The 1,094,654-nt window shown below is 36.0% G+C and overlaps 1 long non-coding RNA gene and 1 pseudogene across 2 annotated transcripts; both read right to left on the bottom strand.

Moving 5' to 3' along the window:
• Positions 1–80,722: 80,722 nt before the first annotated feature.
• Positions 80,723–83,084, bottom strand: LOC101045204 (52 kDa repressor of the inhibitor of the protein kinase-like; annotated as a pseudogene).
• Positions 83,085–168,011: 84,927 nt separating this feature from the next.
• LOC141580104 (uncharacterized) lies at positions 168,012–723,789 on the bottom strand. 2 transcript variants are annotated; one of them, XR_012512140.1, is made up of 7 exons: positions 723,633–723,789; positions 524,195–524,309; positions 239,818–239,909; positions 182,689–182,753; positions 180,957–181,098; positions 177,877–177,924; positions 168,012–168,285 (listed from the first exon to the last, which is right to left on the bottom strand). It is a non-coding gene; the product is annotated as an uncharacterized LOC141580104 (long non-coding RNA). The 2 variants fall into 2 exon arrangements; XR_012512139.1 differs by lacking the exon at positions 723,633–723,789 and adding an exon at positions 662,580–662,622.
• Positions 723,790–1,094,654: the final 370,865 nt, after the last annotated feature.

Raw genomic sequence — 1,094,654 nt, 5'->3', positions numbered from 1 at the left:
TGCACCTGGGAGGTGGAGGTTGCAGTGAGCTGAGATTGCACCACTGCACTCCAGCCTGGGTGACAGCAAAGACTCCATCTTCAAAAAAATTTTTTGAGTAAAAATAAATAAAAATAAAAACGGTCAAAGAAATACATTTTCATATATTACAATTAAAAAAGTAAACATGCAAATTTATGCTTTCTAATAATTTAAATGAATTGTAGTTTACCAATTGGTTGGTCTTGATTTTATACTGTAGTTTGACAGTTTTATTAAAGAAAAAAACACTGTATATAAACAGTGTTGTGCAAAACACTATTTTACATAGTTGCAACAACTGTTGAAAGGGAAAAAGTTTAAGTAACTAGCTTATTGAACATTTTCAAATCACTCAGTATTTTATATTTATATTTACCAACAGACCCTTAAAACAAACCACATCAGACAACAAACTGATCTTTCACACTCATGTTTATTTAGTTTGAATTAATAGATTTGATTAACATGTCATGAAGACACAAACATACTGCAACTATAAATTATCGTTAAACGCTTTAGGACTGTAATAATTTCAGATAACTTTTTTTTGGGGGGGAGAAAAAATTCCAAAACAGAAACATACTAGATCTAACAACAGTATTTAATTAAAGTGAAATTAGGCTAATGAGATAAATTGGCTCTGTCTCCACTATTCTCTCACCATATTGTGGGTTTAAACACTGAGAACTTCCTAAATTAAAACAGAAACTGAATATTTTTCTGTGACTTTTTAGACTTGAGTGCCCAGATTTGAGTATATGTGGGGGTCCTGGAACCAATCTCTAGCATATACTGAGGGACACCTGTGATACCAACCCCTAATGAGATGCATTCCAAATGTGTTCATTGTTTCTGATTTGTTGGCTTTGTGAAGAGCTTGTTTTGCAGGTGTAAAGAGTAAATATTACAAATGTAACTCATACATTGCCATTCAAATGATTTCATGTGCTTACTTCTGAACTCCAGTATCAAGAAAACTTTGAAACAGAATCAAGTGAAAAAAGACTTCATTTCCTGCATTTACCGTTTACTTATTTTCACAAGAATTTGTGATTCTGTAAAAAGCCTGAGGCAGTATTTCTAAAACCAAAATAAGGAGAAATATGAAAATAAATATTTGGATAATTCCGATTCTAAAGCAGAAAAACTGTATACTGATTCATTCACTGAGTGGGTATTAATTCACTCATATTAGAAAACACTCTGGATTATTCATTTCACTTTGTTCTATGTTGGGAAATCCCTTAGTCAAGCCTTTAGAATCCCCACATGTGAATATCTTACTAATCCATTTGGAACACGTCTATAGCATCAGCTGACTGTATTCTCTGGATCCAAATTCATCGGTAGATTTGTAGATTTATAAAAAGTGATCCCTGTCCTCAAACTGTGAATGACTCACCCACATAGATCTAACATACACTTGGATGCTATATGATGTGGCATTTCATTTAGTGCTCAACGCTGTGGTTTAGACCCGATATAAAAGGAGTACGGTAAATAACTAGCCTTAAGATTGCTGATGGCAGTGGGAAACCTGGATACTTTTATTCAAGTTTATGAGTATTTAAGTTCAATCACACCTGTTGCTATCAAACGAAGCATTAATTAATCACGAAGGTAATTCTATATGGCACATAATGCAGTAGGATGTGGAAAATTTCAGTTAAAATCCAGGCACGGCAGATCACCGACTCATTAACTTGTGGACTGCCTTGATCGTGACCATTTGGATTAAAAGCATTTATCAACTGCCCACTTGCTGTGCACGTGCACGTGCTAGGAATCCTCACTGTGTCCTAAAGGGGTCATTGTGTTCGTCAGTGTCTGCTGATTCCAATCAACAATTACCTGGTTCTGTTTTCAAAGCCAAGAGGCCCCATTTTGTGGATGCCGTGGAACGCACCTAACAACTGACCCCTTGCCAGACCCCACCACCGTCGATGCTCAGAAGGGGAACTAGAAGTGAGTCACAAGATCTTTCCAACTCTGAGGGATTCCAGTCCTTGATCTACTGGTCCACTGCAGTGAGTACTTTGTAAAAGAAAGCTCCTAACTTGGTACTGCCTATGTTCTACGGTTTATCTCAGGACAGGCCCTGTTTACACCTATTTTCTCAGCATGATACTAACAGTGACCACTTTTACTGTCAAAGTTTAGAAAATGAATTGACTCTTTACCTGCACCCCAGGTCAGACAATGTGGTTGAAATGCTCTTCATGGGTTGCCTTGCAGGAGAAATTTTATCGTTTAATTATCACAACATCCTTCCAGAACAAATATCCCAAAGAGGAAAACTTTTCTATGTCTAGTAAAATTAAACTTTTCCCCCCTTTTGTATCTGTGGTGACCCAAAACAGCTCTCGTCTTACATTTTATCAAATTTCCAACCAATTGTGGAAATTTACAGAAGTTAGGGACATATGCATCTGAGGGTTTGTGAGGCTGAACTGGGTAGATTTTTTTAAGGTTTGTAAATTTTAGATATACCTTCATGAAAATGGATGTAGCACAGCTATGCCTGCTTTAAGTAGAAAGGGACCTTAGTAGAAGGACAGTGAATAGATGGCAAAACTGATGGAAATAAAAGAGAACTTTGCTTTAAACTCTTATTTATAGATTATTCCTGTTGATTCTTCCAGCAGGAGATAATAATGGGTCTATTCAGGTTACCGTTGGTGAAATCAATGATCATCAACTATCTTTCCTTTCTTGCATTGCTTCACACAAGATTCGGAGCCTAAGAAAGAGAAATCAAACATTTCTCCTTGATTTGGGTTCCCACCTGGTGCCTGTATAAAGACACGGGGTCTTATCTTACTGTTGCATTAAGCCCTGGAGCGAAGGATGAGAAGTAATTCCCCCAAGTAACTGACAACTTAAAAAGAAGTAGAATTAACTCCTGGGTGTCAAGTCTTTCTCAAAGTTACTAAAACTATTATCATCCATCTTTAGAAGTGAAAAACTGCTGGATATATAATATCCTTTTTTATCTTCCATTTTTTCAGGAAAAATCTTTTGATATTTTGATTCCTAAAGTATCTTAAAGCTTGCTGTGGTAGTACATGTGCATAAAAGCAGTGATTAGTAAGAACCAGAAATATTTATCACATTATAGAAGAATATAATCTAGAGGAATAATGACGATAACAAAATAATGTACATGTGACATAGGTATTATATTAGATTGCCAGGGCTGCTGGAGCAAAGTAGCACAGATGGTGGTTTAAATGACAGAAAATTATTACCTTGCGATTCTAGAGGCTAGAATTCCAAAGTCAAGGTGTGAGCAGGGATGGTACCTTCTGAGGGCCATCTATTTTAGGCTGCTCTACTTGACTTGTACGCCCTTCCACTGTCTCCCTCATCTTCCCCGTACACATTTCTATCTCTGCCTAAATTTCCTCCTATTTGAAGAACACCAGTCATAACGGAATTCAGTCCTACCCAAATGACCTCATTTCGATGTACCCCTATAAAGACCCTGTCTCTAAATAAGATCACATTCTGAGGTACTGGGGTTAGGACTACAACCTACCTTCTTTGAGGGACCCAGTACAACCCATAACAAGTTCTTAAATTATGGCCACATGAAAGTGATTCATAAAAATGAAATGATTACCACCAGTATATGTGAGATTAGGAGGTGAATTGCAGCTGGGCAAGGTGGCTCACGCCTGTAATCCCATCAGTTTGGAGGCAGGCAGATCACAAGGTTAGGAGTTCCAGACCAGCCTGACCCAGGTGGTGAAACCTCGTCTCTACTAAAAGCACAAAAAAATTAGGCGGGCATGGTGGCACGTGCCTGTAGTCCCAGCTATTTGGGAGGCTGAGGCAGAAGAATCACCTGAACCCAGGAGGTGGAGGTTGGAGTGAGCCAAGATCACACCACTGCACTCTAGCCTGGGTGACAGAGTGAGACTCTGTCTCAAAAAAAAAAAAAAAAAAATGGTGAATTGCAAATCTATCTTTCTTACATTACATGACTAATATGGAGAAAGAAATTGTATAAATATAACCAAGGCATCGTCCTTTATTCTCAATGGAGACACTTAAATTGTATTCTCGTAGTCTTCTTGCACCTTCACTGACACTTTTCTTAAAAAGATGTTATATGAAAATAAGAATAAAGAAATTGCTCACATAGTAAATTTATTGAAAATCTAATAAGAAAACGTAGGAATAATAAATTGGGAAAGAATAATATAAAGGCAAAACAAAAAAAAGTTGCTGTAGTAAAGCTAGTATAGTCTTTCTGTTCTCTGGTTTTTAGAACCTAGAAACTAGCTATGTGGCAGGAGGAAATCTATGAACAAAAACGTTATAGACTTTTCTAAGCTAAAATGAGAAGTTAGTTGAGAAAATTTGCCTTGAGCACTACTTCTATTTTAAGCATCATTGAGTAATAAGCAGCATGGGTTTACACAGAACTAATCATGCCAAACAAATCTGATTCCTTTTTTTTTTTTTTTAATTGAATTACAAGATTAGTGGATTCAATGTGAGAGATGTAATACATTAGGATTTTAGTGAAAACATTTGATACGGCATCTCATGAACTCTAAAACAAATTCAAATAGTCAGGAATGTTAACACCAAAGTAAGGAATGGAAATTAAATGAAGAACTGCAAAGAAAAAGAAGTAATAATCAACCGTGATATGGCAGCTTGGGAACACATTATTATATGGTACTACAGTGATCACAGGATTTACTCAGTACCTATTAACATTCACACTGCTTTCTTGGGCTTGATAAAAAGAACGGAATAAAGGACTTAGAATGCATCCCATGACTACAGACAATATATACAATCAATCCAGTTTAGAGAAAGAAGAAAACAGATTTTGCCTCGAAGAGTTTTGCTGCTTTTGAAAGTAGTTCCTTACATTACTAACCATTTATTCACTTCATGCTCTAAAATTCGGTCACAGATACCTTTATTCGTCTCTTCTTGTGTCTTAGGACAAGCCAGGATTTTCAGTCATCCAGAGTTTCCTGGTCTAATACTAAGGATCCATGAAAAAGATGACAGAGGCACTCTTGGTTTCTTGACTTTTTAGTGTTCAGGATACTTGGATTCCACCAGTGTGTATGGATAATTTATGTTACACAGCACCCTCAAGATGAAAGTTAGATATAATACTTAATTAAATAAACAGCAGGAAGTAGAAGTATTCCAACGAAATTCACAGTTGATACAAGGTGCTGCTAAAAGCCGTGAGGCCAGCAAAATTACACCAATGCCCTGGCACCAGTAAGAAATGCATATATGAAATGCAGTGCGCAAGAGTAACTTGGATAGGACAGAAACACGCAGCAGCAATGCTAAGGGTGCAATGAGCTGACAGAAATAGCAACTTGCATATGAGTTTACAGTGTCAGGTATCACCCAAGAGACATAACACTGTTTGATCTATTAGAACAAGATGAACAAGATTCATCTGTTTCTGAATATAAAATTAAAGTTTCTTCTAGAAGGCAGTATTTATTCTCTTTAGAAACATTTCTTTCTGGAATAACAAAAAGGTAGAGAGGAAAATCAGAGCATAGCAACAGGAATGATGATGAAGTGACAGGATCAGCTTATAACAAAAAATCAAAATATGTACGGTATTGTTAAATAAAGGAGAAAGAAGCTATAAAGTCAGTCTGCAGATATATACCATCTGTTAAGGATAACGGCAAAAGATAGTATTTTCTAAAGGGCAGGAAAACATACAATTGGAAAAACTGGAAATAAACAAATGTATACCTACATTAGCAACAATTAATATCTTGGTGGGAGGGAGAATAGTATATATCAGGGGAAAAGGCTTTCCTGTATCACCCTTTGATTAAAGAATTGGCTCAAGAATGTTCCATAAAATTAGAAATGCAATGACTTTCTGAACAAGTGCTTGGAAGAATACATGAGAATATTCCCGACAAATTTGTAGATTCAATAATCTATTTGAATGAAGGTTAAATTCTAGTACGTGCTTTTGATAAATCCACTACGAAGGTTACTGTTGAATCTGCACGTTTGTTACTGGTTTGCATGGTCCCGTGTCTCTCCGCCAAAGCAGTGGGTATTCGGCTTGACAATTCTTCTTGAGCGGGGCTCTCTCTTGCATTGCAGGGTATATAGCGTCTGCAGCCCCTAGGTACTACATGATAGTAGGTGCCCGTAACTATAACAGCCAAGCCCTACCGGCCCACCCCCACGAGTTTTAAATGTCCCTTATTTGGCTCTCTCCCCAGAAAAATGCTCAAAAAACTGTTGAGCGCACTATAGCAAACCCATGCTCAGGTTAATTGTCATATCTGCTTGGGAAACTCTAAGATGCTTATGGTTATTCAAGAGTACAATGTCACAAGGGCATTTCCTCGGTCAGGTTATACCAAATTGTGCTAAGTAGTTTGGAAAAGCATAGTGTATTTTGTTCTTTCTTTACATATCCGCATGGTGCAACTGCAGTCCTGTTTTAGTTTTCCTTCTGATGGTACAGTGTCAAGCCCGAACATTGATGATAATTACTTCATCAAGGGGAAAGCAATCAACTTGGTAATCATCTGCTCTGAAGTTAACACTCAGCACTTTCGTTCACAGTGATTGGCCACAGAATGTCACATGGCTATGTTTGAGTTGAAGTGAGTGGGGTTATATAATTTTTTTTCGGGAGTGAGCATTTAATATGTGAAAACTATCTGTCATTAGCCTTTAATGCTTCTTTTGAATTTAAAGGAAAATAATATTGGAATTCATCATAAAGGTTCCCACAGTGGAGATGACATCTTTAAAGGAGATGATGGTGACTACACTGATATTCATAGTGAGAAATTTAGGAAAACTCTGTGTGGCCTTTGCATCTAGCCACACAGAGTTTGCTGAAGACAAGCATATCAACATTGCAAAACTGGAACTTCTTACTTGTCTATTACTTTTACTGAGGAAATTGTTTTATTGTGTTTATAAAACATGTAATTTTTAATTACTTTAATATAATTTGTTGAACATGCTCTGGACATAACAAAGATAAAGAAGACAGCCCCTCCTCTGAAGAATTCACAGTTAAGTAGTCAAGAAAGACACAGAGGCCATTGACTATAATTCAATGTGGGAAATTTTGTATTATAAATATCTAATAAGTATTTGAGTACAGTTATAAGAGCAGTTAATCTTGCTTAAATGTGAATATGTAGACATCTTTATAGATGAGTTGATATATGACCTGAATATATAAATTTGATGGACAATTTCAGGTGGATAATGGGGCCGGGCAGGCAGAAAGAAGAAAGAGAGAAAGGGAGAAAATCTGGGATTTTCAGATTCTTTTGGAAAACTTTCTTAAACTACGTACCTTAATTCCCAACTCCAAAGACAACAGAAAAGTTGGAGCTACAGTCATTCTGATCAAACTTCCAAGATGATTATAATTCATCTTTAACCTGTGTGAACACCGCCAACCCTCCATGTTTCAAACTGGAGTTCTGGGCCGGGCTCTTTAACCTTCAAATTTTTGGGGTTTTATTTTGAAATAGAAATTCCTGAGTTTCAGATTTAGCCCTAGGGTGAAATTCAAATCTGTATCTCACGTAATTCTACTACAGGTGATTCATGGGCCTCACTGACTGTGAGTGATTAAGGGAAGTGTGGCAGGGGAGAAGACTAGTGAAAGCTGAAGCCAAAGTTTACAAGTCTTTTGATGGCAAGGTACAGAGCAGGGATTACAGCCTATTTCTTAAGGACTGTGTGCTTAGTTAGACTCTTTTGAGTCGGTATACATTAACAATAGCCCTCAGATAGTTTTTAAGATCAATACAGTTTAAGAATCACTTATTTGGGCCAATATTTCCCAAAACTGCTTAATCAAAAAATCACTTACGACAACTGTGAAAATAGAAATCTAGGATAGAATAAGTAATCTGGCCCCTAAAAAGTGAACCACCACAGCAATTCCATAGACGTATATAAGTGGTAGACTCACGCCTGTTGGCATTCCAGAATCAACAGGAGTGAATGGGGGCTGGACAAAGTGTGGAACAGTCAAAGCAAAAGTGTAGCTGGCCAAGGCTCATCAGTGGAGAGCAGGAACCAGTGGAACAGGAAGGATCACCCCAGGGCCTGAAGACTGAAGACAGCCAGTGTCAACACAGGCAGGCAGGTCACACCAAGGAAAAATGGAAGGAACCTTCTTGCCATGCACCACATACTTCAGAACATAAGAGGCAATTTCTCTTCTGCGGGGAGTAGGCATGCTGTGATAAAAATACGTCTAGCACTTACAGAAATTTCAAGTCTAGGATGCCTTGTTTGGGATCGAGGGACAAAGGCCTTTTTGTAACCCTTGGCCCCTTTCTCTGCCTTTAGGAGGCTGCCAGGTTTTGCTTTGTTTTTGCCTTTTCAGTCACTGCCTTCAGGTCCCTGTGTGAGTTATTTTTTCTCTGGTGCCCATTCCTGGCCTTCTAGTCTTACTTCATGCATTCCGCCACTTATCCTGACATGTTGTAAAAACCTAAATCCTAGCACCTACTTCCAGACCCTAATTCAAACTGGATATCCTGCAATACTCACAAGCCTCTCATATTTGATGTGTCCAAAACACAATTTAAAAATCATCTTTGAACACACTCTTTGTTCTACTGTGTTGATCCTTATCTCACCCTATGTTTACTCTTCTTCCGGTAGACAACCTGCCCTTCCCAAATACAGAAATCTGGGGAGCATTTTAGAGCATCTCTTGTCATATCCCCTTGTTGATTTCTCTCACGACATCTTACCAGTTCTGTTCTCCTTGCCTGAAGCTTTGTTCTTCTCTCATTTGTTCTTCATTAATGCGTTCAGAGATTTTTCTAAAATCAGTATGTCATCCTGTTTAAACCTTTCAATGGCTATAATTTTCAAAAGTTAAATCAAATTCTTTAGGATATTATTTAAAGATCTTTTTTTTTTTTTTTGAGACGGAGTTTCACTCTTGTTACCCAGGCTGGAGTGCAATGGCGCGATCTCAGCTCACTGCAACCTCGGCTCACTGCAACCTCCACCTCCCGGGTTCAGGCAATTCTCCTGCCTCAGCCTCCTGAGTAGCTGGGATTACAGGCACCGGCCAGCATGCCCAGCTAATTTTTAGTATTTTTAGCAGAGACGGGGTTTCACCTTGTTGACCAGGATGGTCTCGATCTCTTGACCTCGTGATCCACCTTCCTCGGCCTCCCAAAGTGCTGGGATTACAGGCTTGAGCCACCGCACCTGGCCCTTTAAAGATCTTATAATTGAACCTATACTATCTTTCTAGAGGCATCCACTTTATTTTACACACACACACACACACACACACACACACACACACACACACACACACGGTCCTTCACACCAGTCTTACAGAACAAGTTGTGACTTCTGGAATGCATTCTATATTCCCTAATGCTTCTATGCCTTTGTTCTTCATCTTCCTTCTATCTGTAATTCTTCATACTTTATACTCTAAATCCTACTCATCTTTTAAGACATTTTCACTATATCTTAGATTTCCTCTCAGACCTTATCTCCAGGATGGATGAACTAATCTTCTTTAGAAACTATGCATTAGCTAATTTTATTGAAATCGAAAACACATTATTATAATCATTATATTATAAAGAAGCTAAGTATTGTGTCAATCATATAATCTAGCATTCTCATTAATGCAGAGAAAAAATATTCTTGAATGAACAAATGAAAGATTGAGTGATTTAATGAATAGATTATTTACTTAATATCACAGCAAATGGGCTTGGCTTGGACACACTTTCTAGTCTGTATGTTAGTCTGTTTCACACTGCTGATAAAGACATACCTGAGACTGGGAAGAAAAAGAGGTTTAATGGGCTTATACTTTCACATGACTGAGGAGGCCACACAATCATGGCAGAAGGCAAGAAGGAACAAGTCATCTCCTACATGGATGGCAGCAGGCAAAGGGAGAGGTTGCGTAAGACAACTCCTGTTTTTAAAACCATCAGGTCTCATGAGACCCCATTCACTGTCTCAAGAACTGTGCAGAGAAGTCCGTATAATTCATTTGTCTCCCACTGCTTCCATTTCACAACACTCAAGAATTATGGGAGCTACAAAATGAGATTTGGGTGGGGACACAGAGCCAAACCATATCAGTCTGACAAATGACACCCATGATGATCCCATACACACTCAGTATAGGTTGTATACTAGCACAGCGTATGAGACGTATGTTTTAAACCCTAAATTCTTTGCTACAGCAAGCCCAAATGAAAGGGAGAGAGCACATTAGAATCAGGGAAGATGGTATATGAGTTAATATGCCGTCAGGGTAGACTAGCATATGAGGGTTACTCAGTCATCCACATCTCATTGTGTCTGTTAATGGGACTTGGGATCTCTAAGTTTAAGTTCAACTCTTCATATTTGGTCCAATGTCTGAAGGAAGTCATCCCAAGTCAATTTTTGTGGAAAGGTGTTTAATTCATAGCTTAGTGCATCCTACATTTCTTAGGACTGATAACTGTGCCAGGTTGCTGAGGACAGAGTCACTCGTTCATTCAACAAAGATTTATTAACATGTCAGGCATGTTCTAGCACTTGGGATACATAAGTTAAGACAAGAGACAAAAATGCATGCTCATGGGTCTTACATTCTCATGGTAAGACATGGAAAATAGGAATAGATTAATTAAAATATATAGTATATTAGAAAGTGTTGGGTCATATGAGAAAAGATAGAACAGAGAAGGGTGTGTGTGTGAGAGAGGCAGATACAATTTTAATTAATGTGGACAGAGGAAGCCTCATGAAGAAGGTGACATCTCAGAAAATACTTGAAGCAAGAAAGTGACTTAATCGGGTAGATATCAGGGAAAGAACCAGCCAGTGGAAAGAGGCTAAGATGGGGGATATCTGCCCTGTAAGAAGAGTAAGGAGGCCCGTATGACTGAAGTAGAATGAGGATTGGGGGAAGCAGCCAAAAATGAGCACTTGGAAAGATGTAGATGCCAACAACTGAAATGTCGGGCAGGGATCAGGAACTCAGTTTCAGACATGTTGAGTTTGAAATACCTACCAGACATCCAGTGGACATGAAATTCGTTTTTGGCCAAAATACTTGAAATTTATAGGTAGATACAACAACCATTTTTTGTGGTGGAAAGTGATTATGATTTCCTATGAAATAAAGTGGGAGTATCAATACTAAGGAGGAGGAGTTAGCATCATGGAATATAACCCTGAGTTTTTTTTTATTTTTTAAATACTTTAAGTTCTGGGGTACGTGTGCAGATGGTGTAGGTTCGTTGCATAGGTATACACATGCCATGGTGATGGTTTGCTGCATCCATTGCCGTATCATCTACATTAGGTATTTCTCCTATGGCTATCCTTCCCTGCTCTACCCACCCTCTGCTATTCCTCCCCTATCCCCCTACCTTCCAGGCCCCAGTGTGTGTGATGTTCCCCTCCCCGTGTACCTGTGTTCTCATTGTTCAACACCCACTTATAAGTGAGAACATGCAGTGTTTGGTTTTCTGTTCTTGGGTCAATTTGCTGAGAATGATTTAAACCTGAGTTCTTAGCATGTAGAATGCTATTAACTTTGATTTCTTAACACTTTATATTGTTGCATTGGACTGGGTTAACAAAAACAATACACTATTTTAACTGGTTTAAACAAAGGCAGTTTGTTGGTATACAGAATTTTGAGTTAAGAGGAAATGATGATCGAGGCATGATCTGATCAAGACTCCTAGTTCTGCAGTTCTTCCAACTCTGTCCTCCTTTGTGTCAGCTTCATCCTTGGGCTGTGTATTAGTCAGGATTCTCTAGAGGGACAGGCTAATAGGATAGACACATATATGAAAGGGAGTTGATTAAGGAGTATTGACTCACACGATTAAAGGTGAAGTCCCAAAATAGGCCGTTTGCAAGCTGAGGAGCAGGGAAACCAGTCTGAGTTTCAAAACCTCAAAAGTTGGAAAGCCAATAGTGCAGCCTGCAGGCTGAGGCAGGAGAATCGCTTGAACTGGGGAGCAGAGCATGCAGTGAGCCAAGATCGCAAAACTGCACTCCAGCCTGGGCAACAGAGCGAGACTCTGTCTCAAAAATATAAATTTTAAGTGATGTTCAAATGAGGTCAGCTGCTGAACCCAGAGAGCTGCTTATTGGACCTGGTAAAGAAAGAACATGTTTTGTTGCTACAGGGGAAGAATTAGTAAAAGTCACATATAGTAAGTTTATTAAAAACAAGCTTATTCATTAGTAGGTTAATACAATATACAATAATAGATCATCTCTAGATACCAATTTCATCTTTCTATCTTTTCTTCCATTAAGAGTTTTGTTCTTTGCACCAAGAACCAATAATACCATTTGACCCAGCAATCCCATTACTGGGCATATTCCTAAAGGAATATAAATCATCATGCAATAAAGATACATGCACACATGTTCACTGTGGCACTATTCACAATAGCAAAGACATGTAGTCAACCCAAATACCCGTTAATGATAGACTGGATAAAGAAAATGTGATACTTATACACCATGGAATACTATGCAGCCATAAAAAACCATAAGATCATGTCGTTTGCAGGGACATGGATGGAGCTGGAAGCAAATTAATGCTTCAGCAAACTGATGCAGAAACAGAAAAGCACATACCACATGCTCTCACTTATAAGTGAGAGCTGAACAATAACACATGGACACAGGAAGGGGAACAACACACATTTGGGCCTGTTGTGGGTTGGGGGACAGGAGCAGAGAGAGTAGGATAAATAGCTAATGCATGCAGGACTTAATACCTAGGTGATCAATTGACAGCTGCGGCAAACCACCATGGCACATTTCTCTATGTAACAAACCTGAATGTCCTGCACATGTGTCCCAGAACTTAAAACAAAATAAATTTTAAGAAAGCAACATTTCAAAAGAAAACAAAATGACAACAAGGCCAGGCCTGGTGGCTCATGCCTATAATCTCAGCATTTTGGGAGGCTGAGGCAGGCAGATCACCTGAGGTCAGGAGTTCAAGACCAGTTTGGCCAACATGGTGAAACCCTGTCTTTATAAAAAATAATAATAATAAAATAAAATAAAATTAAATTAAAAAAGAAAACAAAATGGCAACATAAAAGTTTTTTCTTTGCAATGCCTCTTCTGGATTCCTCTCCTCATTTTCTGTTCCATAAATGTGCTTTAAAATGTCTTCTGTTTCAGGCGACTGGGGCACTAGACACGTGTATTGGTTTTGAGTTGCAACACTTTTAGGATGAATAGTTATATTTTTACATTTCAAATGGCATTTGGACTCTTTTGACCACAAGTAAAACATGAATAGAAGGTAATCAACTCATGGTTTAGCTTTAACTCAGTTTACAAGTTTAGCCAATGAGTTTATTACCTACAAGTAGTGTTTTACTAGTGGCCAATAGAATCTGAGCTCAGTTTGGAACTGAAAATCACAAATGCTATTTATATTATCGATTCACAAGAGAAAGGTAATTTCTTGTTCTTCTTTTAGAAAACTGGTATTTAAAAATGGATTATTTAGTAGCAGTTCGGAAGGAAGTATGGCTCTGATGGCATTCAAATATCTCTGTTATTTTGCTCTTCTCACTGTCATATATCAAGGACTATTAGGCAGCTTGATAACCCTATGGGAATGTAATTAAATTGTCAAATATTTATTCAGAATACACTCTGTGTCAGATCCAAGCCCGAGTTTATAGTCTCTGTATTTGATTGGTACATTCTTTTCCACAGCTCTATATCCTTGATTCCCATGGGGAAAAGGAAACACTGCAATATAGGACAAGGACAGGAGTCTAACAGAGTAGATCAGCATAAGCTGAAATGTATATGCATCAAGTTCAGGGTAAATCCTGGGACACTACCTCTCAGTAGGCTGGTAACATTGGAAGTCTCCAAATCAGGTGTTCTTCCAGATCAATAATTAACTGGTTCTTAAATGGCTTCAGGGTAAAGCATCTATTTACTTCCTTTTTTTTTTTCATTCCAAGTTTTAATCAAAGCTTGTATGTAAGATTACTTTATTCCTGCATCTTCTCAATTGTTTCTTCTTTGTATTTTGCTGTTTTCCTTTCCTTGGCAACTTGGTGAGATTTGGCTTTCTGTTCAAGAATCTTTTTGCAGGACACAGGGAGGGGAACATCACACATGAGGGCATGTCGTGGGAGAGGGAATAGGGGAGGGATAGCATTAGGAGAAATACCTAATGTAGATGACAGGGTGATGGGTGCAGCAAACCACCATGGCACGTGTATGCCTATGTAACAAACCTGCACGTTCTGCACATGTATCCCAGAACTTAAAGTATCCTAATCACAATATATATATATATATTATTATTATTATTATTATTTTTGCGATCTTTGTCCAGTTTTAGCCTAGTGATAATCACCTTGCGGGGGTGAACACCTGCGTGGACAGTTGTGCCATTAGCCTTTTCCCACTGCACCTGTTCAGTGTAGGTGACATATTTCTCCCTGAATGAACACCTGGACTACTTTGTTGATTTGCTGATCTTTATAGTGTCCTCATACAACCTGAACTTCATCAACCTTTCATATATGCATGGCTTGCACATTGTACTTCTGTCTCAGCTCTTTGGAAAGAGGGAAAGACATACTCTTCCTGCAAGAAGGTGCATTAAAATGCCTTTTGTGGTTTTGCTTCAGTTGGAAGTCACAAAGTGATTGAACTTCATTTTGGCCACTCATGCTTCAGTGATGGCCGCAAAAGGCGCATCTATTCATTCATTTATTCATTTATTTATTTTTTTTAATGGATTCTCACTCTGTTGCCCAGGTTGGAGTGCAGCAGCATAATCTCAGCTCACTGCAACCTCCACCTCCCAGGATCAAGCGATCCTCCTGCCTCAGCCTCCCGAATAGCTGGGATTACAATAGGGCACCACCACACCCAGCTAATTTTTGTATTTTTGGTACAGATGGGATTTCACTGTATTGGTCAGGCTGGTCTTGAACTCTTGATCTTGTGATCCACCCGCCTCGGCCTCCCAAAGTGCTGGAATCACAGACGTGAGCCACCCCAGGCCTGGCTGCATCTATTCATTTCTAACGAACACTTATGTATCTTCACCTCTGTGCCATTCATTGTAATAGGTGCTCAAAGTACAGAGCTGAATAAGATGAAGTCCTTGCTCTTACAGTTTATAATGTAAGAGGGGAAGCACTGCTTCCAACTTATCATATTAAAAAACTGTAAATAGAGTTTTTACTGTAAAAAATACTATACAAGGAGTGAATACCTCTTCTTTGACAGTTAGTGGGGAAGATAATACATGAACTAATGACTCAGTTATGAATAGAAACTCACTGGTAGTAAAAAAAAAAAAAAAAAAAAAAAAAAAGCATGACCAAAAACATGGACATGTGACACAAAAGAAAATGAACTCATTTGCTAAGTTCTAGAATCCAGGAAAGCCAGTGAGGTTGATCATGCGATGTTGGTTCACTTAGACGTAAAATTTTAAAAGGCAGAAAATATGACCAATACATTCTAAGTAATATCATGGAAATTCACATATTGGTGGTGTCTATGGGAATAGTGTCAGCAAAGTCCACAATTTTAATGACCAATAGAATTTGCCAGATGGGCTACTAATATTAATGTTACTCAGAATCATGGGAGTCTGTAATATGGTTTATAAATATCATAGGGAGTAAAATTAGCAAGATGAAAAGCATGGATATACTTTTACAAAGAAATAAATCAACTTCAGTTGTAAGTGGCGATTGCAAGACAGTTCTCTAAGTGCTCTCAAACTGATCCAGCGCTTCCCGCTTTCTAGCTTGCAGTTCTCAAGAATAATCATAGAATGTGCTGGGAATGCAACACCTTGCAGTAGCAAGGGACTGGCCAGAACAGCCTGGGCTCTGTTTCAGTTCCCCAGCAGAACAGGATGACTTCTTCAACCCTTCAACCCAGCATATCCCATCACACTGAGGTATAAAACCCAAGGTGGGCTGCTTTCTGGGGTTCCTCAGCTGCAGTTCAAGCAGGATATGTACAGATGAGACTCCATCCATTTTAGACAGCTTTCCTGAACATTGGGGAACTGAAATACAAGGAATTCTAGGTTTCCGTTCTTTTCATTGCCTATCTGTAAGAAATAAACTCTCTTCATATAAGCTGTTGTGTGTGTTGCAAGGGTATTCTGTAAGCTGTTGTGTGTGTTGCGAGGGTATTCTGTATCACTGGACTCAAACAAGCTGGTAAGCAGGGAGCAACAAACCTACTTTACCACCAAGCCCACGGATCTTAAAACTGATCTGTCCAGATGAAGAAAATCATAGGTGCCTGTGATATTTCTTTGTATAAAGCTTCACGGGAGTCCCAATCATAGGATTTGAAAAAATGGACAATATAAGGTGAATTTCCTAGTAATGTTTGTAATTACCAGATGCAAAGAAGTGGGATTACAAGGTAAATTTGTTGCTTGTAATTTGTCAGTTACGATTTTGTGTTCAGCTACTAAAAACCTCTTGCAAGAGAATAAATTAAAATTTTAATTGCACAGAAATATATAAAACATGTGCTCCAGGAGTGTTTTTCAATCAGGAATTTGAATTGAGAATGAAAGGGACTTACTGAAATTAGTTAGCTGCTGCTTAAAAAAAAACACAACTGAAGAATATGAGTAGATTGAACATAAGAGTTAATACAGTTAAGCCTACAGTGACTTTTTTCTTGAACTTGTTTGCAACATTCACCTTAGGCAGGCCAGCATGAGTACCCAGTAGGGATCCTTCAAATATGCAGAGGTATCTTCCGTGGCAGAAATGAACGTGTAACATAGTTCTGAAAAGTCTTCTAAAACTCATTCTCTAATTGTATCTCCCTCTTCTATCTGTGTTCTACATTGGTGTCTTATAACTGATTGAAGTAATAAGTTGTTTAAATCTGAGTGGTTACGAGATATATTCTAATAAAATAAATATCAAGCAAATTGAAGAACCATGTTCCAGTACTAGCTTGATAAACACACAAGAGGACAGCGAAACAATGGAATTCCAAATTTCTTGTGTGTTTATAGATGTGAAGAAGAAAAAGTATAAACAAGTTCGCAGTTTAGAGCAAATATTTTTGTTTGCATGTGGCCCGGAAAGGGTACTAAGAGGTCTGTGATGGTTAATAATGAGTGTCAACTTGATTGCATCGAAAGGTGCAAAATATTGTACCTGGGTGTGACTGTGAGGGTGCTGCCAAAGGAGATGAACATTCGAGTCAGTGGACAGGGAGAGGCAGACCCACTCTCTATCTGTGTGGGTGCCTCCTAATCCACTGCCAGTGCAGCTAGGATCAAAGCAGGCAGAAGAACATGGAAGGACTTGACTTGCTGAGTCTTCTGGACTTCACCTTTCTCCTGTGCTGGATGCTTCCTGCCGTCCAACAAAGATGAAGACTCCAAGTTCTTCAGCTTTTGGACTTCAGACTTACACCAGTGGTTTTCCAGGGGGGGTCTCTGACCTTTGCCACAGACTGAGGGCAGCACTCTCAGGTTCCCTACTCTTGAGGTTTCAGGACTTGGGACTGGCTTCTCTGTTCCTCAGCTTGCTAAACGTCTTTTGTGGGATTTCGCCTTGTGATTGTGTGAGTCAATACTCCTTAGTGAACTCCCCTTTATTTTAAAAAATTAATTAATTAATTTGGAGACAGAGTCTCACTCTGTTGCCCAGTCTGGAGTGCAGTGATAATCTCGGCTCACTGCAACCTCTGCCTCCAGAGTTCAAGCAATTCTGCCTCAGCCTCCTGAGTAGCTGGGACTACAGGCGCATGCCTCCATGCCTGGCTAATTTTTTTTGTATTTTAGTAGAGACGAGGTTTCACTGTGTTGCCCAGGCTGGTCTCGAACTCCTGAGCTCAGGCAATCCGCCTGCCTTAGCTTCCCATAGTGCTAGGATTACAGACATGAGCCACCACCGCACCTGGCTGTTAACTCCCCTTTATATATACATTTATCCTATTAGTTCTGTCCCTTTAGAGAATACTGACCAATACAGGGTCTGTTCCTGTCCCCTATTTTTGCCATCTAGGTGCAGAAGATAAAAGCACTGAAAATCAGTTGCAAACTTATCCTGGGCTGTGTTGACTGGGTGTTTCAGACCTGACTTGTATTTGTTTGCCTTTTCCAAGTATCTTATGGGCTCTTATGCAGAGGATGTAATATAGCCTCCTTATGCCGCTTCGAGAGAACTCAATCATTTTGGCTCTAGCATAAGATATATCCCAATTTTGTCCATGTGCTGGAGGAAGTAAAAGCAGGAGTTGTATGAGGTTCATCACTTTGCTTGGAATGGATAGCAAGATGACTTAAGAAAACTGACCCCTAGTGAGAGGTAGCAGAAGAAGAATATAAAGCTATACACGCTGCTATAGAATCTGGTCCTCCTCCCTGAGCTTGGTAATGTCCTGGGTCAAATCCTTAGTGTGAGAGGCAGGGAGGCTGAATGTGGTGACGCTCTGACCCTGAGAAATGGCCTTGGGGAGGCAATTCTTATTAAAGTTTATTATTATGGAAAGTTATTAATATACATGGCACTGTGTCAAACTGATTTTGGCCCTGAAAAGATAAAAAACAGAAAAATACTTTCAAATCCATGTACGTTGTCCACAGTTTCCCTCAAGAACATTTCTAGTTTTTGCTTTCATCTCTGCTTTCTTTCTGTCTTTGGAGGGAGAAATTCTATCTAGTCCTAACTTTTGCCATCTAACCTATGAGTAATTCTGGATTAAACAATTGACAACGTGATTTATTGACGTGAACGATTTTCTATGTTCTTAATTATTGTACAGTATAAATTTCATTTATTTATTTACTTATTTATTTAGTTAGTTTTTAGACAGGGTGTCACCCTGTCACCCAGGCTGGCATGAAGTGGCACAATCATGGCTCACTGTAGCCTCAACCTTCAGGCTCAGGTTATCTTCCCACTTCAGCCTCCCAAGAAGCTGGGACCATAGGTTTGCACTACCATGCCCAGCTAATTTCTTATTTTTCTATAGAGATGGTGTCTGGCTACATTGCCTAGGCAGGTTTTGAACACCTTGGCCAGAGCAATCCTCCTGCCATGGCCTTCCAAAGCATTGGAATTACCGGCCTGAGTCACCGTGCCTGGCCAGTATAATTTTTAAAGGTTATATCAAAGTTTATTGTACAGATGTCCTACAATTTATATAACCAGTTTTCTAATGTTTGATATTTAGTTTTTTCTGGGTTGTTTTTATTGTCTTGTACCATTATAAACCATATATTTATGTTTGTATTTTCATCTTAGAGTTTTTTGGTTAAATTTTTAGAAGGGAATATTCTAGGTCACAGAATAAGCTGCTGTGCCATTATTTTAACTTTTGCTGAAGTTCAATCAACCAGGAGGCAAATCATGTCAAGGTCATTTTAGAGAAAAATAACAAAGCCGTATCTCTGAATAAAAGGTAACCATGCAAAAACAAATCAATACAATCTTTTTAGTTAAGGTAAGTGACTATGGAAGTTCAGGGTGGTTTATTGAATATTAGGGTAATTGACTTATTTCTAGCTACAGGGAGATGTAAATATTCTCTGGGCTTCGGGGGAACAGTGGAAAAGGCCTGGGAACATTGTCTTCTTTCTACTCATGGAGGAAAAATAATTTTTTTCAGAGTGAATATAATATCTCATATCCAGACAATCATAGAATCCCAAAGTACATGCAGACCTAGGCATAACTATTGGCATGAGAAGGGGGTAAACATAGTGCTGTGGTTATAGCGGGAGGAAGTGGGGGCACCAATTACATGTTGGGATTTGATGGCAGCAATACAGAGAGAAGGAAATAGCAGAAGGCAACAAGAACAATAGTCTAGTAAGGTATACAGAGAGACCTGGAAAGTACAGGATCAAAATGAGTATAAAAAGAAAAGAGCAACCTACATGTCCAGCATTGGTAAATTGTTAGAACGAATACAAATTCAGTAAAGCTACAGGTTCCAAAATCAACACACACAAATGAGGAGCAACTTACAGTGGGGACTATACTCTCAGGTGTTAAAAAGACAGCTTGTTTGTGTGGGAGATAATGAGATTCAATATGCAAAATTAAGGAGAAATGAGACAGGGAAAAAAAATTTAATTCGTATTATATTTGTAAACTCCTGGGTCCAAGGATATCTGAAACCTGAAGATGTAAGACCAGACTTCCTTGTTATCCTAAGCCAAAGGTTCCAGCAGTTCTGCCTCAGCCTCCTGAGTAGCTGGAATTACAGATATATGCCACCACAGCTGGCTAATTTTTGTATTTTTAGTAGAGACGGAGTTTTACCATGTTGGCCAAGCTGTTCTAGAACTCCTGACTTCATGATCTGCCCACCTTGGACTCCCAAAGTGCTGGGATTACAGGTGTGAGCCACCACTGCTTGCTGTGTACACTGTGTTTGTCAATTATGTCATTACTTAATCACATTGTTCAACTCTTCTATAATCTTACTGATGTATTGGCTCGTCCTACCAGTTGCTGAGAGGGGTGTCGTAAAATCTCTCAAGGTGTTTGTGAAAGTGACTGTGTTTTCTTGTAGTTCTGTAAAATGCTGCATTACATCTTTTGAGGCTATGTTATTAGATGTATACAAATTAGGAATCATATTTTCCTAGTGCCTTGAAATATTTCTTCAATCTTTAATAATGTGCCTTCGCTCTGAGTCTACATTGTCTGATATTAGCGTAGCTTCAAGTTTCTTTTAGTGTTGCTCAGTAATTTTTGTCCTCTTTTTAAAAATGTTTTTGAATATTAAGAATGAAAATGTATCTTAAAATCAGCATTGATTTTAAGAGATTTTAATCTAAATTTTTTAAATTGTAATTTTAGTTCATTTAAAGTGTTTATGTAATAGTGTTCAAATCTAGCATCTTCCAATTTTCTGTTTATGTCATCTGTTCTATGTACTTTTCATTATTATATCTGATACTCATTTGCTTATTAGTGACGCATTCTTTTACTATTTTTACTATTATAACATTCCTTAACATATTAATATCCATGTAGAGATTATGACACTCTCTAGTGAAAGTCTAATGTAAATTAGGACTTTTACTATTTCCAAAAATGCAGTGACTTCCAAACTGCACACATGCATGTGAGTGTGTGCACACAAAGACACACACATACACGCACACACACACAAGCCTAAATATTGGATTTCTTTCAGTTAGGTTTTTCTACAGCTTTATCTTTACTGCTGCTCTTCTACATATTCTTTCTTCATATCTGTGCTTCATCTGCCTAAGAACTTTCTTTAGTATTTCATTAGGAAAATGTATGGACTGTGATGGTGTCTGGTCAGAAGTAATACAGCCCTCTTCTGGAGATGCAGATGAGGGATCACTGATAGCTATGTCTAAGCTGTTCCAGCTGAAGAGTGGGTAACAGTACACTGGCAAACCGTCTTTCGGATCTCTTCTGACTCTTGACTTTCTACACATTGCTATCTTTGAATGTTAGCCTCAGTCTTTAATATTCCCTGTCAGACTCCCAGATCTTTATTTTGGATTCCTGGATTGAAAATTACAAGGATTTATGTCTGGCAATTTACTTGACTTCTCTATGGCTGAAACAGCCTCACGGTGACAAGATTAATCCGGTTAGACTCAAGAGACTGGAAGTTTTAGTGAATGATACTTATGAGCTGATTTATAGTGAAGAAAAATTATCCTCTAAATAATGTGAATTCCCCAACACCATGCAAATTATACCTTCTGTCGTACGCTCCATTAATGCATATAATTAATTTTCTATGAAAATACTGAATTATGTTGCTGATTTTATAAAATCTAGACTAACATTTTTAAAGATTGAATTTCAACTATGTTCATGTATACACATTCTAAGTACAAAACGTTAGTGACAATTGTTCAATGGGTTTTGTCCACACTATTCAGCTATAACATTCCTTTGAGTGAAAAAGCACTTCATGTTCTCAGCATAAAGTTCTTTGTTACTGAGAGTGTGCTTTTCCCCTGTCTGAATAGCCTGAATTGAGTTTTATTTTGAGTTTTGTATCTGCTTCAAAGATTGTTAGCACACAGGCAATGCTTTATGAAAATACAGAGGTTGTAAATGCCATTTTTCTATTCTTGAAACATATGTCTGCAAATGACAGATGATTATTGACTTGTTGGTATAAAAATGCACAAAAACTACCAAGACCTGACTGCCATATAAACTCACATATTTCTTATAGGTAGCAGGAAAATAACATACGTTATATACTGTACAACTCGTAACAATGGAACTGATAGTGTTCTTGTTCCCACGTGTCCTTCCATTTTGATTCTTGGAAACTGTCTAGTCTCAGAATTGTGCCCCTTTCCAACTCCAGCTCTTCACCACATACCTTGACCTGAAAACAGGTTAAGATGCTACTTTACAAAGCCTTATACTAAAAGAAAAAAAACAACAAAAAAATCGTGAGCTTTTAACAAGTTGATCTATTGAAGAAAAACCAAATGCAACTCATAGCAAAATGTATCTTTATCTTTCTCAGTCCATCAGAGATGAAAAACAGCTCCCCTCTCCACCTTTTACCTAATCAAAAGCTTAAATCTGTTCACAGGCTTTACAGCCCAGCATTGTACTATTGTATATTGATTGCGCCAGAGGGCACCTCCTTGTGGAGAACAATTGATTTTTCTTTGTTAGCAAAGCGATTTTAATAGTCTTTCTAAAGCCTGTCATGTTTCAAGGGCCCAGAAGCAAGACGCACCTGTTACTAGAACTTAGTGATCAATCGTTCAGTCCACAGAAAATGTGCCTCTCTGCTGTGTGAAAACCCTTCCACAGCAATTATTTGGAAGGTGACTTTAATTTGTTTTGATATGCTGCTTGGGAGTCTCAGGTGTGTTGCTTAAGCATTTTTACCTCTGAGCCTGAAATTAGGTGTTTTGTTAAATTGCCATTAAGATTGCATAGTCACAAGAACAGATTTCTGCCGTTTAATGTTACTACAGCAGCTTCATGCCAAACTTCCTTGCCAAAGAAACTAGCCCAAAGTAAAGGTCATTGCTTTGAAGAGTGAATGATGATGATAACTCTATTTGTATTGCCCTTGATATTTGAAAATGGCTGTTCTGGCTAATTGTGAGGCACGACTAAAAAGTCAAAGGTAGGATCTGTAGCTTAATTCTGTACAATTGCTATCTGTTCCCCTTGACCAGTAGTGACCACTTTTTCCTTAAGGTTATATAAAGTGCCTCGTATTTTTTTCCTCTTCATGAATCAAGCTCAAATAGTTTCTCTGTGTATTGAGGCTTCTCTGTGATCTAGAAACAAGTTAGTCTTTAAATACTTCTTGAAAGCCTCTAAAAAGCTTGTCAACACTATAAATAACAATAGGTTATCTAAGTGTCCTAGATAACAATATTATTGGCTATCACTGGTTAAGATGTTGCATATATTATTTTAATTAACTTTCAGTCAAATCCTTTAGGGTAGGAATTACATGCCATGCTTTATAAATGAGACAATCTGAGGGAAATATGAACGCAAGTGACAAAATCAGAATTTGGACTCAAGTCCATTCTCTTAACCAATGCTGTACTATTTCTCATCACTATGGTGAAAATATGACCTAGAAGTGTAGAGGCTTTGCTTGGATCTTAAAGTGCATTAAAATCCCTGTCATCTCTAGAGTGTAGAAGACAAAAACCTTCTCTTTGACCTAGGAGACTTGCTTTTTGTTTGTTTTTTTTGGTGAGACAGGATCTCACTCTGTTGCCCAGGCTGGAGTGCAGTGGCACTATCTCAACTTGTCACCTCCCGGCTCAAATGATCCTGTCACCTCAGCCTCCCAAGTAGCTGAGACTACAGGCGTGCTCTGTCAAGCCTGGATAACTTTTTTTTTCTTTTTGTAGAGATGGGGTTTTGCCATGTTGGCCAGGCTGGTTTCACTGCTGAGCTCAAGTAATCTGCCCTTCTTGGCTTCCCAAAAGGTTGGGATTACAGACATGAGCCACTGTGTCCATCTTACAGCAAACATTTTTTGATATCTGTTGAATACCAGACAACATGATAGACATTGTGGTAAAGTAACAAACTGAGAAATACACAATTCCTGATTTCAAGAAATTAGTTATGAAGTAGAAAGAAGGAATGGTTACTAAGAGGCTCAGCAGGGGAAAACTTCTCAGCCTAGAGGTAGGAAATGTTTGATGGAAGATATTGCTTCTGTATAAGGTGTAGAAATACAAAGAGGGCTATTATGGGCTGAATTGCGTCTCCCTACAAATTCATGGGGAAGTCATATGTGTGTCATATGTTGAAGTGGTAACTCTTTCTGCCTCAGAGAGTGATTTTATTTGGAGAAAAGGCCTTTGCAGTTATAGCCAAATTAAGATGAAGTCATTAAGGTGGGTTCTAATCTAATCTGATTAGTGTCCTCATAAGAAAGGAAAATTTGGACATAGAGACACAGGGAGAAGACCATGTGAAGCTTGGATTTATGTTGCCACAAGCCAAAGAATGCCAAATGTCACCAGCAAACCACCAGGAACTAAGGCAAAGGTATGAACAGATTCTCCTTCACAATCCTCCGAAAAAACCGACTCTTTCAAATAGACTTCTGGAAATTTGCTAACCTTGATTTCAGACTTCTCCATAACTGGGAAGCAATACATTTTTGTTTCTGAAGCCACTTGGTTCGTGGTCCTCTCTTACAGCAGCTCCAGCAAACCAATGCCAGGGTTTTGATAAGAATAATGGTAGAGAGAGAGATACTGAGGTTTGTTTTGTTTTGTTTTGATGTGAAGGAAAGAAAAAGCAAAACTTGAGATAAGGCGATGTTTGTAGTCTGAGGAGGCAGTAAGGAGCCTCTGAATGTTTCTGAGTAAGGAGCAGAATGGCATTTTCAAAACTGTACTTGAGTGAAGTTTCTCTCACATCACCGGTAGGAAGATCAGCAAAGGCAGACTTAGCTCACCTCGAGACTATCCTAGAGCTGAAAGTGAAAAAGAAGGGAAGAAAGCTTGATTTGAGGAATTTATTTTAAAACTAAACTTTCTTTAAAGATGGAATCGACTCTGACCTTTATGTTTGTAAACCAGTGGAGGGGAGGCAGGAAATGTGCATGAGAAAACAGGTTCCAATCGTTTCACCTGAGGGATCAGAACGAAGAATAATGATGCAGTATGTTAGATCGACAGAAGAAAAAACACTTTGAAAACGCTTCTGTCTTGTTCCACACGTTCAGGTCTCATGAAGTTAGAAAGAGCCCTCAGATGGTGAATCAGCAGATGCAGATCTTAGAATCAATTCTCCAAAGAAGTCTAAAACCAGTTAAACAAATGACTCTGAACTTCCTGACTTCAGTTTTCCTTTTTCTTTTTTAAGTTCAGGTGTACATGTGCAGGTTTGTTGCATAGGTAAACTTGTATCATGGCGGTCAGTGGTACAGATTATTTCATCACTCAGGTATTATTCGGCCTTGTACCCATTAGTTATTTTTCCTGATCCTCCCTCTCTTCCCACTCTCCACACTACAATAGGCCCTAGTGTATATTCTTCTATTTTTAAGTAAAAGAAAATGGTGGATGTATTAGTGGTTACATTCCTTCCAGTTCTAATAGACAGTATTAAGGAATGTGGTAAGCTTACTTTCACTTTAGATGTGTGTTGTTTCCTCTTGCTTCGCTCTCAGTGTTTCTATGCTGTATTAATGCAATTAAAGTTTTGAATAAAATTGAACTCATAAGAGTTTCCTCACTAAAACTGAATTTCCTAATCATTTGAAGTGCTCACAGAATTTATGTGTCCATAGTCACAGATGCTCTAAGTATACATAAATGTGTTAAAATTAGAGCTTAATAAGGGAAAGACAGCAAATGAAGTACAAGTCACAGAATTTTTTTTAAGTAAAAAGTTTAGAAGCCAAGTAAGTTTTCTTTTTTTCTTTTTCTTTTTTTTTTTTTTTTTTTTTTTTTTTTTTTTTTTTTTTTTTGAGACGGAGTTTCGCTCTTGTTACCCAGGCTGGAGTGCAATGGCACAATCTAGGCTCACCGCAACCTCCGCCTCCAGGGTTCGGGCAATTCTCCTGCCTCAGCCTCCTGAGTAGCTGGGACTACAGGCACGCACCACCATGCCCAGCTAATTTTTTGTATTTCCAGTAGAGACGGGGTTTCACCATGTTGACCAGTATGGTCTCGATCTCTTGACCTCCTGATCCACCCTCCTAGCCAAGTAACTTTTCAAGCAAACAAACAAACAAAAAAAAATAGGTAGCTAAAAAGAAAAAAGCACAGGTGTAGGAAACGATGAGGGTCAATATAAGGAAGCAGCAAGCAGGTGATGAACAGGTGTAGCAAGAGGTGCAAAAATGAGTCGTCTATTATGGAAAAGTCACATCAAGGGTCTGAGTCTGTTTCTGTCTCCATTATCCAAGTGTAACAGACACACTAAGTGAAATACATCAGTGCAGATTATTAACACCTTACCAATGTAAGAGAGGTTAACAGCAATAAAAGAGAAAGTAGTGATGCAGCCTTAAATGCTGTTTTCATAAGTGATGCTTTAATAAGACTGAACAAATCATTTGCCATAGCAGTTAAAAGGAGTCAGGGATTAGCAAACCAGGGCCGGTGGGCTACATCTGGCTGACTTCTGTTTTTGGAAATGAGCTTTGATTGGAACACAGCCATGCCCATGTGTATACGTATGTCTATGGCTGCTTTTGTACTACAGTGGCAAAAATGGTTAAGTAGTTGCAAAAGAAACCATACAGCTCCAAAAGCCAAAAATATTTACTATTTGGCTTTTTACAGGAAAAGTTTTTTTTTACAGGAAAAGATTTCTGACCACTGCTCTAGAGGGTTTCTAACATACATTTTGGAAAATTCTCAGCTCTTGGAATTTAATTGTTGGGTTAAAATACTTTTTCTTTTACCTCCTGACTCTGTGACCTTGGACTTGACATTTTCTATTCTTTAACTTTTAGTTTTCCTCATGTATAAAACAGATATAATAAAAGTCTTTTGCGAATAGTGTCTCTGCTAGGACCAATGAAAATAGTCTAAGCACTCTAAGCACCACTGTGCTCACTTACACATCGATCTACGCTCCTGAATTGTTTCCGTGTTTTTGTCTCCCTCCTGCAGTTTCCGTCAACCATGTTGACGCTTCCGAGATACTTTTGTGACCACCAGGCATTGCAAGGATCCTCAAAGTTCCAAAGTTCCCCAGCTATTTGTACCAGTTTAGAATGGAATGCCTCATACCATCATCTTGTTTTAGAATTTGTGAGAGGCACACCAAAACACACCAAGTTGTGCTCTAAACTTTTATTTCTATTTATTTATTTTTCATTTGCATAAATTTATAGGATACAAGTGTAATTTTGTTACATGCATAAATTGCATACTGGTGAAGGCAGGGCTTTTATGGTAGCCATCACCCAAAGAACGTATATTATACCTCTCTCTAGCAGCATTGCTCTTTGGGTGTTAACTCAGAGTCATCTATATCCATTAAGACCTAGGTAGAATTTCATAGTGTAGGGCCAGAGACAGTCTGACAGCAGGCTATATTAAGAATCACTCTATACTTCTGAAAATAAAATGTAGTATGGAATCAAGTTGGTCATCGATAGCTCTCTCTTCTGTTGGAATGAGTTTTCATTTGACACATTTTCAGTTCTCCATGCAGAGTCTTCCTAGTTGCTCTTCATCATTTTTGCAAACAGTACCAAAAATATCAGAGTTTCAAAAAATGATACAGCATAGGCTAAAGCTGGTGACACTTTTACCACTTCCTACTATTTTAACTCTTACAGTATTCAAAATCGGAATTCCTGAATATATTTAGAAATAGTTTATATCCTTAAGATAATGTCAATTACTAATATTTACTGGACATTTGCTATATGCCAGGTACTGTTAATCACCCTGATATATTATCATATTTCATTATCAAAAAACTCTGAGGTATTGTCATTATTTCTACTTTAAAAATAGGAAAATTACAGAAATTGCGTGAGGTCACAGTTAGTGGTGGGAGCAAGGCCTTCAACCAGCTTTTTTCATTCCAAAGTCCATGCTCTTGAGCACAGCCTGTATTGTTTCTTAGTATCAGTAATTATTATGGGTTGAACTGTGTCTCACTAAAAATGACATGTTGAAGTCCTAATCCTTTGTACCTTAGAATGTAGTCTTATTTGGAATAGGTTCCTTGCAGATGTAATTAGTTAAGATGAGGTAATACCGGAGTAGGGTGGGTCTTTTTTTGTTCTGCTCCCTCTGTCACCCAGGCTGGAGTGCAGTGGTGTGATCCTGGGGCTCACTGTAACCTCCACCTCCTGGGTTCAAGTGATTCTCCTGCCTAAGCCTCCTGAGTAGCTGGGATTACAGGCATACACCACCACCACGCCTGGCTAATGTTTGTATTTTTAGTAGAGATGGGGTTTCACCAGGTTGGTCAGGCTGGTCTCAAACTCCTGACTTCAAGCAATCCACCAGTTTCAGCCTCCCAAAGTGCTGGGATTACAGGTGTGAGCCACGACTCCTGGTCCAGGGTGGATCTTTAATCAAATATGACTAGTGTCTTTATAAGAAGACAGCCATGTGAAGACAGAGAGACATAAAGGGAGGACACCATTTGACAAATGAGGCAGAGACTGGATTTCTGTGGCTATAGCCCAAGGGATACCAAAGATTGCTTCCAAACTACCAAAAGGAAAAAAAGAGGCAAAGAAGGACTTCTTTTCAGAAGGAAAATGGTCCTGCCAACACCTCGATTTTCGACTTCTTGTCTCTAGAATTGTAAAAAATATATTTCTGTTGTTTTAATCCATCTAGTTTCTGACATTTTTCTGCATCAGCCCTAGAAAAATAGTACAGGCATATAAATAGAGAAATTCTAAGAAAAAAGATGAAATGCCATAAACAGAGAATCTGAAATGCAGTATATCCTAAGGGAAATGAGAGACTCCAAACATAAAACCACCTTCTGAGTGTGATGGTTGTAAGGTTTATTGCTGAGGTAAAATGAGGAAACTGAGGCAAGTATAAGAAAATGACAAGCTAATTTATTCAGCTCCCAGGAGAGGTTCTGTGGTCCAGGAAGGGGCCAAAGATGTCACCCCCAGCGGTTCAGGGGATGGGGTTTTATGGGGAGGGAAAGCAATTGATTGGCTATTGTGGAAACAAAGCAAAGGCAATCGCATTGGCTGTTGAGAAACAGGAAATGCATGGAGTGAGCTGCCATTGGTAGGCAGGCAGGACCTTGGGTAAGTGGGCCTTGATTGGCTATTGGGGAAACAAAGTGAAGGCAATTTCATTGGCCATTGAGAAACAGGAAATGTATGGAGCTAGCTGCCATTGGTAGGCGGGCGGGACCTTGGGTAAGTGGGCCTGCTGGGGCGTATGGGGCAGACTGCTACTAGGCAGGGTTTGGTGGGGCCTCTTTAAAATTTTTTGCAGGGTTTTTCAACAGTGGGCTGGAGGTTGGGTGCATAGTTTAGTGCTGAGTGTGGGCTTGGGTATGGTATGCAGAGGCAGGTGCGGGGAAGCCATGTGGCGAGGCCAGATAACGAGCTTGGGTGATGACTTAGTTATCAGGTGCGCTGAGGGATGGATGTGTCCGTTTAACCCCTGGCGAGGCAACTGGCCTTACAATGGTTAATACTGAGTGTCAATTTGATTGGATGGAAGGATACAAAGTATTGATCCTGGATGTGTCTGTGTGGGTGTTGCCAATGGAGGTTAATATTTGAGTCAGTGGGCTGTGAGAGGCAGACCCACCCTTAATCTGGGTGGGTACAATCTAATCAGCTGCCAGCAAGGCTAGAGTATAAGCAGGCAAAAAAAAAAAAAAAAAAAAAAAAAAAAAAAAAAAAAACGTGAAAAGAGAGACTGGCCAAGCCTCCCAGCCTACATCTTTTTTCCATGCTGAATGTTTCCTGCCTTTGAACATTGGACTCCAGGTTCTTCAGTGTTGGAACTCAGACTGGCTCTCCTTGCTCCTCAGCCTGCAGATGGCCTATTGTGGGACCTTGTGATTGTGTGAGTTAATACTTAATAAACTCTCATATACATATATTAGTTCTGTTTCTCCAGAGAACCCTAATATACTGAGTAAGAAAAAAGAGAAAGAGGAGACCACACAAAAAAAAAGAAAGAAAAAAGTGAACAAAGTAATATAGTTGTAAAATGAGTTCACTAGATTTCTGGTGACATCTGATTTTAATGGAATATTCATAAAAAATGAAAGCAGGGATGTAAAACCAAAGTAAATGAATCCGTAGAACTCATTATTAACAAGGTTAATATTTAGGGGTTTGGTGATGGTGACTGGGGAGAAAGAATTACAGAAAACTAAAGACCAAAATAAATAAAGGTTGGATTTAATGCAAACCTCAAATTTAAAGTAATATTCCCATGTGCCATCATAGAAATGGCATCCAAAAGAATGAAAACTACAGCAATAATTTAGATTTATAACCATAAATTGTCTGATGGAAAAATAGCTAAAATTGTTCTCTATTGAAATAGTCTATGATTGTTACCTATCTCATCTCAGCTTGTCTCCCTTTTTCTAAATATTAGAATAGAGCGTTAGGGTGTCTCAATTCTGCAGTGGGCTCAAACCATTTACTATTGGTTTTTATATGGTTCTGAATAATAGACACATCTAGTGTGCAGATGCTTTCGAAGATTCATAGAAATGTTAATGTATTTAGAAAACACTATATATATATATATATTTTTTTTTACCCCAGTTAATCTGAAAACAGTCTATGTAGCTATGATATCTTCTTGCCTTTGTGGCTGCTTGGCTTTCTTTTCCTCAGACCTTATCTACTTGGCAAATCCTATTCTTCCTTTGAGGTACAGCTTAAGAATCACTTCCTCTGTGGAGGCTTCCTAAACTACTTGTGCTTAGCCCTCATTGCTAATTTTCATTTTTGTGCTAACGGTGTCCTTCTTTTATATTATGTATAATATTATCTGGCATATTTGTGTGCTTGCCTGTAGAATGTGAGCCCCCAAAGTCAAGGCCAGGCCTCTTAAATGTTTTCATGCCTAACACCTAGCACAGTGTTTGGCTAAGTTGGTACAGTAGTCACTTACTGATTAATGAGTTCCATGGAAACTTAGATCCCAGACAGCCAAAATGAAAATAAATCAGTGGGACTACATCAAACTTAAAAGCTTCTGCATAGCAAAGGGAACAGTTAACAGAGCGAAAACTTAACCTATACAATGAGAGAAAAATTTTGCTAGCTACGTATTTGATAAAAAGCTCATTTCCAAAATATAAGAAACTTCTACAATTTCATAGAAAAGAAACCGGAAACTAACTTACAAGTGGGCTAAGGACTTGAATAGACATTTTTTTAATGACATAAGAATGACCATACAGGTATGTTAAAAGATGCTCAATATCAATTAATCATTAAGGAAATACAAATAAAAACCACAAGATATCACCTCAGACCTGTTAGTATGGCTACTATCCAAAAGTCACAAGTTAGTAAGTGTTGACAAGATGTGAAGCAATTGGTGCTCTTCTACGTTGTTGAGGCAAACGCAAAATGTTGCAGCTTCAGTGGAAAATAGCATGGAGGTTCCTCAAAAAGTTAAAAATTGAACTATCATATGATTCAGCAGTCTCATGTCTAATTACATATCCAAAAGAATTGAAATCAGGCTCTCAAAGAGATATGAGCACTTTCATCATGTTCATTACAGCACTACTCACAATAGCCAAGATGTGGAAAGAACCAAAATGTACATTGACAGATGAGTGAATAGAAACAAACGATGCTATATGCATACAAGAGAATATGGACTTTTGCTTTAAAAAGAAGGAAATTTGCTATGTAGAACAACATGGATGAACCCTAGGAATGTTACATTAAGTGAAATAAGCTAGTCACAAAAGGACAAAAACTGCATGACTCCACTTTTGTAAGTTCTGTAAGAGTCCAACTTGCAGAATCAAAGAGTGGAGTAGTGGTTGCAATGCCTGGGTAAAAGAGAAAATGGGGAGTTGTTATTACACAGGTGTAAAATTGTGTTACTCAAGATGAGTAAGTGCTGGAGATCTGCTGTATGATGATATCGTTCCTATAGATAAGAAAATTGTATTGTACACCTAAATGTCTGTTAAGATAGTAGATTTAATGTTGTGTTCTTACCACAATGCATTTAAAAAAGAAATTTTAAAAATGCATGAATATACGTAATTTGAGAAAAATATTAGGGAAAATGCAAAATAATTTATTAGCTTTATTCAAATCTAGAGATGATCTAGGATAAGCTTAGCCTACTTAAGCAGAGATAACATCGGTGTGGAAATGCTAAATGCCTATTGTGCTTCTATCTTGCGGTTAAAGGAGAATCCTGTTAAAAATGAAGCCACTATCATGGTTAAGAGGATTTGAAATCTAAGATCAGAGTGACTGCTTTCAGTGAATACAAGTTGCTGAGGCTAGAAGACAGACATTCTAAAGTTCAGAAAAAGTCCCTTCTCAAATCACTAAGTTATGTTGACTTTTCCTTCACAAAGTTGACCAAGAATCCCTTCACTCCTTCTCTTATTGCAGTCAAACATTTTCATGCACTTTAATAAAATAATAGCCAAATTGTTATCTCATTTCTCTGCCTCAATTCTGTTCTTTTCTCAGTTCACGTTGCACACTGCCTGGCTTGAGCCATCCCTTGGTTCAGAGATCTTAAATTGTTCCCCATTTTCCTACAGATTAAAGTTTATTTGCCTTAACCTAGCCCTTCATTGCTCCTCCAAATTTACTCATCTCACAAAATCTTTCTAGTATCATTTCCAATCATTTCCAACGAGGTTGTTATTTTATTTTGTTTCATTTTTTAAAGTAGATGTAATTCATTAAATGGATTACTAACTGGATTATTCTACTTTTGAATGAATGTTTTGACAGTGCTTGTCACTACCTCCCAGTGAAGGACCCAAGTTTCCTGCAAACTTCTTCTCTCCTGTCCTCTTGAAATTTTTGAGTGACTTGGAAATTCTTCCATCTTTGTTGTTCCACCAAAGTCTTTAAACTTTGCCCAAGGAGCTGTGCTCCTGGTGAAAAGGCCCTGCAGAGCGGTATCAGTCACAGTTTGAATTACATTCTCTGCTCTAGGATGTCATAGCTTACCCCAAGTCTTGGGTGAATCAGAAATACATTTATCTCATTATCAATCTCATATCACTTAGTTCGTAACACTCATATGGCACTTATTATCTGTTTGCTAGTTTAATAATCCAACTTGGTTGGATTATCTGCTATTAACACAGCATCATAATTGCTTTCTTTATCATAGGAAGAAGGTTGGAACTACATTTCTCAGAATTGCCTTTTCTGTAAGGCTCCAGGTTAATCAACATGAAACACTTTACTGAAATTTAGAATGTGAAGAGCAGTGGCTGTTATTCTTCTCAGGAAGAAGCAGCCAGACACACGGACAGGTGTGACTCACCCTGCAGCTTGGATACTTGTCTTAGTTTCCTCCGATTGCCAGAACAAAATGTCAAAACTGGGTGGCTTAAACAATAGGCATTTATTTCACATAGTTCTGGGAGCTAGGATGTCCAAGATCAAGGTATCTCCATGATCAAGCTCTGGAGAGGGCACTCTTCCTGTCTTATAGATGGTTACCTTCTTACTGTGCCCTCACTTGCAGCAGAGGCAGAAAGCTCTGTTGTCTTACAAGGACACTAATCCCATCATGTGGGGCCACATTCTCATGACCTCATTTAAACCTAATTATCTTTCAAAGACCACACCTTAAAACCATCACCTTGAAGAGGGGGTTAGTGTAAAGTTTATTCTCTGAAGGTTTGTTGCCGAGTTAAAAAATGAGGAAACTGAGGCCAGCACAAGAAAATTAGATGCCAATTCCAATTTATTTAGTGCCTGGGCAAGCTTCTGTGGCCCTGGGAAAAGGGGCCAGGGATGTCGTGTTGATTCCTCTCAGGAGTGGGGTTTTATAGGGAGTGAAGGCCTTTGACTGGATTTGGAGAAACAGGATGTGGACAGTGGGAGCTGCTATTGGTACGTAGGTGGGACTTCCGGTGAGCGGGCTAAGTGCTGAGTGCAGAGGGGATTTCCAAGGCGGATCTAGATGATTGACATAATGTAAATTTTTAAGCGGGGAAGGAGATGGGCGTGTCCGAACTGCCAGAGAGGCAACCAGTGTTACAGTTAGGGCTTCAGCATGTGAATATTGAGGTGACACACTAAGTCCAAAGCAGTGGAGACAATGAGTGAGAACATTCCAGAGTCTTGAGAATTACATCACCTTTTGGGAGAGTTTTCGAGAACCATCCCTTTGGTGCTTTAGTTTGAGATTGAAAGTAGCAGTTTTCCTGACCTTAGCTCCACAGCCCTCCCAGTGATTATTTAAATCTTTAGTTTCTTATATTGAAACCCTTCAAACATAAAATACATTGAATAACTTTTGTTTTCATTAACTGAACTCTGATGGCTATATGAATCTTTCATGATTTAGAATTAGGAAGTCCTATTGGAGTAACTAGTTCTGTTTAATCTACGGCTTGTTCTCTTCCAGCCTCTAGGCAACCTAAAGCTCTCCTCGTACCTCCTCTTTCTCACTAAGCAGATTGTTACCACACTTGCTGCTGGGTAAAGCAATCAAAGTCAATTTAACCCTTGAGAACATGTGACACTTGGGCTGGAATCTCTCAACATAGTGGTTAACATGTGTTGGCCTTGAAAGTAAAGAAATGAGACTCCACTACTTTATGTCTTGCCAGTATGCCATGAATGCAAGGCACTGACTGCTCTTTAAGGGAACCGTTTCCCAGGGCTCTGTTTGCAGAGAGCATCCTTGGGGATTAGGTAATGTCTTCATGACAAGCAGCAGGCTTCCTTACTGCTTACTATGAAAACTGTTGCTCTCCTAGGCTCAGTATTCCTTCCCTGTAACACAATCCACTGTGCATGCAGGCAGCTATCTGGGCATTCTGCATCACCTCCATGGACTTGGGAGGGGGTAGCAAGAGAAATCGACACAAACATGTTGATGCTCATGCTGCTTGCTGTGCCATGCATGATTAATGAAGTTCTTTGTCTCGAAACCAGGAGTCTCCTGTCTCCTGCCAGTATCTGTGAAGCAGAAACAGGCAAACTTATTAGTTTTAAGCAGGATAAAATCAAATTCCAAACGCAACAACTGGGTTACACAGTTTGCATCTCGGGTACTAAAGAGGGGCACCCAGTTCCATGCTTTCTTCTTCTGTTGGGTGATGAGCTTCATGAAGACAGAAATTTCTATTTTATTTCATTGACTTTTGTAGCCCAATAGCTTTATATATTTTATAACTGTTTCAGCACTCATTAAATATTTACTGAATAAATTAATGAAAGGTATGAATACATCTTGCTTTCAACACTTCTAAACATTCATTAGAACACCACAAAATCTCTGTGGAAATATAGATTAACATCCTTTATCTCTGAAATTCTGATTTGGTAACTTTGATTTTTTTAAATGTGAGAATTAAAGTTACTTTGTGAAGTAACTTGTAGGTTACAGGTTCTCAATATTAATCATCTACTTCTCTACCCCTTATTTCCAAGTAGTTCATTTTTTAAAACAAACTATAAGCAAATCTCTGCTCTCTGGATTTTTTTTTCATATCAAGAATTTCAGCTTAACAATCTCACAAATAGCTGCAGTTTCCTTACACGATTCTGACTGTCCTGATAAAATCTCTGTGTAATAAAATCAGGCATTTAGAAGAAGAGTCCATGGAACTGTTACTTCTCTTGCTTTCTTAAAGTAAAAGCACCATTGCTGTCAATTACTATTGGCTGAGAACTTTATATGTTGAATGGTATGGATGCTACCTCTCCTTTATGTTTTCTGCATCATCCTGTTGGAATACAACTATCTTTAACTTTGTAATGAATGATTCTTACAGTAACTGTGTAGGTTGTGAGTTTTGGGATTGATTCTTTTTACCCAGACAGCCCAAGTACCCCCTGTAATTATTCCCAGAAATTCAGCAATTAAATATCACTAGAAGCTTCCGGTGCCCTCTGAAGCCTAAATACCACCCAGTCTCTGATGCCGTAGCTGAGAGTTATGGTTTCATGGCTCTACCTTGGAGAGGCTGGCGGTGAGCCAGTAAAACCAGTAGGTAAGAATCAAGTGAAATGGGCCAACATGGTGGAGTTTGCCAATCTCTGAAGTAAGAGCTTGGCTGTTTGGTTTTGGAATGGCAGAATACATTTTGGTTTTCATTTTCTAATTTGTGGTTCAAAATACCTCAAGATTTAGTCAAGGATTAATCCTGTGGTTTAACTTCCTTTTTCCTGGGGGTATGAAATGTTTGAGTCAAGTCACCAACCCATATCCTAGCAAATGAAACTTATTTGCATTTCTCATGTGTGTAAGCCTAGTAAATGTTGATTGCTTCCAGCTCACTGACACAGCAGCAGTGTGCTTTCCATTTTGTTACCAAATAATAAAACCTCAAACAGAGGCACTGTCTCTGGGCTTAACAGGAAGCATGACTCACACCTCTAACCACGAGAAGGGGAAACAGCAGTGATGCACTTAACTTGTTTAAAATGCTTGTTAGCATCAACTTCGTAACATACATTAGAAACAGTGGTCTTCCCAGCACGGTCTCTCCTGCTGAGCATGTTTAGGGGCTGAAGGGCAGTTTCAAGAGTGTATGAAATAACATACCGTGTTCTAATGGGCCCAGCAGAAGAACCCCACCAAAAGGATTTTATAATTATAGATTTATTTTTCTGCATCTCTGCTTATGTATTGGAATTTTTTTTCTAGTTGAAATGCAAGAAAACCCCATAACGCAACCACCACCATCACCGCCATGACCACAAAAAATGCACTGCACATTGGCTTAAAAAACAAAGCTAGTATTTGGTTAGCAGACTTTAGGCAATATTTGAAGGTCAGGTTTGTGCTCTGTTCTCTAATATTCTCAGGTATTTTTCTTTTCTTTCTCTCTTTCTTTTTTTTTTTAACTGTTGCCATTTGCTTGTTTCGTCATAGTAGGAAAATGGCTCCAGTGGTGTCAGGCTGCCTATCTCTCACCGTAAGATCTGGAATAATAGAGCTTTTCATCTTTATTTAACCACTGAATAAAAGTATTAGGCTTTACTGATTAGACAAAATTAGGTCATTCATATCTCTGCCTCTGAACCAACTACTAATCGCTGTGGACAACACAGGGCTTAGGCCGTCCCCCTGACCATCCTGAATCTGCGAAAGCAAAGGCTGTTTACTGGAAGAGGCCACTTAGCCCTCTGTCATCATCCCGAGAGATGAGAGGGCGTGCCCTGCCAAAGTCAGCTAAATCCAGGACAGGACAGCATGGCAGTTACATGGTGCTTCCAGGGAGGAAATCCACAATGTCACTGTAGCGTACAACCCAGTGTTGGCCTAAGTTGTGGAGATGTATGTTGGTGACTCCAACGTTAGCAATTATCTTTGTGATTTTGCCAAATCTCTTAATCTGATTCCTCAGTTGTATATCCGTTTTCTTTTTACAGCGGATATTTCCTACAAAACTACTTGGGCTTTAGCTGTGTGTATGTGTGTGTGTCTGTTTTAAATTTGAATTTAGTTTATGCAACCTCATTCCAACACCAAAAATAATTCAGTCACTTCAGTGCCATATGGAATAAATAAATGTTTCAAAACAAATCAAACTTAATTCCCTGCAAAAGTCCTCAGCATTGGTTACTCTGATTAAATATGTAAGGCCAGCAAAAGCCCAGGCTATTGGCAGGTTTATAAAGGAGAAATGAAAGGAATTCAAAAGCAAAGAGACTACAGTCACTTGATGAATTGATGAAGTGATGGCAGAATTGTTATTTTTATAATTTCTCAGAATAAAAAAAAATAAGGGTTTGTTGCTGAAAACTGGCTGGTGATCAGAGTCCGCCATCTGCCAGGGCACATGACCTGTGTGTTTTGAGGGAGTGGATCATCCAGACTCTAACTCACATTAGAAAATACCCAAAATTGGAGGGAAATCTTACCACTCAGTTCTATTCAATTTAAGCAACAAATATTGATTAAGCACTCTGGGAGAAGGGAGAGATTGAGTCTGTCATCAAAGAGCTTACTATATTTTAAAGAAATGAGATCATTATCTAACAATCAGAAAAGTTAAAAACACAAGTCATGAGTCTCATTTTAGAAGAAGGAGTTGATGGAGGTTGTCAGTAGTGAAATCTATCTTATATAAGGATATTAATCTATGGTAAATAAGATGTCTGTGATTTTATGTTCTCAAAAGAAATAGAAGAGCAAGCTGTGAGTTAAACTTTATAATTTTAAGTTTGCTGATAAAGAAGAAGAGAAAGAGTTATTTGTATTTTTCAAAGTGTCTGTTCCCAAGTGGCACAGCCAACATAAAAAGTGAAGTTTTATAAGAAACTAAAATACGTCTTTTTTTTCCCACACCATGTGGCTTCCTTAGGAATGTTGTCTGGGTTAAGAGTTTGAACATCTTGGTGAAACATCAAAGTCAGGTAGAAGTGAAGGAAAACTAAAGTCATCGCCGCCAGGGAGATGTCATTGGATGTCAATCTCTGGCCAGATTTTAATAACCCAAGAAAAAGAAATCTATGTTTATAAATTGTATACACAGAATTTTGTTTTTCCCGTACCATCCTACAGGGAAAGAAATTAATCAATTTCTATGTCAAGATAGAAAGGGAGATTATCCAATATTTCTCCTGTAAACAATTGTTAGCTCACAGTTTCTATCCTTCAGTACATCATAATCAAATACTACCAACACATTTATAATCAATTAAAATACAATGGGCAAGGTACTGTAAAACCAATATGTATAATTTCTATGAGAACAGAGAAGAAATGGGAAAATGGGAAGAGAGTGAGATTGTGGGATCAGGGAGGTCCACAGATGGTTATGTTGAGGACTGAAGAATTTACTAAGCTGAAAAGAGACGGTTGAAGAGAATTCGGGCAGGAAACACTCCACAAAGAAACAGAAAGAGCATGTCACCTTGGCTGAATTTAAACACACATGTGGGTTGAGGTACGATTTAGTTTGGCCATTTATTTTCTGCATTTCAATTATGAAACATATCTAAACATTTTTGAAAATGCGTACCCAAAATATGTGTATTTCTGTAGTTATCATTGCTGTTCCATGTTGTAAATATAGGCAAAACTCAATCTATGTCTTATTAAAAAATGAACAACAGCAATAATAATAATAACAATAACAAGAATTGGTACCATTTATTGGTTAAGGAACTTTCTTCCAAACTATTTTAAAGGCTTTCTGTGAATTCACTTATCTATCCTTTGAAACAACCATATGGAATAGACATTACTATTAATCCTTTGTTATTAATGAGAAAATGCAGGTGTAAATCTACATACTAAATTTTTCTGCCCACATTCCATAGATCATCTTGCACGCAAGTACTATCTGCAGTAGATGTTGTAAAGACCAGGCACGGTTATTATAGAGACAAGGTATGGTTGTGACATTCAGAGCTCTGGTTGAATATCTTGACAAATATTAGAGGTGCTTGAAAGTGCATGTGTTTGTGTGTGTATATGTGTGTGTTTAAGCGGGGCAAGAGTCAATATTAAAATGTCAATGAATGTTCCTTCCTGCCTTTGGTTTTTCATAAAATGGTTTTATTTTCAGTCCTATAATTAAACACGTAACGTCTCTAGATCTTTGTTATCTCCTTGCTAACCTTCACCTTTATCTATTGCACAGTAAGGATGGTATTAAGGAGAAGAGATTTATTGGGTGCCAGAAACTGCAAGGGATAAAATCATCATTTCTTTTTCATCCATTGCTAGGTTCATGTGAAAAAAGCATGTGAATTTATTTAATGTAAGTTTTTTTTTTTTTTTTTTTTTTTTTTTTTTTTTTTTTTGAGACAGAGTTTTGCTCTTGTTACCCAGGCTGGAGTGCAATGGCGTGATCTCGGTTCACCCCAACCTCCGCCTCCTGGGTTTAGGCAATTCTCCTGCCTCAGCCTCCTGAGTAGCTGGGATTACAGGCACGCGCCACCATGCCCAGCTAATTTTTTTGTATTTTTAGTAGAGACGGGGTTTCACCATGTTGACCAGGATGGTCTCGATCTCTTGACCTCGTGATCCACCTGCCTCGGCCTCCCAAAGTGCTGGGATTACAGGCTTGAGCCACCGCGCCCGGCCTTAATGTAAGTTTTACATGACATGGGAACCTTCATAAATGAAGACCCAAGGAAACAGGGAAACCTGATTTCTTTTTTTTTGTTTGTTTGTAGAAAATCATTTATTTAGGGAGAGAAATAGGAGAAGGAGAGGGAAACAGCTAACTCTCACACTGAGTGAGAGAATCCAGAAAGATGGAATCTGGGAGAGGAAAGCTGCTTCCACACTGAGTGGAAGGGAACAGAGAAAGAGATGGAGTTTAAAAGGGGAAGACAGGCTTCCGTGAGAGAGTGTGGAAGGGGACTCCAGAGGGGAATCCAGGAGAGAGAAAAACAGCTTCCACGAAGGGAATGTTTGTGGAAGGGGACCCAAACATGGAGTCCCGAAACCTGAATATTTTTATGCTTTGGGTTGATGAAGTATGAATAGTTGCTTAGAAGTATAAACGAACAAAGCATGATCTAATGGTAATAAAGTAGGCGAACTTAGGCAAGATCTTTGGCTTCAGATTCTTCTTCATGTCCCTGTGTCCTCAGAGATAAAGACATTACCTTCCTCTGGGAATAAGGAAGGCATCTCTGGAATGAAGATCTTATGACCCACTTCAGATGAAGGTTAGATATTTATTTATTTATTTTTCTGTTTGTTTGTTTGTTTGAGATGGAGTTTCACTCTTTCTGCCCAGGCTGGAAATAACACAATCTTTGCTCACTACAACCTTTGCCTCCCCAGTTCAAGTGATTCTCCTGCCTCACCCTCCCAAGTAGCTGGGATTACAAGTATGCACCACCACATCCAGCTGATTTTGTATTTTAGTAGGCATAGGGTTTCACCATGTTGGCCAGCTGGTCTCGAATCCTTACTTCAGGTGATCAGCCCACTTAAGCTTCCCAAAGTGCTGGAATTACAGGCATGAGCCACTGTACCTGGCCAGATAATTCTTTTATGGCTTGCATCAGGGGACAAGTGTAGGAGAATATGAAAGTGGCCTTTCTGCTTCTGCTGTTTTCTCAAATTTTGAGGTATGGTGTTTGGGGTATCAAGTCTGGAACCCCATCAATGATAACAGTTTCCTCATTATCTAAAATCAATGTTCTGTTCTTGCATTTAAGATAATTGATAGGGTATTTCTTAAAACCAGTGACTTAAAGAAGCTTCTAAAGTTGCAATTAATTGGGCAACTGTGTTAATTTTTTATTTATTTTTAAACATAGCATTTTTTTTTTCAAATCATACATTTATGACATTTTCAATGTAGAAAATTTGGGGAAAAAGAAAAATATGATGAAAAGATGATGACTGTATATTCCCTCATCCAAAGCAAATATTTTTGACATGATGTACTTCCGTTATTAGTTACAGTATTGTCATCAGCACTTCTAGACAGGTTTAGTCCTTCAATTAAGACCTCCTTCTGTCTCCCTATCTGTTCTATATCTGCACACATTTTCTTTATATGTGGCAATTTATTTAATCTTTGCCAGCTTTAAATATGTTAATGTAGTCAGATTTCACTTAAGACTACTTATTGATATCTAAATAAGTGAATATTTCCAGCCCTTTGTAAGAAACTTTCTTGTAATTTCCTTTGAAAGCCAACATATTTTTGGGAGCCCTTTGCTAAGAATCTCCTTCTTTATTATCTTCTAAAGTAGACCTACATTGTGTGTTGAAATCTTTGAAGGTTATAAAAATAGTTATTATTTCACTCATTCCACTGTAAAACATAGAGCATTAGTGCATTTCTATTCTTCACCACAATAATAACTTTCCAGATAGTGGTAGACTAATACAGTATGAAGTTATTTCTCAGGCTGTGACTGAGAAAAGGAAACCAGTTATATAGACATTTAAGTGGAATAAAATGCACTAATGCTCTCATAAAAATAAGTAGGGCTCTAGTACTGAGATTAGTATTGGAGACAGCCAGACCACCAAAAGGGTGTGCATAGGTCAAATGTAAAATGTAGTGTCTGATAAGTCTGTAAATGTCAACACTATAGGAAATCTACTACTGGTGCCCCTGGGGAGTGGCTATGTGGGAGGGGAGTGAGATCAGAGGATGCAGATGGGCAAAGCAGAGATAAGAAACTTACCTGGGGAAAGAGTATGTTCTCAATGTCGCATAAAGAACTTAAGATTTTAAATATAGGCACCAGCAGACAACTTGGATTTAAATCCAAATTAATTAACTTAATTAATTTGTAATTAATTAAGTTATCTGTAGTTTATCTGGAATAACAAATATTTTTAAGATTTATTGCCAAAAAAAAAAAATTATTGCCTAGTTGCATAGCCAGTAGGTAGCTCAGTCATATTCAAACCTCGGCATTCTAACATCAGAGACCATGTAGCTGACAACACCATGATAATAGCTTTTGAAATAGTGATAGATTAATATAGTATAAATTTATAAAGTTGGGAACATAAATTCTGGAGAGAAAGTGCTATTTTTAAAGCATGAATTCACTTTAAGAATGGAGTCCTGGCTGGGCGTGGTGGCTCTTGCCTGTAATCCCAGCACTTTGGGAGGCCAAGGCAGGCAGATCAACTGAGGTCAGGAGTGTGAGACCAGCCTGGCCAACGTGGTGAAATCCTGTGTCTACTAAAATACAAAAATTAGCCAAGCATGGTGGCATGTGCCTGTAATCCCAGCTACTTGGGAGGCTGAGGCAGGAGAACTGCTTGAACCTGGGAGGCAGAGGTTGCAGTGAACCAAGTTCATGCCATTGCACTCCGGCCTGGACAACAGGGCCAGACTCTGTCTCCAAAAAAAAAAAAAAAAAAAAAAAATGGAGTACTTAGGGTGACCAAGTGGTCCTGAAGGAAGTTTGCAAAATCAAAAGTGTTTTATTAACACTACCAGATAGTTACCTGCTTTAGTACTAGACATGTATCTGCTTATTTCTTCTGTGTTAAAATTTGCATTCATGTTACAAAAGCAATAGTGGATAAAATTCTTGATGCCGTAACACAAATAAAGGCAATGACACTAAACTTACTAGCAGTCATTATTTTTTACCACGATTCTTTCACAGAGAGGGCGAAAAGACATAAAAATTTTTAATTAAATCTCAATCTTTGAGTTCATGCCTATTTAATAGTGTTTGTGAAGAAACACGAAGTTCTCATAAAGAACAACTACTAAATATCAAGATAAGCTGGTTATTTCAAGGAAATGCACTAGTATGATTGTTTCAGTTGCAAGCTAAACTTGCCACATTATTGTTACTTCTTTTTTTAGGAAACTGATTTTACTTGAAAAAATGGCTAACACAAAAACTGTTAACTATTCATACTTGGGTAGTAGGCAAATTTTCTTGAAAGCAGAGGAAGTGAGTCTGTAACTTCAGGGAAAATAATGGGCAGGTGTTTGTTGTCAATAATAAATGTTAAGTGTTCAAGAGATAATTAAATTTTGTAAAACTTACATCCACCACTTTTTGGTACTTAAATACTGTCCGATAAGATTGGAAGTGATATTGGTAAATGTAATTTCTAAAATGTATAATGACTTGTTGTCAGTATTCGATAGATCTGCTTAATTCAATAAATTACTGTGATTCATATGTTCAGTAAATAATGTTACAAAGGCTTGAGTGAATAATAGTTATATTTGTAAAGCACGATAAACAAATGAATATTAATGTAGCACATTCCCAAAGGTTTATTGATATGATTTCAGATACAACATTGTAACAAATTTTTAAGAAACGACTGCATGTTGAATTTTGCTGTGCTATCAGGGAAGAATATTGACAATTATCTGAAAAAGTTATTGAGATACTCCTCCATTTGTAATTATATAACAGAATGAGGCAAGGTTTTCTTTATTCATGTCAACCAATACTACATATTATATCAGATTAAATTCAGAAGCAGATATGAGAATATAATTGTATTAAGCCAGACATTAAAGAGATTCACAAACATTTAAAACAATAGCACTGTACTCATTAAGTACTTCTGTTTTAGAAAATTTAGTTATATTTTATAAAAAATATGTTATTAGCAAAATATGGGGCTACTGTTTCGTTTAATGATAAAATTTAAGTCAACACATGTAATTTTAGAATTTCCAGGTATTTGCAAGTATGACTCAAAGAAGCCAAAGCTTTTATAGGTCCTTAACGACTTCTAAGAGTATAAAAGTGTTCTAAAGCAATATATTAAAGAAGCATTTACTTCGATTTAAAGCTTCACTGAGAGACTAAGTTGATGTATATCTTTTAGGGGAGTTGTCGAACACCATTTAGTCTCAGTTTCCTACTCTAAAGATGGCCGTAAGGTTAATAACTACTTTTAAGAATAAAATGAGTAAAACTACCATTCCAGAAATAACAATAGAGATTCAGTGAAGGGCTCTGATAAAGCAGGAGACAAAATTTGGAGCAATTCCTGATTGACTACATGAAGATAGAGGAAGAGCGTAGGCTGTGATGTGAATGGCGGCTTTCTGAATGTGATGACTTTTAAAATGACCTTCTGTTTTATCATGATGAGAAATATATGAGGAATATATTTGAGCACTGTTGGGGGTGGGGTGGGGGATTGTTTCTGGTTTGGAGATGTTGATCTTGTACTTACAGAAGATAGCCATTTAGTGATCTTGATTTAGATGTTGAAAAGATGATTATCCAGAGAAGTAGACTGAGCAGGGGACATGAATTTGGAATGTATTAGAGGTTTCAGTTATAAATTAAGGGAACAGGTAAAATTCCCAGGAAAAGCATGTATATAGATAAAAGAAGAAAGTGGAGAATGAGTTGACGATTCTCAGAACAGGTGGGACAAGATAAGTTTAAAAAGAATATTAAGAATGAGTGATCAGAGAGGTAGAAAGAAAAGAGAGGATGTGAGGAAACTTTCAAGGAATCAGTTTTAAACGCTGCACAAAGTTAAATAAAGACTGTAGGTGGTTCGTTAGTTTAAGACAGTGGTTTTTTTATGATAGTCTAATCTGATAGCTCTCAAACGTTAGCCAGCATCAAGATGAGGGAACAGGGCTAGTTAAGAGAGATGATTGACCCTCAGCCCTACATTTTCATTAGGCCTATGAAAGGGCCCCAAAATTAGCATTTGTAACAAATTCCCCGGCGGTTCTGATGCCATCATTCCATTGACCGCATTTGGAGAACCACTGGTTTAGTCATTCAGAAGATCTCTGCCAGTATTCACAGAGAAATTCAATAGGGTTGTGGAACTGGAGTGCAGGGAAGTTATCAAGAAGTAAGAAAGTTGGCCTGGCAGTTAACTCTTTAAGAAATTCATCTATGAATATAGGGCAGTAGTTGCAGAAGGTGAAGAATAGGGGAAGGAGTATTTGAAACTTAAATGAATAAACAGATGGATAAATTAAATGGTTGAGACTTAAAATTATCTATATCTGATGTTGAAGTAGGCAGAAAAGTGTTTGATGATACAAGAACTTGTGGAACAGGTTTCGGAGGTCGTATGCGGGGATTAACATTGAACAACAAACAATGCTGGTACAGTAAGGCCTAAAATACATTACAGGTTTTCTAGCGAATGTTAGATACTCACTTTCATAGTTAACATTTCTATAACTCTATAAGATAGAGGGTAGGAAGAAGAGACTTTCTCTAGGATTCATGGGAAGGAGGAAAGAATGGCTTATTTATAGATAAGTTGATTGATTTCAGGTTTAACTGAAAAGAAATTGTTAAAATTCAGAGAAGAGGGATGCCTTGGAATGAATCCATAGAGAAAGGTTTGACTATGGTTTAAGGAGCTATGGTAAGTAGCCTTTAGGATGGTCCCCAGTGATCTTCATCTCATGATATTTATTGCCTTGTTTAGTTTCCTTCTTTTGAGTGGGGGAAGAACATGACTTCTTTCTATTGAACTTCACAGACATACTGGGGTACTACTTCTAGGATTAGATTATAAAACACAGTCATTTCCATCTTGGGCTCTCTCTCTTGCTGTCTTTCAGATTGCGTGCCCAACTAGTGGTAGATGTCAGACGTTTACTACCAGCCTGTGCTGTGGCCAGCTCTTGGCCTCACTGACATAAACCTTTACTAGTATGTAATGCTGTTTTTCTCCATAACGTTAAAAAGAGAAATAAACAAAGAAAAAAGGAAAGAAAGAAGGAAAGCAAGAAAGAGAGAGAGAAAGAAAAAGAAAGAGAAACAAAGAAGGAAAGGAAAGGAAGGAGGGAAGGAAGGAAGGAAGGAATGAAGGAAGGACCGACCAATTATTAGATTGTAAGATTTCTTTTTGAATACACAAATATAAGTTTTTAAGAACATATTCTTTTGTAGTCCCTGTTCTAATGAGTACATCTGCAGTTTTGCTATTTACATTTAAGATGATGAGAAATTTTATGAAATATACCTGTGTATCTCTTTTTGTATACTATTGATAAATACAATTCTATATGCAGTTATGGTGAAGATATGTTGGGCATGTTTTTCATCCCATAGGGTCAGAACTTTGAGCCAACTAACCTGATGGATTATAACTGTATATATGCCTCCTTCTATTCTGCACAGCCTGATAAGCCACTCTTCTGATTTGAAGAGGACTGCTATTTACCACATAAGCAGAGTTTTCCTCTAACTTTTAATTAAGGTTTAGACAGAACAGAGTTTAATGTATCTTCTATCCACTTGTCCATCTTTCTATCTATTCATTTGCTCAACATATATGTAGTTACTGGATGTTAACGGAATCTAAGTGCACTTGTCAATAAATGGACAGGTTCTCCTTGAAAAATCATTAATCTTAAAAATCATAAATCATCCCAAGCAGTAATCTCTCTACCACCACAATCTTAAAAGAGAGAAGAAAAAAGAGACTTTTAACAAACGGTAAATCATATAACTTAACATTATGAATTCAATAGTGTTTAAACTCCATGGTGATTGGCAAATTTCCATAAAAAATAAACATCGGTGAGATCTATTTTCTTCCTTTGACCCTTCCTCCTTTCTTTTCTCCTCTTTCCTTTCTTTTGAAAAATGTATGCATCCTTGAGAAATAGACATGCAATAATGGGTTTGCACTGTGTGTGTCTGTGTGTGTGTGTGTGTGTGTGTGTGTGTGTACACTTGCTTTTAAAAAGACCTGCCAAATACAAGGAGTTACTAATCATCACATTATAAACATGTTCCTGAATCAAATATTCATAAAGAATGTAAAGACAGATACTTTTCTAGCAAGTGAAAAAATGTGCTATTCAGATGTTGGTGGCATTGAAAATAACACTCATCTGAATTGTCTGAACACGGAAATAAACATAAGTACATTTTCACTCCACTGACTCTTTCAAAACAATGAAAGGAACTAATTTGTTAACTGAATTTTTGTTTCTTTCATTTGTTCTTAAAGCATTAAAACATATTGGAAAATCAAGTATTTTGGTAACTAATGGTGAATTTGAATGTAGGAAAAATGGACATTTTCCATGTTCGACATCACTAAAAATCTGCACAGAGGGTTACCTGTGAAAAGCAGTTTCTCAGTACATAGATTTACAGGGAGCCTCTACAGGAATCAATAATACTGTTAATTTTTTAGATGGCATGGTAGATTTAGGGTAAATGATATTTAAAAATATGTTAAAATTGTCCCTAGTCTCTGCTCTTATAAAAAAATGATCATATAAGTTCTTTCTTACCATCAAAGCAGATGGCTCTAATGATTTTTCAAGCCATAGTTAATTCATCTGCAAACAACAGAGGATCGGTTGGCAAATGTGTACTGAGAGTGAGACATTACTGTTCATAAATGCTCCTAAAGTTTGTTTTGTCCTATCATTACTGGAAAATGGTGTTTACCCAGGTTAAATTATTTGTGTGAACCATCCCTGAGACAGTGCTGCAGTTATAATAAATTGCCTGTAAAGTAAGTGAACATCACTTGGTTAATGTGGTTGTGGTGGTTCAGTTGACCTCATGGAATAAGTGATTGCATCTTTGTTTTCTAAATTAAAATTTTATAAAAGAAACATCATATCTTTTTCCATTTTGGAAATATATTTACTCAGATTTGTTTAATGTATCCTCCAAGACATAGAAAATAGTACATGTATTTTTATAAATAAATTTTCAATTAGATATGTTATAATTAGTAAGTTATTTAATAGTACAGATATCAAATATGAAATTATTGAAAACTTCTAGCACATGTCATTCAGGATAAAGCCAAGTAAGATAATTCGTTAAGGCTTTTGAAACATGCTAAAACATTTACATAAATTTATTGGGCATTTTCTTTCAACTTGTTCATAAGCTCTAGTTTTAACTAGGGAATAAATTATAAACAGAATACATATGCTTACTTTTCTGGTAATATAAGCAATCTTCTGAACCTGAAATTGGGATTTTTTGGAAAACGTATTTTCACAAAAGCTTTCAGTTGCTTTTATTAATATTTTTATGGCCTGAAGTTAGAAGGTGATTGGAGATTTTAATCTTGTCCATATTATATATTACAGACAGATCTGGAGGATAAATATTCTTTCCCAGAACATGCATTTATCACTTATTGATGTGAGTAATGCTTCCAATTAGGCCACACAAGCCTTGTTTTCTTTCTTAACTGATCTTACTTGAGCTAAAATATGTTTCATGATTTGTGATTGATGGTTTGCCAGATAAACCATTTAAAAGGTAGCAAAGATAGACAAACGTGTTGGGATGCCTCTGACTATAATAAATAACATGAGATACGTGTTAAGAAAACTGTGAAATTAGATATTGAAGAGCATTGATGCTTGGGGTAGTACAGTTTGAATCAAACTGGAATTATAAGTAAAAGAAAGTTGTATTCTAAATTGCTTAAACCAAAGAAAGTTACAGGTGGTATTGGTGATGGGCTCTCATCTCTTTTCCATGTTGGAATAGTCTAACAAACGTTCAGCTATCTTTCTCCATCCCAAAAGATTTCCTACATTTGCACTTTAATAAACACTTTGAATTGAAATGTCTGTAGTTCAGATTCCTAGCAAATCTGAAATGTAACAGCTAATCATAATATTCTCAACTTTAATTTTCTCTATGTATTTAAAAATATATTTATAATACGTAAAATAAAATGTACCATCTTAGCATGTATGCCACGGTTAAATAAGTTAAAAGTCTTTGACTGCACAGATAATCCTGTGATACTTGAGCTTCCATATCTACTTTCAGAAATATGTTTAGTTTTCATCCCTAATCCTCTTCTCTTCAAAAGAGACTATATTTTCTCATGAGTTAAGTTCATAAAACCCTTTTTGTAACATTTTAGACTCTATAAACAAACATTTGTGACTTTGTTTTCAGAGAAGTTATAGAAAACAAGTGCTCTACCATGAATTTTGAAGAGTAGTGTTGGTTATTTTTTATTTTTTTTATTTTTTGAGACGGAGTTTTGCTCTTGTTACCCAGGCTGGAGTGCAATGGTACGATCTCGGCTCACCGCAACCTCCGCCTCCTGGGCTCAGGCAATTCTCCCGCCTCAGCCTCCTAAGTAGCTGGGATTACAGGCACGCGCCACCACGCCCAGCTAGTTTTTTGTATTTTTAGTAGAGACGGGGTTTCACCATGTTGACCAGGATGGTCTCGATCTCTCGACCTCGTGATCCACCCGCCTTGGCCTCCCAAAGTGCTGGGATTACAGGCTTGAGCCAAGGTTATTTAATAGTAATTTGAAAGTATGGTTGTTTGAATAAAGAAATCAGTTGTTTTTTCATTGTTTTGTTGGTATCTATATTTTCTGCATGAATATGACTCTCTGGGAAAAAAGTCTTGTACTTTAAGTATCTTAGCAAGAGACTGTTCGTTCCTAGCTTTTTTCCAATTTTTATAATTAGTTTATTTAAAAATATTTATCAAACCTTCTGTGTGTGCCAGGCATTGTGTTAGGTGCTAAGAACAAAATGCTGAACAAGAAAAGGTCCTGAAAATTGTAGCTCAAACTCCTTTGGTCTACAAACCTTTTATACTGCCACTTAACTTGCAAAGGTTTGTGAGTTTTTGCAATTTATCAAACCCCTTTACTTAGCATAGCAAGTGAGGCGTGACCTGCCATACCCGACTGTTGCATGTGACCAACACTGATTGTTTTAATATCAAGACTGTGAGAATATGATGTATGAAAAGTCTATTCTTTAAAATGTGTTATCATACTTTATGTAAAGAAAAAACATCACCCTACAAAGAGAGCAAACTCTCTCTGTAGGGAAATGTTTAAAAGAGTGAGAGGAACTTGATATCAATTTAATATCATGTTGTGATACTGAACCAATATTTTTAAATCTTGACTTTAACACCCACCGTGAAAATTGTAGTTAGTACCTGGGTGATAACAGCTAGGAATCCTTGGCTCTTGGAATTAAGGTTTCCCTCTGAGAATGAAATTAGAACAACCGTCTTGAAACAAGTGCGATCAGCCATCTATAGAAATAACTGAACTAAAGTAATAATCCATGGCTGAAGAGTCTAGAAACACCTGATAATACATTTCCATGACTAGGGTGTGGGGTGACTGCTATAGCATGGCTAAAGCTATCATATACTCAATTTCGTTTGACCCTATCTATAGCAAAAGTATGTTATTACAAGAGAACCTAGAAAAACAAAGAGTGACAGAAAAATCTCCAGTTGTGAGGCAAGGCTAGTTTTGAATGTCCTCAATTTGGCCTGAATAGTCCATCCTGTTTCTTTTTTTCTTGCTTACCAAGGAGTTCCCTGACTATTTGCTTACCTTTATATCCTGGTTAAGACAGGTTATGATCACAACTAGATCACATCTTTAATAAGTGTTCTCTAATATATTTTAAAGACTGGATTAAGAGGAAATTGTGGATGGGGAAGGGGATTTGTGGCTTTTGGTCAAACTGGAGAGAGTAAGCTCTGCCTAGATGGGCATCAAACAGGGCATATCAGTGGGCCAAACTCAGTGTATAATCTCTGATGGATACTTTTAAACTGAAACAAGAATTTATTGAGAATCACATTAGTTAAAGAAGACTTTAGGATTTCCCTCCTGCCTCTGTGTAAATAGAGAAAAAAGTTTTGAGATGATTAAAATATTTATGTATATATGTGTGTATGCATATATATGTATATGTGAATGTGTGTGTGTGTGTGTGTGTGTGTGTGTGTGTGTGTGTTTGCTCCTATTTATATGTTCCCTGGGTAACTACTTTTTAAAAAAAACCAAGAATATAGTTTACTCTCCATTCTAAAGATGATACTAATTTTTTATTTTATATCTGGATTTTTATTAAATAGGTTCCTCAAGATAGTTTCTTCAACAGGGAATTTTTGAGCTTGTAAACTTTTCAGGAGATCTTGTATTTTGAAGGTAATAAAACATTTTAGGTTAATTTGTGATTCTCTGAACACTGAACAGAAGCTTTTGGGTTTCTCACTTCTGAGAGAGCTCATTGATAAAGAGGAGGTTTGCATAATCTTAAAGCCAGACACCTTCACCAAAAGCAAGCCTTGGGCAGACCCTCTAAGGAGTAAAATACACTTTAGTAGTTGTTGGGAGTGTAGATCTTGTGATTTTCTCACATTCTCCTCCCATCAATTCCCCTTGCAAAGTAGCAATGAAGTGGGGGTAGGAAAGCGGAGACCCTGAGCCCATCCACCTACAAGCCTGAGTGACAATTGCTACAAGCCTGAGTGACCTCATCAAGATAATCTCCTTCTTCCTACCACAGTGATTGTTTCACAGAGTCTACCTCTGAGCCTTGCATCTCAGGATGTACTTCTACCAATGGAATATATTTAGGAATTGGCGATCTTGGACAAAGAAACTTGGCTGGATGTTGCTGAGTGAATGGAGAGAGTTCCTCACTCCTCTAAGACAGCTGGATATAGCCAGCTATTTCTAGCTTTCTGAATGTGATGTGGGTATGGGTTTTGAAACTGTGAAGCCATTTAGGCAGTCTTAGAATGAAGGTGATACTATGAAAATCAATGGATTAATGGGAGAAAAAAATCTTAAATGACACCTTTCAGCTGCAGGGTCAACCCAATATCTGAAGCCCTATCTACCTCTGCCTCATTCACATATATAAGACAATCTCTTTTTGCTTAAATCAGTTTCATTCTCTGTTTCTTAAAAAAAAGAGTTAATGAAATGAAAACTAGTCTCCAGATATTAATGTACTCTTTTTCTCCCATTTTATATTCAGATGAGTGTATACTGCTTTGCAATCATTGAAGCTGTGCCCAAATGCCCTGTCCTGTTGTTTAGCTTTGGTGAAGAATGGTAGTACTTGCTCTCTGTCTTTATCTTGATGTTAGAAAGCGGTGAAGGTGATCAGGTATTTAAAGTTGAAAAAGTGAACATCATGACATCCTTCCATTTGTGATAAGATGGTTATAAAATATGCTCAAAAGAATACAAGTAACCTCAGTATGCCAATACTTTACGCTGAAGACTGGTTGAAAATCATTCATAGAGATAGATATTTGTAAGCAGATTCCTCACAACACAACGACTTTTATCTCACCTTGAGTATAAACCATTAATTCCTATTTCTTTGTGATTCTTTGAACTATATCATTCTCATTATGGGGAATGTCATGAAAAAAAGGCAGCAAGCCTCTGCATGAAGAGCTGTGAAATCCATTCGTGAGTAACAGCAATCAACTCGTTCATCTAACACAGTGCCCCCAAGAATGATGCTAAAGTACAAAATGCAGGGAAAACAAGAAAATCTAAAACAGGCCTGGAGGGGATGTGCCTTCTGACTTAGTCTGGTGGAAGAGAGGTCGGAGTGGTGTGTCTGGTACTAGGACACCAGCAATGGTTTTAGTTGGGATAATTTAGCCCAGGTCTTTATGTCTGGTGCCAGAAAAGCAGCTGGCATCATGAAGGAAATCTATTCTAATGAAGTAGGGTAGGAGGTATGGTGCCATTTAGCACAGAAAGGTCTTGGTTTGCAGTTTCGCTATGGAATGAGCGCTATGTGGCACCAGCATGCTATCTGGCACCCAAATGCTGGCTTCCTATTTAAAATAACTCTTTGTGTCCCTGTAAACGGGGAATTTCAGTGAGAAAAGCCAGAACAACTAAAGTAAAGTAAAAGCTTAAGAAAGGCAATCAGAGCGTACAGCTGACGTGTCATTGACTAAGGTATGAAAAGCCTTGTATAAGATGAGCAGAACATGAACATATTTGACAAATAACATTCTACTGCTGGGAAAACCATAATAGTATCTCCTATGACTATATACTGTCAGGCAGAGCTCCCTGGGAACCTTAGTCTCTGGCCAACTTGTAGGTGATTGTTCTATTTTTCCCATGTTGCCTTCTCCTTCATACCACTATCTCAAGGCACAGTTTCGTGTATAGAAGAAAACTCGGCAATATTTCATACACTGTATTTACATGTGTGAAAAATGGAGTTTTAACAGCTCACTGTAGATTCTTTACAAGTCTAAGATATACACTTAAACAATGAGGAAAAACAAAGGCCAGGGAAATAAGTAATAGAGTTTAGAATTATAAGCTAACCACTTCACAAATATAGCCTGTCTTTAGATTGAAAAGAAGTGTAAATTATCCTACCAAGGATTCAAGTTTATTTGCATATAACTCTTTGACTTCTTTTCATTCATTCTCATTTTAACTAATCTCCTCTCTCTGTATGAATTATTATTTTTAGTCGTTTTATATCCTTTTTGCTCTGTTGTTTTCAATAGGCTCGTATTTAGAAGTTGATTTCAGGCCGAGCGTGGAGGCTCATGCCTGTAATCCCAGCAGGGAGGCTGAGGTGGGTGGATCACGAGGTCAGGAGTTTGAGACTAGCCTGGCCAACATAGTGAAACCCCATCTCTACTAAAAATACAAAAAATTAGCCAGGTTTGGTGGCAGGCAGCTGTAATCCCAGCTACTCTGGAGGCTGAGGCTGGAGAAATGCTTAAACCCTAGTGGTGAGGTTGCAGTGAGCTGAGATCGTGCCATTGCACTCTAGCCCAGATGACAATATGAGACTCCATCTCAAAAGAAAATAAAAAGGAAGTTGATTTCAATAATGAAAAGGTTCTGTAAGGTAGCCTCCAGGGACTTGGAGCTAGTTTATAATAGCTGAGAAGATACCAATTTAAATTTGGTGATTTATTTCTTTAAAAGTGGTAAGTAATTTCTAATAACTAAAAAAGGACATGAAAGAAAATATCCTTGTTTCTAAAATATGCTGAAGAAAATCATTTATCAGTGATACTGTCTGGCCTTGAAAGATCTAGACTGCAGAAGAAAAAATACAGAAATTAATACAATTGAATTTACGGACAGAATTGCTAATACAAAGTGGGGGTCAAAAAAAGTAATATTTTTCATTTTATAACTTTCATATAAATACATGATTTAGACCTTTAATAGAATTTCACAGTACACCTTCAAGTTAGGTAATATGGTTATTATTACCTCAGTATTACTGGAGGGATAATTATTTGAACAAACCTAAATAGTTCTGTCTAGAATAAAGTCGACATATTTATGTGCTTCTGTTAATGCGTCATGAATTACGCAACCTTTATGTTATCTGATTTGATACTTTTAAAAACAACCTCTGAAACAGAGTGGCTTAATCCAATAGAAGATATTTCTTGTTTGCATTACGTATCCAAAATGGGATGGGGGAAGACTCTGTACATATTCAGGAACCTAGGCTGATGGAGGTCCTCATCTTCATATGAGCTGCAACAATCACAATAGAGACAGAGAAGAGAGAGAATTGTCCACTGCCTCTTCAGTTGTCTATCTAGTATTGACACATGTCACTGGCCAAATCACGTGGCCACACCTAACTTTAAAGGAGGCAGGGCATTACAACCTTACTGTGTATTCAGAGGAAAAAAAGTAGCGATATATTTAGAAAAGTCCTAATGATCGCCACAATCCACTACAGTCTTTATTATCCTCAGATTACTGATAAAGGGGTTAGGTAACTCAACAAAGACTATTTACACATTCCCTGGCTTTTCTCTGCTATTCTTGTCACTACATGGTCTCTTATCTCATACTGATAGATCAGAAGCATAACTTGACACATGTAGGGTTTGGAAACACTACAACTAATTGCCACATAGCGTTGTTCGCTCGTTTAAGTGGCTTATCATTAAAGACTTAAAATGAATAATAACAGCACGTGGGCACTTTTATTATATTATCTCTTTCAGCCTTTATTGTGTAATTACTTTTTACATGCTGGGATTTGACACTTAGTGATTTTAACTTGTAATTTTTATATCTCTGTTACCCTTACTTGCAAAGAATAGTACAAGCGAATGAAAAACTGTCATCAATAAACTTAAATAGTTAACACATATAAGGAATTTGGAAAAAAAGCAATCAAAGAGTTAAAAAGCTAAAGAAATTAGTTTTCGCTTACTGTCTGTGGGCAGTTGATTCCAGGCATTCCAGCAGATACCAAAATCCTTGGATGCTTAAGTTCTTTATAGAAAGTGTAGTATTTGCATATAACCTATGCACATCCTCCTGTATTCTTTAACTCATTTCTAGATTAATTGTAATACCTAATACTATGTAAGCAATTGTTAAATCTACTGTTTAGAGAACAATGTCAAAGAAATAAATGTCTATATATGTTCAGTACACATGCAAACATTCATTTATTTTTCAAACAGTTTTGATCTGGAGTTGATTGAATTTGAAGATGCAGAACCTGCAGAAAGGCATGGCCCACTGCGTATTGCTAGAGAAATACCAAGACAGACACTTCAAGTATGTTGTTATTCTGCATTTAAAGCAAAACTCATGACTTATCCCAACAGAATTTGGGCTGCTGAAGGACGCTAACCCTCAGAAAGAAAATCTTCCTCCAAGGCACAACTCATATTTGGTCCAGAAGAATAAAGGTCAAGGGAGATTTACTAGAGAACAGAATTTTGAGTAAGTCAGTTAATTGACTGAGCAACTTTCTCACTGTCAGGGCAGAGAGTCAATGCTCTTCCCAGCCCTGGATACTGCTGTGCTTTGAGTTTTGCTATAGTCTGAGTGTTTGTGCCAATGTGATAGTTTTGCAAGGCAGGAATTTTGTGAGGTGATTACGTTATGATGGTAGAGCTTTCATAAATAGAATTAGTGTTCTTATAAAAGAGGACCTTCGCCCCTTCCACCACATGAAAACACCACAAAAACATACTATCCATGAATTAGGACATGGGCCCTCACTGGACACCAAATCTTCTGACACCTTGATCTTAGACTCAGGACTGTGAGAAATACCTTTCTGTTGTTTATAAGCCACCCCATTCAGGGAATTTTTTTAGAGCCACCCAAGCAGACAAAGACGGATTCATGATTATCGTTGCCCTTTGCTCCCTTTTTCAGATGGGTATTTTCAAAGTTATCCTGTTTACCCTCTACTATGGTATATTGATTGTATTGAGGGAGTTTCATTATTTTTCATGATTTATTGGATTTTAGGATATAACAACTGAGCAAAATATTGAATTGTCTCTTGATGGGATGGAGACTTTTTTGGTTGTGTACGGGACAGTTGCATCCTGTAAGGTGAAGCGATTTTGCATGTTTATTTCGGGAGACTAGTGTGAGTGGGCGTTAGCAACCAAGGAGCAGAACATAATAAAAACATATTTTTGTTTTGGTCTGCTGCCCAGAATCTCTGTGGGAAAACCCCTTCCCTATTCTTAGTCCATGTGGTTTTGATAGACTGGCAAACGCCACCCCTATCTTTCAGTTTCAAGCATGGGTAAAAGACCTAGGCTTGGCCAGGGAAAGTGTACCATTCTCCAGAAATAGTAATTGGTTCAAGGAGGGATGTCAATACCCAAAACGAGTGACTACAGCTCTCTCTGGGTAATTGGAGGGAACTCTCGGAAAAACGTGCTCATCTCTATGAAATTGCCACCAATAAGGACAATGTAAAACTTGAACTATTGGTAGCCTTTTCCATTTTTATTCTAAAAGTTAAAATTTCTGATTTTGTAATAATGCACATAAAATATGATTTCTATCCTTTAAGATTGTTATGAGATTAAATGAAATGATTATATAGACATCAATCCATGGCTTTGTCTAGTTTAGAACAGGTAGACATAAATGTTAGGCAAAGCTGTAGTATAAAAAAGAGAAAGAACGTAGGGAATGAAATATACAATGGATTATATCTCTATAAAATACTGCCTATATTGTAGTATTCACTGCTTTATTATTTTCAGTTATGACTATATTTCAATGACTCAGTATTGAACTAATCACTACAAAAATATTCTCTTGAGCACATATAAAAGGCATGACAAATACAATAAATTTTGTACATCAGTAGAGATGCATTCTATACGCTCATGATGACTCTAGGGCTTGCAAGTTTTAACAGTTGTTCAGCATAGCTTTAGTGTTGAGTGTGTTTTATTCCAACCAGATGCTCTCAAATCACTTTGCCATCAGTAGAATACATGTTGTTGTAAAATCGGCATTGCATAACAAGAACACCCTATCCCCTTGTGTAGTGTTGGTATTTTTATGCATTTCAAAATTTCACCAGTGAGATTCATTAGGAAGTGTTAACATACTCTGTGCAGAGGCCCATTTTGGAAGAATAATTCATCTCTGTGCCCCTTTAAATTTATTCTCAGCAGTCTCTTGCCCTAATTTCCAGTCACTAAAAAAGACAGGTAGCAGATTAGGTGCTGGTAATAATTATCAAATGCAAGGCACCTGCAGTGAACTCAAACTACAGTCTCAGCTACATGGGCCACATTTTTGATAAAAAACTGCTTTCTTCATTATTCTCCAAGAAGTAGACAGAGTAAGTCTCCACTCAGCTCCCAGAGTGACAATTTTACTTTAAGAATAGTAATTTAAACTGTGATCCTAAGCTACAGGGACTTTCAGGATAGAAAAACAGAATTAGATATTTTCATTGAAATTTTTTTCAGGAATTGATGATTGCTATTGCAAACTAGAAAATTCATTAAGTAGACATTCACTAGAATTCTTTTTGTAATTTGCACATAGTGACTGGAATCTGAAAAGTGAACATGCTGCTTTTGAGAGTTTTTCTTTTTTTTTGTTCTATGCACTCTATAAATTCCATGTAAACATTCAAATCCATAACGTTTTGCATCTATTTATAGACCATCCTCCATAAAATTCAGTCCCATTAGGATTAAAAACTCAGGCTTTTTGTTTTGTAAAGTTAGAAATAAAAGGGGAAGCCTAGGTACAGTGGCTTACACTTGTAATCCCAGTGCTTTGGGAGGCCAAGGTGGGTGAATCACCTGAGGTCAGGAGTTCGAGACCACCCTGAAAAACATGATGAAACCCTGTCTCTACTACAAATACAAAAATTAGCTAGACTTGGTGATGGAGGTCTGTAATTCCAACTACTTGGGACGCTGAGGCAGAAGAATCACTTGAACCTGGGAGAGGGAGATTGCAGTGAACTGAGATTGCGCCATTGCACTATAGCCTGTGAAACAAGAAGGACAATTCATCTCAAAAATAAATAATAAATAGAAATAAAGGGGGGAAAAGAATAAATAGATATCTTAAATACCAGACTCCAGACTTTCAAATGCCACAAACAGAAACCCTTCTTTTTTTTTTTTTTTTTCCAGAAACCCTTCTTATCTCCCAGTGTGAAAAATGCAAGTTTCTATGAAAACATTTTTAGGGCCGGGCCTGGTGGCTCACACTTGTAATCCCAGCACTTTGGGAGGCCAAGGTGAGTGTATCACCAGTTCAGGAGATCGAGACCATCCTGCCCAACATGGTGAAATCCTGTCTCTACTAAAAAATACAAAAATAAGCTGGGCATGGTGGTGCATGCCTGTAATCCCAGCTACTCGGGAGGCTGAGGCAGGAGAATTGCTTGAACCAGGGAGGAGGTGGTTGCAGTGAGCTGAGATCGTGCCACTGCATTCCAGCCTGGCAACAGAGCTAGACTCTTGTCTCAAAAAACAAAAAGAAAAACAAACCCCACATTTTTAAATGACATGAATGTTTTTATGAGGGCTGATTTTGTGTCTGTGCAAAACTGGATCATATAGCCACAAAGAGGGCATGATGGGAGCAGAGAGGGAGGCGAAAGTCGAAGACAGAGAAGAGATTTTTAATGGATGGTTCTTTTGCGGACAATTTTTTTTTTTTCCCCGTTTTCTCTTTGAGTTAGTCATTTAAGAGTCCAAAGAATGACGTTAGAATTTTCTTAGGAATAGTCTAATTTGGATCATCAAAGCCACTGGATTCATGAAGTCTTGGAGATTAGCTAAGGGAGGCGTTTCCCAAACACCTTTGAATTGAATAAACTTTCTGTTCAATATATAGGTACACAGAGTCTCTAGAATTTTAATTTTTAAAATAATTTTTGAGTGACACATAATAAATACATTTTAAGTAAGTAAATATATACATATAGTTTGGGTTAATGAATTGTTTTAAAAAATAAAATATCCGTTTTTTTTTTTGTTTGTTTTTGTTTTTTTTGAGACAGAGTTTTGCTCTTGTTACCCAGGCTGGAGTGCAATGGTACGATCTCGGCTCACCGCAACCTCCGCCTCCTGGGCTCAAGCAATTCTACTGCCTCAGCCTCCTAAGTAGCTGGGATTACAGGCACGCGCCACCACGCCCAGCTAGTTTTTTTGTATTTTTAGTAGAGACGGGGTTTCACCATGTTGACCAGGATGGTCTCGATCTCTCGACCTCGTGATCCACCCGCCTCGGCCTCCCAAAGTGCTGGGATTACAGGCTTGAGCCACCGCGCCCGGCCAAAATAAAATATTTATAAAAATACAGACTCTACTCCACAGAGTCTGTAGAATTTTAATTTTAAAATAATTTTTGAGCAACACATAATAAATATATTTTAAGTAAGTAAATATGTACATACAGTTTCGGTTAATGAATTGTTTAAAAATATAAAATATTTAAGTGCAACCTTAAAAACAGAAATAATACATAAAAATATAAATTTCCACCTTTTCCATTAAAAATCAGTTTTTTTAAAAAATTTAGTTTTATTTTAAAGGCCAGAATTTGTTGAAAAACAAAAAATCTAATAGCATGGCATATTTGGTTTTGTAACTAAATAGCTATTGAAATGTACATTTAAAAATGCATGTTATAATATGAAAAAGCTACTAAATTATGACCAGATGTGTAGAATTCTCACTCCATACTTAAAACAATACATTGACCGGTTTACTCTTATGATTATCATGTTTTGTTTCTGACTGCATACATAAGAAGAGATTCAAATTGCTATTTGAAATGTCTGCAAATAATACATTGTACCCTGGGTATTTTTTTTCCTCATGATTCAAAGCCATGTTTAATAATCATTACATTAGTTTATGCTTTTCAAATGGATTTTTGAAGTACAAAATACACAGAAGAATTTTGACCTGATGAAGAGAAAATGAACAAAATTTGCAGCATTATATTATGTCCCTAGTTTCCTTATTGCATTTCAACATCAGTGTTCCCCATGCTTCCTGCCTTTAACAAATGGTCAATTATGGATATAAATTCAACAATATTTGACTGAGAATTTAAAAAAAAGCAATGTGCTGTTTAAAACTAATGTACTGGCTAGGAATTATCTGTTGAGTCAGAAACAGTGACTGAGTCATGAGCCAGCTCATCTGACTTCTCAGAACTTAGCATGCTTATTTAAGGACACATGAAGGGCCATAAACTAGTCTCTTCTGCAGCAAACATCTTCTACATAATTATTTGATTTTTAATTTAAATAATGGAGGTTGCAATAGGTGAATTAATATTATCTTTAGTTATATAAACTGCTAGACTTGAGGATCAACAGTTGGGAAAAACTATTGTGATCTAAGCGCTTTGGTTTCCCCCAAAGAAACTTGAGGCCCAGAGAGTCGAAGCCTTCACTAAGTGTTTAAGGGTAGTGTGATGTTTAACACAAAATAGCGATTTATCAATATTTATTTTATGTTATTATTGGTATTTATAGTTTTAAAATCATTATTTTTATTTTGGTATGAAATTTTTGTTTCATGGTATATGTTTTATTGTTATTACTTTGAAATGAACAATAAAATTTTGGTTTCTCTTCTTAGAATATTTATGCCATTATTGGCCGGGCGCAGTGGCTCATGCCTGTAATCCCAGCACTTTGGGAGGCCAAGGCGGGCGGATCACAAGGTCAAGAGATGGAGACCATCCTGGCCAACATGGTGAAACCCCATCTCTACTAAAAATACAAAAAAATTAGCTGGGCGTGGTGGCACTCGCCTGTGGTCCCAGCTACTCGGGAGGCTGAGGTGGAAGAATTGCTTGAACCCAGGAGGTGAAGGTTGCAGTGAGCCCAGACTGCGCCACTGCACTCCAGTCCGGTGACAGAGCAAGACTCCATCACACACACACACACACACACAAAAAAAAAAAAAAAAAAAAAAAATAGAATATGCCATTATTATAGATGTTAAAGGTCAAGCAAAGTGGGATTACTGGCATTTTCTATTTATAAAGATCTGATAGTGTTTATTTTCTTCTTTGGTATTGTGCTAGGTGTTGTGCATAGCTTTTTAATCCTAATTATTTGGCTGATGTGGAACAGCCTATGTTTTTTAAAAAATCTCAGAATTTCTGACATTGATGTTTCAAAAAATACCTTGGTATTTTGGACTCAAAAGCTGATCTTAAAGTATAAAACAAAAGTGAAAGAAGAAATGAGATTATTGGTAATTTCTAACTACTGAATTCTTTGCACAAAGAAGAATCCAGATTTATACAAGGTTTACATTTTCCATTCTTAATTTTATTTGTCTGATACACACAATAGTGTATCAAAGTCAAATAGGAAAAGAAAAATCAAAATTATTTTGTACAGAGGGAATTAAATGCCTAGAATGGGTTGTGCTTTTAATGAAAGAGCTAAGAAACCAGACGGAGGTTGTTTTAAGTAACCCAGAGTTTAGTATCAGCAGGAAGTTACTACCATTCTGTAGTGTGAAGGACCTCCTGGTATGGAGGTGATGTGAAATCTAGAAACTTGCCAGGAGGCTTGGCCTGTGCCAGAGTTAAGGAGGAGACTTAGCAACTACTGAAGATGCTATCCAAGAAAATGAGAGAAGGAGAGAGATACCTTGGCTTCTATCTTCCTTCTGCCCTCCGATCTCCCTCTAGTGCCCAACTTGACCCACGCTCAGACAGAAGCACCATTGATTTCCTCTCCCTGTTTCTCCTCTTCTGCATTGGGAAATATTCTTTTGATACAATACAGACATCAGGAAGGTTCTTGTAAGACCCTGATTTATTGATTTCTTTTATTAGTGGACTATGGAGACAATGTTAGCTACTTCTCGCTCTGCTATCACCACGCACTTCACACAAAGTATTGTCACACATTTCATGTGACATACATGACTCACTTGAGGATGTACCTTCCTCAATAAGTTTTTATCTTCCTGAGTAAAGAAGCCGCCCTTTCATTTTTCAAAGCCAGAAAATCATCTTGTATGTACCATACACCATGTATGAACAGAGCTGTAGAGAGTTAACCCATCAGCTCCTATAATTAAATGATGCCTGAATCACAAAAGCTAGAAATAGAAGAGTAACGTCCATAGTAATAACGCCTATGCCTCATAGCTACATACCTTCAGAGTCTGCTCCCCTCGGAGGGCTTTTGCTAATGTCACTACTGCCCTCTCTAGTAAGAAGCCTACTGTATTCCTTAAAAACTCAACCTCAACACCCAAACATTGGCCCTAATGGGAAAAAAATCTCTATTTGGGCCATGATCAGGTAGCAAAGCATGGTTACTACTTGACATACACACATATACAAATAAAAATGTCTCCCTCCATTGCTAATTTTAATATGTTTGGTTTATTTTATTATCTGAGCCAAGAGTTAGTTAACTGCTTGCAAATTGACATGGTGTAACAAAGGACAAATATTATCCCACATCTGCCTTACGTTTGTTAGAGTCATGGCCTTTGCTAGGCATCATTAGATGATAAACCAAAGTACATGGAGTTTTCTTCCCTCCCTCAGTCTCAGAAAATATTTGTAAAGCGTTAGGAACAAAAGGGGGATTCTAAGGTGTACCTTGGTGTATCCTGTCTTCACTGGCTTGCCCGGCTTTGACAGGTATATAGAAGGCTGACGTCGAGGCCATTATTGAAGCATGTGTTTTGTTGACTCTGGCTCCTGATTTAGAGGAAGAGCTATAATCACTATAAATCACATTTCTAACAAATGTGTCCTAAGTAAGCTCTGTAAAGGAACATTGGACCACATAGCTTTTCTTCCACACGTTTGTTTATTCTGCAAATGTTTATTCGGTGCCTGCCCTTGCCCTATATAATGCACTGAGAATACAAAGATGAAAAAAATCTCGTTTGGTCCTCAAAAAGCACAGGTTGTTTAGTAACACATAAAACAATCATTTCAGTAGACAACGATTGTACTCACAGAAAGTAACACATAAAAACAATCATTTCAGTAGACAATATACAGGTATTCTGATATAGGTATACATAAAATGCACAATGAAGGGGTTAATGAAGAACTCATACAGGAGGTTGTCTTTGGGCTGATAGGGTGAGAAACATAATCTAGGCAAAGAGAAGATTTGCAAAGGCATGCAAGCACAGGAGAGCATGAGGTTATCAAGGAGCTGAAGTTACTGCTTTTATTGGATCAGGGTTGGGAGGAAGTAATGGATGTAAAACTGAAGGATAAACTGAGGCTGAGGCAGTGTTGCTTGTGTGCCAGCCTAAGGTGATTGAAATTTTATATTTTAAGTCATGAAAAGCCATTGAACATCTTTGAGCATGGTAAAAATACTTCAAAGATCTACCTTTTAACAGTGGGGGAGAATGGATTGAAGTGAAGATTAAGTTTAAAAACCGGAAACCTAGTTAGAAATACGTTTTACTAATCAGGCCGGGCACGTCTGTAATCCCAGCACTTTGGGAGGCCAGGGTGGGTGGAGCACAAGGTTTGAAGATCAAGACCAACATGGTGAAACTCCGTCTCTACTAAAAATAGAAAAATTAGTTGGGTGTGGTGGCGTTCGCCTGTACTCCCAGTTACTCGGGAGGTTGAGGGAGGAGAATCGCTTGAACCCAGGAGGCCGAGATTGCAGTGAGCCGAGACTGCGCCATTGCACTCCAGCCTGGCAGCAGAGTGAGATTCTGTCTCAAAAAAAAAAAAAATTACGTTTTATTAATTGATGAGGAGACTTTTATTTAAAGCTCACTGAATAGATAATACACTAAGAGATATCCAGTATGAGGTCAGTCAGTGGACCTACATAAGGGAAAATATGGTCACAGACCCTACCCTTGTGGAATCACAGTTCAGGGATTAAGTAAGATACTGCAAGGGCACTTGCAGTGGAGACGGAAAGAGGTGAACATCACAGAAGTGTGAAGGTGGATGAAACTGAATTTGAGACAATTGCACGTGGGAAGATGGACGATACATCTAAGGTATTTTATGGGTTGAATTGTGTTCCCCATAAAAAAAATTTAATAAATTTAAGTCCTAACTCTTCATACCGCAGAATGTATTTTTACTGGGAAAACGGTAGTTGCAAATGAAATTAAGATGAAGCCATACTGGAGTATGGTGGGTCTCTATTCTCTTATGACTGGTGTCCTTATAAAAAAAAAAAAAAAAGAAGAAAGCTGTAATCCCAGCTACACAGGAGGCTGAGGCAGGAGAATTGCCTGAGCCAGGGAGGCGGAGGTTGCGGTGAGCCGAGATTGCACCATTGCACTCCAGCCTGGGTAATAAGAGCGAAACTCCGTCTAAAAAAAAAAAAAAAAAAAGGAAAGAAAATTGGCGTATTAGGGTTCTCCAGTGGGACAGAACTAATAGGATAGATGTATATATGAATGGTGGTTTATCAGGAGACTTGACTCACAGAGTCACAAGGTGAAGTCCCACCATAGGCTGCCTGGAAGCTGAGGAGCCAGGAAGCCAGTCGGAGTCCCCAAACCTCAAAAGTAGGAAAGCCAATAGTACAGTCTTCAGGCTGTTGCAGAAAGCCTGAGCGCCCTGGCACATCGCTGGTATAGATCCAAGAGTCGAAAAGCTGAAGAATTTGGAGTCCGATGTTTGAGGGCAGTAAGCATTCAGCACAGGTAAAAGATGGAGGCCAGCAGGCTTAGCCAGGCTAGTCTTTCCACGTTCTTCTGCCTGTTTTTATCCTAGCTAGGCTGGCAGATGATTAGATGGTACCCACCCAGATTGAGAGAGTCTGCCTCTCCCAGTCCACTGACTCAAATGTTAATCTCCTTTGGCAGCACCCTTACAGACACACCCAAGAACAATACTTTGCATCCTTCAATCCAATCAAGTTGACACTCAGTATTAACCATCACAATTGGATACGTGCATGCAGGGAGTACACCATGTGAACATGAAGACAGAGATTGGGGTGACATGTCTACAAGTCAAGGAATGCCAAAGATTGGCAGCAAACCACTAGAAGCCAGGGGAGAGAGATGGAACAGATTCTGCTTCACAACTCTCAGCGGGAACCAATCCTGCCAACACTTTGATGGTGAACTTCTAGCCTCCAGAAACGTGAGACAAATTTCTGGGCGGTTTAAAAATTCTAGTTGGCGGTGCTTTGTTATGGCACCCATAGGGGACTAATACACAGGATCGTCAGGTTCCCAGCTTGGGCAATTTTATTTCAGAGTAAGAAACATGATAGGACCTTGATCCTCCCTTAACGTGTCATTAAAAAGGAGGTATTTTTTTCTTGCTTCCCTCATAAGTCCTGAGATTTTTGCTTTCATCAGTGAATTGTTGCAATTGTTATTAATTAATTGAATCTGAAGTTGCAAAAGGACTGATTGACAGTTTCTGGTGGAAACATTGATTCTTGTTTCAAAATTACGGGTTTACTACAGGCAAGCACTGAATCACTTGCAGGATTGTGGTAAAAATTCAGACAAGAATTAAGAAAATCTCTTCTGATTGTTCAAATTGTTCAATCTGTTCTGATTGAACTGATTGCGGGCCACGCAGTTCTGGAACTAATAAAAATAAAGTGTATTCCTCGCTCATATAGTTATATGAACAACCTACCTGTATAAACTGTCAAGCAGTTTGATGGTTTATTGCTTTATAATACTTTAAACTCCACTTTTATAAAAACCGTAGCCTGTTAGCACTTTCTCTTGATCTTTGCAGAATACTATGAAAATAATAATAAACCTCTGGGAAGAATAAACAATCTGCCGGTGACAATTGCCCAAGTGCCTTCTGGCAAGTCTAGTCCTTTCTGCTCTCTTTAAAGTTTTAAAGTGCAAATTGCTTTGCAGCAGCAATATATTCTGGTCAAAGTGAGGGGAAAAGTACGAGTCTCACTTAAAACTTCAGATTGATGATTGAATCATCTGAACTTCATCAGTGGTTTTGTGAAATTGGTTCTTTTCTAGGGAAGCAGTTTTTGCCTATGAGTCAGATTTTACTATTGTCTTCTATTATTCTTCACTAAAAAAACCAGAAATGGGGCGAAAATATGGTGACTCACAATTTACGGTCATGTTTTAGAGAATACGTTTGCTCAGCATATAATGTGGCTTGATAACGTTACATGTGGCCAAAGCAAGCCGTGTGCTGTCCTTCATCTTGTATATAAACATGAGGCACTTTTTACTAACATGACGATCGATAGAAATGGGCCCGTTGTGAGAATGTTCTCATGGAGAACTGCTTTCAAAGGACTTAAGAATTACAGCATGCCGTTAGCTACTCTTCACACTCCAGTTCTACCGTCTTTATTTTTCCTCTTCATTCCTATAATTAGCTACTGTTTCTATCTTGCAGCAATGATGTCTGCCTTTTAATGTGGGTATTATTCCATCTTTTAAAATTTGTTCTATTATAATCTAATGCACATGAAGTATGGAGTCGGAGATTTAGAAATATTGTCCTATGGTACTATGATCCCTGATAAAAGAACAAAAATTAATATTGGGTTTCGTTTACTTATTATTGATATTTGAGAATCTGCCCAATTATTTTGCCTGACCATAGTAACACAGTCACCTCTTATGTATTTGTTTTTCCACCATAATATGGCTTCTAATTGTTCCTAATTGCTACCTGAGGCCTTCCTTAGTCTTTCTTTCCCTAGTCCTCTCTTCTGTATTTGCCATGTGGATCATTCTATTGCTCCTTCACTTGGCTTTTATGGCATTCTCCTAGGTCTTATATCTTTCTTACCATTTGTTCTTTGTCTCTACCTTCTTTATGTCCATCTATTTCTCATGCTTCTGGGTTATCTCATCTACTCACATAGTTTCATCTTCTAAACTTAAACGCATGGTCCAAACCCCTTCCGAGATATATATTCTACATTCTACTGGACATCAGCAGATGATTGTCCCATAGAAAATTTATACGTACTGTGTTGTAAAGCAAACTTACCTTCCCCTACCAAATTTCTCACCTCATCCTATATTTTCTATCTCAGTTGATAGAATCATAGCCAGGAAATTTGAGTGGATATTTAAAATAAATTTACCTGCCTTCTTTATACCAACCATATATACTTAATCACAGAATATTGATAATTTAAAATCCGAATCCATCCTTTCTCATCCATCCCTACAGTCATCACGTTAGTTCACATTCTCATTATTCCTTATCTATCTGCTGCTTCTTTATTAGTTTATTAGTAGATCTTATTTTCCCTTTCTTGTCCTAGTCAAATTCATCTTTAGCCCAGCTGCTAGAACGATTCTTCAGAAATGCAGATTTAAACACACGGAACCTTGTACTTAAAGTCTTTCAACGTCTTCTTGTAATTTAGGAGATAGATCCTAAACTGCTTAACTCAGAGCAAAAGCTCTCTCCTCTGATCCTGGTCTGTATCTCTGGCGGCACCCCCAGCTAGCTGCTCCCTTACACTTTATGCCTCAGCGATGCCAAATTGCTTGCATTTTTGTCAGACACCATTAGCTCTCTGCTCCGCATCTTTGCTTTTGCTCCTTGGAAGACCTTCCGTTCCCCTCCTTGTCCTAGCTACCTTTTAAGAACTCACTCAGGTGTCACTTTTTCCCAGACACCTTTCATTGCAAACCATCCTCTTCTCCATGGAGTATAGCAAGTATTCAGTAAATATTTGTTGAAGGAATTACTCCACTTCATTTTGTTGATCTAAGAAGTGAATAATCTAAAAACATATCCACATAATATTAGAACTACTAATTTTCAGGTCAATGTAAAATGTGTATCTTCCACATTGATTTGATCCACGTGGAGCTATTCCTTTTGGAAAAATTGTTCTCTTAACCTTTGTGTAATCAGTTTCTCTTTATAGCATCATAGGTTAGCATCGTGCTATTATTTGAGTAAGCAGAAAATATTTATATAAAATTTCTACTAAATATGAAAATTATATGTATTTGTTTAGACTTGGGGAATCAAATACTAAACTCTGGCTAGAAGCTATAATCTAAATGTTTATTCCTTAGTTTTGATAGACAAGTTAATAGCATTTCCAGGAGGCTCAGCATTAAGATGAAACTATAATGTGTCATGGAGGTAGTGATAGAGATACCCATAGCTCTTTCCACTAATTCCTAATTATATTGATAATGGTATATTTTCTTACCATGGAAGACGATACTCGTGGGGCATTTGAGTTATAATTAACCTTGTTTAGCTTTTTTATTGGATTGTATCCTTGAAGTTTTTAGATCTAAGGAGACCTACCTGAAAAGTTTATAGATTGCAATTCTCCTAAGTACAAAAGCAAAGGCCTTCATAGATACTATGCCCACTTTAGCCAGGATAGTGATGCTGAAGTAATTCTCTGAGATTTATTCCTGCCATTTCAATTAGATCAATGAGATAACAGGGCCAAATCATTACTTCTCAAAGGATTTTTAAAAACAATTATGTCTTTCCAGTATTTTTAATGGAATATTAGATACACAAAAGAATGCATGCAATGTATGCATGTAAGTCATGGAGTTTATTACTAAAGTGATCATCACTGATAGAGTGATTCTCACTAGTAAGAAAATCTTCTTAATGGAAACTAAATCCTGGGTCCTCATGAACATAAAAGTGGCCTATTAGTCTGTTTTCATGCTACTGATAAAGGGATTCTTTTACAAAAGGAAGAGGTTTAATAGACTTACAGTTCTACCTTTCTGGGGAAGCCTCACAATCATGGCAGAAGGCAAGGAGGAGCAAGTCACATCTTACATGGAGAGCAGCAGGCAAAGAGACAGCTTGTATAGGAAAACTCTGCCTTATAAAGCCGTAAGATCTCATGAGACTTATTCACTATCATGAGAACAGCACAGGAAAGACCTGCTCCCGTGATTCAATTTCCTCCTACCAGGTCCCTCCCACAACATGTAGGAATTCAAAGTGAAATTTGGGTGGGGACACAGCCAAAACATATAATTCCACTTCTGGCCTCTTCCAAATCTCATGTCCTCAAATTTCAAAACCAATCATGCCTTCCAAACAGTCCTCCAAAGACTTAACTCATTTCAGCATTAAGTCAAAAGTCCACAGTCTAAAGTCTCATCTGAGACAAGGTAAGTCCCTTCTGCCTATGAGCCTTTAAAGTCAAAAGCAAGTGAGTTAAGTTAGTTATCTTGTAGATACAATGGGAGTATACAGCTATTGAGTAAATACAGCCATTCCAAATGGAAGAGATTAGCCAAAACAAAAAAGCTATAGGCTCCAGGCAAGTCCAAAATCCAGCACGGCAGTCAAATCTTAAAGCTCCAAAAGAATCTCCTTTGACTCCATGTCTCACATCCAGGTCACACGGAGGCAAGAGGTGAGTTCCCATGGCCTTGGGCAACTTCTGTCCCTGTGGTTTTGCAGGGTATAGCACCCCTCCTGGCTGTTTTCATGGGCTGGCATTGTCTGCTTTCCTCTGCAGCTTTTCCAGGGGCACAGTGCAAGCTGTCAGTGAATCTACCATATTGGGGTCTCGAAGATGGTGGCCATCTTCTCCCAGCTCCAATAGGTGGTGTACTCCAGTAGGGTCTCTGTGTGGGGGCTCCCATCCCGCATTTGTCCTCCACATTGCCCTAGCAGAGGTTCTCCATGAAAGTCCTGCACCTGCAGCAAACTTCTGCCTGGTCATCCAGGCATTTCCATACATCCTCTGAAATCTAGGCAGAGGTTCCCAAAGCCCAATTCTTAACTTCTGTGACTGGCAGGGTCAAGACTGTGGAAGTTGCCAAGGCTTGAGGCTTGCGCTCTCTGAAGTCATGGCCAGGGCTCTACATTGGCCCCTTTCAGCCATAGCTGAAGCAGCTGCGACATAGGGCACCAAGTCCCTAGGCTGCACATAGCATGGGAACCCTGGGCTGAGCTCAAGAAACCACTTTTTCTTCCCACGCCCCCAAACCTGTGATAAGAGGGACTGCTATGAAGATCTCTTACATGCCCTGGGGACATGTTTCCCATTGTCTTGGAGATTAACATTGGGCTCCTCGTTACTTATGCAAATTTCTGCAGCTGGCTTGAATTTCTCCTCAGAAAATGGGATTCTTTTTTTTCCCCATTGATAGGTTGCAAACTTTTCAAACTTTTATGTTCTACTTTCCTTATAAAACTGAATGTCTTTAACAGCACCCAAGTCACCTCTTAAATGCTTTGCTGCTTAGAAATTTCTTCCACCAGTTACCCTAAATCATCTCTCTCAAGTTCAAAGTTTCACAAATCTCTATGGCAGGGGCAAAATGCTGCCAGTCTCTTTGCTAAAATATAATAGGAGTCACCTTTGCTCCAGTTCCCAACAACTTCCTCATCTCCATCTGAGACCACCTCAGCCTGGATTTTATTGTCCATATCATTATCAGAATTTTAGTCAAAGCTACTCAACAAGTCTCTAAGGAGTTCCAAACGTTCCCATATTTTCCTGTCTTCTTCTGAGCCCTCCAAACTGTTACAACTCCTGCCTGTAACCCAGTTCCAATGTCACTTCCACATTTTCAGATATCTCATCAGCAGTGCCCCACTGTCCTGGTACCAATATACTGTATTAGTCCGTTTTCATGCTGCTGATAAAGGCATACCCAAGACTGGCAATTTACACAAGAAAGAAGATTAATGGACTTACAGTTTCACATGGCTACAGAAGCCTCAGAATCATTGTGAGGGGGCAAGGAAGAGTAAGTTATGTCTTACATAGATAGCAGCAGGCAAAGAGAGAACTTTGTACAGGGAAACTCTACCTTACAAAGCCATCAGATCTCATGAGACTTACTCACTATTACAAGAATAGCATGGGAAAGACCTGCCCCCATAATTCAATTACCTCCCACCTGTCCTTCCCACAACATGTGGGAATTCAAGATGAGATTTGGGTGGGGACACAGCCAAACCATATCAGATGGCAACCATAGACACTGCGGACTACTATCAGGGGGAGGAGAGAAGAGGTCAGTGGTTGAAAAACTAACCCTTGGGTACTATGCTGAGAACTTGGGTGACAGGATTATTTGTACCCCAAACTTCAGCCATGAACAATATATCCAGGTTACAAACCTGCACATCTACCCCTGGCATCTAAAATAAAAGTTTAACATAATAATAATAAATTAAAATAATTGTGACAATAAAAATGTCACCACCAACATAAAAATCCCCAAGGGGTACTTGCAACAGCTGGCTTTATGCATCAAGTTGGCCAAGCTATAGTACCTGGATATCTAATCAAAAACTTATTTAGGGGGTGCCATGAAGGCATTTTATAAATTTGATTAACATCTATAATCAGTCCACTTTAAATTAAGACGATTGTCCGTGACAATGTGGGTAGGACTCATCCAATTAGTTGAAGGCCATAAGAGTAGAACTGAAGTTTCCAGAAGAAGAAATTCTGTTTCAAGACTGCAGCATCAACACCTGCCTGAATTTTCAGCCTCCTGGCCTGCCCTACAGATTTTAGACCTGCAGTCCCCACAGTCATGTGAACAAGTTCCTTAAAGTAAATCTCAATGTCTTTCTCTAAAAAAATAAACATAAAGGTAAAATAAAAATAAAAGCTCATAAAAAAGAAAACCCTCTTAATACTAGTCCTAATTCCACAGTGAGCCACTTCAATTAATAGCAGAACTGTGAAAAAGGCTTAATGAAAGAAACTTGGAGAGTAGCCATTTTTTTTCACTGACCTTTTGTATTATTCTTATCTAGTATAAGTAATACTAAACTGGCAGAGAGAAACACTTGTGCAAATCATTCAATTAATTTCTTACTTTTTCTTTGTCCTACTGTACAAAGAGTTTTTTTAAAAAATTATTCTTTAACTTCCTGGATACGTGATGTGCAGAACACATCAAGTATACACTTGCCATGGTGGTTTGTGACACCCATCAAGCCATCACCTACATCAAGTATTTCTCTTAATGCTATCCCTTCCCTAGCTCTCCACTGCCCAGCAGTCCCGAGTGTGTGATGTTCCCCTTCCCGTGTCCATGTGTTCTCATTGTTCAGCTTCCACTTATGAGTGACAACATGTGGTGTTTGGCTTTCTGTTCCTGTGTTACTTTGCTGAGAATGATGGTTTCCACCTTCATCCATGTACCTGGAGAGGACAAGAACTCATTCTTTTTTCATGGATACATAGTATTCCATGGTGTTTACGTGCCACATTTTCTTTATCTAGTCTATCATCAATGGACATTTGGGTTGGTTCCACATCTTTGCTAGTGTAAACAGTGCTGCAATAAACATACATGTACATGTGTCTTTATAGAAGAATGATTTATAATCTTTTAGATATATACCCAGTAACGGTATTGCTAGATCAAATGGTATTACTGGTTCTAGATCCTTGAGGAATCACCACACTGTCTCCCACAGTGGTTGAACTAATTTACACTCCCACCAACAGTGTAATCTCGTTCCTATTTCTCCACATCCTCTCCGGCATCTGTTGTCTTCTTATTTTTTAATGATTGCCATTCTAAGTGGCGTGAGATGGTATCTCAATGTGGTTTTGATTTTCATTTCTGTAATAACAAGTGATGATAAGCTTTTTTTTTTCATATGTTTGTTGGCTGCATAAATATCTTCTTTTGAGAAGTGTCTGTTAATATCTTTCACCCACTTTTTGATAGAGTTTTCTTTTTTCTTGTAAATTTGTCAAAGTTCCTTGTAGAATCTGGATATTAGCCCTCTGTCCGATGAATAGATTGCAAAAATGATCTCCCATTCTGTAGGTTGCCTGCTCCCTCTGATGATAGTTTTTTTTTTGCTGTGCAGAGGCTCTTAAGTTTAATTAGATCCTATTTGTCATTTTTGGCTTTTGTTGCCATTGCTTTTGGTGTTTTAGTCATGAAGTCTGAGCCTATATATAAGTCCTGAATGGTACTGCCGAGGTTTTCTTCTAGGATTTTTAATGGTTTTAGGTCCTACATTTAAGGTTTTAATCCATCTTGAGTTAATTTTTGTATAAGGTATAAAGAGAGGATTCAGTTTCAGTTTTCTGCAATTGGCTAGCCAGTTTTCCCAACACCATTTATTTAAGTAGGGAATCCTTTCCCCATTGCTTGTTTTTGTCAGGTTTGTCAAAGATCAGATAGTTGTAGATATGTGGCATTATTTTTAAGGTGTCTGTTCTGTTCTATTGGTCTATATCTCTGTTTTGGTGCCAGTACCATGCTGTTTTGGTTACTGTAGCCTTGTAGCATAGTTTGAAGTCAGGTAGCATGATGCCTACAGCTTTGCTCTTTTTGCTTAGATTTGTCTTGGCTATACAGGCTCTTTTTTGGTTCTGCATGAAATTTAAAGTAGTCTTTTCTAATTCTGTGAAGAAAGTCAATGGTAGCTTGATATGAATAGCACTGAATCTATAAATTACTTTGGGCAGTATGGCCATTTTCTCAATATTGATTCTTCCCATCCATGAACACGGAATGTTTTTCCAATTGTTTGTGTCCTCTCTTATTTCCTTGAGCAGAGATGTCTAGTTTTCCTTGAAGAGGTTCTTCAGATCCCTTTTAAGTTGTATTCCCTTTGTAGCAGTTGTGAATGGGAATTCACTGATGATCTGATTATCTATTACTGGTGTATAGGAATGCTTGTGATTTTTGCACATTGATTTTGTATCCTGAAACTTTGCTGCACTTTTCTGTTTAAGGAGATTTTGGGCTGAGATGATGGGGTTTTCTAAATATACAGTCATGTCACCTGAAAACATAGACAATTTGACTTTCTCTCCTCCTAATTGAATACCCTTTATTTCTTTCTCTTGCCTGATTGCCCTGGCCAGAACTTTCAATACCATGTTCAATAGGAGTGGTGAGAGAGGGCATTCTTGTCTTGTGCCGGTTTTCAAAGAGAATACTTCCAACTTTTGTTCATTCAATATGCTATTGACGTTGGGTTTGTCATAAATAGCTTTTATTATTTTGAGATACATTCCATCAATAGCTAGTTTGTTGAGAGTTTTTAGCAGGAAGGGGTGTTGAATTTTATCAAAGGCCTTCTCTGCATCTATTGAGGTAATTGCGGTTTTTGTCATTGTTGCTCTTTATGTGATGGATTATGTTTACCGATTTGTGAATGTTGAACCAACCTTGCATCCCAGAGATGAAGTTGACTTGATTGTGGTGGATAAGCTTTTTAATGTGCTGCTGGAATTGGTTAGCAAGTATTTTATTGAAGATTTTCACATTGATGTTCATCAGGGATATTGGCCTGAAATTTTCTTTTTTGTGTGTTTCTCTGCCAGGTTTTGGTATCAGGATGATGCTGGCCTCATAAAATAACTTAGGGAGGAGTCCCTCTTTTTCTATTGTTTGGAATAGTTTCAGAAGGAATGGTACCAGCTCCTCTTTGTACCTCTCGTAGAATTCAACTATGAATCTGTCTGGTCCTGGAATTCTTTTTGGTTTGTAGGCTATTAATTACTGCCTCAATTTCTGAACTTGTTATTGGTCTATTCAGGGATTTGACTTCTTCCTGGTTTAGCTTTGGGAGGGTGTACATGTCCAGGAATTCATTTCTTCTGGATTTTCTATTTTATTTGCATAGAGGTGTTCATAGTATACTCTGACATTCTGACGGTATAGCCTGTATTTCTGTGGGATCAATGGTGATATTCCCTTTATCATTTTTTATTGTGTATTTGATTCTTCTCTCTTTTCTTCTTTATTAGTGTGGCTAGTGACCTATCTATTTTGTTGATCTTTTCAAAAAACCAGCTCCTGGATTCGTTGATTTTTTGAAGGGTCTTTTATGTCTCTATCTACTTCAGTTCTGCTCTGATCTTAGTTATTTCTGGTCTTCTGTTAGCTTTTGAATTTGTTTGCTTTTGCTTCTCTAGTTCTTTTAACTGTGATGTTAGGATGTTATTTAAGATCTTTTCTGCTTTTTCTTGTGGGCATGTAGTGCTATAAATTTTCTTGTAAACTCTGCTTTAGTTGTGTCCCTGAGATTCTGGTACCTTGTGTTTTTGTTCTCCTTGGTTTCAAAGAACTTATTTTTGCCTTATTTTCATTATTTACCCAGTGGTCATTCAGGAGTGGGTTATTCAGTTTCCATGTAGTTGTGCAGTTCTGAGTGAGTTTCTTAATCCTGAGTTCTAATTTGATTGCATTATGGTCTGAGATACTGTTTGTTATGGTTTCCATTCTTTTACATTTCCAGAGAAGTGTTTTACTTCCAATAATGTGGTCAATTTTGGAATATGTGCAATGTGGTGCTGAGAAGAATGTATATTCTGTTGATTGGGGGCAGAGAGTTCTGTAGATGTCTATTAGGTTCACTTGGTCCAGAGCTGAGTTCAAGTCCTGAATTTCCTTGTTAATTTTCTGTCTCATTGATCAAATACTGACAGTGGGATGTTAAAGTTTCCCACTACTATTGTGTGGGAGTCTAAGTCTCTTTGCTTTATGAATCTGGGTGCTCCTGTCTTGGGGCCATATATATTTAGGATAGTTAGCTCCCTTTACCATTATGTAATGCCCTTCTTTGTCTCTTTTGATCTTTATTGGTTTAAATTCTGTTTTATCAGAGATTGCAACCTCTGCTTTTTAAAATTTGCTTGATAAGTATTTCTCCATCCCTTTATTTTGAGCCCATGTGTGTCTCTGCATGTGAGATGTGTCTCCTGAATACACCATACTGATGGATTGTGACTGTTTTTCTAATTTGCCAGTATGTGTCTTTTAATTGGCGCATTTAGCCCATTGACATTTAAGGTTAATATTTGTGATGTGTGAATTGATCCTGTCATTGTGATGCTAGCTGGTTATTCTAACCATTAGCTGATGGAGTTTTTTCATAGTGTTGATAGTCCTTACAATTTGGTATGTTTTTGCAGTGGCTGGTACTGATTTTTCCTTTCCATATTTAGTGCTTCCTTCAAGAGCTCTTACTAGGCATGCCTCGTGGTGACAAAATCTCTTGAGCATTTGCTTGTCTGTAAAGGGTTTTATTTCTCTTTCCTTTATGAAGCTTAGTTTGGCTGGATTTGAAATTCTGGATTGAAAATTATTTTCTTTAAGAATGTTGAGTATTGGCCCCCACTGTCTTCTGACTTATAGGATTTCTGCAGAGAGATCTGTTGCTAGTCTGATGGGCTTCCCTTTGTGAGTATCCCTACCTTTCTCTCTGGCTGCCCTTAACATTTTCTTCCTTCATTTCAACCTTGGTGAATCTGACAATTATGTGTCTTAGTGTTGCTCTTCTTGAGGAGTATCTCTGTGGTGTTCTCTGTATTTCCCGAATTTGAATTTTGGCCTATCTTGTTAGGTTGGGGAAGTTCTCAAGGATAATATCCTAAAGAGTATTTTCCAACTTGGTTCCATTCTCCCTGTCACTTTCAGGTACACCAATCAAACATAGGTTTGGTCTTTTAACATAGTTCCATATTTCTTGGAGGCTTTGTTTGTTCATTTGAATCCTTTTTTATCTAAACTTGTCTCTACACTTTATTTCATTAAGTTGATCTTTGATTGCCGATATCTTTTCTTCCACTTGATTGATTCAGCTATTGATACTTGTGTATGCTTCACGAAGTTCTTGTGCTTTGTTTTTTAGCTCCATCAAGGTCATTTATGTTCTTTTCTGAACTGTTTATTCTAGTTAGCCATTCATCTAACCTTTTATCAAGGTTCTTAGCTTCCTTGCATTGGGTTAGAACATGCTTCTGTAGCTTGGAGAATTTTGTTATTACCCTCCTTCTGAAGCCTACTTCTGTCAATTCATCAAACTCATTCTCCATCCAGTTTTGTTCCCTTGCTTGCAAGGAGTTGTGAGCCTTTGGAGGAGAAGAGGTGTTCTTGTCTTTTGAAATTTCAGCCTTTTTGTACTGATTTTTCTCATCTTTGTGGATTTATCTACTTTTGGTCTTTAATGTTGGTTACCTTTGGATGGGATTTTTGTGTGGTCTTTCTGTTTGTTGATGTTGATGCTTTTCCTTTCTGTTTGTTAGTTTTCCTTCTAACAGACAGGCTCCCCTGCTACAGGTCTGCTGGATTTTGCTGGAGGTCTACTCAAGACTCTATTTGTCTGGGTATCACCGGTGGAGGCTGCAGAACAGCAAAGTTTGCTGTCTGCATGCTCTTTCTTCTGGAAGCTTTCATCCAGAGGGGTACCCACCAGATGCTCTCCTGTAGGAGGTGTCTGTTGACTCCTGTCCACCAGAGCTCTCCTGTATGAAAGGTCTGTTGACCTCTGCCCATCAGAGCTCTCCTGCATGAAGTGTTTCTCAACTCCTTCTGGGAGGTGTCTCCCAGTCAGGAAGAATGGGGGTCAGAGACCCATTGGAGGAAATAACCTGTCCCGTAGCAGAGCTCAAGAATTCTGCTGGGAGACCCACTGCTCTCTTCAGAGCCGGCAGGCAGGAATGTTGAAGTCTGCTGAAGCTGCATCCACAGCCATCCCTTCCCCCAGGCACTCTGTCCCAGGGAGATGGGAGTTTTATCTATAAGCCCCTGACTAGGCTGCTGCCTTTCTTTCAGAGATGCCCTGCTCAGAGAGGAGGAATCTAGAGAGACAGTCTGGCTACAGTGGCTTTGCCATGCTGTGGTGTGCTCTGCCCAATTCAAACTTCCCAGTGGCCCTCTTTACATTGTGAGGGGAAAACCGCCCACTCAAGTCTCAGAAATGGGGGACACCACTCCCCCCACCAAGCTTGAGCATCCCAGGTTGACTTCAGACTGCTGTGCTGGCAGCAAGAATTTCAAGCCAGTGGATCTGACTGAGCTGCTGGACTCTGTGAGAGTGGGATCCGCTGAGCTAGACCACTTGGCTCCCAGGCTTCAGTTCTCTTTCCAGGGGAGTAAATGGTTCTCACTCTTCCATCTCACTGGTGTTCCAGTGCCACAGGGGCATGAGAAAAAACAAATAAACAAACAAACAAACAAACAAAAACCACAAAACTCCTCTAGCTAGCGTGGTGTCTGCCCTAATAGCCACCCAGTTTTTTTGCTTCAAACCGAGGGCCCTGGTGGTGTAGGCACTGGAGGGAATCTCCTGGTCTGTAGGTTGTGAAGACTATGGGAAAAGCATAGTATCCGGGCTGGAATGCACCATCCCTCATGGCAGAGTCCCTCAAGGTTCCTCGGCTAGGGTGAGGTGACGCACCACCTGGCTTTGGCTTGTCCTCTGTAGGTTGGACCCACTGTCTAACCAGTCCCAATAAGATGAGCCGGGTACCTAAGTTGGAACTGCAAAAATCACCTGCCTTCTGCGTTGATCTCGCTGGGAGCTGCAGACTGGAGCTGTTCCTGTTTGGCCATCTTGCCAGCCACAACTGTATAAAGGATTTTATGTAGAACGAAGGTGTCCTCAGTGTTTCCCACTAGTTACCCATCTGTCAACTGTGATCTTATTCTTTTGGGAGTAAAGTGTCTTTTGGGTTGGGGCAAATATTGGTTTTTGGCAGGGAAGGTGGTATTTTTATTATCAATGCAATAACAGAAAAGGACAGTTAGAAAAGTTATCACTGTCTCATGGCTGTTCCTGTAGCTGATACTGATTTAAAACCTAAAATAGGTGCAGCAGTGACCTGCTTCAGAATGATGCCTAAAGTGGCAGATGGTGGGATTCTATTTAACCAGATTGTTCATGCCCAATCTCATGCCCTTGTGCATTTCAGCTGCTATTTTTCATTTGTTATAAAAATGCCATTATCTTGACCAGTAATGCAGTTTCTCAGATAGTTTGAAATCCTTAAAGCCTTATTTTGTAGAGAGCCTGTGCTGGAACACCACCGACTGGGCCTCGTGTGCATTATATTAGGCTAATGTAGGGTGGAAATAGCAAATTGACTTTGATAACGGATTTTCAAGTGTGCTCTTTGTGGATGAAATGCTGTTTCACTTATTATGATTTTTTCAGGCAGTAATTTATTTGTAAATGTCTTGACTGTACTTTAATGCCACTCTGTCTCTGGGGGTGAGTCTGTGTTACAACCAGTTACAGAGATAACAAGATTAGGAATACATCCTCACTTGGTATCTGTCTAGAGCTTGAAACTTCTTTTTGTTGTGACAGACAGACAGACAGAAACAAATGATTCAAAAAGATTTAGCAGCAGAAGGGTAGGGAAGGTACAAATTAGCATACAGTTGCCCGCAGGCATTATATATGTAGGTTTTTTTTCTTTTTAAATAAGAAAGTCAGAACATTAAGAAACCATTTTATTTATTTAAACAAAATTCATGTTTTTTTAGATTGAAATAAACTATACAAATGAATTTTCTTCACAAAAAATAACAGCAATATTTTCCATGTTTTTCTAGATAAATGACAACACTTATTTTTGTAGGTTTTCCACGTTTTGCTTATAAATCAAGATGAGTCAGTAGCTAAGAGTCAAGATGGAAAAGACAGAAAAAACCAGACAAATCAGTTGTCAGTATCCATGGCCTCTGATTCTGTCTTAACCATAAAACAGAAGTGTTCAACACATTCCTGCAAAAAAGTATAGGAAGATGTAGGCTACGCAAATGAATACGAACAGCAACAACTAGATGTGGAAAAACATCAGCCTCCTCCATTCAAACGTGAACTGTCATTTGTTCCTTTTAGTTCATTTGAGAACGACAAAATTTACACTGAAACCCTTCTTTGGCGAGCCCACAAGCTTTTCTCTGGTAATTTCTTATCACAATCCGGTATGGATTTTTAAAATAACTAAAACCCCTGTTAGTCAAAGGCCAATTGTGGGCTTCACTATAACATTTCATGAAATGTATTCCTTCTTCCCACACCTCTTCAAAATATATTTCTTCAAAGAATTCATAATAATAATAAATGCTATGTCTAAAATGACTTAACTAAAGCAATTCCAGAGTGCCAACAGCAGGGATCACGCAGAAGGAACCATGGCACTTTCAATGTTCTCTTCCGGAAGAACAGATAGGTCTTCAAAATAGCAGAGTTCAAAGAGGGGCCATTTAAACAGGTAGATTATCATTGACTAATGGATTCAATGCAGTCCTGTAGTCAAAGATATTTAGTGATTAAGTGGCCTACATACACCTTACAGCTTTTCTTCCAATATCAAATATAAGAAAACCTATTTTTAAAAGTCTCTTAGTTGTATTCCATGGTTTCTGAATTATCTATGGGAAGGTCTGACTTACTTGCATAGAGTTTAATATATGTGTCCACCATTAAATCCAGGTCATGTTTTATATCAAAATTTATGTTAAGCAAAGCCAAGTTACTCAACCTTTGGTCTGTCAAAGTGTTTCTCAAATATACTTTAAGATGCTTTTGTCAATTTTCATACTGCTCATTCTCAACCTTCATTATTGGAAGAATACACAGGACCTTTAGCAATGTATACATCAGGAAAAAACTTGCTGTCAGGCAGGTGGAGGGCTTCATCGATGGTGGTTGGAAACTCTGTATCTTTCCCCCGTGTTTCCATTTGATGCTCCAACAATGAAGTTCAGCTGATAGCGTGTCAGGATTGGGTAAGTCACTTCTGAACATTTCAGCATGGTGTTCCCCTGACATATTGAATTTGAGTTGTCCCATGACTGAGGGTACCAGAGATAAGCATTTAAGAGCTCTGAGGTGCTGTTCTGAGAATGTATCTTTAAGTTCCTGAATATTGTGCTCCACTGTTGGTATACCTAGGGTTTCTTTATACTCTCAGAGGTTAGCTGAGATTCCTGCCAAGTTACCCTGGCAAGCTCTGGGGAATTTCCCAGGGTGTTTCATTTGAACATCAAGTTTGGTTGCATATTGGTGGCTTCCTCAAACCAAAATTCTGATAAACTTCGGTATTTTCCATCACTTCGTTAAGTGAATGCAGTACTGCTGTCAAGCTACCGGCTGCAAAGAAGACATGAGAGGTTTGCCCTTGGACATTTTCTCCAAAGGCTCTTGTAAAAGATAAGACATTTTTAAGAACAACAACAGTAACAATGAAATCAAAACCTGTTACCCCACTGCAGAGTACAAATGCTCGGCCAGCTGTACAGTTATTCCATCTAATATATGTGTCACTATTTATACCATCTAAACATAAAACCAATGCTTGCAGGAGTTCTACTAAAATTTCAAAAGCATCATGCCTGCTTGTCCACTGAGAATGGGAGATTTCCTTCAGTTCTTCATCCATTTCTTTACTGTTCTGAAAAAGAACAGAAATTACATTGTCAAGTTCTAAAAGCAGTTGTGGTGATCGACGGAAAAAAGAACAAACTTCCTCAGTTGTTCCTAATGCAACAGATTCTCCCATAACAGGTACTAATTTTGCCAACCACATACTTAAGGCACAGGAAGAGCATCGTGTGCAGATAGCTCGGGCGTGTTTCTCTAAAAGTCTAGAAGCAACAACTTTCATTTTGGAAGAAAATCCTCTAGACACAATGTAAGCCTGGCCACGACGATACTCCATATTTAATCCCCACTTCTCTGTTACCATAGTGTGAAATTTCAAAGCCAAACTTTCCGCATCAGCTTCACAAGGCAGGAAGCCCACAAATTCCTCTCTTAGGTTTCGGGATTCATCAACAAACCTCAACAACGGTAAGTGCTCTTCCACTGCTATGTCCACTGCATCGACTGTGACATGGAAAAGAAGGGTCTCTCACTTCCCTGAGTTTCTTCTCAAATACAGCACTCATAGATCTTTAGCATCTGCCTCTGCTGCGTTTTTGAACAAAACAACGTGTTAGCTGCTATTGTTTCAGAGCCTTTCTCAGGACCTCTTCACCAGATTTTATCCAGCACTCCAGCAGTGCTTGAAAGTTATCTGGAGTAAATAGACCTTCTGGGATTTCATCAGCCTCATGTCCATCCAGAGATATGTTTTGCTTCCCGTAAGAATCAAGATTTCAAATAGAGATTTTAGGTGTTCTTTGTTTTTCTTCTCTTCAAGGGTTAGAGGTAAAATGTCCTCAACTTGCCCTTCACCCTCTTCTTCACTAGGGTTCTGAGCATTGCTGTTGTTGGTTTATGTTTTTGTTCCTGTTCAGAAGTTCCATCACTTTTTTTTCCTGTTTCAATGTCCTGATTTCGTCTTCACTCAGTTCTTTTATTCATTTTCTGTGTCTACTATGTGGCTTGTTCAAATGACTGGTAAGATCAAATATTGTTGGTATTGCATTATCTCAAAAACCTCTCCTAGATGGCCTCTCCCAATGACTTCACAAATATAGGCTTCAATTAATTTTGAGAAATAAAATAACCCAATCATTATTCATTTTCTGATGGCTCTGCAAAATGCATAGTTCTACAGACCACAGAGGTCTCAAAATGTTGTCTGGCACATAATCGATAATGTTTATTTAGCTGATCAGGCGTTTCATCTTTTAAGTCCGCTCTCCTACAATTCTCCACCCACTTCCGGAATCGCTGGGTCCCGCGGGAACCGGAAGAAGGCCGGGACGGACCTCGTGCTCTTCCGCTTGCAGTTGCGGGCAGCGCAAAACTTCCGCATAGTCGCCCGCTGGCTGGCCCAGCCCTCCCACCTCCTCAGGGCAGTCCGCCCACCTTTTGGGGCTGAGGAGGGCAGTCAGGGAGGGCTGGCCCGAGTAGGGGCTGGGTGGAGGGCGGAAAGCCTAGAGGGCCACGTGGGGTGCGGCCGTCCTGTCCCATGCCGGGCTGGAGACGTGGCTCCACAGCGCTGTGAGCTGCGGAAGATTTAGCAGCACCGCTTCCGCCCACCTGAGATGCTGCCGCTTCCTTCCCACAATGCACCCTGATGCCCAGGGGTGCCCTCTCTTCCCTCAGCCTTCCTTTCCCAAGAAACCATTTTAATATATTTTCTGCTAATACTATGGTGAACTTGGTGATGGTGGGTGATGCTGGGTGGGGAAGCTAGAAACTTTTCTTTCCAAAAGGTAAAAAATATAATTCAGATGTGTGAGGTAGTGTCATTATAGGGGTTCTCATTCACTCATATTGAGTGAAAGTTCGTATGTCAATTGTTAGAGGGGTATATGTCCTAGCTCTGGTTCCATAAGCTTTCTCTGTACAAGATCAGATGATATATATTTCAGACTTTGTTGACCATATGATCTCTTGTGACGACTCATCTCTGCTAATGTAGTGCAAAAACAGCCATATACGATGCACAAGTTCAAGACCATGACTGTGTTCCAATAAAACTTTATTTATAGAAACATGGAGTTGGCCACATTTGATCCATAGGCCATAGTTTGCCATCTCTTGTTCTAGGTTAAGTGAAGAAGGGTGTTTGAAATGCTTATGCATTGCACTTGCTACTCTTTTTTAGATAGCTGTGAAGATACCTTACCCCATATAATCTAAGATTTTCTGTCCTTGGCCCCTTCTCCACAGCTTTGTTAAAATTACAAATTTGATACACTTATCACTATCATCCTCCACTTGTGTGCATTACAAGTGATTTGAGTTTTTCTTGAAGGACATCAGAAAAGTCTTTTAGTGCTTTGGAGAGAAAGTTAATTATTACTGTCTTAGACAAAGGTTTGGGATGAAGGTTGATTGTATTTTCAAATAATAGCTTTCAAGGGCTAAAGGTTTTGTTTTTCAAGCAGGTGGACCTATTTTGCTCTTTCTTTTTCTTTTCTTTTCTTTCTTTCTTTCTTTCTTTTTTTTTTAATTCTTTTTCCTTTCCCCTCTCGCTTTGCCGCTTCAGTGTATCATACTGTGTTACTGGTTGCGGAGGTGCTGCGTCACCTTCTGTATTGTTGCTTGATCTTTGATTTCCTGTGAAGCACAATGAATCTTACATTAGACTCTTCTGAGTCAGGTGGTGCACCATCTGTTCCCAGGACTAGAAAACATGAGTAGCAGAGAGCAGCAGAAACCAACAGCTACCCCAGTTTTTAGCAGAATATTTGTATTTACATAGCCAGAGAGAGGCAGACAATTCTGATTTTAGGAAAGGTAGAAGTTTATGTCTCTCACATTCATCAAATACATTTGACATAAAACCTTTATAAAAATCATATTACACATTAGTACACTCAGGATGGGATAGGTTTGAACCTTTTTGCCTTTGTTGTTCTGAGTGATGTTAGATTTAAGTGGTTGGGAATGTTGTGTAATTGTACATAAGAGCTGCATTGCATGAGGCTACCCAGAATACACAAGAGCAGCTGGCAAACCTAGGTATTGAAGCTGATAATAGGTAGCCTATAACAAATTGAAAGAATAAAGGCCAACCAGAGTCTGGCTGCCAACCTGTGATAGCATTTAAAAGCTTGAACTAACCTTCTGTTAAGAACATGAGAAGCCCATTACTACACAGCTTTAAATCCCCGAGCTAAATAATTAACTATAGATAAAACTCCTTTAACTATACATTGCCCTGGTAGTACTTTATTCAAATTAAAAGCAAATCACTTTCGTAATACACTCATCAGTTTAAAGGCATGGTATATACTTACATTAGTAAAACATGCATCTGTCATGAATTAAAGCATTAAAGGACCACCTCATTAGGGTCACACAAGTCCTCAACATGCTATAGTGACTTCCCTAAATATATTACATTGATTAGAGAAACAAAAGATACTTTTAGAAACCATTTTAAATAATTCATTGATCATCCTGCACTGCCTTAGTTCTTAACAGATATTTTTAAGAACTGGCATTCAATAGGAATCCAAAACGCTGCCAAGAAATGGTAAAAAAAAACACTGAGGAACCTATAAAAATAAAGGACACAGAAAGCTACTTAGGTTAACTCTATAAACTGCGGGCTGTCCCCCTCTGAAGTCTGTGGAATCGCTAGGGAATGAAAAGTTCTGTTCTATTCAGTCACTGAAGGATGCCTCATTTCAGTATTGACCCTGGCACATCTGGCTCCATACTTGAAGACAAAACTTAACAATTTCAATTCATAATTGAAAGAGTGTTAGGCAATGGTGATTTAATCAATTTCAGGAGATTATGAGAGGAGAGACACTGTTGAGAACATAAATAGGTCTCTAGTCATCAGAGACAGTTTTGTAGATTTTCTTGGCTTCAGAAAGAGATATTTTGAGGCAAAAATTGGACTACTTGGGGCAGCGAGAGGTAGAGAAAATGTGATGTCATGTTAGGGGTAAAAGGGGATGGAATGAGTTAATGGAACACTGCCACTTTAAAAAAATATTATTTCAGTATGATTGATCATCGCCTTACCATACTTTTCTACTTTGCCTGTTCATAACTAGAATTAATGCAGATGCAGTCCAAGCTCAGCAAAAAGCATTTCCGATAATGGGAACAGCTCTACTTCTGGAACCCCAAATATAATCTTGACACGTTTATAATCACCTTTAAGAAATATAGAACAACAACCCAGTGTTGCTATAAACAGCATGCTATTTATTTTCGGAAGTGAAGGTTTAGTGTGGAGCATGTTAAAATCCGTTCTGCCTGTGTCGAAGGTATTTGTAGACTTCCAAAATTCATGTTGAAATTTTATGTGATTTAAAGAAAACTCTAAGCACTTTCATTTCCATCTTTTCACTAATATGTGATCCTATCGAGGGACTTCTGAACTGAAGGCCTTTGACTTCTCTCTGTGCAGTCTTTATGTCAAAAATCTATGTGGGCTCTTGGACCGGAGGGTTTTTCACAACATTAAAACAAAAATAGGTTTTCCAACCTTTGATCAACACTCTGGTCTACACAGCTGTGTTTTTCATGGATCCAAGATCCACACTGCCAATTGGGGCAGCCCGTCAGGCAGTTCCAACCCATTCCAGGAGAACACGTTGCAGATTTTACTTCCTGATTCCACTCATGATTCCATTTGCTTGACATTAGTGGAATTCAGTGACTCCGAAATGTACACAAAACTCACAAATTCTGTGCATAAAGATTGAAAAATGAAGAACTGAAGCAATTTTCAAGCAAGTCAAACAGCAAAATAACTGTGACCTCAAGATTCATGTCTCAGTACATCCTAAGATGAGTTTTGACATCTTGTGGGTCTCTACTGGTTTTTTGAATTTCTTTGCATCTGTTTTAGTGTTGAGATGAAGAATTCGCTATCTGGTCCTAGTAAGTCCCACGATCCGTATATTTGCCTTCCTAGTACCTGACGAGTACACACTGCTGCCTAGTCTGTCTTCTTAGTGATGAATTTGCTTTGAGTACAATTGTGTTACATCGTTGAATCATGGTTGATTTGGTAATGTATAGCCAGAATTTTTTATCCTTTGCAAAAATTCCTCTATGCATGCTTCCCCAAACTTACTACAAGTAGATTTATTTAATTTGGACAATTTCACGGTTGGACTGATTGGACTAGCTCTGTATAGCAGTTAGAACAAATCTTTGTGCCCCTCAGTGAGTAGCTCCAGCCTGCCTGTTGGTGCCTCTATCTCTTCTTACTAGTAACCTCATCTTTTCTTCATTTCTTTTGGTCCAGTTTGAATTCTGTGGTCCATACTTTGAGTAACTCTCCTTCAGTGACATAAACTCTCTTGCCCTTTCATTGTATTCAGGCAAATAATCAACTGACTTCTTTGTGCCAGTTCCTAGGTAGCACAGCATAGCTAAAAAAACAACCACAAGATAATAGACTGATATGGTATGGTTATACCTCTTCGCATCTTCCATGATTTTCATTCACTACCATATTCCATCAGTTCAACATGGTGATTATCTCTTGCACCCATTTATACTCATGTGTGCAATCACTATTCTAGTTAAAACTACCGTTATTTCTTTCTATTTTCCTGCAATTATCAGCACAGGATATTCCAAGATCTACTCTTAACTCACTCTGATTCTTCTTCTCTAATAATCTTTTTGAAATGCATATATGTTTAAGTCTCTCCTCTACTGTTAATCCTTGAAAGCTACCCAATCCTCTTAGGATTAAAACCAAAATTTTTGGCCTGGCCTCTGTGATTCTGCACAATCTACCACTCCTCAGCCTCTCTGTACTACGCTGGCTGACGTAATCTTTGCATGATCTTTGGTGATCAGAGACCCCTTTGCTACCTTGAATGTTATTGCTCCTTTTCTTTTCCAGGGTAAATGCTATAAAACCTTCAGATCTTAACTTGGATAGCAGTCTACAACAATTGCTTCTTCCTGTCACCCCCACTCTATCCTGTGGCCCTCACCCAATGACTTAATGACTAGGATTACAAAAAGCAAGTCTCCTGGCCTCCATGTGGGACAATTCAGTGGTATAATCCATGTCCTCCAGAGCTCCCCATGGAGTCAAGTTCAAGTCAGTTTCCAGCTGAGAGCAGCTTTGCTTTCTTCCCTACTTCTGATTTCCTTTTTTGCTTTGCTTTCTTCCCTACTTCTGATTTCCTGAGAACACTTCCTCAATACTTACTCAAACAAGACTCCTGATCTCAGGCTCTTTCTAGAGAACTCAAGGTAAGGTGCACTCTACGTTTTTCCTTATTACACTATACAGGTCTTTTTATGTATATTTGTGTCTTTGATTATTGTGTTTGCCTCTTAATTATAAGCTCATGAGGGAAGGAATCATGTATGTTTTGCCCTCCTTATATACATACTACCTCACAGAGTGTCATGAACGTGGTGTTCAATATACAATGTTCATTGAATCTAAGTATCACTATCCTGCCTCAGTGAGGGACCGGGTTGAACTGCAGGTTTCTCACCAATTTCTGGTCATGATGAATACTTGTAGGCACAGGGATGCCCACTGTAGGAAGAAAGTAAAATGAGAGGTCATGTGTTTATTCTTTGATCATTTTGACCTCTGAATCCTGTCTACCATGAGCTTAACATGGACTTACTGAATCATGATTTTATCTTATTTTGGCTGACTAGTTCTTGCCTAGCTATATCAATATATATGTCCAAGCCCTCGATTTTAGCTAAACTCAGGACCTCTGTTCATTCTTCTTGTTAATCCATGATCCAGAGCAGTTAATTGATCAAACTGTGACATGTTCTCCATGTATGGAAGTATACAGAAATTTTTATATTTCCACAGTTTAGAAAATGGAGAGACTAGGTGAACAGAAATACGTTTATTTCTACAGAAAGGTTAGCTTGCCTACATCATTTCTGTAATTTTTTGAATCATAAATTTTCCATTTTTGTTAGTGCTACTCTTTCAAATTTAAAAATGTACATGTGAGCATATCTTTTGTTAAGCATTTAATTAAAATACTACATAATTTTGATCCAAGATTATTCTCTATTTCTGATTACAATATTTTCTCAGATTTTACATTTAGCATTAAAAAATTGGAGTCCTACTTAAATTACGTTTCTCAAATACAATTGTATTTAAATTTTATATGTGTTTTTCTATATGTAAAGGGGAGAATGCTAAAGTTAGACCTCAGTTAATATAAGCAATTTCTTTTCAGTAAAGACTGAAAGTAATAAATAAAGAACTGTGAGGGGGTGTTGTGTATTTTTTTTCCTCTTAGTAAATTAGAGTTTCTGTACCACCATTTATAGTTTCCCTAGTAAATTTCCCTTAAACAGTGTAATTGCTCACTAGAGTGAATTATTGGACATTGATTGAGGGAACACTTATCAGAATTCACAACCTGGCATGTAGTGAGAAGAACTTTTATGAGAAAATGTTTGTAAAAATTATATGAGAAATATCTTCTCTTAAATATGTCTCTAAGGTTGGTTATGAGTTTTATTATTGCCATTGAAAAAAGAACCAAAGTTTCCATAGAACCACAGAATTCAGCAATAAAATGAAGCAAGTTTTGGATTCTGAATCACATGCATTAAACTCAACCAATGTTTTTCCTCACTTAAGTCACTTTTAGAGGCAAATATTGCATGGTTTTGGAAGGAAAATTTCATGGTTTGTCAATGAAAAGAGAAGAGAACCATCTCTGACTGATGCGTTTTCAGAGATTCCTAATGGCAGTTATCCTTACGTTATGAATACCACTGCATGGTAATTCATCTTTACTTCTGCCCTTGTTCACATTATAGTCAATTTCCAGGCAGTGGTGGAGCTGCTGATTAATTTCAGAAAAAAAGATTTTAAAAATTCTTGGATTCTAATTATTAAAAGGTAGTTAGGACTGGCATAAATTTCTACCTCCCTGGCATTGTCTGGCAATACTTTTGCAAAATTAAATATGTATCATTAGAAAGAATAAGTAGAAGTTTGAAAGAATAATATTTTTATAAAGTGCATTTAAAATATAATTTTCAATAATTTAAATATATTAAAACTTAAATTTTAAAATATATTTAAAATGTAATTTTGAATAACTTTTATAATTTTATGAGTATATTTATACTCAAAATATAATAACTACCAACATAGATGCTCCATGTGCTTCAGCTTGAACTTCAAACAATTCAAAAAATGTGATGTAGTGCTTATTAAGTAAACTAAGATAGTAAAAGTATCCCCAGTAATTGGTTGATGGCTTTAACAGGTATTTGTCTCATACAAAATGAGAAATAATCAAGACAATCGATTTCAATTTTGGCAGGAAAATATGGTAAATAAATATTTAATTCTAATGTTTACATCTAAAAATGACCTATGGAGAGTTTTAAACAAGTTTTCATTAACAGAAAATAAAGAAGGAAAGGGGAGTTCTATTGTGGAAAAGGAACAAAACGTGTTTAATACAGATCTTGCTGCTTGCATTTTTACATTTTGAACTTTATTATGAAAGCCTTTTCTGTAATGATGTGTTGACTCGTGTTGGTAAATAGATACACTTTTCTGTTCACTAGGAGTGAATAAAACTATGGGCTTGTCTTATCTATGTTTCGTAATTTGATGTGGAGTTTTTTCCACTTTGGTAAAATTTCATTTGCATTGCTTTTAGTGTGTGTTACAAAATATTTAGATTTCATTTTTTTTCTAAACGATTTCATGTAACATTCAAAACTTTTGAACCATTAAACCTGAAGTTTCAAGTCACACTCCTGAGACAGAATTGTAAAAATAATTCGGGCATAGTAAAATTAGAAAAGTTTAGGAAATTGTTGAAAAATTGAAAATAGTTTTCTGAATAAGAAGTAAAAGTAGTTTTAGATTGTTATTGTTTTTACAAATAATGTTTACTAATTAATGTTCTCCTTTTTCCTTTAAGCATTCAAAGCACAACATATTGCCCCCAAAGGTATTACTTAACAATCATGCTGAATCCTCAATTCTGTATTCCAAAACATGTCTTTCAATATCTGAAAATACAAAGATTATTTTTACTTCAGATAGCTATGATAGAAAGATAAGTAACATCGTGGGCAATCTATTTGTAGATTCTAAATTTCAAAGTCAGCTTTTAAGTCCTAAAGGAAAAGGAAATCATGAAGAAGAAACATGTGATCTCAAATACATGAATACATCTGGAAGGATTTTTAGAACTGTTACCTAACATGCATGTCTATGTGCTGATATGAATTCTCCAGGTCACCATATTCATAAAACATCACTGATAGCTAATCCTATCTTCTAGCACTCCTAGCAATATTGAAAATATAAAGCCCATCATGATCTGGAAAGACACATCTCAAGCACCATAATGCAGGATATTGAAATTCCAAAAGATCAAAATCCCAGAAAGATTGTTCTTAGAAAAATAATGTTAAATTTTTTTTTAAGAATGTTTATTTACATTTTTAAAACAAGATTTATTAGAGAAATATAGAAAAACATGACAGAACACTTCATAGACCACTTTACAGGATAAAATAGGCAAAAATAATAACGTATTTCTGTGCACAGGCACTCAGGTATATTAACAACAGTCACAAGGGTATTTGTATTCATAAAGAAATAGGTCAAAAAGGGAAATATATAAGTGTATATTGCTATGGTTGATAATTGTGAACAACCCAGCTTTATAACTGTGGTCATCTGAAATACCATAACTAACAACCTAACTCTTTTGAGATTGATCAGAAATGGCAATCGGGCAACACTACGTATGTAATTACCTAATGAGCCTCTTCATCTCGATACAGTTTATCTTTGGAAATGCAGATGTACAAAAAGGACATTCTTCATTGATTGAGAACAGTTTAATGTACATACAAATGATTACAAAGTCAGCGTCATAATAATGCACTTTTATGGCGTCAAATTTGCAAAAGATGCATAAAATCATTTAGAACTCTTTAAAAGTCTCTGTACAATGTTGATCTCCTGTATTGAAAATGATGCAAATGTAAAATTCATAGCATAGGGAATTGTTAAAAAAATACTGGCAATTTAAGAGAATGGGAAAAAAGCTTATAAAAGAAACAAAAACAAAAACAAATCTACAAAGAAAATTCTACACATGAAAATGTGAATTACAGGGACAGATTATGGGCAATTGCAGAGTTAGTCCATAAGAGCTGGCTTTTACAGTCATGAACTGTATATTGAAGTTTTGTATCACAGTGAAGAGCTGCTTTATTTTTTCTTTTAGGACACTGCTTTACTTGGAGGATGCATTCAGATTTCTTTTCTGTGTGGCACTGTGCGTTTTGAAATTCTGTGATTCTATATACACTGACATAAGCATTCTATATTAAATTTTCCCACCTTCTGTGCCATACTTCTATGGTGTTTGGGGTATATGGAAATGAATTCCAAATGCACTAGTATACTGACCACAGAATTGGTGGAAATGATAATGGTGATCAAACAGCAACACTGCTGTCTGTCTTCTGATGCTACCATACATATAATTATTTTCAAACTAGTGAATAACTTCACCGGCTTCTTCAGGCAAATGAAGCTTTAATTCTTCATTAAAAGGTACCTGTGTGTCATCAGCTGGAAGGAATGCCAATCTAGGCAAATGATGTATTTTCCAACTAAAGTTTTTGTTGTTGCTGTATCACATCACCAATCTACTCATCTAAATTTTTCACCAAATGACTTGTGTTGAAAGGAAAAAACAAATTTTATTGGTAATACCTTGAAATTAATTTTTAAAAGCCTTGATTGCACTTAATTGAAAATCTGTCATTATGGTTTCGGGATTCAGCTGAAAAACATTATGTTCTGCGAAGTCCACCAAATCTTCAAATAAGTGTTTGTAAAGTGCTTCCCTTTTTTTGGGCATTAATACGTATTCCAAAGTCTGTTACAAGTTAAAGCCTCTGTATTGTGCCCTCCAATAAAAAAGTACAACTTTGGTATGAGGAGCCCCCCTTCCTTCTCCTAACAATATTTAAACTTTCTTGTAAAAACATTTTAACCTGTAATAGACTGTGGAACATTCCTAACTTTGTTGGTGTGTCTTCCCATTTTGATCTTTGGATACGCATTATTATTATACTTTAAGTTCTGAGATACATGTGCAGAACGTGCGGGTTTGTTACATAGGTATTCACGTGCCACGGTTGTTTGCAGCACCCATCAAACTGTCATCTACACTAGGTATTTCTCCTAATGCCATCCCTCCCCTAGCCCCCCAACCTCCGACAGGCCCTGGTTTGTGACAGTTCCCCCGCTGTGTCCATGTGTTCTCATTGTTCAACTCCCACTTATGGGTGAGAACGTGTGGTGTTTGGTTTTCTGTTCCTGTGTTAGTTTGCTGAGAATGATGGTTTCTAGCTTCATCCATGTCTCTGCGAAGGACATGAACTAACCCTTTTTTAGGTCTGTATAGTATTCCATGGTGTATATATGCCACATTTTCTTTATCCAGTCTATCATAGATGGGAATTTGGGTTGGTAAACGTTTATCAAATTTGTTCTGCCTCAACAGCCTTAATTTCAGTTTACAGAAACACTGTCTTGTTTCTTCTCGATATTTCTTGGACTCCTGCCTTTCTCCGTGGTGTATCATTTTATCGTAATTGAAACACAGTGATTGGTTTTTGGTGTTTGCAGGTACAACCTTTGGGGCAGAAAATTCCAACAAATAAAATCCCAAAACCCTGTGACACTGTCAAATATATGGTGTAAATGGTGAACAGTTTATTCTTGATTTATACACTCTTTGGTGAGGACTTTTTGTGATATTGCAAGAGATGATTGAAAATAACAAAAAATAATCAGTTAGCAATTAAACTTACTCTTGGTTATAAATACATTTTTACACTGATCTGTTAAACCAGTTTTTAGGGCTTTCAGTATTCAATTGATAAAGAGATACTTACTGGTCACTGTGTATTACATAGATACAAAGGAATAAAGAAAACATGGGATGCCTGATAACTGGTAACTTGAAATTCCTGCCAGGAGACAAAATTTGCATGTGTAAGACAGTAACAGAACAATAATTTGCCAAAGGGGAAAGTATATATTCTGATTTAGTTAGAAAAGGCTTTAAGCAAGAGTGAAATTCAAGTCAATACTTCTGAGTAAATTTTATTTCTGTAGGCAGATGGGAAAGAGGAAAACCTTCCATGTTTGGGAGAGCAAAAACATGAGTGAAAAAGAACTGTGTGTAAGGGCGGTTTAAGCAGTAGGACAAACAGGCGGTCACCCTGGGGATCTGTGCGTCAGTGGAGTTAAAACAGCACTCAGGAGGAAAAACACCATTGAAATACAAAGAGATAGAGAAAACTTTTTTCTAGGCTTTCTTTTGGAGAGAGTGAATACTCTATGTTCCTAGAAGAGTACTTTAATAAGAATTGGAGTTGCTATGAATGATCCTTAAACTTAATTCTTCACAGGATAGATTTGGTCGGTGTCAGGGCTTCTTTGTGGGGTAGTATTGAGAGTTTGCGACAGAGCTAAGTTGCTCGAGACAATAGAAAACAGTCTTTTCCACCCTTCTCTTAAACTGCACCTGGTTTCTGCTCTGGATAAAAGTCACAATCTACTATTTTATGAGGTTGTTAAATTTCTATTATGATTGGGACAACCACAGTTTGTCACTGTGTATGCTTTGATCTTGTTGCTATTCGGGATGAATGTGGAAGGCCACTATGATAAAGACCAAGACTATTAAGGGAGAATAAATGTATGACACAGAAGAACTTAAAAGCTGGGCAAAATGAGTTGTTGGGATTTGTCATATTAAGCAGTGATGATAGGCACTCAGAAGGACAGCAAATTAGTAGTTTAAAAAAGAACTTGAGCAGAGGGGATCCCAAGACAGAGAATACCTATAAGGAGTTTGGTTTTAAATTATGTCATTTATTTAGGTGTAAGGTGATAGATATTTTGACAACAGTAATGACTATTAGAATGAAATGAGATAAATACAAAACGTTGTTCAACTGATTAAGTAGTAGAGCCTAGAAACAGTGCCTAAAAATAAAGTGAAGAATGGAAGATGATTTTTTTTCCAAGTTTGGTTAAGGATATTCACGGAAATAGTTGGAAAAAGAGACAATTTGGTGAGAAGTTAATGCTACATTTTGAATATATGGAATTTCAGGTTGAAAAAGGAATATTCGTGCTGTTTTTTTCCTAATGTCTGCTAATTTGTTATAATACATAATTTAGCAATTGCACAATTGTGAAAAGTAGTTGTAGATAAATTCTAGGATAAATTGAACGTGAAGTAATAGCGTTGCATAATTGTCTTTAAGTTTAGCTTAGTGTAATTCTTTATAAATTTCTATTTTGAAAAATACGCTTTAAATGATTATAAAAAGAGTTAAAATCATGACAACTATTCAACATTTGATGACTGTTCTGTTTATGTCCCTGTGTTTTAGGCTTGTAAGGAAACCACAGTAAATAAAAATAAGATGTAAATAAAGACAATTAAATTATATTTAATCTATTTTTCTTTTAGTCTATTATCTTGTCTTTGACTTTGAAACTTGTGTTTTTGCACATGATTTTTTTTTTTTTTTTGACACAGAGTCTAGCTCTGTCACCAGGGGCCAGGTTGGAGTGCAGTGGTGCGATCTCGGCTCACTGCAACCTCAGTCTCCCGGGTTCAAGCAATTCTCCTGCTTCAGCCTCCCAAGTAGCTGGGACCACAGGCCGTGCCACTATGCCCTGCTAATTTTTGTATTTTTTAGTAGAGATGGGGTTTCACCATGGTCTCTATTTCTTGACCTCGTGATCCGGCCACCTCAGCCTCCCAAAGTGCTGGGATTACAGGTGTGAGCCACCGTGCCCAGCCTTGCACATGATTTTAAAAAAACAGTCAAATACATAATTTTCATGTCTTTTGGTTTTAATTTTTCTGCCTGGCAAAAGTTTATGCTCATTTTAATGTTAAATAAATATTTTCCTAAAATTCAAAAAAATTTTACAAACTTTTTTTTTTATCATTTAGATAATTTTATCTAGAATTTATGTTTGTTTATGTTGTGAAGAAGTGACCTATATATTTTATTTTGGGGTGGATGGCAATTACATAAAACTATACAACAAATTAAAGATCTTTTTAGTACTCATTAAAATGTCAAATATATATTAACTTCCCCCAAAAATCAATTTCTTTAAAGTCTATTTCTAGAATCTCTAGTATGTTCACTAATTTAGCTATTATTCTTGGATTAATTCCATATAGCTTTGAATAAAGATTTATAATAAATATTACCATATTGTAAGTTAATTATGCCTCATTTTTTTCAAAAAGTTTAAAGCATTTTTAAATTTATACTTGCTTATAACAAATGTAAAATCAGTTTTTAGAAAATTCTTTCCCTGTAATTTCTCTAAGAATTTTGATTAAAACTGCATTAAATTTATGTAGTAGAAAAAAACACATTACAGTTATTCTAAGTTTCCCATTTAAATCTATTTTATAGTGTATTTTAACAAGTTTTTATATTTATTATACCTACTTTCTTACATTTATTCTTATGGATTTTATAATTTTGATCATGAGAAATAGAACAACAGATTTTGCATAAAATACAGGACCACCTACTAACAGCCACGGAGTAATAGGATTAAGACTAAGACTCTCTATCAGGGCGACTTTACTATTTGGTCATCTGCACTAAGAGAACATTATTATTCCAGAAAATTTTTGCTTTGGAAAATAACATTGAAAATAATTTTGTTGTTGCTGGGCATGGTGGCTTACCTGTAATCCCAGCACTTGGAGACTAAGGCATGTGGATCATGAGGACAGATCAAGACCAGCCTGACCAGCATGGTGAAACCCAGTCTCTACTAAAAATATAAAAATTAGCCATACGTGGTGGCACATGCCTATAATTCCAGCTACTCAGGAGGCTGAAGCAGGAGAATTGCTTGAAACTGAAAGGCAGAGGTTGCAGTGAGGCAACATTGCTCCGCTGCTGCACTCCAGCCTGGGTGACAGAGCAAGACTCTCTCTCAAAAAAGAATAAAGAAAGAAAGAAAATAATTATGTTATTTAAGAGATTTCCAGAAATTTCATTTGTTCAAATTCTATGCAACTTGGTCTCATTAAGATAAACACCCTTCTTTGCAGAAAAATTAGTTTACTTAGTTGAGTTTTACTCTTTATGATTTGCTTTGAAACTGTCATTTTGCTTTTTCCATCAATCCTAAACTATTATATGATGAACTTTGTCAGATCCCAATAGAGAACTCTCCTTGAATGGGAAGACCTATCTGAAATTGAATCCCCTCAGCCTTGTAAATATCCATCCATTGACTTTGTCTTTCTAAAATTCTGCTAAGAGTCTATGGACGTTGTGTTCTCCTTTAATGCAGTAAACAATTAACTTGGCTTTACTTGATGAAAATTATTTTAATAGACTCGTTGGCCAGTTGGCAGTCAACAGTTCTTGTGCTTTTCTTCCTTATTTCCATTTTTAACTGTCTAATAAGATTATTTTTAAAAGCTGCTGAGTTATTCACCTACAGTGCTAATCGCTTCCTTTAAGTCTAAAATTTTTCAGAAGAATTTTCTGGTTTTTCTTTTCCAAAACTAATCATATCATTAGAAAATAAAAATACTATGTCTTCTTTCTCAAATTTATGCCTATTAAAAAAAAATCCTGCCCTTATTTTATTAAAAGCAAGTTGAATGAATATGAAGTAATAGCGTATAAAGTGGTGATAATCATCTTCATGTTATTTCTGATTTTCTTTGGATTGTCTTTATCATTTCATAGTATAATAAATATTTAATATTAATTTTTATATTTTTTGTATCTTAGTTCTTTTCTTAGTCTCATTTTTCTGAGAGGTTTCATTAGAAATGGTTAATAACACATTTTAGCAAATGTATTTTAGTATCTATTAATATAATCTTATGATTTTTAAAACCCTTTTCTTTTTTTAAAATAATATTAAACATTTCCCAATGTTGAATAATGCTTGCTTTACTAGAATTATAATTCAGTGAGTGGTTTGATTTAATTTTTAACGACTTTAATAACTTTATTAGAAATAAATAACTTTATTGAAAAGGTATCTTTATGATAAGAATTTTAAAACTTTTATATTTATGATAATAAGAAAAATAAAAGAATTACATCTGTATTTGGAGATGTTGGCATGAAGTTCACCACAGCAGTAAAGGCAGAACCATTTGAATTTTTTCATATCATCTTTTTTCTTAATGGAAAACAGTATTCAAATGATATAATTTGCCGAGCACAGTGGCTTATCCAGATAATCCCAGCGCTTTTAGAGGCCCAGGTGGGCAGATCGCTTGAAGTCAGGAGTTTGAGACCAGCGTGGCCAACATGGTGAAACTCCATTCATACAGCAAATACACAAATTAGCTTTGTGTGGTGATGGGCGCCTGTAGTCCCAGCTACTGAAGGGGCTAAGGCAGGAGAATCACTTGAACGGGGTAGGCGGAGGTTGCAGTGAGTGGAGATGGCGTCACTTCACTCCAACCTGGGCAACACAAAGTCAGAGTCTCTCAAAAAAAAAAAAAAAAAAAAAAAAAAAGGAAAAGAGGTAATCTGATATTTGCTTGCTTAAGGTTAAATTGAGTCTCAAGTTTGCTGTACAGTAATTATGAATTCATTTAGCAGCTCTCACTGCATTCTTGTCTCAGGCCAAGACATTGTTTAACTTTATGTACTGGAAAAGTTAGAACATATGATAGTAGAATCACTTCAATAATTACCACCTTAATGTGAAGTCTTGGAGACACTCCAAAACACATAAATCTATAATATAAAAACTAGATAAATACATCTGAAATGTCTTCTAAACTGAAACTTCTAAAGCGAATTGTTAGAAAATAGTTATTTAATATTTAGAAAAAGAAATTGATCAGCACTAGGGAACAGGAAAGAATTATTAAACATTATAATTAACCTTATTTAAAAATTTTAGTTGCATTATCAGGTCTGTAGGGAGAGTGTTTTTTGTATGAATATTGTATATACACAGTAACGTGCTAATCTGTAGTTTTTAACATGTCTCTTTATTTTGCTTTTATGTAAGAGTTATATCTTTGCTAATAGTAGGACTTGAAATCAAGTTTTTTTCCTCGCAGTAAATTATAAATGTAGATATTTTGCTATTTAGAGTTGAAGATGAGATGAGAAATCGGTTTCTATTCTAAATCCCCTATATTTGCTTTAGTTGATTCTTTCTGTCTGAAAGCCTGTAACATCAGCTTTATCTTTAGAGTTCAGTTATTTCATAAGTTGTGTCTAGATATATCTTTTTTATTTATTATAATCTGGATTTGATAATTTTTTATTACTTCAGCTATGCTGAGGTCTTACTAATATTCTTCTTACACGAAAGAAAATATTTAAAGTGTATAGAAATATAGACAAAATTAGTAAAATTTTGTTTATTTCTTTTTTTTTTTAATTTTTTAAATTGCATTTTAGGTTTTGGTAAAATTTTCAACATATAATTTTGCTCTATTTTCTTTCTCCTGCTTTGGTTTGTTTAGAAGTAAAACATTAGAGATTCAGTAGTGACACTAAGTTATCTCCGTCCCATTTTGAGAGAGGTAATTGTTGTACTCAATTTGTTGTTTGTTATTCCTATGTGGATTTAATCTGTCTGTATATTATGTATCTTATGTATACATAATGAAAATGTAGTATTTTATGGTAAAGCAATTGTGTGCATAGTATTATTGTATATTTATGCTCCATATACTTGCTTTTTTCATATAATATTAGGTTTTTGAGATTTATCCATGTTGATTCATATGTCTGTATTTCATGCATTTTAATTCAGTATTGAGCTACATGAATAAATAGCAATTTAAAAATAGGCTGTTTAAATATTTTCTGTGATTCTGAAATACCTATTCCTGTACATGTCTCTTTATAGATATGTGCATGGGTTTTTCTTAAGTGAGTGTTTCTGTATTGCTTTTCTTTATTCTTCCCCAGGTTTTTAATTGGGTTGTTTAACTTTTTCTTCTTGTTTTGTAAATGTTCTTTAGATTTCTAGATACTAGTCCATCATATTTACGTGGAATATTTTTTCTTCTGGTTAATGTGTTTATGGTGTTTACATAAATGATTTGTGATTTTTCCTTGCCTGCCTGTAGGTATAATTAATCTCAGCATAGCAAAGATATGTTTTAGAATCTTTCAGGCTGTGGGGTCCTAGAGAGTTTTCTTTAGGTTGGTCAGGTAGGAAAATAAGAATATTCTACTAGGTAATAGGGAAAAACTCCTCTCAGTTCAGCCCTATTTTGTACCAAGCAGAAGAGAAATGGTTCTTCTTGACTAATGGTTCACAAACAATTCAGTTTATGAGTACACCTTCTTCAAGGTTTTGCTTATTAGCTAAATAGGCTACTTCCAGAAAAAAGCAAAGTGCAAAACCACTTTACCATTCCACAACAGAGATTCCATCAGTGTTTGCCACCAAAACTCTCAGTAGCCTTACCCCAAGTCTGTTGGTCTATTGATTGTCTCCCAGGCATTACCAAAATAAAATGCCTAACTGTGCTTTTCCTGGAGTATTTACCAGTAAGATTATTTATTTGTTAAACGTCTTTAACAAGGAGCTGAGGATGATGGGGCCGGGATATGAGCTCAGGTGGCTGTTTTCCCAGAATCCTCTACTCCATATCCTGATTTTAACTTTTTAAGAAATAAGTATGTATTAAAGAAGCCTGGACATACATTATCTCATTATGTTCAGGCTCATTATCTGTTTTCCTCTGACTTCTGAGCTTTCCCAATTTGCAATAATGAGAAGGAAATTAATCCCAAACTAGCCATCTTTATTTTGTCTTATTATTGTACCCCATTAAAAGGTTTGAATTTTAATGAAGTTGCCATTTTTGACACAATAGTGTTTCTGATTCACCTGTGGATTCCAGTTACCTATGGTGACACTCTATCCTGTTGCCCTGGAAGTTCAAAATGATAAACTATAGGAAGATGTTTCTTAAAATAAGGGGAGAAGAGTAGGAGAGATTGGATTCTAATTCCATGTTTCTGTAGTTCTCTTGTGCATATGAATCTCTAAAACCATCCCTTTTAAAAAATACATATTTTAAGATACCATTTTTGTAGGGTTAAGAAATTCACAATTTTTAATGACCATTCCAAGAGTTTGAGAATCACTGTTTCAAAAAATGACATTGAGATTTGTTTGAAGACTTCAAAAGGATTTTATAAAAGAAAAAGAACTGTCTGAGCAATGGACAAATTAGGTCACATAGATGCAACATTTCTCCATGCAGTTTGTATGCAGGCACCCCTGAGTTTGAGAATCATTGTACATATGTATAGGGTATATTCTAAGCTACTCAAATAAGTGTAAAAAACATACTTCTATTTCTTCTATAAAATCTTTATGTAAAGTCAGTTCCATCTTGCATATGGTCTATATTGTTCATTAATTCACTTTTTCTTTGTTTGCCTTGGAATTACCTTTGAGTTCCTCTGTGATGGTGACAGAGTAAGAGATGATTTAGTGCTAAAGACACATTTCTCCTTATTCCTATCATTTCCCAGCCATATTAGAAACAATTATTTCTGCAAAATCTTACTCTCTTAGTAAGTCTCAAGGAGGAAAGGGAGAGTGTAAGGCCATATACGTTTGGCAAGAATTATATATTCTCTTCTGCTCTTATACATTCACAATGCATAGTAGCATGTTAAAAGACCCTGAGAAATCCTGTTGTAGAATGTCTGATCCTTGGTCACCATGCTTTCATTCTAACTGATGAATTTATCTTAAAAATACATTTTTAGGAAACATTTGTGTTTAATGGGTGTTATGGTCTGAATGTGTCCCCGAAAATGTATATGTTGAAAACTTAATCTCCTATGCAACGGTGTTGGCAGGTAGGACCTTTTGGGTGGTGTTTAGGTCACAAGGCTCTGCTCTCACGATGCATTAACGCCATTTAAAAAGGGCCTTTTTCCTCTTCACCTACTGCCATGTGAGAACACAGTGCACCACCATTCCAGGGAATGTAGCATTCAAAGTGCCGTCATGGAAGCAGAGAGTAGCCCTCGTCAAGCACTAAACCTGCTGGTATCTTGATCTTGAACTGCTCAGCCTCTAGAGCTGTGAGAACTAAATTTCTGTTCTTTACAAATTACCCAGTTTCTTGTATTTACATATAGCAGCACAACTCAGCATTTAGCTCAAAGTAATCAAACAAAACTTTCATTAATAACCATTTGTTAAATAAATGAATATATTACCTTTGTGTGGTGGATGTACACTACCTTGAAAAGAATGTAAAATTCACAAGCGGTAAGAGGAAAGAAAGTGGCAGTACTTAACTCTGTGACATAGTATCAGCTAGTGCTTGCTTGAACAATTGTGTGGATGGGAGTTCTGCTATTGGCTAATGTCATTTTTGTGAAAGAAAATGATTTTCCTATTACAGTACAGTGAAAAAAGTTATATAAAAATAGCTTTTATGATTGCTTACCACTGGGAATTATCTTTCGGAAACCATTCTTAACATGGTGTCAAAGTCGAAATCTTGCAAATGTCAAAGAGCAGAAGGATCCCAAGACATAGAATTGATATGTGAGCTTGACAAACTCTGGTCAAGTTCTTAAATGGATTAATAAACAGGCACTTTATGAATCTAAGAAAAGAATGCAGTGATTATAGAATAAATTTACTAGAAACTAATGCCAGATCAGACTCAGTTCCTTTTTAGGCAGTGTTTATTCCACTAGAAAATCTGGGGAATGCTCTACTTCAGATATATTGTAGCTTGGTTTTGGAAAGGCATTTCACGGTTTCTCATCTTTATATTTAAAGACGAGATGAAAGTAGAGTTACGGGAAGAGCGGGCCTTGTTAGCAGTTTGCAGAGGTGTATGAATCTGGAATAGCAGTGGCTTACCAAGTATCTAAAATTGGTTTTGATACAAAATTATTTTTAAAATAACGTCAGTGTTATTTACTATTTCTATCATTAATCCTTAAGCTCCTTCATTTCTCCCTCTTACTTCTTGTCTTTCTTCACCTCCATTACTTCATTCTGCTCTTTTTAATTCTTCTTGTCACATTTCCATATAAAACAGAAATCCTGTTTGGAATTACTTCTTTTTAGATTTTCTCAATTAACTCACATTTGTTAAGTCTAAAATGGAAAGAGTAAGATTCATTCTTTGATACGTTGGAAATTAGAGGCTTTCAAATGCATTATAAGACAAGTTCTGTAATTTTGAAAAAAGAGTTTACAGTTCACTTAACTGCTGTTAAATTAGCTAAAAAAGTGAAACATTTTTTGGAGTGTTATTCGTGATAGCTAAATTAACCATTTAATTATTTGAGCTACAGTAAATATATAAAAATGTATCAGCATATCAATTTTCACAAATATGTTTGCACACAGAATTATATTTCCGTGCCCTCTATGAGCAGAGTTAATTACACATATGTGAGTTCTAGTTGAAGAAAGCCCAATTTACCAGAACGTCAGAGATCACTGGTTTGGGAATTCTATTCCTATACTACTAATGCATCTGAACATCCCTTTTTAATCTTTCATGTTTTTTGCATGTACACTTTTTAGAAGTAATTTTATGCCTTATTCACTTAATAAAGATATTTTGTATTATTTTAAATAGATATTTTAAATAGATAGCTGTATTTAAAGACAGATAGTTAAGAGTCACTCTAACTAAATCAAAGTATACATCCAATTTAGAATTGCCTCATCATGTCACTTCTCAGGGAGCATTTGACTTCCTGAAGTGAACTTGGAAGATGCCCTTGCAATTCTATCGGTTTATTTGCTCCCATCACACTCTCCCTAAACTCTTCTTTGGTCCCCAGTAGCTCTTGCATATTTTGAGACAGCATAGCACACTGGTTAGGATTCACAATGGACTCCAACACACTTGAAGTCATGCTTCATTTATGTAATTTTACTGTGATAGTGGATTTTAGGAGTCAACTTCAGGGGGCCATGGGGCATCTGGACATTTGGTTGAACCTTATTCTTAGTATGTCCTTGAGGATGTTTCTGGATGAGAATAACACCATAACCTATAAGTTACAGTGAGTAAAGGAAATTATCCTCCCTGGTGTAGGTGGGCCTCATTCAATCTGTGGCCTGAGTAGAACAAGGAAGGCTGAGTGAGAAAGAATGCTCTCTGTCTGCCTGTGTGAGAGCTGGGATATCTGTCTTCACTTGCCTTCAGACTAGGACTCTGACTGGATCTTACACCACGAGCACTGCTGCATTTTAGACCTTTACACTCCTACTGGAATTATATTGGCTCTCTTAGGACTAAAATTCTTAGCCTCCATAATTGCATAAGCCAATTCCTTATAATAAATCAATTAGTCTGTCTAGCTACCTGTCAATCAATCATTTATCATTCATCCAAGTATGCTAATGGCTTTGTTTTTCTAGAGAACACTGACTAATACAATAACTATTTTATTTGTGGCATGTAGTTTTTTCTTTAGTCTTCAATTTTTTGGAATTGTAAATATGTGGTATACCACTCAAAATCTGCCTAGCACTCTGCCCACATTCCAGAACTGAAGTGCTTATCCCAAAGCTACTGGGCATGGTGGCTGCTGCTGACTCACAACTGAGTCCCCTTCCGGAGACTGCCTCTGCCCTCACCCGAGGCCTTAACCCTCCCCTGGTGCCACCCACATCTACTAACTACCATGGAGGCTGCATAAGCACCCCACCACTTTGCCACAATTTGCACAACTCTGCAGCTCTCCCAGCTCCAATGCTCCATTTGGCTAGAAAGGGCTGAGACTTGTGATCACACTGTATTCCACCTTTTTTCCTATTTTGTTAACCCACATAATACATGTCAATCCTGAGAGCTCTTCCCAATAAACCTCCTGCATTCTAATATCTATCTAGAAGTTTACTTCCCAGGGAACCTGATCTGTGGCAGTACTTCCCTCATAGGGATAGCTGTGAGGTTTAAATGAAGGAAAATCTTAATAAATCTTATCTAAATGTAGCGTCATTATTAATAAGGATGTATTGAGCTGTACTTTCAGCCCAAATGCTTTTATAGTTACCATCAGATCCTCAATCTTAGTATCAGATTGGTGAGGTTTGAAATCTGATATTATCACTTACTGTCCATGTCACAACTTGCTTTCCTCTCTCCTGTGTCTCAGTTTCTTCATTTGGAAATAAATAAAGGTAATTCCACATTAAAAGTTTATTTTGTGGGTTAAATGAGATAACTACATGTAAAGGGCTTAGAACAGTGCCTGGATCACAGGAAATTCAGTGAATGCTAACTATTATTATAACTCCTATAATCATTCTTCTCTACTTCACCCCAATAATGTAACAAGATGTCTCTGCTATAGCACTCACTTCAGGACACCTAGAGTTTGAGACATTAACCCCAGAAACTACCCTAGATAGGTTATTTCTGATTCAAAACGAAAGGCCGCAAAGACAGAACTAACTAAGCAAGAAAAAAAAAAAAGTAGAATTTGAGGAAAATAAGGTAGTTACAAGACTGTCCTTATTCCACAAACTTTTATGCGTTTTGGCTTTTGATTATTTTTGTGCTATTCACTTGCTAATTTTAAGCAGGTAATTTAACCTTGTTCTTTTTTCTAGATAATTTCGACTTCAATAAAATTAACTGTATGGTGGCTCAGGAAAGGTCAGCTTGAGTAGATTTTTTTTTTTTTTTTTTGAGATGGAGTCTCACTCTCTCATCCAGTCTGGAGCACAGTGATGCGATCTCGGCTCACCGAAACCTCCACCTCCCTGTTTCAAGCCATTCCCCTGCCTCAGCCTCCTTATTTTTTTGTATCTTTAGTAGAGACGGGTTTCATCGTGTTGGACAGACTGGTCTCGAACTCCTGATCTCAGGCTATCCACCCACCTCAGCCTCCCAAAGTGCTGGGCTTACAGGCATGAACCACTGCACCTGGCCAGCTTGAGTAGATTCTAAGTCCTGGGACAGAATAGTGTACTAGGAGGAGATAGGGGAAGAGAACTGAGGACTGGAAGACTTGGATTCTAAAGTTGACTCTCTCAGGCATGTGTCTTTCATTAAAAACTTTAAAAAACTTTTGTTTTACTTATTTTTTAAAGAAACTTTTTATTTTGGAATAATTTTTGGTTTACGCAAAAGTGACAAAGTACAGAGTGCCCAAGTTCCCTTCACTCTGTTTTATTTCAGTGTTCACAACCACAGGTCATTTGTCAAAAGTAAAAAATGAAAATTGCCACAATACTATTCACTAGAGACCCTATTCATACTTCACAAGTTATTCTACTCTTGTTCTTTTTTGTTCCAAGAGCCAATTAAGATTACAACACTGGCCAGGTGCGGTGGCTCACGTCTGCAATTCCAGCACTTTGGGAGGCTGAGGTGGGCAGATCACCTGAGGTGGGGAGTTCCAGATCAGCCTGACCAATATGGAGAAACCCCATCTCTATTAAAAATACAAAATTTGCCGGGCATGGTGGCACATGCCTGTAATCCCAGCTACTCAGAATGCCGAGGCAGGAAAATTGCTTGATCCCAGGAGGTGGAGGCTGCAGTAAGCCAAGGTTACATCATTGCATTGCAGCCTGGGCAACAAGAGCGAAACTCCATCTAAAATAATAATAATAATAATAATGTAATAAAAATAATAATAATATATTGTGCTTAGTCAATTGTCTTGTCTTCTTGCTCTTCAGATTTGTGATAGCTTTTCAATCTCTCCTGGTTTTTCATGAGCTTTAAAGTTTTGAAGAAGGTTTTTTACTTTCTAGAATGTCCTTCCATTAGAGTTTGCTTGGTGTTTTCTCATGATGAGGCTGATGGGTTGTTGGGAAGAAAATCACAGAGAAGAGATGTCTTCCTCATTGCATCATATCAGGTGGCACATGACATCAATATGACATCCTAGTGATGTGAAATTTGTCACCTGATAAAGGTGACGTAGTTGTTCCCTATTTCTGCTATAACAAATTACCACAAGTTTAATGGTTTCAAATGACACGCATTTGTTTTCAGATAGTTGTGTAGGTTAGAAGTACAACATAGGTATCAAATGGCTACAATCAAGGTGTCAGCGTAGCTGTGTTCCTTTTTGTGGGCTCTGCTTCTTTGCCTTTCCTAGTTTCTAGAGGCTGTCTGCATTTCATTAGCTCATTTACCTCCATCTTCAAAATCAGATTCAAAGCCTCTTGAAATGTCTTCTGATTGATCTCTTCATCTACCTCCCTCTTCCCCTTTAAGAACCTTTGTGATTATACTGGGCCCACCTGGCTAATCCAAGATAAGCTCCCTATTTTAAGGTTATCTGATTAGCAACCTTAATTCTTCCTCGCCAAGTAACATAATATCATCACAGGTCTAGGGATTAGGATGTGAATGTCTTTGGGGAGAATTAGTCTGCCAACCACTGGTAGTGTCTGCAAAGTTTTTCTACAGTAAATTAACTATTTTTCTCATACGTGTTTTTGATTCTCAGTTTTTTTTTCTCATATGTTTTCTCATATATGTTTTTCTCATTTATGTTTTTCTCATATATGTTTTTGATTCTCAGTTTCTTTATCTGTGGAAAAGAGATGATAATCCTGTTTGCCTCATCCAAATGGTTTGGAGGTTTAAATGACTGTAGTGGAAGTATGTGGCACGTGGTCCCCTGAATGGTAGCTGAAGCTGAATCTAATGACGATCACTCTCTTTGTACACCTTCTTCCTCCAAGGCAGGAATGTGATTACTCTTGATTGTGAGATACGAGTTCTTAATTTTGCCTCACTTTTATTTGAGTACAAAATGTGTGAGATCCTCACTGGTACCAGAGAGGAGAGCATACTTTTCAAACTGTATCTAAAATAAAGTAAGCTTTTAGTTAAGAATTCTGATGTAATCAAGGGGCTATTTGCTTGTTTGTAAATAATTTTTATTTGTATGCATATTCATTTATCCTGCACAGGGAAATGGACAAGGTAATATTGAGTAAAGACTACTTGTGAATTATGCACTTTGGGTAAATATAAATATAGAATTCACAAGGAGACAGGAATGTCCTTATCGAATGATAAAATACTTTTATTTTTATCTACAATTTTACAATGTACTAAGTTATTTCCCTGAAAATATTCTAAGAGTTCACTATATGCTACAGAGTGGAAGACAGAGGAAAATACAGTGCATTCATTAGTACCAAACTTGGAAGCAAAACGGTTGGCTTGTGCTTGCTTGGCAAAACTAATGGAGCTCATTTACAATACTCATACTGTACTTCAGTGTGTGGCAATCCAATATAATGATGACTTGGTATTGGGGCCAAGTTCCTGTTCTTTCTATTGAATAACATAAATGCTAAGTATTAAAAATAAACAAGAAAATTTAAAATATTAAAACACTAAATATGTATGTAAAGTATCAGACTTAAAGAAAGGAATGACTTTTCTTCTTCTTTTTTTTTTTTTTTTTTTTTTGAGCGGGAGTTTCACTCTTGTTGCCCAGGCTAGAGTGCAATGGTGCGATCTCGGCTCACTGCAACCTCTGCCTCCCGGGTTCAAGTGAATCTTCTGCGTCAGCCTCCTGAGTAGTTGGGATTACAGGCATGCACCAGTGTGCCCGGCTATATTTTTATTTTTAGTAGAGACAGGGGTTTCTCCTGTTGCTCAGGCTGGTCTTGAACTCCTGACCTCAGGTCATCTGCCTGCCTCGGCCTTCCAAAGTGTTGGGATTATAGGCGTGAGCCATTGCGTCTGGCCTAAAACTCAATTTTCTTTTCAGCTAAAGGAAGTAGAGAAGAAAAATGGATTTTTCTTTGTTTTAATAAACAGCAGCTCACGAGATTTACAACTTTGTAAAAAGGCTACATCCATCCTGCTATATATCTTTGTAACTTTAGGAGTCCTGCGCCTTTTGGGGGAACACGCCTAGGTAGGACCTACTTGATGGTGATTGTTGTTTAATAAATACTTGCTGATTAACCGAATAACCACGGATGCCAAGGCATTTCTTGATTTACAGGGTGCTAGCCAGCCATTTGGGGTTGCAAACACAACCCTTACCCTCCATATTAAAAGTCTCAGGGTGTTGTTGGAGGCAAAAGCCCAGGTCAAGTGGATCTAGAGAAGGGAGTTGTATTCCTGATTTGTCACTTTCAGTTACATGAACTTAAACAAACCACCTTAGTTCTCTGGGTCTGGTTTAATAATTCTTAATGCAGTTGGACAAGATTAGTGATTTTCAAACCTTTATAACAATGTTTTTTTCAGGCTGGTCCTTTTTAGAAAATGGAAATTTTTCTGAAAAGCCCTGTATTGAACACATTTGGTCCCCCAGAAGTAGAGCAGAATGCTGGCCTTTCTTTTCAGACAGACTTTGGAGCTCTTCCTGAAAACCAGGACATCCATAAAACAGTTTTAACACCACTGAAATCAAAAGCTTCTAAGAGTACTGTCATCTCTAGAGTTGATCACCAGTCACCTAGGCCAGCAATTCTTAGCCATGGCGTTGTGACTCTTTGCTGAATCAGTTGTTTTACTACTCATGTTTATTGGCAAAAGAAAATCAGTTGCTGGATCAACTTAATAATCTCAGTGGATTAATGCAATGGATCAGTTCTCTATTGCTGATTATTGAGCCACTCCAAGTTCAGTGACTTGCAAGAGAAATTTGTTATTCTTCACCATTCAGTGGGTCTGCTGGGCAGTTAATCCTGGTCTTCAGTGGCATAGCTGATTTCTGCAGCAAGCTGTCTGTCAAGATCAAAATTAGAGTCACATGTAGAAAGGACAATCCAGAGTTACCATTAAGAGCAGCACAGCTTCCAACTGGTAATCAATACTCTGTTGTAATGTAGGTGTTTGACTTAAAGGTTTCTTCATATATAATGAACTATAACTCGATTTAATGTGTAAAGTAGACTGTAACCCTCTCTCGTAACAAGTAGCTGAGCCTCAGTCAATCACAACAGCCAAACTTCAGTCAACCACTCACAAGAAGCCAGCTGTAACAGGTTTCGCCATGTTGGCCAGGCTGGTCTCCAACTCCTGACCTTAGGTGATCCACCCACCTCGGCCTCCAAAAATGCTGGGGCTACAGGCGTGAACAACCACACCTGGCCTGGAATTGGTTTTTTATCAATTAATTCCTTTAGTTTGTACAGAGTTTTTCATTTAACAGTTGGCTTCTGGAGTGGGATTCAAAGTAGAGCTTCCAGGGACCCTCAGGAGCATTGACTGACCAAGTGAGACACCTTCCAGGGTCATTGTGTCTATTGGTTACTTGCAGCAACTAGGGATCATGGGTAAGTTCTTTCTCAGATTCTGAAGTTCCAAGGATTTGTGTTTTAGGCTATCTGAGTTTGTTTAGACAAATTTTTGATCTAAATTGAGTTCAGAAGTTGGCACAAAAACTGGAATGGGTCCAGGACTGGATCAGATACAATAACTAACTATATTGGACCCAGTTACAGGCCTCAGATGTCTGACCAACCAGGCAGAAACAGGCAGTAAATGGCAATCACTGCAGAGGTTAGGAACTCTGCTTTTGCAAATTTGCAGGAATTTTGTGTTGTATTCTTTTTGTTTTTGTTTTTTGTTTTTTTTTTTACTTACAAGCCTAGATAGAGAAAAATCACTGACAAAGTTGATCAAGCGGATCTCAGAATCAACACCAAGGTTCAGCATAAAAATGGGATTAATGATTTCTGAAGAACTGAGTACTCCACCTTCCAGCTAATCCTGCCTTTACGTGTATAGTTATTAGGCCCCAGAAGCAAAGAATACTTACAAAAATGGCATAATCTTATGGAATAAAATAATTTAAAATTACAGCAGAACATTCAGAATGAACAGCCCTGTATTTTAAGAAGTGCATTTTAAAATGTGGGCTCCCAAATTAAGGCTTACCCAGGGACCACTACTAATGTGCAGAAACTTCCTCAAATATTTCGGTATTTTTATTTGTCCTTTAAAAACTGTTTCAAAAGACAAAAAACTTAAATGACTAATTGTTATAAAAAAAATAGAATCTACTAATGTTTGGCTTAGCTACTATCCCATCCCAAAGTTGAAAAGTTAACTACAAAAGTATTTATAAAAGTGACTCTCAGGTAAAGTAGGCTTTCTTCTTTTTCAGAGGTATCCATGCTGAGTTCAGGCAAAGAAGACACTTTTTTTTTTTTGGTCCTATTTGTTAATGGCCTCCATCTTGAACTATGTAATTTTAGTTAAGAAATGAAAGCTAAGTCAAAAAGCTCTCCTACTGAACTAAATCAGTCACCAAAATACAGTCATGGTCTGCTTAACAATGGGGATACATGTATAGTGATGTGTTGTTAGACAATTTTGTCATAGTGTGAACATCGTAGAGGGCGATTACAAAGACCTAGATCGTATAGTCCACTACACACGTAGGCTATGTAGAGTAGCCTACTGCTTCTTGGCCACAAACCTGTATAGCATGTATAGCATGCTATTGTTCTGATGTAATACAATGCTGAGTATATGTGTCTCTCTATGTAGAAAAGGTACAGTTAAAATATGGTATTACAATGCTATGGTACCACCATTACACATGCAATCCATCCTTGACCAAAATGTCCTTATGTGACATCGTACACTGTCCTTATGTACATTGTCCTTCTGTATAATTGTACAGCTTTCTGGCCTTTCACTGTCTATTTTGAAATCGTTTTATTAAAAAAAATACATGGATAAAGAAAATCTCTATCTGTAAGAGTTTATATCTCTGTACATTAGGAGGAGAGGAATGACTGAGTAACTGGAAACTCTTACTATGGAAAAGCATTGGTTTAAATTTACATAAAAAGCCTTATCTTTGCTTTTCCTGGCATCTTGTTTTAACCAGGTCTTTTCCTATGCCCTCCTTCCTTGGCTTTTGCAAATGCTGGCATTTAGGCTTCTGGCAAACACTAGTATTTAGGTAGAAAGTGGTGTTTGGAAAAGATGAATGGGCCCCCAGAAAAATGGGTGATGGCTTGTGACAATATCTGTCTGGGTATGACTAAGTCTTTTCATTGATGAAAGTTAATCTTTCCTCATTGCTGGAACTTCTTGGAACAAGAATTAATGACAATTGAGTTTCTTTGGAAAATCTGTCTTTAGGCAGGTACAAGGAATTTAAAAAGCCTTGCTTTGCTTACCTATTCTTTGCTATAATATGACAAAATAACATAGTTTAGGGTGGTATTTTCTGACCTTCTTCAATGACTAGATTAGTTTAGTAAGTAGTCCATGCATAATTCTTAAGAATGAGTATATTATCCGAATGTAAATGTTTATAAATGAAAGTTTATAAACAAACTTGTCATAGTTTCAAATATATTTTGAACTTGCATAAAAGTTTATAAACGAACTTGTCATAGTTTCAAATATATTTTCAGCAATTTAAAATTTTCAAATCATGTTAAATTAAGTAGTACTCATTAAATACCTGAGTCATTTCTAAGTAAGTTAAAATACTGAAACATTAATTATTAAGAATAACTTTAAGTTTATATATTTTAACATCTTGTTTTTATATGGTATGGAGAAGCTAAATATATTTGGATTTATTAATCAACATAAAACACTGGTTAAACATATATGTCTCAAAATTATAAAATGGCTTTCATCTACAAATATTGTTATAAAACAGTTAAAAATTGCTTATTTTCTAGGTTCTTCACTGGAAATTAAGGTTACTAAGAGTTAAATTGTAATGCATGTAATTAAAACTACTAAAAATAAGAGTAACAATTATTTATACAAAGCATATAATAAAAAAGAACAATATGTTTTTGGTGAGAAAGGTTATAAAGGAGTTATAAAATGTATTTTCTTTTAAAGTAATTTTGTTTCATTAAGCATTATTTAAACATTGCTTCAAAATAAACAAATAAAAAAAGATACATATCAAACTAAATGGACATAGAAAGTTTTAAAAAGAGTTAAAATCATATGTGGCTAAACCAAGGATAAATAAATTCGTTATAAGAGTTTTTAAAATTGAGCCTTAATATCAAAAGACAATGAATGTAAAAATAAAAGTTGGCTTTCTGTTTTAACCAAGATTTTTGTGTTGTATTAATAAGAGATAATGAAGATTTTTAGTCACCTTTTGAGTAAAATGCAAAAACGCAGAGAAAGAAAGAGAACAAAAGTGAGAGAGAAACAAATATTCTGTGCCTTATTCTGACTTTATTAAGTCTTTTTATTATTTGGAAAACCAAGTCTCCTCTTTATCAAAGAGTAAAGGTTTTTATCTTTTAAGATGTTTTAATTATCACTTTGGTTACCTATTATTTTATAGTGACATGTGATCCTATTTTGGTTAGGTATTTTAAAGCCTTCATATATTTGATAGACTTCTAAAAATCAAATTTTAAAATCAGAACTGCCTTTTTGATCTCAAACTTACTTTGAGATGTTCCAGAGGGCCCCTGAAGCATCCAAAAGGGATATATGAAAACCACTTACATGATATGTTAACTCATGTGGAAAGTATTACTAAATAAGAAATTATACTTAACCTTTTTTGTTTGAGTTATAGTTGTATAGATATGTTATTAATATGTGGCCCAAAATTGTATAAGCTCAGGATATGTTATCAGTCATATTATTACATGAAGTTATTGCGGGCAATAGAAATAACCAAATTTCCTTGCCAATTGCCTCTTTAACCATAACCGTTTTAAGTCTTGTTGTCTGTAGTTAATTGTTAATTCTGATTTTTTTTTTCTGAAAACTTTTTATAAGCAATTATAATCTTAAAGTGTTTTGTCTTCATGGAGGTTCATGGAAAGATTGGAAAGGACTCTGACAAGCACAGGTTGCTGATAGCCTTAAGCTCATACCGCTGGACTCAGTAAGAATTCCCAGAACTCTAATGAAGAGACTGACTGGCTCATAAAACTGCTAACTCAAGCAGTACAAGAACTAATTGAATACCAAGGAAATACTTTGGCAGATTTTCATGCTAAGTCAGCCAGTGCTAAAATTGCTAAGACATGCAATTTGAATGAACTCCATGATCAAGTCAAATTACCTGTGTTAACCCATTTAATAAACAGTGCTATGAACCTGAATTAGAGAAACAATGTTGATAAAATTAAGTGAGTATAAATCCAGTGTTAATAATGGAGTCATGGAGAGCCTAGACAGCCACCTGGTCCCTTCTGAGTACTTAAAGCATCCATTATTAAAAGCTATGTAGCTCGTGACTCATCATCAGAGAGACTAAATGATCCAAATTATATTTTTAAAAATATGGTGTGGTGACTCTGTTCTAAAATTGGCAACTTTACTTATGATTAATGTTTGGATAGTCAAACCCTTAATTTTGTGAGGACATTCACAAGTTCAGGTGCATTTCTGCTGCCTAATGGGCCATTTGAACATTTATAGGGGAATTTTTTGAATTTTGATTTTCAATACATGTTTTCTGGTTAGACAGAAGCTTTTCCATGCAAGAAGGCTGATGGTATAGCAATAGATAAAAAGGTTATTAGAAAACATGTTTACCTCATGGGACATTGTTGGAGAAATTTCCATCAATAGAGGTACTTATTTTATTGAATAAGTTGGAAAACAAATAAGATACTACAGATACAGTAGCATTAGGTAACACTAACTGAATCACTGGATTGTCTTGGTCAAAGGTACTTTAACTGATGACAATAAGACCCACTTTCAGGAGAAAATGTGAGTTGACCCCTTATGACATAGTCACCAAAAGGCTCATGTTTCTAATAATAGAACCACATGTATTTCCTGCTCTCCTAAACTCTAATATCACGAAATGCTACAAGATTTTAATATATTGTACTAATGTGTACTTTCTCAGTGTAAAGAACACCTTTCATGATCCACCAACAGAGGAAAATCAAACCCTCTAAGATCTGGAACTCAGAGATTGGGTCATCTAAAAACATATTCAGAGAAACACTGTTCTTGCCACTCATACTTCACAAAATATAAGGGCTTCAAACCTTCAGTGCACATCTCACAAATCAAAAGGGCCTTCCAGACTATTGGAACTTTACTCTCACTGGAGACCTTAAGATAAAGCTCATCAGGGAAGTTTCCAAAAGCAGAGACAGTGTAGGCATGAGGAGCTGTCCCAAGTTATGGATCAAGACTTCTCTGCTATCACGAAACTCTTGTTTCTTTTCATTTTTAATTTTTACTCACGCCTACCTCTTTTGCTTGGCAGGTATCTTAGTCCATTTAGTGTTGCAATAGAGACATGCCTTATACTTGTAATTTGTAAATAAAGGTTTATTTGGCTCATGGTTCTATAGGCTGTGCAGGAAGCATGGCACCAGCATTTGCTCCTGGTGAGGGCCTCAGGCTGCTTCCATTCATGGCAGAAGGTGAAGGGGAATTATCACGTGGAGAGACTGCATGGTGAGACAGTAAGCAAAAGAGAGAAAGAGAGGAAGTGTCAGGCCCTTTCTAACAACCAGCTCTCACAGGAACTAACAGAGTGAGAACTCACTCTCCCCATACCCTCCAAAGAGGACCTTAATGTATTCATGAGTGATACATCCCCATGATCTAAATACCTACTATTAGACCTCATCTCCAACACTGAGGGTCAAATTTTGAGATGGGATTTGAAGGGAGCAAACATCTAAACTGTAGCATTCTGCTCCTTGCCCCCTAAAATCTCATACCTTTCTCACATTGCAAAATGTCAGAAATGTCCCCCAAAATCTTAACTTGTTGCATAATCAAGTCTAACTCCAAAGTCTTATCTGTGATCCCAATCAAGTTTCCTCCTGCTATGAGCCTGGAAAATAAACAACAAATCATTTACTACTAAGATATAATGGTTACACAGGCATTGGATAAACATTTCTGTCTCAAAACAGAGAAAGTAGCCAAAAGAAAGGTGTAGCAAGCCCCACACAAGTCCAAACGTTAGCAGGGCAGACATTACATTGTAAAGATCAAAAATAATCTTCATCAACTTTGTGTCCTGCATCTTTGACACACTGGTGTGAGGTATAGGTTTTTAAGGCTCTGGCTTCAGGTTGATGATGGTAAGATCCACTTTCAGTAGAAAATATAAGTTGATTCTTTACTGGGCATAGCCTATGTGGCTGTTCCAATGGTTTGGAACCTGCTGCTGACAGCTTTCCTGGGCTAGGATGTTATGCTTGCAGTGGTTCTGTAATTCTGGGATCTGAAGGGTGACAGTCCTGCTCCTCTTACCCTACTAGGCACTGCCCTAGCAAGAACTCCCTTTGGTTGCTTTGACTGGCATCAGGGTTCTTCCAGAGTATCCAGACTTTTCGATATACCCCTTAAGCCACCAAGCCTACATGGCTCTTGCATTCTGACACCTGAAGACTTTGCACCACATGGCTGCTGCCAAGGCTACTGCTTGCACTCTCCGGAGTGCCAGCCAGAGCTATAGCCAGAGCAGTCGCTGGGGCTGTCCAAGGGTGGCTGGAGCCAGAGTTGTTGCTATGCAGGAGCAGCATCTGAGCTGACACAGGGCAGTAGTGTCCCAGGCCAGTCCCAGGAATATTTTCTGTACTCCTAGGCCTTTGGGTCTGTGATGGAAGGGGTGGCCTTCAGAATTCAAATTTCCGAAATGACTTTTGGGGCCTTTTCCCCTCTGGATTTGATGATTAGCACCTGGCTCCCTTTTAGCCACAGTAACCTCTCTAGAAAGTGATTGCTCAACAGCTCCCTTGGATTCTTGCCTTGAAGATGCTCTTTTCTTCTTTACCACATGGCCAGGTTGCAAATTTTCCAAATTCTTATGCTCTGCTTTGCTTGAAATTATAAATGATAAATTTCACCTTTAACACATTCCTGTGCTACCATATCTAATCGGAAGCTATTAAAAGCAGCCACAGCACTTCTGGAACACTTTTAGAAATTTCATCTGCCAGATACCCTAGGTCATCACTCTTAAGTTCCAGCCTTCCTCAAAGGTGTAGGACATGGACACAGTGCAGTCGAGTTCTTTGTGATGGCACAAGAAGGGTGACCTTTGCTCCACTTCCCATTTCCTCATTTCTTTCTGAGATCTCAGCATTCTCTTCACTATTTTATATTTCTGTCAGCACTTCAGTCGCGACCCCTTACCCGATCCCTAAGAATTTCCAAACTTTCTCTTTCCTTCTGAGCCCTCCAAGCTCTTCCGACCTCTGCCTGTTACCTAGTTCTAAAGCTGCTTCCACACTTTCAGGTATCTTTATTTAAACACCCCACTACGGGTATCAGCTTTCTTAGTCCATTTTGTGTTGCTATAAAAAAAAATACCCAAGACTGAGTAATGTATGTATAAAAAGGGGTTGTTTGACTTACAGTTCTGCAGGCTGGAAAGAAGGCATGACACCAGCATCTGTTTCTGGTGAAGGCCTCAAGACCAGCATGTGCAGGGATCTCATGGCAACAGAGGATGCAGGGGAGAGGCAGAGGGGAGGGACCACGCTTTTTTTTTTTCTTTAGTTTTCTTTTTGTTTTTAACAACTAGAAAAAATAGGGCAAGAACTCAATCATACTTCTCTCTTTCACCCCCCTCCAAGAGGACATTAATCTATTCATGACCCAAACATCTCCCATTAGGCGCACCTCCAACATCAGGGATTAAATTTCAATAGGAGATTTAAAGGAGGCAAACATCAAAACCATGGCAGCAGAATAATGCTGTAATTAAAATTTCACAATCAGTAATTTCTGTGAGTAACTTGACAGAGTGTTGAATCTGTCCTGTCAAACCCAAGTCTTTACATGACCTAAGGAATCCTGTAATTTACCCTGTGGGTTAATTTAGTAACATCCCTAATGTAACTGTTGTTCAAATTGTAATAGTAGTAAGATTTTGCAAGCAACTTGTTGGCATTCCCCGTTTTAATGGGATGTAGAGCCAGGACCAGTAAGTATATCACACAACAGACATGCTCAAATGGAGTTTTTTTGCAAATTGGCCATATGCCATGGTACCTCAATGTTATTTTAACCTGTAATAATTCTGTCTCGGACTCTTGGCCAGAAACTGTTAATTTCATCATTCCAGGTAATGTATATATGAGCAATAGGTCTTTGTGTCCACACAAAGGTTATATTTTTATTTATGGAAGATTTCACCATCCATCTAATCTATGGGCAACCTTATGTCTTGTTGGATTAAATGTGAAGGGGGGCAATGTGGGCTTCAGATTTACCTTTGCTGCTCCAAATCAGTAGAAACAGAACACTGGTCCACTCCTCTTACCTTACGTCATACATTAAAGGGAATATTGCTGGGAGCTCTTCATCCTTGTGGAGGGGCATCATTTGTTAGGTCCCGTTTTCCGTGATGTGGAGTAAATATATAATAAATGAGGTAGTGATTAGACATGTATCCTTCATAATAGGCTCTATAGCAGATGCTTCTGCAAACACTATGATTGCAGAGCAGACTTCTTTAAATTATCTTGTTAAAGTTGTACTGAATAATAAAATTGCTCTAAATTACCTGCAATTGCTCGCACTTCTCGTTACACATGAAGGAATACATCAGATATTAGAGACTTGGTTGCAAGGTACTAACAAACAGCCTGCTTGGTTAAAATGGGTAGAACTGTTTATCTGGCACATTGTTTCATTTCTTTAATTTTAGCTGGTTTGGTTTATGGGGACCCTGGCTAAGCAGCATATGACTATCCTTCTGATAGTCCTAGTAATGCTCTCCCTGGTGCACTGTAGTCTCTGAAAAGTTTTAAATGTTTGAACGCAGCCATCTGTAGAATGTTAAATAGACTTTCTTTGATTGGAAGACAAAAAGTTAAAGAAATGTGCATTCATGAGGACACCATAGCTATGAATGACATAGTGAGACTGGCAAGCCAACATGATGGTGACTGAGAGTAGTGCTAGTGCCCTTGTTTTGGTCACACTGTCACCTAGATGAGATCCTGATCAAAAGGGAGAACTTTTCAAACAAAACTGTTGGAGGTTATTGTTTTGGACTGAGCTCCTGCACTAAGTCCCAACAGACTAGACACAATAAAAATGAAGTCACTCATGTTAAGTGCCACATAATGAAACTAAAACTTTAAGAAAATAAATCTCAAAACAGATCCAATTTGGTTTTCCTCCTTCAAACAGGAGATTCTAGGATGATAAGGAAGCCGCCTCTGCTCTCTTATGTAAAAAAAAAAATCTGAAGAGACCTGATGTTCCCCAGTGGTCTTTTCCTGCTGTTCTGTTTCCTTGTTCCCACCAACAAAACCCACTGTTCGGCCTTTCTCCAGAGAGATTTGAGACCAAATAAGTCCATTTACAATGGTGGCAGAGTGACATCAATTCGTAAGGTTTTCTTTAATCTTTTTCAACTAAGAGATTGACAAAAGGGGAAATTGTTAAATTGCGTTAGGCCAAAAGGCTTTTCCATACACAATGAACTGTAATCCAACTTGATGTGTAAACAGATTTCAACCTACTCTTGGTCACAAGTAGCTGAGCCTCAGCCAATCACAACAGCTGAACTTCAGTCAACTACTGAACTATAGGCAGCCAACTATATAAACAGGGCTCAACTAAGGCAAACACCCAGATGTAGCCAATCCAGCTGTTTCTGTACCTCGCTTCCACTTTGTGTATGTTCCTTTCCTTTATCCATCTATAAATGTCATCCAATCCTGTGGCAATCCCGGAGTCACTTTGAGCCTATTCTGGGTCTATGGGCTGCTTCAATTTTTTTTTTTTTTTAATTTTTTTTTTTTTTTTTGAGGCAGAGTTTCACTCTTGTTACCCAGGCTGGAGTGCAATGGTGCGATCTCGGCTCACCGCAACCTCCGCCTCCTGGGTTCAGGCAATTCTCCTGCCTCAGCCTCCTGAGTAGCTGGGATTACAGGCACGCGCCACCATGCCCAGCTAATTTTTTGTATTTTTAGTAGAGACGGGGTTTCACCATGTTGACCAGGTTGGTCTCGATTTCTCGACCTTGTGATCCACCCGCCTCGGCCTCCCAAAGTGCTGGGATTACAGGCTTGAGCCACTGCTCCTGGCCGTTTTTTTTAACCCAAGATAATATTCAACAAATTTGTAGATCTGTTTGGTGAAAACCTTACATGGACACACACACACACAGACACACACACACACACAATAAATAATATGTATATCTACATATATGTACTAAAGTAAATATATGATGCTGTATATGTATATTATATATATATACACATATTTCTAATATTTTCATCTGAATGATTAAGATATTCATTGAATATTACCTTGTGGAATAAAAGTTGACTCTACTTTGCGTGCAGAAAAAGTGGAGCCATCATGTTCATCTTGTTTCTGAACAAAGTAGATTAAAAGCTATACTTTTAACTAGCAATTTTTTTTCCAGCAAAGAAGATAATAAATAGTGTATTTGTAAGGCTCTTTTCTCCGTAATATGTCCTCTCATTCCTCATGAAATCAGACTTTTGAGCTTTCACTTTCATTACTTCAGTCTTAAAAAGCATGTATCTGACTTTCTTAGCTCTTTTGGAGTTCTGAAACAGGAAAAATAACATCAAAGCATATTGTTGCTATGTCATTACATGTTAGAACTGGGCGTAGCAAAATTACAGTATTTTCTGACTCATCAAATGATAAATTCTAATTTCAGAATGTCAGGAAAATCTACTTAGAAAAGGATATTTTTTCCTAATTGTTGAAGGAAAATTCAGAAGCTAAAGTTAAATATTCTAGTGATGGGCAAAAATTGCACAGGCTTGGTTTCATAGCCTTAATTAGTGATCTTGTAATTGGGTATTATGTCAGTTGTCATGTAGCTGGCAGCACTCGCTGAGAACACATCTAAATCCCTATTTTTCCACTCCCTCTCAAACATTGTCATTCATTTGGATAACTATTCATGCATAATATAATAGCCCTGGGGTGCAATTAATTTTAGCAGTTGCACAACTTAGTAAAAAAAAGGCATCACGGGTATTATGTGTGCCTTGAAGGTCAGATGATGCCACAATTTGCACCTTTGTTGTGAGACATGAAAATTAGCAATTACCATAAATATATTGATTAACATATGGGTAGTTTAGTCCGATATTCTAATAAAGCTAATCATATTTTACCAGCTATACGCATCCTTTGCACCCTCTATAATTCAACATATGATAATTCTTTAAAAAGTGTTAATTGAGATAGAATTTGGACTAATAATGATTATTGTATGAAGTATGCACTACAGCAAATAAGATGGATTCCTGCTTTAGAAAGCTTTAAACAATAACAATATAATTGAATTTATTTGATACCACCTATGTTATATTACTGATATACTCGTATAGTTTCTCGGTTTTGTTCTTCCCACATTTCTCCCGTTCTTTTCATAACTAAGGCACTGCCTGCATTTAGAGCCTCATCATCCTTTTCCATTGTTGCCATAATTTCATATCTATTTATGAGATTTCTTTCAGATTGTTGTTCAAATGCCACCAGAGGGATCTTTCTGAGTTATTCATTTGACTCCTGCCCCTCTGTTACGACTTTAGAATACAGACCTAAAATTAAACTTTTGGTTAGAGTAATTCCAAGAATTACGTTGCTGACGTTGGTTGGTGGTTTAATTCATTTCTCTTCTCTTACCCTTGCAAGGTAAGGACGCTTCTGTGGTGAATAGACAGCACACATTTTTCTAAAAGAACGGTTATTTAAGATGTTAATAAGTAACATCTATTGATCACTTACTGTCTCTCAATTATTGTTTAAAAATTTTACGTGTATTATCCCATTTAATCCTCTACAAGGTTTCTCAGCAAGTTACTATAATTGCTATTTCTATTTTATAGATTAGGAATCTGTGGCACAGACAGTTTATTTAGTCAATGGCCACAAAATTATTAAGTAGTGGAGCTGGGATTTGTACTTACACAAGCTGAATCAATGCCTATAGTTTTTTCAATAAATATGAAGAAAGAAAGAGGGCAAGTAATGGAAAAATCCAGCAGTCACCTTCTAGTGTTTTGTTCTCTGGAAATGTTTGCAAAGGTAGAGGTTGTAGGCTAATTCTCGCTTTGGTATTTGACTAATGGAGGTTTTTTTTTTTTTTACCAGAAGGTTTTAATTTTTTGATGTTAGTTAAAACTGAAGGGCATTATCTGCTATAAACCAACAGAAATAAGTATAGGTCACCTTGCAGTCAATGTAAATGACAAATATCATTTAAGGGCTAAAGTCAGTCACTGTTGTATATTGTGTAACAGAGTTGTTACATGCCCCATTTAACTTCTCTTAAGTAAACAGATATTGTGGGTCTTCTTTTCTTTTTCAAGGTTATCTGTAAGCATATTGTGCACTGAAAAATAAAAACTGAAGCTGAAGTGGACGGATTTGGAAAGAATGCACTGTCAAGAAGTATTCAGTAGTTATGGATTTCTTTATGAGTTGGCATCAGTTTTCCAGTTGTTAAACTCTAATTGAAAGTGATGTGATGTTTGTTCCCTAGGCCATCATTCTGGATTGTTTATTGTTTTTACTTCATCTGTCCAATGGTGACACCAAATAAAACATCTGGCTATTTAGAAGAGAACAAATTGTAAGAGATTACAATTGCACAACTTTTGTTGATGAAGTACAACTGCCAGGGTTGGACTGTTTTGGGGGGAAGAGGGCAAATTTCTTTGTTTTAGTTTATATGTTTTTGTTGCTGTTCTGGAAAGGAAGAAGAAAAAAACTGGGAGAAAACAGGGAGAAGAGGACAGGAGAATTTGGGATGGATTTGTTGGTAATGAGTAAAACATGGAGAAGTAGTGACATTGTTGGGTGTTGATCTTACTGAATAATTGTCTGAGGGCCATAAAATTCTCAGGTCACACAGCTAAGAAAGAACAGAGCAGGCCGGGCGCCGTGGCTCACGCCTATAATCCCAGCACTTTGGGAGGCTGAGGTGGGTGGATCACCTGAGGTCAGGAGTTCGAGACCAGCCTGACCAACATGAAGACACCTCGTCTCTAGTAAAAAATACAAAATTAGCTGGGTGTGGTGGTGGATGCCTGTAATCCCAGCTACTTAGGAGGCTGAGACAGGAGAATTGCTTGAACCCAGGAGGTGGAGGTTGCAGTGAGCCAAGATCATACCATTGCACTCCATCCTTGGCAATAAGAGCAAAACTTCATCTTAAAAAAAAAATAAAAATAAAAAGAACAGAGCAAGAATTTAAGCTCAAGCAATGGCAGCCAATATTGTGGTCTTTATTATAACACCCCAACTCCTAATTTGCAGGATATTGAACATTTGGGAATTTCCAGGATGTGGAATATTTCCTAATTTCCAGGAAAAACATTTGATGAGGCATTTAACATGTAGGATTTCATTATATCTTTACATCTGCCTTTTAGCTTTATTACCATTACATAAATGAGAAACCTAAGATTTAAAAGAATTGTGAAGACTTTAAAATATTAAATTATTTGCCCAATTTTTTTATAACTGTTTATCATTGAATCTAAACATTGATTTCAAGGGTTTATCAAAGCATCTCCTTGTACCAGCAAGAATATTCTAAAGACTTTTATTATAGATCATCTATTCTTTGGAAGTCCTGCCTCCAGAGACCTTTTATGAAAGTCAACCAAATACAGTATTCTAGTTAGTTCAACTCTGAAAACTATCTTATTATTAATTTTTATTACTGTTGCCTATTGCCTGTATCTAGATTACTATGAAATTTAGAAGCAAAACAATACCTCACAAGCAAATACTTTTTGATTTGTAATTTATGGCTGATAACATTAAGAGAAAATTCAACAGAATAATATATTTATTTATTCATTGAACCATGTTCTAAAGAGTAAAGAAATTTTATTTTATTTTAACCCAAGATTCTATCCATAAAAATAGGTAGGACGATATATAGGATGGCAATTACCTGAACAAAATAAACTATCAGTAAAACCCAGGTGTATTTCACATACACATATGAAACATTTGATGCCTTTGAAGCAATATGGACACTGGAAGACACTTTAACATCCATGCAATATATACTTTTTGAACTAGCTTCACAAATACTCAAGCAATAAATGTGCCCCAATAAAGAACACTAAAGGTGAAATATTAACAGAGGAGATCATAATTATGGAATCAAATTTGTGTATCATTTTTAAGTAAACACTGAGAGCATTATAAACCCATTAAGCATTTGGATAATACCTTTGACAGTGGTTCCTATGATAGTGGCTTTACAGGGATGCTAGGCTAGACAAACAACTGGGCAATTGAAAAATTATAATGTTGGCTATGAATCAAGTTGAGTTTCGACATCTGTTAATTTTGGAAAAGTTTAAACTCTCTTACTCTCTAGATGTGTGCATAACATTTCCTGTTTGTATATTATACTTTTGTAAATTATTTCAATAATCAATGTGAGTCAACTCCCTTCTATTACACATTAAGTAAAATGATTGTGATATATTTAACTATTGGGTTGTGGAATCAAAATTCTGTGTTAAATTCTGCTCTATAAGGTAATAAATGTGTAACCTTTGGCAATTTACTTTACCTCGGTACCTCAGTTGATAGCTTAATCTGCAAATGGGATGAAAATAGTTGTTATCTGAAAGGGTTGTTGTGAGGATTAAATTAGTATCTGTAAAACATATTTTACTTGCTTAGTAAATGTGGGCTTTAATGATATAGATGATGATTATATTGCATGAATAATGATGTGTTCTACTTTTCTGAACATTGCAGAGAAAAGAAAAGAAAATTTGGGCTATTGAAACATTAGATATTATTTAAAATATTCATTTTCAGCTTCTTAAAAATAATAGGAATAACTAAAAATTATTTGAAATTAGCATAATACTAAGAAAAACTTTGACAAATACCTGATTATTATTGCAAACCTCAACAGCCAGATCAGAAAACTGAAATTCAAATTAAAAGCAAAAACAAAATAGTGTGCCTTGATAGTGGAGCCTGGTGCTAAAGTTTCCTTTACTTTTTATATCATGAGAATCATGAAGTGGCAAACTGCTCTGGCTAAAGGAGTGTTATGTGTGCTAAACCTGGGAAAATGATAGAATCATACCTTTAACTACCTGCCTTGTGGATCCAGAGAAATGGCTAGCACTACGTAGGCACTGGAAAATTAAATGGTGAAGAATGTTCCAAGGGGAAGGGGGCTCCAAATACAACTATTTAGATTCTGACCAAGTGGACAGAGTTTAGAACATAGGTGTAGTGAGCATTTTCAAAATGGTCTGGAAAACACATTAGAAACAAAGGAAAGATGTAATGAACATTTGAAACTAGATCTAAGGTTAGTTGAATTAATGTCTGTAACTGCTGTTACATTATTTGGGAACAAGTGAAAATGGTACAGTGGATTATCTTTGGTGTGTTAATATTTTTAAAACAGGCCAAGCCAGGTGCAGTGGTACATTCTATAATCCCAGCTCTTCTGGAGGCTGAGGCGGAAGGATCTTTTTGAGGCCAGAAATTCAAGTCCAGCTCAGGCAAAGTAGTGGGTCCCCACCATCTCCTAAAAAAACAAAAAACAGGCTAAATCAAGAGGAGACATATGAAACAGAAGGAGAATCCATGTAATTTTAAACCTAAGTCTTTACATTATCAAAGTAGCATTCTAATTTTCTGTTGACTATGATATTATTGTGAAAATTAGATGCAACTTGGTATACATTTGTCTCAGATCTAATCATTTTTACTTACTTTTTGAAGCTCACAACCAAGGCATCTACTTCATTCCAGCCAATTAATTTCTCACATTGTCATTAACTGTAGTCACCATGTTGTACAATGGATCTATTGAACTCAGCCAATTAACTTCATTTCCCTTTTGTCTGATGGCTTCTTCCCTCTAAGATCCCCCACCTCTCAGTTTCTCCTCTCCAGCATGAGGGATAGTAATGGGCTCAGCCTCTAGAATCAGACAGCCTTGGTTTGAATTCGGATTCCTCTACTCATTACTGTAGCATCCTTGGACGATTATGTGACTTTCTGTGATTCAGTTTCTTCAACTTTAAATGAAGCTAATAGTAGATCTTGCATTATAGGATTGTTGAGCGAGTTATATGGGTAAATACATGTGAAGTATGTAAAAGCATGCCTGGCACAGAATAAGTGCTCAATAGACAGTCACTTCAATTTTTCTGTCAGACACATCTGCCTGAGACCCATCAGTTTTCATTCCGATCCAGAAATTTGCACCAAGACCTGCAATTCATTGAACTGGGGTGGGGGTTGGGGGCACTTAGTTAGCTGTTTTTGTAGAGCTAGATGTTTTCAGTTGTTTGGAGAGTACATAAATTGCCCAGCAGTTCATGTCACACAGAAAATACTCAATAACTTGACATTATTAGAAATTGTTAACATAACTCTAAAGAAAGTTCAGAAATTCTGGTAAAAATTTTTCTTTTTCTGTAAGATACTTTGTCTACATCTTTTTTGATATATATTATTTCTTTGAGCATAGTATGGTTTGATGGCTTTCAGATTTTTTAAGCTTCTGAGAGAAGAGTCACATGTTTTAGATATATCTTACTTTCCTTTTGAGGTGCCTGGAAGAGGGTTGAGCAAGTAATTGGAATTTAATAAACATTGACCATCTGCGCAAACATACACCAAAATGCATTCACACATCACTGAGTTTTCTTCCTAGATAACATTTTAGAAGTTTGAATTTGAATAGGAACATAATCTGTTTGCACCTTTAAAGTTTATTTACTATTACCTGTTTCTTTTTACTAATTATTAGATTTTTAGAATAAAAAATATCTGGACTTAAAAATTAATGGTGATTATTAACATTTTGTTAAGCAACATAAAAACTGATAAAAATAACTCAAGATAACTTCCGTAGCTTTATATAGACATGGTCTAGTTACTTTTTCTTCCATATCAATGTGTAGCACAATTAAAAACAAATTATTTGGAGAAACTGGTAAAATTCTAATAATGTCTGGAGTTTAATGTTAATATTAATGTCTCAATGTTGTTTTTTAGTTTTGACAAATGAACTATGAAAATGTACTATGGTAATATTAGGAGTAGCTGAAGTTCAGGTGAGTGGTGTCTAGGGAGTCTTTTCTATTATCTTTTCAATTTCTCTATAAATTTAAAATTATTTCCAAACAAAAAGTTTATTTTTAGAAAATGAGTAAGGAAATTCAATTATTTACAAGTCTGTTATTTATAAAAGCTAAATGTTAAAAATATTAAAAAGTGATCATTTAATTTCCAGGGGCATATTCACTGAATAGAATATTATGCAGTCATTAAAAAGCATCATTGTGAAAAATAAGCAAAATGTAAAATCTTTTTGACAGTAAGTAGAAAAAAGATTTAGATAGCAATGTAATATGATTGCAACCATATAAAACATGATAATGAAAGTAAGTATGTCAAAGTAGTCATTCTGGGGCAGTGGGATTCTAACTCATTTTTTCTTTTTGTCATAGTTTTCTAAATTCTATAGCTTTTACTCTGAACAACTCTCAAAGGTGAAATAGAAGCTCCAATGACTAATTTTAATACTAAAGATATGAAATAAGCCATGTTGAAGGAAAAAAAAAAAGATAGTTTACCGTGACTTCCCAAACTTTGGTTTTAATCACCTATTTTAGCAGGTATCTTAAGGAAAACCTTCTTCAGCCAATGGCTTATTCTTTCATCTTGGATACTATACCTGCATCACTCTTGTCAATCTTGAATACTTCCATCTTTCAAATGTTGCCTCATGCAAAATTGATTAATTTTACCTGCGCTCAGCTGGATGCTCTGAAAACTCTGTCAAAACCTGTTACCTGGACACTCTTACATAAGAAGAGGTGGGGCAGAAAAGCCACCTGTACAAATTCAAAGTACCACTGTGGTTTAAAATTCCAAAGAACAAACTGCTACTGAAAAACAAAGGCAACCAAATGGGAGGCACGCTGTGATTCTGGAAGTGACCTTGAGACAATACCAATGACTTTCTTCTTCCCATGAGAATATGTTTTCTGTCATTATTGATATTAGCCCTTTTGGATCTATCCAGAGGCTAAGTTCTGTCGCTACAATCTCAGGACACTTGCAAACTCCTCCTTGTATCCAAAGACTATCTCAAGTTGAGTTTTTAACTTAGGGTATATAATTTCATATTTAAAATTTCCTATGCCAATTTTTATTAGTTGATGAATTTCATTTATAATAGTAAGGAATAAGTGGAAGCTATTTTAATACATATAAAATGTAAACATTATAATGGTTAGGTCATAATATTCTGGAGTATACGGATAAATACTGTATTATTTATCTGATATTTAAAATGCACTAGAGTACTTGAAACATAAATGCAACTTCAAAATAAAAGCAGTAAGTTTGGGAGTTATGTCTTGTTGGCAATTTTTTTCATATCCTTAAGGCTCCTGTTTGGAAATATATTTGTAGGGAAAAAGGGGACATACCTATGACGTCTTTGTAAGTGTGACAGGATTCTTGACAGAAAGAGACCTTGGAATATTCCCATTCCTCAAGGCTGAAAAAAAATATATACATATATATATACACACACACATGTGTATTTATGTGTGTACACACACACACACACACACACACACACACAGAATTCACCATAAAATAATAGGCAAGATATGTCCTTGAAAATCATGACAATAAATTACTTCTTCCTTGGAGGTGTTCTTCCATCCTTAAACAGTGAAAGAATATTGTATTGGATCTTTTGTCAGTGCCTGGCTAGAACTTAGAAAGTGGGCAAGACTTAGAAATGGGCCTATTTTCAGAAACCCCTCTCTCCATGTTCAATGGGGAAAATCTTTGATTGGAACTCACCACTTAAAAAGGGTATGTGTGAAGGGATCCTTGGAAGATTTTCAACATTTGATGACATAGCTCCTTGGATGATTTTCAAGACCTGGAGGGGTCCATAATGAAGAATCATGCTGCTTCCATTAGTGTTTTTTTCCTCTACGTGTTTGCAGACAAAGCTGAGAATCTGTCCAATTTCTTGTTTGGCTAAGGTAGTCTTTATTTTAATAGAAAGGCTAGTCGACTTGGCACATTTGCAAATGACAAGAGCAAATGAAAGCTAGTAATATTTAGATAATTCTCGTGGCCAATGGGAGATGACTTCGTGTATGTGACAGCTGCACTTTTTCTTCCACGGTGCTTTATCAAAAGGAGTAATATATTCTAAGAGCAATGAAAAGATTTTGTCTCGTTTTACAGCTGTTAATCACCACAAAATTTTATAGTAATTTTGTGAAAGAAATTTAGTTGGGATATGGGCCTTTAAAAAGAGAATTGTACCTCTACATAGTTCATGCAACTTAACTAATATACCACTCTTCTTTTCAATGCTTTTGAAATATTTAATCACTAATTAGGTTGATGGGTGAAGTATTAGTTTTGGAAATTCTACCAGCAATAATTGATTTATTCTTAATTTAAAAAACTGGAGAGTGTTGATAGATATTAATAATCAGATTTCATTTTTCTTGAGACAATAAATATAGTATTACAACATGTACCAAAAATATTTAGTTATAACTGTTTTGAGAGTTACTATGCTATCATTTAGTAAAATCTGTTTAATTTGTGTAACTAAACTTTGTTGCTATAATTATGAAAAGAGATTTTATTCCTTATTAACAACAACGAGAACAAAAAATAATCCTGCAGAACTAAAAGAAAAAAGATGACAAATTTAAAAAGTCACATTTAGGGCTCTATGACTTGTGGGGATTGACATAAAAGTATAATGCTTCATGATATTATTCTGTGACCCAGAATGTATCTAAAACTCTTTAGTAAAATACATGCTTTATTTTATTAAAAATAAAAGTGTTTATTATGTTAATAATTATTAGGAAATATATGTTCATTGATGAACTCTTAATTTAATGAATGTGTTTATTCATATCCAGTGAAATGTAATACACTAGTAATTAATTTGTAACAGAAACAGGTATAGATAAGAAGAGTGCAAATTTTTAGCTGGTAATATTCAGGCCAAACTTGCAAAAACTGTTTGTAGTTGATATTACCTATTAAGCTTCCATTATCACCCAAGACCAAAACATTTAGCTTCAGCATCACGAACAAAATAAAAACCAATTGGCCGGGCGCGGTGGCTCAAGCCTGTAATCTCAGCGCTTTGGGAGGCCGAGGCGGGTGGATCACGAGGTCAAAAGATCGAGACCATCCTGGTCAACATGGTGAAACCCCGTCTCTACTAAAAATACAAAAAATTAGCAGGACATGGTGGTGCATGCCTGTAATCCCAGCTACTCAGGAGGCTGAGGCAGGAGAATTGCCTGAACCCAGGAGGCGGAGGTTGCGGTGAGCCGAGATTGCGCCATTGCACTCCAGCCTGGGTAACAAGAGCGAAACTCCATCTCAAAAATAAATAAATAAATAAATAAATAAAAATAAAAACCAATTACACATGAATTATTTATTATCAAAATGAAAGATTGCTTTGGTAGTTGTTATGAATTCATATATTCAAGGCAGACAAAAAACCAAAAACATAAAGTTTCAAAATTTGTATTATCTCAGGCAATGCTTTTCTTATACTCCAGTCAAAGCCAGAAACTCTGCAAATAGCTTATTTAATGCTACAGTTGGTGAACATCCTTGGACCAAAGGGTGGGTTCTGCGCAATCAGCTCAGTTCTGGCTGTCAGTACAAGTCTCCTCAGTCGGGCAGTTCTAGTGAAACTATTCTCAATTTATAATGGATTTCTATAGATTCCAAAAAGTGGGAAAAAAAATACTTTGAAATAATTGTTAAGTGAGAAAGGGCCTCTCACGTTCTATTTAACAGAAATTATACGCCTGCTTCCACAAAATGGATTTTCGATTTAGGTAAGCCATTCAGTTGAAAAATGAAATGGGCCGTAATAGCATTTTTACTCCTTAAAATTTCACTTCAGTGGCTCCCATTCTAGTTTACCTAGTGGAATGTGAATCCTTACACTCAAAAGCCAAAAAAGCATGGGGGCAGGGAGGGATCTGTTTTATGGCTTTAGAGGTTATTGTTTTAAGTGATCTGGCTCTGAGGTAGAGTTGCAATGGAATATTCCTTTAGCCAGTGACACAGACGGGTATTTCTGGAAGAGATTCTGCCCCCTTGTAGTGGAACGTGATGTACATTTTGATTCCTTGGCATGCCTACACTAACACCCATCTGTTATGATGGCATTGTTCCTAAAAATAGGTGGTTTGCCAGGTTCCAGAAGACCTAGGTGTCTGGCATATGTATACATCTCTAAAGGTGTTTTCCAGAACTAAAAACAACACCACCACAACCAAAAAACCAAAAAGCAAACCATGGGAGCTTACTTAGGGTGCTTTCTCTTAGAGAATAATTTCATTGGTAGGTTATTACAAGCAGTTATATCACCAATGCATACAATTAGGAATAAACACCGTTTCTTATGTTTAACATTGGAAAGTCTGCATGTGGAAAGAAATTCATTGGGACTTTGAGTAATAACTCGTCTTATATATAAACAACATTTCATTTTAGCTACTCTCATTCCTGAATACCAGCATTTTTTCATTCACGTCATTTTCATCCGTTCTAGAAAGTATTCCATGAGCTGGTTTGTTAGAGACTGGAACCTCCAGAAGGACTGCTGTGACCAGTTTTGAGGTGGAAATTCATACCCCAAAAACTTGACAAGATAGGGTTGATTGCCTGAGGTTAAAAAGCCCAGAAATGGCTTAAGTTAAAGTCCAACGTTGGAAATCCTATAGAGCTCTGGGGCCCACAGGGGGTGATTGGTTAATTTGGTTACTGAAGAGAAGACATCCCGTTGCTTAGCTACAGGATTCTGGGTGGCAGCTCTCTTCCCTCTCACATTTCCTGGCGTTTTGTTTTTGTAAATGTAGTTTCTTGCAAATGAGAGTGTCTGCATGCAGATGTCCACATTGCAATTGTTTTGATTTGTGAAATGAAACAGTATTAGAGGAAGAAAGATACTAGGAAATGTAAAATTCGGAAAGCAACTTCCCCCATGTACTTGACTGCTAAAATACATGAAATCAAGTAATGTAAAACATTGTAGAAACTTAAAATTGTGATGTGCACTTTGCAAGATGCAGTATTTTGACTGCAACACTGAAATCAGAATATCATTTATCTCCTTAAGAATAATAGCACAAACACCTGTTGCCTACACCATTTAAAGACTCTGATATTTAGTCTACTTGTTGAAAGATTTTTTTCAAAAAATCAATGTCAAAGATTTTATAGACATACTTAGGTACATTATTTATTTCATCTTTGAGCACATTTACATTAAATTATGACATTTTACTTTGTATGCTAGTTTCTGTTTTAAATTCCTTGGCACTAAGGTGTAAGGTATAAAGTATAATAATTTCTATAATTATCATGCCACAACCTGTAAAAGTCATCATCATCATCTCATTATAATCAGTTATCTGTTTATTTTGTGGTGTTAAAACATTGTTGAATTATTTAGATTTAAATAGCAAGGTGTTTTTAATATAGTTCCGTGGAAAACATACATGGCTATATTGAGAAAATCATTGATAACGAAGTTGTGAAGTCAATTCAAAAGTTTATAAAGGTTATATTTTTATAAAGTTAGTGAGGAAATGTCAAAAGAGTCATCAGGCTCCTCTATCAGATTTTCCTTATTTGGGGACAGACTAAAAACATAATAACTTTGAAATTTTTTTTACTATTGTTTATTAGGTATAGCCCTGGATAAAGAGCATTAAAACAATGGTGAAAGAAACTTGTTAGGCTAAGAAAGCCAATAACGTTTTGCATGATAGATTTAAACTATATGTTACCATACAACTTAAACTTTATAATTTCTTTGGTTGTAAAAAAGAGATTTTTTTTTAATTTTGGAAAAAAAATATCCTTCAAGTAGTAACTAGTCATTCTATGGACAAATAAACCTAAAAATGTGAAACTGAAGCTAAGAAAGGATAAAATAAATTGGGAACCTAGAAAAAAATCTGAAATTGTCATCGTGGCATTAACAGTGACATTGTCAGAATCCTTACCACAGGCAACATGCTAGGAAGCCAAATGTAAAACAAAACAACGACAAATACACACACACACACACACACACACACACACACACACACCCACACACAAAATCAAGATATCACAGGAAACCAGGACAATGCTTCAAAAGGCTTTATGGATGATATGTAACTTAAATTGAGTTTTGCCAGAACGCTATGATTTTTGAGTAGAGAAATGAAGACAGATATTCCAATAAGAAAAATAAGAAAATTTCATTGAGAAAATAATGATAAAGAACTATTAAAGAATGTTCTATTATTAACATTTTCTTTTGAATCACTGAAATAGGCATCAATTTCTTTAAAAGGTAAAGTTATTGAACATGGTAAAGATTAGTTGCTCATCCAAAGACAAAATTAACTGCTTTCTTTGGACACATTGGGTCAAGCAGATACATACAGAGAGATACACATAGTTGTGATTTATGTTCCATTAAGATCGTATATCATTTTTTAAGAGAATTTGTAGAAAAGACAAACACTAGAAGAATATATGCTAAAATCTATATTTTATGTTTTGTGGAGCCTTTTTATATTTTCCTTTTGGTCATCTATATTTTTTTAAAGACCCAGCAATAAACATGTATATATTGTGCAACAGTGTATCTTTTTTTATTTTTTGCCTTTAACATGGTTACATTTATCTAGGTTCTTTGAAAACAGTGAAACCAGAATTTGTATTTTGCTATAAAGTAGTTACTTTTCTACTTGCTACCTATGATTAAGAAGTTTAGAAGAGTACTTAACTGATGAAAGTTAGATCATATTTTCAAATGTGATAAATATTCTTAATATACTTTTTTTTTTTCCATTTAACTGGCCTGGGTAAATTTGCATAACGAATGAAAGTTATATAGCCCACAACACAGCTGCCTATACCCTAGGTATTTCTACGAATATCTTTGAGGCTGTTTATGTTGAATACTATTTATGAATAATGAATGCTTTTTCTCTTTCTTCCTTTCTGTAGCCCACCCTTATACTGCAAGGCACTGTTAAAATAGCCTGCATACGCAATAAATGGCTTCTGTACAACAGCTTATTAGAAAAAAAAAAAAAACAACCTGGTAAGTAGATGACAGATGTTTTTCCTAGTTTCTTCCTCCAAACAAGAATATTAGATATAGGACTTTTTCCAGGGTATTCTCTGTGGAAAACCAATTTTTGTGTTTTATTTTGTGAGCATACCATTGAAAAATGTTATAGAAGCAAAAACTGACAATAATTGCTATGATATAAAGTTTAAAACCATTTTCATCAGTAGACTAAAAAATAATTCTGCTTTTTATGTTTAAAAAATTTTTTTAAACAAGTAAATTTAAGTCACATGGTTTATGAATGCTATTTCTATAGAAATTTAGTACAAAGAAAGATTATTGCTTTCAGTTTATACTCACAAAGACTTTAAGTATCAACCATTATGTGTTATTTTTAAAAAGACTGCTAGAAAGGTCAAGGTTATGATATTAGATATATAAACGAGAATCTCTTAAGATACTTCCTATAATAAATACTTAAGGACTAGTATTTAAATATATTTAGTCAAAGACAATTTGTAAACTAGAATTAATAAAAACCTAAACATAATAAATCTATGTAGAAAGAAGCATTAAGATTTAAAGGCTGAGGATATAAAGGGTGATGATGGACAAATATTATCAGTCACTTTATATTTATTTATTAATTTAATTTTAGTTTAGTTTTATTTCATTTGTTTTCTTTTCTTTCTTTCTTTTTTTTTTTTTTCTTAACTGTAGGAGATACATGTTGTAATCCCTGGACATTTTTTCATTATTTAAAAATGTAAAATATGCTTTTCATCAACACTTTGAACCTTTTTAAAGTAAAAGTGTATGTCATTATTAAAACCTACTTTCCTACATTATTCTAAAGACTATGACATTTTGAGGTGGCCGTATTTATTTGGGCAGGCGCAGGTAGTTTTGGCAGAGAAGAGCATTCTGGTCCCAGCTTGTTTACACCCTGCTCTTTCACAGCAGCACAAACCAAATTAAGAGGTTTTAATCAACACGGAAAAGTTCTTTCCAAATTCAAACAGCTGGTCTGAATAATTTATTCACTTTTTATTTAAACAACCTGCTCTCATTGTTTTCTCATGTGTTATTTCTATTCTGAAAACTACAATACCCCATTTCCAGGTTGAGAAACATGAGTCTGAATTCTCTAGTAGAGGGAAGTGTGACAGGAAATGAATGTGTTTGAAGGTAACAAATGAGAAGCAATTAAATGTTATTAAACTAATGGGTAAAATCAAATGTCTATGGAGAGTCCTGGTACAATTCAAGTCACACACACACAGTACAAGGACTATCTGGAGGTTTTGCTAATCTTTTGGCTCAAGGGTGTATATTTTTGTTTCTTTTTTCAGTAGGTTAGGTGACAAGCAGAAAGTAGAAGACTCAGTGATATGAAGATATGCCCTTTATTCTGAACTAGTTTGGGAGAAAAAAATGACAGCTATTTCCATGACAAGGTTCTTAGCAAGAACCTCGGATAATGTGTTGACTACAGCTCCCCAAACATCTGTTGGTTTTTAAGATCATGGTGCTTTGAGTGGAGTAAGAGTCTAGTGTTATGATAGACTATCTACTCAAGTGAATCATTCTGCCTCCCAAACTATTACTTCAACTGGATAGTTCATTCTTCACTGTCCATCTGAAAACACAGTGTTGTAGAGTGGGCACGCAAAGAATAGCAATGAGGCTGCTTTTCAGTTAAGGTGGGGCTTGTTCTATAGGACCAAAATGGGGCAGAGTGCAATATGATCTTTTCTTTTAAAGTTGATAAAATGGCTTAGAGTCACTTGCCCTTCCAAGACATCACCAAATTGCAGAAAGAAATGCTTAGACTTTGATGACGATGATTTGAAAGGCTGTCACTCATGTGGATGAAGATATTCTGATTTCACTTTCCCCCTTGTTTCTACTGAGCCAAGTTTTATAATCTCATAGCTAGACTGTATCAGGGTACACAGTCTAAGCAAGAGGTACTGATAGTGGTGGTGGGAGAGAGCACAGGGATTGAATCACACCATTTTGATGTGAATCCAGGATCTAGCACTTACTAGCTATGGGATCTTTAGCAAGTTAAGCCTCAGTTACCCCTACAAAACAGTAGAATCATAACAGAGCCTAACAAATAGAATCAATGAAGTGACAATTATGAAGTGCTCAACCATGTACCTGGCATAGCATAAGCACATAATAAATCTTATTTTACCAAGCTATTTTCTAGAGAAATGCAACTTCAACTCTCATAAGGACTTCCCGAGAGAACTTTATAAATATTTTTCCTTCAGTTTAAGATTTGCACTCAAGGCTGATCTAAACACACACACACACACACACACACACACACACACATACACGCACACACACAGTCTCTCTGTGCCTGCCTCTAGCTCTCTCATTCTCTTTCCAATATACATACATGCACACATATACATCTATGAGTGAACACAGTGTGTATTCTACATACATACACAATTTTTGACTATCAAATAAACATCTATGACTTTACAAAATTTGGATTTATAAGATTCTTAAAAGGAACCATGGGGCAACATTGGAATAAGGAGAGAAAAGAAAGACCAGTGTGAATTCAATGTATAAAGTCACAATATTGGAGTGCAGTTATGAAACTTGTGTATGAAACTTGCTACTCTGTCTTCTCCCTGAAAGCTTTATTTTTTCTGAGAGAACTTAGTATCACCTAGGAATTATTATATTTTTCCACAGTCTCCCCTGTTAACTAACTCCCTTTTTGTACACATAGAGGTACAACAGTTTAATAAAACAAAGAGTGACTTGACATTGCCAGCACAGGGATGTTTGTGTTCACCTGTGACATTTACAAGTGAAGACATACAGAACCTTCTTTTGTTTCCTGGATAATCACTCAGGTGTTAAAGAAGAAGTTGATTCAGTTTTAAATGGCATGATTTTCTCAAGCCCTGGGAAAATAATTGATGGATTTTCTTCTTCTTTTTTCATAGCTCAAGTATACAAACTGCAAAGTCATGTCTAACTGTTTAATTTTACAAGACTGAAAATATTGAATTTAAAGCTTAGGCTTCAGTTTAGGTTTATTCCTGGTGTTCAACACTGTCTAAACTTTCACAGGCAAATCGGAAATGAAACACAATTGAAAGTAAACCATGTTTTCTTCTGCCTGCAAAGGGGCCTTAATATTTCATTTTAGGTTGTCAAATGGAATCTAATAAGAATGTGATTTTATACAGATACCTTGTGTCAATTATTCCCTGTATTCCTTCTAAAGCGATCTGTGCATTCAACTTGAAGCTTCATTAAGGATCAAGCCAAGCAGTCTTTAAAAAGTACAGGGTTTTGGTGATAGACAGATGGTGGCTTTCATGATGTCAGGAAGTGTCAGATATTATCGTTGGCTGTGGGATGGTGGCTACTATCCAAACAGATTGGGAAACAGACAGAAAGAGCAAGAACACCATTTGTTTTATTTAGATACATTGTGAACAGAAGGAAGCAAGACAGAGCATACTTTTACACATCTTTATTCCACTCCTTGTGAAAACAGTTTAGGATTTGTTATGTTATATTAGCCCTTTCATTATGCAAAAACATGTGAAAGCCAGAGACACTGGTAGAGGAATTTGTCTCATTGTGATTTACTATGAAGTTTGTTTATTTTTATTCTTACAGAACATGATTTTTTAAAAAATTCCCTTTCATTGGCAACATTGAGTGCTAGAAACAGAGAGAACTGAGATGATGCCCTTTAGAAGTGCTATACCGTTAAGAGAGTATGAAGTGGTATTGACTTCATAATCCAGAATGAGGACTTCTCAGAGAACCTTATCAAAGATTCAGTTCCAAAACTGAACTTGCTTGCTTGTGATGAAGCTTGTTATTTCTGTAACAATTTAATTCACATTGGCAGCCAGAGGGCAGTATCAGCTCCAGACAAACACGCTGGTCCAGTTACAGGATCCAAGCTGAGTATTTACTCGGCAGTAGACCTAGGCATCAGGGAACTGCAGTATGTTGGTGTGGGCCTTTTTGATCTTCATGTAAAGAAAGTGAAAATTGGATAGAATATTCAATAGGTAAAAAATACCTTCAAACTTTGCTTTCTGAGAGTTACTTATATTTACCTATTACCATAATCTTCTACTTCACCCCATAAGAGTTAACCAAATTTTGGACATTTTGATGAATCAAAGATCTAGTGCCACAGTCTGCTGTACAGAGTGAGTGAATATATTGGAAATTTGTTTCCTAAGGCAGGCCCTATATATTTGAATATGAGGGACCATGCTAAATAAGGATGAACATGTTACTCAAAAAAAAAAAAAAAAAAAAAAAAAAACAACAAAAAACCCAAAAACCAAAACCAAACCAGTAGTATGGTGTTATATAAAATCCAAATATTTAGGACCTGGAAGGACTTTGGAAGAGCATTCTAGATTAGTGGTTTTCACGTAGTGCTTCAGAAAGTTCCTGAGTTTCATGCAGGCCCTGTATGGGCTGCGCTGGAGCGTGAGTAAAAGGTCAGGACTCCACTCTACTATCTCCACTTCATCTCAACAGCTGTGTCAGTGATGTGACTTTTCAGCCCAGGACAAACAAGGGTTGGAATCTTGGCTTAAGAGATGAGCATTCCTGTAGTAGAAAAGTGTAAAGCATTTGGCTGGGGCCGAGTTGGCATGACTGTATTTTTAATTGCTCCCTAAGTTCAAACAGGAGTCAAATTCCAGGTTTCCCATCACTATGATATAAGGTGGAAGAACCTCCTTCTCACCTTCTTTCATACCCCATTGATATTTGAGGCCTGAGCATGATAAAAAAAATACCCAGAGACTTTAAAGAGAAAAGAGAGCCTGAAAAAAAGTAATCTTAGCCACCTTCCTAGGACTCCCTACAATTGCACGAGGCTGTACTTCAGGAAATGCTATCCAAAGCAGTACAGACACTTCTTTTGTAAATGAGCAACTCCACGGCAGTGTAAGAAATACTGTGAATTATTTACTGGGTGAGTCTTGAAATTACAGTATACATACTGAATAATAACTAATAGTTTAGTCATGTGTTCATTAAAAGGCAAAACAAAACTCTCATATAATTTCCTCTGTTTCTTGAGACAAGCCCATGTATAAAGGGGAGACCATCCCGAGACACCTGGTGGAAAGCTGGACTCTGGATTGTGGGAAGGACTGCAGTAGACTGAATAGAAGGGTAACATAGACCCTGCATGCTAAGGGCATCTCTGAGTCAAGAGTCAGTCAGTGAATCTCACAGAATTTCTACCAAGTTTTGGTTTATGCAGTAAATTTTATTGTATTAAATGAAATTATTCCTTGCTCTATCTTGGAAAGAATCTGAAGCATTCGACAGGTTAAAATTATATTTCTCCAGAGCATGAATTTAATATCAGCCCTGGTTAGAAGTTATCAACTGTTGCAAGAACTCTTGTAAAGAGAAATGTAATATAACAATATTTGCTGAAGCCATTAATTTATAGCATGGAATTAAAATATGCAGGAGCCATCTTAAATCTCACTCGGACTTTGAGAGGTAGTACACATTGAATCTATATTTTGGTGGGCTATCAGAAGAGAAAACCTTCGATATGTAATTTATTGCTCAAATGTTATTTTGTTTTTAGATTTCAAACAGCTAAATGGAGAATTATGTGTAAATTAAAATGGCATTGCATTAACAGTCAGCCTCTTATTTAAAAACGATGCTGGGGCTTTGTTTTAGTGTACTTTTCTGTGAAGTCTTATTTTTATTTTTACAGAATATAATTTATTTTAAAATTTCCCCTCACTGAAAAATATTGAAAGCTTCAAACAGAGAACTAATTTTAAGCTCTGCAAAATATTATTTTTTCCCCTAATTTTAGGAACAGGGTAAAACACTCCTTACTTTACAAAAATTACTTGCCTAAAGCTGCTAGGTATTAGCCTCACAGCTTCTAGAGCTGCAAGCTCTGACCAAGTGTGCATTTTACAAAAATCACATAGATAATTCTACATGTCACCATCCAGCCCTCAACACGTTTATACACACTCACTTGTTTAAGACAACATTTTGAAACACGTGGTCTGGTGTCATCACTTACCTCTTGTGGTTGGGGTTTTCTAAATCCCACACACCTATCTAATAATGGCACGGGACTGTTCTTTTGTATGGGGTGTGTGTGTGTGTGTGTGTGTGTGTGTGTGTGTAGTATATATATAATATGTATTATATATATAAATAAAATACATATATTTGTACTTATTTTATTTTTATAACACTAATTTCATCTTGAAGTACTTATAACTTCAACCATAAAATTTAGGCCTTTTTAGAGACAGAGGAAGAATTACAGATGCTGGCACTCACTTTTGGACCTCCCCAGTTTCTGAGAGAAAGAGCTGAACCGCAGCATACTGAATAGGAAGAAAACCCTGAAATTCATTCTTAATGTAATATGCAGAGATGACATATTAACTCTTACAGCAAAAAGAAAATGGATCTATATTCTTATCATTCAGAACAGTCGAAACTGACATTTTAACACATTTTCTTATGGTCTATTTCTGTTTTTGGCAGAAGTGTGTGTTTGTCTTTTAAAAAAATTAGTTATATCATAATATTATACACAACTTAAAATACTATTTTATATTGGACTTTTAACAGCTTTCTTGCGTGATGAGGTTTGTACCAATCTTTATGCTTTTCATTGTTATTTCTTCAATACTTAATTTTCCCCAAGTTTACATTTGTTATAGTCGGAAGAAAGTGTTTAAAATATGAAAATAAAAAAGTCAATGTGGCACCCATTTTCTAGGTAGAGCTGAGCTAGAAAAGTAGGGAAGCGCGAGGCTATTTGGGATAGTGACTCTTGGTTTAACTTGGGGAGAATGAACATCTTCAAATTGTAACCGCCGCCTCCCTGCCGATAAAGGGTTCAAGTGATGTCAGTAGGATCGTTCTCTCTTGGTTATGTTTTGTCTTGACTTTCTTCTCAGACTCGATGGAGGAATGTATATATGCTTCAGGCTCACAGAATTGCAACCCGAGTTCAGAAGAATCGATTTCCCCGGTAACTCAGAATTCTGTAATTGAAATGTGTTGACACTGATTGACTCGATTTGAGTCCTGTGCCCTCTCTTGAGCCAATTGTTGTAGACATGAAGGGAATGAGCTGACTGGTTTTGCCTATTTCATGTATTCACCTCCTAGACTCTGGGGGTAAAGTTTAAAAACCACGACTGAGAGTGGAATGAAGAGTTTACCCATAACAAACTTCATATACTAACACGCTAAGAAGAGGAAATGGATGCTGGGAATAAAAACTAACAAATTCCACTAGAACTTTTATGACAGCACACCACACTCTCCTTCATGTCTTCCTGTCTCATCTACCTGCCCTCATGTACTTCCTATCTCTTCCCATGACTTCCGTGGTTTTAAATACGTAACTAGGTTTGCAGTGCGTTTCTTCTTCTTTTTGTGCTGCTTGTTTGACTGTATCCCTTAGGCAGCTTGATCCACGTAGAATGCCTCAATCAGAATATGTATGTATCAAATATTTATCTCTATCACAGCATTCTCTCCCCAGGAGGAGGCCTGTCTACCTATCTAACAGACATCTCTATTTGGATGTCTGTCCTACAGCCTCACAAGTTCCACAGTGAAAATCTCATCTGCCTTTATGAATCTGTGTTTTTCCTATTCACCTTCTCTTAGGAAGTGGCACCTTCTTCCCCCGTTCTTCTGTGCCCATTACACTCTAAGTCCTACTGCCTTGCTAATCTTTGATACTATCAATGTCTTTCTGTCTTCCTGGTCACTATTATTATATTTTGCCTGTGCTACAGTACTGGTTTTCCAGCAGATTTAGCTGAGGCTGGTCCAACTCTCAGTCCTGCCAAAATTAACTTTCTAAAATCAGATCAGGTCAGTTCCCCTGAATACCACACAAATGATTTACCATTGCTCTTGGAAGAAGACCTGTTCATATTGTTTACAAGAGACTTTTATGCTCTAGCCTCTCCTTATGTCTCTCGCCTCGTCTCTCTTCACACAGGACCTGAATTAATGGGCCACACAGGACAACTTGCAGTGGCTTGAATGTGTTGCTTTTTTCTTTAATTACCTCCAAGCATTTGCATATATTATCACTTCTGCCTTGGAGACAGGCATATTAGACTGACTATTTTCTATTCTGAGGTCATTTCCTATGGATAAGCTCTTCCGGTCACCTCTCACACCTACTCTAAAGGCAAGGGGGTGTATGCTCACCAGCAACCTCACCTGAACCATTGTGGGAGAGTTTTGACATATTTTTGTAATTTCTTCCTTACTCAGCTATCTTCCCCAGTGTACTAAAATTCCTTGAAGGTAGTGACTGTGCCTTCGTCAAAGTTGTATTTTCAGCATTTAGCTGGGGCCTTGTGCTTGTTTCCCAAAGTAATGTTTATTGAGTGTATGAAGGCAGTTGTTACCCCATGTTATAAATAACAATCCCAGTCACAGAGAAGTTGTGGGTTTTAAAGTTCAGACAATCAGTGTTTTAGCGTGATTGTGGCTACAGACAAGTGTTTTAGCTTTATAGTCAGCCTGTTACATTTCTCTCTGCAAATTTTTGGGGCTAAGTCAATCAGAGTAGTCCTGCCAGAGAGGATTGTATCAAAATGAGGTAGCTTTTTTTTTTTTTAAGTATGTATGTAACATCAGTTCTATAATGACAGATTGATTAGGTTTCATCTCTGAAGGGAGTTGGTAGCCTAACATGAGGGCAGGAATCATTACCTTCAGTTGGTCATTAATCCTTATGAAATATCCTTTCCTATAGCAGTAATTGCTCTTATAAATTGAAAGTGGAAATATATTTATGCAAGGCTGAAGATTTCTGTTTTCTGCTATTTCAGATATATGTGCAAGGTATTTCTAGAGACTTAATGTTCTGTACTTAGGCTTATCAGATTGCTTAATACAGGTTTCCACACTCAAGTCTGTGTAGTGGATAAGATTTCCTCCTTCATCACTTCTAACCCTATGATCAAAGCAACAATCAAAACCCACTTCATGTAAATGTTCTTCTGAAGAACATATGTACATTTTGCAACAGCCACCCTGCCTTATTACAGTATAACTTGGTTGAAATTTCTGGTTATCTGTGTATATATTGTGAGGTTTTCTTATAAGAGGATTATTTATTCTTATGGAGGCAAATCTATGTAAGGAGAGGAAAAAATATACTTTAAATTAAGTATCTACTTAACAGTTTGAGGGGTATTTCATTTATTGATTTTAACCCCATCATTTTTATTTGATATAAAGGTGAGTGGTGATTAATCTATATGAGCAAATGTAATGAAATTAGTAGATATATATTTAAGAGACTATCCATAATTGCTGGCTTAAATAATTAGGGTTTCTACAGATGTGTTATCGGAGTTTCTTTCATGTGTAATGGCAAATAACTGAAGGCTACGTATTTTACCTATTATTTGTGACCAATAAGACTCTCCTATCTAACCCTACTTGTGGTCAATAACACCTAATGGTGACACAGCTGGCCACCTAATGAGCTGTGCAAGAGAAAACTTGATGGGTGGACAAATGATTAGATACTTAATTTGGTCACATTTGCAGTAAGTTCTAAGCAACTGAACAAACATTCTTAGATTATAGAACTTGAGTAATGTGAGTTTCTGAGGACAGGGACACCACTTTCTTTGTAAGTCTTTTTTGTAGGTGGCCTCAGTGTTACAGGAAAGCACATTCCCTGCAGGTGTCTTTCTTTTCCTTTATACTCAAGGGAAAGAGGGAATCGAGTTGCCTAGTCTATCACAAAGACTAATATTAATATCACATAGGATAGGAAAGTAAAGCCAGTTAATCCATCTCTGTCTCACATTTGGTGTACTTCTTTTCTTTTTTGATTGAGACGGAGTTTCGCTCTTGTTACCCAGGCTGGAGTGCAATGGCGCGATCTCGGCTCACCGCCACCTCCGCCTCCTGGGCTCAGGCAATTCTCCTGCCTCAGCCTCCCGAGTAGCTGGGATTACAGGCACGCGCCCCCATGCCCAGCTGATTTTTTGTATTTTTAGTAGAGACGGGGTTTCACCATGTTGACCAGGATGGTCTCGATCTCTCAACCTCGTGATCCACCCGCCTCTGCCTCCCAAAGTGCTGGGATTACATGCTTGAGCCACCACGCCCGGCCCATTTGGTATACTTGTATGCTTGGTAGAAATATAGAGATTTATAGAAGTCCTGCTTTGAGAGCTATTAACATAAGTTAGAATTAAAATCGCACACATGTGCTGTTGCCCCGTCATTAAGCCAACTCACTTGACTTATGAATAAGTTGAACTATTGCTCCTTTCCATCATGTGACTCAGTCAGCCATGATTAATTTTTTACCAAAAAAATTACCTATGTACAAATCATTTTCCTTTATGCTTTGCTTTCAATTGATTTCCAATTGGTTTAGTGAATGTGCTGAGTGTTTTTCAGATCATAATGTAAGGGCGATTACTTTGGATTTTTATAATTTCAAAAGAACTTCTGAAACAGTCACATGCATTTTTAGAAAAGATGGGTGATGATGACAAGAAGAGCCTTTGAAACAGTATTAGGTATGAAGTCAGACAACTTGGTTCTGAATTGTGACTCTCCCAGAATTTAGCTACTTGTTTTCATACAAATTACTTAATCATTTTAGGATTTAGTTCTCAGAAATAATAGAAACGGCCTCTGAGGGGAATCATGAGTATGAAATCTATGTGAAAATCCTTGTTACAGTGTCTTGCTCCTGGTAGGTGGCAATAAAAGCATATTTTTGAGTTAATTATTAAATTAATAACTAAAGAAAATAGGCATATTTCAAAAGACCAATGCAAAAACAAAGAAATATACTGATGATTAAATTGCAGTTGAAGTCATTGTAAATGAACCTTAAATAATGGAGTTACAGAGAGTTCAATTTTAAATTAAGATCAAACTACCCTGAATTCCAGAGGTTTCATTAAACCTTTCCATTGATGTTGGCCTTAATCAGTAAGTTTTTGTACCATACTGAGGGACAGGATTTAAATTTTCAGTATCCTTGGTGAGTTGGAGAAATAAAATGTGAGAAATGACAAACTGAATTTTTTAATAATAAATGTATTTGTACAGTAAGAACTATAGAGAGATCTAAGTATTGATGACGGTAAGATAAAATAAGACTCCTTGGTTATGGTGTTCTTTCTGTAAGTTGCTAATATTATTATAATTGCTTTTTATGTAGGGTATTACAGAGGGATATTAAGCAACAAAATCATTTATGAGAATTTGTCATTATAAATTATCAGTTCACACATTCTTTTCTGCACTTATTGATTTTCTAAATACTGAGAACCCACTATGTGTTACACACTGCTCTTAGTTCTGGGAATATGAAAGCAAAGGCAAAAACTGGTTTGCTGACCTACCAAAACCATAATCCAGGGAGAAAGAGAGTTATTAAAAATATTTTACAAATATAGTAAGTTTTATGAAAGGAAAACAGTACTAATAGTACAAGTAAGAGACCAAAGACTTGGGATAAAGTTCCCTGTAGTCTGACACCCAGAGACCTCAAAAGACAGCAGGAATCAGCAAGTGTAAATCGTGTGTGTGTGTGTGTGTGTGTGTAGGCCTGGAGATGCTGGAGATTAGAGCGTATGTCTATGGTTTGGAGTGGAGAGCTGGAGGTCAGGTTAAAAAGTAATCAGAAGCAGGCTGGCCGTGGTGGTTCACACCTGTAATCCTAGCACTTTGGGAAGCTGAGGCAGGCAGATCATCTGAGATCGGGAATTCGACACTAGCCTGACCAACATAGAGAAACCCTATCTCTACTAAAAATACAAAAAATTAGCCCAGCCTGGTGGCACATGCCTATAATCCCAGCTATTCAGGAGGCTGAGGTAGGAGAATCGCTTGAATCTGGTAGGCAGAGGTTGCAGTGAGCCGAGATTGCACCATTGCACTCCAGGCTAGGTAACAAGAGCGAAACTCCACCTTAAAAAAAAACAGTAATCGGAAGCAGATATTGGAGAGACCTTTAATCCTTCAAAAGCATTAAAGCTATGTGCAAGTAGCTGCCACTCATGCATTTTAAGCAGGAGCATAATGTCATTTTTTGTTGTTGTTGTTGTTGTTGTTGCTGTTAAATTCAGTCTTGATCCTGTACGGTTTGTTAAAGAAACATGTTGTTGTTGTTGCTGTTAAATTCAGTCTTGATCCTGTACGGTTTGTTAAAGAAACATCTGTAAAGACCACACAAATAACAAATGGAATGTGGAACCTGGAGAAGGTAAAAAAGAGCATTGCATATTATTTAATAAGTTAAAAATATTTTTAAAGAAAATATGCCATGTGGGGAAAAGGCGATCATGCTCTTGGGTGGTGTTCTCAAACTATCTGTGGTGGAGGACTTGTTTTCTTTTTCTTCTCTCTGTTGTTTCCAATCTGTCATAGACGGACACTTTGATGAAATACAATGAATTACTTAGAAAATAAAGTTTAAAAGAACAGATATACAAACTACGAACCTTATTTTTTTATCATTAGATTCAACAAACACAAAATTACATTTTCATAAATGCAATCAGAAGGCAACAACAGAGGAAAACAGAGAAGAATCACAAGAACTGTATGTGCTGCTTGTTGAAGGTATGTGTGGAGGTGATAAAAATTTCTGTGCTTACCTTATTGCAGACCAATAAAAAACAGGACATGGGCCGGGTGTGGTGGCTCAAGCCTGTAATCCCAGCACTTTGGGAGACCGAGGCAGGTGGATCACGAGGTCAAGAGATCGAGACCATCCTGGTCAACATGGTGAAACCCCGTCTCTACTAAAAATACAAAAAAAAAAAAAAAAATTAGCTGGGCATGGTGGCACGTTCCTGTAATCCGAGCTACTCAGGAGGCTGAGGCAGGAGAATTGCCTGAACCCAGGAGGCGGAGGTTGCGGTGAGCCGAGATCGTGCCATTGCACTCCAGCCTGGGTGACAAGAGCGAAACTCCGTCTCAAAAAAAAAAAAAAAGAAAAAGAAAAAAAACAGGACATGGACCACACTTTTAGAGACGTTTGTTTTAGGAATTAGTTTACATACCACTAATGATATTAACTTTGTCTCCAAATTTGTTATGGATACAAAAGCAAGAAAATTAGTATCAACAACTGGGATTTGGGTACTATGTAGACAGATGTGAAACTAAGAAAAAAAAAGGAAAAAGAAAATTCTAGGATTTTTGCCTATATAACTACCTTATTATCAAGGAATGTTAAATTTATTGGTTTTCTTTGAATAAAAATGGCTTTGATGCCATTTTTTTGTCATACAACCCTCCCAGGCTAAGGGGTATTTATTACATTGACAAATCTGTGTTGGCAGCAAAAACCAATGGGTTTGACTTATCTGGTTTTCTAGAACATTACATTGTAGTAGCCATTTTGTATAGTCTAATATGTCTCAGTTTACAGCAACAATATGCATCCTGAGAAACTTAACATGGAAAAAAAGTGATTTAAATATTCAAGTAATATTGGCTTTTAATATTTTGAATAATAGGAAGCAGGAGAGAGATTTTCAAATGAGCAAATAAATAGATATATGGATATCAATGGAAGTTAAAAATTAATGAAATTGATATATAAATAGTAATAGAAATGAAAACATTAAATAAACACTAGCAGTAAAATGCATTAATTCATAACTATTCTATTTTTCCTCAGTCATTCATTACTTTACATGTTAACTCATTTTTATTGAGGATCTATATTAGCCTACAACTGTGTTGGGAGCTATGATTATTAAAAATATAAACATCTATGTGAAAAGTGCTCATAATATGAGGAAGAGTGGACAAAAACATGCAAAGGATTGCAATCTGAAGGAATAACCATTGAAGAAGCAAAGTCTGTAATGGAAGTTTAGTTTCAGGAAAGGTTCGTGAACCTTCCATACACTCTTTCTAAAGACTAGGTAGATATTATCATGGGAGGTCTGAGGCTCTGCAATATAAAACGATCAACACATGTATTTTAGGGTTCTCACACAATTTCTCAAGTTCATATCATTTTCACCAGCCAGTATTCTTAGACTGGGCCCATACTACCTTTCACTTTACGTTTCTTCTTACTGGGATTATTCCCTGTCATTAGAATTCGGTAATAACCAACTAGTTATAATCAACTAGTAATAAATAAAATGATAATATTCATTAAAATAACTGTGATTTATTGATTGTCTATTATGGGCCAGTCACTTGACAATTTTTATTTAATCCATTCAAAAACAGATATTATATCCATGTTAGACAGGAGGAAAGTCAGGCAATTGGCCTAAGATTATACTGCAGTTCTGTGGCAAGCTGAGAAGTCAAACTCAGACAATTCTGCTGCCGCGTTCTCCAGTGTAAGTCTGTCACTGTGATTCCTCTATAGACTTCCTCCTGCCTGAGGCCCAAATCCTTTGTATTGGTGCTCACCTACATTCCAACCCTTTGCCACAATAGAACAATATAAATTTATGACTCTGTCTTTTTTCTTGGTGTTTTCTGGTTTCTCCCCAAAGACCGAGTCTAGTACATTACGTTGCAGAACAGATGAAGTAGGTTCTCTAGATCTGAGAGATTATTTTTGAAAGTTGCAACCCATTCAAAGCTATTTTTGAAAGAAGGTAAAACTTGAATCTTGAATATAACCATTTTACTTATTTTTGTAATCATTAATAGGACATAAATAAAACTGATGTTTTCTCCTTTTTCTTCCACGAAATGTTGAAAACATTAGTTAAGCCCTAATTTGACTAATACATTTGTATGAACACTTGTATTCTCAGTGTTGTGTTTGGCAAGCATTGGGCATTTTAAATTAATGAATTTCCCAACCACTTAGGGAGAAGATTTAAAACAAAGTTTACTCTCAAGATGTAACTCGAGACTGAGTTATACCACTGTTTTATTATTCCTAATGGCACTGAGTCAATCCACAGCTATTTCATCCTGCAATTTTCTACTGTTACGAAAATGCATAATGTTAATCATTGTAATACTTCATAAACTGACCATAAACCAATGTTTATAGTCAGTTAATCATTGTATTACTTTGCTCTAGGTAATTTAGTACATTACCATAATGTAGCAATCTACTTAATACAAGTTTTAAAGTGAACACAATAAAGTTGTATAGCATTAATATATTATGCATTCTAACCTGAAATTTTAAAATATGACTGAAGATTGGACAGAGTTCAGATGTTCTATGACTTTGGTTTCCTCTAGCTCTGCTGAGAAACAAGTAAAGATTTAATGAAGGTCATCAGTAAACTATTATTCTACTTTTAACTGTTTATGCATTGCTTTCTCAACCTGCTTTATGCCACAATATAGGAATCTACAACTACTTATTTGAAAATACCAATAACCCCAATTAAGGAAAGCCTACTCCAAGTTTTAAAATATCAGTAAGTTTGGAAGTAGGTGGGAAGGTGGGAATACTGTCAATAAAGTGAGATAGTGCTTCTCTCTGTTTTTTTTTTTTTTGAAATAGAGTCTTGCTTTGTCAGCCTTACTGGAGTGCAGTGGTGCAATCTTCGCTCACTTCAAGGTTTGCCTCCCCAGGTCAAGCGATTCTCCTGCCTCAGCCTCCTGAGTAGCTGGGTCTACAGGCATGCACCACCATGCCCAGCTAATTTTTTATTTTTAGTAGAGATGGGGTTTCACCATGTTGGCGAGGATGATCTCAATCTCTTGACCTCATGATCCTCCCACCTCTGCCTCCCAAAGTGCTAGGACTATAGGCATGTGCCACCACACCCAGCTAATTTTTGTATTTTTAGTAGAGATGGGGTTTCACCACGTTGGCCAGGATGATCTCAATCTCTTGACTTCGTGATCCTCCCACCTCGGCCTCCCAAAGTGCTGGGATTACAGGGGTGAGCCACTGAGCCCAGCCAGTGCTTCTCTTTTAAATGACTTCAGGGAATTTTTTTATAAGCACTCTTAAAATTAACATAATCATTTCAAGATAGTGAAATTGGACATCATTTTTATTTTGAGACCTAACATTTATTGAGTGGCTAATATGTCCCAGGAACAGTGCTAAATACTCTTTTTTTCATTATTACCTTTAATCCTCATTGTAGGCCTGAGGTAAAGATTGCACTTTTGGGACATAAAACTTGGAAATCTATTAATGCCAAGCCATGGTATTAGTTGGGATTTTTAGAAGTGAGTAAAGAAATCTGTATAAATGTGGATCTTTCCTCTACTGTTCATATGATGTAAATAATACAAATACTATGGACATATTAATGCCTCCCATCTGTGAACATCTCAGCATAGGTATCCAGTGGTGTCCACACTGATAGGAGGAGATGGTAGATTCAAGGAATGGACAAAGTATTGCTCTGAATTGAGAATGGCTGCACATATGAAGCTTTCTAGTCACCTCCAACGTTGATGAATATCAGTCAGGCAGTTTCTAGACGTCACATGAAAAAATAGACTCACGTCAATGATGTTTGCAAAAGAAAATGTTGGAGTGTATAAGAAAAAGTAAGTGGGAATTCTCTGGTGGCTGCCACTATTGTGGTTCACTTGTTTAAAAAATATTTGCACTGTTTTCAAGTGATTAAGGTCTCTCAAGATTATTATTGCTGAAGAAAGATATGTAGAGTTTTAATATTTTATGTATATTTTTTCTAGCCGGTGAACAATCATTTGACTTTCTGTGTGTGTGTGTGTGTGTGTGTGTGTGTGTGTGTGTGTGTGTGTGTGACAGAGTCTTGTTCTGTTGCCCATGCTGGAGTGCAGTGGCGCAATCTTGACTCACCACAACCTCTGAATCTTGGGTTTAAGCAACTCTCATACCTCCGCCTGCCCAGTAACTGGGACTACAAGCACATGCCACTATGCTGGCTACTTTTTTAAAATTGAGATGGAGTCTTGCTCTGTCACCTAGGCAGGAGTGCAGTGGCATGATCTTGGCTTACTGCAACCTCTGCCTCCCAGGTTCAAGCAATTCTCCTGCCTCATCCTCCCAAGTAGCTCGGATTACAGGCATGTGCCACCACACCCTGATAATTTTTGTATTTTTAGTAGAGACTGGGTTTCACCATATTGGCCAGGCTACTCTCAAACTCTTGACCTCATGATCCACCTGCCTTGGCTTTCCAAACAGCTGGGATTACAGGCTTGAACCACCACCCCCGGCCTACTTTTTGTATTTTTAGTAGAGCCTGGTTTTCACCATGGTTTCCAAGTTGGCCTCAAACTCCTGACCTCAAGTAATCTGCCGGCCTTGACCTCCAAAAATTCTGGGATTACAGGCATGAGGAGCCACCATGCCTGGCCTCATTTAACACTTTTCAAGCAGAATCTGTGCCTTGTACCTTTTTAAAAAATTCTATTCATTAGTCTCTATCAGAATGTGTTGAACACTGGAGAAGTGGAACACATTAATTTACGTAATTGAAAAACGTGTTTTTCTTTGGTGTGTTTTCATTTTCTGTTAGAAAATAAAAGTTTCTATAATGAATGTACTGTTCTTAGAGAAAATAAATGTAACAGGTAGATGCTTTAGCAATGAGAAGAGAAACATAGTGAGGAAGCTCACTCATTGCTTCCTAAACTTAGTGTACACTAGAATCACCAGGAAGTCTTTTTAAAATTTCAGAGCCAATGCCATAATCCAGACAATGGAATGCTAACCTAGCCAGTGGGTGGCTAGTGAGTCAAAGGTGTCAGTATTGTTGAAATTCCCCCAAGATTGCAGCAAACAGGCAAATTAGGAACCCATTGAATTATTTTATCATGTGTAATGGGCATCACTTTCAAACCTAGCTTTACTCTGTTTAAAATAAATCCTTCTTAGATTAAATAGTTTTATGTAATAGTTTTGTCCAAATATATACATAACAATGATTGAGTAGAGATTGTGTAATACTTTGTGTATCTTATGAATGAATGTTATAGGTCTATGTTCTGAGAATTAAATTTCTCTCACTATACATTACAGAAAAGAAGATAAAAATGAATACAGTATTTGCAGAAACATAGTTAAATTATAAGATTTACTAGAAAAAATACAGAGCTAACAATAGCATATTTAATACATTTTCAATAATGGCAATACTCTGTTTGACTTCAGCACTAATGTTTTCCAACTCTTAGTTTTGATCATGAGTATTTTCAAAAGAAGCTTATTGAGAATACCCAGAGGAAGCAAAATTGGTAAACAAAGAATCAAACTATTTTTTTTTCTTTGCTGTATGTTTCATTTTCAGTGTTTTGGTTAACAAAAGTATACGCTGAGTTAATAATAGGAATGAGTAATAATATTGATAACCACAGATATACTGGCCATGTATTGAGCATTTATTTTAGGTTCTTTTTATAGATTATTGCCAATCTTGAAATTAACTCTATTAGTCCATTTTCATGCTGCTGATAAAAACAGGGAAGAAAAAGAGTTTTCATGGATTCCCAGTTTCATGTGACTGGGGAGGCCTCACTACCATGGCAGAAGACAGGAAGGAGCAAGTCACATCTTACATGGATGGCAGCAGGCAAAAAGAGGGCTTGTGCAGGTAAACTACCTCTTACAAAACCATCAGATCTCATGAGACTTATTCACTATCTGGCTAATAGCATGGGAAAGACCTGCCCTCATTACTTAATTACTTCCCACCAGGACCCTTGACAACATGTGGGAATTAAAAGTGAGATTTGGGTGGGGATACAGCCAAACCATATCATTGACCTTGACAGTCACCTCCTATATTGAAAAGGAAATGGACATCTAGACTAACTGATACACAGCATGTAACTGGCAAAGCTGGGACACCAAGCTAGATTGGCTCAACTCAAAAGCATGTGATTTTTGGCTTAATGAATCCTGTGCCTCTAGTCACAATGCTAAATTTGTTCTGATTTCATCCACACTTACAGTAGTCCTTACAATATGTGTGCCACTTTATTTCCTCAGTAGCCTAGGAAGATAGAGTTCTAGAAGGCATTACTTCTGGCCTAAGTGAGATCATATCAAAATCAGGAAAATCAAGGAGAAGGATGTGTGTGTCTGTATGTGTGTTTATGTGAGAGAGAGAGATTCCTTAAGTGTGCAAATTTGGAGTCCAGTTTTACACATAGAAGGGTGAGATGCAAACAAACATTGCATGCCAGTGGGGATTAAAACTGTAGAGCTTTTGGAAATTGGCTCATCCCTGTGTTTGCCAAAACCAGTCTGGTGCTTTGTGTCACACTTCCCTGCCATATGCAGGCATGCTGGCTCTTTTCCTAGGGAAACTGTTTATTTTAAAACCCACCCGAAAGACACTATTGGGTAACAGTGGTTATCTCTGTTTTCTGCCATACAGGAACCCAATATTTTATAATTGTACAGTCTAATGGCTTCCTGTGTTCAAGTGACAAAAATCCAACTCAAACTAGCTCAAGGCAAAACAAGTGCAGCAAAAACAAACAAACAAACAAACAAACAAAAACCAAAAGAAGAAAAACCCAACAAACAAACAACAAGTTTACTGGAAGAATTTCTGGGTAGCTCAAACAATGAAGGACGTTCTGCAGAAATAACAATGCTTTAGAGCTCTTAGCTAGATCAAGTGAAAGTCTCAAGGCTTTCTGTTTTTTGTTAGTTCTCATTGCTTGTAGCCACGTGCATTCATCTCATTCCTTTCTCTTCCCCATGTATTGAGAAGTGCCTATGGAGGATTCTGGCCAGAGGCCCAGGGAGTGAGTGCAATTTCTTGCCTATATCATTTCAACTTGGAGATATGACGGAAAGCGCTCTCACCACCCCTCTTTGCAGAAGGGTAAAGAATACCACACAATGCCTTTGCTTGTCCTGGTTTAGGTCCCCTGCTGTCTCCTGAACATGTCATGGGGGCCAGGCCTGCACTACATGCCCAGTCCCCAGAGTTCCAGAATTAACATTCCCTCCAGGATTGAAGCAGAAGGAAGCTAACCCTGAGTGGAAGGGAAAGAGTTTGCTCCAGAGGAAGAGGAAGAGAGAGTGCCTAATGAACTAAACAATCAGTGACAATTACATAGATATTTGATTTCTCCTTATTACTTTACTTCTTATGGAACCTGATACATAAGTAACAGATGTAGCTTATAAGGCTGGTGCTTTCCCTTCCAATTCAAAGCTGATTGAGTGAATGGTAGATATAAGTATAGAAATTGGAGTTACACTTGGGGTCAAGCCAAGGCCACTCTCTTGTATGAATGTTTTATAACTTGTCTGAGCCTCTCATGTTTTAGAAAATAAATGGGAGAATAATGGTACTCATTAGGTAGTATTTTACATAGACTACAAAAAAAATTTTATTTTATTTTATTTTATTTTGCTACAGAAGGGGTTTCATTATGTGGCACAGGCTGACCTCAAACTCCTGGACTCAAGTGTTCCACCCACTTTAGCTTCTGAATGTGCTGGGTCTGCAGGTGCTTACCACTATGCCCAGCCTAGAGAGATTATTTATAAAAGCTCTTGGCCAGGCGCGGTGGCTCATGCCTGTAATCCCAGCACTTTGGGAGGCAGAGGCGGGTGGATCACGAGGTCAAGAGATCGAGACCATCCTGGTCAACACGGTGAAACCCTGTCTCTACTAAAAATACAAAAAAATAGCTGGGCATGGTGGCGCATGCCTGTAGTCCCAGCTACTCAGGAGGCTGAGGCAGGAGAATTGCCTGAACCCAGGAGGCAGAGGTTGCGGTGAGCTGAGATCGCGCCATTGCACTCTAGCCTGAGTAGCAAGAGTGAAACTCCATCTCAAAAAAAAAAAAAAAAAGCTTTTAATCAAAAACCTGCCATAGAGTAAATATTCAACATATGTTAAATAACAGTAAAAACAGTTAACAGAACCCAGAACCTAAGAACAACAACAGAATTCTACAGTGTAATCATGAGGTAGGGATTAGAGTGAAATTGTCAGTTTTAATATAGTCAAAAGAGACCACATTTTATATGTGTGTATTGCAGATATATACATAAATACACACATTCAATATCCTAATTTAGAAGGTGAGCAGCTTATTTTAAGACTTGTGAACAAGGTATGTAGAACTTCAACAATTGCTATTAATGTCAGTTCTGTTTTGACGTTTCACATATCATTGGCCAGAACTTGAACTTTTATAGTGAACGTTTTGCGTTTAAGTCTTTCCTATTAAAATTATCTTCCATATCCGTGTTTATTTTTGGAATCCTGGACCTAGGTCCCAAAGCTTTCCCCTTATGAAAAACATTCTATAAAAATCACTGGCTTTATTTTGAAAAGTTTAAAAACTCACGTATTATAAAAATTTTAAAGATATATTTGTATTTTTCTTAACTTCTTGCATGATTTAAATTTCTTCTTGGTAAATACATGAACAATAAGGAAAGAATAGTCCATTTGATATTTAAAAAATATGTGGAATGTACAGTGGAAACAATATATTTTAAAAGTTTTACGCCCAGAATTTATTTAACTAAATCTCTAAGAGTAGAGAATTAGTGCCTTTGTAAAAAAGAATTCTACTGGGAAAAAAAGACCTTACCAAATTTTAAAATAAGATAGCATTTTATTTTATAATAAAAGATTATTTTAATTTTAAGAAAAATTATAATTGTTGACCACCAGATGGCTCCCATATTTTTAAAAATTCAGCAGAAAGAGTGGAAACTGTTCAAAATAAACAAAGATTTCAAAGAAACAAAGGTAAAGAAAATGATATAAACTGTGAAAGTCTTAAGCACATATTAAAATAAGTAAAATAATTTTTAATAATTTTTTTTCTTAGAAACATGTATGAATTATTTATGAACGGCAGAGCACAATATGCCTTTCGGGGTTTTACGCCAATGTTTGAAAATACTATTTTTCTGAAGAGAATACTCCCCCATAGGTGCTATTATTCTCCCCATTTGTTCGCCTTCTCTTTCTGTAAGTATCATTCCACCAGACATATAACAATAATGTCACATTCCAAATCAAGGTTCTCCATGGAAGCAAAATAATTTTGACCTGTGTCAACAACGGAGCCAATTCACAATGTGGGATGCATTATGCATCACAGCTCAACTACAGTGTTGCTGGTGTCATGGCCAATGTTCTAGAAGATGTGTTTTACTCACCTTAATATGTAAGCTATTACTATAATAAACCCTGCGCTTGTCACTCTGACAGCTTTTTTAAAGGCTAAGCTGCCCAATTTGTCTTTCATTAAAAGCTCTAGGGCTGTTCTGTGATATTCAGTCACTGAGCCATTGAGATTTCAGAGCGTACAATTCTATTTTGAGAAAACTTTTTGTCAATAAAAAAGGCGTATGTTTCAATGAGTCATCTTAACAGAGCAAACTCATGAGAAAGGGTTGACCTGCACTTCCACCCCGCTACTGGGTTTTCCCTACCTTTTCTTGTTAGCACAAAGCTTGCCCCGTGCCTCGTGCCACAGGGAAACCAGAAATGTGGAGACAAGGTCTCCTTAGCCCATATGGTTTTATTTGCGTTCTGCTGGCACAGTTATAGTCATACAGTAACCAACATAAATTTTTAGTTTTATTATCACCTCTAAAAAGAGACAGAAATGTGAAAATTGAAGCCAGAAGGTTTGTATCACAGGATTAATTAGGCAGGGCCAAGTGGAGTCTCACTCCTCCTGGCAGCGAGCGCCTCAAGAAGGTGCCTGCCTTCAATTACGGAGCACACAAAGCAATTAAAAACCCTGTTTCTTTTTCCTGAGGTGTTACTTGTTACTTGATAAATCTCTTTTTTAAAATTCTCTGGGGATCTGAATTGGCTAGAGGTGCAATCTACCGGGGTAGATATTCATGAAAAATTGATTTAACTCTAGCCTAAGTGCAATAGGTTTAAAATAAACCTGAAAGGAATGAACAGTGTGTTTCTTGGCTGACATTTTATTGGCCATTTTTTAAAATGCACCAAAGACTAGATAATTAAGAATTGAGACATTATGGATCTCCACTAGGAGATATGAATCGAATTGGTCAGCCATCCTAGGCATTTTATCCTAAGTCACAGTGCACATTTGATTAACCTTTTCCACGGGGCTATTTGTACATTCTATGGTCAACACTGTTGTGTGCAGAAGTCAGATTAAGTGCATGCCTCCCAGAACCCACATTCGCTTTGTAATAGAGAATTGGCTTGGTATGAAATTATATCTTTTTACCTGATATATGTCATAGCCCAGTGGGATTTGAAACCTGGATCTATTGTTTTATTTCTCCAAAAGAAACTTTTCTTGCTTTTCAATGCTATTTTTGAGAATTGCATTATTATCCTAACTCTGGAATGATTTATAAATATTCAGGAGTAAGCTTCAATTGTCTTCTGTTCAGCTAGTTTTGTGGACTGGGATTTTACCAGTAGTACGTAAATCACCTAGCTAACCCTTTCCTCTGAAATATAAATAATTTAAAATATGCAATGTGTACAGTGTATAACTGGTACAAAGAATAGTGCTCTATCAAGACATATGAGCTTAAGCTTCATCTGTGATCTCATGCTTCCTGTTGAAAAGAGAAGCAAAATTTGTTTTTTAAATCGATAGACAAAAAGCCAACATTGTAAATACAGGAATGAGATTCTACTTTGACTTAAAAAAGTATATTAAGTACAATTTAATACAGCAATGAAGACAGTAAAATATTTTAGTGTATGTTATTGTCTATGATTTGTGTTTCCAAATTAAAAATATTAATTTATTTCAGAAAATTATGATAAAAATAGTATTTTATCCTCTCCTGTCTTTTTAAATTGTAGTTTTTTCTTTAAGTTTAAACATAATGTAAAGATTAAACAAATTGTTTTAAAAGGAAATTTTAATAGTTGCCAAATAGGAAAACATTTTAAATGGGTGATCATATTTAGATTATAATCAGGAAAAATTTTAAATGTTTTAGTAAAGATGATTTTGATAAAATATAACATTGGAAATCCAGATTCTAGTTATTAGAATTTTAATTTAAATGTTATTGAACTTTTTACTAATGGATGATTATCTTTTTCCATTTCTTAAGAAAAGCATGATATTTTTTCAGGCTTGTCACAATATATTTTTACTCTGTTGTGTTGTGATAATGTGCCTAACTGTCTACTGGAAGAGAATGCCAGAATGGCATTATGTTAAGAAAGAAGAACAGGTGCCATGAAATAGCACTTATGTTGTCGTATGTTTAAGCCTGGATCAAAAGTTTCAGCAATGAAACTAAGTGAAAACATGATACATTTTGCCATTGGTTTTAGTAAAACTGATTAATTTGTCTATTAGTTAAAACAGTCTGAAGAATTCAGACAGTGACATAATCATTTTTATGGAGCCAATTATTTTTAGGGGCCTTGAGTTAGCCTTTGGGAACTATGATATTGTGGGTTTAAAGTTCTTTTATGATATTAATATTTTCTCCTTTCCTTTTGGCTCTCTACTATGTATATTTCTTTCTTTAAAGTTCCCCAATATGGTTTATCAAGTGCCCAGATGTCTTTATGATTCCCTTCCCCTGGTATCCAAGCCTTTGCATAACCCAGGCCCTTGGGTGGAGGTGGGATTTGTGGCTGTAACAGGTGTTACTCCAGTGGTTAGATTATAAGACAAAGGTGATGGGCTTTTGCAGATGCAACTAAGCTTCCTAATCAGTTGACTTGTGTTAATTTAAAAAAGGTTATTCTAGAGAGGCCTATTATAATCAGGTGAGCCCTTTAAAAGGGGATCTACAGGTCAGAAACTTAAAGTCACAGAGATTCTCTCTCGGGGCTTGAAGAAGCCGGCCCTGTGAGTCTTACAGCAATGAGTAAATGAATTGTGCCAACAATCACTTGAGCTTGGAAGAGAATCTTCCAAGCTGAAGTCCTCCCTGATTTCATAATTGCAGCTTTTTACCATGAGCAGTAAATGCAGGTAAGCTAAGCCATGGCTAGACTCCTGACCCTGGAAAACTGTGCTATAAGAAAATTTACTGCATGGCCACAGATAACTAATATACCCAATGATGGTATTCATATTCTAGACATCTAGTTCCCAAGTTTTACTCAGGGTATTAATATCACAGTATCAATTAGTGTTACAGATCACACTGGGCAAATGAACAAACTTGCGACTTTCTAGAACTAGTGAAGTCAGTTTCTCAAAGACTTTTCTAACATGCATGGTGAATCTCTAAGAAGGATCGATATAGGCAGTGTATCCTGAGCTTCTTAAAGCTTTGAATTATTTTTCTCTCATGTGGCAACTTCAGAAAATCGTGTTCCATGGAATGTGCTTTAGATTAACTTTGACACAAAAATAAACGTTTCTGTCAATTCATCATATTAGTTTAAACATCATTATCCTTTCTCTCTAAATGAGAAATCCGGTGCTACAGCTGATTGAAGAAATTAATTCAAGTTAAGATTTTAATAGCTGTTGGTAGAACAGTGAGCTCAACATTTTGGAGTATTTTTACTTGAATGTAACATTGAAGTAACAGGGCTTTGACCAGAAGCATAGTCTCCAATAATGGAGATTTTAATAAATTTCAAAAAAAAATGATTATAAAACTCTTAAAATTCAAAAATACAACTTGAATTAAGTTCTGTACTCTGATTTCTTCTATGCTAAAGGCGTGTAGGCATGAACATTTGGATTCCTAAGGTAGGTGTCCGCCTATGAGAAAACACGTAGGTCACGCATGTTGTTCTTGAGATTCCAGGAATGGTGTTTTCTTTTAATGAAAAGGATGGAAAATGAAAGATGTTGCCAGGGAAGACTTTCCTTCTCTTCAGCAGCAGGGCTATTTGTTAAGCCTGGCTGCCTTTTCCCTGCTAAAGTTCCCAGTGAGTCCGTTTTTGCTTCCCTTACCTGTTAAATTTCTGAGTTCCCACTGTGCCATTTGAGAGCATTGCACTGAAAGCAACGTGAAGAATTTCGACAACATTTTCTGCCTCTGTAAACTAACAGATAAGTCTGAACGGTTGCAAAAACAGAATTAACGGAAACAAGTATCAATAAAGTTTAACTGAATTAATTTAAATATACACCTTTTACTTTACCTCCATTATTAATGTCCTTTAGCCTAGTATTTAAACATTCATTGTAATATTATTAGGCTCACTGATAGAAATCTGGAGTTGCAGAGCTTATAGTTTGCAGTGAACACCAAGAACGAAATCCTCAGATAGTTCCAGCTGAGCGGGGCTCAGGGGTAGCTCTTCCAAGAGAGTCCACCCCGGCATCCGTCCACCAAGTATTTATTGAAAGAGCTTGTATTAACTACAAACAACCACTTGATGGTCGTTTGAGGTGGGTTGCTGAGGTACCTTTTACCTTGCGAAACATTCAAGGCTGTTTTCCGTGTTCCTTATCACACCACACACTACACTCCCTGTCCTGTTTTCAGGATCAAGGAGTTTCATTTCCATGCACAAATAACATACACAGTGCCTCAGTATTTTTCCATGACGTGACCTCAAATGCCATGTACATAAGCTTGATAAGTTGCCATGTTCCCCCCACATCTCCCCGTTCCTTAATTCTTAGAGCATGCTGGTCATCCAATGCAAGGTAATCTTCTTGGTTATAGATACGTCGGGTGACAGCACAGAGCCATCTCCAAATGCCTAGCAGACATACAAAAAAGAGTACGTATAGCAGCCATCCCCCAAATGCGTATGTTTAACCCAAACAACCTAGTGTTGGGGTTTAACCTTTAAAAGCCTTCTTGCAATTCCTGAAAGGTACTTGTGTGTAATTGCTTTGACCATCCTTCAAGTGGTTTCTTGAATTCACACTCAAAAGTGGAAATTTAAGAAGGCAAATGGTTGTGATAAGCGTCTTGCAGATGTGCTTTTCTAAATAACCGCAAGGTGGAATCTCTTTCCCAGTTCTGGGTTAAATTTACAGGGAGCCACAGTTCTGCTCATTGTATTAAGATTATGACATAGGTTATATTTGACTGTATAACATTTTGATGAGATGAGCATGTAGCTTACCAGCTACTGGAAGAGAGTTTAATTCTGTAAAAGGATTGATTCTGCTCTATATGAGGAACATCTTGCCCAAATAAAAGTATATAAGGGTGCATAGTAGAAATCAAGACTGTGTCAGTAACATTATTCTGCAAAGAGAGGGTATAGTTGCCACCACTAGTAATGTATTCACCATGTGAAAGAATTGGTTTAAAAAAGGGAAGTCCTAGTCTCCAAATTTGGGTATTTGCAGGGTTCAAAGCTTGTTTCCCTTTTAGTTGTAATATTGGTCCTGAAAGCCCGTACTCTGACCAGGTGATAGAATTATCAGAGGGACTCCCAACTCCAAGTCTGATTTGCAAACATAAGATAACCATAGAGACCCCAATTAAGTAAAGCGTTATTGTCAAACAGAGGCCCTTGGCATGGCACAGGTTGTCTGCACAGAGATTAACGGCCTCAAACAGTCCCTACTCGGATGTCATATAGGAAGATCAGGCATTTGTGCAGCTTCATTAGAGACTTCAGTACGATTAGTAGTAACAGCGGAAATAAAGGTCAAATCTGCAAGCTTAGCACCCCTTTTGGGCTGATAGTAAAGATACTGCTGAGGAATGAGAGCGACATATTAGTCATGTGCTATCGTGGAAGAAGAAATACGGGGATTACTAGACCATGAAGTCAAGGAGTCATTAAGTTTAATCCATCTCAAATTTTCAGTTAAAGTGTGTGACGGGGACATCTATTGACCTTCTGTCCAAGAAGTATCATTAGATGACAAAGGCGGGTCAGCATCCCAACATGTAATAACATTAAAAACAGGATTTAGAACATAACTCCAATAAACATGTTCTTGAGCTGATCTCACTTGGCAAAGAACAAGAATTACCAGCCACCCTAACATCCATGTGTGTCGTACTCTCTTGGAAGTTTCCCCAGTTACCACCAGATATGTAAGAAGCTGGTTCTCTGCAGTTGCAGCTGCTCGTTGATCCAGTCTCTTTAGTGGTCCTCAAGTAATGTCAGATGCCTTCCAAGTCATCAGCATCATTGCTGGTGGACTCTCCAGTGACAGCTCCTGTTCTCAAGGAGAGAACCCCATACTCCCCCTTTTTGTTTATTAACATATACTTTAAAAGTTTAATGAGTTCGATTACTAATGGCCTGACTGGTTGAGTTATAGGGAATGCCAGGTTTGGGTTGTATGTGCCAAAGTTGTAATGCATATGCAAATCGAGAATTAAGATAGTGAGATCCATTATCAGTTTTTATCAGTTTTAAAGTCATAATAGTTTCAAACAAATGAACAATTGCATCTTTAGTTTTTTTCTTCTGTTAAGCCCTTATTTATAAGTGTCCATGGTAATGTGGAGAAATTTAAAACATCCAAAGGGTGGACACTGAGTAACATCACTTTGCCAGATAGAATTAGGCACCAAAGCTTGTGGGTTGGCACCAAGCCCTAAGGACAAAGGGGAGAAAGAATGCCCCTGGCAATCAGATCTAGTTTTAATAATCATGTGAGCTTGAGGAAGTGTTAAATGAAACTGTTGTTTAAGACTGTGAGTGTTCTGATTTAAAAACAAAAAACAAAACAAAACAAAAAAAAAAAAAACGCGATCAGCTTGAGCTCGCAAAAAAGCAGGAACGTCTGCAATTCATATTTGTGGTTGTACCAGAGCATCAGCTGGAGCGTTCCCTTCTTATAAGGGACCAGGTAACCTAGAATGAGAGCGAATGTGTGTGATATAAAGATGGTAACAATGGGCACAGAGGAGCTCTTGCACTGCAAGGAAGAAAGCTAGTAGAAATTCATTATAATGCCCTTCACATGTGCAAGATCTAAATGAGTAATGCTATACATCGCATAAGCAGGATCACTAACTAAATTTATGCTTTGGTGAAGGAAAGTTCGTAAAGTCAATATTAGGACACCTAACTCTGCTTTTTGTGTAGTTTAAAAATGTTCCTGGATTTTGTGCTGCTGGTTTTGCATGCCATCTTTCCACGTTATAGCTGTCTTGTTTTTATTATACCGCCTTTAAAGTCAGTAGTGGTGTGAAGCAAGGGCTCAGAGACAACAATGGATTCAAATTAACAGTCATAGTTTGTAAAAAGTTCAGAAGCTTAGATGTTGGTAAATGGAAGCTGCTATTACCAATAATGAAGTCAGCCATTGCCACTTGCCAATTAAGATCACAAGCTAGGAGAGTATGAAATTGTTCCCTGCTTAATGGTAGGAAAAGAGTAGCAGTGTGATATCCTGATAACTGGACACAACGTCAGTGCCCCTTTATGAGAAGGGACGCGATTAAGTCTGTGGTCTTTTGTGTATGTTTGAGGGGTTATGAGACAGGTACACAACAAAAAAAAATACAGAAAGGGCAAAAGATAAAGCCTACCTTTTAAACTAAGGCATGGAAGGGACGGATATTTTAAGTAATTTTTACCACATTCCGGCCCTTGAAAGTTGCCAGGATAATAAACTTGCATTGAGTTGGCTGTTGCCTGCATAAAAGAAGAAAAAGAAATTAAAAAAAAATTTTTTTTTTAAAGTCTTTAGGAGCTGGCCATTTTCTTGCATTAGCCTTTAGGTGAAATGCCTTAGAAGTGAGCTGGGGAAAGCAGGCTGTGGCTGATTTCTTCCCATCTGCTCTGGGCTCATTAAGCAGCCCTTCTTTCTAACAGCCTGCCACCTGTTGCTGATCTTACCCTGAGAGGAAGGAAGGAAGACTACAGGTGGCAGCAAGAGGCCAGGGAATGACCACGTGGTAAAATGTGTTTATAAGCACGAAGGCAGGAGGCAACCGCGTAGCAGGCTGGGAGAGGACCACTCCCCTCATTCTCCAGATCGCCTACGCTTGGCGCCAGCTCTTAGTTAAGGTACTGAAAATATGCTTGGCTTTTTCTTATTTTTACTACCTATGAGCAGAGAGGCTCAGGGGAGGAGAAGACGTGCAGCATAGGGTCTGCTGTGAAGTTTCCAGCCACAGTGTTTTTAAACATTTCATAAAAAAGTGAAATAAACATTTCTTACTGCTGCGTCTATCTTCTGAAGATGACGGCTGCTGGCACAGCTTGTCCACCTCAGCCTAGTTAGCATTTAACATAAGGCTACGGGAGAGCTCCCCTTATTAGCGAGCTTCTCCCCCTGGGCTCTGTACCCTAGGCTGCTCCACACCCCTCTGCCCACTTAGGCTAGTAAGGTCGGGGTGCACGTGGACTGTTTTTTAGCCCTGTGCCTACGGGTCCAGGGAAGACAAGGAATTGTTTGTCATCTGAGACATGCGAGGGGTGGCAGGGAAGGGCAGAAATAGGAAAAGCAGCAGCTGCAGCAAGTCGCCAACCGCTTTCTGGGTACAGTTACTAAAGCGCCTGATCATGGCGAGGAGGATTTTCAGGACCGGCCTGGAGCTGCCTGCAGCCATCTGGGGACTCGGTCTGTGCCTCTTGGCCTCCCCTCCATCATTGCAAACCTGCAAAGGGGCAACTTGCCTAGACTGCCAGTGACTAAATGAGCACTCCGTGGCATCTTAGCAACTCTCCTGCTCCAGGCCTCTGTGGACAGCAAGAAAATTAGAGCTATCTGGGATAAAACCCAGGAGGCCGCATGCAAGTTTCCCTTATGCTCCAGGGAAGCAGAAAAAAGGCAAGGCCGGAAAGGCTGATGCAGGCAGTGGGGAGTGGGAACTTGCATATTTGGAAGACAGTCATAATCTGCTCCTTTTCTTCCTTCCCGGGGGCACCCCTCCAGCAGGGAAGTTTATTAAGGGGACACGGCCACACAATCAGATGTTCCCTGACCGGGGATCTTATCCAAGAACTCCCTTGGGCAGCCTCCAGTCTCCTCAAGGGGGACGGGAGGTGCTGGTGCCTGAGCAGAGCCAACAGATAGATGCAGGTCCATTTATGGGTGGAGAAAAAGGCTGAGATCCGTCCTTATTCTCACTAGAAAAAAAACCTCTTTCTTACTCCCCATAGAAGGGAATGGAGCAGGGAGACAAGTCTCTCCCTGTTGTTCTGGTTCCTGTTTTTCCTTCTCTTTAAATCTCCTGAATTCCCCTCAGGTGGACAGGACGGGTGGTTTGACTCGCCACAATCTGGTAAAGAGAATACAACGCAGAGCGTACTAGAGCCCAGGTGGTCAAAACAGTAACGTTGGTAAAATGACCTTGCTCATAGCCTCTTTGCAGGTAGCGACCTACCTGCTCCCATAACTCTAAATCTGAGGTTCCTTGATCAGGAAACCAAGGGCATTCCTGCCGAATTAAGAGCGTAAGCTGGTGTCGAGCTCCAGGCTCTTCAGTGCACCGAATAGCCTTAAATAGCTGTTGCACTGTTTTGAAAAATGCTTTCCGTTCTTTGGTCATTTTTTCACCCATGATAACCCAGCCTGATATCTTAAGAATGCGTCCCACCCTCCTGATGGGAGTCAGGACTGTCTCTTACTGGGATTCCTTGAAAATTGATGACCTCTTGACCATCACACATAAATTCAAGGCGATCACATCCAGTTGCAGAGCGGTGAACACTTGCAGCTGAGCCGGGGCCAGGGGATAGCTCTTCCAGAGTCTGCCACAGCATTTGTCCACTAAGTATCGAAAGGGCTTGCATTCGCTACAAACATCTACTAGATGGTAGTTCGAGGTGGGTTGCAGAGGCACCTGTGACCTTGCACAACATTCAAGCTGCATTTTCAGGAGGCTGTTTTCACCATTCCTAATCACACCACACACTCCACTCCCTGTCCTGTTTTCACGGTCAAGGAGTTTGATTCCATACACGAATAACATACACAGTGCTTCGGTATTTTTCCATGCCCAACCTCAAATGCCTTGTACATAGCATGACTATGTTGCCAAGTGCCCCCTACAGGAGTCAGTTTGTTGTTAAGTACCTCTGTGTCCTACTTGGCATTTACATAAGAAAAGTAATTGCTGAAAACACTGGAATTATTTTTTGTAAACTCAAACTTGGAGAATTTACCCGTATTTTACAGCACTTCTTAATTTCAAATTTATCTGAAATCCTAAGTCGTACAAAAATTCGAGTGCCTTAGATACTTCCTTTTCACTTACATTCCTAATGGTGTGGCATTACCTTCACATACAGCACTAGTAATTCTGTTCATCCCCTGAAAACCATAATGGATTGGAAAATACATTTCTTCCTACTATGTTATGATTTTATCATTATAAAACAGACGGTGCTCCCTAAATTAATGGAAAAAAATGGACTTTATGATAACTCCAGGATTGCTAAAATCTGGCACCATTGGCATTTTGTGACAGTGGCCTGACTCGCTCAACTTGGAGCATACTGATTTCCTCAAATGCAAGCTTGCCAGGAACAAGGGAGGATGCATCTCTCTTTTTGAAGGTTTATGTAGTACAGCTGCCTTCACTCAGAAGAGTGACTTACTAGCCATTGGTGTAACATACCTTTTCACAACCTCTCAGTAATTTTTCCAAGGTCGCTCCACACAGTACCAGGGCATCTAGATCAGGATATCTTCCTCCATCAAGCCACATGGTTTGCACAGGAAGCCCTTCTCTCTAATCCCGTCCTGTGTTGATCCCAAGTCACTGGTCTAGCACCTTTCCCTGCCTTGTTTGCCCTTTTGGTGCTGGTTTTCTTTGCTATTCCATGGTATTTCATGAAACATACTTCCATATCTTTGAAACACTAAGACAGAAACAGGTACAAGCCATTCTGCTCCCAGGAGGCTGTTATGCATGCACGTAAATTCACTGATGATCAGACACATGTGGGAAGGGCATTATCTGATATCCCCCACAATGTTACAGAGCCCTGAGAAGTTTGTCAAGCAAATATTTTGTATAGTCTAATATCAGCAAGTAGACATTGCCTAATTGTTAATATTACTCAAGCAATACTTCTGAAAATAAGGCATGTTCTACCCAAAAGGTAAATACCATTGTTCACTTTAGAAAAAAAGAAACTGCCTAAAAATTTGAAAGATTTAAACAAGTCCTTTTTGATATGTTGGGGAAATAATTTCCTTTGAATCCATGATTATTTAGCTATTAGAAAGTCTGAGAGCAAGGGTTGTTTTGAGGTTACTCTGCGTTTGAACAATAGTCATAGTGACTAAATGGATGTTCTTGGTTTGAGGATCCTTTCTGGAAATAGTTAAATATTATTCATATTTTTCTCTTACCTATCTTTTATATTTTTTCTTCTCACCATTTAATGATAATTTTAATGTTTCAAGACTTCCCTCTCCCTTCTCTCCACCTCTCTCTTTCATGTTCCCCCCCACCCCCTGCCCCCCACCCCCACACCCAGTGAGAATGAGAACCAGAGAGAAAAAGATAATGAGTTTCTTCATGCCACCTTTCCTGGTTCTTCAAAAGAACCTATACTCTCTGTTCCTCTCTACTCATTCCCTGCCATTCTTCAGGTACCTCTCTGATTCCAGTCTGACTTCCTCCCTAACAGTTTGAAATTCTGTTTTTGATATGGCCACCTTTATCTTCTATGTCATTTAATGGAACAAGTAGCTATTAGCTGTGTGTCATTTAATCTCTCATTGGCACTCACATCTTCGGTCACTCTCTTCCTTTGTCTCACAGGTCACTGACTGTTCTGGATTTCTTTTCACTTTTATAAACATATATCAACGATTCTGTAGCTGTCTTCTTGGGCAATTTTGGAAGTTCTAGGATTCTATTCTAAGCTCCTGTATGGTTTGAATGTTTGTCTCTACTGAAACTCATGTTGAGATTTAATTGCCATTGTAAAAGTATTAAGATTTGGGGCCTTTAAGAGGTAATCAAATTATGGGCACCACCTTTATGAATGGATTAAGATCCGGTCATCAGAATCACTAGTTATCTCAAAAGCATGTTGTAATAAAGCCAGCTCAGCACCTCATACATTGCCTTTTGCAGGTACTCACTTGTCCTCCTACTCTTCTGCCATGAGATTACACAGCAAGAAGGCCTCATCAGATGCTAGCACCATGCTCTTGGACTTACCAGCCCTCTAGAACTGTAAGCAGTTAATTTATTTTCTTGATAAATTAGTCTATGGAATTCAGGTAACAGATAATAGACTAAGATAGCCCTTTTTCTTTCATGTCACCTATCGTCTCAGCTGTCTCATGGTTTCATTAACTTCTATACACAGCTGACTCCTCTTTTAATTATCTATTATTTTATTACAGACCACTCCAAAATTTACTGGCTTAACTATTTTATTATTTCTCGCTCTTCTTGGTGTTGACCAGACTAAACAGGGTTACTTTATTCACATAAAATTGGATTCGGCCGCGTCATCTGTGGGCTCAATTGTGCTGAGACAGCCAAGATTTGCATTCAGATGGCAGCATTTGATGCTTGTTATTGGCAGAGTTTGCTTGAGACTGTCAGTTGGCTCATCAACATGTGTCCTGTACATGTGGCTTGGGTTTCTCACAGCATAATGGCTGAGTTCCAAGAATTGCTCCAAGAGTGAGAAACCCTAGAGGGGGAAATAGATGGTGAGATCCTCTTAAAAAATGTGTCTGTAACTGGCATATCATCACTTTGACCGCATTGTATTTGTTAAGCTGTCACAGGGCCAACCCAGATTCAAGACGGAATGAAAATAAATGCCACATGTTGATGGAAAGAGTAATAAAACTTGTTTGGTCACCCTAAGCCCACAAGAGTGATCCCTCAGTCATAAATTATCTAAAATTCATTCTACATGCAAAATACCCTGACCACTCCCCATGACTCTCAATGTGTGACTGCATTAGGTTCAGTATCCAGCATTTCATTATCAGGTGTGAATGAGGCACCTCTGGCTCTTCGTGAGAGGAAGAGAGATGAACTAGAAAACAAGTTATCTGGCCCCCACAAACTCAATAAGTAATAGTGAGACAAGGACAGAATTTGATAGATACATGCATTCCAAAACTACAGTGCAAATAGCAGCCACTGGTTCGTAAACATCCTGAAATTTAAGTGAGCAGATGTTGGTTCCTTGGTTAGGGTTTCTTCCAGCTTCCTTGGGTTGATTTTCTTTGCCTCTTTGCTTTTTCCTCTGGGCTCTTGGCTCATAGATTTGGGTCTCTTTTCATTAAGAAAGAGGCCACATGTGTAGCTGAATGATTTTCTCAGAATGTGTTCTTTTTGTTGAAAATTTGGTATTTCAAAGATCTCTTAATTTTGAACTACCACTTTTTTTTTTTTTTTTTTTGTACAAGCTAGTACAATTCCTATAGATATTGGTGATTTTCCTGAGTATAAAAATATAAGCCATCTTCCTTGACAAAAGTAACACCAAAATTTCTTTGTAAAAGTCTTTTCCCTACTTTGGACAGAGTTTTAGAAGCCCCGTCGATTAGAAGAAAGTTTCAAAGACACTGGAGTCGTTAACAAATGTCAAATCTTCCTGAGTTTTTAACAAAAAGTTCTTGTAGCCACATATCTGAGGTCTTGACTTTGAAACAACATATTTACTGAGAGTGCCTTGGATTTGATTTGATCTTTGTCCTAAAGTAATTTCTCTCAAACCTACTTTGAGAGACTTTTGTTGAGGGAGATTGGGAATAAGAAAAATTCCCAACAAGCCTTGGTTAAGAAATATTCTCTCTAGATCCTGTTTGAAAGCTATTTTTTTTTTAAAGTTCCTCTATGTGTGCCTTACTTTATTGACGTAAAACAGTTGGCACTTTCAGTATTCTACATGCTATGCTATTCGGCAAAATAAAAAAAAAAAACTTGCTTAATTTTCTATTTTTTGTGTGTATCCATGAAAAACATAAGCCCTCTTCCCCCTTTCCAGCATCAAATTACATTTTCATCCCTATATTTCCATTTTTCACTAGCAGTCTGCATTATACTACCTTCTCCCTGACTTCTAGGTCCAAAGCCAATGCCAAGCATTTTAGCTTTTCGTTGTTTTGGCACCTCACTAATTTCTGTTTTGGTAATTATTGCTGTATGTCACTGCAAAATTCATGACCTAAATTAACAATTTGATTATCTCTTATGGTTCTGTGGATTGGCTAGGTTCAGCTGGGTGGTTCTTCTGCTCAATTGCACTAGAATATCTAAATGGCTTACTCATAAGGGTGATACTTGATGCTGCATTTTGGGTAGGACAGCTGAGGCTGTCATCTAAAAGTGAATATCCATTTAGCCTCTGGGTTCTGGAGTAAAGTGTCCCGACTGAGCATTTCAAGAAAGAAAAAGTATTGCTTTTAAAAGTTAGGCCAGAACTACCACAATATCACTTTCACATCATTGTGTTGATTACACCATCATAGAGCCAGCTCACATTCAAAGAGGAAGATAAACCCTATTTCTTGATTTTTTTTTTTTCTGACAATTCATGGCCATGTTTAATCTGTCACAACTTGCAAATGACTGTAACAAGATATTTCTCTAGAGCTCCAGACTTGAATACTGTACTGCCTGCTTGACACATATACCTGGATGCTTCATAGGTATGAGGGCTGACTTCACGGTGTGTGACGTGTGTATTCACACACGACCTTACATTTTGGGGATCCCATGCTTGGTTTAATGATATGCTATTGCAGTCTTAAAATTTGTAATAATTTTTGAATACCCCTGATTTTTATTTTCTGACTCTCATATGTAGTCAATCCTGACTGCTATCTTTTTTGTCGTGTTATTTTTTGTTTTGAGACAGAGTCTCAATCTGTCACCCAGGCTGGAGTGCAGTGGCACGATCTCGGTTCACTGCACCTTCCACCTCCTAGGTTCATGCGATTCTCCTGCCTCAGCCTGCTGAGTAGTTGGGATTACAGATGGACACTACCACGCCTGGCTAATTTTTGTATTTTTAGTAGAGACGGAGTTTCACCATGTTGGTCAGGCCGGTCTCTAACTCCTCACCTTGTGATCCACCCACCTCGGCCTCCCAAAATGCTGAGTTCACAGGCCAGAGCCACCATGCCCAGCCCTGACTCCTATCTTAATGGCAACCTCTTCCTTCTTCAGTGTTTCTTATCTAATTAAATAGGAATAAATCTCCTTAATAGAAAACTTAGGACCAAATTTGACTTCTTAACTTTTGTTTGCAAAGCACACTTTGTTACTGCATTTATCGCACATAGAATTACTTGTTCAAAATTTGTCTTCATTTCCAGAGTGTAGATTTATCATCTCATGAGGCAAAGGACCTCTTCATTCATGTCATATTTCCAATCTTTATAAAGAACATGGCAATATAAAAAACTTAGGTCTTGGATGAACGTAGAAACAAATGAATAACAATTGTGTCGGATTTTAAGTAAAGGGAAATTACCTTTGGGGGGAAAACGCAAGTCCCATAGAATGTATAATTGAAATAAGTTTGTGGTTTTTTCAGAAATAATGATAAGGGGAGTATCTATCAGATCTTATGACACAGCAGCACTGGTGGCTCTGAGAGAAGCCACCTTATTTCATAAAGATATGGGATATAGTTGTGATACTATAATTTTTATTTCATGTCTTGATGCCAAAAAATACTAAGGAAACTGATTTGAGTCAAGCATGATAAATACAGGAGGATATTCATGGTTCATGGATGGAGCTAGATTTATGAAAGACATGGTGGTCGTAATTACCAAGCTCACGGACAAAAGAAGACTGAGAAACAAGTTTGATAAACTCGTTTGTATTATTATAGTGATAATTATATAAAATAATAGAGGCCTTCATAAAATAAAAGATTGGGTGGGTATGAAAAACCTAGAAGCAAGACAAAGGAAAACTGAACTAATATGAGATGATAATGCATGAAAGGCAAGAAAGAAAACCGATTTCTAACAGAACATACAGTAATTTGAAAGGGCTACATAGGCATTTAGACTATAATTTGATCAAAGGCTGATTTCTTAGAGCTCTGTTACATGCAGGTAACAGGTGGATGCTTTTCCAACAGCTTTTTTTGTTATGCCTGAAAAGCGTGATAGGTTATGGAGGGCTAACCCCTGATAAGCCCATCTGTTATTTGACCCTCTTTAAGACTGTTTTTTGATCAGAAATTCCATCATTACCATTAGAATAAGAAAAATAAAGTCCATTTCATACCTTTTAATTCTTCAACTTTCATTCTTTACCATAGTTTATCATAAGCCACATAATCTTGTAAAAACCTCCTTTGCTTTGTACATTTTCTATCCTCAGTTTTTTTTTCCTCATGTTAAATCTACTTGAATCATTGTCAGCTTTACTTCTTCATTCCCTCCGTTGCCCCTTCTCTCCCTCCCTCCCTCCTTCTTTCCCTCTGTCTCAACCTTCCTCTCTCTCCCTATCTCTATATGTCTTTGTCTTTCTCTTTCACATTCTTTCTTTCTTCCTTTGGATACTTTCTTCTCTACATAATAGGAGTTTTGTTCTGTTCCATTCTTAAGAAACTTTCCTGATGACAAGTAGGGCCCATATAGAAACATCTGAATGTTTGACTCATTTAATTAAGTAAAGCAAATTACTTAAGTTAAAGTTCTATCTGGTAGGACACTTATAAGAGAATAAGACTGTTCATATTGGGACATCTTCATGTCTCCGAGATTTTCCAGAGCACAGAGTTCCTAATGTTGTGTTGCTTTTTGGAATTCACTAAAGGGAATCCATACTTTTAAAATATTTGATGCTTCCCATTTTAGCTTGCTTTCTCTCCCTTGTGGCTCTATGTAAGTTATCCGTCAAATACTTCAGCATGATTCTTGGAAAAAATAATTTTAAAAAGAATATGTTGTTATGATTGGATTACTGAAAAAAGTATATTCATAAGTAGTGTTTACATATGATTGCAAGGAGATAATAGCCCAATACTTTCCATATTCAAACTTACTTTGGTAGCTCCAAATTTCTAAATTTGATTTAAATTTGGTAACACAAACTTCTAAAATTATGTAGATATGCAAGAAATAGGCAACTAGCATAATATAAATAAACATGGACTGCATACTGTGGTTTCTTTATTTGTCAAAGAAGAGCAGTTTAATTTTTTTAACTTTTAGGCTCAGCGGTGCATGTGCAGTTTTGTCACATGGGTAAACTCTTATCACAGGGATTTGCTGCAAAGATTATTTCATCACCCGGGTACTAAGCCTGGTAGCCAATAGTTATTTTTTCTGATGCTCTCTCTCCTCCCTACCTCCTCCCTCAGGTAGGCCCGGGGTCTGTGTCCATGCATTCACATCATTGAGCTCCCGCTTTTAAGAGAGAACACGAGGCATTGTTTTCTATATCTGTGTTAGTTTGCTAAGGATAATGGCCTTCAGCTCCATCCATGTTCCTGCAGTGGACATAATCTCATTCCTTTTTATGGCTGCATAGTATTCCACAGTGTGTATGTATCACATTTCCTTTATCCAGTCTAACACTTATGGGCATCTAGGTTGATTCCAAGTCTCTGCTATTGTGAATAGTGCTGTAATGAACATAATGTGCATGTGTCTTGAAGATAGCACAGCTTATATTCCTTTGGGTATATACCCAGTAATGGGATTCATGGGTCAAATGGTAGTTCTGGTTTCAGGTCTTTGTGGAATCATCACACTGCTTTCCACAATGGTTGAATTAATTTACACTCCCACCAACTGTGTGTAAGCGTTCTGTTTTCCTCCACAGCCTCACCAATATCTGTTTTTGACTTTTTAATAATAATAATTCTGACTAATGTTAGATGGCATTGTGGTGTTATTTGCATTTCTCTAAGGATCAGTGGTACGGACCTTTTTATCATGTGCTTGTTGGCAATATGCATGGTTTTGAAAAGTATCTGTTTGTGTCTTTTGCTCACTTTTTAATGGGATTGTTTTATTTCTTCTAAATTTGTTTAAGTCGCTTATTGATTCTGGTTATTAGAACTTTCTGAAATGCATAGTTTGCCAATATTTTCTCCCATTCTGTAGGTTGTATGTTTACTGATGATAGTTTCTTTTGCTGTGTAGAAGCTCTTTAGTTTAATTAGATTCATTTGCCAGTTTTTGCTTTTGTTGCAACTGCTTTTGGTGTCTTTGTCATGAAATCTTTGCCAGTTCATATGTCCAGAATGATATTGCTTAAGTTGTATTCCAGGGTTTTTATACTTTTGGGTTTTAATCCGTCTTGCGTTGATTTTTGTGGATGGTGGAAGGAATCTTCAATTTTAGTCTTCTGCATATGGCTAGCCAGTTATCCCAGCACCATTTATTGAATAGAAAGTCTTTCTCCTATGACTTCTTTTTGTCAGTTTTGTCAAAGATTGTAGATGTGCAAGCTTATTTCTGAGCTCTGTATTTTGTTTCACTGGTCTCTGTGTCTGTTTTTGTACTAATACTGTGTTGTTTTGGTTATTGTAACCCTTTAGTATAATTTGAAGTTGGGTAGTGCTTATAATTTGAAGTTGGATAGTGTTCTTTTTGCTTAGGATTGTGTTAGCTATTTATGGTTTTGTTGTTGTTGTTGTTGTTTGATTTTAAAATAGTTGTAGTTCTGTGAAGACTGTCACTCGTAGTTTGATAGGAATAACATTAAATCTGTAAATAGCTTTGGGCAGTATGACAGTTTTAACAGTATTGATTCTATTCATGAGCATGGGATGTTCTTTCATTTGTTTCACCTCTGATGTCTTTGAGCAGTGTTTTGTAACCCTCTTCTAAAGATTTTTCACAGCTTTGGTTAGCTGTATTCCTATTTTATTCTTTTAATGGCAGTTGTGAATGAGATTGCATTCCTGGTGGCTCCGGCTTGGCTGTTGTTACAGTACAGGAAAACTAGTGATTTTTGTAGATTAATTTTGTATCCTAAAACTTTGAAAAGTTGTTTATCAGTTAAATAAGCTTTTGGGCTAAGACTATGGGGTTTTCTAGATATGGAATCACCTTGTTTGCAAAAAGGGATAGTTTGACTTCCTCTCTTCCAATTTGGATGCTGTAGTTTGTTTCTCTTGCTTGACTGCCCTGGCCAGGACTTCTAATACTATGTTGAAAAGGAGGGTTAGAGAGGGCATGCCTGCCTTGTGTCATTAGTTAGTTTTCCAGAATTTGTCTATTGAGTATAATGTTGGCTGTGGGTTTGTCATAGATAGCTCTTACTATTTTAAGGTATGTTTCTTCAATATCTAGTTTTTTGAGAGTTTTTAACGTGAAGGATGTTGAGTTTTATTAAAAGCCTTTCAACATTGGTTGAGATAATCATGTACTTTTTGGTTTAGTTCTGTTTATGTGATGAATCATGTTTATTTTTTTTTTTTTACATATGTTGAACCAACCTTGCATCCCAGGGATACAGCCTACTTGATTGTGTAGATGAGCTTTTTCTGTTCTGCTGGATTTGGTTTGCTAGTATTTTGTTGAGGATTTTTGCATCAATGTTCATCAAGGACATTGCCTGAAGTTTTCTTTTTGTGTGTGTGTGTATATCTGCAGGTACGGTATCTGGATGATGCTGGCCTTATACAATGAGTTGGGGAGGAGTCCCTTCTCTTCAGATTTTTTGAAATAGTTTCAGTAGAAATAGTAACAGCTGTTCTTTGTGCATCTGGTGAACTTTAACTGTGAATTCCTCTGGTTCAGGGCTTTTTTTGTGAGTAAGCTAGTTAATACTGATTCAGTTTCGGAGCTCGTACTGGTCTGTTCAGGGATTCAATTTCTTCTTTTTTCAGTCTTAAAAGGAGTTTCACATGGAATTTGACTCATGATAGAACTCAAATAATAATTTCATCCATATTATATAGCCAGAGTTGTTGGAAATGGCATCTTTATTGCTACTGAATTCAAGGTTATTGGTCAGCTTGAATTCTTAATTCTGCAATATGAAACAGTTAACAAACTTAACATTTCATTATAAATTATAAATTGTAATTCCATTATATCAGATGGATAAACAAGATATTATTGGCTCCTACTTGATCAAAATTCGATGTGCAAAATCTTAACAAGATAACCTTAAGAAATAAGACATTCGTAATCACATGCCATAGCACTTTATGTCATGTGACTACGATATGTTATGCTAGAGATACTAGCTAAACATATTGTTATGCAGAACCATATTTGGATAACTTGTAGAGGAAACCGTTTTGGAAGATCATTTTCATCACAAAGACTACTGTCCAGTTATTTACTATTTACTTGACAAACCAGGAAAGGTTGGACAAAGGCAGTCTGTCTTAAACTGCAGTAAGCTAGTGACACCAGATTCCTTGTTTAGAACAAAACAAAAAAGGGGCATAGGATTATAATAGTCTGTTATGTATGGATATGGATGGGATCTCAGAGAATACAGTAACATATTTTATATAGATGTTTCACACCAAAGTTACCCTTCCCCAGTATACCATCCTCTAGTAGCAAATCAATAGGCTAAGTTAAAAGTGTCTTAACATTTCCTGAAATATGAAGCATATTTTAAAATTTTGTCATATCAGTTGTAATGAAAGGATCTAATTAAATAAAATGATTTTCTAGTTTTCCGATTGCTAGATCAATTATTACTTTAAATCAGAGCTATATTTTTTTGACAATTACCATAGAATCAGATGGATAAACAAAATATTACCTACTACTTGATCAAAATTCAGTGCGTAAAATGTTAACAAAATAACCTTAAGAAATATGACATTCCTAATCACATTCCATAGCACTGAGATTCCAAATGCTTTTAATTAACTAAGCAACATCAAAGTGAAAGTAACAGATTAAATGGAAATTAGAATGCTTTAATGTGAAGAACTTTTGAAGTTTCAAATAAATGTACCTATGAGAAAGGAAAAGGGGCAAAGTAAGAGGGAAAATAAGCTGCTGCCATACCTGATTTTAAGAAATAAAAAATTACTTGCTAGAGTAATTTCAAATAATTTATAGCAAGGCTTGACATATAGGAAAGGTAGCATATAGCATATAATTGATCTGATTTCTAATATTTTTTCTATACGTAACAGTTAATTTTAAGCATTTCTTTAAAAACTCTAAATACCTCCAGCTGGTTTTTTAACTGCTAAGTAATTTGATTAGCAACAGTGGTAAGCCGAAGCTGTCTCCTGTTGGATCTGATCATGAACTTCTCTTCCTAACATTGTATACAGTATAAAGATCATCATGGGAATATTTACGCCATGAATATAAAGAAAAGCTATAATAAGGCTTCCCTGCAATCCCAGAAAGCCAAGTATAATACATTTACTATCATTATAACTGACTTGCAGGTACAATAGATGCATATTCTATCATTGAAAGTAAAATATAGTATTTTTTTATGCTTAGAATCTTTCAAAGTAATTTAAATGAAATTTATAGCAAGATACTGGTAGAGCTTTCTCACTCAGTGACGGTTGGAGAAAACGGAGCAAGGTCACTACTCAAGCAATGGAGAGAGAAATTCTCTAGACTTAGAAAATTTTTGACAAAATATTTTCATAAGTAGCTCCACATTTCTTTACTTGTGCATGCAAATAATGCCATGTTTTAAAGTTTCTAAGGAGAAATCGTAAGTTTGTTAACTGTTTCATTTTGCAGAATTAAGATTTAAAGCTGACCTGTAACTTTAAATACAGTAACAATAAAGATGTCATTTCCAACAACAATTTTGGCTATATAATAGAATTGAAGTTCTAACAGGGGTGATCTATGAAAACTATATAATTCTGAAACTATAAACGCTTTACTCAGGAAAAAAACTTTGAAATTTTCTTGAGTGGTAAGTTTTGTATGTTGATAGCGGTATTGTTCTATGACTGCAAAGATCCTTTGATCCACATGTGGTGCGTTTGGGTGCTTTTCAGTATTCATTTCCTCATGTGAGCTATGTGTTTGTGTGTATTTGTGTGTATGGTTTGATTAAAAGTTTTTCCTGTAGGAGTGGAAAACTTTGATTAAATGTTTTGCCTTCTATAATCATTGGTTTTAATGTTAAAAGTTCTATATTCATTCATGCTTAATTGAAGAATGTGTTAATGTGTCCATGCCAAATAGCCAGAATTACATTTTTCATAGAAAATGGCATACTCCTGTGTGATAGTTAAATCTTCCCTTTTCATTTTTGAGTATAAACCTGTGATTTTGATAGTATTATGTTTGAAGTTACTTATTATATACTTTTGACTAATTTTAAAACTACTGACCTGTAGACTCACAAGTTTTCACGTAAGGGGAAATCATCATTCAGAATTCTGAAATACAAAAAACATTTGTGAAAGTGCAAATTGGTACACAATTATATGCAAATAACTGTAAATGTACATGGCATTAGAAAATATCAGTGATTGAGATAATGATTTATGCATAAAATGTTTTTAAAAACATTGTGAGACAAAAGAATGAGATAAGCTAAAAGTGGAAGTTAGTTAAATTTTAAAATTTATGTGGTGGAAAATTATGGAATGATATTTTTAAAATGGAGGTAATGTAAAAAGATGCCTTTAGAATGTATAGTGTGAAGATAAGCATAGGTTTGAATTGCAACTTCATCATCTTATAATTTTGACTTTCAGCAAATCAATTCAAAGCTTTGATCCCTGAACCATAAAGAGATTGTTTAGATAAGTAGGAAAAAACTGTATAATTAAAGGCTAAAATACATAATTAAAGGCTATTAAATATAAAAAAGTTATAAATATGTACACAACATATAAAATAAGTACAGTATGATACATATGTTTTAATGCTTTATTTCGGAAGGTAGACTATTCAAATACATTTCTAAAAAAATGGAAAAAGATGGGTAAATATTTGCAAAAATGGTAGAATAATTGAGTTTCTTCTTAGACACTTCTTTACTTTCTACTCTTGGTGAAGAACATGTATTATGTAATGAGAAAGTAGAAATCTTCGAGAAAAAGATGGTTTCTGATGTATGTATTCCAACTTGTTTTGGTAGATTTTTACAGAGGAGTACTTTATTTGAATACATTTACAAAAAATTTTAGTAATTAATAACAGCTTGAAAATTTTTTTTGTCAAATTCTTAAGATGTGAGTTTAAAAATCCTCTAAATCACAGAAACCTTATGACAAAAGCTCCTTGATATCTATACTTATACACGTTTGGTGCTAGCTACGGTTATAAATACCGTTTGTTACATACTTAACACAAACTTTTTCTTGTTATAAAGATTTATTACGTTGTTTTACAAGTTCTTGTTACGTTCACCCTTTCTAATCCAGTATGCATTGTTGGAGAAAGAAATGGGATAAGTTGAATCAGAAAGCATAACTGCATGTTCACCAGTGGCGCATGAGCCCGGGCAGACGACTTACTATAGTTGGATTTGCCTTCATCAAGAGTGAAAATAGAACATTTGATAAATAATTGCATAAATATTCAAGGATAATATTTTTATTTTCATTCAAGTTAGCATGTAATCTGAAAAAGACCATCTGCATTGTGCGTTCTAATTACCGTTAAGTAGAAAAAGGTTTTTGAGGCAAAGTTTTCAGAATGACTTTACACGCTTTTATTTTACTGGCAGAGGAACATTTTTCAGTGACAAACTTTGCTACAATTTATCAAATCATTGAATTTTGTAACTGAAAACAATTTTAGTATGAAATCCAAATGTCTCACATTACAGATGAGGAAATGGAGACCTAGGGTGATAAAGTGCCCTTTCCAAGGATACACACCTAATGGCAGGATCCTGCAAGGGCCTGGGGCTACCTGGAAGCAACGGTCTGGTTTTTTTGTTAGTTTGTTTTTCATTTTCTGCCCTAAGTACATCACACATTTTTCTAACTAAGTGTTTATTTTAAAAGTCCAGGTGTCTTCTAACAAAATGTATTGCTAACAAAAACATTTAAACTGTTTACTTAAGGGTTTTTGCAAATGCAAACTTAAAACAAATAGCAATGCAACAACTTGGAAATGAGCTTATCCTTTCACTTAAACATTCTGCTGCACAGCTGAACTCTGAACTTGTATAATTGGATTTTGCACATGTAGATCCTTGGTTCAAATGTGCCAGCTCACTCTTCAAGTATCGCCTATTGAGCTTTTTAATAAAAACCTTTTAAAAAATTTTATTAGTATTCACCACCTGCCTGGCAATACTTCTGGATCCTGGTTACCTGTTATTTAACTTAGATCAACTGATTTTTAAGAAACTGTACATCAATAATTATAAAATATGTAGATGTTAATTCTAATAAGCACACATTCTAGATTTGAAGACATTTTAAAGTGTTAAAAAAATACAAATCTTACTAATGTTTGAGGCATATATTAACTAGATAGAACTAATAGTTTAGAAATATTAACTAGATATAGTTAATATTTTAAAAATGTTTTTAAAGAGTGGCCAGTGGCACTTTTTTATATCCATGTCTATTTAAATATAAATAATTTTATTATATAGTGATGCATTTTCTGTGCAGGATATTTAGAAAAGATAGACAAAAAAGAAAATTCCCTGTAATAGCACTGCCCGGTGAATTAATATGAATATTTAGCTTACTTAAAAAAGATAGTGTTGCACAAAAGTCTTGAAATAATTAAAATGGTTATATATACATATATACTCACAATTTAACCTATTTTCATAATGGTACATAAACTAGAACTATTTAGCTAATAAGTATAGAAATAGATTTTCCTCATTAAAAATCTCTTAAAATTTTTGCAATTGCTATTTTAAATTTTAGACGCAATATTTTAATGTATACAGGTTTTTGGCATTTCTGTATTTTCTAGATAATAAAGATGATTACTATTTCTGGTGCTCTATTTTCTAGCTACTTAGTCCAAGTAATATTTTTAACTTTGAACTAAATCAGGGTCAACTCTTTAAATGTCAAATGTGATATTAAAATGTGATATTAAAATCTGTTCTGAAGTGTTTGTCAATATATTCTTTATCTTACTTTCAGTGTAAGCTTTTTTCCTCAGATAACCCCCACCCCAGCAAATATATATCCTTTAATGGAAGTATCTGTCAGATGCATTAGAGCCAGTCTTGTAAATATTTATCAAAGCTACTTTTAAAGTATGGTACTGCTTTAAAACACTGCTCGTAACCATTTTGAAACTGATATGGAATATTGAGTAAATAGAGAGTTCAATCTATTTTAAATAGTATGTTAGTTATCTAACAAACTGTAAAAGCACTTTTAGAGTAGTAAGAACCCTGCGTGTTTTGTGAGAAATGACATACAATTTTAATAAAACATATTCAACAGTCTTTTTTCTAAACTTGAAATATTTTACTTACAACTCAGATGGTTTGTCAATGATAATACTAAAAGTCGTTGGAAACTATAAAAGTAATTTGAAATAATCTCCCAGAGTGATACTTTAATGTTGGGTTGATAAATACTGGGCTTCTTCAAATGATCTTTCAAATTTAATTCTTGCTGCAGAGAAAAGAATGTTAGTTAATTTAATAAGAACATTACATGCCATGTTAAAAAAAATGAATTAAAAGAACAGTAAAACGTCAACATACTTCAGTTTTTAAACATTCTTATTCTGTTGAAAATTAAGATTTGTTCAGATTGCATCAAACGGTTTATGAGAAGTCTCCTGTTAGATAACATGTTCTCATAAAAATAAATAACATCTACTATATATATTTTGCCATCTAATTCCATAGTTAATGTATTGCTTCCTAGATACTTACAGTCCATCTCTAATGCTGTGGATAAGTTTTATATTTTTAACAGGAAGTCGTACTTTGGCAAATAAATGAACATTTTAATAAATATTTCTTTCCTTCTGATTTTATACTTGCTCTTATTTCTTCATTATTCATCTATCCTCTTAATAAATAATTATTAGAATATTACTGTATGCAGAAATGTATGAGAAAGAATATTCATGATCCTTTCCCTCAATAAGTTTACATTTTAATAGTAAAGATAGGATATATAGCTGACACATGTATTTTATTACTGAAGTAATAAATGTATAGTGTGTTATAAGTATTTTTGCACTTAAAGATTTTTGAGCCTGCTAACTCCTACCACTTTTTCTCAGCCTACCACCAAGAACACTTAGGCATAAAACACCAAGTGGCTAAGTGTGTTTTATTATTTTCTAAGCAAAAATACCAGCATACGTTCTCCAGTCTCTCCGTTGTTGTGCAGATGTTGGCAGAAACCCATTACATTTTGGGGGCCAGGAATGATGTCTGACATAGAAAACAGCCAGTTATACATGAGCATCATAACTCGCAGAATTATATTAAAGTGCTATTTCACAAAGAATGGTATACCTATCGTTGATGTGGGATATATCTAGATCATGGATCTAAAATACACAGCCCATGGGCCACATCTAGACTGATGTTATAAAGTTTTTTTAAAACCATCATCTCCATTCATTTGTCTATGGCTGTTGTACTAGAACAGCAGAGTGGAATAGCTGTGACATAACCTACTCTGGATCTTAAAAAAAAAAAAAAAACAAACAAACCCTAAATTACTTGTTGCCCGGCTCCTTAAAGAAAGTTTGTTGATCCCTGGCTTAAGTAACACATATATATTAATTTTACTGTTTCATGAAATCTGTGTGTGTGTGTGTGTGTGTGTGTGTGTGTGGATGTCACACATAAGTAATATGAAACTGACTTAAACTTATTATTTGGGATGATGCTAAATTTAAGAATGAGTTGAAAATACATAAAAATAATACATGTGATGTATTGCTGTAACAACTATAAAATAAGATTAGATTGAGATAACTAGTCTTAAGAATACCCTTTCTGTAGCATAAACTCCCGTGATCTTACATTAGTTAAAAACTTGTCAGCAGACAACAAGAAAACCACAGAATTACAATTTGAAGCCCAAAGTTTCCTCCTGAGAACAAATCTGGAATTTAAACTATCCACACCAGATACACCCCTCCTCCTTCTGCCCTCCTCCCTCCTCCCTCCCCACATGAGTGACTAGACACAAGAATATACATACAGATGGTTTCTGACCTGTGATGGTCTGACTTACTATTTTTTGACTTTATTATGAGTTTGTCTGGATGTGGACCACTGTGGAGCATCTGTGCATAAATACTGAAGAATACACGTTGATAGAGGGAAAAAAAGAAGGAAGAAGGGAAGGAAGGGGAGAAGGAAGGAAGGAAGGGAGGGAGGGAGGAAGGAAGGAAGGGAGGGAGGAGAAGAAAAAGAAATTGGTCAGTAATATATAAGTATTTTGTGTAATGATTTTTTGAACAGTTTCAGCATTAGACTTATTAATATGCCACGCTATATTCTCAACCTGATTATACAGTATAACCTTTTACAGGTATTGCCTGATCAAGTTAGAATTCCCAAGGTAAGATATATTTACATCAGTAAAGAATGGAAAGTAAAATATATGCAAGTTTGGGTTAAAACCTAAGTCTATATTAAGCAATTTAAGACTGAGTTAAGCTTAAATCTCTTTTACCCCACAAAATCATTCATAAATGTGCCAGAGCTAAGGTTAGAAAGATGCCCATCTTGGGTCCAGTTAACTTGACCGTTGATCACTATATACCATAGGAATCACTCTTCCTTATTATAACTAGAAGTGAGAAAAGGGTCTTTGTGTTCCTGCTTCAGTATTCCTAGCACCTCAACAGTGTTGGCATATGTGGCACTCAGAACATCTGATGAGTGGTTGCATCAGGATGTTTACATTTTTCTTGCCTTCTTTTTCTTTTCCACAGATTATTTAACTAGAAAGAAATCCAGTTTCTTCGAGACCTCAAAGTTTATTATGAGCAAAGTAGTTAATGGATTTTCAAAGATGCTTTAGAAACCTAGGGTGATACTGCATCAAATATAAATGCTTAAGCTTTTTGAACATAAGAATTATATACATGGATACAAAAAAGGAAAAGTCAAAAATGTTTGACCTGAAAAACTATATAATTCGGGTTTTGGCTGATAAAGTAACATTATTCTATTTCTTCCCAACTGATTCGTCCCTCTCTGCTCTTCCAGGTTGCTGGAGTAAATACATCCTTGACCCAAAGTGAAATGTTTCAACTACGCATTTAAAGCCTGTTTAAAAAATGACTTTGCTTTTAGCAGTCAGTATTCCCCTCTGTAATACTCTGCTGATTCACAAAGCTGTCTGAAAAATTCATGATGTCCCTACAATATCAGTCTGAACGGGGATAAAGTATCCATTTGGAGATCAGAAAATTTACTTTATTGGCTAAAGGGGTATTCCCCTTTGGTATAAAGAAAGGCATTAGAAAATCTATTAAGGCTGAGTTATGTTCTGCAGTCACCATCTTTTCTTGTTACAATTAGTATTTCATTTTAATTGTGCTGCTATATAATTTCTTATGAAAAGATACTCAGTGTGAACTCTGGACAAGACTTTTTTTTTACTACAATAGACCGGTTTTTTTCCATGGACATTTTTCTACTCTTCCTTAGGTTATGAAGAGGGGTACAGGAATTCTTTTTTTTTTTTTTTACTTTATATGTTATAAAGGGAATATTTTAATTGTTTCTCCTTCTACCTACCTCTGTGGTTGTTTTTCTTGTTGCTATAGCAGGAAAAAAGACATATATATCCTTTTCAGTCAAGCTGTATTTTGTAATGCCTAGCAAATAATATTTGTGCTGTCTCTCATGTATGTGGCCGTTTCGTCTAGGTGGTCACAGGAAACATGTTCTTAGCTTCTTTTTATAAAATGAAGATAGTGTCTCCCTTTTCAGAAAAATAGCTTTTATACTTGTATAAGACATGCTCTATTTTTCACCTCTCTGCCTAACTCACATTTCTAAGAACTCTTCTACACAACCTCTCTCATTTTCTCACAATGTATTCATTTATTGATTGAGCAATTATTGAGCACTTACTATATGAAAGAGCTTCTTTGTTGTTTTTGCTTTGTTAGTTAAAATATGAACAAACATTCCAGGCTTTTATAGGATCAGAATATTTGAGAAAGACGAGTCAGCAACAAACGTAAGCTCAAGGGGTTTTGGGAATGATTTCTTCCCCCTGTCATGAAGCCCTGGAAATTAGAAGTAAGCCTTGAGAGACAAGACATGGCAAGCTAAGGAAACAGGGCTAGCAGAAGAAGATCATGTCATAAAAATAAAAGCATGGAAAATTCATCCCTAACCCTCAATGTGACTATATTGAAAGGCTATGTGAGGATACAGCAAGAAGGTGGTCATCTACAAGCCAGGAAGAGAAGCATCATCAGAAACCAAACCTGATGGCACCTTGATCTTGGGCTTCTAGCCTAGAAGCATGAGAAAATGAATTCTTGCTGTTTAAGCCACCCAGCCTGTGGTATTTCGTTATGACAGTCAGAGCCAACTAACAAACCTGGAGTAAAATCCTCTCATCATGAAGTTCCATATGTCCTCTTCACTCTCCATTAGGGATTTGGCTTTCCAACTTTGAGGTCTAAGAAATTAGGACACTTCTGTTAGAGTATCATTTCCCTCAACTGCTCATAGTAGTGGCGATGAAAGCCAGGAGAAATTTAAAGAGATACTTGGGCAGACAGAAAGAATTGAATTTGGCATGTGAGTGGCTTTAGAGATAAAGGAGAGAGATGTGGTAAAAACACCTCTTATTTCATCTGTAGTTCTTAACCTTCATGATTTACTGAAAACATCCTCCTGAATATAACGAAGTGCCCCTGTGTACCTGTCCGTGAGGTATGTGGTTTTTCTGTGATAGACCTAATGTCAATTAGGTTTGGTGTTTCTGGCTTCTGTGACTGCACTGTCCTATTTCTCTTTCAAATATTGGACATTGCCTCCCCACAACCCCATCTTTTTTTTCCCATCTGATTCCTTCTATTTTAGCTTGAGTATTTTTATTAACTTAGTAATACTTAATGTTGGTTTCATTTCCATGGGCGATAGCTAACTGTATAAACCAACTAGAATTAGTCCTTAACATATCAAATAGATACAGATCTTAAAATAGATTTTTGTTTAACAGAAGACACCTGTAATATCCTGTGATTGTATATGATGTCCTCTTGATTATACTGATCTTTTGTCTTTGCTCACTAGTCAAATGGTTTAGCTTTATTGACTCACTATTCTATGTTAGCTATTCTGCGTATTTTGCTTCTTTTTCTTTTAGATTCAGAGGATATGTGTCATTATTTGTTACATGGGTATTACATGATAAATTGTGCGGGGATAGGCTTCTAGTCTACCCATCACCCAAATACTGGATATTGTGCCCAGTAGGTAATTTTTCAACCATCCTCCCTGCCTGATTTAGAGTTCCCAGATTATTTTTCAAGTTTGTCTATATGTACCCTTTGTTTAGCTTGCACTTGTAAGTGAGAACATGAAGTATTTGATTTTCTGCTTCTGTGTTAGTTTACTTAGAACGATAACCTCCAGCTCCATTTATGTTGCTGCAAAGGACATAATTTCATCCTTTATGGCTGTATACTATTCCATAAAGTATATATACCAAATTTTCTTTGTTCAGTCAACTATTAGTAGACATTTAGCCTGGTTCCATGACTTTACAATTGTAAATAGTACTGCACTAAACATACAGAAATGGTGTATGGGGATTATTGGGTCAAATGGGAGTTGTAGTTTTAGTTCATTGAGATATTGTCATACTTTTATAGAAGCTGAGCTAATTTACATTCCCGCCAACAGTGTATGAGCATTCATTTTTCTCTGCATTCATGCCAACATTGGTTGTTTTTTGACTTTAGTACAGGCCGTCTAGATTGTTGTAAGATGGTATCTTGTGGTTTTGATTTGTGTTTCTTTGATAATTAGTGATGCAGAGAATTTTGTCTTGTGTTTTTTGGCTGCTTGTAATTCTTCTTTTTAGAAATACCTGTTCATGTCCTTTCCCAGGTTTTAATGGGGTTGTTTGTTTTTCTCGTTGAGCTGAGTTCCCCATAGATGATCAGAATTAATCCTTTGTCAGAGGCATAACTTGTCTTTACTCCCATTTTGCCTTGTTCCTGTTCTTAGAGGAAATGTTTTTAATTTTTCCCCATTCAGTATGATGTTGACGATGGGTTTGACAGAGATGGCTCTTAAATGTTCTCTCTATGCCTAGCTTGTTGAGGGTTTTTATCATGAAGTCATGTTGGATTTTTATCAAATACTTTTTCTGAATCTATTGAAATGATGACATGGTTTCTGTTCTCAGTTCTGTTTAGGTAGTGGATTACATCTATTGATTTGCATATGTTGAACCATCCCTGCATCCCTGGAATAGAGCCCACTTGGCCATAACAAATTATCTTTTTGAGGTGCTAGGAGAGATCATTTGTTCCTAAGATTTTTATTAAAATTCTTTTTTCTTAAGTGCAATATATAAATCTATGGTCCTGTATGCTCTAGTTACACTTATACAAATGCCCCCTGGATTTTTTAAGTTAAATGTCTTCCCAGCAGTATAATTCATTGTGTAGCTTTCTGTAGTTAACAAAGTATCTTCATATACACTATGGGATTTTTCTACCCTATACTATAAGGTTGGAGGTATTCATTCCATTTTACATGTAGGATGCTGACCCTCAAAGAGATTAGTTTTTCAAATTATGAAATTAGGTATAGAAGCAAGAAATACTCAGATGTCAACCACAGGGCTATTTAAACTTGTTCAGAACTTGTCCAAGCAAGTCTAAAACTGGTCAAGATGCTTCTAAAAGGAAACTTGGAGTGTTATCAATGTTAACAGCAAGTGGTCTCCTTTTCTCAAATTCCTCAATTAACAGGGCTATTATTTACCTAATCAGCCTTTCATCAAGTCGAATATCTGGAAATTAATCAGTAGCTGTTGAGACTGTGGTAAAATGAGTAATTTTTTATAGTTGATTATCTCATTTAATGCCTATATAAAATCACATACAGAGCCGGGCGCGGTGGCTCAAGCCTGTAATCCCAGCACTTTGGGAGGCCAAGGTGGGCAGATCACAAGGTCAAGAGATTGAGACCATCCTGGTCAACATGGTGAAACCCCGTCTCTATGAAAAATAAAAAAAATTAGCTGGGAAAATTAGCTGGGCATGGTGGCACATGCCTGTAATCCCAGCTCCTCGGGAGGCTGAGGCAGGAGAATTGCCTGAACCCAGGAGGCGGAGGTTGCGGTGAGCCGAGATCGCGCCATTGCACTCCAGCCTGGGTAACAAGAGTGAAACTCCGTCTCCAAAAAAAAAAAAAAAAAAATCACATACAAAGTCATTAATCAATATGATTCTTCATTCCCACTGCAGCCACCCAAGATACTAAAAAGAACAAACAAGGCAATTGGCATAAACAAAGATGGACTCTTGTGTCTCTGTTCAGTAAGAAATATCCTATATATTTTTAAATCCAGTGGAAAATTGTTACAGGTACTTAAATTTATCTCCTAGGTAATTTAATAAAAATAAAATCTTAATTTTCGATTCCATGCTATTTTCTATTTATAAGCCTGTTAATTATTACACAAAGAGCAATATCAGTAATTTGGTCTTTTATATTTGTATGGGTCTTCTACTAGTTAAACTTAAGTTTTAAAAAAAGACCCACTATAAAATAATACATTTATGTGATCTTGAAGATTTAGAAAGTAATACTGCTGACTAGTGACAATGATATAAGGAAGCCTAAACATTTCTTAATCACAATAAATGTTTACTCTGGTCTGGCCACCATTTCTTATTTGATCATCCTCGGAAAATATAAAATGTCAGGGCCATTATTTTTTATTAACTGGATCTGGCATGGGCATAAATAGTAAATTGAAGTATCTTTTTTGTTGTGGGAATTGAGAGAAAATAGGTTGAACATAAATTCCAACAAAATATATTACATACAGGTACTTATAGATGGGCAAAATTGATTTTATTATTTTTTTAATAAATAAAAATCTCAGGTAATTTTGGCAAAATACAAATAACCTGTCTTGTCGCAAAAGGAATAGTTTGTATGTCTGGCTCATCACAATTTTAATTGTAAATCTCAGGAAATGCAGAATATGACAATTAAGTTAGGAAGTGCTCAATGGATTGCAAAGTAGTAAATTTTATTAAATTTCTTCATAAAATAACATTGACAAATAATCTAATACAGAACTGTTTGTGTACTACTGGGTATTGCTGGAGGAACAAATAGGCAGTTCCAAATTCACTCAGAAGATGAGTTCTACTAGTTCCTTCTCGGTCATTTATGTGCTATTCTGTGATAGAATTTTTAAAATTATTTGGTTCTTTGCACAAAAAAGCAGAGCTTTATAAGAAGCAACATATTTAATAGCAGAAAGCTAGTATTTCAGTACATTGTAGGATGTCAAATATAAATCCATTTATTGAGAACATTAGCTTTATGTTTTAATATACGTTCTAAAATATATTTGAATGGAAGAATATAGGAATAATTTGATGTAAGACATAAACTAGAAGAAAAAATAAAGTGAAGGTTTTTGGGATTTATTTCCTTTTTATTTAGCTGGCCTGAGTTTCCGTGGTGTCAAAAGTCTCAATGTCTTCTTTGTTTGATGTGGCTGAAAGAGCATTATCTATGGCACATATGTATGTGTCTTTTTTATGTCAACCGTGTCCCCAGGAAAGCAATATCCACCCTCAGCTCCACTAAAAACCAGAGTCATATTGTACTGTATATTAGATTTAATAATTCAGGCTCAATAATACAGTGTCGTGTGCCAACTATTGTCCACTAATATTCAAAAAGTAAGCTAAACCACAAATCAGTCTGAGCTCTCGCTCTTCACAATTACTTCTTACCACTATTATTAGATATCCACAACATAAGAAAAATCACTTTGACATAGTTACTCTAATACTAAGATAGCCATAATGCATCAGTTTTACACAAGACTCACCCAAGTTATACTATGGAGTGTCTATAACAGGTTTTAGAATGCTGTCATTCATACTTGCTGCACAAGCCTAGGAGCTGGAGAGAGTAAAAGTGAATCCCATAGTTCTGTGTCTTCCATTCACATGAGACCAATGACTTTTCTTACTTAAAGGGACACCAATAAGATAATATGTATATATTTGCTCCCAGAAAGTATTTAAACTGTGATTCTAAAAGGTGGATCTCTACCCCAATGATCCCAAACTAAAAATAGATTTATTAATTTTTCTTAAATTCAATTTAAAAGTATAAATGTATGTGTGTCATGACTGTTGAAATAACTGTTGTCTCTTTAGCATTTCTACAGTAGTCCTTGATTGTAATAATTATTCATTTGGGACACAACACAATTATTCTTTACAGTTTTACGTTTTCATGTGTCACTGTGTTGATTATATAATAAGCATGAAGCTGGGTAATAAGCTTAACCATAGCCGTACTTGGTCGAAATTTTTCTTTGAGCTTGACACACATGTTATGCACATTGCAGGTCTCAATAAGAGGTTAATTTCTCCATTGCTTAAAATAGTTGAAAATGACTCATCAGCTTTCTCTTTTTTGCTAAAAAAAATCACAAAAATAAATGTGCAAACAGCAATGCACAGGTGGAAAAATTTGAGTACATCAGGAATCGGACAAACAGAATTGGATGTTCAGAAAAGAACAGAGAAGACTGAAAAAGTGCAATGTGATGCCTATAAGTAAAAGACACGTTTAAAAACATTTGTATTATTGGTTACATTTTTTTTTTAACCTCGAAGATTTTATTTTTGACCTTTCATAGACATAGCCAAAATGAACTTTGATGAATGGGAAAAATAATAAGTAATCCAAGAATTGTATTCATTTTTGTAGTCTTTATAGAAGATTTAAATCAGATCTTATGCACAGCATTTCATATAGACACTCCAATCTCTATTTTTGTTATTTGCAAAACATATTCAAAAAGTAATATATTGGTTAATAGTCGTAAGAATCATTCGTGTATTTAGTGTTTCTACTGTTTTGGTATACCACCTAACCTTGCTGATTTCCCCCTATCCCTTTGGATTTTCCTTCTATCCTCAAAATTTACAGTACTTTATCTTGCAGAATCATTTGGTTTTGCCATAATTTCTCAATAACTGAATCCAGGTGGAATAGAGATCTTTAGGTAACAAAAATCTGTAGAAGCAGTTTCTACTGGCTTATTCATTTTTCGTTGTTATCTCCCTTTCACCTGGGTTAAATGTGTATCATGTACACATAATTGTTGTTAGCATAGTGGTTTCCCATGACAAATCCCCATACCACCAATACATTCTTCTCCATGTCTACCTCACATAATTTTGCATTTTCAAAATGGGCCTAAACTGAAATCATTTTAGAATACGTTTCAGTCACCCAGAGAAAATTGATTTAAACGAATGTCTCTGACTAAATGAAAATACATTTATTATTCCAACATGCATTAAAAGATTAGAACTATGAGATAAGAAAGATGAAGAGAAAGAGAATGGGGAACAGGATTGGGAGGAGGAGATCAGGGCATGTGGAGAAGGAGAAGAAGAAGAAAGGTAAAAAAAAAAAAAGTTAGATTTATGTCTTCAGTTCATCACGAGGTGAGTTTCAAAATTGTATTGAAATCCACTGTTTAAAACGTGGACACTTTTCTCCATAAAAGTAAGAGTAAAAGTATGGGCAGAAGGTAGCAAACTCACCCCAGATTAGGGTCAAAGATTTCACTTTCTTTGACAGTGAAAGAATCGGACATGCAGGAGCAGGGGCTGTGACATCAGTCTTCAGGAGAGGAAGGCAGGCAGGGAGGTAGAAGGTAGAAGTTTTGGTTGGGTTGGGGGACACACTGTGTTGAAGGGTGAGAGAGGTGAATCTAAAGACAGCACGAGTGAGGCATGCAGAGCGGTCTTTAGTAATGAGTCCAATATGATAATGGGTTAGAGAAAAACAGATGATTGTTGTGCCAAGTATGGGATTTGTAAATTGGAGATCAGTTAGTTTCTCTTTACCACCAGGGAAGTGGTATTTTTGTAATGTAAAAACTCAGGACTTCTGAGACCAATTTGGGTTTTAGTTTAAGCATTATTATTATTTTTTATTAAGTATGTATTCATAAACAAGTCACTTAAACTCGCCAAGCTTGAATTACCTGATCAGCAAATAAGAGTAAATATCAAATTTACCAGTTTACTGTTCTAGCTTAGTTATATTCTTACCATCCCTGACATCTGTCTAATATTTATTAGGAATTCTTTTTATTACGATGTCTCTGAAACATATTTTTTTGAAAAATTTGGATGTACTTCATGTGCTTTGAATAAGATTTAGTTCAATAGTTCCTCTGAATAGGTAAGAGCTTTAACATCAAAACAAATGACTAAACTTCTTTCTGTTCTCTGTGCTTACTTGAATTTTTAAAGTCTTTTGCCTAAAAAAATAAATTCTGTTAGCAATAATTCCATTTACCTTTCTTAGGGGATAAGAGGTCATTCATACTTGAGAATATCATCTTTCTAGACAAAGGTTCATTAATTTTAGTTGCAAGGGGAAAGAAAAAGGGCCCAAAAGTAGCCCCTGGAACCCATCAGATCATTTTCTTGATGGCCAGTTCTTAACCACTCTCAACCCAGTTTCCCTAACTCTAAAAGGGTATTTACTATCCTTATAGGCAGGATATAAAGATTAGTTAAGATTGCAAAAAGTGCTTTAAGCCTGAAGTGTTGTATGAGATAATAGGATAAATATTAATAATATCCTACTGGAAGTACAGAGACAGCCATAGTTAGGTAACTAAGAAAAACAAATTGCAGTGCTTGGTATGAAATTGAAAATCACTAATGGAATGAAAGTTTGTTCATACTGGGAGCAGTGCTGCATCATGTATAATGTAATACCAGGTCATTTTCAATTGTTTTAATTGCCATGAGCAGCTGATCTTTAGAGCTGTTCCTGACAAGCTTTAGCACGGCCCTAATGATTGTAAAACGGTGCCAAAGACCAGCATTATCCCCATTGAACATTAAATGCTATCGACCCTCTTCTCTGGGTCCATCACTCAACAGACTCCTTAAAGTAATTCACGACACAATTAACATTAATTAACTTTACAAAAACCCCTCAAACTCTGTCGTTTTAAGACTTCAGACATTGGAGAAAGTGAAGAGCAACTAACAAAAAAGTTATGAATCCTCTTGTGAGAGCCATCAATTAGGGTAAGTAAAAGATTCCTAAATTTTTATAACTCTCATTTATCTTTTGCCACTCCTGATGAGTTTATCCTGTGCAAAGATATCTTTAAAGCCATTCAGTTTGCAAAGAACCATTCATCTCTCTACTTCACATCCACTTTAAAACCGAGAGTGCCAAGCTTCCAAATTCATTGCAGCGTAAACCAAGCATCACAAGTGATTACTGGGCCCTACAGAAATGCTACCCAAGTATCTCTCAGGTATGCCAGGAAAAAATGTTAGCCTTGCCCTTCTCGTCTCCATTTCTGGAGAACTCTCCGACAGGGGCTGTGTATTCGTTAGGGTTCTCTAGAGACACAGTACTAATAGGATAGATATATACGTGAAAGGGAGTTTATTAAGGACAATTGACTCGCACAATCACAAGGTGAAGTCCCACAATAGAACCTCTGCAAGCTGAGGAGCAAGGAAGCCAGTGTGAGTCCCCAAACCTCTAAAGTAGGGAAGCTGACAGTGCACCCTTCAGTCTGTGGCCAGAGGCCTAAGAGCTCGTGGCAAACTGCTGGTGTAGTTCAGGAGTCCAAAAGCTGAAGTACTTGGAGTCCAATGTTTGATGGCAGGAAGGATCCAATATGGGACATAGATAGAAGCTAGAAGACTTCCAGTCTTGTCTTTCCACATTTGCTTGCTTTCTTCTAGCAGCTCTGGCAGCTGATTAGATGGTGCCCACCCAGATTGCAGGTGGGTCTGCCTCTCCTAGTCCACTGGCTCAAATGCTAATCTCCTTTGGCACCATTGTCACAGACACACCCAGGAATGGTACTGTGCATCCTTCAGTCCAGTCAAGTTGACGCTCAGTATTATCTGTCACAGATTGTATTCCTGCTCTATGTTCAAAGTGACGAACAAAAGCCTTCTCTAGAGTATAAACAAACACAAGAATCTAGCATTCCTTAGGTGTGTGACTCTTTATATGTATTCTCCATTTACTCTATACAACCTATAAGGTAGACATTCCTATAATTTTAGTTAAACATGATAACATAAAAATTGCTTTTACTTCAACCATATAAAAAACCATATTGAGGATAAAGCTAGCGCTCAAATCCAGGTCATTTTAAACCCACGTCTATACCCTTTTCATTTCAAAGATAGCCAATAAAAGTATTTTAGTGTATTTGAAGCATGGGAGTAACTACATCTGGAGCAAGATCTGAACTATATCACACACGACTAACCTTCAGAGAGAAAAAAAGCTAGTTTTCTTTGCTAGGTAAGAGCCTAAAAGCAAAAAGGGTCAGCAAAAGCTTGAATATCTGTTTAAAAACTGTAAGTTCACTGACAGAACTACTAGCTGGCTCAAAACTCTCCTGGAAGAGGTCTTGTTTCTCTTAGTTGGAAAGAAAGCAGGTGTTTATTTTGTATACTTCACTCATGAGCCACCAAAAGATTTAGAACAGTGGAATCTTGTTATAATCCACTCCTGGTATTTCCATCGTGCTTCACACATGTCTTTCAATTATATGTTCTTTTTTTTTTTTTGGCATCTTCCAAGAGGATTATACAAGCACAAACTTCCTGCCTTACTCTCTTGGCTCTACAGTGCCAGAGGTATCAAATCCATGTCATTTTCATTTCTCAAGGATAGTCAGTATTGGAAAATATATACCTCTAGCAGCATTTGTAGAAGCTACTTACCTGTTTTTAGACTCTTGTTCTTCAAAAGTAAGTTAGCCTTTCTGTTACAGCGAAATTTCTCTATAAGGTCCAAGTGTGGTATATGAACAGCTGCAAAAGGTTATTCTAGTTGTTAGAGAACCCAGTTTTCTTTTAAAGCTTAGAATGAAAAATAGAAACTTACCTGTACACCCAGTCAAAAATAATTAGCAAACTGTAAAAATATTTCTGGGTCTGTGACTCTCAGATCTTAAAAAACGAATGTGGCTTATATATTGTGGATTTTCCCATTATGCATTTTCTTCATGTTATTATTTTTAATATTTATGTTTCTAATGACAGAGTGTCTTAACCTGGCTTAAGCATTTTAGCCAATGCCTGGGAAGATAACTAACATGCTTGTGCAGAGCCTGAAGATAAAAATTTTAACTCTTACATTTAGGAATTGTAATTTTCTAAACATTAAACAAATCCTAGATATGGACAAAGGGCATGGAAAACTTCTTATGAACATTTAGCTAGGTAGATTTTATAATCCTTGGTTTATAAGCTTAAATTTGATAATAACGATGTATTAATTTTTTCATCCAATACATATTGATGAATGCTGATAATCTTTCTGGAGCTCTGTTAGGAAGTATAGACAAATGAGGACCGAGATCCAGCCTCTTTTGAGAAACCCATGACCTATAAGCAACAATTAGAATACAAAGTAATAAGTACAGTGATAGCAATGTGAATGAATATCGTGATGGCAGAGCGACATGAAAAGATGACTTTTCTTGACAGCCCAGGATGGTCAAGGAAAGCTTTCTGTTGGAGTTGTGCCTCCATTTCAAAGGCAAATGGAAAGGCATAAGGACTTTTGCAGTCCCCGCCCCCAAGAATAAGGGAACGATTAGGATACTAGAAGATTTATATTCTTTTATGTAATTTGTTACTCAAGTGGTATTGGTAACCATAACTGTATCCAATAATTTACTAGGAATTTCTCCTTCTTAGGAGTATTCACTTCCTTTAAAACAAAGGATGTCTGGATGTTTAGGGGGTCACGGTCTGATGTCAGTCATTATCTCTTCTTGTATAACTCCTTTCCAAAACAGCAAAATACCAGTCATCAGTGTTACAGAAAGCTTCCTCTAGGCAGAGGATGGGCACATACTCAGGGACTCTGTTCTTTTCACTTCATGGTGTTAAAATGGAATGAGAAATCAAGTCCTACTTATCTCCTGCCTTCAAAGTCCAAATTATAAGAGTAAGCATCATCCATCCTTTTGTGATACAAAAGATGTAAAACACAGTAACTCACCTTAGGAAAATCATAGCCCAATAGAACAGATTGACACACAAAGAGAAAATAATATATTGCAAATCATCTCTTGGTGTAGACATTTACAAAAGACTATTTTAAAACACTTTTCTAGGTATTAGAGAGCTGGTTTGAGGAGATAATGGCCCACTTGGGTCTCTAAAGATGGGCGTAAGTTTTCCATGAGGGGTGGGAAGAGAATTTTAGACATACAGAGCAGCCAGTGAAAAAGCTGGAGGTGTTAAAATGTACCATTCCTTCAGAAAACCTGGACTATAATGTATACAGAAGGGAAGTTTATAGTGGGAAATGAAGCTGTAAAGATCATTTGGGACTAAGTTTTGAAGGCTCTTTTATGCCATCATAAAAGATTATATTTTATCTTGAGGGCAGTGAGGGCAGTGAATAGTGAAGAAGTTTTAAAATGATAAAGTCAGGTTTGCCTTTTAAAAAATCTCCTGGAAAGAGAATGGAGGTTGGATGGAGAGCCATGTGAAGCCAATTGAACTGGAGTTTGCAAATTGTAAAATTCTAAACAAGCACTGGGGGCTACCCAACACTGACCTCATCTCTGTGCTGAGTGTAGAGGATCAAGGAGGATCCCCAAATAATTCTTAAATAGATGAGAAATTTTTCCAGTCATTTATTTAATTAAACTATATTTGATTGGATCAACTATGCACAGATAACTTCTCAAAATTAATAAATATTTTAAATATTTGTAAAAGATAGTCTATTTCCTCCCTCCTCTGAACAGACACCAAGCAGACATGTAAACATATATGTTTGCAGTGGCAGCATTGAAATTTTCTCTTCACTGTTGTCCTTCTAAGTACTTGACTCATCTACTACTTAGTGGTTTCTCACTTGGAAAGCTTTTCTATTCTTCATGTATCCTAGGCAGTCCTTTAAGTCTCTCCAGCCTTCTGTTCATTTTCTCCAGGCTTATTGTAAATGATGAACTTATGAATTTGAATTTTTTGAATAATACTATTTATTGTACATGCTACCCTATGACCTAGAGCTAAAAATATCAATCCTAAAATTATTCAACTGGCCGGGCGTGGTGGCTCAAGCCTGTAATCCCAGCACTTTGGGAGGCCGAGGTGGGTGGATCACGAGGTCAAGAGATCGAGACCATCCTGGTCAACATAGTGAAACCCCGTCTCTACTAAAAATACAAAAAATTAGCTGGGCATGGTGGCGCGTGCCTGTAATCCCCGCTACTCGGGAGGCTGAGGCAGGAGAATTGCCTGAACCCAGGAGGCGGAGGTTGCGGTGAGCTGAGATTGCGCCATTGCACTCCAGCCTGGGTAACAAGAGTGAAACTCTGTCTCAAAAAAAAAAAAATTCAATTAAGAAATTGAATTATTCAATTATTCAATTATTATTCAATTATTTAATTATTCAATTATTCAATTATTCAATTATTGAATTCAATTAAGAAATTCTTTTAAGAAAAAGATTTCACAAGGTGTTGGAGAAAGTATATGTACAAGTGTCAAAATTGCCATTATCTCGAAATAACCACTGGAAAACATAGAGGGGCAAAATGTTTCATATGAGACATTATTGAGGACTACAAAGTTAATGGAAATTGAAACAACATACAAAAACAAAGCAACGATAAAACACCACAATGCAGAGTCGCAAAATGGAATATATTTTTGGGTAGGATTACTTAGTGTTTTAAGAATGTTTCTTTTGCACAGGTTAATTTACTAAATACAATATATTTTTGGGTAGGGTTACTAAGTGTTTTAAGAATGTTACTTTTGTGCATATTTACATGTAGTACAACATATGTGGGTATTTTGGATATAACTTGACATTTTGAGTTTAAAGTTTAAGAGTTAAAATGCATAGTAACCACCAATATTTTTTAAACAGATACATGATTACATAACACTTCACTAGATAAGAAAAACTTACTTTAAGTACACAGCAATTAGGACAATATGTTTTAGGCAAAAGAAGAAAAGGATCTATTAATAACCAAAAATATCCCAGAAACAGTCCCTTATAAGCAAAATCCAGTGTGTACTGATGGTGGCCTTTCAAGTCAAGGTGGATAGGAAGAGCTAATCAATTACTGCATTCAGGACATCTAGCAATTTTTTTAGCCAAGATAGGATAGGCCAGGATACATTGTGGTAGAAAATAATCGTTAATATCTTAGGTACTGTAATCAACTCTGTTGGGGCCTAGCCTAGATATCCTTTCCATTAATGTGCTCTTCTCCAGATGCTGTGAATGTTGGCTACTTAATGGCTCTCAACTGCACCCCCTCAGCAGATAGGAGGCACCTTGGATGTTTCCATTAATGACATCAGGCTGAGGATATATGTCATCTAACTCCGTCTTTGCTTAGCTGACTTCTCTAGCCTATCCTTCCTTGACTCCTTTAGAGTTCTCACTCCAAGGCATTCACTCAATCATCCCATCTAGAAGTATCTTTATTAAAGTCTAGGACCTGAGCTAAGATGGCCTAATACAGTGAGGAGAGGTTATGTCTCACTTATAAAATGTGAAATGTGATTTGACAGAGGCTCATTTCTTTTTGATGCCTCTGGAATTCAGGCTTCCACCAATTGGTTACAGCGTCATCTTAACTGACTAACTTAACAGTCCCTGTGTGGGAGAGAAAAAGCAAACAAAAGTGGATAGAGGATCTTCACTTACTAGTCCTAAGTGACAGGACTAAATAACATGCCATTTCTTCTGTAGTTTATTGGCCAAAACAGAATGCATAGAGACTGGGAAGTACAGGAGAGGACAGAACATATTTAAGTTCCACTATCTCTGCCATAGCAGTCCTTTTTAAAAAAATAACTTAAAGCTTTGTGTGTGCACATGTGCATGCGTACATGCAGGTGTATGTGTTCTAAAATCCTGGTGAACTAAAAATTATCAATTATTAAAGTAACTACAGTCAGGTGTCACTTAACGATGGGGATACAATCTGAGAAATGCGTCATTAGGCAATTCCATCATTGTGTGAACATCATGAAGTGTCCTTACAGAAACCAAAATGGTAGGGTTTACCACACACACCTCCAAATGGTAGGACCCATTGCTTCTTGTCTACAAACCTACACAGCATGTTACTATACTGTATAATATACAGTAGTAATGTAACACTATGGTAAGCATTTGTATATCTAAACATGGGAAAGCTATGGTTAAAATTAGATAAAAATGGTATACTTGTATAGAGCACTTAGGATGCATAGAGCTGGCAGGATTGGAAGTTGCTCTGAGTGAGTGAGTGAGTGGTGAGTGAATGAGAGGGCCTAGGACATTGCTGTACACTGCTGTAGACTTTATCAACACTGTATACTTAGGCTAAACTAGATTTATAAAACCTATTGTTTTTCTTCAATAATTAATTAGTCTTGCTATAACTTTTTTACTTTATAAAGTTCAAATTTTGAAAACCTTTTTGACTCTTGCAATAACACACAAACACTTTGCTGTACAAAATTTTTTTTTTTTTTGAGACGGAGTTTCACTCTTGTTACCCAGGCTGGAGTGCAATGGCGCGATCTCGGCCCACCGCAACCTCCGCCTCCTGGGCTCAGGCAATTCTCCTGCCTCAGCCTCCTGAGTAGCTGAGATTACAGGCACGTGCCACCATGCCCAGCTAATTTTTTGCACTTTTAGTAGAGATGGGGTTTCACCATGTTGACCAAAAAATATCTTTATTCTGTAAGCTTTTCAGTATTTTTATTTTCTTACTTTTTAAACGTTTTTGCTGAAAAGGAAGACACACACATTTTTTACTTAAAACTTTTACAGTGAAGACACACACACATTAGCCTGGGGCTACACAGGGTCAGGATCATCATTCTCACCGTCTTCCACCTCCACATCTTGTCCCACTGGAAGGTCTTCAGGGTCAATGACATGCGTGGAGCTATCATCTCTTACAATAACAATACTTTCTTCTGGAATACACCCTGAAGGACCTATCTGAGGCTGTTTTACAGTTAATACATTTAAATAAATAAGTAGATGCTGCATACTCGAAAATAATGATTAAAGTCATAGTAAGTATTGAATGATAGGAATATTTCAGCTCTGTCTTAATCTGAGGAAACCACTGTTTTACGTGCAGTCCATCATTGACCAGAACCATCATTATGTGGCACATGACTATATATGTAAACAAGGCAGAATATTTTCAGAATTGTGATGTCAGGATAACATTCTTAAGAAGAATATGAACTCTGGAAACATCCGGGCAAAAAGAATTTGGATTCCATGAAAATATGAAAAGACAAACCTGGACATCTGAATTTTCTAATACCAAATTTGTGGAGCATGTAAAGATTTTATGCAAAATATTAGAGCAAAAACATTAGTGATTCCGTATAATAGGCCAAGGATCTGGCTGTTTCTTGTTTGTACCAGATTCATTCCTTGTCTTTATGATGCAAACTATGCTTCCCATGCTCCTTTATATCAATATATTATATAGGTAGGTTGACTAATCGAGGGCACTGGTAGAAGATGGCTGAGGAGAAGAGATGGAGGCTTCAACTATTCCTCCTTTAGTGTTTAAGATTAAAGAGTGCATCTCCATTCACATCCTGGCTGAAGTTGCTGATAGATAGCCCTGGGTTTTGTATGTCGTAGTCCCCTGTAATGCACGAGGGATTTATTCTAAGACCCTCGGAGAATGCCTGAAACCATGGATAGTACTGAACACTGTAAACACCAAGGTGTTTTTTTTTTTTGTTTTTTTTTTTTCATCTGATAACCTTTCTGGCTTCTAAGTGATTAATGGATAGGGAGCCTCTACAGTGTGGACACACACAGGATGGCGTGGGATATCCTTAAGCTACTCAGAACAGTGTACAGTTTGAAACTTACCAGTTGTTTGTTTCTGGAATTTTTCACTTAATATTTTTGGACCATGGTTGACTACAGATAACTGAAACCACAGAAAGGGAAACAGCAGAAAATAGGGGACTACTGTACTGCTGCCAGATACGCTGATGGCCTGTCAACATAGGTAGATAAACTCAACCTCAGTAACAGGCAGGAGACTGCAGTATTTCAAATCCATTTCAGTTGTCCCACATCCATGTTATTAACACATGTTTTAAAATGTACACTTAAATATGGTATGCTCCATTTTCTGTATAGTGTACTGTGTTAGTCTAGGTAGGATCTCTGAAGCAGAGGTCATAAGACTAAACACACAAGGGTAATATTAGGGAAATACTTGTGTGTGGAAAAAATGGGGCCGTGTCTGAGTAAGTGTTGTCAAACCACTATATACGTCTGACTCTGAATCACATGGGGAAGAAAGCAAGGTTGGGTGGTAGATTAGTTTCCTAGACTGTCATGATAAATTTTCACAAACTGAGTGTTTTAAAACAGCAAAAATATATTCTCTCCTAGTTCCGAGGCTTGAAGTCTAGAAAAAAGGTGTCAGCAGAGCCATGTTCTCTCTGAAGGCTGTAGTGAGAGCTTGTCCTAGCGTCGGGTGGTTGCCAGCAATCTTTGACATTCCTTGGTTTGTAGCTGCACCACTCTGATTCCTGTCTCCATCAGGACCTGGTTGTCTTTCTCTTGTGTGTCTCAGTGTGCCCCAAAGTCTGCCTCTCTTTATAAGGATACCACTAATTGCAGTTACAGTACGCTGTAATGAGCACAATCTCATCTTAACTTGATGTATCAGCATAGAATCTATTTCCAAATAAGGTCACATTAACAGGTATCCAGGGTTAGACACTCAACATATCTTTTGGGGGATGCAATCCAAACAAAGGCAATTGGCAAGGTAATCTGAGTAGTTCTTGAGCCAAATCCAGCAGTTGATCTCCTGGTTCTCCCAAGCACAAATATCCACAGTGTCCCTGTTGCATTCAGTCATTGGCCAGTGGGCAGCCGGTGGGAAGTCTGGCCTCTGTGCTAACCTGGTGATGGATTTCAGAGCATGGCAGCTGGACCCTTGGTAAATTATGTTCTCTGTTGTTGAGTATCTGCAGCATACATTCTCTTGGCCACCACCTGTACCTTTCTGCAGAGTTGTGTGCTTTTAAACATTGACTGCAGATTAGTGTCAAATAATATTACAAACTTTATTTTCAAGAAGTTTCTTTTAAGGTATCTGCAAACTTAATTGGTGTATCAATTGGCAGGTGTGAGATAATTTTATGGGTACTTAATTACTAATTTCCTATGCAAATCAATATTTGAACTTTTAATTCTCAGTTGAGCATGCATCAAAATAGTATTTTAACTGCTCAAAGTAACTGCAAAATTTCTAAGTGTATTTTTATGCTTCTGTATAAGCTCTCTCTGGTACTGTCACTGTGGTCTTTGGTTTAGAAGCGTAACCTTGGTAACACCATTTGATAGGTAAATATGTTAAAATTAGAGATTCTCTTTTTTTCTGAAATTAGAATCTTCTTGACAGGCTCCAAAATATGTTCATTTCTTTAAAAATTATAAAAATGTACATTGGGCCGGGTGCAGTGGCTCCCACCTGTAATCCCAGCACTTTGGGAGGCCAAAATAGATGGATCACCAGCACAAAAATTCAAGATCATCCTGGCCAACATAGTGAAACCCTGTCTTTACTAAATAAACAAAAATTAGCCAGGTATGGTGGCACACGCCTGTAGTTCCAGCTACTTGGGAAGCTGAGGTAGGAGAATTGTGAACTGAGGAGGTGGAGGTTGCAGTGAAGCAAGAATGTGCCATTGCACTCCAGCCTGAGAGACAGAGTGGGACACCATCTCAAAAAAAAAAAATTGTATAAAAATTCTAAAACTGATAAATAGAAGGTAAACAGTAAAATCACCCATAAAATTATTCCCCACCCATATATCTACATATCATATGTGTATATAATATATATGATACGTAACTATATCATCTATATACTTCTGTGTTGTATCTTTACAGAAAGCATGCATATATGTGTAACTGTATATGTATTCCTTCATCTCTATAATTGGAGGCCATATACATTCTGTTTGGCTCTGTGGTAGATACAATTCTAGAATAACCCTCAAGATTTTTGGCACTGGAACACACGTCTTTCAGATACTCAGTAAAACGCTCATTTAGCTACTGCTGTGAAGGGGTTTTAATGATATAATGAAGGTCCCAAATCAGTTGATCTTAAGGCGGGAAGTTTATCTTAATCATATCCCTTTAAATCTGAATCTAGAAGTCAGAGATGGGAGAAGTCAGAGATTCAAAACATGGTTGGAAGATTGAAGGGCTACGTCCAGGAGCTGAGAGTGTCCATAGCAAAGCAGAGGACTCAGTACTGCAATCACAGAAAAAACTGTGAAATCTTCTACTAACAAGAATTAGTTTGGAAACAAAATAAACAGTTCCTTAGAGCCTCCAGCCAACACCTCTGATATCGGGCTAATCAGGTGATGCTTTGTCAGATTTCTGACCCACAAAATTCTGAGCCAATAAATGGACATTATTTTAACCTGCTAAATTTGTGATATTTGTTACATAGCAATAGAAAACTAATATACTACATTGTTTTTAACGCAAGAATATAGCATTTTCCAGTTTTCCACTTTAAAAATATACCTCTGCTACATTATTGCTAAAAGTTACATATCATCCTTGTCTCATTGAAATTTCTCCTTAAAAACAATTTCTATAAATAAAATTACTTGAGACGTATGCATCGACATTTTAAAGTTTTCTATTCGAATTGCCACAATTGCTTAAAAGATGTACTTATATTAATAGCTGTATCAGAGGAATTTGAACATGCTCATTTTTCTTTTCTATTTGTCAGTAGCACAAATTATGGGATTTTTTTTTGCTCAGCTGAATAATATTTCATTTTCTTGGCTTATATTTATTTGATGACTAAAAGTATATTACATACATCTTTTAATTTCTTATTTGTGTTTTGCTGATGCATTTTATCTATTTTTAATTTATATAATTAATTATAAAAACTATAAAGCCATTTGCCCCTTGGAAGTGATATTTACTTTTTCACCATATGTTGGCAATATTTTCTGTCAGTGTGTCATTTGCCTTAGGTATTTATTCTTTAAAAAAAATTTTTTTAACTATTAGAACATTTTTAAAAACTTGTAGTGAAAAATGTTTATCAGTCTTTCTTATACTTTTTCTGTTTTGGGAGCTCTTTGAATTCCTAATTATTAAAAATTCATACTGAACTTAAACTTATAACAATTATACATTATATTATGCTTACATTTTTTACATGTTAACAATTTCTGGATATAAGGATGTTTGCATAATAAATTTAAAACTTAAGGATGGCTTCCTAGAGCAGTTTCTGGTTCATAGCATAATTGAAAGGTAGGTGCAGAGATTTGTTTTTTTAATATACCTACTGCCCCAACACATGCATAGCCTTCCCTATTATCTACACCCCCGATGAGGGTGGTACGCTTGTTTCAACTAATAAACTTACACTGACACTTCTTTATCATCCAGTCCATAGTTTGCATTCAGATTCACCCTTGGTGCTGAACATTCCATGGGTTTGGACAAATGTATAATGACATGCATCTACCATTCTACTATCTTACAGAGTAGTTTCACTTTTCTAAAAATCGTCTGTGCTCCACCTATTTAGAAACTCCTCCTGAACTCTTGAAAACATTTTTTATTTTATTCTCCTTGTAATTTTGCCTTTTCCAGAATGTCAAATAGTTGGAATCATCCAGTAGGTAGTCTTTTCACATTGGTTTCTGTATTAGTCCGTTCTAACGCTGTTGTAATGAACTGCCCAAGACCGGGACATCCGTAAAGGAAAGAAGTTTAATTGACTCATTAAAATCCTCTTCCAGGTTGCTGGGGAGTCCTCAGGAAACTTAGAGTCACGGCAGAAGAGGAAGCAAACAAATTCTTCACAAGATGGCAGGAAAGGGAAGTGCTGAGCAAAGAGGGGAAAGCTCCTTAAAATCAACCAATCTTGTGAGAATTCACTCGCTTTCAGGAGAACAACAGCATGGGGGTAACTGCACCCATAGTTAAATCACCTCCCACCAGGTCCCTATCATGACACCTAGGGATTATGGGAACTACAGTTCAAGATGAGATTTGGGTGGGGACACAGCCAAACCATATCAGGTTCTTTCACTTAATAATACGCATTACAAGTTCTTCCATGTCTTTTTGTATAATAACTGAATAGCTAATTGGTTTTAGTGTGGAATATTATTTCATTGTTTGGATAGTCTACTGTTTATCTCTTCATCTACTGAAAAACATCTTGGTAATTATGAATAAACTCTGCTGTAAATATCCTTGTATAGGTTTTTGTGTGAATATAAGTATGCAACCATTTGGGTTAATACTGAAGGGGATGACTGCTGCATTGTATTGTAAGACTATGTTGATTTTATCAGAAACTGCTAAACTATTTTCCTAAGTGGCTATCATGTTTTTGCCTTCCCACTAGCTTTATGTTTAATTTTAGTTTCTTCTGGAAAACATGTTTCAGAGTCTTGTCTTTTGATGCACTTAATCTCTGCTTTTTAGTTGGTGTTTTCGGACTGTTGATGTTCAAAGTGCATATTGATGTACTTGGATTAGTATCTACCATATTTGTTACTGTGTTCTATTTGATGCATTTCTTTTTTCCTGTTTTTGTTTTTCAATCTTTTTTCTTGGTGGTTTTCACCAAGCATTTTATATTGCTTTCTCTCTTATCTTAATGTATTATGTGTGTGTGTGTGTGTGTGTGTGTGTGTGTGTGTGTGTGTGTGTATGTGTGTTTATATATATATTTTACTTTAGTGATTTCCATAGAGTGTGCTATATACATTTACAACTAATCCAAGTCTACTTTCAAATAACACTAAACTGCTTCACAGGTAGTATGAGGTCCTTGTGATAACAATTCTAATTTCTCCCTCTTGCTCTTTGTATTATTGCTGTCATTTACCTCAAAAGCATACATAAGAATACCATATACACATATAATATATATGTGTAAGCTTATGTATATATTACATAAGCTTACACAAATAAATACGTTGTTGCTATTATTTTGAACAAACCATTATCTGTTAAATAAATTAAGAACAAGAAACATATTGTTTACTTTCATTTATTTTTTTCTTTAATGCTCTTTCTTTTTTAATACATAGATCCAAGTTCTTTACCTATAGTGTTTTCTTCTTTAAAGAACTTCTTTTAACACTTTTTACAAGGTGGGTCTGCTGGCAACAAATTTCCTCTATTTTTGTTTGTTTGAGAAAGTCTTTACTTTCCCTTTACTCCTGGAAGATAATTTCATAAGGTATAGAAATTAAGTCACTTTTAATTTCTCTGAACACTTTAAATATTTCACTTCACTCTCTCCTTGCTAGCATGGTTTCTGAGGAAAAGTTGTACGTAATTCTTACTTTTGCTCCTCTGTAAATAGTTTTTCCCCCCACCCCACCCTGCAGGCTGTTTCAGGATGTTTTCTTTATTTTTAATATTCTGTAGGTGTAACATTTTTGGGTTTCTCTCATTTATTCTATTTGGTATTCTCTGTGCTTCCTAGATCTGTGGTTTGGTGTCTGACATTAATTTGGGAAATTTCTCAGTTACAATTGTTTCAAATATTTCTTCTGTTTTTTTTTTTTTTTTTTTTTTTTTTTTTTTTTTTTTTTTTTTTTTCTCTTCTTCATTATTCATCCCCATTATGGATATGTTACACCTTCTGTAGTTGTAATACACAGTTCTTGGTTCTTTTTTTTTTTTTTTTTTTTTTTTTTTTTTTTTTTTAGTATTTGGTTTATTTTCCAGTTTTTGAGGCTTTATTGACACATTCTCAAGCTTAGAGATTCTCAGCCATGTTCAGTCCACTGATGAGCTATCAGAGGCACTCTTAATTTCTGCTACAGTGTTTTTGATTTCTAGCGATTTTTAGGATTATCCTCTTCCTCCTTGCATTGCCCAACTGTTACTTGCATACTGCCTGCTTTAACATTTAGATTCCTTGACGTAGTTGTTTTAAATTCCTGTTCTGATAATTTCAGCCTCTGTCTGGTTTTGCCGCTTGTTCTGCGTCTTCATACCGCAGTTTCTGTTTTTTTGTTTTTTTTGCCATTTAGCGTGCCTTGTAAATTGTTTTTGCTAGCAAGACATAGTATTAGTGGGTCTTTAGTAGTGTGATAGTAGGTTGTAGCCTGAGGTAAAGCATTCTGTAGAGCTATGATGAGGTCTCAGTCTTTAGTGAGTTTATACCTGTGGACTGTGAACTTCACAAGTCCATCTTACTCTAACCACTTTCCTCCACCTGAGGTGGGACAAGGTGTGAGCTGAAATATGTATTTCCATTCCCTCAGGTGCGCTACAGTCCCAGGAGGTTAGGCTCTGGTAAAATAGATTCTCCTGTGGGCAGGAATTATTAAGAAGAATAGAATTCCTCAATATTTTAATGTTCTGCAATACAGATGAAGGTAGATGTTTGTCTAAGAGTTAAAACTATTATGGTACTTGTAAGAAGACTTAATTTTTTTTAAGAAGCTGATGACAGTTTTCATTTTGATAATTCTGTTATGCTTATAGACTAAGAATGGGGTTGTTTAAAGTCCTTTGTATTTTTTGTTTTTTAAGATGACATTCTTATCAAAGAATGAGCCCAGATGGCTGATAGGGCTTCTTACAGAATCCAGGAAAGTTTTATTTATTTATTTATGTTTTAAAAATGCATCTATTATTTGGTTAGCTGGTTATAAAAACTGCAGACCAATTTCTCTCATTATCTCCCCGCCCCCCCCCCAACATTCAGAATAACTCTGTGGATCCAGTAATACATGAAAAGGGAAGTATTAATACATCACAAGTTGAGTCTTTTCCAGAAATGTAAAGTTGGTTTTACATTTGAAAATAAGTCAATGTAATTCAGTCCACTTACAGAATAAAAGAGAAAACTCAGATGGTAAATGTAAACATAAAGTCCAACTTTTATCAAATAAATATTGTAGGGAAGGAAGTGAACATCTTTAATCTGAAAAAGTATCTGCAAAAATACCACATAAAGCAACCTACTTAAGCCGTGATATTTTGAAAAACTCCCTTGTACTGGGAACAATACAAGGATGACTTCTCTTATCACTTACATTCAACATGGCAGTGGTGCTTGTAGCTGGTACTAGGTAAGAAAGTAACTAAGAAGTATCAATGTTAGAAGGAAGGAATATAACCATCATTATTCAGATGAATGTGATTGTGTGAGTAGATAACCAGAAAAACCTATATATGTATATATACACTGAAAGCTAATTTATCAGGTCAGCACAGAATAACCACGTTTATATTCTTGCTATAAACATGTTGGAAAATAATATTTTTAAATGACAGCATTTTTAGTAATGTTAAATATACTAAATATTTTTAATAAAATTGTTAAAAATATTAAATGTTAATTGAATTAAATGTTAATGTTAAAAATACTTAATATTTTCAATAAAATTGAGAAGATTCACTTGATTTCTATAAAAGATACTGTGAAAAATTAATGATTATGCAAATAAATGGAGGAATATACTATTACTGCAGACTGAAGCTTAGTTTTGAAAATATGTCAACACTGTTTAAATTGATTCTTAGATTCAGCAAAAGCCTAATGAAAATTTGAGAGTTTTTTTAAGTTAACAGGATGATTGTAAAATTTATATGGAAATGAAAAGCCCAAGTGAACCTATCAAGCAGATAAAGAGGGAGGACATTCATGGCCATTTATTAAACATACAAAACTACAATGATGATGAAAGTGTAACACAGCACTGACTATACTAATGAATCAGTGAAATAGAAGTAGATGTGTATTTACATTCTCTCTTATTTAGAATAAAGCTGGCACCATAATGCAGTAAGGGACAGATGGTCTGGTTAATAAATGGTGTGGTGTCAATTGGATGCATATATGACAAAAAATCTTGATTCCTCTCTCATACCATAAACATAATCAGTCTTGGATGGATCACAGTCTAAACGTGAAAGGTAAAATAGATTTTAGAATTAAAAAAAGAGATAATTGACCTTTATGTAAAGATTTAAAATCAGAAACAGCATTAATCATAAAGAAAAAAATGGATGAGTTGGACTGAATTAAGACATAAACTTTTGTTATCACAATACTTTTAAAAAATCAATACACTACAGTGTGGAAGAAAATAATAGAAATACATATAGTTGATAACTCATGAAAATATGAAGAATTCCTGTAAATCAATAAGAAAAAGATAAAATTTCCATTCTGTGGGTTGTCTGGTTTACTCTGATTATTTCTTTGGCTTTGCTGAAGCCTTTTTGTTTAATTAGGTTCTATCTATTTATTTTTGCGTTTGTTGCATTTGCTTTTGGGGTCTTCATCATAAATTATTTGCTTATACAAATATTGAGAAGAGTTTTTCTAAGGTTATCCCCTAGAATTTTTGTGGTTTCAGGTTTTAGATTTCAGTGTTTGATCCATCTTGAGCTGATTTTTGTATAAGGTGAGATAGAGGGATTCAGTTTCACTCTTTTATATGTGGCTTGCTGGTTTTCCCAGAACCATTTATTAAATAGAGTGTCCCTTCCCAAGTTTATGTTTTTCCATGCTTTGCCAAAGATCAGATTGCTGTATTTGGCTTTATGATTTCTCTCTTCTCTTCTTTTGGTCTGCGTGCCTACTTTTATATCAGTACCATGCTGTTTTGGTAACTATAGCATTGTACTATGATTTGAAGTATGGTAATGTGATGCCTCCATATTTGTTCTTTTTGCTTAGGATTACTTTGGCTATTCACGTTCTTTTTTGGTTCCATATGAGTTTTATAATTGCTTTCTCTAATTCTGTGAAAAATGATGTTTGTATTTTTTTCGGTTTGTTTAAAAATTTTTTTCAGTTTATGGAGAATGCATTATTTTCCATATAAATAAATCAGTATATATCTATTTATTGCACTTCAGGTTCTGGGGTACATGTGCAGATGATGCAGGATTGTTGCATAGGTTCATACATGGCAATGTGGTTTTTTGCCTCCATCCCCCGTCACGTATATCTGGCATTTCTTCCCATGTTGTGCCTCCCCACCCTCCTTACCCCATAGTGTCCCTCTCTTATTCCCCAGCCAACAGACCCCAGTGTGTGATGCCCCCCTCCCTGTGGCTACATGTTCTCATTATTCAACACCTGCCTGTGAGTGAGAACATGTGGTGTTTGATTTTCTGTTCTTCTGTCAGTTTGCTGAGAATAATGATTTCCAGATTCATCCATGTTCCTACAAAGTATACAAACTCATCATTTTTTATGACTGCATAGTATTCTATGGTGTATATATGCCACATTTTCTTTGTCCAGTCTATCATCAATGGGCATTTGGGTGGGTTCCAGGTCTTTGCTATTGTAAACAGTGCCACATGAACACATGTGTGCATGTTCACAGACTGGCAAATTGGATAAAGAGTCAAGACTCATCAGTGTGCTGTATTCAGGAGACCCATCTCATGTGCAGAGACACACAGGTTCAAAATAAAGGGATGGAGGAATATTTACCAAGCAAATGAAAAGCCAGAAAAAGAAAGGGTTGCAATCCCAGTCTCTGATAAAGCAGACTTTAAACCAACAAAGACAAAAAAAGACAAGAGTATCACATGGGGGTAGAGGGATCAATGCCACAAGAAGAGCTAAGTACTCTAAATATATATGTACCCAATACAGGAGCACCCAGATTCATGAAGCAAATTTTTAGAGACTCTTAAGGAGACTTAGACTCCAACACAATAATAGTGGGAATTTCCTCAAAGATCTAGAGCTAGAAATAACATTTGACCCAGCAATCCCATTGGCACTGTATAGCCAAGGCACTGTTCACAATAGCAAAGACTTGGAACCAACCCAAATGCCCATGAATGATAGATTGGATAAAGAAAATGTGGCACATATGCACCATGGAATACTATGCAGTCACAAAAAAGAATAAGTTCATGTCCTTTTCTGGAACATGGATGAAGCTGAAAACCATCATTCTCAGCAAAGTAACACAGAAACAGAAAAGCAAACACGACATTTTCACTGATAGGTGGGAGCTGAACAATGAGAACACATGGACACAGGGAGGGGAAAATCACACTGGGGCCTGTTGGGGGCCAGGTGCTAGGGGAGGGAAAGCATTAGGAGAAATACCTAATGTAGATGACAGGTTGATGGGTGCAGCAGACCACCATGGTATGTATATAGTTATGTAACAAACTTGCATGTTCTTCTGCATGTGTATCTCAGAACATCAAGTATAATAAATACACATTGGGTTTAATGTACACTACTGGGTGATCAGTGCACTAAAATAATAGAATTCACCACTACATAATTCATCCATGTAACCAAAAACATCTTGTTCCCCAAGAGCTATTAAAATTGAAAAGAAAAAGAGAAGTTTTTGTTGTGATCAGCCTCTAAAAAAAAAGAGATTAAAAAGTGCATCAGGTTTTAGATTTTTGCCTGTTCAAATCCAAAACATTAGAATTGGCATTCCACAAGAGGTTTTCTAGATAACCAATAAACCTGAAAATATGCTGAAATTCAATTGTCATTAGGGAATATACATTAAAACCACAAGTATAGTACATTTATCTCAAAGAGTAATAGAAGTGTTTTTTAAATAACTTCTCTATTTCTAGGGATCAAATACTCAAAACTGTGGCTTCTAGAATTAACTGCAATGCGTTCTAAGGAAATTTGATCAAACTTCTGTGTTGATTTACATATTACACTTTCCCAGATTCAAAGCACTACATTGTGAGGTGTTGTAAGGAAAGATCTTACTAGGAGGTATGGGTGATAAATGTCTGGGTTAGTTGTGGCTTATTGCCTATGGTCTAATTTCAAATGGAAAGTTATATAGTTTCAATAGTTTTAACATTTCTTTCCAGTTTTCATTTGTAATTTAAATTTTTAATTTTGTGGGGCATACACATCTAGAAGAAATAGATAAATTCTTGGACACATACACCTTCCCAATAGTAAATCGGAAAGAAGCTGAATCCTTGAATAGACCAATAACAAGTTCTGAAATTGATGCAGCAATTAATAGCCTACCAACTAAACAAAGTCCGGGACCAGACTGTTTCACAGCCAGATTCTACCAGAGGTACACAGAGCAGCTGCTACCATTTTTTTGTTTTAGTGTATTTAGTGTATTCTATTGTTTTGAATGAAGTAAGCATAGTATTCCATAAAACAAAACAAAACACTATCAACATCACAATTAGACACAACTGTAAGTGTACCAAAATTAGTAAAATTAAAAAGGCAGAAAAGTATCTGGTTGGTCAGTGTATTGAGAAAATTAAAACTCATATATTTCCAAATGAAATCTAAATTGGTGCAGCCAAGATATGGAAACAACACAAGTGACCATCAATAGATAAATGGATAAAGAAAATGTGGTAGATACACACAATGGATTACTACTCAACGTTAAAAAGGAAGAAAATTTTGTAATTTGTAGCAACATGGATGAATCTCAAAAACATTATGTTAAAGGAAATAAGCCAGGCCCAGAAAGACAATTACTGCAGGATTTTTGCAGAATCAAAAAGCTTGGAACTCATAGTAGTAGAGAGTAGGATGGTGGATACCAGGGACTAGTGGATGGGTTTTGGGAGAAGAAAAGTGTGGGGAGATGGATGGGAAAGGGGAGAAGTTAGTCAAAGGGTAGGAAGTTTCAGTTGGACAGGGGGAATAAGTCCTAGCAATTTATTTGCACAGCATGATGACTATAGCTAATAATAACTATAGCTAATAATATATTTCCAAATTGCTAAAAGATTAGATTGAAAAACTTCTCACCACAAAGAATGTATAAGTAGGTGAAGTGATGGATATGTTAATTTCCTGATTTAATCATTCTACAATGTATTTTACCCCATAAAGTGTTTGCAATTATTATTTATTAATTAAATAAAGAGGGATACATAGATAAATTGGTGCAGACATTTGGAAATCTATTTGATAGTGTTCATAATACCAAGCATACAGCAAACTCAGTTATTCCAGCAATTCTCATGCTGGTTATGTAACCAAAGAGCATTATTTGCTTATAGCGAAAAGCTGAGAACAATTCACATATTCATCAAAAATAGAGTGAATAAATTGTAGTATATGCATATGATGAAATGCTATACAGCATGTGAATTTCATATAGCTAATGTGGAGTGAAAAAAGCTAGAGACAAAGTATTACTTTTATAAATCGATTTGTGTAAAGTTTTTTTAAAAAAGGCAAATTAATTAATGGTGTTAGAATTCAGGGTGACAATGACTATTTCCAGGGTAGTAATGGCTGAGAACAAGCCTGAGGACTCTTCTTGCATGCTAGTAATATTTTCATTCTTGACTTACGTTCTTTGTTTTCAGGTGCATTCACCTAGTTAAAATTACTGAAATAAATACAGTTTGCATTTCTTTCTGTATGTCTATTGTTCTTCAATTAAAAAGTATTTTTTAAAAAATTAAGTCTCAAGTAAATTAATACCTAAAAGAAAGTATCATCATCAGAATATGCCACCTACCTTGGGTGTGTAATGTTTACACAGGCTTGACAAAAAAAAATTAAATTTCTTGATGTATGGCAAAGTAGGGAAGTATATAGTGTGTGTGTGTGTGTGTGTGTGTGTGTGTGTGTGTGTGTGTGTGTGTGTTTCGGGGAAATTTAGCAGAGTGGTCTTCACATTGAGATATCTTATGTGACACTCTAGGGACTCCCAGTAATAATTGGGTGAGATTTTAAGGCAAGTGGATGTCCAATGTTACATACCTGGAAGCATGTCCCATTAAAATGCTTGATCTAGGTAGAAAACAAACCCTCAGTTAGAAAAAATTACATATCAATCAAGCAGAAACTTTTAGTATTACATAACTAATCAAATTTAACAGGGACTTCAACATACTGTTTAGGTTTTACACTTATTTATAAATTGATAGAGCAGAAGAATAGAATGAAATATGAGTAATTGTAAAATAACATTGCTTTATCAGCATTCATTTCACTAGTAGTACTGTTAGAGGTGAGTATACCTTATCTATCTGTCAAATGAATAGCTAAGTAAGTGATCTGTGGATCCTTTCCAAGGCTAATGTGCCATGATTGATGGATACAGAGAACTTTGACAAGAGCAGTAAGTTTTAACAGAGGCTTCTATTTAAGGGTTCGCTCTGTGGGAGCTAATGCCAAAATAATTAATACTCATTTAACTGATTATAATGTGATAATTATATAGGAAAAAAACTCTTTAGCTGACATATGATGTTACTTTAAGATAAATAAATTGATCTATAAGACTAATTTTAAAGATAAGCTAAAGGAAAAAGAGCTGTTCTATATATTTAGATGCAATCTATTTCGGGTTACGTAAACTTAAAATAGAATATCATTAGGTGAAATTCCAACTGTGCATGCATACTTACTTGTAAACATTCAGAAGGGACAAAAGGCATGGGGAATCATACAGTAAATTTAGCATTGTCCTTGCTATTTGTTTAATCTTTATTTCAAAAATGGTTTGAGGTCTTAATTAGGAAAAATGAACATAGTAAATGAACTGAATGTGAATTGGGGAAATTGTTGAATTGGGGAATTGTTTTATTTCTATATGTATATTTTTTACCAAGTATTTAGCACATATTTAAAAACTTAAGAATTATTTTTTATAAACACTAGATTGACAGTTACAAAAAGGTCTTAGCACTTGGTGGAAATAAATATGAGTGAGTGTATTTGGGAGCATTTATTTATCTTTGGAATGCAAGCAATATGGTAATAAATATCTTACATACCCAAGCAGGCTACTGTGCTGGATAGATGTTTTTATTTGTTTCATAATTGTTAATCTCATGTTATACAATTTCCTTTGCATTTGATAATGCATGTATGATGCTTTGCAATCACATATATATGATGCTATTATGAATCAAAAGTGAGACCACCAGGTATGGTAGATTGGGGCTGACTGAGGACCCCATATTTACATACCCTTCTCCAGAGTTACTTCTGCTCAATCTCTAAAATAATCTGGTTTGTTTTAACTAAGGAGGTGAGTTTTACATCATTATGTTCTTAACTATGATTTTATTTAAAACATTTGAAACGTACAAGACTCTAAAGCACCACTCTTAACCTCTACATTTGGATGCTGCTGCCCTGTCACACAGGGTGTGTGGCCAAGGCCTCTGTCCATCAACACATTCTAGTGTCCAGGCCCCAAGGGTCTGGAGTAAACCCAAATCACAGCTGATCTCAGAGCTTTTGGGTTTCTGGAAAACAGCATTTTTTCTTTCACAATAGAGTGATCTGGCAAGTTGTGAGGTGTTATTGCAGCCATCTAGTGAATATGAGAAATGAAGGAAGAGGGGATGAAGACGTTGATAGAAGAAGCAGAGCCTGGTGACAGCTTTAAAAATTCTCTTTTTCTGTACATGGAACTGAGTCTGTTTTGGATTTTTTAGTTGTATAAACAATTCTCCATTTTAAAAAATGGTCTAGATAAAGGATTTCTTACTTTCAGCTGAAAACAAGTCTGATTTTATACATTTTTTCTGCACATTAACAGTATTATGGTTTCTTGGTTGATTATTCAGTCAATAAAAATAGACAAAAATTATCCTAGCACTTGGGGAGGCCGAGGTAGGTGGATCACTTGAGGTCAGGAGTTCAAGAGCAGCCTGGCCATCATGGTGAAACCCCGTCTTATTAAAAAAAAATAGACAAAAATTTATGCTCTTGTGGGTTTTTAGTACATTGAAAAAGGTAGGCAATAAACAATGAAAATGATACAAGAGTAAATAATTGAATAAAATGGAGAATAATACCTGTCATGGCAAAGACAGAAACCAAGGAAGGTGGATTGCGAATGCTGTATGCCAGTGGAGGGCAGCAGGTTATCAGGTTGTAATTTTATTGAGTGATCAACATAATTTTTCTTCAAGGGTTTTTTTTGAAAAAAATTAAAGTCAGGGTTATTGATAGGATTTAAAGATTGTATTGCTGTGTATCTTATTTCTTACATCAAATAGAAATTGTTTTATAAATTTGAGAGCTCCACCACCTGTACCTGGCATTTCTCCTCATGTAATCCCTCACCAACCTCCCCACTGCCCGCTATACCTCCACTAGCCCCCAAAACAGATCCCAGTGTGTGATGCTTCCCTACCTGTCTCCATGTGTTCTCATTGTTCAACACCCGCCTATGAGTTAGAACATGTGTTTGATTTTCTGTTGTTGTGTCATTTTGCTGAGAATGATGGTTTTTAGATTCATCCATGTCTCTACAAAGGACACAAATTCATCGTTTTTTATGTCTGTGTAGTATTTGGTGGTGTATATGTGCCACATTTTCTTTGTCCCATCTATCATCGATGGGCATTTGGGTTGGTTCCAGGTCTTTGCTATTGTGAACAGTAGTGTGATGAACATAGGAATGTATGTGTCTTCATAATAGAATGATTTATAATTCTTTGGGTATATACCCAGTAATGGGATCGCTGGGTCAAATGGAATTTCTATTTCTAGGTCCTTGAGGAAGTTCCACACTGTCTTCTACAATGGTTGAACTAATTTACACTCCCACCAACTGTGTTAAAGTGTTCCTATTTCTCCACATCCTTTCCAGCATCTGTTGTCTCCAGATTTTTTAATGATCGCCATTCTAACTGGTGTGAGATGGTATTTTAATGTGGTTTTGATTTGTATTTCTCTAATGACCAGTGATGATGAGTATTTTTTTATATGTTTGTTGGCCTCGTATATGTCTTCTTTTTAAAAGTGTCTGTTTGTATCCTTTGCCCACGTTTGAATGTGTTTTTATGGATTTTTTCTGTTCTGTTTTAGTTCTTCGTAGATGCTGCATATTAACCCTTTGTCAGATGGGTAGATTGCAAGTTTTTTTTCCCATTCTGTTGGCCACCTGTTTGCTCTAATGATTGTTTCTTTTGCTGTACAGAAACTCTGGAGTTTAATTAGATCCCATTTTTCTATTTTGGCTTTTGTTGCCAGTGCTTTTGGTGTTTTAGTCATGAAGTCCTTGCCTGTGCCTATGCCCTGAATGGTTTTGCCTCGGTTTTCTTCTAGGGTTTTTATGGTGTTAGGTGTTACATTTAAGTCTTTAATCCATATGGAGTTAATTTGAGTGTAAGGTGTCAGGAAGGGGTCCAGTTTCTCCTTTCTGCTTGTGACTAGCCAGTTTTCCCAACATCATTTATTAAACACGGAATCCTTTCCCCATTGCTTGTTTTTGTCAGGTTTGTCAAAGATGATGATTGTAGATGTGTGGCATTGCTTCTGAGTCCTCTGTTCTGTTCCATTGGTCTATGACTCTGTTTTGGTACCAGTACCATGCTGTTTTGATTACCATAGCCTTGTAGTATAGTTTGAAGTCAGGCAGCGTGATGCCTCCAGCTTTCTTTTTGCTTAGGATTCTCTTGGCTATGTGGGCTCTTTTCATTCCATATGAAGTTTAAAGTGTTTTTTTCCAGTTCTGTGGAGAAGGTCCATGTTTCAGCTATTTGGAGTCCCTTGGTATTCTATGTGAATTTAAGGATAGGTTTTTCTATTTCTACAAAAGAACAAAATATTGGAATTTTGATAGGGATTACATTATTTTGCAGATTACTTTAGATAGTATGTATATCTTAATACTAAGCCTTTCAATCCTTGAACATGAGATATGTTGTCATGTACTTATGAATTTAATTTCTTTGAGCAATGTTTTGTAGTTTTCATTGTAAAATATTTCACTTCTTGGTTAACTTAGTTCCTAAGTATTTTATTCTTTTTGATGCTGTAGTAATTGAATTATTTTCATATTTTCCTTTTCACATTGTTTAGTGTTAGTGTTGAGAAATGCAATTTATTATGTGAGTTCATTTGGTGTCTTGCTACTTTGTTGAATTCACTTATTAGTTCTAACAGTTTTATTATGGAATCTTTATTATTTTCAACATACAGGATCATGTCCTCTATGAATAGAGATACTTTTACTACTGTCTATTAAAATTTGAAATACTTTTATTTCTTTTTCTTACCTAACTGCTCTGGCTAGAATTTCCAATACTATGTTGAACAGAAGTGATGAAAGTTGGCATTCTTACTTAGTTTTTCTTTGAGGAAAAGCTTTCAGTCTTTCACCACTAAGTATGTTATTCACTGTGTATTATTTGCACATGCCTTTTATTATGAGACAGTTTTCTTCTCTTCCTAGCTTCTGAGTGTTTTTTATCATGGAAGATTGTTGAATTTTTCATATTCTTCTTCTACCTCAATTAATCATGTGGCTTTTTTTTTCATTCTTTTCGTTTTGTAAACATGATGTCTTACATTGATCAATATTTATATATTGAACCATTTTTACATTCCAGTAATCTCATTTGGTCATGGATATAAATATACCCATTATACACACACACACACACACACAAAAAAAAAAAAAAAAAAAAAACACATACATATATATATGTACGTGTATATACACACACACATATACATACACATATACACACACGCATATACATATGTATGTATGTGTATATATGTGTGTCTGTGTATACATATGTATGCTGCTAAATTTGGTTTGCTAGTATTTTAATGAGGATTTTTTGCATCAATGTGCTTAATAGATACTCGTCTCTAGTTTCTTTTGCTTATAATATCTTTTTTTGTCTTTGGTATCAGGGTCATGCTAGCCTCCTAGAATTACTTAAGTATTTCCGTCTCTTAATGTTTCTGGAAAAGCTTAAGAATTTGTGTCAGTTTTTTTTTTTTTTTTTTTTTTTTTTTTTTTTTTTTGAGACGGAGTTTTGCTCTTGTTACCCAGGCTGGAGTGCAATGGCGTGATCTCGGCTCACTGCAACCTCCGCCTCCTGGGTTCAGGCAATTCTCCTGCCTCAGCCTCCTGAGTAGCTGGGATTACAGGCACATGCCACTATGCCCAGGTAATTTTTTTTTTTTTTTTTTTTTTTTTTTTTTTTTTTTTTAGTAGAGATGGGGTTTCACCATGTTGACCAGGATGGTCTCGATCTCTTGACCTCATGATCTACCCGCCTCGGCCTCCCAAAGTGCTGGGATTACAGGCGTGAGCCACCACACCCGGCCCTTTGTGTCAGTTTTTAAATGTTTGGTATAATTTGCCTGTGAGGGTGTCATGTCCAAGGTTTTTCTTTGTTGAGAGATTTTTGATTACTGACTTAATCTCTTTGATAGTCATAGCTCTAATCAGATTTTCTACTGCTTCATGATTTAATCTTCATAGGTTTTCTTTTTCTAGAAATTTATTTCATTCAATTTGGTTATAATTTGTCCTATACAAATTGTACAATTTTTTATAGTGCTCTGTGGAGTCTATAGCAATGCTCCCCACACACATAGTTTCAAGTCTTATTTTACCAATTTGTATCTCTATGATTTTTTGCAATTCATCTAGTTAAATGCTCATTAGTTTTGTTGATTCGTCTATTGTCTCTATTGTTTCTCTATACTCTAAAAAAACTCTCTGCTTTACATTTTATTGTTTTCTTCCCTCTGCTAGCTTTAGGTTTAGTTTTTCTTTTTCTGCTTCCTTACGTTCTAAAGTTAAGTTGATGATTTGAGCTTTTTCTTGTTTTTATCTTAAAAAAATAATTATGTAAATATTTTTAATTCTTATATTTTGTTTCTAATATTTTTCCTAGAAGATCTCTATGAATCTCATCATATTTTTGGCAGTGTTTTTCTGCACAGTTCTGATGGTCTTCTAAGAAGTTCACTTGGGATAAACCACTTTTTTGTAGTCCATAGAAAAGAGATATTGATATTTGTTGATCTTTGTTAGAGCAGCTCATTGAAAAACATGGTTATCTTCATGGAGGAGACCATATCTTGCCTGCTCAGTCTATGGGCATACTTCACCAGCTGCTCCAAGTCTTTCAAATCATGACCTCATGCTCTCTTGCCTTGAGCCACAGTACTTTACTATTACATCAAAACTTCAATCTTCAGTTAGGCTAGTAGGGTTTCTGGTTCATGTCCACTTGCTGGGACACCTGGCAGAAGTAAGACTCACATTAAAGAAGATGGTACTTTGCTTCTCAGTGGATGTGGTCTCCACAGTGCAGAGAAGCCAGGTAAGATAATAGAGGAGTGTGAGTGAGTTAACACCCCAGTGGTAACTTTCATCTGTGAAACACCAACAGCAGAAAGGTGCCTTAAATATATGGTCCCTCTTTCTTGCCTAACAGAGAATTATGAGAATAAGTACCTTCTCCATACCACCTTAACTAAAGGCATCAGTGTAATGGAGCTGCCAACTGTGCTTTCTGTGGAAGCTGTGGTCAGCTTCTTAATGTTTCATTTTGTATTTGTTTTTCTTCATTTTCCTTTTCTTGAATCTGTGTTTCTCTGAGATTAAAATGTCTCCAGAAAAGTGTTTGATTTTTGCCTTATGATTTGGGGAAAATGGGCTAAGATACAATTACTGTATATAATGAAGAGGAAAAAAACCCAGTTAAGTCCAAAAAAATGTACTTAAATTTCTATAACTCATATTTTGCAGTTTCAACTGCACACCTCTAAACAGTAACTCTGGAAGATACAGTTTTCCTAAATACACACCATTTTTGTCAAGTGTCAGTATTAAAAAAACATGCAAGAAAACTTAAACACAATTTCAGTAGTGATACGGCTTGGCTGTGTCCCAACCCAACTCTCATCTTGAATTGTACTTCCCACAATTCCCACGTGTTGTGGGAGGAACTGGGGGGATTCTTAATTGAATCATGATGCAGGTCTTTCCTGTGCCGTTCTCATGATAGTGAATAAGTCTGATGAGATCTGATGGTTTTTAAAACAAGGGTTTCTCTATACGGGCTCTCTCTCTTTGCCTGCCACCATCCACATGAGATGTGACTTGCTCCTCCTTGCCTTCCACTATGGTTGTGAGGCTTTCCAAGCCACATGGATCTATGAGTTCTTAAATCTCTTTCCTATGTAAATTACCTAGTCTTGGGTATGTCTTTATCCGCAATGTGAAAATGGACTAATACAAACAGTATTAGTATCTTTCCACACTTTAGATATTTACTTCAGTTTTCTGGAAGTAAATGTTGCAGGTAGCTATTGGAATGAATCCTTGAGACATTGATACTAACATGGGAAAGTCATGGTACATTTTAGAAACCATATTCAATTCCATGCTCACAGCAGGTGCCAGGGTGCCTCTCCAGTATAGGTTCTATGGAATGTAGAAATGAAGAAGAAATATCTGTTACTGAAAACTAAGGAATATTTAGAGATGAGAGTTTCAGGAAGATAAAGTTAGTAGATGGTAGAAGATATAAAACAGCAAGGGCCCAAAAGAAAGAACAAACCAACCACCGACCAAAACAACAACAAAAAAACCAACCACCACCACCCTACTTCAATGCCATGAGACTTGAGACCCTTTTAAAATGTATGGGGAAAATAATTTTCACAAGAAAGTAGAAGTATGCTATGGGCAAATATAGGAAACTGGATTTGCTGCTTTTACAGGCAAGATTAGATTAGATCCTTCAGAGATGAATTATATCCATAGCCAAGAAACATTCTTGTTTACTTTTTATGGGTAAGCTATTAATTCTCAGATATTCTCCAGTGGGCAATATATCTATAAGGTTGTGATTCTAGATTACTTCTGTGCTTACAGTGAGTTTATTTGAAATCACAAACTTGTTTTGGCCATTACCCTATCTCTATTTTAATTTCCCCTTGTCCCCATGCCTTCAATTCCAGCATTTTAATTATTGCCATTGCTTTATTGTTTTACTTCATAAGGTGTAGAAGGGTGGTGGTATAGAGCTTCAAACAGCATACAATTGATCATAGGACTCATTCTAATGTTACGAATTTGTCACTGGCAAATCCCATCTTGCAAAATGGGATACCTTCCTCTTCTAAGCCATGAAGCCAAAATGCAAAAGAAAAATGAGCATCAAGTAGTGCAGACTGTATTCGATGGCCATGGAGTTAAGAAGCCATAACATGGCTGTCAAATCAAGGGGTGAGGGGCTCAAAATACAGGGTTTCTCTAATGAAGGACTTGGACATTGGAAGTGAGAGGAGAAATATTCACGTCCTTCCTGGGACAGGCAGTCAACTTTCCAGAGCTAGTAGTGCCAACTTTCTTTTTGTCCTTTTATGACTTCTTTCCGTCATTATCATAGTGATTGTCAGCTGATGCAGCACTGTCAAGTGTGTCATTTAGCATGGAAATGAGATTGTAATGAAGCCTGAAGTCTTTTTGTAGTTTTTTGGTTGACTCTCTTGGTTCTAACCAATCTCAGCTGGTTGGATTTTACAAAGGGAGCATTTTATAGGAGGCATCCTGTTTTTAAAGATAAGCAGAATTAGGGTGGTCTAGAAATTTAGCTATGTTACATAGGCAATAAACCAGGTAACAAATGAATAATGGTGTCATCTAAGAATTAATTTTCTGGATGTATGATTTGGGTTAATTTTGCAATGAGTTGTTGGGGTTACACAAATATCCCAACATTTTTGGACTATGTGTCTCCTGTAATTAAGCTGATATGAAGAGTGGGTTATCATTTTGGAATTAGAAGTCAGACTGTTGTCACCGTGGAACCCTTGTCATACAAAAGTTGACAGCTACCATAGCCAGAGCCACATGTGCTTAGATCTGTTCCATATACAGGCAGACTATTAGAATGAGATGTTCAAATTTGTTTTGGTAGATGTAGGAGTTACTGAGCATTTGGAGTTTAATATTTAAAGTACAGCTTGAGTCTTCTAGGTCTTCTGTTACTCTGGTCTCAGAATAATGTCTTCCTCTTTTTCAAAAAGAATATTTTAATAGCTTACTGGAAAACAATTTACAAAGTATATTTCAAAAGCTGTTTGAATTAGAACCTCAAGATTCTTTCAAATATAGTTTGATGAATGAAATACAGTTGACAATTAGTCACATATTTAAGAAATTTTCCTCATAATACATAAAAGATCAACATTTCTGAGCAAATAAAAAGTAAAGCAAACTATGTCAACTCCATTCTCTTTAGAATTCATGTCAAGAATCAGACAATACCGACAATATTTTTGTTTTCTGTCTTTAAAACTTACAGAATGGAGAAATTGCTTCATAGAATGGGTCATTGAAATGAGAACTGTGCAAGCAGTTGAGATTTGGTTAGTGGGTTTTCTGCAGAGCACTCCACCAAGTTCAATGTCTTTCTTTTCATTTATCAGTCATTCAACTGAGCTTAATGTTCTAAGGAAAATTTTTCTGGGCTTGAAAAAAATATCCTGAGACCCAAGGAAGACTTTGATGTTTGGAAAGGATTCAGATAAGTGAGAAAGCATAATGATGTGGAAATTGTAATGACTATAAAATACAGAAAAAATAAAATTAAATCACAGGTCTTTATATTTCTCTTTTTTCTGTATCCTTTAAACCACGTTGCTATTTTGGGTGACATTAGAATCAAGGATGCAATATTTATAGAAGGATGTTACTCTTGTGATAACATAATACAAAAAACTTTGGCAACAATCTAAGAGACAGCAGGGGAGCTGCAAGAGAACTATTTTTGTAATGTTTAAAATTATACTAAATTAAAAAAAAATCCCTCCTGGGCTTCAAGCTTTAAATAGCATGGTATAGTCTAACTGATCAGAGCATCAGATTCTGATAATTTATTACATGGAATATAGAACATGTTGACAAATAATATTTATATCTGAAAGCAATTTTAGGCCATTTTAATGTAATTAAACATCAAAGTCATTTTTCAATGGATTCTGGTCTAAAAATAAAGGACTATAAAATGAAACTATATTAATAATTCAAAGTATTAGACTTCTGGAAAAGAACAACTAAAGACATCTACACACACAAACACACATACACGATCTTTAGTGCAACATTCATTCAATCCTCTGAGACATTCCTATAAATCAGACTTGGATTAGACTACTGTTACGTAACTTTTTAAAAAGATGCTCATAGAATATTTTCTGGTGACATCTATAGTTAGTTCAAATTGTACTTAGCTAAATGTTTTATTTCCCTCGACAATTATATCATTTTGTATGTGTATGGTCCTCTACATTAACATTTTTTGGTAATAAATCTGTTAGATGTTCAGGTTTAATTGAAGTAACTGTAAATTCTTTGCTTAAATTCAAGGGCAGAACTTGGCCCTTAGCATGTAATTAATATTTACTTTACATACTGGAAGTTATAATTAGAATCTTTGCTGGAGCAAGATGATCTGAATATGACCAGTGAGTCTCACCATAGCACTAGAGGAGATTTAAAACAAAGTGAAAAAAAAAATTCAAAGAAAACTTTAAATAGAAAGTAAAATTGGATTCTAATGGTGTCTGATGGAGGAAATAGAGATGTGAGTTAAATTTCCACTTGTTTTATGATTATATTTAATAATTTTCAGGACTTAGTGTTGTATTATTTATTGGAAACAAGACTGTGAATGTACTTTTTTCAGTGGTTTTGTACCAATAATAATGGCATCAAATTTTACTATGTCTCATAGTAAAATTTTTAACCTTGAAAAACAGAGTAAACAACTGTACTTTAAAGAGGATTTTGTAAATTTGGGGACCCAAATAAATACTTCTCCAGTTTTATTTTCCTAATTTTCCAAATAATGGTTACATATATATACACACAAAATATATGCATGTAATACCGTATGTATTAATATGATCATAAATAATATATAATGAATAATGCATGTGTGTACTTAACATAAAATGTAAATTTCTTCTCTATTTTAAATTCCCATTTCTCAGAATTCTACATGTTTTTTACTATCAATAGACAAAGACATATGGGTAAGCAAGGGAAAATAATTTTGAGGCTTGTCTGCCATGAAGAGTCAAAGCCTGGCCTGGCATCTTCTCTGTGAAATATATTAATTCACTTTGAAAAGAAATGTTGGCTGCTATTGCTGAAAATACATACAAATGCATGCACGCGCGCACACACACACACACAGAATTATCAATATATTCGTGAAAAGATGTATTTACAATTTTACGAAATTGAGAAATATTCCTAAATATTGAAGAAGTTAGTGATTGGTCCAAAAATCAATTTAAATATAATAGAGTTAAGATGAAACTTTACCTAATTATTTCTATGTACTAGGTAATATTTAGGTATGTTTTCTATCTATTGTTTTAACTATATGTAAACATACATGCACATTAAATTTTATTTACTATTGGCAATCATCTATTTTATAGATTTGTTACATGAATAAAAACTTTCGGATAAAAAGGTTAAAATTGAATAAATTATGATGATTGTTGCAGTCACTGTTACTAAAATCATGGAATCATTTGAGATGAGTAAATTTTATATGTGTAAAACATATAGCAATAAAGTTGTTTTTAGAAACTGAATTGGTAGTAATTATGACAATTCTCATATCTATTCTGTTGATTATTTGCCAGCAATTGTGATAAATATTCTTTATGAATCATCTTATAAATTACTTATAATAATCTCTAAGGTAGGTGATAGGGTTTGGCTGTGTTCCCTCAAAAATCTCATCTTGAATTGTATTTCATGTAATACCCATGTGTTGTGGGAGGGACCCGATGAGAAGTAATTGAATCATGGGGGTGGTTACTTCCATGCTGTACTCGGGATAATGAGTGAGTCTCACAAGATCTGAGACTCATCTCTCTCCTGCTACCATGTGAAGCGGGACATGTCTGCTTTCCCTTCCAACATGATTGTAAGTTTTCTGAGGCCTCCCCAGCCATGTGGAACTGTGAAGTCAATGAAACCTCTTTTCTTTATAATACTGAGTCTCAGATACTTCCTCAAAGTAGTGTGAGAATGGACTAATATAGCAGGTACTATTAGTTTTTAGAGATGAGGAAAGTAATAGAAAGTTTATGCAAATTGCCCAATGTCATGCAACTAGTGATATAGCTAAGAATGCATATCCTTTTTAAATCCATGGTCACTTATAGCATATAGAAAGTACTCAACTAAATTATAACTTTTCAAGTCAAAGCAAAATAATTTGCCAATGTTTCTAAGTAACATATTGGAGCAGCTGACTGTATACCTGTAACTCCATTATGAACCATCCTCTGGACATTCTGGCATATAATAGGATATTTCCTTTAATCTTAAAAAGCAATTTGCATTGGTGATTCTTTGAATTTCTGCTAAAAACATTTTATCTCATACTGTGCAGTTTTTTATTAATGGTGGAAATTCTTGCACTATTTAGATGAAATAGACCAAGAAGAACTGTTATTTCTGTTATATTGTATGTTTAGTGTTTCAGTGATCTAATAGAAATTTAGCTATTGATATTTAAAGCAAGCATTCATGAAATGATTTTATTATCTAATGAATAATTACTTTTAGGGTAAGCATGTTTAGTATGCTTTAAGGAGAGTGGACTTTGTCACTACCTTCTTCATGGAGACAAAAAATAAACAAAAAAAAAGTGAAAAAGAAGGAAGAGGAGGAGGACAATGAAGAGGAAGAGGAGGAGAAAAAGAACAAATACATTGTAAGGAGCAAAGGTTTTATCTCTTATACTGGAGCTGGTATATATATACAACAGAAAAACAAAAAACTGGTTGGAATCAGTCCTTGAGACACAGAGTTCTTATTTATGAAACAGGGCTGCAAATCTATCTGGAGGATTTGTTTCAAGATTAAGTAAACAGTAAGAGTCACCGACATGAGTGCTGGTATAATAGTAGATACTCAGTCGTACTTATTAATGATGACAGTAGGTTTGAATATATTTGGATCATCCTTTTTGCATCCATGGGGGGAGGGGAGGGAGAGAGAGAGAGAGAGAGAGAGAGAGAGAGAGAGAGAGAGTGAGTAAGTGAGGTTATTTGCTTCACTTAGACAATGCTAGAAATACAGAATTTTAGTTTTTAAAATACATTTTGGCTGGGGGTGGTGGCTCCCGCCTGTTATCCCAGCACTTTGGGAGGCCGAGGTGGGTGGATCACTAGGTCAGAAGTTTAGGACCAGCCTGGCCAACATAGTGAAACCCTGTCTCAACTAAAAATGAAAAAGAAAAAAATGTTCGCCAGGCATGGTGGCGGGCGCCTATAGTCCCAGCTATTTGGGAGCTTGGGGCAGGAGAATTGCTTGAACCCAGGAGGTGGAAGTTGCAGTGAGCTGCGATCGTGCCACCGAACTCCATCCTGGGTAACACAGCGAGACTGTCTTAAAAACAGTATTTCTTGAATTGTAATAACAAATAATATTTCATTATTCAGTTCTTAAACAGTAATGCCTCTGTAAGGAGAAACTAATATAAAATTTTGTTTTTATATTTAAAATTGTTCTTATTCTTTATACCTTGTGGCTGCATATGCTAGGAAATCAAAATAGAGATGTTACATGAATGAATAAACATTCTCTAAGGATAAACAGAAATAATAAAGAAAGATAGTCTTTCCAAGAGGGCAACATGAACTGACTCTGATCCATTGGAAATTAGGCAGAGAACATGTGTTCACTCTTTTTCCTCATTATGGGGTGGGTTCATCTGCCAGTTTTCATTTGCTTACTTATTAAAGAATACACGGTGTCTGCAAAAGTTACAAACAGAAAGGAAGACAAGGTGAAAGTCACTGGCATTCTTCTTGAGTTGTCTGATATAATATGACCTGAAGTTACGTGAAATGGTGAAGTGATGCAAGAAGAGAAGATTGTGAAACAATGTCAACCTTCTGAAGGACATGTACTATTTTTCTGTTTATAAATAAAGGGAACTTGTGAGAGTAACATTATTGCTGGGATGAATCTGGATTCTGCTGATATGTGTGACCTTTGGCAAGTTATTTACCTACTTGGGCCTCATTTTATTTCTTTATGTTTAAAACAGGGAAGCATCTGTTTTACGGGGTGGCTATAAGAACTCATTCATTCATTTACTTAGTAGATATATACTAATCATCGTCAAGTGCTAGGCTCTGTGTTAAGCCTGGGGAATAATATATGAATAAGAAAGAAACAAATTCTATGCCCTTCTGAGTTTGTATTATATTGGAAAGAAGCATAAATATGTAAGTGAATAAATCAACATAGAAGATAACTCTTCTATTATCGAATGTGGTTAAGTTCCAAGAAGGAAATATGAGAAGGGGCCATCAATTCTAGTTAGGGTTCCGTGTCAGCCTCTAAGCAAAGGTAATGTTTGACCTAAGATTAGAATGATAAGGATCATTCATATGAAGACCTTTGAGAGGAATTCTTCAGGCAGTGGGACTGCCAGTATAGTGCCATGGTGGCTGGAGAAACCTTCTTAGGTTGGAGGAAATAAACTGTTGCTTTTGGAATGGAGAAATCTGAAAATATGTGCTTGCCTGGATGCCGGGATTGCTAAGGACTAGTGGTTACTATCTGCTTTTTATTACATCTTTTGAATTCAGTGATTTTGAGCTTATATTTTTGTTTCTCATTGCATGTTGGGTGCATGAAAGCAGAGAACTTGTTTTTTCAATTCACAAGTCTCCAGGGGAGTCACAGGGAGGAATGGTAACTGAGGGTGTTCATCCATATTCAGACCTGATTCAGAACAGAGGAGTCTAACCATGGAGGTTAATGCCATATTGGATAAAACCAGAGTCTGTATACGGAAGGAAAAGAGTGTATTTTGCAAATGGATTGGATGCAAATTGCTTTGCACAACAGGCAGATTATGATAGATTGCTCTGAAAATGGCAGTAATAATCATCCCATGCTCCTTTCTAATAGGACTTTAGCATTCTTATCAAGAGGTAGGACCTGTTTCTCCTCCTCTTGAATTTGGGCTGGCCTTGTGACTTGTTTTAATGAGTAAATGTGCAGAAGTGACTTAAACTGCCTTGAGAAGACGAGAGGCCACATAGAAAAAAAGTCGCTCAGGATAGAAATAGGGTGTCTGTTGGTATCATTACTCTCCCTAAATCCATGAATATGAACTTTGCCTTGAGAAAGCATCTAATGTGATACATTCTCTTATCATACGTTATTTGAGGTTTTTTTTTTTTTACAATGACACTGAAAATTGCTTTGACTGGTTGACAACAAAGGTTCACTCTGCTGATAGGTTCCTTAATATTTAAACTAAAAGATCATCGTGGCCTGGATTAGAACATGAACAAAAATGTTGAGGAAGAGTTTTTGTTTTTACTTAAAGTGAAACAAGATTTAGCAACTGATGGAGTTATCAGAGAGAATTGTTTCCTTTGCTCTTCTTAGATTGCCAGCTTGGAATTGCACCTGTAAAGTCCGCCAACATCTTCAACATATTTCGTCACTAGAACCTCATTAGATTATCACATTGGCTTATTACTAGAATGTCAGGTTCTGAAAAATGGATTTGCCTACTTGCTCAATTTTATTTTAAATGATTGTTACCTCTTTGGGAAATGGATTTGTTTGATTTAACAAAATGATTAATTTCTTGATACGTCAGTAAAGTTACAACATAGTGTCCTAGAAGTGGGGTTAGGTTGTATCTTCTATATTTCGCAAAATACTGGTTTATAACAAGATCATAATCAAATTTTTATCTTTAGTTGGCATAAGTAATCCATTGGTTAATTCAATATCAGTCCACTGATAGTAGAAATAAACCGAATGTAAATCAATTAGAAATTGAACAACTCAGTGTTGGCAAGCAGGAGATTGCTTTATGGTTCCTATTTACTATACCTGGGAAATTCAGATTCTTAAAGTTTCAACATTTATGGAAGAAAATTTTAGAAAATACAAAGTATTATGGTACCATAGGTGACCAAAGAAACAGCCATTCATTCTGAAGTACTTTATCAAATTTGAGTGTATCAACAAAAATTAATCTAGTATCAGTTATTTGGTAAGTAAATGTACTAAAACGTGTTCTGGAGATTTTTAATAAAGTATGCATAAATTATATTTTGAGTGTTACTTTACCATCCAGTTTGCCAGCCATGTAAACCTACTAGCTTTTCCCTGCTTCTAAAAGTTTTTGACTATCCATAGTCAATGCTTTTGAAGTGTTTGTATAATGTTTCCTTTTCTTAGTTTACATTTCTGATCTGCAGAGTTGCAAATTTACTAAGAAAATCTGGGTTAATCTAGGTTAATCTTTATCTTTTTGCCTAATACCTGATACCACCTTCTTGATACTTTTACACTAAAAAAGAAGAAGAAAAGCAAATATAGAAGGCATTGATAACAAAGGTGATAGTTCCCAAAATCAATTGAGACTATTGATGTTCATTGACAGTATGCTTGCAAATTTATTAGACATTCAAAAATCTTTTATGGAACAAATAATGAGCAACTCTTGTGACAGACACTGAGATGAACAGAAGAAAAAGATCCAACCATCAAGGTATTTCCAGTGTAGTATGATATAACAGTGCTAGCTTTCTTTTTATATTGATACTGTGTACAGCTCATTGTGGTAAGAGAAGACCAGTTCTGTATATGGAGAATATATATGAGTTTAGTCCAGACTGCTTCAGACACTTCCATTCTATAAGATGATTGTTCAGCTTCAGGACAGAAATTTTATAATTTATTTTCAGCTGCCTTTTTTTGTCAGGACAGGTGTTGTGATCTGTACTGGAGTTGAGGTTATTTACAAAGTAAGCTTGTATAAGAGTTACTCAAACCCAAAGAAAATAATAAAGGCTGTATAAGCTTAAACTTTCATGTCACTGGCTATGAAATCGATTAATAAGAGGTCATACTGCTTCAGTCTTCAGCACATTTAATATGAGGGCCATCAACGAAATATCCTTTCACATATCTACAACTTTATAGCTACAAATATTATAACCATTTAATTTTATTAGACAGCTAATATTTATGCAATTTCCATTAAAATTAGACAGTTATGCTTAGAAAATCTGTACATATTTCCTTGAATGCTATTGATAAAGGACAGTGCAATATCTACCATTTCAATATTATAATGAGGTTGTTACATATAATAAAAGACCAGGTAATTATTGCATAAAAGTTTTATTTTTAGAGCCCTTTATAAAATTCTAATTATTTAGATATGAATTCTGATCATATTAAACAAATGTTATTCTTTCCCCATCAGATTACAAGCATAAGTGTAAAGAATGTATGCTACTCTTCTGTTTTTGTTTTTGTTTTGAGACAGAGTATCGCTCTGCTGCCAGGCTGGAGTGCAGTGGCTCGATCTTAGCTCACTGCAATCTCTGCCTCCTGAGTTACGAGCAATTCTCCTGCCTCAGCCTGCTAAGTAGCTGGGATTACAGGCATGTGCAACCCAGTGAATTTGTGTATTTTTAGTAGAGATGCAGTTTCACCATGTTGGCCAGGATGGTCTAGATCTCCTGACCTTGTAATACATGGGCCTCAGCCTCCTACAGTGCTGGTATCATAGGCTTCAGTCACCACACCTGGCCGGAACTCTTTATTTCCTTTGGTAACATGTTTAAGGCCAGGAATAAAGTAGCTGACTGTCCTGGACAGTAATCTAATTGCCTACCACTTTTTCTCTAAAAACAACCTGCCTTTTTTAAAGTAGTCAATTCTTGGCCTCCTTTTTCCTTCCTTGGCACAATTTCCCCTGGGTGTGATGGATGAGTTGGTCCCAGGTAGTGGGAGGATGTATAACCCAGACTGGACTAATCAGCATTTCTCTGTAAGATGATGGCTGAGGCAGACAAAAGATGAAGTTCTCTTCGGGGAAGAAACGGTCGCAAGTGAACCCAGGCACTCATGGTAGCCACGTTTTCTCACCATATGGTGGGATAGCACAGGAAACTCACCTGGAGAGAGATAAAGGAGACACACACACACATAGGAGCAGGGCTGGGATATCAAGCATTCTGGAGTTTCTGAGCTTCCGGTTTCAAAGTTGTCTTGAGGATAAACTGTTTTCCTGAACTTGAGTTTCATGAGATACTGTGCTGCTCAATTAATGAATTCCCTCTTTAGCTCCTTAACTGGGATTTTGATATTACCAAAACAATTCTTCCTATACAATATTTTGTAAATATTTACAAGCGATGATTTTTTATTTTCACCTTCCATAAGTGTAAATACAGATGTTTATGATGAGTTAACCAAAATACGGCAATGTTTTAGTAACTGTAATATTATAGGAAGCTTTGAGGAGTTGCTGAGTATGAATGTAAAAAATGAGACTACTTTTAAAAATAAACCTTCAATTTAGTTATTAGAATATATATGCTCAATATAAGAAGTCTCCCAAGGAGGCAAGATACTTATTCTGATGGTATAGTAATTGCTTTAAACGTTTATGAAAATGCCTTTCTGGCTTTTTTTTTTTTTCCGTAAAATTAGGTTTACTTCAGAAGAAAACCAATTTACTTTTTTGCTAACCTATTTTTTTTTTTTTTAATGTAGAGAGGGGTTCTTGCTGTGTCACCCAGGCAGAGTGCAGTGGCACAATCTTGGCTCACTGCAACTTCTGCCTTATGGGTTAAAGCAGTACTTCTGCCTCAGTCTCCCAAGTAGTTGGGACTACAGGTGTACAACACCATGTGTGGCTAATTCCTTTTGTATTTTAGTAGAGGCGGAGTTTCACTGTTTTGCCCAGGCTGGTTTCGAATTGCTGAGCTCAGGCAGTCTGCCCACCTTGGCCTCCCAAAGTACTAAGATTACAGACATGAGCCACTGTGCCTAGCCTTTTCTGACCTAATTTTTAACCCCAAACATTGTTGTTTTGCTTCTTTGTCTAATTTACTCACAAGAATTTGGGTTCACATTTGTCTCTTGGGTTGGGTAAATGGAGTCATCCCTCTGAAACTAATTTTTTTTTGTAGCAATGTAGGCTTTAGCTTTCTTTTTTTGAACATACTTTTAACATTAATTTTGAAATTTTCATCTGTAAAGTTATTTCAAGAAGCATATGAAATATTCTGCAAGAAGGATCTCTTTTACATAAGATTTTCTTGGGCATACTAAACATTACCCCATCCATTCTCCATTAGTTGAATTTCAATGAAGCCCCATATTCTTTCTAGAGATAGCTTAATCTGGTTTCACATTATAATACAGTTTGAAGGAATATGTATTTGCCCCACTGAATTTCCAGTGTGCTACCACTTTTAGAAAAAAAGTTAGAAAAGGGATTCTAAAAAATGCATTTATATGATGCCAAGACCAGCTGGCCATGGAGACCCCAACCCAGGTGGCACTGAAGGAATTAAGAAACATACACAGAGACAGAAAGCAAAGGTGGGTTCAGAGTGGGACATCAGGAGCCTCATAGCATACCCAGCTAAGAGCCTAGAGCAGACTCTGACCCACGTATTTATCATTTATATTCCAGTGGCAGGTTCAACAAGTGGATGCTCTTTGTTCTTTCATAGGTTAAAGATAAACTAACCAGGCAGCTAGTGTATGTTCACTACAGGTTAAAGATAAACAAGAAAGTATTCTTTATGAGGGAAGAATGGAGGCAGAGTCATATATCCTGTGTTCAAAGAACTATTTCATCTTGTGTGAAACATTCATATTATTTTCTGTTTTATAATGCTTTGAGCAGTTTTTCCCTTTGGGGAACTGACTAGGTATTCCTTGCTGCCGCTCTCAGCAAACTATATGATATATTACACACTTCAGGATTTTCTCTGAACAGTATGATGGAATCATTATTGTCAATAATTTGGGCAAAAATAACTTCTTTATTCATCTCTCAAAGAAGTGTTAATCAATGGTTTACTTGTTTAAAACCAGGAATTTTGGTAAATCTAAAAGATAGTATAAAATAAAAATTACAACATTTTTATCACCCTTTTATCAAGAAGAATTTATTTTTAAGAAGTAGTTACTGTAAAACCATAAGCTGCAGATAGTTATATTAGCCATTCAAATTGTTATTTTAAGCTAGTGATCACATTGCTTTTAATTATGTCAAAAGTGATCCTTATTAAAATTCTTCAAAACAGAGGTAAAAAGAAACAGCTTGGTTTTTCGAATACCTTAAAAGTAATGCATAAAGCTAAAGTAAACAAAACAGTATGATAATAGAAACTGAGTAAGGAGACCTATTAAAGTAGAATAAAAACTGATCCTCTTTCATAGAATAATGTCCACGGTATATTATTGCTGAGTGCAGAAAAGTTATAGACTATTAGACATTAGATAATACCTGTAGAAATATATATGTAACCATCTGTGTATATAAAGTAAGTGTTCTAGATTTTGGACCACTCACAGATGAATAAATTCTGAGGAGTGGGATTCCGAGTTGGTGGAATTTCAAGTGTTTACTTTTATCATTTCCTTGTGTGCTGATTAGTTAATATTACATTATCAGAGATGTAGTCTTAAACTCTTAGACCCAAATGATCTTCCTATGTCAGCATTGCTTAGTTGGTTTTTATCTTAAAAGTCAGAGAGAAACAACTGAGAATTTACAAAAAGAAATAAAGGAAGGAAGACAGAAAAGAAAAGGAAAGAAAGAAAAAAACAAAGAGAAGAAATAAAGAGAGACAGGAGGGCTAGAACAACAATTGAGAAGAAATTTTGGCCCTCTAGCATTTCTGTTCTTGGTCAGAGTCAAAGTGAGTTTATAGAAGATGTTCTCAATTTTGCCATGTGTGTGTTTAATTTTATTAAAACTTAATTTGCCACAGTAAATTACTTTAAGGATTTGAACCTATTGATCTTCAAGTTACTTTAAATTCCCTTTTCCTCTTTTGCACTTGGTTTCTAAACATCTGTAAGATACATCTCTTTGAACTCTCAGAGCAAATTGTAACTTTGAAAATTGATTTCCATTTAATTTATTGAAAGACTAGATAAAAATGAGAGAGCACTTGTTATAACCTTTTGACTTTTAATGGTTACAACCTATCAAAGCATTGTTTTTATTTACTGATCTTCAGTAGGCATCTTGGAAAGTGAGTGCTCTGATGATATGTGTCTGGAGTGATTTTCTGTTTACGCTGGCACAGTGATACCTGAGCAATTCAGACTTCAGTGGGGAAACATTGCAGGCTGTGTGATTTAACAGCTTCTTCCCTGTTCTCATACTCTTGCCAACAGTGAAGCTGATGCCATGTTTACTGCTCAGCATTTGAGCTGTGACACAGTGTACAAATTGTGGCATCTCATTGGCCATCTGAGTTTTCTCATGTGAATTGCAATAATCTTTTTATCGCTATTTAATTACATTGAGCATATTAAAAAATCTGTTTTTTGTCCACCTGAGTGAATTGCACTGAGCACTTGTCATGGTCATTAATATTTTAAAAAGTATATTATAGTACATGTTTGGCCATGTGCCACATAGGAACTCACTTTACCTAATGAAAACTGCAACCACTCCGAACAAAATTTTCTACGTTACCTGTGAAACTATGGTACTAGATCCTTAAGAAAAAATGTAGTTTATAAAATTTCGAATTCCTGAATTTTTTGAGTATTCAAAGTAATCATATATTTATATGTGTGTTGATTAAGGCTGTTCGGATATAAGCATTTTCTATTACCTCATAGATGTTTCAAGAGGGCAGACTATCAGATGACCATTTACTAGACAAGATTTTAGACAAGTTCTTGGTTTTATTACCAAAATTTAAAAATATCTATCTCCAGTCTTTACTAAAATTTTATGACGAAAGTTTTATGACATTGTGTATAGTCTAGCACTGTGCTAAAGTGCAAATATCCCAGAAAAGCACAAAATCCAAATTGTTACTGATAATTTACCAATCAGATTAATCTATGCTTTGTGAGTAAAGGTTGTGACAGAAAGGGAATGCACAGACCATGAGAACCCAGAGTGTCTATTAAGAAGTGAAAGGATGTCAAGAAAATTTGGAGTGGGATCAGTGGGCCAGGAAGATTGAAGGAGGAGGAGAGAAATGGAAGAGAGGATGTTTCTTAAGTAGTTTTGCCTTTTCTTTTTTTTTTCTTTTAGGTAGGGTTTCCACAGAAACAGAATCTGAGATAACAATTGAAGTGCAAGGAGTTGATTTTATAGGCAATAATTTGGGAGGCACTGGAAGGAAGTGTGGTGGGAGAAAGGGGAGAAGAGCGATTTAAGGCAGCAAAGTGAGATTAAGACTTGTTTGCAGGTATTTTACTGGACAAGTGATCATAGGTAACAAGAGTGAAGGACATTGCGTGTGAAAGAGAAAGGCAGAAAAAGTCCAGTACAACCACTGGTTAAGGTGGCCATAGTTATAATGGCTAGGACACAATTCCTCAGTACCTTCTGAAGACCCTTCTGGAACACATCTCGGAACTGTCCATTTATCTCTGTGGAGAACCAAATGGATAAACGCTGATTCATTAACATAGGACACAACACAGTGTGCAGGGCAAGTATAGCTCAGTTTTCGAGTCGGATGGACCTGCTTTTGTGTCTTGGTACTGCCTGCTTACTAGCTATGTGGGATAGTTGTAAAACCTTCCTGAAAATTTTATCTTATATCTGTAAAATAGGGAATACTATTGCCTATTTTTCCGATAAAAACCCTGATAAATCACCGCGAAAGTTTTCAATAATTATTCCAAACCTTTATCTCAAATTATTTTTGTCTAAAATAGCAAAGAGAACTTTTACTTTGAGACTCAAAGTTTTCTCTTGAAAGATGAAAATGAAATCCAATTGTTGAACACAGCTACTAACTGTTTTACTAGTTTATCTTACATCCCTTTGATAGAAGCAGTAACGCAAAGGAAAGCATTGAAAAATGGTGTTAAATAATCATTAAATTTAACCACCATGGTACAAACTGAATTTGTGAACATTTTAGTATTTTTGACATGTACATGGATTGGTAAATATAAACATAGATAGTATTTTATTACTTCATATATATTTGACTGACTTTGTGAATGAATTGTGAAAACTTTTTCTCATTTTGCCACTTCTATCATAGAAGGGAATTATGGCCCAAAGTATCATGTATGTGCAGCCTTGAAAGATACCTAAGAGGTCAGAAATCAACACTGATCTTTAACCTGTGAATGAAATCATTAAATCATAATGAAACAAATTTTGATCAACAAAGTCTTTTAATTTTTTATCTTGTTCTCTCTGTTTTTAATATGAAGGATTTCAATTATGTGTAATTAGATGTCCATCCATTTTATCGGAACTTAGCGGCAAAGTTGAGAGTTAGTACAAAATCCATTAAAAGTCTTTCACGGTAATTACTTACTTTATGGCCTCTCACAGTAGGGAGGAAAAATCCACTCCCAAAGGGCGCACCACCTTCCCTCCACGGTCTCACTGACTGGGGAGAGTTTGTGGGATCACAAAGACCTTTGCTCCAGGGTAAAGCAGCTGTTCTGCGTGCTTGCCAACTGAAGTGATGGTCTAGCAAAATCTCAGCAAGGAAAACACGCCACATCCTCATACTCATGTTGTGGCTACCTTCTCTTTTCCTATTTGGCATACCCCGTGGGACACTGTCTTATACGGAAGGCCAAGACGGGTGACATACGTGTGAACATATGGCACTGCCCTCCCGGGGTAATGTACATGAAAGCATATGGTGCTGCTCTCTTACTTGTCAGCAAACACAGGAAGGACTTTGTCATAGTTACATTGTTTATTTTATATAAGGTTCTGAATTGTCCCTGAAAGGGGTTAATTTGCATTCTTTCTAAATATAAGGAAATATCCCAGATATATAAAAGAGCAGATGGTTATCTGATTCCTGGGAAATACATATGTATATAGTATTTTCTATCAATATTTTATAAATATGTTTCTGCATATTTAGAACTATACATTCTAAATAAATGTATTTCTAAAGAAGTAAATGACTTTCGTCATATATATGTATATAAACACTAATATGTCATATAAATAAAATCACAGATATACAACCTTAGTAAAATGATTATCATTTTGGTTTTTTTTCTTATAAGGCTTTATTTTTAAGTGTTTTCATTCTGACATATATTATAAAATAATTTTCAGTTTGTTGGTCTTTTGTATGTTTTTACATCCAAGTATTTTTCATTCTCTCTGGCTAACTCATTCCTACTCTACTGCTTGTAGTTTAAGAAGATTCTTCTTTCAGGAAGTCCAATATCCCAAATTAAGAATAAATTTTTCTTTCGGCGCCTTTTAAAACTTGGCTCTTCCTTGCTATTGTACTCACCATTGCTTAAACACTTGACATTAATAACCACAACACATAACCACGGGGAAGAGACGGTGTCCACTTTTTTCACCAGGGTGTTTCTCCCATAATGAGCATGGGTTTTAGCAAGAAATAGATGGTTAATTAATATTGAGTGAATAAATTAAAAAATACACCCATATAGGTAGGAAATTATTAAGACAGGAAAAGCCAACAGTAATAGGGAGAAGAAATGTAGCAGTAGGAAAGTCATATCTAATAAGTGACTGAATGTGGGAATTAAAGAACAAAGCAGAATCAGGAAGGAATCTGAGATATTTTTGGTAAGGGTGGAGAAAGGAGAGAGGTTAACAGTTTCCCTGGCCTGCTGTCTTCAATGACCCAGTCTGAATACCTCCTTTGTTTCCAGTATTTGGGATGAATTTTGTTATTATAAGAAAAGCAATTATGTTGTGTTACCACCTCTTTTGTCCCCACCTATCTGATGATCGGGGGTCTCTTGTTGACCTGCTCCAAGGCCAATTCATTACGTGCTATTGACAAACCAAATGTAACATCACCACCCTGAAGACCACACAGTTAAGACTCTCTACTGAGGCATAAAGACTTTTCTGTCGCTGGAAGATAGTGTTCTTTCAACTTCATGGAGCTGCCCTAGCAAGTTACTCAGAATAACATTATTCTGCTTTCCAAGGGCTCTTCTTTCTTTTTTTGCCCTTGGTTAGACTCTGCTTTTTGGCAAACTGTTCATTATTTGTTGAAGGAAGTTATTTCAAATCCCAACATAATTATTTAATTCAAATGGCATTTAAAATACTCCATTTAAATGTTAAGATTTTGTGAAAATGCCAAATGCAATGCTTATACATAATTGACAATTTATACACATTAATGTCCTGCTTACATTGTTTGATAATTACTATCCATGTACCCTAACAATGCCTTTATGTTCCTTATAGAACAGAGGTGGGCAAGCTCTTTACGTTAATTTCCAGTTAGAAAATACTTTCAGCTTTGAGGACCTTGCAGTCACTTCCATTGCAATAGTCGAGATGGATAATATGTAAACAAACAGATGTAGTTGTGTTCCAATAAAACTTTATTTATAAAACCAGGCAATAGTCTGTATTGGTCCCTGGACTATAATCTGTTAATCACTTTTATAGATGCTTTAATACGCCAGGTCAAGATGTGTGACACTTGATACATTGTTAGGCCCTTAAGAGACTTTAACTAGATAGCTAAGCAGTTGTTTGTTATGTGTGGGACATGATAGGGAGTGTGAAGTAGGAGTTGGTGAGTATATTTTCTTATATTTCTTATGTTTTCTAGGCAGCATTAGAATTCCTTAGTTTTTTGTTTTTATTTGTTTCTTGTGGATTGCTGAGCTATATGATACAGTTTAATAGCAGTAGTTGATGAGGCATGAGTAGTCACTTATATTTTAAAAACCCACAGTATGGTCATCAAGGAATATGTACCTTATTGAAAGCTTGCTATCCTGTCTTCTTTAAATCAATTTGATTAAAGATGAGTTGCATTTTATATTTACGTACAATAAAATGAACCCATTTAATTGCACTGTTTGATAACTTTTGACATATTTACACAAGTGATCATTGTCAAATAATGATAAACACCACATTTCCATTACTCCAAAATGTTCCCTTATGCTCTTGCCAAACCATGGTTTCTTGAAATGCATTCTTGAAATGCATGGATCTACTTTCTGGTACTATAGATTAGACTTGGCTTTTCTGTTACCTCATAAGAACGAAATCATATAGTATTGTTTCATATCTTGTTTCTTTTTCCTGCTATAGTTTTTTTGACAAGAATACATGATGTATGTATATATCATTTGTTCCCTTTTAATACTTAGCAGTATCTGAATGTATTAATGTATCAGAATTTACTTAGACACTATATTAGTCAGTTCTTGCATTAATATAAAGAAGTATCAGACTAGATAGTTTGTAAAGGAAAGAGGCTTAATTGACTTACAGTTCTGCAGTATATACAGGAGGCATGGCATAGGAGGCCTCAGGAAACCTCAAATCATGGCAGAAGGCGCATCTTGACACAGCAGTTGGAAACTGAGTGAAGGGAGAACACATGGTCAACAACCAGATCTTGTGAGAACTCACTATCCATGAGAACAGCAAGAAGGAAATCCACCCCCATGATCTAATCACCTCCCACTATATCCTTTCCCCAACGTTGGGGATTACAACTCAACATGAGATTTGGGTGGGGACACAGAGCCAAACTATATCAGGCACTCAGCTACTGGTAGACATGTGGATTGTGTCTAGGTTGAGGCTATTATGAATAAATCTTTAAATATTCATGTACAAACCTAGAAGTGGATTTATTTGGTTATATGGTAAGTATATAAGAAATGACCAAACTGCTTTCCACAGTAACATTATCATTACATTACCACCAGCAGTGCATGACAATTTCATTTGCTCCATAGTCTCACCAAAGCTTGACATTATCGGCCTTTTTACTTGTATCCATTTTTAATCATTGTGTAGTGTTAACCAATTGTGATTTTTATTTACATTTCCCCGATGATAAAATACAGTGAACACCATCTCATGTGGTTATTAGGCATTCATATATTTCCTTTTGTGTTATCTCTGTATTTTTGTCCAATTTTTGATTCAGTAGTTTGCCTTTTTATTACTGAGTGATAAGAATGTTTGAAGTATTCTAAAGTCCTTTTTCAAGTTTATACATTTCAAGTATTTTCCCCTAGTGTGTGTCTTGCTCTTCAGTCACTTAATAAATTCTCTAAAAAGGGCAGCTTTTATTTTTTATGAAGTCTAATTTATAAAAATATTTTTATCTTTAAAGGTTTTTGATCTATGTAATAATCTTTGCCTATCCCAAGATTGCAAATATTTACCCCGATTTTTTTTTTACAAGTTTTATTAAATTTTTAGTTTTCAAGGTTAAATCTATGGCCTATCTCAAGTTAACTGATGTATAGGAGGTTGTGGTATCAATTCTAGATGCATTTTCAAGTGGATATTCACTTGTTCTAGCACCATTTTTTGAATACAATATTATTCCTTCATTTAACTGTCATGGCAACTCTGTTAAAAATGAATTGATGATATATGTGTGGGTCTTTATGTGATTTCTTTATTTTGTTGCACTAATCTATATATCTATATGTAAACGGCACACTGTGTTAATTATAGCTTTATGTAAAGTTATGGCATAAGATAGTGTAAATTTTTCAACTTTACTATTTAAAAAAAAAGTCTTCTATTTTAGATCAACTTCCTATCATTTAAATTGCAGAAATAGTTTGTCATTTTCTGCAAAATTGCCTTTAAAGATTTTGACTGGGAGAAGATTGAATCTATAGATAAACTTGGAAAAATTAACATAAAGATGAGTGTTCAGTCAATGAACATAGTGTATATTTCCATTAATTTAGGACTTCACTTTTTACCAGCCATGACTTATAGGTGTTCTTGCAGATGTTGCTCTAATGTTGTTAAGTGTAATCCTAAATATTTCATGTTTGACATTTCTTTTTGTAAATTACATAATCACTATAAATTATTTAAGTCCAGTTTTCAATAATTCATTGCTATTATATAGGAATACAATTTATTTTTACATATTGTCTTTTTATACTTCAGTCTGCTTAACTCATTTACTAATTCTGGTATTGTTAATGTAGATTCCCTAACATTTTTTATGTATTGTCTCATTGGGGAGAAAAGACAGTTTTAGTTTCTAAAAAATTTTTTTCTTCTAGAAGTTTTATGGTTCAGCTTGTACATTTATGCCTATGGCCTATTTAAATTTAATTAATTTGTATGTTGTTGAGTACCATTAGTTACTTTCTTCCCTTTTTAAAAAAATTTTTTGCCTTATTGCAGTGATAAGGATCTTCAATGTGATATTGAATAGAATTGGCAAGATTGGGCATCCTTGTCTTGCTTTCAGTCTTAGGACTTTTACCACAACACATCATGTGATATGTAGGTTATTTATAGATGTCCATAATCAGGTTGAATATTTTCCTTTATTCCCATACTGTTGAAAATTTTTTTCATTAATGGATAAGGAATAGGCACACATGGTAATCATATCCTTTTCTTTTTCATTCTGTTAATATAATGAATTACATTGATCGCTCTGAAGATATTGCACATATCATTGTTATTGCTGATTTCTACTTATTTTGTTGATAAATTGCCTATTGCTCCTGTGTTGATCACTAATAGCTCTTTCAGTTGACTCCTGTATCCCTTCATTATATCCCCATCATGTGGTGCTTTGTTTGTGTGTACGCTTTCTGGCACTACCAGGTTTTCCAGGCTCATCTAGTACATTTTGTGCTCTAGCTCTACTATCAATTATTTCTCCAATGAATCCTGGTTTCTTTTGTTGGATGATCATAATAGAAAGCAAGATCTGGACACTAGATATGCTTATTACTACTGGATGTCATTGCTTCTAGGTCCTTTCAGCTGACATTTCAGATGTCTATATTAAATATATGTATATATGCTAACCCACAGGTATGCACATATCAATAAATATTTCTAGATGTAACCATCTGTGTGTCTATATTGAACTACAAATAAGTCCATACTTATGTCTCCCACTCTGATCCATTACCACATGGTTCTTCCTGGTCTCCTCTCCTTGCTTACCTATAAATTCCTGCTCCAACAGTGAGAAACCTGACTCTTGCCATCTGACAACCATTTACTTCCTTGCTTAATTCTGGCATACCTGTATAATGGTTCTACAATTATTAAACCTTATCTGAAAGGGAAACAAGGTTATTAATTAAATTATAGTGTAAGAATCCTCTTGTCTATAGTGCTGCAAACTACACTTATTTTTAAGCTAACTTAAACCTGTACCCTAATCTTTTTCTGAGGATGTTTCATATAGTTGTAATGTATTTAGATTCTTTTGTCAAATCTGCATTTTTGTCTAGGATCTCTGGACCTCTTTAATAATTCTTAGGAAATAATTGCATTCATTAAGATTTAATCTTTGTTCTGTGGTGGTCTATGGATTTTGAATTATATGGATGAAATCAGATATATACTATTACAATACCATAGAGAAAAATTTCATTGTCCTAAAATAATCCTTTGTGTTTCAACTACTAAAACCTCCTTTCCTTCCCTGAGCTCTAGAAACCACTGATTTTTTATGTCTCTGTAGACTTTGCATTTCCAGAAGGTTACTAATTTGAATTAGGCATAGCATTTTCATCTATGTCTTTTCATGGCTTGATTTTTTCTTTTTAAAAATTCCTTTGTTTCTTATTGTTGTAGCTCGAACTTTCAGTCCAGTGTTGAGTAGGCATTGTGAGAGGGGATATCTTTGCCTTATTCTGATTTTAAGGGGAAATCATCCAGTTTTTCATATTTAGCTGTAGGTTTTTGTTGTTATTCTTTAGCCATTTGGAAATGTTTCCTCTCTATTCCTTGAGATTGAGTTACCTTAAATGAGTGTCACTCATCAAACGACATGATCATTTGATGTTTCTTTGGTTTGGTATTGAGGTGGTGAGTGCATTGATTTATTTTCAAATGTTGAACAAGCCCTGAAGACATGGGGTAAATTCTGTGTGTGTGTGCGCGCGCGTGTGTGTGTGTGTGTGTATTTACACAATATTGGATTCAACTTGCTAAAATGTGTTAAGAATTTTTACATCTACTTTCAAGAGCGATAATGGTCTACAGAGTTTTCCTTTATGTAATGTCTTTATTTGGTTTGGATATTAGGGTATTGCAGGCTTCATAGAATGAGATAGGAAGAGTTATCTTTGCTTCTACTTTCTGAAAGAGATTGTGGAGATCTGGTATCAGTTTCTCTCTTAAGTGCTTTGGTAAATTCACTTGTGAAACCATCAAAGACTCATTCCCCACCCCGTTTTTAGTTGCAAATATGAGGTGGGAAAAGACTGTGTCATCTTATGATAAAATCTCGTTCTTGTAATGGATCTGTGTTTGTGGCTTGTGACCTGTCCTAGTATTCCTTTCTTGCATAGCTTTCTCTATTCTTTAGGTGAAACAGGAAGGGTAAAGGTGGCTGGAGTGAGAAAATACACTTCCCTCATGGCTCTGGGACAAGGCTGTGGTGTATGTAGCCTTTCCTGCTGGAGAGTAGGCATTTTTTGGATGGAGAAGTCTCTGTGCATATTTTACAACGATTATTCTTCCTCTTTCTGTCAGAGTCATGAAGGGATCTTTCTTGGCTCTCCAATGTGAGAACCTGATGAGGTTACTGTGTGTAAATTCTTCTACAAACTTCAGCCCCCAGGAGTTTCTCATACTTCCTCTAGTCCACCCTCACTTTCCAGCAAGTTATCAACTTTTCTACTTCAGTATTTGTATTTGCCAGGGTTCTCCAGAAAAAGAGAAATGAAAGGAGATACAGATATACAATTGGCCCTTGATCAACAAAAGTTTGAACTGCATGGGTCCCCTTTTACATAGATTGTTTTACTAAATATATTGGAATTTTGGGGCAGTAACAATTTTTTTTAAAATCGCAGATAAACCATATAGCCTAGAAATATCAATAAAATCAGGAAAAAGGTAGATATAAAGAAGGTATGTCATGAATGAATAAGCTATATGTAGACTGCAGTCTTTTTATCATGTACTACCATAAAATACATACAAATCTATTATAAAAAGGTAAAATTTACCCAGCTTACACAATACAATTATAGACCAAATATGGCATCATTTGCAGTATAAGCAAATGTAAAGGTACAATATTAAATCATAACTGCATTAACAGTGGTATATACTGTACTACTGTTATAATTTTGTTGCCATTGGTATTGTAGTGAGCTTAAGTGTTGTGAGTATCTGCTTAAAACCGTACGTTGCTAATTATCTCCACATGAGCAATTCATATAGTAAACAAAATATAGCAGTAAACAGTAATCTCTGATGGTTCTCATATATTTTTATCATATTTACTGCGACACCATAAACTCTGAATAACACCAAGAAATACACACTAAGTTCCAGTAGTAATGTTGAAAGTACTTCCAAGAAGCAGATAAAAGTTGTAATATAATAAAAAATGAATTTCTTCAGAGGTAATGTAGATTAAGGTCTGCAGCTGTGGTGGCCTGCTATTTCAAGACAACAATGGTTAAAAAAGGACAATTGTGAAAAAAAAAAAAAAAAAAAGAAAAGAAAATTAATGCAGCTACACCAGCTGGTATGCAAACCTTCCACTCTTTGAAAAATATTTTTAATTATATTGAAAATGCAGTTTGTATATGTATGCAGGATTGCTGTAAGAAAGGCATACCTATAGACTTAAATATGATTGAAGAAAAAACAGTCATTACATGACAACTTAAAACCGAAGGAAGGTAAAGGATCTAAAGATGAAACACTGAACATCAGCAAAGGATGGTTTGATTTTAGAAAAAAGTTTGGTTTAAAAAATGTCAAGATAACAGGAGAGGCAGCTTCTGCCAACCAAGAGGCAACAGACAATTTCCCAGATGCCATTAAGAAAACCATTGAGGAGAAAGAATATCTGCCTGAACAGGTTTTTAAAGCAGATTAAAAAAAGTTCCCTAAAAATTATAGCCAACTTATCCTGTCAAACTGTAGTATATGTCTCCTGAATTACATAAGAGGGCTATGTTCTGTTTGGACTCTAGTTTCTATGAAGGAGGTCAGAAATTGTCCCAGACAGAAAAGCCAGGATGAAAAATGGTCTAGTTTTCTATATGTTTATATATAAAATAAATTTAGGAAAATTAATGTTGAAACTTAAACTCCAATGTATAGTATTAATAGGTGGGACCTTTAGGAGTGCTTAAATAGTGAGGTTAGAGCCCTCGTCAAGGGGATTAGTGAGCTTACAAAAGGGCTGGAGGGAACCTGCTAAGCTTTTTCTGCCCTTCTGTTCTTCCTCCATGTGAGGACAAAGCAAGAATCCTCTCATCAGGCACCAAACCTGCTATGATCTTTTGATCTTGCACCTAGCCTCTAGAATTCAGAGAAATAATTTCATATTGTTTATTAATTACTCATTCTTTGGCTCTTAAATAGCAGCACACCTCATCTTTGACTCTCATGCAACGGGGTACAGTGCCAAGTGTCATGCATATTGTGTCTACTAAATATGAATACTGTGAGATGTCCCATTCTATAGATAATGTTGTCTTGCTAAATAGGTGTGAATATAATGTATTCTGTAATTTCACTTTGGGGTGTCATTTACTATTAAACCTTTTAAGTCTGGTTTAACCCAGGGGTTCTCAAATTGACTTGGTCAAAGTCTCCATTGTGAAATATCTAATCACATAATAATAATTAGAATGTTTAAATAATGGGAGGTAGGAAAGCAGAGAAAAAGACAGTCTAATTAATCTATTCTTTTGAGGAAGTAATTTTTTAAAAGTCAAAAGAGGACTTCACTTTTCGGCTGTGAATTTCAGAGGGGACACAAACACTGAAACCATGGAATACAATCCCTGACCCCTGCAAATTTATGTTCTCTTCACATGTGAAATGTATTTATTTTATCTTAACAGCCAGAACAGCCTTAACTCCTTCCAGCATCAACTCAAAAGTCTAGAAAGCCCACTATCTTATCTACATGTCATCTAAATCAGATGTAAGCGAGACTCAAAGGTGTGACATCATGAGACAGATTCCCTCCAGCTGTGAGGCTATGAAGTCAAGCAACTTATATGGTTCTAAAATAAAATGGAGTAATATGCACAATATAGGCATTCTTATTCTGAAAGAGATCAACAGGAAAAAAGTAAGTAGCTAACAGGTCCCAAGTAATTCTGTTCAGATTCATTCAGGGTGGCTAGAAAACTGTTAGTGAAATATTAAGGAAAGTTATAGATGATAGTATCAAATCTTTTGGAAGGCCAAAAGGTTTTATTGGGACAGGCTGAAGGCAGCCAGTTCATTATGTTAGCATAGGGAAAAAGATAGGGACAAGAAAGGCTTCCCCAGTTAAATCTGTTTGCCCCACATTCCTTTGTCTCTAATTTGTTTGCTCATGTAAATGTGCTGGATGGTCCTCTCAGGGGGAGTTCAAAGGGGAATTACGCATTAATGGGGTTTTCTCTGGGCCCTGGAACCTAAAGCTTTTATCAATCATAAAACTACTTTTTTAACCATGATGATTATCAAAAAGCATGTTGATTTAAAATCTGTTATTAAATCTATCCTGAATAAATGTGGACAGCTATAGAGAGTTACGGTTGGTTAGCTGCAGTCATCCTCTAAAAGCAGCCAACAGCCATCCTTAGCCCACTCAGATTAGTGTATGTGAGTGTATTTATTCATCCATTATTAAATCAGGGCACAGAACAGACCTCTGCAGGTGGTAATCAATGTCTCATAATTCCAGAACACAAGAAAGCAAACTTTAAATATTGGGACTTGAGAACAGTCTTTGACTCTATGTCCTGCTTTCCCAGACCTCAGGTGGACCCACTCAAAAGGTTTTGTTTGTCACAGCCCACACAGCAGCTGTCTCTGATTGGAGTTTTACACTTGGGGCTCTGTCAGCCTGGTGTTGCATGCTGGTTGCTCTGTGGTCTCAGAGGAAGAATTCTGAGGAATGCAGGAACTTCTTGGGGTCAGGTTGATTACGTTGGACCACTTTCATCCTGGAAGGAGTCACATTTTATCCTTACTGGAATATACACTTTCTCTGGATATAGATTTGCTTTCCCTACATTCAGTGCTTCTGTCTACACCACCATTTGTGAAGTTAACAGATGATTTATCCACCGTCATGGTATTCCACAAAGCATTACTTTTGATTAAGAAACTTACTTCCAAGTCAGAGAAGTAAAGCAGTGAATTCATACTCATAAAATTTACTGGTATTTCTGAGGCTTTTGGACTTGGACTGAGCCATGGTAACAGCTTCCTTGGCTCTCTAGCTTGAAGACTTCTCAGCCTCTATATATCACGTGAGCTAACTTCCTTAATAAATCTCCTTCTACCTACCTATCTGCCTGCCTGCCTACCTGCCTGCCTCTGTCTCTGTCTCTGTCTCTGTTTCTCTCTTTATATCCATTCATTTATCTATTATATGCTGTTGGTTGTTTCTCTCTGGAGAAGAATTAATAATGCAGGAAGATTCCTTAAACTTGAAACATATGACTTCAGGAATTGGAGATTAAGTTTAGAGTAAGTTTAGTAAAATATCCTTTAAATCTTACTGCTCTGCTTGTAAAGAAAATTTAGGGAATCAAGTCTACCTTTATTTCTTTCTATTTCTTTCACTGTACATGCTACTTTTCATGTACAAAAGTTAGAGATGTCTGTATTCATTTTTCCTCTTCCACCCTTTCTGCCTCTCTACTTTTTTAACTTACATGGGTAAGCCAATTCATATTTCTAAACTCTCATTCTTTATCTTTACAAGTTCAAAAACTCTATTTTGATAAAGCTTACCAACTTTGACTGTTTGTCTTTCTCTGTCCATTCTCCTTTGTGTTGAACTATTATAGTACATATGAGTTTGTTTAATTGACCCTACAACGTTGTCTTTCCCTTGATGTATTCAAGTATCAGATGACTTAAATGTTACTCAGATACATATTTATGACAGATGTTTGGTAGCTCACTGTCTCCTCATTGGTCTTTCCATACTCTCAGACACAAGACACTGTGAAAGTACTGTATCTACCACAATATTGTCTCACATTTGTATTCATTTATTCTTGACCTTAGAGCTAACTTAGTTGACTCATAATGGTTTGGTGTCTCTTTAACATACAACTATATCCTTTTTAGTAGTGATTTCATTTCTAAATAACACTTAAGTGGTCTTTATTCTTGGCCTGCTGACTGGTATAACTGCAAAGGCAATCGGGGAACATCACAATATTCTCTGGCGACTTTTTTTGAAATAAATCAGAAGTGGCTGCATATCTAACGTGCACACAATGTTCTTTTGTTGCTTATGTCTTAGCAACCATCCAACACATCAATTCCCAATCTCCTTTAAACCATAGTTCCAAAAACACACATGCAGTTTTTACTGACTTTGCCTTTTTATTTGATTCTCCTAATAGATTTGTTCCTTATTGGATTGGCCCTGAGCTCAATCAAAATGTGCATTTAGTTTATCTTGGGCACATTTGGCTTCCCCTTTTCTTATTCTACCTCCCTGACTGTGGAGTGCAACCCTCTCTCTGTGTTTACTTCTTGCTCCTCATTGTTCCTCATAATCTGCTTTCTGGAAAACAGTTCTATTTATTTTTTAAAAAGTATATTTAGTTCAGTCCATTATATAATGGGGGCTGTTGCATTTAAACAATGATTGCCTCTAGTGGTACTATGAGTGGCTTTGTTCCAGGCCATAGCAGTTGTGGTAAAGTGGAACCAGTGTTTGAAAAGGTGGACCAAATGTAAGGCTTCTGAATACCCTTATAAATACATCATTTCTATAGCAGTGTTTGGCTTAATTCTAAGTATTTCAGTGACATGCTTTGTCTATAAAACCTGAGATGACACCTTCTGTTTGTTCCACAGGAATTTTTCTATTCAAAGTGACAATACCAAAATTCTAGTGAGAACACTTTTAGGAAGGATATATGCTTTCGTTAAGATTACAGGTTCTAAAATCAGCTGATTTGAATCTTTGCTCTGGCTTTGGTCTTTTCCAGATGCATATTCTTTGGCATGCTGTTTAACTTTCCTAACCTGCACTTTCCTCACCCAAAAATGGAGAAATTATTGGAGATGTCCCATAGAGTTATTTGAGAATTAATAAGATAATTTATCTGAAACAGTTAGCAAAATACTTTATAACAAATGCTTGACAAATGATAATTATTATTGCTATTCTCTCTAGTTCACATATTAATTTTTTTCACTGAAAAATAAATTCCAAGTCTCCAACTAACACAGAGTAGGCTTTGATTAACCCCCATCACTGTGAATAATCGAGGATAAATTTTTGCCCTTTGTATTGTTTCTTCATATCCTGATGCTGACGGTTCCATATTTACTGACAACACCTAAATTTGTGCTCAGCTATTTTTGGAGAATGGACTAATCACAATAATGGTGTAATTTCAAGTGAACCCTTAATTCTCATACAAAATTATTAGAAATATCATATAAATTAGCTTCGAATCATAAAATTGATTTCTGAAAGACCACAATATATACATAGATTTGTCAATATTCCTATTTATAAGAAACACCAAAATCTCACTTGAGGGATGTCTCATAAAACTAGCTAGTGCTGATGTTGTGTGACTAGGAAACAGATGTCATAAATCCAGGTCACTATTAGCTCTAGCCTGATATTCTTTTGATTATGTTTTTAAGTTTATGTTTCTTGGGTCTTGAGAAGGAGAACATGTTTATTGTTACTATTTTCCTGTTGTGGGGAGACTAGAAACCATCTAGGGATACAAAGAGCTATGAGTAAAATATTCTAGAATAAGAATAGCAAGGAGAGTCAGTTTCACATTTTGCCTAAGTCTTCTATTTATGGTCTTCTCCTTTTTCTTTACCTTCCTTTTTACTTCTTAGCACTCTGTTCCCTCCATAATACCTTCCTCCTTCTCCAAACACCTATCTCATGCCATACCATAATTGTCCTTCCTTCAAAATTTTTTAATTGACAAATAAAAACTATATATTTAGGGGGTAGAATGTGATGTTTCCATACATGCATAGTGTGAAATGATCAAATCAGGCTAACTAGCATATCTGTCACCTCAAATACCAATCGTTTGAATATTTAAAATCAATTATTTTTGCTATTTTGAGATATACATTTTTATTAATTATGGTAACCATGCTATGCAATAGATCACTTAGACTTATATTCCTCTTATCTAAGGGAAACTTTGCACTCTCTGACTAACATTTCCCTTTTTGTGCCAATCATCCTCAAGACCCTGGTAACAACCATTCTACTATCTGCTTCAGTGAGTTTAACTTCTTTAGATTCCACATAGAAGCAAGATCATGTAGTAGTTTTCTCTGTGTCTGGCTTATTTCATTATTGTAATGTCCTCTAGGTTGACCTATGTTGTTGTAACTGACAGAATATCCTGCTTTTTAAAAGCTGAATAATATTCCAATGTGTATATGTATGACATTTAAAAAAATACATTTATCCACTCATGGGCTTTTTGGTAATTTTCATATCTTGCCTATTGTGAATAATGCTGCAATGAATAGAGAAGTGCTGATCTCTTTGATATATTGATTTCAATTTCTTTGGATATATATGCAGAAGTGGAATTGCTGGTTCATAACGTAATTCTATTTTTAGATTTTCAAGGAGACTTTTTACTGTTTTCCAAAATGGATATACTGATTTACAATACCACCAAAAGTGTGCAAATTTCCTTTTCCTCCACATTTAGGTCTTAGTATTATTTTTGCTTAATCACCTCCTCAGTTTCTGCTTCTTTTATGCAAGTAGCAACATTTTATTTCTTTGACTGAGGTTGTTGTGGTGGGATGGGACTTGGTGTGTCTGTTTGTTTGTGTGTGTGTATGTGTGTGTGTGTGTGTGTGTGTGTGTGTGTGTGTTTATGGGAGGAGAGTGTTTTTCCAGCAACCTACAAAAAAAATCACCTTCAGGGAACCTACTCTTCATATTTATTTTCAATATCTAAGTTTGCTGAAGAACTATTGAAGAGAGAAAGTAAAGAAAAGGTAGCATTAATCCACTATATTTTATCGTTATTATTTAGACAGAGTTACTTCTATTATTGTCTCTTCAAATTCACCAGTTCTTTCATTCTTTTCATTCTGCTATTTAGTTCTTCCATTTAGTTTTTAATTTTGGTTATTGTGTTTTTCAATTCTAAAAGTTCTAGTTGGTTCTTCTTTGTATCTTGCATTTTTTTTTTTTGCTGAGACTTCCTATTCTTTAGTTTTAATATTTGATTGCTCATTGACGAATTTTTATGATGGCTGCTCTAAAATCTTTGTCAGATAATTTCAAAATCTATGCCATCTTACTAGTGCTGTATATCATTGTTGTTTCTTACAGAAGTTGTGATTTTTCTAATTTTTGGTGTGATGAGTGCTATTTTATCTTGAGGATGTTTGGGGCATTCTGTTAGGAGATTTGGGATCCTCTGTTTAAGCAGGATGCTTCTGACATCACTCAATGGAAGAAGGATGCTATTGCCTCATTAATGCTCAATGGTAGTAAAAATCCCGTTTTCCCTGGTACTCTCCATTGATACTCTGTGAAGGAGGAGATAACTCATCACTAGTTTTTATATGGCCTCCATTACTAAGGAGGCCTCATTACTTTAAGGCAGGGACAGAAGAACTATCTCTCCACTAGCCTTCTCTGACACCTCTTCTGCAAGCAGAAAGTGTGTCCCATTACAACTAGCAGAGATTGGAAGACTAGGCTCTCCATTTGTCCTTTGCTAGCAGAGATGAGTTTCAGCACTGCAGTATTGTCCATGGTATTGTCTAGAATAGATAATTTAAATTTCCATCAATAGGTAAATATGCAATACAATGCAGCAGTAAAAATGAATCAACTATTTATACACGATGAAAAACTCAGGAAAAGAACCAGACAAAAGGTATGTTTGGCTTGGGCCCGTTAATTTTAGAAAGTGTAAACTAATCTATAATGACAAAGTAGATCAGTCATTTTCTGTATACCATCAGGAGTTAGGGGGATGAGGAAAATGAAGTTACCAGTGTGAATTAAGACACTTCTTTGGGGAGTGATGTTCATTGGCTTGATTGTGTTGATGATTACATGGGCTCGTATTTATGTCAAAATGTATCAAAATGTACCCTTTAAATACATGCCTTCACTTTTTCAATTATACCTCAATAAAGTTCTTTGAAAGCAAAGAAAACATCAATTGAAAATGACAATTCAGTACATAACTGATAGAACAGAAATAATGCATATTTCTTGAGAATTGAGGGATTTCACTTACATGCAGAGGAGGATATGTTAGCGCTGTGTAGGGATGCTAGCCAAAATAACAGAAACATTAAAAAAATGCCTCTGGCGACCCTCTTGTGATAACCTCACTCAGGTAGAAAAAGACTTCTCAGTTAAATTTAGTAGATTACAAATCTCCATTTATGAATATTTAATGCTAGCAACCCACACTATTAATTTATTTTAGGATGTTAGTAGTACATGGACTTTTTGAGGAAGTGAAGAGTAAAAAGCTATAGCATTTTGTGTCATTAAGCTTCAAGGAAATAAAGTTCTGTTAAAAAAAAGTTTGCAGGACATTAGGAGGCTGCAACCTGACCTCATACCATACCTTTTCCTGTTTAAATTTTATCTCACAGCAAATTAATATTGATATATATGTATTGGGTACAAAGTGATATTTATGAATGCAAAGTGGAATAAATAAATGAAGCCAGTCAACATATTAATCACCTCAAATGCTTATTTTTTGAGTGGTGAAAATACTGGAAATTTGCTGTCTCAGCAATTTTGGAATTTTTAATACAATATTATTTATCCCTCTGTGCAACAGAACTAAAAAAGAAAAAAAGAAAAAAAATCCTTGCTTCTCCTGAGATATTGTTACCTTTGACCGTCATGTCCCCATTTTCCCCAACCCTCAACTTTTGCAAATACCATTCTACTCTCTACTTCTATGAGGTTGTTTTAGGTTATACATATAAGTTGGAATATGCTATATTTGTGTTTCCATGGCTGGTGTTCTTTTAGAACAAAGCTATTCAGTTCGAGCCATGTTGTCCATAAAAGACAGCATTTTCTTTTTTAAGGCTGAATAGTGTTTCATTGTGTATATATACATAGATATACATTGTTTCCTTTAACCATTCATCTGGATGGACACTTAGGTTGACTGGACACTCGAGTTGATTCTGTAACTAGCCTATTGTAAATGGTGCTGCATTGAATATGGAAACCTATCACTTCAACAAATTAAGTTTAAAATATTTTGTTAAATATTGAGAGATGGGATTGCTGGATCAGATAACACCATTTTTCAGTTTTTTGAGGAACTTGCATACAGTGTTTTCTCCACATTCATGCCAACCCCTCTGTTTCCTCTTTTGATAATAACCTTTCTGAGAGATATACCCTATTGAGATCTTAATATGCATTTTCTAATGATGAGTGACGTTTTTCATCTCTCTTTTGGCCATTTGTATGTCTTCTTTTGATAAATATCTATTCAAGCCTCTTCATTTTTAAATTGGGTGGTTTTCTTGCTGTTTGAGTTCCTTATATATTTTAGATATTAACCCCTTATCATATGTATGGCTTGCAAATATTTTCTCCCAATCTGTAGGTGGTTTCTTTACACTATTAATTGTTTTCTTTGCTGTGTAGAAGCTTTTTGTTTGATCGTTCCATCTTTTTAGAATCTCCTTTTCACAGGGTAGTAATTAAGTGCAGTTACTTGGAATGAGAACACATTCAAGTTCCATTCCTATACTTACTCGCTGTGTGATGTGGAGGAAAATTGTTTTGCCTCTGTTTCTCAATTCCTTTATATGTAGTCTTGGTGTCATAATATCAAGTTAAATGAATTTGTTGGGCTCAATACTGATAATATAGAAGTTTTTATCTAGTGTCTGATTTATGCCGAACACAGTGTATGACAGTTATCTTATTATTTGAACAGAAATAATACGCCATGGTAATATTTCCATTGCTTCAGTAATATATACATAAGACGGTCTTTGACAGGCATTGTTCTCATTTTTTTTTTACTCATTAACTTTCACTGCAAATTAGAAGAAATATTTCCTGTATAAAAATATAGACATACAAGTTGTCTTGAACACTAGAGCACAAAAAAAGGATTATTCAATACAAAGAAATTGAAATTAGCTTCAAATAACAATTTTATAATTATCTGAAAAATTAAATAATTCCTAAATTATGTTTTTTGTACCTGTGGTTCACTTCCAACCACAAAAAGCATAAGTTCGGAATTAATTAATTTTTCAGATTCCACTCAGGTAACCGCTATAATGACTAAAAATATCCACAAAAAAGTGAAGATATAATAGGTTAAAGAGAGAAAAAACGAATACCAACTACCTGTATCTGTTAGCAGTTTTTTTTGTTGTAATACTGAATGTAGGTTATGCAGAAAAGCTTTACCAAATAGAAAAAATAAATGGCAAATTAGCAAAAAATAAGATAGTTGGTATTAGTTTTTTCTCTCTTTAACTTTTGGGTTCAAGTGATCCTCCCACTTCAAGCTTCTAGAGTGCTGGGATTACAGTGTGAGCCACTGTACCTTGTCAGTTTCAATATTTTGAGTGCTGGGATTACAGCGTGAACCACCGCACCTGGTCAATCTCAATTTTTTTTTTTTTTTTTTGTGGTTGAATAGTATATCATTGTGTATATATAGACAACATTATCTTTATTCAATCAAACATTGATAGACACTTAGGTCATACACGTGAATTCTTTGAAGGTCATAACTTTTTATTTTTTAAATTTTTAATTTTTTTTATTTTTTGCAGAATGTGCAGGTTTGTTACATAGGTATACGTGTGCCATGGGAGTTTGCTGCACCTTTCAAACTGTCCTTTCCCTTCACCCCCAGGTCCCCAACAGGCTGTGGTGTGTGTTGTTCCCCTCTCTGTGTCCATATGTTCTCAGTGTCACCATGAATTTGATGGCCTTTAGCTATTTCTAAGATTTTGACATGTGCTCTAATCATGTTAGCTGTAATAATTATCACTAAACCCAAATCTTACTGGGTTGCAATAATGAATTTTCTTACATAATCCTCAAATATTATATAAATTTGAATGGACATTATTCATTCCAAAACATGAAACTCAACACCACATTAAATGAGAAACAACCTCAGTAAGGCAGTGGTGTCATAGATGATAGATCATCTTTACAACCAACACGTTATTTTCTCCTTTAGTTTCAAAAAGGGGATGATACAGATTTTTTCCTTATTCAAGAAATGTGAAAAATAATATCTTAGTATCTGGTTATAGATTAATAGGCAGACATTAAAGATATCATTTTTTGAGATCTAATTACAGTTTTTATAGTTCTATAGTTTTTAAGATTAGTTTGTAAAATGCATTTTTCAAATGCATAGCATAATTACAAGTAGTAATATGAAAGCTAATCTTTAAATCTTCATCGAATAACTTTGTTTATGTAAATGTTTCTAATTATAGTGGAATATAGTGTATCATTTCATAACTTTGTGCATATCTATTTCATATAGATATCTTTCAGAACAGAATTTTATTATTGACAAAGGAATAGATTGTTTTTAGCTGAAAGATACCTCAACATAAAAGGCTGTGTTTTCATTTACCCTAAATACAGGTTTTAATATATGTCTATACACATATATAAAATATATAACAGTGTAACACATAAGGTTATATCAATATGTTACATTAACATCATTATTTTAGTTGTATGGTATATTAATTTAAAAATATATTTAAAAGGCATTTAATATGTATATACAGTATGATCAACTAAAAGTACAATTTAATGCTGCTTGAGTGTCAGTAAATGAATTTTGACATGGCACATATTTAACTAAAGATAGCAGTGAAAGGGACTAACTAATGAGACCAATACTATCAATAATTGTATCATCAACTAAATTTTGATTGAATTAATCGTCCAAAATTTATATGAACTTAGGAATACATTATAAATATATGTGTTTCAGTAGCCTTGACAATAGCAAAGATTAATTGCCTATGGGTAACCTTTAAGAGAAGAAGCAGACTGAATTAATAAAGGATTATGTGTATTTAAAAATGCAGACTTGAGCAGATGTGGTGGCTCATGCCTATAATCCCAGCACTTTAGGAGGCTGAGGTGGGCGGATCGTAAGATAAGGAGCTGAACCCAGCCTAGTCAAAATGGTGAAAGCCTGTGTCTCTACTAAAAATACAAAAATTAGCCTGGTGTGGTGGTGGGCAATTGTAATCTCAGCTACTCGGGAGGCTGAGGCAGGAGATCTGCTTGAACCTGGGAGGCGGAGGTTGCGGTGAGCCAGGATGACAGAACTAGACCCCGTCTCAAACAAACAAAAAAACCCACAGATCTCTACTGAATAGTTCAGTAAGAATCCACATTCATAATAAAATCCTTCTAGGTACGTCATGTGATTACCATGTTTTATTAAATGAACAAAAGTGGAAATGAGAAAAGTGAATGTATGCAAAATGCAGATGAAGGGTAGTCTAATCAGAGAGTGGTCCCTAATTCACAGTGAGTACAAATGGACAGGGTCTCAGTGGCATTATTGCATACAATGTGAGATACTGTATTACCTGGACAAAATGGTGTCTTGCCTAGGAAAACCATGATGGAGTAATACTACTTTATGCTTACTTAACATTGTAGACTAATTATACTTTTAATAGTAGGAAATTTTAAGCATAAAAAAATCACTAAGAATATAGGAAGAAAACATACTTTCATTTCAGGTAGTTAGCATTTTATGACAGGAAACAATGATAGCATATTGTAAACATCTTTTGCCTACCTTTGTATTTTAATAGTTCAATAAGACCACATTTCTCCAAAGACTCATTCTCTTATTGAAAGGTAATGGTGGGAACCAACTTAAGAACATGTAAAATGCAAGATTTTTTAATCAATGAGAAGCTATTAATTTAACCAACCCTTCCTGTAATAATATTGAGACAGACTGTCTGCCTGTTTTTACATTATAGCTAGCTTTGCAATCTGTGTAGAATTTAATGAGGTGTGTAATTTTTGTGAACTTATTGATTCTGAGAGATTGAAAAATTTTAATGCTACTGAACTTTGGTATTTTCACCTTTCATTTATCTTAGATAAAGAGAATTATATTTTAGTGCCAGCTGTTGATCCCTTTGCATTGCTCTTATTATACAAGAAGTGCTTTTCTCTAATGTACATAGAAAATATCTTGGGAAGATTATACAACTGAGTTTGCTGCTCTCCCTATTAAAACTCTTCCTCATACTTCTATTTTCAAATATTTCATAATCCCAACTAATTTCTTCTTCAGGGTTACATCTTTGAGCACTCCTGGATTTGCATTTAGATCATTATGTCTTATTTTAGCTGTGCAAGAACCAAATATCTTGTCTCTTGACAGTATTTTTGTGCTGTGGAATGTTACGGAAGGTTCTGAGCCATTTAAGATGCACCCAGCTAAACAGAACAAACCATTATACTGTGATTTTTGGTAATTTAAGAGGTCTGATATAGTGGAATATGTCAATAAACTATATTAAAAATAAATATGTAATCACAAAACAGTTATAGAACACTGCATACTGTATATTGTAATTGGCCACAGCACAGTATTTAATGGTAATTTTTCCAATGCAAACTATATTATTTTGATTGATAGCATTTGCTTTGTTTTATAGTAGATATTTGAATGTAGGAAGATACTTTGTATGATATTATCATATCTATAACACCCATTAATAGATATACTTAAATTATTAGAAGAAAGGCTGCACAAATTCTCATTCACAGGCTGTCCAAAATTCAACTTAGCGGCTGCACAGCACCCACTCATATGCTAACCTTAAAAGTCCCTAACGGGAAGAGGGTTTGCCGAAAGAAAGGCAGAAACCAGAATAATCTTGATTGTATTTATTTAACAGAATCCATCCATGGGGTAAATTTGCATTTTAAGGATAAAGGAAAGACTGTTTTCTTTCTTAAAACGTTTGAAAACCTTTGGATTTGCAAATATTGATACCTATTTTGATTCCTTGGGGATCCATAAATTAAAGCTAGAATAAGTAGTCGAGAATGTGTACTTAGATACAGATGGCCAGCAAACTGAAAAACCCACATGTGCCTAATGGAGAGTTGATGGTTTTTATGTTTGTTTCCTACTTAAAACCAAACATTGCTGTCTATTTCATATTGACTCGATATGATCAATAACCGTCATCATAGGATCTTGTCTAAGGCATTTTAAAAGTCAGAGAAAATTGCAGCTACTTTTCATGCTTTGTGTGACCAATTGTAAAAATTTTCAATATTCTTTAAGCATATTTTGTCTTACATAAAGTAGATTGTATTTTTTAGCAAGTGTTATGTACTCTTAATCATCATCAGCTCCACATGGCTGGGGAGGCCTGACATTCATGGCAGAAGATGAAGGACCAAAGGCACATCTTAAGGTGATAGGCAATAGAGCATGTGCAGGGAAACTACCCTTTATAAAACGATCAGATCTCATGAGACTTACTCACTATCACAAAAAGAGGAAAAACCACCCCCATGATTCAATTACCTCCCACCAGGTCTCTCCCACAGCATGTGGGGATTATGGGAGCTACAGTCTAAGATGAGATTTCGGTGAGGACACAGCCAAACCATCTCATTTCACTTCTGGCTCCTATCAAATTTCATGTCCTCACATCTCAAAACCAATCATGCTTTCCCACCAGTCCCCCAAAGTCTTAACTCATTTCAGAATGATCTCAAAAATCCATAGTCCAAAGTCTCATTTGAGACAAGGCAAGTTCCTTTTGCCTATGAGCCTGTAAAATTAAAAGCAAGTTAGTTACTTCCTAGATAAAATGTGGGTACAGGTGTTGGGTAAATGCAGGCATTGTAAATAGGAGAAATTGGCCAAAACAAAGGATCCACAGGCCTCATGCAAGCCCAGACTCCAGAGTGGCAATCCCATCTTCCTTCCCAGGCTGGCATTGAGTATCTGAGGATTTTCCAGGTGCATTGTGCATGCCGTCGGTGGATCTACCATTTTGGGGTCTGGAGGACGGTGAACCTCTTCTCACAGCTTTACTAGGCAGGGCCCCACTGAGAACTCTGTGTGAGGACTCAGACCTCACATTCCCCTTCAGCATTGCCCTAGCAGAGTTTCTTCATGAGGGCTTAACCCCTGCAGTGAATTTCTGCCTGGACATCCAGGTATTTCCATTCATCCTCTGAAAGCTAGGCAGAGGTTGCCAAACCTATATTCTTGACTTCTCTGCATCTGCATGCTCAACACCATGTGGAAGCTGCCAAAGCTTTGGGCTTGCACTCTCTGAAGCCAAGGTCTGAGCCGTACCTTGGCCTGTTATAGCCATAGCTGGGATGTAGGGCACCAAGTCCTAAGACTGCACCAAGCATCAAGACCATGGGGCTGGCCAAGGATACCATTGTTTTCCTGCTAGGCCTCAGAGCCTTCACTGCTGCCATGAAGACCTCTGACATGCTCTGAGACATTTTTCCCATTGTCTTTGTGATTAATTTTTGGCTTCTCATTACTTATTCAAATTTCTACAGCCGGCTTTAACTTCTCAGAAAATGGATTTTTCTTTTCAAACACATTGTCAGCCTATAAATTTTTGTAACTTTTATGTTCTTCTTGCCTTTTGAACATAAATTTCAATTCCAAACCATATATTTATGAATGAATAAAACCAAATGCTTCCAAAATCACCCAAGTCATGCTTTGTTGCTTAGAAATTTCTTCTGCCAGATACCCTAAATCACCTCTGTCAGGTTCAGAGTTCCAGATTGCTAGTGCAGGAGCAAAATGCTGCCAGTCTCTTTGCTAAACATTGCAAGAATCACCTTTGCTGCAGTTCTCCATAAGTTCCTCATCTCTGTCTGAGACCACCTCAGCCTGGACTTTATTGTCCATATAATTATCAGCATTTTGGACAAAGTCATTTAAGAAATCTCTAGGAATTTCCAAAATGTTCTCACGTTTCTCTCTCTCTCTCTTTTTTAAAATTAGATTCTGGGGTATATGTGCAAAACATGCAGGGGTTTGTTACATAGGTATACACGTGCCACTGTAGTTTGCTGCATCCATTACCCCGTCATCTACATTAGGTACTTCTCCTAATGCTATCCCTCCCCAGCCCCCCACTCTCCTGCTATCCCACCCCTAGGTCCCCACACCCCAGCAGGCCTCGGTGTATGATGTTTGCTTCCTAGTGTCCATGTGTTCTCATTGTTCAACTCCCACTTATGAGTGAGAACATGTAGTGTTTGTCAGTTTGCTGAGAATGATGGTTTCCAGCTTCATCTATGTCCCTGAAAAGGGCATGAATTCATCCTTTTTTATGGCTGCATAGTATTCCATGGTGTATATGTGCCACATTTTCTTTATCCAGTCTGTCATTGATGGGCATTTGGGTTAGTTCTAAGTCTTTGCTATCATGAACGGTGTCGGGTCAAATGGTATTTCTATTTCTAGATCCTTGAGGAATCACTATACTGCCTTCCACAATGGTTGAACTAATTTACACTCCTACCAACAGTGTAAAAGTGCTCCTGTTTCTCCACATCCTCTCCATCGTCTGGTGTCTCCAGATTTTTTAATGATCACCATTCTAACTGGTGTGAGATGGTATTTCAATGTGGTTTTGATTTGAATTTCTCTAGTGGCCAGTGATTGATGAGATTTTTTTCCCTATGTTTGTTGGCCACATACATGTCCTCTTTTGAAAAAGTGTCTGTTCATATCCTTTGCCCACTTTTTGATGGGTTTTTTTCTTGAAATTTAGAGTGATTTTTTGTGAAGAAAGTCAGTGGTAGCTTGATAAAGCACTGAATCCATAAATTACTTTGGGCAGTATGGCCATTTTCACAATAGTGATTCTTCCTAACCATGAGCATGCATGCAATGTTTTTCCATCTGTTTGCGTCCTCTATTATTTCCTCGAGCAGTGATTGTAGTTCTCCTTGAAGAAGTCCTTCACATCATGTGTTAGTTGTATTCCTAGGTATTTTATTATCTTTGTAGCAGTTGTGAATGGGAGTTGATTCTTGATTTGACTCTCAGTTTATCTGTTACTGGTGTATAGGAATGCTTGTGATTTTTACACATTGATTTTTGTATCCTGAGACTTTGCTGAAGTTGCTTATCAGCTTGAGGAGATTTGGGGCTAAGATGATGGGGTCTTCTAAATATACAATCATGTGACCTCCAAATAGAGACAATTCGACTTCCTCTTTTCCTAGCTGAATACCCTTTATTTCTTATTCTTGCCTCATGGCCCTGGCCAGAACCTTCAATCATATGTTGAATAGGAGTGACAAGAGATGGATTTCTTGTCTTCTGACAGTTTTCAAAGGAATGCTCACAGGTTTTGCCCCTTCAGTATGATATTGGCTGTGGGTTTGTCATAGACAGCTCTTGTTATTTTGAGATATGTTCCATCAATACCTAGTTTGAATGTTTTTAGCATAAAAGGCTGCTGAATTTTTTCAAAGGCCTTCTCTACATTTATTGAGATAATTATGTGGTTTTTGTCTTTGGTTCTGTTTATGTGTGATGGATTACGTTTATAGATTTGTGTATGTTGAACCAGCCTTGCATCCCAGGGATGAAGCCGACTTGCTTGTGATGGATAAGCTTTTTGATGTGCTGTTGGATTTTGTTTGCCAGCATTTTATTGAGGATTTTTGCATCAATGTTCATCATGGATATTGGCCTGAAATTTTCTTTTTGAGTTACATCTCTGTCACGTTTTGGTATCAGGATAATGTTGGTCTCATAAAATGAGTTATGGATAATTCCCTCTTTTTGTCTTGTTTGGAATCATTTCAGAAAGAATGGCACCAGCTCCTCCTTGAACCTCTGATAGAATTCTGCTGTGAACCTGTCTGGTCCTGGACTTTCTTAGTTGGAAGGGTATTAATTGCTGCCTCAATTTCAGACCTTGTCACTGGTCTATTCAGGGACCAACTTCTTCCTGGTTCAGTCTTGGGAGGTTATGTGTAAGTGTCCAGGAATTTATCCATTTCTTCCAGGTTTACTGGTTTATTTGCATAGAAGTGTTTGTAGTACTCTCTGATGGTAGTTTGTATTTCTCTGGTATTGGTGGTGATGTAACCTTTATCATTTTTTTTGTTGTATCTATTTGATCCTTCTCCTTTTTCTTGTTCATTAGTCTGACTAGTGGTTTATCCAATTGTTTGATCTTTTCAGAAGCCAGCTCCTGGAGTCATTAATTTTTTTGAAGGGTTTTTTGTGTCTCTGTCACCTTCAATTCTGCTCTAATGTTAGTTATTTCTTGTCTTCTGCTAGATTTTGAATTTGTTTGATCGTCCTTCTCTAGTTATTTTAATCATGATTTTAAGTTGTCTATTTTAGATCTTTCCTCATTTCTCTTGTGATCATTTAATGCTATACATTTCCCTCTAGACATTGCTTTAAATGTGTCCCAGAGATGCTGGTATGTTGTGTCTTCATTCTCATTGGTTTTGAAGAACATCTTTACTTCTACCCTCATTTCTTTATTAATCCAGCAGTCATTCAGGAGCAGGTTGTTCAGTTTCCATGCAGTTGTGTGGTTTTGAGTTTTTTTTTGTTTTTTTTTGAGGCGGAGTTTCGCTCTTGTTACCCAGGCTGGAGTGCAATGGTGCGATCTCGGCTCACCGCAACCTCCGCCTCCTGGGTTCAGGCAATTCTCCTGTCTCAGCCTCCTGAGTAGCTGGGATTACAGGCACGCACCACTATGCGCAGCTAACTTTTTGTATTTTTAGTAGAGACGAGGTTTCACCTTGCTGACCAGGATGGTCTTGATCTCTTGACCTCGTGATCCACCCGCCTTGGCCTCCCAAAGTGCTGGGATTACAGGCTTGAGCCACCGCGCCTGGCCGGTTTTGAGTTTCTTAATCCTGAGTTCTAATTTGATTGCACTGTGGTGTGAGAGACTATTTATTATGATTCTATTCTTTTGCATTTGCTGAGGAGCATTTTACTTCCAGTTACGTATTCAATTTTAGAATAAGTATAATGTGGTGCTAAGAAGAATGTATATTCTCTGGATTGGGGGTACAGGCTTCTGTAGATGTCTATTAGGTCCACTTGGTGCAGATCTGAGTTCACGTCCTGGATATCCTTGCTAATTTTCTGTCTCATTTATCTAATATTGACAGTGGGGTGTTAAAGTCTCCTACTATTATTGTGTGAGCGTCCAAGTCTCTTTGTAGGTCCTTAAGAACTTGCTTTATGAATCTGGGTGCTCCTGTATTGGGTGCGTATATATTTAGGATAGTTGGCTCTTCCTGTTGCATTGATCCTTCTACCATTAAGTAATGCCCTCCTTGTCTCTTTTGATCTGTGTTGGTTTAAAGTCTGTTTTATCAGAGACTAGGATTGCAACCCCTGCTTTTTTTTGTTCTCTATTTGCTTGGTGAATCTTCCTCCATCCCTTTATTTTGAGCCTATGTGTGTCTTTGCACATGAATGGGTTTCCTGAATACAGCACACCAGTGGTCTTGACTCTTTATCCAATTTGCCCATCTGTGTCTTTTGATTGGAGTATTTATCCCATTTACATTTAAGTTTAATATTTTTATGTGTGAATTTGCTCCTGCCATTTTGATGTTAGCTGGTTGTTTTGCCCATTAGTTGATGCAGTTACTTTATTGTGTCGATGGTCTTTACCATTTGGTGTGTTTTTGCAGTGGCTGGTACTTGTTGTTCCTTTCTATATTTAGTGCTTCCTTCAGGAGCTCTTCTAAGGCAGGCCTAGTGGTGACAAAATCTCTCAGCAGTTGCTTGTCTGCAAAGGATTTTATTTCTCCTTTCCTATCTCCTTCTGAGCCCTCCACCCTGTTACAAACTCTGCCTGTTAACCAGTTCCAAAGTTGCTTCCACATTTTAAGGTATACTTAGCAGCACCCCACTCTACTGGTACCAATTTACTGTATATATCTGTTCTCACACTGCTAATAAAGACATACTTGGGAGTGGGTAATTTATGAGGAAAAATAGGTTTAACATACTCACAGTTCCACATAGCTAGGAAGGCCTTACAGTCATGGCACAAGGGGGAGGAGGAGGAAAAGCATTATCTTACATGGTGGCAGACGAGAGCATGTGCAGGGCAATTGTCCTTTATAAAACCATCAGATCTCATGAAACTTCATCAGTATCATGAGAACAGCACAGGAAAAACCTGTCTCCATGACTCAGTTAACTCTGATGAGGTTCCTTCCAAAACACTTGGGGATTGTGAGAGATACAATCGAAGATGAGATTTCGGTAGAGACATAGCCAAACCATATCAGATGTCTTTAGTCACCTAGATTGCTTTGGGAAACTGTTAGATTAGAATTCAAAATGAGTACTCAATCGTATCATGTATAGTGTATCAAAATTGTTTTAAAAGTTGTTTAGTTTAATGATGCAAAAAAGGTGAATACTTAAGAGCTCTGGGAATTCGGAGACGGGAAAGGTTATTTCGATTCTGCGAAACCAGAGAATGCTTCATGGAGGAGGTAGCCCATTAATGTTTAATTTAGTTTGTCTTACCCCAAATGAAACAGATCATGATATAAAAAGCAGCGGTTCTAATCTTCATGCATCAGAATCCTCTAGAGGACTTGTGAAAACCCAAATGCTGAGCTATACTCTCAGAATTTATTATTCAGGAAGTGTGGATTAAAAATCTAAGAATATCCTTTCTTACTAGTTTTTCAAATGATACTGATACTAAACCTCTGGTGCCACACTTTGAGGACCATTAGCATAAAGATAGACAATGAAGTCAATTGGACTATATTATTTAATTTTAATTCCTGAGGAATGTTTAGGCTTAATATCCTCAGATGGTCTCCACATTGAATTTTCTTTTTCTCCCATCATATTCAGGTAACTGAGTCTTCACTTTGAATTCTCTCGAATTGTGTCATTAGTCCTCTTCTGATTTTTGTTTTTCAATTTTCTCACATTTTTTTGGTTATTTTCTTTTTTCTAATGACAGTTGTATTACTTGTATCATGTCAATCTATGTTTTTAATTAGAGGCTCCTAGAAGCTAAGCTAAGAAGAAAAAGCATTTTTTTGACATCAAATCAAAGGCAAGGCCTATACACTTTTTAAATTATAACTGTAATATATACTTGTCTTAGTCTTGATTCCTTAGAAAGCAGAGACTGAAGCAAGAGAAAGTGTTACTCCTTCATTATGGAATGCCAGAATGCTGTCCCAGGAGCAGAAAAAGAGGAAAAAGTAAATGTGGTAGAAAATGGGAGAGCCAATAGGAGAATGTGTTTTCATCCTGACCACCACTTGGGTATCGAGCACAAATTCTCAGTCTCCTGGCACCATCTTGTGAGGGGTTTCATAAATGACTAATTTTCAGAGAAGCCAAGGAAAAACCAGGGGAAGGAAAAAAATATATAATCATCGGCCCCTTTCTGCCACTGGTCAAAGTGAGCCCACAGGGAATTAAATTCCTCTGCACTGTCTAATTGTGCACTTGGGAGCACCAAAGTTTTCGGTGCCCAAGTGCTACTGTCACTAAGGAAACCCAAGGCTCCAGAACTGTTCTCTGTGCCACAGAAAGCTCATGGAGAAATAGATTATTAATGGCCAATAAGAACACAGATGGCCAAATGCCCAAGAGATAGTTTAGGCCAAAAGAATCCGAAGTAGTTCATAACAGGGCTATAATACTGTTCATTGTAGAATATTATCTTCCCTGTCATTTCTGCTGCTCTATAATGTTGAATATTTTGCTTTTAAATTTATTGCCCTGACTTCAAAGAAAATTATCTTTACTGACTCTGCCCTTCTCTCTCTGGCTGCTTGCCTTCTTCATACCACTTTTCCTTTATATATCCATCAAATACTGCTTGGACTCCTACCTTTAGCCATCTTTTCTTCTCACATATACTTTCTGATGATCTCATCTACTCAGTATGCTCTGTTGAAATCTATATGCTCATGCTTACAACATGTATCTACTGTTGAGATCTCTTTACGGAGTTGCAGACCTATAAATCTCATTGCCCAGTGTCTATTTTTGCGTGGATGTTTACTAGGAATTCAGCATTTTTTAGGTTTGACATAGTGTCTGAAGATCTTCACTTCTCTGAAGATGTTTGTCCTGTATTTCTTAACTCATCATCAGTCTTCACCGTCTCCTTCCAGTCTTTATGGAGTTGAGATAATTTTTAAAAAATTTCTTGCATCTGTTTAGTTCTTTCCACCCTCATTACCACAAGTCTACATGAGTCACCATCATGTCCAGCTGGTATTACTGCCAGGGACTACTGATTGAATGACTTTTTTAAAGCATCCTTCTTTCTTTTCCATTTTTGAGGGACTCCTTCTCTTCCCCGGGCTGGAATGCAGTGACATGATCATAGCTCACAAAATACTCAACTGCTCAATATCGATCCTCCGGCCCCAGACTCCTGAGTAGCTGGGACTACAGGTGCAGGCTACCATGCCCAGCTAATTATTTATGTGTGTGTGTTTGTGTGTATTTATTTATTCTTTAACCATGGGGTCATGCTCTGTTTGTCTGGAACTCATGGCCTCAACCTATCCCCCTCCCTTGTTCTCCCCAAGTGCTGGGATTATATAGGTATGAGCCACTTCACCTGGCCTGCGATCCCCTCTTACTCCAATTCTAAAAGTTGTTCAATTGTTCTCCATGGCCTTAAGAAAGAAAAGCAAACCTGCAAACCTTCTGTCCTGTTTTTACATGATCTGCTTTTTGCTTAATTATTTATCTCTTTCATTCACTCACTATTCCCAGAGAGTTGTTGTGAGCTGCAGTCAAATTAAATGATACTCAGTTCCCTGAATCTACCACACCATTACTCACCTTCAGGCCTTTATGATTCCTTTTGTGTGAACCCACATGAACCTCATTCTTTACCAGACTTGTGGTTGACTCTTTAAGATTCAGTTTTTGTTTTTGTTGTTTTTTAACACGTCCCACCTTAACTGTACTACATCCAACTCAGATTTGACATTCATTCTTCTGGCACTTTTGTGTTGTTTTAATTGGTTTGCCTATATTGCACTGTGCCTACAATAATCAAAGGACATAAGCAGTGTGTTTTCTAATCTGCTATTTACTACATGTTGTTCTCATTTAAATTATAAATTCCTCAGTGGCTGGAGCAGCCATGTACGTATATTCAGGCCCATAAGTGGCCACTATGTGTTTGAATACACTAATAAATAATAATCACATCCACTGACCAACTAATTTGCTGCATACATTGGATGAGTTATTGCATATTATCTCCTCTTTTGGCTGAAGAAACTGAGCCTCACAGAGTATAAATAAATTGTCCAAAGTCAAACAGCTAGTAGGTGACAGAGCCAGGTTCGGCATCACACAAATCTACTTCCAGAATATTTGTCTTTACTATAGAGCTATATTAAAAGTGTAAGAATTCAAATTCCAACTCTGCCTCTTGCCAAAATAAGGCTTTGACTTCTCTTAAAAGCTGTGTCTCAATCTGCTAAAATGGATGGCAATACAGTGCATTCGACATGCCTTTTTTTAAGATAAAATATGCAAACGTATCCTTTCAGCTTGTAGTTTTTCATAAAAATTTGTCATTATTAATATTTTACTTATTTACTTAAATATTAGAAAGCAAACAGCATAAAATGTAGACCACCTGGGATATCATGAATAGACCTAAAAATTCATATTTCATCAGGATTTAACAGAATAATAATCCTCTACTTTCCTAACAATGAGGGAAATGAATACAATTGTCTCATGAAATACTATATGCATTAGAGACATATTCTTTGAAATTTATAGGAAATTACTGTGGAAAAATAATACTGAAGTGGAGAATTTTCAAAGACAGTGGATCTTTTTATTGTAACTCTACACTTACAGATGAACTCACAAAAACAAAATTGTGTTACATTTACCTGGGTTGAACACCAAGGGGGGGCAGTAAAATAACATTTAACATGGAAGGCCTGAGGAAAATCACCTAAGGCAGCCTTGCACTTTTTGGCATGCAAGTTAGTCTTTATTCTTGATACGTTTTTCTTAGGAGGGTGAAGAGTAATACATTGTACTGTTAGTGATTTTCAACAACAGCCTTCTCTTGAAGGATTAAGCATACATATGTATATGAACCATCCACCAACATATGATAAGTTAAACATATTTAACAAGGCTAATTTTCTTTCTGACTTAATAGGACACAATAAATGGAAACTGTGCAGTCAGAATAATGAAAAGTGGACATAATTTATCTCATTCTGTTGGTGTCCTTTCTATGTTCTTTTGTCCTTTGATTGCACTGGTGGATAATATTATTTCGTTCCCAAGGAAATATGTCCCTTTGATTAGGTTGTAGATATTCTCTCATTTGTCACTGTTCTATCAAGCTATGCCATGTAACAGCAGGAACTCTTGATTATTTAATTGCTTGTAAGAACTCATTAAATTCGGCTATCAATCATGGGACATATGGTAAACATCACCCAATAGCGTGAGAGGTTGTAGCAGTGATCTGTCACTAGGGCAAACCTTTTTTACAGCAAAGCAGACTTTGGTTTAGTTGTCGGATGGTGATTATTTTTAATTGATATTGATTTACAAGGGAGGATTCATCTATAGTAGTCTTAATCCACACTTTCAACTTAATAATGTAAGCATTTATAATTTTATTAGAAACATACTCAAATGAATCTTTTCTGCTTTGTACCTGATTTTCTTCTGTAATAATTGAATTTATTCTTTTATAAACAGTGCATAACAAATTTTGAAGTCTATATTTTCTCTTGATAGAATTCAAATAGTACTCCTTAATAAACAGAATTTACAAAGTTAATATCAATACCTGGATATCATCAGTTGCGGGGAAACAATATCTTTAGAAACTGTTTCTGAAATAGAGAAAAATCAAAACAGCTATGTTCCTAGGAGCAAAGTTGTGTGGGTTTAACTATTCTATCTTCTATTAAGTGAACATAATTTTTAATAATTGGTATTTCCAGTGAAGGTTTGAAATCATCTAGCAATCCATTGTATTGTCTTCAGAAACTAAGCCTAAAGCTGCTTTAAAAATTACATTCTATATCATTAGCCTCTTTCTTAGAAACTGATGCATCTGGTGGTTATCTAAATCAGCTGCATATAGGGTTGAGAAAAAAATAGTTTCAATTATCTTCCTGTTTAGATGAATTAAAACACTTTGAAGCCATTAGAAATTATAACTCTAGCAGCCTTGAGAACACCTCCCCAAAGAAGAGGCATGCACACATGTTGGATTTAGTTTGATTCCATTTTGAAGCTCCTGAAGACCTCTTTCAGCAAACCTCTCAGATTGCTACTTAAATTGCAGAAATAGTTCAGTGTGGTTTTTCAGGTCCTTCTAGGGAATTAGAAAGCTTAGAAGATACTAGAACTCTTTGTCCAGGCATTCTGGCATAGAACTGATGACTGTGGAGGCGAATTTCAAAATGTTGAAGACATTTATTACTGCTTTTAAATATCTTTGGTGCAATAGGCTTGATAGGCTCATTGGTGCAATGGAGTTGATAGGATCAGATATAGTATCAGAATAATATATACTTATTCTTTTGTGCACTGGAAATGATTATATGTAAACTGGTTAAAATTGTGGGACTAAGGTTCTATGAGCATAGAAGCACCACAAGGAAAAAATTTAGCCACGATTTCATCCACAGTTTTTAGAAAGACGGGGGTTCACACCATCACCCTTTCTTCCCTCTAGGTTGGGGGATAGGGTGAGTCAAAGGAACTCCAACCATGCTCTGTCCAAATGCAAGTGAGGGTTCTGGGGGCGACCAGGAGGGGGGAATCACCCTACAACCTACATGTTTTATCTGAGGCTCCATCCCCAGAATTTCCAGCTTTTCAAAGTGGCCTGGATAGGGAAGTTGTTTTCCTTTAAAAGTAGAATATATTAAAAATTCCCATGCCATGGTGAAATGATTAAGTGTAAGAACAGATTCATGGAGCCAAGCTTCCACATTGTGTGGAAGGGAATCTCTCAGGAGTAAGGCAGTTTTTTTTTTTTTCTTTTTTTTCCACATCTTGTATCCTCATACCCACTTTTGGGATAGGGTGCTGGCAACTGTCCCAAGCAGTGGGTAGTGATGACGGCAAAAGGGGTGTCTGGAGGTGAACAGCTGGAGACCTGCTGCTTCTACACTCGCCCCACCCCATTCTGGGGCAATGTGATTTCATTTATTCGCTCCCTTGGATACTGCACCGTGGGTCCCACTTTGTCCAGGATGCCAACTGCACTAGCTGCGTGCAAATGATGTATCGTGTGCATTTTAACTTTTTTTTCCTGTAATATAAATATTCCGGTTTTGTATATTTTAATCTAAGGCCCTCATACCCTGCACTGTGTTCTCAGGTACATGAGCAATCTCAGGGGTAAGTCAGCAGTAGCTCCAGGTCTGCACAGCAGGAATACTTTGTGTTGTTTTTGCCACGACGGAGAGCAAGCATCTGGAGTTCACAGCCTACTGAACTACCCCATTTTTGCCAATGAGAGCTGGCTTTTCTGCCATAGTGTCCTTTCAAAACCCTCTCTGCCTTGAAAATGTTTTATGGGAGACTAGGTTTTAACTGAGTTGCCCCATGACTCGATTGCCTCCTCCTGCAAGATTGGAAATTAGCCTAAACAGGAAATGGTAGTACAAGAGGCTAGGAGAGGCTGGGCCAGGTCAAAGGCCCAGAGAGGAAGCCAAGATTAGGTGAGGGTTGTCTAATCCTAGGGCACAGGATGTGCTTTACATCCCAGATCCATTCTTCACCAGATCAGGCTAGGCCTACTGTGCACAGCAGAGTGTGTGTGTTCATAAAACCAGACTTGGTCAGTTTTAAGACCAGAGCCCCTGTACTTAATCCTCTGCTGTCGAGGAATGGCAATATGAAGTAAGGTGTAAAATCTTTAACCTTTCAAAATTCTTGGGTTCCAGGAAGACATATGAGCAATGGCTTCGTGGTGCGTGGGGCCCGTGTTCTGCCCTGCTGCAGTAGTGACTGACTGATAGTGTCATGGCAGCTGAAGGAGAAAAGGGGGTTTCGTTTACATGATGTGAGATTGCCGCAAACCTACCTCACGGTGTTGAAACGAGACAAATGGAATAGAACACAGTGGATGGTGTGTGTCTGATCCTGGGTTCTTGTCTCCCCTAAATGCTGCCCCGCTCTAGTTAATGTTTTTGTCTGGGGTTTGTAGGACTTCACTAATTTGGTGATTGCTAGGTGGCCTAGTTTGTGTGAATACAATGTATTGGTCTTTCTCTATGTTCTTTGGGATTTTGTTTACAAACTTTTTGGTATTGAGGGAAAAATAGGCAAAACATCTTTCTCAGAAGGTTCTGCACCAGGCAGAAAGACCTGAAACATTAGTTTAGGGGACCCTCTTCTTAAAGTGGGATTCTCGAACCATCCTTTGTTTGGTATCCCTCTTGCCCTATTACCTATCAGACCAGATCTTCTGACCTAAACATACGGCTTCTACCCTGCCCTCTTTTCTGTTCACCCCAAAAGAAAACCTACACACTCACACACATACACATTTAATGCTTAGAAGGTCACCACAACTCTTAAACGATGTATGCAAAAATCCAGAAGAAGCTAGGAACCCCCCCCATCCCTTGTTCCCAGCCTCCTGAGTCAAGACCATTACCACATCTTTTGGTGAGCCACTGTTCCTCGCCGACCTTGATGTATCCATGCCAAACACTGAAGACACTGCTGTAGACTGTGCACGGTGCCTCACGCTTGTAATCCCAGTACTTTGGGAGGCTGAGGTGGGCGGATCACAAGGTTAGGCGTTTGAGACCATCCTGGCCAACACAGTGAAACTCGTGAAACCCCGTCTCTACTAAAATACAAAAAATTACCCTGGCCTGGTGGGGTGTGCCTGTAGTCGCAGCTCCTTGGGAGGCTGAGGCAGGAGAATTACTTGAATTCGGGAGGCGGAGGTTGCAGTGAGCTGAGATAGTGCCACTCCAGCCTGGGCGACAGAGCGAGATTCCGTCTCAAAAAAACAACGGAAAGACACTACTGTATTTTGGATGATCAAACCTACTTAATTTTAAATCCTAAAGTAGAGAGATGCAATTGGGGGACTTCCATGTAGAAAGTGAGGTCAGGAGGTCAAGAAAGGAAATACGAATGTATATCCAAGTCACTCAGGAACTTCTATGCAGGTGCTAGAAACGTACGTCAAAGTGGCCACAAGATTGTTTAATAGGAGATGGACAAATGTAACTCCATGTTTACTGCTAGAAACCAATGCTTTGTGTAAAATCTTGAATTTATGGGAGGGAGGGTAGGAAAGCCTGTACCTGTCTGTTCTTTTCCTGATTCCTTTCCTTCATTCCCAAACTGCAGGAGACTGAGCCCCTTTTGGCTTTGGTGACCCCGTCACTGGGGTGTGTTTATTGGATGATGGTTGATTTTGCTGTACTCGGTATTTCCTTTCCCATTTTCTAATCATTTCTTAACACATGCTGACTCTTCCCTTCCCTTCTCCTTTCCCTAGGAAAATACAATGAATAAATAAAGACTTCTTGGTACTCAGAAAAGAAAGATAATACAGTAGATTTTTAATAAATATTTATAGCCTGAATGAATGAATGAGTGAATTACTCTTACACTAGTATACCTATACCTAAAAGTTTTTCCTTGGGAGAAGGATGTTTGTTCTTTAATGTCTGCACACAATACTAAGGCCGTTAATCATTTTTCTTTATAGTTGGCTAACACTTTAGGAACAATATCTCATTTAATCTAGTTAACGTTAATAGAGTGATTACATGTGCTAGGCACTGTGGTAAATACTTTTTCTATATTATCTTATTTAATTAGTACTGTAAGCATAGATGGAGTAGGTCCAATAATTTTTTTTTTTCTGTTTTGCGGGAAAGGAAACTGGTTTTGTGAGATTAAGCAATTTATTTAAAGCAGCACAACTAATAAGGGACAGTCTAGGTTAGAATCAGAGTATGCCTGACTCTTCCATGTTCTCCAGAGCAAGTAAATGTGGGATCCTTGAAGTGCTACTCTCCTCTTTCACTCACTGCAAATTGGTTATGCCACAGGTCCTCAGAGTCCTTCTCAAAACAGGGCTCCAGGTCGGCAATACCGCTTGTATTTTGAGTAAAACCATTTTGCCATCTGTATGTTATTCTATATCACCCTTAACCTCTAACAATATAGGCACAGCTGCTTTTATCAATGAGACCTGCATAGATATAACACAGTTATAAAGTAAATGTGAGAAACAAAGATAGTTAATCAAGATAATGTGTACAAAAACATGAGTGACTGGACATCTTCTACTTTCTTTGTTAACATTAGGAATCCCTGAATACACAGGACATTATATAACCATTTCTCAGCTCACATCAGGTAAGGGCTGAGCCCTAGATCAGACGTCTCAACCATGAAAGACATTTTGTCTTAACCAGTTTCTGTTAGTGAGTTGTAACTAAAAACATCCCCCCATCTGAAGATGTTATTTTATTCCCTTTCTCTGATTGCTGGGACAAGCAATAGGCTTTTCCTTTGAGGAGAATAATTCTTATGTTTGATTTTTTGATTCTTGTTTGTTTTTCCCTTTACATTGATCCATGTATGACCTTATCAGTTACATTAGAAAATTTACTGTTATTATCTATGAAGTTTCTTCTGGGATTAAATAAGAGTTTCTCATATTGTGCCCTCACGAAATAAGACTTTGATCTTGTCATGATGATATTACTTAATCTTCTATTATAATTTATATCTTTATATGTCTCTTGCCCCTAGTAGACAATGAACTTCCTGAGGGCAAAAATTAATAAACATGTCTTGCCCATATTTGCACAAATTGAAAAACATAATTTCATTTTGTAGATTCTAATATTCTTTGATTAAATAAGGTAGTGCCACAACCTGGTGGTGTATACCTATATTGTCTGATGCTCCACAGTCTACTTTTTATTTCAGTTCTGTAAATGACAGTTCATATGTCACCATCCTATCTTTAGATTTTCCATAACATATATATTTTATGTTCATTAAATTAAATGAAAGCCATTTTCTGATTATTGATCCAAATATTGAATCTGTCAAACTTCTAGATGAGTTATTTACATCATACATGCACATCCCCCATAATTCTCAAATATCTTTTTGTTGACTGCGTGGAACTATTCTGTAGCTATAACTAATAACATTTGAATTTCTGGGGTTAACTGATATTCCTGCTAGAACTAAGTTCTTTATCTGAAACAAACTTGCAGTTCACAGTATCAAAAACAAATGCTGCCATATGGAACAAGGGAAAATGACAGAAAAAATACAAAGAGGTCCTGTATTCATAGCACAGTTACTCTGTGATGCACTTGTCTCTTTATGATTAATTTAGGCATTTTCACTAATAGATTCAAAGATAATTGCCAGATAAACAGCTGTGCTATCCCTATAACAGGAGAGGAAATGAGTAAGGGATATTAAATAAGGAAAAATGTTTCTCAGGTGCATTAATCTGGAAAATGGAGCTCATTGTAAGACGTTCTGTCTTTCTTGGTATTTGGATTTGAAAATTGGAGTATTAAGGTTTAAGGACATGATAGGGCACCATAAGAAGGAATAATCTCTTTATGAAACCAAGTGATTATAATAATATGATTATTTATGAATAAAATATTTTTGCCTTTATTCAGTCTTGTACTAAAACCTATGTTATACATTAAAAGTTTACAATAATTTTTCCAGAAGTGTATAAATCCTGAATCAAAACAACATGTTTTAGAAAATATTAGGAATGCAGAACAATACACATAGAACACTCATAGTGTCCTCATTCATTTTAACTCACTGCTTTCATTAATCTTAATTCTTTTTAAAATTTAAGGTAGAAATATTTTTGATTAACTAAGTATAAAGTACTGAAACCATAAAAAACTTCAAAATAGTTTTTTATAATCTTTAACTTTTTCAATCAAACTCCTATAAAATACATCCTGTTTGTAAATCTGGAAGAAGCAATCAATCTGTATCATCAAATTTTAAAAAGTCGACCTGATACCAAATGTAACTAGACAATTAAATTCGGTAGTTGCCTTAATAGATTAAGTAATAACTTAGATGCTTTGTTAACATCTGTATAAAGCTGTTTTCCAATTGTAGCTATTTGTTTCACTTTTCATGAGTACAGTGAATCACTGTACTTTTAACAATCTTTGCTCATGTAAACTATTAACTCAGGTCCTTAAAGACTTAGTGTATTGATGGGAACTGCATTATAGTAATTTTATGACTTTCAGATAGGTTAGTGCCAGGGAGGTCAGCTCAAGAGTAATGAATGCCATTTTAAACTACCAAGAAGCATGATGATTTTCATACTGATATTGCCGTGGAAAAATACCAAAGAGGCTGTCAGATTATGCCACAAAGTACAAAAACTATTCCAGGAAGTAAGCCCATAAACATGGCTCTCTAAGTGTATGGAAAAGCCCATTAAAACCCATTAAAAGGACCCAAACTGTAGACAGAAGATAAAAAAGGACTGGTCAGCTGCATCCATGAAGGCAATAGATTGTCCATTTATTAATTAAAAGTACATTTTATATATTGTGTTGTGATAAATAGTTTGGCCATATAGGTTAATTCCCTCAGATCTGTGCCGAGGGCTATTAGCATTGATGAATTATGCACTATGACATTTAACATTTCTGATGGACGGTCTTAAGGAGTGCTGTACCTGCAGATTTGCATCTGGTATTTACACAGCAATTTAGTCTGGCTATAGTTACCTGTGAAGCATTCTGAATACAAGTGGGACTATACCTTAAATAAGCATGTGCTCTTGTGGTGGTTGGATGATTATAATTCTAGAACCAGAATTAAGTCTCTTGAACCATAACTGTCTGGATCACCACAAAACAGAGTACTTTTACCTTACATAAACATTATTGAATCTCATTGGAATAATGAATTTAAGTGCCCCAACATATCTTGAATTTATATGCATAATATGGAAACCTGTTTTTTGTTTTTATAGTAATAGGGTGACAATGTCCATTTATTTTTATAAATTACCAGAAGGGCATTATTTTAAAATGTTTTGTTTTTGCACTTTGCTCTAGGTTATTTTTTAAAATATACTACTTTATTAACTTTACTTAACACAGAAAATTGTTCAAGCATCTTTGTGAAGTTTTAAAAAGCTGTCAAAATATTCATCTTTAATGGCCTTTCTTCAAAGGCTTTCTATATACAAATGGCCCATTTGGGAAAAGTAGAACACATGGTAAAGTGGAATTTAAAACAGAACAAAACAACTACCAGGCAAAATTTGAGAATAATACACATATATATCATACTTTCCAATATACAAATGGACCTTCAACTATAATACCTTACTCTTGCCAACAATCCCAAAAGACATAAAGGAAAAATGTTTCTGCCATCATTGAACTGAGTGGAAGAACAAGAATTCAGGAGTTTAAGTGGCTTGCCAATACTGATAGGTAGGAAACTAGTAACCAGAATTCAGGTTATTGAAGTCCTGGTTATGCCTGATTCTATTATAAAACAGTGTCTTTTTTTATTCAAGGATATATTGAAGAAGATGAAAGGTTAATACTAGCTATTGAGTTTTATGTGTGTATCAGGAGCTTTATATAGCCTCTTTTATTTAATCTCATAAAGGCCAAGTTCATTTAATTAACTATATAAAGTATCCCAGTCCATAAAAACTCACTGTTGGATGTCTGAAACTGTGGTTCAACCCTGGCTACCCGATAAGACACTCATGGAAAATAAAAACTGTAAACGTGTGGGATATACACTTAGGGCAAAGACAGAATAACAGGACCTGGAGTTATCCTCCTGTCTGAAGCACGTGTAATAAAGGACAAATTATATTTTAAAAGTGGTTTTCAAGGAATTACACATCAGACGATTAAGAAAATGATCCCTGAAATAAAGGACACAAATGGGGTGTCCCAGTTTGATGTCCTCACAGTTTCCCGACAAAGAGAGGGATCCAGGCAGAGTCCGGTGGACTCTCTGAGTTGAACTGATGATGATGAAAGTTCAGCAAAAATAGGTAATGTTCACAGGACAGAGTACCAGACAGGAGAGAAATGCATGTAGAAAGAATTCCAGGGGTTTGGGAAAGGCCCCTTGATTGTTCAGCAGGTTACTGATCAGGGCATATATGTATGAAAAATCTCAAAGGATGGGTAAAGAATTACTCAAAGGAGCAGAACAATACTAGGATTTTGTACAGGGCTGAAAACAATGGCTTTTCTTGTTAGCCACACTAAAACTCATAATTTATGAAACACTGGGTAGGGAACCAAAAGAGTCCCTTAGTAGTGGAAAATAAAGTAGCCATGGATTAATGTTATGATTTGATCTTTAAAAAAAATCTTAAGAGAATAAAAGATCCAATTATTTCCAAGTAACTTAACTATCTCTTACAAAATGTATCAATTATTTTTTTTAGAAGTTCCAAACTATCCAGCAGCTATTAATAACAAGGTAAAATTTGCCGTGGCTGTTACAATATAAAATCAAGGGTCATGAAAATAAGAAATTATGATCCACAATGAAAAGATGTTAAGACTATCCAAAATGAAACACGTTAAGACAGCATCAGTAAGCTGTTGGTAAGTTTTATGTGGCCTGATACACTATTTGGAGTCTTTGGAAGACAGAAAATCGAAAGGCAACAGTAAAGCAATTGAAATGATAATTGATGAAAATTTTCCAATTTTGATAAAACCTGCAAACACAAGTTGAACAACTCAATGAATCTCAATCATAAGAAACATGAAGAAAAGTAGAAGAAAAGATGTCATAATCAAATTATATAAAACAAGCATGAAAGAGAACATCAACAAAGCAGCCAGAGTGATGGGTGTAAAAAGACCCAGTATATAGAGAGGAACACATTTCTTATCAGAGCAATGTAAGTGAGAAGACAGTGGAGCAACATTTTCGACGTACTAAAAGAAAAAGAAGAGCATGTGAACCTACCATTTGTTAACCAGCAATAAAATCTTTAAAAACAAATAAAAAGTATTTATCAGACACATAAAAGCTGAAAGAATTCATAAATGGAAGAAAATTGACACATAGATCAACAAAAGGAATGAAGAAATCACAGGAGAAAAATTAGGATACTTAAAAAAATGTAAATCTCTTAGTAGATAACTGGATGTTTATAAAAAAAATCAAGACAATGTACTATGGGTTTTACAACATGTAGAAGTAAAATATATGAAAATGCAAAAAGCAAGAGAGGAGAAAAAAGGATGTCATTTTAAGGGGCTTATATCATACATAAAATAATATCACTTGAAAGTTGACTGTAATAAGTTAAAGATATATACTACAAAACCTAAAATAATCACTAAGATAACAAAGTAAGAAGCTTCAGCTAACAAGAAAACATAGGCAGAAAATTAATAATAACTAATCTAATACATTCCAACTAAGCAGAAAGAGAGAAAAAAAGAAAGAACAGGCCAAACAAATAAAAAACAAATAGCAAGTTGACAGATTTAACCGTAACCATATCAGTAATCACATTAGATGTAAATAGTCTAAATTTTCAAAATTAAAACGCAGAGATTGTTAGATAGAATAAAGAAGCAACACCCAACAATAGGCTGATTAAAAAGAATATAAAATATAAAGACACAAAAAGGTTAAAAGTAAAAGGAAGGGAAAATAAATACTGAGCTAATACTAGTAGAAGAAAGGTAGAAAAATTCTAATATCACACCAAGTAGAGTTCAGAGCAAAGATTATTACTAGAAACAGGACAGTCATCTTACGATAATAAAGGGGTCACCTAATCAAAGAAATATACAAATTTTAAGCACTTATGTATGCATCAAACAGAAGTGCTTTCAAGATACAGGAAGCAAACACAGATAAAACTGCAGGAAGGAATAGACAAAAATCACAATTATAGTAGAATAATTAATATCCCTGTTTCATAAATGATACATGTAGACAAAAAATCAGTAATGATATAAAGAATGTGAACATCACTGTTGATCAATTTGACCTACTGGACATTTTTAGAAGAGTTGATTCAACAACAGCAGAACACTCATTTTTGGAAAGAGCGCGTGGACAATTTACTAAGATAAGCTGTACTGTAAGTATAAAATTAGTGTCATATTTCAGAATCTAGTTACATAAAGAATGCTCTGTAGTTATTACAGTGAAATGAAATTGGAAATCAAAAATAGAAGTATATCTAAAAATTTCTAAATATTGAAAAACAAATGCACATAAATCTGTAAGTTAACAGGAAAATTAAATAGGTTTTCATAAGTGAAAATGAAATCACTACTCATAATTTGTGAACTGCAGCAAAAGCAATACTTATAGAAACATTTAAAACACATAATGTCAATATTAGAAAAGAAGAAGGTCTCAAATCAAGATTTCCAGCTTCTACCTTGAAAAACTAGAGGAAGAACAAAGGAACTTAAAATAAAGCAAACAACGAATAAAATACCAGAGCAACATTAATAAAATAGAAAGCAGAAAGACAACAGAAAAAATAAACCAAATACTGGTTCTTAGGGAAATTAACAAAATTCATACATCTCTAGCCAGGCTGTTGAGAAAAAAATTGAAAGAAGACATAATGTACCAATATCAGATATGAGAGAGGTTATGATGTTCCTACAGATTCCATAGACATTAGAAGAAATAAAAAATCACAAATAATTTTCAAGTAAACAAAATCTACAGTTTAGCTGAAATATACAAACTCCTTGAAATACGCGTACTACTATAGCCTACCCAAGATAAAATGGATTACCTGAGTAGCCTTACAACTACTAAAGAGATTACATTTATGGTTAGAAATTCTATAGTGGCAACTCTATTCCCAAGTGGCTTAACTGACAAACTCTGGCCAATGTTAAAAATAATAATGTGTAAAATCTTCCAGAAAACTGTGAAAAAATGATTTCCTATTCTATGAAACAGTAGTATCTTGATACCAAAATCAAAAGAAGACTTTACAAGAAAAGACAAAGACATACCAATAACTCCCAATATAGACGTACTAATTGTGCACAAATTTTAGACACCACTAATCCAACATTATGTGAAAGAAATAATACATTGTGGCTAGGTGAGTTTTCTGTCAGGAATGCAGATTGGGTTTAACACTCAAAAATTGGTGTGATTCACAATATCAACAAACGATTTAAGAAGTTCTCTTCAAAAAATTGTAAATGCCTATATACCCTGTTATATCCATAAAATGAAATACTGCTCCCAAATAAAAAGAAGTAACTCTTAATTCATACATGAGTATTAAAATAAACATGCTGAGTTAAAGAAATCTTCCTAAAAGATAATATATCCTTTGTGATTTTATTTACCAAACGTTTGGAAAATGCAAACTTACGTATAGTGGCAGAATGCATATTATGGGTTTCATGGGAAAAGTTGGGAGAGGGGATGTGGAGGGTTTGGGAAGAGCTTGGAGGAAGAGATTGCAAATAGAACAGGGAAACTTTTGGAGGTGATGAATATATTCATTATCTTGGTTTTGGTAATTGTTTCACAGGTACAAACACATAAATCTTCTCATGTATGCTGTTCCTTATATATTTACTATATTTCAATAAATCTGTTTTTTAAGAGAGACAACTATAGAACCCCAAGGTCTGTCTGACATGCAGTATCAGAATCCTCAAAATCCCCCTCAGTGTTAGCCCCACCTGGCTGAAGGGAGTTAGTCTTTAGCATTCACCCCTCTTGCCAACCAATTTGCAATTGTCTTATTTGATTCTGAGAGGAGAACAAATTTTATTTTCTCAACTTATTTAAAAAGCAGTGAGAGTCAAGCTTCAAAATAATCCTCATGCTTCCTTTGACTCAACTCTTGCACACACAAATTACTTCGAGAAATTCACGAAGCACCAACTAACCAATAAATATTTAAAAACTTTTTGTAAATTCTGCTTTGTTGAAAGGATTGATACAATGTCGAAGCAATTTCACTCAACATAAATATGTGAACATGGCACTAAAAGATACAGGATCTACAGGGACCTAAAGCAAATTTACAAGAAAGAAACCAAACAATCCAATTAAAAGGCAGACAAAGGACATAAACAGACTTCTCAAAAGAAAATATACATGAGGCCAATAAACATATGAAAGAAAGCTCAGGCCAGGCGCGGTGGCTTACGCCTGTAATCCCAGCACTTTGGGAGGCCAAGGCGGGTGGATCACGAGGTCAAGAGATCGAGACCATACTAGTCAACATGGTGAAACCTCATCTCTACTAAAAAAAAATACAAAAAAATTAGCTGGGCATGGTGGCGCACGCCTGTAGTCCCAGCTACTCAGGAGGCTGAGGCAGGAGAATTGCCCGAACCCAGGAGGCGGAGGCTGTGGTGAGCCAAGGTCACGCCATTGCACTCCAGCCTGGGTAACAAGAGCGAAACTCCATCTAAAAAAAAAAAAAAAAAAAAAAAAAAAAAAGTAAGCTCAATATCACTGATTATTAGAGAAATGCAAATCAAAACTACAATGAGATACCACCATCTCATGACAGTTAGAACAGCAATTATTAAAAAGTCATAAATGAACCACCATTCACAATTGCTACAAAGAAAATACCTAGGAATACAGCTAACAAAGGAAGTGAAGGACTTCTTCAAGGAGAAGACATAAACAAATGGAAAATATTCCATGCTCATGGATAGGAAGAATCAATATTGTGAAAAAGGCCATACTGCCCAAAGTAATTTATAGTTTCAATGCTGTTCTCTTTAAACTACCACTGACATTCTTCACATTCTTTTGGTTCTCCACTTGGAAATAACTTGTCCAAGTTACAAGCCAAGCATCTTCCTGTAAACCTAAAATCTATCACACAGTAAAGATTATGGGCCTTGGTTTTTCATGATGTCTAAATAAGTCTTATTGGCATTCATTATTTGTTTATAAACAACTACATAACACCTCTTTTTTTTTTTTTTTTTTTTTTTTGCTTTCCTCTGTCATTTTATTCTCAATTCTACTAACCTCTAGAAAGTTGAAAAGATAAAAAAGATTTTTTTAAATTGACGCATTTTTCAGTAAGCATAGCTGAAAAAATACATGTTCAAGGTTACATGAAGTTTATGTAACATTCATGAATCAAACTGACAAACTTTTTTGATATAAAATTGAGTTTGTGAAAAAGATTATTGTGGGATAATGTTCAGTAAACTATTGTAAATAATTTAATAGAGCAATGCCTTGAAGCAAAATTCCAATAACTACATAAATAATATAGACAAAGTATCATGATAATTCTTTCTTCTGAGGGATGTGTTCTACAGCATCACTGGTCAATCTATATAGTGGAATATCTCATGCATTTTTTTGAGAATTAAGATGTTATTCTAACGTATTATAATTGGTTGGCTCCCCTTTCCTTTGCTAGCAATTAATCATGTACAATTTTCATTAGATTAGATCCTGGTGGGTTAGATTCCAAGAATCAGACTCAATTTTGCTATTTTTAGAAAAATAATTTTTAATGGGGATTTTTAGATAAAAAATACTCATTTTAATTCTGTTTTTTTTAATCTGAGCTACAGTTCAGAAAAACAATTCTAGAGTTTTAAAACTTTTCTTGTCATTGGAAACGTCTGAGTATATTGGGTTTCCTACTCTGCTTTAATCTGTTATTTGCATTTTAATATCTTGAAGAGTGGGCCATACTATGGGGGTGGCCTTGAAGGTGGTGGTATTGATGGGTTATAGTGTCCAGAATACTCCATTAGAGATTGGTCTCAACATTGTTATTTATACAACAGGCAGTTCATTTCATTTATATTATCTGAAGTTTTCTTAACCAAAGAAATTAGAAATGAAATGAGACAAAAGTAAGCTGCTTTCTAGCTGAAAAGTATGAAATGTTATCTGACTGATACTGTTCCACTGTTTTGAGAATTCTTTAGTGATGAATTTATTCCTGTGCTAGTTAAGTAATGGATGGGAATCCCAAGGCTATGGAGAAATACTTTTCATCTTTATCGCTGTTCATTTTGTTGCATTTATTAGATTTCAGATAGCTCTCAGGGATGTCAAGACAATATACTCAGCACCTTTCCCTACCTGTCTCTGAGCTCAACCATGGCCATATTCAACATTAAAACGCGCTTCGCTGGGGCTGAGTACAAGAGAAATCTGGTTGTCCCAAATTTTAAGTCCATGACAGCCTTTGATACTGATGATAACACTTTGACTGTTTTATCTCCTTTGCCCATCTCCATTTTATCTGTTCTTCATTTGATACATTCTAGCTCCATTTCTTAGAGGCTCAACCTCTTAGAGCTTTATATGACTCAACTTTAAAATGAGGATTACAACATCAATGATCTATATACAGTCACATATAAATTACCCAGTAAAATAACTGGCACACTGGGTGTAGTGGCTCACGCCTGTAATCCCAGCACTTTGGAAGGCCAAGGTGGGTGGATCACAAGGTCAGGAGATCGAGACCATCCTGGCTAACACGGTGAAACCCCGTCTCTACTAAAAATATAAAAAATTAGCCAGGTGTGGTGTCACACAACTGTAGTCCCAGCTACTTGGGAGGCTGAGGCAGGAGAATTGCTTGAACTCAGGAAGTGGAGGTTGCAGTCAGCCGAGATTGCGCCACTGCACTCCAGCCTGGGTGAGAGAGTGAGACTCTGTCTCAAGATAGTAATAATAATAACTGACAAATAATAGTCACTTAGGCCAAGAGTGATGGCTCATGCCTATAATCCCAGCAGTTAGGGAGGTCAAGGCAGGTGTATCACTTGAGATCAAGAGTTCCAGACCAGCCTGGCCAACATGGTGCAACTCCATCTCTATTAAAAATACAAATACTAACCAGGTATGGTGGCGCATGCCTGTAATCCTATCTACTCGGAACGCAGAGGTATGAGAATCAGTTGAACCTGAGAGGTGGAGATGGCAGTGAGCCAAGATTGTGCCTCTGCACTCCGGCCTGGGCCACAGAGTGAGACCCTGTCTCAAAAAACATAATAATAATAGTCACTTAATAAATGCTTAGAACTTCTGAAGATGGGAGGAGGCATAGGAGAGAGAAAGAAAGAAAAAAGAAGGGGATGAGGGAACAGTAACTAAAAGAATTTTTATTCCAGGAGCACAACAGTTTGTTTTTTTAACTAAGGTGATTTGAAGGGAAATTTCTTTGTGCTAACAGCATGTAAAAATATCCAGAATGTAATATTTAAAATACATGCACAAATGCTCCTTTTTACATGTCACAAAATTCATTTGTAAGATGATTTAAAAATGTATGTCAAAATACATTGAGGATTTTAGTCCATCCTTTAACCTATCTAACAGGAAAATGATATGAAATTGTTGCGCCGGTAGGGTCGACATAGGTAGGTGATGAGTAGAACCTAACAAAACAGTACTTTCTTAGCATAAAGCTAACTTTTTTGACAAAAAGCTGTAGGCATTACAAAAGGGGAAATAAGAAGAAAGAGAAGTAGGAGAAGGAGAAGTAACAATGAAAGGTAACAATGTTCGAGGGGGCATCCCAGCTTGTATAACGGAAAGAAATGCTGAAAATCCTGATTTTTGCTCACTATCCTTTTCACAAGCTCTTTCTTTTCTGTTGATAAGCCGAGTGAATTAACTCCATTTGGTTTCTACACAAAACTTGATGAAAAATTGTTTCATTGATAAGCCAGGAAGATTTCTCTAAATATATGCTGCTGCTCTTAAGAGTCTTCGCCTGAGTTATTATGTGATATGTCTTGATGTCCATGAACTTTGTCCTGCTTTGGTTTTACAATAAAGTCGCCATGAAAACTCATCACATCTGCTGCTATTCCTCCAGGTTTTCTTTATTGTCAAGGTGAAAAATCCACTGAGATAGATGGATTCGATTTGATTTTTAGATCAAATATTTGGTGAGAAAATGTGAACTTCGCAAACCCATATGCAGTAGGTCAATTCAACTCTTCAGTTTTGTAATATTTGATAAATTTGATAAAAGGGCATATAGTCTCAAATAGAGTGCCCTTAAGAATTCTGTTTGCTAAAACTAGATTTAGGAAGTCTCTACTTTTGAAACTGAAAAGATGTTTTCAAAATAAAGAATAAAAGAGAAGATCACTTTTTAGCAGCTGAAATAAACTTGGATTGACATGTTTTATATCTTCTTCCAGAAAAACAACATAAAGCTGCATATACAGATGACATCTTTAAATATATATAATAGAATATTAATGAAACACAGGAATTCTCTTCAATTGCATTCCAAAATGCATATTGAATAAGAACGTATATTGTAATTTTTGCTAAGAATACATGGGTAAAATCCCAACTAGATGAAGAAAAAAAAAGATAAATATTATTATCCAGGAAATTTAAAAAGTAAGTAAAAATGTAAAAGATGTTCTTGCTTAATGGTAAATCTCTCTTAGTTTGTACCTTACTTTAGATGTTCTTCTCCTCTGTAGTATGATTTACCATGTCTATGCAGTATTTAAAAAATTGGTAGGTTTAAAGTATGTTACTGGTATACAGGAAAACTTTATATACAGCATTTTAATTGCATATTTCTTACTAAATTATAATGAGCTTTTTGGAAAGGTGCGGTGTCACTCAGCAGTGCACTATTCCACCAGATATTTATGTTAATTATCCAATATATGGTTTTGTTAAAATTAAGTATGAATCTCCTATAGTGGTACTAATCTGTTTCTAAAAAAGAAACAAGCACAATTGGGAACTTAATAATCCCTCTTTTTAACCTTGTTAAATTATAATAAAAAAATACATATATAGAGAAAAAGCATATAGTATTTGTAAATTCTTACTTTATGACTTTGAACTGTATGAGCCTGAGCCCAGAGTCTTTCATCTCTAAAGTAAAATTAGCAGTATCAAACTTGCAAGTTGTTTTACAGAGTAAAAGAGGTATCATGACAATGTGTAAGTATGTAAATGGTCAAATGATCGAAAGATTTAGATTTCTGAATTACTTTACTTTTTGAATAAGAATAATTCCTCAAAATTGGCTTCTGACATATCCTTACTGTAGCTTATTCCTAAAGTCTTGGTACAAAAATTCCTTCCATGGCAGATCCCAGCCTGCCTGTGGATTTTGACGGCATGTGATAACCATCAGACTAACTGCTATTAAAATATGTGGGAGTGTGATTCTAATAGAGCTGGAAAGCGTAAAAGAGAGAGAGTGAATTAGCCTTAGAGTGAGTATTAGGACAAAGACCCCGATAAAGAAGACACTAAAAGCTAGCATTTTTCATATGCAGTGTAAGTAACTGAAATAAATATTAGAGTTTTATGTGGCACATTTTTGGCACTATTTCTCCATTTGCTATCTCTAATGGGTACAGGGCATGGCCCTATTAGAATGCCATAAGATGTTTTCATTGGACTGGGATGGAACTCAAGTGGGAATTGAATGTGAGTGAGACGGTTGTTGTCAGCCAAGAAACAAAATGAAAAATTTAAGTGCATTCATCAAGGAGTCAAAAATAGATTGACATGTATCTTTAAAATTCTCAGTTAAATTTTTTGGGGTTCTTTTCAAGTTCCTTGTTTAGGATAATGTCATTTAAAATGATGTTACTACTTTTGATCAGGATAATATACAATATTAAGAAAACGATAAAATTCTAATATGCTATAGTTAATATGTTTTAAATTATATTATTTTGATATGATTAGTTATATTTACTTCTGGTAATGTAAGATAAATGAAGAGTTTTCACAGTGATCAACTCGCATTACCTGATTAACAGTCATTTTTGTTAGTCTTAATCGAGTAGCATTTAGAATTTAATATGTACACAATTTTATTGCATATCAAATCTCTGCTTTGAACTGTTTTATTGAGATCTTGATGTTTAAAACGGTATTAAAATATAACCTAGTATTGCACACTACATTATATTAATGTCTTTAGGGACATCCTCAGAATTGTAGAATTGAAAATTTAACAAATATTTATTCATTCACTCTAGAGTATGACATGATAAACAATGATAACCAAACCTCAAACCTTAAATCTGTTATACAGTAATTTTAATTTTTGACCCTTTATAGTTTTATTTCTTTTTTAATTGATAAAATTGCATATACTTATGGTATACAACATATATGTTACATAATATTTGCTGAGAAAGGAAAGCTGAAAAAAGAGATGAAGAAAAGGAAACGGGGAGATGGTATTTTATTTTTTGTTTTCTTGTTTTTTGTTTTTTTGGTGGTCCCTAGGAGTTTGCATTCAGATGAACCCTAGGAGTATAGGAGAAACAAGTTTCCATTTCTGACACTGATTTTAATTTAATCTTTCTTTTCTATTGCATTTAAATGTATATTCTAATCAAGAAAATCCAGAATTTATTATAACTAGTCCACATATATTAACAGAGTGGGTACTTAAACCTTTGTTAAAACTTTCATTTTGACTTAAGACTGTGATATAAAATTGAATATTCTAATATTCTCTGGATCAGTATTGGCAGATGTCACATTTTATAAAACAAAATTGTGACATTGCAAAACAGCAGGTAAAAAGTCCAATGGCATAATCTGATACATAAATAGTCAATGAATGCTTCACAGTACAAAATTTACTGTACAGTATTAGCAGTTGAAATTTCCTAGCAGTGATTTTTTTAATCTAAATTCTGTGATGCTATTCCAATATTTCTGATAAATGAAAATAAATTCCTATATATTGCCAATATATAAAGGCTAGTTTTGTATATCTGTGAACGTAGGTGTTTCTATCAGTTTCTATACAGGATATTTGCTGGGTACGAAATGTGATTTTATCTTACTGATAGACAAGTAAGTTAGCCTGTAACTTCAAGCTAAGAGAGAAATATTTTATGATTCACGGCACTGAAGTCAGCATGATCATCAAAATATTTGCATTGGTTCTTCTTGCCTCAAGTTCTACATGGGTGACATGATGTAGCCCAGAAGAATACTATATACACAGTGGCTTTCTATCATAGCTCAGGGAAACTAAATGGTGAAATGTATCCCTTTTATTATGCAATAAGAAAGCCTGATCCTTGTTTGTGGGGAGGAATTGTAACCAGGGGAGTGTCCCCAGTTCCCAGTTTGGAAGAGGTTTTTGGCCTCTCTTACTCCAAGGAATGGGGAAGGGGTCCTCGAGGTGTGGTGAGCTTACCATTCAAAGAAATATAGTGGACCCAAAGAGTTTTTGCAGGAGAGCGCTTTGTAAGAGAGAGACAGAGACAGAGACAGAGACAGAGACAGAGAGAGAGAGAGAGAGCGCGAGTGAGCGCTCTCATGGTGTTGTGGGAGGGGAATTGCAGAGCTGGTGATCAGTTCAGGTGAGGAGCAGCTCAATTTTAACCCTTGAAATTATTCCCTCCCATTCATGTTCTCGTCCAATGAGAAGAGTTCTTTTAAACTTCCTCTGGAGTGACTGATCTTTGATATCAGATGGGCTACTTGGTCCACAGCCCTGAGTTACAGAGCCTCCTCCTCCCAGAGGTTTTGGTGGGATTTTTGGAACAAAGGAGTCCCACTTGTTGGCTTTCCCTACCTAGTGTGGGAAACCCAGACAAAGAACTTTACATTTGAAAGCCCTCTGGTTCCTGGATGGAGGCCTGGCCACACTGCTAGCAGTTTACAACTCAAGAAAGACAGAAATTTTGTTCAAAAACTTTTAAGAAAATATGGTTTAGCTATTTATGGTATTAGTGACAGAATTGTAGTAGAAACTCAACTTTCTTAACCCAAAAGCCAGCCCTGAATTTACTTTCAATATAAATCTTTGAAGGCCAGCTTGAACTTCTCAGGCCACGGGGCTGTGGGAATGCGGACAGCAGCTTGCTGGCTTTTGATTTTGAAAATCAATATTACCTCAAATTATGAAGGGTTTAAGAAAGTAAATTTCCAAGTGTGACCCGATTCACTCTCTTGAAAGAGTCTGGATTTTCATAAATGCTGCAATGAGTCACTAAGCATAAAAAACCCTGACATCTATTGGACATAGTTTTGGACAAAGGGGATCCCAAAAGCAAATCCCAATTCTTTAGAATGCATTAATAAATGTAAACAGGATGTTTCAGCACAGAAAGGATAAAATTGCCTGATATATGCAAGGCATATCTTTAATGATGTTTAAAAAGCAGCTAAACATCTCCCTGGGAATTCTTAAAACATTTATCTCTTAAGCAGTTATTTAGCTTCACAAGTCTTTGTTGTTTAACAAGCTAGAGAAAATAGGTCAGCTACTGTTATATTAATCAGTTAATTAATATTTTAATTTGACTTCTTTCTAGTTAAAATGCTTGCAGCTTTTCCCTTTTGTTTTTCCTTCTTCAGCACTGACGGTAAGTGATATCATTATCATATTGTACCTTGGGGTTGTGAGATGATAACGGGGTCCAGCCATGGCTTTATTCTTAGAAGAGTGTGAGTGTTGTCACATCACTTGCACATTTAAAATGACACTCCATGGCTTCTGTGCAACAGTGTCTTAGAGCTGAGTCACAGACTTCTCGAAGTTACGCTTTTGAATTCATATTCTAAAATCATACCTTTCAAATCTGAGTAGATAATACGTTTTGATTAGTAGAAATCCTGTCTTTGTTCTAGGAAAAGAGAATCAACCTTGTTCAAATTATCTGAACAATATAAATGTAAGCTTCCGTCTCTATTTTCTTGTTTCTTTTATCAACCAACAATTCAAAAGTAAGTTAGATTCAAAGGGTTTGACGGCTTATTAACTGTTAGTGAATAAAGATCCACCCAAGTTTTACAGTAGATTTAACATAGGCTAGGTATTATTCTTTTAGATGACTCTAAAACGAAACCCAGAAAACTCTACTCATTTTTGTGTTTACCTATTTTACTTTTTGAAGAATTAAAACATACTAGCAGTTGCATAATTTTGTATGATATTATTTCTGTGGTGATCTTAATTTTCCTTTTATAGCTTGTTACTGTGAAATTCTGTGTCCAAATCTGGCATGACTGATGGAGAGATTGGCTATGCTGCTTCAGCAGAGATGGGTGGCAGCCAGTGATGGAGAATGTGGCTGAGGTACACACTCTATGTAGTATAAAGATACAACTCTTTCTCTGCTTTACTGCAATTCAGCTGGAGTTTATTTAACACAAAGGGAATGTTAAGTAATTTTATGGTGTTGAAAATACATATATATTAAAATATATGTAAGAGCAGTGAAATAAAATGTAAATATATAGCTAGGAGGTAGAGTAAAACCTATCAACAGGAAAATCATCTAGGATTGATGGGTTTCCATCTCAGCCTCCATTTTTATGAACATAAAAAAAATTTAAATCTTAGCTACATAGATCCACAAAGTTGTTAACATGAGCTTTAGCATAACCTAATTGCAGAAAACTACCCCAGTTAGAAAATACATGCTTAACTGGTTTAAATTACTACTAAATGTATTGTTTCCACTTTGTCCATATTCTTCCCATGGTTCTCTGGTGTATATTAAGAAGAAAAGTTCCAATCACTTTGCCAATGTGAAAAAAGCCACATAAAATTCTCAAAGAAATAATCAAGTTTATAATCTAAGACGAATTATAGTCATTTAACTTGCATGAGCCTGTTATATAGAGTTACAGTATCTTGAAAATTATTTACATTAATGTAGACAAATGTTAGAAATTATATGAGCAGAATGTAATGTGTAGGAACCATATGAAATTCATGTGGTCAATTGTTTTCTTTAGTCTGGTTAATCTGCTATATCTGGTTTTCATTGGAAGGTTTTAAATAAAAACAGTAGATAAATGAAGATATAGGAAATCAAAGATTGATATTTAAAAAGCATGTATGTATAGATTAATAAACATTTACCAACAATGGTAATTAGCTCCGAGAGGAGAAGAGAAAGTAACTTAAAATTTGAGGCCATAAATTATGGACCACATTTTCTGCTAGACTCTAGACACATATAACAATAATAACAAAATACCTAATATGTATTGAATGCTTACTATATGTTGGTTCTTGTTTCAAGCATGTTAGGTTTTAAGCAATTAGTTCTCACCATTCAGTGGGTAGAATGCTATTTATCATCCCTTCAGCCTATGAGTAAACCAAGGAAAAGGGGTGAAATAACTTGTCAAAAGTTCAGTGTGTGGTATAGCTGGGATTAGATGCAAGTTCTTGTCATGACCTACATTATGTTAAATTACGTTTAGCCTAAGTTGCCTCCTTACATATTTTATGTTTCTCTGGAGATAGAGAACTGCAACCTAAATGGAAGTGTAAACAGACTGGAACCTACCCTTTAACCAATCACCGAGCTTTGGCCAATCAAAGGGGGCCAACTGTTAAAACCATGTTCAAATAAGGCAAACGCTGAGCTGTAACCCGTCAGACTCTTTCTGTACTTCACTTCTGTTTTCTGTACATCACTTGCCTTTTTCTGTCTGTAAATCTTCAACTACATGGCTGTGCTGGAGAAGACCAGATCTGTGACTCATTCTTTGCTGAGCTAAACTATGTTAAATTTAATTTCACTAAAGATTTTCTTTTAACAATGATTAATCTCTCTCTTTTTTTTTTAAATGATGGTGAATAAATTGATGTTAATTTAAAAATGTGATAGTTTATTTTTGAATAATTACAATTCCCTTCTCAGCCTTTTTCAGAATTCCTCTGCATCTAAATTTCTATTTTCTCAGAAATAGAATCTGATTGCTGGGCTCAAGCTATGTTCCATAATTGAGTGACCAACTCAAATGTGATGAAGGGATAGATCATGTGATTCTTAGTCCAAAATGGCCAGGGCATCTCAGGCTACCGGAATGCCCCAACTCTGTGCCATACAGGTAGTAAAAAAAAAAAAAAAAAAAAATTGGCCCAACCAAAATAACTCTCAAACTTCAATTATCCTTTTCATAGTAAAAACAAAACACACACACACACACAACCTATCTCTTTAAAAAAAAAAAAAAAAAAAAAAAAAACTGCTACTTTGCAAAACAGTTAACTATTGTTTTAAAAATAAAACTCAAAAAAAAAAATCCAACACAAGTCTAAAAATCTTCCCAAAACAGTATTGTAAAGGTTAATGACTAACTGTCCAGGCTCTATTCTTTCCTAGGCTCGTTTATAATCATTTTATATTTGTTAGCCTCTGGGCTTTTCATCTTTAACCACCTTGTCACATTCGTTGCTTGTAAGCTCTATCATAAACCTCTAAATCAACCTGCACCCCTAAAAGGCTACCCTCTAAAAAACCCTCAACTGCAGGGCCCCTTCTGTGCCCCACTTCAGCAAAAAGTAGTTAAAAAGCAATCAACACCTGTATTCCAACATAAATTGGTCTCACCTGTTCAAAGGGGGAAATGAGGGAATGTGTTCTCTTTCCGGGGTCCACAAGGGGGCGTAGTTTTAAGGGCAAGAACTTCCCAGTGCCATGCCCCTCTCCCATCTCTCTCCATCGCGGAGATTTAACGGTTTATGTTTAAATTTCGCAGGCACGGGGGAAAAAACTAAGAGTCAATCACCCCAGCGGAAGTTTAAAGGAACTCCTTTCACTGGTCAGAAAAACTTGGGAAGCTGGGAATTTCTCCCAGGATAAATTCTCCTGCTCCTTCACCCACACTGGATTTCCAGCTCTCTGAAATCCCCTCGCACATAGTGGGAGCTCTCTTCCCTCTCCTGGATTTCCCCTCTGGGGTCCCCTTCCACCCACTGTGGAAGCTCTTTCCTCTCCTGGATTCCATCTTTCTGGTTTCTCTCACTCAGTGTAAGGGGAGTTTTCCTTCTCCGGGTTTCTCCCTCTAAAAACCCTTCTCACTCAGTATAAGAGCGGCTTTTCTTTCCCTCATTCAGTGTAAAAGCTAGCCGTTTCTCTCTCCTCCTCCTTTTTCTCTTTCTGCCTAAATAAATCAATCACTTTTCTGCAACACTTTTGGGGTCTGGTATTTATTTCACAAGCTCACTGCGCGGTGGTCTCCTCTCTCATTCTTAAAAAAGTAGTAAACCAAAAACCAGGAGAAATGTCCTCTCAAAAAAGCTAAGGGCTCCCCTAAACCCCAAGAAGACCTCAACACATCAGAACAGCTCAGGAGCTCCAGCGGGCATGCCAAACAGCTCCCAGCACCTTCAGATCGGGTAAGCAGTCTCTCCTCTCTTCTCTCTCTTTCCTATCAGAAGAGGTGACAAGTCTCTCTCTCTCTCTCTAAAAAACTCCAGTGTCAATCACGGACTCAGGAAGACAGTCTTCCCTTGGTGTCCGTTCTATTGCAGGGACGCCTGCCTTGACCACTCACCTACGTTACAGCCCCGGACCCAGTCGGGGACGCCTGCCGAAAACCCTGGTAGCTGCTAGCTCCTTCTCCTTGTCTTTACTCCTTTTCTTAACAATTATCTCCTTTGCTATGGGCAATATTCTGCCCTCTCTTCCTCAGTCTTCACCTCTAGCCTGCGTCCTAAAAAACCCAAAACCTCTTCAACTGTCACCTGATTTGAAACCTAAACATCTTTTTTTTTTTTTTTTTTTTTTTCCTGTAACATGGCCTGGCCTCCATACAAATTAAACAGTGGTTCCAAATGGCCAGAAAACAGCACCTTTAATTTTTCTGTTCTATGAGACCTAAACAATTTTTGTAAACAAATGGGCAAATGGTCTGAGTTGCCTGACGTCCAGGCATTTTTTTTTTTAACACTCCAATCTCTCCCTAATGTTTGTTCTCTCTCTCTCTTTTTTTTTTTTTTCTTTTGAGACGGAGTTTTGCTCTTGTTACCCAGGCTGGAGTGCAATGGCGCCATCTCGGCTCACCGCAACCTCCGCCTCCTGGGTTCAGGCAATTCTCCTGCCTCAGCCTCTTGAGTAGCTCGGATTACAGGCATGTGCCACCATGCCCAGCTAATTTTTTGTATTTTTAGTAGAGACGGGGTTTCACCATATTGACCAGGATGGTCTCCATCTCTTGACCTCGTGATCCACCCGCCTCGGCCTCCCAAAGTGCTGGGATTACAGGCTTGAGCCACCGCGCCCGGCTTAATGTTTGTTCTCAATGCAACCCATCCCAAATTTTTCTTCTGTCCCTTCTGTCTGTCCTCCCGACTCCACCAGCAACACAGAGTCCTCCTTGTCCATTCACCCTTCCGACCTTTCTCCTCCCTGCCTGACCCTAATCCAGGCCTGAAACCACCCTACCCCACACATGCTGAGGCTCCCTCCTCTTCCTCTGCCTCCGACCCCCTCCTTATTCCCCTGCTGTCACCTTTGCGCCTCATACCCAGTCCAGCTGACAGTTTAGTCTGCGGCTGACTCCTCTGCCCCTACCTAATAGTTCGCCCTTCGAGCAGTGGCTGGAGCCGAAGGCAATAGTTAGGCTGCACGTTCCTTTCTCTTTATCCGACCTCGCCCAAATCAGTCAACAGTTAGTTAGGCTCCTTTACATCAGATCCTCAAATATTTAACCCAGTCCTATAGTCTCACCTGGAGTGAATTAAATGTCATCCTTCTACTCTCACCCCTGAAGAACATTTATCACCCAGTCAGCCCCTAACATTAAAAAGTGGCCCTCAAAACCTACAACAGGAATTAATCAACCTCGCCTTCAAGGTGTTTAATAATAGGGAAGAAGCTTTCCAGCATCAGAGCATCTCAGAACCACAGATGCTTGCTTCTGCCACAGGACACACCTTCGCCACACCACTGGCTCCAAAACACTTCAAAGTAGACTGCAGCGTCCGGCCACCCCTCCTGGACCTTGCTTCAAGTGTCGGAAACCTGGCCACTGGGCCAAGGAATGCCTGCAGCCCCGGATTCTTCCTAAGCCTTTCCCCATCTGTGTAGGGACCCACTCAAAGTTGGACTGTCCAACTCATGTTGCTTCAGCTCGGCGGCTGAAGACTGATGCTGCCCGGACACCTCGGAAGCCCCCTGGACCACCACGGACACCAAGCTTTGGGTAACTCTTAGGGTGGAGGGTAAGTCCCTCCCTTCATAATCAATACAGCGGCCACTCACTCCAAGCTGCCTTCTTTTCAAGGACCTGTCTCCTTGGCCTCCATCACTTGTGAGAATTGACGGCCAGGCTCCCAGGCCTCTGGAAACTCCCCAGGTCTGGTGTCAGGCCAGCCCTCCTTTCCACAATCTTTCCTAATCATCCCCACGTGTCCAGTTCCCCTATTAGGCCGAGATATCCTAAATAAATTTTCTGCCTCCTTACCTATTCCTGGGCGACAGCCACACTTCATTGTCACCCTTCCCCCCAAACCTGTACCTCCTCCAAAAGCTCCCCTTATGTCCCCCTACCTTAACCCTAGGGTGTGGAACACCACCTCCCCTTCCCTTGCTACAAATAACTCACCCCTCATCATCCCCTTAAAACCTAACCACCCCTATCCTGCCCGGCACCGGCACCCCATCCCAGCACAAGCCGTAAAACGCCTAAAGCCTGTTATACTCGCCTACTGCAACATGGCTTTTTAGTTTCTACAGACTCTTCTTACATTTCCCTATCCTAGCTGTCCTCAAACCAGACAAATTCTGCAGACTAGTCCAAACTTCTGCCCCGTCAATCAGATTGTACCTCCCACTCACCTGGTTGTACCAAACCCCCGTACCCGGCTATCTTCCCTACCCGCTTCCACAACTCACTATTTTGTTCTTGACCTCAAAAACGCTTTTTTTTTTTCTAAAGCCCAAATTCCTTCCCCATCTGTTATAATCCTTCGCCAGCATACACACACACTCCCTCACACCCGTATCCAGTTAATTTCCCAAAGCCCAACCCCATCCCCTAAACAACAGCGTCTCTCCTTCCTGAGCCTTGCAGGATACTTTCGCCTCTGGGTACCAGGTTTTGTCCCCTTAAGCAAGCCACTTTACGGACTTACAAAAGGAAACTTAGCTGACCCCAGAGACCAAAAATGCTTCTCCCATTCTTCCTTCCATTCTCTAAAAAAGGCCTCAGAGTCTTCTACTGGAGTGCTCCCAACTCCTCTCAACCCTTCTCTATGCAGCAGAAATAAAAGGCAGTGCCGCCGGAATTCTCACACAGGAGCCAGGCCCACGGCCTATAGCCTTTGTAGCCAAACAACCTCACAGTCCTGGGCTGGCCCTCATGCCTACACGCGGCAGCAGTTGCCATCCCGATGCTCTTAGAATCTCTCAAAACTCACAGGCTATTGCCCCACTTACCCTCTACCCCTCTCACAGCCTCCACAGTTCACTTTCGGCCCTTTGCCTTTTCCAGCTTTATGGACTCTATCAAAACCCCCGCAGTAACCATTGCCCGTGTACCTGACTTCAACCCAGCCTCTCACTTGATACCCAGCACAAACCCTGAACCCCATGATTTATCTCCTAATCAATAGAGCACCCTCCCCATTTTCCCATATTCCTCTTTTTCCTATTCCAGACCCAGACCACACATGGTTTATTAATGGCAGTTCCCCCAAGCCCTGTCGGTTGGCACGGGCCAAAGCTGGCCATGCTGCTGTAGCCCACTCATCCATTACCGAGGCTGCCACACTCCCCTCTTCCACCACTTCTCAGCAAGCTCCACGGATTGCCTTAACCTGTGCTCTTATTCCTGCCAAAGGACTACAATGTCAATATCTGTACTAAATCTACGCCTTCCACATCCTATGCCACCATGCTACCATGTGGGCAGAAAGAGGTTTTCTCACTTATTTCTTTTCCATCATGGAAGTTCATCCTCTAAACAATCACATCTCAAAGTTCTATCTGCCACTCTCCTACTACTTAGTGGTTTTTCAGACCCCCACCCCCCACCCCCAACACACACACTTTTTTCTACACATCAGGCCCGTGAATTTTCCCCTACACAAGACTGGCAAATAAACTTCAAGTTTCGCCTAGGTCGGCATTCACCCCGTCTCAGTGCATCCTGGGCTGCCCTCCCCTCAGACTCTGCTCCAGACCCCACTTCCGGTCTGCTCACACTCAATCTTGCTAATGAAAGTGAGTGGTTACTTAGAGATACCATGCGCTTCCTCATAAACCATGAAAACAAAAGCTCTCCCTCCACACAGTTACCCGACCAAACCCCACTACAACCTTCAACAGCCGCAGCCCTTGCTGGTTCCCTTAGCATTTGGGTCCAAAGCCCCAGCCCCCTCAGAACCCTTTCTCACCTTTTCAGTTTACACTTCGAGTTCTCAGCCAAGGACTTTTGTTTCCTCTGTGGTGGTTCTTCTTACATCTGCCATCCTATCAAATGGACACACACTTGGACCTTCATTTTCCTTACTCATAAAATTCAGTTTCCCAGTGAAGATGCAAGCCTCCCTGTTCCCCTTGAGGTCCTAATACAACACAAGCGGGCCATACCGTTGATCCTCTTACCTGGAGGGTTAGGAATTACTACTGCACTCAGCTCAGGCATGGCAGGCCTTATCACTTCAAGTGTCACCTTCTGTCGCCTCCCTAATGATTTCTCTGCTAGCAGTGCAGAATTAACTCAATCACTATCCCTTCTTCAAGCTCAACTAAATTTCCTAGCTGTGGTTGTCCTCCAAAACTGCAAAGGTCTTGATTTACTGACTGCTGAAAAAGGAGGTCTTTGCCTATTCCTAAACGAAGAATGTAAACCAGTCTGGCTTCGTATGTGACACCATCAATAAATTAAAAGACAGAGCCCCAAAGCTCGCTAATCAGGCAAACGGTTATTCTGGACCTGGCTGGACTGGCTGGACACTCTCTAACTGGGTGTCATGGCTTCTTCAAATCCTTAGTCCTCGGATACTATCTTTCTCCTTCTTTTATTTGAACACTGTGTTTTCCGATTAATCTCTCAATACCTACAAACTCTTATACAAGCAATAACCAATCATTCAATATGACAAATGCTCCTTCTAACAACCCCACAATATCACCCCTTGCCCCGAGATCTCCCAGCACTGTAAATTCTTTCCTATTTTTAGGTGTCTGTCCCACCCCCAATCCTGCTCAAAGAAGCCCTGAGACACATTGCTCCATCACCGCTTCGTGCCGGCTTTCCTAATACTCTACTGCCCTCCACTCTTTCTTTCTTTTTCCTTGATATTACTACTATAAAGAGTCAGGAACGTAAGGTCTTCTAGGCTGATGGTGCCATGGACACCATGATGATCCCCATGACCCGCTTGTACACCTCTGGATGGCCTCGCAACATTAGGAAATGAGGTAACTGGAAAACCATAAAAAGAGGAAGAATGATCAACTCCTGCAGCACCTACCTAACTTGAGATATTCTTCTATTGTTTCTCATTCCAGCCTCAATTGATAAGGCTATTGGACTTTGTAACTGAACTTGGTCAACCTCGTGACTCCAGACCCTACGACCCCCTCCCAGCTTGCAAACCTACACCCCTCCTCCCAGCTTGCAAAAAACCACCTTAAACTGTAACTTCTATAACTTTACACTGCCTACTCCAAACCTATAAAACCAACTCCTATCCCACTGCCCTCTGCTGACTTTCCTTTCAGACTCAGCCTGGCTGCACCCGGGTTAATAAACAGCCATGTTGCTCACACAAAGCCTTTTTGGGGGGTCTCTTCACTCAGAGCACGTGTTTTAACAAAAAGTATTTAAACATATATGTTTGACCTCATAAGGTAGCTAAGTGTATTAGACCATTCTCACACTGCTATAAAAAGATTCTGGAGACTGGGTAATTTATAAAGAAAACAGGCTGGATTGGCTCCCATTTCTGTAGGCTGTGCAAGAAGCATGGTGGCATCAGCTTCTGGAGAGCCCTCAGGAAACTCATAATCATGGAGGAAGACAAAGGGGAAGCAGGCCTGTCTTACATGGCAGGAGCAGGAGGAAGAGAGATAGGAGAGGTGCCACGCACTTTTAAACAAGCAGATCTCTAGAGAATGCCCTATTCAGTAACAAAGGGGGATGATGCTAAACCATTCATAAGAACTCTACCCCCGTGGTCCACTCACATTCATTCCACCAGGCCCCACCTCCAACACTGGGGATTACAATTCGACAAAGCATAAGGCCCCAAGCCACATAAGAGTTAGCAAACTTCTTCAAGCTGCACATCCAAACATTCAAATCATGTGGACTGTTTGAATTATCAAATACAGAAAATAGCATAAACATTTTTATGTATAAGTAAAGAAAAGGAGGCATTGGTAGTGTTATGAAAGGCAAATGATTATCAAAAATATACAAGCACATTTAAAAAAAATCCATTTATAAAACATCAAAAAATTATTGAAATGCAACAGATGAGTTAAACAGCAGATTAGACACTACTGAAAAAAGATTTAGCAGACTTTGAATAAATTCTCTGAATAGGAACTTAAACAAAAGTTGCAATAGTCTTGATTTTAAAAAACCCACACGTTTAATGAATTTCTGGGCTTGAAATTAGTAAGAAAATCTCCCAAAATACCTCAACTATACAAAATCCTGAGCTGACACTCGAATATAGATCTAGCACTATGAGTTGATGTGAAAGGCAAAGCTGCTGGAGATGAGAGCCCATACAAGCACTGCAACATGGAGAGTCAGCCTTGATTCGGCTGCAAAAAAGAAGATACAGCCTTTTCCAGACAAATGCTGAGAGAATTTGCCACTACCAAGCCAGCACTACAAGAACTGCTAACAGGACCTCTAAATATTGAAACAAACCCTTGAAATACACCAAAGTAGAACCTCCTTAAAGGATGAATCTCACAAGACCTATATAGGAAGAACACAAGTTATTCAGGCAACAAATAGCACGATGAATAGAATAGTACCTAACATCTCAACGCTAACACTGAGTGTCACTGGCCTAAATACTACACTTAAAAGATACAGAATGGCAGAATGAATAAAAATTTACCCACCAAGTTTCTGCAGTCTTCAGGAGACTTGCCTAAGACAGAAAAAGCCACATAAACTTAAGGTAAATGGGTGGAAAAAGATATTCCATGCAAATGGACACCTAAAGTGAGTAGGAGTGCTATTATTTTATCAGATATAACAAACTTTAAAGCAACAGCAGTTTAAAAAGACAAAGAGAAACATCATATAATGATAAAAGGACAAGTCCAACAAGAAAATATCACAATTCTAATATATATATATGCACCTAACACTGGAGCTCCCAAATTTATAAAACGATTACTGTTAGAACTAAGATATGAGATACACAGCAACAGAATAATAATGGGAGACTTTGATACTCCACTGACAGCACTAGACAGGTCATCAAGACAGAAAGTCAACAAAAAATGGAAACTATACCCTACAACACGTGGACTCAACAGATATTTACAGAACATTTTACCCAATTGCAGAATATACATTCTTTTCATCAGCACATGGAACATTCTCCAAGATAGACCATATGATAGGCCACAAAAAAAGTTATCAGTAAATTTAAGAAAATTGAAAGTATGTCAAATACTCTCTGAGCCCACAGTGGAATTAAATTGGAAATGAACTCCAAAATGAACCCTAAAAACCATGCAAATACATGGTTCTTAAATAACCTGCTCCTGAATGATCACTGGGTCAACAATGAAATCAAGATGGAATTTAAAAAATTATTTGCACGATAATGACACAACCTATCAAAACCACTGGGACATAGCAAAAGGGGTACTAAGAAGAAAGTTTATAGCATTAAATTCCTACATCAGAAACCTGGAAGAACACCAATAGACAACCTAAGGTCACACCTCATGGAACTGGAAAAACAAGAACAATTGAAACCCAAATGAAGCAGCAGTGAAGAAATAATGAAGATCAGAGCGGAACTAAATCAAATTGAAACAAAAAACAAAACAAAAGAAAAATGAAACAAAAAGATGATTCTTTGACAAGATAAGTTTGATAGACCATTAGTGACATTAACTAACAAAAGAAAAGATTCAAATAACCTCAATTATAAACAAAATGGGAGATATTACAGCTGATATTATAGAAATACAAAAGATTATTCAAGTCTACTACAAACATCTTCATGCACATAAACTAGAAAACCTAGAGGAGATGGATAAATTTGGGAAAATATACAACCATCCTTGATCAAACCAGGAAGATACAGAATCTCCGAACAGATCAATAACAAGCAGTGAGATTGAAATGGTAGTGAAATAATTGCCAGCAAAAAAAGTCCAGGATCAGGCAGATTCACAGCTGAATTTTATCAGTCCTCTAAAGAAGAATTGTGCCAATTCTATTGACACAATTCCCAAAGATAGAGTAAGAGGGAATATCAACCTAATACCAAAACCAGAGAAAGACATAATTAAAAAAGAAAACGAGAGACCAATATCCCTGATGAAGATAGAGGCAAAAATCCTCAACAAAATGTTAGTGAACTGAATTCAATAGCATATCAAAAAGATAATCAACCGTAATCAAGTGGGTTTCATAGGAGGGATGGTTTAACATATGCAAGTCAATAAATGTGATACACTGCATAAACACAATTAAAAACAACAATCACACGATCATCTCAATAGATGTTGAAAAAACATTTGACAAAATCCAGCATGCATCTATGTTAAAACCCTCAGCAAAATCGGTATAGCAGGGACATACCTTAAGGTAATAAAATCCATGTAAGACAAAGCCAGAGCCAACATACTGAATGGGGAAAAGGTGAAAGTGTTTCCCCTGAGAACTGGAGAATGCAAGGATGCTCACTTTCACAACTTCTATTTAACACAGTACTGGAGGTCCTAACCAGAGGATCAGAAAAGAGAAAGAAATAAAGAGCATCCAAATCAGTAAAGAGAAAGTCAACCAGTAGCTGTTTGCTGATGATATGATCATAGACCTAGAAAACCCTGAAGACTCCTCCAAAAAGCTGCTAGAACTGGTAAATAAATTCAGCAAAGTTTCGGGATACAAAATTAACGTTCACAAATCAGTAGGTCTGCTGTACACCAACAGTGACCAAGCTGAGAATCAAATTAAAACTTAACCCCTTTCACCATAGCTGCAAAAAAATAAAATAGAATACTTAGGAATATAAACAAGGATGTGAAAACCCTTACAAGAAAAACTATAAAACACCGCAGAAGGAAGTCATAGACAACACAAACAAATGGAAACACATTTCATGATCATGGAAGGGTAGATTCAATATTGAGAAAATGATCATGCTCCAAAAAGCAATCTACAAATTTAATGAAATTTCCATCAAAATACCACCATCATTCTTCACAGAACTATTAACAAAAATCCTAAAATGCATCATAAAATGGAATCATAAAAGAGCCCACATAGCCAAAGCAAGACTAAGCACAAAGAACAAGTCTGGAGACATCACATTACGCAACTTCAAACTATATCATAAGCCCACAGTCACCAAAACAGCTTAATATTGGTATAAAAATCAGCAGATAGACCAATGGAACAGAAGAGATAACCCAGAATTAAAGCCAAATACTAATAGCCAACTGATCTTCCACAAAGCAAACAAAACCATAGAGTGGGAAAAGGACACCCTGTTCAACAAATGGTGCTGGGATATTGGCAAGCCACATATAGAAGAATGAAACTCGAATCTCAGCTCTCACCTTATACAAAAATCAGCTCAAGATGAATCAAAGAGTTATATCTAAGACCTGAAACCATGAAGATTCTAGAAGATAACACCAGAAAAACCCTTCCATACACTGGCTTAGGCAAAAACTTTATTACTACGAATCCAAAAGCAAATCCAACACAAAGATAAATACCTGGAGCTTAATTAAGCTAAAAACCTTCTGTACAGCAAAAGAAATGATCAGCAGAGTTGACAGAAAGCCCACAGAGTGGGAGAAAATCTTCACAATCTATGTGTCAAAAAAGGACTAATATCCAGAATCTACAAAGAACTCAAACAAATCAGCCAAAGGAAAAAAAAAAAAAAAAAAAAAAAAAACCACACACACACACACAATCCCCTGAAAACATGGGCCAAGGACATAAAAAGACAATTCTCAAAAGAAGATATACAAATTGCCAACAAGCATATGGAAAAATACTCATCATCACTAATTATCAAGGAAATAAAAATCAGAACCACAATGTGATATCAAATAACTCCTGCAAAAATGGTCATAATAAAAAAAATAAAAAAAATAGATGATGTGGATGTGATGATAAAGGAACACTTTTACATTGTTAGTGAGAATGCAAACTAGTACAATCACTATAGAAAACAGTGTGGAGAGTCCTTAAAGAACTAAAAGTAGATCTACCAGGTGATCCAGCTATCCTACGACTAGGTACTACCCAAAGGAAAAGAAGTCACTATATGAAAAAGATACTTGCACATACATATTTATAGCAGCACAATTTGCATTTGCAAAATATGGAACCAGCCCAAATGCCCATCAATTGAGTGGATAAAAAAATGTGATATATACATATACATACACACCATGGAATACTAGTCATCCATAAAAAGAAATGAATTAATATCATTCACAGCAACGTGGATGGAATTGGAGACTATTATTCTAAGTGAAGTAACTCAGGACTGGAAAACCGAACATTGCATGTTTTGGTCATGTGATAGCTAAGCTAGGAGAATGCAAAGGTGTAAGAACGATATGTTGGACTTTGGGGACTCTCGGAGAAAGGGTGCAGGGATAAAAGAGTACACATTGGGTACGGTGTACACTGCTTGGGTGATGGGTACACCAAAAGCTCAGAAATAACCACTGAAGAACTTATTCATGTAACCAAACACTAACTGTTCTCCAAGAACCTATTGAAATAAAAATAATAAAGAAATTTTTTTTAAAAGTAAGAGCTAAAGTGAGTCACCCACAGCAAGCCGTTGCCCTGGAAGAGAGCCAGAGTGTTCCCAAATTGGCAGTATCCTTCCGGTTCCTAAACAGAAGTAAATGCAAGTCTTTTTTTTTTTTTCCCCAGGAAAACATTTCTAATTTGCCTTGAGAATTTTCTGAGGATTTAAACAAACATACAAGCACATATACATAAAAAAGCTCACACTAAAACATAAGAAAACATACAAAAAGTCAGTGGTTACCAGGAATTAGTGAGGAGGGAGGATTAAGTAGGCAAAACAGAGGATTGGGAGGCAGTCAAAATACTCTGTATGATGCTATTAATAATATGTAATTAAACATTTGTCTAAACCTATGGAATTTACAATGCTGAGCTTGAACCCTAATGTAAACGATGTACTTTGGATGATAATCGTGTATCAACATAGGTTCATCAGTTGTAACAAAGGTACCATTCTGGAGGATCTGCCAGATAATGTTGATGATGACGGAGGCTATGCATTTGTATGGGGCAGAGGGAGTATGGGAATTCTCTATACTTCTGCTCAGTTTGCTGTGAACTGCTCTAAAAAATAAAGTTTATTTTAAAAATCAGCAAACGTACAGTAAAGAAATAGTAGTTATACCCTTAAAGATTTCATGTGCTGAAATTAACACATAATAGAAAAAATAATGTCTACATAGAAGCTGAGCACAGTGGCACATGTCTGAAGTGCCAGCTGCTTAGGACGCTGAGGTAGGAGGATCCCTTGAGCCCAGTATTTTGAGAACAACCTGGGCAACAAAGCAAGACCCTATCTCTAAAATTAATTAATTAATAAAGATTTTAAAATAGAAGATGGAGTCACAAAAATGAACAACATAATGGCAATACATAAAAAAAATGTAGATTTGAAGTGGAATGATTTCAAACTTTTAGAGAAGAAAATACAATTTTTATAGCAGCCATTTAATAACTGAAAAAATTCTTAAGAGCAGCTGCAGATTAGACAGCTGAAAAGAAAATCAAGAGTTACAATGTGTTGGGACATAATAGAAGGGCAGTTAAGAACGAGAAGGACCAACATCATCATCATCATCATTCTGGAGGATAGCAGAGACAACGGAGGAGGAAGGAGAGTAGGATATTTGAAGAAATAATCATTAATACTTTTCCAGATGTTAACAAAAGATAATGTCACAGATACAGTATGCAAAATATTCAAGATGATGAATACAAAGAAATTCATTCGTGGATACCTTGTAGTAAAACTTAAAGACAAAAACAAAAACAAAAACAAAAAAACCAAAAAAAAAAAAAAAAAAAAACTTAAGACTTGTCCAGAAAGAATAAAGAGATGACCAGAAAGGAGTTTCAAGTACATTTACAGAATACTTCTCAATAGCAGCAATGGAAGCCATATGGAAAGGGAACAGTCTCTCCACAGACCTTAGAGAAAAGTATCAATATAAAATTATATATAAAGTAAAATCATGTTAAAGAAAAATGCAAAAACACAAACATAAAGAATTTACTGTCAACTTAGTTAATTTCTCAATGATGTATTTCAAGAAAAAAATGGGTGAGAAAAGTATCAGATGGAAGAGAGAATTCTAAGCAAATAAATGTTAAATTTGCTGTGAAATTTAAATATTTGTTGTAACATAATAACTAGATATCTATCTTGTTCAATTAAAAATGAAATTTAAAAATCTGGAAACAGTACAGTCTAAAGCAGAAAATTCTATTAGATTACATTAAAGTCCTTAGAGGTAAAGATTTTTGATTAAAACGACCACCTTACAATTCCTAGAGAAATTACTAAGAACATAGAAACAGATTGCAGAACTTCCTACTTAATACATGAGGGAAAATGTAATAAGGAAAAGAAATGTGAATGAGAAAAACCAAAATTTAAGTGGGGAAAAATAGGAAGTAATTACAATGATTTTTAAAAAAGAAAGTATTTACTTTAAAGATTGTCAGTTTAGTCTCAAATAGATTATATTTTGTTTATAATACAGAGATTTGCAAAACAGGCAGGCTGAAAGAAGTGTGTGAAAAATAAAAGCCAGGCTAATATTAATACAATAACTACTGGTGTAGCAGTTAGACAAGAAGACTTTATGGCTAAAACAGCATGATGAGTTTTAGGATGTATCAATGAAAGCTTTAATTCATTGAGAAGATATAACAACTCTAAACTCGTATGTGCCTAATAAGATAGGTTCAAATCATATAAAAGTGACAAAAGTACAAAAAGAATTTGAAAAATTCACTATCAGAGGATATAATTTAATGCAACTCTCTTCCTAGTCAATATATTCAACTCAAAAGAAGAAAAATTTAAATATTGGAAACATAATATATTTCTTAAAACACAGAGTACTCTAGCAACACTGACTGCCAAAGAGTCCATAAAGCAAGTCTCAGAAAATTTCAAAGCTGACATTCCTATATTATATCAAAATTTAATTATAAATCAGTAAAATAAAATACATTTGGAAATTTAAACATACAATTCTAATAAGTCAAAAACAAAGAAGAAATCACAATGGAAATTACTCACAATTTTCCTTTTAGACCATCAAAATAATGAGACACTACAAATGACTTTCTGCTTTGCCTCTTTCTCTGCATATATATGTAGATATATACATATATATAGATACACTCTGTCTTTGTATATACATACACACATACTTACATAAAACTGACATTTCAGATCATAGGTGAAAGGATGATAATTGTACTAAATGAGAATTCAGTAAAAGGAGCCTAAATACTGCTACTGCTGCTTTGTGTGTGTGTGTGTGTGTGTGTGTGTGTGTGTGTGTGTGTGTGAAACAGGATCTCCTTCTGTTGCTTGGGCTGGAGTGCAGTCGCACCATCTCAGCTCACTGGCCTCCTGAGCTCAGGCAATCCTCCCCGCTCAGCCTCCCAAGTAGCTGGGACCACAGGCACATGCCACCACTCCCAGCTAATGTTTTGTACTTTTGGTAGAGATGGGGTTTCACCATGTTGCCCACGTGCCGAGATCAACCTTGAAGGTTGATCTTGAACTCCTGAGCTCAAGCACTCTGCCCTCCTTAGCCTCCCAAAGTGTTGTGGTTACAGACATGAACCACTGCGCCTGGCAGCCTCCTGTTATTCTTCTTTATCCTTCTTGAAAAAATAAATCAACAAAAAGGAAATTGGATCCTTGCATTGTAACATAGAAGAATATTCAAAATATTAAGTACATCTATATGGAAATCAGTACAAGAAAATATGTGAATTGATCTTCATGACTTATTAAGATAGGAAGTAGGTTTTTAAAAAGGTACAACAAATGCCAATCCATAAAGCAAAAGGTTGGTGCTGTATATTGACTAAATAAAATGTGTACATTTTAGTTAGGCTGTTAACTAATTGAAACGCATCATGAAGAGAATAAAAGGGAAGCCACCACTTAAAAAACACTCTTTATAGTAATCAACAAGAGATTAGTATCTATAACATGCAAAGATTTCCCAACAACCAACAAGAAAATAAATTTTTAAAAAACTAAAAGTATATTGGTCAAAAGACACAAATAGGAAACTCAAAGAACTATGAATGATAAATAATTTTAGGAATGCCATGCAAATATAATTTTTAGAAATCAGAAATGCAAATAAAAACTGCAATCTAGCAGCATTACACACCCACCTGTTTTGAAAACCTTAATTTGGACACTATAAACTCTTGATAAGGACATGAATAAATTAGGATTCTCATACATTGCTAGTGGGGATGTCAATTTATACAACCACTTTGTCAGGTATATATTCAAAGTTATTTATATTGGTGTTTGTATTACTGTTATTTATTAAGCTATGTAAGTGTATATTATTCACTCTTTATTCTATGGGGTATTTTACATTGTGAGCTAAGATACTAAAGGATAAGCAAGAGTTAGTTAAATGAAAGTTGGAGCCACACTTGTAAACAAATACTTGCAAAAAATAAAACCAACAATTATTGAAATTTATTATAAACAGGAATATTTTTATATAGCTCATACATTACATCACTTAATCTTTTCAACAGCCCAAAGAGGCAGGTAATAGTTTACTTACTTTCCCAGATAAGGTAACAGAAGCAAAGAAAAGCCAAGTAACTTTCCTAGCAACATACCACATTTAGATGGTAAAACAAGAATGAGAACTCGGTTGATTGGATTCCAGAGTCTACTGTGTTCACCTCCATGGTTTTTGCCTCTCAAAGCAGTGCTCGGTCCCCATGCTACCAAAGTTTTGAGTAGCTGGAGAATGCAGAGTGTGCGTGTGAGCCATAATGCATGCTTAGACTGTTCTTCTGAGTCTCTACCTAAAATATTTCTCTGCATCACACATATATGGTTCTTAGCCAACGAATGTCACAAAAATCTCCGAGTAAGACAATATTGACTATATAAATACATGAATTCAATATCTAGAATTTTTTGTGGCTAAAGTGTTTGCTTTTCAGTTTTATGATACCTTGGAACATAATTAGTAATCATGTGTTTGTCTGGTGACCATGAAATCAGAGCGAATGCCAATAGGTATTATTGAGGGATACTCCATCCATACCATCAATGAATAAGTGAAAAATCTACTGATAGAGAACATCACTCCATTCACTGCAGTACTTTACAAAGTATCTGTGTATTGACAGAATTTTAGCTTCAAGGTCAAGCACTCAAATAAGCATCTGCTTATACTCAAGTTAAAGTTACATTCCCTGATTGTTCATTCTGTGTCTATAGGACACAACATAGAGCCTAGCATATGGTAGGTGCTCCGTAACTATGAATAAACACCCATGTTCTTCCTCTTTTGTCATCCTGTATTTAGAGTTTTGGATTTAATGCAGACTTGTCTCTGCATCTCTTCATCTACTGCTCTTTCTTTCAATAACACATTTTTTTTTCCAGTGGGAACCATATCTTAATGATCAGTTTTAATCTTTTTTAATAACAATAAAAATCCTGTTTTGCTTCCAGGTGCTCCACCACTATTGCCTTGCATGGAAGTAGACACAGCTGTCTCAAGCTTCCCAAGCAAATGCTCATGAACTCCCTTTTAAGATTTGGTTATTGTCATTTACCAAATGTCCATTTCTTCAAAGTTGTGCCTTAAAAAGCATCCTATCCATTTGGCAGCCAGAGTCATAGTGCTCCTCAGAGAACTGAAGAGGAAATGGAAAGGACATTCATGGGCCAAGAAAAAAGTCTGATAGAATGGCCATGGGGAGTTGAGAACACAGGGGAGGAGGTCACTGTGAGGTCTGGCTAAAAGCAATAGAGCAGAACTATGCATTCAGAAGAGAAATGGTGTTGAACCAGACAGACATTTCTGGAAGCTTGGGGGCCCAGTTCTAGGTCGGAGAGACTTTAGAAGCATTGCTAATACAATGATTACTCCCTCGTTGACCTTCACAATACCTGTCTCATATATTCACGTTTTAATATGAATTGGAAAGTTCGACTTGAAAGAAAGTGCATCACAATCAGATAGAAACATTTCAAGGCAGGAGAAAGCAGAGAAAAATGACACAGCATTTGACTCAGAGAGAATGCCCAAAATACCAAGAGTTGAAAAGTATGTTGTACATTACATAGAATGAAATATAGTTCACCGGTACTTGCGGCTGGTAATGTGCGGTTACTTGATATCACAGACAACCTGACTGACGCATAATGGGAACTGACTTCACAAGTTCAACCACAGGTCAAGAGTGGAGTTTCATCTTTTGGGTTCCCAAACTTGTTCTGAGACAAAAGGGACACTTGTGTCTAAATTCTACATTGACTCTTTGATCTGAATCAGGCTATTCTCAGCAGGTCCTTACACCCCCACTATGAGAAAACGTATCCTTTACTGTGTTTGAATTCAAAGCAAAGTGAAATTTGAGTGGTACGAAATTAAAAGGTCCTTCCAGCTCCACAGTGATTTGAGATTCCTACTTTTCAGACTACTACATGCCATAACGAAGTCAATATGTGGTAACACACATGGGCAAAGTTCTTAAAAATATCTATTCTGCAAAGATGCTAACAAGAAAAATAAACGATCTATTTAAGATAAACTGTGGCTAATCTATTAATAAAAATAAACCTGGAAATTATTTCGAGATGGTAATTTTTGTTCTTAAACAAGAGATGTACTGTTGTGCTTGCCATTTTAAAAAATAACATTTATTAAAGTTGATACTAAAATCCCCTATTTCCTGGCTTCTGCATCACTCTTAAATAATATAAAAAATCATATCCTTTTAGTTTCATTTGTGGTTGAAAAAAGTGTTTGACTCACTAAGGTTGAATGTCAGGTAATTTCATTTAATGCTCACTTTTAAAAGAGGAAAGGTGGAGAAAGATTTAGATGAAAAGTAGAGTGTGTGACCTTAGAAATGTATTTATAAGGTCTGACTGCAGCAGCCAAAAATAATAACCATTGAACTTAGTGAATAATTTAAGGCCAATGAGCTAACACTGATCTTTGCAATGGGATATTAATACGTAAATATTTTAGTCACTTTTTCACACCCAGCATAAAAATGCCTTGTATTTTATCTACAATCTCATCCTAAGTGAAATTTCTGAGAGACTCTGTGTCTCACTGAAGTCTCTATATATACATTCACACATTCTAATTAAATGATTTTACTACGCAAATACATTCAAGAAAAAAGATTATATTTTCTAAAATATGCGGTGATGATACCTAAGGCCATGTTTCATTTCACACATTGAGACACTGTGATAACTAAATTTGGTTCCTTTATCTGGGTCTATTTGCTGTGACAGTGTAATTTGTCGAAGATTACAATCATTTACTTTTTAACTAATACCTAGCCTTAAAGAAATATTTCTAAAGTTGATCAACAGGCATAAATATTTCTGAACATGCAAAACCTATTTGCTGCTCACACACCCATAATATATAGATATTCATGTAATTATATCCACATATAAACTAATATAGGTGGTTAATTCCTTTGTGTTTGATATTAATAAACAAGACGATGACTCTAGTTTTCAGGCAAATGATGTATTTTTATCAATGTGTTTACTTGACAGTTACTTTAAGGTAGGAATATTTGATAGAAACTTACTATGAGTCTCTACTACTGTACATGAGAGAGTAGAAAAAAAAAAACCAACTAGAAAAGGCATTACTGGGGAAAAGTCTACAGGTTTAAATTGTGGCCCTGCTCAGTCACAAATGGAACAAGTTACTTCATCTGTCTCAAATCATTTTTCTCACCTTAGATGTAAAGGTATCTCTGGCTAATTGATAAGGCCCAAGTTACAAACATGAATGAATAAACTGTGATGGCACCTGAGTCCCCCCCCAAAACTGTAAATAAGTGGAACTTTGAAAATTCAATCATAATTTAATGGCTATTTAAAAATAATGCAATGATTTTGTTTAATAGTCTCTGATTCTCTTCTGCAATGTTTTTTTATATCCTTTTGTAGACTATGAATTTTCATAGGCTATAGACAAGGTCGTATAGAAAATGCAACTTACTTTATTTAAATCCATAACCAAGTTAAGATCATCCAAGCCAAGTAAAGGAAATGCTTTTTATCAATGTAGAATTTTGACCATCGAAGAGGTTTGTCTACGTCCACCTAAATTTTTTTTAACTAAAAGAGAGCCCAGGTGTTGGGAAAAGCAGCAAAGGAGAAAGGACTTACAGAGTGCCCACATAAATTGGTTATAAGTAACCTGTAAACAAGGAACAACAAACTGCCGAAGGCCACAGGAGGCCTCTGAGGAGAAAGGCCTCTTCTTGCCTCATGTTCTGCTTCAGGGTGACCTAAGCTCTATTACCATAAACATTGTGCTCAAGGACATAAAACCCCATCGTAGCACTATCACGTAGCCAGACCTGTAGGCTCCTTGTAAGGCCCGAGTTCCATCAGTTGTACATAGACAACAGGCTAAAGATAACCACATGTTCTGGTTTTGTGAAACTCCCAAACCACCACTGTTATCAACCCTTAGGATGACACACCAGTTCGGGCTCACTGATTCAGTTCCGCCTCACTGATTCATCCACCATCACTCCACCCCTATCCTATAGATCAAAGTAATTGTAATCAATTAAAAAAATCAGAGCTCGGGGCTTTCACTGTTTCCTCCAGAGTAATAAAATGATGGCCCCCTGGCCCCACATTTTCTCTTAATCTCTTTCTTTCATTCCTTTGTCACCACCAAACTTGGGATATTCACACGTGATGTAGGGCTCAGGGATTCCCTGTACCCAGGTACTAGTTCAGAAAAGCACCTGCCGATTTACCTTAGCTAGTTGCATCAGTTGCCTGGAATCCAGTTATTAGATCCTTGTACGTTACAACCTTTTCCTTAGTCTACCCAACCTTTTCATGTCACCAGATCTCTCTGTTCCCTTTTGATTTCTTTCTCAGAGCCACAAAAAAGTTTTTCATAGTCTGCAGACCTGTTTGGGTCCTACAGGAAAGCAGCATGTTCTATTTCAATCCACCTCTGATGAGGCACATTATCCCCATGTCAATTCTATAACTGTTGTACTCTATCTGAGTCCTGGTAACTCTGCAGGGCTTGTCATGAATCCTAGACTTGTTCTTGATGTCAAAAAACCAAGTTTAATTCTTTTTAGTATCCCAAGTATCTGAGGAATCCATTTTCTGTCCCCTCTGAAAATTTGAGCGTAGAGGGAAGAAAATATTGGAGGTCTGTTATCAAGGCCCTGCTATTGTCTAAGTTTTATTCTTCCCTTCAAATAGTCCTTTCTCTCCCAACATAAGGACATTTGCCTCTTTTCTGGGTAAGTTTAGCTTTCCATCTACTGTTTTCAATCTCTTTTTATATCTTTCAGGTCTTAGCCTTTTGAAACTCAAAAAAACTAGGTTCTCGTAAACCAAAGCATTTCATCTCAAAGCTGTAGTATCTTTCTTGACTTTCAAAGATTGTTTTGGAATCCAAAATCAAATAACTTGACTTCTTTCTTCTCTCTAGATTTCTGTGAGCCTTCCTTCTTTTCCTCTGGCTATGCACTATGCTGAATCACTGGAGGAGTCTGTGATAACCGTGATCTATACTTCACACTGCGTGACTCAGAAAAAGGCATCGCGTCTGAGTGAATGCAACAGAAACCACGCATCTTCTGGGTAGACTGACCATCTATGTATAACGCTTGGCAATGGGACTCTAGCTTTTAGCAAAGAAAAATTCCCTTCCTCCCAGTCACTGTGGCCACAGCAGAAGACTGGTGAGTGGCTTGGTGGATAGAGCAGAGACCAGATTTCAGCCCACTCAGATTTCTTTGTTCAGTTCCTTTATACAGAGCCCTGAAACACAGATGTAAACTGCATTTTTGGAGATAAATAAAATCTAAGACGAAAAGCATTTCTAGTAATGTTTTAGAAATTTATCCCACTACCTGTATTCGGTGAAAGCACGGCAGATTTGTTGTTATGATAGCCCAGGTAGTAGTACACAATTGTGATTTGGAACATGTTGTAAGAAAAGTAAACCATGTCCCACTGAAAAATGAAGGTCATAATTTATTTTAATGAATGCTCTCAGAAATAGGAAGATTTACACAAATCTTAAATTGTCAATTACTCAAATATGTAAAACAAATGCAGTCAAATGTTTAAGTGGTGGAAAGAATATCATTTTCCTATCCTCTCACATCATCTTCAGTTGTTTAAATATTATTCTTGTTTATTTTGGTCACATTTGCAAAAACGCATCTGCCAATGCTTACTAGATAAGGAAAACTTATTTATTATCTTTTAGTGTTTGTGGCATTAATAACTGGGATATATACATCATTAAGAATGTACCTAATATAATTAAGTAAGGAATTCTGAAGCCAGATGCGAGCAATATTTACAACTCAGTATGAAGTTATGCACCACATAAATATATCACGGTTTCCTTTACCTTCATAATGTACAGTTCTGAAAAATGAAACATGGGATTTAGAATATGCTCCTTGAGAATATGCCATTAGGACAAATACTTAAACCAATGTACATAGATCAAATCAATTTATATAGAATTTTCTTTTATTGATTATCAATCCACTTTATTGGAAAAGTACTAAGATCAAAATCATTTTGCAAAAATGACTGTAAACCTGATAAAGTAGTAGCACTAGAGCACTGTGTTACATTGAAAGTATATTTTAAAAGTGAAAGTAAATCAATAATAATTATACCACCCAATATATTATCTTTTCTTATTAATAGTGTGATTATAAAAAATGTAGTATAGATGGAAGGATTTTTTTAAGAACACAAAGTCTATTAAATTAGTCAAAAGTATTTTATTCCACTAATTTTCAGATGTCAACTCCAATTTTTAATGTCAGAGGAATGCTGTAGAGATAAAGCATAAGACAGTGATTAAATAAAAATGAGAGGTTTAAAAAATTACTTTGCTAGTGTTCTGACTTTTTCACAATTAGTGAATGAATAAAATATGTAAGCAAGACATTAATTATAGCATATAAATAAAGATCCATCAGCATGTAATTCTATTGAAGACATATTAAATAACTCAAGAAGTGGATTAGTATCTGTAACCTTCTGGAAAATCTCTAAACCATCTATTTCTACATCCTTACTAGCATTGATTGCAATCAGTTGAATCAGTAGTTTATGTTCATTTCCTTTCATTTGCTATTATTTTACACAGGGGAATATTTGCATTTGCATTGTATTCCTAAGTAAAACCCATTTCAAAATTCATACCTGCTTTAATGTACTTGTATATTTGTATGCTATTACTTCCTTCAATAAGTCATCATTGTACAGGAATGTTGACTAAGAATCTTGCTTTAACAATCCAAGAATAGTTATTTTAAAAGAATAACACAGAAAATAAAAGAACTAAAAATGAAATCTGGCAGTTAAAAAGAATTGTATTACTTTTTACCTAAGTATTAATCTCTAGGAAGAAAAATAGAGAAAATCTATAGATTAAGAAGTGCATTAAGGTATTCATTAAAAAGGCATTTAGTGAAACAACCAGAATCTCAAACACAAAACCACTCAATAATTCTAGTCTTGCTGACTGGTCTAATGTAATGCTGTAGAATGGACTGAGGTGATGGGGAGGAAGTGTCTGCACCACATGTTGAGCAAAATGAAAGGACCTAACCTCCCCTGGCTTTCATTTAGTAACTTCCTGGGCAGAGTAGACATTTGTTGCTCTAATCAACTGTTCTATTAAAATTATTTTGTTCTTAGCTTTTGTTGCTATATCTGATAGAGGTATTATTTTTTTCTACATGAAATTTACAAAAGAATTCTTTGTGGCTAATAAAGCGTATTTACTGTTTTAGGTTCCCGGAGCCAGATTTTTCTTTTTTTAATGTCAAAGTGCTATCTATCATAAAGCTATGTAAAAGTTACTCTGTTTTGATGGGAAGTTATTTTTTAAGTGCATATATACTACTAGTGAAAAGAAATACATTTTTATTATCCATTCTAATTTACAACACTTGCAATGTTCATTTCATATTTTTGAGTTGAGATGGTTCATATGAAGAAATTTACTCATCTTTTCTTCAATCCCTGTTTTGTATAGAATTAACAAACAAACAACATGAACAGTAGGAGTCTTGACACTTACATTTTGATAGTTTGCATTGTGCATTTTGAACATGTTTGTCCATTCTAGCAGATTGAAGAATAACTTGTGAAATAAACTGGCAAGTCTAGATGATCTTGAAATCCATCTAACTTGTCAAGCCACTTCAGAAACTCTACTAGGACAGACGGCCCCTACTTTGAACATCCCTACTTATATGTAAATGTATTTTCTTATGCTGCACAATAATCTGAAACTTTAATGCAATCATTCTTGTTCATTCACTTGGAGTCTTGAAAAATAAATTTAATCCCCTTTAAACAGCATACTTTTAGGAGTTTAAAAACAACTCTTGCATCCCTTATACATGTTTTCTTGATCAGGCTAAATATTCTGTTTTATTCAAACTTTCCTCATATAGAATTATTTTTCAAATTTTCTTCATTATCCACCATACCTGCCACATCATTGTTCACTACACCTGATCTACTTGGTTATATTAGTTTCTTAAGGTATTATCAGAAATGTGTACATGGGCTATTTTAAATGTGCATTATGATATTAAGTATAAATCAGCTTCATTTTTCTAGCTACCTCATTATAATGAAGAGCACTGCTGCATCATAACATGATTTTCTGCAGTCCTATCATTCAGATGACTTACTATGAACTTCCTAAAACCCTTCTTTTTATAGGTTATAACTAAACTTTATTTATTTATTTACAAATGAATGAATGAATGAATGAATGAATAATGGAATCTCACTCTGTTGCCTATGCTGGAGTGCAATGGCACGATCTCTGCTCACAGCAACCTCCGAATCCCAGGTTCAAGCTATTCTCCTGTCTCAACCTTCCGAATAGCTGGGACTACAGGAGCATACTACCACACCTAATTTTTATATTTCTTTTCTTTGGTAGAGATGGGTTTCACCATGTTGGTCAGGCTGGTCTTGAATTCCTGACCCCAGGTGATCCACCCACCTTGACCTTCCAAAGTGCTGGAATTACAGGTGTGAGCCACCATGCCTGGCTGATTTAGCCCATATCTGATTTAATGTGGCTTGTACTTAGAAAGCAATTATAAGGTATTCCTGGGGCAATTATTGCTCATCAGAAGTGAGTTTGTACATTACTTTTTTTTAATTCCTGGTAAATGTCATCCTGATAGGCTCTGGACCTTGATCTAAAATTAAGTTTTTCAGGCAGAGCTAATGACTTAACTAAAGAAGGGTTAAATAGCTGGGGAGGCATTTGTGAACTTTTGTTCCTGAGATCTTGCCAGTTCTGTTTGAGGAAAACCAGGAAGTAGGAGAGTCCACTTGGAACAAAAACTAGACAGTTTGTTATTCCTTTTGGTTATATGTAAAATAATTATTATTTGATTTCCTTATACAATTATATTTTGCTATTTAAGTCAATATGAATATCAATCAAATTACATTCATTAGGAAAATAAGAAAAAATATGTTGTGACCAGTAAAAACAGGCCCAGAGCAAAATTAAATGCCCTCCCATTCTCTACTCTGTCTGACTTAGACAAAAACGTAAGTACCATACTGTACTGAGTGAGGGTCATGTGTTTGGCTAAGGATATAGGAGACTTGGATGAAAGCACTGAGGAAAAAAGAGTGAGCAAGCATTTTTCCTCAATAGCGGAAGAAGGAAGCTTACTAAATGTGGCTCAGGGATGAAGGTGCAAAAACTTTTATAGCTTGGGTGTTTTCCTGTAAAGTGGCTGCTGGATTGAAGAGACTGAGACTCTGAACACTGCCTGGAGACGCTGACTCTATGGACCATGGTGGTCCGGGAGCGAACACATCGGCTGAATGAGTTTCATTTTCCCCCAAGTAACAAGATTCAAGTTCTAGGCAGAATTAAAAGTATGGTTTTGTTTTGTTCTGTTTTGTTTTTAAACATTGGCTAAATGAGTTTCATTTTCCCCCAAGTAACAAGATTGAAGTTCTAGGCAGAATTAAAAGTATGGTTTTGTTTTGTTCTGTTTTGTTTTTAAACAGGCCAAATTAAGTTATCTTTTCTGGTACTTTTGGTTAAAAAATTACCTTTTTTTCCCCTTTCTCATAAAGATTAAAATCCTCATCTATTGTATTAGCTTCCCAGAGGCCTTGATATTCTCATTTCAAATCATGTTTGAAGTCAGTAGAGCTTCACTCTAAGGAATCTTCCAGATGATTAATGCTCACTGGCCTTAAGTTATATTGTGTGCTTTATATGTCTTTAATAAAATGCAAGCACCATTGTGGAAGACAGTGTGGTGATTCCTCAAGGATCTAGAAATAGAAATCCCATTTGATCCAGCCATCCCATTACCGGGTATATACCCAAAGGACTATAAATAGTTCTATTATAAGGACACATGCACACGAATGTTCACTGCAGCACTGTTTACAATAGCAAAGACTTGCAACCAACCCAAATGCCCATCAATGCTAGACTGGACAGGGAAAACGTGGCACATATACACCATGGAATACTATGCAGCCATAAAAAATGAGTTCGTGTCCTTTGTAGGGACACAGATGAACCTGGAAACCATCATTCTCAGCAAACTGACACAAAAACAGAAAATCAAACACCACATGTGCTCACTCACAGGTGGATGTTGAACAATGAGAACACATGGACACAGGGAGGGGAGCATCACACACTGGGGTCTGTAGAAGGGATCTAGAGAAGGGACAGCTAGGGGTGGGGAGTTGGGGAGGGATAATATGGGGAGAAATGCCAGATAAAGGTGATGGGGAGGAAGGCAGCAAACCACATTGCCATGTATGTACCTATGCAACAACTTGCATGTTCTTCACATGTACCCCAAAACCTAAAACGCAATAAAATATATATTTTAAAAAAACCAAGCTATGCAAATTTTTCTTTTAAGAGCTAAGAAAGGGACAATTTCTATAGGTCTATTTTGGGTCATAGAGAGACATGGAAGCTTATTAATTACTTCAGTTTGTTTTCCTCTGGGCACTGTCTTTATCCAAGGGTTTACCTCACCATCCAAAGCATTCACACTTCAAAAATGTTTAACCTAATTGTGTACATATTTGTTTAAAACCTAGCATTCATGGAGAGTAAATACCAATAAAAACAATAAAATACATATGTACATATCTGCTATAGAATAACTTGAAGGAAACTAGATAATATTTCAAAGATTTCCGAACTTATATTCCATTATTATCTTTAGTACAGGAAGGTACTAGGAAGTTTTCTCATAAAATAAGAATCATAGTGGATATCTTCCCATTTTTAACTTTTCTTGTGACAAAATTTTCCAACTTGTTTTAGACGGTATTAACGAATTAGCTATTCATATGTGTGCCTACAAAAGTGCACAAAATTTTTATAATTGTAACTATAGTCCTTTAAGTATTTGGTTTAATTAGCTTTAAAAGATTATAATAGTGTGTAAAACAAGGCAATTAAGCAAATTGAAGATGTATTTCAGGAGGTCAACAAACTTTTTCTGTAAAGAGCCAGACGGTAAATATTTTCAACTCTGTGGGCTGTATGGTTTGTGTTGCAACTACTTAACTTTGTCTTTGTAGCAAGAAAACAGCCATATATAATACATGATGGAGTGGATGTGGTTGTTTCCCAATAAAGCTTTATTTAAAGAAGCACACATGGACTGGATGTGGTAGGAGGGCCACAGTACATTGAGGTGGGCCTCAATGTAGCTGATATTGTCATCAGAAAAATATTTCAACATTTTCAGTATATCTTCATAGAGTATTGTGTTGTAACTGAATACAGTTTAAATTCCATAAGAGGCCAACAAAAAATCATTTCTGCCTCATCATTGTGTATTTTGATGTGAATAACCATTTGTCTTAAATGTGAACTGAAATGTGACAACCACACTTTTTAATTAAATGAAGCTTGGGCTGTATGATCTTTTGAAACTTAAAGATCAAATTTTGACCTATCCTTTCTTTAAAACAAATTATTTTTGCTTCATTTACATTTTCTCTTTTCTCTTCCCAGTAGACTTACTCATTTTCTTATGCATAATAGTGCCAGATAAATAATCAACCTAAAATTATTCATTAACAGATTTTTAAACATTATAATTGATTAAAATGTTTTATTCTGGGGGAGGCAAAATGGTACCAGATTGGAGTATTTTGATATTCATAGGAAGAGTAGTCTTAAGTTTCAATCCCATATTTAATTCTGGAGAAGATATATCACTATATAAGAAATATAATGATTAATCTGATTTTCCTTTCCCACACACAGGTATTGTATTTTTTGAAAAATTATAACAATAAGTATCTTATAGCACTCTGCTGTAAATTCTGAGAAAAGGAACGAGATTCAGGCAGGTAAAATGCATTAAATATTTAGAAATGTGATTTTAGTGATAAAACAAAATCAAACTAAGGAACAGAAATGCCTGAAAACAAATGCCTAAAGGATATTACCAGTGATAGGGTTCAATTTAATCTGGAGATTTTTATCCTGTAGAAGAGTACTGGAAGCCATTCTCTTGTTGAATATTCAAGGAAATAAGTTTTCTGGTTTTTGAGTATCACATTTTTAAAAAGTTATTTACTCATTTTTTGTATTTATTCTTATCTTTCATGCCAATAAAATTACCATAATTTTTGAATTTACTTCTATCAGAATGTAAACGCAGTCATAATACTCTCTAAAGTTTTATCAAAGAGCCATGTATTTTTATGAGTGAAATAATAAAATTTAGTTAGCTTGAATTTTAAAATTTGAATAGATTTAAATTTTTTTTTTCTTTTGGGAGAATGTTTTTGTAAAGCAACTCATACAGGGTTTCATAATGAAAATACTGAATGTTGCTTACAATCAACTGAATATGGAGGTTCTCCAAAAAACTGAAAAGTAGAACTTCCGTATCATCCAGCAGAACTACTCGAACCAGAGTAGCTGCAGCCAGATTCTCTGGTTCCGACACCGGGAAGTGACACCGACCTGCCCAAGTGAAAACCAGGAGTCCTAACCACTAGGCCACCGCAGAAGCGGAGTAGCTGCACCTGGAACTTACACCCTTGGCCTTCCTAACCCGGAAGAATGTTGGATGGGGCCGCGGTTTTGCAGTGAGTGTTACAGCTCAAATAGAACTCGTGGACCCAAAGAGTGTGCGATAGCGTGATTTATTAGGCAGAGGGAAAGGACAGCTCCCACACCGCCGTGGAAGGGGATCCGGAAAGGGTGCTGCCCAGACTGGGACAGCTGGAGCTTTTACCCCTGAGTTATTCCTGCCCATTCCTTCTCTCATCCAATGAGAGGGGTTCTTTCAAACTTCCTTTAGATTAATTGTTCTTTGAATCCTTTACCAGATTGGCTACTGTTTTTCAACCCTTAGTCACAGAGCCCCCACCTCCAAGAGCCAGAGGCAAGAAAATCAGAGACAAAACCCCTACCTAGCCTGCCAGAGGTGAGAAAGTGAAAACAAAGGGCCCTAGGGGCCATAGAAGGGAAAGTGGAATCAAAGGCTTCTAGCTGCCCAGGGAATTCCCTCTAACATAGTCCGTCACTACTAATGGATACACACCTGAAGGAAATGAATTCAATATTTTAAAAGATATCTGCACTCTTATTTTAATTATAGCATTATTAACAATAGCTAAGATACGGAATCAACGTAAGTGTCCACTGATAGATGAATGAATAAAGAAAATGTGATATGTATCCACAATACAATATTATTCAGCCAAAACCAAAATGAAATTTTGTCATTTGCCACAGCATGGATGAACCTGGCAGATACTGTTAAGTGAAATAAGCCAGGCATAAAAAGACAAATATTGTATGATCTGACTTATATGTGGAATTGAAAAAAGTTGAATTCATAGATGCAGATTGTAGAATGGTGGTTATCAGGGGCTGATGGTTAGGGGTTGCAGAGCTGGGCTTGAGAAAATGCCGGTCAAAAGATAGAAAATTTCAGTCGGGTAGGAAGAATATATTCAAGAGATCTATTGTGCAACCATGGTGACTATAATTAACAGCAATATATTGTATTCTTTAAAAACGCTAAGGGAATAGATTTTAAGTGCTCTCGTAACAAAAATGCTAAATAATAATGTATACATTAATTAGCTTGATTTAGCCATTTCATGATCTGTATATATTTCAAACATCATGTTGTATGTGATAAATGCAGTTTTGTCAACTGAAGATTTAAGTTTTAAAAATTAACTGAAACACCAAAATACTTCAAAATAAGCCTAATAATAACATAAATATGAAGTTTCTGACATGAATGAGAAAAATAGTAAAATAGCAAACATTAAAAACATTCTTGAAAATATGAGAACCTGGCTTTGATGATCTCAAAGGAAGAAAATGATGTTGACTTTGTTTTGTAATTTATATTTGAATTACTTAGAAAATTGTTATTTTAATAGAAACAATAACATAATAACTAGTTTTTGTTTATTGTATGTATTAACTGTCAAACACTCTACTAAATGCTTTACAAAATTATCTCTGATACAGAGTGAAGTTTAATTTTCCAACTATAATATCATGGCCAAAAATACCTATCATTAAAAAAGACTCCATTTTAATTTTGGAATTGTTTGTCGTTTAAGATAAATACATTTTAATAGCCCTGTAACAAATGGGACAATTTCTAATTCCTTGAGAAATGATACCCAAACTTCTGCAGATAATCTAGAATGTTCCAATTGTTTAGAAAACTTACATCTAAGGATTATCTTTATTTTTAAATGTACATAATCCAAGTTTCTCCAAGATACTAGTATACTTTCTTCAATATCAAATATTATAGAATGGAAATCATTACCTCAGTGCCTCGCTGAAAAGAGAATTCCTATAAATCAGTGCAGTCAGTTGGCTTGGAGAAAGGCTGTTGATTTAAAATCTATGCAAATGAGATGCTACACATTGACTTGAGTACAAAGGTGATGGAAGGCCAAGGTTGAATTAGGTGTTATTTTAGGATAGTATCAGTGTCTCTAGCCCTTTTTATTATGCTTGCAAATACATGTTATATAGCAAATACTAATCTTCATGGATGGGGAGGTTCTTGAAAATTTTCTCATTTTGACTATCTGGAAATAATCTCGTTTTTTAAAAAAAGACTATTGATTCAATCAAAAGTTACGGCTGATCCCTCCTGAAATTTCTTACATTCTATCACTGTAACAGGACCATTTTTAAACTGGGCTCAGACTCAGATGAAATATGATCACTGCCAGCTGCATCAAGTGGCAAAGTCTGAGTAAAAATAAGTTATTTGACCAGAACAGCAGAACAAAGCTGAAAATCTTCTGACACCTGATCCCTTCAGCAGCTGTGGAAATCTATTGAAAGGGCTCTCCTTCTAATGCATTTGTCAGAATGCTAATTGGAAAAATGACTTCATGTTATGAGTCATACAGTCACCTCTACGGACCTCATTAGACTTAAATGAGCACACTCAAGTCCAGCGCAATCATTCAGTTCAGCCATATGTTGGTAAAGAAGATCTCTCAGTAGTTGGGCTCCGGGCCAACCGTGAACGTTAAGTGAAGAAACGGGGAGAAAATTGAATGGAGACGTTTATGGTAGATGTAGATATAAGCCATTGTACTTTCCTGAGTAATCCAAAATATGTGTCTGGAACTATAAGAAGTTCAACCAAAGTAAGCCAAAGAAATTAGACCAAATTTTACGGCACACCTAAAATGTGGTCTGATGCAGAAGGAAATACAAAATTAACTAAGACAGGGACTGAGGGTCTCACAATTTAGAAGGGCAGATAACCACATACGAAGATACATTTAATAAAATGAATGCTTTATGAAAAATGTTTAACAATAATGTGCCACTTAAGTTTCTAGAGGAAAGTGTGCACGTAAGGAATCCATTATGATTGTATCAGGTGTGGAGGAGTAGAGGCTGGAAGATTGAGGAAACTTCTTAAAGCAGGCAAAATTTGACCTAGGACTGCAAGGATGGAGACAAACTCTGGAATCACACATGGGCACTGGTAGATAAGAAGGAAGCAAATGGGAAGGCTTGTGCAGTAGCAGATAATGCCAGGGAAAACAACATCATTGACAGGGAACAGACAATAGACAATTGTGACTATCCTAGAAAGTAGAGGTTCAAGGCAGCTTTGTTGCTGATAAGACAATAATGGCAGAAAAGTTTTTAAATGTCAGCCTAAGAAACCACTACAATAAAGCTAGATAATTGCAAAAGACTTAATCGATGGTTTTAAATGAAAATCATGTGTCTCTAAAAGTATGGAGAATAACGTTGTTAGTTTTTCTACGGGTAAAAGAATGCTTACAGTCTCTTCATAGGCATGTATATATGGAATGCAAAATGTACCACATGATCAAATCAGTTAAACACTTTTTAGACTCTTTGCTACAAAGAAGGATATTGGTTTATCTATTTTTTTTTAATATTTAGTTTTTGTGGGTATATAGTAGGTGTACATATTTATGGGTTACAGGAGCTATTTTGATACAGGCATGTTTAATAATCAATCACATTAGGGTAAATGGGGATATTCCTGACCTCAAATATTTATCCTTTGTGTTACCAACAATCCAGTTATACTCTTTTAGTTGTTTTTAAATGTACAATTACATTGTTTTTGAATATAGTCACCCTGTTGTGCTAGCAAATGCTAGGTCATATCCATTCTTTCTATAATTTTGACTTATTAACGGTCCCCATTTTCTTCCCTATCTGCCTCACAGCCTCTGGCAAACATCTTTCTACTGTCTCCATGAGTTTAATTGTTTTAATGTTTAGCTCCCACAAATAAAGAAGAACATGCAAAATTTGTCTTTTTGTGCCTTACTTAACGTAATGACTTCCAGTTCCATCCATATTGTTCCAAATTACATGATATTCTTTCTATGACTGAGTAGTACTCCACTGGGTATAAGTACCACATTTTTTAAATCCATTCTTCTGTTGATGGACACGTAGTTTGACTTCAAAGCTTGGCTATTTTGAATAGTGCTGCAATATATATGAGAGTGCCAATATATACTGATTTTGCTTGTAATCCCAGCACTTTGGGATGTAGAGGTGGCGGGTGGATCACTTGAGGTCAGGCGTTCGAGACCAGCCTGGGCAACACCCCATCTCTACTAAAAATGGAAAATTAGCCGGATGTGGTGGTGCGTGACTGTGATCCCAGCTACTCGGGAGGCTGAGGCAAGAGAATCACTTGAACCTGGGAGGTGGAGGTTGCAGTGAGGCAAGATTGCACCATTGCACTCCAGCCTGGGCAAAAGAGCAGAACTCTGTCTCAAAAACAAACAAATGAAAAGAACACACTCTCTCTCTCTCTCTCTCTCTCTCTCTCTCTCTCTCTCTCTCTCACACACACACACACACACACACACACACACACACACACACACACACATTTGTTTTCTTTTGGGTATATTTTCAGCAATGGGACTGCTGGACCATATGGTAGTTCTATTCTTAGTTTTTTGAGGAACTTCTAAATTGCTCTCCATAGTTATACTAATTTATATTCCCACCAACAGTGTATAAGGGTTCCCTTTTCTCCACATCCGCATCAAGATTTGTTACTGCCTGTCTTTTGGATAGACATTTTACATGGCATAATATGAGATTTCACTGTAGTTGTGATTTGCATCTCTCTGATGACCAACAATATTGTATACTTTGTCATATACTTGTTTGCCATTTGTATGTCTTCTTTTGAGAAATGTCTATTCTATTAATTGGATTATTAGATTTTATTTTCCTATAGAGTTATTTATACTCCTTATATATTCTGGCTATTAATCCTTTTTTTAAAAATTTTACTTTAGGTGCATACTGTATCTGGCATCTATATCAGAGAAGATGCTTGATATTATTTCAATTTTATTGAATGTTTAAGATTAGCTTTGTGATTTAACATATAATCTATTATTTGGAATAATTCATGTGCTGAGGAAAAGAAAGTATTCTGCAGCTATTGGATAAAATATTATGTAAATATCTAGTAGGTCCATTTTGTCTATAGTGCAGATTAAGATTGATATTTCTTTTTTGATATTCTGTCTGGAAAACCTTTCCAGTTCTGACAGTGGTATGTTGAAATCTCCAGCTATTATTGTATAGGTATCTATCTCTATCTTTAGCTCTAACAATATTTCCTTCATATATTTGGTGCTTCAGTGTTGGGTGCATATATATTTACAATTGTTATATCTTGTTGTAAATGGACCCCCTTATCATTATATAATGACTTTTCTTTAGACTCTTCTTATGGTTTTTGGGTTTTTGTCTTGAAATCTGTTTTCTGAAAGTAAGTACAGCTACTTTTGCTTTGTCTTGATTTCCTTTGGCATGGAATATCTTTATCTCTGTATTTTCAGTCTACAGGTGTCTTTATAATTGAAGCATTTTTTGGTGGTGGTTGTTGTTGGCAACAAATCATTAAGTCTCATTATTTTGTAATCATTCAACCACTATATGGAGAGTTAGTTCATTTACATTCAATGTTCTTATTGATAACTGAGGACTTCTGACATTTTTTAAATTTGTTTATTGGTTATTTTGAAATGTTATCTTTCTTCTTGTCTTTTTATTGAAAGTGATTTTCTCTGGTGGTATGATTTAATTTCTTATTTTTTGTTCTTTGTATATTTGTTGTATAATTTTTTATTTGAGGTCATCATGAGGCTTTCACCTACTATGTTATAATTTATTATTTTAGCTGATAACACTGTTTGCATAAGCAAACAAGCAAAAAGAAAGCTAACAAAACCTTTACAAATGAACTTTTCCTCCTGCTTTTTAACTTTTTAAAGTTTCTATTATCTCATTTTACCCTCCATGTCTTGAAAAATTGTCATTATTATTTTTTTTTGGTTCATCATTTAGTCTTTATATTTAATATAAGAGTAGTTTAGTTACCACAGTTACAGTGTTATAATATTCTGTGTTTTTCTGTGTACATACTATTACCAGGGAGTTTTGAACCTACGGATTGTTTCTATCCTCTCACCAACAAGCATGTACCTTTTAACTTGTTATATGAGTTTTAAGAGTAATTAATTTAACATTCTGAATAAACTGCTATTTGTTATTGTAAAGTATTAATTTTCATCTTCAGAAACATTTCTGGCTTAAGGTTCACTTTGTTGAATACTAGTATAGCTACAAGCCCTATCTTACTTACTTTTTTGCATGGTGTCTTGTTTTCTAGATGGTTTCTCACTTTTATGTATATGAATACTTTGTCTGTTTCCTTTCTAAACAATTTATATATTTTTTTCAATGTGATAATGCTTCATTTTAATCAGATATTTTAACTCATTCATGTAATACAAATACTGATACATTTGGTTTAAATATATATCTTAATGTGCTATTTCTGGGGTTTCCGCTGTGTTTGTATTTCTTTTACATTCTTTCTATCCTCATTTTATTTGATGATTTTATTATTCTAAATACTCTGTTTGCTACTTGTGAACTTTTGATGACTTTTGTATGTTTACCTTGGAATTACAATGTGTCACTGACATAAAAATGTCTCTTGTTAACTGTGTTAATTGGGACATTTGTGTCTTTTCTGACAGTAAGAGATCTTAGAACACTGTAATCCATTTATTTTCTTTGACATTATTTATGTTGGGCTTACTTATTTTGATTGTTACTATTATTGCTTAATAAAGCCAATATTTATTCATATTTATGATTACAATTAACATTCTCATCACACCACATTCTTTTTTCTACACCGAGTTATAGTTTGGGGATAATTTCTTCTACTTTTAGAAATAACCCTGAGTATATATTTTCTATTGGCTTTTTAAAACTTCATTAAAGGTAATTTTCTGCTTATGTTGTTGAGAAGTTAAATCTTTTATGAAAGCAATTTTCCTTGTTTTCCTTTCATTATTTTTCACATGTCCTTTTGTCATTGTATTTTCAGTAGTTGTGGTAAGATGTACCTAAGTGTGGTTTTCTTTGCATTTACTCTGCTTGGGGCATGAAGGTTTCCTTGGAGGTGTGGTTTGATGTCTTTGACCAATTTTGAAAAATTTTTATCTTTTTTTTTTTTAAGCATTGTTTTTGCTCAGATGTCTCCTCTTAGTTTGAGATACCAATTATACACACATGAGATCTGACTTTTTTCTTAGATTGTTTTCTGTATTTCATATTCATTTTATTGCTATAAAATTCAGAGTTTTCTTCTGATATATTTTGCAGTGTACCAACTTTCCCCTCAGTTAAGTCAAGTCTGCCATTGAATCTATCTTCTGAGTTCTTATTTCAATTTTATTTCTTGAACGTGTGCTTAGTTTTCTTTCAAACATGCTAGAGTCTTCTCAAAAAATAATTTCCAGTTCTTTGGTAACATTATCAGTCTTCCTTATCTCTTTAGATATTTTAAGAATAAATTTTACAGTTTTTTTACTAACTCCAATCTTAAAATCTTGTTGGCCTGGGTATATCATTTGTTTGTTCTGCTAGTTAGTGTTCATGCTGACTGGTCTCCTGCTGGGCATAGTATTCTTTTTTCTACAATTTTTGTTAGGTAAAGTTATTAGTGCTTGGCGTGTTGGCTCATGCCTGTAATGCTAGCATTTTAGAGACTGAGGTGGGCAGATCACTTGAGGTCCAGTGTTGGAGACCAGCTTGGCCAACTCTGTCTCTACAAAAATATACAAAAATTAGCTGGCATGGTGTCACATGCCTGTAGTCCCAGCTACTTGGGTGGCTGAGGTGGAAAAAACTGCTTGAACTGGGGAAGCAGATGTTGCAGTGAGCCAAGATTGTGCCACTGCACTCCAGCCTGGGCAACAAAGTGAGACCCCATCTCAAAAAGTAAATAAATAAATAAAAATAAAGTTTTCAGCACAAGGCATGTTAAAAGTATGCATATACACATTACCTATATTTTACTAAGAACATTTTAAAATGTTTATTTGATTATTATGACATATCTATCATTTTATACATTACTCTTATGTCCATAGCTTATTTACTAAAAATTTTAAAGGAAGTTGAAAATATCAATATTCTACTTCATTTTTGATTTTCCTAAAATTAACTATAGTTCAATATTTATGTATAGATTTTATATTTATTACGTTAGGATAAGACCCTAACATAAGAAAATAGATCTGTTTATTGTGAGATTTGAAAAAAGAGTCCCACGTAACTCAAGACCATATCAAGATATGCAACACTATCATCTCCCTAAAGAGTACCCTCATGAACCTTCCAAATCAATCTGTGACTGCATTTTTAATCTAAAACCATATTTTGTTTTTATTTGCAATACAAATGTTGTAGCTTTCTTGGAACTATATAAAAATAGAACCACATAGTGTGTATTTTGTGTCAGAAGGCTTATATCAGTCAGTTTAAAGTTTTTGAGTTTCACCCATGTTTTTCCATGTATCTGTAGTGTATTCCTTTTTATTATTTAGTAGTATTCAATGGAATAGTTTTATATTAGTTAATCTGCTCTCCTGTTGATAGATATATTGATAAAATTCAGGTTTTGGAGATTATGAATAAAATTGCTGTGAACATTTGTCTCAAGTTTTTCTGTAGACATGTTTTCATTTTTCATGGGGAAATTCTGAGACTTGGAATCATGTGCTTTGGTTTGTAAGAAATTACAAAGCCTTTTAAGAAGATTTTGTACCATTTTGCATTCCCACAAATGTTATATGACAATTCTAGTTACTTCACATCATCACCAACAGATGGTGTCTACAATCTTTATTTTTATTAATTCCTGTGGATATATTGCGGTATTCAACTACAGTTTTAATTTGTTTCTGCCTGATAACTAATGATACTCATTTGTTTCTGCCTCATAACTTATGATAACATGTACTCCTACAAGTTTTCATTTACAGTATATATGCCATTTAAAAAAAACTGTGTGGTTTGTTTTTACTGTTGAGTCTTATCTTTTATATTCCCCTTGCCATTCCTCAGTCATATCCTGAAAAGCATTTTCTTCAAAAATTGATGTAGAAATAATTTAATGCCAATGATGACATTACCTTATTACAGATACAATTTCTATTTTTTCCTTGTAAGTACTTTGGGCTGTAGCAAATCTGAAAACAACTTAATTCCATTCTATAGAATAAGATTACTCTAAGCTGGGCTGCAGTGACTGCTAGAAATGATCTTTTGTCACAGACATTGTTGCAGTAGAGGGTTTCAGGCTAAACTGAAAGGGTTGTACCATTAAACCCTCCCTAATGTTGAACCTAAATTCTCAGATTTGTCTTACCTACTCTAAATTCTTTCTTTCTTATTCTCTGGGTTCTATTCAGCTTATTAAGTTATTGTCTTCATCTCTATACTCCCTCTTCTAGACTCTATTTTGTGATACTGAAATTAGCAATCTGCAAAACACATTTCTGCCCTGCTACTTGGCTCAATAATTTGCTCTTCCAAAAACATGCTCTAGAGAAAGTCTACAAGCCAGGACGAAGAAGAGGGACTTGCTTGTTTCTGTTTTCGTGGCATCCTGTGAGCTCCTTACCTGCTTGTAACTCTGAGTCACTGCAGTAGTGTTTCTTTACCTAAGCAGGAAAACTTTCTTCTTACACAGCAGCTACTTGTGGTTTGCCATTTTTCCAACCCTTGCATAATCAGTTTCATTTTGTCGTCTCACTCCTAGAAAGACCAACACTAATTAACTTTGTGCCGTATATTTAGACGTCAGGATTCGAGGCTTATCAGATTCCTGAGACTGGATACACCACCATTAGCTGTGCAAGACCTTTTTATCAGAGGTTTTAGTCTTGGCTTGAGTCCTTTCCTATAAACTTTAATAACTTAAATATAATTTCTCTATCCTTTCAAATCCATGGGTGTTAACTACCCTTTGTAAATGCTACAACAATGATACTTTAGAGATACCATTTTAGGCTTTCAAATAACCAGTTAATGATTATTTATATTTATATTTACATTTATTATTTATATTCAATTTCTTTTTTAAAAAAACTGGTGTGACTTTTGTTTGCTGAAAGGACCTAATATGGAAATTGGTATCAGGAGTGGCCCTAACAAAGGCAGTCAAATATGAAGTTTTAGGATACGTTTGTTCATGTGATTGGGCTTGAAAATGGGTTGAGCTCCTTTCCAAGGGGAAATGGGTTGTTACTTATCCATGATAGTAATAAACAAACCATTTCTTGTAGTGGATTGTGCTGAACTGTCAAGTGATTCAGGAGTTTGTGGGGAGTGAGCGGCTCCTATCCCTGAATGTTAATCTGTACTGATGAATGTGAAGATCATTGTGTGTAATGCTTTTGTCTGAGTTCTCTGGAGTATTTACAAATATAAAGTAACAAGTTTTTCAGTGTTTAATCTGTGTATTTGTGTTGTATATATCAACTATATTCTTTTCCTTCTTCTAATTCAAGTTAAATTGAAAACATTGCAATTGTATGTTTGTGCGATCGGATGTTTAGATGGGGCTGGGACTGAACTGAAGCAGTAATTAACATAGCACGTTATATTTTATTTTTCTAGTTCATATATTCTAATGTATCTGTGTCAACTGTTTATTGCTACATGACAAATCATTAAGATGTAATAGCTTCAATTAACAAATTATGAGCTCACAAGTTTATGTTTTGGTAAGAGAGACCTAGCTGATATATATACATACACCATGGTAGTAGCAGTGTTTCAAGAAGGCAAATGAAGAAAATGTGAGACATCTTGAGGCTTAGGCTCAGAAGTTACACAGCATCACTTTCTCTGCATTCAGTTGGCCAAGGCTAGTCACAAGGATGACCCAGATTCAGGGGTGAAATAATAGATTCTGCTTTTCAGGGGTGTGGTTTAAAAATCATATTGAAATGAATGTGGCTAGCAATGGTGGCTCACACCTATAATCACAGCACTTTGGGAGGCTGAGGTAGGTGGATCACTTGAGGTCAGGTGTTCGAGACCAGCCTGACCAACATGGTGAAACCCCATCTCTACTAAAAATTTAAAAAAAAAAAAAAGCTAGATATGGTGGTGCATGCCTGTAATCCCAGCTACTTGGGAGATTGAGGCAGGAAAATCATTTGAACCCAGGTGATAGAGGTTGCAGTGAGCTGAGATGCACTCCAGTCTGGGCTACAAGAGCAAAACTCTGTATCAAAAAAAAAAAAAACAAAAACAAAAAAACAAAAACGAATGTGCCTACATAGCTGGAAATAATTTATATGGCCATATTTGCTAATAAACTCCCACAATCTCATTCTAAGAATTGATTGACATCACTTAATAATTTTTTCACAATTTATTATTTCTTCATCTCCTCACTTCCTTTCTTGTGCTTAGATTATAGATTTGTTACTAAAAGTATGCCCTTTGATCCATGTTCAAATGCTTTGTGAATCTTTCCTTCAGACATACATTCCTAGGAAATCCAAACTCACATTTAATAAGCTCTTTACCTTTAGTTTGTCTGTAGCTAGGAGTATTAGTAAATACTAATAGCTAGGAGTATTAGTATTAGTAAATACTAAATAGCTAGGAGTATTCACAAACTATTTAATATGACTCTTTAGAAAGGATGCCACTCAATAGAGTTTAAATATATTTGACATCATATGAGTAAAGTTGCAAAACACACACACACACACAGACTCACAGATACACACCCCTATGCTTTCTCATCTCATTTTCATTCATGACAGCAAATCCTATGCTGTCCCTAAGTGTCCTTAGTAATTCCGCCATTGTTTATTCTTAAGTGCTTGAGTTGACGTTTTTGTAGTTTTCTCTTTAATCTTCTGCATCAACTCTTTAAATTTTCCCATTGTCAGCTAATAGCTTCACTTTTTATTTCAATGATAAAACAGCAGCAACCAGAAGAGACATACCTTATCTTTTCCAACTCCAGTTCAACTTTCCATTCCTCTTGCTATAATGATAAATTCTTTCTGCTTTGATCTCTAGCCACTTGTGTACTAAATTAAATTTCTTCTTTTCTCATCATTTTCCTTATCACTTTTTTCACTTCTTTCTGCCCTACTACATCATTTCATCAAAACACAAAGATGCTTCAATATATCTCATTACTAAAAGACAAAAACCACAAAACTTTCCTGGACCTATTTGTCTAAATTCTTTCTAGCTCTTGCCCATTTATCTCCTCCTCTTTTTTTAGCAAAACTCATTAACAGAATTTTATACACTGTGTGCTTATTTTCATTCACTTTCTCTTAAGTTCAGTGAATTAGATTTTCTTCCCCACAATTCTAATCGAGTTATACTCAATTACATACCTTTCCTCCGATATAAGTTGAGTTATATACCATTCCCCCAATATAATTGAGAATTCAATCTGTGTTTCTTCTTACATGACTTTACAGATGCAGTTCAATTCACTACTTCGTGAAACGTGTTTTTTGTTGTTATGTTGTATTGTGTATTGTGTTTTGGCTTGGATTTTATATCAGACTCTGGTTATCTTCCGGGCTGCAACTTCTTATTGAGGGAATGTGTTCTCTTTCCAGGTCCACAAGGGGGCGTAGTTTTAAGGGCAGGGACTTCCCAGCGCCATGTTCCCCTCCCATCTCTCTCCATCAGGAGATTTAATATTTCTGTTTTAACTTTCCCAGGCACCGGAAAGGGTCAAAAGTCAGTCACTCCAGCAGAAGTTCTAAGGAACTTTTTTCATTGGCCAAGGGACTTGGAGAGGGAGGGAATTCCTCTCAGGTTAAAAGTCCCTGTCTCCCTCATCCGTGTGGATTTTCCCCCTTTGGGGTCCCCTTCTACCCACATGTACACTGCCTTTCCTCTCCTAAACTCCATCTCTCTCTCTCTCTCAATTCCCTTCCACCCAATGTGGAAGCTGCTTTTCTCTCCGGATTTCCAACTTTCAAAGATTCTCTTACTCAGTGTGAGAAGAGCTTTCCTTCTCTGGTTTTCCCCCTGCTGGGAACCCTTCTCACTCAGTGTGAGAGCAGCTTTTCTTTCTCTCACTCAGTGTGAGAGTTAGCTGTTTCTTTCTCTCTTCTTCTCCTTTTTCTCTTTCTCTACCTAAATAAATCATTTTTATGCAAAAGCTTTTTGAGTCCGGTATTTTACTTTAAGAGCACACTTAAAGTAAATGTGCCGAGATCTCCTCTCCCATTCTTGAGAGAGTGATGGAACAAGAACCTGGAGAAACGTCCTCTCACCCCTGAACCCCACCAGGAAACATTATCTTTGCTAGATCTGCTTACTAGTTTGGGTCACTAAAGTTTGGGCTGCTCCTGTGCTCATTTCTTGGGTTTTGTCTCTTCTCTAGCTGTATATAGTTACTAGTGATCTCACCTAGCTTTGAGGTTATAAATACCATCGAATGTCATCATCATTGACTCCAAGAACATATCTTTAGCCCCAGGTTCCACCTTGAGCTGCAGACTCATACAGTAAATTCCTAGTGGGCATAATGTACTCTAACACCAGCCTTCCTAATTTTGTGAACAGCACTATTCTCCTAGTTGCTCAGGCCAAATTTAGAAGCCATTCTTAACTGCTTTTTTCTTCATATCCCATAATAATATATTACCAAGTCCTGACAACTCTACTTTCAGATGATTTCTGACATATCCATCATCCCTCATCTGTAAGAGCTTCCAGGTTCTACATTATCTCTAGAACTGACTCTCCATACAGCAGCCAATCTTTAAAAATTAGACTTCAGATTTCATCACTCCTTGCTTTATCAGTTTCCGGTACTTCTCCATTACATTTACAATAAAATCCAAGCTCCTTAACAAGACCCACAGGAGCCAAAATGAAATCACCCAGCCTACTCTTTTGCCTCAACTTCCATCACTGTTTCCTGTCCTCATAGTTCTCTAGGTAACGTGGCATTCATATTGTTCTCTAAGAAAATCCAAACTTATTCTAAGCAATGGCACTCATACCTGCTGTTCCACCTGCCTTTCTACTTCTTCATATTTTTCAGGTACCTTCTGAAATGTCACTCTACAAAGAAAACTTCCCCAATTGGCCAATATAAATCATATACAATTCTTTTCTCCTGTGTATTTTGCACAGGGTCCTTATTATTCTTATTTAGTTGTTCATTTTCCTGTTTATATTCCATATCTTACTTAAAATATTTTTTTCTCTAAGATTAGTATTCTGTGTTTTTCACTGTGGTACCTACACATTAATTGCTAGCACATACAGCATGCTAAATTAATACTTAGAATGAATGAAATAAATATCACAGCTTGGAATTAAAATTGAAATGTTCAAGAATTTTAAAATGAGCCCCAATTAACTTTATGTTAAAGTAGCAGTATAAACGATTTTCATTTTTTTTCTACTCCTATTTCTGTGTTGTAAAGCTACATGGTTCAGTTTGATTTCTGTAGGACTTTACTGTCAAAATATAAAATATTATTATTTAGGTGGGCACCAGAATATGCTTACAAATTGGCATTTGTAGCCTATAAAAGGAGTTTTTAAAAGTTTTTTTTTCCCCCGAAGGAGATATCTGCATTAAAAAGTGGGAGTAAAGATTAAAAACAGCCACCTAAAACCAAGATTTTTAAATAAAATAAAATAACTAATTACTTATAAAAGTGAAATACTAATTTAACTTAGAACCAAATGTATAATACTCTAAAGGTTGACTTATTTAACATTGTTAATGTAGGGACCATTACATGCTATATATATCTGTAGTTACTAGACACACATTCTACAAAACATGTGACCCAATTTTAAGGAGTTCTTCGGTTATGAGGAGGCAGACAAACATTAATAAATAAAATCGAGAATTTCAGGTTTTAAAAAGTGTTATGAAAATAAAAGGGCATCTTGTGTTAAGATTTTAATTGAACAAGTGGGAAACCTTTAACTTATGTTACTAAAAGTTCTTAGTTAAAGAAACTAAGAACCTTGAAAAAAAGGTTTGACAAAATGCTAACAAGAATAGACAATTTTGAGAGGAATAAGTGAATTAATGGAGCTGAAAAACACCATACGAGAACTTTGCGAAGCATGTACAAGTTTTAACAGTCGCATTGACCAAGCAGAAGAAAGGATATGAGAGGTCGAAGACCAACTCAGTGAAATAAAACGAGAAGACAAGATTAGAGAAAAAAGGGTAAAAAGGAATGAGCAAAGTCTCCAAGAAATACGGGACTATGTGAAAAGACCTAATCTACGTTTGATAGGTGTACCTGAATGTGACAGAGAGAATGAATCCAAGCTGGAAAATATTCTTCAGGATATTATTCAGGAAAACTTTCCCAACCTAGCAAGGCAGACCAATATTCAACTCCAGGTAATACAGAGAACACCACAAAGATATTCCTCAAGAAGAGCAACCCCAAGGCACATAATCATCAGATTCACCAGGGTTGAAATGAAGGAGAAAATGCTAAGGGCAGCCAGAGAGAAAGGTCAGGTTACCTACAAAGGGAAGCCTATCGGACTCACAGCAGATCTTTCAGCAGAAACCCTATAACCCAGAAGAGAGTGGGGGCCAATATTCAACATCCTTAAAGGAAAGAACTTTCAACCCATAATTTCATATCCAGCCAAACTAAGCTTCATAAGTGAAGGAAAAATAAAATCTTTTGTGAACAAGCAAGTACTCAGATTTCATCACCACCAGGCCTGCTTTACAAGAGCTTCTGAAAGAAGCACTACACATAGAAAGGAACAACCAGTGTCAGCCATTCCAAAAATATACCAAAATGTAAAGAACATCAACATAAGAATCTACATCAACTAAAGGGAGAAACAGACAGCTAGCATTAAATGGCAGTATTAAATTCACATATATTAATATTAATCCTAAATTTAAATCGCCTAAATGCCCCAAACAAAAGACACAGACAGGCAAAATGGATAAAAAGCCAAAACCCATCAGTATACTGCATCTAGACCCATCTCACATGCAAGGATACACAAAGACTCAAAACAAAGGGATGGAGGAAGATTTGCTAACCAAATACATCACATTGTCAATATCAGACAGATCAACGAGACAGAAAATTCACAAGGATATCCAGGATTTGAACTCAGACCTGGAACAAGTAAACTTAATAAACATTTACAGAACTCTCACCCCAAAGCCACAAAACATAAATTCTTCTCAGTACCACATCCCACCTACTTTAAAAGTGACTACATAATTGGAAGTAAATCACTCCTCAGTAATTGCACAGCATTTCACAGGTTTAAATGAAATATTGGTTGGATGCTTGTTTGTGATTTTCCTCCCTTATTCCTTCCTGTCTTCATTGTTAAGCACAATTTTATCGGCATAAAAGAGGTTTTTAATACCCATTTTTAGACTGCATTCTAGCCTGGGCAATAAAGCAAGACTCCCTTTCTCTCTCCTTCTTTCTCTTCCTCTTTCTCTCTTTTTTTTTTTCTTTCTTCTTTTTTTCCAAAAAATAAAAAAAAAATAGAAACCCTATAAAAAAAAGTTCTAAGTCTTAAGTTTAACTTCTTTGCACTGAGATTTTCATATTATCTTACACACTATGGGAAATACAAAAACAATCACTTAGATCTGCGATGTCCTGACACTAGCTGCTATTACCTCCTAAGACCTGGATGTACATAGCTCCTTCCAATTATGAGTATTTGGCAACTTGAAACTACCCATAGTACAGGTATATATGCCATGGAAACTGGAAAATGGTATAAATAATATAAGTCATTAGCCTAAGTAGATATGGGAACACTGTCAATTATTTTTGCAGACAGATAACTGATTGTTTTGTTTCTTGCTCAGTTTATAGACATTTTCAAGAACATTTAAAGATGAGAAGCCAGATTATTATTATTTCACAAAAACCCTATTGAATTATCCATATAATAAAAAATGTTTCATTCATATACTATTTCTAACTTTTTGAAGAAACTATAATTGTTGTTAAATTAGTGATGGCTTAATTTTTTTAGTGGGTTTAACTGTGATTATTTTGCAGGTAACGTTGTCTTTACTGATTTGTCTAGGTTCAACTTGTACAAATGTTCTTGAAAAAAAATGAACTATCAAAACTTCTGTTCAGAGAGTAGACTCTGAAAACAAATTTTCAGGCCTCAAAGAAAAATAGTAGAAAGTATAAGTAGCCTGTGAATCACACAGGAATTTTTTTTTTTTTTTTTTTTTTTTGACACAGAGTCTTGCTCTGTTGCCCAGGCTGGAGTATAGTGGAGTGATCTTGGCTCGCTGCAACCTCCGCCTCCCAGGTTCAAGTAATTCTCCTGCCTCAGCCATGCCCAGCTGAATTTTGTATTTTTAGTACAGATGGGGTCTCACCATGTTGGCCAGGCTGGTCTCAAACTCCTAACCTCAAGTGATCTGCCTACCTTGGCCTCCCAAAGTGCTAAGAATATTTTTAATTTATTTGTCACGACAGATATGATAACAGCCACAGCAAGCAGAAAAACTGCTTCTGGATGGAAAGAACATCTTGCTAGAATTGTTCGCTTCACTTCTTTGAAAATATTACTCTAACTTTTGTGGAGCCATTCAACAATGGGCTTGCTGATTTTGTATAGCTCCTTCCACTAAGAGAAAGCATTTGCATCAGGCAAATGCTTCAGGCATCAGAAACAGAGTTAAGACATGTAAAGACTACAAATTTCTGGAAAAGAAGAAAAACAGTAGCTAGGCCAGGGGAGATACTGATAGTTACAGAACAAACCTAAGCATCAAAAGCACATCAAGTGAAAAAACAAGGATTCTACTGAGTTCATGCAGAAGCAAAGTGTCTTCTGTGAGTTACGGGAACCTTCATAGAAGGCCACACTAATAGAGAAAGAAACCGTCAATAAGGGCAGAATATCTTTTACTTTTTTCCTTACTTTAAATATATTTTTTTCTTTATATTTAAACATGCATAAGTCATGTTACGCATAGTGTTAATCACAGTGTTTCTTTGAAATAGCAAATGTGCAGAACAGTGCTATGCTGACATGGTTGCCTTTGTATTTTACATCTGAAACTGCAAAAACTACACCTGGAGAACTCTCACACTAAGCTATTGTTCTCCTTCTTCATGATGGCAAGAATCTATAACACATAAGGGATTCTTTGAAATAATTCTATATGTACGTGTGTGTGCTTGGACATGTGTATGTATATATACGTATATGAATATAATGTATACATGTCTACATTTTAGTAGTTATGAAATTCTAATATACCAATAAGTTATAAATTCACTTATTGTAATTTATTCTATAAACAGCTCTTACTAGATTGTCACATCTTATAATCAAAGATATTTTTAAAAACAAAGAAAATGTGTTACATCCTCTTTAATATGTCATAACTGTTTAACTATTTTAGTGGCATAGCAATGCAATTATAATTTTATTCTTTTTATTTAAATTTCAAGCATACTAAGGTCATTATTATAGTATCATCAAGTATTTAGGAATATTTTTTAAAGAGCTGTTTATTTTGCTTGACTAGCATATTTGGAGAAATATTTTGATTTTATAAATTTAGAAACTGTTCATGTTGCAATAAGTAGGGTTAAACTTTAAAGAAATTGTGTAAAATAAGAAAGAGAATTATTACTGAGAGAATTATTTTTGTTTGTGATGAAAGTGTTGAAAAGGATTATCTTCTCACCCATCACAATTTTCACAGCTGAGATGCCTATAACAAAAGACAGATTAACAAGAGAAAAGCATAAGTTTTACATAACAAGGGAGACATTTGAAGTGAAAACACCAAATAAATGGAAAACTGTATTTTTATAGGTATTTGTACAACATAATTGGAGGACAATGGTATGATCTAATTGTAACAAAATTAAGGGGCAGTTAGAAAGTCTTGTTTCTTGAGATTCTCTTCTCCACGTCCCAGTGTCCTCAGAGATAAAGGTATTCTTTTCCTCTCTGTATAGAGAGGACCCCTCTGAGATGAACTATTTCAGAAAAAAAGGTCAATTTTTACTGTCTGCCTCAGGAAAGAAAAGTGGTTGACGGAGAGTGGTGGCTCATGCCTATAATCCTAGCACTTTGGGAGGCTGAGGTGGGAGAATTGCTTGAGGTTGGGAGTTGAGACCAGTCAGAACAAGATAGTGAAAATCCAGCTCTACCAAAAAAACTAGGTGGGTGTGATGGCATGTGGCTATACCTCAGTTACTTGGGAGGCTGAGGTGGGAGGATGGCTTGAGCCCACTGAGGCATGATGGTGCTATGGCATTGCAGCCTGGGTGACAGTGAGACTCTGTATCCAAGAAAAAAAATAAAAACGAGAGAAGCATGGAAAAAAACGTCAGAGAGACTTCCCTGCTTCTGTCGTTTTCTCGACTTCCTGCAGCTTAAAGTACTCAGTATGCTAAAGTACCGTATTTTGGGGTAGTGTGTCCTGAACCCCATCAGTGAACATTCCTCTTTGAGAAACGATTTTTATAACTATATGAAAAGCTAAGTAGTTTGATCTTCAACAAATATACATAAATATTATGAGTAAAACTTCAAAGCTAGGTTTTTTCATCTTTATTAGGTCACGCAAAGCATGTATTTCCTCCTGCGACTCTGATGCTTATAATGAAGAGAACAGTTTCACAACTGACAAATACTACAACAGAAGCAGGAAAGTAAAATAATAATTTCTTTATTTTTACCTTGCTTTTCAAACCAGTAAGAGAGATCTTCATACTATAGTATGGTTCCCCCCAAAGTCTCTTTAGATTATGTTGCCAAACATATAGCCCAGAAAACTCTTTTCTTTTATGAATTACTACATTTAACATACAACCTAAATAGTGGTTCTATTAAATCAGGACGTAACTTTTCCTGGCTCCTCATAAATGGCAAAAAATATTCAACTTTTGAAAACATAAGTTTTTTTTGCATGTTTCATAATAGCAAATCCCAACCCACATCAAAAAAAGGAGACAGAGAAGAAAAAAAAAAAAAAAACTCCATAAAACCCACAAACCAGTTTGTCTTAAATATTATACTGGATGAATTGTATTTGCCTAGTATTATGGCTAAATGCAGTTCAAAGAATAGAGAGATGAAAGAAATTGTCTGTTTTTTAAAATACTTACAGAAGAATATTGTACTTTGTCTACCCCACCCCCAAATGCCTGTTGACTCTTCGAAGAATTTTTTTTGATGCTTGATCTTCCTCACATACCACTTTTTTGGGCCTAAAGCCAAAAAACGTCTTCACTGCCTTCAGAACTAGGTCGTTTCTCTTTTGTTTCATTTCTGCTATTTCATTTGTATATATTTACAAAGTATAATACAGCTAACTCCATATATTAACCTTCATTAACATATTTCCATTGGAAAACTCATACCCTGTAATGACTACATTGTATTCTGTCAATTTTATAAGTCCAGAACTGTAAGAAATTGCCATAGCCCTGCATTAATGTGGGAAATCCTCTTGAGTGCACTTAGCTATTAAACCAAAATTTCAGCTCTATGCATTGAATTAAATGATAAGAGTGATAAATCAATTACCACAGAAGAGCTTTTAGTAGATCACATGACTATGCCATTTTGAATGAGAAGACAAATCACTGACTTTATAAAGCACTGATCAAACCTGAGATACTTGCAGGGGGAAAAATGAGAGTGCAAATGTAGGTAGAAATGCACGTTATACATAATCTCTGGTCAGATAAAGACCCAAAGTGGAAGATACAACAGGTTGGTATTACATGCAATTGTACATGCTAAGGATTAAATGTAATAATTTCGTAAAACACACTGTGCAGTGCTTGAAACACATAGTTACAATAGCCCCAGTGAATGTGAATACACGTGGTTAGAAAGAGAGGAAAACGCATACAAATCAGATCTAAAGCAAAAGAAAAAGTCCAATTTTCTCCCATTGGCCAACTTCAATGACTTAAATAGCAACCATTAGATTAATTCATTGTTTTCAGGGGAACAAAGTTCAGAATTCAAGTGTGCTACCTGTGCTTCAGAACTCTTAAGAAATTGCCGTAGCCCTAAATTAATGCAAACATTACCCAAGATGACAGGCTTCACCAGTGAAGATCTCTGCAGAGTTGAAGATTGAGGAAACAAGGCGTTCAATAAACCCCTCGCCTTTATAAAGACCAATGGCCCTTGGTGCTCTGACAGGCTCCATCTTCCCATTTTCACATTCTCATTTCCCTTTAAACTATGCTTGTTTTTTTCTTCTGCAAAAGTTATTCTCACACAGCAGTGGGATGTTAGTCTACACGTGAATTGTATAAAATACAAGTGCAAGGAAAGAATGTGTAAGAGCAGAAAGATTAGTAGAGAAAAGAAAGGAGAAGAGGTAGTAGAGGCTGGAGGACAGGCTGACAAAGGAACAAGTCAGAAAATGTATATGTAGAGCCAAACTGAGCAAAACTTTCTAAAACAATGATTTCCCTCTTTTCCTAAAGTCCTACACCGTATGGCATGCAGCTAAGCACACAGTACTTCACCATCAAAACCCTTTAGTAAGTATCTCCTTCCCCGGACATGTTTTTCGCTCATCTTTATTTCTCCTGTCATTTTTTCTGGAAAACTCTTCTTATCATCCAGCACACTTCGTGCTACTTATGTCATCCTATATGACGTTAGTCAATGTAAGAAATCAAACAAACAAAAATTCTCCTTAAAAATAGCAGGAGGAGGTAAGAGAAAGAAAAAGAAGAGAAGCTGCACATAACTATGTTAATTTTCATCTTTATTCTATATTCCCAAACCCAACATGATTACCTGCAAATTAATAATAATAATAATAATAATAATAATGCTAACCACAGTGAAAAGAGTTTTCTAACTTTTTAGTGTTTTCATCATTCACTTAGTTGAGATTTCTAAATTTCTCATTTAGTATGAATATAGTTTAATGGTTTTGAATGTATGATAGTTTGATGGTGAGAAAGAAAATTTGTGTTATGATTCTATATTTAATCAAAACTATGGTAATTTGTAACAATATAAAAGTTTGGATAAAACAAAAGTAATCTGGTTATGACTCTTTTTTCCAATCAAAAACTGGTAAAACTTAGTGCTACTATTAATTTTTAGAAACATGAAGAACAATTGCAACATGTTTAGTATTTATTTACATGTGTTTATAATGTGTATGTGTATATATATGTATATGTATATACTTTTTAAAACTTCTCTTAAGTTTAATTCAGTAAGGCTATGTTGAATATTTCTTGTATAAATTCTCAAATAATTTAGTCTTCTGTACACAGAAGAAACTCAAATGTCGGTCTACATAGTATTAGTAGATTTTACTTTCAATAGTCTACATCAAAAGGAACTTTTTATCTAAAAATTAAATCAATTTTTAGGAATGCAACTTCTGCTTTTAATGTTAAATCCGCCGTGTAATAAGTTCAGGAACTAAAGTCATCTGTTTCAAAATTTAACTATCAGTCAAAACCTGTTTTGAACATCAACGTTATTTTTAATATATTGCCAACACTACTTAGAATGCTTCGTACAGCACATTATGGATGTGTCTCTCATAGTGCATCATCTACCGCACAAAATTGATCGATGAAAGTGGTTTCACTGCTTTAAATATCAATAAAAGTTGACTTTGGTTTAGACATTCTAGAACTGTGAACTTTGATGCAATTTTATTTTTTTGGTTCAATTAAACCATTTGCCTATATTCCCTCATGTGGTATTAAGCACTGCTGTGTGTCATTCCAAGTGCATTTTCATATGGCTATTATTCTAGTTAATTTATCTTGTCTTCTAGACAAGAATTAAATATTTATCCACTTGATATTTCAGTTAACTTGCATTCTCAGAAAGGGTAAGTAAGGTTATAGCAATGCCTACCTGTTTCTCAGAAATCTCTCATAAACTCTTTCCAGTACTATGCAACAAGTCATAATACATAACCATGTTCTTTTACCTATGTAATGCTGATAAAGTCTTGACAATTGAATTCTTCACAGTTTTTCTGATAATTTTATAACTTTGCAGTTTAATAATTTATTGTTTATGTTTTATATAATTTCTTACAGTCATCTGTTTGAATGTATTCTCATTTTGTGTTAGTCAGATTACTCAAGTATTAACAGATTTCATGTAATTAAACGCACATTTACCCTTTAAGATGGAATTAATCATGCATGCATTGAAAAGATAGTTCTACAGATATAAATAGTAATTATGTTTTATTAAAAATTTAAGATAAAACTAACAAGATTGTTCTGATATTTACTGCCTCATGATCAAATAGCAGAGTTAAATTCAACAAGTATAATGACTATTCAAATTCACGGCATATTACACTCATAGCCGAAGTCCAGATATATCATTGGTTGGAAAATCGCAGCCTTGAGATGTGTTCAGGTATTTGATGAATCTTTAAGAATCTAAGTCAAATATACTTTGAAATTCAAGGAAATCTGAACATATATTGAGAATTGGCAGCATAGGCATTCTGAAGGTTTCTCACAAGATAATAAGCCTCTTAATTAACAGTAAATTGCTATTTGCAAGGATAAAGATACAGAATTTGTGGGAGTGGGGGACAATATTCAATACTGCAAGATGTTTACTATTCAGATCGTCCCACACTTAAGCTTCCATTGATAGCTGACTTCTAATATAGAACTCTCCAATAAACCACAACCAAAAAAAAAAAAATAAATTAATGAACTCTTTGACTAAAATTTAAGCCACTCTAAACTCCTGAAATTGGGCCTGAGTACTCACAACATTGTGCTAGTGTGTGTCTCCTAGTTCTTAAAAACGTACAGGAAACAGGTAGCATACCTTTTCGGAGGAAACAGCTGCCACTTGACATAAAGCAACTGAAAATGTTAAAACCATATTTTTATATGAAAGCATTTCTCTTTTACGGAACAGAATATGCTTTGCATAGATTTTAAGAAAAAGCAAAGTCTACATGTAGTTGTTACTTGCCTCTGGTTGCAGGGATGTGTTAATAGAAAAGTTTGAGGAGCGGTGGTCAAGACTAAGAATACCACACCAGCAACAATGCTGCTGATAGAATACAAAAGGTATATTGCTGAATGAGGTTTGCTGCAAATTTATTAAGACAATGAACAGACTGAGATGAAGCTGCTTTGAGCAGAATCTGTAGGGAAAATAGGCAGTATTCCTTTGTGATTTCAGTGATCTAAATTTGTGGCTTTTGAAGCCCCGTATTGTGAACATACAGGATCTTGTATACTGGAAGTCAGACAAAAGAGAAGAACAATTTGCATCACGTGCTATGCTGGAGAAATAGTTCATACATAGACAGAACAACTAGCAGTCAGCAGCCGGCAACTGAGTAAATGAAATTTAGGAGCTAAACAACACTACCTGTTAATTTTATCATGACCCTTTATTTCCTATAAAGCATATGTGGTCCACAGGAACATAGGTTTCACTGATAATAGCAAATAAACATTTAGCATTATGGATGCAGTCACAGACATTGAGATAATTTTGTTATAAACACATTATAGTATGCACAGATATATCTTTCTTTCATTATCATGAAGCATGTGTAAATTTTATGCTAAAAGCGTCTTTTCATTACGGAGTTAATTATGCAAAACTGAATATCTATTTCTCATTCAATTATTTTATTTATTTGATACTAATGTTAGGCACCTATCTTGTGACAGGCTCTGAGGACAAAAATAAATAAGTAAATATTTAAAAAACAGGTAAGACTAATTCTTGAATTCAACAAGTAGGGATGCTGTTAGGCAGCGGGAAATCACACAATTACAACTATCTCAAAAGGATATGCTAGTAACTGAGAAGAGTTAGTAAGTGGAATTAAATTTGACATTCTCCTAGCTAGCAGCTGAGGACACCACCACTTCTTGGTGAACAATAGCTCTCAGAAGAAATAACCAAGCAGACAGGTAAGAAAGAAGATTCACAGTTGATAATTAAGCATCCTTTGCCTCGTAGTGTTGGAAAACATGTATGAGGGTGTGCCTCTGCTACAGCTATGGTATCTCAAATGTGAAAAAAAGACATCTTGACTTTGGGAGAAACTATTCTCACATGCAGACAACAGGGAAAAGTGGAAGTTCTTAGCCTGAAAAATGTATTCTGTGAAATACTCAGCAAGTTTGAAAATGTGTCTAATATAAAAATGTCTATTATGAATTATTTGACAGCTATCTCATCACTAATATAGAAAATTAGCTTCCAATCTACTATGATTAATATTCCAACTAGAAGTTAGAAGATTTGGATTTGAAACTCAAGTTTATTATCAAACTGCCTTTTGATATTTAGTAATATTTTTAACATTTTCGGTCTCGTCTTCTAATTTTCTGAATGCTAGATCATTATTAAGAGGCCTAGATTCCATAACTGATGTAAGAACATTTCTGTAAATATTTGATTACAAACCCAGTTTTGGAAAGATTTGGTCAACAGCAATAAAGAACCAATCTATGATAAAAGCATTTTCACTATACCCAAATTCAGAACTTGCCTGAAAACAAGCCTGAAGCCAGGATGAAATCGGAAATTCATACTGTACAAATTATAACACTTATGGAAATAACATATTTACTAAGAGAAGTGGTTGTTAGACTTGAACGTGCATCAGAATCACATGGAGGCTGGTTTAAACACAGATTGCTGGAGACCATTGTCAGAAATTCTGATTCAGGTGTGGGGGATGGAGACAAACTGGGAACTAATAAGTTCCCAGGGGTAATGATGTTAATGGTCCAGGATCCACACTTGAGAACCACTATTTCTGGTAGGTTGTCAACTTAGTTGGTGCAATTAAAAACAAAACAAAACTTATAATACAATTATTATTTGATTTTCTCTCTATATCTCTATTTTAATACAGGTACATGCCAGATACATAAGTATACAGGTACATATATACATAAGTGTACATATTTATATTTATAATTTTATATATTGTATTTATTTGTTTCATTTTTAAACACTCAGGGACCAATTCCCCTGAGGTTAAAAAATAAACCTTTGTTTAATGTTTGTTAATTAAGATAATTCCTGAATATAAGGGTCATAAGAGATACTTGCTTTCAATGACGTGGTACTGCCACGAGATGCCATTCAGTAAGTGAAGAAAACACCAATTCTTATTCTTCATACCTAGAGTTTAAATATAACTGACTACCTGAAAACATCAATCAGGTAGATGATGAGAAGATTTAAATGTTAGTATTTATGATTCTGATCTGGGGAATTTCATTTTTTCATAAATCCAATCACCTCTATGTCATTCTAAAGGGCTTAACTTTTAAAGCAACACTGAAATAACCATTTGTCAAAATGGATTATTTATAATTGATTATTCTGTTAATGACTTCAGAACCTTCAAATTTTTGTCTGTAGAGTTTTTACAGAATGAGACACTCATGTATTGGGTTACTGATATATCACAAAGCTAAATACAATTATAAATTTAGAGTTAGTGCCCAACTTGAGTTATTTTTAAAATTTTTCCTGAGCACTGATTTAAACAATCTTATACTTTAAAAATCTTTGCATGTTCATGCATGTATTTCATATATGAAGCATATATCCATGCATTTACATAATTACACAAATAAATGAAAACAAAAAAACGGAAAAAAGTATTTGAAAATCTTAAGTCCATTTAGATTGTAATGTTAAACAATGTGTCAGAAGTATTCCCTACCTTTCAAATTTTCTTCTGTTTGTACCTTGTCTTGTTTTTCTTATCAGTGGCTCTGATTTATCCATTTAAATTTTTTATGTTATTTCATTTCTTTGTCATTTATTATATCGCATATATTGTGGGAATATTTTCTCTGGACTTTTTTTTTAATGGACTAGATTTCATCTCAGTTTGTTAAAGAGAACCAGCTGTTTTCTTGAAAGATAATTTTCTGAAGCTGTTGTGTGCCATAATTACACTGCAATTACACAGCAATATCCATAAAAGCAGATGAGGAGTCTATGTGTCCTTTTACCTCATTAGAAGTTGCAAAAATGATAGATGCAGTCTATCCTAGTTTGATTATTGCCCTCTATTGGCAAAAATCAATTTCTGGCATAATCCAAAAGACAGCAGCAATAAAATCAGAGATAGAGTTTGTGTGCTTGTGTTTTGTTTCGGTTTGGTTTGATTTCAAACAGTAGGAGCATACTGGGTCACAAGTTAACATCATCAAATGTTTCAAAAACTATTTTTTCTTTCCAATTATAATTTAAAACATACTTGTAAAACCTAGCTAATTAAAATTACTTAAACTAGTGTTATGTGAATTGGGGCTTTTTTCCAGCACCAAACTGCAGAGCACTAATCTTTTCTCCCTTACTGGAAATCTACTTGAATCATATCCATCTTTTCAGTACAGACTCAGTTGGATCTTTTCCTTGTTCCCAGTGTGAATCCTATTCTTTGAAGCAATCCCCTGTAAGAAAATTGAGGGTTTTTTGTTTGTTTGTTTGTTTTTTCCTGAGAGAGAGTCTTGCTCTGTCACCAGGCTTGAGCACTAGCTCGATCTCGGCTCACTGCAACCTCCGCTTCCTGGGTTCAAGTGATTCTCACACCTCGACCTCCCAAGTAGTTGGGATTACAGGCACAGGCCACCATGACCAGCTAATTTTTGTATTTTTAGCATATTGGCCAGACTGGTCTCAAACTCCTGACCTTGTGATTTGCCTGCCTTGGCTTCCCAAAGTGCTGGGATCATAGGCATGAGCCACTGTGCCCAACTAAAAATTCAGATTATTTTAGTCTCTTAACATTTCCAGAATCAGCAATTAATCACACCTTTATTATCACTGTGACAAAGAACTTAAATATTTAGTCATCTGTGGAAGAAAAATTCACTTCAAATTAACTGCCGAGAAGAAGAATTTTCATTTTAGGGCAGGCAATATTTTCCATATTACAATTGAGAAAGAAGATGTGAGAAAACCAACTTCACAAAGCAGCTGTAACTATATTAAGTGCTGCATTTAATATGATTTCTTTGGTGGGAAAGATGCACATGTACGAATAAACATCATCTCTCATGGATCTTTGATTCTGACTGGCAGATGGGAAATACAGTATTTTAATAACATTTATTTTGGCAGAAGTAGAAGGAAGTAATCCAGTTTTGTAGCTAGTTGGGCAACCAGGAAAAAAAACAAATCTTCTGTGAGTCCTTTTATGACCTTCTAGGAATCAGAACTTTAGAAAGACTTGAACGTTTTTAAAAGTAAAAGTAAAGTTTTTTTCTGAATTTCATTTTTCGCACTTATAGCAGGTAGACTGCTGTCTTCCCATGTGACATTCTTAATGCAATTATTGGCTGTGCAGCAAACTTAGATAAGTTTAGTTGCAAAGTTTCTGGATTGCTGTCAAATTTAGGAGTTGAGAGAATTAAAATTAGTTCACTTCTTTGCCAACACTAACATAAATCTGGGAGCGCATTTCCTTAGATGCACTAAAATGGTGACAGCTTAGTTAACCACTGGGGAAGTTTTCTGTTTGAGAGCTCATATTCATTTAACAACTTCAGCTTAGCAGGATCCCACCTCAGTTGCCTCTCCCTTTGTGTAATTAATAACACCATTGCCTTTTTTGAGAAGAGGATTTATCTCTCAAAACAAATTTCAGGCAGAACCCATCATGCTACAGAAAAGAAAAGAAAAAAAAAAAACTGTATGCGTAGAATGTCATGTCTTGTTTTTTGTTCAACTCTTTTGCCAAATGTCTGTTTGCAACTATACAGCATTTTGAAGTGGAACATAACTGCATAATTGACAGGCTGTTTTCTTTCTAGCAATTCAGTCACTGACTGTGAACCACTGTTGATTAGTCTTTAGCAGTTGAGAAAACTATAAGCACATTCAGAAAATAATCTGACAAGTACCTGGTAATGTATAGAATTGGACTCTTTATTATTTAACCTGTTAGTAGAGAGAAAAAGATCCCTTTCTTCCTTACAACTACCTCATTGGCTTATTTTCTTAATGCTAGTATTTCTAAGCCATATTTCAAGGATATTTATTTTTCCCTGATTATTGTTCCTCTTCATAGATCGACATGATGATTAACCAAAAATGTCTCTTGCAAAACATGTCATTATTTATTCATAAAATAAATATGTATTGAGTACTTACTGTGAGTCAGGCACTATTATACGTGCTGTGGATATGGCTCTGAACAAAACAGAAAACACTTCCTGTCCTTAAAGAACTTACTTTCTACTGGAAGTGGTCAGAAAATAAATATTTAAGCATTACTCCTTACCATGTCAAGTGGTTCTAGCTCTTATAAGGAAAAAGTAAAGCAGGCGGTATCTACTAAGACTCAAGCAAGAAAGTAGAACCACTATGAATGATGTAGAATCAGGAGCTTATAATAGGAACTTAACACAATAACTGACCCATTGGAATTACAGAAGCTTATGATAAAGAATCTGTTCAAGGCTGTTGCCTTTGCCTCTGGTGGTGGGCCTAAAGTTTCTGTTGGTCTTCAGTGCTAGCAGTTGGAAAGGAAATGGGGAATTGAAGCAGGAGGAAGCTAGGACACACTGGAACTCAAAAGAACACACGAGAATCAAAGTTAGTCTCTCAGTACCTTCAACCTTGATCACCGGCAGGAGAAGGTCACACACACTCTTCTCCGTGGAACTGTACTCCTGTCTGACCCAGGACACAAAGAAAATCTAAAAGCCATAGCGACAGGATTAAAGTAGGAGAGCTAGCTTCAGGGCCCTGCTTTCTTCTGCAGACAAACAAGATGACGCAGGGCTATATGAAAAAGGGGTGGCAGCCTTTACATTTATAAGGTCTGTGTTGGCATCACACACAGACCTCACAAATCTCACAAAAATTTCTCGAGTCCTACCCAAACTCAGAATCATACAGGTAATAGAATTCTGGGAGGTGTAGCCCCAGTTTAGCCAAATTGCTATAGTATAATACAAAACCACATCAGGCAGTGATGTCAGGTAGGCAGGTGAGTTTATGAATGTCAACTGTAGCAGAATTGTCTGGCTAGACATATAAATATAGCTAGAAGACTAACTACAGAGAGAGTTTTCTAAGCTGTAAGACTGCTTGAGATCATCTACAGTGAGTTGACAATGGCAGAAATAATAGAGTCCTTTGTGATATTTCAATATTTAGCAGTCAGTGAGCTATGAAGGAATTGGTAAATAGACTCAGAATGGTAACTGAATGGATAAGTGGAAAATCTGAGAGTAACTTCAGAAAATAAGAGAAAAATAAGTTTCCAAAAGGAAGGAGAGAGAACCTCTTCCAACTGCTGACGATGGTCTCAGTAAAATGAGGGCTGGACTGGACATCACGATCAGGCAATGTGAAGCTCACTGCCCTCTTTGTAAGAGCTCCTTCTGCATATGGTAAAAGTGATTAGGTTGGGTTCAAGAGAAGATGGAAGAAAAGATAAGGCGAACAAAATTCATCGTCAAATATTTGGAGAATTTGTGTGTGTGTGTAAAAGCAAAAGAGAAATGGAAGCGCAGAGAGAGAAATGGGACTAAAGATTTTGTGTGTATGTCTGTTTTAAGATTGGATAGTTGCATTAAATTGTGATGTGTGCATGCTGATGAGGATGTACCAGTAAAGAGAAACACACTGATGACATGAAAGAGATAAAGGCAATTTTAATCGTAGGATTATTTATTCTAAAAGAGTTTTTATGACAAATGTATAATGTTGAGGAAAATAGGCATGTAAAAAAATTAATGTATTTATTTTTATATGTATTTTGTTAGTTGCATAGTGCACATTTTAAACAGGAAAATAAATAGGACATGAATTATATATAGTCAAATGATAAGCATGAACCAACATTTATTTTCTTAAAAACACTGACTTTTATAAAACCTTTACTCAGTGCATTTAGTTTATGTCAGTACTATTTCCAATACTGGGGGATACAAGAGAGATACTGAGAGACAGAGACAGAGGGGGAGAGAGACAAAGAGAGAGAGGGAGGGAAGGAGGGAAGGAGAGCGAGCTTTTGGTGTTTTTGTCATGAAATCTTTGCTTGTTAGTGTGTCCAGAGTAGTAGTGCCTAGATTGTATTCCAGGGTTTTTGTAGTTTTGTGCTTTACATTTGTCTTTAATCTATCCTGAGTTGGATTTTGTGTGTGGAATAAGGAAGGGGTCCATCTTTAATCTTCTGCATATGGCTAGCCAGTTTATCCCAGTAGCATTTACTGAATAGGAACTCTTTTTCCCGTTGATTGTTTTTATCAGCTTTGGCAAAGATCAGATGATCACTGATGTGTGGCCTTATTTACAGATCTCTATTCTATTCCATTGGTCTATGTGCCTGGTTTTTGTATCACTATCCTGTTCGGTTACTGTAGCCCGTTAGTCTAGTTCAAAGTTGGGTAACGTGATGCCTTCAACTTTGTTCTTTTTGCTTAGGGTTGCGCTGGCTAGTCAGGCTCTTTTTGGTTCCATATGAATTTTAAAATATTTTTTTCTAGTTCTGTGAAAAATGTCATTGGTAGCTTGTTAGGAATAACATCAAGTTTGAAAATCGTTTTGGGCAGTATAGCCATGTTAATGATATTGATTCTTTCTATCCATGAGCATGGAATGTTTCTGTGTGTGTCTTCTCTTGAGTGGTATTTTGATTTCCTTGAGTGGTATCTTGTAATTCACAATGCAGAGATCTTTCACGTTCCTGGTTAGCTGTATTCCTCAGTATTTAATTATTTTTGTGGCAATTGTGAATGAAATTGCCTTTCTGATTGGCCTCTCAGTTTTAATGTTGTTGTATAGGAATGCTAGTGATTTTTGTACAATGATTTTATATCCTAAAACTTTGCTTAATTTGTTTATCAGCTGCAGAAGCTTTGGGCTGAGACTATGCGGTTTTCTAGACATAGAGTCAGGTCCTCTACGAACAGATAGTTTGGCTTTCTCTCTTCCTATCTGAATGCTCTTTATTTTTTTCTCTTGCCTGATTGCTCTGGCTAGGACTTTCCATAAAATGTTGAATGGGATTGATGAGAGAGGGCATCCTTGTCTTGTGCTGGTTTTCAAGGGGAATGCTTCCAGCTTTTGCCCACTCAGTATGATGTTTGCTGTCGGTTTGTCATAGATGGCTCTTATTATTTTGAGGTATGTTTCTTCAATACCTAGTTTATTAAAATAGAGTTTTAAACATGAAAAGGTTTAAAACTTGAATTTTATCAAAAGTCTTTTCTGCATCTATTGAGGTAATTATGTATTTTTTCTTTTTCATTCTGTTTATGTGATGAATTGCATATATATAGATTTGCATATGTTGAAGCAATCTTGGCTCCATGAAGGAAGCCTACTTGATCATGATGGATTAGCATTTTGATGTCCTGCTAGATCCGGTTTTCATGAATTTTGTTGAGGAGTTTTGCATTGATCTTCACCACGGATACTGGCCTGAAGTTTCTTTTTTTTGTTGAATCTCTGACAGGTTTTGGTATCAAGATGATTCTTACATTATTGAATGAGTTAGGGAGGAGTTCTTCCCCCTCAACATTTTGGAATAGTTTCAGTGGAAATGGTACCTTTGAACATTTGGTAGTATTTGGCTATGAATCTACCAGGTCCTGGGATTTTTTTTTGCTTGGTAGTCTATTTATTCGTGATTCAATTCCAGACTTGTTATTGGTCTGTTGAGGGAAACAATTTCTTCCTGGCTCAGTCTTGGGAGGATGTATGTTTCCGGGAATTTATTAATCTCTTCTAGGCTTTCCAGTCACTGTTCACAGAGGTGTTCATAGTAATTTCTGATGTTTGTTTTTATTTCTGTGGGGTCAGTGCTGCATTCCCTTTATTATTTCTACCTGTTTTTATTTTGACCTGCTATCTTTTCTTCCTTATTAGTCTAGCTAGTGGCCTATCTTACTATTTTTTTTCAAAAAAGGAAATCCTGGATTTGTTAATCTTTCAAATAGTTTTTTTTGTCTCAGTTTTTTTCAGTTCAACTCTGGTTAGTGTTATTTATCATCTTCTGTCAGATTTAGCACTAATTTGCTCTTGCTTCTCTAACGCTTTTGGTTGTGAAGTTAGGTTGCTAATTTGAGATCTTCCTAACTTTTTAATGTAGGCATTTAGTGCTATGAATTTCCATCTGAACACTGACTTAGCTGTGTCCCAGAGATTCTGGTGTGTTTTATCTTTGTTTTCATTAGTTTTCAATAACTTCTTGATTTCTGCCTTAATTTCATTATTTAGCCCAAAGTAATGCAGGAGCATGTTGTTTAATTTCTGTATAATTACACGTATTGTGCTGTAGTCCAAGAGTATGTTTGGTATGGTTTTTATCCTTTTACATTTGTTGAGGATTGTTTATGTCCAATTTGGTGGTTTTTTTTTTTGGAGTATGTGCCATGTGGTGATTAGAAGAATTTCTATTTTGTCGTTTTTTGGTGGAGAGTTCCATAGAGGTAAGATTGATTTGCGTCAATGTTGACTTTAGGTCATGAATATCTTTGTGAATTTTCTGCCTTGATGATCTGTCTAATACTCAGTGGAGTGTTAAAGTCTTCCACTATCACTGTGTGAGAGTTTCCATCTCTTCATAGCTCTCTAAGAAGTTGCTTTATAAATCTGGGTGCTCATGTGTTGGGTGCATGTATATTTAGGATAGTTAGCTCTTCTTATGGAATTGAACCCTTTACCATTATGTAATGCCCTTCTTTGTCTTTATTGATCTGTGTTTTTATTTATTTTATTTTTATTTTTATTTTTTGAGATGGAGTCTTGCTTTGTCACCCAGGCTGGAGTGCAGTAGTGTGATCTCAGCTCACTGCAACCTCTGCCTTCTGGGTTCAAGGAATTCTCCAGTCTCAGCCTCCCAAGTGGCTAGGACTACAGGTGCATAACACAAGGCTTGGCTCATTTTTGTATATTCAGTAGAGATGGGGTTTCACCATATTGATCAGGCTGGTCTTGAACTGCTGACCTTCGGTGATCTACCCACCTCAGCCTCTCAAAGTGCTGGGAATACAGGCATGAGCCACTGTGCCCAGACAATCTTTGTTGTTTTAAAATTTGTTTTGTCTGAAATGAGAATTGCAACCCCTGCTTTTTTTTTTGTTCACCATTTTCTTGGTAGCTTCTCTGCAATTCCTTTATTTTGAGCTTATGAGTATCATTACATGTGAGATGGGTCTCTTGAAGACAGCATACACTGGTTCTTGTTTCTTTTGTGCAGCTTACCACTTTGTATCTTTTTGAACAGACATTTCTCAAGAGAAGACATACAAGCAGCCAAGAAGCATATGAAAGAAAGCACAACATGACTGATCCCTAAAAAAATGCAAATCAAACCACAAGATGCATTTCACTTCAGTCAGGAAGACTATTACTAAAAAGTCAAAAAATAACAGATGCCTGTCAGGTTGTGGAGAAAAAAGATCACTTATACACTGTTGGTCACAGTGTAACATGCCTGTAATCCTAACACTTTGGGAGGCCAAGGTGGATCATGAGGTCAGGAGTTCAAGACCAGGCTGACCAACATGGTGAAATCCTGTCTCTACTAAAAATACAAAAATTAGCCAGAATGGTGGCATGTTCCTGTAATCTCAGCACTCAGGTGGCTGAGGCAGGAGGATCACTTTAATCTGGGAGGTAGAAGCTGCAGTCAGCCAAGATTGCACTACTGCATTCCAGCCTAGGCGAAAGAGCAAGATGCCATCTCAAAAAAAAAAAGAAAGAAAAAGAAAAAATTAATTCAACCATTGTGGAAAACAGTATGACACTTCCTCAAAGAGCGAAAAGCGGAACTACCATTTGACTCATAATTGCATTACTGGTATATCCCCAGAGTACTATAAATCTTTCTACCATGAGGACACACACATGCAAATGTTCATTACAGCACTATTCACAATAGCAAAGGCATGGGATCAACCTAAATGTTTATCAGTGACAGGTAAGATTAAGAAGATGTGGTACATACATGCTATAGAAAACTATGCAGCCATAAAAATGAGATTATGCCTTTTGCAGCAATATGGGTGGAGCTGGAGGCTATTGTTCTTAGCAAATTAATACAGGAAAAGAAAAAGACTGCATTTTCCTACCACTGGGAGCTAAATGATAAGAACTGATGAACATGAAGAATGGAGTAACAGAGGCTGGGATATACTTGAGGGAGGAGGGTGCAAGGAAGGAAAGGAACACGAAAGACAACTATGTGGTACTGGGCTTAATACCTGAATGATGAAGTAAATGGCAACACTAACTCTTATGATATGTGTTTACTTATACAAAAACCTTCATTTGTAACCTAATCTTAAAAGTTAAAAAATACAGTTTTAGAACGAGAGCAGACAGACATATGAGTTCGCTGTGAAGGACCGAGGTCTGTTTCTGTTATTACATCATTTTCCTAGTCAATCCACTTAGTGTCACCTAGCTAACATTTTTGTCCTTCGTAAGGCAGTGCTATGACCTTCCTGTACATACTTCTCAAAGGTGTGTTTAATTTCAGTCACTGTTTTCCTTCAAACAGAGCATATACTTTTCAGTAGCAAAACAGCTACCAGTGTGTTAGCTGTAACGAGTTGCCTGATCATGACACCTCAGAGCAGAGCACTTGGCTTTGGCTTCCACAAAATCAACAGATCAACTCTTAGCATGAATAATGTGCCATGTCTTAAAAGAAATTTCAAGAACTAAGTTCCCTAGTCTCTACATTTCCGTATCATTTTTTTTCTGGAATGTTAGTAAATTATGATTATTTTAATTGGTCCTACAAATACTTCCCCCCAAAATGACATAAAAACAAACAAAAAAATTTTTTGGACCTAAATAAAGCATAAAATTTTAAATGATGTGGACTTGCTTCAAAATATATATTTTTAAAAAACTAAGCTTGACATGAGTCTGGGTTTTAGTTTCATTAATTGGCTATCAAAATAGATTACAGAAAACTATGGGTGCTTTGAAAATGCTCTAATGTTGCTTCCTTCAAAGTAAGTTATTTTTGTTTATCTATCCCATCCTTGGGCTTACCTACTGCCCATCACACTTGACTGAAGGAAAAAAACATTTATAGGGCAAAGGAGGAGGACAGAAATCATTATCTGTTTTAAATGTAAATCATCAAAGAGATTTTACATAAATGATAAGGAGAAGATGAAGGATTTTGTTATTTTTAATCATCCGTTTTAAATAAACTGATTTATAGTGCAACTTGAAAACTTAGTTTTCAATACTTTGAGATCAGTTGGCAGTAGTACATCTGGGTAAATGCTATCGATTATTTAACTTCTGAATTATTGTGAACTCAACAAAATCCTCTGGCTTAACACAATCAGAAAGTACTCTAAATTATTCAGCAGATAGAAAACATAAATTTCCCAAAGAATTCCATCAGAGGTTTCTATGAAGCAAACTTGATGAAATAAAACGCATTATTGCATAGTGTTTCTGTTTTTCAGAGATATATTAATAACTTCTAATTAATTTCACTTCAGAGGTCTCATGAAGATAAAATATAAACATTTTATAGATAACAAACTTAAAGCACCATAAAAAGGACTGAAAAGTACAGAAAAAGATAGGTCAGTTGACAGTAGGGATGTTTTCTCTGAATTCTTTGAAAGTATCTAGAACTCTACTCTCAAAGATGAGAGCTCACCTTTGGACTGCTGTGCCCTCCGTGACCCATCTAATGTGCATTTATGTGAGGCACTATGAAGCCACAAAACAAAATAAAAGGGCTTACTTGTAAAAGTTCAGATCAGTGGAGAGTGGAGAAAGAAAGAGATAAAACCAAACAATCATATTAGAATCTTACCAATACTTTAATGGAAAGCGGGGCATAGAGATGAAGTAACTTAGAGAAGCCAACGGTAACATTTTAGGCGTACAACAATTCAAGTTAAAACATACAATGGAAATTACCATGGGAATTCTTTCCATCCATTCCTCAAAAAATAGCTATAATATGTAACTCTGAAAACGCTCTGTACCTGTAATTTAGTCTAGGTCAGCAGCACATGATCTAAAGGTATGATAGTAAGAACTTTCTAAGCCTGTGTTGATTTGATCAGATGAGTTCCAACTGATCACATTGAGTGCACTGCAAAATATGTTTTTAATACTATGATAGGCCAAAATCAAATAGGCATATCTTTTTTAAAAAGTGTCATAAAGTATACTTTTTTTACAGATAAATTGGCCACTGGAATGTGATTATCATGAGCCTCATTCCCCAAACCAAAAGAGATCACCAAGGAAAACAGTAAGCTCCCTTTTACTGGACTCCAAGGAATAACAGTTTGTGGGGAAAAAAATCAGTCAGCACTAACTAACGAATAAAAGCTTTGTATTCTAAATGACACAGTAAAATGGGCCTCAAAGCAAAGGGATGGGTTAAGGGTAAATATATAATAAAAGCTGAAAATGACAAATTTGGACAATCAGACTTTTGATTTTTGTGTGTGTGCTGTACTTTCTCACAACAGAGGACACTGTGGGCTTGAGTAAAACCTTTGATAGAATACTATGCACACTTTGAAGTGCTTTTAATTTTGTTCCATAGCATGTGCAGGTTGTGCACTGCACAACCCTAGGGGCACCATTCACTGTGCACGATTCACTTCACAGGATACTTTTCCAGAAGACAGCAGTGAGGTTTCATGTTTCAGCATATCACTGCATTTCAACAGATGGAGTAGTGTTTGGAGGGAGGGATGCCTATTTCTATTTTGCACATAAGCCCCAGGTCACTCTTCAAAGGAATTTCATAGTATTCGATTAAATGCTAGGGGAAATTTTTCCTTTTATTATTTTTTGCTTTGATGTCAAATTGATATAAGCTTGAAAAATAGATTGGAAAATAAAGTAGACAGTTCAGCCTTGACAAGCACACATATCAGAAAAGAGTTTGTCTTAGCACCAAGGGAAATGTGGAAATGGAAACCTCTCCAACCTTTTAATGTGGCATTCACAGAAGAATAATCAAGAGAAAAAAAATTAAAAAGAAAGAAATAGAGTTAACAATATGTATTGGGCAAAAATGTTGCTTAAAAACCTTCTGAAAAAGGATACTTCAGAATTTTCTTGTCTTATAAAGTCTGTTGCTGAAAAATGCTCAAAAATTTAAAAAAGCAGAGTCTGTTTAAATAACTAATACTATTGTTGTATGTATATCCTATAAGGTGAAACACCGTGTAACATATCCATGTCCTATGATATACTGTAATATACCTCATATGGCATATTATAGACTTTGTAAAGGTCTGCAACAATGAAATCCTTAGTAACCCCAGGATTTCTGACATTATTTTGCTTTGCAATATCTCTTACCTCCAAAGATCTACCTAGTTACATCCTGTGGAAGAAATGATATGTGAAATTTATATTAGAAATCACTGTTTTCATGAAATCTGCATATAAGAATACAGATTCTATATGTATAATCTATATATAGATATAAAATATCTCAGCTTCCCACCGCCCCAAATACATTTGGTCATACTTATTTATGTTTAAAGAGTTAAACATAAGAAAATGTAAGGAATATCATTAGAAAGAAGGACATTGGCTTGAGAGGTGGAAAGAAAACTGTATTTTATTTTAATCATTTTGGACTCTTAGCCATCATTGCCTTTAGAGGCTGGGTGAAAGAACTCCCATTTAATTAACTGACATTGTTGATCTGAATTAATGAAAAGATTCCTAGCACCTGTTTCCAGCTTTCTCCAGGGAGCCAGCGGAGGGGAAAGGGCAGATTGAGAGAGTCTCAGTAGGGTAACTGAATCCAGGAGGTAGAGAAGAGGCTAATTTCTACTATAAGACCTTCATTAGTCATCTGTTGAATGTCAGTTACTGAGCTTGGAATACTGCTTTAGGAAGAGGTGAAAATACCCTTTTTTAAATAAATCTGCTCAAATGTGCATGACTTGTTTCCCTTTCACAAGATACACACTTAAAATTTCAGCTAGTTCAGTCAAGGAGCAGTGACATAAATGTGAAAGCCAGCGGATTTTGGCCTCAAAAAAATCTCATTGTGTAAAAACTAAGAGGAAAATTAGTGTTGTTTAAAATGTGTTCCCAGACTATTAATGTGACAGAACCCAAATTCTGACATTGATTCTCTTTTTTAATTCTTTGTAATTAATTCAACTGATGGTAAGGACACATTCTCTTTCCACAGGCTTCTAATTCTTTTAAAGCCAAAACTGACACTTTACTCATTTGGTGGAACTAAAAATAACTAAAGATCCAAAAAATATCTCAATTGCTTTCTGTAACCGAAAAAATTTTTTTTTACTACATCTTAATTTCAAAAGTGAAACAATGAGAAAGACCGAAACGGTTTATGTCCTCAAGCTATTCCATAGTAAAAGCTCATTGCCATTTTTTTTTTTAAAGCAGTGCTTATTGGCATAGATAAAACTGTTAATGTAAAAGAAGTAATTAAATGCAAACTTTTGAGGAGTCAATATAGGTTTAGCTGTTTAAAGATTAATAGCCTTTACTATGCATAGTAAAAAAAAAATTTTCTAACTGTTAAATTGCCCAAGGATAGTCCCATTTATAATTCCTTAGGGGAAAAGATAGCATTTTCAAAAAGTGAATAAAATTCCAGGAAACATATAAATCATAATAGGATAAGATAATTTACAGAATTTTAGATATTGGTAGAAATAATTAGCATCAAAGTACTTTAATTTCAGATTACAATATTTGAATAATTCTTAAATCAAAATGTTAATTTAGTTTTGGCCACTGGCAGTTAAGCAAATTAGATATTTTAACAAATTATTTTATATACAAGTAACTAGTATTTACATAAAATTAATAAACAGTGTGCATTCTATTGCTGATCTGCTTATAAATGGTAAGGGTAATATAAAAGAGCCTCTTCATACTTCCCCTAAAATAAGAGAGAGAAAATCATAGACTAACTACAAGCTATGTGTTCCTATAAAGTTCAGTTTCTCCTAAGGGCAGGGCTTATGTGGTACCACTCTCCAGACTGCTCTTAAATAAAAATCCCAAGAGTAAGCTGTGGATCCTGGGAGGGGCCAAAGAAAGACTACTTTATTAATGATATATCCTGGTCCCTGGTGGAAAAAAATATTACTAAATTATGGTGTGAAACATCTTTAAGATAGGATCCCAGAATTCTTATTAACCAAAGTCACCAAGTACCCAAGGGAAAATCAACATTATTTAGAGTAAGCAAATACTACCAAAACCAAATAATATTAAACCTTCACCCCAAAATGAAGATTGAGTGGGGCAGCAATAATGGATTAAAGAGCAAATGAGATGCAACTTAAGAGAGAATGAGTTATCTGGAAGATAGAGCAGAGTGACCCAGAAAGTAGTACAAAGAATCACTAGATGGAAAAATACAATGTTTTTCTAATATTTTATTTTTTTGTATATCTAATCATGGCACCAAAAGAAGACAACAGAGAAAATGAGGAGAGGCAAATGTGAACAGAAAACAACATACAAACTTGGGGGAGACTGAGGTGGGAGGATTGCTTGAGACCAGGAGTTTAAGCCTGGAATAAGCCATGATCTTGCCAATACACTCAATCTGAGTGACACAGATCCTGTCTCTTTAGGAAAACAAAGAGATAATTTTCCGGAATTTATTAAAAAGCTTCCATACATATTTAAGCAGAAGTCAAATAAAATCCATATGAGATACAATTCTGTGAAAGTATAGAATATCAATGCAAAGAGAAGATTTTAGCAAGCAGAGAGAAAATATAGATGAATTTCAAATGAACTACAATAAATTAAGTTGACTTTTCAAGAGTAGCTAGAAGCCATTGGATTATAAGAAAAGAATTGTCTACCTAGAATTGCGTATCTAGGCTTGGCATGGTGGCTCACGCCTGTGATCCCAGCACTTTGGGAGGCCAAGGCAGGTGGGTCACCTGAGGTCAAGAGTTAGAAGCAAGCCAGGCCAACATGGTAATTCTACACTTTAGAAGTGCTAAACATTTCAATTTTATGAGGTGCTAAATATTTAAATTCATCATGTATGTGTAAGTATGGGTATGCCTGAGTAAATGTATTTGTCTAATTAATAATATTTTACCTATGAAGAAAAGTGCATCTTAGTATTTTAGGGTTTTCCTTGGTTTACTAAAAAGTCTAGATTTCTTGAGTAATGATTCCAATAAAGACAAAGTGTATTTTGTCTACAGACATGTAGATTTCTATGTATCATTTTTGTCAAAACCTTTATGTGTTCTTTCACTTTGAAATACACAGAGTTTTTCTTATCTAAATTAGATGCTGTCTTAATTTCTGAGGAGGTTAAAAGCAAGTATCATTCACTGACTTCTGTTTCAACACTTGGCACAGTATAAGAACTTAAATAAAAAGGTTAATGTGTTTTTCCAATTCTTCAAAGAATATGAAGATATTTCCAGGTTAATCATATAGAACAGAAGCACAGAAATTCTCTTACAATCTGTTACTCTTTATCAGTATTCTACACTTATAAAAATTTGATTCAACTTTTTAATCTAATTTGTGGTGCCATTCACTGTTGTAATAAGTTCAGCATAATATTTGAATTCAAAAGTTAATACTTGTAAGCATGTTTATCTTGATACCAAGAGTTTAACTCATACTTTCTCCAGAATTATAGCAATTCAGTATACTAAGCCTGCTCTTACTGTTTATATTATAAACAACAATAAAGTAATTACTCCTTTCTCTAATTTTATTTAGTGTTTGATCTTCCAGCAGTTTAGCAAATTATAAAAATAAAAAAAATCTGTAATCATGGGTTACATTATGCAACCATGTTAAATAACATTTTAATTTTTGAAAGAGCTCTTACTATGTTTATGTGATTAGAAATTGCTACAAAAGAGAGAAAGATGAGCAAAGAGGAGTCACTGTTTCCAAGGACTTCTAGATGGAAAGACAGACATACATAAATCTATGGACTATGCAATAACAATCATTAATAAGTTGCTCAGTGAGTACATAAGAAAGAAATTAATTTGATATAGAGGAGCAGAAAAATTTCAAGGAGAGAGGGGTTTCCATTAAAATTTTGGATACTATGCAAAACTAGCTTTAGATTTACATACAGGCATGAGAAATGGAAGAGATCAATATTCTGGGATATTTCCAGAGTAAAACTTAGAGTTAAGTTGAATGTGCTTATTTGTGCCCTTTAAATAGCGTCTAACTTTTCTTGGTTTTACTTATAAATCATTCTAATCAAAGTAAAATGCTTTATCTAGTAAAATCTCCAGCAGAGGAATCATTTCTCCTGCTGACATTCTGTTATTTCCCTTAGACTCAGCTAATGATGAGGTACCACAGCCAGAGATATATCCTAAAATTTGTTAGCATAATTATAAAAAGTAAGCTTTCACTATCTCACAGTTATAAGTAACTAATTAGTTTCCAAACTCCGAAAATGGGATTTTGACATTTTTTGTTTCCAAAAAGAGATCTATATCCTAGTATATAATATTTCCTATGGCTTTTATATATGTTCCAAATCTTGGGGAAAGAGAATATAACTTTGTTCTATTTGTAATATCTATCCTTTTTTACTTTTGTAAAGTTGAGCCTTCCAGTAGACTAAATTGTGGCCAAATGGATCATAGAAATACAAATCATACATCTCTGTGTCTCAGATTAAATGAAGAAGGAATTTGCAATGATTTTTGATTAAATACAAGTTATTTTATACTTCACATAGAGAAATCAAAATTTTGCGAATTAAATCACAGTAAAATACAAGTCAATATCTCTCATAATTAAAATTTGATATTTTCAAAAAGTAGTTAAGAATCTTTAAGATCATCATTATTTTATAATAGTTCACCTATATTATTGTAGTTTCTGGGGCTGTTAATGGATGCCCTTTTTAAAAAATAATAAGTTTTTGGTAATTCCAGTGGACTAAGCTAACTCATATAGGCATCTCTTCAATCTTCTTTTAATATAGAGAAATATTATAGAAAGCAAAGTATTTTACTATGCTTCTGTAAGTTTACAAAAATAAGGAACACTTGGATTTAAAACTGAGGAACAAGGAAAGCCAAAAGGGCAAGTTTGAACTGTTACTTTTGAAGCCACTGGGAATTTTGGCTTGCAAATGGCTGGAGACAAAGTTATGCAGATGTAGTCTCTAGCCTCATGAGGGAGGGAAAATGTAACAGACTAGAAAACACATGTAATTTATTGCTCAATATATGTAAGTAGTGAAAATAGTACGGCTACGGTAGTAGCAACCATACTACTATTTCTGTACACCACTGATTTTCATTTGGTGGTACTTTATTTACAATTTTGTCATATTTAGATTAGATAGAAACTAATGTGTCTGCAGTTTCTTTCTAAAAGAGGGTTATGGCCGGGCGCGGTGGCTCAAGCCTGTAATCCCAGCACTTTGGGAGGCCGAGGCAGGTGGATCACGAGGTCAGGAGATCAGACCATCCTGGTCAAAATGGTGAAACCCCGTCTCTACTAAAAATACAAAAAATTAGCTGGGCATGGTGGCGCGTGCCTGTAATCCCAGCTACTCAGGAGGCTGAGGCAGGAGAATCGCCTGAACCCAGGAGGAGGAGGTGGTGGTGGTGAGCCGAGATCGCGCCATTGCACTCCAGTCTGGGTAACAAGAGTGAAACACTGTCTCAAAAAAAAAAGAGGGTTATACTAAGAGGATAAATAGTCATCTTTTCCATATCATAGATAGTTATACATAGAGATTTTTAAAAATTCCTTGAAATGGTGCTAGTAATAATCTGTAAAGCCCTGTGGGATTGATTCTTCTTTTTCTCATTTCTTTAAAAAAATTATATATTTGTAAACGGATACTGGAACAATGAACTACCAAGTACTGACTGTGGCTTCCTTTTGCATGGGGACATGGACAGTCAAAGGAAAAACTGGATTATGCTTCATATACATTTTCATTCTTTACATCTTTAGTAAAAAATAATGTATTCATTCATACTTGTGTTATACAAACAAGGCAACAAAAACATTAACTTTGACATACATTTAGATCATTGCTTGTAAAAACACAAACTAATCTATTTCCTATTATTCTATGAACTTACCAAGTCAAAACTATTATCTGAGCAATAATGTATAATAAATAAAAATAATCATTATTCTGTGAACTTGAAAGTCAGGCCAAAATTCAGTGTCTGGTATCTGCAAACCTTGCACTGAAACAGGCCAGAACCACTGTGTAAATTTCCTCTGTTGTATGGAAATACCTCGCTATCTGATATGAGGGTCAAGTGAACATCGTATTACCTCTAGATGGTTGTAGGAAGATTAGAAAAAAGAAAGTGAAGAAATAAGGCCAAATGTAAACAAACCACATTTTTAAAATGGAGAAAGAGGCTTAATTTAAACCCCTTTAGGCCAGTCAAAGTCTAGCAACTGTGAAGCAACAGTAAAGATCACGATTTGAAAACTGCAAAAAGAACTGCCAGCCACAAGTTGGCAAAAAATAAAAAACACAACTAAGATTACCAGGTAAACAGAAAAACACAGCTGCTTTCTATAGCACGATTATTCTTTGAGTGAAGGAAACCAAAGCAATTTAGTCTGCTTGCATGTGAGTAGTACTTAGTGCTTCCACACACTTCATCTTGATCTGAACAACACTGTGAGGAAGGAAGGGCTGATTGCCCTGGAGTACCAACAAGGAAACCAGATAAGAAATATCTAACGATCCTTCCATGGTTACAGTGCAAGGAAGCAGTAAAACCAAAGTAGCATTCATACCTCTTGACTCTTAAAGTAATGTTCTCCATAGGCTTGTATTGTAAGGGTTGGTGAGGCGAAGCTAACAGGCATTGGGAAGGGAGTGTCCTCATGGTCAAAGCGCATAATAGTCAAGATGAGAGGAAATTCACAGTTACATCTCTTCTGCTGTGTCCATTTGTTAAACTCGAGAGCCCACTGGATGTAGAGGATGTTAAAGTGGAATTTTTCCGTTTTAGTTTTGCCAAACTCTCAGAAAACCCTATTTTTGGTACCACTGCCCCCTCATTGCAAAATAAGGTGCTAGCTAACCATTTGGTAATGACAAAACAAGTATGCGGGAACCAATTTTGTGCCCTCTTAATACTTCAGTCTCACAGAGGACTTAAAAGGAATGAAGTGAAACAGGTCAGCATATTTGGAGGCTATTGGTTGGCCCTCCATAAGATTATTATATTTATGAGAGGTGATGGATGCTAAAATGGCTTTGTTATTTTCTTGAGTATGTCAGAAGCCAAAACTAGCCCAGAGTAGAGAGGAGGGAGTGATGGAAAGGGAGATGGGAACTATACATTTGTTCTCCCATTGCTACGCTGATATGGGGGAACACGAAATTGTACATGTGATAAACATTAACATTTGGGGTTATTATGCTGAGAGTGTGTGTATGTGTGTGTGTATGTGTGTGTGTGCCCATGCATGTATGTCTGAAGTAATCCTAAGATTTGTTTTTGAACCTGAGAATGACAAACAAAATCATAAGAAACTTCTTTCACTTTCATCAACATAAATAAAAGGGAACTTTCGGAGTGTTTGAAGATGCAGTTGCTTGCTGAAGGTGGCTGTGGAAAAAGGAAGGTTTTGTTTTACTTTTTAAAAAAATTCAAGTCTCTGCGTGGTGTCTGTTGGTGTATAGAGGAGCTACTGATTTGTATACATTAATCTTGTATCTGGAAACTTTGCTGAATTCTTTTATCAGTTCTAGGAGCTTTCTGGAGGAGTCTTTAGGGTTTTCAAGGTAAATAGTCATATCATCAGCAGACAGTGACAGTTTGACTTTGTCTTCACTGATTTTGATGCCCTTTATTTTCTTCTCCTGTCTGATTGCTCTGGCCAGGACTTCCTGTCATATGTTGAAGAGGAGTGGTGAGGGTGGGCATTCTTGTCTTGCTCCAATTCTGAGGGGATGCTGTCAACTTTTTCCCATTCAGTATTATGTTGGCTGGGGGTGTGTCATAGATGGCTTCTATTACATTGAGGTATGTCTCTTGTATGCTGAATTTGCTGAGAGTTTTAATCATAAAGAAATGCTGGATTTGGTTGAATGCTTTTCCTGTATCTTTTGAGACGATCATATAATTTTTGTTTTGAATTTTATGTGGGGTATCACATTCATTGACTTGTGAATGTTAAACCATCCCTGAATCCCTGATATAAAACCCACTTGATTTTGGTGAATAATCTTTTTGATATGCTGTTAGATTCAGTCAGCTAGCATTTTGTTAAAAGTTTTAGCAAATACGTTCATTAAAGATACTGATCTGTAGTTTTCTTTTTAGTTTTCTGTAGTGTTATTTCCTGGCTTTGGTATTCGGGCGATGTCAGCTTCATAGAATGAATTAGGGAGGGTTCCTTCTTTTTCTATCTTGTGGAACAGTGTCAAAAGTATTGGTACCAATTCTTCTTTGAGTGTCTGGTAGAATCCTGCTGTGAATCCATCTGGTCCTGGACTTTTTTGTTGGTAATTTTTAAATAACCATTTCAATCTCACTGCTTGTTATTGGTCTGTTTAGGGTATCTAATTCTTCTTGATTTAAGCTAGGAGGGTTGCATTTTTTTCAGGAAGTGATCTATCCCTTCTAGGTTTTCAGTCTTTTTGAGGTAGGCATTTAGGGCTCTGAACATTCCCCTTAGCACTGCCTTTGCTGTATCCCAGAGGTTTTGGTATGTTGTTTCATTACTGTCATTCAGCTTGAATACTTTTTTAAATATCCACCTTGATTTAATTTTTGACCCAATGCTCACTCAGGAGCAGGTTACTTAATTTCCATGTATTTGCACAGGTTTGAAGATTCCCTTTGGAGTTGATTTCCAGTTTTATTCCACTGTGGTCTGAGAGAGTGCTTATTATAATTTCAATTTTCTTAAATTTAGTAAGGCTAGTTTTATAGCCTATCATATGGTCTATCTTGGAGAAAGTTTCATGTGCTGTTGAATAGTATGTGCATTCTGCAGCTGTTGGATGAAATGTTCTGTATAGATCTGTTAAGTCAATTTGTTCAAATGTATAATTTAAATCCATTGTTTACTTGTTGACTTTGTCTTGATGACCTGTCTAGTCCTGTCAGTGAAGTAATGAAGTCCCCCACTATTACTGTGTTGCTGTCTATCTTATTTCTTAAGTCTATTAGTAACTGTTTTATGAATTTGGGAGCTCTTGTGTTAGATATGTTATGCTTAGGATTGTGATATTTTCCTGTTGGACACGGCCTTTTACCATTATATAATGTCCTTCTTGGTCTCTTTTAACTGCAGTTGCTTTAAAGTTTGTTTTGTCTGATCTAAGAATAGCTATCCCTGCTTGCTTTTGGTGTCCATTTGCAGGAAATGCCTTTTTCCACTCCTTTAAGTTTATGAGTCCCTACGTGTCAGATGAGTTTCCTACAGGAAGCACATAGTCGGTTGGTGAGTTCTTATCCATTGTGAGGTTCTGTATCTTTTAAGTGGAGCATTTAAGACATTTACATTCAACGTTAGAATGGAAATGTGAGGTACCACTGCATTCATTATACTCTTTGTTCTCTCAGTATTTGTTTGCCTGAAGAACACTGTATCTTTCTTTCATACAGGATGCTTAGTTTTGCTGGATACAAATTCTTGGCTGTTAATTGTTTTGTTTGAGGATGCTGAAGACAGGGCCCCAATCCCTTCTAGCTCAGAGGGTTTCTGCTGAGAAATCTGCTGTTAATTTGATTTTTTTTTTCTTTATAGGTTACCTGGTGCTTCTGTCTCACAGCTCTTAAGATTCTGTCCTGAGTCTTAACTTTGGATAAACTGATGACAATGTGCCTAAGTGATGATCCTTTTGAGATGAATTTCCCAGGTGTTCTTTGTGCTTCTTTTATTTGGATGTCTAGGTCTCTGGCAAGACCACAAAAGTTTTCCTCGATTATTTCCCAAAATATGTTTTCTAAACTTTTAGAATTATCTTTTTCCTCAGGAACACCCATTATTTAGGTTTGATCATTTAACGCAATCCCAGACTTCTTGGAGGCTTTGTTCATACTCTTTTTCTTTTTTCTTTGTCTTTGTTGGATTGGGTTAATTTGAAAACCTTGTCTTTGAGCTCTGAATTTCTTTCTTCTACTTGTTTAATTCCATTGCTTAGACTTTCCAGAGCATTTTTCATTTCTAAAAGTGTGTCCACAGCTTCTTGAATGTTTCACTGTTTTTTCTTTAAGCTATTTCCTGGAATATTTCTCCCTTCACTTCTTGTATTGTTATTGGATTTCCTTGCATTGGGCTTCACCTTTCTCTGGTGTCTCCCTGATTAGCTTCATAACTAACTGCTGAATTCTTTTTCAGGTAAATCAGGGATTTATTCTTGGTTTGGATCCACTGCTGGTGAACTAGTGTGATCTTCTGTGGGTGTTGAAGAGCCTTGTTTTGTCATATTACTGGGGTTGGTTTTCTGGTTCTTTCTCATTTGGGTAGGCTCTGTCAGAAGGAAGGTCTAGGACTGAAGGCTGTTGATCAGATTCTTTTGTCCTACGGGGTGTTCGCTTGATGGAGTACTCTCCCCTTTTCCTAGGGATGTGGCTGTGAGCTGAACTGCAAGGATTTGTTGTCTCTTTTCTGGATCTAGCTACCCAGCAAGTCTACCCACCTCTGGGCTGGTACACTGGTACTGGGGATTGTCTGCGCAGGGTCCTGTGATGTGAACCGTCTATGGGTCTCTCAGCCATAGATACCAGCATGCAATGGACATGGGGGGCATGCAATGGACTCCATGAAGGTTCTTAGCTTTGGTGGTTTAGTGCTCTATTTTGGTGTTGGTTGACCTCCTGCAGGGAGGTGGTGCTTTCCAGAGAGCATCAGCTATAGCAGTTTGGAGAGGGACTGCGGTGGACAGGGCCAGCACTCCCAAGATTATATGCCCTTTGTCTTCTGCTACCAGGGTGGGTAGGGAAGGACCATCAGGTGGGGGCAGAGCTGGGCATATCTGAGCTCAGACTCTCCTTGGGTGGGTCTTGCTGCACTGCTGTTGGTGGGGGTGGGGGGTGGGGCGGAGGCGAGATTCCCAGGTCACTGGAGTTCTGTACCTAGAAGGATTATGGCTATCTCTGCTGAGTCATGTAGATTGTCAGGGAAGTGGGGGAAAGCTGGTAGTCACAGGCTTTACCCAGTTCCCACCCAGACCAACGCAAACTGAAGCGTCGGTCTCACTCCTACTGTGCCCCTCACCAACAGCCCTGAGTCTGTTTCCAGGTGGTGGGCAAGACAGGCTTGAAAACTTGCCCCAGGCTACCTGCTTCCCAGCTGGGAGAGAAGAGATCTTGGTTCTTCCCCTGCCTGTGGAGTCTGCACACCAGATTTGTGCCCTCCCTTGAGTTCTGGCCAGGAGGCTTCTTGCCCTGTTCAAATTGTTATGATGTACAGCGAGAGATTTCCTTCTCCCTGTGGAGTTTTATCCCCTGCTCTTCTGGCCACCCTGCTGACACATCCCTGTGGTGCCAGACATGAATGGCACGTTTGGGGACCCAGCAAGCTCCCAGGGCCTTTCTGCTGACTCCTCTACCCCTGCATTTCACTTGGTTCTCTAAATTGGCTCAGCTCCAGGTTAGGTCAGAAACTTTGCCTGCAAACAGACCTTCAGTTTCTCCATTGGGGGTGTATATTTGGGAGAGGAGGGTCTCCCTTTCCCACTTCTGCAGTTGGGAAACTCACAGTATTTGGGGTATCTCCTGAGTCCTGCAGGAGCAGTCTGCTTCCTTCAGAGAGTCTGTGGGCCCTATCTGGATTGCTGGTTTGTTCTTGCAGTTGATCTGGAGCTAAAATTCACGATGCCAGCCTCTGCACAATGGTCTGTTCAGAGCTGCTCTTTGCCCACTTTTTAATGGGGTTGTTTATTCTTTCCTTATAAATTTGTTTAAGTTCCTTATAGATGGGAGAAACTTTTTGAAAACAATGCATCTGACAATGGTCTAATTTAGTCTAAATTCTGTAGGTTATCTGTTTACTCTGTTGTTTTGTCTGTTTACTCTGTTGTTTGTCTGTTTACTCTGTTATTTTTTTACACTACAGAAGCTCTTAATTAAATTGCACTTGTCAATTTTTAGTTTTGTTGTGATTGCTTTTGGTGTCTTGTCATAAAATCTTTGCCCATTCCTATGACCAGGATGGTACTGTCTAGGTTGTCTCCTAGAGTTTTTATGGGTTTGGTTTTTATATTTAAGTCTTTAATCCATCTTAATTTGATTTTTGTACATATGTAAGGAAGGGTCCCAGCTTCAATCTTCTCCATATGGCTAGCCAGTTATCCGAACATCATTTATTGAACAGGGAGTTATTTTCTCATTGCTTTTTTTTTTTTGTCAAGTTTTTTTTTTTTTTTTTTTTGATGATCAGGTGGTAATAGGTATACAATCTTATTTCTAGGCTCTCTATTCTGTTCCACTGATCCATGTGCCTGTTTTTGTACCAGTACTATGACATTTTGGTTACAGTAGCACTGTAGTGTAATTTGAAGTTGGATAATGTGATGCCTCCAACTTTGTTTCTTTGCGATGTTGTGATATTAAGTTATTAATTAATAACTTAACATCCTAGGAGTGACCAAAGTAAGAATTTTTGCAAATCTGTTGAGGAGGATGCATTTTTCCATTTTGAATGTGTACATCAACTGTTCCCCTCCTCAGGAGGGGAAGGTAAAGGAAAAAATTAAACATTCTAGATACAGTATAATGATTTATTCACATTTGGAAAACCTACAGTGATGCTGGAAAGTGGGTTCCCATTTTTTGGTTACAGAAACTAAACACATTTTCTAATCAAGGGAATACTTTTAAATTCTGGTACACCACGCACACTTTGGTAAGGATCAACTTTGTCTATGTTACAGTACTGGAAATATATAATATATACACTACAGAAGCTGATCCACTTATGTGGCTGACACTCAGTGAGTCTGTCTTTGGTGACGTATGTTAGTTTTAGTTTACCACGTATTTACTGAGCATCCACTGTTCCAAGCATTGAGGATACAGAGGTAAATAATGTCATGTCCTTTTTCAGGGAGGCTGTTTCAAAAGGGATCATTTAACTACCATGTAGCAAGTACCAAAACAAGAGTTTGGTTGTCTTGAATAACAATCAACATATATGGAAGAGTCACAAAAGACATCTTGGAATAGTGAACACAACAGAAAATATACAGGTTTTGAGATAATATTCCAGAATAAAACACAAGCCTTGAAATGTAAATCAACAAAGAAGAAAAGGCTATTTGAAGAAGTGGTAATAACATGTTGAGATGCCTGATGTGACATCAGATTTAATAGCGAATTAATCATTTGTAGACCAGTGAAAGATGGTATACAATTTCCATGTGATGCAGTGGAATCAAAAGTTTCCATAGTGTTAGAAGACAAAGTTCTAAGCAGAGTTTAGTGGAACATGAGACTTGACTGATAATCTTGGGTCAGGTCTAAAAGGCCATTATGAATTAGTTGTGATTCGTGGGAGAATCACAACTAATTATTGAAAAACCTTCACTTGAAAAATCTGGTTGCTATCCAACTATAACACCATATTCTAGCCAATTGTGGTTATAGACTTAGTTGCATTGAAGTGGAGGTTCTTAATCTTACAGCTAAGGAAACAGAACACTTGGCCATGGCTGATTTAAAAAAAAAAAAAAAAAAAAAAAAAAAAAGAGGCAGCTGGCCAGGTTCAGTGGCTCATACCTGTAATCCCAGCACTTTGGGAAGCTGAAGTGTGTGGATAGCCTGAGGTCAGGAGTTCAAGGCTAGACTGGCCAACATGGTGAAACCCTGTCTCTACTAAAAATAAAAAAAATTAGCCAGGCATGGTGGTGCATGCCTGTAATCCTAGCTACTGGGGAGGCTGAGGCAGGAGAATCACTTGAACCTGGGAGATGGAGGTTGCAATGAGCCAAGATCATGCCATTGCACTCCAGCCTGTGCAACAGAAGGATACTTAATCTCAAAAAAAAAAAAAAAAAAAAAAAAAAAAGAAGGAGACAGCTGAGCAGGACAATGATTCAAAGGGCATGCCTGTCTACCAGTATTCTGTTGATTACTAGTAAATTGAATTCCCTGCAAATGATGTCCACAGACAGTCCAATCAGGTTTTATGAGGTAGTAGTTCCAGAAAACTCTAGGACTGTCAAATAGGGACTCTTCTATATTTTTTACTACATGATAAAACTCACTGAGGGTAGAGACTGTAGATACTTTGACCACCATTGTATAACTAGTACCTAAATCAATACCTGGCATATTATAAGTGCTTAGAAAATAATTGTTGAATGAATGAATGAATCAAAGACCTTCCAAATAAAATTAAGTTGAAATTGAAAGATAAATAGGAGATTTTGAGCCCTCTGTTAAAAAATAATCTATTGGTAAATTTCTGGAGGTGAGGGACAGTAACTTATAAAGGGAACTGTGAGATCAGTACAGTTCTAGTGGTCTTGGATATCTCAGGAGAGGAAAATTTGTTTTCAATAAACCCTACAGAAGAAAAAGGAGAGGTTCTGTATAAAATAGAAAGCTTGGTGCCACTGCACTAATATGGAGAGCTTATGGAGATAATCATTATGAAAATGTACTAATCTTCATACATGTTCATCTTTTCCTCACAACTCTCAGTAGCCTAGATATGGAGAAGAGAGTTATATTCCAATGATTCAAGTTTGTTCTAATACTGTTTCCATTTCAAAATTCTAAGACATGGTTACCAGAGGTATTTAAATTTGAAAATATATTATTATATATTTCAGATTGGTAAAATTATAAAATCAGTAGAAAAGTAAAATACTTCTTTACACACATTTGTTAAAAGAAAAACTTGAGCTGAATTACATTTCAAGAAGTTTAATTGATCAATAAACCATTCAGGAATTGGGTAGCCCCTGACTCTGAATCACGGCAGATTCAGCCAGACTCCCATGCAGCCACATGGTGGAAGATTTACAGATGAAAAACGGGAACAGACATAGAGAAGTTGGCGAGGGATAGAAACAGCTGGATTGGTTACAAGTTGGCATTTGTGTTATTTGAACAGTTTGAACATTTAGCAGTCTATGAGCAGTTGAAGTATGGCCTCTGGAGTTGGCCAAGACTCAGCTATTGTTCCAGGCACATACTTCTAAGTCAGGTTTTCAATCTCGTCTGCTTTAAGCTAGGTTACAGGTCATCCACAAGGACTCAAATATAAAGGTATAGAGTCCTTCTCAAGCCATATTTAGTTTGCTTTAACACAATTTATTTTAAATAAATGTTCAGGAATGAGAAGTTTATTATTAGAGAACTTAAGAACTTCTAAAAAGATTATCTTATGTTTTTACTTTATTTGTATTCTATGAATTTATTTCTTGGAATGAAAGATTTATATTTCCTTGAAAACAATGGAGTACTGTGGTATACAGTAAATACAGTAGAAGTAATAAATGTCTTCTTGAATATAATTAAGTGTAGTTTTTTATCCTAAGAAATATTTATTTTATATATTGTTAGTACAGACATAATATTAGGAAAGATGTATATGAGGCCTTTATGTCCTTTTTATGCAGGTGTACTTGTCCTTTGGTAGTTTTTAAAAAGTTGGTCCTGTGGCTTGCTCATAAGATTTAATAGTGAATTAATCATTCGTACACCAGAGGAAGATGGCTTAATCAATATTAGCAATACAGTCCTTACTAAAACAACGTTTTGGTAAGCACACTTTGAATAAACCCCTCTTATGAACTTGGAGTCATATTTCTTAAAACATTAAACCAATGGCATTAAATTTGGTTTAGAATAAGAGTGATCTCAGAATCACGTCTGACCGGTCTAACCCAAAGTGTGCCCATCTATACATTCACATCTATGCAATAAGCTCATCTAATACATTATTAACACAGGCTGAAAATAATAATGGACAAAGAATTAATTTTTTATGTGCAATATGAATCTTCAATCTTGCACTTCTCCAGAAGCAAATGAAATTTTCTACACCAGCCAGAAGTTTGGAGGCAAAAATAATAAAAATATGGAATCTAATTTCAAACAATTTCTTAGTGAAATCAACTTATTGAAATGGATCAGAACAATAATGACACAAATGTGTAGTGAATGGAGCATAAGCCCAAAGGAATCATCACATTAACACTGGTTTGCCTTTAGAGCAGCTTTTGAGCAACATTCTGCTTTGTCGAATCCTGTCTTTACAAGGTACGGTCCATTCCCCAAAGTTCTTAAAGGAGGCAATTAAGATGTTGCAAGTTCAAATATTTACAACCAGACATTTGCTTGCTATTGTAAAGTCTTATTTTGATAATAAATAATGGTTAGCGTTATAGTATTTTGCAAACTGTTGTCTCCATTCTTTAGCCATAAGAAAGCATAGAAATATATGTCATATCCCCAAAATCACCACTATGGGAGGTTCTTGAAACACGTTTTCTTTACTGAACTGAAAATTATTTTTCAAAAAATGAGAAACACACACACACATGCACACACACAGGAGATAAAGAATCCTCATCTACATATATATACATGTAAAAATTTTTAGAAAAAGCACACTGCTTCTTCCAAGCACAAACTTTAGAATGTTTCCTACGTGGCAGTAAGAATCATAGGATCCATGAAGAGGTAATGCTTTGTATTGGCTGTGTTATATGTTCCCAGTGGTTTGAAGAATGAGTGGTATGATCTAGGCCCTTTATAAGGCTTCAATTAATGTTACTAAATGTGTCTTCATTTGGACACAAACAGCTGAAAACAAAAGAGCATTGAGTTTTCATCATTTTTGTTTGACCCACTATATATAACCCTAATACTCTTTTTGGAAAAGTTATGCTATCCAGAAGACTCATGCAAGGCTTTTTCTAAGAAATAAATTTTTGAGTTGTGGTACATGTAGAAATCCCTTGTCTTGAACATTTTGTACTCTTTAAAAGCCTCTGTTTTGGAGAGTGGCTTAACACTTAATTTCACAGTAAATGTGTCACTTGCTAGTTATGATATGCACTCTTCAGGAAGTGAGAAATTTCTCTCCTTGTCCAAACTTAAGCCAGGCTCTTCTGAGCCCGTTTCTTGACTAGGCCTCTACCTTTGCCTATAAAGACTTGTAAAAACATTAATACAGGTTCTAACAGCTCAAATACACATTACTAACATAACGCAAGCCCCGATTAAGGTGAGAAAACTCAAGTCTGCTCCCAAAATTTTACAGTTGGTTTCAGCCAACACCTGAGGATAGGGCCTCTGTCTTCTAGTCTCTGTGTGAGGACAGATTACTAACTTTCATAATGACCTGCCGGCAGACACAGTAGCTTAATACCATTTACTCTGGGTGACCTGTAATGTTTCACTACACTGAATCAAACAATCCCTCTCTCTCTCCTCTCTCTATTCCCTCATTCTTAATTTATACTCGTAATCCCTATACAAACTCAAGCTGAGTTCAGTCTACGCTGGACCCGTTTTCTTCTATACAAATTAAAGCTGAATTTAATTTTTTCTATTTCTGAACAATTTTTTCTATTTATATAGTTATTACTGATTAAAATCTTTCCTTAACACTTTAGGGTCCAGATTTGTTTATATTTGAAACAAGCTATCATTTAACATTTTAAAGTCTTAGTTTCCTAATTTGTAAAATGTGGATACTAATTAATCGTACACAGTTTTAGAGGATTGTGACAAGGATGAAATAATACATGCCATGTGCTTTGTCCAGTTTTCAAAAAGAATTAGATATGCTTTGCTGTTTTCCTTTATCTTTGCCCATCATAATTTTCGTATGACAACTCCAAACATGGATTTTCATAAAAGCAGACAGTAAGTACTATGTCCAGCTTGCTTCCAGAATACTGAAACAATGTATTCCATAATATCCATGCAAATGCATTTAGATTGTCCTGAGCACATTTTCATATTTTCTCACTAATGAAGTAAGTGACTGTCTCTCATTCTCCCCCTACCACCTTTATGTATGGTCATAGTACTATACATTTTCAAGTTTTATTTGCTAAGTCTAATGCATCATGTCTTTGCTCCTTAACAGCAGAATAAATATTCAGAAGCAGGACATATGCCTGAATTTCCAAGAGCATTAAAAAATAATGATCACATAGAGAAGGTCACTAATGTGTTCTGAGCCCTGAGTCCCCCACTGAACTACTGGGCAGAACAAGTGTGCTAGCTCTGTCTCCATAGACTCTGAAAAGTTGTCTATAAACAATACCATCGATGGTATCTTAGATAGCCACGTATGGTGGACAGCATGGACTATCTATGAAATTGCTTTAGGTAAACACACACCCACTACTTGCCCCTCACTCTCTTCTCTCATATTGCTGACTGTATCCTAGTTTCTGATTTCTGCTTTTGGACTCTTAAGATATTAACTTCACATTATACTTTCCTCTCTTCTCTACCAGAATTCCCATCCAGCATGATGGACATTGATTATATTAATGTTCCCTCTGCATGGACTTCCTTTAACAGTCTCAAAATGCTGACTCTTTGTCTCCCCTTCCAGAAGGAAAAACTGAGATGGGAGTAGATGAAGAGCTGTGATGGCCAGAATAACCATTTTCTCTTGGTGATTTTCTTAGCTCAGATGATAATAGTTAATTTGAAGGAAGAAAAAGAGAGAAAATAGAAGTATGTACAGGTAAGCACCTGGATAGTGCACAGGAGAAATGTGAGAATGCCATGACTGACCCCACAATCATCTAGCAATGAAGACTATTTAACGATGAGGAGAAATTCCCTTTGCAGTGTTGTTAAATAGTTAATATCTTTTATTTCATATTATATTATTTGTCTTCCATAAGGCTTTTGGAAGTTTAAAATCTGGATATTTATTTAGAAAGGAATACTTATACTTCACTTACAACATGGTTGATATCTAATATTGCAAACAATATTAGAGAAAAGGCTCATTGGCTTCTATTCCACTTGTTTAGAGTTTTCTGTTTTTTTTTTTTTTTTTTTTTTTTTAATTCTGCTGTTTATCTATATCCATAGATCATCCAATTGGTGATTCAGGTACAATGAATGAAATGGGAATCTAGTTATCAGAACTGTGATAAAAAGTATCTTATGATCAGATAACATTTTATCATGAGGACTAATTTGGGGACAAATTTAAAGACTGTTCAACAAGTGGTCACTGAGTTCCAGAATGTTGGGCTAAATTTCTTTCAGCTACTATTGAATTTGACAGGCTATATTAAATTCAGAGAGTGTCTGGAGCATGACAGGGAATGTGCTATGACTTGACCACTGCTGCAGACAAGAGATGGTATTAAAGTGAACACAGTAAATCCTATCAGTTTTCTATGCAGGAAAATCACAAAAAGCATTAATAAATCTAATTCCAAAAGCATGTGTTCACTTTGTATCTCTGTGTTATATTTTAGTAATTCTTGAAATATCTCATACTTTTCATTATTATTATATCTGTTATGATGATCTGCAACCAGTGATCTTATGTTTCTATCATAATTGCTTTGAGATGCCAGGAACCATTTCCATGAAAGATAGCAAGTTTAATCAATAAATGTATGTGTTCTGATTGCTCCACCACGTGGCCATTTCTCTCTTCCCTCCTAGGGCCTCCATGTACCCAGAGGCACAACAATATTGAAATTAAGACAGTAAATAGCCCTACAATGGCCTCTACGAGTTTAAGTGAAAGAAACAGCTACCCATCTCCCATTCTCAGTCTAAAGCTAGAAATGATTAAGCTTAATGAGAAAGACATGTCAAAAGCTAAGACAGGCCAAAAGCAAGGCCTTCCGCAACAAATATTTAGCCAAACTGTGAGTACAAATGCAGTTTATCAAGGAAATTAAAAGTGTTACTCCAGTGAGTGGATGAATAAGAAAGTGAAACCGTTTTATCGCTGATATGGAGAAAAGTTTAGTGGTGTAGATAAAACATCAAACCAGCTACAACATTTCCTTAAGCCAAGTATAGAGTTTTTATATGCAATTGAAGTTATCACCTTAAAGAAGAGTACTGTGTATAACTATAAGATACTCTCTGTAAATCCCATGGTAACCACATAGAAGAAAAAGGCAGATAAGGAAAGAAGGATTAAAATATATCACCACAAGAATTAAATAAATCACAAAGGAATACAGAGAGATTGGTAGAAAGAAACAACATAACTAGAAAGCAGTCAGTAAACAATTAGAAAAATAACAATAGTAAAGCTTTACATATCAATAATTACTTTACATATTAATGGGTTAAATTCTTCAATCAAAAGACACACAGTGGTTATGTGCATTTAAAAAAAAAAAAAAGGGTCACACGATCCAACAATATGCTGCCTACAAGAGCCCACTTTAGCCTTAAAGATGTATACAGGCTAAAAATAAAGTGATGAAAAAAGATATTCAATGCAAATAGTAACCAAAAGAGAGCAGGGGTAGCTATGCCTATAATCAGACAAAACAGATTTTCACTGAAAACTGTTACAAGAGGCAAAGACAATCACTATATGATGAAAAAGGGTTCAATTAACTGTAAGTAATAATTGTATATATATGTACAATTATATATCATATATATTGCACATGCATTGCATGTTGGTTTAAAATATAACAATGTATGGACAATATATGGACATAATTTTATGTCACAGAAATACACACTGATTTGTTAAACTTGATCTCTAATTTGTGGGAGACCAAGGTATTTCCAAAGTTCTGCTCTACGACAATGTGATATATTGTTGCCTCCTGATTAATATAATTTACTCAAGAAAAATGACCACAAGTGGGATGCTAAACCACAAGTTATCAAAAGAAAACCAAAATCTTTTGTTAAAGTTTACTAAATTATTTTGCAGAAGAGATTTTGCATTTATTGAAGGAAGGCAGGATAATTTCCTGTTTTCTGCCTTTGCTGAGTATTACTATTATTTTTAAAACCTTGGCAAATGACTATGTCAAACATGACATCTAATCTTTGTCTTAATTTGCATTTCTGTGAATGTTGAGGGTGTTTTACATACTTGTTTTTATGTTTTTCTATATGTATTTACTTTCAAATTAAGTTTTTCTTTCCTTTAGCTTATTTTCCAGGGTAAATTTATATGATTTAAAATTCATGTGTATATGTAATGATGTTGAAACAATATTGCCATGTATATACCTATGCAACAATCCTGCATGTTCTTTACATGTACCCCAGAACTAAAATGCAATAATATACATATTTATTTAAATTAATTTACATATAATTATATGCTTTTTAATGGAGTCTTTTGCTTTACCTATGCCTATGCCATGTATATACTATTTTTATTCTTACAGCTTCTAGGATATGTTTCTTCTCAATTACCTTCTTCAAAATTTATTTGATGTTTTGTACCTTTTTCTCCCTTCTAGGTACATTTAAAAGTTAGTCTAATATATTTCATGAATTTTTTTATGATCTTAACCAGAATTATAATATATATTTACCTGAGATAAACCGCTGTATCTTCTCAAAGGAGAAAACAGATTATGCTTCTCTAAACATATTTTACAACTAGAATATTGGATCTTAGTTACTAAATAACTTTGGAATACTTTTATGTAAAGAAAGTTTTGACCCATGTATATTACTGAGCATTATTCACTATAATCCTTAATATTGGATATTGTAAATTTTGTTTTCAAATAGAAATCTGTTAGAAAGCAAAGACTGTCCCAATTTTTGATAAATATAACTGTTTCTTTCTGTTTAAGAAAACTAAAGTTCAATTAATAAAATAAACCCAAGGACTTAAAAGTTATTGTTAAAGAAAGAGTGAATCAATGAACAAATATTATTTAAAATCTCCATCATGAGTTCTTTCTAATGTTGCAAATTTGGATTCTTGATCTAGGAAAAAAGTAAGTTAGGAGACTTAAATATATTTTATTTAAGTTGTATTCCCCATACTACTTTCTGATCATTGATTCAGGAATGATTCTGAGTCTAGCTTTTCCAGTTCAACTGATATCGGTGATCTGCCTAGTCAATGAGACCTGTACTAATGAAGACCTCTTGTTATTTGCTAATCATGAAACTGTCTATATAAAAATGAGCATTCATTCAGAGGAAAATTGTAATATAAATAATTCACCAATGACCGTATCAGTAATGTTTAAACACAGTCTTTCATTCACCAATTCCCATCCATATATGTACAGAAGCATGAAAATGGGTGTGGCTTGTTCTACATATAGGATTTGCAACTTTTGAACTATGCATATTTTTTAGAGTATAAGGACTGTTGATTTTGTCCTTTCCAAAAAACTAAATCACTACATCCATGAAACTATATGCTTTTCTTGGATTATTTTGAAATGCTTGGTCCTTAAATTTTTCAGATACAGTTTTGTTCCATTCTTTATTCTCATCGAAATTAATTCTTAAAATTAAAAATTGGTATTAAATAAAGTTAGGAGATCCATAGGTCATTCTGTTGCAAAGTAGTTTTTTAAAGTCTTATATTTGAAGATGTATGTTGTAACATATCAAGTAGTTATATGTACTCGGTTATATCAGGTAGATACAACCAACTTAATCTGAAGTGTTTTAACCAATTCAAAGTTTCTTACAGCTATTTTAAAAGGTTATATAAAACCATTTTGTTGCTATAGGTTTTGAATTCACAAATTACTAAGTTCCTCTACAGTGAACTTGTATTATCACTTCATAAAACTCATTCAGCTTCATCATTCCAGTAAAGATATGACAAGGCTGTTTATCAGTAGGTAATAAGACAGATAATTTAACTGTACAAGCTCTAATTGGTCTAATTCACTAACTGACCTCTCACCACTTGATTCACTAGTACAATTGAGCTCTGATAAAGCCTTTAATTGTAAATTGCACACAGCTGTGAGCTGCTTCTCACGCTGGCACAAAAACACTATCATCGACTGTTTCATCTCTGCGACCTGCTAATTTGGAGCATATGTAACTGTTTTTAATGCTGAAGGCTTGACATACCACAAACAGCAGATGTTGCAGCTGCCCCTGAGACGCTTTATTTAATTCAATTACGTCTTTTGGAGATATGTAAAAAAGCTAGGCAAGATGAGAGAGGGCAGGAGAATGTTAAAAATGGAGCCCCTGGTTGAGGCCCAGGTGGCTCGATAGGCAAATGATTGGGTGAATGTCTAAATGATCTTTTTAATTGAGTAGACTGACGGCTAATCAGGGTCATGAAGTGTTATCACACTGATGAGCTGAGTGGAGCCCTGGGCTGCTCTGCAATTAATGCCGCTTTTGTGAAAGGAGAAAAAAGAAAGATAATGTATACCATCTGGCAATTGTTTATGATAAAAGCAGCAGTTTGCTGCAAATTCAAGTTAAATGCTATTCATAACATTATTTTTGCTGCTGCTGAGGGCAAGGACACGAATCCCAGGCCTTTGTCTTACTTCTCATTCTGATTATCAACCAAAATATTCATTTTCTTTCACGTGTGTTATTATTAATTACTTGGCTGCTTGCTCATGTATGGCCTAAATGCTTCCTTGTTTGATATGCCAATAAAGAAACCCAGGATATACTTTTGGATTCTATTTCAAGTAGTTTCATGCCAATGTATCTGATTACAATAAAACAAAGTGATGGCCAAAGTCACAGCCAAAACTCATAGGAAAAACCCTGAGGTGATTTTTTTTTCTCCCCAAAAAGGCTTGTTTCCTTGGTATCTTTGAGATTAATAAAAAGAGAGGAGGATGAAGTTTTAAAAACAATGACAAAATGCCTGCGAATTGGTATTTTTTTTTCTGCCTCAAGTAGATCAGCATTTGCAAACTTTAAACCATATAGAGGTTATTAAAGAACTTATTATTTTTTCTCTTTATCACTAAAGAGGTATGTAAAAAGAATATGATAAAAATTGATATGAGGCTAAAAACTTAAAATATTGGTTTGTTAACTAAACATGAGTGTTATACAGGAGTTTGTCCGACACTACCATACAAAAAAAATAGGTCGACTTTTTATCTTGAATCATCGATGAGACCAAAAGCTTTATAGCAAGCTGAACTATGGTTTAGAAAAGAAAGAAATGTGCCATTTCTTTCAAACACATAGATATGAGACTTTGGTGTCACTGTCACTTCAAATTATCAAAAACTACAAGAGCATATATATTCTGAAGTATAACATGAGAAAATAAAATGTAACCTAAAATCAAGGAATTCACTTTAAAGTGGTAAAGCAGATGTGGACTTTAAATATGTAAATAGAGCTTATGCAGCCAGATTCCATCCTTTGGAATTTCTTTGGTCGCTTCAGATGAAGCTGAGATGAGTACTGGCTTTAACTGTTATCTATTAGTTGGAAGAGAACATAGTGCCAGACCCAGAATCTACTTTCAGAAAGATAAAGGCATCACCAAGTATAATTTATCAAGCACTTAGGAAACTTTCCTATTACATTCTGGGCTCTGTGCTAATCTCTGAGAAAAGAATGATAATAAAGACACAGAAATTGCCACCAAGAAAGTAAAAGTCTGGTGGAGGAGAAAGATCAGCAAGATTCACTACAGAGTGCCATGAGGCAAGCAATGGGCTATGAGAATTTGCAGGTGGAAAAACCAAATTTAGACTGTGGAAAAAAAGGTAGAGATGGTTACTAGGGAAAACTTCCTAGAGAAGGTAACATCAAAGATGGATGATAAACAGCTGCTGGATTCTGTAGAGGTTTTACTTTTCTTCAGAATGTGTGAGAAATTGAAAAAAAAAAAAAAAGCTGTTATAGAAAAACTTTCTTATAAAATAAAGTGATGCAACAGAAAGGTCTTCGTGAGACAGTCCTAGAAATGCTCAAAAAATACTTGCTGAATAAACACATGGATAAATTCATATAAAGATAATGTACATGTGACATCAGAGGATAATTTACACCCACAGTCCTCATCTGGGGGTGCAGAGACTTGACTCCCGTAAAGATGACAAAGAAGAGCATTAGTGAACATAATTACTCCACCACACAGAATGACTACAGATAACACAATAAGATTAATTGTCTATGTCAATTTTGTCACCTCAAGTAGATTGTGACCTCCATAAAAACAAGAGTGGTATTTACATTTTCCATTTCTTCAGTTGTTTCTAAAATGACTTCCATAATATTACAGTTGTGGACATGTGATGACTACCTTCACAATATTCACCAAAGAACTTCGTGGTGGAGGGGCCACCAATGTGGCTATGTAAAGGTGTCTTTTTCAAAGGGCAGGTTTGTACATGATAATGCTTATGGAGAGAGAAAGGGAAGGGAGAAAAGACAGAAGTCTCCAAGTTGCTTAAGATAAAATCAGATCTACTGCTGCAGCAGATTTTTAGGAAAAGAATGTGTATCCAGTTGAAATCAGCAAAGAAACAAACAAAACACATACACCCCCACACAGAAAAAACAGTCATTTTGATTTGAAAGAAGCGTTAGACCTAACATGTCATGTAAAGGTGAATGAAAGCTGGACAGTTTCCTTCTAGGAAAAGCATGCTAAACAGGGCCTGACTATTAACAACAGAGTCAGCTACTGGACATAGGACACTTCTTACCAGAAATAAAGACCAGAAATAAAAGGTGTCAGGGTTAGAAGTCAGCCTCTGATGCCTGGAATTACAAAAGACAAGTTTATTTCAAATTATCTGAGGGAACGTAGTATTAATTTGAATAATATCTATTAATATCAATAATATAAATCATTAGCCATGGATTTCACTAAATGCTTTTTATATTACCTGATTTAACTTTACAACAGCCTTTCAGATAGGTGTATGATCTCTAGATTTTTTTTTAACTTTTATTTTCACTTCAGGGGTACATGTGCAGGTTTGCTACATAGGTAAACTTACATCATAGGAATTTATTGGACAGATTATTTTATCATCCAGGTATTAAACCTAGTACCCATTTCTTATGCAGAAATAGAAACACAACAAGGTCCTCTAACTTGGGCATATTTATAAAGTTAGTAAAGGGAGGAGCCAGGATTTAAACCAACTTCTGACTCCAGAAACCAATACTCTTTAACATATGCTTCAATGCTTGTGCTGGCAAGTGTTTAGACATACAAGAATCATTCTTGAGCTAACCCCTGTTTTTATTTTCTGCATACAGACATAAATGAGTATTTCAAAATTATTTTAATGGTATATTTGGTAATATTTAACTTTTGGCAATACTTGTAGGCTAACCATAAAATATTTATTTAATGCATAAAATAGACCTTCTCATGCTCTAAAACTTTCAACAAGGGAAACTGAAAGATTGCCGGAACAAGGAATCTAATTCCACAGAAGGTTTAGAAAAAGTAGTGGTTTCCTCTCTTTTTCAAAATAATCTATGTATCTAATGGAGTAATTGTTATTGTACTGACAAAGCCAAATAATTTTTAGTCTATTTTTTTCATTCCATTATGTATTTATTAAATACCTATTATGTAGCAGGTAGAGGGAGTACAGGGAAATAAATGATTTATTTTTTTTTTGTATTCTCGAGGGGCTCTCCAGTATAGTTTAGGAGACAGATATCTAAAGAAATAATGATAATACAAACATAACTAATACCTTCTGCCTAAATTCATCTCAAATGTGTTCATGATTCTCACATGAACTGATCTTGCTGCTCTAGCTAAATTCCTAAGCACTGCATGAGGAAATGTCAGAGTTGCGATCCAAGTGAGAATCTAGCAATAAAAGGCACGTGCAGAAAGGGATGGGAAAGCTTATAAATAAAAGCAAATAAGAAGCCAACCCAAGGAGTCCTGTATGGGAAAAGCACATGAAAACAGGTTTCATAAATCTCAAGGTCAGTCAACCAAGTGATAGAAGAGGGAAGAAAATGAAAGATAAAATTTACACAACATTTTAATGTTCTAGTTCACTGCAGAGGATTGACAGGGGAGCACAATGCTGAATGTTACAATGGTATGTCACAGGAACAACGGAGACTCGATGGACAAATCATCCAAATTAGGATCCCATGTCAAGAAGGCTCTTCCTACTCTTTTACTAACTTTGCGGAATTATAACTTTTGACCAGAAAGACAGAGAGTCAAAATGTACATTATGTTCGAACACTACAAATTGTTCTATCTACGTATCTTTGTCACTTTTCTTGTTGACCTTTGCACAGATTTGAGGTGATTCTTCAAGACTGGTATTTTTGCCCACAAAATGCTCTGGGAATCAAGATTCAACTCTGGTATAATTGTATTAATAACCCAGGAAGTGGGTGATTATTTTTAGGCTATGAGATATATAGAGCCTTTTGGCACTAGGAAAGAAGATGAAAAAAAGAAGCCATACTAGTGTGGACTAAATTTCAAAGGGCAGGTGGGCTTTGGGTTGATCTTTGAAAGTTGGGAGCACAGTGGGGAAGAACAAAAGGCTTTGAGACAGTCCTGCCTAAGCTTATACTGGCTGTGCAACATGCATGCTGGGTAACCTTGGACAAGTTATCTAATATCTTTTGTCTCAATTTCCTGATCAATAAAACAGAAAAAATTAAATACCTACCTCATCAAGTTGTTTTTAGGATTAAAGTTGCCGAGGCTTTAAGGCTGTTAGCATAGTGGCTGGCCAGTGATTAACACTCAATAAAGCCTAGAGATTGTTTTTATCCCTTATAAGGATTCACGGGAAAAAAATAAGTCTAGTTCAGATGGCTTAAACTAAATGTGCAAAACTGTTCATGTAGAATGAGAATGTGATCTATATAGGGCAAGAAGATCAGACACAGTAGTGGAGGGACTACAGCGAGACCGAGAAGAAGACAGCAAATGAAGGCTCGGAACTTTCAGTGGGCACATGTGTCCCCTCACTTCCCATAAATTCACAAGCCTCCACTAATGTCTAAAATAGACTCCCTCTTTAAGAAGGCCTGTGAGGAAATTTTACAACATTTCAGGATGTCCCAATCTTCACTCATTTGAGATATGTTACACAATCAGTGATGCTATGCCACATGTTCTAAGCATAGTGAAGGAGACTTCACATTTCAGCGGGTTGGGTACACATTTAAAAACACGAATTACCATGTGAGTTAGGTGATTTCAGATAGTGGTAACTTCCATGAGGGAAATAAAATAAAGTGACTAAATCTAGGGTGGCTGGGAATGAGGAAAAAGTAGGTAAGTTCACATGGTCACAGGAGGTGTTTCTGAAGACGCAAACTTTGATTTTACATCTGAATAACTGGAAAAGGAGGCACCTGTGGATTACCTGGGGATGAACATCAGATTAAGACAGAACAATAAGAGCACAGAGTTAGGAATAAATTTGGTCTGCAAAGCAACAGGAAGTCAATGTCAATGTCATGGCTGGAGAAAATGAGTGATCGGGAGTGTTGAATGATACTACATAAAAAGAGATAGGCAGTGATCAGTTCATATGAAATTTTTATATGCAATGATTATATAATACATAATTATACAGATGATGTACACATATATAGGTAGTAGGAGACAGAATGAGAAAGAGATAAAGACAGACAGATGCACACACAGAATTTCAAGTATTTTACAAACTAAGATGAGGAAGAACACTTATAAATTCTGTTTATTGAACTGCCATCACCTGAAAGCCAATCTACAAATGCCTCACACAAGTTACTTCATGTATATACTATAATGATACCATGAGTTATTATTACCGTTATCCAACAATGAGAAAGCTCAGACATAGAAAATGTAAGCAAATATTCTAAAGTCCCACTCCCACGTTCAATTCCAAATCCATTTTTCAAATCAAATTCATCAGACTCAACCCATATACAAATAGTAGTGTATCCCTTTTCTTACTGGTTGCAAGTATTTTAATTTGTTCCCTTCTCAAAGGCTTTCTAAGCAGCATAAATCACCCACCATTGATGTGGTTGTGATATGAACTTAGGGAACAAAGTGATATCATAGTTATGTTTTATGTCAATTACAACAAAGGTACAAAGAACAACCTATCAACCTCACAGGTATCATCACTGAGCACATAGGTCTACTAATATGCTGAACACTGCCAGTTACCAAGCAGATTTGTTCCCCAATATCTTCGATTATGTCTTATCACTAAGGGAATGAAAGAAACATAGGTTTATCCACTTCAGGTTGATGCATTTTTTTGCAGAATATAACAATTTGGTAATAAATGCATTTTGAGTACTCCTCATAGTAAACAGCACAAGTAGATTTTATAAGCCATTGAAAAACTCACCAGAAGACTAATTCTCTTATCTTGTACTTTTTTTTTTTTCTTTTTGAGACAGAGTTTCACTCTTGTTGCCTAGGCTGAAGTACAATGGCAAAATCTGGGCTCACCGCAACATCCACCTCCCATATTCAAGCCGATTCTCCTGCCTCAGCCTCCCAAGTCACTGGGATTATAGGTATGCACCATTATGCCCAGCTAATTTTGTATATTTAGTAGAGAAAGGGTTTCTCCACGTTGGTCAGGCTGGTCTTGAACTCCCGCCCTCAGGTCATCCACCCACCTCGGCCTCCCAAAGTGCTGGGATTACAGGCGTGAGCCACCGCCCCTGGCCATCTTGTGCTTTAAATATTACACAAGGCATTTGTAATCCAAAATTCCAAAACCCAAATGCTCCAATATTTTAAACAGCACTGACATGATGTCCAAAGTAAACACTCATTTAAGCATTTTGGATTTAGGATTTTTGGATTAGAAATGTTGAACCAGTAAACATAAAGTAAATGTTCCAAAAAAAAAAAAAAAAGAATTCAGTATCTTAAATAATTCTGGTCCCAAGCATTTCTGATAAAAGATACACATCCTTTACAAACCACTTAGGAAAGATAATATTATGTGCCATGAATTAGCCATGGGCATTATAAAGATTATTTCATTTAAATCTCCCAGCACACTATGAGGAAATTTTTGTCCATTACATAAATAATTTATGATTCAGTGAGGTTAACTGATACATAGCCAAAAATATTGTAGATAGTAATCAAGAAGAAATGTGTTTCCTTGAGTTTGAATGACATAAGCTTTTCTTTTTACCACTTTATAAAATAAGCTATATTAGGACTAAGATAATAAAGTAGAAGTCTTTCTCATCATTCTTCTGCCTTTTTCTTTAAGAACAGAAAACCATTCATTCTTCTTCTAAAAGCAACAATATATGCTGAGAGTTGAAAATGACATCAGGAATACATGATCAATTTATTGCCCCTCAGCTCCAAATGTATCCTTGCCTGCTCGTGAAAATAAATTTGGGCCCTTTAAATATTTTTCCAATACCAGCTGGCACAATATTAATTAAGCATTATCATTAAAGGGCTATGGAGAGACCTTAAAGGAAAAAAGAGTTTTCTTTCTGCCTCTGGTGTGTTCAGTAGGAAGGTGCCACAAAGCTTGACTTCTGCAAAACCAGGCTTTTTTAGGGTAGGGAAATTCTCCAGCCTGGGCTCCTGCAGCTTCGCCAGTACCTGGCTCCTGCACTAAGATTCCCTAATCATCTTCAGAAAGCTTCGTTGCCCAGTGCCTCTGGTGACACATCTTCCCCTTTTTAACCAGCATGTTCTGTGGGCAGGACACTGTAACAACTGCTTTGTCACCAGTGAGCCACAGCTGTACCCTCAGCAGCAAGGCCTTAATTTCAGCCCTGGAGCAGAGTGGGAGATGCCTCTTCCTAAGGAAAATGTCTTCTTATATCTGCACTGATTATGTTCTTTAGAGTTCTCCTTACTTCTCACTAGGCAATCTCTCAATATTTTCATCTTCTTCACTAGTCAATAATTCTTTTTATTAAACTTTCCTTATGAAAATTTCTTGTGGTTTCTCTGTCCTGATTTGAATCACACGAACATAGAGACCAACGTATTTTTTAATTAGAATGTCAATGTGGCTTTCAATTCCCTTTCTAAATAAGTATATACATTGTTACTGTGTTGTTCTAAGTGTGATATCCATCAATTCATTTACTCATCAAATATTTATTGTGCACATGCTAAGTGCTACAGATAAATGATATTAACTATGATATACTCCTAAACTCAAAGAAGGGTCTGGCTTTACCCCAAAATAACAATTATGTGGTATGATAAGTACTGCAGACAAGGCATGCAAATTGCTATATAACTCAGTGATAGTTTTTTGTTTGTTTTAGCTTTTGTTTTTTAAGATGTAGTCTTATTCTGTCTTCCAGGCTGGAGTGCAATGGTGCGATCTCGGCTCACTGCAACCTCCACCTCCCAGGTTCAAGCGGTTCTCCTGCCTCACCCTCCTGAGTAGCTGGGATTACAGGTTCGTGCCGCCAAGTCCAGCTAATCTGCGTAATTTTAGTAGAGACGGGGTTTTACCAAGTTGTCAGGCGGTCTCCAACTCCTGACCTTATGATCTGCCCACCTCCCACCTTCACGGGATTACAGGCGTGAGCTACTGTGCCCAACCAGAAGCTTTAGAGCTCACTTGTTTAAGCAAATCACCTACAGGACATATAAAGTGGTACAGAGTAGCAGAAAAGCCCTGAAATAGGAGACAGAATATCTGTATCTCAGCTTCTCGTGTGAATTTGGTAAGTCTCATTATCATCTTTGCTTTTCACCAGTCAAGTGGTTAAAAAGGGGATAATGCATTGGGAGAATTAAAATTAACATATCATATTACGTAGAAATTACCTGCCACAGCATCTGGCTATGTATGCAATAAATGTTAAAAACAAGCAAACTTACCACTTCCCATTAACGTTACAAATTTGTGAGAATCAAACTAAAATAATGATAACAAAATATTTGAAAACACTTTGTACAGTATAAGGTACTATTTGAAAGAAAGAAAGAGTTATTCCATATATAATATTAAGTAAAATGCTGTTACTCCATGGGAGTAGGCTGGACAAATGTAGGGAACAGATGACAGCAAGAAGACCTGGCAAGCACTGTGTGACGAGTTGAAGTGTTACTACAGAAAGAAGGTTAGGGGCAGAACTTTTTCCAGACAAGGCAAAGATGTGAGTGGTTAAGAAAAACAGCAGCAGTAGACAGCTCAACCTGGTATTTGGCAATCAGCGGTGGGTGACTGAGAACAAGGGCTCTGAGAGAACATGAAGCAGAGGCGTAAATAGTGCCAGGCTCTGCAAATAACAGCTGCAGCTGCAAACCCATGCACGCTGTGTGGAAAAGATTATACACCGCATGCCAATCTTTCAAATACACATGTATCGTCTATTATCATTGCTAGTTCTAGCCTTCACAGGTATCAAGGAAACACATATATGCTTCTTATGCACCAATGTCATTATTTTTAGTGCATTAAAAATGATTTCATTAGTGTTCAACATTTCGATTAAAACTTGAAAAATTATTAAACTTTAGCATTTTTTGGAAATCAGGAAATGTGTTTCTCGTTTAAATAAATTGATGGTTTAGTCTGGTTTCCCTAATTTTGATAAGAACATTTGCATTTATTTAAAGATGAGCTAATAAGATATCAAATCTATAAAGCAAATGCAAAAGCCAAAGGTCCTTATTAACAAGTTTTAACCTTATTTTAAATGACATTAAATAAGACCTAGTAAATGCAGAAACATGTTCTTAAATAAGACAACTCAATGTTATAAAGATGCCTATTCTCAATCTTTAGATTTGTGGCAGATTAAAGACACCCACATAATCTCTGACACTCCTTCCATAGATAGGTGAAGACTATGTCCCCTCATTTAAAATCTGGATCAGCTTTTTGACTGCCTTGTCTGATGAGGTATGTTGGAAGAGACACTGAGATAGTTCCTGGGCTCAGGTCTAAAAAAACTTAAAGCCTCCACTGCTACTCTCTTAAAACATTCCCTGTGAAAATACTAGTCTGACATATGCCCTACTCTGCCATGTAAGAAATTCTACTATCTTGGGACACCTGTGCTGAAGAAGCCCCATACAAGTGCTTTAGTAATGGCTAAATTCTGCCTTTCAGACATCTCAACCAAGATGCCTGACAAGAGTGAAGCCATCTTGGATCCTCTGACAGGGCATCCACAGCAGAATACCACAGGTGGCAGGTCAAAGCCACATGGAGCAGATGCATCACCTCATTCAGTCTTGCTAGAATGCCTGACTCATATAATAGTGAGCTTAAAGACAGTGTGGTGATTCCTCAAGGACCTAGAAATAGAAATTCCATTTGATCCAGCAATCCCATTACTGGGTATATATCCAAAAGATTATAAATCATTCTATTGTAAAGACACATGTACATATATGTTCACTGCAGCACTGTTAACAATATCAAAGACGGGGGGGTGGGGAAGTGGGAAGAGATAGCATGGGGAGAAATGACAGATACAGGTGAGGGGACGGAAGGCAGCAAACCACACTGCCATGTGTGTACCTATGCAACAATCTTGCATGTTCATCACATGTACCCCGAAACCTAAAATGCAATAAAATAAAATAAAATTTAAAAAAAAAAAAAAACAATATCAAAGACCTGGAACCAACCCAAATGCCCATCAATGATAGACTGGACAAGGAAAATGTGGCACATATACACCATGGAGTACTATGCAGCCATAAAAAATGATGAGTCTGTGTCCTTTGTAGGGACATAGATGAATCTGGAAAGCATCATTCACAGCAACCTGACACAAGAACAGAAAATCAAACACTGCATGTTCTCACTCATAGGTGGGTGTTGAATAATGAGAACACATGGACACAGGGTGGGGAGCATCACACACTGGGGTCTGTTGGGGGGACTACAGGAGGTACAGCAGGTGGTAGAGAGGTTGGGGAGGGATAACATGGGGAGAAATGCCAGATATAGGTGACAGGGAGATGGAGGCAGAAAACCACATTGCCATGTATGTACCTATGCAACAATCCTGCATGATCTGCACATGTACCCCAGAACCTAAAGTACAATAAAGATAACCAAATAAAATTTTTAAGAAAAAGAATATCCATAGCAGGGTTAGTAAAGATTTTTAGCTGTTTCCCATTACCTATTCTCATCACTTTTTAAAATACCAAAACCGCAGATTATCGGCTGTGCTCATAGTCAAACAGAATAAAGACTACAGGTAGGCATGGTGATAGACTAAGTTTTATGCATAGTTTAATGCAGTGGGATTTGAGCAGAAGTGGTGTGTGTAACTTCTGGCTCGTGTTCTTTAAAGGATGACTTGTAATGTCTCTTTCCTTTTTCTTTTCTTCCTGATGGCTGTGCTGCCCACGTGATAGTTGAAACTGCATTGGCAATTGTGAATATGAAGCTGAAATTAGGATTGGGACCCGAAATAATGAAACAATATGGTAAAGGAAGCCTGGGTTCTTGATAACATGAAGCACAATATAGGCCCCGAACTGTCCATTTGGTTTTTACATGGAGGAGACATGAATTTCTCTTCTGCTTAGGCACACTTATTTTCTGTCACTTTTCTGTCCGACAGTTTTCTGTCACTTTCAGCATAACTTAACCCTAATTACTATAGAATTCTTATTCTAGTAAGAAACAAAAACCAAAAACTAAACATCCTGGCATGCATGCATTTCCAAGAAAGCATAATGCTGGATAACAAAACCAAGTCATAGAAGCATATGCATAATATAACTTATGGAAAATAAAAACAAAACTAAAATGTTTTGCACTAAAAGGAAAAATTAACAAAGAGAATGTTTAAAAATATATTTGAGACAAGAAAAAGAATACATTTGAGAAGACTGTATGAGAAAGCTTTAACTACTAATATTCAAATTTTTAGGCTGGACAGTGAGTATATTGACATTTGTCTTATTTTATTCTGTACGCTCTACCAATATGTTATACATACTTTTCAGCATATATATTTTATAAGATGATATATTTTAAAAATAAATTGAAAATAGAAGCTGGGAATACAGAAATAAATACTGACAAAATTTCAAAGGAATTCGGCTTTGAGAGTGAGCAAAGGTGCCGGGCACAGGGGCTCATGTGTGTAATCCCAGCACTCTGGGAGGCCAAGGCAGGTGGATCACCTGAGGTCAGGAGTTTGAGACCACCCTGACCAACACGGAGAAACCACATACAATAGTTGCCTTGCATGGTGGTGCGTGCCTGTAATCCCAGCTACTCAGTAGGCTGAGGCAGGAGAATCGCTTGAACCTGGGAGGTGGAGGTTGTAGTGAGCCAAGGTCACGCCATTGCACTCCAGCCTGGGTGACGAGGACACAACTTTGTCTCAAAAGAAGAAAAATGAGCAAAGGAACATAGTTATAACTACAGGGAGTTATAGCATCAAGGGATGGTATTTCCAATAGCATGAGATGTATCATCCCTTGGAGAGGAAAAGACTGACAAGGTAAAACAGGTACTGTAGTTTGCAAAGCGTTGCAGACAACAGTTGCAAGTTATCTATCTATATTATGTGAGACCAAGAGAATTTAGGTTAAAGGAACTGTGTATACCTAGCAACCATGAAGAAGCATCAAGTAGGTGTATATGTACCCTTTGGGTCTAGAAAGTACTGGAGACTGACTAAAAGAAATTGGAAAACAATAAACTTCAGGAATATAAACTGAGCCAGAGATTGAATATGACCCAGCTGTCTGCAGACTAAAATTAGCCTGTCTATTTGTTTGGGTTGGCAAAAATTCACCAATATAGAGTGTAGAAAAAAATACATCATTTAGTCCTAACCAGTAAATTCAATACAATCCTATAATTTAAAAGGTTTCTTACGTAATTTTGTCTTTCCTTGGATTTTTAATAGAAAATGATATAGAACAATTGTATTTTTCCAGAGTTCTTCATCCTTCTCTAACATTCCTCTCAATCTGGGTCTCACCTGGCAGCTAGAGAGGCAGAAGGTAGAACGTCTATGATCTTCTGGCACATGGGGGAGCAGTTCTCATCTCTGCAGTGTGGTCTGTCTCTTCTCACCTCCATGACTGCAGACAATTTTAGCCCAGGTATTGTCTACTCTGTTACATTTGAGGATTAACTCAGCCAAAAAGTATCAACAGTGAACTAGTTGCTCTGGTGCTGAATACATGCCTGGGGTCTGACCATGATTTCCATTTGTCTGGCCTACGATGTCTACCCCTGCAGCTAAGGCCATTCCAGCTCATCTACTGTAGTCCCCATATGTATATATACATACATATATATGTGTGTGTGTGTGTGTGTGTGTGTGTGTGTGTGTGTGTATGTGTGTTTTGGAACACTGCCTTAACCTAGTCTCGGGGCTCTTACTGTAGGCCAGTCGGTTCCCTTTCTTGAGCAGTTAAGTGTATACCCCAACTATTTCCCTTGTTGGACTCTCACACTGTGTGGGCCAATAAGCACCTGAGCTAATGATACCAGAAAACTAGGGAGAGCTCTTATGCTCCAGAGTCCATAAAATATTTCCAATTAGCCAATTACAGGGATGCCGGAAACCTAGCTAACCTCACCCATTTACTACACATAAACTGTCACCTACAGCTCCAGTTTGCTGTTACCCTGTCCTCATTTGCAAACCTTGTGTGGTGGCCTTCCCTGGTTTGGAGCTAAAAGTAGCAACGAGAATTCACAGACTATATGGATGACACTGGCAACATCATAAATGATGGAACTTGGTGGAATGTGGCTGGTTTCTACCACCTAACTGGGATGCTCCTGATAAAGGGCAGGACCCAAAGCTCAGCATGACTGCCAAACTTCAGGCAGTCTTCTTAACACTGCATGCCCTGAACAAGAAATATCTCTGACTATACATTTTTACAAATTCTTAACCAAATAATTCTGGAAATAGTTTGCTTCATGGAAACCCAAACTATAAATCAAGGTCATACAAATCTCTACATATATTAAGGCCACAATAAAAGGCCTCCCAGACACTCCGTATCCCTTTTCGAGTTCCATACACTACTTATAGTGGTAAGGAACACATTTCTCCTCTTAGAATCCAGTGATGGGCTCATTCAGCGGAAATGTTACCTCCCCAATAGGTTGCAGACAGCTGGTATAATTTAGAATCTAATGAGGCCTTCCACGAACCCCTATTTATTTTACAAAACGACCAAGGTACCCCTAAATGCATCTTTATTTTGCCCTAGTTTTTAGCCTCTCTTAATTCAAGGTCACTGGGCTGACTCATACCTCATACTAAGGTTGAAAATACTTCCCATCATTCTTTTCTATGTATATGTCTTGCCTCCATTTGTATGAGGAGTCGTAATACATGAGGTCATTTAATAATGTTTTACTAGTCTTTTTCCACACTGCTATAAAGCTACTACCAGAGTCTGGGCGATTTATAAACAAAAGAGATTTGGTTAACTCACGGTTCTACATGGCTGAGAAGGCCTCAAGAGACTTACAATCACGGTGGAAGGCAAAGCAGCAAGGACCTTTGCAAGATGGCAGGAGAGAGAGAGAGAGCACATGCAGGGGAAATTGCTGTTCTTAAAATCTTGAGATCTCCTGAGACCTCCCTCACTATGACAAGAACAGCAGAGGGAAAGCTGCGTCCATGATACAATCCCATCCCACCAGGTCCCTCCTCTGACACATGGGGATTACAATTTGAGATGAGGTTACGGTGGAGATACAGAGCCAAGCCATATCAAATAGGTATTTTTTGATATCTTTATGGATATTTTTAACTTTCCCCATCCAATAAACGTAGGCCAAATTGAAGGTATTTACTTCCCTGGTACTTAATCACCACAGATTATCCTGTGGGACAGGCACTTTTCCTTCTGGTGTAGGACCCATTTGAGCCTGAATTCCTACCACCTAAAACATCTTCCTCAAAATGTACATTTTAAGAGGGTAGATAACTAATCCAGACTTTCCCTCCAGTCTCCTCTACGAAACTGCAATTAGTTTCCGGGGCCACTGCTACTAAGTGTGGACTACCAAAAAGGGAGACATAAAACTCCACTTAGTAAATTAAAAATTACATTTGGAGATAATAAAATTAACACTATATCTCATAATGATGACATGAGAAAACCCCCACTTCAGAAAATCAACATCAGACAAGAAATTCCTGCCAAATGCAGCTACGTAATATTCCGTTGACTCTTGGTCTTGTTACCGTTGGTCTGGGTGCTTTCACCGGTATGCAATCCAGTGGCTACAAAACCTCCATGTAGGTCATCTTTCAGCCAAATGTGGCAAATCCTGAGGCGTGCACGTCACTGAGTTTGGCGAATGCAGTCTGGGGAGCCCAGATGCCTCAATGCTGGTGATACGGTTTGGCTCTGTGTCCCCACCTAAATCTCATGTCTCATTGTAATTCTTACCTGTCAAGGGAGGGACCTGGCAGGAGGTGATTGAATCATGAGGGCAATTTCCCCCATGCTGTTCCCGTGATAGTGACTGAGTTCTCACAAGATCTGACACTTTAAAAGTGGCACTTACCTTCGCTCTCTCTGTCCTGCCACCATGAAAAGACACACCTTGCTTTCCCTTCACCTTCTGCCGTGATTCTAAGTTTCCTGAAGCCTCCTCAGCCATGAGGAACTGTAAATCAATTAAATCTCATTCTTTTATAAATTACCCAGTCTTGTTTTGTTTTTATAGCAGTGTGAAAATGGACTAATACAACTTGTCTTTCATCAACTGAACCAACAGCTGAGGCAAAGAGCTCATCATACTTGGTGAAATTGGAGGGCTTGCCTGCAGATTAATGCTGGAACTCTACTCTCAGCCACAGATATTTTAATTGGTAAACAATCTGGTGATTTATCAGGCCATATGATTTAAAACCTATCTGTGGCGAAACTCCTCTCATTATCTATATGGGCAAAACTTTGGACTGTTTGGAGCTTTTAGATTTGGCAACCTTTAATTAGAGCATTCATTGTGCCAGTAATATTCAGATGATTTAGCCCAATTACAGCAGTATCACTGATGCCGACGTCATCTTTATTTGCTGTGTGCCCACTAAATTCCTTAACTATAAAAATATTTGTAAGTTAATCTCTCACACCCAATGTTGCCTTCAAATTCCACGACTAGCTCAGCCTCATAAAATACCATAGAGCCACCCAAAAATAATCCATATCAACTCAAGTGGGTATCCACTTCCCAGATGACATCACTACAGCCCAAGACTTTGCTGTTGAAGATGTTTTCTTGGCTGCACTGGAAATGACTTAACCCTAGTCACTGAGAACACTGCCCCAGGAATATCCAAGGGCTGCCCTTCCTAGGGCACTAGCACATTTGACATGGGATAGTGACTGCTTTTGTTTCTTTGATATTAGGGACTCTATTACATTTCCTGATCTTGTTATTTGCTTAGCCCATGATGCTGGTATACTTCATACTCTCCGCACAACTTATATCACTACACTTTCGTTACTAAAGGAAAACCTTTTACTATTATTACATCGTAATTTCTAACTGTCCAACATTAATTGTATATATTTATGAGATACAATGCGATCATTTAATGTATGTATTAATGTGGCATAGTTAACTCCAGCTAATTAAAACACCCAGCACTTCACCACTTATCTTTTTTTGTGTGTGTATGTGGTGAGACATTTGAAATTTACTCTCATGGCAATTTTGAAATACACATTTCTGTTAACTATGCTCACTATGCTGTGTAAAAGATCTCAAAAGCTTATTCCTCTTGTCTAAAACTTTGTCCCATTGGAAGAGCGTCTCCCCATTCTCTTCTCCCTACCCCAACATCAACCGAGAGCCTCTGGTAATCACCATTCTACTCTCAACTTCTGTGAATTTGACTTTTAAAAATTCCACATATAAGTGAGATCATGCAGTATTTATCTTTTGGTGCCTGGTTTATTTCACTTAATGTTCCCCAGGTTCATCCATGCTGTTGCAAGTAACAGACTTTCATTGTTTTTTAAACAATGAATAGGGTTCCATTGAATATACCACATTTTCTTTATCTATTTATGCATCACTGGACATTAAGTTTGCTTCCATGTCTTGGCTATTGTATATAAGGCTGCAATGAATGTAAAAGAACATATACCTCTTCTATATATTGACTTCAATTCCTTTGGATACATACCCAGAAGTGGGATTGCTGGATCATATGGTTGTTATATTTTTACTTTTTGAAGAACTTTGATCCGTCTTCCATGAATGGCTATCCTATTTAACATGCCCACCAACAGTGTACAAGGGAGTCCCTAAAGGAGAATCTTGTGGAGGTTACTACTATAATTGTCAGTCTAAAAATTAATGGAGATTACTGCTTGCTTCAGTAGGTAACTGCCTCATACTGGTCTACCCTTTAACTAGACTTCTCACCCCCAGAACCTCTTCCTACTCCCCCCCTCTAACTTGCTACCACGAGCTCACATTCTGTCTCTAACCATGACAATGACGTGGTCACAAACAAATGCTACTCACTTTTAAATACCTTACAGAATGGAATTATAAGTCCATATAATTGAGTAATATAACTGGTGGACCTGCTACCTTCAACTGACCCAATAAGTACACCAATATATTATTGTCACAAATAACATAACTAATGCTGTAACACACTTTCCAACTTCACCAAAACATTGTTAGAGACTCTAAGCATTTTAAATTTGTTTTCTTGACTAATGCCATATGAATGGGACCTTAGACATGGGGCTAGCCTACGGGGACTCTTTAGACTTTGCATTCCTCTCTACCCTCATAATAAAATGCTTTCTATGTTATTTAGGGTAACTTAAGCCCTACACTCTAAAACTTTCCTCTACTACTTGGGCTACTCAAATACCCAAACAATCAAGCTCAAAACTGATGCCAAACCTTCAAGGAGTTAATTATAATATATTTTGTTTCATTTTACATTTTAAAGTGCCATCTTAACCTAGTTGTAAGGCCTGGCTACAAGCTTATCAGTTCCCTATCTTGAGCAGTTGATTAAATACATACCCCAAACACTTCTGTTATGAGGCTATTGCACTCCAGGCCACTATGCACCTGTCGTAATGGCCCTGGGACCAGATCCCAGACAAAAGGGACACCTCTGTGTCCCAGAACCACAAAATTATTCCAATTAGTCAAGCCACTGGAATCCTAAGAAATCTAGCAAACCCTACTTGCTTGCCGTAAGTAAGTTGTCTTCCACAATTCCAGTTTACTGTTCCCCGTCCCTGGGTACAACCATCTGTGTAGCAGCATGCTCTGGCTCAAAGTTGTAAGTAATGAAAACTTGTGACTTTTATCTATCTGAAAGTCAGTATGTCTTGTCTCGCCATCAAAACAATTGTTAAATCTTATAAAACACTCTCCTGGCTATCTCATCAGCCAGATTTAGCTTCATCTAGTTTCTGTGCAAGCCACCAGAAGTAGCGATGTCTCAGAAAACTACAAAAAAAAAAAAGTCTCCTTCTGCCACCCCTGCCACTTGCTAGGTTTTCTAAGAAGCGAGGCCTCAGGCTGATTGCCTAAAAGATGATCAAACATGAGAGAGCAAGACCTTCTTGACTTTCATATACCTGGATGGTTCTAAACACTTCCCAGTTTCTGTCTGACCTCAATTCCAGGTATAGAAATTGGACAGGGGGCAGAATAGGAGACAGCGATGGAAGAAAGGAGTAATAACCAAGAAGCCCCAAACTCCTGCCATCTATTTTTCTTTCCTTGATGTCTGTTTTTCTTATTGTCTACCTTGCTCTTCTTACTACATCCCCCAAAGTGGGAGGCTTTTATTTTGTTCTCAATTAGTTTGGGTATTGAACACAAAAATCTGAATTTAGGAGTCACAGGGGTATGATACTGTAGCTGTTTCAAGAGCTCTCTTTGAAGCCCAACTTGGTCAAAGAGGTCAACTTGACATAGGTGCTGTGTTAATGGCATACTTTCAGAATATCTTCTTTTGGGCAGTCCCATGATTTCATGAGTACCTCTGTTACACTGAAGAACCCTGAATGTATTAAAAGATCAGTGCATATCTATCTAATTATTTTCTGGTACAGAAGAATAACTAATTTTTTCTTTGATCAAAAATTTACATTTTTATTTCCTAAATGTTATTATGTTTGGCTGACCAGATCGCTTTTGAAAAAACTCATATGCCATATTGGGCAAGGCAGGCAAATCAGATAAAATAACAGGAATACCAGTTGGGCAGTAAATACTTCAGATGGGTCATGTTCATACAAAATTTGTTTGACTGACTTGAAGTTCAGCTGCTTTTATTTTCTTTAGCAGATGTGCTAAGCAGTGAAAAAACAAAATCAAGCTATCTAGTCCATCCTCAATATACATAAAATGTATTTTTAAATAATTGGAAGCTGATTGCTCTTTCTGTTGAGAAATGAAAAACAGGTTTATTAAAGGATTACCAAATCATAGCAAGTGTTAGCACTGAGTTCTCAAAGACAACCATTCAAGAATTTAGATTTTGGTGCTATAATTAATCTCCTGTATTCTCCATTCTAAATATTAAACACATCATGAACTTAGTTTAAAACTTTAAAACATATGACAGGATAATTCTTTATAGATTCCTGGAAGTGACTCGAATTTGTCCACTTATGTATATAAAATATGTCATAGTGAAAGTAACCACCTAAGATATCACGTTTGTCTCTGAAATCTGTGATTGCAGTACAGGTTTACATGACAATCTAAATCTCCTGTAACTCATGTAGGATTATATTGAAATGCATTTCCAGAAAAAACATTTACATAAACACAGGTTCTTTATAAATTTGCAAAGAAAAAAATCATATGGCACTTAATAAAGATTAATATTTAAAGTTTTAGTTTTAAATTTCTTCATTCTGCATGAAAATGAAAATATAAGATTAAAGAAGAGAATGAATTAATCTGCAGCATCTCAGTGAAAGGATCCTTGCTTGTAACTCGAATTCACTGGTCTTTTATAAACTGGGTAGTGATTATATTATAAGCTTCTCCATGAACAGAGAATTATTTCTAATCAAAGAATTTGCAAACATTTGTAACCAGCAGCTCTGATTGGAAAATAAAGTTGTGAGTATCAGAGTGTAGTCTGTAAAATTCTGATTAAATTGAGAATAAAAACCTTGTAGTGCAGAGTGGTCTTGCAGAGCCTCTAGTCATTTGTTTTGGCTCGGATTCTTTTTAGTCTACCTTGAATATGGCTACACTTTCAAGGAAGTAATACTTAAGTCCCATATTCCGTAACAGTTACTGTGAATACTGCTCTTTAGGAAAAATATGAGAAGGAAAGTACCTTCTTCTCCTCAAACTTTTTTCTTTTTTCTTTTGTCCTTGAATACAGAATGATTTTTAGCAAAATTTGTCAAGGGTACTTCATATCTAAAGTATACTGCTTTAAGGTTACTAAAAAGAATAACACCAATTTGCTGCCGTTGGTGTACAGAGCACATCAACAAATGTTTTTTCAAACGCTTTCAAGACAGACAATGAGATAGTCTGAGCAGTCTTTAGAATTCTCATTTTTATAAAAGAATAAACTAAGATTAAAATGAGATTCAGATGTGCCAAAGGCCACAAACTTCATTTGTCATGGAACCAGAAATACACGTTTTACAAACCCGAATCTGACGCCTCTTGTCTGCTTTTCCATGCTGCCCTACTTCACCACCTTTGCCATTATTACTTTTAACAATACATTTTTTTTAAACAACAGAGAAAAATTTAAATAGTAACGTACAAAAGACCAATTTAAAGAAACCTCTGTTTAGGATAGTTTTTAAAATAACTGTAACTGTGTAAAATATTCAGTAATGACACTTTTTGGAAATATTTAAAACATTAATTTTATGTTATAGAGATATAGGTAGAGGGAAAGAGGAAGAGAGTGAAGAGATATGCACCAAATTTTTAAGACTATGGGTGATTTTATATATGTATGTGTGTCTGTGCATATAAAATGGGTGATTTTTATTTTCTGATTTTTCTATAATACAAAAATTTAATTTTTTAATAATAAATTAAAAATTTCTTTTCAAAATGACTTGAAATAAACACCAACAGCCTTACAGCCTAGGGATATAATATGTGTGTGTGTGTGTGTGTGTGTGTGTGTGTGTGTGTGTATATCTGTAGATATGTTAGGCTCAACATATTTTTAAAAATATGAGTATTGTACCAAATATGTACACACACATATTTTTTGCTCAATATATTTATACAAAATGTAAGTATTTAAAATCATTCATTTGCAAGTCTCCAGAATTAAATTATAAAATTGTGATATAACTGAGAGGTCTACAGAGGTAAAGTGAGTCATTTGGGGTCTCACTGTTTTAGCAATGTCAGCATTGGAAACAAGATCTCTCAATCAGCACCCAGCACTCTTTCTCTGCTCTGTTCTTATTTTCCAATACCATTGAAAACTGTTACTAGGTTCATTGTTTTCTCTAAATCTTCAATTTTTTGTGCCCTTTCAAAGTGTTATGGACAGAATTTATATACTTACTTTATTTAACATTGTTCTGAGAGGCAGCCCAAACAATCATCTCAATTTTAGAGTAAGATATGTTGGATGGGCACATTAAGGTTAGGGGCAGAATGAATGAGAGTCCTTTTAGAAAAGAAATGAGGGCTCTTTTAGTCATAACAATGATCTTGGAGATAATTTTTATATTACCCTTCATCTCCACATCTGAGTCTGAGCTACCTGGGAAAGATAACGAAAAAATATAAAGCAGGTAAGAGGGAAGGTGAGACCTTTAGAGATGTGATTTATATCTGCAGGCAACAGAATCTCCCAATACTATAATCCAGAGCTGGAAAGACTTACCTATCCTAGCCTAGTATGGGCTCTCCAGCATGATTACACAGAAAAGCAGAGTAGACTGTGTGCCCTGTACGCAAAAACGAGAGAAAGAAAAGCCTAGGCTGATATACTTGGTTCTCTTTCCAACCTAGACAATCACTTTAAGTCACTCATCCTTCCCAGAGAGATGGAAGTAAGAAGACTGAGGAAAATATTCAAAATTAAGCAAGGAGATCTTGTACAACATCAGGGAACTATCAAAAGAGAGGAAGTGTTGTCTGCCCTCACCCAAAGCACGAACACACACTAATGTATTCTTATTTCTGGAATTTATTTAACTGGAATGGATGTATCATTTATATGCTTAGCTGCTCATGGTCCTGACATATTATCCCCTATGTACATATACACACAATCTATGATGAATAAGGTCTTTAAAAGTATATGTGAGTATATTTTATTAGTTGTCCACTACTATGTGAGTTTCCTCTCAAAGGGAGAAATTAGGCTTAATTTTAACGCAAGCAGTTCTTAATTAGGGAGACAAAATTTGCCGAAACAATACACTGAGTTGCAAAGTTAAAAACAATTTCAAATCTTTACTGTCTTTTATTTGTTGTTCTGTATCTGGCTTTTGTTCTTTTTAATAATTTATGACAGACAGTGTTTCAGTTAAAATATTTTATTATTAAGTGAGAATAAACATGAATATGTCTTCCTCAGGTTCAAAAGAAATACCAGGATCTGATGAAAAATACCTTGAAGCAGCTTATAATGAAGCAGCTTGTAATGCATATCTTGTAAAACTTCAGTGAAATAGGTATTAAAAAGTGATTTTCTTTCACATGTAGTATTTCTTATGTAGAGAGTAAGATAGTCACGTAGTAATTTTTAGAACTTTAGTCTGGGCATTTGAAAAACCTACACAGCCTATAAAAGTTTTCAAGCAGCAGCAAATATTAAATGGGCTTTCAGACCGAGTCAAGAGAAATCACACTGTTTTGGGGCTACAAACCATCATTACTTTAACTATACTAGAGAAAACGGAGCCCTAGAATGTATCAGAAAGAGTGTTGTCTATGTGGGACTAGAGGAGTGCAAATGAGGTGGAAACAGAGGACCCCGCTGAGTAAGAAGACACTGCTGGAAAGTGGCAAGATGTTTGAGAGTCTGTAGAGAGTTAAAAGAGAAGCAGCTTGGCACTTATTACTATTTCTAAAGTTATTTGTTGATTTAGTAATCCATACTTGGTTGCATATCTACGCCCATATTCATTTCTGTAATTATGTCTATGTCTACAACCGTAGTAATTTATCTATATATTTGTGCACATATCTGGTATATTTCCTAATTCAATGTTAAGTTTTTTGTACATTCATCTTAAATAGCATTATGAGAGTGTTTTCTTAATCACCCACAAAGTTACCATATCCATGAAGCATTTTTTAAATGTACAAAATATTCTGCGTTTGAATTAGGAAAATTATTACCTCCAAATGGCATATATTTCTCTTTTTCAGCAGAACACATGGATTTATGTAACTCTCTGGTTGTTCTTATAGTTCAGGCAATTAATATTTTCTTTAAGGTTTTTAGTGAGGACAGTATTGAAATCACCTGGTTCATTTATGTGCGTGTATATGTGTGTGTGTGTGTGTATGTGTGTGTGTGTGTGTGTGTGTGTGTGTATGAACCAGGTGATTTCAATACTGTCCTCAGTATTTAAATATATATATACATATATATAATTTGTGTCTATATACATATATACAATTGTGTATGTACATGTGTGTATATATATAAATTATGTATATATATTATACACACACACACACACACACACACGCACACACACAAACACGAACATAATTTTAATTTGGTCCTAAACTTATCTTTTTAATTTATCTCAATATAAAGTACCTAATTTTACTATTTAAAAAATTAGTATACTAATTTTTAAAAAAATAATTGTCAGGTCACATATGAAACACACTGGCAGAGTTTAAGTGGTGTTATTTTAATTGCAAACACATTGCATGATCAGTCAACATAGTGTGCCTTGCACCCTAAGGCACAGATGTCTTCTGGCTGGACCTCCTGGGCAATTGGCATTCTGACCATCTGTACTGCTTACTATTAACAAGAAAGTCTATTATGTTGGAGTTGTATATGCTTCATAATTTCATATGAGACAAGTGTACAAACCATGTTCAAATTTTATATTCTTCAACTTTTCATAACAGGGGAAAGCATCACTTTCTCATAGAAATACGTTTTTGCAGTTAAATATAAAAATAAAAAAGGAACAAACTAAAAAGTTAATGGCATAGACTCAGTAATGTAAACTCAGGTATTTCTAGAACTCAGTTTTGTATTGTGTAGAAGAATCTTTCTTGTAAGACTAAACTATGTCAATTGACACAGCTGGAAAGTACAATGTAGAGGGCATTTTGATGTTTGGAAAACCATTAGTACTTCTGACTCATCTATTAGCTGGAACTTTGAATCTGACATTGCCATCTAGACATTTAAAAGGCATTATGGAGAATTAAACAAAACCCTACAACTCATAGATCAAGAGTATGGAGTTTTCATTATCATAATGGATTATGGTGGTTAATGACACGTAATAATCCTTTAAATTAGATCTCTTTGCAATTTAAAGTAGTTTTACTTATTTTTAGTTATTTTAATAGACAAAATTATTTATGCAAAAGTGGATACATTTAACAAGATGCTTTATATATAATTTTAATTAATAACATAGATTCATCTACCTTGATCTGAATTATGGTAACATATGTTCATAAAACCTGTCCAATAACAAGCAATGTTTGCATTATTACTGATACTTGACCAAAGAGGCTCAGTAAATTGAAGTGATTTATACAAGAATGAGAAATTAATAATTAACGGAATTGATACCATAATGTCAAGTTTATGTCCTCAATCTTCTTTTCATTAATATACTCTTCTCTTATTAACTATTTAATTGACTTTTATTTATCACTCATTTATTGAGTATTCAGAATGTAAAATGCATTGCTTGCAGAGGCAGAAACACAAAAGATCATATCTTCAAAGAAATCATAGTTTATTTAGTGACATGGATAGTGAAACGAATATTAACATTTAGAATGATTGGTGTGAAAACAGAGAAAAATATGACAATAAAAGTGATGGCTTAAGGAGAATGTAATGAACTTGGTAAGACTGAAATAAAAGTTTTTAGAGGAAAGATAATTGAACTTGGTGTTGAAGAATATATAGGTGTTTCCTTGTAATGTAAGGCAGAAAGGACTTCCCATTTATACAAGAATCAACATGGGCTCATGAAGCAACCTCAGATTTACAGAACTGTCAGTAACTCTTTGGCTAGCTGGACAAATAGAATGAGGCTGAATACTGAAGGGCCTTCTCCCTTTAGAAATTATTTAAAGAGTAGCATACTCAGAGCACTTCAGAACTAGAGGAGATTATTGAGATTTGAGATTACAGAGTCCAATTTCTCTATCTTACCCATGAGAAAATTGAAATTTTTGGAAGACCTAAACTAAGACGCAAATGGCTAGGAGGAGGCAAAAGTGACCCACAGAGCAAGAACTGGCTCACTCGAGTCTGAGAATCAGGCCATTTTGAATCATATGTGTAGGCGTATTTATAAAGAGATGAGAAAAAATTACATGAAGATGATACATGTGAAATAATTTTTTCTAATCTAATGATTTTGAATGCTTGACCAAGGGAAATCAGCATCCCATTCTGCCTCTGGCTTAGTGGATTCTACTACACAGAGGACCAATGTATTAACATTTTTTTTTTTTTTTGTATTTTCATTGAAGAGATTGGATAGCAACTATTTAAAAGAATACACTTCACCCACATCTAGAAAAGGTTCAAAAATTAATTCATGACTTAAAACCATTCAATTTCTAATCATCTTCTAATACCTTGGAGGGCAAATCAGTTGCTGGAAATTCTCAAGATGCCATTATTATCATTGTGCTGAATTATTTAATACTTGTATCAAAGCACCAGATTAAATTGCTTTGGTCTTATGTAAAATTCCTCTGATCTTTGGCAATCATTACTTATTTATAGCTTCCATAATTTTCCCCTTTTGCAAAAACATAACAAAAAAAGGGCTGCTAACTATAGCTACAAGGCACTATTTTACTTTTTACAGTAAAAGCTGTCTCTCATTTAAAAAAGTTAAGACAAAAACTGTAGTCTCTAAAATTTAGAAACAAGATTTTCTATGTGAAAAGCAGATTACTTAAACAGTTTCTTTCCCTGAGAGAGACATTCATAATATTTATTGTAAAATATAAATATTAGGTTTCTTGCTTCATGTGAACTATTAATAGGTATAGTAAATATAATTCTTCTAAAACAGGACTAGGATAACAGCAACAGTTAATGTTTACATTTATTGAAGGACATGTGAAGATTACTTTAAAAAGTTAGAAAATTAAATAAAAATTTCTCATATGACAGGAAAAGAATATTCAACATGTGACGCTGAGCTCAAATTGGCTGCACTTTCATATTGTGGCTTTAAACAGAACAAGTCTATGTTTAATATGGATGTTTTTCTAAAACCTGGGACTGAGTAGGTTTCTACAAGAAAAATCATGCTAAATATTCTGGTGTACATGTTGATCTGTAGCAACAAATTCGTCTTTCACTGAGAACTATCATCTATTATTACCCTGGCAGCCTTAAGCAACACTTTAGATAAATAATAATAGGGTGTTTCATTTGTATGTTTTGTTTTTGTTTGTGTAATTTTTCATTGTTAAAGAATAGCAGGAAGCCTCTGTAAGAGTTGAATAAAAAATAATTAAATCATATAAATTACAGTTACAGGTTGGTATATCTCTCACCTAAATGGAAAACCAAATGTCTCGAGATACAGTTAGTCGAAGAAATGAAAACACTTTGGAGATCTGATTATTTCTGTAATATCTGTGATTTTTGGCCAGCAGGATGCTATTAACAATAATGCATTTTATTAATAATTGACTAAAGTTAAATTGACCTTTAAATGACTCAAGAAATCCTGTGGTTTTCAATAGGGATAATTAACAAAATGTAAGCAGTAAAGTATGAATACAAGTTCTAAAACCATTCAGAGTAGTGTGCAGTGAATGCCATGCTGTAGTATTCTCTATTCTCCCCTTCCTCCCCTTCCCTAGATGGGAGACATGTAACATGGGAGGAAAAGCAACCGGGTAGAAAGAAAGAAATTTAAGTTCAACTTTGTATTAAATTATTAACTTGACTTCTGGTAAGTCAAGATTAAACTAAGTACATTTTTTTTTTCTGTAACTAGGAAAATAATGCTACATAGAATAGCTAATATCCCATAAAGTAGCTACTGTTATTAGGCCCGTTATAAGAGGCATAGATTAAATGTCAACACAGGGTTTCAAATCAAGTCATAGCTGGTGCTCTTAAAAGCCATGAACACTTTAGCTGGGCTGTTAACTTTCACTTGATGGTTGCTTATGTATTTCAGGGGTTTTGTGAGTCACAAAGGTCTTAGTGAATTAAAAAGCGTCTCCCAAGTATATCACAGGTTATTATTTCTCCAAGTGTTAAGAAAATTTTGTTCCTAAAAATCTATACTTTTCTTGGGAAATCTGAGTAAAACATCTAGTCTGGTTAATCTAGTGTGTCAGTGTAAATTTTTGTAGATTCTGATATATATGAATACAAATTTAGGAGAAGTTGGATGAAGAGTACACTGAATCTTTCTCAGCTACTTTTACAACATCTTCTAAGTTTATAAATATTTCAACATAAAAAACTTAAATAAGAATGTATGTTTTCTACATTGTCTCTATATAAAAGTTACCACAATGTTTCATTAAGACATAAAAAATTAAAACCTCTATTATTTTGAGGTATGTTCCTTCTATACTCGTTTACTTGAGCATTTTTATGATGTAGGGATATTGATTTTATCAGGTATTTTTTAACACCTATTGAAATGATTATATGGTTGTTCTTCATTATGTTAATGTGATACATCAGGATTACTGATTTGCATATGTGGAACCATCCTTGCATTCCTAGGATGAATCCCATTGATGATAGTGAAAGATCTTTTTAATGTGCTGGTAAATTTGGCTTGCTAGTAGTTTGTTGAGGATCATTTCATCTATTTTTTATTGGCCTGTAGTTTTCTTTTTGTTGTGTCTTTGTCTGTTTTGGTATCAGGGCAATGCTAGCCTCATAAAATGAGTTTGGAAGTATTTATTCCTCTTCGATTTTTTAGAATAGTTTGAATAGGATTGGTATTAGTTCTTCTTTGAATGTTTGATAGAATAGAGGAGTAAAGCCATCAGGTCCTGGGCTTTTCTCTGATGGGAGAGTTTTTATTACTGCTTCTATGTCATTATTCATTGTTGTTTTGTTCAGGTTTTCTATTGATTTATAGTACAATCTTGGTAGATGTCCAGGAACTTATTTATTTCTTTCAGGGTTTCCAATCTGTTGCTGTATAGCTGTTCCTAATGCTTTCTAATAATCTCTGTGGTTATCAGTGGCAGCGTCTCCTTTGCCATGTCTGATTTTATTTATATAAATCTTATCTCTTTTGTTTAATCTAGCTAAAGATATGCCAATTTTTTATGTTTTTATAACACCAACGTTTTGCTTTCTTGATTTTTTTTTTACATCTCATTTTCATTTATTTCTGCTCTAAGCTTTAGTATTTCCTCTACTCATTTTGAGTTTGGCTTGTTCTTGCTTTTCTAGTTCTTTAAGGTGCATGGTTTGGTTGTTTATTTCAGGTCTTTCTACTTTTCTGATGTAGGCGTTTATTGTTACAAACTTTATCAGTACTGCTTTTGCTATATTCCATAGGTTTTGGTATGCTGTAGTCTTAAAAACCCACAGCCTACATCATACGGAACAAGGAAAAGCTGAAAATACTTTCTGTAAGAACTTGAACAACAACAACAAAATGCCCACTTTAACTATTTTTGTTTTGCATGGTACTAGAAGTCTTAGTCAGGTCAAAGAGGCAGGAAAAGGAAATAAAGGGCATCGAAATTATAGTGAAAGAAGTCAAACTGTCCTCATTTGCAGACAACACATCTTATACTTGGGAAAATCTGAAGATTCCAAGGTATAAGGTGGGACTTGACTCCAGAGGTGTGACATGAACCAGACTGAAGACTAGCTGAAGCAGGGAAGCAGGGAACACACCTTTTTATAAGACACAGCCACCGGTGCCATGTTAGTTTAGTATTGCCATGGCATGTTATGAAAAGTTACTGCCTCTTCCCATAGCAACGGCCCAGAAGTAACACCCTTTTTCTAGAAAATTCTGAAAAACCTGCCCATTGATTTGTATGTAATTAAAAGTGGGTCTAAATATGACTTCAGAATTGCATCTGAACTGCCACTAGAGGCGCACTGCCGATGAGGTAGCCCTGTTCTGCAAGGGGCAGTAGCTCTGCTGCTGCTGTACACTGGCACTTCAATAAAAGTTGCTGTCTGACATCATCAACTAATCTTTGAATTATTTACTGGACACAGCCAAGAACCCCGCCAGGCTAAGCCCCAATTTAGGGGCTTGCCTGCCCTGTATCAAAAGCACAAGCAACAAAAACAAATATTGACAATTGGGATTTACATCAAATTAGAAAGCTCCTGCACAGAAAAGAAAATCATCAACAAAGTAAAGAGATAATTTACAGAATGGAAGAAAATTTTAAAGTATTCATCTGACAAGTGATTAATAATGTAAATACACGAAAAATTCAAACAACTCAATAGCCAAAGAAAAAATCTGATTTTAAAATGGGCAAAAGATGTAAACAGACATTTTTCTGAAGGAAACAAACAAATGGCCAGTAGGTATATGAAAAAATGCTCAACATCACTCATCATCAGGGAAATGGAAATAAAACCACAATGAGATATCTCACACAAGTTAAAATGGTTATTATTAAAAGGACAGAAAATAACATATGCTCTTGGACACATAGAAAGGAGAACAGTTGTACAGTGTTGGAGGGAGTGTATAAATGAGTATATCTACTACGAAAAACACTATAGAGATTCTGCAAGAAACTAAACCTAGAACTAACACATAATTCTGCAATCCCATTTCTGAGTATATCCCTAAAAGAAAAGAAATCAGCATATCAAAGAAACTTCTGCACTACCATATTTATTGCAACACTATTCACGAGAGCCAAGATATAGAATCAGCCTACATGTCCATCAGTAGATGAATGGATAAAGAAAACGTGGTGTTTATACACAAAGAAATATTAATAAGCCATAAAAAATAAAATCTTGTCCTTTGCAGCAACATATATGAAACTGGAGGATACTCTGTTAAGTAAAATAAGCCAGGCACAGAAAAATAATATCATATTTTCTTACTCATATATAGGAGCTAAAAGAAACTGAGCTCATGGAGGTAGAGAGTAGAATGTTAGTTACCAGAGGCTAGAAAGTGGGGATGGCGGCGGGGGGGGGGGGAGAATGAAGCCAGATTGGTTAATTGGCCAGTCGTAGTGGTGTGTGCCTGTAATCCAGCTACTGAAGAGGCTGAGGCAGAAGAATCTTTTGAATTCAGGTAGCGGAGGTTGCAGTGAGCTGAGATTGTACCACTGCACTCCAGCCTGGAAACAGAGTGAGACTTAGTCTCAAAAAGTAAATAAATACATAATTAAGATGATAGTAACAGTACTACTTACTGTCAAGTGTATGTGAGAAGATTTGTGTTTTGTGCTTAACATTTATTAAGACTCTGGTAAATGTTCGTTTTTCTCTCCCTTTGAAAAAACTGTGACTTCTACATATTTATTTTCATTAACTCTCCTGTATTAGAAGTATTTGGAGAAGCTCTAGGTAATTAGATGGAACCATGTCTACACAACAACCTATAAATTAATCAAAATTGTCCAAATCATGAAATTCCTGCTTTGGGAAAATCCCTGCGTTCAGCCTGAGTTGCCATGCAGCTCAGTAGTGTAGAGGTATTATTTTCTTCCTAAGGGAAGCCAAATATATTAAGAAAAAGCTAAAGTTTTCTTAAGTTTTCCATAATTTTTTTAGTAGTTTCCCAATATGACTCTTATTTCAGAGTGTCTGAAACTGATGGGATAGCATGTCAAATTTTTTAAAAGCTGAGCTTGTTACATAAACTGACATTTATGTTATCACTCATGTATTGGTTTTAAGCACTGAAAGATTGCTCTTCCACTCTGATGCAGACAAACTATTCGTTGCAATGTTTTTAAAATTTTGAATTCAGTATTTTCACTCTGATATTTACCCAAGTAATTAACAACGTCTTAGTTGCATTTATAGAGTGAGGTACCAAATACTTTTTTGATAACAGTTTTTCAATCAGTGATACAGCTTTAGTGGAGAGAAAGATTGGCTTAACGTTGGTGTCCTCACCAAAAATTGTATTTGCTGCCATGTATATTCCAGCAATCTCAGTGTTATGTTGGAAGCCTATGAGTACTTCTGGTCAGTGAAGAGTGAGCAGAGGGACAGGTGTCACTACTGTACAGAATCATTAAAGGGTTACTGCGCTTCGTTCACCAGGCCCTTCTGCTGCTATAGTGGCTTTAGAGGACATGGGTTTCAAATGCCATGGCTATAGGCTGAAGGAGGACCAGTTGACCACATTAGACTTCATCCCAAATGAGAAGTTGCGCCTCTGAGATTTCAAAATTTGATTATTGCAGCAGCTAGCTACCCTGATTTACACAGTAGCTTGACTGTTATAAAATGTATCTACATATATTGACTTTTACATGTGTCAACATATATTGATATATAAATTGAAATGTAAATAAAAAATAAAAATAAAATTTAACATATAAATTCAATATATATTAAATTGGTATATCTAATATTTTTATATGTATGTAAATTAAAAATAAACATTCATATATTAATACATAAATGTATATAAATTTTAAATACACAATTTTATATGGTTATAACATACAATTAAGTTTATAATGATAAATATAATACAAGTTTATATATTATTTATATATATAAAAGATATTTTGATTTAATAAAATATAATTTATATGTAAAATATAACATATTGTTATATATATTATGTTATATATGTTTATACATGTTTATATACACACACACACTCTTATTTTAGGTTCAGAGGTACATGTGCAGGTTTGGCATATGCAGAAGATTGAAACTGGACCCCTTCCTTACACAATGTACAGAAAATCAACTCAGGATGGTAAAATTTATATTTTTGAGAAGCTAACAAATGTTATGAACCATCTAAACACTAATTTTAGTATCATTCAGAGATTGTAGTTAATTGCATGTTAAATCACACTGTTATTAAAACATAAGTAATGTATGAGTTAAAAATATAATGAAGGCTGAAATATTTTTAAAAGTTATTCTCAGTTGAAACCATCTCAATAAAGATGGTTTCATTCAAAAGTGACCTCCACATAAAGTGCCTTGGTGCTCAGATACCTGCTAAAGTTCTCTAGAATGCCCAAACTGAGAACAGATTATCACATCATAAAGGAACTCTACATATACTAGTTCTCTCCTACTTAAGGTGAATCATCTTCTCCAACTAAATGCAGACCTAACTGTACTCTGTGATGAGCTTTATTCTTTGAATAATCAGTAAATGAAAAACGTTATCTTCAATTGCACATAAGATGCTATTAGCAGTTTTCTGATGTGAGTAACAAAGCTGTATGGAATAATTCCTGCTATTTTAAAATAATGTTTCTAAAAGATACAGTATTAGTAGATAGTACTTGCAGACAAAAAAGGTAATCATTTTACTTCATTGTGACAAACTGTTGCTTCCAGGTGAAAACAGCAAAATCTGCCCCAGAAAGTGAAAGTTTTAAGCTTAAAGACATGAGAAAAAATTCCCTTGACACCTAAGCATAAGTTTCTCTGTAGAAATATGGAAGTGTATCTCTGGAGCTTTTAAATCTGAGACCTATGAGGAAACCAAACAACTAATTGTCTCTACAAGAAATACTCAGTATTTAAAGCCAACTGCTAGGAGCGACAGATAATGAAATACAATTTAATTACTTTATAGCCATTTTAGCTATAAAAAGAGGTGAAAAAAATCCTTGTGCAAAGGGAAAGTTCTGAAACGTCTGTAGAAAATCATTTGGATTTGGATACATTCTTTTTTACTCAATTTGCCTAGCTTTCCAAGGTAAACATTCCGAGACTTTTGCAAATAGCCAAGGAACCTCAGATGCTCCAAAGCAATCAGAACCTCAGCTATGCAAATGATTCAAAATGAAGCAGAACTTCCTAGAGAATAGCAAAATTACAATTAATATCAGGATACTGGTTTTGAAACCATAGCTTCTTCCCAATTGAATAAAGGTGAACCCATTTATTTTATTACATATTTATTTTCTATAATGGTAAAAATAAGGAAGTTCTATTTAGATAACAAAATGTAAGGGGTGCTTTTTGTTTTTTCCACATTGAAGCAAATTTAGCTGAATTTCTTAGAAAAGAGCAAAATAACAAATTCAGGATACTGATATTTACATTGAAGGAAATTTAGCTAAAATGAATATTAAGAAATGTGATTTTAAAGAATGCATTTACTTTTAAACATGATTTTTTAATACCAGATTATGTAATTATAATTTATAATATGGTCAAATAATTTAAACGTATAGTAATGTAATATTCCAGCTTTCAGTCTTAATTCCATGGAAGAGAAAATGATACCGACTAACTTTTGCAAATGAAACTTATTAGGAAAATTTTAAGTGGCTCACAAATTAATTAGACCCCAAGTTAAAAAATGGTCAATTTAATTAATAATAGAGTATTTCAAATTGCTAAGAGTAAATTTCAAATATTCTCATCACAAAAAAAGTTAACTATTGAGCTAATAAGCTTGATTTAATTATTCCACACTGTACTCTATAACTATATCCAATTACAAATTGTCAATTTACCTAAAGAATATCAAGACACAACATATATCTGGAAGCTTAGTCAGCTTAAACCATTACAATGATCTTATAGAACCAACAATTTAATGAGAAACCAGCATATGTGATGAATGATCTGGACCTGAAAAGCAACTGCTTCTTTTATGTTAACATCACAGCCAAAATTCTGGAGAAATGTGTGCCATGAGTTTAACTCACGGCATATTTTCCCCTCTTGGATGAACTAATATTTTTATTGCTTTGGGTAGTGCGGGGGGGCGGAGAGAGAGAGAGAGAAATTATCCAATATACTCTACTTCTTTGACTGTTCAGCATTCTTTTACACTCTTTTACATATTTGTATTCCCAAAATGACTGTTCAATATAATCTTCATTATTTTCATTTTTTATTTTTTTCAAGATGGGGTTTCACCATCATGGCCAGGCCGGTCTCACACTCCTGACCTCAGGTGATCCACCCACCTTGGCCTCCCAAAGTGCTAGGATTACAGGCATGAGCCACTGCACCCAGCCCTCAATATAATTTTTAAAAAGTCACTACAACAGCTAAAAAAAACAGTTACTTTATTTGATACTGCTTTATTCTTTAAGCCCAAATAGCTATGCCTACATTGGTGATACTCTGTGTATCTAGTATTATTGTACAGCAAATTCAATACCTCTCTTCCTATCTTAGCCAATAAAAAAATACACATCCAATTTTAGACATCTAGAATGACCATATCAACACCAAAGACAAGTGTTGAAAAATATATGAATGTGCTTCCTAGCTCCTAGAGATAAGTTTCATGTAATTGTATACAAAATGAATATTGTTATATTTGAAGGCATTCCCATTTTTTCAACGTATCGTCTTGAATAAGGCCACCCCACCCTCATTCACTTGTAGGGTGATTTATTGTTCACCTAAATTTCATACTACACATGTTTTTTTATTAAAGTAATCTGTTAATACCTTTCATTTAACCATCTTTGTTAAAATATTCAATTATTAAGAATTATTAGAAGCTTTAAAATAATTTTTCTTTCTTAGAATGATGTTGAGTCAGTCAGTAAGTAATATGCAGATTGACATAGCATGCCTGCCTTAGCAAGACTTTAAGAATGGATTCTATCCCTGGCATTATTCCATTCTCATCCTATGGTTACTAGGAAAGCTCTATCAAATAAATTGGCTTCAATTATTACATTTCTGTAAGTGTTTTCTAATTACACAATAAAAGCTGTATGTTTTCCTGGACTTGAAACCTATGCCTTCAGCAGTGTTGTATCAATGCCCCAGGCTCTTTCAAGTCAATAAATCCATAATAAAATTCATCTATTCCTTTTTAAATCTAATTTTTCCTGGTATATTTTTATTAGTGAGTAGAACAGGTCACATTTAAAAATGTGGAAATTATCTGAGACTCATCTTTTTTCATATTCAACTTATATTCAATTTATCAAATCAAATTTATTTTACCTTTAAACATTTTTCTGATTCTTATCTTTTTCAATTTTGCTATTCACCTCAAATACTAAATATTTTAACCTTGATTATTGTAATAAATGCTAGTTAATTTTTAGATTCCACTTTTTTCTGTTTCACAGCCATATTCCATTTTTAATACAGCAAAGTTTTAATAACTAATTGGGAGAGGTTATGTTTCTCCCTTACACAAAATCCTTCAGTTGTCTACCCTTGGATTAAGGACAAAGTTAGAAATATTTTGTAATGTCATATAAAAGGCCCATGCCTAACATTCCAGCTTCCTCTCCTATCATCACTACATACCTTCCATTCTTTTCATTGTAACAACCCATTTAGATTGTAATGTATGTCTTCTCTTATCTTTGATGCCTTTATTCATTATCGGTTCTCTATCTAAGACCACTGGATAACTTCTCTTTTCCTTCAGATACCTACAACAGTTAGATGACAGGCTGAGACAGGCACATCCTCTGGACTGGTTTCTTCTCTGTCTTCCACCCGTTGTTGACTTCCATGGATCTTATTTAATTGAATGTCATTAAGATCACTCCTCACAGTTAATGAATTAACTTTCGCATCAGAATAATACCAGCCTCAAAATAGTAATAATTATAAATATTTACTGAATTCTTACTAATGAAATACTAGGTTTAGTAGTTTGCATACATCATGTCACTTATCCCACAAGAGTATTTATAAACTGGCCATTGTTTTCACTGATTACCTGTTTGCCTTTATATTAATTATCCAGCAAGATTTTAGAACAGTTGATTACAATCTCCTTGAAACACTGTTGTTGTTGTTGTTGTTTTTCATTTGATTTCCAGCTGCCACTATCTACTGATTCCATTCCTTTCTTATGGAAACATATTCATTTTCTCTCCCTCTCTCTCTCTCTCTCTCTCTCTCTCTCTCTCTGCTAATTCTTTCTTATATTTATACCTATGCATTGAAGCATATAAAAATTTCCTTTTAAATATTTTCTCTACTTTAAATTATTTCCTAGGTGATTTTGTGCTTCAAATATATCTAAAATTCTATTGACTTTCAGGCATACAACTTCCTTCCTAATTTCAAACTTACAAACACCTACTCAAATTCTACATTTTGATATCTAACAGACGTCTCAAACTACACATATCCTAAAACCATTTTTTAAAATTTCCCACCCTCTTAATCTACTCCTACTATAGTCCTGCCAATTTCAATAAAAGACAGCTTCATTTCCCAGTTTCTCTGATTACAGGACTTAGAATCATCTTTCATGATTGGCTTACTTGAATACTCTAATGCACCTGAAAATTTTGTGGTAGATTGCCTCTAAATAAATTCAGAATCGGTCTACTGCCCATCATCTATTTTCACTGCCCATCCTACAATAACCCTCCATCACTTCTTTGAATTATTACAACAGTTTCTTAATTGATCTTCCAGCTTCTACTTTTGCCCCCAAAATACATACTCCACAGAGCAGCCAGAATATTTCTTTTAAAATTTAAGTGAAATAACATCTTTTCTTTTTTCAAAATTCTCCATCATATTTACAGTGAAGACAATATTACTTGCCAAGGACTGGAAAGATATACAAGATCTCAACTCCTCCCTGATGCTATGACCTCTTTTTTATTCTCTCACTCAGTCATTTCTGGCTATATCATCCATGGTGTTCTCCTCCTTCTGAGCCTCTTACTCCTGCTCAGAGTTCGCAGTATTTATTTCCTAGAGTCTCCAGTTTTCAATGTGTTAACGTACAGCCATAAAATGTAATACACATTCAAATTACTTATAAATTTAGCAGCTTTTAGATCCAACTGGTTACAGGTGTCTTTTGACTCCATAATATTTTTGCAACCTAGAAAAAAAATTCACCAGCTGTGTGCCAAGTTCTTTTATATTGCCATAATCTGTTCCCTAAATAAAATCTAACTCCTTTAAAGTTAAAACTAGCAATGTCCATTGTCCAGTAATACCAAATATTGCTTAAACAAAATGTACTAAAAAGAGGGCATTTAAAATTATTTGAAGCAATTGTTTCTGATCATATTTTACTTAATTCAGTGAATGTTTAGTGAACTTTGCTAGTAATTCAATGTACACAGAAATTATTATAGACAGATAATTTATATTGGCTACATTCATATACCAATTAAATGTCCAACATAGAAAATTATTTCACAAACTATGTATACTAAAGGATTCTGCAGTTATTTAAAATAAAAATAGGCAAAAGCATGTAAAAATACTATGTTAACTATAAAACTTGAATACAAAATGCATATATTGTTTTATAAATTGTGGTAACAACACTTACCATGAGAGCTTTCCTCCTAAAAAAATTTGTTTAATTTGGAATCAATGTATTTAAAGGCATGTTCTTTGCAGCTGTTGTTCATTACGATACTTTTACTGATGTGTTCAGAAATCTTTCTTAGTAGTTTAGGCACATAGGGGCTTTGAGTCCTATGAAGTATAGTAAATCGCAGATGGATTGGTCCAAAAGAACAAGTTTTCTTTTTTAAAATATGTTCTGCAAAAGAGTATATTCTCACGGGAGTGATTGGTGGGGAAAGAGAAGAATGTGGTGACACTTAAGAGATCCTCGACCTCTAGAATGCACATCTAAACTTCTGCAACAGTAGCCCAAGAGGACTGAAACTCAGTGTTCAAAAACCACTTTTAATAAAGCCTGCCTTTTCCAAGGATCTCAAATCAGATGATCCAGGGGTAGTTTATAATAAGGTAATACTTTTTTTCCCCCCTTTTTGTAGAATTTTTATTTATAGATATTTTCCTTTCATTCACATATTATTTTCCTGATTTTATATATTTCCCCCTTTTCCCCCCTTTTTGAATTTTTATTTATAGATATTTTCCTTTCATTCACATATTATTTTCCTGATTTTATATATTTCCCCCTCCTTTTTCCCCTTTTGTAGAATTTTTATTTATAGATATTTTCCTTTCATTCACATATTATTTTCCTGATTTCAATCAGCTGTCTGCTCTCTTGTAATTTACTGAGCTTCTTTAATTATTCTGAATTCTTGATCATGAAATTCACAGATCTTCATTTTTGTTGTTGTTGGGTACTGGGGATTTATTTTCATCCTTTTATTGTGTCATCTTTCCCGAGTCTTCCTGTTCCTTGTAGTTTGTGGTTTCTGCACATGTTAATAAAAGTCAATTTGGTCAGTCTCTTTTTAGATTGGCTTTGATAAGGAAAAACTTTAACCAATTATCCTAGAAAGAAATTCTTGGAGTCAAGAATTGACTGCCATCTGCCTTTTCAAGGGTGTATAAGCTCTTGCTTCTTCTTTTATGAGACTGTAATACCGTAGGTCAAGACATTGGCAGCATACTACTACACTCCTCTCCTCTCCTCTCTGTGGAGAATATATGAACTCTGCACCTTCTCCAGATTTTACATAGCCATGCTGGGTGGAGAAAGCTGTATGTTCTTTTTCCTTTCTTCTTAGCTATCTCCTCCAAACTACACCAGTTTTGTCAGCACTCCAGGTTAAAAAAAAAAAAAAAAAAGGAAGCCAACCTGTTGACCAGTCCATTGAAATGGCCAGACACTGGATGCATAGTCCACTTCTCTCCATCTCACCGAACTGTCTGGCTGCAGCGAGCTGTCTGCCCCTTCCCTTTTTTTCTACATGCCCCCAGGAACTGGAGCAATACCAGTTGCATTAGCCAGTCTCATTGGCATCCCATGTAAAGTGAGGCAGAAACGGTCTCCACGGGCAATGAACTAAAAGGCCAAGAACTTAGAGGCATGCTCTATTCTGTTTCTCACCTTGTGGCATAAATAATGGTTAAGACAATTTCTCTACATGCTGAACTATGCCAGCTTGGTGGAGGGGCTGACCCAGGTAAAACAAAATTGCTCTTACCAATTTCAACGTGGCTGTTCTGACTTTTGTGCTCATCTGGAGTACTACACCTTCTTAACTGAATTCTGTACCTCTCAGGAAGGCATTTTGATCCATATGTAATGGTTAAATCTGTGTATCTGGCCAGGCGCGGTGGCTCAAGCCTGTAACCCCAGCACTTTGGGAGGCCGAGGCAGGTGGATCACGAGGTCAAGAGATTAAGACCATCCCGGTCAACATGGTGAAACCCCATCTCTCCTATAAAATACAAAAAATTAGCTGGGCATGGTGGCTCGTGCCTGTAGTCCCAGCTACTCAGGAGGCTGAGGCAGGAGAATTGCCTGAACCCAGGAGGCGGAGGTTGCGGTGAGGTGAGCCGAGATCGCGCCATTGCACTCCAGCCTGGGTAACAAGAGCGAAACTCCGTCTCAAAAAAAAAAAAAAAAAAAAAATCTGTGTTTCTGTCAAATGTCAAGGGCTGGGACTTCTTATTCTGCCATCTTGCTGATGTCACTCATCTACTTGCCTCGTGATAGGCTAAGCTACACCTTCATCTGACTCATGACCTTCACATCTGCTCTTCCCTCTTCCAAATACCTGTAGTTTTCTGCCTCACTTCCTTTAGATTTCTACTCAAATATCATCTTATCAGTACAATATTCTATGCCTTCCAAATATATTTAAAAAACGCATAAGCAACTGTTGCCACCTTAATCATTTTATATACTATTCCAGTTAGCCTACTTCCCTTTTTCTTAACAATACCTACCACTCTGTGATGTGTTTTATACTTCCTGTCCTTTTATTGGCTCTATACCCCTCTTATCACTGCAATTTAAGATCCATGAAGTCTAGAAAGTTGGAACTTTCTGCTTACTGATTTATTTGCTGAATTAGGAATAATGCTTGACACTTTGATGGTGACTGGGTAACCACTTTACTGCTCAGTGAGAGCCAATTCATTTGGACAGAATGTTCTTTAATAACATTCTAAAATTAGAGCATACATATGACATGTTTTTTCAAGAAATGTTAGTGAAAATGCTGCATGTTACTTGTAGATACTTGCATTTAATTTTTGACTCAAAATTTCAGCCATTGTTTCCCCCGTGTGAAAATCCTGGAATCTCATGTTCATATGGCAGTGCCAAAATTTGAAGCAGCCTGGAATGCTGAGTGTACATTTGGAGGACAACTGTTGTGGAGAGCTGCCCAGACCTCAAGTGGATTTTTACCACAAGAAAGTAAATTTCTGGTATGCAGCCACTGAAAGGGGGTTTATCTTACCATGGCATATCCCAGCCTATCTTGGCAAATATAATAATCTATAAAAATGTGTTGAATAAATGAATAAATTATCCCTATTTTTTGGATCTGGAAGCAGAGTCAAGGTGAGGGTGTATAGGGATGTAATTATCTTTAGGTTATCATTGAGAAACTGGATTCAAAGCCTGGCCATATATAATATTTAAAAAATGTAGCAATCTTTTAATCAAGAAAGACAGACTGTTTATTTTATAGTTACCTGTAATATAAGTGATGGACAAACAGATTACAATCCAGTAACTGGCTTAAAACAATGTTGACAAAGATATGCTATGTAAAAATATCTGGCTTTTTCAAGCTTTTTCTTCATTTTCTTCAACCATTTAAAACTAAATGCCTGGGACTCTGTTATCTTGGTAGCTCAGTGTCCCAAGGCTTAATTTAGTATAAATTGTTATCTTTGTAGATCAATGCAAAATTCATAAGACATGGTTTTGCTATTTTATGCATTCACTTCTTTTAAAGGAATTTGTTGTACATGATAATTCCTCATGTAAGGACTTCATAATTATTACCTGAGATTACTTACAGAAGAAAGTTTTTATTTGCAGGCAAAAATGTTTGCTTTCTTATAGGAGATAGTAAAAGATAAAACAATATATTGCCTACTACTCTTGCTTTCAGTTCTTGAAGTCATATGCAGCATGTTATCATAGAAAGGAAGGCCCTTAGTCATATTTACTTCTTTCCTTATTCTAGATGATTATATTCTAGTTCTCTCTCTTTCCCTCCTTCATTTCTTTAAAAATTTCTGATTCCTTTTGGATTACATTCTGTGTTCTAGGTCCTTAAAAACCTATCTCAAAATTAATAAAATGTTCATTCCGAATGAGTTTTTTACATTTCATATAATTAGGAAGGAAAATTTTAAGTTGTTAATATCTTACAAACCACAGATAAAAACTTGTATTTTACCTGCTATACAAACCATTTTAATGTTTCCTTATTTCCCCCTTTTATATGTCAGTAGACAATTAAGAAAAATTCATTTTGATGTTACTGGCAATTCTCTAATTTTATATTTTCCTTAGTACATTAGTAGAAAGTTACCGGAAAGCATTACAAAGAGAACAATGGAGCAATAATCATTCACAAACTTAACACACAAAGATAACCATGGGTTACATATCGGTGTATACATGCTCTTGTAGTCTTTGGAATCTATATACATTTGTAATAGCTAGATATCTTCATAAAAATACCATACACTATCATATGTGTTCTGTGTTTGTTCACTATCAAAAACAAATTTTTGAAGGCAGAATATCAAGGGAGAAAAGCCAAAGTCAGAAAAGGCAAAAGAAAAAGTCCTAAATGCTCACTTTAAGAATACATAAGTACCAGCAGAAAATCAAACACCGTATATTCTCGCTCATAGGCGGGTGTTGAACAATGAGAACACATGGACACAGGGAGGGGAGCACTACACACTGGGATCCGTTGGGGGGAAATGGGGGAGGGGCAGGGGGGTGGGAAGGCGGGAAAAAATAGCATGGGGAGAAATGACAGATACAGGTGAGGGGACGGAAAGGAAGCAAAGCACACTGCCATGTGTGTATCTATGCAACAATCTTGCATGTTCATCACATGTACCCCAAAACCTAAAATGCAATTAAAAAAAAAAAGAATACATAAGTACCATGGCTTAGTAATATTAGATTTGAAAGGCATGTAGAACTGTTTAGATATTGTTTTTAGCTAGTAAGAATCATATTTTATTTTATTTTATTTTTTGAGACGGAGTTTCGCTCTTGTTACCCAGGCTGGAGTGCAATGGCGCGATCTTGGCTCACCGCAACTTCTACTTCCTGGGTTCAAGCAATTCTCCTGCCTCAGCCTCCTGAGTAGTTGGGATTACAGGCACGCGCCACCATGCCCAGCTAATTTTTTGTATTTTTAGTAGAGACGGGGTTTCACCATGTTGACCAGGATGGTCTCGATCTCTCGACCTCGTGATCTACCTGCCTCGGCCTCCCAAAGTGCTGGGATTACAGGCTTGAGCCACCGCGCCCAGCCAAGAATCATATTTTAAAAATCAAAAACGTATCAGTGTTCTATTCTGTGTGAGACATTGGAATTTGACTAGATTAAAAAAGATAATTCATTTAAATAAAATGTGTCAAATTTTAAGTAGATAAATTCAGAGTAATTGTGCTACTAATAACATAGTCTATATTGCTGTACTATATGCCATTAATGAAACATAAATTATATCTAACATATTAATTCTATATTGCTCTACTTTATGCCATTTATGAGACTTATAAACAATCTCTCCAAATTTTCTCTCTCATTTTAACAGGTTTTCTTTCTTTAAATTGTGTAGATAAGAGGATTTCACTAAAGGCTTTTAGAATTTAATTGCTATAGATCTCTGATAATGTTGATTTACAGCATCTTATAAATCTTATTTGACATAAAAATCAAATATAATATTTCTATTAAATAAGATTTTTGATAATTTTTATCATTGTAAAATATTTTATTTAAAATATGTAATAATATAATACATATTATAAATGTGCATACATGCTCTGTTTATTCATATGTATCTAAAAATCCTCTTCATTTTCATACGTCTGAAAAATATACAGACATTGTTTTAGAGATTTAACTTAACATGAGGGAGTCAACAGCATAAATTAATAGCTTCCCATCCTCATGCCAACATTGTTCACTAATGCATTTATTTTTTAATTTAAGTAATAATTAAAAGATCCCAAGTTCTTTGTAAAATTTTCCAATCATCTTTTTATTGGGAAGCCCTTTGATAGATTTTAAAATTATACTCAGGCATAAAATTTTTCTTGAAATTTACTTGTTCTACAGTCATGTGTATATACGTATTTGATGACTGAATTGACAGTTTGGCTGTGTATAAGATCCTGGTACTGTATTTTTTCTTGAATATCTTAAAACAGTGCTTCACTCTTGGCTGGAACTTGATGTTACAGAAATGACTGATGTAAAATATATTTTTTTCTTTATAAGTGACTTAGTCTTTATGTTTAACGTCATGGAAGATTTTTCCCTTTCATTGAAGTCCAAGTTTACTGAACTATTTCTTAAGTCAATTTTTCAAGTATAACATACCCTGTTTCTACGTAGAACTGATCAATTCACATAGTAGAGAGTTCAGTGATTTTTTTAGTTTGTTTTTTTCAGGTATTTTTGGTTTGTTTTTTTGGTTTTAATGTTAACTATTACTTCTATTTTACTATCTTAATTTTCTTATTTATGAAGACAAATTTTCTCAGAAAAAAGTAAAAGTTACATTTAGTGGGTCCTTTTGTTTGTGTTTTCCCTTTATACTTCTCTTTTTATTTTGGCTTAATTTGCTTCTCCATGTTCCTTACCATAACTTACTTAACGTTTGCTCATAAAATTCTATACTCTTATAATTTCTGGTTTCTCATTATTTGCTTACTTGTCTATCTGGTGTTTGCTTTTCATTTATATTTTTACTTAATAAATTTCTTTCAGATATGTAATTCTTATTATTTTAACTCATGTTGATTTTTTTGCTCTCTTCTTCATGATCTGATTGTAACTGCCACTTTATTTCATTATTGTTGTTTCTTCCTTTAATAATTGTTATATGGATGCTACAGTTTTATATTGGAAACTTGCTTTTAATATTTGAAAGCTGAATTGGTTCAGATTATCTGTTAATGGTGGGGTTCCTGGTACTTAGGTAGAAGAATGTTTAGGGTCTACTTATGAGTTTCTTTACAAGGGGCTTATGCTTTTTATTATTATAGCTTACCTTCATTAATCTGTAACTCTTTTATTACCTACCTGATTCCCTTCTCTGATTACTGGCTGTCTTTTTGTAAGAGAGAATACTGGCTTCCAAAACTCATCATTTTTCTTTCTGTTAGAAGCAGTGCCTTTAGAAAACTGTAATTTTGGGTTATAAAATAAAAATTCACCTCTGACTTAAAGTTGAAATTAACCACATTCTACATGGAGAAGCAAGCCACAAACCTGGATTCAAAATAAAGGGAGTAAAGAAAAATTGTTGGGCACCTTTTCCATGTTTAGATTTCTTGTCTGGAATATCGGGTTCCCACAAAAACAGATTAATATGTTTTCACTCTAAGGATTAATCATTACATACTGCTAAGACAGATATGCAAGTTTTAGAAAAATGCATTACTTATGATTTCCTTTTTATATATCTAAAAGTATTCAAAAAAGAAGTCAAATATTATGAATTTCAATATGCTAAGTACTGTTCTAAATCTTACATGCCTTAATTTATGCATAAAACAAACCTATAGTATAATTATTATCACTTTACTGATAATAATATTGGAAAAAAAGAACTTAAATAACTCACTCAAGATATGACACATCAAGTAACCATCAAAGCTAAACACAAGCTTTTTCAGGTGTCTTCAGAGTAAGCCATCTCAAATCTTAAAGGGTATATATATACCAGTCTTTCTCTGTGTACATGCACATTTGTGTGTATACATGCATGTGTGTATTTATATTACTTATATTTATATGGATAGTAAATTTTTATAATGGCTACCACTGAAATCCTTGATTTTTGTAACTTGCTATAACTACTAATATTCATAACAACAGAATGTGACTTCTAAGACTGGGCCATACAGACCCTGCAACTTCTGTTTTCACCTTCTTAGAGTGCTTCCATCATCACAGAAAGATGCCTGTTACAACTTTTGGCCAGAGACATTGACCACCACGTGTGGAAGTCTGGTCTGCAGACCATGACTCAACAACAGACAAATGAATGTTCTCTCATACCATTACAGTGAAACAAGTGGGCCAGGGTTGGTCATAGGCTACTTTCAGTGGGCAAAATGCAACCAATCAACCAAGACTCCCTCTCCATGGTTACATTTATTCAGTCAGATTTTACAACAGAGTATGTAAGTTAACACACTTGTGGATAATTAACATGGTTAAAAGAATGGGTTTTACCAATGATACAAGCTTTAGGTTGGGGACCCAGAGTAAACATTATTAACAGGCAATTTCCCTTTCATCTCTCCCTGAGAGGACCACCCAATACAAAATGTACATGAGTAAACAGAGTGGAGACAAAGGGATGTGGGGTAAATGACTTAAACGGGGAGGGCCTTTGATCATCTCTCTTTCCTATGCTAATGTAAATGAGGCTGCTGCCTTCAGTCGGCCTCAATACAACCTCTTGGCCTTCTAAAAGGGTTGAGATTACAATCTATGACTTTTCCTGATATTTAATATTTTCCAAACCACATCGTGTGAATATCAACATTGGCAGGTGAGAAATCAGGTAGAGGAGAACTGAGGGCACCTGACCAACAGCCCCCAGAGCTTTACCAGGCATGGGCAGGAGGCTATCCAGGACTATCAGGCTCAAGGTGCTGTTACAACTAACGAAGAAATGCATGACTGAGACTATCCAGCATCACGTGATACACAGAGGAGGTAACCCAGACAATTCCTATCCAAATTGTTAATCCATAGAGTTATGAACATAGAAATGGTTATTTATTTAAGCCACAGAGTTCTGGTAGTGGCTTAATGCAGCAAAAGATAGGTGCCACAATATAAATTTATGTTTGCCTGGAGAAGCAGAAGAAAATAAACATATAAAATTCTACTCTAGCTAATTTAAGGACAAAGAAATTATTAATTTTTGTTTTAAAAAGTTTGTTGGCCATTTTTGCTCCTTGCTTCTACATACAAGTGCTCAAATAGTGGGACACTCTTTTGCCTCCTATTTCCTCATTCCACTTTAGGAGACATAATGTAAGATTTCTGGAGAGTAAGTAGGTTGGCTTAGCAGACCACTTCCGTTTTCCATCTTTTAAGTCTGTTGACTCACAGCAGCAGCCCCTTTACCTACCGCAGAGCAAGGGTTGATTCTTTTCTCTGAGAAACAGAGCAGGATGTAGGGAGATCTGCTATGGTCATATTCACATGACTACATAGGTGGGTTTGCTTAATGCAGTGTTCAGTACAGAAAAGCCACATTTTCTAATGATAATAATGATCCCCCATTGTGAGATTGCTTTGTTTTTCAACTGGTTCAGAAATACATATCATTTTGTTATAATAAATGTTGTAGAATAATATAACTAAAATTGTATAGTTTGAAGACATGTTCTAGGATAGTTTAATGCCATTACTAAGAAAAGAAATAGTATCCCGCTAGGCAAAGTGGTATGGTATTTTGTTAAATTGGTTTTTCAAATATATCTATATAGGTCTTAATTTTTCTCCAAAATCTTCAACGACCAGGCCAAATGTCAAAAAAGGTAATCCATTTGCTCACACTTTTTGTTTTTTTTTTTTTTTAATATCAGGAGAATTTAATATTTAGAAAGAAACAGTAGATAAAATGTGTTTATTCATTTCAATTGTATTTTGGGCTCCCTTGGAAACCACACAAAATAGCCATCTAGAGTGATTTAAGTGTAATTGATCTTTTAGATTGCTCACATAACCCTTTGACTTTGGTTACTATATAAAGATGAAGAGTTTCCCAAAATATTTTCGTATCATCATGTTTCATTTATTTTAGAAAAGTGTGCTGTACCAAGCCAAACTAAATGGAAATACTTGAGTTTACAGAAGCATTCTATACCATGACCTTCAAGTCACCTGGAAGAGGGCTCAAAGCACCTTTTACTGGTTAATGATATTATAAACCTCTGATTTTCACTTCTTTCTCAGAAAGAAAATATACAATACATTATAAAATAGCTCATTGTTCTATAGACCTAGGTATAATGTAGAACAAATTCATTCCATTGATTATATATAGAGCTGTATTCTAAAAAAGCTGACATAGCAAGTTCAGCCAACATCTCTCCTATTGACTTAGAATGACTCAGTGTAACCACAATAGCAGTGACCTAATTCGGAAAAACTTCTCATGTCTCTGAATAGGGCTACCTGACTTAGAAAATAATGTAATTATCTATTGTGATCAAGCCCGGTAGCTATTTAGCCAATCTTTAAACACTTCCAGAAAAAATAGTTGTTTCAGCATCAAGTTAAAGTTAGCAAACACCGATTGTTTGACCCTGCAATGACCAGCTCCAGTGCATCAGACTTTAAGAGACAGAGTAACTAAAAATAGAACAAGAGTGCAGCCATCCGGAAAGCAGTGCAGCACAGTGTATATCAAATCTACCAAGGCAGCAGGAGATTCACCTGCAGGCTGAAAGATTGCTAAGGCAGTGTATCGCAACACCTTGCAAAGTCTAGCACAAGCCCCTCATGCAGCACACATGTTCACAATGAAATTTAGTTTTAGGAAAGCAATAGAGCAAATATGCTGCTGGTATGTCGTTCACTAGGAGGCAAATATTCACTTAGGGTAATTAGCTTGAATAGTGAGATTTTAATCATTTCATTCTCAACATAAATATTTGGCTAATCGATATGAAAGGTATTTATTTTCTCTATAGTTGGCTTTGCTTCTCAGCATTAGTACTGTGTGACAGATGGCTGATGTCATCTTTGCTTGGAAAAACTCAGTTGGCAATATTAGCATGGCATATTTCTGGGGACTTGTGATATGCTATGAGATGATAAAAAATAAAAGGGTCCAAAAGGGAATTCCCGAAAGCAAATACACTTATGTGATTTGACACCATATTTTACTGATCCATCATACAAAGATATGTATCCCATTTAATTAATGTTTTATTGAAACATATTCTGGTAAATATTAAGAATGCCCTTGATTTTAATTTTGAATGCTGGTAATTTACAATATCATAAGTTGTTTATATTTTATTTGTTCCTATAGTTGTCTAGTATTTGCGGACAGAGTAGGCTCTCTGTACTAGTAACTGTACCCTCAGTTATACCAACAATAATCAGTTTATAAAAACAGAATGACTGGGAGTGTGCTGTGAAAAAAGTTGACTTTTATGAAGTTCTCATCTGATGAGTCTAAAGTGACCCTTATTACTTGGTCCTACATTATGAATTTTGTTATTGCTGAAAATAATCCATTATTATACTTTTATATTATCATACTCTACATTCCCTTTCCCTTACGTTGCCTGTAGCCACTAAATGGCATCTGTCAAAATTTTTGCTTTTGAAAAGAAGGAAGGATGTGGGGTCAAAACTAGGGTGCATAGTGGGGACACAAGAGGAAGAAAGAATATAATATTTTTAATTATTTTAATGAGAGAAGGGCCTTTAAATAATAAAATGTTTCTTATTTTCAGGAAATCTTCTGGGCACTTTACATACAACTTATTTAATCATCTGAACAAACCACTAAGGTAGGAACTTACATTGTTTCTGTGAGAAAACTGAGGCACAAAACACAGAAAACCAAATACTGCATGTTCTCACTTATAAGTGGGTGTTGGACAACAAGAACACATGGACACAGGGAGAGGAACATCACACACTGGGGACTGTTAGTGAGTGGGAGGAAGAAAAGAGAGAGATAGCAGGGGGTGGGGGGATTGGGGAGGGATAATATTAGGAAAAGTATCTAATATAGGTGATGTGGGGGATAGATGTAGCAAACCACCATGGCATGTGTATACCTACATAACAATCCTGCCCTTCCTGCACAGGTACCCCAGAACTTAAAGCACAATAAAAAAATTCCTTACCTTTGAGAATAAGATTTCACTACAAAAAAAAAAAAAAAAAAAAAAGCCATCTGTGAAAGGAAAGGCAGAATAATAATTGTTACAGCCTGACTTCTATCAACAAATACCAAATATTTACATATTTGGTTTAGCATCTTATGGAGAAACATACCTCCTTGAAGAAAATGATTACATTTTATTTTTTGTTTCTTTTGTTTCATTCACAGAATGCTTAACACTATGCTACCTTAAAAAATAAATTAAATAAGAGCAATGACCATAACAGTAAGGGAGTGATTTTACAAATTGAAGGAAAATTCAGAAAAAATTTTGAGAATTTACTAGTTTTTACAGGAGAAACCAAAGGTCAAAACAGCAGCACTTAATAATTCCTTTAAGAATGTGATAAAAATTTCCTACAAGAAATTATTATTTCATTTTGGTTCTGTATATATCACATATACAACTGATGGGACTATTAATGTAAATGAATGAAAAGTTTCCTGAATTTAATATTAGATATAGAGTAGTATTTAAAACAAAAAAAAAAAAACTTAAACAGTCAAAGAATCAATGCTTTCTTTTTTTTTTTTTTTTTTTTTTTTGTCTTAATGGCTCCAACCACTGGAATACCTCTGAAGTATTTCATTTGTTGTTATTATTTTAATTGTTCCAAGAATCCCCCAAATGTAGTATCTGTAGTTACTCAGCAAAGAGGAAGTAGATATATTTGGTTAGTTTACTGTTTTGAAGAGTTTTCTAAGATTTCACATCCCAGTTATTAAAGACTAATGACAATTACTTAATTATATAAAATATGACCAAAAATGTTCATGTTTAAATATAACTTTTTCAGGTGTCACTAGTTTATTAAAAATTTTAATCTCAGACTAAAAAGCTAATAAAAATTTGTACATATAATTATCAGAGATATTACAAGTAGTATTTCTATATTAATATGAAGTATTTAGTGGATGTAATATAAAGGTGACTAACATCTTGAGACATACACCTTTGTCTCTAAGATTTAATAATCTTCATGTACCAGGAAAGGGTACAAATAAAACATGGTCATGCCACTTGTAGGACAATGTTTGTATTCATTTTTCTTGTTTACTTTTTAACAGTGAATACAGTGAAATTATTATATGTAACATCATTAAGTTTCATGTTGATCTATTATCTGATAACATTATAATCTGCAAATTTTAATTAACCTATGATACTGATGAGTACCTATGTTAGCTTTGACCATTATGCCAGCAAATGTGGAACAGGTAAGCCTTATAGCGACAGCATAAAGGTGTGCCATTTCACCTCGCTTACTTTCACTGTGCTTTGCAGGCAAACCCAGCTACAGCAACTGAGAAATGGAAACTGACAAGAAAACATTGAAAATGGTTTAACAGTGGTGTGTGCTTTTTCTCTAAGTATGATTAAATAATCATAAGAACTTCTCTAAGGGCTAATCTGCTATATTTTCCAGATTTTCACCTTGGGGACATATTGTCCCTTGTCACTGAAACCTCAGGGACAGAAGGGGACGCCACAGGGTGGCACAGCAGGAAGCTGAAACACTGATGAAACAGTGTTCAGTTAATGAAGGCATGGCCCATGGCCTCTGCTGCTCTGCCATATGTTTGAAGAAATGCTAATGACTACAATTCAAATACCTTTTTCATCTTAACTCTATGTAAATGTGTTTATAAATGCTGTCTTATAAATATACGATCAGATTTTTAAAAGCCAAGTGCTAATGTTGCTTTCAACATCTATAATACACAATAATTAAAACTTAAGCAATTCTGCTTAATTATACCTTATGGGAAACTGTACAGTAATTTATAGAAATTAAGCAGAAAAACAAAGATCAACAGAAATAAAGCAGCAGTTGAACAACTGAATAATAAATCACTTTGGTCATTAATTTACAACAGCAAAATCATTGTAAGTAAAATACTTCAATCCTCCCTCTTAAACAGCTGACATGTGAAAAAGAAGGTGTTAGAAATTTGGGTATTCCTTTTCAGAGCACGGCTTGAACTGATGGTCTCATTTGTCTATGTTGTTACTTTGTTCTTATGCTACCCGCCTCCTCCAAAATCAAGTGGTAATTTTTCCTCGAAAACTTTCATTATTCTAATTCTAATATGAGACATCTATCCTCATTTCCTTACAATTTTCCTCAACATTGCAGATAATTACTTGCTGGTAAATGATCTCTTTTCTGACAAATCCATTCTTCAGTAAATGTGCAGCAGCTCTACAACAGTGGTTCTTTTAAAAGATCCAGTTGGTACCCAGTTTGGGCTATGTCATACATCACACAATTTTTAAAAGTACCCTAAAAGCTAAGTTGACGAGATCTATAAAACTATGACTTACTATACATTCTAATCAGTAGAAATGACAAATTCTCACCTGCTAAATACCAAAAATTATTGTTCATGGCTTTAAATTCCCATTAATTAGATCAATTAACTTATGCATGTATTAATAGAAAAAGAACTTCTAAGTTTGAATAGCCATTATTTTGAGACATTTTAGAAGAGTTGCTATTTCTGACATTTGTTTTTATTTCAAAAACAAAAATATTTGCTTAAGCTTCCCCGTACTACACCTCTGACTTTTGTCAGTGGTAATTTTTTTTTAATTTTGTGTAATTCTTTTGTCTTTAATAGCTGCTAAATTTCTAGATTTCTTAGTTCTTCCCCTACATGGAAGCTATGAAACTACTGCTTTCATTTTCTTCAATGTTTTATGGTTTTATTTTAATATCTATAAGCTTAGTTCATTTGGATTTTTTAAAAAATAGAGAAATAGGGATCTACTTCTATTATCTTTTTAATAGCAGTATTTTTACACTTTTTGAAAACTCACTAATGGTTGTACATGTTCATGGGGTACATAATGATGTTTTGACACGTTTAATGTATAAACAAATTTAACACTTTATTATATGCATTTGTCACTAGATTTATATGCAGTCTCATCATATATTCCACAGGAATGCATGTATTTATCTGTTTGAGTTCTCTGTCTTGTTTTTCTCACCAATTTATTTTTCTGCTAGTATTATTTGTTTTATTTTATTACTTCTTTTTGAGACAGAATGTTGCTCTGTTGCTCAGGCTGGAGTCCAGTGGCCTGATCTCGGCTCACTGCAAACTCTGTCCCCGCGGGTTCAAGTGATTCTTATGCTTCAGCCTCCTGAGTAGCTGGGATTAACCACGCCCGGCTAATTTTTTTATTTTTAGTAGAGACGGGGTTTCACCGTATTGGCCAGGCTGATCTCAAACTCCTGACCTTGTGATCTGCCTGCCTCAGTTTCCCCAAGTATTGGGATTATAGGTGTGAGCCACGACGCCCAGCCTTCTGCCATTATTTTAAACTTGTATTTAAAATACAAGTTTAAAATAATGATATACTCAATACATAGCAGAACAAGTTCTTTATTATTTGCTCATTTTCTTTTTTGCACAAAATTTCTTGGTATTTCTCTTCTATAAATTGTAGAATTTTTGTGTCCTGGTGCACACCTATCCTACTTTGCAATGGTATATTTGACAAAAAGAATAGATGAAAAGTTATGTATCAAACAAATAGAATAATCACCCTGAATGTAAGATTCGCCTTTAGATCTGGCCAGTTATAGATAGGGTTACATCTTCCTAGCCTATAGGTTTTCTATACCTATATCCCATCATTCTGCTTTCACCTCCAGGTAACCACCATTTTGAAGTTTGTATTTATTATTTTCTTTAGTGTATACTCATAAAGAGTAATTATTTATAGGGATTTTAAAAGTTATCACACTTTATTAGTCTTTGTGAACTTATCTCCACCAACATTTGGTATCTGACTCATTCATGTGATTACACAGAGATAGTTTATTCATTTTTACTGTTACAGAACATTTCATTGTGTCAATATGCCACAATTAATTTTTCCATTGTTTATGATAGAAATTTGAGATGTTTAATGATTTTCAAGAATTATAACCGGTGCTGCTATGAACATTTTATGCATATCTTAGTTCACAGATGCAAGAATTTCACTGAAATACACACCTACAAATGAATTACCTGAATCACAGCGCTGGTGAATATTCAACTTGACAAAGTAATGCTGCACTGTTTTCTAAAGTGTTTGTAACAAACATCCATGCCTTTAATATTGTGTTTCTGTGTATGTGTATATATAATGTTTGATTTATTTCTCTGGAATATTTTAGATCTAATCTGCATTAAATTATTTCCATATTGTTCCACAAAATACAGTGATCAGAAACTTTGTTCCAATCCATTTGAAAAATCTTCAATTGCTACTGTCATCATAACAATGTGAACTTGAACAAACTAATAGATGTAAACTCTTCCCTTTAGGGAAAAGAATAACAGAGTCTAATTCATTTAGCCATTGCTAAAATAAAATGAAAGAGATAGTTCAGGAAAGTACTTTAGTAGGTTGGAATATAGAAAAAGTTTAGTAAATACGAAGTGCTTCTCATTATTGTAATTGTTGTTATTATTACATGCTGACTAAAATCTCTGGACCTCTTGTTCAAACATCTGGGGCCAGTAAACCATTTGCTTAAATTTAGTTCATCATGTGTACATTAGGGAAGGTAAAAGATTAACATATGTAATTTTTAATATTAATCTAAATAACCATAAAACCCATTCTTGAATAAAAATCTAAGTATCAATTACCCAGATGGTCAGAAAACACAAAATTTTGGTTAGACAGGAGGGATCAGTTCCAGGTGTCTATTGTATCACATGGTGAGTATAGCTCATAGCCATGTATTGTATTTGTGAAACTTGCTGAGTGGATTTTCAGTGTTCTCACCACAAAAAATTGCTAAGTATGTAAGGTACTACATATGTTAGTTTAATTTTATCATTCCACAACACATACATTTCAAAACAAGCAGTTGTACATAACAAATGTTTACAATTTTTTAAATTAAAAAATCAACTACCCAGATATTTTAGCTATATGTGCTCACCACAAAATACGACTATATTTATTTGAACGTTTATGACTCTTATAGATGGATTTGGGCAGGTTGCCCAGTCCTTCCAATGGTCTATTTTCCTTATAAATTAAAAAGTTTATTTGGTCAGAAAGACAAGAACCTTATTTTAAAATGTTCAAAGTAAAAATGGAGATAAGGGGTGACTGTCTAACACATGTTAAAAAAAACAAAGCAAACACCTTTGTGGTCTTTTGTAGACCAGAGTTAAGCCACTTCCACAACGCAGGCTAAAAAGTGAAAGCTGAAAAGCCATTTAACTGATTTTGCTGATCTAGAAAATAAAGGTCACTGATGTTTCCCCAAATGGGCTTGGCCACAAATATCTCAGGATGCATTTAAAAACAAGCAGATGTATTTGTTCCCCTCACTAGGAATATCTCAGCTCTGCTTTGCTTTAAGTACATACTAAGGAATTCTGATTACATGGGGACAACCAGTCCTTTTTCAAACAAAGCTTCTTAGTGACGAAGTATCACATGGTTCAGAAAAAAACTGACAAAAGGGCAAATTCTCCTTCTTTCTTCACGGAAGTTGATTACAGGGCAGTATATGTTCAAAGACCAGAACGTCTTGAAATTCATTTCCGAGACAAGAATCACAGCAAAGAAATGCAAAATGATCAGTGATAGAACTAGACATTGTTTACCAGTAAATCATTTGCATAATGTTTACATATGAATGTATTACTGATGAGTATAGACTTTTCTCATATTATTTTTTCTTAATGAATTTGATTTGTTTTTTAAACAATGACCAGTGCCTCTTGTTCTATCTCTGTCTGGTACTATTCCGGGTTGTAGCAGACTCTTGTCAACCTATTTTTCCTCTTGTGGCCACTTAAAGACGGCAACGTGAAAGCATTTATTCTGGGGTTTGTGAAAATGATCTAATGATGCAAAGCATATGGAAATGCTTCCAAATAATGTGTAATAGCAAGCTTAGGAAGTGAAGGCTGTCTTGAATTTTGATAACTTACTAAGGGAAATACTGATGATTGGGAATGTTGGATGCTTAAGGGGATAAAGTGAATAATTTATCTATGTTACTTGGATTCTTGACACCTAATTCCTTGGACCTTAGCAAGGATCTCTCATTCTTCTTTTGAAACCAAACAAAAAAAAGCAATCTTCCTTATGGTTCCTTTTCTATGTGGTGAACCACACTTGTGAGTGATATGTTTATTACAAAATGAAACACAAAACTATTCCAGCACACTTTGAACAAGTAGTAATTTTGGAAGGGCAACAGTTTTCCTTGCATAGGGACAGAATTTATGTAAACAACTCTAATGAGCACTTTACATGGCATTCCCAATAATGAAATCCAATTTACTCAAAGTGAGTAAGAGAAAAGTGGAGTGCCATATATAGGAATATTGTTTGCTAGTCACTGAAACTGATCTTACAAGGAAATCCTCATCAGACCTCTAGCTGGGAAAAGTACCGCCATCTTCCCTTCACCCTGCTTCGCCCGGTAGTCTTGTTCTTTTAACTATTAGCCTCTTTCCAGATGTGATTTCTCTTCCAGAGGTTAGCAGAAGCCCGGTCTCTTTGATCATAGACTCTGACACACCATAATCAAAAGCTTTTCTCAGTTTGAGGGATGGGGAATTGGAATTTCAATTTCCATGTAGAATAATCATGGTAACAATCTTACACATTTCTGTGGAGTATTTGAAAACTATGGTTCAGCTATTTAAAAGAAGGAAAACTCCCCCAAACACACACAAAACAGAAATCATTTGTTGAGAGGTAATCTGCCAAAAGATTTTCCTAAGTCTACATAAAAAATGATAAATCACCCAGCTGCACTGATCCATTGATAACCATTGCAGTGCAATAAACTGAAGGATTAAAATTCCTATTCATTTTTACCTGGGGAAATAAGACCTCTCAATTTTATTCAACTGTGGAAAAATTGTGCTTTCCCTTTAAATAAATACTTGGCAACTCTTTTATCTCAATTAGTTTTCAACTCAAGTTTACTTGAAGGAATGAGAATTAAAAAAAAAAAAAAAAACAGAAAGAGTACAACTTTGTAGATGTTTGGTCTGTTTTCATAGTGAAATCTATACTTTTTTATTGTTTTCTAGTAATATTTATTTATATTTAAAGTCAACTAGTATTTTACATAGAGTTTGCCACAAAATGATATTTGAGAAAATAAAGTATCGGTCATGGATATTCTTTTAAAATTATGGTTAGAAATAATAGATTTAGACTGTAGTCTAAAGTATGAAATCTGAAAGGAGAATGAACCTTCAAGTATCAAACTTTTGTATCTGGTTTTTAAAAATATTGTTAGCCATAACAAGAAGTAAATCAATGAGCATGCATTTTTTAACAAAGACATAGGTCAAGCACACAAATAGTATTGCCAAAAATTTTAGTTTTATAAGACTATGTATATTGATGCATTGAATATTTTATTTACATTAAATCACTTATGAGCCAACAATATAGCAATGTACTCTAAACCACAAAAGTCAAGAATTTTAACAGGGCAATTTACTAGACTTGAACTTTAAAACTTGAAATGCTATGGAAGAGGTCAACTTTTATGAATAATTCAATTTTTTTCTTCAATGTGTTAAAGTTTCTGCTTTTAGAACCTTCAAAACATATTTTCAATATATATTTGTGACACAGAATAGCAGTTCATGGGCCAGATACATTAAGCAATGACCCATATTTGAAGAATGATTAATGACTAATAATTAATCAGCTTAATAGATCAACAAAAATGATTGAAAATCTAAAATGTTTTAAGGTATTCTTATCAACTTCCTTACTCAGTTAATTTAATGTCCATATGTAAAAAAAGGTATTTAGTTATATGTTCTCAGATTGCAGGCAATGAGATATGGGCAAACTATTCTTGAGCTCCCTCATTTAAACAACATGAGTTACTTTCAGTGGTACTCTCTTACATGATTGGCTAATTATAAGTTACTTGATTTCCCTCTGGTATACATAGCACCTTCTTAGGGAAATAAAAATACCCTTCATTTCTTGAAGTGGTGACACCCACTAGCAAGGAGCACATTCGTTGTCCAGAACTTGGTTTCTAAGTACCATTCTCCAATACAAGGAATAAATAGCTAACTTTAGGGCTGAAACATAGAAAATGCAATATGAGCTTGGAGCATCTTGTAATCAGAAAGTAAGGAAGTGCAAAAAAAAAAAAAAAAAAAAAGAAAAAGAAAAAAGAAAGAAAGAAGAAAAGATGGGAGCATATCAAAAGAATAGAAGATCTAACCTGAAAAAACCCCACATGGCAAAAACTGGAACAATATGAGCTATAAAATAAACAACAATAGTATTAAATTATAACCTAACAAATTAAACAAATATCCATGAGTCAAAAAAAAAATAACATGAGTTAAGACTCAGGGATATGCACACATATACTACATGTCAGAAACAGGATTAAGTCCAGTCTTCTGTCAAGTTGTATGAATGTAAGTAATGATATTTCTTACTAATTAAGGACTCATTAGAAACTATCATTTTACTTCAGATAAGAGGTATAAATGTTGCTAATTTCACCTAGTAAGTGACTAATACTGTTGGAAACTAAGAAGCAGGCTAGAAAATGAGTCTCCTACTTTGAACATCAGGAAATTTAATTTTAGGGTATGTCACTTTCCTCATTTGTGGGCCTCACTATCTGTACTTAAAATTTTACGAATTTGAAGAGCTGACTTCAAGTAAAAGTTTATAGTTAAAAATAGCAAATGTCTATTCTCTATACACTTAATAGATAGCAGGAATTGATGCTTCTTGTAACTGACACATTATGGAGGCTTTGGTTTTCTGTACCATCAGGTTATTTTCTTTTGTCTGAGTTGACTATAACATATGACTCCTAGCTGGTCATCATGCCAGCATCATTGTCTATATGCACTCTTATATTTTCTAGGTGGTACAGATAAATCTTGTATCATAAAAGTATTTTTTTTCTATTACTGATGCTAATTTTCATTAAAAATCTTCATTTTCCCATATGGCTGAAATTCGGTTTCACTTAAAGGTCCTCAACATCTTTCCAAAGGATTATTACGAGGTAGGTAAAAGTTACTTGGTGCCAACTTGCTGGGATGAGGATGGAGTATTTAGCCTCAGCCAATGACTGCTGATCATGATCACAGTCTTAACACCAGTCTATTACAGATGCACCACGCACAGATTCCAGTTACATCAACCTGTGAACTCCTTCAGCTGTAAGTCTCCTTCAGTTTCCAGCCATGTCCTATTTTCTGAGTCAAACAGGTTGACCCCCTTGATTCCAAGGGCATCATTAGAGCCCCATGCTATTCTTCAGCACATAAAAAGTATTTCACTGTTCTCATGCCATGTTTGGGGTATGAACAAAATCTGTGACATTGTTTCAGGCCATCTGCCTGTACACACTGGGCAACTTTTACTGTTCTTTTGTCTTGGCAGTTTTCTGGGATTTTCTCAGAAAACTGAGTGCAAGTCATCTTCATGTGAAAATCCTTTCCTGTTTGAGTTTTTATATCTCATATCCCTACTACATCATGGATGGAATCCAATCCCAACTTTTTCATGGATTCACTCTTCATTCTATATGGCTACATTTTCTCCACCTATTTTGTTTAGTCTCTATCTAGGCTGGTGCCTAAGTTACCATGCATTCTCTTTATTTTGAGTATCATCTGGGATATAGGCTACTGATAACCAGCAGCACTTTCGATATTCTAAAATCTAACAAAGTTTCACTGAAAATGTGTATCTCATGATCTAGCTTCCTAAGTGGGAAAAGCATTAAGCAATTTTAAAGGGCAAAAAATTAATGCTCCAAAATACCACCCTACTAAATTCATATTCATTCATTGCAAACTGCAGAAGAAAATTTGGGCAAATTGGGTATTCACATTTTATTGACCATTTGAGGCTGTTGGACCTCACACCAACACACCACAATGGAGTTCTATTATTCACTGTCTAAATATACAGGCTATTAAAAATTATTCTGCATACTTTTTGAGTCATCTTTGTAGTTTAGGTATCACAAATGCTAGTATTTGGCATAATCTTGTTAAAACACTGTTTATGTAGAGTTTTCTGTGGAACAAGATTATTAATAAAGCCTACCCTTTTAGACAAATTAGAATAAAAAGGAGTATATTCATTAAAAATCATCCATTTCACTTAATAAGTGTTGATTTACTGACAATGAGTTTTTCCAAATAATTATGGGTGGATAATTTGTTGTTTAGGAATTACATATTTTGTGATTATCACCATTTCACTAATCAAAAGATAAGTACAAATAGAATGACCTAGACTGCTGGTTGGCCTGGGAAAGTCCTGGTTTTTGCCTGCTGCCCTGTGTAATTGTTTATAGTGCCTCGTTAAACTCTGAAAAAAAAAAAAGTTTATTCTGAAGTCTATTTAGTTCCTTAGTTGTCACAGATGATATCTGCATTACATAGTTCGACATAGATCATGAGTAGATTTAGTAGTTTGAAAGTATTCTGTCAGAGAAAATACACTAATTGTTGCTGATGATGGTTCTGGGGTATTTACCACTTTCCATTTCTCCTGATTTCTAAGAAGCAGTTTCTCTACTGTTTACAAATAAGTCCAATCACTGAGGGAAATGAGAATAATGAAAAAGGAATTTTTATATCAGAAATTATGGGTAGCAATAGCCTCAGGATTCACTAAGCTTAAATACATTATTTTCACATTTTTTTAAAATCACTTGCATGTCCCTTGGAAGTCTATGACATGGAAGCAACGCTTTAGCCATCTGCCAGAATAGTAGTCCTTCATGACCTTAAGTTGTAGAAAGAACCATCTTTTATTTGAGTCTTTAAAACTCAGTATCAACTAAATCTTTATTAAATTTCAGAGAATTTTAATCAAGTATCCTACTTGAGGAATAAGATTTTACTTTTAGCTATTATTCTCCATTTTTGTTGTCTGTATTACTAAATAAAAAGTGTGCAAGAACTTGAAAATCTGCCATATTTACTCAAGTGATTTTGTCTTCATACATAAGCAATGTCGTAGAATCTCAATACTGATCTGAATCTTTAAACATTCTTTTAAAATAATGTTATTATATTATTGTCCTAAAGATCACAGTGTTCAGGAATAAACTGATAGTGCTAATATCCTAGTCTTTTCTCTATACTATTTAAACAACACATGTCCAACATTACGCACTTGTTTTCACTCTTGTCCATAGGAGCCCAGAAGCAAGTATCTTTTCATGTGTCCCTAACTGTATTCTAGAATCAGCCTTAGCCAGCACCTAAACATAATGAAACATTATAGAGGAGAGTTAGACAGTAATTTTATTAAATTCAAAAGCATTACTTTCAGAAAAATAGATTCCAGTGTTCAGATGAAATATACTAAACATACATATCCAATGGGTTCTTACATTTGGTATGTAAGCCTTAAACTTGTCACTAATACATGGAGAAGTTGTTATTGTAAGTGTTGTTATTATTATTTACTTTTTAGTTATGATCAAAATTGAATTTTGTATCACTAATGTTAATGATTTTCATTCTTTTAAAGACCTCATAATCGTTAAGATACTGTTTTTTTACCATATAAAACTAAATTTTGAAATTTTAAGAGAATTAATACAATAATTAAACAGAACCAAAGCAATTTTCTGAGTAAAATTATGTCACACACTATTTTTCTCATAAAAGTGGGATGTTGGCCGGGCGCGGTGGCTCAAGCCTGTAATCCCAGCACTTTGGGAGGCCGAGGCGGGTGGATCACGAGGTCGAGAGATCGAGACCATCCTGGTCAACATGGTGAAACCCCGTCTCTACTAAAAATATAAAAAATTAGCTGGGCATGGTGGCACGTGCCTGTAATCCCAGCTACTTAGGAGGCTGAGGCAGGAGAATTGCCTGAACCCAGGAGGCGGAGGTTGCGGTGAGCCGAGATCGCGCCATTGCACTCCAGCCTGGGTAACAAGAGCGAAACTCCGTCTCAAAAAAAAAAAAAAAAAAAAAAAAAAAAAGTGGGATGTTATTCAATGTTTTTTCAAGAAGGCATATTTAAAAACAAATAAAGCCAACAAAAACCAAAATTATCATTTCTTACCAGCATAATCCAACAGAAAGACACTTCACTGTGAATTATTTAGGTCACAGTCTCGAAGTAAAATATCCTCTTAAAAACATTACAAATTTGAGAAAATACTAAACACATTTTTTAGATGATGCATGATCAAAAATATGATCATGAAGATACACTCTTTAAATGATTTGTGGAAAGCATTAGACCAAGGGACATGATATTATTGCTCAAAATTCTCAATTATTTCTCTATTAAACCTCATTACCAGAAAGCTAGTATATGAACCCTCTATTCTGGCAGCTATAGAATCAGCTTAATTACTCTTTAATTATTTGTCTTTTTATTGAATAATAGAGGATCTTGTACATTATTGTCAAATTACTATCGAGTGCACCGCCTACTATGGTGCCAATACACTTAAAATTTTGTTGTAACATTTTGTTCAAGGTTAGAAAATAATCACAGGGACTATATTTGTTCTTACATTAAAAAAAAAGTCATTTTTGTCTTTATTTTAAAGAAACCTAATGTTAATTTTTACTACAACATGACAACTTTCATTAGTCTGAGTTTGCGGACATAGTTCTATTTTCTTTTTCCTTAACTACTAATATCAGTTTGTTTTGTTTTCAAATATTAGATATATATTTCATGGTAAGGTAGCCCCAGTCCTTTTTGAAAGTATGAAGGTCAACAAATAGCATGCATTTGATCAGAATTAAATGCCCTTTATCCAGAGAATTTTGTTCCCTGAGTAAGACTTCTGCAATTAGACAAAGTGGTAGCTTGATCTCTGATGTAACTTGAACCATTAGGTTAGGGATGCCTACTTGCTTGTTTGTTTTGGATTACTATCACACTATTAAGTGTGTTATGCCATTAAGTGTAAATTTTATTCGCCCTTCCCATGCTAAAAGATGTCATGATTAATTCTTCCTTCTTATTTAAAAACGAGAGACTACAGTAGGAATCACTGTACAGAGCATTCAATCCATGCATTTTATACCAAACACTCTCTTTAGGGGATTCAACCTGGGAAAAAAGAAGAGGCACAAATGCTTCTTCAGTCACAAGGATCAAGCAGAAATGCACAAATATCTCAGCTTAGCCTCACAGGATTTTCATAGGTATTTGTATAACACATTGCATTAAAAACTTGTTTTTTTTTCTATGTTTATGTTGTTGTTGCCGTATGTGACTTCTGGGTCATGAGACTTTGAAGTTCCAAACTAAGAACATAAGATGTTGGTAAGAAGACTGGCAGGTGAATAGTCAACTGTTTTCTTTGCACTTTCAAGTGTTGTTTGAATTCTTTTAACAAGACTGTCTCTGGATTGCTCTCAGGATGTAGCAATGGAGTGAAACCTGAAACATGTTTTCTCTGGAAATCCTACTTCATTCTGATTTGAATGAACTTCTGTGAACTTAAAGCATCATTCAGCTTTGAGTTTCCTGTCCCATGCAGAAACCTAACATTTGTTGAGTTCCACAGAGAAGAGAGACTTAAGCCCTATGTATTTCTTAGCTTTCTCATCCTGGAGCATAAGATACTATAGTGGAGTCATGCATGGAGTAGCGGCAGTGAGGGGCGTGTTCCATATTCAGCAGTCTTCTTCTCTGTTACCTTCGAGTCCATTTGGATTAGAAAAAGAAAATTTTTGATTACAATATATTTCCATTTTTCTTCTGAGATTCTTGAATTTATCTGATTTAAAGGCATTTTCCTGTTACTATTCCTAAGAGTCATTGCTAAAACATAGTTCATTTTATTATAGAAACAGAGTAAGCTAATTATCTCCTGAGAACTTGCTATAATTTTAAGGGTTATGCACAAGATGTTAACTAATCACACAGCTCCCAGATATTTGTAACATGCAGTGTGACTCTGAGGTTGCATTTAAATGAGTGCTAGGCATGACTTATGATGTGTTCTTTCTGGTGCTGTGTAGAAGAAAAAACAGTGCATTATGCAGGGTTAAAGTCACAATACTTTACATGCCTTATTTCAGATAGAATAGAAGTGTATCATATTTCATCACAATTCAACAATTCACAGCATTTTCTAAAAATTAATATTTTTGGCCGGGTGCAGTGATTCACACCTGTAATCCCGGCACTTTGGGAGGCAGAGGCAGGTAGATCATGAGGTCAGGAGTTCAAGACCATCCTGGTCAACATGGTGAAACCCCATCTTTATTAAAAATACAAAAATTAGCCAGTTGCAGTGGTGGGCACCTGTAATCCCAGCTACTTGGGAGGCTGAGGCAGGAGAATTGCTTGAACCTGGGAGACAGGTTGCCGTGAGCTGAGATCACACCACTGCACTCCAACCTGGGTGACAGAGCAAGACTCTCTCAGGAAAAAAAAAAAAAAAAAAAGAATATTTTTAGTTAAAAAATATTTATGGAATAATAGAAATTACCAATTGCAAATATAAATGCAAATTAATGCAAACTAGCATGAGTTAATATACATGTGTTAAAATAAATATCCTTTTAAAATCATATCTTAAAATAATATCAGTAATGTGAACAGGGAAACTTGTGGCTTAGTTTTGCAAATCTTATGTGGAACTCAGTGTAACTGCTACTAGTAATAAGAAATCTATTAAAACTGTTCAGAATTGTCAGATTAAAATGAGAAACATGCAGAACTGATGAATTTGATTTCCAGACCTGTAAACCAGATATCATTATGTCAAGGGTAGTTATTTTTTAATTTATACATTTTCTTTAAAAGATGTCTATGTTCACTATGCTTATTTAGTCACTATCCATTAATGCTTTAGTTTCATATATTCTAACCAACTATTAAATTTATCCCTCTTATAGTCCTAATAAAAAGTTTCAAGGTCTTAAATACAACAGGAAATGAATCTCTAGCCACTACCCTCCCAAATCTATCTGAAGCTGGATATGGCTACTTTCCCATTTTCATTGAAAACTTCTCCTCTCAAAATATGAGTTAAATTATGTTGTTTCTTTACCTACATCTCAAATCATTTTTTTCTCAGTTTTAAGTATTTCCAATTTTTAAAAATGTTTTTATATCTTCTTTCTCTCTAGAAGACAAATACTCTCCTTTTTTTATTCTTTTTTATTTTTAACCAAAGCACTAACTACACTAGCTTTCAAGTAACAGTTCTTCAAAAATTACTTATGGGTAGAGAAAGAATGATTAAGATCTTTCTGCTAAGAAATAATTTTGCCCTGATCATGGTGAGGCTTAAGTCATTTCAGGTACTGCTTTAGATTCCTACTTGTGGCCTCAAAGAACTGAAGATCTTTCTTACTTGTCAAATCTGTTATTCAAGAATCACAGAATCCAGAGAGATTTCAAATGTCTTCACTTAAATGCCTTTTTTCCTTTTATCTGAAATTTATTATAGCTTATTATTTGTCATAACAAAAATTGCTTGCAATTTTAAAATAAATTGGAAAATTACTTTTTATTATTCAATAAAATATCTTAACCATACAAGATCAAAGTTCTGTACCAATTTAGTAACATCTTTTCTCCTCCCTACTTTTAAACTGAAAATGTTTTTAGTACATACATACTAGTGTCAATTAGAAAATATAATGTTAAAATATGAGAACAAAGATCACTTCCTTATTTAGTTTCCAAGATACCCATACAATGAAAATCAGAAGAAAGAAATATAAGAACATATCCACCTCTGTTAATTACCCAAACTTTGAATGCACTTATCACTTCAGGCCAACAATTCATTGTTAAAAGATCTGGGAAATGGCCAGCTGCCCCACAAAGCTTTCATTACTTATAAACTGTTTACCTTTCTCTTCTCTAAAAGTTAGTACTCAATTATATAATGGCTTGTGTTATTCACCAGTTATTACACCTGGTAAGCTTGATCTCAGCAAAATAGAAGCCCAAATGCATAGTTAGTGCTTCCTAATTTTTCTGTATTTACCACTTTAACAAACATGGTAGAAAACAAGTATCTGCAGAATAATTGATACTTCCTTGATGAAAAAGATTCGACAAGTACTTTTGAACAATAATTTTGTTTTTAGAATTTTTGTTTACTATCACTTTAAAAATATGAGACATGGAATTGTTGTACTAATTGATAGTCTAGCTGAAGAGAAGGAAAAATTATGTGAAATGTACATTGTTGGCAGAAAGCCTATGCAGAGAATACAGAAATTTAATGATTAAGTAGGAGATCATTGTAATTATATAATATTTAAATAAAATCATGATTTTTGAAAAAAAAAGAAAATATAGTGGAGAAGTATAACAATTTATAAATATAGTATGTACTTTCGGCTCAACTAAATACACTGAGAAAATAATCCGGTAATGTATTATATTAAGGCAAATGTTTGCCTATATTTTTTCTTTTACTCTTTATAAAAATATTCAAAAAAGTTTATATTGAGAAAAATATTCAGAGTATATCTTCACCTAAAGTAAATCTCTTTATTTAATGTTTCTTTTAGGCTTCCTGTATGTAGCTTAGTATGTCCCCTTAGAAGTGTATATATTCTTGGATTCTAATAATATGTTTTTTATTTATAAAAATAATGTCCTATATTTTTATCATGCTCACATTTTTTAATGAGTAGCTTGGCATATAGCCATTTCATCTTGTTAGTGTCTATGACATTGAGACTATGTAAAGTTGTTCTAGGTATAATTACAATGAGGAACTATGTTCCTTAAAACAAACACAGACTTATTTTTAAGTCTTTAACCCATCTTTAGTTAATATTTATATAAGGTATAATGAAGGGGTCTCAGTTTTCTGCATATGGCTAGTCAGTTTTCCCAACACCATATATTAAATAGAGAATCATTTTCTTACGCTTGTTTCCCTCAGGTTTGTCAAAGATCAGATGTTGTAGATGTATCACATTATTTGTAAGGCCTCTGTTCTGTTCTGCCAATCTATGTATCTGTTTTAGTACCAGTATCATGCTGTTTTGGTTACTGTAACCTTGTAGTATAGTTTCAAGTTAGGAAGAATGATGCCTCCAGATTTGTTCTTTTTGCTTAAGACTGTCTTGGTCAAATAGGCTCTTTTTTGGTTCTATATGAAATTTAAAGTAGTTTTTTTCTAATTCTGTGAAGAAGGTCAATGGTAGCTTGAGGGAAATAGTATTGAATCTATAAATTACTTTGGGCAGCATGGCCATTTTGACGATATTGATTCTTCCTATCCATGAGCATGGAATGTTTTTCCATTTGTTTGCACCCTCTCTTATTTTCTTGAGCGGTGATGTGTAATTTCCCTTGAGGAGACCCTTCGCATCCCTTGTAAATTGTATTCTTAGGTATAAGAGCTTCCACACAGCAAAAGAAACTATCATCAGAGTGAACAGGCAACCTACAGAATGGGAGAAATTTTTGCAATCTATCCATCTGACAAAGAACTAATATCCGGAATTACCAAGGAACTTAAACAAATGTACAGGAAAAAACAACCCCATCAAAAAGTGGGTGAAGGATATAAACAAACACTTCTCAAAAGAAGACACTTATGCGGCCAAAAAATATATGAGAAAAAGCTCATCATCACTGGTCATTAGAGAAATGCACTTCAAAACCACAATGAGATACCACCTCATGCCAGTTAGAATGGCAATCATTAAAAATTCAGGAAACAACAGATGATGCAGAGGATGTAGAGAAATAGAAATGCTTTTACAATCTTGGTGGGAGTGTAAATTAGTTCAATGGTTGCGGAAGACAGTGTGGCGATTCCTCCAGGATCTAGAACCAGAAATCCCATTTGAGCCAACAATCCTATTACTGGGTATATACCCAAAGGATTATAAATCTTATAAATTCTTAGAATGAGTTTTTTTGTTCTCATACTGGGGCTAAAATACTATCTCCCTATATCCACCTAGTTAGTAAAGTCATCTATACAGGCTGCAAATGATGCAATCTATTGATAGGTTATGACTCTGATATCATAAAAATGCCCTTGACTAAAAAACAATTCCAAGCTGTCTTCCCCTTATCTCTATACTGCAGACAGAACTCTCTGATTATGCAGGCCATATAGTACACGCCCTTCCGGCTGACAAACTACTTCAGTTTTTACCTTATACTCCCGTAGATATGCCTACAAAGGTAGTTCACTCCCCCATACCTAACGCTTTAATGCTTTTTACTGATGGCTCTGGTAAAAATGGAAAAGTGATTATCTGGTGGGAACAGTGTAACTCCCTCACTTGATCTGGATTTACCAGCACTCAGAGAGCTGAGGCTGGAGCCCTAATATTGGCCCTAGAAATCTTTTCCACTCCACCCATCAATATTGTTTGTGATGCTGCTTACTCTATTTTATTGCGGAACCTTGAGACAGCCCTCATTAAGCCTACTCCCGAGCCCATCCTATGTGCACTCTTTCTCTGACTTGAGCAATTGCTGGATCAACATACATCCTATTTTTATTACTTACATTAAGGCTGACAGCTCACTGTCTGGCCCACTAGTTTATGGCAATGATCAAGCATACCTGAGGGTTATAACTTAACTGCTGGACCAAGCCACCCAATCATATCAATTTTTCTACCGAAACTGGAGAAATTTATCTAAGCAATTTCAACTTGCCCAAAGACTAGATAAACAAATTATCCTACAATACCCAGATTGCCAGCTCACAGGCACGTCCTCTCCTTCTCCTTCAATAGGTGTTAACTCTAGAGGACTGGAACCTAATCAGTTATGACAAACAAATGTTACACATGTCCTTGAATTTGGAAAACTAAGATACTTACATGTATTCCGCTGACACAAATTCCCACCTAATGAGCACACATGCTCTTCCTGGAGAGTCCACCCACTATGTCATTAAACATCTACTCTTAACTTTTGCGTATAAACATCTACTCTTAACTTTTAGCTTAAAAAATTAAAACTCCTAATGGCTCACCTTATGTCAGCTCACAATTTCAACAATTCTGTCACACATCGAACATCTAACATTCCACAGGCTTCCCATAACCCCCAAGGACAGCCATGGAATGTGTCCACTCCAATCTTAAAAATACGTTCCAAAGATGGGTTCACAGCTGAATTCTACCAGACATACAAAGAGGAGCTGATACCATTCCTTCTGAAATTATTTCAAACAATCCAAAAAATGGGAATCCTTCCCTAATCATTTTATGAGACCAACATCATCCTGATACCAAAACCCGGCAGAGAATCAACAAGAAAAGAAAACTTCAGGCCAATATCCATGAAGAACACAGATGCAAAAATCTTCAATAAAATACTAGCAAACCGACTGCAACAGCACATCAAAAAGTTTATCCATCACGATCAAATAGGCTTCATCCCGAGGATGCAAGGCTGGTTCAATATACTTGAGTCTATAAACGTAATTCACCACATAAACAGAACCAAACACAAAAACCACATGATTATCTCAATAGATGCAGAGAAAGCCTTTCACAAAATCCAACAGCCCTTTATGCTAAAAACTCTCAATAAGCTAGGTATGGATGGAATGTGTCTCAAAATAATAAAAGCTATTTATGACAAACCCACAGCCAATATCATACTGAAAGGGCAAAAACTGGAAGTATTCCCTTTGAAATCTGGCACTAGACAAGGATGCCCCCTCTCACCACTCCTATTCAATATAGTATTGGAAGTTCTAACCAGAGCAATCAGGCAGGAAAAAGAAATAAACCATATTCAATTAGGAAAGAAGTCAGTCAAATTGTCTCTATATGCACATGACATGATTGTATATTTAGAAGACCCCATTGTCTCAGCCCAAAATCTTAAGATGATAAGCAACTTCACCACATTCTCAGGATACAAAATCAATGTGCAGAAATCACAAGCATTCCTATATACTAATAAAAGACCTGAAGAGGGCCTAATCAAGAACAAACTGCCATTCACAATTGCTACAAAGAGAATAAAACAGCCGGGGGTGGTGGCTCAAGCCTGTAATCCCAGCACTTTGGGAGGCCGAGGCGGGTGGATCACAAGGTCAAAAGATCGAGACCATCCTGGTCAACATGGTGAAACCCCGTCTCCACTAAAAATACAAAAAATTAGCTGGGCATGGTGGCACGTGCCTGTAATCCCAGCTACTCAGGAGGCTGAGGCAGGAGAATTGTCTGAACCCAGGAGGCGGAAGTTGCGGTGAGCCGAGATGGTGCCATTGCACTCCAGCCTGGGTAACAAGAGCGAAACTCCGTCTCAAAAAAAAAAAAAATAAAATAAAACACCTAGGAATGCAACTAACAAAGTATGTAAAGGACCTCTTCAAGGAGAACTACAAGCCACTGCTCAAGGAAATAAGAGAGGGCACAAACAGATGGAAAAACATTCCATGCTCATGGTCAGGAAGAATCAATATTGTGAAAATGGCCATACTGCCCAAAGTAATTTATAGATTCAACACTATCCCCCTACCTATGACCCTCTTCACAGAACTGCAAAATACCACCTTAAACTTCATATGGACCAAAAGAGAACCCACATAGACAAGTCACTTCTAAGCAAAAAGAACAAAGCTGGAGGCATCATGCTACCTGACTTCAAACTATACTACAAGACTGCAGTAATCAAAACAGCATAGTACTGGTACCAAAACAGAGATATAGACCAAGGGAACAGAACAGAGGCCTCGGAAGCAACGCCAAATATCTAAAACCGTCTGATCTTCGACAAACTTCACAAAAACAAGCAATGGGGAAAGGATTCCCTGTTTAATAAATGGTGTGGAGAAAACTGTCCAGCCATGTGCAGAAATCAGAAGCTGGACCCCTTTCTGACATCTTACACTAAAATTAACTCCAGATGGATTAAAGACTTAAACATAACACCTAACACCATAAAAATCCTAGAAGAAAACCTAGGCAAAACCATTCAGGACATAGGCATAGGGAAGGATGTCATGACTAAAACACCAAAAGCATTGGCAACAAAAGCCAAAATAGACAAATGGGATCTAATTAAACTCCAGAGTTTCTACACAGCAAAAGAAAATCATTAGATTGAACCAGCAACCAACAGAATGAGGAAAAGAATTTGCAATCTACCCATCTGACAAAGGGCTAATATCCAGAATCTACAAAGAACAGATTTACAAGAAAACAAACAAAAACAAAACAAAACAAAACAAAACAAACAAACAAAAAAACAAATCCATTCGTAAGTGGGCAAAGGAGATAGACACTTTTCAAAAAAAAGACATATATGAGGCCAACAAACATATGAAAAAATACTCATCATCCCTGGTTATTAGAGAAATGCAAAGCAAAACCACATTGAGATACCATCTCATGCCAGTTAGAATGGTGATCATTAAAACATCTGGAGACAACAGATGCTGGAGAGGATGATGGAGAAATAGGAACACTTTTACACTGTTGGTGGGAGTATAAATTAGTTCAATCACTGTGGAAGACAATGTGGCAATTCCTCAAGGACCTAGAAATAAAAAGTTCCAATTGACCCAGCAATCCCATTACTGGGTATATAGCCAAAGGATTATAAATCATTCTATTATAAAGACACATGCACACAAATGTTCATTGTGGCACTGTTTACAATAGCAAAGACCTGGAACCAACCCAAATGCCCATCGACAATAGACTGGACAAGGAAAACATGGCACATATACACCATGGAATACTATGCAGCCATAAAAAACAATGAGTTCATGTCCTTTGTAGGGACATGGATGAATCTGGAAACCACCATTCTCAGCAAACTGACACAAGAGCAAAAAATCAAACACTGCATGTTCTCACTCAGAGGTGTGGGTTGAACAATGAGAACACATGGACCTGGAGGGGACTATAACACACTGGGGTCTGTTGGGGGGACCAGTGGAAGGACAGCCAGGGTAGGAAGTTGGGGAGGGATAACATAGGGAGAAATGCCAGATACAGGTGACGAGGATGGAGGCAGCAAACCACATTGCCATGTATGTACCTATGCAACAATACTGCATGTTCTGTACATGTAGCCCAGTACCTATAGTGCAATTATATATATATACATATTTATATATAAAATATGTTCAAAAAACATAAAAAGGGGAAAATGAGTAAGGACCCTGCAACACTATTGGCATAAGCCTTATTTACCCTTAATTTTTTACATTTAGATGATAAATTTCAATCACCATAGAGAAGCATTCTGCAAAAGCCCCTCCAAACATAAAACCTGTGGATTTATGGAAAGATGCAAATAGTAATGTATGGTGTGGCCCAGATGACTTGCTAACATGGGAAAGAAGATATGCTTGTGTTCACACCCCGTCTGGTTCTCTTCAGATTCCAGTGCAACACATCAAACCTTATCACAGCATGGCTAGGACCCAACCTAGTGCCAGAAATGAAGAAAATGGCTCTGGGGTATGGTGAAGAAGACAACTCAAGAGGCCAAGCGAATCTTACTCCAAACACAGACACTATTCACTCCAGATAATTTGTTTCTTGCTACGCTTTCTGTTGTACATTGCAACTCTCATAGGGTATTAACATTTCTTATTCTCTCACTCTGCCTGCACCCCACACCTGCTACTCTCTACTGGGCTAATATCTTAGGAATGCCTTTTTCCTGCTCTGTTGTTACCTAGGCAGACATCCCCTTCCCAACCTCTGACAACATAACTGATTGGCTAGAAGGGAATGGCATATTCCCAGTGGGGTCCCTCAGTCATGGCACACATTAGACTGAAGTGCCAAGTAACACTGCATGTCATTCCTTGATTGGAAAAGGATAGGACTATATACTCATGTTTATCTCATGTTATTTACTAATTCTGGGATGCAAAGCTGGGAGCTATAACCGCTACGCCTGACAAACCTGTTGCTGCACACCTCTGTACTCTTCAATCAATAAAACCTGATGTGAAAAACAGAAAAGGGGGGTGGGGGGTTCATCAGAATGGCAGGCGAAATTATAGGGAAAGAAGCTGATTCTCTCACCCTGAAGCTGAGGGGGAGGAAAAGGCAACAAAGAATGTAAAGGAATTTATCTAGATAAGTTTATGTATTTATGTCATCAGGAGACCAACCTTTAATCATCCCATGCACAAGACTGCTCCCTGCAAGGGAGGACAACAATGTTAATTACCCATAAAATGTGTTGGCTCCAGGCCTCTGACAACATACCCGTACTGAATAAATACAAGCAGCTCCAGCTTCTCAGGACTGCTCTCTCCAGTCGTCCTCTAGCTGCTCTTACGCAAAAGACCTGTGTCTGAGTACTCCTTTCATCCGTCACTCGGCCAGTCTGCCAAACAGACTCAGCAGGGAGCTGGGGGACGGACTGCATTAGGAGAGATACCTAATGTAGACGATGAGCTGATGAGGGGAGCAGACCACCACGGCACGTGTATACCTATGTAATCAACTGCATGTTCTGCACATATATCCCAGAATTTAAAGTATAAAACAAACAAACAAAAAACCCCACAGACTTCTAGGAATATCAGTTAACAAAAAGCAAAACAACGTAACACAAAAGACCCGCAACTGAATGTGCTCACAACACCCTTCTTTTGCACTATGCCCACTAAAACCATTCCATGTTCTAGGCTTTAGTTTAAGAAAGGCAGTTTTAGTTTCAAAGGTGATTCATATATTACTTATTCACTAAGGCATCTCCTCCTATTCTCATTTCTTTTTCATAGTATCACCTAACCTAGCTGCATTATGCCAAAAAAACAAACAAACAAACAAAAAAACAAACCCCCCCCCACAAAACTGGATCTTTTATATAATTTTTTATCTGTTTTCAGAGAATTGACTAACACTGCTACCTCCAAACTGTCTACTGATTTTGCTCATTTCTTAAACAATGGCCAATTATTCACCCACCTAAGTATGCATAAGTACTCTGGAAAGAAGCGAAGGCAATCAGCTTGCTTTAAGGCCTTCAACTGTTACATGCAGATAATGAGGCAGAGGTCAAACCATATAGGAAATGTCCTTCAACTTGACAGTGCAAAGGGAATAGATCTTTCACAAACTGCTTCAACCAATAAGAAGGCACAAGGTGACCAGATGTTTATGTGTTTGCTTTCATTTCCTGGCTACTCCCATGTCCTGTGATAGGAATGGATGGAGTTTCATCTTACTGTTAGGTTTTGGCTTCTATTAAAACAGTCCTACTGCTTCTGGAAAGAAGTCTTTTTCCCTCCCAGGAAGAATAACAACAAAAAAAACAGACGTATTTTAACTGAGAAAGAAAACCGGAGCTAAGCTGAGAACAAGATGAAAACAACACAGTGATCACAGACATCAATGTGTAATTATTTGAAAAATCGCCTGCAAATCTGGGGATAGCTTGATTCATGCTTATAAACCTGGGATACATGTATCCCCAGGGATAGGCAGTATTTTGCAGAAGCATATACAGATTCATGGTGTAAATGTGGGATGCAATCTTGGGAGAATCAGGAATATAAAATTTACGGAAAACTGGGAAATTTTATTGGTAATTCGCGAAACACTTCTGAAAACAAAAATTAGCAAAGATATGATGCCCACAAGTGGATTACTGAAATACTCTCATCAAACACCAAATCCTTCAGATGTGCATAATGTGAGTAAGTAATAAAGTTCTCTTCATGACGACCCTGTGGTGTTTTATAACAAAGTAATTACTCAGGTTCTGTGCAGCCTTGTTCTGTTTTCAGTTCTCTCTTTAAAACTCTGCTGCAACTCAGACTTTAGTCCTCCCTAAGAAAGGAGAAACTGGACATGGCCAAGCTTCTGGGATTTCATGTGACCTCCACTGATGAGATTGGGAAGATTTATTCTGGCATCTCTGTTTTTCCCTTTAGAGTGACCAGTCAGACACTAATGTCTCGAAGACTACGGTAATGATGAAGTAGGAGACCTCTCTCACTGTATTTCTAGAGCATTTATGTTACTTCCTCTTCCTCACTGGATTATAAGCAGGGAGAATATTGATTCCGTGGCAGATGGGAGAGTCAAAGTGGTGCAGGGCCAACAGGAGTGTTCTGAGAAAACTAAACTCAATTTTCGTAACAGCTAACAGAGAAGTTTGAGGAGGGAGAATTAAAGATTCAGTTAATTGGATACATCCGTTTTAAGAGTGTTTCTTGGGGCAATATATGTGAAAATAGAAGAGCCTGATTTTATACAATGTGTCAGTCACCAAACCATGTAGCAGAAAATGCCAAAATCACATCAGCTATTTAACATAGGGCGTGCAATCACTAAAACACTTAGCAATTTCCATGGGAGTATTTTTATTTACTTTTCAAGACTTTGGGGCTGCTCTTTTACTCTCTTTTACCTTTAAGAGTTTCTCAATGAGAATTGCACATACTTAGTGAAACTTCTGAAAGAAAAAGGGTGACTGCTACAAAGGTCTATATCATCCCTGATTAAATAACTAATTAATGTAGCCTTTGCATAATTATAAATGGGCAACTGGCCATTTGAATTATTAACATCTTCACTATTTAGTTAAATCAGAATTAATTAATGAAAGTTCCTTTCAGATACCATAAACGAATAAGAAAATTTCTACAAAAGTAAATTTTGATATATTGATGTTGAATTAATGAAAAGTCGAGGGAAAAAAGCTACAATGTTTCTCAGAGCAGAATTAACACACAAAAATTATAATTTTCTCTTTTCCTACATATATACATTTTGATATTTTATTTACGTATAATTTCAGACTTACAGGGAAATTATTCAATATATACGTGATGCTAATTTGTGTTAGTCTCAGCACAGGTGTTTAAACATAATTTATTTTTGTGCAGCAGTACCACAATGTGTATATTATTTTTCTAAATTATACATATAATATATAAAAATAAGTTTATTTCAAAATCCTTTTATTTCTTCCTCATCTCTGTATTTTGCCCTTTGACATATTTTTTTAATTTAATTATTTTTCAAACTAAATTTCTTTCTTTTTGCGATACTAAAGGTATCAAATTGAATATAAAAAATATTCTTTGCAAGTGATCTTAAATAATGCAAGAAAATTCAATTTTGACAAATGAGTTATTAGTTTACTACAAATATCTTAGAATTATACCTCTAAGTTCTCAGAACAACTCCAAAAGGGGACTTGCATAAACCAAGTGCTTTCTGACATTTTTCTAATTTCGGTTTCATCACCTGTGAAATTGAGTTAAACATTTTGACCTCATAGGATTTGGATGAGGAGCTGGTTAAGAGATACAGGTCATTATTTTTTATGTCTAACTTAATGGCAATTCTGTAGCTGAATCAGTGTCCTGAAAAAAACAGAATTTGGTATAGATGGAAGTTATTGTTGTCAGTAGAAGGTTAAGAGTCTGGAGTCACGGGACATTAAAGTGGAGTTCGTTTGTGCACATTATTCTCTTTGCCTTGATGCTTTCTCCCTTCCCTTCCTAGGCCAATTCTGACTTATCCTGCAGTTTGGCTGAGGCTTCACTTCACCTAGGAAGCATGCTCTCATGAGGGAGACTATAGTAAATTAGTTTGTGTGCATGTCTGTAGTATGACATGTATTCTCCTATCACTACAGTGCCGATGTATGTCTTCACAATGTTTACCCTAAGTGTTGTGTTTACCTAGCTCCTAAATTAGAATTAGCATCCATTTTCACATTTCAGGATTTCCAGTTCTATTACCAAAATGTAGTGCCTTAATTCTGAACTATTTAAAATTCCATCATTCTAATAACCAGCGAGCTCCTGCTATGTCAAACACTCTACTAGGCTCACTGCATCTGATAAATCCAAAGCGCAGATGAAATCTTGTTCTTGGTGAGGAAATGTAAATATAAAGAACAATAAAGATAAAACAATCATACCACTGACCTAGAAGTGAGTGGGCCAGCCCCACTGCTGTGAAATTGCTTCGAATGGACTCAGGGAATTCCCATCAATCAGAACACACACATGCTTCAAATGAGCTGGCAGGTGTTCCCTGCTGCATACCCCTACCAAGTGAGCACATTTTCATATTTTTTTCCCTCTCTCTGACTCAATATAGATTATTTTTCTCCTCCACAGAATTATGCCTTCCAGAGAAGCCCTACATATGAAAGAATAAAATGCAGGGTAAGTGCAGGTTGTTAAATGAATCTGTACTCCAAAAATAACATTAGGTGAGATTTCTGCCAAAAGCAAGCACTAGAAACAAAACACATACAAAAGAACTAGAGAATCTTCATTCAGTGTTTACAATGTTGAAAGCTGAAGTATTACTGTGTAATATATTTTCTAAATGAAATAATCAAGGTAGAAATAAATAAGATCATGTAGGTTAAGATTTGTGAAGTGACTGAGAGCTTTCATTACTTGTCAAACTTTCTGGAATGCTGGCTGCACAGAATGATCTAGGTGGACAATAAAAAATTTGTAAAATATGGTTTCTCAGGTCCAAAATATATTTCTTAATAATATGATATGATTAATGTATTAAACTTAGAAAATTCAAAGTAGTACAATGTAAAAAAATGTCTATATTATGGCCACACAAAAGTAATTACTGTTAACACTTACTATATCAAATCCATTATTTTCTATCATAATATTTGTCTTTGTCTTGCAATATTTTTACATAGTTATTTTCTGCCCCACCAAAGGTTCATTGTATGTTTGAGTTATATTATGTTTAATTACAGAGAGCTCAAATATTAACTACACTTACCAGAGATATTGCAGGCTGCAGAAAATGTTAAACTTTCCTCCCTCATTATGAGAGTACATTTGATTAATAGTTTTACATTTTCTTATTTTTCTTTCATTTTGACTTATTTATTCTTCATATAAAACCCTTGAGAAATAAGAATACTTCCTTTCTTCAGGTGTGTCACTAGAATCAAGTAACTAACAAAGATCACTCATTCTAATCTAATAGAGTAAAAGTGAATATACTATCTCCAAGGTCCTCCTTCAGAGTACTCTCCACTACTGCACAGATTTATTTATTTTTTATTTTGAACCTTGTCTTATATTTTTCTTTTTTATTATAAGTTCTGAGATACATGTGTGGAATGTACAGGTTTGTTACACAGGTATACATATGCCGTGGTGGTATGCTGCACCCATCAACCTGTCATCTACATTAAGTGTTTCTCCTAATGCTGTCCCTCCACTAGTCCCCCAACCCCCAACGGGCCCCATGTGTGATACTCTTCTCTCTGTGTCCATGCGTTCTTATCGTTCAACTCTCACTTAGGAGTTAGACTGAACATGCAGTGTTTGCTTTCTGTTCCTGTGTTAGTTTGCCGAGACTGATGGTTTCCAGCTCCATCTATGTACCTGCAAAGGAGATGAACTCATTTTTTAAGGCTGCATAGTATTCCATGGTATGTATGTGCCACATTTTCTTTATCCAGTCTACCATTGATGGGCACTTGGGTTGGTTCCAAGTCTTTCCTATTGTGAATAGTGCTGCAGTAAACACATGTGTGCATATTTCTTTATGGTAGAATGATTTATAATCCTTTGGGTATATACCCAGTAATGGGATTGCTGGTTCTAGATCCTTGAGGTATTGCCACACTGTCTGCCACAACAATTGAACTAATTTACACTCCCACCAACAGTGTAAAACCATTCCTATTTCTCCACATTCTCTCCAGCATCGGTTGTTTCCCAACTTTTTAATGATTACCATTCTAACTGGCATGAAACAGTATCTCACTGTGGTTTTGATGTGCATTTCTCTAATGACCAGTGCTGAGGAACTTTCTTTCTTAAGTTTGTTGGCTGGGTGTCTTTTGAGAAGTGTCTGTTCATATCCTTTGCCCACATTTTGATGGTTTTTGCTTTTTTTTTTTCTTACTTAAGTTCCTTGGTAATTCTGAATATTAGCCCTTTGTCAGATGGCTAGCTTTTTAGTTTAATTAGATTCCATTTGTCAATTTTGACTTTTGTTGACATTGCTTGTGGTGTTTTAGTCATGAAGTCTTTGCCCATGCCTATGCTCTGAATGGTATTGCTTAGGTTTTCTTCTAGGGTTTTTGTGGTTTTAGGTCTTACATTTAAGTCTTTATAATCCATCTTGAGTTAGTTTTTATATAAGGTGTTAAGGAAGGGGTCCAGCTTCAGTTTTCTGATTATGGCTAGCCAGTTTCCCCAACACCATTTATTAAATAGGGAATCCTTTCCTCATTGCTTGTTTTTGTCAGGTATGACAAAGGCCAGATGGTTGTAGATGTGTGGCTTTATTTCTGAGGCCTCTGTTCTGTTCCATTGGTCTATATATCTTTTTTTTTTTTTTTTTACATTTTCTAAGTGAATAAAAACATTTAAGATTAGTATCTGTTCAGAACTAGAATATAATGACATCTCTACAAAAGGACAGTAGTCTTATGGTGGGAAAGTCGAAAAATTTTGTTTTCTACTCAATCATATAAAAAATCTATCTCTGCAAATGCCGAGTGTATCACATTTAGCCAGAGAAATATGGATAGCTAGGGCCCTCTCCGTTTTCCACTAGATATTCCATATAGCCTTCAAGACCACTAGAGATATTTGGGAAGTATCAAACACCACTTCGTTGGCTTCCTTTTCCAGAAAACCTGGTTAAATGTCTGGATGGTCTGCAAGTTTGTGGTTTTCCTCACCACGGTTTCCAATGTCACAGTGCCTGTACTATTGGTCTTCTCTGTTCATTTGCTGTTGAGATTTCTACTGGTTATTACGGCACCTAGGTTTTTCTACACTTTACTTAAAATCATATCAACTCCCTCAGGTGGTAATGTTCTAATACTAAAGACGTGCCCTACCCTGTAGTGTACACTTCGTCACACCTGACAGAGGTAGGGTGAATGGAGAGGCAAATGGGAATAGCACTATGCTAAAATCCCACAAAATCGCACAGTTAGTACATGAAGTTTAGTAGCTATCTTAAATAAATGCTTTTCAGTTGCGTTTTTGCTTTTGATCAATATCCAGAGTCCTGAAATCGTTGGACCATATTTTTAATTGTTGCCTTTTTGAGAGAGGATTTACTGAGCTACTTAAGCCTTCATTTGAGAATTCTGTCTTTGGTTATTTTTAAACTGTAAATTGACAAATGATAGTTGCATATTTTTGTGTTTTATAGTTGCATATATGTATGGCATTATGATTTGTAAGTATAATGTAGGATAATTAAATCAATCCAATTAACACATCCATTACCTCAAAGCCCTTTTTTCCGATTCTTAGAAAATGCTTTATTTTTGTTAACTTTTACATTAAGTTCAGGGGTACATGTGCAGGTTTACTATGTAGGTAATCTTTTATACGGCCCTTTTGGTGCTAAAAGAGAAACTCTGCTTGCTGTATCAACTGTCAAGGTTCAGGTGACCCAAGAACATGTTCACCAAGCCCTCTGAAAGAGTGTTTCCTGGGAAAATCTCACGGCAACAGGAACGATACCAAGTATAGATCCTCTATAACTTAATGCATTATGGAGCAACACACACAGTAGCTGGCTGGGTATCAGACTTCAGTAGGGGGACCCCAGATAGTTTCACAACATCCTGTTGCTGTTTCTTCATCTTCTTCTCTTACTGACACAGTTTTTTTAAAAAAATTTATTTTATTTTATTTTTTTAAGTAGGTGCCAAAGCCAGAATTATAGAATAAACAGCAATGAATATTTTTAGGTCTCTAGAAAAATGATATTACATTGCAAAATGGTTTTATTAGTGTATAGCTTACCTATCAGCAAATTATGAGAGTGTTTATTTCAACAGACAGAAGCCAGCTGAGATAGACAAAACAGGAAGGGATATGACACATCCAACAGGCATAAAGAGTGACTTTTAAATTTAAGTTCCTTTCATTAGCAGTGAGAGTGACACCCAAATATTTTTCCCTAGTTGCATTTTCTCTGATTATTCTATTTTTTCTTTTGTCAATTTTATAGCTAATTTTTAATTTACCATATCAGTACATAAATTCTATTTTTTGTAAATTTATTTGGAAATTTTAAAAGTTAATTATATCAAATGGCTCATTTTATACATTAATCATTATATTATTAAAATATACCTTGGCATGTAAAAAATATAAAAATATTTAAGTGCTTAAATTTACATATTTTTACTCGATTAGTATTTATCAGTTCATACGAATCAGTTGCTCTCTATTTATGACGATAGCAGAATAAGATAAATGAACAGAATATATTTTGCTGTGTGGTAATTAGATTCTGGTATAGATTAATTTATACAAGATGTTATGTTATGACCTTTAAATATCTTTAAAACTCTTTTTTTATTCTTCTACCAGTAGCATTTAATTCTAGTAGGAGCTCTAGTACAGAATACATGCTTAGAAACATCATTTTATAAAATAATCAATAATAGTCAGTTGCAGCTAAATTTTACTGGTACAAAAATATTCTCTATTATTTTAAAATCAACTAATTTCATTGTCTTGGTTTTCAATAAAGCCTTTACACATATGCCACTAACCTATGACACTTTAATAGTTTTCGTTTCTGTGCAATTATTTATTTCTCAACGTAAATATACATACTCTGCTTTTACAATAAACACACTGTACATAATTTATATGCTTCAATTTTTCCAGTATGTTTAACCCTTGTAATTTATATAAATTTTACAATATTCCCAAGAAACGTTATTTTTCTTGATATCTCACGGAGACATCTACTTTATCATAAAATCAAGAGGCCAAGTCTTTGGCTAGGCATTCTTCACACCTATTGACTTAAAAGGGAATGTTTAAAACTCATCCAAGAACAGAATTTAGCTCATGAAAATGGAATAGCTAAGAAGGTTTAGATCTTTATATTTGTATTATTAGATCAATTTTTATTGTTTAATCGATTAAATAGCATAAACATTGAAAAGGAAAACTGTGACTACAGAAAACATGCTAATGATTACCATTTTAACTTATTATTAACTATTTTTTTTGTTTTAGTGATGTTTCTACTTGAATGTCTCATTATCCTTAAGTCATATACTATACTATTTTATTAGACTATATTACCTATTTTAAATTGAGTGAAAAATCAAATAAGATAATTATTTTAAGTTTGCTTCCTTGATTACTCTCCTTTTCAAAAATTTATTTTTAAGATCTATATAAAAGTCCCCTAGATTTACAGAAACAGTTTGTTAAGTCTATTTGGATGTTGTCACTTACTTGGGTATGGTAATTTGATTTTTAGTTATTTTCTTCATTCTTTTCTCCCTTCTTCCTTTCCTTGCTCTGAACGTACTTTTCTATACCTAAGTATTTAATTTGATGTCATTCCCCATGGGAATTGTGGCATTTTGAAGAATACATTCCTTAAAAGAAACCGTTTCAGAAAAAGGAAAAGTAAATAAAAGATTTTGTGTGGTTTTGTTTACCTGCCCATATGTTGACTGGATGTCCTGATGTTATAAACAGATTGGATTCCAGTCATCTGCTAGATGGCTATGTGAAACTCAAAACTGCATTTTTCTCAGCTCTGAATTCCCAGGACAAGCTATAAAACTAATTTAAGGTAATCACACCTGGGAACAGAATTGATTTTAGCTATCCATAACCACTTTTATTACACTGTTCTTATCTCTACCTTTACATCTCTATTACATAACATAGTTTTGTATTGTTGTATTTTCTTTGGAAGAGAAAGTTCAGTTGCTTCTGTATAGAATGGAGCTCTCAATTCAGACCTTCTTGGTAGTTGCTTCCATGTGTGGTAGGATATCTTACTAAGATATGTGAAAGTGTTTTTCCTGGATAGCTCTGTCTTCTGCATTTATTTGCCTTATAGATGATTTTGCAGGGTTTATTTTAAAAAAAGATACAGTTTAATTCACAAAAGCCTAAACTCATAAAACATATCACACCTGGTGTATATGGAAATGAAAATGATGTGTAGTGAGAAAATATGCCTTGAAGAAGGAAGTAGAAGAATGTTTACAGGGACCAGTGTTCATGACTGGGGAAGAACACCTTCCACACTGTCATAGCCCTTTGGGCAATTAGAAAGAACTCAGGGAAGACAACAGACTAAAACAAGGGGCTTCAGCTCTGAGTTAAACCATGGTCTCGAAAATCAGGTAAAATTTTAGACTGCGATAATTGACATTTTATCATCAACTACTGATAATAGCCCACCAAAGAGCCTGCTTGATTTTCAGCACTGCCTATTCTCCTGAGACTCTGGCATAATCCTAAGGTAAGTTTCATTGAAAACTGAGAATAACTTGTCAGCATCTGAGGTTGCTCAATGTCCCATTTCAATAGATTTAAAGAAAAGTCTTGTTATGCAAAAAGTAAAATGTTCTGGCGATGATCTTAGGCAATCAGTTCACGTTTCCTGCAAAACAATCGAGGAAAGTCCTGGGAACAATGCTTTCCTTTTTCCCATATGTAGGCACTTCAGCTCAGCTTCCCATGGAATTTATGACATTCACCTACCGGAAGAGGTGCTACTTCATCCAGTAGCCTCTAATTTTCCCCAAAATTCTCAAATATAGGGCAACTAGATTTTCCAAACAACTATTATAAATAGCTGGTAACAAAAACCCTGGAAGCAGCAACCTGATAATTCTTGCACTAACAAGGTTGTTATACTTGCACTGTGAAAAGCAAAAGAGCAAAAGTGAAGGGCTCCAATCCTTGGAATGAAATCCATGCTTGATCTAGGTCTGACTTGCTCTCTATGAAAAACAACAGACTAGACCTTTGTTGGAACTCTGATTTTCTGAACTTCACCTTATGAGTTTTCTTTCTCCCTAACAGAGCTAAAGTCTTGCCCATGTCCTGTGACATTTACAAGTTCTTCTAAATAATTTTCGTGCCCTATATAAAACATACTATGAATGACATTACTTCAATGTTGTATTTCTGGTATAGCTGAATTTATGAACTGACATACATCCTTCACACACACACACACACACACACACACACACACACACACGTACGTATATATGCATATTTACATAGCCACTAGGTAGTCTCATTTACGGCATTTTATGTATATTTAAGCTACACACACACACCCCGGTATATACATACATGTATATATATAATATGATCAAGAAATTGGTGAAAATTTTGAATAGGCATTTCCCAAAAGAAGACATACCAATGTAAGCAGGCATATGAAAATGTGCTCAACATTATAATCATCAGAGAAATGCAAATCAAAACTACAATGAGATATCATCACACCTCAGTTAAAGTGGGTTATATCCGAAAGACAGGCAATAACAAATACTGGTGAGGATGTGGAGAAAAGGGAACACTTCTACACTGTTGGTGGGAATAACCACTAGCGAGAATAGTTTCCAGTTTCCTCAAAAAACTAAATATTGAACTACGATATGATTCAGCAATCCCACTGCTGGATATATACCCAAAAGAGAGGAAATCAGTACATTGAAGAGATATGTGGACTCCTATATTTTTTGCAACATTGTTTACAATAGTTTTGATTTGGAAGCAACCTGTCCATCAGCAGATGGAAGAATGAAGAAAATGTGGTACATATACACAACAAAATACTCTTCAGCCATAAAAAAGAAAGAGATTCAGTCATTTCCAACAACATGGATAGAAGTGGAGATTACTATCTTAAGCGAAGTAAGCCAACACAAAAGACAAACATCGCATGTTCTCACTCATTTGTGTGATATAAACGTTGAAACGATTGAATTCATGGACATAGAGAGGAGAAAGATGATTCCCAGCAGCTGGAAATAGGGGTGGGTTGGGCTGAGGGAGGTGGGAATGATTAATGGCTACCAAAAAAATAAATAAATAAAAAGAATAAGGCCTACTATTTGGTAGCACAATATGGTGACTATAGCCAATAACAGCATAATTTAATAATAGTATAATTTAAAATAACTTAAAGAGTATAATTACATTGTTTGTAATGAAAAGATAAATGACTGAAGGGATGGATGTCCCATTTCTTAATGACGTGATTATCACACATTGTATGCCTGTATCCAAACATCTCATGTACCTCTAAATATATACACCTACGACATGCCCACAACATTTTTTTTTTAATTCAGTCACTATTTCAGGCCCAAAATGTGTTATCAATTGTCATTTATTTTAGTACAGAGAGTACATTAATAGATTATTATACAATAGCTTTTAAAGTCCTTTCACATTTTGAGGTACAGATTGTGTGAGTACTTACACTTTTCTTTGAAAAACAGAAAATGAGGCATTATGATGGAAACTGACTCATTAAGGTCCATTTGGAAGATGAAGAACTTAACTATGGAAGCTGAAAATTTGATTCACATATTTTCTCAGAAAAAAGATGCTAAATTTTTAATTAAGACTTAGCAGATATTTTGGTTTCATAATGTATACACTTTTGCCAGTAAGGAAGTTAGATTGTCACATTTTTCTGTAAGTCAGTCAGTTAACACAAAATTAAGTCAATTAATAATACTGAACTTTTATATATTGTCTTCGTGTTGAGACTGTAAATCCAAATAACTGTAAAACCAAATAAATGCATATGCAGGTTTCTGATGTCAGTGTCATTCCAGAATTCTTAACAAACTTCCAGATTTAATTCACATCAAGAAACACTGAACTGTTCTTACATTTGAAGGTGAGGATCACATATTTCATATTTACAGAAGACTCTTGATACTATATTTAACCCAACATGGGAAAGGTACTGATTTCACAAAATATTTCCACAGTGTTTCCAGTACTGTGTATCTATAGAATTCTTAAAATTATTTTTTATTCTTACACAACTTACTGCGATAATCAGGACATATATTACCTCACTTTGCACACACCTTAAGGCTACGCAGAACAGGTATGTATACTGACTCATTCTTTTTTTACTAAGCTTTCTCTGAGGTGTTTCCACTGTCTTCTTTCCTTATTAACAGGGAAAACACTAAAATTTTTTAAAAATTAATATTTTTGTTATTTAAAAAATAATGTAAGGATGTGTGTTATAGATAATTATAATTTTTATTGAAGTCAGAAGGAATGCATTGGGAAACATATTGAAGCTGGGAATATGAACGTCAGAAGTATTTAGCTAGAACTCAGTGGTGTTAGCTTATAGGTGTTAAATATTAAGATATTTTGGAACTGAAATATAATACATACTTAAGTTTATAGATAACATATATTCACATTAAATTATACATTTCACATGAATTTATTAATAAAAATATTTTTCAGCATACTATTTTCAGAAAGCTTGACACTGCTTATTTAGCAAATCCTTAATCTCAGAAGGACACACAAGAAAATGTTTTCAATGAAATAGAAAAGATTTTGATAATTCACAGCAAGTCTGCCAATCACTGTACACTATTGTGTGAAGAAATAAGATTAAGTGCCTTTTCTTGACAGAACAGATTATTCTCATACCTTTGAAAACACGGGACAATGTCATCAACTGAATGAGATAATATGAAAAATCAGAAGTTGAATTTTCTTAATTAGGAATGACTTCAGAAGGCATTGTAAATTTAAAGCTTGTATTTTAGGTATTTTGAAGATTGCAAAATGAACATACAGAATAAAATTTGCAATTAAATTTATGTTGGCCAAGCCTACGCTGAAAAGAATAGCAAGAAATAAAAATAACCTAAAGCAAAGGCACATTTCGCAAAATGAGTGTCAATGTTTTAAAAATACATACCAATTCTCAGCAGACTAGTTAAGAAGATAAAAATAAAAAAGAAAAGTGGGTTTATATGTTACTTATCAAAAATGAACAAGGGTTGTTAAAATACATAGGGGAAACCATATGTGTCACAAAACCCAAAAGAACAGCATGGTTAATAGAATAAAACTTTTGGAACAGTTGGTTATTTGCTCTCTCTCATAGTATACATGCAGCTAAAAGAATCAGTAAGTCATCAGACAACTGAATTAACAATGCTTAGAAAAAGCAATTACTTTTTTTCTTCCTTAAGTTTGCTCATTGCAATAGGTTATCCCTTCATTTAAGCTCCGTCTAACATGGTAGCCTCTGCTTATATGTAGGTATGGAGCATTTAAAATGTGACTACTATGTTGGAAAAATAACAGTTTTAATATTATTACATTTTAATTACTTAACATTTAAAAGTTACACGTGGCAACTGGCCAGAATATTGAACTGCACAGTAAGACTTTATAATGGATTCCTTTTGTTGAATCAAACAGTTTGATATTGTATTAGTTCACTTTCATGCTGCTATAAAGAAACACCTGAGACTGGGTAACATAAAGAAAGAAGTTTGTTGACTCACAGTTCTGTCAGGCTAGGGAGGCCTCAGGAAACTTAGAGTCATGGTGGCAGGCATCTCTTCACGGGGTGGCAGGAGTGACAATAAGAGCCAGGAGGGGAAATGCCACATGCTTCTAAAACCATCAGATCTCATGAGAACTCACTCACCATCACCAGAACAGTATGGGGGTAACCACTCCCATGATACAATTATCTTCACCTGGCCCCACCCTTAACATGTGGGGATTATAAGGATTACAATTCAAGATGAGATTTGGATGGGGACACAGCCTAACCATATCAAATATTTTATCACTCTGTCTTTTCATACAAATTAATCTCTGACCCTAACTTTTTCATTGGTTTCTCCTGCAGTAGATTATTCAAAATGACATAAATCATAAAAACATTATTATTTTAGTCACTTGTTCTCAATTATTCCAAGGACAATGAGAAAAATGTGGTGATAAAGCAATATCTGAAAAGGGTCCTTTCATTCCATCCTCCCTGCCTGCCTCCCCAACTACGTGTGGGCCTCCAGCCTGCTTCTGCTCTCTTTATTTCTTCATTGTATGCCACAAAAGCATTGTTGGGGAAGTAAGCCACTGATGTTTTTCTACCATCACCACTCCCTATGTAGCCTTATATACATTATTTAATCTTTCTGCCTTTAGTTTCTTTAATTTCACAATCAAAATGTTAGATTAGATCAATGGCTACAACTTAGAGGACTGTGAAATATGATATTTGGAAATATGTGTCCTAACTGCAGGCTCTGAAAATCACAATAAAACAACAAGAAGCAAGCATATATAAATGACATCAGCAGGATGGTAGATCAGGAGGCTCCTATGGCTTGGCCTATCTTAACATACTCGTATAAAAACCCTAGAAGAAAACCTAGGCAAAATGATTCAGGACATAGGCATAGGCAAGGACTTCATGACTAAAACACCAAAAGCAATGGCAACAAAAGCCAAAATAGACAAATGAGATCTAATTCAACTCCAGAGCTTCTGCACAGCAAAAGAAACACTCATTAGAGTGAACCAGTAACGAACAGAATGGGAAAAAAAATTTGAAACCTATCCATCTGACAGAGGGCTAATATCCAGAATCCACAAAGAATTAAAACAGATTTACAAGAAAAAAAAACAAGCAAACCCATTCAAAAGTGGGCGAAGGACATGAACAGACACTTTTCAAAAAAAGACATATATGAGGTCAACAAACATATGAAAAAATGCTCATCATCCCTGGTTATGAGAGAAATGCAAATCAAAACCACACTGAGATACCATCTCATGCCAGTTAGAATGCTGATCATTAAAACATCTGGAGACAACAGATGCTGGAGAGGATGTGGAGAAATAGCAACACTCTTACACACTTGGTGGGAGTGTAAAATAGTTCAACCATTGTGGAAGACAGTGTGGCGATTCCTCAAGGACCTAGAATTAGAAATTCCGCTTGACCCAGCAGTCCCATTACTGGATATATATCCAAAGGATTATAAATCTTTCTATTATAAAGACACATGCACACGTATGTTCACTGCAGCCCTGTTTGCAACAGCAAAGACCTGGAACCAACCCAAATGCCCATTGACAGTAGACTGGACAAGGAAAATATGGCACATATACACCATGAAATACTATGCAGCCATAAAATACAATGAGTTCGTGTTCTTTGTACAGACATGGATGAACCTCGAAACCATCCTTCTCAGCAAACTGACACAAGAACAGGAAATCAAACACTGCGTGTTCTCACTCATTGGTGGGTGTTGAACAAAGAGAACACATGGACACAGGGAGGGGAGCATCACACACTGGGGTCTGTTGGGGGGGTTAGGGGAGGGACAGCAGGGGTGGGGATGTTGAGGAGAGATAACATGGGGAGAAATGCCAGATATAGGTGATGGGGTTTGGAGGCAGCCAACCACCCTGCCATGTCTGTACCTATGTAACAATCCTGCATGATCTGCACAAGTACCCCAGAACCTAAAGTACAATTTAAAAAAGAGAATTTTAATCTTTCTATTATGTCTCAAATATGATGGCATAGCTCCCTATATTACCTAAGAGTTCTTGACTTAAGCTATTTACTCAAACCAGATAGTATATGTTTTTTGGCTTTCTAATTATATTTATTTTATTTAAATTGATTTTTTAAAATTATATTTGTTTTAATATTTTGCATAGGCTAAATATTATTGATTGCTAAAATCAAAGCCAAATTAACATCACAACTGTCCTTTAAAAATAATATTGTTTAAGTAGTGTTTTATGGGCTGAAAATGTAAAATATTTTCTGTGCTGGAATCATGTCTTTATATATGTTTTCATCATATCATTGTTATTTAATTTTTGACGATAGAGATAGAGATAATAGAGGGAAGACACAGAGAAGAGAGAGAGAAAGAGAGTGAATGAGCCATGTTGGGGGTAGCGGTAGGGGAAGGGAGAGCATCAGGAAGAATAGCTAAGGGATGCTGTGCTTAGTATTTAGGTGATGAATTGATCGGTGCAGCAAACCACCCTGGCACATGTTTACCTTTGTAAACAAACCTGCACATCCAGCACATGTACCCCAGAACTTAAAATAAAAGTTGAAGGAAGGAACAATAACACCATATATATTTTTTATATATATATATACATATATATATATATATATATATATATATTTAAAAAGGAATATTTTTCCATACTGAGATATTGATGGTACATTTTATAAATTTATGAATATTTAATGATGTTCATATGATGAACATTTAATGAAATTTGCCCAAATATTATGCTGTTTACTGCATTAACAACTTAGAATCACTTTGTTTCTTTTTCTGATATTATCAGGAATGTATTGACTCAATGAAAATTCTTCTGATTTTAAGTTTTAGATCAGTTTTAGAATTTAAAACAAAGTACATTAAAATTGTGTTTTCATAAAAATGAATAGCATTATAATTTCTTTATAAATAAATTTAGAGAAGAAAGTGAAAAACACATTGTCATTAAGTAAGGCAAATTAAATGAATTCTAATTTGCCATTATGGTTAATTTTCTAGTTTACAGTATTTATGATGGTGGCTCTAATTGTAATTGGGAAACACTGAAGATCTTCTATAATCTTAAGATACTCTCTTTTAATCAGGACTGTTTTTATATAAGCTGCTTTATGTAGATGCTACACAACAGTCTCTTTTTGTACCTTCTTTCCTTCAATAACCACTGAAGTCTTCATTTACACTGAACAAATTATCCTGAGCAGCAGGTAGAAGCAATCATCATGGTGCAGCTGGAACTAGGTCTATTTTCATTATGCGCTGGAAAGGGTTAGAGGCCATGACATTTGTCCAGCCTGCCCAGGGAAGAGTCTATAAGGGCAAATAAATAAATAAATAAATAAATAAATAAATAAATAACAAAGTAGAAAGAACGTATACACACTGTTGACTTACTGTCTTACTGAGAACACACAATAAAGGAAAATTTTTAAGAACACATAGTTTATGGTGTAAACATTTTCTGCTAGTGCATATGACGACAAATAAACTGAAGGTGAATCTTTAAGTACAGTCTTTAAAGACATAATTTCTTTTCTATTCTAACATAATTTTAATTTCTCTTTCTCTTTGGTGCTTATTACATTTATGTAAGTAAACAGAAAACACACAGTAGTCTGGGAAAAAATATTGATAAAAAAATTGGAAAAAATTATTAATTTTCAATATGGATAGGAAGGTCTGACCCAGAAAATTCCCAGTGGTGGTGGCCACAGGGTGCTTGTGTCACCCCTCCCCAAGCTCCAGGCAGCTCAGCACAGAAAGAGAGACTCCATTTATTCTGGGCAAAGTAAGGAAGGAGACCAGGCATTCTACTTGGTAATCCAGTGAGTTTGACCAGATCTTACCAAAGACCACCCTGGTGGTACCTCTGTGAGTGGGTAAGAGAAACAACGGTACTGTGCTCAAAGTGTCCCTTGATACAGATACAGCTGCAGTAACCAAAGACGTAGATCACAACACTCAATTCCCTTTGAATACCTGGGAAGTCTTCTAAAGAAGGATGGGTACAAACAAGCCAAGACTGCAAAGGCTAAAATAAATACCTCATTCTTCAATGCCCAGGCACTGAAAAACATCCACAAGCATCAAGACCATCCAAGAACATGACCTCACTAAGCAAACTAAATAAGGCACCAGTGGCCAATCTCAGAGTGATGGAGTTATGTGACTTTTTAGACAGAAAATTCAAAACAGCTGGTTTAAGCAAGTTCAAAAAAAATTTAAACAATACAGATAAAGATTTCAGAATTCCATCAGATAAATGTAACAAAAAGATATAAATGATTTTAAAAAACTGAACAAAATTTCTGGAGCTGAAACATACAACTGACATACTGAAGAATGCATCAGAGTAAAAAGCAGGATTGATCAAGAATAAAGAATTAGTCAGCTTGAAGACAGGCTATTTGAAAATATACAATTGAAGGAGACAAAAGAAAAGAATAAAGTAAGCCTACAAGATCAAGAAAATCTAAGCTATTTGCTTTAAAGAGGAAGTAGAGTGCAAGTTCAGGGTAAAAAGTTTATTCAAAGGGATAATAACAGAGAACTCCTGGTACCGAGAGAAAGATGTCAATATTGAAGTACAAGAAGATTATAGAACAGCTAGAGATTTAAACCATGTAAGATAACCTCAAGACATTTAATAACCAAACTCCTGAAAGTCAAGAATAAAGAAAGGAATCTAAAATCAGCAAGACAAAAGAAACAAATAATATCCAAAGAGATCCAGTGCATCCAGTAGGAGACTTCTCAGTGGAAACCTTACAGGCCAGGAGAGAGTGGCATGACATTTTTAAAGTGCTGAAGGAAAAAAAAATTATTCTAGAATAGCATATTCTAGAATATTCTAGAAAATATCATTCAAACATGGAAAGGAAATAATGACTTTTGCAGGCAAACAAAATGCCAGACCTATCCTGCAAGAAATGCTAAATGGAGTTCTTCAATCTGAAAGAAAAGGACGTTAACAAACAGTAAGAAATTACCTGAAGGTAAAAAAGTCACTGTCAATAATAAATATACAGACATAAAGTATATTACAACACTGTGATTGTGCTGTGTAAATTACTCATACCTTGAGTAGAATTACTATAAAATGAACCTATCAAAAAACTACAACAACATTTCAATGCATAGACAATATAATCAGATATAAATAGAAACAATTCGAAGTTGAAAAGGGGAGAAGGTAGTTAAAGTGTAGCATTTTTATTAGTTTTCTCTTTGCTTGCTTGTTTTTGCAATCAGTGTTAAGTCAATATCAGTTTAAAATAATGGCTTATAAGATGTGATTTGCAGGCTTCATAGTTATTATTATTGAAGTTACCATGAGGAAGGAAACCTACAAGATCAAGAAAATTTAACTTATTTGCCTTAAAGAAGAGTTAGAGTTCAGGGTAGAAAGTTTATTAGAAGTGATAATAACAGACAACTCTGTGTATCTAGAGAAAGATGTCAATATTCAAGTACCAGATTATACAATACCTAGAGGACTTAAACCACAGAGGGAGAGGAGGGGAGGGCAGGGGAGGGAAGGGGAGAAAAGAGGAGGGGACGGAACAGAAGGGAAGGGAAAGGAAAGAAGGGGAGGGGAGGGGAGGGGAGGGAAGGGAAGGGAAGGGAAGGGAAGGGAAGGGAAGGGAAGGGAAGGGAAAGAAGTGAAGGGGAGGGGAGGGAAGGGAAGGGAAGGGAAAGAAGTGAAGGGGAGGGGAGGGAAGGGAAGGGGAGGGGAGGGGAGGGAAGGGAGGGAAGGAAAGGGAAGGGAAGGAGGGAAGGAGGGAAGGGAAAGAAGGGAAGGGAGGGAGGGAAGGGAGGGAAGGGAAGGAACAGAAGGAGGAAGGGAGAGAGAGGGGACAGAGGGAGGGAAGCAGGCAAAACAACCAGAAAACAAATAACAAAATGTCAGTAGTAAGCTTTTATCAACAGTAACGCTGAATGTAAATGGAGTAACCTCTCCAGTCAAAACACAGAGTGGCTGAATGGATTTTTTAAAATGAGGCCAATGATCTGTTGTCTACAAGAAACATACTTCACATATGAAGACACAAATACTGAAAATAAAGCGTGGAAAAGATATTCCATGCAAATGGAAGCCAAAAAAGAATGGAAGTAGCTATACTTATATGAGACAAAATAGATTTCAAGGCAAAAAGTATAAAAAGAGACCCACAGAATGGTATTACATAATGATAAAGTGGTCAATTAAGCAAGAGGACATTACAGTTGAAAATGGATATATATATATATATGCCCCCAACACTAGAACATGCAGATATATAAATCAAATATTAGTAGAGCTAAAAAGAGAAATACACCACAATACAATAATGGCTGGATACTTCAACACTCCACTTTTAGCATTGGACAGATCATTAATTCTGAAAATCCACAAAGAAACATGAGACTTAATCTGTGCCACAGAACAAAAGAATCTGGTAGCTATTTATAGAACATTTCATCCAATGGCTACAGTATACATTTTCTTTTCCATAGCCCATAGATTAATCTCAGAGACAGACCATAAATTAGGCCACGAAACAAGTCTTAAAACTTTTTTTAAAATATGAAATTATATCAAGTATCTTCTCTGATCACAATAGAATAAAACTAGCAATCAATAACAAGAACTCTGGAACCACACAAACACAGGGAAATTAAACAATATGCTCCTGAATGACCAGCAGGTCAAATAAGCAATTAAAAATAATATAAAATTGTCTGTAAAACAAAGAAAATGAAAACACAGCATACCAAAACTTATGGGGTACAGAGAAAGCAGTACAAAGACAAAAGTTTATAGCACTGTCTCCATGAAAAAAGTATAAAAACCTTCAAATAAGCTAATAAGGCATCTTGCAAAACTAGAAAGGCAGGAACAAACCAAACTCCAAATTCGTACTCATAATCAAAAATTTCTTAGAAAATTGAAAAAGTAAGGCCGGGCGCGGTGGCTCAAGCCTGTAATCCCAGCACTTTGGGAGGCCGAGGCGGGTGGATCACGAGGTCGAGAGATCGAGACCATCCTGGTCAACACGGTGAAACCCCGTCTCTACTAAAAATACAAAAAAAACTAGCTGGGCATGGTGGCGCATGCCTGTAATCCCAGCTACTTAGGAGGCTGAGGTAGGAGAATTGCCTGAGCCTAGGAGGCGGAGGTTGTGGTGAGCCAGATCGCGCCATTGCACTCCAGCCTGGGTAACAAGAGTGAAAATCCGTCTCAAAAAAAAAAACAAAAAAAAAAAAGAAAGAAAGAAAATTGAAAAAGTAAAAAGTAAACACTTTATGTTGATTGTATGAATGAAGATCCAGTAAAAAATATATAAAATTTAAAAATTAATTTTTGCCTTAATGTCTGAATTTTATTATTTAAAAAATTAATAGATTACATATACACCATAGAATACTATGTAAACATAAAAGGGAAGAAAATCTTGTCTTTTGCAGTAACATGGATGCAGCTGGAGGCCATTATCCTAAGCCAACTAATGCATAAACAGAAATCCAAATACTGCAAATTCTCAGTTACAGGTTGAAAGTAAACACTGAATACATATGGACACAAAGATGGGAACACAGACACTGGGGACTACTTGATGGGGAAGGGTAGGAGAGAGGCGAAGGTTGAGAAACTGCTTATAAGGAACTTCACTCACTAACCAGATGAAGGGATCATTTGCACACCAAACTTCAGCAACAAACAATTCACCCATGTAACAAACCTGCACATGTACCCTCTAAACCCAAAATAAAAATTGAGAGAAAAAACCCAAAAGATTTTAGTACTCTGTAATTTTCCTCTCATAAAGCATTTTTATTGTGAAATATTTCACTCTTAAATGAAACAAAAGAAAACGTACGGTTCAATAAATTTTCACAAAAATACCTCTGAACCACCACCAAGACCAGTAAGTCACGTACTGTATAATTTCTATAGATTATAAATTTACATAAAAATATATATTTCTAAACGCTATGGAAACTATACAAACACATGGAAATTAAACAGTATGCTCCTATTTAATTTTGCCACTTTTTACATTTTATATACATGACACTCACAATATGGGTTATTTTTGTATTGGTTTCATTCATTAAATATTTTAAGAACAGCCATGTTATTTAATGGAGATGTAATTTGCTTTTTAAAATTGCTTCATTGAATTTCTTCTATGAATATATTACAAATTATCCATTACATTATTTGTGGACTTTGAAATTGTTTCCAATATTTGTTTATTATGAATGATAAGGTTCTGAAACTCCTTGTCTTTAGTAACAAATAAACAACATTTTTGTTGTTTATATCTAGAAAATGAATTGCTGGGCATAAGGAAATCCATATGTTATACTTAATATATACGACCAAAATAATTTTAAACAGTGATTCTGCCAATTTGTATTTCCATCAATGAGACAGAGCAGTTATGTTTGTGCTAGATGTTTTCTAGTATCTGAGGTTTTGACAAATTAACCATTCAAATAACTCTGTTCAGTATTTCATTTTAACTTTTTTTTTAATCATTTCCCTGATAACTAATGCTGTTAAACCTTTTAATACTGATACCATCCTTTGTGAAGTGTCTGATCAAGTCCTCTGCCTCTTTTCTATTGACTAATATCTTTTTCTTATTAATTGGTAGGTGATCTTAATATATTCTCAACAAAAATACTCTGCTAGGTATACATTTTGGCAATATATTCAGCATGCCTGCTGTATGCCTTTTCATTATTTTAATGGTGTATATTGTGAACAGAAATTCTTGGCTGTAGTGAAATATAATCACCCTTTTCCTTTAGATAAATGTTTTTATATTACATTTTGGAAGTCTTTCTCTATATTTAGCTTGTAAAGATTTTTATATTTTCTTCCAGACACCTTGTTTTTTCTTTCACACTATCATTAACAATTTCACTATAATTAAATTTTCTATGATATACAGAAGAGATTATGCTTCATATTTTTCACAGAAATATCCAAATTCTTCAGTAACATCTACTGAAAATACAATCATTTCCCACTAATCTGCAATACTACCTTTGTCATAAGCAAAAAATGCTTATATCTGGGTCTGTTTTTGAACTCTGTCTTATATTTCCATGGTCTATCTTTCTAATCTTGTACCATCTTTATTGTAATAATATTGCTCTGATGAATGGAAGAACAACAGGTCCTTGTCTCGTGGGATTTAGATAAAATGACATGGACATATATGGAGTGATTTTAAGGAGTGGAGAGTTTCATAGGCAAGAAAAGAAAGAGAAGGCAGAAGGAAGACGATCCCTTGTACAGAGACAGAGGGATAGAGCCTCCAAAACCAAAAGAGGAGAGACCCCACGTGCTGTGGATACCAGCCAGGTATGAAGAGGATACGGATTTAAAGAGGCTGGAAGAGGTGGTGTTTGACTTGCATAGGGCTCAGGGGATTGGTTTGACCAGGTATGTTTTTCATGTAACAGCAAAAAAACCTGACCCTCCCACCTCGTCTTCCAATATGCAAATACAGGGCACCATGATGTTTGACACAAGTGGGGATATGTGGGGGCAGCCATGTTGCCAGGCACATGGGGGCAAGGGCTAGAAGGCCATGAGAATGGCCATGTTTGGGTGGACCCAGTTTCTAGCAGCCGGTATTTGCCTATTAAAAGTTGCCTGCCAGGCTCTAAGAGCTGGGACTTTTCCTTTAGACAAGAAACATTTTTGGAGCTACTTTAAAAGAAATGAAAACTGCTCCTCTGTATCTGTCTAATTTCTTAATAACTCCTACCAAAGTATATATAAAAAGTCTTCTCATCTGATAGATCAAGTCTTCTCACCTTGTTTTGTTCAAAAGAAACTTGGTGCCCTTTGCATAATCTCAAAGGAAGGATTTCAATAATTTGTAATTATTTATGTTGATGATATTGCCTCTAAAAATCCTTTTTATATATAGTTCCCTTCTATTCCAAGTTTAGTAAAAGGCTTTGCATGGGCCAGGCGCGGTGGCTCAAACCTGTAATCCCAGCACTTTGGGAGGCCGAGGCGGGTGGATCATGAGGTCAAGAGATCGAGACCATCCTGGTCAACATGGTGAAACCCCGTCTCCACTAAAAATACAAAAAATTAGCTAGGCATGGTGGTGCATGCCTGTAATCCCAGCCACTCAGGAGGCTGAGGCAGGAGAATTGCCTGAACCCGGGAGGCGGAGGTTGCGGTGAGCCGAGATTGTGCCATTGCACTCCAGCCTGGGTAACAAGGGTGAAACTCCGTCACAAAAAAAAAAAAAAAAAAAAAAAAAAAAAAAAGGCTTTGCATGGAAGATATTGGCTTTATAAAATGCTTTTTTTTTTTAATGCTACTTCTATTAAGATGTTGCATATAATTTTCTCCTTTATTCAGTTAGTGTAGTTAACTGTTTTTATTAATTTGGAAAGGTTAACCAACCTGACATTTCTGAAATATACATTATTTGGTTGTAAAGTATTATTTGTCACATTTCACAAAAGTAAAAATTGAAGATCAAGGATATGAAATGATTTACCAGTTAGTGTTTGGGAAATAGCACAAAAACATACAACTGGTTTTTAATTTTATGCTCATTTTACTATTACTTGTTATATTAAGATGAATAGGATCTTTGAATCACAATTACACTGAAATTTCAGATCTATATTTCATAATTGTATAACCTTGTATAATTATTTATTCTTTCTCAGACTAATTCTTCCGTTTAAATTGGGGCTTCTGATTAGTATTAAAGATAAATATTTGAAAACCACAAATACAGTAAATAAGAATGATAAATCTTTTTAAAATGTCTTTATTATTGTAAGTTATGTGGTTTTCACTTCGATATAGATTTTTGATTTTTAATAACAGGAATTTTAAAAAGCAAAATATATTTTTTACAAGTGCTAATGCTCTTACTATGAATTTTAAAATAAACAATTCTTTCTCTCCTTCCTTATGCACAGATTTTTACTGGGTCATATTCCTGTTCTTCATTATAAAGATACAGTTCTTATACTGCAGACCCCAAAATGTTTTATATCTTTTACAACGAGCCTGTACTACTTGCATTATAAGCTGTATATTACACAATTAAAAACCAAGTGTTTCTGGATACAATGGAAAGACGCAAATCCTGTATAACAGTCAGAGAGGTAAAACGTGATGAAAGGGGTACCAGGACTAGTCAGGTTCATTGACTGCCCACTTAATAATGTTAAAGTATCAACACTCCCCAAGGTGATCTATAGATTCAATGAGACCCCCATGAAAATTTTAGATGCAGTGAACTCCCAAAATTTGAAACAGGTTTCAGTTACTTTAGAAAGTTTATGTTGCCAAGATTGAGGATGTGCACCTGTGACACAGCTTAAGGAGGTCCCGACAACTTGTGCCCAAGGTGGTCAGAGCACAACTTGGTTTTATACATTTTAGGAAGACGCGATACATCAATCAACATATGTGAAATGAACATTGGTTTGGTCCGGAACAGTAAGACAACTCGAAGCAAAAGCAGAACAACTGGAAGTGAGAGGGGGCTTCCAGGTCACAGATAGGTGAGAGAAAATGGTTGCATTCTTTTGAGTTTCAGATTAGCCTTTCCAAAGAAGGCAATCACATATGCATTTATCTCAGTGAGCAGATGGATGACTTTTAATAGAAAGGGAGGCAGTTTTACCCTCAGCAGTCCAGTTTGAATTTTCCTTTTAGCTTAGCGATTTTGGGGGCCCAAGATATTTTCCTTTCACATTGCCTATTTTGTAGAAATTAACAAACCGATTATGATATTTATATAGAAATGCAAGGGATATGAAATAGTCAAAACAATCTTGAATATTAAAAGCAAACTTGGAGGACTCACATTTCCTGGTTTCAAAACTGAGTACAGTATACAGCTATAGTTATCAGGACAGAATTGATTAGACAGAGGGGTACTGGCATAGGACAGACATGTTGATCAATGAAATACAACTGAAACTCCAGAAATAAGTAAATTGATGGTCAAATGATTTTTGATAAAAGGGTTAAAATAATTTGATGGGGGAAAACTGTCTTTTAAACAAAGGTATTTGAACAGCTGGACATACATATGAACCATAATAAAGTTGGACCCTACCTCACACCATTTATACAAATTAACTCAAAATGAATCATGGAGCTTTAACATAAGAATTTAAACTGCAAAACTCTAAGAAGAAAATGTAAGAGTAAATCATCAAGACTTCAGGGAATGGCTTCTTAGATATGACAATAAAAGCACAGTGACTAAAAAAAAAAATAGACATTTAACAAAATTGAAAAAATTTCTGCTTCAAAGCACATGATCGAGAAAGTAAGAAAGCAATCCATTGAGAGAAACTATTTTCAAATCATGTAAATGATAGGGCACTATGTCCAGAATTTATAAAGGGCATTTATAGCTTAATAAAGACATAAACAACTGAATTTTAAAATGGGCAGAGAATTTAAACAGACATATCTCTAGAGCAGATCTATAAGTAGCCAATAAGCATAAGAAAGGATGAGAACCTCATAAGTCATTAAGAAATTACAGATCAAAACTACAATGCCTTGATTATTTTTTTTTTGACACCGTCTTGCTTTGTGGTCCAGGCTGGAGTGCAATGGTATAATCTCTCTGCTCACTGCAACCTCTCCCACCTAGGCTCAAGTGATCTCCCGGGCAAGTGATCCCTGAGGGGAGCAGTGGCTCATGCCTGTAATCCCAGCACTTTGGGAGGCCCAGGTAGGTGGACTGCTTGAGCTCAGGAGTTTGAGACCAGCCTGGACAACATGGCAAACCCCATCTCTACAAAGTACACACACACACACACACACACACACACACACACACACACACACACACACACACAATTAGGCGAGTGCAGTGCATGCCTGGAGTTCCAGCTACTATGGATGTTGAGCCCGGGAGATCACTTGAGCCTAGGAGGGAGAGGTTGCAGTGAGCAGCGAGATCATACTATTGCACTCCAGCCTGGACCACAAAGCAAGATGGTCTCAAAAAACAAAACAAAACAAAAACACCTACAATGAGACAGCATTTTGCACCCATTAAGATGTCAAAATAAAAAGATTTTTTAAAAAGTGTTGATAGATATGGAGGAAAGTTGGTGGTAGAATTGTAAAATGGTACAAGAACTTTCAAAAATAGTTTGGGAATTCCACAAAAACGTTAAACATAGAGTTATCTTAACATTTGACAATTCCACTCATATTCAACATAACTGAAAATAGACATTCATACCAAAACTTTCAAAGTGTAGAATAACTGATACAAGCTACAATGCGGATGAGCCTTGAAAAATACAATATTAAGAAGCCAAACACAAAAGGCAACATGCTGTGTGATTTCATTTAAAAGAAATATTCATAATAGGCAAATCTACAGAGTAAAGAAGCAAATTAGTAATTAACAAGCTTGAGGAAAGGAAGAAATGAGGAATAACTGTTAACATGTCTGGGTTTACTTTGTGGGGAATGAAAGTATTCTACAACATGCTAATGGTGATGGTTGCACAGCTTTGTGACTACAGTAAAAATCAATGGGTTACACAATTTATTTTTTACTTATTTATTTCGATCTATGGTCTCACTTTGTTGGCCAGGCTGGAGTGCAGTGGTGTGATCACAGCTGATTGCAGCCTCAAATTCCTGGGTAAATTTTATGATATGTAAGTTACATATCAGTAAAGATGTTAAAAGAAAAAAAAAAAAAAAAAGCAAGTGCAGCAAAGGTGGGAAAATGTAGTTTCTAAATTTGAAAGAATTATTTATATACTAGATCTCATTTATCGTAAATCAACACTGGCCATGTTTATTGATCTAATTGTTTTTCTCAGTTTTTCTCAGACTCTTTTAGTCACAAGACTAACCTCTGGCAATTGCTAAATTACATATTCCTAGGCCTCTACTCCTAGGGTCTGATTTGGCAGGCCTTGAGCAAGGCTCACAATTTTCTGTTTAATTATGTATGTTAGAGATTTCTTACGATCAGTCAAAGCTTAGAAAAATAATGTTAGCTGGCCGGATGCAGTGGCTCAGGCCTCTAAGTTTAGCACTTTGGGAGGACGAGGTGTGTGGGTCACCTGAGGCCAGGAGTTCGAGACCAGTCTGACCAACATGGCGAAATCTTGTCTCTACTAAAAATACAAAAATTAGTCAGGCATGGTGGCACATGCCTGTAGTTCCACCTATTGGGGATACTGAGGCAGAAGAATCACTTGAACCTCGGAGGGCAAGGTTGCAGTGAGCCACAGTCAGGCCACTACACTCCAGCCCAGGCAACAAAGCAAGACCCTGTTGCAAAAAAAAAAAAAAAGGGTGGGGGGGGGGGAAGAAGAAAAAAAACACAAAAATGATAACAGCTTACAGTCTTGCTAAATGTGGGTGCCTAATAAATATTAGTTTTCCTCTGTCTTCTATGCCAGTACTCCTTTAAGGGAGTGGGGGGGGGGAAGTGTGTGTGTGTGTAGGTGTTTATAACATATATTATTATATATGACTATACACACTCATCAACATCAGAGTTCCCATTTTGAAATTTCTACAAAATACGTGCCTTAGTTCCTTGAGAGATTTCAAGATTTAAAATGGATATATGTAATTCAAGCTAGTATTTTTTCAGATTCCACATAATGGAATCTGATGTAGATCAACATTAGAAATGTAATCATGGCTTGCCACTGATACATTTTACCTTTCTAAAGAAAGTAAACAAATCTGTAATAGGTTATAAGCACAGCAACCTCAGTCTATTCCTTAATAGAGATTTGTCTTTCTTCCCAACTATGTAGTAAGGTTGTCAGTCTTTGCACAATAGATGCCAAGTAATTAAGTAGCAGGGTGTTATAGATTTGCTGTGAAGGTGTGTGTGGGTAGAGATGTGTGAACGAGCCTGGAGAATAGCCATATGCACTTTTCCTAACTATAGTCAGGATTATCAGCATCACACACTCTTATTAGCACTAAACTTAAGAAATTTATGTATGTCATTAAATATAGAGTCAAATATAAATAGACTGGAATAAACATCTGTGATTACTGAAATCAACACATTTTCTCTATTAAATATGCTTTCCCTAAGGAAAAGTCTTCCTACAGGGCAAGAAAATTATGCCAAATTCCCTTTAGGTTTTCTTTTGAAGAAGTAGTCTCTGTCTCTTCTGAAAGATGCTTGAATGTCTATCAAAAACAGTATTTCTTTTTTTAAAAAAGAACAACAACAAAAAGAATCAAATATTTCCGAGAAAGTAGACTATGGGTAATGTTATAAAGAAAAATATGCAGTATTCTTTTTTTGAAATTCATTATCATATATCTATTTTTAATTAAATTTCTTACTTAATATAAACAGAAGAGTCTGGATGCATAGAACATATAGCATTCATCTATTCCATGGCTTGCTTAGTTTCTGCCGTTTGCTTAAGAACCACACTTGGCTTTCACCCTCACCTCCAAAATTGCCCAGGGTTCTGTGATGGTTGCTTGAAAACACTGAACCTAAAGCCCCATAAAAAACTGTACTTTAGAAATAGTATATAATAAAGACAAGTGAATCATCTGGAAAATTTTACAAGTAGTCTTTCTTTTCTGTTCTGAAAACTGCCTGAAAATATCAATATAAAATTATTTCAATTATTCACAGCATAATTTTTCTTCCTGAATTGGCAGATGAGTAGTCTCTGTAATATGGAAACTCAGAATACAGGTACTGAAAATCATTAAATCAAATTTTACATTATTTGTAAAACAAATTTGTACATATGTGTGCATATATACCATATATTTCTATTATTGCTTAGTCAGTTTTTATTTTACACACAACAACATTTACTTTTTTCATGTTCAGTTCTGAGTTAAGACAAAGGCATACATGACAACAATTATCATTCAGAACAGGTCTATCACCGCTTAAAAATGTACTACTACCCTTTTTAAATAAGACCCTTTCTTGCCCAGCTCCTGGCAACCACTAATCTGTTTCTGTTTCCATAATTTTGCCTTTCCTACAATGTCATATAGAGAGAATAATAAAGTGTGTAGCCTTTGAGTCAGCCTTTTCTCCCCCTAGCACAGTATATTGACGTTTGTTTATGTTGTTACACGTATCAAGAGTTAGTTGTCTGGTTTTTTTTTAAATATTTGAAAAAACTTATTCTGTACCAAATATGAGTGACCATTCATGGCTCATGAAACAGCTCCAGGAGATCCTGAGAACATGTGCCCAAGGTGATCAGGCTATACCTTACATTTCAGGAAGACATAAGACATCAATCAATACATGTAAGATGTAAATTGATTTGGTCTGGAAAGGAAGGACAGCTTGAAGCTAGAGCTTCCAGGGAACAGGCAACTGAGGACCTGAAATCAATAGAAGGGAGTGTCTGGGTTAAGATAAGGGGTTGTGGAGACCATCTTCATATGATGTAGATAAAGCCTAGCTAATTGCTTTTTTTAAATCATTGAGTAATATTTCATTGTATGTATGTGTCACTATTTATCACTTTGTTTGTTGAGGGACATCTAAGTTTTTCCTAGTTTTTGATGACTAAAATAGAGCTGCTATAAATACAGTTGAACTAGTTTTTGTGTCAACAAATATTTCCATGTCTCCTAGGCAAATACCTAGGAGAGTGAGTGTTGTATTATATCGTAATAATGTGCCTAATTTTATGAAAAATCCAAGTTTTGCTGAAAGATTTTACATTCCAACAAGCAATGCATGAAAGCTCCAGTTGTTCCCTATTCATGTCAACACTTGGCATTGTCAGTTTTCTTCTTTTTCATTATGATAGTTGCAAAGTGGTATCTCATTGCAGTTTTACTTGCATTTACCTAATGACTAATGATATTCAGTAACTTTTTATGTATTTATTGATCATCTGTAATTCTTATTTGGTGAAGAATCTATTCATGTCTATTGTCAACATTTCGTTGGGTTGTTTCCTGGCTGTTGAGTTTTGGGAATTTTTTCTATATTGTCAATATAAGTCTTTTTTGTGATATGTGATTTGCAAATCTTCATTCCTAAACTGTGACTCATCTTTTTATTTTGTTCATGATCTGTTTCATACAGCAGCACTTGTTATTAATAAATATTATGTAGTTCAATTTATCATTTTTTCTTTTATGAAATATTTTTTGTCTTATATCTAAGACACATTTGACCTAATGTCATAATTTTCTATCTTTTTCTGTTTTATACATTTAGGTTTTGCATTCTCTAATGTAATCACCATTGCAGCAGTCTTGCAGCGTAACTTTTTAAGAAAACTTAGATTGTTTTGGATAAATTTCCATGAGGATTATGAAGAAAAAAGAAATTTTAAAAACCTGCAAATATTGGCAGTAGGTTGTTGCTGAAGAATGAATAGACTGTAAGTAAACTTAAGATGTCCTATTGAGAAAACACTGTAAATAATAAAGACATAATTCACTGTGTGATAGTTGGAAAGATCAAGTGAGAAGTGTATGTTCTTGCTGAAATTCCACTTCTTACTTTAACCTTTTATATAAACTCATTTCTTTTATGAGTTCTTCCAGCTAATGAGAAAAATATGTGTGTTTGCATATTTTTGAAGACACAATACATGCATATTTCCTTTCAAATAATCTAAATAGAAACAACATTTACTGTTCAGGAGGTTACTATTAAGTTTGCCACTTAAAATAGATTTGACTCTTTGCTGCAATTATTTAAAAATAAAATTGTTAGGAAAATATTAATCATTGTGTTATATTACAAGAAGGTTATGAGAAATATCCAGATATACAACCAATTAACTAATATTTGTAATAAAATTCCTTTTAGATATATTTTACAAAATCCAGAGTAATAGTTTGAACTGAGGTTTGATGGTTTAGATTTATAATTAAAATATATATTTGTATAAAAGAAGATGCAGGCTGGGCCCGGTGGCGCATGCCTGTAATCCTAGCACTTCGGGAGGTCAAGGTGGCTGGATTGCCTGAGCTCAGGAGTTCGAAACCAGCCTGGGCAAAGTGGTGAAACACCATCTCTACTAAAATACAAAAAGTTAGCCAGGCGTGGCAGTGTTCCCCTGTAATGCCATCTACTTGGGAGGCTTAGAGGCTGAGGCAGGAGAACTGCTAGAACCCGGGAGGTGGAGGTTGCAGTGAGCCAAGATTGCACCACTGCATTCCAGCCTGGGAGACAAAGCCAGACTCCATCTCTAAAAAGAAAAAAAAGGAGAAGAAGAAGAAGAAAACAAGACGCAGATTAATACCATTATTGCTTCATTTAGACCTCATAATTTTGTTTCATCTTATCTTTCATTTTACTAATTTTCTGTTTTAGTATTTTTTAATTTACTCTTCTGTTTTCAAATCCATAAAAATTGTATAAATAAAAGTAGAGAAAGGCATAAAAATAATAACATGAGTCAATACTTTGATAGACTTAATACGACCAGTTTCTCCCAGTTCTTCTTTCCATATATCCATTACATATGTTATAGACCCCTCAAACTAGCTTCATACTTAAGAGTTAGTGAAAACTTCAGATATAGTGTTCATTGGAGAAAGATGTAAACACAACTGTCAAAACCATTACAAGTTGCCCTCTTCCTTCTTTTACCACTTTTTAAGCTATGAAGGTAAAAGGAAACACAATGAGAATAATCCACTAAGAGGTTTATTTGCCACCTGCCATTCTTGGATGCCTGCTGATAAAAGTAAGTTTTTAACTTGCAGATTTTCCTTGATAGACTAGAATTAAGAAAGTTTCTCTCTAAAGTGAGTGCTCCAGCTGCCGAATGGGGATAAATATAGAATCAATCAAATCAAAGTTTGGCAATACGGAAGTAAAAAATGCATTTGATCTGTCCCAAAGATTTGTTTTTTGCATAAAAATAAAATTATTAACTCATTTGTTTTTTAAATCTTCCAGAGTTTAATGATGGTTTATTTGTTATTTTACCTGATTGTCTCCTACCTCTGGGTAGGAGGACAGGTTATAATAGAGTTGTCTGAGAATTCCGACAATTTGTAGGTGGAATGGCTTTCCAGACTCAAGTTATAGGAGACAGCAATTTTTGCCTTTTGGCTATATAACTAGACATTTATGACAGCTATGTGATTTTAGCAACCCTGGACAGGGACATAAAAACTCTTATTACAGTATTTTGATCTCTATTTTTCAGCAGTTACAGTGTGTAAGTGGTAGTTAGGTTTTAAATATAAATAATAACTCTTTAGTTTAGGTACTGGGACAATTGATCACACTCCATCATTCCTTTTTTTTTATTTGAGACAGAGTCTTGCTCTGTCATCAGGCTGAAATGTATGGGCACAATCTTGGCTCACTGCAACCTCTGCTTCCTGAGTTCAAAGTGTTCTCCCGCCTCAGCCTCCTGAGTAGCTGGGACTACAGGCGCATGCCACCATACCCAGCTAATTTTTGTATTTTTAGTAATGACAGAGTTTCACCATGTTGGTCAGGATGGTCTCAATCTCTTGATCCACTGGCCTCAGCTTCCTAAAGTGCTGGGATTGCACGCATGAGCCACTACGCCTAGCCCCACCATTCTTCAAATAAATGATTGGCACCAACATGGCAGAATGGGGGTTGTTTTAGCATGCCTCTTCCACTTGGAAAGTCAAAATAGTGTGTAGATTCACACTGTGAACATAGTTTTCAAGAAGCAATGCAGAAACTTAAAGGAAAATGAAATCCAGAGATTCTTTGAAAGCAGCAGCAAGCTGCAGGCTATTCTATGAGCCAGGCAAAAAACTGTAGGTACAGATATTTTGAGAGGGGAAGACACTGCCTCTAGGATGTATACTCCCACTGGGGAACCTGGCAATCCAGCCCATGGGGAAGGCTTTAACTCTACCCAGCACTGGAACTGGTTTAGGGAGCAGCGAGAAATGTAAAAGTAGGAACTAGGAAAGGCAGCAGGAGGAGCCTTGCATGCATTCTTAGTCTACAGTGGGGACTGCAGGAAGCCATTCCTTATTCTGCTTCATGGGGACCCTTGTTGAAGTTCGCCAACTAACTCGAGCAGCCATGGCAGGTTACAAGAAGTTCCCAGCTGAATTTTGCAATGTAACCTCAAGTAGAGAAGAACTGTCTCAGCCAGAACCAGGAGGTGAGTGGAAATGTACTGCAGCCACAAATGTAGAGCTGGACACCCAGGCTGTGCAGGTGGACATGAAGGGGCGTGGCCTGAAAAGCTGCAGTTGCTGTCTCTGCTGGGAGGCATATGGGCTGGGGCAGTTTTGAGCTCTAAGCATAGATGGTGTGAAACTTAGCTCACTGCTGCTCCCAGAAAACAGTAGGTGTGAGATGTGCCTTGGCAATTACGCAGGAGCTAGTTGGGGTTTTCTGCCACCCTCAACTCCCCACTCCGTGGGCAAACTCTTCTGTGCAGCAGATGCAGTTATGGTCCTCTCTGGAACACTGTGCCAGTTACCAGAGAACCACTATCCCCCAATTCGTGCACTGGTTTCTGCTTTCCCCACATGTCGGGAGTGAGAACATGAAACTGCCTGACCCAGTACTCACCTGGCTTTGCTCCTCAACCCACCCTGGTAGCTTAACAGAAAGGATGAAAACTTTGGGGAACTTTATGGCCCCATCCATCTCCTGAGAAACCAGAGTAATGCAAAAAGCAAGCACAAATCCCAATACTACTACTACAGCTAGTGCTGTTTTGCAACCACCACCTTCTGCATGGAGGCCAACCGACACAGTCCATTACAGCATCTCCAGGTAAAATAACACTGCACCCAGGAAGGAGAAAATTTGTGTATGACCTCCCCTATCACCATTGCCTGTACCACTCTGGCTAACCAGGAGGTCCTGAGTCTGTCCATGTGACTGTTCATTACTATCACAACTAGTATTTGAGAATGCCAACATACTAAAACTACTTATATCCAAGATATCTCCCAAAGTCCGTGACTCCCCTGTCATTCCCATCAGAGCTGGTGCTGGTACTCACTGCTGGGAAACTTGCGTACATGTTACATCTGTGCATTCCTTGCAGACAATCCTGAGAACCAGCCTGGAGTGTGGCAGCCACACTGGATGGCTAGACCCAGAGAAGCAATGGCATTCACAGTAGCATGGCTCTCAAGGAGTCCTACTCATAGGGGATGGAGGGGCGCAACTCATCAAGGCAACACCGACTGGAACAAGAGAACTGTGACGGCAGGCCTTCGGTCTGAGATCTTTCCACTGGTAAGAAGTTTCTTTCAGCAAGGTACAGCTGCAGCGCTGGAATCAGCAGAGAAAGTTTGCAGCTCTTCCTCAGCAGTGAGGCAGCCCTGGGATTCATGATAGGTCATGGAGAAGGGGACTCCTCCCTGTCATCCACCACTGCTGACATTTCCTAAGGGAGTTTTCCCACAGAACCTCAGCGTGGACGTATCTATAGACAGCCTCTCCAGAACACTTCAGGGTGACTGCATTAAAACTGGATGAGCACCCGCAAGGTGCAGGTCTGCACGAGACGTAGAAGTACAGTTTCTCTCTACTTGGAACATCAATATCCCTGTAGATGAAAAGAGGTGCCCGTCTAATCTAAATAGCCAGAACACTGGGTCAGGAGTATGTCTGGGATGTAAAAGTTTTTCTACTGGCCTGGCAGAGGAGCTGAGATGACTCCAGTTCTCTCTAATAAGACCTCAGTACACTTCACTGAGAGCTTTCCTCGTGACCTCTGTCAAGGCTGAAACCTCTGCCCACAATTGGGTATTACATTTATACCTACTTTAACCACAGCCAGTCTTTACTTGCGGATACCTTCCCTATTGACCTGAAGCCTGAACAATTCAAACCAGTAAATAAAATACTGAGGAAAAAATAGTAATAAAAATTACATACTACAGGGAAATGAGATAAGTTTTAAGAGACCTCTGTCATTCCAACCCTATAGGAGACCGTGAACTTGCTCTCACACTGAGTACATTGTTACTACAAGCAGCAGCTGAGATAGCCATCACACAAAGACTCTCCATAGTCAAGGAACTCATAGTCTTCACTCCTGAAAGCACCAAGAGCTGAATTAGACTAAACTATAAACATTACAATCACACACTTAAGGGGAGAAAAAGGAAAAGAAAAAAAAAAAGCAGTCAAAAATAAATCCAAGAATAATTGGAAATAGTCTTACCAAATTAGAAGGAACCAGAAAAATAATTCTGGCAATATAACAAAACAGGATTCTAAAACGTCCCCAAAAGATCACACCAGCTCTCTAGCAATGGATCTAAACCAACATAAAATTACGGGAATACCAGATGAAGAATTCAATAGGCTGATTTTCAAGCTACTCAAGGAGATACCAGAGAAAGGTAAAATCAACGTAAAGAAATGTAAAAAACAAACAAAACTCAACAAACAAAATGTTCTAAAGGGAGAGATATATTAAAGAAAAATCAGTCAGAACTTTTGGTAATAAAACACATACTTTGGAAATTGCAAACTACAGTGAAAATTTTCAACAATAGGCTAGAACAAATAGAAGAAAGACTTTCAGAGCTTGAAGACAAGGCTTTTGAATTAACCCAACCAGACAAAAACAAAGAAAAGGTAATCTAAAGAAATGAGCAGTCTCCAGGAAATAGGGGATTATGTAAAAGGGCCAAACTAAGAATAATTGGTGTTCCCAAGGGAGAAGAGAGAACAGAAAGCCTGGAAAACTTATTTGAGGGAACAACTGAGGAAACATTCCTCAGCCTTGCTAGAGATTTAGATATCGAAATACAAGATAAAAAATCTCCTAAAAGATTCGTTGCAAAAAGGCTGTCACTAAGGCTTATAGTCATCAGACTATCTTAATTCAACATGAAAAAAAGCATCAATTCACCTATTAAAAAAAACATCTATCAGACTAACAGCAGACTGCTCAGCAGACATTACAAACCAGAAGGGATTAAGTTCCTATCTCTAGTCTTCTTAAACAGTGTAACTGCCAGCCATGAATGTTGTATACAGAAAAACTGTTTCATAAATGAAGAAGAAATAGTCATTTTCAGACAAAATTGCTGAGGGAATTTGTTACTACCAGATCAACCCTACAAGAAATGGTAAAAGGAGTTCTAAATCTTGAAACAGAGGTCTGATGTGCACCAAAATAGAACTTCTTGTAAGTATAAAACACACAGGGCCTATAAAACAGTAACACAACAACAAAAAACAAAGTATATAGGGAACAATTAACATATAGAACTGTATGTCACATTTCAATATTAACACTGAACACAAGTGGGCTAAATCTTCCATTTAAAAGATAAAGATTGGCAAAACAGATGAAAAGTCGCAAGTCAAATACCTGCTGCCTTCAAGAGACCCACCAAACACATAATATTTTATATAAAATCTAAGTAAAAGGGTGAGAAAAGACTTTTCACAAAAATGGAAATAAAAAACAAGCAAGAGTAGGTATTCTTGTAGTAGATAAAACAGACATTAAAGAAACAACAGTTAAAAAAAGACAAAAGACAAAGAAGCTCATTACAGAATTTTTTAAAAAAATTAGTCCAACAAGACAATAATGCAATCCTAAATTTATATGCACCTAACACTGGAGTGACCAGGTTCACAAAGCATCGCGCCATTGCACTCCAGCCTGGTTAACAAGAGCGAAACTCCGTCTCAAAAAAAAAAAAAAAGAAATTACAACTTGACCTAAGAAATGAGGTAAAAACAATAATGGTAAGGGAGTTCAAAACTTCACTGATAGCACTAGATAGATCATTGAAACAGAAAGTCAGTTAAGAAATAATGGACTTCGGCCAGGTGTGGTGGCTCATGCCTGTAATCCCGGCACATTGAGAGGATGAGGAGGGTGGATTACCTCAGGTCAGGAGTTCGAGACCAGCCTGGCCAACATGGAGAAACCCTGTCTCTACTAAAAATACAGAAAACAAATTAGCAGGGCATGGTGCCTGTAAGAGAGACTGAGGCAGGAGAATAGCCTGAACCCAGGAGGTAGAGGTTGCAGTGAGCTGAGGTCGTGCCACTGCACTCCAGCCTGAACAACTGTGTCTCAAAAAAAGAAAAAAGAAAAAAGGAACAATGGATTTAAACTATACTCTTGAACAAATAAACTAACAGATATTTACTGAATGTACTACCTAAGAACTGAAGAATAGACATTCCTCTCATCAGCACATGAAATATTCTTCAAGATATACCATATTATAGGCTACAAAATAAGTCTCAGTTCATTCTAAAAGAATGAAATTACCACAAGCAGCTTCTCAGAGCCCTGCAGAATAAAACTAGAAACCAACTCGAAAAGCCACCACCAAAACTATGCAAATAAAAGGAAATTAAACAATCTGCTTTTGGGGTTACCAATGAAATCAAGACGGTAATATTAACCTATTATTTGAAATGCATAATAGTGACACAAGTTCTCAACTCTTTTGGGATACAGTAAAAGCAGTTCTAAGGGGAAAGATTATAGCACAAAATGCCTACATCAAAAATTTGAAAGATTATAAATTGACAACTTAATACTGTAACTCAATAAACAAGAGAAAAAAAAGAAACTGAATCCAAAGTTAGCAGAAGAAAGGAATTAACAAGGATCAGAGCAGAACTAAACAAAACTGAAACAAAGAAAAGATACAAAATGTCAATGAAACAAAAATCTGGCTCTTTGAGAAGTTAAACAAAATTGATACACCATTAGCTACATTAACAAAGAAAAGAAGAGAGAAGCTTCAAGTAAGTTCAATAAGAAATGAAACTGCAGACATTTACAACTGATGCCACAAAAATACAAAAGTACTTTTGACACTGCTGTGAACACCTCTATGCACACAGACCAGAAAACCTAGAGGAAACAGACAAGTTCCTGGAAGCATACAACCCTCCTAGATTAAATGAGGAATTCTGACAGACCAATAACAAGCAGCAAGATTGAATCAGTAGTAAAAAAGGCCAATTTTAAAAAGTCCAAGACCAGACGGATTCACAGTTAAATTCTACAAGGCATTCAAAGATGAACTTGTACCAATTCTACTGAAACTATTCCAGAAGATTTAAAGAGGGAATCCTCCTTGAATCATTCTATGAAAACAGTATCACTGTGATACGAAATCCCTTTTACAACAGCTGCAAATAATAATAACAAAAATATCTAGGAGCATACTTAACCAAGGATTTGAAAGGCCTCTACAAGGACAAACACAAAACACTGCTGAAAGAAAATATAGATGACAAAGACAAATCAAAACACATAACCATGCTCATGGTTTGGAGGCCTTAGCCTTGCTAGAGATTTAGATATCCAAATACAAGATTAAAAATCTCCCGAAAAATTCATTGCAAAAATGTCATTGCCAAGGCATATAGTCACCAGACTATCCGAATTCAACATGAAAGAAATTATTCTAAGAGCAGTAAGAAAAAAATATTAATTCACCTATAAAGGAAAATGTATCAGACTAATAGCAGATGTCTCAGTAGGAACCTTAAAAGCCAGAAGGGATTAAAGTTTTTTCTTTAGCCTCCACAAATAGAATAACTGCTTGTTGTAAAATTGACCATACTGTTGTAAAAACGACCATATTGCGTAAAGCAATCTATAGATTGAACGCAAATACCATGAAAATATCCATGAAAAAACCAATATTATTGTCCACATAATTAGAAAAAAGACTGACAATTTGTATGGAACCAACAAATAATCCAAACAGCCAAATAATTCCTAAGCAAAAAAACAAATATGGAGTCATCACATTTCTAGACTTCAAGTTATACTACAAGATTATAGTTACCAAAACAGCATGGTGCTGGTATAAAAGGTGGCACACAGACCAATGGAAAAGTATAGAGAACCCAGAAATAAAGCCAAATAAAGACAACTAACTGTTCTCTAACAAATTATATGAAAACATAAACTGGGGAAGGGATACCCAGTTTACTAAATGGTGCGGTATAATTGGCTAGCTGCATGTGGAAGAATAAAACCAGATCCCTGACTCTCATCTTACACAAAAATCAACTCAAGACTGATCAAAAACTTAAATCAAAGACCCAGATCCATAAAATTCTAGAAGATAATTCTGGAAAAACCCTTCTTGACATTGGCCTAGGCAAGTAATTCATGAATAAAACCCAGAAGCAAATGCAACAAAAGCAAAAATATATAAATGTCACCTCATTAAATTAAAAAGTTTCTGCACAGCAAAAGAAAGAATCATCAGAGTAAACAGACAACCAACAGAATGGGAGAAAATATTTCCAAACTCTGCATATGACCAAGGACTAGTACCAGAACGTACGAGGAACTCAAACACTATCAGCAAAGAGAAGACAACCCCATCAGAAAGTGTGCAGAGGACATAGACATTTCTCAAAAGACGATATACATATGGCCAAAAAACATATGAAAAATGTTCAGCATCACTAATCATCAGAGAAATGCAAGTAAAAACCACAGTGAGATACTAACTTATTCCTGCAAGAATGGCCAATATGAAAAAGTCAAAAAACAATACATGTTGGTGTAGATGTGGTGAAAGAGTAACGCTTATATACTGCTGATGGAATATAAATTAGTTAGTACAACACTATGGATAACAGCATGCAGATTCCTTAAAGAACTACAAAGAGATCTACCATTTGATCCAGCAATCTCACTACTGGCTATCTATCTAAAGGAAAAAGGCAGTTATTATGTGAAAAAGATACATGCACACTTAAGTTTATGGCAGCCCAAATCACAATTGCAAACATATGGAAGCAACTTAACTGCCCACAGACCAATGAGTGGACAAAGAAAATGTGGTATAAATACAACATGGAATATAACTCATCCATGAAATACAACGCAGCCATAAAAAGGTATGAAATAATGTCTTTTGCAGCAGTTTGGACGAAGCTGGAGGCTATTACTCTAGGTGAATTAACTCAAAAACCAAACACCATATATTTATTTTTGATGAAGTTTCACTCTGTCACCCAGGTTGAAGTGAAGCGGCGCAATCTGGGCCCACTGCAACCTCTTCCTCTCAGGTTCAAGCAATTATCTTGCCTCAGCCTCCCAAGAAGCTGGTATTACAGGCACCCACCATCACACCCAGCTAATTTTGGCATTTTTAGTAGAGACAGGTTTCCCCATCTTAGCCAGGCTGGTCTTGAACTCCTGCCCTTGTGACACACCCACCTTGGCCTCCCAAAGTGCTGGGATTACAGGCATAAGCCACCATGCACAGGCCTATGTTCTCACTTTTAAGTGCGGGGCTAAGCCTTGAGTACCCAAAGGCATACAGAGTGACATAATGAACTTTGGAGACTCAGAACAGTAGAGGGGGCAAAGAGGTATACAATTAAAAAAACTGCAAATTGGGGACAGTGTACACTACTCAAGTGACCTGTGCACTAAAATCTCAGAATTCACCACTATATAATTCATGCATGTAACCAAAAACCACTTCTACCCCAAAAGCTATTGAAATTTTTAAAATAAATAAATAAATGAATGCCATGCAGATACACACTGTGTCTATTTCATAAAGCTCTGTGCTTTGGAGTTGGATTTTTTTGGTTTGGATTAAAAAACAAACAAACAAACAACAACAAACAAAAAAAACAAGAGTCTCACTCTGTCATCCAGGCTGGAGCACAATGGTGTAATCTTGGCTCACTACAGCCTTGTCTTCCTGGGTTCAAGTAATCCTCCCCACTTAGCCTCCCAAGTAGTCGGGACTACAGGTACGTGCTTGTTTTTAATTAAGAAACCACCTCTAAGAGGTAAGTTGTATGATGTATGTAACAATTATTTGTCATTACTCGGCCGGGCGTGGTGGCTCACACCCGTAATCCCAGCACTTTGGGAGGCCGAGATGGGTGGATCACCTGAGGTCAGGAGTTCGAGACCAGCCTGGCCAACATGGTGACACTCCACCTCTATATATATTTTTTAAAAAATGTAAAAAAAAAAAAGACATTTTTGGATAACATAACTAATCTCTAGGCTTCTATGCAGAAGATACTCTGGGTTGATTAGAGCCAAAATAAAAGTTCAAATGTTAAATTGGACACATCTTAGGTTAGTTTTCAATGGGACCAGACATAGTGACTCAGAGTTATGTGGGCACTTGGCTACTTTCCCTGCTGTTTCTCAGAACATGCTGCTGCTGCTTCACCAAGATGATCATTATTTCAAGAAGTAACTTTCCCCATATCTCCACTGTGTGTGTGTGTGTGTGTGTGTGTGTGTGTGTGTGTGTGTGTATTTGTGTATTTACATACCTCCCCCCATCTCTAGTCCAAGATAACAGCAAACAAACAACAAAGAAATCTTTACCTTTTTGGCATTGTTTTAAAATGTCTCAATAAAAATTGTCTAAATAAACACATGATGTCACTTTTTAATTATTTTTTAAACTAGCTAAGTACCCAGAGAGGGAAAGTATTGTAATATGGTTCACTGTTTCTGCTGCTGCTCAGTTTTCCTCCAACTACATTAAGACTGTTTGCATTTTCTGGTTCAGCTATGTAAGAACTACAGTTTTTTTCTCAAAAGCATAGACAGAGAAGGAATTATGGTTAGAGAATGGGAAAGGCGAAAGCAAATAAAAAAGAAAAAATATGGGAATATCCTTGGATCAACAGAAATTTCCTCCGAGTCAACTCTGCTGAGAATGTAATATACTTGTTCTCTAGGAAAGAAAACAACAATATATTTTCTGATTCTTCAAGAAATGACATGGGATCTTGAAAGTAACTAATTTCTAGGAGCATCTATCCTGAAATTTAAAACTTGCTTCATAAAGTTCAAGACCTCAGGTTTGGTGTAGTTGATCAATAATTCATTTCCTCAAACCACTTTACAATAATGATCCAGGTATTCAGTCTTGTCTTCCTGCAGAGACTTTTAATACATGGATTATATTTTATGACCGATACTTATTAATCTTTGCAATAACTATATTCAGTTAAACATTATTATCCTAGATTATAGGGTAAGTGATTGAGGGGAGCCTTTGACTTACTGAAGGTCAAACTGAAATGAGAAGCTGAAGTAGGATGAGGTATGAAAGTGATTCCATGACTCTGAGTCTTAAATCACAGTGTCATGTAGAAAGGCCAACTTTATAATTTTTAAATTCTTTTTTTCCTCTTTTAAAATTTGCCCTTATTACATAATTATAGCTAAAGCATCATTATATCATTTTAATAAACTGTTAATATGGAAACCTCAAATAGCACCTTCCTCTTCAATACTAAACATCACTGCAATGTAAAATTTTATTTTTCCCTCAGTTTTAAATTTTAAAATAGCAGCTATAATACATTTGAGATTTTGTATTTAAAATATATGGATATCAGCTTAATTTCAATCCTGTTCTTAAAAGCATCAACTGGTTGCTGTGGAATTTTTACATGGAAAGAAACTATCATAAAGGTAACAGAGAAACAGTGATATAGAGATGGAGAAAGAAAAAAGGATGCCAAGAATTTCTTTCAAACCTTAAAAAAACTGGGTAAAACTTTCTCTCACTGATGAAATGAGCTCTCTACATATAAATTATATTGTAATAACAGAGCTCCTGGGTGGAAAAGAGTTCCTTCTCCTGCTGGCAAAAATTAAAATAATCACAGATGGCTAATGATCAAAAATACTGACTGACAGCTCTGAAGTATAAGACACAGAGAATATTCTCAGAGGAGTAAGAATATTCTCAGAGTTTTTAAAGCCAACACTCAAATTTGGTTCAAGAAACCCACAAAGCTTTTCTTCACCAGATATTCACATATAGGGAGGTTTTATTCCATTTTCAAGAATATTCTCATAGAACTCCTTCAAGAAAGTCAATGAAATTCTCTGTCCATAGTATTACATTAATATTTTGGGTAAAATACAAGAATTCACTAAGGAAAGAGGTCTATATTGCTTCCTGAAGTAGTATGAAAAAAATCTGTTAAATTCAGGTATTAGAAATCCAGTCTCTTATTTTAAAATATAGGTAACATGGGGAGAAATGCCAGATATAGAAGACGGGGATGGAGGCAGCAAACCACATTGCCATGTATGTACCTATGCAACAATCCTGCATGTTCTGCACATGTACCCCAGAACCTCAAGTGCAGTAAAATATATATATATATATATATATATATATATATATATATATATAGACGAAAAAGGATCTGCCTAGTGGAATTAGCTAAGTCTTCACAAATATGTCAAACAATATTAATAACATAACAACAGTTGTTGAGGACTTTTTATATGACATTTTTAAGCATGTTACTAATATATCTCATTTAATTTATCAGATACTTCTGTCAAATGCATCACATCAGTATTCACATTTTTCAGTTGAGATAACCAAATGTAGAGAAGTTTAAAACCTTAGCCAAGATCCCCCTACAGCTGGTGAGTTGTAAAGCAGGGGCTCAAAGTAGTTTCTAAGCCTGGTACTTAACCCAAATATAGCAATTATATTAATTATACTATTAGCATACAAATTCAAGAACATCTACTATAAGACCAACACAAAATGTCACATTTTACATCACTTTAGAGAAACTTATAAAGAATTTGATCCTGCAATCACCAAATAAAACAATTACGGTGTTACAGCTGACAATGATTAAACTGTGACTTAAAGTTTACTCATTTATTCATGTATTCTTTTACAAAGTAAGACTAATATTTTAATTGCCTCAGTTCTAATTTTCAGAAATGCAAATATATATAAAAACACTGTCACTGTCTTTTCAATATTTATAATCTATATAGAGATGTACGTTACATGTATGTATCAACAATTATGCATATAGATAATTCAAATGAGGTGTATGTGCCAAGGGCTCCAAGTGCAAAGTAGAGAAAATAATCCATGCTACCTGGGTCAGAGTTATCAAAGAAGGTATGGCAGAGATTTTAGATTTTGAGACTAGAAGTTTGTTAGAAAGGACCAAGTTGAAAAAAGGTGTATCTTGGTGCCTGGAATAGTTCTGCCCATGCTAAACATACTTACTGATTTAATAGTTCTATATTTTCTATATTCAGCTTGATAAATTATAATCACAAGTATACAGATTCTTTCAGGAGTACAGTAACATTACTAATAAAACAAATGTGAAATGTCACAAGCAAAAACCTTTTTTAAAGTAATTTTTTTAAAAGGACCTTTGCAAATTGAATCGTCAGGGTGAAAACAGCAGAATATTTTGGGGAAAAAAAACCCGTAATATTCCTAGCACTGGCTGAAAGAAACACCAACAACAAATGGTTACAGTTAATAACCATTTAAATGGTTGTTTTTTTATAGCCCTTCCAGAATTGCTTACAACCTGCGACTTCTCCATTTGGATGTTACTTTTCTTCAACTAAAACATTTCCAAGTCAACTCACTGTACTTCACAATACACTGAAATGAGGATAGGTATTAAAAGCATGCCTGAGGCGACAGAAACTTTGAGGTTAATTTCCATTTCTTCAAGTATGTTTGATGAATGATGTGACAAAGGAATCCTAATTAAGGTTGAAATCCTGAATACTAAATAAATCAGAAGTGCCACTACATTCGTCTTCCACAGTGATAATACTGCCACTTCTGCTTCTCTTTAGCCCAGCCCTTGACTTTTTAGGAAACCTTTTCTTGTATATTTTCTTCCTCTATAACTTTTGCAGTAAGTAGATTGTGAGTATCCTACCTAGACTTAGTCAAGGCAAAATCTAAAACGTCTGTGCCTCTTTGTTTTCCTTACTTACTCTTCTACATTAATAGCAAATGTTTAATTTTTACATGTAACCTCAAAAATAGCTCCATTTGTGACATAATAATTCCTGTTTCATCTGCCATTATAATATTTAATGGCAAAATTATAAGATACATCTTTTAACTTCTAAGGAATGAAACAACACAGAACAGTTTTGTCAAAGTTAGCGGTTTTAATGCTGCCATTTTCATTACGATTATTATCAAGAGTTGTCAAGCAAGGTGCAAATTCTTTCATTTTTCACTAGATGGGTAGTATTACGCATGATACTTAATATTTATGTAACTCCAGTGTCTTGATTTTGAGCCACTCTTACCACTCTTTGTAGAAAACCCACTGACTTTAATATTCTGGTTGAGTTCTATTTTATTTTATTTTGAATATTTACATCAATAATGAGATTGTGTTTTTCTATTTTATTCTATTTAAACCAGGTTCTGATTTTAAGTTATATTGTCTTCATAAAATACATTTAAAACTTTCTAGTTTTGGCCTGAAATAATTGCAGTAATTTGAAATCACCTGTCTTTTAAATTTAGGTAGAACTTAACTGGAAATCCATCTAATCTTGGTGCCCTTCACCAGTTTGTACTGTGGTAACTGTCTCATTCAGGCTTTTAACTTCTTATTAGGTCAATATTGACAATTTACACTTAAACGGAAATTGTTCATTCCCTGTGGCATTGAAATTGCCATAGGTTTGCAGGTAATATTCATAAATAATTCATTTAAGTTCCTCTATATTAGAGGTGTTTACTTTTATATTCCAAAATTTGTGTTTCCTCTTTCTCCTTTTTTTATAAAACATCAATAAGTATTTATATATTTCATTAATATTTTCAAATAGTCTGCATTTGGATTTAGTCATCATTTGTTTTATTTAGCAAACATTTATATAGTATTTACGCTGTGCTAAGAACAGCTTTAAACACTTTACAAATATTAACACTTTCAATTTTTTTAACTGGATTATTTTGAATATCATGACAACTGTATAGAAAGATATAAGGGTTTAAACACTAGATGTCAAAGACAGTTGTGCAAGATATGTCAATCACTCAGAAGTTCATTCCAAGCAAAAAAGCCCTGTTTACAATCTTCTCTGAGGGGTCAGCCTAAAGAAGCCACATTAGCCTGAAATTGTTATAGCACTATGGATTAGGGGTGAGGAGGAGGCACAAAAGAAGTCAATCCACATACTAATTAGCTGTTCATAAAAAGGCCTGACATAAAAAGTCATGATGATAATAATTTGCTGAATCCATCAGAATACTTATTTCAGGAGTAAAGAAAGTATAGGTCTACAGATAGTGAGAAGAAAAGCAGAAAAGAAAACTGGCAGGTAAGATCATTAATTACACATGACAGATAAGGGTGAACATTTCTTTCCACTTAATTATATAGATGTTGGAACCCTAAAGTGAAGTCACAAAGTTCTGATATTTGAGAATTGCCTTGAACCCTGAACAAGCAATCTGTAAGAGCCATCTGAAAGATCCCTCTCGATTTCTATTCTCATCTTGCAGTGCACCAGTCTTGAATAAATGAATTTCCCTCATTATTTGAAGAAACTGATTCTCTGTTTATTCCAACTTAAATTAAAAACAGGATAAGAAAAAAATATGGAAAGACTAGACAGAAATAAAAGTCATTACAGAGTCAAGAGAAAATATATAAAATATGACAATAAATATAAATGGGTTAAACACTTGAATCAAATGTAAAAGTAGCATTTTATTTTTTAAAAAATACATTTGGAGCTGAGCATTCTCACATAATAATAATGACAGTTACTGAACTAGGTGAAATTTGGACCCAGAAGGATGTTTTAGAATTCAGCTTTCAGTAATGAAGCTACAGATTGTATCAAGAGAAAGATACTAGCAAGAGAATCTGGCATGACGTCGTAAGGAATTAGCTGTAACTTTTTTTGAGTAAAGTCTGTGGGCTTTCAAAATGTGTAAGAAGCAGAACAGCACACAAGATAGCTTTTGCAAAACAGAAGATTCTGCCTCAAATCAAACAGCAAGTCTTCTCTGTGCAGTGTTAAGAATACTGGACATTAATTGGTTTCTTGAGCACAGATCGTAATCACCATGAGTAAAACAAGAAATAAATATTTTTCAATTTTTTTTTATCACATTTCAAAATTCCTTTAACATTCCTCTCTGTCTCTATCTCTCTGCCTCTGTGTATGTGTGTGTGTGGCAAGGGGATAGTTAATGATGAATTCGTGTGAATTCGCCTTTATCTCATTATCTAGTTTTGTCTCTTTCTGGTGGGAGGGCATGAGAAGGAGAGACAAAGAGATAACCTTCACAAGATGGATACAATATTCACAGAATCAGAGGCCTTGTATATTTTCTAAGACACAAGGAAGATGTTGGCATTCTCTGCATTAGAGGACTGTCACATTTTTGCTCACAGTTTCAGGACGAGTTGTAGGAAATGCTGCTTTCACATTTGATTTGGAAAAGAATATTGGACTGTGTGTAAATATGAAACCTTTGAGACTGCACCATCTGGATCCAGTGTTTGAAGTGATTTACACATGAAATAAAAAAGGAAAACCAAAATCTTCATCAAAGAGTGCTTAAAATTTTTTATTGGATTCACTACATTTATTTACTACCTCCAAACTGTACATAATTATGAATTAAAATGTAGTCCTTTACATTGTTGGCTTTTGTAACAATCATTAAACAAAAATCACTCAGGTGTTAAGATCGGGGATATCATTTGAGTGTTGCTTTTTGGCATTTTTTTTTTATCATCTGACTGTCTCCTGCTTCAATATATGCCTTTCCCATCCCAACGCACTCAATACACGTTGAGTTTAGTAAAAGTCATACATCATGCTAAGATGTAGGAAGCTAATGGTGAGTATTTTTAAACAACAGTCTCCACATTTTGGGGATAAGAAATATGTTGATAAAACAGACTCTGATCAAAGGGCTACAAAGTAACCACTTACTTTTTTAAGAATTTCAATAAAGACCATAATTATTGATGCCATATATGTTAAACAGAATTAAATGACTACTGAGTTGAATAGCATCACTCTGGTGATTTTGAAAATCATGTAAAATATTCTGGGATTCATTCTACCTCCTCATGTGGAAACTTCCAGGAGAAGCATGTGGGATTTCCAATTCAGGGAGTGTTGAAGGTGCTGCTGAATCACTATACTTTTTCCAAATTGATTCCCCCTAAATGATGGATAGCGCAGATTTGTGAGAAGTCAGCTTAAGCATCTAAGCTGCACAACCCTTCCACCTTCATAGTTCAACCCCGCAACACACATACATGCACACACATGGACAAGCACATATACGCATAGAGGTTTACATTTCTTGCCTCAGTAAATGCACTCAGATATCGCAAAGCAATTTTAAAACATTTTCCAGCTGGAATTCCAGAAGTCTAGGCTGTTTCAAGCTGGTCTGATCTCGAGGCTCAAGAAAGTGTCAGGAACTCAGTTTCCATTCCAATCTCTTTTATGCTTCCTCAGCATGTTTCTTCCTCATGTTGGCTTTTTGTGTTAGTTACGACTCTCTTCCTGTAGTGACTGGAGCTATATATTCTTTTCTGTGGTTCCCATAGAAAGAATAACAAGCCCCAGAATAGCAAGGAAGAATTCCTAGAATCTGCCACATTGAACCACTTAGGTCCTTAATAAAATGACTATGTCCAGGGGAATGGAACCTGCAGCTTGCATTAAGTCTCATGCCTACTTCCAGAAATACATTTTCTCCCGGCATCTTCTTAGGCTACTGAATATTCCTACACAATGGGGAAGCCAAGTTGACATTTACATATACTTCTGAATCACTGGGTAATCCTTTCTATTTCTTTGTCTGCTAAAGCCTGTTGCTAGATATATGCACTTTCAACAGTTACGTTTATAGATTTTAAATCATTTGCTTATTAGTTGTTGAATCAGTAATGGCATCAGGGATCCAAAACAGCCTGTTAATGAGAGTTGCGGGCAATTTTCAGTGGTTCAACGTCCAACCGGTTTTTCAGTAGGTATAAAATAGCATTTACAAAGTATACAAAGTTACTATTTTGAGGAGAGTTGAAACATACATTTCTCAACTGGTAGAGACCAGGTATCTAACCCATTACAGTACTGCATTCCCAAGGAATAGATCAGTGAATGGATAAATAACACAATAAAACAGAAAATCCAAAAAAGGCCAGGACAGCTTCCAACTAATACCTTGACTACATTTAACAGATATCATTGCAGCAATATTACTTTGGTTAAGACTAAACCAAGAGGGCTTAATGATTATGTTTATAATTACTTGCTTATAGTAAAAAGGAGTAAAGATTATCTTTTGTAAATGGCACAGGATAGCAGGAAAATGACCACACTTTATCTTAGATAGGGAACAAGCCTTTTAAACAGCAATCTCTCCTATAAGCAATGAGAAGTGTACACTATCAAACTGTGTCAATAAGTTGACTGAGCCTCACAGAAGTAAAGTAACCTGCTGTATATCTTGTGGACTGTAAGTGACAGATAGTCTATAACAATACAGAGGCTCAACCTTAGAGTGAAGCTAATTCTGCAGGGAGGGAGGGAGAAGAATCAGACACAAAAGAAACTAGCTCTACCTGACTCAAAATTCCAAACTTTTGTTAATACATGAGGCACATAAATGTTTTGCTCATTTATGAGCCAGTTTGACAAAATAGGCCTTTTAAATAATGTGTCTGCAATTGTATCCTCTAGAGGTAATCAATAGCTTATTAAACTTAACCATAATAATACATTATCACTATTTTGTTTCAGTCAGTTAATTTGCAAAACAATAGTAAAAGATCCTGCCCCACATGTAAGAATTTATTCCTCAGTTACTGGCACTGAATAAATACAGTGACCCTCTCTGGAAATGTCAGGGACTCAGAAAATAGCAGTATTCCACAAAGGAAAGAGCCAGGTGTTAGAGCTCCTGAGGAAGTCACAATTAAAAGCAGGCATGGTCAACCCTTAAACATAAACTGATGGCAATCAGAGCCCGATTTAGTTTGGAATGAAAACCAGTTTTATTTTCTTCAGCGTATAGTCTACTTTACTAAATATAAGAGGGAATAAGTTATGTACTCAGAGATTTCATCCAAGAGCATTGTTGCAGTACGTCTCCTGATTGTAAGCTACAGAGAGAGTGATACTGTATTAAAACACAATAAATAGATTGGCTGGGCACAGTGGCTCACACCTGTAACCCCAGCACACGGGAAGACCAAGGTAAGAAGATTGTTTGAGGCAAGGAATTTGAGACAAGCCTGAGCAACATAGCTAGACCCCTCCTCTCTCCTCCTCTCTCCTCCTGTCCCATCCCGTCCCCTCCTCTTTATCTTCTATTCTCTCTTCTCTTCCTTCTGTCTCTCTCACTGTCTACACACACGCATGCACACGCACACACACGCACACATACACACTCCTGCCACCTCAGCCTTCCTAGTAGCTGGGACATCAGGTGTACACCACCACACCCATCTATTATCTCTCTAGAGTCCCAGCTGCTGGGAAGGGTAAAGTGGGAGGATGACTTGAGTCCAGGAAATCGAGGCTGTAGTAACCCAAGATCTCACCATGGTATTATAGCCAAGAGAATAGAACAAGACCCTGTTTTTTTTGTTCATTTGTTTTTTTTTTTTTTTTTTGTTATTTGTTTGCTTGTTTTAGAAATATAAAGCCTATAATTACTATTTTATTCTCACAAATAATTACAAATGTCTTTCAAGCTCAACCAAAGAAATATGTTACTTAGGTTTCCAGATCGTTATCTTTTGCATCTTTTTTCTGCTGGCTTAGAGTAAAAGCAAGGATATAAAGCCATTGGTCTTAAAAAGCAAGTATGTGCCTTGTTTTGTAACTAATGAAAGCCACTAGTCCTTGTAAGCCTCTCTCCAAACCCATGGAACTGGGGGGGAGGGGGAGGGGAGGAAGGACCAAAAATAGCAGGATCAGCCTAAGGCTCAACACCTATTTTGCCCTTAGAGCAACACTGAAAGTTAATCATATGAATTTAATTTCCTTCTTACTGATTTTCTCTGATTTACACAGAAGGTATACACCATTGGAATGCTAACTCTATATCCTCATTTGATTATATACCAGAGAAAAGTTTGGAAATTCATTCACATATGTTATTTTTAAAGAGGATAGCTGGGCATATCTATTGAGGACAAAGGCAAAAACAGAGCACACAACACAATGTAAGACAGAACTTCTGCTGAACCTAAGGCATAGAGATAACTGATATGAAGTCATCTTGATATATTCTGGAATTTTTTAGAATATTCTAGAGGAGAAGCAGTTACAAATTTAGCTATAAGTTTTCTACATTGCTGACAGGCTCTTTTTGTACTAGTTTCTTCCTTACTGTTTTCTAGGCATAAAATTTCCTTGCTGTAATTCTAATATGCCACGTTTCTTTACTAGGACTTTTGCACTGGAAATTCGCCGTCTGGAAGAATCTTCCTCAGATATTTACTTCCCAATTATCTTACTTCTTTCAAGTGTCTGTTCAAATATTATCTCAACACTCTGATTACACTTTAATACAGTATCCTGCCCTCTCTTCCTGCCCAATCACCAGGTACACTCAAGTCCTCCTGACCTGTTCTACATTTTAATTCCATAGAACTCATCGCCATGTAGCACACCGTAATTTATAGTGTTATTCTGTTTATTGTTTATTGAGTCTCCTCCTGCTGGAATGTGAGCCCTGTGAGGGCAAAATCTTCACTTTTTTTTCCGATGACATATTCAAAGTGCCAAAACAGTACATAGAAGGCACTCAATAAGTATTTGTTGAAGCAAGGAAAGAATTCTAGCAAAATGTGATAGATAAGTGTGTAAGCTGCCTGGAAGTAGAATCACTACTTTACTCAGCAGTATATAGCTAATGCCTGTTATATAATGCCTCACGTATAGTAGATATCCCAGCAGTTTGTTGAATTAAATAATAAGTAAATAAGTTTATTTTATCTGAGACACAAATAAATTATGAATAAATAATTTATATGCAAATTTGAAAAATATTCTATAAAATAATAAGTATTTGATCTGAGTTTTAAAGTATTAGTATAGATAACCTGTTCAGGTTAAAATACTGCCAAAAAGATAGATAGGGGACCCTTTGAGAGTCAAACATATTATTTAGAAATCAGTTTTGAATCTATTAAAGAAATAAGTAAAACAAAACACTGAATTTCCTCCCAAAAGAAAAACATACTAAGCATTATATCCATCCATTTCTGTTTCATTTACAACACTTCTAGAGTTATGAGAAGTATGCAACCTGCTAAGTTAATATTCAAGAGCGAATTATAAATCCTCAGATTCATGCATCTTAAAAATATGTGAAAAAAGTAAAATACAATATTGAAGTAAAATAAAAAGCTGAAATTCCACATTTAAAAGAAATATTCCAAACTGTAAAATATAATAGGACTTCTAGAACATAAATAACATTTAGGTAAAATTACAACTGCATTTAAAGAAATGTATTACAGAAATACTGAAAAGACAAGACCACATTAAAAAGTTTTTCTTGTACAGGAAAGCAGCAGTATTTTACTTTTTCTGGGTGGCAACATTTCCAATGATTTCAAGCTTTTTTCCCCCCTAAAACTTAGGAAAAGCAACCACCAAGGCTTTGAGTTTAGTATTAAATAAAAATGTGAAATTAGATCATTGACTACAAAAATATTAAGTTAAAACACTCACCTCTGGGGACTGTGAGAAATGGATTTACCCTTGTTAAGGTATAGAATATTTCTACTACCCCAAGAAGTTTTCTTGTGCATCTTTCTAGTGGCCCTACTCCTATTTTCAGCTGAAGATAAGCACAATTTTAGTTTCTAGCATACAGTTAAATATGTTCTAGAAGCTTATATAAATTAGATCGTAGAGTATGTTTTTGTACTATTCTTTGAACTTAATTTGTGCATGGACTCTTTCATGTAACATATTTTTAAGACTCATCTATGATGTTCTTTGTATGAGTAGTTTTTCTTTTTGTTGCTATTTAGCGTTCCATTGTTTATCCATTCTCCTGTTGATGAACATATAGCTTGTTTCCAGTTGGAACTATTATTAATAAAGTTACTGTGAATTTTTGTGTATTTAGTGAACATATAACATTTCTCTTAAGTAAAACAGAAGAGTGATATTTCCGAGTCATATGGTAGGTTTATGTTTCAGTAATAAGAAAATCTCAAACATTTGTTCCAAAGTAATTATACCACATTATGTTCCCAGCAGAAACTTATGAGAGTTCCAGTTTCTCTACATCCTCACCAACACTTCATAGTGTCATTTTTTTGTGTCTTTTAGCTTTTTGACAAAATAAGCTCTGATAGTTTTTACTTGTATTTTTTGGCATTTTGTTTTAATGTGCATTTCCCTGGTATACTGACAAATATTACTGAGCATTTCTGATATGCTTGATGGCCATTCCTATACCTTTTCATCAAGGTCTCTGATTATTTTTTATTTAACTGTTTATTGTTGTTGTTATTGTAGTAGCTCTTTATACATCATAGGTAAGTTTTGTCAGATATATGTATTGCAACTCTTTGTTTTCCAGTTGCTATCTTATTTTTTTCATTTTCTTAAACTGGATTATTGAAAAGTAGTTTTTTCCTTTACAGTTTTGATAAATTCTCTGACCCTATTTCAAATGTGGAATTCTCAGAATCTCTCTTGGAAATACTGAGGTCACAAAATATTCTTTTATTTCTTCAACCAAATGTGGACCCCTAATTTTTCTATGACACGCATAATTACCATTATACTTTCAAATTTATTTAGACATATCAGGATTACATACCTGTTTGGATTTTCTGAGAAAGAATAACTTAATGACACCAAAACTAAAATCAGCTTCAAAAAGTTCATATAGAAGATTTGAAATTTTCAAAAATAGATTGACTCCTGAAAATTAACAAGTATATTAAAAAAAAACCTCAGCAGATATTATATAAAAATTCTAATATATCTAATTAGATTGGGCTATATATATATTTTCTTAATATTATATAGTATCCTCAGCCTAATTTTTGTTTTTGCTTATAATATTGACTATTAAATATAATTTTGCATGAAAAGTGTAAAATGCCTGAGTATGCTAATATACGAGATAAATGTTGAAATGAGTAGTTTCAGGTAGCTTCAGCATTTATTTAGAGATGGGTAGCTATAGAAAGAATACTGTTAAATCATGTTTTATTGCTGCTCCCCATTAACTGGCTATGTGGCCATGGGAGTCCTGCAGTCTTTTTTGACACTTAACGCTCCTAACTATAAAATGAGGGTAGAGAGCTTCCGAGAAACTTGTGCTACGATAATTTTGGTAGTCACATTTCATAGAAAAATGGCTATTTTGGATTTTGATTATATTTAAATATACTATCAGTTTCTGATACGTAATTGCTGTGTTTAGGTAGGTCATAGCTTTTAAAATCTTTCACAGGTAACTATTAAAAATCCAAATGCCTTTTATAAATGTACCTATATGTATTCTAAAAAGTGAATGTTTTCACTGTAAAATGACCCCCTATAATATGACCAGAAGCTGTAAGGCAACTATGCTTGTGAAATTAAAATACAGTTTTTGACAACAAATTTTAATATGGACCCAGAAAGCAACGTTTTACAAAAAAATAGACATATACGAAACTCACAGTGTCATATACACATGCTTTCTTGCCACAGACACTGTTTAATATACATTTCATTAACAATATACCCAATATTCATGCAAGAATATTGTGACTCAGGAAGGAGTGTCTTTATGCCAATCCTTGAGTTTTCAGTTATTTATTAATAATTACAGGAAACATCTTACAGTTTCCGTATTCTCTTTTTCATACTTAAGTAGATATCCTCTACGATTATCCTGGAGGACTCTTCTCTTCTTTGAAATTTGTTCACTTAGGCAGTTCAAGAAAAAGAAGAACTCCAAGGCTGAGTGTGCATACTTGAAATCAAAGGTAAGAGGAGTCAGGAGAAATGTCTGTAAGAGGGCTCATTAGGTCAAATATATTTTATCTAACAGGAAAACAAAAATTTCATAATATAGTCAATTATATTATTTCTCCTGCATATCCCTTATAATTTTTGTGTCCGAGCAAGGCTTTAACGGTAACTAGGGTATTTCAAAATATTACTTTCTTTCCCAATAATCAAAGCAAAACATTGTGTATCACTTCTATACAGAACAAGGGAAAATCGGGGGGAGGGGGAAATTTTCCTTTGCTGAGGGCCAGAGTAAAGGTGAAAGACATTTTAGTATGAGAAGCTAAGAGTTTCTGAAAATGTCAGCTCTTCATACGAAAATGTCAATTGTAAAGGAGATTTTATAAATGTTTTCTATGGGCAGAGAACATAGACTTTGAAAGTGTTTAAACGGACAGACTTTTATATGAGAACTTCAAATATTTTTGACATGCCCCAATGAATTTTATGGTCATTTATGTAGCCCCTCTGGAAAGAAATTAGTTCATTTTAGCATAGATCCTGAAATGTAATATTTAATATTTAACCTCTCATGGTTTCAAAGTGGATAAACCCTAAACATATCCAACACATAGTAGTAACTGCAGACTTTCCATGAGGAAAAGATGGGGGATGTTTTTTGACACCCATCTCCAGTCTATCTGGAGTAAAACAGTTGGTGGTAACTCTTAAACTCATCTTTCCATTAATTCTTGGTTTTAATATCCCCTTGGCTTGGTTGCTGGCTTCATGGAGCAGAGTCTTTGGGTGTATTTTCAAAGTACAACATGTGATTCAGGATCTCTATCAGATTCTCTGCATGGAAGGCTTTGCTTTTCTCAGTGACATTCCTCAAAATGCTGGCTCTAAGTCTCCAATTCTACGGTTTTCTTCCCACTCTAAAGCTGACTGCTCTCGTCTTCATTTTCTCTGCCAATGTAAGTATGTATTTGGATAGAGACAGTAAGAGAATAGATAGATGCCATTTGGCCAAATGAGGCCTTTTACCTCTGTCTTACTGCTGCTCCTACAGTACTCTATTTGTACCACATGTCATATCACTTGATTTCAAAATACATTATAGTCTACTTCTTATACATTTTCTTTTTTCCTCTAGAACCATGAATTCCACAGGACAAGGATTCTTCCCTGTTAATCTAGGATCTATTGTACTGCTAGGCACTCAGGAACAACAGAATATATGTATGTTATGTGCCAGTTTTAGCACTGGAGTCACAGAATGACTACATAGAGTTTCTCAGTCTTACTGGCCCACAAAATGTGTGAACCATTCTCTTGAAGCCATTGGTAGTAGCTACAATAGGTCATAAATTAGGTTAGAAAAGTTTATTTCATGTCCCTCAATCTCTTCTATTTTATACTTAGACCCTCTGTGAGAAAGCTTGATGCCCTGCAAATCATAACAATGGGTCTTTGAAAACATAGAGATTACAAATAAAAAAAAAAAAAAAACATCTTTTCTTCTGAGGACAACACAAATACATAGAGCCTCCTAGACATTTGTGGCTGAAAGGAACTGAATGGCTCTCCCATGATAGGGCTCCATGTAAGGAGAGACCAGAAAGGAGTAAGATTAAGTAGGGCAGGGATACTACAGCTTGGTTACTGAGTAAGCAGCTGTGATCCGTGCTGGACAGGGGTGAACACCGATGTCTTCATCCCTCTAGCTAACTAGGTTTTTTTTTTCCCCCCATGTATGACTTAGGAGTGGGACTTAGGAATGCAAGATGTTTTTTCCAACCCACAAATATGTTTCAATCATGAAGAAAAATCAGGAAGAAAAGGAAAGCAAATGAAATTCTAAATAAAGTTGCTTGAAAGGCAGGCTTCTTTCTTCCCCCCTTCGCTTCTCTCCTTTCTTTACTCCCTTTCTAATGTCTGTCAGTCTGTCCTTCCCTTCTCAGAAATAGTATCCTGTACCACCAGATTCGGCATAAATTATCCATGCTGCTTAATTATAAGGGAAGGTGAGGTAGACCAGCAACTGCTAAATCTGCCCATCGAATTTAAACTAAAACTTGCAGACCATTCATACTTAAGATCAGATTAGATCTTCTTTTATTATTAACTGATTCTTTGAGACATTTCGCTAAATGACAAATGGTGGGAACGTGGCGTGGAATCAAATTTCTAAGGATAGCTTTTCAGCTAATGATTTGTTTGAAAAACCTAAACTGATATTCAATTCTGAATAGGAAACTAGACCCAGTTTACACTGCAACTGGCTTGTCTGCTCTTCATCCGTCAAACAATGGGCTGAGTTTGAATAATTGATCTATATTGATTTACAATATAATGGCAACATGCCCCAACATCATAAAAGATTTATGTTTTTATTCAGTGTTTATGTTGATATCTTAAGTAGCAAGCACATCACACAGCACATCGCTATGTAGTGACAAGACCAAATGCTCTTTGGCAGAGCTTCAGTATAAAAATGAGAAGGTGTTGATTTCATTACCACTCTGGCAATACATTTGAAAGAGTGTTAATGACTATTAATGGCCTAGTCCTGAGCCAGAAGAATGCCTGAAGTCAGTGAAAGTGGCGTTTTATCTGCTCTTAAACATTAAAAAGAGAGAGCCTCCTACAGTTGCATTTGCAAGTGCCTTTCCTGCTCTACAAATAATCACATCCCCCACTTAAATAAGCTTTTAAAAATGTTGAAATTCAAGGCAAACCCAATTTCTGCACTCTGGAGGCTTTGCTCTCTTCCTTTTCTTTTTAAGGACTAACACATTTTGCTCTTGTCAAAAAGTATTTGAAGGTGAACGACAACAAAATTATTTTAAAGAAGACCTTTAGTCTCTTTTAAACTTTGCCGTATATAAACTTCATTGTTTCAGGTTTAAACGTCATTGTTTCAGGAAACAACCAGATGAGTTGTTTCCTGTTCTTGTTTATTTTTGGAGACACAGATGAGTCCAAACATTCTATGATGGAATGCACTATGAAGCTTGAATGTTTTCAGGGTTTGATTTTTTTTTCTTTCCTCAAACAAGTTTTCCTTTCCTTTTTTTTTTTTTTCTTTTTTGGTCCCTTGAGGATCCCAAATCAACAAGTTACTAGATGAGGAGTAGAAGCTTCTGTTTCAGAAATCACTACTGCAGATAGACAACAGAAAACAGATGCCAATTATTTGCCTACGGCTGCCACAAAACAAAACATTTTATGACATTTACTTTGCCTTAGCAGAACTGCCACTGATGCCAAAGAAACGTAAACTAGTCAAATTATCAGCAGCCGGTTTTGGAAATGTGAGGTATTATAATTTGGAATACTGCTCTACAGTTGGCCGTTCTGTGACCTACATATGTCTTTATATACTGATTCAACATGTAATTTGATATAAAATCAAGCACTTTAGCAGAACATAGAGACAATATGTGTAACTGATATGCACAATTAAATATTTGCTATAATTCAGTATCTTACGCATTTTCTTCTAATTTCACTAGTTTTTTGATTCAGGGATAAAGATAATTTCTGATGTTTGCTACTTGAAAGTAAGTTTCTTAAGACATATTTTTATTTCATGTGGCAAAAGCTTCAAATTAAACATCTTTCTTACACTGAATTCAGCTGAATTATTCATTGTTAATGTGATGTCACAAGCAATGTTTAAGTATTCTTCCTACAGTAGTTATGAGAGGCTTAATTTAGTCAGAAATGATAGTCACCTAGGCCCATAAGAATATAAAATTTTATACATAGTTTTAGATTAAGTGTGTTACATTTGAGACACATTTCTGAAGCAATGTCATGAGTGGACTTCTCTAAAAATAGCAGTTATGACAAATAAATTTCTGCCCATATGGCCATGATAATATGCTATGTTGATCTGGATTTGCAAATAATATCTTTTGAACATCTTATACAATGTGTGCCTAGTTCTCTTTCTTGTCATGGTGATTTGGGTTACCTGTTAAGGAGTGAAGAAAGGCAGCTAATACGTTTTAGTTGATAGTATGGATTTTCCACAAGCAATGTGGTATAACATCTGTCATACAAGGGTCTACATTGCCTCAAGAAGTTCCTGAGTGAAGGAGAACGAAGCTATATTAGGGGTTAGACTTATATCTCCCAGAGCTAGTTGAATATATAAGATGAAAAGTGATGATTAAAGTAAGTGAAAGAATATTTCTCCATATTTAATATGCACATAAATCACCAGAGATCATGTCAAATGCAGATTTTGATTCAGTAGTTCTGGGGCGGGACCCGAGGCTCTGATTTCTCTAAGTTTTGATGTAAGGATGTCAAGCAGCTTGTCTGTGGGTCACACTTTGAGAGGCAAAAGTGTAGATGACCTGTGGTAGGGCCATTCTTTACTGAGTAACACCAGTTTTCAGAAGTTAAGTATTTCCAACCTCCACATGCAAGGAGGTTGATTAACTTGCAGTCAGGACTCCGAGAACGCTATTCTAGCTCATTTCATGAGTATGATTGTCATCAGCCACCCGGTTTTAGTGTAGTGTATGGGGTCTGAATGACTGGCTATGTAAAACCTGCACCATCTTCTTCTTAGATATGGTAACGTCAAGGTCTTCCATGGTTTTTGTGTGTGTGTGTGTGTGTGTGTGTGTGTGTGTGTGTGTGTGCTTGCTCATATGGGAAGAAAGAGCAGAAACAAAATTAGAGGCAGAACCACATGTGAACATTACGGCATCATTACAAAAGAGGGAAAATATAACTGCATCCCTAGAAATGACCCAAACGAGTGGTGCGTCAAGTTCCCAGCAGCATGTCTTCTTAACTTAAGCATCAATCACATGAAACATCTAGATAATTATGATAGCAAAGGAGAGGGAAATTTAATCACATTTGTCTTTGATCCCATCCTTTCTAGAAACAGAATCTGTATATGGGCATGGATTCTATATAATACTTTAGCATCTTTGATCGACATTCATTTGGCTAGCATTTAAAGTTCATCTCTACCTATTATACACCATCTCCAGTCAAAGGAAGTCTTCCTATCAAATTAAAACCACAAAGATCATTTCTAGCTAACATTCTCTGCACTCTTACATCTTCCTCACCATACTCCCCAAACACCTGGGGCAAATTTATGGATGCTTCTTCAGCAGACAGGAATTTTGGCAGATTTCTTTTTTAGCTGGGGAACACCTGGCAGGATGTCATAGTCAATTAGGGAAAAAGGAACATTTAATATCCTTTGAGAAGATTCAGTACTCACAGCCACATTAGAGGATAGATCGTAAACCACATCACACTTCTCCCACCCAACTCCCAGTCCCCAAGTATCACTGATCCTTTCACAGATGTTTTTCTCTTTATAAAATACTTTGCATGTGCTCTACCTGTCCTTACAACCCCATGCCTGAAGTGTTGCAGTTGTCTTCTAACTGGTGTGCCTGTATCACATGTTCATTATTTTAAATAACAGTATCTCATTATTCTACCAGTACTCTGTCAGTAGTTGGTTTAACAACCCTTATCAACATCCTTTAGCTATAACAGTAAGTCAGAATTCCACACTCTGTCATTCGAGTTGTCCACAAAATATATCAACAACATTTTTTGAAATCTCAAAAGTTAGCTTCTTTCAATATCCCAAACAATCCATGCTTTATGATCATGTCTGCTTAGATTTTACTGATTTATAACCATTGAGCTGTATCTAAACACTTTTCCAGTAATTTTTCCTTGATATCTCTTGACCACACCAGTTTTTACTGATTTCTACCATAGCAGTAATTACTACTCATTTTATTGTTTGTTAATATGCTGCCTCATGTTTTGTTTCTCTTGCTATTATTTGATTTTTAAACATTATGTTTGTTATATATAGAAGTCTTGGGCCTCCATGAGGTTTCAGAAGGTAAACATTGGAGTCAGTCTAGATTTCAGTCTCAATGAATGAACAGTAATTGTCATCTGTAAATCAGGGATGAAAGCATTCATCTTTCACGATTATGGTGGGGTTTCAGAGACAATAAAGATAACACACCTAGAATAGTTCCGGATAATAGTTTTGTTTTCAGATAATGTTAGTTTTTCTTAACTGTTCAATATTAAGGACTTTGCAAGATGTGACATACATTCACCATACTATATAAAAAGGGCTCTGCAAAAAGGAGAGACATGAGATAGAAAAATATGTATTTCATTAAACTGTGTTGCATAAATGTTAATCTGTAACTAAGGATTATTCTATGGAATTATGTGATGGAAACACTAGCTAATTTATTATGAGTCTACTGTTATTTTAATGCACTTCTTCTATGGCTATATGGAATACATTCATGGCTTCTATCCCCCTTTAAGACATTATCATTTACTTGATGTAAGTGAACCTTTCATAATAACTCATCATCAGTACACAGAATATAGGATGACTTTAGTGAAATAATTAACTGGAATCAGAAGAAAATCTAAAAATGGATCTCACAAATAATTTTTTCTCAGGAAATCTAAACATAATCTAGGTTTGACCTACACTATGAGCCTAAATAGGCTAACCCAAGGCCTTTAAGAGGAAAATATAATTTATTTCCACACAAATACTGCAAAATATAGCACATAGTAGATGTTTAATGACTTTTCACTGAATGAGTGAATAAATGAATGATTATTCTAAAATTTGTATGGCTCTCTAGTAATAGCTTTGTCTTATTATTGAAAGATTTTAAATCTCTGATAAAATACTTTAAATATTCTAGTAAATACGTTTACTAATTCACTCTATTAATATAAATATTTACTAATTCTACCATATGTTAAAGTATATAGTAATTTGGAGATATGGAAATTAATGTCTGAATATATGCCATCAAAAAATGTTTAGCAGCAGTGGCAGTGTGTGCCCATCACTGCACCCCATATATTTTTAAAATAAAATTTATAACTATTAATACAATTTGGGTATTTAAAGATTAGATATTATGTTTTATGTGTTGCTGATATAATTAATTTTGTTTCATCAAACCCATACATCTTGTCCACTCAGTGTAAAGCCAGATTTTCATGAATGGCCTATTTAATTAAAGATATGATTTCTCTTCCGTGTCATCTACAATACCAGTGAAAGCAGAACATCTCTAAAGTACTAGAATTTTAAAGGCAGTTTTCTGGAGCCACTTTTGGAGAACATTATTAGAATTAGGTGTTTATGTAAAATGACTTTTTTGTATATGACAATATTTCCTAAATGCCTTTTATGACTTTCTCTTGAAGATTTATTATGGTATTACAAACATGCTTTTGACATCTATAGACAACTAAACAAATTAACTTGCCCAGTAGAACTTATGAGTATTAGTGTTCAAAGCATCCACTTGCCTCACAACCAAATATTGTTGTGTAGATTTTCAGTCTTTATGTGAGCAATCTTTCTCTGGAAGATTTGAAGTCATCCTTCATTTGTTTAGTAAACTAGAAAACCATTTTGCTGTAGTCAAACTCTGAATTTAACTGCCTCCCTTTCTCTGTTTACTTCATTAAAATGTAGCTTAATTTATAATCAGCACTCCATTTTCTTGAGACAAAAATTAATCACAGTAAGTTTGGTGGATTCATTCTATCAAGGGTGAATCCAGCTTCATGATTCTGAAAATCTACAGTGGACTGTAGGATAATCATCAATGTCAGTAAGAATTTTCATTTAATTTTTGAAATCAACATGTGTTGATCTTAAAGGAAAAGGTTAAAAGGAATAATATATTGAAAGCTGAAACAGGTAGTGCTAATGTCACACCTACACTGTATCATTCTACATTTGCGTCGTCAGTATTTTATGACATCATGTTGATTCATGTTCACAAGGCAAATTTCGTGTAATCATGATCAAGGAATTATCATTTCATTTTTTAAAAGCATAAGAAAATATTAAATGGCATATAATTTCATAAACCTTGACTTATAGTTGGAAACTATATTTGGCATTTGCTACATTTAAAAAGTGAATTCATGATTTTTGGCCAGTATATTCCCTTTGGCAGCGTGTCTATTATCTGAAATTACATAGGACAGTGTGGCATTAAGACTGGCTTATTATGTGGTTTCAGTAAGATGAGAAACATTAATTTCTCAAATAACCAAGAGTCAAATTATATTTCAGGCTAAATAAAAATCAAGAAAGATGTTCTCATATATTGAACTGAAATTAAGAATCTGGTTACGTTATTGATTCATTATCTCTATGGTGTGCAAAAATTATTTCTTCCTCATTTTTAGTAGATCCTAGACATGTTTTAATTCTCCCTTTAGGAACTAAGGTGACAGCATGTGGTGAAACTTAGAAGCTCTTTTTATGTTAAATAAAATTTAATGTGAAAATACATAAATGGATACTTTTTATTTAGAGCAGTGGTCCCCAACCCCCCAGCCACACAATGGTACCAGTTTGTGGCCTCCTAGTAACCAGGCTACATGGCAGGAGGTAAGCAGAGGGCAAGGAAGCAAAGCTTTATCTGTTTTTACAGCTGCTCCTCATTGTTCGCATTACCTCCTGAGCTCTGTCTCCTGTCAGATCAGTGGTGGCATTAGATTTTCACAGGAGCATGAACCCTACTCTGAACTGCACATGTGAGGAATCTAGGTTGCATGCTACTTATGAGCATCTAATGCTTGATGATCTGTCACTGTCTCCCATAACCCCCACATGGGACCAGCTAGTTTCAGGAAAACAAGCTCACAGCTCCTACTGATTCTACATTATGGTGTGTTATGTAATTATTTTATTATATATTCCAATGAAATTATAATAAAAATTGTGTGCAAAATAAATGTAATGTGCTTGAACCATCCTGAAACCATCACCCAACACTGAGCCTATGGAAAAATTGTCTTCCACAAAACTGGTCCCTGGTGCCAGAAAGACTGGGGACTGCTGATTTAGAGTGTATCTGCTTATTTATACATATGAAGCTATGTTCAGATTATGACACATTCTAATCTACAACAGGAAAGGATAATTTGGAAACTCTTCAACTAGTATTTGAAATAAATAGCTATCATCAGAATTAATATATTTAATAAAATACTGTTTATCAGTGAAGATCATTATTAACCTAAGTAGATATAAGTTCGTTTGTGTGTACTTAGTCTGAATTTCAGAAAAAGTCATAGATTTTACTGGATCTTTTTAATGTAAATATTTCACTGGTGTTCCTATTGAAATTCTGCCTCACTGAAGAAAATTTCTTCTATTTCTCTCGTTATCTCTTATACAATGTGTTGCTTCCCTTGGATTTTCTTTGCATTTTCTGTAGTTTTTACTTGTTTCTCTGAGTAAATGATTAGTTTTTTAACAGGTTTCAGCACTCTTAATAAGTATCCACAAGTACCCAGCATATTCTAATTTGGCTTAATCCACATTATAGTAAATCTCTAAGTAAGTTCTTCATTGTCCCTGGCAAAGTAGTTGCTTAGTGCAATTATTAGCTTAGAATAAAGGAGACAAAAAAAAGGAGTGAAAATGTTTGTTAGTAAGGAATGGCTAAACACATGTCAAATTTTAATGTAAAACATTTATCCATGTATTCATTAAGCTAATCAAATTTGACACTGGATAAATACAAAAAGATTTGCATGGAGAAATATCACAGTCAAACTTCTGACTGCCAAAACTAAGACGAGGTGTAGTGGCTCACACCTGTAATCCCAGAAATTTGGCAAGCCAAGATAGGTGGATGACTTGAAGCCAGGAGTGGGAGAACAACCTGGCCAACAAGGTGAAACCCTATCTCTACTAAAAATGCCAAATATTAGCCAGGTGTGGTGTTCCATATCTGTAATCCCAGCTACTCAGGAGGCTGAGCCATGAGAATTGCTTTAACCCAGTAGGGCTGCAGTGTGCCAAGGAGGGTTACAGTGATCTAAGATTGTGCCACTGCACTCTAGCCTGGGTGACAGAGCAAGATGCTGACACCCCCCAAAAAAACAATTAACAACAACAACAAAATAGGCTGGACCCAGGGGCTCACACCTGTAAGGTTGCACCTTGGGAGGCAGAAGTTCACAGATTACTTGAGGCGAGGAGTTTGCAAATCACCTTGCCAACATTGCCAAGCCTCGTTTCTACTAAAATTACAAAAATTGGCCAGGCATGTTGGCATGCACCTGTGGTCCCAGCTACTCAGGAGGTTGAGGCAGGAGAATCATGTGAACCTGGGAGATGGAGGTTGCAGTGAACAGAAATCACACCAGTACACTACAGCCTGGGCAACACAGGGAGATTCTCTCTCTCAAAACAAACAAATAAACTAACAACAACAAAACCAACCAAGTAAGAAAAGAAAAAGAAAGCCATCAAAACAATGATATTAAAAACTATTTAGCACATAAAAGGGAATTATAATAAAATTAACATCTTATCAGAATTAATGACAGCTAGAATGCAGTGAGGTGGCATATTTATATATCTAAAAAAAAATGAAGATGTCAAGTACTAATTCAATGATCAGTAAAACTACCCTTCAAAAATTAGAATAAAAATAGAGGTAATCCTTGCCTGTTCCCCAAGACCTGTACCTAACTGAAACCTATAGAACAGTCCAACTAACAGCAACTGAATACATGTTCTTTCCAAGGGCATATAGAAAATTTACCATGACAGACCTTATGCTAAGCCATCACATTGTAATCAATAATCAGCTTTAAAAACAATAAAATAAAGTATGATCTCAAAATAAAGACATTAAATTAGAAATCAACAACAGAAGGAAACTATGAAAATTTTAATCTTCAGAAAATAAATCGTTAAATACTAAACTACCCATGGATCAAAAGATAACTTACAGGACAAATGAGAAACTACTTTAAAATGACTGAAAGTTGAATCACACCCTAAAAAGAAAAATTAAGCAATGTAGGCAAAGCCGTAGAGAAAAAATTTTTAGTTGTAAATGCTCATGTAAAATAAAATCTCAAATGAAAACATTTCTACCTTAAGAAACTAGCAAAATGAGAATAAATGAACTCAAAGACAGCATAAAAAATAAAGATTAGAAAGAATTAGTAAAACTAAGAAAAGAGAAAATCAATGAAACCAAAAGCAGGTTCTCTGGAAAAATTAGCAAAATTGACAAAAGTTTATATATACTGAACAAGAAAAAAGAGACACAATTTTTTTTAATCCAAAATGAAAAATAGTTTATAAGAGATTTTACAGAAATTAAAATATATGTAAGAGAATAAAAGCAACTTTATGCTGAAAAATTAGACAACTTAAATAAATGGATAAAGTTTAAAATAAAACAAAATTGTATATACTGACAAGAAAAGAAATAGAAAATGTGAATAAACATATACCAAGCAAAGCAGTTACACTGGCTATTAAAATGATTCCAGGAAATAAAAATTCAGATTCAGGTGATATTACAGGTAAATTATATCAAATACTATTAAAATACATGACATGAATCATTCATAAAATCTTAAAGATTTCAGAGGCTGGAACACTTTTCAACTCAATGTAAGTTGTCCCAGTGCTAGCTCCAGACAAAAATGTCAAAAAAAAAAAACCCTACACATCAATATTTCTCATGAATATAGACAAAAAGTCAATAAAATATTTGCAGCTCACACTCAGCAACACATTAAAAATATGAGACATCATGACCAAGTGAAACTTATCCCAGACAGAATTATCACACACAGAATTTGTTTTACAAGGTTAGTTTTTACAACCCCTCCACAAAAGTTGTTCAAACCTTTAGCTTTTATCTAAGTTAAGGCAATCTTTTAACCATCTAAACTGTCAAAGATTACATCCTCATGACTTATAATCCTTTTTTTTTTTTTGAGACAAAGCCTCACTCTGTTGCCCAGGCAGGCGTCCAGTGGAACGATCTTGGTTCACTGCAACTTTCACCTCCCAAGTTCAAGAGATTCTCTGCCTGAGCCTTCCAAGTAGCTTGTATTAGAGGTATGTGACACCATGCTTGGCTAATTTTTGTACTTTTAATAGAGACAGGGTTTCACCATAGTGGCCATGTTAGTCTCAAACTCCTGATCTCAATTGATCCTCCCACCCGCAGGGCCATGTTCTTGTAATCTTTAACCAAAACACATTTTACTCTCCTCATACACCTTGCATGTATTAATACAACTATTTTTTTCGGTAGTCTTAATTTCATGTTGTAATGGTAACTCAGGAAATTTTACTTTTGGTACACAAATTTTCTTTCACGAGTCTGGTCATGACTTACACAGACCACTTACAACATGCTTGGATTTTCTGACTTGTCCTAAACATCCCTCTTTTTGAACAACCAGTTATTTTAATTTAAGACAAGAATTTACCATATGAGATTCTCTCTTATAAAAACTCTGCTCTTTATAACCTTCTTGGCATAGCGAGGGGGTATGGCTAATCCAACATATCCCAAGGCCTTATCTAGACTCTAAGGTGTTCGAGGTAGGTAAATTAAACAATCTTCAAATATCACAGCAGTTTATGACCTTAACGATTTTAGCAAACCTAATATCAAGCTGCATAATTTAGACTAAATGTACTTATTTTACCAATAATCTTTAAAACTCTTTATTTCCCAAAGAATGCTAAAGTTATGTGAACTAAAAGGAATTAAAGTTTTAATATTTATTTCAAAATATTTAAGCACTTATTTTTCTTTAAGCCAGCTGATTAGAGCTCTTTTATACAAACATCACACACATTATACTTACATAACTACACAGACAGACCACAAGAAGATCTGGTAGTTATAAGATTTTTCATTTGTTGTAAGATTTTTTCAAATTTCAAAAAATTGTTTTGAATTTTCTTAACTGGATTACTGGCTTTAGGGTACATCCTTCAAGAAATAGGGCTAGGAACACATGCAGTGTTTATAAAATCTACAATATTCAAAGGTAGCTCAAAGACAGAAAAATTCAAGAAGGGAAGCCAGAAGTTGTTCGTGAAGGGGAAGAGAACTATCAAATGGTAAATGTCACACAGGGGCCAACCAGAAAGTACTCATTTCCTAAGCCAGGACTGAACCTGGGCCACCACTGTAAAATGGAAGAAACCAAAAGAAAGTATTGACACATGGTTACAAGGTTAAGCTCCCAAAAACATAAAACAAGATGAAGATCTCTTCCAGTTTTTCTTTGTTTTTCAGAGACCTGGAGCAAACTTTGTAACTGTCCAGCTTGTTGTATCATCTTGAAAAGTGAGTTTATGGGGTCCTAAGCCCATGTTCTATCCTAAGGTACCCCTATTCATGACAGAATGACACGGAAAGACAAACTCATAGCTTAAGACTAGCCTCAGAATCCTTTTTAGTATTAATCAAAACTTTCCAGAGGAGATAAACGTGGTTTTCATCATTCATTCAACTGATATGTAGAGAGAGAGACAGAGAGAGAGAGAGGGAGGGAGAGAGAGAGAGAGAGGCCAGAAACCTGACTGGTAAGAAATTCCTCACCTTTTGCCAGGATGTCAGGTTTCTGGGTTCCCCTTCCATGAGCAGCCCTAACTACCTTGCTTGCCACACCATACCTCTGGGGGCCAAGCTGCATCACAAAAGAAAATTATAGAACCATAGGCAAAATCCCCTTCATCTTGCAAGATGCTGCCAAAAAGGTTTCATGGTGCAACCAAATTAACATTTTCCATTCTGGCCAGAGCAAAATACATGTGACAAAATATAGACACTAGCCACTCTACTTAGCACCCAATATTGAACTGGCAAAGGTCAGATTTGCACCTAGTTGGACCCTGTCACTTTTAATCCATTTTTAAACAAGAGGGAATTTACTGAGGGAAGGGCTTCTAAGCCAATCCTACCCTTTACTCAGGTAAAATGCACACCATTACCTATCTAAAGTCATCCAGTGGGTGCTACGGTCTATTTTCTTTGGCTCGGGATAGCAATTAAAGTTCAACAGACTTAATTTTGAGGAACCCTTGTTTTCAAATTCACTTCAATGCATTGTTGTTTATTCAGAATGTTCCACTGTCAGTTATCTTTAGTAAGATTTCACCATTTCTGTTAAGACTTTGCTGCTTCCTGGGCCTAGTGTGTAAGATGAAAGGGATTAAGTTTTTTAGAATAAGAATCCCATTTCCAGCAAAAATAGCAGTTTTGCTTACAGGTTCCTTGATTAACTTAGCCAGTGATTTTTCTACTGAAGAATCCAAGAAAAATGAAACAAAGAACACAAAAATCCCTGCAAATTTTCAAGCCAAACGTTACAACCCCTGCAATATTGCCATTTACTACCAGTTTCTATCTGACCCAGTCAGATACAAGGGGCCTCTAACTATATCCAAGCTAGTTAATTACCAGATCAAATCTGATCTGGGACACAGTCCAGCTTCTGTTACTACTTTCAAAACTGAGTTTAGAACAGAAATTTGCTCAGAGAAACTCAGAAGATTCAAAACACAAATCCATGGAGCTCTGAAATCCAAGAGAGAACTTACCCAATGCTGTGAGACATCAAAGGACAAAAGTGGGTCCTTGCAGGTACCTTGCTTGTTCACTCAGCAATCCAGGGGTGTCATTAAAGTTTTACTTTAACCACCCTTCTGACACCATCTGTTAAAGGAAAAACTTCAAATTAAATTTAAAGGAGTTTAACTGAACAATGAACAATTCACAAACTGGGCAGCCCTCAGAATCACAGAAGATTCAGAGAGACTCCTTGCCCTGCATTTTTCTATATCCTACTTTTAGATCTACTTTGTATTAAATTGGTTATAATGCAGTTTAACTTTCTAAAACATACAAAAAACTTACAAGAATCTTTGATGTTAAAAAAATCACACATGTAGAATTTTATTTTAGTTACTTCAAACTACTCAGTAATCTAATTAGCTAAAAGCATACAATAAAATTTATTCTGTACTTTTAGCTTCCAAGTTATCATATAACCATAATAACATTTGTCTCAACTTAATATTGCGTTTATCAGTATTAATCTCAACATACTGATATTTTATTAAAAGTTTTTAGACATAAATTTCACATATACTTGATAAAGCACTCAGCTCCTCCTAGTGGATGCTAAGCTTTAGCTGATGGGTATCAATATTTTCATATTTTAATAATGTTATAGTTTTAAGTATGTGTTTAAAATTCATAGAATATAAAGCAAATTGTGCCTATAAAGTTGAAAACAAATTATGAAAAATGTGAAAAACTGCTTTTTAAATAAAATCAGTTGACTTTAAGTGGCACTTAATTACTCTCATGTTATTAAATATATTAAAAAGTCATAATGGAGATTTCAGTCAATGAGGTATTCATTGATTTTCCACTCATTCTGTTAAACTTTACAATTCCCTGTCAATGAAAATAATAAGTAACCGGGAGAAAAAAGGAAGTAAATAACATTGAAACTTATGTTTTTAAAAGGTAGGGTACAGAAGATTTTTAACTATTGTATTAATGAGCAGAAATAAAATACAAAGTATGATTTGAAAGAAATATACAGAATCGATGGCAGTATTCAGCTCTTTCCGGTGGGTGGGTGACACGCTTGTGAAGGAAAATACATTGCCTAAAAACCATACCCATGTGTGATGGAGTGTGCATCTGTTCAATACAGGCCAAGCCAAAATCTGCAGGTGTCAAAACGCCAGTAGTACACACAAAATGATGGAAATGAAGACAAATTATCTTTTGAAAAGTACCAATGTTCATAAATTTTTCTTAATTCTGCATGCATGGAGATATCATTGGCTTTCCTCCCCTTTATCATGTTGTCTGTGCTAATTGACAGAAGTCAAAAAAATGAACAAGAAAAAACGCCCTCTCTGCAATCAACAGAGCAGGCATGTAACTAGCCTGACATTTTATCAGTTCTAGGAAATCCCTGGATAACAGCACCACTGTCTTCATTTTTCCTAAAAATCAGATTAGAAAGATGAGGTCCAATTGTTGGCATAAAACGTTTTAGAAACGTTTCTGTCAAGTGTGGAAAAGACTTGTAGATTTTGTGAATTATTGTTCCTATGTTTGTGCACTGAGAAACCAAAGTTACAAATTACAGATGCCACTCATTCATTTGTCCTTGGGTCTGCAAAATGACTCTAGATGACCTTCTGAAAATGACAATCTGAATTATGAAAATAATTTTGTCTCTGATAAGATTCTCTCTGAGCTATTAAGATAGGCACATTGATTGAACAGTTATTTGCCATCCTACAAGAACACATGGTTTGCAAATGTGAGTTATAAATATTTCATTTAAGAACCTTAATTATCTAATAAATATAATAAACCTCATATTACTATATACTTTAATAAAGTACTTCAAGTAGGTTCATTCATTTCTCAAACAATCCTGTGAAATAGGAAGTCTGACATTTTTATTATCTGATTACAGATGTGAAAAAATGCAATGGCTCACATAGAGTCATGCACATATAAACTGTAGTGGCAACACTGGAACTCAAGTGTTTTGATTTTTACCCTTACACCTGTTCTGTTATGCCATCCTGTTTTTATTGTTAAGAATTCAAATCTTAATTTTTGTAATCTTCATTTGTACCATTCATGGATTGTTACTTAGTAATACATAAAGCCACCTATTAAACATAGTATGCAAATTTATGCCTTGCTTTTCACACATGTACAGGCAATACAAACATATAGTGGTAACCCATTTACCGTATCAGTGGGTCAGTAAGCCAACCTAATTACCATTAGAACTTAAAAATAAAGACAATATCAAATAAACAGATTATCATAAAATAGAATTAGCCACGATTTGCACACCATATAACCAGAAATTCTTTATCTGTATTACTTTCCTAGGACTGCTGTAACAAGGCAACATTAAACTGGGCAACAAATGTAAGAATTTAATTTCTCTTAATTCCTAAAATGTACAAAATTAATTTCTAGAGGCTAGAAATCCAAAATCAAGGTGTTAGCAGAGCCCTGCTCCCCCTGAAGGGTCTAGAAAAAAAATTCTCCCCTGCCTCTTAGTAGCCTCAGGTGACTTCAGGGTTGTAGCAGTGTAACTCCAATACTTGCCTCTTTTGCCATTAAGATTCTTCCCTGTGTGTGTCTGCACATTTGGAGCTTTTCTGTATATAAAAATAACTGTCATGCCAGACTTAAGTACCATTTTTAATTTCTCGTGACTTAGTTCTAACTAACTACATCTGGAAAGACTTTATTTCCAAATAAGATCACATTCTAAAGTTCCAGGTGGACTTGAAATTTGGGAGAACACACTTACCAGCTACCTATAGCAATCTCCCCTTCCTTCCATAACATAAAGTTAGAGTTCCTTTTTTCCTTTGTCTCAGAGTCACTGGAACTCTCATATATTACAGAGTTCTTTTTAATCTTACTTAATCTAAGGTATTATATAGATGTACTAAGCATTATAGGTAAAGGACAATAAAGGAAGAGGAGAAACTGGTTTTAGTAGCACAGCCTAATTGTGGGCTCACCATTTTATATTTTTACCGTATTAGTTTGTTTTCAGGCTGCTGATAAAGACAGACCTGAGACTTGGCAATTTACAAAAGAAAAAGGTTTAATGGAGTTACAACTCCACATGGCCGGGGAGGTCTCACAATCATGGCAGAAAGCCAGGAGGAGCAAGTCACATCTTATACGGATGGCAGCCGGTCAAGAGAAAGCTTGTGCAGAAAAATTTTAATTCTTAGGTACTGTGGTGGTCATTAGAGTTTTTTGATAACTATTAATTTTTCTCCCAACTTCTGGCACATAGCAGGATTGCAATCAGTGGCCCTTTATAGGTAGGGCCATGTCAATGAGTTGTGAGCAGAAGAGACATGTGTCACTTCTAGACTGGAATAATTGTCCATAAACTCTTTCTAGATCTCCTTTTTATCTGAACAGAACCTCCTGCCAACATGCATTAAAGGTACAGCATAAGTGAGCAATAAACTTTTGTTGTTTAATAGCACAGATACTCAGGTGATATTTGCTACCATAAACTTTTCTGACAAATACAAATGCTATTTTGCAAGCTTACCTGATGGTATCTAATGTCCTATATGACATACTAGATTATGAATTCATGAGAGTCAATGACAAAATTTATTCACTTTGTTTTTATTCTTTCAATTGTGACATTTCTACACTGACCATTATTTTGAGAACCTTAGTCAAAAGCACTACTAATGAAATGAAAATATTTTGATATTTTTTTCACTTGTTCCTGGAAAGCATGGCTCTTTTTGCACCATCTCTTTTTTAGGTGTTTTCTTCAAATTCTGATTTTTAAATCAGCAAATTTAATCTACCCATCCTATCAGTTTGCCGAAACCTTACATAGTAATGTGGTAAATAAAACATAAAATTCTACTCTGTAATTTTGAGAGAGTCAAAGGGACTTAACTTGTACATTGTTTCAACTTTTATACCACTCAATCATAATTAACTTGGATGATTTTTGGCTAAATTAGAAGCAATGGGTAGCTCTGCAGGAAAGGAAAAGGGTAAGAGCACCTAACAAAGATCCCCGTAGGTAACCCCAACCTAATTTAAAGCACACTTGATATGTAGCAATAGACCCTGGTAAAATGGCAGGTGATTCTCTCAACAGAATAAAAGTAGCAGTTGTATCCCTGCCCAGACTCAGTAAATTTGTAAGAACATGGTGCTTTTCATTAGGCAATCAATAATATATTTTATTGGTTCCAGAACACTGCACAAAACCCACTAGAAGTCATCTCACTCCACTGTTTTGAGTGTGAACACTACAATTAAGCAAAGAAAAATATAAATTAGTTTTTCTGAAATCTGGAGGTTCTCTAGTTGTAAAAACCCAATTAGAAATTAGCAAGCTGTGAATAATCAGATTAAAAAATAATCAGGTGCAAAGCGGCAAGTGTTTCACTTACAAAAATCTGCAAAGATTCAAAAAGTTAGTTATATGGTAATTGATGGCTAATGCAAATATCAATAATATTACTTTGATAATTTTTTAATCTCAAATGTCAATAGTTTTACTGCATATATGGCCTTGAAATTTCTTCTTTTAAGGAAATGCAGAGATTTTTTTAGGAATGCATATGCCAAGTTGAAATAGCTTTTATATGTTTGAAATTCAGATTATTTGCTAACAAAAGATGATTATGAAATATCTGACTATATATAAATACAATATGACATAAAATTGGAAAACTAAGACATAATATATTGATCATAACAGCAAATATCAGAGAACTTAACCTGCTAAAAACACAGCTTTTCAGATTGCTTAAAAATCAAATTTTAACATGATACATGAAATACCATAATACAAAGAGATTCAGCAGCATTAAACCTAAAAAGGTAAACCAAAAACAAACCCACACATATATACAAACAAAGAGCCAGAATTTTGATGCTGATATCTCATGAGGTAAAATACCGTTGTGAAAGTGTAAGAGAAATAAAAATGACATCTCATGAGGCTAAAGTTACAGATTGTAACAGTTATTGATATTTGTATAGCAACAAGTTTTAGGAGGCTAAAACTACTTTTACAAAAAGCAATAACCAGAAATGTATTAATAACAGTAGAATTTATTCAAACTCTTACAATCCAAGACCGATAAAGTAGATAAAGAGTTAGAAAATATGTAAAAGAACAAATAATTAATATTAAGTTCGTGCAAAAGTAACTGTGGTTTTTTACACTCCTTTTACTTTTCAATAAGTTGATCAGTGATATATATCCAATTAGCAATCTCAATACAAAAGGATCAATTATGTTCAAGTAAATAGGAAGCATTTAAAAAATATGGCCGTATGTTAACCCACAAAATTGCTAGTAAATCAAGTAACATTTTCTGCTAGAAATTATAAAATTATTTTTAAAAGATTTTAATCTAGAAAATTAAAGTGTGCTACATAAATCTCAGGTCAAAAGGGAAATACAAAACAAAATTATGAAAGTGCTTAAATAGAATAATAATAAAAATAGGACATTTTATTTTATTTTACTGAAAACATACGGGACATTTTAGAGTTCTGGTTTACAGCAAAGGCAATTATAGAATAGACTGATAACATCAAATACCTGTATCAATAAAAACCTTAGAAGTTAAAAAAAATTATTAAACCAAAAACTGTACAATAAATGTAGAGCAGTAAGAAATAAAAATTAAGGTAAAAAATAAACATCAAAAAAATCTATGAAAGCAGTAAATAAATCTCACATACTGATCTTCAATAAAATAAACAAAACTGACATGATAAGCTAAGTAAGGGAAAAATGAAAAAGCATAAACATACAAATTTAGAAACAACAACAAGGTAGACATTAACACAGAGGAAGTCAGGCATAGTGGCACATGTCTATAATCTCAGCTACTTGGGAGGCTGAAGTGGGAGCATCCTTTGAACCCAGGAGCTGGAGACCAACCTGGGCAACATGGCACAAGGACAGGAGTTCAAGACCAGCCTGGCCAAGATGGTGAAACCTCATCTCTGAGATAGAGAGACTCTATCTCAAAACCAACCAACCAACCAACCAACCCTGTCTCAGAAATAAAAGAAGAGAAAGAACATAGAAGAAATAAAAAGTAAATATACAGGCTGTTTTTGATAACTAAGCTAAGTACATTTAAAAACCTAAATAAAATGAATAATGTTTTAAAGAAAAACACATTTAATTGACCCCTGAGAAATAAATCTAAAGACTAATTACTGAATATCCCCAAGATTATTTTAGGTTGTGATAGAAGAAATAAATTAAGTTTTAAAAAAGGTTTCCTGCAAAAACTACACTAGACTTAAAGATTTTACAGAGTAATTGTACCTCATCATTAAGATCATTCCAATGTTAAACTATTCCTAATAGAAAAATGACATTTCTCAAATAACTTTATGCTAAAATCTCTAAAACACTGAAATATAGTAACAAAATATTTACAGCTCAACCCCACTTATGAATATATATGCAAATATTCAACAAGAATCAAAAGCACATTAATAGAATTAATCCCCTATTAGGAAAATATTTTAATCAAATGTTTCACATTAATAGAACCAAGAAGAAAAACCATATAACTTTTACAACAGCTGGCATTTTGCATGACAAAATCCAACATTTATTTACGTCGTAAAACCCTGAATAAAATAAGAATTCACTGACAAGTGTTAACATAATAATATAAACATAATAAATATAGTTTAGCCCATGAGTAAGCACTTTATTAATGCAGAAAGCAAGGCATTTCCAGTACAATGAGAAACAGTGCAACATGGTATTGTTTCTTCTACCAATTGATCTTACTGTGCATTTACTAATCATTAAAATTTGAGCATAAATGACGTTAAAGGCATCAATTTAAAAAACAGTAGATAGAAGCATCTCTATTTCCCTTACCTTAAAGGTGCTATATCTAATAATTTCAAACTGTTTACAGTCATACCTATTCTGCTTTTGCAAATGACTATAAGCGCTTTGAGGATTTGTTGAACTGCTTCATTTTTCCACTACATGGCAAACCTAATACATATGGTAATGCCCCCATAACTTGTTAACAAATATAATGACATTGTTGACTAACATTTTTAATATTTTTAATATTCCTGAACACAGACAAAAAAGGAAGCACGGGACATCTGATGTGTTTGATGAAGAATGTAATTAGTTTTGTTGATTTTCATGATGATCTTTATTTTGGAGACTTTGAGAAAACATTGAGATATTAAGCATATTTCATAAACACCTTAATATGCAGAGATGAAAGTAAAGAAAGCCTCCTTAGGAAAGAATGTCTTCTATAAATTAGCAAGAAACCACTGATATAAAAATGCATTAGAAGGGTAGTTTTCACCTGAGTAGATTCCCAGGCAGAAGTCCTACTTTGACTAGATTAAAAATGCATTAATAACAACTAGAATATTTAAAAATTTCATTATTCCTGTGTAGCTTTTAATAGCAGCTCAGTTAGGTATCAAGATCTTTAATTCAGTATCCAGATATTGATAAACTGAGTTTGCCAGGCTGTGATTTGAAACACAAGGCATCATCACAGCTCATAGAGGCAAAAAAGACTAACAACTTCCACATTCTGTTTTCTGTGGGGGAATCTTCTCTGAATATCCCCAAGCCACTGTTCTTGTTTCTTTTGCAAAACAAGATTATTTTAGGTTGTGAAAGAAGAAAAGCTTCACTTAATGAACATCATTTGGAAAATACTCTTGTGAGGTGTTTGATTCCGATTGATTGTAAATGTTTCAGCTAGTCACCAGAGGCTACAGACTCACACACAGCTCCACACGTGTACATCTAAACTCCTTGATGAGAACAAATAAATGAATCCTATTCTGTTAACCACTTTTTTATGAAGAAAGCCAATTACAGTTAATTGCGCATTGCTCATTGTACAGTCTGGAATATTCAGGCAATTGTTTAAACACTCATATAAGCTTGAAAATCAAAACACTGGGTTTTAGTCCAGGGTCTATCACTTACAGGGAGAGTTTAAGAGGAAGAAAATTGTACACACATACACACACACACACACACACACACACACACACACTAGAAAAATAGCACTGACACTCTCAGGTAGGTGTAAAGATTAAATACGGCATCATGTACACAGTTATTTAAATTTAAATTTTGAAGCCCTATGCAAGTTTTAGTTATTGATACTAAAAAGTCTTGTCAGCTTTGTTGGGATGCATGCCGAGATTTCAAAAGTACCTACCTATAGAGAGGGGATAAAGTATCTGTTTGCCAGGACTGCCATAACAAAATACCAGGAACTAGGTGACTTAACCAACAGAAACTTACTTCTTCACAGATCTGGAGACAGAATTCCAAGATAAAGGTTCCAGTAGGGTTGGTAAGGCCTCTGTCCTCAAATTGTAGATGACGACCTTTAATTGTGTCCTTATATCTCTTCCCTCTGTGTCTACCTGTCTATGTCTCATAAGGATGCCTGCCATAAGGATTAGGGTCTTCACCTATGAATTATAAGAATACCTTGTTACACTGGATTAGGGTCCATCCTCAGGACATCATTTTAACTTAACTACCTCTCTAAACACCCTATCTCCAAGAACAGTCATGATCTAAAGTACTGGTAGTTAGGATTTCAACATAAGAACTTGAGGAGTCCTGCAGGGAGATATGACAAAATTTTGCTCATAACAAAGACATTCAGGATTATCAGGGATAACGTAAAATGGCAAGTAAACTGGTTACAAATTCCCTACAAGGTCACCCTGACAACCTGAAGCACAATTTAGGACTGACAGACTTGAAGGCAGGAGCCATTCATGGACATTGTTGGTATCTCAAATAGCTTACAGTGCCTGACACATAGTAAGCACTCTGCTGCTTGTTGGATGTGTTGAGTTCAAGTAAACCCATGATTCATTTGGGTAAGTGTTCATATATCAATGCATTTATAAATAACAATTGGTCCTTCTATATTAATACATTTATTGATACATCAATACGTATTTTAACAAATATATATTGATATTTGCAATATTTTAATAGTATAGGATACATGATATAAAGATATATAGTATACAACATGCTATGTAATACCATATTTACATATGTGTATTAATATATATTTACATATACTAATATGTAGATGTATAAAGACCAATTATGACAAATGTGCCATTTGGATGTGAGCTAGTAAGTGGGATAGTATTTAACATTTCAAGAAAAGAAAGGGAAGTTTCATTCAAGTAATATTTGGGAGACAAAATCTGCAAAATTGGAGAACGTTTTGGATATGAAAGTTCATAAAAGTGAATAATTACTCTTAGATTTCAGGTTTGAATGCATGGTAGTGCCATTTCTTAAAATGGAGAACATTGGGTACAAATGAGTTGTAGAAAAAAGATCTTCAGTTCGGTTTCGAACATGATAATCTTGAGAGGCAGTTGAGATTATCAAGTGGCTATTTCAAAGAAATGGTATTCAAGTCACTGGAATAACAAGTTCCTCTTAGCTAGAGAACAGTACATTCACTGTATTTTAAAATTACTATATATGGTTGTTAATTTTAGGTTTACACAATTGAACATGCACTCTGTTCAACAGTACAGCAGTAATTTTAAAAAGTCAATCTCTGGTCTCAGTCTACTGAGGAGATTCATCCTTCACAAATTCCTCCCCTGAAGATCACTGAAACTCCCCAGGAGCACTGGTGTAGGCTGAAGTGAAAGTAGCAGGTGAAGAGGTGGTTTCTGTTTGTCTACATGCATATGCACCTTTCAAAAAGTTTGAATTAAAAATGGGAAGAAAAATGACAGCATGTAGGCAGAAGGGAATATTAGATCAAATGAAAGAATTACTTCTTAAAAAAAATTGGCATGTATTCTGAGAAAGTTTACAAACTCAAAGAAAGAGTACAGCTGAGAGATAGAGGCAATATGTACAATAGATAGGATTGATGATAAGTTGTAAACAGATGAGATAGAAAACCTAATTGAACAGTTTGGTCTTAGACGGGAGGAGAGGTGCTCCTGTATGAGGCAGGATAGAAGGAAGTGAGTATGGGTGCAGGTGTCAGAAGGCTTCTAGTATCCTTTCCTTTCTAGTAAATCTTTTAAATGTGTTATGTGAAGACCTCCATTTTTAAAATTTTTATTTTGAACTAATGGTACAATCATATAGTAGTTAGCAAAAAATCTTTTTACTAGGAGATAGATCTGTCTGTCTATCTATCTATCTATCTATCTATCTATCTATCTATCTATCTATCTATCTATCTATCTATATTTTGAGATGGAGTTTTGCACTGTTGCCCATGCTGGAGTGCAATGGAGAGCAATCTTGGCTCACTGCAACCTCCGCCTCCTGTGTTTACATGATTCTCCTGCCTCAGACTCCTGAGTAGCTGGGATTACAGTACCTACCACAATACCGGGCTAATTTTTTGTATTTTTAGTAGAGACGGGGTTTCACTTATTGGACATACTGGTCTCTGACTCCTGACCTTGTGATCAGCTTGCCTTGGCCTCCCATAGTGCTGGAATTACAGGTGTAATTGATGCATGATAGGTGTACAGTTTCAGGGTACATGTAAAAATTTAATACATTTGTATAATTTGTAAATATGAAATCAATGTATTTAGAATATCCATCACGTTAAATATGTGTTTTCTTTATGCTAGAGCCATTTAAATTCTTCTATTTTGAAATATATAATAGGTTATTATAAACTATCATTATAGTACTGATTTATCTAACACTAGGTCGTATTTCTTCCATCAAATCTTACATTTATACTACAAATCTTCTATCTTCATGGGATTCTGTTTTTTTTTTTTTTAGTTCCCACATAAGTGAGAATACATGATATTCATTTTGGGGGCTTGGCTTATTTCTCTTAATGAACTTCTGTTCCACCTATGTTACTGATAACATTTTATATAACCAAAGTACAATAATTAAAACCAGAAAACTGGCATTGGCACAATATTATTCACTAAAATATAGGCTATATTCAGATTTTACCAATTGTCTACTTCAAATTTCCTTGTATGTGTAGATTCATGGGAACACCACTACCATAAACTAGGACACAGAACTGAGCCATCTCCCCAAGAAACTCTCTCATCCTCCCCATTGTAGTCCCAGCAATTTCCTTCCATCCTAGTTCCTGGCGAGCACCCATCTTTTCTTCATTACCACAATTTTGTTTCATTAAGACTGTTATATAAATAGACTCATACAGTATAAAACCTTTGATACTATTTTTTCATTCAGCACAATGCCCTTGAGATCCATCCCCATAGTCACATTTAACAATTATGTGTTCTTTTTTTGTTGGTGAACAATATTCCACTGTATGGCTTAATCACCGTTTGTTTATTCATTTACCCATTGAAGAACATACAAGCTACTTTTTGACTATTAAAAATAAAATCACAATGAACGATGAAAAATGCCGTGTGAATATGTTTTCATTCCTTTGTGATAAATATCCAGGAATGGGATTACTAGGTTATATGGTACATATATGCTTATAACAAACTGTCAAATTGTTTTCTAGTTAAGATGTTCTAAGACTGAGAGAGAGAAGATCGAGTGGGGATAGAACTGCTGGGAAAAATACTTGAGAAGGATGGAGTAGTTCTGAAACATATGCTGGTTTTTATATAAAACTGGTATTTATTTACCATTGAGATTTTTCAAATGTTCAGCCATCAGAAACATGTGCATACAAAGACTATATTCAAATAGCATCACATTTTAAGAGACACATACATGCCTACTGAGAGCTTTTTGTGTGTCTTCGTACACTCATATTCATCACAGTATAAACGCAGAAGCCAATGAAAAAAGGCTCTACTTGAAAAGATATAAAAGATTGCAAAAATACTTTTTAAAAACGATACACAGATTTTATTTGTTCCTATCTTCACTTTGTTGTGGCACCTAAATACTGTAGCCAGCCTGTAGAATAATGACTGATGTGTTTATTTACATTTGTATCTATTTGATATATATTAATTACTATAACATAAAATACTATATTTTATATACTTATTAATAATATTTATCAATTATAAAAACGACCACTGTGCTTAAATAATGAGAAGACACTGGGCTTATTTTAGCCTGAAGCCAGTTTTTCAGGTACGGTTAAACTCTAAACTTAGCAAAAGTCTAAAGTTTTAAAATGCATTTTGGAAAGACAACACTACAGGTGTCCCCAAGTTTAGAATGTGTCTTCACACAACATTCACTAATGCTTGAAAAACACTTGCCTTTCAACATGAGTGTTTCAATTATATACACCAGAAGTTCTTTACCTTGACAATAGGATATATGTTAGGGCCATAACCACTTACTGTTTATATTAAAGGCACCAAAGTTTAGACACAAAAATTCAATAGCTTTCTTTTGTTTATCTTCTTTTTTGTTGATACATATTAGAGGTACATATTGTATAATAATACACTCATATAATCAAATCAGGGTAATTGGGAGATGTAAAATCTTAGATATTTATCTTTTCTTTATGCTAGAAATATCCAAATTATTCCTTTCTAGCTATTTTGAAATATATAATCAATTAGTATTTTATTTGTTTTCAAGTTAGTACTAGACAGGTCCTGAATTTTAAAACACTAACATTTCTTTTTAGGTTTCAAGGGGAACTACATCAGGAAATCCAACATGAGTGATCACCTAGATTATATCAAATAATATATCAAGGTATAATCTTTTTAAAATTCCCTAATATACTGCTTAAAGCACAGTGACACCACCCTTATGTAATACATATACATTAAATAATCTGAATAATTTTCCCAGATAACTAAAGTTTTCCCTTTCTAGTTCCAAAAGTTTGTTATTGATTCCATTTGATAGATGTCTTTCAATAATACATTTTGTATTTTCCCACCTGATCATATTGAAGACAGTGAAAGTTACTCAATCTATTCTTAAAGACTGAACATTATTGCTATGAAAATCTCTTCTTTTTGGTAATGTAGACTTTTCTTCCATCTCATTTCTCTTTTATCTGTGAAATATTATATTTTCAGTTCCGTCTTTTCTCTAATCATTTCAGGTTGCAATTTGACAATTTGTTAGCACTGGGTTTACCATCAGACAGACTGAGTTTTCTTGCATTGTATCTACTGTGAAATCAGAGAACGAAAACTAAATGACTTTAAACTACATTCAGTGATTATCTAACTAAAAAACATAAGAAACAACAAGCCAAATTTTAGTTTGGGAAATTGAATTGGCATGTCATAGAAAACTAAAATGCTTAAAAATTGACTTTACCACAACATGGGTACTTTCTGGAGTAAAAAATAAGCAAACTTTAATATGCTGGCAAAACCACGTGGGCTTCCTAGAGTCACTGAAGGAGAAAATGATGAGAGTGCAATAAAAATACTAAGAAGAATTCTTTGATTATGGGACGCATCTAGTATTACAAATGCAGGCAGATTTCTGCTTTTAATTTAAGGAATTCTATTATACACTCAGTCAGAGTTACTCATGTACAACCTTGCTTTCACCCTTTACATTGTACGCTCCATGAAGAGAAAGACTCATCTCTTTATCTTTACACATTCCAAAAATTTTCCATAATAATTTCACCCAAAGTTTGCTCAAATGAATGTGTGATGAATTCCAAAATCTTAAACCTGACTTTATAAAACGGTGTTATAACAGGGAGCGAGTGGCTACCCCTAGAGAGGCACAGTCTATGTCTTCCCCAGGCCTCCTGTTCTGTTCTGCAGCCAGGCCTGATGTTCACTAACCATTTTGTGGCTCACAGAAACCTGTTTCCACAAATTTCTCCCAGTCTAAAGTAGTGCAAAATGAAGACTTGTTCTCATATCTAGAGCATTATTCCATGTAAAAATTCATCTTTCTGAGTTCTCCCACAGGACAGAGAAGATTCAATGTAAATTTTGTTTTGGAAGATTTCTCTGGAATTCCCATTGTTCCCTGAGGTAGTTGTTAAAATTGATATTATTACTGGGATACATACAGATATATCCATCAGGGCATGTGCAGACACATCTCAACATATTCCTGTGCTTCAGATATGTGTGTCTGTATTAGACGTTAAACATTTATTCTGAATATTTTGCCTTTTACTGTTTTCATTTTTTGAAGGGATTTTAATTTGTATTTTTATTCTGTAATATACCAATTATGGAGAAGATGAAACAAAGGTATCTCTCAGAAAAACCTGAACTAAATTTCTTAATGAGGGAAAGATCTGATATATATGATGTCATCTCCCTATATCATGTATGCCAACAAACAGAACAGAAATACAATACAACTCAGGCAGTACTGAAAAGCCATTTGTTAGCTATTTTCAGCTTCAGAGAATGGAGCCAAATCTATGAGGCTGGAATGCATTAGTAAAGTCCTAAAAGCTTTATCAAGAGTTTTGCTTTGATATGAGTATTTTGCTGTTCTAATATCAAAATAAAAGGTGATGGATAGCAATCCAATTGGAGTAGCATAATGTAGCTTCCTATATACCCCATATTTACAATTTACTGTTTAAAAAATCTCCTAGCCATTTTGAAGGAAGAAGAGGAACTAACTATAGAGTCAAGCAGCAAGGGCGGGTGGTGATGGAGAGGGAGCATCAGTAATGTCTATCAGCCACTTTATTATTCAAGGCCAGCACATTTCCTCTATCTGAAAGGAAAGCAGATAATGCAAATAGGAAAATTATGTCTCTATAGATTTTTAGAGTCACTGCTAAATAAACAACCAAACTTTTGGCAAAAGAAACACAAGTTCTAAATCTGTGGTTCTTGAATCTCTACATCGTCCACAGGTAGGAGGCCAGGAGGCCAGATCCTGTTGGAAATCTATGAAAATTCAGTGGGTTTTCTCACATACGTGCATTTATCAGCAGAGAAATTCCGGATTTCCAAAAAGATCTATGACGCAGAAAGTTTCAGACCACTGCTTAAAGAATAATTACTATTTCCTTGCTCTTTTAATACTTTGATTTACAATACTTTCAATATAATTTAAGGTGAATTAAAAAAATCACAAACTGGAAGATAAAAGGGACTTTAGCAGTCATTATGACCAGACTTCTAAAAGTTTGCTGAATTGTATTTCTCAATCACGTATTAAGTCATTATAAAATACTCTAAGACAAAGTCATAAAACTCTTCCTTAAATGATGTTACAGCAAATATTTTAGGCTTTTGAAGAGGAGAGAACATCAAGGATATTATATACCTGAATATATAACTATTTAAAATGTAACTATTTAAAAATGTAAAAACTAAAGTAGGCAGTGTACCCAATTTTGCCTGCAGTTTATTGCATTCTGCTTTATGAAGACAATTAAATTTTTATAATATTAAAAAATATTTAGCTTCATAATATAAATTGATGGAATAATTTTGATTTCAAAGAAAGAGAGCCCTTCCCTGCAAAACCACTAATTTAAATTTGGTCAAGTGTCACATTATCTCAAAGATCTTTTTCCGTAAAATACTTGTAAAATTTGTACTTTTGCCTGCCTTCCCCATCAGATTTCATGACTGTTAGACTACATTTATTTCATGAATGTTTCTCTAACACTTGTTACATTGCCTTCCATTCAATACCTATTAAATGAATGAATGAATGAAATAAAAACCGTAACATACTGTCTTTTTAGTCATAACTGCAAAATGTATTAATGTAGGTACTAACCCTATTTCAAAGAAAAGAAATTAATGATGTAAACTTCAGAGGTTTTATAGTCATCAATTTTTGTGTCTCTATGTAAATAGAAAAGCGGAAATATGTTTTCATTTAATAAGAAGAAAGAAGCTATGTTTTAAGAATGTAGGGTAGCCTCTGAACTTACATAACCAGGTTTCAAAATCGATCTTTACCCAATTGGCTACACAACTGGGGCAAATTAGCTATATCCTCTAAATCTCAGTTTCCTTCCATACAACACAGGGATGAAAACAGTCTCTACTTTATAAGATACTGTGAAAATTAATAATATAAAATATAATGACAGTAATTATGGAGCCTGAAATATAATAATATATATTCGAGAAATTGATATTATGTATACTACTGATTTGGTAATAAATTACATGTTTGTATAAGTTTGTCACTGTGATTTTTTTTCTACTTAGATTTACATTTTTAGATTACATGAAACGAAGAATCATAAAACAGACTGATTAAACACAATCAATGCAGAACTCAAATTTTTTCATAGGCTTTTCAAAAATATTTGTTGTGTATGTGCACATTGGAATACGCTTTTCTGAAAACATTATTTCACTATCTTCATTTTAAAAATACAATTACAGGTATTGCCAAATCTGAAATTCCTTCCCTATTGCTACTACTCACCTTGATAACTTAAATCCTCCATTTCTTTTCCCCGAACTATAGATGGAGAAAATAGAGGCATTCTGACTTCCAGAGAGGCATATGACCATTAATATGTAATTTAAAGTTTAGATACCACAGACATATCCAAAGACCTCTTTGTCTTTTATGCTGGAGAGAGAAGCTTTTTGACGGTGCATTTATTTTAAATATCTAAAGGCTTTTATCCATATAACTATGATACAATTTTGTTCCTGCTGTAACAATTTGCTTATTTAATTGTTCTACTATGAAGAAATTTGATGCCTGAAAAAAAAAAAAAACCTGTAAGTTCCTGTATGGTCTCTTGTCCAGAAGTAAAGCCTTACTTAATCACTGTAATCCACCGAATATACAACTGAGAATGTACCAGGCTGAAGATGTTGCCAAACGATCTGTGCATGTTGAAATGTACACAAGCTTAAACCTTGATGTATTATTACCAATCCCCTAAGAGAGGACCAAATTTTCAGTGGACACCTGACATTCATTAAGCAAGTCTGGCTGCCTAGAAATACTCACTCAGTTCCTAAGGTTGATGGCATGTCTGTACTTAGTGAAGTTGATGACATTCTGTGTCTAGCCCATTTTTCATCACCAGTGGAGTGACACATGATTTCATAATTGGTTCAGTATTATTCACTTTCCCTTATGTGGCTATGAACAAGAAAACAATAAAACAGCTGCATACTGATTTGAAATATAATGTTCATATTCTGAGAAACACTTTACTTCAGTGTACATGCTGCCCCAAGCATCTCTGAAGTAGTCAACCAGGAAATGTGCCTTAGTGGTGAATACTTTATCCTTATGAAAATGAACATACAGAATTAGTTTCAATAAACCAGATAAAAGAGCTGGCCAAATATTAGGAGAAGAATAAACACACAATTTAGCTTCAAAGGAAAATATTCACACAGACAGAGGTTTAGTTATAATATGAAGATGATAATTAAAATTAAATTCTACCACTTTTTGGTGTTATATCTATGGAGGCACCAACAAAGATGTGAAAAACCGATGGAGTTGTACAAACTTATTTCAATAGACAGCAATTTGTTTCTTTAAACATTTTCATCTCCCTGTTAAAATGATATTGAATCCATTTAATTCAATTCAATAAACACACACCAAAGGTTTTCCATGTGTCAGGCATCAGTAAATGTGTTAGGAGCCAAAAAAAAAAAAAAAAAAAGATTAAGAGAAAATTCTTGTCCCCATGTATCCAATTATTGAGGTGTCATAAAAAATATATAAATTACAAACATAACCCTGAAATGTGGGTGACTAAAAATAAAGGACTATGTAAATATTTTGTTTTTAATATATTTAATATCTAGCAATGATGAGTTCAGATACTCAATATTTATATTATGAAAGAAGAACTGTAACTCCTATTAGGAAAAAGATGGTGCTGATATAGACCAAAATCTCTAGAGTTACTTGATTATTGGAGGCTTCCAATACATGGGGGAAATGAGACTGCTACTGATTCAATAGAACAGTTTTTTTGTTTTGTTTTGTTTTTTTGAGATTTCCCCAGACCCATTTCTCTTGTTTATCACCAAAATTAAGTTGGTTGGGGTCAGGTGGCCAGGAATCTCTCACATTTGCAGTATTTTCCTCATAATTCTACATTTCAGCAACTGTTATCAGAAAAGCTACTTTCATAGAACTACTGGGAAACAAAAGAGTGTTTCTGTACTTTAGTGATGGAGAGTTCACTGCCATCGCTACTTTAACATCCAATACAACCAGAGCTTCCCCACTAAATGAGTAGAGCATGGATCCAACATCCAGAAACACTTGCATTTTGTAGGATATGAAAATACTGATGGCTGAAGCAGGGTATGTAGGGATCCAGCTGATTCTGGACAGTAAGGACAGTGGTAATAATCACTGAGCATACTTTTAAAATATTATGGTAGACAATCTCAAGATATTTATTTTCCTATTTTCTGCTAATGATGTTTTATAGAGGATTTTTGTTCCAAAATTTAATAGGAGATACTGTTTAATACATGTAACCAAGCACATACAAATGAAGGTATCGTTTGAAGATTTTTTTGGGGGGGTGATGAGGCAGTCTCCTAGGCCAGAGTAGGCTTAGAGACTCCTTTATTTGGGATTTTCTGACATAAATGGCAGAGTTGAGAAGAACACCAGTTGGTTCTTGGCTTAATGTCATTGATAAGAGAAACTCCTAAAACATATTCACAAATAATAAAAGACTATAGCTCTGGGGACAGCCAATTTTTTTCTTTTATAAATGTTTAGTTATCATTCTCTAAAAAGCTCTGTGGTACCACATATAAACTGAATTACATAAATTAAGAAAATTAAAGTATCATTTGAGGATTTTTTGGAGGGAGGTGAGGCAGGCTCCTAAGCCAAAGTAGGCTGAGTGACTCATTCATTTGGGATTTTCTGACAAAAATGGCGGAATTGTGTAGGATCCCCTGGGGTAATCAGGAAGTTATTTTCCAAGAAGTCACTTTATTTTTGGGTGGCCAAATGGATAAAATGCCAAATCGCAAGATGATGATGACAAAAACAAACAAAAAACTCCTGGCAGGCAGATCTATATGAGTATTAACACAGAGTAAGCAAGAAAGTAAGTCATGTTCTAGAAATGTGAATATGCTGCACTGAGTTTCCAAGAAGGTTTGTATTGTGAAATGGTAAGGCTGTTCATACAGGTTAATACTAAGTTAAGAAGAACCTAAATTTTTGAGTTATGGAACATGGAATTATTAGAAAATAAGTGAGGGGGCATTGAAGGTGGTTAAAGTGGTGACATCATCATTTAGGCAAATGAGTCAGACAGTAGCAATCACAATATGTTAAAATGGTTTAATTATGCAGAGATAAATACTCAAATATATTAAAGCACTCTTGAGAGTACCTTGCTATGAAATTACTATTAAATATGCCTACCTGTTTTTTTCCTATTCTAGCTCTTTAAACATTTCATGTATTAGTGAACTATCAACACACATGTATATATGTATGTATAGGTAGCACTTTTGTACCCATTAACCAACTCCTTCTTATCCTCCTCCCCACTATTTTTCCCAGTAACAACCATTCTATTCACTACCTTCATATGATCATTTTTTTTAGCATCCCCATATGAGTGAGAACACACAAAGAACATTTGTCTTTCTGTGTCTCACTTATTTCACACAATGTAGTGTCCCCTAGCTCCATACATGCTGCAAATGACAGGGTTTTATTTTTTTATGGCAGAATAATATTTTGTTGTCACACATTTTCTTTATCTATTCACTCACTGATGAACACTTAGGTTGATTCCATGTCTTGACTACTTTAAATAGTGCTGCAATAAATATGGGAGTGCAGCTATCTCTTCAATGTACTGATATCCTTTCTTTTGTACGTATACCCTGCCCTGGCATCGCTGGATTGGTTAGTGGATACAAAAATACAGAAGGATTAAGATCTAGTGCTTGATTACACAGTAGTGTGACTATAGTTAACGATAATTTATTGTATATTTCAAATTAATTAGAAGGGTATATTTGGAATGTTTCTGACACAAGGAAATGATATATATTTGAGGTGCTTAATATTCCACTTATCCAGATTTAATCATTATACATTGGATGCTTTTATCAAAATATCATGTGTAGCCCATAAATACGTCCTACTATTAAGTATCCATAAAATTTCTTCCTTTCTTCTTTATTGCTTTCCTTCTGGCTTTCTGACTTTAATTCTTAATTTCAGACTCTCTTGCTTTCTTTTTTTCCTTTCGTTAAACTCAGTGTCGTTCATGAGTGTTATAATCAACTTCCTTTTTAAGTAAATTTCATAACCATCTCTGACAGTAAGTTGTGAGATCTGTGGAGGCACACTAACTAGATAGTCTTAAAGCTCATTAATGCTCAGTAATAGTCTGTTCTACTATGTTGAAGGTCAGCCACGAGAAAGAGTAACAACAAAGATAACTACAGCTTAAAAGAAACCAGCTTAGAAATAATAAAAGTTCTATATACATATCATTGCTGAATTGCACACAGTCCTTACCCAATACAATGAAATGTCATCCTCATCTATTGACATCATTCCTTGCAAACGATTCACATACCTACCATAAGAGAATGATTATTTATCTGCTTGATTCATTGGTATGAGTGTTTCTTACCCCACGCAGAGGCCAGATTCAGCCGTGTGGTTTCAGAGATTGGTTGAAAATATAACTCAGTGCATGCATTAGAAAAAGAAAATAAGAACATTAAACAACTTGTTTTACCATCTCTGATCCCCCTGAGGCTCAGTGACATTTGGTGCATTTATCTTCCTTGTTAAAAGCAGATTCTCTAACTCCTTGTAGCAGGTGGAGGAAAGATGTAGCAGAATGTTTACAATAAGGCATATAAATCTGTTACATGTGTGTATGTCTGAGGAAAGGGAAGGTCATTGTTTAAATTTCACTTTACTTCCTCAATTTTTTGTTAAATCTTTCTCTCGTGTACTGCAAATTAAATGTCTCAGAGGACTTTTCATGAAAGAAATGAAGAAAAAGCAAAAAGCATAAGCAGGGTATAGGGAAAGCAGAAAACCATAATGAGGTAATAGAGAATACAATCTTTACAAAATAAAGACATCAAACACACTGTTTTGGGGGATTTCCTTCCTTAAGTTTTTGGTTCACACTTGTTTGAATTTTAATTTTATACGTGCTGTTGTAAATTCTTATACTTTGTGGGACGGGCTTGTACTAGGAAAAGTCAATGATAGAGATATTGCCTCCTCTCAGAAATGCTGCACTGTATTGCATTGGGTTAGTGGAATGACTGGTAAGCTTGTCTTTCACATTTAAGGAATTTGTTTTTCTAATTTTTAATTTTTCAGTGAATTTTGTATATTCTTAGCATAAAAAAATAGTAAAGAAATTTTAACTAGGCCATGTTTTTACTTCCTTTATGAGTTTAAATGTGTATGAATCTGTATTTTTCTCTTCTTCCTATCTACTTAAATAACTATACTCTTTTTATGGGCTTTCCATTTTCATTGATTTCTCCCTCACTTGCTTTCTGCATATAAATGTAACTGTGTTATAATTTAAGGAACAATCAGTCTACCATATAGCCCTCAACCACTATTTCTTTTTATCCACATTCAACTGCTTAAAAGAATACCTCATGACTTCCTGAAATCTGAGTCTAGGCTCTCTCATTAATTCAATTTATGTCATCAACTGTTTTGGGTATGCATATGCTATTTGGCAGTAATACCGTATTGGAATCTAAGGAAAATCAAATAAGGATAGCATAATTTTTTTTTTTTTTTTTTGAGACAGAGTTTTGCTCTTTGCTGCCCAAGCTGGAATACAGGGGTGTAATCTGGGCTCACTGCAACATCCACCTCCTGGGTTGAAGGGATTCTCCTGTCTCAGCTTCCCGAACAGCTGTGATTACAAGTGCCTGCCATCACACCCGGCTGATTTTTATGTTTTTCATAGAGATGGCGTTTCACCATGTTGGCCAGGCTGGTCTGGAACTCCTGACCTCAGGTGGTCTGCACCCCCCTTGGCCTCCCAAAGTGATGGGATTACAGGTGAGAGCCAGCCAACATGGCTAATTCTTGATCACAGAAGGCTCAAACATACAAATAGAAAATTTCAATACAGTAAGATAAAACCATGAAACAATGGTTCTCAACCTCGGCTGTATATTAACATTACTTGTGAAGCTTTTAAGATCCCAATGCTAGGGCAATAAACTAGACCAATTAATGCAGAAAGTTTTTATATTGGGGCCAGATACTCTTTAATGATTCAGCAAGATTCAGAACCATTGTTGTCTAAGTGTGCATATGAAGCTAAAAGAACACGTGAGAAAGTATTACATGTCAACTAAGAGTTAGAGAAACCCCAGAAGAGGTGGTATCCACGCAGAGCTTTGTAGATTGAGCTGGTCAATTAAAGGTTTGAGCAAAAGACCTTTGGAATAAAAACTGTGCAAGCTACAGACAATGTGAAACTGTGAAAACATTTATGTGCTTTTGGGGAATTTTATCAGTCATACTAAACCATAATATCTGAGGCATAACATGCAAGAATATCAGGCTTCCAAAACATGACAGGGACTTTTATGAAAGACAGAAATGGGAATGGGAAAATCTGAATCAGAATCCTACCTCCCCACACATTTAAAGTGATGATTTAACAAAGCCTTCAATATAGTCACCAAAGAATGGAAAGAAGCTGTTCTGCTCCTCTGACATTTTATTGATTTTCGACATCTTATGGACTCTCTCTCTATCCATATCCCTAACTATCCTTTCTCCAAAAATCCTTATTATAGACATGAATGGGATATCCCTACTTTTTAAGTTCCCTATATTTCTGAAACTTTCATATCCAGTCTTTATTGGTGTATGTTTCTGAAGTGGGGCTGTGGAGCTGCTTATTTCAAATGAAGCAACATTTAGACAGTACTATATAAACAAATAATCAAACTTTTTTGTATATTGTTAATAAATACCACTTCAAATGGGATGAAGATTCATCCTTGACTTGAGAGGTAAGTTTCTTTTCTTCTGAGTTTAATTTGATTAACAGTAAAACAAGTAAGTGGAATAAAAATGTTTTCAGTCATGAAGTGTTTGACTCTGTCACAAAATAATCCAAAGAAACTTGACTTTTCTATATCTGAGCCATCAGTCACCTTATGAAATTACAGACAACACTGTACAGATGACAGGAAAAAAAGTCTAATATGTAATATGTCACCTATTTTTCTGCCGCAAGCAATTGTTGTAGGTATTGTATTATTTTAGCATATCCTAACATGAAGTAAGTATACATAGGAATAAAACTAAGAGATTGAAATCCAATTTTACAATTTTATTTCTTGAATTACTAACAGTACTTTTAGTATGGGTTACTTCAGTCCAATGTCTGTCAAATTCTGGCAGTCAAGGACCATTCAGCATTTTGGGGAATCTTGATGAAGATAAATGTGTTAGGAGGGAGAGGGCTCACGTGGCTTCAAGCCATCCCTATAAGTGACAAATATGGCAGCTTGAATAAATAAAGCTTGATTGTGGATTTGAAAAAGTCTATGTGTTGATTCTCAGGTAGAAACATTTGCATTTTTAGGTCATTCTGAATGTTTACTTATTCATTAAACAAGTACTCGTTAACTTTCACACTATTATAGGTCAAGTAAAAGGCACTGGGGATACAGCAATGAGAAAATGAATAAGAACAATAATTACTCATGCAATTACAACCATATCACCTGCTATTACAGCTGAGACTACCCCTATTCATCTGTCTACTGAACTCTTACTAAGATTCTACTTTGGACTATGCCTTGTTTTGGGCACAGATGCTACAACGGAAGAAGTCTGAACCCGACTTAAAAGAAGTATGTGACCTAATGTAAGGTTTCCAGGCTTGAGTATCCTGAGAAACCTATAGGATTTATTAAATTGTAATATTTACAGTTCTACCCAAGGTATCTGTATTATAAGAAAATAAACACTTAAAAAATTTCCAGAGGATTCTGATAAATTGCTAATCATGAAATCATTCTCTAGTCTAGCAACAGAATAAAATACGAAATACTATCCTCTTAAAGAACTTTGGCATTTGGAAGACATTTATCCTCATACCCTTGGGCTTTTGTATATGTTATTCCACTTGGCAAATACAGAGTGACCATCTTCCTGAGAAATAATATAAAATCAACATAAATTAAAATAATAAAACATCATTTCAATGTAATTTAATTTATGAAGGCTTTATTTTTGTACTTGTGTTCTTGAATGTTCCAATTGTTTTTTAATCTAGAGGCTATTGATGGCATTTACTGGAGAGATAATCATGGCAATCAACTAGACTGTGCCATATACATATGGTGTTATGCTTGTAGAACACTCAATTTTCTTGGCAAGAGTTACTTTCCCATTCTTGGACACTAACCCTGGAAAAACTGCCCCAAAATTTAGCAATTTCCCTGGCACCAAAACTCAATCACTGCCCATCTATTCATAGAGATTCTTTTTTTTTTTTTGTCCTGTATAAATTAGTTACCAACATGGTCCCTGAAAAACACTTGAGTAAGAAGAGCAGAATTAAACCTTCAAAGAGTTATCTGTATTTTGATATGTCAACTTATTGCCATTTGTTAACGTAATTTTATGTAATTTCTAAGATTTCTGTCATCATAATGCTGCCTGTCATAAGGTAATGGTTTCCTGCCTAATTTTGACTAGTTGAAAAGATGAGTAAGCATATTTAAAATAGGTATGTTACCATCCATATAGATCACTGATGTTCAAGTCTAGAAGAATTTGCTTAAAAGCTAGAAATTAACAAATGTGAAAGCATTATTTCAAGTTTCCTAAATCTAAAATATTTCCATGATAGTGTTAATCCAAGTGTCATTTGAAATAGTTTGAATAATGCTCTTAAGAGTTAAAATGAAAACAAAGTGACTTCACTGGAGTTTAATCCCATCCTTCGATTGCTGGATGCTATATTAATTTTTTCACCAGTTCAGCTGTTCCAATATAACAAATTGCCTTTATCTTCATTGGTCAGCTTCTTCCTGTAATGCAGACAACTTAATGGATTTTAGTTCTAAATAGAGTATGGTTTGCTTCTGAGTATTAATTTCAACTTTAGTTATTGTGCAAATTATGCCCTAACTTAAAATTGAACCACAATGACCACTAAAACAGAGAAGTCTAATATATGACCCAAATTAACAAATTTTGCTCAGACAGCAAAGTTAAGTTGGCTTGATTTCCACATTCTCATATACTATTTCACAAAGCATGTTCTCCATCTAGTGGTTGAAAAGCTCAGAGTGGAATCTCATCTCATTATTACTAATTCACTATATATTCACATTTTTTAAGAATAAACAAATCACATATATATGACAGTTCAGTTTTTATTCTTGCCTTCTACACTATTGTGGGGACAGGACAAAGATTCGCTTTTATTAACTTTACATTAACTGAGACCTCCAACTTGACAAGACAAACAATTCTTTAGTTGCTTGAATAAGAATGAGAAAGCATACAGTAAGTATATTTATGCAAAGTATAAAATAACATAAACGTCATGTATAATTGTAAGTGCTTGTTTTATTATGCAATCAAATTATGTAACAGAATCTTGGATTACAGAAGGTATCTCCTGGAATCTATGTTCTTGGTTATATTTCTAATCAGTTATTTGTTTATTGAGTCTGGTACTTTCTACTGGATCCACAGTATGAGCAAGAGCAGCTCATTTTTCCTCTCTCTACAATGACTAATGGAATGTTCCCTTCCATTTCATCACACTACTTCACCTCTCATTTTCTGCTAATTGTCATGTTCTTGTAGTTCTTTTTTTTTTTTTTTTTTTTTTTTTTGCGGAGTTTCGCTCTTGTTACCCAGGCTGGAGTGCAATGGCACGATCTCGGCTCACCGCAACCTCCGCCTCCTGGGTTCAGGCAATTCTCCTGCCTCAGCCTCCTGAGTAGCTGGGATTACAGGCACGAGCCACCATGCCCAGCTAATTTTTTGTATTTTTAGTAGAGACGGGGTTTCACCATGTTGACCAGGATGGTCTCGATCTCTCCACCTCGTGATCCACCCGCCTCGGCCTCCCAAAGTACTGGGATTACAGGCTTGAGCCACCGAGCCCGGCCTCTTGTAGTTCTTATCCCAGAAAAAGAAAAAGAAATCTTTATTTAATCAGTAAAAATATTAAGTACTATCATAGATTATAAGAGGATATTGCTAGTATTATACAAATATTCATGTCCATTATTTTTATCTGGAAATTTTTGAATGTTTTCCTTGACCTTGGCGAGTGTTGCTTGATAAAACAAATGCCTTGGGGAACTAAGCCACCTCGGACAGAGCTGAAAAATCTTCCCTCACAACACCAGAGGGGATTATTTTAGAATCAGAAGTGTCAGAATTCATGTTCCTGTATTTTCCCATTTTACAGAGGAGATAGATGTAGCTAGACCAGAGTAGTAAAAGGATGAAGTTGAGGTAAAGTAGGCTTCAGAGTAAGACGTGTTCAAATACTCCATCTGCTACTGTCCAGCTTTGCTATCCCAGGCCAGTAACTTAACCCTGCAGAGCCATGGTTTCTGTTCTATAAAATGTGAGTACTATTACCTGCAGTGTAGGGTCATTAAGATGAAGCATGACATAGACAGACAGACAGACAGACAGATGGTTGATAGAAAGATGACAGACAGCTATTATAAACACATAAGATATACAGCTGTCAATCTATTATCTATCATCTATCCATGTATCTCAAGAGTTTATAACAGTGTCTGGTATATAATAAAATTTTTAAAAACGTAAAGTGATTACATAGTAAGTTAAAATGAAAGATCTACGTCTTGAAACTGTCTTAAGCCCAGATTTTCCACGGTGGCTCATTGCTATACATTGATCTTTTAAAATCTTAATGATCAAATGGTAGTTATGAAGCTGAGTGAAGAAAGTGCTTTGTAGCAATTGCTGACTTAATAAATTGATTTATCTAAAAGTTAAATGATGAGGAGAAAATTAAATATAGCATTCGATATTAAACAAATACTTTTTATTTTCCATATAGCCTAAATGCTGGCAATTTAAAAAATTATATTTATAACTATAAAACTATAATTATACTTCTGTATATATGTAGCATAGCTTACATATTTCTAGATTATGTGAAAAATGCATCAGAACACCTGTCTCTCCCTCTCCTTTCTCTCCATAGCTCATTAGATAAGCTCTCATGATAAATAGTTTTTTCTAGAAAAAATGTAAAAATGTTATTTAATCATTAGCAGACATACAGGAAAGCCACAAGGACTATTAAAGAACCTTGTGGATTTTTTTTTTTCTATTTTAAACTAACCAGGTTTGGCTCTTTACAGTAATCAGTATCATCAGGCAATTAGCACTCAAACTTATTTTAGGTAAAAGACAAACTGGAAGCACATTCCAAAGCACATATTCATTTTACTAACATAACTGTATCTAATAATAATTAACACTACTGAAATGAATTCAAATATTTCAGTAAAAAAATTGTAGACATCTAACAGAGCTATAGCAAAATACAAATGTTTCCCAACAGATTTCTTTTCACTTTATTTACTTCACAAAACTTTGTTCTCCATATCTTTGTCTTCAAAGTTAATCAACATCTTTCAAACTGTAAATGTGTTTTTTAAAAAATCAAGACCTATAATATGTAAATATGGGCATGCCCTTATAAAAAGATGTAAAAAAAAAATACATATTATTTTGTTAAAAGATTCATCAAGTAATTTTACATTTTTTCAGTGAATTCTAAAAATATACAGTTCTTGAAAAGTGACTCATGAGGACTCACATGTATACTACCTTAATATTTAACATTTGTCTAATTTCTGTCTCATTTTCTAAGTTCACTATTAAAACTGATGAGGATTCTAACATTCTAAAATAAACTAACATTGTACTTATAACTAAATATTAGAGCTCCTTTTAAAATTTTTTTTTAAATAACAATAATACATTAGAGCTTTGAGTGTAAAATTTCACTAAGGATACACTGAAAACTTCAGGGACCTTTTGCTAATAATTTACAATCTTATAAAGCCAATCTTGCCATCTAGTGGTTACAGATGAGAAATAGGCATTAAAAGATTCAAAGTACAGATAGTTCTTATTTTAAGATATTTCAGATTACCCAAACATGTTTTTTGTAAACATTTTTGAAAAAGGTCAAAAAAAACCAGTAGAGAAACTATAATCTTATCAACAAATGATGTTGCATAGGTTAGAGAGCCATTGGCAAACCAAAGTAATATTGGCCTATACCTCATATATTACGTTAAACCACCACAAAAAAAAAAAAACAAAAAGAAAAAAAAAAAAAAACTAAAAAAAAAAAAAGATTAAAACACAAACACAAAGTTGTAGAAAAATGGGACATAATTTCAGAGATTCAGGGATAAGCAAAAATTCTTAGACAATACCAAAAGCTTGATGCATAAAAGGAAAAATTGAAATGTTATACCTTATCATAATTAAAAACCTTTGCTCTGTGAAAGACAGAGGATGTTTCATTTTGTTAAGATGATGAAAATAAAGCTAACTATAGACTGAAAGAACGTACTTTCAAAACACATATTGGAGAAAGGAGTAGCATTTAGAATACACAAAAACTCAAGTAAAAACATAAATAATTTAACAGAAACTGAGCAACAGATATGAACAGCCACTTCACTGATGAGAATATGGGGATAGCAAATAAGCACATAGAAAGATATTCAATATTATTATCCATTAAGGAAATGCAGATTAAAACCTCAGTAACACAGCACATGCATTTATTAGAACAGTTAAAATTTAAAAAGTAGTGACAACACAAACACTAGTGAGGATGTCGAGAAGCTAGATAACTCATACATCGCCAGCAAGAATGTAAAATGGCACAGTCATTTTGGAAAAGAGATTTCCAATTTCTTATAAATCTAAATATGTAAACCTAAAACTCGGCATTTGCACACTTGGGTATTTATCCCACAATAATGATCATGTAAAAACCTGTACATAAATTTTCATGGCAACTTTATTCATGATATCCCAAAACTGGAAACATCTCAACAGAGGAATGGTTATACAAACTGCGATACATCCTTACCATGAAACACAACTTAGAAAGGAGAAAATAAACTATTTATACATGTAACTACTTAGCTACATCTCCAGAGAATTGCAATGAGTAAAAAGAAGCTGATCTGAAAGATCATATGCTGTATGCTTCCATTCAAATAACGTTTTGAGAAGCCAAATCTATAGACTACGGTAAGGGACAGATCAGTGAGTCAGGAGTTAGGGGCGGTGGGGGTGTTGGGGGAAAAAACATGGGTGTGGCCATGAAAGGGCAACCCCTGTGATGGAACAGTTCTGTGCCTTGACTGTGGTGAATCCACAAACCCACACGTGATAACACTGCATGAAATGTAGTATGAGGGGACTCCAAAAAGCTCACGGAATAGAATTTAAAAATAAAAACATAAAATATAAATTTTATTTATCCACATAAGTTCTATCAAGTTCAAGATGCCTTTGTAAGTGATGATATCAGCCATTTAGTCAATCCCTATAAAGAATTGAGGGTCTTGGGAATTTAACCATGTCAATGCGCTCTTTTTCACATTATTAACTGAAGAGCAATGGGTGACCTTTAAATATTTTCTAAGATTAAAAAACAAACACAAGTCAGACAGAGCCAAATCAGGACTGTCAGATGAATATCTAATGCTTTTCTATGAAAACTCTCACAAAATGTCCCTTGTTTGATCACAGGACTGAGCAGGAACATTGATATGATGGAGAAAGATACTCTGGTGAAGCTTTCCTGGATGTTTTTCTGCTAAAGTTTTGGCTAACATTCTCAAAACGCTAACCAGTTGATGTTAGCCTTCATTGGCCATTCAGAAAGTCAAAAGCAAAATGCCTGGAGCATCCCCAAAAACCGTTTCCATGACTTTTGGTCTGCTTTTGCTTTGAGACAAGACAAATACTGTGCTTTGCCTTCAGGATGGTATTGGTAAAGCCGTATTTTATCTCCTGTTACAACTCTACAAAGAAAAGTTTCAGAATCTTGATTCCACCTGATTAAAATTTCAATTCAAAACTCCACTCGTCTGCAGCTCATCTTGACAACCAGTTTTGCATTCAACAAGTGGAAAGTTTGCTCTTAATTTCTCAGTCAGAATTGTGTAAGCTGAACCAGTTGAGATGTCTATGGTGGTGGCTGTTGTTTGTGCTGTTGTCAGGTTTCTTCTATTAGAGCACAAACAAGATGAATATTTTTTCTCACATATTGATGCAGATGATCTGCCTCTACGGACTTTATCTTCAACATTATATTGCCCTTTTAAAAAACAAATTATAATTCATAAAGTACTGACTTCTTTGGGGCACTGTTCCCATAAATTTGTTGTAAAGTATCAATGATTTCACCATTTTGCTACCCAAGATTCACTATAAATTTAATGTTTGTTTTTGCTCTTATATTAACAAATCCATGTTGCTCTGACAGGGACTTTTTTCAAGCTGATGTGTTATCCTTCTTAGTGCCTTAAACTAGATCCTATTTAGAAATGTGATAATAAGGTAATAGAAGTTTATTTTGGTACAAATTCATTCATTTTTTTTCATAATACACATTTTCCATGAACTTTTTGAAGACCACTGTATAACCTCCACTCCCACACACACTCATGTACAAGTAAAACTGGGAAAGTCTGAATAAGAACAGTGAATTATATCAATGTCAGCCTCCTGGCTGTGATATTTGCAAGATACCAAAGAAAGCAAAGTACCATGTTAACATTGAAGAAGCAGTATAAAGACTGGACAAGATCTTTCTGAGTTATTTCTTAACAATTGCATGTGAATCAGCAATTATCTCAAAATAAAATAATTTAGAGAAAGAAGGGATTCTGCCACCTGGTGACTACAGACAAGAAATATGATTTAAAGGGTTAAAAGAACAATTCCTATTTTAGGACAATTAAAATAATCTAACCTATTCACTTGTACATATATTTATAAACTACCATCTTGAGAATCTTCATAGACCACCTGGGAAAATTTTGAAGAACATTTCGATAGAGGCTATCAGATTGACATACATATGAATGACCTACCCCCACCAGCTGTTAGGTATATTCATAAAATCTATTGAAACCTGTCAGGCCTACAGAAGCATAAATGTCAGCAAAGAGCACATTAACAGCCACTGTTTTCAGATGCCTAGCTAACCTACAGAAAATGTACAGACAATAGGTAAGTAATAATCAATAGGACAATGCTTTGTAATAGAAGACTAACTGTTTTACAAATACATTTTCATATATTTGATTTCTAAAAAATTTCAGGGAAATACAAGTCAGTCATGTGTAATAGTTCAATAAACAACTGAGGTCAAATCATTCTTTAAAAACTTTTCTTTGGGAGAGAACATCATCTTTGATGATAAAAGTAAACTATCGGCTAACCTTAAAACTGTGTAAGATATTATTGAGTCAATACGCACACAGTTGTTAATTTCAGAAGTTTAAAAATATCTAGCACTTTACCAGAGTATACTATAGACACACCATTTTCATAGGTATATGAAATTGCTGTAGGGGGTGCTACTTGCTGACTCTGCTGAGATAAGTTATATTTTGGTATTTAAAGTCTATATAATTGTTGTAATGTTGGTTTATTATAAATGTATAGCTATTTTAAATTTCATCACAGAATGAGATATCTTGCTTATTTGAAATATTTACTACAGGTAAATATTTACTAGGGATGACTCACCGCTAGTAAGTATAATACTATCCCACTTTTTGTATTAGCTTAATTAATTCCTGCTATAGTTTTGTGCATCAGTATTTATGGTTCTTGTTTGTGCTCTTCTCTTTTAACTGTTTCGAGTATGTTTTCTTCAGCTATTTATATATAGCAACATATCCTAAATTCTCCCTAATCAAAGGGTAAGATAAAAAAATGATTTCACCAAATTTACACTTTTGGGGAACTCCATGCCCTAGATAGCCATTGTATTGTTTGAATACATTGATACTGTTTTTACTAGATAGGGAAGTTTCCTCCAAAGCACACTTACTAGGGTAAAATGCAGTGACCATCTCAGCTAATTATAATCCATCTTGGGCACTGCCGTCCACTGGAGTTCAGAGAGTTACATGCTGCCATTGTTCAAAGATAAGCTTCCGAAATTTCTAGACTGCTCTGGTGGACCCTTTCCCAAATAATACAATTCTATTTGTCAAGGAATCAAGAGAAGAAAAACAAATAAAATCCCAAAGCCAATACCAAATATACTCGCATATTTTTAATAATAATAATGAAAACATAGACAAAGTACTCACTTTGTGCCATAAACTTACCTGGAATTTGAGTGCAACTAAATTTCACAAGCATTTTTGAAAGCTTATACATTTATAATACTAATATTGATAGCATATCTATGATTTACATTAATATATTTTTATTAAAAACTGTTACTATTTTGATTATTGTAGTACTTATTATATCCAACACAGGCATGACGCTAGCAAACGGGATAGAGCATTTACAATAATAAACTAGATACATTCATTGCTATTATGGAGCTGTTTAGCAATGACAAGTTAATTAGCCATTCTGATGCTGAATGACAGACAAGATCAAAAGTACGCTCTAGGTATATGTTTTCCATTTGCTATGTGGTACTTTGCACTGTCCCATATATCCCTGACATAATAAACAGATGACATCACAGAAGAGCAGAAAAAGTGCCACCAACCAAAACTTTTGAGAAATTCCTAACAACAAAAAAGCACCTACGAAAGAATGACAAAAGAAACCACGAATCCAAAAAGCATGGAAGAAAACAGCTGCAAATGTGGTTATGGTCCTGTAAAATCCCTGAGCACTGAGTCAGCAGATGTAAGGAGCCGAGTTAGAAGTTTGAGCAACAGGAAATCAAGTGGAGAACTTCAGCTGCCTCAGTTGAGCCATGAAACCATTTTTCCTGACCCCATCTGCGCAAAGGACTGGCTGACATGGTGTTTGCCCAAAGGTTCAAGCACTGAGAATGTACTCTGGGCTGGAGAGCCTGATGGTGATTTTCAGAATCAGTGAAATAAGTCTGAAATGGGAAGGTTATCACACAAAAGGTCGTTGGGCTAAATGCGGTAGTGTGCTGAAAGTATGAGTCAAGGAATTCTCCCGAAATACTAGACAAAAGGGGAAAGGAAGCAGAAAAGTATTAGGCTACTTAGAAGAGGATTCAGAACTTCCAAAGTCCATGGAGTAAAGAAAGAAAACTGAAAGTTAGAAATATTAAAAGAAAATTATCTACAGCTGAAGACAGATAGCTATCTTCTATCAAACTAAGTGACTTAGAAGATGAATTTCAGTGATAAATTTACATCTGGATATATTTTGAAAGCACAAAGAAAATATTAAAAGCTGCAGAGAAGTAAAATTAAGAAATCAGAAGAAAGGTTATCTCCAAAAGAATGAAAGTCAGATTTACATGAGGTTTCTCACTAGAAGAGTCAGAAAATGATTGTAATTTAAGCTGTGAGACAAAACAGTTTTAACTAAAGTCTGTACTCAACCAAAGGAAAATTTAAGTGTGAGGGGAAAAGGGCATTTTGTAATCATGTTAAATCTTAAATTGGTCCTATGCATTGCCTGGAGTATTTTCCAGGGGTTTTAATTCCTCTTCCTGGAAAATAGCAGTTTTACAGGTTTTCTTTTCTTCTCATATATTGTGACTCTTTCCTACACTGCCTGCAGTCACTGCCATTATGCTGATGGATCGTTTCATGGATTTCATTGAGAAACAGAGGCAGTAAAATGGAATTTCCATGTTCTCCTATAATTATTCAATCATCTTTCCTACATGTGTCAGGCTCCTCTTAAAATAAACACAACATTCTCATTCTCTCAACGTCTACTAGTATTTTTATTATGCCCCATATATCTATTCCTCTTGTTATCCAAACAACATAGTTCTTGTCGTTATTCCTTTTCTCTTCTACAACATCATTACATCCCTTTATAACAGAAGTTTCCACTTAAATATGTTCCAATACCCCTCAGCAAACCATAGCTACCACCTTACTTCCTGTTTCCCTTTATGGCATGTGATGTCTATAGTCACTGTGTCCTTTCTCACCATCACAATTCACTCTACTTCCCAATGCAATGTATCTCCATTCTGGTCAACCACAAAAATGTTCTTTTGTTGTTGTTGTTGTTTGCTCTGTCACCCAGGCTAGAGTGCAGTGACATCATCAATAGCTCACTGCAGCCTTGAACTACTCAGCACAAGGATTCTTCTGCCTCAGCTTCCCAAGTAGTTGGGATTACCACAGTGTCTGGCTGTGTGTGTGTGTGTGTGTGTGTGTGTGTGTGTGTGTGTGTGTGTGTAAAGAGACAGGGGTCTGGCTATCTTACCCAAGCTGGTTTCAAATTCCTGGCATCAAGCAATCCTCCCACCTTGGCCTCTCAGAATGCTGAGATTACAGATATGAGCCATTTTCTCACGTTCCACCTCCAACATCCTTTTTTTAGTTCTCTAAAAGAATGAAGGTCATTTTTCCTCCTGGTGGCTTCTGGATCATAATCCTGGTTCTCTAAGTTTGCCTGGCTCTTCCTTTTCCGTCCCTTTTCTGGGTTTCCTCTTGGGTTCCACCTCTAAGAGTTCAGATCTTAGACCTGAGCTCCATTTTCTTTCCACACTGTTCTGTCTGCCTGCAAAGCGTTCCCCCAGATCTTACCTGTCTGGTGCTTGCTTATAATTTAATTCTGAGCTAAAATATCTCTTCTTCAAAAAGACCTTTCTAACCAATCAATACCTCTTGTATAATACTGTTTTCTTTTCTTCATAGCAGCTACTACTATCAGGATTATCAAAGCATAGTGTTTTCTATCCCTCTAGAATAAATTTAAGAAGTATGAATGAAGTCTTTGCAAACACTTCATGACTAAAACACCAAAAGCAATGGCGAAAAAAGCCAAAGTAGACAAATGGGATTTAATTAAACTAAAGAGCTTCTGCACACTAAAGGACACTATCATCAGAGTGAGCAGACAATCTACAGAATGAGAGAAAACTTTTTCAATCTATCCATCTGACAAAGCGCTAATATCAAGAATCTACAAAGAACTTAAAATTCACAAGAAACAAATAAACAACCCCATCAAAAAGTGGGCAAAGCATATGAACACACATTTCTCAAAAGTCATTTATGCAGTGAACAAACATACAAAAAAATGCTCAATATCCCTGATCATCAGGGAAATGCAAATCAAAACATAATGAGATACCATCTCACAGCAGTTAGTATGGCGATCATTAAAAAGTCAGAAAACAACAGATGCTAGAAAGGAGAAATATGAACACTTTTACACAGTTGGTGGGAGTGTACATTAGTTCACCCATTGTGGAAGACAGTGTGGTGACTCCTAAAGGATCTAAACCTAGAAATACCATTTGACCCAGCAATGCCATTACTGGATATATACCAAAAGGATTATAAATCATTCTACTATAAAGACACACGTACACAGATGTTTCTTGCGGCATTGTTCACAATAGCTAAGACTTGGAACCAACCCAAACGCCCATCAATGATAGACTGGATAAAGAAAATGTGGCACATATACACCATCAAATATTAAGTAGCCATAAAAAGGGGTAAGTTCATGTTCTTTGCAGGGGCATGGATGAAGCTGGAAACCATCATTCTCAGGAAGCTGATACAAGAACAGAAAACCAATCACTCTATGTTCTCACCCATAAGTGGAAGCTGAACAATGAGAACACATGGATACACAGAGGGGAGCATCACACACTGGGGCCTGTTAGGAGTGGGGCCTGGAGGAGGGATAGCTTTAGGAGAAATACCTAATGTAAATGATGGGTTGATGGGTGTGGCAAACCACCATGGCACATGTATACCTATGTAACAAACCTGCACATTCTACACATACACCCCAGAACTTAAAGTATAATTTTAAAAAAAGCATGAATGAAAGAAATGAACTCATTTGTAATATTCACCACCAAATCTCAAGTGCAAACAACAGTGTCTGGTACGCGGTAGGCTTATAGTCTGTAAATGAATTGCAAAATACGTTGATAAAGAATATATAAAGATTACTTTTTATTGTGAAAATAATCCCTTAGTAAAAAAATGGAAAGTAATCGCAATTAAATGCAAGTAATATTTAAACACAAGACAGTATTCTCAGCCTTGTTAGTAACTAGAGAATACAAATGAAGTCTATAATATTTATTACTTAGAATATTTTTAAAATATTCATAATGGCAAAATAAACTTCAAGTAAATTGATAGCATCAATTAAAATTCAAGCTTCATCTATGTTTTGCATAGTTTTTATAAAAGTATGATTCCAACATATACACATAGATTTATGTACCAGAACGCTCATTGCAGGAAAAAATGAAATGAAATAATTTAAATATGTATTAATAGAAACAGATGGATACCCTTTCTATCTTTCTCTCTCTGTATCTCTCTCTCTGGATAGTTATCTAAGACATCTTTGTAAAATGATCATATAGAGTCACAGATGCACAGATGAATAGGTTATTTTGCAGTTTAAAACATGCATTTATTCACTCACAGTTTGGTATGTTAGCGGTCTGGTGGTATAATGACTAGTTTCTCTGTTTAGGGTATTAGTTGACTGAGTTCTTATCCAAAGGCTTTAGTGAAAAATCTGATTCCAAGGTCATTTTTCTGGTTGTAGGAATTCAGTTCCTTGTTGGATGACAGAAGTTCTTTACTCCTTGCTGCCTAACAGCTCCCGGCTCTGTCAGCTCCTTCAGACCATCTGCATTCCTTGCCATGTAGCCCCATCCCTCTTCAAGCTAGCAATGGCATCTCAAATTGTCCTTTTATTAGAATCTCTCATGTCCCCTTGTTATCAGCCAGAGTAAGCTCTCTGCTGTTAAAGGGTCATGTGGTTATGGTAGGACCACTCAGATAATATGCCTAATTTAAGCTCACCTGACTGAGAACCTTAAGTACATTTGAAAAATCCCTTTGCAGCAAAGTGAGATTAGTCTTTGTTCAAGTGGGGAAGCTTTATGTGCAGTAGGGGCTAGGAAACTTGAGGGGCCATCTTAGAATTCTGCCTGTGCACTGAGACTTAAAGAAGTTATGTAATTTGCCCAAGGTACACCGGGGATTTAAAATCTAAACATCCTATTTTATAGTATCTTGGTTTACACTATATGGCATATATATCATGTTTTATAAAATTTACAATAATAAACTAAGTGTAATGTTGCATTTCCTGTTGTATGTTGCCAGATAATACAGAGTTCTGTAACTTAAAAATCTTTTACCTGTGATATTTTTATTCTCTTAATACAAATTCATGTTTTTTGAGGAATAGGAAGGGAAAGAAAAAGTTAGAAACTGGGACATACTTAATATCTCTTATGTGGTCTAAATATTCCATATACCTATGAAAATGTCATGTCTATAGTCTACTCTGGTAAAGCGCCAGATATTTTTAAAACTTCTGAAATTAACTACTATATAGCATATTCATTCAATAACACTTAAAGCAGTATTGATATCAGCGGATGATTCACTATTATCATCAGAGATGATATTCTCTCAAAAAGAAAATGAAATATTATTTAACCTCAGTTGTTTCTTGAACAATTACACGACTGACATCTTATGTATTTCCCCGAAATTTTATTAATATCAAATTATATGAAAATGTGTTGGTAAAACAGTTGCTCGTTTAATATAAAGCATTGGCATATTGATTATACTTACATATTACCAGTATATATTACATATTGCAGGTAAGCTAGGCATCTTTGGAAACAGTAGCTGTTAACTTAATGTGTCCTTTCCTATTTATAGTTCTGTAGGTCTGACAGGTTTCACTAAACTTAGTGCATATGACTGACAGCTGGTGCAATTTTTGGGAGGAAGTATTTAATTTGGCAAGGAATGTGTAATACGTGTTTAAAAAAGTAAAAATTACTTAAGAGGAAGCAACAAATGCCATAGTTGAAACAAACTATGTTAACATGTAATGACATGTATTATGGAAACGCACAGAAATGAATACAAGAAAACGAAGTATACGGCAAACTTTTTACCTCTGAGAAAGAGAGAGGCTGCCTTTGTGTGTATCTGCGTGTATGTGCTTGTATGTGTGTATGTGTGTGTCTGTAAGTAGGTGAGTAGCCAAAGAAAATTCACATCTTACTCTATCTGCCTCCATATTGTTTGAATCATGTATGTACAGAAAGTCCTCACTTAACGTTGTCAAGCGGTTTTTGGAAACTGGCTTTAAGAGAAATTATGTATAACAAAACCATCTTTCTTCTTATCATCATTACGACAAAATGACTTGAAGAAAATGAAGTTATTTAAGAACCTTGTGCAAGTTATTTGGCTTAAAGTCACAGTTTCCAAGAACCTATTGACAACATTAAGTAAGGACCTATTGTACAAGAGATTGTGATAATGTATAAAAGGTAAGGTTTAAAAGGAAAAATAAATTATATTAAAACCATAAAAGCCAGGCACAGTGGCTCATGCCTGTAATCCCAGCACTTTGGGAGGCCAAGGTGGGCAAATCACCTGAGGTTGGCAGTTCAAGACTAGCCTAACCAACATAGAGAAACCCCGTCTGTACTAAAAATACACATTAGCTGGGTGTGGTGGTGCATGCCTGTAATCCCAGCTATTCAGCAGGTTGAGGCAGGAGAACTGCTTGAAACCAGGTGGCAGAGGTTGCAGTGAGCCGAGATCACGGCATTGCCCTTCAGCCTGGGCAATAAGAGCAAAACTCCATCTCAAGAAAAAAAAAAAAACCTCATAAAATATGATTACAGAAGTTATTATGATCATGGTTTTAAATGGTGCTACTGAAGAGCAAACAAAGGAGGCTCTAATCTAGTGTGAGCTTAGGGAAATAACTTCCGTAAAACAAGCGACGTTGTCATTAAATAATTGGATTACTCAAAGAGTAGATCTCAGGATATGAAAATATAAATCTAGTCAGAAAATGGGAATTTATGGTCATCAGCATATATTGATACAAACTGGAGTTATCAAATGCAATGATCTCAGCACAGAAAAATGGACACAATGAGACTCCTAAGGGACTAAAACATTTAAGGGTTGGGTAATGGGATGCCACCAAGTGAGGAAGGCTGAGAATGAGTATTAAGGCAAGCAGGAGTCACATCTGAACAGTACAGCTTCTAGAAAACTAAAGAATGTCTGGAGAAAAACAGAACGACTGAGAATTTCAAATACTGCCCAGTGGTTATGCAAGATAAGTATTAAAATGTGTTCAAAGGTTATCTAACTAAGCAGCCAAGGGTGAAAGGTGGGGATAAAAACAGTTTATGTGGAGACTTACCTAAATATGGACTGACGTGGGTTATTAAAACCATGTGAACAGAGAATGTGGAGAAGTGTAGTTCTTTTTCTTTTTTTTTTGAGACGGAGTTTCGCTCTTGTAACCCAGGCTGGAGTGCAATGGTGCGATCTCGGCTCACCGCAACCTCCGCCTCCCGGGTTCAGGCAATTCTCCTGCCTCAGCCTCCTGAGTAGCTGGGATTACAGGCACGCACCACCACGCCCAGCTAATTTTTTGTATTTTTAGTAGAGACGGGGTTTCACCATGTTGACTGGGATGGTCTCGATCTCTTGACCTTGTGATTCACCCGCCTCGGCCTCCCAAAGTGCTGGGATTACAGGCTTGAGCCACTGCACCCGGCCTAGGTCTTCTTTTAAGAAACCTGATGACAAAGGGAAAAGGAGGGGAAAAGAGAAGAGGTTGGACCTGCCGGTTGAAGGTTTTGGCTGATTGGTTGTTGCTTTCCTGCTGCTGTTTTGATAGTGGTTGTTTTCAATTTTTTCAGTGTTTTATGATGGTAGGGAGTTGGTGTATTTAAATCCTGATATGGAGAAGCCAGAAAGCAGAATAGGTTATTGATAGAGGACATAGAGGAGAAGACTGAACCAGGAACAAAGCGTGGAGATTATCCTCTCCTGGGTCTCTAAAACGAATAAAAGGAATAGACAGAAATGATGACTCTTCAGTTTATAAGCAGAAAGTGGAGGTAGTCTTTGGCTGAAATAATATATTTTATATATGTTGTCTCTAATATTCAGAGTACCATATCTAGTGTGGGACACATTTTATAGATCAGAAGAAAAAGAGTCAGCACTTGATAACTATAACATAAAAAGATAATTTAAGGAACTGAGTGCATTACATACACGTAGGTTTGTGCTTATCTACTTTTTATTTATGTCAAACAATGCTTTGTTTCAAAGCATAAAGTATACTAAATAAACTAAATTATAATAGTAGACATGCTTCTTTAAAAATAATGTTTTAGTTTTTTCATTCTCCCACTAGGTGTCAGGACAACATCACAAGAATTGTGCTTCCAGACAGTAAGGGTCTGAAATCTGTTAGGGCACCTGTTACTAGAAACCAAAAAGAACTGAATGAATGAATGAATAAATAAACAAAGATGTATTTTTCCTCTACAGTTGTTCTCTCTAGCTATTCCCACATGTTTAGGAACTGTTATTAACAAGTAAATAGTCCAAGGAATGTTTCTCTTCTAAAAACTGTGGGGTTGGGTGCAGTGGCTCAAGCCTGTAATCTCCACACTTTGGGAGGTGGGGGTGGGCAGATCACAGGGTCAGGAGATCCAGACCAAACTGTCCAACGTGGTGAAACCCCGTCTCTACTAAAATACAAAAATTAGCTGGGAGTGGTGGCGTGCGCCTGTAGTCCCAGCTACTCAGGAGGCTGAGGCAGGAGAATTGCTTGAACCCGGGAGGCGGAGGTTGCAGTGAGCCGAGCTTGTGCCACTGCACTCCAGCCTGGTGCTTGGCGACAGAGTGAAACTCTGTTTCAAAAACAGAAACAAAAACTGTGGAGTCTTGGTGAAGAGGAATAGGTTTTACTGAATGAGAACTTGTAACAGCTCTGTGCTAATAATTCCTTGAAGAGAAAATGTCAGCAGAGCATAGAAATTTTAATTTAGTATGGACTACCATTAAGTACCTCAAAATCTTCACTTATTGAAAAGGCCATATAATCAATATCCCCATTTCCCCTGGCTGTATCTCATTATGCCCAAGGAAGCAAGTCAGTACATACTGTCACCAACACATACTACGTTATTCCAATAATATAACAGTTGTAAATTCGACATGAGAAAGATTATGGAAAGAATTTCTCACTCACTAGCTCCAGGATCCAGAGCAAACATTTAGTTTCTCTGAACCTCACCTGCGAAAGGTTGAAATACGTTTTGCCCCTTTCTTAAGGCTATTTTTGTCACTTCTCAGTCCTTCCAAACGCTGCGGGGTCTAGAATATCTCCGGGCCTAATCAACTCTAAACCCAGATTTTCTCCACTAGAATCTTATCTACCGTGCCTAAACTTTTAAGATCAATTCGGCGTGAGGGAAGTTGCTGGGCAGGCATTCTCAGGAGAAGATGAAGTCACACGGCATTATGATTTCAGTCACAGACCCCTCTACTTAAATAGTCCTCTTTGGCCTTTTGCTATTCACTACATTGTACCAGGAAGTGTGGGTAAAACACTGAAAAAAAAACAAACCAAACCAAAACAAACCAAAAAAACCCACTGTGCTTGGGACTCTTCTCCTGAAAAAGCTTTACCAGGTACAAAAAGTTGACATTTGAGTCACAAGTACCTAGTCTCTAATCAGACTGACTGGTGCTGGATTCCAGCCCCATCACTTAGAAATGACATGACTTTGAAAAAATTGCCTACTCTTTTTAACTGTGGATATCCCTTGTATTATTACTTTAATATATAAAAGTGTGGTAATAATAAAACCAATCTAAACAGTTGCTCCAAGTAATAAATGAACTACTACAAAGAATCCAGAGTTTGAAACCAGCCTGACCAAAAAAGATGAAACCACGTTTCCACTAAAAATTAGCTGGGCATGGTGGTGGGCACCTGTAATCCTAGCTACTCAGGAGGCTGAGGCAGGACAATCGCTTGAATTTGGGAGGTGGAGGTTGCAGTGAGCCGAGACAGTGCCGTTGCACTCCAGCCAGGCAACAAGAGCAAAACTTAGTCTCAAAAAAAAAAAAAAAAAAAAAAAAAAAAAGAGTCCGGAACAATATCTGGCACAGAATAAGCCCTCAATAAATATATTTTCTGTTATTACTGAGATGGAATAATACAATTCTGCTCTGGATTCTTTGTGAAAATTTATGCAGAATCAACTTTAGCAACTAGAGGATCTCCCACAATTGTCAGAAAAGACCTAGATTGGCTAAGTTGGGATTTTTTTTTGAAAATCAGAACTTTTACCATGGATAGCTAAGTATAAACTGCATCTGTTAAAAATTATTCCCTTAGCATAAAACAAATTAGAGCCAGAGTAAAAAGTACAAATATCATATTGTAACTATCATACTTCTCAGTATTACATCAGAATCTGAAATTTTAAAACCTAATATTCTGAAAAGAAAATACAGCCATGCCACTCTGAACAGTTCTGCTCAAATGATAGGCATGAGAAAGACTGTAATTGTTAGCACTCCACACAGACCATTTTATTTAGAAAGTGTTTCTTCTTAGTGAGCAGTGGGCATTTATGCAGCACTTGTACAGAAATCACCAGTGAAATGGGAGGTATAACTTAGAAATGAAAATGGCGATATGAGTGTCAAGCAAGCACCTTCACTAAACAATGCACTTCTAGGTTCTAGGTACAGCTGGCCCAAACACACTTGAGATTTATACAAGCTCTTTTTTTCTCTTTATTTTTTTAAACAAATGGAAACTGCATATGTTTATGGCATACAATATTTTATAATATTATGGAATTATTAAATGAAGTTAATTACCGTATCCATCACCTCATACAATTTCTCTATTGTGAGAACATTTAAGATCTCCTCTATGAACATTACTATTAATTTTTTGAGTCTATAACATTTTTCAAGTCTATAAACATTACTATTAAATACAGTCATGATGTTGTACAAAAGATCTCCAGAACTTATTTGGAATTGAAATTCTTGCAAACTCTCTATTTAGACGTCTAGTTAACTCCCTGCCATTATGAATTGTTTGGCCCTATTGTATGTAACAAGGGCTGTCATAGGCCACTGTCCTAAGACAAGTTCCCAAGAAGCAGAGCCTGAGACAGATTCTTGTGCAAAGATTGTTGGATTGGGCCAGGTGCGGTGGCTCACTCCTGTAATCCCAGCACTTTGGGAGGCCGAGGTGGGTGGATCACAAGTTCAAGAGATCAAGACCATTCTGGTCAACATGGTGAAACCCCATCTCTACTAAAAATACAAAAAAATCAGCTGGGCATGGTGGTGTGTGCCTGTAATCCCAGCTACTCAGGAGGCTGAGGCAGGAGAATTGCCTGAACCCAGGAGGCGGAGGTTGCGGTGAGCCGAGATCGCGCCACTGCACTCCAGCCTGGGTAACGAGAGCGAAAATCCATCTCAAAAAAATAAATAAATAAAAATTTAAAAAAAAGTCTATTTCAACTGATCTCACAGGGAATTGTGAAGGGAAGGTACCCACTAATTGGTCTGCTCAATGAGATCACTGGCTAAGGTATATCCCAAAGGGATATGCAGAACACCACAGCAATCTCTGAGCTATGTCTCTAGTCAGCTGAGTGAATTCACCTAGAAAAGTGAAACAGTGAAGCACGAGAAGACAAACTCACAGCAGCTAGAGTACTCCCAAGAACTACTAGCCTAGGAAAGGAAACTGGGCTGGGAATGAACAGCACCTACCGGCTATCACACTACACAGACATCAGCAGAGAACATGGACAAATGTAGTCATGAGTGAATGACAGCTTTCTCTTTCTCTTCATTCTCATTTCCAATGTCTGTTTTCTAGTATCATCTTTGTGCTATTCCGGCCTTTTAAAAAATACTTTAAGTTCTGGTATACATGTGTAGAATGTGCAGGTTTGTTACTTAGCTGTACGTGTGCCAATGTGGTTTGCTGCCCCCATCAACCCATCATCTTCGTTAGGTATTTCCCTAATGCTATCCCTCCCCTAGCCTCCCATCCCCCAAATGGTCCCAGTGAGTGGTGTTCCTCTCTGTGTGTCCATGTGTTCTCATTGCTCAACTCCCACTTATAAGTGAGAACAAGGAGTGTTTTGTTTTCTGTTCCCGTGTTACTTTGCTGAGAATGACCGTTTCCAGCTTCATCCATGTCCCTGCATTATAATACTGTTATTTTACCTGATACATAGAAGCCTTACTGATAAGAAAACAATATTAAGAAAGTCATAAAAGAAAATACTGTACTGTACTTATTGCTATAATTTAGTTGCTGCTTACTGTTATACCCAATCGTGACAGCCAACTCTAACTAGCTAATGCAGTAGGCTCCTTGAAAATCAAGAAGGAACAGGGAACCACCTACAGTACATAATAAAGGAAGCATCATGTTTAACACCATTGGTGAGGCTGATATACCACCTGCTTCCTAACTCTTCCACTTTTTGTCTTTCACTTGTCTATTTTCAACCTTACCTACCACCTTTTCAGTTAAAATGGCATAGCATTATATTAATATGGTAAAGGACACAATGATATAGATTTATTCTTCTGCCTGAGGCTGAAATACTCAACACGTTTTAATTGGAAAATTACACTGAGAGATGAATTTAGGGGCTGTGCTTCTGAAGACTTATTTTGAGATTTGTCAATGAATGCCTTAATATTGCACAAGGACAGTCACTTACAGAGGAAATCAATACAAATGCTTCAGAAAATCTTGATACCACAGGAGAGAAGGTAAAGATTCTCTATGCGTAATTTTAGAGTCTTGTTTGAGGGTGCCTAATACTATTACCATTTATATATTTATGTTAAGTAATATTTTACTATTTGTGTATATTAGATTTTTAAGATGTATCCACTTCATTGTTAAGAACATTTAGTTTAATATACAATTGAAATCTAGGTAATTTTGGAAGCATATTAAAGTGGCAACATTCACATACTATTTGGCTCACTTGCTTTCTTTCCTGTCCCCTGCTAACAAATTATTACACAATTCCTTATGCTTATTGAACTTATAGGCATTGATATATTTCTGACAATTTGACAAGCCAACATGGAGAAAATGTGTTAAATGACATGTCAGCTGTGAGTTTGTGATGAGATGCCTTCTTGCATCTTCAAATAGTTTATACAAATTATAAATTTTCTACTAGCATGACTCTATAAATATCTGACTGACATATTTATAAACTGGCTGCATGTTTTCTTAAACCGATTAAAATATACAAGCATAATCTGAATATGGGGTTGACTCTGACTTCTTCTGTATTTATTTGCCTTTGCAAAAAGGAAAATGTCAAATAAATGTGGGTGTAGAAAGAAGGGCATAACCCTGCTCAAAATGTCCCCCATACCACCACCAAGTTAGTTGATCTTCGTGAGAATCAAATGAGGACACAGGCCTCTAGCACCTGTGTGGCTAGTCACTAGTCGCCTGCTTTACTCAGGGAAGTTAAACACCTCCTCACATTTCAATTTAGTCATGTAACAATGAAAGCAGTAATACCTTTCTCCGGGATTATTTTTGGATTTAATGAGACAGGTATATAACAATGCTTGGTAAGGTAATTGTAGGAATGTAAGGTAATGCTGTTATCTTATGAAGTGGGGAGACACGGATATGTAAAGGGTTGATCAGAAGAGCACCAGAGAAGCAGCCACGTGTTTCTCATAGGACTACATTCACCACTTTAGCCTTCAGATGCACTAAGTCACACTCTGTTTGAAGGAGGGTATTTTACTAACATTCCACAAAACCACACAGCTGGACTGAAGTGAAACTAATCGGGGAAGAAACTACAGAATGTACTTGAAGGAATATGGATGCTGTTTTGTATTCAGGAGGGAACACTTTAAAGATCCTTTAGGCCTCTCAAGAAAATTTGGGGATTATTTTCTTCTAGTAGCTTAATTGTTTCCTTGAGAAGCAAAATAAACATTAATTCTTCTAGGACACAAGGTGGGTATTCAGTATGGAGAAGCTTATGATAAATTAAAAAAATAATAAATGCAATTAACTAGGAGGATACAATTAGATGTCTCTAACATTTAATCATAGTAGAAGATGATAATCCCATTATGATTGATTTTGGTTTCAGATTATGTTCTTGATAGTCTCCCAGAAGCAGAGATGGCTATAAAATATTTATGAAAGTACAGCCATAAAGAACATTAACGTACAAAAAGATTAATATACATTTGGTTCACCTACTGAAAACCAGCACTGGGTCCACATTTGAGAAAGTTAGCTATAAAGAAAAGCAACATTCCAAAGAATAAATCTGCCAATGCATTATGAATTGATACAGAGAAGCCTTACTGATAACATGGTTGAAGAATACATATTTTCTGTGTTTCATGTATTGTATACTGTATTCTTATACTAAGTAAGCTAGAGAAAAGAAAACTATATTAAGAAAGCCATAAGGAAGAGAAAATACAATACTGGATGGTATTTATTGCTAAGTTTACGTAATTTGTTTACAAGATGAATTTCTATCTTAACTAGTGGAAAACTGCAGCTGCAGACCCCAATCTAGGGTAATTCAACTTATTTTTTAATGTCGTGAGTTTTCTCTGCTTCTTGGGAGCACTTCCAGCATTACTAGTAGCATTTTGTATGAGTCCCAGGGTGTCATTTAAGGTTTATGGTATTACACTCAACATGATAAAAACAGGCAATAGCCGTGAGAGATGACTTTTTACTGTGATATGCAATTTACTGAAGAGACAAACTGCTCAGCAGAAGTGTTTAGCATCACAGGGCATCTTAAGCAGATTCTCCCAACACTTGAGCTCAGGGCAACAGCAACACAAGGTGGCTATGAAATTGTTATAGTCAAATAGTATGTACTCCAGTACGATTTAATACTATGATTTAATACTGCTATGATTTAATGCTGTATCTTTACATTTGTTTACGTTCCTCTGGACTGCGAATGTCACCATGTATGGTCTGTAAGTGTGTGTAGGGGTAAATTTTCAATAATGGATTTATATGTGTTTTATGGTAGTAAATGATAAAACAGAAATATCTACATATATTTTATGCATTCATGACATACTTAATTTTTTCTTAATTTTTTGGGTCATTTCTAGACTCCACAGCTAAAGTGTGAGCTTTTTCAAACTGTCACAAATGTCCAAAATTTTTCCAATGTATTTATTTAAAAAAATCTTTGCACGCATATTCAGTTCAAATCCATAGTGCTGAAGGGTCAAGTGTGTGTGTGTTTGTGTGTGTGTATACATATATATGGAAATTTATTATAAGGTGCTGGCTTACTTGATTACGGAGAGTGAGAAGTCCCACAGTAAGCCATCTTCAAGAGGGCCATTTCCTTTACTCAGTGCAATACAAATGCTGATCCTTTCCAGATACATCCTTGTTAAACCTCCCGGGGGTGGGGGAAGGGGGTCGGGAATGTGTCTAATCAGATATTTGGGCATCCAACAATAGGCCTAGCTGAGTTAACACATACAATTAGCTATCAGATTTTGTTAGTTTCAATGTTGGTTTCATGTCTAGGTCAGACTTAGTTGATACCTTTACTTGAAAATGTTTTCCTTTTTTTTTTTTTTTCTTTCTATGTCACATAATTTGGAACAATTGTGGAGATTTTGGACTCTGTTATTTTCCTGTGATGACTGTTGCTTTTCCGTGATATCGGGTAGTTTTCTGGAGTAGGTTGAACAGCAAACCCTGTTTCTTGCATAGCAGCACGATTCCCAGGTTTTACCTTTTGTCCTGATCTAGTCTCCTTTGATTCTGTTTTGTACATGTGTAGTTCATCAGAGATATGGATACACTGTTTAGAGACCCTCTTTGGACTCAATCACTTTAGTGATCCCACATTCCTTCAGTGTTATGATCCCCTGGCTTCTCTTTTCTAGTTCTTCAAACATAAGCACCACAGTTTTCCTGTAGTTACTCCCTCCTTTTCCTCCAATGTGTCCAACATACCCAACCCAGGAAGCTGTGCTTAGCCTCAGGCTAAATGCTAAAGATACAGGAGTCAAGTTCTCTGTCTACCCTCCTTCCAGTGAATGGGCATTCTAACATGGGCTGTTTCTGTTCACTCTCAAGGATTATGAGTGTGGCATCTTCAGCCTAAGCCGAAATATTTTAGTTTTGGCTAAGTGGCTTTCAGTTTGTTCCATCCAAGCCTCTTTCAGCAATCAGTCAGAGATGGAAATACAAAGATTTTAGAGATACTCTCCCTGAGTTTTTTCCATCCTATATATATATATATATATATATATATATATATTTATATATATATTTTTAAAGCATTCAGAGATTCCCTGTTTCATGTTTCTGTTTCACAGGAAAGACTGTGGGGTGAACTTCCTGCCAGATTTGTATTTTACTGTACTACTTTTTACTGTCTACAGGTAGTTACTATAGGTATTATGGCCAGGTGAGGTCATCTGGCAGGGTCTTGGTCTTAGGCCATCAAACCCAGAATCACAATTTTGAAACAGTGTTATTGAGCTATAATGGGAAAATATAAAATTGAAATCTTTAAGGTGTACTATTTTAAGCAGATGTCAACACCCACGAAATCATCATCAAAATAACAAAGATAATAAAAATATTCATCACCCTGCAACTTTCTTTTGAATTTTTTTCACTCAGCGTATTTTTTCTTCAAAACCCCAGTGTAATTATTTTGAGAATCATCACTGTCATTGTAGTTCATTCATTTTTACCACTAAAGAGTATTCCATTGTATAGATATGCTACAGTTAGGTTATTTATTTGCCTGTTGATGAATATTTAGGATATTCCTACATTTTAATTATTATAAATCAAACTTCAATAAGTATTCATGTACAACTGTTTTCACGGACACATGCTTTCATTTTTCTTAAGAACGTAAAATTTTAATGCCTGGATTATATGATAATTTATGTAAAAATGTTTAATAAAATTGCCAATGTGTTTTTCAAAATGATTGATTATGCCATTTTATTTTATTAAAAGCAGTGTATGATTGTTTACTTATTTAATGTGGATAGCATTTTTTTTTTTTTGAGATGGAGTTTTGCTCTGTCGCCCAGGCTGAAGTGCAGTAGTGTGCTCTTGGCTCACTGCAACCTCTGCCTGGGTTAAAGCAATTCTTCTGCCTCAGCCTCCCAAGTATCTGGGACTACTGTTTACCAGTGATCTCATGTTACTTATAGATAATCCTAGAAATTCCACCAAAAATCTGTGAAAACTAGTAAATGAATCTAATAAAGCTGCAGGAATTTAAAAAAAAAAATCAACATACAAAAATCACTACCATTTTGATACACTAACAAGTTACCTGAAAATGACATCAAGAAACCAATCCCAGTTACAAAAATTTAGAAATAATAACATACTGAGAAATCAATTTAACCAAGGAGGTTATAGAGTTTTTAGAGCTGTATACTAAAAATTATAAGACACTGATAAAAGTTGAAAAAACAAACAGAAGCCTCTTCTATGTTAATGGATTGGATGAATTAATATTAATAAATATCTATGCCTCCCAAAGCAATCTATTCAACGCAGTCCCTAACAAGATTCCAATGGCATTTTTTATGGAAATAGAAAAACCAATTCCATAATTTGTATAAAAGCACAAAAGTCTTCAAATAGCCAAAGCAATGTTAAGAATAAAGCCAACAGCATTACACCTCCTGATCAAAACTGTATTACAAAACTACAGTAATCTAAACAATATGGTACTGACCTAAGAACTGATACAAATACTAGTGGAACAGAATTGAGTGACCTGAAATAAACCCATGTATATATGGTCAAGTAATATTTGGCAAGAATATACAATGAAAAAATGATATTCTCTTCAATAAATATTTTTAAATTTCTTTAATTTTTAATTTTTGTGGGTATATACAGGTGTTTAGTTTATGGGGTACATGAGTTCTTCAGTAAATGTTGGGACAACTGAATATTCACAAGCAAAATAATGAATTTGGACTCCTGTGTTATACCACTCACAAAAATTGAAATTGATTAAAGATTTAAATGTACACATTAAATTATAAAACTCTTAAAAGAAAGCATAGGGGAAAAGTTTCTCGACATTGGTCTTGACATTGATTTTTTTTTAATGTGACAGGAGCCCACTTAACAAAAGCAAAAATAATAAACGGAGCTATATCAAACTAAGAAGTTTTGCACAGCAAAAGAAATCGTATACAAAATGAAAAGGCAATCTATAGAATGGAAAAAAAAATTTTGCAAAGCTATGCATCTGACAAGAGGTTAATATCTAGAATATGTAAGGAACTCATACAACTCAATAACAAAACAAAACAGACAATATCAAAGCAAATATACTTTGATTTAAAAATGGGCAAAGGACCTACACAGGAAATTTTCCAAAGAAGATATACAAATGGCTAAACAGTACAAGAAAAGATTTTTGACATCACCAATTACCAGGAAAACGCAAATAAAAACCACAATAAGATATCACCTCATGCCTGTTATGACGGCTATTATCAAAGACACAGAAAACTGTTGGCAAAACCATGGTAAAAGAGAACCCTGCTATGCTGTTGATGAGAATGAAAATTGATACTGTGAAAAACAGTGTACAGGTTCCTCATAAAAACTTAAAAACAGAATGAATCTAGTTCTTCCTCTTCAGGGTGTATGTCTAAATGAAATGAAATCAGTATCAGCATTTTGAAAAGTAATCTGCATTCCTTTGTTCATTATTCACAATACCAAAACATGAAAACAATCTAAGTGTCAAGAAAAGAATACATTTTTAAAAACAGGATAAATTTCATATATATACACACACCATGCGCATAATGGAATATTATTCAACTGTAAAAAATAAGTCAGAGAGACACACATACTGTATGATCCTTCTTATATGTGAAATCTAAAAAGTTAAAAGTATAGAAGCAGAGATTAAAATTGTGGTTGCCAATGGCTGAAAGGTGAGGCAAATGGGAAGATACTGGTCAAAGGGAATATACATATAAAATTTCATTTATAACATCTTGAGATCTAATATAAAGCCTTTTGACTATATTTAAAAATACTCAGTTGTATAATTGTAAATTGCAAATGAGAGGGGACACCTCCTCCCTCCCCCCAGCTTCCAGATAGGAATAAAGGTGAAGAAGAAAAACATATATGAAATAAAATACTAAATAGCTGGGAAAATGATGTCCTCTTTAGTTCCCAGCGTCTCTGCTATCTGTTAACCTCGAAAGAGCTGCAAATGAATGCTATCTCTGCCGGCTGGCGCCCGGCACTGGGTCATGCCCTCAGATCTCCACAGACCAGGCTCCCTCTGGCAACACCTCTCTCAACAAACAGCCTGTTTCTTTTGTCTTGTCTCTATACGCTCCCCCTCCCTTGCTGGTCCCTGCTTGCGTTGCATATGAATTAACAAATCAATGAAGCCAAAAGATTGTAACGTCAGACGTCCAGCAAATGGACAATGACATAATTCTGCCTCAGTTTCCCCTTTACCATTGTAAGCCTATAAATGGAGAGAGAAGCTGCAGCTCAGGGACCTCCGTGAATGAAGCTGTAGACCCCCTTGCAGCTTACGACTGAATAAAAAACCACTTCTTTCCCCAGTTCAGTGTTCGAGCGGTTTGTTCCCCACTGCTCCTGCTACACTAATAGATCTTAAATGTTCTCAATATACATGCACATACAGAATAGTAAATATATTAAGTGATGAATGCGTTAAATAACCTGTGATTTTACAAAATTTACACGTATCAAATCATTCTATCATACACATTAAATTTACCCAATTTGATTTGTCAGTTATACCGCAATAAAGCTGGAAAATAAGTAAATAAAAAGAAAGCTCACGTATTCACATCTGAAAACAAAACAAAAAAAGTTGACTTGGTAATTCTGGGTTATCTGAATGTCCATAAGAATTTCAGAAACATGTAAATTTCTACAAAAAACAAAAAAGCTAAGATTTTGATTGGGATTATCTTGAAGTTATGTAACAATTTAGAGAGACTTTTTTGTTTTTATTTTTTTGAGACGGAGTCTTGCTCTGTTATCAAGCTGGAGTGCAGTGACATAATCTCAGATCACTGCAGCCTCAGCCTCCAGGGTTCAAGTGATTCTCCTGCCTCAGCCTCCTGAATAGCTGGGACTACAGGTACGTGCCACCACACCCAGAAAATTTTTGTATTTTTAATAGTGATGGGGTTTCACCTCGTTGGCCAGGATGATCTCAATGTCTTGACCTCGTGATCCGTCCAGCTCAGCCTCCCAAAGTGCTCAGATTACAGTTGTGAGCCACTGCACCTGGCCCGGAATTGACATCTTAATACTATTAAGTCCTCCAACCCAATAGCATGGTCTATCTTTCAAAAAGATCTTATTTCAATACTATTTTGTAGTTTTCAGTGTATAGCCCTGAAAATATTTTGTCACATATATTTCTAAGTGTTTAATTTTTGGTACTATAGCAAATTGTTATTTTGTTAATTTTAATTTTCAGTTGTTCTCTCCTAACATAAAAAGACACAAGTGATTTTTCATGCTTGATCTTGTATCCCACAACATTACCAAACACTAGTTCTAATTGTGTTTTTGTATATTCTACCAAGTTTTCTAATTAATCTTGTACTTAGTGAATAAAAATACCTGCCTTTTTCTATTTATCACCAGAATATTTATACAGCTAACCACTGAATGATACAGGTTTGAAATGCAGGGGTCTGAGACATACATAGTTTTTTTTTTCAATGAATCTGTCAGAAATTTTTTTGAAAATCTGTGAGTTTTTGAAAAAACACAATCTTCATAGCATTGAAATCTCAAAAAATTAAGAAAAAGTTAAGCCATTAGTGCATAAAGTATATGTAGATACCCATTTTGTCTTATCATTTACTACCGTAAAATATATTTAAGTTCTTTATTTAAAAATTATCCACACAAACACTTATAGATCATCTGTGGTGCCATTTTCAGTTAAGAGCAATGTAAATAAAGGATGCAATATTAAATCATAACCACATTAAACTGGCTGTAGTACATACTATATTACTGTAATAATTTTATAGCTATCTCCTGTTGCTATTGGTGTGAACTCAAGTTTTGGGAGTATCTGCTTAAAATGTCCTGTAAAGCTAAATGTTTCTCCTGAGAACTTTGTCTCTCCAGTAAATTGCCTATCATAGCAAAAAGTCATCTCTCACAGTTTTTACTTATTTTTCATCATGTTTAGGGTAATACCGTCAACCTTAAATAACACCACGAGACTCACATCAAGTGCCACGAGTGACACTGGAAGTGTTCTGAAGAAGCAAACAAAAGTCATGACATTAAGGAAGTTGAATTACTTGTTATGTATCCTTGACTGTGGTCTGTAACTGTGGTTTTCCACCATTTTAGATAGATAATTCATCTTTTAAACAGAAGATGTACATTTAGGTATTAATAAATGCAATGTAGTACTGTAAATGTATTTTCTCCTTACAACTTTCTTAATGATGCTTTTTTCTAGCTTACTTAATGTAAGAAGACAGTACATAATACATATAACATAAAATATATGTGTGAATTGGCTATGCATCAGTAATGCTTCTGCTTAACAGTGGGCTATAGAGTAGTTAAATTTTCAGGGGGTTAATTTATAAGGGATTTTTTTTGCTTGTGCAGGGATTATCTTCCTTACCCCATTATGGTTCAAGAGTCGTGTGTATGTCTGTCTGTGCGTGCATATGCGTGCATCTCTATATCACTGTCTGTTTTTCTGGAGAAACTTAATTCTAGAACTGAAAATTTTAACTTCAGAAAAATTAACTAAATTACTTAGCCAAAATACCATGTCAGGAAATAAGTCAACTTGAAGATATTTTGTTCAATAGAAATAATCCAAAGTGAGAAACACAGAGAAAAATAATTTAAAGAAAATGAAAAGGGCCTCAAGCACGTGTTAGATGATATCGAGTAGCCAAATGCAGGTGTAATTAGATGATCAGAAGCAACATCCTCTTGAGACTATGGGAATTACAGGAGAGTAGGCTAACATCTTAAATTGCTAAATGTAGAAAACCTGGCAAATTAAAATTCTATGTTTGAAAAATAAATTCAAGAATGAAGATAATAAAATTTCAGATAAAACAAAGCTAAGTATGGTTACTGCCACAAAGACCTGTACTACAAAAAAGAGCTAAAGAACATTCATTCTTTCTGTTGAAGGGAAATCAATGTTAATAAAAAAGAATTTTACATCTTCATTGAAGGGAAATCAATGTTAATAAAAACTCTGATCTGCAGAAGACAGTAAATTTAGGCTTTTAAAAATTCTTTCTGAATCATATAATTTAAAATATTATATTCTGTGTTTTATGATGTTTATAGATGTGTTATATATAACAACTACAGCCTACGGGACAGGGATAGGAGACACATGTCAATTAACGTTGTAAGTTTTCTGTATTTTACCTGAAGTAGTGCATTAGTAACTCTAAGAGGACTGTCCTTATGTTAGTGAAGCATATTATAAATAATAGGGAAACCAATATAAAATAATGCAAAGAAAAACTAAAAATTGAACAGAAAAATTTAAATAAAACTCAAATTTTGATACCCCGTTGAAGGGCAAGAAAAGAGGAACAGAGAAGAAAACATGAAAGTAGAAAAGAATAAAGAAATAGATGACTTCTCCTGGGTCAAACTAAGATGCTGTTAGTTAAATATTTTTTGTCAACAGAAAATAAATGGGTTTCAACTTTATAAATTAATTCTGGCTGTTGACAGGTAAAGTGTTCTGTTTAGTAATTAAGTCCAGAGAAGAATGTACGAAATAGGTGCACCCAAAATAATAATTCCATTACATATCTTTAGTTACTTACATGCCAACTACCAGCGTCTTATTCAGAGACATTCTTGCCACAGAGAAAACATGGCCTGCAGTTTAACAAAAGCAGTTTCGTAAGCGTGAATGAGACTATTTCTAACATTAAAATTGATTTTATATTTCTTTTTCTACCTTGATATTTAAAGTCTTCTAGTCCAATAAACTTCTGCTTAGTGTTGAATATAATTTATAGAGTTTTTGTAGTACTCTACCCATTTTCTAGTGGTAATATTTACAGGTAAAAGGAAATGCTGTAATATTTAGATGAGGTAACTGAGGCACAGATATGTTAAGCAAATTGGCAAAGGTCACAAAGGCTGATGAAAGTTGTTTTTCAGTTTGAGAGACATAACTAGAGTGTGCGGAGCTATATTTTATTCCTGCATAATTGTAAAAATGGGGGAGTCAAGGAATACTGTAAAATAAATTTTACATAAACTAATTTATAGAATTATTCATATAGATGCACTATGGAAATAAAAGGTTTATTTATTTATTTTTTTTCTGAGACGGAGTTTCGCTCTTGTTTCCCAGGCTGGAGTGCAATGGCGCGATCTCGGCTCATGGCAACCTCCGCCTCCTAGGTTCAGGCAATTCTCCCGCCTCAGCCTCCTGAGTAGCTGGGATTACAGGCATGAGCCACCATGCCCAGCTAATTTTTTGTATTTTTAGTAGAGACGGGGTTTCACCATGTTGGCCAGGACGGTCTCGATCTCTTGACCTCGTAATCCACCCGCCTCGGCCTCCCAAAGTGCTGGGATTACAGGCTTAAGCCACCGCGCCCGGCAAAAGGTTTATTTTAAACACAATTTTAACTGGAGAAATAAGCATATAAAAGCCAATTTTTGATTCTAAAATACTAACTGATCACATACTAGATTACGCATTATTGACAAACAGCACTGAGTTCCATGGGTTTAGAACACTGTTGGTCCAAAAGACTATACCCACCGAGAAGCCCCTTCTCTACCAGATCATGCTCCAGGTACCAAGGATCCTTGAGGTTTTTTTTGTTTTGTTTCTTTTTAAATTGACTTTAGCTTACTTTTGGGTTTTGTGCAAATTCCTTTTTCTGGTCTGTCCTCGAGAAGACCAATAGCTGCCAGTGTGCTACCTTTAGATCCACTGGAAAGCCAAGGGATTTGCAACTGACTGTGAAGGGTAAGGATGAAATTTAGACCTGTGGGTTGCGTGTCCAAATGCATGCATGACAGGCTGGCTGTATGCCTCAGGGAAGGGAGAATAGGCCTTAGTTTGGGGACTTGGATTTATACTTGCTTGAGCTCTTCAAATGTGAATGCTCACAAATATCCTATCATTTTGGTTTCTAAAGAAGACTATGTATCTAAAACAACAGAGTGAAAACTCTAATTCAGCAGTGACAAATATCACCATCTTCGTTTGTCCAGGCTGCTATAACAAAATATCATAGACTGGGAATGTGCTCAACAACAGAAATTTACTTCTGACAATTCTTGAGTCCAGAGAAGACCAAGATCAAGGTGCCAGCAGCTTTGGCATCCTGCAAGGGCCCATTTCCTGATTCCTAGATCGTACCTTTGGCTATGTCCCTACCTGGTGAAAGGAACAAACAAGCTTCCTCGGGCCCTCTTTTATGAGGGCACTAATTCCATTCATTGGTGTTCCACTTTCATGATCCAACCACTTTCTGAAGTCCCCACCTCTCAGCAGTATCACATTGGTGATCAGGTTTCAGTACACGATTTTGGGTGGATACAAACATTCATACCTTAGCATCTTCTGATGATCCTAATTAGCAATTTTTAAATATATTAACATTGCTTTTATGTTCAAAGCTTGTAAAATCATTGCAAAAGAACAAAGTTCTAATAAGAGCTGTTATGTTACCCTAGTGTTAATATATTTTATATATTTAAAAAAAAATCTATCTTTGATCCCCCTTTTGTTCCTAAAGCTTTTTTCTTCCTAGTTAGGTATTTAAAAGGCAACTGAATGTTCTAAGAGTGCCTCGATATTTACTGGACAGAACCATATTTATCCATAAAAGGAAATTCCTAGGCTAACCTCTTCATCTTCTAGAGAAGGTTTTGAGTTGCCATCGTCTATTTCCTCTCCAAGTTTTGATGAGGTGTGTGCTATTGCAGCATGATTTCTTTGGGCTTTAGAACGAAGACAAGGAAAACAGGGGGTGAGGACGAAAGTAAGCAGCATGTGATCTAGAGCTTGAGAAAAAGATTTCCAGAAGTTTAGAAGGGGAAAGACGGTGTGTTGTGGAGAGTAACAAAGCAAAGAAAAACCATTGTTGTTTTTTCCTAAGATATATGTTGATTATATCTTCCTTTCCTGATACGTGGGAAAAACAGGTTAAAAAAACCTTGAAAATTACTATTTGACACAGTAACAAATTTGACGCATGAATATATAGAGAGAGAATGCTGTGAAAGTTCTTGTGGCCTTGGCTTGAACAGAGTTGCATTTTATTGTTGGTGTTCAAATACTAACTTGAATTATTGGTCATCAGTTTGAAAATAGCCTAGCCTCATAAGCTATTCAAGCTATGACCTAGAATTAAAGATGAGTTTAAAACTTAGTATGATTAACTACATAAATAACTAAGCTTGGTACTATGATAGCCTCCCCTCTACCAAACCACCACCACCACCACCACCAACAACAACAACAACAACAACAACAACACTGTAATATGAAGTTTCAGGGAAGAACAGGTCCATTTCATTTGGAAAGATAAAAAGATTTTATTTTACATTTTAGAATAGATCATCATTAAAGGGAAAATGAAGGACAGCAAATTCACCCAATTCAAGTGACACAGGCCATTTTAAAAAAGGACAAAGTATTTTGGCTGGAATATAGGGTACATATTGAGATAATGGTAGATGGGTCATGAAAAGTAGGTTGAAATCAAACATGCATAGCTTTAGATATAAGGCTTAAGAGACAACTTTAGCAGATAATGGACACTTTTGAACATGAGAGGAAAATAAAGTGATATTTAAGAAGCATTTGGTAGTGGTGTCCAGGATGGTTGTTGATTGTAGCCATAAATGCTGGTGGTTCATTCGTAAGATATGTGTCTCATGTTACGTATATGTCAATTGCAATGTCTGACCTTTGACAATGTACAACCATAACTTTTCCCATAACCTCTTAAAATTTTCAGATTACTTTGAGGAAAGCCACATAATATAATGCTAGGGCACTGATTTTAAACCTTGTACAATTTCCTTTATTTCAACTGTCTTCTTTCTATATGACCTTAATTTTTTTATCACCAATTTTTAAAAATAAAATATATTAAATACTTGGTACAGCTCCTGCTAGAGCATACACAAGTAAAGAATATTAACTTATTGTTACATTTTAAATAAAAAATAGATTTAGGACATAATCTATAAGAAACTTCAATTAAAAAATAGTAACCACATAAATATAGTTTGTTACAAAAATTAAGATCTGTTCTGAGAGCTTATTGCCTATCAGTAAGAATTTCTCTCCTGCAGTCTCGAATAAATACTTTGACAAATTGAAAACTTTATCAGTCAACAAACCTGAGGGAACTTATCTTTCTTATCTTCTGAAAGGCTGCTATAAATAACATATCACTTGCAACACAGATTTTTTCCACAGGATGCAAAATAATCTCTAAGAAAATCTTTGCTTTTGTAGAATTATTGCACAGAATCCCTGATATAGGGCTCTCTGTTGGTTATTCCATGTTAATTTATTCACCAGAGAGGAGGAATATTTAGAAACCAATGTCATCTCATCAAAATAACTAACATGAAAAGTACTAACTTCTCTGCAGTATTGGGGTGGTACAAATCTGGGGCTCAAACTGCAGCAAAACATACCTGTGTAAAATGCAGCAAAATCAAACAGATAAAATGCCACAGTTCATATTTTAGACAAAGGAAGAAACATTAAACAGTCCAGAATAGAGTTCTGATATACCATATAGCTATGTACTGTCAATACAAATATCAGTTTAAGAGATTCTGACAACTAATCTAGCGGTAAACTCAGGGAAATACAAAAGTAAAAATATATTTTGTAGAAATAAAGTGATGTTGATAACATACATCTCCAGCCTCCTACAAATAAACACATACAAGCGAGTATAAGGGCTATCAAGGCTTCAAAATGATTTTTATTATTCAAACTACAAATCCTGAGTCATTTTAGTTATGACCTCCAACTATCACTGTAATCAATCTTTTTAGCATGCTACCCTATTTTCACTACCCTACTTACTAGAGTTCTTTTTGGGCAATTAACCTTCTGCTCATCAGAGACATACACCTTCCATCAACTATTATATTTGTAGTGATTAATTATTTTAATTTTAGATTAGAAATTCTGTTTCAGTCAGGATTATTAGCAGCTGCAACAAAAAACGATTCAGGCTAAAGGTGAAAAGGAAATTATTTGAAGATATACTATAAGGTATCTCACAGAGCAGCCCCCAAAATTTTCAGGATAAACAGGCTTGGTTTTCTGACCTGTGACTTACAGAGCTGGGCAATCAAAACCAAGCCATAAACATGCCTCAGTAACAGTATGGTAAGGTTTGAGGTTACTGCCACTGCCATCCCTGGGAGTGAGATACTCCTGATGACACCATCAATGCAACCAGGAGGAATTCTTTACTATGACTCATTACCCACCTGTGAGAGATTCTGATCTTGGGTAGGAAGGTCAAGACTGGATTCCTTCCATATGCCCGTTTCCTGCTCTCATGGAAGTAGGTGAGAAAAAATAAAGGATATGGATGCTTCTGACTCCATAATGGAGGCTGAGCCCTGTGGCTTGGCAAGACTCAGAGAGAGAAGGACTGCTCCAACCTAGGGAAGGTCAGTCAAAAAGGCCATGAAATGCAAGGCAAGGTTATCAGCCACACTGCAATGTTGACAAAAATAAAACTTACATTATTATGTTTCACTTCTTTTAAATCATGGGAGTCTTACTAGGTGAAAGATTTTTCAAAATATTTAGTTATAGAGCAATGATTGTTTGCCAAAAATACCTGGGCATCCAAGTCCTTATTTTTTGTTGTTCTTTGGTTTCTTTTAAAAACTTAGTAACACTTCTGGGCATATAAAGTACTTGATTATCAACTTAATGATGTAAAATATTACACCATATTGTCTTCCTTTTGGAAATAGCAAATGTAACAGAAATAGTAATTATTTGTGTCTCTAAATGTCACCTTTCAACAGACAAGATATTCTTTACCAGCTAGAGATTCTGGAGGGGACAAACTGATGGCCAAATGTATATAGTATATGCCTTATGTTTAGTATAATCAGGCCTGTTAGAATAACCATAAATAAAAATTTGGAAACTCTGAGTGAGATAAGACTGCAACCCAGGAACCTAGTCTGCCTTCATCGACAATCCCCACTGGCATTTTAAAATTAAACAATAATGCTGAGGTACTTGCTCTAATGTCAGTGAAATGTGCTTTTATCTATCACATTAGAAAACACTTAAAAAATCTTAATACCAAGTGTTACAGGGAATGTTGGGAAATGAGGCAGATTTATGTCCCTGACAAGTGTTTAAACTGATAAAATAGTTCTCATTCAACAAGCATTATATTAAAACTGCTATGTACTTTGAACCAGCAGTCACCTGTCAAATTTGTTTTTAAAAAATCAATGAAACATACGTAATTGAACAAGAATGTTCTATGTTGTATAATTTATCCTAAGAGAAAACACAAAACCAAATGTCCAAAAATGTGGATATTGTAAAATAATGTATCTGACTACAGATGCATATAAAGATATTAAAAACTATAACTTGTAAGGGTTTTTAAGGATTTTGGAAAATTTACAATATAGTACTAAGTTTTTGTTTTGTTTTGTTTTTGAGGCAGAGTTTCCCTCTGTCACCCAGGCTGGAATGCACTGGCATGATCTTGGCTCTTTGCAACCTCTGCCTCCCAGCTGCAAGCAATTCTGCCTCAGCCTCCTGAGTAGCTAGAATTATAGGCATGCGACACCACACCTAGCCAGTTTTCCTATATTAAGTAGAGACAGAGTTTCACCATCTTGGCCAGGCTGGTCTCTAACTCTTGACCTTAAATGATCCACCCCCCTTAGCCTCCCAAAATGCTGGAATTACAAGTATGAGCCACAGTGCCTGGCCAGTACTAAATTTTATTTTAAAAGATGTCAACTTATTCAACAAGATTTCTATTGAGAACCTACAATGTGTCACTCAAGCTATTCTAGTTGCTGAGAACTTAAGAGTAAACTATACAAACATGCCTTGTTTCTATGAAAAAAATGTCTAGATAAAAAAAAATTAAAAGATTTCCTATTAAGGATATCGAACACTAAAAAGCTGTCAAAAAAATTTTAAAGACCTTTTAAAATATAAAATTAATTTTAGGTTATCTTGGTTCAGCAGAATTAACCTAGGTATAACAATGTTCTCTTCCACACAATTTTATATAGGTGGAAAGTGAAAAGCATTACAGGTTTAGTAAGAAGAAACACGATTTTATAATATTTTATTAGAAACAATTTTTCTCTAATAGAGCATTACTTCTAATTACTCTAAAGCATATGGCTTGAGAAGAGTATTTTATCACTCACATCGATATTTTATTTAATATTTCTTTGAAGTCAATTTTGCAAGATACATTAGGTATCAGGGCAGTCCATGTTCATCTGTAGGCTGCAATGCATTACTCAGCACGTTTGTGTTGGCTAATGTATCCTGCTTGTAGCCAGGACCACACCACCACCTGTCCATGCACCTGGTCACAAAGCCGGAAAGTCATTATCTAGAAGGTACGGGTCGTCTGTGTGCATTTTCTATTTTAAAGTGATTAGAGATAACCATTTCAAAAAGATGATTCTATTTTAGACATCATTCCAAGCTGTACTCAGTTTCAAAAAGTGTTATTGAGCTAATTGGTTTTGAGTTCGTGTGAAGATATGATTTAATAAATGTATTAAATGCTGCATACATTTTAAACTGCGGTCGGGAGTTGGAAACCAGCCTGACCAACATGGAAAAACCCCAACATGGAAAAAAAATTTTATGAGATTCAAAAACCAAAATTTTGAATCTCATGTGATTTATGGAAAAAAATAGTTGCTGATAAATACCTTGTTTAGACAGCATTGTATTTATGGAAACTAACAAGCAAACACCCATTAGAGTAAAAGAGGAGTACTATCTTTCACCAGTGAAAACAGAATGTGGTGACTTCAACATGGGAACAATATGATTAATCTCCTGGTACATTTCTCTGATATTATGAAAACATTGTATTTTGTCTGAAGTGCCCAAATAAAGCCCAAGGAGTAAATGTAATATGGTAATCAGTCATTTAAAAAATTGATACTGCAAAAACAAAAGAAAAATGTGCATATAATTAGGGGCAGAATAGGGTACATTTTAGAGTTTATTTAACAAATTAAAGGACATTTTTAGAAGTATGGTCTCAAGTAGCTTTTGCCTCTTTTTAAAGGGTTAAAGGAAGTCCCTAAATAGTCTCAAGCAGCTCTTAGCTCTGTGATTTTTGAAGGTTAAAGGAAGACACTAATCGTGGTGAACGTATTCTATAAACCAAATTGTTTTCTGATATTGTAATTTTAATTCAAAAATATTTATTGCCATGCTAGACTCAGGAGGTAAAATATTTTTAACAGATATATCCTAACCAATCAGACTGTAGTAGTTAAATTTTCGACCTTAGTTCAGTCACTTGTCAAAGGCTCTTTCGCTTTGCTCTGTAGAGATTCCTTTCACTGGTCAACAGATACCTGCTTTCCATGAAAACAATATATTTCATTTGAAGGTAGATATCAAGGCAGCATTTTTTTTTTAATCATCTATCTACTGAGTACCTATAATGTTCTAGACCTGATGTTACAAACATTGATATGTACTACATTTTCTTTAACCAAGAAGATTTTAGTTTGGAGAGGAGAAAAACATAGAAATTTGTATGCTATGGAGAGCAGGATTTTAACGTACCGACAAAATAACAGAGAAGAAGGAATAACTTAAATAAGCCCAGAGAAATCAAGGAGTAATGGAGACTAGACACTTTTGAGTTTGTCTTTATTTTAGGAACTGTGGGGAACATTCCCGTGTTGAGACCCCCAAAAGGCATGAGTCTCACTATACGGTGAGTTTGATCCCAAACATAGTTTCCTACTGGAGGCAGTCGAGCTATCCGGAAATATAGGAACTTAAAGATGAATGATCAGTTTCTAACATCAACCACAATATCCTTTGGGCCTAAAACTATGCGTTGCTGAGTGACCCCCTACAAGCAACCGGTTCCTGCTTTTAACCTTTTTATGACTCTTTAAGAATAAGCCTTAAACCTTACCTGACTGCCTTGTACCCTAGATAATGGTTTAACTGTGGATATTTGCAAAGCAAATGCCAACATAAGGGATGGCTTTGATTTCTGACTCAGAGACTCCTGAATGGGGAAGTTGAGTTAAGTTGAATCAGGAGTAGACAAAGGAGACTCCGATTAAAAGATATTCTGAAGAGCAAAACCAGAAAACCTCTTCACATCTCAGTTCTAAAACAAGGTCAAACCAGAGATACCTGCAGCCAGGAGGAATAATGTTTGGATGTAAACAAGCTTTGTGAATAACGTTTGGATGTAAACAAGCTTTGTGAATAATGTTTGGATGCAAACAAGCTTTGTGATTACAGGAAATTCTGTTACTTTTTACGACCACTGATTGCATATCTGACTTCTCTATTGTATAGGCCATGTGAGGCATACATTTGCATTTCCTCTTGCTATGACGTAAACCAAAGCCAAGAAAGTGTATGTATTCCTGGCCTTTGAAAAATAAAATTTGCTGTTTAGGCACAGCCTATCAGCCCTCCAGACGCCTCGCTTTCTCTCTGTCTTTATTAATTTTCCAGGCGCACTCCCTCTTCCAGGTATTGGGACCCTCTTGCAGGTCGAGAGACCCGGGGCAGACGTGCCTACCCGTCCCGGACGGTCCACGACAAGGAACCACCTAAAATACAATTCTAGTGTATGTCTGTGCCCAACTGAGAACAGAAGTCATAGGCATAGCAGTAGCTTCTAGGAACTGTTGGAACACCAGTGCAATTACTTTATCTACCAGGAAAGATTGATGACTCTTTCCAGTACATTCCACTGAGTATTGAGCACCAAGCACAGTTCTTTAAAGGGGCTCTGTATGTAGTCATTAATTTTGTACTATTTATGTGAGAGTCTGCTTCAAGACTGTGTCAGGTGTAAGCAAGAATTTCCACATACATGCGTCCATTCATTATAAAAATACCTGAGACCCATACCCAAGGGATAACTCAAGGGAAGAAGCACTTATTTTTTAGCACTGTGTGCCAAACACTACAAACATTATCTTCTGCTACACAAATTACTCTTCAGTACGCTAAGGCTAAAATTAACGAGTAAGAGGCAGTGTCCTCTCTTTTGAACACTAGGAGAATACTTCAAATTTCTTTTGCTCACAATTAATCGTATCTAATCAATTGCTAAATATACTAGCAGATTAAAAGACTATTTGGAGACAGAATCAATTTGTAGTCTTATTTAGCATTAGGTAACTAGATATAAGGGAAAGAAATCCTGAGACAAATATCAGGATAGAAAAATGGTATGTTCCTGATAAAGTAACTGCTAGGATGCTACTAAACTGTGTAGAAAAATAACATCTGACATCATCACATTTCTCTTTTTCATGCCAGTCTTTATAACAATAATTCTTCCATCTCTGATGCAGTTTGATGTTCTGAACCAGCTCATAGTGCTTCCTATTCACGTACACAAACATTTACATATTGACCTAAATCCTCTCACATGCTGTTCAAAAAGGAAAAAGAAAAAGCTTTCTTTTTTTCCCCTTGGTCCCTGATCTCATTTTCCCAGATGGTATTAAAATTGAGTTCAAGCCAGCCTAGCACCTGTGTGGATAATTTTTTCTCTTTGCACAATTTATTTTTAAATTTTCTCTTAAAAGATCTGTTATTGAAGAAGTATTTATACCAAAAAATATGTAAAAATTAAATAATGATGTAACTTTCAAAAATCCACATTTTAGCTTTTCTCACTGCCTAAAATTTTTTTGGAAGAGCAATGAAAATAGACAAATGATTACATTATTCTATTAAAGGAGGATTATACCGTAACATCTTATGGCTGCTTAATTATGTCACTGGATAGGATATCATTGAGTAAGACTGAGTTCTGGAATCTAAATTATAGCAGTGATTTTGAATTTTTTATTCATTTTATTTCTACTGTATACATGTTCCCTCTCAGCAAGGAGAACTTTTATCTGTTTGGTAAACAGTGGACACTCAGGAAGTATGTTTTGAATGAACTGAAAAGCAGGAATGAGTTAGTTAATTAAGTAAGACATTAACCATGAGGATTTTCAGGGACTTTCTTTTTCCTATGTACCAGATCTTGAAATAGGTTTTCAGTCAATTTCTATGGACAACAGGGATACAGTTAACAACTGTGCTATCATTTTCTTTGATGGAAAGCAATAGTAAAAAATTTGAAGGCAGTCTTCTTCATATAACAAGTACTTGTTAGAAAAAGTGATTCTCAGGTATCTGGCAAATATTTTAAATATAGAAAAGAAATAATCAAAAAATAAAGAAAGGGAGAACACCCATTAGAGACTTTCATAAATAAAACAGAAACATTTGTGAAAAAAAGGCTGAAAACAAAATTAAGTCCAAACATTCATATGAATATAATTAAAATGTGAAAAGATTTATATTTATTTTAAAAATTCAAATTAATGAGAAAGTAATTTTTGGATAATAAACTGGACCTCTTAAATGAATAAGAGGCATGGGAGAAAAAGTCCTTGCTAATCATATTTCACAGGAGAAAGAAAAATATATCACACTTTGATCTAGAAATTTTGTAATCACATTTTCATAAAATGTTGGGAAAATTTTCCTTGGTGCCTATTTTTTACTATGTCTCAAAATATAAGGCAAGGAGATACTTAGAACCCAACAGACCAAACTGAACTGTCAATAACTGGGAGCAAACTACTCAAAACTGACCCCACAACCACTAGCCATCACGTAGCTGCCTCTCCATTCCCAGAGCAGGATGGTCACGAAGGAAAGGAGAAGAATGAGGGTAGAAGTCAGAGGACCCCTACCTATAAGGAGAGGAGTAGTATTATGTTGAGAAATTTCTTCTATGGGTGCCCAAGTTAAAGGGTGAAATGAAGATCCAAGAAAATGATTCAGAAAATGCAGGGGTGTCTACAAAATGGTGAGCAGCTGTTTGATGATGGCTTGGATAGCAGAATTGCTGTTACTATATTTCATGTCCCTCAGCAAGATAAATGGGCCATGGAGTCAGATGCCAAGGGTCTATCAAGGAACAGAATTCAGAAAAATGTTAACAGTGCCTGTCTCCTCTGTAGCTGGACGTTGGAAGATTTTTTTTTAAATATACATATAAAACATACATATAATGAAGTGGCTCACGCCAGTAATCCCAGCACTTTGGAAGGCCAATTCAGGTGGATCACGAGGTTAGTGAGGGAATGTGCTCTCTTTCCTGGGTCCGCAAGGGGGCGTAGTTTTAATGGCAAGAACATCCCAGCACCATGCCTCACTTCCGTCTCTCTCCATCCGGGAGATTTAACAATTTATGTTTAAATTTCATGGGTGCGGGAAGAAACTAAGAGTGAATCACCCCAGCGGAAGTTTAAAGGAACTCCTTTCTGCTTCCCAATTCATTTCATTAAGACAACAATTTTATTTTCTAGGGTTCTTCCACTCTGCCGCCCCAGTTTCTAAAGGGAATTAGATAATTAAGATGAGCCAGGTGGCTTTTTCCTTCTCATTCACCATCCTTAGATATATTTTCAGTATGGTTCACTTCCCAGATCATATAAAAAAACTCTACCCCAGGAAATAAAGGCTGCTGAATTTTCTACATAAAAAAATAAAAATTTTGGTTTGGGGAAAACTGGGAGTGATGGTAGTAGGAAGAGTTAATATAGAAAAAGAGATAATAAATATTATAAAATAATGTTTAAACTGTGGTAAATCAAAGTCTTGAAGCATAAATACAAACATGACAGCTGAATAAAATAATTTAAATAGAAGAAACATGTCGGTTTAATCACTACTTTCTCCCAAGGTCAACCAAGTATAATTATCCTGATCACAGGCATGTTAGTGTTTTATGAATAAAAAAAAGAAACACCCAACTCTGTATTTACTGATTTTGATGGCATTTTTGGACATGGAAATAAATATGCCTCACTCTTCCCAGATGTAATACACATACTAAGATTCCTTAGAGAATGGATAGCCATTTAAGTACAAATCGGAAGAATTAATGCCTTCTGAGTGGCCTCTTCCTTGTCTCCCATTTATTTCAAAAATGGCCACCGATACTAATGAGCAGTTGATAACAACCTCTGGGTGATAAATACTTGATTCTGACCTTTAATTATGTCAAAGAGCCAAAAAGAGAATGCAAGGTAAATTTTTCTCAGGTAAGTATTCCTTTTTACTTATTTCATATATTCAGTTACTGATTTTTAAAAGAAATTTAGAAATACAACAGACTTTGACATAAATAATCAAATTTCCTTGTTTAAAATGTATAAAACCTTCTAAATTGTAAGTTGATGACCAGTATAGACACTGGAAAATCAGGGCAGTACTGTTTTGAAGACCACCCTAATTAAATGCTGAGCTCTTTGATGTGAGACCATCTGTAGACTCTGCTGCAGCTTCTGCTGGTCTCCAAAGGAGGGTGACCCGTTTGACACTGAAAGTGCTTCCATCTGCAGGAAGAATGGAGCTGCTTACTAGCAGACCTGACAACTGTGCCTCGGAGACCAATTTAAAGGGGGGCGTCTTTGTTCAGAGACTTAAATTCTTGGAATCAAAGGGGAAAAACAATGAAAAGTGCTCGTAATGAGCTCACAGAAAAATATATATTTGTCTCGCTCATATACACTCACTTGGGAGCATGTGGGTATGTGTGTGTATGAATATAATCTATTCCTTTGTTGACTACAAAGTAACGAAGTATCAACCCTTTAGTCAGAGGTAGCCCTAAATTTCCTTCTTTGTATAAGGTGAAAATTCATAATGGAAAGATCTTGTGCTGTAATTATACAATGCAAATCTTATACAAGCTTGATGATTCACATATGAAGGTATTATTCACTGTTGAGAAATAATTTAGTATGTATCGGTAGTGGGCTAACACTATAGGAGCTGCACAGATAATCAACAAATTGTCTTTCCTTTCTGCAGAGTATAAAATGATTATAACAGATTGATGATGATACTGTACATAAACCGTATTTCCCTAATTGTCTTCTGGAACAACGTGCAGAATATGTAAATACACAAACACATTGAGAGTCTGGACGTAATACTATGCATGCGAGACACATTTATTCAACTCCATCCTCACTAGATGATACATTGCTTTATTAAGGAACCATTGTTATTGTTTTGTTTTATACTGTGTATTTCCATGGTGTTTTGAGCAGCATCTTGAAAAGAGAAAATCCTCCCTCTAAGCATAAAGAAGTTCTATAATTAATGGATATGTCTGTGTACTTCTAAGGATAAGCAGATAATTTGAAAAATACATACTTAAAATATACTCCTAATATTCATGCTCACTTAACATGTTGTATGTTAAAATTATAATTTTTACTGAGTTAATTTAAGAAGCACTGATTTACCTTTGAAAAATAGACTAGTACAAAAGATAATTTCTAGTATTTAGAAATTTAGAAAGCAAATGAAGGGTCAAATAAAGCGGAAAGAATAAGAAAAAGAGAAGAGACAGAGAACGGGAAGGAAGAGAGGCAGTAGAAGAAAGTAAATAAAGACGAAATCAACAGAAGAAAAGAAAAAAATGAGCCAATTAGGGAGCAAGGAGAGAGGCAGAAAAGAGAAGGAAAAGAGGAGGAGCAGAGAAAAGAGGAAGAGAGGAGGCGGCTTGGTGAGATGAGTAACAAGGCGAGAGATGGAAGGAAAGAAGAGAGGGAAAAAGTAAAGAGGAAGGACTCTATATGAAGTGATGTGATAGAGGACACGATCCAATTAAATGGAAGGCCTAACTCGGTATAGTCCAAATGGGCAGATAACTTTGACCCATCACATTGAACAAATGTTAACAAAACATTAATCGAGATTTGATGTTAAAAGTTCCTCAGCCATAAATACTCTAATGCCATTCTTACAGCACATATATCTTTTGAAGAAAACTGCAAATGATAAAGAAATCATTTTTAGTTTGATTTGTATGATAAAGTATTTTATTTTTACCCTAAAATATTTTTCATCAGTGGGTAATCCAAGGTCACTAATAAAAACTACATAATACAATTTTGAGGCCAGAAAAACTGCCATTATTAAAAGTTATAAACATGTTTTTTAGGATAAAAAACAGAAGGTAAGGTAGATTACATTTTGTCTAGTTAGAATTAATTGAATAAATCTTTTAATACTCCAAATGTAAGAAAGGACCTCACCTTCTCTTATATGGTAGAATGTAAATGATAATAGATTGGCAAGGTACCACTGAGACATTCTGCAGGGGGACTGAGGTAATTAAGGTATCTATTTGCACTTTCGAATTCACATAATGGTGTAATGACGTGCTCGGAAGAGTCTAAGAAATTCACCTTTCGATGTTCAAAGCTATGAACACATTTCTGATTAACAGAAGTGACTACAATAAAAAAACAGATTATACTGAAGAACAACCAGAATGAGAAGCTCCTTAAATGACGAAGAGGGAATGTTTGAGCTGGAAGCTTAGTCTTAGCACCAGGATCTAGTCCTTCAGAGGAGTCTCAGTTTGTGTGAGTATATTCCTATTGACAGATTTCCTCCTGATGGACATCCTGGCCTTGAGGAAAACGGCTACATTAAGATGAACTGAGTAGCCGACTCCTAAGAATTAGTAGCAGCAGCAATATAACTATGAGGTACCTCTGGATGATCATGATCAAGGCACAAAGGCTAATCCTGCTGATAACAAACCAATTAGGGATACAGGCGGAGACTCAACATAAGAAGAGGACTGAAAGGCATCGCAAAAATCTTTCACTGCCAGAGCTCTACTCCTAGTAAATGATGACAAAACCCAAACTCACGAATGTTGTCACAACCATGGGACCTTACACTTCCCAGGCCTGATTAACTTATGCTGGGAAAGGTGGTAAAGAAACAAATGGGAGGTGGACAACGTAGGAAGCAAACTCATTTTCAGAGCACAGAGCAGACTATGGAAGGCTTTGGAGGACAGATGTGGGAGGGGGACGAAGGAATGCAGCGTTGAGTTTGTTTAAGAACCTCAGGACAATAAGAGAAGGAGAACGCAGGTGATCCCAGAGCTCTCTACCCAGGCCCTTGCAATGTGTGAATAAGTTACCATGCTAACAGAATGCTTAGGAAAAATCATCCTAGTATACAAGCCTGAACTTCCTGAAAATTTAGCAGTTCATGTATGTGTCTCAAAATCGGAGTACAGAAATTATGACTTTATGTGTCAGTGAAACCTGGACAGGAAGGTTATATCTCCATGAACATGTATCAATAAAACGTAGCACTCAGTGATAAATAATGGGTTTTTGTTTTAAGAACTATTTTTTGATATAATAATTTTAGAATTTTCTAATTATTCCTATTTAATTTCAAATTCTGCATTTTCATACACATTTTCTAGACAGTATTTGGCTACATTTTAAAATTTTTCCCAATCTCACCATGTGTCATTTCTATATCCATAATACTTAGAAGATGAAATTAAAGAAAATGTTTATTTTACAGCAGCAATTAAAAGAATCAAATAATCTCGAGCGCACCTACTAAACAATGTAAAATATCTATATAATGAACATATTAAAATGCTATGAGAGGTCATAAAAGAGACCTAACACCAACCAGGATTTCTAGATATAAAACATAAATTACCTCAGAATTATTGTACAAATTTATACAATCACAGCAAGTATCTATCTCTATCTATGTATCTATGTATCTAATCTAGAGAGAAACTAAGCTAACGAATTTTAAATTCCTTGAGAAAAAGTATTAAAATTCAAAAACATACAGCTTTTAGAAAAAGAAAGGTATTCAAAATACAAAATTGTAGAGTAGTTATTGCAGTATGCAAAGACAGTCCAGCAACCAGAGACAGAGCTAAATACTATTAAAATTTGATAACTATTCCAAACAATACAAAAAGAGGGAAACCTCCCTAACTCATTTTATGAGACCAACATCATAAAAACCTGCTACCAAAACCTAGCAGAGACTCAACAAAAAAAGAAAAATTTAGGCCAATATCCATGATGAACATGATGCAAAAATCTTCAATAAAATACTGACAAACCCATTTCAAAAGCACATCAAAAAGCTTATCCACCATGATCAACTAGGCTTCATCCCGGGGATGCAAGGCTGGTTCAACATATGCAAATCTATAAATATAATCCATCACATAAACAGAACCAGCGAAAAAAAATCACATGATTATCTCAGTAGATGCAGAGAAGGCCTTCAACAAAATTCAGTGGCTCTTTATGCTAATAACTTTCAATAAACCAGGTATCCATGGAATGTATCTCAAAATAATAAAAGATAATTACGACAAACCCACAGCCAATATCATACTGAACAAGCAAAAACTGGTAGCATTTCCTTTGAAAACTGGCACTAAGCAAGGATCCCCTCTCTCACCACTCCTATTAAATATAGTATTGTAAGTTCTAGTCAGAGCAATCAGGCAAAAAAAAAAAAAAAAAAAAAAAAAGGAAAAAAAGAAGAAAGGAAGGAAGGAAGGAAGGAAGGAAAGAAAGAAAAGGTATACAATTAGGAAAACAAGAAGTCAAATTGTCTCTATCTGCAGATGCCATGACTGTATATTTAGAAGGCCCGTAGTCTCAGCCCAAAAATCTCAAGATGATAAGCAACTTAAGCAAAGTCTCAGGATACAAAATCAATGTGTAGAAATCACAAGCATTTCCATACACCAGTAAAAGACAAACAGCCAAATCATGAGCAAACTCCCATTCACAACTGCTGCAAAGGGAATAAAATACCTGGGAATGCAACCAACAAAGGTTGTAAAGGACCTCCTCAAGGAGAACTACAAACCACTGCTCAATCAAATAACAGAGGACACAAACAGATGGAAAAACATGCCATGCTCATGGTTAGGAAGAATCAATATTGTAGGCTAGCCATACTGCCCCCACAATTTATAGATTCAACATATTCCCATCAAGCTACCACTGACCTTCTTCAGTGAACTGGAAAACATCACTTTAAACTTCATATGGAACCAAAAGAGAGCCAGTATGGCCAAGACATTCCTAAGCAAAAAGAACAAAGCTGGAGGCATAATGCTACCTGTCCTCAAACTATATTACAAGGCTACAGTAATCAAAACAGCATCGTACTGGTACCAAAATAGAGTTATAGACTAATGGAACAGAACAGAGGCCTCAGAGGCAATGCCATACATCTACAACCATCTGATCTTTGACAAACCTGACAAAAACAAGCAATGAGGAAGGGATTCCTTGTTTAATAAATGGTGTTGGGGAAACTGGCTAGCCATGTGTAGAAAGTAGAAACTGGACCCCTTCCTGACACCTTACACTAAAATTAAAAACTCCAGATGGATTAAATATTTAAACATAAGAACAAACACCATAAGATCCTAGAAGAAAACCTAGGCAATTACCATTCAGGACATAGATAGGCAAGGACTTCATGATTAAAACACCAAAAGCAATGGCAACAAAAGCCAAAATAGACAAATGCAATCTAATTAAATGCCAGAGCTTCTGCACAGCAAAGCAACAATCATTAGAATGAACTGGCAACCAACAGAATGGAAAAAAATATTTGGAATCTACCCATCTGACAAAGGGCTAATATCCAGAATCTACAAAGAACTAAACAGTTTTACAAGAAAACAACAAACAAATCCATTCAAATGTGGGCGAAGGATATGAACAGACACTTTTTAAAAAGAACACATTTATGAGGCCAAAAAGTGTATGAAAAAATTCTCATCATTGCTGGTCATTAGAGAAATGCAAGTCAAAATTACACTGAGATACCACTTCATGCCAGTTAGAACGGCGATCATTAAAAAAATCTAGAGACAACAGATGCTAGAGAGTATGTGAAGAAACAGAAACACCTTCACACTGTTGGTGGGAGTGTAAATTAGTTCAACCATTGTGGAAGACAGTGTGGCAACTCCTCAAGGATCCAGAAATATAAAGTCCATTTGACCCAACGATCCCATTACTGGGTATATACTCAAAGTTTTAGAAATCATTCTATTATGAAGACACATGCACAGGGTACATTCACTGCGGCACTGTTTACAATAGCAAAGATCTGGAACTAACTCAAATGTCCATCAATGATAGACTGAACAACAAAAATGTGGCACATATATACCATGGAATGCTATGCAGCCATAAAAAAGGATGAGTTCATATCCTCTGTAGGGACATGGATGAATCTGGAAACCATCGTCCTCAGCAAACTGACACAAGAACAGAAAACCAAACACCACATATTTTCACTCATAGGTGGGTGTTGAACAATGAGAACACCTAAGCACAGGGAGGGGACCATCACACACTGGGGTCTGTTCAGTGGGTAAAGGGCGAGGGGAGGGATTGTACCAATTGTTATTGGAACAATTAGGTAGCTGTCTTGGATAAAAATTCATTTAGATCTTCTGTCACATCTTACCATATGGAGCCCCACATTACCTCAATACTAAAGCTCTCCTTGTGTGATAATGCTGACATTTCACTTGAAGCATCAGATATTACACTAGGGCCAAGGTCATTCACAAATGTGCCCTTACCCCTCCCCACCTACTTCCTCTAACCACTTACAGCTGTTTATCATCAGATATCTCATCCACTATCTATTTTCTTCTGGACTCTTAACATCTTGTATTAGCTACCTGCCTCTAGTCTGAAGAAAATTCCCTATGGATCAAGGTCCTTGTACGTACTTGATGTTCAGTGCTATTGTTGCCCTAATTATCCAGAAAACATCTAGATTCCATAGCTCCTAGCAATGTCCCAATTACATGACAATCGTTTAAAAAGCTAAATATACTAAAATTAGAGGGAGCATGTGACTGAGAGCCAAATTAATCTTTTTAAGACAGGATTTGAAGGAAATCTAAAAAGAGAGAGTACTGCAATATATTTGAGATATCTACTTTTCTTTGTCCCTGAAAATGAGTGCTTCTAGTAGCTCACTCGCATTTTGGTTTAGCTGTTTTAGCATGTGTCACACAAAATTAGAGGTGTATTCAGAGTATAGAAAAGTACATTTTAACTTTAGTCAGAGAAATAATGGAAACAAAAGAGTTTTGAGTCCAACATATCTGATTTGGTACAGGCCTGCTGAATGGAAGAACATGGGTTAATCTCTTCATGAATTTCTCTTCTAATGTATATTCTGGAAAGAGAATTTTGTTAGTATGCAAGTGAACAGGGAGAGAGACCCAGAGCAATCCCCCTACTTAACTTGTTGTCATATATGCTTACATTCAGAGATGAGTAACAGAAAAATCACAATGGTTTCCATCAGATATCTTTCAAGCATGTGAGATGGAGCCATTAGCTTGAAATTATGAAGAAAATGTCAATTTAAGAAAATAATTTGTAAATAATTTATAATATGGGATGTGTAAAAACTTATAGCCAAAAAATCTGAAACATGCTAGCTGTAATGAATCAGGAATAAAAACATATATGGACTGTGTTAGTTCATTTTCACACTGCTGATAAAGACACACCCATGAATGGGCAATTTACAAATAAACAGGTTTAGTTGGATTCACAGTTGCATGTGGCTGGGGAGGCCTCACAATCATGGTGGAAGGCAAGGAGGAGTAAGTCACATTTTACATGGATGGCAGCAAGCAAAGAGCTTGTGCAGGAAAACTGCCCCTTATAATAACCATCAGATCTTATGAGACTTGCTCACTATCACAAGCAGAGCATGGAAAAGTCCTGCAGTCATGATTCAATTACCTCCCACAGGATCCTTCCCACAAGATGTGGGAATTCAAGATTAGATTTGGGTGGGGACACAGCCAAACCATATCATAAAAACAAAACCACTTTTATGTTATAAGTGGTTAAAATTATATTATTGATAGTTTTGAAGATGAAACAAAATATAATTTATATGAATTGCAAAGGATTATTAATTATTAAATTATTTTATAATCTCAATGTAAAATATATATTTTTATGAGAAAATATACCTATTAAAAGTAGTTACATATGAATACACTAAGTGCTACTTATGTATTTTTCAGTATGTTTTCCTATATCATCAAAGTGATGTGTCTTTCTTTTTTACTGGGTGTTGGTACAGTATTTATTTAGATTTAAAAAAAAAAAAAAAGATTTTATTTAGATTTAAGTATCTTTTCCAGTATTTTCTTTTTTCTTCTTGTAAGATCCAAGGTTGCATTTAGTTGTCATGATTCATTAGTCTCCTTTAAGCAATAGCTATGAGAGAGGTTTTCATTCTGTCCTTTTTGTTTGTTTTCTGAGGCAGGACCTTCCTCTGTCAACCAGGCTGGAGTGCAGTGGCACAAACATGGCTCACTGCAGCCTCAACTTCCCAGGCTCAATTGATCATCCCTCCTCAACCTCTTGAGTAGCTGGGACTACAGGTGAGTGCCACCATGCCCAGAAAATTTACATATTTTTATAGATATTTTAGAGACGGCTTTTACCATGTTTTCCAGGCAGGTTTTGACCTCCTGGGCTCAAGCGATCTGCTCACTTCAATCTCCCAAAGTGCTGAGATTACAGGTGTGACCCATCACACCTGGTCTCTTTTCCTGTATTTAATGGCCTAGGCATTTTTTTTTTAAGAGTACTGATCAAATATTCTATTGAGTGTTTCTCAACTTGGGTCTCTGAGACGTTTCCTCGTGGTTAATCCAGGCTTATGAATTTGTGGGGTAAGAAAACCACAGAGGCGAAAAGTCCTCATTGCATCCTAACAGTGGTTACGTGATAACATGACTTATTACTGATGATATTAACCTTGACCACTTGAATAAATAGTGTATACCAGTTTCCTTCACTGTAAGGTTACTGTTTTTCCTTTTTCATCTTCTACTTATTAGAAGATAATCACTAAGTCCAGCCCACACTTGAGGGCAAGGTGAATGAAGCTCCATGTTCTGAGGGAGGAGTATAAAAAATGTGTGGACATTTATTAAAACCACTTCAGTGATACATAAATGTGCATTCGCAGGAAGAAAATTTAAATCTATGCAAATGTCCTCCTTTTCTTTAAAGGTGGGTGTTTCTTTTGTAATCAGAAAAAGTAAACTAAAAGCATTCCTTAACTACAAATCTCTGCAAAGAATAAATTACTGGATATTGTGTAACATACAGCTCCAGAGGGTTCGCCCTCCTTCCCTCTTTGAGTCTTCTTTAAAGGAACCCTGGAAAAGCCAAGTATGCTATTTTTATTATTTAAGATTTTGATATTTCTCATTTTGTAGAATGCCAGCAGCCATCCCATCTGGAAAGAAAAAAAAAAAAAGAGGGGAAAACTGTATTCTGCTTTTTCTAAAGCTGAGAGATTTGGCAGTCGGTAATTTTTTGAAAGGTTCCCAATATGTTTTTGGTCATCTGCAAGTGTTTGGGAATAACTGACCTAGATAATGTTACAGTTTACTTTGTAGAAGAATGTATTGGAGTTAAATGATAATGTTGGAAAATTTCTCAAAATCAGATGACATGAACAAAATATACTTTGAAAATTTCACCTTGAATCAGCTTAAGATTCAGAAAAATATCCCAGCACTTTAGGAGGCTGAGGCAGGTGGATCACCTGAGGTCATGTGTTCGAGACCAGCCTGGCCAGCTGGTCACAATGGTGAAACACCCATCTCTACTTAAAACGCAGTACATTAGCGTGGTGTGGCAGTGGGCCCCTGTAATTCCAGCTACTTGGGAGCCTGAGGCAGGAGAATCACTTGAACCCAAAAGGTGGAGGATGCAGTGAGCTGAGATTGCGCCACTGCACTCCGGCCTGAACAACAAGAGAGAAACCCTGTCTCAAAAAAAAAAAAAAAAAAATCAGAAAAAGTAAATCATTTCAAGCAGTTGTGATTATTTCTGGCACAGATATGAGAAGATATTGTAATTATTCTTCATTTTGGGACATATGGCCTAAAAGTAACAAAAGACTCCTTAAACTTAGGGTAAGGTATAGTTTTATGTTATATTATTATCAGATTTTCAGAAGACTAGAGAAAAATCCTCAAAGAATTTATAACACTGTTTAAGTATCAACCTAGGGATATTTAAATGGGATTCCCAGGGCCTGGCAGATACTTCAGAAATTTGTTGTGGTTGTTGGCAGTTGCAAATACAACCTGCCCACCACCACCACACACACACACATCCCTGCTGCTGCCACTTTACCACCTAAAAGCTGCTCAGCCTGGTAGAGATGACGTTGTAGGAGTCCACAGAGTATGGAACAGAATCCTACTTCACAAATTACTTTTGCTTTTGGCAAGAGAGACATTTCACCAACCAGAAATGAAAAATACGGTTCCTAGACAACAGCACAGTAGTTACTCAAAAGAATATTGGCATAATTTTATTTTTGAATTTGCATAAAAATGAAGTGCAGACCAGCATGGAATTCTCAAAAGGTCTCTAATCATCTTCCTCCTAAATGTTTGCCAAGAATATTCTAAGTGTCCACAGAAAGCTTAATTTTTTCCTGGAACAGTGTTATTTACGAATTCTAAGCTATGAGGAAATTATATAGACACTTTGACATTCATCATTTGGTAACTGAATGTTAAATAGTGTCCAGTGTAGCCGTCCAGAATTTATATTTAGCTAAGTTGCTTAAAGTTATGGAATTCACAAATAGAAACCAAATTATTCTGTTTCACATGAGTTATTAAAGATATGCATAGCAATCCTTAGCTCTAGGTAATTCAACACTAATAGGGAGAATGATTATTGAAACTAACCCAGTATTCACAGAACAATCCAGTTTGACTTTTTAAAAAGGAAATAAAAGTAAAAATAATAGAAAATGATACAACTATACTGCTGGCTTTCCTTGTGCTGTAACTGCTGAAATTTTATTAAGGTATTCAATATTTGATTCACCCAAGTAGTGTCACATTTCAGGTGTGGGGATAAATACAATAGTGATAAATAGGATAGGGATGATGAATCTAAACTTGAATGTATTTCAAGGATGAAAGTAAATTTAATGAAATCAATCTGTGTGCAAGGAATTGGGTGTCATGACAATAATGGGAAAAAGACAATGAAATTGAGTAGGAAATGGACCTGTTTAATAAGAGAATAGTAGAAAAATTTAGAGGGATAACATATCCAACTACCACATTTCTAGGCAGGCATCACACCTAAGCAGTGCTAGGCAGGTAAACTGGATATCTGGAGGTAAGGAAAAGAAAAAAGAATTATTACTTGAAGCATCTGCTGATTTCTAAGTACCGCCATGATGGCCAGTTCTGAGCTATCAATGTGATGCCATTGAACACGGGGTAGTGAAAGATGACACACAGAATTAACTCTTTCAAGCGATTATGAGCCTGCTCTAAAACACTTTTGCAAGAGTAACATTTGAACTCATCTTATCCCAAAGACTGAAAGGTTCTTGCATCTCCTAAGTTGGGTCTCAAGGGAATTCATATCCTGGAGAAGATCTTAATGCTGCTTATAATATACTTAATTGTGAGGCCGAGCACGGTGGCTCATGCCTGTAATCCCAGCACTTTGAGAGGCTGAGGCCGGCGGACCACAAGGTCAAGAGATCAAGACCATCCTGGCCAACATGGTGAAATCCCGTCTCTACTAAAAATACAAAAATTAGCTGGGCGTAGTGGCACACGCCTGTAGTCCCAGCTACTCGGGAGGCTGAGGCAGGAGAATTGCTTGAACCAGGGAGGCAGAGGTTGTAGAGAGCCAAGATTGTGCCACTGCACTCCAGCCTGGCACCTGGCGACAGAGTGAGACTCTGCCTCAAAAAAAAAAAAAAAATGTGTGTGTGTATACACACACACACACACACACACACACACACACACACACTTGTTTGGTACAATATTTTAACATACCTGTCTTCCATATACATCATTAATGCAGCTGTACTCTAAAGATTTTTTGAGGTAAATGATTTTATAAACATCTGAAAAGCCCAGGTTTTGGAAAGAAATGCTTTCAAAATGTTTTAAGTTCTAAGTGAAAGAGGTAAACTGAAGACGAACCAGTAGTATATGCTCAAATAATACAGTCATATGGTTTATTGCATAAAATTCTTTTATGATTTCTGTTGCCTTCAGAAATCATACGATTTGATAATGCTGACTCACGGATACTGTATCTATCTTTACTGTATCTTTTACTTTGTAGCACTGTAGTTTTCTATTTTAATTTCTCCCCAACGGGTAGAAGCTATGTTGTCCACTTTTCTTCGTGCCTAGTGCCTAGCGCAATGCTTAGAACATAATACATGTTCAATTCAATAAAGGTTTTAATATGTATTTCATTTGTTATTGATCTGAAAAGTTAAGAAGGATTTAAAATTCTTCCTGTTTCTTCTGAAATTAAATTCTAAAGTGTAAACATGATTTAAAGAAGATAAGTTGTAATGATTTATTACCATTTGTTGAAAAGAGTGGGAAAAGGGCCGTTGTGGTGATTGACGCCTATAATCCCAGCACTTTGGAAAGCCAAGGTGGGTACATCACAAGGTCAGGAGTTCAAGACCAGCCTGGCCAATATGGTAAAACTTATTTCTACCCAAAATACAAAAATTAGCAGAGTGTGGTAGCACCTGCCTGTAAGCTTGACTACTCCAGAGGCTGGGGCAAGAGAATCGTTTGGATCCAGGAGACAGAGATTGCAGTGAGCTGAAATCAGGCCACTGAATTGCAGCCTGAGTGACATAGCAAGGATCAATCTCGAAAAGAAAAGAAAAAAAAAAAAAAGAGTGAGCAATATTACATAGGCAAGTTATATTTGCAACTTTAGAGGTGTATTGTTACTGTCCTACCAGAGGACTTTGGAACCTAATACAAAATATGTTTAGGAGTATGGGTTGTACTGTTCTCTCTTTCACTGATGGTTTTTGTTTCTGTTGCTGTTGTCAGTCTATGTGGTATAGACTTTACTTCTTGTAAAATTTCCGTTATCATCAACATCATCCTCCTCTATGTATAATACGAAGTAATATTCTGTTAGGACAACAGTTTGGATAATTAAACTATATTCTCTATCTTAGATTATTATTTCATTCATTAGATCATTGAATCTACTCAGATTAACTTTAATATTTTCCTAAACTAGTTTTGGTAAAAAAAAAAAAAAAAAAAAAAAAAAAAGTAAAAATAAGAATGCATAGGAGGCTACGTTCACAAATTTTAAAAAATTCTAAGATTTTAGTAAGCAAAGCATGTAAGGTCAACTCTGGGCTCACAGATGTGACAGGTATGAGGTTCTGGAGAATAGTTAAGACAGAAATGGACTTTGGAACTTAGAACCTTTCATTCAAAATTCTTTAAAGGAAGTTATTTTTGAAAAGCAAAATACAGCACACTGAGGGTAATACAAAATAAGTCTAGCATGATTTATTTTATAATACTAAAGACCAAGCATTGGAATAATGACTGCTAATTCCTGGGATAAATTTGTGTTTCACTTGAAAGAAAATAAAAGTAATTCATCACTTCTTGTTCATTTGAAGAAATATTTATTGCCTATAATATGCAAGGCATGAAATGAAATGGTAAACTAATAAAATTATTTTGATTTAGTCACTGCTTACAAGAAATTCTTAGTCAAGTAAGAACTAAACAAAATGATATGATGTGTGGAGGATGCTGTAAGACTGATGGCCATTCGATAACATATTAACACAAATCTTGATGTAATCCTTCAATAATGTCTATATACTTCAAAACCTCCTGCTGTACATGGTGCCTATAATAAATACATGCAATTATATATGTCAGTTTTAAAAATAAATGGGTAACTTAAAAATAAATTAGAAAGCTATTATCTTAATTGGCTATTGACGGCCATCAGGGCGAGGTGAAGATACGCAGGAATTTGTGCCTGAACCTGAGCCATGTATAAGCATCACTGTCCCCAACTTTGCTGCCTCCCAGTTTTGTGCCCCTGGAAAACATTTACATATCGGTCAAGTTCGAGTGACTCAAAGAAAAGAGAGTGCAGAAAAATTAAAGAAAAACGAAAACATGAAATGAATAGCTGTGAAGAGAATTAGCATGAGTCACTGCATAATAAGCAAGAATTGTACACTGTCTATACCGGAAGGGTGTCATCTGCCACTTTAGAGTTGATCTTCATTTTTAGATAGTAGCTTTTACAGTGACTGGTGTCATCAGAGGTTTGATTTATAAACCTAAGTGTCAGCAAGGTGGCCAGTAAGCTCAGAGAAGTGTGCAGACTTAACAGCGCCAGTATAAGACCTGGTGACTGTTCAGGCTATAATTGGCAAAAGTAATGATGAAGAGGGTATAGGATGAAAATATTTTCTGAAATACTATTAAATAGCCCTTATAACTGACTAGATAAGAGGTACTAAGGGGAAAAATCAAAGATAACTTTACAGTTTCTATCAGGAAAAGACAAAAATGTCAAAAAGTTGACAGAACTAGAAGGCACTAGCCATGTAAAGCTGGGAGGAATTTGGAAATTTCCCAACCATTGGTAATCTCTAAGACAGCTGCTTTGCTAAAAGGCACAAATGACCTCCTAAGCCATGACAGATACCACGCCTCCGTGACTCTCTTTACTGTGTTGTTTCTGCCTATAATGCTGACCCCTCTTCACAGCTGAAATGACCTGGCAGTCAAAGTCTAGCTTCAATGTCACTAAGTACGGTGACAATCATGGTATACTGAGAGGCAACTTCTCTGGATGGAAGAATTCCAGGCTTTAAAATCACACGAGCCTGGGATCTCATTCTAGCACCTGCTGCTTACCAGCCTTGCGACTTTGAGTAAGTCTCTCTGCTTCCGCTGTTCCTTCTGTACGTACTTCACAGGAAATATGTGAGGAGTAAGTAAGGTAATACATGTGACTGACTTACCACTGTTACACAGTCACCTCCCTTTTCATAGGACACCGAGTAATTTCTGAAGCACAGTTCTAAGAACTCTATAGTTACTAACTTACAAGACCTGCTATGAAACGTGGAACGCAGCTAATACATGAAGGTTGACTTCAGATGCAGATGTGGCACTTTTAGTATCTGTTTTAACTGAAGGAGCCAAAAACTGTATTTTCAGATTAAATTACTGTTTATAAGAAATCTTGGACCTTAACTTCAAATAGAGTCCAATGGTTAAATTTGATTTCGTTTTGATTATACTGTTTCTTAACTTCTAAATGGTACAGCTACCCTTTACAGCCTTTCAAATTACAGTTTAAATCACCCAAATCATTGAGAACACAATGTATTCTAGATTAAATACATATTTTTTCTAACCTAATTGAAGCAACCCTGTTTTTCTTCAAATAAACATTTCATGGATGATCCACTTTCCGAACTCTGTTTAGGTACTCAGGTAATTTAATGAGTATCTTATAAAAGTTTCCCACTTTTCTTTTTACAGTGTGGAGGCAATAGGACCATAATAAAGCCAGAACAAAAATACTTCTCTTGGAAGTACTTTATGGTTCTGTTATGATCGTTTTGCCGTCACTCTAGGACATGAAAAATAAAGTATTGCATATCAAGTTCCTCAGTGAGTACAAATGGTTTCCTTTGCAAATAATAAATTCCAAAGAAAATATTTGAACTTTATTTGGCCCTCACACCTTGGCCTTGATTTGTGCCTAATGGAAAAAATAAGAAAACAACAAAAGGAAAACCCTCAGTTTCAAACACATCAGTGTCATCTGGGACTCCTGCCTTCCAGCGGAAGCATTCATTATGGAATCCTTGGCAGGTAGCATAAGGCCTGGCACATAGACTTCAATATTTATAAATAGATGTATGAATGAATAAAACCGTGAATGAACATTCACATATTTGCATCTTCTTAACTGAAGCTCTTCACTGGAGAATAAACAATCATGATCTACCCTTCTTAGGCCGTATTTCTATTAAAGAAAATAATTTTTAAAATAAAAAATCAAGCCAGACACAGAGGCTCATACCTATAATCCCAGGTATTGGGGAGGTTGTGTTGAGAGGCTTGCTTGAGCTCAGAAATTCGAGGCTATAGTAAGCTATGATCATGCCACTGTACTCCAGCCTGGGTATCAGACTGAGAACCCATGTGTAAAAAAAGGTATCAATAAATGATTTTTACCATCATAAAATCAATGCACTTAAATTATTTTTACACTGGAGTATTTATCAGGCCATAAAAATTTATGTTGTAGAACAGCATTTAATGACCTTGTAAAAGTACACATTAGATTTCTAGGCTCAAGAACAAACGAGAAATAATCATTTTGTAAGTATGTAAGGAATGTAACTGGAAGGACACTATAGATGCAGAACCTGAATGATTTTAGATTTAAGAAATAATTTGTATATTCTAAATGTTTTACAATAAATGGGGATAATTACTGTATTAATTCACTCATTTAACATATTATTGAGCAGGTGCAATATAATAGACAACTAAGCCCTAGCAGAGGGATTCCTCAGTATACCCAATAAACTAGATCCTTGAATTCATCACTTAAAAGTTTTAAATGGTCAGATACCATTGTATCCCTGCCATATTTGCAAATATTTTACACAAATGCAAACACATGTATACACTTAAACTAACCTGTGTTGAAAATGTTGGCAGAAAAAGTGAAAAATTACTGGTGAAACAACTTGGTCCTCTGTCCTTAGAAAAAATATAAACATATATTTGGAGAGTCATAAAAATATGTGCAATTTATGATTCATTTATCTAACTCCAAAGAGATCTCATGAGCAATGATTTAAATGAAGAAACACTGCAGTAAGATATTCGCAGTGTTTCATGAGAAAATACTTTTTTTTAAATCAAAAGCTATTTATATATACTTAAAACTCTGAGAATCACTTAAAAATGGAAACAGGGAAACAATGGTACCACGAATGGTACTTCCCTAAGGTCACCTTTAAAATACTAATTCAGGTTAAATGCAGCAACATTACAGAGGGCAACATTGTTGGTAACGTGGATATTTAAATATTCCATTTACTTCCACTTGCAGTAGGATGCTTGCTGTCTGTATCAGCGGTCCCCAACCTTTTTTGGCACAATGGACTCATTTTGTCAAAGACAATTTTTTCACAAACCTGGGGTACATTGGGGATTGGTTTTTGGATGATTCAAGCACATTACATTATTGAACACTTTATTTCTATTATTACTACATTGTAATAGATAATGAAATAATTATACAACTCACCATAAAGTCGAATCAGTGGGAGCCCTGAGCTTGTTTTCCTGCAGCTAGATGGTCCCATCTGGTGGGATGGAAGACAGTGGCAGATCATCAGGCATTAGATTCTCATAGGAAGCAGGCAAACTAGATCCCCCGTGTGAGCAGTTCCCAACAGGATTAATGCTCTTAAGAGAATCTAACGACTCAGCTGATCTGACAGGAGGTGGAGCTCAGGCAGTAAAGTGGCTGTCAATACAGTTGAAACTTTGCTTGCTCACCTGGTGCTCACCTCTTGCTATGTGGCCCTGTTCCTAACAGGCAACAAACCGGTCCTGATCATGTCCTGCGGATTGGGGACCACTGATCTATACAATAAATAATTTGTCATACATTTCGTCTACCTGAAATCGTTTTAATTCCTTAAAGTGCAATCAAGGCGAGGCTAAAACACATCCTCTCTTTAATGTCACTTGTAACCAGCCCCTTCCCTACAACTCACAGCCACATACACTTAACACTCATTGTCCAACACTTCCGGGCGCCTTCTCTCATGAGGATGTCTGTCAGACTCCTGGTCTTCAGTCATTTTCCCTTATCTACTATCTCTATCTACTTGCTGAAAGCGTATTTCTCTTTAAGGAAGTAGCTAAAACGCCAGCTCATTGATAAAGCTTTTTTTTGTTTTTGAGATGGAGTTTCTCTCTTGTTGCCCAGGCTGGAGTGCAATGGCGCGATCTCGGCTCACCGCAACCTCCGTCTCCTGGGTTCCGGCAATTCTCCTGCCTCAGCCTCCTGAGTAGCTGGGATTACAGGCACGCGCCACCATGCCCAGCTAATTTTTCGTATTTTTGGTAGAGACGGGGTTTCATCATGTTGACCAGGATGGTCTCGATCTCTTGACTTCGTGATCCACCCGTCTCGGCCTCCCAAAGTGCTGGGATTACAGGCTTGAGCCACCGTGACTGGCCTTATTGGTAAAGCTTTCACAAGTTCTGAGACTAAGGTTCAGTTTTGCTTTTTTGTAGTCTGTACTTGCTCTTACTGCATTTCTTATGCTTTTACGGTTAATCATGTATGTATTATTCTCTCCATTTAGGCTGTAAATCTTTCAATGTTGAGCTTGTGTTTCTAATGGCATATTCCTCAAAAAAAGAAACAAGCACATCTTATTCCTCCTGAGAACATGATACATATTTATTAGATTAAATTAATTCCATTCAATATTGGTGCAAGTCTCTGTAAACATCCTTCCCCCAGGAACAGAAGAGCTCAAGAGTTGATGTGGGAATATCTGATTTCACACAATTTGAACTGTGCTGCAAAGCATTTTTTAAAATTGCATACTCAAAGTGAACATCATATTTTGTTGTAATAAATTGTAAGTTTATGATATAATTTCGGTAAATTTATATGGACACCTTATAAACATTTGTGATCTGCAGTTTTAATTTCATATTTAGCAAGCATTACTCTAAATGTGGTGTTCCTAGGTTTGTTTTTTTTTTTTTTTGTCCAACTTCATGCTCACTTTGGGTGAGCTCATTCTGTCCTATGAATTAAATATCATCTATGTCCATGAATATCTCTAGTTCTGATAGGGCTAGAATTCCAGACTAATATATATACTAGGTGACACAGCCTCAAGGAAGTCAAATGAGCATTTAAACTGTTGCCCAAAAATTCAGATCTTACTAACTCTTTTGTGAATCAGCAGATGGCTCATGTAGTCATGATGAAATTGTGTGAATAAGAGGCTTTTGATATTTCCTGTCACTTGTCTGGCGCTTTCACTGTTGCCACTGTTGATGCCCCTACTAATGTTGTGAAGAAGTGCAGTATCTTCCAATTCTCCGCAAACGACTCATGAGCATCTCATGGCTGCTATGTTACTGGCACTCAGTGAAGTTAACCAGGTCACTGAGATCCTACTGGACTTCTATAAAATGTGCCTCTGCTGCTGCCTGCCAGTTACCTGTGCCACCATGATGTCAGCCAGCATCACTGCTATCATAAGCCCTAAGTTTATAGTTCAGAACTGAGTTTTATCTCAAAGTAGTTTCAAATTATTATTTCAAACCCCACAAATTTTGCTTTAATTCACAATCTGCATAGTATTTTAATAATTTTATTTAATAATATTGTATACTGGCATTCTTTTTAAAGATTATCATTCATAATGTAAGTTTCTTTTCACCAAGATTAGCTAATTATATTAAGGCTTACACCTTTTCCCTCAAAACTGGCACTAACTAAATTAAATACTTGATCCAATTAATAACATTTGGCAGGGAACAGGGTTTCACCTTGTCACTCAGGCTGAAGAGTAGTGACATGATCTTAGCTAACTGCAGCCTCAACATCCCAGGCTCAAGTGATCCTTTCCTCTGACCCTTCTCAGTAGTTGGGACCACAGGCACATGCCACCAAACCCAGAAGCTCAAGCCATCCACTTGCTTCCCCCTCCCAAATTACTAGGATTACAGGTATGAGCCACCATGCCCAGCCAATTCTTTATTTTAAAATGTAAAAGTACATTTTGAAAGTATAACAAAATATTTTTATTTATCTAATCAAAATCATATGTATTAAATTACTTTTTAAATACTGATCGAATCATGAATTATTCACTCATTTTAGGCTTTATAACACATGTAATAAGACTTAAAATCTATCATGCATTTTTATGTTTGTTGACTACCTAAGCTTTAATTTATCCCTTTCCTGATTGCAAACAGGAAAGAATCATCTTTCCTGTTTTTCTATGATTGCTTTCTCTTGTCATTTCAATCTAAAGCCCATTGAAATGACAGAGAAAGCAATCACAGAAAAACAGGAAAGATGCCTTCAGAGGGCAAGGATTATTAAATATTTTTTTAACTGTATTAAGCAGATGGGATTTAATTAGAAAAGAAATCCCACAGAGGTGGGCAACTGACAACTTAATAGGGACTTCTGAGAAAACACTTTTCCAAATAGAACACCAGAAAACTCCCCAGGATCAGAAGAAATCTAGCTTGGGGGCCAGAGCACTCCTTGGGGCAATTGACAAAGTAATTAATTAAAGTGCTATGGAACTGCTGTGATGGAATACAGCTCTCAGGCACAAGCTAGCAAGCTCTAAATTAAGTGGAGGACCTGCCTTAGGGGACTCCCAAGGTGAGCTTGGTCGCAGGAAGAGAAGTAGGGCAGTGCCCTCATCAACTTTCAATGACAAAGTGTATGCTGAGTACCCTCAAAGGGATCACTAGACAGAATAAACAGTCTCCACATAAAACATAAACGTTCTGATAGAAACTGTGGTAAATTATATTTAGAAACTTGGATGAGAAAACATACTGCAATCTTAACGCAAGTTCCAGAAGTCATGAGGGAAAAAGTGGCATATTTGATCACAAAATTATTGATATGGTTTGGCTGTGTCCCCACCCAAATCTCATCTGGAATAGTGGTTCCCATAATTCCCATGTGTTGTGGGAGGGACCTGATGAGAGATAAATGAACCATAGGGGAGGCTTCCCCCACACCGTTTGCATGGTAGTGGGTCTCATGAGATCTGATGGTTTTATAAAGAGAAAACCCTTAAGCTTGGTTTTCATTTTCTCTTGCACCTGCTGTCATTTCAGACATGCCTTTCACCTGCTGCCATGTTTGTGAGGCCTCCCCTGCTACATCTGTCAGTCTATTAAACCTCTTTTTCTTTATAATTTACCCAGTCTCAAGTATGTCTTTACCAGCAGTGCAAAAGGGGACTAATACAACTATCTTTACCTTCTCCTTAAACAAATGTACTATTAAAAAGGTAAAAGACATGAGAAATGAGAAAGCATAAGGAAATGTATCTATTACATGTAACAAACAAAAATATGATCTTCCTAATATATAAAACTGCTCTAAATGAGTGAGAAAAAGATCTCATAGAGCAAGTTAACTCACTGACAAATTTTAAATTAACATAGACATTTTCAAAATTACCCATGATAAACATAATGCAAGTAAAAATAATAATGCATTGTATTGTCAAACTTAAGCAAATATTTAAAACATACAGTGTGAGAAAAGTAACCCTCTCATTTACTCCTTCTTGAGTGAAAACCTATTTAAACTTTTTGGAGTATAATTTGGCAGGATTTACCAAAATTTAGCAATGTGAGTAAAAGTTTAATAAACCCATTCCCTTCTGCAGGAGGAGAGCATCTTGGTTTCAGTAAAATGCTTAGCTCTCCTTCTTTGGAAACTTGACAAAGGTAAAACATCAGCAGTGTTTCCAAGCCAATTTGCTCATTAAAAATAGCACTCATTGATGAGATGCCTCTGGATTGGTAAAACTATGGAGAGTGAAAAGCCATCTGCATGTTGTTACTCTCCTTGAAGGAAAACATCTGACTCTGATCCTGGCAAACTGTGTTTCCTATCCTAGATCCTTCTAAGGAATCTGATACTGATATGGTTTTGCTGTGTCCCCACCCAAAATCTCATCTTGAATTGTAATCCCCATAATCCCCACAGGTCAACAGAGAGACTAAGTGGAGGGAATTCAAGCATGGGGCACTGTCCCCCAAGCTGTTCTCATGACGGTGAGTTCTCAGGAGATATAAAGGTTTTATAAGTGTGTGCTAGTTCCTCCTGTATTGTCTTCTTTCTGCCTCTTTGTCAAGAAGGTACCTTACTTCTTCTTTACCTTCTGCCATGATTTTAAGTTTTCTGGGACCTCCCCAGCCATGCTGAACTGTGAGTAAATTTGGTTAAATGACCCAGTCTCTGACAATTCTTTGTATCAGTGTGAAAACGGACTAATACACTGTGTGTGCCCCCATAGTAATCTTGTAAGTCTGAAAGCTGAGATAGACCTATTCATTTGGAACAATTAATCTAAAGCTTCTGCTCAGCTTTAGATTATTCTTTCACCAAAATCATTAACAGTGTGAAAAGAAAATACAGAGTGTGGGAAAAAATATTTTGCAAGCCAGACATTTGATGAAAAGATAATATGCAAAATAAGTCAGTAGCTCAAAAAAATCAATAGAAAGAAAATAAAAACACAAATAAAAAATGAGCAAGCAACCTGAATAGACATTTCTCAAAAGAAAAAATACAAATGGCCAGGAGACTGATGAAAAAAAAAAAAATGTTTAACCTCACTAATCACTATGGGACTGCAAGTTAAAACCAGAATGAGTTATCATCTGACATCTGTAAGAACAAATTCTGTCAAAAATACTAAAGACAATGGTGTTGATGAGAATGTGGAGGAAAGGGGTCCCCTGCACACTGTTCATGGAATGTGAATTAGTACAGCCCTTATGGAAAATTGTATGAAGTTTCCCTTAAAAATCTAAAAACAGAATGACTGCATTATTTCATAATTCCACTCTGGTTTTTTTTGTACAATACGTTTTAAATCAGATTGTCAAAGAAATGTCTGTACTCCCATGTTCACTGTAGCAGTCTTTACAATAGCTAAGTGACCCAACCAATAGCCAAGGAATCAACCTATGTGTTCATCAACAGGCGAATGTATAAAGAAAATGTATATGCATACACAACGGAATACTATCCAGATTTAAAAAGAAAATCTGCAACTTGTGGCAACATGGCTACAATTAGAAAATATTATGCTGAGTGAAATAAGCCAGGTAAGACAAATACTCATGTTTTCACATGTAGGTGATATCTAAAACAATCAAACTCATAGAAGCAGAGAGTAGAATGGTGGTTATGGATGATGAAATAAGGAGATGATAGTCAAAAAGTACAAAATATCAATCGGACAGAAGAAAAACCCTTTAGTTTTATTAAACAACATGACAAGAATATAGTTAATAATAGAATATTTCACAAGTCAAAATTGCTAAGAGGGTAAATTTCAAATGTCACCTGGAAGTTTACACAGTGACTACATGGAGCCCACAGTTGCTCAGCAAGGCCACTAGAGGCAGACTGTGTCACTAGACTCCCTCCTCACTCAGCAGAGCATCTCTGAAAAAGGGCAGCAGCTTATAAGGGACTTATAAATAAAGCTCCCACCTTCCTGGGACAGAGCACCTGGGAAAAGTGTCCCTGCCTGCCAGCTCTGAAGGGAGCAATGGATCTCCCAGCACAGTCCTTGAGCTCTGATAAGTGACAGACTACCCTCTAAAGTGGCTCCATGACCCCTGTGTATCCTGACTGGGAGAAACCTCATACAGGAAAGCTGTATGTCTGATCAGTGTACCTGAAGGTGACAGAGAGAATGAAACCAAGTTGAAAAACAATCTTCAGGATATAATCCAGGAGTACTTCCACAACCTAGCAAGGCAGGCCAATGTTCAAATCCAGGAAATACAGACTACACCACAAAGACACTCCTTGAGAAGAGCCACCCCAAGACACACAATCGTCAGATTCACCAGCGTTGAAATGAAGGAAGAAATGCTAAGGGCAGCCAGAGACAAAGGTCGAGTTACCCACAAAGGGAAGCCCATCAGACTCACAGCATATCTCTCAGCAGAAACCCTACAAGCCAGAAGAGAGTGGGGGCCAATATTCAACATCCTTAAAGAAGTTTCAACCCAGAATTTCATATTGAGCCAAACTAACCTTCATAAACAAAGGAGAAATAAAATCCTTTAGGGACAAGCAAGTGCTATGAGATTTTGTCAGCACCAGGCCTGCCTTACAAGAGATATTAAAGGAAGAACTAAACATGGAAAGGAACAACCAGTACCAGCCACTATAAAAACATATCAATTTGTAAAAAAAAAAAAAAACACCAACACTATGAAGATCATTGACATTATAACACTATGGATCAACCAAAGAACCAAACATCCAGCTAGCATCAAAATGGCAGGATCAAATTCACACATAACAATATTAACCATAAATGTAAATGGGCTAAATGCCCCAGTCAAAAATACAGTCTGGCAAATTGGATAAACAGTGTGCTGTATTCAGGAGACCCATCTCATATGCAAAGACACACATAGACTCAAAACAAAGGGATGGAGGAAGATTTATCAAGCAAAAGGAAAGAAAAAAAGAACAGCAGTGTGGCAATCCTAGTCTCTGATAAAACAGACATTACCAGCAGAGATCAAAATAGACAAAGAAGGGCATTACATAATGGTAAAGGAATCAATGTAACAAGAAGAGCTATCGTAAATACACATGCATCCAATACAGGAGCACCCAGATACATAAAGCAAGCTCTTAATGACGTACAAAGAGACACAGACTCCCACACAATAATGGGAGACACAAGTAAAAAAGAAAATTTCAGGCCAGTCTCCAGGATGAACATTTATGTGAAAATCCTCAATAAAATACGGGCACACTGAATGCAACAGCACATCTAAAAGCATACCTATCATGATCAAGTAGGCTTCTTCCCTGGGATGCAAGGCTGATTCAACATATGCAAACCTATAAACGTAATTCATCACATAAACAGAATCAAAGACGAAAACCAAATGATTATCTAAATAGATGCAGAGGAGGCCTTTGACAAAAGTCAACAGCCTTTTATGCTAAAAACTCTCAATAAACTAGGTATTGATGGAACGTATCTCAAAATATTAAAACCTATTTATGACAAACCCACAGCCAACATCACACTGAATGGGTTAAAAACTGGTAGCATTCCCTTTGAAAACCAGCACAAGACAAGACTGCCCTCTCTCACCACTCCTATCCAACACGGTATTGGAAGTCCTGGTCAGGGCAATCACGCAAGAAAAAGAAATAAAGATATTCTACTAGGAAAAGATGAAGTCAAATTGTCTCTATTTGCAGATGACATGACTGTATATTTAGAAGACCCCATTGTCTCCCCCTAAAATCTTCTCAAGCTGATAAAGCAATTTCAGTTAAGTCTCAGGAAACAAAATCAATGTGCAAAAATCACAAGAATTCCTATACCCATAACAAACAGAGAGCCAAATCATGAGTGAACTCTCATTCACAATTGCTACAAAGAAAATAAAATACATAAGAATACAACTAACAAGGCATGCGAAGGACCACTTCAAGGAGAACTACAAACCACTGCTCAAGAAAATAAGAGAGGACACAAACAGATGAGAAAACATCCCATACTCATGGTTAGGAAGAATCAATATTGTGAAAATGACCATACTGCCCCATTGACTTTCTTCACAGAATTGAAAAAAACAAAACAAACACACAGACCAAAAAAACCTTAAATTTCATATGGAACCAAAAGAGAGCCCACATAACCAAGAAAATCCTAAGGAAAAAAAAAAAAAAAGAAAAAGAAAAAAGAAAAGAAAACCAAAAAACAAAGAAAACAAAAAAACCAAAGCTGGAGACACGATGCTATCTGACTTCAAACTACACTATAAGTATAATCAAAAGAGCATAGTACAGGTACCAAAACACAGATATGGACCAATGGAACAGAGCAGAGGCCTCAGCAATAATGCCACACATCTGCAACAATCTGATCTTTGAAAAAACTGACGAAAACAAGCAATAGGGAAAGGATTCCCTATTTACTAAATGGTGTTGGGAAAACTGGCTAGCCATGTGCAGAAAACCAAAACTGGATCCCTTCCTCACTCCTTATATAAAAATTAACTCCAGATGGATTAAAGATTTAAACGTAAGTCCTAACACCATAAAAACCCTAGAATAAAACCTAGACAATACCATTCAAGACATATGCATGGGCAAGGACTTCATGACTAACCCACTAAAAGCCATGGCAACAAAAGCCAAAATAGACAAATGGGATCTAATTAAACTAAAGAGCTTCTGCAGAGCAGAAGGAACTACCCTCCGAAAGAACTGGCAACCAACAGAATGACAAAAAAATTTCACAACCTAGCTATCTGGCAAAGGCCTAATATTGAGAATCTACAAACAACTTAAAACATATTTACAAGAAAGAAACAAAATACCCCATTGAAAAGTGGGTAAAGGATATGAACAGACACTTCTCAAAAGATGACATTTATGCAGCCAAGAAACATATGAGAAAAAGCTCATCATCCCTGGTCAATAGAGAAATGCAAATCAAAACCACATTGAGATACCATCTCATGCCAGTTCGAATGGCGATCATTAAAAAATCTGGAGACAACAGATGCTGGAGAGGATCTGGAGAAATAGGAACACTTTTACACTGTTGGTGGGAGCGTAAATTAGTTCAGCCATTGTGGAAGACAGTGTGGCGATTCCTTAAGGACCTAGAAATAGAAATTCCATTTGACCCAGCAATCCCATTACTGGGTATATATCCAAAGGATTGTAAATCATTCTACTATAAGGAAACATGCACACGAATGTTCATTGCAGCACTGTTTACAATAGCAAAGACCTGGAACCAACCCACATGCCCATCGATGATAGACTGGACAGGGAAAATGTGGCACATATGCACCATGGAATATTATGCAGCCATCAAAAACGATGAGTTCATGTCCTTTGTAGGGACATGGATGAACCTGGAAACCATCATTCTCAGCAAACTGACAAGAGCAGAAAATCAAACACCACATGTTCTCACTCATAGGCGAGTGTTGAACAATGAGAACACATGGACACAGGGAGGGGAGCACAACACACTGGGGTCTGTTGGGGGGAAATGGGGGAGGGATGGGGGTGAGGAGGTGGGGAGAGATAGCATGGGGAGAAATGACAGATATAGGTGAAGGGGAGGAAGGCAACAAATCACATTGCCATGTGTGTAACTATGCAACAATCTTGCATGTTCTTCACATGTACCTCAAAACCTAAAATGCAATTTAAAAAAAAATCAGGAGACAACAGATGCAGGAGAGGATGTGGGAAAAATAGGAACACTTTTACACTGTCGGTGGGAGTATAAATTAGTTCAATCATTATGGAAGGCAATGTGGTGATTCCTCAAGGATCTAGAAATAGAAATACCATTTGACCAACCAATCCCATTACTGGGTATATACTCAAAGGAGTATAAATCGTTCTCTTAGAAAGACACATGCACACATATGTTTATTGTGGCCTTGTTCACAATAGCAAAGACTTGGAACCAACCCAAATGCCCATCAATGACAGACTGCATAGAGAAAATGTGGCACATAAACATCATGGACCACTACTGCAGCCAAAAAAAAGGATGAATTCATGTCCTCTGCAGGGACATGAATAAAGCTGAAAACCATCATCCTCAGCAAACTGACACAAGAACAGAAAATCAAAGACTGCATGTTCTCATTCATAAGTGGGTACTGAACAATGAGGACACATGGACACAGGGAGGGGAATATCACACAATGGGGCCTGTCAGGTGGAGAGGGGCTAGAGGAGGGTTAACAGGGGCTAAAGGGATAAGGGAGGGATAGCCTTAGGCGAAATACCTAATGTAGATGATGGGGTGATGGATGCAGCAAAGCAACATGGCACGTGTATACATATATAACAAACCTGTATGTTCTGCACATGTACCCCAGAACTTAGAGTATAATAAGAAATATATATATATATAAAACAAAAAATACCAATGCTGGTTGTAAAGTCAGCAAAATGACTAGACAGGAGGCTTCCAATTCTCACCGCTCTACAGAACCAATGATTTGGTAACCACGCAAAGACAAAAGTGCATTTGTGGGAGCTTTGGACTATAGGTAAATGGTTACCTCTGGTATGAAGAACAAAAAACATAACTATTCATTACTATAATTTGTTGGAGATAGGCAAAATAAAAAGTGTAAACTGTGACATTGAAAAAATCAACAAATAGAGGAGAGTGGAGTTTAAGTTTAGTTTTCTCAGTTGTCTTTCTTTGTAATCACACAAGTTTTCTTCAGCCTAAAGTAACTCATTATAGAATGTTTTTGTGAGCCTCGCGATATCCGCAAGGCAAAAATCCATAATATACTAAACATAAAAAGCAAGAAATCAAAACATACTACTAGAGGAAATCAGTTAATCACAAAGTAAGACTACGTGAGAGAAAAAAGGGATCTACAAAGCAACTAGAACACAGGAAACAAAATCGCTTCAGTAAACACTCACCCATCAACAATGACCTTGAATGTAAAAGGACTAAATAATCTAATTAAAAGACAGTGGAAACCCGATTTTAAAAATCCAAGTCCCAACTATACGCTGACTACAAGAAACTCATTTCATATGAAAAGATATGTATATGCTAAAAGTGAAGGGATGGAAAAATTATTCCATGAAAATGCAAACCAAAAAAGAACAGGAGTAGCTGTGCTTTATTAGATAAAACAGACTTAAAGCAAAAACTGTCAAAAGGGTTAATGAAGGCCATTACACAATAATAAAGGAATCAATAGAGGAGAAGGATATAACAATTATGAATATATGTGTATCCAACATTGGAGCACCGAAATCTGTAAAGCAAATATTAATAGATTTAAAGGCAGAGATGGACTGCAGCACAGTAACAGATAAAGACTTCAACACCATAACTTCAGCAACGGACAGATCATATAGGCAAAGAAAATCAAGAAAGAAACATCAGGGTAAAACTTCACCCTGCAATAAAGGTACCTAAAAGCTATTTATAGGACCTTCTATCCAACAGCTTCAGAATACATATTCTTAACTACCCATGGAACATTCTGCAAGATAGCTTGTACATTAGGCCACAAATCACGTCTTTTTTTTTTTTTTTTTTTTTTTTTTTTTTTTTTTTTTTGAGACGGAGTTTCGCTCTTGTTACCCAGGCTGGAGTGCAATGGCACGATCTCGGCTCACTGCAACCTCCGCCTCCTGGGTTCAGGCAATTCTCCTGCCTCAGCCTCCTGAGTAGCTGGGATTACAGGCACATGCCACCATGCCCAGCTAATTTTTTGCACCTTTAGTAGAGATGGGGTTTCACCAAGTTGACCAGGATGGTCTTGATCTCTTGACCTCGTGATCCACCCGCCTCGGCCTCCCAAAGTGCTGGGATTACAGGCTTGAGCCACCGTGCCCGACCACACAAATCAAGTCTTAGCAAATTAAAGAATATAAAGATATCAAGTATGGTTTCTGAACATAATGGAATTAAACATGAAATCAATAAGAAGGGGTACTTTGGAAACAAAAATACATGGAATTAAATGATATACTCCAGAACATGCAAAGGATCAGTGATCCTTTGCATGTTCTGGAGTATATCATTTAATTTTAAAATATCAATGATGATATTTTTAAATATATGTAAAAACACATTGAGACAAATGAAAATAGAAACACAGCATACTCCAACCTATGAAATACAGTAAAAGCAGGGCTAACAGCAAAGTTTATAGCATCAACAAATGAGAACTATCTCAAACTACCTACCATTACATCTGAAGACATTGAAAAATGCCCCAAATTAGAAGAAAATTAGTAATAAAAATTATAGCATAAAGAAAATAGAAACTGTAATGATACAAAAGAGCAACAAAATAAAGACTTAGGTTTTTAAAAATATAAACAAAATTGACAAACCTTTAACTAAACTAAGGAAAAAAGAGAGAGAACTCAAATTCAGGTGAAAAAGGACATCACAACTGTTACTACAAATACACAAAGGAGAAGGAGAAGAAGAGACTATTATGAACACCTTTACGTCAAAAAAATTAGGAAACTTAAATTCATAAATTTGAAATTGGTAAATTCCTAGACACATGCCAACCTACCATGATTGAATGAGGATAAAACAGAACACCCAAACAAACCAGTAATAGTAAAAAGATACAGTAAGTAATACAAAGTTTCCCATCAAAGAAAAGCCCAGTACCTGATGGCTGCGCCGCAAAATTCTACCAAACATTTAAAGAAGAACTATTGTCAATTCTTCTCAAGCTATTAAAAAAAAAAAGATTATTCCAAACTCATTCTATGAGTAACTCATTACTCCAGTACCAAAACCAGACAAAGACACAGTGAAAAATGAAAACTACAGGCCAATATCCCTAATGAAAATAGATGCAAATATCCTCAATAAGATACTAGCAACTTGAATCCAACAGTGTATTAAAAAGATCATTCACCATGATGTTCAAGGATGGTTCAACATACAAAATTCATGAATATTATATACTGCATTAACAGAATGAAGGACAAATTCAGATTATTATATCAATAAACACAGTAAAAACATTCCGTAAACGTCTATATCTCTTTGTGATAAAAACTCTAAACAAATTAGTTGTAAAAGGAACACACCTCAACACAGTGAAGTCCACACATGACAAACCCATGTCTAACATTATATTGAATGGGGAAAAAAGTTTAAAGATTTTCTCTAAAATTTGGAACTAGACAAGAATGCCCACTTAGACCCCTCTAGTCACTATAGTACTGGAAGTTCTAGCTAGGGCAGTTACACCAGAGAAAGCAGTAAGAGACATCCAAATAAAAAAGGAGGAAGCCAAATTTTACATTTGCCAAAAATATAGATATAATATCCAGAAAACCCTACAGATCCACCAAAAAAATGTTTGAACAAATGAACCCAGTCAAGTTGAAGCATACAAAAATCAACATACACAAATTTACAGCATTTTTATATCCCAACAGCAAACTCTGAAAATGAAATCTGGAAAGAAATTTCATTTATAATAGCTACAAAAAATGGTAAGGAGTAAATTTAACAAAGGAGGCAAACAATCTCCACAATAAAAATTGTAAAACATTGATAAAAGAAATTGAGAACACTGATAACTGAAAAGAAATCCTTTATTTATCTATTGGAAGAACATTCATGACATATCCATCCTACTCAAAGTAGTCTACAGATTCAATGTAATCTCTGTCAAAATACCAATGACATTTTTCACAGAAGTAGAAAAAAACAATCCAAATTTTTATGGAACCACTAAATACTCAGTCAAAACCGTCTTGATCAAAAAGGAGCAAAGCTAGAGGAATTACACTCACTACATGACTTAAAAATATAGCAGTAGTAGCTGAAAGGTATTGTCATAGAGACATTTAGACAAATGGAACAGAATAAAGAAACTGGAAATAGATTCACTCATTTATAATCAACTAACTGTCAACAAAGGCAACAAGAACATACAATGGAGAAAGGGCAGTTTCTTTCATACTGGTAATGGGAAAACTGAATGTCCATGTGCTAAGAATAAAACTAGGTATCTATCTCTCTCTACTTACAAAAATTGACTCAAGATGGATTAAAGACATACATGTAGACCTGAACCTATGAAGGAAATAGACTAAAAGAAAACATAGGGGAAATGCTGCATGACACTGGTGTGGGAAAGAGTTTGTTTTTTTTTTTCTTTTTTGGGTAAGACCACAAAATTGTCATCAACGAAAGTAAAAATAGTCAAATGGGATTTACATCAAACTAAATATTGTCTGGACAATAAAAATAATCAACTAAGTGAAGAAACAATCTATAAAAAGGGAGAAATTATTCACAAAGTATGCATCTGAAAGATGGCTACTAACCAGAATATAACAGAAACACAACTCAACGGCAAAAGAACAAATAATCTAAAGAATAGACAGACCATCTGAATAGACATTTGAGAAAAATAAAATGTATAAATAGCCAACAGGTATATTTGAAAATGCTTAATATCACTAATCAGAAAAATCCAAATCACAACCAAAATGAGGTATCGTCTCACTCCTGTTAGTATGGCTATTATCAATAAGACAAAAATAACAATTGCTGGTGAGGATGTAGTCAAAGAGAAACTTTCATACACTGCTGATCACCCTATAAATTATTACATCCATTATGGACAATAGTATGGAGTTTCCTCAAAAAATTAAAAACAAAACTACCATACTATCCTACATTCCCACTACTGGGAATTCATCCAAGGAAATAAGATCAGTATGTCAAAGATATATCTGCACTCTCACATCTATTGTAGAACTATTCACTGTTAGCCAAGATATAAAATCAATCTAAATGCTCATCAATAGAGTAATGAATAGAAAAGTGTGATAGATGTACACACTGCAATCTTGCATATACAGTGCATACATATATATATGCAATGAATTTTATATATATATATATATATATATATATATACACACACACACACACACAGAGACACACACACACAGACACATTCATCCACATAAAATAATAAAATCCTGTTATATGTGACATCATGGATGAACCTAGAGCACTTTAAGTTAGGTAAAGCAAGCCAAGCACAAAAGGATGATCCCACTCATATGTGGAATCTAAGAAAAGTTGGTATCACAGAAATAGAATAGTGGTTACAAGAGGCTGTGGATGGGAAAAGGAAGGAGGGAACTGGGACAGGTTGGTCAACAGGTAAAATATTACAGTTAGAAGAAAGAAAGAAGTTCTAGCACTCCATTGCACAGTGTAGTGACTATGCTTAACAATCAAGTATATTTCAAAACAGCTAGAAAAGAGAAGTTTGGATCTCTCACTGCAAAGAAATGACAACACTTGGAAGTGATGGATATGCCAATTACCTTGACTTGATTATCACGCAACATATAGATGTTACCCCATAAATATATACCATTATTATTCTGTCTAGAAACACATACCAAAACAAAGCCACTAATAAATAGCTTGCATACAATAAGGACAAATAAGGATACTAAATCAGTAATCAAAAACTTCCCAAAAAAGAGAAGCCCAGACCAGACATATTCATGAACAAATTCTACTAAACATTTCAAGAATAATTAATGCCAATATTTTTAAACTCTTCCAAAAACTAGAAGAGGAGGAAACAATTCCAAATTCATTTTGTGAGACCAGAGTAGGCCAGAAAGAGAGCCATCCAAATATATCCAACATATTTTAGAGCATATTTTTGGCAAAGGTGCAAAAGCAAGTCATTGGAAAAAAGCCTTTTCAACAAATTATGCTGAAACAAATGGATATCCCCAAGCCACAGAAATGAACCCTGACCTAAATCTCACACCACATATTCACATTATGTCAAATTGGATCATAAAAATCATAAAACTGTTCAAAGAAAAAGAGGAATAACTCTAGGACCTGGGAATAAGCAAAAAGTTATCACATTTAATACAAAAATATGATCTTTAATGGGAAAATCTGGTAAACTGAACTTCATCAAAATTAAAAACTTTCACTCTATATATGACCCTTGTAAAAGATTAAAAGACAAGATATCAACTGGGAGAAAATATTTGCAAAATACAAATATAATAAAGAATTGAATCTAGAATAAAAAGAACTCTAAGACTCAACAGTAAAAATAGAAGAATCTGATTAGAAAATGTGGACAGACATTTCAGGGAAGGGATGGCAAATAAGCACATGACAATAAATATAATGTCTTGGCCAGGAGTGGTGGCTCACATGTATAATCCTAGCATTTTGGGAGGCGAAGGCAGCACTTGAGACCAGGAGTTCAAGATCAGCCTAGCCAACATGGCGAAACCCATTTCCCCGTATCTACTAAAAATACAAAACAAACAAACAAACAAACAAAAAACAACAACAACAAAACTGGATATGGTAGCATACATATGCAATCCCAGCTACTTAGGAGGCTGAGGTAAGAGAATTGTTTGAACATGGGAGGTGGAGGTTTCAGTGAACCAAGATCCTGCCACTGCATTCCAGCCTTGCTCAGCAGAGCTAGACCCTGTCTCAAAAAGAAAGAGAAAGAAAGAGAAAGAAAGAGAAAGAAAGAAAGGGGGGCGGAGGGAGAGAGAGAGAGACAGAGAGAGAGAGGAGATGGGGGGAGAGAGAGGAGAGGGAGAGAGAGGAGAGGGAGAGAGAGGAGAGGGAGAGAGAGGAGAGGGAGAGAGGGAGAGAGGGGGAGAGGGGGAGAGGGGGAGAGGGGGAGAGGGAGAGAGGGAGAGGGGAGAGGAGAGAGGAGAGAGGGAGAGAGGGAGAGAGGGAGATGGAGAGGGAGAGAGGGAGAGAGGGAGAGGGAGAGAGGGAGAGAGGGAGGGGAGAGAGGGAGAGAGGGAGAGAGGGAGGGGGAGAGACAGAAAGAGAGAGAGGGAGAGGGAGAGAGGAGAGAGGAGAGGGAGAGAGGGAGAGAGGAAGAGAGGGAGGGAGGGAGGGAGGGAGGGAGGGAGAGAGAAAGGGAGACAGGGAGACAGGGAGAGAGGGAGAGAGGGAGAGAGAGAGAGGGAGACAGGGAGAGGGAGAGAGGGGGAGAGGGGAGAGGGGGAGAGGGGGAGAGGGGGAGAGGGGAGAGGGGAGAGAGGGAGAGAGGGAGAGAGGGAGAGGATCTTTAGCCATGAGGAAAATGCAAATTCAAACACAATGAGACATCACTACACGCCCATGAGAATGACTAAGATAATAGTGACAACAATAAATGCTGGAGAGAATGCAGAGAAACTTGATCAACAGTACATTGCTGGTGGGAATGTAATATGGTACAGGCAAACTTAAAAACAATTTGGTAGCTTCTTATAAACCCGAACATGCAACTACCAGCAATTACACACTTGGGCAATTTATCTCATTAGAAACAAAAACATATTCACACAGAAGTCTGTACACAAATAATCATAGCAGCTTTGCTTCTGAGAGTCAAAAACTGGAAAAAACCCAGATGTTCTTTGATGGGGGATTCATTAAACATACCGTGGTGCATTTGTACCATAGAATACTACTCGGCAATAAAAAGGAACTATTGATACACACAACAACTCAGATAAATCTTTAGTAATCTATGCCGAGTGAAAAAATCTGATCTCAAAAGTTTACACACACACTGATACAATTTATGTAGCATTTTTTAAATGAAAAGATTAGGGAGCTTGGGAACAGATTGGCAGTCGCCAAGGGAATCCAGGGAAGAAAGGAGGTGGCTTTGACTATCAAAAGCTAGCATAAGGGATCTTTGTGATCAACTGTTTTTGTATCTTGACCACGGTGATGTCACCCAGTGCATATGTAAAAGCGCGCATGCGCGCACACACACACACAAACACACACATAGACACACGCGCATGTAAAATTGGAGTGGTGTGAATAAGGATATAATACATAAATTTTATGAATGTTAATTTCCTGGTTATACTCTATTTATGTAAGATGTTACAATTGGCAGAAACCAGGTGAAGGGTGTATGAAATTTATATGTATTACATCTGACAACTGCATGTTAATCTACATTACCTCAAAATAAACTTACAAAACAGTAACAATCCAAAGCTGCAGGCCAGAGACTCTTATTCTGTCTCTGGTTTGAGCCCAAGAAATCTGTATTTTGTTTTATTTTTTATTTAACTTTTATTTTATTTTAAGGGATTCAAGTACAGGTATGTTATATAAAGTTGTGTCATGGTGGTTTGTTATGCAGATTATTTCCTCATCCATGTATAAACCCTAGTACCCATCAGTTATTTTTTTTCTGATCCTCTCCCACCTCCCAACCTCCACCCCATCTAAGGCCCCAGTGTGTGTTGTTCCCCACTGTGTGTCCATGTGTTCGTATCATTTAGCTTCCACTTCTAAGTGAGCACATGCAGTATTTAGTTTTCTGTTCCTTTTGTTAGTTTTCTAAGGATAATAGCCTCCAGCTCCATCCATGTCCCAGCAAAGGACATGATCTTATTCTTTATATGGTTGCATAGTATTCCACGGTATTAAAAAAAAAAAAAAAAAAAAAAAGCTCTTAAATCACATATATGGAAATCTCAATTTGAGGACTATCGCTAGGTGTTATTTTCACTATTTAGACTAAACATATCTATGGCATTTGTCTGAGTTCCATCTGTATTTCCTGTCTTTTAAAAACTGTGGTTATTCTTTTTGGATTCACCCATTATAGGTGGATCCATTTGTGTCTCTCTTTCTCTGCTTTAGTCTGAGCTGGCATTCAGTCCCAACCTACATTACTCAAAGTTTCATACTGTTATAATGTACATTACAACATTTAGTTCAATACTATTGTCATTAATAAAATTGCATTAATATTTTAATAAATTATGGAAAAGCTACCAAGAAATATAATTTAACAAAAATAAGCTTATACATATTTTGACATCAGAATTTCCGAGATATTTATAATTACTGTTTTTAGATTTGTTTTGTTTTCACTACTTTCATGTACTAGAGACAACGTAAGTTTAGCCTCAATTCAGAAAGCATTTTCATTAGGAATATCAGTACAGTTTTTATGTGTTTTTAATTATTTATGAACCAAATTAGCTCATTACTACAGACACCAGCAAACACTGTTAGCAAATAAAATGTCAAATAAAAATGATAAAAGCCAAATTAAATCTCATTTGGAATAGTACAGTTTTAGTGAAAATATGTGCACTTACACACACACACACACACACACACAGAGTTCATAGTTTCAGCCCACTTGTTTCAAGCAACTTTTGATTAACTAAAATTCCATGACAATTAGAAAGTCAACTTTTGATTAACTAAAATTCCATGACAATTAGAAAGTCTGTCTAACAGTGTCTATGATAATCAAATCATACTTGAGTTCAAAGTGAAAATTAGAATTTCACCTCCTCCTATGTGTTTTTTCCTAAGGAACAGGCATTCTGAAATAAAGATTCCGTCAGAAGAAGCTGGCAAACAGTTACGGATTATCATCTAAACCCACACAATTTTTTTGTTACAGTCACTTTAAACCACAGCATTTGTCTGGCTAGAGACTAATGCAAGATGTTGGAGAGGATTCATTTTTTCATGATGTGGCATTTAAATACCTTTGTGAATTGTGATACTCATTACTATCATGACTGCCAGTGTTTTTCTTACTACATTGTCTTCCAAAGAAGTTTGTGGCACATTTCATGTGAGCCAAGCACAGCTAATGATCTCAGTAGTAATTGATGCCTTGGGTGATTACCCTTTCCCTGACTGCTAAGTATGCTAAATGGTTAGGTAGCCATAATTATATGGCTGTAATTATGATTGCTGCAACCCTGAATTGGAATCAAAGCATAGAACTGAAAGCCAGCCATGCCCACCCATACCAAATACTTTTTTCATGGTGATATGATTTACTGTTCTGCATTTGAAGCTCAATAGTGCAATGTTTTAGTTTAATAGCACGGGTAAATGAACCATAGAACTTACTGAAAAAGAATAGTATTTAAATCACTGAATGTTCGAAGAATCAAAGGTAACTGGCAAGGTGTGGCTTATACTGGGTTTTTCTAAGAACACACTAATTTATTTTCTAAAATGTAACATTATCTCATCATACTTTTGGGAGATTTTCTCATTGAGCTCTTTTTCCCATTCATGTTCTCAAACTTCAGTTAGAAGTTTCTGATTCTGACTCAATTTTAGAAGACTCGAGTCCTGTGGGCTAAACAACCCTCAGCAACAGACCAATCCCACCCTTGGATGATATTTAAACAACTTCACTCAACAGTCTGACCCTCAGGATATGGTTATCCTAGCGGAATTCACTTTTTTTCAGACTTGATCTCAAGTAGAATAATCAAAATTCCACATTTCTTCCTCCCTTATTAGTCTGTTTAAGTCAAACATTGTTTCTCCTACACCTCTTCAGAGAGGAAGGTGCATCTTATGATCCACTAGAGCAAGGGAGGCTGGAGGTATCCTGCTCTTCCTGGTTCTCACTTGAGAGCTACATGCTTGAAAGGGGCCCTTTGAGGCCATGGGAATGTAGAAAGACTTTTAATGTTTCCTGGCACTCTCCTTTGGTAACTTTGCTCCTTGTGAGATGATAGCAGTTCATTTGGCAAACCTTTAAACAATTTGGGCCTTGAGGCCTTTCTGCTGCTGCTCAACCTTTTCTCCGAAACAGTAAAAGAAATCAGGGAGCAGCCAAGAAAAAGCAAGCCAGAAGTTAGCTGACTAAAGGCCTAGCCCCAGATTTAAGGACAGTTTTCTAAATTGCCCTAGGACTGAGCTTGCCTTGTTTACGTCGGCGTCTCCCCATTTTCTCTGGCGCCACTTAGCTATGTCCTCAAACTCTAGTGTATCTATAAAAGTCACCTCAGATCCTTATTTACCAGGTCAGTTTCTGAGCCCCACCCTCAGAGACTCCAACTCAGCCTGGCTAGTGCACATGCATCTTAATCTAGGACAAAGCAAAGAACTGTTAGATTTGATGGCAAAAAAAAAAAAAAAAAAAAAAAATCCATCAAAGGAGTGAAAGTGATCAACAGAGCCCATGTCTTTAATGTCCTCATAAAGATAATAGGGTTGGCTCATGACTGTGTTCAGTAACTTGTGTATAGTAGAGAATCCTGAGCACAGTTCATCTCTTACAGAAGAGCATCTTCTCTTAACAAGCAGAGCAGAATCTGCTTTTCTCAGGCCACTCTATGCCAGAGTTTATCATCTGAAATAGATTCCTATCTCTCATTCCTCTTTATAATCATTCAGAGGAAAAAAGGGAATTGGCCTTTATTGAAACAGTTACTTAATCTTATCTGTGAAAAGCACTATTTTTGTAACACAGGGATTATATGATTTGAAGTAGAGGTTGAGATTCATTTCAATTCTTGTGAATATTTCATCACTGTTGACAATTTTTATTTCTCCATTGGAATTATTCATCTCCTTTGTTGAAAATTAAATGACTGTGTGAGGGAGCTGTTTCTGAGCTCTTCTGTTCCACTGATCGATTTGTCATTCCCTGTGGCAGTACTGTGTTATATTGATTACTCTGGCTTAACAGTAATTCCTGAAATCAGCTAATGGAAGTCTTTTAAATGGCTTTTTTCTCTTTTTAAGAATTCTTGGTTCTTTGAATTTTTATATAAATTTCTGAATTAGCTTGTCAAATTCTATAAAAGACAAAAACAAAATCTGTTGGGTTATTGAAAATATGTTGATTATATATATTAATTTGGAGATAATTGAAAACAAGAAGACAGGCTCTCCCCAAAAAGTTTCTTCGGGAATATGCAGGAGACTGTAATCCAGAATATGTATGTTTTGATGAATCATAGGCATATCTGGAGCTATTGGGATAAGGGGAAACTTTTAAAGACAAAGAGGAGAGGTCCATAAAAGCTATTCTGAAACAAAAATAACCAGTCACATAGGCTTGTTAAAGGAGCCCTTGCTAACCCATTGGTAGAGACGGCCATTGCTAGGCAAGTGTCTTTTTAAGAGTGGCTTAGAACGCTACAATTTTCAGGGATTTCTTGTGATAAGCCTTGTTACAGACCTATGTATAGGATCTGCAGAATAAACAGGATGTGTAGAACATGCAAAACATGTGGTAATTTATGAGTTTTTAGAAGGTTCTTGTGATACATTTTATCTCAGACATAGGAGTTTCAGACTCCTGGCTTACTTTGTTTGGGTCTAGTGTAAGTGCAATCTAGTGTAAGTGTAAGAGATGAGCTGTGTATCAATGACTTTTGGCATCAGTGACTTCTACATTTCCCCCTTTATATTATGATCTTTCTCTGTATCACTAATCAATTAACCTGCAGTGAGTTTTTTACTGTAAGGATATTGATTACTCTGGTAATTACTCTAGGTTTTAGTCTCTCACCAGTATGGACCTTCCTTATTGGTCTGGTCATATGCTAGGGAAATAGCCAGTGATGATGAGTCAATGTCAAGAACCTTTAGCAAGAAGGTTTTCAAGTAGTGGCTCTCAAGTTAAGTTGCCTGGAGTACAATGTTAAATTAAATTCAATTTTGTCAGTTTCATAGTTGTTAGTTATGATTTTGATATGTTGGGCTAGCATTACCCTGCTAGGTATTGTACTTCTGCAAAAATTTGACATGCAAAAGGTACAAAATTTAAAGAAAATAATACAAAGCAAAACTAACAGGAATATAACAAATCTACCATGATTCTGAGTCAAGAACCCAAACAACCAACAAAGTAAAAGATCAATGGGGACTGGGTGAGACCTATCATGGTCACCGAGTCTGTTTTCTTATTTTATGCAGTTGAGTCTCAATTTCCACAAAGGAATTTATCTAGGCACAGCAAATGGTATTAGCAGTGGTAAAGATATCTCCTTGTTTAGCTAGGAGGTAGCAATTGTATTATTTAGTACCCCATAACTAAATTAAAGCAGGTATCGCTAACTCTGCAAAAAGGATCATTAATACAATGTAAACAAAATGTTGTGTTCCAGATATGCTTAAATTACTTATTAAGTAGAATAAGGATCTCTTAAGATACTTAAAGATTTGTCAAGTTACCTGCAGAATCTGTTAGTGAAATTCTAGTATTTTTGGTATGCAAAAAAAATAAAGCAAAAAGAAGAAAAAGTAGTAAGCATAAGCAAGACAAAGTTAAGAGAGGTGAGAGTTTCATGATAGAAGTCTTGTCCTAATGCCTTGGGAAAAGCTGTCCACAGCCTGAAGCTGTCAATCTCTAGTCCTGGTTTGCAGTTTGAATGTTTATGGTTATGACATTAGGTGGCTTAGTGAATAGCCCACACATTAGGCTCAAGTATTTCCCTTAAAATTTGCATCAAGTTATCCAACTTCAGCTTATAGGGTTTTCAGAACAAAGCAATTCTTATTCTTGGTAGGAGACTTGTAGCCAGATATTGTGGTAAATTAGAGTAATTTAGCATCTAGTCCTGTAACTGCAGTTTAATATATCAAACAAGTCTCAATATTTTTCTACTAAAAGCAAACAACCTCAATTTAGAATTCGATTTTCAGAAGTTTGTAAAAGATACCAAAAGGTTTAAAACATTTAATCAAAATAAGATCACAGATCATTTTAGAGTAATAGTCATTTAATCAGAGTGATGATTTAAAAGCTTAAAACCAAATACAGAAAGTTACAAAGACATAGAAAAATCTTTAGCTCCTTTCTTAGGGAGAACTCAATTCTCTTAAGTGATTAAAAACCATAATGACAATATGAAGCACAGGATATTTTCTTGGTAAGATTAAATATTTGTTTCACTTATAAAATGAAAAAATATATTATCTATTCTCAATACTCTAAGAAAATCTTGTCATTAAAAAAATTAAATTTTAGTTTAGCATTAATGTGCTTTTGATAATGCTCAACTTTGGACTTATATTTCTTTTAATTATAGTCAACTTGTTCACATGTAAAACTATTTTCATAAGATCCATCTTTCTCATACTTTTACAACTTTCTGAAACTTTCCATAACTTCTAAAACTTTTTACTACTTCTTTAGGACTTCTACTACTTTCTTAAGCTTTTCAGGTTTGTTTTATCCTTTTCTTTTTCTCATTACGGAACAGTCACTTTATTTTAGGACAAAACTAACTTGATTTTTTCTTATCAGTGTGATGACACAAGATTCTCTCTCATGCTTTCCTTTCTGAGTGTTATTCTTACTCATTATTGTCTTTATTCATTCCGAAACAATCTTAAAATAATTTCTAAAGTAGGCAAAATAATTTTTTCAACAAAATACATCTTTATGTTCCTTTTCAACCTAAACACACCTTATATTTTTTGTATAGTTTACCTATAAAATTATATGTATTAACTAGAACTCTTGGGAACCTTAATTTCTAGTAAAAACATATGAAGTAAGCAATTTTGAACTTTTGAATACCAAAACATTTTATTAATACATATTTTATGGTTTTTGAAAATATGCTTCTTTGATAGACAATTTTTGAATGTAAAATATGACACATTAATACATTTCAACTTTTTATAAAATTTAATAAGTCAAAAGGAGATAAACTTGAAGCTATGTTTAGCAGTTAATGTTTTAGTATTCTTACTCAAAAATGACCTAGACATTCAAGAATATTTATAATTTTACTTTTAAGATTTCAATTACTAAGACATGTTTCAAAACTGTGAAGAGTTCATTTATAAACATTCATTCTATTTACATTTACCTAATTTACTTGTTCTTAACACTTGTATTAGAATCACTCATATAAAACAAGGCTACCCATCATCTCATGTTTCTTTTGAGAAAGCAAAATCCAGCAAACCTTACATCAGCAAGTCTTGTCTTAACCAAGGTCTTTGAGATACCAGTTACCCTTACCAATGCTCCTCCCTGTCATCATGGGATCTGATCACCCACTTGGTACCAGCATTTAAAAAACAAAACAAAACAACACAACGGGCCTTTCTGGGTTCCTGAATGATACACCAGGCCTAAAGCCTAGGAAGAAAGCAAAGAAAAATTTCAGTCAAACATAGTTTTTATTGCTCTAAACATTTCATAAATCTAACGTAAACCTGTCTAAGCAGCAAACTCAGGCAAAAGTATCTTCACTACATTTAATGCCAAAAATTCTGAAGGCATTCTTATCTTACCAATTTTCACGCTAGATTTATTTGCCAAAGACTATCTCAGATCACGTGAACTAAAGGACATTTCAGTTAGTTTATATTTTCCTGAAAAATACTTGATCTAAACACTTATGGTAGGTTTTTCAAACTCAATTAAATAGAGGTCTTAAATTTAAGTCAATTAAATTCTGGCAACATCATTAAAATATCTTTAAAAACTTTTAAAATATCTTATCCAGTTCAGCTGGAACAAACAACAACTATTTCCAGCAGTATTGAACTGTTTAGGTAAAACAAGATAAAAATTTACATCTCAAAAAAATAAAACTTAGATTTATACATCATTATTAGCTGAGACAAGGAAACAAAAGGATATAAAAGCCAAGTTGAGATAACATACCTAGGAAAAAGCATCTTAAACAAGTTAAGGCTTACTATGTACATTTTAAATCAATACCCTTTTCACTGTAAGAGTTTCTAGTGACTTAGTCTTTCCTCTTTCACTGGTGTAGAGCAGTCGACACCCTTGTAAATGAAGACTTTCTTTAAATATATCATTTTTTTTAAAACAAAGATTTTCAAAACAACGAGCCAAATGGCAGAAATGTGTATTTTGGAGACAAATTTTTTTGATTAAGCGGTCTTTTTAACTTAGCTTGTTTCTTAATTAGATATCTAAGAGTGGGGTTCTTTAATGAATAGGGCAAAATACATCCAGTAGAAGCTTCCTGGAACATCCCACCAAGGTCCCAGCAATGCTGGTGGTTAACAGAGATTACTATCAAAATGTGGCATCCTGTTTTTTTAATGTCCTGTTTATTTGCAGAAATAGCAACAGTTTTCTGGAAACTGCTATTTTAGGGGTCACTTATTAAAGTAGCACCCAGAGGCAGGCTCAACAGTTATTCTAGGTTGTTGGTTGCCATGGAGCTGCTATAATTGCAAGGCCATTAATTTGAAGCTTCCCCCACCCCCCATCTCTCAGCTGGAATGCATAAGAAAAAACAAAACATGAAATCAGTAACAGATTTATCATTCTTTCATGTGTAGGTCTGGTTGTTTGAGCAACCAATCCAAGTACGAAAACACTTTCAGAATAAATACCCTTTATTATTGCCATGAACGCAAGATGTTGGCCTAGGCATAAGAGTGGTTAAAAAATACACTAAATGAATCTGAGAGTCAAACTTTTATAAATACTTATCTAATTTTTTTCCTTTGGGGAATTCAAATAATCAAGTGAAAAAAAATCAGCCTATTCAAAGTAACAGGGAAAGATAGAGCGATTAGAAGCCTTTATACGCCAATCAAACATACATCTAAATGTTTCCGAAGCATTTGGGATTCCTTCTAATTTTAAATGTACTTCTTAAAGTGCAGTGTTGTTAACATAGAATGCTCCACATAATGGTAATTGTAATTTTAAATTATCATTATTATTTTTTTTTTTTTCTTTTTTTTTTATTGCATTTTAGGTTTTGGGGTACATGTGATGAACATGCAAGATTGTTGCATAGGTACACACATGGCAGTGTGCTTTGCTGCCTTCCGTCCCCTCACCTGTATCTGTCATTTCTCCCCATGCTATCTCTTCCCACCTCCCCACCCCCCCGCCCCTCCCCCATTTCCCCCCAACAGACCCCAGTGTGTAGTGCTCCCCTCCCTGTGTCCATGTGTTCTCATTGTTCAACACCCGCCTATGAGCGAGAATATACGGTGTTTGATTTTCTGCTCTTGTGTCAGTTTGCTGAGAATGATGGTTTCCAGGTTCATCCATGTCCCTATAAAGGACGTGAACTCATCGTTTTTGACGGCTGCATAATATTCCATGGTGTATATGTACCACATTTTCCCTATCCAGTCTATCATCGTTGGGCATTTGGGTTGGTTCCAGGTCTTTGCTATTGTAAACAGTGCTGCAATGAACATTCGTGTGCACGTGTCCTTGTAGTAGAATGATTTATAATCCTTTGGATATATACCCAGTAATGGGATTGCTGGGTCAAATGGGATTTCTATTTTTAGGTCCTTGAGGAATCGCCACACTGTCTTCCACAATGGTTGAATTAATTTACATTCCCACCAACAGTGTAAAAGTGTTCCTATTTCTCCACATCCTCTCCAGCATCTGTTGTTTCCCGATTTTTTAATGATCGCCATTCTAACTGGTGGAAAACTGGCTAGCCATGTGCAGAAAGCAGAAACAGGACCCCTTCCTGACACCTTACACCAAAATTAACTCCAGATGGATTAAAGACTTAAACATCAGACCTAATACCATAAAAACCTTACAAGAAAATCTAGGCAAAACCATTCAGGACATAGGTGTAGGCAAGGACTTCATGACCAAAACGCCAAAAGCAATGGCAACAAAAGCCAAAATAGACAAATGGGACCTAATCAAACTCCACAGCTTCTGCACGGCAAAAGAAACAGTCAGTAGAGTGAATCGGCAACCAACAGAATGGGAAAAAATTTTTGCAGTCTACCCATCTGACAAGGGGCTGATATCCAGAATTTACAAAGAACTAAAGCAGATCTACAAGAAAAAAACAAACAAGCCCATTCAAAAAAGGGCAAAGGATATGAACAGATACTTTACAAAAGAAGACATACAGGAGGCCAACAAACATATGAAAAAATGCTCATCATCACTGGTCATCAGAGAAATGCAAATCAAATTATCATTATTTTAAACTTGTCAGTTTAAAGATATACGCAAGCATGTGTAATTTACCACAAATTTGAAATCAGGCATGCACATCAGACCAAATACTGGATTGGTGTGCAGATCACCCAAAAATGGAACCAAAAGAATACTCACCAGAAGGACAGTGCTCTTAAATCAGGAAAGCCTTTCCAGGAAACACAAAAATTATTTTATAGGCCCAGAAGGGCAGCCTTATCAGATTAGATCCTGAACAAAGTTAGGGAGCCCTACCAAAATAGGAATTAATAGGGCATAATATTAGAGTTATGCTGACTTCATAAAGTGAGTTGGTATGTGTTGATCTCTCCATTTTCTGACTGAGTACTTGAAATTGTTTCCCCGATATTTGACAGAATTCCAGAGTAAGCCATGTGGGTGTGGATTACAGAAAGGTTTTCAATAATGAGTTTAATATCTTTAATACATATAGTTTCCTCATCTATTAAATAGGGACAATAGTGGGATAGCCCTTTCATAGGATTTTAGTCAAAATTGGTTGGTTTAATATTTTTTAAGTTTCTATAAACTTTAAAAATACGCATTTTTTAAACATATTTGCATATCATCTAATAAAGCTTCTATTAATACTTTAATGCTTTCTATTCAAGGTTTGATGCATATAAATATTTAAGAAATTAAAGTTGTATGGATTGATACACTTTTTAAGAGATTACATTTCTCATGTCATTTTGTCTTTGTTACTGGTTGTGCCCAGAGGCACCGTTAGACCCTTAGCTCACTATTTCTACCAATATTAAACTATAATGTTACAACCTTTGCCTAATCCAAAGCAGTTTCTTACCTTGAAAGATCCAACTCAGATTCCATGAACACTAACCCTCCAGCTCTGTATTCTTCTCTGACTCTCTCCTGCTATGACACTGTTAAGACTCTGCTATGGTGATGTTCTGCCTTTCTTCCGTGAATCCTAATCTGCTTGGCTAATAGACAGGTTATCCAGTGGTATTTGGGGGGGTTCAATACTGTCAGAAAACTGGCATTTTTTTAGGTAGAAGAGATAAACCATGGTTTGTTATGGGGACAAACTCTTCCATTCAACTCCATGTTTCTCTCCTCTGGGCTCAGGTCATACATAGATTATCTCTGGCTAAGGGGGAGAAGCAATTACCAATGCTCTGAAAACACACAGTGACAATCTGAAGAGGAAAAGAAGAACATTTTATCCATGACCATCTTGAAATCTATGTGGAACACAGTCAGCAGCAAAGTTTTCTCATCAGGTAGATTATTTGTGCCCTTGAAAAAGTATATAACTGTTTAATTATTCAAAGACTCATACATTAAAGTAATATGCCATTCACCCATTTAACTGGTAAAGAAATGCATAAACATATCCTCCCCAAAAGAGGGGATTATCTTTAGCATGAGTAAATATTAAAACAATGCCAGAAGACTAAAGTAGAAGAAAGATGGATGGACTTAACGTAACATAACATAAATATTCTGAATAATAAAATATTTGTAAATACTTACTAAGGGGGTGGACCAAGATGAAGGGAGTATAAAGAGAAAAATCTGTCCCAAAGGGAAGAAATATTTTCTCACTGGCAAGTTTTAGAATTGCTAGCACCTGCTGATAACGAAAAGATAGCCGACTTTTAGTTGGTTTTGAGTTTTACAGTTACTTTTAGAATATGGAAAATTCAGAGCTTTGTTGCCTGCACTGTGGCTTAACAGGATAGTCATAGTCTCACGGATTATGTTAATTTTATTATTACTTCTGGTAAATATTTTAAATTCTTTTAAAAATTTAAGTTGCTGTTATCCTGTGCAGTTAAAAAATTGCTGCAAAAAATGAGGTGATTTAGTATTTTAAGAGTATGATGCAAAAATGATTTATAAAATATTACCAAGTTATAGCTGTATGGGTTCTCAGAAAATACAGACAGGCAGACAGATGATAGATACACACGTTAGGGGTCAGCAAGCAAAGTGTAAACCACAGGTATTTCTTTGATATGATAGAAGATAATTATAAATATTCCGAGTTACTCAGCATTGGGCTTTGGGTACAGGATAAAAAAGGAAGATTGCATTATTGAATTACCATTAATAGGTAACATTTAGTAGAAATTTACCATGTCCTAGATATTCCTAAGACTCTTTCATGGGTTGTCACACTCAAATGTCTCCACAAGCCACTGAAGTAAGAATAAAATCATCCTCCAAAAGTATAGTAAGTTGTCCAAGATCATAATGGCAGAATATAATGAATCTACTGCTCTATCCCAGGAGTTTAACTACAAAGTCACTGCCCCTAACTGCTACACTGCACTGCTCCTCATTTTAGAAAACTCTTCTCAATATTCACTAAAGGGTCCAACTTACTATGTGGGAAAGTTAATTTTATATATTTTAAACTTTCTCCATTAGAGCAGAGTGGCGATTCACTCATTCACTAATTCAGTATTTACTGAGCTTACTTCTGACTGAAAAATGTAATCTGAATATAAAGATAAGGGGATATTTCCAAAATATGTTACATGTTATAATGGGTAGATGCTACAATAATAAAAGGGAGGAGGGGGAAGAAGCAACTACTGACAATTCAATGAGATAACGAAGTCATCAAAAGGAATCAAAACGAGTTGAACACTGAAGAACATATTAACAGTTAAACAACTAGATGACAGTGAAGAGAAGGAAAACCAGTACAGAGGTGCACGGGAGATGACAGAATTCAGGGGAGGAAAAAGAGTATGGCATTATTATTGGAACACAGGGTTAAGTATTGGTGGGACAGGTAAGCAAAAGCCAAAGTATCAACAATATTCTGTATCACCCTGAATAGATTAGACTATTTTGGAGGGCAGAGCCATACAATGAAAATGTCTCCTAAATGGAATGTGACAATCATAACTTCATACTAAAACTTAATCCTGGTAACAGTGCAGATTTCAGATGTGAAGTGGTGAGGTAGAGAGCAGACTAGATTCAGGAATATCAGTAATGTGAGCACAATAATAATCCAGGAGAAATGCCAAGTACGTGAGCAAACGTGACGACATGAGGGATGGAGAGGAAACAGATGAATAAGATAGGGTAAAATATAATTGGTGTGGGATTTTATTCTGGAAAACAGTACCAGTTGAGCAAACTTGGACACCTGAATGGTAGTTAAATCCTCTAGAGTGGCTTTACCATATTTATAGCCCTTTCATAGGGTCAAATACACAACTATAAATTGTGATCCGGATGGTATTTTCTATTCTATGAGGCTTTCTGTCTGATACTCTTTTCCAGGATTTGGGTAGAAGCAAAACACAAAAAAGTAGTGACTCTTCTTTCTAACAGAAGCACATTTCTAAAAACTCTGTTTTAATTCAAAGAAAAATTCAAGTATATCTTTTAAAACTCCAATTGACATGGTTTGACTGTGTCCCCACCCGAATCTCATTCTTAGCTGTAGCTTCCATAATCCCTACGTGTGATGGGAAGGGCCCGGTGGAAGGTAACGGAATATTGGGGGTGGTTATCCTCACGCTGTGATAGTGAAATCTCATGAGATCTGAATGTTTTCTAAGGGGTTTTTCACCCAACTTTGCTCAAACTTCCCTTTACTACTGCCATGTGAAGAAACATATGTTTGCTTTTCCCTTCATCATGATTGTAAGTTTTATGGGGCCTCCTTAGCCCTGTGGAACAGTGACTCAATTAAAATTCTTTTCTTTATAAATTACCCAGTTTGGGGTATGTCCTTTTAGCAGCATGAGAATAGACTAATACACTAATCTCTGCCAAAATGGCCCTAGATTAGCTGAGAGTAGTGCAACTGTATAATTACAAAACATTTCAGCCAGCAACATTCTACAGAAAAATAGCAGGCAGAGAAAAACTTCCTAAAACATGCTGGTTACAAATAGATTTCCTCCTTCCTCTCCCCATTCAGGTGCAGACAAAAAATGTTTTTAGTTAAATATCTAGGCCCACAAACAGATGTTTTGGTGCTCATCATGTAAAAAAAGAAGTGTTACTAAATGAAGTTTAAAAAATCTGCTAAATATCTATTCCAGAGAGAAATATCACTACATAATATTATTCACAAAACCCTTAATAGTTTATATTTCTTGCTAAATATATTTTTTAAAATTTTTTACTGGAACTAAAGTCTGAAACACTTGTATTTATCATGAAAAAGAGAATGTACATGTTTTTGAATAGTGAGAAGAAAGACTTTGATAATGCACACATAAATAACAAAATTGATGGCATGAGGGATAGAGAATATTTTCCCAAGCACAAACCCACAACCTAGAAAGCCATGAAATTAGTTGTATAAGGATTACTCTAAAGAATGTTTATAATAATTATATACATGTGAAATATCAATAAAGAGGTTTTCTCTCTTTTTCTGTCTCTCAACAATGGCTATCCTAAAAGAGCATTAGTCATTGGTTTAGAGAATATATTTGAAAATCCAAACCGCCTCCATTTATTTCCCAGTTTTAGCTCTTACCAGCTGATAATCCTGTGAAACTAAATTCTCTTCCCTGAGCCTCATCTTCCTGAACTTGAAAAGTGGAGATATAACAGCTTCCAAATCATAGGACTGTCACAAGGATTGAGTGACATCATATATGCAATGCTGCAAAATGCTGTATAAATACTAGCTATAATTATAATAATAAATACTATGACATTAATTTCAAATAAAATCTAATTGCCATTCCAAAGTAGCAACAGTGTTTTGTATGCCATAAGGGTAAATTCCATGTAAGATAATTATGATAGAAAAAAAATTAACCATAAGATTTTTTAGTTTGAAATGACAAAAATCTAACTTTGATGGTCAAGAGGATTGTTACTGAGTTCAAAGATTACTAGATCCAGAATCAAAACAAATTCACTCATCAATCTCTCTCTCTCTTACTCTGAATCTTCCCCTCCTTGCTCTTGTCTCCACTTGCAATCTTTTCCCTTTATATCCTTGACAGGTTTTCTATAGGTTTACTCCAGGGACTTAAAGCTCTATCCAAGAAAAGGAAATGCCCTCACTTGGTGCTGCTTGTGTCACCTGTCCACCTCTGAATTAATAGCTGTGCCTGGGACGGAGAGGAGATAGAAGCCTCTAATTGTCAATGTTAGATTAAGTAGCAGTATTTTGATTGACAACTCCACCAGATTTACCCAGATCATTAAAGGATGTTCTTAAAAAGAAAGAATGTTTACTACAAAGGTATGTGGTGATGCCAGTGCCTAAAGAAAAAGTGAAAAGCAAAGATGGAATGTACCTTTTGTTCAGACATCAGCATGAACCAGACTGGTTACATATACTGGGACTTTGCCAAGACTCCTTAGTGGGTAGCATCAAATTGGTATACCTGTACCCTGCTATGAACATTTACAACTTTGATGTGTTTTAACACTCAACTGAATTAGTGTACTAGCCTTTCATTTATTTTGCTGCTTCTTATGTATTACATTCTAGTTACAATCTAGGGATGATATTTTACACAGAAGTATTATATTTTAATATGAGTATATGGAGGGATGAAAGTCTTTAGTAAGTCTGGTGACAAATGCATCTATATACGTTTTAGAGCATGCTATATTTACTAAAAATGAACTATTCAATTAAAAATTTCAACCACTTGGTGCAAGTGATGGATTAATTCCAAGGTCAGTATAAGAAGGTGATGATTAGAAAACCCTTACAGAACCTGTTGATATTTAGAAATTTATTGTCATTAGAAAAAATGATAATAAATTCAACAAACATTTATTAACTATTTAACATAAACAAGATATTACTAGTAAGTTATCCAAAGAATTCTCCTTTTGGCCTTTTCTAGCAAGCTGGTTAATTACTAGGATGAAATTGTTCACTTAGTTGACAAATTTATCTTAATTGGTTAAGTTGGGGTCATAGCCAAGGTAATACAATGTGTATTAATACTAAAATATATTATTTATTTGAATATTGTTATTTTCTTTACTTGTTATTTGACATTAGGCATGAATCTTTGCTTTGTGAACATTGTTTTTGTCCTTCTGTGTGGCAAGAGTAATAAAACCACCTGTTACTCTGAGGATGAAGCATGATTCAAGTTAGTACATAGAAGTATGATTGGTTCTCCTCAATTCACATAGCGTAGGCCGCACAGGTGGGTTCATGAAGCCAAGATATAAGACATTTTGAAACATGAAGAACTAATAAAATTTTAAAACCCAATTATTTGAAAATTAATTTACATTTTAAATAATATCTTTCTATCTGAATTACATTTTCAGTAATATTTTTTCTATTACCTAGCCAATATAAACTTACGCAAGAAATTTTTACTTCAACTGTGCTTATAACAGGTGGTCAGGATTTTGCCTCCCACATGGTTCTAAATTTAACCAATATTTCTCTAACACAAGCAGCAAAAGCATGTTATTATGTGAGCTTTGTCAAATTTTGAAAATGCAACAAACTGTTTCTTTAACAGAAAAATACCCTTATTGAATTTCCTTGGAAACATTGACATTGATTTTTCCACCTTCTAACTTCATCATACTAAAATGAGTTCACTTCCAAGTTTGCAAATATGTTACTGATATTGTAAAATATTTCTGAAATAGTAAGATAGACACTCTGCATCTATTTTTTATTTGTTCCAAGAAGCGTAATTATTAGCTAGCAATTACTAGTTTCTGTAAGTAAATCCTTTCTTGACATCAGTTATAAATTCAGTGAGTTAATTCTGCCAGTACAAGAGTGGACTAAAACATGATCTCTATTAAGTATTGCTAATTTGAATTTTCTTTTCACCTTTAAAGTTTTGTCCCCATAGTGGAGAACAGGAGAAAGAAGGGAAGAAAGTGACTGTCAGGATATCAAATCTAAGTATCCTGAGGCCTTGTTGAGTTTTTTGTTTTAACTACACATCCTCTGTTCCACCTTCTCACATTCATGAAGTCTTCCAAAAAGATATATGTGCAAGGAACAAGTTAAGACAGATGTACATGTATTTTTATCATTAACTGAGATGTTGGTCCCAAAACCCAATATAACTTCCATGCAAATACAACTAGACTGAAATGAAATCACTGGAATCTCGTATTTGAAAAGAAGGTAAGCCAGGTGCGGTGGCTCACGCCTGTAATCCCACCACTTTAGGAAGTCAAGGCAGGTGGATCATGAGGTCAGGAGTTCAAGACCAGCTGGGCCAACCTGGTGAAACCCCATCTCTACTAAAAAATATGAAAATTTGCTGGGTGTGGTGGCACATACCTGTAATCCCAGCTACTTGGGTGGCTGATGCAGGACAATTGGTTGAACCCAGGAGGTGGATGTTGCAGTGAGCCAAGATTGCACCACGGCACTCCACCCTGGGTAACAGAGTGAGACTCCATTTCAAAAAAGAAAAAAAAAAGGTAGTCCCAGTTCAACTTGCTAAGCTAGTTGCACAGAATTCCAAGAAGAGAGAGAATTATGGTATTTGAAAGAAACAGTTAAGTTCAGGAAGAGGTTAAAATCCAACGGCCTGCTGTCAAAGAACGCTCTTCCTTTTGTTATATAACAGTCTCCTTGTCTAACGATGGATCTTCGATGAACCCATCTCTAGTAACACATCTCTTACTTGAGGGTACAGAAAAGAGATTTGAGCATTTCATAGTGAAAAGGTCTACTTTGATAGTAACTATTTTATTAAGTGGTTCAGAAGAACAACTAGGTCTAAATCAACCAAGAGAATATAAAATCTCTGCACATAAAATTTGTAAATGTTTCTATGAATTGTGTGAGAACAAATGACATGAGGATATTTATTCCTTAGAGGTTTCAATTAATGTCTTTTGATGTTTCCTCTACACCATCACGAAATAAATCAGGAAAATATTTTTCTTACATTTTTCTCAGTTATTTATATGGACTCTCCACTAAGCTGAGAAATCTTCTTACCTATGCTGCATGTTAGAATATGTTCCTGTATAATGGAGACCACAATGAGCAGAATTCCCAAGCTTCCATATTGGTGAATATCATTAAATAAACATGTGTTGTTTAAATCTAATGGGATTTGAGAATTGTTACTCTGCATAATCTAGCCTATTCTGACTATATACAAAGAGAAACAAAGAATATAAAGAGTGAAGTCCAATTACCACAGGATAGAACGTTCTGCATTTTTTCACCCCACCTAAAGTTGAACCATATTAACCCCTCTCAATAAATCCCTTCATCCTGGAGAGAAATTAAGTTTTTGCAAAATATAGGGAAAAAACCTTGAAGAACTTCTTATTTTATTCAGATAAAACCAAAGGGATCTTATTAAGAGACCCAGTTGGAGTCTAAGTTTGTTCATTACTATTTGGACCTGAGCTTTCCTCATCTGGAACTGATCTAACCTTTTAAGCATATCCAAAGTTACATTATGCAAACTGCAAGTCTAATGTGTTTCCATTTTCCAAAGCTCCATACAGACAAAAGGCAACACAAGAAAATCACATTCCAACACCATGAATTATAGAAAACACAAGCGCATCCCAGAATCAATTGTGATGACTGCAGCATGACTCTCTACAGACCAATTCAAACATTACGGAAAATTCAAGCTAAAATAGTGTGTCCCCAAACCACTTTTAGTTAGCATAAATCTGGGCTGCCTCTAGGTCTATCTTAAGATTATCGTTTTCTTAAAGAATAACACGATTTTAGCATCTTTTTTCTTTAAATGGTATGAAATGAGGGAGGCTACAAATACACAGTGCACTAATATTTTATTCATCTGTCTCATAATTCCATATCCAGTTTAGATTCTAGTCTGCAGCAACACTGTAGTTCTCTGTCACTGATTATAGCAGAGAAAGTGTTTCTTTTCTTGGAAAAGAAGAGAAAAAAGATAAAGGAAAAAAATCTTCCTGAATTCAGCCTTGACATGAGTCAATTAAATTAGGCCACTTATTCAAAGCACAACCTTGTTCCCAGGGACAGATATATCTAACTAGGGAGCTAAAAATAAGACATTGCTATTAAATATGCTTTCTTACAGAACATCACTAAAATACCTTAGTCATTTTGCTTTACTTTCTGACTTTATACACAAATGCTTAATTACTAGCATATACCATGGAAACACACAAGTGCACTTGCGAAAGAGTTCAGAAATCACTGCTTATATAAAGAACAAACCTACATCAGCATCAGCAAGCATGTGGTTGAAGATCTTAGAGAAACTGAAGACAGAGCCAAATTTAGGAATTTATGTGTCCTACCTATCACTTCTACTCAATGCTGAATGAAATTGCAAAAACTATTCAGAAAAAGCCCACCACAATCGTGCAATCTTTTGTAGCCAGTTCCAAAACATCTACAAGTATGTTACCACCAACAGATAAACAAATGAAAAACCGGTAGCCTTCACACTGGAGTTTTTAATGTGTTCTGCTAAACGACTGTCAGAACTTGATTCATTCCCGGTCAGAGAGAGTTGTGAAGGTCAAGTAACTTCCTATGAGATTTTAATCACTAAATTGTGGCTGCCCCTTCTTTTCATTCCTCGTGGAATAATAGCCAACAAACCTTTAATTGGCAAAGTAACTCTTAAAATAAACCAGGCATTTTTTTTTTTTTCACACAAGATTTCACTCCCCAAACATACCCATCTGCATTCACACTTGATGTGACCATCAGTGGCAGAAACGAGCCCTGCCTTCAAGCTGAAGAGAGATAGAAGTGCACAGGACAGGCCGGGCGCAGTGGCTCAAGCCCGTAATCCCAGCACTTTGGGAGGCCGAGGCGGGTGGATCACGAGGTCGAGAGATCGAGACCATCCTGGTCAACATGGTGAAACCCCGTCTCTACTAAAAATACAAAAATTAGCTGGGCGTGGTGGCGCGTGCCTGTAATCCCAGCTACTCAGGAGGCTGAGGCAGGAGAATTGCCTGAACCCAGAAGGCGGAGGTTGCGGTGAGCCGAGATCGCGCCATTGCACTCCAGCCTGGGTAACAAGAGCGAAACTCCGTCTCAAAAAAAAAAAAAAAAAAAAAAGAAGTGCACAGGATTCTGAATAACTCTCAGAAGATAATAATGGGCATAACAGCTAATGCCTGTCATATTACATGTATCCCCTTTGTGACCTCTACAGGATGTTATAAACAGAATAAATACTTCTTCACTATAGTTGGTACTTGGACAACAACTCCCTTAAGAAACATTCCTGGAGAACTAACTTATGGTTAACAATAGGCTCCAAATATTTTTAAGATTAACAAGTAGACAACTGATGATTTATTGGCTAGGGTGTACACGACTTATTTTATTCTTTACCATTTCCTTCACATTTTTTTTCCCCAAATAAGATAGCAAAAACATTTAAAAATTCACTTTTCCAACTGTGATTTAAATTCCCACATTTGATATCTGAGAAAGCCATGAAGTAGTTTAAGCAAAATAACAGATGACAGTAATTTTATTTAGCTCAGTTATTTGTAGACATAATTCTCAAATTTGAAAGCATGGTGGTTAAACTCCACAGTTACTCTACAGACAATTTTAAGACAAAATCATTATGAAGTACGAGTAAGATTCATGAACAGAAACAACTACACTTCTTCATTTGCCCGAAAATGATTGATTTATAGCCTCACAGGTAAGCACATTTAACACTAGACTTAAGTTATTCAGCTTTTAGAAAGTACTAGAAATGATACATTTTCCTAATAGGTTGGAATGAGTTCTCACATTTTTTTCATGCATTGGATGTGACAAACCAGCCATACTACTGTACTATATCACTAAAGTAGTGCTTCAGATTAAATCATTAAACACATGTTTTTAGTAACACATGAAAGGATTTACGACTTATGTTAATGAATATGTATTTCTTGAAGTTCATCAAATGGAGATTTCTAACAAAATTTCTAACTTAAAACTCAATATTGCATCCCAGCGTATTATGAAACCAAACTTCGTATGTGTCATAAATGTATTATCTTTTTAACCAAAACATTAACAACTCTATGGTACGCTATGTTATAAAATTATAAATATAAAAATTTATATTAAAATATAATCAGTAAATATTAATGTATTACGAGGATAAAATGTCTTATGGGGTATTTATTTTCTCTACATTTCAAACTCATGACAGTTTTCAGGAATGTTTTTACTCAGTCCTATTCAATAGCAACCCTAATCTTGGAAGATTCTGCAGAATCTCTATTTAAGAACACTGAATTCAAAATAGATACAGCTGACATCATGTGATATATGTGTATGTTCATGTGTGTTTGTGTGTATGTGCAAGTTGGTTTGTGAAAGTGACTTATGTTTGTTTGTACCTAATATTCTCCAGGATTAAGAGAAAAAAAATTAAACCAAAACTGCCTATGGTACTAATTCTTTTGTATTGATTTGATTTATACAGTTTTAAAAATAAATTAGTATACAGTCAATTAACAAGACTGATATTCCCACAAATAGTACAGTTTAATATATAACATTCTAAAGTTCGCTCTCCTTCATAACACTTGTCATTATTCTTGTCATTGTTATTGTCAAACCCCATGTTATTTTCCCTTAAGGTGTACCTCATATTTTGATATATACAATAAAATGATTATTAAAGTCAAGCAAATTCACATATCCATCATTTTACATCGTTATCTTTATTTTTTGGTAAGAGTAGCTAAAATCTACTCTTAGCAAATTTTCCGTATGCATTAAATGCAGTCCTCAAGCTGTTTATTAGATCTCTACTTTTTATGCTACCTAACTTCAAGTTTGTAGCTTTGTCTTATATCTCACCACTTTCTTTCTTTTTTTTTTTTTCACTTTTATTTTAGGTTCAGGGACACATGTGCAGGTTTCTTATACAGGTAAACTGCATGTTACAGGGTTTGGTGTACAGATTATTTTGCCACCCAGGTAATAAGCATGGTACCTATTAGGTAGTTTCCTGATCCTCACCCTTCTCCCGCCCTCCTCTCTCAAGTAGGCCAGGGTGTCTGTCGTTCCTTTCTTTGTGTCCATATGTACTTGATATTAGCTTCCACTGGTAAGAACATGCAGCATTTTGTTTTATGTTCCTGTGTCAGTTTGCTTATGATAATGGCTTACAGCTCTATCCATGTTTCTGCAAAGGGCACAATCTGGTCCTTTTTTATGGCTGTGTAGGGTTCCATAGCTTATTTGTACTACATTTTCTTTATACAGCATACCATTGCTGGACATTTGGGTTGATTCCATGTCTTTGCTATAGCATCTCACCATTTTTTTCTCTTCACATCTGGTAACCACTATTCTACTCCCTGTGTCTTTGTATTTGACATTTTTTAGGTTCTACATATAAGTGAGAGATCATGCAGCATTTCTCTTTCTGTGTGTGGTTTAATTCGTTTTGCATAACGTCATCCAGGTTCATTCATGTTGTCCCAAATGACAGCATCTTTTTTCCTTTGTTTTTAGACAGAGTCATGCTTTGTTGTAGGGCTGGAGTGCAATGGCACAATCTCGGCTCACTGCACCCTGTGCCTCCTGGGTTCAACCAATTCTCCCACCTCAGCCTCCTGGGTAGCTGGGATTACAAGCGCATGCCACCACACCCAGCTAATTTTTGTTTTTTTAGTAGAGATGGGGTTTCATCGTGTTGCCCAGGCTGGTCTCAAACTTTTAGCCTCAAGTGATTAGCCTGTCTCAGCCCCGCAAAGTCCTGGGATTACAAGCATGAGCCACCATACTCAGACTCATCTTCTTTTTTAAAGTAGAATATTGCATTTATAGATCAACTACAATTTTTTAAACTGATTCATCCCTTGGTGGATTCTTAGGTTGTTTCCACACCTCGACTACTGTGAACTACACTGCAATGATCATGAAAGCAGCTATCACCCTGAGGTGCTCATTTAATTTCATTTGGGTTTACTGGGTCATATAGTACAGTTTTAATTCTTTGAACGCTCCCCATGCTGTTTTCCATAATGGCTGTAGCAATTTATATTCCCACCAACAGTGCATGAGTCCTTCACGTCCTTGCTAAAACTTGCTATCTTTCCTCTTTTTGATAAATAGCCATTCTAACAGGTATGAGGCGGTATCTCATTGCGATTTTAACTTGCATTTTTCTAATGATAAGTGACATTAAGCACCTTTTCATGTAACTGTTGGCCATTCGCATGTCTTCTTTAAAAAAATGTCTACTTCGGTCCTTTGTTCATTTTTCAGTTTGGTTTTCTTTTGTTGTTGTTTGCTATTAAATTATATAAGTTCCTCATGCATGTTGGAGGTGATTCTATTAGAATAATGTATTTTAAAATAAAATGAAACCCCAATAATTGTGGTCTGAGTTACATACAGAAGGGTGTAATAATGGAGAATGAAACGCAAGTATTTAAAGGCTAATAGGAAACATTTTAAAATTTTGTAGGCTTAGATGAACATTTTAGCCTCTAAATGTAAATTTAAATATTATACAAAAATAATGATTCTTATGATTTAAAATGTTTTTGGTAATAGTTAACATTCATGATATATTAAGTAACTTAAGAAGTACTTGAGAAGAGGGTCTTATAAAACAATGTAAATTAGGGTAGGGTAATAATCATGCTCTTTATATTTTGTATTTTATGATCCTTTGACCTCTTGGGGGCTTTGTTGGTCAATGAGAAGCTGCACCTCTCCCAGGGATAATTTCCAGAGTTAACAAATACCCTGTGAGCATGCCTTTCATATACAAACCAACAAATTCAAAGTCCATATTCTAACTACCTCCTTTATCTCACTCTCTCACACCAAACCAGTATTTCCTCTGCCCTAAGACACCCCCAGGGCCAGGTGCTGAACAACTGGAGCTCTCCCTGTATCCTAGAGTCCACTGAAGTTATCCCACTGTCCTATGTTTACTCAAATTTACCTCTCTACATTAGTTCTTTTTCACACTGCTATAAAGAACTACCTGAGACTGGGTAATTTATAAAGAAAGAGGTTCAACTGACTCAGTTCCACATGGCTGGGGAGGTGTCAAGAAACCTACAATCATGGTGGAAGGTGAAGGGGAAGCAAGGAATCTCTTACATGGCAGCAGGAGAGAGAGGGGGATGGAGGGGGACTCACCACACACTTGTAACCATTAGATCTCATGAGAACTCACTATCACAAGGACAGCATGAGGCAAACTGCTCCCATGATCTCATCACCTCACACCAGGTTCTAATCTCAACACCTGGGGATTACAATTCCAGACCAGATTGGGTGGGGACACTGCCTCATTCATGTCTTCTCATGGAAATCACCATAAGCTCTGGGCCATGATTTCCCTCACTCGGCCTCCTGAATGACTCTGGGCCTTCCCCATGCCACCCTGTGTGGTGTGGCTTGTCCCTCTTCCTGGAGATTATGACAACATTTCCTTGAGTGGCATTAATCTCACTGAGTTTCAGTAACTCACCTGTATAAATTAAATCCTACTTACAATCAAAACAGGTAGTAATACCAACGATACGTTATAAAAGAAATACAACTTATTTCTGAGTTTGCTTTACTTCTAGTAATCATTCTGTTAACAGTTTTTGTGCCTATTATGTAATTTGTCAGTATACCTCTCCTGGTTAGTCTGAACTGTTCTTTTTCTTCTCACCAAGTCGTCTGTTGTTCCTATCATTTGTTTCTTACTACCTATTAATCTATACTTATTCCATATGCTTGACATTCTCTGTATGCTGTTTTTCTCATTTATACTCTCTAATTTACTCAAATTCATATATTTACCTAGTCTGTGACTTCCAGAGAATAAAACTAAAAGTTTGTCAAGCTTATAACCTGTGAAAAGTCAAAGTCTAAATGGATAGGTCTTCAGTGATTAAAGGTAATTATATTGAAAGACCATAGCAATTTTATTCCATTGAACAACTCCCTATGCTTTTGTGAATTAGTCTCTAAGGCAGTCTCATAAGAATCAGAACTCTCATATTCAAGACATCATTCTATGAGTCAAAAATTTAAACTTGTAGATATTATAAACCAAGTGTTTCTTAATTGCTGTACTTTGTTAGTATCACTATTATGATATTTATCCATTGCGTTTATCAGTGCACTTGAATCTTCTTTTTCCACTAACTTGAAAACCCTAGAATGAAGAGACTTCTAGAAAAGTCTAGGTAGGGCTTATAATCCCTCATAATCTTGCCCCTACTATGTACTCAGATACTGAAGAAATTAAAAGCCAGGGGTTTACTCTGAGCACATTTATCGGAGACGAGAGAATGCCTCTTGTGAAGACCTAAGTATTTTAATGTCTTCATTATAACTTCTTTCAATTTTCATTTCTCAGAATAAGGCAGATTGATGAAAACAAGATAATTTTGAAGAAAATGTCAGAATAACACACTGGGAAGATACAGGTATATATTACTAGAGTCTTTGTCTTTTCTAGGTACATAAAGACATCAACTAGAGAAATTCTTGAATCTGGTTTAGGTTAGATTGCCTACACATCCCCAGCACATTCTATCACACAAAGGACAGTTTATACTTAATAAAAGAGGCTACTTATTTAAAAGCTGATTATTTCTGATAAACTCTTTCACCTAATTCTGTTAAAATGAAAATAGAAAGACTAGACTTCTACAAATCATCAAAGGAATGCATTTCTGCTTTCGAAAGGGAGGGTAGGATAAATGTGTCCCACCTTTCCCCACATATCCTCCCAATTGAGACCTAACAATTAAGATGTATAAGTATCTTTAACAAGTATTTTCCCATAGGTATAAATGTTGCCCCAGAGAATATGAAGAGGACAAGAAAAATGCAAGCTGACTCAAAGTCAGGCAACCTCCACCCCATGTTGGTTTTCCTATAGGGCTGCACACATTGCTTCCTCTTAGAGCAACGTTACATTGTTGGCATTCAGAGAACAGGCCCACAGATAATTACCCAAGAAACAGGGCAGTTTTTTTTTTCTTTTAGAAGGCAAGATAATAGATGTTTAACCCCTGCTGTAATTATGAAGAGTCTTTCCTTATGCTATTTATAAGCTGAGTGGAAAAAGATTTTATTATGACTTGCTGTTGATAACAATGATAAACTCCTAATAAATTTATCCTTAATATCTTGCTTTATTAGAAATATAATTAGTGTAAAAACCTAGGAATGTTCTTGTTATAGGTGGATGGTATAGATGTTTTCATTTTTTAAAGAAATGAAGTTTTATTTCTATATTAATAATGTGATAAATATAAATCTTTAAAATCCAGCGTGTATTTTGTTTAACAGTGCATTTCAGTTCAGACTATAGATAAAGTGCTCAGTCACCATATGTAACAAGTAGACAGCATAACTAGCTCTGTAGTTACAAAATTCCATTGGAAGAATTCCTTTAGAATTATATACAGATGACAGCAAAAATGAAAAAAGAATTAAGTAAATTTCTTGCAGATTTTGCTTAAGAAGGAAAGTTTATCATTTATACTATATGTAATATTGGGAGTTTTTAAAAATTTTCCCACATCCATCTTTTAGAGTACTTAATACCACTTAAGTGAGTTAAATCTAGAATGACTTCAATCATGTGTAATAATCAGTATAGGTAAGCTGCCACCTACTAAGTGCTTTTTACTGTCAGCCTGAATCTTGGCACTGTGAACACCAGTCTCTACAACTTTGCACCTAGGCGTTTTCCAACCGGATCAGTTTCATAAATTAAATATTCCATTCCTGATCTTTCCACCCACAGTTACCCGGCTAACCCAAACCTCAGATTTGTTCCCAGTAAGCCAAAACTTTTCCTTCTCTGCCATTCTTGAGAGCAAATTCCTGTTAGAAATGATTATTGGTTAAGTTTCCCCTTCAAAATCTACTGCTCATTAATCTACATCCAAGCAGCCTGAGCAAAGTCATTTTTACTCAGCAGCAGATTCAGGCTGATCCAATGTACTGGCTGAGCTGGCAGCTGCTCAACTGAAATTTGAAGAATCCAAGAAACCCTCACTGGTTCCTGGTTGTCTCGCTTCAAAAAACTATACAGGACTGCTGCATAGGTACATACATAGCAATATGGTTTGCTGCCTCCATCCCCCCGTCACCTGTATCTGGCATTACTCCCCATGTTATCCCTCCCTGACCTCCTCACTCCACGCTGTCCCTCCCATAGCACCCCCCAACAGACCCCAGTATGTGATGTTCTAGGGAAGAAATTAGAGATTTCACGCCTTCTTGTGATGTTGCAATTACGGACAGTGATGGACAAGATGACTTGTGAGAGCACTGGTGGCCAGGAATAGGTATGGGGACACAAAACGGAGGTGCAAATAAATAATATATACATGAAGGAATAGCATTATTTCATAATGTTCGAATAGATCTGATTTTGGAGATGTTTGAATATATTTATTTGGTTTATTGATCTGTTCTACTTTATAAACTAGTAAATTAGGTTCTGATATCCCTAACAGGGAACTTATCAAAGAATTAAATAAGATAATTTTTCACACATTCAAAAAGTGAAATAATTAAATATACTTTAACCTTGCCTTATTTTGCTAGTGAAGTAACCAAATACTTTGCTTTCTAGAAAACTGGCTATTTCTTTCCTCTACAACGTTCACAGGAAATAGTCTCTTTTAAAATTTTTCTTCAAGGAGACTGAATACCCCACTTTTGAAAAATGTTCACAGTCCTCTCTTAAGGTATAATTTTACTGTGTCAGAAACTGTAATTTGTTCCAGAGAACTCATCGAGAAGGTCTATTGTGAGATTTTCAATACATTCTTAATGGTTTCTAAATCCTCTTGTGAGCTACATTAGTGTGAAATGTTATTTATTTAATCTAATAAAGCCATTACTCACAAAAGGAAATGTACAACTCCATCTCCTCAGAGAACAAGGAGGAGCTTCTAGGGTAAAGAACAGAACAGAGCTGTTATTTATGGGTACAGATTAGGGGAAAAAAACCCAAATGAGTTGAACTTCCTCTCCCATGCCTACACTCAGAAAATGGAATCCAGAGCAGAATTAGTTATCCAAATTCCTTTTTACAGTGTGCCTTTCCAGTGAACTCTCCTCTTCAGAAACTCCACAGCTGCTCACGCAAATTAATTTTGCAATGAAAGGTTTTTTAGGAAAGTGCTGAACTGCAACACAGGCTGCTGTGGATTCCTTTTTCACTGACACAAGAGGCACTGTCCTGGAGTGATGGTATGTGGGCTCCGGAGGTATGTCCATGAATTTGAACATGCTGCTCAAAAGAGCATCTGTATGGGGTAAAAGCATACTGATGATTTGTTTCTTTAAGGGAGTTATTATACGTATGGATGTGGATGTACAACAGAAGGTAAAATCTATACCAAGTAAGATGACACAGTTAAACCTATGCTACAAAATCTGGTAAGTGCAAATTCTAACCTGACCACTTGCTAGCTGGGTGAGAGCAACCACCATTATTTTCAGGCTATTTTATTTATTAACGTATGTGGTTATCACAAAAGCCCTTTATACTATTATTATTCTTCATTTGAATGGTGAATAAACTGAGGCATAGAGAACGTAAATGTCTCACAGCTGGGAAATGGTGAAGTCTGGTTTCAGCGGGAGCTGGTTATTGCACAATGTCGACTCTTAGCAAACATGTGGCCCAAGGAACAGAGACTTTTGACTCATTTTTTACCTAACCTATCTTTTCTGTTTCCTCATCTGTAAAATGGAAATATGTGACCCGCCTCATGGAGTTAAATGAGATCATGAATGTAATAAGTTGAGCACAATGCCTGATACCCAGCAAATACTCAGTAAATTAGCTTTACCAAACACTTGCCTTTCTTACAGTCTCTAGAGAACAATTTATCTCCATATGTTAATTAGACAAGAAAGTTAAATCTGTGTATTGGCTCGGACCTTCACAGCATCTCACCTTAACATAGTTGAAGAGTGTCTCAAGCAAATGTCATCTGATACTGCAACTTTCACCCTTTATCATTGCATCTGATGGTAAAACTGTCAGCAGGCTATGCAGAATGATTAATAATGTGACAAAGAATAAAGCCATGCTCACAAGCATGGACTAAAGCCCTTTAACAGGTGGAATGATTGCCGGGACTTAATATTTCTCCCATCTGAATCTTACTGAAAGGCAGATATTCAAAGCAACCTTGATCTTATACTAGGTGGAAATGTTAAAATATGCTGGCCTAAGTCAATCCTCTGACCACATGAATTCTGTTGAGTGGGCTGACAGGATTGCATGCTGATTTATGTGCACCTGCTATTCTGTTTTTAGCAGACAAATAATATGCAGTAGGGAAAACAAGTTACCCTCAAAATACACCGTGAGAAGTCATTATCGGCATAAATCTCAAGAATTATTTAGTGAAAGACACTGGGTTTTACGCTGGGTAGTCCTACGATTTGGGGGGAAACGTCTCAAGACTTAATATATGTGTATGTATAATATACATATTATATATGTGTATTTAAAGGCACCTAACATGAGATAGTAAAAATATTTTTGTAAGATAATTCATTCCAAAACTTTTATCATAATAGACTTAAATGGTGATATTTCTGTAAGATACTTCTTCAGGTTTTTAGGAAGTCAGAATGATTACAGGCTAGGCACACACCCTGCAGCCTGATGGCCTGGGCTCAAGCCTTGGCTCTGTTTAAGTGTATTAACTGTCGAGCCTCAAGTAAATTAAGTTCTCTTTGCCTCAGTATCTGCAACTGTGAATGATAATATCTATTTTCAGGTATTACGAATATTTGAGAATATATGAAAAGGCATCCAAAAAATAGAACAATGCCTGGCTCATTTTGAGTTTATTTTTTAATAAAGCAAATTTGTTAAACAGGTTTTATTTTATGTCTTAAGAAAATGTTATTAGTGGATAGCAAACTTTCTACAGCTATCACAATACAATGAGAAAATATGTTAACAATTTAAGTTCACCAGCGTGCTATTTACTTTTCAGATATTATTTCTATAGTTTTCTAAATAACTTCATCAAAACATCTCATGTCACCAAGACAGTTGCCAACTGGAGCTTAATAAAAGAATAACCAAATAAAATCATAACCAAATTTATAGAGACAGAAAAAAATAGTTACAGAATAGTAACCAAATTTATGAAGATAGAAAAATGAAATCATTATTCTTTCTTAATAAATCAAAGAAGAATGCAAATGTTCATATGGAGATGTTTAATAAAGATAAATGTAAAGTGGTTCATGTAATAAAATGTGACCATTGAGTAAGTACACAGTTATAAATTAAGGTATTACTATGTAGTATCAGTCTTGAAAAAACAGTATCATACTGATTTGAAGGAAAACATTAATAAAATTTAGATTAATATGTCATTACTAGCAAAAGGTCAATAGCAATTTATCATGCAAAGATAACATTATCATTCCCTTCTCTCATACTGTTGATTTTTTTCTGAAATACTGCATTTAGCAAACAGGAATAATTTGGAGAGAAATAATATTGTAAAATTATGAATTCTGATGACAAGCATATAATTTCTAATGAACAGTCCTGCCTGAATTTTATCTGAATAAGAAAGTTACTTATTCTCATTTTAAAGATCACAAACTAAAATAACTAGGACAGATACCAATTATACTCATACATTAACAAGTAATGTTAAAATGCATTAGTCACCATTTACCATTAACCCAATTTTTAAATGACTGATTACTCAATAACTGGCTTGCAGAGTTCCAGTAACTACAGTTATCTGACTAGATTAGCATGTTCCATTAGTACATTTTTTAAAAGTACATTTTACAACCTACCTAGCATGGGAAAAATCATGAAATCTAATACCAAAAATATAAGTTCTGGGCCACCAAACAAAATTTGATAGAAAAAATGTTTTCATCACACTTCCTCAGTACTCCCTGTACACTGACCCTTCGTTGTGGATTAGTTGTTTTTCACATTAAATTTGTGTTTAAGCCATCTAGCAAGACACAGTGCCAACAACAAATAACGTAGGCAATGGATGGAAAATTTGCATAAGTAGATGTGTCATGAAGAACCACTTTAATAGCCACATTATTAATATAGGGACATCAGAGCCAATTGTCCTAGAGAAGTGTGCACAGAGATTGTTCTTTTTGCAGAGATTTAACCAAAGTGCCTTTTTCTTTGCTTTGTGATATGATTTGGCTGTGTCTCCACCCAAATCCCATCTTGAGTTGTAGTACCCATAATTCCCATGTGTCTTGGGAGGGACCTGTGGGGAGGTAACTGAATCACTGGGGCAGTTTCCCTCATGCTATTTACATGGTATTAAGTTCTCATGAGATCTGATGGTTTTATAAGAGGCTTTCCACTTTGGTTGGGTCTTATTCTTCTCTCTCTTGCTGCTATATGAGGAATGATGTCTTTGCTTCCCTTTCCACAATTACTGTAAGTTTCCTGAGGTGTTTGCTTCCCTTTCCACCATTACTGTAAGTTCCTCCCCCGCCATGTAAAACTGTGAGTCAATTATACCTCTTTTCTTTATAAATTACTCAGTGTCAGATATGTCTTTACTAGAAGCATGAGAATTGACTAATACACTGTGTAAATCACGACCTAAGCAGGTAGTAGAAGAACTTGGTAAGAATCCCTGAGCCTTCCAAAATGTAAAAGATTACCTTTTCCAGAATGAAAAGATCCGAATTTCTTTTAAGGTTAGAAAGGGCCAATGAAATGTTAGATGAAACTAGTGGGGGGCTAATGAAATTGTGACTGGCAACAGGTGAGTAGACAGCTTAACCAAGTACAGACAAGAAAACAAGTATTTCTCAGCCCTATTTGAGGCAAAAACTTTAGATGTTGCAGACGGTTTCCTGGGCCACCTTGTACCTGGGAAAATTACTGTAATGTATAAATCACCTGTGGGAAAGTGGAAAAAGGAAGGAGTCAAAGGAGCATTAACCCAAAGGGCCTACAATATACAGCTGAGAATCTTCACTGAGAGAAACACTGGACACTTTACCTTCAGATGTACCAGAGAAAGGTGATGTCCCTGCTATAGGTGAGACCAGGGACTTATTTTCACTTTCTGCTATTCTCACTGTCCACTATTTTTAAGTAACATTCTACCAACCCTAGAGCTCAATTTGCACCAACAGGCTCTTCATTATTTGGAGCATATCAAAGGACTGAATGAGTCTCCATCTGTGTTTGTTAGGGTACATTTCAGCTCTTTGGACTTTCCATGCACTTAAAAGAGAAAATTTGCTCCTTGGAGAGGAATAGACTGCACTTTTCCCATTGAGTAGCGCCATCTCTGGCACTACCCTCTAGGGACTAAGTGACTAATCTTACTTTCACCTCATTTTTAGGGGTGCTCTTGGCATTGCACACTACTATGAACTGTGAGTCAAATCTTGATGCTTTTTTTTCAAACCAAGAATGGTTTTTACATTTTTATATGGCTACATTTTAAATGATGATGTAAGTACCTACAGATCTTCAACATTTTCCTTTCCTTCAAAACCTAGAAAATTTACTATCTTGCCTTTATGGCAAAAGTTTATCAATTTCTGCTTTATTACACAGTTAGATCTATTAGAATAACTATTTGTTTGAATTATAGACTGTTGTCTGCATTCATTAGTATTTTTATTAGAAATTTTATAAAAAGCATCATTAATTACATGGATGCTAATGGGACATACAGCTCCTTGACTTTAACGATATGAAATAATTCACATAGATTGAGGTTTTTTTGTTTTGTTTTTGAGACAGAATTTTGCTCTTGTTGCCCAGGCAGGACTGCAATGGCACGACCTTGGCTCACACCAATATCCGCCTCCTGGGTGTAAGCAATTTTTCTGCCTCAGCCTCCCCAATATATTGAGTTTTAAAATGTTAGTCATGTCACTAATGATTTTAGGGGATACCAATTTGTATTTTCTGTGTAGTAAAAATAAGAACCCAATTACTGTCAGGGTAAAAAAATAGCATTTCTTAAAAATTACACAGAGTCCATTACTATCACATAAATTATTAATAGGTTGAATTTTTAAGTTATCATGTTGGAAAATATTTGTGGAATTTTTGAATGAAAAATAAGTTTTCCTGCAGGACTACTGAGTGATTTTATGGAGGAGCCATATTGAGCATTTGTTTTCTTTTCATAACAGAGGATGCTTATTATTTAGGAAGCTAGTCTACATTTTCGTTCTTGAGGTTCGAAGAGAGCTCCACCCCATTACCAACAGGAATGAGGCAAAGAATCTGAGTTTCAGGTTATCAGCTGATAATACTGATGCACACTCAAGATAAGCTAGACCAGAGTTTTTGTTTTAATATTTCAGAAAATGCAAGCTCATTTTAATCTCCCTCTTCTCTTCAACCCACCATCACTCCTGGAGAAAGATTGACATTCATATTTTAACAATTCTATTTAGAGTACTTTTCCATCCATTTTGTTTACTATTATTTTATAAAGAACCATTCTTGGACAATATTGCATCTAGGAGTACTAGAGTGAATAATAACTTATGGATCAAAATTTCTGATGAAATATCTGCATTGCATATTGTGTACAATACATATTACCGATGAGCTGTCAAACAGAAAGGAAAAATTGAACAGAACACAAATTTACATCATGTGATGAAATTCAAGAGACGTTTTCCTATTACACAGAAATCACAGAATTCAAAGAACAAAGTTCTCTCAAACTGCTACAGTGCAGCAACTGTAGATGCATGCTATTTAAACGCCAAAAAAGGGTAAATTCTGCATTTTCCAAAATATAAAATATGTGGCTACTTAATAAAGAAAAAACTTCTTTGTAAATAAGAATGGCATTCAGAAATGTTTCTTGTATAACAAACTCTAAAAACTGAAAGAATTTTAAGGTAATTGTTATCTTAACTATCCCTATCAGTATTTAACAAAACCATGACTATATGTATCTTATTCCATTCAAATAGATGATTTTTCTTAGTAACTTTCTAGCAGCTATCCTTGTTTCATTGTTCTTCATCAGTTTCCCCATCTAGGCATTGATTTAGCCATTTATTAAGTGGCATTAAGGAGATTCCTCTACATACCTACTTCATTAGGTTGTTATGTGGATAAAATGAACTAATGTATCTAAAGCACTTAGAAACATATCATCATCATTGTCTCATCATTATTGTCACCATCAGCAATTTGTCTAAGTTCTTTGTATAAGGAAAAGCAACATTTTACGCTGTCTCTTTATCACCCAGGACACTACAGAGCTGGTTTTAGTAATTGTTGGTACCATCTAGACAATGATACGCTTGCTCTTAAATGTTTAACCACGGGCACCCAGGAGGGGTAGGGGGAATACCCAATTTGTAGCGCTTGATGACTGCCATGGTATAATTTCATACAGCTTTAACTTGTTGAAAGTGGAGTTGAAAAGAGATGAGTACAATCAGCTGTTACTAAACAGCAATGCAGGCTTCAGAACACCACTGCATCTAACCATCTCCTTTCACACAGAGGTTTGTGTTTATCAGTCAAGAGGACTATACTTGATGACTACAAGATTCGCTGACACTTGAGTAATGGAAATCAGTTTACCCGAGTCTGTAATTAGACTCACTGAGTGGAATTCTCACTGCAGCTAATCTTACTTATGTTAAGCATAAATAATATGAACCTGTGCAAAGGAACAGCAAGCCATCTGAATTTGGGTAATACAATTAATATAAACCATCAGAGTATTCAACAAGTATTTGTAAAAATATGTCATTTGCAAAGCTGGGCTTTTTGGAGAACATGTATAGTAACACAATATTTCCCCTGCCCTTAATTGGCTTATATCCTGACTAAGGTGACAAAGAAAACATATGTAGAAGGTAAAAAATATAAAAGAGGTAATTCATGAGGTTATTTAAGTGTTCAAAGACAAATGCCAGATGTCATTATCCCAAGTGAAATAACTCAGAAACAGAAAGTCAAATACCGTATATTCTCACTTAGCAGGAGCTATGCACTGGGTACACACGGACAGAAAGATGGACATAATAGACACCAGCGACTTCAAATGAGGGGAGGTGAGGGATAAACAATTACTTATAGGGTACAATATTCACCATTGGGGTACTGGGTACACTAGATCACCGTATGTAATATACCAAGTAACAAACCTGCACATTTACCTCCTGAATCCAGGAGAATGAAAGCAAATAAAGAATGGAGGGAAGGAGAGAAAAAGAAATGGAAAATAAAAAAGAAAACATCTGTGGAGTAATAAAAATGGAATATATGATGGTAACATAAAATTCTTTTTTAAAAATGAAAATGTAAAGTAAGTTTTTAAATGAGGTACATATACACAATGGAATATTATTCAGCCCCTAACACGAAGAAAATTCTGTCATTTGTGACAACATTTAGCTGAGTGAAATAAGTCAAGCATGGAAATACAAATATCACAAGATCTCACTTATATATGGAATCTAAAAACGCTAAAGTCATAAAAGTAGAGAGTAGAATGGTGGCTCCCAAAGGCTGGGGTGACAGGAGGACAGGGAAAGGGGAGGCATTGCTCAAAAGGTACCAGGTTCAGTAAGTTCTGGGTGCTCTGTTGTACAACATAATGACTATATTTAATAATAATGGATTATATAAATCAAAATTGCTGATTTTAAATTTTTCACTGTAAAGATTATAAGAATCTGAGGTAATAGGTATGTTAATTAGGCTGGTTTGATAATCTTACTGCATGTATCTGTATCAAAACATCACATTATATCCTATGTATATATACACACAATTATTTTTCAATTGAAAACAAAATACAATCGTTAAAAATATATAGTTATTTATTTCGTGTTTGCTTTCTGTCCTAATTGAATAATATAAAATCTTAGAAATGTTTTAGAATTTATGTCATGATAAAAATTTAATTTTTGTAAACGTGCTATAACCTTTAGTGTAATATTCAATTTTTCTATTAATAATTCTACATTTGGCCCTTTAAGTTATTTTTACACTCATTTCTCTCATTCACTCATTTTTGTTTTTGTTTTAGCTTCTGATAATTTCCTGGTCTTTTTCTTTTGCTAGCTTTTTAAATTTTATATACCATTCAGCTGTTTTAAAACTTAAAAATGAACACCCTTCTCTCATTTTCTCAGGGAAAAAAAAAATGACTAAACATAGGAGAAATGAGAGAGAAATTACAATTTTTTTCAAATTTATTTTAGTTGTAAAGTATCTACATCTCACTGTATACACTCACCATCACGGCAGAAGGGAAGCGACACGGCCGACGGGGCAGCAGGTGACAGAGGAAAGAGGAAGCAGAGGAAACGCCGGATACTTAAACAACCACCAGATCTCGCGAGAACTCACGCACGCTCGCAGAATAGAAGTGGGAAACAACCACCATGATCCAATCACATTCCACGGGTTCCTCCCTCTACACGTGAAGATTATGGAGATGATAATTCAAGATGAGGTTTGGGCCAAATCACACAGCCAAACCGTATCAGCAGGAATGATAACGAATGAAAACGAACGATAAACTTGTTTTGTCAATGTTTCCTGAATTAAAATGTCATGTTGATTTTAAAACAAGAATAAAACAATATCCCTAAGGAAAGGATGACTACTGCCAACAAAAGCAACTGCCTACACTAAATTTGTTACGTGTCTGGTACTAACACAATGACCAAATGTCTTAAAATTAAAGTCAACTCTTAGATTGGGATTATTTCTAAAATATTCAATAATAGCCCCTGTCCACAAGAACAGTGCAGTAAACTATTACCACATTTTCAAGAGACACGTTCAACTGAAGGCTTGTAATGGAAGAGATAGCACATAGCAGAGAAAATAAAGAGCCATGTTTCTCAATCATTAGCCTTCAACAGAAACACCTGGAAGACTGTTAAACAGAGGCAGTTTAGGAATCAGAATTTGAGAACAGCTGGTCTAGCCTCTAGAGCAGCACTATTTAAATTACGGCCCATAAAATGTGCCAGTTTATGAACTGTGAGTATAATTTTATAAATTTAGCATAAGCACTTTATAAAGGTTTCTAACAATTTGATAGAATTATTTCATGTTTGCTATGCTTCACAATATACAATGAAAGGATGTAATTTGAATGTCTTCTTGTTTTAGTTTTTCTTTTCTAGAGATTAAATTTTGTTTTATTTCATACAAGGATTGTTCAATGCTATGTCAGAGGCAAAAGCCAACATGTTCTTCTCCACAGAGAGTTTTGAAGTGTACTGTCTAGAGCACAGGGCCCTTTGAGAAATGGTAAAATATCTGGTGCACACCGTAGTATTTGAATAGAAATAGAAAAGATATGATCAGTATGTATTTGTATGAGACTTAAGTGTTAGGAAATGGGTCCCCATCAGAGAAGCAAAGAAAGAAGTACCTGCATGAGAGAATCATACAATAGCAGAGTTAGAAAAGACCTTAAAGATGGTTTAACACCCCAAGCATGTTTTGTAGAAACAACTTTCACTTAACCAGTAAGCGTAGAGTAGATCCAATTTAAAGTTGGTAGGTAATATATTGTAATCTAAAACTACCCAGTGAGATAAATGTCATACTGACTTTGAAAATCAGGAAATTAAGCTAAAGATAATTTACAGAATGCAATAATGTCCTCACAGCTAATAAGGGACAGACCCAATTCTCATTCTAAATCTCTATCCACACTTTAGGTGGAATTGCATAAGGGTAGAGTGCTTCTTTTTGCTCTCCCAAAAAGGTTAGAGGAAATCATTTTTTCAGTTTCATTACTTCCCAGTTATTTTTGTGAGTAGCACATACCAGTTTTCATGAACGAGCCTGTAATCGCATTCAGCAGCAATCAATTACAATGGTACATTTAGGAAGCAACAAACTGCTTATGCATTTTAGGGCATTTTCCATGAGTAATCAGCCTAACCCTGCTAACAATTCCCAATAAACCATAGCATGGTCTTAAACAATTTTGCATTTTTAATAGCTTGACTATTTAAAATTCCATCATTTATCTCTTTCTCTCTCTCTCTCTCTCTCTCTCTCTATATATATATATATATATATATATATATGGCTTTAAAACAGTATCCATCAGGAAAAATAAATGACTTGGAATCCATTAGTATCTAATGCATGCCATTTATACATATATTTGCAATCTTTTTTCTCAAGCATTATCTAGACAGCAATCTTTCATGTAACAATCCAAGTAATTTTATACTTTAATAGAGGTATAAAAATATCAAATTTACCACAATTCTGAGATTGCAAATCTTTTGTGTAGTGATTTTCTATAATAGTGAGAGAGATTAGACAGAAATCAAAAGCATTGCTCTTTTCAACTGTATGTTATAATTGTCAGAAATGGGATCTTTACTGACTTTCATTCTACCTTCTAGTATACATCTTAGCAACCCAGAATTCAACATTTCCTGTTTTGATTACCTAGTACAACAGCTTCCTAAGCACCAAACCAGGTAACAAGGTAACAATAACCCTCCAGGTTTCTTAGGATATTCACAACTAAGTTGGTAAGAGTGAATAGAGAAACAAAATGAGAAAATATAATCAGATGAGGAAAATAAGATGCTTTGATAGTTACTTTGTAATTCCCAACCTTAGTAACTATTTCAAAGGGTCACTTTCTGTCTTCTTTATCCCACTAAAATTGTGTTACTGTGAAATGTTTTCATGGAGGATGAACATGAATAATACACATGAAGTGGTTTTTAACATCATCAGAAAACATTAAGTTGTTGTGATGTGTATTTGGAGAGGTAAAGATAGAAAGTATATACATTCCTTCAAGCTGTGAATGCCCAATATCAATATCAGTTCTCATGATCTAGTGTCTTTGTGATACCAGTTGGTGATATTTTGAATATCATGTGTGTATCTCAAGAGTTCGTTAAACAGAAACTAATATTCTACCTTAGTAAGCTGGGAATATCATCCAAGTGAATGATTTGGTAATGTATACAAAGATATTTCAAAACATAATATCCTTTGACCAAATAATCCACACATATAAAACCATCTTAAAGAAATAGCCAGAAATGTAGAAGATTATTTTCAAGGAATTGTTACTTAATATTGTTAAAGTTATGGCTTTAAATACTTAAATATTTAAACTGCAATTCATCACTATAATATTTAAAGCCATTAAAGTGATTTTTATTTTTTATTTGTTTGTTTGTTTGAGATGGAATTTTGCTTTTGTTGCCCAGGCTGGAGTGCAATGGCACCATCTCAGCTCACTGCAACCTCCACCTTCTGGATTCAAGTGATTCTCTACCTCAGCTTCCCAGGTAGCTGGGATTACAGGCATGTGCCACTATGCCTGGCTTTTTATTATTACTACTATTTTTATTTTTAGTAGAGACAGTGTTTCTCCATGTTCATCAGGCTGATCTCCAACTCGCAACCTCAGATGAGCTGCTCACCTTGGCCTCTCAAAGTGCTAGGATTACAGGTGTGAGCCACTGCACCTGGCCCACTTATTTTTAAAAGGTAATGACAAGAGAATATTGTCACAAATAAGACTTTAAATAAGTGACACATGGCTATGGTTTGGCTATGCTCCCAACCAAATCTCATCTTGAATCATAACATCCACAATTCCCACATATCATGGGAGGAACCCGGTGGAAGGTGATTGAATTATTGGGGCAGATCTTTTCTGTGCTGTTCTCATCATGTGAATGAATCTCACAAGATCTGATGGTTTTAAAAACGAGAGTTTTCTTGCATAAGCTGTCTGTCTACCACCATCCATGTAAGACAGAACTTGCTCCTCCTAGCCTTCTGCCATGATTGTAAGGCCTCCCCAGTCATGTGGAACCACAGGTCCATTCGTCCATTAAACCTCTTTTTCTTCCCAGTCTCAGATGTGTCTTTATAAACAGCTTGAAAACAGACTAATAGTGTAAATTGGTACCAGCAGAGTGGGGCACAGCTGAAAAGATACCCAAAAATATGGAAGCAACTTTGGATCTGAGTTTGAAGAGCTAAGAAAAAGACAGGAAAATGTGGGAAAGTTTGGAACTTCCTAGAGAATTGTTGAATGACTTTGACCAAAATGCTGATAATGACATGCACAAAAGAAATCCAGGCTGAGGGGTTCTCAGATGGAGATGAGGAAACTGTTGGAGCTGATGAGGCAACTGGAGCAAAAGTGACTCTTGCTATGTTTTAGTAAAGAGACTGGTGGCATTTTGCCCCTGCCAAAGTTTGTGGAACTTTGAACTTGAAGGAGATGATTAGGGTATCTGGTGGGAGAAATTTCTAAGCAGCAAAGCATTCAAGAGGTTACTTATGAGCTGTTAAAAAGCATTCAATTTCAATTCTGAACTTTTATGCTCAGAAAATTTGCAGCCTGACAATGCAATAGAAAAGAAAATCACATTTTCTGAGTAGAAATTCAAGCTGGCTGCAGAAATTTGCATAAATAATGAGGAGCCCAATGTTAACTCCAAGACAATGGGGAAAATGTCTCCTGGGCATGTCAGAAGTCCTCACAGAGCCCCTCTTAACACAGGCTTGGAAGCCTAGAAGGAAAAAGTAGTTTCATGGCCCTGGCCCAGGGTCCCCATGCTGTGTGCAGCCTAGGGACTTAGGGCCCTGTGTCTCAGCTATTCAGCCATGGCTTAAAAGGGTCAAGACAAAGCTCACCATGGCTTCAGAGGGTGCAAGCCCAAAACCTTGGCAACTTCCACATGACGTTGAGTCTCCAAGTACACAGAAGTGAAAAACTGAGGTTTGGTAACCTCTGCCTTTATTTTAGAGGATGTGTGGAAATGCATGGATGTCAAGGCAGAAGTTTGCTGCAGGGGCGGGGCTTTCGTGGAGAACCTCTGCTAGGGCAATGCAGAGGAAAATAAGGAGTTGGAGCCTCCACAGAGTCCCTAATTGGGCACCAGCTAGTGGAGCTGTGTGAATAGGGCCATCATCCTCCAGATCCCAGAATGGTAGATCCACCGACAGCTTTCACTGCTTACCTAGAAAAGCCTCAGACTCTCAATGCAAGCCTGTGAAAGCAGCTGGGAGGGAGGCTGTACCCTACAAAGCCACAGGGGCAGATCTGACCAAGACCCTGGAAACCTACCGTTTGCATCACTGTGACCCAGATTTAAGACATGGAGTCAAAGGAGATCATTTTTGAGCTTTAAGATATGACTGCCCTGCTGAATTTCAGCCTCACGTGGTCCTGATTTCACGCGTATGTAACCCCTTTGTTTTCGCCTACTTCTTCCATTTGGAATGGCTGTACTTACGCAATACCTGTATCTCCATTGTATCTAGGAAGTCACTAACTTGCTTTCGATTTTATAGGCTTATAGGTGTATCAGATTTGTCTTGTCTTAGATGAGACTTTGGACTGTGGACTTTTGAGTTAATTAATGCTTAACTGAGTTAAGACTTTGGGAGACTGTTAGGAAGGCATTATTGGTTTTTTTTTTTTTTTTTTTTTTTTTTTTTTTTTTTTTTTTGAGACAGAGTTTCGCTCTTGTTACCCAGGCTGGAGTGCAATGGCACGATCTCGGCTCACCGCAACCTCCGCCTCCTGGGTTCAAGCAATTCTCTTGCCTCAGCCTCCTGAATAGCTGGGATTACAGGCATGTGCCACCATGCCCAGCTAATGTTTTGTATTTTTAGTAGAGACGGGGTTTCACCATGTTCACCACGACGGTCTCGATCTCTTGACCTCGTGATCCACCCGCCTCGGCCTCCCAGATATTATTGGTTTTTAAATGTGAGGACATGAAATTTGGGAGGGGTCAGAGGAAGAATGATATGATTAGCTGTGTTTCCACCCAAATCTCATCTTGAGTGTGACTCCCACAATTGCCTCATGTCATGGGAAGAAACTGGTGGGAGGTGATTGAATTATGGAGGCAGTTCTTTGCCATACTGTTCCCAGAATAGTGAATAAGTCTCTTGAGATTTTATGATTTGAAAAAAGAGAGTTTCCCTGCACAAGCTCTCTCTTTACCTGCCACCATCCATGTAAGATGTAACTTGCTCCTCCTTGTCTTCAACCATGTTTGTAAAGCCTTTCCAGCCATGTGGAACTGTAAGTACCTTAAACCTATTATTCTTCCTGTTCTCAGGTGTCTTCATCAGCAACATGACAATGAACAAATACACACATACGTAGAGACATGGATCATGTGAAGGAGAAACAACAAAATTCACTGCACCTCTCTCAAGACAGTGAGATTTTTATTTTCACCTTTTATATTTCTTGATATTGTCCAGCATAGCTATTTCAATAAAATGTGAATATTTATGATTCAAATATATTTAATGTAAATATTCTAAATTAAAATTTCCTTTATGTGGCAACATATTAACTTCTCTGCATTCGTAAAGCAAAGTGAAAAAAAATGCTATTTTACAATAGATTTTTACCCACAAGATATCTGACAAATTGCTTAATTAGAAAAATCAGAGACCACTGTTATCATCTTTATATACTGCCTGGTTCTGAATTCAGCTTTCATATCTTTAAGCAAATTGTCTACAAAATCTCATCCAGCTCACACACCAATTTGTGTGGCTCCTCTCCACCCGACCCCCACACTCCAGCATAATGAATGATTCTGTTCACTATTTTATAAGTGGGAAGGATGGGGGCATGGTAGGCGGGAGCAGAGGAGTTCATTAGAGAAGATGCCAGAGAAGGCTAGAGAAAGAAGAGGCAGGAGAGGTGGGCATGGTAGTTGGGGGTGATATTTACATTTTGAAAATATCACAAGCTGGAAAAAAATCAATTTTTAATTTGCATGTATGAAACTCGAAATAAAACTATAATTAAACTCTTAAGTTTTCCTCCTTTAATTATATAATACTTTTTAGCCTTTGTGATATGAAATCTTAGAAAATGCCAACTATTGAATGAAAAAAATTAAAACAAAGTTAATCTGATGTTTCTTTAGTATTTTAAATAGTATAGATTAGTATTTTTGGGGAAGGTTAAAAATAAAATGAATAAATAGGTTAATATTAGATTTTAATCTACTTTACTTTTGCAAACTGGCATATATAAGATGATAATCTCTCTGGTCTGTTGATATTCAGAATTCTCCATAGCACAATTACCCTATGAGGCTTATCAATCTTTTGGTTTTGTGATGGTAAAGATCCAAATGATCACCTAACAGTCTGGTGGTCCACTTTGATTTTTATGCCAGTTAATTATCATGAATATTCACAAATATTATTTGGATCAAAATAAAAAAGTAAGACCTATATCTGTGTAGTGTAAATAATTTAGTCTATTTCTAGGATTTTTAAATGGTGAAAATTCTTATCATAAGGAACTGCTACCAGGCCACTGGAGCCAGCCACAACTTTCCCCCATGTGGGGAGAAGGGTCTTCTAGACCCATCTAGAGTGTGAATAACCTTGGATTCAGCAAACCTGGGTCTGTGCAAAACACATGATGACAGAGGCTTCCTCAAACTGTTGTGTGTGGGTATCCTTAGAAATTCCTCTCCCCTTTTTCTCTTGATGAAATTAATTTGAATTATTTCTTCCCAGGTCCCGAATAAATCTCTGCTGGAAAGATTATAAATCAGCGTGACCCTTACATCTGGCCATGGCAGAAAATCTGACCCTCCAGTCCTGTCGACTGAAAAATTTGCTCAGGTGAAGATCACAAAAAGTAGTTTTCAGCAAGAATAAATATTATTCCTAGATTTTATTATTTTTTGAATAGTTTAGCCTAATAATTTATGAGGCAAAAATTTAAAAGTTTATTTTAACTAGAGATAGCATATGTTTAAGTGTGTTAATAACTATATTAAAATATGTCTTTAGAATGAAACCATACAAAGAATGTTCCCAAATACTCTAATTCTCCATCTTCTACATCTATTATAAGCCTTCGCTTCCCTGGTTAAATTTAGGTAAGATTATGTGCCATTATATTTGACTAATAAAATATGAGTGAAAGTAACATGTGACTTCTAGAAATGGGCATTTAATTACCAGAGGGACAATACTTTGTTCTTGCTGAAATTATTTTGGAAGCCTTTGAAAAAGAATTTTTCATCAGCCTGGTCCTTAAGTATCTTAGAAAGCAGGTTCCCTGTTGATCCATATTGAATATGCAACATGAGAAAGAAATAGAAAAGGCAGGGACCAAAGACAGGGACCATTTATTTGCAATAGGTCTTTACTTCTGTCCAGAGGACAGTCTCTGATCTGAAGACCCAGAGTTTACCCTGTAACAAATATAGGCGTATATTTCTCATCATGATTTGAATAGGATAGCCAGCTAGACAACTCAAAACAAACAGATTGCTGCTGAGAAGATATTCAGACTGGGAGATAAAGGACTGATGAAAGGATTTCAGTAACCAATCCCCTCGTGAGTTATCTTCCTCACTGTAAGTCAATTGTAAACAAATCTCTTGCCAGTTAACATTAGTCATCAGCTCCTGGTAGCTTCTGAATACAAAGAAAATATCAAGATTCTGGGACTGCAGATCTCAAGATCACACCGAGTAATCTTAGCCTGTGATCTCAACACTTTCAAACCACACATACCAGATAATATTACAACGCAAATGTTAATAAAATCATTATTACTTTCCTATTAGTAAAAGTAAAACAATCCAACCTAACAAAGCCTACACACCTACTCTAATTTTATTTAGTACTGTTTTACATTATTTTATATGAAAAGAATTCTAATAGGTCATATAGAGGTATATTGATTGTTAATAAGGTTATCAGAACAAAAAATTAAAACAATTTTATTCAGGATGAACATAAGCTAAATCTTAATAACAGAATTCAATGGCCAATGTGGTCTTTGAAGGTTTACAGGTGAAATAAAGTTCAGATGTAAAATGGTTTACAAGTGAAAAGAAATTCTATAAAACATCCAATCTAATAAAAGCATACAAAAGTGCTGCTCATTTTGTTCTCAGTTTCATAAAGTTCAATTAGGTTGTCAAAATTAAAATGAGGTTTCACACAATCCAAATTTCCTCCTTTCAAGGTAGCATTCGAGATTTCTTTTTCTTTTGAATTTTATAATTTGTTGCTCGAGAAAAGAGTACAGATGAGAGCTGCATTAGAACATTCAAAGAATGTTCATATAGTCAGAGTTAAAAATATGCTTAGCTATTCATATACACAGATGTTTAAGAGATGAATTACATGTTCTGCCTTCAAACTTAGAAATAAAAATTAAGACTAAAAAAAGAGAAAAGAAAGAAAAAAGCTGTATTATCTAATTTACCAATACTTTTTGCTTGTTCTGATATTTTTTTCCCTTTTTTGCTAGTCATAACAATCAAGTTCTAAAGTCTTTTTCTTATTAAATTAGATAAGTGAGTTTCACTCAATTTGAGAGACAGACTTGAAACTTACATTAGCTTCAGGCTAATTTGTTAAATGACTATGGCCATACTGAAAGCTGTAATATATCCCCAGTCTATAACTATGGCTATAGTCGATGACTGTGGACTATGGATGTCATTTAGGCTTTGTTCAGCTTGTCATTTTAACCTTTGAAAATATTCCTATCAGAAACTAAAGGTGAAACTTAAAATGAGTTTTTGAACAAAGCCCACTCTTTAAACATGAGTCATTCCTCCAATGCCAGCTGTCAATTAATTGTACTGTAACATTACTGACAGACTTATAACATGTCCATTGGTCATATCATTACAGAAAGTTTATTTGTTTAGCTACTTTTTAAATTTGATCTGAGTTTAGGTTAATGTACATTTTTGTGTTGGATTTCAGTTTCATCTTTTTTCTTTAGTTTTGTCTTTTTTCAAATTCTGTCTCATGTGATGTTTTTTAAGTACATGGGGAAACATTTTGGTGAGTTTTATCAACTTCCTCACCTTTCTCTGATTTTAGCTCTCCTTTCTCATCTCTCTTTCCCTTTCCTTTCTTTCCTCTTCCCCACCACCCTTCTCCTCACATTTCTTTGCCTATTGCTCCTCATCTTACTCCTCCTCAACTGTTTCCCCATCCCTCTGTCACCGTTGTGCCAGATGTACAACTTGTGCTTCAGTGACAGCGTCAATAATTAAGAAAATGAAACAAGAAAACAGCTGATAGGAGCTCAGATGAGAGATCTGCAGATGAATAAACATGGTTTGTTTAGAATCTCATTTATAATGTGTAATAGCCAATATCCAGGAATAAATATAGCAAAGAGCCTTTATTTATGTATGTGTGTGGGAGTGTAATTATATGCACATGATGATATTTAGCTTGAAAATCATACAAATGAATATAAGTAGTTTTACACTTAATATTTTCCAGGGGAAAAAAATGATTTTGCTGCTAACTGAATGCTGTAATGTAGTTTCACATAAAATCCATAACTTGTGAGAAGGAAACATTAATATCAAATATAGGTACCATATATTTGTGCTAAACCAGGAGAAATCTCTGCTTTTTAGTTTTCTGTTTAAGTTTTATTCCCAGAGGAGAGAACTACTAAAGCTGTCAGCAGCTGCACAAACACTGCCCTCATTTCATTTAAAGATAGCCACACATCAAAAGAAGCCTTCCTGAGTACCCTGTGGTCTCATAAGAATGAAAAATCTGAGTTACTAATGCAAGATTTTAGATATTAAGTCCAATGATTTAGAATAATTGTTTTATTTTTATGTGTTTTGGTAAAAACTTTATTTGAAAATGTGCTAAAAGCACTGAATACAGTAACAAAATATGACTGTAGTACTGTATATAAATTAAAATATTAGTTAATAATTTTATTTCCGTCATGTAGTTTAGAGGAAAAGTCTTCTTCCCCCCAGGGAATTCATGCAAATGCTTGTAACAACACTAGCAACTGCTGATAGCAGCATATAGCCCATATATTATGGGGGGAAAAAAGAGTAGGGAGCAAAGGAGGAGCAACAAAACATGATTCTTGTGTATAGCTTATAATGCAACCAGATTCTTCTCTCAGCTTTTGACATTTTGCAACATGAGACTATATTTCAGCTTCCAAAATAGCAAACTTTGTTAACTATAAAACTAAAGTTATATAAACAAACAAGTTATCTTGCAGAGTTGTTTTTCCAGAGAATTAACATCATTCATTGATTCAAGCCATGTATCTACTATGTCGTAAAGGACACTGCAGTTAGTGCTAAGAAGCTTCAAGGAAGCCTAAGACAGTAGAGGAGAGGGAAAATCAATACAAAGATAATTATTACAAAAAGTGTTTCATTAAAGAACAGCAGCTGATCTCTTATCTACCATGATACAGAGGCCAGAAGATGGATGTGGAGTTGGGCAGACTTGATTTTGAATAGCTATTGCACTACCTGTGTGACCAGAGAAAAGTTATTTAAATTCATTTATAGAATGGAATAACATAACTTACCAATGTTCAGTAAGGATTAAATATCAAGCTACAAATATGTTTACTTAAAATATATATGCCAACCTGACATGGTGGTGCATACCTGTAGTCTCAGCTATTCAGAAGGCTGGGTGACAAGATCACTTGAGCCCAGGAGTTCTGAGCAGTATAGCAAAATCTTAAAAAAAAAAAAAAAAAAAAAGAAATGAAATATATGAAATATAAACTCTTCTGTACTGCCTATTCTATAATGGACATTCAACATGTGGTAGTTATCACTTGTGACTAAGGTGGTAATGAAATATTAAAAACATTAAAATTTAAAAATTAAAATCCATAATTAAAAAGTCAATAAAATTAACATCTATAGGTCTCACTCAGCATTGCTTTGACAATTTTTAAAAATCAAACACCACATGTTTTCACTCATAGATGGGTGTTGAAAAATGAGAACACATGGACAGAGGGAGGAGAGCACTGGGGGTCTGTTGGGGGGAAATAGGGGAGGGACAGCAGGGGATGGGGAGTTGGGGAGAGATAGCATGGGGAGAAAAGCCAGCTATAGGTGATGGGGAAGAAGGCAGCAAATCACACTGCCACGAGTGTATCTATGCAACAATCTTGCATATTCTTCACATGTACCCCAAAACCTAAAATGCAATAAAAAATTTAAAAAAATAAAAAACATAAAACAAGCTGATATTTATTGCTAACCTTAAAGTTTGGATAATTTGTTTGCAATGAATTAGATTTTGACAGTTTAGTACTCAAATTTGATAGCTTTACAGTGGAGACTACATATTCTGACAAAAACCGAACTCCTAAAATGGCACTACAAAAATAGTAATCATACATGTTCTCAATTGCATCACTCCAGCTGAATGACTTATTTTGTAGGAAAGGCTTTAATTCCTAACATGTTGCCTATGGCATGGAAAGACAATCCTAGGATCATTGTTATTATGGCAGTTGTTGGCATATACTGTAGACTGTGAGTAGGGAGAAAGCCAGCCAATATTATTAGCCTAGCAAGCAATAAAATAAAAGTTACTGTTTTCTTAAGGACAACATTTTATATTTCTAGCCAAATATCATGTGACTTAAATTATAAATTTAAATACATTATTTAAGCTGCCAATATTTACCAATTTTTATTTTATATATTTTGGTATAGCAAAAAGCTCTCATAAAATGAACCCATGCAAAGCCAGGCACGGTGGCTTACCCCTGTAATCTTAGCATTTTGGGAGGCCAAGCGGGCAGATCACCTCAGGTAAGGTCAGAAGTTTCAGACCAGCTCGGCCAACATGGTGAAACCGTGTCTCTCCTAAAAATACAAAAATTAGCCAGGCATGCTGGCTCATGCCTGTAAACCCAACTACTGAGACAAGAGGATCGCTTTAACCCAGGGGGCAGAGGTTTCAGTGAGCGACGATCACGCCACTGCACTCCAGCCTGGGAAATAGAGTAAGACCCCACCTCAAAAAAAACAAAAACAAAAACAAAAACAATATGATCTGTCATACCCAAAGGGGCACTAGATATAATATAAACAGAATATATGATGGGTGAAACAGACAGTAAATGGCATAAATGAGTTCAGGTGAAGACAGTTATAAGATGAAAAAACGATAATGAAAATTGTTATTTTCCTGATTCCCTTGCCAGTTATCTTTCTTTCTCCCAACTGGAGAGACTGGAGGGAAATATAAAGACAGGAGAAGAAAGAAGCATTATGGTTCAGGTTTCTTCAGTGTCCTCATGCAGCCCCGAGGGCAGGGCAAAGGGCTGGTAGCCTCCAGGCCAAAGGTCTTATCAGTCTCCTAACTTTTAGGACCACATATGTTCTTTTCTTTGCTCTTTTTGATCATCCAACACCTTTATAACAAATTCCTTCTAATTATTTCCTTCTGTTTAAAGTATTTGAATAATTCCTGACTTTCTAATATAATAGGTACAGTTGATAAATTTGTATATCATGCTGTTATCAACTTAGAGAATTTTTAAAACCAGGAAGGATAACCGGGAATGAGGAGTTTGTGCAAAATCAGATTCTAATGTCACATTCAAATTGTAGCAAACACATTTCAAAGAGTTCAGAAAGCAATAAAAGCTAACCTCAGTCTCTTGAAATAAATATAGTACAAAACCTCAGGTATTTCTCAAGGAGGAAATTATTATACTGACGTCGTGATTGTCAAGGTACAGCTTCTATAAAGGTAAAACCACGTGAAGCACAAACTACATACCTCAAGCTGGCACCAGCAAATAAAAAGAATGTTAAAAATAATAATATTGATAATAGGCCTGCTACCTAGAAACCTAAAGTACTTAACAAAGTGGGGTTTCTTAATAAAAACAACCATTAACAGTTTTTTCCAACCCTAACTTTAACTGTAGCCCTAAATCTCTTCTCTCTCTCTCTCTCTCTCTCTTTCTCTCTCTTTCTCTCTCTCTCTGTTAAACTAGGGAGAATAAAAATCTTTGGGATGGTTACTCCTATGTCCTCTTCATCTGTCTCTATGTTTGAGAGACTTAGAGGATGTAGGAGGTAGCTCTTTGAGTGACTGAGGCCAGCATATGGTTCATGATAGATATTAATTTTGTTGGTGAGGTCTTTGTAATTTTTTAGCTCCTCCTACATATCTTCTTCCACAAAACTCACACATAGTACAGAATGTTTAAAGAATTACTCCTTAATCATAACTTTATATCCATAACTTTATATCCTCAGTTCTGTGGGCTTCAAGAGAAGCTCACAAAATGCCACTTATCTAGAGCAAATGAAGGTTCTCTAAATCCACAAAGTGAACCTAAGCAAATTCATATTCTTTAAGCGCTCATCTCCATCCCCCATTCCTAACCATGATAAAAACTTGCTCTATTCATGGGGTTATCTTAGTGGTTTCTAAGTTTGGCATCAAGCCTAGAATTTACTATCTTCGTTTCACTTGTCTAAGGAAGATGATAGCCAGGGTGAAAGAAATCCAACTAAGAGCAAGCCACTTCTCAGCAGGCCTTCTCTCAGGTCTGATATGTGAGAACTGCTGTTTACTTGAGAGCCCTTGATAGCAAATTTTTGCCATGTCACTGAGACTGAAAAGATGTCTAGGAAAAAAAAAAATCTACGTTTGAAATGACAAATGGTTTAAAACATTTGTGTACATATAAAAACTACAGATCTGTAGTTAAATGCACATTATGAACGTTTACTTAAAAAATTATATCACTGTATTTTGCTTATTTGTCTTTGTTTGCTTTAGCAAACAATTTGAGATTATGTTTCTAGAGCAGCAGAAGTTATCTTTACCCAATCACTCCTTTAGGACACTTTTGTAAAAGAAAAAAAGGGCAAAGTTCTATCACTTTCATTGACTATAAATTATTTAAAGCTGCAAGCACTTACAAAAGTAGCTTATTATATTTAGTTCTGATATTTTTTAAAGTCAGTTTATTTGCTCATATATGACTCCATTGAGCTTAATGCTTGAGAAACAGGAAGAGATTTTTTTTTTTTTTTTTTTTTTTCAGATGGAGTCTTCCTCTGTTGCCCAGGCTGCAGTGTAGTGACGTGATGTCAGCTCACTGCAACCTCTGCCTCCCAGTTTCAAGTGATTCTCCTGCCTCAGCCTCCTGAGTAGCTGGGACTATAGGCTGTGCCACCACGCTCAGATAATTTTTTTTTTTGTATTTTCAGTAGAGATGGGGTTCACTGTTGCTAGCCAGGATTGTCTCGATTTCCTGACCTCATGATCTGCCCACCTCAACCTCCCAAAGTGCGTGAACCACTGCGCCTGGCAGGGAATTTTTTCAGTCGTTTCAAGAAAGCTTTACCATGGTAACATGCAGACTGATTTTTCATCTGATATAAAAATGAATTTTAATTTTCTATTTTATAAATAGAGTAGAAATATTTCTGGACTTGGCAAGACTGCTAATGAGAAGAAAACTTAAAATACTAATATAAGCCTTGCTTCAAACACATGTTAAGTATTTCATTCACTTATTGAAAATCTTTAACATCTCCAAAGTTTATGAGAGGTAGAAATGGAGTTGAAATGGATTTGATGATGTCTAGAAAAATTTGGCAGTCAGTATTTATCTTAGACATTTTAATTTGCTCAAATCTTTAAATTTATACAAGAAGAAATGCAAAGTAATTATCATTTGGAAAAGTTGCTACTCAAAATGTGGTCTGCTAGCTTTCTCATGGGAACTTATTAGAAAGGCATATACTGGGACTTACCTAAGTCTTAGGGAATCAGAATATCTCGGGGAGGCCCAGCAATGTGAGCTTTAACAAGTCCTATAGTTGACTCTGAAGTCCATTTAAGTCTGAGAAGTTCTCATCTAAATGTTGTTATTTCTCCGGAGTCACTTCTCAGTATTCAAATCTAATTCATTAAAGTGGAAGTTAGTCTTTTAGGATACTATCTGGTAAATCTTCTTACTCCTGTTATATGATAAATGGCATACAATTTATAATTGTAACAGCTTTTAAGAAAGTGATATGCCATGGCTTATGTTATCTACAATGGGCATATAAGAACGCTGTGGAATTTCACTGGACCAAAAGCAAAAGAAAGATAGACATTGTGCTGCTCTATTACCCTGTATGATATCAAGTTAAGCCTAAAACTGACTCCTTACATGTTTTAAGTTCAGCCCGAAGGTTTCTCTGTAAATAGTAAACTATATAAAACTGTAACCTAATGAAAGTGTAAATGGACTGTAATCTACTCTTGCGTCAATCATCGAGTTATGGCCAAAGTGGGCCAACTGTTTAAACCATGTTCAAATAAGGCAGATGCTGAGCTGTAATCAATCCTCCTGTTTCTGTGCCTCACTTCTGTTTTCCGTACCTCACTTTCCTTTTTCCATCTATAAATCTTCTTCAACCATGTGGCTGCACTAGAGTCCCTCTGAACCTACTCTGGCTTGGGAGGCTGCTCAATTCACGAATGTTCTTTGTTCAATCAAACTCTGTTTAATTTGGCAAAGATTTTTATTTTGACACCAGGAAAGACTTACAATTCAAAGAATCTCAAATACACATGGATGTGTCTAAGTCCTCTCTATCCTTGAGCAATAGATCTTGAGCTTCATAAAATCTCAAGGATTTCATGTCATGGAGATAATAGTTTTTACAGTAACTCTAAAAGTAACATGAAATCAATTGAATCAATATTTGAAGATTTAAAAAGGTCCATGCTTTTTATAATCTAATAAATATTGAAGTTTTTATATTGGTGACGATGTGATCCAAAACAAACAAATTCATATTTGATTATACTCTCTGACATTTAAATTGATTCAGAAAACTAAAGTAGATGGTTTAATGTGCATTATGCCTTTAGATTGATCTTTTAAGTTGTTTGGATGTTAATCATGAAGACAGTAGAGGAAGCACTAGATTTCTAGGAAAAACAAAGCTCTGGAATAATATCAAGTTAGAAATGTCATACGTCTGTTGATTCCAAAGTAATTCTGTTGAAGTAATTTATAATGACTAGTCAACTAATTTAATTTAAAATAATCATCGAGCCAGTCATAATGTTTTCAAATTATAATAGAGCATTTATTAATTTAGTACATGGTTATATAGCAAAAATAATGCATTGCTGTTTAAATTCCTAATTTAATAATGAAACTACCCAATAAATTGCAGATCGTGTCATTTCATCAATAATTAGGAATATAAAACATCCTCAAGAGTAACTTACTTTAATTATATTTGCCTAATGTTTATATTTAAGCCCTGTTCTATCTTATATGCTCATATATTCAAGATTATTCCTGAAATTGAATTTCAAAGGTCATGAAGCTGTTTCACAGATCAACATTCATTACTTTTTCTCACAGTAGAGGTGAATGACAAATTTTAATAAAAATGATTGAGTATTTTAAAATATGTTACTGGGTAGGGAAAATATGTATGACATTGATTTTTCTGTATTTCAACTAATTTTTCTACACCAAATAATGGTATAATATTTATGAATAGGGTATACGTATTTTAAAACAGTCATGGTCTCTCATGCCAGGAAGCACTCCCGTGCCTATTTGGTCTTTTTCAGTTTAAATTACCCAGTAGCAATTTTTGTGAATTTTGAGCAGATTTGAAGAGAGGCTAAATGGAGCCCAAAACACAGGGTGACTCACAGTTACTCAAGCTATCACTGTCTTAAAGCCAAGGCCAGTTTTGTCCCTTTTGTCAGGGACAATGCATTACCCAAGGGTGTTAAGTTGGATGACAGTTTCCAGCACTGTGTAAAGATTTACTTAAGTAATTATATGTAATACTGCCTTACTGTGCATTGATACATGACCTAGCTTTGTAAAGTAGATGCTGGTGTTTTATTTGGCACTTAAAATGGTACAAAATAGAAGTACTAGACAGAAGTAAAGAATGGACAGAAGTGCTAGAGGCTTTGAAATCAAATGAAACTTGGTTTAGATTCCTGATTCAGAACTTTGTTAGTTGTCACCCTTTGGCCAGTTTAAGCTTCTGAGATTTCAAGCTCATGAGATTTAAGATGGAATGTCAACCAGACACGGCATCTCACACCCGTAATCCCAGCACTTTGGGAGGCTGAGGCGGGTAGATTCCCTGGGGTCAGGAGTTAGAGACCAGTCTGACCAACAGGGTGAAACCCTGCTTCTAATAAAAAAACATAAAAGTTAGCCAGACATGGTGGCATGTGCCTATAATCCCAGATACTCAGACTGAGTCAGGGAACTGCTTGAACCAGGGAGGTGGAGGTTGCAGTGAGCCAAGATCACACCACTGCACTCCAGCCTGGGCAACAGAGGAGACTCCTGTCTCAAAAAAACTAAAAAAAATTAGATGGAATGTTGTACAGATTCAGTTAGGCAGTTTATGTAAATTCTTAGTAAAATGCCTAGTATAAATTATATTATATTTATTACTGTTCCTAATTTTAAAAGCATAATGCCATAAGCTCAGCAGAGATAACTTTAATGCCTTTTTTTTTTTTAAACAGAGTCTCACTCTATGTCCAAGGCTGGAGTGCAGTGCTGCAATCTCAGCTCACTGCAACAATGCCTCCTGGGTTTGAGTGATTCTCCTGCCTCAGCCTCCTGAGTAGCTGGGATTACAGGTGCGTACCACCCAGACCTGGCTAATTTTCTGTATTTTTAGTAGAGATGGACCATGCTGGCCAGGATGGTCTCGAACTCCTGACCTCATGCTCTACCCCGCTCAGTTTCTCAAAGTGCTGGGATTACAGATGTGAGCCACTGCACCGGGTCTAATGCCTTCTTAATTATGTCTTTAGTATTGTGTATTTCTCAGAGGAGTAGAGACATAGTAAGATCCCCATCATTCAATTCCCTTACGTATTCCCAACTAGGTCTAGAGTGAGGCAAGGATATCCAAGCTCATGACTTTATTACTTCTAAATGTTTAGACCATTCACTTGCCCATTCAACCATTTATTAATAATCACAACATGTCACTTGCTGCACAAGCCTCTGCATATGCAAAGATTGAGGATGACTTCAGTAAAGTCCCTATCAAGTGCTCAGACATGCAGTCAAGATGTTTTATTATTAATTGTCCCATCCCATATGTCTGGATTATACCAATTGAACAGTAGGTACATGACTCTATACCTATTGAAACTATTGTCTTCTAGACATGAATATTGCTTTCTAATATTTATAAGCCAGTTGATCAAATCTTATATGCCATTGTGAAGACCAAATAACAAATGCATAGTATTCATACCTATGCCTTATTATTTCTTCATGAGATGCCAAAGAGTAAACATTTATCTTTTAATGCAAACATTAGTCCAAAAGAATGAAAAATGAATCTATAAGCCATAGCAATTCAGAGTAGAACAATTTGTAATTTCTAAAATAGTGTTTATAATAACCATTTAAAGGACAGAAGCTCTTTGGAAAAACAACAATGCCTCTATATAAAAGAAAATTATAAAAACAAAAATGTTCATTTTCATTTGCTTTAATAATGAATTTGAAAACTACTGGCAAATAAAAACTGGCACAATTTTCTTTGTGCACAGAAGTACACAATGTCTCTGAAACCACAGATGTTTACAGGGCTAGGTTTCTTGGCACATATTTTGTTGAAACATGTCAAATAGGTGTTTTTAAAAATGTGTTCCATTCTATATCCAGTCAGGAGCCATATATGGTATAGCTTAGGTTTAAAAGCAAATGTCATAATAAGCTAGAACATTGTTTATATTTTTCTGCCTTGTAACTCTCCTGTAGTCAACACTGTCAAGAACTCTCTCCTTTCTTACCATGAGAGTTGGGAGTAATAAGAGCAGCCCAGTGCCCAGAATATTGTGTCAGTTATTTGTAAGTTTTACCCTTATAACACAAGCATGCTTTAGGAAAGAAGGGTTAAACATTGCAAAATGATTTCTAGTCACTTTATGCTTCTGGGGACGGAGGGGAGAAAGGGAAAAGGTGTGTGAAAACATTGGACAGAGCTGATAGGCAACGTCAATGAGAAGGTCATGAAGGTGGTGACCTGTTTTCACTTTCTCCGCCAACCCTAAACCCATGACCATGTTTGGCCACTGCAGATGGTGTGATCAAGGGCTCTCATTCTGCAAACTGGCCTACAGAATAAGGCAGCAGCACTGTTAATGGAGATTACTATGTTTGTCTTCTTGGAAGTTGAATTAGAGGTCATGATTTAAAGCAACAGTAAGAAATCAGTGGTTGCAAAGCTACTTGGGCATATGGCCACACCGCTAAGAACGCATCGAGAGTTCACGCAAAGAAATGGCCACCATGCCTTTCTTCTTTCCATCTTTTTCTTTTTTCAGTTTATATTCATTTTTCTTATCTATGCACTCTTCTGCTTTATTTTCCCTATTGTTTCTTCTTTTTGTTGACATTACTTGTTGATTTATTTATCCATTTATTTAATATTTTCATAATAAAAATACACTTAATTCTTAAGCTTATTTTGTTTAATCAGCTATAAATATCTAATATTACATATCAATAATTTACATTTGAATTCATGATTTTTGTAAATTTAGTTGCATTCCATGTGTAAGTCCTACTTGAATTGATAATAGGCTATTCAAAGATAAAGACTTTGGTAGATTTTAATTTAATTTATAAAAACTTGAAAACCTGAACAATGCTAATATTCAATCAAGCAAGGATGTAAAATATTTGCTCTCTTTGAAGTATCTCAAAGAGTTGTTAAGGTAGCATTCAATGACTTACCAACAATCTTTTATGATACCTTCTTTACAAGGTATTGATGGGGATGTGGTGAGGCACAAGAGAGTATATCTTGCTATGGTAGATATTTAGAGCTCATCAGTCCTAGTTTTGACTTAACAAGTGATCACGGGCAATTTACTCACCTTCTCCAACAAGTTTTTTTATGAATAGATTGTATTCATTAAAAACTTACGTGTAATTCATACCAGGTTTGTGGGACCATATAAAACAATGCATATAAAAGAGTTTAGAAACTGTAACATAAAACAAATTATTGATGCACTATTTTTCTGTTATTAGAAAAACTCATTTGGCAGGGGGCAGTATCTCACGCCTGTAATCCCAGCACTTTGGGAGGCAGGGGGATCATGAAATCAAGGAGTTTCAGACCAGCCTGGCTGATATGGTGAAACCCCATCTCTAATAATAATACAAAAATTAGTCGAACATGGTGGCACATGCCTGTAGTCCCAGCTACTCTGGAGGCTGAGGCACAAGAATTGCTTGAACCCAGTAGGTGGAGGTTGCAGTCAGCCAAGATTGCACCACTGCACTCCAACCTGGGCTACAGAATCAGACTCTGTCACACACACAAAAAAAAGATCAGTGTTTTTGCTCCTGTTTCCAGAGTTCTTACTCTTCCTCTGTCTTGCTGCTCCAAGCTCTGCACAAACACATACTTTTAGTATATACATGCATAATATGCACACACATGCTCACACATGCCATATGTTTCAATCACCAAACCATATACTGATTAACTATCATCAACTCCTCCAGTCTCTCTCTCTTTCCTGGACATGTCTGTTTGCTGATATCATCCCTTTGCCTCTAATTCCTTCCCTAGATAACCACAGCACAATCCAAAATCACAAATCAGCTTCTTTCACTTCCCTTCTTCAAATCCTTTCTCGACACCCCATCACACTGAGGGTAAACTTCAAAGATCTTATTAATCATAAGGCAGACAGGTCTCTTCTGATGAGACCATCAGTTATCATTTCAGCATGACTGCAGCATGGACTCCATTCCAGCCACTGGAAACATCCCAGGCTACATCATCCTGTGGTGTTCTCTTTGTCCAGAATGCCATTTCTTTCTTGTTCTTCTAATGGACATCACTTCACTCTTAAAGATTCATTACATTACTGACCTCCTCTGTGATGTTGCCTACCAGACTTCTGAAAATTATGTCCTTTTCCCCCTGGGTTTCCAAAGCATTATGTTCATATCACCACTCTCTTCATTTTCAAATTGCATTGACAATTCTGAATAATGCTTGCCTTCTTACTAATAATCACACATTTCATAGTGCCTGGTTAGAGTAGTTGTTCCTTAGATAATGATGAGGATACATTTAAGTTGCAATCTTAATCGCTGCGTTAAAAATCACAAGATATTTAGTATGAGACCATCCAAAGACTTTCTGGTAAAATAGCACTGATCCCAAGTTTAATTACCTTCCTCAAAAAAAGTAAGGAAAATAACAACATCACTGGCTGCTCAAAGTGCAGTTAATATTGATAAGTCCTGTTGGCTACCACCTGAATTTTTTAAAAAGACAGACTTTCACATGATTTTTTTTTTTTTTTTTGACACAGAATTTTGCCATCACCTAGGCTGCAGTGCAATAGCATGATCTCCACTCATTGCAACCTCTGCCTCCCAGGTTCAAATGATTCTCCTGCCTTACCCTGCCGAGTAGCTGGGATTACAGATGCCTACCACCACGAACAGCTAATTTTTCTATTTTCAGTACCGATGGGGTTTCGCCACATAGGCCAGGCTGGTCTCTAACTCTTGACCTCGTGATCTGCCTCGGCCTCCCAAAGTGCTGGGATTACAGGCATGAGTCACTGTGCCCGGCTGACTTTCACATGATTTTTTATTGTACACTAGGTATGGCTGAGATCTTGAAAATGAGGGCACATATGTTTTTATTTTTTTCTAACTTCTATATCCTATAAAAGGTCAAAATACAAACTTCAGACATACTTATCTTTCTGGTCTGAGGCTCTTGTGTGCATAAATGCTTTTGCTGATTCATCCTCTGTCAACTCTAGTATGAACCTCTGTCTCTTCATTGTTTTATATACTCCCACATAAATACATAGGCACTCATTAAGCATCTTATGAGTTTATTCAACTTTACAAATTTTGTGGATTGTGGCAAAGGGTCATGTGTTTCTACTCATTTAAGAAACATTTATTGATGACTTGTCCCATCTGTGCCTGGCTTTGTGCACATCTGACAGACTTTGTCCCTGCCTCTCACTTCCTAAAACTAACCGTTTTAGAACAAATTCCACTCTGAGTCTCTCAGGGAGCACTTTACAGTTGATTTTCAGACTTAAGCATGGCTTTGCTCTCTCTTTCTTCATTCCAAGTACATTTCAAAGTATACCTTCTAAACAAATGGCAATTCTAGTGAAAAATACTCATTTTTTGCCTCATGATATTGCTGTAACCTTTGGAGAAGATAAAAATCAGAAGACATCAGAATATGAAATTCTATAAAGAGAAGGAAATAAGACAATCATAATTAAGAGGAGAAAGCAGAACAGCAGTAAAACAACTCTGAAGATTCTAGGAGTGCATGAAGAATATTTTTCAACAAGGGTTTTTCATAGGCAGGCAGATTTATATTAGGGTCTCTTGCTGGGAACTAAATGTTTAAAATATCCGCTTTGATCCAAGGCAAAGTCTTCCCACTATAAAGAATCCTGCTTTTTTAATGCATTAACAGAGAGACAGTGAAAACTCAATAAATGTGTACTGAACTATATTGAATCAGATTATGAAGATATAAGGTATAGGAGAATCCGGCCTTAACTTAATTATTCCTGGTGAGAAGTTTGGTCTTAAATCCCTATATACGTCCCTTCCCTGCTGTGCTACAATGGAGTGTACAGGAACCACGGTTTCCCACTCTTCCCTCTTCGATAATATCCACAGAAGAGAAAGGCCTAAGAGACCCACACTTCACCTTTTTTTTTTTCTGTTAGCCCCACCCTGATCCTGCTGAATGTATAATAGTAGGCAGAACTTTCCAAAGATAAAAACCATTTAAATCTTACCCTATTGGTCCAGAGGGACCTGAGGGGAAAAAAAAAATAAACAGAAATATAAATGTACTAGTCTTTCTTCACCAAAACCTTTATCAGCAGAGTAACCCTATTTAACCCTAGAGCCTTATATCATGTTTAAGAGGTGTGATTAGAGAAAAACAAACAAACAAAAAACCAAACAAACATAAAAGTATTTATCTTCACCTATAGTACACTAAAAAATGAAATAACCAAAAAAACTGTTGATTAATTTCATTATTTGACATGTTAAAGTTTTTTTCTTTGAAAACAGATCTGCTAAATAGCTTGCTTTCCTCAAAATATAGTTACTATAAACAGTCCTATAGTAAGGGTTATTTACATGATAAAGTCTTGAAATTCACAGATACAATCCTCACATTTGGGAATATGTTGTAAGTGCCCAATAGTTCATAAGTATAATAATCTGTGATTGCTGAGGCGTAAATTACAACCTTGTGGAAAACCTCTCCTTGAGTGAGTGGCTGACACCGTAATGTCCGAATACAATGAGGCTTTGTATAAGACTTTGCACATCAATGGGGATATAGAACTTATCTATATTTTTTAAAAGCTTTATAAAGGACTTTCATAGTATTCATATCAAGGGAGAGTAGCAGAATGCCCAGGTCCACCCTAGAGCCACACTTTCTGGGTGCACCTTATACTCCTACCATTTACTAAGTAACCACATGGCGTGAATTACATAACTCCTCTGAACCTCAGCTTCCTCAACTTTAAAATGAGAATAGCAGTAATATCCACTTCATGGGGTTGTTGTGAGGATTAGAAAAGACTGGAAGTAGCACATGGCAGGTAGTTACTGTTCCATAAATGGTAGGTATTATTATCACATAAAAGTCGACAATGAGAACTCAAAGGTTATAGATAGCCAATTATTTTCCACTATATTTTATTGGGAAAATGCTTTTCTATACTGGTGCTTAGAAATACTGGATTTCAGAAGTCTTGGGATATTCTCCTCATGAATCTCAAGGGTCTACTCGGTAGTTCCATATTGTATGTGACTTCAGGACTCTAGGATGAGAGAGTGAGTCCTGCTGCTATGATGTTTACACCCTTTGTTAAAATAGTAGTAAAATAAATGCGTTTTTATTTCTCAGATCAAAGATACGACAAAGATTAGAAGAGTAATAATGTTTGGGCTTTACTTAACTAAAAAAGAAACACAATAAAAAAGGACAGGGTAATTGTTGGCAGCCTGGTTTCATCTGCTAGTTTTTACTTTCTAAATACTAAGAAAACCATTTCCTTTGTATATGCAATTGATAAACTAAAAGAAAAATACTGAGAGCTTATAAATATGTTAGAATATTTTTTCACTAATAGAATTGTTCCAAAGTGATACAGAACACTTCCAAACTGATTATTGAATAGAATAGATAATGAATTCTCATAGAGATAATCTAGTGTCAAATCCACTTAGAATCACAAGAGTTCCCAGTTACCAAAGATTTCCTATGAAGATTCAAGTAGGAATGAATTTTGATTAGTTTACATCCAGATGGGCCATCTCTGTTGATAGTATGTGATCTAACATCTTCTAGAATGGTCAACTTGGTAGACCCTCATAGTTTTTATGACTATAACTAATAATGACTAAAAGTTTTTACTTATCATTTTAAAATATGCTAATCACCATGCAAGACACTTCACTTGTACATTTTTTCTATGACTGAGGATAGTGGAAGTCTAAAGAGGTTTAGCAACTTGCCCAGAGTGACACAGCTAGTAACTTGTAGAGCCAGACAACGGGACTCCAGAACCCCTGCTCTCCCCAGAATGCGTACCTTAGGAGAACAAGTGCTTAGGGGAGCTTTCTGGTTGATCTGAAAGGAGAAACTGCCTTGAACTTGCGAACTTTTTCTTGGAACAGGCGGTCAATGGCTGCTAATGGGAACATGCTTTTCATTATTTGGACACTTAACCACAGTTAATACAAATACACCTTGGGATGGCAACAACATAGAACAGTATGATAATTAAAATGTGATTGTCACTTTTATATTTTTAAAACTTTATGTACATAATAAACAGTATTTTCCTTTTATTTCATTATGATGATTTATACAAGAAAAAAGTGGGGGCATTTTCTGTAAATAAATAAATAAATAAATAAGTGTACTGAATTGCCTAGAGTTGTTATTATGATTTCTAATAGATGCATTATTACAATGATTGGATTTTCTGAACATGGCAATGGCCAACTAAGAAGAGCTTCATATTTTTAAAATAGCTAACTTTTTTTACTGTTTATTCTGTGCTAGGCAATGAACTCAATAGGCTCTTTCATTGAATCACCATAACAGATTGAGAAGATAGACACCACAGACATGCCCATTTTAAATTTAAGGAAACTGTAACCCAGAGAGGATTAGGTACATATCCCATAGCTAGTAAGTGACAAAGCTGAGCTTTGAACTCCTCCTGTAAGTCTCTCACTAGAGCCAAGACTAATATTAATAAATAGGCATTCTGTAGAACTACCTCCAAAGAGTGTATGACATTTTGTCATCTTCAGAACAGCTTTCTATGAATTAATTCATCCCTTAGTCACAAGAGCTGCCCGATATACATAGAAGAAATTAAGAAACAGTTTCAGAGAGGCCAAGGATTTGCGGAAGATCACAAAGATTTTAAAGTAGTAACTAACACTCACACTCCTGACCAGATTTAATGTCTCTTTGTTCTACAGTTTTCTAATATACATGTTTCTTCCTTGGATGACAATAACTAAATGCTTGTATTTAGTACAAGTCTTAGGCTCTTGCTTTGATTTAGCTGTTGAATTACAGCCACACAAAGTACAGCTGCTGCTTCTCAGACACTTCAGCACTTTTTGACCTTGGCAATCTAATTCACGCAGAGGGAAAGTCAACCACAAATGTTTATCCATCTGCCCAGTTATTCTCCATTCCCTCCCAGCTCTGACTCCCTGTACAATCAGGATTTCCCTATGGACCTCACATGTGTCTTGCCTGAGTACAAGTCCCACATTCAGAATTTAAATTAGGGTCTGTTGAAGACTGTTGATCTTCTCTGTTTTTTTTTTTTTTTTTTTTCTCTTCTTATAATAAAAGCATAATAATCTAATGTCCTCTCCCATTTTATTATGGTTGCTATGTATTTGCAAACTTCCACGTTCTCCAATTTTTCTCTATACTTTTAGCACTTTGAGATTATTTAGCAGAAACAATTTTATTCTTATGCCACTCAACAAGAAAATTTTCTCAAAAGTCTTTATTTATTAAATTCATTATTAATCACGATTGACATTGCCTTCTGCTGTTTTAAAATCCCTCCAAATTACCTCAGAATAAGCTCTTCCATTTTTAGTTTTATCATTTTCATTTAATGACATGTTGCAGTAAAATATTTAGCTTCTACAAAAAGAATGTAAGCAGAGGAAGGCACACTTTCAGCTGAGTCCTACACTGAGCAATGACGTAAGTAATTCAGTGCCACTGATGATGTCACAAGACCACAACCGTTCAATGGCATGAGAATGTGTCAACATCCAATATATGTTTTTAAAAATATTTTATCTCTATCAATATTTATGTACATATAAGCTCTAAGACTGCTAGTATTGCCCTTCATAATTCACACTGATTGTTATTTCAATCAGCCAAAGAGGTGCCTCAGAAACAATAGATGATACTATTTTTACCATATTTAAAAAATAAACTGTTAGGTTAACAGAGTAGTTACTCTAAATAATGAGAGTGCCAGAAATAGCACTTCATTATACTGATTGCATTATATATAAATTCCAATGCAGGACGATTTCTAAATATACAGAGGCTTGGGGAAGGAGTGTCTGTTTAAATTTCTTTTAAAAATCATTGCTGAGAATTAGTAGAAAGATGGAACTGAGCATGGATTGGGAATATTTACATTCTGAATCTAAATCTGAAAGGGAGCTACAGATTGTTTTGCTTATTATAGAGCCAAACTGAGAGGGCCAGCTATCTGCAGCAGTGGCCAAAGAATTGTGGAACAAGTTTGGTCAGACCATCTTCAGAGTCCAAACCTGTGGTAAAATCTGTCCTAACCCAGTCCAGCTAAGGGCTTCTGAGCCAAAGAAATGTCTCTGTCTCACAAGCCCTTAGGCTAATAGGCTTAACATATAGAAATAGTATAAAGAGAATACTGAAATTACCTGTAATCTACTCAGTGATGACCACTGACATAAGTTAACATTTTAGTGTATTTTAAAATTGTGACTATAAAATTTAAACGAGTGTCAATTGATAAAATATTTTAGACACTAATTTTTCAGTAAACATCAATATCTTTCAAAATGGGGCAAAAATTACATTTCTAGATATTTATCTTTAAGAACTCATCAGAAATCCCCAGAAAGATTGTGTATGCATAAAGACTGTAAATGCTCAGTGATATACAATACAGGTGTGTGTATGTTTACATATTTTTGCATATACACAAAAATATATTTTTCAGTTATAAAAACTTTTACTTAAATTTTAAGTCATAATTCTATATGATTTAAATGACTACGTAATACTCTATATGTAGACATGCTATAACTTATTTAACTGGTCTTCTGCGACTGGACCTTATTTCTGCTTTACTTCATAAATAACAATGTAAAATATTTTTCTTGTGCATACCCCTGTGTGTGAGTCTCTAATTCCACATTTTGGATAAAATTTTATACAAGCATTGCTGGCTAAGTACATGTCGAAGGCAACTTACATTTCTACTACCAGTATATAAGAAAGCCATTTCCTTCACACTGAGGATAGCACCATAAAAATAAACAGTAGCACAAGGTGTACTAAAGATGAACAGATATGACATAGTGCAGTTTAAATCTTCGTTTCTTTAAATCTTTCCTGACGCATTATTATTTGAATTTTTGCCCTCCTTATGTTTGTTGATCACTTGCATGCCTCCCCTTTTATTGCTTAGGAAATTGCCATTCATGTTCCTTGTCAAGTTTTCCCACGTGCTTTGAATTTTTTTGGTTTTATATTCCTGGAAATTCAATGTGTATCAGTAATTTTGACGCTATGTAACATTTTCAGAAGTCTGATACTTATGTTTTTTATTTTTATAAACAAACACTTCTTCATAAAATACAGTCATTAAAGCCACATCCTGGGATGTATGTGGTTCAATTTGTAAAGCATTTTTCTACCAACTTGTTATGTTTAATAAAGAAAGTAATTATTGGTTTCCTCAGAAGAGGAGTTTTTTACTTTCATAGCATGTCTTGGCATTGCATTCTTTCTTTTCTTGTTTTCCTCAAGCCTTATCAATCCACATCACTCACAGCTAACACATTTCATCAGAAGGCATATTATCAGAAAATCAATAAAGAAGACAGAAGGTGACATAATGTTTTACTCAGTTTGGGTTGCTATAACAGAATAATTTAGATTGAGTGGCTTATAAACATAGAAGTTTAATTCTCACAGTTCTAGAGGCTGGGAAGTCCAATAGTGACATGCAGACAGATTCAGTGCCTACTGAAGGCCCACTTTCCAGTTCACAGGTGGCCCTCTTCTTGTTGTGTCTTGACATGGCGGAGGAAGGGAGAAGGTTCTCTCAGGCTTCTTTAATAAGGTCATTAATTCCACTCCCAAAGCCTACATGTTCACAACCTAATCGCCTCCCAAAGGCTTCATCTCCCAGCAACGTCACAGTGAGGATCAGGCTTCAGCACATGAATTTTGGGGCAACACAAACAGTCTATAGCACCTAAATCTAAATGATTGATTGTCTCAATTATGACTTTCTTAACCAAAGGTTATTGATTTCTAACAAATCAATATCAGTTAATTTGTATAGTAATAGTTTGCTTTTATATGTACTATATTTTACCAATATTGTTGAATTTACATAGTATAGATGACATCATGTCTTCATATTTTCATTAAACATGAAAAGATCATAAATCTCACTCCCTCTGTGTCCTCAAGAACACACTACTAAAGCAGAAAAGAGACAAGCATTTTGGTAAACTCAATTTTATGTCTAAGTTATAGTCTGAACTTAAAATATTGTTGATGAATTTCTCATCTTATTAAAATTGTTTTGATATACAATTGATTTTCCTGTTTAAAATGTCTAATTTATATTTCCAACACTGTGCAAAATTCCAGTGAAGTTAATTATTTGGCTTGTATTGGGTTTAATGTTGGGCTGCTACAGTGCAAAAGATAGACAATTCTTTCGTAACTGTAGTAGAAACTTCAACCTTCCAACTAATAAGAAATAAAAGTATACAAAAATGAAGAGCTACAACTGGATTCAGGGCAGGGACATCCTGGGAATTAGATTATGTTCTCCACTGACATTAGATTTGGAGAACAAATTCACTTGTAAACTTGATGATAGTGAAAAATATTTTAATTTTTAAACTGCCACCTAAGAAGACACAATTTCTCCATTTTGATGTATTTCCAATACTTAATTATTTTTATAATTAATCAGCTTTTCTTTCCCCACAAAAGCATGAATTAGTTGACTAAAGTAGACAAATATCTTGAAGAATTAAATTTACCAAAGCTGACAGAAAAAGGAATAGAAAATTTTAATAGTATGTGATCTATTAGAGACATTGAATCCATTTTTAAAAAGAAAAAAGCCAGTCCCAAATGATTTCAGAGACGAATTGCTTTCAAACATTTGAGGAAGAAATAACAATCCTTCACAAACTCATCAACAAAATAGTGAAAAAAAAAACCTTTAACTCTTTTTATGAGGTCACTGTAACATTGTTTCTCATATTTACAAAGACCCAAAAAGGGGAAAAAAATACAGATAACTATCTCTCACAAACATAGATGCAAACATACTTAATAACATATTAATGAATCAAATGTAATATATAAAAGGAGAATTCATCACAGTGAAGTAGATTTTACTCCAGATATGATTTAAAATTTTCTAAATAAATCAATGTAACTTACTACATTTACTATAAAAAGTAGACTATACACATGTCTCTTAGATATAGAAACAGTTTTTGAATAAAGTTAACCATCATGACCCCCCAAAAAACTTCTAACAAATTAGAAATAGAAGAGAGCTTTCTTTTTTTTATTAACTGTACTTTAGTTTCTGGGGGAGACGTGCAGATCATGCAGGATGGTTGCATAGGTACATACGTGGCAAGGTGGTTTGCTAATCTCTAATGAAAAATACCCACCAAAAACCCATAGCAAGTGATCAATTTGAGAAACCCCTCTGAGATTAGGAACAAAACAAGAATGCCTAATAACACCACTTCTATTCCATATTGCACTCAAGGTCCTAGCCTGTGTAATAAGGCAAATAAATAAACAAATAAGAATAGGAAAGGAAAAACAAAGATGTATATGATGATGTCATATTAAAAGAGCTTCTGAAGAACCTACATATAATTAGACTTAATAAGTAAATTTAGCAAGATCAATGGGTATGCAAAAAAATTAATTGAATTTTTATATATCTGCAACAAAAAATAAAAAATACTATTTAAAGAAAAAGAGTGTTTACAGAAACATAGTTTTAAAAATCTAGTAATAAGCCTTAAAAATGTATAAAAGGATACTTTCACAGAGGCAATAAAGATCTCAATAAATGAAAAATTTTATGATATTCATGGCAGGAAATTGAAAACTTAATATAATAAGCTGTCAAACCACCCCCCTCTCATGTTTTGCCCTTTTTGCAAGCCCATTTCCCCTCTACTTTTCCACGATGTGATGCAATCCACTATGTTAGGACATAACGGTGAGGCCCCCACCACAGGCAGCCACCCAATCTTGCACGTCCCTGCCTCCAGAACCATAAGCTAAATAAACCATCTCTTCTTTATAAATTATCCAGTCTCAGGTATTCTGTTATAGCACCAGAAAACGTGTGAAGGCAATTACATATCTAACAGAATATCTAAAATGAAAGACTGATAAGTCCAGATATTGGATGTGGTACAACCAAGCTTTGCCCACTGGGTGTGCAAATATAAAACTATATAGCCAATTCGGAAAATCTCTTAGGAGTATTTACATAGGATTAATATATGCATACTCTATAATATAGCAAATCTGTTGCTAGGTATACACTCATTTGAAATACATATATATTTTAACCAAAAAATGCCCCATACTAAAATGTTCATGTCAGCATGATTCACAACAAATAAAAAGATAACCTAACCAAATACCCATCAACAGAAGAATGGATAAATAAATTGTGATATGTACAAACAGTGGAATACTAAAACAGTAAGAGCAAGCAAGAAAAGGTTAATGCAGCAGGTCTGCGATACTCAAACCCTGAACATTTAAAAGGTTTGTCTGCATGACTGTGGCTTGGTCAACTCCTGGAAATAAGCTCTGAGCCCTTAAAATACTCTGTGTGATAAGAGTGTTTCTGCATGCCTGAAGGCTTGGGCCACAATGTACTAGTGTGGCCAGATAATTTTATCCTAACAATATGACTTATAGTGAATGCCTGCTTTTTCTCTGAGTAGCTAAGGTCAGTCATGCTGTCATTGGTCCCAGTAGAAACTCTGGACATCAAGGCTCAGGTGAGATTCCATATGCCCCGATGCAACTCTGCTGAAAGAAAACACCTGGAAGTGAGTATCTGGTTTCTCCTGGACTTTGTCCCATCTGATCTTTTCCTTTACTGATTTTAATTTGTATCTCTTTGGTATAGTAAATTGTACGTGTGTGTAAAATTAGCTTCTGATTCTTGTGAGTCTTTCTTAGCAAATCATCACGTTGGAGTATACTCTTGGGGACCCCTGACACAATTTGATTCTATTTATATGAAGTGCAAGAGTGGGCAAATTTAATACACACTGTTAGAAGTCAGGATGTTGATGGAAGGCAGTGATGGGAAGGAAAACAAAAGATCATTCTGGATGCTGGAGAGGTTGCTTTTCTTATGCCACAGGCTGGTTACATATGTATGAAATTTTTTGTATGAAACTTATAAAAATTTAGTTTTTGTGAGTTGCCAGTATCCTTTAGGGAGAAATTCTTTCTCAAAAATGGTGTCTTCCGCTGGGAAGTATCATGGGATTTTTATGAAGAACAGAACACAGAATTCCAAAAAGCTTCTTGATGGTGATATCCCTGAATGTGAGATATGCAAAGATGATCATCAGCATCCTCTGAAGTATATGTTATGGAAACTCGCAATCTAAGTGTTATATTTTTCTCTTCCTTAGAGTAATCTTAGATCTTTCTTATGTTTCTTACATTAATTAGCAATGTAATTTGATTTTGCAAAGAGAGGGAGGGAAAAGTTTTTACATAAATTAACAGACTTCAAAGTATTTTCCTTACACTACTTTACAAAGATACAACTCTCCACCCCTGACTATTACCCCAATAAAGAACTCTAAAAGTGGAGAGGGGAAGGGCACACAAAGAAAATAGAAATAAAATACAATAAAAATCTGTAATGCTCTTTACTTCACTTGCATAATTTTGATTTATTGTAGAATACTGGCACGTATTTACAATTTGATTTTTATGTGAGCTACATTTTCTATCATTTATTACTCGTACCCCAACACAAGATCAAGGAGCAAATAAATGTTGAATCAGGTTTATCAGTATTTTTCAGATCTTTATCTAGCCCTCTATTGATATTTATTTTTTGGTGTATATGTATGGGAAGGGGTACACTTGCTGATAATAGTAAGCATGAAGAACCGATAGTGCCTAGAGTATCAAAATTCTTTAATGAATAAACTTAGAAGCTTGAATGCTGTGATTGTCTGGGTGCCACGTAAGCAATATCAGTCATGGTCCCCAAAGAAAGAAGTCCTGTTAAAATGAAACATGTGAGTTGTATTGAATTTCTTTTTTTTTTTCTTTTGGTTGTTTTGAATTTCTAAAATTTCAAAATAATTGTGTTTTAGTTAAGAATTGTTTGGAAAATAAATTAAGTCAATTAGGTAGTCCCCAAAGTAGAGACTGAAGAATGCAAAATAGAAGAAAAAGAGCATAATCTAAATTCCTTCTAAGCCCAGAGCCAATACCTCTTAAACTGAAAATCAACAGAAAGAAAATTGCTCCATGTCATTTCTAAAATTCTTCTTGAGAAATCATTATGAACACATTAAAGGGAGTTATTAAAATGCCATTATTCTTGATTCAGGTTACAGCATGCTGATGCTGCCCATGCTGTGAGTTGAGTGCTTTCTGATGAGTACAGCTCTTTAAAGATAAGAACAAACCTACAGATTATCCTTCAGCTACTGAATAGTAGTTTACTCTTTAAGAAATAATATGACTGTCTTTTCAGAAAGGAAATTTTTAAAAAAATATTATTTTGAAAACTAAAGTAATATGATCTGAAATTCTATTTTTAGTTGCCTTCAGTATTTCTACAACGTACTAAAGTTTACATACATTAAATATACAAGGGTTACTGTGGTTATTTTTTTCATTATAAAAGGTGATTCCACCTTGATATCTATTACAAAACAGTGTAAGAGATACATTTTCCCATATAACATGCAGTCTATAAAGTATAAATATTTTAGTACTTAAGAAAGGCAGAAAATGTTTCTTGTAATCTTTATTTCATTTTCATTCTGAACTGATAGTTGACCCTTACGGTCTACTTTAGTTCTGACTGTAATCGTCAAACTAAAATAAGCACCTGTGAGCATGTGTACACACACTAAAACACAATCTATATTCATCTTACAGCTTTGATGATTTAAAAATCAAATTATAATTTGTAGATTTGTTTATGAAACTTCCTGGTTTTTTCAGACACTTTTAATCCTCTAATTTTATAGATAGGAAGAAGAAATTCTGAAACATTAACTTCTCCAAAGTTCCATAGTTTACATTAATGGGTACCTAGTCCAGGACTTTTCCTTTATACCATACGTCTTTTCATCATTCTCAAAAGGAATGATTTTTGTCAGTAATTTACAAAATATATAGAGTAAAATATATAAAGTATATTTTATAATATAAATATAAACACATATTATGTATTTATACAATATATGTTTGTAATACCAGAACTTTAGGAGGTCGAGGCGGGTGGATTACTTGAAGTCAGGAGTTCAAAACCAGCTTGACCAACATGCTGAACCCTGTCTCTACTAAAAATACAAAAATTAGCCAGGCATGGTGGCACATGCCTGTAACCCAGTTACTTGGGAGGCTGAGGCAGGAGAATCACTTAAACCTGGGAAGCAGAGGTTGCAGTGAGCCGAATTTGCGCCACTGCACTCCAACCTGGGAAACAAGAGAGGAACTCCATCTCAAAAAAAAAAAAAAAAATCAGAGGACTGTGTTCTAACATATCAACTCATTTAATATGTCTCCTAACACTTGTTATGATATTTTAATAATATTTTATTTGAAGAATTGGGCATATATTTTATTATCCTCAGCATAGGTTATGTCTTCAGATATATTCATATGTGCCTTTAATAATAAAATGTATCCTAGACCTGGCACAGTGGCTCATGCCTATAATCCCAGCACCGGAGGATCACTGAAGGTCAGGAGTTCAAGATCAGCCTGGTCAACATGGTGAAACCTTGTCTCTACTCAAAACACAAAAATTAGCCAAGTATGGGTGGTACATGCCTATAATCCCAGCCATTCCAGAGGCCAAGGAACAAGCATCACTTGAACCTGGGAGGCAGAGGCTGCAGTGAGCCACGAAAATACCACTGTAGTTAAGCCTGGGTGACAGAGCAATACTTTGTCTCAAAAAAATAAAATACCATAAAAAAAATTGAAATGTACCGTAGCCAAATCCATGAAGTTGATTTAAAAAACATCATTTTTTAGTATTGTCTTAATGGCCCAGGATAAAAACTAGAATAATTATCTTAGCTTTTTTCCCCTCAAAATTTGTTAAATTTCTTCAGGAGAATCAAAAAATCCAAAACATTTCTCAATGTGTTTTTTAAAAATATATTGTTGTCAGCTTTATTAAGGCATAATTGATATAAAATGAGTTACACATATTAACATTATACAATATGATAATTTTAAATATCTGAAAACACCTGCAAAATCATTACCAAAGTAAGATAGGAACATAACAATCACCTTCATAAGGTATTTTTATTTAACCTGGCTTTGTTCTCTGAGTTTAAATATTTTGAGATTCATTCAACATTATGAGATTCATTCATGTTGTAAAATGTCACAAAATATATTTCTTTTTATTGGTGAGTGATTTTCTATTGTCTGCATATTCTAATTTGTTTATCTATTCATTCAATAATGGATTTTGAATGGTTTTCGGTTCTTGACTAACATAAATGAAGTTGCTATGAATATTTATTTACAATTTTTTCTGGACATATGCTTTTCTTTCTCTTCTGTATGTATATAAATAACTTAAAGAGACTACCAACTGTTTTCCCAAGTGGATGGATGAATTCACATTCTACCAAGAGCATATGAAAGTTCTAGTTTCTCCATATTCTTGCAAACTCTTGTATAATAATGAGAGCTAAAATTTAAAAAAAGTTTTTCATAGTCTTGTATATTCATTAGAAAAGTGGAAATAAAACAGTAATTTTTATTTAGTCTTGCAAACTCTTGATTATTCAAGACTTGAGTTTACAAGACTAAATAAAAAATAATTTATTTTTGCTCTCTTAATGAATTCTTAGTACTATCTAATTGCTTTCTTAATTTTCTTAATGACTAGAGATTTGGAGCATATTTCATGTGCTTATTAATCATCTGTATGTCTTTTAAAAATAAAATGTCTGTTCAAAATTTACCTTTTTTTAAACAATTGGGTTATTTGTTTTCACTTGTTTTTATGAGATTTTTACATATTCTGGATTCAAGACCTGTATCTGATATATGCACTGCAAATGTTTTCTGATGGTCTCTGAACTATCTTTTCTTTCTCTTGAGAGTATCTTTGGAAAAGGAGAAACTTTTAATTTTGAGAAATTACAAATGAGAAGTTTTCTTTTTTATGAATTGTGCCACTGGTGTCATATCTAGGAGTTTTCTGTTTAGTCAAAGGTCATAAAGATTTTCTTCCACGTTGTTTTAAAAGTTTTTGTTTTAGATTTTACATTCAGGTTTATGATTCATTTTGAATTAATTTTTCCATATGATATGAGGTATGGATGCAAGTTAACATTTTGGCACATGGGTATTCAATTGTTTTAGCATTATCCATTGACAAGATTATCCTTTTATCATTCAACTTCCATTTCACCTTTGTCAAAAATCACGTAGTTGTCCATATCAGGGTATATCAGTTTCTGGAATCTCTACTATGTTCTATAGACACATTTGCCTCACCTTACTCCAGTCGATGCTGTCTTGATGCCTGTGGCTTAAAAATAGTATCTCACAATTCGTTTTATTATTTATGTTAAGTAGTAAATTATCTCTTAAGAAATAATACATCTATTTACGAAGGTACTTACAATTTCTGGTAATTCATTCTGCCTAAATAATTTTCATTAACATTTATTGTATTCTGAATCTGCTAGTGATGAATACTTCCAGCATTTATAGTTTGGAAAATATTTTGTTTTATCTTCATTTGAGGAATGTTTTGACTGGTTATAAAATTCTAGAATTGAAGTCTTGCTTTTATTATTTTACATATGCTTTCCCACTATTTTTTCAACTTACGTTATTTCAATAAGAAATATGTTGTCATCTTTATCTTTATCTAAGCAATGTCTCTTTGTTTTGACTGGCCTAAAATTATTTTCTTTATCACTGATTTGACAAATTTTCTTATGATATGCTTTGGTTAGGTTTCTTCTTGCATCATGGGGGGAAGCAAATCCTATCTCTGTTACTTCATCTTGTATAGAAATAAAAGTCACCGTGTGTTTTAAACTGAATATAGTTTTTGTGACTTTCTAGGCAAATTATTCATTACCTGATTAGAACTTAAATTACTTGTCTGTAAGTACATGTTACTTAAATAAAAAATACTTAGATTTTAACATTTCAAAATATACAGAGGATAAACTGAAACTCAATAAATATTCAAGGTAACTTTAGCGTCACTCTAACTTATTTTTTAATTTATGGCCCTTAAAATCATTTCCTGCAGATAATTAAGGCATTATTAAATTTCTGAGTCCTGATATTCTGTTTATTCCATTTTCCACTTGTCAAAAGATGACAGCTCTCTTGAAGCAGGTTGTAAATCATGCTTACCTTCATTTAATAAGGATTTGAAAGTATTTTACTTCAATATAAAAACTGTGTGGCTCTATCACTAGCAAGAAATTGCAAGCATTTTCTCACCTTTGTCTTCATCTTCATCTTTATTCATACTCAAAAGGGATAGAACTAACTTTTGTAAAAATATAATTACGGCATTAACTTGGGCATGAGAGAATAAATCCTTTGACATATGGTGTACTATCACTTCAGGAGACTGGTGCATAAAACCTTTCAATTAATCAAGCATCCTGATGCTCAAAACATTTTTCACTTAAACTTTTCTTGGATTATCAATTTGAATAGAATTAGAATATAGTATGGACACTTAAGACTAAACTAATATTAAAGATGTTTTAATTGGCAAAGATTCTCAAGATAATTTATATCTTCACATTTATTGAGCAATGACTAAGTGGTTTTTAGAATGCTGAAAACTTTTTACTTTTACTTTTATTATCTCCTTTATTTTTATTTATAGTTCATTGAGTTTTATGCTAATATGATTTCAATTTTCAAATGAGGACACTGAGATACAGAATGTTTAATTAATTGACTCAAAGTTATAAGAAATTAGCAATGCCAGAACTGGAACACCTATGCCGAGTGCAAAAGGAAAGTTCCTAAAGGCTGCACACTTTTTTATATAATAAATTGAAACGACCAGACGGCTAAAATGAAAAACAGATTAATGCTTGTTAAAGGTTTAGGGAAGTCAGGGTTGAAGGTGGGGAAAGGGCCATAGCCGCACCTGAAGTACGTGTGGCTATGTTAGCACAATTGGAGAGATCTTTGCAGTTAGAAATTCTGCATTTTGACTGTGGTGATGCACAAACTTTCATGTGGGCATTTAAAAAATACATAGACATAAAATATTTTCAGGGCTTGGGCTTCTCAGTGGAACTAATTAATACAATGCAGATCTTCCCCAAAAAGTGAACCAGGCTGGGTCTTTCTCAGCTATTAAGGATCAGAAAAATAAAAGGACGAAGGAAAAAAGGAACGGTGACAGAGAAAGAAATAGAAAAAGAAAGAAATAACTGAAATAGGGTAGAGTTATTAACAGTAGAGATGATGGACAAAAATCAAAGAGAACAATTTTGAAACAGAATGAACAGAAGTTGGTTGGTTAATGGGTGAAAGGAAGAAACTCAAGAGTGTGGGATAATTAGTGTATGTCTTGGCTTAGATGATACATATGTTTATGATGGTACTTGGAAGAGTAGACGATTTTATATGAAAATGATAAGTAGAGACAGAGGCTGATTTATTTTGGATGTCTCCTCCAAATCTCATGTTGGGATGTAATCCCCAGTGTTGGAGGTAGGACCTGGTGGGGATGCTCGGGTCATAAAAGCAGATCCCTCACGGCTTCAAGCTGTCCTCACAGTAGTGAGTGAATTCTCATGAGATCTGGTTGTTAAAGCGTGTGGCACCTCCCCAAGTCTCTCTCTCTTGGCCCTGATTTCATCATGTGACATGGAAGCTCCCGCTTTGCTTTTCAGCATGAGTAAAAGCTCCCAGAGGTCTCCCCAGAAGCAGGTGCGGGCACCATACTTTCTGTATAGTCTGCAGAACTGTAAGCCAATTAAACCTCTTTTATTTATAAATTACCCAGTCTCAGGTATTTTTTTCTTTCTTTCTTTTTTTTTTTTTTTTTTTGAGACAGAGTCTCCCTCTGTCACCAGGCTGGAGTACAGTGGCTTGATCTCCACTCTCATTGCATCCGCCACCTCCCAGGTGAGAGATTCTCCTACCTCAGCCTCCGGAGTAGCTGGGACTACAGGCACATACCACCATGCCCAGCTAATTTTTTGTGTATATATACATGTTGGCCAGGATAGTCTTGATCTCTTAACCTCGTGATTCACCTGCTTTGGCCTCCCAAAGTGCTGAATTAGAGGGGTGAGCTACCGTGCCTGGCCAGATCTTTCTTTATAGCAATAGCCTAATTGTTCTTCCACTGCTATAAAGAAATGCCTGAGACATGCAAGAAAGAGCCTATCAGGTAGATGGATATGCATATAGAGCTCAGGAAAGAAGCTTCAGCTAGAAGTGTATTGACCATAAGCCTCAGGAGAGTACTATATTTATATGTTAATTATATTGATCAAGGCATATCTAAGTTGGCAACATGTTATTAGGTTGGTGCAACAGTAATGTGGTTTTGGCCATCAAAAGCAATGAAAAACCACAATTACTTTTGCACCAACCTGATACATATACAAATGTTTGTAAGAAAGGCCATCTCATACCTTATATCTGTCAATATTGATAATGATAATAACATCTAACATGTATGTACATGTACAAGATAGTTCTCTAAGTATTAGTATAACTGATCCTTTTTAATGCACATAAAATCCTGCAATATGGATATTATTATTATTTTTTTGCTGCAGAGGAAACTCAGGTTGAGAGAGGTAAGCTGCTATTTGCCCCTACTCATGAGCTTATTTCCTTCCCTCCCTCCCTCCCTCCCTCCCTCCCTTCCTCCTTCCTTCCCTCCTTTCCTCCTTCCTTCCCTCCCTGCCTCCCTTTCATCTTCCTTTCCTTTTTCCTTTCCTTTCCTTTTTTTTTTTTTTTGAGATGGAGTTTCGCTCTTGTTACCCAACCTGGAGTGCAATGGCGCAATCTCGGCTCACCCCAACCTCCGCCTCCTGGGTTCAGGCAATTCTCCCGCCTCAGCCTCCTGAGTAGCTGGGATTACAGGCAAGTGCCACCATGCCCAGCTAATTTTTTGTATCTTTAGTAGAGACGGGGTTTCACCATGTTGACCAGGATGGTCTCGATCTCTCGACCTCGTGATCCACCCGCCTCGGCCTCCCAAAGTGCTGGGATTACAGGCTTGAGCCACCGCGCCCGGCCCCCCTTTCCTTTCCTTTTCTATTCCCTTCCCTTACCCTCTTCCCCCCTCACCCCCTCTTCCCCCCTCCCCCTCTCCCCCCTCCCCCTCTCTCCCCTCCCCCTCTCTCCCTCCCCCTCCTTTCCCTTTCCTATTTGACACAGTCTTGCTTGGTAGCTGGAGTACAGTGGCATGATCTCAGCTCACTGCAACCTCTGTCTCCCAGGTTCAAGCTATTCTCCTACCTCAGCCTCCTGGTGTGTGTGCCACCACACCCAGCTAATTTTTTGTATTTATTTATTTATTTTTATTTTTTTTTTTTTTTGAGACAGAGTTTTGCTCTGTCACACAGGCTGGAGTTCAATGGTGTGATCTCAGCTCACTGCAACCTCCACCTTCCAGTCAAGTGATTCTCCTGCCCCAGCCTCCTGAGTAGGAGGGATTACAGACATGCATCACCATGTCCAGCAAGTTTTGTACTTTTAGTAGGGACGGGATTTCTCTATGTTGATCAGGCTGGTCTCAAACTCTCAACCTCAGGTGATCCGCCCCCTCGACCTCCCAAAGTGCTGGCATTACAGGCATGAGTCATGGTGCCTGGCCAATTGTTTTGTATTTTTTAGGAGAGACAGGATTCACCATGTTGATCAAGTTGGTTTTGAACTCCTGACTGCAGATGACCCACTCACTTCGGCCTCCCAAAGATCTGGGATTACACGTGTGAGCCACCACACTCAGCCCAGCCATCACAAGCTCTTAAGAGGAGGGTTCAGGATTCATACTTAGGAAAATCTCAGGAGCCTGTCTTTTTATTACTGTGTTACCTTGTTTCTCATAGCGGTAAATCTGTTATGCCAAGGTTTATAAAGTGTTTGCAATTTCTTAATTTTTAGTGGTCTACATTCTTATTTCCATTACTTAGTTAACATTTGATATTTAGTGATTTTCTTGCACAATAACCACATTATGCAAAATTTTTAAATGTTGAAATTTAAAATAATCCTAATGTTAAAAATTAGATACATATTACAAATAAAAATCACTGATAAAAATGTTTCAAATGTGCATATGCATATAAAATTGTATAAAAGTCAGTGTGTTTCTTATGACAAAATTATCAGTCTCACGGATAATTTTTTGTCACTCTACGAAAGCAGTCTGTCTCCACAATATTTTGTATATCGATGGATTTATTCCCATGAACAAATCACGCGGAGAATCTTACACACCTACCAACCATGCTTTCTACTTATTACTTACATGTTAAGTAATAAAAGCTCCTGCCTATTCATTGGTCTCTTTCAGGGTGACCCTCAAAAATTAATGTGCACAGCTGGTTTTCTCCTACCTGTTCCCCCTGTCACCTCATTCATGCACCATTCTTCTCCAAGACCTCCAAGCCAATCATAAGGGAAGTAAACCAGCTGCAAATATGATTGCAAGTTTGAAGTATTAGCAGTACCTAGAGAACAGATGTGTTAAAGTGCACAAGATAATATAAAACAACCTATAAATCTCTCATTGCACCTGCTCTGTAATTCTATAAGGATTTTTTCTGACAAATGATAAAGCGTGATTAGAAATGGCTACATGTTGCAAGTCATCGATAATTGGTGAGAAGAAAAAAAGACCTCAAAACAAAAAACACCCACAAACTCACAAACTATAAACTGGAAATCCTAATGTTAAAAACGTTCTTTACATAAAATCTTGTTTGGCTGACCCAGAGTAGAGCATCAATTATGCAGTTTCATTGATGGGATAAATTGTAATAAAAAGCATAGAGAACCTTAAACAACTTCAATTCCTTTTACAAACATAATACAGTACCATGGGAGTTATAGCTCTTCAATAAAAGTTATACTCTCAGAGAAATCAATATCATTCTAAATCTATTCTTTACTTTTTACTCCACAGGGCAAACTCTGATATTTCTTTTTGATAAGAGACAAATGAAAACAGTGCCAACATATCCCTGTTCAACAGCTTATAGTGACTGATGGAAAAATTCACTGAAATGTACTTTATATATGCCATAATAAGATTTTACTATAAAGCATAAATTGAAACAACTGTGATTTGAAAAGGAGATGTCAATTCAAATCTGAGAGTTTATATTACTGTTGAGATTATAAACTCTTCAGAAAGAAGGCTTTGGAATACAATTACTCATTTTAAGATTACAGATGAATTGACACAAGTGCCAGATATGCTCAAGATTGTCCTAACAAATATCCTGTATGTCTGTGTCTAAAGATACAAAAACTGATGTGCATATACAAACATACAAACTATGCTCACGCATTAAGAGACATATGCTGCTATTACACCTCTCATTTTCTCCTTTACTCTGTAAGTCCATGTAATACCATTTTTGCCCCTGTATGACCAAAATTACTTTTCTTCAATTCAAGAAGAGTTTTGATTTCCAGATACAATGATTTCAGGCAAGAAACCCGAGAGTCATTCCTACCAGTTTTATTTATAATTTCGTTGTAAAATCTTGCTAATTCTACCTCCTGCATAGCTCTTAAATTTATTCACACCTTTATGTTTTCTGAACATTTCCACAGACAGACAGACCTCATAACCACTAATATAGACTATTTCATTAGTCTGCTAAGTGGTTTCTCTGCTGATAATCATCCTAAAACCATGGCAATATGTATAAATAGACAGATTGACAGAAAGATAGTATTATACATGTAACATTATTTATATATCAAAGGTAATATACAATTATGTACACTCATTCTTTGCTTAAATCCTTTCTCTATTTCCTTATCAATATTCAATCTATTGGAAAGACTAGAAGTGAATCTGAATCACCCACTGGACTTTTTCAAACTGTACATTAACTTCTATGATTCTGATGTGTGACCATCTTAGTATCATTTCCAGAGACAGCTGATGTTTCTGATGGGAGAGTCTCACATTCTTCAAATGTGTTAGAGGATACAAAAGAGGAGAATCACTAAGTTACTGGATAAAATACACACTCTTCAGGATGCCAACTGACATGCTCCACAATCTGGTTACTCTTTTCCTTTTTTTTTTAAATTTATATATGTATATATTTTATTGCATTTTAGGTTCTGGGGTACATGTGAAGAACATGCAGGATTGTTGCACAGGTACATACAAGGCAATGTGGTTTGCTGTCTCCATCCCCATCACCTATATCTGGCATTTCTCCCCATGTTATCCCTCCCCAATTCTTTAACCCCCACTGTCTATCCCCTAGTCCCCCTCAACAGACCACAGTGTGTGATGCTCCCCTCCCTGTGTCCATGTGTTCTCATTGTTCAACACCCACCTATGAGTGAGAACATGCAGTGTCTGATTTTCTGTTCTTGTGTCAGTTTGCTGACAATGATGGTTTCCAGATTCATCCATGTCCATACAAAAGACGTGAACTCATCGCTTTTTATGGCTGCATAGTATTCCATGGTGTATATGTGCCACATTTTCCCTGTCCACTATCATGGATGGGCATTTGGGTCGATTCCAGGTCTTTGCTATTGTAAACAGTGCTGCAGTCAATGTATGTGTGCATGTGTCTTCATAATAGAATGATTTCTAATCCTTTGGTTATATACCCAGTAATGGGATTGCTGGGTCAAGTGGAATTTCTATTCCTAGGTCCTTGAGGAATCGCCACACTGTCTTCCACAATGGTTGAACGAATTTACACTCCCACCAACAGTGTAAAACTGTTCTTATTTCTGCACATACTCTCCAGTGTCTGTTGTCTCCAGATTTTTTAATGATTGCCATTCTAACTGGTGTGAGATGGTATCTCAATGTGGTTTTGATTTGCATTTCTCTAATGACCAGTGATGATGAGTATTTTTAATAGGTTTGTTGCCCTCATATACATCTTCTTTTGAAAAGTGTCTGTTCATATCTTTCACCCATTTTGAATGGGTTTCTTTTTTTTCCTGTAAATCTGTTTTAGTTCTTTGTAGATTCTGGATTTTAGCCCTTTGTCAGATGGGTAGATTGTAAAAATTATTTTCCCATTCTGTTGGTTGCTGATTCATGCTAATGACTGTTTCTTTTACTGTACAGAAGCTCTGGAGTTTAATTAGATCCCATTTCTCTATTTTGGCATTTGTTGTCATTGCTTTTGGTGTTTTAGTCATGAAGTTCTTGCCTATGCCTATATCCTGAATGGTTTTGTCTAGGTTTTCTTCTAGGGTTTTTATGGTGTTAGGGCTTATGTTTAAGTCTCTAATCCATTTAGAGTTAATTTTAGTGTAAGGTGTCAGGAAGGGGTCCCATTTCTGCTTTCTGCACATAGCTAGCCAGTTTTCCCCAAACAATTTATTAAACAGGGAATCATTTCCCCATTGTCTGTTTTTGTCAGGTTTGTCAAAGATCAGATGGTTATGGATGTGTAGTGTTGCCTCCAAGGCCTCTGTTCTGTTCCATTGGTGCATATCTCTGTTTTGGTGCCAGTACCGTGCTATTTTGATAACTGTGGCCTTGTAGTATAGTTTGAAGTCAGGTAGCATGATGCCTCCAGCTTTGTTCTCTTTGCTTAGAACTGACTTGGCTATGCGGGCTCCCTTTTGGTTCCCTAGGAATTTTAAGGTCGTTTTTTCCAGTTTTGTGAAGAGGGTCATAGGTAGTTTGATGGGGATAGCACTGAATCTTTAAATTACTTTGGGCGGTATGGCCATTTTCACAATATTGATTCTTCCTAACCATGAGCATGGAATGTTTTTCTATCTGTTTGTGTCCTCTCTTATTTCGTTGAGTAGTGGTTTGTAGTTCTCCTTAAAGAGGTCCTTTACATCCTTTTTAAGTTGTATTCCTAGGTACTTTATTCTCTTTTACTGTAGTGTGTGATGCTGTCTGATAGCATTTTACCAACAGACGAACTTTCAAAATTAGAGTCAATCCTCTCAGATCCTGTTGCTGCTTCATCAAACTTTTTGTAACCACTAAATCCTTTGTTTTCATTTCAACAACTGTTCACAGCATCTACACTAGGAGTAGTTTCTATTGTAAGAAACTTAGTTACTCTTTACTCATTCATAAGAAGCAATTCCTCATCCATTCAATTTTATCATGAGAGTATACCAACTTAGTCAGGAATTCCGCTTCTAATTCTAGTTCCCTTGCTATTTCTCTCACATCTGCAGGTACTTCTACTGAAGTCTTAAATCCCTCAGAGACATCCAACAGGGTTAGAATTAACTTTTTCCAAGCATTTGTTAATATTTATATTTTGACCTCCATCCATAAACCACAAATGTTCTTAAAGGCATCTAGAATGGTGAATCCTTTCCATAAGTTTTTCAATGCACTTTGCCCAGATCCATCAGAGGAATCACTATATATGGCAGCTATAGCCCTATAAAATGTATTTATTAAATAATAAGACTTGAAAATCCAAATTATTCCTTCCTATTTCATGTTTGTGTTGGCAAGCATGGAAACAGCATTAATCTCCTTGTATATCTCCATCAAAGCTCATGGGTAATGAGGTACATTGTCAATGGGCAGTAGCCTTTTGAAAGACTTTTTTTTTTTCTCTCTCTGCAGTAGGTCTCAGCAGTGAACTTAAAATATTCAATAAACCATGCTGTAAACAGGTAAACAGAGGTGCTGTCATTCGGTCTTTGTTGTTTAATTTCCAGAACACAGGGAGAGTTAGCTCTAGGATTTTCAGCATGGTAAATGAGTATTGGCTGCAACCTAAAGTCTCAATCTACGTTAACCACTAACAACAGAGTCAGCCTGTCCTGTAAAGCTTTGAAGCCAGGCATTGACTTCCCTCTAGCTGTGAAAACAGAAGCTTCTTTCAGTAGAAGATTGTTTGGTGTACATTTGAAATCTGTTGTAAATGTAGCCACCATCATCAATTATCTAAGCTAAATCTTCTAAATAACTTTCTGCAGCTTCTTGAAGAGCGCCGGCTTCTTTACCATGCGCTCTTATGTTACGGAGATGGAATCTTTCCTTAAATTTCATAAACCAACCTCTACTAGCTTCAAACTTTTCTTCTGCAGCTTCCTCACCCCTCCTAGCCTTAGCGCATTAAAATTTTCCTCATATCAGCAATATGCTAATTTACTTTCTTATCATTTGTGTGTTCACTGGAGTAGCACTTTTAATTTCCTTTGAAAACCTTTTCTTTGCTTTCACAGCTTGGCTAACTGTTTGGCACAAGAAACTGACTTTCAGCCTATCTCAGCTTTTGACTTACCTTCCTTAATAAGCTTAATCATTTCTAGCTTTTGACTTCAAGTGCAAGACATCCAATTCTTCCTTTTACCTGAACACTTAAGAGACAATGGTAGGGTAATGAATTGGCCTAATTTAAAGTTGTTTTGTCTTGGGATTTAGGGAGGCCCATGGGGAGAGAGATGGGAGAACAACAGGTCAATGGAGGAGTCAGAACACACATGACATTATTAAGTTTGCTTTCTAATATGGCCATGGTTCATGGCATCCCCAAACCATTACAACAGTTACATTAAAAATATGTAATAATGACTTATATAATAACGACAAAGTTCGAAATGTTATAAGAATTATAAAGCTCACAGAGACATGAAGTGAGCATATGCTATTGGTAAAATAGCCCCGGCAGGCTTGCTTGAGGAATGGTGCCACAAACCTTCAATTTGTAAAATATACAGTATCCGCGAAGCACAACACAACAAAGTATGCCCGTAGACAGCATACCACACACCAGAAAAACGCATCTGAACATTCACAGTATTTTGTTTGAATCCTCTTGGAATACCTACTTGCTAATCTGTAGTGACATACCTCAGCCACATCATTAGTGATATTTCTTTTTTCTGATATTCTTCCTTAAAAATTAGCATTTAGATGATATTAACATTGTTGCAAAAATAAACATTTATGTTCTCCCCATTTCCCATCAATTGTCTTTGCTGTTCCAGAGAGCCACAGCATGCAGCAAAACGACTAAATACCTCATTTTTCTTTCTGTTAAGACTTCAAAGAATCAGCTGGTTTCCACATCAAGTTCAAGTTTATGCAAAGTAGATTTAATTGCTTGTCATTCACATTGGGAAATATTTCAACTATGGGTTGTTATTTAAACTAGTTTCAAGTTCATGTTTTTCAAATTTCCACATTCACTTAAACATAAATGCACTGCAAAGAATAAATTCTTAAAATCAGAAAACATATCTAGCTGAAAATTAGGAAATGGAAATTCTAATAAGCCAAGTTTTCTTTGTTGTGTTTTGTTACATTGTTCATAATAATTTTTCTCTATATTGGTCAAAAAAAGCTCCAAGTGACTATCAGGAAAATATACAGCAGACTAAGGACAAATTCATACAATATTATCTTAATTTTGGAGAATTATTCAGATGCATCTTTTTCTTATGGTATAACCTGTCAGACTTCAGAGGAAGAATCTTTCCAATTTTGTTTTCAGACATTTCCTCCACAAGACTGCAGAGCAAATCTGACATACCCTGGGGCATACCTCAGTGGGCCATTAGAGGGTAGCATTGTAACTACAGAGCTGTAAACCAAAATTACTGATGTGCCCAGAGATTACCACATCCCATCACCTATAATCATGCTTCCCAGGTACTTTCAGCAAATGAACACTCTAACAGACATTATAGTTGACTGCATACATATGAAGACAGCATGTTATTTCTGTATTCATAATAACTTTTAAATGAATTGTCAACTCATCTGGAATGGATAAAAGAAATGAAAAACCAAAAAACTGCAGTACACGGGAGAAACTCTATACCACTCTACCACTTACAAAATTGGAGAGCCCAGAAAAAAAAATAGAGGAAAAGCACAAGATAATTTAACAGCTTATAAGGTTGATGAACCTAAACCCAACGATTCATCATTCTGCCACAATCTTGACCCAATAAATGTGTTATGTGTTTTGCGGGACATACACATACATATTTTTTTCCAGATTCAAATTCAAAAAGAGAAGATGACTGAGATAAGTTATATACAAAGAAAAATGTGTGATTTTGCAAGTGTTGTATCTATATACAGATATAAGAAAAAGCAATATGTGGATAAATATAACAAGAAATATAACCTGTTCTCACTAAGATTTCTCTTTTGGTCTTGTAAACTTGCCTATGAAAAGTATCAGAATAAAAATTCTTTGAGATCTGTCCTGAAGAATAAGATGGAAAATGGAAGCTTGTGATTTCCCTGCATCACCAGCACCCCCATCTTCCTTACCAGAGTGATATTTTGTCAGAGAAAGAGCCTGGTATTTGTTGTTACCCACTAGCTGTGATTCTCAGAGCCTCAATTTCCTCGGCTATGTAAAGAAGGTTATAAGATTTACCTCACACAGTTCTATTAGCATTATATTCGGTTATGATTATAGAAATAATAAGATACAGATAATGACATAGCAGAAATTCCACAAATGCCAGTTTCTTTCCATCATCTCCTTTGATAACCAGTAAGACTCTAATATATTTAAAGGGTCACAATTTCAGATTAGAATTGCAAAGCCAAGGGAATTAGAGGTTGAATACAGGTATTTCTGTCTGTTGCCACTTTCACATAGCGACTAGTTATGTAACCTGTTAACAAGGAAAAAAAAAAAAAACAAATAAAAGTATGCTAATGGATGTGTACTATTGCAAGTAATGAAATGAATTACATTTGATCTACATCGTAACTCTTTCTTCCAGCCATATCCACTGCACTGTACTCGGGGCCTACGTCTTATCATCCTAGTCTTTTTGTATTCCATGTGGCGTACGGAAGCTCCCAGACACCCCTCCACTCCAGCATACAGCTAACTTAGCAATAAAGGGGAGAAAGGTAAAGATGGAGTTGCTAAAGAATTTTAAATTCCATATGAGGAAATATTTATCACAGGAATATAATCATTGCCACATAAAAACCTTCAATCCAAAGCGTCTTACATCTCCAGGCTTTATGCAATCTGAATATTGAGATGAGATTATTTTAAATTTCCATCAAAGAAGTAAATTATTGTCTACTAGGACTTAAAACATGCAAAGACTCCTGTTTCTCCACTCTTTCTTCTAATAGTTTCACAGCTGCTACATCTTCCGGTAAAGTTTTCTATGCTTGGGTAGGGATGGAAGTGATTGAGGGTCGGGGATTTTAATGCCCATAATCCCAGGCAGCTGAATTCCCCAAATGCTTCAGCTGCCTGGATTCTTTTCTTATTTGTGGGTTTGTGGCAGAGCTAAGCCTTTCCTCCATTCCTACTTTAGTCTTTGTTTGCCTAAGTTTTGTTCCCCAGCAGAGGGTACTTCAAATGAATTCTTAGGAACACAAAGTTCCAAGCGATGCAGTCTGTGCACTCATTTCTGACACCACTTACGTACAGTACTGGTGGATTAAAGATAGTGATTTTATCTCTGCGAGGAAAAAAAAAGAAAACAGTTTGTGTGTCTTAGCTTGTTATGTTGCAACTCCTTTTACATCTCTAAGAAGCTTTTGCTTAAACACATAAGCATAGGTATGTGGCTAGTGTTTTAAAACCCTCTCTGTATCCCGACCTTTTCTAGAAGAGGCCAGTGCAGGGCAGCCTTGTTAGTAAGCTAGGTTTCATTTATTCCTGTTGCTTAGAATGAGCCCTGGATTAGAAGTCATGAGATCTGAATTAAAATACAAGCTCCGCTTTACTGAGTGGTCCCCTAGGAGAGATAGTGATGGTTGCTGATAGAGATAAAACTCAGCAGAAGCCATCCGAATCCAGATAATATCTGACATTAGAGCAGATGGGAGTTGCTGATTGACTGAAAGTGGGGTTGTGAGGTAAACAGTGAAGCCAAGGATTATTCTTTTATTTGGTGTGAGCAGCTCGAAGGATAGTTTTGATTTGCTAAAATGCGGATGGAAAGGCTGTGGCAGGGGCATCTTGGAGGTAAAACAAGAAATTTGGAACGTGTTAAGATTGAGATGCCTATTAGACATGGAAATGCTGAGTTGCACATCTAAGTCTAGAGTTCAGGAGAGAGATCAGGACTCAGTGTTATCAGTGCATTGAAAATATTTAAAGACATTGCAGACTGGGTGTGCTAGATCATGCCTATAATCCCAGCACTTTTGGAGGAGAAGGCAGGTGTATCACCTGAGGTCAGGAGTTCAAGACCAGCCTGGCCAACATGGCAAAACCCCATCTCTATTAAAAATACAAAAAATTAGCCAGACGTGGTGGTGGGTGCTTGTAATCCCAGTTTCTCGGGAGGCTGAGGCAGGAGAATTGCTTGAACCCAGGAGGTGGTGGTTGCGGTGAGTTGAGATTGTGCCACTGCACTCCAGCCTGGGCAACATGAGTGAAACTCCATCTCAAAAAAATAAAGACATTGGAAAAGAGTGATAACTGAGGGAATTAGTGACAGCAGGGAAAAAATAACTGAGCACTGAAGATAATCTAATGTGTAAGGTGGGAGGAAGTGAAGAACCAGCAAAAGTGAAATGGAAGGAGAGGACAATTAGGAAGACAACGGAGGCAAAATGTGATCTGGGAGACCAAACAAAGAAAGAGTGAGTTTCAGACAGGAAGGGGCAACCACTGCATGAATTGCTGCTGACAGATGGAACAAGGTGTCTGTTCTGTGGACTCTCCTATTCCCTGCTTTCAATAAAGTTTCCCTTGAATAAATATATAAAAACATAAGCTTTGCCTTTGATTTAGTGACCTGAAGAAGAGTGCTTTAGAATCCACGATAATTGTTTTTCTCTTAATAAATGGAATATGGTCATACATTCAATTTACTATCCACGAAGTGCACAAAAATTGGTATTACAAAAGATGAAATTGCATTTGGTAAAATCAAGAGCAAAGGAAAGATATTTAAAGTCTTCTGCAAACTTGAAAAGTGTTAAAGAGGCCGGGCGCGGTGGCTCAAGCCTGTAATCCCAGCACTTTGGGAGGCCGAGGTGGGTGGATCACGAGGTCAAGAGATCCAGACCATCCTGGTCAACATGGTGAAACCACGTCTCTACTAAAAAATAAAAAATAAAAAAAAATTAGCTGGGCATGGTGGCGCATGCCTGTAATCCCAGCTACTCAGGAGGCTGAGGCAGGAGAATTGCCTGAACCCAGGAGGCGGAGGTTGCGGTGAGCCGAGATCGCGCCATTGCACTCCAGCCTGGGTAACAAGAGTGAAACTCCGTCTCAAAAAAAAAAAAGAAAGAAAGAAAGAAAGAAAGAAAAGCATTAAAGAGAGTTAACATTGGGCAGCCTGGTTTTCTGCTTTCACTGAGATACACAAGAGCCAGGAGCTTCCCAGCCAATCTCTTCCTAAGCCACAGGGAGCAAATACACTACAGTTAATGGGAAAAAGTTAAGTATTTCCCCAGAATCATGTTGGTTTGTTGGTTTGTTTTTAAATTCAGTTGCTAAGAACTCACAACATTTTCTTTAAGGCAGAAAAAAAGAACTATCAATAAAAGAAAAGTGTGGTGATGGTGCTGTAGTATTGTCATGTGTACTGTCACTGGTGTTGACTGAACTCGTGGCACATTACCAACAAGAGTAAGTTTTCCTAATAATGATGCAAGATTAAAGAATTCTAATGCAAACTGTAAATATTTTTTATTCTGTATCATCAGTGTCCAATCTTTTGGCTTCCCTGGGCCAAATTGGAAGAAGAAGAATTGTCTTGGCCACACATAAAATCCAGTAACACTAATGATAGCTGATGAGCTTTTAGAAAACTGCAATGAAATCTCATGTTTTAAGAAGGCTTACAAATTTGTGTTGTGCACATTCAAAACCATCTTGGGTCTCATGTGGCCTGTGGGCCATGGGTCGGGCAAGCTGGTTCTGTATCATTCACTTTATTATAATAGATTCCGAGATTTGTGAAATTCATCACAAGAGTCAACTAACCCAGAGTCCAAAAGTGACCTGTCCACATTTTCACAGCACGCCTGGTTGGGAGTAGAGCTGCTCTGAGAACCAGGGTCATTGACTCCACATTCAGTATTTGTTGTTCCTCTCCACCCCTCCCCCAAAAATGGCTTTGGTATAATTTCTAGTTAAACAGTTAAATCTTTATTCATTTAATTCTAATTTCAGTTTTCCCTTTAAATAAACTTGTTGGGGAGTTCTAAAGCTAAGTGGGACTATTAATTCTAAGTTGTCTATATCAACCATGCAACCTGATAGATAAGATTTATTTCTAAAGGGTTAAAATCTAAATTTCAAACTCAAAAACAGGATCTAGTCTAGGTAGTTTACCAGGGTTTTTCTCACACGTAGTAAACATTTAACAAAGATCTGTGGCATAAAGTTTTTGAATATTTCCTTTCAGTTATCCAATTTTACACCACACCTGTTTGAATATCAACTTTTTTGTTTGTGTTTATTTATATAGAGACGGCGTCTGGGTATGTTGCCCAGTTTTGTTTAGAGACAGGTTCTCACTATGTTGCCTCTCTTAAACTTGAACTCTTTGGCTCATACAATCCTCCTGCCTCCGCTGGGATTACAAGCCTGTGCTGCCACACGTGGCTTTGATTTAAATTTCAAATTTTTAGTGAGACTTTCTCAGGCTATCCTATATAAAATGCACACTCCCACTACTTAATTCTCCCTCCCTTGATTTATTTTTCTCCTTAGTACTTATCAAGTTTTTTTATACATTTTCTTTTTTATTACTGGATTTTCTCTTTTATTATATACCTTCCCCAAAAGAAAGATGTTCCATATGGTAGACACTTGAGACTCTCTTTTCTTTTTTTCTCTTTCTTTCTTTCTTTTTTTTTTTTTTTAACATTTGGAGATTTGCTCTGTCAGCAAGGTTGCAGTACAGTGGTACAACCATTGCTTTGCAGCCAGCCTTAAATCCTGGACTCAAGTGATCCTCCCACCTCAGCCTCCTGAAGAGCTGGATATGTGCAACACATATTGACCATATATGTCTTGCTATATTGACCAGTAATACAGCATTTGATTTGAGTAATAATAAAACTCTGGTCTCCCACCAAAACAAACAAACAAGCAAACAAAAAGAATGTTTAAGGCTCACCTCTGACACCTGGTTTTATAATTCTAAGCATGTTATTTAATCACCCAGGCTCTCTGCAGTGAATTACAAACCAAGGATTATTAGATTTCCCTAGAGTACATAATGTAAAGAATCAGTAAAATGATAGCTATAAAAGTTTTTTTTTAAATCTTAATAACTATACAAATATGAGGTGCCATTATGATTTGATATAATAATGTTTTCATAATAAATTTCAATATTAAGATACACAGAGTATCTATAAGTACAGAATAAAGTATTCTCCAGTCTTTCTTGCTCATGTAGGACAGACTACTTGCTTTCAGTTGATTTCCAAAAAACTAACAGTCATAAAAACAGAACTGTGGTAATACAAACATTTTATGCTTGTTTAAAAATTTTATACATTTTCATTATAAAAATCTTAGGAAAAATAAGTAAACCACAAAAAATGAAAACCAGCCCAAATGTTACCACTAATTGATAATGTCAGTCACATTTTCATCTCTGTTCTTTCATTTTTAAAAAGATATAGTAACTTTCTAGTTTCACGATCTTTTTAACACAATGTTGGGATAATATTACATTGCTTGTAACTTTTTAATTACAAGTTGAGGCTGAGCCCGGGTGTTGTCACAACCGGGTCAGGTGTGCACGCACTCAGGGTGCGCTGACACACCAGCCTCCTGCCACTTTGGCCCCCTCCTACTTTGGGTGCTGAGGAGCACTGGAGAGAGGTCAAAGGCGTTGAGGGAGGCTCAGTGCAGGCCTGCAGGAACCCCTTGGCACAATTAGCCTGGGTGCCTAGCATGACAGGTTGATGGCAGCAGGAGGCAGGCAGCTACTGGGTAGAAAGGGGTGGGTCCCTGGTGAAGCACAACCTTTGAGCCTGGGACAGCCTGAAGTCTGGGGGTTGGGCTGCCCGTTCTGTGAATGGAGTGAGAACTTATGGTCTTTTTCTGGACCCACCCATGGCTGCCCATGGACCAATCAGCATGGGCAGATGTTGGGACAACCTGTTGGCAGAGAGAAGCTACACACTATGGGTCTCCTCTCTGCTTGCAGCTGCACTCATTAGGATGACCTGCTTGTGGAAAGGAGCCACCTGCTTCAGGTCATCTGAGAGCTGTTCTGTTACCTTATAAAGCATCTCCTTGCCTTACTCACCCTTCCGTTGTCCTGTACCTCATTCTTCCTTTTTCAGGGCAAGAACACAAATGGTGGGACTGAAAAAGCTATAACATAAAACAGGGCTGAAGCATGCCCCTTGCTTGCCACATTGCAGGTGACAAGAAAGAGAGAAGAGAGGAGAGAAGAGCTGCAGCCCTTTAGGGAGCCTGGACCTAGGGGCACTCCAAGCCAGGGCTGTGATAACCTCTTTGGGTATCTGCAGTTCCTGGTGTCTTCAAGCTTGTGGGTGTGACCACGTTCCCTGGCGCCTGCAGTGGAAGCCACTTGTGATACATCTAGTCCAGCCACAGCCTTGCAGGGATCTGGGGGCTGTGGTGGTGCCTGGAGCTGCCTGCCCCATTGAAGCCAGCATGCATGGCTGTGTGCAGTGGCTGGACCCGGCACTTGGTCACTCACGCACCCCTTGCCACCCCACACCTGGCTTGCCCCTGGCAGGTATGGGATTTGGGCAGGCAGCCTGAGCCAACCACAACCTGACAGGCCAAGTGAGCAGAATCAGCCCAGAGGGCCCAAGCAAAAGGCGGGCAAAGGTGCCACCTGCCACAAAGTTTTTCAGCTGGCAAAGCAAGACTCCAAGGATCCAGTGACAATGATAAAGTTTTGAACATATGTACAAGTCACTTTTTAACCAGAGCTTAGTCCACGTCTTTCATGTGTGATCTGTCATCATCTCTCAAAGCTATTAAAATTTCTGAGATTAACTAGATTGAATTCTTTGTAAAGGTAGCCAGAAAGTTGAAAAGATTAAATTTAAATTCACTAAAGGTAGTAATAAAAAATACATGATTTTCTTTTAAGGGAATATTTTGTATTGTTTATAGCATTCCTTTCAGCATCTGGTAGAGGGTAAGTACCTCATAAACATTATGTTGGGTTTAACTGTACGTGTAATTTGTTTTTAAAAGAGCATTTAGATGAAATTATGAGTTCTCAACCTAACAAAATAAAAATGAGAAATTTGTAAACAAAACTAAGAATAACAAAGAGAATCTTAAAACAAGTAAATATAGTAGATAAATTTTACAGATAAAATAGTACATAGTCTCAGTGCGGTGGCTTATGCTTGTAATCCTACCATTTTGGAGGTCGAGGTGAGTAGATCACATGAGGTTAGTAGTTCGAGCCAGCCTGTCCAACATGGTGGAACCCTGTCTCTACTAAAAAAAATTTTTTAAAAGCTGGGTATGGTACCATGTGCCTGTAGTCCCAGCTACTTGGGAGGCTGAGGCATGATAATTGCTTGAACCTGAGAGGCAGAGATTGCAGTGAGCTGAGATCACGCCACTGCAATCCAGGCTGGGTGACAAATTAACACTCCATCTCAAAAATAAAAACTGTAGATACATAAAATTAACAGGATTAGCAGAGGTTTAGAGGTTTAGTATAAACATAATCATCCATAAATGATATTTCTTTTCACTCTAAAGCTCAACACTTTTCCTTGCTTTAAGTTTTAAATACTTATGTGGATTCAAGTGTGCTTTCTTACTGGCATGCAGTAAATGACATATGTTGTAACAAACCATTCCTTCACTGGCTTCAGTACTACCTGCATCCTCGCATCCTTGTTTACTCCTTTCTTATGTCTCATAAGAAAAGGTGTCAAAGTCAACACATCATTACAGTCTCTCCTCTCCCTCTGCCCCTCCCCTATTCTTCATCCTACTCCCATATTCTTGGTCTCAGTAGCAGCCCCATCTACACCTTTACACCACCAAGGAACCTGGATTCATTCTACTTTCTCTGGCTCTCAGGCTTACATTTCAGCCAATCACCAAGTCCCGCCTGCTTTACCATCTACATATTTTTCATTCCCACCTTGTCTTCTCTACCTCTGTTGCTGCTTCCTCAATGAGTGGTCATGGTTACTTCAATTTCCTTTCTCTCTCTCTCTGCCTTGGCTTCTTGGAGTCTATCTTCCACACACCAACCAGAGAGCTCCATAGCACATCTCTGCTTAAACATGGTCATAGGATGCTTCACAACAGGGATATGTTTTGAGAAACGCATTGTTACACAATTTTGTTGTTGTGTGGACATCACAGATGGCACTTACACAAATCTAGATGGTATAGCCTACCACAGACCTCGGCTGTGTGAGACAGCCTATTGCTCCTAGGCTACAAACCCTACACAAATGTAGATGGTATAGCCTACTACACACCTCAGCCTTATGAGATAACCTATTGTTCCTAGGCTACAAACCCGTACAGTATGTTACTGTACTGAACACTGTAGGCAATCGTAACATAGTGGTATTTGTGTATCTAAATACAGAAAATGTACAATAAAAACATGACATAAAAGATAAAAAATGCTCATCCTATCTAGGGAACCTACCATAAATGAAGCTTGCAAAACTGGAAATTGCTCTCAGTGAGTCAGTGAGTGATTGGTGAGTGACTGTGGAGGCCGAGGACACTACCATACTAATGTAGACTTTATAAACACTGTACACTTAGGTACACTAACTTTATTAAATTTTTTCTTCAAAAATAAATTCAACTTAGCTTACTGTAATATTTTAATAATCTTTTAAATGTTAACATTTTAGAAACTTTTAAATTTTAACTTGCCTTTTTTGTAATAACTTTTAGCTTAAATTACAAACCTATAGATGTAAAAATATATATATCCTTATTTTATAAGCTTTTACTGTTTTTAAGTTTTTATTTTTTACTATATAAAATTGTGTTAGAAGCTAAGACATAAACATGTTCGTCTAGGCTTTCACAGGGTCAGGATTATCAATATCCCTGTCTTCCATCTCCACACCTTGTCCGACTGGAAAGTTGTCAGAGGAAGTAACACACATGCAGCTGTGATCTCGGATAATAACAATGCCTTCTTCGGGACTGTTTCCTGAAGGACCTGTCTGAGGCTGCTTTACACTTAATTTCTTTTTTATAAGTAAAGGGAGGATACTCTGAAATCATGATTAAAAATTACAGTGTTTTAAAAAATAAACCAGTTACGTAGTTGTTTGTTATCATTATCAAGTATTATGTAAAGTACGTAACTGTTTGTGGTATACTTTTATATGACTGGCAGCGCAGTAAATTTGTGTACCACACCTCAACACAAACACAAGAGCAATGCATTATGCTAAGAAATTTTTCAGCTCCATTATAATCTCACGGGACCACCACGATGTATGCAGTCCATCACTGACTACAACATTGTTACGCAGTGCACTACTGTACTTTACTGGGTTTCTGTCACTCAAAGAACAAAGGCCAAGCTCCTTAGTACGGTATTCCCAGAAGAGTATTTATCTCAACTCATTTTCCATTTTTCCCACTTTGTCTTTTGCCGTTTGGATTTCAGCGTGTTTTGGTTACCGGCATATAGCAGGGTGTTACATAGCTCTTAGCTACTGCTCAGGCCTTCTCCTTCTTACCCTGTGACTATATTTTGCTTAGCTTTCATGATTTGTCTGGAAAACCTTTGCTGACTCTCCACATTGAGGTGAGTACCTCCGTACTGACAGTGTACCCACTACATCCCTTTATCCTAGTATAGTGAAATAATTTCATGTGTATTTTCTCCCTAATTAGATTGTTAAGAGCCTCCACAGAAGGGCGAGTATCTGGCAGCTTTCTAATACAAATTCCTCACTCAAAAAGAAAAATAAATACAATGCTAAACCGAACTGAATATTAGAAAGTAAAAATTAATAACAACGAGCAGATATAAAGCTCTTTCAACTTGCCAGATGTTATGCTCAAAATTTTCTATAGTATTGTCTTAATTTTTATAATATCTGTGGAAAGCGGTGACTCTTATGACCCTCATTTCATGGACGGAAAGCATGAGGTCTATGGGATTAAGTAACTGGTTCTAGGTCACAACGGCACTATGGCTAAAACCAGAATTTCACATTGAGGCTGACGCTTGGGCTTAAGCATTCAAGCAACATGCTACGAGCTTATTTACAAAATTATTTTTGGGAAATAACTAGACTTCAAATGTGTGAGTCTAAATACCTAGTAGCCAAAGCAAAACCTGTTTTGGTTAAGTGGATGCATTTATCACTGCTTTATTTCTATTATAACATGTCTTTTCACCACTAGAGAAGGATAGACCTAGCCCTGAACTATTTTATTTTCCTGTTTTATTAGCAATCAGGCTGTTCAATTTCAGTATCCCTTACTGAAATACACTGTTTGAATGGTAAATCCCTACTTATAGGAAGAAATAGGCAGTGAAAAAGTAAATTCTAAAGTTACAACTCATGAATTAATTTGACCCCTGCTTCAAGAGAATCTCAATTATAAACAGTAAGCAAACCACCAAATGATACCCCTCCTGGTTTCTATGAGCAGTTAAATATAAAAGAGCAGAAACAAACATAAACCTAAAAATCCCTAAAGGGAATGTAAAAATGTGACAAACAACTAACCTACAAATGCAGAAGTTGAGCAATGTCAAGCAAGCTTTGAAAACTGATGCAAGGAGGAGGTGACTTACTCTAAGTGAATACAGAACATTCTGCACAAAATTTATTTCTAAGGACTATGGGGCATCTTTGTGACTCTATTTTAAGATTTAAGAAATGTTTTAGTAAGAACAAAAATGAAATGAAGTTGAACTTTTAAATAGATTTATATCATCACATAAGATAGATGGGGGGGGAGTAGATTTCATTGTAGTAAGTCAGTGTTTTCAGACACACCTTTAATATTGCTTAAATAAAATCACAACCCAGAAATAAAAATGAGAAACAGAGGTGTGATGATGGGAAATATTAATCATATCCTAAGTAAAACTAGAATTTCCCTAAAGTAGATGATTTTCGCATTTTCAAATAAAACTTCTCCAGACTTGTCCATTCTCCAGAAGGTCCTGTTTTCTTTTGTTCCCTTACTTCCCTCCCTCCCTCCTTTCCTTCTTTCCTTCCTTCCATCTTTATCCTTCTTTTTTTTTTTTTTTTTTTTTTTTTTGAGAAAAGTTACAATGTCATGATAAGGGCTCATTGCAACCTTGATTGAACTCCTGGTCTCAAACAATCCTCCTACCTTCGCCTCCAGATACCTTCGCCTCTGGAACTACAGACATGTACCACCACACCCAGCTAATTAAGTTTTAATTTTGTTTATAAAGACAGGGTCTTGCTATGTTGCCGAGGCTGGTCTCAAACACTTGGCCTAAAGCAATCCTCCCACCTTGGCCTCCCAAAGTGCCGGTATTACAGGTACGAGCCATTGCATTCAACCTTAAACCTATTTTCCATTATAATAAAACTTAAATAAAAGGAAAAATTACAGTTTTCATAAGGATCCACACAGTATTTTGAGGAGTACAAAAACAACTAGATTTGAGGTTCTAAAGTGCTTGTCAACCTGGGAGGTGTCATTAATGTGACAGAATGCTTCTAAGTATACAATCTTGCAAGCTAATCCTTATGTCACGAAACAGGAAATTTCACAAACCAAATTGAAATGCTTCAATGACACAGCGTTATCAAGTCAATCTTAAACACACACCAAAAATCAACAGGAAAGAGATGGATAAATTAATACACTTAGCACAGGGTATAAGCACTTACTGAATCTTACTTAAGCCATGTGCATTTGTCCTGAATGCCTCGTGAGCATTTTGTTCCTAAGTCCTCCTGGATTAGTTTGCCAGAGCTGCCGTAACTGGGTACCATGAACTATGTGCCTTCAGCAACAGAAGTTTATTGTTTCAAAGTTATGGAGACTAGAAATCTGAAATCAGTATGTTCACAGCATTGATTCCTGCCCAGAGCTTTAAAGGAGAATCTATCCCATGTCTCTCTCCTAGCATCTGGTGGTCTGCTTGCAATCTGTTCATTCCTTGGCTTCTGCTACATCAACCCAACCTCTGTCTTCATCTTCGTGTGCCATTATCCCTGTGTGCAAGGCTGTGTCCCATTTTTTTTTTTTTATATGAGGACACCAACTCATATTGGAGAAGGGGCTCACCCGACTCCAGTATGATGTCACCTTAACTATTTACATCTACAACAAACCTAATCCTAAACAAGGTCACATTCTGTGATACTGGGGGTTAGGACCCCAATATATGAATTTGGGGACACAATATTCAACTGTTAATACCTTCCATTCCTTCTTATTTTTATATGTTACTTTCTGTTCATATATCTCTCAAACTACTTACTTCTATAATCCATTTCACCTACCTTAGTAATTCATTTATCTTATTTTCAGTAGATAAAATAGAATATTCTTAAATAATGCAGCAAATGAAGACCATTGGGCTAAATGTTTGCATCTATAAAATAACACAAATAGATGAGAATCTACTGACATACACCTTTTCAGTGGTACTGTCACATATATGAAAAATCTGCCCTTGAATTCCATTTACCCAGAAAGTCTATATTCATCGTTACAGAATAACCTGGCTCTTCTATCAAAGGTAACACTACTCACCTATTCCCAGAGGCAGGAAGCTAAATGACAGCAGGTTTCATATCCATAAAAATCACAAAGTCTTGTGAGGCTCAAAAGCCTATTTAGTAAATGAAAAGAAGGAAGCGAGATTGAGAGAAGAGAGACGTTTTTGATCAGTGCCTTGCAAATACTGAAGAATAACATGTTTCCTGTGGGTTTCCAAGCTTAGCATCTATTCTGATTTTGTTAGACTTGATTCTTAATATAGTAGAAACCGTGACAAGCTGTAAAATCTCTGCAGTACCTAGAAAATAGTTCTCACTAAAGATAAAAGACTACAAGGAATAATAGAAACGATAATTCATAGCATGTTCTAATTCTCCAGTATTTGAAAATCCATACCATGGGGGCAAAAAACACATGTTAATTTTTTAAAATATAGAGTCTAAAGTTATGTATAATGATAAATACAAAGATCAGAGTTTGTCCTAGAAAAATTCTAATAGAAATATAGGCTTTTCTTTCTATTTTTCTATCTCTATCTCTTTTCTCTGTTCTGGAAATCTTCCTAAACACTCCTGCCGGTATATGTTAAATTTGTATAGACAATAATTAGTAGCCAGCCTAATAGCTGCTAAGGGTTTAAGTTAGTTCTCAGCATGTTTCCTTAGATGCTGGGTTTCATGGAGATCCTGGATTTGATTTAGCAGATCTAGGACTGTGCATAGTCTCAAATTTTAAAAGACTTCTGCAGGTGATCTTGATGCTCATCCAACTTGAGAAGCCCCAGCTTACTTTTTAGCAGCTAATGCAATAATTTGAAGTCATGTAAATAAAAAGTACTCCCCCAAGCCACAAAACTTACACTGTTCTCCAGAAAACTGTTTTCCAGAAGGAGATCTCTAAATTTTTTCTCATGATTCTATTGTTGAAACACCTTTTAATATAAACTGTGATTTGGCTTATTTATAAATAATATAGTTGTAATATTCTATACATGCAATTTAGTATTATAGAATATACAGGAAAGGGCTGGGCATGGTGGTTCATGCCTGTAATCCCAGCAATTTGGGAGGCTGAGGTGAGTGGAGCACTTGAGGTCAGGAGTTCCAGACCAGCCTAGCCAATACAGAGAAACTCTGTCTTTACTAAAAAATATAATAATTAGCTGGGTGTGGTGATGTGCACCTGTAATCCCAACTACTCAGGAGGCTGAGGCAGGAGAATCACTTGAACCCAGGAAGCAGAGGCTGTAGTGTGTGAGCCGAGATCACGCCACTGCACTCCAGCCTGGGTGACAGAATGAGCCTCCATCTCAAGGAAAAAACAAAACAAAACAAAACAAAACATACAAAAACGGGAAATTAATTTAAGAGTGAGATAAAATGAAGTAACTCATTTTCACCACATTTAAAAGTGGGTATATTCCACTTTGGGGTTCCCCCCACATATGTTTATTGAGAAAGAACATAATTCACTTTTCCTACCACTCTCTGCAGTCTTTTAATTATGCCACCTTATATTTCAAAAGCACTTTAGAGTGTACAGAACATTTTCATACCCAGGATCTTATCTGATGCTCAAACACCCTATGATATAGGCTTAATCAAAATGAATAACCTTTCACAGATGAAGACATTTTCAAAGGCACTTGTCTAAAAATGGTGAAATTAATACTGAAATCCCTTGTGCTTCAAAATGGACTACTTTATAATCCAAGGCTTAGTAGTAAACCATATGATTGTGTCTACCTTCTCTTCTACTCTAAGGCAGAAAACAATAAATGGTTGCATTTTTACTATGCTTATTTAGAGATAAATACAGTTGACTGTTAAAATTACATGTGTCACAAGATGTGGTAAGAATAAAATAGAATTTTATATATCAGTATAAAATATATACCTCTATGTATTGTAATATCTATACTGTAGTGTAGTGGGTCTTAACCTGGGATAATTTCTCTTAGGAAACATCTGGCACATGTTGAGCCCTTTTTTTGCCCAAACTGGTGAGTATAAGGAAGAACGGCCACCGATACCTAATTGTTAAGGGTCTGGGATGCTGGTAAACATCCTGCCACCTTACAATGCACAGGACAACTCCCACCACAAAAATTATCCAACACCAAATAGCAACAGTGCTAAGACTGAGAAACCATGCTGTGGTACATCTACTTGTTTTAGTTATAAATTATTCTATAGGACTGATGAAACCTGTGCTGTCACCCCAGCACCAGCACACACATACCATATATTGCACATTCTTTCACAGTGTTTATTGACTTTCAGAAACATATTTGTAGATCACAAGGTAAGAACCTTAGATTTACAGAGTGAAGCAAACCATAGATCCCAAAGACTTCCATTGAATTTACTTTGTTTTTATAGCCCTTCAGAGATGTCAATCACTGTAAGACATGTTCTGGGACTCCGGTTATTAAACTAGAAAGTCAGAAGTTCACATGCAGCCAATAACCTGAATGCATCAATGCTATGGGGGATATTAAAGTCATTCATAACCTAGTAAAGCAATATTTGTACATTTTAATTGAGAAGAGGTTGACTTAATCTCATTCCACAAGACATTTTTAATTATAAAAGAGGCTACTAATCTCAAAGTGGACTTTGTGGGTTATTTTATTTCCTTCAGCCCTTTTAAGAGAGATTAGAAGATTTGTTTCATAAAGTATATCAGGTAGTGATTAAGAGGGTCCCTAGTGGATTATAATGTTTTATCATATAAAATGAGAATGAATACTCCATAAAAGTCTTGTCACCAGACTTTCTAAATTTAAGAGTCGGGGGAAATTATGAAATAGGCATTTTGTCTTCATTAACTTTTAGTCTTTTTTTCTATCATTTCTTTCCTTTGGTGTCAAAATTCCCTCTGCCCAGTTTCCTTATTCTTTCTTGATCAAAATCTGTCGGTTATATATATAGACCAGGAATTCAAGCAATATATACTTTTCTCAGTATACATTGTTCAAAGGTTAAAAAAAAAAAAAAAAAGTCATGAAATGGAATTTGTTTTTGTTTTTCCACTATCAAGTGTTTTAAGCCTAAAGAACAGGGTGAAGCTGGGTGCACTGGCATGTGCCTACAGTTTCAGCTACTTGAGAGGTGAAGGTGGTGAAGACTGCTTGAGCCCCGTAATTCGAGGCTTCAGTGAGCTAGGATCATGCCCGTGCAATCCAGCCTGGGCAACAGAGATGGAACTGTAAGAAAAGCAAACAAACAAACACAGAACAAGGTGAAGAAATATTTAGGGGACAAGTGATTTTTAGGGCTATGTAGTGTAACAACACACAATAAGGATTTTGCTAAAGATATATTGATTCAAAAAATATTTTACATAATTTTCAAAACCTGTTAAATTTTACAATATCATCTATATAGACTGATCACATTTTATCTTAGCTAAAATAAATCAGTTAAAACAACTGTTTTATTAATATCTATTCAATGCGCTATGTACAGACTTTACATGTTTTAAAATTATTGTCTTCTTTTTTCAGTAATAGAAATTTAATGTCTCCTGTGCTATTTGGATTAAAAGCATGGAATTTTCTACATATTTATTTAAATTGAACAAATATTTTTTGAAGGCTTATCATCTGTAGTATCTTAAAATATTAAAATATTCCAAATTCTAACAAGACTCTAGAATATAACTCATTCAAAAACAAACATAAAGCATTAAAAAACAGAATTGTATTAAAACTATAATCAGAATTATTCAATGTTGCTTTAAAATATGGTTACCCAGTCTCTCCCATGACACAAAAATGGAGAAAGATACACTTAATGTGCAAGCAGGTCAGGGAGGAGGCCAAGAAGTCAAGGGCCTCGTCTTCTAAAACAAACAAAACTCTCAGCCCTGGGGACCATCAAGCTCTTATGAGATTGCAAAGCAAGCTCCTTGCATTTGTGTTGGGCAATACTGTAATGAGTCTAACACAATTCCTTCCCTTTCAAGGTACTTATTATATCCAGCATTACAGAACAAAACAAAGGTTTTAGGGAAGGTATTTTACAGTGTCCCAGTATGGAAATCTAATCAACATAACCAACCATCAATTTGTTTCTCAAGCCTGCAATCCTTTACCATAGCAGATGTGAAGGTTCATTCTAAATGATGGTCTAACAAAATGCAAAACATCATTAGCCAAAAGAAGTGATTATTTCTTCTTCCAATCCCAGACTTTTCATGAACATTATTATACATTCTTCCCCAAATACCTCCATATTTACGCAAACTACGCTTCTGATTTCAGGTATTTCCATTAATACAACCCACACTCAACTTTTTTCCTATAGTGGACAATTATCCAAAGAACACCTTTGCAGAGCAGGGCCACCTACCACAGGACCATCATGAACTATCATGACATACCATTGTGAACCTGTCTGGAGGCTTTGTCATTGGCTTTCTACCTTCACATATCAATGCCCCTCAAATATTAACCAAACAGATAAACTTCATGGTAGATCAGTTACAGTTGTCCCTTCCTGTATTGGATTCTTAGTGGCTCTTTCTCCGGTTTGATTGCCTTTTCTTGTTCCATGAACTATATTTCTTTTTTATACTCTGGATATGTGAGGTAGTGAGAAAGTGTTAAAAGTTTGAGTCAATCTTGACACTATACCTAATAGACAAGAAAAAAATATTAAATGTAAAATCCTACTTGAAACTTATCCATGCCCACGACCAACTATATAATTGGTGGCTCCCAATGAAAAATGGAAAGGCTTGGTTTCTTGTTCAGAAAGCAAGAAAAAGTGCCATTAAGGGTACTGAAATACCAAACACGTTCCTTTCTTCTGCCGCTTCTAAAGTGTAGATCCTCATGGGCACACTTGGGGCCCCATCCTGCAACTCAGTTCATGTGTGCACATAGCCTATCCTTTCTTACCAGGAATCAAAGCAAAGTGCTGTGTCCTGGCTGGTGACAGGGAAGTCAATTTCTTTTTTCCATTAGCTGCTGCTGAAAATACAGCAGGCAGATGACCCTCAAAAGAATTGCAACCTTGGCCATGGGTGATGGCTCACGCCTGTAATCTCAGCACTTTGGGAGGCCAAGGCAGGAGGACTACAAGGTCAGGAGATCAAGACCATACTGGCCAACATGGTGAAACCCCATCTCTACTAAAAATACAAAAAAATTAACTGGAAATGGTGGCAGACACCTGCAGGCCCAGCTACTCAGGAGGCAGAGACAGGAGAATTGCTTGAACCAGGGAGGTGGAGATTTCAGTGAGCTGAGATCACGCCACTGCACTACAGCCTGGCAATAGTGCAAGACTCCATGTCAGAAAAACAAAAACAAAACTGCAACCTCTAAGCCAAGACGCCCTTAGTACCTGCATAAGTACTTAAGAGACTGGCACCATGCTGTGACCTAAGAGCTGTGGTCAACCGGCCTGACCACGTCTATTCCCACTTCCTCGTAAGTTTTCAGTGCCAAGTCTACCAAAAGAGGCCTAAAGAAAGTTTTGGGACTTATCTGTTAACACAGGGCTCCATAATAGTAAATGAGATGAGAGAGAATGGCCTTTAGATTGCAAAATTCCCTACTTGAGCTTAGCTGTATTGTAGCCACTCTTGCCAGTCTTGCTGACTTACATTCTACTGGATCTGTTCTGCCTGGGGTTTGGAACATCCTACAGAAAAATGGAAAGAAAAAAAAGAAACAGTTGGCTAAAAAAGTATCACAAATATCACAATGGTGAATAATGTGTTGTAACCATAACATATCACACAGTAGGTAACAATTACTGACAGATAGTGTGTTCAGTACTTTCAGGTAATTCACCAACCATTGGCCTTATGACTCTGCTTACATAAACATTTTAGCTAAAGGGTAAAAATATTTTTAAGCTACTTTTTAAAAAAATATTGAACAAAACAATTCACAGGTTACTTGCTGCTTTTGTTTTAGGATCTCTCAGAATTAGGCATGAGTTAGACTGTACATTATTTAATTGCTTTGGAATGGAAATTTCTGAACAACAAGGGAACAGGTGAAAGTGTGTGTGTGAGACAGAAAGAGAGACAGAAAGGGTTTTACCACTTTTTTTCCCCTAAGATGCAGTTCCGCTCTTGTTGCTCATGTTGGAATGTAATGGCACGATCTCAGCTCACTGCAACCTCTGCCTCCCAGGTTCAAGCAATTCTCCTGCCTCAGACTCCCAAGTAGCTGGGATTACAAGCATGTACCCCCACGCCAGGCTAATTTTGTATTTTTAATAGAGACAGAGTTTCTCTATGTTGGTCAGGTTGGTCTCGAACTCCTGACCTCGGGTGATCTGCCCACCTCCGCCTCCCAAAGTGCTGGGATTATAGGCATGAGCCACTATATCCAGCCCCACCTTTAAAAAGAAAATATAAACATTCCATATATCTATTTGATAAATTATGCTGTTTCAATCTAGAATGGCTACATCAAGGTAATTAACACATTCATTTATGTACTGTCTGTTACAGTAAGAAAAATTTTTCTTCTAGTGAAACACTTTTTATTGACCACATTGGCGTTTCTGAGGGGTTACAGACTGGTTGGAAAACAGCTTAGTTTTACCATTCTTTTTTAAAATTTCTTCTTAAAAAAAAAAAAGGATACATGTGCAGAGCGTGCAGGTTTGCCACATAGGTATACGTGTGCCATGGTGGTTTGCTGCACCTACTGACCATCCTCTAAGTTCCCTCTCTTCACCCTCTGCCTCTCAACAGGCCTTGGTGTGTATTGCTCCTCTCACTGTGTTCATGTCTTCTCAATGTGAGAGAACATTTAAAATCTATTCTCTTGGCAATTCTTAAGTATGCAATGCATTATTAACTATGGTCACTACATTGTACAACAGACCTACTGAACTTATTTTTTCTAACTGAAATTTTGTATCCTCCAACCAATATTTCCTCAAACCCCTCCCTGTCACATCCCTTGGTCACTACCATTCTACTCTCTGTTTCTATCATTTAGACTTTTTAAGATTCCACATATAAGTGAGATCATGCAGTACTTGTCTTTCTGGGCCTGGCTTATTTTACTTAACATAGTAACTTCCAGGTTTATCCATGTTGTCCCTTCCCCCATTTATTTCTTGCAAACATCCATTCAAATTGCTGTTGCACTTTCTGCAATTTCTGACTATAAGAATCAAAACTACATTAGGATACCATCTCACACCAGTTAAAATGGCAATCATTAAAAATCTGGAGACAACAGATGCTGGAGAGGATGTGGAGAAATAGGAACACTTTTACACTGTTGGTGGGAGTATAAATTAGTTCAACCACTGTGGAAGACAGTGTGGTGATTCCTCAAGGACCTAGAAATAGAAATTCCATTTGACCCAGCAATCCCATTACTGGGTATATATCCAAAGGATTATAAATCGTTCTACTATAAGGACACGTGCACACGAATGTTCATTGCAGCACTGTTTACAATAGCAAAGACCTGGAACCAACCCAAATGTCCACCAATGATAGACTGAATAGGGAAAATGTGGCACATATACACCATGGAATATTACGTAGCCATCAAAAACAATGAGTTCGTGTCCTTTGTAGGGACATGAATGAACCTGGAAACCATCATTCTCAGCAAACTGACACAAGAGCAGAAAATCAAACACCGCATGTTCTCACTCATAGGCGGGTATTGAACAATGAGAACACATGGACACAGGGAGAGGAGCACTACACACTGGAGTCTGTTGGGGGGAAATAGGGGAGGGACAGTGGGGGGTGGAGAGTTGCGGGGGGATGGCATGGAGAGAAATGCCAGATATAGGTGAGGGGGAGGAAGGCAGCAAATCACACTGCCACGTGTGTACCTATGCAACAATCTTGCATGTTCTTCACATGTACCCCAAAACCTAAAATGCAATAAAAAAAATTCCCAATCAATAATTCAGTTTAACATATCAGCAAAAGATATAATTTAGTTTAGCAACCATTAGTCTTCTGTTTCTATAACGTTATAAACCTAAAAATACTTATTGAAGTCAAAATCAAAGCATTAGAAAATAAGATCTAAGAATGAATTGGTATAAATGATGGATGCTGTATTGATTGTGGCCCCCTCCAGCACACCTGCAGAGCGCTTTTAGTGAAAACAAAAGAGAGACTAGGAGACGCTTCTAATTCTTAAAGGAACTAAATTTGCATTCTGGGAGATATTTGGTAAATAAATAATGCATCAATACCAGATATTAAGGTAAATGATAAAGTGGGAGACAGAACAAAAAAAAAACCTTCAATATTTTATGACTAGTAAGTGAATTTTAACAAGAAACAACAGGAAGCAATATGTGGGAGGAAATTATGAGTTCAGTACTAGCATTTTAATTCTGGCAGAAAAGGAACTAACAAAGAGGGATATTTGGAGGTTACTGAAAAAGGAAACTTGAAAAGAACATAAGATATAATAACTAGGAGTGTTATTTTAGGCATGTCATAAGTAGGACAAGGTAGCTGATCCAAGGAAGCCTCCACTCATAGTGAAGAGGAGCATTAAAGCCCGAGGTTTAACAGGAGAACCCCAAGCCTGATAATGGAAGGAATGCCGAGGAGCCAAAAGAGTTAAAGAAAAACAAATACTGTAAAAGTTAAGGCCCTGGAGAGGGTCTGATCAACAAATGGGAAACATAAGAATAGAACTGATAGAGAACTGAACAGAGAAAAGCAACAGATTTAGAGCTAAATCTGCATTTTGCATTTGATTCCAACTTCTATTCTAGAAACTCCAATTCTGCTTGATTGAGCTAAATATGTGAAATATATTGACAAAAAAAGAGTCAAAAATCAAATATGTAATCCTTCTCTCTGTGAATTTCCTAGTCTGAATAGTTCACTGATACCTACTATTTGGAGAAATAATAAGTATTATTAAAAAGCACATAAAAGAGGAAAAAGTATGTCTAGTATTGGCAGTTTTTTTATATTTCACAATATTTGCAAACCTGAGCTTACACAGAAAAAAGGTTTTTGAACTAAAAGTGGATGTTAGAAATTCAAAAATGTAATAATGTTATATTTCTTATTGTTATAATTCTCAAATTATCATTTTTATGTTCCTTTTTCTGTTAACCACAGGGGATAGGTTGAAAAAAATATAGACCACTCCAGTCCATGGAAATAGCCTGCTTTTTAATTAATATTTTAGATTTTTGGTTTTCAAATATAATTAATAATTCAGCAGATTGATGCTTTACCACTGTTCTAGAAATTGCCTCATGGAAACCTAAATTACCTTACCTGCTATTTCAAGCACCTTGATTTCTTAGACTTATTTTTTTATATTCCTTACATGCTCATGCTTCTCTTAGTTCTTGGCATTCACACCTGCAATTATATTCTGCATGCTGCTTGCAATTATCTCGCTGCTATCAGAGTCTGCGTGGTTTCCCACACTTCTGATCCACACAAGCATACTTGTGATCATAATTACAGTCTTGTATTTTTGTTTAGCAATTTTAAAACTTTCTTAGAGCAATGAATCTTCTGCAAACAGCTTCTGGAACATCCCCTACATAAAGGAATATCTTTTGGAATTTTTGAACCTCTTTGAAAATTGGATAAATGCCTGTTTTCCCTAGTAAAACACACACACACACACACACACACACACACACACACACACCATTTTCATACAAATTTGGGGTGTTTACTTATCCCCTGAAGTCTTCCCTTATTTCATCTTGGGAACCACAGACTATTAGAAAATCTATTGCATTAGATTTTTTCCAAGTTAGAAAAAAACAAAGGCTCTCTCTTTTCCTCGCATTATGAGAGTCTTCATAGCAATACAAAGCACCTTTTTTTCATTTTTATTTTATTTATTTATTTTTTGAGATGGCGTTTCCCCCTTGTTGCCCAGGCTGGAGTGCAATGGCGTGATCTCAGCTCACCGCAACCTCTGCCTTGTGGGTTCAAGCGATTCTCCTGCCTCAGCCTCTGGAATAGCTGGGATTACAGGCACGTGCTACCATGCCTTCCTAATTTTGTATTTTTAGTAGAGATGGGGTTTCTCCACGTTGGTCAGTCTGGTCTCAAACTCCCCACCTCAGGTGATGTGCCTGCCTCAGTCTCCCAAAGTGCTGGGATTAAAGGCATGAGCCACCACGCCTGGCCACAAAATATCTTTTGAGACAAGACTCCCCTTAGTGTGGCATCCCTCACTCAGTCTTACTGCTGTATTTTAACACCACTAGACTGCAGGGAGTTTATACGATATTCCATTCTCTTTCTTACCTTTGTGCCACTGCCTAAAGCTCAGAGTGTCTTCTGCCCGCTTTACTCTTTAAGGAAATAAGATCTCTTCTTCTCCCCCAGTATCACCAATAATCTTCATGATCCCACATTTAATAAGTGTCTTTTGTGTCTTTATTTTACTTGGCTCTATAGTAGCATTCTATGCTGTTGTGAATCACCTGAAATTTGAGCTACTGTCCTTTCTTGGCTTCTATAATCTCCTGTTTTGTGGTTTTATGTTTCATATCAGCTGCATCTCTGCTTCTATACAATTTCATTTTCTTCACCTTGAGTAATACATGTACCATTTCCCAAGATTGTTCAGAGTTTGCTTGTCTTACTACTCCACACTCTCCCTAGACAATCCACCCCTATCATAGCCCCAGTTGCAATCTGAGACACACTGATTACTCCCATCATATTATGCAGCCAGGCTGGACCTCTCCTGACCTACACATGCATACATCCAAATTTCTCCCTAGCATGCTCTGTGTGTCTAAATTAGTTATTAAGTCCAACTGAATGAATGATCTTTTAGCCCAAAACCTCACCTTTTTCATCTATCTCAGAGCAGTGAAGGCGCTTCATAAAGTAAAAAGCTAAGAGTTATTCTTGGGACCCTGCTGTCTTACCCTGTATTCCACAGAATGCAGAGCTTAGAGCAATGGTGTACATGTTACTGCTTCATCAGCAAAGACAGTCACATGGTGCTGCAATGAAAGAAGGGAAAGAGGGGGAGTAAGAACAGAGAACCAATATGAGAATGCATTTAGTGCTCAATTTCCCAGGCAACTCTCTCTAGTAACCACATAAATTGCATTTGAAGAAAATTCATGCAAAAGGAAAAAAGAGGAAGAATTTATTCACATCTAATTCTCCATGAGTGAAAAACACTAAACCTCTAACCAAGCTGAGACTAATTTTTCAGGGATGAGAAACACAAATCTGGCTCTTGGGTCACTGGGATGATAGTGAGAACCACTTTTAAAGTCTACTCCTTGATTCCTAGATCTGAGTACTTTAGCTGTTCCAGACAGAATGCTATGTATTATCTGCCAGTTTCTGACATAATTTTACTGGGGATTGTAACCTGGCACCTTAATTGAGACAAGCCACTCAGAGGGCTGCCTCTGGAAGTATGGACATAGTAATATGATGTGGCTCTTCGGGATGTGGACTCACTGCCATGTTTACATTGTCACAAAACATGTTAGTTGCCCTGACACACTGTTGTTTGGGCTAAAAAGATTAATAGGTTAGTCATTCCATGAGCTTTTTGATATGACTGAGATTGAATACACAAATAGACAACAGCCAAACCATATTGAAAAATAGTACTCTAATTCACAGACTAAAGATGCCAGTCTGGTGCAGTCAAACCATAACCTCTGTAGCAACTAACCCAAAATGTTTGAGACTATCAGATTCCTTAATTTTGCCTCTGTTTTCTTATTATAATGAACTAGAGAAGCTAAATATGCTCCACTACCAATCACATAGGATGCTTGCTTCTAGTTAGCCTGCCTTCCACTTTCCATGCCAACAGCCTCCACATAGGATATACCTGAAGCCTTCCTTTTATTCCATTAAAAATTGTTATCGTTACCCTCCCTGCCCTTAATTGTTAGCCAAACTCAATTGAAGCTGTCTGACTTGCTTGCTATAGCAAACTCTGAAGGGTGGCCTTTATTCTAATCTTTGATCGGAGGGTGATCTTAGAGACCCACAAATAGCAATCTCTTTATCTGCATTTCTCCTAGCTTGACTATGACCTCTTCAAGGAAAGAAGCCTTATTTAATTTTATTTTTAATCCTTGCTTGTTAAAAAATACACATGCAATCTATATTTGTATGAAGAAAAGCAGAAAATGAAGATAAAGTAGAGTAGTATTCACTTATAACAGCAAAAACATGAGTGAGAATAAGAAATGGAACTTGGAGAAGCAGGAAAAATGTATGATTATAAAAATGTATAGACATAAAATAAAATTCTCAAAAATAAACTCAAACTTACAATAGTGGATTAAATAAAGCTCCATGGTAAAAAACAGTAAAATGGAATTTTGAGAACATTGATGACAAATGGAAGCACAGAGCTCATTTGCTGTGGAAACTTGCAAATGTCTCCATATTCATGAACCAGCTCACCATAGGGAATAGGATTTGATAAAGACAGGCCTTGGCGTCAGGTGGAATTGGTTGTAATTTTACTATGACATCACAATTTATTAAACTAGTTTCACCTCTGGTAACTTAAGGAAATACTGGACTGATATTAACATGGCTTTATATTTAACCAAAAGTATGGTTTACTACTGGCCAATTAATAAACAGAAACTATAACTCGACACACTGCTTGCTTAATATCTTAAAAGATATTGATTAAAAAAAACCTAAACTTTCTCAAATCTTCAGTATTCTCATATGAAAACTTAAGATTTGCCTCATAGTGTTATTAGAAGAATAAACATTTTATAATGAATGTAAAACACCTACATTCTACTTTACCTGGCAGGCACCTTATAATGTTAGTCTCTAGATCCACAAAGACACCAATTAGAGAGAAAATTCAAGGTACCTACCCACTATTTTTGAGGCAAGCCCTATAAACTCCAAGTAGCTTTCAGCTAAAACTGTTACAAATTATCACCAAAATAAATTCTTCTTTCTTGGGCACAATTAAATCCCAACTATCAGGTAATTGTTTTTCAAACACAAGTAAAGTTCTATAATTTGTAGCCTATTCTTACAGTACGTAAACTTGGTAGGGGGAACACTAGTAAATGAAATATACTTTTCATTGACATCATTTACATACTGATTTTTTACTTCCCAGATCCAACTGTTCGTTTGTTTGTTTTGAGAGCCATAATCTTTCCCCCTGCCCTCCACTTCCTGAGACAGAGTCCTACTTTACTGCCCACGCTGGAGTTCAGTGATGCAATCTCAGCTCACTGCAACCTCCATCTTCCTGATGGAAGCAATTCTCCTGCCTCATCCTCCTAAATAGCTGGGATTACAGGTACCTGTCACCATGCCCAGCTAATTTTTGCATTTTTAGTAGACATAGGGTTTCGCCATGCTGGCCAGGCTGGTCTTGAACTCCTGATCACAGGTGATACACCCACCTCGGACTCCCAAAGTGCTGGGATTACAGGCATAAGCCACAGTGCCTGATCCAGGAAACTTTTTAAAGAGCACTCTGATAATGTTCTCATGTTGAAATAAGAAATGAAAATTATGTTAAATAAATTTTGGTACACAATATGAATCAATTCAAAAAGCTATAACATATCACACTTGTGTCTATATAAAAAACCCTCAATTGAGTATTCAACTCTATGAGAATAGGTTCACGTATTAGATTTTCCTGCATCATTTTGGTAAAAATATCCAGCAACTTCTTTTTATTTTAAATGATGAGTATCTTGAGACTTCCAGGCAGGTTGTTTAGAAAACAAACAAATGAACAAGCAAAAACCAATGATATCATTTATAACATGTGAATAAGGATTTTCTCATTCCTATAAAACTGAATAATACAGAAATAAATTTGATGCTACTGCTAATATAGGATTACAACTATATTCCCTAATGTACCTTTCAAATTTTTTTGTGTGAATTAAATAATTGTATTGTTCTTAACATATTTATAAGCATATTGTTATAAACCCAAATAAAAGTAGAGAAAACCATACCTACTTAAGTTTATGTTTAAACTTATTTAAACTTAAAATATATTTTACATAAAAAATTTCTATCTAATTATACACAAGTTTTTTTAATAAGAATTCCATATTAAAAACATTTCCTTAAACTCTACCAGTACAAATAAAGGATAAGTGAAATTTTAAAACAGAAATATTAAAGATAGGAGAAACCAATGAAACCCTGATTTTTAAGGCCTGGAGTACTGAAAGAAATTTTCTAAAGACTGCTGTGATAATGTTCTCACATTGAAACAATAAATGAAAAACACACTGAATATCTTTTGATACACATATTCAGGGTTAAATGCAGTCAAGTAGTTGAGATTGAGAGTTTACAGCTAATAATAGCCAATGTGCTTAGCTTCAAAAAGTTGTTAACAGATCAAACTGAGTGTCCATATGCAAAAAAGAAAGAAACAAACCTAATAATTAATTCAACACTGTGGCTCTCTGGACTAGTCTTAGGAGCAAATCAACAAAAAATGAATGTCATAATAATAACTTCGGCAGAGGTATAGTTGGTAGATTTAGAACAGAAACTAGGCTGTGCAAGTAATTTTAATTGTAAATCAACAATGAATATGTTTTACTGTAAGTATGACCAAAAATATGCAATATTGTACAATAATTATAATTTTAAATTATTTGTCATTTAAAATTTAACTGAGCATCCTATATTTTATTTTTCAACCCTAGCTAGATGAACAAGAGTCTTCATTTAGTATTAGACCTATCTTGCTTGTTCAGGTAATGATGTTAATATTTGATATGACCCTTTGACTCACTCTTTGAACAACAATGTGGTAGTCATCATTTCTGTTTAAAAACAGAACAGAGTTCCAGTTCTGTTTTATTCCTGGCCTTACAATAGAATTACACTTCCTAATTTCTCTGTAGTTAGGAGGGACATTATGTCAAATTCTGGCCAGAACACTTAATTGCCTACAAAAGGCCCTCTAGATATGTTTGATTTCATGGCTATTACATTAGTCCTTGGGTGACTACAATAAGCAAAGCCTGCCTGCCCTGCAGTTAAGATGTAGCATTATTAATTTAAGCCATGAAATTTGGGGCCATTTATTTGCACAGATAATCTATCCTACGTTGACTAATACACAGGACCCAAGTTCGGGGGCTAAATGCAGTCAAGTCATGGAGATTGAGAATTTACAGTTATCAACAACCAGATATAGCTGAAAGAAGGTCTGCTATTAGATGGTGAGAACATGCCATCTTAGAATCAGATTTAGGAAAAAATGACGCTATAGGTATCTTCCATACTTTCTTTCCTTTCTTCATTTACTACACCTAATATGTAGCCAAATATTTATTTTCAACTGCCTATGTTTTAGTGTCCGATTCAATTGGCTCAGTTAGGTAAATTAGAACAGACTGTAAAAGTTCCATTTAAAAAAAAACCAGCTCTGATTTTATCTTCATTGAAGAAGGGTGAGAATAAACAGAGAAGTCGGAAGGTGACCACAGATGTAGAAAGAAACTGAGGTGAGATTTTTTTTTTTTTTTGTCATTGTCAGATACCAAATGAGGAGGTAAATTTCAAAAAATAAAAATAAAACTTTCTATTTCATAGACAAGGATAGGATACATAGGAGGAAATGGGATGTCTAAAGCATACAGGAGAGAGCACATTCACGGAAAAAGAGAAAAAGAATCTCTGTCCTTATGAGAATGAGAGTCTACGTACAATTTGAAGATAGTAAGTAAAGAAGAAAAACACATAGCCTGACAAATGGTGAGACGTGCTAAAAAGAAAAATGAGGCAAGCAAGAAAGTTTAACTGAGTGGGCAGGAAATGTGAAGAGCAGAGAGAGGAAGACTTCTCAGAAAAAACTGTATTTTCAAAATGAGACGAATGAGGAAACACAATCCTCATTTCTTCCATCTTTGATTCCTTAGTGTGAAAGTTTGCAGCTTGTAGCTGTTGCTGTCATCTTAAAAAAATCTAATGACAAAGTACAATGTAGAGGAGATCTGAGAACATAAAAATAAAATACTTTTGGGACTTTGGTAATGTTATTAAACCCATGTTTATGTGAAATAATAAAATCTTAACTTTTTTTTTCTTTTTTCGGGAGGAGGGGACAGAGTTTCACTCTGTTGCTCAGGCTGGAGTGCAATAGCACAATCTTGACTCATTCCAACCTTCACCTCTGGGGCTCAAGTGATTTTTCTGCCCCAGCCTCTGGAAGAGCTGGAATTACAGGTGCCCACCACCTTGCCTTGCTAGTTTTTGTGTTTTTAGTAGAGACAGCATTTCACCACGTTGGCCAGGCTGGTCCAAACTCCTGACCTCAGGTGATTTGCCCACGTCGGCCTCCAAAACTGCTGGGATTACTAGCCAAAAACGTTAACTTTTAAAGCCAATTCAGTCAAGATTTTTGTTGTTACTTGCAGCCAAAAGCAAATAAATTGATATAAAAGGAACATCACTGAAGATGCAGAGAAATCTTGAAGTGTGATAGAGGAAAGCTGAGAGAGTTTCAGTAGCTTTATCTTCTTATTGAAATAATAATAATACAATTTTTGAAAGTTTATGTTTCAGGAGAGTAGTGATCATTTTGAAGAGTTGCATTAGAAAGAAAAATAAATTTTAAAATTACAGATAGTAGTGAGGTTAGCTGACTTATAACCTGACAATGTGTCAGTAGAAATTCAAAATTTCAACTCTTCTAGTACATAGTTACACTAACACAACAACCTACCATCTCCGAGGCACTCAATTCGTACATGAAAAGCCACAAGCCATCTATCATATTCATCATTTTTTATGCCTGCTCCTGCTGCTTTTTCTCTGGGAGCAATTTTATGAACCTCCTTAGCAAGAGAACGATAACTGGATGCATTTTATTGGAAGTAATATTTTGTTTAATAACTTTTCCTGACAAATTTGCTCATGCCTGACACTAATTTTATTTTTTCCAGAGAGGTAACTAGGCTTGAGACCTTAGGGTTAAATTTCAAAAGAATCAATTTCATTTACTGATTTGTTGCTAACATGCTCATTTTCTCAAGATGTTAAAACCTCCCACGGTATTAATACTCGCAATCACCCACCATTTCAGTATACCATATGTTGAAATTAGCAGGTGAGAAAATAGCCACTCCTAAAAGAACTCCAGTATTACCACTTATCCTACACAGAATGATATGACAGGAGAATGGATAACGCCAGGCAGACATACTCAGCTTGCTGTAGTTCAGCTTCATAGTATAGATTATGCTTCCTTTAATAGTACTGAAATTAAGGTAAATACTTCTTCCTTTAAGACTTATACAGGGCAGAAAGACTGCTGACCTAATATACAACTGTGTTATAAATAATTTGCATTCCCTTAATTCCATACCAAACTCTGGACATGACTAATGTCTCATTCATTCAATAACTATCGAGCAAACCTTTTTGGGAGGTTTCGTGTCAGACACTATGGGTGAGAACAGTTTTTATTGGATAAAATTCTTAAAAAGATCACAGTCTAGTAGTTGTAGTATAAGTGTACATAATCAAAAATATAACTCTTTGTGAATATTATAAAAGCTGTATAAACTTAGGGCTGTAGACAGGCTAAGGAATGACTCGATCAGTCGGTGTCAGAATATAATTAGAGGAGATGACAAGTATGAACTCAGAATAAAGTACATGGAATGAAGACAGATAAAAATATATAAATAAATTATAAAAAGCAAAGATTAAAAACATGATAAATACTTAAGAAACAGGAGAAAACCTTATTACTTACACTGTAGGGGTCCTGTGCAATGCTTCCTACACATTAATGTTAAAATGTAGAATCTTATTCAGTAAGTATAAGATGAAGCCATAGATTTTATATTTCTAAGAGATCCCAGATGACATCAATTTTGCTCATACAGAAAAATAGTGGGATATAAGATACGGTGTAAACTGACTATAGACAATGTTAAAAATCATGCCAACAAATGTGTCCTCTACCACGGAGGTCAGGTGATTTCAACTTGTGCCCTAACAATCCCTCAAGGAGAAAAGAACTGCTGGTATCCCAGCCTCAACATAGCAAGTTTGTTTTATGTTTCACATGTTTCCCTTACCCATAAGCTGGTTTTTTAACAACAAGAATCACAAGAGGAAAAATATTTTAAAAATATAAATTGAGTGCATGGAAAAAATTTAAAATATTTAGAGCAGGTAAGTGCCATTTATTTTGAAAATCAATCTGATAGCTTTTGTAGAGTGGATTGATAGGGAAGAATGATGGCCTGAATAATTAATAATAACTGGACTATTTTTATAAAATAAGTTACTAAAATTAGGATATTTAATAAAGTGATAGTAGTGTAAAACATAAAGATCAATACAGATAGATACCAGGAGAAAAGGTGTATAAAATATTGACTTTAGTGAAAAGAATCAAGATTACAAAAATGGTTTGTGCTTGTATACTTTGTAGAATCATATAGTCACAAAAAAGTGTTTGAGGACCAATAAATTAGTTTCTGAACCTCTAAACTTTAAGAAATTATTAGATATTGGACCAAAAAATAAAAAAACACAGCTTATTCACCTGGATAAAATATCAATTAAAGATATATCGAATGTAGCATAAATAGAAACAGGGGATGGAAAACACAGAAAAGAGTATGAGAGATACAGTATCATCACGGGAAAAATGTAATAAATGTGTAATTTTTATAATGGAGAATGTGTCAGAGCAGTATATAATGAGATAAGGGTAAATAATTTTCATAGCCATTGAAGATATTGGGCTATGAATTCAAATGGTGTTACAAAACCCAAATATAATACAAATAGAGAAAACTACATGTAAGCACTATGGCAAAACCTCTGAAAACCAGAAAGAAACCAGTCTGAAAAACAGCAAAAAGAAGAAAAGAACAAAATAATATATTTCCTGCCAAGAAATGACAATGAGCATGACAAGTGACTTTTCATTAACTGTATGGAAACCTGACAACAATGCTAAATGAAAATTACTGCCAACCTGTATTTCTATATCCAGTAAAAATACCATTTTAAAGATGAAAGTAGATCCTCTCCCTTTCTAGTTAGGATGTAGAACAATGTAAAATAACTTCACTTCTGTATTAATTACAAGAAAAAATGTATGAAATGTAAATCAGGCTTCTCTTTGGGACTATGATGAGTGGGGAATGGAAGACAGGTTTAATGAGCTACATATTAAACAAAATAAGCTCCTCATAACCAAGCAGAACGTGTACAATTTCCATACCTAGAATCAGATACCTGTTCCTGGAGCAGGCTGGAGAAGAAAAGGGCCTACCATTGACTAAGATGATGTAAACAAATGAGAAGAAAAGGTCAAACCTTTGATTAAAACACAGGCTACTGGGATGTACCGTCATCCTGAAGAGCCTCCAATACAAAAGTGTATTGCTCAAGTATCTTTTGGCTTCCGTAATTGACAAATAGTTTCTATCAGAATAAGATTCCCACTAATAATACTAATTATTAAAACCTTGGGGGAAAGAAAGGGAATGTTTCACGCCTTAAAAGCACTTTTAAAGAGAAACAAAATAGGGAGAAACTGAAGGGAATTCGACATTCAACTTCCACCGAGGTCATTCAATGTGGAACACGGAGAATTAAAGCAAAAATAGGGGATTTTATTAGCTTGAACATCATAGAAGAAATTTGGGGCTGCCAGGACAACAGCAAATGAGACTAAAAATACAGAAAAGGAGCTGGGGACAGTGGCTCATGCCTGTAAACCCAGCACTTTGAGAGGCTGAGGTAGGAGGATCACTTGAGGCCAAGAGTTTAAGCCCAGCCTGGGCAATATAGCGAGACTTCATCTCTACAAAAAAGTAAAAATAAATTGGTCTGTTAGAGATAATTCGAGCCGAGAAGAACAGAGAGACCAAGAGACACAAGAGAATCTCTTTATTCGAGCCCCAGCTGACAATGGCCTTACTGCCCATAATGGCCACGAGCCCCACATAAAGGAAAATACCTTGCTTATATAAATTTTGGCTCAGGAAGATAAGGCAGGGCAAAAATAGGTTTAAACAAACAGTCATTGAGTTGTTACAACTTTTACAACCTTGAGAATACATAAACTCTCTATGCAGTATCTCGTTCCCACGACTGGCAGCTGGGGAAGAAAACAGGTTATTTTTTTTTTCTTTTTTTTTTTTTTTAATTGTACTTCAGGTTTTTACAGAAATAGGCTTGTGGGCTGTGGGTACAAAGATATGCTTGAGTACCTTATCTTGGCAGGAGGAGGCTATGCTGGTTCTACCTTAGCTAACTGCAGGCAAATTTATGCTGGAAGGAGTGGTTTACTTGCTCCTCTTTTTTTTTTTTTTTTTTTTTTTGTAATTATTTTTGTGGCCTAGTCTTAAAGCTTATTATCTATTCTGAATTAGTTTCTACTTTCAGTTTTATTTTTCCTCCTCAGTCAGCTTACACTGTATAGCTAAGTACTCAGGAGACGGAGTCTGCAGTGCTGTGATAGCGCTGCTACACTCCAGCCTGGGATAGAGTGAGCCCCTGTCTCAAAACAATCAAATAAAGGAAGAAGATTCAGGATTTGCCCCCATCTCAGATGTGTATTTAAATGCCACTCTTACCATTACCTGATCCTTGAAATGTACGTATATAGAGAAGACTCCAAGAAACCCAATAGAAAGTAGTCTATAAGAAGACTGAAAAAGTGAACAGTTATCTCAGATGTTGACCCCTGCAGAGAAGGCAGAATGAAGATTTTGAATCACACTAACTTAGAGGGTCTTAAATACCTGAGGCTTTCCATTAAAATTCCAAAATTGTCATACCTTTCAAGAAAAGGCTATATAGCCGGGATATCTGTTGTTCCTTGCATTTGTGGCAATATTGAAATGTATCTGTTTTAAGAAAGTATAAAAACAAAACAGATTCACAGTGATCAGCCAGTAACATAATTGGGTTCTGAAAATAACAAAACACTCTGCAGAAGGAAACAGAATCCAAAGGATCTAGAAGACATTATCCAAAATGTCAATAATTCAATAAAAACACAAAACATTAAGAAAGAGGAGAGTGTGAAGCATGTTCAAAGTTAAAAGTCAGTCAATAGGAACAGATACTGATATAAATCAGGTGTTATAATAAGTAAACAAAGAGTATATAGCAGCTATTTTTTAAATGTTCAAAAACATGAATAAATATAGTCACAAAGGATATACAGGGAAATCTTAGTATAGAAATTAACACTAAAAAAAGACTCAGATGGAAATTGTAGAACTAAAGTATATTTTAAAATATAAATTTCACTAATACAAATTTGAGATAAAAAAGCAGTAGTCAGTGAACATGGCTGCAGATCAAAATAAATAATCCAAACAAATACAGAGAAATAAAATGAAAAAAAAAACATAATGGACAATATCATAGTCTCTAACACAACTGTAATTAGAGTATAAAGAGAGAAAATAGAAATGTTGCAGCAGTAAAATTATTTGAAGAAATATTAGGCAAAAATTTTCCAAATTTAATTTTTCAGAAAGGAATAAAAACAGAAAATAAACTAAGCAGAAATCAAAGAATACATAAAACATTAACAGATCACAATATATATGCATACTATCAAAAATACAGAAAAAACACTGAGATCGCCACCACCTAAATACAGATATATAAATGAAGAGCAATAATAATAACTGTTGATTCCTAAACAGAAATACCAGAGGCTAGAACAATAATTTTAGACTAAAAATAAAAAACTAAAACTAAAAAACTATCACCACAGCAAATCCACAAAAAACCTGCTGTCTGAAATTCTAAAATAAGTGAAAACATCATTTTTTAAATAAGAGCCAAAAAAATTAGCAAGCAGTAACAATAACAAATATACAACTAGAAAATAGCTAAGTATTTGAGAATGAAGCAACACTCTTCTAAATAATCCATGAGTTAAGAAATGAATCATAAGAGAAATTAGAAAATATTTTGAACTAAATAATGACGATAACCCAATATGTCATAATTTGTGGGATGCAACCAGAGAAGCACTTAGAAAAAAAAGTTTATAGCAGGATAAATGATTATAATGTTAGATAAGAAAAAATAAATGATTATACTATGTTAGATTTTTTTTTAAAGTTTTAAATAAAGGGACTAACAAGACACCTTAAAAATTAAATGTAGAATAGCAGATTAAACTCAAAGCAAGTAGAAGAAAAGAAAGCTAAAATTAGTGAAATAAAATGGAGAAAAACAACAGAGAAAACCAATGAAGCCTAGAATTTGGGTTTCTGTAAAGATGCAATAAAATTGACAAACCTCTGGGCAGACTAGTTAAGAACAAGAGCAAAAACACAAATTATCAATATGAGGAGAGTGGACCTGTATTAGATATAGTGATATCCCTGCTGTCTTCCACTGTATTACACCTCTGCTTCAATAACACACATGCAAGAAAGCCAAATTATATTTTATCCCCTCTTATTAGACTCTAAGTCTTGAATTGGTAAATTCATGAGGGTGTGTGTGTGTGTATGTGTGTGTGTGTGTGTGTGTGTGTGTGTGTGTGTGTGTGTGTTTGGTTTAACCAATGTATTTCTATTACATAATTGTTCTCAATTAGATGTGCCTGAGGGAAATTTGAATAGAAACTGAGAATAATTTTTTTTTTGATAGGCAGCCAAGTAAGCCACTCTAGGCTTTAAGGAAAACTGTTTAGATGACTGAGATATCATTCCCATATTTTTAGTAAAAATATGCTGACTTTCCAGGAGAAGACAGTTAATAATAAGAGTACAGTTCCCAGTCAAGGTATGAACAAACTTAGGCAGTTATCTGAAAATAACTGACTTAGTAAAGTCATAAATCTCTACTCTGTAAAATGAAATGTCTCATGTTTTCTCAAATTCTTCAAGTTCAATTTTCTTTTATTTTCCTAGGAATTTAACAATGTTTTATTGGAACTTCTAGCCTTTCTCAACAGCCATAAGGAAAACCAAGGGCAGGAGTTTTAGTCCACATGTGGCCAAGGGCTAGGAAGGAAGAGATTCACCTCTTGGAGGCAGCCCGAAGTTAACTGCAGCAAAACTGTGATACAAATTCTAATTCATTCATTTCCCCTTACCCCTAAGCATTCCCTAGACCTATTTCTATCAAAGTTCACAGTTTTAAGATTATTAATTTTGTTCTGTAAGGATGGCAAGTAGTCTGCTTTCTTAGTACAGGATATTGAGGTGATCCTCCACTATTACCACCCTAAGTTTTAGCACTGAATAAAATTAGCAAAATGAGATACCATAATACCAGAATGCCATAAAGAAAGCTCGGGCAAGCAAGAGAATACAGATTTGCCTTGTGTGTTTGACACAAATGTCTAAAATTCCAGAAGCAAAATTTATTTATAACAAGTCAATATTTATAGCAAAATGTCTGCATTGATATAAATTGGTATAAACTTAATATTTATATATTTAGCAAAATATGCTCCAGCATACACAATAAAGCTAACTTAATAAAGTCATATATTGGTTTGTTTCTTTCCCATACATTCTTTTCTTTGTTTGTTTTATTTAGGCCTCAAAGACTTTATTTAAATGTTTGTAAACCAGAATTATAGTAACTTTCACAAGTTATTACCTTGGTACCTAGAGAAGAGTTAACAATTATCAGATATTCAAGATTATACAAAGTTCTTCCAACACAATATCTATAGGAAATCATTCTGCCACATTACTTTTCTTTCAAAGACTGCTGCTTAACTTAGATTTCATATATTCATATGAAAATGATTTAAAATAGCAGCTTTTGGCCGAGTGCAGTGGCTCAAGCCTATTAGAATCCCAGCACTTTGGGAGGCCGATGCAGGTGAATCACCTGAAGTCAGGAGTTCGAGACCAGCCTGACCAGCATGGCAAACTCCCTGTCTCTAATAAAAATACAAAAATTGGCTGCGCATGGTGGCTCACACCTATAATACCACCTACTCAGGAGGCTCAGACAGGAGAATCATGAACCCAGGAGGCAGAGGTTGTAGGGAGCCGATATTGTGCCACTAAACTCCAGCCTAGTGACAAAGCGAGATTTTGTCTCCAAAAAAGAAAAAAAGAAAAAGAAAAAGACAAGAGCTTCTGTGCCTCTACATTTATAAAATGGCCATTGATCTTAGAGTATTCATAGATTTATTTCCTGAACTAGCTGCTTTGACTCTTGCTTCTCTGCTGCACTTTGATGAATTGATTCGGATGCTGAAGGGCATCTGGCTTAGCCTGTCACTGTGCTCTCCTGTTATGGCAGTTGCCACAAACTACAAACAGAGCTCCATTGCAACTAAATCCCACAGACAGCCTGTTTCTATCCTGGCTTTGTTTTGTTAGCTAATTTAATAAGATTAAAATCGTAAGAAAAATAAACAATATCTTCTGAAACATCTGTTCTCCTTTGATTTTTGTCCCACTCCCAACTTTATGTTCTACATCTTCAAAATAACGATATTAACTTTCTAAAGATATGTAATGAATTATCCTTGCTACCAAGAGAAGAGTGTTACTGCTGTATGACTATATGATAAGTCAGACATCAAAGGGAACCAAGTGGGGAAGATTTTTAGAGGCTTGGTTTTGATTGAGGGCTGTATGTGATGCTGACAAAATTAGGATTTAATGCAGGCATGTATACCCCTTAACTACAATTTTCATATTGTTTCATGCCAATTGAGTGATTATTGTAAAGAATAACATAACCATTGTGACAGAATGGATTATTATTAAAATAAAGTGTCAATTTCAGAAAAGGAAAGGCTATTTATTGAGAAAGATGTTGTGAAAAAATAGATCTGTCTGGGCTGTTCTGCTGATCTGTCTAAATTCAGTAGGCTTTGATCCTGAAATGACCAATGCCCCTGTTTCTTTGTGTCTTGAGGCTATTTTCCTTCACTGATTGTCATGCCTAATATATCAGAAGGACCACCAGAGGCCTGGCACTACCATTATACATGATTTTGATTATCAACATTATTTGAAGAACTCTTAGTAATATTTCTGTTGCTCTCTGGAGTCACATATAAGTGCTCATACAAACCATAAAGTGTCGAATCCAATACACAAATTTTATGGATAAAACATGATGTGTGAAATTAATAATCTTAAATTCTGTTCCTGACTTCCTAAGAACATAATGGGTGCCTGGGGAGGTGTCTCTTAAATTGTATAATGACCCAATTTCCACCATTATTCCAATAGGGAATACAGATAATTATATTCACATGACTGCAAATGTAAATGGTGCTAAGTCCCACAGTCAATGCAACATCAGTAAAATATGCACGGTGAATTACTAAAAAGCACTAAAGGACTGAAAATAAAATGTTAAACCTTTCTCATGACAATGAGAAAGATGATCAGATTAAGAAAATTTCAGCTGATCTGCCCACCTCGGCTTCCCAAAGTGCTGGGAGCTTTTGAATTAAATAAAGTGATCTTCCCACTTTTTCCATTACGAAATGGCAGAGGCCGGGAACAGTGGCTAATGCCTGTAATCCCAGCACTTCAAGAGGTCAAGGCAGGCAAATCATGACGTCAGGAGTTCAAGACCAGTCTGATCAATGTGGTGAAACCCCATCTCTACTAAAAATACAAAAATTAGCCAAGCGTGGTGGTGCGCACCTATAATCCCAGTTACTCAGGAGACTAAGGCAGGAGAATCACTTGAACCCAGGAGGCAGAGGTTGCAGTGAGCCAAGATCGCACTACTACACTACAGCCTGGGCAACAGAGCTAGATCTTGTCTCGGAAAAAAAAAAAAAGAAAAGAAAGAAAGAAAAGAAAAGTCAGAATAGGCAGCATCATCTTTGCCCTCATTGTAGTTCTGTAGCTTCAGCTCCCTGCTTCAGGCGTCTGTTGTCTCCTGGCTGCCCAGCCACTCACAGTGCTGCCCTTTCGAGCTCTACAGGCCAGCCAAGTGACATCTCCTGTCTCAGTCACTTTGGAGCTCAGCAGAGGATAAACATACTTGGTGGCTTATTTTGTAATAAATAGGAAACATTTACTTTTGTGGCCCTGTGAAGACTGATAAGAGTAATTCCTTCTCAAGATGATCAACAAAGACCAAGAACTATTCCTAAGTCAAATTTTAAAATTTGTCTCTTGATCCTCTATTATAATTTTTTCCTTTTCCTTCACAATTCTTAAAAAATCATTTTCCTGCTAGGCTGGGTGGCTCATGCCTGTAATCCCAGCACTTTGGGAGGCCAAGCTGGGTGGATCACAAGGCCTGGAGTTCAAGACAAGCCTGACTAACATGGTGAAACCCAATCTCTACTAAAAATACAAAAATTAGCTGTGTTTGGTGGCTTGTCCCTGTAATGCCAGCTACTCAGGAGGCTGAGGCAGGAGAATCGTATGAACCTGGGAGACAGAGGTTGCAGTGAGCTGAGATTGCACCACTGCACTCCAGCCTGAAGCGAGATGGAGCGAGACTCCATCTCAACAACAACAACAAAATTTCCTCAACAGGAAATTCTTGCCTTGATACTAACAGCTGAAATATTTGAGCCATTAATAACTATAAGTGATAATGAACATAGGTATTACTAATCTTAAATTCTACTTGATATATATGGTATATTTATTACCTATATATTTATTATATATTTATTGTAGCATTTTCTAAAATGTTGTTAGAAGTGTAAAAAACTTTTACTTTTTACAAAATTTCACTTTTGCTTTAATTTCCAAAAAGAGGCGCTCCCTTAAAAATGGAAACTAGAAAAAAACTTCTCTAATAAATAAAAGATTTCATTTTATCTTCACATTCTATGGTTTTCTGGTTTCAAAAAAATTATTAAACATAACATTAAGACATCTGCCAAATGCCTCATTTATTCCTAAGAAATATGTTATTTACTGAAACATCTAAGTGTTTCTATAAATAACATAATATCTGTTGTAATAAATAATATAAACAAAACAATGATACTTCTTATTCCAAAATGCATTAACTAGCTGATCCAAAAAATTAGGTTACTAATCACACCCTATAGTGTCAGTTTAAGGAATCCACAGCACTGGTTCAAAGATATTACTAAACATTCAAGAACTGGGAAGTTAACCATGTAGAAACTTGTATAGCTTTTGGTTCAAAGCTGTTTCTTACAAATTTAAAGAGCCAATTTCAACAATATTGTCATCAAAATATCAAAAACTGTATAGAATTCTTCAAAATAAACTAATAGCTGCTCACTTTTTTTTCTTAAGCTGTATCACAAAAATAATTTCAAGATAATTTTCCAGATTCAAAAAAACAATGGTTAGAATTGTATTTTTAAAAGGCTTGGGAAATAATGAGTTATAAAAACGCCTATCTAGGAATATTTCAACTTCTTAGGTGACATTCTCAAACCTTTTATAAATTGCTTTCTGGCTGTTCTTCCAGAATTATCTACTTATACTCTTTCCTCTTGTAATATTCCAAAATGTACTGAACTACTTATAATTCACTAACTGCACTTTACAGTCTTAGAGTCAAAGCACTTTCAGTAGCCTTCTCTGCCTCAAAGGAAAGTCCTTTCCAAGACACATTGCCTACTAATTTCTATGGCTGTCAATTGGAAGTCAAACGCCTATTTGGTATCTTTGATACACGACCACAGACTGACAAATGTCTGAGTCTATGCCATCATATATTCATGTTTTTGCCAATTTTTAGCTTATTCCATCGTGGCAACTGCAACATTATGTTTAATTGCTGGCTTACCTGTGTCTTCATTAGACAACAAGCCACTTATGAGTAGAGATGATAGTTTTTCCTCTCGGTAGACCTTTATTTAGGTAATTAATAAATAAGTATTGAATAGATAATGATTAATAAATGAGATAACATATGTTTAGCAGGTAAAGCACAGTTTACACTCAAATAATTGATAATTAATAAGTTGTATATCAACTATTAATTGATGCTCAAATGCTCACTGTGTTTTCAATACATAGCAAATAATTTATTATTCACTCAACTAATATTCATTAAATTATCATATACCAAGCAGTGCTCTAGACAATGAAAATGGAGAATAAAATGATAATGAAGGATTAGCCTTTTTCTATTGTGAAGCCTACGTTGCAGCAGGAAAGACAGACAATAAATAAGTCAACAATAAATTAACAAGAACACGTTAAATAATAGGAAGTCTCTAAAACTGAAAATAACTAACTGGGGTAACTAATTTTATTTGGATGCGCTGAGAAATTCTCACAGGAGGTAACACTTGAGATGAACCTGCTTGGAAAGAGGAGGCAGGCGTTTGAAGACATGATGGGTTAATCCAATAATTGGAAAGTTAAAGAGGCTTTGGATCAAGAATAAGCTTGCTACAACTGAAAAGCAGAAAAGGAAAGTGAAGGAAGGAAAAGCAAGGTAGGATAAATATGAGGTGCAAGAGATACAGGCAGAAGAAAAATAATTTAGGGCCTTTTAGAATATGCTGGAGTTTTTGTACTTTTCTTTCTCACTAAGTACAAGTAGAAGCCACTAGAGGATTTTTATTCAGGGAGTGACATGGGTTTTAATCACATTTTAAATTTATTCCTCTGGCAGCAGAGCATAGATTATGTGAAAAAAGGAATGATTAGTTAAAAAACTATATTGCAGAAAGCAAGGTGGATAATTATCGTTTCTTGGGCTAAGAGACTCAGGTTGAAAGAAAAACAAATAGTTTGGAGGCACAGCTGATAGTACTTGATTGATTTCATGTGGGAGATGAGAATAATCTTTAAAGGGTATTTTTTTTCAACTTTTTAAGTGTGTGTGTGTGTGTGGTTTTTTTTCTTTGCTTGTTTTGAGCATGATCATCTAGCTGGAATAGAGAATCAAGTAGAAACAGGTTTGGTTGTAATATCAAGAATACAGTTTTGATCATAATTAATGTGAGCTGGCCTACTGGAATTCAAGTAACTATGTCAAGTAGGAGTTTGTCACTGAGGAAAGATTTAGAACTAGAGATATACATCTGTGAGTCTTTAAATATAGGTGATATTTAGAGAATTAGAAAAGACTTTTTTTTTCAAGAAAGAATATGGGTTGGAAAGAGTATAAAATTTAAGACTAAGCCTAGGATCCTAGAATTCCAGGGTCAGCACAGGAGAAGAATCTAGCAAGGGGTACTGAGCTAAACTACTTAGTAGATAGGAGGAAAACCAGGAGAGTGCAGAGTTCTGAACAGGAGCAAAAATTCAACAAGAATAAAATGGTCAACTAATCCGCTACAGAAAGAACAAATAAGATGAGGAATGATAAAACCTGAATTTTTTTTTTTTTTTTTTTTTGAGATGGAGTCTCACCCTGTCGCCCAGGCTAGAGTGCAATGGTGCAATCTCAGGTCACTGCAACCTCTTCCTCTCGGGTTCAAGTGATTCTCCTGCCTCAGCCTCCTAAATTGCTGGGATTACAGGCATGCACCACCACACCTGACTTATTTTTAGTGTTTTAGTAAAGACGGGGTTTTACCATGATGGCCAAGCTGGTCTCGAACTCCTGACCTCGTGATCCTCCTGCCTCAGGCTCCCAAAGTGCTGGGATTACAGGTGTGAGCCACTCCACCTGGCTAAAACATGATAATTTTATCTGGCAAAATGGAGATCATGGATAACCTTGGCAAGAGTAGTTTCAACAAAGTGTATGGGGGCAGTGTGGGGATTCCATAATGAACCAAGTTGAGAAGAGGCTGTAATCATCATCACAATACTGCAGAAACAAGCTCTTTCCAAGGGAAACAGCTGCATATCACAACTTTGTAAAGAAAGAAGTTTAAAGCAACTCTACTGTGTAATTTACAATCGTGTTCCTATCCTCCACAATGAGAGCTGATTGTATGAAGCCTCTGAGGTGGTTTAGCCCACCATATACTAAAGTGCAGTACTAAGAGGCCACATCAAATGCATTCTCTCTTTCAGGTCTGACTTTGAAGTGGAAGGATATAAGCAGTGGAAGCTGAAGTTATTCAGGTACACAGAGCAAGGCCTTGAGATGGGAACTTTGATGAGTCCTGAAGCCACTGAAGTCATAAATATGCATAAGCTATAACTTATAAGGCCAGCTATTTGGGACAGAAGATAAGGCATCCACTTCTTAGGGAAAATGAGCTGCGTGATCCACGGTGTCTCGGACAACAGAGATGAGCAGAGGAGCTGGAGCTTATTAACAACAGAGTGTTAGTGTAAAGATTCACACCTCTTGATGCCAACACGTCTGCCCAACTTCAATTTCACATTTTTGATACTAGGGTTCCTGCTCTCTCACAATGCAGGATCTCAATGCAGGATCTCTTTCTTTGGATCTCAAAAGGCCTGACTTATCTTTACTACAGCTTTAGCATTTGCATCCTTCTAATAAACCACTACCTCTGGAGATTCCTGAGAGTGCTTCTGTTCTATACAAGCAACAGATTCTCACTGATACAAGGCACAACATACAAAGCATAGTTTATTAGATGCGTGGAATAAAAAGGTCAAATAATAATCACTCAGAGAACATTCATAAAATTGGTAAATCCAAGAAGTGATTTAGAAAACAAAAATTATTCAATGTTCATTGAGTCAATGAATATATATTTATTCATCTAATTATTTGCATTGTGCTTATTTATTTTATAATAGGAAATAATGTATTGAAAGTAGAAGACAGAGGGGTTGATTCTTCATAAGCAGGAAGGGACAGGGATACATTTAATTTATTGCTGTCTAATTTTTGCTATTACCAATCTCTAAAGACTGATAATTTTAAGTGTCATCCAATTGCGTGTGTAGGCAGGTATGAGGGAAAAGAGATTTTTGCCAGGAAGATTTCATAATCCAAAACTTTCTAAAGATATGCAGTCAGATACTTTATCCTTCCTTATTTTATTTTTCCAAAACTTTGAGATTTTTGCCAACAGAAATTTTTCTTTAAGGGTATGCTACAGAGGAAGAGAGAAAAACATTGCTGTTTCTTTTAAAAATAAATCAAGAAACTATATGCCATAATTGAAGATGAACAAGTTTCTTAATTAAACTTGTCTCTTCTTTTAGCCAAAGTCATGGAGCTTTAAAAAGTTACATTCTAAACTTTGATAACATGAGTGGCCAAAGAATAAGAAGATAATAACACTTAAAATATAACAAAGAGATCTTGTAAGAGGGTTTTCATAAAGTGCTGAAAGACCTTCAAAATAAGTCTCACAAGGTTGTGTTATGATAAAACTGCTGATTTGGATGATGGAACAAGACTTTTTGACCTTGAACACATCACAGTTGCTCTTAAGGAAGCTAAGTACACCGTGGCTGAATGAGAATGGACTTTGTCATTACCCTGAAAATGGGACCTGGAGCCCTTAAGCCGAGCCCCTCATAAAGTAACTGCAACAGCTGCAGTGTAAAATCGGATAATTCTGTGCTTATAATTGTCACAATCTTTCTATTAAATAATTAAAGGATTCCACACCAAGCATTAAGGACACATGGGGAAGGTGGCAAAGGCCATATTTGATATTTTTCCTGTTACTCTAAGTAAACCACAGATAAATTATTAGTTTTCATATCAATTAACAGTGTAAACCAGAATAAATACGATTCTCTGACATTCTGAAAGAGAAACAATGAAAGAATGACAAGCTTCTACATTGTTAATAAATGTTTCTTGATAAATTTTCCATGTCTTTCTCTTTTATAATGTTCCACATTTCCAAAAATGAATATGGCTCTTTTTCCTAAACACAAGAATGCACAGAGAGTAAATAGAATTACAAAACCTCTAAGTTGAAAGTGGCCTTTCAGGTAATTCAAGAACCTGATTAATATTTTAATTTCCGCCAAACAATCCTTAAAGCACTTGTTCAAATCTACATTTGAATGCCTTTAATAGAGAAACTACTTCTATCTTTTAATCTGCTTTCTTAAGACATGGATTTTTCTAAACTGTATGTAGACAAAAACAAGACTTTTAATCCCACCATACTTACACTAGTTTTACCATGAAACTCAGTGAATGCTGGCATCTGCACACTTAGCATATGCCTTCAATAAAGACTTTAAGGAGAGGCTCACAGGCTGGACGCAGTGGCTCACGCCTGTAATCCCAGCACTTTGGAAGGCCGAAGCAGGCAGATCACGAGGTCAGAAGATCGAGACCATCCTGGCTGACATGCTGATATGTTTCTACTAAAAATTAAAAATTAAAAAAAAATTGGCCAGGTATGGTGGCATGTGCCTAGTCCCAGCTACTAAGGAGGGTGAGGCAGTAGAATCACTTGAACCCAGGAGGCAGAGGTTGCAGTGACCGAGATTGCACCACTGCACTCCAGCCTGGGACACAGAGCAAGATTCTGAATCAAAAAAAAAAAAAAAAAAAAAAAAAAAAAAGTTTACACACACATATCTGTTTTTATATTTACTTTCAAACTCATTTCTTTAAAAGTATAGTAAGCTATAATTAGGGCAACTACATATCCCAATTGGCCCCAGACAGGAAGGAGTTATGCCTTTTTTTTTTTTCCTCATGAGAGTAATTATTACCAGTGTCGCTTCACTTTCAAAATGGCCTCATTTAGACAACACATTAGACAGGCACACCATACCTGTAAGCGTTATTTATTCTCCCCAGGCTAGTCCGTGAACACTCTTTACAGTAAGAACTCCAAGTGGTTCATCTTTTGTAATTTCAGAAGTATTGACATCCATTATGATTCTATTCATACATTTTTTTCCTCTCAGTTCTCTAAATCAGCACCTATTCCATTACATCTAATATCTAGAAAACTTCTGCTTCAACAATATGGTACATTAGCTATCCTGTACCACCCTCCAATTAAACAGTAATGCAGTATAAAATATATGCTTTAAAAAGCATTTTAAATGCAATGCTGAACTGACACCAAGCTATGAAAAACAGAGCTTCAAAATGAAGTACAACCCAGAACACTGAGATATAACCTAGTGTCAAAGACTCTCTCACCCTTAAAGTTTCTGCTAGACCCTGCAGAGTGGATTGTGATAATTTACAGAAGATAAAGCCCAGGATGTGCAAAATGCTGACACATCAGTGATCTAGGAAACAAAGTTTGGATATTCAAGTTACTATTATTTCAAATTTTCTCTAGGTTAAAACGTTAAAAAAAAAAATTGAAAGTTGCAGAGAAAAGTTCACACATAGGCAGATTGGATATTAAGGCGATAGCAACTTTTGGGAAGAAGTGAAGAAATGGGCACCAGGAGGCGCTTGACAAAGTCCCATTATTCTACTTGAATGAATATTGTATTTAGCTTTTAATCATTTATAAGGTAATTTTGGACTTAACACACTTTTCTATAGGTAAATTATATTTCCATAAAATTTTTAAGTGTCAAAAATATTGATATAAAGTTGGCTTTATTTGATAGTTTTCCCCAGTCTCTGGCACAAATTGTTTTAATGGGGAAACTATCTATAAATCAAGTCTCAAAGTATCTACACATACATTGTCAAGAAAAATGAAAACTCAGAGTTTTGAAAATTTATAAAACACAAGAAACTAAACAACATAAACGAAAAACAACTAAAATAAAAATCAACTGGTAACAGACTCATAATTTAGACATAAATTGTCAGACATGGACTATAGGTATGATTTATATGTCTAAAGAAATAAAAGATAAGCTTGAAAATATGATCAGCAAAAGGAGAGTTAAAGTATATCTTACATGATAAATTATATGTAATATATTTATATTATACGTAATGTGTATATATTAAATATTATAAATTATATATTGCAGTTAAAATATTAGCACATATGTATTAGTACACATGATAAATATAAAGATACAAGTAAATATTTTAAAAGATGTTTGTTCCAACTTTCTTAAAAAACAGAATTACTGGAAACCAAAAAAACTAAATTACTATAGTTATTAGAATTAACATTAAAATGTTAGTAGAAGATTATTTCTGGGAGGCTACTTTGAAAAATGAAGGGAAGGTAACTTTTACCTATTTCCATATTACAAACTAAAAATAATGACATAATGCAAAACAATTTTAGCTTCCATTGTGTTCCTTTTACTACTTGAATATAAAATATTATTTTAAGAACTAAAATCTAGAAAAAAATGATCAACTTATATAAAGTCCCGGAGGATCTGGCCTAAGAAAACATCAAGGCACTTGGTGATTCAGTGAACAAATGGAAGAACTAAGATTGCAAAGTGTTAGAATATGCTGACAAGAGGTGGAAGTAGCATGTAGAGGCCATTCATGTATGAACAATGTATGAATATTCAGGAAAGGATAACTTGATGATTGATAAAGACAATAAAACCAAATGACCTTTTAATGAGGTTAGTATATTTCAAAATTGAAGGAAGAATCCTGGAGGGGAGATTTTTGAGGATTATGAAAAGGAGTAAATGACAAGAGAGTAATGGATGAGGAGAATATAAAAATATGGCAAGACAAAGCTTGGAAATCAGGGTGAAGAAAACTTTCTCTAAAATGAAAGGAAAGAAAAAGATAATGGAAGAAAGATATCAAAGTAGAAATAAACAGAATAAAATGAAGTGTAGTTTAGGGTTTCTATCTCAATCTCCTTCTTATGCAGATAAACAGGAAAGTCATTCTGTGAAAAAGCAGAAACTATGGTTTGATGGAGCCAATTTTTTCTTGGTAAGTAGATAGCGGTGATTCCAGGCGATAATGTAAGTAATCAAGGCTCTGTGAGGCTATTAACTAGGCTCAGAAGAAACATATCCTTAGATGATTAGCTCCGTAAAATCATTAGACTGCACACCTTCTGTTTTTCCTTATCACCAGGCAAAGAAAGACATTATCTGTTTTATTTTTTTTTTTATTTTTATTTATTTATTTTTGAGACAGAGTCTTGCCCTGTTGCCCAGGCTGGAGTGTAGCGGCATGATCTCTGCTCACTGCAACCTCTACCTCTCAGGTTCAAACGATTCTACTGCCTCAGCCTCCTGAGTAGCTGAGATTACAGGCACGCAACACCACGCCCAGCTCATTTTTGTATTTATAGTAGAGGCAGAGTTTCACCATATTGGCCAGGCTGGTCTTGAACTCGTGACCTCATGATCCACCCACCTCAACTTCAAAGTACTAGGATTACAGGAATGAGTCACCACGCCCAGGTCCCTTCATTTCTTTTCAGAAGGCAAATTCACAAGATAATGAAAAAGATAGACAAATAACACTTTCAAGTTCTTTTAAAAATAAATTAAGTACTGCCATGGGGAATGAGAAGTTACTGTACGAGTGGAGAGGAGAGAGTACATGAGGGAGAAGGAAAACAGCAGGAAAGATGAGAACTAAAGAGAGGCAAGAAGGTCAGAGAAGAAGACAATGAGAACACATGGACATGGGGAGGGGAGCACTATACACTGGGGGCTGTTGGGGGGAAATAGGGGAGGGACAGTTGGGGGGGTGGGGAGTTGGGGGGAGATAGCATGGGGAGAAATGCCAGATATAGGTGGTGGGGAGGAAGGCAGCAAATCACACTGCCACATGTGTACCTATGCAACAATCTTGCATATTCTTCACATGTACCCCCAAACCTAAAATGCAATAAAAAAAAAAAAGAAGAAGACATGAAGAGAAGCGGAAGGAAAGGGAAATAGAAAAGTGGAAACTGTTGACTGGAATTAAAAATAAATGGGATTAGAAAGATCACATGAGGAGAAGTAGGAGGAGGAACAACAGAGAAAGGGATGGAAGAAAACTGCAACAAGTAAAACTAGATAGCACAAATTGATAGGGAAATAAAAACAGCTGCACAAAGTGAAACAAAGCAGAAGGAAAAAAAAAAAAAGGAAGAGTTGATATTTACAGAATGCTTACATTTTGCCTTAACCTTCATAAAAAAATCTATGAGGTAGGTGCTATGATGTCTGCATTTTATAGATAAAGTTCTCATGGCATGGAGAGAATTCACTTTCTAAGTATACACACCATTATATATAGATTTAAATTTAGGTCGTTGGATTTCTGCATTTTTAACCAACAACGTCACACTACAAGAAGCAAGTGGATGTAGAAAAAGGAAGTGAGGCAAAATATGAAGGTTTTTTTGTTTTCTTGAACAGGAAGCAGCTGCCTCCACTCGAACTCCTGCCCTTCTCACATCTCGTAAGCCAATCCGTCTTTCTATGCTCCTCAGTTCTTCCTTTTCAGTGACTAACAAGCTTTCATCTATAACCAGAAGATCAAATCCTGTCTAAAAACCAGACCAGGAAACTCCCTGGGAATAACCAAGTCAGTTTCTTGGAAGCTAATCATAATTGTCCTTGGTTCTAATGAGCATCACTTTCATTTAATCGAGCCCTGCTCAGGTTTAACTGGGACAGATTTCATGACTGTTAAGGCCAGTGCAAATTTTGATGTCTAATTTCCACATTATACTTAGGTTTACTAAACTGACAAGCAAATAATCTAACAGGTTCAATGTCTTTATAATTAATAAGGTATGCATTAAAATCTTGGGTATCATTTCGGAGGAAACTAACACAATAGTTGAAGCGATACTTACATAAGCACAATAGTAATGACATAAAGGATTTTATAAAATAGTCTTTTTTCCCTCTCAGAAGAAAGAATTACTTGGAAAAGACTGAAAATAGCCTACTAGCAGATTCTAACAATCTCAATCCTAGTGAAGCAGAGATTTGGTTATAGAAACAAGATAAATCTGCTAGACCATACTCTCTGCTACTATTGCACTGGGATTACCTGATTATCGATCGCAGTTTGATCATGGCTTCTCACTGACAGCTTCCAAAAATTTACATGAAAAAAACAATGACCTGATATTCTAGCTAAATTGTATCTCAGCTATAATATAAACTTCTTTCATTTATTATCTTGATTAAAGTTTGAACTTATTATTAATTATAGGTCCTTTGCTTTTGTGTTAGTCTCTCTCTTTCTCTATTACACACACACACATACACACATACACACACAAACATACACACTATTCTTCACACATTAGCCTAGACATCAGCAAACTTGATGGACGCTTTCAATATTTTCTTTTGAATTGTTATTCTAAATAATTCCACTTTACACAACAGAGCTGAATATATAGACTACCTGAAAATCCCTTGGACAATTAAATTATTATACATAAATATTGTAAAAGCCCATTTCAGCCCTCCCAATCAAGGTTATGCATCTGGGATTATTTACTGCATTTAGTATTGGATTATTGTATTAAACCTGAGTTTAGTATTTTCTCTACTCAACATCTCAATAAACAGCCCATCTTCTAAACAATATGCAGGATCCATACTGTGTGAGGAAAAATAAAAGTGAAACAAAAATTCCTATCAAAATGAACCTAAATATAGGAAACTGTTGCATTGACACAGTTATGTACTCTATGGGTTAGCTGTCCCTTAATTCTCAGCTTTATTTCTATCCTATGCTCCCTTGGTATCTCTGGAGGCTGGAAATGTACACACTACATTTCCCATTTGCTGGGTAACTCTTGGTTAGGTTCTGCAAGTGGCCACCCTGGCAGGAAATAGAAAGATAGTCAGAAGGGAGATTTTTGTTCTGCTTTTCATAGCCCTTGAAGCACGAGCAACAGCAATGACAGGTGACTGTGGACTATTGTGGGCAAATGTGGGTCTAGTAATGACTGCAGGTGACTGTTGGCTTTAGAATTTTTGCCAATTCAGCTGCATCAGAAGGCTAAGATTTTATTGAGTAGGATCAATAAGGTTTCAACAGCAACAATGAAAGCAGCAGTAGTACTGCTAGTAGATTAGTCAGCCATATAGTGAGTTTGTAAATTCCAGCCTAGTGGTTCTCCCACTCCTAAAATTAGACTTGGTTCTAGGGATCAGAACAGATCTTAGAGGAAATTTAATTGCCCCTATTATAGGTAAAGAAAACCAGATATGGCTTAACATTCACAAGTATTTGTTAATTTTTTTTTTTTTTTTTTTTTTTTTTTTTTTTTTTTGAGACGGAGTTTCGCTCTTGTTACCCAGGCTGGAGTGCAATGGCGCGATCTCGGCTCACTGCGACCTCCACCTCCTGGGTTCAGGCAATTCTCCTGCCTCAGCCTCCTGAGTAGCTGGGATTACAGGCACGTGCCACCATGCCCAGCTAGTTTTTTGTATTTTTTTAGTAGAGACGGGGTTTCACCATGTTGACCAGGATGGTCTCGATCTCTTCTTGTGATCAGCCCGCCTCGGCCTCCCAGAGTGCTGGGATTACAGGCTTGAGCCACCGCGCCGGCCTTGTTAATATTTTTTTACTATACAATGGCAATCCAGCCCTTCCGTAGCTGACTTGGGGTAAGAGTGTAGCAGACAATGATACTTGCAATCATGATTATGGATCTAAAAGGTGGAAAAGGAATAGCCTCAGGAAGGAGCAGATATAAATGAGAAAGAATGAGAAGCAGAAACCTGGATAGCAAAGAGGGAAAAGAGCATCTAATTGTAGTTTAACATAATAAGTTGGAAACTACCTAGTGCATTGTATTTTTATATGAATCAAATTATATGAACAAATGTTTACAACCCCAGAGAACGCCAGCTCTATTGCACTTTGTTAACATTGATATATACTTCTATTTATAGTTTGTTTTCCTTGTTTGTTTTTCAAAATAGTCAGAGGTAATAGGCATTTGGCTGGCAGTGCAACTACCCAAATTGCTACACTCGAAAGAAGAAAAGGCAGTTAAACACAGATGTAGGTCACTGTGCCATGAGCAACAAATTCAGTACGTGGTAATGAACCCAGTTTTGCCACACAACAAAGTAGAGCAACACTATTTTTAATATTGGCCTTGATCTGAAAGTAGGAGTTATATATAAACACTACAGAAGAGTAACATGAAAAAATACGGTTCTACCTCTATAATGGCAGCATCCTTTAAAGTGTATCAGTTTTCCCATCATGGGAATACTTCACAACAGAAGGAAGACATTATCAGAGGATTACACTGAAAAAAGAACTCCATTCACACATCATACTTCATGCTTCATCTCTGTTGTAAATATCAGTTTACTCCTATTTATTTTTGAATAGAATTCCACTGACGAATATACCACAATATTTCAAGTTCACCTACTGATGTACTTCTGGGTTATTTCCAGGCTTCAGCTATTATGAATATGACTTCTGTGAACATTCATTATTAATATCTGTGTACTTATAAGGTTTATTATTTGGGGGTAAATAATATTGGTAGAATTGCTGAATCTTAAGATAGATGTGGATTTTTGCAAGACTTAGTAAGGCAGCTTTAGGCAACCATTGCAGTCAGGAAACTATTATCCTGGTTTGGTAAACTGTACTGAAACTATGTACAATGTCAACAGTCGGGGGGAAAGAAGTAATCAAAATCACTTTACCCCTCTTGCTTTTTTTGTTTGTTTTCTATTATTTAAAACTGAAAAATTTGAAGAGTGTAGTGAGCAGGTAGGAAAATTTTTCTTAAAATAAGTTTTGTAGCTACTTTTACCTTTAAACAACAACTACAACAGAAGGAACACCCAGATCACAAATCATAGGTAACTCAGTAATAACATCACTTGTGAATACCAGGATGGTGCATTTTAACTTTTTTAGAACTTTTTCTCATTAGAAACAAATAGCAAAAATGAAGAAAGAAATGAAGAATAACAGACAAAAAAATTGGCTTAAAGTTTTATTACAGAGTCTAACGTACCTAATGGTTACATAGGTACACGAGATCTAAGTTACCATAAAGGACAAAGTTAAAAGATGTCACTAAGATGGAGATTTTTCATATGCACATTATTTTGTCAAATTCTAATAATCTTTTTTTCAAGCCCCAGATTTTCATGGTAGTTAGTTGGTGATTTAATTTCAAGAACACTTGGTGTGGCTGGGCGCAGTTCACACCAGTTATGCTAGCACTTTGGGAGGCCAAGGCAGGTGATCACCTAAGGCCAGGAGTTTGAGACCAGCCTGGCTGATGTGGCGAAACCTCATCTCTACTAAAAATACAAAAATTAGCCAGGTGCGGTATTCCCAGATAGTCAGGGCCAGAGACAGGAGTATCGCTTGAACCCAGGAGGTAGAGGTTCAGTGAGCTGAGATTGCACCACTATACTTCAGCCTGAGCAACACATCAAGATTCTGCCTCAAAAAATAAACAAACAGACAAAGAACAATTAGAAAAGGGTCTGCACTTATTTTTCGTTCACCAGGTAACCATCTAAGTTTCGTAAGAGCAGTTAAGAGTTTGTCATCCACGAGTTTGTCATTTTTTTAAGGAAAAATATCAAGGGTGTGAAAAATCTTGGAGCTGTTTATTCGTATTCATTATAGTTTTATGTAAGAGAAATAGAAAAAGAATACATGCACAGACACAGACAAATTAGACACAGAAAACACAAGACTATGTTGAAACGGTTTCTGTGAAAACCATAGGGGTGTCCCTAAAAACCTAATGACTATACATGGCTGCTCAGTAGGGAAACATATATTGGTGTACAACAGAGAAGTACAAAAACGCTTTACCTAAAGACAAGAACAGTTATAGAAACATCAGTGACATATGAGTCTTCTACTCAAAATACGTTATCAAATTACATTCTAGAGGTAAAGATTTTTCAAGAAAAAGATACTCCTCTCCCCATAATACAGCTGATTTCTAGGTCCTTCCTTTAAAATATCCTTTGCTTTGCAATTAGAAATAATGAGAGCATTTGTTTAAGAAATGCAAATGACTGGATTTCAACTACATAAAAGCCACAGTTAATAATTATCCTCTTCTTCCTGCAAACTCATAGAAATTATTTATAAAATATAATACTGAAAGAAGGGAACATTCAGGTCATTGGAAGAAAACAGCAAGCACTGAAATCAAGTTATAGATATATATGAAATTGATAAATGGCAAAGTATGAATTGATGAAAGATTAAATAATCCTAAAACAATTGCCTACCAATATAGAAAAAAAATCAGATATTTATATTATGTAAAGAAATAAGTGTCAGAAGGATTAGAGTCCAGAACATGAAAAAACATTAAACTTACAAATAAAATGTGCACAAAATCGAAGAATTTGAAAAGATTTTAAATTCGCTATATACATATTTAAATGTTCAGTAGGACAAAATCCACCATAAACAAAATTAAACACAAGGAATTGATGGGTGATGTCTACAATGTATATATTCTGAAAAGTATTAGTATCTCAACTATAAAGAACCCCTACAAACCAACAAGAAAAAGATTAAAACCTATTTCTTTAATGGCCAGAATATTAAAAACAGGCAATTTACAAAGAAGAAAATCCAAAAGACCAATAAACACATGATAAAATGATTTACTTTACTAGTAATCAAGAACATGCAATTTGAATCAAATACGACACCATATCTAATTAGCAAGAAACTTGAAGTTTTGATAGTACCCAATATTGGTAAGGAGAAAATTCAATGAGACACTGACTTTCGTTCCCTAGACTTTAAAGAATGATGTGTTCTTATCTAAACTGAAGCTTGAAGTAGTAGAGTTTCAAAAGTAACACAGACAGTCTATGACTTATGATTATTTGATTCATGACTTTTTGATTTGACAATGGTAAAAAAGTGATGCACATTCTATATAAACCCTACTTCACAATTCAAATTATGTTATTTTCTCAGGCTAGAGGTATGTAGTTTTCACTCATGAGATTCTAGGCAATTGCAGTGAGCCATAGCCCCCAGTCGACCACATGATGATTGCTAGGATAACAACCTATACTCTACAATGTACTACATTCCAGCATTTTTTGGATATAATTTTGCCCAACTGTGCATTAATGGAAGTGTTCTGAACATGTTTATGGTAGACTAAGCTAAGCTATGATTGTCAAATGTATTAAATTCATTTTTAATTTATGGTATTTTCAATTTACATTGCGTTTATTGGGATGTAACCCCATCATAAATTGAAGAAAGCATGTAATGAAAGTAATTCCACTTCCAGGCATAATTCCTAAACAGACCAGAAATACTCAGAGACAAGTACAAGTATATTTTTCAGGCCTTTGTTTGTAATAGCAAAAACAAAAAAGCCGAAACAAAAATAAATGCCCATCGATAGGAGACTAGATGAATAAACAGTAGTGTATTTACATAATGAGATCATACTCGGCAGTATTCCATTTCAGAAATGACAATAACAATGAGTGATTAGAGCTGCATGTATCAACACAAATATTTCTTGAAAAAACTGAATAAAACAGATTAAAAGAGATGTAAGTAACACATGCAAATGTTAAAGACAGAGACAATAAGATATAGTACCATGGTACACATATTAAATAAGATGAAATATAATTAATCAAATGCAATATGTTTCCAGAAAACATGCAGGAAGAAGTATAGCTACCATCTCAAGATGTGTGTTACCTGGCAGAAAATAGTGAAATGGGAGAGGGCCTGGTGTCTTGGGTCTGTCTAAAACATTTGACTTCTTCAAAAAGCAATAGCAAAATAAGCAAGTATGTCAAAATGACATTCATTAAATGAAAACGTGTCATATACTTTGCTGTACTTTTTTTTACATATTTGAAACATTTTGTGACAAAACTTAAAATTACATTTTAAAATACCGTGTAAAGAAAGAATATGGTAGGGCAAAAGAAGGATCAAATAGATCAGTGAGACTCCATATTGGCTTTTCTTAAATTATTATACTGTGCAAATGTATTGTTTCTGAAATCTGAAGTGTTCTACTGCCAGGTAACTGGTATACTTAATAAGCTGCTTTGTCTATGTGAGTTGACATGAGTTCACATACTTAACTTAGTTTTTGTCTAACTACGTAAACTGAAGCATATTTTCAGAATTGGGCTTGAAAAGCTTTTCAAAGTTTCTCCAAAACAATCAATTGTACATTTATGTTAAATCCTGAAAAATAACTTTTATTTCTCTTCTGACAATATTCCTGTTACGTATTTTCTGTGTCTGAAAAATAAAGTAGCTCTTCAAATATTTGTCTAGCATCATCTCATTAAATAGTACAATGAGTCAATATAGTAACTTCAGCCTTATTTCATTTAACTTTTATCATCATCGTATATTTTTAAATCACCTTTATTTGTAAAAGAGAAACATACCATAAATACACCAATTTTTGGTGTATATTTGATGAATGTATACATGCATGTAATTATCATCACCACAATCTAGATACAGAATATTTCCAATACTCCTAAAAATTTTACTTTGCTGTTTTGTAATTAATGACTTCCTCAACACCCATATCCCAACACCCCAGGCAACCAGTGATCACCTTTTCTTCACAATATGTTAGATTTGCCTTATCTAGCATTTTATGTGATAAAATCAGACAAGATATACAATTTTATGTCAGCATTCTCTTACACATTATGCTTCATCCACATTATTCCAAATATCAGTAGTTTACTCCTATTTATTTTTGAACTGTATTCCATTAATGAATAGACTACCATTTTAACGTCATCTATCCATATAGCTTTGTGTTACTTCCAGGTTTTGGCTATTACGGATACAACTTCAGTGAACATTCATTAAGTAGAGTATCTAGAAATTTGTATCATTTGGGAGTTAATACTAAGGGTGGAATTGCTGAGTCATATGACAAGTATATGTATACTTTTGTAAGATCTATTACAGTAGCCCAAGGCAACGAATACAGTCAGAAAACTATTTTCCTGGTTTGGATAACTGTATTGAAGCTAGGTACAAGGTAAACATTTGGGCAAAACTGAGGTATTGTAACCAGAATAATGCACCAATAACACTTATTTTTGCTTTTATTTTCTTTCCATTATCTTAAATTGAAAACATTTTAAACAATGTCAGTTGTACTTGCTTTTGTTATTATTACTGCTGTTGTTCCTGCTCTTCTTGGGTAATCTCCTCTGGTGTAATCCCTCTTCTCTCTTGCATGTTAGCACAGTAATAATTTTACTACGAGGAGTAAAGAATTTATAAGCAAGACAGACACAGGATCAGATTTGGGAATTTTAATAGGAATCCATTTGGAGCGTGTTGGAACTTGGATAGCTATTGGGCTAGAATAAGAAAGACCAATTAACTGGTAAAAAAAACTAATAAATGCTTGAACTAAGTAAAAGAGAATTGCAAAGAGAATGTCTTTTATAAATACAAGGGGGTAGAATTAATTGATTAATAGATTGGATATTAGAAAAAAGAGGTATGTGAATAAAAATACTAGCAAAGCTGACATTATCAAACAATTTATATATACCTTGATTAATCTTCCTCAACTCTTTAAGGAAAACATAATTACCATCTTTTTTAAAATTTAAAATCGGTCTTTGTTTAATCTCTTATCCATGGGCATAGTATGTTCCTCCATATTTAGTTCTTTATTTGATTTTTTAAGTCAGCATTTAATAACTTTCAGCATATAGATCCTGTAAGTTTGACTAAGATTATACTCAGGTATTTCATTTTCACTGAAACAATTTCAGTTTCCACGTCAGTTGTAAATATATAAAAGTGTTTGATTCTGTGTCATGCATCCTTGCTGAATTCATTTATTAGGTTTTTAACTTTGTTCTTTTAACTGATACCTTGACCAGCTAAATTTTAATGAAAGTGAAAAAGTAATTAAATGGGCAAAGGCTTTTGACAAAAGATGTTGAGCAATCGGACATCCATAGGCCAAAAAAGAAAATAGAAAGAAAATAAAGGAGAAAGAAAAAGATTAACCTAAGCCATACACACCATATAGAAATTATAAAATTATAAAACTCTTTGCCAAATACAAATATCTAATCACACTAACAATACTCTAACATTGTAACAGTGGTGCATAGTCACTTTTGTTTTTTTTTGTTTTTGTTTTTAGAGATGGAGTCTCACTCTGTCAGTCACCCCAGTCTGGGGTGCAGTGGTACAATCATAACTCGCTTCAGCCTTGCATTCCTGGGCTCAATTGTTCCTCCTGCCTCAGCCTCCTAAGTAGCTGGGACTACAGTAATGCACCACTGTGCCTAAGTTTTGTTTTTGTAGAGATGGGGTCTGGCTCTATTGGCCAGGCTGGTCTCAAATTCCTGACCTCAAGTGATCCTCCTGCCCCAGACTCCCAGAGTGCCTGGATTACAGGTATAAGCCACTGCAACTGGTCGATAATCACTTTTAACTCTAGTATGAAAGTTAGAGAACTTATTAAAAATACATATAAATAAAAAGATGTTAAAGGATATACAATATTAGTAGATACAAACTGTGACAATAACATAAAATTGCGAAGCTTTATGTAGAGTTTTTGTATGTGATTGGATTTAAGTTATTAATTACATGTCAATTACATGATGCCATTATGATCACCAAAACTGTTGTACGGTATAAAAGATTTCTGAGTAGAGTTTGTGAAATTTTTTAGTATTTTTTCTTCCTCAATTATTTTTTAAAAACTGGTATTTGCAAATTGTATTTCCTAGCGTAAAAGTGGCACCTCACCCCCTTTAAAGCATGCCTAGTTCTAGGAACTGAACTAAAGAGTGAAAGAGTGTTTATCATTTTATTGCTTGTTTTTGTCCAGGATGACAGCTAGAAGTTACCATGCTGAACATGCTAGAAGGAAGAATAGCCACAGAGAAGGTTATGGCATTTCCGCCTCCACATAAAGAATGACATTGTTTTCAGCTTTTATTTTTCATTTAAAATAGCAAAATACATTGGAAAAATTGTTACTCTTCAGCAGTTCCATTTCAGGCTGTGTTCTCTAGTTGATCTCGGGGCCCTAAAGGACAGTTTAGTCATCTGTTTCACTTTTAAATTGATTAAATTTACATTTATACTTATTTTCAATGCTCCTTATTCTCCAGAGATTTTGAGAAGGGTTGCAAAATAACCATATATTGTCCTTCAAACGAAGACAGTTTTGAAAATTGAAGAAATGCTATTAATAATTATCTCAGGACTAGAGGCATAAATTCAACCATTCCAAGCAAACTAGGACATGGGGTCCATAACTATATATGTCAGGATAACAATCTTCTTTTTGATCCATGAGCCCTGAATATTAAACAGATGATGCATCAAATTGTTCTATAAGTTTCTTTTTATAAAGAAACTTATGTGTTATCAAACAAAAAAATTTGTTTATGTCATCAAACATAATAATTGTTCTATCAGTTTCTTTACAAAAAGAAACTTATCAAATCTGAATTTTTTTAAGAAAAAAACCTTCAGTGTAATATCAACCCATTAAACCAAAGTTAAAATAGAAAAGGAAGAAGAAAGCATAGCCCCTAAATTTTTGTCTAAATAAAAACATATATGTATAGATGTATGTGTATCATATAAGCACATGTGTGTCTGTGTGTGTGGAGAGAAAGAGAACAAACACTAAATCATATAGAGAAAAAGGGCTGAAAGTTAGAATCCCTGAGATTTCACTCCATTTATGTTACCGTATCACATTTCATTTTATGTACCTCAGTATTTTTTTTAATTTACAACAAAGAAAATGTCTACATTGTCTCACGGGGTTTTGTTGAGAGTAAACTGATATAATCATTGAGAAAATAAATTTAAAAACAATTTAAGGGTTTTCTGTGGTTGTCATTTTGTTTGTTTTTTGAGACGGAATTTTGCTCATTGCTCAGGCTGGAGTGCAATGGTGCAATATTGGTTCACTGCAACCTCTGCCTCCTGGGTTCAAGTGATTCTTCTGCCTCAGCCTTCCAAGGAGCTGGAATTATAGGCATGCACCACCATGTCCGATTAATTTTGTATCACTAGTAGAGATGGGGTTTCTCCATTTTGGTCAGGCTAGTCTCAAACTCCTGACCTCAGGTGATCCACCTACCTCGGCCTCCCAAATGGTGGGATTACACATGTGAGCCACCAAGCCTAGCAGATTTTTTTTTTTAAGGTATACTGACTTGAATCTTAAGATTTTGAAAGCCAGGTACTGTATAGTATAATTATACAATCTGTAACCTCCTGGGTTTTAGGCCCAGACAAGGTACTAGAAGGCAGCCTTTTTTAAAGAATAGAAGATTGTGGCCAGGAGCTGTGACTCACACCTGTAATCCCATCACTTTGGGAAGCCTACATGGGTGGATCAGTTAAGGTCAGGAGTTCAATACCAGCCTGATCAACATAGTGAAACCCCACCTCTACTAAAAATATAAAAATTAGCTGAGAGTGGTGGTGCATGCCTGAAATTCCAGCTACTTGAGAGGCTGAGGCACAAGAATCTCTTGAACCAGGAAGGCAGAGGTTGCAGTGAGCCGAGATCACACCACTGTATTCCAGCCTGAGTGACAGAAAGAGACTGTGTGAAAGAAGGAAGGGAAAGGGAAGGAAAAAGGGAAGGCAAGGGAAGGAAAGGGGAGGGGAGCGGAGGGAAGGGGAGGGGAGGAGAGGAGAAGATCTGCTGGAGCCAAAATTTACTTGGTGAAAAGAATCTCTGAATTGACTGCTCCATGTAAATAAAACATAAAATTCCTTAAAGTTAAGTGTTTTAAAAATGTACCAGCAAAACACATTTATCAAATATTTTGGTAACATTAATGTACAATTAAGCAAAACAAAAAATATCCAGCACAGTGTTCAAGCTCTGATAAAGGACAGCCTGCCTCCTCAAGTTGGTCCCTGACCCCCGTGTATCCTGACTGGGAGAAACCTCCCAGTAGGGGCCAACAGATACCTCATACAGGAGAGCTCTGGCTGGCATCTGGTGGGTGCCCTTCTGGGGCAAAGCTTCTAGAGGAAGAAACAGGTAGTAAGCATTGGTGTTCTGTAGCCTCCACTGGTGATACCAAGGAAAACAGTGTCTGGCGTGGACCTCTAGAAAACTCCAGCAGACCTGCATCAGAGGGTCCAGACTGCTAGAAGGAAAACTAACAAACAGAAAGGAATAGTATCAACATGAACAAAAAGTAGGTCAACTCAGAGACCTCAACCTAAGGTCACCAATATCAAAGACCAAAGGCAGATAAATCCACAAAGATGGGGAGAAATCAGCACACAAAGGCTGAAAATTCTAAAAACAAGACACTTCTTCTCCAAAGGATCACAATTCCTTGCCAGCAAGGGAGCAAAACTGGATGGAGAATGAGTTTGATGAATTGACAGAAGCAGGCTTCAGAAGGTGAGTAATAAGAAACTCCTCTGAGCTAAAGGAGCATGTTCTTACTCAATGCAAGAAAGCTAAGAACCTTGAAAAAAGGCTAGACAAATTGCTAACTAGAATAACCAGTTTAAAGAAGAATATAAATGAACTGATGGAACTGAAAAACACAGCATGAGAACTCCGTGAAGCATACAAGTATCAATAGCCAAATTGATCAATTGTAAGAAATGGCATCAGAGGTTGATGATCAACTCAATGAAATAAAGCAGGAAAACAGAATTAGAGAAAAAAGATTGAAAAGAAATGAGCAAAACCTCCAAGAAATATGCAATAAAAAGGGCTAACTATCCTAAATACCTATGCACCCAGTACAGGAGCACTCAAGTTCTAAGAGACCCACAAGGAGACTTAGACTCCAACACAGTAAGAGAAGGAGACTTTAACACTCTGCTGTCAATATTAGACAGATTGACGAAACAGAAAATTAACAAGGATATTCAGGAGTTGAAATCAGCTCTGAACAAAGTAGGCCTAACAGACACCTACAGAACTCTCCACTCCAAATCAACAGAATATACAATCTTCTCAGCACCACATCACACTTATTCTAAAACTGATCACATAATTGGAAGTAAAATACTCCTCAGCAAATGCAAAAGAACAGAAATCATAACAATCTCTGAGACCACAGTGCGATCATATTAGAACTCAGGATTAAGAAATTCACTCAAAACCACACAGCTACATGAAAATAGAACAGCCTACTCCTGAATGACTACCAGGTTAATGATGAAATTAAGGCAGATATAAAGATGTTCTTTGAAACCAGTGAGAGCAAAGTCACAACATACCAGAATCTCAGGAACACATTTAAAGCAGTGTGTAGAGGGGAAATTTATGGCACTACATCTGCTATAAATTTAAAATACAACAAAAAGCAGGAAAGATCTAAAATGGACACCCTAACAACACAATTTAAAGAACTAAAGAATCGAGAGCCAACAAATTCAAGAGCTCGCAGAAGACAAATAACTAAGATCAGAACAGAATTGAAGAAAATAGAGAAATAAAAAACCCATCAAAAAATCAATGAATCCAGGAGCTAGTTTTTTGAAATGATCAACAAAGTAGACAGAATGCTGGTCAGACTAATAAAGAGGAAAAGAGAGAAGAATCAAATAGATGAAATAAAAAATGATAAATGGGATATCACCACCATTCCCACAGAAATACAAACTACTATCAGAGATACTATAAACATCTCTATAAAAATAAACTACAAAATCTGGAAGAAATGGATAAATTCCTGGACACATACACCATCCCAAGATAGAACCAGGAAGAAATAGAATCCATGAATAGACCAATAACAAGTTCTGAAATTGAGGCAACAATTAGCAGCATACTGACCAAAAACAAAAATAAATAAATAAATAAATAAATAAATAAATAAATAAATAAATAAAAAGTGCAGGACTAGACAGATTCACAGCTGAATTCTACCAGAGGTACAAAGAGGGGCTGTTACCATTCCCTCTGAAACTATTCCAAACAACAGAAAAACGGGGAATCCTCCCTAACTCATTTTATGAGGCCAGCATGATCCTGATACCAAAAACTGGCAGGGACACAACTAAAAAAGAAAATTTCAGGTCAGTATCTCTGATGAGTATCCATGCAAAAATCCTCAATAAAATACTGGCAAAGTGAATCCATCAGCACATCAAAAAGCTTATCCACCACGATCAAGTTGGCTTCATTCCTGGGATACAAGTCTGGTTCAATATACGCAAATCAATAAATCTAATCTATCACACACACAAAACCACTGACAAAAACCACGTAATTATCTCAATCATTGCAGAAAAGACCTTCGACAAGATTTAATAGCCCTTCATGCTAAAAACTCTCAATAAACTAGGTATTGGTGGTACATACCCCAAAATAATAAGACCTCTTTATGACAGACCCACAGACAATATCTTACTAAATGGACAAAAGCTGGAAGTATTCCCTTTGAAAACCAGCACAAGACAAGGATGCCCTCTCTTACCACTCCTATTCAACATAGCAATGGAAATTCTGTTCAAGGCAATCAGGGAATAGAAATAAAGGGTATTCAATTAGGAAGAGAGGAAGTCAAATTATCTCTGTTTGTCCATGACATGATTGTGTATTTAGAAAACCCCATTGTCTCAGCCCAAAATCTTCTTAAGCTGAAAAGCAACTTCAGCAAAGTTTCATGATACAAAATCAGTGTGCAAAAATCCTAAGCATTCCTATATGCCAACAACAGACACACAGAGAGCCAAATCATGAGCTAACTTCCATTCATAGTTGCTACAAAGAGAATAAAATACCTAGGAATACAACTAACAAGGGATATGAAGAACCTCTTCAAGGAGAACTATAAACCACTGCTCAAGGAGATAAGAAAGGTCAAAAAACAGATTGAAAAACATTCCATGCTCATGGTTAGGAAGAATCAGTATTGTAAAAGTGGCCATACTGCCCAAAGTAATTTATACATTCAGTGCTATCCCCATTAAGCTACCATTGACTTTTTTCACAGAATTGAAAAAACTACTTTAAATTTCATATGGAACCAAAAAAGAGCCCACATAGGCAAGACAATCCTAAGCAAAAGAACAAAGCAGGAGGCTTTACGCTACCTGACTTCAAACTACACTACAAGGCTACAGTAACAAAAACAACATGGTACTGGTACCAAAACAGATATATAGACCAATGGAAAAGAACAGCAGCCTCAGAAATAACACCACACATCTACAACCATCTGATGTTTGACAAACCTCACAAAAACAAGTCATGGGGAAAGGATTCCATATTCAATAAATAGTGTTGGGAAAACTGGGTAGTCATATGCAGAAAGCTGAAACTGGATCCCTTCCTTACACCTTATACAAACATTAACTCAAGATGGATTAAAGACTTAAACATGAGACCATAAAAACCCTAGCAAAAAACCTAGGCAACAGGACATAGGCATGGTCAAAGACTTCATGGCTAAAATACCAAAAGCAATGGCAACAAAAGCCAAAATTGACAAATGGGATGTAATTAAACTAAGAGCTACTGCATAGCCAAAGAAACTATTATTGGAGTCAACTGGCAACCTACAGAATGGGAGAAAATGTTTGCAATCTACCCATCTGACAAAGGGCTAATATCCAGAATCTACAAAGAACTTAAACAACTTTACAAGAATAAAACAAACAACCCCATCAAAAAGTGGGCAAAGAATATGAACAGACACTTCTCAAAAGAAAACATTTATGTGGCCAACAAACACATGAAAAAAAGCTAATCATCACTGGTCATTAGATAAATACAAATCAGAACCACAATGAGATACCATCTCATGTCAGTTAGAATGAGTTCATTAAAAAGTCAGGAAACAGATGCTGGACAAACAGAGTGTGGAGAAATAGGAGTGCTTTTACACTGTTGGTTGGAGTGTAAATCAGTTCAACCATTGTGGAAGGCAGTGTGGCTATTACTCAAGGATCTAGAGCTAGAAATACCATTTGACCCAGCAACCCCACTACTGAGTATATACCCAAAGGATTATAAATCATTCTACTATAAAGGCATATGCACACATGTTTATTGTGGTACTGTTCACAATAACAAAAACTTGGAACCAACCCAAATGTCCATAAGTGATCTATTAGATAAAGCAAATGTGGCACATATAAACCATGGACTATTATACAGCCACAAAAAGAATGAGTTCATCTCCTTTGCAGGGACATAGATGAGGCTGGAAATCATAATTTTCAGCAAACTAACACCAGAACAGAAAACCAAACACTGCATGTTCTCACTCATAAGTGGGAGTTGAACATTGAGAATGCATGGACCCAGGGAGGGGAACATCACTCAATGGGGCCTGTCAGGGGCTGGGGGGCTAGGGGAAGGATAACATTAGGAGAAATACCTAATGTAGATGATGGGTTGATGGGTACAGCAAACCACCATGGCACGTGTATACCTATGTAACAAACCTGCACATTCTTGACATGTGTCCCAGAACTTAAAGTATAACAACAACAAAAAAATACATACATATATATATATATATATATATATATATATATATATATATATATGGTCTTCGTATGCCCAATTTTAACATTATTCCAGGTTAACAGTAGGTATCAATAAGCTTATACTTATCCTTATAGCATGGCTTTTGATGAGAGAAAAATAACTTAAAAAAAAAGATAATCATCAAAGTCAAAGTTATTTTCATAGTATTATTCTCCATAATGATCCTCATAGTTTTAAATTAAATAATAATTTTATGTGTTTATACCCTAATTACCAGGAATTTCAGAAACAAATATGATTGAATTCTATATACTTGTATTATTAATATGTTTTTGCTATCTCTATGTTATACTTACTTTTAATTTCTGTTTTTTTCTCTACTAAATGCATTATCTAAAAGTCTTTTACCTTTTCTTAATGCTGCTGCCTATAGTTTTGAAAAGAGAAAGGTGAAAAAATAAATTGTTCATCTGTTAAAGCCCAAAATGTTCAGCCACAAAATACTAATATTCCCAATGTAACAGAATATTTATCGCAATAAATAAAACCTCTCCCAAATTTGTTTTTGAGTGTTATTTTAAGGTGCTATATTTGTCTTCCATTATCATGGTTACCAAAAATCTAAACAACAAAAGTAAATTTCAATTTTCCTTCCAATTATTATCAATCTGTCCTTGGCATAGAATTCCCATTGACGGCATGAGAAGCTTTATGTGTAGGAGAATCACGTGTCTACTAAAAAGAGAATAAATATTCATTTTACCTAATTCCTATTCTTAGAGTTTCTTTAGTAAACATTAGCTTTCTGAAAGCAATAGATGCTCCTAAACAGAAGGAAAATGGCAAAACAAAATGCTACATTACTTATAGTGACCTCACTCTCTCCCTTTCATTTGGCCTTCAGCATATTCTAAGACAAATAGCATTTCCATCCATTGAATTTTCCTTTTACAAAACATCAGAGTTAAAAACTACATGTACCCCAGTGTGTAGTGCTCCCCTCCCTGTGTCCATGTGTTCTCATTGTTCAACACCCGCCTATGAGTGAGAACATGAGATGTTTGATTTTCTGCTCTTGTGTCAGTTTGCTGAGGTCCATCGGGGGGAAATGGGGGAGGGACGGGGGGATGGGGAGGGGGGAAGAGATAGCATGGGGAGAAATGACAGATACAGGTGAGGGGAAAGAAGGCAGCAAACCACACTGCCATGTGTGTACCTATGCAACAATCTTGTATGTCCTTCACATGTACCCCAAAACCAAAAATGCAAGAGTTAAAGAATCGTCAGTCAATAAAAAATACAATTTATTTAGATAGATTTTATAAGTGTGTGTGTATATATATATATATATATATATATATATATATATAAACAAATATATATGAGGATCTATATAAAATTATATACCATCACCCAATGCAGAAACCCATGCATGAAATAAGGAAATAGCTAACATTAGCCTGAGACTGATGTTAAAATAGAAAATGTTTTTAATATCCAAATGTCTTTTCAGTACCTCATCGGAATCTCCTAGGCAAAAGCTGTGAGACAGATGATGTCTGGACATGAAATTTAGAAAACCAGGTAGAGAGCCAGAAGTTACCATGCTGAACATGCTAGAAGGAAGGATAGCCACAGAGAAGGCAATAATGGCATTTCTAATACCATAGCAAAATAAGTTGAGGAGTTTTCTTCTGTGCTTTATCTTAAAGTCTTTTATTTACTAGGTATATCTATCTTTAGGAAAGTGGTTGTCAACCAAGGGCAATACTGTCTGTGGACATAGTGTGTGTCACAACTTGGGGATGGGGTAGTCAGAGTAGTTGCTACTGGCCTCTAGTGGGTGGAGGCCAGGGATGCTGTTAAATTCCCCAAAATGCACAACACAGCCCCGCAAAACAAAGAATTATCTGGTTCACATTGTCAATAGTGTCGATGTTGAGAAATCAGGCTGTAGCTGAAGGATAACAAAAGGCTTCAATCCTATGTCACTGTAATCTGTAAGAAAGGTTTAGAGGCTATTTCCAACTTTGAAAAAAATAATGTTGGTATTTTTGTGATATCTGACATGGGTAAAGGATACGGACAGGAGGAATATTTTAGATATATAGCCTGGGTTCTGTATATCATAGAGTTCTACAGGTATTGATCAACTTACGACCTATGCAACTTACAACCATTCGACTTTACGACCACAATCACTAGCCACAACTGCTCCACGTCTGGCAGCGCAAACGTTGCCCAGCTGGGCGTACGACAGGGTGGACCAGCTTCCAGCAGCACTACCATCTCCGCGTGCACCATTTCAACCATTATCCCAGACTCGGTACAGCAATTTGTGTTTTGTGTCTTGGATATTTTTCATCAAACCCCTCCCAAGATGACTACCAAGATGAAATTGTCTTTGTCTACACCTCAGCCTGCCAAGAAGGAAAGAAAGGCCATCGATCTCGACAGGAAAATGAAGGTAATTAAGCAGTACGAAGGAGGAAAGAAAGTGAATGTGATCGCACGTGATACGAAGTTATCACACTCGACTGTGTCGACAATTTTGAAAGATAAAGAATTCGTGAAGCTGTGAAAGGTTCTGCACCCATGCGATCTACAGTTATAACAAAGCAACGAAGCGGGCCCATCCACAAAATGGAGAATGTTTCCTATGATATTTTTTATACCTGTATTTTGTAATTTTGTATGTTTTGCAAATATTAAACCAGTTGTACTGGTAATGCAGTGTTTTACTTAAACCTGACGAATGTAAAAATAAACAAAATGGTGTAGAGATGATATAAATGGCATAAAATGAACAAAGAAAATTATGATATATAACAACAATGAAAGAAAATTATGATAAAATAAGACTTAAAGATTTATATACCATCATTTCACAGTACTGTACATATAGCCTACTCAACTTACGAACAAATGGTGTTAACGACCGGTCTGTCAGAACCAATCGTGGGCGTAAGCCGAGCACTAGCTGTAATTGCCTTTTATGCATCCAATGACTAAGAACCTAAGAACTTATTATTTGAAATAATTACTCATATTCTGTTTACTTTTTCTTCCCTATGTCTTTTGGCAAAGAAAATTTACTTGAGAGTGGTCAAAAATGTGTGGAATTTTTTTGAGTTTGGAGGTGTTTTGTTTGTCTCAGAGTCTACAAGTGTCCTGCATCATAACCGATTTTCATTCTGATTTCCACGAGCCATCTTTTACATGTATTCATAAACACCTGAGATTCTACCTCTATTATTTAATAATGTAATCTAGCAAATAAAATGACACACTTCAAACTGCAACAGAAAATCATTAGGCTCAATATCTTATTTTATATGTTAGATCACTACTGGTGCTTTAGATGTTTCACATGATAGAAACAAGACAGACATTGACAAAAACAAGTTTAGCAGAGTTCTTAAAAAGTATTTTCTTGGTTATACTTATTTACACATAGAATTTAGTGCACAGTTTCTTTACCAATCATGGAGCATAAAATATTTAAAACTATCCAAAAAATAACACCCTGGTGATAATGTCCAAAGTCTGATATGTTTACTTTCCTGAAGCAAGAAGCAACAAAAACATGTTTTGCAAAAAAATGATGTAACATACGTCAAGATGGGCTGTTAATTATCATCAGCTTTTATGTGTAATGGTGATAGGATGTTATTACAGCCATCATATCTACTAGTGTCTTATAATCAAGTTTAAACATAGTCTTGGGGTAGCAGGGCCCAACCCTGTGATTTAGCACAGGGTAAAAAAGGGCATTTCATGAAAGGTTTTAAACATACCTAAAGAAGAAAACAAAGTCACTTACACAGAGGTACAATTAACGCTCAGTTCTTCTTGGGTTTCTCTCCTTGACCTTAATGCCCACAGAAAAGCTGTCTCTTTCTAGTATTTACATGTATTATCACTTTTATGATTACTTCACATTTTTTTCTCCTCAAATTTTTTCAGCGGTTTTCTGTGTCTCAGAATAAAGCAAAGCTCCTTATAATGGTCAATAAGTCCCCGCATAGTCCAGTAATTCACTGACTTAATCAACATGTTTCATTCTTGCTTATTACTCTGTTTTAGTTTCATTGGCCTCCTTGCAATTCCTCTAACAGGGTAAACATGCTCCTGCCTCATGAACTTTAATTTACTATTTGCCCTGCTTCAAACACTCTTCCTTTAGATTTCTGCATAATTCAGTCTCTCAGTTCTTTATTGTCTTTGTTCAAAGACTGTTGCCTTGGCCATTTAAAAAATGTGAGTCTCTCACTCTCTGCTTCTTCCGGTCTTGCTCACCCTCTATCTCCCCTCCCTGCATCATTTTTCTCCATGTGGTATATTCCCTTCTCTGTCATGCCTCCTCCTATGTAATCTGAATAAATCTGCATTAATTGGAAACTTTTTACCTTATATATTTTCATACCATTGCATATAATGTACTTAAATACCCTATTATTGACATCTGGATGATCTAATCTGAAATAAACCTAAAACCATTATTTAACCATAAGTCATTCTTTTTTTCTCAATATCCCTTATGTAACAAACTTTCACGAGTTACCATAAAATGCAATTTTTTAAAAAGTTACCTGAAATATATTCTTTATTTCAACCAATCACATGATGGTAAACATGAATGACTTTGCTGTTATTATGCCTTTCCTCTCTTTGAGTTGCTTTTTAATTATTAAATAAAGTAAATGAGATTGTTTTGTTGATATTTATATTTTGAGCTCCTTGCACTGTGCCTAGCACATACTGGAAAATTAATAATTGTTAGTTACATTAAACAATGTATAATTTAGTAATAGAATTACTTAATAACTAGTAATTATAATTAGTAGTAGGATAATTTCTAAATCCATCATTCAAAGCATGCATTCTATAATTTCTTTTGTGTCTTTCCCAAGTTTCAAAAATATGTAAATATTAAAACAATCTAGCTCCTATAATCTTTCTGTTATCAAAGCCATACTCATTAACTCTTTCACTTTCCAGTTGAATTATTTTACAATAATGTCAACATCCACATATCTCTTAGAATTATATGTATTCTCACTGACATCACATAAATATACTACAGCTTTTCCAAATTTGGTGACTAATCTTTTAAATAAAATTCTATACCAAAGAAAAAGCCAGCATTTCTCTGAGTTTCTAAAATTTAAAAAGGGCATTCAACAAATTTAAATTTTAGAATTACACATTCTGAGGCTGTGAAAAGTTTAACTTAGTATTTAACATTTTGATCTAAACTGTGTTGTTTTGTAAACTGTATTAGATGCCTAGGGCTGCTGTAACCAAGTAACGCAAACTGGGTGATTTAAAATGACAGAAATTTATTGTCTCACAGAAATTTATTGTCTCACAGTTCTGAAGACTACAAGTCCAAACTCAAGGTGTCAGCAGGACCAGGCTCCCTTTGGAACCAGGGGAAAAATCTCCCTGGTCTCTTCCTAGTTCCTTATGGTTTATTGGCAATCCTTGATGTTCACTGGCTTGCAGCTGCTATTTCTGCCTCTATTGTCACATGGAATTCTCCCCTTGTGTGTCTCTCTGTTGTCTTCTCATAAAAATTCCAGTCTCATTGAATAACAGAACTACCCTACCCGAGTATCACCTCATCTTAACTAATTATATATGTGCAATAACCTCATTTACAAATAAGGTATCATTCTGAAAAACTGGGGATTAGAATTTCAATATATCTTTTTTGAAGACACAAATCCACAGTATAGTCATTTTCCTAAAGATAGTAAAAACTGTAATACCCTCATGTTAGGAATAAATTAAATGAAATTGTGCAGTGGGAAGAAATATTAAGTAATAGTCAAGACTTTAGACCTCAGTAAGAGCATTTCATTGATTCTTGCAGTAAAAGGCATTTGATAACAAGAGAGGAGAAAGGTATTCCAGACTATTCCAATGGTAAGCATGTTTAAAGCCATGGTATTGTACTAATTATGGTGAATCTGGATAATTACATTGTGAAATAAATGAGGCAGAAAAATTGGTTTCAAAAATAATGGAAAATCATGCCTACAGAAAAATCTAAATAATAAACATAGAATTGGTAAATTTATTTTAAATCACCATTAAAGACCACAGTAATAATTATTGCAGTGAAGATTCACTGATGAATGCTAAAAATTGGTGAATAGAACTTTAAGGAGAAATAGGATATTTACAGAAGAATCTCAAATACCTCTGTCACATCATTGATTCATTACTGTGTGGTTTTTATATAACTTTAAACTTTGATATTCCTTCCTTCCTCCCGGTGGTACAGCATAATTCTCTCTTTCTTAAGTTTGGGCTGAACTTAGTGAACTACTTCTAATTAACCAAGTATGGAAAGGGAAAAATTGGAAAGTTTACAGTAGAGAAAACTGAGAGACACTGCCTTATCATCAAAAGATCAAGGTGAACATCACCAGTCAAAAGTCATGTTGGTATCACATACCCCTATACGATGTGCTAAGAAGGGTATCTGGTCTCTATGATAGTCGTCCCCAAATTCCATAACCCCAGTCTAATCATAAGAAAACCCTGGTTAAGGTGCATTCTACAAAATACCTGACCTGTACTCTTCAAAAGTGTCATGTCTTTCTTGACTGAGATACATTTATATATTGCTAACCAAGGAGACATGACAACAAAATGCAGCATCAACTGTGAATTCAATCCTGTTACAGAAAATGGAAATTAATGGGAAAAATATTGAAATCTAAATTGAGTCTAAAAATCCTACAAATGATAATTTTTAAATTCTGTCGTTATATGAGATGTTAGCACAGGGGAAGGAAGGTGAGAAGTACTCAAGAACTGTCTGTGCTATCTTTGCAACTGTCCTGTAAATCTCAAATTATTTTGAATCAGAAGCTCTTAAAAAAAAATGTACCAATAATTTTAGTAACAGTATAAATAAGGGAATCCTCTCCTTGAAAACTAGTGAAAAACTGAAAAAAAAAAATTAACATCAATTTTTGGGCTTGAAAGTTCGGCCAAAGGCAAAGCACACATTGAGAAATGTTTACACATCCAAAGCTGCTAGATCTCTGGCTAATAACAGTGGGAATCTACAGTCCCATCCTTGCTGGGCAGCATGTAGCAGTCTGACTAGCAGAAGATATAATCCAATTTTGAGTAGAGTGCAAAACCAAATGTCTAGTAGTGTTGTTAGTGAACCTAGCAAGTTCAGTAGGAAACAAATAGTAAAACCTGTATCTCTGCAACCATGAGATTACTGTCCCAATTGGGGCAAGCAATGCATGACCCAGAAATGTAACAGGAACACCCTGTAAATAAGAGAGCCATAGAAAAAGTAGGTAAGCACACATCCCTGGCTGGCTCAGAAACGGCACATTTGCAGGGGAGAACCAAGGGCCTGGCAGGAAGTAAAAGCTGAAATAGGCTTTAAAGGTGCCTGAATTATGAATGTGCTTCTTTTTAAATCTATACATAATTATACTGTCAAATAGAAGCCTCACCGGTTTGAGGTATTTCACAGTTAGTTCTCATCAAACCATTGGTTAATCACAAAGCAGTGCCCAAAAGGAAATGATCCCTGGAAATCTAGAATTAAAAAGAAGAAAAATAATATAAAGAGATATAAACAGCTGAATACCATGGCAAGACAGATCCTACAGTTTAAGTACAAGCAGGTTACAAAATAAAATAATAACCAAAAACCTTTAGAAAAAGCGATCGAAATCCAGTCCTTCTACAGTATATCACAGAAAAATGGCCAGCTCTCACTAAAAACTTATGAGTTATATGGAAACACATATTTGAAAAGCAAATGTAGTCAAATTAGTCAATAGAAAGTGATTTCGAGGGGACACTGACGTTGGATTAAGCAAAGACTGCTACAAAATAGTTACAAAGTAGCTATTACAAATACATTTCAAAAATTAAGGAAAACTATATTAAAATAATTAAAGGATAATATGATGACAATGATACAAGGAATGGGAAAATTCAGCAGACAAATAGAATATATAAACAATAAGCAAATAGTGAATCCAGGATAGTAAAGTGCAACATTTAAAAGAGTCCACAGGCTGGTCTTAAATACAGATATGAGATGGCAGAATGAACCTTCTTGCATTTATGATTCATAGTTCTTTGAAAGCAGGTGCCAATAACTTGCTTCATATTAAGCTTCATTTTTAACCCTCTTCCCATTTCGGGAGAGAGTGGCAGAGGACATAATGGAAAAATGAGACTAAACACACACACACACACACACACACACACACACACACACACACACACACACAGAGTGACAATAAGCAGAACCACCACCAACTGACAAACAGAAATCCAAAAGCTATAAACAGGCTAACAAGAGATGTGACATGTGGCAGATCAGACAATGGTGACCAATGTGGATCACAAATCTTTTAAATCATAAGTCTTAACATATTGAAATACCCTACATAAAGTTTTTCATGACTATTTTTTACAAAACTATTTTACTGAAACAAGGAAATAGAGAGGATCAAGGTGACAATTTCTGGACATGTAATATAAAAAAGTGATGTAATAAGAGATTTGCCACTAACAAACTTCCCCTGTTTTATCACCATGTAGTATGTGGACCTAATTGTGTCTTGACGGCAATTAAATGAATTAAAACACAGCAACATCCAGATGAATTAAATTTATCACAATGCATGTAAAATAAAAAGTTTCTATGTCAGATGCTAACATCTGAGGAATGCCAAAATCTAAGTTGATATGTGTTTCATTTTGCTTTTTTATTGTTTCATTTCTTTCCCTCTATTTTGACTTCTAAAATTTCAAAATAACTTTTGGTGATACAATTGGTTTTTCTCTCTAATTTGTTCTAAGACTAACTTAATAACACCCCTTGCTATGAAATCAATTTAAACTAATAGCACAGTGTCATATTAATAAAGAAATATCAGTTTTGCCTTAACTGTTTCTATATTAACTTTTAATTTCATATAATTGTCTCCTCCTAGATTTGGTTTGCTGTATTGTTGTTTTCTATCTATTTTTGTGGCTCTAGAGTCAGTTGCTTAATATCTCATTTTGATTTGCATGTCAACGAAGACAGAATCCAAATGGTTGTTTCACCTCTTATCTTGATATCTTGCGGTAAAATGAAAGATATGTTGATGTGAATCTGGCTTTAACTCAGACAACAGGAATTACAAGTCAAAACAGAGACACATGTTCTCCATAAATTCTCACAGGTTAAAATAATCTTATGCAGGTCAAAATTATTTCATGTGGCACAGACAAGCTGACGTTTGCTTTATTTTCCTTCAAAAAATGCAACCACTGCAGCTTGGGCAATGCTAAGATAGCAGGCAAGAGTGACATTGTTCAGTTAGACTTACTTTGTTTTCGTTCTAAACAATATTTCAGATGTGAGTCACAGAAAAGGCTCACAGATTAGGTGAATGAAAAGATACATTATCAGCAAAGGTAGATATGGAATGAAGCATTTTAATCTAAACATCATTTGAGAGAAAAGTACAGCATCTCAAATTTAAGTTCTCTTTTAATGAATCCGTAACCATTTTAGAAAATAATACTGGTCAAAGAATAAAACAGAGACATGAAATTTACCAATTGTGCATCATCATTACTTCAAACTATAATCACCGTGTAGTGGATGTGGCTCTCAATTTACTTCCTGTTCTGTAAGAAATAAAACTTATTAAAATTGGTTTAGTTCTTAAACCCATCCACGAACTTGAGTGATAAAAATCTAATCTCAGTCAATCTGGGATTACTCCGTTTCCCAGGTCAGTTCTAAATTCCAAGACCATAACTAGTTTTAAAGGACTGAAGAGGAAGGACCTACCTGATTCTCAATTGTCTTTGATGACTGATATCTAGTGAGACACTTATTTACCGATCTTAGTTTTCAAACATTCATTTTTGAATATCATCATGAAGATATTCCTGGTTGGTGGTGACCTTGCCTCTTCTGATCCAAACAGTTTAACCCACAATGGTAAACCCTGGGTGATAGAAATCACATTCCATTCTCCATGTTACCCTAGGGCATGACCTATACCCTGACTGTGCCTAAAATCATCTGTCTGACTCGTTATGTAGTCAGTCTAGGTCTCATTATGTCCTTGAAAGCAGAGAGTACAGTTTTCTCTCAGATCTCGAAACCAATATTGGGTTTTGCTGTTTCCTTTTGATCACCTTATCTCTCATTTGCCTCTCCCAAGTAGGACAATTTTATTTTGTCGATCAGGTACTGGGAAGTATAAAATTGCTGAGGTGAGGAAGGGAATCTTGACCCTTCTCAAACACGAGATTTTCAAATATTTATTCATTAAATTAAAAAAATACAGTTCCTGTGCAAGCAAAATTGGCATCACCTAGAATCTGATAAAAATTCCATGCTCCCACCTATGAATCAGAAACTCTAAAATTGGGGGAAGACATAGCATAATCCATGATTTAACAAGCTATCCATGTGATTCTAAAGCATACTAAATTTGGGAACTACTGATTTATTCTACTCTAAGCCAAGATTGGCTTTATTCCCCTAAAGGACCTTAGCTTTTAAATATGAAAATCATTAAAAAGAAGTTACTTTTCTTTTTTTCACTTTTTATGTGATCACATCTGTCTCCTGGGTTCATGAAGATGGAGAATTCTAGGTGTTTCAACAGGAGGCAGCACATGGGGCAAACATTAATTATAAGATTTAAAAAACACCCTGGTGGTAATTCAAATACATTGTCTCTCTAAAACTTTTATGAAAAATCAGGACAATCATCTTTAATTGATTAAAGCAGAAAGAAAATTTAAATTGATTAAAGCAGAAAAATATTAACACCTTTTGTAGATATGTTCTAAGTAGTCTATTGACATGTAGGTTAATGAGGACATGTTGTTCATTTTGATGAACTACATTAGGGATTTTGAAGCTTTAATATGCCCAAGAGTCTTTTAGAAAGATAACTATAAATACAGATTATCAGTCCTGACCTTAAGGTTTCTGGTTCTAAAATCTCAATTTTTTAAAATAAAGGCCATGAGTATGATTTAAGTGGTTCATGAATTACAAGACTAATAATATTTAAAGAGTCCTTGCCAACACCATACTATTTTATATGTACATGTATATTTACTACCAAATCCCTTTACCTCTTCAGAAAAATTTAAATACAGCATATTTAAATATTGCAAACCCTCAAATATTGTTGAGAAACTATGCATTCAATACAGTTGACTTTTCTTTAGAGTTCAATAATTATTCTTCAGTAATAGAACTTTTTAAAAAGAGCCATTTTAATTGAACTTGTTCCCTTTCCTTCCAAATGGACATTAACAGAACAGTAGTTTTTTCTTAATGACTTAAAGTCAGGGACTCTATCTTTTTACCTTATATTTAAATTGGTTGGTAGAATGCCTTGTATATAGTAGATGCCAAGTAAATACTTAATAATTGAATATAGAGGTGTTCAAGACGAGAGCTATTGGTCTTTTCAAAAATCTCGTAATGTTCCTTGGCTGTATTAGGATTCAGGAATATTTGAAATATTTCTCCAAATGGTTTTACTATTCACAAATTTAAAAATCCCCCCAACTCCCAGGCCAGGCACGGTGGCTCACGCCTATAATCTGTGCACTTGGGAGGCTGAACCGGGTGGATCATATGAGGGCAGGGGTTCAAGACCAACCTGGCCAACATGGCAAAACCCTGTCTCTACTAAAAATACAAAAATTAGCCTGGCATGGTGGCATGCACCTGTAATCCCAACTATTCAGGAGGGTAAGGCAGGAGAATCACTTGAACTCAGAGGTAGAGGTTGTAGTAAGCCAAAATTATGCCATTGCACTCCAGCCTGGGTGACAGAGTGAGACTCTGTCTCCAAAAAAAAAAAAAAAAAGCAAAATAAACAGACTTCTCCAAATCTTTCTCGAACATCAGATAACATGCTATCAGGGTGGCAAGTGTTTCCTCCACTTGTAATTTTCTCTGAGTGTTCAAAAGCCAGCTAAACATGCTCAGTAGAAGTATTTACAACTTATACAAATAGGCTTTGATAAAGAGCTTACAGTCATGGACTTAATATCCAAATTGTCTGCTTAGAGGATGATGCTTCTTTTGTGGCTTTCCCCATGTTCTAAACACCTTAAATAATTAACTTTCTTACACAGAAGACATTATTTTAAGGTTGTCTCACTCGGGAGCAAGTTGAGTTGTCATAGTCACAGACTATGAGGCTTTTCTGTAAATCTTAATGATGTCACATGGCTGAAGTGTTTTTATTTGTAACAGGAGGCTGAGAAGACTATAGTATCATTAAAATACAGTGGTAGCCACCCATAAACAAGACATTACCTACCTACTTGTACTTCATATGAATAGTCTGAACTACATTTTTTTCTTTAGGAATTCAAATGATACATACATTATTTTAGAGGACAAAAAGATACAACATTGCTTGCATTCTCACTTCCTATGGCAGTATCCTATCACATTTTTATACAATCTATTATTGTTATTATTATTAAGAGACCTATATATGAGCACAAGAGAATTAGCTCTGAGTTAGGTTGGATAAACTGGGGAGATAAAAATTTTTCTCAAGTGTTAAGAATATTACATTAAGGTTTATTAAATGCCTACTATATCAAGAACCATTATAACCAGTGAACACCCAAATATCACAAACAAAAAAAGAAGAAGAAGAAAAGGCAATGCGTTTATTCAACTGAAAAAGAGCAAGATATGACTGGCTTTAAGTAAATATGGTAGTTCAGTCCATAAAACTCATTATAGATTTCTTTCTATTTCTCTTTTCTGTCGACTTGTGATGTTGTTAAATTCTTGATAACTCTCCATGGTAGTCCCAATGGTCACCAGTTGCCCTTGTGACTCCATGACAGAGGAAGACATTATTTCCCAGCATTTCAATAAGGATTTCCAAGGTTCATTTTTATTGCATCAATATAGAGTTTAAGTCTATCCTTAAACTCTAAACCAGCTGAAGGTTAACCTATAGCTGCTGTGTTAGTCCACTTGCACCACTATAAAAGAATCCTTGAGACTGAGTTGTTTATAAAGAAAAGAGGTCTGTGTAGCTGATAGTTCTGCAGGCAGTACAGAAGCATGGAGCCTTTTAATTAGAAGTTCCAACTTTAAGTTACTTCTTTGCTCTCACATCTAATCATAGGTTGTTAGAAGCAGCCATGCCACATCTGAAATGCTTTCCTGCTTAGAAATTTCTTCTGCCAGATACCCTGGGAGAGCAATCCCCAACCTTTTTGGCATCAGGGAACACTTGTGTGGAAGATTTTTCCACAAACTGGTGGTCAGGGGAATGGTTTCTGGATGAAACTGTTCCACCTTAGATCAGGCATTAGATTTCATAAGAAGTACACAACCTAGATCATGCACAGTTCACAATAAGGTTCACATTACTATGAGTCTAATGCCACCACTGAATTGACAGGAGGCAGAACTCAGAAGGTAATACTTTCTTACCTGCTGCTCACCTCCTGCTATGCAGCCTGGTTCCTAACAGGCCACAGACTGATACCCATTCATGGCCCATAAGTTGGGGACTCTTCCTCTAGGTCATCACTCTTAAGTTCAACCTTACACAGATTCCTAGGGTGTGGACACAAGGCAGCTAAGTTCTTTGCTAGAGCATAACAAGGGTAACCTTTGGTCCAGTTCTCAGTAAGCCCCTCATTTCCATCTGAGACCTCCTTAGCCTGGACTTTGCTATTCATATTTCTATCAGCATCTTGGTTACAACCACTTAACAAGTCTCAAGAACTTCCAAAAGTTTCCCCTATCTTCCTACATTTCTCCTAGCCCTCCAAACTCTCCCAACCTCTGCTGGTTACCCTGTTCCAAAGCCACTTCTACATTTTCAGATACCTTTATAGCAACATCCTACTCTTGGTACAAATTTTCTGTTAGTCCATTTGTGTTGCTGTAAAGAAATACCTGAGGCTGGATAGTTTATTTTAAAAAGGGACTTATTTTGGCTCATAGTGCTGCAGGCCATAAGGATGTGTAGTGCCAGCATCTGCTCCTGGTGAGGGTCTTAAGAATTGTATAAGCATGAAAGAAAACAAAGGGGGGTTGGATATATCAGATGGTGATAGAGTAAGAGATGGAGAGGGAGAAGCCACATTCGTTTTAAACAATCAGATCTCAGGAGAACTCACTCATTACCATGAGAAAGGCACCAAGCTATTCATGAGGGATCCACCCCCATGACCTACGCACCTCCCACCAGGCCCAACTCCAACACTGGGAATCACATTTGAACATGAGATTTGGAGGCAACAAACACCCAAATTATATCAGCTGGTCTGTACTGAAACTCCACACACATCAGGTTGATTGGTAGGCTTACCAAAATGGAAATGAGAATACTGATCTCAAAAGTATGGTTGACTAATAATACCAGTCAGTGAAATAACAGATATCTGTGACTATGTCTAGATCTTGCAATTAATTATTTTTCCTCTCTTTTTGTAATGTAATTATCAAACATGTGAGGTGATATTCTAATTTCATTGAGAAGAAAATTGAAGGTTTTTGAAAACTGTGGTAAAATATATAACATAAAACTCACCATTTAAATGATTTTAATGGATCTAGAAATGACATTAAGTGTGTGCCCAGTGTTGGTCAGCCATTACTCCCATCTGTTTCCGGAATTTATTCATCATTCCCATCAGAAACTCTGAACCACTTAAATAATAACTACTCGTTTCCCAGTCAACCCAGCTGTTGGTTTGCCTAGTTTAGGTACCTTATATCAATGGAATCATACTATGTTTTTCCTTTTTTGTCTGACTTACTGTACTTACCACGCTTTTAAGTTTCAGCTATGTTGTGGCATGTATCAGAATTTCATTTCTTGAAACAACTGAATAAGATTCCATTGTATGCATATATCACATATTATATTATTTATCCTTCCATAGATGGACATTTGGATAGTTTTCACTTTTGGGCTATTGTGAAAAATGCTGCTATGAATATTTGTGTACCGGTGTCTATTTAAACCCCTGCGTTCAGTTATCTTGAGTATATATCTAGAAGTTACATTGTTGAATCATGTGGTAACTGTATATTAAGTTTTTGATGCAAACTGTTTTCCACAGTAGATGCCACTACGTTATATTCCCACCACCAATGCAAAAGGATTCTACTTTTTCTGCATCCTCAACAAAACTTGTTATTTTAATTTTTTAAATAGTAGCCACCATAATGGATATAAAGTGGTATATCAGTTTAGTTTTTATTTCCATTTTCCTAAAGAATAGTTAATGTTGAACAGGTTTTTATGTGCTTTTTGGCCGTTTGTTTATGTTTTTTGGGAAAATGGGAACATTTTTTGCTCAATTAGGAGTTGGGTTTTCTTTTAAGAAAACTGAGATATAAGGAATATGTAATTTGCTCAAGATTGTTCAATGTAAAGTGGCAGAAATAGCATTCAAAATCCATGGGATGGTCTCTCAAACCCTTGCTCTCTGTAATTCCACTGGCCCTACTAGTAAACCATTGTATGCTTAGCTAAAGTTCATTCTCCCCGACCCTCTGGGATCAATCCAAGAGGGAAAACAAACATTTATAAATTATAACAGCTGCTGCTCTCACTATGAATATTTCTCAAATAACAAACTCAGACTTTGCTGCTATAAAAATGATAAGCATCTCTCCAGGTACTGGCCCAATTTTATGGTTTTTTTAAGAAATAAGCTCTTCAAAAGTCACTTTTTAATTTAGGTAACATTTTCTTTTCACATAAAATTGCTGCTACCACAAACATGTTTTTAGGTAGTTTCCCTAAGCACAAATGGGTACTAAATCTCTAAGCACAGTGTGCAGGAAGTATACTATCAAAAATGAGTAATAAAGAAAACTCTCCTATGAAACAAACAATTAACAACACAGACTCAGTTTTATTATTTGGTTCCATTAGGTTTTCTATATGCAGGAAGAAATCTATAGGTAATCATGGATTATATTTAAGAAACCTGTTTGAAGCTGAGATTCTTTGTTTCTTGTCAAGACAAATACCAGCTGATGTAACATATATGTAAATGATTGATTACTTTTAAATCACCTGTAGGGAACTGAGATAATCTTGCTATGTGGAAATAAACATATTTTTTCAGGAGACAAAGCCAGCTTGATTCTGGCTGTGGAGACACTAGTTTAGAAGGACACTTTCATGCTGGTGCCCAGGAAAAAAGAATTATAGTGCATCACAGAAAAGACTCGCTCAGGCTTTAAAGAAGGAGGCCAAGGAAGAGTCTCATTTACAATTGCTGCCTGAGAGCATCCAGACAACAGTGACTCTCAGGGTGACTGAGAAGGCAGCCTCTCAAAGCCTCCTCAGCAGGTGGCAACAAGACGTCACCTCATCCATCTGCAATTGAACAGGGTTATAGCATGGTCTGACAACCTTAACCAAATTCCCATGAAAAAAGTGACCATTACAAAGGTAACAATGAAGAAGGTCACTGGAAGGGCAATTATAAACTCACAAAAAGCAAAACTACAACACAAATAAAGCAATAAAATAAAATATTGATTGGTATTTTTAAGAGGGTTAACTTGGTATTAACTAACAGTTTGGGCCATTTTTAACCTGCATTTTATTTTTCAACTCCAGTTAAAAGTTTAAGAACGAAATGGAAGTCCAATCATTTGGGAAAACTGCGCAAAGAAACATTTCTGCCTTCATTGTCTAGAGTCTGAAAGAGTTCAGGTCAAGCATGAAGGTGGTCAGGAGACAATGTGTCCCTAAGGAGAGCATCACACAGCTAAGGGAGGCCAACTCTAAAAAGCCCTCCAGCAATTTGATCTGCAAAGATCCCTTACAATTGTTCTATCCATTGACCTTTGAAACTACTTTTCATGATGTAAAATTCTTCCCAGCCTCTCTGGAATGATGCTTGCCTTTTCTTTTTACCTTTCCCTATCAATATTGTCCCTCTGTCAAGACATTTCCAAACATGCAGATAAATGAAAGGCCTCTAAGAATCAGCAGATATCTATGTTTATATGAAGAGCATCATTAAGCTCTTGCTCTTTACTGATATCTTTTTAAAACTGATGATCAAAGTTGATAAAGTTGATAAACATGTGGCTTTAAATTAGTGGACACTGATTTTCTACCCATAACTCAAGGATATCCATGCAAAAAAAAAAAAAAGAAAGAAAGAAAAAGTGTGTTTTAACCAAAATCACCCTGGGCATTTTGGAAAGTCAGCACGCAAATCTCTGGCAAAGAACCTGGCACATATAAATTGCTGGCATCACCCCAAATATCAGAATTGTTCTCCAAACTTTTTATGAGTCACGCACAAAAATTAGTGTCATCACTTCAACAAACCCAGTATTGTTCAATCACCTTATTCATCAGATTTGGCTCCAAATGCCTATTTTCTCAAATTGGATTCTTGGGCAACAGACGAAGATTATTAATCACTGACTCATTGTGGATATATTTGTAAATGCCACTGGCAAATTCCGGAAAAATAACTCAGAAATAATTAATAATAAAGCAACATTTTTTGGTGAATAAGTATCTATCTTTCAATTAGGGATTTAAACTTTGAATTTAGCTCACTCTTTGAGATATATATTTTGCTATCTTACTTTGAACATAACATCAAGGATTTGCGGGGTATACTTTTATGTTGGCACTAGGCCCAATTCCACTTAAACATACAGAAGATACTATAGGTTAGCACTAATGCACTTGGTAAAAGTTTAGTCAAGAAAAACATATTTGTCATTTACCAAATTTAATTTGGAATATAGTAATGATCCCACTAATTTTGAAACATAAATTTATAGTGAATAATAATAATTGACATTTCTTCAGTTTAGAGTCCAGCTGATTTTTGCTAGGTGTGAGATTAAGGTGATTTATATGCATTAACTTGTACCATTTGTGCCACAACATATTATTTATTTGTACTCTTATCCTCTCTTGTGCTACAGATGGGGAAAAAACCTTGTTTCGGCAAGTTCATATAGCACATTTTTCTGGCTTTTACAATTATTTGGAATATTTAATAACCCTGATGAGCTCTGATTAAGGTTTTGAAGCACATAGAAGTAGGTTATACTTCCAAAACACTTTCTGTGTCTTCTGTGAGTAAAACCTAACTAGATTTCCTTGCTCTAAAGTCTACATTTTGAGAAACAAAGCAGTCCAGGCACGTGGAACATGTATGAATCTGATGTCTGTCAGTTCTGAGTTCAAGTTTAAATGCTGATACTAGCTACTGTACTTGGACAAATTATTTGCTTCACCTTTCTAGTCTTAATATAGGCCTAACATCACTTTCTTAATATGAGCCTATCATCACTTTTTATCTAAGCCTAACATCATTTTTTTCTTTACTGTAAGAAGAAAATTAGATTTTTATAAGTTGTCACAATGATATTTATTCATTAAAGCTAATAATTTTTAATGCTGGGTGCCTAATGGTGGGTGGGAGTGTCTTTGTTTCTTTTTCTAGTAAAAAACTAGGCTGGGCTTCCTGGACAGCATTTGTTATTTTTTTGTCTTTTTGATAATAGCAATTCTAACTGGAGGGAGATATCTCAGAATGGTTTCAATTTCATTTCCCTGATGATTAGGAATGTTTAACATTTTTCATAAATTTGTTGCCCATTTGTCTTCTATAAAAAATATCTATACAGATCTGTTGCCCATTTTTTAAAATTGCATTATTAGTTTTTTTGCTGTTGAATTGAGTTCCTTGTATAATCTGGATATTAGTCCCTTGTTAAATGTATAGTGCATAAATATTTTCTCCCATTTGTAGGTCGGCCCTTCATTCTGTTTTTTCCTTTGCTGTGCAGAACCTTTTTAGTTTAATATAGTCCCATTTATGTATTTTCATTTTGCCTGTGCTTTTGAAGGCTTACCCACAAAATCTTTGCATAGACCAATGTTGGTGGGAGTGTAAATTAATACACCCATATGAAAAAAAGAATAAGAATTCCTCTAAAAACTAAAAGAACTACCACATGATCCTACAATCACATTACAGTATATTTATGCAAACAAAAGGAAAGTAGCATATCAAAGCAATATGTGCACTCTTGTGCCTATTATAGCACTATTCCCAATAGCCAAAATATGGAATTATCCTAGATTTCCATCAACAGATGAATGGATAAAGAAAATATGACACACACACACACGCACACACACAAACACACACACACACACACACACACACAAAATGGAATACTATTCAGGCACAAAAATGAATGAAATTCTATCATTTGCAGCAATATACATCAGCCTACAGGAAAACTTTTTTTTAAGTGAAATAAATCAGGCCCAGAAACATAAATACTGTATCTTCTCATTCATATGTGGGAGCTGAAAATTTTGAGCTCATAGGAACAGAGAGCAGAATTATGGTTACTACAAACTGGAAAAGGTAAGTGGAGAGGAAGATAGGAAGAGGTTGGTTAACAGACATGAAATTGTAGCTAGAAAGGGGGAACAAGTTCTAGTGTTCTATAGCAGTGCAGGGCAAATATAGTTAACAATCACTTATATATTTTCAAAAAAAGGAGAAGAGAAGATTTTGACCGTCCCCAACCCAAAGAAATTATAAGTGTTTTAGTTGATTATTATGCTAACCACCCTGATTTGATCATTAAGCATTGGATACATGTATTGAAATATAACTTTGTATCCCATAAATAGTAGTTATTATGTGTCAACTAAAAGTAAAAAAGAAAAAAAAACTGTGTTACAGATTATAGTCCAAAGAAAATACACTTTACTTCCTGTTATCCTGTTTGGACTGTTTTTCATATGCCTTTGTAGCCTGAAGTATCTCCCATGAGATCAATTTAATGCACTTTTAAACAGTCCTTTTGTATAAACAACAAAAACATTAAGCACAACCAGATGTAATAGCATCTCCCCGAGATGTCCTGGCAACCATAGTCAATAGCTCCTTTGCTCCGTCTCCTGTTCCCTAACCCATGATAACTTCTAATAAAATTCTACATGTAGGATCAAAAATTAAAGGTCATTCTGTGGATCTAGATTTTAAAGACCAAGGAAAGAACTGTTCAAAGAAATGCTGAGACCAGACTCAAGAGATTCAGATTCAGAACATGTCCCAGGTTATCACTATTTCACAGATCCTTCGGGGTGCCATGCTTAACATAAAATACTATGGAACCGCTAATAGCTCATCCTATCACAGAATGAACATGCATAAATGTCAGAGGCTAAATGTTTCGTAACCCAACATATCTCAGGTTCACAATGGATTCCTCTCATTGTTTATTATTAGTAAGTAAAAATATTTATCTTTATATAATTAATTTTGGCACTAGCTTAAGTACATTTTTGATTCAGGACATAAAATAAAAAAGAGTAGCTGAGTTTATCCCTTAAAAATAGACTTTAAATATGAAGAAGTTTTAGAAACACTTCAAACAATTTCTAGGAAGCATAAGAAAGTAAAGAACAGAAAAATCCTAATCATAAATTGCATTGGCTCACCTTCAAGGGGTGGAATATTTATGTCATTTTAATTTTTATGTTGTTATCATAATACTCCTGAGGTTAAATTCAGAAAAATTGTCAATTTTGAAAGTAAACCACAGGATTGTCAATGCTAACATGAGGCAAATTTTCTTGTTAAATCTTTCAATTAATGTTAGTTAAATTTAAAATATTAAATTTTATTTTATAAATTTTAACAGAATAATTCTTTATATATAAACTCAAAATGCTTTTGAGTGGAAACTTTAGTTCTTCTACATTCCATTTTATTAGATCCCCTTGTGAATATTCACTAATGTCTAGATTCGTATGTCAATACAGAGTCCACTAAGAAGAGTTTATTAAGAAAACAGAGGACAGGGATATTGTTTTTCTGGTATAAGTGTGAGGATATATAATTTCAATATTTATAGAAAGATAAATCCTTGACAATAGCTTTACCAGAAAAAAAGATAAAATTATTAGGAGTAATACAAAGAAATATGTTTTAGTAATTGTTGTATTGGGTAATACTTAAACTAAATGTTGACTAATTACTCCACAGCACTATATTTGGGGAACACTGCAATTAAGCCCATGGTTATATTTTAGAAAGTGGCAAGTGAATACTAAGTCATTTTCAAATAATATTGCATGCATTATTACAGGCCAATATGTTATACTTTGAATGTCTCTGATAAAAGTAAGATAAAATAAAGATTCTTTGTTAGGTATTGGGGAAGCTGGCAAGAAATTATGCATCTTTTCCTGTCAACAACACAGTATCAGGGATATGTAGTTTGTACACTTCTATGGATGTTCAATGTTTATCCTGTTATCAATGCTTATGCTTTAAAATTATCCTAAATTTCTTATTTTTTTTCTGTTGGTATTGTAACAAGTTTATGTTATAAGCTAATTTTTAAGGGTACACCATGTTGCTCAACCCAATGTAAACAAAAGTAGCACACTGCACCTTACATTTACCAACTGTGAAATAGATGCTTTTCTACTATCTTTGGTTTCACTTAATGACAGAGAGGCAGACGTCAAAATTACACACTTTTAAAGTATTTTCAAACAGAGTTCTCCTTGTATTCATAATATTAGGTAAATGACTACATATGCTGAATGTGATATAGGAATGGGCAGTTGGGTGCAGGTGAAGAAAGATCTGTATGTTAGGTGCATATTTAAATAAGCTTATTTGATGTATACTTTATTCAATAAGAGGAAAATCTAGACTGGTAGTGGTGGCTCACGCCTGTAATCCCAACACTGTGGGAGGTCATGGCGGGCAGGCAGATCACCTGAGGTCAGGAGTTCAATGCCAGCCTGGCCAACATGGTGAAACCCTGTCTCTACTATAAATACAAAAATCAGTCAGGCAAAGTGGCAGACACCTATAATCCCAGCTACTAGGGAGGCTGAGGAAGGAGAATCATTCGAACCCAGGAGGTAGAGGTCTCAGTGAGTGGAGATCGCAACACTGTACTCCAGCCTGGGTGACAGAGCAAGACTCCACCATCAAAAAAAAGAAAAAGAAAATCTAAAATACTTTAGATATACATTCACATTCGTATGTATTTAGATAACATATGCATAAAAGTCTGCATGTGTAATTATATATAATGTATAATTATATATAATTATATATATAATTAAATATATTATATATTATATATAATTATATATAACGTATATGCATACAATTATGAATATAGAAATATGTCAGATTATATAGCTAACATCTATAAAAATACAAACTTTGTTCTGGGAATGTGTTCAATACTTCACACATATATCCTACCTTAATCTTTAAAAAATCCTTTAAGGTAGATCTTAATATTACCTGTTTTTATCAGATTAAGATATTTAAACTCAAAGAAGATATTTTATTTATTGGACTTCATACGACAAGCAAGTGGCAGAGCCAGTTTTAGAATTAATATCACCTTTAATCTGTTGCCCAGTCATTTTAGTTTATGACTTAATTCTATTTATACTGAAATCACACAGAAAAAGATGAATGTACAGTTCTTAACTACAATTGATGTATTCACGGTCTATTTTTAAAAAAGAAATTTGACCCTCAAGACTGTGGGCAACTTCATCTTTTTCTCTAATAGAGCCACATATAAATGCTACACTGATTATCAGGATATATATTAATCATAATAATATTATGTTAGGTATCATTTGATACCCAAGACCCAATACTGCTATCAGTATTTCTTGTATTGATGACTATAACACTGAAGTTCCTTACCCATTTCTGGGGTGTTTTATGGTTACAGAAGAATTGTATGACCTATAACTCTCGTTAACACCAGCCATCACAACAATTTTCAGATGGAGTGAAAGTTAATGTGACCTTAAATATCATTATTAAAATAATAGTTATTAAGAACCAATGGAAATGATCCACTTTACAGCAATATGAACAATTGAAAGATACTTTGTGCAAACTCTAAGTTATTTTTATGGACTAGGATACAGGCTAGTTAAGTTTTTTTGTCTTCAGTCTGTCATGTTAAAGACTCATTATCAGAGGTTCATCAAATATAGCTTGTGATCCCATGATCTTCAGACATCAGGAATTTCGACAACATTCATAAACAAGGATATGCACGAAGATGAGGAAATAAAATGATTGTTCTGGTTATTTTCCCAAAACCGTCTTGGCAAATAAACTTTCACACCCCAGAGCTCCACATCTGCAATCGCAAAATAATTAATTCATTGCCAAGCCATTGTGCACATTCCAGGACACCAGCCAAGATCCAGTACTGGCATCATTAAGTGAAAAATATTGTAATGTTAAATACTGTATTTCCTTCCTTCATTTTGCCAATCATTGATGTCAATAGTATCCTGTTTCTTAGGAAATTTAATTAAATTCTTTCATTCAAATAATCAACATTTGTGCTTCCAGCCACTCTTTAAATAGAGTCATTCTTTGTCTGGCAGCTGTGAGAACTTTTTACCCCATCCCCTCAAAGAAACAAATAGAGAAAAAAAAAAGTTCATTTAACACTAGATAATGAAATCCTTTTTGAGATACCATTCACTGGCATGATACAGTTTTAACAGTAAAGCTTAATCCTAAGGTTTATTCAAGCCAAGTGAGAATCTGAGTCAATGAAGCTTAGTAAAAATGAATTAGCTGCCTCAAATGACCAAACCAAAATGCCATTCTCGCCTTCAGATAGACAATACAAATATTGCTAATTGGATGGCTTTAAAATTTTAAGATACATCAAGCCAAATTCATGCATCATACATTTTTATATTACAGTTAAAGTAAAAAGAAGTATCTTAACTACAAATAGACACAAATCAATTTTTAAAAACTTCACACAAATCAAAACTAAACATCTGTTAATTTTACAGTATCTTTGTAAAAAGAGATGTATGGATGTGTGTGTGTGTGTGTGTGTGTGTGTAACCACGTGCGTGCACACATGCACGCGTGCTGTCAAGGTAGGGTCTATTTAATTTCTTTGGCTAGCATATTTCTACTTTTCAATATAGTAGCTAGCATATATGTATCAATAGTCATTCTCTTTCTCTTTCTATTCAGCTCCCACTCTTTCTTTGTCCCCTTACCTTATATGGATACATATACACACTTTAGGTCATTTAAAAAACCTGTGTATATACTATACTTAGGTCATTACATGTAGATTTCTTACCTATTTATTCTGCATATCTCTAATATAATTGTGCATTTTAAGACTTTGGATCAAATTGTCACAGAATTTTAGAAAAGACATTCGCAAATATTTAAAATGCTTATGGAAATACTGATATATGAGTATCCTTGGGAATTAGGATATAATTTAAAACCAAACATTTATTACTGTTACATGGCTACCTTAAATATAAGCCCTAACAATAAGAGGCAGATGCTAGAAAAATTCATTTATAAAATTCATCCTCATCATCTACTTAACCTACCACCAGACTGAAGTTGAAGGTTGTTTGCCTTACATGATCTTCACATTTTAGATTGCATGAACATTTTAGATAACAATATAATAGAAACTTTGTGGGAATGACATATGTAGTTAATGAGACAGTAGTAAACATAGTCATGTTAGAAACTTCATGTCCTTAAAATAGCTTGTAATATTTAGAATTTAATCATTTTATATTAACAAGCTTAAATTAACTACAATCCTCAACATTTTGCTTTGCAAACATATAAAGTCTTTTCACTCTGACTCAGTTGGAGGAAGTGTCTCCCAAGAGATATCCAGACCCCTTTGAATCCAGCTGTGTTTGACTTCCCCCTTCTGACCTCTCCAAGCCAAATAATGGTCCAGCATCTATTTAATTAATTATCTTTGCAGACACACTTTTAGCATTAAGCATATTTGGCATTTACTAGGAAAAAAAGCTTTGCCTCTGAATCTAAAAAGACAATGAAATAATCATATACTGCATGTGTATGTTAAGTCTGCTTGATGTCAAAATAGGGCACATGAAGCAATAAAATCATAAACTTATTGCTTACTAAATTCAAACATACAAGCACTATGGCTTAGTTCCTTTGAGTTCAGCGCACATATTTACTTAAATCAAATTCAAGATAATGTAAAAAGTCTTGTTCTGATAGAACAAACCTACTGTGAATGAATAGGAGACTATTTTCTTGAGCAATGGAATCAACAGTGTTTTATTCCTTAATAGATTTTCTATTTTTACACAAAAGTATACAGTACTGTTCTCTCTATCATGTGCAAGAGGAAAGCACAGTCATCCAGTGCAACTGCTGAAAATAAAATATTCTTTCCTATGTAATGCTTTACCTATAGCTCCTTGTCCATGTGCTTGTTTCTAAGATCATCGCTAAACCCATGTACAATTTGTATGTAAATGCTTTATGATCCTAATATTGTAATTGCTTTCTTAAGATAAATATTTCAGTCACTACAAGCATGTATTTTTACAATACCTCAGAAATCTTAAGGGTGTTTTCAACTCAATGAAAATACATGTAGCCCACACAATAATGAATTTCAAAAGCCTTGAACAGATTGTGTGCATTGTAAATAGTGCATAAAGCCCTTTGCTGTGAATGGACAGGCATATGTGAGCCTTTAACCAGAGAAAAGCACATAGGTCACATTCTCACAACAATGCCTTCAAAATAAGACAGGATCCCCCCTCCAGTCTGCAAAAGAGCACGGTAAGTTTTTCTGTGGTGGCTTTACTGTTTATCATATTGTCAATACTGCATGTGTGAATTGAAATTCAGTTGGTTTTCTTAGAGTTGTAATATACCCCATTGTTTTCTTTGGTTCTCACCAAAACATTATCCATTCTGATAAATTAGTGGTGACTAAAGAACAAATGCTAGGAGTTGGATTAGAGTTGTAAGATTATGTGGTTATTTCTTACACAGCAACAGCTGATGGAATGCTAACGGCTCACAAAATTATTTCTCTATGCCTGACTCTTCTCTAACTCCAGCTGCCTATTCCACATTTCTAAAATTTCAAAGTTATCATGGCCAACACTAAAGTTCTGATGCCTTTCTCATCTAGTTAATGACCACTGCATACTCTACTCAAACACACAAAAAAAACATCCCTTGGAGTCACCTTTGACTATCTTCTTTCTCTCACTTCTTTCCCACACTTATTTGAAATTCACTCTTGTTTCTGGTCATTATTAAATATAAACCAAAAAATGGTTAAAAATACAAAAGGGAACAAAATCTATTGGGAAACATTTCTTTTTTGGTAACTGGACCAAGGCCTAATAAACCATTGAAAGAAAATCCTACTGGAAAGTCAAAATCACACAGTGACTCCAAGTATTTCTATGTCTTTACCTTGGTTTAGAAATAAAATTACTGCAGTTAAGACAAGTGTTATTTTTGTCCCTCACATTGTCAAATCAGTTTTAAAATAATAACATGAGCAAAAGAAATAGAAACTCTCATACATAGCTGATGGAAAAGTAATAGGTGAATCATTTTGGATTTCATCTAGGCTCATGGCTTTAAGTATGACACACGTACCCATGGAAGAATTAATTATTGGTTTCATGGCTTCACTTCTATCTGTATCCACAGCTTTACCAAGTAATTTTGTATTTTCTCCCACAAAAAGTGGAATGGAATGCCCTATATCCTGACTTTGGGATTCGCCTTGTGACTTGGTTTAGTCAATGAGACAATATTAGACATGAAATGTGTTTGGGCAATGGGGCCCACCGTCTTATGTCTATCACCATAAGGAGAAAGCTGAGTCCCAGCAGGGATACAGGTGGAGAAGACTAAAACCCAGATTGTAGCGAGTAGCAAAATCCAGACCCTTAGCTTAAGCAGAGCGTCCTAACTAAAGCTAGACTAGAAGAGCCAATCATAAGTCAACCTGCAGACATGTGAGAAATAAAATCGCACCATCATATTCCACTGAGATTCTATGGTTGTTTCTTACACAGAAATAGCTAATGGAATGCTAATGGCTCGCAAAAGTGTTTCTCTATGCCTGACTTTTCTCTATCAAGTCCAGCACCAAAGTTCTGACATCTTTCTTCTAACCTGCTCCTCACTGTCTTTCTCGCTGAGGTAATGATAATTGCACACTCTACTCAACACAAAGAAATTCCTTAGAGTCATCTCTAACTACTTTCTTTCTCTCACTCCCTCTTATGTATCATAATTCCTACCTCGGCATTGCCTAAGACTTCATAGGAAGTTTAGAAAGACGCCTATAATCTCAGCATTTTGGGATGCCAAGGTAGGTGGAGCACGAGGTCAAAGATGGAGACCATCCTGGCCAACATGGTGAAACTCTGTCTCTACTAAAAATACAAAAATTAGCCAGACATGATGGTGTGTGCCTGTAGTCCCAGGTACTTGGGAGGCTGAAGCAGGAGAATCGCTTGAACCTGGGAGGTGGAGGTTGCAGTGAGCAGAGATAGCACCAACTGCACTCCAGCCTGGTGGCAGAGCAAAACACCATCTCAAAAGAAAGAAAGATAATCTAGAACTTCAGGACTAAAAGTGTACCTGGAGAAATTAGATCTGTTGCTATAAAATCAACTAGAATTATTCATTTATATCCCTTAAGATACAAAGTTTTTCATTTACATTCCCACCAACAGTGTAAAAGTAAGTGTTCCTATTTCCCCACATCTTCTCCAGCATCCGTTGTCTCCAGATTTTTTTTTTAATTTTTTTTATGTCAGAGAGAGAGATTTATCAGAAGGAATTGGCTTATGTGATGATCCAGATATTTTAATGACCACCAATATAACTGGCGTGAGATGGTATCTCAATGTACTTTTCATTTGCATTTTTCTAATGACCAGTGATGATGAGCATTTCTTCATATGTTTGTTGGCCTCATATATGTCTTCTTTTGAAAAGTATCTGTTCATATCTTTTGCCCACTTTTGAAAAGTATCTGTTCATATCATTTGTCCACATTTGCTTGTTTTTTTCTTGTATATCTGTTTTAGTTCTTTGTAGATTTTAGATATAAGTCCTTTGTCAGATGGGTAGATTGCAAAATTTTTTTTGCCATTCTGTTGGTTGCTGGTTCACTCTAATGATTGTTTTCCTTGCTGTGCAGAAGCTCTAGAGTTTAATTAGATCCAATTTGTCTATTTTGGATTTTTGTTGCCAGTGTTTTTGGTGTTTTATTCACGAAGTCCTTGCCTATGCCTATGTTCTGAATGTTTTGCCTAGGTTTTATTCTAAGGTTTTTATGGTGTTAGGTCTTACGTTTAAGTCTTTAATCCATCTGGAGTTAATTTTAGTGTAGGGTGTCAGGAAGAGGTCCGGTTTCTGCTTTCTGCTCATGGCTAGCCAGTTTTCCCAACACCATTTATTAAACAGGGAATCCTTTCCCCATTGCTTGTTTTTGTCACGTCTGTCAACGATCAGATGGTTGTAGGTGGGTGGCATTGCCTTCAAGGCCTCTGTTCTGTTCCATTGGTCTATATCTCTGTTTTGGTACCAGTAATATGCAGTTTTGATTACTGTAGCCTTGTAGTAGAGTTTGAAGTCAGGTAGTGTGATATCTCCAGCTTTGTTCTTGTTACTTAGAATGGACTTGGCTACGTGGGCTCTCTTTTGGTCTCATATGAAGTTTAAGGTGGCTTTTTCCACTTCTGTGAAGAAGGTCATTGGTAACTTGATGGGGATAGTGTTGAAGCTATAAGTTACTTTGGGCAATATGGCTATTTTCACGATACTGATTCTTCCTAACCATGAGCATGGAATGTTTTTCTATCTGCTTGTGTCCTCTCTTATTTCGTGGAGCATCGGTTTGTAGTTCTCCTTGAAGAGGTTCTTTACATCCTTTTTCAGTTGTATTCCTAGGTATTTTATTATCTTTGTAGCAATTGTGAATGGCAGTTCCTTCTTAATTTGGCTCTCTTTAAGTCTGTTACTGCTGTATAGGAAGGCTTGTGATTTCTGCACGTTGATATTGTATCCTGAGAGTTTGCTGAAGTTTTTTGTCAGTTTAAGGAGATTTTGGGCTGACATGATTGAGTCTTCTAAATATACAATCATTTTTTCTGCAAATAGAGACAATTTGACTTCCTCCTTTCCTAATTGAATATCCTTTATTTCTTTTTCTTGCCTGATCGCTCTGGCCAGAACTTCTAATACTATATTGATTAGCAGTGGTGAGACAGCATCCTTGTCTTGTGCCAGATTTCGAAGGGAATGCTTCCAATTTTTGCCCATTCAGTATGATATTGGTTGTGGTTTTGTCATAAATAGCTTTTATCGTTTTGAGATATGTTCCATTGATACCTAGTTTATTGAGAGTTTTTAGCATAAAGTGCTATTGAATTTTCTCAAAGGCCTTCTCTGCACCTATTGAGATAATCATGTGGTTTTTGTCTATGGTTCTGTTTATGTGGTGAAATAGACTTGCATATGTTAAACCAGCCTTGCATCCCTGGGATGAAGCCTACTTGATAGTGATGGACAAGTTTTTTGATGTGCTGTTGCAATCGGTTTGCCAGTATTTTATTGAAGATTTTTGCATCTATGTTCATCACGGATATTGGTCTGAAGCAACGGTCAACCTTGGGTGTAAATTTCACAATATATGATTTGGAGAAAAGCAGTTCAAAACAATTCAAAATGCTATATTGTTCAAAATCACCATGGAAGGTCATCTGTTTTAGCTCAGCCACTGAGGGCCTGAGTCAGGGGCAAATATATGTGGCCTCTTCTAAGGTCTTACACATATTCACTCCAGAACCACTCAGGCTCTTGGTTAGTGAATGGTCTTCACTATTTATCATGACATATTTTTGAAATATTTAGGGATCTGTATATTTTTGCCATTGCATAACTAAGAGTTATTGAAGTGGTGGGAGATGGATATATAGATAAATTATATGAGACCTAACATTACATATTAAAGAATTTGAACTTTATAGAACATAAGGAATCAGTAAAAATCTTAACTCCAGGTGAGAGACCTGATGGGACTTAAAACTTGCTGGCACCTTTGATATTTTTTGAGAAGGGTTGAGATAAGAAGTGGTGAAAAGTAGTTAGAAAGCTGTTTCAAAAGTCTGACTGTAAGTTGATGAGGTTTTGAATAACACAAATTTCACAGACAGTAAAAATAACTTTTATTAAAAGTCACCTCAAGATTTAGATTTAGGAGATGAAAGAAACCTAACATGAGTCAGTCTTCTCTCCCCTTCTTCCCTTCCTATCAACCAACCAACCTTCCTTCCTTCCTTTTTCTTCCTTTTTTCTTCCTTGCCTTTCTTTCCTTTTTCTTTCTTTTCCTTCTTCTCTCTCAGCCTCTCTCTTTCTCTTTATTTCATTCTTTTTCTCAATTGTAGTAAGAATACTTAACAAGAGATCTACCCTCAACAAATTTTAAAATCTAAAAATATGGCATTGTTAATTATAGGCAGTGTTGTGTAGCAGATCCCTAGGATTTATTCATCTTATACAACTGAAACTTTATACTAATTGAACAGTAACTGCCCATTTCTCTCTCCTTTCAGCCCTGAAAACCACCATTCTACTCTCTGCTCCCATGTCTATGACTATTCTAGATACCTCATTTAACTGGAATTATGCAGTATTTGTCCTGCTGTGATTGGCTTATTTCACTTAACATAATGTCCTCCAGGTTCATCAATATTGTCGTGTGTGGCAGAATTTCATTTTTTATTTTATTTTTTATTTTACTTTAAGTTCCCGGATACATGTGCAGAACGGGCAGGTTTGTTACATAGGTATACGTGTGCCATGGTGGTTTGATGCACCCATCAACCCATCATCTATATTAGCTATTTCTCCAAAGCTACCCCTCCCCTTGCCCCCACCTCTTAACAGGCCCCAGCGTGTGATGATCCTTTTCCTGTGTCCATGCATTCTCATTGTTCAACTCCCACTTATGAGTGAGAATATACAGTGTCTGGTTTTCTGTTCCTGTGTTAGTTTGCTGAAAATGATGATTTCCAGCTTCATCCATGTCCCCACAAAGGACATGAACTCATTCTTTTTTATGGCTATATAGTATTGGTGTATGTGTGACACATTTTCTTTATTTGGTCTGTCATTGATGGGCATTGGAGCTGGTTCCAAGTCTTTGCTGTTGAGAACAGTGCTGCAATAAACATATGTTTGCATTTACCTTTACAGTAGAATTATTTATAATTTTTTGGGTATATACTCAGTGATGGGATTGCCAGGTCAAACGATATTTCTGGTTCTAGATCCTAGAGGAATTGCCACACTGTATTCCACAGTGGTTGAACTAATTTACATTTCCACCAATAGTATAAAAGCATTCCTATTTCTCTACATTCTCTTCAGCATCTGTTTTTTCCTGACTTTTTAATGATCACCATATTAATTGGCATGAGATGGTATCTCATTGTGGTTTTGATTTGCACTTCTCTAATGACCAGTGATGATTAGCTTTTTTTCACATTTGTTAGCTGCATGAATGTCTTCTTTTGAGAAATGTCTGTTCATATCCTTTGCCCACTTTTTGATTTTTTTTTCCTTGCAAATTTAAGTTCCTTATAGATTCTGGATATTAGCCTTTTGTCAGATGAATAGATTACAAAATTTTTCTCCCATTCTGCATGTTGCCTTTTCACCCTGATGATAGTTTCTTTTGCTGTGCAGAAGCTCTTAAGTTTAATTAGATCCCATTTGTCAATTTTGGCTTTTGTTGCAATTGCTTTTGGTGTTTCAGTTGTGAAGTCATTGCCATGCCTATGTCCTGAATGGTATTGCCTAGGTTTTCTCCTAGGGTTTTTATGGTTTTAAGTCTTACATTTAAGTCCTTAATCTATGTTAATTTTTATAAGGTGTAAGGAATGTGTCCAGTTTCAGTTTTCTGTATATGGCAAGCCAGTTTTCTCAACGCCATTTATTAAATAGGGAATCCTTTCCCCATTGCTTTTTTTGTCAGGTTTGTCAAACACCAGATGGTTGTCGGTGTGTGATGCTATTTCTGAGGCTTTTTTTTTTCTTTTTCTGTTCCATTGGTCTATATATGTGTTTCTGTGCCAGTGCCATGCTGTTTTGGTTACTGCAGCCTTGTAGTATAGTTTGAAGTTAGATAGTGTAAAGCCTCCTGCTTTGTTCTTTTTGCTTAGGATTGTCTTGCCTACGTGGGTTCTTTTTTGGTTCCATATGAAATTTAAAGTAGTTTTTCCTAATGCATGAAGAAAGTCAATGGTAGCTTGATGGGAATAGAATTGACTCTAAATTACTATAGGCATATGTCTATTTTCATGATATTGATTCTTCCTATTTATCAGCATGGAATGTTTTTCCATTTGTTTATGTCCTCTCTTATTTCCTTGCACAGTGGTTTGCAGTTTTTCCTGAAGAGGTTTTTCACATTCTTTGTAAGTTGTTTTTCCTAGGTATTTTATTCTCTTTGTAGCAATTGTGAATGGGAGTTCATTCATGATTTGCCTGTTTGTCTACTATTGGTGTGTAGGAATGTTTATAATTTTTGCACATCAATTTTGTATCCTGAGACTTTGCTGAAGTTGCTTATCAGCTTAAGGAGTTTTTGGGCTGAGACAATGGGTTTTCTAGATATACTTCTTCTCTTCCTATTTGAGTACCCTTTATTTCTTTCTCCTGCCTGACTGCCCTGGCCAGAACTTCCAATACTACATTGAACAGAAGTGGTGAAAGACGGCATCCTTGTCTTGTGCCAGTTTTCAAGGGGAATTCTTCCAGTGTTTGCCCATTCAGTATGATATTAGCTGTGGGTTTGTCATAAATAGTTACTATTCTGAGATACATTCCATCAATACCTAGTTTATTGATTATTTTTAGCATAAAGGGATGTTGAATTTTTTCAAAGGGCTTTTCTGTATCTATTGAGATAATCACATGGTTTTTGTCATTGGTTCTGTTTTGATGTTTATTTATTTGTGTACATTGGACCCGACTCGCATTCCAGGCATGAAGGCAACTTGATCATGATGGATAAGATTTTTGATGTACTGCTGGATTCACTTTGCCAGTATTTTATTGAGGATTTTCACTTCAATGTTCATCAGGGATATTGGCCTGTATTTTTCTTTTTTTTTGTTGTGTGTCCACCAGGTTTCGGTATCACAATGATGCTGGCCTCATAAAATAAGTTAGGGAGGAGTTGTCCCTCCTCTCCTTTCTTTCTTTCTTTTTCTTTTTCTTAAGATGGAATCTCACTCTGTTGCCCAGGCTGGAGTGTAGTGGTGTAATAATCTCGCCACACTGCAACCTCTATCTCCCAGGTTCAAGTGATTCTTTTGCCTCAGCCTCCTAAGTAGTTAAGATTACAGGTGCCCACCATCACACCTAGCTAATTTTTATATTTCTAGTAGAGACAGCGTTCTGCCATTTTGGTCAGGCTGGTCTTGAATCCCTGACCTCAGGTAATCCACCCATTCTGGTCTCCCAAGTGTTGGGATTACAGGTGTGAGCCACTATGCCTAGCTAAGTCCCTCTTTTTGTATTGTTTGGAATAGTTTGAGAAGAAATGGTAGGCAATTAATTACTGCCTCAGTTTTAGAACTTGTTATTGGTCTACTGAGGGATTCAACTTTTTTCTATGTTAGTCTAGGGAGGGTGTACGTGTTCAGGAATTTACCTATTTCTTCTAGATTTTCTAGCTTATTTGTGTAGAGATGTTTATAGTACTCTCTGATGGTAGTCTGTATTTCTGTGGGATCAGTGGTGATCTTCCCTTTATATTTTTTTAAATTGGCTCTATTTGATTCTTCTGTGTTTTCTTCTTTATTTAGTGGTCTGCCTGTTTTGTTAATCTTTTCAGAAAACCAGCTCCTGGATTCACCGATATTTTTTGGAGGGGTTTTTGCGTCACTATCTTCTTCAGTTCGGCTCTGATCTTAGTTTTTTATGGTCTTCTGTTAGCTTTTGAATTTGCTTGCTCTTGCTTCTCTAGCTCTTTTAGTTGTGATGTTAAAGTGTTGATTTTAGATCTTTCCTGCTTTCTCCTGTGGGCATTTAATGCCATAAACTTCCCTCTAAACACTGCTTTAGCTGTGTCCCAGAGATTCTGGTACATTGTCTTTGTTCTCATTGGTTTCAAATAACTTATTTATGCCTTAATTTCGTTATTTACACAGTAGTCATTTAGGAATAGGTTGTTCAGTTTCCATATAGTTGTGTGGTTTTGAGTGAATTTCTTAATCCTGAGTTCTAATTTGATTGCACTGTGGTCTGAGAGACGGTTATAATTTCCTTTCTTTTGCATTTGCTGAGGAGTGTTTTACTTCCAATTATGTGGTCAGTTTTAGAATAAGGGCAATGTGATCCTGAGAAGAATGCATATTCTGTTAATTTAAGGTGGAGAGTTCTGTAGATGTCTATTAGGTCCACTTGGTCCAGAGCGGAGTTCAAGTCCTGAATATACTTGTTAATTTTCTGTCTCATTGATCTGTCTAATATATATATATAGAGAGAGATTTTTTTTCATTATTGTTGCCCAGGCTGGAGTGCAGTAGTGCACAATCTTGGAAACTGCAACCTCGGCTTCTTGGGTTCAAGCAATTCTCTGCCTCAGCCTCCCGAGTAGCTGGGATTTCAGGTGCCCACCACCATACCCAGCTAACTTTTGTATTTTTAGTAGAGACAGCATTTTACCATGTTGGCCAGGCTGGTCTTGAACTCCTGACCTCATGATCCACTTGACTCGGCCTCCCAAAGTGCTGGGATTACAGGCATAAACCACCGCATCTGGCCTGATCTGTCTAATATTGACAGTGTGGTGCTAAAGTCTCCCAGTTTTATTGCATAGGAGTCTAAGTCTCTTTGTAGGTCTCTAAGAGCTTGCTTTATGAATCTGGGTGCTCCTATATTGGGTGCATATATATTTAGGATAGTTAGCTCTTCTTGTTGCATTGATCCCTTTACCATTATATAATGCCCTTCTTAGCCTTTTTGAATTTTTGTTGGTTTAAAGTCTGTTTTATCAGAGACTAGGATTGCAAATCCTGCTCTTTGTTTATTTGCTTTCCACTTTCTTGGTAAATATTTCTCCATCTTTTTATTTTAAGCCTTTGTGTGTGTCTGCATGTAAGATGTGTCTGCTGAATACAGCACACCGATGGCTCCTGACTAACCAATTTGCCAGTCTATTTCTTTTAATTGGGGCATTTAGCTCATTTATATTTATGGTTAATATTATTATGTGTCAATTTGATAGGATCAAATTTGGTAGCTGGTTATTTTGCACATTAGTTGATGCAGTGTCTTCATAGTGTCGATGGTCTATATTTTGGCATGTTGTTTCAGTGCTGTTACTGGTTTTTCCTTTCAATATTTAGTGCTTCCTTCGTAAGTTCTTGTAAGGCAGGCCTGGTGGTGACAAAATCCCTCAGCATTTGCTTGTCTGTAAAGGATTTTATTTCTCCTTTGCTTATGAAGTTTAGTTTGCCTGGATATGAAATTCTGAACTGAAAAATATTTTCTTTAAGAATGTCAAATATTGGCCTCCACTCTCTTCTGCCTTGGAGGGTTTCTGCAGAGAGATCCACTGTTAGTATGATGAGCCTTCCTTTGTGGGTAACACGACTTTTCTCTCTGGCTGCCCTTAGCATTTTTTTTTTTTTCATTTCAACCTGGGTAAATCTGATGATTATGTGTCTTGGGATTGCTTTTCTCAAGGAGTATCTTTGTGGTGTTCTCTGTAGTTCCTGAATTTGAATATTGGCAAGTCTGGCTAGGTTGGCGAAGTTCTCCTGGATAATATCCTAAAGTGTGTTTTCCAACTTGGTTCCATTCTCCTCATCATTTTCAGTTACAACAAAATAGGTACCTCATACACCAGGTAGGTTTGGTATTTTCACATAGTCCTATATTAATTCGGGGATTTGTTCATTCTTGTCTTCATGCTTTATTTCATTAAGTTGATCTTCAGTCTCTGCTATCCCTTCTTCCACTTGATGTATTAGGGTCTTGATACTTGTGTATGTTTCATTCAATTCTTGCGCTGTGTCTTTCAGCTCCATCAGGTCATTTATGTCTTCTCTAAATTGACTATTCAAATTGGCGGTTCCTGTAACCTTTTATAAGGTTCTTAGCTTCCTTGCATTGTGTTAGAACATGCTTCTTCAGCTTGGAGAAGTTTGTTATTACACACCTTCTGAAGCTCCTCATATCAATTCATCAAAATCATTCTCCATCCAGTTTTTTTCCCTTGCTAGTGAGGATTTGTGATCCTTAGGAGAAAGGTCATTCTTGTTTTTGGAGTTTTCAGCCTTTTTGTGCTGTGTTTTCCTCATCTTCATGGATTTATCTCTCTTTGATCTTCAATGTTGGTGACCTTTGGATAGGGTTTTGCCTGGGCATACTTTTTGTTGAAGTTGATGTTGATATTGATGTTATTGCTTTTTGTTTGTTAGTTTTCCTTCTAATAGTCAGGCCCCTCTACTGCAGGTCTGCTGGAGTTTGCTGGAGGTTTACTCCAGACACTGTTTGCAGCAGAGGCTGCAGAACAGCGAAGATTGCTGCCTGCTCCTTCCTCTGGAAGCTTTGTGCCAGAGGGGCACCCGCCAAATGTCAGCCAGAGCTCCCTTGTATGAGGTGTCTGTGGACCCCTGCTGGGAGATGACTCCTAGTCAGGAGGCACAGGGATCAGGGACCCACTTGAGGAGGCAGTTTGTCCCTTATAAGAGCTTGACTGCTATGCTGGGAGTTCAACTACTCTCTCCAGAGCCGGCAGGCTCTGCTGAAGCTGTGCCACAGTCGCTCCTTCCCTGAGGTGCTCTGTCCCAAGGCAATAGGAGTTTTATCTATAAGCCTCTGACTGGGGTTACTGCCTTTCTTTCAGAGATACCCTGTCCAGAGAGGAAGAATCTAGGGAAGAATCTAGAGAGGCAGTCTGGCTACAGTGGCTTTGCCACGCTGAGGTGAGTTCAGCCCAGTTCGAACTTCCTGGCAGCTTTGTTTACATTGTGAGGGGAAAACTGCCTATTTAAGCCTCAGTAATGATGGATGCCTCCACTCCCTGCTGCCAAAGCATGAGCCTCCCAGGTTGACTTCAGATTGTTGTGCTGGCAGTGAGAATTTCAACCCAGTGTATCTTAGCTTGCTGGGCTCAATGAAGGTAGGATCTGCTGAGCTAGACCACTTGGCTCCCTGGCGTTAGCCCCGTTTCCAGGGGATTGAACAGTTCTGTCTTGCTAGTGTTCCAGGAACTGCTGGGGTATGCTAAAATACTCTTGTTGCTAGTTCAGTGTCTGCCCAAACGATAGCTCAGTTTTGTACTTGAAACCGAGAGCCCTGGTGGTGTAGGCACCCGAGGGAATCTCCTGGTATGCAGGATGTGAAGATTATGGTAAAAGAGTAGTATTTGGGCTGGAATGCACCATCCCTCATGGCACAGTCTCTCATGGCTTCCCTTGGCTAGGGGAGAGAGTTCCCCAACCCCTTGTGCTTCCCAGGTAAGGCAATGGCCCGCCCTGCTTTGGCTAACCCTCCTTGGTCAGCACCCACTGTCTAACCAGTCCCAGTGAGATGAACTGTGTATCTCAGTTGGAAATACAGAAATCAACCATCTTCTGCATTGGTCTTGCTGGGAGCAGTAGACCAGAGCTGTTCCCATTCGGCCATCTTGCCAGGCACTGCAGAACTTCTCTTTTTAAAGGCTGAATAATATTCCATTGCATGCATATACCACATTTTCTTTATTCATGCATTCATCAACATTTAAGTCTTTTCCATCTCTTGGTAATTGGGAACAATGCAATGAACATGAGAGTGTAGCTATCTCTTTGAGACACTGATTTCAATTCTTTTGGATATACACATGGAACTTTGATTGCTGGATTATACAATAGTTCTTCTTTTAATTATTTGAGAAACTTTCACATTATTCTTCAGAGTTGCTGAATCATTTTATATTACCACCAATAGTGTACAAGGGTTTTCATTTCTTCACATCCTCAGCAACACTGGTCTTCTGCTTTTCTAAATAATAGCAATCCCAGTATCCTAATGAGATATGAGTTAATAAATTATTGTGGTTTTGATGTGCATTTGCCTGATAATTAGTGATGTTGAGCACCTTTTATATACCCTTTGGCCAGCTGTATGCCTTCTTTAGAAAAATATCTAGTTTTGTCATTTACTCACTTTTTAATTGAGTTGTTTTTATTTTATATTTGCTATTGAGTTGTAAGAATTTCTTATATATTTTTTATATTAACCTTTTATGATATAGTTTAAAAACATTTTCTCCCTTCGATAGGTTTTCTTTTCACTGTTGATTGTTTTCTTTGCTGTGCAGATGCTTCTTAGTTTGATGTTGTCTCACTCGTTTATTTTTGCTTTTATATAAAACTTGTGCTTTGGGTGTCATATGTAAGAAATTATTGCCAAATTCAATGTCAGGAGGTTTTTTTCCCTACGTTTTATTCTAGGAGTTTTACAGTTGCCCATCTTACATCTAAATCTTGAATCCATTTTTAGTTTATTTATGTATGGTGTAAAGGAAGCCTCCAGTTTCATTCCTCTGCATGTGAATATCTGGTTTTTCAACATTATTTATGGAGGAGACTCTTCTTTCCTTATTATGCATCCTTAACACCATCACAGATTAATTGACTAAATGTGACTGGGTTTGTTTCTGGACCATTCTGTTTTTATTTCAGTACCATATAGTTTTGACTACTGCAGACTTGTAATATTTCAAAATGTGAAACTGTGACACCTTCAACTTTGATTCTTGCTCACATTTACTTTGGTTATTTGGGAATTTTTGTGGTTCCATATTAATTTTTAGATATTTTTTTCTATTTCTGTGAAAATGCTATTGAGATTTTTGATAGGGATTTCATCAAATCTAGAGACTGCTTTGGGTGGTATGGATATTTTAATAATATAAATTCTTCCCATCCATGGATACAAGATGCCTTCCCATTTATTTTTGTCTTCATTAATTTCTCTTATCAATATGTTATAGTTTTAAGTATGTATGTCTTATTACCTTTTTGGTTGTTTATTCCTATTTTATTTTTTAGATGCTATTATAAATGGAATTGTTTTCCTAATTTCCTTTCCAGATAGTGCATTTTTAGTGTCTAGAAATACAACTGGTTTTTATATGTTGGTTTGCACCCTGCAGCTCTGCAACTTTACTGGTTTTCTAGTTCTAACAGTTTTTTTTTGTTGTTGTTGTTATTTTGTTTTTGTTTCTGTTTTTGGTGTGATACTTAGAGTTTTCTATATGTAAAATTATAACATCTGCAAACAAAGGTAATTTTACCTCTTCTTTTTCTATTTCTTCCTTTCATTTATTATTATTATTATTATTATTATTATTGCCTAATTATTCTGGCTAGGACTTTAAGTACTTTGTTAACTAGATTTGGCAAGAATGGACATCCTTATGTTGTTAGTGATCTTAATGAAAAAGCTTTCAATTTTTCACCATTGAGTAGCTGTGTTCTTTTCCTATGTGACCTTGGTTATGCTGAGGTAAATTTTTCTATACCTAGCTTGTTGAGAGTTTTCATGATAAAAGGTCATTAAATTTTATCATTTTATCAAATGATTTTCTGCATTATTTATTGAGATAACGATTTTTCTTTTCTTTCTTTTCTTTTTTTCTTTTTTTTTTTTTTGTGACAGAGTTTTACTCTTGTTGCCCAGGCTGAAGTGCAGTGGTTTAATCTTGGCTCACTGCAACCTCTGCCTCCAGGGTGCAAGCAATTCTCCTGCCTCATCCTCCTGTGTAGCTGGGATTACAGACACCTGCCACCATGCCTGGCTAATTTTTTGTATTTTTAGTATAGATGGTGTTTCACCATGTTGGCCAGGCTGGTCTTGAACTTCTGACTTCAGGTGATCCACCTGCCTCAGCCTCCCAAAGTGCTGTGATTGCAGGTGTGAACCAATGTGCTCAGCCAGCGATGTGATTTTTATCCTTCATTCTGTTAATGTAGTGTATCACATTAATGGAATTGCTTATGTTGAGTCATCCTTGCATCCCAGGGATAAATATCATTTGGCTGTGGTGTATGATCTTTATCATGTGCTGTTGAATTTTATTTGCTTATATTTTACTGAAGATTTTTTGCATCTATTTTGTCATAAGCTGTAGTTTCCTTTTCTTTCCTTTTTCAGAAATGGAGTCTCGCTTTGTTGCCCAAGCTAGAATGCAATGGCATGATCTTGGCTCTCTGCAACTTCCACTTCCTGGGTTCAAGCGATTCTCCTGCCTTGGCCTCCCAAGTAGCTAGGATTACAGGTGCCTGCCAATGTGTCCAGCTAATTTTTGTATTTTCAGTAGAGATGGGGTTTCACCATCTTGGCCAGGCTGCTCTCGAACTCCTGGCCTCATGATCCACCTGCCTTGGCCTCCCAAAGTGTTGGGATTACAGGCATGAGCCACTGCGCCGGTCTGTAGTTTCCTTTTTGTAGAATGTGCTTATCTGGTTTTGGTATCAGGATAATGCTGGCCTCATAATATGGGCTTGAAATTGTTCCCTCCTCTTTAATTTTTGGAAAGAGTTTAAGAAACCATGGTGTTAATTCTTCTCTAAGCGTTTGGTAGAATTCACCAGTGAAGCCATCTAGTACTGGGGTTTTCTGTTGGGAAGTTTTGATTATTAACTCAATCTCATTATTTGTTATTGATTTATTCAGATTTTCTATTTCTTCATGATTCAGTCTTGATAGGTTGTCAATTTCTAGGAATTCATCCATTCTATGATATCCAATTTAGAGATATATCATCGTTCATAGTGGATTTTATCATCCTGCTTATTTTTGTAGCATAAGTTATCATGTCCACTCTTTCATTTCTGTTTTTTATTTATTTGAGTTTTCTCATTTTTTTTTTGGTTCGTCCAGCTAAGTAATTGTCAATTTTATCTTTTCAAAAAATCAATGGTGTTTTATTGATTTTTTTCTATTTTTAAATTCTCTTTTTGTGAATTGTTGGTATCTGATTTTGGAGCACTGGACATATATGACGTCAACACTAACTAAATTGCAATAAGACAGGAAAAGAAAAAAAAAGTTTTTGTGATAGGAGATAAGATGATGAGTATAATTATTGCATATCTTGAGTTTGGGATGCCCAGAGAACAGCAAGGAGAAGATCTTTTATTAAGTACAGTTGGAAGTTCAAGAAACATCTGATGTACTAATTTTGATGTTTTCATCTTGTAGCTTTTCAATCTGCAGAGGTGATTACTGAGGATATTTTAATCACTTTTATTCACAGGATTTTTTGAAACAATTTCATCTTATTCTTAGGAACATTCATCTTAGATAAATGTCATTTTGAGTCTGTGGTAACTCTCATTACTTCTGGATTCTAACAAAATGTCACACAACAAGGCATGGGTTTGCCTTTCAAGTAGCTGCCAAAAAGCCCAGATGATTCAACCTAAAACTGTGACGAAGTTAAATCCAGCTAAAGAAAACTTTGATCAATGAAAGACAGAAAAAGAAAGTGTGTAGATAAATTATCTTTCACTTTCTCCAGTGGATGGAACTTTCAAGGCACAATTCCCCCATTCCTCCTTTCTATAGATTGCTCATGTGGCTAGGCAGGTATATCAGATGAGGTTCCCATGAAGCAGAAGCCAGTGCATTCACACGTTATGTTTTTTCACTTCCTGTCCTTCTCTGCTTTGCTTTCTTGGGATTCCTTGTTTAAACAAATGACTATCTGTTAATCCTTGACTAAGGCTCTGTTTTCTAGGAAACCAGGATAGTTCTAGGAACCAGACCCTTATGAAGAGAATTGGAGATGAACTGCTCATTTGTGTAAAATAAATAGAGACCCTTGTATGGGAGATAGTGGTGCAATACTAACTTTGGGTATCAAAATTACCACAAACTATCACTATAGTTAATCAGGAATAAGTGACGTTGGACGGAAAGCATATAGAAATCAAGTACCTGCAGCATTTGTAGGAACAATGATGGTCTCAAAGATAATAAAGTAGAGTAATTCTTTAATGGTACAGGAGATTTTAAAAGGAAAATGATAGGTTTAGGCATCTAATTACAAACTTAAAATTCAAGTTCTAAAGCCAGAGGAACTGTATGGCAGCAGTAAAGGAGATTTTTATTTCCTGCAGCCAGCGGGCATACTTGCTGAATACCAGGCTTAGGATTTGATTATATACTTAAAAGGAGAATAAATTCTCAGCCTCAACAGATCTTCCATCAAAGACAGAATCCTAACAGAGAAGGGGTGGAATTCTGAAACTTGGGATAGTGACATTTCAGTGGATGAGCTTAAAAATCTTGGACCCTTCCCAAATTTCCTAGAACCTCCTGGCTGGCAAAAATGACAAGCACAAGAACAACAACAGAACAAAACAAAACAGCCCAGAAAACAAAACCTCCCCATTACCAGAGGAGAATTCTGTAATGACTTTTCTGAAGCAGATGCCTTTCAAGACAATGTCTGTTTTCCATAAGACTTATTGTCACCACCATTTATTACTCCTAGATATATAACAGAAATCAGGGCTTCAAATAGCCTGAGCAAAGAGGTATAAGACCTTTGCCAGTAAGAAATAGCTTTCACTCTAAAAAGCTTGAAGCACAGAAAGGATCCAGAGGAACATGTGAAAATAGATTTGAATCGTGTTATCCTGGGGAAACGCTGAATATGAAGTTCACTGGAGAATAATTTATTGTCATAAGGGTGTAGGAGTTTCAATATTTGGGCAAGACCACCTGGACGTAGAAAATATGGACTAACATAACATGCTAACAGTGTTTGAACACTGTGTGGTAGTAGCACATCCTGAGAACTGTTTCAGCTTTGGATAGTAGTTGATTTAGTTTGGATGAGTGACCCAACCCAAATCTCACATTGAAATGGAATCCTCGATGTTGAAGGTGGGGCCTGGTGGGAGGGGATCAGATCATGGAGGTGGATTTCTCATGAATGGTTTAGCACCATCCCTTGCGGTACTGTCCTCATAACTCTAAGTGAGATCTGGTCACTTAAAAGTGTGTAGCAGCCAGGCTCATTGGCTCACACCTGTAATCCCAGCATTTTGGGAGGCAGAGGCGGGTAGATCACTTGAGACCAGCAGTTTGAGACCAGTCTGGACAATATGGTGGAGTACAGGCTCTACAAAAAAATAAAAAAATTGGCCAGTATGTTAGTGCCTACCTGTAGTCCTAGATACTCTGGAGACTGAAGTGGGAACATTGCTCAAACCTGGGAGACAGAGGCCTCAGTGAGCCTAGATAGCACCACTGCACTCCAATATGGGCAACAGAGTGAGACTCTGGACCTCCCTCCTCACTCTCTCTTGCTCTTCTTTCACCATATGATGTTCCTGCTCCTCCTTTGCTTTCCATCATGACTGGAAGCTTCCTGAGGTCTCCCCAGAAGCAGATGGCACTATGGTACCTGTACAGCTTGCAGACCCATGAGCCAATCCAACCTCTTTTCTTAATAAATTACCCAGTCTCAGGTACATCTTTATAACAATGTGAGAATGGCCTAGTATAGTAATGGTCTTCAGTAAGAGGATTAATAATTTGTAGTTTTGAGAGTTAATCTATGAAAGTTGCTCTAGACAAAAATCTAGTCTGAAAGAACTATCTAATATACTGGTCTTGATATGTCACTTAAGAAATGCAATTTTTAAATATTTCATTTTGCAGAACAATTTCCATATTCTCAATAACTTTCAATGAAACTTCATTTGAATGGCTGTGAAAACATCACAGAGAATCACATAAGTAGTGCTTTAATAATTAGGGTGTCTACAATCACTTCCTGGTCACAATACCAATAAGTTGCTTTCCCAGCACCAGTAAGATTGGGCAAGTCAATTTCCATTTTCATGCTGCATACTTACATGGTAATCTCAAATAACACACAAGAAACTGAGCAGATGGTAATGGCTGTAATATAATATTACTAAAATTGTCTTTGGAAAATATGGGTTGTGCCACAGAACAAAAGTAATAATATCCCATGTATATTTGCCTAATTTTTATTAAATATTCCTTTTTAGTTGGGTACCAATAAGGTGACAAATTATAACACTGAAGAACTAATCTATCAAAATTAGCATGAAGTCCAGTGTTACCTCTGCCCACAACACCCCAGTCTTTCCGCCAATAAACCTCTCAAGATAGTGGTTAATTGATTTTGTATTTGCTTTTGCTTAGTAGCTTGAGATGAGCTGAGCTGAGCCATTTTCTTCCAATTCTGGATGATTCCACGACTGCTACTGACATTGGGTTTGGAAGACATTTTTGCTGTTATCATTACCCAAATCTGGAAAGTCTAACCATTAACATAGTTTAATATGTACAATTCTGTTATTCTAGTCTATCTAGATAAATTCAAAACTTTTTTTCTTGAAAGGGGAATTGGGTTTTTGATCCCATTTATTATATCAAGTTTTTAGATTTCGTAAACAAATTTAGTTTACCTCTTCCAGTTTTCTTTAAATTCCATATATCAATAGATACCCTTATATAAAATAACAAAATATCTATATCTGATTAGTTCTACAATCTTTACTATATTGACTTGCCTACTATGTGACAGTAAATGTGCTAGGATTTTTGTACATATAGCCTCATAACTACTCTTCAACATATCCAATTGCTTTTCGCATTTTACAAAAAGGAAACTGAGGTCCTGTGTGGTTAAAATTAACTCGTCAATATCATAACACTAGTAAGTGGCAAGGCTGAATCTGAAATACAGGGCTTCCTGGCTTAACATTTTGATCAATTTCTATTATACCACCCTCTGCTTGTTGAAAAGATTGGCTTCATGATTCCAGTGGGGGTTGTGTGATGGAGGGAGTGCCATCCTTCACTTGGATCATTTAATGAACCTATGCACCTGATAAAATATACGCTAATATGCTAAACTTGATGGTGTCCAGCTAGTTAGAAATTTCATTTTATCTAGATCAACATTAGACAGAAGAGTACAATTATTGACCAGTCAAAATAAGAGATATACTCTTTGCCTTTAGTTATGTTTTAGCACATAAGAAAAGATTCCTCATCTAGACTTGTTTTACAAGATCAAGACCACGTTTGAGACTTCCTTGGTGGTCAAAGTATTAGCAATCATCAATCAAAAATGGAAAAAAAGTGAATTCTACAGCCAATTCTGGTAGAACAAATTCAGTGTTTAGTATTTCTGATTCTGAGAGAATCTGGCTGAGAAAAAGTTAGATCTACTGAACACTCACAATTTATGTGGCATAAACACAATCTCAATTTATGTGTTTTTATTCAAATGAGAGTATGTCAGATCCAGCATAGGAGAAGAATGACTCAGAATTATGTGGGAGATCTGTAATATGGCCTTTGATTTTTATGGCACCTGTTATCAAACAGCTCTGATTTTAATATACCAGGTGGAATGATATTAAATATTACCAGGGCAACTTTATACTAGCTACACTGTACCATCCCTGAGGAGAGAACAGAGAACTCATTACATAAATAAAGATCAAGTTCACACCCAGACATTATCTATCCTTACTTTGAGATCTAACAGATTCATAATCTTCAGTACTGCTTAGAGTGTTATTTTTCTATAAAGTTTGCTACACTTTTAGGAAAATCTGATTAGAGGCAAACTGATAGTTTAATGAAGTAGCCAGCAAAGTGGGTATCAGTAGTTTGCCAAGCATCTATAAATATATGTTGTCTTTTCTCTTTTCTCCAAATGAAACATTGCCTGTCAATCAATTAAAGGTATTTACTGAGCTCTTATTCTATGGCCACATTGCTGAAGGTGAAAAATACAGCTACAAAGAAAATGGTTGGATGGGTACTTGAATTCAGAATTTAACTTTTAATTTTTATAAAAGAATATCATAAAGCTCAAGTATGTTCTAAGGTAGATATTTGCAAATATTTACTAAATTAGCCTGGCACGGTGGCTCACACCTGTAATCCCAGCACTTTGGGAGGCTGAGGCGGGTGGATCACAAGGTCAAGAGATCGAGACCATCCTGGTCAACATGGTGAAACCCCATCTCTACCAAAAATACAAAAAATTAGCTGGGCACGGTGGTGCATGCCTGTAATTCTAGCTACTCAGGAGGCTGAGGCAGGAGAATTGCCTGAACCCAGGAGACGGAGGTTGCGGTGAGCCGAGATCGTGCCATTGCACTCCAGCCTGGGTAACAAGAGTGAAACTCTGTCTCAAAAAAAAAAAAAAAAAAAAAAAAAAGAGAAAGAAAAAATATATAAAAATTATTGAGGATTCCAAAGAGCTTTTTCTTATGTACTTAATATCTCTCAATGTTTACCATGTTAGAAATTAAAATTGAGGCATTCAAAAATATTTATTAATTGGTTTTGAACAGCAAAAATTAATCTATCAATCAACATAAATAGTAGGTTTTGTGAAAAACTGTTTTCTACAACAAAAAAAAAAATGAGAAAATTGGCCTTGTTTTACATGTTTGCAAAGCTCATGCATGTCTGGTTTAGAAAGAGCTGGATTCTCCTATTTGCTTCAGCAGTTAATCTATTGCAATATCATGTCATATAACCCTGGAATATTTTACTGTACACCCATGAGAAAATGAGTATTAAATGGAAAATAATATCTTAGAGTTAGTATGAAATAGTTTTGAAATAATAGACCCTCAAAAGCATTTCAGAGACCTCCAGAGGTCCCTAGATAACATTTGAAAAACCTCTGCTTTAGGATAATATGAAGAGTAGAAGTGATAACTCACTATTGCCCTTTCAATATAAAATTGAAAAATGCATGCATTTGGATAAGATAGTATTTATTAAGATCTGTTTTTTAAAAACTGATGTGAAACTACTGATCCAAAGTTAGCAAAATGAATACAATTTGAAGGAAATTTGAGAAAATTTCACGTTGGTATATTCAAGGTTTGTGTAAACACATACATGCTTTTTTATTGTTTATTTTACTAAATTTTAGACTTTATCAGCAAAAGACAATTATTTGCATTCTAATTTTTATGTTTTCCTGCACAATACTGTTTCAACTTTAGAAAGTAGCTACTAGCCATTCTTACCATATGCTTTATTTGTTTACTTTAGACATCCGGTTTTAAAGTTAGCTATCTGAAAAAGTCATCTTTTCAGTTGGGAAACACTAGTGATCAGAATCACCCACAATTTGGAGTGGAACACCACTTTAAAGGAGAATGAATCCAGTGGACAGGATGACTTGTATTATCGCAAGAATAGCTGACTAAATGTCAACTGAATAGTCCAAGTTATCAAAAAGAAGAAAATATTATCAAAAGTATTTTTGGCTCACAATATAAATGGCCCATTATGCTTTACTACTATTATCAATAAGTAAAGATTAAGTTTGTTTTTGCTATACCAGAGATATGATATTATAAAGTAATTTTAGTCATGATTAATTTTTATGGCTTTTTGAAGAATCAAAAATCCTTATACGGGGGCATAATAGATGGCTTCATATTTTTCCACCTGAAATCTAGGAGTAAACTGACAGATTCCACATCTTCTGCTTCCCAGTTTTCCTCATTTGTTGCTTGCAATATTCAGGATTTAAAATGAAAAAATAGTTTTAACGGCACTGAGAGAAAAAAAGGACTGTTGCTATTTAAGGAATGCAAAGGCTCAAAAGATGAATGTTCTTATTTTTCTCTATATTTTACTTCTTTCTTTACCAACCTGATAAAACCCTCACATTTTAAGAGGGAATGTATTTAGTTTTAAAAACAGCCTTTGCAATGGCTAGATAAAGGACTGCTTATTTTGTGGATGGTCCTTCTGTACAAAGAACTGTGTGTTACTACTAGTAACACAATAGTCCAGCAGGTAATAGAAAACTCATGAATAGAAGGAAAGAAAATGGCAGTAGAACCGGAAGATAATTTGCATGTCATGTCAAGTACAAAGGCAGCCCTGTTCTGCTGTGGTGTTTAGACCTCTGAGTTGAATCTGGTGACATAGCTATAGCTTCATATGCATATGGATTGGACCTTCTTTTTTTATCTTGTATTTGAAATATTTATATTAACAAATAAAAGAAGATATGTGAGAAACGACTAGCTTAAAGCTGTCTAGAAAGATGTCTCCTTTCTTTCTTTCCTTTAAATTGAATTTCCTGGAACACTTTAGAAATCTCGTTACAATGCATCCGCACCACAGAGCCAGGAGTGGGCATTCCAGAGAATGACAATTTGTTGAGTTTGTTATAGCCCAACTCCAAGAAATCTAAACTTGATCCATTCTTTAGATTATAGATGACAGTTCAAAATCACAACCACAGAACAGAGAGTATTCACAACTGCATGGGATTGCTTGTTATGATGATGGAATTCTTTGCATCTTAAAAGAAGGTAAAAGTTGCCTAATTCATTCATACAGTAAACTTATTTGCTGACATAGCAAGTCTTACATAATTACCATACTAATGATACAGGAGGGTTGGGAAGGGAAGAGTGTGTTCCCTTTGAATTATATGGAAGGGGGAAAAGGGAATGCTGGGTAGAGAAAGGCAGGCCCCTGGCTAGGGCTCCACCTCCACAGACCTAGTAAGGATAGGCAGTCCTGCTTTCGCGCCCAAATGTTGCATTTTCCAAGACTATCTTGGCCTGTCACATCCCCATCCTGGGCCTATAAAAACCCGAGACCCTAGCGGGCAGACACACAGAAACAGCTGGACTTCAAGAGAAACACATTGGGGGAAGAACACACAAGTGGCTGGTCATCCAGAGAGCGTGCCCGCAGAAGAGCACACTGACCAGCACCTGCAGACAGTCGACCAGCGGAACAACACAGAGTTTGGCTGGAGTGGTTGGAGAAGAGTCCAGCTGCTCTGTCCAGGGTAAAACCAACTCTTTTCTGGCTTCTCCATCTGCTGAGAGCTACTTCTACTCAATGAAACCTTGCACTTATTCTCCAAGCCCACATGAGAACGGATTCTCTTAGTACACCAAGGCAAGAAATCCCAGGGTACAGAAATCCCCCTGTCCTTGTGTTAAGGAAGGGGGTCTAACTGAACTGGCCAACATAAGTGGCTTATAGATGGCAAACTAAAAGGGCACCCTTTAACACACACCCACTGGGGCTTCAGCTGTAAATATTGACCCCCAGACATTGCCATGGGGGTCAGAGCCCCACAGCCTGCCCATCTGTGTGCTCCTTTAGAGGTTTTAGAGGTTTGAGCAGCGGGCACTGAAGAAGCAAGCCACTCCCCCTGTCGCATACCCTGCAAGGGGTACAAGGAAACATTTCCCATTTCACTAACATTCACCTATAGAGTTTGAAAAACATCGATTCAGCTAAAATGCATATATCCCTATTATGCTAAGAAGGTGGCAAGATATTTTGAAGTACAAATTTAAAAACAATGATTATATTCTAATCATTATGTTACTTTAAAGAACATATTTACAAAGCTTTGCCAAGTTGAATCACTCACTTATCTTTGAATCTTATTTTCAAGCTGTTTTTCACTGAACATTGTAACTTCACATGACTCACAGACTTCAAAAGCTGCCTTGATAATTGCTTTGCTCTCCAATCCATTATATATGTATATTACATATGAAATGTCAAGAAACAGATATTAAAGGACAAGATTTGAAGATCTGAAATGAAGAAAATGAATCAGTTAGTGATATTGCACAGATTATCTAATTTAATTTACTTGGATTTTTTCGCTGTGGTTTTTTTGCGATTGCTTTAAGTAAGATTCATACCTGACAGTCCTGGGTGACCTTTCTCTCTTTTTCTTTGTGTAGGAGCCTCAGCATCTCCAGCACACAAAGGTTATGTGAGGCCCACAGAGTGTGGAATGCTTTGGATAATGGGAGGGCAGTGTAATCAATTTGCTACTGATAGGATGAAAAGAAGAAGAGAGGCTGCTTTTGAAGTTATCTCCTGTGAATCTGAGTCATCCACAGCTGTACGATTCCAGTCTGTTTGTTTTTAGTCTTATAGGAGGAGCAGGAACAAGTTTTACATGTCATGTTTATTTTCTTCTGCCAATTTGAGTCCTATAGAGCAAAGACAAATCTCGGTGTGGCATTTTTAGCTCAAAGCCTAATGTCCAGACACCCACGTGCCTCAACTTAGTTGGCAGAAAAAGGAACACACCTTATATGTGAAATTGCACAAGATAACATTTATGATCCAAAATAAAACTGGTGTTCCCTTCCTGTTCCAGCTTACCTACCATTGGAATAAGAATGAATTTTCTGGAAATAAATAAGCTCCTTTCCTAGATTGCTTTCTATTTTCCTCTGTCTCTTTCTTCCTCTTCTTTTTTTTTCCTTCCTACCCAAGGTGAAATTATGTGGCTGTAGGTGTGAGAAGTAATGTTCAAGGCAGTGACTACCTGTATTTTCTCTTTTCCTCTTTGTGCAACTTGACCAGACTGTAAAACCTCAAAGGCCTTAAAGAAATAAAATCTGAACTCTGAGTTGAGAATTCAGCCCTGCCTCTTCACTGTGTGAGAAGCTTATGGGCAGCTGTTTTCACAGGGTTGCATTTCTTCTACCTTCCAAAAGTGAACTGTTTTCCCTTAAGGAGAGGCATTTATAAATATATTTTCCTCTCTTTTCTCTCTTTCTCTCTCTCTCTCTCTCTCTCTCTCGCTCTCGCTCTCTCTCTCTCTCTCTCTCTGTGTGTGTATATATATATATATATATATATATATATATATATATATATATATACAAAATTGCATTTTAGGTTCTGGGGTACATGTGAAGAACATGCAGGATTGTTGCATAGGTACATACATGGCAATGTGGTTTGCTGCCTCCATCCCCATCACCTATATCTGGCATTTCTCCCCATGTTATCCCTCCCCGACTTGCTACCCCCACTGTCCCTCCTCTAGTCCCCTCCTCCACTGACCCCAGTGTGTGATGCTTCCCTCCCTGTGTCCATGTGTTCTCATTGTTCAACACTCGCCTATGAGTGAGAACATGTGGTGTTTGATTTTCTGTTCTTGTGTCAGTTTGCTGAGAATGGTTTCCAGGTTCATCCATGTCACTACAAAGGACACAAACTTATTGTTTTTTATGGCTGCATAGTATTCCATGGTGTATATGTGCCACATTTTGCCTGTCCAGTCTATCATCGATGGGCATTTGGGTTGGTTCCAGGTCTTTGCTATTGTAAACAGTGCTGCAATGAACATTCATGCACATGTGTCTTTATAATAGAATGATTTATAATCCACTGGATATATGCCCAGTAATGGGACTGCTGGGTCAAATGGAATTTCTATTTCTAGGCCCTTGCAGAATTGCCACACTGTCTTCCACAATGGTTGAACTAATTTACACTCCCACCAACATTGTAAAAGTGTTCCTATTTCTCCACATCCTCTCCGGCATCTGTTGTCTGCTATATGGAGATATTTTAACAGAGGGTAGCTAGCAAGACACTGAGTGCTGAATCAGGAATGGTTTATGGGTTACTTTATCTGTAATGTAAGCATATAACTTTCTATTTCTGGTTGCTGGTATGTGTTTGTTTTTTCCTCCAAGCAACACACACTCAAACACACACATTCACAGAATGCTATAGCTTCCTTTTGGGGGACAGCACTGTTTTATAGCCTCCATTTATTACACAGAAAATATACGTACAGATACATTCAGATATCTCTAGAGATGGGTTAATTTGCATGACTCATAGTCTGCAGAGAGAGAAATCTCCTGAAAGAGCTTCCTTAAAATAATCTGTTGATACACTGAAAATTCATATTGTTGAGACAGTAAATATGGTTGGCCTAACGTGAGTGAATGGGAACATTTTCCACTCGTCATTTTGAAAATCTAACATCTATGTAGCTATTAACAAAAAGCAAGGTTGGATTTTTTTTAAACACAAATTTTTTTTTAAACCTAAGCAACTTTAAGTCTTATATGAGGCTTTATGTGGACACATGCATGTTGGGAAGAGGAAGAAGGAAAGAATATTAATATTATAAAGGAGTTGCTATGGAGATGTGGTCATCTTGTATTTCCTCTCGGTGTTTTGAAAATGCATGTACATTTTCAGAGAGATTAAGGAAACAATTTGGTTAGTACACAGGGTTTTCTTTCAGTCTCTTTTCTTCCAATCGTGTGGAAAATAATGACAAAGATCATATCTACCACCCATGCTCACAAAATTCCATACCTACTCTTCTCCTCGGTCTCCTAAAGAGGAATTACACCAGTTCTGAAACATGTATGATTTATAGATATGGAAAATGCCCTAACAACAGCTGGGTCAGAACTGGTTTGTTATTAAAATACTTTGTAAAATTCATGCATGCAAGATAAAATAAGCTTTGATAGTCCACAGCCTCTCCATCGCCCTTGCAGGAAGGAAAAATAATGTTTGCTTGTTTTCCATGAAATTATAAGCAGTAACGCCCACCACATAGCAAAGAAACAGAAGAGGGAAGGATTAGTAGAACAGCAAGGAATGAAAAAAAACTGTAAAAAGAACTCCAGATGGAGTGCTCCAGATGGCAAAGTAGTTGAAATACAGCCCCAGGAGTGGCGTGACTTTACCTATAGCTGTCAGCCTCAGAGTTTGCTTAAATATGAAAAGCTCAACAAACAGATTAGAGACCTGAGGTTCAGTGAGGTACTTCTGCTTACCATTTCCTACAAGAAAACGATATAGGTGAGGCAACTACAGGGCAGCTGAGATGAAAGAACTGTGAGTGCTAATCCCAAGACTTCCACGAGATTTGGGACCCTGGCATGCAGGAAAAATATATGTAAAACATACTTGTTTCTCCCTCTTAATAGACTCAACCCTTGAGATCACTAGCAAGGAGAACAGTAGTAGGCATTGCATAAACACTGGTCCTGATAATGGCTGTTAGGGGAGACCCCTAATGATAGGTCATTTAAAAGCAAAGTGATGCATAAATGTTGGACACTAGCAGAGTCTACTTCTGAAAAGGGAGTAAACAATGTCCTTTATGGGAGCTATGGAATAAGGAATAAGATTATTATATGTGGTTTGTAGCTAGCCAAAAAAATGGAAAATACAAATTTTCCTGAGTATCAATTTCATAACTATCATGTACATACATAAAGGTAGACTTTTTTCAATGCACATAGATAACCATGTAGACAATATACTGAAAATGCCCTTTTATGAAAATAATTGAATTTTATCTGCTGTTATAAACAGTAGTGATCACTTTTATCTGTTGAGTATCTCAGGAGTGAGGTACAAAAATAGGATACAAGGGACATATGAAAATGGAAAAGAGAAGTGAATTTTAAACAGGTCTATACATTGCCTTCACAGAACACAACTGTTTTTTTGACATCTTTATTGAGATATAATTAACATACTATACAATTAACTCATTTGACGTGTAAATTTCAAACATGTTTAGTATATTCACAGGATTATATAACCATCACCACAAAATCTGACCCTAAAACATTTTCTGTCTCCGTAGCCCCTTGCCCGCTAGTTGTCATTCCACATTTGCCCACCCTTACCTTCCGTGCTAGGCAGTGACTAATCTTATTTCTATCAATGAAGCTGCATATTTTGGACATATCCTTAAATGAAATAATATAATATGTAGTCTTTTGTAACTACCATATCTTGCTTAGTGTAATATTTTCATAATTCATCCATGCTTAGCATACATCAGTACTTCTACTCTGTACAGGCCAATTAAAGCCTGTTTTATGGATTTAACAAACTTTATCCAATCTTCAGTTGATAGACAAGAGTCATTTACACTTTTTGGATATTATGAATAATGCTATTATGAACACTTACATACAAGGTTTGTGTGGATCTATATTTTCATTCTCTTGGATATACATAGCTGAGTAGAATTTCTAAGTCATATGGTATCTGTTTAACAGGTAAAGAAACTGCTGAAATGTTTCCCAAAGCAGCTACATTTACCTTCCCATCATCAAAGTATGAGAGTTTCAATTTTCTAACATCCTCACCAATGGTTCTCATTATCTTTCTATTTGATTTTTCTTTCCTTTCAGCATTTTGGTTATGACTTGCAATACCTTGCCCTTCAATGTTTTTGAGAAGTTAATTCTTCATGTTTTCGGACTTCCCTGTACTTGACGAGTTATTTTTCTCTTGCTGCTTTCAAGATTTGCATCTATCTTTTGACATTTTGACAATAATGTCTGGTTGTCTATTGCTTTCTGTCTGTCCTACTCAAGATTTTTTGAGCTTCTTGGAAATGCAAATTAGTGTTTTTCTTCATATTTAGGGAATTTCCGGCCATAATTTTTTTGGTATTTTTTTCTAACCTTTCCGTCTTACCTGTGGTACACTCATTACGCATACCTTGTGTATCTGTGTGTATGTGCCTAATAACGCCCTACATTTCTTCAATTTTTAAAAAATTATTTTCCTTCTCTGTTCTTAAGATTGCCTAATTTCTATTGATCTCTCTTCAGTTTGCTGATTCTTTCTCTGCCAGTTAAAAGTTTTCATTTGGGTTTTTTTTTTTAACTCTTCAACTCTAAAATTCAATTTGCTTCTTTTAAGTATTTTTCTTTTTATTGATATTCTCTGTTTAATAAGGCATATCATTAGATTTTATTTTAATTTTTAAGCATGATTTCTCTTAGTCTTTGAATAGATTTTAATAGCTTTTTTGAAGTCTTTGCTAAATTCACCATCCTACCATTCGGACAGCTTCAAAGGGAGTTTTTATTGCCTGCTACTTTTTCCTGTGTTTGGGTTACATTTTCCTGTTTCTTTGCATATCTGATAATTTTTTTTTTATTCAAAGCTAGACATTGTAGATATATGTTTAGCAAACCTGGATACTGATAATATAATACGGGTGGGGGAGTGTTCTTGTTTGCTGGGTCATTTCCTTATTTTATTAATTAATTAAACTAATTCTACAAATTATAATTCCCTCCAACTGATGTCCCTGCACAGATTTCTTTCCCTTGTTTTACCTCTTGGCCTCATTCCCTGGGGTCATCCTTGGGTTGGTGTAAGCTACTTACTCATCAAGGGTTGTGTGGCCTGGAGACTGCTATCAGAGTTCTGGGGGTTTTTATTTTGTTGCCCTGTGTTTTGTCACAGACAAGTAACTTGAACGTTATCCTTCCAAACATTCTCAAGAAGGAAGTATCTTTGGGCATACATAGTCACACAGACTGCCTGGAATTAGTGTGGTTCTATTTTTATATTCATCCTCCTACGAGTAGCTCCCAGGTCAGAGCATGTTGTCATTTGATTTGTGTTTGATCAGAAGCTGTGCTTAAGCCCCTATGGCAATGAGGGCTCTGCCTTGTGTTGATGGGCCTATGCACTTTGTGCGGATGAGCAGTCTTTCCATATCCTGCTCTGATTGTTTCTGAAGCGCATGTACACAGCCTTCCTGCTCCGAGGAACTGACTGTGATCCCAAGAGGGCTATCTTGGTTATCTCTTTCTCTGTCGCTCTCTATTAAACCCTTGGTTGCTCTGCCATTTTGCATATTTCATAGAGCTACCAGCTTTTTAAAATTGTTTTCCACCAAGATCTCCATAACTTTTTAAAACGGCCTTAGTCATAGGATTCTCTATGCTCTGTTCCATGTAAGGCAGTTTCCTGAGGAAGTGATGTAGAGTTCCTTGTCTTTATGGCCTGCTGTTCTTCCTGGGCAGAACCCCTGTACCATTTCACCAGAGTTGGGGTAGGGACATCCTTTTTCAAGAGTACATTCTGCTCTACTAGTTGTCACGAGGGGAAGGGCAGGCTGACTGCCCCTATTTTCTTAGCTTTCCCCACTGATATGGAACTTTCACCCTGTAAGTATGTTGGGGGAAGGGTGATGGGGTCCCAGTAGTTTCAGCTTGTTTCATTTGGAGTTGAGCTTCATCTTTATGCATAGGTACTGGGTAGGGAAAGGAAGATCTATTTCTCTAAGCCACATATGCTTAGAAGAGAGCTTCTGCAAAAGTGGACTAGGATGATGGTGAGATGTAGAAACCATGGCCCGAGACTGGGAGGCTGGAGGAGAGGGAGCCCCTCTCTTCTTGGTTCCAGCTGCCCAGGGAAGAGCTTCTGTAACACAGAGCTAGGGGTAGAAGTTAAAGGGACAGGACCTGATGGCTCAAATGCCACAGCCTCTCACTGTTTCATTTACTCTATGGCTTTAAGATGATTTTCAGGGACTTTAAATGATTCTTGTTTTGCTAGGGAGGGAGTTCATCAAGCACCTTATGCTGCCATCCTGGAATTTCCATGTTCTTCAGGTTCCATAGCTTGATATTTAGCCAAGTAGCATAAATAGATTATTCTGAATGACATCCCCCTTCCAGATTTCTTTTCCTTCTTTACAAGATTAGGAGTACAAAAGGAGAAGAATGACAGAAAAAGTGTCCATGTGAAATACATTTTAATATGCTAATAACCACAGACACTTTACAAATAGGACTGATATATTCTGAGTCAGATACAGGAATCAAAACTATTTCAGAATCAGGCTTTGTCTATGGAGGCCGCCTCCAACTTCTGAACTCCTAAAACTAGTTAGGTAGCAATGGCATTTATGCTTTTTCCCTAAGGTGGTTTATTTTTTTTTAATCTAAGATTATTTCAATTTGATAAACACTTTCAAGAATGATAAAGCAAGTTTAGATCTTTTTTATTTTCTTTTATTTTCCTCTTCAAGAGACTCCCTTGGGAAGATACTAAATGCCAACTCTGGTGATAGGCATGGTCAGCTGGAATCAATATCCACAAATACTAAGGATATTTGCTGACTAGTCACTAAAACAGTGACTCTTTTTGTTAGAAGAAAATAACTTATCAAATTTGCTATAAATTTGTTGAAAATGTCTCATGTTGTACACTTTGTCCACCACAAAAAAGTTGACCACTGTTTCTACCTTTTAAGGGAATTTACACAACAATAAAAGCACTTTTTTGTTCTGCAGTGCCCTACTGAAATGCAATCCCATTCCTCGTGAAATTTGTAACAGAACTTCTAATCTCTTTTTTCTGTTTACTATTCTGGTGGTAGCATCTTCACTCAATGTTGCATCAGAAGTAAGCTTTCATTTAAAATGCAAAAGGGCTTCAATCTGAATCAGTTTATTGACAATGCAGTCAACCTGCATGTTAACAATAAGGCAATAATGTCTTATGCAATGCTACAGTTAAAGTGAAATGTAAGTCCTACCAAAACAATAAAGTTGGTTTAATAGAAAAAATGTACTACTTCAATGTTGTAATTTAAATTAAAATTATGTAAAATTTTAAAATTTTGTTCATCAGTCACACTGGTTAGTGGTTGCTACAGTTTTAGATAAATACTTAACAGATCTTACTATTTAAAAAGAAACTCCTAATATTCCCACGTAATCCCCATGTGCTATTTCTCAATGATTTTATCTGCCGACAAGCACCTCTGTTATCAGAGCTGGCAACTGCCAAACCTCTGGGGCAGGTAGACAAGTTGGAACCTGCAAGGGAATCTGGGCAGCAAGGCACACTGAGCTGTGAACATGGGGCCATGTAACGTTGCTGGGGTGGCTGTCTACGGAACACTGTTGCATTTGTGTAGCTACTGCTTCTGTTAGTCAGCAGCCCAAGGTTGTGGGGCCTGAAGGCCATGGCTGGGCAGCAGGACCTGCAGTCAGGATGATGACCTGGGGAGAGTGAAGACACACTTGCACCTGCCCTCACATCTGGGTTTATTACTGCCTCTCACAACACTGGCCTTCAGACACCAACAGCTACTGCTTGACTTCCACCTTCCAAATCTCACACAACCCAGGACCACAGAAGGATAAGGGTTTGGAGAAACATCATTTCGGTATAACCAAGTTGACACAATACAAACCATCACAGATACTGTGCTCACTATCTCCTCTAAAGCAGAAGACATGATGCTTTTTTTTTTTTCCCAAATCAGTGTTTGAAAAATAAAACCAGAATTCCAGTTTCAACTATGATAAGGTGAATAGATTGAATACTTACTTCTGACAGAAATTCTCCATAGAAGGGTAACAAAGTATTGAATTTATAATTCTCTCACTTGAAAACAAGTAGAAATCATGCTTTTCTCAGTAAATATATAATTTTAGTCATATTGTGCCCATCTTTGGCAATATTCTGACAAAAAGACAAATACTACCAATCCGAGAAGACGTATTTCTAAATAATTTAACACTCCATCGGTTCAGGACACTGTCATTGAAGGAAGCACAACACTGTCTGTGGTGCACAATCCTTCCGATTTATTGCTACACATAAAATCTTCTCAGGGACAAATATGAGTTATTTCTATTTTCTGAGTAGTATAAAGATGCTAAAGTAGAATTAGGAAAACAATGTTAATATAGGGTCTAAAAGCAAGACCATATGTAAGAAGGGGTTCATCCTTACCCAGAGAGACACCTGATCTATAATTCACAGACTTCTCAGAACAAGGTAAGTGCCCTATTAAAGACCAGGCTTGTTGGTAGCTATGTATTAGTATTTTTTTCTTTGCAGGAATGCAATTTCAGGGAAATAATCTGAAGGTTACTTTTACTCTCAAAACCAAGGTAATCCCAGACCATTTTAGTTTTTTACCTAGAGGTTTCCATTTACCCTAAGGCTAACAATTGGAAAGCTGTGGACCTTTCAAAAGTTCAAATGGTCAGGGGATTTAGAAAAGCTCACACATGGCTTCAACCAAGATAAAAAGCTTCTTTCAATTTTGCTCTTTGGCTGGAAAAACAGTCAACATTAATGAAATGACTCGTTAGATTAACTGTGACAAGTAGGCTAAAAATGCAATCTTTTCTTTTCCTTGGTGGAAATTACTCTAACTAAACTTTACTACTTTTGGTGAATTAATTTTTAAAATGACTGAATGGGAAAGAGAGCTTTTTGCTATTTTGCCTTGTATTAGTTTATTTTAGTATTATTACTTTCAGTAGTTTGAGAAAAACAACAGCCTCTTCCACTAACAAAAGGAAGACCTTTCCAGGAAGCCAGTGCCAAGGAAAGGAGAAACTATTCACAGATGAAGAGGTACATACATCATGTGACACTACCCAGATTGCTTCATCCACGTCTGTTGCTAATCTCTTCAAACTCTTCTCCAATCAGCCACCAGGACGCATGTCCCCGAACACCAGGAGCAACTTCTGGCACACGCTAAAGAATGACTGCACTTGTGAGCAGAAGATACCAGGGCTTTCACTGGTGAAACACAGAGTTGTCAATCTTTGACACAGAAAGACTGAGTGGAGAGACAAACAGTATTCACAACCTTCCTGTAAAGGAGTCAGAAGGATAAACTACTCCCCAGCAAGCATGGACCATTTCTAATAAAAAAGAAAAAACAACTCAGAGCATGGAGCTAAAAGCCTGGAGGAAGGAGCCAAGAGCCCCAGAAACCCACTCCCAGGAAGTCAAATGGCACCTTAGCCAGAATTAGAGACACATGCCTATCTACATCTCAGAATCTGCTTGGGATTAGTGACTGCTATGTTTCTTCTGTTCTCTCACCATCTCTGCCATCCAGTACCCTGTTAAACAGGAATATCTGTCACGGCTATTCTGTCCCTGTCTCGCCACTCTTACTGGTTCTATGGAAAGCATCTAACTTATCTCTTTAGTTCACAGATTTTCCAGTTGAAAGAAATCATACTTGTCTCAACCTTACCTGGAACTGATTTGAATATCAAGATTCTAGACCTCTGAGCCTAAACACAGAATGGGCTGAGACAATGAGACATCTTTGGAAGGTGGAAGTATACTCTCCAGTTGGTAAGAATGTGGATTATTATGGCATATTATTTGTATACTGGATGAAGAGAGGGCAATTAGAAACTATTACAATACTCTAGTAAAAAGTAGGCATTATTACCTGTATTAGGAAAATGTCAGTTGACTTATAGAGAAGTAGAGAGTTTGAAGATACATATAGCAGGTGGAATTAGCAAGTTTTGAAGGCTGATTGGATGTTAGCGTTAAGAGAAAGGCAACAATTTTGAATGACACTACATTAAAGTTTACATCTTACACAACTGAGTGGATAGTGATCCCCATTCACTATAAAATATGGGAGAAACAGAAGGGTCATTGAGGAGAATGAGAGTTCACTTTCACACACTGAATTTAAGGTGCTTATGGGGCATTCAAACAGAAATATCCAGAGTAGGGTTACATACACTGGTTTAAAGCTCAGGAGAGATCTTAGCGAAAGATATAAATTTTAGGCTATCTATAATAACTGAAACAATGAAAATGGATGACAGAGGCTAGTGGTAATGTGTAGCATGCTAAAAGAATAAAGCCTAGAGTAGAATACTGATAAACACCAGAACTTAAGAGTAAGGCAAAGAAATAGAAGGCAACAGAGAATAAAAGTAAGCAGTCACAGCCAGTCATGGTGTCTTACACCTGTAATCCAGGCACTCCGGAAGGCTAAGCTGGGCGGATCACGAGGTCAGGAGTTTGAGACCAGCCTAATCAACATGGTGAAACCCCGTCTCAACCAAAAATACAAAAATTAGCCAGGTATGGTGGCACATGTCTGTAGTCCCAGCTACTCGGGAGGCTGAGGCAGAAGAATCACCTGAACCTGGGAGGTGGAGGTTGCAGTGAGCCGAGATAGTGCCTCTGCACTCCAGCCTGGACAATAAAGTGAGACTCTATCTCAAAATAATAATAAAAATCAGTCACAAAAGTAAGTGCAAAGTCATAAGACTGCAGTGACAGGGAAGGTAAAAGTGTTCTGTTAAAGCAAAAGTGGTAAGGTGTCCTTACTCCCTGAAAAGCAGGAGGAGATACGAATTAGGACAAGGCTGGAGGAATGGCACTAACTAGGAGGAGAAATAAATGTCCATGGTAGACAGTGTATGAGAGAGGCATGGGTAAATTTAACTGATACTATCGACTTTCCCCCTTAAAGAAGTATTAAAGTAAATAAAAATGGAGACCAGGACTGAAAAATTCCTGAGCCATCAAATCTAGTCAGGCCTCTTAAGTGACTTTAACCTTGCTCAACGTGCAAACATAAGTGAGAAACTTAACGAGCTATTTCTCGTGACTGCCTATATTAAAGAAAAAGAGAAATTAAGCTTAATCAATCAGAAGCAGCCAACAAACTTATATAACTCCGGACCGTCCAACCCAGCATAGGCAAAATAAGGCAACAAATCAAGTATCTTCTTTGCTATACTTCTGTGTTCATTTCAAAAAAGCCTCCCTTTTACATCCTCCTGGCACAGCTACTGAACCACTTCCTGTTTGGAGCTTCCCAATTCACAAATCACTGTTTGTTCAAAGAAACTCTTTTAAAAAAATTTACTGTACCTCAGTTTGCCTTTTTAACACGGGGGTTATGGTTATATTTTAATAATAAATGAGATGGGAGGTAAAGTTTGAACAAGTACAGATGATTTGATAGGGTTGCTACAGAGTACTGGAGATACAGTCAACCAACCAGAAGACTTGGGAGAGAATTTGAGAGCTCAGTTGAGACTGAGGATCATAAATATATCCTTTCACCCATCTGCGACGGGGAGTAAGTGTCGATTACACTTAGCAGCAGGCAGGCCAATGTAAACTTGCAAAGGGAGTTTCAATGAAGTGTGAAGACAGATACCACGGTTAGGAGTATTAGCTCTGAAACCTGACTTTTAGCTTCATAGCCTAGTTCCAAATCTCAGTTGTACCACCTTAAGCAAGAATTTTAACCATACTTTCCTTTAGTTTTGTTACATGTATAATGAGGATAACACAAAAGTTACCTATGGAGTTGTAAGGATTAAAGTAGACACTACATGCACAGAGATTAGAATAATGTTGGGCATGTTGCAGGTGCTCAAAAATGTTAACTATTTATATTAGTATTGGCCTTTAATATTAGCTTTAACATGGAATTAGTATTAATATTAATACTATCTGTGTAGAAAAGAGTGGATGAAATGATAGGTCATGAACTCTAATCTTGCAAAGATGAGAAGCTACTACAGAAAGCGGCTGATGCTTCGAGGCAAAGGAAAACATTCAGTAGACATGGGGTTCAACCCTTAAAGATGAAATTTAGTTTGAATAACTGGCTGAATAACTGAGTTTGGTGCAAAATAGGAAATCATGGTCAGAGACTAGAGGTGGAAACTGATTATGTCAATGTGAAGGCTTTGCAAGTGTTGGCAAAGTTCAAGGTGTGGTCCTGGGAATGGGTAGATGAAGGGGAGAAGGGAAAGGATATTGGAAATGAAGATGTGAAAAGTACTGGATGCAATATCTACCTGAGATCCTTTGGTCAGTAAGGAGGGTATTGAGATCTGAATGCATAAGACTAAAGGAGAGAGGGCAAACATATTGTCTCTAGGAAAACAAACTGGATGTTTAAAAAAATAAAATAAAACTGCTTAAAATATCAATCCTAAAATTTATTGTGATTTTAATTATTAATATAATCATACCCTTGAGTTAACATATTTTACCACAGAGTCACTTTGTAAATATTTTATAGATTCTAAATTTTTCATTACTATATTCCTCTACTCAGCCTATTAAGAATGCTTTTAAATTCTCGAGAGTTAAATCTCTAGCCTTGCCTAAAAATATATTGCAATGTTTTGTTTTTATGGCTAGGAATTTCTTCCATGTACTTTCATTTATTCACACATATTTGCTGAATGCTTACTATGTGTGAGCATTATTCCGGGTGCTATATGTACATCAGAGAACAAATCACACAGATCTCTATCCTCTTAGAAGTTAGGTTCTGGCAGGGGGGATAAACACAATTATAAATGTAATAAATGTGTCTATGAATTTTTAGAAGGTGGTAAGAGCTATGAAAAAGGAACACACAGAACAAAATAAAAAAAAAAAAGTCCAGATGATGGGTGGGTGGGAGAATACAGTTTTCAAATGGGGTGATCCAGGTAGGTTTCATTGAGAATATGCCCCTTAAGTAGATACCTGAAGAGGTCTTGCAGAAGTCCAAAGAAGATCCATTTAATTAGACGGTCTTATGGACAAAAATCTCTTTGTATGTCACAATGTTAAATGCGATTTGAGGAATAACATCTACCGCCATAAACGTTCTCATTTTTTGACCTATTTCTTATTTCTTACATTTTTTACTTTACTTTGTAACTTGATACAACCAGCAAATGAAAATAAAGAATGCTGATTAAATGTCTTTTTATCTTGATTAGCTAGAAATACTTTACGTAGACAAACTCAGATGTAAAATAACTCAAATCCTTTTTTTTTTCATTTTCTACTCCATCAAAGTCCAGAAGAAAATGATTCTTGAACTTGCAAGCTAAGTAGGATTCTCAATTGTTTGATGTAAACTTTAAATAAAACCATGCTATCTAAGAGATGGATTTTATATAAATAAATGCAGATTCCTCCTTTGCTGATGATAGAGTTACTAATCTCATAACATTTTTAATAATTTGTTTTAAAGAATATATGAAATATGTACTACAACTCACTTGCTACGTGTTTAATTTTGTTTGGCCTTTCCTGTTTTGTTTTGTTTTGTTTTTCTCTCAATCAGTTATAGTTACTAGATACTTTTTAGAGATTGTAAGTTACCATGTTGTACACTGAAAGCATTGTGAGATTCTTAACAGGAAGGAAAGAAAAAATGTGGTTTTAAAAATTAACATTTTGACAAGCTATATATGCTTTATTACTTTAAATAATGTTGTCATGAAATATTAATTACATATTTCCTGGAACTGAATCTAATTTTAGCTAATTGAGAAAAATCATTAGAAACAAATCCAGATAATCTTTGATGTCTTCCCAAGAGCATTATTTTATTTCCTTTTTCGTTTTTATTTATAGTTCTACTCATTTTGTCCCAATCCTTTGAGTTCAAATTATATATTTACAAATAGCCTTTCTTTCTGTAAAAATAAGACCACAGCATCCACAATGCTGTGCAATTTGCTCTCCTCACTTCCACTGTGGACATCCTCCCTTTAACTATATAACAAGTTAATTAATAAATAATATGTACAGGTTAATGTACAATAAAATGGGGGTATGTCACTTTGATTTCACAAACCCAATTTCTATCTAAGGCATAAACACAATTAAAATCTTTTCTTAACATTTGAAGTTGAAATTTAGTATTACAGAAAAAAGATAGATGTGACTATACCATTTTGTAAAAGCGTGAGTATATCCATACTCTTTTGCACTTGAATTTGTCTTGCAGATGTCACTTACTCATTTGTGGAAGGATGTTCATTCTAGCATTGCTTCTAATACAGAAGTAACTTAATGCCTAGCCATAGGCAATATTCACATAAGTTATAAAATGGTCCTAAATTTAAAAATATGCATTTTTAAAGTAAAGTAGATGTTTATGTGCAAATCTCAAAGATTTCTGTGATAATACATTAAGTAAAATCTATTCACCAATGTTTATTATCTCCTAGGTTTATTATGAATTCAATTTTATTTTTAAATTTAAAAAGAGGAAGAAATACAATGTTTTTCTCCAAATAACTAACATTTGCCTCAAAATCATATATAGATAATACTTAAATTTTATGCTGAATTCTCATATGAAATGACAGGTATTTTATACTACTATTCGGTTCTATTTTTCTATTTTGAAAAACATGAAAAATTATTTTAAGCACTATAACTTCTCCAAACGAACTTTGAAATCAAATTGTCAAATTATTTTTTTAATGCCAGTTTTTTGTTGTTGTTGTTTGGGAGCACTTTTAATTTGTGAATTAATTTGGAGATTTCTGACACATTTTTAGAAAGCTTCTTAACCCAAGAACAATGTATTTCTACTAAGTTGAGCCTTTCTTTATAAAAGTCATAACTAGAGTTAAAATGTTCTTCAAATAGATTCCTTAGATTTCTTCTTAAATTTATTCCAATACATTTTATTTTTATTATTTGAAATAAGATACCTTTTCATAATTTCTAATGCATTCTGTTGTTTGTGTATATGAATGCTATTAATTTTTGAAATTTATTTTTAATTGACAAAAACTGTATAGTTATGGTATACATTGTGGAACGACTAAATCATGCTAATTAACATATGCATTACCTCACATACTGATTATTTTGCAGTGAGAGTACTTAAAATCTACCCTCTTAGCAATTCTCAAGTATATAACATATTGTTATTAAGCTATTGATTTTTATATCAGATTTGTAACTGGAAATTTTAGTCAAATATATATTCTTTCATATCATGTATCTAAAACTAATTTTTTTGGATTTTCCAGTAAATATTACATCAACTACAAATAGTTATAAATTTGTCACTTTTTTCCCACTACTTACACTTTGTGAGTACTCTAATCATTTTGATGAGAATTTTTAGAATGATATTAAATAGGTATGACAATGAATAGCATTTCTTTCACTAGACTTTAAAAGAAGTGAATCCACTGCTTCATCATTGAGAATGACCCTGGTTTTTGGTTTAATCTATTTTTTTGTGTTTTGGTATTTGGTGGTTTTTTTTTTAAATAAGAAATGGACATAAATCATATCAATTGCCTTTTCAGCATCTCTGGAGGCAAATATGATTTTCTCATATTGACTTTATTAAGTGATAAATTATACATTAATATTGAACTGTCATTACCTTCTTGATATGCAGTTTACTTGTCCATAATTCATTGTTTCTTTAATGTGATTATTTATCCGACATTTTATTTAGGATTCCTCAGTAATACTTCTAAGTAAGCCTGCTCTCTAATTTTTCTCTGCTACATTAGTTTGTCAGATCAGTACTATGCTGCTTATTTTTTTTAAAAAGGGGGCATTTTTATTTTTCATACTGTGTGCTTGAAACATTTTTAAAGCATTAAAGATATCTGTCTAAAAGTGTTTGATAAAATTCACATAAGAAGTCATCTGGGTCTGGAAACTTTTAAAGAAAGTAATCATGACCATTTTTTTTTTGCCATCCATGTTGTCTATTAAATTTGTTATATTTTCTTGTATAAGTTTTAGTAATTTATAATTCTCTGCAAATTTATTTGTTATAGATTTTTAAAAAATTGATTAGCCTAGAGTTGAGTCAAGTCACCTCACTAATTTGGTAAACATATTTTGAAACTACAGTCAGTCCTCCCTACTCATAGTACCACATTCATGGTGAAACAAGCAAGGCAAGAACATGATTCCAACAACACAGACTTTAGTTAACAAAGTGTAAAGCAAGTGATTAAAATAAAATGACAAAAGCAGCCAGAGGGAAAAGAAACATGTACAGGGAAACAAAGAATGACCATAGACTTCACATCCAGAATCCATGCAAGCCAAAAACTGGACACCATTTAAATATGCATCAGCAAGTGAATGGATACACAAATTACGGTACATCTAAACAATGGAAAATTACTCAGTAATGAAAAGGAACATATTTCTCATCAGTGCAATCATGTAGATACATGTCAAAATCTGAACATTTTCTTTCTTTATGCTAAAAGAAAAAAGTTAGCCAAGAAAGAATGCATTTGGTGTGATATCACTTATACGGAAATCTAAATAATAAAACTAATTATTAACAGAAAGTAGATCAGAGGCTGTCTAAGGGCTGAGGTATATGGTATGAAAATCAAAGAGCACAGGGAAGTTTTGGGATAATTGAGATTTTTCTCTATGTTGATTGTCAAAACTCATAAATTTGTTCCCTTGAAATTAATGCATTTCATTGTTTATAAATTATTTTTCAATAACATGGATTTAAAAAATACAACAGGTAGAGAGACAATCCACCAACAGTAGTAAGATCTGTAAGTTAGCATCTATGCAGGAGAAAGCATGGGAAGTAACAGAGAATCTAACACATTTTATTTATTTATTTATTTATTATTATTATTTTTTTTTTTGGAGACAGAATCTTACTCTGTCACCCAGGCTGGAGTGCAGAGGCATGATCTGAGCTCACTGCAACCTCTGACTCCCGGGTTCAAACGATTCTCCTACCTCAGCCTCCTGAGTAGCTGGGATTACAGGTGTACACCACCATGCCCAGCTAATTTTTGTATTTTTAGTAGAGATGGGGTTTCACCATGTTGGTCAGGCTCCTTTAGAACACCTGACCTTGTGATCTGCCTGCCTTGGCCTCCCAAAGTGCTGCGATTACACGGGTGAAACACCCCACCCCATCAAATCTGACTAATTTTAGAACCAAAAATTTCTATTAGCCAGTAGGTACTCCCTGTAAAGAGATAGCACAATTTAAAAATAACTTAAGAAAATGGAAGGAGCATTATCCTTTTGTAATAAGGGTGACTGTCAAAGACCCACAATCAAATGTTGTGAAGAGTCTAGAGTAATTTAATCTGTGTGTGTCTCCAAACTATTCTGTCAGGACTGTCTTGCAAGATAGGACCCCATAATGAGGAATAATCAAAACTAGTGGTAACCAAGGCTGAGGGAGGGAGAGATCAGGAAGATATTCATCAAATGGTACAATATTTCAGTTAGAAACAGGAAATAATTTCAAGAGGTTTACTGTATATCATGGTGCTTATGGTTAATAACAATATATTTCATAGTTGAAAATTTCTAAGAGGAGATTTTGTATTCTCACCACCAAAAATAATTATGTGAGATAATCCATATGCTAAATAAGCTTGATTTAGCCATTCTGCAAGTATACATATATCAAACATAATATTGTATACCACAAACATATATAATTTTTTAATTTAAAAAATTTAGAAAAAATTAGTAATTATTGGTATGAAGGTATATGTATAATGTGAGGATTTTAATAAATGAACAATTGTTGGATACTTTCATTTCTGTGTTCTTAGGAACCAGGATTCTCAGAGTGGAAGAAGGAAAATAAAAAAGTAATATAGAAGAGTTTAGTGAAAAGCTTCTTAATCCTCAATCTAAATTGACAATATCAAAATTATGCATAAATTACTTCATCTCTAAATACATCATATCCTTTCTTTATGTAAGACATTCTAGAAACACTGACAACTTAGTAGCAACTTATTCCATAAAGTTGTTGTAAAATACTATTTCTCATGAAAGGAAACCAGAGCTTCTTGGATACATGGCTGATTCCAGGCCTGGGTCAGGAAATACTCTGAATAAGCCTGGAACATTTTGACATACCAGATACCTAGCAAGCTTTCGTAGACTACTATGCTAAAAAAAACTCCGGAGCCAACCTGAACAGATTCCCACTAGCCAAAAAATGGGATAATTTGAGTTTGAGTTACAATAAAAGTAAGAATTACAATGGATTGAATATAAAGAAATGTTCAGTTCATCAGTTCATAATGACATATAATTTTTTAAAAACTAGCCACCTTCTCAAGGTGATGACAGGAACTTAATTTATAATCTTAAAAATGGACAAATAAGATAAAAATATTAAAAATGTATTCTTCCTTTCCTACATAACATGGCATTACCATAGTAGATTGAAAGGAAGCATCTCCTTATAAAAATCATCTAAGTTAAGAAACGTAAAAGAAATGATAAACAATAAGCATACCACTATTTTGGCTTCCTGAAGTAATTACTATCTCAGATATTGAGAATTAATGGCTGGTAACTCAAAAAAGAAGGACAATCAGGCATTACCAACTTTCTAATGAAAAAAATATTACTATCTATATACAGTCTTTGCAACAGGATCAAAACTGAGTCTGATTAGATTTCTGAATAAGGTTGCCAATTTCCAGAAAATGCAGAAGGCAGGGGAACTTGTCTAATTGCACCATTAGTCAACAACAAAATCTAGATGCAGGAAACTACAGGTAAAATGTCCCAGGTTCTTCAACAGATAAATTGTGAGGAAAAGAAAAAGTATGGTGATAGAATATGAACTGAAAGTAGAAATACCATTTGATGTAAAATGTCCCAGGTTCTTCAACAGATAAATTGTGAGGAAAAGAAAAAGTATAGTGATAGAATATGAACTGAAAGTAGAAATACCATTTGATCCAGCAATCCCACTACTGGCTATCTACTCCGAAAAAAAGTCATTATATGAAAAATATACTTGCACATGCATGTTTACAGTACCATAATTGCAAATGCAAAAATATGGAACCAGCCCAAATGCCCATCAATCAACCAGTGGAAAAATAAATTGTGGTATGTAATGTATTCCATTATATACATTAATTTATTAATGTATATAATAATTAATAAATTATTAAATAAATTATTTATTATATATAATATATATTTATATATATTTATAATATATATTATATATAAATTAATAAATAATAAATTAATGCCATTAATTTATTCATTTTTATGTCTGAGTAGTATTCCATTATATACATATATATATAATGTATGTATACATATGTATACATATATATATATGTATATAATGGAATATTACTCAGACATAAAAATGAATAAATTAATGCCATTCACAGCAACCTGGATGGAACTGGAGACTTTTATTCTAAGTGAAGTAACTCAGGATTGGAAAGCCAAACATTGCATGTTCTCACTCATTAGTAGGAGCTAAGTTATGAGGATGCAAAGGCATAAGAATGATACACTGGACTTTGGGGCCTTGGAGGAAAGGGTGGGAGCAGGGTGAGGGATACAAGACTACCAATTGGGTTCGGTGTATACTGTTTTGGTGATGGGTACTCCAAATATCACAAATCAGCACTAAAGAATTTTCTCATGTAACCAAATACCACCTGTTTCCCAAAATCCTATGGAAATAAATTAAATATGCATATCATATGTAACATATTATATGTTACATGTCATATCATATGTTACATATATCATAATATTTATATATATATGTATGTATATCTAAAAGAGACCAAAAGATACATCAAGTTAAAAGTTGGCCAAGACTACACTAGATTCTAGAAACTCATATTTGGATAATAAACACATAAAGAAATACAAAAACCAAAAAGTGGCTACCATAAACATCAGAATAGTGAAGACTCTTTAGGGAAGCAGAGCGTTATGAATAAGATAAGGCACATGGAGGAGATGCCGGAACAGCCTGACAATGTTTTGTTTCTTGACCTGGGTGGTAGTTGTCAAGACAGTTTTATGGGAGCTTGTCAGAAATGTAGTATCACAGTCCCCAAATCTACTGAATCAGAATCTGCATTTAAACAAGATCCCCAAGTGGTTCTTATATGTAATAAAATTTGAGAAGCACTATTCTATACCATCCTCAACAGATTATTACTTGGATACTTCTGGTACATTAAAGTTAATATTTCTCAGATTTTTCCTTCCAAGTCTGCCAATTACTAAACCTTTCTTTCATTTAATCAACTGAGAACTTTCTTCTTATAAACTTTCTCTACAGAGACAGGGTTTCACCATGTTGGCCAGGCTGGTTGCTAACTCCTGACCTTCTGATCTGCCCACCTCAGCCTCCCAAACTGCTGCATATGAACTTTTGTCAAGCTTGTATTATTCTCTTCTTGACATATATGATTGACTTTTATTATTAAAATGTAAGTCTCTACACTTATTCATGCTGAATCTCATCTTACTGTATATTAAGGTTTTCTTCCTTATCAATATCTAGTCAATCATCCATCAATGATGTTGTCAGTGAAAATCCTTTGTACTTTTTGAAATTTTCTGCTAGAAACTCGGAATATAAACTTAAGACAGTGTTTAGAAACCAAGTGCTTGTAGAGATAAGTAGAATAACATATGAAATACATTATTATTTGTTTATAGTTACATTATAGTAAATGTACTCCACCCTTTTATTCAATAGCCAGCTTTTCAATTATTTCTTGTTTCTAATAAATAAATTTTTCTATGTATTCACTCTATTTTTATCTAAAATTCAATAGAGGAGGTTTGGGAATTGATGGCAGTGGGGTTAAAAGTAAACTTCCTAGTCCAGGTTAGGACATCTCATTTAATGAACAATTACTGTGTGTCTGACACTACAGATACCAAGATTAATGTAGTCTTTGTGTTAAAGAGCTCACAGCCTAGCTAACAGGAGAGTCACACATATCAATGTTCAAAATGCAGTTGTGGTACAGAGGGGACAGCTCATTTAGCCTGGGAGCTCAAAGTCATGGCAACTATTTATAAATACTGAAGTATGGATTTTCCTTGACACTATGACCTACTTTGGAACAAAAAGGAATTTGGCTACAACCACACAGAAGAGTGAAAAGCACTCAGGATGAATTAAATTTGAATCTGACTCTGCCACTTTCTAGCTTTGGGATTTAGGGCACAGCTTGTGTTCCCTCATCAGCAAAACAGAGATAACAATGCCTAGAACATAGGGTTGTAGGAAATTAGACATAATGAACCCAGTGTGTTTTTTGACACATAGTAGATACTTAAAACAATAATCAATATTGCTACCAAATATAATAAAGTAATGAACAAGCAAAAAAACAAGAAGGAATGAGGGAATTGGCCTGAGTCGGGTAATGATTTTGAAATCAAAGACTTTATAAAAGTCGTAGAGACCAGCTTTTCTTTAAGGGATGACTTACACTTGAGTCAAAATTAAATGTCCACTGTGTGATAATAAAGACACAGCACTTATTCTTAACCAGCCATTGAGACTTATTTAGAGAAGAATTTAGGACAGTGAGAAGGGGAAGTGAGACAAGGTTAAGACATAGTTAGGCTAAGGTGCAATTGGGGTCTCTCAAGTGGACAAGGGAACTACAGGGAGGTCAACAGGAGTCAGATCTGGCTATTTCAATTCAAGCCCATCTGTGTTCACAAATTGCTCTTCTCCAAGAAGGCACTTTGCCTTGAGCCATCACACAATGGAAATTAGATTATTAAGAATGTAGGCTACTCAAATAACAAAAATATCTGGCATTCTACACCAGCTTTGTATTCACCTCAATTAAATAAACGCCAAGAATTAGCATCAGCCAAAGGTTTGGTCGAGAAACAATGCTGCAATTTTCTGCATTACTGGTCCAGTGTGAACATTCCAATGTCTTAATAAACTTCCATCTTAACATGCTGATAGTCTCTTCTATAAATGTGATTTAAAATGTGTATAAAAGAAGGTTTTGGAGAAGGAACCTCATACAGGCTATTTTTGCTTAGCTCAAGTATTTATGAAAACAATGGCAATTCAAGCAAAAAGATAAAAAACTAATTGCCTGATGAGTGTCAGCCTTCAGAAGGATGCTGAAAATACTGCAAAATTCAAGAATGCTGAAACAGAAGCCTTTGTTTAGGTTGATTTCAAATTAGGCTAATAAACCAAATAAAGGAAAAATCATCTTTCTCACTCATTAATTCTCACAGTCATTAGTTTAAACTTGCATGCCCCTTTGCTACTTGCTTTGATTTCTTTTATGGTATTTCTCTTTGTATATAGGTTAGACTAAGCCTTATAAAACGTGAAAGAGAACAGAATTCACAACCCACAGCATTTTAAAAAGCAACGGCATAATTACCTTAGGTTCTAAAAATGAGATTAATATCAAGAGATTCATTAGATTAAGGTCAATGTGAAAGACTAACCTGAAAGACGAAGAGATTTATATTTTTCCTTGGTGGACAGAGACAAAAATATGTATCATCCTTTAAAAGTTTTCACTAAATAGAGCTTTTCAAGACAGAAAAATTAATAAACTTTCACTATTTCTTAATGCTTAGCTTTTCTTCTAATAATGCCTAGAAATTTCTTTAAATATTCCAGGAATATTTTAATACTCTTATATTATGTTTACATTGTTAAATATAAATTGCAAAAACAAGAACTATTATGATTTTTTTTCTAAACAGCTATACAAAAACTGGGAAGCAAACAAACAAAACTACTTCAATTAAATTACTCACTATGCAGCAATCAACCACACTTGACAATCTGGGGTTCACATTTCCAAATTTTAGATACTTTTTGTCATTGTCAACACAACTACACATGAATCTTATTTTCAAAATGAACCATACAACACAGGAACATGTTAGAAAAAATATGGGCGGCGGCAGGTACAATTCTCAATACCTAGAAGGTAGGAGATGCTAAAGGAAAAGCAACCTGATTTCCTTCAACAATAACATCATCAAAAAATTGCAAAGCAGAGAAAGAGAAAGATTATCTTTTGAAGTAGAGCAAATCACCTAAACTTATGCTATAAAACAATAATCAATAATCATGGTTTTAAGGGTTGATGGGTTCAATCCAGTGGTTCTAACTTGGGGTCTCTGATGCTTTTGCAGTAGGACAGTGATTGGGGCTAAATAAATATGACACAGGTTTTTTTTTTTTAAGTTAATAATTGATATGCTTCACTAAAAAGAAACTGATTCTCTCCTTACCTTTGAAAAACAAACCCTGAAACAACAGAAACAACTAGTGATTCTTTCTTGTTGCATAAAGATGCTTATGGTCCTTCATCGCTATACAAAAAGGAGAATATATGCAAAGTAAGATTCCCTCTATTCAGGAGAAGTTATCTGACTGAATAGACTCTGCTTTTCTTCTCCCCAAGACAAAGTCTAGCTCTGTTTCCAGGCTGGAGTACAGTGGTGCAAATTCGGCTCACTGGAATCTCCACCTCCTGGGGGTTTAAGCGATTCCCCTGCCTCAGTCTTCCAAGTAGCTGGGATTTTAGGCACACACCACCACTCCAGGCTAATGTTTTGCATTTTAGTAGAAACAGGGTTTTGCCATGTTGGCCAGGATGGTCTCCATTTCCTGAACATCCCATCTTGGCCTCCCAAAGTGCTGGGATTACAGGCATGAGCCACTGTGTCAGGCCGGCTCTCTGCTTTAATCTCTTTATTGAGAGTCTTTAATACTCTGCATTGAGTACCGCAAGCAAAAGCTGCAGTTCTAAGGCGGTAAAGCAGACCTCTGACTGCAAAAAGGATGAAACAAGGCACTCCTTACCCCATTCTAGGGGGAAGCATGTTGGGTCAGCATCTCTTACCCTCTCTTCAGAACCGTGGCCAGGTCTACTTGCTGCTGGTTACAATAGGTTGCAGCTTTCTGAAGGCCCTGAGTTCTAAAGTAACTAATTCCTGGATAACAAAGCAAGCATTTGATGAAATCTAGTTGAGTTGTTTCTCAGTTCTGACCCTTTGCCCAGCTGGTATCAGAATCCAGTACAATAAATCCTCATTTAATGTCATTGATAGGTCCTTGGAAACCACAATTTTAAGTAAAATGACACCTCAAATAATGTCATTTTGTTCAACATGTTTTTGTTTTAATGTTGATGAAAAGGAAAAAAGTGGTTTTCCTACACATTGTTTTGCTTAAAGTTGCCACTTCCAAGAAGCTATTAATGACATTAAGTGACAACTTACTACAACTTTATATATATATATATATATATAGTTGCATTTTAGGTTCTGGGGTACATGTGAAGAACATGCAAGATTGTTGCATAAGTACATACATGGCAATGTGGTTTGCTGTCTTCCTCCCCACCACCTATATCTGGCATTTCTCCCCATGTTATGCCTCCCTAACTCCCCACCTCCCTCTGTCCCTCCCCTAGTTCTCCCCGGCAGATCTCAGTGTGTGGTGGTCTCCTCCCTGTGTCCACATGTTCTCATTGTTCAACACTCGCCTATGAGTGAGAACATATGGTGTTTGATTTTCTGGTTTTGTGTCAGTTTGCCGAGAATGATGGTTTCCAGGTTCATCGATGTCCCTACAAAGACACGAACTGATCGTTTTTGATGGCTGCATAGTATTTCATGGTGTATATGTGCCACATACACGCACACCAATGTTCATTGCAGCACTGTTTACAATAGTACAGCTTTCAAAGTGGACGAACCCACTTTAAAGTTAGCTTCATAGAGATAGTCCTTTGAGAGTTAAATATCAAAGAATGAAAGCACTAAGACCATCAAGATTGAGAATTATGAGGAACTTTCAAAATTCTTTATGCATGGAAAATCAAAAATTGAATCTTTTTTACTATGAACATGAGTAATCACATTGTTTACAGGTTAGGATTAAACAGTAAGAACAGTAAGAGAAGGCAACATTGTTTTGGTTACAGTGAAAGTTATTGAAGCCAGTGAAATAAACCCTCCAAGTTTCTATTGGGAAAGTATGTCCGAAGTCGGTTTTGGCTACAGGAAAAAGAGTGATGACAAGGAAATATGATGAGATTCACTATATGGGGATGCTATTCAGTAACTGAAAGCTCAAGGGAGTAAAATCCATGCATTAAGGGCGAAGCCTTGGGAGACAGATTGTAATATTAGGTATAATGGGGTAAGGCCAATGACTGAGCCTACTTTGACACCTCTTCACATGAAATCATCTGACACGGAACAATAGTCCATTGATATTTACTTTCATTTTGGCATAAACATAAAACTTTATCCGGACACCAATTTCAGATTTCTATCTATTCCTGAATACTGATTTCTGAATGCCAGCTTAGCTTTATCAGACAAACCCACAAAGTTCCTTAAATATTCAGACTTCTAGTTCTCAATTCTAGCGATTCTGATTCAGTAGGTCTGCTTTAGGGTCTGTAAATCTGTATGTACAAATTCCCTGGATACCACTAACATATAACTGAACTTCAAAATGGACAGCATGCTCAGTAAGGCACTAATTGACCAGAAAACATCCACTGAATACAAATTTAGTAAAGATGCTAGTTTAGGAAAATTTCAGACTATGTATCTGTAATGTACATGTTTAATCCTATTAGCATAAGCCATTAGATTATAAACACTGAGATCAGAGATGATGCCCATCTGATTCACTGCTTTCTCCTAAGTAACTGCCATTGGTAAGTTGAAGGCAATGAACATCTAATGAATGAATAAACAAATAATTCACTTGTTAAATAATGTTTAATTTCTGAGTAACTGTCTTGTGTTGCCAAAAAAGGTAAATCAAAAAATTGTACTTTTTCATTTATCAACTTTTTATCAACTTACGAAGTAACAAATATTCATTGAAAGCATATTGAATAATAGACATAATGATGCAATATTTGTCTGTCCTATGGTTATACAGGGCCTATTTCTAATGAAAAAGTAAAACCTTTTGAATCTCCAGAATGAGAGTCATTCTTTGAGTACCTGAATGCCTTTGTTTTCTGCAAAGGTGATTATTATGCATCTGTGAGTCACTACAATAAAACCCCCAAACAACATTTCATGCTCTCTGTGACTTTTATAGCTGAGGTCTTGAATCTGTTTTATTTCCCAAATGATCTGTGTAGGGCTGAACGCCTATTTTCCCATAACAGTCAGAAAATTTCAACAAATTCTTTCAGAAGCAAAGCTTTCAAATCCATGACCTGTTGACCAAAAGACATTCTCTACCAGTTTTCTGATTTACTAAACAAAGAATTTTTATAAAATAAATACAAAGCACACATACACACCTATACAAATATTTTCCTAGACATGCACATGGAAGGTAGTGCATCAAAACTGAAAAAGATAGCTAGGGAAAGCTGGCTTAGGTAATGAGAGTAACTATGCAATTATAAATGACAGATATAGACAAACCAGAAAATAAATTCAATCTATTTCCTATCTCTGCAGTATTATCATGGGAAAGTGTTAGAATAGACCTGGTATCCTACTTCCTTGGAAGCAAGATGAACCATTTCCTCATTGCCTTCATAGAAAATTCCATCAGAAAAATGTCTGTCTCTAAAATTTCAGTATTTTCTCCAATTCTGTAAGCTATTTTTTTTTATATACCAAGCCACACTCTTCGAGACACTTGTGTTCATCATTTCAGAAATTTTGTGAGTCTCACACACCTGGCTCAGAGCAGTAGGGCATAACTGGATTTGAAATTTTACCTATTCAAAGGAGTCCTAAACAGTGGGCATAAGGGATGGTGATATTTTGAGTAAACAGAACCAAATTGGTATGCCTTTTATGTGTGCATTTTTTGTGAGAATCCAAGCACTTTCATTTTTCTTTATCTAAGTATGGCAGGAATGAAAAGAATATATTCCAGCCAGTTCAGAGCCTTAATAAATTAATAGTCTGTTTTAGTTTATTTAAGGAGGTTGGTGATTTTAGAAAAGTACTCCACAAAAATGTGATTAATTATGATTATAGTTGTACAAATTTATATAGAAGGAGACCTCAATGTACCAGGTCAAATACTCAATAGATCTTAGAGTTTGTTTGAAATAGAAGATAATAGTAAAAGCTATCCCTGAAATATTTCAATTAAACCCTTAATTTTCCTTAAGGTTAATAATTTCAAGAATATTCAGACTTGTTGCCTCACTTCACTTTAGTTAATTAAATTATATTAATCTTGGTTGATTGTATCATACAACACATGATTATATAATCATGCATTATGTGGTAATTTGGCATAACCTCAGCCAAGGGGCTGATATAACAGATTGCAAATTTTATTTTATCTTGTTTATTTATTAAGTTTAGTTTATTTACTAAGCTTCTTGAATTAAAAGTTAAAAAGAAAACAACTTTCAGATTCTTAAGATAAATATTTATCAGAGATCAAAAAAAACTGTGACTCATTCCCAGGTGTGCTGAATTCACTTTATCCTTAGTGGGGCATCATGTAATATTTTCATAATACTCTATGAATGCTGAACCAGTACATGGCCTCTCTTAAATGGCACAGCAGTTATGGCAATATGCCCTGGAAACACTAACCTTATTAAGAAGTGATGAACAGATATGTCAGTTTATAAATGTCATACAGATTTCAAGGCCCCATGCTGAAATAGGTTTTAAGCAAGAAAACCCTTAACTTGGATTCTAAGTAGCAATTTGTTCATAATTACTTGCAATAGCTAAGATAAATGTAGGTCAGAACTCTGGATATTTAGGAGACTAATAAAAATATAAAATGTACATCAAAAAGTTTCAGACCTACCAGGGTAGGTTAAAGACCTGCTTGAAATTTTCTAGAGTTTGTTATTAAATGATAAAGCAGTAAAATGCAATTTTCAATAATATATGGCATAGGTTTTCATAATATAATGGGTGTTAGATCTGATGAGATATATAATTCAAAATATAATGGAATGCAAAGGATAGTATAGGAAATCTGTAACAGATTTCTCTCTCAAATCCATTTTACCTTAGTCTTTAATAGAAAGAACATATCAAGGAAGGAAAAATGAGTTTGAATCCAAGCAGATCAATGTAATCTGCACTTGAAGACAGTCAATGAAAGAGATAATTCATTGGCCACTTATCCTCTGTCTAACCCAGAAAGCTTCCCGAAGGTGAATTTCTCATGGTAGCAGTGAGGATGACAGACATGCTGAAGACTTTAAAAGATGTGCTTACATGGAAATGAAAGATGCTTAATTAAAACGTTAAAAAAAAAAAACCCTTTTTGGGGAATTCAAAGAATATTTTCCAAAAGTGAATTGTTATTTTGTCTACCCAAAAATGCCTCCAACTAGAGGCAATAAGCCCATTGCCATTCCAGATGATTCACAGCTCTGTATCAACAGAGCAACCAGGGGACTCATTTAAAATACAAGTTACATCACGTATTTTCTCTGCTGCAAATTATCACTAGCTTCCCTTCTTACTCAGAGTGAACCCAACCCGGAGATGCTACAGGATCGTCTCCTCCTGGTTCACTGCTCGCCTTCATTGTCTGCTCTGCTCCATCTTCCTCCCTGGTGCCACGCTGGCCTCCTTGTTCCTGCTGCAACATGTGGAGCAAGAGCAGGGCATTCGGTTTCCTGCTTCCTCTACGCAGTCCCCTCAGTTGCTGGCATGCCTGTCATCCACATCTCCTTGAGGTTTTACTCCCTTGCTTTACTTTCCTCCACAGCAATTATTATCCATTGATAGACTATGCCATATATCTTACTTCCTCCGACTAGAATGCCAGCTACATAAGGGCAGAGGTTTATTCCGTTTAGTCACTGCTGTGTCTTCTGTCCTAGAAGAATTCTTAGCAAACAATATGTGCCCAATAAATATTTGAGATATATATATGAATTTTAAAACTCTGGCAATATTAGCACATCAACTATGTTTTGTGGATTCCCAAATGTCTACTTTTTTACCTTAAGTTTCAGCTCTTGCCAGCTTCCTCCGACACCACGTCAAAGAAAACTGCATGTGGGACGTTAATCCCATCTCTTCTACTTGCCATTCATGTAAATCCTAATTTTTAAAATCCTAATATACATCTCCTCCTGGAAATACAGCTTCTCCAAAAATATGTATCAAAACTTACAATATATTAAGCAGTCCTCCAGGCATAGCATTCCTAATAGATACAATACTTAGGAGACAGAATATCTCTCCTTGAATAGTTTTTACACTGTAAATTTGGGAAAATGTGTATACCCAAGAATTTCCTATGAATTTCTCTAGTGATTATTACCTGTATCAACAATTTGGCTCTTATTCAATTATATGTATTTTCATTAATTGGTTCCTTGTTTCATTCATTTAGTAACTACTTATGAAATCCCTATCACATGTCTAGCATTATTCTAGCTGCTGAGGATACAGCCACAAACAAAATGGACAATGTTCTTCCACTCAGGTAACTCACAGGCTAGTGGATAGAAATAGCTGGTAAATGGCCAGGCACGGTGGCTCACACCTGTAATCCTAGCACTTTGGGAGGCTGAGGTGGGTGGACTGCCTGAGCTCAGGAGTTCAAGACCAGCATGAACAACACAGTGAAAACCTGTCTCTACTAAAAATATGAAAAATTAGTTGGGTGTGCATCTGTAGACACAACTGCTATGGAGGCTGAGGCAGGAGAATCGCTTGAACCTGGGAGTTGGAGGTTGCAGTGAGCCAAAATCGAGACTCTGTCTCAAAAAAAAAGGAAAGGAAAAGAAACAGCTGGTAAACAATGAATACATAAGTATGTTAGATGCATAAGTTGTGTAAGTATGTATAAATTGATGGTAAGTACCACAGAGAAAAGTAAAAATAAGGTAAGTGGAATGGGGTCGATCTGTATATTTTATATTGTGGAATCAAAGGAGCCTCTACTAATTTCTTGATATTTGAGCAGAACCCTGAGGGAAGTAGGGAGTGAGGTATAGTAATGTCTTGAAAGAAGAAACCTGAGAAGAGAAAGAACAAATACAATCACCCCCAACCATCCCTTCGCCAAGAAAAAGAGCCTCAGAGGCAAGTGTGCGTAATGTCTTCAAGATGTCAGTGTGAGCCAGACAAGGTGGGGGAAGTGGGGAGGAAACTGGGACAGTGGGGGGCAAGATACTGGTAGGTCTTGGAGGTACTGGTGTCACCATACTGCCTCCCCGAAGCCCAGATAAAGTTTCTTGAGTAGAGAACTGTTGTACCAATGAACTTTACACCATCTTGCACAGAGCAGATGTTCAACAGTATTACCTGTGAGCAGAAATTACTATTTGTACACACAAAATATTAGCTGTAAATACCTTGATGTTCCTCAAATGAGAAGAATTTACCCATGGAAACATGAAATGAATTCCAAACCTACTGAATTATCCTACCTGTACAAATGTATACAGTTCAGGCCAGAAATAGAAACTTTCCTAAAGTTCATGGCCTCTGTCTCCCCTACTTCCCTATTGCCCCCAGAAATTACTGAATCATTCTAAATCTTCTATTACTATGCTGAGTCATTTTTAAAAACTTCTCACTCTTTATAACTTCAGAGTTGTTTTTTTTTTTTTTTTTCAACAATTAAAACGTTACATCCGTTGGCTCCGTATGCTTTTCTTTCTTTAGACATGCCATTTACACTTTCAGGCTGTCCTGATAAACAAATGTTAACATGCCGTCACTCATTCACTAAGCAGATATAGATGTTAGACACTGAGAATGCAAAGACAGGCTACCACCTAGCATTTGAGATTCAAACACAGATGTTGAAACTGCAAAGTCCAACCTGGTTCAGAATCTCTCTGCTAGCTGAAAGATCACATTTAGAAAAGAAGGATGAGAAAAGTAAATAACGTGTAGACCTCTTCCTCTTATAAGGGTTAAGTGAGAGTGTAATATTGGGGTTCAGGGTGCCCTGAGCTCCCCTGAGAGGACATTTTCCAGGTTCTTGGTCTCCTGCCCTTTTAAGAATGAGAGAGGGGACCACAGTGCAGCGCACAGCAAATGCTGGTCTCAAAAGTATTTGTAGAAAGTGATTTATTTAGAGAGAGAGAGAAACCAGAGAAGGAGAGAGAAACACTTAACTCTCACACTGAGTGAGAGAATCCAGAAAGATGGAATCCAGGAGAGGAAAGCAGCTTCCACACTGAGTGAAACGGAACAGAGAGAGAGATGGAAGTTAGGAGGGGAAGACAGGCTTCCTTGAGAGTGTGTGGAAGGGGACTCCAGAGGGGAAATCCAGGAGAGAGAAAGATGCTTTCCATGAAGGGAATGTTTGTGGAAGGAGACCCAAACATGGAGTCCAAAGGGGTGTGGAAGAAGGGGACTTTTAACCGGGGAGGAACCTCCACCTTCTCTAAGACCTCTGGCCGATGAAAGGAGTTCCTTAGAACTTCCGCTGAAGTGCCTGACTCTTAATTTCTTCCCACGCCCCAGAAATTTAAGCATAAACCGTTAAATATCCCGGATGGAGAGAGATAGGAGAGGGGCATGGTGCTGGGAAGTTCTTGACCTTAAAACTATGCTCCCTTGTGGACCCAGAAAGACAACACATTCCGTGAAGAGCATTCATAGCATTCATATAAAGTGTTTATCATAAGCTTATAACATAGTAAAAACTCCATAAACATTATATATAAATAGTATATTAAATTTTACTCATATAAATATCAATATTAAACATGATAAACCATTTCAAACTTTCTCTCTATGTTTACTCTTTCTCCTGAGGTTTGTCACCAGGCATATTTCTACCTGAAAGCTATTCCAGTGACTACCATCAAAGAATCCAGAAGAGAAATTTTATCATCACATTTTTACAGCTACTACCTTATAGTATTTCTACAAATGCCTTATATCTGCAAACCCAAATATGGCGCAGAAACAGCTTTCTAAATGATCTGTCTGCCTCAGATCTTCCTCTTCTAAAAAAATTAAGGACATTATCTAACATATTAGTAGCCATTAGCGTTACATGTTGCATGAATGAATCAGCGGATTTAAAAAAAGACAATTTGATGTATTAGAAATTCAGGCTGGCATGTTCCTTGGATTCTTAATTATTAAATGATGTCCTTTTTTTTTTTTTTTTTTAATCCTCTGGTTTCTGTGAGGGGACGCTCTTAGAACAAACTCATCTAAGGCCAGCCTGCTGCCAGTTTACCTGCAGTGAAAGTGATTAAGCTGCCTCGGGCAGATCACATGGCTAAGCCTAGATATGTGGGACAATGATAAGCAAATACACTTTTCACCAGCTGTAATGGGAAGGTTTTCTCTCCTCTTGCTTTTAAGTACTTTTCCTTTCCTGTATTAGCTGCACCTAAAACTATGGTTAAACATTTTGCTCTGACTCTTGCTCTATTTATTTAGGAATCTTATAAACGGTATGCTTTGCAAATCTGTGATTTGAAAAGCTAAAATACCCATGTTCAATTCAATTGTTTCAGGAAACCTCAAGTAATAAGCATACTCTGATATAATTTCAAAACATTTTTAAGTCAGAAGATCCTAAAGTGTTTATTTATACCCACAGAATCAAAAAAGTGTCATTATTAAGTTAACTGTGCTGGTCTTTTTTACTCTGTAGTGAATAAATATAAACTAATTGGTATGTATGATATTTCAGTGTGACAATAATGCATAAAAATTTGCCATTAGTGTTTTTATTTGACTTTGTTTTTCAGGTTAGCCAAACAAAGACTAATATCAAAACAAATACCTTGAGAAAGTCTTGAGAACTGTGCTGTTTCAAAATACATTTTTAACCATTCAAATAGAGTATATAGATGTTTAATGAAACTATAAATTAACTGATTATCCCATTGTGATTCTGTGGGTTTGAATATAGTAAGCAATACGGAAATGGGCTTTATCTCCATAATTTCTTCATTACCATATGTGTTTTGAGTGCAAGTTTTCTTTTTAAAAATAGATAACTAAAACCACATAATTATGTAAAACTATTATTTTAGCTGATAACCGACATTACCAATAATAGGTCAGAGTGTTATTAATAGGCTCCCTTGCCCTTTTATCTGAAGTAAAAATGTATAAAATGCTTACTCCAAGAAATGTGGGCGTTACTGTTCCTTAGTTGTAATTCTTTCTTTTGTCTGTTTTCTGCTTACAGTGCCTGTCTGGTTCCCTATTATTCTGCAAGGCATAGTGCATGGAATTTGAAATCCAGAAACTTTTTTTCAACTAGAAAAGCTTTCCCTTTCAATAAGTCACTTAAAAGATGTCCATCCTAAGGAAAGTCCTTAAAATGGGGAATAGTAATCACGTTTTCAATCTTTCTTACATATGAAATATTTCTTGCCAATTCTATGAGAATGGATTTTTTTTCTTAGAAAAGCACTCATTTTTAATCAATGATAACATAGTAGGGATTTTGGTTGTAGAATGTTTGTTAATTAATTTTGTTTTGTTTTTAAGTATGTTCTCAGGTTTCTTTGGTGTCAGATTCTCAAAACATAAGATAGGATCCAGCAAACAGCTTTAATCTTCTCTCTGTTCTTTTCTCTCCCCATGTCTCATCTATTTTCTCTAGACATAGAAGATGTCAGAAAAGTTAGAGAAAATGTGAAGTATGGAAGTGAAGCTCTCTCTAAGGTGGCAGGAACAAGCATTAGGCTGTATAATTTTTCTCAAAAATGTTTATCACAGTGGAATATTCTAAAGTTTTGTAGAGGAGACTAAATGCACCACAGGACATTGAATGGTCCATGCTGAGGCAAACTATTATAAAGCTTGAAGTTTGTTATTTTATAGTTTTCATGTGAACATGGATTTTATATGCTACATTCTGCACCAGTTTATACAAACGTAGGTACATGTATAGATGTATAAATAGACATACACATGATAACTAGTCAGTTTTCAACTTTTCATTATAATGGTTCTTGAAAAGTTATACCACGTTTTATATAATGATTTCTTTAACATTCTCCCTGTATAATAACTATTCACCCAAAACACAATAAATATGTAGGAGTGTTATGTCTACAATATTGCTTGAGGCAAATATACTCTATTTGCTGGTCACTGCAGATTCAAAGAAGAGAATATCACATGAAATTATAAATTATGCCCTGTATTTCAATGAACCAAAAATGCTTTTTTTTTTTTTTTTTGAGTATATACACCAAACAGGAGCAATACTGGTATAAAGGAAGATACATATATCAACAGAACAGAAATAAAGCCAAATACTTATGACAAACTGATCTTTGACAAAGCATACAATGACATAAATTGGGAAAAGGATACCCTATTCAATATACAGTTTTGAGAAAACTGGATAGCTACATGTAGAAGAATAAAACTGGATCCTTATCTCTAATCTTATACAAAACTCAACTTAAAGTGGATTAAGACCTAAATATAAGACTTGAAGCCATAACAATTCTAGAAGAAAATTTAGAAAAAACTCTTCTAGACATTGGCTTAGGCAAAGAATTTAGGTCTCAGATCCTAAAAGCAAAAGCAGCCAAAGTATAAATAAATAAATGGGACCTAATTAAACTAAAAAGCTTCTGCACTGCAAAAGAATAATCAGCAGAATAAACAGACACCTCACGGAATGAAAGAAAATATCTGCAAACTACGTATCTGACAAAGAACTAATATTCAGAATCTACAAGGAACTCAAACAAATTAGCAAGGAAAAAGAATCTTATCAAAAAGTCGGCAAATTCCATGATTGACATTTCTTTAAAGAAGATATCAAATAGCCAATAAACATATGAAAAAATGCTCAACATTACTAATCATTAGAGAAATGCAAATTAAAATCACAATGAGATGCCACCTTACCAAGCCAGAGTGGCTATTATTTAAAAGTCAAAAATAATAGATGTTGGAGTGGATGTCATGAAAAGGGAATGCTTATACGCTGTAGGAGGGAATGCATATTATTACAACCTCTACAGAAAACAGTATGGAAACTTCTTAAAGAACTAAATGTAGATCTACCATTCAATCCAGCAATCCCACTTCTAGGTATCTAGAAGGAAAACAAGTCGTTATATCAATAAGACACCTGCACGTATATGATTATTGCAGCACAATTTACATTGGCAAAGATACAGAAACAACCTCAGTGCCACTGATCACTTTCATGGTGTATATATATAAGGATAAAGAAAATGTAGTATATATACACCATGAAATATTACTCAGCCATAAAAAAGAATTAAATAATGTATTTTCAGCAACTTGGATGGATCCGGAGGCCATTATGCTAAGTGAGCAACTCAGGAAAGGAAAATCAAATACCACATACTGTCACTTCTAAAAGAAACCTAAGTTATGGGTCAGCCCACTGAGGCTGGGAGAGATCAAGCTACCTGCCCCAGGTTCACACTCCAGGTCCCTGTTGGAGCTGAGACTCACACCTCAAGTGCCCTGGAGTCCCCACGAATCTCATTAAGGATGCTGCCTCATCTGCTTTGAGGTGATTCAGGCTTTGAGGGTCATAGCAAGCATCAAAACCAGGCCAGGCTAGGTCAGCACAGAACCAGATTATAGAGTCCTTCCCAACACTGTGGGGCCTGAGACCCCAGGGCACTTCACTAAGCCTTTGCAGGAACCCCTTCTCTGGCCCCAGTCCTCTCACCCACAGAAATCTTGTTGTGGGGGTCTTGGCCTTTCAGATGCCATTTCTCTGAAAGGAGGATTAAAAACACCTATGTCAATACATGGCATCTTTGGTTATGAAATGCACTATCATTTTATGAATCACCATGGAATTCATTAATTTGTTGCCGCTCTGGATTTAAACAGGCTGAGTGACCTCTGTGAAAAATGGTAATACTATAATAATAGGAATAAGTGTTATTTATGATGATGAAAAAGAAAACAGAAAACCTTGAAAAACCCCTGCACTACCTTCACTTATGTGCAATGACTGGGGCAATCTTAATCAGTTCAATCAATTCAAGTGGAAATAACTGAAGAATTAGTGGTTGGATACTTAGATTTCATATTGCTTCAAACAGATCATCTTTACAAGTGTTTCTTAATTCAAGTCTAATAGCGGGGGATACAGAACATCTGCATGAAAAAATAGTCTTTAGCATCAAAGCACCTCTATTAAAAAAAAAATAAAAAGAAAGAAAAGTGTGAGGAATGCATTCTGAACCAAAGCTATACTCTCAGCTCCAGGTGATTGAAATTCTGTCCTGGAAGAAAAATTAGTTTGGTGTAGTTTCACAAGGAGCCTTTGTTGAAAAACTCATGAGCAGGCAGAATTACTCTCGTTCTGTGCTTTTATTACTCCAGCTAGTGCTACTGTGATGGCATTTATCACACCCTGCCCATCACGGAATCAGTAGTCCACACCCCGGTCCTCCCCCTAGACACTTAGGCTGCACAAGACCAGGCAGGTGGCTTTGATCTTCTGTTTTATTTCTTATCAGTCAGTGTATGATTGTCTTGAACAGTGCTTGTTGCATAACAACTATAAGAAATTATTACTGAATTAAAATGTTGAACTGCAAATTAACTGATGCCATGAAAAGATATGAACCTTTCTCAGATAAAGTGTGAAAATAACCAATGTTCTTGCATGTAGACAGTAAAATATATTTAGAGATTTTTATACTGCAAAGGGAATTTTGAGTCTGAGAAGGCAAGCGGAATACTGACATTACTTATATGAGCATCTACTTCACCCATTTCCTGTTTCATTTTATAAAGGAAACAGCCTATCCTTCTCCCTTTCAAATCCCTGTGATAGCTTTATCAAATTTGTTTTTTACGCAACACTGCAAGGTTTGATTCCATTCTTCATTCTAACTTTCCTTCTTCCTCCCTCACACCATTTTTCCTTTCTTTCTTCTTCCCAACATCCACTTTAAAAAAAAGTCCTTTTAAAAAACTTCTCAGATTTTTATTTATAGGCACCCTAAGGACAGTAACTATCTTTTACATCACTTATTATTCTCATTTCCATCTCACCTTTCTTGCCCTGTTTTAGAATACAGATGATAGATGATCAAGTACAAACGATCAATGATCAAGAATACTTGTAGGGGACAACAAAAAAAATTCCTTTCTTCTTTCTAAAATAATAAAGCTTTGAGGAATTATTTTCACAGATTTTTATGTTTTCTTTTTTTCTTGCCATCTAACTTTTCAATACTATTTTATCATTTGAAACAATTCCTCACGTCTCATTTTACCCACAATATTTAAGAATACTTTATCTTATAGAGACTATTCGGAAGTCTCATAAAACTGAGCAAATACTTGCATAATGAAATCAGTGTTTTTGTTCTCGGATTACTTAATGTCTCTGACAATATTAAATAATGGCCTTTAATTTTTTAAAACCCTCCTTCTTTGGATTTTACCTTTTATTGTCCCTGGTCTTCTTACCCCACATCATAGGGTTCTTTTTGTTGGGAATGGTAATGGTGAATTTGAGAATAGTAAAAACAACACTAAATATTTATACATAATTTCATATTTTATAAAGCATTTTCATATGGATCATCATGCTTTAAAAATATTGATTTATCACATAGCAATCACATATGTGGATGCATGCATGTGCACCTATTCCACACATTTTTCTTTTTTTCTCAGATGGACTCCTTCTGTCACCCAGGTTGGAGTGCAGTGGCATGATTTCTGCTCACTGCAGTTTCAAGCTCCCAGGTTCAAGCGATTCTCATGCCTCAGCCTCTGCCAGTAGCTAGGACTACAGGCACCTGCCATCAAGCTCCACTAATTTTTAAATTTTTTGTAGAGAGGGAGTTTTGTCAAGTTGGCCAGGCTGGCCTTGAACTCCTGGGCTTAATAGATCTGTCTACCTCAGCCTCCCAAAGTGCTAGGATTACAGGCATGAGCCACCATGCCCAACCAACATTTTCTTTTTTTAAAGTTTTTTTCTAACAAAAGTGACTCTTGTTCATGTCATTGCTTTTTTTTTTTTTAATCTTTCCTGCAACCTCATGATATTTACTTTCTTATACTAATGAATGTGATGTGGTTTGAGATTTTTTTCAGCGACCTGAGGTTGAGTAATTTTATTAACAATATTCAACATTGTGCTAAATACTTTATGTGAACTGTTTCCATTTAACCTCACAACAATCCTATGAAGAAGGCATCATACTGTACTCAGTTTACAGATCAGGAAAGTACGATGATGTGTAAGAAACATACCTGAACTTACTAACATTTTAGTATATTTTGTATATGGTTTTAATAAACTTGTATTCTTAGCAGTTGCCCTATCATACCCTTCTAGATCTGTCAAAACACAGCCTACTAGGGGTCACTGCTATGAGATTAGGACATGAAGAAAATCAAATGCCGGGTCATCCTCTAATTTCCATCCCAATGCTCATCTCATTGCACTGTTATTTTTTAATTTAGAAGACACACAGGATGACCAGCTATGTAAAGTATACATGCATGGTCAATAATTTAAAGAGACATACAAATTAAAACAAATCTATTATGTAAAAGCAAAACTACAGGTACACGTAGGAAGTCTAGGCCTCCTCATTTGCATGAAAACATTCCTTGCATATTTAACCATTCTTAATTAGGAAAGCCTTCTTTCAGAAACGAAGATTCCCAAGCTATTTGAGTAATGGGAGAAAATAACACATCGAGAAACTGGAGAAGGGCTAGTCTTGCTCAGGGTGTAGCCTGGGGAAAATGGTGTAAGGTGTCAGGTGATGGAGTGAAGAGTCCACCTTCCTTCCAGGAAACGCCAGTAAATCATTTGTGGAAAACCTACGTAACTGTCACAGACGCCTGGAGCATGTTTTCCCTGTGAACACTACGGCATCTGGCATAATGAATGGATATTCCCCACCCAGCTATGCTTAAAACATACCTGGGGAATACCCCAGATATTAAGGGCTCAGTGGAATATTCTTTGCCTCATTTAGTCATTCCAAACAGACTGTTGACATCTGAAATTAAAAATAAAACGGTTGAAGCACTTCAGAGAAAACAGGTTCCACTAATATTCTTATTTCCTCATAAAAAAAGAAATAGTATTTCAGTATGTCAGCTGCTCCAGATTCCAAAGCAGGCCACACATTTTGTGACAGCTGCTGACAATAAGCAATTTCCTCAGATTAAATTTTCCAGTATATTTCATACAGAAGTAGAAGCCTTTGCCTGTAGATTGAATTTTAACCTAAAATATGATCCCATTCTGTTCTCTCAATGTGTATAAAAAACAACATAAAATAACAATAGTAAATCCTAAATGTCTTTACACTATTTACAGAAAAGGAAAATGAATAAAGCACTAAATAAAAAGAGATATTGAGAAATTATTTTAAATGCTTTTTGGGGTTGTCAGGATACAACACTCTTGAGAACTACATAAAACTCTACTTTTGAGAATTCAGGCCTGGCATTGGTGGCAATATGAAATTTATTAACTCACCCTCCAAATTCAGCCCCTACTGCTCATGACTCATACTAATCAGGCACAAAAACTAGACAAAATATTCCATATCTAAAAGAGGTCTAAAATCTTTTAAAAAGCACTAAAGAGCTTATTGACATGTAAATACTGAATTCAGTTTTAGGTAATTCCTTCTGCTTTGGAAGATTGAAAACAAACATACAATTAACGGGAGAAAAATGCCACCACCCACAGAAGAAAAGTACGTATGCTCAAAGGGAATAGAGGCACATTTGCCAAGAATGTGAACCTCCAAAGTACTTCTTCCATGAAGAAGATAACAGACGTCCTTTGTAAGATAGGTATCCTGCTCTGGAAATCATCCAGACAAGCTCAGGTGATGACCTCCTCCTAGAATTGGACTTTTTCTTTTAAAGGCCAGGAATGACACAACCTCCTGTTGGATGGCAACAGACTAAAAAGGCACCACTGTGCTCCCTTCTCTGCTTATCTCCAGGATCTAGCTGAATCTTTTGTTCAGAGAGAAAGCAGTCAATTTGGCTCATGACACCACAGAGATGTGACTTCAGTCAATGTTGGAGGTGGTCTTCATGTATCACTATATCTGTAAGATTCCCAGATGCATTAATAAATTTCAATATAGGACACTATTTGAAGATACAAGTTAGATTACAATAAGCTTCAATCCAAAATTGTATTCCAAAGAGAAAGATGTGTTCCTGTTTAGCAGAGACATTTAGTATTAGATCAAAAATGATATATCCAGCCTTCTTTGTCAACAAACAAGGAGCAACATATAACGGCAAAAACTTGACTAAACCCTTTGTTGCCTACATCTTACGTTGGGTCTCTGCCAAATTTTTTGCTTTAAATACTGTTTTAGAGAAGATCATGCTCAGAAAAATGTGTCCTAATTAGAATTAGTTAAGGTCCGTCTTAAGATTAATGTATACAATGAAATGGTATTTCACAAAAACGACTGAGAACTATATAGTCCTAAAGTTTGTGTACTGAAATACACATTGTTCATAGCAAAATAGATGGATTTAGAAGATCTTATTAACATATTTAGACCCATGAAGAGATCATGGAGTACAGAAACCTGGGTTCATCTCATATTAAAATTGCAGGATTGAAAGTATTCTTAAAGATCATCCAGTTCAACTACTAGTCTACAGTCTGAATCCCTTCACTAACACGTCTTTCACTATGTTATCCAGCATATGTTTGAATGTATCCATTAAAGTGCCTTTTTGGTGCATCTAAGAGAAACTCAACCTCAATTAACTTAAATAAGAAAAGTAATTTATTGGTTCACAATGCTAAGTTCAGAAGTAGATTCAACTTCAAGGAAGTCTTAACTGAATGGCCAAAAAGGCCACCATGGTTTACCTTCTATCCATGTCTCTATTTGGTCCTTCATAGTGTTAAATCCTCTTAAAGGCAACCCCTCTCAAGGTTAGAAAAGAGCAAACAGCCCCCAGGGTTACATGCCACCTTCTTCTCCTACAGGAGGAACTTCGTCCAACAACCCAAGCAAAGGCCCCGAGTGGCTACTTTAGATATGCTACTTTAAATCACACGCTCACTCAAGAACCACCTGATGTGGGCCAGGAGTTGAATCGCCTGTTGGTGAAGCCTTGATCACGTGCTCCTAATCTCAGAACAAGGATGTAAGTCAGCTTTTCCAGAAATATATGGATTCTTCATGATAAATCAAGACTTCAGAGGAAAAGTAGGGGAAAGAGAATACAAGGCCACAATATTGAATGTATCCAAAGACAATGATCTCATTTATTTCAAATTGTTCCTTCTATATTTGGTCTTATCTGATAGAACTATTCTAAACCATAGGTAAAGGTGTATGTAATAATTTCCCATACCTCATATGCATGAGCACAGTATTAAAATAATCATACCTACATTAAATTTCTATCAACACAAAAGAGAAGACTTATACCAAGTGAGAATGTTGGAATGTTACCTGTAAATATTGTTCTTTTTATTTAAAAAGACAACACCACTAAGAAAAGGCAAGATGGGTAAATTGTGGTTGACTAAGTAGTATGTGTTGTGTAGTTCTCCCGTATTTGAGCTGTTGGTGAGTGGCAGCTGCAATTATAATTTGGAGTCTAACTGCCAAAATGTAGTAATAGGGGTAACATGTATGTCTTCAAAAGTATACATGCCCTCATAATATTCAGAGAATGCCACATTTGTGCATGTATATGGTTATTCCCACATAGCAGCTGGGGTAACTCAGATCATCTAAGTTGTTATTTACATGTTCTTATTTTACTTTGGACTCTAATGTTACCAGAAATAATGTGCTTTCATTTGTTGCCTTGCCAACTCTGGATTTATTTTCATGACCTGGGCCCTATCTCAAATAATTAAAAAATCAAGAAAACTGATTTCTCCTTGCAGTTCTTCCTTTTTAGCCTTTAACTCTTCTCAAAATTACCTTCTTGATTTGACATTTGGGACTGAAAACTGAAGCTTTGTTTGTTTAAATGACTCACTTTCTTACCCAGTCATCTTCTCAACATACAGTGTGAATGAGTGCCAAGAGAAATGCGATTATTTGTGGAGAGAAAAACAGAAAGAAGCTAAAATATCATTCCTTAAAATATTTGCTGAATTAACTAGAAGATAAATTCTTTAATATAGGGTTATATTTGGTAAAGTCATAGTATCCTGCAAGTTTCTGAAGAAACAGGCAATTTCTTATTTTCATTTAACCCTAGGTCTGAGACCAGTGCCAAGCACAAAATAGGTCTTAATGCATATTGGACAAATAAATAAATTTGACAGTCTTTTGACCTATTTTGACAGTATATTGAAACCAATTTCCTTTAATAAACTTTTTAGATAAAGTAATGATTTAGCAATTTTAAATTGTTTCTACTTTATAGGTACAAATGCCATGTGAATGAACTTAAAGAATACGTGGTCAGTTACTTCCAATTATTTTTTGCTACCATAAATCTCTTAAAAACAAGCACTGGAAAGTAGAACTGGAGACGACCAATTTTCCTGTTGCTTTGGGGACCTGTTGTGGCAGAATCGAGAGACTCTTCTAATGGTTTCTTTATAAATATAGTCCATGGCTCTGCTGGGCACTATCCTTACACACTTGGTGGCAATGCTTTTTCATTAGCAGTATTTGACTCTTTTTAGTACCTATTTCAGATTCCTCAATATTCTACAGTGTGTTAAGTAAATGGGACCATATTTGCAAACAGGAAGAATGACAAGAATAAATTACAGTGTGACACTTTGTCCCTTGGTGTCATAAGCCATTTTATATATTACAGTAGCTATCATATACAAATAACAAATATTTAACTGCAATGATATACATTTGATTTTACTTTTTAAGTGAAATAAAAACTGACTTCTGCTATCAATCCCATCTTTACATCTGTAGCTGATATTCAGAATTCTACATTACATCAGAAGGTATTACCTGTGTACCATTCCATATTCTATCCATCTTTGTGTAATCACAGAATGTAGCACTATTAAAGTGTAAGGGTTTATTGTGTAATTGAACAGTATCTTTAGACACTGAAAATTCATTCAATACATATAATTCACACTAGTGACCTATACTATTTGGTGGAGAAAGTAGGAGAGTCTGAATTAGAAGATGAAATTAAGCAAGTCCATACAGGCTTCATATTATATTTACATGCATTTACATACATATATATAGTACATGTGTATCTACATATGTGTTTGTGTACATATGTGCATATACTCACATGTACACACACATACATATATATTTCTCACAAATTGCATTCCTTATAAACCTTTATTTTCTATGGAGCAAAAATAAGTTTGCAGTTTTGGGGGGTAGAGATCCTAACTACAGGTAATATCATCTGTCAATTTACTGCTATATTCTGAATATCAACAGCAAGCTCATTCTCATGTCCTTGCGTCTTTGCAAACTCATAGCTTGTTTGGACCCACAAACTGGGATTATACTTGTAGTCCTACCATTAATCCTGTTATATAAAAACAAGTTTGTCTGGCTGCTGATCAGTTTAAAGACAAGACAGAATCTCTTTATACTCAGTGTACAATTATGAAGCTGTGCTCAGAAAGGACACTTTAAACATTGACATCTCTATTTTTTTCTTGGAAGACTTTATATTTAACTTGCTACTGCCACATTCTTGATGAAACATGTAGATAAATATATAGAGAATGAGCGTTGACTAGGATAGCTATGAAAAGAGTTAAAATCGAGCTATTGTGAACTAAATTAGGCCCTTAGGAAATTTTCACTTGCTACTCCTAAAAGTAAGAAGAAACTCACAGGAGGTGATGTGAGGTACTGCACTCGTTTTTGTTAGATGCAAAGAATGCTTTGAATTATGTCAGCGGGCTGCCACTATAATTCCCTATCAATGTTTATTCACAGTCACTGTGTCAACAGGACACCAGAGTCCCTTCTAGTGCATCATTTTTACATAGTTCACATGCGTGTGCACACACACACACACAATTTCTTACCTGATTTTTTCACTTCTGCAGTAAGCACTTTTATGTCTTCTCATCACCTTCATAGTCTTTGTTTAATTGTTACAAATCATTTTATCCAGTTAAATAGATTTATTACTGGCTCTTTCAGTTTATATCTAGCACTATGATAAGGAGACAGCCTTAAATTGACAGATCAGATCGTAAAACTGGAAAATTTGCATGCAGCTGATGTTATCTGTAGAGCTATTGTCTAGAGGTATTGTTTCAGGGCAGAAAAAAAAAAGACCACTTAACAATTATGTCTTTTGAAAGTTAATTCCATGATTTTTCTAAAAGGAGTAGATCAATTTTCACTGACAGAGTGAGATAGGAGTGTCCTATTTTCACTACACTTCACAAGGGGATGGCATTTTTTCTGGAATTCCTCTTAATAAAAGTTAACGTGTATTTAGTACTTAACATTTCAGACATAATGAAGAGCATTTGGGGGTAAAATCTCACTTAATCCTAGATCAACTATATGAAGTAGATTCTACTTTTATTCCCATTTCATAGCTGAAGCTTCTTAGTCTAGAGTGGCTTCATAATTTGCCCTGCTTTCACAGTCTGTAAGCAGAGACTCAGGGCTCATCTCAGATAAAACTAGCCAAAATTCATTCTCTTAACCTACAGATTGTGCTGTGCATACAATCATTTCCTATATATACATTGTCTGTTGTAACATTTGTCCACTTATTTAGTGATTATGCTATAGTATGAATCTATACTTTATTTCCATGGAGAAATAGTATGCACTAAATATGCCAATCTGCTTTTTCCTTCACAATCCAATATCAATAATCTATTACTTAAAATCTAGCTTCAAAAATATAAACATTATTCCAAACTATACTGCAGATTTACTATCTAGCCATGGAAAAATCACTCTGCCTCGCTCTTACCTTTGTTATGGAGTGAGCTACTTAACTTCACCAATGGAAGTTCCTAGGAAAACAACATGACACGGCCAAGAGGAAAATGATTTTAGAGAGTTATTGCATTACTGGGGACTTCAGGAGGTAGCTATCTCAAGCTATTAAAAGTCTATAAGAAAAAAAAAAGCAAGGAATAAAAAACAGATAATCAAGCCTTGATTTTCATCAGAGATTTGTACTCTAAGCTTATTATTGGCACCCAGCTACCAATTCAGAAAAGATAAAAACAGGTTGGGCATGGTGGCTCATGCCTGTAATCCTAGCACACTGAAAGCCAAGGCAGGAGGATGGCTTGAAGCCAAAAGCTTGAGACTAAACTGGTCTGAGTAACAAAGCAAGATCCTGTCCCCATCTCAACCCCCCAAAAAAGAAAGAAAACAGAAAAGATAAATCCAATTGTTTAAAAAAGTTATATAAAATTACTTCAGAGTTTTTCTTTAAATATTTTATAGAGCTTTTAGTTCTAGCATGTAGTTTATTTTTTCTCTCAATAAACAAAATCCCTTTGTATTTCCCACCAGATACAATGCTTGTAATGCTAGGGTTTTAAATGGAATTTAACATAACGGTCATACAGGTTATAAGAATGTAATTTAAACTACTCTAGCTGTCTTCAAAATGCCTCTTGGTATTCAACATAAACATAACATAAAAATATGAATATGAATGAATCAAATGCCAAGAAAGAGTTCGACACATCTAAAAACTTTATTGGCGAGACAGTGTTCATAGCAGCATTCTATGAGCACAAAATCCTGAAACAAAGCAAATGTCCACAGACAAGGAAATGAATAAGAGGATGATTAACTTCTGGAGAATACTGGTAGGGTAGAGAGATTAAAGACAAATATAGCCATCTCTTTAAAGTTTCCTTAAACAGGATTTTGGATTAGTAGTATTGTACATACTTACATGTACATCATTTATTATTGTGTATGTAAGTCATGTTTAACTTCCAGAAATATAAACCCTAATAACATCCCTATGTTTGCAAAACAAGGGAGTTAAAAGAATTATTTTAAAGATAACAACTAATGGAAACAGAGCAACTAAATAGCAATTTGGAAAGAAAACTTAAAAACGTATCCTGAAAATCACAACAAATACACCCCAGCCTGAGTCAAAAGTTTAAGAAAAATTTTGAAGGTCAGAGAAACTTATACAATGTTTATCATATCTGGAAATAAATAATTATTTTGTCAGCAAAAGAAAAAGCTGTATGAAGACATCACTGAGATTTTAAAAAGTTAATATTTTAAATATCTGTACCCTACAGGAAAATAAAAAGGCAAAGAAAATTATTCAACTAAGAAAAAGCTAAAATTTAAGAGTTCTTAAATTTAAAATAATCCTTAAATACTTTAATTGGTAAGTGATTGGAGAATCTTACAGAAACATAAGATGATGATGATGATGATGATGATGATGATGATGATTTGAGACTGAGTCTTGCTCTTGTCACCCGGGCTGGAGTGCAATGGTGCCATCACGGCTCACTGCAACCTCCACCTCCCAGGTTGAAGCAATTCCCCTGTCTCAGCCTCCTGAGTAGCTGGGATTACAGTCACCCACCACCATGCCTGGCTAATTTTTTTTGTAAGAAACACAAAATTATTTAGGGATACCTACACAATTGCTTCTTTACAGATTTTACTACTCCTGAGTTTTAACTTTCCCAAGGCTACTGGTCTTCCAAAGGAATTTTAAAAACAAACTAAAGAACCACACTAGGAGTAAATAAATTTATAATTTTTACAGTATCTTATTTATGTGGTTTCAGGTATTATCTACCCATTAAGAAGAAAAATCAAATAAATAATAACTGGCTTTTTGCCACAGAGCCAGAGGCAGAGCAGGCACATTATTTTGCATAATATTATGTTTACTACCATTTCTCTTGGCAGGAGAAAATATTCTCGTGAAAGGGATGGACTACAAAGACCATTTGAAAGTACGTGATATATATATTTTAAAAGTCTTTCCATAGTTATACCATTAAATTGGATTTTATTTTAAAAGTGTTTTTCTTCATTATCTCACAGTTATCCTAGAAGAAAACTACCAGTTTTCTGCTCTTGGAAATGAAAATTAAATTGTGATAATTATTGAGAATAAATCTCCAATTTTTATATCAGAATTCTGAACTACTCAGAAAACCTTAGTCTTAGATAAGAAGAAAAACTGTAGAATGCTTATAGAATTAAATAAATTCCTAAAATAGAAATATAAATTTAACCACAAAAAATACATTTGGTTTCTCTAAAATGACTCAAAAGGGGTATTTACATATGTAAAAATATATGTTTGTGATTGAGAAGATTATGTGAACTCATTTGCTTCACTGATGTAGGTACAGAATACATTTGAATATCAAATAATTATTTTAGATGTTTATTTTAATGTCATATCAACAATTTATTTTCTTGAATCTAAAAAGTCAAACTATTAAACTTTCCTCTGATAATTTTCATAGTACATTTACACTATTTGAATAATTGAAAGACATCAGTTTGCATATGATTGACCTAAATTGCCCAATGAAGTATTACTTTTATGAATGTTGCTAATCACACTGATGAGACTAATTATTTGATGAGATTAATTATTTGATCTCAGATATACTTAAAAATGAAAAGAATTCTCTGGGAAAAAAATCTATCCTATATTTTTATATTATTTCTCTCTCATTGTTATAAGTAGGCTACTAGTTCTATGCATGCTCTTTAAGCGGTTGTACTGCTGCATATGAATGTGTTATGGTTGGGATGGAGAGAATTTAGAACCAGGCTAACTTGCCAGGCCAAGTCCAAGGATTTAGGTGGAATAATTAAATTCATGAGGACAAAGGATATAGTTAAAAGTCAGTGCATAAATGGTGAAACATTCCTGGGATGATGAACTTTGAGTTTTGGCTTTAAAGATCAGTGTAGTTGTCTTCATTCACTGACCAATGATAGTCTAGGCAAAAAGCTAACATGTAGAAGAGAAGGGTATACATCCAAGAAGTTCAGTACAAATTAGACAAGAGAAAATTGATGACAAAGAATGCATGTATACATTAGATTTTAAAACACCTAAAGGAAGAGATGCAATCAGCATTAGAGAAATATTTTCTTAGGAAACAAAGCCCATGTCCACTAGGCTTGATTGACAGGAGAAAATTATTATACAAAAGTGGAGACATCCCTGCAAGAATTTTAGAATATTGAAAAAGTTTATCAGAGAGAATACGGTGAGAGGAAGTTGGCATGCCAAGAGCAGGGTTCTGGGACAGGCATTCAGAAGTAAAAATTTGGGTGCAATACTAAAGTTGGGGACTGAGCCTCAAGAAAACAAATAGAAAAATCCCTGCCCAGTCATAATTTGGGAACCACTCTAAATGACCAAGGTAAAGGTAAAATACAGACAATCTGGCTAACACTCCTTGAAAACCCCTCCTGCCTATGTTTAGATTATTAGTGAAGACAACAGTGAGTATGTTAAAATTTGGGACTATCCACAGATGTTGGAAAAATAAGAGCTAACCAGTGTTGGTAATTTAGCAGAAACTATAGCTAGGTGTTTAGAATCAAATACACATTGTTACCTGTAACATGGAAATTTCATTTACTTATGCACTATGCATTTCGTTCTGTGAATGATCAAGGCTTTCACAGACCACTGGGTGAGTCAGAAGCAAACCAAGGAACACCAGTATATGATCAAGGCTTCCTTTCATTAGAAGAATGAATGCAGGTAGGAGGCCTAACCACAGGTGGGGATGTTTCTCTGAGAAAATAATGTTCCTCCAGCTAGAAATGAGGTATTAGGTAAGGAAGGAAGTTAGATAAAACAGATAGAGGGTACAGCCACAGTAAAAAATGTGTGAAAATATTGTAAAATCATAAAGCTATAATGCAGTGTGAGATAAGAAAATTTATTTTAACTTGGAGTTTGAAGTCTAATCCTCCCTCCATTTTATCCAAGATCATCTACAACAAAAATAAACAACTGACTTGGTGTCTTAGAGCAGTCACTTTTCTGTGTCTAAATTTCCTTACTGATAAAATGGGTATAAAATCTATCATATTTCTAATGGAATGGGATTATCTAACAGAATGTAGTTCAGGAGATAGACAGGTAGATAGATATGCTGTATTAGTCCATTCTCACTACTATAAAGAAATACCCAAGACTAGGTAATTTATAAAGGAAGGAGGTTCAATTTACTCACAGGTCTGCATGGCTGGAGAGGCCTCAGGAAACTTACAATCATGGTGGAAGGAGAGGAAAAGCAAAGGCCCATCTTACACGTTGGCAGGCAAGACACAGTGTGAGGGTGCAGGAAAAACTGCCATTTATAAAACCATCAGATCTCATGAGAATTCCCTCACTATTACCAGAATAGCACGGGGAAAACTGCCCCATAATCCAATCACTTCCCCAGCTCCACGTGTGGGGAGTACACAGGTCCCTCTTTTGACATGTGGAGATTATAATTTGGGATGAGATTTAGATGGAAACACAGAGCCAAACAGTATCATGTATCATATATAAAACGCTAAGCCATTTTTATAAGGCTGCTCGGTATCTAGTATCCAGACACATACAGATATTTTTATTCTGGCTGGGCGTGGTAGCTCATGCCAGGCTGAGGCAGGTGGACCACAAGGTTACGAGATCGAGGCCAACATGGTGAAATCCCGTCTCTACTAAAAATACAAAAATTAGCTGGGCATGGTGGCACATGCCTGTAGTCCCAGCTACTTCGGAGACTGAGGCAGGAGAATTGCTTGAACCTGGGAGGTGGAGGTTGCAGTGAGCCGAGATTGCACCACTGTACTCCAGCCTGGCGACAGAGAGAGACTCCATCTCAAAAAAAAAAAAAAAAAAAAAAAAAAAAAAAGAAAGAAAGGAAAAGAATTCTTCATTATATCCCCCACAAAGACAGTGGGTGAATGAGAATATAAGGTAACCTGTTTCCAGCCATGTCCAAGATGGAGTCATAAATGTCTTGGAAATACCCAGGTGGCAGCTCTTTCTGACCGTTAAACACTTGGAATACATATATGCTTATCTGTTTTGTGGCCTTTATTCCAAGTCCAACTCTCTTTTGAAGGTCTAGGTTAATTATTGCTTGAGTCAGAACAACCTGGCAAAGCAAAAAATCCAGATGAAGAAATCCAAACAAGCTATTGTTGACACAGCTAACATCATGTCTGCCTTGAAATTTATATAGGGCTTAACTACTTGCCAAGCACTTTCACCTACAATAGTACACTTATCCTTGCATTCATCCTTTGAAGTGAGAAAAAGAGATGTCACTGTCCCATTTTAAAGGTAAACACAGCAGGCTCTGCATTAAGTGACTTGTCCAAGGTCAAGTTAGGAGGAAGGCTAGAACTTAATTATTGTTTAATTAAAAATGCAGTGTTTTTTATATTGTGACCAACGTTCTATCTAAAGGCCACCTAAATCATGAAAGAAAGAATGTACCTATTTAAAATGCCACATTCCTTTTTAAGTTCACTTAAACTTCTACATTCCTCTGTTGGAGAAGTAATTCATTTCAAAATATTTAAAGTGGTTAAAATAGCTTTTTTGTAAAAAACCACTTAGTGTTTACTAACAAATGGTTATTAACGTGTGTGATGGTTATAAAAGTGTGGCTGGATGCTCACTTTTAAAAGAGAGGGGTATTTTATGTTCGAATACACTTAACAAACTTGTCTAGCACATGATATAGGCAGAGAGGAAGATTTGGATCCCAGCCAATAATTGGTACTGAATTATAAAACCCTAAGAGAACAAAAGAGTGAAAATTTCATTAAACTCTATTTTGAATCAAATTGGATAAAAACTCATATCCTAGTTGACATATTTATAAACATATTTTGTAAAATATCTACATATTTTGAGAAGGAGGCACACTGTGTAACAGCCTGAAAATCTTTATCTGGCTTTTTCTGTCTCATTAATATTATCCATGTTCTTGAGCAGATAAAGTCCTTCTGGCTTCTGAATATCCCGGCAGGAATAAAACAGGACATCTCAAGATGTCAGGGTTTTGGTGGACTGCATATGAGTAGACAACTATTATTTTCAGTTTGTTCTTAGAAGAGCCTGTAGGCAAATAACTCATCTAGTCCTACAAAGATATTTAAGTCAGGTTCCCATAGGATGAACTGTATAGACTTGTTGAGCGCTTGGCTGAGTTTTCACGTGTCCTTCATTAAGTACATGGATCAGCCTGAAGGGAATTCAGGTTTTGCTTGTGCAGTTTAGTGTGTTTATATCTTTCTGTTTGACAAGGAGGTTGTTTGTTGTCTAACTCTGCCTGTTCACACAAGTGAAGGACAGATATAATCTCAAATTCATACACCTAGCAGAAAAAGAAAATAAAATTGAAATCTACATATGTAGAGTTTGATTTCCTATATTGTTTTTCTTTACAGATACCTCGACAATGCTCTTTTATTTAACCAAAATTGTCAAGGCAATTATAAATATGTCTATTTATTAAAAGCATCAACATATTTAATGATATTGGTGCATTCACCAGTTATATTTATATTGTGCTTTTCTTCAGTTTTCCAAATATTTTGAAATATTGTAAAATACATGATATACATTAAAGAAACTTAGAAATATAGGTAGAAAAATAAATTACCCCAGTCTAATCACTCACCTGGTCATGATGACATTTTAGAACTTTTTCTTTTCAGATTTTTTCTATGTAAATATTTCATCATTTTCATACTACAGATAATCTTATCATATTTTTTAATCTTATATGCATTTCTTCCATATATAAACTTGTTTCCTTACTCTTTCATTTATTGCACTCAGAAATGTATATTAGGCACCTAACACAGACTAGTACTTCTGCTAGATGATGGAGATTTAACAAGGAAAAGTATACTTCTTATGCTTACGGAGAACACGCCCATAAAGACTTGTGCATTAGAGCTTTCTATTCGGTTTGATAAGTGCACATAGGCAGAGCTCAAGGCTTTCTCGGCACGGGAAAAGCATGTGTAAGAATGAGAGACAAGAGAGGACGTGACTTTAGAAAACCAAAAGTAAATTCGGTATAACTGGATCATAAAGTTTAAGCTGAGGGGATGCAGGTAACGGAAATGGCCAGAAATGTAGCTGTGCCAGATCACTCCTATATTCATTTAGCAAATATTTACTGAGCATCTACCTAGTGCCAGGCACCTGGGATGGACTGATGAACAAAGTGCAAATACAATTCCTGTCCTCACAGATCTAACAGAAAAACGCAAATGACTGAAGCCTTCACCAGATAATTGAGGGTTAAGGAATGCAGAGTCAGAAGGAGAAAGAAATGTTGAGAGGCCTCTAAACCATGTTAAAGAGTTAGGTTTCATCATGAGAGTTTTAGGGCTTTATATAAAGACATTAAATATTCAAATTCTCAATAGAGAAAGATTTGTGATGAAGAGATTGGATAAGAGGAGCAAGACTACAGGCGTGTGAGTGATAAAGTGGTTGCATTGGTCTAGATGAAGAAAACTGACACTTAGCTAGGGCTGGGCATTGGGTTGGACAGATTTAAGAGATACCTAAAGTAAAGATTCATTAGTACTTGTAACTAACAGAATAGACAAAGAAAGAAACAATTATGAGTAATACTCACCTTTATTAAAGATAATGGCTTGGGCAAATGCCTGGGCCATTCTAGAAGAGAAAACAAAAGTGATAAACTAGTTTGGGGAGGAGGAAGATTAATTCAATTGAGGGCATATTGTTTTTGAAATTTGTTTTGAGACATTCAAATGAATTTGCCCAGTGTTAAGCTATAATTATTAAAAACAGGAATAATATGGACAAGCCCAGTACTGAAATCTATTGCATTTCTTAAATTAAAAAAAAAAAAATAGAGCTGTACTTCATCCTTTAACACAGTGAAGCAGATATTTTGGCTAAGCAAGATGATATTCTTAACATACTATTATTTGATTTGCTAAAGAGCAGGAGCCCTCTTTGGAGATAATCATATCCAGGGCCCTAAATAGGGCCCAACTAGGGTTTAGATGGATGCCACTTTAGCTCACCTAAATGGATGAGGTGTTCCTCTCCAATCTGTATCTGGATTGCAGAGCAATCAAGTATGGCTTGAGCAGCACCGATCACCTTTCCCCATTCTCCCCACTCCACCACACCAGAGCTTATGGAAAGAAAGGAGCTGTGGATTAATCTTTCCTTGCTCTGCTTGATTCCCAAGTGTGTACATGTCTATACAATTCATGGGCCTCCAAGTATTATATTGAACTTTTAGGCATAGTTTCTTTATTGCTCATAAAGCCACAGTGGCATTTGAGAATCTGCAACCCAAGAGTGAAAACTCTTATAATGTAATATTCCTCTAGTTTTAACATATCAATACGATTTGTAATTTTTTAAGTGTTTTGTTTAAGTTTTTTAAAGTATTTTTAAGTGTTTTGCTTCATAACTCAACTCTTTACTTACAAGATAGCTAATGTGAACTCATGGACGTAGACAGTAGAAGGATGGTTACCAGAGGCTAAGTCAGGGTAGTTAGTGGAGAGTACAGGGGGAGGTGGAGATGGTTAAAGGGTACAAAAAGTTCGAAAAAATGAGTAAGATCTACTATTTGATAGCACAACAGAGTGACAATAGTCAATAGTAACGTAATTGTACATTTAAAAATAACCAAACAAGTGTAATTGGATTGTAACACAAAGAATAAATGGTTGAGAGGATGGATATCCCTTTCTTCATGGTGTACTTATTTCACATTGCCTGCCTGTATCAAAACATCTCATCTTTACTCCATAAATATATTCACCTACTATGTACCCAAAAATTAAAAATAAAAATAAAACAAACAAGATGGCTAATGTTAAAATGAATATTTTTAAATGCACCTAAGATTTTAACAAAAAAAAAATGACACATATTCTTGGTATTTATATTCTTGATGCTAGTTACATTGTTTGGACAGGAGTATGTACAGTTCAAACTTAAATATGCCAGATCAATATGTAGAATGTCAATAATCATTTCCATTTTATTTTATAAGAAAATATAGTAGCACTTTTCAGAGGCAAATGAAATGCTTCCTTTATGTTTAAAAAACTCAAAGACTACAGAAATACAGTAAAGGCTCAAAATTAATCCATTATTCCAAAATGCTGTATTCATCACACCAAAATATGAAGCTTTTAATTTAAAAACAATCATATTACACACACACACACACACACACACACACACACACACACACACATATGTATGTACATATCACACATCTCCTTAAATTAAAAAAAGTAATTTTTCCTGGCATAATTAACGTTTTTATCTTATATCTGAGAAAAACAAATGTAGTCTAGATATGGTAAATAGTAAGAATATCATCTCTCTTATTATTGTATTGTTTATGTAACACATGAATGTATTATCATAAAAGAATCACATAACTCAGGTATGTAGAAGAAAACATAAAAAATCACTTTACATTACTATAAACCTCTGATTTCCTGGAAAAAAACCATTATCAACAATTTAAGGTATCCCTCTATCTAATGTTCCTGTTTTCATTAACTATTAAATACTTAGGAATTTAATGTAGTTGCTAACCTCCAGGAATAAGAAAGAATCCGCACGTATGAACTGCAAACTTCTACACAATACTTCCTTTAAAATTTTATAACAATTGGTTGAGTGTGGTGGCTCATATCTGTAATCCCAACACTTTGGGAGGCTGAGGCAAGTGGATCAACTCAGGTCAGAAGCTGGAGACAAGCCTGGCCAACAAGGTGAAACCCTGTCTCTACTAAAAATACAAAAATTAGCCAGGTGTGGTGCCAGGAGCCTGTAGTCCCAGCTACTCTGGAGGCTGAGACAGGAGAATTGCTTGAACCAGGGAGCAGAGGTTGCAGTGAGCCAAGATCATGCCACTGCACTCCTGTCTGGATGATGGAGCAAGACTCCTTCTCAAAATAATAATAATAATAATAATAATAATAATAATAATAAAACTGTATTAATATTTAGAATGTATGAAAATACATTTTTCCAAAGTAGCAAATCCTTGTGTCCTGACCCCTTTGCTTAAGCAATGAAACACAATCAAGATATTTGAAAGCCTGTGGATGCCATTTCCCCATCCAATCCTCCTTCCCACAGGGAAGTGCTCTTAGGAAACTATGGTTTCTCATTGTATATTTATTTACATTTGTAGAATAGTGTTATCACTAAAAATGCATATTTTTGTATATTTAACTTAGATTAATGGCATCAAACAACCTATATTCTTTTACAGCTTTTTGCTTTCTCATTCAAAATTATACTTGCAAGTTTTATCTGTGTTAACTGTGTAGCTATGGCTTATTTATTGTCACTGTTGAAGAGTATTCCATTGTTTATGTATATGTGCACACATGTATGTATATATGCATACATATATGTAGGTGGTTCCACTGAAATAAATGGTGCTATCAAACTCACATATACAACCTCCTTTATCGTGTAAATATTTCTTTTGAGTCCACACGTGGAGTAAGTTGGGACATCGGATGTGTATATCTTCAGCTTTGCTAAAGACAGTCACATTTTACTCCAGAGGTTACCAATTTATCTTCACATATAAGATGCAATGAGTAGTCCCTTTGCTCCGTCTACTCCTCAGAAAAGATTTGACTGAAAAATCTTTTTTCACCAATTTGCCTTATAAGAAATAATGCTTTTAACACATTTTTCTGATTATAACTGTAAAGCAGTATCTCTCAATGTTAAAATTTTGATATAAAAATATGCAAGGGTCAGATATTTATTATTATCTGTTGCATAAAAGGATAAAAGTGCAGACATTAAATACCACTCCATTTTGCTTAACAGAAAATTTAGTTGCTTGTATAGTAGTTACCAAAGACTAAGAATTGATGCATTTTACACATCCACTTTCAGTCTTGGAAACTAATAATTCCACTGTATTGGTTAGATTTTTGTGATCAGAATTCTACTAGAAATTGTTAGAAATTTAAAATGTAATAATGTTATCCATATGTACACTATGTTGTATACATTAAATCCTGGAAAAATTAGCCAAAGTAAGAGAAATCTATATGACATTAAACCTTAGAACCAATGCTCACAGAAATACCTTTTTTTGTTGTTGTTGCTACATCTAATAAATAAGAGTTTTGTCCATTTGGTTACTGGCTTGAATCATTTGGATTATTCTTGCAAGTTGTATTCCTCTTTTTCTGTGTGAACATTAACTTTGGTGGAGAAAAAAGGAAGTGTGATGACCTACATTTAAATGTTTTCTCTATTTTTGCAGGTAAATTATTTAGCTTGAAAAATAGCCCTATGTTTTAGTTCACATGCAGATACAGTGCCACTGTTAATCTCAGTTCTTAAGGGCTTCTGAAACAGCAATATTGACAGACCAAATGATACCTCTCAATACATACCTTCAGATATAACTTCAGCCCATGCCTGCCTCATTTTTTATTTCCTGAGATCATTTTTTCTTACTAAGAAATTTCCTCAGGCATCTAACCTTCACATGATACTAGAGAGCTACTTTACAAGAATGTTTTATATCATATTATACAAAATATTATACAGTTGAATATTTTATATATGTAAGAACATATTTCAGTAATCTTATTTTCTATAGTCTGCATACTTTTTAGCACTCCTCTCTTCCTATATCACATATATACTAAAGATTGTACAAAGTGTATCCTTCCTTGTAAGTATTTTATCAGCAAGATGAGGTTCCTTTGTAAGTTCGTTACAAACTTAATATTTAAGATTGATAGGACAGACAACTATTCCAAGAGCTCGTACTTACTTTAAAGAAACTAAAACACTTTCTGCAGTTTTTTTACAACTTCTTCAACTGCTTAGGATTGATGAAGACAACTCCATCAACTTTTTCCATGCAAAATTGAAAGTAACACACAAACTAGCAGGGACTTTGCTTAGAAATCACATAAAATTAATACAGTAGTTATAAACACTCACAACTGAGAACAGATGCTTCACAGAACAAGGTAAAACCACCACTCATGGCCACTACACCATGTATCTAACCATGAAACCAAGCCTCTATGTCTGACAACATTTCTACCCAACTTCTTCCTGTTGAAATCAAATGGTCTTATTCAACACGAACAATGTTTTTTGACACCAATTTTTAGACTGTTTATTGAGATTTTTAATAATGTTTTAAAACAAACTTCTGAGAAAGCATCTTGATGAGTCAAGCTATTTTTACCATTATTACTAGTTTGTCCCCAAAACCAAATTTATGTGTAACTGCACATAATATTTTAAATTTTTTCTTTGTGTCAAATACATCTTTATTTAAAATTCTGTGCACTTGCATTTTCAGGTATCTTTCCAATGTTCTGACACACACAGAAAATAATCTTTATACCTGCAGCCCACTCACCTCTGCAAATAGGCTACTGGCCATATTGCATAGACAGTCTCCAATTTAATTTTCACAAGAGATGAGGAACATGGTACCATAGTCCTGCATATGTAACAATACCTCTCAATTTAAAAAAAAAGCCTCAGGACTGAACCACATCTATGTGTCAGATTGCTTTGCAGTAGAAATCTTGGCCACAGACAGTATTTTAGGAGAAAATCAAAAATGAAGACATTTAGTATTTCACATTGCCAACAATGCAAGATATTTTTGTCATTCCATATTTTTAAAATAGTATTGCTATGGATTAGTATGTCATACAAATTTCATAAATTTCCATTTTTTTAATGTTCTAATTTTTTCAGTACCTGAGGTTTTTTTTTCCAAAATAAAATCCAAAATAACAAGCAGAAAAACATGCCTTGTCATCTAATATACTCTGGTTCATTGTGGTAATACACTAAAGTAATATATATCATTATATATAGTCATGTAAATGTATAAAGTTTTTTTAAGACACTTTCCTGTAGTATTTTTAAGCTTTCCATATCAAAGTAAGTGCTTGTCATTTCTTAATGATAACATTATTACAGAATAAAGAAACTGTATTTTCTTTAAGAAAATACAGAAACTGTATTTTCTGTATTTTCTTTAAGAAAATACAGAAACTGTATTTTCTTAAAGAAACTTAATGATAACATTATTATAGAATAAAGAAACTGAATAAAGAAACAGACATAAAAAAATCTGTTTTCATTTAATTTTTCTAGAGCAATACAAGAGGGCATAACAAAGCAAGCTGTTGCCAAGGGCACCTCCCCCGGCCCCTCTAAATCTCATGACCTCAAATTCCAAAGCAACCTCAGCCTGGACTTTATTGACCATATCACTGTCAGCATTTTGGATAAAGCCATTCAACAAGTCTCTAGGAAATTTCCAAACTACCCACATTTTCCTGTCTTCCTCTGATCCCTCCCTCCAAACTGTTCCCACCTCTGCCTATTACCCAGTTCCAAAGTCGCTTTCACATTTTCAGGTATATTTTCAGCACACCCTACTCAACTGGTAATTTATTGTATTTGTCTGTTTTCAAGCTGCTGGTAAAGACACACCCGAAACTGGGGAAAAAGAGAGAGTTTAATTGGACTTACAGTTCCACATGGCTGGGTAGACCTCAGAATTCTGGTGGGAGGAGAAAGACACTTCTTACAACACGGCAGCAAGAGAAAATGAGGAAAGAAGCGAAAGTGGAAACCACTGATAAACCCATCAGATCTCCTGAGAGTTGTTCATTATCACGTGAGAATAGCACGGGAAAGACCGGCCCTGGGGTTCAATTACCTCCACCTGGGTCCCTCCTGCAACACGTGGGAATTCTGGGAGATACAATTCAAGCTGCGATTTGGGTGAGGACATGAGGACACAGCCAAACGACATGTGGCACCTAAAGCATACATACACCCGCTAAGCTCTCTTCTTGCAAAGGTTTTGCCTCGGGCTTCAGTTGCCCTCACCCTTTCTTTTGAGTGTTAGATTGATCTTCTTTGTACTTGCATCTTAGCAGTAAGTCAAAAGGTGCTAAGAAATTTTAGATTTAAAATTTTCTTCATTTTATACACAAGGAAAGCAAGAGGTAGATAGCTTTAATGACTTCCTCTGAATAACCCAATCGGAGCTCCCTTTTCCACTCTGCACACAATCCATACACGATCCACGTTTCATTATGCCCTGCTCTTGATCTTGAAATATAGCACATCTTCCCAACCCCGCCTTCATTCTAAAGATTAATGAAAGCTCAACAGATCTGTATGCTGTGAAATCTTTGTTTTGGCTTGTTTTTGAGACAAAGTCTCACTCTGTTGCCCAGGCTGGAGAGCAATGGTACCATCTCAGCTCACTGCAACCTCCGCCTCCCAGGTTCAAGCAATTCTCCTGCCTCAGCCTCTCGAGTGGCTGGGATTACACGTGCCCACCACCAGGCCCAGCTAATGTAGAGACAAGGTTTCACCACGTTGGCCAGGCTGATCTGGAACACCTGACCTCAGGTGATCCACCCACCTCAGCCCCTCAAAGTGCTGAGCTTACAGGTGTGAGCCATGGCACCAAGCCTGTTTTTGCTCTTTTACCTTAAACAATATACAAACATAAGAAAATCATCAACTAAATTTCTGATCACTAAAATTGGTATATTGATCCCTGTTTCATTTCTTCATTGTAAGGACCAGAATTATCTACAAAAGTCATCACCATAATCTATTTTAAAAACACGATGAAAAATAAAACCATATGCTAAACACTGGAGCCCTTCTATCTAAACTGTAAATTTAAGGATCATTTCCTGTCTTGAAACATATGAACTAAGTGGGATACGTTATCTACAGACATGCTTATACACAGGACATTTTGCACATAAGAGATAAACATACTTTATTGAAGACTTCTTGAAAGATCCTGTAAAGTATATTCATCACATCAACTTTTGATACAGTCCTCTGATAACCAGCAAGCAGCTGAGTCACATTTCTCTTTTCTTTGTGTGTGTGTGTGTGTGTGTGTGTGTGTGTGTGTGTGTGTGTGTGTTATTAAAGTCTTTGATGCTGGATTGCAACAGTCTTGTGAAGTAAATCCGCTGTCCTTATGTCTGGGAGAATTTCTGTCAAAGAAACTACAAAGCATTTTTATGTTATTCAATCTATGTTCTGCTATGTTTTTTTCCCTCTTTCCTAACAAAGAGAGAAAAAAGAGTAAGACATCAAATAGGAATGGAGATCAGAATGGTGATCAAATAAGAATATATATGAAAGTGGTTGGAAACTGTGGATTTCCATATAAATATCAGGGTTTATAAACCTGGTGATCATCAACATGTGGAAGAAAAATAGTTATCTCTTTACTCCTCAACACGCAAGTCTCCCTATCATATCCATCACCACAAAAAGCACAAATGAATTAATTTAAATTTCATCCAAAAGATGAAGTCTCCTGAGACAAGAAATGATATTTCTGTGATACATTCCTCAATGAATATTAGACAGTGTCTACTTAGGTGGAGCTGGAAGTTAACATAAGTCAAACAAAATAACAACATCACAACTCAAAAACAAGAAAGAGTGAGAAAGAGATGGGTGTATCAAATTTTGTAGCCAAAGGACATGATCAAGGACATCCAAGCTGGAAAAATTCATGAAAATGGGGCTTGCCTGCTTTTGTTCTCTGAATCCTCAAACTTTCCCTTATAAGGGCTGATCTCTCTAGACCTGAAACTGTGGTGATTTCGCTAAAAAAAAAAAAAAAAAAAAAAAAAAAAAGGAGCACTTAAAAGCAGGCTCTTGTTGGCATCAGAGATAGTCAATTCTCCTACAAATCTTCTTGCAGGTCCTGTTTCTATCCAAAGCCAGCTGTGAGAGACTATAGATTACAGGTCTTTCAACAATCTACTCTTTAATTCAAAGTGAAAAAAGCTTAAAATAGCTTTTGACCTATAAGCAGGTTTTGCTTGTTCATACAAGACATATTTATATATAGTGTTATCAGAAGCCTCTAGAAGACTATGAGATAGTGCTTTATGAGATAGTGCATTTGAACAAATAATCTCGCTTCAGCCATATATATCTTGTCACTAGAGATCAGTGACTCAGCTCACTGAAAGTTAATAATGTATTAGTAAAGCATAGGGAATTTTAAAAAACAGTGAAGAAATACTGATAGGTAAGTTAAATAATGGAAGACACTCCTGGAAATTTTTAGAAGCAAGAATTCCATTGAGAATAGAAACTTAATGTTCCTTATCAATACACAAAAGAAGAGCGGGGAACTTGTTTCAGATTTCTGTTTTGTGACAATATTCCTAATTTTTCTCCAGTGGTTCATAACTGACATACTTCTTAAATAAAGCCTTCCCTGGCTGTAATCCCCATTCTACCTCCAGTGTTCTTTCCTCTCTTTTTGAAGGGCTAGAGAATTACTCTAGCTTCATCTCTATAGTATTTTTGTCTTCCCTCCTAAAGTTATTATCTCCTTGAGGATGGATTCCATAGTTGTGAAGTCTTTGTAACTCCAGAAGTACAATATTGCTACACAGAACATACAGCCAACTATGGAGAGACAAATGATTTGCTCTTAGTCTCATTTCCCCATTATGATATCTGAGATTTTGCCCTACTACCTCCTCTTGCATAGGTAGTTTGGACTTAATATACATTATTTATTTGCATAGGGCTTGTTTATCTTTCAAATGTCTTTCCAGAGCTCCAGAAAAGATATACTTTGTATGTAATTCATGTTTGCCTTTCAGAAAGTGAGTTACAAGTTACTGATGCTTTGAGAGTATGGGGGTGGGGGGTGCGTGGGGGGGCAGAGAAGGAGGACTGGGGCAAGGAGGACATGATGTGGGGAGAGAAATGGACAGTGCTGTGGGGAGGAGGCAGTGTGCCCTTTGGGCAAAAGACCTGGAGAATCACCAAGCCCAGGATTGACATTTCCAATTCAGATCCATAACCTCAGCAAAGATTCACCAAGATTTGTAGTCTTCTCTTTTGAACAGACAATAGTCTTATCAAGGGCTGGTAGGATCAATCATATTTAAATGTTATTGGTTTTATCAGCTACCATAGGGGAAGAAGTAACTTTGCAGCATTTGATAGTTGAAGGAAGGCAGGCCCAGGCGAGTGATCCTTGACAGATAAATCACAAAGAGAAACTGGAGAAGACAAACTTTACTTACTTGGCTGTTTTGCTAGGTGTTGGCAGCCACTGTTCCTGATGTCAGAGGGCTGTAGTAGAAAGGACAGTAAATGCATTTCAGAAAGGGCACAGAAGACAATGCTACTAGTGACAGTAATGACAACCAAGCAACAAAGGAGGGCTTTCCATAGGCCAGGCACTACTTCTTCACCATCTCTACTGGATTTTATTTATTAATTTATTTATAATATTAGACTGACTCCTCCCTGTGTCCTAGCCTTCCTTCTGAAAAATGCTTCTCTAATCATGTTTCTGTGTGGGTGTCCCAGTCTTGGAACTCTGGGACCCTGCAGAAACGTCATAGAACTATACACTAGGCAAACCTTGGTAATGTATGCCCCTCACCATGAAAGAGAGAGAGAGAGAGAGGAAGAAAGGAAGGAGGGAAGGAAGGAAGGAAGGAAGGAAGGAAGGAAGGAAGGAAAGGAAGGAGGGAGGGAGGGAGGGAGGGAGAGGGACGGAGGGAAGGACGGAAGGAGGGAGGGAGGGAGGAAGTTAAGAACACTCTCTTGTTTTTCAGTCTTGCTAGAAGAAAGGAGACCTTTTCCTCTCTAATAGCAAAACTGTAAAAATGTGATGTTTGGTATGTAAACCACTGTAATTATCTCATAGACACACAAACACAAAGCGAGAAGGAGGGAAATAAAACAGAGCAGGAATCCAGCAGGGTTGTATGTTTAAGTGGCCCTTCTAGGGCTCCCTAAAGCTAGCTCAAATCTCTTCTTCCTACAGTTGCTTATGTGAGCCATGGATTCCATCCTTTTCCTCCCTGGAATCCAGACTCTTTTCTTCCTTTACAAATATGCATGGAACAGCTTTTTTACTTCTCACAGTCTTATGCTTCAATTTATTAAATGAAGAAGCAGCAACATAAACAGGGTAAACAACTTTCCTCAAGGTCATGAAACTAGTACGTCATGGCCCGGGTTCAGCTTATAGGCCCTGCACTTTTAATTGCCTGTTTGTCTGCCAGGATCCTTAACCATCTTAGCCTTTGTTCCTCAAGGTCAATTTTATTGGGCTTAAAAAAAATCTCAGGAGAGTCAAATGAGATAATCTAGGGAAAATCATTCTAACTGCTGTAAAATGCCATAAGCGAAAGTGTTTTCCCACCAGTCCAAGTGCCTGATGTCTGTTGGGGGCTACATGGCATTGAATTCAATGTATTCACGTTGAACTGGGCTTCTAAAATTGTTTAATGATTTTAACATTTTTGTATTTCTTGTCTGTTTAATCTGAGGGTTATTTTCTTTGTACTTTACAAAAAAAGTATTGTCAATTATATGTGACTACAAAATAAATTTAAACTTTAAAATAGAGAAAGTGCAGCCTTTAAACCTCTGGATTTAGCATGAAAATATGTGAGCACCAGGGAGGACTTTAGAATGAATATCAAAGAAAATAAATGACAGCTCCCATCATTCTTAGTAAAAAGAAATACTACATCATGCAAAAAAAAAAAAAGTAAAAATATCTTACATACTACTGCTACCTACATGTATAAAGTGAGAAGGTTGACATATCTGATGAATTGTAATCCATGTAAGAAAAACACTATTTTCATAACATTTATTGAGCCAGATACTATTCAGGCCAAAGAGCTAATTGCTCTCTGGAGTATCGATAATTAGTTTGACCACTAAAATATTATCTTTGTGTTTCTAGGGAAACAAAATACAGTTTTCTTGCGTGCAAGTCTCTGACCAAGTCAGAAATTACATACAGATTTCCTAAATCCTGTGCTCAATTAAATAATGCTTTTTGCGAAGAAACAGAAAGGCATCCTTATATTCAGAATCACTAGACAGTTCAATCAAAGCTAAATTTTGTGAGAAATGTTATGTTTCTGTTCAAACAATAAACAGTGATTTTGAGCAATGTCTAGACATATGAGAAACCAAGCTGAACCGAAATGGCAAGAAAATAAGCAGAGCTAAATATCGCTCCTAATCGTAGCAGAAAATACAAGTCGCTAATACTTCTAAACATTTCCTGTCTGTAAAATCCAGGATGGTATGATGAAAGCCTCTTGCTCTCTCTCAGCCGGGAACAAGTTAAAGCTGACCTCAGCCATAACATGGTTTTCAGAGTGGGGGAATTCAATGTCCTTAACTCTTCTGGAAAGCTGATAACTTTTGAATGCAGGCAGCAGGGAATCTGGCACAGGCTGCTTTGTCTTTGGGTTTCATGCAAAGATATTGCCAGGTTGGCCTAGCTACCCAGGGCAGGAAAGTGGAGCAGTAGTCTCTAATAAGAGGCTAAAATCAGCAGGAAAATAAAAAGTCTTCTATGCAAATTTCATTTTAAGATATTTTAAATATTTAATATTTGTCAACACACTTATCTACAGATTTTTTTGAAAAGGACTGAATTATCTGTCAGTAATGTGTACATGACATTGCTTATGCTACCAACTGCTATTATTTGTCATAAGAAAATAACATTTCAAATGTAGAGCCTCTCTTTTTCTTGAAAATAATTTAAAGTTTTCTTTCTTCTTCACTTTGAAACTTCACATGCTCCCACCTTTCAATAAGGCAATAATTAAAGGTAAGACACATTTATTTCCATAGCATCTCTAGCTGAGAAGTCTGAGATGTCATAGTAAGATACCCCAGAGGTTGATGGTCAGTAGTGGAAAGATGGCATGCATTTGAGCAAGCAAACAAAGCAGACCAGCTTTACCATCTCTATACCTGACACCCAAAGCACAGAGATCTCTGTCTGGTGGACAATGGAGAGCACCTGAATTCTAAAAACTTCTTGGCTTTTGACAGACCCACTATTTCATAGCCTCTGTCAAAATCTCAGTTGAAAGAATCGATATTCAAGAGACATTAAGAGACAACTTGTTCAATTATTCCTCAAGATTAGCAGCTCTTAAATGTCAATATGCAAAATACACACACGTACACACACACATATACACACAAATCACTGGAGGTCATACTGAAAATGTGTATATGTGAGATTTCAGAGAGTCAAATTCAATAGGACTGAAGTCCTTATTTTCTTCATGTGTTATAAACAATGCTAGTGAGAATCACATTTTGGCAAGCATTGCTAAATCCTTAAGCCTCATTATTTTACCAAATCATGCCACCAGAAAATTTATATATGAACTATTTACTCTAATTTCTCACAGAAGTGGCTTTGCAGAATTATAATCCACTTTTCTTCCCTGATTTTCGTTAAGGGTTATTAGGTGGAGTAATTTCATGAAAAGCCTTTTCACATGCTAGGGAAACTTAGATTGACAGTACTGTCCATTTTTGTTCAAATAAGCCATTTTAACGGGCCGTATAGATCCCATAGCACTTCAGGGCCAGAAAAAAAATTTTATCCAACAATTTGTTAACAAATCTGTAATTTAACATAACAATGTTTGTTTTGGCTACCTGAAAACACAGAGAGAAACTTTGCTCTGAATCACAGTGACTTTGATTGAGCCTTTACCTGATCTTAAGGTGTTTGTCTTTAATCATAAGTACTTCAAATTCTTTGCGGAAGCAACTAGACTCATAATAATAAGTAAAATTGCAAAGGCAAATGTATTTTGTGATGAGTTCCGACGCATTGGGGCTGCGGTGGGAGTGGGGGTCCAATCTGTTGACCCATGTATTTATGTAAATTTTCAATACCACAAATTCAAGTTGTATAAGCACAAAGTCAGGACGGCTCTCCAAGGCACACTGTTAGTGTGCCGTGTATTCATAGTCCTTGTAGAAATAACTCTGATAATGTCCACTATTATACTGTCCTGGTAAGATCTGGTCATATATTTTCCTCACTATGTCAAACAATGCCTCTCATATCCTTTCATGTAGTTTTCTTTTATATTCCTGTTAGTGCTTTCTTCTATTCAAAACAAGAGGCTTGAAAGGTTGCTACCTTTCACCTGAATTGTGTCAGCCTTGGAACGTATCTTCCTAAGCCAAAATCTTTTCCACATTACTGCCAGATTAATCTTCCTGGAGACTAATTCTAATAAAATTTAAATTATGTAGCTGGTCATCTAAGGCAGTCTATGGTCTTGATGCTACTTGTCTTACAAAGTCAATTTTCTACTATGTGTCCCATAAGCATCCACGCCAGCCAAGCTCATTTTCTACTTTATTTCCCTCTGCTTTCTTACTCCCAGGTAGAAGGAAATTTAGTTGGTCTTTAAGAACCTAAATTGTATTCATCCTTAAAGCATACAAAAAACCTCATTAGAATCCGCTAATAAAAGTAATTTCTTTTCCCTCTATGACTCTCATAAGACCCTTTAGATTTTCCCTTACTTCATATATACTTCCCTTTCTCCATACAGTTTTCATTATTATCATTAGGTAATAGGTCATATTTTCCCCTCAAGACCAAAAGCAAGATCTGTTATTACCTTAGACAAACCTAGTGCATTCTGTATCATATAGGTTGAGTTTAATGGGACTCAACCACCTGAAGAAACAGCTGAACAAACCACTTCATTTTCAAGAAACTATTCACCATTTGAATTTATCTCAGCAACGTCCTACACAACAAAGTTGTAAAGCAACCCGAATATCATTGTGCAAGAAGGGAATCAGCCAAACAGGGCATATGTCTAACTTCTGGAGCAGTGTTCACCAGAGAAAGCTTATGGATTCAGGATCAGTAGCAGGGAACCCCATCACTTTGGCCCCATCACATTCCAGAGCAATGCACAGCCATCTCACAGGACCAGGCACCTGACTCTGGAAGCCAGATGCCCCCGACTCTGGAAGCCAGATGCCCCCAAGATGTGTGGTGCTGAGGGGTTTTTAAGACGTGTGTTACATGGTAAAATCTTGTGTCTAGCTCTTTGGGGCTGAATACTAGGCAGGCCTTCATATAATCAGCCATGCAAGCCTTACAATTTCAGCTACAAGGCATAAGAGGCTTGTACTAAGATTCACCATACCAAGATTCTGATCAGGACTGCACTAGCCGCTGCCTTGGCATGATGGAGAAACTGTGTACCAAGTTCAGTGGCTTGCTAGTACCAGAAACATAAAGTCATAACTGCTTTCCATGGTACTTTGCAAGAAGCAGTTCTTTCTAAGAGATTAGATTGCAGGAGATCAGCCTTAGACAAATTCACTTATCTTTCCTACATTCAGAATTCTAAAACAACATGAATTGTATTCGCAACACAAAATTCAGGTATTAGGAGACTGACCCACATATACACCATGTAAACCACTCCCAAAACCTGTTACATACATGCCAGCTGGCAGAGATTATCCCCTCACTAAAGTAAAGCTGATCAATGGGCTAAGTTAGTAGGAGCCATCTGGCTTAAGGTGCCTCCACTGGCAAGGACAGGCAGTAAACCTTTCTCAAGGGTGTTGCTTAGAAATGAACTGAACAGGTATATTGTCTACATATTCTCATGATATGAAAAAATAGTAACATTAATCTCGTACAGAACAAGAAGAGTTGTAAACCCAAATTATTCTCTTTTATCATTGCTTTGAAGTTCAGAAACATGATTCTGGCTGTTGTCAATTTTAATAGGCTAAAGATCAGAGGAAGAATCATCTGATTCAACCACATACCTAACTAAGGGCTCCATGGAAACGTAAAGGCTATGGATTATTAAACACTGTGCTCTGGGAGAAGGTGGTGGTGCTCAGAAACACTGTTCAAATTCATATCCACATAAAGTCCCCTCCTCCAAAAGTTTTTCTGTTTTCATTTAAAAAAAAAAATTTACTCTGTCAATTAACACCTAGGCAGTGGAGTCAGAACAGCTCCCTTGTCCTCACTACACAGAGGTAGGATTAAAAAGAGAAAGGACAACTCTAACTTATATATGCTGGGGTCGGGTAGTAGGGCAGCTGTCAGAAATCTAAGTCCAGAATCTCAAAGAGAGACAAAAGCCCCAACTCCCCAAGACCTGGGCTGTTTGCCATGATGAAGTAGAGGACCCAGCAAAGAGGAGGAAGAAGAGGGAAGAGAAGGATGAAGAGGAAGGAGGAAGAGGAGGAGAAGGAGGAGGAGTAGTGAGAGAAGGAGGAGGAGGAAATCAGATCATAAGCACAATCCCTCTCAAAATTGCAGGAGGAAGAAAGAAGACGAAAAGGGTCAGGAGAGGGACAAAGGTGGAGGTCACACTAGCATCCTGGCTTTCTGGAAAATGGTCTGAGGGTGTGGCTGCAGAAGAGGAAATCCTAGAGCATAAAGAAGCAGAGACTCCAGGACAGAGCCAGGGCCCGGGTCCCAGTGACTGTTAGCTTCACATCTGAGCTTTGTTCTGCTTAGTTGCTTGACTTAGAAATAGAGTGTGAGTTTCAAAAAGCATTTGCAATTTATCTGAATAAAGTCCCTCCAACTGGGGAAAAGATGTCATCAGCAATAATTTAGAGTACATTGTCTTCATTTAGATGTAGTTTCAAATAAATATTCAGAAGAACTGTATTTACAATGTTCATAATTCTTGCCGTAGAAGTAATCATTAAAGGAAGAGAGGAAAGTGAATTTTTACAAACAAAAACTATTTTTCAAAGGAGACTTGGTTGCTTTTTTTTTTTAAACAAAACTTGACTTTTTTCTCCAGTAATCATAATTTAAGTAGTACCAAACGTTATTATGTGTAGTCTTGAGATACTTCCAACTGTGTACACTGAAGGTATTGTATCCTTATACTATGGTTAACAGCACACAATATTTTATTCCTGATACGTAGTTTCGTAAAATTGTAGAGCTTACCCATAGGAGGATACAAATTAGTAATTAACATGGCCCTGACCCCACTTTAATGATATGTTTTTACTTTTGAGCAACAAAAAAGAAGAATCAAAGAAAGGAAAGGTCATATATTTTTATAGTTTACCATGTTTTCTCTGTCTAAAATTTTAAGAATCTACTATATTGAAAACTGTATTAAATTCCATATTGTCTACATAAACTGGTGATACTGTATTTAAAAAGAGGGAATTTATATTTTCCTTCAACTGACTTACCAGATGTTAGAACTTTTTTTTAAAAAACTCTGTACCTAAAATTTCCTTGCCACTGATTCATAGCAGGCTGGCATTTCATTTATATGATTAAAAATATTTATGAGAAAATATTATTCACTGAAGAGAGTAAAATGTTATTTACTCCCAAGTGGGTGTCAAGCAGAAGCTGAATTAATAATTTCTGCTATGTCAGAACTGCTAGGCAAACACTTTCTTAAGTCTTTAAAGTAACAAATGGAGTATTTACAGTTATACAAATTCAAATTGCCCATGACGTTTTTCAGAAGAATTAGAACAACCGCTATGAATAATTTATTTGCTTTCACCAAGATAACACTTATTTTATGAAAAATAAGCATTCAACCACTGAAGGGTAATCAGACTTCATTTAATGTTTCCTTTATAAAATTTAAACCAATCCAGAGATGTCTCCATTTCTAAAATGCTTGAATTTAATATTATACTCTCTTATGCCATTTTATCATTCTCTGTATTGCAACATTTTAATATGATTTCGCAAGGACACCAGCTAACATGACTGAGCACAAGACAGAAAAAGGAAAAAAGAATTAAGAAAGACGTAAAGAAAGAACAAAAGATAGAGTAAAGGAAGTGAAAGAAAAAGTTAGGCATGGAGGGAGGGAGGCAAAGAGAAGGGAGGGAAGGGAGGGAGGGAGAGGGAGGGAGGGAGAGAGAAAAGAAAGTTACCCAGTGGTTTATGGGAAGACACAGACACTGGTAGCTGCTCATCACTTTAAACACCCTTTTCTACCTTGAGTCCCACCTTTCCAAAATGGAATAATGACAGAACTTCTGGTGTCCCTGCCTAAGGATAATAAACACCACATGGCAGGCTGAGGCCAGACTTATCTTCACGTAGAACAGATCACATGTTTGGTTGAGAACTCTCCCAGCTAGGTACCTTTTTTCTTCTCATCACTTTTTTCTAGAATCTGTTGTTGCTACCTTTGCAAAAAGACAGACCCTGATGTTCACATATGGTTCACTTCTGACTCCCTGTGTGTTTTCTTTTATTATTTCTCTATGTCTTGTATTGAGGCAAAAAGGGTAAACACAATTATGTGAAAGTACTGCAGCATAGATTTGCTTGAGAAATAGCACATAGTCATAATGCATGGTTTCTCAGTTGTTGCAAATTTTAATACAACATATCAGTCTTCTTCATAGTGCCTCATGCTGGAATAAGCATTCAGTGAATAAATATGATAAGTCAAATGGGTTGTCAATAGTAGTAAATAATTAAAACTACTCTTTGCATGGCATTTGATGGGGTATTTAAAGTAAGTTTAAAGAATTGCCCCTTCCCAGTAATTTTATCCTATTTTTCTCTGCCTCATATCCAAATAAAAGTGAAATAAAAATTTGAGTAAGCATACCTCACTTGAATATATATACACATATTGAATAGCACATGTAACACGGCCAATATTATTCAGTGCAGCCATTGGAGCAGTTTGGACAATTCAAGGGGATTCAGTCATGAAAGTGAAGAAGAATCCCTTTTACTTTCATGATTCTTAATTAAGGGGATCAATGGAATAGCTGTCACATTATAGAATACTTTAGAATCTGTTGATTAATCAAAAGCAAAGCTCATCAAAGCTTGGTGTATATATATTGTACTTCATTTTCTACCATTAGCAGTTAACAAAGCTGAAGAGCTTTCATTTCTAATTATACTCTCATCTAATTAATTCAATGGTGTCACAGTCTTGTTTTTATCATGACACAGTTACACATAATACCCACAGCCACTAACGCTGAGAATATACCAGGACCAGGCTCTCCAGACTAAATTATGACCTATCTCATTGGAATTGGACTATTATGTATCCCTGACCTCAGTTTTTCTCAACTGTGCACAGTAGAGGTCAATTAGAAGCATATAAAACACTCTGAAAAAAGAACCCTGCTATACATGAGATGGTGAATTTAAAGTATCTTAGAATCAAATGGCTGGAAATATGGTTTCAAAAGCCAAAGGCCCTGTAGCAATACTGTATTGAGGCATGTTGCTAATCCCTAGACTTTGTTTTATGAAATTTAAAGTTACTGTTTCTTTCACTTATATTGTCTTAACACCTCCTTCCCCCAAAAAGACAATATAATCTACATAGCAATTTTCATATGTTTTAAAAAAAACACATATGAAAAACATACCTGTTAGTACCATTATGTCAAATAATACTCTTTTGTCAAACAATTTAGAAATAGCTTTTAAGTGAAGAGTCTTTTCTTTATGCCTTTCAATACAAGTATATACTTCATCATCCATTTAGTCAACATAATTTTAAAGCACAAATTAGAACTCAGAAGCCAGGCAAGAAGAGCAATGAGTAAAAGCAGTAATCAAATATGCCCGACATGGCATGACAGTAAGGATAAAATACACCCAGTAGGGGTGCCTACTTAGATTGAAAGGAAGTTGCCAGGGAAGACATCTCTGAGGTTTTTGATGTATCTCTGTCTTAGCCACTTTCCACTGCTATAGCAGACGCGGTAATTTATGAGTAAAAGAAATTTATTTTTTACAGTTCTGGAGGCTGGGAAGTTCAACATCAAGTTGACAGAATCATGTGAAGATCTTTCTGAATCAGGACCTGGCAGAGGACATCACATGGAAAGATAATGCATGCAAGAGAGCTCATTTTTATAACAAACTCACTCCCAAGATAACAGCATTAATCTATTCATGGGGACAGATTCCCTCATGACTTAATCACCTAATACTGTTACAATGGCAATTAAATTTCAACATGAGTTTTGGAGGAACATTCAAACAACAGAACTCTGGAAGATAATGAAAGAACTTACCTAGCTCAGCTATTCTGGAAAGCGGTGTGGCATTTCCTCAAAGAGCTAAAAACAGAATGACCATTTGATCCAGTAATCCCATTACTGGGTATCTACCCAAAAGAATGTAAGTTGTTGTATCATAAAGACGCATGCACTTGTATGTTCATTGCACACTCTTCACAATAGCAAAGACATGAAATCAACCTAAATGCCCATTAATGGTAGACAGGGTGAAGAAAATGAGGTACATACAAACCATGGAATACTATGCAGCCACAAAAAAGAACAAGATTATGTCCTTTGCACAAACATGAAAAGAGCTGGAGGCCATTATCCTTAGTAAACTAACATAGATAAAAAAATTACTGCATGTTCTCACTCATAAGTGGTAGCTAAGTGATGACAATACATGAACACAAAGAAGGGAAAAACGGACACTGTGGCCTACTTGAGGATGGAGGGTGGGAGGAGGAAGAAGTGCAAGATAAGTAACTATTGGATACTAGGCCTTGTACCATGGTGATGAAATAATCTGTACAACAAACCCCTGTGACTCAAGTTTACCTGCATGACAAACCTGCACATGTACCTCAAATCAAAAATAAGATTTTAAAAAAAAGAATATTTCAAAAAATTAAACAATAGGTACTTTTAAGAAAAAGAAGTAATTTACCAACCAAAACCCAAGAAGAAGGTTTGGGGAAGGGTGATAGCCACAAAGGCAAGGGTAGGAGCATGTCCAGAAGGAATAAATCCTATATGAGTATCCTCACATATCTCAATGCCACCTTCACCATGTGATCCTTGGAGGATGAACTTGGGAAAACTCCATGCTTATCACATCACAGTAGTTTACCCAGAAAGTTTCATATTGAATTTTCTCTTTTTTTCCTCATTAGTATAACACAGGAGTCTAAACAATAACATTTCATGTAGTGAGGGTGTGACGCTTTTAAATTGGGAGAGACATAGAGATTCTCAATCATTTTCTATCTATATCCTTGAAGCTAAATAATGTGCTTCTAAGTAATCTGAACTCTATCAGGAGTCTTTTGGAAAAAAAAAAAAGCAATGGGTGAGGAAGGGAGGTGGTGAGGTTGAGCAGAGAGTACTTCCAAGGAGTGGTAATTTTAGTAAAATTACCTATTTACGATCACAGATTAGTGAACTGATAAAAACAGAACAACAAAGCACTCATCATGAAAAAAACGTGTCATATGTCCCTTTGCTATTATTATGTGGTAGGTTTTTTTATTGTAGGTTTTTGTCCAAATCCTACATCTAAATACAATTTTACAATTTTTTCCATGAGGACTATTATTTCACCTCAAATAAGGCAAGAGGAGGCAAAAAGCAAGGAAAAGGAATTTGCCAGGAAGCCAAGCCAAGGAAAAATATATAAATGAAGTAAGTGGAAGAGAGAAGAAATAATAAACTTTAGGGGAAAAAATGCTAAAAAAAGATATTTTTAAAATTTTGGTTCTGAAATCAGCAGACTAAATATATAATCATAGCATGGAGATGGTATTTAATATTGTATGTGGCCAGAAGGAAAACAAGATTTAATGAAAAATAAAATGTTTCTGGAGAGTTACTACTAACTGAGATTATCAAATAAATTTTCCAAGGAATATTGGCAAATAAGATGCTTTCTATGATTTTTTCTCTCACTTTTAAGGATTTTTATTCTAAAAATATTACTTTCTATTTGCTATCTTAAAGCACAGCATAAAATTGAAAAGATTTTTCTTTTCCTAAAGCCACATATTTTTTCTGTGGTACGAAAGGATGCTTGCCTTGTTCTTTATATTGTCAATCTAGTATTTTTGGATTTAGTGAAAGTTTCTATAAAAATTAAGGCTATTACTCCATGGGTGCAAGTTGACCAGATATGTCCATTTAGATAAAATAGGATTACATAAGGAAGCCAAAAATGAGGTTATTTTCGTGAAGATATATGCTAGTGTTATTTCAGCAGATTTTCCATTTCTTATTCAGAAGTGTTATTTCTGGTTCATATAACTTAGCTATTATTATATTAACCAGGAAGGTTTTTTATAACTTGCACCTCCATGTGATTTAATTAGATACTTTTAGAATAAACTCTGAATTATTCTAGAACCCAACAAACTATAAAAGTTGAATTATTTTCTGTATGAATTTGGTAGATAGCATATGTGTCAGTATAAACTGTAATATGTTACTCTATTTCAATTGGTAAAATAGCTAAAGTATATGAAAAAGCAATTTAAAAACACATTTTATCTTAAATAATTTAAAAGGTATTATTTTCTATCCACTAAATTAGCTAATACAATATATATCTACACATATATATGCATGGATGACAATTATAGCATTAATAAGGATACCTTTTATTCAAGAAAAATGAATTGTTACAATTTTCCTAGAGGCAATCCAACAACATTACTAAACACCTCAAACACATGCATACGCTTAGAGTCAATGCTACTGCTAAAAAGTTTTTAAATTGGTAATAAAATTATACATTTTTTAAAATTACTATGTATGATAACATTAGGTAACTAATCAGATACAGTTGACCCTTGAACAACACAGGTTTGAACTGTAAGGGTCCATTTATACGCAAATTTTTTTTCAACCAAAAGTGCATCAAAAATACAGTAATTGGGATAAGAAACCCACATATACAGAGGTCCAACATTCCAACAAGTGGGTTCCACAGGACCCACAGGGCGACTTGAGTATGGGAGAATTTGGGTACATGCAGGTATACTGGAACCAATCCACAGAGTATATAGTCAGATAACTGTACTTCTCCGCATAATGGCAAAATATGGACCCTGATGTATTTATCCTTTTATTCTTTCTCTGGTTAGGAATCCAATGTTTTATATACCGATACTTGTGATGGAAAAACCAGACCTCTGAGCAAGAAGTATTAGTAAGTGTACAAAGAGAGGAGAAAGGGTGATTGATAGGAGAAAAATATGTGTTTATTACTTCAAAAACTATTTTGAGGATAACCAAAACTGAATTTTTGTTTTTCACATATTTCATAGCTTGATTTATGAATAGCGACAAGCAGTTTCCCTATGATTTGAAGAATCTTGGAACTTCTCAAATATGATGAACAAGTTAAAGAGCCTCGATCTTCATCTTTAAGTTAGATGAATATCATTTAATAGTTTCTCTACTACTGTAGTGCATGACATCGTCTGAGGTCCTGCCATCTTACTTCTTAAGAGGAAGCCAATAGTTTTTAAAAATCTAAAATTTCAAGAGTTTCACACAAAAGTCCAAACCAAGTAAATGTCAGTTTGGCAGAGATTTCAATGAAGACTAAGAAGAATTGAAGACTCAAAGGCCAAGCGCCACCGATACATTTTCCTTCCAAATTGTACTGCTAGAACTAGATTACGTTTGGACAACCTGTGGCATATTTTAGCAACTGAAGGAGGATGTTTTTGGCTAAAGCATATCAAGTAGAGAGAGGAGACAACTGGTATTTCGTCTGGAGAGACACTGTGCTTAACCTTGCAAGCCTTTTAAAGAGTTTGGTCTTTAAGAGCAAAAGAAACTCATCAAAGAGTTATGAATAGGTACTGGCATGATCAAATGTTCTTTTTTGTTGCCCAGACTAGAGGGCAGTGGCACGATCTCAGCTCACTGCTGCAATTTCCACCTCCAGGGTTCAAGCGATTCCTGTGCCTCAGCCTCCCAAGCAGCTGGTACTACAGGTGCCCACCACCACACTAGCTAATTTTTTGTATTTTAGTAGAGATGGGGTTTCACCATGCTGGCCAGATGGTCTCGATTTTCTGACCTCATGATCCCTGGGCCTTGGCATCCCAAGTGCTGGGATTACAGGCAGGTGCCACCACGCCTGGCCGATCAGATGTTCTTAAAAGGCCACTCCAGCTAAAGTGAAAAGATTAAACAGAAGGAAAAGTGGTATAAGGAGACCAAACAGGAAGCTACTCCTACAGGAGTCCAGAGATGGGTGGCGGTGGCTTGGATCAGGAGGGCACATAGGCATGAAGAGATAGACCAATTCAGAAAATATTTGCTTCTCCTACTCAGAAAGCTGTTATCCTTGATTCTTCTCCTATGCTTTCCATATCAGATCAATCTTAACAGTCATGCCATTTTCATAATCTAATTTTCTTTTATATTTCTCCAGTTTTCTGATTCCCACAACTATGTTGTGATCCAGCTTAGGTTCTGCGATAACGAGCTACATGATCAATTTTCAGTGCCGCGTCATAAGAGATGTCAGTAATAGATTCTCATCATATCACTCCCTGTTCAAAATGTTTTCATTTTTAACCATCTGCATATAGAATAATGTCAAAACTTTCTAACATGGGTTAAGGTTCTCAATAAAATTCAAGGACTCTAATTACCTTAAGCAATATCTTTTAAATCTTCTCACCTCCACCTCTATGCTCCAGCCATATTGTATCATCCTACGTCTCTCTTTTCCTCACAAATTGGGCCTTGTTCTCACTTGCTTCCAGCCCTTTCCATGTGCTATTCCTTCTGCCTAAACACTGTCCAACAACCACCCACAGATACTCCGCATCCCTCTCTTCACCTGCAAACTAGGTAACTCCTGCTCAACCTTCACTCCTTGGCACAGTTGTCACTTCCATTACTGGGAATCCTTTCCTGGCCTCTTGATGAAATGTAGCCATCCATCCTTTGCCCTCGAAAGCACTGCCTGGCTCAGTGGGACAATTTATCACACTAAGTGATATTGACTATTAACTGGTCCTTGTCTCCTTTTAGCTTCTTGAAGGTAGAAAATGCATTTTACTCATCTTTGTATGTTCTGTGCTTTGACATGTAGCAAACCCACAATAAAAAGTTAATAAATGATAAAGAAATGAATGGTGTCATCGATTCTAAATTTAATCTCAGCTTTTCCTGATAGCTGCATTATTTCAGTTAACTCATTAGCTTGTGAACTGTGGTTTCTTCGTCTTTAAATCTGAGGTTATAATAATACATAAATGGATTCGAAACTGTACAAGAGTCAAAAGTAGACAGTTTTTTTAAACTTTAAATATATATGCATTATGCTTATAGTTGACTTCTCAGTAACTTGATTTCCTCCTGTGCAGAATAAGGAAGGTTTGACCAGCACTGGCTATTAAAAGGAGCTAAATAGATGAATGAATGAATGAATGTAGGAAGGCCAGACAAATGCTCTCTCATCTGATCTTCCTTTGTCAGCAAAACTTTGTAATTATCTATTTCTTGAGTCCGTTTGGAACACTACCACTGAAGCCTTAATTGCCTCATTCTCTCAAAATCCCTGAATCAGTATTATTTATTTGCATTATTATTTATTCAACCTCAAAATCAGAAAAAGGAAATCCTTCCATCTCTCCCAATCTGAGAACAGGCCTCTCCTTCTGAAAAATAAACAGCAACAACAACAAATACCAACCATAAATAGAGGCCTTCTTACAGTATTTTCGTTTTCTCTATTCCTTCACTTAGAAAGTGAACTTCCCACACACATCCACACCTCACTTTTTTCGTCTTCTAATACTCATTTAAAAATACCTTTCACTAGATAAAATAATTTCTTTCTTCACAAACAACCAATATAACAAATACATAGGGAACAGCACAACAAAAAAATTATTCCACAAGACTTTTGCAAAACAAGGGTTCTAAATTAAGAAGAACTTATGAACACAGAGTTCAGCTGACCCTGCTGTGTTCCTGTGCAAAGTCAGTTTATATATTAATTTAGCATGCAAGTAAAATATCAGAAGAATGGTCTCTGACCCTTTGGTCAGTGTTTTTCTTCTCCCATAGTGACCCACTGATCAACCAAGAATCAGTAACTTAGGCAGTAATGAAAGGTGAGGTCAGACCAAGTTCATGTGGTTCTATAATCTCTTCACATCTCTGTGAGTAAACCTTCTTCTTAGAAAGCTTTTTCAAGATGAAACCAGCTTGCCAATTTTCCCCCTTCCTTTCAGAGAAATGCCTTCAAGCACTTGATGAAAACCACTGTGCTCATCATTTTACTAATTTACATGTCATGTGGTATATATCACCTTTATATCTATTTCACATACAACATCTTTAAACCTAGTTCACATCTTTATACCTATAACATATTTCATGCTTATTCTATGTATATAACATATAACATATTTCATATTTACTCACATATAACATAGTTCATGCTTATTCTATGTATAAACCATAGCTTTGAATTCTCATCAACTTCAAGAGGATTTGAAGAGGGAAAGGAAGAAAGGAAAGAGGATGGTCTTCACAGATCAAAGATTCCAAATATTAATAATTTCTTCCTGTAATCCCAGCACTTTGGGAGGCCGAGGTGGGTGGATCACAAGGTTAAGAGATCGAGACCATCCTGGTCAACATGGTGAAACCCCGTCTCTACTAAAAATACAAAAAATTAGCTGGGCATGGTGGTGCGTGCCTGTAATCCCAGCTACTCAGGAGGCTGAGGCAGGAGAATTGCCTGAACCCAGGAGGCGGAGGTTGCAGTGAGCCGAGATCGCGCCATTGCACTCCAGCCTGGGTAACAAGAGCGAAACTCCGTCTCAAAAAAAAAAAAATAATAATAATAATGATAATAATAATAATTTCTTAAGATAATCATATTTGACAGGATATTTTCCATTCCATTATGTATCTTTCAAAACATAGGTTTACTAAGAGTCTCAAGATCCTACAGGAGAAAGAATGTCCACATGTTTGTTTTCACACAGAGCCCATATTAGAAGGCTAGCCAAGATGTAAGAGAAGAGGGCCCCATCAGCAGTCCCCCAGCTTTCTCCTAGGCCAGCTCCTGTGCTCAGAAATGGGCCTTGACTTATTCTCCTGGTATCATTCACAGGGCACAGTTTCTCCACTATCAGGGCATCATATTTTCACACTGAGTTGCTCTGAAGGTATAGCGAGGCCCTGTAAGCTTGGGCAAGTAATCTAACCTCTCTGTGTAAAATACACACATAAACATTTATGGCTTTGTAAAACATGTATTGTTCAAATACATAGGTAATTCTTTGTTTTTTTCTTTTTTTCTTTTTCTTTTTCTTTTTTTTTTAAGACTGAGTCTTGCTCTGTCACCTAGGCTGGAGCACAGTTGTGCAATCTTGGCTCATTGCAACCTTGGCCTCTCAAGTTCAGGTGATTCTCCTGCCTCAGTCTCCTGAGTAGCTGGGATTACAGGTGTGCACCACCATACCTGGTGAATTTTTGTATTTTTAGTAGAGAAGGGGTTTCACCATGTTGGCCAGGCTGGTCTCGAACTCCTGACCTCAAGTGATCCACCTGCCTCAGCCTCCCAAAATACTGAGATTTCAGGCATAAGCCACCATGCCCAACAAATACATAGGCAATTCTTATAAGCCTTCACCCATCTGAGTCAGTACTAGGGTAATATCCAAGTCCTGAGAATAGAGTCCACATTTATTTCAATATAACTGAAGTCCCTTAGTAGTATTTCTTGAATGTCATAAAGTAAACAACTCTCTCTAGCAACACTTCTTACAATCCAATTATTTTTTCTCCCCCACTCACTTGTTCTCACTCACACAATTGCTTTGGTACCAAACCTTCACTCCCTAAAGCTTACTCCTCCATTCCCACTGTTGAGTCCCTAAAACACCCTTCTCTACTCCCACTGCTAAGACTATTAATACTTACTTATTCTTCTCCTCCTCTATATTCTATAAAATGCCACCTTCTGTCTCCATGTTTTGTAACCTCCTCTTACTTCCCACCTGGCCCTGGCACTTGCCTGACTGCTCTCTGATTCACCATCACAAAACAAGAAGGGCCTGTATAACAAAGCAAGCTGTTCCTTATAAAAGAGTAAGAAGGGAAGATCATCTTCCTTGGAAAACAGGAGGAAAAGAAAGACAGGGAACATGTCTATATAAATATTCTCGTCCTTCCAAATAAACCCTTAATGTTTTCACCTTATAGTAAGCTCAATAGATCGACAATGCATGTGGCTGCAAAATAAAGCTATTTAGTTTTAGATCTAAAAAAATTTTTTTATCTGGAATGATGAGAGTAAATATGAAATGAAGTATGAGGAGCACATTTCAAAAGTATTATATGTACATCAGAAGGTGTTTCAAAAAGGAAAAAATCAGAAAGGAAAATAAAATAGTATTTCATGAATTAGAATTAAAGACTAACAAAGCTAAAAATTTAGAATAATATTAAAATTAGTGGTTGTAGCTATTTGAAGTCTTATACTGAAAAGAAATAAGATGTATTACCTTTTGCTTCAAGGGCCAGTGGATGGAAACTTTAGGGAGGGAAACAAATTCAGTTTATAAAATAAATGTCTCACTGTATTACCCCAAAATGGAATTTTTACATTCGAAGTTGGTGAGGTAAGCTTTCCAATGAAATACTGAAGAACAAACTAGATAACCCTTTGAAAGGGGCATTATATACTTTGCCTTTATTAGGACTCTTACAACTCTAAACTGTACTTTTCTAGTATTTTAGATCTGAATTCATGATGTATTTCCTGAATTTCCCTCAGATTTCTTCTACACAATGTCCAGGCCCAAGAACCCTAGATGGTTCTGGTACTGGTTACATCTTTTGTTTTTAACCTTCAAATGGACATATACTATATATATGCAGATTTGGTGTATGTTTTGTCATGAAAGAACACTCTTTAAGTAAATGGATTAAATGTTGTACTGTTAGTACGTATAAATAGATTATTCTACTTAAAATGTGTTCTTTCATCCATTCCACAACAATGTAATGAGCATAATTATGGAAGCATTTGGTAGAGGAAGGTGCTGCAATGAGTGGGTGCAAAGGTGTCTATATCTAGCTTCAAGAAGTACAATGTAATGAATTTATGGAGCACTGAGCTAGAGATCAAGAGCCTTGAGATCAGCCCAGGTTTTTCAACTATGGATGCTTAAGCACTAGAACCAGTGAGTTACTTCATCTATAAAATGGAAGCCTGGACAGGATGGCTACTCCAGTCCTGGGGTTACCAGCTGTCCTGATTTCTCTGGGACCATCCTAGTTTTAAAACAGAAAAGTCTAAATTCCAGGAATCCCCTCAGTTCCTGGCGATATGGGAGAATTAATAAATAAATAAGAGGTTAAAGTTTCAAAATCACATATAATAACAAAGGTACAGATAATATATTAACTTTCACTTTTGAAAAAATATAGAAGGAAAAATTGTGATTGTTGGCGGGAAGACGAAGGATATGAAGTTTGCAAGTCATGACCAAGATCTGACTCAGCTCTTACTTCAACAAAGGAGCTGATTTAACAATTAGTCCCCCCATGTTCCATTTACAGCTGATGCCATAAAAGGAAATTTGAATGTATTCACTATGAGAAAATTTCATGAGCCTCATTGTATAATGTAGACAAAATATTCACAGAGTTGTCTGAGAAGTGACTCAGATCCACATCTTTGGCCATCTATTAACTGATTCTGGGCTATGGCTTCCTGGGATCTCCAACATCATCCAGGAAATCCAGTCCCATTTTCTCATTTTCTATGACAAAATTTCCTGAGTTCCAAATCAACTTCGCTTTTCATAACAAATTTTTTTTCTTTTTTTTTTTTTTTGACATGGAGTTTTACTCTTATTACCCAGGCTGGAGTGCAATGGCTCAATCTTGGCTCACCACAAGCCCCACCTCCTGGGTTCAAGCAATTCTCCTGCCTTAGCCTCCCAAGTAGCTGGGACTACAGGCATGCACTACCATGCCCAGCTAATTTTTGTATTTTTAGTAGAGACAGGGTTTCACCATGTTGACCAGGCTGATCTCGATCTCTTGACCTCATGATCCACCCGCCTCAGCCTCCCAAAGTGCTGGGATTACAGGTTTTCATAACAAATTTTAAGATGGAATATGACAGAGTGAGGAGGCAGGGTCTATTTCAAGGCTAAAGAAGCAGTTCAAGGACCCAAGGCAAGCATTTAACTCAATCTTATGGTACATCTGTAAACACAACCAATTAAACTAGAAGTTCATCATCTTCTCTTCTCTTTCTCTATAGATGGGCTTTAACCGTTTCTCCCTTTTCCTATTGATATGCTTATACCATACTCCCAACTTGACATGCTACAGTTCCTGACATGTATTCATAATTTTGGCTGTCCCTTGGTCCTAGTTCCAATTCCTCAGACAGAGCACCTGCTTAAGCTGCTTAAGTGCTCATCTCTTTTTTAATAAATATAGCCAGAGGAGCGCTAGGAAGTCACAGTGCAAAGTACTAGAGGATGGTCTACATGAGGCTGAAGGAGATGGCTCAAAAAAAAATGTTTTAATTAATTCTCATATGCTCAGTTTTGCAATTAGTTCTGTGCAGAAAGGTGAAAAATTTTTCTATCCTTGGCTAGATTATATGTTAATTAAAGAGATAAGGAGAATATATAAAATAATCAGAAAAAAAGCACAATTTAATTGGCAAATAAATCATGGCACATAAACAGTAAGTGTTATAAACTTGGCATAAGGATAGATCCCTTAAGATAACATGTAATGACTAGAAGAAAACTGCTTGAGCATAATTCTCAGTTTTATTATCTAATGGAGGTTCATGAGTGGGTATCTGACCATCGCCTCTCTGAATTCTAAACTTCAGGACAAGTGGACTTCTGTTTGGCCCTATAAACCAAGCCTATCCAACTCACGGCCCAAGGGCTACATGCAGCCCAACACAAATTCGAAAACTTTCTTAAAACATTATGAGATTTTTTTGTGTGTAATTTTTTTAAGCTGATCACCTATCATTAGTGTTAGTACATTTTACGTGTGGCCCAAGGCAATTCTTCCAATGTGGCCCAGAAAAGCCAAAATATTGGACATCCCTGCTATAAACTATGTTTTTTCTTGACCCATGTCTGCCTATACGTCTTCCTTTATTGCCAAATCATATTATATACAACATTCCACACTCACTCTGGCCCTCCTTTCTAATCTTCACTCTTCTTCCAGCTCATTTTTACTCAAACTTCAGGTTCCGGTGGGCCTAAGAGGGGCTTTGGAAAATGGGAGGACTCTGCAGAGCACTTGACCTCCTACTGCACTCATCTGCAACTACAGGGCTGAGTCTTGCTTGGCTCTGGTAACCCACAAGAGAAAGGCTTCTTAAACCAGAGCAGAGGGCTGGCAGAATCTCCCACAGATCAATGTTCATGCCCTAGTTTTGCTCGAAGTCTGCATGTCAAAATGTCATTCCATGACTGTTCCTTCATGCTAGGTTTGAGGGCCAAGACCTAGTTCAGGCCCATGTTCTTGAATTTTGTTGACACCCGAGCTGGCTTTCCAGCTTACCACTTCCAGACCAAGTGAGTCCCTGCCTGTACACCCTAACTAACCTTTGTTTGTGCTACTTACCTGTGTTGAACATCTGAAAAATTATGATAATGGCCATGATAGCATTAGGTTGATTCCAAAGTAATTGCAGTTTTTGCCATTACTTTTAATAACAGCTTTGTTTCTTGTGGTTGTCATTAGAGAATGAAGGAGGTGTACGTTTGTTTACATGATGAGGAGAAGGGAAAAATCAGCAAAATTTGACAATGTTCTAGTACAGGAGCACTTACATAGGAAGAAAAAGTCTCTGTAGGATCTTAGATATTTATGAAAAAAATACCTGAGATACAATGAAAAGAATATAAAGAACCTTTAAGAATGTGTTGGATTTCATTTAACTTTGATACTTTTTTCTTTATTTCATTTCTTTTTCAGAGAAATCTTACTTCTCAAGCATTTGAGATTTTTGATGTTCTGAGTGAGAATTGGGAGATCAACTTTTTTATCAATATGTTATTGGAATAGATAAGTATTTTCTTAACTTCCACTTACAGCCAATACTCTTACTTAGACTATTGAGAAGTATAAAGCACCTACTTGTGAGGTAGGACTCTTGTCCCTTCCCATAACTATTAGTGTTAACCTCTTGTCAGGAGTTCCAAACTTTATTGAACATTAGTTTGAATCACCTGGTGAGCTTTAGAAGTTATGTGAGCTTCACCCCAAAAGATGGTTGTAGTCCTAGGAATCCAGATTTTTTCCAAGATCTTCAGTCATTCTAATAAGCAGACAAGGCTGTAAAGAATCACTGCAGTGGTCCTCAAAGTATGGTTTCTAGACCAGCATTTGTGGTAACACCTGCCAGACATGAGAATTCCCAATCTCCCTCTCACATATACCAATGCAGAGGCAGCAGAGGGGAACTCAAGCACTCAGGGTAATTTTTAACAGCTTTCTTCAGATGTACTTAATATGCCATACAATTTTTCCACTTGAAGTGTAAAATTCAACGACTTTTAGTATATTTACCAAAATTGTACAATGATCACCACAGTTAATTTTAGAATATTTTAGTACTTGAAAAGAAACTCTGAGTGCCTTAAGCCATCACCCTTCCATTTCTTGATCCACCCATATCTAAGTAAACAGAAATCTACTTTCTGACTCTACAGACTTGTCTACTCTTAGACAGTTAATATAAATGGAACCATACAATATGTGTTTTTTTTGTGACTTTTTTCATTAAGCATAATATTTTCCATCATCATCTATGTTTCAGAATGAATCAGTACTTCAGTTCTTTTAATTGTCAAATAGCATTCCATTGTATTGATATGCCACATTTTTAATTCAGTCATTCATCAGTTGAGGGATGATTAGGTTGTTTCAACTTTTTGGCTATTATTAGCAATGCTGCTATGTGGATTTATGTACAAGTTTTGTGTGGACATATATTTCTATTTCTCCTGGGTATGTATCTAAGAATGAAATTGCTGAAACATATAATTCTGTTTAACCTTTGGAGGAAATGCCAAACTGTTTTCCACATAGACTGCACCATTATAGTTTCCAAAGAAATTTTTCACCATCAGTATATGAGAGCTCTAATTTCTCCAATTTTCTGCCAATTCTTGCTGTAATCTGACTTCTTGATTCTCAACATCCTTGTGGGTTTTAAAATGATAACTCATTGTGGTTTTGAATAGCATTTCCCTGGTGTCTAACAATGTCAAACATGTATATGATTACTGGCCATTTGTGTATCTTCTTTGGAGAAATGTCTATTCAAGTCATTTTCCTATTTTTAACTGAGTTACATGTCTTTTTAATTACTGAATTATAATTGTTATTTATTATAGCACAAGTCCTTTAGATATATTATTTGCAAAAACTTGTCTCATTCTATTGGTTATCTTTTCACTTTATTTATAGTGTCCTTTGAAGTACAAATGTTTAAATTTTGGTTTTTTTTAATTTAACTATTTTGTCTTTTGCTGCTTATGCTTTTGGTGTTATATCCATGAAAGTATTACCTAACCCACAGTCACTAGTATTTACATCTACGGTTTATTGTAAATGTAATACACTTTTAGTTTTGGTCCATATACTTGTATCTCTAATCCATTTTGAGAAAATTTTTGTATATGATATGAAATAAGGGTACAACTTTATTATTTTGCATGTCATTATTTAGTGGTTCTAGCAACGTGTGTCAAAAAATTGTGTTTCAATACGCCTTACAGATCATTCTGATGCATGCTAATGTTTGAGGACCAGTGCACTAGTGTGCTAACTCTTCTCTGTAATCACTAAGAAACTCTTGTAAGCACCACATATAGGATGATTACAGAAAATCATCAATTCCCTCTTTAAAATCACGTGGATTGGTCAACTGCAAAACCACAGGCAGAAAAAACATCAACATAATTTTTTATGTATTAGTCCCAAAACTTCTCAAAGGAAGGCAGAAAAATTACACTTTGTTATATTTTGAACATCATGTGTTTTCCAGCTTTGAGTATAAATATACGTAGCAGTTCCCTGCCCAGCTGCCCCAGTTTACTTAAGAAACAGTTTCAATGCTCTGCATCTGCAAAATTAAAAAAACCACGTGACAATTGTTCACGATATAAACAAAAGCATGTGCAAAAATCCTATTGTTCTCCACTCTACTTCTTTTTGTCCTTTCTCAAAGGAAATAGTAAGGATCTATTTTCTAGTTAAAGGGGTTGTTTTTTACGATGTAATGAAGATGATGTATTTTCTCAGCCAGCTCTATTACATTTCCAATTCTGCCAGGTTGAAATTGGATTGTTTAAACTTAAACATGGCCAATGCCAAAGCCATCTGTCAAGCAAGTGTGACTTTCTTAAAAACTACTGTTTCATATTTGTTACAATTTTTAGCATGTTGGGCACTTCACTTGGTTTATAAGTCTTTGAAGAATATCGCTTGCTCCATGTCTTTCCATATTGGCATTACCAAAGTGAAGTTATTAAAGCTATAAATAATGAAAATCTAGAACTTGTTTTATTTTATTTTGATTCTGGTGTACATGCGCAGGACATGCAGGTTTGTTATATAAGTAAACATGTGCCATGGTGATTTGCTGCACAAATCAACCCATCACTTAGGTATTAAGCTCAGCATCCATTAGCTGTTTTTCCTGATGTTCTCCTTTCCCGCACCCCACCTTGACAGGCCCCAGTGTGTGTTGTTCCCCTCCATGTGTCCATGTATTCTCATTGTTCAGCTCCCACTTACAAGTGAGAACATGCCTGTGTTTGCTTATGTGTAAAATTTATTTTTCAATCGAGTACAATTTTATCTTAATTAAAACTACTATCTATCCATCTGTCTACTTATTGGCTATAATGGTTACTATGGAAGATCATATGTTTTCAGCTCTGAACTAATCCTTATAACACAGTAGGGTATTTTACCATTGCTTTACAAACAAAAGAGGCTAAAAAATATTCAGCACTGTAATCTATCCAAAGTTACATAACCAGATAGTGATAATAACAATTTCAACAAGGTTTCTTTTGACTCCAAAGGCCCAGTTTTTGCTGCTGAACTGCATAAAATCAAGTGTGTGTGTATACAGGTATTTGTAGTAAAAAAGAACTATAAAAGTGTTGAAGCAGAAAAACATAGGCCCAGTTTAGAAATACAGGGTCTTCTAAAAACATCATAAATTATTTGACACAATATGCTCTACAAATATAGCTTCCATCCCAGAGACACAATTAATAAATAAATATAGCAGTAACCATTTATTCTTTGAGCCATAAATTATAATATAGAAAAGGAATTCATAGTGACAGAATAAGAGGAATACTTAGCTTCCATCTGGGCAGAAGGTGAACATATATTTCATTTGTTTGCCTAGGACAATCCTAGTTTAAATCTGTTGTCCAACATAATTATTAATATCTCTCCTTTACTCTCAAAAACATCTAGTTCATTTAATTATGTAATTATGTGGTTACCTCACATATCAGCTTGTACTAGCTGTCCAGCAAAGTATAGACTTTTCCCAGATAAGTTGATAACTACTTAGAATAATAACTCAATGAATCATAGGCACATGCCTGCATAAGTCTTTTCTTTCTACTAGCTGACTATGGTATGAAAAATATGCCATTTAGAATTATTTCTTCAGGTTAAGATGTTGCATCTCCAGATGGCCTGTCTTGGCAACGACATGGAACATAATCAATTGTCAGGAACTATTCTATTGGTGTAGATTATTTATTAAATATTAAACAACTGCATAGACTGAGGGACAGGATTAAAGCCTGAAATGGCATGAGATGTGGGTATTTACTTCCAGGGAGGAAAGCGCTTTTCACATAGGCTCCCTGTTAGTTTGCAATTACCTAAAGGAAACCTTAGTTTCTGCAAAAAATCATGATGAATTGGAGAGACAGAGAAAAGGAAGGCATGAGTCTAGACTAAAGAAAGTCAGTGTCTATAGAGTTTTTAAAAAGTAACTCTAGAACCAGTATCACCTCTGAGACGTTGTAGTTTAATCGATAAACTCATCAACTGCCTTTCTTCCAAAATCTGAAGTGAATTGGAATAGAATTCAATTTCCTTTTTAAAAATCTAGTGATTTCTATTTGGATTTACTGCTTAAGCTGCTTTCCCACCTCAGAGCCTGGTTTTAAATATCAATAGTCATTACTGTTTTTTGAAGACTGGGTCCCTAATAGGTTCCCAGATGAATACTTTGGTACTGTTCTCCACCATAGTGAAGGGCTCTTGGAGCTGAGCCTACTTTTGCATTTATAGTTTGTAATTATGCACACAATGCAAGAAAATCAACGTGTTAAATCTGCTCATGCTTCCTGAAATACAGGGTCTTCTAAAAACATCACAAATAACACCATAGAAATAAAGATTATCTATCACAACCAAACTTCAACAAAACAGCACAACTAGCTTATTATTCATTCACCTTGTAAAATTAGGTTGTTATCTAGTTACCTGCTTTTATAATATCAGGTTTTTCTTCTAAAACGTAGTCAACTTGCAATTATTTCTGAGTTATAGTATTTGGGCTTGGCTTTCTACAAGGCAAGTCAGGGCAGACATACGAGATTCTGGGAAACTGTTCTTTGACACTCCTCCACCTCCCCACCCTGCTGATGAGCTATAGAAACCCTCCAGCAGAGGAAATCCGAGTTTCACCAACATTCCCCCCAATGCTGTAGAGTCTTTCTCCGTGTGCTCCTGCCTTCCTAGAAAAGATTTTTTGACTAACAACCAGAAAAAAAGGAGCACATTCCATGTCTACAGCCCCCTTCTTCACCCACAAGACCCTCTCACTAAAGAAGAAATGAAAAATTAACGTCTGATTGTTGGTTTTCTACTTTTTCATTCTCTATACTCTTCTAAGTTGCTTGACTGCATCTTTAACTTCTTTCCAAGAGTCATATGAATTTATTCATTTTCTCTTCTCACTCTTCTCTTTTCCTATTCAGTACCTCTTCTTATTCCCTAGACCTAGATCTACCCTGCTGACTTATTATTTCATAGCACTTCTTACAAATTGTGTAATCATCGTTATCAGTAAAATGAGGACTTACTTGAGGAGTTTCACCATGTTGGTCAGGCTGGTCTTGAATTCCTCAGCTGTGCAATTTATGTGGATGTTTTTCCACCCCAAAATTGTCTGACTGTACCAGGATGATCTTTGCACAGCTGAGGTCAGTTCTAACATTTAATCATAAAAATTAACTATTTATTATTAACTATTTATGACTGTATGACTCTATGAGCCATACAGCATTCTAACTCCTTTGAATACATTAATACATCTAGTTTCATAACAGCCCTGTGAGTTTAGAAACTACCAACATCATCCTAATGTTATAAATAAATTTGAGACCCAGAAAGACTAAGTTTATTGTCCAAGGTGTTAGATTATAACAGATAGTGCTAGGCATACACCTAGGGCAGCCTTACTCTATGGTGTGTGCTCTGAATTGCTCCCTGCTCTACACCTATAATTTAAGTGAAATCTGAGGTTTCCATATTAAAAAAAAAACCATACCACTGTAACATCATTTTAATATATGCATACATTTAAATACATCATCTGTAGTGTCTCATGATTAAAACTTCCCTCAACCTTACAATTGGCTAACAAAAGGAAAATGAAATAAATTTCATAAAATTATCCTACAAATCATGGTAGAAATAACAGAAAAAGGATATAATATGTCTAGGCTCCAAAAATAAATCATTTTCATCTTTAAGTACAAATAAGACATGTAGATGACTATATCACATAACTGTGAATATTTTGTTTGGCAACCCAAGAAGGTAACAAATGATTCAAATACAGTAAGAATCTTCTGGAAGTTAAATCTTACATCATGTCTATCTTCTGGTGAACTCTGTCTGCCATGCTCCTTTCCCCATGTGGCATTACTTTTAACTTTCCCTCTTCTCCCACTAGCCATTAGCCAGTCATTTGCCATGCTTCCAACAAAGAAAATGTTATTATGGAAAAGGCACAATCATACAGAAAACTATTAAAAGTCCTTGATGTCACCATTTTAACAAGCCTGATAAAGTGTTGCTGCTTTTTTAATTTCAATAACTTTTTTTGACACTGTAATGTAAATATACAGAAAGTTACTAATATGATTAAACATAAAAGCAATTAGTCTTTAATTTCTTCCATATGGCTAAATTGTAAAAGTAAAGAATACAAAATATGGAGTTTTTTAATGACAAAATGCTATTTCAGTAAATCTTGGTTTTATTGTTTGATGCCTGATCGTCCTAATTAAACTGTTTTATCTTCTAGTTCTATATTATTTTCCAATAAATTTATTTTAGTACACAATAACATTTTTATAAGTAGAAGTAACCACGTTTAACCTTACAATTAATATACTTACATATATTTGTAACAGGTATATCAGCTTGTATTTTTATATTTTTTCTTAAAGCACAAAAACATTACAATAAAAGTATATTTGCTCAATTCCCCACCCACATAGTAATCTACATGTATATCCTAGGTGTTTCCAAAATTAGTTAAGTAATAGCATTCTTCCTGTAATCCCAGCACTTGGCAAGGCCAAAGCAGGCGGATCACCTGAAGTCAGGAATTCTAGACCAGTTTGGCCAACATGGTGAAACCCTGTCTCCACTAAAAATATAAAACTTAGCCAGTGTGGTAGCATGTGCCTGCAATCGCAGCTACTTGGAAAGCTGAGGCAGGAGAATTCAACCCAGGAGGTGGAGGTTGCAAAGCGTCGAGATTGTGCCATTGCATGCTAGCCTGGGCAACAAGAGTGAAACTCTGTCACAAAAAAGTAATAATAATAATAATAATAATATTAAAATAACATTGGGCTAGATGGTTTTTTGTATTTAAAATTTAATTTATTATATAATAACTAATTTCATAGTTTGCCAATTTTATAAACCCAATTCTTATGATCTGGGAAGTTGAGTCAATGTGAAATTTAATGAGTGGCATTTAAATAATGGTACAGCACAAGTTCAAGATTTCTCTGGCTTCTCCAAAGGATGCCAAATAGAAACATGATAGTCTGCTGTGGGGGACACATCTCAGAACACACCTTCATTTCTGTAAGAAGTCCTAGTCTTGAAAAACTATATTTTTTCTGGAGTCAAATACATGTCAGTCTTTCATTTCTAAATGGACAAGAAACACAGCAAAACCTGACTTTAGAAGTGCTATGTGAAAACCAAACATATCTTGAATTTTGTTCTTCTTAAACATTGGGCTCAAAGATCTGTTTATAAATGTCACATATATTGGTGCTGCTGAAAGCAAGTCATTCTGCAAGGGTAAGGACAGGAATCATTTGTGCATGGGGTATTTAATAATTTTTTTTGCCCTGAAGATTATAATGACCTCTAGTGTTTTAACTGAACACTCAGTTTTTTAAAGCATCTGGGGCCTTGTCTGCTCACTAATTAGCCCTCTGTTCTGTCATGAAAATACGTTAGAATCGTCCATTTTCATATCCAAATATCAGACTTAGTTCTGCAACAACCTTTCGCTCATTCAATCAATAATCTCCATTCTTGCAACTAGTGTTTTATTTTTTGAGCATGTGTTATGTGATAGAGACTCTCTTAGCACTCTCCTAGGAATAGAGGCAATAAAGATTAGTTGTCTAAGATATACTCAGTATATACTATGCTGGGTGTTGATTGGGCTCAGGCTGTACAGAGGGATGATAAAGAGTCCATATCTAAGGCCAGATGCAGTGGCTCACGCCTGTAATCCCAGCACTTTGGGAGGCCGAGGCAGGCAGGTCACCTGCGGTGAGGAGTTTAAGATCAGCCTGGTCAACATGATGAAACCCTGTCTCTACTAAAAACAAAAAAATTAGCCAGGAGTGGTGGCGGGCACCTAAGTCCCAGTTATTTGGGAGGCTAAGGCAGGAGAATCTCTTGAACTCAAGAGGAGGAGGTTGTAGTGAGTGCAGACCATTCAACTGCAGTCCAGCCTGGGTGACAGAGTAAGACTCCAACTCAAAAAAAAAAAAAAAAAAAAAAGAGTCCATATTCAGAGAGTTGATATTCTAGCTTAGGATGTTAGTAAGCAAAGCAATAACTCAAGTAGTCAGATTTCTGTGATCATGTCTAACAGACTATGGTTAGATATAATGTGCTACAATTATAAGTAGATACAGAGGGTTACGGGCTTGTATAGGAAAGCAATGGAAGAGCTTTCAGACATCTTCCAGAAGAGTGTGCGTCTTTGAAGGAACAAAGAAGAGGAGGACTCTGCCGAGGAAACCAGTAAGATAAGGTACCTCCAGGCAGAAGAAGTTCACAGTGGAGACAATGAATAGCATACGCCTCTCTAGAAACAACAAAGTATTTTGTGCAGCTAGAGCCCCAACTTCAAGAGATAGATAGGGAGGAGTGGTGAGATGTGCTACTGGAGACAAAGGGAGAGCCATAAAGGGCTTCTTTGACTGTGAGTCTAGGGAAGATCATTAAGGGATGTTAAGCAGGACATGAACATCCATCCAACTTGGATCTGAGGCACTCATAGTTACGTGGAAAATGAACTGACACAGATGAGGGTATAAGGAGGCCAGTTAAGGAGCCATTGCGGTGATCCCTAAAGAGGTGGGCGTGGGAGGGGATATCCTCTCAGCACCAGAGACAGAAGCAGTTGAGGTGCTGTCTTAAGCCCCTTAAGAGCATGGTCTTACCCCTTCTCCTCTGGCTGTCATCATAAGACCATCTGAGAGAAGTTACATTTACAGTGAAATTGTCTATTAATAGGATGTCTTACTAGGTGCTTGTCTACATTTTTTGAGTTCTGTCCGTGAATTAAGTTGCATTAAAATGCCATTAGTTGGCCGGGCGCGGTGGCTCAAGCCTGTAAACCCAGCACTTTGGGAGGCCGAGGCGGGTGGATCACGAGGTCAAGAGATCAAGACCATCCTGGTCAACATGGTGAAACCCCGTCTCTACTAAAAATAAAAAAAAAAAAAAAAAAATTTAGCTGCGCATGGTGGCGCGTGCCTTAATCCCAGCTACTCAGGAGGCTGAGACAGGAGAATTGCCTGAACCCAGGAGGCGGAGGTTGCGGTGAGCCGAGATTGCGCCATTGCACTCCAGCCTGGATAACAAGAGCGAAAACTCCATCTCAAAAAAAAAAAAAAAAAAGCCGTTAGTTTAACCCTTTGTAAAAAAAATTCCTGATAAAGTTTGATCATAATAACATAAAAAAAGTACATTTGCTACTGAATTTCTTTTAGAGATATAACTAATACACTGAAAGTGTCCTGTATAAGATCTTATGTGATATATATAATGTGTTTTAGGATGTAGAATGAGGAAAATTTCTTTCAAAGATTGTTTCTCTTTTTACTTGAAAATTTAATAATAAAACCTACCATGTATCTTTTTTGCTTTGGTGGTCATGAAGCTCAGACCCATTCCCCACCAGCCAATATCAGAAACACTAATTCTACCCTCAAAATACAGTTGCTGTCTCCTTTTCATATATATGTATCTTTTACTGTACATGTATATTTTACTATAAATCAACTTGTACTCATTTTGAAACTAGCTAGTATACAAATAGAAAACAAACTGTATCATAGCATCTTCACATGGGTAATTCCTGCAGATTTTTTTTAGAATCTTAAACATAACGCAATGCACCTCCATAAAAAATTATTTCAAAGTCTTAACATTTTTATTAGGCCATGGTAACATTTCTGATCTATTTAAAAGAGACCTAATTTTTTAAAGTGGGAAAACTATTTTTGTAACACTGTTTTGAAAAATTTTAACTACCCAAATATAGGAATTTATTCATTTTTATCTACCTCCAGAGCATTTTAAAATTTATAGCTATTATATAAATGTGTTCTCCTAAAAAGAATTTACTGCACACCAATGATATGAAAGCATTACACGTTTATCACATCTAGTCCAGCTCAGAAAGCTATTACACTGCACTATTATCTTTCATCTAATCACTTGAAGCTATTGTAGACAAAATTCTTAACGATCACAAATCCTCAAGGAAAATTCTAGAAGGAACTGTTTCAACAAACATTTCAATAAATTTGGAGTACGATTTCTTTAATTTTTCAAAAAGGACTTAGACTAAACAGCTTATGAGTAGGTATGCTAGATGTTTGTCTTCTGATAGCCCAGAAAGTCAGCAGTAATGTTATGTAACTAGTCACTGTCAGAGAATTATCTCTAACATTGTGTAGACCATCCTCAGTGCAGTCTGACATCCAACCTGAATTTAGGCTGCAAATATTAGTTGGGTACCCTAGGCATATCTTAGTAACATCTTAATGGGTTTGCTCCTCCTATTTACAGTTTTGTAACCTGTATATAATTGTATAATACCCATGATGCACTGTAGATTATTGAGGCCTTCTCAAACTGTTTTAACATAAAATGCTATCAATCACATCTTTCTGATAGTTTTTTTTCCCCCTGAAATGAGTCTCTTGCCCCAGTGTTAGGTATGCCTAAGAGAGGTGCTAATTCATTTATGATATCAGACTTCCTCCTTATCTAGCTCCTCCCTCGAGAGGCCTGGTTTTCCCTCTGCCCTTGGCTTTTCTGAACAAGTCATTATAAAGAAAAAATGTAGTCAGCTATGGAAGATAAAAAAAAAAAAAAAAAAGGAAGTAGTCTTCCTTCCTTCACCCAACATTAGGTTTCCTGAAAAAGTAAACTCCCCGACTACCATATGCTTTCCTGATACTACCTGTGTTGTCTCATTTAATACGCAGAGATCATTTAGATTAGAAAAATATTTCTGGCAGGCACATCAGTGTTTAAAAAGAAAAATAACAGTTAAAACTTTCTTACATTCCCTGGCATCTTGCTCTTAACTCTTTAACCCTGTGTAAGAACTGCTTAACTATTGAAAATGCAATTAATTGCATCATTCAAAAATGAAATAAAATGCAAATATTAGAAAGGAGGAAATGCTGATCCTAAAAAGATTAAAGAAAACATAATATAGTTGCCACTATTTGACGGAGAGTGTTGATAATAAAAAAAAGTCATTTAAATCTATCAATAGATGAATCTATCTTTTTTGGAATTTATAAGATTGTCAGGAGCATGAAAACACAAGTCCTTTATGAAGTGCTATCACATTTTTTAATACATGAATGCATTAGGGCATTCTTGCATTGTTACAGAAAAAAACTAAGACTGGGTAATCTATTAAAATAAAAAATAGATTTAATTGGCTCATGGTTCAGCAGGCTGTACAGGAGGCATTCTGGCATCTGCTTCTGGAGAGGCCTTAGGAAGTTTCCAGTCATGATGGAAGGCAAAAGAGGAACAGACACAACATATGGTGAAAGTGGGAATCAGAGAGAGAGACAGTGGGGGAGGGAGGTGCCACGCACTTTTAAATGACCAGATCTCAGATCTCACTATCTTGAAAGACAGCACCAAGCCATGACAGATCCACCCCATGATCCAAACACTCCCCAAATGGTCCCATCTCCTGCACTGGGGATTGTAATTGAACATGAGATTTGGGTAGAGGCAAATATCCAAACTAAATGTAATTCAAGAAGATTAAATTAATAGAAGGATTAAGAGAGACAGGCTTTAAGTGAAACATAATAGCACTTTTAATCTAATTCACTGAAAAAGTGTATTGCAAATTATATTAAACTAAATACATTTAACCAAGATCTAAGTTAAGCCATAAAAATGAATAATAAACATGATGAGGAAGTTCAATGATTTATTAGTTACTAAAATGACATAGTTGAATTTGCATCTAGCTTTTTAAAGTCGTAAACTATGTTAAGAGGCACATTTCACTTTCCTGTGATTGTGAGAGCCAGTTATGAAACAAAGAAAGTCTTATTAGAGTCAGATGCAAGCCTTCTTCCAATTGCCAATTTCAATTTTCTGGAAAATATACATTGGTTCAGCATGCAGTATTTCTTGCAAATCCTTCACAGCTAATGGTCAGCTACAAGAAGTTCAACATTTTAACTTTGAACAATTTGTTCTATTTGGGAAGTAAAGATATGCTAAATGGTAATCAAATTTGTAAGAAAATTCAGCACAGCAATAAAACTCTTCAGATAATGCTCAAGGCCACTGGACTCCAGCCCTTTCTTAGATCTAAGTCCAAAAGTTGGTTTCTTCCCACAGCAACACAAAGATCAACCAACCTTAAGACTGCCTCACAAATAATGTCAGGCAGCTGAGTAACCCTGACAGGTTTATGTATATCATATCATTTAATTCACACAATATCCTCATAAAGAGAGCTCTATAATTTGTCCCAGGTTTATAGCCAAGAAAATGGAGCTTAAGATAACTTAAGGTCACATAACATGAAATTGGCAAAAAAAAAAAAGAAGAAAAAGAAAAAAAGAGACACCTACAAACAAGGGGTATCCTACTGAAAATCCCATGTACTTTCTAACATACTATATAGAATTTATCTCAATGTCCTATAGCCTTAACATAAACATAATCTAAAATTGTTAGAACTTTCGAGAGGCTTTCTGTGAGATCACTCATTAGGGAGATTCTGAAATTATTCACTATACACAGGAAAAAAATAAGAGAAGTTACATGCTATTGAATCACTTTATGTATCACAGGGCCAGACATGTTTTACAGCTATAAATTGCAATGTTTCATCTGCATTTTTTTCTTTTTAGTTTTTGTCACATATTTAACTGATTGATCACAATTATTGACAGCAACATTAACCATTTCTTTTAAGTTAAGAATCTATAAACAGTGATAAAGTATCATTCACTGGAAGTTTGGGGATTTCTTGGTATATTTTATAATGTCTTGAAAGACATCCAATGTGTTTTGCTCATCCAGCTTTCCTTAAAGTGTGAGGACAGCATGTTCTCTAAGCACAAGTGTCAGTCTTTTACAAGTAGAAACCTGAAATAAAAGTATGAGTCACAGAAATGTATAAGAAGTGACTTTCCACTCCTGTGCTCTACATTGACTTTGGAGAGCTTATTGATGGGGCAAAAGAATTCTCCATTAGTCAAATAATTAACTAAACCATTAACGGGAGAGTGAGTAAATGATTTCACAATTACACATCACATGTCTGGGATCCTTTTTCCTGAATAAAGCAAGAGAAGATGAAATTGTGCCCTTGTGGACAATATCCCTAATGCTGAATTTAGGTGAGCATGTAGAATGAGTCATTCATTCCATGCAATGTGCTGGACACTAAGGGGAATACAAAGAGAAAGGGAATCCAAGTCACGTCCTGGGGAAACTCCTTATTTACAAGGAGAGACAGAAATTCAAACTATTATCCTTATTATAGTTCAACTTGACAAGTGTCACAATATGAATTCATAGAAATTTTGGGAAAGAGCAATAATACAAAATATATTTCTATAGACATTAGAAAAATTTTACACTTGAAAAATGTTATGTAGACTGTGGTGAAATATTCCACACACAAAAGAAGAATAAGAGAACAAACAGAAAATATAAAAGTACCAAGCTGAAAGAATAGTATGTCATCAGGGAAGAATAGTTTCCATTAGGATGAGGAGAGAAGTAGCAAATGAAGGTGATGAGAGAAATTGAGAAAGTTAATTCCTGTGAGGTCATTAGCCAAATCCCAGGACTGGTCTCAGATATGTCTTGGCAGCCCTGATGCCAACTCTCAGGGTAGTATATCCCATATATTAAAAATACATGAAATTGATGAGAATTAAATTAATTGAAAGTTTAAGAAATATAGACTCTAAATAAAACATTTTTTTCTTTTTTCTTTTTTTTTTTTTTTATGGAGGCGGAGTCTCACTCTGTCACCCAGGCTGGAGTGCAGTGGCATGAACTTGGCTCCCTGCAATCTTCACCTCCCAGGTTCAAGCGATTCTCCTGCCTCAGCCTCCCGAGTAGCTGGGACTGCAGGTGCACGCCACCATGCCCTACTAATTTTTGTATTTTTAGTAGAAATGGGGCTTCCCCATGTTGGCCAGGCTGGTCTCGAACTCCTGACCTCAGGTAATCTGCCCTCCTTGGCATCCCATAGTGCTGGGATTATAGGCAGGACCAGCCAAGTGAAACATATTTTTACCTCACATATGTGAATAAAGTTTACTTGTAGTTTGTTTTTTAAAAATAGATTCTGAGCCAAGCACAGTGGCTCACAACTGTAATCCCAGCACTTTGGGAGGCTGAAACAGGTGGATTACCTAAGGTCAAGAGTTTGAGACCTGCCTGGCCAACACCGTGAAACTCCGCCTCTATTAAAAATACAAAAATTAGCTGGGCATGATGGCACATTCCTGTAATCCAAGCTACTTAGGAGGCTGAGGCATGAGAATTGCTTGAACCCAGGAGGCGGAGGTTGCAGTAAACCGAGATCACGCCACCGTACTCCAGCATGGGCGACAGAGTGAGTTTCTGTTCTTATCATCAGAGATTCGAAGCCACAGCAGGCCTGAAGTGGAGTCTGAGAATCTGTCTTTCAGCAAACTCACAGGGTGAATATGGCACTAAATGACTATAAAACACATCTTACGTTTACTACATAGATCACTGTCTGCTCTGCAAGGTGTAAAGGTTACATTTCCTATTAGTAAAACTTGAATTTGATATTACTGTGCTAAATCAAAGCCGGTTTCAAAGTATACTTTGAAATGTATACATTCAAAATGTATTATTAGCTCAGCAAATTATGTAATAAAAGGCCCAGAGTAAAAACCTAAGCGGTGTACCCCCCTGCAAATGTGAGTATACTTGGGCAGGCACAATGGCAACAGGGCAATGGGGAAGTGCCAGGAGCCCCCCTCACCCCGCCGTTATCTCACAGATGAATTCAGCTGCCAACTAGGACCCCAGTAAGGACCACAAAGGCAGTGATTATGTCTGTCTCACTCACTACTCTATCCCCAGCACCTAACATTGAGTCTGACATACAGCAAGTACACTATTTAATAAAATATTTGTGGAGTTAAACCCATCCCCAGACAACAGAGGAAACATTGAAAATTATTTCACCTTCCAGACAGTGCACTTGATGAAGAAGGAGGGCATTTTCCTTCTCCATGAGGGAGAGTCTGAATATGCAACAGTAGTCAAAAGACTGCTCAGAGACCAGAAACAGGTTAGATATTAGCGATTGTGTAGATTCATTCCCTGGCTTAAAGTCTGGGGAAATGTAAATTTCACTTACACTGAATTTCACTAGAAATAATTTGTGTCCCTTACGACTTTAAAACCTTAGTTGTAAAACTTTCCTTATCAATATGATTTTCATTTATAGCATATCATCTTTCTCCATACACCTTTAAAGATACTATATTTTAGATTTAATGACTTTTAAAAAGTGGTTCTTATGTTGGAATAAGAATATAAAAGCCATCACTTTTGCAGTTAACCTTCATAGGAGAATTGTAAGTCTCTTTTTCTTGTCACAGATATATACTTTTACTAGTCGATGCAAAATAGTTATAATCATTTGTAAATCTTGATGAAAATAGATGATCTGTGCCATTATTTACACAAATATCCTAGAAATGTAAACTGATACAATAAGCTTTTAAAAATCAAATGGAAAAAAATAACATTTAGGTAGTTTTCTCAGTCTGTCTGGGCTGCTATAACAAAATACCACAAACTAGGTAACCTAAAAATAACAGAAACTTATTTTTCACAGTTCCAGAGACTGAGAAGGCCACAATCAAGGTGTCAGGATATCCGGTGTCTGATGAGGGCTTGTTCGCTGGTTCATAAACGGCACCTTTCAGCTGTGTCCTCAGTTGGTAGAAGGGGTAAACAAAGTCTCCCTTGAGCCTACATTATAAGGGCATTAATCTCATTCATGAGGGCTCTGCCCTCATTATCTAATTGCCTCCTAGAGACTCCATGTCCTCTTACTATCACCTTTGGGGTTAGGATTTAAACATAAGAATTTTCAGGGCACACATAAATTTAGACCATAGAAGTAGTAAATTTTTTTAAAACGAAATGAGCAACTAAAACTAAATGATTATCATGCTTACAGAATGTTGATTCCATGACTTAACAGAAAGTTAATTCAGAATTATAAGATGGAATATTAGACATTATTTCATAAAGTGTTTCCTGGGTCTATAAAATGAAAATTATGTATTTTTTCCTACTTAACTGACCCATTTTTCTAAACTTTGTCTCTCCCCTCAAATTTTAAATGCGTATGAAAACTTTTGGTTTGATTTAGAACCTGGGGCTATACACTAAGTTCCCCTTCCATGGTCCTAGTACCTTACACATTAGAAAGTCCAAAGCAGATGATTCTCTCCTCCTGACCAACTGACTCTGTCATGCTCGCTCCTGCTCTTCAGAATATACCAGGGTAAGCTGTTAATTTTCAGAATTTTCTCAGAGTACATGAGAAAATAACAATAACAATAATAGGATAATAATGGAATAAAGAGGTGAAGGACAGAAACGTTTTTTACTGTTTCTGTAATTCTTGCCTCCCCACTGCCCAACGGAGGACAAAATGAATAGGTGTAGGTAATAAAAATAGAATCTCAATGCGGATCTGTTTTGAGGATAGAAAGGGCTCTACAACCCTGGATGGGATTAAAATCATAATGAAATTATCAAGATGTTTGTAGGAGGACTGACTCACTAGAAATTTGCCCCATACTACATGGCTTGAATAACTTAGGCCAACATATTTTATTTACAAATATTGATTGGGGCCAGTGTTCTTTTGATTTTTTTTTTAGTAAGCAAGAATGGGTTCAATGAGTCATACTATCACCAATTGATGCTTTGCTTTGAATATTTCAAATTAGGAAATGAGAAATAATAAAATTCAAGTGTTGCTTAAAAAAAACCAATATATTGACAACCAAATTAATGAAAGTTCCAAGTAAAGCTTCAATATTAACGACTTTTGAAAAGCGAACAAAATGATTAAGTCTACATGTTCTTAAAAACACAATTCTCTTTGATCTTTTGAAAGAGATAATGAAATAAGATAAATAAAAGTTTTTACTCTTTTAGTCAGATCTATTATGACTCTTATCTAAAATGACATGCAATGAAAATGACACTTTTGCTTGTGTGGCATAAGAAAGTAGCTTATTATATTCTAAAAGACTTTTACATATCATCTCATCCTAGGCTTTAAAAATGCCTTGGCAGCCAGAACAATATTTTATGATACCCACTGGCAACATGTAATTAGGTAAAGACAGGAAAGTAACAGCTTGTTAAAAGCAAGTCTTAAGTTACTATCACTGAATCTTCTATATTCACAGCATTGAGCCCTCTGTATGAATCAAACAAATAAATAAGCAATGTTTGCTTTCCATAAACCCTAAGTAACTTCCAGATCACTATATTCTTTCTTCTGACCCATGTAACCCCTGGGTAGCTAAGTACCAATAGGTACAAATGTGAAAGGCCCCAAAAAAAGTTTGTTAAAACTTAAAAAAAAATAAAATCCCCTTTTTAATAAAATAGTGGTATCTCCAGTTCCATCTGGACATAGTCATTTTTTAAGTCAAAAGAATCTAAACACCATGAAAGAAAAAAAAAAATTTCTTCACATTTTTCACATGGAAAACATACTGGAGGAAATATTCATTGTGGTGATTATGGAGTTTAGACCTTAAAAGTTGTGAACCCTGTAATTAAATGTCCTATCCAAAAAGACTAGCAGCCAGCAATTTGCCACATGACGTTCACATTGGAGTCAAAGACTAGAGTTAGTAAATCACTAAGTAATATCATTTGGAAAATTGCAATTGTGCTTTTGTTCAATTTAATGTACTAGGAAATGGCTCTGCATGACATTTCATTCCTACAAAGAGTATCATTTAGAAATCCTTGTAATCTCCTTCACAAGTTCTACAAATAGAATAGTAGACTGCTCAAAGGCCATTTATGTAAATACATAAAATTCAAACTTTTGACAAATTACAGCGTTTTTCTTTTAAGATCTATGTTGGATTTCCTAATTTAATAGATCAAAAGATTCCCAGGGGGTAAGCTAATTTTTAAGAGTAAGATACTCTGTCCTAAAGTAAATTAACTATTACCACTGTAAAGTTTATTAGTAAATCGCATCCTCACTGACAATTTTGCATTAAGTATCACTGTGACTAGTTCTCCTATTTCAGACGTAAATGACTACATGCTCTTCAAATAGAGAAAGAAGGTCCCTCTCTATTCCATATTTTCTTCATCATTCCAAGAAATTATGATTCCACTGGAATGGAAACAACATATCACACAGCAAAGGAAAAAAAACAAAAACAGAAACTAAATTGTGACTTAGAAGAAAACACAACTTCTGGCCAGGTGAGGTGGCTCAGACCTGTAATCCCAGCAACTTTAAAGCCTGGGGCAGGAGGATCGTTTGAGTACAAGAGTTTGAGACCAGCCAGAGTAACATAGGGAGACACTCTCAAAAGAAAGGAAGAAAAGAAGAAAGGAAGAAAGAAGGAAGGAAGGAAAGAAGAAAGGAGAGAGAAAGAAAGAAAGAAGGAAAGAAAGAAAGACAGAGAGAGGAAAGAAAGAAGGAAGGAAGGAAGGAATGAACGAAAAAAAGAAAGAAAGGAAGGAAGGAGGATGGAGGGAAGGAAGGAAAAAAGGGAGGGAGAGAGGGAAGAAGGAAGGAAGGAAGGGAGGGAGGGAAGGATGGAAGAGAGAAAAGCTGCACGTGGTGGTGACCATCGGTAGTCCTGGCTACTAGGGAGGCTGAAGTAGGAGGATCTCTGGGGCCCAGAAGATCGAGTCTGCAGTGAGCTCCAGCCTGGGTGACAGAGTGAGACCATGTCTCAGAAAAAAGTAAAAAATAACAACAGCGCAATGTCTGAAAAATGCAACAACTTCTGAAAGTTGTTAATATTCTACATGACACTCAAACTGGGGAGGGAGAGACATGGCTGTGTACTCATTAACATAATATAAAAGTACCCGATCACTCAGAAAAGTTAATCAATATTCTTGTATCAGGATGCCTAAACAGAGAATTCTCTCCTATATTCATGGTTGTCTACTGTGCTCCAAAGAAGAAACATTTCATTAACTATGTTATTTTGTTTTACAGTAAATGGCCCTAAAATTAGTTACTGTAGAGTGACTTTAAGTTCCAGAAGGGTAATGACTTTTCTTCATCTGAAACACAGTCCAAATGCACATATTCGAAGATTACTTCCCCCTTGATAACAGAATTGAGAAACTCCTGGAGATCATCCCTGCAATGTGGGTGAATTATCTGGTTCTATTAGGTCAAGTTTATCAGAAAGGAAAAAGTAGTTACCTCATTCATGTTTTGATGTAAGATAAATCATCCCTGTCATTCAAGTTGGAAAAGAGAAAAATGAAAACCCTAAGACTCATTCTCATCTAACATCAAGAATGACATATGGGCTTCACCTTCTTTGACAATTCTATCTGATGGATAGTGGTTGCCCAGAAGGCCATGTTGAAGATTACTTGGGGCTGCAGCTAGTCGCAGCCATAAAGAGTACCCTGAAGGCTGAGCAATTTTGTCTATCAAGGTAGGAGGTGGCAGGCTCTATGTTGGGTACACTGTTTTAAATGATGTAGACTGATTGCCTGCATTGAATACATTTACTGAAAAATATATAATCTTTATTTTCACATTGTGTTATTGCGTCCAAAATAACTTGGCACCACTAAAATAGTAAATACTCTTCCATAAACTTTCAATCTACTATTTGAATAACATAAAAAGTGCTAATGTTAAAGGTTGTACTACAGAAAATATATACAAATAAAAAATGTAAATAAATCATATTTTATATTCAAGCATGCAAAAAACAAAATGATTGATAGAGAACTACAGGACAAATTTCCCCCCAAACTATTTAATAAGGTTTAAATAGTTGGGGATGGTCAATTTAAAAAATAATAATTCTGGAATTTACTTTTACTAACGCAATTGTTGATCATTCTTACTTTTAAAATGATATTTTAAACCTTCAAATCAGTGGAATAATATAAACCTGTACATTAATCTAAATAACAAATAATTATCTACATGTGCATACATATATTTGAACCTATTGTCATGATTTTATTTTTACTTGCCTTTAAATTTTTTCAGATAGAGTATGCATGGCTATGTAATTATAAAATTGCAACATAGCTTTTATTAAAATTAGCTATATAAATACTATTTAAATGAACCATGGAAAGATTAGAAAATTGCACATACAATTTTGGAAAATTTTCCTTAGTAAAAATACACTGAAAAATGTACTGCAATGAAATAAAATGCAAATCCAGAAAATAGTCTTCATTCCATTCAAAGTAGCGATATACTAGAAAACAAGTTCCCTCTTTTTTTAATCAATAAAAGCCACACATGGCTAATTATTAGTCTCATTTAAATTTAAACAAATATATATTTGTGCATAGGGTAAAAGTATTATCACAAGGGTCATGAACAATCATTTCTTTTACTGACAGTTTCCAATAGGGGCAAATCTTGATTACAAGTGTCACAGGGTAAGACAACGTAAAGAAAAATAAAGGAATAGAAGAGACAGAAGAAGAGAGAATCTACACATGGAAGAATGAAAAGTCATAATAGCAATTAACAGTTTTTAATATGTGTCATTATGAGACATAGTGCTAAATATTTTCATGCAGTGTTTTCTTCAGCTTGCAAACAGCAGCATAGTATAAGGTAGATGTTAACTTCATTTTTTTAGCAGCTTTAGTGACATAATTCACATATTATGCAAGTCACTCATTTAAAGTGTACAATTCAGGGACTTTTGGTATATTCAATGTATGTGCAACTACCACCACAGTCAATTTTAAAGCATTTTCATCACCTCCAAAGGAAACCCTGTATTATTTAGCAATTATACTTAACCCTCTTTTCTCCCTTCCCCAGTAATCATATTTTGGTCCCTATAGATTTCCCTATTCTAGGCTTTCATATGAATGGAATCATATAGAACATGGTGGTTGGTGTCTGCTTTCTTTCGGTTTATCTACATTGTGGCACATACTAGCACTTCATTCCTTTTTATAGCCAAATAATACTTAATTGTGTGAAAATAGCATATCCTGTTTGTGCACTTGCCCACTGATGGACATTTGAGTGGTTTCCACCTTTTGGCTATTATGAAGAATGCTGCTGTAAACATTCATACACAAGTTTCTGTGTGCCTATGTTTTCATTTATTTAGAGTATATACCTAGAAGAGAAATTGCTAGGTTGTGTGGTAACTCTGAATTTAAAATCATTTGAGGAACTTCCAGACTGTTGTCCAAATAATTGTACCATTTTATATTTCCACAAGAAGCACACAGGTGTTCCAGTCTCTCCAAATCTTTGCTAACATTTATTGTTATATGACTTTTTTACTACAGCCATCCCAGTGGGTATGAAATGGTATGTCATGGTAACTTGGATTTGCCTTTCCCTTTTGACTAATGATGTCCAGCATCTTGTTGTGTACTTATTTTGTTAACTCCTTTTTACAGATAGCTAATAAGTGGCAGGACTTGGCTTCAAGTGCAGACTTACGGTTTCTAAGCCTATTCTCCAAATCACTCTTCCTAGGTGCTTCCTAACCAGCAAAACAGTAAGACTGTTTTGAGGGCCACCCTGCCCTCAAAACAGGCAGACTGCTGATTTTAACTCCATATCTACAGGGTAATTTGCCAAAAATTTGGGACGCTCAAGTAATTCTTTTACATTTTATGCATGCGCACAGTTTCTCAGCCATAGTCTACTCTTCCTCAATAAAGGTGCTACCTCTTATCTGCTAAGTGGAAAATCCAAGGGTAAATATCACTTTCTAACAGCAGTACTTATTGAAGGGTAAATATCACTTTCTAACCTCAGTACTTATTGAAGTGACTGGGTAAACTTAACACTAAACAATTCTAAAAAGGAAAAAAGAGTCCTCTGTGTGGATTCTCAGATGCATGGTGATAGAAAAAACTGATTATACAGTTAATAGAAATAGGAAGAAAATGATTGAAATAAGTAACAGGATGACTCTGAACAAGAAAATTCATTTGAAGCATAGCATGGAATCTTTAGCTGCCCTCCAAGAGGCAGTCAGTTGGTTTTTGTTCTCATCACCCAGGAAAGCGTGCTTATATAGGACCACAACTTTGTCAACGAATTTACAGAAACTGTTTTGTTCTGCTATGTATTTGGCAAAAGTGTAGCCATCATCACACACTTGTATTATTTGTAGACATTAGAATAAACTTGAGGGCATTGCTAGAAAACAAAAAAATTAAAAATTATTTTTGTGCACAATACAATTATTATGCAAAATGAAAGGATCTAGACATCTTCAAATTGCTCTTGTTTAAAAGTTCTGTGTTCTGTTTTTCTTAAGGACACCTAACTTCCAAAATCAGGATCAAAATATGTAAGGAAAAGATAATTAGAGGGACATATCACTACAGAAATGCTGAAGCAATTCACTTATTCTATGGCGTCAGTGACAAACTAATTGAGCAAATGTTTGAGTAATTTCTGTGTAGCATATCATCCTTGCTACTGAGGAAGAAACAAAGAAGCAGTAAATATATTTTAAAATCTGTATTAGAGAATACACTATAACTGAGGCTTTGCAATGGAACAAGTACAGTTAATCCAAAATAACCATAAAAGTTCTATTTACAGAAAATTGATTTGTTAATAATTACTTGCATTAAAACGCCAGACAGGAGTAGAAAGAGATGAAGTGGCACATGAATATCAAATTTTCAAGGCATTTAAAAATTCTACTCATTGTAATCTCACTTTTTTTACATTACTCTAAAGCTTAAGTTTAGTCCAGCACACATTCTGGCATGATCTAAGGTCCTAGCCCACTCATATATATTAATAACCACACTCCTTAGACACTGTATCTATAGTGTAAAAGTAAGACATTCGCCATACAATAACTAAAAATGGATAAACATCTAATGCCAAAGCACTTCTTGTACTAGAGAACATTTTTTATTTAGTAACATTTGATTCATGCATACAAACCTATGCTTCTTGAAATAATAGGTAAAACCATCTTTTTTCTAATAATTTTCCTTGGTGCTACCTGTTTCTTGCCAGATTTATCATACAAATTAATGGTTCCTAAAGTAAAGGTCAGGACTACATTTTTTTTTTTTCAAAGGCTGTAGATTCTGTGCCTTATTTTACTTTGTAAAAAGAACCTGAAGTCAACATCTTTAACACTTCATTATCCTTTAGGAAATGTTAGAGAGTGGTTCAAGGGGAAAAAAAATATCCTAAACCAGAAACACTGACTCTGTTTTACCAAGAAGAGGAAAAAAAGTAACCTTTACTCAGTAGTGCTAGCTGGACAGACTACCCTCCTCCAGGTTCCCTTCTGCTCCTTCCTACCTTCCATCCTCCATCTAGTATACATCCATATATTTTACCTATGCTTCCTACAGGTTCCCATGGCTGCTAGCACTTGAAAAGCTGAGGCAGGAGGATGGCTTGAGATCAGCAGTTCAAGGCCAGCCTGGGCAACATACCGATACCTTAGGATCAACAAATAATGCAAAATGAGCTGTTTTATGACAACCTTCCAATGAATCGAGTTATGATATTTAGGATTTCCAGCTTGGTTCTAATTCATCAATTATGCATAATAATCATGAATGTAAAAATATATTTGCTTTTATGTTGTTTTTGAGAGTACAGTTATTTAAAGGTCCAGAAAATATTCCAGGACTGCAAAGAATCCAAAATTGTCCCTCCTCGCCTTTGACCAATGTCAAAATTCCCTTTAGGGGATGGCAGTTCATATTCTTTATTTTACACACTTGTGTGAAAGAAAGGATAGGAGAAAATATTTAATATGAGCCAAGAGAGAAAAAAAATGCTGAGAGGGAGTAGGAGGTGAGTTCTATGAAGACTGCAGTTACAGGGAGGTTACAGCAAACAGTGTCACTCTCTGAGTGGTAATGTTATTTTTTCTCTTTTTGTTTGAATACATGTTCTTCATTTAAGTTATATATATTTTTTTTGTTTTTTCGGGTTTTTTTTTTTTTTTTTTTTTTTGAGACAGAGTCTCAATCTGTTGCCCAGGCAGGAGTGCAGTGTTGAGATCTCAGCTCACTGCAATCTCCACGTCCAGGATTCAAACAATTCCCTTGCCTCAGCCTCCTGTGTAGTTGGGACTACAGGTGCACACCACAACCCCTGGCTAGGTTTTGTATTTAATAGAGATATATTTTCACCATGTTGGCCAGATGACCTTCATCTGCTGACCTCATGATCTTCTGCCCACTTGGGCCTTCCAAAGTGCTTGGGATTACAGCCCAATTATCTTTGAAAATATATTTGTGTTTTCTTGAAACCACGGCAGTGGTTCATTCCCCTTGCATCTCAGTGTCTCTGGACAAGAAGGTGCTCAGGCAGGAGGATGGTCTGAAGCGCACCTCTGTCACTGAACTGTGTGACCTTGGTAAAAAGCACCGCTCCTATGACCCCTAGTTTCTTCAGAGTGAAAGGATGATAATAAATGGTTTCAAATTGCTATATGAGTAATTGAGACAATGTATACATCACTTAATATTCCTTCTAAAACTGGACCAATTGTCCCAATTGACAGTTGTTTCTGTATTAACACAGATATTGACCCTTCTGCTGTTAAAACTTGAAACTTGTATTTGCTTTATCTGAGTTCGTTCCTCAGGAAAGAATCTTCAGGCCTCTCAAAAAGATATCAGAGAACTGAAACTAACTAAATAACTGCACCAGGTACCTCTTTGCCCCTCCCTAGTTCTTGTTTTCTTATATATTGTTACTTTTTTCCCCTACTATATAAGACTGTAGTTTTAGTCAGTCAAGGAGATGGATTTGGGACTGAGCTCCCGTCTCGTTGGCTGCAGCATTTTATTAAAGCCTGCTTTCTTGTCAATACGTGTCTCAGTGATTGGCTTTCTCTGGGGAAAGCAGCAGGACTGAGGCCAAACCCTAGTGTTTCAGCAAACACTTCCATCACCAAGCATGAAGCTAATATATTTTCTTAAAATCTGTGTTCAAGCATGAGGCAACCCTTCCTCAACCTCCTTCCCAAACACCGTTTGCTTCTCCCTCCTCTCCCTTTAATACCTAGAAATCACATTCTCTATTTTGTTACGTAATAAAGTTAGCTCTGAGCCAACAAGTTGATAAATGATTAATAATCAACTAAAAGTAAGTCAATAGAGGATTTTTTTTAATCGAAAGTGTTTTACAGGTACCTGGCATATACTTGGGAGAATAACACATGTTTACTGAAAAGATTAATTAAAGCAATCGGAATTAGATCTCATAGTCAAAAGATAAGTAACTTTTTGGGCATTTAGTTGAATTAGCTTTACTTTCTACAGTAACTAGAAGAAGAATAATGCCAGTATAGCAATATTTGAACTCCCTGCCCCTGAAGAGCAGGCCATTGAACTCTTTCACCTACAGAACAGAGCAGATGGTATTTTTGTCAAACACGCCCATGGATCTTTCACTTAGGAAAGGACTTAACCATTAGAATATTGAGATATATGAGGATGAAGTAAAAGGCGATATTGTCATAAGACAACAAAAATGGAATTTTAAATTTGTAAAGTAATCTGAAAAAGAAAGAGTAAAGTACTTACAAAATAAGACGTTAGGAGATGTGAAGAGATGTAGCAAGTGGAGAATTAGAACAGGAGAGATGGAGGGGAAATGGCAGAAAACATGGCTGAGGTGAGAAATTCTGAGAATTTTTAATAGTGACGTCTAACATGAGTTTTTAATTTTTAAATAAGTAATCCAGTTATATATTTGAAAAGCAGAACTATCTAAAACAACTATATAGTATGTTAGCTGTTCAACTGGTAGCTATTAATACACCCTCCCCATACATAACCCTTATTCTAAGTTTTTATGATACCTTCTAGAGATACTTTAAATAAATTGAAACACTGTCATTTTCCCTTTTTGTACAAAAAGTAGCATGTTGACAAAACTATATTGAATCAATGTTTTTCACTTTATGCTTTCTGGAACTTTTCGTATGGGTAAATAATGAATCTCTCTCTCTCTCTCTCTCTCTCTCTCTCTCTCTCTCTCTCTCCATACTATTCCACTTTATAGATACAACATGACTTACTTAACAAGTTTTTAATGGATAAAAATGTGGCTCGTGCTGAGTCTTTGGCAATTCTGTGTAATGCTGTAGTAACTTTGTACAAGTTACATATGTGCAAGTATTTCTGTAGAATAACCTCCCCAAAGTGGAAATGCAAGATTGAAGCAGATATAACTTTAGTTTTTGATGGCTACAAATTTCTATTTATAGCCGTTGTCTGTGATCCATGAAATGATGAATTCTCTTTTCATTACTCTAAGCCTTCAGAAAAACTTCAATGTGGTGTGGTGTTGGGTTAATTCTTTTACAGGAAATTAAACAATGAGACAGTAAAGAGGATTCATGCTTTCAGTAATGGCATCAAGGAAAGAATGAAATACATACCCCAACTCCCAGGTGGATGGGGGTGGGCTATAAAGGTTCCAGTGGGACTGGAGCTGCAGAGAAACACACTATGACATGGGCTGCCTCCAGAGAGCACATTAAAATAAAGTTCTCTCATTCTACAAATATAATAGATGGAGTGGACCCTTGAAAATAGGACACATGCTTTCTATTTAAAGAATACCAGGCCAAATGCAGTGACTCACAACTGTAATCCCAGCACTTTGGGAGGTCAAAGCAGTTGGATTGCTTGAGCCTAGACGTTCGAGACCAGCCTGGGCAACATGGCAAAACCCTATCTCCACAAAAGCACAAAATTTAGCGTGGCATCGTGACATGCACCTATAGTCCCAGCTACTCAGGGAGCTAAGGAGGGAGGGTTGCTTTAGCCCAGGAGGCTGAAGCTGCAGTGAGCTGTGAGTGTGCCACTGCAGTCCAATCTGGGTAACAGCAAGACCCTATCTCAGAAAAATAAATAAATAAATAAATAATAATAATAATAATACTGTAAAATGAATGATCATAAATAAATATATTAATTTTATCTCCACCACTTTCCATTTATTAATACAAGTTTAATTAAGAACACTTTACTATATGCAATCTTCCATTAAACATGGGAAATTTCAATACCAACATTAAAAAGAAATATAGTTAACCCTCAAATAAATTTGCCCAGAGCACAATTTCAAAATGCCTGTAAACACCTGCTTTCATGAGTCAATGGCATGATACCATAGGTTGTTATAACAATTAAAGTTGACTAAAGTATGGGTGTTTTCCGAGTAAAATAATGGCTTTAAAAAATTTTGGCCGGGCGCGGTGGCTCAAGCCTGTAATCCCAGCACTTTGGGAGGCCAAGGCGGGTGGATCATAAGGTCAAGAGATCGAGACCATCCTGGTCAGCATGGTGAAACCCCGTCTCTACTAAAAATACAAAAAATTAGCTGGGCATGGTGGTGCGTGCCTGTAATCCCAGCTACTCAGGAGGCTGAGGCAGGAGAATTGCTTGAACCCAGGAGGCGGAGGCTGCGGTGAGCCAAGATCGCGCCATTTCACTCCAGCCTGGGTAACAAGAGTGAAACTCTGTCTCAAAAAAAAAAAAAAAAAAAAAAAATTTTAACTATTAATAGCCCAATAATGAAGATCTATATTGAAAGTCTTAACATTATACTTGAAAAAATATAGATACAAAAAAATATTATCAGGTCCAATAAAATTTGATTTATAATCTTTGAACTGATTAATGTAGGATGTGGTTAAACACTATTATACATTTTCCATGTTTGCTTTTGTACCTTAAGAGAAAATAACACCTAAAATTCTAAGCAGAGCACTGTCCCTTCCACTCACTTCCAACAAAACACAGAGATTTAAGAAAAGTAGCCACATGCCAGGCTTTAGAAATCTTTCCATTTCTGTAGATTCGAAATTGTGTTCTTCGGATTCCAAGGGTTCCATGAGGGTGCTTCAGTGTTTCTATTAATATTTGACTTGAATTATTTTTTAAAACCTTTATATTTATTTTTCAACTGTAATAAAAAAGTTATTCATAGCTAATATATACCAGAAAACTGTACCACACCAGTGCCCCCCATCCACTACTTACTAATATCAAGCTAGTTATTCTGGAATAAAATGTAAATAATTTTTCATTTCTCCACCTATATATGAAAGTCTTATGAACATATCACATATTGGAATGACTGCCTATCTGCAACAGTTTTTTCTTTTGAATTCAAGACCAGGGTTGCATCTTTAAAAAATTTTTCTTAATCAGACATACTAGAATTTTACAATGTTTAATTAACTGCCAAGCATGACTCAGCAAACTGTTCATATATTCAACTCACAGAATGACCATCAGCATAAAACATAAACATATATCTTATTCTTCCTAGATAAGGTTATAAATATCCTCATACTTCCTAGATTGAGGTATTTCTTAAATGATTTTATTTACAAGTTTTTTGTATTTCCTCAGTAAAATGAATTAACATTCCTTGAAACGAAAAATAGATTACTGTTTTGTTATTGTGGTTCAAAGGAAATTGCATGTTCTACAAAAAAGCACTAGAGAATGTTTTCAAAAGTGTTGGTAATAGTATATAATTTATTCATTTAAATATGAGTCAGTCTTTAAAGACTGTGACCATTATTTAAATGAATAAATTATATATTATTTATACTATATAATAATAATGAGTTCTAAAATTTGTATTATCAGGCTAAAATCATTGGTTGTTTAGGAGAAAATGACAGTTCAATGATATCAAATGAAATAAGATACCACAATTGCTTTCTCATAAATAAGTTCATCAGATAAATATCTTTCATAGTATATTACAGTGATTTTGACTGTGGCTTTAAAAAATGAGAATTTTTTTAAAAAACTTCTGAACTCAGTATGCTAAACAAACAATTTTCATTCATTTGAAACTTTTTAGATATCTCTTAAAGGCAAACCATGATATATCTGGAATTTTAAAAAATATACCTAACATTGTAAGATAGATTGAAAAAGTATTCTTATCAAACAATAAGATTTATAATAAATAAGGAAACTATTCAATTTTCTTCAGTTAAACACTAATTAAAAATCTTTAGTTGCTGTTAGATATTTTAATAGTCTACTTTAAAACCAAAAATCTTATGATTATCGAAAATTCATGTTTAATATAAAAATAAGCTATATATAGAGAGGCAAGATATTAAAATAAAGAAATATCTTTAGCTTAGACCCCAAAGCATCAACTCATTTCTAAATAATTTGACTGTATCTTAGAACTAAGCTCAAAAGCATTTCTAGAAATAAAAAAAAAAAAATGAGCATATAAAATATAAAATTCATCATGTCTGGCATTCAATTTAAAATCTCACCAGATTTCCAGAGAAGGACGAAGATAAAATAATTAAACTGATACAAAATAAAATGGATGTTAACTTATCAGTAAAAGACATTAAAATAGTTATTATAACTTCATTCCATGTGTTCAAAAAAATTAGGAAACATGAACTATATTAAGACACTAGTTGAACTTACAGAACTTAGAGAGATAAAATTAACAATGTGTGTAACTCTCAAACACTGTTGGTGGGAATGTAAAATAGTATGTATGTTAATTAAAAGTAAAATATACCTACAATCCAACCACTCTATTTTATTTGCCCAAGAGCATGTGCCAATACAAGTACTTTTACACAACTGTTCATAGCAACTTTATTTGTCATAGCCCAAAACCAGAAACAGCCTAAAAGTCCAATAAAATGTAAGTAAACTGTATTATACCTATGCAACAGAATGCTATTCAGCAATGAAATAAGCAGATTGATTCATGTGACGTGATTATCTCACGTAAATGTGTTGAGTGAAATTTCAAAGACAAAAAATGAGTACATAATATCTGATTCCATTTATATAAAAGTCTAAGAATTCAGACTCTACCAACTAATGATGGTAGATCAATAGTTGCCTAGGAAGAGGCAATGGGCTGGAAAATGAAAAAGAGGGAGTACAAGGAAACAGAACAAGAAAACTTTTGCATAAAGATGGATATATTTATTATTTTGAGACAATATGTTCATGGGTGTATAGTTGTGACCAAATATATCAAGTTGTATACTTTAGATACGTGTACTTATTGCATATCAATTATGCCCTAAGAAAGTGGTTAAAACAATCTTAAGTATCAATTCAGTTTTACTGCATAACTTGACTTAAGATCAGTTTATATTTCAGTTTTGTCCTAGTTATATGAAACAGTTTAACAGACTTTCTGTCTTTTACTTTCTACAATGTAATACTGATGTATACACACACACCCAAATTGAAGCACTAAATATACATATATAGCTATAAATTAATAATGTGTAGTTTCAAAATCTCTGATAAAGTTGTTCATGAAAGGACAAAGCATTAATATTAATGCTTCACAAGCATAAAAGGATATTGTCATAAATAAATTGGTTAGTCTTCAATATATATGATTTATTTTCCAAGTGGTTTTAGAGAATCACAGAAATAGTTTTTTACTAGTTAATCCTTTGAGGAGAGGCTGTACATGATTTTCATGTCAAAAAGCACTTATTTACTTTAAATGATACTTACAATGTGCACTGCAAGAGAATCCCAGAGGGGGAACTGATATGCTAGTAATAATGTACAGATTTTGTTTACAAAGGTGTTTTTAATCAAATTCAGAGCAACTATATTAAAAACACAGTTGATAATCAAAGCTGAAATTGTGCACTCACAACAAACAAAAATTACAGTTCACATTATGACAATATTTTTGTATAAAAATGCTCATATTTATACTTTCCTGATGTTTGAGAATTTTAAAATATATATTTTATAGCAATATTCATATTTCAAAGATCATCCTCAAATTATACTGTTCATCTGTATGTCAGTTTGTCATTTCAGTGTTCCTTGCACAACATTAATGCTCACATTTAACTCCTGTAGAATGCAGTTATTCCACTTTACATCCATTACTTTCTCTAACACAATTGTCTGATTTTAAGTGATGCTGAGAATAATTGTTACAACACATAAGTGTCATGCAATATCGATCAGATTATCCTTAAAAATTCAAGCAGCATTGCTGGGAAAACACTGATTCTAAATATGCCATTCTCCATTTTCTCAAAGGAGTTATGTTGTTTGCACACGAATCTTGCCATACTGTCTCTTTCTACATGTATGACAATTAATTTAGCTTATAATTTATCACAAGGATATAAATTATTACTTTTTAAGTCTCATGTAAATAGATAATTGCTTAACATTAGATAAACGGTGAAATAATTTACTCCTAGCATGAAAACAATGTAATTTGACTAGAGAGCTTGAAAACTGGTGTTAACAATGATTAATAGTGGCTTACAGATTATCTCACTCAGCTTGCCTAACTTGTATAGCAAAGTATTTTGTAAACTGATGAGTATAAATCACTCCTTCTTGAGAGATTGTTTGGAGGTTCTAGCAGTGGAGTGTAGCTACTCATATACCCTTAACCGAAAAAGACCAGTCCTCCTCTATCGGGGATGATCATCATCTTCGACCGAGAGTGCAGCTTCGAGAGGGACACACATGGAGTGCGGAGGGAGGAAGAGGACACTCTCCTAGCCAGCCAGATCAGCTGAATCAATGCTGGTAATCAGTGGGGTGACAGATGTCGCAGCCAGATTGCCCTCACTTCCAAAATCACTTCTTCTTTAGCGCAAAATTGGGTACCTGGGGCCTAAGTTTATTATATTCTGGAGGCTTGTACAGTAATAAACTACATTGGATAGTTCATTATTGTGGTATTAGTCAATTTCTGTTTCTACTTACTTTGACAAATAGGTAGGATTCTGAAACAAAGAATATAGATTCCTTGTTGAATTCCAGTGGTGTTTCTACTCCACTATGCTGTCCAAAAAGCTACTACTCAAACTGATAGAGAATTCACCCTAGATTTAACTCTATTATGTTGAGGAGTTTTTTCCTTCCTTTAAGAGAGTCAGGTTATTAATACCATAAATGTTACTGTTGCATTAAAATAGGTATTAAACCTTAAAAGCATAAATATTGAAAAATGGAAAGATCGGTGTTTTTAAATAAAAACATATTCCATATTATTAAAATATACCTGTTTCTACAATGTCTTGATGTTAAAAACTTTTAATAAATATTTGAATGATGATAAAATATGTTAAATATTGATAATACTAAAGTTATCTTCAACATAAAACTAGAAGATGACTACTGATGTGGTTATCATTTACAATTACATGTGTTGAATGAAACCCATTCCAATTTCTGTCTCCTGAGGGTCACCTTGCATGATTTTCTAAAAAAAAAAAAATAGAATCTTTTTAGCATTAATGTTTACACTAATACATTTTCAGGAAATTTGCTTTTCAAGTTAGTCATCAGCATTATGTAATTTATAGCTTCTTTAGAGCATTTATTTTTTCTCTAAATGATTATTTTATATAAAGGACATTATTTCCTATATTCTACCAAATAGTGAAGAATTACTAAAAATGATTAAAAGGGGAAAGTGATTATTAAGAAAGCAATTCTATAATAAATGGCATGCTACCTAAAATTGCACACATTTTTCTCTTGGGGTTGATGATATTACCATAATTCCGGTTACTAAATTATACGTAGTTCATCATTTTCCACATCTTCTCTGCCCAGTATAAATGTGTGACACATTCTTTATGTGACATAGGACTTCCTGTATCCTTTCACTCTTATAATCACTATCTAAATTAGCATTACCAGTCTACATTATCTGGCTACATCCTCCTATTTTTGCCTTACATTCTAATTCTTTAAATCTTGGGTACTTTTCAGTTTAGTCAAACTGCAATGCTTTATATCTTAAACATGCATCTCATCTCTATTTCTTTAAATAGTATTTTTCCATATCTGAACTGCTCTTCTTCCAGATCTGCATACTGAAATCCTGTTGCTCCAAAGACTGCTCTCTTTGACCTGCCCCCAGCCCCACCTCCGCAAACACCCTAGCTGGAGAAGAAAGAAAAAGTTAATAAAGAAGGATGGAACTAATATATGTTGATGAATAAGAAATATGTGAAGTTATTGTCCTGAACTTAGTGATTTACTTTTATGAATTCAGATAATGCAATTGCATCCTACTTTTTATTTTAATATTTTCAGCTCGGTCTGCTGGATTGCTCTTAAGAGCAGAGTTCTGGGTTTTATCAACATTCATGAATTATCTCAGTTGCCCTTCCTCTTTGCAATCTTTTCCAAATTCTCAGGAAGTTTCTCACTCCCCTCATTTGCATCTCACACCCTTACATACCTTTACTAGAATTGTTAATTATGACACAGTATAAAAGCTTCTATTTATTGAACACTGTAAGAAAGAACTGTGTTAGGTGCTAAATTGGCATTAGCCCAACAAAGACCCCCTTGTGTAGATATTACCATTACCCTCCTTTTATACCTGAAATAACTGAGGCCCAGAAAGGTAAACAATGTGTCTTCATTTGTCTGGCTCCAAATACTGCACTCTGAGTAAACACGTTAGTATGTACAGTCCCAGATTTGTAGAAGCTAGGAGGATCACTGTGGCTGTCCAAGAAATAGTGGGCTCAGGTGCCCACCAGTGACATGACTCACTACCGTCCAAAATCCTTGATGCCCCTGACAGAGAGTGCCCAGCTGATGATGAACCTTCTGTATACAAACTGTCCCTTCTCTACCCAAATTGTGCTTTGTCTGTGAAAAGAGACTGAATTGGATTAACTAATGTACTTTTCTGTATCTTTTATTACATTGATTTAATCTAAGTACAAACCGGTGAGTCTTTAAAAAACTGTCTGAAGAGAAATGTAAATTTGATTTATAATTTAACACTTATCTGTTCTTTAAAATGTTAATAACTCTCTAAAGATTAATGAGGATGCATGTTACAAAGTTTACTATCCTTGGATAAAATCTTCAGCTACAAACTTTCCTACTATCAGAAGAGAATTTTCTTCATCCTCTAACATTTACAGAAATACTACTGGGTGAAAGGAAATAGAATGTATCACAGATACCAGCTCTGCATTATCCCCTATTATGCCAGATTCTTTCACATACACCATGGAGATTTACGAGAAGAGCAGATTACATATTTCAAAGTTATCTGAAAATACAGGAAGTTGGGTAGCGGTACTAGGACCTTGTCTCAAAATAGGGCATCCCTTTACTCCTGGGAGAGTGGAAAGTATGAGGTTATATAGGTGAAGGGGAGGAAGTCAGCAAATGACACTGCCATGTGTGTACCTATGCAACAATCTTGCATGTTCTTCACATGTACCCCAAAACCTAAAATGCAATTTAAAAAAAATAGAAAAGAAAATGTCAATTTAGTAGAATTCTGTATTTGTAGCACATGCAATAAAAAAGCGGGATGAAAGTAAAAAAGAAAAAAAGAAAGCTGAGTGTTTTACACAAATAGTAAAGTACTAAATTTGCTAAGTGTAAACCTACCCTCTGTATCCTAACCATAAGAATTCACGTGTTGATTGTTGCTGCTTGTCCTCAATCTGTATGTAGCAATTTCTTTCATGTTCTTTAGTAAATCCACTTTAGGAATAATCTGTTGCATCCCAGAGGAAAGGGTTAATTTGTGCTACCTAGAGTACATCAGGGATAAGGTTAGCTCTTGAAGTAACTCCCACAGTTGAAGATGTAGAGCCCTTTACCTCAATCTGCCACAGCTTTGGAAAAAGAGCTGAGCAGCTGAGATGGGCACTAGAGAAGGGCTCAGGAGAACTGCAGCATCAGGACCATGGATGCATTTCATCAATGTTGTGGTAAAAGCTCATCAGTGGAATTTATGTTAGTGTATCAAGTGTTATTGCTATAAATAGTTTGTCTTTATGCATCCTATTCAGTTTATTGCTTTAAGATTTTAGTGTTTGTTTCGGAAATGACTATATATCCATATAACTCTCTATATAGAAGCTCTCTCTTTATATCTAGATGCTCCCCAGGTAAAGGGCATGAGTTCAATGTGAAAATGGAACACTAATTTTTTTAAAATGTCAATAAAGATGGATTATATTCATAGAGATGACTGTTTTACACAATTAACACAATATTTCCATCTTACTGCCAATAACTGGGCTTATTCTCCATGTTAATTTTATTAATAAACTACTATTTAAATTAAAGTTTTATCCCTAATGTAGATACATATGGGTGTATATATATATATATATATATATATATGAATTTCAAAACTTGTTTCCTGAATTAATTATTTTAAAACAGAGCTCCATTGGACAGTAAGTATTTTATGGACAGAGACTGTTATTTATTTTTATTTCCCCTTTGCTTCTCACAGTACCTAAAATGTAATAGCAAATAGCATTTAAATGATGGCTGGAAAAACAAGTCATAGAAATGTAAGGGAAACAGATAGGAAGACAATTTAGTGCGTACCTCAAAGGGTATATACTACAATAAGTCAAAAGGTTGCTGGTGTAAATAAACAGACTTGCCTGAAAGTGATCTGGGAGCCCGTTCTGTGTGACCTGTACCAGGAACGTTTTTGGATGGTAGAAAGGGGAAAGAGGTACTTCTTTCCATACCTCAGGTAGAAGGCAGCACCTCAAGTCACCTTCCCAAAGGACCACTGTCTTTCTTCTTCCAGCATGAGGAACCATAACATCCTACTAGCCCAAAGTCTCCTGGTGCTATGCAGCTGGCATTCCCAGATAACTTGTTGACAGCTAGTACCCAAATCCAGACTTCCTGGTACTGAGGCACTCATGTATCCTCCCAGAGATGAGGTGGTTCTCAGGCCTGCACTGCAAAATGTGAGAGCAACTGAAGTGAGGGCGAGTTCTGTCCACCCTCTGTGGACAAGTTCTGTCAGGGAAATTCACACCAACTCATGCTTTCCTTCCTCTGTGTAAACTTCCCTGTCCCCTGTAGAGCCTGTTTCTTAGCCCATACATATTACAATAAGAAATTATTTTCCTGTGGCATGACAGATGGAAACGTAAAGAGATGGATTTGGCCTGACAGATACTATTATCTTCTCATTATACGCCATTTCAATTCAGTTAACATTTATTGAACATTTACTATGTGCAAAGCTCTGGGCTGGACAGTGTCAATAAATATAAAGATTAATAACTTATCTTCTATTTTCCTTGGTAAATCACAATCTAGCTGTGGAGACACTTTGAAAATCAATATTCAATTGGGTATAAGACAGTTACTATGGGAAGTAGAAGAGGCAGGTAATAGCTGAGTCTGAAGAGTTGCAAGAAGAGTGTTTTGGAAAGCTTTACCAAGGAAACATTTGAATCGACTTCAACCAGGTAAGAGCATTCAAGGAGTTATCAATGATCTGAGCAGAAGCACAGAAAGAACTATTCCTGCAATAGTCAGAACTTCTTTGTGATTATAGTAAGTTTCTAGATAATACCAGGAAGCTGAAAGTATGGATTGAGGTTATACACATTTATGAATTATGTATGTGTACATGAGTCATATATGTTTCACCTAAATAGCATTAATAATGTTTTGTACTTTTTTAGGAAATATGGAGACAGAAACAAATCTCGCTCTCCTTGCTTAGTATATAGACCTTCCCAAAGCAGTTTGCCAGGTCTAGGGTATTTATTTATATACTTATTTATTTTTCGAGACAGTGTCTCACTCTGTCAACCAGGCTGGAGTACAGTGGCGCGATGTCAGTGCATTACAACCTCCACCTCCCAGGTTCAAACAATTCTCCTGCCTCAGTCTCCCAAGTGGCTGGGATTACAGGCATATGCCACCATTCCTGGCTAATTTTCATATTTTAGTAGACACAGGATTTCACCATGTTGGCCAGGCTGGTCTAGAACTCCTAACGTAGTAATCTGCCCACCTCAGCATCTCAAGGTATTGGGATTACACGTACAATCCACCCGCTCTGGCCCTTCGAGATCTTGCTTAATGTAAGAATCATAATCATCAATACTGTATGAATGATTATCTTACAGATTATTCCACTTATTCATAAGGAAAGCAGCTCTTCCTCTGGCAAGTAGAATGCCAACATACAGGGTCACTTAACCTTAACTGTTAACACAACTGTAGCTTGTGAAAGTTTAAATATGTATAAAATTTCTGGAGCAACATAATGTGCAAAGAGCATAAAACTGTTCATAGCTTTGACCTAGTAGTTCCAAATCTAGAAATTTATGCCGAAGAACTAATTAGAAGAATGCACAAATATTAAATTATCAGGATGTTTTACATGCTATTTATAATAGCAGATTGAAAACAACTAAATATGAAATACAAGAACGTGGCTTTAAAAACCACAGAATGGGCTACCAGGTCACTCTCAGACAAGTCTGCTGATCACATCATCAACCATTTTTCTTAGTGTAGTACACACCCTTTGAGGTATACGTTACATGCATTCTTATCTGTTTCACTTACATTTTTATGATGTGTTTTTCCAGCAAATATTTAAGTGCTATTTCATATTGCATGTCAGGTGCTGTGAGAGGTGAAGGGGAAATAAAAATCAATAACATAGTCTCTGTCCATAAGGTGCTTACTGTCCAGTGGAGCTCTGTTTTAAAATAATTGACTCAGGAAACATATTTTGAATGAATATATATTATTAATACATAAATATGAATATGTTATTTATATAAATATATATTTATGAATATGAATATATATTTTATTGAATATGAATATGAATATTACATATTATTATATTAATTGTATATATTTATATATTAATTATATATGTATATATATTTATATATTATTTATATATAATATATAATTATATAATACAATTATATAATTATATATATTCTATATTTATGATATATAATATAATATATAAATATATACAATATATGATTATATAATATAATTGTATGTATAATATATAATATATAATTATATATTATATATTTATGATATATAATATATATAATTTATATATAATTATATTATATATAATATATTTATATATTATATATAATATATAGAATATATATTATATAATTATATATAATATAAAATTATATTATATAAATATAAATATATATTACATATATAATATATATTTTATATTTATATATACAATATAGATATTATAAATAAATATATAAATATATATATTTATATAAATAACATAAATGTTTATATAATATATAATACATATATTTATATATAATTAAATATTTATAAATTTAATTTTAATTTATATATTTCTATATATAATATATAATATATTCATTATAATATATATTATACATATATACAATAATATATATTATACATATATTATATACTATAAATTATATATATACTTCTTATATATATTATATATTATGTATAATATATAATAAATATAATATATAATATAAATTATACATTATATATATGCATAATTTAATATTTATAAATTTAAATTTTAATATGTATATAATTTATATTATATATAAATATATATTTTATATATTAAATATGTTATTTATATGAATATATAATTATGAATATATCTTATTAACATATAAATATGAATATATGCATATATCTTATTAATATATAAATATGAATATATATAAATAATATACTCATATATAATAATTAATATATCAATCTATAAATAACATAATATAATATATAAATATCTGACTGTATAATATTAATATATTAATAATTGATATACATTGATTATTAATATACTAATTGTAATTAATACATTATATGTTTATATGTTATATATTAGGAATAATATTTGAAATGTTTTAGTGGTCATTTATTAATTAAATTAACATGGAAAACAAGCCCAGTTATTGGCGATAACGAAATACTGTAGGTGTTAATTGTATTCATGTTGCTGTAAAGAACATGATTTCACTTTTTTATGACTGTTTAGTATTCCATGGTGTATATGTACCACATCTTCTTTAGTCCACTGTTGAAGAGCATCTAGGTTTATTTCTGGAAACCTGGGAAGTGATACCTTAAGAAATGTTTCAAATACCATAATGGAATAAAAGCGATAGTGTAGAAATTGGTGAAAGTAATATAGTCAAGGATGGCCCAAGGCAGCTCAGAATCTTCTGTGGCCTCAAGTAGAAGGGTAATCAGTTGAACCTTTCATGTGCTGCCAAGGAGAGGATAAGGTCAATGGATTCCAAGAAATCTCATGATCACAACTCAGAAAAAATGTTTTAAAAAAAATAGAATTGATTGTAGCCTGAAGCCCAGGTAAAAATAACTACATCTGAGCAGATGCCAACTTGAAGGGAGCAGACACCAAAGAACGAGATAGAAAACTGAACATCTATCTTTTGCCCATATTGACAGAAGCTGAGAAATAAAAAACAGATGCCTCTGTCCAAAGCAAGGAATAATATAACACTATAACATGTATGGGAACTGACTAAATTTTCTGCCAAAATGTAGAATACAGCCTTGCAATAAGACTTCATTTGAGCTATAGGAAAGTAAAAGTTGTATTTTGTACATCCAACTATATAAAATTACTGAAACATAAAAAAGTTGATTGAGACCATGTTTTTTTGCCATGAGAAATAAACAAGGGCTCAAAATAGAAATTAAGTATAAAGTTATTTTTCTACAACCTTTTGTATCTCAGCAAATATATAATATTTGAAATAACACAATTTTATAATCTTGTTTTGTCATAGCTGATAGTCTTAGAATGTGAAAGAGGCCTAGATCTCTAACCACTTTCAAGAGGCCCTGATACCCAGATAGAATAATCCCATTTTGTTGTTTCATTGGAAAATTTTTGGTGTTTTGTAACCTCTGCAGATATCAATATAATATTATCTAAAACTAGAATGGAACATTCACCAAAAAGAAATTCAACAACAGCACTTGGATTAAAGGTCATAATGTTAGTTAAATAATTTTTTCAGTACTAGGGCTGGTAAGCCACATAGGAGTGGAGCTTAGCTTCCATTCTGGAATTGGATGCATGCTAAAGAGTTGCATAACAGAAGACTATCTTCATGGAATGAATTCTGTGTAGATAAAACATGACCAGTTACATATTACATTTCTTCTAATTTTTTGGAACCCAAATATATCATAGTAATATTTACTGCTACAAGTTCCTGAGAGATTAGAATTTTGTACTGAATCTCACAAGTAATCACTTTCAAATTGAAGTTTAAAATGTGAATCTAGGTACAAAGATGCTCTACAAAGTCGCCTCTTAGTAATCTCTCAAATTACTGAAAGTTAGTTAGCACAGGAACTATTAGTCACTATTCTCTGGTTAAATTCTATAAGCAGAATCAACAGTCTAGGGAGAAATTCTATTTTGTTACACCATCTGCTTCAAAAATAATACTTTTTGAGCTATCTTAAGTAATTTTTCTCTCTCTCTGTTTTTCTACTAGTTCTCAAGTTCAGTGAATTGATTTCATCCAATACCAGTTTATGTGCTTCAAGACTTCTACTTGCTCTCAAGAATATAAAAATGTAAGAATAAATGGCCTAAAAGCCCTGTTAGTAGTAATAAATGGCACGCAGTTTTGAAACTTTGAATTTTTATTATTTGGGTTGACTTTCCTTTTTTGCTGTGTGAAGATGCAGAGCATCATTTCCTATTGGTCTGCACTATGCATCCTGTATCACCATCCCTGTCTTATACCTTCTATAAAGCACAAAAGAAGCTATAGTACCACAATACTATCACCACTACAATACTATCAGCTCATCTTTCAAGCCTCTCTTCCAGTTCTCCTTTAGGAATGTTAATATTTTTGGTTTTGCTTCAATCATAATCTGCACATGCAGATGCTAGATTTCACTACGCTATTACAATGGAAATATGTCTGAACAGATTCTTGAACCACTTACTTCAATTGATGGTATTACAAATAAAAGAAGAGGATCTATGTGAAGAGTCTTCAGATGTTTACAGAGTGAGTAGGCAACAGAGACATTTGACCTAAGAAGTCAGTCTATTAACAAAATGTTACTGTGTCCAAAAGAGATGATGTTTATAGACATCTTTTTTTTTAAAATAAGAAGTTACTCTTATCAGTTTCTTGGTCACTTTTAATCAGCATAGTAGACAATTCTTTACAAAAAGAGATTAGAAAATATTTATATGTACACCAGGTGCAGTGGCTTACACCTGTAATCCCAGCACTCTGAGAGGGACAGGAGGGAGGATTGTCTGAGGTTGGGAGTTCAAGACCAGCCTGGCCAGCATGGGGAAACCCATCCCTACTAAAAATACAAAAATTAGCTGAGTGTGGTGGCAAGTGCCTGTAATCCCAGCTACTCAGGAAGCTGAGGCAGGAGAATCACTTGAACCTGGGAGGCACAGGTTGTAGTGAGGCAAGATTGGGCCATTGTACTCCAGCCTGGGCAACAGGGCGAGACTCGGTCTCAAGAAGAAAGTATCTATATATAATGACTTGATATTAATAAGTCCATAATAATGGTCTATAACATCCATTGGGAAAGAGTATTTTGGTCAAAAGCCCATACAAATTTTTTACAATGCTGTAAGGAAAAAGCTTTCTTATCATAATAAGCACTTCTCAAAATGGCTTCTGTGAACTTTGCTTCATCTCATCCATCTATTGTAATAAAGTTTGATAATAGGTATTTGAATGTCCATATCTCCAGACACTTTTCTTTCAGATAATGGCTGCCCTTTATTGCCACTGAATTGAAGGAATTTATGGAGAGACATCTTGTCCAGGATGTCACTATCAAATCTTAAGCGAATGAGGAGGTTGAGAAAATCCTAGTACTGGAGATTCCCCGAAAGCAGACTTGGGGCTCACATGCTGGTAAGACCTGCTAGATCACCTTCTTATGTTATTTTTTAGATGAGATTGTCCCATGCCTCAACTACCTCTCTAAAGATATTAATAAAACATTTTAAAATAAATAAACACATTTTAATTGCTACGCTTTCTACCTAACAGTCTTCATTCATGTTTTCCATAAGAAGTTTCTGCAGCGGAGCTAGACTAAGGTCAGTAAGAGTAATTTCAGTTGTGAGATCTATATCAGTGAAAGCCCAGAAGGCCAATTGACTCTGTGAATATTATATTTACAAATGTGGAAGACATTTCTGCAAAGTAATTCAAAATAGTAAACCCTAGAAGAGCTCTCTGGATTAAGGAGTTAGCATCATTTCTGAAAGAAGCTATAGTACCACAATACTATCACCACCATTGAGTTTGCCACCAGGCAATTTTATGTATATTAATATAGTAAAAACTGCCCTGTAAAGATTAAAATGGTACACTCTTTGAACAGTATCTATGCAACAGGAAACAATAATAATTCTATAAAATGTTTTATACAGAATATTTTATTACTTTGCATTATGTTCATATTGCCAATGTATAAATGAAATTTAAACAAGTTAATATAATGAATTTTTAAAAGTTTCTCTATATATTATTACACAGTAATAAAAAGCCTTTTATTAAGAAGCTGTGTGTTTTATACCCCCTTCACCTCCATATTGGCTACAGAAATATCCCCTAACCCCTACAATACCTTCAATCATTATATACTCACAAAATATTCTCTATTTTCTAAAAGTTTTTTTAAAGTTCTGAAACTTTTATTCACATGTGGCACAAATTTTCTACTATAAAGCAAGTTATTTTCTATTAATGTTATTAAGTAGGAGCATGATTAACAAAATAAAGAGAGAGAATTAGTATATGTTATTTTTAAAGACCCATTTGGGTATTAAGTGAAATTGAACCTCTTTTAGTGGATATGAACAATATTGAAATGTATGTTATTTTGAAGAGAAGAATATTTTATTAAAATGACTGCAGTTTTCTCATTTGTAAAATGAAATAATGACATTTTATAATATATTACTTCCTGACATTTAAGGTTTATGTAAAGTCTTAGCCTTGGGAATCTTACAGTTAGCCTCTTGGGAATCTTACAGTTAGCCTGTTTCAACACATTGTACTGGGTGACATTTAAAGTCTTTACAAGCTCATGTGGTATTTAAGCCCTCACTGTCATTACTCTGTTGCCTTACAGCAGATTTTTCTCACGAATGAAACCCACTGACCTGACTAACACCACCAAAAAAATATGAACTCATTAAGTCCAAGTAGATCTTATAAACCAAATCACTAATCCCTGAAACTATTTTTGTTTCCCAGAAATATTTTGTTCTTAAAGACTTAGCTTTGATGGGAGGTCATCCATTATGATTTTCAACAGGGCTATTCCAAAGTCCCCTAATCTAATTAAAGCTGTCTAAAACAATGTTCAATTCCTCCCCCTTTAGAAGTTTCTAATGAATTTTAAGAGTTTTTCCCTTGTGATTCATGAAGAAATCTATTAAAGATAATTTTATTCAAGATCACCTGTCAAAATTCCTCTGTCTTCATTCTATTACTATTTACTCACTCGAATTTCTTTGCGATTTTTCAAAACAGCTATTTGAATTGTCTCTGAAAGGTGACATATCTGCGTTTCTCCAGGATTGTTCCCTGATGCATTTAGTTTGAGGGTGAGGTCACGTTTTCCTGGATGGTCTTGTAGAATTAGGCATTTATTGCACACTTTGTGGTCTGGGCTTGTTTGTACCTGCCTTTCTTGGGAAGGCTTTGCAGGTATTTGAAAGGACTTGGATGTTGTGATATAAGCTGTATCCACATTCACAGGCATCCTAAGCCCAGTAATCCTGTGGCTCTTCAGACACATGGAGGTATTGCCTTGGTAATTTGGATAAGAATTTTCTGGATTACAAGGCAGAGACTCTTGTCTTCCCTTACTTTCTCCCAAATAAATGGAGTCTCTCTCCTTCCCTGTGCTGAGCCACCTGAGCTGGGGGTGGGGTGTCACCAGCACTCCTGTGGCCACCACCACCGCCGGGACTGTGCTGTGTGAGACCTGAAGCCAGCACAGCACTGGTTCTCACCCAAGGCCTACTATAACCACTGCTGTCAGCCAGTAGCAAAGCCAGACAGACTGTGTCTTTCCCATCAGGGCAGTGAGTTCCTCTAGACCCAGGGTGGGTCCAGAATGACATCTAGAAGCCAGGGACTGGAGTCAAAAACCTTGGTGCTCTATCTTATGTTCTATTCTACTGCTAAACTGGCACTCAAACCACCAAACAAGAGTCCTTCCCCTTCTTCCTTCCCACTTCCACAAGGCCACCACGGACTCACAGCAGGTACTGCCAGGCTACTGCTGATGTTCACTTAAGGCTAAAGGGGCTCTTCAGTCAAGTTGCGGTGATGCTTGCCAGGCTTGGAACTCACCCTTCAGAGCAGTGGGCTCCCCACTGGCCCAGCACAGGTCCAGAAATGCCATCCAAGAGCCAAGGCCTGAAACTGAGGACCCCAATAATGGCAGCAGTGAGCCATCCGAAGTGACCCCTGCCATTGCACCAGGAGCAGCAGCACAAGTGGCTGCAGGAGTGGCCGTGGGACCCCTGTGCCCTGTGGCCCCTGTGCCCCACATCCCTGAGGCAGCCAACTATGCCACTTCTACCTTCACGTGGCAGGACAGGATCCACTCCTAGGTGTGAAGACTCTGCTGCTTCACTCCCTGGACCTGTGTCACCACTCTCATCCTCCACCACAGGGGGAGGGGCTGGGGGGCCACAGGGAGGAGGCAGACAATCCCCATGGCTGCCTCTGGGAGCCTCCTGGAGCCCACCACTCTGGGGGTCACCACAATGGGGCCAAACCAAGCTACCTTGGGAGAACAGTGAAGTTGGGCATAAAGGAGCAGGCAGAGAAGGGCCCAGCTGGAACCTGGAGCCCCCACCTCAGGCTGCAAGGAGGTGAAACCAGGGCTGCATACTTCATGGAGCCAATATGAGCCAGGAATGAGTGGGAACCCCACTCCTGAGTAGGTGGGGTGGGAGCTCCCCAGGGGCATCTGCAGCCTCTCTGCTGTAGCTGTGGACTCAGGCATCTCTGCACTCTCAAGGGCCTGGATCAGTCCCCTGCCCTACCCCATGCAGGCTTAGAAGTGCCTGCTCCCTATGCCTGGCTTCTCCCTGATGTCAGCCTCAAGTGGGGACCAAGCCCAGGCACTGTGGCAGCCCAGCTAGGCACACACATGCTTGGGGCAGCACTGACACAACAGCCCCTTGCCACCTAGGCCCCCTCCAGACTTTGGGTGCCAACAAGCAGGGGAGGGAGGCTGAGGAGAGGCTGAGGACAGCCTGGCACTGGACTGCAGGCACATCTTGGCATGAACAGTGTGGGTGCCATGAACAATCAGTAGGAGGCAGATGGGCTCCTGGGCAGAAGGGGCTGGTCCCAGTGAAGCCCTACCTTCAAACCAGGGAGAGTCTGAAGCCTGGGGGTCAGGCTGCCAGTCCTGCAGACCAGACTGGAAACCTGTGGTACTTTTCCTTGGGTCTGCCCATGGCCACCCAAGGACCAATTGGCAAGCACTTTTTCCCTCGCTAAGGGCTGTGAAAACCCGAGACTCAGCCAGACTCAAAGAGATGATAGAGAGATGATGGGGAGATGATGGGACAACCAGCTGCAGAGAGAAGCTGCCCACCCCCGAGTCTCCTCTGTGCTGAGAGCTGATCACTTACGAGAATGACCTGCCTAGCGGAGAGGGGCTACCCTATTTGCTGAGAGCTGAACACTCAACAGGACAACCTGGCTACAGAGAGGAGCCGCCCCCTGCAGGTCTTCCCTGAACTGTTCTGTCACTCAGTAAAGCAACTATTCATCTTGCTCACTCTCCACATGTCTGCATACCTCATTCTTCCCGGACTCAGGGCAAGAACTCAGGACCTGCTAAATGTCAGTGTTAAAACAGCTATAATATAAATAAAGCTGAAACACACCTCTTGCTTGCCACTTTGCAGGTCACAAAAAGAAGAGAAGAGAGGAGGAAAGAAAGAAGGAGAGTAGAGCTGCAGCCCTTTGGGATCCCAGACTTGGGAGCTTCTGGAGCCAGGGCCGTGAGTCCCCCTTTAGGGCCCTGCAGTTCCTGGAATCTCCAAGCTTGCAGGCACCACCACGTTCTCTGGTGCCAGCCATGGAATTTGCTTATGGTGTGCCTGGTCCAGCTGCAGCCTCATAGTGAGCCAGCACCTGGAACTGCACACCCCACGACAGCAGCCAGCGTGCCTGACTGTGTGCAAAGGCTGGACTCCCACACTCACTTGCTCACACTCCTCTCATCACTCCACTCCAATCTCTTCGGAGTCGTGGGATCCAGGACAGTATTGTGACCTGAGCACAGCCTGCCAGACTGAGTGGGCCCAGTGGGCCTGGCAAAACTCAAGCAAAGGCACCACCGGTCACAGAGGTTTCTGGTTGGAAAAGCAAGACTCCCAAGGACCTAGTAACACCAAAAGCCCACTTGATACTCTACCCTCCATGGCCAAGCTGGTATCTAACTTTTTATTCTTATGAAGATGCTTTTTTTGTGTGTAGATGGTTGCTAATGTTGGTGTTCCTGCTGGAGAGACGATTACTGGAGACTTCTATTCAGCCATCTTGCTGTGCCCCTCCCATACATGTTAACTTTTAAATAAGGTATACTCATTAACTTTCAGTCTGGAAATGAACTTCTAGTTTTATATCATAATATGAAGTACACCCATTTTTTCTATTTTATCATTTCAATAAAATTTTAATGAAAATGGCACATTGTAAACGTGATTATGAGTCCTTGCTAAAGGCTGGGTGTGACTGCTCACCCCTGTAATCCCAGCACTTTTGGAAGCAGAAGCAGGAGGATCACCTGAGGCCAGGACTTCAAGGCCAGCCTGGGCAACACAGCAAGACCCTCATCGCTACAAATAATTATAATAAATACTTAGCATATACTGAGTAGTCAATAAATGTTTTCTGAGGAAATGGATTAATGACTATGTTTGCTCAGACTATTCAGGGCTGCAAAACGTAATCAGCCTAAAAGGGTATGAGCTCTCTGATGTGCATATACTGTGTAATAGCAACACATATCTCCTCTATATTTTTTGTAAAATGGCAGGTTATATTATTTGGGAGCAGTGACTTTATGATTCATCACCTGAGAATCTTCAGGGAAAACTACAGATCAAGCATTGGTTTTTCAAAACTCCCTAGATGAGTCTACTATGCAGATAAGTCTTATACTGTAGTGTACTACCCAGATTATATAACAAACTGGAACATTAAATCCAAACTCTAGGCCGGGCGTGGTGGCTCAAGCCTGTAATCCCAGCACTTTGGGAGGCCGAGACGGGTGGATCACAAGGTCAAGAGATCAAGACCATCCCGGTCAACATGGTGAAACCCCGTCTCTACTAAAAATACAAAAAATTAGCTGGGCATGGTGGCGTGTGCCTGTAATCCCAGCTACTCAGGAGGCTGAGGCAGGAGAATTGCCTGAACCCAGGAGGCGGAGGTTGCGGTGAGCCGAGATCGTGCCATTGCACTCCAACCTGGGTAACGAGAGCGAAACTTCGTCCTAAAAAACAAAACAAAAAAAAAAAAAACTCAAGAAGTAGGGCATGGGCATCAGCATGTTCTTAAGTTCTCTAGGTCAATCATATCTACCTGAAGACCAGATTAAGAACCACTGAAATGGACTTCATATCTCCAACCTATTCATTTTATAAGTGAGGATGATTGAGGCCCAACAACTCAGTAGTCTTGCCTGTAATTAAATGGCTAATTAGAATCTGTGTCAGAAGTCACTCCACATTTAGCATATGAATGCAAGATATGGAAGAAACCATTTTAAAGGAGAGAGACATATTTCAGACTACCAAGAATATATGAAAATAGGCCATCATTTAGAATCTTCTGGAAGAGCTAGCCAATTATGCATCATATCTATTTATTGCTTCCACTCTTTGATGATTATGAAAAGCCTTTCAACTAAATTTAGAGGGAGCCTTGGGACTATGAGTGTTACACCCTGAGGAATCGTCTGCCCCAGTTATGGGTTCATTAATGTCTTAATGGCTGGAGTTTAACAGAATGAAAACAATAGGAAAAGAGAAGATATATCTTCAGAGGACTGGCTGTTCTGTGCTGGGTTTCCTGTGTGGAAAATCAAACGACTTGCAACTAATTGTTTGTGTGCAAAAGTCTTTGGCAGTGGTGCCAACAAAAGCACTGGATAGTGTGTCTGCTCAAAGCAAAACACGTCAAATTATGTATTCAGCAAATCCGTATTATCAGAACCCGGGTCATGTGAGTTATTTGCTTTTTAGTTATGCTTCAGGAGGCCCTTCCTGTGAACATAATGTCTGGCCTGTAAACACAGGGCTGCCAAGACAGAGCCACAGGTGACCATAACTTGGCAACTGATAAAACACCAGCCATGCTGGAAACAATAAAAAACGGACAGGATTTTCCATCTGGTTTTCAATACAGATAGACAGCACAAAGAGTTTCTTGAGGAAAACTGATATTAACAATTGAACATAATGCTCAATACATTTCCCTATAGTATCAAACTGATACTTAAAATTTAGGAATTTTTTTATTCAAAATAACTAATTTAGAGTCTATATAAATACAACATTATGGCTAAATAATAAATCTTTTTATTCTATTATCTTTTTCCTTATTTCTTATTATGCTTCTAAAGACTTGTTGCTAATGTTTATTTTCTCTTTAACCTTAGGAAAATGGCATGCAGAATGTGTATACTGAGAATTTTACAAGTACATAGTCAAACTTCACTTTCTGTCCTACTCTCCTCCACAATACTTGACAAATGGGATGCAAAAAATGTGTCATTCACCTAACAATATCAACTTTTGCACTGATTCTCTCTTAACAATATGTATTTTTTTTTTATCAGTTTGACCTCTCAAACCCCAGAAATACTCATGTAAACTCAAACCTTATTGGAGCTATCGCTTTTCAATTTTCACCCTACATCATGTTCTGCAACATGATCACATGTCATACTATGTATTTCATCTCCTATAAATCCTCCAAATGAATACATGCATATACATGTCACATACATATATGACAAAGAACATGTGAGCAAGCTCTTGCCCCTGTGAATAAGCTATTCCTGGTCTCAGGGATTTTAAATTCCAGCCTCAAGATGTGGTGACTGAAAACCAAGACCTGTGCCAGGGAAACAATGTCCTATTGCAGGCTCTGCCACTTTATAGGCAAGCCAGATGGAACAATTTTAGGGTTCTATTTTCCTCGTCCATAAAATTGGAATAAATACGTTACAGCTTATTTTTCAGAATTGTTAAGATCAAGTGAGCTAATGGTCATGAAGGCATCTTTAAGAGGCATGTGATTGATATTCTTGTGTCATAAAGAAGAATTCCCACATATTAAGATTAAATGACTTTGTAGTTTAAAAGGAAACTTAGAATAAAACTTCTCTGACACCTAAATGCAAAAATTAATTCTTGTTATCTGGCAAATGGCCACCAATTTCTGCTTGATTACATTTAGTTATGGGAACTCTTTATGTCAGAAAGCAACACATTCTAATCTTAATCATGTGCATGTAACCATGATAGTGAAAGTAATGTGCCATCTCTAATACCAACCCCTGTTCGCTGACATTTTAAATTCCAGTCCCCAAGGTGTGCTGACTGAACACCAAGACCACTGCAAGGGCAACTATGTCCTATTCCAGGCTTTATAAATTGACAAATTTATAAAGCTTAAAAATATGTATTTATATATGTCAATTTTAAAATTATATATATTATATAATGTCATATATGTCAATCTCTAAATTAACAAAATTATCAATCTGATATTGCGAAAACAAAACAACATAAGTTGTTTCTTTGTGTGTGCTTGTCATTAGCATCAAAAGATAGGCAATTTAGTTATATATACAAGGCTCCTATTTAAAAAAAAAAACAATTAGTAAAAGTCAGACCACAAGCATAAAGACGAGATTTTCCATTCTGAAACTTCAGCTTCTACACTCAGATATAGAGAATGAGTCTTGAAGTGATTCCTACATTTAGCAAATCTAGGTTTAACCTAAAAATAGTAAATAAGTGGCAATGATCTTAAGAGAAACTAAAGGCTAAAAGAAATGTTTAATGATGACTATCAAAGATAACCATATAAATAGGTGCTTAACACATTAATCATCAGAGAAATGCAAATTAAAACTATATTAGTTATCACACAACAGAATGTTTAACGAAAAAACAACAATTCAAAGCAATTGTGTGCATATAGAGCCACTGGAATTTAGTATATGGCTGGCAGCAGTGATGATTATACAGCCTCCTAAAATGGAGATATTCCACATTGATACTGATCAACAGATACAGAGCTGTAAGGTGGTTACATAGGAGTCTATGTTTATAAAAATTAATTGATTTATATATTTAAGAATTGTTCACAAAACTACTAACAGTAGGGGCTTAGAGTTTTAAAATAGTATATTCTAAAATATAATTCACCTTTGTTTTCTTATCTGAGCCTCTTTAGAATACAACAAAATAACATTTCATGTGATAGAGTCAAGTTGGAAACAGTAACCAAGAGCTTAATTTGAATTAATTATTGAGTTTGCAGAAAAGAAGTTACTCTATAATTGTGTTTGGGCAGTAAGACAGTATATTTAGCTCTTCTGAATGTCCTTCTGTTTACTTAATATAAGAACTTATAAAAAGGAGCCACGGTGTTTCTCATTGATGAAAGAATTATTCAAAAATAAATAAATTTGGGGCCAGGTGCATTGGCTCATGCATGTAATCCCAAGTACTTTGGGAGCTCAATGTGGGGGCAGATTGTTTGATCCAGGAGCTCAAGACCAGTCTGAGCAAAATAGGGAGACATCATCTCTTAAAAAAATTTTAAAAATTAGCCAGGTATGGTGGCGTGCACCTGTAATGCCAGCTACTCCAGAGGCCATGGTGGGAGAATCAGTCTAGCCCAGGAGGTCAGGGCAACAGTAAGCCATGGTAACGCCACTGCATTCCAGCCTGGGTGACAAAGAAAAACCATGTCCCAAATAAATAAATAGCATTTACTTTATTTACTACTAAGGTGAATTAGGTATGACCTGGGTCAACAAATAGATTTAATTGAGGAGTAGTCTTACCATTATGGAATTCTATAGCAAATTCTAGTTAAAATGACTTGTATTCTATAACATTCCTGAAAAGTGGAGTTTTATAAAGACAGCAGTCATTTAGAAAAGCATATTAATGTGTATGCCAGAGTTTCATGACCCCAAGGACCTGAATTTTCAAGATAATGCAAAAAGGTCATGTTCTTAGGAAATTTACTAATTCCTGGGGCAGATACTTTAGAGTGAAGGGAGGATGTTCACCCTGTCGACCATCTCCCTTCTCTGAAAACTGTACAGCTGCCCTGCATCTGGGTGGGCCCTAGCATCAGCCACAACTACACTCAATACTTTCACTTTCAAAAATAGTCTAAACAGCTACCTCCCATAGAAAGAAGTACCAAAAATAAAAGTAATCCTACTCTTGTTATTAATAAAATAAAAATTAAAGAAACATGGAAACTAACTAGAACATATTTTATATTATGTAAAAATAATTCATCTAAAGAAAGGAGAGGGAGGCTTGGTGTGGTGGCTCATGCCTGTAATCCCAGCATTTTGGGAGGGCGAGGTGGGTGGATGAGCTGAGGTCAGAAGTTCGAGACCAGCATGGCCAACACAGTGAAACCCCATCTCTACTAAAATTATAAAAATGAGCTGGGCATGGTAGCAGGTGCCTGTAAACACAGCAAGCTACTCAGAGGCTGAGGCAGAAGAATCACTTGCCTGGGAGGTGGAGGTTGCAGTGAGCTGAGATTGTGCCACTGTATTCCAGCCTCCCAGACAAGAGTGAGATTCCATCAAAAGAAAGAGAGAGAGAGAGAGAGAGAGAGCAAGAGAGCAAGAGAGAGAGAGAGAGAGAGAGAGAAGGAAAGAAGGAAGGAAAGAAAGAAAAAGAAAGGAGAAGGAAAGAAATAAAAACTCTAATCCCTTCTTGAGAAATTTTTTCAACTGAATGAAAAGAAAAATTAATCAGGCAAAGGAAGGAAAAGGGATTCAAACAAAATTGAATGTAAAAATGTGTAGTTTTTATTCTGACATTACATTACCTGATGGGAGCTTATGAGAGAAAAGAGAGCATTTCTGAGCCAGAAACCTTGCTCCATCGAAGAACAGGTAACAGGTCATATCTTTTTTGTAATTGCAACTACCATGAGAGAGTAAGCTTTAAGAATCTCTGCTTGGCCCAGAACAGTGGCTTGTACCTGTAATCCCAGAACTTTTAGAGACCAAGGTGGGAGGATCGCTTGAGGCCAGAAGTTTGAGATCAGCCTGGACAACATAGCAAAACCCCATCTCTGCAAAAAAAAAAAAAAAAAAAAAAAAAAAAAATTTTAAGCCAGATGTGGTGATATGTGCCTGTAGTCCTAGCTGCTCAGAAGGCTAAGGCAGGAGGGTCACTTGAGCCCAGGAGATCAGGGATACAATGAGACATAATCATGCCACTGCATTCCAGTCTAGGCCACAGAGCAAGACTGTCTCTAAAAGAAAATAAAAGAAAAAAGAAAAAGAAAAAGAATCTCCTCTGATACTAGGTCCTGCTTACTTTCAGTGTGTGACTCTAAAGCTCGGGCCTGCCTGTCCCCTGCACCGAAATCCCTGCCCTCCACTTCCCACCCTACCCTTGGGTTAGTTTTGGGTTTTATACTGAAAAAGCAGAAGGTATGTTCTAAAATGCAGGGGAAATGATCTAGTTACATGATTTAGCTCAACCCATTTATGTTTATTTAATAAACATTCAATAATAAATAGTATTCTAATGATAGATCTGGAACAAGAAAGTCTATAAAGGGAAATAAAACAGATCGTTTGAAAGTGTTGTGTGGGCCAGGTGTGGTGGCTCACACCTGCAATCCCAACACTTTCGGAGGCTGAGGCCGGCAGATCACTTGAGGCCAGCAGTTCAAGAGCAGCCTGGCCAACATAGTATAACCTTGTCCCTAATGAAAACACAAAAAATTAGCTGGGTATGGTGGTGCACAACTGTGATCCTAGCTACTTGGGAGGCTGAGGCATGAGAACTGCTTAAACCCAGAAGCTGGAGGTTGCAGTGAAACAAGATCACGTTGCACTCCAGCCTGGGTGACAGAGCAGGATTGTCTCAAAAAATAGAAAGTGTTGTATGATGAATAATTTTATTTGCCAGCCTGACTGGGCCATGGATATTTGAGCAAAAATTCTCTGTGTGTTTCTTTGAAGGTGGTATTCAATGAGATTAACATTTATATTGTTGGACAGAGTAAAGCAAGTTGCTCTCTATAAGGTGGGTGGTCCAGGAGTTACCTACATTAAGGAATATATTGCTTTACCAATTAGGTGAAGGCCTGAATAGAACAAGACACTGACCTAGCCCCAGAGTAATAAAGAGTTCACCTGCCTGGGGACCTTCAAACTTAAACATCAGCTCTGCAGATTTTGAACTTGCCAGTTTCCATAATCCACAGGAGCCAATTCTTTGTAATATATAATAAATAAAGATATCCTATTGGTTCTGTTTCCCTAGAGAACCTGACTAATCAAGTTGGCTTCCAAGGGTTTAAAAGTCATAGAGGGATTGGGGGTGGTGGGGACATTGGAGACCAACGGGAAAACGCAATTACAATGAAGGATGTACAAGAGGGAAAGGATATCCTAAAGCCATCATATGTGGAGTAATTCAATTTTACTTTTCCACAGGAAATAAGGGTGTTAGGAGATGATGAAGGCCAATCTGGTCCCAGCAGTAGGATGAAGACAAAAGTCCTGATGGTCTTCAGGGATGGCAGAGCTTAACAAAATGTTTGTGAAAAGACAGATACAGGCAAAAACAAAAAATTCTGGTTTCAGGGAGCAATTTAAGTATATTTAAATATTGCTAGCACTAATTACTACTTTGGCAGCTCCAGAAATTCCTGGATAGATGGGCGTAGGAGGGTGCTCTAGTAGAAAGGAAAGATAAGCACACTTGTCTTCAAGCTGAATTATCATATCAAACAAATGAATTTTATTTCATTTATTTATTTGGCATAATGTATGGGAAGCTGATGGAGACCCCTCTAAGTCCCTCTCACCTCCCACTGCTGTGCGTCTCTTGGTAACTCAACTGACTACAAGCAAAATAAATAAAGAACTTGAAGAAAAACTAAATCATTATTCCCTAATTAATGATTTTGAGGGTGATAATATGAAATAAATATTGTTTAGCATTTGGTAATCAAATAATAATTTGCACAGCTATCTATAGTTTGGTGATCCTTAAATTTTTGAGGGGTAAAAAAGCCTTTGAGAATTTCCCATAAGCTATGGAGCCTCTACTTCCTAAAATACACATATTTGCCCCTCCCCTGCATATGCCCAGAGTTTTGCATCTGTTTAATGGGGACGACAGAAAATATCTAAGAAATCCACATGTTTTTCTTTTTAGCTTCTTAACAGATCCCTTTCCCTACCTCACAGTGTGGAAACAACAGATTTCTATTTTCTGTCTTTCTCTCTGTCCTTTTTTGAAACAAGAGTCTTGCTCTGTCACCCAGGCTGGAGTGCAATGGCACGATATCGGCTCACTGCAACTTCCGCCTCCCAGGTTCAGGCAATTCTCCTGTCTCAGCCTCCCGAGTAGCTGGGACTACAGGCACCCACCACCACATCTAGCTAATTTTTGTATTTTTAACAGAGACAGGATTCACCATGTTGGTCAGGCTTGTCTCAAACTCCTGATCTCAGGTGTTTTCCCTTCTTGGCCTCCCAAAATGCTAGGATTACAGGCGTGAGCCACTGCACCTGGCCAGATTTCTATTTTCTTAGTGTTTATCCTTATCTTTTTAAACAAACATCTTTCATTTAAAAGAAAAAAGAAATACAGAGGTGCTGAACATCCTTCATTTAAAAAAAAAAAAAAAAAGAAAAAGGAATACAGAGATGTTGGGGGATATTAACCCCAAATGAAATCTCTGAACTCTGTAAAATTTTGTTATTCAGGACTTGTTGTTATCACTGATTTCATATTTTAGATCAGTAAGGAGAGAGGAAAAAAAAGATCAAGGATTATTTGGCTGAAATATGTGACTTTGGTGTCTGTAGTAGGCTGTATTTACATGCTGTGAGTTTTCATATGTCTGGTAGTTTAAATAGAGATAAATTATCAAAGCAAAATAGGCTCATTCTCCAATTGGGGATCAATTAATAAAAAATGGTAGGTCTGAAACCACAGCAAAAAAATGTTCAACAACAATAATTTATTTGCCTTAATAATTTCTATCAGATTTAGAAATGCAAATAAGAGAAAAAATCATTTCCATTAAAATATTATATTATTTATAACCACGCAAAATAAATATTTATACTCAAGGAAAATAAAAATACTTTATTTCAAGATATTTATTTATTATGATTATTTTAATTCCTTCTATAAAGCATCTCTTCAACATAATTCTGAGGACTAAGTTTTGAACACAAAGAAAAGGAGTTTGTCAGTTAATATTAATAAGTGTTTCTCCATACTCCTGTTGAGAAATAGTAGCAGAAAGCAGTAAGGGAAAGCATAACAGACATTAAAACTTAAGTTCTTCCATTAACCATGAGTAATAAATGATACATGTAATTAAAATCACTTGCCATTATAATAAATTAAGATCACTTTGCCATTATAATAAAAAGAGGCAAAAAGGAACCATAAAAGGACTGAGAATTTTTTGATTGGATGGTCCTTATACATTGTTTAATATATCCTGTCTTAAAGGGCAGAGGAAAACAATATGAAAGTTCCTCAAAAAATTGAAAATAGAATTACCATATGACCCAGCAATCTCACTATTGAATATATATCTAAAATAATTCAACATAGAATCCAAGAAATATTTGCACCCCCATTTTTATTGCAGCATTATTCATAATAGCCAAGAGATGGAAGCAACCCAAAGGTCTACGGAAAGATGAATGGCTAAAGAAAACATGGTATATACATACAATGAAATATTATGAAGCCCCAAAAAAGAAGTAAATTCTGTCGTACATTATAATATATGTGATATATATTATATATTATATATTCATAGGAAGCATCTAAAGTAGTGAAAATCATAGAAATATAATAGAAAAGTGGTTGCCAAAGGCTGAGGGGAGAAGGGAGACATGGAGTTAGAGTATAAGGGTGTAGAGTTTTAGTTTTCAAAATCAGAAAGTTCTAGACATATTTTGCATAGCAATGTGAACATAATATTGATAAACTGTACACTTAAAAATGGTTAAGGTGGTAAATTTAATGTTATATATTTTTACCACAATTAAAAGCAAGAAGCAGAGAGGTACTCACATTAAGGAATATATTGTTTTCAAGGAAATCTGTACTTGGACTCAGATGATTTTGATTCAGAATACAATCACCAAACTTAATAAACTGTGCTGTCAAACAAGCCATTTAACCTAAAGGTTATCAGTTAGATTTAACAACCTCCAGGGAGGGTTAACCTCATAAGATAGTAAGGCTTAAATAGGATGTTCTATACAAAGATGATTTATGATATACATTACTTTCCTCAAATATTGATTACACTTTTAAAGCTACTGAAGCTATTTTGAAGCTGTTTGACCCATGTCATGAAGCTATTTAAGAGGCAGAAGCAAAACTAGAAAGCCACGTTTATCCACTCTGTTCTACAAGTTTGGTGAGGGCATGAATCCCTGAGATTTCCTGTGAAGCCAGATGGGCCTAAATTGATTACAACTGAAAGGCTGGTCCGTTCTGGATATAACAGCCTTTTCCCCTTTCCTCCAATGTACTATGCAAACAAGAATCCTTTGTGCATGTGCAATTTTAGAGCAAAGTTAAAGAGCACTTTTTACTTTTGTTCATTAAATGTGGGCCACCCCTAAAACCCCACTGATGGTCTGTCCTAGTGGTCAAGGACAAGGTCTGAGTAGGCAGCTGTAGCCCACAGGCATCTGGCCAGAGGCAGAACTTCAGTACCCACCGAAGCCATAGAAGGGGATAAAGAGACCCAAGAGCTCTTTCTCTTTGCTCTATGCCGTCTGAGAAGGCAGCCATTTACAAACAAGGAAACGAGCCCTCGAGACCAGCACCTAGATCTTGGACTTTGCAGCCTCCAGAACTGTGAGAAATAAATGTTGGTTATTTAAGCTACTCAGTCTTTGGTATTCTGTTACAGTGGCGTGAACTAAGACAGAGAGCTTGCTGGTGACCACAGAAAATCTTCCTCCAGCTAGACTTGTGGCAGCTATGCAGTGCCATGGTAACAGTGTTGTCTGAATTATGGACAGAAGGCTCAAGCCTGTTTAAGTGTCCCTTTCCAAGAAAGTGCACAATAAAACAATAGAAATGAGGTAGCCAGATGATTTTCTGTCTGAGTTGAAAAGTATCATAAAATTAGTGAGAAGAACAGACTCATGACAAAAGCCTTTCAAGTCCTTGAGTCATCTGCAGTGGAGGCCAGCCCTCTGAAGTCACAAACTCTGTGTTTGGCAAAACTTTGTAAAGATATGAGTAAGTCCACATTTTCACAAGGAGATACAGTAGACCTTCTTGACCAAACCCAGAAAAGTCCCCTAAAACTTATTCCAAGAGGTAGTGATAGTCTTGAAGAATAGACACAATCATACAAATAGGCATCAGAAGTTCTCTGGTTCCAAGTGACTGGTGCCAAAAACATCTCAGAAGCCTCTTAGAAGAATACACTACAGCAACATAGGGAAATCGTTAATGGTTTTGACGAAAATGTTTATCTTCAAGAAAGCCGAAAGCTACTCACTCAAGATGTTTGATAAACGGAAAGAGTGCTAAAAGAACACAAGAAATGCTTGAAAACTTCAACACACAAGAAACCATTTGCAAATGATAAAAACAGCCAATTGAAATCTCTGACTTCATCTGTACTGAAGATGATACATTTATCTGTTTTATTTATAGATTACATGAGGATGGCAACAAGGAATTAGAGAAAGAGGGTGAATCAATAAATGAAGACTAAGAGGCTAAGTAAAGTATCAGCTTAATGAAACTTCATTGATAATGTTAATGTAAATGCTGATCTAAAAGAACTAAAAAGAGAAAAAACAAAAAAGTACTTTACAAGCTATATGAAAAGAAACTGCACAAAAGACGTAGTTTAAATCAAGTCTCTGACTAAGCAATGGTGAAAATGCAGTTTGGAAATTAGAATCAAAACCTGCAGCTGCTACTTCAGACACTGCCTAAACTATATCCATAATGTAAAATGCAACTTTGCAAAAAATCAGTGGGAGGACAGAATTGACTGTTTAGAAAAAAGAAAGAAATGCCCTATTGTATATGAATGTATCAGCCTTATACAGCAAAAGCTTGACTCCCAAAGGAAAATAACCAAAGACTAGGAGAAAGAAAATGGAAAGCACCATTTTATTCATTCAAAGGCAGGTCAGCCCCCATGAGAAACTAATTCAAAAAAAATTGGTTGGCAGGCCTTGTTGCTCAAGAGAAAGTTTAAGAATCTAAGGAACAAAAATGTTTAAGCAAAGATTTGTTGGATTAGAATTTGAGATCCGGTCTTTTCCAAGGGCTGCTATTCCACATGTGGCCCACAGTGTCAGCCTTTGAAGGTTGGGGTACCTCCAGCACTCTCATATTCCCAGTGGAGCAAAGAAGTGATCTATGAGAGCTCAGGGAAGCACAAAGATGTGCAAGTTTAATTCCAATTTAGAGCATCCAACTTCAGAACACCCACAGGCAGAGAAAGATGCCTTATGTGTTTTCTCCCTTTAAATTAAAATTCTGAGTGATGTCTTTTTAATTTAGCTGGTTACTTAATTGATGTTGCATAGAAGTTTTACATAATTATTCCAATATAGGGTTTCTGAAATATAGAAGGCTTTAATATAATTCTTAAGAATATATTGCTCCCAGTTCATTGGACCCTCTAGAATTAGAATGTATAAGAATTGCATTTTAATTTAATTAATTGGTTCACAGTTACTTAAAACATAATTGAAGTCTGACGTGATCAGATGGAGACATTGAAATGTTAAAAAAATCATTTTTCTCTGCTATGGGGTGTAATAAGAAATCTGTACAAGTAATCTAATATTTATTTCAATAAACATTGATTTGTTTAAAACAAGCAAAAAAAAACCACATCAACAACAACCATACTTCTTGTAAACTTTTTTGTATATCAATTAGTTTAGCCCTAAATTCATAGATTAATTTTAGACAGTTGACACCTAACAAGCATTTGATTCTTTCTTTTTTCTTTCTTACCAGTGTGATAGTATTTTGCCAAAATAAAAAGTCTTTGTACAGTGTCTGGATTTTTTTTTGACTTGGAAACAATCTCCTTTATTGAAAAATTTTTTAAATTTTCTTCTCTTCTTTGGTATTTTTATGGCTTCAAATTCATCTATTTAAAAGTTCAGTTGCACTCTGTTTTATGTGAGCAAATAATTGAAAGTCCTGAAGATATGGTTTGAGTCTGTGTCCCCACCCAAATCTCATGTGTAATGTAATCCCCAGTGTTGAAGGTGGAGCCTGGTGGGCGGTGATTCGATCATGAGGGGGAGTTCTCATGAATGGTTTAGCTCTATGCCTCCTTGGTACTGTATAATGAGTAAGTTCTCATGAGATTTGGTTATTTAAAAGCATGAGGTACCTCTCCCCTCTCTCTCTTGGTCCTTCTCCTGCCGTGTAAGACACCTGCTCCCACTTCAACTTCCATCCTGCCGTGTAAGACACCTGCTCCCACTTCAACTTCCACCATGAATAAAAGCTCCCTAAGGTCTCCTCAGAAGCAGATGCTACCACATTTACTTTACAGCCTGCAGATCCGTGAGCCAATTAAGCCTCTTTTCTTTATAAATTATCCATTCTCAGGTATTTCTTTATAGCAGTGTAAGAATGAGCTAATATACAAAATTGGTACTAGGAGTGGAGCATTGCTATAAAGATACCTGAAAATATGGAAGCAGCTTTGGAATTGAGCAACAGCCAGAGGTGGAAAAGTATAGAGGGCTCAGGAAAGAAAAGAAGATGATTGAAGAGTTGGAACTTCCTAGATACTTTTAATTTGCTGTGACCAAAATACTGGTAGTAATATGGACAATGAAGTCCAGGTTGAAGAAATCTCAGATGGAAAAGAGGAACTTATTGGGAACTAAAGCAAAGGTCACTTTTTTAATTTTTCTTTTTTGAGACGAAGTCTCACACCATCACCTGTGCTGGAGTGCAATGGCATGACTCGGCTCACTGCAACCTCCACCTCCCAGGTTCCTGTGATTTTCCTGCCTCAGCCTCCTAAGTAGCTGAGATTACAGGCACATGCCATCAAGCCCAGACAATTTGTTGTATTTTTAGTAGAGACAGCATTTCACTATGTTGGTCAGGCTGGCCTCAAACTCCTGAACAAAGTTCACTTTTGCTATGCTTTAACAAAGAGACTGGCAGCATTGTGCCCCCACAATAGGAATATGTGAAACTTCGAACTTGAGAGTGATGATTTAGGGTATCTGGCAGATGAAATTCCTAATCAGCAAAGCATGAAAGAATGACCTGACTGTTTCCAACAGCCTAAGCTCTTATGTGTGATCAAAGAAATGACCTAAAAGAGAAGCAGAGCATAAAAGATCGGAAATTTTGCAGCCTAACCACATAGTAGAAAAGAAAATTTGCAGCCTAATGACATGGTAGAAAAGAAAATTCTTTTCAGGGAAAGAATTAAATCAGGCTGCAGAAATTTGCACAACTAAAGAGGAGCCAAGTATTGGTAGCCAAGACAATAGGGAAAAGGCCTCAAGGCATTTCAGAGATCTTTACAGCAGCCCCTCTCATCATAGGCCCAGAAGCCTAAGAGGACAAAATGGTTTCACGGACCAGGACCAATGCCCTGCTGCCCTGCACATCCCTAGGATACTGCTCCCTGCATACCAGCCACTCTAGCTTCAGCCATGGCTCAAAGCAGCCCAAGTTCAGCTCCAACCACTAATTCAGAGGATGCAAGCAGTAAGTCTTGGCAGTTTCCACATGGTGTTAGGCCTGCAAGTATACAGAAAGCAAGGGTTGAGGCTTGAGAGCTTCCACCTAGATTTTAGAGGATATATGTCAAAGCCTGGATGTCCAGGCAGAAGCCTACTGCAGGGGCAAAGCCCTCACGGAGAACCTCTACTAGGGCAGTACAGATGGAAAATGTGGGCTTGGAGCCCCCACACAGAGTCCACACTGAGGCTCTGCCTTGTGGAGCTGTGAGAAGAGGGCTACTGTCTTCCAGACCAAAGAATGGTAGAGCCACTGACAGCTTGCTCCTTGCACCTGGTAAAGCCACAGACACTCAATGTCAGAAAATGAGATGATTTGTGGGGGGCTGAACCCTGCAAAGCCACAGGGCAGAGCTGCCTAATATTTTGGAAGCCTATCCCTTGCACCAGTGTGTCCTGGAAGGACTCCTTGTCCTCGAATAGGGCCTTTAGCTCCTTTCTTTTGGTCAATTTCTCCCTCTTGGAATGGGAATATTTACCACATCCCTTTACCCACATTGTATCTTGCAAGCAACTAATTTGTTTTTTATTAGACAGACATAGATAAAAAGGACTAGCCTTCTTTCTCGCAGATGAGACTTTGGGCTTTTAAGTTTATGCTGAAATAAGTTAAGACTTCAGGGAACAGTTGGGAAGGCATGACAGTATTTTACAATGTGAGAAGGACATGAGATTTTAGAGGGGCTCAAATCTGTCACTGCTCAAATCTCATGTCTAATTGTAAGACACAATGTAGGAGATGGGGCCTGGTGGGAGGAGACTAGATCATGGGAGTGAAGTTCTGATGAACAGTTTAGCAACATTCCCCCCTTGGTACTGTATAGTGAGTGGGTCCTTAGGAGATCCTGTTGTTTAAAAGGGTGTAGTGGCTCCTCCCTGTCTCTGTTGGTCCTACTCCTGACATGTGGGATACTTGCTCCCACTTTGCCTTCACCACAAGTAAGAGCTCCCTGAAGCCTCCCCTGCAGCACACGCTGACATGCTTCCTGTACACCTTGTAGGAACATGAACCAATTAAACTTCTTTTCTTCATAAATTATCCTTCTCAGGCATTTCTTTATAACAGTGTAAGAACATACTAATATACTGAATTATTATTTTTCCATCACCTCCCAGTTTCCTAGTAGGATTTTTAAGTTAATTCACATTTTCTCGTTATTTACAATGTCACTTTTAACAGTTATTAGGTTCTGATACATAGTCAGCTCTATTTTCACTACTTTATTATAGTGACCATAAGAATTCTGAAAACCTATAGAGAGTGAGCCCCCTTCTTTCCTATATAAATTTATCTTTTCTAATTTTCCTTGGACATTTAAACTTTCAGGTTAATGTGACAACATTTGGTCAAGTTTTTCTCACTGTGAGAATACAATATTTTAAAATTATCTTAGAAAAATTGATGTTTTGCTAATGCCTTCATATCTCAGAAAAAAACACACTTTTATTTACTTTCTTACTCATAGATTAATTAATTTTGTCATGCACATGCTGCACATTTATTTAAGTAGGTTTACTGGTAGCCGTTTGAACCTATTATAATTGTGAATATATAATATTTTGAGGTATCAATCTTCATTTTCTTTATCCTGTACCTTCCCTACTATTTTCTTTAATTATGCACTTAGTATATACCTTAGGAAAGTAATATGACTGGAAGATAAACCAAAAATGTGCAAAATATTCTTGCCTTATATTTGGAGAATCATAAGCCCTAGAGGAGAGAAAGGATTTGGGAAATAAAGAAAACACCTTGGTAAGAAAAATAATGAGACTAGGAAGTCCCTCCCTTCACCTACCACCACACATAAACCAAAACCATGCACACACCCTGACCAAACTCCACTATCATCTGAAGAGAGAAAAGGAGAGGTGGGACTGGACCCTCTGGTATTTATACTTCTACCACCCTTATTTGGAACACTAGACTCTTTCTGAAGCAGAAGGCTGAGGGAATCAATAACACATGATGAACAAGACATCTGCTTTTCTCATCATAGGAGATAAGCAGAAGAGCAGAACTCCCTACCATGACAGTTTTGTCACTGTGTAGCACTGTTTGGATACTCCAGGAGCCCACACACTCCTGTCTTATAGAAAAACCCCTTAAGTCCCTTTAACACATCCACACAACAAAAATTACTTTCTTATAACTATGTCATGTTTTCTCACTTAGTGCTATCCTTTATCATATTATGAAGTCATTCGGCATTCAGAAATGCAAGCATATTCCTTGATTTTGTCATTTTATTTCAGGTGAGTAATAGTAAGTTTATACTTCCGTTGTGGCCATCTTTTGCAGAACTCTGTGTGTTGCTCGAAATCTACTCACAGATGTGTTTTCTCTTGGACTGTCAATGCAGTGTATATTTTACTTCTTAATGAGGTCTATATTTTATTAAATTTGGGATGCAAACTTTATATTTTGAGACTTAGAATTTTGATGGCTTTCAGGATTTAATTTTTTGGTTTTTATATACAGTTAACACCAAAAAAAAAGCATGTATACACAAAATTTAATACATCATAAGTATGTAGTCAATAGTACTATGGCCAACAGAAATAATATTAGTAGCATGCCCAAAAGCTACCCACCTCTCTTTCCTTAAGGGTCAAGATGCTTAATATCATGAGATATTCATTTTATGAATATGAATCTTTGGTGAGTCCTACATCCTAACCTTTTTTAAAAATTAACTTTTAATATATTTACAATAATTTACATCATTTTAGTGTCCACTTCTGCAAGTGTGAACAAAAGTATACAGTCAAATATCCATTGTCACAATAAAGATATAGACCAGTTCCTTCACCTCTTCCCCAACACAAAGTAGCTTATTTCCCTTTTAAATTCAACCCACTTCCAGCCCCTGGCATTTGCACTTCTGGTTTCTGTTCCAATAGTAAGTTTGCTATAAGAATATCATATAAATGGAATCAAATCATCCATTTAAAAATCTGATTAAAAATCCGATTTTTAATCTGACTTCTTTCAAACAGTATAATATAATGCATACTGAGTTTTCTATTTTGTTGCATATGTCAGCATTTGATCCTTTTTTGCTGAGCAGTATTGCATTGTATGGGTGCACCATAGTTTGTTTCTCTCTTTATCAGGGGAAGGACATCAGCATTGTTCTCAGTCTTGGGGACTGCGAATAAAGCTACTATTAATGTGTCTATAAGGTTTTTGCATGAACACAGGTTTTAATTTCACTTGAGTCATGCCAAGTTGGATTTCTAAACCATGGGAAAAGTAAATGTTTCTTTTACCTTTATAAGAAACTGCCAAATTGTTCTCGAAAGCGCCTGTGTCATTGTGCATTTCTGTCATCAATGTATAAAAGTTCTAGTCATTCTGCAATCTCACCAGTACTTACCTAGAGTTGTTACTTCATTTAAAGCCATTCTAATAGATACACAGTAACATACAGATGTAGTTTGAATTTGCCAAATGTGGAATAACGTTGAGCGTATTTTCATATGCTTCTCTGCCATCTGTATATCTAGTTTGGTGAAGTGTTTGTTCTAACATTTTATCCAATTTTTAACATTTTTGTTATTTGTTTTCCTATGAGTCCTCAGAATTTTGATATTTATTATTTGTAAATAAATGCTTTATCAGATGTATGATTTACATTTTTTTTTCCATTTTCTATGGTCTTATCTTTTAATCTCTCAACAGTGTCTTTCATAGAGCAGAAGTTTTTAATCTTAAAAATCTACTTTGTCTGGTAGAGTACTTTGGCATTCTATATGAGAAACATTTGCCTAACTGAAATTTACAGTTATTATTTCCATTTGCTTTTGTCTAGAAATTTTATGGATAGGTTTTTCCCTAGGAGTATGACCCATTTTAAGTGATTTTTTTGTGTTGCAAAATGTGCACAGTGTTTAGAACAGTGACTGTCACATAAGCACTATGTAAGTATTTTAAAAATAAGATTTATGTATGACATATGTATGGTCAATATAGACTACATATTACACGCTTAAGTATTACACACTCAGTATTATATAAGTATTATCTGTATATGTACACCTTCACAAGTATATAGGTAATCACCATAAGTAGAAATCTATATGGAATTCTCCTATTTCTCCAACTTCATAAATGAACAAGCTACTTTTCAATTTGAGAATGGCTGTCTTTGTTGACATTCTTTAGCAGCAGAATTCGGAGGACATCACAGTTTTCCCTTTCCATGGGTGGTGATTAAAACAGCAGCAACAGCCACAAGAAAAACATTGCATTGCCTATCTGAAAGACCAAAGTCACATTAACTTCTTATATTTTTAAGTTCTCAGAGAAACCTGGAAACCTTCTTCATACGGCTAGAATTGTCTCAACACGTTCCAGGTTCTCCCCACTTAGGTTAATGACCCAAGATAAAAGGAGACTTTCTCCCATAACTCTAACTTTAAAAACTCACTAGTCATTTGATTATTTTGCTTGGTTGCATGCCTTCTCCTGTGTCATAAGAGGAGGATGCTTACAGGGGAACTCTATATAGAATCACAGAGTTGCTTTGGAAATGGGTTACAGGAAGACTAAATGAATATATAAATATACACAATATGCTTTTCAATTTCTATAAGAAAATAGGTCATATAGTAGTCAGGAAAAAACAAACTGGTGTCTACTTTTGTTCCTCAATTTAACTCAGTGGAAGTTCTTACCAAATATTGACTGAAGGAATACAATTAGACACAATGAAAGCTCATGAAAAGAGTGAAAAATTAGTCAAGGTAATCTGCAAATTGTAAATAAGTAAATAAATATTTAAGAATTCAAAACTTGTTTAACTCTTTGATTATGACTAAAGCATACCTATAGTAAGTAAATATATATTATTTACTAGAAATAAAATTTAACACACTACATCTTACAAATGAAATTTGTATGTCTGATCTTAGAGATTTTTGAGTCTTCTAATTCTGTGTGTCAAACCTCTTATTACCAGTTTATATATAAACTAAGCAGCAAATATTTTGTGACTCATATCTTAATGGAACTTCAAATTCTTATTGCCTCTACAAACATATCTGTGAATAAAAGATCAGCTGTTCTGACCTAGATCATTTCTGTTTTTATAAATTAACTTCCTTATCATTATTGTTATGTGTTGTTGCCTAAACTAGCATTATACTTTAAGTATGCCATATTGTACTCTTCGGAAAGGGAATAATTTTCAATAATCTTTCATATGGTTTGGCTCTGTGTCCCCATCCAAATCTCATGTTGAATTGTAATCCCCAATGTTGGGAAAGAGACCTGAAGGGAGGTGACTGGATCGTGGGAGCAGATTTCCCTCTTGCTGTTCTCATGACAGTGAGTTCTCATGAGACCTGGTTGCCTTAAAGTGTACCACTACCTGCTTCACTCTCTCTCTCCTGCCACCATGTGAAGACATGCTTGCTTCTCCGTTGCCCATTCGCTATGATTCTAAGTTTCCTGAGACCTTCAGCAATGCTTTCTGTATAGCCTGCAGAACTGTGACTCAATTGTCTTTTTTTTTTAATAAATAACCCAGCCTCAGGTAGTTCTTGATAGCAGTGGATGAACAGATTAGTACAGTAAATTGGTACCAGGAGTGGGATATTGCTTCAAAGATACCTGGAAATGTGGAAGTGACTTTGGAACTGGGTAATGGGCAAAATTTGAAACAGTTTGCAGGGATCAAAAGAAGATAGGAAGATGAGAGAAAGTCTGGAATTTCCTAGAGACTTGTTCAATGATTTTAACCACAATGCTGTTAGTGATAAGAATAATGAAGTCCCAGATGAGAGAGTCTTTGATGGAGATGGGGAACTTATTGGGAACTGGAGTAAAGGTCACCCTTGCTTTAGCGAAGAGACTGATGTCATTTTGCTTCTGCCCTAGAGATAGGTGAAACTTTGAAATTAATAGTGATGATTTAAGGTATCTGGCAGATGAAATTTCTAAGCAGCAAGGCATTCAGGAAGTAGCTTGGCTACTTCTAACAGCCTAACTTCAGATGCATTTATGGCCTGATATTGGAACTTTTATTGAAAAGGGAAAAAGTACATAAAAGTTTGAAAACTTCACAGCCCAGCAATGTGGTAGAAAAAAAAATTCTGGGAATAAATGCAACATGGCTGCAGAAATTTGCATAAATCAAGAGCATCTCAATGTTAATAGCCAAGATAATAAAGAAAATGCCTCTAAGACACTTCAGAGACCTTCATGGCAGCCCCTCTCATCACCGACCCCAAGGCCTAGGAAAACAGAACGACTTTGTGCACCAGGCCCAGGGCCTTACTGTTTTGTGCAGCACTGAGACATGGCACCCTGCATCCCATTTGCTCCAGCTTCAACAGTGGGTAAAAGGGGCCAAATAAAGCTCAGGCCATTGCTTCAGAGGGTGCAAGCCCCAAGTCTTAGCAGCTTCCATGTGGTGTTAGGCCTGTGGGTGTGCATGCAGAGGACAAGAATTGAGGCTTGGATGCCTCTGCCTAGAAAGCATATAGAAACGCTTGGTTGTCCAGACAGAAGCCTGCTGCAGGGGCAGAGCCCTCATGGAGAACCTCTACTATGGCACTGCATAGAGAAAATGTGGAGTTGAAGCCCTCATACAGAGTCCCCACTGGGGCACTGCCTAGTGGAGCTGTGAGAAGAGGGCCACCATTCTCCAGACCCCAGAATGATAGATACACTGACCGCTTGCACCATGTGCCTGGAAAGGCCACAGGCACTTGATACCAGCCCATGAAAGCAGCTATGGGGGCTATACCCTACACAGCCATAGGGGCAGAGCTGCCTAAGACCTCAGAAGCCCACCCACGGCATCAATGTGACCTGGATGTGAGACTAGAGTCAAAGGAGATGATTTTGGAACTTTAATATTTAACGACTGCCCCCATGAGTTTTGGACTGGCATAGGGCCTGTAGCCCCTATGTTTTGACTAATTTCCCCCTTTTGAAACAGAAGCATTTACCTAATGCCAGTGTTCACACTGTATCTTGGAAGTAACAAAATTGTTCTTGATTTTACATGTTCATAGGTAGAAGGGACTTGCCTTGTCTCTCATAAGATTTGGACTTGGACCTTTGAGTTAATGCTGGAATAAGTTAAGACTTTGGAGGACTGTCAGGTAGGCATGATTGTATTTCAAAATATGAGGACATGAGATTTTGGAGAGACCAGGGGCAGAATGATACGGTTTGGCTCTGCATCCCCAACAAAATCTCATGTTGAATTGTAATGCTCAGTGTTGGGAAAGGGACGTGGTGGGAGGTGATAGTATCATGGGGGCAAATGTCTCTCTTGATATTTGCATGATAGTGAGTTCTCATGAGATCTGAGTCTCTGAATATGTACAGCCCTTCCTGCTTTGCTTCCCTTTCACCCTCCATCATAACGTAAGTTTCCTGGGGCCTCCACATCCATGCTTCCTTTACAGCCTATGGAACCATGAGCCCATCAAACCACTTTTCTTTATAAATTACCAGTGTCAGATAATTCTTTATAGCATTATAAGAATGAACTAATACAATCCTCTCAGGTTTATTTGTTCACAAAACCATAATTTGCTGAAAATTGTTACTTTAATATTTTAGGATAATTAATTAATGAATTAACACATTACAAATATCCTTGAATTAGCTGGTTCTGACAGAGTAACATACTAGGGGAAAAATGACTGATCAAAGTATTAATCACACCAGGACAAAGGCTATGGGATATAAAATTTCCAGGGGAAACAAAAAGAAGAGAACCAATTAGGTTGGGCTTCACACTGCCACCTCACATGGCACAAGAGGGCTGCTTGTGGATGCCACTGCACGAGTCAGGAGCTGTTTCCTGTCACGCAGCTCTGGTTGTTGATGAGCACGTGTTTATATAGCTATGGTTGCCAGACCATTTACTGTTCAACACACTATCTAAAGCACAACATCAGATGGCACAGCCTTATTGTCAATTTACTGTACATGTGTGAACCTGGCACAAAATATAGCCAATAGAAAAGGCAGACATTGGTAATTAAAGAGAGAATTACTGAAGAGAATCACCCCTACCCTCGGACTTCTCCTTATATTAATAGCTCCCAACCAAAAGAAAATAAATGGAAGATGAAGGAGGAAGAGAAGAGAAGGATAGTGGAAAAATGCCAAAATACAAGTAAACTAAAAGCTACTAACACAACAAACTTTATCAAGATTTTAATCTTTATAATTAAAGTCATAACACATAAGTACTGCCAAAATTACCAAATTTTAAAAATCAGGCTCCGGTGTTTTTTTTTTCTCAAAATGCTTGTCCATAAAAACAAAAGAAATAGAAAACCAAGCAGGAAATAAATTCCTCGTTAACAATAGACAGCATTTACTCAGTGCAGTCTCAGTGCCAGGTTACATGGATTATGCCATTCAAATTTCCAACAGTGCATTTGGGCAAGTGATATTAAATACTGGGATTTTAAAGTTGTGGAAACAAAATTTCAGAGAGGTTAGATAACTTGCCATGAATCTCAACCCAGTAGTCGTACTCCAGTTTCTCTACCTATGATCACACTGGCTACCCCATCAAACCTGTGCTGCTCCCCAAGTGTGAGGAATCAGACTACTTCAGCAATAACAACAAAAAACTCTTTCAGGAAAGTACATGATGTATGATGAAAGTACATGACTTAAGATGATTCATCAAAGATCACCTTCAAAGGAGTCAATGACTCCAAAGAGAAAATTTCTTTCCAATTTTCTTATGCATCCTAAAGCTTATCCTTTGCAAAAAAAAAAAAAAAAAAAAAAAAAAAACAGGGTCATTTCCTACTTTTAAAATTAATTAATTTGCAGTGTAGACATCTGAGAGGTGTCTGAATTTGTGACATAGCAGCACAGAATATAATGCAAGAATTCTTTTCCAGCTTCTGGATTCAGCTAACAACAGAAACCTATTTCTTATCATGGCTTTGCAGCCTGTTTTATACTACAAGAGATATAAAGAATCTTCATTTAGAAAGCCATAATAGCCATAGAAATATTTTTATCATCCACCTTAAGATAAACTCTGAATAACTTACATAAGTTTTTAATGTCTAAATAGGATGGAACATTAAACATTCTTTTTATAGTTACACTTTTTTGGAGAGACTAGGAAGCTAGTACCAATTAAACATTAGCTAAAGTACAAAACAAGAACTGAAAAAGCACCAAACAAATTAGAATAAAGTGTGAAATGATTAATTTATTCAATTTACTAAGATCATTTGCATTATACTTCAAATATATTTGACTTGATGTCTTCGATTTCCAGTATACACACTTTGATAAATAAATGCTGAAAAGCGTATTTATCTAATTTTCCTATTTGGAGAATTTCTCTTATACATTCCTCACCTCATTCAGATGTTACTATCATTATCTTGGGTAGTTGAGTCTATGGTTCTTTCATACAGTAATGCTTTCTTTACTTTATGCATGTATAGAAACTTTGAAAAATCACGCTGCTAGTGCATGGGCCAAAACAACTTGGGAAATTGACAATTTTCTTATTATTCACAGCTCTCTTTTTTCCTAAGGTTCTTCTCACTGCCTTGAGATTTTATTCTTGTAATAGACTAACCTATGCTAATATGTTAATCCTTAGAGATTATGTCTGTGAAATAACAGAGGTTTCTGGAGATTTAAAAGATAGACTCTAAAACTAGGAACTAAAACTCTACGAAGTTTGGGATAGATGGTTGGTTCTTTGTGGTGTCAAAACTCAAATTTTGTCCTGAGTTCCATTCCCCCTCCAAAAAAAAATTTTAGAAAAGAGAATATTAAGATTAGGAAAATTTTTCTGTGCTGCTTTTAAAAATCACCAATCCATTTATTTTTCCTTAAATAAATTCAACAATATTAACCTGGTACCTGTTAAAGACTTATCTTCTTACTAGAGATGCAAATAAAAAGATGACTAAGATACAAACCTGCTCTCAAGAACATCCCAGAGAAAGCCAAGGAGCAGTCATTGCAACAGTGCTGCAAGTTCTCTATTAGGTATATGAGCATGGAAAAGTAAAGAAATAAACTAGCAGAGGCCGAAATCTTCCAAGTGGAGGCAGAATTTTAAAACCTTGTGAAAGTCTTCAGAAAAAGAAAAAAGAAATACCAAAAATAAGTTTTAAAAGATTAAAAGACATATCATGGTAACAGGAGTTTTTGGTGTGGAGGAAACATCAGGTGTCATGACTCAGAGGGGTAACGATGCCTGGCTCATGAGTGGAACTGTGAGTGGTTTAGAGTGGCAGGGGATGCTGCTGACAGAGACCAGATCATGAAGGGCCTTATATTCCATGCCAAGCCTTTGCTATTATCCTCTAAGCAATGGTATCATGGTGATATAGTTTAGATATTTCTCCCCACCCAAATCTCATGCTGAAATGTAATCCTGCGGGATGTGGTGGCTCACACCTGTAATCCCAGCACTTTGAGAAGCTCACGCTGGCGAATCATGAGGTCCGGAGTTCAAGAACAATCTGAGCAACATGGTGAAATCCCGTCTCTACTAAAACATAAAAATTAGCCGGACGTGGTGGTGCGTGCCTGTAATCTCAGCTACTCGGGAGGCTGAAGCAGGAGAATCGCTTGAACCCAGGAGATGGGAGGTTGCGGTAAGCCGAGATCATGCCACTGCACTCCAGCCTGGGCGACAGAGTGAGACTCTGTCTCGAAAAGAAAAGAAAAGAAAAAAGAGAAAAGAGAAATGTAACCCCTAAAGTGGGAGGTGAGGCCTGGTGGGAGATGTTTCGGTCATTGGAGTGAATCCCTGATGAGTTGGTGTTGGCCTTGTAATAGAGAGTGACTTCTCATGAGATCTGATTGTTTAAAAGTGTGGCACCCTCCCTCACCCCTTCTGCTCCCACTCTCACCATGTGATACTCTTGCCTTCACCTTCTGCCATGATTAGTTTCCTGAGGCCTCACCAGAAGCCAAGCAGGTAGCACAGGCTATAGGTACCCTACAAAGCCTGCAGAGCTGTGAGCCAATTAAACCTCCTTTCTTTATAAGTTACCAAGCCTCAGGTATTCCTTTATAGCAACACAAGAGCAGCCTCACACAGGTGGCTAATTTATGTCCCTGTTTTTCTGGAGAATCTTTAGTAATGTAAATGGGAAGACAGCAAAATGTTTTAACCAAGAAGCAATGTAATCAGTTCCACATTTTGAACAGTAATGTTAGTGATGGTGAGTGGAATTTCATTATTTTATTAACTAAAAAACAAAGTGTGTGTATGTGTGTGTGTGTACACATTTACTATCTATAATATTATGGGTTAGGCACAGGGATGGCAATGGCATTACAGTTACAAACATAAAAATAAAATAAAACAGCAATCCTTAACCCAATTAAAACAGTCAGTTAAAGCAGTTACAGCACACATTAATTGGAAGGGAAATTAGGTACAAGATTACTGGAAAACCCCAACAAGAAATACTGGAAGCAGAAATGAGAGACCAGCTCTGAGATATATTAGAGAGGTATTGACAAGACCTAATATATTCTAACAATTGAATGTGGGATGGGGTAGCTTAAGAGTGAAAAAGAAATGTAAGATGATGCTAAAGTTTCTATCTTGGAAAGAGTAGATAAATAGCATTAGGCACGGAAGAAGGAAGAACAATTTGGTCAAACAGCATGTAGTTCAGTCCTGGGCAAGAAGGAGTTGAGGTGTTTGTAAGACATGCAGATGGAGAAGTCCAGAATGTAAGAAATGTGAGACAGGAACTGTGTATCAATGTATTCAGTCCTGGGCAAGAAGGAGTTGAGGTGTTTGTAAGACATGCAGATGGAGAAGTCCAGAATGTAAGAAATGTGAGACAGGAACTGTGTATCAATGTATTGGCCTGAGACACACATTTGAGACTCCTCAGCCTTTTGATGGAAATAGAAAAGCTACCAAAATATTAACAGTGATTGCCTTTAGAAGGTAGAGCTTTCGATAACTTCTTTTTAATCTTTTCTATTTTTCAAATTTCTATATATTTCTTTTATAATAATTTTTTAAATTTTTATTTTTAAAAGACAAATTTAAAAACATAATTTAGCTCATTGTGACTATATAAATTTTTAAGAGAATCTATGTGAGTCTACTCTCCAAATGCAATATTAAGCAATTAACTTAAAAGCAAAACTATATTGTATATAGACTCAGGCCCTTCACATAGATTATTTCATTTAAATCTTACATACATACCTGCTGATTGACTGATATATTGAACTGAAAATGTTTTCTTTTAATAACCTATTTATTACATATATTGTTCATCTAACTCTTCCTCTGCACTATTTCAGCCCCTGCAAATGATATTCCTTAGGTATACTCACTGATCATATGCATATACTTAGTTCTGATTTACACATGACAATTCTATTCCATTGGGCAATAATCTAAGCATATTTAACGTACGTTTGCTCTCACCATATCTTTGAGCATTGTCTCTTTAGACATCATAAAGATATGCTATGACATTGTGTTTTTAAAATTTTTTCATATTTATTTTCTGAGATGGAGTCTTGCTCTGTCACCCCTGGAGTGCAGTGGTGCAATCTCGGCTCATTGCAACCTCTGAGATTCTCCTGCCTCAGTCTCCCAAGTAGCTGGGATTCCAGGCGCACATCAACACATCTGGCTAACTTTTGTATTTTTAGTAGAGACAGGGTTTCGCCATATTTGCCAGGCTGTTCTTGAACTCCTGGCCTCAAGTGATCCACTCACCTCAGCCTCCCAAAGGGCTGGGATTACAGGCGTGAGCTAGACGTTGTTGTTGTTTTTAAGTGCAGAAAAAAATTCTTCCCCATCAAATGATATACAACACTTAGATAGGACTTGCTGTGTTAGGCGCCATTGTAAGCATTCTACAAATAATAACTCAGCTATTCATGACAATGGCCTGATGAGGTATTATTATTACCATCCCCATTTTGTAGATGGAGAATCTAAGGCATTAAGTAACTTCAAAGTCACAGAGCTAGAAAGCAGCAGAGCCAGAAGTAAAACCTAGAGTCCAAAGTTAGCTCCTAACTGCTGGATCAGGCTGCCTCTCACATAAAGGTTCCTCATCTTTCAACCCTCAGGCTTCCACTTGCAGAACCAGTTGTATTCTTTTCCTGGGACTATTGAAAAGCAATGTTGATAGAATCCCACAATCCCAAAATAAAGGTTGGGAGTGGGCTAGAATTCTGAGTCACTACAGGCTATGGTAGCACAGATTTGAAGTTCTATGTTACATAGTTCATTTTTCCCTCTCTATCTAAATCCAGGAACTGAAATCTTGAAAGAAGTTTATACTTCACCTTCCACTCTGGCATCCAGTAAAGCCATGATTAAAATTCCCCACTGTCACATATGGGGTATTACAAGAGCAGACAAAACTAAACATGACTGTGCCTGAGAAAAGAAAGATAACAAGGCTGAAAATACAACTCCCAGGAATCTGAATTCTTGACAACAATTTCATCACCAAAACATTAATAGTAACTGTTAATGTTGTATTGTACAATTGAGGTACCATAGATTAGAGGCAACAGTGAAGGTTTTGTATCTAGACAAGCCTGGGGTTCAGGAATGTCCTTGACATTCACTTGGTGAGTGACCTCACAGAATGCACGTAACCTCCCTGAGTCTGTTTTCCTGTTTACAAAAGGAAAATAAAAACTATTTTATAATATTATTGAGAAAATAAATGAAAGAACCATGTAAACCACAAAATCGCCACTTAAACATAAGATGTCATCAGGATGGCTAAGCAACCAAACTTTATTATTCTCAATGACTATGCACATTATCCAATTGGCGATGCCACTCAAGCTGGAACTATTGTGTCAAAACATTTTTCTGTATGGAATAAGCCATGTTTCATTAGTATCTATTCAATGGCATTTTCATGGCCAATACTGTGTCTGTATCTTTATATGTTTATATAGATTTAGAGTTTATATACTTATAAAACAATGATTTTGTTTTCTAAAATACCATTTGAATAACTGGCTTCTCTGCTGTATCTCTCCATTAGACTTAGTATCTTGATCCTATTGCCAACACTATCTAATGGTATCTCTCTCTCAAAGATGTGAAAAAGTGGGGATACTGGAAAAGAGGGGATACAGGGAAAGAGGACATTTTTTGGTGCAAAATTATTCTCAAATGACTTATTACCAAAGTGTTTAAACAATTTTTTTCTAGACATTTATCATTGAGGATCAAGAGTGCTTATGTGTTAGTATGTGTTCTAAGAAAAGCTGTGATTTTAAAGCCTCTTTCCCGAATGACTTTATAAAATTTTATACTTAATTATTGAATATTACAGAAGCAAATAACAAAGTGACTCTGAGTCCTAGAACCTATCTAGTGATTGCACTGGCCCTTATTGAAAGGGTCCTCCATTAATTCTTTTAATCTTCAGCGCTGGAGACTTTATTAAATGTTGTATTTGTCCATTCTTGAGCCACTATAAATTAATGCCTGAGACTGCATAATATATAAAGAAAAGATCTTTAATAGACTTATAGTTCCACAGACTGTACAGGAAGCATGGCTGGGGAGGCCTCAGGAGACTGACAATCTTGGTGGAAAGCAAAGGGGAAATGGGTACATCTTACATGGTCAGAGCAGGAGGAAGAGGATAGGGGGGAGGTGCCAAACACTTTTAAGCAACCAGATAGAGTTCTTATGAGAACTTTATCATGAGAACAGGACCAGAGTGGGAAATCTGTCCCCATGATGCAATCATCTCCCATCAGGCCCCATTTTCAACACTGGATTCAACACTGGATTACAATTTGACATGAGATTAGGGCAGGGACACAAATTCAAACCATATCAAATGTGAACTTGGAACCAAAACTGATAGTTTCATGAATTTGGAGATCAGACTTTGGGAATAACTCGATAATAGGAATTTAAATTTTTACATGCATTTTTAAGATCCACTTGATGGTAAATTCCCTCTTTGTACTGCAAATCTTTTGTGAGAAGAGAGGGCATTCAAATTTTTTAAAAAATAAGTTTATAGAGGTTTTACACTAGAAATTCATTACTTCAATTTAATGTAAATTAATTAATTTACATCACTCTTTTTTTTTTTTTTTGAGACAGAGTCTCCCTCTGTTGCACAGGCTGGCATTAGGTGGCATGATCTCGGCTCATTGCAACCTCCGCCTCCCAGATTCAAGAAATTCTCTTGCCTCAGCCTCCTGAGTAGCTGGAACTACAGGTGTATGCCACAATGGCCAGCTAATTTTTTGTATTTTTAGAAGAGATGGGGTTTTTAATGTGTTAGCCAGGATGGACTTGATTTCCTGAACTTGTGATCCATCCACCTCGGCCTACTAAAGTGCTTGGATTACAGGTATGGGCCACAGCATCTGGCCTACATTACTTTTAATGGCAAAAGCCGCGATTACTTAAGCACCAACCAATACAATTTATAGTATGTCATTCTATTTTTTGTTTTGTTTAAGGAAGAAGAAAATTGTGATTGCAATATTTAGGCTTCTCTTTCTTCTGAAGAAAATAGTCTTTAATGTCAAAGACCTAATATACTGAAACAGATTTACTTTATTGTTTCAGAGAAGAATACTTTTCAGGTAAAATCTAAATACAAGTAACCTAATCCAATGAAAAATTACCACAAGCCGACCTCTTTTAGAGAGCTTTCGAAATTTCATAAATAAGCTCCACATGGAGACTAAAAAGACATACAAGGAAATAAAGTACATTCAAGACAATAGCTGCCTTGACAAGGAGGCAGGAAAGAGAATAATTCCAGAGACTGTGGTTGAGCTTTTTCTACAATTAATAAATTTTGTAGTTTTCTTAATTTTAGATTCAGAGGTACACACGAAGGTTTATTACATAAGTAAACTCGTGTCATGTGGGGTGGTGGCTGTTGTACATATTATTTTATCACACAGGTATTAAGCCCAGTACCTAATAATTATCTCTCTGCTCCTCTTCCTCCCGCAATTCTCCCTCCTCAAGTAGATGCAAGGTCTCTCATTTCATTCTTTATGTTCCTAAGTCCTTATCATTTAGTTCCTACTTACAAGGGAGAACATAAGGTATTCCGTTTTCTGTTCCTGTGTTAGTTTTCTAAGGGTAATAGCCTCCAGCCCTGTCCATGTTCCCACGAAATACATGAACTCATTCTTTTTTATGGCTGCATAGTATTCCATGGTGTATATGTACCACATTTTCTTCATCTAATCTGTTGGGCAGTAAGGATGATTCCATGTCTTTATGATTGTGATTAGTGCTGCAAGGAACATTCATATATACATGCCTTTATGGGAGAATAATTTATATTCCTCTAGGTATATACCCAGTAATGGGATTGCTGGGTAGAATGGTAGTTCTGCTTTTAGCTCTTTGAGGAATCACCATACTGCTTTCCATGATAGTCAAACTAATTCACACTCCCAACAACAGTGTATACATGTTCCCTTTCTCCGCAACCTTACCAGCAACTGCTAATTTCTGATTTTTTAATAGTAACCCTCCATTCTGACTGGTATGAGATGGTATCTCACTGTGGTGTTGATTTGCACTTCCCTAATGACCATTGCCTAGGTTGTCTTCCAGAATTTTTATAGTTTGGGGCTTTGTATTTAAATCTTTAGTCTATCTTGAGTTAACTTTTGTGTATGGAGCAAGGTAGGGGTCCAGCTTCAATCAGCTGCATATGGCTAGCCAATTATCCCAGCACCATTTATTGAATAAGGAATCTTTTCCCTATTGATTGTTTTTGTCACCTTTGTCAAAGATCAAATCGTTGTAGATGTGTGGCCTTATTTCTGGGCTCTCTATTCTGCTACATTGGTCTATGTGCCTCTTTTTGTAACAGTACCATACTGTTTTGGTTACTGTGCCCTTTAGTATAGTTTGAAGTCAGTTAATGTGATGCCTCCAGCTTTGTTCTTTCTGTTTAAGATTGCCTTGGCTATTCAAGCACTTTTCTGGTTCCATATGAATATTAACATAGTTTTTCTTCTCTAGCTCTGTGAAGAATGTCATTGGTAGTTTGACAGGAATAGCACTGATTCTGTAAATTACTTTGGGCAATATACCTCATTTAATGATATTGATTATTCCTATCCATGAGCATGAGATGCTTTTCCATTTGTTTTTATCTTCTCTGATTTCTTTGAGCACTGTTTTGTAATTCTCATTGCATAAATCTTTCACTCACATGGTTAGCTGTATTCCTAGGTATTTTATTATTTTTGTGGCAATCATGAATGAGATTGCTTTTCTGATATTGCTCTTGGTTGGGCTGTTGTTGGTGTAGAGGAATGCTAGCACTATTTGTAAATTGATTTTTTTATCCTGCAACTTTGCTGAAGTTATTTATCAGCTGGAGGAGCTTTTGGGACTAGACTCTGGGGTATTTCAGGTATAGAATTATGTCATCTGCAAGCAGAGATCATTTGATTTCCTCTCTTCCTATCTGGACGCCCTTTATTTCTTTATGTTACCTGATTGCTCGGGTTAGGACTTCCAATACTGTGTTGAATAGAAGTGGTGAGAGGGAGCATCCTTGTCTTATGTAGATTTTTAAGAAGAATGCTTTCAGCTTTTGTCCATACCATGTAATATAGGCTGTGCATTTCTCATAGATGGCTCATTTTTTCGAGGTATGTTCCTTCAATAGTTTCTTAATAATTTTTAACATGAAGGGGTAATGAATTTTATCAAAAGCCTCTTCTGCATCTATTGAGATAATCATGTGGTCTTTGTCTTTAGTTCTGTTTATGTGATGAATTACATTTATTGTTTTTCATATGTGAACTGACTTGCATCCCAGGGATGAAGCCTGCTTGATCATGATGGATTAGCTTTTCGATGTATTGCTGGACTTGGTTTGCCAGTATTTTGTTGCAGATTTTGCTTTGATGTTCATTAAGATATTGACCTAAAATTTCATTTTTAAAAATTTTGTTTCTGCCAGGTTTTGATGATGCTGATCTCATAGAATGAGTTGAGGAGTTCCTCTTCAATTTTTTTGACTAGTTTTGTAGGAATGGTACCAATGCCTCTTTGTACATCTGGTGGAATTCAGCTGTGAATCCATCATGTCCCAGGCTTTTTTTGGTTGTTAGGTTATTTATTACTGATTCAGTTGCAGAGCTTGTTATTGGTCTGTTCAGGGAATCAATTTCTTCCTGGCTTGGAATCAATTTCTTTTAGTCTTGGAATGGTGTATGTGTCTAAGATTGCACCATCTCCTCTAGATGTTTTAATTTGAGTGTGTAGAATTGTTTGTAGTAGTTTCTGATGGCTGTTTTTATTTCTGTAGGGTCACTAGTAACATTTCCTTCATCAGGAAATTTTGTTTATATTAATTCAAGACTATTTTAAGTATGACTATAAAGGCTTTTGCCTTCACTGATTAGATAACTCATAATTTCAATTTTCAGTCTTTGTACCTAGTATTTTTGGAAACTACTCAGATGTAAAGACCATGTAAAGAAAGCTAATGTTCATGCATATGAATAGCCATATTTTTAATACTGGCACCAAAATAAATGTATAATTTTCTGTACTCTTTCATTCAACTAACTGTGAAATACAGGCTTTGCATGTGTGCCATATTTTAAAATGTGACCTATTTTCTCATGTATGTTTTAAGTAAGAAAATATATAAGAAAATATTTTAAATATAGAAATACTACTGAGATATAACATAATTGAAAGAAAAACATAACATAAAATACTTTCACAGAAGGAGTCACATCCCTTGATTGAGGCATGCTGATTTTTCTTTTAAAAGTTCTAAATGCATTTCCTGGTATTATAAAACAACACCCTGCTACATTTAATACTGCAACAATATTCCAAAGACAAATTTAGAGATGTAGCATTTTCCTTTACCAAAGATGTTGCTGAAAAAAAAGCACTCAAAAACACATCGTGCTACTGATGTAGCCATGTGAATACCAAGATGAAAAAACAATGCAGGCTTTGATGATGGTCAAATATTAACATGACATCTGCCACTGATTCTTTGGCTCCTGGAGCCTATCTAGTGATTGTGCTGGCCCTGTAGTGAAAGTGTTCTCTATTTGTGGTTTTAATCTTCTGCTCTGGAGATTTTATTGTATGTGAACTTGGATGCAGCTTTCTGAATTTGGAGATCAGACTTTAGAAATACCTTAGTAATAAAAATGCAAAATGTATGTGCATTTTGAAGAATCTGGTTGAAGGCAAATTCCTTTGGAGTTATTTCTTATATATTGGAGTGATTTTTTTTGAACTAGGTTTTTTTTTTTCTTTAACTTCCCTAAACATTGCCTTTTATGTCTACTTAATAATTCATTTAATTAATCAATGTAGGGTCACTTAAAAACTACATGCAAATACCATTAGAAATATTCTGTTACATTTGCTTTAAAATCATCCCTGGATCTAGGATAAAGCTCGTATAAAGCACAAAGAAAAAAAAATCTTAGGATGTAAGAATTTGTTTACGAGACAGCCACAGTTAGATAGATCTACCCAAGACTTTGCTAACTGTCATTGAAAAAAGTAAAATATTTGAAGAGATTTATTCTGAGCCAAGTATGAGTGACCATGGCCCACGACACTGCCCTCATCAGGAGACCCTGAGAACGTGTGCTCAAGGTGGTCAGGGCACAGCCTAGTTTTATACACTTTTGGGAGACATGAAACATCAATTAAATACATTTAAGATATACATTGGCTTGGTCTAAAAAGGTAGGACAATTCGAAGTGGGGCAGGGTAGCAGGAAGTCAGTGGTGCCTGTGACTTCCAGGGATTTAAATATTTCTGATTGGCAATTGGTTGAAAGAGTTATTATCAATAGAATGGAATGTCTGAGTTACAATAAGGAGTCATGGAGCCCACAGTTTTATCATGTAGATGAAGCCTCCAGGTAGCCACCTTCAGAGAGAAGAGATTATAAAGTTTTTTTTGTTGTTGTTGTTGTTGTTTGTTTGTTTGTTTTTTTAATCAGACTTAAGATCTGTGTTAATGTTAAATGCTAGCTGGCTTTTTCTGAATTCCAAAATAATTCTGGAGGGCATAATGAGGAATGTTCAGACCCCCACTCCCAATCATGGCCTGAACCAGTTTTTCAGCATAACTTTGGAGTTAACCCTGGCTGAGAGGAAGGGTCCATTCAGATAATCGCAGACGGAGGGCTCTGCATTTTAGTTTTAGTTTAGATAAACTTTGAAGGTAGCTTCTAGTAGAGAATACCTAATTATTAAGTATTTATAATTATTCTCTAGTCCAGAACATCAGAAAAATTATAAATATTAAACAATAACATTTATGTCACATTAATATTGAGGGACTTCTCTTCCCAGGTCTGCGGAAGGGCATGGTTTCAAAGGCAGGAATTTCTCGGCTCTATGCCTCCATCCAGGAACCAGTGGGGTTTCAAATGCAAAGTTCTTTGTCTGGGTTTCCCATGCATCGGCTAGGTAGAAAAGTCCAGATAAAGTTCCTTTTTCCCAAAAAAAAACCTGCCAAAATCTCTGGGAGGCGGGAGCTCTGTAACTCCTCCTCCCAGAGTTGCGGACCAAGCAGCCAATCTGGTATCATAGTCAAAGATCAATCACTCCAGAAGTTTGAAAGAACTCCTCTCATTGGACAAGAACATGAATGGGAAGGGAGTAACTCAAGGGCAAAAATTCAGTTGCTCCTTACCTGAACGGAAATCCTACTCCGGGCTCCCCACCCCACAACAGCTTGGAAGCTGTCTCTCTCTCTCTCTCTTTTCTTTCTGTCTAATAAATTGCTTTCCTGCAAAACTCTTTGGGTCCACAGTATTTATTCAAAAGGTAAGCTCACCATGCTTCCGGGGCCCCTTTTCCCATTATTCCGGGTAAGAGAGTTCAAAAACCTCTTGGGAACCGGGAGCTGCGATGTTGACACTCCCCCCACCGCCGCCAGCACGTCTTTTGGTAAGTCAGCCAGGAGAATGTCAGACTTCAGAGTGGTGAGTGATATTAGACCCCTTTTGCTTGCTAATCTGTCCTTTCCCTTCTTTTAAATTTATTAAGGAGGTAAAAACCAGGCACCCATTGGACATCTAAGTGTGAATCGTGCAGTCACTGGTCTAACGACATGGGTGTCAGGCTTTCTGGAAATAGACTCTATAATAACCCCCGGCTCTTCAGAACTAGGAGTGTTGGTCAGCCCCGAACAAGCATCCTTTTCTTGCTGTTCTTTCTTTCTCTGGGCCAAGCCGAGGGCTGGCCAGAGGAAAAGGCGGCAGTCTCAAACTCCCGGTTCAGTCCAGCTGAGGTTGGGGCCCTGCTTACACCTCCTAAGAAAAAGCCGCCTACGTGACCCATGCCCAGCCTTTCAAACCCCAACCTCCTGGATCCAGATTTCCATGAGGCAAACTTCTTCCCGGCTCTTTCCTCTAAGATATTTTCTACACAGAGGCTACTACCCTTTTTGCTAGGACTTTGAGGCTCTTGGGGTGGCAGTCCAGGGCCCCTTGACTGTGGTGCCCTCAGGCTTATGCCTATGAAGACCTCCTACAGAATAAACTCACAGAGCCAGTACCCTTAGTCCGCAGTGCTAGGTTATGTCCTAACAGAGCCAGACTACCAGTGGGTACTGGAGACTATAGGACATTGTGATTTTTGTCACTGGCAATTTCCTAATCCAACTTGTGGTGCCAGAATCCGATGACATACAATTTGTCTTGCCTAGGATTAGCTCTCCATATGGAAGAACTTCTCCATCTAGAATACATAGTCAGACCTGACCCGAGGCTCAAATAGTTAATTACAGGCCCCACAATCCTAGGGCATATTTCTATAATGACGAATGGGGTCAAGGAGAAGCCCTGGGTCCTGAGGGCATTGTTGTGGCCTCAGCCATGTGGCCAGCCATTATCTTCTTTAAGATTGCTGTGCTTAGAGGTCCTTCTCAAGAAGTTTATCCTCCTAGGGCAGCTTTATGGCCAGGCCCAAGTTAACTGACCTCTTGCTAGGGAATACTGGCACCCATCACCCAAGACTAACTGGCCTAATTCTTCAAGGATGCCGCGGAACAGGGCCACTAAGCCTAACAGCCTCCTGTCGTTAAGGTGGCCATAAGGACATTAGACAGTGAGAGTGTGCCCATGATGCCAGTAACCATAATTAAACCCAGCACATGGGGGCGTCCAGGAGATGATCACGCATCTTGGGCACAAGGAAACTACAAGGTGCTATAACTGGGGGATGCCCCAGGGATAGCAGTTGCAAGGAATAACCAGGTATACGGGTATCCCTGTGTTCAATTTCAGATGAGTGCTACTCTTCCCAAGGCAAAATCACCCTTTAAGTTTATCCTGGATAACTGAAACCAAGTTGACCCACGATCTTTGAAGAAGCTCATTTTTCTCTGCCCAACAGCATGGCCACAATACCCTCTGCCAGGTGGAGAAAACCTGGCCTTCTAATGGAAGTATAAATTATAACACCCTTCTACAGTTAGACCTGTTCTGTAAGAGGGAAGGTAAATGGATTGAGGTTCCTTATGCGCACATTTTCTTTCCTCTGAGAGTCAATCCTCAGCTATGTGAGGCTTGTAACCTCTGCCCTATTGGCCCCTCTTCAGGACTACCTCCATATTTAGGAATCCCTGTGGCTCCTCCCTCTTCCGATGACGACCATGTCTCTTCAGCTCCTATAACCCAAGAGGAGTCAGGGAAGGCCAAATCAACCAAGGTACCTAGGGCTACTAGGATGCCCCAACTCTGTCCCCTATAGGCAGCTGGAGGAGAATTTGGCGCAACCAAAGTATAGACTCCCTTTTCACTTTTTGACTTAAAGTAAATCAAGGCAAACTTAGGAAAATTTTCAGATGACCCAGAAAAGTACATAGATGTTCTGCAAGGCCTGGTTCAGTCCTTTGAGTTGGATTGGAAAGATATCACACTATTGCTTAGTCAGACCCCAAGCAATGAGAGAGAGGCTGCTCTAGCAGCAGCTCAAGAGTTTGGGGACACCTGGTACCTTAGGTGTAAGAACAAATGATGCCAGATGAAAAGGATAGATTCCCTACAGGTAGACAAACAGTCCTTAGCATGGACCCTCGCTGGGATCCTGACTCAGAACAGGGGGACTGGAGTCGTAGGCACCTATGACCTGCATACTTGAGAGATTAAGGCAAACTAGGAAAAGCCCATGAACTATGCAATGTTATCCACCATAACTCAGGGAAAGGGAAAAAAACCAACAGCCTTCCTTGAGTGGTTACGGGATGTCTTAAGAAAGTATACTCCCCTGTCAATAGACCCGATCAAGGGTCATCTAATACTAAAAGACAAATTTATTGCACAATCAGCAGCAGACATTAGGAGGAAGCCCCAGAAGCTGGTCCCAGACTTAGTGCTTGCTAAGTCTCTCCCTGCAGAATCTCCCTCTCTAGGCCCATCTTGGGAAGGTGTCACTCTCTCTCTTTTTCTCTCCCTCTAAAAAATTGCTCTCCCACAAAACTCTTTGGGTCCATGATATTTATTCGAACAGTAAGCTCACCAGGCCTCCGGGGTCCCTTTCCCCATTCTTCAGGGTAAGAGAGGCCAAGAAGCTCTTTGGAACTGGAAGCTGGGGATGTTGACACGCCCGGGTTACAATATGATGTATTTAATGTATCTATTGATAACTTATTCATGTAGAACTCTTTGATTTTTTTAGTATGATGTATATAAGCTATCTGTGCATTCTTATGTAGGAATGGTGTCACTATGACAAATCATCTAAACTTACTAAAAAGGAAACCTTACAAGTTTCCAGAAAGTTACTATTTATGCCCTGGAGAATCTCTCCATATTATACTTGGCAAAATAAAAAGAAACATTTTAAATATCAACTTTTGTATATCTTGTATAAATACCTTTATTCTACATTCTGCTGGGGGCAAGATTAAAACATGGATGCTGGATGGTAATGATAACTGAGGGAAATATGTTTTGGTGACATTTTGCATGTATGAAGATTTTCTTAAACAGAACCTTCAAGATCCTAGGGGTTTTGTTTGTTTTTTAATTGTGAGGAATGAAAAATCTGCCCACACCGGCATTTTAAGGTGACTGAGGTCAAAGGTTGTTTGTTAGGTTGAAGTAGCATCCAAAACATTCTTCACACAGGGGCTTGGGATATGGCTGTTGGCAACGCATTTTGTTGTGGGCTCCTTAATTTCATGATAAAATTTAAGCTAAAAACAAGCCAAAAATTAATAGGTTTTTAAATTTTTATTTTTCACTAAACAGGCAATTGAAATACATGGTACAAAAATAAGTGGTAAGATAATTATAAAATGAAATGGACAGAATAAATATTCAATTTTCCATCTATGAAAATTTCACAATAAAAATCATAGTTTACTTTGTTTAAAAAAATATGAACAATTCTTTGGGGATTAAATAAGTGCTGAATGCTTTGACACAATTTATGAAAATCCCAGGCGTTTCATGAATGGGTGTTTGCCTATTCAAACCAACTGCAACATTGTTTAAAAAAAGAGAAGAGAGAGAAACTCACAAAAAATAGTATTTTTAGTCCAACACACAGTGTTCAAAGAGGCCAAAGAGTTCTGGAGAACAATACACCTAGAAATGTCTTTAAGGACATGAACAAAAATGTTCAAAAAATGTTTTTAAAAAAACATTTTTTATCCTAATGCAGGAAGAGAAGAAAAATATAGGAAAAAAGAACCCTTAGAACAAAAATGAGTGGGATTCCAATTCACTTAATTATAATCAATATATCTTTACTTGTCATATAAATTAATTTCAGACCATCCTTCATATTAAAATTAAGGATTTATCAATCTTTTGGTTTTTACACATGTACAAATAACAATAGTTTTTAAAAAGCACTTGCTGACTTTCTATAGACTAAATGAAATAACGGGAAGAAAGACAAAATTATAAGTGATCAGCAAAGGTAAAATAGTTTACTAAGCCTGATATATGCTAAGAAAAAGAAGAGTTTCTATTTTTAGCACACACAAAAAACTTACCAAAATGTGAATAGCTCTAGGGGTATTTCCTTCTCTTGGTCTACAAGTTTTCTTCAGCAAACATGTTTATGATAATTTAAGAAATTTTCCTCTGTTAATTTTACAGAAAACATATCTGAAAACTATACTATATATGTATGAACATACCATACATATGACAATCCCTTCTCCCTATTCCTCAATCACAGAAAATCATAGGATTCGTCTTCAGTTTACTTTCCTATAGCCACTTGCTGGAGTATATATCTACCTAAGCCTGAGAACACATTAAGTTTCTAGCAAAACTCATCTGGACGGAGAAAAAGAAAAAAGTCTTCAAAACAAAACTCAGATGTGGAGAAACAAAGTTTTCCAAATTGTTTTGCCTTTGACTTCAAAGGACTCCTTTGCGGAATAATCTTTGTGGAATACAAAAGGAAGAGAAGGATTTGGAACAGAAAGATAGAATCAAAGAACAAGATTGTGAGAGAGCCTGCAAAACACTCCCTTGCACTCAGAGCTAGTGGCTGTGCACTTTGAACCAAACCAAATTCACTCTGGCTTGTCAACTAAGTGAAGAAACAAGTAATGCTAATAATGGCATTTTAATTGCTTTAATGGAACACTTTAACCTATTTAAGCATGAAGATTTTTTTTTTCTTTTCATCCATAGCCAAAGTAAAGTACTGTGTATTTTTGAATACTGCAAATTTCTTTCAACATTAGTTTTGAATGTGGGATTAATTAGTAATTCAAGTATGCTTGGAGCAAAAAAACAATATAGTGCTTGTTTAGATTTCTTTTAATCAACATTTTACATATAAATGAGTATAGTCTCTCTTTAGTGTATCTACTTTAATATGTTATACACTTATTTCAGTAATGATACTGTCATTCAAAATATTTCAAAATTCTCATTATAACAAAATGTGGGACCCATGAAGAAAATTACTTCCAATACTTCCAGTTTTTTTAGTGAAAATATTGTCTTCTGACTACAAACTATTATTTTGCATTAGTTTGTCCATTCACATTAGACAACTGACATATTAAGATTATACATATTAAAATAAATAAAATAAAATCAGCCATAATTCCTTTACCAGATTAAACTTTTAATATATAGTCTTGTAGAATGTTCTTCTGAATTTGTTATATGGAGATATATTTTATAAAATGATATCATTCTACATATGCTTTATCCATATTATATGTGTACATATATAATATATAACATATATAGTTAATATATTACTAAAACTTTCTGTATTAACATGTCTTCATTAATGATTAGTGTTTTATTGAATGAATCTAAAACAAATTATTTGACACTCTGTTTTCAAACTATTTTCTGAAAATTCATTCAAGGAGTTCCAAATTATGGGGATGGAAGAAGGCAAACGATTTGCACCAAAGAAAGTTAAAATCATTGTGAAATGTCTTAATATCACATTAAAGCCTTTTCAGAGGGTTTAATATTGTAATTCCAAATTGTGAATTTACAAAAGTGGAACATTTAATGAGACATTTATACAACAAATATGCCATTTGATTTTTTATTTAGTAAAATTCTATTAATATTCTAATTCTTTCATAAGCATTTTTAGACACTTATCTTTGAGCACTTATCTGGTTATTTCCTTAAAATAAATTTCTCATTTGCTATAGGACTTTAGAGCCCTCTCAATCACCATGCACCTTTTCCTTAACCCAGAGGGAGGGACAGGGTTCTCTAAGAAAATGTGGGTGTCTGGGCCAGCACAAAATGTGGAGGAAAAAGGGAAACCCAGAACCTGCCATTCCATTTCCACTGCTTGGGCTCCAAGCCAACAAGCCTAAGGTCAACATTCTGCTTTACTCTGTTACGTGATCAAATCTTGGGCTTATTTTTTTATCTGGAAAATAAGGAAGCTAAGTGTGCCAGTTCCCTTCCAGTTCTATAATTTGGTGACTGTATTATTAACTAGCGCAGTATATACCTAGAAATACCATTACTTCTTAGAACATCTTGGGCCAACATCTACAATAATAATGTCTGTCCTGCCTCAAAAACTATCCTCTGAGACATTAATCATGAACATAATTGTTAATATAGGTGTGTTTTTGGAGAAAATGAAATTATTGCAAAGTTGCCTAGAATTAGAAAGTAGCATGGAAATAAGGGGTAGACAGGCATTGTATGACATAGATTCTCAACGAGAAGCAGCAGTAGTGTTCTTACACGAACCTAATACCTCTGCTCTTCTAAAGGCTTTTTAAAATAAAAGCAAAAGTTTCTCAGCAATTTTATTAAAAAGCCCTTTACAGGAGCTCTCAGAAAAGATTTTTGAACAAGGATGTGGGTTACTTAACTCTAAACATAGCAGGCATTACGCATTGGCAAAGAGGTTGGCTTCATGGAAGGCAAGAGCTTACCTGTCCTAAAATAATTCTTTCAAGAGCTTGTCATGGCACCACCCTACCCTCTTTCCTGGCTCTAAGTTGCCTTTTCAGAGATTCAATTCATGACCAAGTAAATCAGAGGGTAAGCAACTGGAGATCGACCATAGTAAGACAAGTTAGCACATGGAGTAGAACTGAAATGAATCTTAGACTTTTAGAGACGAACGTGTGGTGTTGAACACAGAGAGAATGGTCCCCAGGTAGCATCAGGCAGCTAACCAAGGAAAAATAGGACAGTACAAGAGAGGTAAAGGTAGGATAGAATGGAGAATTTGGATTTCAATACTTGGCAAGCTGAATTAAACTGAAGGACACAACGTGCAAGCCTCCTTGGTTTTGAGCTAAACTCTTGCCATAGGCTGTAATAATTACTTTTAATCATTTCAGAAGTCATTTTGCTAAATTGTTTTGTTGTTGTTGTTAGTTTTTAGCTTCACTACTTCTCATAAGTAGTGCTGATTCATCAAGATTAATTCCATCCTTGAAGTTTCCTGATACTTTTGCTCCTAAATGAACAAGTTAGCATCATGCAAAAGGGCATTTAATATGTAAAAATAATCCCCATGCTGAAAGAAAGTAGAGCAAGCATGCTAAAGTCCACACTCACTGCCATAATTGTATCCTACACCTTAGTATTTTGAGCATAATTGCCAATTCCACCTTGCCTTGCCTCCATGACCGCCAAGGAAAGCAAATTATAGCAAAATCACTCCCAATAGTTATAATGGATGTAAATGTAGCATGAAAACCTCATGATTCATTACCAAAAAAAAAAAAAATAGGTGGTTAGATAGATGATAGATAGATACATGTGTTTTGTTCATGTTTATTGAAGTACTGGACCAAAACCTTTTGCGATAGTTGTCATCAATAACTGAGAAAATATCTATTTAAGACTAGATAGTAGACAAGGGAAAGCGAAGTTGATCTGTGATGGATTGTTGCTGTTGGCCCAATGTCCTTTGTGTTCTCAGGATAGCCATCTGGAATCCATACAAGGAATATGGACTTGAATACATAATACTCAAAGAAATTCTATTGACTATAAGGGCAAAATGTAATGTATTATAATGTAACGTCATTTACATGGAATTGCTTTGCAAAAAATGATTTGTTGAAGTCATTTTAAATGGTTCGTCCATTGATGATTTGTACTGACCACCTTTAACTTGTATATATTAAGCTGTGTTTAATATGTTTCATTCAATAGTTAATTTTGCACCATGTAAATGTCACTATCTTCTTTCATCAAAATTTGGGACCTTAAGTTTAATCCATTTCCACCATCAATTCTGTTCAATACGGAAAGAGAAAATATTAAAATTTATTTTTTGTTTGTTTGAGATGGAGTTTCGCTCTTGTTACCCAGGCTGGAGTGCAATGGCACGATCTCGGCTCACCGCAACCTCCGCCTCCTGGGTTCAGGCAATTCTCCTGCCTCAGCCTCCTGAGTAGCTGGGATTACAGGCACGCGCCACCATGCCCAGCTAATTTTTTGTATTTTTAGTAGAGATGGGGTTTTGCTATGTTGACCAGGATGGTCTCGATCTCTTGACCTCGTGATCCACCCGCCTCGGCCTCCCAAAGTGCTGGGATTACAGGCGTGAGCCACCGCGCCCGGCCTTAAAATTTATTTAATACATATGCATGTCCCACTTTATAGACCTTACTGTGAGCACAAAACCGATCCCTTTTCAACCTCCATATTAAAAAGGCTTATGTCTGAATTTAAGACTTTAAATCATAACACCTGGAGAAAAATAAAAATAAGACCAACTAAACAAACATACCTTCTCAAAGCAGTTAAAATAACACTTATTTTCTCTCTTACTAGTGTTCACTATAAAATTTTCTTTTTGCCATTTAAGCAGAGAAACTTTTTTGAAGTCTAACCTCTATATAGGAATAGCCAAATGAGTTATTTTATGTGTTAAAGCAAAGAAATGACTGTGAAAGAAAAGGATTCTATGCCTGCTGCACTCTCAGTCCCTCTGTGACATTACACTTTCACAAATTTACATAATAAACATTCCACAACTTGTTCTCAGAATGATTTTTTAAATGAATGAATTTAATACATCATATAAAATGGTAATAAAGCCTAAACATTATCCCTATAGACCTTTTATTGACCCATCCTATGTCAAACTAACTACAATCCTACAGAGAGAATTAAAGGCCTCAAATGATCTCAAAAGAAGGCAATTACTTGAAAAATCATGGAACCAACCCAAATGCCCATCAATCAATGATTGGATAAAGACACTGTGATACACATACATGTATATCACACACACACACACACACACACACACACACATATATATATATATATACACACACACGATGGAATACTACTCAACCATCAAAAGGAATAAATTTAATAGCATTCACAGCTACCTGGATGAAATTGGAGACTATTATTCTAAGTGAAGTAAATCAGAAATGGAAAAGCAAACATCGTATGTTCTCACGGATATGTGGAAGCTAAGCTAGGAGGACACGGGGCATAAGAATGATACAGTGGACTTTGGGGAGCTGAGGGGAAGAGTTGGAAGGGAGCGAAGGATCAAAGATTACAAATAAGAGCCGGACGCGGTGGCTCAAGCCTGTAATCCCAGCACTTTGGAAGGCTGAGGCGGGTGGATCACGAGGTCGAGAGATCGAGACCATCCTGGTCAACATGGTGAAACCCCGTCTCTACTAAAAATACAAAAAATTAGCTGGGCGTGGTGGCGCGTGCCTGTAATCCCAGCTACTCAGGAGGCTGAGGCAGGAGAATTGCCTGAACCCAGGAGGTGGAGGTTGCAGTGAGCCGAGATCGCGCCATTGCACTCCAGCCTGGGTAACAAGAGCGAAACTCCGTCTCAAAAAAAAAAAAAAAAAAAAAAAAAGATTACAAATAGGCTACAGTGTATATTGCTCAGGTGACGGATGCACCACAATCTCACAAATCACCAATCAAGAACTTACTCAGGGAACCAAACACCACCTGTACCCCCAATAACCTATAAGGAATAAAAGAAGGCAATTACTTATTTGTTGAATATTCATTTGCATGTGTTAAAATAGTGTAGATACATACATGCAAAAGAAAAAAATTGGACACATTACATCATTCAGAAAACATAATTTAAAAGGAATCATAGAGATAAAACTACAAACAACATCAAAAGTACAAGTGACAAAAGGGAAAAAATAGATAAACTGGATATTATCAAATTTAAAAACGTTTTTGCTGCATGTGATATCTGAAGAAAGGGAAAAGAATGGGAGAAAGTATTTGTAAATCATGTATCTGATAAGGGCCTTGTATCCAGAAAATAAAGACCTCTTACAACTTAGTAATAAAAAGACAAACATCCCAACTAAAATTCACAAATAATTTTAATTGGCCTTTCTTAAATAGGTATTGAAAAGGCTAAGGACATAAAAAAAATGTTAAACATGAATTATCACTAGAGAAATCTGAGTCAAAACAAGATACCACTCCACAACCAACAGAATGGTTATAATTTCCAAAACAGTCCATAAATTTTTCATGAAGATACAGAGAAGTTGGAACTCCCTTACATTGCTGGTGGGATTGTATAATGATACAGTCACTTTGGAAAACAGTCTATCAGTTGCTAAAAATGTTAAAGTACAGAGTTACTACATGACCCAATAATTTCACTCCTAGATAACATGCTCAATAAAATGTTGAAGACCAGGCACGGTGGCTCATGGCTGTAATCCCAGCACATTGGGAGGCCAAGTGAGTGAATTGCTTGAAGTTGGGAGTTCAACACCAGCCTGGCCAACATGATGAAACCTGGTCACTACTAAAAATACAAAAATTAGCCAGGCGTGGTGGACCACGTCTGTAATCCCAGCTACTGGCGAGGCTGAGGCGGGATGATTGCTTGAACCTGGGAGGGTGAGGCTGCAGTGAGCCAAGATAGTGCCACAGCACTCCAGCCTGGGCAACAGAGTGAGACTCCCTCTCAAAAAAAAAAAAAAAAAAAAAAAAAACAACTTGAAAACATGTTCACACAAAGACTTATACACCAATGTTTACAGCAGTATTACTTTATTTATTTATTTATTTTTGAGACGGAGTCTTGCTCTCTCACCCAGGTTGGAGTGCAGTGGCATAATCTCCACTCACTGCAACCTCCACTTTCCACATTCAGCTGATTCTCATGCCTCAGCCTCCTGAATAGCTGAAATTACAGGCGCTCGCCACCACACCTGGATAATTATTGTGTTTTTAGTAGAGACAGAGTTTCGCCATGTTGGCCAGGCTGGTTTCGAACTCCTGACCTAGTCATCTGCCTGCCTTGGCCTCCCAAAGTGCTGGGATTACAGGGTGAGCCATTGCGCCAGGCCTCCTGCAATATTATTCTTAAGAGTCAAAAGTTGAAACAGCCCAAATGTCCAAACACTGCTGAATGGCCAAATGTGGCATTGTATATTCATATCCACAAAATAAATATTATTTAACAAAAAGGAACGGAGTATTAACATATGCTGCAATATATACCAATCTAAAAAAGATGCTAAATAAAAGTTACAAATGGCCATCTGTTGTCATATGATTCCATGTATATGAATGTCCAGAACTGACAGTCCTACAAAGATAGAAATAGATTAGTGGTTTTCTGGGGCTAGGCAGCAGGGTAGAGATGAGTCGTAGGGGATCTGGTAAGAAGTGACTACCAAAATGTATAAGCTTTCTTTGAAGTCAATGAAAACTTTCTAAGATTTGATTATGATGATGGTCGCACAATTCTGTATGTGTACTAAAAACCATTGAATTGTGTGTTTTAAATTATAAAATATATGCATGCAAATTATATTTTTAGAAACACTTTCTTTTAAAAAAGCATTCTATTTTTTCAATGCAGAAAAAATACACTATCATGCCTTGCCTTTAAAGATGCATTTTAATGCTTTATTCTCAATCACATAAGGTTGCATACATGGAATTCAATTAAATTATTTATGTGTTCCTAAAACATTGTTACTCCATCATACACAAATTATTCTGTTTTTCAATTATGAAGTAGAACTAAACTCCTTTGCTATGAGATTAAAAAGAGACAAATTCTAATGTTCAATTACACAATAGAGTGACTATAGTTAACAATAATATATTGTATATTTCAAAATAGCTAGAAGAGAGGATTTTGAATGCTTTTACTACAAAGAAATGATAAATGTTTGAGGTGATGGACATGCTGATTATCCTAACTTGATCATCATACATTGTATGCATGTATTGAAACATCATACTGTGTCCCATAAATATGAATAATTATTATGCATCAATGAAAGATAAAACTTTAAAACAACACATATTTATTTTTAATTATGTGCCAAGAATATTGTTGGAGGGAATTAAAAGAAAACTAATGCTCCATATGACAGAAGGATTCTGGTTTAAGATAGTGGGGTGGTCTTTTTGAAGCCCTGTAGTTGCATCATGCCATGATTTGGGGCTGAATTAGCAAGGAGCAGTTTTAAAATGCATGCATACTTTCATTCATAAACATGTCCTGCTCATCTTATTTATGCCAGTTGGCACACTGACACAGCAAAGCCCACAGGTGGATCCAGACATGTCTGTGCATGGCTGATGGATCATTGCTTTGACTCCACTGGGAAGTGAGGAGCCCCCTAGGAGAAATCCAAAGGGATGAGGGCATCAGGGACCAGATTAGCCAGATAACCGAGTCAGTCAGACAGGTGGAGCAAAGCACACTGCGACTCTGTCCCTTCGCTTTCCCTTTCAGTCCTAGCTCCTAGGATTTGCGTCTGACATCTTTGACAGAGGTTAACAGTGAATAAAACCTGAAGAAAACAGATCTGTTCATCAAGAAAGGAATCATAGGCCAGGCATGGTGGCTCATGCCTCTAATCCCAGCACTCTTGGGGGCCGAGGCGGGTGGATCATGAGGTCACGAGTTCAAGACTAGTCTGGCCAAGATGGTAGAACCCCGTCTCTACTAAAATGCCAAAAAAAAATTTTTTTTAAGCCAGCATGGTGGCAGGTTATCTGTAATTCCAGCTACTCAGGAGGCTGAGGCAGAGAACTGCTTAAACCTGGGAGGTGGAGGTTGCAGTGAGCCGAGATCATGCACTCACACTCTACTCCAGCCTGGGTGACAGAACGAGATTCTATCTCAAAAAAAAAAAAAAAAAAAAAAAAAGAAAAGAAAAGAAAAGAAAGGAATCACAAATGTTTTTGTTGTTATATCTTCATCTTTCCTATTCATGGACTTCTACCCCTAAATAAAATATAGAAATAGTGTGTAGAGAAAACCATCATTTGTGTGAAAAATTAAAAATGTGTGTATTTGCTTGTACATGCTTAGAATTAAGGGTAAATAAGAACTAATAAAACAGGTTGACTCCCATGAGAGAAATTTGGGATCTGGGAACAGGGATGGAAAGGAGATTTTTTGTACTTTTATTTTGTATATCTTTTATACTTTCAAATTTTGAACCATATATATTATCTGTTTGAAATTAAAATTAAAATTTAAAAGTGCTACATATACACATATATAAACTCGTACATGTATAGGTATATAGACACATGTATGCATGTATATGTATGTGCATGCACATACATATGGGGTTTTTAAAAATTTTTTTTACTATTATAGAGGCCAATTATATAGTACCTGTAGCATAAGAATTTTAACTTTGTCTCTAGGCAGAATCTTTCCATTCCCATCACCATCGGTGGGGTGGGATATAGATGCCTGATAAAAAGTTTTCCCTGGAGGCATTGCAACAAATACCTCGGGAGATCGAGGCAGGAAGATCACCTGGGCCCAGGAGTTCAGACAAGCCTGGGAAACATAGTGAGACCTTGTCTCTACAAAAATATTTTTAAAATAGCCAGGTGTGGTGATACATGCCTACAGTCTCAGCTACTAGGGAGGCTAAGGCGGGAGGATGGCTTGAGCCCAAGAGTTCAAAGCTTCAGTGAGCCATGATCACGCCACTACACTCTAGCCTTGGTGACAGAGCAAGAACCTGTCTGAAAAACAACAACAACATAGAGATTAGGACAGTGGGAATCTTGGTCATGACTGCAATGACTTGTAGAAAAAAGTCAATTCCCCTAAGTTTTTCATCATACCTATTACCTAAAATAACTCTATTTACCTGAAAAACACAAAACAATAACTGAAACATTATCAGAAGCCATAAGAGAACTTATGAATGTGGCTACTTCAAAACTTATTTCAGAAAAATCAATAGCTTTCCTATGCATATTTTTTAAAAGTGTAATGCAGAAGAAATGTTACTCTTTGCAAAACCTACACAAGTATAACATAATAGAACTAAACAAATAAAATATTCTGAAACAGAACCTAAAAACATTGTTTGAATACATGCATACAATGTATGTATATGTGCATGAGTATTTGTATTTTACTCATACCCATACCCATGTGTATGAGTAAAAATGGTGCAGCTTCTTTGGAGGGTCATTTGGCAATATCTACACTGACTGTCAAAATTCTAACTGCACACATCTCATTCAACAATTCCACAGAGAAATATAAATATGTAAGCAAAAATGGAAATACAGGTATTCTTCAGAATCTCTTAACTCAAATATTAGATAAAATACAGATGTCCATAGCTACAAAACTGGTTAAGTAAATAAGTAAGATAAATAAGTAAATAAGTAAGATAAAGAAAACCTGAAAATCCTACCTAACAAAGAATAACTAGAAATATATCTTGTTCTTGGATTTAAAGACACAATATTGTAATAATTGTAGATCCCCATGAATTAATTTTTTTATGAATTAATTCATAAATTCGATGTGATTATTAACAAAAGTACAAGTAAAATTTTATATTTTAGAACCTCATTAAAACTATATGGAGAAAATTTAAAATAAAGAGACAAAAATATGGCCAGGTGTGGTGACACACACCTATAATCCCAGCACTTTGGACAGGCAAGGCAGGTGGATTACTTGTGCTCAGGAGTTCAAGATTAGCCTGGGGAACATAGCAAAATCCCATCTCTACTAAAAATACAAAAAAATCAGCCAGGTGCAGTGGCGCAAGCCTGTGGGAAGTAGAGGTGGCAGGCAGGAAGGTCAAAGCTGCAGTGAGCTGAGATGGCAACACTGCACACCAGCCTAGGCTACGCAATGAGACCCTGTCTTAAACAAAATCTAAGCAAGCTAGACTAGACATAAAGAAGAGTAGTGATGAAGAAGTAGTTCATTGGATTGTTAAAACATACATTAAAATATGGCAGTTCTTCAAGAGCAAAGAAATCATCAGAGTACAATCCCAAAATAGAACAATTGTGTATGAACATTTAGCATATGATAAATGTCACTTTCCAAATCAGCTGGAAAAGGTGAGATACATCAATAGTGGGACTGAAAATATTAGCTAGTCATGTGGGGGAAAAAAACTGAGCCCTTCCATAAAAATAAATTTCCAAAATATGAAACACTTTTAAATAAAATTTGAAACCAAAACTATGCTATGAAAACAATGAAGCAATTAGAGGAAAATGATCTTGGAGTGGGAAAGACCTTTCTAAACAAGGCATAAAGTCCAGAAATTTATGAAAGAAATCATTAAGTGACTTGCTTTCATAAACATTACAAATTTTTACATGGCCAAAAATTTAATTAGAATGGCAAAAGAAAACACTGCAAGAATTTATTTAAAACGTGTAAATATGTTTTAATTTTCTTAGTATACAACAGTCCTTTAACCCACTAGAACAAGTAACAACAATAACTCAAACAGAAAAAAGACAAATTGACTATATATTTGACTGTAAAACAGAAATGAAGTACATTGTTTATCTTTTACTATGACAATGATGAAAAATGTTGATAATACATGATATTAAAATAAATCTGCAAAAATAGGCATTATCATAACTACTGGTTTGAGTACAAATGGTGCAGCTTCTTTGGACAGTAATTTGGCAATATCTACATTGACTGTCAAAATTCTAACTGCACACATCTCATTCAACAATGCCACAGAGACATATAAATATGTAAGCAAAAATGGAAATACAGGTATTCTTCGGAATCTGTTAAATCAAATATTAGATAAAATAAGGATGTCCATAGCTACAAAATTGATTAAGTAAATAAATTAATATTATACCACTGCTAAAAAGAATGAAATACATCCAAGCATGACATGGACAAAAATAAATCTGCAAAATAAAATGTAAGTAAAAATGGCAAGATACAGAACACTGCATATAATACATGTCTGTTTATGTAAAATTATCTTATATATTTGTAGAATTACATCATGTATATATTTTACATAAACAGAAAGTTCTGGAGAAATGCACAAGAAACCATTAGCAGTGGTTGTTTCTGGGCCTGGGAGGAGCCAGAAGTTTAGTGGTGTAGAGTGCGTAGGAGACTTCCTTTTCATTGTACACATTTGCACAATGAAATTGTGGAATTGTGGAATTGGAAATGGCAAATGTGTACAATGAAAAGGAAGTCACTCACTCCTACTCACTCTACACATTTGCAAATTCCAGTTCCGCAGTTCCACAATTTAATTGTGCAAATGTGTACAGTACAGTGAAAAGGAAGTCTACTACTCACCCTACAGCACAGGAATTGTAACTGAAAGCCAGTTACTAGTAACTCACAATTTGTTATCTGTTATAATTTCTAATCAGCTTTTACCTAAGGAGATTTAAAGGTGTTTGTGAGCAGGAAGCAGATCTGATCTTCTACTGCCAGTTTCCATCACCTCAGACTGAAAGGATGACGCAACTAAGCATGCTAATTGAAGGATACTTCAATTAGCTATTATATGATCAATACATAATGCTAGATTTCTGACTGTTTAAAAGTTATTACTCAAGAAGAACACATTGTACAGAATAACTAATGCAGAACAAGTTCAAGACTTGTGCTGACTGTTGTCATTCAAATGTAGCTGGGAAATAACAAGCCAGAGACATAATGCCCTTCAGTCTGTACTTATCCTGTAACCATATGTGCCTTGAGAGTTAAACTGCATTCACAACTATGCATGTAAAGCATAATAAATCCTTGAGATCCAAATAAAGATTATAGGTTAGTACTACAGGTGAAGATTATAGGTTGGTACTAAATCCATCTTCAAAGCCTAGGCCCTTTCCAGAAAGAAAAAAGATCTTCAGAGCTTTTCCAAGGTCACTTGATTTGAAATGGAATTATTAGAAGCATTATCTTCTAGAGACAACTCACACAAGGTATCCGACCTTGCCACCCTAGAGTTTCTAGCGTGACCGAGCAGTAACTTTCGATGAGGAGGGATCCCCTAAGAGTTAGACCCCTGCTCAATATAAAACCAAAAAATATCTCAGAGGAAGCTATCCTGATAAAAAAAAAATCATGTTCAACATAAGAAAGAAAAAAAAACTGTAACCATGGTTATCTGTGAGAAAGTAAACTGGAATACAGAGTTGGGGCAGCCAGAGAATTTATTTTCATGGTATACCTTTTTTCAATCTTCAGACAGTTTAATATGCACATGTATTAATTTGTAGAATTAAGGATAACAGTGGGCTTTTCAAATATCATGATATTAATTGTGAGATGTTTTGTCAAACAGTAGTGTACTGGTACCTGTGCTTCTGTTCCTTTCACATGCCTCTTCACTTTGATGGTTCCATTCTTAAATTACTAAGTTGTGAGCAGTGGTGCTCTCCAGGAGGTTTAATTTAGAAATGCTCGTATCCTATCTTCTTCTGTGCCTACTCACACAGCACATGCTGTCTAATTTATTGTCTTATCTGTCTTATTTGCCCCCACAATATGCTTCCATTGCATATTTTGTTAGAGAAATTGATAACTGAGTCATCCAAATATTGATGCATATAGAACTCTACAGTTAACATTTATCCATAAAAGAATTACTATTAAGAAAATGTACCACCTCCTTTGTAATCATTATTAAGATTTTTAAAATACTCTTGGCCAGGCACAGTGGCTCACACCTTCAATTCCAGCATTTTGGGAGGCCTAGGCAGGAGGATTGCTTGAACTCAGGAGTTTGAGAACAGTCTGAGCAACAAGGCAAAACCTCATCTCTACAAAAAGTACAAAAATTAGCTCGGTGTGGTGGCGCAGGCCTGTTGTCCCAGCTACTCAGGAGGCTGACGTAGGAGGATGGCTTGAGCCTAAAGGATTGCAGTGAGCCGTGATCATGCTACCTCACTCCTGGGTGACAGAGTGACCTTGTCTTAAAAAACAAAACTAAACAAACAAACAAACGAAAATCCTCTAGTTATAAAGTATAGTACGAGCTTAAGTTAAAAACAAGGCCGGGTGCGGTGGCTCAAGCCTGTAATCCCAGGACTTTGGGAGGCTGAGGCGGGTGGATCACGAGGTCGAGAGTTCGAGACTATCCTGGTCGACATGGTGAAACCCCGTCTCTAATAAAAATACAAAAAATTAGCTGGGCATGGTGGCTCGTGCCTGTAATCCCAGCTACTCAGGAGGCTGAGGCAGGAGAATTGCCTGAACCCAGGAGGCAGAGGTTGCGGTGAGCCGAGATGGCGCCATTGCACTCTAGCCTGGATAACAAGAGCGAAACTCCGTCTCAAAAAAAAAAAAAAAAAAAAGAAGTTAAAAACAAAACAAAACAAAAACTGACGTACCTCTTCCCATGGATCTCTTTGGTCCCAGTACAACCCAGATTAAGACCATATATGGAAGTCAAGTTCCTGTGTACTATAAAATATCCACCTGAAGTCCAGAATATGCAGGTTCTTGTTAAGGACCTTGTTAAATGATTTTTAACATCAGAATATAGTATGTCTATATAGAAGTTTTTTTTTTTTTTTTTTTAAACAAGTAAAGGAAATAATTAGCTCTTCCCCAGTAAATGTAAGATTGAGAATTATTTTATGGGAAGGTAAGAAAATCGTTTTGGGAAATAAATACCCAGTAAAACAACAACAACAAGACAGTGGCTGAGATTATCATGTTTTAACACATATTATGTTATCTTATAAAATAAACATTTCTGAGGAGTCATGTAGAAAAGAATCTTTTCTCTTTGAATTATTTTGTATTACTTGCCACACAGTAAAATAGCGAATTCTGTCTCTCTGTGTTCACATCCATGTCATAACTGCGTGTATTTGCTCTGCAAATACAAAGTTTAATGAGTATAGACAGTTGTACAAACATCACTAGGCTTGTTACACTCCAGGTTAATGCAGCACCAATCAAACAGCAAATATCTAAAATGTTGCCGAGTCCTTGCGAAACATGCATGGTTTAAGTATATTACTATGTTAACCAAAGAGAAGATGGCCAGGAAAGAGGAATCCGTCTCTTAAAACAATTGCTGTCAAATGAATAATATGAAGTAGAAAAGGTATTTAAAGTTCAAATGGGTAAAGTTCTCAAGCACCTCAGGAAGAGCAAAAATTAGTATTGTCAATTTTGCATTGCCACATTCTTTAGTCTTTTGTTAAAGGAAAACAACACCACCAAGAGAGTTTAAAAATGAGAATTCTTCTTTATCCCAAGGAAAGTTTCTTGTTTGGACTCTATTTTTATATAAAAAAATAAGTTCCATCTGAAGGCTGGATTTTTAAGATTGGGCCAAAAATAGACCACACGTGACGTGGACTTATATCAATGCCACCATCATTCCAGGCTCCTAAATTTACACGAAATTTCCTCTTTTGTCTAGTTTCACCTCATCAAATCTCTTCAAAACCAAATCTAAAAGAGCCACATGCACCAGGAAGACGAACACTCAGCATTAGCAGATGATGTCTTCCTACTACTTGTTTAGTTTCCAGTAGTCTGAAGTGTGACTTTTCCAGTATGCAGATTAAGGGGTTTAAGGAAATTTCATAACCCAGATAAAGCCTGAGGTCAGAAAAATTTAAGAGAAATTCATCATAATTAAGAGCACATTGTAAAAAAAAAAAATCCAAATTTATTTCAACAAATGTATTTGAATATCTTCATGAAAGTGCACTCTACACATCTGTTTGCTTCCTGTGGCTACTTTCTTATCTTTCTCTTATGATTTTGGATCCTGCTTCTCAAGTAACACTCATTCAGCATTAAACAAGACCACAGATGAGGTTTAAACAACAACGATTGTTATTCAGACATACCTCAAGTCAAAACATGTCCTAGAAAACATAACTATACATTCTGGAAGCCTGACTTACTAACCTTGTTAATTTGCATTATAAGAATTAGCCCTTTTCTCCAATTCTACTCTGTTTATGTGGTGTATAAATCAGGATTCCAAAACAAAACAGATGACAAGCTCAAATTAGGATAACTTGAGTAGGATTCATTTGCAAATAGACTATTTACAGAGGTGTTACTGTAGGAGAATCACAACTAGTCTAAGAATGCTGTGTTGGTAAGGAGTTAACATCCTTAAGTCCAAAAGGACACAGGGAAGGAGTAGTTACTGGAACTGGGAGAGAGCCATGCAGAGAAATTCACCTTGACAGGATAAGCGACCTTCCAAGAAGAGCACAGCAGCCTTAGGGGATCTGGCAGAGAGTCTCTTTCCTCTCCCTGTTCTCCAACACACCAGGAAGCATGAGGACATGAGAGCCTTAATTGCCTCGAGCAGCAGTGCCACCTTAGGCAAACTTCCTGCAAGTTACCAAGAGAAATATATGCCTCTACATCTTTTGCAGTGGTTCTCCAAACGCTCAGCCTAATTAAAAGCCAGAGGGTACAGGAGTCAAGTGATAAAGACTACAAGTGAGTCATCTTCCTGGGGCAAAGTTAAGGATGGAAAAATGAAGGCTTAATCAAAAGATACTCAACATACTCTGTGCCTTCACATTCTCCTTAACACACAAATATACTCACATACATAATTGAAAAGGTATCAGAAAAGAATTTTCCTTGGAAATCATTTCATTGATATCTTTCATGTTCAAAATTTCTACCATCAGATATTTCATATATTTAAGACTTCTGTTAATCTACAAATTTTGAGTAGAATTGGTAGGAAATTGGAAAGGATGAAAAGAAACTAATCTTTTTAAATACTAGCTCCTTTACATATCTTATCTCAATCTTCAAAATGACTATTAGCTATACATTATCCATGTTTTACTGGTGATTTGAAACTCAGATAGTTCAAATAACTTGTCTAAAGTCACACAGGAAATACAAGGGGAATCTCAGGCCTGTTTGATTCTAAAGCTTATTCAGCTTATGCTTCAGCACTGCTGCACTTGACTTCAATCCAAAATAGTTTAACATTTTCCTGGAAGAGGACAGGGCAGGTAAGGGTTAACTAAAGCTATAAAAGCAGAAGACTGGTTGCCCAGAGTCCAATGTCTATCAGGTATAATATTAAAGGGAAATTCCTAAAGGAGAAAGGAATGGAGTAGTTAGGATAGGGTTGATATCCAGGGAGAAATGGAGATAAAAGGAGAGATTCAACACAATCTGTGCTTTCTTCTTACTGCCCCATCTTGTTAAACCAGCCCAGCCACTTTTCAGCTTCCACGGACTTTGTACTTTAGGTTTACACCCTTCCACATAGGAAGCATTTTATAGTGTCTACAGTGATGCAATACCTTACCCCTAATAATAATTTCACCTGCCACCCATCTTGCCCTACTCTTACCTGCACTGGACTAATGACTACCTTGAGGGCCGATGACTCTTCCCAGCTGTATCTTACTTTGTACACGTGTGCTGTGACAGTAGAATCTTGCCTACTCAGATAGGAGGATATTGTTCTCAAAGAGTTTCCATCTTGATGGCATGAAGTGAGTCAGTGAATCAAGGCAGGGATAATGATTTCATAGGAATCATAAAGAAAATATGCTATCAGACTTGAGAATTAATTTGCACAGAGAACCCACTACATAGAATCCAAATATGAGTGAGTCCTTTCTGCTTTAAGGAGCCTGCAAGCAAGAAACCACTCCACAAGCAAGAAAATCCATGCACTTTTTCCCAGAGGCTAAAAAAGGACAACCGGAAAGGACTAGCAAGAAAGATTATAGAGTTATGCTATTCTTCTTTTTCAAGATAGACTCAGTGCCCTACGATAGGCATTCAGTATTTTTTTTTTCTTTTTTAGAACAGAGCTAAAAACCCTCTAAAAACAGAACACAAAGAAATAACTTCCAGGGTTGGGCAGGCACTCCCTGAGTCAATGGGGAATTACCAGCATACTTTTATTTTTGACTCAAATTCCACAGTTGTCATAAGGCCAAATATTCTCCCAGCTTCTTCAATTTCCACACTGGATTCTACAGCTTATTTGTGAATGATATGTTTACCCAGCTAGCCTCCCTGCCTGAACTGTGAAATCATTTCAAACAGCCAACTGGATAAAGAGCTTAAAATAGGGTGGCCTTTATTCTTTATCAGCTTAAAATTGCCAAGTAGCAGCCAACTTAAGCTTTGAATAAATGTAGAAGCTCTTTAGAGCTATTTATATTTCTTTACCATCCATGGAATGACTTAATTCAGAACTACAGCAAATGAGACTCTAGTTCACGGAGTATTTTTGATTAAATATCTGGATGGGCTAGGCTACTTTAAATTACTCTGATGGTTCAGAAATCAAGAGTTTGTGAATTGTTTGGAAACTGAGAGACAGTTTGAAAACACTGTTTCTCCATAAAATTCATATATAATCATAGCACATAATGATATGCAACATTTATATTATGATTAATATGTATACATATTGATGTGTCTTGATGGAAGAAGTCCTACTCTGTTAATGAGGAACATAGGATTTAAGAATTCTCTGCCACAAATTACCTGGGGATTCCTGGTGATGTCCCTTAAACCCTAGGCCTCAGATTCCTTTGCTGTGAAATGAAAAGGTTGGATTAATACAACTTTCAAGTGACAATCTGAAAAGGATTCAGCTCTCTAAAGGGATGACTCAGCTGCCACTACTGGAGGTGGCAATTGGGCCTTCTCTCAATCCCTCTGCCACTCTGCAACCATCATCACCATAAAAGCACATTTTTAGTTTTTGTGTCAGATTTTGATTGAAGATCATTTAAAAAATCTTTAAAAGCACTGACTACTATACCTCTTTGATCAAATTTATGACTGTGAATTTTCATTTCCTTTGACATATGTGTGTTTTTTTTGCAAAGCAAATATCATTTCCTCTGATGTATTAAATAAATATTTAAAAACAATGCGTCCAACAAGGTATACATGTATACAACAATGTTAATTATATTTCATTCTTCTGAAAATGAGCAATTTCTTCTGCTCAGACATATTTCTATAATCTTCCTTCTCCAAATGCTCTACTATTTACATTTGAACAGTTTAAAGAGACCTAAGTGGACTTTCAAAGTTGGGTAGGAACTAACTGGTAACTGGCAGAATAACATTTTCTTTGAAATGACTGAATTATATAATTGGTCCTCCAAAACACATAAATACACAAATATATTCTCCACACATCCCCATGCCACTTTAGAAACATGCATTTAGACAACCAAACAAAAAATGAAGATGGATAATGGAGGTAGGCCCAGGATTGAGAAAGAAGTATGATTTTTCTCATTCTTCTCTCTGAGTTTAAAATAAAAATGAGTAAGTCTAGACCTCACTCAGCTGAAGCTGCCTTGAAGGCCAGCACACAGATATGTATGTGCAAGTGTATAGAGATGGAGCAGGGAGGAAATAGAAGGCTAAATCCCTGAGGAGAAGCCCAAAGAAGGCATGTTTATGCTATCAGTCCAAGAAGGACTGCCAAAAGAACCCAGGGGGCCAATTCTCAAATTGGAAGCAGAGCCATAAGTAAACTGAAGACAATAATTTGAGGTGCCAGCATTAAGTTAGAATCAAGGCACACTGAAGAATGAATTTCCTTAGGAAAGGTTATCTCATGCAACATAATTTTCAGATTTGACACACTTTATTTTGATGGACTGGAACCATTCCTTAAAGTGTACCACACATCTTGGAGGATGGGACATATAGAATCTTGTTTGTGTGTGACAATTACTTTGACATTTTAATGTTTTGGTGTATTAATGTATATAATAATGTATATTTTAATTATTCCATAACATTTCTTTGAATAATAGAACATGTCTTCTAGTCTCCCACAATTAAAAGAAAACTGAAATTTCTTAACTACCTTGTAATATCTTAGTCAAATTATGATGCTTTTTTTTTTTTTTTTTTTTTTTTGATAGAGTCTCCATCTGTCACCCAGGCTAGAGTGCAGTGATGCAATCTTGGCTCACTGCAACCTCCGCCTCCTGGGTTCAAGCAATTCTCTTGCCTCAGCCTCTCGAGTAGCAGGGACTACAGGTACCCACCACCATGCCCGGCTAATTTTTTGTATTTTTAGTAGAGACGGGGTTTCACCATGCTAGCCGGGCTGGTCTTGAACTCCTGACCTTGTGATCCACCTGCCTCAGCCTCCCAAAGTGCTGGGATTACAGGCATGAGCCACCGTGCCTGGCCCCAGTCAAATTATAAGTCTATCTCCCATCAGGATATGCTGTCTTTAGTAAGATTTACATATTTTATATCTTTTGAAATTTTTTTGTCCATTTAAATATTCTACAGAAATTCTACTTCTATAAAGTTGGTAATTCCAGCTCTTCACAAAACGAAACATAAATATCTACTACTGCTTCCTTGAAAATATATTTTCAAGATCAGAAAGATTTTGTTCCAGCCAATGTCTAACTGGCCATCACATTTAAATAAAGAGATGAGTTTCAGGAAAACATGTTGAGATAAATTTTGCCCTCAGAATGGAGTTTTAATCTAAGTCTTTTTTCCTGGCCTCTAATCAGTCCCATAAGTAGGTCAGATGTAGCATATTCCTCAACTGGCACATACACAAAGGGCCAGTTATGATTTTCACAAATTAAAATAAGCAGTAGCAGGTTTGGCAATACACACAATTTGCCTAAGGATAAACGTCATTATTATCACCTTGATTAACAACAGTCTTTGGAAAAAAATCCACGTATCACTTTGACACAAGAGAGGTAAGAGGAAATTGGCTAGCAACTGCATAATCTGTGCCCTGGATGAAGACAACTTAATGTTTGTTTGCACAGGTTTTCTTAGCCTATGAAGCAGAAGCAATCTCTATTTTAATCTACAAAGCCACAGAAATATTATTTCTTTCCTTTATTCAAATGCAGGAGAAATTTTAGATTTTGAGTCATATAACTTCTCCCAAAGATATTGGACATCTGACAACCCCAAAAGCCATCACCACTGTTGGCCATCACTATGCTTGCTTTCACAAGAGGTACTCATTGCTTTTGGGAGAAAGTAACACTGAAATACAACAGCCTGGCCAGGCGCAGTGGTTCATGCCCGTAATCTCAGCACTTTGCGAAGCAGAGGAGGGCAGATCACTTGAGGTCAGGAGTTCAAGACCAGCCTGGCCAACATGGTGAAACCCTGTCTAAAAATACAAAAAAAAAATTAACTGAGTGTGATAATTCACACTGTAGTCCCAGCTACTTGGAAGGCTGAGGCACGAGAATTGCTTGAACCCGAGGAGCAGAGGTTTCAGTGAGCCGTGATCACATCACTGTACTCCAGCCTGGGCAATAGAGTGAAATTCCATCTTAAAAAAAAAAATAAAAAGAAATGTAATGGCCTTCCTTGAGTTAAATTCGATGTAATACCCCAATGTGTAAAGTAGAATTTCTAAGTAAACTATAAGAGAAACTATGCATACCAGACTATCAAGAAACTTGGTAATATGTCACTTGCAGTGTTAAAAGGCATTGATGATTCTACTAGTCATTCATGCATTTGTGCCTTTATACATTTCAAACCTAAAAGATTGTGTAATTAGTTTCAGATTAGCAGTTTTACGGCTGTTGATCATAAATGAAACATATTATTTTGTAGGCATCACTACTAAAGACAAGATGGAAACTAGAAGCTCAAACATTAAATGACAAATCACATTTCAAAGTAAAAAGTAATGAATGTATATTACAGTTTTAGGCAAGGTCCTCAAGAAAAAGATTAAGAAACAAATTTGCATGCAGTAATCTTATTAGAAAATGCTCTTAGGAAGAACACCTATAAGGAAGTGAGAGAGGCAGGATTGGACAGAATTTCAACGCGGTAGTAACAGAAGCCTCCCAAGATCTCACAGGGAGCTATGGAGCAAGAACGGGTCTTCAGAGTTGTTTTGGATTAGACAAGAAAGGCCAAGCCTCCACTAATCTCCCCCATTCAACAGTCAATGGATGTGATTTACCCCTGGTGAGCATTTGCAAACTAGAGTGAGGCAGCTTTCATCAGCAGAGAGCAATGCCCTGAGAGGTATCAAATGTGAGCCTTTAGCAGTTGGTACAAGGGGCGCTTCTCCATAGGAAATGTTTGCCCTGGTGCAAACATCAAGGACCAGTATTTGCCCTTCAATAGTTTTTCCAGTTTAAAAGTTTGATTTTCTGTCCCAGAGTGACTTACTTTCCAAAACACAGATTCTCACTAGCAGGGATCACAAGATAAATAAACCAGGTCCTTAACACACAGCACACATCAGCCAATGAAACCAGAACTGAGCAGCACAGCCTCTCTTCTTAAAAATCTACATGGAAAGCCAAGTAATCAGGAAGTGGCTGATGATCATGGAATATGATTTAGATATTTAGTGGAATCTGATTCTGACTGACAGACACAGGTTTCAATCTACACAATTGCTATCTCTGAGAAGTAAGCAGGAAACTGGCATAGTTGGGCAAGGCAGCATCTCCCCGGGACAAAGAGTTCATTAATAAAATTTGGCAATGTCTGTGTGATTGTTTATTTTCTATAATTCCATTGATAGATCCAGGTTTGGTTAGTACTAAAGTTTACATAACTTGGATATCTCTGAAAAACATGAATGCAAAATTTGGTATAAACGTGATCATTTATTTAGAATGACAAATCACTAACATTTACAAATGTAGAAGGCTAATAAATACCAAAGCATCACAAAATCTAGAAAAATCATATATTTGCATGAATATTAATATTAACTGCTTAATGCACTAATTAATATTTTACTGTATTTTTGATCCTTTATTTATATAACTATGATTTTTTTCTATAGAGAGAATAGAAAGATATTTCAGTCTGTTTTTTAATCAAGGCTTAGAAAAGTTTAGTCTCTCAAGCTGTTTTGTAATGCCATATATGTGTCTTCCTCCCTTGTTTCTTCCTCAGGCACTAGGGCACAAATAGCAGGGCAAGGGTCCGATAGAGAAGACCAAACCTTTTATGTCACCTGCAAGGCCCTCTGCTAATGCAACTGCTCCAGCAAGAGCAGCAGTCCTGCAGGGAGGCAGTGGTTCTAGCAGCATCCAAGCTGTGTTTCAGTCTCTGGTCCAGATCTTTCCTAGGGGTTAAATAGCACCAGCATATTTCCAGGTGACCAGGGTCAGGTTTCTGCCAATGGAGGTGAAAGTGGAGGTGAAGTGTGCCCTGGTAGCAGGATCCCTACCCTCAGCCCCAGGACTGACCTCACTCTGTTTAGAAGGAATCCCTTACCCCAAGGATTGGGCAGAGGCTGCTGTCCCCTCCTACCACCTGAGAGAGCATCTTCTTCAAATGAATGATGTAGATATTATTTATTCATAGATAGTTTGAATATTAAGGGCCTAGGACTTGGGGGGCCTGAAGCATCATCAGTGTCAGGAAAATCCATTCCTGCCTCGCTCAAGTGACAAACAAGTCTTACTAGGGAACCATTCTTTCTCAAAAAGGGTTATGTAAGAGATGCATTAAACGCACAGATTTCAAGGTCTTCTCTGGGGATTCTGCTTCAAATTTGGGGCAGGGTCATTATGGCATTTTTAGTAAGCATTACAGGTTACTCATAACTCTCCTACATTTTGAAAACAGAGCTTTAAGCCAATTTCGCATATTTCAACTTTGATTTATTAAGTATATGTTTAAAAATTTAAATGTCAATAGGCAATATTAATTCTCTCATTTCCTGGTTTCCAAGGCGTGACTGTGTGGGGTTGTACATATGGATGGTGGTAGTGTGAGTGTGTGGGAATGTATTTTGAGTGGTGTGTGCATTTGTGTTGTGCCTGTAGTATGTGTGTGGTACCTGCTCAAGTTGTGTGGTGTGTGGAGCAGTATGTGTATGTGTATTGTGGCTTCGGTGTGTGATGTGGTATGTATGGAGTGGTGTGGACATTTTTGTGACAAACGGTGTGTGTGGGTGTCAGTAGAGTGGTGTGTGTAGGTGTATGGTGTGTATGTGTGTATGTGTTTGCTGCATGTGTGAGTTGTATGTGTGGGGTGTGTGAGTGAGTTGCATAGCTGTGGTGTGTGTGTAAGGTGCACATGTACTCTATGTATTTGCAGCATGCATATGTGTGGTACATGTGAAAGTGTTCAGAGATGTGTGGAATGGTTCTTGTTGGAGGCCTGAGAGAGAAGAGGAAGAACACCTCAATTTCATTGGCATGTCTATATCCTTTGCCTGTGTCCCCACCCAAATCTCATCTTGAATGGTAATTTCATAATCCCCATGTGTCCTCGAAGGGATCTGATGGGAGGTAATTGAATCATGGGGGCAGTTAGCCTCATGCTGTTCTCATGATAGTGAGTGAGTTCTCTCGAAATCTGATGAGGCTTTACCCATCTTCACTCTGCACTTCTCCTTCCTGCCGCCATGTGAAGAAGGGCATGTTTTCTTCCCTTTTTAGCCATGATTGTAAGTTTCCTGAGGCCTCCCGAGACAAGCTGAACTGTGAGTCAGTTAAGTTACCCAGTCTCAAATATGTATTTATTAGCAGAGTAAGAACAGACTAATATAATGAATACTGTGAAAAATCAAGACTCTTATTTGTGCTGGAAATGCATGGCTCCTTTCTGAGAGAAGTAATAAAAGTTTTGAACTAGACTTCACTAAGAGTTATTTTTACTGATTTTCCACCTCATCGACATTTCTACGTACTGCCAGGTTTTTGTGATTAGTTGCTATTAAGTTGAGTCTTCCCCAACACAAGTCTCATAATTAAGTTCAAAGAACAATATTGTTGACCAAAATAACAAAATAAAGTTAGAATGACACTACCCATAAATACTTGTTTTATTTTTTATAAGTATACTTTGATCTGATGAACTACTGAGCTAAATTAAAATTTTAAAAATCATAACATAGTAATCTGCCTTTATCTTTCACTTGAAAACCTCCGCATATATTACAGGTATTGGCTTCTGTCATTTCCAAAGCAAACTACAAGTGGACATCCTCGTACCCATTAAAGATGAAAAATAGCAGGCAACAATTTAAGAAACTATTCAGTCAGTGCCAGACCCAGAAATCAAACACAGCTTCCTAAATGTCTATTTGGCCTTATCTTAATTTTCTCTTTCTTTGAAGAGAAAAACGTATATGCTTCGGAAGCAGAGAGACATCTGTTTGAATTCTGACTCCAATACTTACTTAACATTTTATTACCTGCAAATTACAGTAATAACACCTACCTCACATGGTTGAAATTGTTTAAATGAGATAACCGTCAGTAAAATGGTACCTTTAGTAATAAGCATTAGTGTATTTCCTGTTTTCTTCTGCCTCCTACTAATGTTAACACTCTTCTCCATGTCTTGAACATCATTTCACAAAATTCATTCCCTCAAAATGTTTTTCAAATTTTTTTGCCAATTTAACATAATGTTAACATATTATGTAGTTTTATTTATGTAATATTTTCTTATCTCTTTTTTTTTTTTTTGAAATGGAGTTTTGCTCTGTCACCAGACTGGAGTGCAATGGCATAATCTGAGTTCACTGCAACCTCCACCTCCTGAGTTCAAGTGATTCTCCTGCCTCAGCCTCCCAAGTAGCTGGGACTACAGGCATGCACTACCACACCTAGCTGATTTTTGTATTTTTTAGTAGAGACAGGGTTTCACCATGTTGGCCAGGATGGTCTTGATCTCTTGACCCCATGATCCACCTGCCTCAGCCTCCGAAAGTGCTAGGATTACAGGCATGACCTACTGTGCCCAGCCTTATGTAATATTTTCTTTATGTAAACTTACACTTTTTTCTTTATTTATCTTAAGAAAGAATATATGTGAAATCATGGGTTTACAATTACGTTAACTGTAACAAATATTGACATAAATATATAACTATTTAAAAAGTTCATCAATGCAACACCTAAAATCATCTCCCAAGGGGGTATAAGCACTTTCTTAAGCAAGCATTGGCTGAAATTGATTAAGTCTCTAGAGTTGTCGAAGAAAATGATCCTGAGTCATCTGCTAATGGCCTGTCCTCATCACCCAGGAATATATGCTGCTGCATCTATTGCATACATTTACCATGGCTCTGCAAAATCTATGAAGGCCAGAGTTGAGCCACTAAATAAATTCCAAGTAATTGTCAAAGCTTCTAGGTAACTGTGCTTTTCAATTAAATTCATCTGGTTATAACATACAGTAAACAGTACATGAAGGCTTCTTGGCCATAGGGCTTATTTGTGTGAAAACACGCAAGTCTCCCTATAGCAAATCCATAATCACATACCCTTTCAGCTCCAGAAATATCAAGAAATCTAATTACATGTTAGTAGAAAGTACAATTAAAATTTATGAGATTTATTTTTAAGGTTTAAGCTAGAACTTGTTTTCCAGGCCTGAGGTACATGTGAATGTATCAATTTGCATGTTGCCTGGAATATTAATCTAAGAGATAAATTTAGTAATTTTAGTACATTATACAAATAATTCTTACTCTGTTCCAGATGAATGAAAACTTTTTAAACACTCAGTCAGTTTAAAAATACTTACTGAGTGACAATAAGACCTGGTACACAAGTTTTTCACAGAGAGAATAACCAGAGGAGAAAGTTCTTTAAAGAAAACGAACATGGCCTGGCACAGTGGCTCACGCCTGTAATCCCAGCACTTTGGGAGGCCAAGGTAGGTGGATCATGAGGTCAAGAGATTGAGACCATCCTGGCCAACATGATGAAGCCCCGTCTTTACTAAAAATACAAAAATTAGCTGGTGCACACCTGTAGTTCAGCTACTCAAACCACTGAGGCAGGTGAATTGCTTGACCATTGGAGGTGGTGTTGCAGTGAGCTGAGATCGTGCCACTGAACTCAAGCCTGGGTGACAGAATAAGGCTGTGTCTAAAAAAAGAAAAAAAAAAAAGAGGAGCAGAAAAATGCATGGTTGCATGGTTTTACCAGTGAGCTTGTTGGCTTTTGGTATTCAGCATTCTCTGAGATGGACTAGAAGTCATGGCATAGGTTCAGCGAGTGGATTATGGGGAAATTTGAAGTAGAAGCTGACATTAAGATGTTTACTGGTGCATTCAGGTGGGAGATGTGAGGACTATGAGCATCCTCTAATAAAGTCTACAAAACACAGGAACCCCAGAATTCCAATGGAAAAATAAATTTAACAGTTAAAAATAAATGTAGGGCACCGTAAAATTTTCATAATTACAAAATATTTCATAGATAGGAAATCTAATTTCATATTTATACATTAATGTGGTTTCATTTAGAAAAACAAAACGTAAGAAACAACAACTAGGCTCAAGGATTCCTTGGGACATGCTTGAGTTCCCTTTTTAATCGATTTTCTTAACTGTGACATTTTAATTGTGGAAGAGAAATCAATTCCACTTGCCACACTGAAACTCAAGCCACTGCTGGAAAATCTGCCAGCATGGACTTTTTCGAGGCAATTCTGATTTGGCACAAGTAAAGTCAAGCATTTAGAAATTCTAACCAAAAACACAAGTAGAAGGAGAAAAATGTATATCATTTCATCATGCTGTCTGTGTGATAAGAACCAACATTGTTATTTCTCCTTTCAACAGAAAATTCCATGTACATAAAACAAAAATTTAAACACAGCTATACCCTGTTCATATTAGCAGATGTATTTCTCAGTTGTTAATCAAATATTTTAATAGAAAATTACAGGCCAGGTATGGTGGCTGATGCCTGTTAACCAAGTACTTTGGGAGGTGAGGCGAGCGGATCACCTAAGGTCAAGTGTTTGAGACCTGCCTGGCCAACATGGTGAAATCCTGTCTCTACTGAAAATACAAAAATTAGCCAGGTGTGGTGGCAGGCCCCTGTAACCCCAGCTAATCTGGAGGCTGAGGCAGGAAAATTGTTTGAACCTCAGAGGCGGAGGTTGCAGTAAGCCGAGATCGCACCACTGCACCCCAGACTGGGTGACAAGAGCGAGACTCCACCTCAAAAAAGAAAAAAAAATTATATTTTACATGCACTAGAGCAGACATTTCGTGATTTTTGAATTTTAATAAAAACCATTTTTAAACTATGTTTTTAAAAAACTAAATCGGAATAAAAATCAAACAAAAAATAAAACATTTACAATTTTTGAATCTTAAAATAACAGATAGTGGTTTCTGAGAAGATATTTGGCAAACAAGATGTCTCAATCAAAAGATTTTCTTTTATGTTTTGAATAGACAAAAATCATAAGAATATTTTATTTTATACAAGCACTTTGAACTGTGTATTTTTAAAAAATTGATTTTCTAATATATTTGATCTATAAGATCTCTATCAGTTGATGCCTATCTTTCATTTTTTGGAGTGGTATTTTTTTAAGAGGTAATGAATTATTTTTTAAGCTACTGAATCATAAGCTGTCCAAAGCAAATACATTTTAAACATGGATTAATTAATTTCCAGTCATTATAAATAATTTCTCAGACTTTGAAATAAACTACATCATTAATGTTTAGCTTCTTATTTTAAAATAATTATAGGCTGGGCATGGTGGCTCACGCCTGTAATCCCAGCACTTTGGGAGACTGAGGCGGGTGGATCACCTGGGGTCGGAGACCAGTCTGGCCAACATGGTGAAACCCCATCTCCACTAAAAATCAAAAAATCTTAGCTGAGCATGGTGGCACGCACCTATAATCCCAGCTACTTGGGAGGCTGAGGCAGGAGAATTGCTTGAACCCAGGAGGCAGAGGTTACAGTGAGCCAAGATCATGCCACTGTACTCCAGCCTGGATGACAAAGCAAGACTCCATCCCCACAAATAAATAAAGTAAAATAAAATAATTCTAGATTTACAGGAAGTTGCAAAGAAATGGAAAGAACAATCATGTGTGCCCTTTGGATGCATAAACCTTACCTCGATGTTAACATGTTAGTTAAAATATTATAAATTCGCATTGGTACAAACCATAGAGCTTATTCAGATTTTACCAGTTATACATGCACTTGTGTGTGTATGCATTTAGTTCTAGGCAATTTTGGCATGTGTGTAGATTCATGCATCCATCACCACAGTCAAGATTGAAAGCAGTTCCTTTACCACAAAACACCCTTGTGTTACCCTTTATAGCCATAGTTACCATCCTCATCCCTAACCCCTGGCAGCTACTAATCTGTTTTCCCTCTATATACACAATCATGTCTCACTTAGAATGAGAATATGTTCTGAGAAATGTGTCATTTGGAGATTCTGTCATTGCGTGAACATCCTGGAGTGTGCATATACAAACCTACATGCTATAGTTTTCTATATATTGAGGCTATATGTGTATAGCCTATTACTTCCAGGCTATAAACCTGTATAGTATGTTACTGTGATGAATGTTGTAGGCAGATATAACAAAATGGTAAGTATTTGTGTATCTAAACATATTTAAACATAGAAAAGATACAGTAAAAATACAGTATAAAAGATTTTAAAATGGTACACTTGTAGAGGGCACTTATCATGAAAGGAGCTTGCAGGACTGAAAGTTACCTTAGGTGAGTCATGAGTGAGTGTTGAGTGAACGTGAAACACTTGAATATACTGTCCAATGCACAATACACAATAGTGTGCATGGAGCTGTCATCTCCTATGATAATAAAACCAGCTGGAATAACTTCTGAAGGCCTTGCTTGAGGCAGTTTTACAGTTAACTTTTTTTTGAGACGGAGTTTCGCTCTTATTACCCAGGCTGGAGTGCAGCGGTGCAATCTCGGCTCACGGCAACCTCCGTCTCCTGGGTTCAAGCAATTCTCCTGCCTCAGCCTCCCAAGTAGCTGGGACTACAGGCGTGTGCCACCATGCCCAGCTAATTTTTGTATTTTTAGTAGAGATGGGGTTTCACCATGTTGACCAGGATGGTCTCGATCTCTCGAACTCATGATCCACTCATCTCGGCCTCCCAAAGGGCTGGGATTATAGGCGTGAGCCACTGCGCCCGGCCTACAGTTAACTTTTTTTTTATATGTACATGGAGTAAACTCTAACAGAAAGCAGTAACATGGTTCTTGATTATCATTATCGACTAGTACGTACTGCACATAACTGTATGTGCTAGACTTTCACAGGATTGGCAGTGCACGTTTGTTTACAACCACATTACCAAAAAACAGGAGAGTAAGGCATTGCACTATGATGACGCTTGATGACAGGAATTTTTCAAGTCCATTATAATCTTATGGGACCACCATCATATATGCAGTTCATTGTTGAGTGAATCATTGTTTTGGGGCACAGAACTATAATTATGTCATTTAGCAATTGCTATGTGAGTAAACCATGTAGTACATAACTTTTTCAAATTGGCTTTTCTCATTCAGCATAATTTCCTAGAAGTTCATACAGATTATTAAGTGTATCAACAGATCAGTATTTTATAATATGGATGTACCACAGTTTCTACAATCATTAATCTATTGAAGAACATTTTGTTGCTTTCCAGTATGAGGCTATTACAAAAAAGCTGAACATTTGTATACCAGTTTCTGTGTGAAAATAAGTTTTCATTTATCTAGGACATATATCCATGAGTACAATGGCTGGGCTGTATGGCAATTCCACTTTTAGCTTTAAAAGAAACTACTAAACTATTTTCTGGAGTGGTTATGTCATTGGTACTGTCCTGCCAGTGATGCATGAATGATCCAGGCTGCATTCTCACCAGCATTTGGTGGGCCACCATTTCATTTTAACCGTCCTGATAAGTATGTGGTGATATCTCATTGCGGTTTTATTGTGCATTTTTCTAATGACTAGTGATGAACATCTTTTCATGTGCTTATTTGCCATCTGTATATCCTTTTTGGTGAAACATTTGTTCCTATCTTTTGCTTACTTTTTAAATGAGTTTTTTTGAATTAATGTTGAATTTTGGAAGTTATTTCAAAATTGTATATTCTAGATACAAGACTTTTGTCAGATATATTTTTTCTCCCAGTCTGTTGCTTGCCTTTTCATTCTTTTAACAGGATCTTTCACAGAGCAAAAGTTTTTAATTTTGATGGAGTCTAATTTCTCTAAATGCTTTTAAGGACACTTGCTACTTACTACACAATGCACAATTTTAATTTATGCTTTAAGTGTAGAACATTTTCTTTCAACATATCCCTTGAATTTTGTATTCAATGCTTAACTTTCAATACCTTGCAAATGTGATGGTTTCATAGAGTTTTTCCAGAAAATAACCCCATATATTACACACTTCAGGTGTCACTGTTATTTACTTCACTGAACTTCAACTGATTTATGAATATTGTCCTTATTTCTCTCATTTCTCCACATACCAAAAAAAGTTTTGCCATGTAAAGAGACAGGTGCTGAGACCAACCCAGAGCAGCTACCACATTGGAGTGTAAAGTGAGGGCATTGAATCAAAATCAGGAAAGGAAGACTGGCTTGGCTTAAGACTAATTGCCTAGGTGATTCTGCACTACATTTCAACTCTGGAAAAAATGTGAAGGCAGAGGTCGGAATCATTTGACAATTGTCAGGGGAAGTGACTACATCCCTCATAGTATCTATTACAAAGTTGAATTTCTCACTTGCTAAGGGAAAACCATGCTTGGAGAACACAGTCCCTCTGAGTATAGCCAAAGCCAATTTATTAGTATGTCACCCTTGCAGGAAGCAAGCAGTTTAGGGATTGGCTGATTTTCCAAAGTGAGAGAACTAAAGCAGAGCTCTTACCTGGAGTTGCAGGACAGATAAAGACTGAATTAAGGGCCAGGAATGGTGGCTCATGCCTGTAATCCCAGCACTTTGGGAGGCTGAAGTGGGCAGATCACCTGAGATCAGGAGTTGGAGAGTTGGAGAGTTGGAGACCAGCCTGGCCAAGATGGTGAAACCCTGTCTTTACTAAAAATACAGAAAGTTCGCTGGGCATGGTGGTGGGCACCTGTAATCCCAGCTACTTGGGAGGCTGAGGCGGGAGAATTACTTGAACCTGGGAGGCGGAGGTTGAAATGGGTCAAGAAGGCACCATTGCACTCCAGCCTGGGCAACAAAATGAGACTCTGTCTCAAAAAACAAATAAACAAAACCAAAAGACAATTAAAATCTGTTATTTGGTTACTTGTGTGTGACTTACCTCATATATAAAAAAAATACAGCTTCTCTGCACCCATCTCATACCTACGAATCAGAATCTCTAGTGATAATCAGGCTTAGTCAGCAATTCTATCATCCATTAGCTACGAATTTTAGGCATGTATCTACCTCACATGTATATATCAGTCATTCACTTTCTGATTAATGTAAAGCCATTTGAAACAGACTTGGGTTTGTAATCATTGGAAACGTCCTGAGGTGGAGCAAAATCAAGGTGAGGAAACTTCTAGAGAGGAGACTTCTACAATCTCTACAGACCCTTTTGGAGCCAGCAAAGGCACAAAGGGCATTACTTAAGCTGATTCCTCCAGCATATGTTTAAACGCTAGGCACTTACCTCCTACCTTCAACTCTGTTTGTTTCCTCTGCAAAAGAGCTGAATCATAAGGAAGGGAAATCTCAGAACTTTGGCCTTTCGTTTGTCTCTTAGAGAGGAGACATTATCACATCATACTCTTAGTCACATAATTCAAGGTCAGTTCTTTTCATTATTACAAAACGAGTCTTTAAATTAGAGCAATACAACTTAGTTACTGGGTCTTTTACTAGACCTATCAACTCACACAATTGTGCCCTTTGGGATATGTAGTCCTATTTGAAGTTCAAATCTTTGTGTTCAGATTGACTATGCCCTATTTTCAGTCATCTAAACTCCCTACCTAATTATCCACTCACTTATGTTTGACCTGGAAAGTTTTTAATTTAGTTACTTTTTTAAAAATTCCAAATTCAGTAATACATATAAGTATTCAATTTCAAAAGCAGATAATTTGATGAAGAAAAGTAAGAGAAATCTATTTTATCACTCTCTTCTTACAAATGCTCTTCCCAGTAGCAGTGACTTTTAAGTTGTCTTGTTTCTTCTTGTGGTTACTCTCATATCTATTTTAAAAATATACTTTTGATTACTATATTAGTTGCCTAGGGCTGCTATGAAAAATTACTTAAACCAGGTGGTTTAAGGTAACAGACATTCACTCTTTCACTGTTTTGAAGGCTGTAAGTCCAAAGTCAAGTTTTGGCAAGGTCATGCTCCCTCACTGAAGGCTCTAGGGAAAAATATCCTTGTTTGCCTGTCCCTACCTTACAATTTCATCACTCCCAATTTCTGCCTCCACCTTTACAGACTCACTTTCTTCTGTGTGTCTGTGTTTTCAAAATGTCTTCCTACAGGGAAATCAATCATAGGATTTAGGGCCCACCTAGTCCAACATGACTTCCTTTTAACTTTACTTACATTGGCAACAACTCTGCAGATAGACTCAAATGAGGTCACTCCGAGGTTCTGGGTACACATAAATTTTAGAGGACACTATTGAACTCAGTTCACTTACTCTGCTATTTCTTGATTTTAAAAATGTAGACATTTTCTATTGATTGTTATAATAGCAAGGGATTATTTTTATTTAAATATCTCCTACTGCCCCTCTCCTTTATACTCCAAATAGTGAACATTATTCTCATTCCTTCTGTTCATCTCAGTAACGTCAAACAATATATTTGAACCTTCATTTCTTGTTTATCAAAAAGTCTGTACCTCTTGGTTTCATTTTTTCTCAACTGTTTCTACCTCCCAACCTGTGCCAGCTTTCCATGTATTTTCACATTGTCAAGATTTTTAACATTTATCCTCTAAAGTTGAATATGCAGTATTAACATCATCATACAATGTTCACATAGCTGAGCCATTCAGTGGACAATGCACTTAATATTAAATTCAGCTGGACGGGTTTTTTTTTTCTTTTTTGCTACAGTCCACTAATAGCAGTCTGTACATCATTAAATTTTTGCACAAACCTGCACATCCTGCACATGTGCCCCAGAACTTAAAACAAAACAAAAAAAAAGAAAAGAAATATTTTTCAAGTACTTAGTTGTATTTCTTTTCTAGTTATCACACTTTTTTCTAGACAAATTCCTGAAGAACCCTCCATCTCTCTGCTCCAATTTTGACTAACTGTTTTCCAAGTCTATGCAATTACCATTCTGGGACTTCCCTTAACTAATATTTGAAGAAATATACTCCTTCTTGAATCTCATGCTTTTCTCTTTTTTTAAAAATCAACTATATTGAAATAAGATTTACATACAACAATGTATCCACTTTAGCACATTTCAACAAGTTTTGGCAAATCTATAAAGCTCGCAAATGTCAACCACCCAACATCACACAGAAAAATTCCCTTATGTGCACTCGTATTCAATCCCTTGCACCTCTTGCCAGATAGAATTATTTTCTCTTCACAGAGATTAGAGCTTCGTTTTCTATAATTTCATATAAATGCAATTATACCATGCATATTCATGTGTGTCTGACCTTTTTCACTTAGGTCTTTGAAATCTGTGTTGTTACGCAGTTTGTCCAGTTATATGGCTATATTAGAATTTGTTTATCAATTTCACCTGTTAATGTTTCCACTTTAGGACTGTTATAAATAATGCTCAATGAACATTAATGTACAATTCTTTGTAAGGACATAGGTTTGCATTTATTTTGGTTAAAAACCTAGGATTGGACTTGTGGGACAGTATTTTTTAGTACAAAGCTACCAAACTGTTCCAAAGTAGTTGTACCATTTAACAACCCAACTAGCAAATATGAGAGTTCTAATTGCTCTACCACCTTGCCAGAACTTGATACGGTCACTGTTTTAATTTCAGCTATTCTATTGGATATGTAATGGTAAGTCATAGCAACTTTATTTTATATTTCCCTAATAACCAATGATATTTATACTCTTTTCATATGCTCATTGGTAATTTGTAGATATCCTTTCGTGAAGTACCTGTTTAAATTTTTTTTTGCTCATTTTTAATTGAGTTGATTGTCATTATTGAGTTGTAAGAATTCTTCAGATCTTTTAAATATTTGAAGATACATCATTCCCTCATATTGCTGTCCTTTAACAGATACATTATTTTTTATATTGCTGGAATATATTCTAATAATAATTCATACGAAAGGGTAAATACTACAGTCCTTGAATGTCTAAAAATTTATTTTCTCTTCATCATACATAAAATTTTGACTAGTTATAAAATTCTAAGTCCAGAAGTACCTTTTTTCTCAGAACTCTGAATGTTGTCATCCGACATTAGGGTTAGTACTAAGAAATATAATGCCTTTCAGATTACTTTTGTGATTTTAGCTGACTAGCTCTTGTTGATTTTCTTTTCCCTCTTTAGAAATCTATAGGTTTGTCATTTTTCCTTGATGTTATAAAATTTTACCTTTTTACTTATTTATTTATTTGGTCTTCTTGGACATTTTAATATTGCTGGACTAAGCACTTAATGAGTCCTGTCATCTTAGTGCTTTTCACAAATGGTTAAGCGCATATACTCTGGCATCATACTAATACTGTACTGCCTTCAGGCCACATGTAATTGTTTAAAACTTTTCTTATGAGAGAATTAAATTAGTTAATATATTTGTTAACTAGTAGAGCAATTATTATTATTATTATTATTATTACTACAGATTGAGTATTCCTTATCCAAAATGCTGATGACCAGACTGTTTTTGATTTGGGATCTTTTTTGAATTTGAGAATATTTGCATTACACTGGTTGAGCATTCCAAATTCAAAATCCAAAATCTGAAATGCTCCAATGAGCATTTTCTTTGAGTATGATGTCAGTGATCAAAAAGTTTTGGCTTTGGGAGCACCTCAGATTTCAGGTTTTTTGCATTTGGGATGCTCAACTTGCATTATTCATCATAATATTAGTATTATCAGTTGCAATGTGAATATTATCAGTAATATTATCATTAGGAGTAATGTTAATTTCTCTTTGATAGTATTCTCTTATCTGTTTTCTCTCTTCTAGAATACCAGTCATTAACATGCTGAACTTCTTAGGCTGACTTTCCTCAATAACTCCATTGTCTTATCTTTCAACATTATATTAATGTCAACATTAATATAATACTCATGTTTTAACATGTAAGGACTCTTGTGTTTCTGACTTTCCTTTTCATTTTATTTTGTTCTTATTTTAATAATACAATTCTCGAATCTCTCTAAGAATACATATTAAATATTTGGGATTGTTATTTGCTAGCTTATTTGTTCTTAATGTTTGTTTTTTTAATGAATTTTCCTTTTCCTCCAAAGTAATTTTTAAAATTTGTTTATTTTTATACTTTTTCATTTTGCAAGGACTCATCAAATTAGTGATTCTTGATTTTCTGTTTATAGTTATTGCAACACTAGATTATTGATGGAGAGTTCTGAATATGTCAGCGGGACTTAATTGGTACATTTGCTTTATGGATAGCAGGGAGGGAGAGAGCTCTTATGCTAGATAATCTCAAATGGCAGAATATAGGGCTTTATTTTGAAATACCAGCATTAACTAATTGTACTTATTATTTTTATTTCTTTTCAGAGTAGTTCCCTAATATTTCTGTTTGTAAGTGCTGAGTTTGGGGTAATTATTACATGAAAAGTGTGAAGATTTAAAGTCTCATCGTTTATTTCTACCCTCCATGGTAACTACTTGAGTCCAGAGGATCTCCAGACAGATTAGGTCTCCCCTTCGCACACATTCTAGGTGTGACTTCCTCCTCTACACATCATCAAGCACCCCTTTTCCATGCACTTTCTGATTCTAGAAGTTAGTAATATGCAAGACATCTTCTTTACATTCATTTCATTTGTATTCCAATGCGGTCACAAAAGGAAGCAACAATAAATATGCAACCTCACTATACTATCTTCTCTGGCACTTTTTGTTTGTTGTTTGTGGGATATGATGTATTCATTTATTTTTAGTTTATTTTAAAATATTCAAACTCAGTAAAAGCAGAATGAAGAGCATAAAAATCATACACCTTTCACTTGCATTTGAAGATGTAAAAACTGTCACAACTGCTCCATCTCCTCTATACATAGCACATATTTCTTTCTCGTCAAAGCATTTGAAAGTAATCAATATGTATCCTGACATTTCACTACTAAATACTTCAGAATGAATCCTCCCAAAATGACAATTCTTTTCCTGTATAACTACAACACCAGCACCAATTCTAAGACATCATCGTCAACCCAAATACATTATCCAACATTCTAAGCCATTATTACATTTTCTTAATTATCACAAAAAGATCTGTAATCACATATTATGCAATGCAAATGGCCATTATGCCTTTTCAAAATCCCCCAGCCTAAAACATCCTCCTGTCTCTCATTGTTCTTTGTGGAATTTAATTTTTAAAGAGGGTGCACTACTCTTCAAAAATGTCTTCCACTGTGGATCCTGCTTCTCTTTCAGGAACCAGAACTAGTGGCAATTTACAACTCTTCTCTCTCCTGAAAACTTCAATTGCCTTTTTTCCCTCTAGTTTCTTTTGTTTTTCTTTTAAAGTAAACTCCTCCAACTGTTTTCCTTCTAGATTCTCACAACAGTTTCTTTGCTCTAATGATTCCAATGATTCATTGCTTTAATGGTATAAGGAAAGCAAGGATTGTTTTCATCAAGCCATTTTATTTTTTATCATCAAGCCATTCTTGACGCTATATTACTTGCAGATATCCTGAACCAACATTTTGTCATTCCTCCTCCTACATCATTTCCTTTGTGCACACCCATGTAAAGTGTTTTCTTATTAATAAATTAGAGACAAGCTCAGAGTTCATACACACCCAAGTAAAAGTATGCATGCTTACACTCTAAATCATTTGTGGATAAGTCATTTACCATATTATGCTTTAAAGAAAGGTTTTCTTTTAGTATCTAATGTTTATTTGAATTACTATATTTCAAGTTAATGTTTCTGAGAATTTCAGTGATTTAGTAATTTAAACTGAACCCAGGGTAGATTTTTTTTCAGTATCCTCAACTCAAAAAGAGATAAGAAAAATAAATAGAAATGTCATGTAGCATTAGAAAACTGAAGCCATTTATTAAATATAGCATACCATGATGCAATAATAGAATTTCAGACATGAAGCATAGGAAAATGAAATGTCCTATCCCGTAAAAAAAAATACGCATCATAGATGAGATGGGATTCCAGTGAATGGCTGCTTAACTATTTAAATCAAACTTATAAGAAAGAATATTGGCTTCCTCCTTTTCTTTGCTCAAAAATGAAAGCCAGTATTAACAGGACTTTCAGAGAGTTTTTGGAGATTTAATCTAACAGTACAGGAGAAAAAAAAATTGAGGCATGAAAAATGATTATGTTAAATACACTTCTGAGAAACTGGTGGCCAGATATAGCTATAAACTGTGATACTGTCTAGTTCAAACATGCATTTTTAATTAGGAAAATGAAAATTTTACAGCCTAACAGAAGTAATTTTATGACTATTAAGCCATTTCTCTGGGGAAATTTCCAGTAGGATAGTCACAGAATTCAGTATTTTTTTCCCATTAACTACAGTAAGAGTTTTGCATCATTGTAACTCAGTAAAGATTATCTTTTTACCTTTACTTTGAAACTCAAATATTTAGTGATTATAAGGATTTGGTGATTTAATTCATTGCTTGATTTCTGTATTAATTTGTAATATTTGCTTTTTCCTATAAAAGAAAGTTGGTAGTTACACGACGTCGAATATAATGATAGCCTAAAGATGCACTGGCATTTGGATTCATTTGTTTTAGTGATCTGAAATTATTTTCTTAAGTAATAAGAAAGTATGTGTCAATGATACCCAGGTATATTTCTTTTATCTATTCATCACAAGCAAACAGCAAGACGAAGATGTCAACAAGAAAAATGAAGTATAATTAGGGCAATAAGAAAATATCTCCTTTTTATAAACAGGTATAACCTAGAGTCATCATGTTGTCACCTAATTGATTGGAGTTTAAGGCTTTAGTCTACAGAACCATACCTTAACCAGTTCCATGCCTTTCTTCAGTCTTGTTTAGCTACAAGCTTCATCTTGCCTAGTTCTTGGGTTAATTACAATTAAGACAAGCAGGATGTACAAGCCTGAGCCTGGGATTTGTCCATGGCACCTACTCTTAGTCCACCTACCTAGCCTCGGTCTCCTGTGAAGGACAAGGCATTTTCTGGGGCTGCAGTCCTGGTTGAACTTCCAGTCACTTGCTTGACACCTTTACATATGACCTAGGAAAGCTTACTGGTTCTTATTTTGAGGATTTTTTCATGGCTCTTATAGCAAGTGCTCTGTTCTGAACAAAACACCAGGAATTCTGCTACTTACTTCATTGCAACAGCCACCATTTCTTAGAATTTTTTGTAACTAGTTCTCAATGCTTCTCTCCAATATGTATATCATTATCTTTCTAGACTAGCTCTTGGAGTATTTCTTCAGACTCTTTACGTTTGGTGGAGATACCATCTATGGCCACATTAGAGTGAAAGCACATTCTATCCCTACTTTTCTCTTCTCCCCTGCAGGAAGTCTGGTGACCACACCCCTCAACTTACAATGTTTGGCGCACTGGTTCTTGATTAACTTAACGGTTGAGATACTTTTGAGAAAGAGTTATGTACTCTTCACCCCAGAAAACATGCACCTATGCATAGGACTGTAGGCTTTTTTCACATATGTTACAAAGAATTAACAGATTCCCTAATATTTTCTCAAGCTTAAGAACTCCTGCTTTAAATTTTGAATCCTCTGAGGTTCCACTGTATTCAGGTTTTCAGGTGCACACAAACTTCTAATTCCAATTGGTTTACATGTCTGAATGCAAGAAGTCCCATACCCCCAAAACCTTATTTAATTTTGTTCAGAAATAAACTTAAAAGGTAAATAAAATTTTAGAAAAGTCAAAACCCTACTTATCATACTATATATTAATTTAATTACACACATATTTAAAATTACATTTTTAGGCTGGGCACGGTGGCTCACGTCATGTAATCCCAGTACTTTGGGAAGTCAAGGCAGGCAGATCACTTGGGGTCAGGAGTTCTAGACCAGTCTAGTCAACATGGTGAAACCCCATGTCTACTAAATATACAAAAATTAGCCGAGCATGGTGGTGGAAGTACTTTTTGCTTGAAATCTAGGAGTGGGAAAAAGCAATATTTTTATTACTTCTACATCATTCACGTACATCTTCCATCATCATTGAGGCATCTTGTTGAATCATCTAACAGTATTCAAAGGCATCTATTTTTCATTTATTTCTAAACTTTCATAATACAGTACTTTTAGTCCCTATATAATGGAAACTAAAACCCAAACTATAAACCAAAATATTAAGCCTCATATTTATCCTCTAAATGTGTACATGTGGCCTCCATTGTAATGACTTTTACATATATTTAATACCTTTTAGAAATATATTTTAGTTTCTCTGTTATACAAGCATTAAAATTACTCATTTGCTTGTCTACAATGATATCAACATCTACAATAGTGAGGTAATAGTTCCAATACTAAAGAAACACCTATAGATGCATCAAATTCTTGAATGGAGAAATACATTGTTTTCTGGCTAATATATCTATACTAAATTGTATTTTGATATGCAAATGAAAGTAATTTCAAAAGAGTTCTATAAAATTAGAAAATTTGTAATTAAATGTTTTGAAATTATCATTTTTTCTGTACTATAATTGTTTTGGGGAAAACAAATTACATTAAAGTAGGTAAGATAAAACTTTGTTTCTTTGTAAAATTCAGTTAAAATTTCCCTATCTATCTTTTCCCTATCCATATCCTCCCCTTCATTACTTTCCATAATGACTTACACTTTCTCTTCTTGGTTCAGCCCCCATCATTGCTTCCTTTCTGTCTGCTCCTAGATATTTCTGTTTTGTTTCTTCAGAGATATTTCAAAATTCTATGAGTCAATAAGCTTTATTAGGATATTTATTTTTGCTTTATTTTTATTGTAAGATTTGCATTTCATTCTAGATAATTTTTCCTGTGCCTTTTCCAAAAACATAGCTGGGCAAGAATATAATCACAGTGGATAAAGAATATCTTCCTTCATTTAAAATAAATCTTGGCTCATTAATGGTATTGTGCTAAGAGAGAGGAATTCAGAGGCAATGGCTGCATGGTAACCTGGGAAAGATGGACTGTATCCCTAGGCTTCCCAGCCCTGGAGCAGCATTTTTGTGTACAAGAATGAAGAGGATGCCACAGAGTTGGGTGTTTTCAAGGGTTCATGAGAGGCTGGAACCAAAGTATCTCAGAGGAAGCAGCAGTGCTGAAAACCAGAGGAACATCATTGAGTGCTCTAATCTATGTTAGACCCCTGGACCTTTGCTAAAGCCCAGGGAAAAGAGCAGGCCCAGTACCTTCCCAGCAGCCTTAATGAACAAGAGCTTAACATCAAATTTACTTTGGTTTAAAAAAATAAAAACATATTTTATTTTGTGTATACCTAAGATTGCCAAGTTATTTACTGTATTTATTTTCTTTATTTCATTCTTTTTTTCTCTCTAGAATATGAACTTCTGAACTTATGTCTTCATTTGCTGTATCTCTTTTAAGAAATAAAAGCTCTAAAGTCTCATATTCCTTGAATTTTCATATACCATCTTTCTATACTATCTCTCCCTCAAAATTTGCTTAGAACATTCCTCAGAATCATGAGCTAAACCAGTATACATGTTGGATTCCAAATCTAAGTTCTACAGTGATTACATGGCAGAGTACATTGCTAAATTAATAACATCATACTTTCTGCTGTCTTCGAACTCTATTTGTAGCATCATAAAATAAAAAAACAGGTTATATGGAAGCATAAACTTCAAAAATACAAGAAAATTTCATTTTTGATTATTTTATAGTACATGGCAGTGGCTGCAAATTGGGTGGGAAGGACATTCAAGAAAACAATATAGCTCATCAAAGCAATGCAACTGACCTGCCCTCCAGACTCACCTATCATATTTTCACTGAAACTGATAAAATATATACTTTCTGATGACAGTTGTAGGGAGGATTTTATAGACATGGACAATATTAATTTTCTTAATTGGATTGGCATTTTTTATCAGTTTTATTTTTACATTTCTATATCAAGGTGAAATACCCTTGGTGATAAATCTATTAAAGGAAGAAGTACATTTTCTTTTTTCTGTATGTGTTTTCATTTTTAATGTAATTTCAACTTTTGTTTTAGATTAAGGGGGTACATGTGCAGGTCTGTTACATGAGTATATTGTGTGATGCTGAGGTTTGGAAGATGAATGATCCCGTCTCCCAGATTATGAGTATAGAATACAGTAGTTAGTTTTTCAACCCTTTCTCTGGTCCCTCCCTCCCCTTCTCTATTAGTGCCCAGTGTCTATCATTACCATCTTTATGTCCATGAGTACCCCATGTTTATCTCTCACTTATAAGTGAGACTATGAAGTATTTGGTTTTCCATTCCTGCATTAATTCACTTAGGGTAATGGCCTCCAGCTGCATCCAGCTTGCTTGTTGCAAAGGCCATGATTCCATTATTTTTTATGGCTGCAAAATATTGCATGGTGTATATGTGTCACATTTTCTTTATCTGATACACTATATTGATAAGCACCTAGGTTGATTCCATGTATTTGCTATTGTGAGTAGTGTTGCAATGAACATATTGGTTTATTACTGTTTTTGTGTTTTATTTGGTAGAATGATTTCTTTTCTTTCGGATGTATACCCAGTAATGAGATTACTGGGTCAAATGATAGTTCTGCTTTAAATTCTTTGAGAAATCTCCAAATCCATTTCCACAGTGGTTGAATTAATTTACATTGCCACCAAAAGCGCATAAGTGTTCCCTTCTCTCCATAGCCCCATGAGCATGTTATTTTTTGACTTTTTAATAATAGTCATTCTGACTAGTGTAAGATGGTATCTCATCATTTTAATTTGTATTTCTCTGATGATTAGTGATATGGAGCAATTTTTCATATGTTTCTTGACTGCTTGTATGTCCTTTTGAGAAATGTCTGTTCATGTCTTTTGCCCACTTTTTAATAGGGTCATTTGTTTGCTTGTTCAGTTGCTTCAGTTCCTTAAAGATTCTCAGTATTAGACTTTTGTCAGATACATAGTTTGCGAGTATTTTCTCCTATCCTCTAGATTGTCTGTTTACTCTGTTAATATAATAATTTCTCTTGCTGAGCAGACGCTCTTACGTTTAATTAGGTCCTTCTTGTCAATTTCTGTTTTTTGTTGCAGTTGCTTTTGAAGACTTCGTTGTAAATTCTTTGCCAAAACCAATGTCCAGAATGGTGTTTCCTAAGTTTTCTTCTAGGATTCTTATAGTTTGAGATCTTACATTTAAATATTTAATCCATTTTGAGTTACTTTTGTATGTGGTGTAATTCTTCAGTTTATGGCTAGCCAGCTGTCACAGCACCACTTACTGAATAAGGAGTCTTTTCCCATTGCTTATTTTTGTTGACTTTGTCAAAGATCAGGCTGTAGGTGTGCAGCTTTATTTCTGGGTTGTCTATTCTGTTCCATTGGTCTATGCATCTGTTTTTGTGCCAGTATCAGGCTGTTTGGGTTACTGTAGCCATATAGTATAGTTTGAAGTCAGATAATGTGATTCCTCTGGGTCTGTTATTTATGCTTAGGATTACTTTGGCTACTTGGGCTCTTTTTTTGGTTTTGTATGAGTTTTAGAATGGTTTCATTCTATTTCTGTGAAAAAAATGGCATTAGTAGTGTGATAGGAATATAATTGAAAATATAAATTCCTTTGGGCAGTGTGACCATTTTAGCAATATTGATTCTTCCAATCCATAAGTGTAGGATGTTTTCCATTTGTTTGTGTTATCTCTGATTTCTTTAGCAGTGTTTTGTATTTCTCCTTGAGGGGAGATCTTTCACCTCCTTGGTTAGAGTTATTCTTATGCATTTGTGTGTGTGTGTGTGTGTGTGTGTGTGTGTGTGTGTGTGTGTCTGCATGTGATATGATGCCCATTGTAAATGAGAATACATTCTTATTTGGCTCTCAGCTCGAACGTTATTGGTATATAGAAATACAACTGATTTTTCTAGATTTATTTTGTATACTGAAACTTGACTGAAGTTGTTTATCAGTTTGAAGAGTTTTTGGCAGAATCTTTAGGGTTCTTCACATTTAAAATTATATTGTCAATGAAGAGAGATATTTTGACTTTTTTTCCTTTTGGATGCCTTTTATTTCTCTCTTGACTGATTACTCTGTCTAGCATTTCCAGAACTATGTAGAATAGGAATGACAAGAGCAGGCATCATTTTCACAGTTGAGAAGTCCATTTTAAATGTCTCATTCTAAGACTTTTGGTACAACACAAACTCAACTTGGAGGTTCAGCCTTCTTTAAAAATAGCATCTTTAAAAAAATGTCTTATAATTGAACATTTTGGAGTTAGTTAACATTTACAAACAAGGGTATCAGATAAAAATCCAGATATCTGGCTCATTTTAACAAAAGGATCATTTCTGGTGCCATTGCTAAACCTATCAGAGGTGAATAAACCAGAGCAACTCCATCTTGAATAGAAGCTGGGTAAAATGAGGCTGAGACCTATGGGGCTGCATTAGCAGACAGTTAAAGCATTATAAGTCACAGGATGAGATATGAGGTTGGCACAAAATACAGGTCATAAAGACCTTGCTGATAACAGTTTCCAGTAAAGAAGCTGGCTAAAACCCACCAAAATCAAGATGGTGACAAGAGTGACTTCTGGTCATCCTTACTGTTATACTCCCACCAGTGCCATGACAGTTTACAAATGCCATGGCAACATCAGGAAGTTAACCTATATGGTCTAAAAAGAGGAGGCATGAATAATCCACCCCTTGTTTAGTATACCATCAAGAAATAACCATAAAAATGGATAACCAGCAGTTCCTGGGGCTGCTCTGTTGATGGAATAGTCATTCTTTTATTCCTCTACTTTTTTAAAATAAATTTGCTTTCACTATACTCCATGGACTTGCCCTGAATTCTTTCTTGTGTGAGATCCAAGAACCCTCTCTTGGGTTCTGGATCGGAAACCCTGCTCCTATAACAGGCCCACTTTCTTTAGTTTCTTCATTTTTCCCAAATGCCAATAATCTGCTAGAGCCACCCCTTTTGTGGCTGCTTCCTTCATGTCATGTCTCTCATAATCATTGCACTTGAACCACTTCTTGACCCTCAGAGTAACCTGTATGGCTCCCAAAGACATTTGAGGTTGAGAATCAGGCTTCAATATTTTTTTGGGCAATCTCAAATGGACTGGAGTTCTGACACTTCATAAGAGTCTATCATAATTTATACCAAATTATACAAACCCATGTAGTTAGCTCTTTTTAAAGTAGCACTACAGAGAGTGAATTAAGTACTAAATATATCTATTTAAAATTACATCTAATATGTCTTGGCACCCATAATTGAGTAGTACCATGCCCTCTTGCTCAAAAATAAATCTCAGTGTTAGACATAGGTGATACTTACTTAACATTTTGCCTGGTATATTTCACATTCTTTCCCTGGGGATAATATGCAACCATATGCCCAAGTAATAAATAATATGATAGGAAACAAATATCTATATTATGACAAATTGGCATTCAGTAATGCTAATGGGATTTTACACCACAATACACAGGAAAGAGAGAGTGATCTGGCCCCTGAGGTAAAGCCTTAAAGGAATTCATTTTCCTATCACCACTGAGAATACTTTCTATCATGGAATGAAAGGCACTAAAATAAATTGGCAAAATGAAACCTCTTTGCATATGGTGTTTACTCAGAAGGGTGAGGTGCCAAAGAGACTGTCAGCCACAGCAAGTCGGACCTTCACTGGCACGATGTCATTTAAAGAGCTGCCCTGACAAAGACTCAGCCTTCTGCGCCCATTAGACTCAGTGTAAAAGGTCTCCATTCACTTGCCAGCTGGCGTAGTAGACCATCATCTAAAGATGTGAACGGTTACAGCCCTGGCCTCACTGCAACTGGAAACCAAAGAGACGATTAATTATGGATGGAATGCAGCCAGGGAAGGCTGCAATTGTAATCAAATGAGACCACACTGAGGAAAAATAACATTTTATCCTACACTTGGTACCTCACAGATAGATTTATGACCGTACTGCCAGTTGGAGATAAAGTAAAAATCAATCATATTATTCATATGAGTAACATAAGCAAGTACTGGCAAAACAAAAAATATGTTTCCTCTGATTGTGTTGCAGATACTTCATTTATATACAGCTTTATTCAGCAGAATCACACATCCACAACTTTTTTTCTTTTAATGAAAGCTGAGAAATACACTATCAGCTGGCACTGTAATGAAGAGATCTGGGAACTTTCTGCATTCAAAGCCTTCATTACAAAAATATATTACAATATTTCCTGCTTTATTGCCTTGCTCATATTTTATTATAACTCTATTGCATATTGAAATGCGGAGCCTAGAAGCTACAGGATATCCACAGTCAACAAATAGAACAGCTTGTTCATTATGTCCATGAATAACCGAAAAGACTAAAACGAATGCTAATTCTATGCAGTATAAAGCTTAAAAACTTATGTTTCTTTTAAAACAAAATTAGAATCTCAAACCAGTTCTGTAAAAGAAGGAGCATCATTAGGTTAATATTCCCTAAAACAGCTCATCATTGTTTGGAAGATTCATTTGCCAAACTAAATAAAGAAATTGCAATCACAGATTACAGGTTAATGGGGATGCATGTCTCAGGGACTAGAATTAGTCACAATCTAGCCAAGTCCTACTTCACTTAAAAAAAGAAAGACAAGCCATCAGTTGATACTGTACTCGTGGTATGCACTTATCCATCAGGAAAAAAAACTGCCATGTTCTTTTTTAAAGTCTCTTAAAATGTGACTTTTTATGTAGAAGTTGAAGTAACTTTCATGATTAAAATGACAATGTATACCTATTTAGCCCAAATATCTGTAAAGTATCTGGAGTACTAAGATCTTCCAATCAAGAGCCTAGGAGATACTACATAGAAACTGGAATGTGTCTGCCCAAATCTTCAATTCCACTTATTTTCTACCTCTTACTATCCTTTGCCAAACAATCTGCTTGATAAGTTGGGTGAACTGGAGGGGAGCCAGGGAATTCCAGCAAAAGAAGAGGGGATCTGGGAGGACCTGTGGCACAATGCCACAGCAGGCTCAACTATTTATTCTACAATACTTGGTTCGAACACTCATCACCCTCCTTCCCCCACCAACCTCCGGCAGCAAAAACCAGCTTATTCAGGTGACCGCAGCTTCTAGAAAGTCACATTTAATAATTGTGAATTGTTTAACCAACAAAAGATCTTCACAAGAAGTGCTACATGAGGCATGGTGGGAGCAAGAGGTATGGATACATGGTTTAGAAAATAACAACCAACAGATAAGCCAAAAGCAAGACAATTAGCTTTGTAGGTGCCTTGACATTTCTCACTCTGGAGAGGACTGCAACTTTGGGTGTAGCTTCTAATGAAAAGTAAGCAATAAATATTGACATAACAGCAAGGGTTTCTTGCAAAGAAGTTTTTGTTGGTTTAGTGTGACACAATTGATTCGGGCTTTCTTGGTTGCCATGTATCTCAGAATGAGGCAATTAAACACACTTGTTCACTTTAAATATAGTGTTATGCTTGATTCATTTGAATTCAGGATGGATTAACAAGGACACCATAAAGAATTCTAGAAAGCAGATGCCTCAGAGATAGATGAGGAGGAGCATCAGCCACAGGATACCTACTACATATAAACATTAGGGCACCTATTAGCAATTATCTTGCAGACCTCCTCTGCCTGCGTGAACCCCTCACCACTTGAGGGTGAATATTCACATAAAGGTAAATAAAGTATCAAATTGTTTTCTTGCAAACTCAATTCCTTCTTTCTTCTGTAACAGAATGACAGAACATTTGGATCCAGTTACCCCACAATTTTTCCTAATGTAAAAAGCAAGAATGAGAAACAATTTTCAAACTCCTGAGGAATATGTATGAGTGAGTGTGTGTGTAAAAATATGCTGAGAGAAAAAATTAAAAGCATTATGGTAGAATGCGGTCTCTCAATTTCTGTCACAATTCAGCAGTCTGTCTCACTTTTTGCAGAAAATCTCTTCATCTTTCCTCAGATTGGGTTTTGTCCTCAACTACTACTATACGTTTCCTACCTGAGTCTATAAATTTTTTTTAATAATCCCAGAAACTCTCACCTTCCTAGAGCCTTCTCCTCCTACCCCAGGTAGAATTAAATAGCTCACTTATCTGCTTGTGACCCTATACTAGAATTATATTATAATTACATTCATGTCATTGAATATTTAGCTATTTTGGTGCATAGTGGGTTCCTCTCCCCCCAGCCTTTCCCCATCCCAATACCTCCTACCCACAACAATTCTCAATTCCACTGAGACTTATTTGAGATCAGCAAGCACATCTTCTCTGCCTTGGGATCTGAAGTACTGTGTGCAGAGCCTGACACCTAGTAAGTTCCCAATATAGTTTGTCAAATTTGATCAAATTTTAAGAGTTTAAAATACATCACAAGAAAAATTTCTATGTATATATAACCTCTTTTAGCTTACATTGTTCCATCTTAGAAAATACATCTCAGAACATATTCTTCTTTTGATTTTTTTTTAAAGACAGGGTCTCACTCTGTTGTCCAGGCTGGAGTGCAATGGATCAATTACCATCACTGTCACCTCTAATTCATGGGCTCAAGTGATTCACCTGCCTCAGCCTCTTGAGTAGCTGGAACTCTAGGCGCATGCCATCGGAACAGTTTTAATTTATTTACCCTTATTGTTGCTTCAGTATAGTTTTATAAAAACTGCCATCATATGCAAAAAGTATTTTTGGGGGTCTCTGAATGGTTAAAATTCATTCATATGTAACTCTAATTAATCTGGAAAGTATCTGGGGAAATATGATTTTCAAATCAATAGCCTAAAAAATGTTACATAACAACTCTAGTCTGTTTTCCGTTCAAACTCTCTGTTCTACCCAGCTTCTACTCCTTTCTGTCAATTCCTGAACTATCTGTGTATGTAAGTGGGTTGATCAGAGGGGTCAGGAGAGTCCAGGAGAAAGAAGAAGAAACTATAGTGTACTAACCCCTACACTGTACTAAAAGCATTGTCTTTAGTGCTCTCTACATAGTGTTTTAGTTAATCCCAAGTGTAAGTATTAATATCCTTGTTTAACCTGTAAAGAAACTTGAGTCTCAGGGATTTTCTTCAGCCACAGAAGCTATTAATAGAAGCTTCACAATTAAAACATTTCATTTTTTTTTTCTGGTTTTAAGAACTGAATGACTCTATGATTTTACACACAACTCAACTGTCTTTAGTTAGCATATTTTTATTACATTGCTTTTCTTTTCGTTCATTAGCTAAAAGTATTTTTGGTTTTGTTAAGTACTTACTGAGTCCCCATGCAATGGGCACACAGTATCTGATACATGTAAGATGTCTTTTAAAACCTGCATAATGACCTAATCACCGGAAACACATTATAGAAAAGTGGAACTTCTATTGTGTGCTTTGCTTTTCTACTAAAGGTATTTCAGAATGAAAATCCAAGGATCAGAAAAGAATATCTCTTGGCCGGGCGCGGTGGCTCAAGCCTGTAATCCCAGCACTTTGGGAGGCTGAGGCGGGTGGATCACGAGGTCAAGAGATCGAGACCATCCTGGTCAACATGGTGAAACCCCGTCTCTACTAAAAATACAAAAAATTAGCTGGGCATAGTGGCGCGTGCCTGTAATCCCAGCTACTCAGGAGGCTGAGGCAGGAGAATTGCCTGAACCCAGGAGGCGGAGGTTGCGGTGAGCCGAGATCGCGCCATTGCACTCCAGCCTGGGTAACAAGAGCGAAATTCTGTCTCAAAAAAAAAAAAAAAAAAAAAAAAGAAAAGAATATCTCTTATAAATATACATTTAGGTCCCCAGTTGTAATTTGATTCCTGATTTGTAATGTACATAAAAAGTGAATCAGATCAGTATACTCTATTTAAACTCATTCATTTTGAAAATTAGCATAGTAATATTTGCAGCTTGATATACTAAAACAACACATTTATTTTCTCACTAGTACATAATCATAGAAAACAATTATAGAAAGATTTTCATACATTCTGTTTGTTACATACGACAAAGTATAATAGACTAACTAGACTAACGGGTGCATCATGCATGTGCCCTTATTATAGCTGCATAGATTACTAAAAAGAGCAAGTCTCTTTGTTTTTAGTGGGACCTACAGGAACCTTAAATAATTTTGAGCTGGAAAAGCAAATTCTTTGCCTGTGCCTTGGCCTCTTAGTCTTACTCTTACCTCTTCTTTCCATGTAATGTTTCTCTTGCCTGGAATACTCTTTTCTACCTTCTTATCATCAACATCTGGCTTTTTCACTCAACTTAAAACAAACTTCTTCCCAGTGATTCTTAACTTGGGATCTACAGATAGAATTTTAGTTCCTTACAGTTTCTTTTTACATGGTGATGCATTTTATTACATGTATTCAATTTTTTTTTTCTCAGAAGGGATTCACGTTATAAAGGAGATTAAGGGAGTCCTTCCTTTAAGGTTCTATCATACTTTGGTCTCAATCCTAGATTAAAACACTCTGCAGTTGTTTTCTGCCTCCAAAGGCAGAGAAGCAGCAATATTCTCACTGTATTTCTTCTACCCATACATTGCTGGTACACAGAAAGGGAACAAAGGATATTTAAGGAAAGAAAGAATGTAAGGCAAGATTGATGAATTATATCAACTCAAAGTGGTAATCTTAGCTATTTTTTGCTGCCCAATAGCTCCATTTGACGGTTACAGATGAATGAAAATGGAATAAGTTATGATTAAACATCACTTGATAGAAAAAAATCTTTCAAATACTGGATTTAATGAAAAGAGCACTTTTTATGGTGATGAACAGACTAGAGACCCCAAAGATGTTCTACCTGACTACCTATTATTCCATCTCTCTACTTCCAAACTGTAGATTCTCTCCCATTTCAGGCCATTTCTGGGCTTGGAAAGGATGTATATAAGAGGCCAATTTGTTGAATCCAATTCTTGGTGACCACTGGTTTCCCAATAATGAATGAGGATGAGAACTTCTATCTGTCTGCTCTATAGCTAAGGATGTTCCTGTCTAGAGTGGGAGTTTAGCTGCTGGGAAAATATAAGTCATCAAGAGCAGAGGTTGTAAAACCATCTTGATGCTAATCAGTGCAGTAATTCTCAAACATCTGGTTTTGACCTGGATCTCCTTCAAAAAGTTTCCGTGTGATTATGTCACCTCCTGACCCAAAAATTTATTATGAGATGAAAAAGTTACTGAAGGCAGAGAACCTACTTCAGTCTGGACACAGAGTAGGATTTCCATTAAATGTCGCTCTCTTCCTTTAACTTTCTACCTAAACTATGATTGGCCTTAATTTCCAGGTAGTGTACCTGCAAAACAATAGGACGACTTGCCTGACACTTCCACATATTACCAGATTAGATGTCAGTTCTTTCCTAAACCTCTTCATGATTATTTTCAAACAGTTCTTGTTCACTCTTTTCTAGTCCCTAATTTCATCGACTCTAATTCACCATCAGTCCTCAGACATATCCTTATTGTGAGTACAAAGAAAACTACCATTTAAAGTATGACAAATCAATTATACTTACAGCCCAGTTAAAACATGTAAAAAGGTGAGAGATGTGCTTCTTATACTAATTTAAATATTGTGTCTATGCTACTAATCTGCAGAGTTAATCTCTCCTTGGACTTGAGCAGGGTAGCCTCCTAGGCACTTCCAGCAACCCTGCCTCCCAGCTGCTAGGTAAAGCAATTTGTAGCCCAAAGATAGTCTTGGAAGAGGGCTGCTGATGACAGCTGTTAGTGGCCAAACTGTAAGCAAAGGAGATGGGCAATGGTTGTTTATACCAAGTAAAGGATATCCAGAGCCTCTGGGAGGAGTACCGGAAGTATCCACTACTGGACATATTTAATATGTGACTAAAACAGGCAGGCTAGTTTTAATGTATGAGCTTTGGAATCAGATTTATCCTTTCATCACATTTCACACATCTAGGATAACCTTGAGTATATTTTGATCTAGAATAAAGATCATTTCATGAATTCCCAGAGAATTTTTCAATAACTTGTTTCAGTAGTTTGTATTAAACCCATTGACTGTATGTAACTTATTGCAATGTTTGCAAATTGTTACCTTTTGTATTAATAATGTACATCTTTAGTGAACGTGATAAAAGTATTCAGAACACATCTAGAATAATCAATTTTGTTGTCTTGCTATAGTTCCAGATGCAATAAGCTGCCTTGCTTTCTACAGACTAGCTGGACAATTTATATCACAGAGCTCAAATCTGAGTATCCATTAAAATTCTGAGAATCTGCTATGAATATTGATAAACTCAAAGGATGTAGAAGTTATTTCTGTTCATTACCAAAGAATGTGTGGAATTTGGCATTAGAATCTCTATTATTAAAGATTGTCTTTTCTAGAATGGTATTGCTGGATAGGCCTATAACCTCTAGCTTCAGAGCAGGGTGTAGCAAGACTAAAAACAGAAAAATATTTGGAGTTAGTTCCAAAGACACATAGTTATATTGGATTTGAGAGACAAAGACAGAATCAAGAAGCAAATCCAACATCAGTCACAGTGTCAGGCTAGAAGATGCCAACTAATGAATGAATATGTAAGTACCTGAGTTAATGAAAACTATATAAAAGCCAGCAGTAAGTGAAAAAAAAAACAGAAAATGGGGGTACGGGGAGAACGTGGACCTTAATTCTAGCAAAGAGCACCTTGTTGGCCTACAGTTCCTTTAAAAATGTTAAGGACACACTTATTGAGTTATACGGACGCAGGAAAAGAATTGGAAGGTGCTGCCTATGCTAGGATATGGCAATCTTTGTACTTGATTGGAGCACCATATTTCACACATTGTTTCATGTGATGTTTGTATTTCTCTTATCTATAAAACATGGTGATTCAGGATCCTCGCAGTGCAATTTTATAGAGACACGCTCAGCCTGGTATGCAAGAGCCACAGCCAATTTCCCTGAGGAATCTCCAGTGAAAGAGCTAAGCCCTATTTAAACTTTGACTTCTTGTGGTTTTTCTTTAGTTTAATACCATTATTAAACATAATCTATTGAATAGCCCAGGGAAGAATTTTCAAAAAGTGTTAAGGAGAATGTAGGTCATTGTCATCTCAGTTCCTCAATGATTCAATTATTTGACATTTACTTAAGCCCTTTGAATGACAACAGTCATGCCAGCTGCTGGTTGAAGGGGAATTTTCCAGTAGCATTTAAATAGACTGTTTATATTCATTAGCTATTTGTTAGCATTCACTCGGAACAGATGTGGAGGCTGTCATTCATTGAATTCTAGAATAGTCCTAATCCTGTTTTGTGGTTTTAATGTCTGCTAAGCTATTTCTTTTCTGGTTTTAACATTAAAATTTTTAATTGATATTATCAACATGCTTTAACACATCAGTCTAAGTTTAAGGTTATTACATTTTCAATCCTAAATTTATAACTACCAAATATTTACAACCCATTTTTACTATGCATTCTAGTTTAAGAAGACAAATCAAATGAATGGCAGGCAGATTGCTTAACTAGGATTAATACCAAATTTGAATGCCTTTGTTGATGTGGAACAGAAGTTGTTTATAATCTTTCCTTTGCATGTAAAACAGTACACGTTCAGACATGATACTTGAACACTAGGATGAGATAGTTACTTAATAATTTCCCTGTATTAACATATGCCATTTGCAATTAAAAAATGTAACACAATCTATATTGAGTGATTTTTTAATCACTTAAATGATATATCTTCTATTGCTGCACAGAAAAATTGCAGCAGTGACTAATAATAGAGATTTCTACTAAAAGCATAAAAGTTAACATAGAGTCTTCTATGTAGAGTTGTGTGGATTGCAGCCTTCAAAAATATACTTGGTCTCCCATCTTTGGAGGATCCACTGATGTTAAGGTTGACTCTGACTGAAACAAATAAAAAACTAATTTGAAACTAAAAAAATACATATTTCCAATACCATAGAGAAGAGTATTAATCACACAACTCCCTACAGGAATTCCTGGTCCATAAACCTCAATATTGCTTTAGAGAACTCTTCCCCAATCCTTCTCTCCACTTAAATTGTATTCACTTTCTTTTTCTTTTCTTGAGACTGAGTCTCACTCTGTTGCTGAGGCTAGAGTGTAGTAGCGCAATCTTGGCTCACTGTAATCTCCGCCTCCTTGGGTTCAAGTGATTATTCTGCCTCAGCCTCCCAAGCATCTGGGACTACAGGCAGGCACCACCACGCCATGCTAATTTTTGTATTTTTAGTAGAAACAGGGTTTCACCATATTGACCAGGCTGTCTCGAACTCCTGACCTTGTGATCCAACTGCCTCAGCCTTCCAAAGTGTTGGGATTACGGGCATGAGCCACTGCACCCGTCCATTTACATTCCTAAATATAGAGATATATTTTCAAACCTGTCAATTTAAAATATTGTTCTGACTGTATAATCTATGCAATAAATAAATAAGGAATTTGGTTAAGCTAGTTGTTGAGGGTATACAATCAATAGATGCCTCCTTGTGTCTAAACTAATATCTATTATTTATTATGTGCTTATTATATTTAGGGATTTGCTAGGTGTGTCCTGTCCTTCCAAATTCTTTCTCAATTCAGGGTCTTTGTTGTTTTCTCAGCCTGAGATGCTCTTCCTCAACTATGGTTAGCTGTCTCCGACTGAATAACTTCCTTGCAACTTTTAGCCTTTAACAACGTATCAAAAAGTAGAAATCTCAACTCTGTCTGTAACTGTCATATCAATATTTTTGTTTCTTTCAAAGCACTCTTCAGAATCTATAATTAGTTTACTCATTTATTTGTTAACTTGTTTATGTCTCTCTTCCACGCATCCAACAGATATTTTATGAGAGCAGAAACTTTGTCTTAGACACCTCTGAACTCTGAGCCTCTTACCGTGGTACATAACAAATGCTCACAAAATAAAGATTGAGCAAATCTGTGAATGTTTTATAAATATTATCTCATTTAATCCTCCAAATAATCCCGTGTGCTCATCTCAAAGGAAAGAAGCTCAAAGGGGTTAAGAATCTTGCATGAGGTCAGGTGAGCAGTCAGGTTAAAGTCATATCCTAAATTTTTATGGGTGTTTTTCTGTTTGTTTGTTTTTTGGTTTTGCTTCTTATAATAATTTCACTTAACAATGTTATCACTTTCCCAGCACTTGCGCTAGAAATGTGAAGTCCATGACAGTCCTTCCTTTTTTAATACTCTGACTGAAACAATGGTTACCAAGCAGCTCAGCTATCTTCCAGATCTCATTATCCCCTCCATCCTGCCTATGCCACCCTAGTTTTGACCCTCACCCTCATGAGTCATTATTGCCTCTTTGGCCCCTACCCAATCTCCCTTCTATTAGGGACTTCCTCTGCCCCTAACACTTCCATTAGACAATGGTAGAGATTTAGCACTTCTTCTACTGAGATTACTTAGGGGATTCCCTACCTTTAGGATAAAATTCCCACTGGTTAACTTTGCATAAAGGCATTTGAGGACCTGGATTCTGCCTTCTTCAAGCTCATGTCCATTACTCCTTATGTTAGGCCCTATGTTCGGTGTCTGAAACACTGGCATTCTTCCATGTTCCTGTGTTCGTACATATGTTTCCTCTCTCTGAATGTGTTTCCCTGCTTGATTGCCTTATTCACATCTAATCATCCTTCAAGACTGAGAACAAACATATCTCTGTGGCGGCCTTACCTGATCTTACCCCCGTATGACAGGCACCACTGAGCTGAGTCACACGCTCCTGCTCTGCACACCCGTAAAACCCAGGACAGTCCTCAACACTGTGAGATATTACAGAGTACAGTAACTGTCATGTTTTGTTGTCTGTGTTTTTCTTTAGTTTTATATCATCTTTTTAAAGTTAGCAGCCTTTTATGGACTCCTAGAGGGCATGTCCCTGGCACAACACCTGGTATGTTATTCAGAAGTTATTGTCAAAAGAATGCATCGAAGAGTGGATATATTTCTGGACATGATTACAATTAAGCTCAATAAATAAAAGAAAGTAAAATGTGAACTATACAATGAAGTTTTAAATAGTGTCAATAGTTCTGCCTAGGAAGCGGAGAGTACTCTGTTTCTGAACGTGTTGCCGGACTCTGAGGGAGACGGTGAATGCTCTTCACTATACCCATCCAGCTCTCAAAGTGCCTTAAAAGTATTGTATTTAGTGCCATGGAAGATACAAGAATAAATACAAGTCAGCCTGCTGTATAGGATTTTGCAAACCAACAGGAGAAACATCATTCTCCAAAGTTATTTATATAAACCCCATGACATACGTTTACTCAAGACATATGAATCATACATTTGCCAAAAATCATTTGACCTGGTCTTTATTTTCAGCTAGCAAGTTGCCTTGAAATGCCAAATTACCTCTAATCATTGATTCCATTTATTTGTCCTAAAACTCTCTTAAATCCTTAAAAGCCTGTTTTTAAGGTTTTATAATTTGAAAAGCACCCCTATGTTCATAAATTCAGTAGCTACTTAAATGTATGCTTTAGCTTTTAAAAATTGTATTGTAATAAACCTCTGGGTTTGAGCCTTCTGGAGAAGTAACTTTTCAGTTTTACTCATCAAATCCTATTTCACAGATTTTCGAGATGCATAATGCTATATATAACTTTCAAATGGGGATTCCTAGAGAGCAAGGGCAGTGGTAAGCTGGCTGAACTGCTCAGGGGACACAGAGCTGCAAATAAAAAGCAAGGTGGAATTTTTTTTCTCGTGGGCCTTGAAGAATTATTTTGCTTTGCCTTTGTCCAAGTTTCCATGGAAACGCCTCTCCTGGAAATGTGCAGTTCTTCAGAGCCCTCGTCCTGAATATAAGCAGAAGACAAACCTGGAGCTGTAATCTATTTTAGTGCTGCCATGAGTTGCAGAAATCAGGGAATAACTGTTGTATTCATAAAGAAGTTTGTCAACATGAAAATGAGTGTAATGAGCAAACACTGAGTTGGATGATATCTTTAATCTTCCTTCTGCCTTTAGGCAAACATAATGTAGGGATATATAGTTTACTACTATATATGTGAAATAATGAACAGTATCATAGTAGTGAAATGCAAAGGTACCAATAATCAGTCTAAATCTTTACTTTATCCTATTGATTTAAGTGGAAATAAAAGTTTGCAAAATAGTATAAGCAGACCCAGAAATTCATCTATAAGAAACAACACAGGGAAGACTCCATTTTAAATACAGATATAAGTAATAGGGATTATGCTTTTCGTTCAGAAGGAGTTTAGTGTTGATTAAGAAGGCTCATGCCACATATGAGTAGCATGTAGAAAGTGTTACGAGGGCACTATGCCCGTAATATTGTGTATTATTAGGCAAGTACAAAAATTCTCAAAACTCACAGAGAAACAGAGTAAGGAAAAGATAACTTCCAGGTTTCTGGACGAGAGAAGAAAAAGAAGCCACGCTAATAATCGCTTACGGTAGCATAGTATATACCATGTACTGTTCTGGTTTCTGCCAGTCAGCATTGTTGAAGGATGTGCTAGAGCAGGAGGCAGCATGGTAAACAGGAGAAACGTGGTTCCTTCCCTCAGGAAGTGTATCTCCCTGCAGAAGGCAGAGGAGACAAACAGTAAAGGGTTAATTGTAGAATTACTGAATTTCAAACTGTAAAAGGTGCTATAAAAAGAGGTAAATGATTCTATGAGAGAATGTAAGGAGGGAATTTAAACTTACATTCATTATATCTTTAGTTTTCACATGAACCCTTGCATTAGATGCTATCATCTTGTTTTTCAGGAGAGGACAGAGGCATAGAAGAAATAAGACATTTCTCTCGAGGTCAACAGGAACAAAATATTAGACCTAAGTGTTGGGCCGGTACCACTGTGTCAGGGTTTATGGTCTGCTTCTTATGTCACATGATTTGTGAAGTACCTATCTCAATTTTATTCTAAATTCTGAATTTAAGAATCAGAGAGAGCTGGAATATATTTGTCAGGACTACTAGAATGTTTGTGGTGTTTGGATGCTTTGAATTATTTTCTTAGTAAGCACTGAGGGATTCTCTCTTAAGGAATCCTTTGGAATCGGCTTTTCTATCCTAACGAATCATTCAAATATTTGTTAATTTGCTTATCTGAAACATAGATACATCCCTGGTAAAGAATCTCAAAGCCAACCAAATGGCTGGGCTGGGATGTCAGCATGTTGATGTCACTAAACTAGTGTGTACATCTGGAGACTAAGGGTGCTGAACACTCAGACTGAATTCAAACTTCTACCTGACTTACATTGCCCTCCTCTCATTTACTTTATTGTCTTGGTACATGTGTGTCTCTCTAACTCAACTATAAACAACTTTGAAGATACAAGGTATTTATTTTGGTACCATAGTGACAGTCATAGTTGTTTGATACTGTAGATGTTTAACTGTTAAATAAACCTAAAAACTTTCCTTCTAATATTTGATAATAGTTTTACTAAATATCATTTTAACTTGATTTGAAGTCCACCAAAAAATTTATATTATCAAATAATGTTGAACATACTTTTCCAGGAGTCTCATTTTTGAAATTTATTTTAATAACAGACATGGGGTCTTGCCCAGGCTAGTCTTGAACTCCCGGGCTCAAGCAGTCTTGCCACTTTGGCCTCTCAAAGTGCTAAGATCACATGCATGAGCAACCACACACAGCCCAGGAATCTCATTTTTTAAGAAGTCTGTTAGTGACTGTTAAGATGACATTATTCTGAGGTCTGGTTTAAAATGAGTCAAACTTCGCCAGGCGCGGTGGCTCAGGCCTATAATCCCAGCACTTTGGGAGGCCGAGGCGGGTGGATCACAAGGTCAAGAGATCGAGACCATCCTGGTCAACATGGTGAAACCCCGTCTCTACTAAAAATACAAAAAAGTAGCTGGGCATGGTGGCGCGTGCCTGTAATCCCAGCTACTCAGGAGGCTGAGGCAGGAGAATTGCTTGAACCCAGGAGGCGGAGGTTGCGGTGAGCCGAGATCGTGCCATGGCACTCCAGCCTGGGTAACAAGAGTGAAACTCCGTCTCAGGGAAAAAAAAAAAATGAGTCAAACTTCCTTCTTCATGAAAAGATGGAGAAAGGGATGAAATATCAATCACTCTGATACTATCCCTTCCCCACCTAGTTCTTTGGAAATAAAGGCTTTCGTAACTTCTAGCTTAGTTGTTCAGCCAGTTTCCTTCTCCTTTCCCAGAACTATAAGCTTTGTAACCTTAGAGGGGGCCCCTGTTATGTGTCACTGTAAACAAGAAAGAACAGCTTATGGACTTTGTCTTTAGAATACACTTTCGAATCCACTCCAGTGAAACATAGTGCAAAACACTTTGAAAACACCATGTAGCAAAACACCATGTCCACAAAACATATTCCTAAAGAAAGAGTGTTCCCAATACACAGATTACTCACACAATGGGAGTGGAGGGGTACCATGACCTTGTCATTTGAGGAAAAATGGGCACTGTAAGAATACATGCTCTGCCGCTTTTCTTCAGATCCTCTTAGTTCAATTCAGTTCAAATAGTTACTAAGCACCTACTATATGCCACGGGTGGTAAGAAACGATGTCTATACAAAAGTGAATAGAGGCACACACTCTGCCCTTAAGTGAGAGGGAGACAGACACAGCAATGGATAATATCTTATAGTTTCAGAGGAACAAGATCTCTCCTTCCATACCTTCCACCCAACCACACCCCATAAGCACAGACAGGAGCTCTTTTTCCCCAAAGCAATTCAAGTAGAAAAAAATTACATAGAGCTTTAATAATGTATAGACACTGCAATGACTGACTGCCTCTGACTCATAATCTTCTTCATCCTATAGAAATTTTCTGAAAATGTCCCATATTCTGCAAATTTATCCAGCCCAGCATCAAACTGTGGGACTGGAAATAAACAAGGATCCTTGATTCTTGGCATTTTATTCCTAGGGATGAACATTAGGAGTACAATGAAGGATTCTTCAATTCTTTTAAAGTTTGCTTTTTGAAATTCTAGAAATTCCATAAAAAGGTACTTTGGCAAATTTTTACCCCAATACTGGCAAAATGCATCTTCTATTTTGTCCTTCTATTAATTTTTATGTGACTCTGTATTCTAACACTTTCTAAGGCATGTTCTTTATAACACTAATTCAGAGGATACTTCAAGAAAGAAAGGTGGTAGATGAAAAGAGAGTTCTGTGATCAAATACATTTGGAAAAGCCCACATAATACCATATCTTTAAGAGAGTCATAACACATATTAATATAAAGATAAAGTCTCTGCAAAGTCTTGCAATATAGAAATGTAGTTAACTTTAATCTAGCAGTTTCCTGATTCACTTGTTCAAAATATTTTATGTTAAAACTTATTAATACCTTGATATATTTGTTTTCATAGAAACATTTAGAAAACACTGTGGTAAATTAACACCTTTAGAATTATTTAGATAACAACAGAAGACTTCCATTCTCCAAAAATAAGATCATATAATTCATTCATTCAACAAATATTTATTGAACATCTACTATGTGTTAAGCACTTAAATGGATGACATTTAAACTAACTTTCTGCTTGTTGGTTTAAATGTCATCCAAGCCTCAGGGATCAGTTAAGCCTCTAAACCTGTGAAATAAAAAGAACCTCCACAGAACTCTGCAGGTGTACATAAAATCCCTTTTGTTATTACCACTGTTATAATAATATTCCCTCTCCCTAGAAACAAACACTTGTATTTCTTTCACTGAACCTCAGCCTCATGCTCTTCACCAAGTTTTTGGGTTTCTGTGTTGTCCCAAACACATCTCAGTATGTCCTTGGCTTCCCATCCAGTTTTCCTGTACTGAATCATATTAATCTTCACCAAGGCCTCCAGGTATGTAGAACCAGGTGTTCAAGGAGCACTGCTCACAGCTGGGTCCCTGATCCCCACTGCTAGCCCCTGACACCAGGCCCCCATACTAAGAGACATTCATTTTTCTTCAGACCTTCAGTGATTCATCATGTGACTCTCTATGTGTGGCTCCTGGGTCCCAGCCATTCCAAATATCCTCTGTCCTACGTCAACCAAGTCCAAGTTGTGGAAAGTTTCTCTTCCCTTAGCTTCTAGAACTGTGCAGTCCTATTTTGTATTTCCTCCTTCCTCTCTTAATACTCTCTTCCACTTCCTTTATGGGCTTTATTTTTAGCTGCAGTTGCTTAAATACAGTCTGTGCTCAGGCCCAGGCCCAGGCCCAGGCCCAGACCCTGGACTTTTCTTTCTCTGTACTTTATCACTGGCAGTTCAGTTACCCTCAACACTACAACTACAATAGAAAATGTAATCAAATGTTAAAATGTGACATCTTTCATCTTTGCTGAAACTTACAAATGTGTGAAGCCCACACATGAATATTCTGAATGTGTTTTCATAAAAAGCATGTTAGATATGTCAACAACTTCTGTATAATAATAAGTACTCAGAGACTAGAAGATGATCATCATAAATACCATTTTCAGCTGGTATCAAAATAAAAGTATTCTTTATTTTCCATAATTATTTTGGAATACATACATCCCAAAATACCTAATACGTGTTTCCTCCAAAAGATGTAAGAAGATTTGATTTCTAAGCCATCTAGCATCATTGAACACTCATCTCAAAAGACAGTAAAATAAATACTCCAAGTATCATTGTTTAACAAATGTTTATGTGAAGCAGGAGTTAAAATTGTGTTCATATGTGACATGGATAATTCATTGACTCACCACTAGAACAACTTACTCTCCTTTTCAGTTGTAGTGGCAGATTCTTAACGATAATAAGAATCTTACATCCCTCAAGTACTTCCAGGTTGTCTATCCTCAAGAGACATCAGTGAGAAATGAGGGGTACAAATTAGAATCTCTATTGCATTGTTTGGATACTGGGTCACTAAGATGTTCAGTGCCTTGTCAACATCACATAGAAAAACCCCATCCGAATCTAAACTATAAAACTGCCCTCCCCTGGTCCTTAAGTACAAATCCCTCAAAATCTTCTTACAGTCTCTTGTAATTATGCTTATGATGAATAACTAAAACATCTCAGAAAAACAATAATGTAAACAGAATGTAAATTTCAAACGCATCCCCATTTTATAGGTAAGGAAAAGTGAGACCCAGAAATTTTATGACTTGACCAAATTCAGAGAGGGCTAAAACCATTGCATAACCAAGATCAGATAGACATAAAAGCTGTAGCACAACAAATTTAAACTCTGACATTTTATGTGTACCAATAGGGTAAACAAAGAGAATGTGATTATATTTTACCCTTCCTAATGTCATCATCAGCTTCTGGAAACATTTTCTATTTTTTTTCATCTCTGATGTCGAAGTTAATTTTGTCCTATAACACTTCTCAGAGCTAATTTCTGGAGAATAAAATGATGTGAGGTGAGCTACTTAATGAGGTCAATCACTTAATTTCTTGTACTATTTTGAGGTAACTGGGCTAATAATGACTTTTTAAAGTCTGTCCTTTATAAGCTTCTTATCCCGTTTTGTAGAACTACCGTTGGTAATACAGCAATAACATCTAAAGTGAACATATGCTCATGTATGGATAAATCCTGACAAATCAAAGAGAGTCTGCTATTCCCTTTAAACATAATACTATACTTCTTAGATATGATCATGCTTAAAAATCACATTATAATAGTGATATTATACTATAATCATTGTAATAGTTACACATAATTGATGTGAAATATATTCACAAAAGACTTTATTTCCACTAGTTTCCAGATCTTGGTTGACTTTCAACTTTTCTTCAGCATATATGCATACTTGTGACTTTGTTTAATTGATAAAATTTGACTTCTGAATTTATTTTTTTTTAAGTTAAAGTAAGTTTACTAAGAAAGTAAAGGAATAAAGAATGGTTACTTCATAGGCAGAGCAGCCCTGAATGTCTTAACAGCTGACTGAAATATAACATAGGTACAATAAAATGAGAAGAACTTATCAAATTCCTATAATAGAGATAATTGTTTAAAAACATATAATATTATCATCTCACAAACAGCAAAAGTACAAAATATAGAAATGTGGTAGTAAATTGATTAACCAGCTTCCAACTTCTATTTTGACATGTGAGTAAATACATGTCCCGTTTTAATGTCTATTTATTCTGGAGATCTTTAAAAGACAGAAACTTAAACATACATATGACTTCAAAGTAGTAAAAAAAGGTACAGTCAGAGATGTGAATTCTGATTCTGACTCCACTAATCTTGCTAAGTTACTTACATCTGAGCCTCAAGCTCTTTATCTATAAAAATGGTGTAATCGGCCAGGTGCGGTGGCTCAAGCCTGTAATCCCAGCACTTTGGGAGGCCGAGGCGGGTGGATCACGAGGTCAAGAGATCGAGACCATCCTGGTCAACATGGTGAAACCTCATCTCTACTAAAAATACAAAAAATTAGCTGGGCATCGTGGCGCATGCCTGTAATCCCAGCTACTCAGGAGGCTGAGGCAGGAGAACTGCCTGAACCCAGGAGACAGAGGTTGCGGTGAGCCGAGATCGCACCATTGCACTCCAGCCTGGGTAACAAGAGCGAAACTCTGTCTCAAAAAAAAAAAAAAAAAAAAGAAAAAAGGTGTAATCAAGTCTGCCTGGAAGGTTGCTGCAAGGATCAAATATGAGAAAAAAACTTGTATATTTTGTAGCATAGAACATGGAAAATAGTAGATGCATGTTGTTTTCTTTCTCATTATGTCTGTGTGTTTATACTTCTCCCATACTATCATATTTAGTCTGCTTATATAGCTTAAATTTTAACTACCTGTGATTAAGTTCCTATTTTGTTTGAATACATATCTTGTACAAATAAGGATCCTGCACTCGCTTCTCTAGTTTCGAGCATAAAGAATGCATTTTTAGTTTGTTGTTGGTGGTGGTATTGTTTTGGGCACAGTAGAAAGACATTATTTATTTGTCATCTTTCTCAGTTCCATATTGCTATATTCATGATGTTTTTCATATCTTTGCCCTAAAATTAACTTTTTTTTCTTAACTTTAATTTTTGGCTATACTATCCCATTCAGGCATTTAACCCTGTATTTTATTTTGGGCATTTCGAAATTCACGTTCTGAAGCATAACACCAAATGTTTCTTTCAATAATTCCTCTCATGTGAAAGTTACAATAAACGACAGATCACAGGAATCCTTTGTCTGAAAAAACTAGGATGTCTTTACCTGACCTCCTCTTAAAACTCTGTAAGTAATTGGAAATCATGGTTCTCACTGACATTACTATTCACATCTTTCTTCTTTGAAAATCATGCCTGGAGCTCATGTTGTCAGAACAAATAATCATAAATGACATCCCACCTGGAACAAGACATTCAAGACTAGAAATTTGTTATGATCCATAGCATCTTTTCAGGGTCCACAGATCTGCAAAACCCTACTGTAGCTCTTTTCTGCTTTCCTGGAAATGAAAGTAATCCAATCACATAATGAAACACTGACTAGCCTATTCCATGCATATGAGACTACTTTCTATCTCATATCATATTTTTCAGCTTTGTGAGTTGCAGTCTAATAGTCGTATCTTAGAAATCAGACTAGTGTGTTACAAACAGCATTTTTAAAAGTAAAGAAAAACAATGACATGTAATGAAATGGAACAAAACAAAATGAAATTTAAAATATCACAGTATATCACATGCAAAAGGAACAAATATAAACATATTATTTTGTTAAACTTTTATTTTACTTATGTAAGAGAGAGAGAATGTGTGTTTGTGTGAGAGAGAGACACAGAGAGAGAGAGAGAGTACACAAGAATATACTCCCATGTGGTGATATAAGGGGCATTTCTTATTGTGGATGATGTGGATGATTATGATTTGAATGTTTGTGTCCCTTCCAAAATCCACATTAAAACTTAATCACCAACTGGATAGTATTAGAAGGTGACACCTGAGGGAAATGATTAGGTCATGAGGGCTCCACACTTGGGAATTGAAATAATGCCATATAAAAGAGGATTCCCACAGCGCTTGCCCCTTTTTGCTCTTCTGACTTCTGTCATGTGAGGATGCAGATGAGAGGAGCTCCCACCAATGGAACAAGCCCTCATAAGACACCAAAACTACCAGCACCTTGATCTTGAATGGAAAGCCTCTAGAACCATGGGAAAACATTCTGTTCTTTATAAATTACTCAGTTTTCAGGTATTTTGTTATAGCAGCACAAACAAACTGAACCATAGTGAAAAATCCTTGAAAGGCACTAAACTGGTATAATGGACACACAGACATGTGATACAGATTTGGCATTCAGGTGTTAATTCAAGGAAAGGCTTTTTTTCCAGTTGCTGAAAATGCTACCATCGGACACTGTCAGCTATCAACACCCTCAGGGATTGCCTCTATTGCAGACAGCCACCATGCAACTTGCTTAAGGTCTTGCCCTTCCTACACTGTAGGACTAACCACTGACATGGGAGTAAAGAGATCAGACTATTTCACTTCAAACCACAGCAACACTGAAAGACCCTGTTAATTTCATAGCTCCTATGGGGTCAACGAAGGCATTTGTTCAGGTCTACATAGCAGTTCTCCCTCTACCCCAATCCTGTTTTTTCTTCCCCCACAGATTTAGATCCCAAGCCACTTTCTAATAAACATTTGCTACCCAGAGAACTCACTTGTGCTATGCAGTTGAAGGAGTAACAAACTTCATTAGCCAAGTCCACTGAAAAGGCCATCTATACAATAAGCAAACATCTTTACATAAAGTGCCCTTCAAGCTAGCAATAGTGTTGAAAAACACAAATAAATAACTAAATTAAATAAAATTAAATACAGTGCTCAATTTTCAATGGAACTGCAAATTAAAAGGCTAATATTAGGATCATACTCTGTGTATTCTTTTGGCTATTGATATGTTTGATCAAAATGAGCATACCTATTTCTTAACAATGGTTAATTTGTTATCATTTTTTCTTTTAATTTGCATAGGTGTCCCATCTCCAATGAAGTTTGCCTAAATAGCTCAGAATAGTCTTTCATTTCTTCTGCCAGCTCTTTTTGCATTCATCCCATCCTAGTAGCTATTGGGTAGACTTGCTAACTTTTGTCCTACAAATATGCTCACTTCAAAGCCCGAGAGAAAGAATGAAAAAACCATTATAGTCATGCATAAAAGGTGAGGGGTGAGAGCTGGCAGGGTAGATAGAGGATATTAATAGTGAATCCTGTTCAAATTACTTGTTAAATACAAACTGTTTAATATTAAGGTTGTGTTTTCTGGAACAATCATATCAAATACTAATAGCATATAAAATGAAATAATTAGCTTTATTTTCTAGAATGTAAATATTGGCAACAGAGCCTGATTCAATCATTCTGATTAACTAATTTGGTCAGATCAGTTAAAAAAAAATCCATTGATTTTTGCTCTTTTATTTTGTAATTAAAATGTTTCTTATCCTGCTATTCCATAGGCTATTTCTAACATCTTGAAACTCTAAGATCCCACCTCACCCAGCCCATTTATTTTCTTCCTCAAACATATTTTGGGTATATGTTCTTTAGATAGGAATCAATGGTGGTAGGTGGATCAAATGTAAGGGGAAACTTTTTCCTTTTTTTACAAAAGACAGAGGAAGTCAAAGAATAAGTAGAAAAGTTCCCAAGTAAGTACATTAGCAAAGTGCACGTAAACTTGGTGAGAAGGTCAGAGGAGTTTGAACCAGAGTGACTCCATCCAGAATAGGAGCTGGGTAAAACAGACTGAGACCTACTGGGCTGCATCCCCAAGAAGGTTTGTCATTCTTAGTCACCGGATGAGGTTGGCACAAGGTACAGGTCAAAAAGACCTTGCTGATGAAAGGCTGCTGTAAAGAAGGAGCCAAAATCTACCAAAACCAAGATGGCGCTGAAAGTGATTGCTGGTCATCCTCACTGCTCCTTATAAATTTATTATAAAGCATTTTCATGCCAAAAGTCACTCCTACCAGCCCCACAACAGTTTACAAATCCCATGACAATGTCAGGAAGTTACTTGATATGGTCTGAAAAAGGGAGGAACTCTTAGTTCTGAGAACTGCCCACCCCTTTCTGGGAAAACTCATGAATAATCCACCCCTTGTTTAGGATATAAACAAGAAATAACTATAAAAAAGTCAAACAGTAGTCCACCCTCGGGCTGCTTTGCCTATGGAATAGGCATTCTTTATTCCTTTACTTTTCTAATAAACTTGCTTTCACCTGTGGATTCATTTCAAATTCTTTCTTGCACCAAGATTCAAGAACCCTCTCTCGGAGTCTGGATCTGGATCAGGACCCACTTCTGGTAACAAGAAAATATATTTAGCTCTTCAGTTGAATATGATCATTGCATAAATTCCAGCAAAGATCAGTATGCTTATATTTCTTTCCATTTTATTTCCAAGGAAAAATAATGGACATTTCCCGTAGCCTTTTTATTTTCTTTAATTAATTAAAGTTAAATATAAAGAAAGATTGGTAAGTAGCAGTCAATCTGTTTATAAAATTAGGTGTATTTTCTTTCATCCTTGAAGTACACTGAGAGAGAGAATATGGAACATCGGGTGGGTTTGAATAAGGGGAACAGAGTAATGAGCTTTGACCTAAGGCCCCAGCTACAACATGAATGAATGAGAGGAAACAGCTGCAGTCTAGGGTCTCTCAATGAAGGGATGCAGGGATTCTGTGTGACCTGACTTTCACAGCATCTCCATTGATTTCTTTGTTTCTCCTGCTTTTTCTGGCTGGGAATGTTCCCCTAGCTTTTCAGCCTTCTCCTGGACCCATTACCCCACTTAGGAAGTACAGCTATTTTAACTACCTAAAGAGGTGACACCAAAAAATGGAAGCCCTGTCTGCCATTTGTTTCACACAATAAAGTCACTGTCTAATAAAATGATTAAAGAGGCCTGGAGACAGATTGCAGTTTGAAGGAAAATCCTTCAAAGATCTACTTGTATATGGAAACTGTATGTAACTTGCAAGTGCTAGAGAGCTTCTAGGAGTCACGTTCTTCTAATTGGAAACTCTACCCCTGTGGGTTTATATTCACTGAGAACGGAAAGGAAGCAATTGTTTGGGCATGGTTAAACTGAAGCAGTATTCATAGTCAGCACCTGTCTCAGTCATAGAAAAATCATATTGTTTCAAATGAAGGAGAATGAGTAATAGCCATTCTGTTTAAGGTCTGACCTCTATGCTTTGATTATAGAACTTTTTTTTTTTGGGGGGGGGGATGGGATCTCCCTCTGTCACCCAGGCTGGAGTGCAGTGGCACAATCTTGGCTCACTGCAACCTTCGATTCCTGGATTCAAGTGATTCTTCTGCCTCAGCCTTCCCGATAACAGGCATTTGCCACCACGCCTGGCTAAATTTTGTATTTTTAGTAGAGACGGGGTTTCACCATTTTGGTCAGGCTGGTCTTGAACTCCTGACCTCGAGATCGTCCCAACTTGTCCTCGCAAAGTGCTGGGATTACAGGCATGAGCCATCGTGCCTGGCCAGAACCTTTTCTTTTATTACAAGAGATTTCTCTTTACTTGAGGATGTGGATTCAACAAAACAACCAATAAGATTGGAGATTTTCTATTTCTGCAGCTAGAAACTTGTACTGAGAATGAAATAAAATGTTTTCACAGTGTCATTCAGTTACTCCAAAGGCAGACAATCGAGTTTTGGGGAGACAGATGCCGCTATTTCTTTCAAAGTACAAATTTCAGATCAATCTAACTTGTCAAGAGGGAAGTGTTGCAGTATTCACTTACATGGTATACTTCTAGAGACTTAAAAATGAGTACAAAAAGTATGAGACCATCTAAGCTAAAATCAAATAATTCAACCATGTCAGCTGTAATTACACTATTTGAAATAATGATTTCCTGTCAATAAGTGATAACACATTCACACTTTGGCATCTGATACACTCATGAATAAAAAACATTTTTGGTCATATTTTAATTTTGAGACATTTTGGCACTGGTACTTGTATAGAGTTCTTATTCTAGCTTTTGATTCCATCTACAGTTTTTCTACATGATTTCTAGATGCCATTTCTCTAAGTCTTCCAGTGGGTTTCTTTAAGTGGTTTCCAAAGAGTTTAAATTAACAGCCTCTCCAAGGCAGAAGAATTTAATCTTTCTCTAATTATATGACCTGATTGTGAACTGTGAAAGCTAAATGATATTAATTAGTAGGACAGGCTATGAATAAAAGGGCAGAAGAAAAGTCTTTGTTTTTAAGCCTTTCATCCTCTATTAGTCACTTTCCCGTGAATAATTTAATTTGTCTTTGTAAGGGAATTTTCAAAGTATATAAATTTCTCACTTTTCCACTTCTCTAAATAGTAAGCATAATCCAGCCTAGATCATTCCCATTCTCTCTACTGCTAAAGAATAAAAAAGCAGACATTCTCAATAACATTAACAGCAGTTTCTTCATTTGCATCATATAATAACATTATTTAGTTTAGGAAAAATATGAAAGGATGTCTTCATTTTCTATTAGTGTGTAACAAATTTGCCAAATCTTAACAGCTCAAAACAATAAACTCCTATTACTTCACCCATTTTCTCCAGGTCAGAAATTCAGAAGCGTCATACAGACATATCTCCGAGATATTGAGGGTTCAGTTCCAGACCACCACAATGAAGCAAATATCACAATAAAATAAGACACACAATTTTTTTTTGTTACCCAGTATATATAAATGTTACATTTACACTATACTGTAGTCTAAGTGTCTAATAGTATTATGTCTAAAAAATGTACTATCTTAATTTTAAAATATTGCTTAAAAATGCTAACTATCATTTAAATCCTTCATCAAGTGATAATCTTTTTTTTTTTTTTTTTTTTTTTTTGGTGACGGAGTTTCGCTCTTGTTACCCAGGCTGGAGTGCAATGGCGCGATCTCGGCTCACCGCAACCTCCGCCTCCTGGGTTCAAGCAATTCTCCTGCCTCAGCCTCCTGAGTAGCTGGGATTACAGGCACACACCACCATGCCCAGCTAATTTTTTGTATTTTTAGTAGAGACGGGGTTTCACCTTGTTGACCAGGATGGTCTCGATCTCTCGACCTTGTGATCCACCCGCCTCGGCCTCCCAAAGTGCTGGGATTACAGGCTTGAGCCACCGCGCCTGGCCGTGATAATCTTTTTTGCTGGTGGAGGATCTTGCTTTAATGTTGATGGCTGCTGACTGATCAGGGTGGTGGTTGCTGAAGCCTGGGGTGGCTATGGCCATTTCTTGAAATAAGGTAACAATGAAGTTTGTCTCATCAATTGACTCTTCCTTTCATAAAAGATTTCTCTATAGCATGTGATAGTTTTTGATAGCATTTTATCCACAATGGAACTTCTTTCAAAATTGGAATCAATCATCTCAAACCCTGCCAATGTTTTGTTAATGCAGTTTAAGTAATATTCTAAATCCTTCATTTCAACAATGTTCACAGTATTGTTACCAGGAGTAGATTCTATCTGAAGAAACCACTTTCTTTGCTTATCCAGAAGAAGCAACTCCTTATCTATCCTTTATTTTTAGACAGAGTCTCACTCTGTCACCCAGACTGGAGTGCCATGGCATGATCTCAGCTCACTGTAATCGCCTGAGTTCAAGCAATTTTCCTGCTTCAGCCTCCTGAGTAAATGGGATTACCGGCGCATGCCACCATGCCTGACTAATTTTTGTATTTTTAGTAGAGATGGGTTTTTGCCATGTTGGCCTGTCTGGTCTCGAACTCCTGACCTCAAGTGATCCACCTGACTTGGCTTTCCGAGGTGCTGGGATTACAAGTATGAGCCACAACGCCCAGCTATCCATTCATTTTTTTATCTTGCGATTTCAGCAATTCAGTCACATCTTCAAATCCCACTTCTAATTCTAGTGCTCTTGCTATTTCCACCACATTTGCTAGGACTTCCACCCTAAGGTCATAAGCCCCTCCAAATCATCCTTGAGAGTTGGAATCAACTTCTTCCAAACTCCTGTTAATGTTGCTATTTGGATCTCCCCCTTAAATCAGAAATGTTCTTAATGGCATCTAGAATAGTGAATTCTATCCAGAAGGTTTTCAATTCACTTTGCTCAAATCCATCAGAAGAATCACTATCTATGTAGCAATTGCCTTACAAAATATATTTCTTAAATAAGACCTGAACATTGAATTTATTTCTTGATTCATGGGCTGCAGAATGGATGCTGTGTTCAAAGGCATAAAAACATCAATATCTTTCTACAACTCCATCACAGCTCTTATATGATAAAGTCTATTGTCAATAAGCAGTAATATTTTGAAAGGATTTTTTTTCCCTAAGCAGTAGGTATCAGTAATGAGCTTAAAATATTCAGTAAAGCATGCTGTAAACAGACATGCTGTTGTCTAGGCTCTGTTCTTTTTTTCTAGAGCACAGGCAGAGAAGATTGAGCATAATTCCTAAGGACCCTAGGATGCTCAGAATGGCAAATGAGCAATGGCTTCAACTTAAAGTCTCAAGCTATGTTGGCCCCCAACAAGAGAGTCAGCCTATCCTTTGAACCTTTAAAGCCAGGCGTTGACTTCTCTCTAGCTATGGAAGACCTAGATGACATCTTTTACCAATAGAAGGCTATTTGGCCTACATTGAATAACTGTTACTTAGTGTAGCCAACTTCATCAATTATCTTAGACATGGAAAACTTGCTCCAACTTTTATATCAACACTTGCTGTTTCATCTTGCCCTTTATTTCTATGACTTTTTTCTTCAAACCACATGAACCAATACCTGATAGCTTCCAACTTTCCTTCTGAGGCTCCCTCAGCTCTCTCAGCCTTTACAGAATTAAATAGAGTTAAGGCCTTGTTCTGGAATAGGTTTTGGTTGAAGGTAATGCCATGGCTGGTTTAATCTTCTATGTAGACCACAAAGACTTTCTCCAAATGTACAATAAGGCTATTTCACTTTCTTATCATTTGTGTGTTCGCCGGAGTAGCACTTTTCTTTGCATTCACAACATAGCTGTTTGGAGTAAAAGACATAGCTTTTGGCCTATCTTGGGTTTCAACATGCTTTAATCATTCCTAGCTTCTGATCTGAGGTGAAAGACATGCAACTCTTCCTTTCACTTGAACACTTGGAGGCCACTGTAGTATTAGTTGGCTAATTTCAGTAATGTTGTATCTCAGGGACACAGAGGAGAGGAAGAGATCGGGGAATGGATGGAGGGTGGGGCAGTCAGAACACACAAAATCTACTGATTAAGTTTGCTATCTTATATGACCATGGTGTGTGCACCTCACAACAACTGCAATAGTAACATCAAAGATCACTGATAACAGATCACCATAACACGTATAATAACGATGAAAATGTTTGAGATATTGGGAGCATGACCAAAATGTGACACACAGACCTGAAGTAAGCCCTTGCTACTGGAAAAATGGCACTGATCAATTTACCTGACACAGAATTGCCACAAACCTTTTAATTTATATAAAACACAAGATCTGCAAGCACAATATAGCAAAGGACAATAAAATAAAATAAGGCATGCCTGTTTCTGAGTGGTTCTGGCTCAGGGTCTTTTACAAGGTTACAATGAAACAATGGCCCAAGGCTTCATCTCAAGGCTCCAATGAGGCTGAAGGATCTATTTCCGAGTCGGGTCACTCATAAGGCTATGGGCAGAAGACCCAGCTCCTCACCATATGAACCATCCCATACTCAGCAGGAGAACTATTAAAATCTGCCTTTTTAATTTATGGTCATATTTGAAACCATCACATAGGGAAATCCTATGTTTATATCAGCTATTTCAGTAATTTAATATACAATCTCTGGGATATCTATCCAATAAAAATCACTTCTCAAAAGAGTAAATGAGTTATACTGCCATAAAAGAAGAAAGAAATCCTACCATATGTGACAACATGGATAAACCTTGATGCCTTTATACTAAATGCAATAAGCCAGTCACAGAAGGAAAAATACTGTAGGATTCTATCTACATGCGGTATTGAAAGTAAACAGACTCATAGACACAGAAGGTAGAATGGTGGTTGCCCGAGTCTGGGAGGAGGGTAAAAAGGAAAGTTGCTAATTCAATGGGTATAAAGTTTCAGTTATATAGAATGAATAAATTCTATAGATTGTTTGCACAACATTGTGCTTATAGTTAACAATACTGTAGTGTACACTTAAAAATGTGTTAAGAGAGAAGATGTTAGGTTATGTGTTCTTCCCAACACAAAACATTACCTAATTAGATGATTCACAATAAGAAGTTACTCTGGGTGATTTTCCTGTAGTTAATACAGCTACAAGTAACTTGTCACGTGTGTTAAACTTCCAGATTATTAACATTTTTGAAAAATTTTAATTAAAGTTAACTGGACGTAACAATCATAAACTTAATAGAAAGATTTTCTCATGAAAATTCTATCATATAGTCACATTTACAAGGTAAATGTTTGAGTTTCCTATAGCTGGTATAAGGAATTGCCACAAACTTAGTAGCTTAAAAAAACAAAGATCTATTATTTACATTCTGAGAAGCCAGAAATATAAAAGAGGTACAAAGGTCTGTGTTCCTTCTGGCAGCTCTTAGAATCTGTTTCCTTGTCATTTCCACCTTCCAGAGGCCACCTACATTATTTTGCTTGTGATCCCTTCCTCCATATATAAAGCATCTTCTGTCCTGTCTCACCTCCTGTTCCCTTCTATAAGGATACCGTGAATTGCATCGGGCCCACCCAGAAAACCCTTCTATTTTAGAATCCTTAACATAGTAATATCTGCAAAGTTCGTTTTGTCTTGCAATGTAACATATTCACAGATGTCTTGAATTAGGAGATGAACACCTTTTGAGGGGAGGAAGCACTATTCTGTATACCACAATTAGTTTTAAGATGATCTCATAGTGAATTCAATTGTGGAAAATACCCTGACAGACTTAGTTAACATCATGTAAACAAGACTAACATGAATTTTACTGATGTTAACACATAACCAATTGCCAAAATGATTAATTTCAGGTACTGGGATCACATTTGGCCACCTTTTCCCAAATTAAATCCCATGAGGCTGATAAATCACACTTGCCTTCAATACTCGTTTACAATTGATTTATTGGACAAACTACGATTAAAGCCTGAAACATGTGCAGATAATTCTCTCAGAACATCCGTTTCTTTCCTCAGTTACTCCAATCCCACAATTTCATCTCAGCTACCTCACAAACGATAAGAAAATACCAAACTGCTTTGAGAAATGTTCATTTTAAAATAGATAAAGTCTCCTAAGAAATTCCCAATTTCTTTGAAATTGGAAAACAGCTTTCCATACACATAGAATCACAGAACTTACAGCGTGTGATAGGATCTACAAAATTTTTAAATGATACCGTTATTTTCTACCCTCCCCATCCACCCCATTCTCCCTATTTTATCTATGAAGATTCTAAGGATCAAAGAGGTTTCTATGGTTTTAGTTTCTTAGTAGAGCTAGTAAGTGGCAGAGCCCGGCCTACTGGGTAGTTCTCCATACTCCTGATCCACTGTATTTTATCACATGCCCAGATTTATATTTTTGTTTTTAAAAAAATGCAATGTGGAAGATGGCTGATCACTAGCAGCTCGGGATTGTAGCTCCCAGTGAAAACACAAAGAACGAGAGGACGCCACACCTTCACATGAATTCTTGTTGCTCACGCACCAGTAGATTCCCAGCGGAGGAGCCCCACGGTCGCCAGCGTGACTCTTATGACGGGCGAGGCGGTTTTGCCGGCGCCTCAGAGCGTCGGTTCTCGGTGCAGAGTCAGAAAAGCACCACCAATCTTAACGCCGCTGATTTAGTCGGTGCGGTGGGTTGCTCAGATTTCGGCGCTGAGAATCAATAAGTTGGACGTCCACTCAGAAACCCAATTACAAAGACGCTAATTATAAAGACTACAGATGGATAAATCTACAACGAAGGGAAGAAAACAGTCAAAAAAGGCTGAGAATACCCAAGATCAGAACGCCTCTTCCTCAGCAGGGGATCCCAGTTCCTCATCAGCAACGAAACAAGGCTTGATGGAGAACGAGTGTGTTCCAATTACAGAAGCAGGCTTCAAAACGTGGATAATAAGAAACTAAGAACTTTGAAAAAAGGTTTGACGAAATGTCAACAAGAATACAAAATTTAGAGAGGAAAATAAGTGAATTGATGGAGCTGAAAAACACAATACGAGAACTACGTGAAGTATGCACAAGTTTTAACAGCCGAATTGATCAAGCAGAAGAAAGGATATCAGAGGTCGAAGACCAACTTAATGAAATAAAACTAGAAGACAAGATTAGAGAAAAAAAGGATAAAAAGGAATGAGCAAAGTCTCCAAGAAATATGGGACTATGTGAAAAGACCTAATCTACGCTTGATAGGTGTACCTGAATGTGACAAAGAGAATGAATCCAAGCTGGAAAATATGCTTCAGGATATTATTCAGGAAAATTTTCCCAACTTAGTAAGGCAGGATAATATTCAACTCCAGGTAATACAGAGAACACCACAAAGATATTCCTCAAGAAGAGAAACTCCAAGGCACATAATCGTCAGATTCACCAGGGTTGAAATGAAGGAGAAAATACTAAGGACAGCCAGAGAGAAAGGTCAGGTTACCCACAAAGGGAAGCCTATCAGACTTACAGCAGATCTCTCAGCAGAAACCCTACAAGCCAGAAGAGAGTGGGGACCAATATTCAACATCCTTAAAGAAAAGAACTTTCAACCAAGAATTTCACATCCAGCCAAACTAAGCTTCATAAGTGAAGGAAAAATAAAGTTTTTTTGTGAACAAGCAAGCACTCAGAGAATTCATCACCACCAGGCCTGCTTTACAAGAGCTTCTGAAAGAACCACTACACATAGAAAGGAACAAACAGTATCAGCCTTTCTAAAAAATACCAAAAAGTAAAGAACATCAATATAATGAAGAATTTACATCAACTAATGGGCAAATGGCAGTATTAAACTGCCACATATATCATTATTAATTCTAAATTTAAATTGACTAAATTCCCCAATTCAAAGACAGACAGCCAATTTGGACAAAAAACTAAAACCCATCGGTATGCTGCATCCAGACCCATCTCACATTCAAGGATACACAAAGACTCAAAACAAAGGATGGAGAGAGACTTACCAACTAACCAGAGAGCAAAAATAAATAAATAAAAAGCAGAAGTTACAATTTTTCCCTCTGATAAAATAGTATTTAAAGCAACAAAGATCAAAAGAAGCAAAGAAGGACATTATATAATGATAAAAGAATCAATGCAACAACAAGAAGAGTTAAAGGTCCTAAATATATACGCACCCAACACAGGAATACCCAGACGTACAAGACTTATAAAGAGACTTAGACTCCCACACAATAATAGTGGGAGACTTCAACATTAATATTAGACAGATCAATGAGACAGAAAATTAACAACGATATCCAGGACTTGAACTCAGATCTGGAACAAGTAAACGTAATTAACATTTATAGAACTCTCCACTTTACACAAAATATACACTCTTATCAGTACCACATCATATCAACTTAGAAGTTTAAACGAAATGTTGGTTGGCTCCTTGTTTGTTACTCTCTTCCCTCATTTTCTTTCATGTCTCCTTTATTAAGGACAATTATAGGCATACCCATATTTAGACTGCATTCTAGCCCGGGCAACAAAACAATACCCCCATTCTCTCTCCCTCTTCCTCTTTCTCTTTCTTCCTCTTCTTTATTCTTTAAAAAAAAAAAAAATGCAATGTGTGTGAAGGTTGGTGATGGCATGAGGCAACGTGAGAAATTACTGCTATGCATAGAGGACTTAACATGTGCCAGCTTCTTTGAGAAGCACCTTTATTTTCCCTACATATTTTACTTCAACAAGGTAAAAGGCATTATCCTTCCTTCTGAACTGATCATTGAGATAACCAATTTTTAGAAAAGTAAATAAACCTCACCAAAGTAAGAATGCTAAGATGAGGCCCAGGTTTCTCTTTTCAACAACAAAACTCAAGAAAAAATTCTCACTACATTTTAGGGAAAAAAAATTAAAAATATGCACGTTGAATAAGCAATTTCAGTATGTCTGAGATATAACATATTTTGAGAAGAGATTCTTACCAATTTCATACATTAAAAATAAAACCACACTGTTAATAGATTCATCTATTCATTCAACAAATACTAATTCTTAATTATGGACCAGGGGCTCTCTGTATAAACTGTGAACAAGATAAATTAGGTCCCATCCTTATTTAACAAATAAATCACAAAATTTCAAGTAGCGATATGTATTTTTAAATACATATCCATGCCTAAGAGCACGGATATGTATTTTTAAATTCATTTCCGTGCCTAAGAGCACAGATATGTACTGTATACTGAAATGAGGAAGAAAAAGGCAAGGGCAAATTTTGAGTTAAGAAGGGGAAATTTGGCCGGGTACGGTGGCTCAAGCCTGTAATCCCAGCACTTTGGGAGGCCAAGGCTGGCAGATCACAGGTCCAGAGTTCAAGACCTGACTGGCCAACATAGTGAAACCCCGTCTCTACTAAAAAATACAAAAATTAGCTGGGCATGGTGGCTCGTGCCTGTAATCTCAGCTCCTTGGGAGGCTGAGGTAGGAGAATTGCTTGAACCGGGACCACGAGGCGGAGGTTGCAGTGAGCTGAGATGGCACCATTGCACTCCAGCCTGGGCTACAGAGTGAGACTTCATCTCAAAAAAAAAAACAAGGTGAAATTCAAGAGTCCTATTTTACATGTTAATTTCAAAATCCAATTAGATGCCAAAATAGAAATAAGGAATAAACAAACATGTAGAAGTGTAGGACTTAAAGGGAAAGTCAGAGAAGGAAATTATTTAAAGCCATGAGATTGGATGAGCTCATCTAGAAAGTATAGTTAGAGAAGTGAAAAACACTCCAGTATTTAGAAGCTGGGAAAAGCGAGGTCAGTTAAAAAATAATGAAGGGGAAACCAGTGGATTAGAAGGAAAATGGTGAGGATTTGATGTCCCATAAGGCAGGAGAAGAAAAGATAAATTAAGCATAATGGAGATTTTCCTTTTGTAGAAAAGCACAATGAGCACAGTGGAAAGATTATGGAAGGTGGAAGGGGTGGGAACTGGATCATGTTAAGGGTGGTGTGACATGGATGCTGGGGTCGCGTGAACTTCCGATAGTAACCAAGAAAGTCCAGACTGGTTTTTAGTTGCATGTATATCATGATTAGTTAAAAGCATGCAAAGATAATGCTCTATTTGTAAATAAAATTAAATTATGCTGAGTATAATTATGCTGATTTTTTATCACAAAAATTTGTGGAATGCTTAGGAATTGTAATTTTCTGATTAGCTGAATTTTCTGGGTAGCTGCCAATCAGGGTTTCAACTTTAAAATTATTCTCAAATACATCTATATTTTAGTATTCAGTGTACTTCATTGTATAAAAGTGAACATGGACGAATACTTTTTCTAAACATGATTTCTCATTTTGAATAACCATAGGCAGTAATTACATTGTTGGCCATCCTCACATTTAGACACAGGGAAAACTAGATTAAAATTAATGTCTAAGACAGCCTTTAGACAGCAGTGCATAGTTCAAACAAGCCTAAATCAGAATAAATACTGGTGCTCAGAAAAAAAAAGAAAATTCCAACATGAACACTTTACCTTGGTGATAGGAGGTAGCTGGCAAGCTGCTCCATGCACTAGTTGAAACTGCTTACCCTGATCAGATGACTTGGTGTACAGGTGCCAATCACCGAAGTAGCCCTAAGGCATGTCCCTGAGGATCAGAAACTAGACTAAATGTGATGTGACAAAAAAGAAGTGCTAGGGAGGTTTTCCATCTCCCCACTCCTCCTTTTAGGAGTTTCTTATTAGGAGCTTCTTATTTTGTTAGTTTTCTCGATTTTTATACATACATAAGTAAGTGGGTATATAAGTAATTACATAAAATTTTGAATATAGGGAACACCGGCTGGGCGAGGTGGCTCATACCTGTAATCCCAGTACTTTGGGAGGCAGAGGTGGGTGGGTCACGAGGTCAAGAGACCAAGACCATCCTGGACAACATGGTGAAACCCCTTCTCTACTAAAAATACAAAAATTAGCTCGGCATGGTGGCAGGTGCCTGTAATCCCAGCTACTCTGGAGGCTGAGGCAGGAGAATTAATTGAACCTGGGAGGCAGAGGTTGCGGTGAGCCAAGATTGCACCACTGCATTCGAGCCTGGCGGCAGACTCTGTCTCAAGGGAAAAAAAAAAAAAAAGTAGCCGCAACACTAGAAAGATAGCAGAGAAAGAGCAAAGAAAAATCTCTTTGGTTCCAGAAAATCTCCTGAAAAACAGGGTTTATCAAGTCCTCAAAGCCATCCAGGCAAAGCAGCCATCTTGGGTAAAGAAGGAACAGAGGAAAATAAAAAGGGTAGGGGGCTCAGGTTTAAGTGACTGGAATCATTCCTACATAATTCCCAGCTCCAGAAGCGTGACAAGGTGTGTCTCAGACGACTAGAAGTAAAACCTCATGCCTTGGAATTGCCAGATAACATTCCTTGGCCTTTGTTGTATGCATCGAAAGGATCAATGGCATGAGTTTGCTAGTGCAGAGAACCATTGCAAGACTTCGCCTAAAAAAAAATTTTAGCACTGTCTTTGTAAAAGTCACCCCCACAGAAAATAAAAATGCTGCATACAGTGGAACTTTACGTGACCTGGGAATTTACAAAGCTGAAGTCTGCCCGGGAACTCATTTTGAAATGTCGACAAGCCAAGGTCGAGAATAAGAACATCTCCAACAGACAACACAGTGATTGAGGACCACCTGGGGAAGTTTGAGGTCATTTGTTTGGAAGACCTCATTCATGAAATTGCCTTCCCAGGGAAGCATTTCTAGGAGATCTCATGGTTCTTGCAAATTTTCCACCTCTCAGTGGCCCATAATGCTTCCAAAAGTAGAGTGGGCTTCCTCAAGGAGATGGGCATACCTGGCTATCAGGGTGAACACATCAATCAGCTCATCAGCCAGTTGAACTAGACCCAGGTGCCAAACTGCAATAAATTTTTGTCAATGAAGTGGAAGCACGTGTTTTTATTTTGGGGTGAATTTTTATCAAGTCTCTTCAGGGAAGATTATTTCCTGCTTTATCTTCAAAAACTGGAAAGGAAGGATCAAAGAAAAGACAGTAGCTGGCCAGGCACAGTGGCTCACAGCTATAATCCCAGCACTTTGGGAGGCTGAGGCAGGCAGATCACTTGGAGTTCGAGAACAGCCTGACCAACATGGAGAAACCTCTTCTCCACTAAAAATACAAATATTAGCCAGGTGTGGTGGTGGGTGCCCATAATCCCAGCTACTTGGGAGGCTAAGACAGGAGAATCGCTTGAACCTGGGAGGCGGAGGTTGCAGTGAGCTGAGATCGTGCCATTGCACTCCAGCCTGGGCAACAAGAACGGAACCTCCATCTCAAAAAAAAAAAAAAAAAAGAAAGAAAAGAAAAAAGTAAAGGCAGTATCTTACGTTCGTGGCACGTGCCTCTCATCATAGTCCAGTTTCAAGGAAAAATTCCGGCGTTTTCTACATTGGCTGCCATCTCGTCTGAAATCAGAACATTCCATGGTGGGAGTCCTGCTTTGTTGCTTCTTCTCTCCTAGGGTTTAATGTTGGTAAATGAGTAACTAGCATTTGTACAAGGCTCCCTAAGACTCCTGCAGCAGCTGAACAAGCCCAGGGACATGACAATCTGGAGATTCCTGGGGCCTGATTTTGAAAAAGACTTGAAATACAAATAGGGAGAAAGTCACAAAAATAAATGTTCACTTGTCTCTGCAAAAAAAATACAGGGAACACTAACATCTGCTTTATATCCTTATATCTGCTTAAACTTTGAAGTATAATAGTAAATACTACAGAATAATATAAAAATACTTTTAGTATAAATAGTATATTAAATTTATTTAATTTATACTAAAATTTTATACTTTAGATATATTTATATATAACAAATGTATATTTAATTTTTACTAAATGTATACTAAAATTTTTAGTATGACAAATTTAGTATAATGTTTATACTAAAATACTTTATACATTTTTTACTATATAGTAAAATATATAATATAAACGGTATAAAAATATATTCTAGTTATGCATGTAGTACAGCCATATCTCAGCTATTGGTCAATTAAATTCTAAAAATAAGAATGTCTTTTTTTGTATAAAAGGAGTTTATACATGATCAGGTATTATTTAAAATGACATAAGTAATGTATAGTATTAACACATTGTGTTAAAGTAAAACATATTATCTTGCATATAGTTTAAAGCTGTGTTATAAATACAATGATAACCTAAAATATTAAAGTTATTTCACCAGGATTGGAATTATTTTCATATCCTTTGACTTTGGGTTTTCTAAAACTCTATAAGCTGTACATAATTAATTAGGTATTTTAGGCTGGGCGAAGTGGCTTACAACTGTAATCCAAGCACTTTGGGAGGCCGAGGTGAGCGGATCACAAGGTCAGGAGATCGAGACCATCCTGGCCAACATAATATAACCCCATGTCTACTGAAAATACAAAAATTAGCTGGGCATGGTGGCTCCTGCCTGTAATCCCAGCTACTCTGGAGGCTAAGGCAGGAGAATTGCTTGAACCAGGGAGGCAGAGGTTGCAGTGAGCTAAGATCACACTACTACTCCAGCCTGGCAACAGAGCAGAGCAAGACTCCATCTCAAAAAATAATAATAATAATAATTGAATAAATTATAAGTAAAATAATGGTCAATATCTATTACTTAAAAAACATTACTTGTAAAACATTCTTATTTTTATACATTTCCTTTCAGTGATGGAACTCATATACTGACTATTGCCAAATATGGGTTTATTCACCAAAGAAATGTTTTTATATCCTGAAAAGCAATCATGATGCGAATGACAGAAGATCTGTTTTCTCAAAGTATTAATTCTTTCATGTTATTCATTTCAACACTCCTTAGGAAAGGATGTTTATAATCATTATTATTTTTTGTCCTGATAAATTAGGGTTCAGAAATGTTGAATGGCTTGGTTATAACCAAAAGACATAAATGATTTCCAGTTTTCTGTATTCAGTAATATAAAAATCAAGTACTATGTTCTCTGTACAGTGTTCTCAATGGACCAGATATAATCCTTTATTATACAAAGAGCTTTTGCAATTCACGAATTCCTTTGAAGTGAACAGAAGGGCCAGGTTTGTGTGAACAGTAAAGACTTCAAAAGACATTATGATTCTTAATGTACCTTTGAAAGTATAATACTTATTTCGTGCCTGACAAATCTAAACTGCCTAGGTTCTCATGAGAGAGCTGCATTATTTTCTCAGATACAGAAAGTCATATTTGTTTTTTCAACATATACTTGTATTACTCAAGTACTTAATTTACTTGCAGCTAGTACTTGGTTTACTAGAACTAATTTAAAAATGCCTTTTTCCCCCTGATATTCCAAGAACATCTTCATGGACCGCTAAATCCCACTGAATTTGACAATGTCTACTTTTACACCGCATCTCTTGGAAAAGTAGCTGATTATATTAGTGTTTCTTAAATGATTAACTTGTTCTGATAGAGAGCACACATTTTGGAACAGAATTTAAAGACACTGCAACAGAATTTAAAGAAAAAAAAGGGAATCCTTTTTTTTCTTCCAACATTATTATAAAATGCAAACCACTCTCTTATTTTGGTAGTTGACAAAATTAACTGTTGCTGCAGCTCATGTTTGTGTGAGCAAGTACACAAAATACAGAAGGAAAAACCTATCATTTCCTCAGACTGGCTATAGAGACAATTCTACACCCCAATTCACTTAGGAATCAGGAAGTAGAAAAGATTGGTTTCTTAGACTAGAAGACTGGAAAAGAATATATATCTTACAGAAGTAAACTAAGGTTTTTTTTCTAAATTTGATTGCAAAGGGCTCATGGGAATCTCCAATTTTTAGGTTTCTGTGCAGTTTCATGTAAAAGAAAGATAACTACAGTGGCCTAAGCAAATAAAAGTTTATGTTTCACGTAACAGGAAATTCTAGAGCAGGCAATCCAGGGCTCCTAAATCAATTCAAGCTGTCTGTTTCATTCTGCCATTTTTAATATGTGCCCCTCATCTTCAAGGTCACAAAATGGCTTTACCACCTCCATATACCATATTGGCTTTTGCACATAAGTAAGAAAGTGAAAAGATCAAAGAGCAAAAATGAAAAAGTCAGTCATTTGACTTCTAATTATATTTAATTGGTCATAGCTATGTGCCTAATTGCCAACCTAACTGGGGGCTGGGACACTAATTTAGATTGGGCAAGATGCACCCACTCTCCAAAAAAAATTTGGTAGTAAACACAAAGGGGTAAGTTTGCCAGATATAATATCAGACATGCAGTTAAATTTGAATTTCAGATAAACAGGTAAAATTCTTAGTGTAAGTAGGCCCCATACAGTGTGTGAGACATAGTTATATCAAAAAATGTATTGTTTATCTGAAATTCAAATTTAGCTAAGCATCTTATAATTTTTTTCTTTTTGAGACAGAGTTTTGCTCTTGTTGCCCAGGCTGGAGTGCAATGGCATGATCTTGGCTTACCGAAACCTCCTCCCTGATTCAAGTGATTCTGCTGCCTCAGCCTCTTGAGTAGCTGGGATTACAGGTGTGTGCCATCACGCCTGCCTAATTTTGTATTTTTGGTAGAGACGGGGTTTCTCTATGTTGGTCAGGCTGGTCTTGAACTCCAGGCTGGTGATCTACCCACCTTGGCGGGATTACAGGCGTGAGCCACCACACCTGGCACATCTTGTATTTTTACTTGCTAAATCTAACAACTCTATTAAGCAGACAATTAATATTATCTATCACAGAACCCATGGAAAATTTCTCCATTCCCTTTATGGTGTTGATATATTATTTCTTCATAGAATCTAACTTGAACATCTAACTTCAGAGATCGGAAGAGTGGTTTTATAATTGCCAGCTCCTATGGTTAACTTAGCTAGGCCACAGTACTAGGATATTTGGTCAAATACCACTATGGATGTTCCTGTGAAGTTATTTTTTTGATAAGAATAACATTTAAACCAGTGAATTTTGAGTAAAGCTGCTTACAGTCCATAACGTAGTGGGTATCATCTGATTAGGTGAAGGCTTTACAGGAAAACAAACTGGAGTCCCACAAGAAGGAAGGAACTGCCTCACACTGTCTTTGGACTTGAACTGTAACAACCCTTCCCTGGGTTTCCAGCCAGCTGGCCTGCCCTGCAAATTTCGGATCAATCAGCCTCTACAGTCATATAAGCCAAACAAATACGAATTAAATAAAAATAAATTTCTAGTTAGGTAGATATAAATACACACACACATACACACATATGCTATTGGTTCTGTTTCTCTGAAGGACCCAGACTAATACAGCATCTGAGTCAAAAAAGTTAGGGAAAATATTGAATTGAAGGAACAACAGTCTAAGTAGGAAACCAGGCACAGTGGCTCACGCCTGTAATTCTAGCACTTTGGGAGGCTGACGCAGAAGGATAATCTGAGTCCAGGAGTTTCAGACCAGCCTAATCAATATGGTGAGACCTCATCACTACTAAAAATCAAAAACCAAGAAAAAAATTAGCTGGGCATGGTGGTGCATGCCTGTAGTCCCAGCTACTCAAGAGGCTGAGGCAGGAGGATCTTTTGAGCCTGGAAGGTTGCAGGGAGCTATGACTGCACCACTGCACACCAGACTGTGCAGTAGAGCAAGACCCTGTCTCAAAAAGACAAAACAAAACAAAAACGGTGTAAGTCGGCCTATAAATCGATTGGAATATGAAATATGCAAGCTGGATGAATGTACTCTTTATCTTAAAATAAGAAAACAATAACCTGCTTCTAATCAGTTTTTCCACTGAATTCAAACCTTTTCTTCAAAATTCGCCTTGACTTTGAATTCAGCTGTAGGTGAATTTAGAGGTGAATCTATCTTTAATCTAGTATTGTAGATGCTTGAAGATACTTGTTTGAATAATTATGTATATTTTAATAACTTTTTCATTTCACTAAAATGAAGTCTATGAACTTCTCCACTCAATCTACTTGTGGGAATTCAAGTATCTCAGAAATGTTCATTTAGTGAAGTTGAATAAAATCAGAAGCTAAAGTGTGGTGATTTTTAAAAGTTTGTACCAATGCATTAATGTATACACATTTTCCAACATTTTGCTTCACCATGTACTTAGAGAAAATATATTTTTCCACAAAATATGTTTACTTTCTTTTACACAAGAATATGTCTGCAGTGATAGCTTTATCAATATTTTTAAGACTTCGTGGGTGTGGCTGGAGAACCTGTCATCCTTTGATAAAGAAACCACATGTTCTAAGAGAAAGCCAAGAGAAATTCTTCTGCTTTTTCATTTACTACTTTATTTAAAAAATCTTTGTGAATTCAACTAAGATTATTTTCTCAAATCAAAAATATAAAATCAGGCTTTTAGATCAAATTAGTATGCAGAATGCAACATGTTAAACTATAAATAGAAAATATGAAATAGAAGAAAGAAGAAAACTTATCACACAGTAAGGATTTTGAGATTTTTCAATCAATATATTTCCCTTAGAAACAAGTATGGAGAAGAAAACAAGAGTATTCCATTATTTTTCTTCTTAAATGCAACCCAGCTTCTGTCTTTCTAAGTTCAAAGTTTAGTGACAGATGTGCCTAAAAAACTCATGCTGTTTGGGGGACTTTTTTCCCAGATCACCCATATCCTGTTTACTTCCACAGCTTCTGCCTTGCCCCACACATGCTGTTTTCCTCCTGGTGTATCAGCACTGCCCTCCCCTGCCTGACTCAAGTTCACTTGATAGAAACAACCTAGAATGGGTGTTTGTGTAAAGTGTGCCAGACACCCCCTTAAACTGAAACCCAAAATATTCAAGTCAACACATATTGTTGGTACAAGTGACCTCTGAATCAGTCTCCCTAGATGCTAACCCTTTGCTGTAAGCTCAAAAAGCCAGCATGCCATACACTTCTCTAAAGGTTGAGAGAAAAAGTGACTCTTTAAAGGGGTAGGAGGTGAGAAATAAGGAGGGCAACAAAGGAGTGGACCTTAAAAAATAGGTATTCCCCCAACAGAGAAAGAATTGTCCGGGAGGCATGAACAAAAACACAGGGATCCTGAAAGTCTGGATCCTGTTTTTCCACTTTGCTGTTAGCCAAGACAATTTGGGGGCTGCATATTACTTTCTACCCTCCTTAATCTGCCTGGGATAGATTGTGAGTCTTCCTTCAAGACCCTTGTCAACCTTCTGAAGCAAACCCTAAATTCTCTTTGCTTTATCTGATTGAATATTGATGATCTAGAATTGCATACATTTATGAGCTACAAAGTGGTGCTGTGATACCACGAGGAATAATTCAATCAAGCTAATTAACATATGCATCATATCAAATACCCGTTTATTCCTCCTAACCGAAACACTGTATTCTTTGACTAATACTTCCCCATTCCCACCAGGCCCCAGCTTCTGTTAACTACCATTCCACTCTCTGTTTCTATGGGTTTCATTGTTTTAGATTACACATACCGGTGAGAACATGTGGTATTTCTGTTCCTGTGTCTGGCTTATTTCACTTAGCATAATGTCCTTCATGTACATCTTTGTTGTTGCAAATGACAGAATTTCTGTCTTATTAAGTGCGAATAGTTGTTTTCCATTGTGCATATGTACCACATTTTCTTTATTAATTTGTTAATGGACACTTAGGTTCATTCCACAACTTAGCTGTCTATTCCAGCCCAGACTTATGATGTCTCCCTGTTCTTCAATGTTTGCATAATGATGGATTAAAAAAATTACAATAACAGGTGACATTTGGTGGAAAGAGGACTGTAGCTAGAGACATAACATATGGATAGATGTCCTAGATCTGTCAATTAGAAGCTGCACAACTTTAAGCATCTAATTTTTGTGCTATGGTGCTTTGAGTAAAAAAGAAAAGTTTGTTAAGAATGGGTAGGTCTTACATGAACTTCGGTTTACTCCTTTGTAAAATGTGATATTAAAAATTTCTAATTTAGGGTGAGGAGAAAGTAGTTGGGAGGTGCTGTTAGGAGATGAAATTCTGTATGTTAAGTACCATCCCAGCCTTGGTGCATTACAGTTCAATGGAACTCAGAGGTTTTCTCCAGGGGGATCTATGAATGCCATGATTAGTTATCCAAGGTCCTTGTCTTCATGGATTGTACATTCTAGAGACTGTCTGGGTAATTTGAAGGAGTCACTGAAATAACATACGTCAAAGTGCTTGGTAAACTGAAGAGTTTCACATGTATTGTTTTTTAAATTAAAATGTCCCCTCAAAAATATAACTTCAGGCTTGTACATTTATCAGATGTTCGTTCTCTTCACTTTTGGTAACTTCATACAGAGTAATACAAAATTGCTGAGAGATTCAGAAATCCAAATATAGAAGGCAGCAGTTACTTTTTTAATGCAATAAGATGCTAATCCTTGCATTTTTCCTTGTTTGATTTGTTAGTCTTTAGACTATAATCCCAAGTATACTGGCGAGTCCTTTGGGAATAAACAAGAAAAAAAATTAAAAGAATTTATCTATTTTTAGCTTTCTGCTAAGCTATTTCTTGCTTTCCTGTAGTTATTCCAAAATTAGTTGCAGTTTTACTTGAACTATTCTAAGTGGAAAAACATAAATGTGTAAAATAGAATATCAAATGCACACTACAAAATTTAATTGATTTTAAATGCAAATATAAGTAGTCCAGGCCATGCTAAACATTTATTATCAACTATTTGCAAAATAATCTGTTTACCCCATTCTGAGCTGCAACCTGCTTAAGACCCTGCTCAGACAGCCTGACACTGAAAGAGGGCAAGATAGGCTTCCTCCCACCACACTCCGGCTGCACGTGCTGGGGCCACCCATTGTCTGGCTAACAGAATCCTGGAACCCAGCCAGAGCTGCAGCCTGCTTGCATGGTTTAGTTTTGTTTTTGTTTTTAATGCTCACACACATTTTGGCCTAAGCTGCAGACAGAGGATAGTGGGGCTGGAGTTGGGTGGTGGTGGGAAAGAAGGGTGGGAGTGTAGTCTTATTTTATTTAGAAGAGGAAATCCAAAAAAGTGAGCTCTGGATACAGTTTTTTATGTTATAGGAAATAAGTTTAGGTAAATGATTGAAATAGAAAATATGGCAAAGAAAAAATGAAAGAGGGCAAGTATTTCAAATTGTAATATAACAAACTGTCAAAAATATCACCAATAAATATACAGCCTTATGAATAGACTTAAATTTTAAAATTACTTAAAAAAAAAAATCAGTCTGGGCCAGGCATGGTGGCTCAGGGCTGTAACCCCAGCACTTAGGGAGGCTAAGGCTGGCAGATCACCTGAGGTCAGAAGTTCAAGACCAGACTGGGAAACATGGTAAAACCTCATTTCTACTAAAAATACAAAAAATTAGCCAGGTGTGGTGGTGGGTGCCGTAATCTCAGCTGCTAAGGAGACTGAGGCATGAGAACTGCTTGAACCTGGGAGGTAGAAGTTGCAGTGCGCCAAGATCCTGCCATTGCACTCCAGCCTGGATGACAGAGCAAGACTCTTAAAAAAAAAAAAAAAAGGCTGTTTTTCTCCTAGAAGTTCCGGGGGGTGGGGGGGGATGTTTCTTTTAGAATAAGTATGCAAGTGTTTCAAAGATATTTGTCGTTTAAAAACAAAACCTGAAAATAAAAAGGGTCTTAATTTTGCTTACAATTTTTAGACTTGTTAATGTATTATGAACAGTTATTCTTTAAACTACAGGCATGGTGTGTGCATGTGTGTATAAAATGTAATTGTATCAAAAAATTCACATAGATGAAAAGTCTAAGAAATTACCTTCCAAAGATGATGTCAGCAAGCGAAGAGGCAGTGCACATAGCTGCTTGTGTTTAGTAAACTATAATTAAAGAGTCCTGAAAGGCAGACGGCTGGCTGTCAGGAAATGAGCTTAAGCAAAGGAAATGGGAGATGTCTAGTAAGGGGATTTGAGGAAGGCTGTTACCAGTGGTGCTTTTAATTTGCTTTCCACACTAAATCAGGATACATGCTTTGTCTTTCACTTGTATGAAAAAGGAATACCAAGGTGATAAGATAACATCTGGGACGGTACAGGGCTCCAAGTTCCTTCTATTATAGAAACCTGTTCACTTGAATCTGTCTTGATTTGGGCTGAAACACTATGCTGGAAGAGATGGGAAATATTAATAATGGGGATGAACACTAATGTTTTTTAACCAGATGAAAGATTGAAGCTGGGCAACTATTCTCTGGCTTAGGAATTTGGAACTGAGACATTGAAAGGCCACATTGAGTCATCTGCCAGGATTTTCACATACAGGCCAAATTCATGGGGACGTGTGATGATGTGTCAGTGATAGCTGAAACTCCCTATAATCCATCCCAAATTAATACATAGTCTAATTTAAAGCAGTCTGCTTGTGGCTTCTGTACAAGTCCTATAACACTCCCACTACCATTACCACAGATTTTTGTTCCTTTACCCTTCCTATATGGAAATGTTTATAGGAAATTAGTCCCCAGAGACCAAAGAATATAGCAGAAACACATGGAGAAGGTGGAACAAAAAATCATGTAGCCCTACGGAGGGAGAAGAACAGAGTCACTTCCCAATAAATGTCCAGTTTGCATGAGGCCAGCTATAGGTGCTGCACTTCAATTTCATGAGACTCCCCAGGGTACTTACAAAAAATTCCCAAAGCACGTTGTAAGGGGTTTTGTAGCATGCAACCTAATAATTTCTCACTGAAACATAGATAGGACTTAGAATGAATGAGACAAAATATACTCAGATGGAAGTGTTTTTACTAGGGAAAAACTTGTGGCTAAAGACAAGGATGCAGTATCACTTTTCCAGAGTTCAGTAGTTAGTTACCCTTAGCAAAACTGGGAGGCATTTTATATCCAAGACTGAGCCATAGCCACTTTCCTTGCATTTCGTGTTACCTCCTCTGGAGAAGCAGCAGATTTTGCCAATCTCTGGCAATTCCAGTTATTACAAGAGAATAGCAGTTGTTCTAGAATTGCTCTCCCTTTGAGTTCTACTCCAAAACTGAACTTTAAGTGACTTTTAAAGCCAAAGAAGCAAATTTCCATTGATGAAATTGCTGAGATAGATTTGGTCAAGGCCTTCTCTCATGTTATACTATGTACAAAGATTGACTATTTTGTTCTGAACAAAGCCAACTCTAAGTACAGTTATGACTCAATGAAAGCAGTATTTTGATGACATGATAGATGCAAGGAAGGCCACCTTTCCAATAGGTGGAGGGAGATGTGGAGTAACGAAGAAAGTTGACAAAAGAGGAGTCCACCGATGCTACCTGGGCATGATGAGGGGTTGGGGGAGCTGCAATAGGTGGGATTTTTTTTTTTTTTTGAGACAGAATCTGGCTCTGTTCCCCCAGCCAGAGTGCAATGGCACGATATCTGCTCACTGCAAGCGATTCTCCCACCTCAGCCTCCCGAGTAGCTGGGATTACAGGAGTCTGCCACCATGCCCAGCTAATTTCTTGCATTTTTAGGAGAGATGGGTTTTCACTCTGTTGGCCAGACTGGTCTCAAACTTCTGACCTCAGGTGATTTACCTGCCTCTGCTTTAAATGATTTAAAGTAAATCACTTGAGGCTAAAAGCAGTGAGGTACCCTGAAAAGAAAACAGTCCCTACAGTTAGGAACTCTACTGTACCAGGGACTCTGGACACATTATTTAACCAAACAATAGGCAGTTTCTTCATTTCAAAAATATATAATTAGAAGATTTGAGATAGCTTGCTGCACATATTAGACACTTAGTAAATGGCAATATGTAAAATCATTATTTACTACGTATATCCTGAAGGAAGAGCTAATGTCAGAGGCACAGAGAGACTCTGTGACATAATGGTGACCTAGGGCTAAGGATTTTTCTCTCTTCATCATATTTTCTATCTCGCAGCTGGTTAGCAGTTATTACCAGAATTAACAACTTCAAACTCTGCTTCTTCAACAAACTCTCCTTCTTTTCTTCAACAAACTCTTGTACTGACTCTACCTATGGCAACATTTCATTGTTTTGATTTTTTACTTTTTGGGAAATTTAAGTGTAGATAGAAATGAGCTATTTATAGCCACTACACTAGGCTAAAAATCTTGGAAGCAATGCGGGTGCTGGGATGGGCCTCCAAGAGTCAAGCCAATGTTAAAGGTGCATTAACTAATTAAGAGGCTGGGTTCCAATAAATTACCCATTTATTTCAGCTGTGTGGGAGAAGCGATGGGGATAAACAAAGCGTGGAATAAGCATTAAAAAGAGGAAAGGTGCAGCTGTTGACAATCTGATGACCTGCTTCAAGACAGAAAGAAAAAGCTAAAGATTCTCTTTGCTATTAAAAAAAAAAAAAAAAAAAAACAGGAAATAGCTTGGTGTGGTGACACACTGGTAGTCCAAGCCACTCAGGAGCCTGAGCCAGGAGAATTGCTGGAACCCCGGAGTTCGAGGCTACAGTGAGCCATGATTGCATCACTGTACTCCTGCCTGGACAACAAAGGGAGACCCCATCTCTTAAATAAAAAATAAAATAAAATAAATTTAAAAAAGAAAGAAAATTTAAAATGGTCTAAGGAGTCTTGATAGACCTCCAATTTTCTATTAGTTTACAGAATTGATCAATTACATATTTATAAACAATTATATTTAAAAGTAACAAAGGGCAGACAATAATTAAATGCATCTTATAAAATATTTAGTCCTTCTACCCAAATAAAAGCTAATATCCCTTTTCAAGTTTAATAATATGTCTAAAAGCAGTTTTGTCCTATTAAGTATTAAGTAGAAGTAACATACCATATAGGATTAAGAAATGTTTTCATAATTAAGAACACTCAATTTTACTGAATGAATTATTTATTTACTGAACATCAAAAATGTATCATTTCTGGGAGCTTATTCTCTCAGAAAAATTTTGCAGATGTAAACACTTCTCCAATAGAAATCCTAGAATTTTGGGGACATTATTCAGTTATTTTTACTGAATCCTAATACACAACTAATATCCAAAGTGAGATTCTAGAGAAAATACAATCACGATTTAAGAGAGAGTATGCAGGATGGGTGTGGTGGCTCACAGCTGTAATCCCAGCACTTTGGGAGCCAAGGCAGGTGAATCACGAGGTCAGGAGTTCAAGACCAGCCTGGCCAACATGGCGAAACCCAATCTCTACTAAAAATACAAAAAATTAGCTGGGCATGGTGGTATGTGCCTGTAATCCCAGCTATTCTGGAGGCTGAGGCAGGAGAATCACTTGAACCCAGGAGGTGGAGGTTGCATTGAGCTGAGATCATGCCACTGCACTACAGCCTAGGTGACACATTGAGATTCTATCTCAAAAAAAAAAAAAAGAGAAAATATGCAAAGGAGAAATGGGAAATGATTAATATACTGAGCACTATATTCATTCAGTCAATGAATATTATCAAATGTCTTCTATGTGTCATGCGCCAGGGGAAAACAAGTGTGAAGAAGACAGTGATGTTTCTCAGTATCAAAGAGGAATATGGGAATAATGGCCAAAAAACAAAATTATTATTGTGATAATTGTTATAAAAAGGTAAAAAGGAGAAGCTGAATTAAAAGGAAGTAGCCAACCCTAAGAAAGTGTTTTTTTTTTCTCCGAAAACCTTTGAAATACTATGCAGGCCTGTATGCAAAAAAGAGGATGGTATCATCAAGTAATGAAAGAAATCCAGAATTGCTAGAGGGAAAAAAAAAATCAAAAGAAAGAGTAGTGAAAAATGGTAGTGTGACATGAAACTGTGGCTAGACAATCATACAGGATCACAAAAGCCATACAGAGGTCAATACAGTGGGCTCTTTATATATGAGGGTTCTGAATCCATGCATTCAACCAGTCAGGATCAAAAATATGTGGAAAAAGGCCGGGCGCGGTGGCTCAAGCCTGTAATCCCAGCACTTTGGGAGGCCGAGGCAGGTGGATCACGAGGTCGAGAGATCGAGACCATCCTGGTCAACGTGGTGAAACCCTGTCTCTACTAAAAATACAAAAAAATTAGCTGGGCATGGTGGCGCGTGCCTGTAGTCCCAGCTACTCAGGAGGCTGAGGCAGGAGAATTGCTTGAACCCAGGAGGCGGAGGTTGCGGTGAGCCGAGATTGTGCCATTGCACTCCAGCCTGGGTAACAAGAGCGACAGTCTGTCTCAAAAAAAAAAAAAAAAAAAAAAAAAAAAAAAAAAAAATGGAAAAAATCTTAAAAAAAAACAAAGATATAATAAAAATAATACAAATGTAAAATATAGTAGGACAACTATTTACGTATATAGCATTTACATTGTATTAGCAATCTAGAAATGATTGAAATTTTACGGATGTGCATAGGTTATATGCAAATTTTATATAAGGGACTCAAGCACCTACAAACTTTGGTATCCGTGTGTGAGGAATAGGGGAGAAGTACTAGAACCACTACCCCAAGGATACTGAGGAACCACTGTAGTCTAAAGACATTAAAAGCCATAGAAGGCTGGGCGTGGTGGCTCACACCTGTAATCCCAGCACTTTCTGAGGCCAAGCTGGGTGGATCACTTGAGGTCAGGAATTTGAGACCAGCCTGGCCAATATGGCGAAACCCCATCTGTACTAAAAATACAAAATATTAGCCAGATGTAGTGGTGCATGCCTGTAATTCAAGTTACTCGGGAGCCTGTGGCAGGAGAATGGCTTGAACCCAGGAGGTAGAGGTTGCAGTGAGCCGAGACTGGGCCATTTCACTCCAGCCTGAGGGATGGAATGAGACTCCTCTGTATCAAACAACAACAAAAAAAGCCACTGAAGGATTTTTAAGAGAAATACAACGATTTGATTTGCCTATTTAAAGACCACTATCGTTAGGTGGCTGATAGGGATTAGCCGTGGTTCATAAAAATTTATTGTGAGCTTCTTGTGTGTTCCACACATTACAAACAGATTTACATGAATTACCTATGTAACTCACCTTAAAATCTTTTGAGGTAGGTACTATTTTATCCCCATCTCATAGTAGAAGAAACTAAGGCTAAACAAGTTTTGACAAACGGGAATTTTGAAACCTAAAAGTCAGACTTCAGAGCCCATACTTAATTACAATTAAGAAGACAAATTAGAAGCCTATTACAGATATCCTGGCTGAGAGAATTGTGGCTTACACTAGGGGGTGTGCAGTGAGATTGGAGAAAAATGGAAAGATTCAAGAGATAGTATCTACATTCTGGTCTAGAGTAAGGGAGCAAAGACTGAGGAGATGGCTGTCCCTAGGTTTGGGCATTTGAGTAGAGACTGCTCCATTTAAGAAATACTTAGCAGAGGCTGGGCGCGGTGGCTCAAGCCTGTAATCCCAGCACTTTGGGAGGCCGAGGCAGGTGGATCACGAGGTCAAGACATCGAGACCATCCTGGTCAACATGGTGAAACCCTGTCTCTACTAAAAATATAAAAAGTAGCTGGGCATGGTGGCACATGCCTGTAATCCAAGCTACTCAGGAGGCTGAGGCAGAAGAATTGCCTGAACCCAGGAGGCGGAGGTTGCGGTGAGCTGAGATTGCACCATGGCACTCCAGCCTGGGTAACAAGAGCGAAACTCCGTCTCAAAAAAAAAAAAAAAAAAGAAAGAAAGAAAAGAAATACTTAGCAGAGAAGTATACAATTTTACGTTTAAACACACTGCCTGAGAAACTTCCAAAGGAAAATGCCAAAGAGGCTGTTGGCTATATGGGTTGGGAATACAACAGTGCAGACTGAGACAGAGACATAAATTTAAAATCTTATTAAATGCATAGTGTTTGAAGATACAGACGAGGAGGAAATTTCTACAGCCACAATTTTCAAAAAGTAGTGTGTTGAAAACTCACTTAAAGAACTTGTTAAAAATGCAGATCCATGATCCCATCTCCCTCAAATACCAAGTATTCTTACGCTGCATGTTTCCAGGAAAAGGAAGGCAAGCAATTATTATGCAGTTGGTTAATTAATCTTTCAACAAATGAGGTAAAGAGAGAATGAGATTAAAAAGAGGCAGTAAGACAGGGCCTGATGAACTCTAAAAGGGTAAGTATATGAGGAATACTCAGCAAAATATATGGAAAAAAGAGCAGCCAGAATGATAGGAAGAACAGAGATGAGAATTGTGTCAAGAAATTTAAGCCGAGAGAGTGTATTTGTAGGAGGAAGTTGGCAATAGTGTCAAATGCTGACATTTTAGCAGCATTTCTGAGCCAACTCTCTTCCCGGCCCTGAGGATCCCAAGAAGAACATGATATACCCACAGTTATGGGGGAGATCCAACTATATCATACTAGGCAGTTTTTTAAAATGTTGTATATGTTTTATTTTACTTAAAAGTTAAATAGACTTATGTTTACTTACCCTTGTAATATAGCAGTTATTATCTGTATTATTTATAGATTAAAAAATGAAGTTCATTGAGATTAGAGTATACTTCTGGGTTGGTATTAGTAAGTGGTAGACTCATAATTCAAGCCTAGGTCTGTCTGATTCCAGTGGCAATGCTCTTTTCAGTTATTAAGTATCACATTGCCTTTTGTTGTTGTGTCAGAGCACGTACAAGATGTTGAGGAGACATAAAGGGAGAACCATATTACTCAGAAAGGTGGAGACAGACTTGTCAGAGAAGGTTGCACACCAGCTGAGCTTTGAATGAGAAGTTGGCCAACATACAAGAGTGGTAAGCGGTTCCAGCAAAGCAGTATGAGCAGTAAGTGATGGAAAAAGAGAGCATCAACTTCCGGGAACTTCTAAAACACAGGTTTCACCTAAGGGAGATAGGAGATCTGAGGGGGAATGAGTGGAGGTAGGAACTTTATTTTAAAAAGGAACTGAAGGACTGTGCTAAGGAACAAAAACCTTCCCTTCCCCAGTCCACAAGGGGTGTGGTTTCAAAGGTAGGAGCTTCCCAGCACCAGCCTCCATCCACGCCCCCATCTGGGACATAAAGTTCTTTGCCTCACTTTGCTGGCGGGCTAGGCAGAAATTACAGGTGAGCCTCTTTGTTTAAAAAGCCCGGAAAAGCTCTGGGAGGAAGAGCCTCTGTTGCTTATCTAGCAGACAATACAGTATCAAAGTCAAAGATCAATCACTCTAGTGAAAGTCTGAAAGAACTCCTCTCATGGACAAGAGCATGAATGGGGCACGAGTAACTCCAAAGTTAAAAACCCATTGCTCCTTACCTATGCGCATTCCTCCCTTGGATCCCCTTGCAGGGCAGCGTGGTAGCTCTCTCTCCTCTTTTTCTCTCTCTGCCTAATGAATCACTTATCTGCTAAACTCTTTGGGTCCACGGTATTTATAACAACGGTAAGTTCACTGCGCCTCTAGGCGCGTTCCTGGTGCAAGAGAGGCCAAGGACATTGGGAAAAACATCGGGTTGGAGAAGTGGAAGTGTATTTGGGACCCCCCACAGTCCTGCTCCCTCCCAGGTTACATCTTTGGCAAGCATGGGGAGGGAGCTGAGCCTCTGCCCCCGCCCTGGTTACAGAACCATCTAAGTATTTTTAACGGGACTCTCTAGGGTGGATTTCTATAGAAAATCTATGGTAATAGTGTGAAGGATGAATGTGAGGAAAAGGAGGAGAGTAATCACAGGCAGACCAAGTGAAAGCCTGGTCAGTGACTGAAACTAGAGAAAAAGGCTGGGTGCGTTGCCTCACACCTGTAATCCCAGGACTTTGGGAGGCCAAGGTGGGTGGATCACCTGAGGTCAGGAGTTCAAGACCAGCCTGGCCAACATGGCAAAACGCTGTTCCTACTAAAGACACAAAAATTAGCTGGCGTGGTGGTGAGCACCTGTAATCCCAGCTACTTAAGAGGCTGAAGCAGGAGAGTCACTTGTATCCAGTAGGCAGAGGTTGCTGTAAGCCGAGATCATACCATTGTACTCTACCCTGGGTGACAGAGTGAGACTCTATCTTAAGAAAAAAAGAAAATGAAAAAGAAGGCATGTCAGAGAGATCAGAAAGACACAAAGTAAAAAGAACTGGGTGGCTTGGATCAAGGGTTAGAGAGTGGTGACATAGAAAGAGGTATGTGGCATGAATACCGATTTTCTGACTTGGGAAATGGGACAGATGGTAGGAAATGAATGGGAGGAAAGCAGATATGGAAACAAACACTGAGAGTTAAGTTTTGGAGTTTGAATTGCCTGTAGAACTTCCAGGAGGACACATTGTAAACATGGATGGGTATATGGGACTGGAACTTAAGAACAAGATAGGGTCTGAAATCAGAGTATGTATGCAATATTGATCCCCAAACTCATCGGACCACTGAACGCTTTATCCAAAGCGAAAAAGTTCTAGGAAAAACGTATAATTCTCTCTTACTGGGAATATTTGGAAGCTTTATCAGTGACTCTTTTCTTCCCCATTTTTTTTCAACAATGGAATTGTCACTGAATAAAACAAGGAAGAGGCAGAGCAGGAGCCCCTACCTGAATCTTCTCCAGAGTCTTCATTATTTTACCAGAGATTTTTGTCCATTTGCTTGAAAACAGGTGGGAATATCATTCAGGATTTTATCTAGTTAATAAAAAAAAAATTATGATTCATGCCTTTTTTTAATGCTCTACTTTTCATACGTTTGTGAATCTCATTGCCAATGACTTGGTTCTGTTTCTCCGGTTGTTTTGTTTTGTTTGAGAGGGAGTTTCACTCTGTTGCCCAGGCTGGAGTGCAGTGGCATGATCTCGCTCACTGCAACCTCACCTCCTGGGTTCAGGCAATTCTCCTGCCTTAGCTTCCTGAGTAGCTGAGACTACAAGCACAGGCTGCCACGCCCGGCTAATTTTTTTGTATTTTAGTAGAGGTGGGATTTCACCGTGTTGCCCAGGCTGGTCTCGAACTCCTGAGCTCAAGCAATCTGCCTGCCTCAGCTTCCCGAAGTGCTAGGATTACAGGCATGAGCCACCAATGCCCGGCCATGTTCTCAATTTTGATGTATAATTTGGATCAAAGAGAGAAAAAGGAAGAAATTATGATTGTACCATATTTTGTATTGTGATATTTTGAATAATCGAAACAAGTTAGCTGTCACGTGAAGAATTCTATCATCAAACAGGCAAAAATCAATCCACAAAGAATGATAAGGGCAATGTTTATTCTATGAAGCAACAGGCTGCTAAAATACTGCTTTCATTTCCCTCTAATGGCCACAATCCTACAGAAAAAAATTCACGCATCATTTATTCTTTGTGTGATGCAAGTACTTTTTTTAAGTCTTGTGAGGGGGCAATACTGCACAATTTTTAAAGTAATACTTTTAAAAGGGAATTTCCATAACAACCCTGTAATTATTAAGTGGAAATGGCTGCAACACTAGACAGGAAGGCCTATCCCAGCCAAAAAAAAAAAAAAAAAAAGTCGATTTCCGTTTGAAAATTACTCTTGAGAAATTAAAGTAATAAAAATAAGATGAAAAGTAAAAATAATTCTAGTGCATGCAGACAGAGACTTCTCCCCCTCATTTTTTAGCACAAATGCCACTTTCTTTTAGAAAGATAGATTGTACAAACCAGCTCTCCTTCTGTGATGAGCTGCCTTAGCATGGATAAAGAAACAAAGGAAAGGTGAATCTTTATCATCCTTGAAACTTTCATTGAATTGTCAAAATTAGGAGTATTTGCTGTTTTTTTCTCTTCTGTTTTAGGGAAATCCTGTAATTGTGCTTTCCCCACCCCCACACCCACTCAGGATGGTATTACAAAGGTTACAATTAAGACAATTTTAACAGACTCTGGTTGAGTGTGAGGCTACTTAGTCATCACAGCTCCTAGTATATTTGATTACCTCCCAAAAGGCCTACTTGGCAAGTGCATGTTGTCTAAACTGGGCTGGCACACTCAGGGAAAAAATAAAGTAAAATAAAACATGCTGGACTGATCTTAAAGGCCTCATATCAAGGAGGGTTGGTAAATCATATAGGCGAAGTTATTTCTTAATAAGAAAAAGACAAATGATAGAGCAGAAAAAGAAGTCTCTGGACTACAGTCACAACTGATAAAAGCATGATCCTTCTTTTCTGATTCTTTACATGAATGTGCAAGTGAAGGGGGTCAGGAATGTAAAAACTGAAAATTTGGCAAGTATATGTAGTAAACATTATTGGGAAGACTGCCCAACCTATGCATCACCAACTGCCTTCTCTGAAGATTGCCCCACCCACAACCATGCCTGAGATCTGATCATAGAACAAGATCATTGTCCTACTCTGCCTGTAGTAGATCAGGATTTATAGCTGACAGAGCCTGATCCATAGTGACTTTTCCAGACCAGAGGCTAGAACTGGGATCCATCCCTGGCCACCAGCACTAGGAAAGTAATACATAGCAGAAAAGCTAGTCTGTAGAGAAAGAAGAGA

Source organism: Saimiri boliviensis, chromosome 10 (assembly GCF_048565385.1).
Source record: "Saimiri boliviensis isolate mSaiBol1 chromosome 10, mSaiBol1.pri, whole genome shotgun sequence".
NCBI classification, from domain to species: Eukaryota; Metazoa; Chordata; class Mammalia; order Primates; family Cebidae; genus Saimiri; species Saimiri boliviensis.
This window is presented reverse-complemented; position numbering and strand designations above follow the sequence as displayed.